This window comes from Lycorma delicatula, chromosome 1 (assembly GCF_047948215.1).
Source record: "Lycorma delicatula isolate Av1 chromosome 1, ASM4794821v1, whole genome shotgun sequence".
Taxonomy (NCBI): Eukaryota; Metazoa; Arthropoda; class Insecta; order Hemiptera; family Fulgoridae; genus Lycorma; species Lycorma delicatula.
Window position 1 is genome coordinate 241079264 of NC_134455.1, and position 1153433 is coordinate 242232696.

At 31.3% G+C, this 1153433-nt stretch overlaps 6 protein-coding genes across 15 annotated transcripts; 3 read left to right on the top strand and 3 right to left on the bottom strand.

Annotated features, from left to right (window-relative positions):
- Window positions 1-42160: 42160 nt before the first annotated feature.
- On the top strand, window positions 42161-210397 carry c12.2 (von Willebrand factor A domain-containing protein c12.2). Its single transcript, XM_075374827.1, has 25 exons — window positions 42161-42356; window positions 45012-45092; window positions 46462-46703; window positions 49340-49507; window positions 51106-51270; window positions 118075-118233; window positions 122463-122690; window positions 124070-124273; window positions 125933-126093; window positions 132048-132211; window positions 137815-137921; window positions 142546-142736; window positions 149549-149759; window positions 159820-159968; window positions 165637-165793; window positions 168935-169115; window positions 174623-174828; window positions 176463-176607; window positions 178113-178312; window positions 182835-182990; window positions 186436-186544; window positions 189622-189742; window positions 198699-198888; window positions 206581-206819; window positions 210074-210397. The coding sequence occupies exons 1-25, from the start codon at window positions 42239-42241 to the stop codon at window positions 210180-210182; spliced, it is 4161 nt and encodes a 1386-aa protein (XP_075230942.1). The 5' UTR covers window positions 42161-42238; the 3' UTR covers window positions 210183-210397.
- LOC142329905 (uncharacterized) lies at window positions 53384-78971 on the top strand. Of its 2 annotated transcripts, none has more exons than XM_075374836.1 (2): window positions 53384-53494; window positions 77548-78971. In XM_075374836.1, the coding sequence occupies exon 2, from the start codon at window positions 77602-77604 to the stop codon at window positions 78454-78456; it is 855 nt and encodes a 284-aa protein (XP_075230951.1). In that variant the 5' UTR covers window positions 53384-53494; window positions 77548-77601; the 3' UTR covers window positions 78457-78971. The 2 variants fall into 2 exon arrangements, with proteins under 2 accessions (XP_075230951.1, XP_075230959.1); XM_075374844.1 differs by lacking the exon at window positions 53384-53494 and adding an exon at window positions 70215-70787.
- A 7937-nt stretch (window positions 210398-218334) lies between the features above and the next one.
- Window positions 218335-534894, bottom strand: LOC142317791 (uncharacterized). Its single transcript, XM_075354339.1, has 17 exons — window positions 534698-534894; window positions 532676-532721; window positions 291293-291394; window positions 278951-279079; window positions 275568-275718; window positions 273854-274029; window positions 265312-265547; window positions 260937-261024; window positions 259677-259767; window positions 253673-253892; window positions 251592-251779; window positions 250072-250198; window positions 244243-245722; window positions 238564-238699; window positions 235967-236057; window positions 220674-220797; window positions 218335-218511 (listed from the first exon to the last, which is right to left on the bottom strand). Exons 1-16 carry the CDS (start codon window positions 534854-534856, stop codon window positions 220711-220713), a joined length of 3507 nt encoding a protein of 1168 aa, XP_075210454.1. The 5' UTR covers window positions 534857-534894; the 3' UTR covers window positions 218335-218511; window positions 220674-220710.
- Window positions 534895-567478: 32584 nt separating this feature from the next.
- Window positions 567479-608732, top strand: LOC142329917 (uncharacterized). Of its 2 annotated transcripts, XM_075374854.1 has the most exons (7): window positions 567479-567627; window positions 568884-569034; window positions 573906-574051; window positions 580996-581091; window positions 585121-585346; window positions 603661-603843; window positions 606179-608732. In XM_075374854.1, exons 1-7 carry the CDS (start codon window positions 567592-567594, stop codon window positions 607159-607161), a joined length of 1821 nt encoding a protein of 606 aa, XP_075230969.1. In that variant the 5' UTR covers window positions 567479-567591; the 3' UTR covers window positions 607162-608732. The 2 variants fall into 2 exon arrangements, with proteins under 2 accessions (XP_075230969.1, XP_075230980.1); XM_075374865.1 differs by lacking the exon at window positions 603661-603843.
- A 65305-nt stretch (window positions 608733-674037) lies between these two features.
- Window positions 674038-687343, bottom strand: LOC142329924 (XK-related protein 7-like). Its single transcript, XM_075374879.1, has 6 exons — window positions 686693-687343; window positions 683408-683509; window positions 683084-683307; window positions 680056-680208; window positions 676486-676762; window positions 674038-675123 (listed from the first exon to the last, which is right to left on the bottom strand). The coding sequence occupies exons 1-6, from the start codon at window positions 686974-686976 to the stop codon at window positions 674925-674927; spliced, it is 1239 nt and encodes a 412-aa protein (XP_075230994.1). The 5' UTR covers window positions 686977-687343; the 3' UTR covers window positions 674038-674924.
- Window positions 687344-806819: 119476 nt separating this feature from the next.
- On the bottom strand, window positions 806820-1074737 carry LOC142329928 (KH domain-containing, RNA-binding, signal transduction-associated protein 3-like). Of its 8 annotated transcripts, none has more exons than XR_012757626.1 (7): window positions 1074463-1074737; window positions 973927-974051; window positions 917285-917401; window positions 881657-882147; window positions 867205-867263; window positions 828027-828475; window positions 806820-807365 (listed from the first exon to the last, which is right to left on the bottom strand). XR_012757626.1 is itself a non-coding variant. In XM_075374943.1 (7 exons), the coding sequence occupies exons 1-6, from the start codon at window positions 1074680-1074682 to the stop codon at window positions 835128-835130; spliced, it is 1026 nt and encodes a 341-aa protein (XP_075231058.1). In that variant the 5' UTR covers window positions 1074683-1074737; the 3' UTR covers window positions 806824-807365; window positions 835082-835127. The 8 variants fall into 8 exon arrangements, 7 of the variants coding, with proteins under 7 accessions (XP_075231058.1, XP_075231033.1, XP_075231025.1 ...); XM_075374943.1 differs by lacking the exon at window positions 828027-828475 and adding an exon at window positions 835082-835141 and having other exon boundaries at window positions 806824-807365; XM_075374934.1 differs by lacking the exon at window positions 806820-807365 and adding an exon at window positions 835082-835141 and having other exon boundaries at window positions 828336-828475.
- Between the last annotated feature and the right edge of the window lie 78696 nt (window positions 1074738-1153433).

Below are 1153433 nucleotides of genomic sequence, written 5' to 3' on the forward strand. Positions count from 1 at the left end.
TTCATAATCTTTCTTCATTTCTAACACTCTTTGTTCAGAAACTTTGAAAATTCAAAGCACCATTTGTGGGCATATGAATTCAAATGGTCAGTTAAATGAGTTTTTAAATTCCTAAATTGTGTACTCTGATTATTCTACGTTATGTGATATTCATTTGGCAGTGTGAATATCCCAAACTTACTGGTTTTTAGGACTGTAACATTTTTGGGGATATGTTTGTAGTTTATTATGTGTGGTGTACATAAAACTTTGTCATCTTCCTCTGTTAAACATGGGGTTAATTGATAGATTTCATTAAGAGATTTACTTACCCTGATGTTTTAATTTAGCTTCAAACTCTTCAGATAATTCTTGTGTTGCTTCCATTGTAGGTTTTGGTTTGAAATTTCCTGCTTAATTACAGGAATTACAGCATCAAACTTTACACTTAGAGTTGTTACAGCTGATATTATGTCAGGAAACTGCCCTTCATAATCGTTCACTTTTTTTAAAAAAAGCCGCATCAGAGGATTTTGAGCAAGAAGGTTTTGGTAGTTCTGTAGGATGGTTGGCTGGTTGGTTATCAACCTTTATTTTTTTCTTTTAGATTGTTCATCATCAGATCCACAAGATTTAACGTCCTCCAATTGTTCAGGACCTGTTGTTGGTATAGGTTCAGGTTCAATACCTCTTGTCACATTTAATGGTTTGAAAAATCCAGAAATGTTTCCTTGGTCATTTGTTGTGGATTTTTCACTGAGATGTTTAGATGAGTCACGACCTGAAAGTTTATCTCTTCCTCACCTTTCACAAGTGATTTGTTTACTTTTGAAAGTTGTGCACTTAAAGAAATAGACTATATTTTATTGTATTACTGTGCAGGTAATTACACTGAATTACAGATAAATACTAATGATAATTGCACACACTGTCAATGAAGTGAAAGTTGAAAATATATAGGTAGGTAGGTAGGTACCTACTTAAACTAAATATTTATAACATAGTATTTTACCACTTAATTTTAAAAAAATACAACTTGGTTATTACTATTTTTATTATGTTCAGAAGTATTACTTAAACTATTACTTAAGTGGTAAATACAAAATTAAATGTTATGTTTAATTAGTTTTAGTTCCAATTACCTACCACAGTCACTACTGAAAATATGAACAATATACTATACAAACTTAAACATCACAGTAATAAACAACTGTGATGGAATAAGGAATAAGTTGCCTAGTCCACTTGCTACTCATAAACTGACGGGTTCAAAGCGAGAGGTATAAGATGACAGCTGACTGTATAACCCCACCCTCAACAATGCAATGAAAATGGAAACAAACAATTGAGTCATCACATCATATGCATTTTACTGATAAAAATTGATTTTGAATTTTGGTAAGTAGCTTAAGTTAAGAAATGAAAAACATTAGTAATGCCTATGTATTAAGTATTTTTGTTTAATATGGTTTAATGTGATTTATTTGTTATTGCTTGAATAATATCATTTGTATGAAGCTAACAAAATTTGCATACTGGTACCATAATAATTATTAATACCTAAAGAAAGTATTAGAACACCAGCTGTTTGTAGCCAGTCAAGAATCACGAAACTGCCTTTCATCAACCAGCACAAAAATATCTTATTGACAGCTCGGCTGTACGATATTTTGTGCGGTGAAGATTAAATAGGTACCCTGCTCAACATGCAGCAAAAAGCAGACAGCACACTTTGTATATGTATATATTATATCGTAAACAAACCGATTAGGCTGACCTTTTTTTCCATTCATTTCTTATCTGTCCGCTCTAGGCTAAACGTCCCTTAATAGGCAAACTTTTCCCCAAATTTTCCTTATAAAAAAAATTGTTCATGGATTTTTTCCAGCCTTAATTTCCCCCAAATCGCATTTGGACATACTCTGCACTCGTTCTCATAAGTGCAATGAAGATGGCCTTTTGTTTAAAGCTTTATCAGATAAAACAATAGCTATGAAAGAAGAAAAATGTAGTAGCAGAAAAGTTTCTAAAGAGAGAAGTTAACAACTTTGTTTTGTGAAAATATGATTGGAGTTTAAAAATCCCTTAATTATAGGAAAAGTATCAAAACTGCGAAGTTCCAAAAATATAAACATTAGCCTATTATACTTAACATGGAGAACTAATATAAAGTTGTGGATAACAAGAAATAATGTCCAAATGGATATAGTTTAAAAGAAAAGTTAAAATAAAACGGGATAATTATTTTAGTTTAGATAATGTTATTGTCAAAATAATGATAAAGTTATCATCAATCAATTCTGCTAGAAAAGATTAAGCTTATTTTTTTATCTCTTAATACAAAATCAGTTTGCCTGCCATTAGATCAAAGGATATTAAAAGATGTTTGAAGTGTATTACTGTCAGTTTGTTGTTAAGACGCCTAACAAAAATGGAAAGTTCTTAATATTTGAAAGAGCTCCATAATAATTCAATTACAATTTTAGATGTATTTTTTATTGTTCCTTGATAAAAAGACACTTTTACCACTCACTGTCTGTAATTGTTTTAAAAAAGCAGCTTTTAAATCAGACAATGCAATTGAGGCAAATTATTATGAAAGAAGAGTTCCAAAACATACTGCAACCCTTTTCTTATACTTAAGATTACTGTTTAATAGAGGAGTGGTTATATGTGTAAGATCCATGTTCATATATATAAATGAACTAGCTGTTGAATTCATGCTAATACATTCACCGATGATGCTTATGCTGTAGATTGTGTTAACAATGATTATAGAATAAGAAGAACCTGACTACTGACAGCAGTTTAAATTAAATTGTAAGCAAAGCTTACATTTTAGATCTTATTGAAATAAATAAAAAATTTTTCATTCGTTTATCAAATGCTGAAGGTTTTAAAATAGTATCTGATCTAGATGTACCATATCAAAATATGGATTTTAATTTAGAGTAATCAAACTAAAATAATAGATTTTTATGTACAAAATTAAAAATAACTGTTTTTTTTTTCAATTAGTTTAAGATATACAGTTTACAGTAAAAAGGTTATTGTCTTTTAGTGTTAAAAATTACACAAGTGATTTAATTTATCAGTAAATCATTTATATAATTTAAACAAAAAATGCAATTAAAGTGCATAGTGCTTATTTGCCGCCAACTTCTGTAATTAATTTATTCTGGGGGCTGTGTATAAAGTGTGTTTTATTTCTATTACCTATTGATATGGTAAATAATTTTTCCTTTTTTTGCACACATAGGGTATTTGTGTTAGTATTTTCATACTGAGAGTAAACTGAAATCTATTTCCCTTACTTCTAAATAATGGAAGATTTATTAATTCTATGAATGTTCATTAATGGGAAGTGTCAATGTACTTCTGATAATATTCTCTTTAATTCCGTTTTGTATCTGTTTGTATTACAAATAATTCCAGAAATACATATATTAAAAAGTTTAAAAAATAAACTTATTTAAAATATAATTTACTTTAAATGTAGTTATATGAAATGTTTATAATTTATGTAAAGAAAAAAATTACAAATAAATTTATACCTTTATTATTATTCTGACAAACTAAACACTGCACCATTACAGTAGTAACATTCGTTTAATTCACAATAAGTTTAAGTTGCCTGTTTTACCAACTCACAATTAAATATAACTGTTTTTAAATTATTTCAGAAGATTTAGCTAATCAAGATGATGTAGCCCATCACTATATTCGTCAGTTTAATTTTGACCCTCGGGAACTGTAAGTTAGAAATCGCAGAATAAAATTTGTCATTTCTGTGTGCTAGTCTCAGCTTGCAGTAATGCCACATAATGTATGAATACTGACCATCTGTAATCTGGCAGATATCTAGCAGACATATAATAAGCTTCTAGACCAATTTTTTAGTTGTAAAAGCAGATGGATCTGGTTTTCTTTATAACTTTGCAAAATTAATATGAAATAATTATTAGGTGACTAGTACAATTAATAAACAAAGAGTCTGTTTAAGCATTTTCTCAGTACCAAGCCTGCTATCATCCATTTTCATCAATAATCATTGGGTTGTCTCTGCAGGATTGACATCATCAACTGCAAGATTGACAGATTGTCTGCATTTGTTGTCTTGTATGCACAATTCCATTTTCTGAAAATTTCTGAATCTCAGCCTGCATCTTGGGTGGAAATAATTCACTTTGAATTTTCCTTTGTAGAACACATTTTGCTCCTTAAGTACAAATAAGAGTAATTCTACAAACAAATCATTACATAATCAGATAGCCACTATGTCAAACCAGTTAAAAAATTAAATCGTTATCATTATCTTATCAAAAAGAAAGGGGTTTTTTGTCAAGTTATATTTTCTAGATTCACTTAAACTTTTTTTAAACAGGGTCACCTCAAGAAAGATATGTATGATATTTTTGTACTGTAGCTACTCAAAGAATGTCAATTTCTTTCAATCTGTTGAGAAGAGAATAGGAAATAGAACTGATATTCAAAAAGATATTTATAATTTTTGTGCTTGGGGGAATATTTTCAGCTAGTTTATAATGATGTCACCACAAATGGTCAGATATTTTTCTGTTATTGTATCTTTCCCAATATAAATATCAGTCATGCACTTCTCCATATTATGAAGACGATACAAAAACTTTTCTGTGGCTTGTTTTTTTGTACAATTTTAGTACATTTTTACTTTTAAAGGGAATAATCACCACATTGACTTCTAAGTGCTTTTCATAGTGTAATTTTTGTAAATTAATTTCTATTGCTTCTATGAGTAGTCTGATTTTAAATAATTTATCATGTTGATAGTCTCTCTTGATAAACTTTTGCTATTATTTACTACGTGAAAATATTTTACTTTCCACAATTATGGAAATTATAAGGTAACAAGAATTAATGTTCCGGAGTATTCTGTATGGTGACATTTTTATGACACCACTTAGAAAATTAATTCCATTAAATATTTCCAGCTAATCTGTAAGTATTGATCGACGCCTCTGTCTGTTGTACAGAATTTAAGTTAATTTGCTCAATTAATTCATTAAAAATTGCATTATCAATAAATCTGAAATACTGTAATGACTGAAATATTTTTTAAATGTGTCTGGAAGTGCTCTTTTCATTTGGAATCAGTTTTTCTCCACATTAGTGTTTACAATCTTTCAGATTTGTTAGTTTCATTTCTAACTGGATATCTAAAAGTAGATAATCATCTATTACACCTGTAAGTTTATTAATTATTTCTCCATCAACTGTCTCAAAATTACTGATTTTCTAAAACTAAACTATCAGTTACCATAATTATCCACCAACTCAGCATTTATTAAGACCTACAGAGTATTACTTTGTGACTAATTACTGTATTGCTCTTTCTGTTATCTTGTCTGAAATTTCTTCAAGTCGGTGCAAGGGATCAAAGCATTTGTCATCAGAACCTTCCATGTCTGATAGCTTTGCATTAAACATATCACCTCCACAAGAATTAATGTCATTAATCTGTCATGTTCTTATTCTGTGAATACATTCTGATACCATAAAAGATTCAAATTACATAAAATATGTTTATTTAAAAAATACATTTATAAATTATTATAAAAAAATAATAAAATATATTCTCAATATAAATTACTTTATTGAAAAGATTTATTGCATAATGTATTTTGTTTAAAAAAAAATATCTGCAATAAAGACCATCCATAGAATAAAGTGATAATACAAATAAGTTAAATTATTTCAATGGAAAAAAGTTTAACTTCTGGCTTTATTTATAAGGATATGTATCAGATAATATTATTGTAAGGTAATATTTTAAACTATGGGTTTCTTACTTACATATTTATGAGGAAATAAAATATATTTTATAAGTAAAAATATTACAAAAAATTCAAAGTTAATTTTCCAAGCTTTTTAGATAATCTCAATAGTCATAAAATAGTGTTTGTGACTTAATCTTCAGTTTTTTATTGGTTTTTCTCTGTGATTCCATGTAGAATTATGCACATTAATTATATCCAAGAAATATCGTTAAAAAATAGAGAATTTATCATAAAAAATTAGTAGAGAAGTAAATAATCTTTTTCATGCTGTATAAAAAATGGAAATTACCTGAAAAATAGATTAAAAGTTTAGAAAAACCATGAACTCTACATGTATTCTTTTTCATGTACTTAAAGTATCTTATAATATGGGATATTTGAATAAATACTGGAAATAATAAACAAAGACTTACCATAACAAATCAACTTTACACTGTATTTTATTAGGGTATTTATGATAAAATACTCCTTGAAATATCAAATGATTCCAGTTGGAATCATTGTGCCGTATAGGGTTAATAGACTTAAAGGTCTTCAGACCACCAGTAGGTGAAGCGCACATTCATTACAAGTAAAATGAATAAATTTTCTAGCTTAATAAAATTATAATTTAATTTAAAATTATTATTATAATTAATGTTATTTCGGTATTGACATAAATTGCTACTCCACTGTAGATGTACACTTAAGTAAAGCTTTTTATTGTGACCAGTTTTATATCTCATAGCAGTAGGTAGAATTCCTTGTTGCTAAAAGAAAGCTCACGCCTTTTCTTCAGTTATCCACAGCAGACTCCAGTTATCCATCTTGTACAACAATGAAAGTTTTTAACAGAATTATACAATCAAAATATACGGTAATGTATTACTTTCAATGAATAACAACCGACTGAACTATGACAAAGCGAAAAAGGTTTATTCATTGCAAACAATAAATACATAATGGCATAGATGGAATGGTTGTTAGCTATAAAATTTTCCATTTTATAGTTATTTTAATTAGTACTGATTAAAATATAATTACTGCCTCTACCATATTGAAATTTTGTAATAACAATTTTTAAAAAATGGGGAAGATCAGGTGGGTCTCCCAATAATGTGTATATACTAAATGTTGTATCCTTTTAGACTTTTTGTCCGTTTTATAGATGATACGTTTGGGAAATATCTTGACCATTATTTCTCTGGAATTAAAAATTGTCCAGTATATTGAAATGTTTGTAAAGGAAAGTTCTAATGAATATATTCAAAATTACTTTCTATTTGTTGATAATACTTTTGCCTGATATAATTAAACAAATGCAATAATTTTTAATTTACCATTACAGACATTATATTCATAACTAAACATGGTAATTATATTTTTGAAGTTATCTTTAGCATTCATTGACCTAACAAGTTACACAAACTATGTAATTGTAAGAAAATATGGGGTCTAAGACAAAGCCTGTTAGAGGTTCCAGCTTCAGTGAATTATTATTACAGCAGCCACACAAATAGAAACATGCATGCAAATATTTATGCTATTCAAAATTAATCCCACAACAACTAAAACTAAGGTAAAGAACAGGTGCATTACATACCTTAAACATATGATTACAAGAACATATGATCCTTAACTTAATAATCCATTGATATAGCTTTAAAAAATCCTGGTAAGTTATTGTACATTCTAGGTGCCAAAAAACCATAAATTTTGTTATAGAACATGTCTGGACTAGGCTCAGGCAACTAATCTGCATTATGAAGCATATTTCTGTACTCAATTCTCTGATTATGTAGATTTCTCTTGCTATTATAGAACAACTTTAGGGCCACCTTATGCACCAAATTTATTTTAATGGAAGGATATTTTGCATAAAAAATAAAAAAAAACAAGGTGATTCTCTATTCCCCATTTCATAATTGGAAAAAAATGGTTGCTTGACAATTGCTGGATCTATGTTTGAATCATAGGTACTTCCCCAGTATACTAATGTACAATCAATGCTATTATGTATCATACAACAGTAATATCTATTATTAAAATATTGCAATCCCATTACACTTATTTTTAAAAACAGTGGATACAATAATATAATATTATTTAATTTTATAATATTAATAATATTGTTTAATTTTAATGATGATTTAGATGTGTGCTTTTTACAATTAACCCTTAGTTCAAAAATACTCTCAAAATATTTTTCCCTCAGCTTGTTCAAACAATGTGTACTCAATGTGGCATTGAGTTAACTATACATTGTCCTTATTTATATTTAATCCTTCTCTCCGAAAAGAGTATTTTTTGAATTTTTTAAGGATTGGTGACGCCACCTGACCTGGAAACGGCTCTACTTCCTACTATACAAGTGATGGCAAACCTTTTTGAGAAGAGGTCAGATTTTTTTCATTATTTTTGTTTTAATAGGTCACTTGAGTCAGTGGTGTCAATTGGAAAGGAGAGGAGGTTGTGGTAAAAAGGATACTAATAATTTGGAAACACCAAAAATTTGTTAACAGAAAAACTTGACAGTTGACTTTAGTTTCTTCATTGATGTAAAATTGTTTGGTAAAGAATCCCATATGTTTAATATAATATTTTCAATTTTTAGTATGGGACATTAATATCTGTACTTCTTTCAGAATTTTATTTTCTATTTCACAAATCAAGTTTTCAAATTTATTTTTCTACATTATGCTGCTTTGAAAGTCAGCTAACTACTCCATTTCTAAATCATGCCTAACCACATAAATTCAGTTAACTCCATTGTTTCAAATTCCATTTTGAATTGATATAAAATAAAGTTAAATGTATTTTAAAACTTTTAAATTGATTAAATCTCTCCTGAAAAACTTGTTTTATTTTGTGTGTAATAATTAAATATTTTTTAATTGCATTTTTTTGATTGTCAAGTGTATTTTCAAAAATTATTGTGTTTTGAAAATGTTTTTGTCATTGAGGAAAATATTTCATGATTTTCATTTCAAAATCTTTAGTGAAGATTTCAAGTTTCGTCATAAATATTTTAATATTTTCAAACATCATAATACAATTTGTCTGTTTCCCTAAAGTTTTTATTCATTTCATTGAAATGCTGAGTGATGTCACAAGAACATTACATCATTTAACCAATCTTTATTTGAAAATTTGTCATAACTATTGTTTTTTCCATTCAAAAAGGGCTTTATTTCTTCTAATAAATTAACAAGCCAATTAAGAACTTGACGCAACTGAACCATCGAACATTGTTTTATGTCACAATCTCAGAATACTGGCATTCAATTTCCTCTAATAATTGTGCAAATTCTCATTTATTAAGACCTCTTGCATTTATAAAGTTGATGACTTTTATTACAACTGGTGTTAAATTGGAAAATGTTTTAATCCTTGCTTCGCACATTGAACTTGCTGGTGTCTTATACAATGAAATTCAATCAGAATGTTCAGTATTTTGCTTAAGCTGCTGAATAAAACCAATGTTTTTTCCACCATATTGGGTGCACTATCTGCTGTTACAGAAGCAATTTTTCTCTAGGTCAGTATCCATTTCTTTTAATGCATTATCAAATTCTTTAAAAAAATCAAAACTGGTACACTTCCCTCTCAATGTTATACACTTCATTTACATTCATACATATCATCCTCATTCTTCCTTTGAAGTAATACCTTTATGATGGTTCTGGAGGCTAAGCAGAAAAAGAAAGAAAGAAGAAATGCTGTAAGTTTCAAGATTACGATATTATGACAGTCTGACAGAGACCGTATTTTGTGCATGATACAGCACTCAGTAGCATAAAGTCAACGAAAAAAAAAAAGAAGAAAGATGCTAAAACTCAATGGTTGTTATTTAGCTAATTCAATAGATCAGTCTCTCTCAGGGACAGATGTGGGAATCCAATCAAATCGCTAGTGTGGTAAAATATTATTTGGCAGATTTTGCTGCAAAATAAACTTATTTTATCTGTTTAAGAATAAAAATTTGGAATACAATAATTATAATAAAATTTTTATATTGAATATTTACACGTGGTACACTGTGCAACAACCACCATCTTACTAAAGTATTTTTTTAATAATTGCACTATTAATACTACTGTTTTATTAAATATTTTTAATAAAAAGAACTTAATTTTTCTTTTTTTCATATATTTATTTTGTATGATGCCCTCTGTGAATTGAGACCTTGCCGATGTGAGGGAGCTTGAGTGCTCAGTGATACAGAGTAGCTGGGACAGAAGGGCAACTATATCGGAGAGGTATTTGTTGAGAACCAGACTTAGGAATCATTCCTGAAAGAGGGCAGCAGCTCTTTCTGTAGTTGTTAAGGACATAAATGGCCATCAACATCACTCAGTCTTCTGAGTTTTGCACAGTTGAAAGCAATGAAAAACTATGGCTGAATTTTTCCCAAGAAAATTTAGCTCTCTGCATTTTCATGTGACAAAGATGGAGGCGCCTTCCTTGGTAAAATATTCTGGAGGTAAACTAGTCTCCTGTTTGGGTCTTCGGGTGGCGACTACAAAGGAATGGGTCACCGGAAAATTAAAAAATAAGATTCTACAAGTTGGAGTGTAGAATGTTCTGAAAGTCTAAAAAGCTTGTAACATAAGCTTATAGTATTTTAAAAAAGATTGGTAGGTTAGAAAATTTAAAGAAGGAAATGGATAGGTTAAATGTAGATGTAGTTGGAATTAGCAAGGTTCGGTGGGAAGAGGAAAATGACTTTTGGTCAGGTTAACTCAGTGTCAAATAAAGGGCAGGCAGGAATAGCTTTCATAATGAACAAGAAAATAGGGAAGAGAGTAGATTATTTCAAAAAGCTTAGCAATAGAATCATTGAAATAAGGATAAAAACAAAACCTAAGCTGACAGTGATTAACATTTATATGCCTACAAGTGCCCATGATGATGTTAAGGTAGAGTGTGTATACAAAGAAATTGACAAAGCAGTTTAACACATAAAAATGGATGAAAATTTAATAATAGTTGGAGATTGGAATGCAAGCACTGGAAAAGGCAAGGAAGGAAATATTTTGGGTGAATATGGGCTGGACAAAAGGAATGAAAGAGGGGACCGCCTTATTGAGTTTTGTACAAAGTATAGTTTAGAATAGTTAGCCTTTTAATTGCGTCTACACATTGTCTCCTATTATTACTGTCTCCTTATCCTGTGTGGAGCTGTCCAATTTCTCTAAGAACTGTCCTATATTTTCTTCAACACATCCCACCTTTGGCGCGTACACCAAAAATAAAAAATAAAATAAAAATAGTGATGGAATCTTAAGATTCCATCATATGTTGGTTCCACCCTTTCTAGACACTCTTTTTACTCCTTACCCATAACAACGCCAACTCCATTTTTTACCTTTTCCCCATCTTTACCTTAATCCAATACCTTTATCTTTACCTTTTCCAATACAGAGCAAATCCTTCTCTAAGATCTTTTCTACATTTTCCCTTCCATTTAGTTTTACTTAAATCCAAAATCCTCATTCTTTTCTTACACGCAATCTACAAAATCCTCGTTGCATTCAGTAAGAGACATAATATTTGTCGCCTTACCCACATATAATTTTTTCCTGTTTTCTTTGTATCCAGTAGCTCACTTTTCACACTGTTAATGGTACATTCAATATGGTGAGCTGCCTGCAGGAACACCCAGCCTTTTCCTACTTACTTTATCAACCATCATTTTAAACTTACTGCAACGTCCTTTTATGCAATGCCGTGATTTAATATCCTTGCCACTGCGCTTGAGGGTGGTGTTGACTTATTTACTGGTGGGCTAAACTCAAAACATCACACTCTTTTCGAATTAGTAGTATTTTTTAGATACACTGCCCTGCCCCTTCACAATACCACCCATCCTAACCCCATAGGGGAAGACACCTACCCACCTTGTGATGATCCCGCCACACCATTCCATCTGTTCTTAGCCCTGATGGGCTTTACTGGAGGTCATCTTGTAGACCCTCTATACCTGATTACATACCTCAGTCATCAGGATGGCACCGATGCAAATGCCTCAAAAAACATTTCCATCACTGTTGAATCCCATAAACTAACAAAAGATATTTTTCAAACTCGCCTTAACTGAATAAAAAAAAACCGATAGACAATAAAAATTTATGAATTGAGCTATAACAAGATATTAATCTCATACCCGCAAAAATTGTTTGCAACATTGCAGTTTTGACTTTCCATACCAAACCATCCATATAATCGCCCAGATTGTGTAGCAACAGGCTTGTTTTCAGCCTCATTTTACCAGTTGTGTTGCTTCTAACAGTCTTGTCTGTTTCCTGAAGAAGGTAGTTCATGATGAGTGGGTTGCTACCACGAACAATAAACTTCATCCAGTAAAGGACAGTGTTTCATCATGGAGCTTCTCATGCAAAAATAACCATCAAGAGGAGGTTATTATATGTTGTTTGCGAATGGGGCACATTAGCCTAATCATGGATATCTTTTTCTTGTAACTAACCTTCTTCAAACGGTTTAAAACTGTTTTGCGGTCAGTGTTTGGTTCATTACTAATATCACGACTTTTAATGTCCCAGTCTTGCTTTGATCTTCGCCGCCACGATTCAATTGACTTTTCAGTCAATGGCCGACCAAAGCAAGATGCATCATCATTAACTTCAAAATTTCCTGACTGGAAACACTTAAACCGGCTTTGTGCCACACGTATCATGTCCAAAAACTTTGTACTTTCTGTAGTAGCCTGAGTCGCATTCAAATCTTTTTTGAAATAAAACTTCATAATGTATAAAATCTTTAGTTTATTTTCACTTTTTTCAAGATGAAATAAAATTTTAAATAAACAAACTAATACAATCGCAATCTTTCTAAAAATATTTAGTGATATGTTGTCATTCAAAAGCACTCAAGTGTAGTTAGATTTGATTGACATAACAGTTATGCGATCGTTAAGTTATTTATCCGTAGAATTCAAAGAAGCATTTTTCCTAACCCCGATATATTATCATTTTATACCTAGTATTTTAAAGGAGGTTAAGATAGAGACTGTCAAAGTATAAGAGAGGGCATTATAGCCATAAATTTGTTAGTTTGTTAAATTTTTTTTATTATATAAATACTAACAATATTCAGTTCAGTACAATTTTTCTACATAATCAGGGAGTTGCTGACTTATGTGGAGCGACATACAGATTATTAGTCGATAAAGTATAAGAACTGTATACTTGTACTTTTAAAGTATACATAAACTATTTCATTACTTTGAAGAAGAAAAATATTTTAAAGTGATGTTTACGTAACGGACAACCGTAATTTTAATAATTAGTGTAATCTTATAAAATGTTACCTAAACTAAAAAAAAAATAAAAAATAAAGTAAAATTAATAAGATATATATAAAATTATTGTTGAAATTAAAATTAAATAAAAATAATAATAATAAATTACTGCTTTTAAACCTGAGAAACTCAAATAATAATTATGCAACTGGGCTAAACAATCCAATAGCAATCTTCAAGGATTGCCCCTTGATGCTACCAAGCACCAAGTACCAAGGCATCATCTGTATCTATTATGATTATTGACAGTTATACACAATAAACAAAAGAATTTAAAAAAAAACATTAATGGTTTTTTTTTTTATTATTATTTTATACAATTATATATACAAAACATGCAACGTAATTTACAGTGTAAAAATAATATTTTTAATATTATTTTTATGGTAATATATACATTATTCCTTAATAAAGTTTGTCATTTGTGTAACTAAAAATAATATTTTAAATATGCACTTTAATATTTCATATATTACTGTTATAACAGCAGTAATATATTCCATAATAAAACATGTAAATATTTTATTATTATTTTTATTTCAAAATTATATTTCACTACCAGAAAACAATGTAGTCTTTTGTTGTTATTTTTTGTTTGTACTGTCCTCAGAAATATCACAATATTTTTATCCAAAAGAATAAAAAAAAAATATTAATTTAAAAATTTGTTCACCGGGATAGTAAAAAAAAATAAATAACAAAAATTTTTAATAAATAACTGTATTTAGGCATTAGTAAATACATTTTTGTATTTACATAACTACATTTAAAATTAATTATATATTTTTATTTAAAAAAAAAAACGTGTGTCAAAATATTATTTTAACTTTTCCATAATACATACAGAGTATTATGTAATTTAATTGTTTATTATGTTAAATAATTATAATATTATAGTAATATTTTACATTCACAAATTATTATTATTATATATCATATTATTATTATATCACAAATTATAATTATTCGATACAAACTTTTTTATTATTTATGTACAAATGGCAATTTTTAATAGCTATATTTTTTTAATTTTCAGATAAATTTTATTAACGTTTTTAACGTATTAAAATGCCATTCAAAAATATAAAATAAACTGACTAAAAACAATCATTTTGTTATATTTTAGTTAAAAATGTACATTTCAATCTCCATGAACCACAAACAGCTTTTGTCATAATGCATTTCATTTCATAACACAATACAGTTATTATTAATACATATAAATTAGTTCTGTTTTATCAATTTACTCAACCATGGTGCCTGCACCAAATCAGTGATCAACTGCCACGATATTAATCTGTAATTAAAATAAACATAACAATTACTTATATATTTTGTACATTACAATAAAAAATTATAAGAAACTTTTATCATATTCGCTGTTATATGTAATTACGGTCTGCTTATTATAATAATTAAAGAAACATTGTTCAATATTATCAAAAGATGTCAAAGTAATTGTAATCAGTAAAAGCAATGTCGATATAAAAACACCATTACATGTATGTATACATACATACATACACATATATATATCCATTTTTATTTGAAATTGAACATTAATAGTTTAAGTCAACAAAAAAAATCTGATGACACCATAATTATTAAAATCATACTAACATACAAAATAATTTAAAAAAATGTTTCAGAATAAATTATGGAGGTATAAACTAATAATTTAATTGCATTTAAAGTTTATGATCATAAAAATTATTTATATAAATAGATTTTTTGTAAGTTGTAGTTATGTGCCAAATAGTATAGTGTATCAATCGGGGTTGATAGGCTTTTTTATGTTTATAAGTTTCATATCAAAATTCTAATGCTAATTTCTAATGCAATTTTGTAGGTCCTGTTATTCAGTGTTTGGCACTAAGTATTTGTCAGGATATACCTAAACTGATCTGAAATATGCTTTCTCTGTAAGTATTTGAAGAGAAAGAAGCAAACTGGTAGAAAATATAATAGTTGTTAAACAGCTATAGAACAGGGAATAGAAACATAGAAGGAAACTGATATACTTGGATAGGTATATGGATTGAATTGCTCTATCCATCTCACAGCAATTATCTAAAAGGTGTACAGCCTTGCAGTATTTGTTGATGAAGATGTTGACAGGTCTTGAAAATCTCAATAATTGGTTTGGAAGGATGAATATTTTTGTATTTTATATAGGTATGTGAGAATTATGTGTAGAATGTCATGTTATTTTGGTATATTTACATTTGGAAGATTTATAGAGAAGACTGTGTTGCATCCAGCTACTTTTAAGATAATGTCTACAATTATAATTAAAAGAAACAAGTAAATAATCACACTTAAATACAATTAGTATTTGAGTATGGCTCAAATAACTGTAATCTTTACCGCTAGTAAAGAATATAATAGGATACTATAGAAAGTAATTTTTATCTTAAATTTCAAATTTATTATACCTTTTTATCGCAAATAATAGAAAATTCACTTTCATTTGTTTTAAATAAATACTGGTAAAGCTACAGTATTTTATAGATTTCTCAAGTTTAAACATTTGTTGATGAGAATAATAATTAACATTCTCTTTTGATTAATGGTAATTCGTGTTTAATAATTTAAATTATTATTTAATCATAATTTTATTTTTGAAAACTTATTGAATTATCTTTCGAACAATATATTTAATGTTCTTAATACAAAATTAAAACAATAATAGATCATTTAAAAGAAAGTAATGAATTATATATCTGGTTGGGCAACATTCTAGTATCTTTCAGTAAAGTATTAATGAGGAAAAAATGAAAGTAAAGTGAAGAGGAGACTTATAGTAGACATTAAAGAAGAAAGAAGTTATAATGAAATAAAGAAAGATGTAAGGATTAAGAAAAATATACAGTAAAAAAAATAATACAAATTTACAGAAACGGAAGAATTGTACTAATTTATGGCACATCATTTTGATGTGTTTAATATTTTATTTTTCTATTGTTTTGTATGTAAAGTCTTAAAATATCCAGCTTATTATAAATCTCAAAATACAATTTACTTAAAAATTACGTATGTTAGGGATACAGCACAATTACAGCACTTACATAGTTCAATTTCGATCTGACAATTCTTGAGAGAGTTCTGTATTCTTTATCCTTATGAAAAAAGTACAAATGGTAACATGCAAGGGGTTCAAATCCATTAAAAATTCTACTTTTAGCTAGCTACTTGAACCTGAGGTAGCAGCATCACAAATCAAATACTATCAGGAATATTATCTACTCACTCAAGTAAAGGATTACCACCACATAACCCTCCATTGGGGGTCTGGCGGAATGGTGTATAATGCAGTCAGATAATTCTACAAGCCATACAATTTTAAGAATGGAATGCTGTTTTGCTTAAGAAAGAAAGGTTAAATCTGTTTTCAGGTATCTGTTTAATATGTAAAGAACAGAGATTGGGGCATACATTTGAGCTGAGGTTGATCATCATTAATTAGCACTTTCCATCCTAGGTACCATAATTGCTCAGAAAATGAAAGTGGAATCTCAGTGTCCACAGGGAAGCTTGAAATACTCCTTCTGATGGGGCTGTTTTTCTTATTACGTGGTCCTCTACTGACAGATGGACTGGATTTTTAATTATTCAGTCTCTTCATTGATCCTGGATCCATTCCTTCCCTGGAGTGTCTAGCGGGTTACATCTAATTGCTAACTGGGTCTGTGCTGTGGATATGGACACTTTAGATAAATTTAATTGGTTTAGTGTCAAAAATACAACCAAGGGATAAATAATGCATTGTGAAATAAGTACTAGGAAAACTGAAACTGTTAATAATGTTGATTTCTTTTAACAGAGTGCTTTATAGTAACACTACTTAAAATAATTTATAAAAGTGGAGATGTTAAGGGAATGAAGAAAATTTATTGCATTCTAGAAGATGAAGGAAAAGTAATAAGAGATTAAGAATACAAAAAAGTCTATAAGAAATACAACAAATGGGGCTTTACAATTACATCTACCAAACATAAATTAAAAGTTAGTGAGAGTATGAAACACATAAATAAAATTACTGTGAATAAGTTTTCACATATAAATAATAAAATATGAGGGAAATTTTTGTAAATAATGGATAATGAAAGATATCGCTTCTATTTTTTGTATTCATCATTTTCCTCACATTTCCCCAACAGTTGAAGTCTGTTACATATCAAAATCCCATTTTGATTTATAACAATATTTTTGACAAAATGAAAAATTGACAATGTTTTGACAATGTTGACTGAAAATTGACAATGTTTTTGACAAACTGGAAAAGCACTTCTCTCCTTTCCTAGTATGCCTGGTGTTGGATGCTCATTCTTGGAGAAATTTGTATATTACTAATTTTCAAGAATAATTTGGGTTTCATGTAAGGTCACTTATAACTGATGAGATTATTTATTCATCTTTAAGCAACAGCAGTTTTATACTCACTTATAGTCACTTAGTGATAACTGAATTTTATAGTGAATAAAAATTCCAAGTCTTACTGGAATTTAAATTTTGTGACAGCCACTCTGGCAAATTAACAGGTATTAAGTTATGGGAGCTAATGGACTTCCTCAGTAAAGAATAATTTATTTAACTACAGATGTATGAGCAGAAATTTAGTGGAGACAAATTCTGTTGATATTTATAAACTGACATTAATAACTCTAAATAATGAATTGTTATAGAGTTTATGAGTTTATTATAGAGTTCTCTATATATTATATATTAGATAATGGATGGTTTTTAAAAATGTGTCAAGTCTAAACATACAGACTGAGGAGGATATGGTTTCTTTAGTAATTATTTAACCGGTTGCAAAAAGTAAAGGTTATTTGGATACTCAAAATTCACAAAAAAAATCTATCAAATAATATTTCTATTCTACTCCACAGTTAAACTAATTTCATACAGCTTGAAACAGTAAAATAATTCTTACATCAACTAAGTAAATACTAGTGAATTAAAAATTAGTTATCGTTATACAGAATGTATACAGTATAATTTATTATTTTATTTCTGGTAAAGAACTTACGATTTTTAGTTGTTTACCACCAACAGGATTAGAAGTTTCATAAGGACCATCATATTCAAATTTTACTATGTAACCATCTAATTCTTGTCACATTGCATTCATTAATGGGATTTTCCTGTTCCACAAAACCCTCTGAAGTCATCCATATCTACAGACCAAACCATGTTACCTCTAAATCCTTCTTCTTTTAACCAAGCCATCTACAAATGAAAAAATTAAATATAATTAGTAATAGTTATTAATACCTTAAAAGGTCTGCATCTTGTAAGAATCTGTATAGTTCTTGTTGCTGTTTACTGCCACAGAAAATAGCTTAATCACTTTACGTATTGACTGCCAACTCTGTAGGATTTATGAAGCCCCCTGTGTGTTCTTAAATTCTGAGACTGTTGTGTATGGAGTCTCACTATTGTTTAAAACTCTCCTCCATTCAATTGTCATTCGATTAGCATGTTTATTTTATTTTAAATACACACAATATAAAATTTACTTCATTACCTAAAGTTGGATTAAGAGATTTTTATTTTTGTAGTATAGTAATTTTTGAGTTTGGATTTTTAAGATAACTCAGCCAATAATTTTTTTTTTTATTTAACTTTTTTTAGTGTAACGTGATCACAATAGGCATAGATTTACAAATTACTTATACAGTCCACTGCCATTGAAAAAAATCATAAAATGTGCTTTATTGATAGGACAAAAGTCAGTTAAATTTATCAAATGAATTTTCTTCAGAGTAAATAATAATAATAAAAATAGAATAAGTAACTCAATGGAATAAATGATAGATTTGCATAAATTCATAATAATTTAATTTAATGGAATTTACAATTACACAAATACAGATGTTTGGCTATCTGTCATAACCATTGAATTACACAGACAGTGATTATTAGTTTGCAGTATCATTACAACAACATTTATATTATACGAGTATATGCAATTTTACCCGATAAAGGTATTTGAGATTCTTTATAGATTGTTGATGTATGTCCTTTTGTCATACCATTATGGATCTTGACGTACAAAACTCTCAGTTTCCATTTCCTGAGCAAACATTCTTTGTTTAACAACAAAATTAATATTTTAACAACAATATTATTCATTAATATTTTATTAAGCAACTCGCAAAAATAAAAATTATACAGTACTTGAATCTTTGAGCATGAGCCTGCAGTCACAAATTAAGTTTTTATGTGGAAAAATTATTAATGAAATATCTTTAATCCACTCCATGTTAATATTATTACTTTTAGTACTTAGAAAACAGTTTACAATTTGGTTAATCTCTAGATTTATGAATGAATCTATCTGCATAGATTCATTAATGTTTTCCTACTTCCATAAATGTAACTTTCTGTACAGGGTTAAAACAAAATGTAACTCATAAATCTATACAAAATTTTTCATATTTAACATTATTGAATTATTTGTCATAAAAAGTACACATTTATGATTTCTGTATATGCCATGAAAACTGCACATAGCAAGGTATAGATACTCTGCTCCACCTATGCTTAGGCTATTCACTATTGATTTTTCATACTTTTAACCATCAATTTAACACGTCTTGCATTTTTTTGATGCGTGTAATTTTTGTTCATTGCAAGTTCCCGTTATCCAGTATTTGCAATTTCACTGGAATGTTACAGGACCCCTGTTTGTGTTGTTTAGATGTTATTAGCTGTACAAATGTCCAACTGTACAGATCCTATATGTCTAGTATTGCACCAAAGTGATGGTAAATTTTACCTTTTTTTACCAGCTATTTATAACCTGTACTGCACAGAAGGGAAATCGAGGGAAGAACAGGATGCTTACAGTACATGCTTGTACAGGACGTAAGTAACAGTCAACTTGTTAACAAATTTCACATCAGATATTTAAAATCAGATAAAATAAGACAAAGAAAGTTAAAAATATCAGCTGGTTCTATATAAGTCATAATACAGAAGTAATGAAGGTTAACTTTTTGCTATTAGGTAGATTTAATAAGAAAGCTATCTATTGTAATGGGTACCATGATTCGACTTCAGGTAAATTTTGACATATCTTTGAGTTTCACATCCCCCAGACCCCAAAACCACCGTCAGTGGTGAATATCATTCACCACCGTAATTTTTTGAGTATTTATTTAATAAATTCAGTAATTATTGCAATTATTTATTATTTAAATAATGAAAACACTCTTGTTAATTAGTCAAGGTTAGCGAGGGTAGGTTAAGTTTGGTTATATATTTATAAAATAAATAAATAATTATAACCATTTATTAAAATTAATAAAGAGACTGCTTTGAATCCATGTTAAACTCTATATCGGCCCATTTTCCACCGAAATCCGATTGACTACTTTGTTTTTAAATAAAGCTGTAGCTGTGGTGACGTTAATACGTAAGTACCCTCATTATTTCAGATGATAACTATACAAAATTAAAAATATTGTGCTATATGCTGTTTATTTTTACAGTTGACAACTTGGAGTACATAAAATAACTGTCATAGTTTTTTGGAAAAATGTATTGTATTTCAATCAAGTAAGACACTGTTGTTGTTGATGCAGGTCTGCTTTCGTTTTAGACGACTTTGGGTTGCTGTCCGTTAATGTTCGGTTCTTTAACTTCTGATCAATTATTATTTCTACCGATGTTGTTAAGACTGGTGCCAGTTCTATTACCACGTCTTTAGGTTTGACGGTGATTGCAAGATCAGGTGCAACCTGTTCATAAGTCGTAGTCTTTGGCGTTCTGCTATGCACGATTTTCCCGGATTCAAAGTAACAACCTTATGAACGGTCTTCACATCCTAATCGTAGTTTCTTACTTATATTGTGCACAATACCTTGATCTTGCGCTATGTTGCTCATTACAGTTTACAAAGAAAGCCTAGTCTCCTCTTACGCACGGTATCAGTGATGGGTTCTAACTCTTTGTACTCAACTTTGTCGGGTACGGTCCACCACGCCGCGTGTTTCTGGCACTTTTTATCGATGCAGGTTCTTTCGATTTTCTGCATTCTGTCTGTCTTGATTGGTTCGTTCAGGTCGTATCAAGTTTTATAACTGTGTTGTAGTGTCTTATTTTTGTGTTTATTGTAAGTGTACCAGGTTAATTTTTGAGCTTTAGCTAGTTTGTTTCTTCTTATTTGGATTGAGTATTTTTCATTTAAGTTGTTTGTTATTATTTCTCCAAGGATATTTAATTGGGGTTATTATTTTGATTTTATTATCATTTATGTTTACATCCTTTAATAGTGTTGGTTTTTGGGGCATAATTTCTGCCTTTTCGAATGATATTTTAAGGCCAGTTTTATTTGCAGCGTTTTGAAGTTCTAATGTCTGGGATTTAGCTACGTCGATGTCATTTGCTAGCGGTGCTGTTGAAACTGATTACCTGGTGCGATTAACGGTGCTGGTGAAACCGGCTTTTACTTCCTTCTATGAAGTAAAGGAAGTATTGTGATGGTGAAAATTTCGGTTTTCAGATTTCAATGGAAATATCCATTTTGATCATCCCTGAATCCATTTTGACTAGTTTCAACATGACGTCTGTATGTACGTATCTCGCATAGTTCAAAAACGACTTGCTGTAGGATGATGAAATTTTGGATTTAGGACTGTTGTAACATGTAGTTGTGCACGTCTACTTTTGATTGCAATCGACTGGATCAAAAGTGTCCAATCCAAAAAAATATGGATTTTGGACTATTTCTTAACCGCAGCAATACATCATAAATGGTCCTTATCTTCATTGGTTCCAGAGTTATAGCCTAATGAAATATTTGGATCTTACAAGGTGAAGGCACATCGGTTCGAATCTGATTTCATCTCCTTTTTTTAACTTTTTTTTTTAATGTAAATATATTGATTTATTAATAATTATTAACCCCTTTATTGTAAATTTAAAAAAAATAATTATTCAATAATAAAAAAAAAAATATGAAAAAAAATCAGAAGTTATTAATGAAATAAAAGTTTATAAACTTTTAAAAATGTGTAAATGTAATTTAATAGGTATTATTACATATGTGTATATGTAATTAATATTAATTGAAAATTATAATTTAGAATCGTAATATTTTTGGACTTTTAGTTTAATTTTATTTAATTATTCTGGAATTTCTGTTTAATTTTTACATTAAAGTTGACTGAAAAATAGACCCTGACAAGAAAAACACATACACTAAGGCATACTGCCTGATTTTTAATAAATTGCAAAAAAATCTTATCTTTTAGTTTATTACTCCTCTGATATTGTCGGTCAATACTCTCCCGAAGTCGGAGTTGATCATCATTTTGTTTATTTGTTTTTTGTTGCCAATCATTTAATCGCTCTTTGGTTTGATATAATTCTTCTGATGTTAATTTGTGTACACGTTCTCTAGTTTTAAACTTTTCTCTGCTATATTCATCATCTCCTAATTTTTTAATTATTTCTTTGGTCTGAAAATGTTCTTACTCTTTATATTTATCATTTTCTCTTAATGTTTTTATTCTTTCTTTGTTTGCAACATTTTCTTCCTGTTTTATTTTTTTGGTTTGTAACATTTCCTTTTTTTTATTCTTTCTTTGGTTTAACATTTTCTTCCTTTATATTTATCATCTTCCCTTAATTTTTTTTCTTCCCTTGATCTTTACATTTTCTTTCTCTTCATATTCATTTTCTTGTCGTTTGTTTGAGATATATTCTTCATGTTATTTTTTTTGTTCCTGTACGATTGTTTCTTTTTCATTTTTGATTATTCACCAAATAATCCAGTAATAAAAACAATAAAGTCGAAATTAACATTTGTGATCAGTATACAGGAGTTCATTGAACGGAATACTTTAATTATTATCAACTTTTATTTATAAAACACACCAGAAATCTGAATCTTTTGTTAATCAGCAACTCACGAAGATGCGAATAATTCTAATCTAGTATTAAGAGTAATAAAGGGACTTTTACTCTATCCTAATATTTCTTGAATTAATAATTGTATAAATATTTGATGTTAATAAAAACTAATATTTCAGCATTTGTGTAACTGTCCACTTTTATTAAGGAACTGGAGGGTCGTATCTCACTTTCAAATGAAATAAGTTTAAATGAAGTGCAGTAAAAATGTGTATATGTAATTTAATAGACGTACAAGGAAGTCATATGGTGTCCACATCAGATTTTTACTATTGGGGGGCATTTTTTGAGCCATTCCCTCATTACCGTTTCTAGAGCGCAGTTGAATAATAGTGATGAGAGCCCATCGCCTTGGTGAAGTCCTGTTTTGATCTCAAATGGTTCCGAGAGCCCAACTCTGAATTTTGCTTTTGACTTAAGTGTTTGTGAGGATCAGTTTTATCATGTTTATTAAACTGGTATATAGTCCGAAAATTAGAATTTTTAGTATGTATTCTCAGCGGATAGTCATAAGCTTTCTTGAAATCTACAAACATTATCACTATGTCTCTGTTTCTTTTCTTGTTGTAATCCATTATTAGCTTGAGACTCATGATCTGGTCTGGACAGTTCCTCCAGGGTCTGAAATCTCCCTGGTATTCTCCTACTTCTTTCTCGTTGTGGACCGACTGTTTCCTGCTGAGAATGATTTCTGAAAGAATTTTGTAAGCTGTTTATAGGAATGAGATAATTGTTGGGGTCTGTTTTGTCCCCTTTTTGTGTAGTGGATGGATGAGGGCTGTTGTCCAGTGTTGTGGAAGTTCTTTGATCTAAATGTTGACAGCTTTTGATGAAGGGCAAATTTTGCTGATCTTGCATGTTTCCAGATCTCTACAAAAGTCTGATCTTCTCCTGCTGCTTTGTAATTCTTCATCTCACCCAGTGCTTGGTAAACTTCTTTTATTGTGTTAGGGTTGATGTTTTCTGTTCACTGTTATTCTTTTCATAGATTACATTTGTATCTATATCTGAAAATAATCATTATAAAGACTTGAAAATTCTACATTAGCGTTATAAATGCTGCTTATAAATAAATGTATTATGAATTGTGTAGAGCAATATTATTTGCAATTATGTGTGCTTCCATTGATATTTACGAGGTCTGTAAATAAAGTAATGAGACTGGTTCGGAAAAACCTTTTATTCACAATCCAATTATCCTTCAAAATAGTTTCCTTGGGAAAACACAACGCTTTGAAACAGTTTTCCCACTCTTCATAGCAGTGTTGGAACTCAGAAACCAGAATATCCTTCAGATGATCAATTACATTTTTTAAAATGTTTTCTAGTGTTCCAAAATGGTGTCGTTTGAGGTATTTTAAAGTCTGGGACAGGAAAAAGTCGCAGGGACTCAAGTCAGGTGAATAAGGTGATTGAGGAACTGCAGGAATGTTTTGCTTTGCCAAAAACTCATTAATTGAGAGTGCAGTGTGACGAGAGGCACTCATGGTCATGGTGCAGCATCCAGTTGTCTTTGATGGCTGGTCTCACACATTAACTCTTTTCCGAAGTCTCAAGAAATTCTAGGTAAACACATCAATTTACGTCTAACTTGTAGGCATCAATCCTTATGGACAATGCCATTTACTATCGAAGAAAAAAATTTGCATGGGTTTTCATTTGCTCATTTTTGATTTTTTGGGACAAGGTGAGTTTGAAGTGCGCCACTCCTTCGTCTGGTATTTTGTTTCTGAATCGTACTCGAATATCAAAGATTCATCAGCAGTAATAATATTTTTTAGAAAATCAGAATCTTCCAATTAGCCTTAGAAATTCCAATTAGGTTTTTGGGACCAATTTTTCACAAACTTTTTTCATATTCGATTCGTTTGTCAAAATTTGATAGACTATGGTAAGGTTCAAATTCAACTGTTCTACAATCATTCTGACAGTTAATCGCCAGTCGTACCGTATCAAGTCTCTGATTCGCTCAACATTGTCGTCACTTTTTAACGTTAACAGTCTTCCGGAGCGTGGATCGACCGCAACTGATTCCCGGCCATCTGAAAATGCTTTAAATCACCTAAAAACTTGTGGTCGTGACAGAGCAACGTCTCCATACGCCCTTTTAAATTTTGAAAAAGTTTCAGTAGCATTCTCACTGAGTTTAACACAAAACTTGATTGCACAACGTTGCTCGTAATTAGTATTTTTGTAATGCACAATGAAAACTCGTTTCATGAAAAGTTTCTTTACGTGTCAAATGGCAACGATAGACTAAAAATACTAATACCTAATATAAATAAGCTGTTCATTTAACCATATGTTTACTAGTAACTTTACAGTGTTGCCACTTTGTCTGCCAAAAAAATTCTCTTATTACTTTAGATCTCGTATATCTATTACATAAAGATGAAGAGGGGTTTTGTTTGTTCAGGACAAACAAAAATCTACTCAATCAAACGCAACCAAATTTTTACCAAATGTTTACTGGCATAACTGAGAAGGTTTTTTGATATATTTCATCTCGAAAAATCAACCGATCGATTGCTTTCAAATTTTCAGGATACTTTTGTATTATACCAGGAAAAGTTTTAAGCCACAGACCGAGGCCCTAGCACCCTTGAAGATTAAAATATAAAAAAATATTCATTATTTCTTCATCTCTAAGGAGCGTGAGGTTGTAAATTAAAGATATTCATCACGGAAAAAAAATTAATCCTTTTACTTCATTATTATGTTTCTGCCATCACGGCAAAGAAATAAGCTATGAATTTTTCGTCGTCAAAGGTGTGTGTACTTTAGTTACCATAGCTACTATTATTCTAACCCAACGGGTCGATCTAGTGGTTAACTCGTCATCGTAAATCGGCTGATTTGGAAGTCGAGAGTTCTAAGATTCAAATTCCAGTAAAGACAGTTACTTTTATGTGGATTTGAATACTAGATCATGGACACCGGTGTTCTTGGGTTTCAATTAACCACAAATCTCAGGAATGGTTGAACTGAGGTAGTACAAGACTACACTTCAAACACATCATCCTCTGAAGTAATAATACCTTACGGAGGTTCCGGAGGCTAAACAGAAAAAGAAAGGCTAAAAGCTACTGTTATTCTGTCTTCTAGTTTCTTTTTCAGGTTTCTATAAAGTCTGAATATTTGTTATTTATCAGTATTATTCTCACAATCATGAGGATAATGAACAGTTCGCAGGTTTTGGGGAGCGTAGCCTTCTAGGTAGACGGGAATGGCGACCGAAGCGAACTCTTTGGATGTCCAAGATGCCGTCACTCTGTAACACAGGAATGGCAAGTGCTGCGGCCTGGGAGACCCTGACTTGGGTCCAAGTTTCACCTTGGCCTTGAGGTCCAGGTTCCGGCTAGTCTTTAATAAATTACTGAATAATTTGAAAGATCTTCACATAAATTTATACGAATAAAATTACAATTTTTTTTCTACAGAAATATTACTGTCGATGTACAATAAAAATCTAATTAAAGTATACATAACCATATACCATATATACATAACCATATTAAAACTAAATATTTTAATCTTAACGAAAAATTACTCTGTAATATTTACAAATAAGGATTTAAAATATTACAGTAAATTTAATTAATAGAAGAAAAAATGAATTGAAAACATAAATTCTCTCGTTTTACTTGAAATACTGATTTTTTATTACCTTTCGTTATAAATTTACTGATAATCTTTAGCTTTCTAATTTTTCACTTAAAAAAGTTCCTAATGCTTTATGCACCTGTTTAAAACGGTTATCAGAAATGAAGTTGTATAAAAGTCCAAACAGATATAAGAGTTGAAAAAAAAAACAAATAAAAATTCAGTTAATTAAGAATTATATATTATTTACAATATTTAATGCGTAAAGCCCTTTTATGTCCCATTGCTCTGGGTTTGTTTTATATAAAAAAGGTGCTTTATTAAAATTTGATGGTGCTTCACCAGACTGATGTTACATAGCCAACATAGGTCTTGTCTTCTTTGTCTTACAACAAACTTACCATGTATGTGTAGATTTAATTAAGAGTATGACGTATGGTGATGTATTGCAGCACATTTTTGATTTCTCATTAATAATAGTCAAAAATACTTCATCTGTATTCTAGAATCGCCTGGAAACCTAAAACCCAATCTCATTCCTTGGTGGTATGATAATTGCTAATGGAGTGGATTGCTACAATAATGTGCTCTACCTTGAAGTTTCTCCAGACTAATCGCCGGAAGGAAGTAGTGATTTGTCATTTACAAACTAGATGTATGAGAATCACTGATGGAATCTAGTGATGCCTCGGCTGATGTAATTGCATACAGTCGGTCACATCATCGTGGGTTGTGTATCTTATTTTATCTTGGAGTGAAAGTTCAGATTACTTCTTTTTGTCTGCAGTATGTTAATGGATGTGTAAAGACATCATTGATTATGTCTTTTTCTTGGTGATGCATTCAAATAATTTAATTTCTTTTACCCACTTAGAATGGAAATTCTAACGAATTTCTAAATTTTTAAATTCTAATTGAATTTAATATTTTAATTTCTTTGCTTTTTTTATTATCGCTAAACTCAAATATTATTTATTTATATTATTTTTTATTTGTGTTGCTTTTGTTTATACGGTTTATGCAAGTGCTATTTCATCACACCTCCACATGCATTGTAGGTGTTTATGCTTTTGTAGTTTCTAACAGAATTAGACCTCTACACCCACAGTGGTCTTTTTAAGATTTTTTATTGAGATGTTTTTGTTGTTACCTTTATTTAGAGTTGGTTAATTGTCATTTCTGTGTTATTTATGCATATCTGTTAGCTTTAAATTTTCTATTTTATACTAGCTGCAGAGGCGTGTCTACGGCATGCCCTTCGCAGCTATGCCCTCTGGGCGGATTGTGTCTGGAATGGGATTATTACTGTCCAAAATTGATTACCTCTTGTGTAAAAATATTTGGTAATTGTGAGTCTGAACGTCCTCATCTTAATTTAAAAAAAAATTGAAGTATCTTGAAAAAAATGTTATATAATTAATAAAAATAAAAGTTTCAAAAGTCGAAGTGAAATTACCTTAGTGTTCTTTCTCAGAATCTGTAATGGGAGTAGTGTTGTTACCAACTGTTTTGGGCAACTCTATCATATAGTCAGGATACAATCAAGCAAGACTAAATCAGAGGCGAGATGTCCATGCAAGTGTTGCTTACAATTTCCATACCGAGGAACGTTTGAACGCACTTCTCGCCATGTGCATTCCATTGTCTACGTATGAGCTGCGTGTCCGGATGTATGAAATTATATTTAACTTAATCTTTTTTTATTTTTAACTTCCGGGACCACCGTTAGGTATTGCTTCTGAGGACGAGATGAACGACAAGTAGCATGTGAAAATACCATCCCTGATCGGGATTCGAAACCGGGATCTCCGATTGAAAGCCCAAGACGCTACCACTCTTGCGACGGAGGCCAGCACATAACCTAACCTATTAGATTAATTGGCTAACGACCTTTGAGCGCTTTGTCAGCTATGATGCCTACACAGATAAAGACTACTTTCCGACAACTACTATGTGTTTTTCTGGTTTGTACAGGGTCATTCACGGGGACCGGATGTTTTTAAAATAATCATAAAAAATTCAATATTTACTTTAAAAAAGTTTTATTGGTACTGAAACACTTGTTAAATCGAAGCATTTGTTACTTACTCATGAACGAAAAATTATGTCCGGCAAGTGATGTCCATTTTGGGCAATACATTGTTGTAGCCTTTCACGGTAACTGGCCTCAATTCTTTGCAGCATGTCTACATCAACTGGGTGACGTGATGACGAATTGCGATCTTTAGGTCCTCCAATGTACGCGGTTTATTGCCGTACACACGCGATTTCAGAAACCCCCACAGAAAAAAATCACAACTACTCAAGTCGGGGGACCGAGGGGGCCAAGAAATGTCGCTGAATCTGGAAACGATCCGTCCCGGAAACAAGTTACGGAGAACAGCCACCGTTGCCCTCGCTGTGTGCGCTGTAGCTCCACCTGCTGGAATAACACATTTTGAAAATCGATTCCCCGGTTTCGTAACTCAGGGATGAAAAACGTATTCAACATCGCAATGTAACGATCAGCTGTTACAGTTGCGGCAGCGTCATTTTCTTCAAAACAAAAATATGGTCCAATAACACCGACCTTTCCTAATGCACACCAGACAGTCACCTTTGGGCTATGAAGTGGTCTCTCGTGAAGCTGATGTGGGTTTCTTTCTGCCCAATACCGGCAATTCTGTTTGTTGACGAAGCCATTCAGATGAAAATGGGCTTCGTCACTCATTAAGAATAACAAATTTTCATTTTCTTCAAAAATGGTAAGCATTTGTGGACAAAATTGTAATCGCTGCGTGAAATCTTGCTCGTTTAACTGCTGAACGACGGCTATCTTGTAAGGATAGAAATGCAGGTTTGTATGCAGAATTCGTCGTACCGTACTTGTTCTCATTTGAAGCGCTGCTGAATGCCTCTGAATAGAGTGGCGTGGGCTTCTGACAATGGCTTCCCTTACTCGTTCGATGTTCTCCGGAGTGCTAGCAGTTCGTCGGGGACCCGGTGGTTTTTTCTTCAATATTGAACCACTTGTTCAAACGTTGTTTACCCATCGCAATATTGTGTTACGAGAAGGGACACTTGCATTACGATGGATATTAAACTGACGGCGGAAATCTCGCTGAACAGCAGTTACGGATTCGTCATTTCGTACAAAACTGTCATACGCGTACAGGCGTTGGTCTAGCGTCCACGGCTCCATCTCAACGACTAAAATGTAAATGCTATGAACAAAGGAAACGTCAGACACCAGCCACGTGCCCCTCCCACCACGAACGCCCGAGTACAACCCACTTCAAAAACATCCGGTTCCTGTGAATGACCCTGTACTAGTTCGATTGTCCATCATATTCCAATATAAGAGATATTTAAGTTGAGGATGTTCAGGCTCACAACTACCAAATATTTTTTTTGAATGATGAAAATTGATATAACGAAAATTAAATTAGAAATTTAACCCTAGAAATTGATACTTACGGATAGGAATTTTCCGCTAGTAATCGGTACATTCCGGTGCTAAGCTAAGTCGGATGGACGGACACACACACACACACACATACACACGTACAAATACCCTTTATTGGGTTAGGATATAAGGCGGTCAGAAGCTAAAATATTAATTCTAATTTACCTAGAACTTAAAAAAAATGAATAAAATGTTTTACCTATAGTTTATTTACTACTTTTATTTACTGTAATTGTTAGTTAACATGTTTAACAGAAATATTTGAAGCTATTTATATTAATTTAAACAAAAGCAATAACATTTTGAAATAAATAAAAATAAAAATGATACTAATTTGTTCAAGTAAATCACTTATCAAATGAGCAATATTATGTGAAAATTCAAAATGATTAAGAAAATATTCTTCCAAATTAGTGTTTATACAATATTAATATTATAAATTAGCATTTAACCATTAAAATACTGTACGACAGTGATTCTCAACCTTTTTAGCTCACGACACCCAAAAAGTAAAAAAAAAAATATAATGAATATTTCACGACCGCCGAACTCAAACTCTATGAAACCTAGTTAAAACTATTTAGCTACGTTGATAGCGACGGATATGAACATACATGTATGAAGTGTACAAACACGAGCAGTTTACACGTTCCAATTGATGTGTACGTGCTCCTTGTAATTGGTCTGCTTGCATAATACTTCCTGTGAAGAGCGTCAAGTTCGATCATGCATATGATTCGTTTGAACACGTCGTCTTCTCGGCAGTATAAAAGAGGCGTAAGGGATTACAGAACATCCATTTAGTTTTGAATGCGATGCGTGTGTCTGGTGCCATTATTTAAGTTTTTAAAGCATTTTTTCATTGAAATTAATAATAATAATTATTGAGATTTCGATTTTTTAGTGAGCGTCAAACGGTGTAACTTTAAGAATCTAAAAAGGCAAAAATTGTATAGTGACAGTTATTTAAATTATTATTTTTACCTCATTGGATGGAAAGCCACAGCGCAATTTTTGCTTTAAGTCCTTACCAATGAAAGTATGAAGCCATCAAAATTAATTCGATTCTTGGAAACTAAACATCCAGATCATAAAAGCAAACCCTAGAAATTTTTTGAAAGAAAATTACATACTTTGAGAAATCAAAAAGCTTCAATTTGTAAATCAAAACTGATAAAAGTATACTTGAAGCATCTTGTAGCATTAAGAGTAACTAAGATGGCCAAACCTCCATTCAATTGCAGAAAACCTCATATTGCCTGCTGCAGTTGAAATGGCCAGTGTGTTTTAATAGGCATGGAAAAACAAAAACTTAGAAAAATTTCCACTTTCTAACGATACAGTATTAAAGCGAATTGATGGCTGCCAATGTTTGCAATCAGATAATTCAGCAAGTGAGTTCAAGTGAATTTTTTTTTTTATTCAATTTGAAGAATCAACAACTGTGAGAAACATTTCTCAGTTCTTATGTTATTTGAGATATGAATGCGATAGGGGCAGATCAATCAAAGAAAATATGTTGCTTTGCATATCAATACTGGTCATGCAACAGGACAATATGTTTTTAATATTTTTATGAAGCTCTTTATTTTACATAATCTTATACCAAGGGCAGAATGGAGGCAATCACTTCCATCACAAACATGCTCTTGCTGCAAAAACTTAAATAAATTCTTTGTAAAGCTGTTAAGTTTATGTTACAGAATAGACTATTTGGTAAACTACGCGACAAAATGGGTGAAAAGAAAAATTCTCTTCTTTTCCGTACAGAAATCAAATGGTTATTGTGGGGAAAAGTGTTAACCCGGTTATTGGAATTGCGAGATGATTTAATAATATTTTTCCAGGATAAACAAACTCCATTTTCAATTTTATAGAACAGTGAGTATATGTTGCTGTTGGTTTACTTAGCTGATGTATTTTCACATTTAAATGCTTGAATGTGAATTTAAAAGGACATGATAAAAACATTTTGTTAATGATAAAGTTCATGCTTTCATTAAGAAGCTTGATATCTGGATTATTCTCCTTCAAAGCAAAAATTTTGATATGTTTCTATTACTTCCGATTATATTGAGACAAATTTGGATGAAGAAGACACTATTACTCATCTCAGTTTGGTTGCATGAAGATCCATTTGTGTGAACTAAAAATTCAGTTGGTGGAGTATTTCCCGGAAAATAAAAATGATTTCTTGAGGAGATAGGGACTGAATCCATTTAGTGAAGACTTTGTTAGCTACTAAGTTGCTAGTTGATATTCACAACAAGCACATGGAAATGTCTGCTGATAAAATGTTTCAACCACAATTCACATCTGAAGATTTAGTATGCCTTGGCTTGCTCGTTGATGTGAATATGGAAATTTAGTACAGAAGCATTGAAAATATTAATCCCTCTCATCATATCTTATCTTTGTGGAAAGGGTTTTTGTCTATGGTATGTTAAAACCTAAATATAGGAGTCATCTTTTACACTTGAAAACAATTTACTTTTGTGTGTTTCTGACATAGATCCATGTATGGAGAAACTTTTAAATGAAAAACAAATGCAACTTTCTAATTATTTTCTTTACATGTGTACTTATAAATGTATAATGTTTATAATAAATGATCTTCTTTTCATAACGATTTCACTATTGTTTACATGCAAAGTTGTAAACTAATTTCGCAAACCCTCTTTGATGCCATTTTGATTCTTGTGGCCATCATGATCCCCATGTTGAGAAACAATGGTTTAAGAGAATGTCTTTTTTCTTTATATAGTAATATCCTTCAGTAAGAAAAATTATTCATTCATAACAAATCTCCATAATCTACAGCATTATCATCAGGATTGAGGTCAAAGATTGTATGGCTTGTAATAAAATTTGTATAATGCCCATGGTGTATGAGTGGTATGTAACAATGACATCATATCTATCTTCTCTGGGATTGAAACTGGCCAAACTTCTGGATACAGTTCATTTTGATCCACTGAAGCAAGTGATACTCATAGTTGTCCTTTAGAAAATTTCATTATATTAACTTTTTTTAAAATGACACACACTTAGAAAAGAATTCCTTAATGTATGTTGTCAGAGTTTCATTTTTTAAATTGTTATCCATCGAATTTTGATCCAGTTTACATTTCTGCCATCAACAACTTTGAGGTTCACAATAATATTTCAAAATTCTGAGTTAAAACAAAATCATGATGTCACATTTCAGTCAGCATGAAACAATTTCTTTTTTCTACTCGTTAATATAATTCATACCAATCCCAAGGAAAAAAATATTTTCCATTTTGCATACCTATTTATTGATTACACTGAAATTAGCATCATTTGGGAGAAAAATATGTCCTGACACAAAGAATCTGAGGTCCAAACATTCTGCTGCAATCTAAGAACTATGCAACACTTTAATAGACTTGAAACAAGCCTAATAATTCTATTTTTTCCAGTGCAAGAATTACAAAAGGCAACAATATGCTTATAATTGCTATCATTTAAAGTTATATGATTTTGTAAGCACGCACAGTTTTTTAAACATATTTTTTTATATGAAATTTGTTTGTAGATATTCCTTGAGACTCACAAAAGCCTTCAGTCTCAGACCACATATACATAAATCACAGTCAATTTTTAAACAATGGTAACCAAGGTTATAAATGTGAAGATTACAATTAAGGATATGGCAGTGTTTTTTGCCAGTCAAATGTAAAAGCATAATAGTTTTCATTACTCCACCTTTCTTTATCAAGTAATGTCTTATTTTTGTCACTTTTGCTAAAAATAAGATATTTTTATAAGATATATTTCTTTTTTTTTTCTCTACTATTTTCTTTTCTTCTTTTTGAGATAACTAACATTCCACAGTAACCACTACAAACCTGGCTTCCCATCGGGGAGTCTTACTCTTTAAGACTTTGGAGGTTGGTATCCCCTCAATCCTAGCCTTGCAGCTTCCTACTACACCTCAAGCTATTGAACTCTTTACGCTATACACATACACTACACCAAGAACACTACAGAAATTACGGCATATAACATATATTCTTACACAATTAAACAACAACATGCTATACTATTTCTTCTTTCATTTACACTTGGTGTAAATGTTCATTTGCGACACCTTACAAAAAGCAACGGTAACCCAAGGTGGAAACTATCATGTTGATGGGTGGATGGCTATATGTAGTGTGTCTTGAAGATGTTCTCTGGGCACCTGGGTGAACCCAGTTGTATTTAGCTCTAGCCTCTGTACGTGTGGGCTCTGCTGAGGTGGTCTTATATTTCCCTGATACTCGTGGGACTAAAATTACGAGTCTTCAGGAAAACTCTGTAGTAGTTGGTGGCCATCTGGAAAACAAAAAACCACCACACAATATCATTTAAAAAAATCACACTCAGCTTTGTCTGTTGAGTATAAAAAACTGTATTGAAGAGAAAAGTTTAAATGATGATGCATTCTCTGAAAAACCTATCCTAATAATTTCACAACTAGCATAAAGGGACTTTCTGTCCACCCCGTATGAGTTACTTCTATTTCTTTTATTTCTTCTAAAAATTAGAAAAAAATAGAAGTTAAAACATTATACAGAAACTAAAATTGATTGTTTGTATATTATAAAAAATTATAAATATCGCAAGAAAAATTATTCTACAAATATCATACAACATAGAAAATATTTTGGTACAAAAATCAATAAAAAGGAAATATTCAAGATGACAGTTACCAACCTAGCAATCTTTAATAAGTTAATATGGAATATTTTAGATTATAGATTATAAATGTATATCATATGAAAATAATTATGTTAATATTATACAGAAGAAAATAAAATTCCTGCTTTTTAATATTGTAATAAAGACGTTCATAAACTTCATTAACTAAAAAAAATTAAATCATTTGCTGTTCGACAGTACTAACAATGGCTGTAATATTTTTATATTTTTTTACGAGAACATATTTTGAAAATTTAGTTTGAAAAGATCACGAATTTTCATAATAAAATAAAAAATCTGCAGAAACATGTAATTCTAGAACTACTAAAAAAAAAAAAAAAAAAAAAAAAAAACAATAATACAGAAAATAAACCAATGAACTTTGCAGTGGATTGTGCATTATATAACATTACACTTTAAATTTGGGTATCCCAATTTTTTTTAACATTTAATACAAAAATAATAATTTGAAAAATATAAATCATAAAAATATTTTAAACAGACTTTAATAGTTTGTTAAAATATATTTTACGTTTTCAAGACATGTATAGCCAAATTAATATTACATTTTAATTTGTGTGTTATGAATTGAAACAAGATAAGTGACATCTTGGTTGTCCAGCACATTCTTTGCAGTTTGTAATGACTTTTTTTCAGCTTTCCTACTTACAAGGCCTGATGAAAGGTTCTGTAAAAACCATCATAATATTTTCTCTTTTTTCTCTTCTTCCTCTGGGCTTTACTAATGTATGGGAGTCTTTTATTGGTTTGGAATAGATCTGGATTATATTATTCTTTTTCATTACTGATTTTACTAATAATTCCTCTGAAATGTTCTGATTTGAAATTTGATGTACACTACCTGTTGGGGAAAATTAACAAAAATAAAATGACACACAGCTCATATTTGCCAAAAGAAATTGGACTTTAATTAGAGAAAAAACAATTTAACCTTATCTTAAATCACAACCTTAAAAAATTAAATGAAATTATGAAATATACATAACTTAATTCTATACAGAATTTATACAAGAAATGTCAGCTGAAATCAACATATCAATTGTAATAATACATGACCAATACATAAATAAACATTTTCAAATAATAATTTTGAGAATCTACAATTAAACAAAGCCTGAAAAACAAAGGAATATAAAACACCTTTTTTACAATTATATACTTAAACAAAATTAAATGAAATTACGAAAAAAAATTAAGTTAAGTCTATACAGAATTTATGCAAATAATATTGGCTGAAACAATATATCAATTCTAATAATAAGTGACAAATACATAAATAAATATACATGTTTCAAATAATCATTTCGAAAATATTGCATTAAAGTACGTGGCTAAAAACAGTTTAAATAACTAAATACATTATTATTCAAACTACAGGATGGAAATGCAAAAACAATATTACTAGAACAAATTACAATATTAATTACAGAGAAGTCCACAATTACGACTTCAAGAGTTATAATTTTTAGATTAATATAAGAAGAGTAATGAGAATTCAGTTCATGAATAGATAAGAATTAATCTCGGCGATTAACAAGTTACATTAGATTAAATGATAGAGTTAATTACAATAAACATTTCAAGTAAAGGTAATTTACTCTCAGTAACTGACGTTTGAACATAAACTTTCGAAGAACAACCAGAATATTAATAATAGTTATCAATAATAATATATGAAATATGTCACACACATGTTTTATAATTCTGAAGTAGTGTTTAAATTACAAGTAGATTTGATAATAACGATAGCTGGCATTTAATAACACATAAAATGTGCTACACATGAAAAATGATAACATAACCATAACTAAGCCACCTGGCGTGACTATACTTGAATGAAGAAATGGTTGTATAAGTCAATCTTGAATTTCAAATACAAAATGTACAATAAATTGAGTATTTCACTGATTTTACTAAAAACATAACTGTTTAATATAAATAATAAGGAATAATTTGAACTTGCCTATATCACACATAAATATTAGCAAAAGATGAACTCGTGAATGAAAGAACACATTACTACATACAGTTAATCCTAGGCGTAGTCTACAATGGCTTATCAAAAATAGAGGTGAAACGTTGTTGAGAAATTGAATACGGAACGTAGCAGATTTGTAGTAATGAGTTTGGAGAGGTTTCTGCATCGATAAACTTGGCTAGATTGTAGCAACTGAACCACTATCCACAGAGACGTAATCTACTGAATTTAAAGATTAACTTAACAAAGAAACGAGGCAAAACAAAACATAGAGATCGGTGAAATCATGAAACACTGACGATTAGAACTAGAGAATATTTCGACAGAGAAATACCACAACGTTTATGAGAGTTTGAAGACGACGAAAGTATTTAAACATTATACGAGAGAGACAATTGCAAGCTGGTCCTCCAAGGCTGGAGGACCAGCCTTCCACACAACGTGAAATTCAGGACTAGAATGCAGCAAGAAAATGGCGTGATGAGCAGAGGGGGAAACAAACCTAGGCAGTGTACAGGAGAGAATGTGTGTAAAAGACAAGAGATGTATGCATGTATTAGTATGGGAACGAAAGAAAATGGGTGTGTGTGAAGGCAGCAATAAATAATACGAGATATGAACACGCGGTCACTATTAAGATGACAGAACCGTCCGTCTGACTGACGCCAGGCCTCGAGAACGGAAACAATAAACCAAACAGATACACATATGACAAGCCCAATACGAAAAGGAGTAATAAATTTATCAAGCCTGTAGCAAAAAACAAGACCCAACCCTAACTTTGAATTGATTGGAAATAACGCAACTTTACGCAATGGCGTAAACACTACCTATACCTTTACAACTTCAGTAACAAGAAGTTATAAACCTTACTTCCTCTACCATTAATATCCCTTCCTTAAAATTGATAAGAGAAATGACATTTTGTTGTAATCAATCCGACAGTGAGTTTTAAAATAGGTTCTTTTTATTGTTACATTTCCCAGAAGGTATTTTATCTATGGGAACTGTCGTTAACATACTACCTGATTCTTATCAGCCCAATTTATGAATATACATTTCCCTTTGGTCCTACAATAGTTTTGAATATACTATTGTGGTTTCTCCATTACATTTATATTTACATTACATTTTTTATTTCACAGTATTTTATTTTGGGGGTCGTAAAGCTTCTCACTAAAAGGAATGCCAAAATAATAATTGTCAGCATATAAAGTTCTGCCTTCATTTTTTTACTGAATCGCCTAATAACTTTAAAACTGCACATTAAAAATTACTGATATTTGTTTGTATTTGTTTGTACATTTAACTTTGTAAACAAATAAACAATTAAATTTGAAATATGGTTCAGAAGTATACAATTTTTGTTTTGTATTTATGTCTCTTGTTACGTAAGTATTAACAAAATATCAGTCTGCTTTTAAAGGCTACCTTATTACACATGCTAACCAACACAAACACATTCTAGAAGCAATTAAAATCAACTACTTCACATTAACCAAATATATTTACAAAACTTGACTTACTGTTTATAACAGAAGGATTATACTAGTGCTAAATGTTTCAATGTATTTTCAATGGATGTAAAAATTGCTGGATTTCTAAATACTAAAATGTTATCTATAAATATTGTCACTTCAAGAATGCGTTTCTGTCAGGAATCATTACCCCCTAAGGTAATAAACAAATAATATTTAAATTTGATTAATATATATCTCTACTCTGTGTTGCCACAATCCTACCTCAAATTTTGGTTCCAGATAATAATAAAAACCTACTTTTCTTTCTGGAAAAAAATTCTTAATATTGTGATCAAACCTATAAGTATTACAGTATCATTTTTGTATAAACCCATCCTCCTTCACATACAGGTGCTGGGAAATTTGCTTGCTGCTCTTAAGGTTAAAGAATGGATTTGTAGGTTATTCAGACAAAAATAAAAAAAAAACATTAGTTAGTAAGCTATAACTTAAAAATTTACAATACTTTTTAGGAGGCCCACTAAGATATTCTAGCGGTTAACTCGTTGTTGCAAATCAGTCGTTTAATAGATGAATCTTGAAGTCGAAGGTTCAAATCCTAGTAAAAGTTAGTTGCTTTTAAACGGATTTGAATACTAGACAGTGGATACTAATGCACTTCGGTCATTTTTTTTTTAACTTCCGGGATACCGTTATGAATTTTGTTTAGAGGATGAGATGAATGACAAAGGTATAGCCTGTGAAAAATGCCTTGCCTGACTGGGATTCGAATCCGGGACCTCTGGATGAAAGGCCGAGACACTACCACTCGTGCCATGGAGGTCGGCACTTTGGTGATTGGTGTTCAATTAACCACACATCTCAGGTTTGGTTGGCCTGAGTCTGAACAAGACTACGTGTCATACACTTCCTTTACATAATCAAGTGTAGTCATGAGACCAAACTTCATTTACATTCACACATATCATCCTCTGAAGTGAAACCATACAGTGGTTGGAGGCTAAACACAAAAAGAAAAGTATTGTTCTTGTCACACTTGGCCTGTGGGAGAAGGGATTACTTACTGTTCATTATACATATATTTCTTTTTTTTTTAAGTTGAACAGACTGCAACGTACACTTAGGAAAAAACGGATTTTACTCGGGCATTAAACAACTTTTTTTCAGGGGCTTGTGTTTGTATGTAAGACATCAATATGTTATGGTTTACCGATTTTATCTATTAGAAAAAATTAAACACAGAAAAAGGTGAAAAGTCATTAAAATGCATAGTTTTTATTTGTTCATTTTTTAATCTTAGTTGTGAAGATTTTTTTTTTAATTGGAAGTAGTGGTGGGATAAACGATTCATTTTCAGGACTCGATTCTTTCGATTCGATTCTCAGAAAGGATTCGTAAAAAAGAATACTAGATTCGTTCGTCCGATTCAATGATTCTTTTCCTTTCCACCACTACCAGAGCTGTAAAGTCTAATGCGCATGCTCTCTTTCTCTTCTTCAGCCAAGTTTAGTAGTTCATCTCTTCATACTGCTGTTCGATTCAACTGATGAATACATACTAAATGTCTTTGATTCTTCTCTTTTCAACTCTTATTCGACTCCTTCAATTGTTCCTTTTCAATTCTTATTCGACTCCTTCGATTCTTCCTTTTCAACTCTTATTCGACTCCTAGTAAACATCTGATTCTTTTTCAGTTCAATACGATGTTTAATAATATATACTTAGTAGCCTATCACTTCTAATACGCATGTTCTATTCCCTTCCATCAACTCAACGATTTTCCTTATTTCATCTCTTATTCGATTCCTTTACGAAAACAAGCTTATATCAACAAAGCTCATCGCTAAACAGAGAAGGGAAAATTTAAACTGTTACGCCCACATTCTATATGACATCATTATTCTTTTTTCTTTTAATTTCATTCGGGCGGGAAGCTATGTTGCACAATATTAATTACTGTCGTTCTTTTGCGCATACTGTCATGCTCAAGATATATTTTACAATTATTCTTAGTAGACGGATAAAAGCCGACAGTCCATTCTGTTTTCATGGTGAATTTTCTTTGCGTGTTCTATTTAGAGTTGTGTTTTTAGTTGGGCCTACTCAATTTCGTAAGATTTTTTTACGTTACATAATCAGAAGACGATTTTTTTCTAAATGTTTATCGGTATTATTTTTTTAAATCATTAGTTTTTATGTAAGTAGATATTTTATAAGCACTTTTAAAAAATAATATTTTGTTTTTAAATTTATAAACATGAGCTGCAGAAAAAGAAGTCACATCTGGACTTGCTTTTCCGAAGCAAGCCCTGGAAAAGCTTTGTGTAATTTTTGCCGTAGTTCAGTATCCTATGCCGGTGGGACGACTAGTAATCTATCTCGTCATATTAAAATTAAACACCCAGGAGTTGATACTTCAAGACAAAAAAATCCTTGTCCTGATTATGTTTCAGAAATGCATTATAACTTAAATCCTACTACGTCTACTGCGACTGAACCAAATGAATTGCAGCAATTAGCCCGTAAATTAACAAACCTTGTTGAATCGCCTAATCCTTCTTCTGTGCTTCCAATAACATCTTTGTCCTAAAAAAAAAACACAACAGTTGTCCCTTATTTCCTTTGTTACAAAATCTGTCCCTCAAAGTAAAAGCCGAGCGTTAGATATTCAATTAATTAGGTTAATAACTAAAGAATATTAACTTATTTCACTCGTTTCTTCTTGAAGAATTCAAAAAGTTTGTTCATATGTTAAACCCTGGGTATTCGCTTGCTTGTCGGAAAACAATTACAACTAGTTTAATTCCACAATTATATGATAGAATTTCTTGTGAGATTCGTAAGTCATTATATAATATAGAAGCATGCGCAATAACCACTGACAGTTGGACATCAGTTTCAAATAATAATTATATGGCCATAACTATCCATTTCATTGACCATGATTACAATTTAAAAACCCAATTACTTACTTGTATGGAAATTTGCAGTCAACATACGCCTGAAAACATTGCCATTGAATTACAAGGTAAATTCAATGAATGGGCCATTACTAACAAAATAGGAGCGGTTGTTAGTGACAATGCTGCAAATTTAAAAGCTGCTATTCGCAATTGTCAGCTACGCCATATTCCTTGCTTAGCGCATACAATTAATTTAATTGTCCAAGCAGCAGTGTCTGAAGTAAAAACAATTGTGGTAAAATCGAACGTAATTGTCAAATTTTTTAAACGAAGTTCTCATGCTGCCTCCAAACTACAAAACATGCAGCGACAAATGAATCGTGGATAGCGGTGATCTTTGGTGGTTGGGTTTCAATTAACCATACATTTCAGAACTAGTCGACCTGAGACTACATGACTAAATTTCATTTAAACTCATACATATCACCCTTATTCACTTTCTGAAGTAATTCCTGACGGTTCTTCCGAAGGTTTACAAGAAAAAAATAAATATAAATACTTTTAATGAGTTGAAAAAAAAAATTTGGCTCTCATTCGCTGTAGTTGATGATAATCAAAAATTGTTTTATGGGGCTTAAGATAAAATTTAATTGTTTAAGATTAACTCAGTTAAAGAAAATATTTTATAATCAGAAGTTATATCAATAAACATTAGTGATGGTGATGTAATAAGTTATGCATCATGTGTGGAAAACATTAAATAAATAAATAAAATAAACGCAGGGTAGAATTTGGTGTGGTAGGAGGATCCCCCATTACAAGCTATGCATAAGAAATATTGCTATGAATCGAATCATAACTGAGAAAGATTTGGTTTCCCGTCGCCTATCCATTTCATTTTTAAGAATCGGTTTCTCCTGCAAACCGATTCTCGATTCTTTCGTTCAGTAAAGAATCCAATCGAAGAAACGACTCGTTCGCGATCTTCCCATTACTAATTGGAAGCACTGGCTCATCTGCTAGTCTCATGTTAACGTCATGTCACGTTTAGATAGTATTAATCGGAAATAGAAATTTAAAAATGTTCTCTAGTCCTGCTCATCGCCGATTAACCGTATTATTTAGGATTTTGTGTAGCACAAACGCAAAGATTTCCATTAAATCTAGAAAAATGCAGTGTAAAAGAACATATTCAGAAGGTTTGTTAAATATTTTGCGTTTTTAGGTTAAGTGTGTAGTTATTTGAAAGTTGGGAATGATTTCTTACTACGAGTTTAATAGTGTATTAGCGTGGATTAATGAATTTTGTAGTTGTACATCGCGTTGTCAGTGATCATGATTTGTTGGTTTTTGAATGGGGCTTAATAGGTTATAATATGTATTCTATGATTTGTAAAAAGACGAAATAGCTTACAACTAAGACTAAATAACTTACTACTGTCGGTTTTTACTTACACACTTATAAATACATATAAGTAAATCCTTGTCTAAGAACTTGCTTGTCTATTTGTCCAGAATGTACAGTTTCAAGTATTAGATAAGGTTGACCTTTTGTACCATGCTGCAGTAGTAACTTTGCGTTGATAACTTTGTAGTTATCATTATATTATATTGGTTGTAATAACAAATTAATTAAATAGATTATCCATATAAACATTAACAAAAATTGTGAAAATATTGATTGTACTTTAAAAAAATTTAGATTTAAAGTAAATAGTAGACCAAAGACTAAAATGAACTATATTACCCATAACATAACTTCATTACAGTTTTGTTAATATATTAAAGGAAAGGTATTTTAATATTAAATAAAGGTAAACTTAAAAATTTTGCTTCATAATTTATCAACACTGTCGAACAAATGACTAACATTAATGTTAAGCTAGAAATTTTGCATGTGCATATTAAAGGACATTAAAAATGATTAATTTTACATTAGAATAACTTATAATATATACTGTAAATTGCCACCCATAAATGCAAAACTAACATTATTGTGACTGATAGTGATTATATGTGACTGAAAATATTTCAGTTTAAATAAAAATCCTTCATTATTTACTTAAAGAAGAAAGTTTACAGATACTTAAATACTTTTTAGTTTTTGTTTTATGTAGGATTTAAGATGTAAGTCAGAGTTGAAAAATTGGACTTGAAAATACATTTTTTCCAAGTTTAGCATTAAATTACTTTTGAGGGATAAATATACAGAACTGATATTCTTTCAGTTTATTTTACTGTATGTGGTAGAACAGATAAATAATAACCCCAGCATTTTTTCTTTCCTTCATATAAATAATAGGCCTAGAGTGGCATTTTGTATGGAAATTCTAAGTTGTTGTGTGGCTTACGTCTAAAAAGGCACTAAACACCTAAATCTGAAGTCCAATGTAATTAGATAAAAATCATTCATAGATAGTCCTTTGAACAATGTTCTATTTTTACAGTGTTTGTATAACAACATAAAGTGAAAAAGGTTTAAACCCTAATATCAGATTTAATTCAAATTTGTAAAATTGAACAATGGAGCAGACCTGTAGATTTAACCACTCTCAAAAATGTCAACATGGCTACCAAACTCATAAAAAGTTTGTGTTCCTTACATGTTTTTCCTCTGGTAACTCTGTAATGACACTGGTCAACAATGGTTTTGTTATGTAGTTTTGCTGAATCATACATTTTTGTGGGAGCTTTTTCCGAATATGAAGTTAGAATTTCTTTATCAGCCTCAGATTTTTTTAATTGCCTTTCCCATTTTCCAGCCAGTACATGTGCATGAACAGTGCAAGTACAATATTATTTATTTAGTTTATTGCAGCAGTTAACTTTTAAATAAACTATAATTTGAGTTGATAAATAGCCATGAAAAATAAGTATTATTTACACAGTAATTAAAATGATTACAAATGTTATACATATCACTCGTGTCATAATTTTTTTAAAATGTACTTATGTCACTCCGTAGTTGCACATTGTGTCGCATGTATGAATTTTTTGGTGACCCAGTGCTGGATGTAATACTGTAAACAGTTTTTTTTCCTATATCAGTTTCTGTCATAAAAATGAGTATATTATACAATAATAATGTTTATTGTATCAATTTTATAATGCTTATAATTTTTTTGAAGTTATTTTGTAACTTTCTGTATTTTTTTCATTTATTTAGTCCAAATGAAATCATCACAAAAATGCAATTTTTAATCTGATGCTTCTGCATAAAGTCCAGATTGGTTGGTTCAATCTAACAAATAACAATAATACTGTAAAGTTTCAGGATCCTAACTTATTTTGTTAACTTTTTATGAATTGTTAAAAATAAAAATGTTAAAAATTTTTTTTTACTTTCATGTCTAAAAGCTATTTTCATTTTCTGTTATGCTAGAATTTGGATTCATTTTAAAACTAATTAATTCCTTTCATATGACATGCAACATGTTATATTTAAAAAAAAAAAAAATATTTTCTGTGAAATTAAATTTTGACTTAAGTTTGAAAATGTGGATCTTTGATTCTCTTACAAAAAGTATTATTTTTATAGTTATAATTTTGTCTATCAAATACCCAAATTTGAAATGGGGATGATTGGGATTGACTGCAATAAAATCTTAATTACCAATTTTATTACAGTATAAAATTTTATCCTAGAAAATCTTATTCCTAAGATTTTTCTAGTGAAAATATGAATTTAGGTAAGGAATAATAATTTGTTTTTATTTGGTATTAGCTGTTTTGGTAGTTAAAATAGGAATTATTAGAAATAAATGTTAAAATTGTAATACAAATTAATATTAAATGTTATGAAAATTTTTTGTTCTTCAAAAAAATTTATGAAATTAATGTAATCCATTTCTCAGGGATGTCTGTTGTTACAATTGGAGATGTAAAGAGAGCTGTAAATGAACCAGGAAGTTATGCATATATTCCAAGAAAATATTGTAAGTATTCAATAGAATTCTAATTTTGAAAATTATATTTATTAATTTTTTTTTTTGTGTACACTGTAAATTGCTATGAACATCGTATTTATTATGTAGTAACATTATATTAATTGTGCATCATAATTATTTTGGGGTGTACCATGTGGCATAGTAAATACCAAGTGGCGTGAAGTTATTGCTAGAAGAGAAACTTATTTTGAAAATAAATAAGACTAAATCAAAGGTTACTTTTATATCTGAGAGTAATTTGATATTTAACCAGATTAGGAATTCTCATGCTTCTCAAAAGCTTGCTCCATAAATATATGGAAGGATTTAAATTCTAAGACTTCATAGTCAAGGATGATGTGTTTTGCAGTCTCTAGAGACTGATAAACTGTACATAGGCTATCACTGCAATTAGACTCATGTCTTCACCTGGTAAAGAAAAACCGACCCCTCAAGCTACCACCCTATTTCTTTAACAAGCGTGTTGGGTAAAATAATGGAGAGAATGGTAAACCGCAGGCTTGCATGGTACTTGGAGAAACATGGCTTTCTTTCTTCGGAAGAGTGTGGTTTCCGACAAGGACGATCTTCCACCAGCACCTCGTTCCTATCTTCTTCGATATAAAAAAGGCGTACGACATGGCCTGGCGACATAGTATTCTTAACACCCTCAAGGGATGGGGAATCAAGGGCAATATGCTTGCTTTTATCCGAGGATTCTTAAATCACCGGACATTTCGTGTTTGTGTGGACAATTCACTCTCAGATAGTGTCATCTTGGAGAATGGAGTACCTCAAGGTGATGTATTGTGCCACCTTATTTTCTGTAGCCATAGTATTACCAATTGTGTACAGGCTCCTGTCTCATGTTCTCTATTTGTTGACGATTTTGGTATTTACATTGCGGGCCGTTCAACACCCACAGCAGAGCGACTACTACAGAACACTATATTTTGCCTTGAGGCTTGGTCCAAGACAACTGGTTTCACATTTTCATCCGACAAAACGAAATGTGTAGCCTTTTCTCGGCTATGAAACCCTTCTATTCCGCAAGTTTTTCTGAACTTGTTTAGATTTAAACAACAGAATATGTTGATGTTGATACACATTCTTAGTATGTCTAATTAAAAAAAACACAACTGTAGTATTAACATCAATTGAGGCAGTATTAAAATAGCATCATCAGTTCTTGAGGATAGTCACAAATCTATTAAAAATGTTTTGAAGTAAGTCCTTAAAAACACTTAGTTGAAGAATTTGGTTTTGTATGTTAGAAAAGTTGAAATTTAAAATTATAATAGATTATAGTATTTATTGAATTTTTATTGTATGAATAGAATTTGATAAGGATAATTTGGTCTACCTTCCTTTGTTTTAGTGAATAATAACTTAGATCAAGAAACATTGCATCATCTGAGATGGATGCTCCAGAAAGATGAATTAGAACAAGACATGTTTTTAATTGGTCGACCTGGCCCCTCCAAGCGGCGGCTTGCAATGCAATATTTAGAGTTAACCAAGAGAGAAGTTGAATTTGTTTCGTTGTCAAGAGATACAACTGAAGCTGATCTGAAACAGCGCCGTGAAATAAAAAATGGTACTGCAAAATATCTTGATCAGGTTAGCAACTCTTTTTTAAACAAAAATTAATTATTTTTTAAATGCTATTCCTATCAAAATACATTCATTAAGTCCTGTTCAACAATAGATATAACTCTTTTTAACGATCTTTTATTAATTCATCTGATTTCTTTAATGTTATTTTTCAAATCACAAGTGGTATAAGACTTATTTACATAGAATTCTGGTACCCCAAAAAGAAGTAGTCTGCAGCAGTTAGATCTTGAGAGCTGAGTGGCCAATCTATGTCTCTGAAATGGGAAATTAGGTGTCCAAGAACCAGGAAACATATCTCACAGACTGTTTATTGTCTCCTGAGCAGTATAAGCTGTTGCACCATCCCTTTGGAACCAAATAACTGTACTAAGTAACAGTTACTATATCTGTATCTTTGAAAAAGTATGAATCATTAATTCCAAACAAAGATACTCCATATCTTACAACTTTGGCATTATGTAGTGGTTCATCGATTTCAGTCTTCCAATTACAAAAATTTTGTTTACTGTTACTACTAAGATAAAGATGTGACTCATTTGGTATCATTAATTTATGTGTGTGAAATTAATATCACAGCATTGAATATGTTGAACACTTCTATCTAATTTGTTTAAAGAAGCTGATTGATACCTATAAGAATAAGCTGGAATTTGAACAATGCTGCTCTTAGTCTCTTGGATAAATATTGCTATGTACTACCAACAAATTATTTACAAACATTATTCTTATTCTACTTTCAACCCACTTCAAGTTGAATTTGTAAAGGAATTCTATGTTTATTCACATAGAATATTTAATTTTTTACACTTTGTTTACTGATTTACATTAATTGTATTCACAGTGAATAACGTTCTTGTATTGACCAAATTGTTCATATACTTCTATTAAAACTGAACACGAAGTGATTAGACAGTTCTGTTGAGTAATGAATTTCCCTACCACTGTTCAGGAGTTAGCTTCTGCTGCTTGTTTAAAAACATTACATTCTATTACAGCACTTGTTATAGTTACAGATTTACTATAAGGGCTTTGCCTTCTGGACTAAAGCACCTTTATTCCTTGCTGTACATGTTGTGTTTTGTGTGTTATAATATTGTCACGTGTTCGTGGCTCGATCAGAATACTGAGAGATTGACAATTTAAAATGTTTATATAATTACAGTTTATTGGTTTATAAACATAATTTCAACAAGACAAATCAATATTAATGACAATGGTGATAATAATAATAAAGGTAATGATAATAATAATGATAATGATGATAGTGATGGTGATGGTTGTAGTAGTCGTAGTCGTAGTAGTAGTAGTTGTCATAGTAGTAGTTGTTGTAGTAGTCATAGTACATATTTGAAAACAGGATAAAAAAACTGCATTAAGTACACCTATTGGTACTCATGAGACAGAAATCATGTTGAGCAGTGTAATTAGAATAATTATGGGATTACAAAAGATTTGTTAGACAATTATGGCAACAGTAAACATTAGTAATATTACATGTTAATAAAACTGCTATCATAAATGTCAATCATAATAATAAACAGAGATTATATACAAAACAATTTAAAATACTCATCAGGATTTACTCTGTTTAGGTAAATAGAAAACTATAATTCAAACTCATTACAAAAGATGTAGCATACCTGCTAGTCTTAACACTTTTTACTACTAGTCTTGTATTAACAAACAATAGTACACTAGATAAGACAAGTATAAAGTTCTTTCACTGGCTTTTCTTTTTTCTTTTCACCTTTGCTGTTCACAATAAAACTACTCCAACAGTTTATGAATGGAATTTAGTACGTCATCCCTTTCACTTATAGTTTTACGGTAACTCACCGATAGTATTTATTGTTTACTGGAATTATTAGTGGCATCACCTTAATTGTATTGAACTTAATTCACACTGGAAATTCGCTCCTTTGCTGTCTTCCCTGCAGAATGCTCTCTCTGACTGACATCTCACACTCTTGTTTTGCAGACTCATACCGCAAACTCTTCTCATTGGACTGACATAATGTCTCACTGGACTGGTTCAGTAATTGATGTTCGGTGATTAAAGAGTAATTAATGGTACTTGAGTATTAAATTAAATGTTTGGTTATAAAAATTGTTCTATGTGGTGTTCATTAATTTTGTATGTGTTGGAAGTTTCAGTTTGTTACGATACCTACGAATTTTTTTTAGCTGTGGTGGTTTTTTCATCTGACATTAGTTCATTTCTTACTATCTTAGAAAAACCCCTTCTAAGTTCTGAACTTAACCAGAATAACTTGGTGCTTCTAGGTTTAATTATCTATGTAGATTTTTATAATAAATTTTAATACTTATTTTTAAATTAAAAAAAAAAAAATAAATAATTTTAAATACTTTCACTTGAGAATGAGAACTGTTATTTTATTTTTCAGACTTTTAGTCTTAAAATATAAATTACTTTTACAGTCATTTATATTTTGTTATTGTTTTTATTTTTTAATAGGTTTAATTTTTTTTTGGTTTTTTTCATAGGTTGTACATTTAAAATTCTTTGAAATCTGAAGTTTTAAATAATTAATAAAATGTTTGCCAAAAATCAATTTCTTTGTTAACTTTTTGTAGGTATGTTTAAATAAAAATTATATTTAATTTTCTTTATTTTTTAGAGTGCAGTTAGAGCAGCTATTGCTGGCCGAGTTTTGATATTAGAAGGAATTGAGAAAGCAGAAAGGAATGTTCTGCCAGTATTAAATAATCTTCTTGAAAACAGAGAAATGCATCTGGAAGATGGTCGATTTCTTATACCAGCTGAACGATATGATAAATTACTTAAGGTATTTTATTATTTTGAAGGATTTGATGATTGTTTTTCTAAATTGTATTTTTGTTTTCTTTACAGATTTTATTTGGTATTATTAAAGAGAATACAGTCAAATCTTAATTTTTATCAGTTTTTGCTCAAACTTTCATGAGTTACCAAAACTCTTAAAGTACTGTTGGGACAAAATCATATTGTTGAATATACAATATGATTTATATTGTTTTTTTCTTTATCTCCTTATACTGTTCAAATTTTCCCAAGTGTAGCTCACATACTTTCTTACACAGATCATTAGGACTTTCTGTAAGAATAATTTTACATTGAGTACTAAAATTGAATAATTTTATATTGAGTACTTTTCTTACTTTTTCCTGTTATCCTTCGGTAACTACCGTTTAGATAATACTTCAGAGGATGAATGAGGATGGTATGAGTGTAAATGAAGTGTAGTCTTGTACATTTTCAGTTCGACCAATCCTGAGATGTGTGCTTAATTGAAACCCAACCACCAAAGAACACCGGTATCTACGATCTAACATTCAAATCCATATATTGAGTACTTTCTTTCTTTTCCTGTTTAACCTCCGGTAACTACCGTTTTAGATAATTCTTCAGAGGATGAATGATGATGATATGTATGAGTGTAAATGAAGTGTAGTCTTGTACATTCTCAGTTTGACCATTCCTGAGATGTGTGGTTAATTGAAACCCAACCACCAAAGAACACTGGTATCCACGATCTAGTATTCAAATCCGTGTAAAAGTAACTAGCTTTACTAGGACTTGAACGCTGTAACTCTCGACTTTCCAAATCAGCTGATTTGGGAAGACGTGTTAACCACTAGACCAACCTGATGGGTTATATATATATATATATTGAGTACTAAAAATCATTAACATCGCTTCTTGGTTACCTAAATGTATACTGTAAGTTATTTTTAAAATAACTCACAGTTGTATCTAAGGTATGTTTTGTATTTCATTGTTAAATCTTTGCAGACTTTTCATTGAAGTATTCTTTATAAAGCTAGAAAAGTTTTTTCATATTTAGATTTGGATTTTCAAAGTACAGCTTTTTACAAAGAATAGTTGCTTTGAGACGATGAATGGATGCCCAATATTCATCAATCATCTTATACACCACGCTTTAATTTTGTTTGGTCTATTGTAAGTTATCCTCTCATTTCACTAATACTAATTTAGTGAAATTTAGTTCTTGTTGAATAATATATACTTGCTTGGTAGAAATTTGTAACAAGCCTTCTATTTGTCCGTAACTGGAAAATATTAAATATTTCATTTTAACTGGAATATTAAAATATTTAATTTTATGAAAATTTGTGGTTCCTTTTTTATTGAACAGAATAATTTATGTATAACAGAAGTTTATAAAAATATTCTGTTTCAAAAGAGTAGTGATTACAGCTGCTGAGAGGAGTACATCTCTCATTTACAGGGTCACCACTTGATGGAGGCTGTGCAGTTTAAGATTAAACAAAAAAAGGTCAGTTCAGTGGACTGGTGTGTAGTTATTAATTAAGAAATTTTTATTTAATTCCGTAATATTATATAAATTTGGCATTTTTGAGATTGTCTTCTACATCTTTTCAGAATCATGGAAAAAATGAATTGGATCGATGGCAACTGGTAAGAGCAAGTGAAGATTTCAGAGTTATTGCCTTGGGTTTACCTGTTCCTGGATACCATGGTAACCCTCTAGATCCACCTTTGAGATCTCGTTTTCAAGCAAGAGATATTACCCCTCCATCGTACAAGGTAAGCTGTTGAATTTCTTTTATTCAGTTGGCTTAATTAGTGATAGTGATAATAATTATTTTTCTTCCCTTTGGATTGTATAATAGTAAATCACAATAGAATAACAACAGAACCTAAAATAAATTCATTTTTATTGTAATCTTGAGATGGTATAACTAATTGGTTTGCTAGTCTTTATATAACTCGTTACTTTACTAGATGGTATAGTGTAGTATAACTTGGAGGGGGGTGGGGTGAGATTATTCTAATGTAAAGCCATTATTGGTAGACAAAAATATGTAATAAGAATGATTTCTCATAAAATTAGATAAAGTGAATCTTTTCCACTTTTAACAAACTTAACTTCCTGCTCTCAAGATATTTGTGTGTTTTTAGAGTCCTAAAAAGTTTATAAAAAGGTGTAATATGTTTACAGCAATGCACACTTATGTCAAGAGTTATTTAATTAGGAATGATAAATTTAGTGTTAATTGATGCTGTGTAGATATTTTTATTGATTTGTGGCTCCAAAGTTATAAAATTTGTTACCTAATGATATAAAAGAATTGATAAACTTTAGAGAATAAATGCTCTGTTATTTGTTTGGTTACTAGAAATTGATGAAATTGAAAAGTTATTATTCTAATTTAATTACTGAAGAAATTGTTAAAAGAAATTACTGTTTTAGGAGTACAATATTTATAAAATTGTTAATACTGTTTTAAGTTACTGGTGGTGTACCTCAGAATTTATGTTTCACTTTATAAAATGTTATTGTGATGTTAACATTCAATCTGGATTTATCTACAGAGAGATACCTAAATTTTCATTCGAGTTAGACATTCTGTGTTATATTGCAGCAATTGTTCTATTGGATTTTCTTTTTATTATTATTAAAAATAAAATATGTAACTATTATTGTTTGTAATTGTGTGTGAAAATAAAATAAAAATTTTTTGAAATAAATACGAAGATAAATAAAGTGGAAAATGAAGGTCTTCTAGGCTTTGACTGATTGATAAAGCAAGCTCGTAGATTTAGATTTGTTTATTGATGTTTAAAAAGTACAAGAATGTGATGATGAACTTCTTATATATTACAAATTGATTTAAAAAAAAAATATAAATAAAAAAATATTTCAAGCATAATAAAATTACAGTTATGAAATTACATTTTCTGAGCTGAGTTGATACGGATCATTCATTGACGTTTCTGTATTCCTTTTCAACAGTTTTTCCTACCAGTTGGTCCTTTATAGCTGTAGCTAGCAAACAGTGTAGCTTGTATGCAGTTCATTGTACTTTTGTATGTTATGTGTTCAGTTACTACATAGATGTTTATTTTATTGTCTAGTAAAACACTGTACAGGGACTTTTGGAACTAGTCTTATGGTAAGCATAAGAATGCAAACCATCTCCAGAAACAACAGCATCAGTTAGTATTGACTTTTTTCTTTGTGTTATGACAACCAAAAATAGTAATTGACTAAATAAAGCATAATTATGGCTCTGAGGGAAAGATTATTTTAGGACTTATATTTATTTGGACTTCATATAAAAATGATGTATAAACAAATATTAATAGGTTAAATATTTTATTGTGCTTCAAAAATTTTACTTAAATTATTATTATTTTTATACATGTTGATGTGATTTTAAAATGCTAAATTGATTTTGTATGAAAGTTTAAATAGTTGTCATAACTGCTCTAGAGTAGTTAAAATTTGATGGTTTAAATTGTAAAAGTCTCTGAAAAAAGTTAATTTAAAGTTTGATTATTATATTAAAACTTCTAATGACTTCTAAACAGCTTTACTGTAGTACTATGACAGTCACAGCTTTTAAATTACAGTTGGAACAACTTTCTGCAGCTAGTGTATAACTAAGTTGCTGGTTTGAAATTCAAAAATCATTTCTTTCCTATTTTATAAATTTAATTTATTAATTTTAAATATTGATTTTCTTCTTTTATATATAAAAATTTACTCTTTTTCTCTTTTGAAAAAAACATTATTATCTATAGTTTTTTGTGTATAAATATGTTCAACAGGAAAAATGTTTACTCAAATAAAAATTTATATTAATTTTATTAACCTTTATAACCTTTTGTGGGCTGATATAAAGTGTTATGATAACCTCTTTGTATTAAACTGAAGTAAATAGTTTCATGCATTTTGTCAAAGTATTTTAAAAATTAGGTCTAGTAAATTTAGCTAATTTAGTCTTTGAAGTTATTATCTTTTCCTGTAAGTACTTTAGAGCGAAAAACAAATGTACTTCAGTGTATTTAAATGTGTATATTTCTATTTTATAATTGTGTGAAAAGAATTTGTACTGTTGGTGACGTTTTATCATGTTATAATTTTTATTATAAATTCAAATGAACAGACTTTCTGCTTCTTATAAGTAATTTGTCATAGATTTGAACTGATGAATATTATCTTTGTTGGTATATATTAATGGAGGAATGGAAAACTACATCAAACAGTCAAATTACTAATTGAAAAAAAAAGTTTTGACGTGAAACACTATTTTCTTTTTATATAAAAATTGTTTAGTAATTTTTGTTTTTATTTGTAATGTCAGATTTTTAAACTCAAAAAATGGTATTTTCTTAAGTAACTATTCCTATAGAAGATTAATGTATCAGAACAGTTTGTATGTTTGTCTTTTTAAGTCACAGACAAACATGACACAGTCACAGACAAACAATGACAGACTGGGTCATTCTAATGACCCAGTCTGTCATTGTAATTATTGTTCTGGACATGTCAAGAGTGACATCCATTTTCATGACCCATACATGAGATTATTAATTTATTTTAAGTGTGCAACACTGCTGTCTGAGCAGAAATTGTGTATTCAATTTTTAGGCTTTATAAAATAACTGTCTACTAGATTTTAAAACAAGTCGGTCCACCGTATATAAAAGTCATTTTTTACTACTTTTCAAAAATAGATTATTGTGGTAAGAATTTTAAGGACATCACTTTCTGAGCTTTCACTTTGATTACTTGCCATTAAAAACCACTTTACAACTGCAATGAAATTTTTTCACAAAGTATACCCAACCATTAACTTTTCTTTCCTTAAATTTTAAATTTATACCTTCAGCTATTAAGAGCTCTTATTCTGCTTGTAAAACTGAGTAACCTGTTTCTGTTTAACATAGAAACACCAGATCAAGATTCTTGGTCTTTGTTGATATTTTAAATTGTTGAATGTGATGTTTTATAAACGTTATTGCTAACCTGAATTATTTTAGAGATTCTTATTTATGTAGAAATATGTTTTTAAATGAATTTATATTCTTGAATCTGAGATCACAAAGCCAAATTTAGATTTTAATAAAACTCTTTACATGATATTGGTATAGCTCCCGTACAGGAGATAGCTTTACTGCTATCAGTTGTCTCAAGTTCTTCGGGAAGGTTGTTAATGTAAAGTAAAAAAAAAATACATCACTACACAAACTTTAGATCTCATAATTAGGCTTTGACTGGTTAGATAACATGTAAAATACACCAGTTTCTTTCCTTTAATTCCTGTGGATTGCATAAAAGTAAATATTATGATGTGGAACTAACTCATGAGCTTTGGCCAGCTCCAGAAATATTACCAAAGACTTAATATTACCCATAAATCCATTATAAATTTGATCAGTCAGTTCAACTAGAGCATCTTCTGTACTTTTTTCAGTTTGGAATCCAAAATTTTTGTTTAATATTCCATGTTAATCTAGTTATAAATCTTGTCTTAACCAACTTTTCCATTATTTTAGAAAGTGAACTAAGTAAACTGATGGTCAATAATGTTGAGGTCAATTTTTATCTCCCTTTTTATAAGAAGAATTATTTTTGAATTCTTAAAAGTGGTTAGGAAAATGCCCCATGATGAAATGGTGATTAAAAAATTTCAGTCATAGGTTTGGTGTACATTGGCTTATAACTTTTAAAATATTGTTGGAAATATCCCATTTGGAGTTTTATTATTAACTAAAAATTTTATTACATTATACACTTCATGTTCATTACTAAGGTCACTAAAATATCCACAAAGTACTAGGTACTCGGGAAACTGGTCAACATCTCTAGTTGTTAATTTTATTTATTCAGTTAATTTTTTACCGAAATTTATAAAATATTTGTGTAGACTATGTGTGTCTATGTTATTATATAGTTTGAGTTCTCACATTCACCATAAATTCACAAATTAGGAACCACATCACTTTAGGTTCCATTTTGTCTATTTTCTGCTTACAATGTGCATCTTTGGTTAGTGTAACCAAACCTTTATATCTGTTTCTATTAAATATAATTTTAATTTACTCTTTAATTTTAAATTAAATAATTGTTTCAAAATTTTTTGTATAGTGTATTTCTGATTGTTATAGGTTTAAGAATTCCGTTAGTAATTCATGTTTTTAATCATTTTTTACAGGATTTAATAATTATAGTACTAGTGGTTTTCATTACACATTATTTGCATAATGAATTTACCTGAAATAATGAATGTATTTTCAGAAGTGTTAATGTTCCAGTCAACAGATACTAAAAGCTAATAAAATTCTTTATTATACTCTTTTCACAGACACTTTCTGGGTAATTAGAACAACCTAATTTAGAGGGAATGGGAAAGATTAATGCATAATGATCAGTAAATGATATTTGTAATACTTTTTACGTTTTCTATCATTATGTTAGACCCAGTCTGTCAGCTATTTATATTGTACAACAGTACAATCTTAGCAGTTTAGAACTAAACCCTTAATAAATTTATTACACCACTCATTCGCAAGAATATCTTTAATCAGGTCTCAGTAAAAATCAATAGTTCAGACTTTGTTTTTATATTATAAGGAGTAATTTAAATGAAATGGTTTTTTAAATGTAAAAAAAGTGCTATTGTGATTTCTATTAAAGAGCTGTACTGCAAGCAGCTTTGATCTGAATTACTTATCCTAACATTTTCTAATTTCTTAAAAAACTGCGGGAAATCATTCATAATAGTAATATCATTAAAAAAAATACTAGACAAATTTATGATATTAAACACTGCATTAAGATTCACTAATATCACCAATTACTCATGAAATTGTCTGAATTTTTCATTTTTATCACTGGTATACCTTCATTCTCTTTCATACACAGTTGCTGATCACAAAATCATATAAATTTATATTGAAAAAATTTGAGTTGAAAAATTGGACTTGAAAATACATTTTTTTCCAAGTTTAGCATTAAATTAATTTTGAGGGATAAATATAGAGAACTGATATTCTTTCAGTTTATTTTACTGTATGTGATAGAACAGATAAATAATAAGCCCAGTATTTTTTCTTTCCTTCATATAAGTAATAGGCCTAGAGAGGCATTTTGTATGGAAATTCTAATTTTTTATGGCTTACATCTAAAAAGGGACTAAACACCAAAATCTGAAGTCCGATGTAATCAGATATAAATTTCCAATCCTTTCTATTAGCTACTTTATAAACTTTCTATGTTCTTGTGTACACCTTGGTGGTGGTATATGATCAATAAGCTTGAACTGTCCTAAAAAATTCTTATTAATTTAAAAAATTTTTTTTAGATTATGAAAGGTTTCCACTTATTTAACATTATCCATTTCACAAATCTAACACAAGAGGCAGGTTTTCACTATTCATTTTGGAAGGTAATCTGGGCTATACTGATTTCTTGAGGTAAAATCTGTTACGTCAAGAGAGTTGGCCGTATCCTTAATAATTCAGTATAGTTTCTGTTAGTAACAGGCACAGTCCTATCAATAGCAAATTTTCTTGCCTTGTGCATACCTCAAAAGCATCATATTTTTCAAACAGTTACATCCTGTTTAAGTGCAAACAGGATCACTTTTTCTAGAAGTTCGTTGGTCTTTTGCAACTTCTCTAGTTCAAGTTTGAAGTCATCTAATCTTGAGGACCTAAATTTGGCAGAATCCTTCAATTTTTTACTTAGTTCTCTTTTTAGATCTTCACCAAATAAATATTCAATTCTTTAGACAATAAATTAATAGATAAAAGTCAAAAATATAATAGAAAACCTAAAAAACTCATAACCTAAAAAAACATTTTTGTAAAGCAAAGGCCGTATGAGAGAAGCTGATGGCAGTATTTTGAAAAAGAAAAATAACCGTTTCATTAATAAACCATTCAAGGAAAACTAGAATATTCAATTAATGAATTGCTAAAAAAAAGGGAAGTAGAATGAAAGATCCATACCAATATCCACTATCTGATGAAAGAATGAGTTCAGCAACATCGTTAATGACTCGTTATGACTTAGTGTAACTTTAGGAATGTTTCGAGATTGCATCATGACCTGATTCAGGGGAGTTTTTTTGTTTGCTTATTCTATAGATGTAAGTGCATGTGATTATTTACCTACGAGCTACCCGAAAAGTAACATTTTCATCAGAAAGCCTGCAACAGGTAAACTGAAACAGAGGATAGGAAATGTGAAGATAAAAGAATAAAATTTCAAGCATGCACTCTCTTTCAATAATACATTTTTACTTGTATTTAATGAACTATTTATTTATGTTTTAATAAAATCATCATGTATTTACAGGACAACCATGATATAATTGCGTTAGCGAAGTCCTAAGTCAGATTTTTTGAATTTTGAAGATTCTTTCTCATGAAAATAAAATATAATTAATGTCCTATATAATAATAGTATAACTTCTGTTGATTTTTATGATCGTAAACAAAATATTTTACAAAAAGAGAGCTTGGTTAACAAAAGGGGAAAATGGTGATACCCTCATATCATATTGCGTTCAGTACCTGTATTGTTACCTTTGACATCTAAATAATAATGAATAAAAATGTCAGAATTGATAAATTAAAGAACCTGATATTGGATTATTTTTTTCTATTGTACAGGAATTCAAGTATTTTAGTTGTAATAATTTTCTCTTGCTATATATTAAGAAAATAATACTTAATCAATAATTGTTCTCTACTTGTACTAGTTGTATCAACAATTTAGTATGTAATGCTTAATTTTAGATAGGATTATGCTTGTTTATTCACTCACAACTCTAGGTTTAAACCCGCTTATAATTACCACATATCTGTTTAATAAGAAATGAATTTTACAGTATACAAAAAATTCAATCCTAACCAGGATTTAACTCAGAACCTTCTGAATGAAAGATAGTGATACTACCGTTTCACATGTGTCAGCATATTTGATCACCGTCATGGTTGATTTCTTCCTGTCTGAATGTGGAAAACTAGCATTTTATACATTCTGTTTAGTCTTGATTCATTTTATTTTAGTTTTCCTTTATTTTGTACAGTAAACATTTAAAATAACCAAACAAACGGTAAGTTCTGATTGGTTGAGGTTTTACAGTGAAGAGAACATGCCACTTTTATGAAAATCATGGATCCATCGCCAAATCATATTTAAGGTTTTGAAATTTGTCCGTCATTAAAAGATAGCCTTTACTCAAAAAAACCAAATTAAATATTAGTCATGTTTTGATATATGAAAATTGTTTCCAATTTTCAGATCTGTTATATTTATTCTCTTTTTAGGTTGTGTTGTAGGTGACAATTTTGCTGAAAGTAGCAATTTCATGTTCATCATTTGGTAGGGTATCATTGTATCATACGATTCCTTTTTATAGGATTATATACTGAGGGTTTTTGTAATTACTTCCTTACAGACAGCATTAACAAAGAAACTATACTGTAATAGCTTTAGAAAAGATTTTCTGGTAACACATTTCCATAAATTTAGTTGTTTTATTTAATTTATCCTTCCAAAGTTTAACTGCATTTTTCACATACATTAAAGATTTTTCTTTATTTTTATGCGACTATATATAATACTTACAGTGAGATATTCCAGTCTTTGGTCTTTCACGTATTTTATGTCTGATTTTAAAAGTATGTAAGATGTAAAAGTATGTTTTCTTTTTTAGGTTTTATGTATACCAAAGTTAGGTACTTGCCTTTCTAAATGGAATGGAGTTTACATTTCTACATTACTTTTTTTGAAAAATAATCAAATATTTCAAAATATTTATCTCTGTAGATCAGCGTTTCTCAACCTTTCAGTATTTACGACCCAATTTTCAGTCATAATTTTCATTGCGCCCCCTCATACAATAACAATGCATACAGTAATAATGTATTTTGAGCTAAAGCTATACTACAATCTTAATTATAAACCGTACAAATAACCAAGAATAAGTAAATTTATTGATATTTGTCAACAACAATCCTCTGCATTGACAAAACCAGAATCGATGCCTCTCTATTGCTCTGTATCTTACACCCACCATATCGGATATTCTCGTGGCTTCGCAAGAAGTTCCGATTTGTCTCGAACATTCTGGAACGTCTGCCCGACTGTCTGCGAAAACGTGTATAAATGCTGCACCTCGTTCAATTCCAGCCAGTCTCAGTCTATTCGATCCTTCTATCGTGAATATGTATGTTGTAATTTGCGTGTCAATTGCAATTCGCGGTATTAAATATTCACGGCAGTAGATTTATGAAGAATCACGGATAAATTTTTAAGTGAGCATAAGCGAGCATTAGACGATAGTGAAGCATCAAGTGCACAGTCGAGCGTGGTTATGAAAATAAAATCAAGAAAACTTAAATTTTGGGTTTGCCAGTACTGAAGTAAATGAAGAAAAAAGGCCTCTATGTGTCATTTGTTCAAAACTTTTGGCAGCAGACAGCATGAAACCTAATAAACTTAAGCAACATTTGGAAACGCTTCATAGTTAGTACATTAATAAATCCCGAGAATTTTTTGAATTAAGATTAAAATCAAATGAAAAGTAAACATCATTTAAAAAAAACTTTGCCTGTGAATGAAAAAGCTTTATTTACCTCTTTCAAAGTTTCATATAAAATAGCCTGGTGTAAAAAGGCCTCACACCATTATTTGGCAGCTGCAATTGAGATTGTAAAAACTATATTTGAAGATAATTTTGCCAAACAATTGCAGAGTCCATACCTCTATCAAAAGATACTGTTGCTTGTCGAATTGGTGATAAAGCTGAAGATGTACAGCATCAGCTTTTCAGGAACTTGCGTGACAAATTGTTTTCAATTCAGCTTGATGAGGCAACAGATAGCAATAAAGTTGCTCATTTCATTGCCTGTGTTCGATTTTGTAATGGTATGTCAGCAGTAGAACTACTTTTCTGCAAACCAACAGCACTCGCATTAGTTGCTATCTTAAATGATTTTATAAACGCGGTAAAAGTAAAGTGGAAAAAATGCGTCGGAATATGCACCGATGGTGCTCATTTAATGTCTGGACGATTCCAAAGTATAAAGCACTTATGAAACAAAAATCTTCACATTTGCATGATCCACAGAAAAGCTCTGGCTTCCAAAGAAATGAGTTCTGGGCTGAATATTGTGCTAACGACGGTTGTAACCGTAGTAAATTATAAAAAAATGAGACCCCTAAAACTAAGAATCTTTTCTGAACTTGTAAAGACATGGGTGCAGTACATCCTGATCCCGTTGGGGAAGACACCCTCTATGTTGTAGTTTCGGTCGCCATTCCACCCCTCTGTACATAGCCCTTAAGGGCTTTACCGGCGGTCATTTTCAGAACCCTGGCAAAAGGCGTCTTTTAGCCTTGTTCTTGCCTCAGTCAGGATGCCCACCGATGCGAATACCACATGTGATATACCCGTCGGTGTGCTACAGGAAATGAACTTGTTAAAACAAAACACGTCTATGTCGAGTCTTTAACAAGACTGAATGACATGAAGGAACTGAAATTAAAAACGCAAGTTGAGTTCAACACGAAACCATAACATAATACAAAACAAAAAATAAAAATGAACTCAAAAATAGAACTAAATAAACAAAACACTACAAAAACATCAAACCTCATAACTTCAACAAAACCAGGACTCAGGAAAGACCAGGCGGAACACCAAATTCCCTCGGCAATCCGTTCTCTTGCCAGGTACCGGATGAAATTTTCAACACTTACCCATTCGGCTCGGTTTTTCCAATTCTCGCGGAGATGTTGATCCGATAATGTTGAGCCGACAAATAGTCTCCGTGAGCAAAAGTTCGTATTTACGCATTCGCAAATTACATGGTATGTGTCACCTAGTTGTCCACAATCTGGACACACACCTGAATCCACCAGGAGTCGCTGGAGTCTGTCTCGAAAGTCGCCAAGACCAGAAAGAAATTACGTCACATTCTTGTTTGGGTAGACCCAACGGGCGCCTCGCAAACCAAAGTCTGGGAAGAGATCATGCGTATAATGCCCACCCGCTGTCTCATCTCATCTGGCCTGCCATAAACCATTATTATACCGTTTTATATCGCGAATTTTTTTGAGGTCAATCACCTGACTTCTTAGCCTGACGCAATTAAATGTATCGATTTCACGCCTTCAACCACCAAGATTGCCTCCCGTAAAATAGTACGGTAATCTCCCGTTACCATTAATAATATAAGGCTCTGAGCTCTGAATAATATATTCCGAATAGCTTTTAAATTGTAGCCTATCCGCCCACACAGGCGTCGCATATAGCATAATTGCCTCGCACACGCCTTTATACTCATAGTCTTAATTAAGACCCAATCAGGATTGACCACTAGTCGGAATACCAAAGAAGGCACGACAGGCCTTCTCCGGGATGTAGTTAAGGTGCTTCTTGAACTGCAATTTCTCTTCAAGAAACGCTCCGAGGTATTTTTGAACTTGAACATATTTAATACGAAGGCCTGACATCGAAACACGAACCTGACGCCTCACTGCCAAACGGCCTTTAAGAAGCATTATCGTGGTCTTCTCCGGGCTGAAAATCATCTTATGTTGATGGTCCCTCAACTTAAGTATCCTTCATGCCTGGGTGGCTCGGAACTCAACCTCCTTCCCCGAGCTTCCTTTGACCAGCAGGAGCCCAACGTCGGCATAAGCTACGATAAGACATCCGCCGGGCAATCTCAGCCGCAGAAGGGAATCAAACGCCACCACCCACAACAATGGACCCAACATGTTGCCCCGAGGACAACCCTTGGACAGCATCTTGCCTACCCTATGCCCGCCCACGCGGGGCAGCATATTCTGATGCCTGAAGTAGCTTTGCATACTCGCAGTTCACTGTCGGTATATTGTCCCTTTTGTAATTGATAAACGGCAGAAGGCCACCACAGATTATTAAATGCACCGGAGATGTCCAGCAAAATTCCCAGGACATATTCCTCCTCACTAGAGCTCTTACTACATCCCAACCCCGTAGGGGAAGACATCCGCCTTGTGACGCTTCCGGTCGCCACACGACCCCGCCCAGTTCCTGATGGACTTTAACGGGAGTCGTCTTTCGCTCTCTGACTTTTTACATCATAATAATAAGCCTGGCCTCGTTGGGATGCCACCGATGTAAATGCCTCGGTAGACATTTACATAGGTGATTTATAATCTCAGCTTTTGCCTTAACTGTAGGCCTCGTCCGGACATCTTGAATGTCCTTTGGAAGAGACCAGCACCTACCTCGAACACACCGTGATACCGTGCGGCATCACGGTTACTAGTCTTGAAGACCAATTTACATTCAGCTTTGAACGCAGCCTCGTCTAAATCAATGTTCTGCTCCCTGAGCAGAGACAGAATCTCTCAGACGCATACTCATCAGGCTGGCTACGGTCGATATCATAAATGATAACGCGGGGCCTACGACCACGCTTGGGATCAACCTTGACCTCAAGCTTCCTAACCAGTCAGACAGTCCTTGATGATTTGGACAGTCTCCTTGTTGTCCGCTACAACCACTAGACCCTTGCTAGTCTCTGATTTCCCTAATGCGAAGGCCCTTTCGGCTTTCACGAAGGGCAGCCTGGAAGTCCTTTTTCAACTCCGCACTTGTTTTAGATGAGCCCTCCGGCTTATTGATGAAAAGAACCTCGGGGTTTTTGGCCTGGCTGGCGTTTCTGCCCAACAACCTCAGCATAGCGCCTGGGCTGTGCTGGGGCTGGAGAAGCAACCACTTTCGAAAGCACCTTGACCTCCTTGGGCTTGGAGGCCAAAGTCTCATACCCATCTGCCACAGCAGAGAAGGCGTCCCTCGATTTTGCCAAGCGAGGAAGAATAGTCTTTCTCGCGCCCGAACTGACACCGTCGGGGAGGAAAAGAAACTCTAAGAGATTGTCCAGATCCTCTTGGACTACTTTGACCAGCGGGGCAGAACTGCCAAGTCTGCCCTTCGCTTTCTTAAAGTTTTCGATTACAGGGATCTGCCTTCCCCAGGTGGGTGACCCTGTCACCATCTCAGAAACTTCATCTTCAGAGTAAGTCGAAGACACAGGCTCCGCCTTCCTCTTCCGCCTGGGCTTCTTAGCTACTTCCTGGAAACCTTCCACGGCCGAAGATTCCCTACGCTGAATGGACCTACAAGAACTCTCGCTGTCCTCCTTCTACGCTTTGGAATGGGCAAGCCCAATGTGACAACTAATACATCTCAACAGCTCTTAAGTAGCAACCGCACTCCTTACCGAGTGCCTCTGACTTTTGCGCAACCTTTTACAGTTCACGCAAGACGGAGTGCCTCTTTCTTTCGCGGACAATCGTCATGCTTGTGGCCCTCCTCACCACAATGCGCGCAGCCCGACGCATACTTGGCCCTATAGCCGAACCTACAACACTTAAAGCAACGCTGCACGCCAAGGTACTCCTTGACGCGACAGGATGCAAAATCTACGATGATTCGTTCCTCCGACAAGAACTTCTAGTGGAGACCAGCAGCTAACTCAAACACGTCGTGATACCGTTGGGCATAACGCTTACCAGTCTTGAAGACCATTCTACTCTGTTCCTTGAATGAGGCCACGTCCAAGTCAGTTTTCTGCTCTCGGGTGAGAGACAGATCCTCATCGTCAGGGAGGCTCCGCTCAGTGTCATAAACTATGACGCGGGACCTACGTAATAGCTTCGGGTCGACCTTCACCTCAAGCTTTTAGATGGCAGGAGATTCCACGGACTATCTCCTTGTTCTCAGCGACCACTACCAGCCCTTTGCTGATCTCCTTGATGTCCCTAATCTTCAGCTGCTTCCGGTTGTCACGAAGGGCAATCTGGAAGTCCCGCTTTAAATCCTTACTCGTGGTCTTCGAGTCCTCCGCCTTGTTTACGAAGATCACCTCCGGCTTCTTAGTCGTCTTGCTGGCCTCCCGCTTGGACTTTAACACATCAGCGTAGCGCCTGGGCTGCGCTGGGAACTGGACCACTTCTGGAAGGCCTTAACCTTCTTGGGCTGGGAGGCCAAGGTCTCGAATCCTTCTGCAATAGCAGAAAACGCTTCTTTGATCTTTGTAAGACGGGGAAGAAGAGTCTTCCTTGTCCCCACGCTGACGCCGGTGGGAAGTGACAAAAACTAAACAAGTAATCCTGGTCCTCCTGTAGTACTTTAGCCAGCGGAGCAGAACTGCCAGGTTTGCCCTTCGCTTTCTTAAACGCCTCGATTACAGGGGTTGGCTTAACCCTTGGGGGGGGGGGGTATCCCTCTTTCCATTGCACTAGATTCGTCGTCTGAGGAGGTCGAAGGCACAGGCTCCGGCTCCTCTTCCGCCTGGGCTTCCTAGCCACTTCTTGGAAACCATCGCCGAAGATTCCCTAAAACTACAAGACTAAACGAGATGCTCGCTGTCTTCCTCCTACTTCTGAATTGGGCAAGTCCACAAACGTGACAACTGCCCGCAGCGAGCACGGGCAGCCGGAGACCTTAAATGTTCTCCTGTCACACTATGCACCCTTCGCCGCTACTGGATCGATTAAATGCAATACGTAAACTACGTACGGCAAGAAACCACGGATTATGGCCCTCGTTCTTAAAAGAACTCGAGTAGGACTAAGCGCGTACCCTTTACTCGTTACGGGGACTTACACCAAGAGTCGTTGCCACCTTATTGCCGCGCTGAGGTGGGTGCCCGAACAAGTGCACCGAACAGTGCACCTTGCACTGCGTGAACAAGTTAGATTGACGGGTCTAAGGTCAAGTGATGCTACCGTTGCCAAAGCACTCGATTCAAATCGCTCGGAACTATAGAAGGTACTCACTCGACTAGGAGGGTCGACTAAGAAGGTACTCAGCTTAAAACACACACACACACAGAGAGAGAAAGAGAGACTCATACACAACGCATCAAAGGGGCCAAAGTTACCTCTTATTACACTTATCACGCGTTAAAAAGCAATTTTACAATTCCCTTCTTCCAACATACCGGGAAGTATCCTCCAAACAGTAATGTATTAAATATGCGTGTGAATGTTTTTACTCTAATCCTAACCGAGCGAATAAGGAGCTCCGCCGTTATTCCATCGAAGTCTGGGGACTTGCCCCTAACTAAACTGCAGATAACTTGACGTACTTAAGCACCGGTAATCTCCATGGATACTGCATCCTCCCGAAACTGAGCAACCTCACGCCACACCCACAGATGGTATGCAGTTTCTCCAGTTTCACTGTCGTCAGGCAGTAAATCGTCAAGTAATTTGCGTTAGATCTCAGACATGTCTGAAATTACGCCAAACCGGGTCTAGTAGGCAGACAAAAAAGAACGTCCTTACGTCGTTTGTGTCTTAATACCTGTAGACGACACCCCAGAGATCCTTGTTCCTCTGCTCGCGTACAAAGGAATGCCAGGAATCCTTCCGCCGTCCGAACTTTATAAAAATATTGAGATCTACAATCTCTGTATTCAGTCACAAAAACTGCTCGCCGTTCCGGATCTCTCTCACGTTGAGAAGCCCTCCGCAAACGACTGACAGCCCGTTTCAAAGTTGATAATTCCCTTCTTCACCACGGAGCAAACCTCTTTCCACCAGTGACTGCGTTCACATTCGCATTAATAAGGATTGGACTAGTACCAGAGAATCGAAGGATATTATCCCAGACTTCAAGATGACGATCAGCAGGATCTCTATGTTGAAAATATGAACCTTCAACATACAGATGCAAGTTCAGAACATCCACACGGACCACAATGTGATGATTATTTAAGAGCTGTAGAATGAAGACGCAATCAACTTCTCTTCTACACAAAACGGGGGACATGCTATCTGAACCAAAATAAAATCTCTTCCAACGAGTAAAACCTGGCAGTTCACTAGATATAATGTATGGATGTAACAAAACAACATCCAACCTTGACGTAGCGCTATCTCACCAAGCTCAAGTTGAACAACGTAGGCACCCTGTGCATTTAACTGACCAGATATAACTATTAAGTATTGAGTTGTAATACATTTCAACAGCTCTCAAATAGTGTCACGGGATAGTGACATGGGAAATCTTTGCAACGTGTTTATGAGTTAAGAGATGAAATCGCCAATTTTGTAGAAGAGGAAACCGACCGGAAGCCGAGAAGTTTCGAGATAGTTTATTTGTGATGGAATTGAGCCACTTGGTCTACATATTCGAGAAATTAAATACATTGAATCTTCAACTCCAAGGAGCAAATACACATATGTTGGATACGAGTGATAAAGTTAATGCTTTTTGTGGATAACTGAAATTGTGGAGCAGAAATTTAAAGCAAAAAATCTGATGTGGACACCTCATGACTTCCTTGTACGCCTATTAAATTACATTACACATTTTTTTTGTAAAATGAGAAGTACATAAAATTTTATTTCATTAATAACTTCTGATATTTTTTCATATTCTTTTTTTTATTGTTATTACTGAGTTATTATTTATTGTAAACATTTTTTTATAATCAGAGGTTAATTATTATTAATAAATCAATATATTTAAACAAAAAAAGTTAAAAAAAAGAAAAAAAGGAGATGGAAGTCGGATTCGAACCGATTTGCCTTCCCCTTGTAAGATCCTAATATTTCATTAATTAAAATTTGATTTGGCTATATTAGTGACTATACCAGTGGAAATAAGTACCACTTATGATATATTGTTCAAAAGCTCTTAATGAGGGGTTATAACTGCGGTTAAGAAAAAGTCCAAAATCCAAATTTTTTGGACTTTTGGTCCAGTCGATTGCAATCAAAAGGGGAGGTGCACAACTTGACGTTATAACGGTCCTGAATACAAATTTTCAACATCCTACGGCTAATCGTTTTTGAGTTATGCGAGATACATACATACGTAGCAGGTACGTGTATACGTCAAGTCGAAACTAATCAAAATGGATTCAGGGATGGTCAAAATGGATATTTCCGTTGAAATCTGAAGACCGAAATTTTTCGCGATCACAATACTTCGTTTACTTTGTAGAAGTAAAAACGTAGAAATGTTTGCAAATGTGAATGAATGTGTTAAAACTTACAAGGTTGAAGAACAACGTGTGAAAGTTGTTTTTGTAACCACTGAAAATCATTTAGCTATGCTGGCAAAGGATTTTAAAAAGTATTTTCTTGTTACACCAAGACAACTTAGTAGCAAGTTATGAGATCCATTTCAAAATACTTCCGAAGGGATCTCACTGCCGAAGAAGAAATCTTCATAGACTTCACGGCAAGTGGCGAAATCAAAAGGCAGTTTAGTAATAAATCACTTTGAATTTTGGGCAGGGGTGGATGGTAAGTTTTCTGCACTGAAAACAAGAGCATTTCGTATACTATTACCATTTTCAACATCCTACCTTTGCGAAATCGGATTTTCTACGGTGGCTGCTTTGAAGACAAAATATAGATCTCCGCTAAATATAGAAAAAGAACTCAGTGTCTATTTCTAATATTAAATTTTCCTTCAAAAAACTTTGCTCTGCAAGACAGGCCCAAGGGAGTCACAAATAATTATTAAACTTGTTTTTACTTTAATATTGATAAGTTAATTATTAATACACGGTGCAGTACTGATACAATCCTATTTATAAGTGTAAGTGTGTATTTTATTATTTATTATGTCAGAATGTATTTTGTTTTGCTTTTCTTTCAGTAAATTATACTTTTTTTTAATATTTTCTTTTCGATATGCTCGTGCCCCCCATTTAGTGTTAATACGCCCCCACAGATTGAGAAACGCTGCTGTAGATGGCTGGAAGGAAAAGTGTGTATTAATATCACTTTTAAACAGCTCGTAGTACAATAATTATAAGCATTATACTTGACTGATAAAAATCCTATGAAATCTAATCCGCATAAATCTAAAGAAATTGTGCGGAAAAAAATTATTACCGTGGCTAACTATCAAACTGAGATTGGCTTATAGGCAATTACGAGATTATTTAATTTGAAAGTATGATAAATTATTAAGTATAACTTTATATTATTATTATTATTAGTATAACTTTGGTTTTGCATTTTTCCAAGTTGTTATTATCGGATGTGATAATAACAACCTTTGATGTTAACCGATGTTATTGACTAATAATTATAATTGGTGTTTGCAGGGATTACAGTAAATGATTTTCTTAGATTCAGACTTGTATATTATAACGAAAGTATCTGCCCCCCCCCCCTTTCAGACCCAGTCTGGTGACAATGTTAAGTTACAAAGCATATGATACATTGCCAATATTGTATTGCGATTATTTCCGCTTAACGATAAAGCCACAGTCTCGGCAAATCTAACGAACATCACTTGTAAGAAAATTGGAAAATACAGATTCATCTTATGCAGACCACCGCAACAACTATTACACATAGTATCGCGGAGCGATGATTTTTTCTGGAAAATCCCCGATTCTGGTAAACTGTCTTGAATTCACCTGTTATTTGGTAGTATATGCGTAGGAGAGAGAGAAGTAGTTGAGTCTTTCTCGTTAATTCTTAGTTTAGTATACCTCATTAGTGCTTTACAGTACAGTACCGTGTAGCAACTATTGCAGTATCGGTAGATTGTTATAAAACCTTCCTTTGAGACCTAACTTGTATACGCGCTGTATAAATTAGATTTACGGTTCATGTAATTCTTACTTTCTTTTTTTTCTGTTCAGCCTCCGGGAATTACCGTTCAGGTATTACTTCAGAGGAAGTTTGAAGATGATATGTATGAGTGTAAATGAAGTGTAGTCTTGTACAGTTTAGTTCGACCATTGCTGAGATGTGTGGTTAATTGAAATCCAATCACCAAAGAACACCGGTATCCACGATCTAGTATTCAAATCCGTGTAAAAATAACTGACTTTACTAGTACTTGATCGCTGGAACTCTCGACTTCCAAATCATGTAATTCTTACTAACATGTGTAATTTGCACTAATAAATTGTCAACTTCGTTTCCCGTTAAATATGTTTAGATTTAATTTTAACTTCTGTTTGCTAATTTTATATTTTAAGCAGCCGAGTGTTTTTGTTCAGAATTACATTTGTATCTTATGTCATATATGAACATTGTGTGTGCGTGCGCGCGCGTCTTACACACACTCACTCACTCACTCTCTCGATTTTTTTATTAACGCAGTGTGGGAAACGCTTTTTTTGTTATGTTCTCGGTTTAATGTAGGAGATTGATAATTTATTTTAAATAAGGCACATTATACGCTGCATTTAATGTTGCGGTGATATGTTCGTTTTTTTATCGGTTGTTTAAAATCTAAATAGCATTAAAATTAGGAACTATAGCTAATATTCTTTCTATTCGTATTAATAACGTCCCTTCGATAATTATTTTTTACATATTTTTGTTTGCTGTGAAATCATATTTTGTTTTAATCTAGAAAGTTATGCTGGGGGTCGACAGGAATTATTTTAAATTATAACCGCCTTCCTTCGATATTTAAAGGTTATTTAGTTTACAACTTACGATTGTGGGTTTGCTTATTGAGTGGTTTTCGTGATAGGTTTACTTCTTTTGCGTCTATACGATTCTTACATCCGTGTGCGTGCGCTTATATTTGTGCATCGGAATCGGCCGGTGTAGGTTGGGTTATAGTGGAAGTTCGGTCGGGGAAAGTGATTCAGTATAAGAAACTAGGGCAGACAGTTTTGGTGGGTGGAGTTTAAGAAACGTCTTTAAGGTGAGGGGCTTTTTAGGGGGAATAGTACTTCGGTTGGAGAGGGGGTATCTGCTTTCGTGTCCCGAAGGAATAAAACTACGGCTTGACATGACTTGTCCTAGGATTTGACTTACAGTAGTAAACCTAGTCGCATCTCAATGCGCGTAGTAGTGAATAATCCGACTAACTTCCCACGTACGCTTCTATTTCTTCTTATTGTAACTTAGTAATTTAAAAATAAAATAAAAAATACAAAGCTCTTACTGTATAGTGGGTTGATATCGAAATTTATTACGGTTCAACGAGTGGATTTCTTCTTTGATTTGGAAATTATTTCACGCCACCAGAATAACAAAAAAAAAGTATTCTTTTGTCACGTGCATTTATTATGCTTTTTTGAACGCGGTGCTCTAGTTTCTTCAAACGTTATTTTAACTGCATTCATTATTGTTTTAGTATTAAAGATTAAATTATTGTTAAACAATATACATTAATTAATTAAAATCATGTCCTTTTATTCAATTTAGTTTTTTTTTATTGCGATTAGTGTTATTGGAAAATGATACTTAATTTTATATTTATTAGAAAATCGGCTTGTGCTAATTGAGTAAATAAATAAGTGTAAGTAATATTATTTGTAGTTTTTAAAAATTTTTCATATTATAAAAGTTTTTTATATTTTGTATTTAAGGAATTTTAATTTATTTTAATTGTATTGTCACATCTAATGGTTTTGATGTTGCGCTGTTTGATCAGCTGATTGCAACAAACGCCAAAAACTTTCTTACTAATTTTTTTTCTTAATTTTTATAAATATTATATTTGTTGACTATGACGAAGGATTAAGAATAATGTATCTCTTAAAAAATAAGTTTTAAAAAGGTGGTAGTTTGTTAAATATTACATTTATTTTCTCTTCTTTTTTATTTTTAATGACTTGCATATTCATTTCATTAATAACGTTGTATTATACGTAACTTATTCAAAAGTAATTAAAAACTTATCGCTAATATGAGACGTTAAAGTTTTCAATTATATTATTTAAATGTTGTTATTAAAGACTTAAAATTCTCTCTAAAGAAAACAATTTACTAATTTTATTTTTTGTTGTACGTGCACTAATCTGATCCATCTAGCCGAATGTTGGTGGTGAACCATTTGTAGTGACGATGAAAGTTTAAATTAGTTTCTCAACACAAGTTGATTGATGTTACGAGTTTTTTAATATCAACAGGTTTATTGTAACAGTATTTTGACTCTTAAATTTTCGTGTTTTTGTCATAATATACAGTTAGTCTAGAAGATATTACTTTACGTTATATAATAAATTAATTTTCAGTCTTTTGTTAACGGGAGTACAATTACATCTATTTAAACATTTTGTAAATAAATTTTTGTTTGCTTTAAATAATAATCATCTTTATTCTACAAAATAATACATTTACTAGCTGTATATTTTAGAAAAGATGAAATAAATGTGTAATGAAGCTCGGTTTGTAAAAAAGGAAAGAAAACTCATAAACCTCTTTTTTTACTTTTTAAGGAATTTCACTACTGTTTAGTATTTTTTTTTAACATATTTTTTTAACAATTAATGTTTTTATGGGAAAACATCTTTCAAAGTTAATCTTGTTACTATTAAAATTACTCTGTGGCTGAGTACAGTATATATTGTTATACGTTCTTTGCTGTTTATGAAAAAAATGTCTGATGTTCTAGAAAGTTTAAATATAGCAGAAACATTGCTTTGATCCGAAAAAGTCTAAAACTGAATAACATTTTAATATTGTTCTATTTGAGCCACCAGTGGGAGCTTCAAGTGGTTTCTAAATTCGTAAATTATCAAGCTTATTTCATGTCGGAAAGCTTACAATTTTCCTTTCTAATAAATTTTTACTTCCCTTAATCAAACGAGGAGCTAAATTAATCTTACTTGTATATATAATTATAAATTACTTGCTTTCGATCCAGACAATTTATAATGCAATGAAATTTACATAGTGGTAGTACCTTTACCGTTTCTTATAGAATCTGTATTTTCTTTAAAACCCACAAAATTCTTATTAATTGTAAAAATGTGTTCGGCCATTACCAGATGCAGAATTGTTTGAACTAAACATTTTGTATTTAGACATGTTTGAGCGTAGTTTTATGAATTGATGAGCTTTTTTACTGATTATATATATATTTTTAAAACGGTTTGTGCTGTCTTGAAGAGAAAAAGTGGTATCATTAAGCGAATGTCATGAGATTATGTATAGATGCAGTGAAAAGGTAAATTATATGCAATTTATTTGTATGTGTAATTACCAGGACAGTGTTTTCCATATTTGTAACAAAAATGATTTTACTTTATCAGAAATTTATTTTATCTTTATCAGAAATACTTATCGTTTTGAGAAATAGTTATATATTTCGGAATAGTAAGATTTATTTCTTATTTTTCCCGTTAATAATACGAAATACAATATTTAAATAGAATCAGTACGATGTAAAACGCATTTTTTAAAGTAAATCTTTTTTATTTATGTATTTATTAAAACATAAAATGTAACATGAAAAGTATAATGTTAGAGAAACTGTCTTGAGTATTTTATCCAGTACCTGTAACAATTATAAAAATGTATTCTGTTCTGTAAATGCATGTAGATTGTCTGCGTTTGTATTCCACTGGAGATTTACACTTTTCACGCACGATATTTTTATTTTATATACATATATATAAATGGACTCTTTTAGAATAATGACTGCTGCATTGATTACTTAAATAAATTATTATTATGATTTTTTAGTTCTCTTTCATATTACGTGAGTGAGTGGTACTTCATTCAACGATAATGAGATTGCTAAAGTAGTACTATAAAAATTTGTATAACATTGTTATAATTTGTATGTATTTTTTGTTGGAAAGATACAATTCGGTATCTCAATAAATATTGTTATGATTACAATTATTATTTGTACATTACTGTTATTTCCAGTTATAAAATTACGATTGTTAACGACAGGAATGATATATACAGTAATTGTAGATATTAAGATATTGATATTTGATTTATTAGTTTTTATTTTTTTATTTCCTAACTTACCTTTTAATAAAATGAGTTAAGTTATTGATCTACCACTGCTCTGACCTCCGTGAAGTGGTAGCGTTTTATACTTTCATCCGTTAGGTCCTATGTTTATACCCAGATCAGCCTTAGCCTTTTTATACGGTAAAACAATTCCGTACCGTACAAGCTGCCAACTTATGCGACCAACAAAAACGATTTGAAGATAATAAATATTTATTTAAATTAATAAATAAAATTAAAGTTGTTGTTGCTTTGGTAGTTCAAAGAATTACTTTTTTGTATTATGCAACACTTTGACAGTTTTTGTTGGTGTCGATTGGTTCCGTAAGATTTTTTTATGTGAATTTTATTTAGTGTCTGTTTTCTCTGTATGAAAATTTAGGTCTTCCCTGTTAAAACTACCTTCATATCTTGAGTTTATTGTACTATAAGATATTTCCTCAACATACGTTGCACTTCTGTGAGGAAGCGACTACTAGTTTCAGATAGCATTCTGTTGATTTCTCTAATGTTTAAAGAAATCAATATAAACGTCAATATTTAAAATTTTACATAGTCGATAACTTTTATTATATTTTAAAAAGCTTTGTGGAACTGCAGATATAGTTAAATATTCCTTGAGTTTTTTATCAGTTTGCTTGCTAAGTGATTTTACATTCTAAACAATCGAATTTCTTATTTAATAATTTTTTTTAGAATAGCGTTATCAGTTTTAATTTTTGGTATCTTATGAAACCGATTGGTCCCTTGGCCTATGTGCTTTTTATTTTGGAAGCAATTATTTTTGGTGAGGTATTAAAATTTCACACTGCACAAGAGATTATAAATGTATACAATGATTCCTGGAACTTACTTTCATTTAGTTTGAAATCTAGATCTCGTCTAATCGCGAATATTAATAAACAGTTAACTTAGAATGTGCATTTCATTATTGACACGATACATTCCACATCTACAGCAGAGATGCCGGGTGGTATAACCCTTAAATTATGTGATGAAATTTTTCTTCTTGCGTCATAACACTTTATTAGTTAAATTTACAACTTCATTTACCGTCATGATAATCAACGTAATTTATACAGAAAATAAGGTAAAGAATGACAATTAAAATTTAGTTTATTATTATCATCATCAATTGATGTAGTAAAAACCAGTTTTCCCTACACTTCTATCAAGATTTCTAAATAAGGATACTTTCTGTTTCTGCATTTCCCCAAAATTATCTTTTGATGTTATGTTCCTGATTTTAGTTGATACCTTGCGATCATAACCTTCGTTTTACATATTTATTTATTTTACTAGCAAATCCTGATAAGTCTCATATCGAGAACATTAGAGAAACCTAAGTTCTGGATGTACCAAATGATTTTTTCCAACTGTCGATTATGAAGTCATTTACGTTATGGAATGTTACGCCAAGCCGGGTTGGTGTTTGTGTATTGAATAATTCAAAAGAGAGCGACTACTTGGAAGATAGTGCTGACCGGAAAAGTTTATTGAGTTTTACATATGTCTCCCTGCATGTTAGCCGGTTGTGTTTTTCAAACATGAAAACTAAGTGCACCTTTCAATTTTATTAAACGATCGTCAACAGTAATAAAGTAAATAGTTATAATAACCGATAAAATACAATAGCAAAACATATAAATTACCACGAAACAGTACAAAAAAAGGTTTATTTGTATTTATAAAATATAAATCGAAAACTTAAAAATATTAAACATAACTTCCATGCAAGCAGTCTCAAGAGTATATGGTCAAGAGTTATAGGTCAAGAGTAATATGACCTATAACACCCTGGTTGGGTCATACAAGACGTGGTGACCAGTCTACGTAGATAATATGGGTAGCGTGTTGCATATAGACTATGACTTTTTAATTTCTTCATTGACTGATAGTAAAAAGGTTTTATTATTTATTTTGAGTTATTGTTTTTTGCTTTTGCTTGATTTCACCACATAAGCATGAATCTCGTGCGTGGGATATGAAAAATGCCGTGCGTGGGTATTTTGTAGCGTCTGAAAAATGCCATGCCTGACTGGGATTCGAACAATGTTTTGTATTTTATGATATAAATATCTATAGTTTTTTTTAATATCGTTTCGTAAGGGTATGTGTGTTTGTTTTTTTGTCTTTCTTTTATATTTAGATTTTTACTGTTTTTTTTATTAAAACTGATAACGATGACTTTTTAACAATCATAAGTGTGAATTTATTCTTTACTTTTAATCTGTGAGAGGTACTGATGAGGGCATTCTTAATTATTTTACTGTGTTAATTGACGGTTTTTAACACTAAGTAACTAATAATTCTGTAATTACGATGGGAATAAGTATGACTATTATGATCTAGTCAAATGATTTTTTTTTAATAAAACAAAATCTATGAAAATTTCATAATTGAAAATCTCTACGTTAGCAATTAACAGTAATAATTTATGTCAAATCCTATCAATTTATCAACATTCATTGCATGGAAGACTCGAATCAGTTTACAGCTATTGTTAATATTTTTATTTGCTTGTAGCTTTCATACATAATGTCTGATGTTGGAATATTAATTTCGTATTTGCTAAATGAAATACGAACTCTATTAATATGTAATTCTTAATTAGTTGTGAATTTCTGTATTAAAATATGTGCTGATGTAATTTTGATCTTCGCCGAATATTAAAAAAAAACTACTCTGGTCGCTACTGATAGATCTTACAATTGCTATTCGGTAGCTCGATCCGGGTTTCCACTTTCATTAATTATTTTTTTGTAAAATTTAAATTAAAAGGTAATAAAGGTATAGACTATCTAGATGTAATGTTTAAATATAAATGTTTTTTTTGAACTGTTAGTATATGTATTTTAAACCAAAATTCTGTTTCTATCCCGTTACACAAATTGAGTGATACAGCATTCTGTGGGTGGAATAATTATCGAGTGATGAACAAAGTTGTTAAATTTTATAAATAATGTAGATATGTCTGAGATGCAACGATTTAAAAGCTTTTTTCCTTTTATGTAATTTAGCGGGTTGTTTAAAATATGTTTACGTTTTAAATATCCTTTGGTATTATTTGTAATTCTGACATGTTAATTTTTTCAGCAAGACGCCTTAAATAGATATTTTAATTTTAATAATTTTCTAGAATATTTTTTTATTTACAAGCTTGTTTAATGACCTTGAAAGTATAAAAAAATATTGAAAGAGAGTGAGCGAACAGAAAAAGAAGAAATACGGGAAGGGTAGAAATTATAGTATCTTTGCGGCAGAAGTTTTGCGAAGTACTGAATAAAATTAATTTAAGAACGTTAGATACCGTGAAATGAATTTCTCGGTACTTTGTCATAGTCTTAAGACACGCTAATCCTAGCCTCCTCCTTCCACGTTTCAATTTCCACTTTTTTTACTATTTTATGCTGATTTAAATAAATAACACTACGGATATGAGTTTGTATGTATATTTTTATTTTAAATAGCAAATATTTCTGTCAGTGTTAGAGTTAATTCCTTTTCTACGTTAGAAAAGCACGCACGCCTTTTTTAAAACTTTGTTTGTCTTTCCTTTAAATGACTGCAAATGAGAATTGTATTTTTTTAACAGCATTCATGATCTAAACTGAATTTATATTAACAAAATCGAGGTTTTCTTGTACATTCGCGTACATCAGTTCTCATTAGTTCTATTAAAATTTTAATAATTTCGTGGATCTAGTATCGATAATGTTATTGAGTATTAAAAATTAAAATTTTCTTTCTAAAATACGTTAACGATGTCCCATTTCTTGGAAAAAATTGAAACGTGTTCGTAGCTTATGTATGATACGAGTTTAGATCCTTGACCGAGATGACCCCTAAGAGTGTTTTACTTAACCTAAAAAGAATTAAAGAAGCGATTAAAAATAGTTTTTATAAAGCAGTTAGTAATAGAATTACGATTGTGGTAATGGGTGAAACTATTCAGCAATTGAAGAACTGTTTTAAGAAATATAAACATTGGAATGATGCCTAATACTGTAATTTGTTAAATAAACTTCTAGAGGTTCCGGTTAAAATTTATATTTTGTTTTTATTTGTTCTGTGTGTCCTGTAGCTTTTTGTTAGGGTGTGCGTCATGATGATTTTCGATTATATTCTTTATTCATGTGACGTTAGTGTTACTGTTTCCTGCGCTAGTTATTACTGTTAGTCTGTAGTATCGCTTAATTCGGAGATTTCATAAATCTCCGGTATGTTTTGTTTGAAGTATTAACATAAAAAGAAAACTGGTATTGTATGGCACTTATAGCTCCATTATTTATTTTAATTGTTGTCAGGGCCCGGAATGATGAGAAGATAAAGAGGATGAGAGTTGATTTTACACAACAGAGATGATTTGGGCTAGAAGAACTCGTCGTCGTAACTTGAACTGGGGTAATTCAGTGGAAATGGATACTACTCCGGTACGGTGGTCTTCCTCAGAAAGACCTTTATCTGTCCGGACTGTATGGGTTGGGAGTGTACGCCACGCTATTTTATCCTTGGATGATCCTTTAGTGCAGTATCAAGGAACGCCGTATATCGCTCGCTCAGGGTCACTTGCGAGTTTAGAATCTGAAACTTCCTCGACTTCCTATTCGATAACAGACTGCGAGTTAGAAGAATGTTTAGTAAAGTTACGCGTCGCTCTGGATTCTGTAGAAAAGGCTAATCTTCCTCCGATTGAAAATTCTTCGACAAATTCTTCCAGACGCGATCCGTCGCCTTGCACTTCACCTTCGCCGTCTGGGTTTCAACAAAACCCGCTATCAGAACGTGTTTTACAGTGGCTCGATCTTGCAAATAAAGGTAATACAAAAGTTGCGTCTTTGTTACCGAAACGGACTAAGAATATATCTACTTCTATTAAAACAACGCACCCTAAAAGAAGAGTTACGCGTAGTGCGGTCGTTGTCGATATTCCTGAAAGGAAACCCTCGTTACTCACTTCTAAACGTTCTTCCAAAGATTCACCACATCTATTTCATCGTTCATCTCCTTCGATCAACGAAGAGAAATCACAACAGAATGGAATTGAAACTCCTATAGTTTTGCCTCAGAGATACGAACCGATCCGACCGCTTACTGCGTGGTCCTCTTCAGGCGCTAAACCTACTCGTCCGCAGCTGCATATCTTTATTCCACCTTTACAACAGACATTTAAGACATTAACTACCTCCGACTGTGGATCGAATGTTATAGAATAGTCAGAAATATATCTGAAGATAAATCGAGGAGACTTGAGCATCTACCTTCATATACTTATGTTATAATAAGTTCGATTAATATTGCTGAAGTTAAGTGTATTATTCATATACAGAAATACAAGCCCTCTATTAAATTACAGATTTAGAAAATCTTTCATTGTCAATAATAAAATCTTTATTTTTGGATTCGGCCTCAAAATGTAATCTTTTTGCTATATTTCAGTATGTATATTGTATGTGTTAGTTTACTATTATATTTTAAATTAAAGTAATCTTGCTTAATATTGATGGACATATTATTTACGTTCAAATGGAATTACATTAATGTGAAACGACTTAAACGATTACGTCGTTCACCTCAAAACTTATGTATCAGTATAATTTTCAATATAGTAAAACATTGCTGTTAAAGTTTAATCAGCTTTTAGAAATTATGTGATTTAATTGTAAGGGTGATTTTATTTAATTTTTTTAATTTGAGTTGTTATTAATGCAGCTATTAAAAGTAATTTTAAGTAACAGAATCTCGTTAGTTTCTTATTAGAGTACCTTTAGATTGTGTGTATTTCCTTTATCCGTGTGCATCCATTACATTTTACAATCCTTACATTTATTTTTGCTAAATTTCAAAAGACCCAGGAAAAAGTCTGCAATTTAGTCTTGAAAGTCTTAAAATAAAAACGGGTTGTTATAAGTCTTAAATTGCGTCAGAAGGTATCGTCTAATTTGATATACTCTACCGAACTTAAGAGAAGGCAGATTATTGTTTCCTGTCTTTTATACGATCCCGTTGAAAATAAATTGATTGAACTTAAAATAAAATGATTTCAAGGAAAAATCTAGGTGAAAGTAAGGTATTCAGAAACCTTTTTCTTGAAAAGTGGCAGAAAATAGTTACTGAGTAAATTTAAACAACAGTTAATATCAGTAAAATGTTAGAGGGACTGCCTTTACAGAAAAATAGAAAGCCAGCTGTTTCAAAAAGCGGATTTATATTAAGAATATGTTTCAAAACTTACATAGAAAGGATTATAAAATTACAAGCGCATTCCTTCACGACAGGAAGGCTGTTTGATATTTCTCATTATCCACCGGTTGTTTAGCCCAGATTTAAGAAAACTTAAAGACATAGTGAAACACGGCCTGTACTTGCAGATAGTCGTAAACATTAAAAAACCTATAATTTTCGGCTTTAACTTCGTACCCACTCTTCTCGAAGTATTATAAAGTGATCGGTATATTTGAACGTGAGTGTTAGTAAACTTCGGGTAATTTGTATACCTATTCTTCAAGTGGCTATTTTTTTGTTTAATAAATTCACGTGTAGGTATACTCCTTTTTAATAAATTCGAGATTATTTTAGAGAACGATTATGTTTATTATTATTATAGTTTACATATTTTCAATGCGATATAAATCAAATAATAAAGTAGTTACACGTACTTATTTATTATAAATACAATTATATCGAGTCATCAACAGCATATTCGATAACATTAGTTAGCGTGCGCTCTTACTGTATTTTTTGGTTTAATATTTATCTGACGATTATTCTTAATCTGTTACTAAAATATAGAAATTTATTAAGTAGAGCGCTGTTTTGTTAGGTAAAAGTATTGTCTGTTTTGGTTAGACACGCACACGCACAACTTCGTTTTATATTTTAATTTTAATATATTTGCTTAACGTTACCTTGTAGTCCTGAAATTCATGGAAAACGGGTAAATGAAAGTAAAACTGAAATAAGAATAGTAATTATTGTAATATACTTTTAATTTCACGTTGAAGTTGGTTTATGCAGATTAAAGAAACCAATAAGAAAAATTCAATTTTACAAAATTAACTTTTGACTGTTCACATTTGATAATAATTGCTGATTTTTTTTTTGCGCTTTCCCGATTCACCAATGTAGATAGATACACACGAGTTAGTGTGTGTATAACATCCGGGAAATTAATTATTTTTCAGAAAAAGTCATTAAACTGAATTTTTGGGAACTGTTATTTCTTGTTTATTGATTTATATGTAGTGTAATAGTAATAATTTAATTATACCGTAACTAAATGTTTCTACAAATACATCATTTGTTGGCTGAATTTTGGAAAAGTTTACATTTTCGTTTAATTTCATTCTCGACTGATATTGAAGCAAAGTAAGTTCAGAAGTCGAAAACATCTTTATTAATATTATAGGAAAGCAAATACGTTATAGATAAAATGTGTTGTTTTTCCGACATGAGAACCCACCTGATTTAGAAGTCGAGAATTCCAGTTTTCCCGATGTGGTGACAAAGGCCTTAGGTCTTTGGACTTTACGTGTTATTTCCTGGAATAGTCTTTGAAAGTTTTTAGGAGTACAAATGTTCAGCTAGAAGGATTTTTCTTCTTCTTTAAGGTAATTTTTCCTTATGCGTTTTTATATAAAAACATGGAAGGAAGAGTTTTTTATTTCTTGGACCTACGTGGGTCTGATATTTATAAACTTAGTAATATATTTATATCCTTAATGATATTAAATTTACAAGTCGCATTAAAAACAAATAGACTATAAGATATTTTCCAATTTTCCAGTGAATAATACGTAAATTCCAGATAGACCTAACCACGGCGTTTGTCACCGTCACCGTATCGGAAAAATCGCGAATAAAATCAATTTTTTTTCAAAATATAGTTTCTGACAGTCCTTTTGGCATGTAACAATTTTTCTTGTGTTGTAAGTTTTTAAATGGTATGTTGCATAATCTTACCAGCGTTATCAAAGATTATGAGTTGTCTTCGATCAAATATACTTAATCAGGTTAATTACCGCGTTCGTGATCTATTCGCTGCTTACTAATTACATTAAACTTTTACCTATGTTACTTTTGAATTATGTATCGTAATGGCGGAGATGGTTAGTGGCTGATTTTCCGTTTGGGAAGTTAACATTTAGTACTGGCTAGACCTATAGTGACATTGATGCTATCGAACCTTGATAGTGCTTTCCTATTTCCAGCAATGCATTTTGACTTTCCAAGATTAAAAATCAAGGTTGTAACATGATTTAAGTTAGAACAAGGAACGTTGATGTCCGAGACTTCGATTAAAAACTGTACTACTTATATGAAGTACTACTTATAAGTATCATACAAAATTTCCTATTAATGAATCAATGTTGGATTGTTGTGCGTGCGCGCGCGTGTGCGTGTATAGAGGGTGATTTACGTAGTGTTACTGGCAATTTCTGAGCTTATTCTACTTGCGGAAATAATGGAAATAGTTCATGTGAACACGGGTCCAGAAACGCTACATTAGCGAGTTACGGTTAGCAAAGGATTTCGCTCTGTCCGTTTCTGGGCAAAGAGCGAAATAAAATCATACGGAAATTCTAGGAACTCAAATTAAGGGGTAAAGTTGTTGATATCTTATGGTTTTTGATCTGAAAAAAGAATAAAATAGGCTCTAGAATTGTATCTCAAGCAGTTTTCATAATATCCGACGTAAAACAGAAAAAATTATTTTCTAAAAACACGTTTTTCATGTTTGCTATAATTCAGAAACTTTGTTAAACGAGTAATAAATGAGTAAAATTTATTAACAAAACTTGCAGGTAATTTAATCTTGAGAAAACCGATGTAAAATAGCCCAGAAAAAAAACAAAACAAGTTCCAAGAAATATGATTTTATTACTAATATTTATCGTATGAAAACAAAGGGATTACGCTTACAAATCACGTTTGCTTTCTTAGGAAGTTCAATGATTTAAAAAATTAATAAAATAAAGAAAAAAACTAAAAAATGTTATTCAGACAATAAAGTTTATGTATCTTTCTTGAATTTACTGTCAAATTGAAAATTTGAGTAATTCTGATTTCGTAAATTGATATTGCAGAAATCAGCTGACCAACATGTATTTTATGTCGTGTCATCAGTGCATTGCATGTTCTGCGTTACTCCTGTTTAATTTTTGCCAGTACAATTTAATTTAAGGGTATGTGTGTGTGTGTGCGTGTGTGTGTTTTGGTTTTAATTGTCATATTGAAGCAAACTTTTGTTATTTACGATTGAGGAATACGCCGACCTTGTATTTATCTTGGGGGGTATGTGTGATGGAAATACATTTGCTGCTGTTGTAAATTATCAGAGACAGATTTCCTAACCGCAGAATTACAAATTTTAAAACAATTAGTGAAATATTCCATACGCTACGAGAAACGGGTACACTTCCCAGCATTAGTACTCACCGCGACCGTTCTGCCCATGATGATGCCGATATTGATGAAACCATTATGGAGGCTACTCTATTCAGTCCGAACATTAGTACGCGTCGCCTTTCCCGGCGGATCGGAGTTTCCCAGTCTGCAGTGTAGAGGACAATTCGTAACAGCAAACTGTATCCGTATTATAGTCAACGAGCACAAAATCTTCAAACAAGAGATCCTCCTCTTCGTTTGGAAATATTGCAATACCGCCGATTGCACAGGTTCATTTTATTGACTGATGAGTCTCTGTTACTCTGGATGGTAGCAATAACCTTCGCAATGAATACATAGGCAGAAATCAATCCACACACGACAGTAGAACGTAATCTCCAACACTAATTTAGGGTTAGTGTGTGGTGTGTTCTAATTTACACGATCAGCTAACTGAACCGTTCATTCTCTCAGAACGTCTAATTTCCGACATTTACTTAGAATTCCTTAAGGATCAATTGCCGCTGCATCAAGTTGCCGTATGTACTTTGAGCACGATGCCTTCCCACTTCTCACGTGCCGTATCGGCATACTTAAATGAGAAATTTCCAAATCGATTGATTGGCGGCTGGGCCACACTCCTGGCCACAAAAATCATTTGATCTAACACCGTTAGATTTTTGCGTATGGGGTTGGATGAAATGTATTATATACAAGAGAAAAGTTCATTCACGTAAAGAGTTGCTTGCTCGTATTAAAGATGCACAAATTAAGGAAAGTCGTGCAGAATTGCGGAGAGCAACGTTATCGATCCGAAAGGGTGCAGCCAAATGTATTGAAATAGAAGGACAAATTTTTGAAAATTTACTGTTAACTTTATTAAATGTATCAATTACATTTGTATTTTTTTAACATTGTATTAACTGTATTTTAACTTCATTTTCTCTAGTTTATAGCATTTAAGAGTTTTCATACGGTAAGTGTTAGTACGAGTAACAAAATCAGATTTTTTGAAAATCTTTTTCATTATTTTTGCTAGTAGAATGAGCTCAGAAACCGCCGGTAACATTGTGTGAATCACTCTGTAATATATATAAATAAAATGAACAAATATATATATATATATATATATATATATATATATATATATATATATATATATATATATATATATATATATATGTTGGGTTTTCCTCTCACGCCTGGGAAGATAGGAGGGTCTAAGTAGTTCCACTTTCCGTGGATATTACCGTTATATCCGTTATCCGTTATTATATCCGTGGATGTTACCATTGTCAATTTTCATTTCTTATTTTTCGTTTCATTATTTTTAAATTTATATTCTGCGTTAATATGCCAGTTTTTTAAATTATATTTTTAATTTTCATTATTTTTACAATGAGAACAATGAAAATATATTAATATTTTCTGTGTTAAAACTAACATAGCATCATACAAAAAAAATATCCAGTATTCTTTTAGTAATTTATTTTTTATACAAATCTACTGTTACAAGTGAAATCTATTTGTCTCAAAGAAAATAGGAACTTCACAGAGGGGTGCAAAAATTAAGCCTGTATTAACATTTTAATTAAAATGTTTTAATTTCGGGTTATGTTAAAATTAAACAGAAATGAGGAAACGGTATTGCGCATCTTTTTTGGTTCATGAAATATAACGTAAATTAACGCGCAAGATGTTTAGTGGACATTTATCAATAATCCGATTCTGTAATGAAGTCGATAATTTTATGTTTTTATCTTTATTACCAGCATTTCAGAAACGTGTGAAATCTTTGTACATCCTTATATTGCAGAAGGATAAAATTTCTCTATATTAAGTATGGATTAAATTAAAAAAAAATAATGAATTTATTTTCTGAAAAAATAGTTCAAATCTGGGGAACTGGACATAAATTATAAGGCTTTGAAAAATTCATGCTAATTGTTGATGTGTACCTACAATTGTTGATTGTAATTCGTACAATTAAATATCGAAACTTCCAGTACAACATTCGGCAGTGTTACAGTCACATCTGTATTTTATGCATGTATATAAGTAGATTAGTTTACATATGTATATATCCGAGTTTTCTACAGCATTATTTTTCAAATGACTTCATTTTACTCTTTGAGTTTAGGGTTATTTCGTTTCTCCTGTACTGTGGAAACAAAGTGTTAATTTTTGCCCTGAAACGTCATAGCGGCCCGGTGAGGAAATAGGATCTTAGCTGTCTGTTGCCCACTTCTTTCTTTTATATCTCGTTTTAAGCTTCTACTGGTATTTTAATATTTTAAAATCGGTTGAAACATTTTTAACAAAACATTATTCATTTATTAGTGATTATTAATAACTTTATTTACACAGAGAATGGCGTCTAGATACATGTTTCTTTACAGACTGGATGAAGATTGTTTATTTGCTGGTGATTATTGGTAATTAACAGAGTTTTATAAATCTGTTGCGTTAAGGGCCTTATTATAAACGAACGTAAACCCATATTTGGGCGTGACGACAAACTACTTTGACGTATTTATTAATTGTTATAATTATATTAATTTTAAATAAATGTAACATTGTACGTTTGTATTGAACATTTTAGATAAATGTATATCGGAATGGAATGGAATGCAAAGTTGGCGGGAGTTTATAGATTCTCCCTACGGATCGCAGAACCTGGACAGTGTCCCTTGCTGCTGGATGATTCTATCGGGCGTGTTTTTAAAGGTTTATTTTAGGTGACGGGTCTAATTTTTCAATTTTTGTCTTATTTAGTATTTTGTGTTTTTAAGGACGGATTTAATTGCATTCCAATCCGTTGTTAAACCAGCGCTATCGAATCCATTTTATGGGCCGACCGCGGAAGGCTAGGCTTATGAAACCTGTCCTCCCGACGTAATTTCCCTTCAGACCGTCCACTGAAGTCCTTTCGGTGCTAACGCTTCATAGGCTAGCAGGAATACGCCACAACGGGGCACTAACTGTATGGAGGGAGCAATTGCGACTCCTCCTTCTCCGGAGGAGTCGCAATTGCTGATTTAAGTTAATTTAAATGTAAGTTTTAAAAGGAGAGGTTGAGTAGAAACTCTTCATCCACTTCTATGATGGCTGCCTTTCGGGACGCATCTCTGCTGGGCTCTTTTCCGGACTCCTGTCCGTGATGTTGGGTCGAGTAGAGGGTCTTCTTCCGATGACCTCTTCATTCTTCTTTGGCCTACACCTTCCGAGAATTGGCAGTAACCGAAGTTACATACCATTAACCTTACTGTTCCCATGGCCCCGAAGGGCTGAACGGGGGAAAGTGCAGGTTTCTTCTTTCTTCCATGCTCTCAGTGGCTGCTGGGCAGGTGACTGCTGAGCTGATGACTGCTGGGCTGATGGCTGCTGGGCTCATTCCCTCATTCTTCTTTCTTGAAAGGAAAGGGAATAGGGAACTTACAAATTTAGTGATACCTATTCGCGATCGCGGTTTTGGGCGGCGATCGCCTTTTCAGAAGAAGTAAATAGAAGTTCTTTACGCTACATAATATTAATCTCCAGACACACGTGTGTCCGGGAAGGGTTTGGGGGGACCGCGTGGCCGCAGTGAAGAAACCATGTTTGTTTGTTGTGGTGGCTGCTGTGAGTATCTGTAACAAAAGAAACAGAACACGAGAAAAAAAAGAAAAAAAAAGGAATTTATATTTTCTTTCTATTTTGGGATGACGGGATTAAAGGAAGGGCGTTTCCCTCTCTATTTCGGCGAGTGCTTAGCCAAAGACCAAGACGGCACGACGAGTCGCTCCAAACCCACGCCTCTCACGTTTCTGAAACAAGAGAAACAAAACACACGCACGAAAAGAAATAAATGGCGTTTTTTCTCTTACCCTCAATATTGTTGTGGCAGAGTTCCACGTCTGCAGAGCGGAAGTTGTGTCTGGAAAAAAACACAACTTACCGCATTTTGATGTCCTGAGACCGTATAACTCGCTGACTTGTACAGTTTACACTTGAAAACCATTCACTCGCGACCCCGGAATCGTTTATGACGCATTTTCCGTTTGTGTCTCATGCGATATGGAGATCCCTAAGTCTGGTTTGTCGATTCTCGGCTCCCACACCGCACCATCACGGTGGTTCGTCCAGTACGGCGTGAGGCCGCTTCCTTACACCTGTCGGGGTTGGGTCCTCTCGGCAGATGTCCCGAAGATGACTGTGTTCGGACACAGTCGCTCTCCCGAACAGTCTGAGCGCCTGCGCCACCCTCACCTCGGACACGGATTGCAATCTCGCATCGGATCGGAGAGTGGCGTTCCTGACGAACCACGGAGCTCCAAATATCGTCCGCAACGCAATGTTTTGGACGGCCTCAATCTTCTTTTGAAGCGAGGAGCTCAACACTGTCCTCCATGCCGGGTAAGCATATGTAAGAATCGGCAGTACGTACAGCCGAAAGATAAGTAACTTAGTTGCCAGTGGGTACGGGCTGGCACTGTTCAGCACTGGGTATAGTGAGGCTCTGGCGGCCTTAGCCCTCCGGGTCACATAATTAACATTCGCCGAAGGTAAGCCGCCTGTCCAAGACCACCCACAGGTACTTAACCGTTTTCTCGAAAGGGATTTTCTCCCCTGAGATTTCCAGCTGCCTGGACGGTTTGCGTGTCTTGTATGTGAACATCACGGCCACCGATTTTTCACCGTTGACCCTGATTCTCCACATATCGAGCCACGGTTCCACTAAATCCAGTTGCCTTTGGAGCCTCCGAACCGCGTAATCCACATTTGCGGATTTGTAGAAATATGCCGTATAAATGTATATCGCTGTTATATTAGTTTTACTTGTTAATATGTGCCAGTGTTTGAGAGCTGAATGTAGCAAACATCAATACATATTGTTTAAAAATTTCATTACGCCAGTGTTTCATCATGGGTTTTTTTTTAATGAATCTATCTTCAGTTTTTTTTTTTTTTGTAGAACTGTTTGTGTATTTAATTACTATAATGTTGTCTTTTCAGTTAAAAAAAAAAATATTAGGTATATTTCATTTATTTAGGGGGGAAATCCTCCTCTTAATTAAATTAGACGGATAATTACTCTACATTCTGTGTGTGGATTATTCCATACTTGAAATTAATTATTCTATATTACGATGATTATGTACGGTGTTAATTTTAAATACCTGTTTAAAAATTGTTTTTACGTTTTAAATGATTGTTGACCGTGCGAAGAGAGATCCTGTTTTAACTCGATTTTTTCGCAGTTAGTCGGTTTGTGACCGATTTTGACCCAACACTTTTTTTAATGTTTATAAAGTTTTGCAATAAAGTTCTTTGCTATTAGGCGGAACGACGTACATATAAAGATTTATGAATTTTGCGTTTCAAAATAAGATGTGCTATCTCTCAGTCATCTTTTGAGTAATATCCGATTTTCCAGGAAACGGTACTTACGGTTTGCGAATACAGTACGATTATTTTTGTTACTGTTAAAACTTCACAAAAAAAAAGGTCTGTTCGTCAATTTCGTTCTATACTTTAATTTTTACTGAATTGTAGAGCTCATCATAGTTGTAGAGCTCAAATTGTTAAATTTGAGCTCTATTAATTATTATTTTGGATTTTTATTAAATGAAAAAAGAAATTACACTAACCTCAAAACTGTGAAATTAGGTTAGGAAGTACACAAAATAGATTAAGGACAAACGTACGTGTGCAGAAACTAGAGTTTCAGGCTTTAGTCGGCTAATAATCATTTACTACCATCACCTGCTAATGGTAAGTATATTCCTACAAAAAACAAGACAGATATAAAATATATCATTTTTTAAATTAACTTTAAATCATTATTGGCAGGAGGGATTATTTGGTCAAAATTAAAAATATTTCCTATGAAAATTGTTTCTCTTTTATTTAGTAATTTTTGTTTTATTTGACTTATTGTTAAATTAATTTTGAATAAGGAAAAAAATTATTTTTCTTAAGCGAACAGAGCTCCGTTTGGATTCTGACAAAACGTTTCTATCACTACTGCTGCAAATTTTATGTGCTTTATTTTTGAAGTTTTGTTTTGTTTAAATATATCTTGAAAATTTTAATTAATTTTGAGGAAAAGATTGTTGGATTGGGTGAATATTCTGTAGATATGTATTTATCATAGCTATAAGAGTAACCGGTTTTATTAAAATCGGTACCGCTGTTGTTAACATTATGAGTAAAACGTAACTAATAGAATTGTTCTCGGTTTAAAATGGAACAGCAGTGGCCTGGTTTGTATAATTTAAAAAAAAATAAATAAAACATTAAAGCAGGAAACGCTATTATTTTAGGAATATATTGTGCGGAAAAGTTAAATTTCATGATGTGCTATTCATGAATGGTTTCATGATAATTCATTCATTTTTACAAATATTACATTAACACATTAATAATTAATGTGTTAAAACTTAAAGCAATTATTGTTGAAAAACCATTTTTTGGATTTACGCCGTATTAAGTACGGAAAATAATGAATGTCGATTTTGATGCACACAATACTGCATGCAGTCTGTCGTCTCAACTTCTAGTTAAATTTCGCAGCTTGCATTCTGGTATGCCAATCGTCTCGCATTCGATTGCTGATGGCTGTCTTTAGCTTGATAGTGAATGTGATTTTTCGGCGTACACTTTAGGTGTTAAATAACCCCACAAGAAGAAGTCGCATCCCAAAGTTCGGGTGAATAGGGTGGCACTCAGGTGATGTCCATATAGGGAAATTAAACGTTCCGAAAAAATCCTCATTAACACTTTCATCGAAATCCTATCCGTTTTGAATGTTGCCTCATTCTATTGAAACTACAGTTCGGCTTGATTTATACTCCTTTGAAGTTCTGCAAGATCGAAGTGTTGCAGAACGATATTTTATTTACCTTTCTGCATTCACCGTACTTGTTTGACCGCCTTCTTAAAAAAGTACGGGCCGATGACCTTGAACTTCGCCAGTCCATACCACTGTGACTTGTATGTGTAGTTATATGGTTGTCTTGGATTTGTATCGGATCGATAATGGATCTACTGTTTACAAGCACGACCAGAACAAGTGGAAATCTGATTCATCTTTTATGAGGATTACTGTGTTTTCTGTAGGGTTGGAAATTCAAGTCAGAATGCAGTATTCTTCTTAGTTCGAGTGAGAATGTTCAAATCGGTGGAATGTCGACGCGCCAAACGCCGAGGGCTAGCACCTTCAGTCGCTCGTCTTACCTGTTCAGTGTTTTCTGGTGCGCATACGGATTTCAGCATTCCGACGATTTTCATCTTAGCCTGTTGAAAAATTTGTTGTAAATGATGTCACGTTTTAGAGCACATATAGATTGCCTAAGAGCACGAATAAGTTGATGCTTATTTTTTTTGGAGTCTTTAGGAGGAGATAAAGCAACTGTATTTTGAAAGGGTTGCGATTTTATTATTATTTTCGTGTAAAACAATTTTTTGTGTGTATCATGTACTTGAACGTACCAGTCTTACAGATTCAAGGTTGGAAGTCAGAAATGACATATTCTTAAAATTGCATTTTGCGAATCTATGTAATTATGGTAAAATGATGTGATTTTTGTTGTTATATAAAACTACAATCTTTTATTGATTTTTCGTGAAAAAAATATTTCGTTATTTTTATTTTACGGATAGCTACTCGGTAGGATCTTTGTTACAATATTTCAACTGTTTTGTTGAAAAAAAAATATATCAGGGCAGAATATAACTTTTTTTTATCGTTTTGGTTTCTTTTGACTGTTTAAAAGAAGAAAGATTACATTCTGTTCTTTAGGCTAATATATTTGAATACAAAACGAATTTTTTTCAAAAGATGAAACATTAGTTGGCTGCGGAATTGTGGTGAATAAACATAGTTTTGTGTTTAGCAACATGTAAACGATAACTTAACAAAACAAAGTTATGATTGGCGTAAAGTAGGAAAAATTATTCAGAAAATAATGTTTCTTGACAGGCTGTAAAAAATTTATTAAAACATAAATTTTAAATATCCTAGTTTAAATATTGTATAGGTTCTTTTTAACGAAAAGTAAGAATTATTTAGATACTTTCCCTCATTTGCATTAAGGTTCCTCTGAGAAAGTAATAGACATTTTTTTTTGTGTTTAAGGGCGAAAAACTCCTGGGCGTTATCATCGCCCGGAATTTTATTAATAAAAGGGTAATATAACTTCAAAATAATAAAACTCATAAGGTATAAAATTAATATTGATCATACAATAAAAATTTATTAAAACAAGAGTCAAGAAGGTAAAATAAAACTCAAAACTAATACCGCAGACGAAGTCTTTATAAAATAAAAGTTAAAATAATCGAATAAAGAAACTATATAAAACTTACCTAATTCCGATGGGTTGTGCAAAAGGCTCCCTTCTCGGATAATAAAATTAAAGACATAGAACCAAAAAAAATCAAAATTGAAAGTAAAGGTTAAAAATTATCAACAACTCTTCTAGTATAAAAATATGTATGATAATATTAAATTTACAGTCACTCTGCAGTGGGCGTTGAACGGCTTGCAATGTAAATAACAAAATCGTCAACGAATAGAGAACATGAGACAGGAGCCTGTACACAATTGGTAATACTGTTTATGGCTACAGAAAATAAGGTGGCACTTAATACACCACCTTGAGGTACTCCATTCTCCAAGATGACACTATATGAGAGTGAATCGTCCACACAAACATGAAACGTTCGGTGATTTAAGAATCCCCGGATAAAAGCAAGCATATTGCCCTTGATTCCCCATCCCATGAGGGTGTTAAGAATACCACATCGCCAGGCCGTGTCGTACGCCTTTTTTATGTCGAAGAAGATAGCAACGAGGTGGCGGCGGTTTAGGAAGGCGTTTTGTGTGGCTGTTTCCATTGACACTAAATGGTCAATGGAAGATCGTCCTTGTCGGAAATCACACTGTTCCGAAGAAAGAAAGCCATGTTTCTCCAAGTACCACGCAAGCCTGCGGTTTCCCATTCTTTCCATTATTTTACACAACACGCTTGTTAAAGAAATAGGGCGGTAGCTTGAGGGATCGGTTTTGTCTTTACCAGGCTTTAGTACTGGTATAATAAATGCTTATGACCAGCCGGGCGGAAAGACTTGTTCGGAGAATAAACCATTGTAAATATTTAAAAGACGTTGTAGTGCTGAGTTAGGAAGGTGTGAAAGCATACAAAGGCGAACGTTGTCTGGTCCTTTCACTATGTTTTCGTTGGGTTTTGAAATGGAAGGCCGGCCGGACCGGGGATCATCGTCGACTGATTTGTGGCCATCTTTGAATTTCTTGAACCTAATTTGTTGTCCTAACGTGGGAAAAATCATTGCCGTTGTTTTCGAATTTTTTTTCTCGAAAAATCGTGAAATTTTTCGAAAAGTTTCAAAACAACTACCACTGTTCCAGATAGAATTTTAAAATGCTTGCTATGATGTTAGGACCTGTTATTGGTGCTCTAAGGCTTGATAAATCAAACCGTGTCGCGGTGGATTCTACGCTTAATCTTTTTATGTGTCTTCTGTCTGAGTTTCTAAAATAATTGTTTTACTTGTCGCACAGCTCCTTTTTAATTAAGATTGTCATATGCTCTATCAGAAATTATTATACTTTTAAATAATCATAAAATGTATTGTAATATTCCTTCAAAATAAACATTAGCCAATACATAAAAAAAAACACTTTTTACTTGTGTGAAGCTCTTGGATTTAGTATCTGCACTTCATCAGTACGTCCGTCCGTTGCTATATGATTGCTCATTTAAAAGGCAAATATGTGTTTCTCTCAATTGTATACCGATTCTAATAAAATCACTATCATTATAACAGTTACCGCACGTTACATGTAATGACAAGGCGCGAAAACAAGAGCCCATGCCCATATGGAACTTATGGCGATGAAAAAGTTTTTATTTTCCTAATTATTCTATTTAAACACAGCAGTGGTTTAAGAACGTAAAATATACATTGGCAAAATTAATATGTTAATGTAACAAAATAATTTTCTAACATTAGTATACGATAGCTTAAAAGTTGGGTATTTTATTAGAACTTTTTTATTAAAATGTGATTTTGTTTCGTGCACGGAAAAAAGTGTTGAAGGGTGTATGACAGGGTACATGTAATTTTCTTGTTGTTATTATTGAAATAATTTGACTGCTGTACAAATGTTTGTAAAAGAAAAGTGTTTTCTCACTGATTTCATGCAATAAATGAGATTACTTGATTACAGTATTTATTTGATGTTATTACGGTAATTTTAAAAGGTGTTGCCAACATCTAACATGGTTTATTCATTTTACTTATCGTAAAATTATTTCATTTTTCAGTACGCTTTCATTTCCACAATTTCAAATAAAAAATTGCCCAGTTATTCTCTCAACGTGTGAGGATCTCGATGAATATTACCTCAAATGAGGAAGTCAAAAATCCTTACGACAAAGTAACTTATGTTACATCTTTTATTGTATTTAATAATGATGTGATACAGACAGTCAAAGACGTCGCGACATGCAAGTCCTCAGATCCTAGATCCTCAAAGCTTTGAATTCTTCCGGAAATTGTTGTACCATTTCAGGACGATAATGGATGATGTCGGTATCTATTTTTATAATTTTTAAGATAAAATTTTTAACATGGCTTCAGAAAGCATTTGCTAATTACTTTCCCCTATTTATGTTTTGTATCAGGAATTTTTGTTTGTGTGATAAACATTTTATCAGTTGCATCAGGAGCTGAACCTAAAATGAAGTAAAAAAAAAACAAAAAAATGTTCAAAAGATGGTGTGATTTAAAATTAAATTTATTTGTTTAACGAAATGTTTGTATTTTTATATAACGTTTTTATTTAATAGATGAAGTTTTTAACAGGAATTCTGTTAACTAATTGTTAGCTAAATTATGGAAAACAGCAAAAAAAAAAATCTGCTTTTAATTATAGATGGTGGAGAATAAAATGGACAGAAAAATAATGAGAACAGTGAACGAGGATAGCAGCTTAATCTAGCTGTAAGAATAGAAAGCTATTAAAATAAATGCTAGAAGTATCGGTAGAAGGTTCAAAATAGAGAATGTTTATCAAGCAAACAAAAATTTCTGATACGAAACATAAATAGGGGAAAGTAATTAGCAAATGCTCCCTGAAGTCATGTTAAAAATTGTATCTTATGATGATGACTAATTGTAATCTCACTAACAAGTTATTGTTAGCTTTAAAGTCGGTTTCATATTTTGTAAACGTTGATTCAAAGCTGAATCATTTTATTTTTACGTAATAACGAAATTATAATTTTTTTTTTGACTCGAGGGATGTCAAAAACATCGATGCCCATACTTCGATGTTTAGTGTCATTCGAATACCTATGAACGTTTGACATATCCAGGACATCGTGATTAAATTTTTCATTTGTATAATTAAAAAAAATTACATCCTATTAACGGAGATTCTAAGGGAGTGATTTTTGGATGTGTGTGATGAAGTCCAATATTCTAAACTTAATTTATTCGGTAATAATGATTTAACATAACGCAAAGTGGATTTCATTTATAACACTTACCACCTATATAACACTTTTTACCACGGATGAATCTTGACTTCTGCCAGAGAAACTTTTTTACGTTGAGCGCACATTTTATGCAAAAACATTCTGATATGAAAGAGTAAAAAAATTGTGTTTTATTTTCAATCGAAAGTCTTCTTGCGCTTCTAATATGCACAGAATAACATGATTTTGAAGGTTCCCTTTGTAGTATTATTACACATTATTTTACCATAATGTTTAGTAGGTTTACGTGGGCTATTGAATGTCTTCAGTTAATTTAATTCGTAGTATATTTATAAAATAGTAATAGTATATTAATTTAGAATAAATTGATGTTTAATTTTTCTGGTTTGGAATTTGGAATCTGTCAATTGTGTAACGGAATTAACTTGTTTGTATGTTTTTCTTTTATTGCTATATTTCTTGGTGTGGCTTCCTGTTTTCTCTTTAATGTTGTTACACGCTATTGTTTCTGTTATTTATTGATTTACTTACATCTGTTTTTCCATGGAGATTGTGCAGGGTTTGCATTTTTCTATCAACACTGCGACCATTAATGTAAATCAGTTAAACTGCGGAAATGTTAGAAGTCACGATTCCAGAATTTACAATTAATTATACCTTGTATACTACGCATAAATTATTGCATTCTTCTGTTGTACGCTCTAGAAAATAAAAAGAAAATTTTCTCTTGTCATTTTCTCCGCTTTTTTTATTTTATTTTTAAAATAATTAAAATTGGAAAAGAATAGTAATCTTTAATCTTTTCCCACTTAGTAAAGTTGAAGGTTAAATAAATTCTTCTTTTGTTTCTCACAAATAAAAAAATAAAATATGTAAATTTGTAATACAATAAATTCTATTCGTTGTGTTGTACTATTCATGAAATACTATGTTTTATCCGTATCGGGTGAGCTATATCCTTGCCGATGATTTTCAAGTTTAGTAACTTGTTTCATAATATTGTCAAAATTCGAGTTTGGATTTATTTTTAACTCCAGTCACTTTTAATAAACTTCTGCAGTTTTCATTTCATTACTGAATTCTTTGGTGAAAATTTTATTAAAAATCTTTAGAAAAAATGATGCTTTGTAAAAAAAAACTTTCTTGAAAATTCTTTAAAGATTCTTTCTTTAGAAAAAAGTTTTTTTTTAAGATTTAAAAAAATAATAAACTCATCATTTTGACAAGCTGAATTAAAAAACGTGGTTACTCGTAATTTTAAAACAACTTTGTAAATTGCAGATTCATTACAAAAATGTTCTTCAGTTAACGAATACCTGTACTATATTATAATTAAAAAACATAGATAATTATGAATTAAATTATGTAAAGTTGGAAAAAATAAGTAAAAGAGTACAATTTATTTCAAATGTATAATTTATTGACTATAGTAAACATTTTATAAAACATACTGCAGTAAATACAAGAATTTATTATTATTACTAAACTAATAAGGATATTCGTAATAAAGTTACTGTTAATATTAACAAAGTTAAACCAACTAATTTACATAACAATCAGAAATTTATCTTTAAGTACGGTGTAATTGATTTCAAGTTGGTGAATAACGTTATTATTATGCAATATTTCTTTCATCAGATAAAACTAGAATACCTGTTCTCATGTGCAATGACGATTACAGTAGAAACAGTGTATGATCTTATATGATGTTATCATTACATCAGATTAAAAAGTCCATGAATAAATAACTGAAAATTGTTAGATTTTGTTATCTTAGCATAGAAAAGTTTTTAATTACAGTAACGATCTAAAAGTAATCACAGTCGTCTTTTATTCATTCATATCTCATCCTCAGAGATTAAAAGGTTTACTATAAATGTCTTCAGCAGGCCCAGTTAAATATTTTTTAAGGTTGTATTGCATTTATTTAATGGATACTGATTAAATCTTTGGTATATTTCTCTTCAGTATATCCACAACAGGTAAGGTACTGGATAAAATAAGATCATATATGTCCTTAGAAAATAGTTATGGAGATGGAAAATATGTATACAAATGGATTTGATTTAATATAATCTTTTTATTAATTGGAAATATTTAATAACATTAAATGATTAAAAAAAAATATATTTTACCTTCATGTTTTCAAATATCTCGCCGAAACGTTATTATAAGTAGTTGAAAAATTAATTAACAGACTGAAAGATCGCTTGAGAAAAATATTTACATTTAATAAAAAAAATATATTGTAATATTTTATACAAAATTTCTTGCTAAAATTATTTTCATTTTGGCAACAATTTGTTTCATCAAAATGATGGTTTGAAGTGGATTCCCCTCTTTTCCCCAATTATGTCAGAAATCGTTTATAAAAATTTGAAAATGATAAAGTCGATGAAGAGAAGATAAAACCTTGCCGAGAAATGTAGTTGAGGTCTTCGTTTTCTAAAAAGATTACATTTAAAAATTTCTTTCAGATTCAAAACGAGCAGCCTTTTGAGTTTAATAAGATAAATAACCGCAACTAGAACCTTAATTTCACATGTGAATTAGAAACCGATTGAAAAATTAACTTTCTGGATGTAAATAGTAAAATCGTGCCATAAAATAGAAACCACGGTGTACAGAAAGACACTAACAAACGATTCTGTTTTTCAAATCATTATCCCATCATAAAAGAGGCGTATTTTACAACTCATAAAAACATAACATTAGCGAAAAAGAATCAGTTGATGAAATAGAACTTGATCATTTGCAACTTACAATAGAATAAAAAAAAACAAAAACAAAAAAAACGTTAAAGTAATTACATTTATATTTATTTGAGTTGTGCTTTTGTGTGTGTGTTTTCACACACACACACACACACACACACACACACACACACACACACACACACACACACACACACACACACACACACACACACACACACACACACACACACACACACACACACACACAAAACACACTCAAAACACAACTCAAATATAAATGTAATTTACTTTATCGTTTATATATATACACAAAAAAGTTAAACGATTCCGGGAAACTGCAGAAACGTTACGCGTTTTATTTTCCGTTAAGTATATTTTGGTATTAATTTTCGCCGGTAATGAATTTTATTCCTGTATAAATATTTAAAATTGGATTTTTTTACCATAATGTAATTGCAAGATTATGTTTATTGTTGTTATTATTTTAATTGTGTAATTTAACCTTTATTAGTGATTACATATATTGGAATTCCTTACCAGCAAAAATTTTGCTTGTGAATCTCAATCGGTTGTTTTATTTCCGTTAGCCTTGTGTTAATTCTAATTTACTAACCGATGAATGCCTCTTTGCTTTGGTTAATGTATAAATTTTTCTGTGTTTAATTGTACTTTCTCTGTTAATTTTTTTACCATGTCTTCCATTCAATAACCTTCTAAGCCAATATCTAATTTAAACATACACTTTTCAAAAAATGAAGAAAGGTAGCCGAGTTGTGAATAATTTTTAACCCTACTCGGCTGTATGTAGATGTGAAATGCGTATAAAATTTCAAAAAAATACGCGTAAAATATTTACTAGTAATAACTAATCTTTTCTCATGGTCTGTGACCGGTACGGGCGTATTTGAAAAAAAAGGTTTTCAGTTATTAGGTATTTTCCGAGAAATATCAATGTTTCGGTTAACATTTATGTTCAAATGTTTTTTTTTTTACCCGAACTTTTACGGATGATACGTACCTAGGCTTACAGGAGGTACTCAATAACGTCACGTTCTTTCTGATACAGGCTAATTCACGAAGAATGTCACAAATTTTCAGGACATGTTCTGTTACTGGTGAAAATAAAGAAGAAGTTCTTATAAACAGGTTCAGAAATGCTTCGTTTGCCAGTTTCGGCTGGCGAAAGATCTCGACCTGATTTCTACGCCTTTGGTAAAATTAAGCCAGACTGTAATTCTTTGGACCCAAATTAAGGGTAAATTTAGTGTTTTTATATGAGATCTGACCTGAAAAATTGAAAAAAAGTAGGTCACAGAACTGTATTTTTAGTTGTTTTAGATATTAGGGGTTAAAAACAAAAATTAGGATCGAAAAACACAATATTTTATGTTTGGCGTAAAATAACTTTGTGGTTAATAAATACATAAAAGTTTTAAACAAAACTTTTAAAAAATTTGATTTTGAGTAAAATGGTATGAAAAAATCCACAAAAAATAATACAAACTTAAAAATTTCGAAGTTTATTAAAAACAAAACATATAAAAATGTTGTAGATCTTAAGTATTACAGAAAAAAATGTTCATTATTACAAAGAAACAGATTTAATATTTTAGAAAAAACAATCAAAATTAAAAAAAAACAAAACATATAAAATAAAACACATCAATAAAACAATTTATTTTTAAAGCTGATTATAATAATTTTGTCTAAATTTGTTTGAACTAATTTATTTCATTAGTTGGCAATACTAACAGCTGATGTCAACCATTTAGTTTTTTGTATAATCAACAGTACCTTATAAATTTTCCAATTAAGAATACGCAGACGTCATTCTGTTTATGGGTTCTGCAATGGAAACGCTCCAGCTGCATGGCGAAAATAAAAATTTCTCATCAAAGATTTCCTAATACGATTCCAGGGTACAGAACATTTACTTCGGTATTTCGGTGCTTACATACCTCTTGATCATTGCCGTCTTCTTCATATACGGCTGAAAGGCGAGAACAAATCTTGTCTGGGAAGAAGAGAACGTAATTCAGCGCATTGAACCTAGGCGGGACAGCAAAAGAATTTCTTACCGCACTGGTTTAACGCGATTAATTCGAAAAGATATATTTCCATACTTTTCGTTTACAAAATTTACTTCCTAGAGATCTTCCTGTAAATTAAAGTTTTGACACTGGATTCTGGACAACGCTTATTACGTATATACAATTTTGCCACAAATGAAACCACATTTACTCGAAGTGGAATTTATAATCCAAAAATTATCACCTATAATTAACCAAAATCCACACTGTACCGTCGAAACAGGATACTCATACAGGTTTAAAGTAAATGTTTGTTGCATATTGCTTACGGTAACAAAATACTGGGACCCTTTATTTTCAATGACAATGTTTTGGGTGCTTCATACTTAAACGTTTTGCAGAATAATTGCCAGATTTATTGGAAGATGTCACTTTGATATCGATAAGGCAGATGATTTTCGTAGTTGACACTACGGCCAACTTCACACTTTTGCCTAGTGATTAGACAAGACATAAATACGTCTTTTAAACGAGTGGATTTGACGTGGTTGACCTATCAACTGGTTCACGGACACCTGACTTAACCACTTCTGGACCACTACATATGGGGCCACCTGAAATCATTAGTATATGAAGAAAAGTGTAATACTAGAGAAGAATTAGTTATTAGAATTCTCAGTGCAGTACAACTAATACAAACAACCCGTTGAAATACGGAAAGCCACCAAAGACTTTGTTCGTTGGGCAATCTGTTTCCGCTGTGGCGGAGGACATTTGCAACAGTTTATTTAATTTTTTAAGTTGGTTTTAATATTTATGTTTGTATTTTGTTATTTTTATAAAATATTTAATTATTTTGCTTTGTAATATTGACATTTATTTTTTTAATAAACTTTCGCAATTATTAGGTTTGCATCTAGTTTTTGTGGATTTTATTCATGTACTTCTTACTCATAATCGAATCCTCTATAAGTTTTGTTTAAATCTTATGTGTTTATTACCCGTTTAACAAAGTTATTTACGCCAAACATAAAAGTTGTTTTACGATTCCGATCTTTGTTTATATGAACTTTCTTATTTATTTTCACCAGTAGAACGTGTCCTGAAAGTTTCATACATTCTTCATAATCACTCTGTATGTTTTATATATGTTGGTGTTGTGTTATGCATCTGTTGGTCTCTATTTGCCTTTGTTGGGGATCGAAGTAACCTACAATCATGACAGTATTTTAGTGGGTAGCGTATGTGTTTGATGAGGGAGAATTGATTTTATTAAATTTTGAAAAATTGGATGAGGAATGGATTATTAATAAAAAAATTGGATTATTAATGAGATTAAGGTGACGCTTGTCTCGAAAGCGATGATTTGACTTTAAGCAAATTTTACTATTGAGATATTTTTAGCGTATAAAAAAGTAATTGTATTTCTGGGAATGTATTTCATATGTCTTTATCAGAAGGCTTAGGAAGTTTTTATTTTTGTCTTCTTTCGTTATAGTTTTGAAAAATTCGTGAGTTTTCATAAAATCACTTTGCCCTAAAAATCGGTGGGGCTTATCAAATTTATTATTTTCTTCTTTAAATTAGATATTATTAAAGTGGCAATATTAGTTTTTGATATTATTAAAAAGTTAAACTAAAAGTATTCGAGTTCTATTGACTTTTTTACTGTTGCCTTATCAAACTTGCTTTTTTTAATTTTTGTAAACCAGATATTGCTGAAGAGGAAGTGTATATTCAACCTCTGCTAAAGACATAAGTAGATAATCTTTTATTATTTTTGAAGATAAACATTTTTTTCGAGTAGCTAAAAAATATTGTCAAATGAGGGTGCGTTTTACGATACAAGAAAACATAATATTTCATTTTTGCTAATTTTTATAACTTTTTATTGGTTTTATTAAACATCTTTGAATTCTTCTCTTATTAATTTTCATTTATTACAAATTAAGTCTAGGGAAATAAGTCAGGTAGTAATAATTTTCGTTTTTCAACTCTCATCACCGGCGGAAGTGTTAAAATTTAAGAGTATTCAAATTCCGGGAAAATTCCATTACATCTTATCACTTTTTCTATTCTATGATTAAACTCCGTATTACGAAACATGGTTTTGATAATTTCTCCATTAAAAGTCGTTATTTATGTAAATTAAATATATTTTTTCTTCTAGTAAATGTTTTGCATATTTTTTTCTAGATAGTTCGTAAATATTTTCTGAGATAGAACTTATTTATTCCCGAGTTTTCTTGATGGCAATATCTTAGTAGCTTATAACTTTTCTTCTAACTTATTTTATTATATTACTTAGACAGTTGATATACTTTGTTTAATTAATTGCTCTGATGTTTCCTTACACGAATAACTTTGAAATTTATTCTAATGTAAGCAGCATCAAAGTGCAGTTTCCTTTTACCTTAGCTTACTAATATTGAAATTGATATTATATTAATTAATTTATGGTAGTTCATAATTTTAAATTGATTACTTTGTGAAGGTTTTATGATGAATTGAACTACGGAAACGTGAATCCATTAAATGAATTGAAATTTTCCTTCTACCAGTTGATAGCTGTTACAATTGATTTGTTCATGAAGATTGGGTTTTAACTTTTCAAAATTATTGAATATTGTAAAATTATTTTTATTTTTTAGAAGTTGTACCTATTTTTATTACTTTTTATTTGGAAAACGTAAACAAATAACAAAGTGAGACTGAACTAATTTTTGGATTTCTTATCATTTGTAGTTGTTTCATTTTTGTATGCTGTTTTCTAGTACTTGAACACTGACCCACCCGCATATAAATATAGTTTAGATTGAACCCAGCGTGCTTTTACAATTTATCTTACTCTCGTATCAAATGGATTTTTTTTTTTTAAGGATTAACGTACGATGCTTTAGTATTTATCGTACATGAAGATTAAAACTTTACGAATGCGTTAAATATATTGAATTAAATGATTTTCCTGTGGTGGTTTATAATCGCTTAAATGTATGTAACTTAACATGTTTGTTGTACATTAAGAATCCATTGTTATAATTTTTCTTCTACCGATTTTATCACAGATAATTCGTTACAGTTCTTCGCAGGTATTTACACAAGAATTATAAGTATTATACTTTATTGCTCATTTACATAGTATTAACAGAATATTTTTAGTGATTAAATGAATCTTATTAGATTTGATATGACGTGATTTTTGTGATTAATTACATTTTTTATTTTATCTCTGTTAGAATAAATCTATATAAAACGTTTACCTCATTTTCATCAGAATAACGTATAATTAAACTACGAATTACTTCTGAAGGTAATAAAAAATATTCAATTTAGAGGAGTATAAAAGCATTTTTTAAATTTGTTCTTTTTTTTGTAAATTCTTTGTCGGGACAAAAATTAGGAATGCAGTTTTTGCAAGAATGTCCTAATACCAAGCGGAAAATGAAAGGCGCCGTGGACCGGATGTTACTGGTGGAGAGGAGGTTATCTGGTGTGGCCTGGACGTCCCTGTTGGAGGCATCTGCAGTGGTGGGGAGGGGAAGCTCCTGCTTCGCCACAGACTGAGGCCGCGACTCAGACCCCCCCGAGGGACCACGACTTGAAAGACGTGTTGTCTCGGTCCTTGTCTGACGCGGAGTTGATTGAGGCGGTGGACAGTACCTGGCCGCAGAGCGTAATGTGTCGGGTGACCCGGGCCCGGGTGGCGGAGGAGTCGCTAGCCGCGATGAATACTTGCCGGTTTGTGGATCTCTCCGCGTTCATGTCTATGAGGTACACGGGATGTGCCCTAGAGCGTTGGTGGGGGACATCAAGGAGGTCTGTTCCCGGTTTCTTGGCCGAGGAGAGGTTACGTCATCTCCGTGGCGTTTCACCGTTTCTGTGATGCTGCAGCTGGGGAGGAACTGACTCTTCTGGCGATCTTGGGTACGTTGAAGAGCATTGAATGTGAATCGGTTGAACCGATCTTCTTTCTTCCGTCTGATCGGCTTGGGAAGTACCTCGAACGAATGGTTTTGTACTTGTTTAGCCGGGAGGAATTTGGCGTGAAGGTGGTGGGGAAGTAAGCTCCTGCTAGAGCGGAGTGTTGTGGTTGACTTCCCTCCGAAAAGGCCGAGAAGGAAAATTGTACGGTTGTTGTTCAACCGTTGACCGTTCGTACGCTGACCTCGTAAAGTAGGTAAAACAGTCGTCCATGGAGAATCAGAAAGTGGGTGATATTTTATCTTTGCGGTGGGGCGGTTGGGGCGAATTGCTCATACGAGTGCGGGGTGCGGGCAGGATCGGCACTAATGACGGCCATTCGTGGTAGTACGGCGGGATTGCGGGTGGCCCAGCAGTCGAAGAAGGGCCGTCTAGCTGAGGTCCATGTTCACGACCTTGAGGACACGGTGGCTGAAGCTGAGGTGGTGGTGGCTGTGAGGCGGGTGGTTGGACGTGACGCCTATTTTCACGTGTGTTCACTCCGTCCGGCGTTTGGTAGCACGCAGAACGCTACGGTCATTACGACGCATGGGGTGGCCAAGCAGTTCATTGCCCAGCGGCTGAAGGTAGGCTGGGTGCATTGTCGGGTCCGCATGCGTGACCCTGAGGACCGATGCTTCAGGTGTTGGGGCATATGTCGTTTGGATGCACGGGTTCTGACCGCACCAAACTGTGCTACAACTGTGGTCAGGAGGGATATCAGTGTTCTACTTCCCGGTGGCGTGGTTCTGTGGTTCGGAGGACCACACGCTGGAGGGTTGTATAGCTCGGTAATGGGTTTTTCCACGTGCTTGCTTGTCGGATCCGTCGTCTGAAGAATAGAGTTAGGGAACTGACGAGGGGATAAGGGACAGCTCTAAGCTGACCTGTCGTTCATTTTTGCTTGCACAGATGGATGGCGGTGATGCACGGGGACTCTCTTGCTCTTTTGTGGGGGGAATGGAAAAGACCGTAGACCCGGCGGGGATGCCCTTTTAGGTATTTCTGTTAGATGCAAGAAGGAATCAAGACCGAGTCCCAGCTCCTGGGTTGGGGAACAGGAACGGTATAGTCGGGCCTGGTAACCTTACCCCTGGGATTAGAGACGGGGGATAACATAAGATCCGACCGGCGAGCCGACCTGTCCTACCGTTTTACTCTAACGGGAGGCTCATTAGAGTAAATGGACACCCTCGGACTGAGTCATGCTTCGTTGTGGAATTCGGTACGGGGGAGGGGTTAAAAGTACACTACGTATACATATCATTCTCATTCATCCTCTGAAGTAATACCTTACGGTGGTTCCTGAGGCTAAATAGAAAATGAAAACAGAAAAAAGAGAGTACACTATGATTTCCGATAAAAATTGTAGTTGTAACCGAACAAATTTTCATTATTGGAGTTTGATCTTCATATTAAACTAAATTTATAAAGTAATATTTCTATTGCTATATATGATTCGGATTTATTATGTGAATAATGATTTTATTATCCTTTCATCCCACAAACTGTTTTAATGAGGAAGTTTGCTGTGAAGCATTGTTATTTAACCAGAATTTATTCTTCTCATGTTTATGATTTTAATTACTATTATTATACTGCCATCTAGATCATTATTTCATTTAAGTTCTTATAGTTGTATAATAATTGATGAGAACATTGGTATTACTTTAACGTACACCGATTCAAAATGTTATTTTGTTTAAGTACTACTGTTCAGTTATAATTTAATTCCGTCGAGGTACCAGGAGGTATCTAGTTTGTCGATAATAAGTTTCAATCTAGAATTTGTTTTATCACGCCATTGAAAACGATTTGGAGTAATTTGTTTGTTAGTAGTGGACGTAATTCAGTGTTTCCATGTCAGGAAAGCATTTACTGAACTTGTAGAGTGGCTCGCGCTTCGAAAACAATTATAGTTGCCTCTTTACACGCCGTCTCTTCAGTAATTGTTTCTATGATTTTTGGTACTGGTGGCGCCAGTTTAGATCAGTTAAATAAAATGTTATAACTTTAATAAACTTATGTTTATTATTGCAGCCTGCATGATGTAATATTTATTACTTTAATTACAAAATAATTTATAACAGTAAAAAAACTAACACACGCGCGCACGCGCAGAGATGGTGTTCCACAAAGTTCTACCGGGACTTTCACAACCCATTCTACTTGTGAAAATAATGGATAAAGTTCATATGAACTGTGTCCTAATATGGTTAGTTCGCGAGTTACGGCTAGTGTAAGATTTCACGCTGATTTCAGCTACCCCGGTGAAAAGAGGTTGTACTGACATTTTTAGAAAGTAAATTAAGGGGCAAAACTAGTGATTTGTTATGGTATTTGACCTGCAGAATTGAATAGAATAGGTCCCAGAACCGTATTTACAGTAGGTTTTGAGAAATCTGGGTTGAAAACCTATAAATTGCGGTAAAAACCCAGTTTTTATATTTGACGTTTAATAACTTTGTTAAGTGGGTAATGAACATACAAAACGTTTAAACAAAACTTATAGAAAATTTAATTCTCCACAAAATGATGTAAGATAAGTTGAATAAAACAAAGAAAAGTTAAAAAAATTCGAATTTTATTTAGAAACAGTACTTTACTACATTTGTCAGAAAATCACTTATTTAATGTAAAGAAAAACCAAATTCTTTTTTGGTGATGTGAAAAATTAAAAAACAAAATGATTGTTAAAAAATTAAAATAAAATTGAAAAACCCAACAATTGTAAAATTAATTCATTTTTTTAGTAATGACAGAAATACAATAAATTATTTAAAGAATAATTATTTCAAAGTTGGCAATAAAATAACAACATCTGATCAACAATGCGCAGTACTATATTAGTGCTTAAATCATTTATTCGTACATAAGTGTATTGGGTATTGTGAACTGTGCTATCATAACGAACGTTTTCTGTGAATTTTAGTTTGAACATGATCGATTTGCCGTTGAAGTAATGCCTTACTTATTTATAACAGAGGAATACGCTGATATTGTATTCATTTTGAGTGTGTAATGGTAATGCTACAGCTGCTGCAGAAGAATATGAAAGATATTTTCCGAATCGCAGAATTCTAGATCCCAAAACAATTGGAGTTGCTTTTCGCAATCTTCGGGAAACAATTCACTACCTAGTATTTGTACCAGCTACAAACGTTCTGTCCAACACGATCCTGTTATTGAAGAAATTATATTATTGATGCAGTTCAGCGCAGTCCAGCTGATAGTACGATCTCATTTCACTAGGGCAGCTGAAATCCGAGCGAAATCTTTCAGTAGCCGTAGCTCGCAAACGAAGCATTTAGGACATATGTTTATATTATCTTTTTCCACTATTTTCACGAGTAGAATAGGTTATGAAAGTTCCGAGTGGACTTCGTGATATACTCTGTAAACATACAAATAATTATTTTTAATAATAATTAATTACGTTGAACCTTCCGCAACAAATTTAAACATAAATATTTCCTAGTAACTATTCCACTATATTTTTACATTAGATTTCATTAGTAATTTTATTAATTAGGTCTATATGGAATCGTAGCCTAATTTGCTGGAATAAATTAATTTATTTTAGTTGTTAATATGCTGAAATAATTTTTTAAATTGTAAAGATTCAATAAATCCTTTTTTAAGATGTATTTCTCCTTTAAAAAATGATAATTCTGAACAATGAACGTTGACAGACCCTCGGTATTTTCTCTATTTTCTTTTTAGTTAAGTACCCGTTCAATGTGCCAGTTGATTCTCTTTTTCTTTCTTTTTTTTCAATAAAATAATTATAAAAATGCTTATTTCAAAATTTCATTTAAAGTTGTATAGCGATTGTCACTCATGCAGTTCATTTATCTAATTTAAAAGTAGAAAAACAAAGTAATAATATGACTATCCATTTAACTAATGAATTAAATAATAAAATTATCATATCAAGTTTTTTTGTGTTTGACTAAGATTTTTTTTAGGTTAACTAAATAGAAAAATAATATTAATTAGATTATGGAAGACATAATAGTATTACAATTAAAATAAAAGAAGTTAACAGAGATAATAGTAAAAAATAAACTACAAATTCTTTGGGGCTCTCAATGGGAGGAAAAATATTGTTACAGTATATATTTCCAAATAAATTACAATGAAATTGTAAACCGTACGGTAAGAGTCTCGCACATATCATTTCTTCCGCTCAAAAACCAAAAAATTTCTGTAATATGATTAAAACTGTTTTTAACAAAACGAAACTGATATCAAAAAAGGTAAGACTACATTTTTATTATCAAAATCTGTTATTTTATAATTTTCTTTAAAAAAATATATGTTAAATATATGTAATAGACAATAGATATATAATAAACAATGTTTAAGCATTCCATATAATAAGCAAAAAAAATAAGAAAATTGTTACAAAACTCCTCTTACCAGCCTGATTTCATTTATTAAACAACGAATAATCATAAGAATTGTATTATTTCTGTAAATGTAATATGTATAACATGTAAATGAAATCGGGCCGGTAAGAGTTTTCCTAACTAATTTGTTACTTACGTATTAACGCCACCGCAGCTACAGCTTTATTTAAAAACAAAGTTAATCGGATTTCGGTGGAAAATGGGCCGATATAGAGTTTAACATAAATAAATAAATATTTATTTTATAAATATAATTTAACCAAACTTAACCTATGCTCGCTTCGCTCGCTAACCTTGACTAATTAACACCGTAATGTTTTGAGTATTTATTTAATAAATTCAGTAAGTATTGCAATTATTTATTATTTAAATAATCAAATTGCAATAATTACTGAATTTATAAAATAAATACTCAAAAAATTACGGTGTTAATTAGTCAAGGTTAGCGAGCGAAGCGAGCATAGGTTATCTTTGGTTAAATTATATTTATAAAATAAATAAATATAAATAACCATTTATATTCTGTTTTGAATCTGTTTCGGCCCATTTTCCACCGAAATTCGATTAACTACTTTGTTTTTAAATAAAGCTGTAGCTGCGGTGGCGTTAATACGTAAGTACCACTAATTTTTTTTTTTGCTTATTATATGGAACTCTTAAACATGGTTTATTATCCATTATTGTATATCTGTTGTCTATTACATGTATTTATTTTATGTAACATGTATTTCTTTTTAAAGAAAATTCTAAATTAATAAAAGATTTTGATAGTAGAAATTTAGTGTCGTATCTTTTTGATATCAGTATCGTTTTGTTAAAAACAGTTATTTATATTTCAGAAATTTTTGATTTTTAAGGGGAAGACATTATATCTGCGAGACTCTTATCGTACGGTTTACAATTTCATTGTAATTTTTTTTTTGTTGATATCACTGCGTTTTGCTAGACTATTCTTTTTTTTTTTATGAATTACTGATTTTTTTCTAATGGATTTATTATTAAAATTTATTGTCTTATAACAAACAAATTGAATTTCACGACCAGTTTTTATTGTTGATAGTCATATCATTAATATCATACCATATTTTCCTTTTTTAATAAAACTAGTACACAAGTTTTTAATAAAACTAGTGTATAATGACCTTTACGAATCGAAAATCCGTGATATAATATTGCACTTATTACATCGAGGGTTACACTTTGAAAGTGTAACCCTCGATTTTTATCGTTAAATTCGATTTTACCAATCAAATTTATTTCTGTTTTATTTATTCCTTTTTTAATAAAATTATATAATCTCTTGTAAACTAATACTTTTATTTTTTTATTAAACAAGTGATGGGAATTAAAACAATGCTTCATCTTCAGTACTTTCAGTTACATAACAGCACTTACTATTAAAACTAGTTGTAGTGTATTTTCTTTTAAATTTTATTATTTCAAGTACATTATTAAGTTTTTGTACCCTACCTAGTACTATCAAGTACTGCTATCTAGTGGCGCGATTCGTAAAGTCACCGTAAAAAATGAATAAAATGACATATTCGAGTCTCTCGGTTCTTCAAGTGGAACAAAAATCTTTGCCTAACAAAATTTGAGGTATTTTTTGAAAGTATTCTTTACCACTAATCTAATTGAACTGAAATATAATGTTTTCACACACATTTTTTCACCCAATTTTCATTTCACTGTTAGGTTGTCATGTTTAGGACTGTAAACGTAGTTCGTTGACTTCGTCGCCTCTTACCGACGATGTTGTAATGAACTCCATGATATATATGCCTTAGTAAGGCAACTAAATTTTATCAGTTACTCTTATATTATATTACCAAGTCTTAACAACAGGCTATTGTGATGTTATGATTTTCTTACTGACTTTAAAACTGAGAGAATTGTAATTATGCCTTTACTTATTAAAAAAAAATATTAAATGGAAAAAATCATGAAGCTTAATTAATTTGTGTGAATAGTCGATTATTTAATATGAAGGTAACTTTTTTGACTTTAGTGAACATTTGTCATCAACAGTGTAGATAAAGCTCACCATATAAAATTTGTTCTATGTATTAAGATGTTTGTTTTGTGTTTTGGGATAATATGAAAAACTCCTGCATCAATTAGATGAAACTTTCACTTTTATAACAGGGCATTTGGGCGTTCAGAAATCTCGTGAGATAGTTGATATTTATACTAGTTAGTGGATTATGAAAAAGCATATTTCACTCCATGTTATTGCTTAATTACGTTTTGACTATCATCAGTTAATAATCTGAATCATCATAAGTCTTTGTAGTGTTCCAGACTTAATTAAGGGTGAGTCAGAAGTTGTAATAAAATCTATTACGTGACGATACAAATAAATGATGCAAAAATTGCAGTTCACATGAAAAAATTCGAGGAATCACAGTAAATAACTAATGTCAGTTTAAATTACATGCCTTAACTTAACGAGTTTAAAATCAAGTAAATTATATAGTAGTATAGTAATTTTACAAAGATAACAAGAACTGCTGTTTAAGTCAAGTGTTGTTATAGTTCATCCAACTTCTTAATTTGTTGACCATTGTTTTCTGCGCATTGGTGTTTCTGCTATCATGTGTGTTTGCTCGCCTGCTTGAGCATCAAGAGTGAAATATAAATAAATAATTTGTTCAAATCAAACCTTTGTTACACATATTATACACATTAGGATTGGCAGCATTGTTCTTTAGCAGATATCAGAAAGGAATTGTTCTAGCATATGATTGAAAGGATCAAGAATAACCGTAAAAAACCTTGACTATCAGAATTATCGTGATTATTTTTATAAAACTGTGATTGTCTCAAAACTGGCTGAATTTCTTTTTTTAAATTTTTAACCAAGTTCGTCTGAATATCATCTAGTGTTTTCTTTGCACAGGATCAAATCCTGTTATCGCACATCGTCAAGTCGGAACTTTGAAGAGGCTAATTAAAAGGTTCACCATGTTCGATCTGCGTTGAAAATTCACTGATCAGCTATTACTTAACAGAAGTTCAGAAGTGCTCTGTAGCCTATTCTGTTGATGTTCTACAATATTAAAAAAACCTAAGTTTCTACTGTTTTGAAACAAGCTTTTTTTTTGTGATAATGTACATTAACAATGAGACGTTTCTCATTGGTAAATCTGTTTGTATCTGCCATTTCACAGAAAGTGAAGAAAAATACAATTAGAACTTAATGTAATCCATATCAAATTCGTAATGACAAATTTACACTTGATTTTGTTTTATGGAAGCAAGATGAAATAATGACAACAATAATGTAAATGCGTAACTGTTTTTGAATAAAAATTATTTTTAACATCAGCATTTGAACATATTTGAAGCATTGTCCTCATATATAAACTATTCTGGCATAAATATGTACCAAATATGACAGCACAGCGTAGTAGGTCTGTAAGCACTTGTTCACTGACCATTTGTAATATTTTCCTTCCCTTTTTTGAGTGATCAATCAGTTGAGTGGTTTGATGTTGTTCTTCATCTTTCTTGTAACATCGGTATATTTACTCCATCCTACTCCTCAATTATCTCTTTTAATATGCCTTCTTTGTTTTCCCCCTCCCCAAAGTTTTTAATGCTACACTTTTCTTTTTTGCCAAAATTAATTAAAGTAGTGCCTGTTGAGACATCCAATTTATCCAATCCTGTTCCTACAAGATTCTGCTACAGATCTTCTCTTCTCCTTTGTGTCTTAAAAAAAAAAAAAAAAAAAAAAAATTTACAACCAGCAGCAAAAAAGCTTTAACATTTTACCTTAAATATTTTCAAGAATTTGTTTCTAATTCTTAGATCTATATATGATTTTAGAATAATCTGTTTTGTACAAAAGTTGTGATTCTTGTGCTAGTCTTTTTTTGATGTCCTCACTTCATGTATCTTTTGTAATTTTACTTCATAAGTAATAAAGTTTACTTACTGATGTAGGTTGGGTTCTCCTATTTTAATATTACGCCCAATTATCTATCAGTAATTTTTCACCTCTGTATAATCCTTCAATGCATTCCTGCTACTAATAAGTAGCAGGAATTAAGATTTAGGACAATATTAAAGAGCTAATAAGTTCTTAATCTTTTTTTGATGAAAGTTTTCCATTCTCACCTTTGGTATTAATTCATTTAGGGTTCATTTTCCCATTTTTTCTGTTTGCCTTTCCTGCCTCCTGCCTCCTGTTTGCCTTTCTATCTCCTTTCCTGCCTTATGCTTTTCCTTTTTTTATTATAATCCATTAATTTTCAACAAAATTTTTATTTTTAGTAACATCAAGACCTACACCTATCTATGATTTGTGATTTTTTCAGATTTTAACTTTGCACGACTCTCGCTTTTAACTTGTCTGTATCTAATCACTTTGTTTTCATATTGTAATAAGACCGGTATAGCGAGGCTGAGTAACAGATTCCTACCAGTTATTATGAAAGTAATATAGAAAATATAATAATGGAAGGAATCCAGAAATGGACATAAAGGAGAACCCTTTTTGTAAAGAATAGGTCCATTTAACAGTCGTCCTTTGTTATACTGCCCGCTGACACACAATAGACACCTGTTTTACAGAAAGAAGAGACCAGGTTTGGAATTCATGGGAAGAGAAGCCTTGGTCGATTGTTCTCACTCTTTGAGTTGGGTTCAGTACGGCAGGTAAAGAGGCTACAGGTATAAATAGCTCTGGAAGACCAGCTAAAAGAGAGTTCTATTAGAATCAGTTTGCGAGACATTACAGCGTCGGTCCTGCAAGGGTAGTTCTGTGAGGAGTTCTGCGAGTCGTGTGGGTTCGGCATACTTCTGTGAACCAGTCCAGCGAGGTGAGTCACAGGTGTGAGTGTACGAGACAAGAGTGTGAGATGTCAGTCCAGCAAGGAGAGTCTTGAATCCAGTTTGATATGAGTAAGGTGATGCCACGAGTAATTCCAGTACACAAGAAATACTTTTGGTGAGTTACAGCAAAAATATAAGTGTATAAGTGAAAGAAATAGTGCAATAAACTTCATTCATAAACTGTTATGGTAGATAGCAAAGGTATTTGCAATTGAACACTATATGATTGTTTGTTTACACAAGACTAGTGGTTAAAAAGGGCTAAGACTAGCAGTTTCTTTTGGTAATTGGTCTGAATTCTAGTTTTCTATTTATCTACCTGGAATAAATTCTGAATGATTATTTATTTTGAACTGTCTTATGTGCAATCTGTATTTATTATTTATTTACTATTGACATTTTTCACTATTTGATGTGTAATATTTTAATTGTGATGTTTGTTGATTATGTTCTCTTTTTATGTCGTGCTTACTGTTTTGATTATGTTACATTTTATTTCATGTACTATATTATGTATTAATTATTTGATTTGTTATTATTGACATGTAATATTATTATTGTTTACTACTATTAACCTGACTATTGTTGTAGTTGTAATTACTATATTAATATTTGTGTTCATTAATTGTAACTTATTATTATTATCATTATTGTTTTTATTATTATTATTATTAATTTATCTGGTTGTAATTGTATTGTATAAAAATAATTATTTTTTGGTTTATTTGATATAATCTGATTACAGATATCACTGGTATTATTTAATTACTCTCTAATCAGGCAAAGTATCATCTACCATGAATGTTTGTATAGTAATACAGCATTCACATTAAAAAATATTTTCTATTTATATAATTTTGAAGGAGGCTTCCTTGTTAATGGTTAATGAAAGCCATTTTTTTTTACTTTGGCAGATAGCCAATTTGTTGGTTGATATCCTTAAAATCTTGTTTATTTAATAATATTATCTTTGTTTTCCTCCCTCTGTGTATCATGAGACCTTGCGGATGGTGAGGGGGCTTGAGTGCTCAGTGATTCAGAGTAGTTGGAATGAAGGTGCAACCATATCGAAGAGGTATCTGTTGAGAGCTAGAATAAGGAATGATTCCTGAAAGAGGGCAGCAGCTCTTTCAGTAGTTGTTAAGGGCGCAGGTCAGGAAGACTTACTAACGACCATCAACATCACTTAATCTTCTGAGTGCTGTGTAGCTGAAAGCAATGGAAAACTACAGCTGTTTTTTTCCAAAAAAAATGTAGCTCTGCATTTTCATGTAACAAGATGGAGGCACATTCCAGAGGTAAACTAGTCCCCTGTTGTGATCTCCAGGTGGGGACTACTAAAGAAATGGTTGCCAGAAAATTAAAAATTTACATTCTATGAGTCAGAAAATGGAATGTTAAAAGTCTAAAAAAGGTTGTTAGGTTAGAAAATTTAAAGAGGGAAATGGGTAGGTTAAATGTAGGGATTTAAATGGGGGGTTAAATGTGTGGTAGGAATTAGCAAGGTTCAGTGGGGGGAGGAAAATGACTTTTGGTCAGGTGATTTTAGAATAACTCAGCATCAAATAAAGGGCAGGCAGTAGTAGGTTTTGTGAAGAACAAGAAGATAGGGAAGATAAATAGAGTATTTCAAAAAGCTTAGCGACACAATCATTGTAATCAGGATAAAATCAAAGCCTAAGCCGACAGTGATTATTAATGTCTGTCTATATGCCTAACCGTGCCCACGATGATGAAGAGTTAGAGTGTATATACGAAGAAGCAATTTGACAAAGCATCACATAAAAGGGAATGAAAATTTAATAATAGTAAAAGACAGGCAAGAAAAGGCAAGGAAGGAAATATGGATGAATACAGACTGAGTAAAAGGAGTGAAAGAGGGAACCAACTTATTGAGTTTTGCACGAAGTGTAATTTAGTAATTGCCGACACCCAGTTTAAAAATCATAATAGAGGAATATGCACGTGGCAAAAGCCAGGCGATACTGCAAGGTATCAGATAGACTATATCATGGTTAAGTAAAGATTTAGAAATCAACTGCAAAGCATATTCAGGAGCAGACATTGATAGCAACCATAATTTATTGATAATGAAAAGTAGACTGGGGTTTAAAAACCTAAAGAAAAGTGTCAGATGAATTGGTGGAATCTAGAGAAGATAGAGGAAGAGGAAGTAAAGAAAATTTTTGAGGAGGACATCACAAAAGGTTTGAGTAAAAAAGATAAGGTTAGAAAATATAGAAGAAGAATGGGAGAATGTTAAAAAGGAAATTCTTAAATCAGCAGAAGTGAACTTAGGCAGAACAAAGAGAACTGGTTAAAAATCTTGGATATCAAAGGTTATATTGCAGATGATGGATGAAGTATAAGAATGATAGAGATGAAGAAGGTAAAAGGAACTATTTACAATTAAGAAATAATTTAAACAGTATGTACTAGCGCAGAGGAAGCATTCAGCAAAATCAGGAGTGCTCTGTAGCAAACTAGATCTGCGACTAAGGGAAAAACTTGCAAAATGTTTTGTGTGTAGTGTGACCCTTTGTGGGGCAGAGATATGGACTATTAGGAAGGGAGAGGAGAGAAGATTGGAGGCCTTTGAAATGTGGGTTTGGAGGAGGATGGAAAAGATCATCTGGATGGAGAGAGTTTGGAATGAGGAGGTGCTTCATAGAGTGGGAGAAGAGAGGGCGATTATTGAAATAATAAAAAGAAGAAAATGTAGTTGGTTGGGACATTGGCTGAGATGTGACTGCCTGTTGGTGACGGCATTGGAAGGATTTGTAACGGGGAGGAAAGCAAGAGGTCGGAGATGAATGAAAATGATAGACAACATAAAAAGGGAAGGAAGTTCCTATAAAATACGGATGGCACAGAATCGAGCAGAATGGAGGGCGGCCATGTGAAAACCAGCCTTTAGGCAGAACACTTATTATTATTATTATTAAACAGAAGGTGCAAATTAGCGAAAGAAGAGTGGATTAAAGAAAAGTGTTCAGAAGTGGAAAAAGAAGTGATCATTGGTAAAATAGACGGAGCATACAGGAAAATTAAGGAGAATTTTGTGGTATGTAAGTTAAAATATAATAATGTGTTAAATAAAGATGGTACACTGATGTATAATATGAAAGAAAAGGTTGATAGTTCTTTACATAGAACTAGCAGTTAATGATAAAAAACAATTTAAATCTGGAATAATAGTGCAAGGTGAAAAGATAAAGATCCTACGATATAGTAATTCTAGCTGAGAGTAAAAGAGACTAGAAACAACGAATGGCATGGAAGAATTCCTTCAACTACCATATGAAAATAAACAAGAAAAAAACAAAAGTAATGAAATGTAGTAGGTAGTATACAAATAGGATGAAAAAAAATTATGGTGGTAGAAGAATTTTGTTATTTGGGAAGTAGAATTACTCAGGATTGACTAAGCAGGAGATATGAAATGGCAAATAGCATATATAAAACGAGCTTTCAGTCAGAAATATAATTTGCTTACATTAAATAATTTGCAACATCAGGAAAACATTTCTAAAGTATATGTTTCGAGTGTAGTTTTATGTGGAAGTGAAAATTGGATGATTGGAGTACCTGAGAAGAAAAAATTAGAAGCTTTTGAAATGTGGTGCTATAGGAGAATGTTAAAAATCAGACAGGTGGATAAAGTGACAAATGAAGAGGCATTGCAGAAAGTTGATGAAGAAAGAAGCATTTGGAAAAATATAGTTAGAAGAAGAGGCATACTTATAGGCCACATCTTAAGGCATCTTGCAATAGTCGCTTTGATATTGGAGGGACAGGTAGACAGGAAAAATTGTGCAGGCATGCAACTTTTGGAATATGTATAACAAATTGTTAGAGATGTAGGATGAAGGGGGTATACTGAAATGAAATGACTGGCACTAGATAGGGATTCGTGGATAGCTGCATCAAACCACTTAAATGACTACAAAAACAAAAAAAAATTCTTTGTATAATAATTTTTGATTAAGCAAATAATTATTTTTTTTTATTATTGCTATCATTAAGCACGAATGCCCTCTTTCAAAATTTTCAGAAATTTTTTCTTTATCTGAGCTCTTTACAGTTCCCACATATTATGCTAGCATCTATGGTATAGCTCTACTTTTAAAAAACATCCAATTTTTTGCATGTGAGTTGTTTCCTTATTGAAAAATAGCTAATTCTTCCCTTTAACATAGGATTCTTACCAGCTTCATGGTGATTTTTTTTTGATGAACTTTCCTTTTATCTTATTAACCATTTTATCCATGCACCTCAGATACTGCTGTCACTGCTTGTCTCAACTACTTATTTGGTTGGTCCTTAATTGCAGCTAACCATCAATGGTCTTTTTTTACCCTCAACCTTGGGATATACTCTGGTGCTTACATTAAGTAATTCATAGTGCAACAAGATATATTATTACAATTACTAGTGATTTATTATTATTTACTAGTGATCTATGTAAAATATGAATTTTATGTATCTATTAAAGCAAATATTAATTTTTAAAGATATGTTTTCTTCATAAATTATAAAACTTTCTCCTATTCGGTTTTATTTTACCTGTTTATTTTGTAGAGATACTTAAAAATAACATTTTGTCAATATGTTCAGCACCAGTAAGTATATTAGTTTTGGTTAAAATTTGCTGGGCTCTGGCCTTCTCTTTTCTTCTGTTCAGCGTCCGGAACCCCCTAAGGTATTACTTCAGAGGATGAATGAGGATGGTATGTATGATTGTAAATGAAGTGTAGTCTTGTACAGTCTTAGGTTGACCACTTCTGAGATGTGTGGTTAATTGAAACCCAACCACCAAAGAACATTGGTATCCACGATCTAGTATTCAAATTCATATAAAAGTAACTGCCTTTACTAGGATTTGAACCTTAGAAATTTCGATTTTGAAATCAGCTGATTTGTGATGACGAGTTCACCAAGAGACCAACTTGGTGGGTTGCTGGGCTCTGGCCTGGATTTATTTTAATGGAAGCAAAATAGTTTGTGTAAACTCACTGCCTACTTGAATGATAACTAAAAATTTGTTTCTCTGATGTCAACATTAAATGAAAATTATTTCATGTTTTAATGGGTGTCAGAGCATTTTATTTATATGAGAATAGATATAGAATTTCCAGATATTCTGTAATAATCACCTCCTCAGAGAATTACACTACAAACGAAGGTTTCACACTCTGAGACATAAGTGAGCTAGCAGGTGTCTGATTCACAATCACAGAATTCAGAAAGGGGAAAGACTGGATCTAAAGTAAAAGGAGTGGAAAGAGAAAACAAACCAGTTTTTGAGATTCCTTATCATAAGATAAACAACCTCACTGATGAGATCATCATTAGGCAGTCGTAGCTTATCTCACCCTAAAGTTTCTTGGGAAATTGAGACTTTTTATTAATGGTGGAACTAGCAGCACATTTTTGTTCGGTGATTTTGTGTTTATCATTTTATTTTATCTGGTAAAATTGCTTTTCCTCTAGAAACTAAAGTCAAATTTTATTAAGGAATATCTTAACGTATCAGAATTATGTGACTTCTAGAAGAAGCATTCAAATGAACTATAGTTTATTTTTTTTTGAGGGGGTCTGACTGGATGATTCAATGAGAAATGTGCATCTTGTCTCCTTGGAACTGGATGACCATTTTTCCAAGGGTACCAAAAGTTAATCGTAAATTTCTATTATTTAATGAAAATAATGACATTTTCTGTTATTGTTGTTACTATTCATGAGTTATTGTATTGCTATGCATTAATTGTCATAGAGAACTTTGCAGTAGATTTCAAATTCTGCACTCAGTTGCTTCAAATGAAAAAAGTAATCTTACTCTTTTTTATGATTGTATATAGTAGTCTTAAGTGATAGTATCATGTTATTATTGATATAAATACAATAATTTATAACTTAGCCTGTTGAAGTTTGATGTTTTTATTTATTAGTATACTTAAAATTGTTTTTTTTTTATTTTAGGAGATTGAAGCTCTTCTTTTATCTACATACAGTGACGTGGATCCTAGTAAATTAACATCACTGCTTAGCTGCTCTTTTACTATGATTTCATCAGAATCAGCTGCATTAGGTCTTCCCGATTTTCCTTTAGATAATGTCTTACCAGCTGCAAAATTGTTTGTAAGTTGTTTTTTCCACCATAGTTTGAAATTTATTTAATGTTCTGCTTAATCAAAACACTGGTTGGTTATAACTGGAGTTATGATTGTTTGAATAATTCATTAATTTGCTATACAAAGAATTTTTGTAAAGTAAGTTAAATTGTAGAAAAATTATGAGTGCTCTTTTTGTATTAGTTAATGTAAAACTAAAAATAAATAAATAAAAAAATTAAAGCAGCTTTATTTAACTTAATTTGAAAAAAAAAAAACAAAAATAATTTATACAGCACACAACCAATCCCTAGTTTGTGTAATGAATGATGCTTTCATAATTCAATTTTTGTGTATTTATATTCAGTAACACTATAGATACAAAACATGTTCATGTAACACTTATCTTATGTAGTGAATTGCTCTGTTTATTAGTTCTTGGCTACTGTATTTATAAAATAAAGGAGATGAATCAGTGGTAATTTGAAATGCTTGAGAATTCACACTTGCTTAAAATCATTTCAAATGTTCAAGATTGTTTGAAATTAGCAGTTTTCATTCGTGTTATGGGCAAGACAAGATAATATGTCAATATGATATAAAGTTGTATGTAATATGCAATTGTTTAAGAAATGTTATTTCAAAATGCATTTAAGTACCTGAATTAGTTTAAAAAACTTGAGATCTAAAAATAAAAAAGTTTATTAAAAACAAATTTGTTTATTAAAACATTTTAACTACTGAAATGTTTTAAAAAAAAACATTTCGGATGTTAATGTAAATACACATTAAATGTGTTAATTTACATTAATGTAAATACAAATACTAAACTCAAAGTTATGAGTTTATTTACATTAATGTTGAAGGAAACTGTTATTTTTACGTTGCAAGTAGTTGGGAAAAACAATGAAGAACAAACATTTCATTACATTGTGAAAGTACTCATATTGTTTCAAAATCTTGAAAGTGGCATAGCTATACTTAAGAACAACAAATATTCAGTGCTATGCATGTGAGGAATGGTCTCCTGTAGTTTATTGAGCTCCAAACACTGCTTCACATCATCATGCGAAGTCTTTAAAAATGCAGGAGGAAATCAGCCTCACAAGTGATTCATTCACTCTGTTCATTGAACAGAGTGAACAGACTGCTTGTCTGCTACATTGTGTTGTAACATTTAGGGACTGCTTGTGTTATAACATTCATTATATATGTTATGGTAGCATTAAGAAAGACTGGAATAGAATAGATTGTAAAGCAACAATCCATTTAGATGTACCCTTACTGTATTTTGAAGCAATACTAAAGCATTACTTTTACAAATACTCTTCACTTCCGGAAAGGTGTTTCACATTCTGATCAGTAAGGAGCAGAATGAAATTGTGTACAGATTTATTGCAAAATGTCTTTGAATTTATTAAAATTGGACATTTTGTTGCTTTCTATAAAAATGACACAAACTGGACCAGAGTGACCGTGTATTGTAACATGGTCCTGAAAATACAGATTCAGTTATTTAAAAATACTATTACCTGCTTGACTTTCTGAAATGTTTTATTTATAGACCGTAATGATTTATTAACATAATTTTAATTAATTTTTATTTTTTATTTTTTTTTATTGCAACTCTTCATGTCAATAAAAGAAATAAATGTTTGCTTTGTTAATTTTACATTTGTGTATTATATATATATATAAAATACTCGTATATATTATTTTACTGAAAATTAATCTTTTTAAGATTCATATTATTTCTCTGAACTGTTAAATTTTATTAAATAAACCACCTAGTATAGAATGTTGAGATAAGACATATCTTACCTTAATTTCTCATGAAAGTACTTTTGTGGCATCCTCATCCTCAGTCTTGATTGAAATAATTTTGTTTGTTGCATTATAAAAATAAAAATACTAAAATAATGATAATTGTATATTAATTTACACAACTGCTGCTATCTATTGCAGTTTTTATAATAATGTCTCCCTCAAACTGTCAGATAGTTTATCAAATTGAGATTTTGTTTGTTGAAATATGAAATATTATACATATTATATATGTATAATATTTATCAAATTGAGATATTGTTTGTATTTATATTTATAATATTTTTCTAAAATATTTAATTTTATGTCATCTTTATTAATTTCCAATATTTATAAATCTGTGTTAATATCAGAAATAGAATGTTTATTGTTTATTAAACGATCTTCATATTATATAAACCTAATTTATTATTTTTTAATTTCTGTATTCGAGAAATCTAATTTTAAATGATGTATTTGTTTTTCCTACCTAAGTAGCATCACAATTACATTTAATTTTATAAATTTCTCACAGATTGTTTATTTTATTGTTATTATTTAAAAAAAAAAAAATTTATTATTTATAAAAAAATATTATGTACTAATATTATGTGTATTATTATGTACATACTATTTTAGGTATTGTTTGTAAAGTAGTTAGGTAGTTATTTTGTTTTGATAATTGTTTTTTTAAAAACAATTTTTTTTTTTGTGGTATAATATATGTATATATATATATATATATATATATTTGTTTATTACATAAAAATAAATTAAAAAGTAACCAAGAAATATTTATGAAAGTTATCATTGTTATAAGAAATATATGTCAGCAAATCTATTCTGAATTTAATAACAGATATCATACACAAAGATATATCTTACCTGGGATTTCTACTATCAAATATTTCAAAAATGTATTTTGAGGATTTTGAGAGTAAATTAGATTGGTATCACTCATAAGTTTTAATAAAGACATTAAGTTTTAATGTGGACATGGTATATTGAAATTCTCATTATATACTTGTACGAACATTTAATAATTTTAAATTCTTATACCGAAAATTTAAAATTCACATTTGAAATATATAATAATAAAATGTTAAATTATTTAATTATCGATATTGAAATAAACAAGGACAACCAAATTCAAACATCAGTGTAATAATGATCTAATTTAATAAACACTAATAATTATCACTAATCTAATAATTAATATAATAATGTAAAAATCTTTAAAAATCAATTCACCCTTGGTCTCATAAAGTTAACACTTGTACAAATATAATGTATAATACAAACATTTATACCAGCAAACAAAATTTCAATTTGTTAAACTATTAGACAGTGTTTGAGGGGACATTCTTATAAAAACTGCAACAGATTGCACTGTAAATTAGTATGCAATTATCATTATTTTAGTATTTTTATTTTTATATTTTTATGATGTAATAACAGAATTATTTCAATCAAGATGCAGGATCCCCTGAAAGTACTTTAATGAAAAATTAAGGTAAGAAGAATTTAAATAAAAAGTACAGAGGAATAATATGAATCTTAAAAAGATTAATTTCAGTAAAGTAATTAAATATATATATAATATGAGGGTTTTATATATATATATATATATATATATATATATATATAAAACCATATATATATATATAAAACCCTCAAATGTATATTGAGGGGTTTTTTGAAATGTATTTTTTCAAATGTATATTGAGGGGTATATTGAAGGTTTTTTATATGGTTATATAAAACCATATATATATATATAAAACCCTCATGATACACATACAAATTGTATGTGGCAGATATTCATTCTTTTTATTTTATTTTTTTGTACCACTGTAATCATAATGTACACAAACATTTAATATTTTAAATCTTATAAATGATAATCACGAAAGGGATCTTCTGTAAAAAAATTATGTACAGATTATTTTTCTGTGGAAGTAACGTTAAAATATTTATTAGTGAGTATTTAATTTATTATATTTAAATCTTTAAAGACAAATAGATCTTTGTAATTCCTTTAAAATGTATTTACATGAGAAAATTGATTAAAAAAAGTTTTATAAAACCTTATGGCACAATTTCTGGCCTTCCCCAGTTTACTAATTGAGAAGATAATAATTGTGAACATACAGGGCAATACATATTACACTGTGCATAATTTTTTAATTTCTGCTGAATGAAAACATTTTTTATTGTTTTCACTAAAATTAAGGTACAGTATTTTATATTTTTAAATAAAACTAATTTTTTTTGTCTCTAATTTTTTAATTTTTACACCAAAGGCTACATATTTTTGTGGGTTACATAATTATTTAAAGTTACCATAATAAATTATAGTAATAATAATAAATTATTATTTTTATGTATCATCAGTCTTATGACCTGTCAAAATTAATCTGATTTTTATAGATTAATATTGTGTTAATGTTTCAGAGTAATTTTCCATGGTTAAATGTTCATTATGTATTTCATCGTTTGTATCCAATGAACAGTTTTTTAACAAAAGAAGGTAGAACATCTGTTGAAGGAATATTGGCATCATTTGTTGAAAGTGAAGAAAATGATGTGCATAAAATTAATGGTCCAGTACTTCGTTTAGATGGCCAATCTAAAGGCTCTGTAAAAATATCCTGTGGATCAGATACTCCTGTGCCTGTTGAGGTATAGAATTATTGATCCTCTTATTATTATTTTTGATAATATTTTGTCTTATAATATTATTTTGGGGATTAAAATATTAGTAATATATCTTTTTAATATTTTTTAATATATTTCTTAATACAGTCTCCTTCAAGAATGAGTTAATTACTTCACTATCGTTTCTAATGAGTGGTTGAAAATTCAGTCAAATCAACAGGTAAAATTGCTTATTTATTTAAGTTAATGATTGCATAATGAAAACTATTTCCTGTTTTCGTCATTATTAAAATCGAGGAAAAAAGTAATGGAAATTTATTCCTTCAGAAGTAAATCCTTCTTATCTTTATGTCTTCCATTATCTAGTTGTCGTTTTGTCGAGGAGTAGATCACAGTCCTCTACTTGAGTCTATCCTTTTATCATTCTCTCAGAGATTAGGTGTATTTTTCAGATCTTTCTTAACACACTTTATCCATGTGAACATCTACTTTCTATTACGTTAAGGTTAAAATCTCCTTAGTACTTTAAAGGTAACACTGTATTTTGTCATCTTGTCTTGCATTCACTCTAAGGGTATTTTTAAATAACTCATGAATATAATTTAGTTACTCTTCAGTAACATAAGAAATTTTCAATACTCTGATATACTCGTAATTCACTTGTTACCTGCTGGACTCTTTTGCTGATTTCCTGAATAATATTTCTCAGTTCAGATATTTTATGTTGCATCAAAATTAATTGAAAAAAAAAAATTCCCAGTACATATTTGAAATTGTGTTTTCTTTGTTTCAGTACTTTATCTATCACTTTACACTCTCTTTAACCAAACAAAATTTTTTTGCTTGGATTGTTCAGTCAAGTAACTCTACTATATATTGCTTTTCTCTCAAAATTGCTTTGTTATTGGAATAATCAACAACAAACAACCTTCTTTTTCCATCAATTTTTTTTGTTTCCTTATGAATTTCCACAGTAAACAAAAAGGGTGAGATATAATTTTTCTGTGATGAGTTTCCACCATAAATCTTCTACTGTGATTCTTGCAGCTGTTCCACAGGTTCTTTTATTATTTTTATAATTTATGTATTTCTTTGGACATTCATTTTCTTGTCAGTGCTAACCATTCTTTCTTTCCAAAGGTTAAAACTATTTTAGGGTTTTATACACAAGGACAAGATAATCTGCCCTTGTTTTTGTAAAATGTTAGTATTGCAAGAAGTTATTCTTTGAAGATATACTAGTTAGTTTTGTAAGATTTAGTCTTATGAAGATTGTTATAAAAAGCCCAAGGTTAACAAAGCTTTAGTTTTATGTAGTTTTATTTGATTATATGAGTATATAGACTTGTAGACTTGTTTTTGTTATCCATTCAGGGAAGTTAATGTTAAATTGTTTTTTACAGGTGTTGTGCGGTGATTCAGAATTTCAAAATACTAATGATTATGTGAAAACAAATTATCAAGATTCTTGTTTAGCAGAACTAATACAGAGTCATTCAGTGTTTGATATCTGTGTTATTGGCCCAAGAGGTTGTGGTAAATCTCTTCTTGTTACTAGACTTGCTCATTCCCTTGGATATCGTGTAGAACCTGTTGTTATGTATCATGTAAGTTTTTTGATTTAAAAGAACTAAAGAATGTATGTTGAAAGTAATATTTGCTTCAGTGATAAAATATAATTTTTGTTCAGTTCTAGCATTTCCCTTGATTAAGCATTTTTTTCCAAGTAGTCTGATTTTATTTGCATTGGTTTTGATTTGTTAAAAATAATACTATCATGAGTATTACATGAGTATCATGAGTATTATACTGTCATGAGTATTTTTTGTGCAAAATAAAATCCATATTAATAATTAATTTTACTAATTTAACTTGTGGTTTTTTCTTTGATCTCATTTATGTTATTTAGTTATTCATTCTATGAAAATTTGTGTATCCATAAAAAAGACTTATTAGATTATGTTTGGGCATGTATGTATTGTTTTAACGATTTGAAAAATCTGCATAACTGTAGTATTGTATTGTAACAATGTTATTACAATGTATGTTACAATGTTGTATTGCATAACTGTATGTAAGTAAGAGAATTTTTGTTGTTATACAGATTTGGCTAAACTAAGCACATTTGTACTGGTAAAAATTATATTTGTGTCAACTTGTACTGCATTTATTGCTCCATTGAGTATTACTTATCATTGTTCTACATGGACAATTAAGAAAAATTAAGTAAAAGAAATTATAGATTTTGTTGCTTTTTTTTATTATACATTGAAATGTTTATATTGAAAAGGTGGCAGAATTTTATATTGGTCATATGACCTAAATTTTGCAATGCAATTTGTGCATATAATGCAGCTAATAAAAAAGACATGTGAGTTTGAATTGTTTTGTTTTACTTTATTATTTAAAGTTTGATAAAAATAAAAATTTTATTTACAAATATTGATGTAATTATTTTTTATATGATATTCATCCATTTCTAATTGTATGCAAATATTATTTTGGTGAGAATATAAATTAAGTATCTACTGTAATTTTAATTTTCATTGCTCCAGTCATGTTAAACATCCCTGAAAAATTGGATTCAAATTTTTATTTTCTTAGGATGTTACTTATTTATCTACTTCCAGTTCTTTTGTAGATTATCTTCTTTACCCTACTCTTCTTCATTTTTTTGTATGGAGTGGAGTTGTAGGGAATTTTATATCATGAAAACAAAGTGGTAAAGATTGTTTTCCTATGGAATATGACCAGTTATGTAAAAACCTGCTTTTTTTCAAATTGCAAATTATTTATCCTGTATGTATTATATATTTCTTATTGTATAATTTTTTATAAACAAGCCCAACAGTTTACATTAAAACCTAAAGTTCATCATTATCGAATATGAATTAGTAACAAGTACTACATTGCTTCAGTTAATCTACATCCAAAATGGTCCTTACAGGAAAAGTCTTAATATTAGGATATTTGAAGGAAAATACATTTAATAAAATACTAAAGGCATTTTAATCAATAAGTGCAGTTATTCTTAAAACTTTTGAACGGTGTTGCCAATGGTCAATTCACTAATTTGTCACTAGAATTATTAATTACTTATAATATATTGAGGTTTCTAGGTCTTTGATTTGAAACAAAAATTCTAAAAACTGAAATATAGCTACGTAAGTATAAAAAATTTTGTCTGTTATTTTGTTAAAATTATCCATTTTTTTATGTAAGATTTATGAAAGTAAATCCTGATTACTTTTTTTATTCATTTTTAGGATATGACATCTAGAGATTTTATCCAGCAGCGCAGCACATTACCAAATGGAGATACTATTTGGCAAAATGCTCCACTTGTGAATGCTGCTCTTGAGGGAAGATTAACAATACTTGATGGAATTCATAGAGTACATCCTAGCACACTATCTATATTACATAGGTAATGATTAGTATATAAATAAAAAATAATAAATGCAAGGATAAATAAAAAATTAATTGCTTTAGATATATAATTTTTTTATATTTTTTATTGAATGTTGATTATTCATGATAATCTTCAGTTATTCCCAGTTATCTATTTAAGTTTTTTTATTTGGAGTTCATAAGTAGCCTTATCCCTTGTTTGTTTAGGAAGTGCATCTATACCATCTTATTTCTTGAATCATCCATCAAGCCAAGATGTTTGTTAATTAAAATTTAACACATCCAGTCAGACCTTGATCTGTCTATCTCCCACATAGGGAAGCAAGCACTCCCTTGCCACTCCATGTCGGTTATACAATTCATTGAACGTTGGTTAGTTATTATTATGTGACAGGAAACTATATGATCAAATGTTTCACAAATTACTTGCTTTCTTCCTACATTTTAATGTTGGATTTAAAAAGGTATGCTATATTTGAAATAAAGATTCCTAATTTTTTGTTTTTCCTTGAACATGATTTTCTGAGTAACCACTATTTATTATGGCTTTTTTTTCTTCCTACCCCCACTAGCCCTGGACCCGCTGCAGAAGCACACTCGAATCTAGGGGTGCCATTGCCTCTAACCTTCCAGGCGACCATGTCAGAGCCGGCTATGCTGTCCCACCCAGTCAGCTGGGACTAGGTCCTCTCAATTGCCTGCCTCAAATCAGGGGTCCCTTAATCGGGTCTTGGTCTTTGCCTCAAATCAGAAGTACCCCAAACAGGGGATTTATTATGGCTTGTAGAGAAAAAAGGTTCACTCTTTATTGATTAGTCCTTATTTTGGGGATTGTTAAAATTTTTAAAATCAAACTGATTAAAAATTCAAATCAGATATCACAGTACAACAACAATAATAGAATAAATAGTGTAGTAGGAGTAGTGATAATAATTATATAAAATTTTAAGTTGTTCATAATGAAAGTAATGTTGTAAACAATAGAGAAGTTTTTACTGACTATTCTGGACTTTATATGAAAAGAAACAATGTTTATAAATGTGCAAAGATCATTGTGTAGAATGAAAATTGTTGGTACAAACTAATTAAGTGGAGTTACTTGCACAAAGTGAAATCAGTAGAAATATTGTTATTTGAAATCCAGTTTTTTAAGAGATGGGCCAACATAGATAAACCAGAAGCAGAGACTACCACTTTTAAGTTTTAATGGTATCTTCAGCCCAGGATTAGGGACTATAGTAGATCAGTAAAACAGTAGTTGAAGGATATGCAACAGATGGTCATTGTAATGAAGAGAAGAGGGGCTGGCAAATTTATGAAGAAATTTTTAAAATGCATTATTTAAAAGAGCCGTAGAAGTAGCTGAGGTAAAAAAAGCCTAAATATTCAAATAAAAAAATTAGACTGATTTTATCCTGGATATAATTGCATGAAAGGTGCATTAAATTAGTTTAATATAAAAAGTAAACATTGGTTAACTTAGGTCCAAAATTGATTTTATTTTATAACATTAAATGAGATAACTTACAAAATTAAGAAGCAGCTGTGTAAATGATGACAAATTGGACTGTGTGAAGAGAAATTAGTTATCTGAAGTGAAAAAAAAAACCAGTTACCTTGAGCTGATGATGGTAATGAAAAAAAGTACATATATATATATATATAAATATATATATATATATATATAGAGCAATAGAAGTTTCAGCTGAGTGTCAAATAAAGTAAATGGAAATATGAAATAACAACTAAAAGCAACTAAATAGCAACTAAAAAGAAGAAGATAATATAGTTTTTATTAATATCAAATATTTATATAATTATTTATTCAACAATCTTACCTGAAATATTAGGTTAGAGTAAAAGTCCCTTTATTACTCTTTAAATTAATGTAACTCTTATATGTATGTAATACTAACTATATTTTAAAATTATTATGGTGTAACCATCAACAAAATGAAAACAAAAACGAAACAGTAGAAGATTACTAAATCTTATAGTGGTATTTATTATCAAGTGCACTGAAACAAATGCATAAATAAAATAATAAGATATTTCATCAAATCTGATGTGGACACCACATGACTTCCTTGTACGTAAGTCTATTAAATTACATATACACATTTTTAAAAGTACATAAAATTTTATTTCACCAATAACTTATGACTTTTTTCATATTTTTTTTTTATTGTTATTATTGAATTATTATTTATTGTAAAACTTTTTCACTATCAGAGGTTAATAATTATTAATAAATCAACATATTTAAATGAAGGCAAATGAAGTTACATTCGAACTGATATGATTTCTCTTGTAAGATCCAAATATTTCATTAATTAAAATTTTATTTGGCTATAACTCTGGAACCAATGAAAATAAGTACCACTTATGATATATTTCTGAAAAGCTCTCCGTGAGGTCTGGTTACTGCAGTTAAGAAAAATTCCAAAATCCAAATTTTTTTGGACACTTGGTCCAGTCGATTCTAATCAACAGAGGAGGTGCACAACTAGATGTTACAATAGTCCTAAATCGAAAATTTCAACATTTTACGGCCAATTATTTTTGAGTTATGTGAGATACATATGTACGTAGGTATTCACAGTGTCACGCCGAAACTAGTGAAAATGGAGGGATGGTCAAAATGGATATTTCTGTTGAAATCTGAAAACCGAAATTTTTTGCGATCACAGTATTTCCTTTTGTTTGTACAAGGAAGTAAAAATAGGAAGTGAAGATAACAAAAATACACAGACTTATGCAAAATGGTCAAGACTGGATTTAACAAAAGAAGAGATACAAAGAATATGAAAGAACCACTCATTCTTGTCACTGTGGACAGAATATAACAATGGATGATCCAAACCAGTAAATAACTAACTTATATAAAAAATAATCAGATTTATTGGTGATTTCTATACACATGAAATTGAATTCAGTTCCAGCCATGTACCTGGTACTGAAGTTCTGAATTTTACTCCGTCTGAAATGTAAAAATTAGTACTCATAATGAGATAAAAGTACTGTGGAAGTAGTTACAGCCTTTCTGTCAGTACAGTGAAGCTGTACAGAAACAAATAAAGGAAAATAATTTTAAAGCCCTTTTATCTTAAGCTTGTGATAATCATACTTCATGTAAAGTAAAATTTGTGAAATTGTTTCACGTAAGTTCATAATAATTTTAAAATAAATAAAATTAAAAGGAAAAAATTAATATGTTTAGATTTCAGTGATTAAAAAAAAAATCTTTGAAAAAAAAAGATAAATTAAAGATGAACTATTATTCTTCATCATTTTAACTCTGTTATTATAGTTATAATAATGCAAGTGATTTACATATATAAAACTTAACTTCCTATAAACTGATATCCATGTTATAGAGTATTGGTATTGGTAAAGAGTTTTTCCTTTTATTTAAAAGTTAAAAGAGGATACTGATTAACACTTCAGTAAATTTACAAAATATTAAGCAAATGAAACTAATTCAATTCACTTTTAAATATTAAAAATAGTTTTATTTCACAAAAGTAAATTAATAATAATTAATAATGTTTTTATTTTCAATATACATTAAGTTAATACAGTTACAATTTTTGAAATTGTATATTTTTTAAAGTATTTGTTATATAAAAAATTATAGGCCAAATCATGTGTTTGCTAGGAGAATCTGTAATTGCTTGTCACTGGTTCTCAACTCTGGAGCCTTTGGAGGCTCAGGAGGAGACTGGTTTCTCTGGTGGATTTAGTGCTCCTATTGATCATCTATCTATGCGGAATGGATTCATTAAGCCAAAAATCAAAACCATTGTAAACATTCTGTTATATATTTATTATATGAGTATTTATGGATCCATTGTGCTTTAGTATACTAGAAATAGATGTATACTTATGTATGTGTTAGTTATGCTAGAAATTAGGATTTGTAAATTATGATTACTATTATTATCATATACTATGATTAAATATTTTTGTAGATGTGTGGATTAATGATCTATATGTGTATAATGTTACTTTTTTCTTATAGAAATAGCTTAAAGCTCTTTTAATCTATAATGAATGATGAAAATATCATAAAATATGCAGTAAAGATATGTGCTATTACAAAGTTTGTTCTGTTTAAAATTAAACTTTTTTCTAAAATATATGTTAATAAATGAAATCTTTTAAAATATATATACCTAACTTCAAAAAATGCTTTTAAAAAATATACAATAATGCTTTTTTCAATATTTTTAAAACATTTTTGAAGTCAAAACCAAATTAAAAATGACTCCCAAAAATTATTAACCCCCTTCAAAAGTCAGAATTTTAATAATTATTGATAAACTATAATTTTATAATTTGTATCATGGTATTTTTAGAAGGTTTTATTAATTTTTGCTAATTTCATTTTATTTTCATTTTTTAGCTGTATGTTTATTTAATATGAATACAGGTCTATGAAAAATACAGCCTATGAGAATACAATTAAAATAAAATCTGATTTTAAAGCCCTTTTATCTTAAGCTTGTGATAATCATACTTAAAAATTGCTTCATGCAAGTACATAATAATTTTAAAAATAAATAAAATTTAAAAATAATTAATACGCTTAGATTTCAGTGATTAAAAAAAAAATCCTGTGAAAAAAGATTAATTAAAGATGAACTATTATTATTCATCATTTTAACTCTGTTGTAGTTATAATAATGCAAGTGGATTACATATACAAAACTTAACCCATATCAGTATTGGTAAAGAGTTTTTCTTTTTATTTACTTATCCCTTGTTGTATGCATGAGTAAATTGATGGGTGTATGTAGCTTAAAAATTAGTTAAAATTTATGTTTCTATTTCAGTAAATTCTTCTGTACTACTTTTTCATTATAATTTAAATATTCTTGAAAGAACCATAGTTCTTATTATAACTCAGTGCTCTTTTTGAAAATTTGATTATTTTTCCTTTAGTAAAGGAATCTGCTTCCAAGCTAGTATGCTAGGTACTTCTTTAGAAATGTGAAATAGTGGAAAATTAATGTATAATTCCTAGACCATATATATATATACATATATATATATATATATATATATATATATATATATATATTTCTTTTTGCGTGCACCTGCACACATCGATATTGACTGGCATTGGTATGTAATCATCCTTTGTAAAAAAAAATTGTGAGTGAGCTGTCTTGTATAAAATTTCCAAGATATAAAAATAATGCTCCTCCATTTGATTCTCTCAGAAAATAATAATTAATTCATTTGGAGAAAATTCTAATTAAGAATGAAAAAGTGTTCGAAAGATTTTTTTTTAAAGCATAAGATGAAATTTAATTCATTATGATACATTAAATGTTAATGTAACTTTTATTAAAAGAATATTCTTTCCATTTTAATGGGATGTAATGGAAATACTCTATTTTTTCATACCTAGGAAAGGCCTCTGATATACTTTACTGGTTATGGTGTGTAATTTTGAACTTTAGTTATTTAGCATGTTTGTACTTCTTATTCTTGTGTAAGTTTTGAATATATTGATCTATGTTTACTACTACACTTTGAAATATATCAATTCTTGGGAAAAGATTCAGTGGATACTTGTTTGAAATTTGTTTAACAAAAGCCTAAAAGAAATATGCCTTAGGTATATAGTTTTCTGCTGCGAACATGGCTGTGTTAAAGATTTGAAAACAATTAAGATTCTAAAAAAGGGGTATTACCCTTTACAGAATCTTTGTTAGAGTTAGGATGCAACTTTATTTTTTGGTTTCATTATCATTTTCTGACTTGGAACTTGTTTTAGTAAATAAATTTTCATAATGGTGTATTAGATAAATGAAAATGATAAGGTCTGTGTTTATTTATAGTTTCAAGCAATTGGTCAAGGTGACAACTTGTATCCTTAATATAATTTGCATAATATTTTAAAAGTGAATGTTATTTTAGGTCTATGTTTTTTTATAAATAACATTGTGAATGTTATTTTAGGTTAGTGCATGATCGTGAGTTACAACTATATGATGGACGACGATTAATTCGATATGATCGTTATGATGAATTAGTTGCTGAATTAGGTGAACAAAAAGTCATTGAATCTGGTCTTTTAAGGATTCATCCAGCATTTAGGATTGTAGCTCTTGCTGAACCTTCAGGTACTATTCTTTTTTCAATAACTAACAAAAATATTGTCTTGTGTTCGTGGCTCGATCAGGATATTGAGAGATTGACAATTGAAAATGTTTATGTAATTACAATTTATTAGTTTAAAAACATAAGTAAAGAAAAAGAAAAATCAGTAATAATAATAATAATAATAATAATAATAATAATAATAATAATAATAATAATAATGACAGTAGTAATAATAATCGACAATAATAAAAATAGTAATCACAACCATTATAATAATAATCAGAATAATAATGAAGACAACAGCAAATAATAACAGTAATAATAATAAACAAATATTAATCATAGTAATCACAACCACAACAATAATAATAAATATCAATAATAATAATATACAGCGATTTATATATTTTGCTGATAATTTTGTTTTGTAAACAGAATCTAAAAAAAAAAAAATTAAACAAAACAGAATTTAAAGTAATCGTCAGGATTTATTTACTCGCAGGTAGATAAATAATGAAAACTAGAATTCAGTCCCATTGACAAAAAATGCTAGGATGACCACTAGTCTTAACACTTTTAATTACCAGTCTTGTATTAACAATAATAGTACAATAGATAAGACAAGTATAAAATTCTTTCGCTGCAAATACTTTTGCTGTTGACAAATAAAACTATCTTAACAGTTTATGAATGAAATTTAGTACATTATCTCTTTCACTTATAGTCTAACTAACTCACTGAACCATTTCTTGTTTTCATGTACTGGAATTACTTGTAACGTCATCGTAATTGTGCCAAACTTAGTTCACTAGAAATTTGCTTCTACACTGACCTCCTTGCAGAATGCTCTCGCTGATTGATGTCCTGCAGAACTGATCTCGCAAACTCACATCTTGCAGACTGATGTCATAACGTCTTGCTTAGACTGATTTCACAGAACTCATTTCAGCTGGTCTTCCCCAGAGTATTTATACTCCTATCTTCATTACCTGCTGGACTGGACCCAACTCAAAGTGTGAGAATGATCGTCCGCCCTCACACGTTCCCTTGAATTTCCTACCCTGGTCCGTAACTCTTATGTTTGCAGCATAACAAACATTTGTCTAGATGTGTCAGTCAGTGGGCAGTATTACAAAAGACAATTATTAAACAGACGTTACCTTTACTAAAAGGCTTCTTTTAGCCCCTTTCCAGATTCCTCCCATTATATCTTCTACTACTTTCTTCTTAATTGGCAGGAATCCATTGCTCATGTCCGCTATACTGTTCTTGTTACAATATATTCACAGTAATTTTTTTTTTCTTTCCTTCTTTCTATCTTTAGCCTGTTTCATTCTTGAGTGTTGTAAAATTTTAACTATATTAGAACTTTTAACTCTACTATGAAAAACAGGATTATTGGAAAATGTTTTCAGCAAAATCTTATTGTGTGGTTGTAAACATTTGAAACGTACTGCATGTTTTTCTTTTAAGTTTATATATTTTTATGTTTATTTATATTAAAAGAAAAAAATGAGGGATAAAAAGTTTTCAAGTTTTTTTTTATATCTCTTTTATATAATCATCTACATCAAATATGCATGAAAATTCAAGGATACTGTGTGCAAATCCAAGTACATCCAACACTTCATAAATTTTAAATTGAACTTGTTTAAAATTATTCTGTTGTTTGTACATACAGAAAAACCTCCTCTATATATACACATATAGGTTTTTAAGGATATTTCTGTCATCTTATAAACAGATCCCTCTCACCAAAATGATGAAAAACTTTTATATAAACGTAGATCTGAAAAATATACTTTTTGAGATTATAGCTAGCAAAAGATTTCTTCTACATTTCTGTTTCAAACATCAAATAATGTTATACTAAATCCCCTCATATTCAAATTATTGAGCAAATTTAATGATTTATAAACTTATATGAGAAACTGAAAAACAATCAGGCATGAAAGATCAATCCAGAAGTGTATCTCCAGTAGCTTCCAAAAAAATTTGGATCAAAAAGCATGGTTTATAAATTTTTGGCGCAGATTTACTTTGTTAAATTGTCGTTTATCAAATAAACATCAATAAAAAATTTATAGAGAGTTAGTTCTAAGAAAATTGATGTGATTGAAGTCAGTGAGAACCAAATAACAAAACATTCTAAAAAACTTACCCAAAAATTGAGTTTAAAGGTAAGCCTACTTCTTTCAAAATAATTTTATAACAAAACCAAATTATTATTTAAAACATTTAATATGTCATTTAATTAAAAGATAATATTGCAGTTGCTCAAAATGTACACTCCGAGAGTACATTTCAGCACAGCTATTTGTGGATGTGACTAACTTCTTGAATATACTTCTTTTTTCTTTTATTTCTTAGAAAATATATTCTGTATATGAAAATTCATTTTCATTGTCAAATCTATGAGCATGTTTTAATGTCTTCATATATCCTTAAATGAGAAATCTGATGGATTCAAATTAGAGGATCTGACTGGTCATGCTCATGATCCTCCTCAACTAATCCACCTAATGGAAATTTTATTGAAAAAAAATTTAGGTAGGTATCCCCTCAAGATTGATTATTAAAGAATGATAGGATCAAGAGCAAGAAATGATCAGATCATTTCTTGTTACACTGTACCAAATACTTATTGAAAAGCATTTATTGTAGTTGATTCATAGGTTGTGAGGACTGCCATCATTTAAAATGTAGTGTTTCTTGTTCTATATTTATAATACTTATACCATTAAATGAAACCTTCAGTTAATCAGTGAAAAGTATTTTGATGACTAATGCGTTATTTTCCTATAACCATTGGTTTTTCACTTAATTCACTGTTCATAAACATTTTGTTTCAGATGTTGTAGACAGCACAACACAAGTGTGTATAGTAAAGATGATGTTGATGAAGACTTTAACATATTATTCTCCAAATGGTAACATGTGGAATTTTCAAATGTGCAGATAATAATTCTGTATTTGTTGAAGATTTTGCTGTAATGTAGGCAGTATTTGTACATGAATATTACCTTTTTGTTCTAAGTTTAATATGAATAGCTCTTCCTCTCAGTTTTTTATGTGTATCTAAATATCTGCCTCTTGGGAATAATTTGGTTAGGAAATTGTTGAATCTTTAAAAGATTCTGTAGCATTATCATTACACTAATTGTAGATAAAATCCACAAAATTAAATAAATTTTTTATTTATGAATTTATTATGCATTTTTCTGTTATTGTTCCAAATCAAAATTTAAGAAAAAAGATACTGAATGAATGATAACTAGTACATTAAAATTACTAACAAAAGTTTTACTCTTCTCAAATTGAACTTTATTTTTTTACATTGAATTTTTGTTCAGAATAACATTATCACAACAAAACTTTTCAAGGAACATATTGTTAACCTATATAACCTAGCAAAAGTTAACCTATGGCAAATTTTAAAATGAAATATGGTCAACTAATATTATGCAAATTATTGCTCTTAGCAGCTTAACAATATACTAAAAGATAAATGAAAAATTATATACAGTTTAACTGAAAAACCTTTTACTCATTTGTAGTGCAAAATTTTAAAGATTTTTTCAATAAAAATGGATTTAAAAAAATTATTTGGTTTTCATCGACTTTAATACATACATTTTTTCAGAACTAAAGTCTTATTTGATTATTGGTAATTTAAAAACTAAATCTATGTCAAAAGCTTGCTTTTTACAATTTTTTAGGTTATTCAGCAATTTTCTTGGAAACTACTGGAGTAACTGTTATGGGACTCATTTTTAAAAATGTTTCATGTAAGATTACACATAAAACCAATAAATTTGTTTTTGTAGAGTTCTAGTTTAATATTTTTTGATCCTTAGAGCAGTGTTGAAGAAATATTTTGCAAGCCAAAATCTGAAAGCAAAACATTTCCATCTACATTTATATGACATTTGTTCTTTATTTTTGTGAGAGGTATACCTCTCACAAAAATTAAGAACAAATGTGCCTATAGTGCCTATAGAGTACACCTGAAAATTTTACCAGTGTGTATGCACATGTGTATATTTGAGGGCTGTTCTAAAAATAACTGAACATTTTTAATTACATGCCAACATAGGAAATATTTAGTGATGTGTGATTGGCAACATTGTGTTCCACATAACCTCCCCTGTAACCACATATTCTTAGATTGTTGATTTCTTGTTTTTGTTTTGTTATTTGAGTGCAACATGTTTAAGTGTTAATAGTGATTTTTATAATGTGTGATTTTCAGGAGCAACAATAGAATGTAAAATATTGCATGAAACGGAAAACTTTCACAGAAATGTTTCAACTTTTGAAACAAGCTTATGGAGATGATGCTCTGGGTTGTATACAATGTTATGAGTGGTTTTCACGAATTAAAAATGGTCATCAGTCAATTGAAGATGATGCTTGACCAGAAAGGTCTTTGACTTCAACTGATGACACCCATGTTCTGAAAATCAACGATCTGGTGCTACTGTCAGAGAACTTGCAGAAGCGAGTAGCACCTGAGTTGGATCATGCCTTGACATTTTGACTGAAAAATTGAATATGCATTGAGTTGCAGCAAAGTTTGTTCCTTGTTTGATGACTGAAGAGCAGAAAGAACATTGATTGGACATTTTTCAGCAACTTCTTGAACAAGGCAATGACAATGAAATGTTCATGTAAAGGATCATAATGGGAGATGAAAGCTGGGTTTACGGCTAAGACATTGAGAAATAAGTTTAATCATCACAATGGATTGGCAAAGGATCTCCACGTCCCAAGAAAGCTCATTAGGCTCGACCTAACGTCAAAGTGATGCTTTCTGTCTTTTTTCGATTTTAATGGAATGTGCTTTTGAGTTCTTCCCTCAAGGTGAAACAGTGAACCGTCTGTACTATCAAGGTGCTTTACAATGGTTATGTGAAAAAGTCCACAAAAAGAGACCAGAGTTGGGATGAAACAACTCATGGTTCCTTCACCATGGCAATGCACTGGCACACTCAGCTTTGTCAATTTGTCAGTTTTGTGCCAAAAATCAGGTGGCTATCTTTTCTCAGCCTTCCTGCTCACCAGACTTGGCTACTTGCGATTTTTCCTTATTTCCGAAATTAAAATCAGTGATGAAAGGATGCTGTTATGAGACTACTGACAACATTAAAGCAAATTCATCTTGGACCTTAAAGGCCATTTCAAATGAAGTTATCCGTGACTTATTCGCAAAGTGGAAGCACCGCTGGGAAAAGTATGTGAATAGGAGAGTGGAGTAGTTTGAAGGGAACAAGGACTAATAGTCTGTAAAATTAATAATAAAGATTAAAAAAATAAAGTTAGGTTATTTTCTGAAATACATAAAGTTAGGTTATTGACCTCGTAAATACATACTAGAGAGGTAAAGAGAAGAGTTTTTTCTTTGATTTGATGAATTGATGAATAAACTTTAGTTTTCTAGCTTTATATTTTTTATTTTGTTACTTTAAAGGTTCAAGTGGTAGTGTTGATGTGGAAACAGAATAATATCTGTAATAATATTCATTAGATAGATATTTGTGGAAGTCACAAAATTGGGTCTCTTTGTTTTAACCTTTTACCTTTGCTCATTGTAATTGTTGGCGTTTCTTTTATTCTTATACAGGTGGAACAGAATCACAGTGGATAAATCCAGAATTGCTGAGCTTGTTCTTTTATCATGAGCTGAGATCACTTACTGCTGAAGAAGAGATATTTATTATAGAAAATCAAGTAATTTTTTTCATTTAAATGTTATAACTTCTGTTATACAAAGTGTATCACAAAATTCTCCCAGTATTGGAGAGAATTTAATAATTTTGTATAAAATTTAATTCTGAACCAAATGATGTAAGATAAATTGAATAAAACAAAGAAGAATTAGAAAACGTTGCATTATATTTAGAAGTAGTACGTTACTATATTTGTCAGAAAAGTACTTCTTTAATGAAAACAAAACCAAATTCTTTTTTGGTGATGTGAAATATTTGTAAAAATAAAATTTACTGTTAAAAATTGCTATAAAAAAAATTGCCCAACAATTGTAAAATAAAAATAAATAAACAAAAAATAGTTATATTCTTTTTATTAATGACAGAATTATAATAAATTATTTTAAAAAAACTATTATTTCAAAGTTGGTAATAGAATAACAACAGCTGATCAACAATGTGCAATACTGGTTACTGGTAATACTGGCAAATACTGGTTATGTGCAGTATTAGTGTCTAAATAATTCTGTAAGGTACATTTAGTATATCATATACTGAGAACTATGCTGTCATTAGGAAAGGTTATCTGTGAATTTTAGTTTGAACATGATCGGTTTGGTATTGAAGTAATGCTTTTGCAACTGTAAATATTGAAGTTGCTTTTGCAACTGTAAATATGTTTTGTTTACTGACAAGGCAAATTTATTTGAGATGTCATCAACAACTTATGAAATGAGCATTCTTGGACAGATATAAATCCTGATGAAATGGTGGAAGATGATTTAGCATCAATGTATGGCCCATACAAACTTATTTACATGCTGGTATGGTATTCATTTCAGAAGTGTATCATGGTAATGCTACAGCTGTTGCAGTAGAATATGAAATATGTTTCCTGAATTGCAGGATTTCAGATCCCAAAATAATTAGCGTGACTTTTCACAATTTTCGGGAAACAGGTTCACTACCTAGCATTTGTACCAACTACAAATGATCTGTCCATCATGATGTTGTTGCTGTTGATGAAATTATTGTCAATGTAGTTTAGGCAGTTTAGTGCAGTCCAGGCTCAGTACATGACATTTTTCTGAGCAGATCGGAGTTTTGCATTTGATGGTTTAGAGGAGACTTAAATGAAACAAGTTTTATCCTTATTATAAACAGCTAATTCAAAATCTACACCCAGGAGATGGCCCACTTCATTTAGAGTTTTGCAACTGGTGCAATACAAATAAACAACTGTAAATATGTTTTGTTTACTGACAAGGCAAATTTATTTGAGATGTCATCAACAACTTATGAAATGAGCATTCTTGGACAGATATAAATCCTGATGAAATGGTGGAAGATGATTTAGCATCAATGTATGGCCCATACAATCAGCTGTTTAGGCTGTTCATATTACCTGTTCTTAAATACCGAGGTCTACTTCCACTTTCTTCAAGAAGAATTGCTGCAGCTGTTTGAAGATGCGTCTCTAGTGCTGAGGTGCAAAGTATACTTCCTGCACGATGGCATGCCTCCCCATTTCTCTTGTGCCATTCCTACTCATTTAAATCATTTCCCTGAGAAATGAATTGGTCATGCAGGTCCACATTCCTGGCTACCAAGATCACCTGATCTAAAATTTTAGAATTTTGTGTCTGGGGATGGATAAAAAACATTATATACAAAACAAAAATACTACATAATTGTAAAATAAATTCCATTAATACATAATTATCTGTATTATGGATGCAGGTGAGCAACTTAAGGGTGGTTTTGAAGAACTAAAAAGAACAAAGAAAGCAGTAGAATTGTTTTGAAAATGGTTGGCTCATTTTTGGACATTAAGCTTGTACATATAGTGCACTTTGGTCTATTGTACTGTTTTTAAATAAAATTCAAATTTTTCTAACTTATCTTTGTTTTATTCATTGTATTTTACACTATTTTATTCATTATTAAATTCCCTACATGTTTTGTTTTAACATTTTATGTGTTTATTACCCATTTAATAAAGTTATTCTGTCAAATATAAAAATAGTTTTTTACCCCAATTTATTGGTTTTCATCCCAGATTTCTCAAAAAACTGTTGCAGATATGGTTCTGGTACCTATTTTATTCAATTTTTCAGGTAAAAAACTATAAGAAATCTCAATTCATCTTTTTAATTAATGTTGTAAAAATTTCAGAACAACCTCATTTCACTCGTGAACGAACCATTTTAAGACATATAATATATGAACCTTTCCCATTAGTTTCACAGTAGAATAGGTTATGAAAGTCCCTGGAAAACTTTATGATACACGGTATATTAAAAAAACAGAGGAAATGAATAAGAACCACATGAACTTAATTGTGCTGTTCATTGTGTAAAAAGTTAGCACTTCTGTCATATATTAAAATTGGTTTAGAAAAATTAAGTTGTAATTCTTGTTAATGATTGATTACTAAATCGTTTCATTAATACAACATACTGATTCTAACGGGTGTTTCAAGAAGTATGCAACCCCTTTGTTTGACAACACAAATTTATTACAAAAATATTATTGTTATTAAAATACTTTTATAACAATATTCAAATTACCTTTAATAACTTTACAGTAGATGTTCAAAATGATTTACTGTGATTTCAATGTAAGTTCATAAGCATTTCATAACATATGCAGCCATGATTTGTAATGTTTGCTCAGTAATGTTTGAAATCTCACTTTCAGTGTTAGCCTTCAATTTGTCAAGTGTGTAAGGATTGTTTTTAATAACTACACTTTTTAAATACCCCCAAAGGAGAAAATCTGCTGGTATAAGATCTGGGGATCATGGAGACCTCTACCCTTTTGATGTCAAATGATGACAAAAAAATTCCTGTAACATATCCAGCATCTCATTGTCAGTATGAGACGTGTAATCGTGTGTAATTCCTGCTGGAACCTACATAACTATGCTGCATTATCCTGCTGGAACCAACACTCATTTGTGTAAACCTAATAAGTATTTAATGTGTGATTAAGTTTCAATAAACCACACCATCTAGAGATTTGTCAAAAAATAAAGGGGCCCTATTACACGAAGCCAGGAGATCGCATACCAAACACCAATTTCATGTGCGTGTAATGGTCGTTTATGAAACGCGTGAGGATTTTCAGTTCTCCATATTTGACAGTTTTGGCTGTTAATGTATCCATCCAAATGAAACCATGACGCATTGCTGAAATAAACATCATCCAAAATTTCAATACCGTTGTCATCAACAAGAAAACGAAACCAACGACAATACTGTAAATGTTTTCTGTGGTCTACTTCTTTCAATTCTTGAATGACACCAATGCGATAAGCATGCAATTATAATTTTTCAGTAGCCCTAAAAGCTGTAGATAGTGAAAGCTCAGCTTGTGAAGATACCTTTCTGAGCGATTTTCTGGATGAGCAAGTCAATGTTCTTTCACATCCACCAGAACTTCTACTGTTAACAGTGATGGTTGACCTGTGCTTTTCCTATCATATACACTTCCAGTCTCAAAAAATTTATTAATCAAATACAATATTGTTGACTTATTAGGAACTGAAGAATTGGGAATTTTATCTGAAACTGTCTTTCACTCGTTTATAAAATTCATATGTACAATAAGTCTAAAAAATAAACACACATTCGTCCTTGGGAAACAATATAGTTAATAGGAACAAATTTATACTGGTCTAGCACTAGTGCATAAGAAGGACATTCAAACTCTTTAAAGCTGCTAACCTTGAGTACAGTGTTACCAACTGACTTTTAGGGAGAAACAAAATTTACTTATACGTGACCTCTACCTTCTTAAGCTTAGGGTTGCGTCCTTTTTGAAACGCCTATTATTTTCTTTAAATTGAATAAAGTAACAACAAAACTAGAACTGCTTTCTGTAGTTTTTTTTTATTATGTATAAAGAGTGATGTGATTCATGTAGTAGTGTTGCCAGCTCATTCTACTAGTGAAAATAAGAAAAATGTTCATATAAACATGGGTTTGCAAATGCTCTGTTACAAAAGATTTTAGGAACCCAAATTAAGGGGTAAAACTGATGATTTTCATATAGTTTTTGTACCTGAAAAATAGAATAAAATAGGTTGCAGGGTTTGCAAACACTCTGTTAGCAAAAGATTTTAGGAACACAAATTAAGGGGTAAATTTGATGATTTCATCTGGTTTTTGAACTTGACAAATGGAATAAAACAGGTTCCAGAACCCTATCTCCAGTTATTTTCATAATATCTAATGTAAAACAGAAAGATTTCATGTTTGAAAACACGTTTTTTTATGTTTGTAATATAAAAACTTTGTTAAATGACCAATAAATGCATAAGATTTATTATTAAAACTTATAGAGAATTTAATTCTGAGAAAATAGATGTTAAATAGCCTATAAAAAACAAGTACAAGTTAAAGAAATTTGATTTTAAATGTTAGAATTTTTTTTTTTGTTTATAAGTGTTATTAATGAAATTCTGATGAAAAATTGAATCATTATTTTGTAAATTATAAGGATATTTCATATTATTGTAGTTGCTGGATATTAGGCATTACAAAATAATGTATTTTGTATTTTATATAATTTATATCATACAATGTTTTTTTCTAATTTTCTCAAATTATTGAAAATTAAGTATTCTCATTGTCTGATTACAGCAAGGAAGACTTAGCACTACTGTCAGGAGTATACTAGGAATTGCTCAACAGCTAAGAACATCGGATGATCCAACTATGCGTGCACTTGCTAGTTCATTATCAACCCGTCAACTTTTAAGAATAGCACGTCGAGACAAGCAGTTCCCTTCAAATGATCCATATAACTTATTGCAACAAGCTGTTTTAGCTAAGTATGTATAAAATTTAGTTGAGTTAACTTGAGACCTCTCAATTATGAAATTGAATCGCTTATCATTTTACTACTGTCACTGCTGTGATGGTAGATGCACAAATTGAACCATTTGAAAATCTTTCTAAGGGGTTCACTCCATAATAGAGCCAAGTTGGAAGCTGCCATTTTGGATTTAAAGTAGGGACCCCCTCCTCATACCCATGTGCAAAAGAGCATCAATAGACTGTTGTAAGCCTCACCCTTGTTAGATCATCTTAATTCTTGATTTTTAATAATCATGGTTATAATTTTTATAATTGTGAATTTACATTAAAAATAGTTTTCATTGTTGTTTTAATTGATGAATTAATTGTAATAATATTTAGTATAACAAATAATTTTTTTTTTCTTCAGTCATTTGACTGGTTTGATGCAGCTATCCCTATCTAGTGCCAGTCGTTTCATTTCGGTATACCCTTTACATCCTACATCCCTAACAATTTGTTTTACATATTCCAAATGTGGTCTGCCTACACAATTTTTTCCTTCTACCTTTCCCTCCAATATTAAAGCGACTATTCCAGGATGCCTTAATATGTGGCCTATAAGTCTGTCTCTTCGTTATATTTTTTAGCTATTTTCTAGCTATATTTTTCCAAATGCTTCTTTCTTCATCTATTTGCCGCAACACCTCTTCATTTGTCACTTTATCTACCCATCTGATTTTTAACATTCTCCTATAGCACCACATTTCAAAAGCTTCTAATCTTTTCTTCTCTGATATCATCCTGATCATCCAGATCGTTCAAGTTTCACTTCCATATAAAGCGACACTCCATACATATACTTTCAAAAATCTTTTCCTAACATTTAAATTAATTTTTAACGTAAACAAATTATATTTCTGACTGAAGGCTCGTTTCGCCTGTGCTATTCGGCATTTTATATCACTCCTGCTTCGTTCATCTGTAGTAATTCTACTTCCCAAATAACAAAATTCTTCTACCTCCATACTCTTTTCTCCTCCTATTTTTACATTCAGTGGTCCATCTTTTGTTATTTCTACTATATTTCATTACTTTCGTTTTGTTCTTGTTTATTTTCATGCAATATTTCTTGCGTAGGACTTCATCCATGCCATTCATTGTTTCTTCTAAATCCTTTTTACTCTCAGCTAGAATTACTATATCATCAGCAAATTGTAGCAACTTTATCTTTTTATCTTGTATTGTTACTCCGAATCAAAATTGATCTTTAACATCATTAACTGCTAGTTCCATGTAAAGATTAAAAAGTAACAGGGACAGGGAACATCCTTGTCGGACTCTCTTTCTTATTATAGCTTCTTTCTTATGTTCTTCAATTAATACTGTTGCTATCTGGTTCCTGTAAATGTTAGCAATTGTTCTTCTATCTCTGTATTTGAACCCTAACTTTTTTAAAATGCTGAACATTTTATTCCAGTCTACATTATTGAATGCCTTTTCTAGGTCTATAAATGCCAAGTATGTTAGTTTGTTTTCCTTTAATCTTCCTTCTATTATTAATCTGAGGCCTAAAATTGCTTCCCTTGTCCCTATACTTTTCCTGAAACCAAATTGGGCTTCTCCTAACACTTCTTCTATTCTCCTCCCAATTCTTCTGTATAGAATTCTAGTTAAGATTTTTGATGCATTACTAGTTAAACTAATTGTTCTGTATTCTTCACATTCATCTGCTCCTTCTTTCTTTGGTATCATGACTATAACACGTTTTTTGAAGTCTGACGGAACTTCCCCTTTTTCATAAAAGTTACATACCAGTTTGTAGAATCTGTAAATCGCTTCCTCACCTGCACTGCACAGTAATTCTACAGGTATTCTGTTTATTCCAGGAGCCTTTCTGCCATATCAAATAACTCAAGATAAAAAAATAAAAAAGCTATTTTTTTTATCCGAATACTCTTTGATTTGTATCTATGAATTTTTTATTTATTCAGAATCTGGGTTGAAAATGTAAAATAAATAGAGCCAGCTCAAGAAGATTTAAAAGGTTTCCATAACATTTTACCTTTTAATATTGTGCCAGCTCAAATAAATTGTCCTGTTCATTAACAGAACTTTTCATTTTTTATGAATTCTATGGTTTTTATTGTTTAATTGGCTGTAATGAACTGATAGAGTTATGAGTGAAGTTATAGTTGTATCTTATTTGTGGTTAGAGCTATTTCAAAAACTGCCATAAAGTATTTTCATAATTTACATAATTTAGTATTTTTGTATATTTTCATAATTTTTTTTTTGTGTATTTTCATAATTTAGTATTATTTTGTTTTTACTAATTTTTTGAGGTACAGTACTCCCCAATGACCTGCGTCTGATCTCTCTGATATACTGTGGGTAAATGATGATTTCTTTTTTTGTCAGTATGAAAAACATCTTATAATCATTACAAAATGAGATAACAGTTTATGATAAATAAAGTCATTCTGTGCCTTGCACAACTATTGTACCTGTAGTGCAGTTCCCACCATGTTCCTTTAAGGCATAATGTAACTGTGAGGACTATATTACATTTGTAAAAACTGTTTGTGTAATAATCATTTCTTGAGTTTATTTAAAAAGTAAGTTATTTATTTAATTTTTTTAGGGTAATTGTTATTGTCCTCGATAATGCATAAAAATGAACTTAAAAATAAATTAATAAATAAAAAATTAAGACCTTACAATGAATAACATTAAGTAAAAAAGCTACAATGGAAACAGAAATATTACAGAAAAGCTCTTTAAACAAAATAACAAATTCAGTGCAGATGTAGAGGTCCACAATTTTTATAAACTATTAAAAAAAACACACAAGAAACAGATTTTATAAAATTAGATAACAGTGCAAGTGCACTGAGTACATTTCCTAACAGACCCCCAATTTTTACTGTAAATTTATTGTAAAGTTTCATTGTTGTGAGCCCGTGAAAAGTTTGATCGCTCAGAAACCCTTTAATAAAGGCCAGCATATTTCTATTTACTCCTACTCCTTAAGGATTTTTAAAATACAGCTTTTCCAAGCAGTATCATACACCATTTTTAAGTTAAAGAAAACAACAATGAGGCTCTGATGTTAAAAAAAGTGTTTTGCACAGCTGATTCAAGGCCAACAAAAGATGGTCAACAAAAGACCAATCTTACCTGATGTTGCTCAGGGCAAATTAGAGAACTCCAGGAACTAAACCAGTCTTGAGTTAACCATTATTTCAATCACCTTGCAAAGAACATTTGTCAGTAGATGGGTAAATAGTTGTCAATAGGTCGGACAAGTTTTGTCTTTACAAGGTTTCAAGATAAGGATGACTAAGGCTTTGATCATAATGCAGAGTAAACCTGGCAAATCATAGTAGATCTAGTACAATTAATACTATGAAGTATCAGAAGAATTTTTTAAAGAAAATATTAGCCAATCAAATTTAAAAGGAATGTTCAATTGAGTGTTTGTTCCATCTAAAAACAGGGTATTTCAATTAGCAGCTTTTGTCTCTTAAAGTTCAGGCAATATGACACATTATGAGAACCTGAGCCAAAACAGTTGACTAATATATTAGCCAATTTGCTAGGATCTGTGATCAGAGTACCATTATGCATTAGCTAGTCCTAGATGTGAGTATAGCAGCTGATAGCCACAAATCGCTCAAAAGTGTTTTCCATAAGTTGTGGTCGGAGTAGTCCAAGTACTAACATATGTAGATAGTACTACACTATCATACACATATGTAGATAGTACTACGCTATCATACACATATGTAGATAGTACTAACATATTGGGTCCATGACTTGTGCTTAGTTAGTGACTAGGAAATCATGATGATAAGTCACTCAAGTTTACAAAACCCCACAGATCAAGGTCCACAAGTCAAGGGTCTCCAATTAAATTTATTGAGTGTTCGATAGTGCTCTTGAAACGCTTGAATGCAATCATTATTCCATTAAAAAATGAGAGACCACTTACATTGACTAGACATGATCACTTCCATAAGGATCTCTCTGAATAGTCCAATTGAGGTGAGAAGTTACAGCATGTGAGCCCAAAAACAAAGGTAAATGTGGGTCGTGTACCAGAAGAGGACATAAAAGTACATAATCCATCATTCAATAAGCAGAGGTCCAAATTTGCTTCACTTTTCCAATCATTTATGCTTGCAGGGAGCAGTCTAATGAACCCCATGACAAGTGATGGGCATTGAAATTGCCAACAATCAAAGAAGGAAGATGCGATGGGTTCCCGAAAAGATCCAGTTCTGAAAAATTAGAACCTGGCCAGAAGATATTAAATTCTAAATGCTAAATTTGGTGGGTATAATGATGTTACATTGATTGTTGGGATATGGGGATCCAAGCTACCATTAAAGTGTCCTATATAGAAATTGCAACACCACCATGTTCTCTACCATTTGTTTGGCTCATCTGTATAGCTACAAAGGGATGTGGTATCCTGTTTACAGAGTCTGTCTTACAAACATAAAATAGATGGTCCATTTACCGGGTGTTAGGATATAAATGAAAGAAGGGTACTCTTCTGTCTGTTCTCTTGACCAGGCAAGGATTGATCTTTGTTAAAACTGAGATCCTACGTACTTTGTTACATCATCTTTTGCCAGATGATGATTTTGCTGTAGAAACTATCATCGTTGTGTTTGAAATGATGTTGCTTCTCATTGTTCACATTGTTCACATTGCTTCAATGTTTTGTCTTCAGAAGTTATTGAGGTGTAGGTGTGAGAAATAATCTGTAGCTTTGGCAGAGGTAAAGCCAATTTTGATGAAATAATGGTGGACCTCTTTATTTGTTAGGTGAACGTTAGTGTGGGAATATTCACTAAAGTATTTAAGAAAATGTTTGCAGGCTATTTTGTTGGAAAAAGGGAATAGTTAAATTGTTGTTTAAGGTTGGTGACAGGAATCCCATTGTTAGTTCCTCATATTGGCCTCTTATGTTATTGCTGGGTATTGGTAAGGTCTTCAAGAAGATACTATATCTGTGTATTAATAAGAGGTTTACATTGTGACGGTTATTGATGGAGGATCAGTATGGTTTTTGTCCTGGTAAGGGGATGGGAAGACGCTATTTTATGAGTTTTTAGCATTGTCAGGAATAGTAGTTCTGGGTATGTCTTTGGGATTTTTCTTGACGTATCTGGAGCATTTAACAGTCTGTGGGGTTCTGCTTTTTTTTTCAATTACAGAGACGTGCGTGTACTAAAAATGAAATGTGGGTAATGTGTAGCTACTTTGGGCATTGAGACATTCTACTTTGTGATGGTGGCCATGAAGTGGAGAAGTTGTCTAAGGGTTGTCCCAAGGCAGTGTGCTGGGCCCCTTATTGTGGGTTGCAGAGTTTGATTATTTGATGCAGCTGAGGTTGCCTGACAGCTATTACGTTGTTGCTTATGACAATGACAGGCTGCTACTGGTCAAAGGATGTTCACAGAATGAGGTTGAACTCTGTGTCTCTTGGACACGCAGGTTAGTTGGGCTGTGGCGTTGTAAACGTAGCATGGCATTCAGCCTAGATAAAACCAAGATGATGCTGTTGAAGGGCTGTTTTGCTGTGATATGGCAGATCCGTGTTTCAATGTCAGATCATTGAATTCGATTTTTGTTTTGTTTTGGGGCTATTGCTTAAAGTGTAAATATTTTTTTCTACTCAGTTCTGTTCAGTTGAGTAGTTTATTTTTAGTTTTGTTTTGATAGTAGTCTTTATTGATAGTACGTTCTTATACCGATGGAAATGTCATTCGTTGCATTTACATAGGTGGCATCCTGATGGAGGCCAAGCTGTTAATTGAGAGATGTTATTCAGTCTGTGAGTGCAGAAGATGACCTCTGGTAAAGCCCAGCAGGGTTAGGTATAGAGGGGGTGGTGTGGCAACCGGAATCGTCACAAGGGGATCTTCCCCTTTGGGGTCAGTATGTTCCCCGACAAAATGTTTGTCATCCTCTACACAGGTATGGAGACCACAAACATTCCACTGTATAGTTAGGATAATTCTTATTAAATTATGTAAAGATATAATTTGTTTATTTAATAGAATAAGTTAAAATAAACCTGTTTTTATATCTACAATGAGATCTTTTCTTTTCGGCACTAAATTCTAGAAGAATTGGTCAAGCCTCAGGTTGACATTGACCTCCACCATGTTCTTGAGTAGATCTGAGACTTGGTTGGAGATTATGTGGAAGATGGAAAGTTAGAGAACTCAGCCCACAATTTTCCTTTCTAGACGCCCCTTTTATTGGAATTTTACACAGCAGCTGAATTAATGGTGTAGCAGCAGCAGACAGCACCTGTTGCGTGCTGAAAATTTCTTTTTCTTACCACACTCTGCAATTGTGGTAGTTTGAGATACGACTTGATCAGATAATACATGAACTAAACTTGTTAAATTCTGTGCAGGATCCACATTCTTGATTTACTTTTTTAATAGATTCTTGATTGGATGTAGATGCCTAAATGAAATGTTTGGTTGGATGAGGTTTTGAGTTTGTGTTTTTATTTATTTCCATGCAGGTAGATATGTTAGTCTTTTGTTCTGTTGAATTTTTAAATATTGGCTTCTCCTTTTTAAAGAAAGGGCAATCTTGCAAATGAGCTGAATGACCTCCATTGGAGTTTTCACACTTTCCCTCTTCTTGGCAGTCATCATGTCTTTGAATGCTGCATTGTGCTCAAAAGTAAATCTCCTTACAAGTGCTCAATTTTTAATACATAAATTTTGAAATTGTATTTTTTTAAGAATATTACTAGTAATGCTTCTATTTGTAAATATTCTTAATAGGTATTTGATTTACTATTTTTTTACAGATTTTTACCTCCTCTTGCACGACAAACACTGGAAACTGTTCTTCAACGTGCTGGGGTCACTTCAAAGACACCACCTTCCTCATATAACAGTTCTACTCCACAAATTACTGTACATGATGATTCAGTACAAATAGGCTCTACAGTAGCTCAGAGATACGTGACTAGTGCTACTAGCAAAGTTCCTGATGTACTATTTTATGATGTTCCTCAGGTCAGATGCTATTTTCTAAATTTATAATTTATTACATCATAGTTTTTACTGATAATCTTTTTGAACATTATACATTTTGGATTCACGATAATTTTAAATATATTCTAAAAATGTTTATTTTTCAAATTTTATCAAATTATTTGTATTATTTACTACCAGAAAAAAAAAACCATGACTGAAGTTGTGTGTAAACTAATTTTAACCTTTTTTTATTGAAATATACTATTTTATGAACTAAAAATTTGTTAACAGTAGTATAAAAAAAACAGATAGATTTTGCTATTTTCAGTATACAAGATCTGTAAATAAAGTAGTGATACTAATTTTTTTGGCAATGAAAGTGGCAACACTGTAAAGTTAATAGTAAACATATGATTATATGAACAGCTGATTTATATTAGGCATTAATATTTTTATTAATTGTTGCCATCTAGACGATCCACGCTCTGGAAGACCAAATCAAAAATCTAAACTATGCTAATTTGTTTCTTCGATAGTAATGGCATTGTGCATAAGGAGTTTTTGCCTACAGGACAGACTGTGAATCAATGCTTACCAAGAAACTCTTGATGCGGAAAAGAGTTGACTACGTGAGACCAGCCATCAGAGACAACTGGATGCTGCATTATGACATTGCACCTTGTCACACTGCACTCTTAATTAATGAGATTTTGGCATAGAAAAACATTCCTGTAGTTCCTCAACCACCTTATTCACTTGACTTGAGTCCCTGTGACTGTTTCCTGTTCCCGACTTTAAAATTCATCTCAAAGGAGACCATTTTGGAACAGTAGAAAACATTAAATAAAATGTAACTGACCATCTGAGGAATTTTCTGGTTTCTGAGTTACAACAGAAACCACTCTATGAAGAGTGGGAAAACTGTTTGAAGCGTTGCATGGCTTCCCAAGTGAACTATTTCAAAGGTGATAGAGTCCATGTATAATTGGATTGTAAATAAAAAGTTTTTCTGAAACAGTCTCATTACTTTATTTACAGTACTTGTAATTTATTTTAAAAAATGTTATAAAGAAAAAAAAATAGTAAATATAATTAAATTTTAAATGTGTACATTAAAAATATTAGTGTATGTACCTGATTAAATTATGAAAGAAATGTACAATGTTTTTATATTTAAGTGAATAAAAAAGAAAAAAAGAAATTGAATGAATAAAAAAATACAAAAGGAAACCTATAAAATATAAAAAATTTAGACTAAAAAAATAACAAAAAGTTAACTTTATTTTATTAATATAAAATTGAAAATAAACATCCTTAAAATATTTAAGAATAAATTAGTCTTAACTGTAAACTAGTAACTATTAGTAATTTACTTAGTCAGTTAGTCTTACAATTAACTGTTGTCCAAATGTAGATTATACAATGTAATAATGTAGATTATTCCACCAGATTTTGTTTACATAGCTTTATTGATATTAGATGAAATTACAAATAAATTATCTTATTTTTCTAAATATTTCCTTCAACAGAAATACATTTTCTCCACCAAGGTAGCTTCCTCATCCCTTTATCAAAAAAAAATTGGTTGTCCTAACAACCAATTGTGTACATAATGCTTGACTGCGGCATTGTCTTTGAATCTTTCCCCTCCTAAAACTTCTTAGCAAACCATATAATAAGTAATTTAATATAAAATATTATTATGTAATATACATTATATAATCAACATATTTATATATATATATATATATATATAAAATTTATAAATGAATTACTAAAATAAAGGAAAATAGAATAAAATGAGAAGTTCCGGGTAATATCTACGGCTGTACGAAACAGTTTTGTAATCATTTACCCAAAGTCAAGCAACCAAGAGAGAGAACTGTCCTATTCTTTATGATTATGCCCTCGTTTATCATCTCTGTTAAAATAGAATGCAGCTATTTTAACTGCATCTAAAATTTAGATGCAGCTGATGAATGAATGTAGAAGATATAAGAATGCTAGTGATGAAGACAATTAAGAAATAATATAAACAGGAACTGCAAATTAGCAAAAGAAGAGTGAATTAAAGAAAAGTGTTCAGAAGTGGAAAGAGAAGTGATCATTGGTAAAATAGACAGAGCATATAGGAAAATTAGGGAGAATTTTGTGGTTAAAATCTAACAGTGTGCTAAATAAAGATGGTACACTGATTTATAATATGAAGGAAAAGGTTGATGGGTGAGTAGAATATATTGAAAGAATTATATGGAGGGAATGAATTAAAACTGGTGTTATAGAGGAAGAAGAGGAAGTCAAAGGATGAAAAGGGAGATAAATGCTGAGTTCGGAATTTAATAGAGCATTAAATTTGAGTGGCAGAAAGGCTTCTGGGATAGATGGGATACCTGCATAATTATTGTGCAGTGCAGGTGAGGTATTTTTATAGATAGTTTATACAAACTAGTATGTAATTACGAAAAAGGGAAAGTTCCATCAGAATTCAAAAAGAGTATTATTGTTATAATACCAATGAAATCAGGAATAGATTAATGTGAAGAATAATGAACAATTAGCTTGATTACTCATGCATCAAAATTCATAACTACAATTCTGTACAGAAGAATTGAGAGGAGAACGGAAGAAGTGTTACGAAAAGACCAATTTGGTTTTAGGAAAAGTATAGGGACAAGGGAAATAATTTTATTGCTCAGACTAATAGTAGAAGGAAAATTAAAGAAAAACAAACTAACATACATGGCATTTATAGACATAGAAAAGGCATTTGATAACGTAGACTGGAATAAAATGTTCAGCATTTTAAAAAAGTTAGGGTTCAAATACAGAGATAGAAGAACAATTGCTAACATTTACAGGAATCAAACTGTAACTATAATAATAATTGAAGAGTGTAAGAAAGAAGCAGTAATAAAAAAGTGAGTCTGACTTGGATGTTCCCTATCCTCGTTACTTTTTAATCTTTACATAGAACTAGCAGTTAATGATGTTTAAAAAAAATTTAGATTCGGAATAACAGGGCAAGGTGAAAAGATAAAGATGCTACGATTTGCTGATGATATAGTAATTCTAGCTGAGAGTAAAAAAATTTAGAAGAAACAGTGAATAGCATGGATGAAGTCCTACTTAAGAACTACCCCATGAAAATAAAGAGCAAAATGAAAGTAATGAAATGTAGTAGAAATAATGTAGATGGACCACTGAGTATAAAACTAGGAAGAGAAAAGACTATGGAGGTAGAAGAAGTTTCATATTTGGGAAGTAGAATTACTAAAGATGAATGATATAAAATGCCAAATAGCACAGGCAAAACAAGCTTTTAGTCAGAAATATAATTTACTTACATCAAAGATTAATTTAAACATCAGGAAAACATTTTTGAAAGTATATGCTTTGAGTGTAGCTTCAGTGAAACTTAGATGATCAGAGTACCCGAGAAAAAAAGATTTGAACCTTTTGAAATGTGGTGCTGCAAGAGAATGTTAAAAATCAGATGGGTGGATAAAGTGACAAATAAAGAGGTGTTGCGGAAAATTGATGAAGAAAGAAGCATTTGGAAAAATATAGTTAAAAGAAAAGGCAGACTTATAAACCACATATTAAGGCATCCTGGAATAGTTGTTGTAATATTGGAGGGTATGTAGATGGAAAAAATTGTCCAGGCAGGCAACATTTGGAATATTCAAACAATATGTAAAACAAATTGTTAGGGATACCGAACAAATGAACAAATGTAGGGGGTATACCGAAATGAAATGACTGGCACTAGATAGGGAATCTTGGAGAGCTGCATCAGACCAGTCAAATGACTGAAGACAAAAAAAGTGGTTCTTTTTTCAGCCATGAAAATACCTGGAAACTGAGTAATGATGGTGTTACATTTTTTATGCAGCCATCTTTTGTTGGCAGCTTCAGATTTCCATTTTGTGATTTTTATCTTTAAAAAAATTTTTTTTTTAAATTTGAGTATCACTTGCTTCTTCATCAGTGATTTCTGACTCACTATTCAATATATTTTTCTCATCAGCATCTTTCTTCTTTGTGATCTCTTTTATCCCATTTGTGGTTAATTTTTAATTCTGTCATTAAGACTGTTTTGATCATTTGAACTTTCATTTATATCTTAATTTTTCTTTTTTTTTATGTTGAGGTTTTCATTGCAGCATGGATTAAATTTGGGAGTATCTTTCAGTTGTTTAAAACCCATTGATTTCAAAACCAATATTTTATTGCCAACATCAAAACATATTTTGTTACTTAATTAATTTTAGATAAAGATTGCCAGAAAAAACTTATAAAATAAAGATTCTGCAAGTTTATAGCAAATTATTTATCAGAAAATAAAAGAAAAACACTAATTAATTGCACAAGAAACTAAAGACTTGATTATTATGCAATAATAACTATACATAGTGCTCTAGCATTAGGCACATGATCTACTTTGTGATAACTAATCTGCTGCTGATTCATTTTTATTTTAGTATGTCATAGAACTCATTAAAGGTGTTAGGAGATACTGGAAGGAAAATCTAGCAATACAATAGTAGCACATTAGTGTTATTAAATAAAATGCTTGGTATCTACTGATGCCATGGGATTAAAGAAGTGCTAATTTTAATTTTTACTTCAAAACTTAAAAAGACTTAGTAGTTTATGTATAACTGAAGTGCAGGGTAACTAGTTTTCGCTAGTTTATAGAAAACATCAAACCAGTCGTATAGCATTTTCCCATGTATAACATTTTCCTTCACTTCTTTATAAATTGTTATAAAAGAGGTACAATTTTTTTCAGAATTGTACTATATTAAGACAATTTTAAGAGGTATGAATTTAAAGTTAAATTACACTAATTTTATATATTTCTAAGAAGGGGTCATTTTATAAAATTTTTTTCTGTGTACATTGTACTAAAGATTGTAAAGATTTTTACATTGTTGTAAAGATTGTTAAAAAATAGGGTTAAATGTTCAAAAGGATTTAAAAAATTTTACATTTACTTCTAAATATTTTACTGTTTGATAGAGATAAGTAATAATGTTTAAAAGGAATATACGTAGACAGTATTGTAAATATACTGAAGCCTTCTATTCGTCCTTTTGATTACATCACAATCTAGGATCAGATAGAGGCTGTGATAAAAAAAGCAAAAGGATGAATATTCTACTTGATGGCATTCATTGTATTGGTGAAGGTGATACAATGTTATAAGGTTCCTTTGAACACAAAAACATTTCTAAAGTTTTCAGACCAGAAAAAAAATGTTTAAGCCAAAATAAGAAATCAAAGCACTAAAACAACAATTTTTTTCTCTTATATTTTAAAGATTTTCAGAGAGAATGTCTGAAAAATTGATAAAGGTACTCAACCAGTATAAAACTGAGCAGACTAACATGCTTCATGAAAATCTGATGGACTGTTTCTGAGATATTTGTTCATAAACTAGAGCAAACATAATATTTGATTGGATAGTAGTATAATAAGAAAAAACTTAGGGTGTTTGCTCGCTGGAAGAGACTAAGAGTGACTACAAGATCATGCAACTACAGCTGACTGATTTATATGACAATGAGAGACCAGGGTATTCTTTTATAGGCTAGTTCCTGGGACTGTCGGTTGGTGTTTGTACAGCTTATACAGTATTTATATTATCAGTGTCTGTAATTTTTTAGATTGTTGTAGCTAATATGCAAGGGTGATTCAAAAATTATCTACACTTTTGCCATAACGCACCTTCAACCTGTCTTATTGCCTTCTGTGCATGTTTGCTTGGAATTTGTATGACTGCAGTCATGTGTGCAAAATCTGATTCTCTGTCGGAGGGTTTGAAAGGAGATAAAATCCATCATAGACTTTTACAATATGGGAACAGTGCTTTATCACACTTGAAAATGTTTTATTTGTGGATCAGGAAGTTTAAAAGTGGCTGGAGGAGTGTGACACAATAAGTGGGAGCAGGACACCCATCAACCTCCAATATGCATGACAAGATTCAGCAAGCTTTGAGAGATGGTTCTGACGAATAGGTGAGTTACCATCGATGAGGTAGTTTCTTCTTTGACATCAGTCATGGTTCTGTTCATCAATTCATCCACATTGAACTTGGATTCTGTAAAGTCCGTACGCAATGCTCATGCTTTACAGAGCTGTGTGTGAGCTCACTCACACACGGCTTGCCCCATCATTCAAATCATCAAAAAGTTGAATTTTGAGGTACTGAAACACCCTCCCTTACAGCCTAGATCTTGTTCCCATTGACTTTTATCTGGTTCCCATCTCCTTGGGCTGCTTAAGGATGCTTTGCAAGGTCATTGATTTTCCACAGACTTAGTTGTGCAGGAATCGATGCAAAAGTGGCTTCACAACCAACTGAAAACCTTCTTCTTGGAAGGAATATGAAAACTTGAAGACTGCTAGACCAAGTGCATTGACAAGGGAGATGACTATTTAGAAAAAATATATACATGTTGAATTCCTACCTTTAAATAAATTGTAGAACAAAAAGTGTAGATAATTTTTTACTTGTCCTTGTAATATTTATAGTGTCAGTGTCTGCAGTTTTTTTTTTAGATTGTTATAGATTTTTTTTACTGTCAAATTTATAAGATTCAGTGAAGTGGATGCTATATATATTTACTTTTTAGCAAGTCCCTACTTGACGAGGCCTCTGAGGCAAAAAGGGACATAATTGTAAAAGGAGGTAAACCCAATCCTAGCTAAAAGGAACTCAACAAGCAAATTCCATCATCTGCATAGTGATTTGAAGAAAGACCCCCAGAAATTTTTTGATTGTTATTGGATGCAGCCAAAGATGTTTCATCACATTTTGAATGCTATAGAGTCATCAATAGCAAAAATTTCTAATTTTGGGGGAACAATAATACTTGGTAAACCCTTATCTGTAACTAACTCTAAGGTAGGTATATCTATTGTTTTTATAAAGATTTATTATTTATAAAAAATATGAAAGTACAAGTTGGAATGTATTAATTACTTAGGACGTCGATGAACAAAAAAAAAAAAAATAAATAAAAAGTAGTTTAATACAGAAGAAAAAACGTTTAATCTAATCAGAAAATAGGTTGAGTGAACTATAATGTACTAGCAACTATGAGTGGCAAATCCCAATCTGAGGGGATCTATCGCTTTTTTCTTGTTGTTGCTAGTTGTCACATGTAGTTGGCCATTCAAGGTTACTTGCAATCGACATGGTTCCATTAGACTCTGCATTAGGATCAATCACTACTAAGAGCGTACTTGTGTAATCTTGCAGTCACTCGTAGTGTCTTCCAGTGCACAAGCAGCCTTAAGATTAAATATTTGGATCAGAATTGTGAGGTGGTGGTGATTATATTAAGAGCATTATTATATAACAATACACATTTGTAATATTATATCATTAACTCATTTTCTTCAATATAATATCATTACAGAGTGTAAGCATTTTACTTACAAAACTTAAAAAAAAATCATGTTCTATAATTTTGATGGTATTTGTGAAGGGAAATGGGAGAATATTAATTTATGAAGATTAAGCTACTCTCTATTCATTCTAAGAAGGAGATATTGCATAAACACACTGCAGATGATAGAGAGCTGTGGAACAGTATGCGTAAAAAATATTACATATTAATTACAATTTTTTGTAATTCCTCACAAAATTTTCTACTCATTTACACTTTATTTATTTAATTATTATTATTATATTTCTAATTACTATTACAATTTATTTAATTATGTTTTTAATTTATATTTACTTTGTACTTAATTTTATACTAAACTTTTTAATTCCTCACAAAATTTTAATATAGTTAAACCTACAAAAACAATAATATCTCAAACAATAACAATCATTTTATTAAAAATAATTTAACATGTAAAATATATAACTTGAATGATACCTTCCCACTTTAAAATGTTAAGAAAGTTGCTTACCTTATTCTCTGTCATTGTCTGACAAACACTGGATTCTCTCCATTATATCCGATTCTCCATCACTCCCAGAAGTTGGTATTGATGACGAATCATCTCTAATACTAATTATTAGTTCATCAACCACACATCGAAAAAACTATTTAAGTCCTACATCTTCTTTTTTCTTCTGTAACATGCTTCACACACTGTTTCCACTTATAAGTTGATATCTCATTCACACCTTTTTCAAGCAGGATTTTAACGTCCTTCTTTTTATATATATTATTATTTCGAGCAACATAGCCTTTTAGTTGGCTCCACACCAACTCAATTGGGTTAAGGTTACAGTGATAAAGTTAGCCTTAACATGGTATGACCTTTTGTTTTAGCCAAATCATCGATTAAAAATTTATTAAATTTGTCGCGATTGTGTTTTACATGTCCAAGGAGTTCTGCATTTAAAATGTTTTCTCCAAAGTGGATATTTTTTTTATTGTAGCCATAAAGCAGTTTCATGGTTCTTCCATGAAGTGTTTGAAATATTTTCCAGTTTTACACTATGATATGGAACATTTTCCATTACAACAAAATTAATTTTCGGTCAATAATGACGACACTTTTTCAAACCACTTCCTAAAAATATCATCGTTCATATCGTTGTGGTAGTCTCCAGATTTTTTGGATTCAAAAACAAGTAATTCCCCCTCTAAAAATCTATTTTTATTGCCAATATGTATCACAATTAATCCTTTCATTTATTTTTAGGAGGTTGCAGGCCCCTGCTTAATTGTAACAGCAGAAGTGCTGTTTTTACCGTTGTAACTGTCTCTTATTACACCCAATTCTTGAATTGGTGTGGCCTTCATTTACCCACGTCTCATCCAAATAAAATATATTTCTACCTGATTTCTATAATTTGCAATTTTTTTTAATTATGCCACCAAATTATGATCCCTTCTTGATCAGTAATTACACTTTTTTTATTTCTTTTAATAAATTTAAAATCCATTGACAACAGTAATTTGTCTAAACTAGTGTGTCCAATCTTTGGTAAACTTTTGTCATAGTTTATCATAGCCAACAATTTTTTAAGGTTGGTATTTCATTTTGAAAAAAAGAAATTATGTACGGTCAATGTTATTACATTTTTGTCTAATTCATCCTACTTTCCTAGCACAGGTTTTCCATGTTTCCTATTTTTAACAGGAGTTTCTACCTTTGCTTTATTACTTATTTCAATTTGTAATGTATTAATACTACTAACCAACACACCAGTTAATTCAGATGTAAGTTTCACTACTCCTTTTTTAACCAATTTTCACCACTTCACAAATGTTTCCTTTTTCTGTGCTTATTAAAAGATGTTCCTGAATTATCAGCCATATCGATAAACTATTCGAATAACACTCATACAGGCTAATCACACTATCAAATCTCCAATAATCAATAATAATTGCACAGTACATAAATCTCACAATAATTACACAATAACTGAATATACACACACAGTCACATGTACCAAAAATGTATTGAAACACAGAACTACAATTAAAAGAAAATTAAAAATATCCAGTATGGAATAAGAAAATTTGTACTGTTATTTTGAAGTCAGTAATAAACAGTGATGTTTTGTTTTTAAACATCTGGTAGTAACAACAGCTCGGCGCGTTCAATAGTATGTTGTATATACACGTACTACCACACTCGCAGTTTGTTTATTTCATATCTCCTTCTAAGAATGAACAGATTATGTGTGTGTGTTAATTAATCAAAAAGTACGAAATTAATTCTATAAAATGTATTACATCATATTGTTTGTAAAAACTTTGTGGACATATTTTATAACTATTTAAAGAATGTCATTAAGAAATTAAACTTTTAATTATGAAGTAATCATAATACTTCTGTTTTTTAAATCTTTAATGTATCAGATGATTCTTTTAGTCTGTGTGTTACATTTTACTGCAAAATATAAAAGGATATGAAATTTTCAGGATACTGACACTAACAGTGGATGAAAATTGAGTTGTCTATTTCACTATACTAACTATCTGCCTTGAAAGTCTTAAAAAAAATGTAATGTTATTAATTTTATCTTAGTAAACAGTAAAATGTTTAATACTGTAATTTGTTATTTTCTTAAAAAGCTCTTTACCATGTGTTCTTTCATACTTTATGAATTTTTTAGCATGTTACATTATTGGAAAGATTACTTCAAGATTTTACATTAGGCGAACATCTGCTGTTAGTAGGTAATCAAGGAGTTGGAAAGAATAAATTAGTTGACAGATTATTGAATTTACTTAATCGCCCTCGTGAATACATCCAGTTACACAGGTTAGTTAAATTTAATTTACACTAACTTAGATTTTATGATTTAAAACTAATTAATTAATAAAACATATTGATTAATGTCAATTGCTAATAATTGTTTCTTAATGTGGCATTTTCCACACCACTCAAATTCACCTTGATTTCAAATTACAGTTATATTACACAATATGTTTAAATTTCCAGGCTGCTGAACCCAATAATACTTAAAAATTGATTTTTTTATTTAAATTAGAAATTACAATTTTTTTAATTTAAATTTAAAATGTTAATTTTTAATTACTTTTCTTTTCTTTATCCTTTGTATGTTTAGATACTGCATTATTAATTTCATTTAGGGAGTGGCATCCTGAAAATTAAAAGGTGTAAGTAAGAACAAAAAGCCAAATTCACTGTAAGTAATCAGTTCCCATAGCTCATAAAAGTTGTATTTTGTTACTTCATTTTGGCATTTGTTATTGGCTAATGGCCATAATGGTTGAACCAGTTAACTCTTAGTTGGTAACATTGTCTCAGAGATGAACATTATTCATACTCTCTGTATGTTGGTGACAACATTTTTGTACAAACCCATATAGTCATGTATGCATCATTTGAGGTGTGACCTTCAGCTTGTTTACACTGCGTTCTTATCTTTTTCTTTGTTTTTGTGTTGCAAGAGTTTTTGTAAAACCTACTTTGTCTGTGAGACTAACATTACTGTAGAGGTAAGTTTTTGTTCTGTCTATCACCCAGACATTACTTTTAATGCCATTGTTTCTTAAACATTTTACAGTTTATATTGTTTGTATTTTTAATATATAATATTTTGTTTTATTTAGTCACTTCGTACTCGCATTTAGCGTTTAAAAAAATTTGAATCCAGGTTATTTGTTTTATAATTGTCTATTTTTTTAATTACAACTGTTTGTTACATTGGTAATAAACAGATTCTCTCATTTTATTTCATTGTGTTTTATATGTATTTTGTTGTTTTTATCTACATCAGATGTTGAATAAAAAAATTCCCAATATTTCTGCCTGGACACAGAAAATATTTAAGGTAGTGCAACATGAATCAGAAGTTAGTGATGATTATATGTCACATGACTCTTATGTCCCTTCTGATAATCTCTTATTGCATTCTGATCATGATAGTGAATCAGAGATTAACACAGATGTTGCTATGGAATTTGAAGAAGAGGTGATCGATTTCCAGCAAGAGGTAAATGATGGCAATGATGATAGTGGTGATAATGCTACTAATGAGAGGCAGTATGCAAGAATTTTTTATAGAAAGAACAGCTGTATGGCTTGGCATTCTGAACCATCAACCATTTATACAAAAACCCTCCAAAGAAATATTATAAAAATTAAGTTATCTTCTTTAGGGGAGGCTAATCAACTGGAGGCTTATACTGAACCCGAAGAAGTTTGGCAATTGTTTTTTTCTGATTTGATGCTGAATGAAATAGTTACAAACACAAACAAAATGCTTGGAATGATTAGGGGCAAGATGAATAATCCAGAATTGGCAAATTATAAAAATACAAATAAAGATGAAATTGAAGTTCTTCTAGGACTGTTAGTTTTATTTTGAATTTTTAAGTCTTGTAGAGAAAATCTGACATCCCTATTTGCAACTGATAGCTCAGGACATTCAATTTTTCATGCTACTATGTCATCCCAACCCCGTAGGGGAAGCACCCGTCTTGTAATGCTTCTGGTCGCCATACCACTGCCCCCATTCCTAGCCCTGATGGGCTTTAACGGGAATCATCTTTTACCCTCTAATTTTTTACATCTCACAGTAATAAGCCAGGCCTTGTTGGGATGCCACTGATGTAAATATCTCGTTAGACATTTGCATTGGTGATTTTTGAACTTTTGTCTTCTTTGTAGGCCTCGTCTGGACATCTTTAATGTCCTACATCGTTTCCCTCTGAACTAGTTAACTAGGTCCGCGGAAGCACGAACCTCGCACCTAGTTCTACTTTTATTAAGCCAATTTCTAGTAAATGTCTCGAATTTGAGGTAATTTTAATATAACATACCACTTAAAAGTGTTGTTCGCAACAACAAAATTTAGTCTTAATTCCCTTAATGAACTCAACTTCAGTTCATACCCCAGACTTAGGTTAATTATGGACTTCGGTCTGGTTTTCCAGGGAAAGGCGGACAGACTTCCTTCTCCCACTCACCTCCATTGCAGAGTCCTGCATGACATTTACTTGCTTTCAACCATCGTCGAGATGACGCTACATTCCACGGCTGCATGGGATCCATGCCCTCAGCAGTGTAGTCGCCGTTCCGCCGACAGCTATATAATTAAATAATCACCACAATTCTAACTAACCATGGCTTGCTGCTAGTGCACCTACCTTCGGCCAATCAACTGCCCAGGCAGTCCCTAGCCACCCAGGGTGCTACTCTACTAAATCCCCTCGGCTGTCCTGCTCAGGACGAAGAAGTGGAGGAAGCCAGCCACAACTGTCCAGTCTCTGCGAGTCTTCCAGTTGACTCACAAGTCAAAGAAGGAATCCACTCTCTCATTCTCTGCTACATTCAGCTTCGTACCGGGGACAAACATACAGGACATGGTCCACAGTATCATTGACCCTACAATCCAGAGTCAACCAAACCAAACCTAGCCAAAGTATTCCTAAAGGCACCATATCCTGAAAGGGATTTAGTTATATACCGATTGGGGTAAACCCAACTAATTGCTCGCAGCTCACTAACATTTGGAAAAATCCCATGCGTGTATTGACCAGTAGAAGAATCATTCCACCTAGCTTGTCAAGAGTCAAAACCTTGGTCTTCAATTTCTTGTATGTGCCCTGAAGTAAGAAGGCATTCCTTCTTGGAAATGTACTGCTTGCTACATTCTGTAGCTATAATGCCAGTGGGTTTCATGCCGGCGATTACTGTGACTACCCCTCTCAAGACAGTTCTGTAGCCACTGACAACAGCTAACAATAGAAGACGCTGGGCTCACAAAAGAATATCCCTATAACATTGGAATTGTAAACGATGAGCCCAGACAGGCGCAGCGTACAACATTATGGCCTCACAGACACCTTTGTAAAGAATTCGCATGGTATGATAATTCAACCCCTAATCGGGATGGATGACTCTAAGGACACCAAACTCTTTGCAACAAACTGGAGGTGCTCTTGAATTGAAGCCTCTCATCAAGGATAACACCCAGATACTTCTGAACGGTAACATACCTAATTGGAAGGCCGTCCATCACAACCTGTGGATGATGAGTTGCAGCTAGATAACCCTTGAGAAACATCATAGTGGTTTTCTCTGCACTGAAAACCATCTTATGATGTATACTCCACAACCTTAACACCTTACATGCCTGTGTCACTGAGCTCTATCCTGGCATGCGAATTGCCCTCAACCAGCAGCAACCCATTGTCGACATAAGCCACTGGGCATCCACCACATTGTCGACATAAGCCACAGTGTGGCAGCCACTGGGCATCCGCAATAGCATGAGAGAGTCAAACTCAATGACCCAATGATCCAGACGAGTGGACAACCTTTACTACTTCCGAGCTGCCGACACGAAGGACGACAGTTCTGTTGCTGAAATAGCTTGAGAGAGTTCTAATCTCATTTAGTGTGCACCCATGCTGCTGAAGTTGAAACATGGCAGAGGGCCACCCCAAGTTATTTAAGGCCTCGGATATGTCCAAAAAGACGCCAAGTACATATTTGTACTTGCTGAAAAAGCCAGATCCATTACCTTAAGAACTGCGTCCTCTGTGCCCTTGCCAGGGCGAAAACCATACTGGTTGTCCATCAGCATATGGTTAGAAGTCAACCTACAATTAATGCAGAGGTAGAAGACCTTTTCAAAAACCTTACCTACTACAGGCAAGAGGGTCAGAGGATGGTAAGATGAACTTACATTGGGAGTGGTGCAATGTCAATAAAGTGATGTAATACTTTGCTTCTTGCACTGCAGTTTGATGATTCAGAAACTTGTGACTAAAGGAAAAAATGATCCAGCTGCAGCCATTTCAAAGATTTTTCAAACTTTAATAAGAAATTATGAAGAATTGTATTCTGTGGCCGTACATGCATGCATTGATGAAAGTTTAATACCATTTAGAGGACATTATCCAATTAAAATACACATATATGGCAAATAAACCAGCTTGGTATGGAATAAAATTTGTATGCTTAACAGATGCTCATTCATCGTACCTTTACAATGCATATATTTATCTGGGTAAAGATAGTGATGGCATGACTTTAACAGCTGAAGAAAAGAAATCATTTCAAAACCCAACTCAGGCAGTTATACGTCTTTAAAAGTGCATACATGGTACCAAGAGAAATATTGCTTATGATAATTGGTTCTCATTCATTGAATTAGCTAGCTAAGAGCTACTAAAGAACAAACCCACGTTTGTAGGAACTATGAAAGCCAATAAGAAGGAAGTTCCAAGGGAGTTCCTGCCAGACAAAAATAAGATAGTAGGATCCAGTGTTTATGGATTCACAAAAAATTTAACTTTATTATCATATGTTCCGAAGAAATTGAAAGCTGTAATTGTTATTTCATCAATGCATAAATTGCAGTACATGAATGAAAAAAATAAGCCAGAGGTAATATTGTTTTATAATGTGACAAAATCCAGTACCTCTTAAATAAGAAATGCAGCAATTACTCAGCAAACCGATGGACTTGCTGATGGCCAGTGGCTGTATTTTATTATCTGTAAGCTGTGCAAATGCATAATACTGTTTCTTCATAAACAATTAAACTGGTTTGACTTCATGAAAAAGTTAGGAACAAATATATTAAAAAAAAAAAGGTGAGAAAACATCTTTTTCTAATGGCTGTTCCTAGTGTACCCTGTGAAATAAGACAGTTGATTTCAAAAACTCTAGAAGACATTCAAGCTGAAGAACCTGTTTGTAATGAACCAAGTGCTTCTAAAATAAGAAGTGATAGATTGGAGAAAAGAAAAAATTGCAGATACTGCCCATGTACGAAAGTACATGGGCATACGATATTTCTATCATACGATATTTTCTATCATACGATATTTCTATCGTATGACGCAGTATAAATCTGTAAAGTGCGAAACTGTTTGGAATGTTAAAAAAAAAATGTAATAAGCATGTAAATAATCTATAGGATTTTATAAACATTTAATTTCATTTTGTACATAATTTTGCTAATTATATTTAAGTCAATTATTTTAAATATACGACTATTTTTTGTTTTTTAAATGCTTCTTATTTTTAAAGCATAATCTATCATGCATATTTTAAATGTGAAGAAATGTTTCTTCTTTGAAAATGTAATAAAATGGTAAAAAATAAAACTGAAACAGATGTATATTTAGAAAACAATAAAATAATGGTAATTTATGGAAAATAAGTGTTTGTTTGTGATACGGATATTATCATTCATGTGCATAAACCTGATGTTACCAACTCAGGTGAGAAAAAAGAATTGGTATTTATTTTAATTCTAAATAGAAACCTGCTGAAGAGTTTTATGCTGGTTCTAAAAAAAATTTATTTATATTGAGAAAATAATACCTGTACTAAATTTCATTACATGATTGGAAATGTTCTTGACAGTGATACATAAAATATCCTATGCATCTGTTTTGATACATTAGTTGTTTGTTTTACATCAGATTTCTTGTACTAATTTTAGGGATACAACTGTTCAAGCTTTGACTCTTCAACCTACTGTTCATGAAGGAGTAGTTGCATATGAAGATTCACCACTTGTTCAGGCTGTTAGATTGGGTCACGTTCTTGTTGTTGATGAAGCAGATAAAGCACCTACACATGTGACATGTATATTAAAGGTATATGTACAAAATTTCAAAATCATTTATGCATTAATTGAAATAATCTTCTGTTGTTATATTTACATTAAATATCAAACAGCCATACTTAATTTTAATTATTAAATTCATTAAAAAAATACACTAATAAAAAATACACTACATTTTTTATGTTTTAACAATTTAGTAACGGGTTATCATGAAAATTTTACAAAAGGAAATAATTTAACCATATGGATGATAATAAAGTAAAAATTAAAGCTGAATGTAAACAATTTATAAACGATATGTACAGTTTGAATGTTTTAAACAGCAGTTCATTCATTTCCTTAGAGTAAGATGTAGTCAATTAATAACTGATGTGTTGTAAATTTACCAAGGCCAGGAAACTTAAGTTATTTTAATGAAGTGGTTATCTCTATAAAATTGTTGTAGGTTAGATTAGTATTTTTTAACTCAAATTACCTTGTAAGTATGAATCTGAGTATCTTGTTAAAATATTAAAGTTTCACATATTAATAAATGTGTGATTTAAAAGCCTCTAGTAGAGGTCTTATGTTTTGGAGTAGTTATTTCCAAAGAAGCAAGATGAGACATTTCTCAGGTATATGATAACATTTTTGAAGATAATTATTCCTTTCCTCATCAGTTTTTCATAATTTTACGTAATGTTAATGTTACTTTTACAAAAGTATGTCACTTTAGTGTCAAATTTATGCTTCAAGTTACGCTGTTAAAGGTGCTTGTTTTTTGACAAGTTGTTTTGATTGAGCAATCACATTGAAAGAAAGAGGGAGTCATTTATATATTTTTTTGAGCGCATTCTTTTCAGTGTTTATTTTTAGAATTTATTTGAAAAACCACTAGGAATCATGAAAGAAAAGGAAATTTACATCTGCTTTTTACCTTCTTTTCAGTGTTCAATTTTTCATAATTTTGTTACAAGGTGGTGTATAAAAGAAGTAGTTTTTAGGTATATTAAAGAAATAGGTTCAGGGTTTTACCTGTTGCTTAGGTATTTGAAAACATTTTCCTGTAGTTAGTTTCAGTATGGTAGCCTAGCCATCTTTTAAAAAATTTCTTTTTGATTTGAGTTAAGGTAGCAGATTTTTTTTTTTCATTAAATATATGTTTTAACATCGTCATTGTGGTTTTTACATATTTTCATTATTTCAATGATAAAAGAGTTATGAAGGAAAACAAATTTTCATTAAAATGTACTGGAATCTTCGTTGTTTATTAGAAAAGAGTACAGTTGCTTCATGCAAGCTTAATGTACATATAGAATGTACACACCTAAATGTAAAAGTGATGCATTTGAAATAGTTATAAAAAGAAAAAATAAATTTTTTCCAGATTTCAGAAAAGCAAAATAACAACAATAATTGTTTGCTGTAATACAACAAGTGGATAGAAGTTTCTGTTGTTATTGATGCTCTCCCTGTATGTATTTTCAGATTCATGTTATATCCATATTCAAGGTTTTTATTTCTGAAAGAATGGCCTTGTTACTTCAGAAAATGGGGACGTTACTAGGGTAAAGGAAAGACAGTGAGGTCATTCTACTTCAACTACTTGTTTCATGTTATTTAAGAAAATTAATAACAAAGATAGAATATTAATGACTATTAAAAAGGGTACATACGAATTGCCATGCATATTGTAAATGACTCCATCTGGTTGTCTCAGGGGACTTGCAATTTCACACTACTAATGATAATAATAGAGTAATCTTTTTTAAAAAATTATATTTAAATATTTGAAATTATATTATATTGCTTTAATGAAATAAAATTATTAGTAATCATATATTAGCAGTTTCATAAAATTTATAAATTATTAATCATTTATAAATTTATTAATCTTACTTTAACTTTGTAGTTAGGGATGAGTAATAATAATAAAATTTATAATTACTATTTTTAAATTGACTGGACAGGATGAGTTTGTTTCCTCAACGTTTAATTGTCTTGTATTCAGCAAAGTCTGTCTTTATCTTTTAAGATAATACATAAAATTACATAGTCTGTTCATAAAAGAAAAGAAAAAATGTTATCTTCAATTATGCATATTAGTTTCTCTTAATTTGATTGGAATTTGTTTTCAAAAATGTTCATTTAGGTAAGCAGATGTCATCTACAAATTAAATTATTCAGTTTGTATGCATGACAATAGGCAATTTTTTTTAACAGCTATAAATGTTATACCTTTGTTTAACTTTTTTTTTTTAAATGACTGAAAACATGTAATTGAACTGAGATGCCTCATTACATTTCCTTTATTCTTTCTATTCATACTTTCTGTTCTTGTTATAATATGTTTGTTCTGCTTATTACTTACTGTTTTATATATATATATATATATATTAGACACTTATACTTAGTATTCTAGACTACTTACACTTCTGCTTATTTTTCTTATTACATCATTTGCCATAGGTTTTTCTTTTCCGTGTTATACGTAACATATTTTCATTTCATACATCCATATTTGCCCAAATTCTTAATTTTCCTGATTTTCTAATAGTTTATTTTTTGCTAGCAAAAATCCTTATAAAGCAAACATAAACCTTTATCATCTTAACCAATATTTTATTGAACAATAAAATCATGCGCCTGTGCGCGCGTGTGTGTGTGTGACATGCACACAACACATTTAAAAATAATAATTTTATTGTAATAATCATTATAGTTTATTAACTGTAAATTAACAGACCTCAAATTCAGATGCATCTTTCAATAATTAAATCATTATTGTTTATTATAGTTTACATATGTTAATATGTTTATTAAAGTTAAAAAAATTATAATTGTGAATATACTAATCAAGATTGAGTCTGAATCCATGATACAGAAGAAATTTGTTATAAATGTTATTAATTTTATTTATTTATCTGCATTATTTTTTTATAAAAATGTTATTACTGTAGTAACATTGTCAATTTTAAGAAATGTAAGGGTTGAAAGGTCTCTCAGTCAGTGAGTTCAGTTAGTATACTTCATTAATCTATTAATATGATATATGTGATTTTTTTCAAACATATTGCTATCCTTTGTTAATTCCAATTATTAATGTTTTTGTTTTATCAGTTGTACACAACATTTACTTTTTCTACTGGTACTAATATTATCTTTATAAAGTAATTATAAATTATTTTTACAGACTTTGGTTGAATCTGGTGAAATGATTCTTTCAGACGGGAGACGTATAATACCTGCTGAAGATCCTAGAGCGATAGCTGGTCTTTCAAATATTATTTCAATTCATCCAGATTTTCGAATGATTGTTCTTGCAAACAGACCAGGATTTCCTTTCCTTGGAAATGATTTTTTTGGTGCTTTAGGTGATTGTAATTTATCATTTCTTCTGCTTTTTACTTCTTTGCAGTTTTTTAGATTACAAGTATGCTCAACTTTTAATAAAAGTATTGAGAACATCTGCAAGTAAATACTTTTTTGTGAATTACTTTAAGAAAATTATCTAATTTACATCATTTCATTTCTGACACTTCAGGGACTTATCGGTATTATTTTAATGATAATGCTGCTGATTTTGCTGGTAAAAAAGTGCAACTTATGACAATAATGTTTTAGGAAATAATCTTGATCCAAAATATTCCAGAAATCCTATAAGTACATACTTTTATCTTAGGGTTAATTAAAATTAAAAATTTGCCACAATTTTTTTTTTTACAAACTTTATTTGGTTAAATAGAAAGAAGTACCAATTACTTTCTAAGTGTGGGAATGTGCTTAATGAAGATTTTTCTTACCTATCATCATTAGTAACAATGTGCAGTACTATCTAATATAAATCAAATATGAACCTTTTTCACAAATATTTTCCCAAAAACACATGGTAACTGTAATGTAGAACTCAGAAAAATGTAGTATTTAATACATGTTAATGGCTACATTGCAGAACTATAAATATGGAATAAATTAAAAAAACATACACAATGACAGAAACTACTTAACTCTAAAATATGTCATTTGAGATTTTACAAGATTTCCAGTATTTTAGAAAAAAATTTACATGTTACTTTCAAAACTAAAGAAATTCTATAATCATATGGCAGATAAAAAAAAAATTAAAAAATCCAGGGATATAATTAAATTCAATTGCTGTACTATATATTTTGGGCAGAAAATAAGCACAAGCATGTATGCATTCAAGACTTATTCATCACTTTCCTCTTCTATGTCCATGATACTTGAGACTGCTAATAGATATATCCCACAAACATTGGAAAACTCTAGACATCCTGTTCCTTGGTGGAATGGTGATTGCCGAAACGTTATTAGCAAACGATGGCAGGTACTGTGTAAATTTTACCACAGACCTTCAGATGAACATCTAAATTTGTACTGTAAGGCTAGAGTGGTATTCATACAAGCTAGGAAGAAGTCATGGAGGAAATATATGGACACCATCTCACGCACCACTTCCACGTCTATTGTATGGAAAAAGATACGTGCAATTTGTGGATTACCAAAACAATCTATTCTCAGGCTTATTCATGAAGGAGAACTTCTTTCATCTTCTGCAGTGTTACTGCATCCGACTTTATTAGCTACCTACAATAAACTCTTCGTACAAAGTGGCAAGATGACTGAAAGGCTACAGTAGATAACAAATTCTGACATATTAAAGGCCCTGTCTTGCCATGGGATCCTCATACAGGAAAATTAATCATGAGGAAGTGGCTCTTGCTTGATTGCAGATAGAACATATGAGAGCTACTCATGGGTACTTGATGTCAGCAGTGAATGCATCAGTATGCATAAGATGTAACTGCTGTTTGACTGTGCACCACATCCTTGTGGTTTGCATGCGTTATGCGGCCTTGCGTCGGAAATTTAAATTGCCCAGGAACATTCGTCAAATCCTGGGCAATGGCAAAGAAGTTTTGGGCCAGGTGTTTTTATTTCTTCAAAGTCTTGGTATTTTAGATTCTTTTTAGTACAGTTGTTTTAATTTTCACTGTTATGGATTTGATTTGAAATTTTTATTTTTTCTGTTATCTGAGAAGAAGCCTTTTACACTCCTCTTGGAGTTTGTTAAATTTATTTTATTTTTATTAGTTTTATATATGTGTATATGTAGTTGTAATCTGTGACATAAAGTTGTTATCTGTGATAGTGGTTATAATTAAATTTTTGTTATGTTAGCTGTGATAGTAGTTGTATGTATTGTGTTAATGTTTTAGTTAAAGTTTTTTATTTTTATTTTATAAGTAAAATTTAATTTAAGTTTTAATTTTGTTTTTAAATTTCTTGTGTATGTTTTTATTTTGTTTTAATTTTTGTTGTTGTTTTATTAGATTCTATGTTTTATGTTTTTGTTTTCTGGGCGATGATAACATAAAAACGTTCCCCCCCCCCCCAAAAAAAAAACAACAAAATACCCACAATTGAATTAGCATTTGTAAGTAATCTAATATAAGTACGTATAAATATATTAACCACAATGTGCAAAATGTTACTATTACTTGTTAAAAACTGTAACTTAATAAATTTGCAATTTGAAATACACAGACACTAAATTTGATTAAAACAACATATTCATAAACAAACACAGTGCAGATAAAATATTCTATTTAACCAATTACACAACAGTTTTCACAACTGCTTAAAGAAATTGCAATTTACAATTGCGCCACTTATAGACTCGCTGATAAAGCAACTGTTCTGAAAAGATCATTTCAATTTATTTATGAAGTTGGTCAGTTATTATTAGTATGCACAACACATTATATAAGTTTCAGTGTTATGGTTGCACATTAATTCTGTTAGGTAAATAGTGTGACCTTAAGTAAAATAGTAAATTTAAGTAAATAGATGGATTAACTTAGAAAGTAGAATGATTTAATCAGGGTAAGAAGCTCTATTATTAAAGAGAAGACAGATACTAGAAAACAAAATATATAAGGTGTTTGTTTAAGTGAAGTTTGTGTTAAGTGAAGAATTTTTGCCAGTTGTGACAACAAAATGAGATTGCCTTGCACTGTGTTTCTATATGTTATAATAAAAGGCTATCATCCATTTAGTCAGCATCAGCTATGTGATTGTTGTGGTGTGTGACTGTGAGCGAAACTACCTTGAGTGCTACAAACTATAATCCTACCAGCTCTGAGGTTTGTATTATGATTTTTGTTAACAAAAGACAGTAATGTTCCTGAAATTCATAACCAACTTTGGTTGTGAAACTCACAACCAACTTATGGCCCATAAACAAAGTTTATGGGCCAAACATTATGAGTGATAATAAAGTTAGGCGATGATGTCATTTGTTTATGGAATGATGATTGAATGCTGAAGTTGTAAAGTGAAGTTTTTTTTTTTTAATAGTTATCCTATTATTAATATCAGATGAGTTATAGGAAGAAGTAAATGCAAAAATTCATGTTAATTCATAAAAACAGAAACATCTGTTTTTAGCTTAAAATCTTATGTAGCATTTTGAAAATAAAGGGGATGGATTATTTGAATTGTCACCAAGAATGAAATCCGGATTTCCTTCATAAATATGAATATAAATTAGTGGCACTCATCATTTCAAAATGCAAAGGAATTTAAGCATGCACCTTCTGCCCCAAAAATTGTGGCCATCGTTTTCTGGGGTAAGAAAGATATCTTGTTGATTGATTTTCTGGAACATGGAGTGACTATTAATCCAATGTTGGAAGTAAGAAGGAAAAGATGAAGAAGAAGGAGATGGAGTAACTAATACTGCTGAAGCATTCTACAGATACCTGCTGAAAGGATGTACCATTTAAATTAGAATATGTGGCTTGTTATCCTGTTGGGTTGTGCGCTTGCAGGATAATGCTTGACTTCTTATGGCAGCTCAGACTTTGCAACTGTTGGAAAAATTTAACTGGAAAATTTTGTCTATCCCTCCTGTAGCCTTGATCTCACACCCAAGTGATTACTACTTATTCATGTATTTAATGAAATTGCTCAGATTGATGAATTTGGAAATGATGGTAAATTGAAGAATGATGTTACCAAGTTTAAGATACAAGCACAATACTTTACAACAGTGATGTAAGAAAGCAATTGAAATAGTATTAAAAGGTCTGGAAGTCAATAATGATTTTATGGAAGGACTAGTCGATTATTTTGATTGTAATTCATTTTTATCTGTCAGTGTGTTTTAGTTTCAAAACTGACCTTATTTTATCTTATTATTAGTAATACTGTTAGATAAACATAGAAACTGTGGAAGTTGATAATGGTAACAAAATGTATTTGGCTTTTAAAAAATGAAAGTAGTGGGCAAAACATATTTTTTTCCTAAATTCACCAGGCCATTATTAATAAGAATGCAATAACCAGTGGAGGCTCAGTAACTGAAATAAAGAATTGATAATACTAATTTTTAACTAATATGATTTGTGTTCTGTGTGTCAAGCTTTTACTTGGAAAATTAATAATTTTCCAATTTTACATTTACATTTTCTATTTTCCACTCCTTTACCAAGTTGACAATAAACTATGTTGTATTGTTTGTGAAATTAAACAGGAGTTGTTGCTTAATTTTCTAAAGTTTTACTTACAGAAAGTTTTATTAAAAACTACAATGACCATATCCTCAATAATAAATTGCCTTGAAACACAAAAAGTTTATAAACATAAGAATGAACAATGACAGCCATGGAGGAGAGAATATTTCTTTTAATAAAGTAAATGGCTTTCATCCTGGTAGTATAAAATTTTCCCTTTTTAGACCTGGTACTGGAGTGAACTCTGTTTGTCATGATTAAGAGGAAAGCAAAGCTTTCATGTAAAATAAAATTATTGATAGAATTTATTAGTATCAAAAGTAAAATTAGAAGTTACAAGAAAATTAGTGCACCTGTCTTCATAAATATCACCCCTGAGATGTGTGGTTAATTGAAATATATTAATATGAATATATTATCATATTATATTATTTAATATTTTAGTGACTGGGTTGCTGTAGTTGTATTTGCCTATATGTATTTTAACGTTAACTTTGAATAATTTCCATGATTCTCTATATTATATTTTTATCCAGTCAACATTTTTTTAATTGATTTGTAAGCAACTGAATTATTAATTTCATAAAAAACATCAGGATATATTTTCTCAAATTTATTTTGCAAAATTGAATATTATTACTATATCTTTATTAATTTTGTAAGATAAATAAATAATAAAAAGCAAATCATTTGAGTTTTACCAAATATTTAATATTTGGTAATATTAAATATATTAAATGACATTAATTGTATGTCTTATTAAATACTTTCTACGGAGAGATTGAGTATAGCTCAAGTATTATTAATTGTATGTCTCATTAAATACTTTCTACGGAGAGATTGAGTATAGCTTTGTGATTATTTAATGGTGGTTATAAGGTCATGTATTGTAAGGTAACCAGAAGACAACTGGACAACTGTTAAAAATGTGCTTTTGCAATAGATATTGAGAATTAGGGGGGGGGGGGGTGATCATTTTTTTTCTAATAAAGAGATTTTAAGATATACTGTAGAAGAAATAAATTTTTATTGTACAAGTGAAAAGTATTAAGATAAGTCTAGTTGTTTTTAAATATAAAATATCAGTATACATTTTGATTTGAGTATTTTTTTTTTTGTATAAAACTAATTTTTTTGAAACTTTGAGTTTTTAACTACTTGCCTTATAAGATTTTTTTTTTAAATTTATCCAAAAAATTTAATTTGTCATTATTCTATGAATTTTTTATTCTCATTTTTTGCAATTGTGAAATTTTTTGAATTGCATAATTGTTTTTATAAAATATCTTTAATTTATATTTGTTAATGATGTTAACAAAAATGTATATTTTTTAATTTTTTAGGAGATTTATTTAGTTGTCATGCTATTGATAACCCAAGTCCAGAGTCAGAAGTGCTGTTGTTGTCAAGGTATGGACCAAATGTACCAAAAGATCTGATTACCAGACTTGTAGCAGCTTTTGGTAAATTACGAGATTTAGCTGATCAAGGTCTTGTGTCATATCCTTATTCAACTAGAGAAGTTGTAAATATTGTAAAACACCTGCAGGCAAGTGTACAATTTTATTTCAATATGTTTAAATACTAAGTAGACTTTATAAACACTGTAAATTAATGTAATCAGTCACATGTCTAGTTCTTGGAAAAAATTATGTTTAACACTTTAAGAGTTGTAATAAATTTCTTATAATTAATGAATAAATTATTTATTTTAATAATTATATATTTTTAAATTACTAACATATTTTATGATAAGACTGTTGGAACTAATACGTCTTTTGGCTAAAATTTTTTTTTTTGTCTTATATGTTCAGATTATGTTATATAATATTATTTGTAATGGGATACGTTTTGGAAAGTCCATAAAAATTAAAAGTACCTATTTGAGTCAACCCAAATGGCTTCCGAAACAATTCTATCAATCTGAATTATGTACATTTATGCAGCAAGTTTTCCAGCTACTGCCAGGTCTGGGTGCTTGTGTATAGGCAAATGCAATTACTGCTACCAGCTTGCCAGGCCTGATGAAACTGCAGATGTAATGCATATAAATGTAAATGTACCAGTAAACATTTGGTCTGGATCAGGTTGACCATTCCTGAGACGTGTGGTTAATTGAAATATATTAATCTCATTATATTATTATATATTTTAGTGACTGGGTTGCTGTAGTTGTATTTGCCTATACTATGTATTTCAATGTTAACTGAATAATTTGCATGATTCTCTATATTATGTTTTTAACCAATCAAAAATTTTTTCATTGATTTTGTAAGCAAGTGAATTATTAATTTCAAGTGAAAAGATCAAAGTTATTATATGTTCTCAAATTTTTTTTGCAAAAGTGAATGTTATTACTATATTTCTATTAATTTTGTATGATAAATAATAAGTGATGAAAAGCAGATCATTTGAGTTTTTACCAAATATTTAATTACAATAAATATTTATAATTTTTTTTTATTATTATTATTAATACAAATTACAGTTATTAATATAGATGATGATTTTTCAGTTTTCTATTTTGTTCATTCTTTAGTCTGTTCAGCTTTCCTATTCTTTCTTAATTAAGTACTTTTAATGGACAGTATTATCATGTTGATAGGGTTGCTTGTAAAAATAGTTTCAACTCGAACAAAAACTCAACAGCTGTAATTCATTGAATAGTTATTAAAAGTGCAGTAAAATATAAAAGGGTGAAGTTTGGTTTTTTTTTGGTTTAATACAGATTGTATTATAAAGACAGACAGATAATTTTACCATGTGAGTTTGCTGTACAGTTGAGTATTTGTCCTAGATTCATGCTGTGTGATGAGCAAAGAGTGAGCTAATATGTAGAAGTGTTAGTATTATGTTCAGTACATAAATGACTGCTTATAGATTGCTTACACAATTATGAAGATAAAAAGGTACGAAAGAATGAAGCTTACTTTCTAATGAGAAGCAGTTTAACTGAAAAAGTAAATTATACCTATTAGAAATTTATTTTATGCAATTTAAAAGAATTAAAAAAAAATTAATTTGTGAATGATATTTGTGTCTACTGCAGTTTTAAAATTAGATTTAAATTTAGAATGTACAATGATTAAACTGATGATTTTTAATAAAATTTTGGTTTTTTAATGTTCTTAGCTATTTTTGAGGAATGGTAAGAAATTTTAAGGAAGTTCAATTTTGTTACAGGCATTTCCTAATGACACAATATCAAATGCTATTGGAAATGTGTTTGATTTTGATAGGTACAGTAAAGATGTTAAAGATACACTTCTTGAAGTATTAAACGAATATAAATTACCAGTTTCATTGACTCCACATTCTAATCCTGAAGGTAAACTTATTCTGTGTAATCACATTAATAAAATCGTACTTAATTGCTTTCCATTTCATTGCCTTAAATTGTTTTAACTAATTATTTTTACAATTTTTGTTTTAAATAAATAATTATAAATTAACATTTTGGATTTTGCTGTCGTAGTTGGTACTGATTGTTTCCCTATTCATTGAGTCTGTTTTTTCTCTGATAAAAATATTTGAAGATTGTTCCCCAGCTTGTCGTAAAATAAACATTTAAAGGATTTTGAAAACTGTTTTTTTTTTTACAATGATAAAAGTAAAAATGGGTTTTAGTAAAGCAGTAAAATTTATCAGGATGAAATACCATAGCTTCATAAATTCTTAGAAATGCAACACCAATTGTAACGTGAGTAAATTTTTGTACCTATATTAAAAAAAAAAAGACATAAATAATGAAAATACAACTTGTCAACAATTATAAATTGTTAAATCTATTCAATTGCCTTCAGACCTTCGTCCATCATCAGGAATATGCACTTGATTGAGTTTAAAAATGTTTCAATGTTTTATATCATAACAATTGATTGTCATTGTATAAAAACTTAAGTACCTAAAGTATAGTAACAGTCAATGTAAAGTAAAAACATGTCATGTCATTAAAAGAATCTCAATTGTTATCAACAATTGAGATTACATTGACTGTTACTATACTTATAGTACTGAAGCTTTTATACAATAACAATCAATTGTTATGATAAAAAAAACATTTTTAATCTTAATCAAGTGCTTTTAAGCACTTTTAATCTTAATCAGGAATTTATTCCTGATAATAGATGAAGGTCCGAAAATGCTTGAATAGATTTAAAATTCTATAATTGTTAGCAAGTTGTATTTTCATTATTTATATTTTATATATAAAATACCAATGGTGCTATGTTTATAAAATTTAACCTAAAAGACATAAAATAAACAAAATGATTTTGGTGGTAGAAAAAAAAGCAAATTCCTATTACCTCTTGATGATGGTTTTGAAATAAACTGAAAAATCTCTAGTCACACTTAATTTGCTGGTAAAGTGGATTTTCATTTTTTAATAATTTATTAATTAAATAATCAGCGGTAACCATGTTTGAGAAATTAAATTGCTTCTTTTGATAAAAAGAAGTAATTTAATTACTTCTAAATTCAATATCTTTGAATCTTAAAATAACTAACAGTATATTTTATTTTTGGTTGATGAAATTAGAAGCTTTGAAAAACTTGTATGTTGAATATGGAAGTATAGAAATGAAATTTTGTAGCGTATGAAAAATTCCACGCATATTATATTAATTTGTAACTTTTGTGCTACTCCCAGACCATTTAGTTTTATTGAATGATATGCATCTCGTTTTTTTAATTTCTGTATCTATATTTCACATTATCATGTTGTTAAAATAATTTCAGCTTTGTTATGTTTATTTTAACACATTTATTTACTTTTATTTGGTCTTAAAAACAGTTTTCTGTATATCCGTCATTTACATTTTGTTTGGCTAGGTAGAAAACATGTTCAACTGACCATAGAAAAAGAGAGTGGTTTGGATGTCTCTTCACCTAAACATGGTAAAGTAGATCCAAAAGGAGATCCTCATGTTGGAGGTAATACTTGGGCTGGCGGTACTGGAGGACGTGATACTGCTGGGTTAGGTGGGAAGGGTGGTCCCTATCGATTGGATGCAGGGCATACTGTGCATCAGGTATTAAGTTATTAACTTTTCAATTAAAAAAACAAAACAGGTTTTTTGTTTAATTATGTTTGTTTTGTTTTTGTCCTTATTTTGCTGATTATTAGATTCAGTTTAAGTTTCTATTTGTATAAAATTCTGCATGTTGTTGTCTCTGTAAACTGATGCAGTTCAACTTCCAACTTCTGGTCTTTCTTTCTTTTTGGAATCTGAAATATCAGATTGGATACTTTTACCATATAAGACTATGATCCAGTTGTCGGATCTTTATTCCCAGTGACAGTATTGTTAACGTATATTTTCACTAAACTGATCAGAAATATTAAAACTTTTTAAATAATGTCACGGCATAATTTTTTATTAGAATTAAGAAAGCTTCTTTTTTGTGTTTGCAGTGTGGTACATTTTGAATATATTGTTCCCTGTCAGCTGTTTCTGCAAAGTAGGCTATGATACCTGAGCCTTTTAGTGTTTTATTTTCTTACAATTTTTACTTTGTTTTAAGATTTGTTTGATTTAAAAATTTAATTTTTAAAAATTTTCAAAAGTTTCATACTTCAAAAAGATTCAAAGTAATAAAAATTTCTCCAAATTAAAATCAATTAAGGTAGATGCCATTAAAATTTGTGGTTTGTTCATTTTATAAAGTTGTTTAATATTTGTCTGTGTTTAAGAGATACTTTTTGAATCATCTATTATTTTTATTACTTATTTATGAATAAGTAATAAATCCAGAATATGTTATGGAGTGTTAAAATCGTTTCACTTCTTGTATACTTTTTCAAAAATTTTTGTTCAACTTTATGTGGCACTTGCAACAAATCATTACTGTATTGGAGAGAAATCGATTTGTTGGAGATATATTCATTGGATAAGTACCTAATTCTGTTTGAGAAGTTCATGTGTGGTGGTAAAATATTATGCTTAACATCACATATGCATCATTACACATGAATGATCTAATAATTAAATTATCTATTATTGATCTCACAATTTATTGGTTTAAGACATAGCCATGTTAACTATTCCAAATTAGAAACGACTTTCTTTGATTCAGTATAAAAAGGTTAGAAAAGGTCAGTATAATTATTAGTGACTAATATTCATAACAAGTTTTGCATATAAAATAATAGAATATCGTGTATGTAAAAAAATTAGCATAATAAATATGTTTTAAGTTAGTTATTTATAAGATCTCAAATTTTTGTTTAATTAATTATTTATTTAACTATCTGTATTCATACTTAAATAAGCCCTTACTGATTTACTTAGAAATGATTTAAGAGGTAAAATAAATAGGGGTTGAAATGGGGCGCTGAGACCAGAAACTTAAAAGCTGGGAGATATTTTGCCTTTGTAAGTGGTAAAATGTTTTAATTTCAATTTTAGCCATCCCTCAAAAGGTTTGTTGAACCATTCCAAAGAGAAACAAATTCTTATTACAAAATTTAGTAATCTTGTTTTCAAAGGACCGTTTAATTGGATATTGAGAGCTTGAAAATATTTTTCAAACGCTCAGTTATTGTTATATTATCCAGATTAAAATAAAGTACAAATTAAATTAATTATTAAAGTAGAGTGAGGTATGCAAGTTAACTTGCAGAAGATAATGATAATTTTAAATTGAATTGTGAAGTAGAAAGTTATAAAGCAGTTAGAGAAAAATTCTATTCATCTGATCTTCAAAAAAAGAAAGTGGCATGATTTAACAGCTGGAAAAAGTAAGTACCACAGTTATGAAAGTTGAACAAAGAGCACATATTGAATCATGATAAAATGGGTAACTTAAAGTTAAATTTGAAGCATACTGAACTCAAGAGTCACTAAAAAAGTTGTGTTTTAGGACATACATTCAGATAAGATGAGGCAGAAGAAGGGGATGGCTAAACAAAACAATAACAAGAAATGTGATATTATTAATTGCATAATCTCTAACAAAGGTAAAAAAGGTACTTTTAAAACATCAAACAAAAAGTAATGATTTGGAACTGATGCTAACTACAAAATTCGAAGCCATTATTAATAACAAAGTTAGATTATAAATAACCATTATTTATAAATAACTAAGTATATTTACTTTGTTATTTATTTTATTTACTTAGTTTTTATATTTAGTTATTTAAGTATATTTACTTAGTTATATTTAACTAGTATATTTACTTTATAACTAAGTATATTTATAAATAAATAAGTCCTTAATTTATAATCTTTTTAGGTTACTTTTTAAAATTTTATTTTATTCTATTTATTTTACTTTTTTATAAACTTTTGTAAATTACACATTATTTATTATTTAAAAATATGAACTTATTGAACATAATTAAAGATATAAAAACTTTATATATGTTTAGAAACACAAATTAACTATTAATGTATCTCATGAGTAGAAGATTTAGAAAATCTTGTTAATAACAAAGTAAAAAAATGATGAAATTTGTCTGGTAAATGAAGTTCCTACTGAAAAAAAATATTAACACTAGAAGATTTGAAAAGATGTTGGAATGATGTAGATAACACTTAAAATCTCTTTTGTGAAAATTATCCAGATCTAGAAAGAAATATTATTCTAAAAAAAAAATAATAATATACAAAATACTCTGTACAAGCAATTATTAAAAAGAGAAAAGGACCGTAAACAATCAAGTTTAGATTCACATTTTCAAAAGGTGTATTGTACAATTGTAATAACTGATCGTTTTGCAACAAAAAATATTTCTTCCTAAACAGCTATGTGATTATTATTTAATTCAGTTGCAAATATTTTTTTTTAATGCATATACAAAAAAAAATTTTGTTATCGATTAAAATAAATATTTTTAATATTGATGTTTTGAACGGATTAAAAATTTGTTTAATAAAAATTAATTTCCTTAAAGATAACATAAATATATATGTATTTTATTTATCAAGGAACTTATTCCTATCCCAACCATATTTTTACCTCTGATTATGAAGTTTCATTTAACATGTAATTTTAATGTATCCTCTTCATTAAACAATGTATGACTGTATATGAAAATTTATTGCAAGATTTTATTTTAAACCTTCTGTAAGAGGATTGAACTGAAAAATAAATAATAGTTTTGTTTTCCTAGTTTTTCTAAAGAGATGGAAATATTAAATAAAAACTAATAGTATTAAATAAAATATTATTTCATGGAAGAGTATATCTTACTCTTGGAATGGTAATTATGTAGAAATAATTTTCTACATAATTTCCACTATTATTTATTACAGCGCCATTCCTTCTTCAAGAAAGGCACTGTAAGTGAAGATAATGACAGTTGTACTGCATTTTTCGCATCGACATCATTATTGTAGTACTTACCAGCAAAGGATTGCTTGAGATGGAGATCAAGTGGTAGTCACTTGCTACCAAGTCAGCTCTATAAGGTAGATGCTTCAATTTCTCCCAGCCAAATTGTTCAATCAGACTTGGTCTAACCACTTGGTTTTGTGAACCTCTGTCAATATTTTTGATCACCGAAAGCAAAATTTGTGATAGCTCCGTTTTGTCTTATGATTTCACGCAGAATTTTTTTTGTGAAAGTTCAGGGAGCTCAATACATATTGAAGAAATTGTAACTCATTGATTTTCTTTAATTTTTTCATTCACGTGCATAGCCAAATCATTGTTCACAATGGAAGTATGCTCACTCCTTTGCTTATTTTGCACATTACTGCATCCCACATTGAACTACTACACCCACTTTTTAACTATTCCGTCAGTCATAACTTTTTCACCATAGACTTCATTTTGCAAATAATTATCAGTTGGTTTGAAATTTCTTGTGTTTAAAAACAAATAACTGTCCTAATTTCACACCCAATGGGATTCTTGATTGACTGAAAATTTCAAATGGTAATTGTAAAGAAACATTGATGTACTTATAATGGCATCATCGAAAGCCAGTGATTGAGAGAATGTGGCACACATGCTCAGAGCTGCGATTGTAGCATTGAAATGGTGATAGAAGAAAACAGTATTTACTTTCTGAATAGGCCTCAGCCTTTTACCTTGTCTACAAGATTTAACAATTGAAAAATATGTTTTAGATGAACTCTATGTGCATTAATTTTTTTTTAACATTTTCTTTTTGATTTTATTTCAGAGAAAAATAATAAAATTAAAATAGCACTTTCTTTTCACTTTAGATGTGCTTTTACTCATATCATAATAAGTGAAAAAACTGTATATCCTTGTTGTAGGAATAAAACTTAATAGCAGCTGACCTAGAAGCTATGTATATAATTATTTTACCTATAACTAAATAAAAACCTAGTGCTAAGTTACCTAGTACTAAATAAAAATGAGAGTAAAGTGATATATGAGGTAGATTTATTTTCTCTTATTTCATTCTGAATCAGTTTTTTGTGTCTTTCTTGCATTTTATGGAGAGAGAACAACCTGTTAATCATAGCCATAAATTTTTATTATTGTTTGGAAAATATAACAATTACATTATTGTTGTTGTTTAATTATCCTGTTACGTACTTTCTTTTGAGTTTTTGTGAATGTTATAATTGCTCTTAGGTTAGTGATGAAGAAAAAGCTGCAGTACCAGAACATGTAAAGCATGCAGCACGTGAGATGGCAAAAAAGGCATTTAAACAAAGATTAGAAGAAATAAAAATGAGTGAATATGATGCTACTGTATATGAATCATTTTCATCTGCTGTTGCAAAACAGGTAAAAGCAAATAATTCTTACTAAGTTGAAATGTATGATGATAATAATATTATAATTAATTTTCACTATGTTTTTGACCATGTCAAAAACTAAAAAAGTTTAAAACTAAATGTTATAAATGATAGACTGAAGATTCTGAGATTCTAAAACTAACTTCATAATATTTTCTGCCACTTTAGTTAAGACAATTTCAGTAAATGAAGACATCTGCAGTAGTGACTGAAAACATTATGAAGTGAGTTTTAGAATCTCTGTATTAATTCACTCTGGTTTGTTACTTAAAATATTTACAATTATAGCTATCCTCCTTAATCAGAAAGTCAGAAAGAAATTTTTGTTGCATATGAAAAATGTCAAGTCTTACTGAGATTGAACTTCATTCACTACCTTCCAATGAAAGGGAGAAACACTGCCAGACTGCCACAGAAGTTAGTGTAGCAAAAACTGTAAATCAATTTGTTATCACTCAGAGTGCACAAAACATACAGTATACAAAAGATGAATTGTTCTATAGCACCAACTTTCGTAAGTTGATGTATATAAAAACTGTGAACATATATTTTAATTTTATATTTTATATTTTTATATTTAACATTTTTTTAAGCAATATGCTATAATTAAGTTCACTTTGTGTAAGATTTATATTTCCCATTTTCCAGCACCCAAAGCTGAAAATATCTTGTACACTTTTTATTCAATTCACAGTTTTGTATTAAAATCAAATACAGTTTAGTAACATAATCAAAATTAACAATACCTTAGAAGAATACAATTTGGCACGTTCTATGAAAAAGTGCAGAGAGTCTAAACAATTGATAGAAAAAATATCTTCCTATAATTCTTATTTAGATTACTTTGCTGTAATAAATCTAATTTACTGCTGGAGTAAAGAATGTATATCAGTAGAATTATGTGTTATCTGAGTTAATCATAATATTTGTATTGACTCCAATTTACTCTCAATGAAATCCCTTGAGTACAATTTGTTTAATAACCCATTGGAGATTGGTGGACTGAAATCAGTTATTGAAATGTAATATATGAGACTTGAATAGAAGAAAATACAATAATAATCCAAACCAAATTATTGAAAAAATGGAGAGCGTACTGCCAACAGTATGAAAATTTCACTGTAAACACCTTCTTTTGGTCCTGTAACACAAATCTATATGCATAATGTAGAAAGTATATGAGCTTAAGTGAAAAATTGCAATAATGGACAAACATCAATAAACATACACCAATTAATGTTATGCAGTAATCTTTTGATAAAAATGAAATGTTGTGAAATTTATGTTTTCCTCATTGAATTTATATTTATCAGATTAAGCAGTATTATAGTTGAAAACCTTTGAAAACAACTTAGATACTTGGTTACCAGTTTACATTATGATGGGTAGTAGGTGATAATGCATTGCTCCAAAGATCAAAAGCAACATCATCACCTATGCTTATTTTAATCAAATTTGAGTCATGTATATTATTTAACCATAGTCACATCTATCATTATGAATATTCATCACAAGCTTATTTAATTACATAAAAGAGATTATTAAATCATATTTAATGTTTTCTTGATTAATAAATTTCAATAATTTATAAGTCATGCTGTATGGTATAAAGTCAATCAATCATGGTCATAGTTAATCTGCCAATTGCTGTAATTTCCTGTATTCTTTTGTGCAAATTATAAAATTTTAAAGTGAATAAGTCAATCAAGAATAAGAATTGTGAAATTCAAGCATAATTAAACTTAAAAATGCAGAGCTAGTGGAAATAGATGGAAACTTGGTTGAATGTAAGAAATGTAAGTATGATGTGAAATTTTTCAGCGTTATAGAGCAAAAGTGCTTGAGAGAAGAACATTTTCCATGAGTCGTTATTATTCAAGAACATAAATTGATTTTTGAAAAAGTTGCAAATATTTTGTTGATACAGTGAATGATGTAGGAGATAATTTGAAAAGGAAATATGATTTATGAAATAAGAATTATAAAATATGAATATGAAATAAGAAATTTATGTTGCATGAAATGAAATATTACCAATATTTAAAGGATGTACTGTTGCTTTATTGTGAATAATCCTATCTTTTCAGATTGCTGCCTGATTATAGATTAAATTAAAGTTTATATAATTTTGGTATTATTAATTATTAATGAGATGAAAAGGATTAGTAGTCATATTATTTAATTATTATCTGGTGGTAATTAAAAAAATAAATTAGTTATTCGTTTGGAAGAGAGTGTCAGAAAGTAATCAACAGTCAGATATTTTATCAATGTCCATTAACTAGCAGAAATGCTTCACCATAGATCAATCCCTTATAGTATTAGCAAAACCAATTGGTAAATTGATAAAGTATTATTCATTTAATGATTTTTTGCCTGTATTTCTTTCTATTAATACAACATCAAGAAAATTTACTATTCACATTTTTATATTAATTAAAGAAACAAAGGAATAAATACTTGGAGAAATTCTTGTTGGTTGATTAATATGTAAGAAATCTTGTTGAAAGTTTTTCCTAGAAATATTAAATTCACTTATTTACAAAAGTAATAACTTCAGCAATTACCCAGCACTTTTACATCACACTCATACAGTGAATGTATTTTTTATGTTTTCACTATGGCAGATTATCTCACTGCTTTCTATAGAGAATGTAGTGTAATCATCATACAATATGTATGTATATTTTATAGCGTACTTCAAGAGAAAAAGAAAATTATGTTGGATGTTTCTAATACCTGCCAAAACAAATATGTATTATTCAGTTGCATGAGTACAACTACAGATTGCAAATTTTTTGGTGAAGATTTGTTACTGATTATCCAGATATTGTTTTTTTTTTTTTGCAACCAAACCCAACAGTGGGGGTACTAAAAAACAAAACAAAATAAACAAACGTCTACCTCTTTCAAAAAATGTTCTTTGTTTTCGATTACAATACTGAAGTTGAAATTTATTTTTGAACAAGCCTTCATTACTTTAAATGTATGAAAACAGCCCTCTGTCATGAAATACTGATGTTACAGTTATATATGTTCATTCATGGTCTTGAACCCAAGCCTGTAATTAAAATTTATTTTGTCATTTCACAAAATTTTATGATTAAAATGAAATTGCTTCTGTTTTAATGTACATTGTTTTCAACCTGTTTTGTATGTAGGTTTGGATATCTGTTAAAAACTTTGTAAAACATATCCCATATATTGGTGTTATTTTCTATTAAAGATCATACCAAAAAATTACCATTCCTTGTATTGAGGCTATTGTCCCAACAAACCACTTTTATATTTATAATCTGAATGGCAGAATTAATAAATGTATTAATTTAAGTTATTGAGTGCAGTTAAGTGAATTAAATTGTAAATAGATGCAGTTGTGGCATGTTTAAGAAAGTTTTTATCTTGCAGTTATATTATGTCCATATTTTTTTAAGGTGCAAGCTTTAAGGGTGATTCTGAGCAGTGTACAAGCTAAATCTAAGGAACGTCAGTGGCTTCGTCATCAAACATCTGGGGAATTAGACGACAGTAAACTCATAGAAGGTGGGTTCTCTCAGTTAATTAAATCAATTCTTTTGGACTTTTCTTATGTCTGTCCTAATATCAGGTTTGCCTCAATCAGTCTTGACTAAACACATTTATTCCTAGCCATTCTTTTCATTTTCTTTAGGAACTTCTCTCTTTACCTCTCCATTTGTCTTGATGCAAAATACTACTAATCTCTGTAGTGGAGTGGTTGTGTACCAGCCTTTCATCTGGAAGGTGCTGATTTGAATACCAATCAGATGTAGAAGTTTTTACGCCCTACTAAATTTTCATACTATATACCCATGAATAAGCATCAAGCTGTGGTGAATTATTTATCTGCAAAATAAACTTTGTCTTCCTATTTATTATTCATATTCATTTTTAGTATGCATGAAAGGCTCTTATGTTTATTCATTCAGTTTACATATTCATATTAACTAGGTTTTTTCTAGTCTTTCTTGTAGCTCTTGCATTTTTATTCCCCTTTTGGTTTCTTCATTGTTCTTTTCTCATACATTTATGTTTTACTCTGATATTTAATTTTAACAATCCTCACTTAGCTGAAGAATTCTGGTTTGAAAGCTGACTTTTGCCGGCACTCAGTGTACTAGAAACCCCTCTGAATGCTAGATGAATTATTTTGTTACTTATGTTTTTTTTTGTTTTTTTTTTTTTAAATAATAGCTTAGAATTTTAATAATTTATAATAATTATAATTATAAATTAAAGTTTATAATAATAACTTATTACGCAGAAAGCATTTAGAATATATTTCTATGTGATTTTTATTATCAGTTTTCAGTGATAATCATCTACAGACATTCGTCCACCTGCTTTTTCAGCTTCTTCCACCAGGATCTTGAAAGTTGCCTATTCTACTTTGATGTGCCATCATTTTACTTATGCCCACATTCAGTTCTATTCTCTTAATCTCTTCTACCCTGGATTCTGTGTATTAAGTAGTTATAGATTCTGTAAAATCTCAAATTCTACTGTCTAATATTTTGTCCAAGCCCTACTTTCATTAATGCTTATACGTCAGGATCACTGATACTTTATTGTTTGTTTCACTTTTCTACTGATAAGTTTTTTTGAAAAACAACATTGAAATAAACATGAATTTTTTAATGGTTTGGATATTAAAACACATCACTAACCTAACTGAATTTTGTACTGGTTATATCTATGGTGCTATGAAAAAGTATCAAAATTGGTGATATAAGAATTGAATGACATGGCTAGGAGGAGATTCAAGTTAGATTAGTTTATTAACTACTGCCCTCATGTGGTGAGTTATATCTGCTGCTCATCTGGTTTGTTTGAAAGACCTTTTTCTTGATTTTATATACCAGTGCTTCAATTTCATCTTGTGTGAAAAATCTGAAAAATGAATTTGCATCACATTTCGTAAAAGAAAATAGGTAAATCATGGTAGAAACACTCAATTAAATTGACTAAGTAAAGTCAGCTGAAAACATAAAAATGTAAGAAATTTTACTTCCACTTAAAACAAACCTGATCAAAGTGTGGCAGAATCTTCTATCTATCAGAATCTATCTATGGTGCTATGAAAAAGTATCAAAATTGGTGATATAAGAATTGAATGACATGGCTAGGAGGAGATTCAAGTTAGATTAGTTTATTAACTACTGCCCTCATGTGGTGAGTTATATCTGCTGCTCATCTGGTTTGTTTGAAAGACCTTTTTCTTGATTTTATATACCAGTGCTTCAATTTCATCTTGTGTGAAAAATCTGAAAAATGAATTTGCATCACATTTCGTAAAAGAAAATAGGTAAATCATGGTAGAAACACTCAATTAAATTGACTAAGTAAAGTCAGCTGAAAACATAAAAATGTAAGAAATTTTACTTCCACTTAAAACAAACCTGATCAAAGTGTGGCAGAAAAATGTTTTAATTTCAGACTAAATCAAAAGCTGTTTTTATTATAAAGAAAGATCTTTGAAACAAAATTTACAAAAAAAAAAAAAAAAAAATGGAAATATAAAAAAATAACAACTACAACATCCGGTTACATAAATAGTTCAAAGCATCCTCCATTACTTGTTTACTTACTTTGTTTCATCTAAAATTTATTTTTGTATTTGTATTCTATCTTGGTTTTCTATAACTTTAGAGAATTAATGCTTCACTTGTATTAACTTTTGGTATGTTATTATTATCTTTTATTACTGCAAAGGATAACTGTCCATTATCCAAGTCTCTTTGATGGGACTATTTGGGCCTTACGGTCTTCCAGTACTTTTTCATATGTTCGATCTTCAGGGCATAATTTCTGTCTTTTCAAATTATACTTTGAGGCCAATTTTATTTGTAAAGTTTTGAAGTTCTAATATCTGTGATTTTGCTTTGTTGATGTTTGCTAGGAGTGCCAAGTTGTTGGCTAAAACAAGATAGATTGTTTTGATTTTTTGGCTTATTTTTACTTTTGGGGGGTGTTTTTTGCATTTGCAGAGTCCTGTTTTGATCTAAAATAGTTCTGAGAGCTCGCTTTGGTTGTTAATTTTACCTTTAACTTAGTGTTTGTGAGGGTCAGTTTTATTATGTTTATTAATTTGTTATGTAGTCCGAGGTGTCATAGAATTTTTGGTAGGTATTCTCTATGGATGCAGTCACAATTTTATTAAAATTACAAATGTTATCACTATTTCTCTGTTTCTTATCCTGATGTACCATTATTAGCTTGAGACTTATGATCTGGTCTGCGACAGCTTCTCCAGGGTCTGAAACCTCCCTGGTATTCTCCTAGTTCTTTCTTGAGTTGTGAACCGATCCTGTTTAGGATAAATCTTGAAAGAATTTTGTATGTTGTGAATATATCTTGCAGTGATTTCTATTACTTCATAAGATATTCTGTACACAAAGAATCTATGAACAATATTTAGAAAAAAAGACTTTTTAACTTATTAAGAATAAAAGAAAGTGAATTTAGTTGTAAAATTTTTGTCTTGGGTATTGCTAGATTTTTTTTTCCAGTCTTTTATATGTTAAGTTCAGTATGGACAAACACTATCATTATTTAAATAGAAAATTACCATTAATGAAATTCTATTTTTTATTTATTTTTAGGATTGACAGGTGAAAAAAATATTTTTAAACGAAGGGCAGAGAAGGAACCTGAACCAGGAACGCCTCAGATGAAGCCAAAAAGATTAAAGTTAGTGGTAGATGTCTCAGGAAGTATGTACAGGTACTGATGCTTAAAATACGGTTAACTTTTTTTTTTAATTATGGATATTCAAACCCTGAAATTAAATTTCTTAATGATATTAATTAAATTTTTTCAATGGAGCTTGTCAACAATGATTTTTTTTCATGATGTTCAATGGTGAAAAGTACAAAATGATTCATTTTTAATGACATATTCATTGAAAATTTCAACTTTGATTTTTTCTTTTAATAAAAATAAATAAATACTATATTAAGATCGTAAAATAGTTATGCACATTTTATAGATCATTCATGAGTGGCTGGCCTCCTTGGCACGAGTGGTAGCATCTCGGCCTTTCATCCGGAGGTCCTGGGTTCAAATCCTGGTCAGGCATGGCATTTTCACACGCTGCAAATCATCCATCTCATCTTCTGAAGCAATATCTAACAATGGTCCCAGAGGTAAAAAAAAGGATCATTCATGAGTGGTAGATTTGTCATTCCATGCATAAAAAAAGGAACTACTCTAGCATTTGCTTGGAAAGGGCAAAAGAAGTATCTGGGACACTTTTTTTTTAGCTAAAACATCACACATTTATAAACTCTAGGAAATATTTTTAATTTAAGAAAAGTCAGTCTACATAATTTAAATTTATCAATACCAAACAAATATCTGTCAATCCCATTTTTATATCCTGAAAACTCATCCTCACCTTTTTAACTTATTCAAGTTATAATATTACATTTAAAAAAAATATATATCTGTCTATAGTAAATACTTAATGATAATTTCTTTAGCTGTTTAAGATACTGCTAAGCAAAAATGGCGTGCTTTAATTTTGTTACAAAGGATATCAGTTTGTCATTGTACAAAAATTTGTTGTAAACATGACACCCTCAAAAGTTCTATACTATAGGTAACAGAAATACTGCTGTTATTATTAATGAAAATACTCCACTTTATTAGGAACGTTACATCTACCTGAGAAACACATTGCTGTGGTTTTATCCACATTTAATAGTTAGTTAATTACAGTGCATTCAGTAAATGAGTTATTGAACTGCTAAGACAGGATTTTTTAATGATGTTTTGTAATCATCTTCTGATATAGAATAGTTATATAATTTTCCAAAAGGGTAAGAGATAAGAATAAATGATATGATATTTTGAGGAAGATCATCTATAAACATTTAGAGATTGAAGACAAGTTTCTTGGAGGATTCCACATTCAACATTTTGAAGTGAAGCATTACATTTTTTTCTAAGTCCTATCAAAAAATAAAATTTAATTGTCTGTTTACAGTCTCAGTAAGGTATCTTACTGAGCAGCTTAGTTGTAAGCTGCTTTTCCAGTTTTATAAATACTATGCATTTTCCATTGGTAATAAATACGAACTGAAATGAAAACTACACTAAGATCAGAAAAATTGAAAATGAATTTTTTAAATAATTTTTTGTTTGTTAATTAAAATATTTTCTAAAAATCTAGAAAAAAATATGTCAGTAGAAAAGTTTTGCCTAAAACCATATTGAAGATTGATCTGATTATTATGTTTTTCAAGAAAATTTGATTGCCTACTGTTCATAACTATTTCATATAATTTATGAAAAAAAAGAATTATGACAGAATTTATCTACAATTTAGAAATCAATTACAGACTACAGACCCTTATTTAAAATGGGATTCAACAATGAAAGTCTTTTAAAAAATGGAAAATTTTTCGTTGATAAAAGATTTATTAATTAAATTTGGAAGAGGATCAACAATAGTCTCTATGACTTCTGTCTTTCAAAGTGGATGACAGAAATTTGTCAATATCAAGTGGATATTTATTTTTAGTTTTTAAAAAAAATTGTAACTTCTTGTGTACAAACTAATATAACAAAACAAAATTACTGAATTAAATCATCAAAGTTATTCAACATAATTATCTAATTTGAAGAGTGTCAATGTTTATTTTGTTGAAAATTCCAGAAAAGAATTTATTAAATTCCTTCTCTATAAGAATAGAAGAGATAATGAAAGTATAATCGTGCAATTTTCATAATTGCACGATTATGTGCAATTTTATATTTTTATATTTTATTTTTATTTTTATTTTTATATTTTTATACTTGCACTGGAAATATTATTTTCACATTGAATTATGTCCCAAATGACCTTATTCTTATTTTTGGAATTTTATATCATTTATCAAATATTTAGTATTATTATTTAATAAAATATTAACATTTAAAAAAATAAATAAACCTATCAATTATTGAAGGACTCATCTTTGAGTGAATTTCATATTTTTTAACACATCCTTGGCCACTAACAAAATATTTATTATTGGTCGTTAACACATTGTTATTATTTATTGATAAAAAAAATAAAAAAAACATATATAAATTATACATTAGAATAGATTTGTTTACTGTCCAATTTTTAAGAAATCAATGTTACGTGTACAATTTAGAATACAGAACTTATGTTATTTGAATAGATAACCGTACATTTACATTGTGAAACTGATCACACAGTATTCAACAAGGTAAGAACCGCTGACGTGGTAAGTTAATCGCAGTTTCTTATTAGTATATTAGTTTAGTTATCATCCCTTCCACTCAATTCAACTACCTATCTCCCAGCCTTCTTTCTGCCACTTCTGTCCTCTCTCTATCATTCTTTCCTTCATTTTCTTTACTTGCCCCTACCGTCTTATCTATGGTCACACTAACCCTTAGAAATTTCATCATGTTCAGAAGAGGGGAATGAAACAGAGGTGTTAGCAGAATAGGAATATTGTTTATTTCAAGTAGTTCCAGCCATTAACTGGATACTGTAGATGATGATGATGACTAATTTAGTAATTAATAAGTAGCTAACATACTGATGACTGAGAATGACTGTGATTAACTTACCATCTCAGCGGTTGAATATTGTGTAACCAGTTTCACAATACAACTGTTCAAATAATATGATAAGTTCTGTATTTCAAGTAGTCTTCTTTTTGATTTTTTTTGTGTTTAAATGCTTTTTTTGTATGATGAATTATTTTATATTATTTTATTTTTTTTGTTTTTTGCTTTTTTAAAATTTATAAACGTTTAATTTATAGTTTTAAATTTAGCTTTAAGTTTTTTAAAATACATGTAAATTTTTGTTAGAGATTTTATTTTTAATGATTATGGATTTACTATTTTCAGGGCTTAGGTTTTTAAAAGTTATTTATTTAATTTATGCTATATTTTTTTTGACTAAAAAATGTTGTGCCAGCATTTTCTATTATGACATTGAATTGCAAGGGTGAGAGCATACTACGTTGTTGCTTGAAATACTTTTTCTGTGTCTGTACTTCCTTCTTTTGCTGCAGCAAATCTTTGATTTTTGTAGTGTCTTTTCTGAGGTTGCCTAGCTGCATATGCAGGCTGTTGAATTTTAATTGACCCCATTGAGGTTTTTCAAATGGAATTAACTTTTTCAATAGCACCATTGGAAATGAAAGCGAAAAATGTCACGTTGACATACTTGAATTTAGTAATGATGTTTTATGATTATGTTATATTTTTTCCAGCTTCTTGAAGTTCATGGTTTAAGAGTTGATCACTTATGATATGCGATTAACACAATTTGCTGATTCAAAACATTACCAGATAGCCATCCTCTTCTTACAACCAGTGACTGTAAATATCTGCGAAAAGAATGCAGCACCTGTATAACACTGTCTCAGGTTAGCCATATGACCTTAAAAAAAGTTTCAAGGTGATATGTGTGGCCAAATATTCCTAGAAGGATGCCAAAATACTCCTTAAATCTACAGTTCAACTACAAATCTACAATTCACCATCTACAACAACTGTTCAGGCATTTTCTAATCTCATTTTTTTTTTTAATTATCCCATATAAAACTTTCATATTTCCCTCATATGTCTTCCAACATTCTAGTCAACCTCATTGTCCAATATCTCCTTATCTCTGCTACTACTTTTTTTGACTTCCTTCTTCTTCGTATGTGCTTCCCTTGTCTCCTCTACACACTGATGTACCAAAGAAAATTTACAGTTATCCCTGTAGGTACCTGAATTCAGTATATTGTATATACTGAAGTTATACTGAAATTCTATTGTATATATTAATATATAATTCAGTATAATGAAATCTTCATGATCAAAAAAGTTGGATCTCATGACTACTTGCATTGCGTGCAGCTTTTGCTTTTTCAAATGTGGTGAAGTTGACATCCATTGAGTTGACTTCCTTGCTGTTTCATCTTAGAGTCATAATGAAAATCCTTGACTAGTCAATGGTTACTACATTATGCAAAAAGTGTGTTCCTCGCTTTTTGTAGTGAGCCAACAGTTCTTTACAGAAAAATGCATAGTATTCCATTTGGTCAGGTGTTAAGAGCTACAGAAATCAATTTGAAATTGAAATGGGAATTAGACAAAACATCTGTATACCTGTATGCATGTAGGACTGCCACTGTGTGCCCCTTTAAATTCCTTGTGAAAATCAGTATCATTACTTTTTGGACTACGCTATTACTACTGTAAATTACATTTAAATCACTTTACTTTGCCATTAAATATAAATGATTTGAAAGTATATGTTTTAGGAATTGTTATTTTTTTATAATTTATGTTAAATGTTAATGTTTATTTATGTTAATGTAAATTTTTGTTGTTGTTAATTTATGTTTTTTAGTTCTGTTTATATAAATTGTTTATTTTTTAAGATCAACCAGTATTCATAAAAATCCTTGTTACTACACAAAACATAAAAATGTGGTTGTATTTTAGTATAGGAATTTACTCAGGTCAAAGTAGAATTTGTTTTCAATGTTGTACTCCAGCTTAAGTTGTTAACAGTGGCTTTTTTTGGAAAAGGACAGACATGGTTACAAATTTGTTTAGATGTATAAAAAAGATAAGACTGGATAGGTGATGTCCTTATAATACACTTTAGTGATATTAAAAAATTAAAATTTAAAGTAATGAAACAAAATCTTATATGTATATATAAAAATGAATGTTTGTTTGTTTGTCCCGTATGCATTCCTATATCATTCATTCGATGCGATGAAACTTTGGTGAGTTTTTGTGCGCATGCTCGTGAAGGTTTCTGAATTAGTTTGGACCCGTTAGTTGATGTTGGGGTCGAGATATTTCGAAAAATTATATTTATGGTGCGATTTGGCTCATATTCAGAATATATATTAGTTACTTGAAAAGAAATATTTTCACAAAAAATGGACCTGCTAGATGGCACTGGGGTAGAGATATTTTGAAAAGTTGTATTTATGGTCTGATTTGGCTAATATTCAGAATACGTGTTACTTACATGGAAAGTATTTATAGAAATAAAAAAGCATTTGATAACGTAGACTAGAATAAAATGTTCAGCATTTTAAAAAATTCAGGGTTCCTGTATAGAGATATAAGAGCAATTGCTAACATTTACAAGAACCAAATTTCAACAGTAATAATTGAAGAACATAAGAAAGAAGCAGTAATAAAAAAGGGAGTCTGACAAGGATGTTCCCTAACCTCTTTACAATCTTTACATAGAATAACAGTTAATGATGTTAAAGAACAATTTAGATCTGGAGTAACAGTGCAAGGTGAAAAGATAAAGATGTTACATTTTGCTGATGATATAAAAATTCTAGCCAAGAGTAAAAAAGATTTAGATGAAACAATGAATTGCATGGATGAAGTCCTGTGCAAGAACTACTGCATGAGAATACACAAAAACCAAATGAGGGTAATGAAATGTAAAAGAAATAATGTAGATGGACCACTGAAAAGAAAATCAATCCCTTTTGGCACGCAGAGATAGATTTCACCGGTGCTAAATAGGGGATAAAAAAGATTTCCACCTTAAAGTTAAGAAAAACTTCAAATTTACTCAATACAACAATGGTTGCACATGTAAAAATTTTCACATCATGATTTTTTTTTTGTCTTCAAAACCCCATTTTTCCCATCCCCTGGGCCAGTGGTTCGTGATATCAAAACACTTTACTTAGATAAGTTTTAGGTCCTTATCCAAAGAATAGTAGGAACTTTAAACAAATTTGATATTTTACTTAATAAGAAAGTTATAGTGATATCTTGTTTTTTCATGTGGGGGTATGTGGGGGTTTTGAAAAAACCCCCACATTTTCAAATGTGGGGGTTTTTTCAAAACCCCCACATTTCCTCCCCCATGGTCCGATTTTGCTCATTAATGAACTCAACCATGATTTTGGGTTGTATTTTATGCATCAATTTGAAAGTGATTGGCGTAAAATTACAGCAGTTATTGTGTCCACAAGAAAGTGAAAAGTATGTATAAACTTTTGGACTGATGGTAGTTTTGGAGTCTGGGGGATATGAAACACGAAGATATGTCAAAATTTTTTAGAAGTTGAATCATGATACCAATTATAATACGTAGGTGTCTTATGAAATCTACCTAATTGGAAGAGAAAAAATTACGGAGGTAGAAGAATTTTGTTATTAGGAAAGTAGAATTATTAAAGATGGATAAAGCAGGAGTGATATAAAATGCCGCATAGGACAGGCAATGCAAGCTTTCACTCAAAAATATAATTTTCTTACATCAAAAATTAATTTAAACGTCAGGAAAACATTTTTGAAAGTATATGTTTGAAGAGCATAGCTTTGTATGAAAGTGAAATTTGGACAATTGGAGTACCTGAGATAAAAAGGTTAGAAGCTTTTAAAATGTGGTGCTATAGGAGAATGTTAAAAATCAGATGGTTGGATAAAGTGACAAATGAAGAGGTGTTGTGGCAAATTGTGGCAAAATATAGTTAAAAGAAGAAATAGACTTATAAGCCACATATTAAGACATCCTGGAATAGTCACTTTGATATTGGAGGGACAGGTAGATGGGAAAAATTATGCAGGCAGGCAATGTTTGGAGTATGTAAAACAAATTGTTAGGGATGTAGGATGTAGGGGGTATACTGAAATGAAACGACCAGCACTAGATAGGGAATCTTGGAGTACTACATCAAACCAGTCAAATAACTGAAGACAAAAAGAAAACATGGAAAGAAATATCTCTGCAAAAAATGGGCCCGCTAGATGGTGCTGGGGTTGAGATAATTGGAAAAATTGCATTTATGGTCTGGGTATTCAGAATATATACCCAGTATTTCTGAAAAGTTCCCGAACTAAATTAAACAAAAATACAGATTTAAAGATAAACAAATTTACTCACATTAGCCCTCAACATAGAACCCTTCTCTAGTTATACACCTGTTGCAGTGCTGGTAGAGTCCATAAAATGCTCTGGAGAAATCACTTTGTGAGATCGCCTTCAATTGCTCAGTGCAAGCCCTTTAGATGGTTGGAATGTTGTTGAAAAATTGGCCTTTTATCATCAACTTGAGTTTTGAGAACAGAAAATAGTCTGCTGGAGCCAAATCAGGTGAAGAGGGTGGGTGGAATAAGATGGAGATTTGATTTGCAGTGTAATAATGTGTTAAAACTGTTGCCATGTGTGCTGGGGCATTGTTGTTCAAGAGAGTCCGGCTTCCCGGATCCTGGTGCTTGGGCCGAATTCGATGAAAGTGACGCATCAGACATTTCATTACTTCCAAATAGAATTTAGATTTCACAGTTTGAACAGTTGGGACAGTTTGACCAGTTGCACGCGCACTTTTGCAATGTTTTCTTCGTGAACAGATGTTGACAGCCTGCCACTTCATTCGTCGTTATCCAACGACTCTCTACCGTCTTTAAACTGTTTCCACCATGTGTATGTTGTAGTATGAGATGTGGTGTCATCACTTAATGCTTGTTATATCATAGAATAAGTTTCAATGAAAATTTTTTAAAATCAAACAAAATTTTATCACGCTTCACAGTTCCATGTCATGAGCTCGCACAAGGTCACATGATACAATGTAAATGGCTGATATAACTTGTGACTGGAGTGAAACGTAATGAAATTTTGTATACACACTCGTCAGACATCGTACTACATAGTTCCTTGGTTTTCTTAAAAATGGTGCTACTTGCATCGACTACAGAAATTTAGTGTGGGAACTTTTCAGACATACTGTGTATTGGTCATGTGAAAAGAAAAATTTTTGCAAAAACTATACCTGCCAGGTGGCACCCATGTTGAGATAATTTACAAAAAACAAACAAATATACAAACGGACTTTCTTCTTCTGTATATATAAAAGGCATTGTTCTTATGTGTGTCCGCTATAGACTAAAAAACTACTGGACTGGTTTACACATGGGTTTTTGCAAAATGGTCCGTGTTGTCCGGAAAATGTTTAAAACAATTGAAATCCTTGATCTGACCAGTAGAAAGAATGTTAGGCGTATTTTGAACTGACTACTGTGTTTAGAGAGTAGTTTGAATTAAATTCGATATGTGTGCTATTTTGGCAAATGGATTTATTTACATTCTGACTTTTATAAAATGAAATGATAAATTTTGTAAAGTTCTCTAATGTTTTGTAAATTTCTTAATGTTCAGTACTAATTGTGATGATTTTGCAGCCATATCTCTTTTCATTAAAAAGTAATTTTCAACTGACTACTATTTAGAAAGTAGTAGTTTGAATTAAATCCGTTAGTTTGTGCTGTTGTTTTGCCAGTTGGATGTATTTGCATTCTGATTTTTATAAAGTGAAAGGTTAAATTTTGTGAAGTTCTGTAATGTTCAGTTTTGTAATGTTTTATCAAACTTTCAATTGTGTTCATTTAATTTATATATATATATATATATATATATATATATATATATATATATATATACTCAAATCTAGTAATAGCAAGACATTGATGGGTCTGCTAGTATGCTACAAAAGTGGTTACTTTTTTAATATATAAAAGTAGTTTTGTGAGGTTTCACAATAAAACTCAAAAAGTACACCAATTTTATTGATCTTCATTAGGAATTTTCAATGGTTCTTATTTCAAATTTTCATTAACTTCTGCCTTTTTATTTATAAATATTATTTTGATAATTTTTATTTACCAGATTTAATGGATATGATGGAAGACTGGACAGGGAACTGGAGGCTGTTGTCCTGTTAATGGAAGCATTTCAGGGTCATGAGTCAAGATTCCAGTATGATATTGTGGGACATTCTGGAGAAGATGTTGCCATCCAGTTTGTACATGAGAAAAATCCACCGACTAATAATAAACAAAGATTGGATATTATTAAGGTATTTCTGTGTTTACAGAAAATTCACAGTTCACTGTATATTTTGATTATTTTTTTTTTTATTTTAAAGTTGGAATAAATATACTGACCACATAGTAAGTTCTTTCCTAGACAAGGTTTTAATAATTTTTTCAATTTCAAAATAGATGCAGGAGTTTGCATTTTTGCTGATGAAAATTTGTTAAAAAAACATAGCTGTGTATTTTGTTAAGTACTTATACATTCATGGGGTGCATCCTTCCAAGTTTTCCCATAGATGTATCCTTAGAAGAAATATTTTTATCTACAGGAGGAACTGTATTGTTTTATCTATAATATTTTTAGAATTCTATAAAACCCATAAAACAAAAAAGAATAAAACTTTTTAGCACTTGTAAGACCCTACATTTTCTCTTTCCATGAATTCTGATTATTGCCAGTACTAAAAATTTCATTCATAAACTAGGGTGAAGATAAAGAAAATCACTGTGAGCTAAGTGTAAAAGAATGGTTATGAAGTCATAGATAAATTAAATTCTATAAAGTTAATTATTGCACAAAAAGTAAGCTATGATGTCACTTAACATGTACCCTAATATACCAATTACAAGACAGTAGAAATAATAAAAAATATATTAAATGAGACCCCAGAATACACCAATGCATTAATTACTTGTGTAAGAAATATTTGTTTTCAAAGTTACTGGAGTATTGAGAATAATTGTTATTTACAAACATAAAGCATACCAATGGGATTACCTGTATCTGCTACTACACCTGAAATATCTATACTAGAATTTGAAAATAATATAGTTCATGGTATATTAAATACATACCAAATATTATTGTGGATAAGATATGTAGATGATATTTTACTCACATATAACCCAACTATAAATAATGAACATTTGATTATTTTAAATAAACTTAATAAATTACAATAAGAATTTAAAATTTAAATATGAGAAAATAACAGAAAATACCGAAATAAACATTAACGGTATAATTGGAGCAATGTCACTTTATAGAAAACCCACAACAAATAATATTACAATACATTTAAGAACATTTAAGTTTGGGTGGTTTTTACCACCCACCCATGATAGCAAAAAATTAATTAAAAACATAATATAATTATAAAAACATAATATTTAGAGCTATACATTATATGAAGTACAATAACAATAAACTCAAAAATAAATATATGAAATAAAACAAATACCAGTAATTAATGATTTTATTATGAAATTATAGAAAAAAATATATAAAAAATAGAATAAAAAATATCAACATAATTTAATAATAGTTTATACCAAAAATACAATTATACAGATAATAGAAAAAATTATTAATGTATATGATAAAAATAAATATAAAAAAAAAAGTGTAAACCATATAATCATATCCTAAAATATTTAAAAAATAAGAGAGAAAAATTAAGAGGAATATACAAAATAAGTGCAACAAATGTAATATTATTTTTACTGATAAAACCAGTAAAACATTTAAATAAAGATTTTCAAAACATTACACAGCAAAAAAAAAAAGAAAAAAAAAAGAGGCGTACCTAATGTAGCTGATCATTTATTACTGATTACAAAAATAATTTAGAAATTTTAGAAGTATACATCTAAAATAATGATAAAAAAATTAATATAGTTGAAAAATATTACATTTAAAAATATAAAATGATGAAGCATTAGATCATGCTTGAAGATTATGATTTAATTAAAAATATAATAAAATTACAATCTAATAGTTAGCAATAATGACAAATAAAACAATGGAAAATATTACGTTCTAAAGATTACTTCATTCCAGTTCTGGACAGCAAAATTTTCATATGCATTCAAAATACTTCAAAATTAAAAAAAGAATAATCTAAAATAAAATTAAAATAATTTTTTTAAGTAGTTATATTTTAATGTGATTTTAAAATTCAATACCAACTGACATAGTATGCCGTGGAAGTTGATTCTTGGAAATTAATGTGATAAGTAATTACTATTACCAAAACAAAGTAATTAGATAAGTAAACTTATCAATGGTGACTTATATTTCTTAAAATAATATATATATATATGTATTTACAAAGTGTATCTGTAAATTTCCCAAACCTTTTAAATAAAAAATGTTGCACTTAATGCAACATGTTAACATGTTAGAAGGTATACAACCATTTCACCTTCAAAGTAGTCATCTTTATTTTGAAAATATTATTACCAGTGTTTCTTCCACCCTTCTAAATATTGCAATATCTTCATTTGAGGCACAGTGCCAGTCAGCTAGTGAATTTTCCTTTTTTGAGTTAATCGACTGAAAATGTCAACCTTTTAACTTTATTTTTAATTTGGACAAAACAAAAGTAAAGTCAACTAATGTTAAATTAGGTGAATAAGTAGGATGTAGAATGATTGTTGTCTCATGTTTCTTCAAAAACTGATTGATTAAATGTGCAGGCACATTGTTAGCATAGTACATTGATTGGTTTGATTTCCAAACTTTAGACTTTTTCTGATAGCTTTATGAAGAATTTTTATTATTAAGGCTTTTTATTATTTCAAGATAATATTCCTTTTTGACTATCGTGTCTTTTGAAAGAATTTCATGGTGAACAATACCATTACAGTCTAAAAATTTTCAGTATGACTTAAAATGTTTGACTGCACTTAACTTGATTTTTTCAGTTGTGGGGACCCTTTTGATCCATTGTAATTGGCTTTTATTTCAACATCGCATCTATAATCCATCTCTAGTACTGGTATTGTGTGAAAAGTTTTCATTTTCATTAGCTGGATTCAGAAGTACTTGACAAATGTCAGCTAAATTCTGTTTCTGTTCTTCAGTCAAAAGGTTAGGTAGAAATTTGGCTACAGTGCAACTCGTGCCTAAATTTTCCATAATTTTATTACACATAGTTTTTGAAAGGTTCTAACAACAGTTAGAACAAGGTAATTCCTCATCTTTTACATAATTTCATCAGTTTTTAATGTTGATGATCACCCTGATCAAGGATCATCATCAATTGAAGTTTAGCCATCTTTGAAACATTTTCACCACTTGCATATTTTAGTTCAAACTGCTGGTTATAACAAGATGGTGCTACATTTTGCACTGTGGATTTGACTGGAGTTGTTACATGAATGTTTTTGATGACTGTTTACCACAGACTTTGGCTTTCACAATCCCCAAACTTCACCAACAAACTTTTATTTATTAGGTCATCTGAAAAATAATGTTTTCAAAAACAACACAATAATTTAAATGAATTGAAAAAAATATCGAAGACAGCATCTCTATGTACCACATAAGTGAAAAAAAAAGTTTTAGATATAGTTCACTTAGTTTCTTGTATCATACAATTAAATAAATTACTCTTAAGAATTAAATAAATATGATTTGTTTTACAAATGGATTATAAGGCTTTGTGAACATTATGTGTTTAATTTATTAAAATATTTTTATATAATATATTTTCTTGTGTATAATTTATTTAATTTTAATGGCAAATAATCTTGTAACAGATAGAAGTGGTAAGTATTTAAAGAAACAGCAGAGATCATATTGCATGCCTTGGTATATATTATCGATAAAGATATTCCTTCAGTTACATGGAATTAGTTGATGAAATATTCTTTTTATAATTATATAAAGAAATTATTTTATCAATATTGTATCCTTATCAAAATTTATGGAATTTTTCTCTTACAGTTAAATTTTACTAGGGTTTCTAGTTTGTATAAAAATTATTATTATACCTCTATAAACATAATATGTATTTTCTACATTTTTTGTGAAAACTACACAAGATATGTTTATTACTGAGTTTATTGTTTTAATTAATTTAATTTTTGGTGCTTGTTTCTCTTACACAGAGAGCTCTACAAGTAGTTAATCTTTGCAAAATTTTAAGTAACCATTCTCAAAATGAATGTATTGGTATTTATTGTTTGGCCTGTTTTATGATCCATTACATCATATTGACTGCAATTTAATTTTTATTTCAAACTCACTGGTTTAAGAGTCTTAATTTTAGATTATATTATGCTTGTTCTGAGTGTTTTTTTATGAATTATTATTTATGTTAATTTGCTTATTTTATCCACTTTTTCATGATTAGGCTCCACTGATGATATGAATTATAATTTGGATGTAAGGTAGGTGACCAGGTCCTGGGCTCATCATATTTGTAAAAATTCATGTGTAATCTGTAACACTATTGACTGGTTGGTTGGATGGATCTAATATCACATGATATTTGCAATTCCATTGGTTTGAAGAGAACTAAAGGAATCTTTTCACGAGATGCTATTTTTGTATAACAAAAATATCAGGGAAAATAGCTAAGACTAGATATACTGATAAACATCTTTATATTCTCTCTGCCATAAGACCAGTGCCTCACAGTGCACAGTGTCCAATTCCAGTGCCATCAAAAACAATTGGAATTAGACCAAGATGAAGCTGTTTTTATGTTGAAGATTGTGCAGATTTATCAGATTATGAAAAAAGGAGATTTCCAGACTTTTCAGAAAATACAATTACTGAACCACTCTGAATCAGCCAGAATTAAATGATCTCGTTTGTGATTTAAATTTATTCAAGAATCAAACAGGAAATTCTCACATCATGACTGAAAGGATGGAATCTTTTATAAACAATATTAAAATTAGTGATTTCCATGACAGGTAGTGTGAATTTAAACATTTCCTTTTAAGATGAGACTTAGTTTACTGTGGAAACTAAGTCTGATGTGGAATTTTTACTAAAAGCTTTGGGGAACATTATTAAGTTTTCCTAAGGTTAGATTTTCTAGATTTAATGACAAATTTTTTTAATGCAATGGATTATGATAGGATGGATTTCACTTAACTAAAAAACAAATTTAATAATATAAGTGATCCTAAGATAAAGGAAGGTGTATTTATTGGGCCACAAATAAGAAAAATTAATGATTGATATTGAATCTGAAGACATTATAAGGTAGATAACTTCAAAGAACTTACAACTGAGCTTCTTAAAAACTATAAAGCTTCTTAAACTATAACTAGATGTAATATGTCACTAAAGATCAACTGGATGCAATATGTCACTAAAGATCTATTTCTTAGATTATCATCTGGATTTTTCCTTACTAATATTGGAACTGTGAGTGACAAACATGGAAGATGCTTTCATCTGAAAATATCACCATGGAAACATGCTGCCTGAGAAAATGGAACCCAAGAATGCAGGTAGACTACTGTTAGAATCTTAAGACCTACAGCAAACTACGCTAGAAAATTCAAAGAACAGATTTTAGGCATGTATAGTATTGTTATACTACCGAAGCAGTGTTTTTTCTTACAACAAAAAAAAAGTTAATTACAGAAAAACCTTGCTTATTAGAAAGAAACCAGTTAGTTACATATTTGAAATCACCGTCAAAAATGCTGCTGCTTGATCTTTCTTTGCCATGGATATTGAGATAATGTACTAGAAAAAAATCTTTTACAAATACAGTATATTACTATTAAATAATTTATACAAAATATTATTTTAATTAACACAAAATTAATATAATAACAATTAAATTATAAATACCAAAATACAGTTATGATTTACTATACAATTTATTATAATAACTAATTGAAATAATATTGAATTAAAAGTAAGATAACAATCGAAACATCTACAATTCATACCTTATGCAAATATTATTCACTTTTACTGTTTATAAAATAACTACCCTACAGTTTATAAATGTAGAATTATGTCACTTCCACTCCTGTTCACAAATAACTCACCGAACAGCTTCTTGTTTTCAACCACTGTCCAAAATAGAATACTCATAATGCATTCTTCATTCGTTTGCTATCAGACACTTACTCTGATTGCTCCTGCGTACCATAATTGCTTTTATTTCAAACTGAACTGAACTTGAACTTGTAACTATCCTCTGCTGGTCCCCTGCAGTATTTATATCTCTGGACTTGGAGTACCAGAATTCTATCCATCCTTTCAATTGTTCAGATATAATAATTTCCATTGACTGCACCTTCTTTGGTTTTCTATAAGTGCTTTTCTAGTAAGAGTCCCTTTGTCTTCTCTTCTAGATTTTTGTTTCTTCATTTTATTTCTTTGTTCTTTCTAGAAGCTTCTCTACCCCATAATACTATAAGATTCAGCCATTAACATTCTTGTAACAAACAAATAGTGAAATTTTGTTATCCAGTTTTATAGAACAGTTTTTATAGAACACCATATTTTTTGAATTTTGTACCATTTTTAAACACAGTATGTGTCATAGTTATCAAAATGTTGGTATTTATAATTTACCTAAATAATTCTGATAAAAAATTCATATACTGAGCTGATCTTTTTATTTTGCCTTGCTTATAATTAAGAAAATATTTACATTTACCATAACATTATTTTATTTAATTTGCTTGATATCCATGAAGGCATTTCTAATTTTTTTTAATGCTCAGCAATTTTTACTTACTTGTACGACATAAAGGAAGTATTGTGATCGCAAAAAAATTTGGTTTTCAGATTTTAACAGAAATAACCATTTTGACCATCCCCGAATCCATTTTGACTAGTTTTGGTGTGAAGTCTGTACATACGTATGTATCTCGCATATCTCAAAAACGATTAGCCGCAGGATGTTGAAATTTAGATTTATGACTGTTGTATCATCTAGTTGTGCAACATCCCTTTTGATTGCAATAAACTGAACCAAAAGTGTCCAAAAAAACCCAAAATGCAAAAAAATCTGGATTTTGGACTTTTTCTAAACTGTGCAATAATAAGCTCTCATTGAGAGCTTTTCAATGATACATCATAAGTGGTACTTACTTTCATTGGTTCCAGAGTTATAACCAAATGAAGGTTTAATTAATGAAATATTTTTATCTTAGAAGGGGAAGGCACATCGGTTTGAATCAGACTTCATGTCCTTCTTTTTTAACTTTTTTTTAAAATTTAAATATATTGATTTATTAATAATTATTAACCTTAGATTGTAAAAAATGTTTTACAATAAATAATAATAAAAAAATGAAAAAGTATCAAATGTTATTAAAAAATCAAATTTTGTTTTTTCATTTAAAAAAAATATTTAATATTTTGGTAACAATTTAATAGGCATACAAGGAAGTCATGTGGTGCCCACATCAGATTGTTCTGTAAATGTTAATAATGCCTGATTATAATATTTTGATACATTTGAATAAAAAATTAAATTATGACTGCTAGGTTTCATTTCTGGTGAATGTATGATTTTCTGTTTGCATCTTTTTTTATTGGATGTGGTTGACCACAGTTTTTTAGTTAATTATAGTTATTGTATATAAGCTCACTGATTATTATGTTTGTAATTTCAGTTTGGCTTGTGTAGGTAAAGGTTCATTTGTAAAAACATGTTTTTAAGTTACAAATTATTATTGGTTACAATTTTTGTTGTTGTTTATTATCATTTTTAAGTGATTTCATATAAAATATATCATTTCAGTAATTTAAGACTGTGAAAGAAAACTAAAAATTATGTAAAATTTTCAAAATTATGTTATTATGTATTTTTTTAAATTAGTGAATTTAAATTTAATAATTTTTATTTACTAGACATGTACAACTTTAAATGAATAACTGATTTTTGAATTGTTTTATTAAGAACAGAAGCTGGTTCTTATTTAAGAGTTTTGAAGTGTTTTGAACTACCTTCTGTTTATAGATGATGCACGCTCATGCTCAGTTCTGCATGTCCGGGGATAACACATTGGAAGCTACTCAGTGTGCTATTGATTCTTTATCTAAAGAGGATTGTGATGAGGCTATTGTTATTATACTCTCAGATGCAAATCTTTCTCGATATGCAATACCACCAAGAGAACTTGCTCAAGCTATAAATTCTCATCCAGATGTTGCTGCATATGTATTATTCATTGGTTCATTGGGTGATCAAGCTAAAAGGTGGGTTTAAAATGTTTATTTTGCTAAGTCTGCATAAATTTTTAATTTAACTAATGTCATACAGCAAATTCATCAAAATCATTTAAAATTCCAATTGGTTGACTAAGTGAGGTATTTATATTTAACTAGAGATAGACAAAAAAGAATATAAAATTATGAGTTGTAATTAGAAGAATATAGTTGCTCACAATTTGCCCCCAATGAAGAATGATCTACTGTGAGCTATCATGATTACTATTCTAGAATGGATTAAGCTGGTTAATGCAGTCAGTGATGGACTGCTTCTATGGGTAAAAATGTCGTTTAATGCTCCTTCTCTTGAGAAGTTTTGGACAAGATGTGCACAACCAATGATTGGGGGCAAGTTGCCTCTTTGTCTCTCCCATGGTTTTTCCTGTGGGTAGACCATCTTTATCACCATTCACACCTTTCACGTTCATTATCTGTAAGCCTGTCTCCCAAGTTTTGTTGTAGGTTTTGACTCGGTTCACATTAAGATTGTAGAGTGTTTTTTGGTAGATTAGACTGCAGCCTGTCTGTGAATTGTCTGGGTGTTTGTTCTGTTATCTGTTTATTAGTTTCACAGTTATATAATGAATGGTGACTTGGCTGATGCCTTTCAAGCAAGGTCAGATTTAATCTCCATCAATTTGTGGGAGTATAACATTTTTCATTATAATTTATGCTCTTCATTATGTTTGAATCAGTAGCTACACAAATTTATGTCATGATATTTCAATTTTAGCTTATATTTAGTAGCTGTACCCCTCTTCTAGGATCTCTTCATAGAGATCCAAGAGATCTGGTCACCAAAATGGAATGTATTGTTTCTTTAATCGTAGCTTGATTAAGTAACGTGTATATTGCACTAATTTATGCTCATAATCTGATGGTAACTTCTGGCAAATGGAGGTTCTGTAACACAATAACAGACATTACTTTTTCATGAATTTCTCTCACCATCTCCTAGCGTTAAATTGAAGACAATTTTTCCTGGCAGTTTTCCTGCCCTTTAACATCAGTCCATCTCTTGTCTCTGGAAGATCATTTGGGCAGAGTTTCTTGAAATAGGCCAAAACAGCAGCATTGATCTCCAGATACATTCTGTGTTTTGGCCCTGAAAAAGATTTCTTTGTTAGTTTACATTCAAATAATTTCTGTTTTATACTGTGCCACTGATGCACATTCACTTCGTTTACCAAGAAATGTTTACTGATTGCATGATTTCTGATCTGTTCACTGCATAAATTAACCTTGCATTTAAAGTCTGTATCATATGTGAAATGCTTTTCCATGATGACGAAATGGTTAGAATAACACAACAAATAGGTAGAACAAAATGGTTATGAAAAAAACAGATTGATTTACAACTACAGTAGTATACCATTTATCTGTACAACATTGAATGGAAATTAGACAGGAAATATGAAAGAACGTATGTCTGTCTTCATGCATAGAGCACATGCACAAATTCTAAAACAATAACTCCTTACTAAATTATGATGTCAACAGCAATAAATCTGTTGAGATGTAAAGCTCTTTGAAATGAGTCATTTTTCTAGAAATTTATGTACATTCTGTACATGATGAAAAATGTTCTTTCACGTTTCCTGTATGTTCTTCATTCGATGTTGAATAGGTGTATAGTTCCAAACACTTCAGCTTTACACCTATTAACTATGCGTTTATGTCAAAAGTCATTAGACCTCCAGTTGAAAAAGCACCTCGAATTTAAGATGCACCTGACATTTTGACTCTTCAATCTGTAAAAAAAGTTGTGTTAAATTTGAAGCAATAAAGTAATTAATTTTTTATTCAGACAAGAACATAATTATATTATATAGCTATGTATATGTTAATTTAGATAAGTATTTTATTTTTATCAGTACATGATAGATGATACCTACATATATACAAACACACATATATACCCCCACACCCACACACACACACATACACACTCATACACACACAATACATATATACAAACATAATATATATATATATATATATATATATATATATGTATCACATATGTAGTTCTGGTCAAGAGCTACATATTTCATGTATTCACAAGTTACTACACAAATGTAATAAAACAAAATTACACCACAACAAAATTATCACATCATCCATTATTGTTATTGTTATATTATATTTTATTTAACAGTTTTGTTGAATATCTTTTATTTACGTTGTTTTACAGACATAATAAAAAAAAGAATTTAATATGTTTAGTGATAATTCATCCGTTACTAATATTGTATTAAGTATTCTGATTATTAATGTTCTATTTTATTAGAGTGAAAATATGAGTTTTAACCAGTGAACATAAATAAATCATAAGTTAAAAATCTTAATTAAAAAATATTTTTTTTGTGTTTACAATTTAGTATTAAATATTTCGTTGATAAACTTCTGCATTTTAATTAAATTTTTTGCATGCTGTTATAAGTTATGTTTTACAACAGAAGCTGTTAAAAATCTTTACAACAAATTTCTATATATCTATAGATTATTTATATCAGTTTGTATTAACATGAATTGTGTGTTTTTCTTTTTAGTTCTAATGTTAGCTTTGAATTAAATTAAGCACACTGAATTATTTATACAGGGAAAATGGTAATAAATAGGTTTACATAAGGTGATTCTAATAAAGTATTGTGACATTCATAAATTAGTGAATGCTGCCAAGTTAATAACGGTGCTTGCAGAAGTAATGATAGGCCAAGTCGCAGGGCCATTTTCATTCTTCATAAACAATATACACTTCCGTCAGTTGCTTCAGCAGTGATAAAGAAAGAACAAGACCCAATCATCATATTAGTTTCTTTATCACTGCTGAAACAATTGATGGAAATTGCGTATCTATAAAGTTATCAGCCTTAATAGTTTTAAAAAATAATCAGTTTTTGTAGTCCATCCTATATTAAAATTTATGATAAAAGCTAAAAGAACTAGGTCCCCGTCACCTCTAGCTTTACCTCAATTTCCATCTCTAGTTGTGGAGATGTTACTGATGTATAGTTTGCTTTAGTGGGTGCTTTAAGCTTTATGCCAGAGGATGTTTCCTAATCAGGAATTGAACAAAGTACAGTGATGTTTGCCAACAAGTTAAAATGACATCACTTAATCTATCTATAATCTAACGTGATGAACTACATACCACAGCATGAATAAACAAGAGTTAACTACAATTAATTATTTAGTGAATTTTTTTGCATCTTTTTTCTGATATTACATTTAATTTTCAGGTTGACAAATGCTTTACCAGCAGGTCGCAGTTTTCTTTGTATGGATGTAAAAGAAATACCTCAGATTTTACAGCAGATTTTCACCGCTTCTGTTCTTAATTCTAGATAATAAGAATGTATATTAGATTATTTTTTATTATAATTTGTAATATTTTAATTTTGTATGCATAAACTATATCTTTTTTTATAGAATGTAGATGTGTAAAGCTTATAGTTTATTGTAAAGGTAAAATATTTATTTTTTTAATAATTTGAAGGTAACGTTAATAAAATAAAGTGTATTTCTGCAAATAAAGTGCATTTCTAGTTTATTTAATTTGTGTAGTTTATGTTTAGAAAATGAATTTTCATTGTTAATGATTTCCATCTTTCACAGTAACTTATAAATGAGAAGTTATTCTAAGTTGTCAATTTAACGTATAGCTTTTTAGGTGTCTACTTTTAACATAAATCTATTATAAATTGATACAGTATTAAAAATCTAAAAAAAATACCACTAGGTTAAAACTCCTCACTGAACTGATTGTTGCAAAAAAATGTTGTTTTCAATACTGTTGTAAAATGTGACTGGAATCTTATACTTACTAATTTATTTAATACTTGTTGCAAGGTAGGTTCAAAAAGAGTTCTGTTTTTTTACATCACCTATTCTTCACATATCTTTACTGTTTCTTTATTTTCAACTGATGAAATTGGAATATAAATCTGTACTATGATAGTGTTAGGTTTGCAATATAATATCTTTGTTATATATAGTTTATAATACACTCCATCATATTTTCTTATTTATAATTGTACCTGCTTCTTCATTTCCATTTTTTGATTTTGTGTCCATTATCCATTATTACATGACTAATTTTGTTCAGCTTTCCACCTCAGATTACTTTTTTTTGTTATATGTAGCTGCAACCTATTCATTTCTAAAATAAAAATATTTTTAAAAATGTTTAAAAATAAGCAAGTCAACTGAAGAAATATTTGTTAGTGACATAACATTAGATAAGTCAAATTTAGTTGCCCTGAAAAGACAACAAACATCCCAGACTAGGCTTATTGAAGGAAGTAAGGCCTTTACCAAGCCCATCAAAATGCAAGAGATATTCATCCAGCTCTTAACAATCTTGCAAATGACTTGCTGTTCCACAAAAAACTTTGCCACTTTTCTATCATAAGATATTTATTTACGGTGTGATCATTTGCAACTGATCATTTACCATAAGATGAAAATTTCATAACAGACCATAAACTTAAATCTTTAAATTTCCTATGAGTGACTATGAGTTTAACCCAACTGGATAAATTTATCCAGCTCTACAGTGTCCTTGACCTCAGAGATAGTCAACTTCATCTTCTATTTATCATTATACTGAATGTCTATTATAGAAGGATGAATTCCCAGACTTTCATGGCATTTCACATTTTTCCCTCGCTTTCTCTGATCATTCTGATGGAGTTCATGGTCCATAATGCAGCACATCCATAATTTTTGTGATGACTTTTATGAACTGATGAAACATGTTAGCCATTACAACTATGTGTGTTGGTTAACTATTAAATAGTAATACTCCTTAAAAAGTAATACAGCCAATGCTGCATATGCCTAGTGTTACAGTTTGGAAAGAAAGATTTTGAGAACTGGATTGTTAGGAAAGGTCCTAAAGATGAGGGTCCTTTGAGATAATAATTTTCTCAGCAGTCTACAAGAAAAAAAGTTCAGTATTACCAGATCTAGAAAAAATAACTTATTCTGCAGTCTACTTGCTTCTCTGACAGCATGACAGACCCCAGTATACTTTAAAGCAAAACTTGAAATTTTTTGATGAAATTTTTTTTTTGTTAATGGATAGGCTGCGTGGCATAACTGATTTGCCTTATAGGATTTGATACCTAGTAGTTTTATTCAGTGGGTATTCTCTTCAGCACTAAAAAATCTAGAGGAACAGGAAAGGTCAATTACAAATATATCTGTTTCATCAATCAAAATATCTGTTTGCTACATTTTCACCCCATCTTGCCATCAGGTGCTGAAACCTAGCAGTGGCTAGGGTGCCCACAGAAAAACTATGGTTACCAGATCATAACGCCACTCTATGTCACAAGCTGCTCCCTTGAGCATTGTACGTAACGCTTTCTAAGCCAGTTTACACTCATACCTGACTCAAGGCAGTCGTGTCCGGATGAACTCTCTCAATTCTTGTTTGGACGAACATTACTTTAAGTTTTATTTAGCTTATGTTTGCTATCTTTAAAGTTAAGTCATAAGTTACAAGTGTTATGTTACAAAACTATTTTAAAATGCCAAGACGGCATACAATTAAATAATTCTTCAGTAATCAACAAGGTTTTGTCTTCATTCATCACTTATGAACACATACAGTCCACCCTCATTCTAAAATCTACAGCAACGCTGTTGATGAACGGCATCCTGTTGACGTCGCAACATGTTTTTTGGTCATCGCAGGCCAGATGGGCCGGATAGTTACACCGCTGGATTCTACACATGGTTTTTGGTCATTCGTCTCCACATTCAAAAATTAGATTGTCAAGTCACCGTACCTACTGGATTGACTACTGCATCTGTTAACCAACATTTCATCGTCAAGTTGCTGCATTAACAGCACGGACTTAGCCGCTCTACAGCATTCATCCATGGGTTTTGATAAGATCAAACCAAGTCAACAGCATGGTATTTATAAAAGGTGTATCAAAAAATTAAGGTGTATGTTGAAAGTGCAATTAAAAAAATTAACATTAGTGAAGCATTCAAATGTTTATGAATATTTCAATAGTTAAATATTTCAATGTTTTATAACACAGTTAAAATTGTATCTTATAGTTAGCCAGGTATAAGGATTCAACCGCAATACCAGTTTGGACATGTTTCCTTTGTCTTGCGCTGTACAAAACATGCATGTGCATATCTTAGGTAATCTTTCTATTGTTTGCTGACCTGCACACAGCAGATTTTAGCAATATCGTATCATATTTACACCCAATCCAGTTCATTCTACTTTATGCATAGGCTATACTTTAACAATATTATTGTGTATGATATTTATTTTTTAACCTTATTTTATAACTTTGTTTCATTCAAATTTAATATTATTTTATGTATGATTCCAATAAAAATGGAATTCAAGGATTTAATTAAAATAGGCATTATGAAGAGTAGCCAAATTAAAAACATTCTTTGAAAACTGTGATCTTAATTCAGGCGATTACGATCTATTTACCATTAAGTTTGATGAACTGTTAGAATACGAAAAACTATTTTTCAATGTTCAATCTGAAATCGAATTGCACCAAGATGCGACTGATAAGGACCTTGAAGTCAGAGACACTTATGATAACCTTTTTGATAAACTTAAGTTAAAACATAAAAAATTACAAAATCATTTCAAAATTTCAGAGGTAACTAATGCAACTAAAGTGAGTAACAAACCTAATCCATTACTTTAAAACATATACAAATTGAGCCCTTTCATGGTGTGAAGGCTTAGCATAAATTCATTGATGTTTTTAATAGTTTAGTTCATAAACAAGAAGAATTTTCTAATGTTGAAAAATTTTATTTTCTTACAAATTTCCTAAGAGGCAATGCTCTGATGTAATAAAAAATTTATCAGTAATGTCTGAAAGTTAAGAAACTGCAATAGAATTACTTAAAGCTCATTATGATAACAAAAGGCTAATAACAACTAAACGTGCTTTAGAAATTATTAATTTAAAACCAAAGGAGAATTCTAAAAATTTATCTAAGTTCATTGACCAAGTTAATTCAAACATTAATGCATTGAAAAATCTAAATATTGGCTATTTAGAATTTATTATAATGGAGTTAATTACACAAAACTTAAATTTAAATACTTTAAGAAATTGGGAACAACCATTAGAAGGTAATGAATTCCCTAAGTTAGAACAATTTGTCTTTTTTAGAATCTTAACGTAAATTACTTGAATCCACAGACATGATTCAAAGTAATCAAAAGGCACAGCCATCTAATGTAGGATTTAGCAGCAACAAATATAACTAAAACCTAGTTCTTCTATAAATGTATTTTATGTAAATAATTCTAATAATTTTATGTGTACATTATGTAAAATTAGTAACCATCCATTGTATCAATTGGTAAGTTTTTAAGTTATAATGTTAATGAAAGAAAAAACTTTGTATTTCAAGAAAAATTATGTCTTAATTGTTTATAAGTAAACAACATATTGTCAAGGATTGCCCAAGTAATCATAAATGTAAAAAATGCTTACAGAAGCATCATATGCTAATTCATTTAGATTAGGCGCTGCAAGACGCAGTAAATAAATCTTCTAAGCTGAATCAAGCTCCTTCAGCTAATAGTTCATATTGTACTTTAAAATCAGAACCTAACAAGTCTGTTTTACTTACAACAGCAACAGTTAACGTTAATAATAAAAAAGGTTATTTCATCCAAGCTAGAGTCTTACTTGATTCTGCTTTGATGATTTCATTTTGTACTGAAAGGTTTCTGCCAAACTTGGGCTTCAAACCAAACCTGTTCTCATGCCGGTCACAATTATTACCAATGTCATTACTAAATCTAAGCTAAGTATTGATTTAAAAAATTAATTCTAGATATGAAAATTTTAATTTGAAATGTCATGTAATGCCATCCATTACAGGTTTGTTATCCATTCATTTTGTAAATGTAACTGACTGGGAAATTCCTTCTCACCTTTTTCTAGCCGATCCTCATTTTAATATTCCTGGGCAAATCGACATTCTCCTAGGAGCTCAATATTATTTTTCTCTACTTAAGCCTGTTCTATTAACTCATAATTCCAATCATACCATACTTCAGGAAACTCATCTTGGTTTTATAGTTTCTGGTCAAATCCCTACTAAACCTAGTAAGCAGAAAAACAATTCAAATTCAATATCACTTCTTGTTAGTAATGAACAACTTTCCTCTGAAGTAGAATCATTTTGGAGATCTGAAGAGATAGAAGATCGTTTACCAACCAAAGAGGAATCTTTCTGTGAAAAACATTTTGTTGAAAATACCTTTCGCGATCAATGAGGCAAATTTGTTGTGTCTCTTCCTCGTAAGTAAAATTGTACTTAGGAGATTCTTATGCAAATGTCAAACATCGTTTCAATTTATTACAGTGTAGATTTAAGAAAAATCCTAAACACAAGGAAGACTACTTCCATTTCATGAAGGAATATCAAGAATTGGATCACATGCAACCTGTAGATTCATTTCAGTCCAAGGTTCCATCTGAAACCTTTTATTTGCCTCATCACGCAGTATTTTGTGAATCTTCCACCACTACCAAAACAAGAGTGGTATTTGATGGTAGTGCGAAAACTTCAAATGGCCATTCACTCAATTCAATTCTTGCTACATGTCCAGTAGTACAATAAGATTTATTTTCAATTATAATTCGTTTTAGAACTCACAGCTATGTGCTATCAGGAGACATTCCTAAAATGTACAGACAAATTCGCATTAATCCTCAAGATTTTTCATTACAAAGAATTCTCTGGTATGATGATACCAACTTCAATCATTCCATATAACTTACAGATAGTTACTTATGGTTCAGCAACTTCAAGTTTTCTAGCAACAAGATGTTTGATTGAAATTTCCGATAAAAATGAAGCCTCTTTTCCTCAAGTTTGCCAAGTAATTAAGCAAGATTTTTATGTCAATGATCTGCTCACTGGTTGTGACAACATCGATCAGTTAAAAAAATTGTACAATGATGTTTTGTTATTGCTTAGCAAATATGGACTTTCATTACATAAATGCCATTACAAAGTTCCAGATATGTTTGACAATTCTGATTCTTTCATAAAATTAGATAAGGATGAAAACCCAATCAATCTGTTATTTCTATGATTCTGTCAGTTTCGCTCAAGGAAGAGAAGTCTAGCAAAACTATTGTGTTTTAGCTGCTCTGCAAGCTACAGAAGCTGTAGAACTTTCAAAACCATTTTCTTCGTCCACACGAACACTAAACATATTTTCATATATCGTCGATTCATCCACAATTTGAAATATAAGAACTATATTGTCAGATCTTTCTCCATGAGAAATCAATTTTGGAAATACTTATCTGTCATGGTGGGCGGCATACGTCTGATCCTGCTCCACTTACTCCTGGTCATTTTCTAACCTTTGCTCCATTAACTTCCTTACCTGACCCTGATTTCTCAGGCATTAACATAAATAAGCACGCTAGGTGGCAGCTTACACAAAAATTATTAAGAGATTTTTGGAAGGTATGATCTAACGACTACTTACATTTTCTACAACAGAGAACTAAGTGCAAGGTTTCAAATACCAACATTTATTTGCATTGGTAATCTAGTTATAATTAAGGAAAATAACCTGTCTCCTCTCTGGTAGAGATTAGGAGTAATAGTTAAAGTTTATCCAGGCAAGAATGGACTCGCTAGACTAGTAGACATAAAAAAAAATAACACCACCATAAAGAGCTGTTAATAAACTGATTATTATTCCAAATTTAGATGATTGGGATGATATGAATCGTTCTAAATCTAATCAATGACTTTTTTCTTTATCATCCTTTCATTATAATTTTTATAAAAATTATAATTATAATTTGGTGGGTGGGTGGTGTTACGTTTTCACCCCCTCTTGATGTTGGGTGCTGAAACCTAGCGGTGGTTGGGGTGCCCACAGCAAACTATGGTCACCAGATCATCATGCCACTCTATGTCACAAGCTGCTTCCTCGAGCACTGTACGTAGCATCTTCTAAACCAGGCTACACTCATACCTGACCCAAGGCGGTTGTGTCCGGATGGACTCTCTCAATTCTTGTTCAGATTAAAACATTACTTTAAGTCATAAGTTACAAGTGTTATGTTACAAAACTATTTTTAACCGCCAAGACAGCATACAATTAAACAATTCTTCAGTAACCAACATGTCAGTTTTGATCATTTTTTTTAGAAAATGGAAGAGGACACTTATTAATAGTTTCATGAAAATACATTGCTTTAGTACTGCTAATAAAGGAACTTTTTTTAATGGAATTTTTATTATTTCCATTTTTCTTCATGGCAAGTGAATTGACTTAAGAGTCATTCTGTATTAATATTATATTAAATTATTTATAAAAATAAATTCTCATTCACATACTGTGTATTATTTTCTTATCAGCACTTTCTCAGATCTCAGTGATCAAACCAGAGATCTCAGTGTAAGCGCTCAAATAAGTGAAAGAAGAAAATAATAACAAGCAATTAGTAACTGACAATTTATTTTTGTAAATAATTAGATTCTACTGCTAGGATGGTGTTTGCTAGACTAAACAAGTCTTTAAACCTTTTTCTTCTATTTTGTTGAAGTTCTTCCACATGAACTCATTTTAGCAGCCAAAGGTTAATGATAGGTGAGCCTCTTTAAAAAAAAAAAGACTGTTGCAACAGTTGAAATATGTGAGAGTTGCAACTCAGTGAGAGTTTTATAATTTCTTGAAATCAGCAGCAAATATACTGTGATCACTTTAATCCTTTTATAGAATGTATAAAAAATGGAAGAGGACACTTAATAGTTTCATGAAAGTACATTTTCCATCAATCTGTATTAATAACATCATATTAAATTATCTGTAAAAATAAATTCTCATTCACATACTGTGTATTATTTTCTTATCAGCACTTTTACAGATCTCAGTTTCAACAGGATACATGAATGTATAATTTTTTAATTAAAAACAGAGTTAAAAAATAAAAATACAGAGAGGTATGTTTATCAAATATTTATTATGTAAATTTTTATTCACTTAATAAAGTATATATTCATAGATGCTGACAAACCAGAGATTTCAATGAAAGTGCTCTACATGGAGTGAAAGAAAATAATAACAAGCAATTAGTAAGTAATTTATTTTTGTAAATAATACTCTGCTGCTAGGATTAAGTTTGCTAGACTAACTTTTTCTTATATTTTTGTTGAAGTTCTTCCATATGAACTCATTTTAGCAGCAAAAGATTAATGACAGATGTGCCTCTTTAAAAAAAATATTATTGTCTTAATTCCGTGAAATCAGCAGTAAATGTACTGAGTTCGTGTTCTAAAAAGAATTCGTCTATTGGAAACATATTCTTAGTAGGTATTTCAAATGACTGATCACTTTCAGTTTTACTAGTGTTTTCAGTATTATAAGAAATAATTAGTCTAGTTTTCTCATTAAAATTGATTTTTTATTTAATAATCATTATTTATTAGAATTTATCCTCATAAATTACAATACTTGTAAATAGATATTCTGTAAATTTATAAAAATGACTTTGTACTACAACAGACAAGTCGTTTTAATAGTTACTTTTTGTTCTGAATATTAAACACTGAGCTTTCTTTATTTTGTTTTATGGTTACTATTAAAATTGTTGTCCTTGGCACTGAGTAGTAGGAAGTTCCAGTTCATCTGAAAAGAAAGACATTATATATGAAACAAAAAGTAAGTTTTACTTTACACTAAAATATTTGTTTAGCACTAAAAATATTTGACAATGTGTTTTCTACAGAAGGAAAGAAAAAAATTATTTTAATACTTTATGATAAAAACATGCAAGGCTTTAACACAGTAATACTAAAAATTTTTTTTCCTTTTTTTGTTGAAACTTTAATCAGAGTAGGTGAAAATAAAAAGATATAACATGATTATCAATAGGAATGTAAAAGGTAAATCTTGAGAAAGATGTAGGATGATGTCCTCTTTTAGTATTACAGTGTACAACAGAAGCATAATCAAAAACAGAGAACATAAGGAAATAACTTTTGATGTCATATTTACAGAATAATTAATAGCGCATTAAAGTATAGTTATTTGATGGTACATAAATTTTTGGTCCTCTGCTGGATATGAACCAGAGATTTTTTTTCCGTTTTACAAACAATTTGTCACTTGAAAACGCCACTTATTTTGCTGTTAGAGATAATGTAGAAGTCCATAGACCACAGTTTCCATGTAGATTGGACAAATTTCTGGAGTAATTGCCAACTACCTAAGTGATTAATTTCAATCCTTTGGTAATCGGGCTCAGGTAAAGACATGAGTGGTCAGCAAACAAGAAAATGTCCAGGCGATAGGGGTTCTGCATCTCTGTGATCCGTGGAAACAGTTAAAATGGAACATGAATTAAGACAGGCTTTAATCTGTGTCAAAACCGTCTACAATTCTTCAAAGTTAAGGATTGTTTGTTCTACTACGGGATGTAAATGATATTTTACGCTTTTGATTGCATCCTCCCATAAGCCACCAAAATCGGGTGAAGAAGGTGGAATAAATGACCATATGTTTTATTTGGATGAAAATACTTGAATGTGATGTTAGGTTTTCTGAATTAAAAAATTTAAATAAGTCATAAGAATGTTCTTGGCAGAATGGAAATTGGAACCGTTACCTAAAAAGATAGTAGGAATACATCTACGTGAAATAAATCTTTTTGAGTGTTGCAATAAATGACTAGTCAAATCCTAAACTATTTCTAAATGAAACGCTTTAGTACTGATGCATATAAAGAGTGCAATATAAGATTTACTTAAGGACTTTGATCTCTGCCCGCCATGACTTATTAAAATTGGACTGCTATAATCTACTGCACAAGCAGAGAATGGTCATGAAGGAGTCACTCCAAAGGATGGTATCTGACCAAGCTTGTTGGACTTGGGTTTGAAAACATGTTATATATTTATGAATGATGGAATAAATAATTTTTTTTTTTCATATATGATCCAGACCTTTGACTTAATGAATGATGGGTTAAGTGACTACCAGATTGTAAAAGTTGTAAATGTTCAGCATTAATGATTAATTTGGTAATATTAGCATGTGGATACATAATAACAGGATGTTTCACAGGGTAATGTAAAAGAGAATGTTGCAGCCTTCCTCCTACACGTAGTAAACCTACATTGTTCAAAAAGGGATCAAGAGACTTAAGTTTACTGTGATTAGAAATAGTTTGATTACTTTTAAGATTATTTATTTCCTTACTAATATGCATAGATTGCAGTTGTGTAGTTCTTGTATAGTTAAAGGACCAGAAATTTGTTCTAATTGATTTGACTTAACGTTATGAATAAATCTGAAACAAAAACTAAATGTACGGATTAGAGTGTGTAGAGATGAGAGAATCGTTTTGTGTAGTCAAATAGAACAGTAGATACATATGATATTGACATAGTTCATGTTTTTTTCAGTTAGCATTCTGGATTCAAATTGCAGTTATTAAAAACAGAATTATGGTTATTTGGCCAACATGATTGTGAAAGCCAAACTGGACCATGCCACCAAAGTGACATAATACTAAGTGAAGATTTGACATAATGGCAAATAGCAATTGCACTATTTTGTTGCATTTCAGAAATTCTATTGTTTATAAATGTCTTTCACGCAGATGGTTGACCGTGGATCCAATAAAGTGAAATTGTAGTCAGTATACAAATATATTTCATCAAGATGTTTGATTTGATGGATCAATTAATTTTAATGACTCAAGTTTATTTTTAATTCACTAATTAATTTAAATGTATAAGTTGAGCCTTTTAGAAAAAATAATGTATTTGTAGTATTTCAATACTTACAGGAATGTTAAAGTAAACAACTAGCTGCCATGAAATGTTAATTCAAAGGAGAACTGCTGCTGTATTCTGGAGATGGAGACTCCGCCTTTTTAGCAGTTGTTGAATTAACTATGTCATTAGGTTTCTGAAAAACATTCAAAAATATATCCAACTTCTACAATCCTTTAATGTTTCAGTAAATTCAAAATGAGTGATATGTAATTTAATTTTTTTGATATTTTCCATTTTTACTGATTTAGAAAAGGAAAATTCTCAAGTCCACCTTATTATGTGTTCAAGCCTTTCTCATAATAAAATTTACATATTTTTATGTTCTTTTTTTATTTTGCAGTGGAAAATCCTATGGTTATGCCTCGTCTACTTTTAGTTGCAATTTTACTGTTATGTAATAAAGTGGTGCCAAAGTCATTCTCATGCTAATGTTCATTCTCACTTAAAATTTGTTGAGACAATTGGTCGAAAAAATTGAGATAAAATATTATTATTTTGTTTTCTGGACAGACTTAGTTCATTGTTGGGGGAGCTATTTTATGTCATTTCTCTATTTTTTCCTTCTTAATTTGATCAAAACACATATTCCTTGTCTTGTACCGATTTTTTTTATACCCCTGGTATTTCTTTGTTGATCAAATGTTATTAAAAAAAAAACCAAAAGACTTTTAAAAAGGTAATAAATTAAACTTCAGAAAAGCACACTAAAAAGTAAAAGATACTGCTAATCAATTCTTCTTTAGATTTTGATTTTTTAATAATCTGACATCCATAGCTCTTTTCCAGGTGATAATTTGTAAAAAAGTAGTAAGTTTTATTAACTACATGACAAGTCACAAATATTGTTTCTTATTAATCTGTCACCAACTTCATTAACTTGGGATTTAAAGAAAAAAAATATATAAATTTTTTTAATATGGAATATTTCATTTTTCAGTTATTTTTAATTTTTGGTTGGTTTTGATTTTTTAAAGGTTTTATTTGGGTAAAGTTTTTATAGGTACAATTGAGCTTTCCTGCAGTTAGAAACTTAATAACAAGACTTAATTTATCAAAATTCCTTGATAGTACAGAAAAATTAATTCATTAATTTTCCTAATTTCATCAATTCTTTAATATAAAAGTGATTTCTCTCATATTTATTTGCTACAACATCAAAAGTCTTTTCTGCAAAAGTTCACGGATGTTCAACCATCCAGACAATTCTTGTTAGTCTGTGTTAAATTTACACCTAAATCTCAAAGAAAGACAATTTCTGAATTAATAAAAACAGCTTATAAATTTTATTTTCATTGTGCACTCAGGGATAGAGATAAAATCTGGGTTCCTCATGTTATTTGCATATTGTGCTCAGTAACTCTAACTGAATGGTTGAAGGGGAAATGATGAGCCACACACCATTTGCTGTATCGTTGGATTGGAGTGAACCTAAGGAACACTTCACTGACTACTACTTTTGCATGAAAAATATAATTGGATTTTCATTCAGTAATAGAAAGTTCATATAATATGCAGATATATCCTCAGCTCTAAAGCCGGCACTACCCGGAGTTACCTGTACCTGTACCACTATCTAATCTGACATTGGTAGAAGAATAATCAGAAAATGAAGCAGATGAAGTAGAGGATATTGAAGAATTTCTTTCTATATCTGATGAGAAATATCCTCATTTAATTCAACAACATGAACTTAATGATTTAGTTTGCAATATAAAGTTATCAAAGTAGCAAGCCAAACTTCTGGAGTCTACACTGCAACAGTAGAATCTTTTAGCAGAGAAAAATAAAAGTTACTATGTTTAGAGCACAAAATAAAACTCTTCAACTTATTTTACTATGAGAAATTCATTGTAGGCTTGTACTGATGTTGATGGTCTGATGAAAGAATTTGGAATTCAGCATATTCCTGAAGAATATCTTTTTATTGACTAAAGATAGCATGAAAGTAATTTTATTGCATGATGGTAACAAACAACCATCCATTCCATTAGCTGATGTAGTCAACATGAAAGAAATGTATGAAACTACGATATCAATATTAGAAATAATAAATTACAAAGAGCATATATTGCAATATTGTAGTGATCTGAAAGTTGTTGCGTTACTTCTTGGTTTACAAGGTGAATTTATAAAATGTTGTTTTCTTTGCTTTTGGGATAATTGTGATACAAAAAGGTATTGCCAAGTAAAGAAATGGATATTGTGGCAGAACTTTGTGGCTGGTTAAAAAATGTAAAAATATTTATCAATAATTGAGAATGGTGAAATCATGCTGCACCACTTCATGTGAAACTCAGATTCATGAAAAATTTTGTATAGGCACTAGACAAAGATAGACCAGAATTTAATTATTTAACAATAAGTTTTTAGGATATATTTATTGGTCTGAAAATCAAGAAATTGCTTAAGGGCTCAACTTTTGACAATAAACTTAGCAAATATGAATTAGCTGTATGGAAGTCCTTCAAAGACGGTGAGGCAACAGAAAAGATGAAAATTATTATTTTTTGGTTAATAAGCTGTTAGAAAACTACAGGCATTTAGAATGTAGGATATCATTAAAAATTATTTCCTACACTCCCAACTAGACTTTTTTCCTGAAAATTTGGGCTCCATCAGTGAAGAGCAAGGAGAGCGATTCTATCAGAATATTCTGACCATGGAGCATTAGTACCAAGGAAGATGGGATCCTGGAATGATGGGTGACTATTGTTTGTTTTTGTTTAGAGAAACTGATTAAACATCATACAAGTGAAAAAGTTTGTCAATGTGTTTTAAAAATTAACGGTAAGACAATTCCAGTAATTTAAGCTTTTAAAAATTGTTATTATAAAGAAATTTGCAATGATTTAGACTTTTTAGAAAATTATATTAATGTATTTCAATTTATTTTTGTTTAAATAAATAAAAATTTAGTTGATTTAAACAAATTTTAAATGGATAAACATAAGTAATAAATTTTTTTAAATATTGATTTCACAGTGATTATGCATTTATTAGTAAATAAATCGTATGTATCTAAAAAATGTGATGTATTAAACAAATTCTAATAAGAGTTTTGAATTCAGCACTCCAAAATTAGTTAAAATCACCATGTACGATTCCAGATACACAAAAAAAACTTTTTGTCGACTAGTGTTTTTATGATTTCTGCCTTTGTTATAAAAAATATCAAATCTAAAAGCAGTTGAGCTATTTAAAAAACAAAAAAAAAAATGTACATTAAATTACAGTAGTTTCTGATGAAATACTGAAGCTTTCAATGAACATAGATTGTGATACATAGTTGCGTATGGGTCTTTCGAAAATTTTTTTGTACTCATATGAATCTTACACATCCATTCCTGAAGTACAGAATTGTAAAATTAAATTAATATTTGAGATTTTTTAATTCAGGTTATATTTCTTATATATAAGTTTTGGTAATAATGTAGGATAACAGAAAATCAACATTTAATATATATATCACTACAGAAATGGGTTAGCAAGTAACTTTTTGGATATCAAAAGTAATAGCCCCAACATTTGCATTATATCCAGAGCTTTAAGCTGTTCGGATTTAGCAGTAGGAGTAATTCAGTGTTATTTCTAAACAATTTTTGTTTCATATCTCTTAAACTTGTTAACCAAAAAAATCTGAAATTTGGCTTGCATATAAAGTGTCCCAAAATTCACGCAAGAAGTAATTTTGATAAAAAACACAGGTTTTTAATTAAAAATTGTATATTTTTATTGATTCATAAAGTTCATTGTTGAGGTTGTTAGTGCGGATCTGAGACATTCAGAAAGTGGCTCTTTATAGTAGGATCTAGGCGCGGGGTCTTCTTTCCGCGGTTAGGTTTCCTAGCTTAGTTCTTGAGGGCGACGTGGTAGCTGCAGGTGTCCGTTGTCTTCATTCTGAAGGCATAAACATGTAAATCTATCTCGGGGTGAATTTTTACCGATGTAGATGTCCCTTGGGGCATCTGCATCGGTGGCATCTCTGCGGGGCCTGAACTGTAAGCTGTGGTGCGCAATCAGTTTGAGGGCGAGAAGATGTCCTCCGTTAAAGCCACTGCTGGCTAGGAACGGAGGGGGTGGTGTAGCGACCGGACAGCTACGAGGTGGGATCTTTTCCCCTCGGGGGGGGAATCGAGATGATTCATAAAGTATACAGTATAGGGTTATGTGTGTAACAGTATATCAGGTAAATGGCCTCCACGGCTTTGCTGGCATATACGCACACTTTTATTGAAATTTTCCGTGGCCGTTTTGCATAAGTGTGGCTGAATTTCGTTGATACAGCGCTCAATTTCTTCCTTCAAGGCGTGGGTTTGTTGACATAAACCTTAGACTTCAAAAAACTCCAAAGAAAAAAGTCAGACGGCGTTAAGTCACATGATCTGGGCGGCCAATTCTGATTACCAAAACGGGAAATTACATGACCAGGAAATGACTCTTGCAGTAATTGAATTGTTTCTTAGGTTGTATGTCATGCGGCACCGTCTTGTTGAAATCACATGTCGTCCACATCCATATTTTGCAATTTAGGCACAAAAACTGGATTATCATGTCGCGATCGTGAGCACCATTAACATTGCCTCATCAGCTGCATTTTCGAAGAATGGTCTGATGATGCCTTTCTTTCTTTTGCTGTTTAACCTTCGTAACTACCGTAAGGTATTATTCAGAGGATGATATGTATGAATGTAAATGAAGTATTGTCTTGTACAGTCTCAGGTAGACCGTTCTTGAGATGTGTGGTTAATTGGAATACAATCACCAAAGAACACCAGTATCTACTATCCAGTATTCAAATCTGCATAAAAGTAACTGCCTTTATGAGGATTTGAACCTTAAAAAGCTCTATTTCTAAATCAGCTGATTTGCGATGATGAGTTAACCCAGTAGATGATGCCTCCGGCCAAAATCCGCACCAAACAGTGACACATTGTGGGTGCATTTGTTCCTCAACAATCACTCGTGGATTTTCTTAATTCCAAATTTCTTAATTAATCTCTTCACAGCTGATGAAGTTAAATCACTATTCCGACCATATTTTGTACAAAAAATGCGACTGTAGCTGCCAAGTCTTTATTATTTTTAAAATATTGCTCAACAATGAAACCGCGTTGTTCTTCCGTGTAACGCTACATTTTTATTAATCCTTAATAGTCAGCTCCCACGCTGTCTTTTTTTTAGTTGGCGCAAAATTTAAATCTTGCGTGAATTTTGGGGCACTCCTTATATCTCAATGATGTTTTTTGATGTTTTTTCAACTCCATTGGAGAAGGAGCATCACAACAACCATACTTTTTTCTAATAAACTATAATTTTATTTAGCTTTGTTATTCTGCAAATTTTATATATATATATATATATTTTTTTTCTTCTTTTTTTGTAATGTTATTTATAATATTGCAACAAATTGGACCAAGTTATTAAACTAAATTAACCTAATGAGTAAACTTTAAAGCCACAGAAATAAGGGGCCTGAATGATATCTTTGCTATTTTACTTAATATAGTAAAAAATAAATATAGTATAAATAATATAGTATATATATTTTAAACTTTAATTTTCGAGATTGAAAATACAACTGTATCTATTTATGTAGATGAAACAGGAATATTTTTCCTGTATGAATCGACTTAACAATCAGAAAACATTTTAAAAATTTTTTATAATTTCTGATACTTTAAAACCTCACAGATTAAAGACGCTAAAGAGGGATGTTTCAGATGTTAAACACAAAAGGAAAACAACTATCATATTTCAGGTAAGTTGAAATTTCATGTAAGTTCTTACATTTTTTCAGTTTACCTAGGTATCACAAAAAAGATGGGTGATAGAGAAAATCTAATCCAACTTTTGGAGTGAAAAGTTCTACTACAATCACATATTTGTTTCTTTGTGCCAAAAAAAGTTTACTTTTGTTCCTCAGAGTAATTGTTATATAAAAATTGAATAACTGTATTATTTCTTATTTTATTAATTTAAAATTTTGTTACCATGTAATGAGACATAATTATTTTAAGTTTGAATTTTATTGTGACTGATTATACACATTTTACATCTTATGGTTCACATAATAAACACTTATTTAAATACTCATTTCCAGATTCATTATTACTTTTTTGGCTACAGTGATATATGCTGCTATAGTAGTAACTGGAAAGTATACAGATTGGTAAAAAAGAAATCTAAAAAATTGGACTTCTTATGCTTTGTGCCTTAAGGAGACTTTTTTTACAAAAAAAAATTATTTATCAAAAAGAAAATTAAAATAAATTTAAATAAAATGTAAATAATCTGTGAAAAAAAATTATTTCAATGCCTCCAAATCCAAAAACATTATTTTTGTATGACAGATGTTTGTGTGGATGTAAGTTGGTACATATGTAAGGTTTACAGAAAAACTAAGATTTGAGATTCGTGAACTGAAAAACTTTCAGTCTTTGAAACAAAGAAAATCAAAACTTATCAAAGAAAATTATTGTTTGTAACAAAATATAGCGGCACTCAACAGAGGTATAGCGAGTTTAAAAATACATCATATTATTACAATTCAACATTACAAAAATTAAAAGGAGATTTTTTTTCTGAGCAGATATGATAAATTGAGAATTTAGAGTCAGTGCCAAGTTCTAACAGAAAAGAAGAGAAAAAAAAAGATACTAATTTAAAATCAATTAATTTTTCCTAGACCTAGAAAAAACTATTATGGATTATGAAAATGGAGTGAAAAATTTTAACGATCAGAACATAAAAATTATCAAAGAGCATAATCTGCTAAGAAATTTAAACAGATGTCTTAAATATAATATACAGTTACTGCAGAAGAAATACAATTTAACTTTAAAGAAAATGGGAATTTTAATTAATTTATTTTTAATAAGTAAGATATTTTAAATTTGTAGTGGTTGTTTGTAATTAACATTTTTTTGAAATTGTAAATTTTTTTTTTTTCATTGACTACTATGAAGTGAGGTACTAAATCCAAAAAATAAATATGCTGCATTCATTTAACAATAAGAAAAGTTTTTATTTAGCATATTTTTTTGATCATTATTTCTTTGCAATATTACGTCATGATATGTATTGAAGTAATAAATAAGTCCCTTGATTGAACAATGATAAATACTTGGATCAGAGCAGCATCCCAAAATACATAATTATAAAATAAAAAAAAAAATAACTGTGGTTGAAGTCCATATTAATAGTGGAAAACATTAACGCATATTTCTGCATATTCTGCAAAACAAAAGAAAATGAAAGAAAAATTGTAGAAAGAAAATCTAGTATTCTTTCTTGAATAGTAATTCTTTGTTGTAGAAAGAATTTTCTTTCTTGTAGAAAGAAAATTTCTACAAAAGTAAATCTTATACTTTCATTTTAAATAAATTTATGTGAGTATTATTAAAGCGATTCAGTAATTAATTAAAAATGGCAACAGATACATAATAAAGTCCTTTTTCATAAGCCAAGGTTTTTTGTTGCCTAACATGAAAACATTTTTTGTCTAATTTGGTAGAGCTAATCCAAATAAATAGTATTCTTTAAAGAATAAGTGACTATTCTTCATACCAAAGATTGTATATTCATAAACATAAATACATGGGTGTCAGCCAAACATGATTAAACATTTTTAATTTACTAATTATCAGTCTATATGATTCATATTTATGGATAAATAAATAAATCTATTATATCTACAATTATATTTATGGATAAATAGATCTTTCAGCCCATTTTTGCATCTTGAAAAATTAATCTTATTTTTTGAGAGAGCCTAAAGATGATATTGTGCTTCAGATGGAAATATACATAAGAATAATATTTAAACATAATATTTAAATAATAGGTATTTAATACTGATGAAAAGCGTAGAGTTTTATTAAGGATTTTATTTAGAATGTGCTTCAAAGCAAAATAGCACAGTTTGGTTTTGTTGCAAATGAAAATTTTATCCTCCCAAGATAATTTGTCATCTAATAGAGTGACCAGAAGTTTTACAATATGATGAACAGAAATACCATCATTGTCATGGTTGGAAATTCTCTGCGATTAGCAGTGTTACATATGAACTACAATGCATATTTAAAATTAAGTGGTTACAATTCATCCAGTAAATAATCTTTTAATCTAGCCCTTTTAGATAATTACCTTTGGATGTAGATACAGTTTTAAAGTGCAAAGAAAGTTACACTGAATGATTCAAGATTTTGATAAAGATCATTAATAAACTATAAGAAGATTGAGGGCACTCCATGTGGCAAATCACATTTACATTTTGAAGTGACAATCTACATTTCATACCTGTATTCTAATCAGAAGGTGAAATTTCAACTGTTGGTATGGTATGACTATTCTAAACAACTCTGATACATAGCTACTAAGTTTGTCCCTAAGTTCCAATATGGAACTAAATTGATTGATTTACTGAGATCTCAAAAAATGTTAAATGAAGTCTTTTTACCTGTACTATTTAAATAGTTTCTAAATACTGGAAAATGGTTTTACTGGTCTAAAACCATACTGAAAGCTTTTCAATGTATTATGTTTTCCAAGAAATGCTTTAAGGCTATTTTTCATCATTTTTCAAATACTTTAGAAAATAACAAAATTGGTCTTTGATTTTATAAATTGATTGGAGAATCTTTGTTAAAGAGAGGAGTAACAATGGAAGGCAACTTGGATATATTCCACTGTTGAATGTGCTGTTACAACACAAGTCAACAAAGTAGTAATACTTCTGCAAAAGATTGAGCGCTTTTTACATGAACAGTCAAAATGAGTCCTATAACAACTGGTGCTAAACAGCACCATCGATTCTTACAAGCTACAATATAATGGTTGCTTGTATCATGACTCAACTTACAGTGGAGGTAGTATACTTAAATTTAACAATTAATGTGTTAATTCATGAAAATACTTATATAATTTCACTCTTTTCATGAGTTGCATTGAGGAAAAGTAAGTGCTTCAGTATTTTTTATGAATCTCAGAAATGCGCATGCACTGTATGCTCTGCAATTCCTGCAAGCGGTGCATCAGAGGATCTAACACTACATTGAATAGTAGGGGGGAAAGAGATCCCCCTGCTTCACACCCCTCACAGGGGAGCTCAAAACCACTACACCCCTTAAATATAATAGAACAGTTGATATATATTGCTTCAATAAGCCTCACCTGTCGACTACGAACTCCCTGAACACATAAAGCTTGCAAGATAGGTCGATGTGAAATGCAGTCAAACGCCTTGGCTATGTCAAGCACAGCAGCACACAGGTGACTTTTCTTTCCTCTATGGATAGCTCTATCCATCAAGTGGACGTTAATATAACAACCGTTGTCTGACATGAACCCACGTTGAGCCAGTGAGAGGGACACAATAGTGCGCAACTTACCCTCTAAAATACCACTGAAGAACCTGGCAAACAAATTACCAATTGTGATTGGACGCCATCTGGATAGTGAGGACAAATCCTTGCCCTCCTTTGGGACAAGGTACATAAAATTCTGTCGCCACAAGGAAGATTTGATTTTGATTTGCATGGCACTTCTCCCGCCACCACCCCATTTGGTCCCCCCTAAAGCAGAAGACCGAATGTCTGTGCCACAAAACGGCTACTGAGCCTCGAATCAGTTTAGCAACCGGTGTCCTAACTAGCTCCTAGAGCTAACCAAATTGTGTGAGCGAACAAAGCATGGTGCCACACACCATTTGCTTCGTGTCCCACCGCTCAGTTGTCATATATTCTAAAATGGGTAGGTGCACCCCATCAACTACAAAAATATATGTAACATTCAATAAACTAAATTTATGTCGTCAAGACAACAATTCACTGCCACGCCTAGGTCGCTGAATACCAGCAAGTACCTGTCCACCAATATTAAAGCACGTGGAGCTTTAATTGGCTGATGGCTAGCCATAACTCTCAGGTAGCTTCCCACAGTAGTGAGGTAGTAGTCTTTCCCTTAAATAAACTACTGATGCTGGTTGAACAAAGCAACGTCATCAAGGAACGGCATCACGGTCCGCAATGCGGCTCACGCCACATTGACTCGCCACTTATGAGTGGCCAATTTTCCCCTTGACCTCTAAGTTTCAGGATGGCCTGAGTTCTTGCTCCTCCCAAGAGCTGGGCAGTCAACATCATATGTTCGTTTGACTGGACCTCCCCGCAGCCGCACACTCGCGCCGCAGCTAGTGCTGATCCAGGCCCCTTAGGTTATAGCGACCCAAATCTGGAGCTCTTAGACCGCCACCATAAGCGACCTCATAGGTTATAAGTCTATGATCGCTCATATAGGCCTCGTGCCATACAGTCCAACTACTTTTACACCTAAGCAGATCGCCCGTCACCAAGGTGACGTCGATGTAACTTTCCTCCAGTTCAGAAGAGAAAGTCGGCGGTTGTTCTGCCTCGTTAAGGAATTAGAGGTACAAACTGTGCGAGACCAGCGCTTCTGGGATCAGTGAGTGGTGAACCCCAGGCGGAAGGCTTGGCGTTAGCGTCCAGAGCAACCAGCACTCTGATGCCCGGTAGACCGTCCAGAATCCGCCCCAACTTTGCCAAGTCATTGATACTCCATCCAAACTGTAAGTATCCCGACACCAGTACAATATCGAGCGTACTCCTCGTGACTCGCACGACGGTCAGTTGTTCATCAGAAAACGAGGCATCCGGAAGACACCCAACGAGACCGTGGTACCCTGGTTCCCTTCAGGAAGTCCTCGGCAGCCCTATCCAATGCTGGATTTTGGCTGTGTATCGCCTTGAGGATTTTGGGCTCCTCTGCCAAAACTGGCAAAACTGGCACTTGGCAAATTGTACACCAATATTTGTGGCCTCCGCTAGGCCAGCAACTGAGCCTTCAGCCCGTTCTTTTTCAGAACTTCGGCCTCCAGCAGCCGCTTCGCTTGCTGCTCGTTTATGACCTCCAGGGCCACTCCATGATCCCTTGTTTTTGTGACTCGGGAGATCTGGAACCTTTCTCTCTGCGGGTCCAGGAGATTTTTCAGGGTCAGCTCCGTCATTGCAGACGAAGCCCCCGGACCAGGCGTTACTGAGACCACCTTAACGGTGGCCCGCTTAATTTTATTAGCCCGCACCTTGGCTGACGGCGGGGGACTAATCCGCTTAGGCCCAAGTGCAGCTGTTACCGCAGCGAAGGAGACAGGTTGTTTTATCGTCTCCTCCACCCGTTTCAAAGAAGTGTAGATCTCACCAAGGACCCTCCTCGTTGCCGGCTTGAAGTCCCTGACACTTTCCACCACCTGGTCCACCTTGCCCGATAGCCGATCAATGACTGAATATAAAGCACAGTTAGCTTCCTGGAGGCTCTCACATTTTAACACCAGCTCAGTAACCGCCGAGCTACATTCAGACAGGTACAAGTCGACAAGCTGTCGAAACTCGACTGTAATACGCGACTCCTTCTTTGAGGAAATTTTGGACCATGCGGCCCGCATCTCCTCAATCCGCCCTAAACTGATGGACCCGGAGTTCACCTTTACAGGCTTCTCACCAGAGACCTCCTGCTCAGGGTAGACCACCACACTGCTGTCATCAGCCACCCTCGACTTAGCAAGAGGACGCCCTTCCAACTTGGCTCGTCCCTCGCAAACGTGCTCTCCTCGTGCAATTCCAGTTAACGCCTTCCCTACACAACTCGAAACAGAGGCTACCACAGGTTTTTCGTGCAATGCCACCTGAACACGAGTAGGTACCGCACTCATGCAGACCATGGGATCCTAAGCCGGAACCCGCAGCCTTGGCGGCCACCTACCGATCGACCTTCACGGTGGAAAGGGGTTAATGGCTATCAAGTTCTTGGCGAAACTCGCCAAGTCGTTCAAATCGCCACGAGGAAGGATAATAATCGCACCATAGATAATGACTTTTCAAGATGGTGTCTATTATCGGGAGACGATCGAAACTCCTGAAGCCTGATCCACTAACCATCGTGGTCCCCTGACCGCCATCACATTGGGTTCCAAGACAAGGATAACAACCACAGTCTCTCTCTGGCCCGTCGCCCAACAGATGTCCATGGCGTCCCTGAACCTGTTAGCATTAAACAGAAGGTATTTCATTTTGTGATTGGACAACTCCTGTTCCAATGGCCCTCCACACCATGCACAGTGGTCTACTTCAGCACACTGCTCTTTCCTGTGTCCAGGCCTTTTTTTTTTTTTTTTTTTTTGTTTTAATGTCCTTTTTTAAACACCCCCAACATCCCTGGCCTCTGCCGTTAGGCTTTGCGCAGGAATGTCAGGGTGTCGTGGCTGTAGACTGCCCCCCTGTCTTGCCAGTTACGGCTACCCATCGGGGTCCTTCCAGCCTCATCAAGACGCAGTTGCCCCCCTCTTCTGGGCGACCGCTACGTCCCTCAGCTGAAAGGCTGCCCTTCCCGTCCCTAAGCTAGGTTGCCGACTATGCGTTGCACAGAGCCGGCAAACCGCCGCGTCCCCCCGTTACTCATACCTTCAGGGTCCCCTGTGTCCAGGCCTACCAGACAAAAAGAACACGTTTGACCTGTCGGGGCCAGTGCAAGTTGAAGTTCGGTGTCCTGCTCCCCTGGAGAGCAACACCTGGAGTCTTGCTCTCTCAGTAGCAACTGACAGGACTGCCATCCTATGCAGATTCTTCCTCCGACCACCAAGTGGTTAGCTGCTCTCCTAGGTAGGGTCGCATTTTGTGACTGTCTGAAGATCGGTCTAAGGGAGTTAACTTTAACCTCTGCTTGTTCTTCTGGTGGGAGGGCCTCCCTGACTGCTCTCACCACTTCATCTTTACTGGTTTTGTAGTCCAAATTTCTTATATGTACTGCAGGGCTGTTTATCTAGCTTACCACTGGGAGTTATTTTTGCACCCTGGAGGGTCTTCTGAATGCAATCTGATAAGGCCTTAGCCTCATATTTTATTCTCAGTTTGAGGCCCACTCTCCTGCCTCACCTGTCATTTCGCTGAGATGATGGCTCCAGACATTGTCTCTCCAGCTCCGGTCTTGACTTCCGTTAAGAGTTGAACATAAGATAATCCTTCTTTGTTTATAATTATCTTTCTTGTAGCCACTTCAGTCTTATTTGGTGTCTGTGTGACCCTCTCCTCTAATTCTATTTAATAGCTGCTTAACCTTGTGCCCTTTTTTTTCTCTTTTTTTTTGTTTAACCTCCAGATCCACAGTTAAGCATTTCTTTTCACAGAGGATGAGATCAATGCTTTGTAGCATGTCTGAAAAATGCCATGCCTGACCGGGATTCAAACCCAGGACCTCTGGGTGAAAGGCCGAGATGCTACCACTCATGCCACAGAGGCATTGTGCCCTGTCCTACCCAATATTATGTCCAGAGGGATTGGGTTTTTGACTCTATCTTCAAAATTTCATGCAGAGTATGATTAGTAATCTGGGATTTCATTTCTTCCATTTCCAGATTTATGATGATCACAAAAGTCTCACCCACATCAGTAACTTCCTTTGCTCCTCCAAGTAGAATATTAATTTTCAAAGCATCTCTCAGAACACTGCTTGAGACCAACTTTCCCTCATTAAGTATATCACCTAAGCGTGGAACACCATCACATACCTCCTGGCAAACAGGCTTTTCTTGTCTTGTTTTTAGTGTAGGACCATTATCGTCTTGTGTCCCGGTCCCAGGTACAGGATACCCATTTTAATATCCATATTGCAGAAAAGATCATTTGCCCACCTTGTGGAGATCAGGCCCATGATTTCTTCATGCATAACATTTTCCTTTAACTTCTTCAGTATCTCTTCTTTCACAACCGCTGTTCTGCTGGGCTTATCCATTTGTGTTCCAACTTCAGCTGTCTACCGAGGGGCAATGGGGGTCCTGGTTAATGGGAATATCTCATGTAATTCTTTAAATTTGCAAGTCAGAAAGGAAAGTTCTTTATCAGTGATTTCTAACTTTGTCTTAGGATTATGACATATTAGTGACTTCAAAGTCCTAAAATCATTAAGTATGTCCTCCACTATAGCCCAAATAGTGTGGGCCTCCTCCTCGTTCTCCTCAGCTGAACATGTCTCCCCATCACTTAACTCCATTCCAGCTGACCCTCCACACACCTGGTCAGGCGCTTCAACCCCTGCAACCTCCGTTGGTGACCTTGAGCCCTCATCAGCCAACCGCATCTTCTTCAAGTCTTCTTTATTAGGAGAAGAGCTCAACTTCTGTTTCCACACTTCTTGCAATTGTCTCTCAGATGTGCAGATATGAAAGTCTTCATGTGACACTCCTGGCAAAGATGCAAATTCCCCATCATAATCATACTCATGTCCGCCAATCTCCAGCGAATCATCAGATCTAGTCTCTGAAATGACCCCCACGTCGAATGCTCTGTAAATTTTCTCTGGTATCCTACCATAAAAAAGAAGGAACATCCATCGATGAATTCGCATCTTTCACCTGACCTGTCCTTTTGCTGCCTTTAGTCGACAGCCTGCAGGGACAACCTCTCCTCTCAGTTTCTCCGTCACTCGCAGAGGCCGGACCATGCCCCTTGCCACACTGAAAATCATCTATTGTAGATATCGTATGGAACATTTTGTCAACAGCAAAACTTCTGTTGGCAACGCAAAAGTTAACTTACACAATAACAAAATTATCAAAATTGAAAATGTAAACAACTCCAAGGAGCTCTGTTACAGACAAAGTATAAAATAAACAGTTTCTCAAGTGAAATGAATATAAAACCACCAAAATTGTGTGAATTCACTCCAAACGCAATATATAAGGGCAGTTAAACCCAAATAACAACAAAATAGTTAAAGTTAACAAGAAAAAATATAAATCTGAACCTTAACCTATGGTTGCTAAGGGTAACTTTCCTTAGCAGTGCAAGAATAAACTACAAGAATAAAATTAAATTAAGATTAGTCCGCTAAATACAACAGAAAATTAAACAGAACTAAACAAAACAAACAAAATAACAGTAACAGAATACAGAACAGTAATTACAAACAGGAAAATGTATAACAGAACACTGGTAACAAGCTGACAGAAACACGCCTGACCTCTACCATGTCTTTATTCTTTCTCTCAAAGAATCTGTGTTATTTGTAAAATAAGACATAGAAACATCTATGTGTCATATAAACGTCAATAACGTCATAGAAACGTTTTGTTATATGCGGCTTTGAATATTAATATTTATCCTCCATATACATTATTTTATTTTCTAAACTATTCCCAGTATTTGTGGAACTAACAGGTTGTCAAGACATGCAGTTTACTAACTTGCCCAGGACCCAAAAAAATTCATGAATGGAAATTTATTATAAACATTTACCTTTGAGTCCATATCTAAAATGCAGCGGTCAACTTTATGATATTCTTTTCCTGATCGTGGTTTTAATGTTATCATAGCACTACGACTTAACCTGGAAAAAAATATTTTGATTAATATTCCATGAAATTTTAATCTTATTAATGATATATTTATATTACCTTATTACTGATATATTAGACGGAGTTGTAACTGGTTAAACAGTCTTAATATAATTTCATGAATTTTAGTCTATATATGCAGTTATATTTTTAATCTTAAATCTGCAAAGGTTGTAGGGCAATTGCAAGTAATACCATGAAGACTAAATTAAATTTGATATTCTTATTTAAAAATATTAAGTATTGCAATACCTAAATTCTAAAGAATTAGCATCCAGTTCAGAGCAGTAGTACATAATAATTAATTCTTAGTTAATGGTACTGAAACAGAGACATTCTTTATGGCAGCAACTGCTTGTTTCACAAAATTACTCCTGATCAAAATTGCATAGCGAAGGGTCTGAATTATAGTAGCTTAATACTTTTTAATCATATTCCTTTTTTATGACTGTGGAATTTCAAATAAATATATGTTACTTTGGAAATATTAAACTGTTGAATTGTTTCAATGATTAGCAAAGTAAATGACGTTAGTAAGCAAATACATAAGCATAGTTTGCTTGATTTAGTTATATTAATTAATTTGCCATAGTAAGTGGTCCATTAAATGATAAAAAATAAATTTGTTTTTTTTTAAATGAAGGTTAAAAATTAATATTAGAAATGTTAATAAAGAATAAAGGCTTTGGTATGAGATAAATAAATGGTAATGCAACATTTCCTAATCTATTGTAATGATTATCAAATCGTTAGAAACAACTAATTTTGTTATTATATAATATTTTTACACTTAAATTAATACAACTCAAAGTTAATAATAATTAATATAACTCATATTAATAATACAATGAATATTTGCTTCATTAATATTATTATATTATTCAGTTAATAGTATCATTAAAAAAATGTTTTGAGAAGTAATGGACATCTAATTTAAATAAATCAAATCTTGTACTCAAATAATCTTTACTTAAAAACTTGTTACTAATTTAAATTTATTTTAATTTTTGAGAAAGCTATACTTAGGATGGGTATGTTAATACCCAACTTTGATCCCAGACCAGTTCAATTTTGTTTTGCATAACTGCTGGTGGAGATGGAGGGAGACAGTTTCAATAAAAAACTTACACAGATGATTAATAATTTAAAGTTTTGGGACTTTTATCAACTCCTGAAGATCAGAACATTTATCTGAAACATATTTCCAGATAAATGTCACATTTGTAAAATAACGTTTCAAGAAATAAAATTAGATAGCAATTCTTTTTTTTACAAAGATTCTGACAAACAATTGGTGAAAAAATATTTTGTTTCATTCCATAATTAAAAGTCATTTTGCACTTAATAGTTTATATATTTTTTTAAAATACAAAATAAACCATTCAAAACAAAAATAATCATTAGTCTATACACAACAGGAACTGAAGAAAAATGTTAATTTTAGAAAATGAAAGTGTTAAAGTGGGATTCAAATTCCATGTAAACTTCTTTACACATAACTACTCCACAATAACTATTATTCATCAGTAAAATCAAAATGTATATATACAGAGTCGATTGTCAAGAGAATGCCATTAAAAGAAAGCAAAAATAAAACATAAAGGAGGAGCCGATATTATACAACAATAAAAAAAATAATTTATTTTAAAAAACATTTTTTTTTATCACAAATGAAAATATAATATAAGAAAACGAATAACATAAAAATGACTAAAAAAGTGAATAAAGGACCAGTGACGTTTATGCCCACAAAACAAGGATTCTTTCATATCCTTTGATAAGAGTGAGGGCAATTAAAAATTTGTTATGTAAAATGTGCACAAACGAATGGCATGAAAAAAATCCGAAAAACTTAACTAAAGAGGAGTTGTGTAAAAAAGATTCCTTTATATCTTATATTACGAGGCAGCATATCGGACATATTTTGAGAATAAATGCTTCGCATCGAAAAAAGGCCGGTAGAGCTAGCATGTCGTATCTCTCTAATTTATTTCATCGATTACCTATTATAGAATCATGCAGTAACAGAACTATTCGTGCACAAACGGATGCCATCGAAAAACATTGAAATTACAAGCCGGTTTGGTTTTGGTAAAAAATTGTTTCGACGATAACTTCTTTCGAAACGAGTACATACGAACAATTTTTATTCATTATCTTTCTTGATGAAGAAAAACTTTCTATTTTTCACCCAATTTTTTTTAAAATACTTTAGATAGGATCTATTCCAAACGAAATTTTGCGTGCACAAATGAATATTATAGAAAATACAAAGATTCTACGGTAAGGGGCTAGCGTGTTAGGATTAGATTGGGATGATGTGCTTCGATTGGAGTTAACGATGTCCAAACGATTGAGTCAGTTTATAGTTTAAACTTCAAAAGTGGTGGGAAGCTTGCGAAGTTCACCTATAAAATCATTGAAGAACATCAACGTAGCTTACAATCTAATTTGAGGTAGTAGAATCTCAATGTAGAAAATACGAAAAAAGTACATTACCTTAAACTTTCAGGAGTGTCAGACGAGCTGTAAGACGAAAGGGAAAGAGTTTCAATATAGTCTGACATATCAGATGTGGCGCTGCTTGTACTTCGCGAATCTTGTGCTAGCACTGTTGTATTTGAACAAATATAACCTAGAAAAAACAAGAAGTAATTAAGTGACAATTTGGCGACTATAATTTGAAGTCAATAAGGACAATATAGCGACTATATTAATTTTAGCATGTTTATTTAATTATTTTATACCTAATTCTATTATATGTTATTATCCCTTATAATGTGGTGGGTAGTGATTAACTCGTCGCAGATCAGTTGTTTAACTGCTGATTTTCGAAATCGAAGCTTCTGCGGTTCAAATCCTAGTAAAAATTAATTGCTTTTATACAGATTTGAATATTAAGTAGTGGATACCGATGCACTTTCACGGTTAGGATTCAATTAACCACGTGTCTTAGGAATGGTCGGCCTGAGACTGTACAAGATTATACACCTCACTGGTATGTCATAAATATAATCTTCAACTCATTGGGTCGTGGGAGGTGAACAATAGTTGAACAGGTTGCGCTGACTTCCGCGGCGCCAGTAGTAGCGTCTCGACCTTTCAGGTCCGAGAAGTTTAGTAGATCCGTTTAGTTCTTTCATCCGTTTTGTTGATCTGCATATTTTGGTCATTATTATTAGTCTAGAGTAAATCCACAGAGGAAAGTTTTAAATTATTAATGAGTTATTGACAGTTCTTTTACTGTCGCACAATACACACTATTTTGACAAATAATTAATAAAGATTTCTTAAACGAACAAGATCATGTAAAATAAATAAAAATACATCTTTTTCAACAGTGTGAATTATGAATTTTTATTGCTTGCTTTACTGTATTGTTTTGGTACTGGAGAATTTGGCAAAAACGTATATATTATAACAAAGAAAATTAGCAAAAAAATGAAAGTTTTTGCTTTTACTCGTATTCCGTAACTGTATTTGTGGATTAAAAATAGCAACTCTTAACGCTGTCATGAACTTCTTTGCTTACTAGTGTTGTTAATAAATATTTTTTAGCATATAATGATGCCTAACACAGTTGACAGTGAATTATCCACAAAAGACTGCATCCAACTAATATAATAATTTTTTATTGAGAAAAGCTATTAATTTTATGATACGAACTTTTTAACATAGGTCAAGCGAAATTATTTAAAATAATTTTTATGCAAATAATCATCTCGGGAATTAAATAAAGAAAATTAAAAAAAAACAAGAAGATAACAATTAAGCCATTGTGAATTTATCAATAAAATAATATATAAAACTGATGCTTAGAATTTTAGCGATTAACATTATTAAATTTAAAAAAGTTCACATTCTCTGCTTTATAATTTGATTATGTTTATTTAAAAAAATTAAATTTATGTAGTAGTAATGAATCACGAACGAGGATACGCCAAATTTAAATTAGTAAATAAATTTTTTATTCTGATCGGTATATAATATTGTCAGTTACGTCAGGAATGAGTAGAAATGCTATTTAAAGGACAAAAAAAAGGAATTGCCCCAGCATTTACATTCATAAATATAAACGCAATGAAGATAATTAGTTTTCTAAATATAGATCTGCGCGATTCATTCTTATGGGCTCCAAACAATGATCTGACAGTACATTTTAGCACCTTGAAAATTTATTCTGCCTTTTTGATGAAACCGCAAGAGATGATAGATTTCAGATGGGAGTACAATACAACATAATAAATTCTTAGTAACGACGACAAGCTTAGTGTTTTATTAAGACGCTTAAAAGCAAAACACGGTTTCGATTTGATTTTCTTGCTAAAGAGACCAATTTGATCATCCCATGAGAATTTATCACCTAACAAAATACAAAAATATTACATTACGGCGAACAGAAATACTACTATCGTTATCATGGGAGGGAAATCTATTCACGCGATTAGTAAAGTTACGTCTACATGAGAATACAAAGATATTTAAAGTTAGATGGCTACAATCAATTCAGTGAATAATTTTTTTTGAATTGTTAATGTAGAATTTTTAAGTCCTTTCAAATAATTGTCTTCGGTTATAAATACAAGTTAGTCATCTGCTAAGAAAAGAAAGAAACAATCAATTGTTCAAGATTTTGAGGCATATCATTAATAAACAATAAGAAAAGCAAGGGACCGGGGACACTTCTTGTGACACTCCGCATTCTGCATCATGAAATACAGAATTCACTTCCTGTACATCAAGGTACATTTCTCATATGTATTCTTATCCAAAAATGAAATTTCCATTGCCAGTTTACGGTTGGTAAGCTAAGAATTTAACAATTGTAAGTTGGTTCCTTTGATACCATAGCTATTAAATTTTTTTGTCGGTATAAAAGTCAAACCATATCGAATGACTTACTGAGTTCGCAAAAAAATTAAGAAAAGAATGTTTTTGTTATTTACGCGATGTTAAAAGTTTATTTTACATAATCTTTTCAAATAGTTTAGGTAATAAGGACAATGACAAAGTTGGCCTATAATTTTGTAAATTAAGTGCAGAAACTTTATTAAGGAGAGAAGTAACAACTGAAAAGGCAGGTAGGAAATTCTTTATTGGTGAAGGATTCATCAATTAAATTTGTAATGGGCATTAGTAGCATCTGCGACTTCTTTAAATATGTTGGCAGAAATTCCATCAATACCCGTTGAGTGTTTATTCTTTATATTTGAAATACAAGTTTTAACTTCCTAAGTATCAACGATAAATAAAAATATTGGATTCATCAACAAAACCATTCAGCAAATGGATTTGTTTGAAGTGGATCAATTTCGTTCCTATTTGAAATACTTTAAAGCAGTGATTCTCAACACTTTTAGCTTCACGACTCACGTAAAGTAAAAAAAAAAAATGTAAAGAATATTTCGCGACCTCCTCAACTCCGATACAATGAAACCTAAGTAAAACTATTTAGCTGCTTTGATACCGACAGGTCTAAACACGCATATGAAGTGTACAAACATGAGAAGTTTATAGGGGCCAATTTGATGTGTACGTAATCCTTGTAATTTGGTCTACTTGTATAATATTCGCTGTGAGAGCGTCATGTTCGAACATGCACGTGATACGTTTGAACACATCGTGCTCTCAGCAGTATAAAAGAGGCCTTTATACGTGCATTCCTTTATTCCTTTAGAAATCCGTGCATCTTTATTTTTATGTTAAATTCTTACATTTTTATTAAAGGGAAGCTAGAAATAAAGCCTTTCAAAACATTAAAAAAATTGTTAAATTTTCCATGAAAATTAATAGTTATTACTATAATGTGTGGTTAACTGCCAAAATATTTTATGTCTTTATTTACATTTTATGAATGCGTATGTAATAAATATTTTTATTGTTGTTTTCAGTTAAACTGATTCTATTATAAACATTCCCATTTAATCTTTAATAATAACAAAAAATATATATAAGAACAAAATGCAGTATTTATAATGTTAGGGGTTAAAAAATATAATTAAAATTGATTTATAATAAAATGCATGTGCACACACACACACACACACACACAGTTTTATATATATATATATAAAATTACTGTTAAAAATGCTACAGACACAGAAGTTGAACTGAGTTACTCCTTTTAATATTTTTTATAGTGTAATTACTTGTGATGACAAAGATTGATAATCTGTAGTGACTTAAGAAATATAAATAAGAATGATGGCCAGTCACTAATATGTCACATAATCGTCAGAGAATTTGACAATATTGGGATGACACTTGTTGTGCTCTTACAAATAAATTGAAATTAAGACCCGCCTCCACCATTTGTTAGATTTGACATAGTATAGGGAAAAATATCTGTTCTGTATTTCAGGTTAAGTAAGACCTTGTGATTGATATGTTAACAAAATTTAAATGGAGTATGAATAGTATTAATAGCAGTATACACATAAAATGGAAAAGTAAGATCTGTAACGCTAAGAAATGAGTTTAGTAAAGACTGTTTTATGATTGAATACCCAAGTTTCTTCTGATTTATTATTTAGTGATTTCATGTTTAGATCATAATGTTTTTATGAAATTTATTATTTTACTTAAAAATTATGACAATAAGAAATATAAATTTGACTCTATTCTGAACTTGTGCCATGTTAGAGTTCTACATATTTAAATAAATAAAAAAAAAGTTATGGAATGCTAATAACTAATTAGCTAATTAGTTTGGTAGAACCAAATCAGAAAGGGTAATTCTATCTTTTCTGATTTGGTTCATTAAACATCTGTTTAATTTTTATCATCATTTCATTTAAATAACATTAAAATTTAATAACAACCAAAATTAATTTTTTTATTCTTTATTGTATCTTTAGCTGTAATAAGTAAAAGTCTATTTTTTCTATATTTATTAATCATGTGTATTATATGGGTTTGTCATAAATGAAATGGTTATAGTGACTTTATAAGAGATGCAGACCATTCCTGATAATGGCATATCTATTCTCAACAGTTACATGAGTAAGTAAATATGACTGATAGTTGGTGATAAAACAATCTTTCAAGGTTATCGGATAAAAGTAGTGATAAGCAATAAGTATTGTCTTTAGATTCCTATTATATTATTCAGGACAAGAAGGTTCAAGGTAGACTATTCATATTTGTTGAATTGTTCACCAAAAGAAGGTAGGTGACTATTACACCTAATTCCATGAGTAAAACAGAAATTTTACCTGAAATAATATTTAACAAAACCAACATTTTATATGGTAATTTAGGGTAGAAATTTCATAGGTAAAGAATATATAGTTAATTATACTTTTAGAGACTGAAAAGAGGCAATGCTTCTACAAGTAGAATAAAGTTTCTTAACCTTTCTTAATTAGATTAACTTACTGGTATAATCAATGCAATTTTTTCCACTGATGTACAGAACCTGACTTGGAGTTTAGTATAGGTACTGTGCAACTCACAAAAATATTATATATTTTTGAACTCTAGGTAGCCAAAAATGGAAGCATAGTAATGTAGCATTAAAATCGATATGTAAACATTATAAAAGGTTAAAAGGTTTACTGTTCTTATTACAGTTGTGAAAAAAAACTTGAAGAATTATTATTACTAAATTTATAAAGAATGCTTCTTCCTTAAACTGGTGTTTTTCTTCCTTTCTGTTGTTTTTCATAAATAAGAATTCCATTATTTATTCAGAACTGTTTTATGTTGTTATTCATATTACCATTTCAATTACCATTTCTCCCCTATCAGCTTTTATTTAATAAAGAATCAAGAAGCATATTTGACAAAGAAATATTTCAGCTGAAAATATGAGAATATATTACAACTTACGGTGCATGAAACACAGAAAAAGAAAACGAGATGAACAACCTACATCCCTAATTATTCTCTTAAAAATGTCTATCTATTGCTGTTAAAGGTGAGACAATAATCAGGAAGTGCCCTTTTTTTTACTTTTTTACTTTCTATGAATGAGTACACACATTCACGAAAGTGTATAAAAAACACTAAATAAGAATATAAGAAACATAAGGTACAATTGTCACATAAGTTATTCTATACATCAGGTTGTTGAAGAGTATAATTTTTATTTTTTTCTTAACAAAACATTTGGTAGTGATAAAATTAGTATAGATATATGAATGATAAAAACACATATTAACAAACTAAAAAAATTACCTTTAAAGGTATCCTTTATATCTCCAGGAGCAGAAATCTCTAAATCTGGATATGGTTTAATTGTTTGAAACTGAAATGAAAGCTCCTGTAGTGGATCAATGTTCTTAGATCTACGAGGCAGTGAGGAATGCAAACAATTGCCTTGATTTGTGATTTGCTGAATATTTATGTCTTTTGTTGGTACTTGTTCTAATTCTCTTTGGAATTTTGGTGATCCTGTAGAAACTCCTGAGTCATTAGAACTAGATGAATCACGATTACCAGATTTGCAAGGAACACTGGAGGATCTCCTTACTTGTACTGGTGATGAGAAACTAAGGCAATCAGTCACATTATCACAAAATTGTATTTTCTTTTCCTTTTTACATTTCTGTTGTTTTTCATCTATTGAAATTCTATTATCTATTTCCTGTTTATTCAAAACTGTTTTTTGTTGTGAAATCATTGATAACAAACTATGTGCACCATTACTCATATTATCATAATTTTTCCCTTGTAAGCTGTTAATTAAAAGTCTAATGTCATCTTTCTCTCTTCGTACATTAAAGTACTGGGATAACTTTTCTTCAGAATACCTACTGCAGTCTATAGAGTTCGACCTTTGTCTAGTTAATGGATGTGATTGAGATTGTTCTTCCTTAAAGTATTTAAAATTTCTTTTTGGATAACAATTTGACATTGATTTAGGTGATTCTTCTACACAGAGAACTGCTTTGCCTGGAACTCTCATAACTGAATTTAATTCTTCAGGCCTACTGTCAAAAAAATATGGAATATTGTTTATACTTTTTGAGTTTGATTCACTTGCTGTTTGTATTTTACTTACAGAGACAGAATTTGCTAAAGGTGACATATGCAAATACTCATTGTGACCATTTGTTTCTTGTTCCATTTGATTCAGAGATTCTCCACTCTTTGACATTCTTCTAGATTTAAATTCATCAGGGCGCATTAAAGTATAATCATCTTGTCTAATATTTTCACTTCCGTTTTTTAGTAATCTTGTATTGTCTTGAGTTTTTTCATTACATTCATGTCCACATTTACTGCAATAAAGGGATTTCATAGTATCTGTAGTATTCTCTTTAATTTTCATTTGTTCATCTAAGTTTGTACTGCTAGCAGAAATATCATTTAGATACTCTTTTTTTACTCCTGTTCTTTTAATCAGATCTCTTGAATTTTCATAAAATTTTAATGAGTCAGCAAATTCCATATTTTCATAATTTAAATGAACTGAACCGCATACGTTTTCAGGTGATTCTGTTTCTTTGATATTCATTGAATCTGCAACTGTATTGTGACTTTTTAGTTTAGTAGATTTCTTTTCTGCTGTATCATGAGTGATTGTTGAGCAGATTCTTGGTGTTATAGACATTTGATGTACTGTTACTCCTTTGCCTGATTTACTTGGTTCTGGCTTCAGTTGAACAGAAGAATGATTTGAATTAATCTTTAATTTTTCATCAGTAAGCTGTACCTGTAAAATAAAATTATTCTCCAATTAGGAGTTCATGTATGCAATTTTAAAACTATACAGTTCACATTTTAAAAATATACTGAAAAAATATTTTTAGTTATTAAATTTAATGCAAGATAAATCAATTAAAAAAATATTTACTAAAATTAAATGAAGTCAGTTTTCCAATTTGAATCATATATGACAGAAAGTGAGTAAGGGGATAAATCTGGAAGCTTAATATAGACATCCATAAGTAAATTATCTAGTTTTCCAAGCAATGTGATTTTAAATCATTTTAATCCTCTTCAACTGTTTACATAACTTAATTTTAAAGAAAAAAATAGTCTCAGTAAAACTGTTTTTTAGATAATGCAAAAAACTGAATTAACCAAACTTAATCTGCAACAAATATTGAAAATAAATAATTTTTTCAGATAGAAATAATCTCTTTATTTTTAGTTCCTCCATGTTTAAAAAAAATTAATTTTTTTAATGAAATAAAGGAATTAATAACATAACTTTTAAATACATAATATTTAAATTTTAAATTGTTGTCAGTAAAAATATTTAAATATAATATTAGTAATAATTTAATACAAACTTAGCAGAGATTTGTGATTAATAAAAATATATTACAATTAAAATTATTATAGGTATGAAATTCTTTAAAACAATTACTTTATAGGGATTTTAAGCAATAGAGATCTTTGTTAAAGTTGACGTATGCAAATGACACTCTTGATTATTTATGATTAACATGTCTATCTCTGATTAAACACAAGGAAAGTAATAAGTTAATTTCTTGTATTTTGGCGTCACATATGTGTGCCATTGCACAAGAGTCTGAAAATCTGCTGGTGGAACATTAGAAGCCGGTTCTTTTCTTCAGTTACCAGTTCTATGATGTTAAATGACCTTCAGTGTTTTACTGGTTTATAATTTCCAATTTTTATAAGGACTTTGTCTCTTCCATTCTATATTCTGCCAATAAAAGATATTTTTAAATGTGTTCTCTTTTCTGTTTTTAGCATAGTATTCAGCTATTGGAAGTTTCTTTTGTCATTCTTTAATTCATACTTCATGATCTATTAAATGAAAAAAATATGCACCATTTGTGGCTTTATCCATTCTCATTTTAAATTTATAATGTCTCATTAATCTTTCTTAAAAATCCACTCACTTGTGACCTTGTTATACCACAGTGTAAAAGAATACAACCTTATGCTATTAACAATGTTTGTACATGAAATTTTTAATTTTACTAATTTATTCAATTTTTTTATGAATTGCTATTTTTTTTTTTTTAATTGTCTGCTAACTAATTAAAGTAGCTGTAAATATATCAGCCTTATTATTTTTCCATATTACCTTGGAAAAAACACGTGCATTAGCAACTTACAGGAAGTCTCTCTCTCTGAAACTTATTTATTTTTCTATAGATTATAGTTGGGTATTCTAATTATTGTTACTGTTCCACCAAAACAAAATTTCTAAATAAAGAACTATTTACCAAGAACAAGTTCTTGCTAAATGAAGAACTGAAGACACAGAAGCATAATGATTGTCATAGTACATTTTAAAGTAATAATTTTTAGGGTGGCACTGTACAAGAAAAAGGACCACATTACATTCACTCTAATTTCAGACACATTTAACTGAAGGTTTTTATTTTTCTGTAAGACAGAAAAATAAGACTTTACAGAATAAGTTTTTATTTTTCTGTCTTATATATTGTTATACATTATCAGTAACATTTGACGAATTGATTACAAAGAGTTAGAGGGTTTATAATATTTAAATTTTCTTCTAAAAATGCATTGACTGAGATTTTATGCCATCATAATTCCTAAATGTTAATATGTTACTCTAAACCTTTATTAAATAACACTTTTTCAATTATATTATTTATATAATTTTTTAAGTAATACATGTTAACATAACCTAAACCTAAGGTACTGTTATGACTAACTGCATGAATTACAACATCTTGCCCAAATTAGTTAAAACAGTTTCAAAATATATTATAACATTAACTGAACAGCAAAGAGTCATCAAACAAGATACACCAGCATGCTTTAAAAAGAAAAACAGTTATTCCAAAATACATTTTTTTATTAAAATGATTGAGAGATAACAGAATTAGTAAGGTTATATAATAATGTGGTGTAACAAATGCAAAATAAAGATATTTAAGGTTAAAATATTAATTTTTATTTATTTGAAATTGACTTTCAATTAATTTGTTTCATACATGATACTGTGAGCAGAGCAGGGTTAATATTGAATAGTTTACAGTAGTTTTTTCTGAAATCTATATGAATTCTATATATTAAAACAGTAAATAAAATAAACAAAGGCTAGTGGATAGTGGTACTCGTGCACTTTGGTGGTTGGGGTTCGATTAACTACATGTCTCAGGAATAGTCGTCCTGAGTCTGTACAAGACTTCATCTTCTTTACATGTCATATATAAAATTCTCATCTCATTGGGCCAAGGAGGGGGTTGCTTCTTATTATTCACTAGTTGAATAGTTTATAACTAACACATTAGGAAAATAATAATAAAAATAACATTAGTCTTATCATAGCTGATATGAAAGAATAGAATCATGGCTTACAATTTCATAAACATCTACCTTTTTTATTTATAATGAAAAGAAATGTATAAAAACCATAGTTACAAGTACAGAGTGTTCAAAAAGTGATGCGGCCTTATGGAAGAATGTTTCCTTCTTTTGTTGCAGGTTTAATTGAGGAAAAATGGGTTACACAATGCAGTAGAGAATATTCATTGTCTCCTAATACATTAGATGAGCCACTTATGCTCAGATCCAGAATGCCTTTATAGAAAATTATGGTGTGGATGCGTCAAACAAGTCCATCAAGTGACAGTAGTGTCCACATGGCATTGTGCAAGTGTTTAAAGATGCATCTATACAGAAATCGTGTTGTTCACAAGTTGCTACCTGCAGCCACTGAAAAACGTGTAGCTTTCTTTCAGTGGTTCATGTCAACTGTAACGCCAGATGGGGAAGAACTTGATGACAGGTTATGGTCTGACGAGGTTTGGTTCCACCTTGATGGATACGTGAATGCACAAATTCATGTATTTGGTGTATGGAAAATCCACATCAGCTGCACGAGTCTCCTCTGCATGGACATAAGTGGGTATTTGGTATGCAATATCATGTAGGCGAATCTTCATGACATTCTTTCATGGCACAGTAAACATTGACCGCTACATACAGATGGTGCAAAAATTAGTAAACATTATATCTGCAAACTGGCTAGAGTATACATGGTTTCAGCAGAACAATGCTACGGCTCATACAGCCAACAACACTATGACTTTCTTGGATCAGTGTTTTCATCGATAAGTGATTTCAAATGAGTTATGATTCTCTCAGTTTCCTGATTTATCCCCTTCTTTCTTGTGGGGATAGCTAAAGGATGCTGTTTAAAAAAAACTCTTCTCTCACCATTTCTGAGTTGCAGAGTGAAATTGAACAATGTGTTGCTGAAATTCCTCAACAAATGTTACAACGTGTGTTTAAGAGCATGCAGTGTCATTTTCAATTATGTGAATCGTATAATGGAGGCCACTTTCAACAACTATTGTAATTTACTAATTTTCCCAAAAGGTTGTGTCAATTTTTGGACATTCTGTATTTATTTTAACAATATGGCATGCTATGTTGGATATAAAGTAAAACATTTACCGTACTAAAATTTTTTATCTAAAAACATGACATACCTTAAATATGAGGGAATATGTGTTTATATTCTTAACTGGTAGCAAATTCAAAACTTGAATGCAATTGTATATTTCAAAAGGCCCAAATTTATGAGTTACTTTTAACTGGCTGGATTTGTTAATATCGGTCTTCTTTTTCAAGTGACTTTTCACTTTTTTATTTTGTTTAAATATTTTTAATTATTTTCATATTTCTCAAAAATATTCTTGTTTTGTATATTTCAGAGTTTGACTTTCATCTTAATGCCATATTTACTTTAATGTATGTCTGAAATTTTAATTCTAAAATCAGATATACATTAAAGTAAGTAAGTTTATTATAAAGACTGATATTAAAAATTTATTCTGTACGTTCACAACATTTTATTGTCCAACATTCCTGGTAACCAACCATATCTTGAACCCGAACAAATCAGTCAGATTAAAGTTTACTGCATTTAAATCCTGGATGAGCTACAATAATATTTTAGATACTTTGATTCTGTAAAAGATCTACTGCTTAAGTGAAATACATTAATAGTTTGTTACTAAGTATTTAAAATATGATAATTCAATAGAATTTAATGTTCAAAAGTATGATAATTATTATATTTTATTTTAAAATAAAATGTACCTTACAAAACTGTGATCCTGTGTGTTCAATTCCATACCCTCGATAGCAATAAGGAAATGGAATCCATCCAAATATTCTCTGGCAAGGACATAGCAGAAGCCTACAGTTTTCATGTTCCATTACTATCCTGAAGTCAGATTATTAAAATGTAATGCATAAATATCATGTATTTTTATTTTTATTTTTTCAGTGATTTTCTTGTAAACTGCCTTGCCAATTGGTGTTGTGATTAGCTTATTTAGTTCTAATGATTTGATTGTGGGATTTATTTCTAGTAGGGCTTTGCATCTTTCTTCCATGTAATCATCATTAAAATAAAGTGGCTATATCATGGCCAAATAAATATTAAAAAAATAATTGAATATCGTATTTTGATAAATCTTTATTTAACATGCAAATGCCTTTATTAGATGGCTGAATGCATTTTCAAATTTAACTGAATAAGCACTTAACATATATTATATTTAAACGCAAAATATTTAAGCACAAAAATGATGTCAGGTATTGCTGAATTAAGTTAACAATGAAGTAGTTATTCGTTACACCATTTTATACAGGTGGTTTTTAGTTGAACTGGTAATTGGTATTACTTATTTAGATAAGTAATATGAACTGGCACTTATTTGTATTATAAGAATGGAAAAAGTGCAAGTTGATACATAGGGGAAGTTAGAAATATATAAATTTAGTTAAAATTTTATTTTTGAGGAAAAAAATCATTTATTTACTTTCTATTAGCAAAAGTTGAAGTATCCATATTTCAATTATTTAAGAAATAAGAAGACTAACCAAGAACAAGAGAATATTATTTATGTTGACTAAATGAATTATTATTCATATATAGAAATGTAATAAAGTGAAAGGCTAGTTAATTAATTATCTTTTAGCTGATATTAAGAGTTTTTTTCAAATATAATTACAACAGTAGATCTGAAACAAGATTTTGAATGAAACATATTCAGTTTTATTTTGCACTTTTTTTCTCCTGTTGAGTGCATTTTACAAATTAGTGAACTTCTCTTCATTTGTTTTTTCAAGACAAGTGTAAACAAACTTAGAATGTTTATATAATATATCTTTGTTGGATAATTTAATACAATACTTATTCGCAGATGAGTGACACATAGTTGACAAATTACAGTGTTCACAACTATTTTATCCAAAATATTTTTTTACCAAATAAAATAATCATTCTAATTTAAATTGATGATTAATTACTATGTCAATGACTGTAAAATTAAGTTTGATTCTTTCAGCTTGTAATAAATCAATCGATAGCTGAAATAATATTTTCTGCAATTTATTACTATTAATTACATTACAGCATTACTAAACATTGCACCTAAACTGTTTCCTTTTTTTCATAAACATTTTTGTTTGTTTTTAGAAATTTTATCAATAAATTTTGAAAACTATAAATGAATTAAAAATGTAAGTTGGTTTCAATATTTAGAAAAATGAATTTTAGTTTAATCTTTTTCTTAGATTTAACTGTTAAATTTCTTTATATTAATACTGACCTTGTACAATGAGTATTGGCTGGAAGTGGTAACTGAATTTGATGAGCTGATGGAGGGGTATCATAATTTGAATATTGATGTTGAAGTGCTGTAACTGATTTTTCTCTGATATTTCGTGGTGTATCATAATTTTCTTCCGCTGAAACTGTAGATATATTCTGACTATGTTTTGAACATTTCTTATAGCCCTAAAAAACAAAATTTTATGAATATTTTATGTTCTTAAAAATATCAGTTAGAAAGTAATTTCTTGGGAAGCAATCAATAAATAAATGAAAGTATTAAAATCCTTTAAAATAAAGAATTAATAATAATCCAGGTTTTCATTCTGTGGCTAAATCCAGTAATTCTGTTCAGTGTGAATCTGAGGCAAATATGTTTGGATGTTTAATAATTAACAGTTGAATTAAAATCAGTTGAATGTTAACAACATCTGTATTTGTGTTTGTTAATTGTAATAACCATAACTTGAAGCAGTTACTCCAGAAGCTGATTTAATCATTTTAAAAAACAAATCCCTTGTTAAGCATACTATGGAAAGGGGAGAGTAAAGTCGTTTTTCTCTTTACATTCAAATCCATTTTCTTTTTTTTTCAGCAAGCCAAGCCCATTTAAATGAAGGTGATATTAAGCTCTACAAGTGACACCTTAACTCTGTTTATCACAAGGATTGACTATAGAACAAATATTGATAATTTCAGAGAAAGCCATCTGACTGATTCCTTTTATACCTTGGGCAATTGCATGGATCATAGTTATGAGAAAGATTGGGTCAGAGAGTATAAATCATCAAGGTAATGTTCTTCTTTTCCTGATTTACAGAGTGTTCAAAAAGTGACCCAACCTTAAGGTAAAATGAGTAAGTAACAATAGTTGTTGAAAGTGGTCTCCATTATGCAATTTACATAATTGAATATGACCTTACATGCTCTTAAACTCTTGTAATGTTTGTTGAGGAATTTCAGCGACACATCGCTTAATTTCTCTCTGAACCATGCCTGACCAGAACCAATCATTGAGTTCTTCCCCATCAGCATTACAGATGACAAGAACCACTGAGAAATCTACACGTTTTTCAGGGTCTGCAGGTAAAAATATGAATTCTGAACAGATGCATCTTTAAACACTTGCTCAGTGCTATGTGGCCACTATTATCACTTGATGGAGGACTTGTTTGGTGCATCCACACCATACTTTTCTGTAAAAGCATTCTGGGTCTGGGCATAACTTGTACATCTAATTATCAGGAGACAATGAATATTATCTGCTGCATTGTGTAATCCATTTTTCCTCAATTAAACCTACGACAAAAAAAGGAAACATTCTTCCATATGGTTGCATCATATTTTGTACACTCTGTAGAAGATTGTATTATATTCACTTTTATAATGTTAGAATATCTTTATTAAACCTTCCCCCACCCCCACACACACACATATACACATGAAAATACATCATGTAATATTCTTATTAGATCAATCAAACCAAATGACTAACCTAACAGGGCCTTTTTTTAGATATGAGGATCACTCAAAAGGGAACTGCATGGTCAACTCAGTGTAATTTTTTAAGGTTGATTGACAGTGAAAAATAATACAGTTCATTAAACATATTTCTATCATTTGTGTTTTGTCCTAGTTTAATTTATTTTATGCTGTAGTATTCTTTTTTTCTGATATATTGTTAAAACTGAAAGGCTTTTAATGACAACTAACCTAAATTTTAATATTATTTTTTTAAGGATATATAAAAATTGCATTGTTTTACAGTAATATTCAGTGACTGTCCCTGAAGATAGCTGTAAAAGTGACTGAAAATATTTTGATGTGAGTTAAAAAAAATTTCATTAAAATAAATCTAATTTATATTAAAATTGTTCAGTTATATATAGTTTATATCCTCAACTGTCATGGACAAAGACATTCCAAATCTCTGAAATATTTCAGTATACTAGGAGAGTGTAAATGTTTCAGTGTAAATAGGTATTAAGGCAGACCACAGTGTGCAAAAGTTAAAAATGATAAGATTTAATTTATTTTCTGAAATGCACGTAAGTAATATTTTTAAGTTAATATACGTACTCTTTTTTCAGTCTGAACAACTGCTTTTGGAGTGTCATAGTTGTTAAATCCACTTGAAGATAATTTAGAGTATGAACATCCAACTGATATTGTTTCTAGCTTCGTTGCATGCATGCTGTTATAACACTTCTTGCTGAAACTTGGCGAGCTAGAACTTGTTTGCTGCAAATGTGGGTTGTGATTATGCAAACTACATTCTGAAATATCTGTTCCTGGTACACTGCAAATTAAAAACCAGTTTGAACATAGATGAGTGGATTTATAGACACAGTTTTTTTTAAAACATGACTATTGTGACTTCACAGGTTTACACTACCTGTAGTGTAGATTTTTCCATCTACTCAAGAAAGTATTTATTAGTTATTAGAACTTATTTCTTACTATATTAGATGTTTGAATTTTGATAACCATAACTTTGCAATTAAAAAAATACTTTTTAAATTCAATACAACAATTTTAATTTAAGGTGAAAGTTAGAAAAAAATTATTCTTATCTGAAGTAGATTACAGTCTTCTTCAGACAATGGGAGCATGGAGAATGCATCTACTTGGATGTCATGCCATTATTTTAACTAGTTTTAAGCTCTTAAGCAACTCTAACTATACTCTTAAGTGTGATTAAGTATTACATTTAACCCTAGGACACTAACTGAATTAATGCATACCTAATTATTAAGTACATGTAAAATTTATATACATGCTAAAGAAGTGGTTTTCTCAGGAGAATAACTTTTTAATGTTACTATAACGTATATTATATTATCTATTAATTAATAATATTATATAATATTTATTCAATAATATAAGATAAGAAAAATATAAAAGTAACAATCAGGTGTCTAAATAAAACCCAGAACCACATTTAACATAACACACTTTTTACACAAAACATTTTACTTCTCATTGTTAAACATTCTTAAACGTCAATTTTATAAAACATAACAATATATTAAATAAATGAGTAAATGCTTGATATTATTTACAGACAGTTTATGCATGACTTCTTTTGGTGCTCCCCACATATAGGTTATTTACATAATACAGTATGTCTGCATCATTCTTCTCTTCTCATAAGAGCAAATTGAGCAGTAGGTTTTTTCTCTTTTTGTTCAACACTCTTCGTCATGAGCTATTGAAAAATATGTCACGTGCTTTACCTCTTTTGCTTTATAAGAAAGCACTGTGTGGTTTTTGTCAAAAAAAAAAAGAAAAGAAACATTGTACTTTTGACCTTTCTGTGACCATATATTGGATTGATAAGTTCATTGGGCAACTCCCTTTTGTTCTTTTTTATGATGCCAATTACTGTGAGTTGATGGTCCTGCAAAGGTTTGTGGCAAGTGGCATGCTTGTGTCAAGAGTTATGTTACGATGACTCCCCTTTACAGATTCTGTCAACTTTTTGACAAAGAAATCTGCCGCTCCTATTCCAGAAGGTATTGTACCTTTGCCAAGATTTAAAAATAAGATTTTACGAATAAGATTGGTGGAATTTAAAATAAGTTAATTTATTATTTTTGTGAATTTAAACTTATACAAGTGTTTAAATTTAGATATAATATTTTTTTTATTAATTTAGGTTAATGGCGACTAATCGCCCATCACCTCCTCATTCTCCATCCCTGGAAATTTCTGGCGGAACCTTGGGAGCCTGGAAAAGTGCCAAGCGCGAGACGTTGGTAACCGCATTGAGTTCTTGGAGCCAATCACACCCGATGGCGGTCCGGAAACAGCAGCCGCCACCATGGAAGTTACAGGGGAAACCCCCTCACAACCATCAGTCGAGAAACGGAAGAAAATCCCGCCAATATGGTTGGACTGACCCACGTTGCCTCATCACAAAGAGCACCGGCTCTCAATAAGGCTAAAGCAGCGAAGGCGATTTCTGGGAAGTGCAGAGCTTTTTGCACTCGAAGGACATCGCTTTCCACACTTAGCAGCTCTCTAAGGAGGGGAGCTTAAAGTCGTGGTCCGGGGTATCCCCTTTGGGGCTACTTGCGAAGAAGTGGATGAGGAGCTCTCCTCACTAGGCTATGACGTGGCGTCAGTGAAAAAGCTGACCACAAGGGATGGTAGGGAAACCGTATGTGCCTTGTAGCACTTAAAAGAATGTCAGCCACCAGGGGCATCTACGACCTGGACAGTATGCTTTACTGTAAAATAATTATGATGACATTCGTGTCACGAGGGGGTTCCTCAATGCCACAGATGCCAAAAGTTCGGCCACTCGTCGAACTATTGCTGCAGGGCACAGCTCTGCGTCAGATGCGAGTATTATTAAATATTGGCACAGGAACCTTCTTTAATGCCAGGGATGGTGCTTCATCCTGCATTGATTTAGCTTTTTCCAGTGCCACCATTGTGCATAAATTAGAATGGAAAGTTATTGAAGATTTACATGGAAGTGATCACTGGACTAGTTTCATTGAGGATATAGATATTCAAAACTTAAATGGAGATATCAACAACGACGATGCTGAACATGTGACAAATGTCATCGCTGCTGCAGCATTAAGGCAGTCCTTCAGACTTCAGGGATGATGCAATGATTGCCTGCTGCTTGAAGGTCAGATAATGTGCGTGAAACTATCAAGAAGAAGAAAAGGGTTTTTAACATTTTAAAGAAACGTCTAACATAAGAAAATTTAACTAAATTTAAAAAATGGAGGGCTAATGCCAAAAGAATAAATTTAACCAAATAAAGAACCACCTGGCAAAAGTGTGTCTCCTCGATAACAGAATAAACTTCTTCTACATAGGTACGGAATAAAGTAAAACTCATATCCAGTGGATCACCCTGGTTATCTGTATTAAGGATGGAGAAAAGCTTTTTGACTCGCCTTTAGACAAAGCTAAGAAGTTTGCAAGTCACTATGGAGTTGTCAGTTAACAAATACTAAAACTATTTGAATTTTAATGAAGATTTTACTGAAGAAGAATTCAATTCTGGTTCTCAACTGAGAAAAGATTTTGTGTGCATTTCAGTAGGAAAAGATCAGTTTACAGAAGCCCATTTTAACACTGGATAACAGTATCATACAAATACAGAGAAGACAATATAAACATTTTGTTTCTTAGGTCTTACTTTGGATGGATACCTTTCAGTGGAGGGCGTACATAACAGAACTAGTAACAGTGTGTCAGAAAGCTCTAAATGGCATTAGTGTTGTCAAACTTGAATTGCGCTTATAATAAAGAAGTATTTTTGAAACTTTAGAAAGCATTAGTCCAATCTAGAATAAATTATGGATCAATAGCATAATGGCTCTACCAAAAACTTAAAGAAACTCAATGTGGCCCATAATACAGGAATCAGGCTTGCAACAGAAGCCTTTCGTGCAAAGTCGATTGACAATATTTTGTCAGAAGTTAGCAGCTATGTTGCTGAATTACAGAAGGGAAATTATATTACTAAGATACGCAGCTCATGTCTTGGCTTTACCAAGACATATAAACTTCACTTACTTTTATAATCATGGTTTAGCTGAACAGTATCTGAAAAGACCTACCTTTTCCAGACATGCTGGGGTAAGAGGATTGGAAATATGTGGGAACTATTGTATTAATTTACCAGAAGTCCTTTCAGTTTCCAAAAGAGAAACCGTGGCTAATGCCAACAGTGGAGGGCCAGATCGACTTAAAGAAAAGATAGAATAGCAAGTATCAGATGTTTATATTCAAAATGCTTTTCGATGATTGATAACCGAAAATGAAAACTACACCCATATATTCACTGATGGGTCAAAGACCGAGATCAGTGTCAGAAGCTCTGTAGTCATATATGACGAATCTCACTTTTGGGAACTATCTATAAGAGCTAGTATGTTTACTGCAGAGTTATACGCTATTCAGCAAACTCTTTGCTTTGTTTTACATTAAATCAAGGAGAGAGTGCTTAGCTGATCTGATTCCTTAAGTGAAATCAGTGCATTAAGGATTAGATTCACACATAATGCACTTGTTCAAGATGTCTTAACAGCAATTATTAAGGAATCTCAAAAACAATAGGAAACAATGCATCTTCATATGAACATCTGGTCATGCTTTTATTCTAGAGAATAAACAGCTGATAGAGCAGCCAAACAAGTGGCAAACAAGAAGGAAGTCTATATTACTTTAGTCGGACTTGATGATTTTAAAAACTGTAGTCTGCAGGTCATAAGAAAGGAATGGATAAGGAAATGGGATACACTTACAATGGAGATTAATTCCATTAAAAGTACCCCATTTTCCATTAAAACAAGAAATGCAATAATGCTTCAGAACAAGTTGCCATTACAAGGCTTTGAGTTGGTCGTACCAGACTCACTTTGTCTTACATGACAGGAAAACAGAAACCAATATATGGAAGCTGTGACTCATACCTCACAGTGAAACATATAATAAAAGTGTGCGCATTATACAGAAACCTCAGAATGAGGCTAAAATTAACCAGAAATTTGGCAATCAATTTATCTTATAATAGTAAAAGAGAGAAGAAAATTATCAAGTTTTTAAGAAAAAGTGGTCTGTTAGAGCAACTACGACTTTAACATGTACTACATTTCATGTTAATATGACGATTTATTGATGTTCTGTTTTATCTGTCTTTTGTGTTTCTTTGAAGCTAATGACAGATTTCTTTAAGGAAATGTGTTCTTAATAATTGCAGGTCCTTTATATCTGTTTTTGATTGTTTTAGTGACATTTCTTTTGGAATGGATTATATGGGGTTTTTTACTTCCTTGTATGAAGTAAAGGAAATATTGTTATCATGAAAAATTTCGTTTTTTAGATTTCAATGGAAATGTCCATTTGACTAAGTTCAGTGTGATGTCTGTATGTATGTATCTCACATAACTCAAAAACGAATAGCTGTAGGATGTTGAAATTTTGGGTTTGGGACTGTTGCAACATCTAGTTGTGCACCTCCCCTTTTGATTGCAATCAACTGAACCAAAAGTGTCTAAAAAAGCCTGAAATCAAAAAAAAAAAATGGATTTTGGACTTTTTCTTAACTGCAGTAATAAGCCCTCATTGAAAGCTTTTCAACGATATATCATAAGTGGTATTTATTTTCATTGATTCCAGAGTTATACCCAAATAGAATTTAATTAATGAAATATTTGGACCTTACAAAGGGAAGGCAAATCAATTTGAATCTGACTTCATCTCATTTTTATTTTAATTTAAATATATTAATTTATTAATAATTATTAACCTCTAGTTGTAAAAAAATTTACGATAAATAATAATTCAATAATAACAATAAGAAAAAGAAAAAGTATCAGAAGTTATTAATGAAAAAAAAATTTATGTACTTTTCATTTTAAAAAAATGTGTATATGTAATTTAATAGGTGTACAAGGAAGTCATGTGATGTCCAAATCAGTTTTTTTTTTTTTAAGTTGCAAGGACTCTATATACAATTGCCATCTTATATTTCTTCTGGGGTTTTATTGTTTAATGACAATTGTTTTCCAGATGATCTACTTGACAAGACACTGGTCTTTCGACTAAGTCGCTTATTTTAATGATAGTGGGAAAGTCTTAATTTGTCTTAATTTCACTACAGTAGTCGATGACCACTATAAAAAAAAAAATAATAATAATGTAGTTATGTAAATATAATAAGTATAAATGAAAACACTACAGAATAAAAGTACAATTTTAAAGATGTTCAATGAAAATACTTAGTATGAGTTATTTGTTTACATTAAATATTTAAAAATCTGATTGGGTGTTTCACCTGCTGAAAAAAATAAACTATTAGTCAAATAGAGATTGAGATTGATGAATATGTTAAAGGATCTTTGTTCAGTTTGTTCTAATTAAATGTTATAGTTATTAGGTTTACAAAGTGCAATTAGTCTTAAAATTTATTTGAATAAATTATATACTGTATAAAATGTAATTTGTTGTAATTATATCATTATGAAAATCTATTTTCCTTCTTTTAAATAGATTTAATTAGTGTGTAAAATTTAGTTCTGGTTTGTTAGTTTAGTCTTATAAGATTACTAACTTCTTCCATTCTAACTGATCTTGCAAGTCCAATTGAATTGGTATTGCTTGAGCCTGATGAGTATTCTTGAAAGTCTGGTTACAGCTTTCACCTGCTAAAGAGAAGTAAATTGTTATACCAAACACATATTAGTTTTTTATCATTAAATATCTAATAATAATTTTCACTTTAATGATTATTATGATCACTTGCACCTACTGTAGGTATGTCAGTCAAATTTATGCAAAAAAACTCACACACAACATAATCTTTATTTGTTCCTTATCACTCATTGCAATAATGCAGACATATAAATTAACAACTAATTATTATATTATAATTAATTCATTATGTGATTTTGAATCACTCATTTGATAATTTGGGAGTGCATCTTTGTTGACTTATTCTATAGATATCCATAGACAACTGCAACCTGCAATGCTGCTTGATATACCAGGTATGTAGATACCAGGCCAGAACATTACTTTAATTAGGACCTAGTAGCTAAGTAGTGATCAGAAAACTTTATCAAAAAGACGTTAGTGCTAAAATATAACTTGTCTATCAAACTCACACATGAGAATTTAAGAAATCAACTAGAATGTAAGCTATTAGGGGATCTGGCAAGTATATTGGAGTTACATGCACTGTTACATGAATTATTTGTAAAATGTGTTTTTAAATAAATTATATTTTTGTATCATTGTAACAATGGCAATATGTGCAGTACTTTGACTTTCTCAGCTAAATTAGATACATATAATTATTACATTACTACACATGTAAAAGAATTAGTTCCTCAATAGTTCAATAATTCCTAAAAAAGTGGTTTAATTTTAATGTAAAATATAAATTTAAGATTATAAGATAATTTTACAAGCTGTACCGCATTTCATATAAATGTTTTTAATTTTTAAAAGTAGTTTAGTAGGTTTTTATTGCACTATATTTTAAGGAGAAGAAAATTTAACTTTTTTTTTAAATTTTATCCCATTCTCAAATTTTTTTCACATATGCATAAATAATGACCTAAAAGCAACTTTATATGTAACAACTAATTACATTAAAACAAAGAAAATGGTTAAAATATAAAAATAATAATAAAAAAAATAAATCCTGCCTATGATATTAGCTTGAGAAAAAAATTTTCCAAGCCAAAACTAAAATCTGGGGTTCTAAAAATCCTTAATTGATAAGAATTTTCTTTGAGTCTACCTCTGTTAATGAATTGTTTATCAATATTTATTTACAGTAATTAATTTTCTTTGTGGAAATACTTACATGTACCAGTTCTATGAGGAGTGTTCCATGAGCTGCAAGATTCTGTCATGCAGTTGGAACAGTAATCCTGATTTCTTTCTTGCCACTCCTGTAAAATTTTATTAATTAAACAGATTTTAAATATGTTACAATTGGTGTAACATTTTAATGCAAGTTTAATATACTTATTCAGACAAAAACTATTTTACAGACTAGTCAAATCATGAAATTTATGAATGCTATTATTCAATAAAAGTGTTTACTTCATAAAAAGAGTGCAATTATTTTTTTAGGATAGTAAATAATATTCTGTTTTAAATTTAAGAGATCTTTTAAGGAGTGGTCACTAATATCTGATATTTTATATTGTAAATAATGAAAGTAATTTTAGAGATTACAGCCTCAGCAAATGATTGATTTGAAATTTATTGCTGTTTTAAATTATACTTCAAATGAATTGGTATGCAGGAAATTACATTTTAGACACCACTCATTGTTCAGTGATACTGCATGACATTTTTTCTACTAATATTTCCTTGCTTGCTACTCATGTTATCAATCCTTTGCTTGATAAACTCACTCATATTATCTCTAAATATTAACCTCTCGCCCCCAGCTGTACAACATAACTTGAACGATACAATCTTTTTAAAGTAAAACCGAGTTAAACTTTTCAGAGTACACAATGTCTTCTTTTTTGAGTTTCTTGACATCTTTTTGATGTATTTTGCAGGTAATTATGGCAAATTTAGAGGTACTTTTTTAGAATGATGTTAAGTGAAAATTAGTAGTAATGTGGATGAAACTTTATTAATTACACTAATTATTAATTTTATGACGTCTCGATTTTTTAATTCAATTTTCATCGGACATCTCAATATTTAGTGAAAATAAATATTAACCATACTACACATAATTAATCAATAAACCCATTACAATAATACAACAATCACAAACTGATAATATCATACTAATAGTCATTTTAATGAAATTTAGAACACATTCCTGCTAATTTTAACTTAATTAAGTTACTTATATTTATGTGTGTGCATTTATTACAAAATAATGCTGCGTCAGGACAACGTCTGTCGGGTCCGCTAGTTTAGATATGTATTTTCAATAAATTGTGATGAAATAGAGTGGTAATAGTTATAATAATAAAAATAACTGTAAAAAGTTTTCACATACATAATTTAAAATATTCTTTTATAGAGTACACTTTTTTTATCACTGACAAATTAATAGTTAGTATTATGTAGGTTATGCACAATATTTAACAATTAACAGTTATTACAATGAACATTGTAATAACTCAAATTTTTGGAATGTTATTATGTAAGGAAATCATTGAAATATATTAATAATAACACCAAACTACAATTTTAAAAGATAAATAAAAAATCCTTGATATAATTTTTTTTTTTTTAATACCAGAATAACTGATAGTTTAAATTGCATAATATCTTACCTTAGTTAAATATTTCTTAATAGAAGAGATGTTTATTTTGAAAATGATCAATCCAGTTAAATTTAATTTAGTTCTAAAATTTGGATAAAATGACATAATATTGAAGGTGGGATTAGTCAAGTAAAATTCAACATAATTTATTCTATTGGTATTAAGTCTATTCTTTATTGCACTGATATTGTACTTACTGTCACTGGTAGTGTGTACCTTATTGCACTGACACTGGACAAGATACTACTTAAAAGGATGTTAAAAGATATTGTTTATTCCTGATTACTTTTGAAATGATCAAATGAAATTGTGATACTGGTGATCACAGAAAACAAGTACAAATAGGTAATCATATGGGTAACACTAACTTAAGTGTTATAAAATATAGTATTACAAGATGTTAGGAGCAATGTTGTTAAACATTTTTATGATTGATTTGTGTAATTTGATTATTAATGGAAAAATGAGATCTTCTGCAGATAAACCTATATTAGTTTTTTAAAATTAAACTTTGCCTCTTGATTTGTGTTTAAAGTTATGAAGAGTGTTGCCTGGTAAGATTTGCAATGGTAATAAAATTAAAGTGACCTGAAGTACAATGTATTTGGGAATATAAATATACTAATGTAAACCTTCAGTGTGAGTGTTGCATTAATTACATTGTGAAGGATACTAAATTGGTAGTATAATATTTGCTAAATTTGATAATTACTACTATAATATTCTGGTATACTAACAGTGTATCAATTCTTTACATTATTTACAAATTTTGCTTTGCCATAGTCAATAATTCACCTATGGTATTGTAGGATGAAGAACTATTTCTTTAGTTTAATATTCTAAGCATTTGGCATCACTGATATTAATACAATTGTATAAATTAAGTTTCCACTTACCAACAATTTAAAAAGTGTAAATCCTATACTTTCAGAGCTGTTACTCCATCTTCAGGGATTTTCTAAAAAATGTTAATTTAAATTCAAATCAATAATCATTTTTAAATTCATAAGACATCAATAAGACAGTAATGTCATGCTTATAAGATAGAAACTTTTTGTAAGACAGTTTAATTTAAAAACGATTATGGATTTGAATTTAAATTAACATCTTTTAGAATATCCCTGAAGATGGACTAACAGCTCTAAAAAACTAGGATTTACACTTTTTAAATTGTTGGTAAGTAGAAACTTAATTTATATAATTATTTTTTTATTCTTAGTACTTTTGATTAAAATACTGAAAAAATCTTGAGGGTAATCTTAAGAAGTCATATTTGCATGTCTCCTTTGCAGCCTCTTTTTTGTAAGTTTAAGTATGGAGAAATTAAAATTGTCCCTACAGTTCTTGTTGTGGGTAAGGAATGTGATGGCAGGGCTTAGAAAAGAAATTAAAAGGAACACAACCGATGCACTTTTGATTATTAAATATGTAATTTTTTAATTACATTGCAACTGGATATTCACAGTTTATTTTATGGAGCTAACTAGGAATTTTTAAATCTAAATTGAATTATTTTGTGTTGAACTGAGATTAGATTCTTTATATTAATTAATTATTCTTGTTAAAATTCTCTGACAACTGATATATTTTGTTCTTCACGTAATATTAATAAAAAATAAACTATAAATAGCTGGGTTTCATGAAAACTAGAGTTTTTAATTAAATTATAAAATCAACTGTTAAATTATTTCTTATTCAAATCTTTTTTCAATGATATAAAAAAAATAAACATATTAATATTTAATAATCCTTCCTAAGCTTTGTGATATTAAAAAAAAAAAATTTAGTTTGATTTTCTAGTATGATATGTTGTATAATTAACTTGTATTTATTGATATCAACATTATTATTTATTATTATATTTATATATATATATGAATAGAAAAAAATTTCTGCATATTCTTTCTTATAATATTTTCATACTAGTTCTTTATTGTATTTAATATATAGGATATATTATTTGAGTATGAGGTATTTTACATAATTTAACTATACAAAATAATTTAATAAAATTCAACTTATATTGTGATCTTGCATAAGTAAATGAACTGAATTACCTAGCAGCCTGTTGATTTTGCAACACTTGAAATCCCTTTTTTAAAAATAAAGATGTAAAATAATGATAATTACATGCCACTAGCAGTCATATACTGATTGCTAGAGACTATAGCAATTAATATTTATAAATATTAAATCAATAAAAAGGAAATAAATAAAATTATTTTTTGAGTAGTGGTATTCAATTGCCTAATAATCCCTAACAAAGCTATTTTCAGTAAATCTCTAAGTTGTAAATTTATGTATAAATGTGTAAAATAGTCTAATTATTTTAAGAATCAGTTAGTTGAAGTAATGTTTTAGAGTTTATTCATGTGTTACTGCTAGCTTTACTTATTTACATAAACTTATAACAGCTGGTAGTACAAAAAGCAAGATTCAAACCCATATTGTGTTGCAAGTTACTCAGTTCTTCTACTGTTAGCCATTTGACTGGCTAAATATAAGTTATGCAAACATAATCCTAATGAAGAACGAAGATAAGGTAATCAATATCTCTCTTTTTATGCTAATTATGTATTAAGATTCTTTTTAATTGTAGTTACGCAGCTAGTAATCTAACTGATAATTTCAAGTTTCTTGGTGATGTTACTGGTAAAGGTATATTTATCTTTTGATAAAATCTATGAAAATTTGTAAAATCACCAATTCAAGGAATTTCAATATCTGATTTTAAAATGTTTATCTCATCTACAAAGATTTTTTTCATTTTTATTACTGTTATCTCCATGGAATATTTTGGTGACAATTACGATTATATAAAAATTATTTATTAATTATTTAGACTAATCAACAAAAGTGATTTTTATATTTTTCTTATTATTGTCAAAATAAAGTGATTAAAAATATGGTTAAAGAGAGAATCTTAATAAAACAAACCTGATAACTGCATTGAGACTGGTCACCAAAAGACATGCTATCACCAAATTCAGAGGATTCAAGGTTTGTCTCAGAAGAGAGCCAAGGGAAATTATCACTTCCATAAAGTATATGATGAGAGCTGTGAAGTCCAGGCTGGGTTGTTAGCTCTGCACAGCTTTGATGAAGATTTGATTCAATCCCTCCTAAATGAGATTCATTTCTCCAATGACTTAATCTTCTTGGACTCTCTGAAACTAATAACAGTAATTATTCTGTGTAATGTGAATGTTTTCCTTATTAAACTTTAATTTTTCTATGGTTATTTGAACATTACACATCAAGTAAACATTAAAAGCCCTCTTCACCTAGTAGATAAATGTATCCTGCTACAAACAAGCAAATTTTATCACCCTTTAGCAATAGATTATTCATTAATAAACAATAGTTTATTTTTATTATAATTGTTGTTGAAATGGGTTACTAAAAGAATACACTAGCATTTAAGCTAAAGTATTAGTCTCCATTTCTACTCATGTACAATGAGTAAACTAGAAATAGCAATATAATAGCTAAAACAAAGCAGGAATTCCATAAGAATAGATTCATCAACTAGTTTTTTCAAATAATCAACTTTCATTACATTTTTTCATATTATCTTGTTTGAAAGTTCAATAATGGTGATATTATTTAATATTTACCAGTGATTTGTTAAGATAAGTTTACATAACTTAATTAAAAATTTTTCTATATCTTTCAGTTTCTTAATCCTCTGTAATCTGATATGCTAATAGGAAGACACCTATTAAAATTAAGAGAAGATTTTGTTTACATCAATATAATTCTATTTAATCTACCAAAAATTAATCTGCCAGAAATTAATCTACCTGTAGCTTCTTCTAAAGTTTATAGTTACTGCACTGACTTATTGCAATGATATAGATTTATGATCTGAAGGCAGCTTCATCCCTAGTTCATGAATTCAATGTACTTACATGGTGACATGCTCAGATGGGTACTCCTGAGGTGTGTAGGTCATGCGTTTCTTATGGGAGTTTAGGATTCGTGTTTATTACATAAACTATTACTATTTATTTATGACATTTATTATATTTATTACTATTTATTATTATTATTGCTAAATTTTTTTCATAGATGTTTTCTAAAATTTATTCAAAACGTCTTTATTTATTACAATTACTATATCATAATTATCTTATTTTTAGTAGTCAGTCAGAATCTCTTATTTTACTAAAGACATATTTAATTTAAATGATTTTAGGAAATTTTAAATACTGTAATAAAATGTATGAACATTTTTGTGTTTGAATCCAGTGTTATAATAATTGAAATAAATAATAATCAATTTGTAATCTTAACAGGTATTTCTTTGTTTCATAATTTGTATATTTCTCATTAATTTAATAATCACCATGAAAATAATTCATTGCTTTACATAATTTGTTGTAAATCTGTTTCACAGTACACTTTGTCAATACAGCCATATATCTGATGTAAAAAATGCTATACTACTTCCTTGTTTAAGTTTTTTCTTTACTAAATTAATGCTAAACATATTACTTGATTAAGACCATTAAGAAGTTTTGCTTCTTGAACCACTCAGTTGAAGTTAAAGGGGCTTCTTCCATCCTACAGATGACATCATTTTTTTTATTGCTTAGCAAATTTGCTTTACTTTCATTTGATGAATGAAATAATTTTTCTATGAAGAATACTTACTGGAATATATACATAGGTTGTTAGATATTCTATTTTAAATATTTTGTAAAGATAGATACGTAGATGTGCATAGCTATGTAACTCTATTTAGATTTTGGTCTGTATATGTTTCTTTATTTACAAGATGGTCTACCTGAGCACTTTTCATTGAACTTTTATTTTTTTAGTTGATAGTGAAGATTTTGTCTTCAGTTTATTCGCAAGTCTTCAGGATTTATAAAATCTTCTAATAAGTATTTTATTTTATCACAATAACACACTTATACAATGTTGAAAAACATTGTTTCTGTTCAAAGCCAATCTCCCTGGTGCAGTTGTAGCTTCTCAGCCTTTTATGCAGAAGTCCCTAGTTTAAATGACAATCAAGCACAGCATTTTTCATACAGTACAATACTCCATTTCTATATTCCTTTTCAAAGCTTCCGTGGTGAATTAACTGATCAAAAGGTTTTGAGTTTGAAAACCTCACTGTCTGCTTGCTATGAAAAAGAAAACATTAAAATAAAATATGTTTTAAATTTTATTTTATGCATTTCGATTTTTGCTGAAGTTCAACCTGTAATATAAATTTAAAAAGTTGCATAAAAATGGAAGCAGACTTAGTTTATTATCATCAGTTCTGTAGTTTACCATTAACAACTAAATACTACAAATCTATTTTTCACTGAAAGGCAGCAGCTTATTAGTAATTATTTAAATGAAGTGAAGCATAATAAACATAACTAAAGTTTCAGTCTTGTAAACTGTAATATCTGGTTAAAATAAATTCATTCTGTGAATTTCTTTAAACCAGTTTTACCCTTCAGTCATAATCTCGTGCAAAAAAAAATCAGATAAAAATTGAGGTAATAAGTTAACATGCTAGCTGGTGCAAATTGAAATTAAAAATGGGCATGAAAAACACTATTAGTGCTTTTTGTTCAGTTTAAATGAAACAAAGGATAATATGAAAATAAATTAAATTTAAGATTTATTTAATGTAAATAAATTATGACAGATGAGAACTGGATCTTTAAAAATTAAAATTAGCAAAAGAAAATTCAAGCTACCTTTTACATCTTTTTTTTTTTTCCCCTACTCCCTCGGGCCAGTTATCCAATTAAGTATACCCAGCCCAAGGAAGTGTCCTTTTACTCAAAGGAGGCCTCCCCACCCACCGACTGTATGTCCGGCACGGTAGGTCAGCCCCCCCGGTCGGATCTTTTCTTTTTGTTTTCTTTACATTGACTGCCTCAAATCCCAGGGCAGGAACCGAGTCCGACTATGCCGTCCCCAGCCCCAGCTCCGGGAACCGGGTCTCGGTCTTTTGGTGTTGCCTGCCTTTAACCCCGTAGAAGGTAGGCCAGGCCCGACTATATCGTTCCCAACTACCAACTACGAAGCCGGGTCTCGGTCTTTACATTCCCAGTCCGATCTCGTAACGCCTACTCGCGGTCGTAAGTTTCATAAAGAGACAATACTCATGAATGTCCTAGTTCTACAATTACTTCAGTCTTTATTAGTACCCCATACGTCTTTCAGTATCATTTTTCTCTTTTAAAACTAAAAAGGAGAATTTTTCAAAATTATTCCAATTTTGTCTAGAACTCAATATGAAACTGATTAGTTCCTCGGGTGTGAGATTCTGTATTCCCGCGCGAAATCTAAGTGTTGTCCATTTATCGCATTCAAATATTGTATGCTCAGCTGTGTCTTCGCGTTCACAGTATCGACAACGTGGAGAACTTCTTTTGCCAAAGCGGAATAAATATTGCTCGAAATTTCCATGTCCAGAGAACATCTGAGAGAGATAGTAGCTGACCTCGCCATGCTTTCGTTTGACCCATTGGCTAATGTCTGAAATCAACCTTTTTGTCCAGATAGCCCCCTCATGTTGACTCCATCTACGCTGCCATGCCTGTATAACCACTTCAGAAGCATCACCCCGTTCCATGCCCTGAAAGCGAAGCCAGCGTTCCAAGACCTGGAGTTCTATGGGTTTTGTGGACGCCAGAACGCACGCCGTCTCATAAGATATTGTGCGGTATCCGAACATCACCCCAACTAGAGCCTGTCTATGTAGACTCCTCAATCGTTTAGCATTCCTTTGCGTGAATATGGCTCTATACCAAACAGGTGCAGCATACAATAAAGCCGAGGTGCATGCGAAGACTAAAAACCTACGTTTAGATGATCTTGGGGCATCTCGGCCAGCTAATATCCTTATGAGGGCTTGTAGTAATCCTTCGACTCTCTCGCATCTATATACTATATGAGCACTAAAGCTCAAGGTTTTATCAATTATCACTCCCAGATATTTAGCCTGATTCACACGTTCAAGCCTTTGTTCCCCTATCTTAAGTTCAAGATCTCGCAGCCGTCTCCTTCCCGCCAACATAATATATTGACTTTTATCTACTGAAAGTGTTAATCCTTTGTCGGTTAGCCAGTTACTTACGATCTCTAGAGTATCATTGCTCCTTTGTTCGAGGACATCTTCTGATCTCGCAGAGGTGAGTATCGCTAAATCATCAGCATAGGCCACTATTTCCGTCTCTTCAGGTAGCTGTGTCGTAATACATCATCAATGACCAGTAACCAAAGTAGTGGTCCCAGTACTGATCCCTGGGGGACACCACCATGAACTTGGTATCGTATGTCACCATCAAGCGTGCTAACCGTAGTCCATCTTTCAGACAGGTATTCGGAGATCTGTCTCCTAATGTAAGGGCTTATTCGCCTTCTGACTAATGCCGCCATGATGGAGTCCCACTGGACGGTCCCAAAAGCATTTCTAATGTCGAGCATAACCAGTAAAGGAATCTTCCTGGTGCGCCATGTTCCAGCCTTGACTGTTATGGCCCAGCTAGTTATCTTTTCAATCGCCTGAAGCGTCGATTTGCCACGCCTGAACCCATACTGGTTGTTATGAATACCCCCGCCTGTCTCTAACTCAAGCAGTAACCTTTCTGCGATCAATCTCTCAGCCACTTTCCCCATATTGTTTATGAGGCTCAACGGGCGGTAACCAACCACTTCTGCATTAGCAGTCTTCTTGGGCAAGAACACAGTGCGCGACTCCCTCCAACAATTAGGGAAGGTCCTGTTCTGCAAGCAATAACTTGCCACATCTGTCATTTCCCAAGGGGCTTTCATCATAGGTCCCTTGAGGATCCCAGCAGGAATACACTCTGGACCCGGACTCTTTTTGTTCCTGAGTCTAGATACCGCCAAGGTGACTTCATGTTGTGTGAATCGACCTGCATCGCATTCAACCAGCTCCGATAGACCCGATTCAGCCACCGGAAAAAGTGTTCTCAATTGTATACCAGCAGACTGTAGGACAGCTGTAAGGACAGGCAAACGTCTACCCTACCTTTTACATCTAATTGCGAGAACCATCCTCCTATCTGTAAATGAATTTATTGGTGATTCTAAATATAACAACACATAACTTACTACAAAAAAGCAACATGCTCTTGATTTAGAACTCATTGTCAAACAATTATCTTGTTTTCTTAATAAACTTAGACCTATGATTTGGAAAAAGGTTTTATTTTAACATTACACTTAAAAAGAGTTTATTTGTTGAAAAATAAATCTTCTAGAAAATAAATATAATTTTATTTTTTGATATGTTGAATTCGTAAAAAACTTACATCTTCACCTTTCAACAGAAATTGTGGAATCTAGGATATCCTGAAAACAGTTTACTCGTTTTTTGATTGATGAAATACAAATAAAATTAACTATATTTTCCAAATTCTATTTCTGGGAACCATATAATTTTCTAGAGAACCTGATTTATTCAACGGCTTAAATATTCCAATGTCAAAATTAAGCTGTGAAATACAACACTCTCTCTGAGTTTAAACCTTACTGCTCATCTAATATAGAATTATTTGTATAAATTCACGCCTACAAAAATTTCACAAGGTTCAGTTCAATTAATGTGTTATGTACAGCGGTACAATGATTAAAGAATCATTCCGACTGGCTAGTTACTGAGTGTTTCGCTAACGAACATTATCAACATAACAAACATGTAGAAATTCAGATTTATGTAGACATAGTATTAAACTGTTTTCTGAACAATTAGTAATTCAACTCCTCTTAATTTAAACGGTAGTCTAAATTAAATATGTCATCGGGTATAATATGTTTCATTGATAACAATATTCAATGTTACATGAGGTATTATGTACATTTGCTGGGCAGAAACATGGAGTTAGCTGCCGCATACCTTTAATTTGAAGTTGAAACGAACCTGTATCCACTATTTTGTATTGCAATAATTACACTAAAAACATTTGTATTAGTTATTATTAATTTATGCGCTATTTTGTTCTTTCGGGTGTTTTTTTTTCGTAGACATTTGGCATAGGCCTCCGCTCATTTCTTCATCCTGCTCAATTAAAGTTGATGAGATTCTCACGTGGTATCCAATTCGAAAGTACATTACGCTCTTTGTGTTTTAAACAAAGAATTGGAAAAAAGTTTGCATACTTTTAGTTTTATTGTTGTAGTTTAAAATTGGATACTGTGTGAACGATTACATTAGATTTAATTGCGGGAGAGAATTCCTAAAGGAAACTTAAAAATACGTAAAAAAATAATAAATGAATCGTTGCTCCCCTTAAATTTATATAGAAAATATACAGTTATTAAGGTATAGCTTTTTTTATTCATTAGAACTCGTTTTCTTTGAGTAAAATTTGATAAATTATTGTAATTTTTTCAAAGTTGGCATTTTTACTGCAATTAATTAGAAGTTTGTGGGTAACTATGAAAGAAGATCCAAGACATTAAATAAATTTAGGTCTATAAAAAACTAATAATTTCCTGTTTGTCAGTTAAATAACGCCGTATTATTTAACCTGTTAATAACTTATATTTTTTAACGTGCCATTAAAAGTAACATTGGATAAAAAGGAAACTAAATCAGTACTTTTTAAATATGCAGATAACTGTGAGATACGGAAGCACTTCCATCACACCAGATGGTCATAAATAGTCGCCATACGTTATTTTAAAAAGAAAAAAAATCTTCTTAAAGAAATGTTGCCGCCAGGGATTATATTTCGAGTGCAGGAAAAAGTTTGGATGACGGAGGACTAATGAAAGTCTGTCTAAACGTAGTGTGGGGAAGAAGTCCCGGAGCGTTATTGAAAAAGAGGTTTACATGCTTTCCATGCGTTCCGCAGTCGTACAACGGAAAAATTAAAAATAGAGTCAAAGACTTAATATCGAACTTATAATTATTGATATCCGATGACGTTTCAGTCGCAAATAATGTAGTCGTATGTGAACCTTTAAAATGCAACAAAAGAAAGGGAATATAATGAGTGGTTAGTAACATAAATCTGAACTGCGACTGATCGATGAGTGACTTCGACCTCAAAACATACGATTAAAAAATCAAAAACCTACAGACCAGAAATTAAATCGCTTATGGCATATTTAAAAAGTATCATTTTCTATTAAGACAGAAGTGAGGATGTCGTTCTTGCAATTTTGAAAATGAGAATTTCAAGAACATACTTCTTAGAATGAACACTTCGGTGAATCACAAACAATATTTTAAAATAAACTTTGACTGCAAATTTTTTTATATATTATTAATTTTTTATTATATATATTTTTTGTGAAATCTTTTGAATTATTGTATTAAGTTGTACACTGGCAATCAGTAAAACGGTATTTATTTTATTTACAGTGCATCTAATAACTGTTACTTAATGAGAATAATTTTTCTTATCAATTAATTTTATATTTAATTATTTCAACATTTTTTTTTTTAGAATGCATTATTTTTTTATGATTTCCATGTTAGGAAATAGAAATTCAGTTTATATTTATAGTAATACAGGAGAATTTTCACTAGCGTACAATTTCATTGTTTAGCATAGTTTAACAATTTTATGAAATTTTGTGTTAGATTCTTTGAAGGGTATACAAATCTAGCAGAGAATGAATTCAATAACAGAAATAGAATTAAAATCTATTTTTACGAAAATTGTGATAAAACACACTAATTAGATATTTAGTGTGTATAAATGTTATTTTGTTCTACTGATTATACTTTTAACTGAACTGTTAATACTTATCCATCATAAAGTTTACATTCATAAAAAAAGGTCATTATGATGTGAATTTTGTGATTATGTTTTCATTCATTAATAAAAAGTTTTCATTCATCAGTAAATCAATTTAAAAAAAAATACTTTAAAATGATTAAATGTTTAATGGATCCCTTCTAAAACTGATTATGTATTTGATTTAATGTATTTTTTTTTTAATATTTAATAATTTTTAAGAGTTACTGAGCTTTGTCATGTTCTTTGATGAATGAATTCCATGTATTCATATGCATTGTTTTACTTTCTCAAATGAAAGATTGACTTTTAAAGGCAATCTGTTTTCACTGATTTTTAGAAATGTAATCTATTTTTTTGAGTGGGCAAACTGTACGCTTCTAAGATTTTAAGGAAAAATTCAGTTTCCTAAGTTTTTTATATAATATTATTCTTTTATCAATGACTGGTACTTAACACATTCAGCGCTAGTGATGTACCTTAGTATCAATCTATACAAGTCCTCAATTCTATACAATTAGGTGAAATTTGTAATCTAGGTATGTTTTTGTAATATATTTTTAGTACTTTTTAATGGAGATTAAGAGTTTCACAGCATGATAAATATGAATTTTTTATTTTATTAAGTTTATGATACTATAATCTAAAGTTGATTACTAAAATAATAAAAAAACAAAATCATTAATACCATAGGAGCCAGTGTTTATATATATGTAAAATAAAAACTACTAATATTTATTTTGTATTACCTGAAACATTTCGGGAGACAGTTCTTTTTTGACAGATGGGTTTGCCTTCAGCAGCAAGCTGTAAAGCTTGTGTTATATCATTACCCTGATTTGTGATAAGAACATATAGTCCTTCACTTTTTCCACACTGAGAACCTCCTTCAAAGCAGAATCTCCCATTTACAACTCCATATTTTCTGAAATTTTAATTATATGTAATGGTTAATTCTTTAATACTAAAATTTACCAATGACAGAATTGCATATAACTCTACTAACTGTGTGAGTTACAAAAGAAAGTGGTCAGAACTCCTGAAAATATTAATTATTAATTTATTTGTAAATAGAAGGATAAATAATGAACTGAGCAGAAAAAATTTAAAATGTTTTATTAAAAGGGGTTGGTAAGTATATTAGGGGCCTATCTGTTGCTGTAAGGTGTGCAATGACAGAGACAAAAATTGTGTTTTTTCACTTTCTGAGATTCAACTAGTATTTAAAAATAACAGTAATTAAAAACCTTTTTAAATACTGTTTAAAAATATATTCATTAAAAGTCTATTTTTACTAGTTTATTGATAAGCTAATTTTTTTTCCAGCAATGTTAAAAAAAACAATGTTGTTCATTTTCACTGAAGAGTTATGAGATTTGGAAAATAATTTGTTTTTTTAGTTCTAATTAATTTTTTTAGTTACTGTTATAATCCTTGTATACTTTTGAAATGCATCCTTTTTACTTTATTACAGCTATTTATTTCCTTTATTCATTAAAAGCAGATAACAAAAACCACTTAAATTAATGATGATATGATATATTGTTTCATAACAGAAAGGAGAGGATGATTTTAATTTACACTGTCTATTCTTAGACTGTGATCTGAACAAAGTACTGAGTGATAAAAGAAAGTGGTCAGAACTCCTGAAAGTATTTATATTCAGTACACAGTGAGTCCCTATAGAGGACAAGGTGCTGATACATAATAGTTTATTTGGCTAACTGAAGAAAGGAATGGTGAAAAACCTCATTTCACAATTTCCCTAATAAACTTTCATGGGATTATTCTTATTTTTTAGTTCAATCATACCGTTTTGTCTTAATGTTTGGCTGCTACAGTTATTTGGTTATCACATATAACCTTGTTGAATTAAACGCCAATTTTATTTTAATCTATTTTGAATAAATAAAAATTTTGTCATGATTTAAACGCTTTAATTATATTTGTATTAATTCAGCAGTTACATAGAGTGTAGTAATTTTATATTCAAAACATTCTGTGTAAATTACAATCATTAAACACATACAGTGACAAATAATCTGTAATAATATGTTGGTAGAGTTGAGGAATAAATTTACTTAAAAAAGGATCATTTTGAGAAAAAAAGAACCAGTGATTAGCCTAACTCTGTACAAATTCATCGCACAATTTTAGTTCATGAAGTGATATGCGCTGTCGCACACACATACACCAAAAACATTTATGACCCATCTATCAATACTGATTCAGAATTTGTAAATTTTTCTACCAGATAATCCTCACATTTTGTTTTATTTTAGTTTTTAAATCAGTATTTTTATAGCCATCATTTTATGTTTCTCGTTTTTAATGCAATACTACATGGTAATCTACTAAAATAAATTATTAATATATAACAAATTTAGTAAATAATAAAAGGGGAAAATTTATACTTCTCTTAGATTTCATTTATGAATTCAATGTGTAAATATGGTAAGTTACCTGAGCTGACTAATTTCCCAAAAGCCCAAAAGTCGAGGAGGCACTCCTGAGGTTAGACAGAATTTATATTCTCTGATGTGAAGATGGGCTGGCCCAGGACTTATTTTGGAACGAGCTGGTGCTGATGCTACTTGAACCAGTACCTGTTGATCTACAATTACACAGAACAAATAGATCATTATGATGGCTGTGAGATCTGTTTACATTTGATTTTCAATAAAAATTGAATAAATATTTCATTTACTAAATTTACTTCAAAAATCAATCAATTTTAAAAAAATTATTTACATAATTCTCTTCATTTATAGAGATGTTGAAACATAACATTACACACATAATACAAGTAAGTTTACTTTTGATATTTAATATTGCTGCTTGTAAGAGACTAAATTTTCAGAATCCATTGCTAATTAATTAATAATCAAATCAGTCATCAAATCCATTCCAAATGGAATGTTTTCAATGCTATATTGTATTTTATGAATAATGTAACTCAAGAAAATAAATAAAGAATTAACATAAAGTAAAGAAAGTTAATGATTTAAGTAATAAAAAAAAGAAGAAAAAACCATTAATACCCTAGGATATAAAATAAAGATCTCTTAATATATGATTTCTATTACCTGAGACATTTTGGTAGGCAGTTCTTTTTTGACAGATGGATACTCTATTAATTTATTTATTTATTAAATTTATTTCACTGTGTACAGTTATTATCTTCATTCAACTAATTTTTTTAGCACCTAGTATTTTAAATGAAAACTTGTAATTTTTCTGACAGCATTAATCTCATTTTATGTTGTATTGAACAATATAAAACTATATTAACAAATTTATTGAGTTATTTATAGTAATTTAAATCATTGTATATTTTTATAGTTTTAATTTTTAATCTAAAACCAGTAATTTTCTCCATCTTCAGGTCAACAGATGGATTGGATTTTTCGGCCATCTGCAGGATACGAACAATTAAACGATTAGGAAGTGGACATATACCATATTTAGAGCTGGCGATGTGGCGGCCAGGGTCAATGTTATTGCAGGTGAAACGGAGACCCTTCCGTTGTCCACATGCCCCCTGCGATGGCCAGCATGTAGCAATGGTGCCCATGTATGTCGGTGCATGGGAGCTCTGAAAGCTTCGGTGAGTATGAGCCTGGAGTCAGTGCAGAGATTGCGCATCCGCTCTCTGCCAGGACATATGCCGGTTCCACCGGAGTACCGGATCGGACCTCCAAGGTTAGTAGCCCTGGAGTGGGAGTGTACCCCGGCGGCTAGCCTTGCTACAGAAGGGATAAATTTTCATGAATATTCTTGAACAATCTAACGTGGCAGAGGGTGCACGTAAACACCCTCGTTTAGAAACCGCTGATTCGCCACAAGCGAAGAGGAATAAAAGCAAGGAGTCGGATAAGATTCGAAAAGATGCTGATAGAATCAGTAAAGATTTAAGAAGAGCTTTGTTTGGAAATAATGTTCCCAAACCAAGATTTTTGATCATAACGAAGGAGAATGGTAACTTCCAAAAGGTTAGCCCATTCTTAATTGCTAGAAAGATTGCAAATTGTGCTGGTGGTCCTGTTAAAGAAATCCCGAAGACTTTTAATCGATTGCATGTCGAAACTATCAACGACATTCAAAGCCAGAAAGTCCAGGCATTGAAGAAGATCGGTGAATTTGCGGTATCTGTCCAACCGCATAGCACCTTTAACATATCCAGAGGAGTTGTTGTTTGCTTCTTCTAAACTGTACAGAAGAGGAAATAGTACAGGAAATGTCTAGTCAGGGAGTGACACATTGTCGCAGACTCACTATGAGAAGAAATAGTGAGATTCTTCCTTCGGCCTCGCATGTATTGACATTCAATAGGCCGAATCTTCCTGAAAAGGTACGAGCTGGCATTCATCGGCTCTATGTACGGGCATTTATTCCGCAGCCGATGAGATGTTTTAAGTGTCAACGTTTCGGACACACTGCAGCTAGATGCGAAGCGCAGGAAATATGCATATGTGGAATGAAAACACATGAGGGTGATTCATGTAAAGACCCTCCAATCTGCATTAATTGTAAAGGGCACCATAATTGTCGATCAAGGAACTGCCCAGTATATAAAACGGAAACGCCATTCAGGAAGTTAAAACGCTTCAAAAAGTCAGTTATCCTGAAGCGAAGAAGATTGTTAGTCAACGAACACCTCGACCATCGACCACTTATGCAGAAGCAGTTGCTGCCCCTTCCACATCTAAAATTAACGTGGAGCAGTTGCTTAATACGATGGCACCAAGTCTTGCGGCAATGATTGAAAGAATCATTGATTGAAAGATTGAGTCGACTCATCGGGCAGAATCAGTTAAACATGAGAAGGCTCAATCTCGGACTGACGTCGTTAATATAAGAGACATGCCAGCGCAGCATAAAAAAATAGCAAAACCTGCGATCATAACACCACCAACTGAAGTAGTAGTTAACAATCTTGATTTATCTGGCAAAGACAAAAAGATCACTCCGTCGACGAGTCGGAAGGCTAAGGAAACTGTGACAAGAGTACAGAAAAAATCTGAGTCAACCAAAATTGAGGTGCAAGTCATTATCGAGAAAGCACCAGACACAGACGATATTAAAACTGTACCTATAGAGCCTCCAAAAGCACAGAGAACAGCTTTGGTGAAAGCGTCTATTTCAGCCTGTCTTAGCACACCTATAGAGATCGAATCCAGTTCGTCAGCCGCCGAAAATGCATCGCTTGCGAGTTTAGATTCAATAGCAACGATGCTAAGTGCACTAATGAAGTTTTCGTCTCCTGATGTCAGCCGGAGAACGTCACTGGCATCGGAAAGAGAGGAAGACGATGCCATGTCTGAGGCCTCAGATACGCTGTCATCAGAGGTTGAGGCCGTTAGAAGAATGGAAAAACAGTGCAAGAAAGGATGGCCAAAAGGAAAGCCTAAGCGCCAGACATAAGGATTCGAAAGTTGTATGAGAATGTGAATTTCTGAACCCTTTTTTATTATTTTTTTTTGAAGTGGGATGGAGATAATGACTAAAGTAATCGATGCCCCTAAAAACCTCAAAAAAAAAAAAAAATAATAATAAAGCGCAAATTTATTATTAAGTTGCAACGATTGGTTCTTAATAACTACATGTGAATTTGTGAACTGAAGCTACTATCTGAAGAATACATTAGAAAAAGTAAGCTTATCTTGTTTGGCATGATCTCCACTGCATTCATAGATAAGAAAAGTTCATCTCTAGAGTGGGATTCCACACTTTCTGGTATTTAAACCTTATCGTGGTTTAATGTTTTAGCAATTAATCGTACAATTTTAATTATTATAATTAATGAAATTTTGTTTCGTAAGAATAAAAGTATAAAAAATACTGACCATCACCTAAGTTGCTGGCAACCTTAACCTGCCATTGAATTAGTAGTTCTCTAGAATCAAAGGCCAAAACTACTGTTATATCTTGACAGATAATTCCCAGAGTGTTGGACTCTTTATCCAGAGTGAAACCTATATACAAAAATGTTATTAAACTAAAAGCTGTGATTGAAATAAAAGTAATATTTTATAAAAGGTTACATAATTATGTTCTATTTTTTCATTAGTTACTTATTTGCTTGCCTGTTTTTATTCTTCTATTCCATTCTACTTTTTTAGGTATTATAATTACATTGTGTACTCAGCTGCTGACTTTCTTAGGTAACTGAAACATCATTAATACCAATTTCTTTTAATTTTCAATATGCTATGTCAGTAACAGTTCTGTATTGAGTATGAAAAAAATAATTCCAGGATATGTTGTAACGGTGAAAATAAGGAAGAACATTCATATAAATGGTCCAAAGATGCTTTGTTTTTGGTTACAGCCAGCGAACAATTCTGCCCTGACTTTTGCTGTACGGTAAAATAAGACTATTCAAATTTTGGAATACAAATTGAGGAGGAAAATTTTAAGTTTTTGACTGAACAAATTGAAAAAAAAATGAATAAAATTGATTTATTTTCAATAGTTACTGAGAAAATCATTTTAAAAATAGAAAATAAGTAAAAAATAAACTTTTTTGGGTTTTGGATAAATGTACATAGTTAAATTGTTAAACTGCTAGTAAAGACAACTGAAAACAAATAAAAGTTTAAGAAAACGTACTTTTTATTCACAGCCAAACAGAACAAAATTTTAAAAGGAAACATAATTTTAAGTCACTGTAAAATTCATTTTGGTATTGCAAAAAAATGTAGAAAAGAATTAATTTCCAAAAAAAATTACATTATCCCCGTTTTTCAGCGGTTGTTAAAGTTAACTGTTATGTAAAATAACATATAACTTTCAGATTAAAAATTATTTTATCTGAAAACGTTTTTTTTGTTGATAAATTGGCAATGGGATGGTTCAACTATTAAGTTTTATGTATTGAATAACTTTTTTTTTTTAAATCAGTTAAATAAAATTTAAGTTATTTAAAATTATTAAGTTATTTAAAATTTTTTAAATCAGTGAATAAATCGTATTTAAGTAATTTTTAAAATAGATTTGTTACTTTGTGTGGGATTATTGTGAGTAATATTTGTGTTTTAATAAGAGGTAACTAGCTATCTGAAAGATATAATTAATTATATTTTAAATATTTTAATTATATTCGGGTTTTGGTCCGAGTAACCTTTAGGATAGGATGGTTTCTGTACCAGCTGATCTGATTAACGATCGGTTCGAAGAGGTTCGATGAGTTACTGTTAGAATATAAGTGAAAGAGATAATGCACTAAATTTCATTCATAAATTGTTAGTAGTTTTATTTGTGAACAGTAAAGGTATTTGCGGTTAAAGAATTTTATACTTGTTTATCTATCGTACTATAGTTGTTAATACAAGATTAGTGGTTAAAAGTGTTAAGATTAGCGGTCATACTAATGTCTTTTGTCAATGGGACTGAATTCTGCTTTCCAATATTTAAGTACCTGTAACTAAATCAAACGTTTCCGGTTACATACGATATTAAAAGTGCTGAGGATGCATGGTCGTTTCTTAGAGTTACACGATTAACACTGTTCAAGGTTACTCGTAAACTGACACGTGGCTTCAACGTCGGTTTGGATGTGGCACTTTAAACGGATTTGTTCCTATTAATTGTGACGAGTGTGTGCGTGCGCGCGCGCGTGTGTGACGTCAAGGTCAAACTAGTCGTGTTTGTATATGGAGGTTTTCCTGTTCAAACATGTTCGAGGTCGACCGGATGCGTAGGCAATGTAGGAGGGGATACGAAGGCCTTGTATCTGTGTTGCGCTTGGTCGGACCACTTTGAATCTCACGTTGCGATTGGTCGGAAGGGTGTCAGTCTGTACACACACATACACAGCTGGTACTGCGTTACTAATTCTACTGGTGGTCGCTAGGAGCGCTAGTGTCGCAGCCGCCAGCTCAACCTTATGGTCATGTTCGTCAGCTGTTCTTCAGTCACGCGTCACACTTCGCTGTCAACAACTCGGTGTTGCTACGTCAACGCACGCACGCGAGCGCACATGCAGCCGCGACCGTCACCTCCTGGTGCACGACCAACGTCCGGGTGCTGGAGTAGCTGGTGACACCTCTTGGTGCAACAGTCACGACGATCAGGATCATCCTCAAGGTACATCTATACTTACTTAATGGTGATGGCAGCAGTAACGGTATACATGATGCGCTTGTGCGGTCGCTTTGAATCCGGCCTGGTATGTATTTATACCTCTAATTATTTTTCCGATCTATAAAATTTAAAGAAATAATTTATTTTGGCTACCATTTATTGCAGATAAATTTGTAAGATAATTCTATTATATATAAATGTGCTTTTCATACAATCATTTAAATAAACTCGAGGTTTTTATTTCTTATTAGATTAAAAAAAAAAAAACAGTATAAACTATAAATTTTTCTTCTGTTACAATGATACGTGTTATATATATATCACGTTTACATTAGATGTGTGGGAGGAGGGGGGGGGGGTGTTAAGAGACAAATCGTTTTTTCCTTTTTGCTTAACAAATAATAATTAGTTATTGCTAACTTGGTGTTCATCATTTATATTTAATTCCTGGGTGTAAATTTACTACTTTATTTTTAATAATACAACGTTAGAATATAGTGTGTGTGTGTGTGTGTGTTGCGTGACGCTACTGTCGATCGTGGGACATATTTAACACACACACACACACACACACACACACACACCTAGATATTTTATATTCAGGTATCATATAAACAATGTCTTAATGCTGAATGAATGTTTACGTGATATATTAGTGAAAGTTTACGTACACACACGCAGAGAGAGAGAGAGAGAGAGAGAGAGAGAGAGAGAGAGAGAGAGAGAGAGAGAGAGAGAGAGAGAGAGAGAGAATTGCATTAGAATAATTTAGCACATTCCTATGTTTGTGATTAGTGTTAAATTTTATGTAAGCACGTGTCTGCAGCGGTGGTGATGGTGGAAGCAGCAGTAACGGTCTACGTGTTGCGCATGCGGAACCGCTTTGAATCCGGCGCTGTGATTGGTCGGAAGGGTATGGCGCTTTCGCGCCGACCACTGTAACGGACGTTCAAAATAAGACGCTCAACCTTAGGCCATGTTCGTCAGCTGTTCATCAGTCGCGCGTCACACTTCGAACTGTCAACAACTCGGTGCCGCTACGTCAACGCATGCATGCAAATACACCCGCAGCCGTCGCCGCCTCCTTGTGAACAAGCCACGTCCGGATGCTGGAGTAGCGGGTGACATAGTAGGTGGTGGGTGGGTGTGGGGGTGTGTAGGTGTGTGTGTGTGTGCAGATTGATGTGACGTTAAAATTCACAGTTTATGTAGAACATTTTTCATTCATTACATCAGGGAGTCACTGCAGCCGATTGGTTTAAGGCGTCAATCAGTCGCGTCGCGGTATGACCCGGATTCGAGTCCTAGCCGACCAGTTTTTTTTTCACTTCAAATATTATTTATTTATTTAATTCAAACCGACCGCTACACAACAGCTGTTCACCAGTGGTACCAACCTTTGAATTAATTGTTATAAATAATATTTAAAGGGAATATATTACTCAAGTTGGTATTCCTGCAGAACTTCAAATATCCCGCTAAGGTAAAAGGGAAATTCCGAAAAGGCTGACGGCGCCATCTTGGAATTTGGCGCCTTATCCCTATTTACTCACTACTCATTTATATACACTTTGGTAAAAAACTATCTTTGGAGGTTGTTGAAGACTATCAGAGACGTGACATTCAAGGATTATATTGGAACTCTTTCTAACTTGAATAGGGACGGGTGCCCATTATGGATGGCCACGAAAAGACTACGACATTCCAAAATGACGCTACCTGCACTACAGGGACGTACTGTATCATGGGTGAGTAAAGGCAAAGGGAAAGCCGATTTGTTTGCTTCATACATAAATATAATATGATAAAAAAATATTATTCTATCATATTTTTTCTGTTTTGTTTTAAATAAAAGCACATTTTTTAAATTAGTACGGTTCCTTGTTAATTAAAGCTGTTGAATTTATAATACAGAGTTCGGCATATAAATCTGACGATTTTGTAGTAATTGTTATGTTGGAACCACTATCAATGAGAAGGCGGGAGTGTTGTACATCTACAGGTCTATTCATGCTATTTCAGTAGCCAGTATGTCGTGGTCGAGTGAACGAGCATTTGTGATTGAAGCCTATTTTAAAAATAATGACTCGGTTATTGCAACATAGCGTTTATTTCGCATACATTTCAATTTAAATCGACACGCGTCTGTTCCTAGTAGGAATACGAAATTGTTGTGGGTGAAGAATTTTAGGAACGCATCGTCTGCTTTAAAAATGAAACCAACAGGACGAAAACGGACTGTGAGAACGCCTGAAAACATTAACGCTGTAAGGTTAGCTGTTACACGGTCTCCACGACGTTCAGCAGCGAGACATGTTGCTGCAGTAGCCATTTCTGATCGAAGTGTACGACGAATTCTTCATGCCGACCTGATCATCATCCGTATAAGATGATGTTAGTGCAGCAACTTAATGCAAATCATTCGGCGTCTCGCAAAGCAGCTTGCGAGGTCATCCTCGAAAATGTCCACCAGGATGCCATTATTCTTTTAAGTGACGAGGCACATTTTCATCTGTCAGGATTTGTGAATAAACAAAATTACCGTTATTGGGCTTCGCATAATCCACGGCAAATTCTTGAAAAACCACTTCACATTCGATATGTTTCAGTGTGGTGTGCGGTTTCAAAGTTCGGCATAATTGGCCCATATTTTTTTGAGAAGTTAAATCGCAGAGTAACAGTAACATCTCATCGATACGTAAACATGTTGAATGAATTTCTGCGACCGAAACTGAATGACTTTCAAGGACATGAAATTTGGTTTCAACAGGATGATGCCACCTCCCATACGGCGAGGATCGCAGTGGATGTTCTGCGAGAAACCTTTCCTGGACGTTTGATTTCCCGATTTGGCGACATTCCTTGGTCAGCGCGTTCACCTGATCTGGCTGTTTGTGATTTTTTTCTGTGGGAGTATCTCAAACATAAAGTCTTCAGTAGTCGACCACAGTCAATTGCAGAACTCAAGGAGGCCATTCAATGAGAAATTGAAGCAGTTCCAGAAGTGATGATTGAGCGAGCAATGTCAAATTTTAGAATGAGGTTAAGTGAGTGTGTAACCTTACACAAAATGAATGAGGTTAAGGGAGTGTGAGTGACTGAGTAATGGAAAACATTTGGACGACATAATATTCAAATTAAAAAAAATCTATGTAAGTAATTCACTATAAATTGCAAAAATTGATCTTTAATTTGACATATTAAATATCTTAATAGTACGAAACAGAGTTTAATTATTACCCCTCAAAAATCATCAGGTTTATATGCCAGACCCTGTATAATAATATTAAAAGAATAAGCAGTAGAGTTGTTTTCATATGCTTGGAAAAATAAATGCAGTATTACCTTTGAAAATCAAAGGAGAGTTGAAAAAAGTCTAATTTGAAGTTTAAAGGTAATGGTAAAAAATTATTTTGTTCAAGGAATGATTTAAAAGTTAATAGTTAATTAAATGCTTGTAATCCCAATTACAAAAGGGTTAACCGATGTAAACAATCTTAGAGAATTTAAAATTAATACTGGAAGTTGAAAATTGCAGACCAGGGATAAAAAAAAATTAAAATATGATATGAATGTTTAAGGACTTTGCATCAATGTTCTGCATGTGAATACTTCATTATGGTTTGGAAGAAATTTTTTATTCAACTGAATCTATTGTATGATGAAAGATTGTTACAGTAATGAAGAGATTAGGTAGAACCACTTATCAGAACTGAGAGAGGCTTCGTTCTAAATTAAAGGTAATGTGGAATGCTCTCAGCGTTGGGAGTCTAAAATAAACAAGGTACACGCTGGAAGTGGGATTTCCTAACTGTTATACTTCCTATTGAAACTGGAAATTATACAATTGTAAAATTAAAGATTCAGATAGTAAACTGAAGGATATTCTAAAGAAGATGAGTTTTGGAATGTGGAGATCTTATTTGGTTTACAGAAACTGTAGAAAAGGTATGACAACACTTCTTGGCTACAGATTTACAAGGATAACAAGCAGATTGTTGCAGATTATTTATATGGATGTAGAACTTGAAATCACAGGCAGATACATTTGTAAAACACAAGAAACCTTTTGAATTTATTGCCACTGACATTGCTACAAGTGTTTGAAAGTGGAAATAGATATCTACTGATTGTAATAAAATAATCTACTGAATGACCAGAGGTTTAAATTAACAAATGCATAGATTAATAAATTCTGTCATTTCAAGGTATCTAAAACTTGTAATAGATAAATTTAAGACTCTTACAATAAATGGTTGACAGGCAGTGACAAGAATCCAAATCGCGTTGTCAGAAGACAGTTCCGAGTAACTAGAAGTCTAAAAAACAAAGACTGTGCTGCTACAGTTGTAATTGCATGGAATCGTGGGACAGTGTTTAAAAATCATGACCAATACCAGAAGCTTCTGTTCTGCTCTTCTGGTGGGGCTTATAAATGTGCAAATTCATGTGATCATTGCTTGACAGCTGTAAAAATGGTCTTCATCCAGATTTATTTGACCTTTTAATTATTATTAAATAATTATTATTTGACCTTATTAATTTGACCTTATTTAACTTTTATTATTAAAGGATTATTTGACCTTTCTAACTTTTGACCTAACATTCTGTTTGCCAACGTACAAGAAACAACATTCATAACAGTATGCCATAGATTTATTGATCTCCTCCATTTGGTTTTCAATTACACTTGTAGCACGTCAAAAGACCTAGGACTGGGATAAAGGCAAAGCTGTTAGCAAGCCTACTGTTTTAACAGAAGTAACTGTAAAATGATCTAATAGAAAAGAGGGATTCTAAAATGTTTGTATTTGAAAAGAATAGAAATGTCTCTACGTCGAGCTTGAAGTTTTGACACACCATTGTTGTGATCAAGCTCAATGTTTGACACCTTATAAAAGGGAACATTTGAGATGGCAGTTTTAGGTATGAGACAAACAATCAAGTTACTGACATAATTTAATTTTAATTGGTAAATTGTCCAAAGCTATAAAATAGAAAAGATTTTCTACTGCCCCTCTAGTTACATGGTTTACATGCCTTGACATGCTTTGTGAATGCTTTAGCTCATTTGGGTGCCAATTTATTGCAGGAGGTGACTAGAATGCAAAGAATGTATTCTGGAATCACACCTTACAACTACACCATTAGCCCTAATGGATTCTATTGAAAGGATGGGATTACATGTTGTATCTGGGCCTCAACCGACTTATTAGCCTTCAGATCCGATGAAGATTTTTGACTTGCTGAATTTTTATGTCAGCATGGGAGTATTGCTTATTTATAATACTGATGTGAAGAACAACTATGAATCCATGTTGGATATAAAAGGCTCTCGGGTTTGACTGCATTACCCACAGTATGATATCTACACTACCATTTAGAGCTGTTTCTTACATAAATATTTAATGCAATCCTTAGGACAACTCACTACCCATCGGAATGGAAAGTGTCACAGATAATGATGGTCTTGACACCTAGTAAAACTTTGCAGGAAGTATCTTTCTATAGGCTTATTATATACTACTGATTTAATCTAAAATGTTTTAGAAACTGTTCCCGTGTAGGTGTGGCCAGTGTTAGAAAGCAAAGGTGTGATACCTGACTATCAATTCGGCTTTAGAGGGTGGTCATTCAACAGTGGTACAAAACCATAGAGTGTCTAATATTGTTGTCAGGTGTTTAGAAGAGAGAAAAACATTCCTTAGAAGGATGTGCTTGTTGCACATCCTTTTTGGATGTGCAACAAGCACTTGACAAAGTTTGGCTGCCTGGTTTTCTTTTCAAATTAAAATTGTGTCTGCCTCAACTTTATTACTTAATCCTACATAGCTACCTGGATGGCTGCTTCTCACGAGTTAACTACAATCAAGAGATATTACACCATCTAACTAAAAGGTTAGCAAAATTTTTATTTGCTAGATATGTACTTCTTTTCATTTAATGAAAACGAAAAACTACTTCAAGTTGACTTTTACTGGACAGGCTCAATATAATTAAAATAAAATCAATGCTATTCTTCTTCACAAGTATAAGATAAAAACCTATTGTGTTATCATTCCTTTTTTTTATCTTACGTAAACTGATCTTTCCATCTTTTTTTCAGCTGTCCCAGTCTTCTTCTACCTTTGGTCTATACTCCTCACTTATATGTGGAATTCTTGTTGGATTCATGCACCTTATTTGATCTAACTACCTCCCTCTTTAGTCCCTAATCATTAAAGAATGTATACCCAACTCCCCACGAACATCCTCATTCCTTTTTCTATCAAGCCTGGTATACCCAGCAACTGACCTTAGAAACCTCATCCCAGAACCTTGCAATTTATGCTCATCGATAACGTCCAAATTTCTCCATCATACAAACTCTAGGCACCAATAACACTCTATAGAACTTCAATAATATCTCACTTTATTCCTTAGAGTATGCTTGATAGTACCATCCAGCCTTTTAAGTCACTAATTTTATTTTATATATCACCTTCCCTGAGGTATGATATTATCCCCCAAAAAATGGTATTATGCACACCCGAAAAACCTAAATCATGAAACCTGTTGTATTATGCTGTCTTTAAGAACTATTTTTGATTTTTAAAGGACATGTTCCACAGAATGTCATTACTTAGATTTTTCAGCTGAAGTCATTAGACTGTATCCCTTAGTCATCCTTTGAAGCTCATGAAAACTCTGCACACTGCAGAGTGTTTTCTTTATCCAACATGATAACATGGTTGTCTGCAAAAAACAAAGTATGGACGGAATTCATGTAACACATCATCTATATACAAACTAAACAACATGGAGACAGGCTACATCCCTGCCTTAATCCTTAATTTACAACTTTCAACTTATTATTCCCTACTGTACATATCTTTGAATCTGTGTACATACATTTAATTGCCCCTATTAAGTGCTTTGGAATTCCTCTTCCCCTTAAAATATCTAACATAATTGTTCTATGCCACCATATCAAATGTCTTAATATAATCTATAAAAAAGCAAATGGATCTCTTTATTAAATTCTCTATTCTTCTCAATAATTTGCTTCAGAGCAAACATGTTATTTGAACAAGATCTCCCATGCTCTAAAGATAGATTACTCCTCCTCATTGTTACAATCCTAGAAAATATCTTATATGCCACATTCACAAGACTTATTCCTCAATAGTTTTCACAATCTGATCTTCTTCCTTTTTTAAAAAATAGGACAAATAACTGCCACTGTTCAGTCTGATGGCATACTCTTATGTATCCAACATGTATTAATGAACCTCAAAAACCTTAACTTAAAAGTTTATGATGCACTTTTAAACATCTCATCCTTTAACGCATCACTTCCACAAGCTTTCCTATTTTGCATACATTTTAGGGCTTCTTCCCATTCTCCATACTGGATGTTGTCAACAGATGAAAGATCACATGAATTATACCTTATTACCTTAAACGCCATTTCCTGATGACCATGCTTATCATTTTCCACATCTGAAATATATTTGTCCCAACTCTCTTGCTGAGCTTTCCTAGTTTTAGTCTGCGCAATATTAAGTAGCGTACGATATTCCTCCCTGCTTCATACTTTATTCGTTTTAGTAGCTGTAAGGCATTTATAAGCAATGTTTTTCTTTTCAAATTCCTCCTTCACCTTATCATTCCACACACAATTATTCCTCCATTTCCTCTTCCTGATCTTCCCCAATGGTTCCAAAGCAGCTCCTTCCAAAATAGATTTCACATTATGACACGCTTCCTCCACTATATCACTCAAACCAAGGAACCCATCATGCACAGCCAAGTCCCTGCTGATATAAACACCTCATAAAGTAATCCTGCAACATGTCAACCTTTCTCCCTGTGCCCTTTTCTCTTTTCCTTTCACACGTCTTTTCAACAATCTCAAGCATCCAAACAACATGAAATTGTCTCTGCCAATATCACCCTCTATACACCCGGTCATTTGTAAACAATTTTATTAAGTATGGCCCATTAGTATTAATATATAAATTATTTATATAATAGTTTCCACTTACCAACAATCTTTAATACTAATGTTCGAGCGCTTTCGAATTATTAATCCATCCTCAGCAATAATGATGTGTTATACATTATAATTTACTTCACATATCATTAATTATACTAAATTGAATTTTATAAAACTATAAATATAACAATTGATTGTCAAAAGGTAAAATAAAATTAATATTATCTGTCACTATTATCTGTCACGTCAGTATGAACGTCTCAATTGTTATGTATAATATAACAATTGACTTATGCATACTAATTGAGACCTTCATACTGATATGATGGATAACGTTAACTTTATTTTACCTTTTGACAATCAATTGTTATATTTATATTTTTATAAAATTACTTTAGTGTATAATTAATTGTACATAAAGTAAATAATTATAATGTATAACACATCATTATTCCTTAGGATGGATTAATAATCTAAAAGTACTCGAGCATTACTATTAAAGATTGTTAGTAAGTGGAAACTATTACATAAATAATTTATTTGTAAACAAGTTAATCAGTTTTGCATTTGCAAGGAAATAGTCAATTGTACTCCTATTTCTTCTGGCAGCCCATATATATTTTGTGGATTTCCGTATGTTTATAAGAAGCTATTTCCTATCCTTAATCCATTAAATGAAGTCACATTTTACAACGCCTTTCTATTTAAATTATATACAATCTCATTTGCTTACCAGCTGTTTCAACATTCGATATACATCCCACTGTAGCATTCAGATCACCACCCACTATAAAATAATGATTCTTATTACAGCTATTCAAAGTATTTTGGTGTGTCCCATAAAAATCCTCTACTTTTGTCCTTCCCCTGCTGCATATACAATGAAAAGAACTATATATCCTCTCTCCACTTTACATTGTACTCATATAATTCTATCTGAAACCCACTTGTAAGAGTGGATTTTATCTTTCCATTTTTTATTCATAATGGCCACTCCTGATGTTGCATGATCTTGTATCTCTAAACCACTATAAAACACTGTTCGCACACCCAAATCATAAGAACCCCTCTGTTTCTTCTTAGTTTTCCTTGTTATTGTCACATCTATGTCAGTGGCTTCCATCATCTTAACAAGCTCCACCTCCTTCCTCATCAATGATCATACATTCCATGTACGCACATTTAATTTTTCCGATAGTCCAAAAGTCCTTTTTTCTTCAAAATGTCCCCCATCAACATTAACCTTAATTCATCCAACCTTTCTTCTTTGGATGGTTAAAAGTATATAAAATTCAAATAAAATAAATATTCAAAACTAGGTTCATGAAATTATCATCTTCTGTAATAGATCATCTATAATTACCATCTTATATGTTCTGTGATTACCATCTTTTGTGTGATTACCATCTTCTGCTGGTGTGTGTGTGCATGTGCATGCGCACACGTATATATTAAACATGTATATTACACATGTATATATTAAATTTGTTCAGTATTTATTTATTTTTATTTTCCAAAATAAGGTCCAGCATGAGAATCAAAAGACTTAGAAAAAATGGAAATAGGAGTAAAAAGTTGAAGAAACTGAGGTAATTTTTCCGTTAGCATCTGTTATAAGCGGCAATAATGTACAATATCTACAAACTTTTCTATACATGCTTGTAGAATATTTGTGTGTGTTGGCTGGGACTTTATGCATATGTTCAAACTGTGTGTACTTACTGGTCCAGTTCATGTGTTAAAAAAGTAACAAAGTTTTAAATAAGTAACAGAAATATGTTGACCATTTTTGCAGTGTTTTACTATGGTGAATTTGGTGTCAATATTTAACAGCAGTAGAATAATGAAGTGAATTTAGAGAGGTCTGTATCTTCTTTATAAATGAACAAGATATTTAATATTAATATTCCAGAAAAATATTTAAAAATATTTCTTACATTACTCTCTTGTATTACTTTCCAATTTATTTTATTTAATTTTAAAATAAATATTTCAGAATTTTTATAAACCTAAATATGACAACATAACTTATTACTGCAATAATTAAAATGGTAATTATAAACACAAAAAAAGCAACAGGTAATTGTATTTTTATCTGGTGAAAGAAATTCTGATTGCTTATTACCTGTTTCCAGAGCGAGAAAATGTTGCAAAGAGAGAGAAGCTTTTGTCTGTCCCTGACGGTAATGGTCTTTACTATCTCGGTACAGCTGTAGGTGAAGGCAATCTGAAAAATAATTCATTTAAATAAAAAACACATTTTAGAGAAGATTTAATGATGCATTATAAATTAAAGCCTACATGCATTTACACAGAAAATGTAGGAACTATTATTTTCTGAATGCAGTATATACAGTGTACATTACAGTATGCTAAAAAAGAAGACTAATTGCTGAAATAAAATCAGATGACATAGGCCAGCATATTTGTTGCAATTTAAATTTGTTTATATCAAGATCTTTTTTTTTTTTTATTAAACTGTGGAACACAATATATAATTATAACGGACTTTATCATCAAAGTCGCTTTTAGATTAACTTGCTTTAGCCGTCCATTTACGTTGCTGTAAACGGAGGAGGTGTGCGTAAGGCAACTTACATACGAACTGATTTTCCTGAAATAAGTATCAAATGATTCGTTAAAATATTGTGAGCGGAAAACAACAAACTAAAATTTTAACGAATCAAAACTACCGAACAGTAGAAACTATTTTTAATCAAATAAAAGGAAGATTATCCATTCTCATGAAATAATTTACCTAATTAATGTTTTTTGAAAGAGAATTTCAAAAGTTTACATGGTATTGGATCGCCCAACAATAAAATGCAGCCAGCCTTCGTGGCGTGAATGGTAGCGTCTCGGTTTTTCATCCGGAGATCCCGGGTTCGAATCTCGGTCAGGCATTGTATTTTCACACACACTAAAAATCATTCATCTCATCCTCTGAAGCAATACCTAACGGTGATCCCGGAAGTTAAACAAAAAAAAAAGAAAAAAGAATATAATGTATATGGATAGTTATAGAACTAAAATATAATTTACTATAAATAATTAAAAAATGTCCCAAAATTACAATAATAATATTTTTTTGTGTGGAAGGGAGGTGGAAATGTATTTACGCACCGATTGCTGGGCTCTCACTGTTGGTTTTATAAACCGCCATCAATTGACTACCGGCTAAAACCACCCCTTCCTTTCTACCAGGACTCAACCCTGAACGGTTTTACCCATTAATTCAGACCAAATCCTCCTATCCTAGCCTGAGAAGACCGCTACCCAGTTTCACCTGGGTCAGGACTACCCAGGTTGCCTTTCTTGGTCTAGAGAATGCCCCTGACGAATCAAGTCACACTCTTCCACCTGTTTTGATCACGGAGCATCATCGCTTGATAATTTTGATTGCCGCATGAAGATGAAGCGTGAAGAAAAAATCCTTCAAGAGTAAATTGTAGCAGATAGCACTCAGCAAAACTGTCCGGTTTTTAAAAAGGAAGCGGCGATCTAACAAACAAAAATGTTGAGAAAGATCAACTATTTCGAAGCTAGGAAGATTGTTTAAGCTCAAACGCCAGGAAAGAAATCCTTTCCACAAGTAGCGAGGAGCAATGCTTCGAACATATCTTCATCCCAACTCATAGATAATTTATCAAAACGGATAACGCTTGGATTGTCTCAGTTCTTGACAAATGTATGTAAACTAGGACAACCAAAACTACACCGAACATTAAAGTGCACAAAATTGTTCAAGAAAAGCCAAGGTACTAGAGACACTGAAAAAAGATACATTGCAGTGCATGATGTATCTAAAAGCAAATCTGTCCCAAATACCATAAAAGTAAAAGGACACAACCAGCTGATAAAAGGAGGTTGATCGGAAGGCTGTGATAGGTCTTCTGGAGCTCTCACTTAGTGCTGGGCCTCATGACCTTCCTCGGCGAGAATGGTCCAGAATGCACCTGGACACCCGTCTAGCCAGGAAATGAATTCCGGGGACTCATCTGGGAATATTTTCATTTTGAACGACGTGAATGAGATCAGTTCGCTTGGATCGCAGGTGGAACCTGTTATAGGCCAGAGATTTCGAAATACGAAGGAATAGTCTGGGGGGAAGCCACGATCCTCAAAATAACTTAGCGTTTGTTTTAACAAATCTATTTTATTTTATGAAGACACCTGAAACGCCATGTAGGTAAGTGATAGAAAGTCTTAATAATTAATTTTGTTTGTGCAGAAATTGTACGGAATGGGCTAATAGCCTCATGTATTTTAGCAACACGGCTAATGACTATAGTAGATAGTGCCCTAATCCCCCCAAAAAATGTAATGAATATACAATGTAAAATGTAATAATCGTACAATTTAAAACGTTCCCCATTAATAATTACTTCTCCATCAAAATATTTACATAGATCATTTAAAATCAGCGAATGTAAGACTGGACTTAATAATCATCCTTGCTTGAGGTCAATCAGGCGTCTAAAATACTCAAAGGCTCTGCAATTCCAAATCGCAGAAAATATTCCTTCAATATCTTTTAATAGCGTTACAAATTTGGATGTCAACAAAGCACAACAACGTTTACAACACAAAGCGTATCTATTTTTCCGGTCAAAAATGACAGTAAGATCTACAAAAAATCGAAGACTTGATATTTTGAGATAAACTCTTGATATTTACTATATTTGTTGCCCTGAAAATATTATAGATCGTCCAAACCCCTTTCTGAAATCTGCTTGCATTATTTTAGCAACCTTTGACTGATTATCAGTATGTGCCTATTCTATAACTTATTTTTAGTAACAGTTAAAAGGTATTTACCCTATTAGTATTTTCCCGATTGTATTGCAGAAAGATATTCCTCTATAGTTTGTTATTTTCTTCAGATTATCTTTGTTAAAAATTGGGAATCTTATTGATCTTTTAAATACTTCAATGATTTACGGCTAGGTAAATTCTGTTTTATATGAATGTACACAAAACAATTTGTCTTAAAAGATCTCCTAAGATATTTTTATAAAATTCACGCTGTACTTTCTTATATAGAGGATCCTTAATATCTTTTACATTTTTTAATTGTATCATTGAACAATTTTATAGTTTCTTTAATCATTAAGGTTTAGCGAAGTACATTCGGTCGTAAATCAGTTCAAGATTAAGAAAATTCTCAACAGGAGAAAACCAGTGTACTGTAGAAATATTATTATTGATTAGAAACATTTCCTTGAACCGTTCTCCAAAAATCACATAAATTTTTCACAGCATCTACGGCCTTGACACATTATGCAATACTTAATTGCATTCAATTATGTATTGCAGAAGTAATGCACTACTTAATTGCATTCACAGGAGAATGCAGTACATAATTGCTTGTATAATAAAAATATCCTTTCTACCAAAAAATAACAGTCTCTGATTAATAGAGCCTTAAAGATTATGATAATAGATGATTATGTCAAGGGTTAAATGAAGCATGTGTTTAATAAAAACCACGTAGCGAATGAAAACAATTAAAATATAAAAGATAATTACTGAAAATTAAATGTGTATGGATAAGTAAAATTTATATATATATATATATATATATATATAAACTAAATCTACGAGTATAAACAATTAGTTGTTAATATACTGTAATATACTGTATATATTGTAACATGTATATTTGTATATATTGTATTGGATTTTGATTCCCGTTGATAGCTCCAAAGAATTTTTATTTTATTTTTGTAATTCTTTTCTTATTTTAATTGTAATATTGTTAAGAATTTCAAAAGAAAATTAATCTTATTTTGCTGTTTACTAATACTAGCACGCAAATAAAACTTTTCGAGGACATCAAAGGATGGCCTGTACAACACCATCATCGTTCTTAATGGATTTTAAAGATCAAAATTGATCGATAATTCTCTTAGTAATCCTATCCTGCGGTAATCTTAACAAGTGTGCACAGAAAGAAATTCGCTTCTTTTTCATAGTATCATTTAAGGATTTCAAGTTTTCGTACAGAAATTTATTAGGCAATAATCTGTACTGATTTTCGTGTTTATATTTTTTGTTTATGCAGGTTCTAAGAATCCTGCGTTCAACTTTAAGCAAAGGTTCAGTCCTATTTTTCTGATTTAATCTAAATAAAGTCTCGCTCGCGTAAGTAATTACTGGTTAACCACAGTTTTGTAATGTCTAATTATAGTGTTAATCGAGAGCGATTTTTTGTTGTAAGTATTTTTGGATACTTGTAGCACTTTAAATAATTTATTAAGTCTTTCAGTCCAATTTTGTTTTTCGTTACAATTACAAGTAATGATCTCTCCAATATATTTAAATATTTCTACAAGTTCTACTTTGTTTCCATTAATATTCGCAGAATTAATAACTAAAGGATCTATAACCATCATTTTAGTCTTTTCGTAAGAAATTTTAAGTCCAATTTTATTCGCAAGTTCTTCTATACTTGTTATTTGTATTCTGGCATAATTTGTATTCTAGCTAATAAAGCTAATAGTATCGCTTCTGCGATACTATTAGCTTTTATTTATAATTTTTTTTTTTTTTTTATTCATAAATCTCGTAATTTCAAATATCATCAGATTATATCGATTTCATATCATGAGCATAGATTTTTTTAAAATTAAAATTTTTACCTGGAATCCCACCATATTTATCAATGTAATTGTGTGTGAAATTTGATAATAATTATATTATTAACAAAAAAAAATTATATTGTTACAAAACGTTTAAATAAATTAATAATAATATATTTAATTCTAATATTTATAACAAATTTACAAGTATATAAATATATTAAACGAAAATCCAGAACATGTTAGGAAAAATTAACACCTATTTTGTAGCCTTAAAACATGTCACTCCTATAAATTAGTAGCAATAAATTAAAATCCCTTTTATTCGAAAAAATACGCATAATAAATTCGGCAATGAAAATGCAAATAATGATTAAATAAATTTTACACATGAGGACTGGATTAGAGAAATAAAATCAGTTTAAAGTATTAAAAATTCATAATATACTTTTTTAAATTAATATAAATGCGGTACGAAAATAATAGTTTCATTATCTACCAGTAAAGTGTAATAACAACAATAAAAATATAGATTTTTTTTTAACTACTGATTTAATAAATCTCTATACCTAAAATTCTAATTTTAATTAATTATAGTAAAATCTGCTCTGAAGAAGCAGAGAGGTTCTTAATGGAGACAGAAAAAAACCAGGAACTGTAAAATCTTTTAAATTAATTAATGTAAAAATTGTTTAGGAGACGGTATATAGGTATTCTTATTTTTATTGCAGATTAAAAGGTTTTTAAATAAAAACCTTAAATACAGATATCATCCCGATAAATTGTATATATTTTAATAATTCAAATACTTTACCTCAAAATATTAAAAAAAAAATGAGATTTTTACAAGTGTTTTTTTTTTAAATTAATGTTTTATAAGTGACAGTTTGAAAAGTAAACTAGGAGAAAATTCCCTCTTATTTCATGTAAGGTTGAAGATCCAATATCCCTTTATACTAAAAAAATTGAAATTTATAAGGAAGTTAAATGCGGTAGCTATAGTATTTTTTATTAATACTTGCAGTACCATGTGGGTAATGCTACGATTATAATCAATTCGTAAAACTTATATAGTCTGAAAGTATTTATATTAATAATAATAATATTTGGAGCAAAGTTATAAAAGTCAAAATTAATGTTATTTTATATAAGAATAATAATGTTGAATAAACCGCAGCTATGTATTAAGTTCTGTTATTTTACGATTGTTTGCCGACTTGCAACTTATAGCAATATACAGGAATTAAATACGTTTAGAGTTTCTAATTTAATCCTGAATACGACATCTAGCGGTATAGCTGGTATGCGCATTTGAAACACAATATCCGGTTTGAGCGCTACCTATTTCCGCCTTTCGTGTTAAAGGAAAATGTCATCCCGGTCAGGTATGGCATTTTCATACGCTACAAAATTGCCATTTTCATCTCATCCTCTGAAGAAATACCTTCCTTTTTTGGCCTCCGGAACTACCGGAGGCCAAAAAAAAAAGAATAAAAGAAGTAACAGCTGTTATTGTTTATTTTTTATTGTCATTCTTGTAACAGCTGTAAACGACCTGACACTTGTCAGGTCGTTTACACTCTCAAAAAATAATAACTATCCTATGTCACATTTATAATGGAAAGTGTGGAGAGTGAAGTGGTTTCCCGTTTTCTTCATTGAACCGAAAATGCTGTTGGACTTATACACCCAAATACAGGTGAAATCAATGTTACAAGCGATACATAAATTTTTTTCGCCAAAGGGGCACACTCTATAGCAAATATTGTAACTTTCAGAGAAATGAATATTTTCTGTTCCCTCTGTACCACAAATACAAACGTCACATCCAAAAGAAAGACCGGTGTAAAATAAGAGGCTTTAGAATGACAGGAATTTCTTTAATTTCCTTTTGATGCTATGCTATATAATTATAATTCTTTTTCAACACTGGGCCAAACCTATTAATATTGCATTACACATTCAGAACGTAGATATTTTTTACTATTCTTTTCAAGTTGAAGCTTTGTTTGAAATGACTTCTGATCTTTTTTTAGTTTTAAATTTCAGTTTGTAAAATAAAATGTTACTTTTTCTTTTTTAATAAAAAGATTTAGTAATTTCCATAAATTTACATCTGAAAATTTCCAAATTTTTTATATCTGAAACGATTTAAGCAGATGTATTTATCAGTTTCAACTATTAAATAAAAATATCTAAAAATAAAAAACTGCTTGATTTTGTTTCCACTAACGCTGTAGTTAAAACTTATTATACCTTTAAGCTGAATTTGAATTTTGAACTTGCAGTTTGATTTGGATTTTCGAGTAGATATTGCAGCTGTTGATCAATGATTACACTGATTTAATTCTAAAAATAACATTTTCACGAAAACATTTTAAAAATTTGTGTATTCCATTAACAAAACAAGCAGTCTGTAGTAAACTATTATTGATATCAAAAGGTTGCTGAAGAAAGTTAGATACTCTTCGTAAAAATATCTCAACTATTGCTGCAAGAAAGTGACCTTGAAATTACTTCCAATGAAACTTTTTGTTGAAGGGTAAACGACATTTTTTGGAATGCTGAAGCGAGAAAATATAGCGGATAGGATAAAAAAAATTGTGTTAATTTTTTATATATTCAGGCTTTGGTGCTGACTTAAAATAAAATAAATTACTTTCATACTAAAAATTTATTTATACTCTTGACCCCCGTAGGGGAAGACGATCCCAGACTTGTGACGAATCCAGTCACCAAACCACCCCTACGTTCCTAGCCTTGATGGGCTATACCGGAGGTCGTCTTTTAGACCCTCTAAACCTGATAACGCAACACAGTTATCAGTTTGGCCTCTATCAGGATGCCACTGAAGCAAATGCCTCGACAGACATTTCCATCATTGTATTTACACATCTTACTATCGCCTTCGTGCGCCTTCTTCTAACCACGACTACTCATCATAACTTAAAATTAACAGTAAACCAACCGAGAACTTTTACGTATAAGATGTTAACTGACTACATGATAGTTCTTACATTTACTTTATCTATTCCTGCTTCCTTTAGTACGGTTAGAAATAAGCAGGCTTTAAAAAAATCTGAGTGTTTCACTAACATCAATAATTCCATATAATAATCTACGTAGCCTATTTATTGAATTCTACTTTCTCTAATAAAGGTAATCCATTTTAGTGGTATATTTTCAATTCCTAGTGTCTTATTTTTGTTTAAATTAAACGCAACTTATGCAGTGGATTTATCAAATGTTATTACCCAGTTTAATCTTTTAAAAGTTTTTTTGTAAAAATATAAAACATATACATTATTATTAAACATAAAGTGTGCAAAATATTCTCAGTTAAGTGCAATTTACAATTGTTAATACACAATCAATAAATCAATGTTATATACACTCTGAGTATGATAAAACTCATAAATTCTAATGAAATTTGTAATTTTTAACGGCTAACTCCAGATCCAGCCAACAAATATTTTTCTTATTTTAACTTTTTTTTTGAGAGGGGAAGCGAGATATTGTGTCTACTTTAGTTATCTTTTGAATTCTAAAAGCGATGTTTATATGTTCATATTCGAAATGAATTATTTCGGGTAATTCTCTTAATATATCTTCGAAACGATACATAATTCTTTTTCAGTCTTGCTATGATGTTTCTGAATTTATTCTCATCTTATACAATCGTATTAACTCTTGTGAGTTTGCAGAAGTTGTTTTCTTGTCTTGTAGTTTTTTTTAAATCGATCATTTTATAGTGACTGACATAAATATATGAGACAAATGGTAATGATATATAGAGTGTGTCATGAAGTTCTCCCGGGATTTTCATAACTTATTGTATTCGTGAAAATAATAGAAAAAGCTTATGTAAACTTATGTCCTAAAATGCTTCGTTTGCGAGTAACGCTAGTAAAAGATTTCGCTTGGATTTCAGCTACACTGATGAAATGAGTCGTACTGAAATTTTTAGGACGTTAATTGAGGAGCAGAATTAGTGATTGTTTAATGATGTTTACCTGAAAAACCAAATAAAATAAGTCCCAGAACCGAATCTGCAGTAGTTTATGAGAAATCTGGAGTGAAAACCAATAAATTAGGGTAAAAACCCCTTTTTTTATGCTAGACGTACAACAATTTTGTTAAATGGGTAATAAACACAAAACACATGTAGAAAATTTAATTCTGAACAAAATGGTGTAAGATAAGTTGAATAAACAAAGAAAAGTTAGAAAAATTATTATATTTAATAATTATTATATTTTGGAGGTTTGAACTTTCATTAACTTAAATTAACACTAATTTAAGTGTTATTGAAATGAAGTCTTCGTGAAGATTTTCTAATGTACTTATGGAGGAAATGTATATTGTAAACACGCGCTCCTTACCCACACGTATTCGAACGTATGAGAGAAACGTATACATAATTACAATTTTTTTTTTATTTAGTCATTAAGTTTATATAGTTAGTCATTAAGAAAAAATTATTAAGCCAATTTTTGATAAAAGGCAATTAATTATTTTCTTTAAACCGTTGATCATATTTTATAGAAAGCAACAAAAAAAGTTCAGTATATTTTATACAAACAAAGCACGTAATAATTCCACAGATGATTGGATAAACGAAATGTTCTGACGAAGTTAAATTAATTGAAAAATTCTATTACGAGACGTCTGCTGATCCAGTCCAAATGGTGGTGTTTAAAATTGTTTTACTACTTTAGATATATAAATATATTTGTGAGCATTAAAATGTAATACATCTGTCGCGATATAAATATGGAGCAATTTCTTCTCCTACTTAGTGCGTGTGCGCGCGCCCGATATATATATATATATATTTATTCCAAATTCCAACTTTTAATTTAATTATCTTTAATGTAAAAAAGGTAAAAGTTCTATAATAATTTAAATAAAGTAGAATCAATCAATCATTCAAAGATGCATTTCACACTTACAGGACAATGTGTGGAGACCGTAGCATATTATAATACTGATCTAATAATTAATATTATAATATATCTAAATATAATATCTTAGTATAATGTTTTCCACACGCACATAGTAATGGAGCACTGCTAACTTGAACTTCGTTATCGTGTTTTCAGAAAAATTCTTGATGTACGAGTATAAACAGTAATCATGAAAAACATAAAAATACACTTTGTTCCGTATTAATAGAATGTATAACAATTACTAACTCATATGAATTTCGCGATACTAGGGAAACTAAATCTACCTAAGAGTTCTAATGAGTTAGTATAAGTGCTCTAGGGGAAGCAAAATCCTTGTCTCATGCAAAGAACTAAATTTCGAGAGCATTCAGATTCGGAAATTTAGGATCAGCTGTGTAACCGGCTGCAGATCCATATCTGGACTGATACAGTTTCTGGTGTCACAACTACTGTTTGCTGTCAATGACGTGAAGACTTCAAAAGAAACGTTCCCTGAAAGGTGAATTATGCACCTCCGTAATAGCAACTGGGTTAAATCGTCAATTAATAGTTATACAATTCTTTTAGTTAAGTATTGTAACTTAAAACATTAAGAGATACGAGGACTGGTTTGTGACCTAAAGCTTAAAATATGAAATTAATATTTATTTATATTAGAAATAAATAAGAAATTAAATCTCGACTGAAGTTTTAAATGGTATTGTAGTAATTTAGTATAATTACAACAGGATTTAAAAACAAATTCCGCGTAAAAAATAATTTTATAATTACAAGTAAAACAATGTTTCTCTGTTGATTTTGTAAATTTTAAGGTCGTTATTTTATTACAATACGCAATAAATAAATTAGGAACTGATTTTCTAAATTTTTTTTTCTCTGTAGGTGATAAAGAACTATACGGTTACATTGTTTTTCGGACTAATTTAAATAACATTAAATTTAATAAGTTCTCCAACCCGTTTGGTAAATTTCATCGGCAAAAGTTAAAAATAATTTAATTAAAAAGAAGCTTTCAACACAGTCGTAGGACTTTCCCGGAATGCGGCTTTAGCCGCGTGAATCCTACAACTATGGGTTGTTTCTGATGCACGTCTTGCACTCGCAACTTAATTTAAAATATTTATCATTTTATTTAAATATAATATTTTTTCGTTTATTCAGTTCAATGTTATAACTAAAGCGCAGGCGCACACCATATTTAATTCGCGCGAGTGTGACGGTACTAACGGCGACGGTCGGCACTAAGTTAGGTAATGTAATTTCATAGCTTAGAACAAATTTCGCTTGTACGGTCGGCACACTGGTGAAGCCGCGAGGTTTCACCAGATACCACCGAGTCAACCGGGCGATCGAGTTCGAGACCAAGCAAGACCGAGCTATTTTTTACTCTTTAAATATTATTCATTTATTTAATTCTAACGCTCACCTGTGATGTCACAACATAGCAGTAGTTTAGAGCATTTTATGTTTAAGAGTGCGATTTTGCAAAAGTCTTCTTGCAAATATTGCCATTTTTTAATTAACAAATGTGCCTAACAAAAATATGTCCTTAATTAGACTAAATTTCGAGATACTGAGGGTGATCTTGCTGTACAGCCTCACCCCCTTTACCTTAAAGTTGAAAATTTAGTGGGATCAGTGCCCCTTATATAGAAGTAATCTGACCAAGTTTGGTCAAAATCGGTCCAATAATTCTGTAGATATAAGGTGATTTAGAGGTACACACGTACATACGAACATTAACATCCGGTAAATTTCCATCCGGTTTTTTGGGTCTCTTATGTGTCAAAATATCAAGATCCAGTGAAAACCGCGTATGCCTAAATTGGGCAGATGACAATACTTTCCCTTCTTGAGTTAAAGCGCTATCTAAACGGAATAGTAAAATTAATCGAGGAATTGTGTTTTAATTAAATCTTTATAATGCGAGTATGTTTCCTGTATGAATTGAAGATTAAAAAAGAAACGTTAACCGAGTATTCTGTTTACTATGAGGACGGTTTCACGAGACGGCATGGATTCCGTCCCAAATCTTCTTCTGAGTGGCAGTGTAAATTAACTTTGTAAATAGTCTATTTTAGCTTCAATACATTTTTAGTGTAAATGCTTAAAAGTTACAAATATAGCATAGCCTATGCAAAGTTAAGAGTATAACTACTAAAAATTAATATTCATTAAATAGAAAAATCAAGAACACTAATTCATATCCCTATAATAGGTTTTTACTACGGAACTAATACACTAAAAATAAAAATTTTATAGATAAGCGATAAAACAAATTTTTTAAACTTTAAAACTTCAATTTTAAAAGTTTTAGCTTAATAATGTAATACTGAATTGAAATGGAAGGGTGAGAAATGGAATGGGAAATTTATGGAAAGTATGAATTAGGTCAAAACTAGAATGTTAGTTCCTTGGAAGTATAAGTAAATTATGAAGGTAAAATAAATTAATTTTCAGGTTATGATACGATAGACTTCTAACTAATATAGTGGGGAGGTTAAGAAAACAAACACAAAAATTCAATTTTTATATTTAAAAAAAACGGGAAATACTATTAAGTGTTGTATAAAAAGTTATAGTCGTATTTTCTCCGTCGCTTTTAAAACTTCCCTTTGATAACGTGCGAATCTTTCCTCTCGGTGTACTGAAAAACTAATTCATCTCACTATAAAGGGGCCCATTCATCAATAAAAGTGCAAAATTCAGTATTTTTAGATAATGTTTATTATTTTTATATTAATTTATTGTTTAAATTAGATATTTTACAATGACTTTATCTGAAAGTTCATATCAATTTTATATTATATTATAGACATAAGTTCATTCTTTTAGATTGGATTATTAACTGACCAGCAATGTGTTCTTGGGAATGAAAATATCTTTGAATAGTAATGTTTACATAAGGTGAAAAAAAAAAAAACAAAAAAAAAACATTGCGTTTAATCATAGATAAAAAATACCAGTACGATACACACAGAACATTTTATGAAACATAACATGACATAGGAACAATAAATGTTACTCTGATTACAATTAAAAATAAAATTATTATTGTTAATAAAATTAACTTCATAATAATGAAAATTAAATTTTTTTTCTTTGTTTTAAGTCGCATCTGTTACAAGGTCATTAGCGACTACAGTGGGGTTGACCCGTCAATATTTCTCAGATCCCAGCCAGAAATCGAGTCTGGAAACATTGTTGTAACAAATAGCACGTACCGCCTGGGCCATCAAAGCAGTCAATCTTAAATTTGTAATATTTTAATTGAATGGTAAAACTAATTTACTAATAACTATATATATATATATATATATATATATATATATATATATATATATATATATATTCAAATTCATCCTTTAGTTATAAAACAACTAATATTTTAATAAATTTGATTATAAATTTATATACCTTAGTACTGGTAATAAAATATTTCTTAACGTTAGAAATTAATTAATTATAAAAACAATTAAGGAAGTAAATACGACCACAGTGCGTTTCAGTTTGGCTCTATTCCAAACGGAACCGTAGCAAACAGAAAAAAAGAAAAAACTAACTTCTACCCTACCTTAAGCCGTTCGCCAATAAATTGTCGTTTGCTTAGAGCGGGGACATTAAAATAATTTAAAATATCTAGTACGTCACGAGAGAGCGTAAAATATACTGCATTACAGTTTATAATGCTATTGGGATGAATTCAACAATAGAACTGAGAAAACATTGGTAATCTTCATTCTTTTTATATGAGTGTACCTTGTGTTAAACAAATTTATTTATTTTTTCGTATTAGCATTCTGCACTGTAGTAAATAAGTTCATTTGTAGTCTCTTCAGACGTAATTATAACTGGTATAATTCTAAGACAATTAACTTTCCGGCTTCGTTGAAATTTTTGGATTATTCTGATTAATTTTTAAAATACCATGAAGTTTTACTTGAGGAAAAAAATTTTTAATTAAAAAATGTTACTTCACCGATTTAATTAATAAAAATATAAATTTGTATTTATACTAAAACTAAAAAGTGACGATAATTTACATTACAGTTATATTTCCATTAAACGAGTCGTATAGAATAGTATAATACATTTCCACTGAATAAGCATGGGTGGGTAAGTAGATTAAAAAATAAAAATTTATTACTTAACAGTTACTTGTTAAATTAATAAAGAAAGTTAGTGCATACTTCCGTTTTATTTCTGCTATACATTCATTTATTTATTAAGATGCTCATCTTTATTCATCTTTAATGAAACTCTAGGTTGATGCAGTACTAACCTTCATTTAAACTTACTTTACGTGCAATTTAAAAAGTATGTCGGCCCACCCTCCAGCATGTTTTATAAATGATTTGAACAGAAATATTTTTATACTTTTTTTATCTTATTCTCACTAGAATATTATTCTTGTTAAAATAATAAGGACTTTCGCAAATCATGATCGAGTTTGGTCAGAAATGTTGTTGAATAAATTTCACATTTTCCTAACTATTTTCATTCAGATTATTGCTAAGGATTCAAACTGGCTAATGTTTTATAGCAGGACCAGCAGTATGTAAATTTTATCTAGAATCTTTTTAACTTGGTTTTAAATTTGTTGTGTACAACACAACTGGGGTGATAATACGCATACGTGGTATGAGAACATGAAGAAACAGATCACCATCGTAGAGGCCACGCTACCGTACCGGTGAAAACAGATTAAGGCTGAAACGCGCATCTACCTTTTGTTATCAAAAACAAGCATTAGTTGAGAAAGCAAGAGTAGTGCTTTCATTTGTCCGATTCAACCTTCAACAGATCCTTTTATTGGGAGAAACCGGTTTTTTTCATTTTTTCGACACTGAACTAATCTGATTTAAAATTTTTATTTGTATCCTTCCATAACTCAACTGACTGAAACGTAAGATTATGATATGCAACCTGTTTTTTGACCTGAGTCCCATATTAATTTTACAGACGTCTCTTCCTTAGCCCAAGTTCGGCTAATAAGGCAAATAAGCGTTATACAATATGCCTTTCTTTTTTAATCTGTTCATGTAATTGGGATTTTTCCTCATTAAGTTGTATTAAACTGTAAATTTCTACTTGTAATATACCTTCCTAAAATCTAAAGAAAATTGAAACTTATTTTTCTTCTTTATTTTTCTAGCCAGTTTACAATACAATTTAATTTTTGTTTATGAGAAATTTGGTGGATTATCTTCTGGATGTTTGAGTTTTGACAACTGTGTGACTACTACCCTATTTTTGGGCGAATTAGGAAATTTTTCTGTCAGTAAACAAGAAAGGAAACTGCTATTCATCTAGAAGCCATATTCATTCAAAGATGACGATTATTTCAAAAGAGAAAGATAGGAATGAAACCGGTATCTTCTCTAGCATGGATTATTCTGTCGCTTTTCGAAATTGGAAACGACACATCTTTTTGTACACAATATTTTTATGCTTTCTGTTGACAGTGTGAACTCAAAACGTAGGTCTCATCAAAAAATACGAATATGAGTCCAGCATGACCTAAATGAAAGAAAGGGCTAAAAAAATATCGATAAGTAAAACTAATTTGTATAATTCTTCTTAAGTACGGTATTTAGCAATTAAAAATAAACAAATTTATATTGAAAGTTATTGAATTTCATTGAGAATTTATCTATTATTTTGAACTCTTTTCCATCTAAATCCAATTCGGGCAGAGTAGCTAAGCTACTTTTGCCGCAAAAAAACTGGTTCAATCGTTTTTTGTATGATAATAATTTTTTACAGAGTATGTAAGCAACCTTTAGACGAATGGAAGTAAATTACTGTGCGGCTAATGGAATTGTTATCAAAAATGTTTAGCACTTTCATTTAAGTGTTTTTTTCCCAGGTAACGCTACCTGTTTCTGACAAGGGCTCTCTTTTAATTTTATCTACATTTAGTTTAGACACCTAGTAGCACCTGTAACGCGGATTTAACTTTTTTGTGATGGATAATAAAAGTACCAGCATAATCAGTCATAATTATTATAGCATCTACATTAACCCCTTTCGTTTGCGATGAATGTATTTACCGCCTAATCAAGACAAATTAAATTATAAAGGAGACATTGAGAAACTAACTAAGAAGATATAAATAAAATAGGCCCACTGTAAAATAAAAACTGGTAAAAACATAAACACAAATTTAATAAATATTCATGGAAGAACCAGTAAACGCAACAAAACCGGTACATAATGAATATTCACACAATTGCCTCGAATGCAGGAGAGTAATAAAACAAATTATGCAAATAATATTGTTTGTGTATGTAAATAAAAAATGAGACAAAATAACAATTTTAAACACTATTTAAGACAGAGAATTATTATTTTTATTATTATTATTATTCTCGTATGAATATCTGGAAGTTTCAAGATATCCATGCAGTTTTCTGAATTCGGAGCCCATAGACCGTCGCGTTTCTTGTTCGTGACGTATGAGTGAGGCTATAGTCTTGTACAGACTCATACCTGAGATGTGTGATAACCACTAGAGAACACCGGTAATCACGATCAAGTATTCAAATCCGAATAAAGGTAACCCGCCTTTATTAGGATTCGAACCTGAGAACTCTCGACTTTGAAATCAGCTGATTTCCGACGATCTAATTTATTTATTTGTGGTTTTGTTAATCCGTCATATATCCATCTAGATTCATTCCCGCAATTCGGATAAGCTCTTATAGACTTCAGGTAAAATCAGATGTCCATTCCATTGTGAGTGACTGTGTAAAATAATCACTACAAACAAATATAAATTGAAGTTTATAAAAACACTCTATTTTTCTTCCCAACCAGAGGAAAAAAACAGTTGCGAATTGGGATGTGCCTGTGAATGGTAACCTAATTTATTTACGACCACTAGACCAACCCAGCGGGTTAGAAAATGAGTAATTTCGATGTTGTATTATCTTACTGATAAAACTAAAGGCAGAACAGCGATGAATCACCTTATTTGTCGATACGTTACAGATTTGTTTCGACTGTGTTATATTGTTGACATAAAGAGTGGAAGTAGAGCGGTATGATTTGTTCGTGTGTAAAGATTCATCAGTTTGAAATTGGATAATAACAGGGGCTCCCCGTCCATAAGAATCAATTTACTCAGATGGATCGTTTAAAAACGCAATTATAATTATTCATGGCATTGATACAACTCAATAAGGTGTTTTCGAAAATATTTTAAGCACAGGGGATCTAAAATCGTGAAAACACAGTGTTTTATAGTAAAATTTTATTTTATACTTTGCACTACTTATATAAAAAAATTAAAGTTAAGGTCAATCTTTATTGGGTCAAAGTTAATTACCGTATCTCGAAAACAGGATACAATCAGCATCCCCAGCGCTATATACTCTTGTCTGGCTGAAAATGATTCATTCTGATTGGTTGTGGGAAATTGGGTAAGGGGGAATGGTGCATTATGGTAGTGATCAGTTCCATAGATTCAGAACTACTTTTAAGTTTTTGGTCTATCAGCTGTGGTATTGTTTGCTGGAGCCAATCATTGCAAGGTATGTAAGTCATTATGAAGGTATGTTTTGTACATACCAAGCTAACATCTTTATTAGCCAGAAAGTTCGAGACTGAGCCGAGTACAAGCGAGTTAAACCATAGTGTTTGGTGTATTAAAAAATCTGACTGACATTGTGTCCATGTTAGCGTTAATAAGCATTGCTGATAATGAGTTTACTGAAAGTAGTGTATAACAACATACGATTAGCCCACAAAGGTTTCGCTCTCCTAATTATTGTTTACTTACAAAAAGAGAGTTTTTCTAAAAGGTTTTTGATCTGAATTTGCTAATAGAAAATGAACAAAAATCAAATAGAAATCGAAAGATCAGTCGAAATTTAATTTTAAAACCTATGGTTAAATAATTTCGATTATTTAACAGTCGAATACGCACTTAGCTTTAGATTTTTATTTGTTTTTAAAGTCGTGTTAAGCTTCTTCTATTTACTAGTTTAGTAATTATTGTCTTTTAAACTTTATGTCCAGTTTTTTAAGTCAAATATTTTTTAAATGTTAAATACCTTACAGTGTCAGGTTCAGAAATTTCTGTGTCATTGAAGTAAATATGAATTATAAATGTAACACGTTTCAGAAGATATTAAAAGGTAAATATGGTGGATAAATGTGTCATCAGCAACTATAACAGTCAATGTTTGAGATAAAATAAGTTTAATTGCTGTGCAGGTGTGTACAAAGGTGACTTATAAAACTGACGTTTACCAACCGCAGTTGTGGTTTTGTTAATCCGTCATATATCCATCTAGATTCATTCCCGCAATTCGGATAAGCTTTCATAGACTTCAGGTAAAATCAGGTGTCCATTCCATTGTGAATGACTGTCTAAAATAATCACTACAAACAAATATAAATTGAAGTTTATAAAAACACTCTATTTTTCTTCCCAACCAAAGGAAAAAACCAGTTGCGAATTGGGATGTGCTTGTGAATAGTAACTGGTGCAGGTTCAAATTAATATCTTTAGCTTTAATGAGATTGTAGAAAGTTTGTTTGTCATCTCAATTATCTGCCAATCATTCAGGCTCTTGTCGCTTTCAAATGAAGTTATGTAAAAACATGATTTTTTTATGAAAATCTTGAATAGTATACTTGATCTAAGTTTAAAATTCAGCTAAATTTTATCAGAAAATTTTGATGATCTTTTCTTTGGGAACGAGTAATTATCTGAAGGGAGCAGGATGTACAGCTAGTTTTTAATAAAAGGATTATAAATGCCAAACTTAAATATAAATCGGGATTAATCTTCCTTAGTAAAATATTCTTCTATTCATACACAAGTTCTGTATTTGATAGTGGAATTTTCCTTCATTAACAGTAACTTCTCGGATATTGTCTTTTAAGTGATGGTGAAAATTATTTTGACAGGTCCAAACTATTATTTTATTTCTTTAGAAAAAAAAAGAAGAATGTCAGTTAAACTAGATTTTCACAAACTTAATAGGGGTCTTATTCAAGTAAACATTAGAATGATTAGTCACATAAAAGAGAGATGATATTTACTGCACGAGATATGATATTTACTGTTCCTATTTTAAAATTCAGGGCTATTTGATTTTCATGTTTTTATAAAATTGCATAAAAATTGATTTTTATTGCTATATGCCCTGTTAAGAATTCGAAAATTCATTACAGCGGTACTTTATTTCTAGTTTTCGTTAGAGAGGATCATTTATCATCTTAAATATTTTATTTTTTAACATTCGTACAATGCCTTTTGCTGAACCCTCTTTTAATGTACAGTCTAAACTCAGAATAAATTTCTGAAAAATATAAATCACTAAGAGAATTCAATAATCGTTTTTTATGAAGCAGTTTGTTTCTGTTTGTAACAAAGGAAACATTTTCTCGTATTATTGGAAATCTCTTTCGGTTGATAATTTATTTTCAGATCTATTTTTTTATAGTATTCTTTTAAATAACGAAAGTCAATTAATTGTGGATTTATAGCGTAATATTAAATCTTTTAAAATAATTTTTTTTTCTGTCATAAGTTCATTTCTAAGTGTAAATCAGAAATTGATTACTTTTTATTCATAAATAAAAAACTTGATTCCAGATGGCTTTACGTATTTGCAAATTACACTAAGAGATACACGATTATCGAATCGATGTATGAAATAATTTTCAAATCAGCGATTTTTTATTCATTGGTGAATGAAATTTTAATTTTTTTAGAGATAGAAAAATTATACCATGTTTCTTGCAGTTAAACACGTTTATTCTTGAACAAAATCAATGTTTACAATATGAAATTACTACTCTTTGAAGATGAATCCATTTAATACTACTTAATTTATTGCACTGACCAGTACAAGAATACTGAAATCTAACAGTTGTAAATCAGCAGCAATTTTCCCAACTTGTGTTGCAAAATGATGCTGCTGGGTGGGGAAAATCATGAGAAAGATAGGTGAGTTCAAACAGAGAATAAAAGTGAGAGAGTGTTAGAGACAGACATAGGTCGAGAGAAAATTAGAGAAATAGAGAATTTCCGGAGAGGGAGAACATGACAAAAGGTACAGATTTATAAGAGTGCTTAGTATTGCCTAACCGTTATCATTCCTCACAGTCTGCTACACAATTAGTATCCTCTTTGGTCTCTTTTTTAATCTTGTTCATTACTGGAAACAACATTGTGGAAAAAATCATATTTTCTTATATGAATCGGATTTCTTAACGTGAGTGAAATAAAAATAACCGAATTCATGAAAAACAACAAATTGTTCTCTCTCTTTCCTTGAAAGCAAAGAAGTAATTTTGAAAGGAAAGAAACCTATTTTAATCCCGAAAAGAACGATTTATTAAAGCTTATAAAATTAGTTAAATAATTTAAAAAATGAAAAACATGTATGTGACTATATGGAGTAGTCTACTTAAATAATATACAACTGTGTAATTGGACAAACTCAGTAGAGAATTTTTTTAAATTGAGGTTTTTTTTAATTAGTAGACAAGAATTAATTTTTATGCATTATCATGTTCGGTATACAATTAATTTAATGTAACTTCAATTTTAATTAGTATAATTTCATTTGAATTTGATTTCAGTTTATTTTAATTTTGTACAGGTTTATCATACGGTTATATACTTGGAAAGTGATGTCGAACATGTTGATCTTGAGAAAAGGAAATCTGAGAAAGAAGAGTAGAGGATTAAGAGAAGCGATTCTGCAAGACAATGATGAAAATCAGGTGTGTGGACAGGGAATGAAGGGAGGAGATTCAAGCCGATGGGAAAGAAAGAAGATTACAGCAAAATCGTTAAAGAAATACAGAGTGATTGAGTTATTAAGGCACTTATACTTAGTTTATTTCGTAGCGGAAAAAAGTGTAGAGGGTAAAATTATTAAATAAAAAATTCACAGAATTCAATGATCATGTTTCTCTTTTTATTAATAAGAGCATCCTTGAAAATCTTTTGTGCTAAATTTTCGCCTCCAAGGGAGATTCTTGTAATACAGTTTGACTGCTAGATATTCTCTCATTAAGATCACATATTAATGAAATAACTGCACTGTCTCCTATTTCCTCTAACATGTTCAGTAAATGGCGTCCCCGCGGCCCTAGCCTCTGCAGCTTTTCTTCCTACTACACATTAAGCTGCTAAACTCTTTACATTGGACACATATACTACACCAGGAACACTACGCAACATAAACATATACCCTTATATTGCAACTCAACAACATCTTACACTGTTTTTTTTCTCTTACACTCTGTCGTGCTGCGATACTTCATGAAACGTAACTGCAACCCAAGGTAGAAACTATTGTGATGATGAATTATGTGCTCGATATGCTAAAGAAAGTCACAATGACACTAACAGCCAAGAGGATGAAAAGTGTGCAAACTGCAGTGGATCACATTCAGTTCGCTCCCAAGATTGCCTAAATTTAAAAAAAAGAGAAGGAAATTCAAAAATTTTGTACTAAGCGTAAGCTATCTTTTCCGGCCGCACGAATAGAGTAAAAAAGTCCCTGAGCTGTCATAAACTGGTTAGATCAAACGTTTTACTTACCGCTGCTACATCAAGACAAGTCCATGCAAATGCGGGTAATCAACAGTGCGGATCCTGCAGCGAGATAAAAGAGTTTGTTCAGATGTTACCTGATCAACTTGCTTCACTATCTTGGAGCTAAGATGAACAAAAAGTCAGTAGTTACAATCAGCGAAACTAACATTAGTGGTCTCCCTCTGAAAGCACCCAAAGTTTTGCCTATTTGGGCAGGAGTAAATACAGCTGGTGGCAAGCCGCCTACTAAGCTCTCTGTTAAGAAAGGCCACACAAACATCCCCTCTGGGTTATTTACGACTTAGCATTTTTTTAAATCTCCCCCACCATCACCTCGTATACTGGAGTAGGTTGAGGAACCACCCGACTCCAGGGCAACGAACCTTATTAAAGTTAAAAATTCCAAAAAGAAAAACTGAATCACCTGTAATTACTTTTATACATATCTGTAATTATTTATCAATATAATATCTATATCTTCATTTATAAGCATTATCCAGTGGAACGTTCGAGGTCTTCGGTCCCGCACTGAAGATGCTAGAGTAATTGTTGAGTAACAAACCAGAGCAGATTTTAAATATTAATATATAGACAACAATGAATGAAAGACAAGCGCGGATTCCTACGCGACTATGTAGTAACATGCTATTTACTTTTTCACTAAAACCAGTTCAGAAATTTGTTAAAGTACGCGTTACAAGCGTTTATGTGGTCTCAAATTACAGGCTTGTAGAACATTCTGCAAACTGGTTTTCACTAATTGATTTTAAAAGGTCCATATCACCTGATTTGCTTTTCAAAATTTCAATAATTTATTATGCCTAACGTAAATGAAACTATATTTTGTCAAGTTTGACAATAAATAAAATAATCTTGAGATTCAGTCAAAAAAATTTTATTAAGCAAATCTAGTAACCTAAATTCTTTCTTAACGAAATCATTTTGATTTCACGAAAATCGGTTATAGAATGATCACGATATGTGGAACCGCGGGAAACATATTTCTTGCTTCTGAACCGTCTTTTGATGCAGAATCGTCTTAAAATGGTCAATTATATGGCTAAAAACGAGTGTATTTTACTTATAATTGGATACCACTTGCAGATAAGAACAGATAATGTAATATGTTCTTACAATTTATTATTAAAAACCATTCAGATGTTCAGTACTCTGATGAAGGTTAAAATATTCTCATATTTTCATGTTTTTATATCTCATTTGTATCAAATGAGATTTTTTTATGTCTCATTTGTATATCTCATTTATATCATTATATAAATGCGCGGATAGGAAAATGTACACATACATCTATTTTAAAATTACTTCAAAATAGAAGGAGTTTCTCAGTTTATATTTTGTTACGTTTATTCTTTTGATTTGGTGCAAAGACTAAACGCACGGATTAATTGGACACATATTCTCGAGAAAGAAGCGAAAGGCCGTTCCGAGTAGTGCAGAGGAATCTGCATTACTCGATCCCGATCGAGATTATCAAGAAGGAAATTGAAGTTAATGGTCAAAAGAAGCATAATTAATGCACGTCAGAAGGTACAAAAGAAGGAGTTGTCGACATTCTATGCAAATTTGGAACCGAGTGAAAATAACAAAGAGGTATTTAACCTAAAATACATTACCAGTTGTGAGGTAAGATTCAAAACACAAGGAAACCTCTCGGTTAGGTCCAGTGCATGAGATACCTGCAGTATGGACAAAAAGATAATTGCATGCGACATCGGTGCGCTAAATGTGCATAGAAATATGAATTAATCTAGACAGGCAGAGAAGCCTCAGCGAAATGTCCTAACTATAAAGGACGGAGGGTAAATTAAGAAATCTTAAAATGTAAGCAGAGGCAACGGGCCTAACATGTTACGAGAACTGCTAATTCACTGCAGAATCGGGAGAAATGAGCCACGTTAGATTTGGACAACGCCAACTTCCCTAAGTTAGGTCAAGAAACTACTAAGAATCCGAACATCTATTCTAACACTCGTCCGAGAACATATGCTGCGGCTGTTGAATTAATATATCTGCGAAGATGCTGAGGACAAACTGGAGAAGCTAATATCTAATATAGCAAATAGGTAACCTGATAAGCCTACTCACTACGGTGACTACCAAAATCCGCTGATGGCTAGATTCCTCAGGATCACTGCCTGGAACATGAGTTATCGACATCGGGAACTAGAAGTACCAAATCATTGGGTGCTATATTAATCTCCGAAACGCACTTCACTAATCGTAATTATTTCCGTCTCCGAGGATAGTCGGTTTACAGGATTAACCACCAAAATTGTTGGGCTCATACTGCAATTCTCGTCAAAAATTTTATAAAGCATCATCTACTACCGGAGTGCAGGACCGACCACATCCAGGCAACCTAACTTAGATCCTTGACTGAATTGGATCTTTAAAACTATCTACAGTCTACTGTCCTTCCCGCCTTGTGATTAGGGATGACTTGTTCTCTGAAATCCTTTCGACCCGCTGGGTACCCGTTCTACAGTAGGAGGTAATTGGAATGCCAAGCATCCTCTGTGGGGCTTCCGGCTCATCACTGCTAGGGGGAGAGCAGAAAGGAATTGTATTACCAACATGCGCCTGATTGTCACCTCTGTGATGCAACCCACGTACTGGCCGACGAAAGTCTAAGACTTATTAGATTTTTTTGTCACCTCAGGTATTTCGCCGATATACGCTAAAGTTAGCTTTGATCATTCAGCTTTACTTCTTACGATTAGCATGGTAGTGGTAAAAAAAGTACAAAATATCTGTCCAGGACCGACTGGGGCTCTTATTAGAGCTTGATTGTGGACAAACTGTGTGTGCCTTTTCGGTTGAAAAGTAGTGCTGATATAGATAATGCAACGCGCATTAGTTGACCGCACTGGTGCAGGAGGCAGCTTGGTGGTGGACATCAGATGATAGACATGGAGGACAGGGAGGTATAACCTACCCGATTGAGGTTATGGATCTTATTTCTACCAAGAGGAGACTTAGAAGGAGATGGCAGTATTACAGAAGGCCTGAGAATAGAACATCTTTGAACAGGGCTAGATTAAAACGAATGTTCAGATCTATTAAAAACGAGACATTTAAGAAACTTCCTTGAGAATCTGTTCCCTTTGTAAAAGAATGATTACTCATTATGAAAGGCCAAGAAGAACTTCAATAAATCACCACCATTGTTTCCGCTTTAAAAACGTTTGATGGATCGTTGGATCTAAGTGACAGTGAGAAAGCTGACGTATTAGCTAGATATTTTGAGAAAGTATTTCAGCCTTTTGATGTACGAGGGGCAGTGAGGATAAAATAGACGAATTCCTCAGCAGCCCAATTTCTATGGGTCTTCCTGTGAAACCTTTTTCGTATGCAGAGGTTCTGTGCGTAATCATGAAAGAAGGAAATTCAAAGTAAGCTCCCGGGTTTGACTTGATAACTAATACAATGCTTTTCACGCTTCCATTCAAGATCATCCAGTATATAACATATCTGTTTAATGGCATTATTTGAATTACAAACTTCCCGATGGAATGGAAGAGGTCGCAGATGGTAACGATCCCGAAATCGGGTAAGCCTACCTTTGATGTAGCTTTATACAGGCCGAAAACCTGTTACCTATTCTATCGAAGATATCTGAAAAACTACTTCTTCTGAGGCTATGGCTAATTTTGGAGGAAGGACGTGTTATTCCTGACCATCAGTTCGGCTTCAGTCGTGGTCACTCAAAAATCGAATAATTACACAGGATCATCAAAGTTTCAGCAAACCTACAATAAAAATGTATTGATCAACTGTTTTTTTGGTTGTCCAGCAGGCCTTTGACTTCCTGGCCTACGCTATAAATTGAAAAGGAGCCTTCCTTAACTGGATAACTTGATCCTACACAGCTACCTGGAAGGATGTTTTTTCCAGATGAAATATAATCAAGACTTATCTCTATTCTTTAATATTGGGTCGGGTGTTCCTCAGAGATAAGTTCGGTAGCTGGTTATACACTCATTCTTCACTGCGGACCTTCCGACTCCAGAGGATATCACAGTTGTATCGTTTGCGGATGACATGGCAATCCTGTCTGTAGATGCTTCTGCTAAACTACAAACTGTATTGAAACTAATTAGTGGCTAGCTAGATAGAAGATGGAACCGGATTATTTAACTATCCGGTTACGTTTTTCCGATAAGGGGGGGGGGGTATAAATATCTAGGTAAAAATTCTCATTCGCAAAGAAATTATTACACTTTATTCTTTGTGTATTCTTTATTCTTTATTCCGGGACACTTTGAATCATAATCTTCGTAAACAAGTGATAGTAAATATTATGAAATATGTTCAAACAAAATGTAAAACGGCATTTTAAAAATATAATACATGCTAAAACGATAGAGATTAGGTTGAAAGAAAAAAGAATAATTAAACTGAATCGATATGCACAGAATTTAATCGTGAGTAAAATAAAACCCCCTTGAACATGTCACAATATTTTTTTATTAATTTAATTTTATGAGCAGAAAATTAAACTTTAATGCTCCTATCGTGTAAATAATCCAAACCAGATGCTGTTTTATGCCGGCCTCCGTGGCGCGAGTGGTAGCATCTCGGCCTTTCATTCGGAGGTCCCGGGTTCGGATCCCGGTCAGGCATGGCATTTTTACACACGCTAAAAATTATTCATATTCATCTAATCCTCTGAAGCAATATCTAACGGTGATTCTGGAGGTAAAAAAAAATTAAAAAAGATGCTGTTTTGTAAATTCAATTATTGTTGTTATAATAGTGAACAACAGAGAAACAAATTTTCATACTATTCATATAACAGGATAAAAGTTGTTACGAAGAACGAGTTGAAATTTACCAAGATAATAAAGTTGGTGGTTTTACGAACAGGGTGCAGTGTTCAGTGTCGATGTAACAACGCCTTCTACTTAATTAAAACTTTTTTAAAATTCTTTTCCTGAAACATATAATGAAAATTATCCTAAATAAACGAACGTATCTTATGAATTTTATTATATAGATTACAGTTTTGTCTCTATGCCGCTGTTACTTCATTTGGTTAATCTGTATAAATACATCCACGTGTATGGAAGTGTAAAAGTAAAGTAATTTTACTGCATCACACGTTTTCTGCTTTTGTATTAAAGTATAAATATCTAGGTAAAAATTCTCATTCGCAAAGAAATTATTACACTTTATTCTTTCTCTCAAAAAACCGCTCTAATTACGTGCAATGCATAAAGTAACTATGCTGAACTCTACGTTGCTGAACGAAAAATAAGTATCAGTATACTCGTATAATGAAAAATTTAAAGAAATGTCGCTTATTCTATCTGTGTTGTGAAATTTACAAGAATTAAACATGAAATTTATAAGGTAATGATGATTTATACGTACCTAGTTTTAATAGATAAATTTTTAAATAATGCAAAATATGATTGTAAATCACACCGAATTGTGTTTAATGCGCTTTATAAATACATTCGTTTCAACACAACAAAGTTACTGAAGGTGAAGCTATAATATTGTACATCACGCTATATAACGTGCAACAATTTTTTTCAACTGATTTCATCTTCTGTTTAAACAAACTCCATAAAATTAAACTAAATCATTGAAAAGAAAATATTAAATGTGATAAAAAAAATTACATTAACGATTTCATTTATTCAATTAAACTGTTCTACATTTTTTATTATTTAAAAAATACTCGCTGAACATTTCTATATACGTTATGAAACTAAATATAAGTTAGCGAAAACAAGCACAGTAAATATGAAATATGCGCAAACAAAATGAAAAACAGATTTTTAAAAAAAATACACAGCTAAAACGATAGATATTAGGTTGAAAAAAAAAAGTTACTTCACTGTGAATTGAAATGCACAGAATTTAAATGTGAAATAAAAAAGACACCCGTAGAAAATGTCACCATATTTTTATTAATATAATGTTATGAATAGAAAATTAGATTTGCATTTACCTATCGTGTACATAATCGAAACCATGTGTTGTTTTATAAATTCAAAAATTATTATTATTATTATAGTAATAAACAAAAGAGAAGCAGATTTAAAAATATAACACCATTTTATCTACGAAAAAATATCAGGACTTTATCATATTGAAAGTGTCGCGTGCTTAACTATCGTAATTAAACATGTCTATGAGAATGATACGTTTGGTGAATGTACGAATTCTATTTTATCCAGAGCTCATATCATAAGATTCAGATTAGGGCCTTTAGTTGAATTCCTGACGACCAAAGCACAGAACGACGAAAAACAGAAGCACCCAAATCCGATTAAAAATAACTATATAATTCTTGTATGTCGGTAAAAGTTATTTCATTGTGTTCTAAGCTTGCTTTTTATCAGAGTAGAACTGCTACAACCAACACATTAATTACCAGTGGATGAATGTTTCTGCAAGAATTTTCTACTTGTAAATCTCAATTACGGGTAATGATTTACGTTTACTTATATCTAAACTTTACTTTTCCTGTAGATTCTATTTCATCTTTTTCAACAAAACACTAAAATCTTGAAGTAAAATTTCTCTTCTGAACACGACGTTTAAATCTTTTTCTCTCATATTTATACTGATCTCCATGATTCAATGTAGGGGATATTTAAATTATCCAAATTTCTATCTATTTCCCAGTTTTATTTGCGGAAACCTATCGTCAGATGCATGTTTACAATCTGTTTGGCGACTTTAGAAGACGATGATTTCTTAAACGTGTTCTAAATAAATATTTAAAATACATAAACAATAATAATATTATTATAAAAAAAAAATTATTATTATTATGATAAAAAGAAATATGAAGTATATGTATAGTTACTACCATAATTATTACCATAAAATAGAGTAAGAATAAAAGTTTGAAGAATCTAAGACCAGAATTTTCACCAAGTTAATAACAGATTTATTCTTACATCAGTATCAGGTAAGCAATACGATTAAAATGATTAGGTTATTATTAATGAACCGCAAAACAGAGAAGTAAATAGTTTTATTGTTTATTATTTTATTTATGATAAGCGATGTTCTCCAAGTTTGAACTACATTTATTTGAAATTTAAACTTAAACATAGTTAATAATGAACTAAAATACTAACTGAAAACGTCAAATGTAAATCGGAAATCGAACTCCTTCCTAAGTTGAAAACCATCTTTTAACTTTATTTTTAATTTTATGTTTTGAAACATTATCCATTTTAAATTTATTAATTCAATGAAATTTAATTACACGTAAAATATTGATGCTTTAACTTTTGTTTTATAAATTAGAAATGAACTTTCTGTTATAATGTTTTACCAGTATACCAAAAATTATACATTGTTCAGGTTAACAAACTTATTATTTATTATTTGATCAACTTATTATTATCAGTCACTGAATGCGTTGGATATCTTCATCAGTTTTGTAATTGCGCTGATGATTTAAGCTCAACGAATTTGATTTGTCCCATATTAAACGTTCAGTTATTTTCTATATGTATTTATTTATCTAACCTTTGTCTCTCCTTTAGAGATATTTTAACAAAATCAATAAAAAAATACATTTTATAGATAACCACAGGAATAGGTAGGTGTCAAATAAATTTAGGAAACTATCTTGAAATATACTTACTCCTTGCATACATAATAGTACTGTTAATGTCTTACTACATCTAGTTTTTGCAATTTTACTTTTTAAACAGCAGAATTTTTCTTGGTACATTTCGTTCTTCTGTTTTAATACTTAACCCGTACTCACTCTCATTTTATTAGATTCCCCTTTTTTCATTCATACTTATCTTCTAATGATTCATTCTCCTAGAAGTGATTTCATAAACATTTATTCTAATTCGTTTTCGTTTCGGCCAAAATAGTCTTTTGTTCGGAAAATCTTAGAAGATTTATTTTCTTCTTGTATTGCGACTCCAGGTACAACTCTACCTTCAATTTCTTTATTTTATTGTTGAAATACAATTAGTATAGATTGTTATTAAAACGTTTCCTTCTAAAAATCTTCTTTTTATAAAAAAAAAAAATAAATGAATTACTTGAAAAAGTAAAATTTTCAGTCAGTGCTTTTAAATTTATCTCTTTAAGTTTACTTTATTTCACGATTTTAGTTTTATTTACTAGTAAATTTATAAAATAACTTTTTATGAAAAATTGAATACTTAAGTTCTGATTGGTTTCTGTGTAAGAAATCTTTCGGGTAGTTCTGGTGATGACTTTTACGCTTTGTAATTTATCTTTTTGTTTTCCCTATTTTTTGCGTTTAAACTATCTCATATTTATAAGTTAAAGTGGATAAACCCTTTTCCTACAGGATAGGTTGAAGTATTTTTTTAATTCTAAAATTATTTTGCATTAACTGATAAAATAATGTTCACAGGAGTGATAATAGATACTGACAGTCAGGTTAAAATGAGTTAAGTTTCATTAGACGAATAAAACGTGATTATTCCACAATTTCATTCCTTTTAAGAATATATAAAAAAGAAAATATTTTTCTTCAATCATGAAATATTCTAAGATATTTTCTTAAAGTTGGAAGAAGTTATTTTAATATATCTACAATTTTTATTTTATTAACTACTGCAAATTTTGCTGATTTGATTGTTCAATTGCGAGCATTACGTTCAGATAATAAAACGTTCTTCACCGCAAGTAGTGCAATGCAGTACAGTACACCTCTGGTGGTACATGACAACGTGACAAGAATTATAAAATTCTGTAATTCTTTACCACTGACAACTTTACTGCTTTTTGATATCTAGAACCAAGTTTAATGCAAAATAAGACGTAAAAAAATAATAAAAATTGTAAAAAAAATTTTTTTAATTACTAAGTATTCAATTTTTTATAAAAAGTTATTTTATAAATTTACTCATAATAAAACTAAAATCGTGAAACTTAAACTTAGTACTTAAAGAGATTAATTTGAAACCACTAACTGAAAATTTTACTTTTTCAAGTAATTCTTCTTTTAATTCAAATTTCTTTTAATTACTCTCAAAATCAAATTAAAGGTAGTGTATTTTTCCCCAAAAAACACTATTTTTTTATCTTTATTGCGTTTTGTGACGATTTATTTCCTATTAATTCTACTGAAATGAACTATTTGATTTTTAACTGTGGCTCTTAAGTTATTATAAATCTGTTTTCATTTTTATAAAGTTTTTTATATAGAGGTTACAGTATTTCTACACTGCGCTACTTATTACGTTAAAATATTCTTTCATCCGTATGCAGATAATAATTAATCAGGCAGGCAGGCGGCACTTAACGGAAATAGATATTGTTTTAAAATGATGGATGCCATACTAAGGATGTATTTTGTTGTGGTTAACAAAAGCCACGTAAAATTCTACACTGTATACTAAAATAATATATTACAATTTTTTGATATTTATAATAATATATTCAAGTTGTTGAGAAAAAAAAGGTTACTGGTAATTTTTTTTAGCAAGTTACTCAATTTTTATAGATTTTTCAATGTTGTGTAAAAATAATTTTTGATCTTTTTGAGTTTTTAATTATTCATGTATTCCAAACCTGTTACGTAAATATACGTGGACTCTACTTCTATTTCAGAATTTAAGGAATAAGATTTTTATTATTTGGAGTGTCTAAATAAGTCGGGGAAAAATTGAAAGTATTTTCCTGCAGAAGTACTAATTCTTCTCTATTAAGCAACCAAAATATAGCACGTACTTTCGAACGCTATGAAATATTCTATTTCATAGAATACCTAGATATACCTAGATATATTCTAGGTTGGATTTTATAAACCTTATTAATTTTCATACATTTCGTAAATAGCTTGAAAATATTAAATAGAAAAATAAACTATTTTACTTCCTAGCGCGTAAGCCTAGGAAGGAAGTAAAATAAAGGAAGGAAGAAAGTAAAATAAAGAAAGCGTAAGCCTAGGGAGTATAATAAATTAAATTATTATATGGTACTTGCATCAGTATTATTAATGAATGACATCCAGTGAACTGGATAATGACATTTCGATAAAATTAAAAAAAAAGAAGAAAAACATTAACTGCTCTTGATCGATTAATTCACTCCACTTACAAAAATTCATGCTAAAAGTATTTTTATTATAACTGATAAATCTAAAAATATCAAACTATCAAAAATTACAAAAAAATTACAAGTAAAAAAAGTAAAAAAATTACAAGTAAAAATTACAGTAAATCAATGAGCATATGAAGAGTTACTCAGTAATATAACTGAATTACTGCTAGATATTTCCCTAGCTAATAACCCGCTTCTTTTCGGTTTTTATAGAGAAAAACAGGAAGCACATATGCATATTTAAGAGTGAAATTTTTAAAATTATTCCTTTTTTCATTTGTTAAAATAATCGTTTCCAGTGAAAAGGCATCTCAGAATTGTTTTGCAGCTTTATTTAAAATGTCGAATTTAAATGTCGATTGTATATATGTCCCGAAAGAACTACAGGTGAATCCATAAAGAAACATTAAGACAGAATACAAATAAACCTACCGGGTTGGTCTAGTAGTGAACTCATCGTCACAAATCAGCTGATTTCGAAGTCGGAAGTTCTAAGGTTCAAATCATAGTAAAAACAGCTACTTCTATACGGATTTGAATACTAGATCGTAGATGCCGGTGTTCTTTGGTGGGTTGGGTTTCAATTAATCACATATGCCAGTCAGGAATGGTCAACTTGAGACTGTACAAGACTGTACATCAATTACATTCATATATATCATCCTCTGAAGTAACACCTTACGGTGCTTCCGAAGGCTGAACAGAAAAAAGAGAGAGCATAGAAATTGGGCTGCTTATGTATCTTTAACTTTACTTTATTCAAAGACCGAATAGTCAAACTTGTGATGTCGGTATATAATACTTTTATATGAACCGATTCCGTACAAATCGATTTGGCACAATCCTCGATTTGTGCCAGTCAACTTGTTGATGACATTCCTACCACCAACGTTGACTACGTCTTCGTTAGGAATACAATAGCGAGCTGGATTCTCTACCTCACTATGTTAAATAATTGATCTTGGATTTAGCACTGAAGTCATCCAAGGGTCCGGCTCCTATGACCGATAATACGTATACTTTTTCCGAAGTTTATTTTCTATTTTCAATCTCCTTTCTCCTTAATTTTATTTCAAGGGAAACTAGTCTATGATCATGTAAGAACATTATTTATTATCAAAAAAACATTTAAATAAAAGAAAATAAAAAGTGGAAGAATAGTCTCGAAAGTACAGAAATTTCTAACCTTTTATTTGAATTATGCAATTTAGTATTCAAATCCAGTAATGCAATTCAAGTTAATCCGGAAAAATGAATATAGAGGTTAGCTGCGTTTCATGCCTTACTATGTGGAAGTAAGCCTTCCACATGCCTTACTACGTGAATTGATTTTATAATGAGCATTATTTCACAGAAAGGAAAATTAGCAAAAATCAAGTGAAATGTTCAAATTCCAACAAGAATTATCTCCGCCAAATCACACCAAAATCCCTAGTTTTCTCATTTTCAAATTACAACAGATGCTTGTTTTTTACTGTGTACAAAAATAGTTTAGTAGATCCGAAAATACAAATAGATAAATTTATGTTTATATGTAATTAATATTTTTCTTGCGAGAACTCTATGATTTTCATATTTAACAAGATTCCAGTTTTCGTACATATCTCAAATTACCTAGCAATGATGAATTAAATAAACAAAACCTATTTAGGATGAATAGAAAATCAATAATCTCGGTAAAATTAATTCCTTATGGTAGTAATAAAGATTCAAAAGATTAAAGGATTACACAACGATATCAGCATAATATTTTTTTTAAGGATAATCTGTCGGGTAGTATTTTACAGGTCCCTTCAAGTAATCGAAATGGTACATGCATTGTAAATTTGGATCTTGTTTACAGACAATTACCTTCGGTATTTACGGTATACGTATCAGCATAAATACTAAATATTACCTTTAATAAAATTCTTTTAAGAATACTGACGAAGTCTACTAACATTCAAACACAAATAATTATTTATGTCATACCTGTTCAACATAAGATACATTAACCGAATACAAAATTAAATAATTAATATATAAGCTACAATAATTGTCTTTTTTATAAAATAATTTGCTGTTCTCCTCTGTAGGAAATTTGTTAATTCTGAACGCACTGTTATCTTAAATTTTTCGAAAAGTGTAAACATTTTAGGGATAAACGGACATATAATTTCAGATAAAATAGAAATGAAACGAACGTTAAAATACTCCTGGGATGAATAAGACATCAGCTGTTTTCTTTCTCAGAATATATTCCTCTTGTATATAAAAGGGTTTGAGTATGAGACCTCTACGTTACAAGACAAAGTTTAGAAACTTTAGAGACAATTTACTTAAGTACTGTTTTTGTATTCTGTAACTCTAACTGTTGAAATACTCATAATTGAAATCGACTAGCTTATGAGAGTTAGATACATTCAATAAGATGATTGAATTTGTTGCAAATAAATTATCAAAATGGATCATAAGAAAAACCGTTAACTATTTACATTATTATAGATAAATTCATTCTAAAGAAAAAGCTTATTGTATTTGTTTTCCAGACTGAATCCATTTATTATTAATCTATTTATACGGGTTTTAATACCATTACAAACGAAATAGATTTTAAAATTATTCCGTTGAACAACTTGGCTAATATTAATAATATTATTACTAATCCAACCACTAATAATACTAATACTAATACCAACCACTAATAATCCAACCGCTTTTTATACAATTTCATTTAGGATTTTCAGAATTAAAGTAAGAGGGGTTTGGCAGAAATATTGTAGCCTGATGTTATTCTCTGTATAAAACTACTCAGCGGATGCCAGTAGCACATGTTGTAAATAAACTGTCTAAATAATCCACATACTGGTACTGCAACCGTTTGGAATGGTATCATCAATTTTGTGTTTCAAATAGAACCAACTCAGTTAATTCGAATTTTATTTAAATTTCTTTCTTTTATAAGTAAACTTACTTTCAGGACTTTTCTTTTGCATAGCCATCAACTGGCAGAGTGAGAATATTATTTGAAATTCATCCTGCGTTTCGTTTCAAGCTCTTCAGATAGACTTAAATGTCCATATTTCGAAAGAAAGAAGTCTTCTTTCTTAATTTAGCGATTTTTTTCTATTCTATCTTTTTAAATTTTTTTAATAGAAATCCAGTATAATGGAAAACTTTATCAATACATTTTTTCCGGGTTTGTTTAAAAAATATACTGTCTTACTATTTGAGTAAAATATTAAAAAATACAAAAAACTCACTTTTGTATATTTTTCTCATGGTAGTTTATGTAAATTTATCAGTTCTTTTTAAAACTTTTAATAAAAATCTTAATGAGGCATATTTTCTGGAAATATATTTATTAAATTTAATTGAAAATACATGAATTAAGGAATTAAAATTATTTTCAGGAGGTTTATTATTTTAAAACGAATTTTCTTTATTGATAAATCTTTGACCAGTAATTTCCCATAAATATAGACATATTGAAAATGTGATAAACAATAGATTCTATAATTTTTAACAACATCTTTAGGGGTAAGATTATGGCTGTTTGTTTATTTATTTTTTTCTTGAATGAATTTTGTAGCGAATTTTGATAGGATTTTAACAAAAACTTAATTTTATTGAGAAGAAAATCTTATCTGATTTAAGGGATAGTCTTCATGTTAATAAAACGTAGTACAGTTTTATAAAGAAGTCAAGAAATTCTCTATAAGGTTCAGAATTTATTGGTGACAAGTTAGAGATCTGTCGTCTGGTCTCACGAGAGTTAAATCGGCAAACCTCAGTTAACAAGATTTGAGCACTTTGTAGAGCACTCAGTTCTGTTTAAAGAGAATTGGAATTACTGCAGTAAGTTTAAGGAATGAAATATTCAAAAACATGTTGCTACGGTTAAATAAATTTTCAAAGTTATATTAAGGTAAATGTTATTTATTTAAATAATTTTCTCTTTCTTCTGTTTAGGTTCTGCAAGAAAAGGATGCATATCATTAAATATGATTCAGAAAAATGCCCATGGCCATAAACAAATTCACAGACACGTTCACAGACAAATAAATATATATATATATATATAGTGTGCTTAGATTACACTATTACACTCATTACTTTAAAATTGCTATTTACATACGAGATAAAAAGAAAAATTGCTGTAAACTGTTATTAAGATAATGCCTAAAGCATTAACCAATAAGTATTAAATAACCTTGACTGAAGCGAAGTTAATTTCTAAATTTGGAAGATGGTTTTTTTCACAGGTCAGTATTACATGGATTATAATATTGTACAGTATTACGTAACATATTAGTCTGTTGTAAATAAGTTACATTAAATTAGAACTATTAATTAAAAATAGTTCAAGCAATAGTAAATATTCAATTTTTGTATTACTGGGATAAAATAAAACGGACGAAATCAATATTCAAAGAGTGGGTAATGCTTTGGAGTTTGGTTAAATCCTTTTTCCTTATTATTTTTTTTTAGATTATGGATATAATCTTTCCAGACTCTCCAGATATACGAGACCTATCGTTAATCGATTTTACATTTTGTTTGTATAACAACATAATTTTTTCCAGAAAATTAATTTTTTTGAAAGTCAATAATTATGTATATGTACGATACATACTTCAAACTGAGTAAAACAAAACTTTTAAAATTTTCTTTTATAGTTATAAATTCGGTATTAATGAACAAACTTCTAATTATGAATGAAAGTGAACATTTCAATACCCACTACGCGGATACTCAAGAAGAGTTATCAAAAGTTACTCCGTTTACAAAAAGTTCGGGATTGGTTATTGATAGTAGCGGCAAGCACAGTTAAATAACGGAACTATAACAATCGCTTGTTTTCATCTAACCGGCTGGATTCTCTATTTCTTCTACATGTGTATAGTTCTTTTATCAGTTATGTTTTGTAATGAGTTCAGTTTTCTGATTTATCTAATCTAATTTTGTTTCTAAAAGAATATTTTTTATTCTTCTTTGTATGCGGGTACCAAATAACTAACTCTGGGTGCCATAACATTTGATCAACCAAAGTTGTTCTTATAGTTGTTCTTCTTTGCAATTAGTCTCTATACCAAAAACCGTGAGGCAGGTACGTGGGGAGTAAATGAAGATTGATTTATGCAACCAAAATTCCATAACATTAAGTCCAGAACCAAGAACCCAGAACCTTAATTTTCCTCGATTTCTATTTGAAGCTTTGCATTCTGATGTATTACTTTCAAAAATTTTTATATAGCCTTTTATATTAAACTATCCTTTTTCATTTATATTAAATATTAAAATTCGCTATACGAAAATATATTAATTTCGCATTTCACTTTATATTAAACTATCCTATCCTTCACATTCTTCGTTTCTAACTTTATATTCAATATAACTACAGACAAATAAAAATAGTTTTTAATTTTTCTTTCTCTCAACTTAAGAAAGTGTATTTTCTTCCAGCTCTCTTTGAGCTCGTTGTCTTTGATTGCCTTCCATCCTAAGTCTTTCCTTTGTACTATTAGTGCCTAGACAGCATACTGTCTCAAGCACTGATTCTTAAGAGATTGTATTTGTCACAGTCTGTATACCTGTTACATTATTTACGTTTTGTTACTTTTTGACATATTTTTATTTGCTTGGAAAAGAGAGAAAGGGAAAAATCGAAAAAGGTAAAAGGGAAGAAGAGGCAAATAGAAAAAAGGAGGAAACGAGGAAACGAGGAAAAGGAAAAACGGTAAAAGGGAATGGAAAGGGGAAACGAAAAAAAAGTTATATAGTTATATATAGGTATGTCGCAAATATATTGATATATATGCAAAATACATATTAATAATATATTTTTACTTCCTTGTACGAAGTAAAGGAAGTATTATGATCTAGAAAAATTTCGGTTTTCAGATTTCAACGGAAATATCCAGTTTGACCATCCTTGAATCTAATTTGACTAGATTCGGCGCGACGTCTATATGTATGTTCGTACGTATCTCGCATAACTCAAAAACGTTTAGCCGTAGATTTTGAAATTTTGGATTTAGGACTGTTGTAACATCTAGTTCTGCACCTTCCCTTTTGATTGCATTCGACTGAACCAAAAGTGACCAAAAAAGCCTAAATTCCAAAAACTAATTTAGATTTTTGACTTTTTCTTAACTGCAGTAATAAGCCCTAATTGAGAGATTTTCAACGATATATCATAAGTGCTACTTGTTTTCATTGGTTCCAGAGTTATAACCAAATCAAATTTTAATTAAGGAAATGTTTAGATCTTACGTGGGCAAGGCACATCGGTTCGAATGAGGCTTCACCTCCTTTTTTAATTAATTTTTTTTTTAACTTTTTTTTATTTAAATATATTGATTTATTAATAATTATTAATACGAGATTGTAAAAAAAATTTATGTACTTTAAAAAAAAAAATAATATATATGTTTATGTAATTAAATAGGCATTATTACTACATATGTGTATACATAATAAATTTGGAGAAACATCTGATTACTAATTGAAAATTACAATTTAGAATTGTATTATTTTTCGATTTTCTAGTTTAATTTCTATTTAATTTTATTTAATTATTCTGGAATTTCTGTTTAATTTAATCTACATTAAAATTAACTACAGAGTGACCGAAAAATAGACCTTCACAAGAACTACATATACACTGAGGCATATACGCTCGATCTTTAATAAATTGCAAAAAATTCTTATCTTTTAGTTCATTACTCTTCTGATATTGTCAGAGAATATTACCCCTAAGTCGGAGTTGATCATCATTTCGTTTATTTGTTTTTTGTTGCCAATCATTTAATCGCTCTTTGGTTTGATATAAGTCTTGTGATCTTAATTTGTGTACACGTTCTTTAGTTTTCGAATTTTCTCTCTCTTTATATTCATCATCCTCTCAATATTTTTATTCTTTCCTTGGTCATAACGTTTTCTTTCTCTTTATATTTATAATTTTCTCTTAATTTTTTTTATTCTTTATTTGTTCAACATATTCATGTTTATTTTATTTTTTTGTTTACAACATTTTCTTCCTTTTTATTCTTTCTTTGATTTTAACATTTTCTTCCTCTTTATATTTACCATCTTCTCTTAATGTTTTTATTCTTCCCTTGTTCTTAACATTTTTTTCCTCTTCATATTCATTTTCTTTTCGTTTCTTTTGAGATGTATTTTTTCATTTTGTCTTTCTTTTTCCTGTATGATTGTTTCTTTTTCATTTTTGATTATTCACCAAGTAATCCGACAATAAAAACTGAATATTTTACACAGCAAGGTCGAAATTAACATTTGTATCCAGTACACAGGAGTTCACTAAACGGAATAGTTTAATTATTATTAACTTTTACTTATACGACACACCAGAAATCTGAAATTTTTGTCAATCAGCAACTCACGAAAATACAAATAATACTGATCTAGTAATACGAGTAATAAAGGAACTTTTACTTTATCCTAATATCTCATGTAAGATTGCTGAATTAATAATTGTATAAATATCTGATGTTAATAAAAACTAATATTTAAGCAATTGTGTAACTGTCCATTTTATTAAAGAATTGGAGGATCTTATTTTACTTTCAAATGAAATATGCTAATTTTTATTTTTTCGTAAATTTTGAGATTTAAAACATTTTATATTCCTTTTTGTGGTCTAATGAAGAAAGATAATTTACTATTTTTTTGCTGTTCATAAATGATAATGCATATTATTATTTGGTTTATTAATGTCGTTTAAAGTGACTTTAATTTGTTTATAATGAAATTTATAAATCAATTACTTTTTATAAACTATTTGTTACTCAACGAAAAATTATTTTTTAGCTTATTAAATTTTCTGAAAATTTTAAATAGTGATGCGTAAATAAAATTAATCAGTATTCTAATATGTAAAGTTTCTTTACATATTTAGAAGTTTTAAATTATGTTATTTACCATTTATATTCATATTATTAATTATTTTTTGTTTATTAATCAGACTGGTAGGTATATTAATTAATTAACATTTTTAACTGAGCTTCGACTTTTTTTGAGTTATTTTTAATATTTTATCTTTATTAAACGAACCAATTATTTCACTAAATCATTTCGGTATATGACAACTTGTGAATTTTTATCATTTGTAATTTTTGTATCTTTATTAGGATTTGTTTATATATTATTTGTTTTTCATCGCGTTTAGCGTTTTTATTTTTTATGTAATTTTCTTAATTTTTATTTTAGTACTTATCTTTTACGATAGTGCTTAAATTTTTATTTTTATCCGCTTCTTAATCTTTATGATTCTTTATCTTAAGCATTATGTCTTCTTCTCGAGTCAATAATGATTTATTGCAGTGTTGAATGAATTTACTCTGTTGACTAACATTTTTATTGATTAACATTTTCATTAAAATATTATTAAAAGAATAATAATAAAGGAGTAAAAGGAGGTTAAATCGAATAATAATGAAAGAATTAATGAGATTAGAGATAATAATGAGATATATGTTTCAATCGTTTAGGTTTTTCTGGAAAGACTAGGCAGGAACACGTTTCTATTATTTTATAACTTAAAATTTTTATATTTTTAAAATATTTAAAACTTCAATGTAAAATCACACTCAATTATTTCTTATTCCTTATTTTTTTATTTTTGATCGTATTTTTTTCATTAGTAGTTCATTAGAATTCATAGGACACGGATATGCTTTAATGGTTCGGTGGGTTTACAATTATCTGTAATCTTTTGAACTTGCTTACGAGTACATGCCCTTTACGACTTATAGTGTGTTCTTATTATGAAACATTTTTATTGTACTTTTGTTGATTAAACATAATTTATGTTCGTAATACCGTCTGAAAACAGTATCACAATTAACTTATAATTATCTTATTTATGTCATGTAATATCTGTGCAAATAGATAGCGATAAAATTAGATATCATTATATATAATACCACCTGCATAAATCTATTTTAAAACAACTGGATAGGAAAATTTACTTGTCTGATTAATGTAGCAAAGCAGTATGTAATCTGAAAACCTTGTCTCCGGGCTCGACTCCAGTTAAATCTATGTGGTTATTATTATTATATGTTACAACGTACAACGTTATTAAATGATATAAAGATGGAAATAGCTGATGAAAAGAGAATTGAGAAAGAATTTATCTTTCATTGACACTTCGTAAAATATCGGGTGCCATCTCGAATCTTTTGACCGAAGATCTTGAATTTTTATTAAACAGGGAAGAACAAAAGACATTTTGTTCTTCACTGTTTTTTAATGATAAAGATTTTTTAACGATAAAGGGAAACGCTATTCCGAAATATCCGTTAGCTGTTACTGATTTAAAATGGACGATGAACAGCAACATATTAAACAAAATATTCTTGAGATTTCTGAATACCTGATTAGGAAGAGATGGCTGTTACTGGAAGTAAGCGTTTACATTAAAAGTAAACGTGGACGCCATTGGTGTTGATGATTGTCATTATTTAAAACAAAATACTCACCGTACCGTCTGTCTGTACCGTATGTTTAACAGAAGCATCAACATTAATACCCATAACATTCGAGTCTAAGTAGCGAATAATTCTCAACTTGTCGCATGATCTAGGTGAGAGTATTCCTATTTAATGTTATTCGATCCCTAACAACAATGAGAAAAGTGAAAATTTTGCGAAACATTAACGACAAATGCAGAAGAAGAAAGGACTGGAATTTCTGTGGATGAATAGAGCCGGTCACATCAAGGTTAATAAAGAAGAAAGGCAGTGGACGGATACATTTGGTCTGAGGATGTCCTGGGAAAGATGTCGGGTAAAGAATAAATTTAAATAAGTGATGGCAATTTTAATAAGAAGATTTAATGTGCTTTAACTAAAAGCTTGTTGTATATGTATGGATATGTAGAGGTGAATGTTGATATGTTAAGACTATGGTGTATGTCTATATTGTAAATGTAAATTTAGCGTATTTAATGTACTTAACAAAAAAATGTATTACTGAATATATTTCTTTTAAACTATTTTAAAGTACAAATAGTCAAAAAACTATCCCGTTATTTTGCGTATTGCTGTATGATTTAGCTTGATTTTCTTTGTAACTTTATTTACTTATTATTTTTTTTACTACTCTGATTTTATTTGATTAATTAACTTTGATTTGTTTATTTAATTTTGTTTCTTTATAATAAAATTAATTTTTAAATTCCATAAATGTACGAAATTTGGAATAGGATTAAGATTCAATTGTTTTCTTCTTAGTCTGGTTTTGTTTTTTCAGTCAAGGGAAGCAAATGAGTAATGGGATTAGTGTATGCTAGCAATATACGTATAAGAGTGATATTATGTATGAAAATACTGGTAATGGTATGATATTGTAAACATAATCAAACTTATTTATTTTGTATGATACAACCATTCCGGGCTTGTAGCTCATGCAATTGTTTTATTTATTGCGTATTGATTACATCCATTATGCACTGGAATTTTATAAAGTAATCTTATCTCTTTATACTCTCTTTGTTTTTTTTCCAGTTTAGCTTTCGGGAATTAGCGTTCAGGTATTACTTCAGAGGATCAACGAGGATATGTGTGAGTGCAAATGAAGTGTAGTCTTCTACAGTCTCAGTTCGACCATTCCTGAGTGGTTAATTGAAACCCAACCACCAAAGAACACCGGTATCCACAATCTAGTATTCAAATCCGAATAAAGGTAACTGCCTTTATTAAGACATGGAACGTTGGAACTCTCGACTTCCAAATCAGCTGATTTGAGAAGACACGTTCACCACTAGACCAACCCGGTGGGTTTATTTCTTTATGCTAGTAGAAAAAAAAAATGGCTTCTACTACTTCTACTTAGTTAGTTACTTATAGTAAATAAATAATAAAATTAATTTTTCATCTAAAATGACATACTGTTTTGTGTACTTTGAAGTAATTTTTTCTTCTGCATTATTATAGCGGCTTGATAATTATCTAGAGTTATAAATTTAAGTTTTTACGTTATTATAAGCTAATATGTCTATATGCTAATATGTCTTTTTAATGTTGCAGACGAATTTTTCTTTTTGCCAAGAAATGTCTGTATCTGTAAGCTTTTATAGCTGTACGGTACCGGTATGTGTAATAGAAAAGTTGTTTTATTCATCTTATTACTTAATATAAATGATTGATTTTTCTGTAATAAAATTTATTAATTCCTTTTTTTATAAACATTTTTTTATTACATTTCATCTACATGTTTAACATACTCATGCACACTTGGGTGAAAGTACCAATTAATTTTAACAAATACTACGAGAATATATACTGTACAATACTTTTTTTTTATAAAGTTGTCAAAACATGTATACATAAATATGTATCTTACATTACAATTGTAATATTTGAAATAACGTATAAATAATAAGTAATTTATAACAAAATAATAATTACCAATAAAAAGATAACAAAAATTAATTATTATTACTGCAGTATACAGATAATTATATATTTCACGAGGAATAGTGGGAATAATGTTTGAAATTATTTTCACTAAAGTTGTATTATTATAAATAAGAGATAACATTTTTCAGATGACATAATTACACATTTTTAAAACCAAAGATAATATATTTATAAACACATGTGAACATGTATTTATTGGTAGAACTACCCACATATTTTATGGAACTCAAACCAGTGGATCAGTATTAAATATATATTTTTCTATCGGTTTACACTCATTCTTGTTATATATATATATATATATATATATATATATATATATATATATATATATATATATATATTAAAAATATAAATTATATAATAAATATAATTTAATATATATATTAAAAAGTAGTGTAAAATACCAGAAACATTTTGACAGTTAAAAACAATATTTTTCTAGAATATGTAGTATACCAAGTTAGTATCCTAAGTTTTTTATTTTTGACCAGAAACAATCTAATGAAGGCTACTTTGGAGTCTATACTTCACTATACATAATATTAAAGTAAAATAAACGTTAAAAGAGAAATTACCAATAAAAGAATTAAACGGAAAAGTATAGTGCTTGGCCATTTTAACAGGAATTGCCAGAGTTGCGTAGCTACTTGTCCTATTTTATTCTGCATTTTTGACTGGTTTTTAAATCCCTTAAAAATTGTCCATTATGTTTCATTCAGTTGGATATTTAATAGTAAAAACTGTTAAGAAATCTTCATTAAAATCCTTCATTTAAATTTAAAATAGTTTTAAACCAAATTAACCGTTCAAGAGTTAAACTGAGAAAAAAAATTGTCCTGAGATAGGATTATAGATTTGATTTTGAGGTGTCATCTGTTAATATGATGTACTTCCGAACTCGCTTAAAAATTTATTCTGAAAGGAGTTGAAAGCAACCTGAAATACAGTTCTGAATTGTACTTGCCTATTTGAGGTTTCAACGTTAAGATGCAACACTAACACTTCCTTTCAGACAACTGACGTAACAAACCTTGAACGTACTTACTATTATACGGTTACTTTAAATGTAACTCAGAAGGTTGTAATGTAGCTAGAAGATTGATATTTTTTCCCTATATTTGTCTGTAACTCTAGCTGTTCAGATTCGGCTAGTTACGATTTGCGAAATGTTGAATTTTAACAAGTTTTTATGTCATTAAATGTATCTTGGTATACACTTTTAAGTAGCTAACTGGAATTCTAACTGGAATAAAATATTCAATTTTTATCTTAGAACTTTCAAGACATTAGATCGACAAGAGTTAATAGAATCGGTCATCTGCGCATTTGGTATCATTTGTTATTACACGGTAGAAATCCAGAATTTTCCCAAAATTATTAGCCTTCTTTCATTTTTGAATACATTAACTTTTGAATAAAATCCTAACAAACGTGTTTTGCTTAAAATCTGAATTTATATTTACGAAAGACTCAAATACCTTTCCATGATTAAAATAAGAAATGTTTATTTAATTTTGATTATAAATATTATCTGTCTTTCATCCGGTAGCTTTTGTTATCGAAAAGCAAGATTTTAGCGTTAACTGAAGTAGATCTGTTAATGTCCGAGAGTAAATGAATAGAATATTCATTTATATTCTATAACTAATAGAACAAATTTAAATTAGATACACGCCTTCATAGTAACATCTCACAAAATGTGTATTATTTAATGACAAAAAGGGAACCACCATCGAATAGATTTTATAATATTGTTATGACAGAAAAATTGATGGCTATCCTGTACTTTATTCGTATCATTTTAATTAAATTTGGGTTATTAATTTGAAAAGTTTTAATTGCTACTTAAAGATACTGCATAAATATTACAGCGTACAACAAAATCCGCTTGTAGCCTTCTCTGATGACGCAACAGTTTCTAAACTTTCACAACTGTATTATCAGGAGTTAATATATTTAAAGTTATTACAGCTTCATCATATTGGCAGCAATGAATCCTTCTCAGAATTTTTAATTACGTAAGTGTGTTACTGTATTTCAGAATATTAACGCAGTCTATTAAATTTTGTAATAGGCTATAGGCGAACTCGTTCTTTTCTGTAGTTCCTATAAATAGTGTATTTATTTTCTAAGTGGGCTGTTAGGCCGAGTAGGGTGTTGTAAGGCTTATTAACTTTCTATGAAATTCATCTGTAGTAAATCGATTGTTAAAATAATTTATAGTTTACGGCCGTAACTTTTCAATTAAGTAACGATATATTATGAAGAAAAATGCTTATTTTACTTTGCGGATAGAAAATTTTATTTTTAGATAAAGCTCTTTGATCAAATTAATGCACATATTAATAACTGATAGGAAATTATAAATGTTTTATTTTAGTTTGAAGATTGATAAATAAATAATGGACCTATTTAAAGATATACAGAAAAATAATCTAACTTCCGACTCAAAAGTCATTCACGTAATACTTCTATTTCGTACTGAATTCAGTAGTTTTTAACATATAAAAACATTTATTAAAGAATACCATATTTTCTAAATCGTGATAATGACTGCACAAAAACTTAAACTACTTCTACATTATTTTTCCATTTCATTTTGTGATTATTAAACTACAATTATATTTTTTCTAACGGTGAAACAAAATCCTTTCTCATTCAGAGATGCTTTTACAGTGAAAATGATGCGACTAATAGATGAAAGAGACAATTTCATATCGCTGTTTTGTATTTAAGGCAATAAATATCGATGCTGTAATAAAGTACAATTTTTAGGTTTGTCGATTTTATTCTTCTGTTTTAGTTCGACATGTTTTTATCTTTGGATAAAAGGTTTCAAAGATCTTTCTTAACGGTATTTATTCGAAACCGATTTTACGATATTTTTGCTTATTTTTATAAATGTATTTTTTATTTTCCTGTGGTTGGGTGTTAAGTCTGAAGTAAATCTTGAGGAATTGTAATAAATAATTTCTTATAGCTCATCCTTCTTCAAAAGTCTGTATTTAAATTTTGTAATTCTAGGTAAATTGTTATGATTTCAACCATCTCTATAGCGTGCCAATTCTGTAGTTCTGAGCTTCCAGTAATTTATTTGGATTTGAAGTAAATTATTTTGTTTTTTTATAATAATTCAAATCGCAAGATATTTTTAGTAGTTAATAAAATAACTAATGCAGGTATGAAAGTAAATAATTACTCGCGATTCATATTTACATTGCTATCTGATTAAACGTGTACGTAAAAAGTAGTTGTTAACATTACGATAACTTGTTAACGTATAATTTCTTAGATCAATTTCAAAAAGGGAGATAAAATATTCCTTATTGTAATAATTTTGAATAAATTACCTAACTTTGATAACGTAAGTTAGTAACAATGAAAAAGTCAAAACGTCATTGAAAATTTTACTTCGTGAAAAAAATATAAAGAAATAAATAGTTGCATGCTAAAAATATTATGAAAGGTGTTGTTGCGTGTCCTTGTTTTCAATAAATTTCAGGTAATGGTGTTAACAGATTAAAACCGAATTTAGCAACTCTACTTTCTACTGTAGGTCTGTTAGTTGCTTCCATTGCCGACTACTTCAACTTGTTAATTGTCAACGTTTTACAATTTACATGTCATGCAGATGCTCTCGGATGAAACCATCGGGCAATTAAACCCAACTTCATCCTTCAATTATATTTCAAATTGGTTTTGAAATCAATTTATAAGAAAAACTGTATCTATTTTTTTTTTTTTTTTTTTTTAAGAAAAGGAAAGAATTCAAACAGTAATAACATATTTGAAAAAAAATATAAGCATAATCTGCGCAAATTTAAATACAGTTTGTTAAATTTGAAATCTGTGGATGAAAATATTTTTATTGGAGATTAAATGAAAGAAGATTAATACATGTATCCATATGAATAAAAACTACACATACCACACACACCACACACTCACGTGCGCGCGCTTTCTCATACATTCGAAATAATACATACGCACACACAAGAAATTCATATTTGCCTAAAATATTCTGAAAAAAATACTGTCCTACAGTCAGCTGGCAAGAAAAGATATTACTACATGTCATGAATATAATATTTTATTTTTGAGGGAAACATTCGTATTTTATCTTGATCAATTCTCTCAACTTATCTTGTCAGTATTCATGATATCACAGGGGTTGTTATAAAAACAAAAACTACTCTCCTTGAGAACCCATTTTCCCATCTCTGAATTGATATAAAAAATCTAACTTTAACATTGACTTAATTGTTATCGACCTTTAAGTCGAATGTCAAAGCCAATACCTTTGCATAAAAGCTTTATTAGTGCACAAGGCATAAGCGCTTTTTTAGTGTTGTGAAAATTTTCAGTTTCAAGATTAAATCTCTTAAAAAAAATTTCAATGATTTTGTTAAAAGCTTTAATAGATTTAAGGGTGTACTACATATGTTATTGTATTATGAACATCTTTAAGCAATTTCTACAAAATTAATGTAATATCAATGCGTACACATGTTAACACGCAATCACCAGAAAAGATCTCCAAAGAGCACGTTAGCCTGCCTTAAAAGATTAACTGCGGGCGGACATTATTTATGGTGTACCCCATATGCTTTTTTACATAAAAAGTTACCTTTGTTCGAAACCTTTCTTTCTCTTATCCTACCCGGCTACTCGATAAATGATCGCGGTAAGAATCTTAAATGATCGAGGAAGAATTAATTTAAATAGACGGATGAATAATTCATTTATACAGATTTGGCCGGTTTATTTGTTTTACTTGAAATTTTAAAGTACTTCCAGACTTGTTATTAATGGCTACTTTTCCTTTTTTTCTTTTTGTTTACTTTGGATGGTTACTTTTATCAAGTTTAATAAAGCTTAAATCATCAAGTTTAATAGAACGACTTATACATCCTCTACTACGCTAAAATAAATTATCTTTCAAAATTATAAAATAATATTTCATAAAGATCTTATTGATATGACATTTCAAAAAAAAAACATTGTTCCTAGCAAAGATACAATTTTACCTAATAGAAATATTAGAAATTTACAAACGAACTTCTTAAAAATTAACGAACCGAATGTTCTGACACAAAAATCAATTCAAGTTTACGTCACAGGTAAAAATATATCAAAACAATAATTTATGAATCCGGATATATTTAAAAAGAAAAAATACTTTTTTAAACAGACGTAAAATCATAATTAACGTTACATTAATTATTCAGAAATGCTAATCACACACACACACACACACTCTCACTCTCTCACTCTTTCTCTCTCTCTCGCACGCACGCAGGCGAGTATATGCACAGACATTTAAAAAATTTTTTAAATTCTGTTAGTTTTTATTTTATCAGTCCGAAATTAACTGCTTTCTCGTAAGAATTTTGGATCTATCACAGAGTTGTTAATTATATTGAATCACATAATTTAAAATACGTTTGACTACTAACAATCGATCAGAAAACGTGGAAAATTAGCGCCTGGCAAAGTAAGATAAAAGATAAGTAATCGTATACAAGGGTGCAGATATTTTATTACCACTCTTCCTATTAATACGATTTAACAGAATAATAGCCAAGCATAGGATATCTTATAAAGCTGAAATCCTCAAAGAAAAATATTCTTTTATTAAATTTAATTTAATAGTATAATAATTTAATAGATTGAACTGTAACAGCAATGAGCATAAGCAAAGTGCTCTTTCAACGATGTCAATCAATACATCCATTCAAAATAACTAAAAATCGAAAGCGAATTATTTATTCAGTTAACTCAACCAAAGGTAATACAATTCAGTCTATGACATTCCTTTTCATTGTAGTACCACCATTTAACAAAAGATACTACTAGCTCTGTTATATTTTAAAATATTTATTGATATTCGATTTGCAAGAAAACTAAGTTAAAAATGAAAGTAAAATCGAAATCGTCAAAGAAAAATACATAATTTAAAAATTAATTCGTTCGAAAATTAATTGGAACAGCTTTTTTGTGTCATAGTCATTTGATACACTCTTTTATTCCATCTATTCTGTTTAAATGTTATTCCAGCATACGTCATAAATTTAAATTCTCAATTATGTGTTCCATACATTAATTTTTGTTTTCGTTTACTGTTAATACTCTGTACACTTCTTTATAGGACGTACTCTGGTTTTGACATCATCTTTCTTCTTTTATTCTATTTTAATTTAATAACCTAAATACATTTTTGCAACTGTTTTTATACTTAGCCTCCGGAACCACCGTAAGGCATTACTTCAGAGGAAAAATGAGGATATGTATGAATGTAAACTGTAGTCTTGTACAATCTAAGATCGACCGTTCCTGAGATGTGTGGTTAATTGAAACCCAACCACCAAAGAACACCGCTATCCACGATCTAGTATTCAAATCCCAATAAAAATAACTGCCTTTACTAGGATTTGAACCTTAGAACTCTCTTTCGGCTTCGAAATCAGCTGATGTGCAATGACGAGTTCACCACTAGACTAGATGGATTAACATTTTTATATTGCCTATTCCTTAACATCTCTTTATTTCTCTGTATACAAATTTCTTTAAAGCCTAAGAAAGCTGGTGAAAGAAACAGAAAAGCCCGTGTTTTCTTTCATAAACGTTATTGCTTCCACAAAAAGTATCCTCCTACATTATAATATCTAAAAATTAATTTTATATTCATAGTTTTAACATTCCATTAAATATTTTTAAGGACAGATAGTAGGGCCGATCTCCGTGGCGATGTGGTAGCATCTCGGTCTTTCATCCGGGGTTCCCGGGTTCGATCTCGGTCGGACATGGCATTTTCATACGCTACAAAGTGCATTTCCATATTCAAAGCTTCAAAGCTTTTATGATTATAAAAGCTTTTTAAGATTTTTGAAGCTCTTAAGTTTAGTTTATCTTGTAAAGTTTAATACGGTGATTTATTTTAATTACGGCATTAAAATGAGTACAAAAGAACAGCGTCTACGATCTTTTACAGTAAATGAAAAACTGCGCATTATAGAAGAGGCTGATAAAATTGGAAATCAGGCGGCAGGATGAAAATTTGACGTAGATGAAAGCTGCATTCGAGACTGGCGTAAGAAGAAACAACTTCTGATGAAAGGCACTGGTAATAAAAGGGCTTTTCGTGGCTTAAAACCAAAATACACAGACATAGAAAAAAAATTGTATGACTTTGTTATGGAAAAAAGGAAATGCGGTTATGCTGTCACGACAGAAATGTGTCGATCATATGCTCGTGAAATCCCTAAATCATTGAATAAAGTTGATTTTAAAGCAAGCCGTGGATGGATAACACGATTTTTTGCACGAAATGATTTGTCAGTAAGACGAATGACGACCATTTCTCAACGACTTCCAGACGATTATGAACGAAAAATATTACATTTTCACAAATACATAATAAATCTTAGAAAAGATAAAGGCTATTTGCCTTCTCAAATAGGAAACGCTGATCAAACCCCCGTATATTTTGAAATGCCATTTGACAAAACCGTAAACAAAAAAGGTGAAAAAAGTGTTACGATTCGCACTGGTGGTAATGAAAAACAAAGGTGTAGTGTTATGCTTTGCATACTTCTGATAGATCAAAATTACCTCCGTACATTGTTTTTAATAGAAAAATTCTTCCTACTATACAGGTTAATGGAGTTATTATCAGAGCACAGGAATCAGGTTGGATAGACGAAACCTTAATTTTAAACTGGATCAGGTGTGTGTGGCAAAAGCGATCAGGAGATTTACTTAACAATATGTACCGGTATGATAGTAATGGATAGTTATCGGGGTCATACGACTGATAAAGTGAAAGACATTTTAAAAAAAGATTATGGCAAACCAAGTAATAATTCCAGGCGGATTGACATCTCTATTGCAACCACTAGACGTCTGCATTAATAAACCGTTCAAATCTGCATTAAAACAAGTGTACAATAAATGGATGGCTTATGAAAAGTTCTTTCTCACGCCTACAGGAAGAATCAAACACCTAGATTTTAACCAGATTTGTGTGTGGATAAAAGATACTTGGGAAGGTATTTCCGCGGAATTAGTAAGGAAAAGTTTAAAAAAATGCGGAATATTAAATGAACTTGAACTTGATAAGCTTTGGCAAAGCGATGTGGAGACTACCGGTAACTCTGCTACTCACATTGACAGTGACAGTGATTAATTACAAATAAAATCCCATATTAAAAAGTGTATTGAATGATCGCTTTCAACATGATACTTTCTTTTCGTTTTACTGGCCTACTGATTCTGAAATAAACTATTACTTACGGTAATTAATTATTAATGTAATATTATTATTGTAATTTAAATGAACGAATTAAATGCTTTACTTTCTGAATATCTTCGTACTTACGTATTTTTTTATCATATCTATTGTACTTTAAAATACCGGTAGATACTCGATTTTTTTTTTAGATTTTCGGTCCGGAAAATCGAGGTGCGGGGCTTATTCGGGGGCGAGGGGTACTCGAATAAATACGGTAAGTGTTTCGATTAGGTAAATACTAATGACGCAATTATGAAGAAACAAAATAATATTCATAGTTATATAATTAAGTTTAAATTAAATAATAATTTTGGATTCAGCAGTTTTTCAATAACCGTATTATACTTATACAAAAACCGTATTATACTTTTAATACAAAATGCCAACAGTTCAAAGTTTTATGAACTCGTGGGGATGAGTTTTTAATCTCATCTCCACGAGAACTTATGATCTAATAAAATACTCAGAAATGTTGCTCTATGAGCTACAGAAATACTTTCGTTATCGTTAATGAGAATTATAACCATACGATCAGGAAATTTATGTTTTTTCTAAGAAACACAGTACAAACGGTTTTATCCATAATTAAATTTAAGTGGATGCAATCCATCCAATGAATAGTTTTTTAAATGTTGTAATACGAGGAGAGTTTTCAAATACTTTTGAATAATTATCTTTAGGTATGATATTCAAGTAGTAATAAACAGTAAGAAAAATAAGGGAACTAGAACACTTTTCTGAGGATTTCAGCACTCTACATCTTGAAGTGAGGACCTAAATGTGTATTCTTATCAAAATATGAAATTTTAACTACTTTTTTACAGTTGGCAAGGTATGACTTTTAACCTTTTAAGCAGTTCCTCTGAACAAACTTAACTACTAAGTTTTTTCATCAGTAAAAAATGTGGAACTAAACCAAATGCTTAACTGAGATTGCAAAAAAAAAGAAAATGGAATCTTTTGTATCTACGCAATTTAAAATATTCTCTAAAATCTGAGAAATGGCTGTATTAGTAGATATTTTTTTCCTAAAACCATGCTTAAGTTTTCTAATAGGTTTCATTTCTTTTCAAGAAATATTAAAAAGTCGATTTTTTCCAAAAGTTAAAAAAAGGGGTAATAACTCGAAATTGTCTATAACTTTTTAAATTAAGTACCGAACTTCCTTAAGGAGACGAATAATAACGAAAGTCTTATGGCGGCTGGGAAGTATTCCGTTGTTGAAAAATTCATTAATTGCATTTGTAAGAAGGATAATTATACCATGTACCACTTCTTTTAAATTATTATCAGGAATTTCATCATTACCTAATGAAGATTTAGAATTAAAATTTTATATTCTTGGGTATTAACAAAAAATAAAACTACGATTCATCAACTAAACCATTCAAGCTTAATGACTTGGTTTGATATAGTTCAGTATTATTGTTACGTGAAACACTAGAAAATAAATTATTAAATTTCAGTATAAACAGCATGATCTATTCAAAGAAACAGTCATATGATATCAAATGGAACCTGCTTCGTAAATAATAAAATATTATATTTGTAAATAAAGGTATTTTTTATACTTTACATAAAAATTTTAATGCTTTACAAAATAATAACTCTATTTATATGGCATAAAATTAGTTTGCGCTTTTAAAATTACTTTTTTATGTTTAATTTATTTGTGATGAAAGAGATATTCAGAGCTTAGAATGACTAAAAGGTAATTAAAATGGAAATGATAATTTTTATAAAAATAAATTAAATTAAAGGACTGGTTATTGCTGTCGTTTCGACAGACATTGTAATGGTTGTTGCCTTGTTTTGATTTACGAGGGTATGATCCGGATGCAGATAGCATGAAGGGATGAATGACGTCAATGGTCATTCACTTCGCGTGAGGTACATTATTGTGACAAGTAAACTGAACAAATGATAATGAATAGCCACATGTCTGTGAAACAAAGATTCAATGGCACTAAATTATGAAAACTGAAAACAAAAATAAAGAGTATTTTTTCCATTATTAAACATTATAATTTTAATTAATTGCAGTAAAAATATATTCCTTTCATATGGTAAAAATGCTACTACGAGTTACTATCAATTGACTCAGCTTTGTTCAAATTCTTTAAAGAGGGAAGCTCTTCTCAATTTTTCCTCATTGAACTGTTCCGAAGTTATATGAATGACTATAATAACCTGTTTCAACATTTTTGTATAATTATAAATACGTGCAATGAGGAACAGAAAGACACTGGTATGTCATTAAACAGATTGACCATCAATAGTCATCCTTACATTTAGACATGCGTTAGGGCCGCATAAATAGCTTTCGACTTAATCGTTCCAATTAACAAAATAATCACAATAAAAAAGTGGTTAATATAAATAATTAAAATAAATACGAAAGAATTATTATTAAGAAGAAATTATAGAAAATTAATTTAAATTTAATCAACACAAAATTAAAAAAAAAATTATTTCGAAATTGCTCCTGAAAAAAAGTCATAAATAGAATAAACGAAACATATAACTTTCTATTTAAACAAGAATTACAAAATTAATAAAAAAAACTTTATCATTATAAATCATTATAAAATTCTCTTTTCACTTCTGTAAGTGACACTGGTACATCAGGATTCGAAGAAAACTTCAAAAACGTTCAAAATGTTATTTACTTTTATTAATATTTTTGCTGCGTTCATTACAGCTGTAATTTCATAATCTGCAATTTTTTTTTTTTTACTTCTTTCTTCTTAACAATAAGTATTTTATATTTTATTTACTTTTTCTTTGGTTGTACTGATATAATTATGTTGTTAGCAAGTACTCTAGATGAAGGCTACTCGTTCATAAGCAGAATATCAGTAACTGAAACCGGAAAAAATGCCATATTTTTCGAAAAGCATTATAGAAAAAATTTATGAAGATTAAATTACGTTCATATTAAATTTTGCCCACCGGGCTAGTCTAGTGGTTTTCTCGTAGTCGCAAATCAATTGCTTAGCAGTTGATTTTCGAAGTCGAAGGTTCTAAGTTTCAAATCCTAGTAAAAATTATTGCTTTTATACGGATTTTGATGTTAGACAATGGATACCGGTGTACGCTGATAGTTGGGTTCAATTAATCAGACATCTCAGGAATGGTCGGGCTGAGTCTGTACAAGACTTGACCTCATTTATATGACAAACATATCCTCATCTCTTTGGGCCGTGGGTCGGGTTGCTTAATGTTTACTAGTTGAACAGATTACATGATACGCATTAGGAAAATAATTATTAAATTTTATCTTATCAGCTGACAATTGCTAATTTTCCTCTAGGAGGACAATTTTTTAGACTCCAACAGGAGACTGAAAGAATTTACGAGCTCGTTTTGTTAGAAGAATGAAAAAAAAGTTTTTTAGAGAAAGACCAAGAATGGGAGATTATAAATGCCGGTTTAAGTAGGGACCGAAATATGAATATCTAAAAAAATCACAACACCCGAAAGATCAAAATGTCTTGTGATAAGGTGAATTTCAAAACAGAAAGGATTCTGATTATTGACGTTGTAAATTGTTTTACAGTAAAGTATTTGACTTACTTTGCTCCTGTTTTATCTTTACGAAAGATGTAGTAAGTTGGGAATGTAATATCTTCTTACAGGTTTTGTCTGAAGTTAATGAAGTTTCTTCTTAGATTGAGATCTCCTTTTGAAGCGTTACTGAACGACGAAGAAGACATAATCAGACAAAACGCATGCATTAAAGTAGTGTATGAAAATAAGAAAAATTTACTAAATATAAAAATTAAGTAAAACGTATCTTTGATTGTAAATAATTTTATTTATATCTTTAGTTTAGAAAAGGGTGTTATTAATTAAGTGTTATTAAGTGTTAAATAAGGTGTTATTAACCCGTGGTAAATTACAAATAAAGAAATTTCGTGTGTTTAAAAATTATTTTCTTACTTATTACATACGAAAACTAACTTCTTATGTGACTTTTTTTACATTCAGAAGGCAATGATAATAATTTCAATTTAAACATAATTTATTTTTTTTACTCTGGCTTTTAGAATTGATGGCTCAAAGAGTCACTTTTTCACAGAATATTGTTTCATTTTGAATATGTTCAGTGAGTTGATTGAGAGACAAGTGAGAAAGTGATATGAAGATAACTTGAACACGTTCATTGTCAAATAATGAGTTCCTCTCTCTCTCTCTCTCTGCCGTGTAGCTGGTGACCTCACGTTGCGTGGTCAATGCAAAATATTTCTCGACTTTTAAGTGACATATGGATAGCAGAGTAATAGACAGACTGCAATCTATATACGCGGCAACTGACGCTGTGTACGTCAGCTTACTGCAGACATTCTCTATCTTTATATCTTTATTTCAGACATTATCTATTATTGTTCTCTATCAGTCAGCACGAATCAGGTGGCACTGGGCACGATGAGCCATTCTTTATCGTTCGTCTGCCGAAAACATTGGCAGACGAATATTTTTATGATAAATCTAATATTGCAGACACTTCAATGTTATTGTTACGTGGTGTAGTGGCTAAGTCAAAAACATCAATTGACTTGTGGCTTAGTCAATGACGGATTAATGGCTTATAATTCATTAATTAGATGATGATAATTAATTAGATAATTATAATTTTGAATGAAAATTTTACGCTTAAAACTAATTTGAAGATGATTTCCACTAGGGTGCAAAATTCATTTAGAAAGGTAGTAAGAGTATTGAGCAGGGAATACGGATTGAATTCTTTACCCTATGGGGACTTTAACGTGACTTTTGTAAACAAGTAATATTACATAGTATCCATTTGAGCTAAATTTCACCATTTAAAGTAGAATTTTCCTTCGTGAAAAGGTTAACGATAATTTTATTTTATAGTTCCAGTCGTACAGTACCCGCTATGCGTCAGTTGATATGAATGTACTTTCTCTTAAGCTATTTATAATGAAAGACGAGGTAGGCATAATGTAGCGTAGATATTAGATCAGGAAGTGCAGACAGAATTTCAGGAAAGGTGGAACAATATCCTTGTAGGTTGGTTTACACATCGCTTCATTTCATTCACTTTTCGTACATTAAAGGAGGTTGGTCATGGATCCTTTTTACGCAAAAGGTGTTGAGTAGCCATTGGAAATTCAATCGATATTTTAGAAAGATGAAAACTACGGATATTATTTCACAACATGTCATTTGGTTTCTCCTTAGACGGAGAAAATTAAGTTTACAAGGGAACGCCTACAAGGGGGATGCCTACAAGGGAACGCATGTTACAATGTTTAATTGTAAAGAAAAATTAAAATTTTGTATGATTTCATAGTTTAAGTCTTGAAGGAGTGGAGATTATCTGCAGGCTTATAGTTGACTGGCGTTTGTTTCAAAATTCTCCAAAAAGTTTAAGTGTACTCTAAACTTTTAAAAATTTGGAAACAGCTTCAAGCCAACATTTATATAAAACATATACCACAACAACACCATATACGGAATAGCATTTATTTTTACCATAATATTCCACAATATTTATATGAATAATAATGTGAATAATGTTTTATTTTATTTTCCATTTATTCTAGTTTACCCATCAATTCGTTTGACCTTGAAAAGTTTTCAGAAGATTATAATGGTTCTTCAGGCTGGGGACGTGAAATTAAATCTAAAGATTATACAAAATTTTCTGTCATATTATGGAAGTAGTCTGTAATAGAATGTAAAAGAGATTTAAGTTATTTAATAATAATAATATTAAAAAAAACACAACAACTAATGTTTTTAAATAAATACGGGTGTATTTTTAAATGTGAAATATTCTTATGATTATACATTCTTCGTGACTGTAATCAACTGAGTATAGAAAAAGGAAACCATTGCGTTTTATTTATTTTTGCATTATGTATGACCAGTGACATAATGAAAACACAAATTTTATAAATACATTTTAATTTGCATAAATCAAAATTCAACGCTTAATTTGATTAGAAAAATTACGAAATGATGTTGCTAAATTCCTGTTCTGCTAATGAAATACAAAATTATCAGCTTCCTTTCAATAAATAGGCTAATTGCTGCAAATATATGAGACGTAATTCGCTCTTACGAGAAATTATATGACAGATATTAAAAAAAGTAGACATTTAAGATGTACGATTCCTTTACTTATTTGTTTAATTAAAATCTTTATTTTTAAATCAAAGTTTTCATTATATTTGAGAAATGACTTAATGATAATTTGCATTGATTTTTCGTTCAATTGTCTTTTTATCTAGCAGATGATTGGTAATAAGAATGTTAAATTCTGAAAATATTTTACAATATTTTTATAGCTTCATATAAAATAAATGAAGAAGATTTTATAAAATCTGTATAAGAATTTCTATAGAAAGCAATTTATCAATTCAACTTGATGTAACATAGGTTGGCTTGTGGGAGCAACAATGGAATGATTTCTGGTGTTGTAGACGGAAACTTTTGTGTTTATGGTCATTACTCATTTTCTCCAAGCTCCAAACCATCTTTTGACTTTTCTGACCGGGAACAATAAGCACCTACAATGAAAGTACAATGTTTTCACTCTATGGAAAAATTAAAAATACAAAATTATTCTTTATAATGGTAAAAAAATGAAATAATAGAAATCAAGAATGTAAACAACATTTTATTAATTAATAATTACGGCTGCTGAATAAAATGAGTGTTTTTAACAAAATTGTATTGTGTATATTCAATCTCAGTTAGTGATTAAAAATAACATCAAGAAATTAAATATTTAATAAAGAAGTTTCCTGTAAAATCTTATCAGTCCAAATTGCAAATATTATAACAGAACTAATGCAAAAAGTTTTAAATTTAACGTAATATATCTACGTTTTTTTTATTGGAAATATTGCTTATCGGACAAAAACTATATAAAAAAATAAAATTAACGAGCATAGTAGTAGTTGAATTAAATTAATTTACCATATTAGTTTTGCTAGCTTTTTTTTGAACTAACCATGTACTGGGGTTTGTCCGGTGTACGTCCTGTAAAGTAGTAACAATTAAGAATTTTTACACAAATTGTAACAGATCTTTGTAATAATGCAGTGTAATATTAAAGTCATACAAAGTTAGTAATTGATGATTAGTCACTGATGAGTTATTAGTAGGCTTGTTCGGAAAATTAAAAAATAATTTTTATTCAACAGAAGCAAAAATCTTTTACTTTTATAAAAATAAACAAGTTAAACAACATACATATTTTCTAAATCTATGTTCTCACATTAATTTTAGTATTAGTTTTACTGAACATAAACGAAATTATAAAAAAAAAAAAAAATAAATAAAATAAGTGTAGAATTCTACTGGTACCCCAAAAATATAATAATATTATGGGTATTATCTGTAAATTAATTTCACTTAAATTATATTACATTTTATCAAATTAATGTAGAAGAGAATTTTAATTCTTAAGTAAGAAAGTGTACATTTTCCCTGTGTATATTTTGTCCGTCAATTACTTTCAGGTCTGCTTATTAATTTATTTAATGATTGAGTCCTTGAATATATACTAACGTAATTTGAGGATATTTAATAAAATCAAAACTAAATTGAAATTTACGCTTGCAATAAATTTAATAGAAACAGATATGTACATTAAAATTATAATATAGTTAATATTAAAGTTAATTGTATTTTAAAAATTATATTAAATAAAATAGGTTCGTTACACTAGCAATAATTTATTACTTTTAAATTTATTAGCACTGAAACTCAGTAAAATAACCGTTACAAATAACATGGAATGTTATTAGATTCTCGGTAGTGTTAGCCATGCAATTCTTATTTTGCAAAGCTATACCATGGGAGTAATAATTTTAGAGGAAAAAAAAAAAATTTTACTTTTTACTTGTGACAACCTATATCCTAATAAGAATATGTTTAGCTTCGTTTCTTTGCTATAATAACAACAGTTTATCTCAAAATGGAAGATGCAATAAATTTTACAAGTAATATATTTTACTTGTTACAATCTATTACAAGTATTATTTCTAATAAATAACCCTAAAATAGGGTGAATTTTGCGTAAAAATAGAAAGGACTTTAAGAGGCTATAAAATTTAACGTTAACTGTTATCATTTGTAATTATAATAAAGATCTTTTGTAAAGAAATAATCCACGTATTACGTTCTTATTTGTAAAGCTTAAAATTATCATATCAACTTTCAGAAAACAAGTACACATTGATTTTTAATTGCAAGTTAAGAGAAAGTAACTCTGAATTGTTTGTTAAAGGTACTTTTTACTTTATATTAAAGATTATAAAGATGTTAAAGATAGGGACATTAAAGCAGTTAAAACCCACTATGATTATGGGATCGATCAAAATGTTTGTATTGCGTATATAATTTACGAATAATTTTTAATTAGGTCTGTGATTATGTGTAATAAATATCTGAAATTTTGCTACTAATGGGATATTTCAATCGCGTACGAACAGCTATCATATATTTGGTTTCATACAGCATTTTACTTTTAATCTTTTTTTAGCAGAAGAGTGAGTAAAATGTAGATCAGCAAATACTATCTTACAAAATCTTCAGCAGTTTTCCTATGCAAGTTCTAATTTCGTAATTTCATTAAAAAATATTTACAATAATTTCTGAAGAAATTAAGCAATTTCATTATTCATTCTAAATAAAATAAAAAATACTAACGAATGCTTGAAAATAGAATAGAGATTTTTAATGTTTAATTTCAATGTTGTATGAAGATGAAGAATGTCTTTGATAATGAGCAAAGCAATGTTATTCCTTTAAACTTATCGAATGAAAAATAGATTTATCTTCACAATTATCTTAAACTTACAAGATGTTGTAATCCATTCTATCTTTTCCCATTTTCGATATAACTTCTCGTTCTGTTAGAAAAGAAACTAAAAGACGTATTAATATTTAAAAAAATATATTTTATGTGGTTTTGATGAAAATTTTAGATTCATAGAAAGGAGTAAAAAATAATTTTTCATACATATGTTTCAAGAAAAGTTTATTTGAATAATAATCGCAAATGAAATAGTAGTTAAATTATGTTTTAGATATTATGAAGAATTCTTTAATAAAGTCTTTACTAAAACATTTATGTCACCAAAATAGAAATATCAAGAATGAATGAAGAGGTAAACGACTATGAATTTGAACTATTAAAAGTCGTTGGACCAAATCAGTAGGCGGTTACAACACAATTTACTACTGATTGATCTACTACTGTTTTCTTATCTAAACTGATATGATGTTTGATAATAAAAGTAGTATGAAAATTCATAATATTGAATTTATTATATGTTCCATATGGCCAACATAGAATTTTATAAGATAAAATTTTGAGAATAATTAATCAATTAATTAAATTTAATAAGTTAATTAATCATTTTATTTTGCTTACAATAAGTTTTGAAGGAATAAGTAAAATTGAAATCATTTACTTAACACGAAGACGATGAGATGAATTTATTCCGATCGATAGCCACAGAAAATTGTTTTGCTTTTAGCCTATTACCTATCTCTGAATTGTTTTTCATAAATTATTTGCTTCATAATTTTGAAAAAGTAAAAAGGAACCTTTCTACAATACAAATAATAAATATTATAGAAATTTTCGAAATAAGAGCATATTTAGGAAAAGCACTGATTAAAAAAAAGTTAGGGATTCTGTTAACAATGCTACATTGCTGTTGAGTTTTAACTCTCTATTCTTGATTTCTAGTCAGGTGTTCTGCAATTGAATATTCTCTCTGAGTACTGTATGTATACATACACACACACACACACCGGCCATAAAACATGGCTTTATGGGATGTATAGTTTATGCGTAGTTTTCTTTGCCTGTTCTTTAAAATAAAATATTAGTGTTCAGCTAGAATTTAAATCTTCTGCACGAGCATATATGTACGTTATATAAGCTACACGTGCGCACAAATACGCAATTTTAGAATATGTATATATATATATATATATATATATATATATATTATGTTATGTAAGCCATAGTGAAAACACACAAACAAACAAACACACACACACACACACACACACACACACACACACACACACACACACACACACACACACACACATAAAATTATGGTAAAACTATAATCTTTAAAACTGTAACAAAAATCGCATCCATATGTACGTATATCGAAGGCACATAATTTTGATGATATGCATATAATTTTGACGGCATCCATCCGTATGCTTTCAAAATTTTATTTTTATTGACTTTCAAAGTACAGCAGAAAAAATATTTTGCATACTACTTATAGCTACTTGGAGCAAGCGAAGAAATTTATACGAAAAATCAATAAAAATAAAAAAAATTTCTATGTTTCATAAAATGTTTTCATGTTTGATTGCACATTGGTCCACATTATATGACGGTGCAGAGTATTTGTATTTTAAATAAATTTCAAGAAATAAAATATATTCTTTTCTGAAAAAAATAAATATACAAAATTTACGAATTTTAGGGAAAATTTACGAATTTATCCACAATTTTAGGGAAAATTTATCCCAGTATTTTTCGTCAAGTGTTAATTTGACATTATTTTTTTAGTAATATATCAAAATATTCTTTACAAGTGTATTTTTAAAAATAATATGAACAGGATTGTTCACTGTCTGATAAATATAACAGAGTTATTTATCCTATAATTGCAGACTATTTTTAGTAATAGGTTTTTTTTCATTAGGATGTGGAGAAAATATATATAAATGATAACAGTTATAGAAAATAGTTACAAAAATTTAATTTATTATGTGATGACATATTATTAAAAATAATTTCTTTGGTGAAATATCACAAATAAACTAATTATTCCAAAAAACGTTTCCTACCTGCAACAGGCGATAATTTCCTCATGACGCACCATCGAGGTTTCCACTGAAACAATACATAGCCGACTTACTTTCAGCTCATCAAACTCAGCTGAAAGTGCATAAGCTGAAAGTGCATACAACTCATGCGTGATAGTTACCTAAAGTTGTTAACTTTTAAAATAACTGCTGTCGTGAGAAAAATTGTAATACATAATTGATCAAATTTTGAGGAAATATATATAATTTTTGATTAAGTAATATTTACAAAAATTAACATTTTTGTTTATTAAATCGTACGATATTTGTATTGATAATTAAAAAGTTTTTTTCTTTTCAGTTCGTAACTAAATTAAACGTAAAGATTTACCTTTTTACTAATTTATTTTGTAAATAAAAATAGAATTACAAACGGTTGTTTTTAAAAATTCACCAACTTGGTGTTTATATTCTTTAGAACTATTTCTATGTTATTTTGACTCGACTTATAATTCTCATTTTTAGAATTCGCTAGGTATCTATCAGAAAATATCGTTCTTGACTTTTTTCACACAAAAAAATATCCAAGTAATGAAATCCATGTGCAATGTGTGACACTCAATAAAAGGTATTTGTCCTTTTAAAATACTTAGGTAAAAGTTTTTCGTAATACAAAAGAACATAAAATAATATTATAAACAAATAAAATAGATTAGTTACTATAAATACAATTGGGTTTTGTGCACTTAAATAATTGCCAGCATTTATTCTATTTGTAATTTAGAATATTTAATTTAATTTTTTTTTTAAATTTAACAAGGAGTTTTGTTTTCTTATATTTAAAAAATTATGCTAATTAACACTAATCAAATATTTATAAAGTCTAATTTGTTTCTATCGTATGTTTTTGATTTAGTATGTAAACGATTTATATATATATTTATATATATGATTTAATTTAGTATCACTCGCCCAATCCCCCATCGATTCTTTTGAAATTTTACAAACCTTTTAACGAAATTTCTAAAAATGTTCTGTGAAAATTTCTACCTTCTAGGATTTATAGAAACAAACGGCGGCTTTCAAATAAAAAACATCAATTTCAGATAAACCATATTTTTATTCGTTACAAAATAGATGGTAAAAATGATTAAAAACAGATGAATTAAAAAACAAAAACAATTAAAATTATGAGAAATTTTGTATGAATTAATAAAAGAAATACTTTACTCAAACTGAAATTCATCAGCAACAATACATTGGTAACCTCGTTTAATAAATCCTGCATATGCATTCGTAAAGAAATGTCTTGAAATTTTCGTATAATTTCTTCTTCAATGACTCTCTTCAACTCTTCATTACTGTTAAGGTTATGGAGGTACACACGGTCCTTTAAATAATCCCAGAAGAAAGCTTCACAGACAGAGGTCTGGCGACCTCGGTGGCTAAACCAAAAATTCACTTCCACAACCAATCCAACAACCCTAAATATTTAGTAGCAGTTTAACTAAGTTTGCAAAATGAGGTGTAGCTCCATCTTGCTAAAAAATAGCATATCTCATTTCTGGAACAGTAAAATGAGGCATTGTGTATTGATTTAACACTTCTAGATATCTTTCTGCAGTCATTGTGTTGTTTGATATGCAGACTATCTTCTTACCGAAACTTATTTTTAAAAAATATGACATACTCTTATGTTGAGGCTAAATAAGCCGTAACTTATGTCACCGTCTAAAATCATTTTATTTGCAGTACCAGATCGCAATACTTTTTACACTAAGAATAGAAAGATATGTAATCTTATTTTGTTATTGTTAGTTTTTAAATAACTTAGTTTATACATAAAAAAACAATTTTTTAGCCTAACTGCTAAATCTATAGTATTTGCGATGGTAAATATCCACTTAGAAAATGCAAATATTTATGTAACTTTCTCATTTAAGTTTTCCTAAAATAATTATCCGATAAGACTTCTACTATTTTAAAATATTTTGGTTTTCTTTAAACCTATATTAAAACGTGAAAGGAGTTTATCTTTTAATTAATTTTAATATCTAGTCGATTACGGTTAAGTGGAGTGTTACCTCTCTACCTTTCATACTTAAGGTTTACGGTTCTAATTCCGGTCAGATTACTTATCTTTCATAAATATTGGTAATTGTAATCGGGTGATTAGTAGATGTTTAAATAAATAAATAGACAACTTTCACTCAGTAAAAAGACGTTACATTGGAACTATATTGCCACCATTTTTCTGGTGAATAACGTAAATTTTTCAGGAGAGCGATACTTAGAATATAATTTTAAGTAAAATATTTTCTCACAATCATTTTGGAATAATCGTTTGTTTAAAAATTACATTAAAAATTCAAAGTAGATTTTTTCTGGTAATATCTGATTTTTTTCAGAAGAGATTTATTTTACTAATATGTCTTCATGAAATATGGATTTTTGTATTATTTTATCTATACTGGTTAAAATCTCTCGTTAATCTAAGGATTGTCAGTTATATTCTCTTAATTAAATATCTGGTAAGTCTTTGTTTTCTGTTGCGTTGCTAGTTAGCAACTCTGTAGGCTCACCAACTTAATCTCTTCTTGTTCTCGGGTGTTGCGGTGAATGAGATCTACATTTGTATACAAGACACTTAACTTTAAATCCGCTCATACCCTATAGCCTTTACAGTAACAGAAGTGTTACTAATTTTAACAAAAACAGTATTAAAAAAATTCTGGATTCAAAATAAATTGTAGGAGATCTAAGCATCAAAATTAATTAAACGAGAAACTCTTTTCACGTTTAAGATAGAAGAAAATAAAAATGTTTCCTCATAGAAATCTTATTCAATAATCCTATTTTTGAAAAATTTTAAACGAGAAGTTAAATTACTTGAATAATTGCATTGTTTAATATTTAGTTGTTTTTTTTATTTACTATCGCAAATATCATAATTTTAACAATTGCGTTAAAAAATTGTTTCGTATAAAAATTGTCGTTCCTGTATTTTAGACTATGCATATTCGTATATAAATAGTATTTAGAATTACACGAATACGAACTGGAAAAAACTCAAGAATTCTGGGTATATCACTTGGTTGTTCTATCTATCCTAAAATAAGGAGAGGTATGTGCAATTTATACTGATATCATTAGTATCAATACTCTGTACTCTAATTATATACGAATATTTACTACAAATATATCTTGATATTTTCTGTTAAGATCATCTTGATGTTCATTCCTATAATTAAATAAGCGTAAATATATCTAATACTTAAGATAAAATAGCTAGTTAAAGACTTATTGCGCGAATTACTTCGTTTTCCAACATTACATACAGACCAGAATTTTAGTATTTCAATAAAGTTACTGCTTTTGGAAACCAGATATTTATTTTTGACAGTTATCTAAGTCAGTGATAGAGAGAAGTTTGTTAGTGTATTTTAAGTTATTTCAGCACTTCTAGGAAACTTCGAAAAACAAAAAAATAGTACAGACATAAATTTTACACTTATTTTTCTATTTTAAACAGTTTTATTTTAAACAAAAAGTTAAATGTGTCGGACCGCATTGAAATTCGTCAATGGTTATCAAACATTAATTAATATTAAATGTAAAAGATGATTTATAACAGGAGGTAAAGCAAAAAGATTCTTACTTTTTATTTTTTTTTGTTCATAATAATAGATTAAGCAGCTTTAGAGAAACTGTGTAGAAAAATCGATGTGAAAAAACTTAAATCTACGAATTTCATATTAAACTAAAACTTTATGTCACATATTAACCATTTATATTCTTCATTTTATTACACGATTATATTCTTATTACAAAGAAGGACAAAGCTCGGAATTGTGCATCAAAGAAAATTTTACATAAACAAGTCCTAAGAAAAGGCTTAATACATTTTACATAATTCAAATTTTATTCAGGAGAGTATTGTTTGTATAGAAAAAAATTATCAGTCAATCGAAAAATATTACGTTTCCCGTTTTCAAATTCTTGTTCACTTAACGCTGTGTACTGTATTCAATCAGAAAAAAGCGTACAAAACATTAAGAATATTTAATAAATCTTTCTGAAGTGTGAATTAAATTACTGTTAGTTCTACTTCTAGTATAAAGTAGACATTTTTTTGATTTACAAATAGCGAAAACATAATGTTAAACTTATATTTCAGATGCAGTAATATTGATATGACTCAATATAAAAATCACTCATAATCTACATTTATTATTCGGTTTTGGTGGCTAACACTAGTATTTCAAGTTATAAGTTACAATAACCGTGTTAAACCATGTTTTTATAAAGGACGGAATTAAAGATGATCCGTTAAAAATGGCTATAATGCTAATCGTATATCCTATACCGTTATGTATAACTGTAACTATACATTTTTAGCGGTTAAAATATGATAGAATGAAATTTTCATGATTTAAATATTATAAACTTCTGGTATAAATGTTTTTTTATTTATTTATTTTTTTATTATAAAAACTCAGATTTATTTATCTCTAAACAGCAGCTACAATCGTAATTTATGGTAGTTTTTACAAGTTATAATTAACGTTACTTAAATTTATTTCGTAATAGTACTCTATGAATTAACTATTTTGAGCAGTGATATGAGTGAAAATATTTTCATACATTAGCTGTACAGGCATTTGTAACTGCGGTTTGACCTATATAAAAAATCATAAATGTAGAAGAAGAATCAAAGATTAAAAAAGGATAAAGATGAGTAAAAAGACGCGATGTGATGTATACCATTGCGTTATATTTTTGTACATGAGTAAAACTTTATAACTTGTTTAAATAAAAAAAAAATCCAATTTAATCTCATTTTATTCCCTCATTCGTTTTTAACTTGCAGTTATATTTCAAAATTTTCTTTAAAACATTCAAGAAGAACTAAAGAAACGTAATCTTTATTTGCCTAATTTTTAATATAAGTTAAGTTTACGCTTGACTGAAAACCCACAAAAAGAATTCTAAAAAAAATTAGAAGTATTCAAAATAAAAACCTAGGGGAAAAGAAAAAGACACATGTTATAAATAAGTATTTATAAACATAGATGCAATATTAAATTTTTAGAATACTATTCATTTATATTATTGTACAACTAAAAGCCATATCAAAAAAACAAAGTAAAATCTGCATAAACAAAAATAATTTTAATACGTATTTTAATAATTTAATATAATTAAATAATAATGTTAAATATAATTTAAGGATAAGATGAAAACCTTTTTTTAAGGATAGTTTAAGAATTAAGATGAAGACAGATTTTAAATAAATTTTTATTTAATCTTACTAAAAAAATATTAAAATAAGTTCAAAACTGATACCAAAGCTAAAGAATGTAACCCATATGCTAAAAATAAAAAAAAAAAACTTTTGTAAATAAATATGATTTGAGATACTTGATTAAAAAACTATATTTCACTGTTTACAAAGAGGCGGTCCCAAGGATTTATTTAGCTGATCACTTAAGATAAGCATTATTTTGATGGAAAAATGATATTTTTATACTTTAATAAATTTTTAATAAAAACAAAGTTAAAATTCGCCTAGTTATTTTTATTTAAAGTTTTCTATCGTATCAAGACAAAAACGAGTGAAATTTAAACTTTGTTTCTGATTTTAAAATTATGAATAATTTTTATATGCTATTAAAAAAAGGACGTACATGAACATAAAATATTTTGTAGCTAAACAATGGTAGCTAATTTAATACCTTGGGGTTTGTTTGGTATGAAAGAGGGTGTAAAATGAAAAGTAAGCTACACACGTCTTAAATTTGTCAAGAGGCAAGCTAGATTCTGCTGAATAAGAAAAGTCAAGTACACCTTGAGCGTTCACCTGACAACCTTTCCTTATACGATATCTTTCTTTTATCTTTTTAATGTTTTCAAAACAATCAGCTCTATGAATCAAACTATTATGTAGAAAGTGACAAAACCTTTTCTCATTGAAACATAAGTCACATTAAAAATAATCGTAATCTTGAAATCAAATCAGATATTATACAACAAGAAGCAAAATATAATCTTTAAATTTAATATAATGTTTTTATTTTAGTTTTTTTATTTTTCTTCGCGGTAGATCATAATACAGCTTACTAACGCTTTTTTTTCTAAGAGTTCTTTCCTGGTGTTTCGGACTTTCATTTTTTATATTAACTGGAGTACCATTGCGAGGGAAATTATTATTGCACCAGATCCAACCCTATATTCGTATACATATCTGGTGCGTGTCGATTTATGAATCAGATGCAATCCTTTACCACAGTAAACCAGTTTTGCTTGTGAATGAAATGTAATATTTTTATCCACTAAAACAGAAAATCATATCTAAGAGGACTGGACATTAGCCAACAATTGCAAACGGTATAACAGCGAACTTGAGTTTTTTGTATTTATAATATCAAAATATTAATAAATATATACTCGTATATCTAGATGCCTATAATAATATTTGGAATTTGTAGATTATTAATAGACTAATAAAAAAGAATAAGAGTAGGAAATTGCGAGGATACTACAGGCGATAATCAGTAGTTATTCCTTTCTTAAATTTTAAGGAAATGGAAATTCTTAATGTTCTGAAGAATTTGAACAAGGATATTTACTTAAATTAATGAAATTTGAATAAGATAATACTTTAATTAATAAATAAGTTAATTTAAAAAAAGTCTCGTCCGCAAGTTTTATTTTTTACTGCATATGGTTCTCAATTGAGAGTAAGCCACAACAAATAATACCGTATTATTTACCTACTATGACTATGCTGTCGATAAATGTTAAATAATTTATCTAATTGGGTGTATACATGGATATGGTACTGCTAATCTACTGTTAATATAAGTACGATCATGTTTAACCGATTAGTAGTAAATTGTTCTACTTCTTATATAAAAAGAAGTGAGAAATGATCTTTCGGTATCAATGAAGGAATTGAATTTATGAACTAATTTGTAATTATTTCATAAATCACTGATTAGTTTAATCAATTTAACTGATTTTTGAACTGAATTATAAATTTAGAAAACTTGATAACTGAATTATAATTTATGAAAATAACTGATTTATAAATATTTGTAGTAGTGCGTATGTTTGGGCAAAATTCAAATATTTTCTAGCGAATAGATTTTGACAGTAAACGAAAACAAATTTTTTTTGTTTAAATATTTTTACGTTAAATAGTTTTTACAAAGGTGTGATTAATAAAATATGTATTTTCAAGCTACCAACTAATGTTAATTAATTATCTATTTAAGAGTTAAATTTGAATTATTGGCAAAATGCATGTTACTGGAATATATATCAATTAAATAAAAATTTCTGCATATGAATTTATCATTGTAAATTATTGTATGTGAAGGTAAAAAAATTAATTAAAAAATACTTCTATATATATAAAACCACTTGTAGTAAGTGATTCATAATCAACGCCAAGCAAAAAATACTGAAGATAAATTGATGAAAATTTGTATACGTGTTCTTCTTACGGTGTAAAAAATAAATTTTTCAAATTCCGAGTTTAAAAGGTTAAAATGTAATAACAATGAAATTTACTACTTTTTTTAATTTTTCGGTCACAAATGAAAATATCAACTTGGTTTGCCGTGTGTGTAATTTTCATGTGAATATCTACAAATTCTAATTTCTACATTATTCGAAATTCGACCTTGAAAGACGTGAAGAAAGGTAAAAAAGATTTAAATAACGATTGCAAATTTTTTCCATTTCCAACGATACTAAACGAAGTATTCACTAGATTTGGACTTGCAAATACTCTTCAGATAAATATCTAAAAACCATTTTAGGATTTTTTGAATTTCGATTTTTTAAGAAGTGCGATAGTGCATGATGCAGCGGCACAACCAACACATCCATAGCAACTATTATTATATGTGCGACACAACTGTTTCTACTTACCACCGGTTACTTGACTAAAAAACAATGTTAAAAAAATAAAAAAAATAATGATAAACGAAGTACAGTCACCTCCTAGTGGTGTTTGTGGTATCGCTAAGCACCGGGTAAAATATATATTTATCCGTACGAAGGAAGGGTAACCAGTTAAAACTAATATTTTTAAAATGGAGGCCGACTATTTTTAAACCCGTATTCTTCATATAACTCAAAGTTTCGGGTCTTTTATAGACCAAACTGTTGCTCTGAAGAAATTACAATACACTGATATTTTTTACATAATAAACAAGCTATAATTCTTATTTAACGTTATTATTCTCACAAGCATGAATGCAGGGAATCCAGATGACTAGTCAGGAAGGGCGAACGACGTAAGCCCTAACCTGCTAAATATCTCTTCACCGCGACGGGAAACGCAATAATCATATAGCACGGGCGAAGCCGCGACGGGTATGTTAGTATGTACATATATATATGTATGCTTGTATATTTTTTTAAATCACACATACTTGCAGTTTTTATTCTGTTAGCCTATTTTCAAATTCCGAACTCAGTAAAAAAGTGAATTTGAAATTTTACTTAATTTTATTTCATGTTCATGCAAATATTAATTATAATTTATTTCTTTGTTCAATACAAATATCGTATTCCCACTTATACCATTCTACCATTATAACTAATTTTTTGAATATTCATCAACGGTATATTAATGAAACTGTATGAGAAGAAGTCTATAAAAGATAAACAATATTTTTCGATGTAAAGGCAGGATAGATAATGTTTATAGGTGTGAAAATTAAAATAGTTGTTTACTTTTAATGTAATAAAAATTGAGTCTAAATTTACTCTTCGTTAAAGTATTATCTAAATTGAAAACTAATAGAAATAGATTTATTTTTATTTTTCTTAATCATAATTTAATTTATAACTCTTGACTTTATATATACACAATTTTATTTCGTTGATTCTTATGAAATCGCTTCAAATGCATTTTAATACATATTTATTTAACTATGATTTATAAAAAAAAAGAAAAAGTAACATTATAGACTTTATACCTTGTACACTCATATGTTCATTATTATTATTAATAGTAAAAAATAAACTAATAAAAGTACTCATGATTATAAATTATATTACTAAAAGTGAAATATATATATATATTTCACTTTCATTTGTTTATTAAAGTTCCACAAATCTATATTTAAAATGCATACCTTCCTTCCGTCTCGAAATTTGACATTTCCTTCAATTATTGTATTCTTGTAAGCCATACTCATAACAGGCGCATCAGAGGCAACATGCAATACACTCTTTGACATGCGGCACGATACTGGCACTGAGCGGTGGCTTGACGCAATACAACAGAGCTTACTGAATTCTAGCGAATTTTCTCCGAACTACAATAGCAAAATTACCGCCTTTTATAATTCGTAATTTTTAGTTATTAAAATCTGAATTAGTTAAATTATTCTAAAATAAAAAATCACCCTAATCACCCTAATATTTAAAAAGAATGTACAACAGTCTTTTGAAGTTGTTTATTATTTGTAAGAAAAAAGGGTGTGTGGGTGTGCGTACACACACACACACACACACGTATATATATATATATATATATCGAGCCGGGTTAGTAAACCGAAATTCTTAATATTCAATAGTCACATTTGATTTATATCTCAGCGATAAATTTATATTTTAAATTTGGTAAATAAGTTAGCCAGAATTAAGATATATAAAAAACAATAATGTAATACGGATTGCAAATAAGTACCTTTATTAAGTGCTGAGAGTATTCATAATTTTTTCTTTCTTATAAATACATAATGAAAAGACATTTAAATCCAAATTAAAAAATAAACGTTTAACGTTTATTTCTTTACTAGATATAATCTAATTATAAATAAATAATTTGTTTGAAAAGTGTTTCTGATTAATTATAAATTCAAGATACGACTCGAAGCCTATCCTTAAAAATGTACACAGGTTTTGCTTTAGTCTGAGATTAGAGACTTCCCTTTTCGATTAGGCTTATTATCAGCTATTTTACTAGATATTTTGAAATTTTTTTCATTAGAGTCAATGGATTTTATGTCCACTAGGGTTTCAAGATGTTGTTTAAAACCCATACACCTTTTTTATGGATTTCAGCAAATAATATTTTTAGTTTATAAAAGTACATTATTCAATGTGTAACAGCTGGGATGAAAATAATTATATTATTAGACTAATTCTTTTAACTCTACCTATATGTTTATTATTAAAGCTAACTTTTCCTTTATTTTTATTTTATCTTACATTTTTTATAGACATGAATGAAAGTGATGATACTAAACAACAGTCCATCTGCTAACTGTTCATTGATGATAAGATGCTATGAAAATTGTTACCTACAATTTCAAAAATATTTAATAGTGTAGTTATTTTCAACGGCATTTTGGTAACAATGTTACCAAATGTTAGTTTGATAAACAAATTAAGAAAAAAATTGTTACCAACTGTTACATTGATCAGGTTTGTTAAATTTTATTTTGGGGTTCAGTTAACGGTCAACTCATCAGTGATCCAGCTTGAGTCTCGAAAGTAGAAAATTTTAAATTTCAATTGATCTTACAAGCAGTTAAGGGACAGAATGGATGCTCTTGTCTTTTTGATCTACAGTACGGCAACTAGCTGTACAAGGCTCCATCAATCTGCTTTACTGCCATCCGCTTAATTCTGGTTGAATCACAGCAAACACTGCCTAGCTTTGAATCCAATCAATCTTTTGTAGTAGTATTTCTAACGAATCGGCAACCCTTTAGCACGTTTTAGGTTATCTTACTGCTTTACACACGTCACTGTGAGCCACGAAAGTAGATTTAGTGCTGTTTATCCATCAGTATCACTAGCTTTGATCTATTTTCTATTTCAGTTTAGTTCTATAATTTTGTTTTAATTTACTTAAATTAACAAAGGTATTACCTACGTACTTAAACATTGCTTGTAATGATGGTTTGAACAGACTTCAAGAGGCAGAAAGTTTCTTATATAAATTTATATCTATTTCTTTTAAGAAAAAAAAAAATTCTGCGCATTTAAGCATGAAACATTTAAAAGTGATAGGAATTATGAGAGATGATAATGGGAATAGGTACTTTGTTGAGTTTTTTCTTTCTACTTAAGTGTAAACTGTTTGTTTGATTCTTTTCGTGAAGGAGTTAATAAATAAACATTTTATTCAGATCGTTGTATAGCTATTTATTTCATAGATTATGTATTGTTACAAGTATAAAGGTAATATACATTTTTTTTGTTGGAATTTACACAACACAAATTAGAATATAATGTAAAATACAACTTAATTGCAGTTACATCTGGAACGTAAAATTCCAAAAAATACAACAATTATTTTCAAATCTATTAACTTTATGTTAAATAATGTTTTTTAACCTACTGCCATTAAAAATAACTGTAAGTTAAGTTAAAGATGTCTTACAATATCGATATTATATTTGAAGTTGAATTTAAGACAAATAAATCCTCTATAGGACTTATCTGTAATAGGTTAGTTAAATTAATTTGATTTATTAAGTTGTTGCGTAATTATTAATAAATATGTTTAAAACTTAAAATAGTTCACATTGTCCGTTATGTTATTATAAGGAACAGTTAATCGTAAACTGCAGCTACGTACAATTACGCAAAAATAATGTCTGTTTTACATAACAATATTTTATGTAGATGAATTTACAATTCATCTTATTGTATTTGGTTATACTATACTCTTCGTATTCATAATAGTACATTATACAACAAGCCTGTAATGATGACCATTAATGAACGAGTGCGAAGTAAGTTGTAACACGAGCCTTCGCGAACGTTGTAAACTTCGCAAGAGGGCATTAATGGCTATTATAGAGTAGCATACCGTATTTTTTCTACGGCTGAAAAACTGTTGGGATTATTGATTTAAATCAACGATAGAATACATTGTTTACGGAATATTTTTTTAACATTTTTCAAAAAATACATTAAACAATACATTTCTGTGGAAATAGGTTATTATCATACGTTGTGCTTTTTCTGTATCGATCGGTAGATATCTCTTCCTCAGAATCCGGCGTAATTAACAAAAGGATAAAGTGTAATATAGAATTTTTTTTTAGCCTCCGAGACCACCATTAGGTACGGGTATGGTGTTGCTTCAGAGGATGAGATGAAATGACGATTTTTTAGCGTGTGAAAATGCTATGCTCGACCGGGATTCGAACCCAGGACCTCCGGATGAAAGGCCGAGACGCATTCACTCCCGCCACGAAGGCCGGCTATTTCCTAACTACTAAATCGAAAAAGGTAGGCTTTAGGATCGGTTGAACACCTGTATCATAATGAAAATCTGTTTCATAACGTCCCTTATTATGATACAGGTTCCAGCCGCGTAATTCAAACGTTGTAATATAGCTGTAGAAAACGTTATATTCATAACTAAAATATAAATATAGTTATATTTAAACATTTTACACTATGAATTTTTATTAGTAAAAGTAAGACTATACAAAGTAAATCATGAAGTTTCAAACAATAATAATACAAAAATGATGAAGTAGTCTAAATAGAATATAAATGAGCAGCTGAAAGCAATATATAGAAAGTTAAATGGCGTAATTTCGAAGTTGCTAAAAATCCAATTATCAAAGAGCATGCCATTCCGAGAATAACTGCTAGGCATAAAGTAATAGACCTCTACTGCCAGTCAATTAAAGAACAACTTATAAAATATTTAGTTACTACGAGTACTTAAATTCCTAAAACGAAAGAAATGTTTCAAGTTTAAAAAATCTTTGCTGTTTACACAAACTTAAGTCTTTAATAAAACGGTTTTTTAAAATTATAATTAATAGCTTTGTCTCAGACTTAAAATGAAATAAAGTAATTAACAAATGGAATTAATTACAAGTAAATTGCAATTTTATTGAGATTACACTGCATTTAATTGTTAAATAAGTTAATTATTAATAGCACTGATTAAATGAATAAAATTGTTAATTACGAACCCGTGCCGAACTCCGTAAGGGATTGGTAGCTTCTCTGCCTTTCATCCGGAAGATTCTAGATTTGAATTACGATGAGATTTAAAATTATTTTTATCATACACAAAAATCCAAGGTAACTGCAATCGGCCAATAGATTATTGTTACAGCAGTTAGTGAATGCAATAATATAACTAAATTTTCAACAGGTGTAACAAAGTCAATTAATGGTATACGAGTAATTTTAGTAATACTGATTGCCATTGAATTATTGCCTAATCGATATTTCAAAAAATTATTTAAGGATAAATTGATGTAACTTAAATCATTACTAAAGCGATAAAAACCAATAGGTTATACCAAAAGTTTAATTATCATTAATAAGCAAAGAAAAAAACATCTTCCCCTCGATGTACATTAAATACACACATTAAAACACAAAAAGAAATTGTTGATAAATATGGCGACATCTAATTCAAGTAGTTCAGTGACTTAGTGGGAAGAGTATCAGACTCAATTAATTATGTTTGCTACAATAGTTGATTTAATTTAAGTTATTTAATTTATTTATTGATCGGAAAGATACTCGTATTTTTCAATTAATTACTTAAGAAAAAAACTTCTAGAGGAAATGGCAACTAAATGATAATACTTAACAAAATAAAAAGCCAGACTACGTTCGATAAAAACCGTTAGAATTTACGTTCTGTTGGTTGATTTTCTTACAATAACACGAAAAACTTTAAGTCAAATTGTTAAAGTTTGCGTAAGAATATTGTCATCCAGGTCTACAAGAAAAAATGTTTCTTACTCATTCTTTGGTAGTTCGTTCAGAAATATCACAGAATGATATGAGCCACAGTTTTATTTAAGCAGCTTAAATTTTTTGCTAACTTCTTAGTGCCGTTAGCCTGATGAAAAAATATAAAATTTTTCGAAGGTAAAAACTTTCATTAAAAACTCTTGAACATTGTTAACTACAAAGATTAGTTCAGTACTCTGAAAAATTGAACTTATCAACTCCAATTTGGAAATTTGTATCTAAGAGATAAAACTTGTCTGTTTCTCTCAGAAAGAAAGGTAAATACTGTAATCATTAATTGTATTTATTAGTTATCAGGTCGAAGGCTGAATGGACCGATACTACTACCAGCTGTAACGTAATTCACTGGCAAGGTTAAACAATGACTACAGGACAATCAAATTGTCGTAAATACCTGTTTTTTTTTTTTTGCCAAAATTAACTTCCGTTAGATAAGACATGCAAAAGATAGGAAATATTCCGTAGCATTGAATAAACTACTTTTCCACCCTCTCATTTTTTCGCATCATTTTCAAAATAACGTCCAAAGTTGGCGAAAAATAGTTTTTTTCGTTTTAAAGAAAAACTAGATATTTTACAAAAAAAGATTTTAAATAAAAGTTGTAGAACTTTTTGAAAGAAAAATTTTAAGCCCTGCGTGATGTCAATTAATGAATAAATAAAATAGTTATTGCAAAACAATCACTAAAAATAACCTTTTTTTTCAATTATTAATATCTTTAAAATGAAAAAAAGATTTTTTGACGAAACTTCCAGAATATGTAGTCCTTGGTGAGTTTAACCTTTTTTGACTTTAGCAAAATATTTAATAATTTTTGCAAAAATCGAGTTTTTTGAAAAAAAGAGTTTTTCTTAAAATTCGAATAACTGATACTGTAATGCATCTATTAGCGGACCCGGAGCTTAAACATTTATTTAAGAGTTGTACTAACCTTTTTTTCAAAAATTTCTGCGACCTCATTTGTCAATATTAAGGTCCGAAATTTGCACCTTTGTACTCGAGTACTTATACTTTAATACAAAAATTATTCCTCAACGATCGATTTCGTTTTCTACACTGTTAGCTAAATTATGCTGGACCACGTAAAATACTTATTCTAATCGGCACGTTGATGCGCATGGTAGGCGGAGAGAGACTTCAACTTGTCGGTGGACAGACTAGCTGAGAACGCCAAGTCGAAGTCTACTGCTCCCACCACGCGCATCAACGTGCCGAATGGAATAAGTATTTTACGAGGTCCAATATAATTTAGCTAACAGTGAAGAGAACGAAATCGATCGCTTTTTATTTATTTATTGTTAACTTAGTTCTTTTTTTAACAGCTGTTGTTGATAGTAACTATCTTTATTTGTACGTAGCTTGCTATTGGTCAACGTCATCAGTATATGTGCTTGTGACTGGCCAATTGTTTTTATGTGCTTATGTTTATAGTTTGTAAACAAAAATTATTTTTTGTTTATTTTGTGTTTAGTGTTAATTTATTACCACTGTTTACGATACTGTTTTTGTTGTGTTTATGATTTCAGGACTGTCTGAAACTGAAGGAAAAAAGGGTAAGTCTAAGCGGGCTAAACCTTGCGAGGAGATTACGGAGACGATTGATCACTCGATGATTGCTCTAGTGATCAACGATTGATTGTCTATGAAATTGCTGGTGGCTTGATTGAGTGCTACCGATGTAACGTTCCGGTTCAGCAGGGTCGTTTCCTGTACAGGAGTGCGGACGGGAAGAAATTTGTTGATTTACTTTCGACCAGGCTCCGAGTTTTAGATCGGAGTCTGGATGTCTTGGATTTGGAAGATCTGACAGTTGGTTTGTCGGCGGATTTTCTTGATGCCGTTGAGTGTTCAATTCCCCGAAGTTCCGGTCAAGAGAGGATTGCATCATGGTGGAATAGGGAGTTGTCCGGCATGAAGAAGGTTCTTTGTCATTTGCGGATAGCTTTTCAACGTGAGGGTGAACGACGGGCAGTCCTTGTTACTGAATACAGAAATCTGAGATCTCATTACTTTCATAAAGTCCGGACTGCGAAAAGGGACTCCTTGCGTTCATTTGTTCATGAGCAGGAGAAGAGGGATTCCTGGGCCGTAGTATATAGAGTATTGAGACAAAACCGAACACCATCTACGGGTGAGGTGAGAGGTCATTCAGTTCCGCGGGGACTGTAGTTTAGGTAGAAGTAAGCCCCAGGCTTTGATGTAATAATGGCGGAGCTTCTCGGTTGGGATGAGTGTGAGAGTAATCACACGTGTATTTAATAAATTTTTATATGGAGCATACTTTCCTGTGTGTTGGAAGATGGAGATTTCAAATTGTTGTTTAAAGGCGGCAAAAAGAATCCTGCTGTTAGTTTGTCGTGTAGGCCTCTAACGTTACTTCCGGTTATTGGCAAGGTCTTTGAAACGGTTTTGTATCTTTGTATAAATGAGAGGTTAACCTTGCAAAGATTGTTGATGGAGAATCAGTACGGGTTTCGTCCAGAAAAGGGTACCGAGGGCGCCATACTTCGTGTGATGAGCGTGGTAACGACCAGTGAGGCGGAATATGCTCTGGGAAATTTCCTAGAGATCTCCGGTGCATTTAATAATCTATGGTGGCCTTCTGCTATTTACCAACTCCAAAAAAGAGAATGTCCCCAGGGCAGCGTGCTGGGTCCTTTATTGTGGGTGGTGGAGTTTTATTCTCTCCTGCGGCTAAGGTAGCTCAGGGGGTGTTCCGTCATGGCTTATGCTGACGATGGCTCTTGCTGGTCGAAGGAAGCTTCCGGAGGGAAGTTGAACTCCGACCCACTTGGACTTACAGGGTGCTTCAGCTGTGTAGTCATCAACACAAAATGACGTTCAGCCCGGAAAAGACCACGATGATGCTACTCAAAGGCCGTTTGGCCGTCGGTGAGTCCGTGATTCGATGGCAGGCCAGCGTATAAAGTATGTTCAGGTTCAAAAGTACCTCGGGGTGTTTTTCTTGATGAGAAACTGCAATTTAAGAAGCACCTTCATTACCTCGCGGAGAGGGCTTGCAATGATGGCTTCTTCGGTGTTCAACGTGTGGTCAGTTCTGATTGGGTTCTTAAATTTAAGACCATGAGCATTCTGTATAAAGGCGTGTGCGAGACTATAATGCTATACGCGGCACCTGTTTGGGCGAATAGGCTAAAATATAAAATTTATCGGAACTTGCTATTAAGGGCTCAACGCCTAATATTGTTAACGGTAATAGGTGGTTACCGTACTATTTCACGGGAGTCAGTCTTGGTGATTGTAGGCGTGAAACCGATAGACTTTATTGCGTCTGAAAAGCAGCAGCGATATGTTGCTAAGAAGTCTGGAGAGTTGACTTCGGGTAATGTTCGAGAAATTCAATAATATGGCAATGCATTGTGGCAGGCCAGTTAGGATGAGACAAAGGAGGGACGTTATACGCATGGTCTCTTTCTTAATGTTGTTGGCTTGCGGGACGTCTCTTGGGTGCACCCTAATAAATATGTGACGCAATTTCTTTCCGGTTATGGTGCTTTTAGGGACAGACTGCAGAAATTCGGCCTGGTAGATTCTGGGATGTGTCCTCAGTGCGGATAATTGGACGACACCTGCATGCGGACAATTGGACGACACCTCCATGTTCTTTATGAGTACTCGAAGTACGAGTTAATGCACAAGGAAACCATCTGTCGGCTTGATTTTATCAGGTCACCGTTGCATCTCCGTGTAAACTGGAGAAGCCAGGCGAATAAGCAATAGTGGACAGTTTTATAGTGTACTTACCAAAGGAATGCATTGGTGATCTAGAGCTCTGCTTGAATTTCTTTTGTATTCTGTTTTTGTTTTATTAATTATGTTTTTGTTGTTGTTTTTGTCCATTTTTTTCGTCACATCTTTATTAACCTCCCCCCCCCTCCCCGGAGCCGGACACGCAGTCATACATAATTTCAGCTCCGAGGAGTGCCATCGTCTCAAACTACCTCGGCAGGAACAAAGCTCTACCCAGGCAGCTGGGACTCGGTCGTTTATTGTCACGCCATGCCTCTAACGAGGGGTCCTCCCACCGAGAATCCGGTTTTTATGCCTCGCTTCTAATGAGGAACCCTCAAATTGATCCCCACCGGGACTACCGTCTTACCTTCCCCTCCAAAGGTGTTGCAAGGGAGTCCCCGCCCAATCATTGATGATGCGACGCCGGAGTCTCCTACCCCTTCCGGACTAGGCTGTCCCCCGCAAACACCACGCCAGGAGAGGCACCGCCGACTCATGACACGGATGAAGCCTTACAACCTCGACCTCAGTGTGCATGTCCATGCAACTTGCAAGAGGGACAGCAAACTTCTCGCTTACAGTCCTTCCGCAAGTGGCCGGTCTCTCCACAGTTAAAGCAGTGGTCACTCCAGTCTAGGCCGCAACAAGATTGAGCCTATGGCCTGGACTCCAGCACCGGAAACATAGGTCATTGTAGGTGCGCCGCGTGACTCTACAGGCCACCACCCAATACGGATACGCCCATCTGACAAAAAGTTTTCCGCAAGGATGTTTTTGTCCATTGTTTACTTTTAATGGTTTATTACCCAACTTGTTACTTACAATGGTTTACTTTCAGTGTTGTTATTGTTCTGTTAATATTTTTATGTTTCGTATTGTGTGCTAAACTCACTTTTACCTTCTACGGGTAATAGTTCAGTTCCTTTGTTTAGTTTAAGTCCTTTCAGTCTTACTTAAGACTCGGTAAGATGTGTTTTGTTTTGAGTTCATTAAATAGTAGTACACCGATGCGAATACCACGAGTCACATTCCCATCGGTGGCATCTATACCGAGGCGGACTGGAATATGACAAAAGCCGAGGTTTCGAAGATGACCTCCAGTAAAGCCCATAAAAGCTAGGAACGTAGCGTGCGGCGGAGGGTGTCTTCCTCTAGGGGGGGGGGGGTGAAGATGATTTAATGCTTTGAGATTTCTATTTATCTGAGTTTATTATTTGTTATCCGTTATCTTTATTTTTGTTAACTGCTTCATTTTTGTCGCGAGATGTGACGCATCTCATTCAATTGGACTATCTTTGAATGGTCTCGTTACACTTTACTCTTTACCAAAAATTTTATTTATGGTCGCAATCCTTTGGCGACCGATTGTAAAAATAAATTGTTTAAAAAAAATAATCAGTTGTAATCCTGTTGAGTTATTTGTCGGGAAACTTTTACGTTATCAGAATAAACGCTTTTTAAATAAAAATACAATATCTGTTAATCTTAACAAATATTAATTTTTCTATTAAATTAATTCTTAAATTTTATTTTCCTGTTCTTCATGTAGGTAGGGTTTTAGTACACACGACTTTCTATAATAACGCATACACAAGTAATTAGAATATTGCTTCATACGAATTTGTCTCAACAAGTTGTTTTTGTTTACAAAAAAATACTAAATCAGAAGAAACTTCAATAAAAAAAAAGTTAAAATTAATTTTATTATTGCTTTGTGGGTAATAAAGTGAAATATAAATCATCCGTACAAGAACCTTTTTTAATTTTACCAATTTTTGTTTTTTTCCAATTTTTGTTATTTCTTCACATAAAAAATTTACCAATATTTAGTTTTTGCAATTTGTGATTTACAAGAAACCGTTAACGTATATACTCGTATGTTCCTCATTTTTTTAGCCTTAAATTTCTACAATTATTACTAAAATAAAAAGTAACATTAAGTCAATTATTTCTTATTAAAAGAAAGACTGTAAACTTTTCCTTCTTTCAACAAGACTATTACTTCTTACTTCTTCTCTGCTGAATCGATTTCTCGACAAGTTTCAATTGAACGTCTTCATTTACCTTTGTTCTGGGCCACTTCATTATATCTTCTTTCCATTCTAATATTTATACCGCCTCTACTCTTTTTTCTTTCTCTTCTCCTTCTAGTAGCAGATAGAAAATATTTTCGATATTTTCGACTTGTTTAATTTTTGCAATATTAGAGTCGTTAAAAATAGTCGGTTCTGAAAGGCATATATATTCTTTCTCTTTGACTATAAGAAAAATATAAACGATCTTTTGTAGTAAAAACAGTTTAATTACTTGGTGAACTTAGTTCGTTAAATTATCATATTTGTTTGTGTTTGCTATTAAAATCTTTCATTAATATTTTATTTCATTTTTATTTTGTGGTATACAGCGAAACACAAAATCTGAGAGACTACAGCTTTTCAGAGTATCCTGTTTAATTTCACATAAAAAATTATTGATACAGTTTCATTAATTAGATTTCAACTATTATATAACACCTGTAACGCTCTTACGGTAAGTAATGTTATCTACAATGCTCTTACGTTATCCTTTATCTGGTTATTTGGAAACCCTAATTACTGTATCGATCCAGTCACCCTTTAATTCAAGTCATAAAATAAAGTCAAGTTTTCTTTCAGTAACTTGATATGATCAAGAGTCAAGTCGTGTTTATAGAGTCAAGTCGAGTGATCTGAGTCGAGTTTATATTTATTATGATCATATCGGTTTTATTTTTTGTTTTCATGTAAATCGCTTTGAGCTTCCAGAAATCTCATTGTATAAATGTATCACGCTTCACAAAGAGAGAGAAAATTTTAATTTCTAACAACCGTCTCTCGATCTGAGAAGGTTTGATAAGGCTGAAATAGAAATTTAAAAATAATAAGTCATGACTGATTGTCTGGATGAAGCATGTTCACTATATAGTCTAAGTGAGATAGTCTATATAATATTATAGTCTCATTTTCTTAGTTAAGCTTCTAAAAAAAGACCGTCTTCTTACAGAAAATCACACATTAATGGCGTCGATTAGCTCATAACTTACTGCGTTCATAATTCATACTTCAGAGATTATTTAACTTTATAGACCGATGCTACAAAGATGAAAAACAAGAAGTAACAAGCTAGAGTTGTTGACATGCTGTACTTATTGAGAATTAGTGTAAACCCATAAAATTCCGTAAGACTTAAGAAACCAAACGGAGTATTTTTGAATCGATAACGGTGATGTGAAAGTATCAGAAGAAAAACTTTCTTTCTGTTAAATGTTGAGCATGTAAGACTGCAGCTATCTGATGAGACATTAGTGACTAACGAAAAAGGAATATCCATTCTAAAGAATAGCATTCATTCTGCGCCAGAGTTACTAAGGAAAGTAAGGAATAAACTGATTTCCTGTGGCCTTTTTAACTCGCTCAAGATACTGACACATTGTGGGTATGTTAATATATCATAATACAAGTTCAGTCCAAAGTATTCAATCCAACAAATAACTCCTTTCTGACAACTGCAAAAGGTGACTGTATTGAACAACATAATTTAAATAATTTGCGACATTGACGTCGCTACAAGAATGTAGCTCTCTCAATAATATAAAAAGAAAACGTGGCTTAATCCTTTCGGTTGTTAAACGGTGCATAACATAAAATATCTTCACTCAGCAAGAGAATGAAATATCTTGATAAAATAAAGCTAGCCGTAGTCTTACTATCACTTATTACTAATTTATCACGTATTACTACCACATAGAACTTATCAGTGAATCAAGTTGTTTGGCTGCCAAACAATTAAAAGAACTAAAATAAAGAGAAATGCCTAGAACGCTTCTGTGATTATTTCACAATTTCGCTTCTTTTTGTAAACACTAGTTATCTTTTACTGATGTATGGCATAAATAAATGAATTTACAAGAAAAATACTTTAATTTACAAAATTAAGTATTTATGTGTATAAAGCCCATCACAGAATCTGTCGTTAAACAATAAGTATTCTTCTTCAGTGAGTTTTTTGTACGACTTTTGGTTTAAATTTTGTAATATTAATAATTTTGGAGAAGTTCTGTCTACAAAAATCGATATTTTTATATTATGAATGAAAAAAGAAATAATTTTATTTTCACAAAATTAAATTATTACCAGCTGATTTTGAATAACTGTCAAGAAGAACTGATTATCGAACCAAAAAGACAAGCGACAAATGACTTAATTAAATTTTTGATTGTCTTATTCGGCAGTCAAGAATATTTTTACGATGAAATTCTAGGTCTTAGTTTTCATAATGTTTCGTTAATCTTGCTTTTTGAAGTTTTAAAATATCTATTCCAAGCAAAATAATAATAATAAAAGTCTAAATAAGAAAAATCTTAAGATTAATAATATAAGTAACCGAGTCCTCAAATTTGAAATGTATATCTTTGTCAGTAAAATATGATATTTAGCAGAATACTTATAAAGTATGTTTAAAACTAGTGTTTGAACAAGTAAATCGCAAATTGACGATTCGTTTTATTTATAATGCAGAGGAGATTGATAACTAACATCTGACAACTTTAAAAAAGTTTAAAAAGTTTATTGATAATCGGTTAATGATTGTGAATAATGATTTTTAAAAGATAAAAATTACATAAATTAACTTGATCAAAAATTATTATTTAAGTTGCTTCGAATAATATATATAAATCATGGAACGAATAATAACTAAAAACATGAAGTTACCTCGGGATCTTGTATTTCTTGTGAACCCATTTAGAAATAAATCAAAACGAAATGTTCAGAAAACAAAATATAGGTAAGTTTTTTATTATCGAATTTTTTTCTTAAAATTGAATTTGCTGAAATTCAAGAAAGTAGAGTAAATAGAGAAAGTAGTAAATATTTTTATTTATACTTCAACAAGGAGATAAAAAGAACCGGTTTTAAAACCGTTAAATATAAAACTAGTTTTATACTTAATTTGAATTATTTGGGTTACCTTAACTTTGGAGTAACTTAAAATATTTAAGTAAACTGACATCAGCTATCCCTTGCCTTATTTTTTCTTTTACATGTGCCTATGTGAATGAATTTATTTTAATTTCACAAGCAATGATAACTCTGGATACTGAAAAGAATAAAATCAAGATGTGTGTGTGTGTGTGTGTGTGTGTGTGTGTGTGTGTGTGTGTGTGTGTGTGTGTGTGTGTGTGTGTGTGTGTGTGTGTGTGTGTGTGTGTGTGTACATGCAGTGTTAAAAAAATACACACTTTAAAATTACATATAAATTTTATTTTACTACTTCTATTAAATCTAGAAATAATATGTCATTCCCTCAGTTATTTGTTGTATCTGTGATGATTGTGCCTCAGAATTGCCAAGATAAAAAAAAAACAAAAAAATAATGCAATTGAACAAGTATACATAAATTTAACAGGTAGTATTTTTAGCGTAATAAACAATGAAAAAAATACCAGGACATTAACAAATGTTTGTTGTTAACAAATAATGTTAACAACAAAAGATCAAGTTCTAGTTTGTTTTACTTGTATTTAAGACAAGTCTATCATGCTAAATCATACACATTTATTTAAAAAGTCATACCATATTAGTTCAAATAACCTATTTTCGATGGAGGATCCATTGGCTATCTACCATTAGCAACCTACCATCCCCTCTGTCATCATAAGGAATCACTCTTCTGACACCATAGTACCCAAATATCTATAATTTTTCAATGTACCGCTTTTCCAAACCACTAAATTCTTTGTTGTTTACTTCCTAATTGAAGTTAACAACTTTATCCTTTATTTATTTTCATTAAAAATTCTATCATTCCTTCCTCCAGAGCTGTAACAATCTTTGAGGCGCTAATGTGCCATTATCTAAAATTAACTTATCAGCAAACTTATGCAAACTTATTATGAAAAATCTTATTTTTCATCCTCCTATACTTATTACTTCTTCCCTTTCTTCTATTATATTTCGCATCATATTTCTTATAGTCATTCTTCTTATTTTAATTACTGTTGTCTGTTTCATATACAGGGTTGTTGTCTGATACAGGGTTGTTTTTATCATAAAAGAATGGTGGGGTTTTGAACATGGTATAAATTAAAACAGAATTACTTACAGTTTGTTTTTTATTTTTCAAATTTGCCGTCTCAAACATTTTTTTATATAATTAATAAATTTCAATATGTGCGCCCTTAGTCGCTCGACAAATGTCCAAACGATACTCCACTTCTCTCCAAACATTAGTTAACATTTCTTCGTTAATGGTTGTCATTGCTTCATTAATCCTGCTTTTTAAGTGGTTTAGTCGCGAATTTTTTGTGTATAAACAACGCTTTTGATGTACCCCACAAGAAAAAATCACAAGGTGTCAGGTCTGGACTCCTTGGAGGCCAAAGTATGGGTCTTTGCCGGCCTATCCATCGATCTCCAAATTTTTCGTCCAAAGCGTCCGTGACCGATGCATTGAAGTGCGGGGGAACACCATCTTGTTGGAAATGAAGTTGATGAATGTTTTCGAGCTCATCCGGCTGAGGAAAGCAATAATTGGTTAACATGTCAAGATACACAACTCCATTAATTGTTTTTTCAGCAAAGAAGAAAGGCCCTATTACACGATTTTTCATCACACCACACCAAACATTAACTTTAGGCGAATCGCGTTGTTTTTTTAACAATCCATTCACGTGGAATGTAGCTTGGTCTGTAAAAATTATATCATCTAAAAATGATTCGTTTTCACATATTCTGTCCAACATTTCAACAGCGAAGTTGTAACGTTTTACTCCATCGGGTTTCAATTCCTGCAGTATCTGGATTTTATAAGCGTGCAATTTCAGTTTTTTTATGTAAAACTTTGTGAACTGTTGATTTTGGAATACCTAACTCGACGCTTCGACGGGGGATGGACTTCCCGGGACTTCTAATTGCCGATTGTCTAATTACTTCAACCGTTTAGTCTGGTACACTTGGTCTGCCGGTTGATTTCTGTTTCTTAACTGATCCAGTTTCTTCGAATTGTTTGAACCAACGTGTTATGTTATTTTTGTGTGGTGGATCTCTTCCGAATTCACGTCGAAACGCACGTTGAACTAAAATTACGTGTTTTAATTCAGCCATCAATAAAACACACTTTGCTTTGTCTTTATCCGAGAACATAGTAACTCACTAAACTCACAGCAACAATACAAGAACTGACGTTGTTGCAACTGCTGATAAACTTTTGGGTTGGAGGCTTTCAAGGATACCAATATAACATCTAGAAATTTCCCTACAATCTTCCTATGAATTACTGAAACCGCACCATTCTTTTATGATAACTCTGTATAATGAAACCTTTTTCTCCTTAAGAATGTCCATCTTTTTCTACAATTTGACTCCATCAAATACCTTCTCACTAAATATCTCTTTCCAGCCATCCTTAATATTTCAATGACATCTCTGGTTCTTTTCCCTTTCCTGAATTCAAACTGTTTCTCCCCTGCATTTCTCCCATTATTCTAACCAATCTCTGGTTTAGGATTTTTAACAATAATTTAGCAATGTGAGCTATTAAATTTATTGTTTATATTCAGTACATTTTCTGGTACCAACTGTCTTTAAAGCTATTTTCATTTCTACCATAAGTGGCATATGATTCCTATTACTACCTGATCTGGTAATCCATTGGGTTTCTTAAAAGTATTCCTACATCTTTCATCTACTAAGTTATGGTTTATTTGACAGCATGATTTTTATCCAGATGACATCTACATACATCTCCTTTTATAGTTTTTGAACAAAGTGTTTGTTATAAATAATTTTTTCTCTTGGCCAAATTCTACTAATCTTTTCTATTCCATTCCTGACCCTTAATCCAATCACAGCATTCCAGTCTCTCATCTTACAGTAAACCTTTCTGATTTTATTACATATTTAATAGGATTAGCATTACCATTAAAATCTCATTCACAAATAATGCAGTTTTACTGCATTATTATGAAGCTAATGAAGAGAAGTGGAAAGTGTATATAATAAGTATAATAAACCTAATGTATATAATAAACCTAAATACAGATTGTCAGCTTTCCTCCACTCAAATTTTATTACATGTACATGAATTCATATGTACACAAATATTAATATATTTCACAATTATATCATTGGGTCTATTATTATGTTACATGAAGACTGAATCTGATGATAACCAGCAAGAAACTTTGCAACTTCCTTACTATCCTGAATTCAAGCTACAGATAAAAATATAAAATTAGATTAAAATCTCATACCTGAAATAATTTGCTAATAAATCAAAATTGTTATATTTATCTCTAATATTTTCTAATAAATAAATAATAACATTCAGAATATTATTTCAAATACAAAACTCACCGAATATAACAGTATCAATAATTATACAGGTTTTTTTGAGTCATCTCATTGATAAAACAAAAAAATCTAATTAAAGACAGGTAGAAAGAAACAGAGAAAAATCAACACAAAAAGAATTCATAAAAACACTCCTTTAAGTTTTTAAGTTAAGAGGTAAACTGTTTAATTAACAACAAAAAAGATAGATATTTTATGTTATTCTCAATTATAAATAAAAAATATAGTAAAAAGTAATGTATTAGTGTAATAAAGTAATTTTATTCAATCAATTTTAGTTTGCCTATTAAATGAAGGTGTCAACTTTCAGATATTCAACTTTCTTGAAAGTAATTTTTTTTCAACTCTCCCTTGTTAGCCTGCTATGGGTTGCTAGTTATATTTGAAAATGGTCATGACATTTGTAATAATGATTGTTATTTAATTTCCAGTCCACCAGTCATTATATTTTGGCATGTGTATGGCTAAATCTGTAAAACTAAGTAGGTAATGTAAGTAACTAGTGTACATGTAATTAGTAGCAATAAATGAAAAGTTTCAGTAGATGTATATGTATTTGTTCATTCTGTAGGTCCCTACAGATATTTTGTTATTTGTAAAAGCATTTTAACTTGTATAAGAAAAAACAAATAAAAAACAAATAATTCAAAATAATAATGTGTTACATGTAGGTGTTAATTAGGCTTATTAATAAACAATTAAAACCCAATAAATATAGCAAAAGTAGGATTACCAGATTAATACATTACATCATTAAATGAAGTAAATAAAATATATACAAGTGGAGTAATAATGATGATAAAATAATACCCTAGAAGTGAATATAATCATTTGGGGTGTGGCCCATATTATCATCACAATTAAATTAAATTATCAATCAGGTTCTGAGCAAGTTTTCTGTTCTAGATATCAGTACCAGTCTGTTTTGAAATTTTCGAGGCTAGTATTACAACACTGAAGCAGCATTTAGAGATTACCATTCACTGAAGCAGCATTCAGGCTCTATTAGCAGCTCATCTATAGTATTAAGTGCTAGTTTCAGATTACTCCTAGTAAAGCTTTCTGTTTTTCAAAAAACGCAAGTTCATTTTTATTGTTGAATGGAATATAGTATCTTGTAGAAATGATATATAATTAAATTCCTTATAATATGAAACTTTTGTTATAAACTGATAAGTGAAAATTATTATTTCCATACTCCAATCATACTTATTAAATGCCACTATTAAAAATACCCAATGAATATTTTATTACACTTACTTATTCTTTTCTTTAGTTTTATCAGAGTTTTTTTCAATAAAGGTAGCTTCTGACAAAATGTAAACTTTGATTACTGCTTTCTATATCCTTTATGTATTGACGCTTTTAAAAATATTAGAATATTAAAAAAAATGATTTTTAAGTGAATTATATAAAACCATTATTCAGATTCATACATAGATTTACATGTAGAGTGTCTCAGGAAGTTAAGGAATAGAATTTAAGGACAGGTTCTGCAATTGAAAATAAAGAAAATAGTTCATATAAACATGATTATAATTTTAAGTTGCAGTATGAGACAAATTTTGGGTTGATTTATATTACAAGGGTAAATGAAATTCTTAGAAGAAGTAAATTTGGTGGATTTATTTGTTTTTGACTGAAAAATTGAATAAAGCAGGTCCCAAAACTGTAATTTTTAAATTTTTTTTAGAAAATTATTTTAAACACAAAGTGGTGTCACAAAACAGTGTTTTAGGTTTGGCATATAAAGTTAAATTACCAATATAACATTACATCAATCATATAAAATAATTATAAAATGTAAAGATTTTTATTGAACCTTTATATTACTGCCAAAAAAATTAATGAAATCCTGTAAGGAACTACACTCTATTCACCCTATGTGCACAGTAATTTTTCATAGGCATAAGGGGAATGAAAAATGGGAGAAATTTCTTGGCTTAGGAAGGATAGATGATAGCTTTCTCATTTAAATTCGTCTGCTCCATTCGAAATCAAAAGTATGACATAATAATAGTTTATTAAAACATAAGCTATTTTGCAATTATATCATTCTCTGAAGGCATTTAAAGTTATTATGGTAGGAAGAAAGCTTTTAGAGTAATAGCTTAAATTAAATTCAACATAATAACTGTGAAGCAAATTTTTGCAGGTTATTGTAAAATATTCTGAAGTAAACCAGTGGTGTAGAACCTTTAATGCTGAATGCTGCATAAAATTTTATTTTGTATTTTTGTATAAAAAATATGTATTTTGTGATTGTTTTTTTATTGTATTTTGTGATTGTAGAAAGAAAAGAGAACCAAAGCGTGCAGTTACTAAACCTACAGCATTTATTAGAGATCTTCTGCTTGGACGAGCAAGTATGGATATGAATCGGTTTCCTGAAGAAATATCTTGCAGAACACAGCCGCCACCGAATCTTCCATCAGGCCCTTACAATAAAATTAGTAATAACTACTACTTTCAACATGATGTGATACGGGAAGTCAAACCTCCAGAAATTATTAAAACTATTAAAAACTCTAAAGGATTGCCGTGTACACCTTAAAACGCAAGCTTGATTTTGTTATAATTATTAAATTGACAAATCCATATAATGTAAGTGAGAGAAATAGCTTTTTAATCATATTCAGCAAACGACTCTATTAAAATAAATATGATTACAACCTTGCACTGGATTATTCAATGTTGCAAATTATAATCACTTAATCAGCTATCATTAATAAATTTTCAAAATAGTCTTTAATGAAATAATTAATAATATTAAAAAAATATTATTTTTGTAACTTAATTTTCATAAATTATAATAAAAAGATCAATCTTATACTATTCATTTAATTAAATGTAAAGTTTTTGTATTAGTATTATATAAGCATTTATACCATCTTTGTAATAAAGTGAAAACAGAATAAAAATAAAAAAGTGTAATTATTTTCCATGAGTTTCATTAGAATTAAATAATCTTTCAAAAAGTATACTCAGGGATAAATCCTTAAAAAATAAACTCTGGATGATTTATTATTACTATGCTCTAGTTCAGGTATATTTAGAGAATGTCTTTAAAACAATAAAATAATCAAAAAGGCCAGCAGATAAATTTCTGCATAAGACAAGTTCTGTATAGTATGTTTCTATTAAAATTATTTTTCAAATTAAAATTTTTATAGCTAATAAAAGAAAAACAAAGAAGTTAAACTGGATGAATTGGTGGGTGAATTAACATTCAATTTGAATCAAATGAAGAATAAAAAATGTCAAATTTTTGTGAATCAATACTTTTTTCTGTATAACAGTTCATTAAACAGAAGCTTGACTATTTTCTCAATTACAGACGTTATATTTTAAGTAAACACTTATGTATTATTTTTATTTAATAAATAAAAATCAAATCTCATTACAAATCAACAAATATGACAATCATATTTTAGTTTCATCTGCCCCAAACTAAAAGTTGATCACTCTGAGTAAAAATGTCTATTTTTATTTTTAGCAGTCTAATTTTTTAGAAATATTTACTTTTTTTAATCAGGAAATTTATTGAGTATTTATTTGTTAGAGAGCTAGCTCTTCCAAATTTTGGTTGGTTGTTTGCTTTCTACTTACCGTAAACAAAAAGGAAAGATCAATATCATTTTATTTGTTTAGCATTTTGTGATTCTCCAACTAGCTCTATGTATTTTAATTTTTTACTAATCACATTTTCCTTGATTGTAAACATTATTCTATTTTGAAGTTAAAGCGTGTGCTTTTAGTTATTGAATTATCATCAAAGGCAAATAACACTGACGAAATTACTATTCCACAAAGAGACTTGGATGACCAACAATGTTTTTAACTTTTTATCTTTTTGTTGTTTAACCTCTGGGACCACTGTTAGGAATTGCTTCAGAGGATGAGATGAGTGATTTGTAGCGTGTGTGAAAATGCCATGCCTGATCAGAATTTGAAACTGGGACCTCCAGATTGAAGGCTGAGATGCTACAACTTGGGCCATGGAGGCTGGCTAACAGTGTTTTAAGTGCAACAACTCAGCAACTGATAAGTATCTTCCTGAAAAAATGTAATAATTGGAGAATCTGCTGCTAACAATGTAAAATTGTATTTTTCTGTAATAAGTGTAAAGTTGGATTTCACCCAAAATATTTTATTAATTACATAAAAAATAAACTTTAAATGTTCATTACATACTGAAATTCCTATATTCTGTTCTGATTAGTTTTTATTTAGATTCATAAAAATATTTAAAAAATATTAAGCTAAATCAGTTTGTGTTAATACCCTTTCCTGTTGAAGTTATGTTTTCACATTTAAAAAATTATAGACATACTTGAAAATCAAAAATCATATATATGATTCAGAAGCATTTATAAACCTAAGAAATCATTTTACAACCATTTCATTAGAGCGTGGAAAAATATAGGTTAATGAGTCTTGGTCTAAGAGAGTTATGCACTATTAACATAATTTTTATAAACAGAATATGTGTCCAATATATACTTACATTGGCAAATTCAAAAAGTCAAAACTAACTTCTAGTCAAAACTACATTTAAAACAATGCATATTTTAAAAGATTTAATTAGTGATATCTAACTATTCTCCAACAAATTTATTAAATATTCTTGCATAAAATTATTTCAAGTTTTATAGTCACATTTTTTGGAATATTATAGTATATATTATAGTCACATGCTTTGGAATATTAACATCAGATATTTTTACAATTATTAATTCAACAATATTACATAAAAAATTAGGATAGAGTAAAAGTTCCTTTATTACTCTTATTAGATCAGTATTATTCGTATCTTCCTGAGTTGCTCATTATTGAAACAAAGGTTTCAGATTTCAGGTGTGTCATATAAATAAAAGTTAATAATAATTAAACTATTCTGCTTAATGAACTCCTGTATACTGGTTACAAATGTTAATTTCGATCTTACGGTGTAAAATATTCAGTTTTTATCATTGGATTATTTGGTAAATAATCAAAAATGAAAAAGATACAATCATACAGGAAAAAGAAAGATAACACGAAGAAATATATATCAAAAAATGACAAGAAGGTGTATATGAAGAGAAAGAAAACGTTAAGAACAAGGGAAAAATAAAAAAAAATTAAGAAATGATAAATATAAAGAAGAAGAAAACATTAAGACCAAGGAAAGATTAAAAATATTAAGAAAGAATGATGAATATAAATAGAAAGAAAATTTGAAAATTAAAGAATGTGTACAAAAATTAAGATCACAAGAATTATATCAAACCAAAGAGCGATTAAATGATTGGCAACAAAAATCAAATGATGATCAACTCCAACTTAGGGATAATATTCTCTGACAATATCAGAAGAGTAATGAATTAAAAGACAAGAATTTTTTGCAATTTATTAAAGATTGGGCATATATGCCTCAGTATATGTTGTTCCTGTGAGGATCTATTTTTCAGTCACTCTGTAGTTTACTTTAATGTAGATAAAATTAAACAGAAAATCCAGATTAATTAAATAAGATTAAACTAGAAAATCAAAAAATAATACGATTCTAAATTATAATTTTTAAAAAATATTAAATAATATGATGTTTCACCAAATTAATAAATTTGGTGAAACATATACACATATGTAATAATGCTTATTAAATTATATATACACATTTTAAAACTTGATAAAATTTTATTTCCCTAATAACGTCTGATTTATAAATATATGTATTTTTTTTATTGTTATTATTAAACTATTATTTTCTGTAAAAATCTTTTTACAATCACTGGTTAATAATTATTAATAAATCAATATATTTAAATTAAAAAAATAGTTAAAAAAAAAGAGATGAAGTCTCATTTGAACCGGTGTGCCTTCCCCGACTAAGATCCAAACATTTCATTAATTAAAATTTTATTTGGCTATAACTCTAGAACCAATGAAAATACCACTTATGATATATAAAGTTGAAAAGGTCTCAACGAGGGTTTATTACTGCAGTTAAGAAAAAGTAAAAATCCAAGTATTTTGTGATTTTGGGCTTTTTTGGACACTTTTGGTTCAGTCAATTGCAGTCAAAAGGAAAAGTGCACAACTAGATGTTACAACAGTCGTAAATCCAAAATTTCAACATCCTGCGGCTAATCGTTTTCAGTTATGGGTGGTAATATGTCGCACCGAAATTAGTCAATATGGATATTTACGTTGAAATCTGAAAACCAAAATTTTTCACGATCACAATACTTTCTTTACTTCGTACAAGGAAGTAAAAATGGCTAACTGGTCATTGTAAATATGGTAAATAGGATTTTTATGACATAACGAACATTTCAAAGGACCTGCATTAATTGTAAAGTAGGCCTATGAAACTGAAAATGATTAGCCACAGGATGCTGAAATTTTGGATTTAGGACTGTTGTAACATCTAGTTGTGCACCTTCCCTTTTGATTGCAATCGACTGAACCAAAAGTGTCTAAAAAAGCCCAAAATCCAAAATAAATTTGGATTCTGGACTTTTTCTTAACTGCAGTATTATATTGAGAGGTTTTCAATGTTATATGATAAGTGGTACTTATTTTTATTGGTTCCAGAGTTAAAGTCATAAAATTTTAATTAATGAAATATTTGGATCTTACAAAGGGCAGGCACAATGGTTCGAATCTAACTTCATATACATATATTTTTATTTAAATTCTTTTTTTTAAATTAAATATATTGATTTATTAATAATTAAAACCCGTGATTGAATAAATATTTTCAAAATAAATAATTAAAAAATAACAATAAAAAAAAAAAAAAATTGATATGGATACCACATGACTTTCTTGTACGCCTATTAAATTACATATACACATTTTTTCTACTCTTTATTTAAACTTATTTCATTTGAAAGTGAGATAAGTTTAAATGAAGTACAGCAAAAAATGTGTAAATGTAATAAGCATACAAGGAAGTCATGTGATGACCACATCAGATTTTTTGCTTAGAGCTGTATTCTAGAAATGTTAGTTGTTACATTCTAAGGCTTTTAAAAGTTGGCTTAATTATTCATTTTAAAATTTTAGTATATTGCTTTTTGCCAAAATTTAATTTACAAGAAATTAAATTTCTTGAAAATTATCAGTAAATTATAAGAAATTTTATAACAAAATTTCTTATAAATTTTGGTACAAAGGGTATAAGCCCTTAAGGTATGTAAGTGCATTAGCACTTAGGAAATTTAAGGGTAAATTACAGATTGTTGAAGGTGTTGTTAGAGCATTAAATTTTTCTTTATTTTGTAAGAAAGAAACCACTGGTGTTTTTCATACAACCGGTTGTGTGGTGTTAGGTACACTGTCCATAATAATAGAATATATACAAAGGTGGTTCTTCATGAATAAGAATTCTTTTTAAAACTTGATGTCAATTTATTTATATATTACCCTTTAACAATGATTTTTCTTGTCGGTTTAATAATATAACTATTTTAACAATCGAAGAACCTTTCTTTCAATTCTTTACCTAAAGGAAGGAGAAATCATTTCCATAGATATGAGTTACCCAAACTTTTAGTTTTTTCCTAAAAGTTATATGTGATGAAACATACTGAAATAAATAAATTTTACTACTATTTAGAATATCGTATGAACTATCAATTTCATAAATTTCTGTACCAATATACTGATATGATTTTAGAATTTCATGAACCCTTTAATAATTTTTGTACCAAAAAACATATTATGAATTTTCAAAATTTATCTTCATAGATATTTGTAAGCTCATTACTTTTGAAACAAACTGCTAGAGAATATGAAGCAATCAACACTTTTAAACTTAATAACAAAAAAATCTTTACTAATGAGTTGATTTTTATTTTTCATGAGAAAGAGATAAATAAGGCATTGAAACCAGTGTAACTGAATTATGAAGCCATTGTTATATTTTTTTGCACTTCAGCAAACGACTTTGATTGTTAAGATTTTACAGATTTTCTTCTCTTTCTATATCACTATTTGTAGTGATATACTGATTATATCTTATCTAAAGCTAATACATGAATACCACATATAATATAAACACATGTTGTTACCACATATATGCCAAACTTAACATCGGCGGACGATATATATGCCACGCTGTAGTGAGAACCCAACTGCTGCTAAGGAAGCCTGGTCTTATTTCAATGGACGAGCTGCAACTCCCCGATTAATCCAAGTGAACTTTGCCGGAGACCAGCTTCCGGACCCAACAACTCTACTCAGAGCTAACTCAAAAAACGGCTCTTTTCGGGGCTACCACAAGGTTATAAATTATAATGGACCGTTGAACCCAATCGACGACAATAATAGTCCTTTTCAGGACTACTACAAGGTTATACAGTGCCACGTGCCGTCGAAGTCATTCAGTGACAATGTATATTGATAGATTTAGTAATACAACCGGTAATTGCTTATACCTGTATAGGCTAATTAGAAAAAAAACCTATATAAGGAATGTTACTTTACAGATGAGATTTAAATAAATAATAATATCTAGTGCTAGGTAAATTTTATAAAATCTCAAAGGGATTGAATGGAAGTCTGAAATATTGTCTCTGGGTGCAATAAATTCCCTTACAACAGACATAAAATTCTGACATCTTTGAAAAAAAGAAACAGCTAAAAATGGAGAGATAAAAATGTCTTTCTTCTGGCCTCAAGATTAAAGCAATCAAAAGCTTTCCATTTTGGTAGGAACAAAATAAAATTACAAAGTATATTTATTGCACAAAATGCTGCAGGAAATAAATCACAGGTCAAGGATCCATATGTCGTCCGATACTGTCTCTATGCAGCAAGACATTTTCAATCTTGATAAATATTACTTGAGATGACACCATAAACTTGTCTATAGATATAATACTCTTCAACACAACATAAATTTTATATTGTTATTACATTTCATCCAGAGCATGTATTTAGAAATTAGTTACTGTCGTAAAAATAGTTTCGCTCAATAAGACTTTTTGATTTCAGGGATATAAGAATAATAAAAATAATTAAAAAATCAAGGTTAATTCAAATATTTAAATGAAAAATACTTATTACTAATTCCCATCATCATTCATGAATTAAAAACACATACATCTGCAGTTTCACAGCTTTCTGCTGACAGTGGTCAGCAGCTTCACACAGCTTCAGTGGTAATTACAGTTAAAAAAAATCATCAATTTTTAGAAAATCATGTTTTCATAAAATTCAAATTAATTTTCAAAAAGTTAGAGTTAAGTTAAACTTTTCTTGAACAGAGACTTTATTATTGTAAGATTAAAATGAACAATGTTTGTTAAAATTCTAATGAAAAAGTGATTTTTGCCCCTTTCTTCTGTGAAAGAGTAATTTCTTTATGGTATTCACTACACAAAGTTAAAATCAATCTGCAAAAAATCACCTCTTAGAAACTGATTAAACAAATAAATCAAGGTTAGTTTTACTTTTGTTATTTTATGTTTGCCCTTTTCGCTATTTTACTAGACAACCAATTAGAAAAAAACTGTTAGTTCCATTTCATTGGTGGTCAAAAAAAATGTTTACCTTGCTTAGCTGTATGTTTACCTTGTCTTATTATAAATTCACAATGGATTCCAAACATCGTGTACAAATACTTTACAAAGATCGTTGTTGGAATGCTCTAAATAAATTTTCATTAAAATAATTCAACCAGTATTCAAAATTATAAATAAAATATAAAAGTGCTTAAAATGAATTAATCATTTTAAGTACTTTTCTCTGTTATTAGAAAAGAGATTTAGATATTTTGACAATAGCCTACAAAATACAATAACCTACATCATATGTAAATAAATGGTGTAGTTGTTCTGTAATTACAGGGACACAAAACACCAAATCACTTTCTTTCTCTAATTATACTAGTATACCCACCAGGTGGGTGTAGTTGTGAACTTGTCATCGCAAATCAGCTATTTCAAAGTCAAGAGATCTAAGGTTCAAATACTAGTAAAGGCAGTTAATTTTATACAGATTTGAAAACTAGGTCGTGGATACCAATGCTCTTTGAAGGTTGGGTTTCAATTAACCACACGTCTCAGGAATGGTGAAACTGAGACTGTAAAAGACTACACTTAATTTACAATCATACATATCATCCTCATTCATTCTGCGAGGTAATATCTTACGGTGGTTCTGGAGGTTAAAAAAGAAAGAATTATATTAGTATAATAGATTGGAGAACAGTAATTAGGTTATGTAGTTGGTTACTAAGCCCCTGATTCATGTTTCTTTGAAATTTTCAGCAATTGCTTGGAGTGATGTAAGGACATTTGCTGGATTAGGCCAAAAGCTTTTTTTTTAACTTTTTGACTGACAACATTAACACAAGTACTTTTTCAGTATTTCTATGAATTTTATTTTCTTATAAAATTCACTTATCCATAAACCTTGATCTTGAAACGATTCACGCTAGATCTTCAAAGATTTTTTCAGAAAAAATTGAACAAAATTTTTTTTTTAAATCAACTTTTATAAACCTTTCTATTTTCTAAGACGTGTCATTTTTTGTTCCTGTATTTTAACATTATCAATATTTTTTTCAATATTTCTTGGGTAAGCTTCTTACTTAAGCCTTTCACCGTGAGAAATGATTAAATTTCTGTCAAAAATTCAATGCTGCTGTAATAATTATAAACATATGAAATAAAAAGATTGAAATATTAAATCTTATGTATTAAAGCATACAGGATAAGTGATTTTGGTTGTAGAAGGAAGTGAAGAGGGAAAAATAGTGAACTAAGATAAACATTATAACATACGAAATTAAGGTAGTATTCGGTTACCAAGCCGAAATTAATATCGTTGGAGAAGGTATGTGAGGGTAAGCGATTGATGTAGAACAGAAAGGAACGAAGAAGTGCATTATACTACTTAAACAAATTATTACCCCCCCCCCAAAAAAAAAAAAAAAGGGAATGAGTTTACAGTTCGATATTCACGTTTATGATTTTATATAAAACATTGCTAAAAGGTAATACATTTTATAGTTTTATAGTACATATATTGTATTCATCAAGCATTTAAAAACGAAATGGTAATGTACGTCATTTTCCTATGTTGAATAATTGTTAACAGCCGGTTTTGAGTTTCTTCGTTTTTTTAATTTTAAATCTCGTTCTCTTAAAAAAAAACAAAAATGATTACCAAATGAATTTTAATTCCGTAGATATATATTCCAATTTTTGCAAAACAAATTCAAAATTAATGTCAGTTTCACATAAAAATTTGAAATAATTTATAAAATTTGTACTTTTTCGAAATATAAATTAGTACGTAATATTAAACAACTTTATAAATTTACTATCAAGGTAATAAAAATGTCACGTGAGTGCATCAGCTGATTATTTTTAATGAAAAAAGTAATTTATAATTTTTACAATTCACTAAGAAAACATTATACAATGCAGTATTTTTAGAGTATTAATGTCTCTATTTTTATTTTATTCCTCCATGTTTTTTCGTGGTGTAAATTATACAGGAATATCTATGAATAATAAAACAGTTAATTAACAAGCTATTTTAAAGTAATTGTATAATAAAGAGAATTGGAATTCTGATATTCTTGCCTAGTAAGTGTGGATTATTTTCCAGGAAATAATTTTTGAAGAAGCTTTAAATTATAAATATGAATATTAAATACTTATATTACTTTCACATCTAATGTACCTTGCTAAAAATTGGAAATTTACTGAAATAATATTTACAATAAACTAAAAATAAAATATTTGAAGAAGTATCGTTAATAACAATGTTGGGAAATAAATTCAAACTCCCGAGACTTAAGTCTAAACAACATAATTCTTTAACGATAGGTAAAACACTGGGAAATATCATAAAATCTAAATACAGGTATGTGTTTAAAATAATTTTTTAATTATATTTTAGCATTTTAATATACGTTACGTACTACATTTGATGTTAAAAATGATGAAAAAACTAAGGTGCAGAAATTTCTATAAGAAGAAAGAAATACGGCTTGGTCGTTCACATGCACAGAAAAATATTAAAGTTTGTGACAAACTTACACATTTTTCTATAGACTAGAATTTTTGTTATTTGAAACAGCAATCGTAGTAATTCAAGCATAAACAACGGTTTTAGTTAATAATTTATTTTAGAGTAAACATTTCAAACTATATCGGTTATCTGCCCGCTACGTATTTTTCCGTTCCAACGGGTTCAAACTATTTTGAAATAAGAAAATAAAATTATAAATATAATCTTAATTTTTTTTTCATGTTTAGCCTCCGGTAATTCCCTTACAGATAATACTTCAGAGGATGATGTGTATGAGTGTAAAATGTAGTCTTGTACAGTCTCAGGTCGACCATTCCTGAGATGTGTGGTTAATTGAAACCCAACCACCAAAGAACACCGGTATCCACGATCTAGTTTTCAAATCCGTGTAAAAATAACTAACTTTACTAGGATTTGAATACTGAAACTCTCGAAGACGCGTTCACGACTAGATCAAGCCGGTGGGTTATAAATATAATCTTTTTTCTTTTTCCTGTTTAGCCTCCGGTAACTACCGTTTAGATAATTCTTCAGAGGATGAATGAGGATGATGTGTATGAGTGTAAATGAAGTGTAGTCTTGTACATTCTCAGTTCGACCATACCTGAGATGTGTGGTTAATTGAAACCCAACCACCAAAGAACACCGGTATCCACGATCTAGTATGCAAGTCCGTGTAAAAATAGCTGGCTTTACTAGGACTTGAACGCTGGAACTCTCGATTTCCAAATCAGCTGATTTGGGAAGACGCGTTCACCACTAGACCAACCCGGTGGGTTTATAAATATAATCTAACCAAACTTAACTTAACGCTCGCTTCGCTTGCTAACCTTGACTAGCGAGCGAAGTGAGCGTAAGTTAAGTTTGGTTTGATAGCACTAGAGTGGCGCCATCTAAGAACTAACTTTAACGTCTAAACTTAACTTCAGCGTTGTGAGCATATAACTGATTTTGACTAGAAAGCTATACATCATGCAATTCTTGCGATGTACCAAGGTGTACAGACTTTTTTAAAAATCACATTGTGAAAGTGAAATAGAATAGTACTGAAGTTCATTGAAGTAGACTCCTTTCATCATCAAATGGCTATAAGTGCATACTTAAAATGTAATGTCTATAAAATAGGAAAATATAAAATCAAATTCCTAAATTATGCTAATTTAGATAATTCCTAAATTATTGGTTATTTCTCTTTAAAGGTAATTAATTCTGCTTTCACAGCAATTCTACTAAAACAGACACATTATCAGTATATGAATTTTCTGTTAATAAACAAATTTATTATTTAAATCTAAGGCTCCAACTCAACCAAGCAGTACCACTTACTACTGTTAGTCTAATCTCAACAAAATTTACAATAATTTCTGTAATTTAAGTGTTATTGTAATTAACGAACATAATGCAAGTTTCAAACATGTCATTGAAGAAAACAAAAACACTTTCAGTACAAGACCCCTACCTGTTCTAAAGCCTTGCTGCTGTATCAGCATTATTGCTGTAACCAATGACCTATAATTTTGATATAGATAATATGCTCATTTGACATAATATGCTCATTCAAGTGGAGTAGTTTTGACTCTTGTTTAAGTAGTGACTTCACAGTAGCAAATTTGTAATTTCCAGTTCTTGTAAAAGCATAAATAAATTACTATTTTTAAGGGCTCGATATAATATCGTTAATTACTGCTGCCTTCCAACAAACTAGTGGTTTTCGAAGCTGTCTATCTTCATTATTGAAGTCCAATAATAACATGAAAAGGTAGTTATGAAATTAGTATGAAATTGAATTCGAAAATAAAATATGTTACAGGTTGAATTACATAACTTTTAATTAAATTATTGTTAATGCTTTCAATAGAATTTAAAAAAATAATTTTTATTAAGTTTCTTTTCTAAATCTAGGCCCAAGTAACAACATTACACATAACAGCCTACTAAAATATGGTATGAGGGGTATTCCATTTTAATTCAACAAATGATCAGTTCATTACTATTTTTGATTTTGATAATATTTTGTGTATCATAAATTTTTGGGTATCATTGTGTAGTGGCCAAAAAATATTTTTTTATATTTTTGAAAAATTTTTTCTAGAGTAATAAGACTATTTTCTAACTCGCCAACAGGTACAAACAGCCATTTTCGTTACTTTTTCAATGAGCTGTAGCATTCTTATTTTACGTCGTACAGAGAATCAAAAGGGCTTTTTGGAAAGAGTAAAGATGGACTTCACCTTAGTATACTCAAAATTCATTTTGTACAATACCAAATTTTGTAATGTTTACTGAAATTAAGTTTACAAATTGTTTTAAATTTTGGGCTCAAAATAAATAATAAGAGCTTAGGGTAATAGGCTTGTTTTTTACCTTTTAACTCTTGGGCACTAGTAGTACTTACATTAGAAAAAAATGGTCGCCAAATCGTAAGATTTTGAAAATGTCTCATTTTTTGTACCAAAAGCACCAAAATGTCTCATTTTGGTACTTTAAAGCAATATAAAATTTATTTTGTTACTTAAAGGGGTGGGGGGGGGGGTTAATGAAGCCAACAAAATTGCTAAAAGCATTGTTCCTTCTAACTGTTAAAATTACAATTAAAATCAGCATGAATAAATTGATATTAAAAAATAATTACAAAACGATACACAATTCACTGCTAATAAAATTGCTTTAGAAAAAAGTGTAAATTACCTAACCACAGCATTAACACTTGCAGCAATACAACATATCACGTTGAAATCAAAACAGTAACCAAGCCTTTTACAATGTTTACATTCAGGATTATGCAAAACATTTCATGTTTAAATATGAGTTTGTGTGTATGTGTTTGTCATATTGCTCATTATAGAAATATCAAAATATTTTATATAGTAGGCCTACATTATTATCTGAAAAAATATAGGCTGTGAATTTGTTGGATACATTGTTCACAATTAGAACAAAAAAGCGGTTTTGATGGCTTCATTACTCATAACTCAGTAACAAAATAAATTTTATGTAGTTTTAAAGTACCAAAATGAGACATTTTTAAAATCTTACGATTTGGCGACCAATTTTTTTTTAATGAAGGGGCACTCTGTGACAATTTTTTTTATGACTACTAAAATAAATCAAATTATTTCATATCTGTGATTAAGATTCCTCTCTACAGGAACATTCCGCTCTACTTTTTAACATTTTGGCTAATTTTTATCTATGTGAATATGATTTTAATGAGGCTGATCTATGTCTTCGTTAAAATGTTTAATGAAGCAGAGATCTCCGTAAAATAAAATAGTATACCATTCATTCAGAGTGTTTTGTAGAGAAAGTATTAATTAATAAAGCTGGGCAGATCAGTAAATTAAATATAAGAAAAAACTGATTTATGAAAATAAAAAGTACAAAAATTAATAACTGTTAAAAATTAAAATAAATAGAAAAAATACAGATAGAGAAAAATCTGAAAAAAATAAACAAAGCCACACTAAAAAAAAGTCAATACAGATGACATTATTGATTGTAGATTTTCATCAACAAAACAACGGTCAGACTAACCAAAAAAGTAGAACAAAGAAACAATTAGGTAAGGTAAAACAGAAAAACTGAAATAAAATTTAACAATGATATAAGTAAAAGATTAGTAAGGATTAAATTGAACTAACAAAGCAAAAAGGCTGTACAGTGAACCAGAAGGTAAAGAAAAGATGAAAGAAATATAAAAAGTAATAAATTAACCCCCACTATGGATTGGAATCCTAACTGCAGCAGACAGGGCATATCCCAAAGTGGATACTGGAAACCTCATTTTCTGTATAATTTTCCCATAAATATGGGAAAACCCATTTGTAAGATTGTTAGCTATGAGTAATGAGTACAATTAAACAGCCATTTACAGATATGCAATTTACAGGTATGGAGTACTGTTTAAGTGATTGGGACAGTACTCAAAAAATGCCACAAAGTTAATGAGAAACAGCATCCTCAGGTGAGATATATAATAAGCTGATATATCTTGTGTGCTTTTGTGAAGCAGATGACTATGCAATTATTATTTCAGTAACAGGTAGGTACATGTAGAGAAACCAGACAAAAATAATTCCTGAAATAGGGACGCAGCCCTTCCAATAATTGTGGAGGGCACCAATTAGTCTGTTGATATTTCTTAAAACAGTAAATTTAGCTTGCTTATTTTATGCTTTGAGTACTGCACAGCTGAAAATAATGGAAAACAATAACTGTATTGTTTGAGGAAAATTTTTTTTCTTTTTTGAATCAGTATGATGGTGATAAACTAATCTGCCAGTTGGATCTCTGGATAGGGGTACTCAAGAGGGAGGTTTTCAGAAAATATAACAATCATGATATATTTTAGTCAGAGCATGGAATGTTAGAAGTTTTATAAATATGGCAGGCTAGATAATTTAAAAATTAAACAGGTTAAAGCTACAGTAAGAATTAACATGGTGAAATGGAAAGATGGAAAAGAATCTTTGGTTAGATAATGACGGAAAAATAAATATATAAGAAATCAAAGTTCATGAATAGACATTCATTTTACCGCATGACAGCAATCAAAATTTGGAATTTCTTAAAACATTTAAACATTAACATTATCAAACATTAACAGTAATTCAGTTCGATTTATTTCTTTCCTAGATATATTTTATGTGTGCAAAGTCTGTTTTACAATCTATCACGAAAAAATGATCAATATTCTACATAAATACTTCACTTTTTCTCTAGAATGATTTAAATTAACCCTTTATAATGTTTTACTATTTGTATTTTATAGTGGTAAACTGAATTAAGAACATAATTGAATTAGGAAGATATTATTACAAAATTAGCAATATTAGGAATATTACAAAAATGTTTTATGAACGGCTTCATAAATGTTTTTCAAGTAATCTTAGAAACAATTTCCTTTAAATTTAGGAAAAACGATTTTTTTTTTGTTTTTTTATGTTCATAGGATAAGAGACGAACCAAAGCGAAATGTTACGAAAGTTGTAGCCTTAATTCGTAATCTTTTATGCGGAAGAGAATTAAAAGAATTGAACAGGTATGCCTCAGAAATATCTTTCAGAACTCAACCGCAACCTAATCTTCCTGGAGGAATCAATGATAAAATTGCAAATAACTATTATTTTTCACACGATCCAAGATGTGTACTAGGAGATCCAGCTATTATAAGCATTAAGAGAATTTCTTCAAGACTTGCTCGTACTCCATTAAATGAAGTACGTAACTATCCTCATTCCTGCAAGTACAAGTACATTCCACACTACAAAAGAGTAAAACAATGTTAGCAGAATGCGAATACCGATTTTCAAAGCGATTTAACGATTGATGAATGACCAAAAAAAATTTAGATGTTAAAATTTGTAATGTTTGATGAATTGTTCATTAGTTGTTAATTGATTGGGTCATATATTCTTTTGTAAACTTGAAGGAAATATTAAAAGCTGAACGGGAGTTATTATATGTATTTTTATTTAGTATATAAGTATTTTTTATTTTTTATTTTGACTGCGTTTTCAATCGCATAATTTTTGAAACGATTCGAAGTCTGGGGTTCGCGATTATTTTTTTTTACAATTTTTTAAAGTAAAATGGAAATAGTTGCTGCTTGAATATATCTGTTCTGGGTAATTTTTCAGTTTATTTTTCGGTAATCAGAGGGTAAGTTTTTGTGGTAGATTGCCTGTTGAAATCTGCCTCGCTTCTTTTTGTCACATAAAAATTTTTAAGACTTTGTAAGAAGATATTGTAATTTTATTCGGTCTATATATGTATGTATAGATTTTCTTTATTATAAGGCAATCAACCACAAAAGTTATCTGAATAACAAACAATAAACTGAAAAATGACCCAGAAGAGATAGAATGGAGTGGTTTAACAATTTGAAAGAAAATCTACAAAAAGATTTTACTTTCTGTTATCTATAAATCATCCTATATCTGATTTTTTCGAGATAAGAAGTTAATGTAGTTTTTAAAAATCTTCCTTCAACACTGAAACAACAATTTCATGTATTTAAGTTTACCTACTACGTTTTACATTTTAATGGGTTGACTTCCATTTCCTGAAAAAAAACTTTGGAATTTCTTTCTTCCTTACATTTTGGTTTTGGCGATTTCATTTATTTTCCATTATTTAATTTTGTCCACACAATCATGATACTGTTGAAAACGAACGGAGTTTAAAAAAAATTGACAATATGGTTATTTTAATTCTCATATAACATATATTCTTTGTTAAGAATAATTTGAGTAATTGTAATCTCATTTCCTTCCATTAACTTGTTACCGACATGATACACCAGAGAATGAAATTCTAAACTGCTGCTCATTAGAAAAAAATAAAAAATAACCTATATATTTTTAAATAAATTATCGCATGAGGTATCTCGAACTGTAATACTTTATAAAATCGGGGAAAAATTCAGATATTCCCTATTTTATACTCAATCTTAAAATCATTTAGGATATATGATTATTTAAATAGTAAAAATGGATAAGTTACAGATGTGGAAAAAGTAAGTTTAAAATGTGTTCTGAAAACATAAAACTGGATGAATTTTCAAATTTGAGAAAATCTACAGGCACAATTGTACCCATCAAACCGCATTAAAACCAAGGACGCAGCGTTTAATAGATCTCGCATCCTCATTTTGGATTGAATGGGAACTAGAAAAAATACATAAACTGTGAATGAAAAGAGAAAAGATGGATGGCGATAAATAGATGCTCTACTCTACAAAGCTATACTTCAAGCTTCCAGGTAGATGATACAGATCGGCATTCACGCTCTCTGAAATCGTGAGTCTCTCTCCAGGGTGGGAGCAGCGCATTACTGATAAATGATTTTGTTAGACTGGCTGAAATATATATGTTGCATTAAATTGCTTTTCCCGCAGATTAGCGAGCTTTTATAGAACTTTAATCTTCTACAATCATTTATTTTATTTTTCTACATATTTTTTCTGTTCCTAGACCCAGTTTATAATTAATAATGTGCAAGATAGAAATAAAAAGGAATAAAAAGTAATCTAGTTTTCAGTTTTAATTCCGGCTAGGGAGATGAAATTAATTTTTTTAAATGTCGAAAATTTTATGCCAGAAAACGTATTGTTTTTCAACTATTCTCTTAGAATAATATAATCATATTAGTTCAATATGGCAAACTGGTGGAAAGATATAACGCCTTTCTAATTCTGAAATTGTCAATAACTTACGTAATAATAGTCTACTATTACGTGTAATACTATAAATTTTTTTACTCATTTGATATAATTGGCTAACGCTTTAGTTCATAATTTTTATAAACAATTTTGATGAAAGTCTACAGGCCAGTAAGAAAATAAATTTTTTTAAATTTAGGCTGAAATCATAAAATTTCATTATCTTAAATAGTTGTAAGAATTAAAACAAGATTTAAAATAACACTATCTACGTCGTAATGATTGCACATAATTACAATAAAAACTCTGCTTATATTCCAATACGAAGAATAACTGCACTATTAAATTCACATTAGTAGCGTAGCGAAGGTGTTTGAATTTTATTGACTAAGGTTTCAACTTTTCAATAGAAATGAACAGTACAAAGGATTTTTTTTATCGAATTTATATACTCATTACAGAAAAGTTTTTTGATGAGAAGGATGAAGATAATTGAAAAAAGACTCTTCCCTACAGTTAAATAGTGGTTAAATGTGCGGAACATAAAAATGCGACATTACAACTACTACTTGTTATTAAATGAATAAACTCACCAAAAATTTTAATTGTAATATAACTTTAAAGATGACTTTACTGTCTTTTATATTACTTGCTGAGCGAATCATTCTGAAGGCATCATTACATTGGGTTGATCATCCTGGGTTGACATCCTTTAATGGGTTATTAATCAGTTCCTAGAAAGGAAAATATGCATCATCCTGGAATATGAGACTTAGAGAGTATGACATTTTCACATGCATGAACTTTTGAAAAAGGTTCATTTATTTACTGTTGACAATCCTGACTTTGTCACGATTTTTTTGTATCACTAGATAAGCACATAGACTAGAAAAGATGGACATTTTTAAGAACTTCTGAATTTTTGTAAAAGTTTGTACAAAAGGAATATTAAGGAATGATATTTACGAATCTATTTACGAATGAATTGCTTCGGGAGCCTCTCCCAGTTCCCCCGCAGTACATAATATATATTTCACTTTGAAATTTGTGGTTAAATAGGCGAATGAAAAGTTAAAACCATTAATCTGTTGGTGTAACCATTGTTTTGTTGATTTTTGGATTTCAAGTACCGTACTTCAAGCTGTTAATGATAAAAAGAACATTTCTAAAGTATTATTTTAGGATTCAAGTTAACATAATCTAGTATACTAGGATGACTTTTGTAAATTACGTCTTTCCAAAGAAAGATTGAAAAATACAGTCATATTTCTGTGAAAATAGACACGTGAACAACTTATTTTTGTAAAATGTTAAAAACAGGTAACTTAGTTCCTCGAACTAAACAACCCTTGCGTAGAATCTATTGACTTTTGTACACAGGTTTGTTTTTTATTTTTTACTTAATGAAAATATTCCTTAAAACGAGTACAGCACTTACAGCATCTTAATTTTTATTTTCCTTTAATGGATATTTCTGTAAGTTGTGCACAGTAAATTTTTACAGGTAATCCGTAATTTGCCACAGAGTAATTACGAAATCGCTAGTACAGCACAGCGAATACAGACGATATATTTTTAGTGGCAGGTAAAAAAAATTGGAGACCAATATACTTTTATTCGATTAAGGACGTTGGGATTTACATGACATGTTACTTCTAGTTCTCAACCACAGCATAACACCTAAAAGTTCTCAAACATTTATATACTCTCTTAAGAACACGTAAAATTCCCTTTCTTCACGGAATCACGGATATAAAATTACTCAAAAACTGAGTAGTAATAAAGTGTGAAACATGGTATTAAAATCGAAATTATCAGATTTACAGAAATTTTAAGTATTTAATATCTTTACAATTTTATGTTATTAGTAGCGAGATAAAATATTGAAACTTATCGGAAAATCTGTTCAACAGATTGTCGAACCTGTAGTTTTGGAATTAACTGAATTCATTTTTTTATACAGGGGTGGGGTTAAGACTTTTGTGATTTTTAAATTCCGGTAATCCTGTATTAATGAAATTTAGAAATAGCATTAAATACTTATAGCACTAATCTACTTATAAAATGTCCTTTTCAAGTATATTAAGACTAGCGTTCTCCCATCGCAGCTTTGCCCGCGATATCGATGTGGCTTCACCAGCAATATCTTTTTAATATCTAGAATATTGCTTTTAGATCTTATTAAACCCTAATAAAACGGTAAATAATGTTTTTACTTTGGTCCACCAAAGTTGAACCTTTGGACATTTAAACGAAATATTCATCACAGCTCGAATAGTTGTGACCCCATTTATTTTCCGTCATAGATGAGAATTTCAACCAATTCTCTATCACATGTGAAGTTATTTTCTGCACTTCGGTCGCCAATAGCTGTGTAAAGTACGTGAGATGAGAAAGAAATCGAAAAGGACACGCACAATCTCTTCAATTGTATGAGGTAAGAATTTTCCATTAACATTTAAATATTCTGTCCGAAATTTTATGCATTAATTAACTTTGATGTATTTCTAGCATCCCCGTCGCCGCTTTGCCCACGCTAACTACGATTACTTGCGTTTCGCATCTTGGACCCCGCTGTGTTCATTAATCAGGCTTGTGAGAATAATAATTATAAATAAAAAACTGTTCAATTTACAGAAATATCAACGTATTGTAATTTCTTCAAAGCAACTGTTTGATAGTTACATAACTTTAATAGTTACGTAGTTGGACAGATTATTCTAATTTCAGGCATTCATGTTCAGTGATCTGAATGAATAATAGTCTCAAAGTAATAATTTGGGTTTTAAAATCAAGTTAAAGATACATTGTATTTTTATTAACTTGAACGTAGATTCTGCGGCTTCCTAGTTAACAACTTATATTTTATTTTGTAAACGATTCTGTATAATTTACTTAATAGAAAAAAGCAAGAATTTGACAATAATGTTCAGTAAAGAATACATTTGGAGGTAGTATTCGAATAACTAATTTGTATTGACAAGCTTGAAGAATTTTAAATTCATTTGCTTGCAATTTTTTTTAGGGTTAATTTTATTACTGGATGAAATAAAACTATGAAAAAAGAATGTTATATTTAAAATAAAAATCTACATAATTTATTAGAAACTTGAAAAGGAAACAGACAAGATAACATATACTATAGCAAATTGTATTTTGTACGGAGTAAATTGTTTGTATTAACTAAAGCTGGTTTATTTGAAGGGATTTAATCAGTACGTCTCCTATTAAGTAGCCCTTTCTTAACACATCGCAATGTTTCCATGCAGATTCGTGTTCTCAAACCAAATGCAAAATTAATTTATCTATAAAGATTTCATCATATGGGTTTGTTTGTGAGCTTAATATATATACATTTTCTATTGTCTACATTGATTAATACTCAATACAAATTACACGTTTATAAGACACATTAATTTGCTAAAGTGATTAGGTAATCACATTTTTAATCACAGTTATCTCTATATATGTACGTAACAAACAAGAATCGTGTAATTCATATAAAATTAGAATCGTTTCAGAAGCTATAACCTCTTTATTATGCTGTTAAAAGTGAGAAAGTGAATGTCGGTTTACCAAAATAATTTTCATACAGGAATTTTGTTAAGGCACGATACCTTATGAGTAACAAAATGAAATGTCAAAATTTAAGTAGTCTCCATGGCAAAGAAGGTAAATCCCCAATAGTAAACATTACTTTTCCCAGCAACCATATTCCCAGAGTAAACTAAACAATATCAAATATAATTATAGAAGATATACAATGAAAAAAACAGGATATATTATTATATTCTGTTACGATTACTTTTAGAAAAAAATTGATAAGGCCCGAAAATAACCTTTAAATTAATGGCTTATTAGAAATAATAAACAACCTTTATTGGCATCAAATTTTTATTTAAAACTTTTAATTTTATAATTAATATTATTATTATTAATCCACCTGATTCCTTTCACAGTTAGGATATTCTATCTATTATTAAAATATATTTAAAAAATTAATTCATCCAGGGTAAGATTTAGGTTTCTGTGTACCAAGTATTAGAGTTCAGTGAAACTTAAATTTGAAGATAGTTTACTTAATTTAACTTGCGAGTAAAAACATATACTCGTATTGTTTACTCACATATATATTTTGTATATATACAATAAATATATTGTATATTAACAATAATCAAATTAAGTCAACTGAAATAAATCTCTTTTTAGAAAATTAGTTCTCTTTTAAAGTTTATTTCTGTTATGGTCCTAATTTTCCTAATATTTTATTTCTACTGGGTATTCAATTAAGTGTGACAAACTTTTGTTTTATGCAATTTATTATATATAACAAAGTTATATATAATAAAAGGTATAAAATTATTTGCAATGTTAATTTTGTTTTAGGTAGATTTCATAAGAAAGCTACCTATTGTAATGGGTACACCATGATTCGACTTCTGGAAAATTTCGACATAATCTTAGCTTTTCACATCCTCCAGACCCCAAAACCACCGTCAGTTCAAAAGTTTATATATTCATATATATAACTAGTACTAATACTAATATATAACGAATGGCATGTGAAACATTTTTCATACGCAAACTTTGTCGTATTGAGTAAATTTGAAGTTTTTCTTAACTTTACATTGGAAATCTTTTTTATCCCCTACTTAGCACCGGTGAAATGTACCTCCGCCTTCCGGCATGTCGAAAGGGATTTTTTTATAGTTGTGTTACTTGTTGTACCTTGACCTCTTGCTCTTCGTAAGTGGTTAAAGCAAATTTTTTTCTTTTTCTTATTATTTTTGTATTTATTGTGTTGAATTAAAACCAATATAGCGTATTTCTTATACTTAATAGTAAACCAAAAAAGTAAATTACTTCGTAATAAAAGACAATTGAATGTAATATAATTGATTTTTTAAATATAATTGCAATTTTTCTGTTTCTTTAATTTATTTTATTTATAGAGAATGTGGTAAACCAATTGTAGGAACTAATTGGAAGAGACGAGAGAAATTGAAGCGTAGTCAATGATCGTCTCCTCGAAACAAGCCGTTTAATACCACTTGATAAAGCCTCATCCGACAATGAATGACGTTCCAAACCTCCAAAACGCTTAAACACGTACGCTTCCCTAACATGTGTACGTGTTCTTAATAGCCGTATCGACTAACGTATACAGCCAGTTTAGGAAATGTATTTTAAATAATTATTACAAAAATTTATTATTGTAATTAACGATAGAATTTTACACAGCAATAAATTACATGTGTTTTTATCTTCTGCTATAAAATAAAAATTTAATCAACAGTTATTAATTAAAATCAAGAAAATATTTTAAAGAAACAACACGCATAAATAAATAATTTAGTAAAATCAGAAGGTATTTATTGAAATAACACTAATGAGCAACATTTAAAAAAAATATCTTTCTGAAACATGCAATGTATTTGCAAATAAATGCTTTTATTGTTGGTTTCTTTTGTACCTTGATCTCTTGCTCTTCATTTAATAACAAGTTTTATTCTACTCTGTTACTGAATTATCTGTTACTTTCAGCATCTTGACTGCGTAATAAGATTACATCAGGTAAATATACGAGGGATGTTAGGATACTGCACAATAATATGGAGTACTGACAGATCCGTCACGAGCTAGTTGGTGCACTCTAATTATTTTTTTAACTTTTCTCTCTGTACTGACGATGATATTCCATACCAAAGGCTCAAACCAGCATTTGGAAATGTCAAAAGATAATATTTATGTCTTTTTCTTGCTGTCTTAGGCGAGATATGATATATGAAATAGACATTTTCGACATAAATGTACTTGCAAACAAAAAAGAATTAAATTATTTCAAAAAATAAACCACAATGAATAAATTAAAGACAGGATTAGATTTAAATGTAGTGTACACAATTAATTTAATATCTTCTTAATTTAATTCTGATAAAATTCTTCGGCTAATGAAATTATTTAAAAAATTCCTTTCCTAAAACTAGTAATTAGCAAATACAAAAATCTGTGCGAATACTATGTATGACTTTAGTTCATGTTATACCACTAACATAACAAACGAACAAAAAAAAATTGTTTCACAGCTAATCGTAAATTTCTTCAGCGTTTTAGTCGATCCTAATGTGTCAAGGTCTAAACCTTATCCATTCTATTTATTACAGTACTTTCAAAGAAATATGATAATCTTGTGTACAAAAACAAACAATGATCTTGAATTTGTAATGACTATATGGCTTCTGTTACACAGTATCTGTTTGCGAGCTATCGCGAGCAGATACTATGTTATTTGTTACAAGCCTACAGCTGTTCAAGTAATCTTTTGAGTGGTGGTAGGAATAAGATGGAATTTAAAAATAACTTTAATGGAGTATCCAACGATTGCGAAATATCACACTCATCACACTAAGTATAAGTCATACTTCTTTTTCGGAATCTATCAGCCAGGTTTTTTCACTTTTGCTTCCAAATCAGTGGGTATTTAGAGGTATTTGTAGAGCAATTACGAGTATAAATACAACCTAACCAAACTTAACCTATTTTTTTATTTCTGCTCGTTGATTTTATTCAGACATGGGTCTTCCAAATGTACCCGAGAGAAGACTTAATATACGGCCGTTTCGCTCGCTAACATTAACAAGCGAGCTTAGGTTAAGTTTGATTAGATTATATTATAATAATTATATTATATATAATTTGAAGAAAAAAATGGCTACCGGATTTCGAAAAAGAACCCCTAAGTTATAAGTAAATATAAATAAATAAGTATAAGTTTAAACATTTCGTTTCGGACGCTTCGCTGACTCTTATGAATAGTTGAGCTCGCGATTCCGACGAGTTAAGACGTGTTTTGAATGCTTTGGTAGATGAGTTTTTCATTGTATTATTTTGTGTTATTTGTTCTTTTATGCTTTGTATTTCTTAAGGGTTTTGTTTTTAACGTTCTGTGTTAGTTTTAGTTTATTTTTAGGTATTTTGTTTTTTGTTTATACGGATTTGATTGTCTGGATATATCAGTTTATCTGAGTTTGTTGAATAGCTGGTTGACTGTTAGGTTACTGTGTGTTAGTGTTTAACAACTTGGTTTAGGATTTCAATTTAATGTTTTTTGGTATTTATTACTTCCATATACAAAGTAATGGAAGTATTGTGATCACGGAAAAAATGATTTTCAGATCATTTTGACCGTCTCTGAATCCATTTTGAGTAGTTTCGAGGTGGCGTCTGTACGTACGTGTGTATCTCGCATAACTCAAAAAATGAATAGCCGTAGAATGTTGAAATTTTGGATTTAGGACTGTTGTAACATCTAGTTGTGCACCTTCCCTTTTGATTGCAATCGACAAGATCAAAAGTGTCTAATAAAGCCCAAAATCAAAACAAATCAAATCAAAACATTGAAACTGCAGTAATAAGCCGTCACTGATATATTTTCAACGATATATGATAAGCGGTACTTATTTTCATTGGTCCAGAGTTATAGCCAAATAAAATTTTAATTAATGAAATATTTGAGTCTTACAAAGGGAAGGCATATCGGTTCGAATCCGACATCATATACATATGTTATTTTTTACTTTTTCTTTTAAATATATTGATTTATATTAATAATTATTAACCTCTGATTATAAAAAATATATACAATTAATAAAATTCAATAATAAAAAACAAACATATGAAAAAATCATTAGTTATTAGTGAAATAAAATTTTATGTACTTTTGATTTTAATTCGAAAATTTTTACAGAGGTTAATAATTATTTATAAATAAATATATTTAAAATAAAAAAGAATATTTAAAAAAAATATATGTATATGAAGTCGGATTCGAACCGAAGTGTTCATGGTTACGTATCCGACACATTCTCACTTACACCACATAACTACTTCATCGACGTGAAACAAAATTAATATTGTCGTGTGTTCCGCGGATATTGAGAGGTTGTTGACAGTTTATAATGTTTATATAATTATTATAGTTTATTGGTTAATGTTCAAATTACGAGTCAAATTAATAGTAATAACAATGGTGACAAATACAATAATAATAATAATAGTTAATGAACACAAATATTAATACAGTAATAACCACAATAATAGTCTAGATAATACTAGTAAACGATAATTACATGGCATAAAAAATACCATAATCAAAACTGTAAGCATTACAAAAAAACAGAGGAAAGTACATAACGTAATCACCAGTCAAAATATTACACATCAATTAGTGATAAAAATGTCAGTAGAAATTAATAATACAGATTACATATAAGACAGAGTTCAAAATAAATAATCGTTCTGAATTTATTCCAGGTATATAAAAATAAAACTATTATTCAGAACCATTAACAATAGTAAAAGTTAGTTTTAACCCTGTTTAACCACTAACTTATTTTAACAAACAATCTTATGAAGTCTATTGCATTATTTCTTTTATTTATACACTTATAGTTTTACTGTGTCACCGATAGTATTTCTTGGTTATTGGAATTACTCGAATCGAACTGGATTTATGCCTCTCCTCGCTGGATTTCTATCCCTTCTTGGATTCTTCCAATTATTACATTTTCTATTACTTTCATAATAATTGGTAGGAATCCGTTACTTAGGTCCGCTATACCGGTCTTGTTACAATATGTAAACTAATATGAAATGTTAATACGACACTACAAAAAAAAGTGTGATGCAATATGGTGTCCACCACAATGAAATTGTGTAACTGTCAATTTTATTAAAGAATTGGAGAATCGTATCCCTTTTTCAAATGAAATAAGTTTAAATGAAGTACAGAAAAAGTGTATATACGTAATTTAATAGGCATACAAAGAAGTCATGTGGTGTCCACACAGATTTTCTCCGCTAGTTGTTTGGCTTTTCGGACTGTTATTTACCTTAGCAACGGCAGCCATATTGGTCTTCTGTGATTGGCTGCTGGTTGTTGTTTACATTTGTAGCTCATTTACGTTGGTTCTTATGTTTTGTTTATATGATTGATAGTATATTTTCTTTGTCGATTTTTTTTTTTTATTTTATGTCATTCCTTCTTGAGTTGTATTATTTTCATTTTATGTGTTCCTTATTAGTGCGTTAGCATGAATGATTCGGATGAAGAGATAAAAAAGTATCCTAGAATTAGAAAAATCCTTGCAGTAAAGGTGGCGTTTGAGCAACGGCCCATGAATGGAGGGTACATCCGCGAGGATGCTGCGGCAAATAGGGAAGCAAGACGGCTTGAGAGGGAGTGTAAATGCAAGGAGAGGGAGGCTAGGGAGAAAAGGGCCTAGGAGGTCAAGGTGAAGAAGGCAGCTCGAGTTGCTCATAAGAAGGCGTCAAAAGAGGCTCAGGAGGCTCGCTTTCGACGGGCTGTGGAGGCGGTTGCCGCGGATGGTAGTAGGATGAAGTATCAGATGAGGGTGTTAGTGGTTCGTCTAGGGAAAAGAAAGTTCCTTTGGTAGGGAGCTGCGAAGTCGGTAACTAAGATGACTGTCGAGAAAGGAAATAATTCTGACTCAGATTGGTTGAGGAAATATTTGGTCCTTCAATGGGCCATGAGAGACAGGTCTTGCCGTTCCTGTAGCCAAAAAAGGTGAGGCTGCCGTCCTAAAAGATTTGGAAAAGTGTTTGGTAACAACGGACATAGTATCTAATGAGGTTGTTAATGATTTAATTAGTATGTTTGGTAACACATGTGTAGAGGTAGAGGAATTTGTAAGCAATACGCGGAATGTCAGTGAGAAGAGTTGTGATGATATACAGTCTCGATTGCGCAAGCTGCGACTCTTGCACCTTCTGACGGTTAAAAGGAACGATTGGCTGCAGGGGTATATCGAAGGTTGAAGGGCAGCTTCAGAGCACTTAAGCGGGAATGAGCGAGCGGGGGAAAGTGTCTACTGGTTCTCCGTCGACGCCGCTAATAATTGAGAAGAAATTGACTTTAGAAGTGGTTCGGACTCCCCCAGTATTGTCGCCAAAGGTGTTACTGATTAATAAGCAAACTGGTGTTACCCCTGAAGCATTTAAAGGAGAGATTATTAAAAAGTTACAGGCTAAGAAGCAGATGCTACGAATCGTTAGTGTAAAAGAAAACTCCAGGGCTATAAGAATCGTAGCTAATGACAGTGAAACCGGGAATAAGATTAGACGAAATGAAATGGTGAATCAATACAACATTAAATCAATCGTTGCCAAGCCTCTGCGGCCTCGTATCATTGTATAAGATGTGACGCGAGAGCTTGGCAAAGAAGGCTTCTTGGATGCCATTCGTGTCCAAAACATGAAATATACGTCTGCTGAATTTAGTAATCTTTGTTAAGGTTGTATTTCGTACTGGTAGAAGGGAAACTGGTGAAGTCCATTATATTGTAGAGTGCGATAAAGAATTACGTAGGATTTTCCTAGAGAAAGGTCGAGTGTTTGCGGATTTCACATCTTGTAGGGTTAAGGATTACGTAAAGGTGAGTCGTTGCTATCGTTGTTTTGGGCTGTGGTACGTGGAGAAAACTTGTAAAGAAAAAGAACTATGTTAGTTTTGCGGAAAGGATGGCCATCATGCGAAAGACTGCTTGAATAAGAGGGAAGGAGGGTCGCCCGTTTGTCCAAATTGTTCTCGTGTTGGGAAACCGGCCGGCACGACTGTCGATCAGATGAATGCCCTGTGTACAAGCGTGCGCGGGACATTCTATGTCGCCGGATATGATAGTTATTGCTTTTATTTATGTTTTTGTGTTTAAGCCGGGTTTGTGTTTATTGTTTTGTTTTCTAACACGTCTTTTGTTTTTTATTACGTTTCTATTTTGCCAGTCTTAGTATTATGTGTTTTTTTGGGGTAATTTAATATTCTTGTGGTTATATCTGGCTTATGTTTTTGTTTTTGGATTATTTTAGTGTTCATTTTATTTATGTTGTTTTGTCGTTTATTTTTCATATTATTAACGTTTTTATTTGGGTCTATAATGTGTTTCAATCTTAATTTAGTTCTTCTTTTCTGCTTACGTCTAGGTTATGAATACATAATAAATGTTTATTTTTTTGTTTGTTTTGGCAGTAGTTTAAAGGAATTGTATAAAAGTTAAGTACTTATTTATGATTTATAAGGTTTTGCTTGTTTTCGATATTATTTTATATTTCGGGTTATTTTAGGTTTATTTATAGTTTGTGATTTTGATTAATTTCTTATTTTAACATTTCAGTTTAGATTATTTACATGTTTTCAGTTGTGTTTGTTTACAGTTGTGTTTGTTTACAGTTTGTTTTGTTTGGATTCATTTAGTGTTATTTCTAGTGTTTGCCTTGTTTATAATTTATCTTCGTGTTTTTTGTCTGGTATTGCGTATCTAGCTCACCTTTTATCGTTTTCGGAAGGGTTAAGGTGAAGCAGCTTAATCGGTATGGTATTGTTTGAGACCTTTGTAAGTACGTTCATGTAGGTTGGTGTTAGTACACCGATGGCAATGTTATTCGTGGCATTCGCATCGATAGCATCCTGACTGAGGCAATCGAGACTGGGAGATGTTGCTGAGTACTGAAGATGAGCACCGGCAAAGCCCCGAAGGGGCTTTGCCGGTGCTAATGGAGGGAGTGGGGTATGGCGACCTAACTGCCATGGAGTTTATCTTCCCTTCGGGGTCAGGATGACTTTTATGAATAACTTATTAGATGAGAATGATTGCGAAATAGTTACGAAAGTAATTAAACACGTCCATCGATTAAATGTTAACTTTTTATTAGCATTTATATAGCAATATGTATGATTAAATTATATCAAAAAATTTCCTTGCCCTATTTATTATCTCTACTAAGACATATTATTATTACTGAAAATCAGTGAAATATATCATGTTGACTCTGCACTTAAGTTAAACATATATAAAATAGTGTAAGCAATGAAAGTTATACTTTAATACCACACTATGTACAGTTTGTCGTAAAATAATATATTATTTTAAATATATGTAAGTCAATTTTTGCGAGCATTTATGAATGTACGAAAATTTTTCTGTAACTGTTTTACTTCACGCTCAAGCAAAATATCTATATCCATTATTTTAACAATGTTGTGGCAGTTACGAGATTGGGAAATTGCGGCAGCATTCATAAATTGATAATAAATTCAAGAAATACTTGTTTATTAAAATTACTCAGAGGAGAATTTATGCGCATATTTTAAGAAAGGGTGGATAGAGAGTGAGTAAAACTGCTTTAACATAATAATAATATTATTATTATATTATATAAATAATAATTATTATTATATTATTATTATTATACAGAGGGTGCACATAAACGCCCTCGTTTAGAAAGCGCCTATTTGCCACAAGCGAAGAGGAAAAAAGTAAGGAGAGTGATAAGATAAGAAAAGATGCTGATAAAATCAGTAAAGATTTAAGAAGAGCTTTGTTTGGAAACAATGTTCCCAAACCAAGATTTTTGGTCATTACGAAAGAGAATGGTAACTTCCAAAAGGTAAGTCCATTCTTAATTGCTAGAGAGATTACTAATTGTGCTGGTGGTCCTGTCAAGGAAATCCGTAAGACGTTAAAGCCAGAAAGTCCAGGCGTTGAAGAATATCGGTGAATTTGCGGTTACTGTCCAACCGCATAGTACACTTAATACATCTAGAGGAGTTGTTGTTTGCCGTGATCTTCTTAACTGTACTGAAGAAGAAATAGTGCAGTAAATGTCTAGTCAGGGAGTGACACATTTTCGCAGACTTACTATCAGACGAAATGGTGAGATTCTTCCTTCGGCCTCGCATGTTTTGACATTCAATAGGCCAAATCTTCCTGAAAAGGTGCGAGTTGGCATCCATCGGCTTGATGTACGGGCATTTATTCCGCAGCCGATGAGATGTTTTAAGTGTCAACGTTTCGGACACACTGCAGCTAGATGTGAAGCGCAGAAAATTTGCATATGCGGAATGAAGATACATGAGGGTGATCCATGTAAAGACCCTCCAGTCTGCATTAATTGTAAAGGGCACCACAACTGTCGATCTAGAAACTGCCCAGTATACAAATTAGAAACAGCCATTCAGGAAGTTAAAACGCTTCAAAAAGTTAACTATCCTGAAGCGAAGAAGATTGTCAATCTACGTACACCTAGACCATCGACTACATACACAGAAGCACCTGCTGCTCCCCCCACATCTAAAATCAACGTGGAGCAGTTGCTTAATACGATGGTACCAAGTCTCGCGACAATGATAGAAAGAATCATTGATTCCAAGATCGAGTCGACTCATCAGACACAACTAAGTAAACATGAGAAGGCTCATTCCCGGACTGACGTCGTTGACATAAGACCCGTACCAGCGCAGTTTAAAAAACCAGCAAAACCTTCTATTATAACGCCATCAATAGACGTAATGAAGAAAAGTCTTGATTTATCTGACAAATACCAAAAGATCACTCCGACGACGAGTCATAAAGTTAAAGATACTGAGATAAGAGTACAGGAAAAATCTGAGTCAACCAAAATGGAACTGCAAGTAATTATCGAAAAAGCACCAGACACAGACGAAAAGACTGTACGTACAGAGGCTCCAAAAGCTCAGAGAACAACTGTGGCGAGAGCATCTATCTGTATCAGCCGGCCGAAGCACAGCCTTAGACATGAATCAAGTTCATCAGCCGCCGAAAGTGCATCGCTTGCGAGTTTAGATTCAATTGTAGATGCAACGATGCTCACAGCACCATTGAAGCTTTCATCACCTGATGTAAGCCGGCGAACGTCATTGGCATCAGAAAGAGAAGACGATGCCATGTCCGAAGCCTCAGACACACTGTCATCGGAAGTTGAGGCCGTTTCGCAGAATGGAAAAACGCAAGAAAGGATGGCCGAAAGGAAAGCCTAGGTGGTAATTTGTTGGATTTGAAATTAGAAGAATGTGAAATTTTGAACATTTTTTTCATGAAAATATGAATTAACGAACCTTTTTATAATTTTTTTTTTTGAAGTGGGATGGGGCTAATGACCAAAGTAGTTGATGCCCCTAAAAACCTAAAAAAAAAAAAATAATAATAATGCCCAAGATAAATCCAACCCCACGTCTGTGTAACATCTACACACACGTCCAGAGCGGGCAACGACATGGTACTTCGTCGGTACCTTCACTTATGTCGGCACTTATGGCCTTGTTGAGGAGCTCCCTATAGAGTACGAGATTGGCGGTCCCGAGCTGTCCGAGCTGGTTGTGGTTGTGCTTCTCGGTTTCTCTGTCTGCAGCTGGGGTGGAAGGCATAAGTGTGATCTGTTTGCCGACGTTGGCGGAGTGCGGAGGAGTGCCCATCCCTCTACTCGGTTGTGGAACCGGGTTGAGGGTGGGCTGCTGTGAGCTGTTATGCCGAAGTCTTGCCCCGTCCAGTGTGTCACTGGACCCCGTCACTTCGGCCCTTGGCAGGGATTGTCCCATGGGTAAGGGTATCGGAATCCTTAATGCTACGTGCGAGCCCTGGGATGTCAGTATCGTGGGTCAAGCAGTACCTGACTCCCCGGCCCGGGTTAAATTTGTGGGAGGCGGCTAACTGGGGGAATCCAGGCAAGATCAATGATCCGCGGCAGGCTCAAGCTTCTCTCTTCCCGCACCTTGTATCATATTGACTGGCGAAGCATTGGATCATGGAAACAACAACTTCTGTGGCAGAGGTCCACGTAAAAACCCTCGTTCTAGAGAACCCGTTTCTTTGGAAGCGAAGACGAGAAAGATTTTTTCGAGTTTAGTGGCAAGGAAGTGTTTATAGTTCTAGAAAAGAAGGGTCGAACCAAGCTTCAACCTAAGAGTGGAGGACCTGTTCCTGAGTATTTAATAATAAAGATAAAGGATGTTGAATTTTCTAAGATCAGACCCTTCGTGAGAGCTTGTGGCATCACCGAAGCAGCTGGAAGATCGGTTCAAAACACAAGGAAGATTGCGACGGGATTATTTGTTGAGACCGTGAACGAGATACAGTCGTCTCTATTATTAAAAGCAAAAAAGATTGGACTTATCGACGTTGAGATTGTACCAAACGATACTCTAAATACCTCTAAAGGAGTATTTGTGTGCAGAGATTTGCTTAACAGCACCGAAGATGAAATTGCTGGTGAACTTTATGGAGAGGGAGTCATTGTATGTCGACGGCTAAACATGTAGACGACGAAACGGAGAAGTCTTACCCTCCGCTTCACGCATGTTAGCATTTAACAGACAAATGTCCGGAAAAAGTAAAGGCAGGATTTCATAGGCTTGATGTACGTCCGTTCATCCTAACACAATTGCGATGTTTCGGATGTCAAAAATTCGGACACACGACAGTGAGATGCACGAGGAAACAGATTTGCATATTTGGCAACCCGTTGCACCGGGATGATTAATGGAGGGACCCGCCGATATGCGTTAACTGTAACAGACAACACAGCGCAAGATCAAGGAATTGTCCAAAATATAAGGAAGAAATTGCGATACAAGAAGTAAAGACCGTTCAGAAGGTCAGTTATTTTGAAGCTAGGAAAATCGTGCATAGCACAACGTCAAAGGCTACGTCTTATGCACAGGTTGCTGCTACTGCTGCAGCCACCATCAAACCAAAGGATGTGGTAACAGAACTGGGCCAGCCTTAGCAATATTAGTAGAAAGAATAATTGATCAGAAATTAAAGAACCGAACATTTAGGGGCAGCAGCCCAAGGTCGTCTAAAACAAAAGCAGACCTGCCAAAACAAAAGTGTCTTACTTCACCGAAGAATGATGCTTCGACTAACTCAAAGGCAACGAAAATTCAAACAAAAATACTGAAGGAACCTGTAACTAAAGTTCAGATTGAACAAATCCCAACTCTGGGACCCGCGAAACCGGAAATACTGATCTTAGAAAAGGAAGATTTAGGAAAAAATACAATAGAACCTCAGAAGCCTTACAATGGAGGCCTTTGGCTGAGAGGGCGAGACACTCAGTCGCCCCAGACGTTCTTGCGGTGATTACATCTACTCTAGACTGCGATTTACTTCTAACTACACCACCGGAGCCGGCGTCATCCGATACCGGCAGCAGGAGATCCTTCGAGACTTAGGGTGGAGGAACTGCCGAAGATGGATATCGACGTCAGAACTTTAGGAAGATGGTAAAAAGAAGAAAAAAAGGATGGCCAAAAGGGAAACCGAGGCGACAGAATTTTAGAAGAGATTGATTTTATGTTTTTTGAAGAATTTATTTAACATGAAAATTTTACGATATGTTTTTTGATTTCTTTGAACATCTTCTATTACAAGTGATGTGTGATGTTAAGTGGTGAGGGCCCTTTACAAACTTGTTATTACGTGTTTAATATTATTTTGTTTTATATTAGTGTTTTTTTAATATTTTGTATGGTGAAGTGGACAGTGTTTACTTGATGTAAATTTGATTGTTTGAGAAAGTTTTGTAAAAAATGGTTTTTGTTTTTAAGTGGCAAGGACTATTTACACCCTTGACATTTTGTGTTTCTTTTAGGGTTTTAATCCCGTGACAAATCTGTTCTTTAGATGATCTCTACTAGTTTACTGATTATTTCGCTCGTTTTTTCACCACGAGGGAAAAGTATGCTTTTTTCTTTTTGATGTGGTCGATCGAAGTTTTAGGAGCATTGACCATAGCAGTCGATGCCCCTAAACTTATGTCCTATATAATGACATAAAAATTGTGTTTAACTAAAAAAGTCTGATTTTTGTCGTTTTTAAAAGGTATTTCTATTTTACACTTTTTATTTTTATCTAAAAGTCTAATTTCTCTATAAAAGATAAAACTAAAAACCAACTGAAAAAAAATGTAATCTCGAAAAACATTCTTCTTTATAAAGATAAGAAAACAAAATGCAGAGAAACAACTCCCTGATGAGTCTACTATCGAGACCGAACCAAAACTGTCTGGAATGCGGAAACATGAGTATGTTCTTCTTCTTAATATATTTTGATTAAAATGTCAAAAATAATGCAGTGAAAGGAGGTAATTAGACTGCTGCGATCGCAAGGCAAGTATTTCTAAATTGTAAAAAACGTATTTTTTTTACCAAAGTTTTCCAAATAAATTCTCTTGATTTTCTTTGTGAAAATACTTTAGGTAGTATATCATAAGACTGTACATTATTATGCAATAATAATTAAATCTTAAACAATGCTGTTAACAAAATTGGAAAAAAAAAATTGTACACAATGTAGTGTTTTTGTTAAAAAATTGGCCACTTCAGCTATGTGGAAATATCTTTTGCTGAGATCGAGAAAAAGCTTTTACAGAGAAATATAAAAAACTGTGTTTTTTAAATTTCATGTGTAAAACCTACTCACAGAGATTTAATTACATATATTAAACAATTTTTAACATTTTTTTTTAATTTTTTTATTTTTATTTATTAAACTTCGTTTATTAATTTCCCGTCCCAGAACTATTATTTTTAATTAATATATGAATTTTCTTAATCTCTTCTTGAAAACAAACATGCTGTTATTTACAATTTCTTTTTATATTTTAATACATAATCAATCTGACGGAAATACTTAATATTTGAAAAATTAACGTTAATAGGAAATGATTTAATAAATTTAAGTTAATGGTAACTGGGGAAAGTTATTTTATTTTATAAGAAAAACAATGGTGATTAAAAGCTGGAAAGAACTTGTTAAAATAAGTAAATCCATACATTTTTAATAGATTTGAAGCAATTTTTAGCCTTAAATTTGTTGGCAATGTTGTAATGTAATGGGTAAAAAAATTATGTATGGATTAAGGTTGTTAACAGTACAAGGTTTCTTATTTTTAATTTATTAAATTAATCATTTCATAAGCGAAAAACTGCTTTTGATAATAGTTTTAAGGAAAAATATTAAAGTTCTTCCTGCAGGAAAATGAATTTTAGTTCATCGTTAAAAATAAAAATTATTACATGGATTATTTGAAAGAAATATTTTAGACTTGATTTCATCCGACAAAAATAATTAAGAAAATTAATTAATTATAACATATGAAAAAAAAAAATACTATGGTCGTTTGGGTTTACAATCCTTTTGTTTATTAAAAGAATGATAAAGGTGAAATCGAAAAGAGCGTTTGCGTTTTATATTTTTATTGTACACAAATTTTTAAAAATTTGTAAAATATTTAAAAAAGGGAAGATTCTGACTGAAGTGCCATTTTAAACATGATATATAGTTTATGGCTTGGATTGATGGTTTCTGTACTTTCACTGCAGTATTGGTAAATAATCCCTCATAGTGACTTTATTCTGATTTCAGAAAAGATCGTTTTGGCGGGTTTCAAAGTGAAGAACCCATCGTCAGCAAGGGTTAATATACGGTGACGTTACAGTTGTAATCAGAGCCGGTTGCTGTTTATACACCAAGTAGTTCGTACTATGTTTACTCTTCGATGTTATTTAGTGCGTAATTTTCATAATTCAATTCAGAATAGTGCATTTATAACAATAATAACATCATAAGAGGTTCATCTTGAATAATCTTTTAATCATTTGTTCAAAAATAGATCAAAATGGAGAGTAACTAATTCGGTATTAATGTGTAGTAAAAATTCTTCCGTTTGCAATTATAATTTCACTTTATAGAAAACAAGTCAATTTATTTTATTTTTTCTGGGAGGGTGCATTAACTTACCACAGTTTTTTATCTCCCAACAAATTATCATCCCGAAAATTTCTTCTGTAATCGCTACCTGTCGGATGAGTTTTATCACTACTGTTACGTCATCACGGCATTCAGAATATCCGTAACAAAAAACCCCGATTGAATACCTCTGTACTTTTCACTATTTTTAATATATTGTCCTTTATGGTGTGATGTTAGAATGACGTGAGAGTCGAATTGTAATATGGAAGACCAACCGGACCGGAATGAGTGGCCGACGACCTTAAATAGCTGCTCTTCGTTAACCCCTAATAACAGTCACTGTAGACTAGTTCAACATTAATAATCTGTTGAAATACAGGAACTTTTCATTACTTAAGTACAAACAACAAAATTGGACATTTACTCGTATTCAAAGACGGTCGAAGGAGTTACGATAGAAGTATTTATCATTTGCATTTATAACTCAGAGAAAATAAATTTTCAATTTTACAAAATAATTAACTTGTAAAAAATTGATGAAATGTAATGAAAATGAGTAAATAGTCTGATTTTGTAATTAGTACTTTAGTTTACATTACTATTTTGTAACTGAATTTCAATAAAGAAAATTTATTTTTATTTATGATTTTATTAATTATTATTTTGTTAAAGTTAGGGAAAACCATAGCAAATTTTTTAAAAGAAGTGAAAATGAACCAGTAATCTAAAAAAAACGAAAAGGGATTTACAATTATTTTGAAAGGAAAACTTAAATCAAGAATTAAATATTTCATTACTTAAAACGCATTTAAAAATATTTTTGAAGTTGTAAAATTTAAGCAACAAAAATTTATTTAATTATATTAAATATTACATTTAATATTATATTTATTTATATTTAGAATTTATTTAATTTTAATAGCTTCTGGTTGGTTATTAATACATTCGTCAGCAGAATTGTTCTTATTACTACAATAACTCAATTTCTACCAAGACCGTGGCGCAAGCGGTAGGGTCTCGGCCTTTCATCCGGAGGTCCCGGATTTTAATCTCGGTCAGGCATGGCATTTTCACAAAAATTGTCATTCGTATTCATCCTCTGAAGCAATAAATTATAAAAAATTTAGATTTTATGGATTTCCTTATTTTCTCTTATGTTATTCTTCACCAACTGACTTCTTTTCTCTTTACCAAAAAATTCTTTAATTTTACCAAAAAATAACGATATTAAATTAAAGAAATAAATAACCCAGAAAAACGTAAATAAATAAATAACAATAAACAATAAATTAATAACACTTGAATAATTATTACTCATCAATAGTTTAATTTAGTAATCTGTTGAAAACGATATTACCAAGCAGCTTTCAATAAATACCGACCTAAATCCAGTGAGATACCATCCAAGTAACGTAACAATTCATCAATTTCCATTTCCTTTTACTTCACTCTAAATACTTCATTCTAAATACTTCAAAAATACTTCAAAAATACTTCTCTCAAAATTCCGCCTATACTGAACATCTAGCAATGAAATTCATTACATCTTTTAATTCTTCCATATTACGCAATAAGCTAATTTTATTTATCGCATTAAGAGAGAACATATTATTAAGATTAATCAGTTAAAATCTTATACACCCATACGATTACGATTAACTGAATATTATGGTCATAATATATACAGTCATTTAAATTTACCATATGGTTCAACACGCTTGTATTACTACTGACCGTCTGCAATAATGATCCGATTAATTTTTTCCCAGTTATGAAATTTGCAACTAATTCATGCTGATAAAAGTTAGTCATGTTTCGAACATAACTCCTGTGAGTCTAAAAACCAAAATTTTCGTCTTATTTCAATTATAAAGAATCACGGATTCCCTCCGACTCTAAACAGAAACATCTTTTTATAAATTTCAAATGTAGCTTAATTGTAAACAAAAAAAAAAATGGATAGAATTATATTCAGGAGCATTACTTGGCAAATTGAACAATTTTTTTATGAAGAACCTTTGCATACATTCCTTTTTACGGAGTTGAATGCTTGCAATTTTGCTGAAAACAGAATACTGGCATTAAACTCATTAACAAGAATTAAATTTAGCTGCACTATTTTTTGATGCTCTTCAAAAGACAAGCAGGAGGTATTCGCTACACTTAGATATTTAAACACGTTAATTACTTTAATAGGTATATTTTCTGAGCACCACTTTTCTTATCTTGCTGGCTTTTCTCCGTTCCTAAATACTACAATTTCATCTTTGATGAATTATTCCATGTTGGATAATACTCCACAAAATCATAAATCATTTTTTGTGATGTTAATTCATCAGAGGCCAGCGATACGATATCCTGACCTATGTCAATGACTTAATAAGGTTTTCGGTAATTACTACTTCATTCACATAATTACCAACGTCATTATTGATTAACGCAGATAAGGTAGAACTCAATTTCGATCCTTTTTACTTCTTAGCGCGTTTCAAAAATCGAGAAAGACTTTCCAAATTCCAAACAGAAACACTGAATCCAAATTCAAAACTAGTAACATTTTTGTAAAAATTCTTATCTCACAGATTTTACAGAAAAGAACCTATTCACTCGATCAAAATCCAGAGCTAAATTTATAGAAAAGATGTATATATTTTGAGGTTTTATATTTAATTTTATATAAATTATACTCAATAAATTTATTATATTGTCTAATGTGTATTTAATGTGTTTAAATCCGCTTGAAATTCATGAAATATTTTTTTTTTTAATAATCCAAGACTCCAGACGATCACACAAGATTGCTGCAAATACCTTTGCGGTAGTGTTACTGAAGCTAATTCCCCTATGATTTTTAGCATAATTTAAATAGGCTTTTTTGTAAATAGGGAAATTGATCGATCTCTTAAGACTACTTCCAACTTCATAAATTTTTCGAAAATATTCAATAATTTGTTGACCTTTGAATATTCTGTCTAATTTTTAATAAAATATTATTTTTTATAGCTTATTCAAGAAAAATATTTTTATCATGATTAATTTCCCTGGCTGCCAGATTTAAAATCGATGATTATAATTTCTTATGCCTTTATAAAGGAGAATATTTTACGGAAACAGGGTATATAATTTTACAGACCTAATCTATTTACAAGTTTTTCTTAGAATTTCTAAGGCAGACTTCCGATTGAGAACGATTCTCCAAATTGAAAGATGGGTTTGCACTTATATGTTGATAATCTTATTAGATTATTAAAAATATGATAGTAATAATTTTAAATAATAATAGTCATATTTTTAAAATTACATAAAATTTGAATATTCACACCAACTTTTTATTTAGTATTAGGCACATGCATAATTTAAGAATCACAAAAATCTGATATTTTTTATATCTACTAATATGAAAAATAAATAAAACATTTAAAATAATTAATTAGATCAATATTACTTTTTTTTTTTCTAGATCAGTTAATTAACTTATTAATAAATAATGATAATCATAATTAATAAATAAAATTTAATTAAAAAATAACTTATATTGCTAATTAGCATTCAGGATTATTTAATCGTTGGGGCAAATAAATTATACTATGATTGTTAATATCTAGTAAATAATAATAATATCCATAAATTATATATCCTTATAAATTATTTATTATATCCTCTGGGGTTATCTTACGGCTACGGTGTACAGTGACCAACCCTGGAACATTAATGAACTCTAGGCCTCTGCACAGAAAGAGATTATAGCCATATTAAATAAAGTTAAACGTAGCAGTACGGAATAATTAGTAGATAAATTTTGTTTTAGAACTAGGCATAATGCTCATGTTCAGAGAAAGAGAGAGGTAGTGAGAGAGAGATTTCAGATGGTGCAATTCCCTGAGTAATTTTTCGAGTTGTTTTTACGGTTTTGCTGTTTTGATATAAAGATTCTCTTTCTGTTTTATCCATTGTACCTTCTTATTTTTTCCAATGGGAATAACTCTAAAAAATGTTCAGATACGAATATAGTGTATTTTGTATCATTCTTCATTTCTGCGCGTAAAGTTTTACTTTAGAATTTTGGAATAAGTTATTTTGAAGCTTTTGGTCAAATATTTGAATTTCTTTTATATCTACATTTTTTTTTTTTTGAGAAAATTGTTAGACTTTTTTTAAATTGTCAATTAATTTTGTATAGAGTTAATGCTCGTATTTGGTTATAATTACTTATGTTATACTTACACGGTTTAACGTAGATCAGCACATAAAGTACTCTTGATAATACACTTTCTAAAATTCAATAATTGTTTAATCAGATTTCCCGTCTTAGCTTACCGGGCGGGTCTAGTGGTTAAGTAATCGTGGCAGCCGATTCGAAATCAGCTGATTTCGAAGTCGAGAGTTCTAAGATACAAATTCTAGTAAAGGCAGTTAATTTTATACGGATTTGAATACTAAATCGTGGATACTGGTGTTCTTTGATGGTTGGGATTCAATTAACCACACGTCTCAGGAATGATCGACCTGAGACTGTACAAAACTAAATTTTTTTTTTCATTCATACATATCATTCTCATTCATCATCTAAAGTAATACATTACGGTGGTTCCGGAGGCTAAACAGAAAAAAGAAAAACAAAAATTGAAATTATCATAGTTATTCACGATTTCTTTGATATTTTATTACTCTGTTTTATATTATTTTCAATGACTGATTTTCACGAAGAAAGAACTGTTGACTTGATAAATTCCATACAGCTTGACTGATTGATGTTCAATAATAGAATAGAATTATTATTAATATTCATTCGAGTTTCTATAATATATTGATCTGATTACCACCTCTCATGTCCTAAATTTAAATAATTATTTGTACGATCAATAACCCTCTTCTTAGAATTTTTGTTTCTGACATGACTTTGAAACAAAGTCTCATTGATGAAAATTGCGTAAAACTTAATATACTGATTAAGTTTATAAGGACTTAATTATGGGAAAAAAATAAATAGAAAAAAAAATTAAAAATAAAAATTCAGAAGCTAAAAAAATCTGATGTGGACACCACATGACTACCTTGTTCGCCTATTAAATTACATATACACAGATTTTAAAATGAAAAGTACGTAAAATTTTATTTAATTAATAACTTCTGATATTTTGTCATACTTTTTTTTATTGTTATTATTGAATTATTATTTATTTTAAAGATCTTTTTACAAGCAAAGGTTAAATAAGTATTAATAAATCAATATATTTAAATTAAAAAGAAAGGAGATGAAGTCTGTCTGATTCGAACCGATGTGCCTTCGCCTTCTCAGATCCATATATTTCATTAATTAAAATTTCATTTGTCTATAACTCTGGAACCAATGAAAACAAGTATCACTTATGATACTTGATAATTGAAAAGCTGTCAATGACAGCTTTTCAATGACAGAAAAAATCCAAAGTCCAAATTATTTTGGCTTTTGGGCTTTTTTGGACGCTTTTGGTTCAGTCGATTGCAATCAAAAGGGAAGGTGCACAACTAGATGTTACAACAGTTCTAAAACCAAAATTTCAACATCCTAGGGGCTAATCGTTTTTGAGTTATACGAGATACATACGCTGTACGTATGTATTAATTATATTAGTTTTAATTAAACTAATATTAATATATTAGTTTCGGCATGACGACAGACGTCATGCCGAACAATCAAAATGGATTCAGGGATGGTTGAAACCTGAAAACCGAAATTTTCCACAACTACAATACTTCCTTTACCTTCTTACACGGAAGGAAACATAAAATATGCAATAAAATGTTTTATTGTAAAAAAAAATTCTAAACTCAAAAAGGTATACCTTTTCATCTTAAGTAAATTAATTTAAAACTTTTAAATTTTTATTACAATATATAGAAAAAGTTTATTATTTTTAAAACTCTCAAAATTAGTAATATTAGTTTTTACATATACATTTTACTAGTGTATAATATAACTTAAACGTAATGATAGAACACTGACATGAGCTTAGTAATTAATATTATGTTGATGTTTTTTGGAAAGGTATGAGAAACAGAAAATTTTTTTAAAGCAAATAAGTTGTTAAGTAAGTTTTCTTTGTTTGTTTTCTGACAGTAGCTGTAATAAATAGTTCAGTAAAGGAAGTCATAAGGCTTGCGACTTCCTATACATATTGTTAACTGTAAGTACTAAATACTAGGCCTGTTTATGATTCAAACCTCTCCAGTCTTCCTCATGAAAACTCTTTCTCGTTTATCTTCTCTCTAGGTTTGTGACGACAATCTATAGTGGTATTTGAAGGATATTATCGCATAAGTTACCATAGAATCGTCAAAGTGAAATAGCTGTTGTTCACACCAGGTTAACGACCGTCATCCTTCAGACAGGAAATCTATGATGTATGAGAATCCATGTCCAGAGGACACGGGTAGATTGACTGCATAGATTGAAATAATACTTTATCTCTTTATCTCAGTTTCTTGAATTTTACCAAACCGATTTTAATAATAAAAAATTAATAAATTTAACTTCGGTTAATGGAGCTAATTTCTCACACATAAAAATAATATTTCGTTTGTTTTATAATCTTTTTTCGAATCAATCACACTTCACCGCTTTGTTTTTATACACTTTAACCATAAGATTTTTAAAATTATCAAAAAAAAATAATGTAGTTAAAAAATGTATAACGTCACAGACTTGCAATGAATTTATCGTTAGTCCCAAAACTGTGATCATCCCTGATTTTGTAAACTATTTAACCGATTTTGTAAAAAATATCGGAACCAATTTATGCTATAATAACATGTTTATCTTCAAAGTTCACATTACCCAGATAAATCTGACGGTTAGTGTAAAACAATAAACATTGTATTATTTCTGAAGAAAAAACTCATTATATAAAATGTCTCTACTTATTAGAGGCTCACAACTATAATTTCCACACATCAAATGAGAACACAATTTTTTAATCTGTGATTATATGACAGGATAACATTTTTAGTTTTACGTTATTTATGCTATGATAAACATCAACTAAAATCCTTAATGTAAATATTATTTCCTTAAATATATTGATTATTTTAGTAAGTACGTAGACTATTCCTGAAAAATAAAACATCTTTATTTTTCATCCAGTCAAGTAAAAAGAGATGATTTGTACTTTTGAATAACTATTTTACCCTTTGACTTTGATCTTAGCTTCATTAAATCTGCCTAACAACGCGTACAGAAATCTGAAGTAATAAGATTATGCGCTAAACTCCGACATTTTGGGTACAAGTTACTTCAATACTTTGTGCTTTTGACATCGTAAAAGAATTTCTCATAACGAAATAATAATTTTATTGCCTGAGATACGAAAGAAGTTCTTTTGTTGAGAAAATAATTTTTTCTTAAATTCTAGAAGCCTGCACAATGAGATTATGTTATATACAAAACTAGTTTCTTCATAACAATTTTACTTGAACTTTCTACATTCTGTTATAAAATATCGATCACGTTTTTATACGTAACTGCATGACTGATAATGTGCTTAATTTAAATACTACTCTTAATGTTGTAATATTTCTCGTAGTAATTAATTTCTGCTTAACCATGGTGAACTTTAAAACTAATCTACATATTTCAAGGTAATACTTTTATTTTGTTACGAATAAGGTTTCTTAATCGTGTTTTTGAAAGTTAAAAATAAATAAGAAATATTGGTTCAAATACGTAATCGCCATAAGTAAAAATGAGAATGATTTTAATTATTATTATTATTATTAACTAAGTGTATTATTATTTGGTGTTGCTCGAACTAATTAATTTTCCTTCTGACCTAAGACAATATACGAGGAGTATAATGCAATATTTCACGACAGAAAGCGGTACTCTATTTTTTTTTTTTTTTTTTGTTTAACCTCCGGGTCCACAGTTAAGTATTGCTTCAGACGATGAGATGAATCATATGTAGCGTGTGTGAAAATGCCCTGACCGGCATTCGAACCCGGGACCTTCGAGTGAACGGCCGAGACGCTACCACTCGCGACATGGTGGCCGACGGTACTCTAATTTGTTACTTTACAATAGCAGTAATTTTTCAGGCTGTAATCCATGTACAGCTTCTGGTAAAATAACCACCAGTCAGAATTACTTTCTATAATAGTAATGTTGTTCCTTGTACTGGCAACTCCAGTAATATAAAGAACTGTCCCTCGTAGGGCTGACTATCAATCACCCTTGAGATTTTCATGTTGATATTCAACGATGAAATAAGCTAAGTAGGGAAGGCAACGAGAAATGACTACATTCCTTACTTTCTCTTGGAAGCTTGGTACGATACCGTAAGCTTGTTATTCTTGAAAAGGAGCGGTTTGTATATGCGGCTGTTAGGAGTATGTCACGTAACAAAAAACCATTCAATCCATTCATATTATCAAAATATGTTTAATATATTACTGGGTGGCATTTCAAGCTCACATTGATTTTTATTTAATTTGAACACTTTTTATAATTACTAATGATCTTTCGTGAAACAAAATCATTGAAAGAACTGAGTAGTACTTAAAACCGTAAGTACTGAAAACTATAAGAATAACATTTTAACTTCGATTATCCATGTAAACAACTCGGCCGAAAAAGTACAAATAGATATTTAACTGATTTACCAGCACGGGAAACATTCAGAAAAGTTTTATGAGGAATTTTATTTTTATATTAATGGTTTTTAATTTCTGCTCTTATTGTTTCACTAAAATCCATTCTGTACGAATAAATTACAAAATGTTTTGTCAAGAAGGGATACTGGCGCATCCAACATTGAACAAAAGCTTTTCTTTATTTGTGTCAGCCGGTTTATGAACCACAAATTTTTCAATAAAACTTTTTTTTTTATTGGGTTATGCAAACCCAATTTATTTATTTTTAAGTTACAATACAGCTTATAAATCAAAATAATTTAAAAGAATTATTCCTGGTTCGCAGTTTAGATTTTAAGAGAAATAAACATTTTATACAAATATAAAAATAAATAAATAAATATCTGGATACCGATCCTATTTTGGTTCAAATGATCAATCACAAACAGACCCATTAATAATAATTTAATTTGTAAGGATTAGTATTCCAGTAAATTTTGTTTTTAAAATCTTGTTGATTTCGTAAAAACTTTTTTCTCTACCAAGTAAGAAAAACTTACACTGTTGTATTTTTACAACTATGATTTTGGATCTAAAACCAAAACTCTCAGGTTTGGTATTTTTCACATAAAAAATGCATTTCTCATTATTTACTGACTTATATCAGTTTATAAGTTAAAGTACTCTAGAAATGTTCAAAAATAGATTGTATGAAATACATAATATAAAAAAAGAATAATAAATCATAATAACAAAATGTTATAAATATTGTTTTTCATTGTATTTAGTATAATCTTTTTCATTCTCATTTACCAGAATAGAGAAAGTATAAAACTGAAACTGTGCTGTTCGACTGAAAAGAGTCCTCCCGCTGTTGTTAGAGGTTGTGCAATTGGACCAGCAAATCAAATGAACATTTATTCCCAACGGACCTACCGTTCTGTCCTTGCTGTCCTGACAGTGCTTGTCCCTAATCAGGATTCTCTCTTCTCACTCGATTTAATCAGTCTAGTCGATAAAAAACTGTACAACCAAGTAACCTTTATTTCTCTGCCGCATAATTACTTTTTAAAATTTGTCAAAATTCTACTAAAAATATTTATTTATAACAACAATTTTTCTTTCTTACTCAAACCGAGTAGCAAGGAATACTACAGATTAGGATTTGTGTAGAGTTAGTATTTGTATACTCCAAAAAAAGGTTGAAGGTTATATTTTTATTTTTTATATATGAATACGAGTAATTTTAACAAAACAACCAAAATATACGTTCCATTTATTAAAGTCCTGCCGGATCATTTACTGTATTATTGTTTGATATGTTTTTATTATCTAAATCATAACTGTTAATTTTTTTAATTAAATTTTTGATTTCGAGTTTTCAACTAGTTGACTTTTTTAAATTTCAATGCCGTCCCTTCACTACCTTTATAAGACATTGTTTCTATTTGCGTACATATGAACCATCATTTGAGCAATTTTTGGGTTAGTAATTGCATCTATTTTATAATGGTAGGACGCTATCGCAATGATACTGTTTCGTAGAAATATATCTCCAAATATTTGACATGCCGTAGTGTGCTGCAGTCGTATTTACATCGACCTGAGGAGAAAAATGAAATTAAAATAACCGTTGGTTTACAAGTTTAAAGTACAAATCAAATCAGCCGTTTTTCTAGAGTTTAAAGAAGTTCCGTTTTGAAAATTTGTTTTTTACTTTTCGAATATTTAAATTGAAGTACATTTGCTAAGCTTTTACCGTAAACGTTTTAAATCTATTAAGAAATTCATTTTCAATAACTTAATTATTTTTTTAAAATACACAAATTCTTTCGCAATCGAAGGTTTTAGTTGTATTAAATTTCAGTTTATTAAGAATGTTGAATAAAACCACGCGTTCATAAAAATTTTTCGCCAACAAACAACAAAATCCCGTAAAAGAATCTCTACAACATGGTGTTTGTAATCTGGATTTGAAACCTAGTTGTAGAAAACAAAGAATTTGGTAGGTCTCTTAGTTAAAAAATTTGATTACTTTTCAAAAGCGCATTTTCAGTTCAAATTAATGTTCAATTAAAAAGTATAAATTTGACAATAATTTTCATCACTTATAGGATTACGTTAACTGAGGCTTAATAGAAAAATTATTCCCGGTTCTCAAGGATTTAATGAAACGAAAATTATTGATCTGAGAAAGTTATTACAGTTGCTTTCCCGCAAGAATTTCTGTAAGTTATTTGGATCCAAGATACTGAAGCACAAGTTCCTAAACTGTTAAAACGTGTTAGCAGGTTTCTCATTTCAAGCCCCTCATGTGGTTTTTGAGAATCTTCAAAATAGTTTAAATGTGATATATATGAAATTTCACACTCTTTACCACGTCTTTGCAAATTCTTTATGAACAGACATGAATTATTTAGTTCTAAGTCTGGCTTAATACTTTTTTTTTTTTTAATAACAAAAAAATGTTAATATATATTTATAAAATTCTACAGATTGTTTTTATGTTCAGCTGTATACATATACAAGCTAATATTTTTTTTTTTGTTTTCGTTATATTTTTTCGAAATCTTATGAATGTGTTTTTACACATTCGTTAGTTAGTACTAACGATATCGTTAGTTTTCACTAAAGAGAGGTAAAAATTGGGAATATACTTAATTAATCTTAAACTAATATGAGTTTTGCATTTAATTCAGTTCATTGCTAGATCATTTTAAAACTACGAATTTTTAATGTTATAATTATAACCTTTTTTTGTACAAATGTTTTTGAACGTATCCTTTTATCTGTTTTAAGTTTATTATTAGTGGTGTTTAAGCTTCAATTAGTAGTCTTGCACTAATTAGCTCAAATTACTGAGCTTTTTTTTTTGACACATGTTTACGAAAAAAATATTCTCTGGATATAGAAATGTAATCATTTTAATTATACCAACAGCAACGGGTTTGAATATCAGTCAGATAAGGGTATTTCTTTCTGTGTTATTTTATACGCTAGTTATTTGTTTGTAGAGAAATTTTTTCTTAACAATTTAAAAAGTAGAACACCCGTTCCTAAAATATTAAAAAATTAAAACAAATCATAGTACAAATCTTTTAAAATTGAGAAATAAATCCTACAGCTAAGAATATTACAATATTATTATTAATACTGTAAGATAATAATAATAAAAATAATAACTATTATTATTTAGAAGCGGTCTCAATAATAATTCAAAATAAAGAAAAATAAAGAAAAAAACTAAGATATAATAGCAAATAGTGATCTGACAGTCCATATTTTCTTGAAAAATCCTTCTGAGAAAAATTAATTTTTGAGAGAGCTCTAAGAAAAGATATTTTACTTTAGACGGGAATATACATCAAACGGATTTATAATTTATATACATTACGGATACAAAATATCAACATGTGATAAAAATATTATGTTTATATATTAGAATAAATAAAAATGTTTTTTTCAGTTCATTTACTAATGATTCATTCCATTAGAACTTAAATTTGCCGACAATAGACAAGGCGACAAATAGAACTTAAAGAAGGCGATAATTGTAAAAGCTCACTTCTTTATTATTTTAATAATACGCTCTAATCGTTTTGGTGAATGGAAAACCGATACCTCAAATGTTACAGACTTATTGATTTAAAAGATGTGAGTGTCTAAAGCGCAGAAATAATCTTATTTTTACTTCTTTTTCGGACGGATAAAAAAGTTTGCAAAAGATGAATCAGCATGGTAAGCGTATATACAAATACTCTGCTTTGAAATGACTTAGGTTCCATTAATTAATTTTAACCAGTTACGAATTTTTATTTAACGAAGCTACTTGAAACATTCTCCGAACGTGAAGCAGATGTTTTATTCTATCAATGTACTTAAAAAAAAATGTTTTCTCTTTGACTTTATATAATTAGTTAGTTACCAGCAAAAAAAGTAAAAAGAGTTGTAATAAATTCTTTAGTTACTTCATTTCTTTCATGTAGTCAAGACTAAAAATTAGCGGCGTCAATAAATAAAAAAATCATTATAAAAACTTAAATATACATATTTACGAAAACCAAACTGCAGATAAAATTGCAAAGATAAGTATTATGAAAAAATCTTTTTTATATAAAAGTTAGGGGATGGAATATAATATCATAGTGAATCTCAGTACAGAGAATTGTATTTTTATAGAAAAAATAAGAAGAATTCTGAGGGTAAAATATATATTTATAACAAAATTTAACGTCAGGAATAAAGATTTGTAACAATTGCATGGTTAGTATTAGTATAAGTGAAAATAATTTTTAATAAAGATTAAAAGTTTTTTTTTTGCTTTTGGTCGAGAAATGATTTTCTTGTTGAAAGTTTTAAAATTATTATATTTTTCCATTTATTTCATATTTATTAAAAGAATAGCATATTTTAAAAAATTGTGATTTAATTAAGAATGAATTAAAGAACAACATTAAGTTAAGAATAAAGACTATTATTTGTTTCTTCAACAATTTTCATAAACGTATATAGAATAAAAGGGAAAGAAAAAATAGGATAGTAAAAGTAAACGTTTTAAAATTTAAGAAGACCTAATTAGTATTCATAACAAAATGTAGTAGCCTCCTCAAGAAATAAATAGCGAATTATCTCATTAGCTCTGCTTTTGTGTTTTAATTGCCAAATGCTTTTCTCTTCTTAGGAAGTCTTCTGCAGGTTCTTCTATTATAAAATTTATCTCTTGAAACTCTTTGTTTCCTCCATTAAGCTGCTTTAAATGCAAAATCTTGAGATACAGCCAATTTACGTAGCATTTTATTATATACACTTGCATGCGTAAATACAAACCAAAGTATTTGTGATCATCTGCCATCGCTCTACTACCATACATACGTACTCATATGATTTTTTTGTTCCAACAAAAAAGTTTAATAAATTCTTTTAACATTCAGTTCGTGAGCGCTATCAACAAAGCATTTACAGTCGTTTAAATTATTGACTGCTGAATTTATTAATATTTACTAGTTGGATGGATTTGTTTAAATATACCAAATACTGATAAAACATACCTAATTTAATTTTGAGATTTCTGGTTTAGTAATGTAATCTTTGTGATCAAATAACTTTTAATAATAATAATAATAATGCCCTGAGGTAGTTAATCCCCACGTCCGGAACACAACATCTACGTTCCACGTCCAGGGCGGTAACAGCTGTACTTATGTACAATAGATATAGCTGGCTAACGGCGCTCCGAGTAAATTCCTCGGGTACGCTTTTCTTTTGACCTGTTTCCACCTTCAGGTCCACACATGGTTTGGATTTTTCGGCTACCTGCAGGATATGGAATAATAAACGATTTTGGAAATGGACTAATACCACTTTTAGAGCTGGCGATGTGGCGGCCAGGGTCAATGTTATTGCAGGTGTAACGGAGACCCTTCCGTTGTCCACATGCCCCCTGCGATGGCAAGCATGTAGCAATGGTGCGTGCCCATGTATGTCGGTGTATGGGAGCCCTGAAAGCTTCGGTGAGTAGGAGCCTGGAGTCAGTGCAGAGATTGCGCATCCGCTCTCTGCCAGGATATATGCCGGTTCCACCGGAGTACCGGATCGGATCTCCAAGTTTAGTAGCCCTGGAGTGGGAGTGTACCCCGGCGGCTAGCCTTGCTACAGAAGGGGTAAACGTTCATGAATATTGAACAAACAAACGTGGCAGAGGGTGCACGTAAACACTCACGTTTAGAAACCTCCGATTCGCCACAAGCGAAGAGGGAAAAAAAGCAAGGAATCTGATAACATAAAGAAAGATGCTGATAGAATCAGTAATGACTTAAAGAAAAGTTTATTTGGCTATAGCGTACCTAAGCCAAGATTTTTAATTATTACAAAGGAGAATGGAAACTTCCAAAAAGTTAGTCCATTCTTGATCGCAAGAGAGATAACTAATTGTGCTGGTGGTCCTGTTAAAGTAATTCCTAAAACCTTTAACGGATTACACGTTGAAACTATTAACGACAGTCAAAGTCAAAAAGTCCAGGCATTGAAGAAGATCGGTGAATTTGCGGTATCAGTGCAACCGCACAGCACCCTTAATACATCCAGAGGAGTTGTTGTTTGCCGTGATCTTCTAAACTGTACAGAAGAGGAAATAGTACAGGAAATGTCGAGTCAAGGAGTGATTCAGTGTCGCAGACTAACAATGAGACGAAATGGCGAAGTTCTTCCTTCGGCCTCTCATGTATTGACATTTAACAGGCCTACCCTTCCTGAAAAGGTGCGTGCTGGTATACATCGGCTTGATGTACGTGCGTTTATTCCGCAGCCTATGCGATGTTTCAAGTGTCAACGTTTCGGGCACACTTCAGCTAAATGTGAAGCGCAGGAAATCTGCGTATGTGGAATGAAGATACATGAGGGTGAAACATGTAAAGACCCTCCAATCTGTATTAATTGTAAAGGGCATCATAACTGCCGATCCAGGAGTTGCCCAGTTTATAAATCTGAAACGGCCATTCAGGGAGTTAAAACGCTTCAGAAAGTTAGATATCCTGAAGCGAAGAAAATTGTTAGTCAACGAACACCTCGACAATCGACCACTTATGCTGAAGCAGCTGCTCCCCCTTCAACCAAAATAAACGTGGAGCAGTTGCTTAATACAATGGCACCAAGCCTTGCAACAACGATAGAAAAAATCATTGATGCTAAGATAGAGTCGACTCATCGCACAGAACCATCTAAACATGAGAAGGCTCATTCCCGCATTGACATCATTGATAAAAGAAACGTACCAGCGCAGCATAAAAAACTAGCTAAACCTGCGATCATAACACCATCACCTGAAGTAGTAAATAAAAATCTTGATTTGTCTAGAAAAGAGGAAAAGATCACTCCGACGTGTAGTTACAAAATTAAGGAAATAGTCACTAGAAAATCCGTGTCTACCGAAATGGAGGTGCAAGTCGTTATTGAGAAAGCACCAGAGGTAGACGATATACAAACTGTAACAATGGGGCCTCCAAAAGCTCAAAGAACAGCTTCAGCGAGACCATCTATTTCAGCTGGACCCAGCGCTGCTGTAGAGATAGAATCCAGCTCATCAGCCGCGGAAAGTGCATCGCTTGCTAGTATAGATTCAATAGCAACGATGTTAACAGCACCAATGAAGCTTTCATCACCTGATGTAAGCCGGCGAACGTCATTGGCATCAGAAAGAGAAGACGATGTCATGTCCGAGGCCTCAGACACACTGTCATCGGAAGTTGAGGCCGTTTCGCAGAATGGAAAAACGGTGCAAGAAAGGATGGGCGAAAGGAAAGCCTAGGAAGTAATTTGTTGGATCAGAAGTTATAGGAAAATGTAAAATTTTGATCATTTTTGACACATGAAAATGTGAAATATTGAACCCTTTTTTTCTTTTGAAGTGGGATGGGGCTAATGACCAAAGTAGTCGATGCCCCTAAAAACCTCAAAAAAAAAATAATATAAATAATAATAATGGTAATTATTTTAATTATTATTATAAATTCATTTTTCCACTTTCTTTTACTTCCAGTTTTAATACTTTCTTGACTTGGACATTTTTCGAAATAGTGATCAGCATATATAACGTTAACGAATTATTTTTATACTTAATATTTTAAGTAAATTGTTGTAAAACTACAATTATTTTTTTTTTAAATTACAATTGTTTCTTATAGGTTTACGAATTCTTTAAAATGTTTGTGAATATCTTTATATTTTTAATGCAGTTTTTTGTATTTTTTACATTGAATCTTTACTGTAATATGTATTTAGCTGTTGTTTTATTAGGTGTTTTGTATTTTGCAATTGATGATTATTATAGCTACGTTAAGTAGCTGCTTGTATAGCAATAAAAATAATATTTCAAGAGAAGAATGCAACAAATAATATTAAATAAAATATATTAATATTAAAATATAAATTTTCGTGTTGATCCATTTGATTTTAATAATAATTTAGTAACAGTAACGCGAGTATAAACTGTTTGATTACATAATCAGAACTACCTTTTATTAATTTAATTTCTTTACAAGGTATTTGAGATCTTTTAAACGCAATCGTCTCATTGATTCGTTTATTATAAATATAATATAGAGTTTCATGATAATATCCTTGGTCTTGGAATCGCTCTACGATTCTGTTACAAGAATTAACCTAAAGTATAATTATTTGGATGTTCAGTTTTATTAATTTGTAAAATATGTAGCTCGTACAAGAATACCACCGATACAATTCACTCGATATAAGCTGCGTTAGGTGTCTACCATATACTCTTTTACCTGATTTCATTTATCTAGATAAGAAGACGAAGGGGTATAAGGGATTCTGAGCTATTTAAATTAATGTTGTTTTAACATCACTGCACAATCTTAAAGAAGTTAAGATAAACTGTAAAATTTTAAGCGCTTGGCTCACTGAGTATGAGAACAACTTATTCTTTCTAATTTCCCATATTGAGAAGCAGGCCGAAGTCAAATATGTACGCTTACAAAATATTATTATTGAATTCATGAAAAGGAACCGATTAAATACAAGGTTACAACAAACGAAGTATTGTTCCTGTAGAATGGTTCTATACACTCTTTTCCGAGAAGTAAATATGAAAAATTATTTTTCTTAATTCAGAATACTAAGATCTGTTTCCTAAAACTTGAAAAATACTAAAGAGAATTGTCGTTTTTATGTACTACCACTCTAAATTCGACTATAAGCACGCTTAAAAGGGTAAAAAATTTTAAAAAGATTTTCTACTAAAATTGATCCATAACCAAACTTTTTGTATTGTACTCGCCTATTTTGACCTTTTGGGAAATTATTTTTCTAGTTAACGGAAATTTTTCAAGTAGATTGTTTTAGTCAAGAATTATTTTATAAAATAAAATATCTGGTACGTACGTTCTGATAAACTAAATAAAAAAATCTCTTTCGGCATGCCGGAAAGCGAAGGTAGATTTCACCAGTGATAAGTAGTGAATAAAAAAGATTTCCACTATAAAGTTAAGAAAAACTTAAAATGTACTCAATACGACAATGGTTGCATGTGAAAAAGAGATGTTTAGCATACAAGTCCCATCTTACAATTCCAGCAACATTTTTGTCATCCCTTGCCGTAAATATTGGTCATATCAAAAGTTGTTGCAGACAAAATGTTGGGTAAAGTTAACTAAAAACACAGCTCGTATTTGCCAAAAGAAATTGGACTTTAATGAGAAAGAACAAATGAACTTATGTTAAAAATCATAACCTTAAAACTAAAAAGAAAATTATGAAAATAACATAATTTGATGATACATAAGAATATCAAATGTAATCAGCATAGCAATAATATTAAATGAAAAAATACATGAATATACACTTTTAAAAACACATTTTTACAATATACATTTTTAACAAAGCCTGCAAAAGAGAACATGAAACACCTTAATTTTAATTATAAATTTAGAAAAATATAACATCAATAAACATAGTATGTCTGAAAAACTATTGCATTACTGATAAATGCAGTAATATTGAAAATTAGGAACGAACAAATGTCATTAACTTAGAAAAATAAATTACAGAAAATCTTAATTGGCACTGGCCTTTCCTGATTTATGATCAACAATCTTAGCATTAAATAATTAATACATGTAAGTCTAGTTTAGTGTAGAAAAAAGGCCACAATGATATTCTAGTACAAACGAGTTAATAACAATAATCAAATTGTGATAAGTAGACAAAAATAAACAGTTAATTACAATATAATCGCATAGAAATTAATTGAGCATGTGAAATAGGTTTCAGCTGAACAATGACAACCTTATGTAAGTAACCTGTCGTGACTGTACTTAAGAGAGCAAATGGTTTTGTGAACGACACTTGAAAGTGAAAATGCATAAGGTACGATGAACTGAATGTTCCACAAATTTTTACTGATAAAATAACTGTTTAAACGTAATAAATAATGAAAATTAAACTTGCCTGTAGCATACAAATATTAGTAAACGACGAACTCGTGAATGAAGGTAAATGAATACATGCAGTAATTCCTGGGCGTAGTCCGCAGTGGTGTATCAGGAACGCAGGGGTGAGACGTGGTGTAGAGTTAGACTAATACGTAGTAGATATGTAGCAACGAGGTTGGAGATTCTGGATCGAGGAAAATGTAATCTGCGATTCGAGAAGATTCGACGGCGATAGAAATGGCAGTTTGTAGTAATTGAAGCACTTTCAGGAAAAAACGTAATATAGTGAATTTGAAGAATAACTTAACCAAGAAACGAGGCTGGACGAACATAGAAAAACTGTGAAATCACGAAAAACTGACGAGTAGAACTAGAAAATATTTTTTACACAGGAATACCGCATCGTGCATGCGAGTATGGAGGTGATGATGAGATTAGCACAAATCTTGAGAGCGAAACGTAAAGACGTGTTTACCAATGTAAACATTCACAATTGAATGTCTGTTCAACTCTGCCGAAAAGATGGCGTGAGTGAAAGGACGGGGAAGCCACAGCTAGGCAGTGCACTGGAGAGAGTGTGTGTTGGCAACAAGAGTAGTGTCTTAGTATTGGTATAAGAATGATTAGAGAGAACGTGTTGGAATTCGAGACCGAAGACATAACAAAAATAATTCTGAATACGCAAGTTGAAGAAATGACATCAGAGCCGACAAAGAGAAATAGACTTCTAGGAACTATGACAGTATTGAAATTGGTTGAGAATAAAAAAACACTAAGCCTAATATATACATTAAGATTAAGCAGCAATGAAATAATGCGTGATAGAAATGAGCTAACACCATAACCTTGAATTCATTGGAATAAAACGACTTTACGCTAAACGGCGTAAACACAAAAGTTGTAATATTTAGAGGACTAACAACCACTTTAAACCGATTTGATACTGTGCCTATTAAGGGCGGTATGATTTTTTTTATCTTCGAAACCTCATTTTTTCTACCCTTTGGACCAAAGGTTGGTATTATCAAACAACTTTACTTAAATAAGTCTTAGGTCCTTATTCAAAGAGTAGTAGGAACTTTAAACGAATTCGATATTTTGCTTAATAAGAAGGTTATAGCGATATTTTGTTTTTATTCGAAAAAGCCCCTCCCTCCCTTATTACCACCTCCATGATTGGATTTTGCCCATTAACCCTATATCTTGATATAGGGTTGTTTTATATCACGTTATCAATTTGAAAGTTATTAGCCCAAAATTACGGCAGTTATCGTGTCTACAAGAAAGTTAAATATATATATATACACACACACACATATATATATATATACATATATATATATATATATATATATATATATATATATATATATGTAAATCACTAGATACACTTTTGAGCTGAGGTTAGTTTTGGGGTCTGGGGGGGGGGGGTGAAACGAGTAGATATGTCGAAATTTTCCGGAAGTCGAATCATGCAACTACATGTACCCACTACAACAGGTTCTTATGAAATCTACCTAAAATCTGATGTAGACATCGCATTACTTCCTTGTACGCCTATTAAATTACATATACACATTTTTTGCTGCACTTCATTTAAACTTTTTTTATTTGAAAGTGAGATACGATCCTCCAATTCTTTAATAAAGTGGACAGCCACACAATTGTTAAAATATTAGTTTTTATTAACACAAATATTTAAACAATTATTAATTCAACAATCTTATCTGCAACAATAGGATAGATTAAAAGTCCCTTTATTACTCTTTAAATAAATCTAAGTCTTATATCTATCTAATACTATGTTTTTTTAAAAATTATTATGATGTAATCGTCAACAAAATGAAAATAAAAACGAACAGGAAAAGGTTACTAAATTTTATAGCGATGTTTATTATCAAGTAGACTGAAACAAATACAAAAAAAAGTTATGTATTTATACAGGAGAAATGGAGAACCAAGTAAGTGCTACCTATTCATGCATATCATATTTCATCATAATTATATAAGTATATACATATTTATTTTTCATTAAATTCAATGAAAAAAAAAAAACAAAACTGGAAAAGGTTACTAGATTTTTAACTTACATTTTTAACATATTTTACTGGGTTTACTGGGGTTTTGTGTTCGTATATTTATTCTGAATTTTTAACACTTGTTATAAAATAACAAGTATGGGTACAGTTTGTGAATTTCCAAAAATAATACGATTTTCAATTAATATTAAATAATCAGATATAATATAAATGGTAATTACCAACATAACATTCAATTATTCTAAATGACGATTGCAATCAAAAAGGAAGGTACACAACTAGAAGTTATAACAGTCCTAAATACAAAATTTTAATATTCTACGTCTAATCGTTTTTGAGAAAGTGTAAAAAGTAAAACAAGATAGGCTTTGGAAATAAAATTATTCTAATATACTAAGATCATACTTAATGTTTAAAAAAAAATTGTTTTCGTAAGCAAATTATTTCTAATTCTGAAAGAAAATAACTATAGTGGCCTTTTTCTATAAAAAGTTAAGTCAGTTTAAGGCGGCACCTAAGATCCATATTACTGTAGCTAGGGGAAGGCATGGTCTTCGGGAAACCGATTTGAACTATATTGAGTGTGTGAATAGTACACTGTTTACCTGTTTTCATCACAAAATACTAATACGCAATATTCAATTATACTCAAGAAAAATGGCCCAAAAAATCTCCATAGCATTTTATATTAGTTTATTTATTAATTTTGTTTCACGTCGCTGAAGTAGTTATCTGGTATATGAGAACGTGTCGAATCCGTAACCATTCAAATTTCGGTTCGAATCCGACTTTTATTTTTGTACATATATTTAAAAAAAAAATTTAATTTAGTATATTGATTTATTAACAATTATTAACCACTGATTGTAAAAAAAAAATTGAATTAAAATGAAAAGTACATAAGAATCACTAATAACGTCTGATTTTTTTTCATATTTTTTTTTTGTATTATTTATGGTAAAAATTTTTTTACCATCAGATATTAATAATTATTAATAAATCAATATATTTAAATTAAAAAAAAAAGTTAAAAAAGAATATATGTATATGAGGTCGGATTCGAACCGATGTGCCTTCCCCTTGTAAGATCCAAATATTTCATTAATTAAAATTTTATTTGGTTACAATTCTGGAACCAATGAAAATAAGTACCACTTATGATATAGCCTTGAAAAGCTATCACGGGGGATTATTACTGCAGTCAAGAAAAAGTCCAAAATTCAAATGTTTAACAGTCGAACCCCGTTTTATTTAGAAGTCTGAGTGTATACACATTTTTGGCCCAGTCAGTTGCAATCAAAAGGAGAGGTACACAACTAAATGTTACAACAGTCCTAAATAGAAAATTTCAACATTTTATGGCTAATCGTTTTTGAGTTATACGAGATACATACGTACGTACCTACAGAAACTAATGAAAGTGGATTCAGGGATGGTAAAAATGGATATTTCCGTTGAAATCTGAAAACCGAATTTTTTCGCGATTACAATACTTCTTTTACTTCTTACAAGGTCGTAAAAAATGAGTATTAAAGTATTATGACTAAAATTAGTTATTGTTATGACAAGGGAAGTGGTGGTATTTGATATAAGAAAACAGAACCGTTTAAATCTACTGGTACATAAATAATTGTGCGGAGTAAACTACGACAATCATCATTTAATATCATGTACTACAAAGTTGCTGTAGTATATTGCTGCTAGAAAGACAAAGCTTTGGCCAAAGATGCTGTATTCATAAAGATGATGTATATGTACAGAATCTGGATGTAATTTTGTACGACGTGAATACAAGAATAATTTCACTTAAAAATATTGCATTATATTATTTTATTGTTTAATTACATTTATATTATCAAATATTTCGTAAAAACCACCTACACTCGCCTCATTCACTACATTAAAATATAGTTAATGTTAATAAAATAGCAGATTAAACTAATGAAACAATTCTATTGCGATTACATTATGTAATGAAGACAAATTTTTAAAAAAGAGGTGAGTGTGTTTAGTTATCCAAGTTTTATATTATTTTGTTTTATTTGAAAAAAACAGCATGAAACACTATTTGATGAATGGTATTAACATATTATATGATGAAAAATTTCTAAAGTTAAGGCAATCAAACTTTATTGTGAGAGCCAAATCGTGTTCATATATCGTGATTGACGTCAAACAGCTGTGAAAAGAACCCATCAACTGGAAGAGTTATGAGAGCGAAGTCAACAATTGCCGTAACAAATGAGTTTATATACAACACATCAATATTGATAAAACCTCAAATGTACAACCGTCAACTCCATATACCATTTCTTTGCCATGTAATAAAATCATGTTAATTAAAAATGCTCGTATTAAACTTTTTTAGCTATGTTAAAAGTTAAAAATGTACATGATGGTTCAGATTACCGGAAGATATAAGCCAAATTAATATTTTTGTATAAAAGAGCAATACGTCATACAAAATCAGACAGTTCCAGTAAGTAACAGACTGGAAAACAATTTATAAAAAATAATTAGTAAGCTATATTTTGAGGCCGATTAATTTTTTTACCTTTAACTATAAAATTTATTACTGAATTTCTGATAGCTGTGTTTTGAAAAATCATGTGGAAGAAAACATTTTTTCTGTAATTCAAAAGTCACATTTTTTAGAAGAGAAATAATGCAATGTATTTGCAAAGGCATCCTAGTGGATTTCAACCTAACGACAGTTCAGTGTAACACCAACCAGCCGCCTTACCTGCCAGCGAAGCCATATAACAGAACTTACTATTTAACGATCCATACTGACCTGTAAGTATCATACGGGTACGCTTACGTGTATGCACTCACCAAACCATTGATTGTAATTACCTCCTCTCCACAATGAAATAGCCGATGTATACAGTGTCAGCTGTCTCTTTGGTAAGCCAAGGTCCTGTGTTCCGTAATTCGTCTTGAGAACAAAATAAAGGATTGTTCACTCACTTGCATCCCAGCAGCGAATCAAAACTCAGAATCCTTGTTTAGGAGAACTTGATTCAGGGATCACTGTCGATTTTAGGCGACCAATTTTGTCAAGCTACATTATCAAGCGCCTCAGTGTTACGTGAAATTTGTAGGAGAGGCTGCCTCCCCACAAATGAGCCTGATTAAAAGTGTCTAATTTTGTCTTAACATTTCAGCCATGAACGTAAACGACGATACGTTACAATTTTTTCTCTCCTTCAGCAGAAAAAGGATTTTTAAGGGGTAAAAATAAATCCTTAAGTATTTCTACGTATATTTTGTTTTGAGGTCTTGTTCTTGCTTGTTCAAAAATGCTCGGAATTTTTGCGTACGTGAGTGATTGTTACCCGAATATGTAACAGTTCCCTTTGATTTCTCTTAATGGAATATTAAAGACGATATAGTAAGATATAGTGTTTTAGTTATATTATCCTGTTTTAGATAGTAGACTCCCTATTTAATTTTGAATCTTTTAAACCTTCTTGCATTTATAGAACAAACACGTTTTTGTCTTTTCATCACTGAAAGTTCTGCTTATTTATAACTTGGGCTCTTTCTATTAAATTTTCAAAAGATTTGGCATTCTGTTGGCATCCTGTAACGTAAAAAAATCGTTTTATTCCATACCCTTTTAAGTTCAAAATACACGAAATAAACAAAATAAAAATAAATGAACGAAATATGCAAAATAAACTCAAAAACAGGCATGAGCTAACTTCCCTAGGTAGGGGTGGAATCCGATTTTGTGACGGTCCGGTAAATTATGGGGTAAGTAGAACGAAAAGGTCCGTTACGAAAAGCTAGGATGCCTTCTTTCGCATGTCAAAATAAGTCTTCAAGGCTTTGCATGTAGAGAGATCTTACTACGAGTTCCATTTAAAAATCCGGGATATTTGATCAACCCCGATATTTGTTTGCAGTAACATCGATTTATTTTGTTAACGTAGAAAAAACAAATATAAAACTTAGAAAACAAATAATATAACTTAGCTACAGTTATACAGTACAATGTTTTCATTTGAATGTTCTTAAAATGTGCAAAATCGATGCCAGCATCATAGCCGGCAGGTACGCAGACGTTCAGCCCTAAAATATTTATGTTTAAGAAACGAATTAACAGATAAAATGCTACACCCGATCAAGGCCGCTGTTAACTAAAACCTAATTAACGTAAATTATTGGATTTTGTTATAGCATAGTTCTTGAAAATTGTTCCAATCATTGATAAAGATTTTGGGGTGCAGAAATGACGGGGTTGTCTTATACCAAGACGGACCAATGAAAGTAGTAAAACTCTGAGAACAAACATTTCAGGCCAGTACCGTTCCTTACTAACCTGTTTTTAGAAATTTTTCGGAAGTTAAAGGCTGCAAAATTTTAAACAAAACAACCCATTTAGCAAAAGGAAATGATTCCACTTTTTTATCCTGAAGTATTTTTAAGTAAATTATAAATTTATTTAAAACTTTCATGCGGTCAAAAGTGTAGAATCTAACGTAATATGAATCAGCTTGTTTCCACATCTTTATACTCCCTAGTTCTTAATGCTGATAGTCAAAACAGTATCGTATTAACTCACTTCATGTTATCTAAGCCGACGTTTGCTGTTGCATTACCTCCCACCGTCTGCATTCTGCCATCAATCATCATCCATGGAAAAAGACTTCAGGTCCTTAGAAAACCTTTTTGAAAGGTGTTGACATAATTTCAAAGTTACATTTCTTACCTTTTAATTAGATGTAATTAAATACTTTTAAAAAGATACGAAAAATAAGTAGCCTCTAAAGATCGGAAGACCGGAGGTTCTTTGAAAGACTTGTAGTGGGAATACTTTTTAAAATAATATTATAATAATTTTACTCTTAATAGAAAGGAAAAAATACTACAATATCTTTATGATTAGATACAAGGTTAAATACTAATTTCAAATTATCAAGTAAAATTGTCATCTCAAATCTGCTACTTAACAGCCAATTTTCGAAGTCGAAGACCTGAGATTGAAATTCTAGTAAAGGTAAGTTACTTTTATACGAATTTGAATACTAAAGGAAACCAGTGTATTCTGGTGGTTGGGGTTCAATAAACCACACACCTCAGGAATAATCGGCCTGAGTCTGTACAAGACTATACCTCATTTACATGTCATACATATCATCCTTATCTCACTGCGCCAACAGGTTGCTTATTGTTTACAAGTTGAATAGATTATAACGTACACATTAGGCATAAAAGATTAAAAAAATTAGGTGATCTTTGTCTCTAAGTTGATGATGCATCTTTATAAGTTGTAATATATTTTTCAAAGTCAAAGTGATCCACGTCTGTCAAACTATGGGGATTACGTTATAGATTTGTAGTGTTTTACCTATCAATTATTTTTTGACTGGTCATTTGACTCTAGTTAAGTTAATTCGAACCACCATTTGACGCTAGACTATTTTGTTCTTAATTATTCAAGAACAGCCAAAAATTCAATTTCCATCCCACCAGAGACTGATCTTAATCGAGCTGTGTGGTACGAGATCACTCTAGCATGGAACTGCAAGAACATTGTGAAAACTGATTAAAGGAAAAACTCGGTGCTTAAGCCGCATTTCAAAGCTGTGTGGAAATTCGACAATGAGATTGCATTATTCAGCTGTCATTACTATTTGCTTTAGAGAAATACCGGTCTTTTCAAAAAAAAATAATTGAAACTCCAATTTAAAGCAGTTGCGATTATAAATGAAATTAATGGTGAACAAATAGTAATTGGCATGTCGTCCTAGTTGGAGTCTGTAAGTCGCTAAACATGAATATATGATAACATGAAGTGAGTTGATACGATACTGTTTTGACTATCAGCATTAAGAACTAGGGAGTATAAAGATGTGGAAACAAGCTGATTCATATTACGTTAGATTCTACACTTTTGACCGCATGAAAGTTTTAAATAAATTTATAATTTACATAAAAATACTTCAGGATAAAAAAGTGGAATCATTTCCTTTTGCTAAATGGGTTGTTTTGTTTAAAATTTTGCAGCCTTTAACTTCCGAAAACTTACAAAGCTGTCTGAGAAAATATTCATATATGCATTACTGTAATATTGCTATATTTATTCAATCTTTTACCAGTAATAAGCAGGCCAATTCTAATTTAATTCATAGAGAGAATTCGTGAAGCTTTTGTCCATGTACTTTTGCCTAAGGTAAATCGGCCAACAGCATGTTTTAATGTATATCATTTTTTTATTTAATTTTTATCATGTAACAACAATCGCATAATAATTAAAATTAATAGAGAGTAAACAAGAGAGTGGAAAAAGAAATCACAATTAGAAAAGCGTTCTATGGAACAGGCTTCAAGTCCATATCGTCCAGTCGACCTGAAGTAATGTCACTTGACGATGTAAACCCGAAACAGATTCTGTGGATATATTAGACTATAATATACTACAATAGATTCCTTGGATAGCTACTTTATTTGTCTTTTGTTGGAAGAATTGACAATAAACCGGTTATCTAATTACTTAAGTTAAAAATTCTGGACCGTAGCAATTTTTTTAATAATATTTTCAATTAAATAATTTATTTTAATAAAAGAATCCAGTCAGGTAGCAATTTAAGATTTTCTTGTTAAGCGATTTCTATTCATAAATACTACGGGATATAATTCTTAAAATTGGAGTAGTACTTAAATGTTAGGATAGAGTACACGTTATTCATAACTTTAGTTACATAGTTAACAGCTTCTACATAAGTTACAATGTAATAATAACGAAATCCTTGTTTCCCTTATGCTATTCCCTAAGTTGCACATTTATGATGATTAGAATTTCAGTAACTCTGTGGCTTAAGATTTATTTACAAATGTGGCAACTGTGTAGCTTAGTAACTTATATGTTTAACCAGTAAAAAATTTTACTTTGCAGATTTCATAATCTGCTAAAGTCATCAATTCTAACAATAAAAAAAGTAATAAAATGTTTGACAAGATATTCGCATGTTTCAAAGGGATAATTTCTATCAAACCTAATTTATGAATTACGTATTAATTAATATTAATACTTCGATGATAGATTTTTACTAAATATTGAAAATAAAATAACCGACTCGAAAAAAGATGGAAATCTACATTGATGAAATAACTGACTTAAATAATGCACTCCACCTTGTTTAAATACTTATAAAAACTTTAAGCTTAAAAATTGTATAATTTAGAACTGAATTTCGTTTTCATACATAATGACATAATATAATTTAATGAACTAAATTTGATAAAGCTGACTAAAGTTTTACAGATTCACTATAAAAGAATTTAATTGTTAGATAGAGATTATATGATGTAAATTCACAGCTTAAAATGAGATCAACAGTAAACATGCAAAGGGAGAAAACTGCAACATTAAGGTAGAGTTACCATGTTGCATGAACCGATGTGTAGAACCGTATTATATAATTGAGCCTTTGGTGATACTTTTATTGATGTGTTCGCCCTTAAAGTGGTCTTCTAAAGTTTATTTGTGTACTTGGCTGGGTTGCAGGAAGATATTACACAGTGAGGCAACTCACCGGAAATTACTGCCTTACCTCCATGTCTGACATAGGAATCAGTTCCTTTTTGTTTAACTGCTCTATTTACATTTAATTAACGCCTTTTTACACAAAAATAGATTACTAGGCGTAAATAAATATTTATCAGGCGGATTTTCTTACAACAAATTATTAGAACAGGAGTGAGCGGATTAATGAATGCGGAAAGTGGACTATATTCGTTATTAATAATGACGTTAAAATCTTAAAATGGTTAAGTTAGATTTAATATTGCAAATTATCAATTTTAGATTAGATTATATAAAATTCGAAGCATATATTAGAGCACTTATAAAGCTTATATAGCATTTACAAAGTTAAAACACGTATTATTGTGACATGACTAAGAAAACATTGTTAAAATAGTAAGTGTTTGAAAATATTAAATGGAATGTTTTTTCAACGGAGTTTTGTCGAGGAGAAATTAAAAAAAATTCATTTCTTCTATGAGAATGAAGATACATGAACGGTACATCTACAAAATCTAATAAAAAAACGTGTTCAGGAAAAGAGTAAAAAGCAAGTTACAGGTTATAGATATTATTTAGACTTAAAGAGTAAATATTTAAATATTATTTTATATTGCTCTACACAACACTTTTATTTTATTTCAGTAACTTTTCTCTTTTCTTTTTTCTTGATGATCTCGCCACATAAGCTTGAATTTTGTGCTTGGGAGATGAAAATGCAATGCTTTAGCGTTTCAAAAATACCTTGCCTGACGGGATTCGAACCCGGGACCTCCGGGTGAAAGGCCGAGACGTTACCACTCCGCCACGGAGATCGGCTTTTTTCAGAAAAAGGAAGGTAAGTAGACTTATTATAATGACTTTCTTTACTGCTATTTAGGATCATAATTATTGATGTTGAGAAAATATCCATTGTTGGAAATTTGATTTATAATGAAAGTCTGTTTTCATTACCACGGATCTTACTTTTCCATAATTCTCTAATTGGTTAAATTTATTCTACCACTTACTTTGGATCCTAGCATCCAGTACCAGTATTGAACAATAGGATCAGGTATTACTAATAGTTTCTTTTTAATGAAAAGAAAGACTAATTTTTATTTTTTTCCTAGCACTTATTTTCTCCTACTCGTTTAAAAGGAGAGATTTACAGAAAAACAAACATTTGTAATATTAATATTCAGAAACATTACTGTACTTGTAGAAGGTATCATATTTAGGTCTTTTCCTATACTTTAAAAGTAGGGACTATACTTACAGCACAATAATCAGCTATCTGTTGAAAACATTTATTAATCGTTCATTACAGATTTGCTTCTTTGGATTTTCATTTTTTTTTTAACTTTTAGTGTTATGAAATGTTGACTTAATTCACAACTTTTCGTTCGCTTGTCACCACATGTGGTAATTTTTGTTATCATATAAATTTTCAAACTCAAAACAAATGGAATGCATTTAAATTCTACATTCTTAACGAAAATTTTTAAATTTCAATTAAATTATCAAAGAGTACTTTTGTGTTAAGATTGTAAACAAAAATAAATTTTGAGTTTTTGATCTGATTATCTTGTTGCCATCAGTTTTCCTAATCCAACTGCAAGGTGGAGTGACCCTTTTTACTTACTTGTACGAAGTAAAAGAAGTATTGTGATCGCGAAAAATATCGGTTTTCAGATTTCAACGGAAATATCCATTTTGACCACCCCTAAATCTATTTTGACAAGTTACTGCGTGACATCTGTACGTACGTATGTATCCCGTATAACCCAAAAACGATTAGCCGTAGGATGTTGAAATTTTGGATTTAGGGCTGAACCAAAAGTGTCCATAAACCACAAAACCTAAAAAAAAAATTGGATTTTGACTTTTTCTTAACTGCAGCAATAAGTTCTCATTGAGAGCTTTTCAGCTATATATCATAAGTGGTACTTATTTTCATTGCTTCCAGAGTTATAGCCAAATTAAATTTTAATTAATGAAATATCTGGATCTTATAATGGGAAGGCACATCGGTTGGAATCAAACTTCATCTTTTTTTTTAACTTATTTTTTCTACTTCTTTTTTTTAATTTAAATATATTGATAATATTAATAATATATTTAAATATATTAAAAATTATTAATCAGTGATTGTAAAAAAAAACTTTTACAATAAATAATTCAATAACAACAATAAAAAAAAGTATGAAATAAAATCCGAAGTTATTAGTGAAATAATTTTTTATATACTTTTAAAAATGTGTATATGTAATTTAATAGGCATTATTACATACTTGTATATGTAATAAATTTGGTGAGACATCTGATTATTTAATATTAATTGAAAATTAATATTTAGAATAGTATTATTTTTGAATTTTCTAGTGTAATTTCTAATGTAGATAACTAAAAAATAGAACCTCGCAAGAAAAAATATACTCTAAGGCATGCATGCCCGATCTTTAATAAGTTGCATATAATTCGTATCTAGTTCATTACTCCTCTGACGTTATCCGAAATATTCTCCCTAATAGATCATCATTTCGTTTTTTTTTATTGCCAATCATTTAATCGCTCTTTGGTTGATATAATTCTTCTGATCTTAATTTGTGTACACCTTCTCTAGTTTTAAAATTTTCTCTCTCGTTATATTCATCATGCTCTCTTAATGTTTTTATTCTTTCCTTGGTCTTAACGTTTTCTTCCTCTTTATATTTATCATCTTCTAATCTTTTTATTCTTTCTTTGCTTTTAACATTTTCTTCCTCTTCATATTCATGTTCTTGTGTCTTTTTAAAAAATATATTTTTTCAAGTTATCTTTCTTTTTCCTGTTTGATTGTTTTTTTTTCATTTTTGATTATTCACCAAATAATAAAAAAAAAATTAATATTTTACGCCGCAAGGTCGAAATTAACATTTGTAATCACTACACAGGAGTTCACTAAACGGAATAGATTAATTATTATTAATTTTTATTCATACGAAACACCAGAAATCTGAAAATTTTGTTAATCAGCAACTCACGAAGATAGAAATAATTCTGATCTAGTAATACGAGTAATAAAGGCACTCTATCCTAATATTTCATGTAAGATTGTTGAATTAATAACTGTAAAAACATTTGACGTTAATAAAAAGTAATATTTCAGCAATCATGTGTTATTAAAGAATTGAAGGAACGTATCTCACTTTCAAATGAAATAAGTTTAAATGAAGTGCAGCAAAACATGTGTATACGTAATTTAATAGGCGTAGAAGGATGTCATGTGGTGTTGACATCAGATTTTTTACTATTATTTTTTAAACCTATTAAGTAAAAAATATACTTATTAAACATTAAATAAACCTGTTAAGTAAAATTGTATCTAAACTTAACGTTTTAAAATTAAAATAAATATAAATTAAATACTCGTTATTTAACAGCCGCAAGGATGCGTTTGCTTTTCCTGCTCCTTCATTTGTAATCCATAGATATGATACTTTGTGCTAGCTTTTAAGTAGACTGTCTGAGAAATATTTTTTTAAATATTTAAATTCATTTTTCATGAAGGAAATACATTTTTCAAAGTTTTTACAATACTTCATTAATCAGTGAATAGATATGATTATTTAAGGTAGATTTCATAAGAAAGCTTCCTATTGTAATGGGTACCATAATTCGACTTCCGAAAAATTTCATCCCCCAGACTCCAAAACCACCATCAGTTCAAACGTTATCTGTACATTTATATATATATATATATATATTTCACTTTCTTGTGGACACGATAACTGCCGTAATCTTGCGCCAATCGCTTTCAAATTGTTACATAAAATATAACGACCCAAAATCAACGTCGAGTTCGTTGATGGGAAAAATCGGACAATGGGGGTGAAAATAGGGGTCTTTTTCGAAAAAAAATATCACTATATCTTTCTTATTAAGTAAAATATCGAATTCGTTTAAAGTTCCTACTATTCTTTGGATAAGGGCTAAAACTTATTTAAGTAAAGTTTTTTGATATCACTAACCATTAGCTCAAAGGGTGGAAAAATATTTCGAAGACAAAAAAAATCATACCTAATAAGCGCAGTATCTAATCGTTTTAAAGTGTTTGTTAGTCCTCTAAACATTACTTAGAACTTTTGTCTGAAACAACGTTTGATAAGACCAACACTTACAAGGCAAGGGATGACAAAAATGTTGCTGGAAATTTTAGAAAATGGGGCTTGTCGTATGCTAAACATGAAACTTTTTTCACATCCAACCATTGCCGTATTGAGTAAATTTGAAGTTTTTCTTAACTTTAAGGTGGATATCTTTTTTACGCTACTTATCACCGGTGAAATCTTCCTCCGCCTTCCGGTGTGCCAAAAGGGACGTTTTACTTAGATGAAAATTGGTTCGTATGTAATGCTTGTTGCGAGTTTACATTTACTTATCGGAACGCAGATGTATCTTATTATTATTGATCACTGTTAAGAAAACGAAAATTCTAGCACTTTTTTTTGAAGTGATACTATTCAAGTGTCAGTATATAACATATTTTTAAGCGTAAAAATAGATAAAAACTCCATATTATAAAGTTTTTATATAGTTTTGAAGAAAAAATTTCACAAAACGTTGTAGAAAAGGAAAAATCACCATATTAACCGAAATTTGCAAAGGAAATATGGACGACATTTGTGAATCGTGCGTGAGGAGTTTAAGAAAAACTATTTTTTTGTCAAAGCGTGATTCACTTAACTTCCAAGACCACTTGTTCATACAGTAGAAATAGAAAAAAAATGTTTAAAAATAAATTTTAGCTGGATTATAAAATTAATCCTTCATATTGCAAAACTTTAAGAAATTCACCTGAATATGGTTAATGTGGTTGACGCAAGTGAACTTTTCTTTACAAGAAAATATGAATTCAATTCCTGATCTTTTAATTTGTTTACGATATTATTGTTTTATAAGATAGAATTTGTACCCCGTATTCACATACATAAAGGTAATTATTTGCCTGCGTATCAAAATACATCAATTACCAAAGAGAATGGAAATGAGAAACAAGAAAAAATTATTGCATCAACTGTTGTCACTCCAACTTTAATATGTCAATCTTAATCAAAAAATTCTGTTTGAAGTGCTTAACTTTGTTAAAGATTTAACAAATAAATAATTACCCAAAATATAATTATATTGTTTATCAAAATATAATTACTCATTTTACATTAAGCGTCACAAACGCTAAATGTGATATTATAAGAAAAACAAAAACTATGTCAACACTTGGCTAGTGAGACGAAAAAACTGTGGAAATCTTGCATCAGTGCCAAATCAAAAAGTGAAAAACTAATTGGCAAAAATGGTAAGTGATCAAAGATCATATTGATACATAAATATAAAAACTGTAATATAACAATAGTAATGCAACTATGTGAAGATAATAAATAAAATCAATCACAGAAAATAATAATTATTTTGAAGAAATTATGTGAATAATATTTAAATACTCGTTAAACTAGTATGAAAAAAATCAGATTTAGCCGATAGTATTGTTTAAACACGTTTCAAGATAGTAGTATTAATTGTTTTAGAAAGTGAAAATTTTGGATTTATTTTTATAAAATTATTAGAAAATCAGTAACAGAGTAAGAAAATTTATTTAAAATAAAAACATGATTGCATTCTTGTAGAGCGATGTATTATACCGTGCAATTCGAAAATAGTCCTATTCTGTTTTTTAAGCAAATTATATTATTATTGCCTTAGGACAAATCGTTAAACCTTTTTAGCATCTGATGTTTGACTGCTCTGCTATGAGGGGGGGGGGTCAAAGACCGGGACATCCTAGAACTTACAGGTCAAGGGGAAAATTGAACACTCACAAGCGGTGAGTCAATGTGGCGAGAGCCGCGTAGTCGGACCGTGTGGGAGTTCCTAGATGCGGTTGCTTTGTTCAACCGGCATCCGTAGTTTGCTTGAGGAAAAGACTCTTAACCCGTTGCCATGGGAAGCTAATCCTGAGTATGGCTGACCACCAGCCAATTACTATGGCTTCAAGCGCTATAAAATGGTGGACAGGTACTTGCTGGTATTCAGTGACCTAGGCGTGGCAACGAATTGCTGCCTAGACGAAATAAATTTTATTATCGATGTCATATATATTTTTAGAACTTGACGGGGTGCGTCTACCCATTTTAGCAAATATATGTCAAGTGAGCGGTTCGGACACGTAAGCCGATCGTTCATGGCACCACGCTTAGTCCGCTCACGCTGTTAGGTAAACTCAGGTAAACTAAATTATGTTAGGATACTGGTCGCTAAACTGTTCGAGGCTCAGTTGCCGTTTGTGGCACAGATATTCGGTCTTATGCTTTAGGGCGATCGAATGGGGTGATGGCGGGAGAAATGCCAAGCAAACCAAAACCTTTTTAGCGAAGGTAGCAAATTCAAAAATATAAGCCATTTATATAATTATATTTACGGACGGTAAAAGTAGAACTAACTGTTCATTTCTTTCTTTATATTAACTTTTTGAAGTAGCCCCAAATTGGAATACAGTATTATATTTTTGACTGGAATACTCGCGTATGTAAGAATTAAAAATGATGGAACTATAGAAGTTGGTTAAGACACTTCAATCACTTTCAATCTTACTGCAAATGAAATTAATATGATCATTCCATAAATATTTACTATATTCAAATTGTTTTAGCTAAAAATACGGAAATACTTTACAATATGGGCAAGGAGATACTATTACTATTATCATTGACGGGAATACTATCCAGGCTATTAGAAATGGTATATCTACCTAAGAAGCAGGTGGAAAGATTTTACTGTTCTTTAAACTCCACGCAATGAATGATTCTTTGAACTCATAAAAGAAAATGTTCTTTATCAGTAAAAAAAACTACAGTGTAAATAGATTTCACAATAATTCGTAAAATTTAATTTTAAACGTTGATAAATTAGATTCTATTTTCTATTTCTGCTCCAACTTTATAAATATAACAAAATATGTTTAATCTAAAACATAACCGATATACTGTAATTTAAATTAATATTTTGTTACTTGTTTTGTGGGTTGATACATCCTATAATTCAATTTTACTTTTACCTTTAGATTATTGTATATTAAGGCTGTCAAGGGAGCCGTATTATGTATTCAGTGATAATAGTGAACGGTACTCACTGCATTGCACTCCAATAGAACACTAACATTACCTCAGAGGCAGTTTATCAGTCATTCACTGCAGGCATACTTCCTCTTTACGTAGATTAACTTATTCTGCTTCATTAAATAACAGGACTACATTATGAACCAGTGAAATAATGAAAAATTATATAACATGATTTATAAAATAGATAAGACAGATAAATCAACGTAGATAGTTAATAGATCCATGAGATTTAAAATAGTATATTTATAGTATAATGATTTAGTACATATCCATCATTCTTATTGTTCTTCAACACAATAACTAACTTATGTTTATAAAATTTAAGGAAAATAAAAAACTATTCCTTCGCATTTTCATTAATCAAAATAAAAATTTTGATTTTAATCGTATTAAGAGATTAAGATAGAATATTTCTAGTTCAATCTTAGTCCATTCATTATTCTATAAGGATTTACGAATAAAATAGAACTTATGCACTGATATCTCTAATGAATTCTAAAACGTTGCGAATAATTTTTTTTTACATTTTTGAAAATGAAATATCTTCAGAAAGGAAATCAATAAAATACAAACTTAAAATAAATAAAAAGATACAATTAACTATGAAATAAAAGGATAGACTTTATTATCAGAACCGGCAAGAGTGTTACTCTAATAAATAAATAATTAGACCGTTAACCTAATTAATTCAGTACTGCTAGAGACCAGACGAGAGTTAACGCTACATAAAATAAGGTAGCAAGAGTTGTAGAAGAAGATAACAAAAAACCAACATTATAAAAATCTCCAATAGCGCGTTTAACACAGGTACTGCTTAAATTCTGCTCATAAATTCTACTTTTATAGTAATAAATATCTTATAAGAATATTATAAATCAGACATCAAGAGGAAGGCGTATTTTGAAAGATCTATAAAAAAATGTTAGTTTATCAATATCAAAAACAAAAGAAAAATATTTAAAGAAAATATGTTACGACTTTTTGACATCTTCAGCAGAAAAAGGTTTGTAATTAAAGAAAGTAGGTTTCGATACTAACCCCATTATCAGTTAAACTATTTGGAAAAAATTACACCAAATTAAAATACCGAATCTGTTGATTATTAAGTCTATTAATAAAGTAATTAGAGATTATTTAACTTATCGGTTTAATAGTAAATTCGTGTCAAGCTTGTTATTGTGTGTAATTATTAAACAAAAAAACTATAATTAAGGTTTAAAAACTGAAATTTTAATGGAAATATTAAAATACAGATATAAAGGAAAATATATAAATAACTGGAATAAAGTATTTTGCATTAAAATATCTAATTCATACAAATTAACAAAATAATTAACTTTTCATTGATGTATTATTTAACTAACATAAATGATAAAACAATCCATTCATTATATTATAAAATAAACAAAATAATCTATTATAATTTTATTAAATGGAAAGGAAAATGTCATTAAAAATTTTATTTTCAAAAATGTAAAAAAAAGTTTTATTAAATAATAGGTAAACGTGGATGGTATTAGAATTAAAATTTATTACTTTTCAATCTTCTTTTTACATTTTTTTTCTGTAAAAGATATCATAAAAAATAAAAGGTTTTTATTGAATTCCATCGCAGTAACAGATTCTTATAATAATCTTTATAATAACTAATTTAAGTATCTTTTAATTACACCATATTTATGTAATTTATTTTATTTTAATGTTTTTTAATGTAATGTTAGATTTTTAATTACTATAATAAAATTTTTGTCACGTATTTATGATATTTATACATTACGAATTTGTTGTTTAAAATTATCTAAAATACGGTCTGAATCTTAGAATAGCCTTTGTTATACCGTATTTCTGATCTACGTGGCTAATGTTTCCCTGTCTGATTTTTCGTCAATCCAACTTCTAAGGATATTACTAATATTCGTATCGTACCGTATTTGGAAATGAAAATTATCCATTCTTATCACTGGTATTACGTAGTTCTACAATAAAAAATTTAAAAATTGTAAAAACTTAATAACAGAACAGTATTCTGTATTTTCTAATTTCAATAATACCTTTTTTCTTTTTTTCTTTATCTGTTAGCATTTAAAATCGGTTGCTCATAGGGAACCATAAGTAAATTTGTGTTTCGATAATCACGTGAAGAGAGGTCACCGACGAAACCACTCATTAAAGCATACAGTGGTTCAACACCTCATATATAAGAAAAGCACCTGCTGGTGGTCCAAATAAAGTTTTATACTTAATATAGCACTAGTAATAAATCACAAGAAGAAAAAATAATAAAGATAAAAACAATGTTAGCAAGCCAATATATGAAAATAGTACTGCAGATAAAACAAATATCGTCGGTAAATAGAAATACGAGTAGCTATAATTCCTGACTACCAATGTGACCTTCACTACACAGTGATAGAGTCATCCTGTGTTTACAATTCTAGATTCCTTCTCGAGGTCACTCCTCTGGTTATATTTCCCAGGTCCAGCACATGGAAACTTCTCATCTCTGTTGTTCAATAGATTTACTTGCACAGAATTTACATGTCCGTCTAACCTCTATTTGTACCGCGACCCAATTGTTTTGGATCTCTTCATAAACAGAAGATAATTCTAGATAGTCATGAATTTCTCTACCGCTCCCTCTGCTATGGTTCTCCCAATTTTATTTTGGAATCTTTGAATTATCTCAATATTGCTGTTACTCGTCGAACCCATAGCTGGATCGGAGATGTCCAGATAGGTTCAAGGATAACTCTGTATATCAACAGTTTATTAGATAATGATAACTGTGAGTTTCTACTCAGCAACCAGTTTAGTTCCCTGTACTTGATGTTAAGCTGTTTCCTCTTTTCTATCACGTGGTCCTTCCTCGTCAGACGACGATCCAACGTGCCAAAACATGGCACGTTACCTAAATTTATGAGGGATGCAAACGAATTCAGATGGAGCGGTGAAGAATCACCCCTTCTCATCTTAAATGTTACATAGCTCCATTTTGCTGATTCACCGTCATTCTCCATTTCTTCAGCCACGCGCCGATCTTGTTTAACTCTGATTGTAGTTAAGCAGAGGCTGAATTCGGATCTTTATCATCAGCTAGGATTGTCGTGTCATCCGAAAACGATGCGACAGTGACGTAATTCGGAGCAGGAAGGTCTGATATAAGAATCGAATATAGAACAGGCCCCAGAACAGAGCTCTGAGAAACTATCAACTTCGTAAAAAAGTAACCAGTTGGTTCCAGATTGAACTTAACCTGGGAAAAGTACCCATCCAAGTAACTCGGCAGAACTAAGTAGAATAGCTGAAGGCGACTCTGTTTTAGTTTTTGCAACAGGCTAGATAGTCAGACCTTATCAAAGGCCTGCCGAACATCAAAAAACACTGCTGAGCAATACTTCTTCTCCTCCAAGCACCTGGTTATGATGGTAACAGCTCTATGGGTCTGTTCAATGGTAGAGCGTCCAATCCTAAAGCTAAATCAGTGATCTGGTATAACCTCCTCTCGCTCCAAGATAGGCCAGTCTCTGGAGAAACAGTTTGTCTGTTATGTAGTTGATGGTCTTGTACAGAAGCATTATTGACATCTTATGAGTGATTAAATTAAACCCTAGAGTCTTTTTTAATGTCTTCCCTTCCTTGATTACTCGTAGCAACTCCGATTTTGACAAAGGCTTAACTGGTAAACGTAGAGGAATCGGACTGCCTAGCAATTCATGAATCCCATTTTCATTAGGATCCTGTACGTCCAGCAGTGAGGAAGACTTTCGTCAGATGAAAAGAAAATAGGTAGGTCTTTTCGGAGTCGCCTCTAGCCCATGTCCCATACAATGTTTTCAAAGGAGGTGATGTAGGTGGAGCCCGCCGGATATTCTTTACCGCTTTCCATTAAGAATACCTGCCAGATTCAGGGGAAAACATCCTCAAGGTACTCCTTGAATGTTTCATTTCTAACTGACTTCAGTAGACCTTTTAATCTGCATGAACTTCTATTGAAAGAAGTTCTACTTTCAGGCCTACTGTATTGCCGCCTTCTTCTAAGACGTCTCTGTAATAATGAGGTCCTTCACCTCCCTTGGATAATCCGTACCTTCTCTTTCATCATACCTCTTTTGGTGTGGAGTTTTAGGCCCTTTCTTACATTATTGAGGTTAAATACTATGTTACATATTCAATATCTCTTGAACACTTTATCAGCGCAGGTACAACTAACCTCTCCTCGACCCAGTTACAGTAGGAGCTCCAATCGGTTCTGTTATTGTGAAGGATCGAAGAGATTTTTCTTCTTTGTCACCATCGCTCTGACGGTAATTACGACAAGTGAGTAGTCCGATGTTGAGTCAAAGTTGTCTCTAACGGAAGTGTAGAATGATGACATAAATATCAAGTATGTCCGGCACTTTTCTTGGGTCTGATGGCCAATTCGTGGGTTGCAACCCAAAAGATTATATTGAAATATAGTTTGACAACGCAGCTCTTTAATGTTCTCCCACGAGTAGTTGTAAGTCTCGAACCACAATGAACATGCTTCAGGTTACAGTTGCTCCCCGCTATGAAACGGGAGCCTAGCGTCTCAAAGAACTCTAAATAATTTGTTCATGATAGTTTGATGTGGAAGTCACATGACTTCCTTGTACACCTGTTAAATTACATATACGTATTTCTTTAAAATGAAAAGTACATAAAATTCTATCTCATTAATAACTTCTGATATTTTTTCATATATTTTTTATTATTATTCTTGAATTATTATTTATCGTATATTTTTTTCGTAGTAAAAGGAACTATCGGCAATTAAGAAATGCTATAAATAGGAAATGCAAACTGGCGAAAGAAGAGTGGATTAAAGAAAAGTGTTCAGAAGTGGAAAGAGAAATGAACATTGGTAAAATTGACGGAGCATACAGGAAAGTTAAGGAAAATTTTGGGGTACATAAATTAAAATCTAATAATGTGTTAAACAAAGATGGTACACCAATATATAATACGAAAGGTAAAGTCGATAGATGGGTGGAATATATTGAAGAGTTATACGGAGGAAATGAATTAGAAAATGGTGTTATAGAGGAAGAAGAGGAAGTTGAGGAGGATGAAATGGGAGAAACAATACTGAGATCTGAATTTAAGAGAGCATTAAAAGATTTAAATGGCAGAAAGGCTCCTGGAATAGACGGAATACCTGTAGAATTACTGCGCAGTGCAGGTGAGGAAGCGATTGATAGATTATACAAACTGGTGTGTAATATTTATGAAAAAGGGGAATTTCCGTCAGACTTCAAAAAAAGTGTTATAGTTATGATACCAAAGAAAGCAGGGGCAGATAAATGTGAAGAATACAGAACAATTAGTTTAACTAGTCATGCATCAAAAATCTTAACTAGAATTTTATACAGAAGAATTGAGAGGAGAGTGGAAGAAGTGTTAGGAGAAGACCAATTTGGTTTCAGGAAAAGTATAGGGACAAGGGAAGCAATTTTAGGCCTCAGATTAATAGTAGAAGGAAGATTAAAGAAAAACAAACCAACATACTTGGCGTTTATAGACCTAGAAAAGGCTTTCGATAACGTAGATTGGAATAAAATGTTCAGCATTTTAAAAAAATTAGGGTTCAAATACAGAGATAGAAGAACAATTGCTAACATGTACAGGAACCAAACAGCAACAATAACAATTGAAGAACATAAGAAAGAAGCCCTAATAAGAAAGGGAGTCCGACAAGGATGTTCCCTATCTCCGTTACTTTTTAATCTTTACATGGAACTAGCAGTTTAATGATATTAAAGAACAATTTAGATTCGGAGTAACAGTACAAGGTGAAAAGATAAAGATGCTACGATTTGCTGATGATATAGTAATTCTAGCCGAGAGTAAAAAGGATTTAGAAGAAACAATGAATGGCATAGATGAAGTCCTACGCAAGAACTATCGCATGAAAATAAACAAGAACAAAACAAAAGTAATGAAATGTAGTAGAAATAACAAAGATGGACCCCTGAATGTGAAAATAGGAGGAGAAAAGATTATGGAGGTAGAAGAATTTTGTTATTTGGGAAGTAAAATTACTAAAGATGGACGAAGCAGGAGCGATATAAAATGCCGAATAGCACAAGCTAAACGAGCCTTCAGTAAGAAATATAATTTGTTTACATCAAAAATGAATTTAAATGTCAGGAAAAGATTTTTGAAAGTGTATGTTTGGAGTGTCGCTTTATATGGAAGTGAAACTTGGACAATCGGAGTATCTGAGAAGAAAAGATTAGAAGCTTTTGAAATGTGGTGCTATAGGAGAATGTTAAAAATCAGATGGGTGGATAAAGTGACAAATGAAGAGGTATTGCGGCAAATAGATGAAGAAAGAAGCATTTGGAAGAATATAGTTAAAAGAAGAGACAGACTTATAGGCCACATACTAAGGCATCCTGGAATAGTCGCTTTAATATTGGAAGGACAGGTAGAAGGGAAAAATTGTGTAGGCAGGCCACGTTTGGAGTATGTAAAACAAATTGTTGGGGATGTAGGATGTAGAGGGTATACTGAAATGAAACGACTAGCACTAGATAGGGAACCTTGGAGAGCTGCATCAAACCAGTCAAATGACTGAAGACAAAAAAAAAAAAAAAAATTTTTTTCGTATATTTTTAAAGCTAAAAACAAAAGGACATGAAGTCTGATTCGAACCGATGTGTCTTCCTCTTGTAAGATCTTATTATTTCATTAATTAAACTTTTATTTGGCTATAACTCTGAAACCAATGAAAATAAGTACCATTTATAATATTGTTGAAAATCTTTCAATGAGGGCTTATTACTGCAATTAAGAAAAATTCCAACATCCAATTTTTTGGGGATTTTGGGCTTTTTTGCACACTTTTAGTTCATTCGATCGCAATCAAAAGGGAAGTTGCACAACTAGGTGTTACAAGAGTCCTAAATCCAAAATGTCAACATCCTACGGTTAGTCGTTTTTGAGTTATGCAAGATACATACATACGTCACTCTGAAACTAGTCAAAATGGATTCAGGGATGGTCAAAATGGATATTTCCGTTGAAATCTGAAAACCGAAATTTTTCGCGATCACATTACTTCCTTTACTTCGTAGAAGTAATTAAAAAAAGGTAAAAAACTTTTGCATTATATTATGAATGCATCTTTTACATACAATGATTAGATTAGTTTAAGATTAATCAAATAGTAAAACAGAATTCCATTTTTAATTAAAACTAAAACATAGGGGCGAAAACTGAACAGATTTTATAATTATTACTTCCTTGTACGAAGTAAAGGAAGTATATTGATCGTGAAAAATTTCGGTTTTCAGATTTCAACGGAAATACCCATTTTAACAATCCCTTAATCCATTTTGACTCGTTTCGGCGTCCCCCCGCGACAAAGAAAAAAATCCCTTATCGAAGAAAAAAAGAAACAGCTTTAAAATTTTGAATTCCTTTTTATCGTATAAAATTAATTTTTCCCACTTAATGTTTTTGATTTTTCTATGTTAAGTAATTACGCAGAGAATTCTACTTTATTAGAATTTTTATCAAGATTTAAACATTAAAATTGTAAAGAAGTATGTTTACCATCTCAATCACCTATATAAAAAACATGATACCTATACGTACAACTCTCAATCAGTCTCCATTGAGATATCACTGTTCCTAACATTATTAAATTAAAATTATATATATATATATATTTATATGTGTGTGTGTGTGTGTGTGTGTGTGTGTGTGTGTGTGTGTGTGTGTGTGTGTGTGTGTGTGTGTGTGTGTGTTTGAAAAATTATTTAAAAAATCACTATAAAAAAAATGTTCTACATTACATAACTTGTTAATACTATCATTTTTTTTACTTTTCAACTGTTAATATTTCTTATTCGCATTTAAATTATTGTTAGCTATGAGCAAAAATAAAAGAAAATTTCACGAAATGATGCTCCTTCTGATTTTCCAGTATATGTTCTTCTCCCAAAAGTGTAAAACCAATAAAAAAAATGCAAAAGACAAAATTAATCTAATACTCCCTATATTAATAAATATTTATCGGTTGTCCGATAAATTAATAAATATTTATCTCCCTATATAAATAAATATCAAAGCCGACAGTTGATTCCAGTTATTTTCTGTTTTATAATGAAGTCCCTATAAATCTCTTTTTTCATAAACCATCAACAAACTTAAATATTCTAATCCGGTTTAGTAATCTTTAATCCGTAACAACGAAGAACAATCCAAAATTCTGTACGATTTCGTAAAATTCAAAACCACATTTGTTCGTGTACTATAATTTTTATAGAATATAATTTTGAGACAGTATATTTCAACTCTGTTCTTTTTATGATCACTATTACTTTTTTCAAGCCTATTGTTGTATTGGTGTTACTAATAATAAACGATGAAGTAATCACGTTCTTCTATTTTAACCGGAGAGTTAATTCTGGTTATTTTAACCAGACTACTAATTACTAACTTAACTATTTTAGTTCAAAATCATTAATTTATAATATTACCGATGAAAATTTTGAACGAAAAGACAATATCTTCAAACAATATTCAACGGTAAGTCTACTAGTCTGTTTAGTATGATTGAAATTAAAATAAATCCATTATTTTATTTTTAAAACTCTAAAAAATTACATGGCAGTTCATATACATTCTAAAAGTTTGCTTTCTTACACGTTATTGAATGAGCTATTAACAATTACTTAGCAGGAAAAATAAAACGCTTAAATATTTTATCGATTTAAATTAGTCGCAGCTACTTTTATGAAGTTAATTTATTAACTTTTATTAAGTAATTGAAATTAATTGAAAATATAAAATTAAATATAAATTATCTAATAAATATCCATTTTTAAAATTAAACATTGAGATAAATAATAATAAGGTTTAGTAATCAATATTAAAGAAAAACCCTTTTTTGTTTTATTCACGTTATTATTTTTTTCACTTTTATCTCTCTTTTTTCACGCTTTTATTCACAAGTAAATAAAAGAAAAAGTGTTGTGCATTTAGTAAAATATAACTAACAAGAAAATAATAATCAATGATAAGATGAAATTCTTTCCTCTCAAACTTCAATGCGTCATTCATAATGTTACAGCCGAACTGATTGATATTCACCGATCGTTTTGAGGTCTAAGTTATTTTAATTAAAATTGTATTCTACTTTAATAAATTATAAAATTTTAAAAACTTATTTTTCTTTCCGCTCCTTCCGGACAAATCTTAACGATAAAATCAGGTAATTTTTGTTAGCGTTTTGTTTGAACACCGTTCAAAACATAACAAGTGTTAACCTTTCAAAAAAATAGCCAAGCTAACTTGACAAGAATTAATGACATATACAAAAGCCTAAATATAAATCAGCAGACTGTGTTTATAAATTGTTTCGGTTATTGGATAACAGGGCTATATATTAATGTTTAGTTCTGTGTGAACATCTTGTATTTCTTATAATTAATTATTTTTTGCTCTGAATTTTTAAATATAATTTTTTTCTGTTCAGCCTCCTGAACCACTGTAAGGTACTTCTTCAGACGATGAATGAGGATGATACGTATGAATGTAATGAAGTGTAGTTTTGTACAGTCTCAGGTCGACCATTCCTAGGATGTGTTATATATCATTAAATATCGTTATTGGAGATCATTTATTTGTTTTGCATACTTTTCTTGGAAAAAATCATTAGGAATCCTTTTTATTTTACAGGAGTTTGTTGTAACTCTACTATAACGAATTAGCTAGGTCATACAAACTAATTTCTTCAGAATTATTTTAATTCTCCTGTAAAGAGAAATTCGTGGAAATTATATCCCGATAAAACTTGAGTCAAACATAGATCGTACAACATGCCAAACGCAAGGATGTTAGATTTATGTGACCGACTTAAGTAAAAAAGATTTAAAACTGTATTATCAAACAATTAAGTTACTTGGCATATAGCGTTGTATATAGCTTTTAAATTTGTCCAGGCAAATGAGACCAATACCAACCCACTATTAATCAAACCAAATACTATCATATCACTTTTATTTTATATTCACTTTCTAATTTTTTTTTGCACTTCCCATTTTTGTTCTTAAAGCATAAAATTCTATTTAAGAAAACGAAGTGCAGTTTTATTTCTTAAAAAGAAATGATAACTTCTTTTCTCAAAATTCTTTCTTATTTTGTTAATGTAAAATCATTAGACAAAACGTTTCTTACAAGTGGTTCAAATCTAAACTCTTTGGTTTAAACCTAAATACTGGAGTTTTTATAAAAATGACAAAAATCATTTCAGAATTAAAATTCATACTATGTATCAAATTCTAAAGTAGTTTGTATAAAATACGATTTGATAAATAAGCTTAGTTTTTATACAAATAATTATACTTTCAAAACGGGCATAGATAAACTTCAGTTTGAATAAAAATCGTGTAATCTACATTGTGTAAAGATGTACACTTAAATCTAGAATACCTGGTATATAGTTTGTTCTACTAAAACTTCACACTTATTCTACCTGTATATATGTTTACATCCTGCCATTAAAAAAGAATCCACATATATTTTCAATTATGCTACTTATTGTTTAAATATATTTTCACCCAAGATATATTTTTTGAATTGCGATAACGTAATTTTTGTCAATTAAACTTTTGTCAATTACAAGTGACATAACTTTTTCACTGTTTCTATTGTTTTTTTTTTTGCACGAATGAACAAAAAATTGTATCTTTTAAAGTATTTTACAAAGAGGAAAACATCACTTTTGCGGAAAGTGGGTTTTGAAATACATTAGAGTACAATATTACCACAAAATACTACAAATCAGTATAGCATAATGTGCTCCTTTTTTGTGTGTAATACAGAGTAAAATATAATATTTTTGTAATAGTCAAACTTTTAACCGTAATAATCTACTAGGGATAAAAACAGGAAGAAGGATAATAAAGGCAAAGAAAAAGGGAAGTAACACAATCTGTTTTTATGGTCCTTGAAAACAAAGTTTTCGTCGATAGTACAACAAAGTTTCTGAAGATAAAATAAACATTCGCATATATTCATATTTTCTAAAACTAGAAGAAAAAGGTTTATAATAAAATGAGAATTTTATAAAAAAAAACCAAACTAATAATAAAATTACTAAAATACGCACTTTACAAAAATTTAACTATCTTTAACTGATAATTTAGAATTGGTGTATTTGTACATCCATTATCATCAGTGTTCCTTTTTAATTAAAGTTAAGGAGAATTTATAGTACGAGTATCTTTATGATATAAAATTCTTTTTAAAAAGTATTTTATATAATGCAGTTTGAAATACAAACATTCCACAACAAAAATAATTTATTTTTATATAACAAACATAATATTAGAAAGAATGTTCGATGAAAGATTATTTCTTGGATGAATTATTATATCTTAACTAAAATAAAACCAAAGAAACTGAATAGTTTTTATATCTTGAAATAAGTGATGAAAAGTAAAAAAACTACATTGTACCTCTTACCTTATGATATTAATTTCAACATTAAATTAATTATTACTGAAATTCCGTAAAATGCAGAAAATTCTACAAATAAAAAAATCTGTAACCTAAAAAATATTTTACCCGCTTATCGTTAAATCCCTTCTACAAAGGGAGTTTTCAACATTTTTTCAGCTAAAACTTGTGTAAAATAAAAAGGTTCTAGAAGGTATTGAAATGTAACAGTATAAATGTACAAATTTTTGGATGTATTTTAGATGAAAAAACGTTTTTTGTAACCTTGTTTGCAAATCAAAAAATTTACGAAAGGACTTAATGTAACTCAGTATCCAACATTTTTATTATTTGAAAAACATTTTAAAGGTTAATGGATACCTTCTAAGGATTATGAGTCAGTGCAATATGACATCAACTATTTCCAACTTTGGAATATATATCCTTAATCAGCTGTTTTTGAACTCATTCACCATGTTTTTCTTCTCTCTGTTCCCTAATAATAATTACTATTTTACTATATTATGAAATAAAATGCGTGCACAAGATCTTATGCTCAATAATACCGAATTATTTAAGTGCTAGTGAATAAGGTTATTTCCTTCTAAAGTAAGTAGTAGCTATTTAAATGTTCCAGACACGTAGTCAGCCAGTAGTTTTGGTTTCCTTTCGAGCCAAATTCCTGTCGTCTCTCGGAAAAATACCGGAAAGTCGGCATCATAACTAGTACCTTTAACGAACCCAACCGAACCATCAGGTAAACCAGCACGGGGAGTGGGCCTACTGGTAGACTGCCGAGGTTGATAGGCTAAGATGAACCTACATGAATGTCAGGCAGAAATTGCAGAGGGTCAAAAGGAGAACCATTATGAAACTTCATACATACTGGCAGAACGAGTTCAGAAGGACAAGGCTGGATCTGAAATATGAAAACTCGAGATCCAAACGACAGAAGTGGAAGCAACTCTGCGATACCTTCGACGAGGATATTTGGCAATATGATAATTGGGGAGATAGCAATAAGGTTTTAAACAAAAATTTGGTAGCTGTCTTCCTATCCTTCACAGGGCAACTCTTACTAGATGTGCAGAGTCCTCTTTATACAGTGAAGCGTCAAGAACCACGAAGATATGTCTGCCGTTGTTATCCCACTCACCACCACAAAAGAACTCGAAATAACTAGCACTAACATCAACCGCGATAAGATCTGGAGTGGATGGGGTACCGTGGAGACAGTTGAGATTGTTGTAAAACACGCTCCGTGATGTGCGGTTGGTGCTTTCAACTACATCATCTTCTAGGAATGGATTTCATAGTCTTGGAAGACCGCCCGGCTTATGCTTCTCAAGAAAGAGGGGTGTCAAGGTAGCAACCCAGCATTCTTTTGGCTGATCTGCTCGCTCAATTATTTGATAACCTTCTCCATAAACTGCTGGTTTACAGGCTGGTCGAAAAACTGGTGTCAACAGGTGGCCTAAATGACTTCCTGTTCAGCTTCTGTAAGAGAAAGTCAACTATGGAGGTCATTTCCAGAAAGATGACCACTGTCCGGGAGACCAGATCAGGCTCAAGGCATACACTTTGATTCTGGCTATTCGAGGCCAACAATGTCTTCAATAGTGTACCTTGAAGTAATATCTCCGGGACATTGTAAAGACGTGGCGTCAGTCCATATCTAAGGAGGCATATCCAACGTTATCTCTCCGAAAGGTTGGTGACGGGTAGTTCCGCCGAGGGAGAGGTAAAAATTAGAATGTGTTGTGGTGTTCGACAGGGATCAGTATTAGGTTTAACATTGTGGTACAACGGTTATGATGAATGACCTGTGTTTCGTGCATTTCAAGGAGGCAACTCCGGCTGGGTTTGCCGACGACTTAATCCTGGTCTCGACGGCCAAGTCAGAATGAGTGGTGATGGGTACTGGGAACGAAGCGTTAAATATCTCTCGCTTGCGAATGTTGGACTGCAGCTTTTGCCAGAGAAGACCCAACTGATTGTGATCTCGGGTAGGCGGATTTTTTTTAGAGTCGGAAGCACGGACGTCTACCCTTTTCCTGCGATGAAATACCTTAGGGTATGGGTAAATAAAAACGCCACTTTCCTGACATACGTGACCCTGGTGCCTCAGAAAACAGTAAAAATTGCAGCCACCATCGTCAGGATAATAACCAGCCTGAGAATTTTGTCGAAGTGGTGCTCTCGAAAGTGTTGTACGGAGCACCAGCCTGATCTGGATCGTGTAGGAAAAGGAAAGAACCCGAACAATTTTTAACCGGTTGCGTAGGGATCTTGGGTATTCTGCGGTTACAGAACCATCTCGGGCGATGTCAATGGTATAGTGGCCTCACTTGTACTCTGGACCTCCTTGTTCGGAAGAAGGAGACGATGTACGAGGGGATGAGTACGGCGGAAACGAAGATTGCTTGTTTCCATGTTTGTAAGTGGGAGGAGAGATTGACGCAACTCTAATCATTTCTCCTCCCACTGAATTTCTAGACTGAACGCGGTCCTTTAGCGAAGGCTAGACTGCAACAAAAGGGAAACTTGAGTACTAATTGACTCAGTAGATTCCTGTAAGCGGTTACTACAAAGCATACCTGTGAGCAAGGGGATTGAAGTCCTCCGCTGAGTATGAATATTGTTGAAGGAGGACATTGCAAAACACACCGTGTCCAAAAATTGTCCATTTCTTCTAGTACGGGGAAATATGCCTGAGAAAATTTTGAATACTTTCCATACCTATAACATTACGGGGACTATCTGCAGAACGAACGGGCGTGACACCCGGTGCCGAAGATGTTGGTGACAATTAACCGTACAAAAATGGCAAGAGTACAGAAATGAATTTCCCCTGATTTTCCTTTGGAGCTGTGTTCTTAATCAAAGCAGGTCCGGCCCCAAGGAAAGTAACAGACAACAAAAGAAGAAAGATTTTCCACACTGGTAACAAACCGTCGGTTCACACATTTTTGTTTATTTAAGCATACAATATTTTGTTAAAAAATAAAAACAGTAACTTATAACTCTTACTTACAAAATTTCTGTTACCATGGCCTTTGATTTAAATAAATTTTTTTCTACATTATAATCACTGTATAAGTGATTGTATATATCATGAATGATAGTATATATTTGTAACTGTCGATACTTTCACAGTCCAAGATTGACCCTTGATATTAAGGACCAACAGTTTTAGCCGGCTTCTCCCTGAATCGGCATGCGGTGCAGTCCGCCATATCAGAGTGTAACTACCACTGCATATGTTAATTTTTTCTGATATAAATTTAACCCGGAAAATGTTTTAAACTCTTTAGTATATTTTAAATATAGACATTTTATTCCCATCTGCTTTATTTCTTTGCATGCCGATTATTAATTTCAACTGGTTGATTACAGCTGTCTCTGAATTTATAAGTTACACAAAATAGTAAATTGGAGAGCTCGCCTATTTTTAAAGGTATTAGAAATATTATTGTGTCAAAACCGAAATCAATTTCAATTTTTCAATATGGAAAATAACTTTGATGTTCTTTTTTTTCCCCCTCTACTCCTCTGGGCCGGACCGACTTGATGGTATTACGCCACCCACGGGAGTGTCCGTTACTCTAATTAGCCCTCCCCACCTACCGGCAATATACCGGCATGGCAGGTCGGGCTAACCGGTGGCTCTTTTGAGGTTTCTTTCATTTTTGTTCTTTATGGCACCACACCATACCTCAATGCCGTGGTGTGGCCCATGGATCTTTTGATATTTTTTTATTCCTACCAAACACACCCTAGGAGTCCTCAGCAGATCATTGAAACCAGCACACCTCAGCATGCTGGCTCTCACTGTTAAGGCTGTCCACCCCACCTAACAAACTAGTATCCCATATTTATTTCATCTATGATCTTTTGCTTTAAAACTGTTCTTATGTAATCAGCAACCGTTTTCCATTTTACCTCACTATGCTCTTTTATAAATAGTAATCTGTACGTTTTTGGTAGATCGTGACAAAAAACCATAATAAGAAATTTCTATTTCAGTTACGTCTTCCTGCATCTCTATTTAGAAAATATAGCCGAACAAAATCTTTGTTTAAAGTAGGCCATACATAAAAATAAGTAAACAAAATCGCATTTCTTATTATAAGTATGCCAATCCCTTGCATTACATTATTTTACATCTACCATCTGCTGCTTATCGCCATGTTTCTGGGATTGATCAATTAAAAAGTATATCTCACTACTTCTGTCAATCGAAATTTTCCATTTCTTTTAATAAGTATTTACTTTTTAAAGCTGAATGTTTTTTTACAGAGCTACCAGCAAACGTTTTGTAAGCTTCTAACATTTGCTTTCAAAGATCTGCATATTTAGCTGTTAACATTTTCTTTTTATGAAATCTGAGAAGTATATATTTACGTCTATCAAATATCAATATAAAATATCAGTCAGTTCTGTTCTTATGCTATTAAATACCAATTTTAATTATTTTTCCTCTGCCATTTTCATAAAAAGTAAATAACAAACTAATTTTGTTTTTGTTCTTCACTTCTTTTGAGCTTAAAATTTATTTTAAATTGTTTCAATTACGTAATTTATTAAAACCGACTTGAAGTTATTACTAAACACAATGGAATTCCATTACTCCAATATCCAATGTGTAGTTAGATTAAAAATATATATAATAAACGTTTTTTAAATCAAACATAAGCCTACGTTGAAAGCCTTTCATATAGACCAATTTAAAGTTACTAGAACTGAATTTAAATTACTTTGTAAATTATCAAAATAAAATTTTCTTAAAGTAGATGTGCATGGGGTACAAATTTTTTTATTCATATCGTGTATGCTATAATTTCCTACTCATATTTTTGCTAATGTATATATGTTCGTACAATACTCATTGCAAAAGTAGGTATACTATACTATTTAGTATATACTTTATTATATATTTAGTTTATTTTTGTGGATTATACATACGAAGAAATTTTAGCAATCATAGCAAAAAAAAAAAATTAAGCCTTTAAGAAAATTAATTTTTGGTGTTCATTCACTTAAAATTAAAATTATAATGGGCTTTACGATTTTAGTTGTTAGCTTTCTTCTCCTAGTAAATTATTACGTCATTAAAGTACCATGGCTTTAATGTTGCTCCTTGCTTCGGTAAACATACTCAGCCCAAAATTAAAAAGAATTAATAGTATTTATTATTTTAGTTTAAATTAAAAAAATATTTTGTGTATCGATGCTTTTCATACACTACATTATCATACTTTGAAGAGATAAACTTGAATGGAGAGATAAACAGGAATGATGAGATTCATTCCTGTGTTTTTAACATTTGGAGTGTCAGAACTTCTTTCATAATAAAAAACTCAAGTTAGAGGAAGTACCTAAAACAAAATTGATGACATGGATGTATTGATATTTTATTGTAGGAAATCCAATATGAACATTGAATTGAGGGTGATACAAAAGGGTTCTGGAGTACGGGGACCAGGCAAATAGAACGTGGTACAGTAGGGTGGTAAGTCTCAAGTGGTTCTGATCATACAGAAGTGTTAGGGAAGGTTGTATAGTTGAAGGAGGTTTGCTCAAGTTGCGCGGGGCCAGAAGCATAACGTTTGCCATACAACACGATAAAACCTCATGTGAATACAAATCCAGTATGTTTATCATTAAACATTGAAGTATAAAACCAGTATTTCAACGCTTTCTGTTTCCGAACCGGATGTAGATTTATCGTACAGCAAATACTGTTTAACATTATCATAAAATATTTTTGCGTCTCTGTTCTGATTCCATGACTCACGTACTAAGATGACTAGTTTTCAAATCTAACAACTTTCATTTAATTTCTGTAGCCTAACATAAATTTTTTTTAAATAAGATGCATTAAGCTATAAAATGATTTCTTAATCTAAAATTTTTTTACGAAAAATGTATCATCAAAATACATACATCTTATAAAAATTCTTGATCGTTTTAAAATACTAAATGCAAAACCTTTTAAAGCATCTAATTTATTTATTAAAAATTTAAATTAAATATCTTTTCAACTTAACACGTCTGCGAGGTTCAAACCTGAAGAAAGAATATTGAACTCATTCAATAAGTCATATTATTCAATATTCGAGTCGTTCCACGATTTCTACATTTTTAAACGAACTGGTACAAATGACCAGAACTGGGCTAATAGATGGTTTTGGAAAGAGTGCGTTTCCGTTAGTTGTGTCGGTTACCAAAACAAATGAGGAATACAAATTCAAACTATTTTTTCGGTTGACATCTTTGATAGTTAAAATAAACCGAAGGATAAATTCATGATTACAGACGTGAGCTCATCAATTTCGTCAGTATTTAACCCAAATAACATTTTAAACATAGGATTGAACTAAAATTTGCTTAAATGTCCCAGTAAACGTCGAAATGGACTATTTAAAGCATTTTAAATAGCTTAGCTGAAAGGTCTATCATTACAGAATGATGACAGTATTAGAATAAACTAATTTGGTTAACAGAATTAAAATGATCCCAGGATAAACGCGACTATACCGATTGAAATGAATTTTAAATATGTTTGATATTTATGCGATTCTACAATGTGTCCACGAGTAAGAGCCACGTACTATATATTACCGATTTCCTTTTAATATATTAATGATTGTTTCAAATGAAATATTGTAATTCAACATTAACTAACTCTTATTGGTTCAGAATATATAATTTATGTAACATTCAATACATTTTGTGAACCTAATTACAATTATCGTACTAAATTAACAGTTAAATTAAATTACTGTTAAATTTTGTTATTTAAAGTGAAAATCATAAATTCTGTTTTTTCGGACCATAATAGCTCATTCCCTCGCTATCGTTTTTCTCTTTCTATAAACGTTCAAGCGTGCACGCTTAAATAATTACGTTCATACTGTTACATATATACACAATACTGATTTAAAACGAACCTATGCGAAATACGCATACTAATGCTTTACATGTTTAAAAAGAACATTATTTTTAAACGTTATTTGAATAAAGTTCTTTGTTGAAATTTAAAAAGAGGTCTTTTTTGAGTAAACTTTTAGTAAAACTAAGAGTATCTATGATGTTTAAATTTAATGCATTTTTGTTTTCATGGTGTTTAATTAATTTTAATGTTACATAAACACTTTAATTAATGTGTATTCCATTAAAACAATTTTTATGTTGTCTTTTTGTTTTTTACTTACACCTAACTTAATATTTCACATAGAAGAACGAATTGATAAAATAAATGAATGAATGAATCTGTTGATTTAAAAGCTTTTATTTAACTCGCTTTAGGAATAATCAAATCTTGCAACTGCTGTATCTTTTGATCTATCGCATGAAAATCAATGAAATTTGGTACACGTATGTATCTTCGATGACAATACAACACTACGGTGTCGGAATTTGATATGACCCACCCGCACGCCACCACGCGTTCCCCCTACGCTAAATTCATGCATTTAGTTGAAAATGTTCATTTCTGATGAACTATCGTATGAAAATGATTGAAATTTGGTATACGTATGTAACTTCGATGTGTAAAAATAAATATTTTTTTCTTTTTAAAAGCTTTTATTTAACTAATATTAATAAAAAAAGGAAACAAATTAGAAAGACCCTCAAAATGTAAAAAATAAGAATTAAATAAAATTGAGAATTTTAAATAAAAAAATATAATATATTGAGAAATATAAAAATGCACTGAAAAGTAAAAAATAAATTATATAAATATCTAATAAATAACCAATAAATAAATAAACGTAAACTTATTAAATTTTTAAATTAAAAGTAATGAAAATATTTAGTTAAATAAAAGCGTGGCGCAGTTTTTATAACAATGTTTTCGAATAAGCATTTATAAATATTTGCTGTATTTTAAAATATATTTTTTGGTTTAATGAGGTTGTTTAGTATATGTATATACTTTATTTATCTATAATATAATAACTCAAGATTTAATTCTTTGATGGTTCAAATTTGCACCGAGATGATCTTTAAGGGTTAATAAGATTAAAAATAAAAATTAAATTTAGAAATCTTGCACAAAGTTATTACATTTTGACGGTAATCTGAAAAATTATTAATTATTATCATTATTATAATTGTAAACGTAATTATGAATTCATTAAATAAAAATTCATAATTAAATAAAATGAAACTTTTAGCGGAAAGAGTGCGTTCAATTTGGGTTAGATTACAAGCAGAATTCGAAGATGAACTTCAACTATGTGAGAACACGTACAAAGAAAGCGATAGGGTGCATTTTCCCAGATTGATACTTGTAGCTAGTCAGTCTCAACTGGAGAGGTTCCAGCAGACCTATCCGCCTACTCAAACGTTATTGAAAATGAAAATGAAGATTAATTGTTGTAAAAATAAATGCTGTGTTTTAAATAAATTATAAAAACTGAGTTACGCTTTTATTTAACTAAATATTTTCATTACTTTTAATTTTAAAATTGAAAAATTATTACATTTATTTATTTTTTATTTATTGGTTATTTATTAGACATTTATATAATTTATCTTTTACTTTTCAGTGCATTTTTATATTTGTTAATATACTATATTTTTTTTTTAAATTCTCAATTTGATTTAATTCTTATTTTTTACATTTTAGAGGGGTTTTCTAATTTGTTTCCTTTTTTATTAATGTTGATACTAATACTAGTTAAATAGAAGCTTTTTTAAAAAATAATTTTTTATATGTAATCAAATGTATTTTTGTAATTTTTTTATTTAAATAGGGTTTTGTATTTAATTTATGGAATTATTATTTGTTTTAAACAATTGTCAACAACATTAATCGTAATATTTGTACGCACAAATTAAGGATATTTGAACTTTTTTACAGCGATAAGGTAAATCGCAATACATTTGTAGATAGCTGAAATTTTTCTAACAAGTACGTAAAATTTAATTATAATAATATTTAATTACGTAATAGACAATAACTTTATGAGAACTAAGACAAAATTTTTTAAGATTTTTTTCCGGTAACTATCAGGCCTACATCTAATTGCACCGATCCAACTTCTATTTTTGTGATGAAAAATAAGTTTTGTTTAGAGGACCTTCAAATATTATTATATAGAGGTTCGCCATTAAATTATTTGGACCCCCAAATAATTTATATCTAATGAAAAAGATCGCTACTATTCTAATCTTACGTACATTGCAGTAACTTACATCAATGTAATATAATTCACGTGCAAGCAACCTTGACTTGCTTGAAGTACTTATACTGAAATTCCATTATTAGTTATCAGTTCTGTTAATCGGTAGACATAAATTTGTTAGACTACCAGCTCTTTCTACCATGGATCCTACGGAAAGAGTTTGGGATCGAGCGCTAGCTTTGAGATCTCCGACTAGCTTATTATATTACAGATATTTTACATACCTATTCTAACTTATCTCTCATATATAGTTTAGGTGTAAGTGCTCGTTTGATTTCACTGACACGCATTTTTTCATGTGTTAATTTCGTTTCTTGCTTATTGTGCAACTTTAACTTTTATTTATTAACGCATTAGATCTTATGATATCTTTTCCCCAATTTAAAAAAAAAAAGATTTGTTATTTATTTCTTACAAACATTTCAATAACTACAGTCAATAATTTCTGAACTTATAATTATAGGCATTTTGTAATGTATCTTTAATGCATTTTTGTTATAACTTTATAAACATGTGGTCACTTAATTATTATTTCATAATATGCGTTTATGTCATGTTAATTATTTGACTGTACACTTTAATTTTTTTTTCAAATCTTTATCACAAATCTAAACGAATATTACTTACTCGTTTTCTAGTCGAATATATTTAAATATTCTCGTACGAGTGGTACATTTACCATGTTTATAATTAAAACAAAAACTCATTAGAAACACGCATACAAATACTTGTTTTAATAGAAAAATATTTTTCAACGTTATACGAGTAAAGTTCTTTGTTGAAATAAAATTATTTTTATGGGTAAAATTTGAATTCTAAAACAGAAAAAATAAGAATTTGAAACGTTCTAAAGAATTCCACCTGTCTATAAAACCCTATAATTGTTGAAAACTCGAAATACAACTGTAATATCTCACCAACAATTATTTGAAAAATAGCATTGTAAGCTGTGTTAAAAGCAAAATTCTATTTTAAATAACTAGTTTATTTTAAAAAAGATAAATAGCTCTTTTTGAAGCCGATTTAACGCAGTTTAATCGAACTATTCAGATTTAGAAAATTTCCTTTCCGTAATAATCTACCGTTCTTTGTTCCCTGGATGATCCTCATAATAATATTTATCCACCATCGGATAAAATACGATATAACACCTGTTATAAAAAAAAATTTAATTTCTCAGTACTGAATCTTCTTTTATAAACGATTATAATTCATCAGTATTTTTGAAAAAATATGAAAACGATGCGCTAATAAAACGTTACTTTTATAGTTTTTGTATCCTGATTAAAATAGTAAACATTTTGCAAAGAAAACTGTAAAAAATACAATTTATATTCTGATTATAAGTGCAAATTATGCATAAGCTTAATTGCAAGGGAGGTATGATATGCATCAGAATACACCTAATCAAAATAATTTTTACACATTACGCTGTTTTTGACTGAAAAATTGTAAACCTTTACAGAAATTTTAAATATTTCTTTGATTGGTAGATTGTTTTATAAAATCTTTTTCCTCAAATATATATCCAAAAATCTTTGATAAGATATTTTTGAAATTGTTGACAAACTCCTGGAGCGTTGTGAATTAACCTTTTATCCTTATAAAGTACTTAAATTTGAAATTTGTGTACTTTGGAAAGTATACGCTAAAAGAATATTTAAAATTTGTTTCGAATTCCCTTAAATATAATTAATACCATTTCATTTGACAAAACGGCTAAATAACAAAAATGCATAAAACAGAAATAAAATCCATCCGTACAAAAAAGTTGTGAATTCAAACGCATATTCAAATAAGGAATACATATTATTATTATTCAGTTCTTTCTCACCTCAATTACTTCACCATCACTGATGATAATTTCAGGAAGAAAATCAAGCAGCACTCTCCCTTTCTTCTTCAACAAATTTTGGCTATCTCCAACAATGAAAAATAATGCTGACTCCCCATTAAGATTTTTAAATATATTATCTTATTGTTGAATCTCATAAATCATCCATTTAAATTAATTACAACGAAAAACAAATTTAAAGAAATCTAAAACCAAATTGTATATCTGCTCAGAAGAAAATATCCCATCACTCTTTCTATTCACTCACTGCCTAGAAAATTTACACTTTTTTTAGACCATATCTTTAATACTATTTAAACATTTTTAATAATTTTTCTTCTCTGTAATGGCGATCTTCACGTTTCTGTCTCAGAGTTATCACTTTCTTCTATCTGAATGATATTTTCCATTAATTAAAGAATAATAACAATCAAGACGTTACCGACTTAAATAATAATTTGTCATCAGTATAAACATACTTTCGATATTTAATATCCACCTCATTTACTTTGGGTGTTTTTTTATGAAAAATATCTTATGAAAGGCTGAACTGAAAGGTTAGATATAGACATGTCCCGATAAATAAATATTTATATTCATCGGTGATAGTAAAAGGTTTTATGAGATTGTGTTCTTTGTTTAAAAAAAATTTACTATTTCTTAACATTTATCACTTCGGATGAAATGAATTACAATAAAAATTGACTATTATGTAAAACGTAGTTTCAGTTTTTTTTTTGGTTTTTACCAAAAAATAAAATATAAAAATAAAATACTACGAACCCATTTTAAAAATCATTGGTTTATGTTACTGCAAAAAACCTTGGTATTTGTAAAAGTTAGAAACAAATAAATGTTAAATGATATTTACTTCGTAAAGCTCATTACGTTCGTTATAATGAATATATTCTGACTTTTTACCGGCAAATAATATTTTTATATTTTTGTTAAGTTACCTTAATTAAGTCTCAATTAATTTAGCAGCCCAACTGTAGTTGTTTTATACGACCGCGACTAACATAAATTTAGTTCACACTAAAATTTGTTTTACTTGTTGTTGTAGAATACTTTTTATACTTGCTCGTTATTCTTTTAGTGCCTGTGTTTCCTAGTTTACTAGAGAGGAAAAATAGGCTTAAGAGCGTTTATGCGTTAAGTACACAAGGTAGTTAAACACTGAAGATAATCTGGTAAAGTATAACATTTTATGGCTGAAAATGAACCTCTAGCGAGAGTAAAACTTTAGCGATGTGGTAAAAAGTTTAAAGGAAGGTAGAAAAATAAACTTTTAATGAGCTGTTTCTTTATAACGTTTAAACCAAAGATAATAGTTTTATAGTGACCTTTTTAATCAACTTTTCAACTTTTATGAAAATTCAAGGTACTTAAAACTGTTTTTGTGTGGTGACAACTTTGCACTTCTTAATTTGAAAATTATTTATAAAAAATTAATTTTAATTTTCAGGTGCTTACGAAGAACGGGGAAAGCTTTTTTAAAGTTCAGCGTTTTAATTTTAGATGATAAGCGATTCATGTTTTACTCTAATATTGTAATTACTGCACTAGAGTTAATTAATTAGGTAATATATTTTAATAATAATATTTTTATTGTAACAAATAATTAACAATATTTCTGTAAAAATATTAAGAATATACATAATTATATAAATCATACTAGACAGCTACTCGATGTAATAAAATTTACTGCAATGGAACTAGGATTATTTCACCGTAAGAAATTTCTTCATCTGTTTTATTCCGTGATTTTATCTTAAAACTACTAGTTTAGATCTTCATCAGGCATAAAACAATCTGTATGTGTAACCTAAAACAATACACCACTGCTGTTTTAAAGAAACGGTCGTCTTTTACCCTATATTTAAAAACTAATTTCCACGAGGCACTTTGGAAAAATGTCAAATAACAGAATATATTCGCAGAATTTTTCTTTGTTTTTTTATTAGTTGGAAAAATAAGTTAAATAATTAATTACACATATAAATCTTAATGGTAATTTTTAATTGCAGTCAAATAAGTTTTTTTCAAGAAATATTATTTTTATCTGAAATAAAAGTAAAATTAGAATAATTCGTTAGACGGTAGTATATGATTGTATACCTATTCTAGACCTACTTTACAAAGAATAAAATGTAGGATTTTCAGCGTTCTAAATGAGATAATTTTGTATGACATTTGAGTAGAAATACAAGTTCGAATGAATATCCAAGTTACTTAAAATGTGGTTTAATATTATAGGTTTCGATTAATCTGCCCGTGTTTTAATTTCATGTTTAGAATCCCTAAAAGTTTTTTAACGACTGTAATAATAGTCAATAAAATCTTAATTCTGATTTTCTTAATGCATAGAGTATTAATTCGTTCAAAATACATGATATGTAGAAAAAAAATCGATGACAAATAAATTTGCATCTCGTACCTCTAAATAAATTGAATCTTCACTCTTGTTTTAAGATTTTTTCTTAGGAAATAAATGTTTCTTCAATAAAATTCAGAGGATTTTATTTTAAACTATTAGAGTTTTGGGTGTACGATACTTATTTTATATCATTAGTAACATAAAAAGAACTATCTAGAAAAATCAGCGAGTTAAAAATTCATTGAACAGTCATTATTCGCCCCATGTACAGTTAAGAAACCAAACCTTTATTCATTTATCTTCTACTTGTGAGCTTAGTTTACCGATAATTGCGCCTATACATACCCATATATGTTGTTTGATTTATTCCTTTTCACTTCATTTAATTTATATTTAAAGAGGAAATAATTTACTACTTTTTCATCTTTCATTATTTTATACTCTGAGCTTTAGAACGTGAACTTGGATCTGAGAAAACTAGAAACATGTTAGAAAATAATTTCTAACATAAAGAAATATGTTTTGTTGTTTCTTGATTAATATCAAAAAATACCACTTAATGTCTACGATGAAATTGAAAAATAAGTGTAAGAACAGTTGTGTTGCATGGTCACTTCTATTGCTGCTGAAATATATTAAAAATAATTAAAGCTTGAAATAATTTAATAAATTTTAAGGCAGAAATGAAAACCAATTATTGTAACCACCTCTTTTACAAAAGGTGTACTTCAACGTCTTACTCTTTAAAAATATGGAGGTTGGAGTCCCCACGGTCCTAGCCTATGCAGTTTTTCTTCATACTATCACAAAGCTAATCACTTTACAAGCTATTTAATAAAGATAATTTCTTTACACCGTACACATACACGACGCCAATAAATTCTTTGAACTCTCACTATTTGGTTAGATGTACAGTTAAGAGACCAAACCTTTATTAATTTTTAATTTTTCTTCTGTTTTTGAGCTTATTTTACTGATAATTGGGCTTATAGTTACCCAAAAATGAAGTAAAAAGGGATAAATCAATCCCTTTTCACTTCATTTAATTTATATTTAAAGATGAAATAATTTACGTTTTTGTATTTACCTAGAATACTATGCAAATTAAAATTTGCCCTTAAACAGACATATAACAACGTCTCACACTGTTCCTTCAAACAATTACACTCGGTACTGTTGCGGAACCTTACGATCCAAGTTGGAGACTTCGGTGCCGATAGGTAGACGGCTCTACGTAGTGAATTTCAAATGATTTCTTCTGGGCACCAGAATGAACCCAATCATATACAGAACTAGCTCCAGTACGCGAGCGCTCTGCTGGAATAAGCCCATTGAATCGCCTGATTTCATGGAAACAGAATTTCGGATCCAATCAGAAATATTTTAGTGGTTGTTGATCCACTTGAAAAACCAATAAACCCGGGAGTTTGAAAATACTTCGACAGAACTTGTCAGCCAAAGATGTGTCGAGCAATAAAGAAACAAGAAATGTAACAGAAAATAATTTATTATTTAGTGTACGGTTTATTGCGGTTAAATATGACGAGCAAAGTAAATCCTTTGCTAATATTTCTCCCTTTCTAATAAATATCTGCGTCGTAGCAGTTTGTGGCTCTCCGAAATTTATTAAATAGCTTAGGTGTCAACCTACTGATTAAGGCGAGTAGTGCTGAAAAGAGTCAGAAGCTCCTCCCTCTCAGGTACGTAGGGAAGGACGAAGTGATGGAGGAGCCCATACACTGAATTTCAGCATCTTTTCCGTTTATTGGCTGGGATTGGACCATAACAGGAACTATGAACGCAGTCATTCATTTCTGAATAAAGTATAATAAGAAAGGAGAATGGTATTGATGTGCCAACACCCTCACTTATTCTAATTTTTTCTACCCTGACTCTTCGTGAGTGAATAAGAATTGGCCACCTCAATTTCAGTGTGCGACCATGTATACAAAATCCAAGGCAATGCTAATTGTAAAATAGGTTTTAGGGTTGTAGTTTGACTAACGACTGATGTGAATAACACATTAAAAGGAGCTGAAGATAAAGTGTCTAAAACTGCTAGACATGCTGAGAGTTTTATTTAATACTCGTTGGGGAGCTGATCGAGTATGGATGTTGGGCTTCTACGGAGCTCTGGTTCGTTCCCGCTTGGAGTACGGCAACGTGGCTTATTCGTCCGCTAGGACCACCGCCGGTGGAATGCTTGGTAGTCAATCATTCATTTATCTATTCTTGGTACAGGTCCATTTCATTAAAGCCCCGTCTAAGTTTACTAGTGGACAGTATTGATCCATTTCTTTGGTATAGAAGAAACAAATTGATGTGCTCCTATCTGGCTCGCATTAAAGCATAACCAGAACAACCGATCTTTGTTGGTGTTTCCACCGTGTAATTTGGTGTTCTCCAACCCGCATCTTAATCGACATCAAGGAAAGCCGAGATCTACTGCTCCGTTAGTATCAGAGCTACAAAGACTAAAGCAATAATTAACGAGAGAATGCCACCAAGGGTAGTAATGACAATAAGAACTGGAGGTAATTGTTTATTTAGAGCTAAAAAGCCGCTGAGTTTTGATGCCTAGAGAAGCAGTAAAAACAGTCCATGGTCATTCAACACGTCCCCTCAACCGGTAAAAGCAAGTGTACTTCGTTTTTTCCGGGGAAACGGTGAATCCGGTCTTGGATTCAGCTTTTCTGCGTTCAGAAAAGAATCTAAGATAAAAAATAAAACATGTCTAAGGTAGCAGTAAAAAAAGGTTGAGGATCAACACGTTTGCAAGTACTGTACTAACAAGGTACCACACTAGACGATGGGTTAGTTCCATCACCTTGCATAGGGTACTGATCAAGAAGACAGAACTTGACTGATCAAGGATAGAACTTGAAGGGCACAATTTACCTTTATAAGGTTTCAGTATCAATGCTTCTTTCCAAGAAACTGAAAAAACCTGATAAGAGAATATTTTATTATAGATAGGCAAAAAATGTTGTAATACACTATCCGAGAGGTGAGATAACATACTGAGCTTGATATTATCATTTCCGGGGAAAGTTTCACGAGAATTGTTCAAGGTATATCTTAGTTCATCATAAGAAAAAGGAATGTTAATTCATTTTTCGAGTTTCCAATAACAAATGGAATAACTTCTACTTGCAACTTATGCCTCATAAAGTCAGGATAATACGACGATGTAAGGGAAACTGACATAAATATAATACCAAACGTTTTCGCCACATCAAATGACGTGGTGACGAGGATACCGTTGTTGGACTAGGACAGTGGAGACTGTCCTAGTCATTACATAGTCAAAAAACACACGACACATGCAGCTCTCTCATCCCGGAAGGCGCAGATCAATTCTGTCGTAGACGCCTTCGATTGAAATTACCTAAAATCCTGCAACGATCCCTTAATACACTTCTGCAGTCTTCATCCCACCGAGGAAAAGCAGGCCGCCTTGGTTTTTCAGATGTAAGAGGGATAAATAATTCACTTGCACTATCGAGTATCAGGTGTACAAACTTGGCAGGTTGGTGAATCTCGCTACTACTCTTGTCGTATTGGCGAAAAGAGTTTTTGTGTGCGATCCAATCCGATTTCCCAAACTACTTATCTGCGTGGCTGACTGAGGCATTTTACTATTACCGAATAAGCTAATAATTGATCTGTGATCACTTCCAAAGAAGTTTTTGGAAACACGCCAGGTAAGACGTGAAAGTAGGGTTGCTGAACAAAAGGATAGATCGATACACGAAAATGTACCTGATGAAGACAACATAAATGTGAACGACCCATCGTTCAACAAGCAGAGATCCAAGTTCTGCCTCAGTCGATCAACTGTAGTGCCTTGGGATGTACATGATGATGAGCCTCACGAAAAATGATCGGTCTTGAAATTGTCAATTATTAGGTAAAGCAAAGGAAACTTTGATTTCATTTTAGGGCAAAAGATTAGATAGAACTTCCTTACTGATATCGTAATTTGGAGGAAGATACAAGTTGCACATATTCATTTTAAATAGGGCCAATATATTCACTAAGATTGCAGAAATTTTCGTATATCCAGCGGAATCCGCGTGGCTAATATGATGTCCTTCGGGAAAACAGCCATAACTTCACGTCCTCTACCCTCAGTTTGATGATCACATCTTTAGCAAACGTGCGAAAAGACATTTCATGTTGGGGATGGAAATGATTTTCCTGCAGACACAGTATTAAAGGACTTTCTCCCATTAGTAGGATTTCGATATCCTCATGGCAAAAACGGAGACCGAAAACATTCCAATGAATAATATTTGTGCCCATAAACAATAATTTTTTCTGTTATATATAAAACTCTGTGTGCATATATTTTATCAAGTACTATCCGGTTTTTCTTTTGATACTTTTAACCGTTAGGAGGTGCTTTGCTTCTTCGGGCAGTTGGTTTCGGAAATACATAACCAGACGACGATTTTTCAATAGAACCCTTTATGCGGATCTTGGTAGTTTTGCGTAGTTGGTGTAGCGGGAATTTTATTTGTTGGTGTATTGACTGAAGTGATTTTCGGTAAACCACTGTCGGGGTCTTTTCACCAAAAATATCCTTCTTTTTTCCCGTACTCAGTGCTTCAATAGATGTGAGGTATTTTAGCCGGTCCAACAAAGCCTGGACCAATTTTGTCACTTCTTTTCACGATGCGCAGTCGTTCGTTCTGTTTCTGCACATTGTTAGAAAGAGCCTGGACAAAACTAACACCGGGCTGTACAGGATTCCTCATGTTGAAGGAATTTCTGTCTTCCCGACGAGCCACAGGAAAGGATACAATCTGCCCAGTACATATCTTCAGTATCTTTTCTTCCTTATGAAGGGGGCAGTATCGAAACCTTGCCAAATGCGAAACGTTCAAATTAGTACACGTTTCAGCTTCCGTGCATGCGCTATCATAATGTCTCGTAGAGCTGCAACGTCCACAAACTTGTTCTCTAGTGAAACCAATTTTTGTTGCGACCAAAAGCCTGACACTGAAAGCAGCATCATGGGTTTGGTCATAATATATGGTCATAATTCATCTCATCCAAGAGGACGCCACTCTTGTTTTTTAATCGACTTCGGAGATCCACAAGCTGTTACAACGCATTTATATGTTAAGGAGATAAAGAACTTTAGAAAATGATTTACCTTCTTCCTTATACTTCGCTACAAAAAACCGTACACAGGTTTTAGTTTCATTATCTTTCGTTTCATTATCTCCTCATACATCTTCGGCTGACAAAGTAGGTCAAAATCTTTTGAAACCTTCGTTTTTGTTTGTTTTTTCAAGTGGACCAACAACACCGAAGAATTATTGATTGGAACTGACATACAGTTCCCACGAGTACCGGCGATATAACAGACTATTTCAGCAGAGTGCGCGTACTAGAGCTAGGGTTGATACAACTGGGTTCACCATGGTGCCCAGAGAGTATCGTTTGAGACTCACTGCGTAGAACCATCCACCCACCGGTACGACAGTTTTCATCTTGGATAACGGTTGCGTTTCTTAAGATGTCGCAACACCACCTTGAGTAAGTGTAAGAAGAACTAGTGTAAAATGTTTTTGTTGCAGTTTAAATTTATATGTTGTATGTTTCGTACTGTTTTTGGTGTGATTTATGTATATGGTGTAAAAGGTTCAGAAGTTCAGTGTGTAGTAGGAAGAGGAGCTCCACAGGCTAGGGCCTTGGGGACGCCAACCCCTAAAGTCTTAAAGAGTAAGACTCCCTTCGGAGATAGTTTATACAGACGGCTCTAAATATGATAATTCTGTTAGTTGTGCTTTTGTGGTAACAAATAGAACGTTCATGTTTGGCCTTCCCAGCATCAGTGTTTTCGTCACGGAGCTGCATGCTATTAATAAGGCCTTAAACTAGTATTACGGAACAATATTATTCTATATTTACTAGATGCGAAAATGATGACAGCATTAGTTTAAGTATTAAACTGGAAAGTTCTTTGTTATATTATCTACAACTGTAAAAATAAATAATAAATACGATTAGTAATATAAATTAGCCTATTCATGGAACATCTACATGAATCACATGAAATGGATTGACTCGGAAACTAAATGCTACATCGAAATATTTATGCATTAGATGATAAATAAATGAGATCGTTTGTGATATAACTAAATAAGAAATATTTTAGTTTAGTCATGTTTAATAGCTTGTCTTATTTAATTTTTTATAGGGTTTGTTTTAAGTAATTAAATTAATTTTCAGTAAGCATGTACCACATATTTAAATTTATTTCAAATAACACGTTACTGCGGTTGCTTATTTTATTATGTATTGTATACCGTAAATCTCTGTCCAGCATTAGAGTGTTGAGAGAATGATGAAGCCATTTAAACAGAAAATATAAAAATAAAAACATTCCGTGCAAATTTCGATTAATGACATTTATCAAAAAAGAATCGAAATAGGTAATAGAAAATTGAACACTTTAAGAGTCAATTATTGGTGAATGTGTTTTATATATTGCGTACGTGCAAACAGGAGAGAGAATGTATACGCGTATTTCTATTTTCATTCATAAGTGTGCAGAAACACATAGTACAGGTGAAAGGGTGCAGGCCTATTGATAAATAAAAGAAGGATTTACTCTTAAGTACATAAAAGCGAATCGATAATGGCTGTTCTTGTGGTGGAACAGTTTGAGAGGGTAATTTGAGTTGAAATTAATGGGAAGGGGCGTCCACTCAGATTTATAGCAGTAGCGGTCTGCGTGACCAAAGGGGTAAAGGGAGAAGCTGAGATTCAGTACTCAAAATGCTCAGTGTTCGACCTCCAGGTAACCTGTGGTTTAAAGGAGAAACTTGAAAACGTACGACAGAGTCAAATAAACAGTAGAGTACTATTACAGACACATACGTTCTTTGTAGATCGTTTTGTTAGTCTCCTAAATTCGATTTGGCATTTTAAAGAGAAAAATAATTCATTTAATCTTTTGTGTAAATATTTGTATTTAAGAATAAACGTATACAATATTTAAGTAAAGTGGAATAAAGGATTTTCAGTAGCAATAGTTATACTTATTAAATTATTACAATAGCTATTAAAATTATTATTTTATTAAAAAAAGAAGTTACACTTGAAGTAAAAGAATGAAAACTTTATTTTGTTTTCAATCTCAATCCAAAATGAAATCCATTTTTTTAGCATAATCTCCAGTCTGATTTAAACTCTTGTCTTATAGTGGCCTTACATCAAGATAAAAAAAAAGTAATTACAAAGAACACGCAAAATCATTTGGAGTTAGCTTCGAGCTACTTATTGCATCAATGGAAACCTATGTGTTATTTAAGACAATCCAGTTCAAAAATGTTTGTAACTGCTCTGGAGTTCTTCCTAAAAAAAAAAAAAAAAATTTTCATTACCAACTCTAACTCCCTTTTAGTAACAGAACAGGTAAAAAAGAGAAGGCACTGTTGTATGTTAGTAACTGATTTCTGATTTACATAAACTAAGACTTCATATGACTAACACTTCATATGTAAAATTAATTTTTTTCTTCAATTATCAGTCTGTAAAAAAAGAGAAAAACTAGGATTAATTAGTATTCTGATAATATAATGATATTTTTTTGCAATTTGTAAAGAGAAGAAATATACTTTTTTTTAAATAAAAAATAAAAATTTTCAAAATTAAAAAAAAAAATAATATTTTTAAATATCTTATGCGTGTTTCTGATTTTAACATATATTCCACGTTACCTTCTCATCTGACCTCAATCTACGTGCAGCTAATAAACATTCTGAAGTACAGGTAATGCAACCATGAATATTAAAAAAAAAAGAATTCAATTTAAATTATTTCATCTCACTTACTCAATTGTAATTTAACTTTAGATAAACTATTTCAGAAGCATAGATTAGTGCTTGCAATCTCAGGCGGCAAACAGAAAAGTTCGGGCCTACGGTTTAACCAGTTATGTTTTAACAAGAAAGGGTTTCGATAATACCTCCAGTCACCATTCTGTTGCGTTCTAATTAACAATTTATAACTGTTCTGGCTATCCAGAAGTTGTAACAAGCTCTAGTTATACGAACAAGGGATGCAGCTGCCTACTGGTTCTGAACCAAAAAAATTACGCTAAGTGTCTAAAATTTCCTGAATATGTATCAATCAATCAAAAACTTAAGTAAAGAGAAATATTAAAAAATAGTTGTAAAATACCGTCAAAATTGTTCAAATCTACAAATAATTATTGTTTAATTGTTTATATTAACTAATATATTGTAACTTACAAAAACTGATGTTTTACAATTCAACGTAAAAAAGCACATTTTTCTCCGCGAAGATGGAAATATAGAAATAAAGTAAATAAATAAATATATACATATACAGTATATATATATATATATATACATACATATTTACTGTTTTTCATCCCCACTTGTTCGAATTATTAATATTCTTTGCGTAATATAGTTGCAATTTTGGTTGGAAATGTACCTTTAAAATATAACTTAATCGATGTGTCTAATTAAAGATGTAAACATATAGGTATACGCGTATGTATTCTTTGACTCTTGTGTAATTTGCCTTTACTACTTGTAAATTGGTTATGAGAATGGAGCGTATGAAAATTGTCTTATACCTTGTCTACCTTAACTTTCACATTAACAATAAAAGTAGAAAGAGTTACACTTGTACCAAAGAAGGCTCTATTTTTCACAAGTGAAGATATCTGTTGCATGATACTCCATTTATTTGAAATTCAAATGTTTCATGTTTATTTCTTAAAGAGTAGTTCTGGAGGTAGTTTTACGCAAAGCTTACGTGAACTATCTGCTGTATTTCTTAAATTACAATCCAAAATTATTACCTGTTAGAAAACTTTAAATTTTAAATAAGTTCAAGTAAACAAATAAATTTTTCGCTATTTTTTTCACAACTTTCACGTAATTTAAAAATAATTCGTAAATAAATAATGCGTAAACATTCCCTTAAAGTTTAAGTTAATCTCTTAACTTAAACGTCAACTGAAAAATTATATTCTATATATCTATATTTTTCACCTGAAAAAAATCTAATTGAACATTTTAATTTCATCATAATATGCAAAGAATGATTTTAATAAATAGCAACACTAAGCTAGAGCATTAATGGTTTGAAGTTAAATCTCGATTTCCTATCTAAGTAATCCGAGTTCAGACGCAAAGTAAGATTAAACAGGAGGAAAAAATATACTAAGTTATCAAAATAATGATAACGACAACGTGTTACACAAATCATGTTTAGTGATGACTTTTAAAGCATTATAGAAGAAGATTACGCACTTTTATACTTCCCCCTTCATTTACAACAGCAGGATGTGACAATTTAATGTCGTACAAGGGAGTGAGGAGCATTGATTATGCAATAAATAATGCGCTTACCGACACACCTTCCATTTCTACCCTCTGCCATTTTCAACCCTACAGTTATTTGCATTCTCTTCACAACTTAAACTTTGCCCGATGTGGACACTGCAGAGGGTAAACAGTCAGTTACCGGAAATGAAGCTCTGCCAAATGTGAGGGGTCTTAGTACAAACCATTTAAAGCGTAGAATAGAGTGGTACCTGACTATATTTATATGTGAGCTTAAAAATTGGATACGGCAGCTCATTATGTTGTAAGTTTTAAGAGTTCTTAAGCAAACTGTTTTTCTTAAATAATGACAACTTAGTAGAATTTATTTGACTGTACTTAATAATAGTAAGCGTTTATGATTAACGTAAAAGTAAAAAACGGTTTTTATTTTTTTCAGTTGCATCAACAATTACAGCCATTAGCGACTAAAGTAACACTATCATGTAGTGTTACATAAAACAACAGAAATAAACAATAAAGAATAAAAATAGACAACAACAAATACATACTAAAATACATAAATTAGACAAAAATCACTAAATCGTATTCTTCATTCCACAACAGGAGAGGAACCGCAACAGACGTTTTATACCTTCTTTCTGGTTTAATAGAAATTTTATATCTGAACCCTAGTCTAAATTTTGTCGGATGGTTTCAAAGATTGGGAAATGAAAGAGCAGATGGTGCACGGACCATTTGACCTTGCAAGCCTCACAGATCTTCTGAGGAGAGCCAAATAGAAGAGTGTGGGTAAGCCTGGTGTATCCAATCCTTAGGCGAGTTAAGATGACTTGGTCTCTTTTGCTGCTTGGGGGAAGAGGTTTTTCGAGCACATAATCCCGTATGTTATGTAATACCGTGGGAGGACTCAGCAGCCAGAACCTTTTCCTCTGATCCCGCAATATTACACGGACTGATCTCATGAAGTCTCTCTCATATGTCGGTTATACTTGGATGCCATTTATTGCAGCTCTCTTGGCAGCCTCATCGGCCCGTTCGTTCCCGAGGATGCCACAACAGTCAGGAACTCATACCAGTACCACAATCTTATTTATCCATGGAAGGATATCATGAATAATGTGGAAGATGTATTCAGAACGTCTGCAGCTCAAGCTCTCAAGTACACTCCTAGAGTCGGTAATTACTAGGAAGTTGTCATCGCTACGGGTTTTGATAAGTTTCAGGGCGGAGTAAATTGCACAGGCTTCGCAAAAGAACACAGAAGAACAGGTATTAAGTTTATATAATATCTCGGTGTCAGGGAGTAAAATAGAACAGCCACAGCCGTCGGCAGAGACAGAGCCATCTGTGTAGATGAGAGTGTACCCATTGTACTTCTTAGCCATGTTGTTAAATTGGTCTCTAGCAGACTGGAAACCTGGTTCCCGTTTATGACTTCCAGGTTGTAAGTATACTATTTCTGGAGATGCGCGTAACCAAGGGGCACCGCATCCTATTCCCTTTTCAATGATCTTCGGGGCAGGCAGATCTAGTTCTTGGAGATAGCGAAGCAGCCTGAGGCTGAAAGACTGCGGTAAGGACGTCCTTCCTTCAGGTAGCAAAGTGCGAGCGTGTTTGGTCACTTCCCGAGAACAGTTGATCGCGTGTTTGATAGTCTTCTATTTCCTCCTGTAACGCAATGGAGTTCATCGGATTCCACAAGTAAGCTTGGTATAGGGGAAGTGGCGAATGCCCCTATTGACATTCGAATGCAGGTGTTGTGCAAGGGGTGAAGTATGTCCTTAATTATCTCTTTCACAGAGTCATATAGTACAGATCCGTATTCTAACTTCAAAAGAACAATGCTTCTGTACGTGTTCATGATGATGGATTTGTCCGCACCCCAATTACAAGATGAAATGAGTTTAAGGACATTTATTCTCCTTAGACATTCAGCCTTGGTGAACTTAATGTGGCTCAAAAAGATCAGTTTCTCATCTCATCAAAAGTTACACCAAGAAGTCTAATCTCGATTGTTTCCTTTATCTAATCTTCTCCTAAGTATAGTTTCAGCAAGTCTTTGCATCCGATTGGTTGCCTAGAGAAAACAATAAATTAAGCCTTGGTTACCGACAATTTGAAACCACTACACTGTGCCCATCTGTGCACCGAGTTCAACGAATTCTGCATTATTTTCCTAGTAATTCCAATTTCCTTACCTTTGCAGGTGATGATAATATCAGCGAAGATACATTTCTTAACTGGCAGACTGATAACATCAGCCACCCTATTGATAGCAACCAAGAAGAGCAGTACACTTAGGACAGGTCCCTGTGGGACTCTGTTTTCAATTTTGAATATCTTTGAAAGGACTCCATTAGCTCTAACACGGATTGTCCGGTTACTGTCAGAAAATTAGCTATAAAGTGCAACATATTCCCGTTAACATCGTTCTGTAACAAGGTAGCAATTACCATCTCTCTCCAAACCATTTCATAAGCATTTTCAATGCCTAAAGTCACAGTAAGAAGATATTCTACGGAGGCGAATGCCTTACACACGTCTGTCTGTGTAAATATTAGATGGTGCATGGTAGATCTCTATTCTCTGAATTCGTATTGGTATTGAAAGAAAAATTTGATTCTCTCCAGATGCCATTTCAGTCTGTTATTTATCATCTTCTCCACCACTTTGCAAAGGGTGCACGTTAGAGCAATCGGACGGTAGTTCTCTGCTGAATTGATGTCACGATTGAGCTTAGCCACAGGGATGAACACAGCCTCCTTCCTGACGCCCGGAAACACTCCTTCCTCCAAGATAATCTTGAACAAAGGTTGACTCATTCCGACGCCGTTTGTATCTGTTAAAATCATTCTTTAACGCCTGCATCGCCAATTTGCATTCATTCTTACAGCAGGGAATAGCGTGCTGCAGTAGCCACCTACGGTTCACTATTATTGGAATACCGATTACAGTGCGGTGTTTGATTGTTTTTCAATGGGGAAGTTGTCACTGCCTTATAGTTTCTGTAGGACTCTCCATTCGTAGAGGTGGGCTGAGCAGGCATCACAAATTGTTAGATCAATGGCACTAAAAGTCCCATATGAGCTGTTGAGATGTGTACATGAGCCCAGGTTAAGAAAAACAAAATCCGGCCTCTCAAGGAATCTTTCCATTGACTTGCCCCTAGCGTCCAACTTATTGCAGCTCCAAGCGATGCTGTGAGCATTAAAATTACCCATCAGTAGAAATGGTTTGGGCAGTTACCTAACTACGGCTGTCAGTTACTCTACAGTAAACTCCCGACTGCTGGAGAGATAGATATTAAATACTGTAAACGTTCCAGGAACAAGGGTTAAAATCGTAGCTACAGCTTCAAGGCTAGTATGCAGATGAATTTCTCTATAGGCTAGTTGATCACTAATGAAGATGGCTACACCACCTCTGGCGATGGAGACATTCAACCTGTTTTTGAGAACGACATTGTAACCTTTCAGAACTATGTAGTGTTTATCCTTAAAATTAGTCTCTTGCAGGCGTATAAGAGAAGGACTGAGTCGATTGATTAGAAACTGTAAATTTTCTGTCTAGGGGTGGAGTCCATTGATATTCCATTGTAGGATTGGATCACGGAGATGGTGAATTTTGTCTGTATATAAGAAATTTTCCGCAAGGGCAACTAAACACTAATATCAGCGAGAGGGCTACCGTCGACAGGTAACTCGGCGGTGCTGTCATTATAATCCTCATCAGACATGGTCGTAGCATCAGCAGCTTCAATTGACTCAGTAGTCGAGGCATGACACGCCAATTTATTTCTTACACGCGTGAACCTATTTTTAATACTACTTTCTGGTACTTTTAGATATGTTTCCCGAAGCTTACGTATCAGTTCTATCGTATTAGGTGTGTAATCTCGTGATAACTCTAGTACTGCTGAGTTACCCTTGCAGCGTTCCAGGAAGCCTTTGAGGCCTACATAATTCAATACATAAGGGTTATCCTTGGCTTGCAGAATCTCTACTAGGGATTCTATCCACGCGTCAAGCCTGTCATCATCCTTTTTTGGCTTCTTGGATCTTATTTTGTTGGTCTCTGCCTAGAAATAACGTTCGGCGCCCCTACTGCGTTCCAAATGTTTCCCTGATGATCGTCTGTGCTAGAATTGGTAAACAGTGCTCTCTTCTGCGCCTTACTCGGAGCATCTGGAGGTAGGCTAGAAAAACCGGTCTCTAAATCTGATGGTCTGTATTCTCTTGAGATGCTCCTAGGCTCCACGGGTTTCCCTCTTGCAGGTTGCAATTTTTCGTTACTGGCCCTGGTTGTTTAAAGAGGAAGCTGGATACAGCATCGGCCGAGAGATATATCCAGTACTGTGAATCATCGTAGGTTAGGTCCATGGTGATTAGTAACTTTATAAGATCTTCAGGTGTACATATACCTGGCGACGAAAACACAGGACATGTTCGTAGCCCGGTTCTGGAACAACAACACGCAGGGAGGTAATAGCCGACCCAAGGCGCATGCCAGAACGATTAAGTTCTTACTCCAATCCCTCAATCGGGATAACTGGGCATACATTAGAGAGGACTACTCTTTTGAATTTAGTCAACAAAGGGAGAATCTTCAGGAGGTGGTTCCCAACATTAACTTTATTGTGCTTATCGGTAATTGATTTAACAAGATCCCATTCGTCAGGTAGATATACACCCGGTTCATAGAGATCTTAGATGCATATAAGATATTCATTGGAGTAACCAATGGCCACTATATATGCAATAATCTGAATATCTCCTATGGCAGCCAATACAATGGCTTGAGTTTTGTTAGGGTAAGTCAGTTTCTGCTTTGGACGTGGTATCGGAAGTTGTTGGTATGGCAAGGAGAATCATTGGAGGAAGGAAGATCCGCGTCCTCGTGGCGCTTTACGTTCGAAACGCATTTAACTGTGTGACGGATGACGCCATTAGGACTGCGCTGGAGAGTATGAGAGTACCCCCATATCTGATAAGGATAATTTTCTCCTACCTCAATGAGTGCAAATTGATTACGAAGTGAAGGACGGAGCAGTCGAACTGTGCATTGAGAAGTTCCACAAGGGTTGATACTTGGGCCGGCCCTTTGGAATGTGTATGATGGCATATTTCGCATTTCTCTACCGCCGGGCGATACTCTCGTAGGTTACGCAGACGACTTGACCCTCGTGGTGAAGTCGAGTGCTCGGAGAGAGTCCATAGCTCAGATACAAGGCTCATATACAACAATCAAAACCTGGATGGCTGGGGTCGGGTTAACTATGGCTCCAGATAAGACGGAGATTGTTGTGATTACAACAACCAAGCGAAGACCAACATTGAAGATTGTGCTTGAGAGCCAAAGTACATTTTCAAGGACTGCGATAAAATATCTTGGAAATGAGTGGACGCCAGGATGCGTTTCGGCACCCACGTCTTGGAGGCCGGCTCGAAGGCTGAAAAGGTCATGTGTCTGGTTGCCAGATTACTGCCGAATTGTTGGGGACCGAAGCAGCAGAGGAGGAGGCTGCTGTCTGGAGTGATATACTCCACGTTACTTTACGGTGCCGAGTTATGGGGAAGGGTAATTAGATTCGGCATATACAGGGGTACTCTCGAATCAATACACAGAAGGAGCGGCCTCCGTATTACAACTACATATTGTATTGTTTCTCGAGAGGCAGTCGAAGTGTTGGTGAGAATATTACCTGACAATCTAGAGATCACCCCCCAGAAAGAAGATTAAGGAGCAACGGGAGTCAACACCGGCGGAAAAAGGAGCGTGGCTAGCTCCATCATGGAAGAAATGAGGAGAGTATAGTAGATGCGGTGGGACACTAGTGACAGAAGCCGATGGACACACCGCATAATTAGGGACCTGAAAAGTTGTTGCGAGAGGGCCCATGGCTCGCTGGATTACTGTCTCACACAGTTTCTAGCGGGCCATGGGGGGTTCAGAGAATACCTTTTTAGGTTCAAGCTAAATCACCCCGCTAGTTGTCCAGTGTGTGTAGACGAAGAAGAGACAGCATAGAACGTCTTCTTTCTCTGCCCCCGATTTGAGGATGCAGGAGGAAATATTGGACACCATAGAAAAAAAGGGAAATGTTCCTCCCATAGGAACTGCCCCCTTCCAGAAATAATGCACACCAGCTGTACCAGGAAGGGTGGCTAGCCAGGGGTGGAGGTTTAGTCGGTAGTGCTCAGGAACATATACGCATTTAATAGCATCTTGCGGAACCTGTTAGCGAGCCCGACACTGCTCAGGCTCCCGTAAATGGAGTTTCTCCACCTTTAAAAAAAAAAAAAAAAAAAGTAAAAAGGATACATCAGTTTCTGGGTCACGGTGGCGTAACATCCTGTAGGATTATCTGGCTGCGTTACCCCAATTATAGAATATCAATGCCCCAGCGGACTATTCTAAATATTGTCTAGTACTTACCAGCCCCAAGACCAATTTAAACACAAATAAAATCTCTTTAGTCACAAATAAAATAAAAATATATAGAAAATGTATTTTTATTATAAGGTCACTGAAATAGTATAACTAACATGTCACATAGACAGCTGTTCTATTTTTTTCAAACAAAATAAGTTTTAATTTCATAATAATAGCCACGAGAAGAGTCAGATAATTTTATCCGAAGAGCAAATTACTATTATTTTTTATTTTTGTCAGTTAACATGTTTAAAAAATCCACACTATTACAATTTTAATAATCCACTAGAAACCACTCTTATCTATTCTGATGTCAACCATACCTTCTCTGATTTATTTATTTTATCTTTTTATGGATGCTATGTAAGTCATTTAGAAAATTACTTTTATAGCGTAAAAGTTTATTTACTTATATTTTTACAGAAAAATTTCGCATTTTTTTGTAAAAATCATTCTTTTTAAAAGTGTGAACAAATTTCCTACAATAAAAAATTTCCTTTCTGAATGGTATTTGAAACGTGGATTTGAAAATAATTTCGATTTACAGGCGCTTCAGTAACGTGCGTAATGACGTTTGAAATATAACAGTGATATTTCATTACTTGCTTAGAAAGCACTGAATACCTCTGTTAATTTAATCTATTACTTTATATTCACATAAAAACAAGTATTTTTTTCTGTAAAGACCTAGAGTTATCTGTTCTTAACGATTAGAATAACAGGCAACCAGAACGAACAGGAAGAAAGGAATTAAAATTTAAAACCTGAAAATACAATAAAAAATATTCAATGGAAAGAAGTGCTATAGATAAAACTTCATTCAATAATTTCAATAAACTTCAATTCATAATAATAATTAGTTTGATAAATGACCGGACTGGGTGTTGGGTGTTGCCGTAATAGGCATTTCCTGTTGCTCAAATTTTAAAAAACCATTCCATTGCTAAGAGAAGCATGTACGATTACTTTGATTAACAGTGTTAGAAATGTAATGAGTAATAAATTTTGGTTTTAAACAAATTAAACATTTTAAGAACATCCTTCTTTAAATTTTTTAATAAAAATATTAATTTTCATACAAGATTTTTCGTTATTTTATTTCTAATTTTATTATCTAAAATTTCATTGTTTTTAGATTAATTATGAATTAACTAATTTTGTAAGTTTTCAGTACAATATAAATGATAATTCTTTTAGTTTTTGTTTTCCAATTCATTCAACAAAGACAATCTATGTATATTTTTTGTAGAATATTGAATTATACTGTGAAGGTAGTGAAATCATAAAAACTGTACCATAGATTCCACTTGACAGTAGAAATAAATAGTGTTTACTTACGTAAAATTTAATTTAATTCTTTCAGTCAGTATGTTTTCATAACTACCTGCTTCACTATAAATTCACTGACAAAATAAAATATGAGGAAACCAGTTGTAGGAAGATTCGCTGTTTTTCTGTATCGAATATGTATTTAATTTTAACTTCATCTTCGCCAAATATATTTTTTAAATCAATAGTTAAAACCATTATCTATTATTTATAACACATTTGATCAGTTGTATTCACTTAAATATCAAATCACTTATTGCCATTACTAACAAAATTAATCTGAAACCAATAATATAAACTAATAATAATTTACTTTCATTTGCAGGTATCAGGTTCGAATCCCGTTCAGGCTTGGTATTTTCACACGCTACAAAAATTGTCATTTATCTCATTCTCTGAAGTAGTACCTAACGGTGGTCTTACTAAACTAATTATAAACTAAGTGTATAAACTTATTAGTTTTTATTAACTAATACTATAATTTATTATTATTTTTATAATAAAATCATTATTTAATTTTTGTGTGAATTAAACCATCACCTTAAAAACGTATTGCTAAACATTTATACCGATATCTGATATTTCATCATAGTAACATTTTACTATAATCTGAAAAAATTTCCAGAAATAAATAAATTAATCACAGAGGTAATATGAAGATTAACAGTTAAATAGAAATTGTGTTTATTTATTCTTTATAAATAAAACTGATATCAAAAGAAAATACAAAAATAGTTACAATTAATATTAAAGGATTTGGAAATTTACATTAATGTTCCTTATAAACATGGAACTTAATATCCTGTTGCAGGCGGTTTTGAAATGGGAAGGGATTAGGTTTATGTCTAGAGATAATTGAATAACATGCTGCGAGGGAACATCCGCGTCGTGAGGTCGAGGAAGCTATCACGTTTTTAAGCTTCAGTTGGCTTGGAAAAAATGTCGAACTAATAGGAAATGGCTTAGTCTGAAATTGAATTTTCAGAAATCAAAAAAAAAAAATGCAACTACTTTCAATGAAATAGTACAAATTGTTGAAGAGCAAGGTAATAGGTTATTCTTTAAAAAATTTGTTTCATTTATTTTAATTTAATCTCTCTTTTAAATACAGGACACAAAAGTTTTTTGTTTTTGTTTTTTTTTTTTTTTTTATTTTGTAACTAATATATTGTTACTAAACTGAATACGTCAAACTTAAATTTAGCATGTATATATTTAATTCACCCATCATATTAAATTAATTCTTTCAAGTATGCTCACGGTACGTTTATCTCACTTTTACTGTTCAAGGTACCTAGCATACAATTACGTCCTTTTTTATTCTATTAGTTACATAAACTGATTAATCTATCAGTTACACATTATTGTACGTATTAAAAAATTGAAGTATGAACCAATGAATGACTAATATCCGTTTAACTAAGTTATTTTCTTTTAAATCTCTACCTTAAGTACGCTCAAAAACTGTTACCTATCTAAAAATAAAACTGAACTTCATAACTGCAATTGTTAGATGTTACGCAAAACCTTGTAACGCTATGAAAATGCACTAGACCAAATAATTTCCAAAATTAAATCCCGATCAAAAACAATTTTTATAATGATAGTAATCAGCACATTAGCAATTTTGTACATTTTCTCTTTATCAACTGCACTCTATCTCGACTTAATCTATATTAATCAATTTCAGGGTCTATTAATTACGTTATTAATTAAAAACCAATTATCCATCTTAAATAAATGCATTATAATCTAAAGGAATGACAAATTTAGGCTGTAAAAATAATGTAGTTTTAGGCAATAACCCTGTTTGTCAAAGAAAAGAAAAACGGTCTCCTACAATCATTATTTAAACGAATAAATATTTATAGTATAAATATTAAACATTCTATCGTATTCTGATTCTGTAAAAAGTTTGATAGGAACAAATATAAAGCTCATTTGTTTTTATAGCCATCAATTTATTTGTGTAATATAGTTATTGAAACTTATAACGGACCCTTTATCCCTCTCTTGATTACTTGTTACACTGTATTGTATATAATAGGAATAAAAACTAAAGCCCTAGCCTCTTTCAATAATTAAGATTTTTTTTACAAAAAAAAATGTTGTTGCTAATTTTGTGTTAAGTTATACATTCAACGAAAACAATTTTATGTGTATAACACAGTCGTAACTGCTAATACAAAAACACAGTTGAAATATTTAAATATTCTAACAATTGGATTTTATTAAAATTACCTTATTTACAAAACAAAATTTTCTCATGGTGTGTTGTTTATAAAACAAATTTCAATTAGTTTAGAACTGACTTACAATGGAAACGTGATGTTACTCTACAGTTAAGTGGGACGTACATTATGCATACTTAATATATATTATTTTTTTATCATCTGTGCTGGAAATCTATTTATTTATAGCAAAAATTAACATTTTGATCTTTTTGCGATTGTAGGGAATGTCTTTCTATTGTAATCTCATTTCCTACTACTTCGAGGTTCATGTCGTCAATAACCTACGGTAACACATTCCGTTTTTTTAGATTGCAGACTGACCTACTAGCATAATTAAACAGATTACTCTTTGAAATAAGATAAAAGCATACACATTCGCCAATAATGCTAATTTCATTATAATATACATAACAGATTTTCAAACGGCTGCCTGATTCAATGAAAAGTATTCTAAATATCTTCAAAACCGAACCTTCAGAGTTCATATTTTTGTCAGGGTTCGACTTTTTCTTACAAACAAAACACTTAGTTTGTTAATTGATACATAATAACAAATGAACAGTGATATTGTAGGTGATCAAACATAATTAAAGAATTAAAATTTTTTTTTTTTTTAATTTTATTTCAGTTAATTACAGCAGAAAATTATCATCTGCCTAATATTATTCATTATCTTAGATAATTTTTTTAAGCAAGTATATTCGTTTTGAAATACTTTCCTTTAATTCATACCAAATATCATACCTTATTATGACTTTGTACGAATAAGAAATGTATTCGCTAGTAAGTTACAACACAATAAGGTTAACGTGTCATTACTTTTAATGAAATATTTTCTTATGACAAATTGAATTAGATGAATGAATTACTAAAACCGAGTAAAGAACATTCTGTTGTGGTTTGAAACACTTTGAACTCGGTTCAAAATCAATTGTTCAGAAATGTTGTTACTGTAGTTAATTTACAGAATAGCAGACTGAAAGTTTAAAATCGACAACAAAACTTTGCTGAATTCGTCGAGGGATCGTATATAGAAACTGATGAGAAAGTTTTCTATGTAGGCAGCATCCCGATTTTGGTCTGTTGAGTGATGAAAATTTTCCTCCCCGAGAGAATGCCTGACATGTTCTTCACAAAGAAGAAGGAAGGTAGATTCAATCTATCCACTGTTTCTATGGAACGACAGCTCCTGCCCCCCGGCAGCAACGTTCAGAGCACCCCACCTGTTCAGACATCGCGAATAAATGTTTCCTTAGGAGGAAATATGCGATTAGCTCTTCCGAGAGGAAAGGGAACAGACAATGGACTTAATTTTGCTAAAACCAGCCTCCAGGACATCTCTATTTACGACATTTCCTCCTGCTGCCTCTTTGTTTCCACCGCTAATCTATTTCCACCCCTTTAAGCGGCGCATAATAGAAGTTTTTATTTTATAAAAACTCGACTTTAATACTTTGTTGTTATTTACATACTGTAGATCTCCAACGTCTTTTTAGTAGTAATCTAGATCAAATAATTATTCTGTTTAGAAAAATAAAATGAAATTTCCAGAATAATAAATTTTGTTAACAAACTTCAGGTAAAATATTTTTGTACTTATTTTTCAGACATTAATCTCTTACAAGTAGTATTATTTCATTCGATTTTATACTAATTTTAACAATATGTAAAATCCTTTTATAAAAAAAAATTAAGTCTTATTTATAAAAGTAACAACTATTGCAGTTATTTTAGAAGAAATCAATCCCTCAAAAATTATAACATTCACCTACCCTGAAAAGACATTAACTATAAGTACTGGATAGGTGGAGAAAAATCAGAATAGTGGAATGAAGTAGTAATAATACTGCGTATGACAACTTTAGTATATTGACGTATGTTCGCGGTTCTACCAGGATATTGAGAAACTAACAAACTAAAGATTTCATACAAATACAATTTATCATCCTTAATACATATAAACAAAATAAATATTAAAAATAGTAATAACAATAATAATAATATTATTAATACGTACATATAAACATACAGAATAATAAAATAAAAAGAACAAGATTTGTTTAATGACAGTTAAATTATAAAAACCAGAATGCAGTCAAATTTACTGAACACATTTATAAAGACCGCTAATATTAATACCTACAGTAATATTGCCTTAACAAGATAATACTAGAAAAGTCTAAAGTTCAAACAACCAATTTCTGAAAATATTACTTTTACTATTTACAATAGAACAATTACTATTATATTACGTTCGTAGTACTATTATACTACGTACAATTTATGAATGAATATAATACTGTAACTTTCACTACTATCTACCAATAACTCATCGAACAACTTCCTGCATTCATCCACTGCCCCTAATGGAATGCTCGTGACGTACTCTTCACTCGTTGTTCCACACGCTTACTGATATTGCCGTCAACACAACCAAGTCGAACTCGGGCTTGCGAAACTACTCGTTATCGCTTGTTATCATGACTACGCCGAACACGACTTCGCAAAACTGCTGACTCTGTTCGCTGGTCCCTGGCAGTATTTACATCCTCTGGCCTGCAGAAGCAGTACCCGATTCGTCCCTTCAGTTGTGGAAGCATAATAATTTTCATTGTCCAAGCCCTTAAGTTTTTCTATAAATTCTTTTCCCGGTTCGGTAACCCTTCTTGTCGAACATAAGCTTTTGGAGATGCCATTGTCTGTATTAAAAAAACAAATTGTCAAACGGACCTTTTGGTCTGAGAAAAGGATCCCTTTTAGTTCCTTATATGTAACATTTATAATAAGGTTATTACTTTTAGTAATAACTTTAATGAACTTATTACCGTTAATAATAACTTTAGTAATGAAGCGTTACTTTCAGTACGTATTTTAAATACGTTTAGAATCGTATTCTGGCAAAGTCAGTAGTAGCAAGATTTTACGATTCTGTTAAAAAAAAAATTTGACTTATAATGGTAAGTGAAAGCAAAGTGAGCTGCTTTATGTATGATTATTATAATGTTTATTATATTATTATAATAAACGCAAGATAGTTATTTATCTTTCTCTTAGTGTAACAATTTACTATTTTAGCGCCAAACATACTAATAAAAATCGATAAATATTACAGCATACAAAATAAGTAAACTTGTACATTTTTTACATAGTACGTCACTAGTAGTTGAAAAAAATTATCTGTGTCATGGATGACAGTTATTATTTATTTATTATTATTTTTTTTTTAGTAGATAATGCGGTATGAAATACACGCCGCAGCAGGGGTATAAAGATAAAATTTACCTCTTATTTATATGAGTCATAATACAAGAAGAGAAGAAAATGATATCCAGTGTGTGAATAATTTAATTGCATTAGACAGGGTGAACCAATGAGGGTTGAATCCAGCCCATGATATACAAACGCTGTTTGACGAAAAGCAGTACCGTTATGAAGCCTGCTGGTTGGATTATGTTAACAATATTACCATGTTATAACAGCGTTATAAATATAGTGCCGGCGTATCCTGTAACATCCTTTCATTTTATACTGTAAATTAAACGTAACACTATAACTACGTTAAATAATATTAAATTCCTAATTTTCAGTTTATAATTACAGATATTTTACTTAACCTAAAAACGATATCGTTATTCAGCGCAAAAATATCCACAAAGATTTATGTGTGTGTGTGTGTGTGTGTGTGTGTGTGTGTGTGTGTGTGTGTGTGTGTGTGTGTGTGTGTGTGTGTATGTGTTTGTGTGTGTGTGTGTGTGTGTGTATATCTGATACGTGGGTCCGATTAACTTGCAGTTACAGTAGTTACAGTAACCATTTGGTAAATTACAGCAATGTGTTAGATTATTTCACCGTTATTCCGAAGAGCCCAGGTTCGAATCCCGATCAGGTCTGATTTTTTACATGCTAAAAATGCTTAAATTGCATTCTAACTTGTTAGGCATTTGAAAAGGCTTCTGGTTGAAAAATTTCACCTATTCTCTGAACTCCAGTAAATGGTGAAAAAAGTAGGCGATGAAAGAAATAAATAAAAATAAATACTTTTATAATACTATAATTTTTTTTTTTAAATACATGAACATTGATCTCTAAAGTTCGTTAGCCCTTGACATACTTTTAAAAGTAAAGAAAAATACCAACAGTATCTTCAGATGTAAGGGTGTATAAGGTCTTGATATTTAAATACAATACAGTATTAAACTTAACATTAAAACATTTAAATAAGGCATATATATATATATATGTATATAAATTATTAGACAATGCCAAAATAAAATAAACCTCCGATGTAAAGGGGCTTTACATAGGGAATCGGCAGTCAACCATAACGAAAATCCTTATTTCACTGAAGACTTACTATAAAAAAATTAATAATCCTCTGCCTTAAGGTAAATAGCTACTGTATCGTCCTTACCGTGTTCCATATCAGCAGCAATATCATTTCTAAATCCATAACTCTTTCTGAGATTTTCATACTTCAAATAGATGGTTAGCAGTCAGCGGATTGTCATAAACAATAAATGTTTTTTTCGCTGGAAAGCATAAATGAATTTGTTATTCGTGTGTGATCGATTCTCAGTCTTGTCAACGTTCCCAGCAAGCCAGTTTCTCATCGCTATTCTATTTATATGAAGTAATTTTGATCGGATTTAATTTGGTGTTTAAATCTTTTCCATTCTTTTCTCCAAGTGTTTTTAATAATATTGTTTAGATGATTTTTGACGTCTGCCACTCGAATAGGGCTTATGTCCATATTCCAACAATTTGTGCGCTTTCATTTCTTCAGATACTAGCATGCTCTAAGCTAATGTGATATAAATATACATCGCTGTCTCATTCGGTATAATACACGTAGAACAGACAGGATGTTTGCTGCAAGAGCATCCTCAATGTTTTTATTCCGAGTAGCAGTTAACGCGCTTAATGAATCGGAACATTTAAGCACTCTTTCATTGTATATAATAATTTTAAAGGAAACTTATTCGTTTCCTTTAACATTATTTTTGTTTAATCCAGTGAATTTAGATATATTCCGGTGAGGTATTTATAATATTTTTTTTTTGTCTTCAGTCATTTGACTGGTTTGATGCAGCTCTCCAAGATTCCCTATCTAGTGCTAGTCGTTTTATTTCAGTATACCCTCTACATCCTACATCCCTAGCAATTTGTTTTACATATTCCAAACGTGGCCTGCCTACACAATTTTTCCCTTCTACCTGTCCTTCCAATATTAAAGCGACTATTCCAGGATGCCTTAGTATGTGGCCTATAAGTCTGTCTCTTCTTTTAACTATATTTTTCCAAATGCTTCTTTCTTCATCTATTTGCCGCAATACCTCTTCATTTGTCACTTTATCCACCCATCTGATTTTTAACATTCTCCTATAGCACCGCATTTCAAAAGCTTCTAATATTTTCTTCTCTGATACTCCGATCGTCCAAGTTTCACTTCCATATAAAGTGACACTCCAAACATACACTTTCAAAAATCTTTTCCTGACATTTAAATTAATTTTTGATGTAAACAAATTATATTACTTACTGAAGGCTCGTTTAGCTTGTGCTATTCGGCATTTTATATCGCTCCTGCTTCGTCCATCTTTAGTAATTCTACCTCCCAAATAACAAAATTCTTCTACCCCCATATTCTTTTCTCCTCCTATTTTCACATTCAGTGGGCCATCTTTGTTATTTCTACTACATTTCATTACTTTTGTTTTGTTCTTATTTATTTTCATGTGATAGTTCTTGCGTATGACTTCATCTATGACGTTCATTGTTTCTTCTAAATCCTTTTTACTCTCGGCTACAATTACATCAGCAAATCGTAGCATCTTTATCTTTTCATCTTGTACTGTTACTCCGAATCTAAATTGTTCTTTAACATCATTAACTGCTAGTTCCATGTAAAGATTAAAAAGTAACGGAGATAGGGAACATCCTTGTCGGACTCCCTTTCTTATTACGGCTTCTTTCTTATGTTCTTCAATTGTTACTGTTGCTGTTTGGTTCCTGTAAATGTTAGCAATTGTTCTTCTTTCTCTGTATTTGAACCCTAATTTTTTTAAAATGCTGAACATTTTATTCCAGTCTACGTTATCGAATGCCTTTTCTAGGTCTATAAACGCCAAGTATGTTGGCTTGTTTTTCTTTAATCGTCCTTCTACTATTAATCTGAGGCCTAAAATTGCTTCCCTTGTCCCTATACTTTTCCTGAAACCAAATTGGTCTTCTCCTAACACTTCCTCCACTCTCCTCTCAATTCTTCTGTATAGAATTCTAGTTAAGATTTTTGATGCATGACTAGTTAAACTAATTGTTCTCTATTCTTCACATTTATCTGCCCCTGCTTTCTTTGGTATCATGACTATAACACTTTTTTTTAAGTCTGACGGAAATTCCCCTTTTTCATAAATATTACACATCATTTTGTATAATATATCAATCGCTTCCTCACATGCACTGCGCAGTAATTCTACAGGTATTCCGCCTATTCCAGGAGCCTTTCTGCCATTTAAATCTTTTAATGCTCTCTTAAATTCAGATCTCAGTATTGTTTCTCCCATTTCATCCTCCTCAACTTCCTCTTCTTCCTCTATAACACCATTTTCTAATTCATTTCCTCCGTATAACTCTTCAATATATTCCACCCATCTATCGACTTTACCTTTCGTATTATATATTGGTGTACCATCTTTGTTTAACACATTATTAGATTTTAATTTATGTACCCCAAAATTTTCCTTAACTTTCTTGTATGCTCCGTCTATTTTACCAATGTTCATTTCTCTTTCCACTTTTGAACACTTTTCTTTAATCCACTCTTCTTTCGCCAGTTTGCACTTCCTGTTTATAGCATTTCTTAATTGCCGATAGTTCCTTTTACTTTCTTCATCACTAGCATTCCTATATTTTCTACGTTCATCCATCAGCTGCAATATATCGTCTGAAACCCAAGGTTTTCTACCAGTTCTTTTTATTCCGCCTAAGTTTGCTTCTGCTGATTTAAGAATTTCCTTTTTAACATTCTCCCATTCTGCTTCTACATTTTCTACCTTATCTTTTTTACTCAGAACTCTTGCGATGTCCTCCTCAAAAATCTTCTTTACTTCCTCTTCCTCAAGCTTCTCTAAATTCCACCGATTCATCTGACACCTTTTCTTCAGGTTTTTAAACCCCAATCTACATTTCATTATCACCAAATTATGGTCGCTATCAATGTCTGCTCCAGGGTAAGTTTTGCAGTCAACGAGTTGATTTCTAAATCTTTGCTTAACCGTGATATAATCTATCTGATACCTTGCAGTATCGCCTGGCTTTTTCCAAGTGTATATTCTTCTATTATGATTTTTAAATTGGGTGTTGGCAATTACTAAATTATACTTCGTGCAAAACTTTACAAGTCGGTCCCCTCTTTCATTCCTTTCGCCCAGCCCGTATTCACCCACTATATTTCCTTCCTTGCCTTTTCTAATGCTTGCATTCCAATCTCCAACTATTATTAAATTTTCATCTCCTTTTACGTGTTTAATTGCTTCATCAATCTCTTCGCGTATCCACACTCTACCTCATCATCATCATGGGCGCTTGTAGGCATATAGACGTTAATAATCGTTGTCGGTTTAGGTTTTGATTTTAACCTTATTACAATGATTCTATCGCTATGCGTCTTGAAATACTCCACTTTCCTCCCTATCTTCTTGTTCATCACGAAACCTACTCCTGCCTGCCCATTATTTGACGCTGAGTTAATTACTGTAAAATTACCTGACCAAAAGTCGCCTTCCTCTTCCCACCGAACCTCACTAATTCCTACTATATCCACCTTCATCCTACCCATTTCCCTTTTTAAATTTTCTAGCCTACCAACCTTTTTCAAGCTTCTAACATTCCACGCTCCGACTCGTAGAGTCGGAGCAAATTATTATTTATTATATCAATGAAACTTCACTTATCCACTTATTCTTTATAAACCGACTAGTTCAGATCATATTAGATCAGAGAAGATTATGACCTTTAATTTCAAAGTATTTAAGGAATTATGTTGTCATTGTGATACTGTATCAACAATATTATACAAAATGTGAATTTGTATCAATAACCTGATTGTAAGAATTAAGGTTCTGTGGAAGGACAAAATATTGATTTGCGTAATTCATATTTAATGTCGTTTAGTACTCTTCCGACCAAAAATAACTGTTACGAAACGTGGATAATAGAAAAACCGTACAGAAATATAACAATCTTTTTAAATGGGTTGCTTTAATAGCATCCTGAAAGTTTGGCGGTTTGATATCGTTTGAATCAAGAGATTGTAAAACAAATCGGAGAAAAAAGAAGCGATGGAAAAAATTATACCAGAACAATTAGACTGTTAGGTCATAAATTAAGCTACCCAAGGTTAATCTGTTTAGTACTTAAGGAAGTGTATTGGGCAAAATTTTATAGACAAACAAAAGCTACAATTCTTTTACCTCCTGAAAATTTCACCTCTCTTCATAAATTTTTAAATAATGTCATGTTATAAAATTAGTTAAAATAATGAGCAAAATTTTGCTCTAATAATAAAGTCAACTGTAATAACAAAGTCATAACTTATGAAAATCGCTCATTTTGATAATATTGAAAATGGAAGGATGTTTGTGTGCCGGTTATAATACAGTAAAGGTTAAATCTCACGTTTTCTGGCCCTGTACGTGCGTGCATCTAGAACTACTTTAATATCGTTTTAAAGCCACGTCACACTTTGTTAAACAAAGTTTCAAAATTGATAGCATCGCAGTTCAACCATTTGCCGTTCACCAACACCGAGAACTTACGAGATATATGAAATCTTCTTTTATAGAAACAATTTACGAATTAAAAATTGTTTTCTCACAAGAAAATAATACTTTTATCCCACTAGAAGAGTAAACTGAGATAAATTTCTTTTTTTAAATTGTAGACTAATTCAGAAAGATGGTTTAATTTCTTTCTGCGATTAATAAGCTTTAAAACGATCGATGTAATTACAGTAATAATGCTAAACAAGAAAAAAAAGAATGTCGAGTTCTCGTTTTAAATTCATGAAGGAGTTGATTCAAAGTTAATAAATTAATAACATAATTACAGATAGAAAAACTACAACGGATTGTGAACAAATGAAATAAGTTCATATCTGTAGTCACAAATATATAACTATAAATACGATTACAGATAGCATTTAGTTTACGTATTGTTTAAATACAAATGAGTGCAATGTAGTTAGCAGTTGTGTTCTACATGGTTATTATATTATTTTCAAATATATTACATTCTATTTATTACAAAATAACATTTTTATGGTAGTGGAAAGCCGAAACCAGACCTGTAAACCTAAAGAGTGAGCCCGTGGATTTTTTTTTGTAAAGGAAAACACCTACTCAGCACTTCATCTCTTTTGAAGACTACTAGATAATTAAAAAATAATGCTACAAAAATGAAGGAATAACGCTTATACAATTCTTTGTATGGCTTTTAAAGGATCCGACTTTTTAAAAGGGGAAGCCATTGTTATCACCAGGACGTTTAGCATAAGCAGCTTTCCGTAATTTCTATTTATATATTTCTTCTTTCCGTTTTCATTTTAAAGATTTTATAAACCTGCATGTATTTTTAGTATTCTTTTCACAGGAAATTCACTCTGACTTTCAAAGTAGGTAATGATAGAAAATAATATTTTTTAAACAATTTTTCTCAGCAAATTTTTGTCTTCATTTAGCAGATCTTAACATCTATAGAAGAGAATTAGTGACTGTTACTGAATTCTTTGCTTTATTTTTCATGATTTATACGAAAAACATGGTCTATATTTGGCATTTTAGTACGAGTATGTTCCTTCTGTAGTTTATATGTTGTACCTATATAAATTTAGAATACAGATAAAATTTTATTATAATGACTTTCGCTACCGACTAAACATTTTTGTTTTTCATATTATTTGCTACTAATCTATTGCTGAAAGTTTTTTCGAATGTATCATTATTTTTTTCCTATTTACGCTAATCTTTCCACACTTTTCTAAATTTACGAAAGAGAGCTTTAATATTTTCTTATTCCCGAATGCTCAAAACCTAAAACATGTTGCCATCGAAAGTGTAAATGAACCGTTTCCTAATCGTTTACTTTCGTGTATGGCGAACTTAAATTGGTTTTAATAATACAGTTTCACAACATCATAATTTAGAATAGAAAATTACAAATGGATTAAAAATTAGTTTTTTGTTATAGTTTAAGAATAATAACTATTGAACTAATATTGTATAACTACAATATGTGTGTGTGTGTGTTGTGTAGGTGTTAAAGTAAAATTCACTTCCATTTAGATTTCTCGAAAAACACGCTTTTATCAATATAAAAATTGCATTTCAATTCAGTAACATGTTCAGTAACATGTTTTCAGTAACATGTTCAGGAACAGAAATAACTTCATTTTATCTATAAATTTCAATTTCTAGCAACTTTTAAATATTTTTTACTCTATCCCATACACTTTGCATCGCAGTTTCTTATGATAAACAGTATTAGATTTCCTTTATTCAATTTTTTCAATATATGCCAGAACTGGAGACTAGAAAATTATTTGCGCCACTCTAAAAATATTTTTTAAAGTTTCAAGAACATAAAATTATGTTAGGAAATCTTTTTCCTTCTTCAACATTGGGTTTACCCTCTGAATCATACGATTTGCAAATTATCCTTCTGTTTGTCATCTACCATCCGTTTAGCGTTATTATATTTTAACATCTTTATTTGCTAGTAAAAAATTAAAAGAAAATTATGCGTTATGCTTTCCCCATTACCCTTTATTATAAAAATCTAATGGTACTTATTATCAGCATAAAACTAATATTTGAAAAAAATAAATAACTTTTGAAATTCATATATAATTTATCTGATTGCGTATATATTCCCATTAATTTTAGTATATTTATTAATAATATCTGTAGTTTCCCATTAGTTCACGTATAAAAAAATACAATTTTTAAAGCGCAGGATTTTAGCCGAAATGATCTATATTGAACATCATTTGAATGTTACTTGTAGAATTGTTATGTATCGCTTGGTTACATTAAGCGTATAATATTGCCGAGTTTTAACAAAAATTATATACAAACTATTTAGGCAGTTAATTCAATATTTTAGAGTAAGATTTCTTCATGAATTATTCAGGCATCAAAAGACAAAACCAAAACATAACAAAAAAGGTAATAATAAACGTTATGGAATAAGAAGTGTTTTATTACAGCAGAATAAGATGGATGTGTACATTGCATAACTTGGAATACAGTGGCGGATACGACACAGGAACTATCTTTTTTAACAATAATTGAGAGATTATGTATAAATTAAAAATAAATTATTTTACTCCTCTAATATCTATCATCAGGTTTTCCTTTCTTGAGGTAAATCAACATTTTTTAACCGGCGTAAACCGCGTTAAACATTCATTAATACGTTATCATTTCTCATTCTCCAGAACTCATATGATAAAAATGTATTCTAATTACTTGCATCTTGATTTCGATATATTATCATATAGTAATTATCAAAAAGTTATGGTTTTATAGAGATTCTGACCCCTTGTCTCCCAAAGACGTCAGTCTATATATATATATATATATATATATATATATATGTCAGTCTAAATATATTCGAACTGTTGTATTTCAAAATGGTCTTAAACATTAAAAGAAAATACAAAAATTCAAAGAACCAAGCCTTCTTGTTTCCATTAGTCTTCAACCCCGACAATTAGCAAAACCTGAATTATTGCGGTCGCTCAACCTTTGTTTTCAAAACATGTTTTACCATGTGAAAAATATTAAGATACATAAAGGTATATAACAAGTTCTCGCTTGCTCCTTTCCACGGCCGCTACCATCCAGCTCTCCATCCAGATGAAGTGTTGGCGCATTCCAACTTTTTTCATTTTGCAAAATGAGTACCTTCTATAAATATGAAAAATCGCTGCTAAAAAGGTCTATTTCTTCTTTTACTGAAGCGAGTAAAGGACTAAGTTATTTTAGCCCTTGTTTTTTCATAAACAAGAATTAATTTTATTAATTTTGTGACATTCAATTTTTATTCTCAGCCATTATCAATTTTCAAAGACACAAAAATCCAGTTTTATTTCACCAATTTCTTGCCAACGAAATCATTAATTTTCAATTAATTAGAATTAATTACTTCTGTCTTCAAATTATGAGAATCGAAACACTTTGATATTCCACACATTCCTTTTCAATTTTTTATACGGAGTTAAAAAGGCGCTCGTTTTGAACATATCTTGTCCTTCTTTCCCCCCATTACCCTTCATCATAAAACTCTGACGGCCTTCACATTCAGTATAAAATTAACGTTTGAAAAAATAAATAATTTTTGAAACTCATTATGTATAATTAAACCGCTGAGTATATATTCCCATTAATTTTAGTATATTTCTTAATATGTGATTTCCCTTTAAGTTCGCGTTAAAAAAATACTTTTTTTTAATTGCATTTTAATAGAATGCAAAAAGTATCCTATTTTCTATTATTTCTATTGGTTAACGTGTTTCATCACATACTAACAGAACCGATTTGAAAAAACTAATTGCACTGGAAGTTAACCGTAAATTATGAATGAAGTGTCTTTCATTTTGAAATATTTATATGAGGCCATTATCTCATCTGACAACTTTCAAACGATTGCTGCTGCACATAACTGAAGTTATAAAAGTTGTATTTTCTTCTTCTTAGATCCATTTCTTCTTAGACTTTTTCTGGGATCAATATCTAGCATTATGATAGTAATGATAATAAGACCACCACAAAAGTGAAATTGGCTACCCCTGCTAGTAACTTATTAAAATATTACACACTCGCAAACATGATTGTATGTTAAAAGAGATTGTAAATCCTGGATTCTAAAAGGAATTTGTTTATATATATTCTTCAAAGGAAGAAAATTGTAACAAAGGGGATGAATGAGAGTAAAAAAGATTTATGAAACGTTAAAATTTAAAAAAATCATAGACACAGGCTAGAAGTTCTTAATAGAAGATTTTGTGGAAATAGAAAAATTAAAAAACGAAATAATTAGAGCAGAACAGAAGATGCTATGTAGAACGTAATAACAGCTAGAAAACCGCACACATTAAGAAATGTACTAAAACTAATGGGTGAATGAAGAAATTATAAAAACGCAAAAGATATGAAAGCAAAATATTGTATCAACAAGAAATGAAGTTAATAGGAAAGGTAAATTAAAAAAAAACCAAGGAAGACTACTTGAAATAGCGCTATGAGGTATAGAAAACAATGAATACTGAAACGTCGTATGAAGCTTACAGAAAATTTCAGAAAAATGAAGTCGAAATATATTAATACCAAAATTTCGATTGGACAACCTTCTTTTCTGAGTAAAGAAAGGTAGAATAGGAGGAAGGGACACACAGGATTAATTAATACAGAAAAAATTTATCGAATAAAATTCTAGAGAAGGAGAGAAATTAATGATTTCAAAAGAGACGCTGTACACTACGATATAGATGATGGGAGAGCTTAGAAAAATGTAAAAAAGAGTATTGTAGTGGAATAGTGATATACCACACAAATTGCAATCCTATCTGAGAGAAATACCAGTAGACAAGCTTTACGCATAAATATGCATAAATTTACGAGATAAGAGAAATATCTACAGATTTTAAATAGCTTCTAATTGTTATCACATATCAAAGAAAACAGAAGCAGATGAATGTGTAAACTATTACACCAACAGTTTAGTGTTCATACTAAAAAATGCTTACGAATATATTTTATAGGTGAATAGAAAATGTGGTAAAAGGTGAATTAGAAGACCATTTCCATTTCAAAAATATTATGGGTGCGATGAGGCCGTTTTTATACTGAAACTGATTTTAGAAGGTAGATTTAAAAAGAATAAAGCCACCTACATATCATTTGTAGATTTTGAGAAAACAATTGATGTGGAGGGATCAATTTTTTTTAGATATAGGGAAAGAAATTATTCAAAAATTTGGAAAAGAATTAGCAATGTAAGCATAGTAGATGAGAAATCGCCAGCTGAAATTGAGATAACCTATCAAAACAAATTATAAAAAAACACTCTTTTTTATTGAAATAGAAAAAAATAGTGTACGAATTGAAAGAAAAATGTAATAGTGGAACAACTATCCATAGAGATAATTATTTCCTAATGATAATATTAACATTTGTTGATGACATTTTTCTTTTGGTAAAAACCAGCAGAGTTAGTAGAAATTAAATATCAATGGCGCGGATTACCATTACATTTTTTTAACGTACCATTGTAATAATGCAAGTAAGAATGTGAGTGCACGCGCGCAGGTGCGTGCCATATAGAAGTGAATATGTGTGCTGTGGGTGACAGCAGATGCAGTGAATGTTAATTGTGACGTACTATTTAATTAACAATTTTTTCGTTACATCTTTTAAGAATAAATGTGTTATTCCCACAAAAAAAAATATTTTAACGATTCAGCAGATACTATTACTAATGTAGTAAATGAACTCAGACTGTATCTTAATAGCGTTGATTATAATTTTACTCAAATTAGTTCTTCCAAACTGATTTTATCTCAACAGATACTTGTACAGTTTTTTACGCTTAAATATGATCTATACCAGCTTGATAAGGAATTTGCTTTAAGCAGAATATTTAATTATTCTCAGGCCTTAAAAAGTACTTTTTAATATTTTAAATCAATATTCTACTAAAAAAAAAAATAAAAGTAGGTCATATTTCTAATAGAATTCATTAAATAATTACCCTATCATTTTCCATTTTGAATTCCTTTTTTAAAAATTAATTAAATAATAGTAATATTGACAATAATATTATTAATGTGATTATAATTTCAATATAATTTTGAGACAAAATTTTATTTTTCTAGTTATAAAGTACACATTGTAAAAATCACTATTCTTTTTTATTTTTTCAGAAAATTATACGTTGTTTTTCAAAATGAAAAACAATACATACACAACATTTCCGAATAAAATTTATTGCCTACCCAAGAATTTTTCCGTACTCATTTGAAGTGAATCTTTCTTAGTACGCATGAATATGATTAAAAAGTAAAGTCTAAGAAGAAGTACTTCATATATTTTTACTTATTTATTTTATGTAACTATTGAAGCATTTAAGTGAACAGAATAAATAATATTTAGAAAGTTTGTTGTAAAATGGTTTGTTTATTCTTAGTTCTTTATTTTTTAATTTGCCTTTATTATTGAAAGAAAAAAATATTTATGATGCACTGAGCTGTAAGGAATGACGTGAGAAGTTATAATCAAGCAAAAAAAAACGAAATTTGATCTTAGTTAGCCGTCCATTTCTTTGGAACGCATGATGGATGACTTAGTACTAGTATGCTGCCCCAAGTATCGAACAGATATCGTCTAAGTTAAACCATCTCGTCAACCGTATTCTCTGTTCTTCATTTAATTATTTTTTTATTTAAATATTCAATTTTACAATTTCAGTTTTACTCATCATTAAACATTATTAATAATTGATTAACCTGAAATTCCAGACGTTCAAACTAATTTTTACTATTACTTATCAACTTATTGGTTTTGAATTAAGTTTCATTTAAAGGTGTCATTTTAAAACAGTTTTGTTCTGTGATTTTCAGTAATTAGTTTATTAACCTTTGAATTAAGCAAAACATTTTTCAATAAAAAAATTATTCATCAATGTTATTAGGGGTTTTCTTCCTCAAGTATTATCATAACTTAACAGTATTTCAACGGCGGATAATTTTATTATAATTAATGATAAATAGCAAAAATAATTAAATTAGTAAAAGATAAATGGTAAAATAAAATTTCTAGGATTATTTTACAATCATTTTATGAAGACCTTTGGAAAACAAACAAACCAGAGGCTACGAAGGTTAGATCGCCATTTTACATTATAAGGCGATCTATCCCATTTCAAACCATTGTTTAGAAATTACTGTTAGTTTCACCTTCCTTTTCTATGCTAAAAATTTTGAATATATACAAAAATCCCTTAAAAACTAAAGTTATCTCTGCCACTACATTTATCTAATTAAACCCTAATGATAGTTAATGCCTTTATATATCTAGTGATAGCCTAATGTTTATAAAAGAGTTTATTTTTCTAACTAATAAATTAAAACAGTTTCATTAAAGTGGTTAAATGTTAGTGTGAGTGTTCACACGATAACGCATTTAATTTCAAACCTGCAAGAACACAATCAAATCATCATTAAGTTTTCGTAATATTTTTCACCATTAAAGATAATAATCTAAATTTCTGAATTCAGATATTTATAGACCGGTGGTTTATTTAAATTCAGACACATCTATAACTAAAAGACTACACATTTTAGAAAAAAAATGTTTCCTATTAAGTTTTTCTATTTCAAGAGGGAAATACGTTCACAACCTATGTTGTCCTAGATAAGGTCAAATAAAGGTCACTTCAAGGTCAATTTGATTTTTTTAAATAGGAACCTATATTTTTTATTGCAGAATCGAATTCTTTGCAAAAGATAAATAAAAATTTCATTCCGACCTTTTTTTCTAAAATTGATAGTTTTTTAGTAATTCATCTTCAAAAATGCCTACAGCATTTTTGAAGATTTTGCTTTTAATTTCATTAGGTCTGGTCCAGCTATCGAGTTACATCCAACTGATGTTAAATTTTAAATTAAAGAAAATAAAAAACAATCAATAAAAGGATTAACCTAAAAAAAATCCATTTACATTTTAATGCATTTTAAGTAGATTTCATTAGAAAGCGATCTATTGTAATGGGTATCATGATTCGACTTCCGAAAAATTTCGACATATTTTCGCGTTTCATATCCCTCAGACCCCAAAACCACCATCAGTTCAAAGGTTTATATGTAGACATATATATATATATATATATATATAATATTTCACTTTTTTCACAATTGACAGTTTGACGGTTCCTATTTTAAACTGTTTTACAATTCTGTACACAGAAGAACGACTTGGAGTATTTCTACCGGGGAATCGTAGAACATACAAAGCTAGTGTCTGATCAACATTTCGGAGGCATTCTCAGTAAAACAAAATTACCTCAGTTTTTTCTATAATTATAAATCGTTCCATAATTTCCAATAAATAAAAACTAAATAATTTAATATTTATTAATAGTTGGCGAATCACAAAATAATAAAAAAATTAATTGAAGACACTGATAATACTTAAATGAAAATGGCACTTAGGCAAATGTAATTTGCAACTTGAACTTGAAGCAGATCGTTTGCAATTGTTTTATAACTAAACATTTTATCACATTTAGTAAGAGGGTAGTCAAAAATTTTAGATAGTTTATAACATTACCTAATATGCAGCAGAAAATAATCCTGTATGTTAAAAGTATAACTTTAAAATTTATCAAAATACTTATAATTTATAAATGTTGCAAACACATTTATAAGTTAAAATTTACAAACTTAGTTACGGTTATTATCCTGTAGTTTCAAAGTTTAGGTTCTGTTTTACATAACTTCATTCCCTGTAAGATTTTCCTTTATTTTGTCGTGAATAGACGAAAAACATTTTAACCTTTAAGAGCAGAGAACATTATAAATTATAGGTCCGTATATCACTAGTTCCCCTTCAGTGCTGAATATGGTTGACCTTCTTTTTAAATATGGTCGACCTATATAGTAAAAGATTGCTTTCAGTAGAATAAACAGCGTGATTAAAAAAAAAAATCACTAAATTAACTAATTATTTCATAAAATCATATCAAATAAGATGCAATAAAATATTAAGTTTTTCTATAATTTTCATATTTTAATTATATCAAGGGAAAAAGTAAAAATTATTTATCACTTTATTTTCATTCGGAACTGATACTAACTGGATTTCTGTTTTATTAAATCAAAAAATTAGATATATGAATTCAGAATTCAGTCGATTATTATGTTTTAATAATTTTCTAATATCTTTAAAATAAAATTTCTTCTACTAAAAATAGGGTTAAATCCAGTGATGTTTTAAAGGAAACGGAATTTTTTATGTTTATGTTATTATTCTTAATTAAGTCTGATTGTGAAACTTAAAAAATAAACTTTGAAGTAAAACAAAACCTTCTTTTGTTTTATTCGATGATTGTACTGAAAAATCTCCTTTTCTAAAATTGATAGAAAACCTTTGAGTAGAAAAATCACTGATACACTTTAATAAAATAATTTTAACTTATTTTTCCTCCGATAAGCTGAACAATTATTGTTATTTTGAGGAGCAATTTACAAGCAAAACTTAATTAAAATACTTCAACTGAAATCCTTTTTATATGACTTTAGGTCAACTCGTATCTTAATTTTTAACTATGTTAATAGAAGAAATATTTTTTCATTGATCCATAAAAATATTTAAGAAACCTTTCAAAATACAGAAAAATACAAAATAAGGAGGGTTTAGAAGTTGATTAATTTAGAAAAATCCCAACTACAAGAATCGTAATCCAATCTATTCTATATTAGATTAACGAAAAACAACTTCAGAATTAGGACATTATCATTTCTCAGAAATAGTGCGGTAATAAACAATCTTAAGAATTTATTAATTTTTTTTTTGTTTTCAGTCATTTGACTGGTTTGATGCAGCTCTCCAAGATTCCCTATCTAGTGCTAGTCGTTTCATTTCAGTATACCCTCTACATCCTACATCCCTAACAATTTGTTTTATATATTCCAAACGTGGCCTGCCTACACAATTTTTTTCTTCTACCTGTCCTTCCAATATTAAAGCGACTATTCCAGGATGCCTTAGTATGTGGCCTATAATAAGTCTGTCTCTTCTTTTAACTATATTTTTCCAAATGCTTCTTTCTTCATCTATTTACCGCAATACCGCTTCGTTTGTCACTTTATCCACCCATCTGATTTTTAACATTCTCCTATAGCACCACATTTCAAAAGCTTCTAATCTTTTCTTCTCAGATACTGCGATTGTCCAAGTTTCACTACCATATAAAGCGACACTCCAAACATACACTTTCAAAAATCTTTTCCTGACATTTAAATTAATTTTTGATGTAAACAAATTATATTTCTTACAGAAGGCTCGTTTAGCTTGTGCTATTCGGCATTTTATATCGCTCCTGCTTCGACCATCTTTAGTAATTCTACTTCCCAAATAACAAAATTCTTCTACCTCCATAATCTTTTCTCCTCCTATTTTCACATTCAGTGGTCCATCTTTGTTATTTCTACTACATTTCATTACTTTTGTTTTGTTCTTGTTTATTTTCATGCGATAGTTCTTGCGTAGGACTTCATCTATGCCGTTCATTGTTTCTTCCAAATCCTTTTTACTCTCGGCTAGAATTACTATATCATCAGCAAATCGTAGCATCTTTATCTTTTCATCTTTTACTGTTACTCCGAATCTAAATTGTTCTTTAACATCATTAACTGTTAGTTCCATGTAAAGATTAAAAAGTAACGGAGATAGGGAACATCCTTGTCGGACTCTCTTTCTTATGTTCTTCAATTGTTACTGTTGCTGTTTGGTTCCTGTACATGTTAGCAATTGTTCTTCTATCTCTGTATTTGAACCCTAATTTTTTTAAAATGCTGAGCATTTTATTCCAGTCTACGTTATCGAATGCCTTTTCTAGGTCTATAAACGCCAAGTATGTTGGTTTGTTTTCCTTTAATCGTCCTTGTACTATTAATCTGAGACCTAAAATTGCTTCCCTTGTCCCTATACTTTTCCTGAAACCAAATTGGTCTTCTCCTAACACTTCTTCCACTCTCCTCTCAATTCTTCTGTATAGAATTCTAGTTAAGATTTTTGATGCATGACTAGTTAAACTAATTGTTCTCTATTCTTCACATTTATCTGCCCCTGCTTTCTTTGGTATCATGACTATAACACTTTTTTTGAAGTCTGACGGAAATTCCCCTTTTTCATAAATATTACCCACCAGTTTGTATAATCTATCAATCGCTTCCTCACCTGCACTGCGCAGTAATTCTACAGGTATTCCGTCTATTCCAGGAGCCTTTCTGCCATTTAAATCTTTTAATGCTCTCTTAAATTCAGATCTCAGTATTGTTTCTCCCATTTCATCCTCCACAACTTCCTCTTCTTCCTCTATAACACCATTTTCTAATTCATTTCCTCCGTATAACTCTTCAATATATTCCACCCATCTATCGACTTTACCTTTCGTATTATATATTGGTGTACCATCTTTGTTTAACACATTATTAGATTTTAATTTATGTACCCCAAAATTTTCCTTAACTTTCCTGTATCCTCCGTCTATTTTACCAATGTTCATTTCTCTTTCCACTTCTGAACACTTTTCTTTAATCCATTCTTCTTTCGCCAGTTTGCACTTCCTGTTTATAGCATTTCTTAATTGCCGATAGTTCCTTTTACTTTCTTCATCACTAGCATTCTTATGTTTTCTACGTTCATCCATCAGCTGCAATATATCGTCTGAAACCCAAGGTTTTCTACCAGTTCTTTTTTATTCCGCCTAAGTTTGCTTCTGCTGATTTAAGAATTTCCTTTTTAACATTCTCCCATTCGTCTTCTACATTTTCTACCTTATCTTTTTTACTCAGACCTCTTGCAATGTCTTCCTCAAAAATCTTCTTTACCTCCTCTTCCTCAAGCTTCTCTAAATTCCACCGATTCATCTGACACCTTTTCTTCAGATTTTTAAACCCCAATCTACATTTCATTATCACCAAATTATGGTCGCTATCAATGTCTGCTCCAGGGTAAGTTTTGCAGTCAACGTGTTGATTTCTAAATCTTTGCTTAACCATGATATAATCTATCTGATACCTTGCAGTATCGCCTGGCTTTTTCCAAGTGTATATTCTTCTATTATGATTTTTAAATTGGGTGTTGGCAATTACTAAATTATACTTCGTGCAAAACTCTATAAGTCGGTCCGCTCTTTCATTCCTTTTGCCCAGCCCGTATTCACCCACTATATTTCCTTCCTTGCCTTTTCCAATGCTTGCATTCCAATCTCCAAATATTATTAAATTTTCATCTCCTTTTACGTGTTTAATTTCTTCATCAATCTCTTCGTATACACACTCTACCTCATCATCATCATCATGGGCGCTTGTAGGCATATAGACGTTAACAATCGTTGTCGGTTTAGGTTTTGATTTTAACCTTATTACAATGATTCTATCGCTATGCGTCTTGAAATACTCCACTTTCCTTCCTATCTTCTTGTTCATCACGAAACCTACTCCTGCTTGCCCATTATTTGACGCTGAGTTAATTACTGTAAAATTACCTGACCAAAAGTCGCCTTCCTCTTCCCACCGAACCTCACTAATTCCTACTATATCCACATTTACCCTATCCATTTCCCTTTTTAAATTTTCTAGCCTACCAACCTTTTTTAAGCTTCTAACATTCCACGCTCCGACTCGTAGAATGTTATTTTTTAGTTTTCTGGTGACCCCTTCCTTAGTAGTCCCCACCCGGAGATCCGAACGGGGGACTAGTTTACCTCCGGAATATTTTACCAAGGAAGGCGCCTCCATCATTGCTATATGAAAATGCAGAGAGCCACATTTTCTTGGAAAAAAAGCAGCTGTACTTTTCCATTGCTTTCAGCTGCGCAGTACTCAGAGGACTGAGTGATGTTGATATGGCCGTTTAAGTCATTGTGACTCACGCCCCTAACAACTACTGAAAGAGCTGCTGCCCTCTTTCAGGAGGAGGGATCCTCTTTCAGGAGGAATTTATTAATATGTATGACAAAATAATGTTCAATAACTGGATATGAATTGAAAATATCATCACTAACAAGCCAACAGGAAAAAAAGTGTTTTATGCTGACTCTAAATTTAAATATCAACATGTATATAGTGAAGGTATATTTTTTTTGTTTTCAATTATTTCACTAGTTTTTTGTAATTTTACAGTTTTTTGAGCTTACCTAGTAATATTTTAGTTCGTCATATTTGTAGTATTAGACACCATGAACTATCTGCAGCATTTATTGTAACCTTTGTCTCCTGCTCAATTTAAATTATATATTTTCTGTTGTTATTAAATTAATAGAATTCGGTGTCAATAGTATTTAACACAAGAAATCCTTAAACAGAGATCCTTGCACAAGGGCTGCCATAAATGTCAACTATACTGTAACAAGACCGGTATAACGGATCTGATTAACAGATTTCTGGCAATTAAAAACAAAGTAGTAGAAAATATAATAATGGGAGAAATCCAGAAAGGCGCTAAAAGGAACATCATTAGTAAAAGTCTTTTGTAATACTGGCCACTGACACACATAAACAAATGTTCCGTGAGTAGAGTTACTGGACCAGGGTAGGAATTTCATGGGAATATGTGAGGGTGGACGATCATTCTCACGCTTCGAGTTGGGTCCGGTACGGTAGGTCAAGAAGACAGGAGTATAAATACTCGGAGGAAGACCAGTTGAAATCAGTTCTGCGAAATGTCAGTCTACGAGGAGTCTGCGAAATTAGTCTGTAAAATGAAGTCTGCGAGAGAGTGCTACCATAGAATTCTAAGCGAGGAGTTATTATTCGAGTTTGAAGCGAGAGTAATGTCCGAGGAGGTCAGTGAAAGAACGAATTTCTAGTGAAGATTCGGCGCAATTAAGGTGACGTCACGAATAATTCCAGAACACGAAAACAAGAAATGGTTCGGTGAGTTACTGTTAGACTACAAGTAAAAGAGATAATGTACTAAATTTTATTCATAAATTTTTAGAGTAGTTTCATATGTGAACAGCAAAGGTATTTGCAGTGAAAAAACTTTATCCTTGTATTAACTGTTGTAAAATTGTTGTTATTAAAAGACTAGTTGTTAAAAATGTTAAGATTAGCGGTCATGCTAATGTCTTTTGTCAGTGGGACTGAATTCTGGTTTGTATGTAATCACTGTCTGTTATTATTTTTATTATTGTTATGGTTGTTATTACTATAATTATTCTTAGTTTATTATTGACATTTATTATTATTATTATTGTTTGCTATTGTCGTTTATTATTATTATTGTTGTCATTATAGTTATTATTTGTTTCAATTGTCAATCTCACAATATCCTGATGAACCGCGAACAGGTGACAATATTCAACAAAGATTGTCTGTCTATAGAAATATTAGATTTCTCATAAAACATAATTGCGTTCGACTTATTATTGTTTGAAAGATTATATAAATGACATACAAAGATAAAATATGTAGAAATGTTAGATAATTAACAAACCACGTTTCTTTTCATAGTAAGATGTATAAATTCATCTTACTATGCAATACTGTTCGTTTTAAGATAAATGTTTATAAAATATCGGTGATATAATAGCTTCTAGTTGAAAAATAACATTATACAATTTTCATAAATTTAATATTTACTTCTAATAATCGTGTTAAACTATAATATTATAATATTACGTATATAAATTATTTAAATATAATAGTAAAATACTTAATATAATCAATAATAATAGTTTATTACTTTAAAAAATTACTAAAAAAAATTATATTTTAGATATTAATTCACAAACTGACATCTGTTCATAGACGCATAGAAGTAGTTGATATAAATGGGGTAAAACTGAATTAATGCGAGTAATATAAAAGCCGGCAATGTTTGTAAGTTAAATCCATTAATTTGTTAATCACTGGCATAAAATTATTATGTAAATCTGCATTAATAGTGCAAACCCTTTTCACGGTTTGCACAACAATATGCTTATTCAGTTATAGGAACTTCTGGCGATCACTTTCAGTGATCGGATCAATATTACAGATAGTGTTAAATCAGTTCCCTTAGAATTATGCATTCAAACAAGTTTTTCCGTAAAAAAAAAAAAAAACATAAGCTCAAGGCATAGCTTCATTGTAATCAATTAAACAGACGTTTTCGAAGGAATTTAAAATGTTTTAATTATGTTTGAGATTTAGCGGAAAACACTAGGTTACTTAGGACTCCCCAGTATTTAATAATTATTACATTAAATAATTACATATTAAATTTTTAAATTGTATGCAGAATTTTGAATTATAAATATCAAAGTTAGCTGGAAAGATTATATAAATTAGATACAAAAATAAAATATGTAGAAATGTTAGATAATTAACAAGCCACGTTTTCTTCTCAAACCAAATAAAACTGCATAATGAATTACGTTAAAAAAAAAATAGTTTAAATTACTTAATTCTTATTAAAAATTTTCAAGCGTAATTAATCCTCTACGGTAAAACGACCTTTAATATATATATATATATATATATATTAATTTTTTTATTGCAAATTTCCTAAGAATTTTTTAGGATTTTAAGCTGGATGAAAGAAATAAAGGGAACTTACTAATGGGAGATATTTATTAACAAGAACAAACCTAAACATCAGCTCAAATGCACAGAATATACTGTATATGCATGTGTGTTTATGTAAACATTCAAAACATCCACACACTTCACAAATAGTATGTTATACACATGGTTACACGCATCTGATAAACACTAAAACTAAGCTTTGGTGAGTCGCTTTATAAAGGAAATGTTAGAATTGAATACGAGTACTGTGAACAATGTTCTCAACAACCTCCAAAGTATACAAAATATTTTCAATTTTATTCCTGAACAGATTCTTTACCCCTTAGCAGGAGAAGTAATGTAACAGAAGTAACTATTGAATAACGTTGCGGTTGTATAGCGTTTACATTTTCTGTGTGTTTCAGAAAAAACTCTTATAAAGTTATTCTTTTAAAAATATCTTATTTTCACCACTTTCATTTCGAATAGAAAATAAGTAATTTATTTAATGCAAATACTATTTTTAATTAGAACAAAAAATTATTTTTAATTAAAAATGTATGTGTAATATATTTTGTGTAATTAAACAGTATAAGTACCACTAATGTATAAATGTTTGGTTCTAATTAATAAAAATAAACACTCTATTAAAAGTAGGACTGTTTATGTGATCACATAAATCGTTCTTATTAACTTATTCATTAGTAACTTAATGCTATTACACTATAATCACAATAAACTAGCTTTAAATATCTTTCTCCATAACTATCATGCTTAGTAACTCACTAACTACACAGGGTGTCTAAAATAGAAATCCGGAATTTCAAAAAAGAACATAGTTTTTATTTGTAACACTCACTACTTTATGATTAATCTTGAAGCGACAACAATTAAGTTTTAGTTTGCGCATTCAGACAGCAACTGCTGAAGTCTGTTGCAGAGCCCAAGCTGTTTTGAGCCCGCCCGCTTCAGTACCGTGGCGTTGCTGCAAAAGAACGCACAGTACTTGTACTGGTTCGCAGAAAAAAAAAATAGTGACTACCGTACAAAGAAATTATACGCTCGTCTATCGTAAAAATTCTCCGAGTGACAGAAGCACGCGTAAATGGTGTGAACAGTTTTTTGAAACCGGAAGCGTTTTGAAACGACACTCACCAGGTAGGACTAAAGCAAATGACGAAAACCTCGAAAGAATTCGACTTCTTTCCAACGAAATCCAAAATGTTTAGTTCGTAGTGATAGTCGTCAACTAAACTTTTCTAAAATCACTGTACATGATGTCGTTTGCAAGCTAATGAAACTTCAGATTATAAGCTACAGCTACTCCATGAAATAAAACCTAGCGATAGGCCAAAAAGCGTTCAATTTGTAACAGTCATGTTTCATGTAACAGTTTATTTCTGTTGATGAAAACTACCTGCAGTAAATTTTTCTAATAAAGCAACTTTCATGTTCATAGAGTCATAAATCGCAATACCTTTAGAGTACGGGCTCAGAAAATTCATATAAGTTGGTGAAATTAGTACACAACTGTCCGAAAGTGAATGTCTAGTGTGTGGTATCATGCATAATCGAATTTTTGCGATACCTTTTTCCATGTGCATACTGTTTGCGGACAATAGTGTACTTGGACGTGTTAAAGAATTTTTTGTTTCTGCGGTTTTAAAATATAGACTAATTTTCATTTTTAATATACAGACTAATTTTCCATCAAAATGGAGAAAATTCTGCACCTCTCCACATTAAAAAAAGGCAGTGAGGATTGCGCTCAACGATAGATTCCCAGAAGGCTGCGTAGGCAGAGAAGCTCCTTCCAACGTTTGGCCACCCGAAGTCCGGATTTGACGCCGACGGATTTCTTCTTTTGAGGCTACGTAAGTAAAAGGATCGTATGCAAATAAAAAATCCAGTTACTTAACCACCGACAAAGGATAACAACAGCTGAAGAAGTGATTCCTGCAAACAAGCTCGTCAGACTGTGTAATGAGGTGAATTATCGGTTTTACGTCTGCAGGGTTGTACGGTACTCATATTGAGTAGATTAAAAAGTAAAAAATTTAGACTTTTTTTTTTCATGTAATAAAACACATAAATTTTTAAATCTAAATTTAATAAAGTAAATTTAATTTAAAGCCGTAGAGTTCTTTATTGGATACCCGGTAAAATAACGATCAGAAAATAGAGAATAGTCTTTTTTATTCCTTTATCTCTCTTCAAACCTGTGCAATTTCACTTTAATCGAAATTTGCTTACAAAGGTATTAAATAAAGTAACATCTCTTAACTACTTTTAAACTTAAATTGTTTTTTTTTTTTTTACTCAAGAGACGTAGAAATTATGTAAATGTGTTAAATGTGTAAATTATGTTAACTGTATTATTTGGGAATAATTAGATTTTTCAATTATCACCTTTTGGAGCAATAGAATACCTGTGGAATTAAATTGATTTCATCAAATGTTTACGATTTATGAATATGAATGTAATTTATTTATTTAAAAAAAAAAAATTACCCCTTTTTCTGTTATTTACGAAAACATTAAAACATGTTTGCAAGTTTAATTTTAAAATTATTTTGTTGCTTTTCTATGTTTGTTCATATCTTGCTCCCATCTTCGTTAACTTTCTCAACTGTTAGTGGATGGGGTCTCTTTAAAACCCAAATTTGCTGTTTATTGAATAGAGAAAAAAAATATTGATAAATTATTTTTGTATTTCTCATCATTTTCTGTCTCGGCCTTTCTAAAACGTTTTGTAAGTATTTTCCTTTAGTTCATTTTTAATATTTTGTTGCTCATTCTTATCAAGCGATGATAAAGTTTCAGATCGTTCGCTCAAAAATTTTAAAAAATAGTAGTTGATAACCGAATGCGGGGAAAAGTGTAACACTGGAGGTAAAAATGGAGATAAATCTCTAAAAATTCCCTGTCACTAAAAGTGGCTGGATCCAGCTGGTGATTAAGTAGTTAGTTTTGGTTGGTTCTGAAGCGGCCTCTGCATTTTTTCTTTTATTACTCGGCTAGCCTGTTGGTTGGCATTAATAATATATGATGGCGAAAGCTCAATTATGTATAATGACAGTATTAAAAATAAAAAATTATGGAAACGAAAGGCTAGAATTTTTTTCTTATTATTTAACTCTCACTTGAAACAGATTTTAATACAGTTACATTTGAATGGTTCGCTTTTTCGAAAACAGGCCGACATTTTCTTACACACAGGGATTAATAGTACCATAACCAATAAAGTAAACCAGTAATAAAATAATTTACTTAAAGCAACACGTTTAATTGGAATTTAAAAGTAATGTTAAAATCTTTATTTAGTACATTTTGAAGTTAGCTAATAAAATAAAAGAAAAAGAAGATCCACTAAAATAAATATCTTTTTGATTTGGTCTTACGTTCAAACACAAATGTCGAGATTTTATGAACCAGTATAACTCTTATACATTTTTTTAGGTAAATTCATTTTAGTTGAAACCCAACTAAACAAATGCCAGAATTTATATTAAAGTAAATTAACACTAATGAAGAATTTTCACAGAATTTGCTTTAATTAAGAAAATACTTAAACAAAACACCATATCTTCTAAATCTACCTTGTTGGGGAAGAAACCAGTAAGAAAATAATTTGACTAGCATTTAAACTTTCAAGCTTTTACAACTTTGTTGGCTGGAAAAGGTACAAGTTGTGTTTATTTCTCCCTCACGTGATTGCAAGACGCGTTGTGTCGCAGTGCAGGGTCCCAAGACGTGAGTGGAACTTTATCCTACGAATTACGTGTTTAAAATTCCAACTTTCATTATAACCACAGACGAAACTTTTTCACCTAGCTTCTTCACTGTGTTCATTTGATTAGACATCTCCAACCGCGTTTAAATCTTTTTCAAATGCATCTTTCTAACTGCTTGTCTGTAACATTGAAAACCCCTATGATAAAACGAGGTAAGATGGTAAAACTAACAAAAAACAAAATTTACTTCAATGTAGTAGATTTGCATTGAATTACGTCAACGTGTCAGTTAAAAGAATGATTGAAATTCTTAATGAAGAGGATAATGTTTGTTTTCTGATAGCGGAGTCCTCCACAATCGGTGTGAGCTCCTACAGGTGCTTCAATGTTACTAAATAGTATAGTTTGAGATCAAAATTTATCTTAAATAAGTTTAGACTTAGTGTCAATAGAAGAAGAATGAGATAAATTATTCATTAAAGTTCAAATATAATTAAATTTCTTCAAATCAATATTCTATTACACAATTTTTTTCTTTGTTTCCATTTATAATTTAAAATTACATTTTTATTGATTTCCACTAGCAATTTAAATTTATTTTAGATTAGATTTTCATTTCTACAAAGAAATAAAATTACTTTTGTATTGTAATGAAATTACCTACTAATAGATACTTTTTTAGAACTGTTGCGTTACTCCATGTTATTTACTAATTCACTACGTAAACGCATATTGTTATTATGGCTACAGTTATTCTTGAAACTTTATTTTAAGCTGAGATCAAAAAGACGGATGAGTTCTCAACTTGATCCGCAAGTACTATTAATTTACGTATATTCTAGTCTTATTAACAAAACAAATTGATTTCGATGATTTTTCTTTCTTTTTATAAAAGTGATGAAATTTTCTCTGTTGCAATCTTATTAAGTTTCTTCCTGATAGCACCAATGAAAAATAATTTAAACAAAACAAAATGGCCAAATTTATGATTTGACATTTTTCCTCTATAAGCATTACTTATGACTGGACTATTATAATTTAATATATAGCTCAGTGGTTTCAAAATTCTGTGTCTCGGCGCTGGGGAAGCCCGACTACTTCATAGGGTCGTAGCCAAATATTTCACAATTTTCATTTACAGTTTCAATTCAATATCATAGGATGCGACATCTAACGGAGCTGATGAAAACTACTTAATTACTGTTTGATCAACTCTCTGTAAGTGGTTAGTAGATAACGTGACACTATTCTCGCGATGCTCAATCAGTTTCTCGAATTTTCTGGTATTTTGTGTTCATTTATAAATAAAGGTCAGTTTCGCACGGTTTTAGTTTTTAATTAGAATTCGGAGATTGTATCAATCGAATATTATTTTGTGATCAAGTCAATTGAATTTTTTGAAGTATTTTTTTGGTACCCATTATTACGAATGGGCTGGTTTTTACTAAACAGCAACAAATATAGTAAGAGTAAATTTTAAGAAGGCACATCGTCAACCAGTGGCAAGAGTGTGAAGTGTAAAAATAAAAAATATAACAGCTTATATATTTGGACATTAGTTTTATATCTATATCCTGACCCCAAAGGGGAAGACACCCTTCATGTGACGGTTTCAGTCGCCACGCCACTCCCTCCGTACCTAACCCTGATGGGGTTTACCGGAGGTCATCTTCAAAACCTCGACAAAAGGCATCTGTCAGCCTTGTTCTTGCCTCAGTCAAGATGCCACCGATGCGAATGCCACATGTGACATTCCCATCAGTGTACTACTACCTACTAGATAACTCTTTAAAGACAAAACACAAGTCCAAGTCTTTAACAAGACTGAATAGACAACTTGAAGGAACTGAAATCACAACTACCTACCCGAAATAGGAAAAAGTTGAGTTCAACACGCGACGTTAGTACAAAACATAACAAGAAATAATAACAAAACATTAAACCAAAAACATAACCAAAAGACAAGACAAAAAAACAAAAAAAAACGTAGGATAAGGCAAATCCAAGAGGAATCCTAAACTCCCCGGCATTCGTTTTCCTTGCCAAGTAAATTATTAAATTCTCAACGATCATCCATTTGGCACGGTTTCTCTAATTTACACGGAGATCTAACACCCACCCGATAATATCGAACCGGCAAATAGTATCCGTGCGCATTAGCTCGTACTTAGGACATGCTTAAAGAACATGATAGGTGTCGTCCAACTGTCCACATTGTGGTCACATACCGGAGTCTACCAGAACAAGACGCTGCAAACTGTCTCTGAAAGCGTCATGTCCAGAATTAAATTGCGTCACGTACTTGTTAAAGTGTACCCAAGAAGCGCCTTGCAAACCAACATCTGGAAAGTGATCATGCGTATAACGCCCACTCACTATTTCATACCATCTGGTCTGCCACAAAGCATTGCCATGTTGTTCAATTTCCTGCACTTTCTCTGAAGTCAACTCACCGGACTTCTCTGACGCAATAAAATCTATCGGTTTCACGCTTGCAATCACCAAGATTGCCTCCCTTCAAATCGTACGGTAACCACCTGTTACCGTTAACAATATAAGGCATTGAGCCCTCAATAATGTATCCTAATAGCTTTTGAATTTTAGCATATCCGCCCATACAGTCGCCGCATATAGCACAATAGCCTGGACCACGCCCTTGTAAAGGATACTCATGGTCTTGAAGATAAGACCCCAATCAGGATTGACCACACGTCGTATTCGACGTGTGGTCAATCAGGAGAAGGCACTACAGGCCTTCTCCTCGATATATTGAAGATGCTTCTTAAAATGCAGTTTCAAATTAAGAAACACCCTGAGATGTTTCTTGATGAAATACCTTTTGAACCTGAACATACTTGATACCCTGGCCTGACATTGAAATACGTAATTGCCGACTCACTGCCAAACGGCCTTTGAGTATCATCATCGTAATCTTCTCCAAGTTAACGTCATCTTATGTTAATGACCCACAATTTCATTTTGGAATAGGCTTTTCTCAGGATTGATATTTGTTAGCCGTTTCTCTCTCTGTATTCCTTCTCTTACATTTATCAATGATGTTTTTTTGTAAAACAACATTACATGCAGAGGCTGTTCTTTTTTGTAAGCCAACCAATATTCAAATAAAAACTTAACACAAAATAAATTAAAAACAATAATATAAATGACTTGGAAAAAAATCAACGTAGCAAATGTATAATAAAAATAGGAGACTTTATTTTTTTATTAACTACTGGAAGAATGATTTTATTGTTTTTATTTTAACGGTTCATCACTTTAAGAAGAAATAAGTTTTAAAATACGTTCTGAGTCCAATTTTGGTGATGAATTTCGTGACTTCAAAAACGAGCTTACACCAACTATATGTATTGTGACCGGTCCGCTACATGGCTTACATGGTGAATACAGCTAAAATTGAAAAATTCGTTCATATAGTTATCATTTACTAGATGTTACCGAAGCAGAAATAAACAACTCTACCTTGAACGAACCTTCTATTATGAAATATAAGTGAAATAACTTTTACTTTGATTGTACATCATTCAGAGAACTAAGCGTCAATGCGCATTAGATTCTAATTAAAATATTTTACATAAAATGTTTGGGGAATTGATTTTTACCAAGTAACGCAAGTGGGTTTGGCTTACCTAATGAGATTTAAGAAATTACCTATGAAAATATGTAATCACCGCTTAGATGTTTTTTATTTTAATTTTATTTATCTATTTGCCATACTCGTTTAGTTCAATCGAAAATGGAGAAAATTTTCAATCATTGTCCAAATTTTTTTTACCTTTCTTCACAGTTTTCGAAAGTGGAATTTCGAAAAATCTGAAAAATTAGCTTTTAGAAATTCAAATGAAGATTACACAAATCAAAATCAAGTTGGCATCTTCATTTGTTACCGATAAATTAAGAAAATAGCCAGGTTTCAAAAAAAAAATCAAAAATCCATTTTGACCCGTTAAACTAAGAATTTCAAAAATCTATAAATTTGTTTTTAGATATTCCCTTGAAGATTACATACACCAAAAATGAAGTTGATATCTTTATTGACTTACTGAGAAAAATTTTTTTAAATAATAAATTTCATTGTAACTGCATTTTAACTCTAAAACTCGAAATTTAAAAAAAAAAATCTTTCTTAGAGTGCTCTTTTACCGCAAGAAAAACTTGTATACATTTATATAAATAAATGTGAATGTTCGTTTGTTCAAAATCTTAAATGTTCGAAAGTTCTTCACCGAATTCTTTGAAATTTTGACACAACGTTGCATTCGAATCGCGTGTTTTATATACCTACTATTTATATACCTAATATACCTTACTTACCTGTGACAAGTAAAAATATGCTTTTTTTTAAAAACAGCAGACGTAAAAGCAACACTTGTTATACTAAATATTTTACGATTCCATTTCAGTGTTTCCGATATGTGTGTCCGCTATAGACTAAAAAACTACTGGCCCGATTTACGCGTGGGGAAAAAGGGAGAAAGGGAAAAATCGGAAAAGGAAAAAGGGAAGAAGGGGAAAATAGAAAAAAGAAAAGGGGGAAAGGGAAAAAGGGAAAGGTTAAATTTTGTGAAGTTTCGTAATGTTCATTTTATTAATGTTTATCAAACTTACAATTGTGTTCATTTAATCTATATATATACTGAAATTAGCAATATCGAAGCATTGTCGGGTCTGCTAGTAAATATATATATAATATGTATAAAACAATATGAAGTGAATGATTCATTATCTACACCCAGCAAAAAATATCAAAGATAAATTAATGAAAATTTCTATACACGTTCTTTTTACGGTGAAATGCACGCTACAAAGGATTTTTTGAAATTTGGGGTTTAAAGAGTTAAAATGCAGTGACAATGAAATTTATTATTTTTGAATCTGTCGGTAGAATATCAACTTGATGATTTTTGGAGTGTATAGTCTTCATGTGAATATCTAAAAACTAATTTCTAAATTTTTTGAAATTCATCCTTAAAAGGGTAAAGAAAGGTAAAAAAATTGAATAGTTTTATGTATGTATGCGCGCACGTGTGTGTGTTGTGTGTACATATAAATTTCAGAATGTTTTAATAATCTCATTTAAAATATAGAAACTGATAATTACACAAGAAAAAAACACTTAATCATACCACATAGATACACGCCTCTATCATTGGAATATAAATTTTTTACGAGACCAGAAAAATAATGGACACAAAAGAAGATTGCAAGATTGCACAAGGGCTCGACATGAGCTTGTAAGCCTTGCTATGCCACCACGATTTACGACTTAGGGCGTCCACCACCATACGATATAAAGTAAGCTGTGTAAAGCTGAGCTAACTAGCAGCAGGCCCTAAGCACTGTACCATTCAGACCGACTCATAGAAAACAACAAAACATCTAGCTAATCACAATAAAATAACTACGTGTAAAAGCTATGGTAACCTATCCGCTGATTGTAATGAAAATAAATTAAAAGTAAGATAACAAAAATAATGAAATGCAATAAAAACCTACTTATATTGCTTATATATAGCAGTTGATAAATAAAATAGCCGCATAAACAATAAAATTATTAAAATTAGCACTATTATTTACCGTATTTATCAAAGTAGATTATCATTTCTTTTTATTATTTGTTTATTTTATGATTAATGGAAAGATTTTTCATGCAAAATCAATTTTATATGTAATTTATACTATTACCTAAATTAAAAATATAATAAAGATTGGATTGATTAGTCAAATAAAACTCATTCAATTTGTATACATGGAGTTAAAAATAAAATTACAAATGAAGAATGTAAGAGATCAGCTCAACTGGGGCTCATTCAGGAACTACTTCGGACCAAACTGAATAATCATGAAAATCGTTTGTTTTAATGCTTTATTATGAAAATAAATATTATAAAATAATAATTTTTATAATTAAAACATTTTTTTTCAGAAAAAAATAATCAAAATAAATGTGATGAAGTATTAACCCTGATAAAAATAGTAGCTTTTATAGATAATAACACTATCATATTTAGAAAATGATCTTCAACAATTATTTCATTAAATACGTTACCAACATAATGAACTAGAGCTTGGAAAGCTATTTCGTACACAAATATAAACAAAAATGTACATTAATGAACCGCGAGGTAAATTTCAAGCAAGAAGATGTGTTGATTACATCATAAGATAATTATCAAGTCTAAAAAGTCCCAAATTTAATTTTCTTCTGCTAATGAATAAAATTTGTCACTAAAGTCAACTCTAATTAACATTTTACGTATATATATATATATGTGTGTGTGTGTGTGTGTGTGTGTGCGTGTGAAGTATAGGTATTAGAAAGATATGTAGTGATTTGTGAATGTTATTATTTAATCTTATTTTATCTTTTTGTATTTTTCATCAGGTAATTAATAATTAAATGTGTAGTGAATATAACCTTGACGTTAATATTCACCTCACAACATTAATTAGCTTGATAAATAAGACTAAATTTTCTGTTAAAAAAATTTATTGCGTAAAGGAACGGGAGTGAGTATTGTTTTACATTAATTAATTGTATTTTTCTGTGTTTTATTTTTTTTATAATGAGATACACGGAATATACGTACTTATGGCTAATGTAAGGCAATAAAACTGCACTTATACGGGCATATTAATTCGTCAATTTTCATTAATAATTGTGAAAACATTTTTTTTTTTTTTGTAATAATTTCAAGTATAATATATATATATATGTATATATATATATTTATTTATTTTAGTAATTACAAATATATTTCTATTAATAATAAATTTATAAATGATATTAAACTAATGAAAGTAAAACGGCAAGTTGAATTCCTCAAGAATATTTCAAATCTAACGTTAATTATAAAATAATAAGTTCTTTTGTTCCTGGTTAAGCAGCTTATATTTGTGACAGAGAACTTATAATAAAAATCATACGTGTAAATTAAGTTGGCATTAATGATATTAAGTGGAATAATTGTAATTAAGGATGAAATATGACCTAGTTGGCGTGCTTTTAGTAAGCAGAGTTGTTGTGACATGCATGTACGAACAGGTAATAAATCAAATTACCTTCTGCATAAATTCTGTATGCAGTTACTGAAGCATAAGAGCAAAATTTCCTATCAAAACTAAACTGATATTTTCACACTGTAACCTGTAATAATTTAACCAATAAATTAATTTACATAATATACATTTCCTTATTTTACAAGCCTAAATATCATAAATTTGTCATTATGCAAGGCTGTTTAATGATTACAAGACCAGATATTAATGTTCAATACGTTATTACGTATCAAATTACGATCATTTTAAAAACATTGGTAACAGTATATTAGTTTGTTTTTTACACTTTTTATTTTAATAATACTCTTACTTTAAGTTTATTTTTTGTTGTTACTTGTCTATATTTATTCTTTATTGTTCCTGTTTTTTATTGTTTATTTTTGTTGTTTATGATCTTTGTTATTTTACGTAACACTACATGATAGTGGTACTTTAGTCGCTGAATGCATTAAAAAAAAAAAAAAAAATTTTTTAAATTATTTTATATTTATAAATAAATTTTATCAATATACATCTGATAAGTTACGTTAACTATTTATCCGAAATAATACAAGGTAATTAAATCAGAAATTGAAACAGTGAAAACTAATAAAAAAGTTCATATTTTCATAAAGTAAACGATCAGAAGACATTTCTACATTCGGCCGTAAAAAGTATGAAAAGATAATTAAGGTTAATTTTTTAACTTTACTCAAATTGAATTTTCTAGTCATAATCAAACAATATAATCTTTAAAAAATAAAATAATTTTGAAGGTAAATTTTCTTTACCCTCTTTTTAATGTTGATTACAAAAATCATATATTTTTGTTTTATATTTACGTATATAGATTTAATAATAAAAGTAATGGTTAAAGAATGAAAACTAAGACTGGAATCCTTAATATAATATAGTACATACCATTCTGCTTACTTACGTAGCTACTATCTCAGATATTGCTTCGTTACTGCAAGTTCGTTAGTGAAAAAATAAAAAATAAATAGTGATTTTAAATGTATACCGATTTACCAGATTTATTTATAAAAAGACTATATTAAAATTTGTTTAGTAAGCAAGTTGAGATTGAATTTATACAATAAGTATCATGTTCCAATAATTTTAGCTTAACAAATTATTCTATTAAAAATGAATTAATTAAATTAATTATTACTAGGTTTAAAGTAATTCGTAGTCCATACGAGAAATATATGCTATAAATATTTCGAAATGGTAATTTATAGAGTAAGTTCCTTTTCTTTGCAAGTTTATATTATTTATCCTTAACAAATAATGCAGAGAAAAAAAAAATAGTTTTTCATTCAGATAATTTTCTATGAAGAATATTGAATCAATTTTCTTTTTTTATTAATTCATCATACAATTTTACTAAAAACTAAGCTAGTCAACACCCATGAAGACTTAATTCTGTTTCGTTGAAAATTAAATAATGCTTGCGTTAAAATTTAATAATGCTACGTCTTTTTTATATTATATAAAAGAAAGAAATAGAAAATAAAATATAAGATTACCTGCTGCAGGTGAAAGTTTGGTAACAACACCCCATCTTTGTTTCCACTGAAACAGATATTTATGACTAGTTATAGAAACACATTTTTTTCATTTTTTCGGCTAAGATATACCAGTAATAATGACTAGAAATAGAATGGAAGGGATTTTTCAATTTACCGTATTATGTAAGATATTTTTTATTAGAATATTATTTTATTACCAACATATATATAAATATATACGTATTTTAATTTACCAGTTATTTTTTAAGCGTTTTAAGTAAAATCTCACTACTTTACAAAGTTGATTTACTTAAAAATGCGTTTCGACGTCAAGATGAAAGAATAAGATTTCATTTTCAGATTAAAGATTAAGAGTTCAAAATATTTTTATGAGAAAAAAAGAAAAACTGAAAAATTCTTGTAATATTGAAGATTTAAATCAACTTTTTATTATGCAGTTCAATTTTCTTAGATACAGATAAGTAAATATCATTTTTTGCTAGCTTGATATGGATCTTATACTTCGTTTCCGATTCAGTGTTTATTTTACCCGCCACTTTTCAGCGGGTTAACATTGATTAAATATCATACAACATTCACAGATAAATCAAACTATTTTACAGTCCGACTATTTGTCCTTTTGTTGCACCAAACAATATCTAAAACTAAATATTGGGATAAAAAATATTTTGTGAAAACTAATCTCATTTGCTTTAAGATGTCGCTGTACATGTCTTAAATTAAAAATTAACCCTGAATAACGTTACCAAAGTTGCAAAATTAAAAATCATCTTTCTCAGTCCAAAACAATAAAAGATTAGTAAAATACAACAGTAAACCTACTTAAATTTTATAAGCAAAAAATGAATGATTAAACAAAAGAACAAAATAAATATGGTAAGAAGAAACAAAATAACCTTTTAAAACAGTTCATTTTTATCTATAAAACAACATTACAACTCAATAAAATAGCATAAGCAGGTGAATAGATTATTTTAAACAAAAGTAGGAGCAAAAAAAAATCAACTCTACTCTTTTAAGGCACTGTAAATTTAATTATTATTTCTTCGATTACATTAAATCATAGAACTATTGAAAGAATTTTTTGAGTTAAAATAAAGTCTCCTTTAAAGTAATATACATGACTGTATATATATTATGGTATAGTACTTTTTTTATATTTGGGAAATATAAAAATCTTATTTTTGTATGAAGAAAAAAATCTAGTGTTAGTTGAAGTGTATATATTTTGAGAAGAGTATTTGAATATTTGCAGTACTATAATATTTGTGTAGCACTCGAGTTCTATAGCTGGAGAGTATTACTACATTACAATTTTCACAATAGTATTATCACACTATGATGTGATAATAATTCTGTAAGTTTGAAGTATTCGTATTGTTACAATATAACAAAAATTAAGGATATCTAAAATCTAAAGTTTCACAGACAAAAACCACTATAGGTAATCAATTTATCCCACAAATAATGATAAAAAAATGGTAGTCTGTATCAAACGTTGCTGATAAAAAGATGCGAATGTCAGGTGCGACAAAATGCACTGCATAATTGATGCTGAATAAAAAGGAAGCCGACCTAAAAGTACATTCGATTTTAATACCTTTAATATAGATTATTTTGTAAGTATTAATCTGTTATCTTTTTTTTTATTTTTAGTCTTTTAAATTATTTTTATGCAGTTATGAGGATATAGTATGTGAAGAATATAAATATCATCATCGATTTTAGTGAATAATTGGCAACTCTGCCGACTTTTGAGCAAGTCGGAGCTTTAAAACTGATTAAATTTAGGCCTAGATTACATTTCCAGAACAGTCAAAATTTTCAGAATTTCTGTTTTCTTAATTTGTTAAAATATTAAAAGGCAGCAAATTTTTTTTAAGGGATTTTATAGTTTTTTTAATTATAAGAAACGATTTATTTGATCATTTTTCTATAACGACATTTGTAATAAATAATCAAATGGTGAAAAGTTTAACTATAACCTAACTAAAAAATAATCTTATAGCAAAGACTTACCCTTTTACTGTCTCGAAATTTAAGCCATCCTTCGATGAGAATTAGATCGGTTCTGGGAATTGTTTCCACTTTGAGGATTTCATCTTGCTCCTGCTCTGATACGCAAGTAGAAGATTCTCCATCTACACTTTTCGTTGGAGATTTTTCTACGCTCTCCATCAACTACGATTCAAATCGGATTACGATTATAGTTTTTATCACAAAACTATAATTATGTCGGTTCGGTAAATGAACGCCTTATATTGAAAATCAAAATAAGAATTAATTTTGGTAATAAGAAATTTATCTTATAATTTTCTTCTTAAATATAAATACATTTCTTGTGGTCGTAAAGAAATAATCCTAGAATTTTTAATGGAGTATTATATTTTTAAAAAAGAAAACATCTATTTCAGTGAAACTGATACAGCAACTCTCACGCACTGAAAAAATTATGTTATCTGAAGATTTCAGTAATCAATAATGACTAACACGCACACACACTCAGCGTCAGAATTTGATAACTAAACCTGCGACATCAGAGGCAACAACGAATTAAATAATTTGTAAGTTACCCATGTTATTTCTCTCCCTCCCTTTATCAATTTTTCTCTCACATTCTCCCTTATTAAAAACATGCGCGAGCATTCAAACACACAAAAACAACTGTACTTATTACCCAATTCATAATATAGGTAAATAAAGAGAAAGTCGTTTAGGAAATTTTAACGTAGAAAAATATTTACGAATTTATAAATTTTTTTTTTTTTTGCTTTTTTTTAACTCGCAGTCTATATGTTATTTTGATGGAAATACATGTTTACGTTCAAAAATTGAAAAAAGTAATTTTTTTATAACTAATTTTTAGTGTTCTTTATTAAAAAAATTAAATATATTATGTAAATTTGGTTAAAATTATTTAATACTGGCATAAAATGTTATGCAAATTAATATAGTAAGTAAGCATCATTTTTTAAGGAAATAAGATTATATTAAAAATAGATAAAATGTAGAATGTTAAAAAGAAAAGCATAACAAAAATTTAATTCTTAAAAATTACGCTTTCATCAATACATATGGTAAACATATTGAAAATAATTTAAGTAGAATTCTACCGGTATTATTCCGTTAGAAAGCACTAATAATCGATTTAAAATAATATTGAAAATCTCTTCATAACTTGTCTGACGTTTACGAATAACACGAAAAAGAGAATACTACCTTAAACTCCTTACCGAGCACCACGTGTAGTGAGCGGCGCGGGTTTACAACCCGCTAAACTGTCAGCCCCTCCACTATACCAACAGATATGCGCACGCAAGTTCACTACTAAGCGCATGTAGTTAACATATTGCAGAAAATCTATTTGATAAATCTGCAACCAGATCTGACATTAAGAAACAGAAAATATATTTTACAACTCGTTACTCGTCATTTTATTTCAAAACACATTACCGAAATATGAAATAACTATTGAGTGCGTACATGAATAGTAAACATACGGAATTTTTATTTAAGACTTAAATAATGATTATATGAACTGATGCATAAACCTTGTGTACACTACAAACAATGAACTAATGAGCTTAAAGCATTACGATGTACATAAATTTTACCCATTTTATATTGTATGTTTAAAACTTTTATTTGTTTTATATTTTATAACAATGTTAATAATTTTGGATAACTTTTCATATTTCGTAATCACTTAGAGCAACAGGTAATCATATTTTTAACCTTTACCTTCTGAAATAAAAATGTTAAATTAAATAATATGATATTAAATAAATAAGTAGATAATAAATAATAATTTAATAGATAATAATTTTATAATAATGCACTCATACACCCACTACACAAAAAAGGAGACAAAACCAACCCCGAAAATTACAGAGGAATTTCATTATTAGATTGCACATATAAAGTACTCGCAAAAATAATTCTGAATAAAATTAAAGATCGACTCGAAAATTAACTGGGAGTATATCAGAGGGGATTTAGACCGTGGAGAAGCTGTCCTGAGCAAATAATCACTCTCAAATTAATAATGAATGTACACAAAATGATATATATACTAGTAATATCATTCATAGATTTCAAAAAAGCCTACGACAGTATTCATAGACCATCAATGCTAAAAATACTAAGAAACCTAGGATTATACCCGAAACTAGTAAAAATGATAGAACTAACGTTATCCCCACTGCTCTTCAACTGCGCCCTAGAATATGTAATGAGAGAATAGTACAAAAAGACCCGTCGCACGTAGCAATTGAAGCAAGGAAACATGTAAACCGTTTCAAAGTAAACTGTGTAGGATTTGCAGATGACCTAGCGTTTCTAGCCAATAACATCGCAGAAGCTAGAATCCAAGTAATTTCAATGGAAGAACTAGCAAGAAAAATAGGCCTACGAATATCATATGAAAAGACTAGAATAATGGCCATAAATCCCCTGGTATTGGACCACGTAATCATAAACGGACATAAAGTTGAGCTAGTTGAACGGTTTAAATATTTAGGAGAAAATATCACACACGACCTCAAAGAAAAACTAACTGGAAAAAAAGAACACAAAAGCTCGGTTATGCACAAAATACCACCAAAACAACATATAACAAAAGATGTATCTCAATAGAAAGAAGAATTCTAAGAACATGCATAAACAAAAGACAACTTACTGATGGGGGAGAATGGAGACTCATACCAAACCAAGAGGTACATAAAGACGTAGAGCCAGCTCTAGACTACTTTAGAAAAAACAGAATCTCCTTATTTGGACACATAATAAGAACAGAACCGAACAGGCTCGTCAGGAAACTCGTAGAGAAATACTGGAAAATGTCCAAAACATCGACCTGGATAATCGAAATTAAACAAGATATGTAAGAACTAGAAATCACAATAGAAGATTTACGAAACAAAACTGACAACATAAAAATACTAAAAGAAGCAAACTTCAGATTTAAAATTAAAGAAAAGAAAACTACAATAAGGGCTTGTTCTGAAGAAATCAGAAAAGCAAGATCTGACAGAAGAAGTACTGGGAAGCAATCAAGAAAAAAAGAAAAAGAAAAGACGAACCACAGTTTGACAAAAGTGGTCCACTGTGACCTCAAAATCCTAAAAAAAATATATATATAATAATAGATAATAAATAAATAAGTAAAAGTCATATTATCGGTAGAAATTTGGTTTTAATTCTCAACCATCATTAATGAATGTTTTGGATAGCTGGTTAGTAAGTTATTATTTGCTAACACAGTACGTTTCCACAATACCTGACCTATTAATACACAGATCTACCATCACACATCTACACAGATGTGCCAGTACACAGATCTACAAGTTTCGATGTACAAAAACCTCATTCGGTAAACGGCAAAACTAAATGATGAAACCTTTTACTTGACTCTAGACAGCAATAACATTTTTAAAATGCAACTGTTAAAATAACTAAGGGATAAATCCATCATTTAGAGTAATAATTAGTTGTTGTGTGTGTGTACGCGCGCGCGCAAGTGTGTAAGGCTGTATATGAATTTAGGGTTGCACCAATGTATATTCATATATAAAATCGAGGGATGATTTATTTACTCATTATTCATATGAACCTAATAACACTTTTAAATTATTGTACCTTGTAATTATTTAATACGAAATCGAACTAAAAACGTATCAATTTTTACTTCCTTTAACGAAGTAAAGGAAGTATTGTGATCGCGAAAATTTCCAGTTTTCAAATTTCAACGGAAATATCCAATTTGACCATCTCTGAATCAATTTTGACTAGTTTCGGCGTGAAGTATTTGTATTTATTTATATACGTGCGTATCTCGCATAACTCAAAAACAATTAGCTGTAGAATATTGAAATTTTTTATTTAGGACTGTTGCAACATCTAGTTGTGCATCTCTCCTTTTGATTGCAATCGACTCAACCAAAAGTGTCCAAAAAGCCCAAAATCCAAAAAATTGGATTTTGGACTTTTTCTTAAATGCGATTTATCAAGTGGTACTTATTTTCACTGATTTCAGAGTCACAGTCGAATGAAGGTTTAATTAATGAAATATTTGGATTTATAAGGGGAAGGCACATCGGTTCGAATCAGACTTCATCTCCTTTTTTATTTTTTTAACTTTTTAAAATTTTTTTAATTTTTTATTTATTTAGATCAGCAGTTGTTTGGATATGTCTATACGTCGTTCATGTTTAGAGAAAATTATTTTAATTTTTTTTTTCTGTTGTGTGTTTGAGTTTACTTTGTTCTGTTAATTGTGTTAAGTGTTCGTTTTATTCAGGTTTGTATTTTTCTTTATTTACAAGTCCTTTTTATATTTATTTTTAGTTATAGGCTTAGGCTAGGCTATGTAACCCAGCGGTTGCAGCGTTGCTATGGACCAGTTTCCAGCTGTTTCGCATAGCAACCACTCAGCGAATGGCGGCTTTTTTTTGTTTAACCTCCGGGTCCACCGTTAGACATGCTTCAGAGGATGAGATGAATGATTTGTATCGTGTGGGAAAATGCCATGCCTGACCGGGATTTGAACCCGGGACCTCGAAACCCGGTCAGACATGGCATTTTCACACACGCTACAAATCATTCACCTCAACCTCTGAAGCATGCCTAACGGTGGACCCGGAGGTTAAACAAAAAGCGAATGGCAGCTTCGAGGCGGTGAACAACAAGCTGGTGAATATAAAACGTGGCCCATTCAATTACTCCAGCCGGGATCCACGGAAATCGTTTCGGAAAATATTAATACGGGATGAGATCGTTAAAAATATGGGTGGTTCTTCGGGTAAAAGCAGTGACTCTGATATTACGGATTCGATTCCGGTCGCTCCATCGTGGCAAACGGTGCCTGTTTTACGCACGTTGCCGGTAATTGACACGACTCCTGGGATTGACACCTCTCTCGAATAGACTTGATGGTCTGCCGATGGAGGAGGCTGACCGTGCTGTTCTACAAAAGGAAGAGGTTAAGCCGCCTCCAATAGTATTGTATTTCGGATATCACAAAACTGTATGAATTGTTGGAATCTGTGGTGAGCAAGGCGGAATACTCGTACACCGTGAGAATAGTAAATAGTAAACAACTACGACTGCTGTCGAAGAATATTGAGTGCTACAAAAAAATAATTCGTGTTGTTCCCGAAAATAATCTGATAGGGCGTTTCGGATTTGCTCAAGAATCTTCACTATTCGATCCTAGTTGCAGTTATACAGCAGAAGATTGTGAGTCAGAGTACAAGTTTCGGAGCATCGTAAACGCATGCCACCGAGTAACGAAGGAGCCGTTGGCGACTCTTTTCGTAAATCTGGAACCTAAGGATAATAAGGATAATAATAATAAACTGTTGCGTTAGGTTTGAAACACCAAAGAGAACTCCAGGGTTGGTGCAGTGTATGAGGTGTCAACACTGTGGTCATACAAAAAGTAATTGCATGAGGCCGTATCGCTGAGTGAAGTATGCAGTGGGACACAGGACAGCCGATTGCCAAACGGTAGATCGCCGGCACGCCGGCGATTTGGGCTTTATTCCATGAGAATCATCCTACAAATTTTAAAGGTTGCAGGGTTTATAAGAAGATCCTTGAAAGGAAATAGAAAAAGAGGATGATTTTTGCTCCGAGAATCTGAGAGGAAAATTTTACGACCTAGGCCATGATTTCCCGTCTTTAGGTCAGCGGGCCAGTAGTAATGTAAATAATAGTAACTGTAACATGGTAATATTCATTGGACTCCGCATTCCAGGTCCTTCGCTGAGGCAGTGTCGGGAATCGATAATAAGACTTTGGTTACATTGGATAGATTTGAGAAGCTAGCGAGTAACGATGAGTTCTTAGTTCAAACGTTTGAACTACGAAATTTCTCTTTTATTGTATCGATCAAGTTTTCCTCTGACTGTAAAAAGTTTTACGATAAATAATAATAACAATAAAAAAATTTGTAAAAATGAAAAAATTTCAGACGTTATGAAATAAAATGTTATGTACTTTTAATTTAAAAAAAAAATGTGTATATGTAATATAATATGCGTACAAGGAAGTCATGTTGTGCCCACACCAGATTTTTTTTTATAAGTAAAAACGTAGAAATGTATATGGGTAATAACATAAGAATATTTATATCCAATTTTTACAGATTTTAAGGGTCCTTCGCTTTGATCAGGAGAACACTACTTGCTCCAGGTTATTTGTGGCCTACCTTCCCTTTTATTTCTTTTTGTTACTGTTCTTTTTCAGCTATCCTACTGTTAATCACAGCTAACCTAAAATCATTATCTCAAGTTCCATTGTATAGTTATTTGTGTAGTAAATGACGCCGGGCTATAGGGTATTACAGTTTAATGTAATCAGCTGGGTTTTTATTCGACATACTGTACACGGACCCAAATTTGATGAAAGCAACTGTTGCCATTCGTAACAGTTTGATGGTAGAATGCCAGTTTCCCCACTGATGTTGCAGCTATCAACAGGGATTATATTTTGGTAAATGTAAGCCGGTATTACTGGGCTACATCACGCTATTTAGATTATGTAAGAAGGGAACCGGACTTTGTTGGCCACACATTCACTGGAGGTGGCCCGTGGCCCGAACGTTTGATGGAACCAACTTTACACTATGACTTTTATCTCTGCCAGTTGTTCTTTTTTAGTTATTTTAACTTAATACGTCTAAAAAAAATTGGTTAGATTTCGTTAAGTTTTGTTTCTACAAGGATTTTTTTTCTTTCAATTAGAGAACAGTACGAAAGATTGTTGCATGATAAAAGCCAAAAACCAGAAAGGTTGTAAGAATAAAACCAAGCAGTTTTTAACTACAGTAAAATATCCTTAATTAGCATATGCTAAATAAATAAGTGAATGTAAAGTGGTCCGTCTAAAATATCGTACAAATGATCTGGCAAGTGACACGGTTTTTCTATCCGAATTATACCCTTCTTGTTAAGTTTCTGAAGTGGTTGATTTAAAAGAAAAATGATGCTAGATCTCCACAAAGTATATCACACCTTCACCTTATTTTAATCTTCTGAGGGAAGAAGAAGGGATCAGTATCCACTTTCATTTCGCAGATCATTCACTGCCGCGTATTTTTATGCAAAATAAATATTATTAAACGACATTTAGCGTTTAATAATTTCCATTATTAATTTATTTTGTAAAGCATATATTGGTTTTTTGAAGTGTAAGTCTGTTATATGTGCGTCTCTTACAAATGCTGCCTAGGAAAATACACCTGCAATGAGCTCCGTTCTCCAAGCATATTCTTCGAACCCTCATAAATTAAGAGCCCCTGGAAAGTTTCACTTCAGTAAAAAATAAAAGTGGGTAACAATAAAAATCTAATTTTGAGATTTTTACACCAGCAAATATTTTAGTAGAAAATCATTTTTAGTGGATAAGTTTACTTTTTAATTAATTTAGTTTATTTTTGCTACGTCAAATTAATAGGTCAAATCTCACTGCAATTATTTGATAAGCTCTAATCTATGTTTCATTAAACGAAGATCATTTTCCCTGTAAAGCAGTGTCTTTCAGTATTTATGATAATAGCCAGTTGGAATATTTAAAAATATATCTTTTAAAATTTATAATACTGCATACAAATGATGCAGTATGTGAGGTTTATAGTAGCAGTTACTGAAAAGCTGTAAAGCTAGTAAATGTGCTTGCAAGTTAAGAAAGAAGCCAACGTTAAGAAACTTATCAAAAGGCTAAAGGCCAGAAATGGAGAATAAGATAGGTCTCTGATGAAACATTCACATGTTAACATTGATCGAGGGGATGGCTGTTTGGTCTACCCTCGCCAATCCCCCGATGATCTACTGAGAATTTCTACATCTGGAACAAACAAAGCAATGAATTATTTATTTTCATTGCAGCTGCTGATCCGCTAACTTTTATAGCACTATGCAAGTAATTTGTATGGAAATTTAGTAAACGTAAACAAGAAATAAACAAAGGGTATACAGCAGTATTATACATAATCGGCTACTGATAATTGTGCATTTCAATACTCCGAATAGAGTAGGCATTCTTTTTCTCTTATGTGAAGCAAATAACATAAATGTGCACCGATGAACTAATCGCATTTACTTCTGTACTGTTAATACTCGTATAAATTTACATAAGATCTTTAATTGTTCTTATATAATCCCAAATATGTATTCACAATACAAACTCGTAGAATAGTTACCTTTAATTGACTCGTAGCGAATTAATTTTGGTCAGTAAATTGAATTAAATGAACAATTTTACCATCATAAAAAGATTAATGATCCTACAACAACAAAACGATGATTGATGAAATTTGTTGCAGAAAGTAAAAATAACCGCAAACAAAAAAGTACTGTTTCACTTGGAACAATGTTAATAACCTTTAAAAGATCACTTTTGAAATAAACATTGTTCTCGTTTAATAACTTTAAATGTCATGTTTTCATTAGTTTTCAAATAGACAGGCTAGTTTTTTTTTTAATTTATAACCTATTACTTTTTTGTCTTTATTTCATAATTTTTCCTTTTACTTTTGCTAAAGAGAAGAAAGTAGACGTACTTTAATTACGTTTTTCGATTTTGACCTTTTTGTAATTCATAGGTTTTAGAACCGCAGGACATTAAATTTCAGTTTTCAATGACTCTGCATGTGCGCACCTTTAAGTTGGTGCGCAAGTTCTTTAGTGTTAAACTGTTATGTAGAAAGCAAAACGATTAACTAGCCATTAAATTCAACTGAATAAAAGTGCATTAATATCGGAAGTGAAGGTTTTTTCGCTTCGAATCTCATGGACAAACTTCTTCAGGATTAAATTAAAAATCAATTTGAATAAATTGAATAAATGAAACCAGTTCGATCAACTTCTCACAAATCTGTGGCCATAAAAATTTCCTTCCAAAAACACAAACTCGGTGATAGTAAAAATTGGTCTAAAAAAGTAGAATCTTAGTAGTTTGCAAATCCTGATTCCCAACCTTTTAAATTGTGCCGGTGCTCATTTATAATAAGTTTATTTAGTGTTGATTAAAATAGCATGCTGATATTTGAATCGTATGTAAAATATAGTTTCAGTATTTTTTTTACCTCTGTATAGTTATCTACATCTAAAAAACTCTTCATATTTAACATGTAAGATAATTTCTGTTCTCCTTTACATCATGAATATATACATTTGATTAAAGTTATTGGTAATATTCTTTACCATAAAAAAAAAATTAAACGCATATGAACCTAGTAGAGTTGCATCAATATTTATCACCTTGCTTTAAGCAAGGTCAGATCATTTCTTCAATATGCATTAATAAATTGAATATATCATTACGTATAAATCAACAACGGCAGTCTGACTTCAAAATTTTTATCATTTCTATCCAAATGATGTCAAAGTAACAAAAAGCATTAAGAATTGTACTAGCAATTTCTGCTCATGAAACTTTGTGATCATACCGATATTCTACCTTTGATTCCATATTATTTACTCTGGCCTCAGTTAAGAACAAATCTCACACCATGTGAAACAGTGTGATTTGTAAGCATTTACAGATTTTTAGATATACCATTAACGCAATCGTTGTTACCTTCTTCCCTGTTTCTCAATTAAATACTCAAAAATTATTGAAACTTACACGCGAATAGTTTCCCAAATTAGGACGTAAATGAATTTAGTAATTTTTAATTTGTGCAAAAAAGTAAACTTTTTACTTGTAATTAATAAATTGTGGTAAGTTAATCATTATGAACCAAAATCATATGTTGTGGAAGAAGATTAAATCATGTTTTATGATAATTTTTTTTTGTAGAATACCCGCTTTTAAAAAATACCTGCTGATATCTGCTTAACTTATTGTATTACTCTGTTTTTACTAATGTTTTTTCCTCAATTTTTTGTCCAAGAATACTTATGAAAATAATCAGTATCTTTTATTATTTTAACAGACTTTGTTAATCTTTTCTTCTTTTACCTTTCCCTTGAGTATAGTAATTATATTTTTAAATCAATCAGTATGTAAATATTCCCATCTGACGTAACTGTACAACTTCCCGACCGGTGCGTAATGCGCTATGCGCTACTGGATTGATGAGTGGAACCAAAACTGTTGATAAAATGTTCGAATTTTTTTTTCGTTCCGTTCATTGAAAAATAAATTATGTCTTCAAAATAATGCGGGGGAAACATCCTCTATCTCCACGAGTTTTAGATTACTTCTCCGCATGTACCGATATGCTTAAATCTAAGCTTAAAGAAATCTTCGAGAGAGCGACTTTTTCAGTGTGCAAAATAATACAATGATAAGTTTGTAGCAAAAGAATTCCTCCCTTTAACAATCAGTGTTTCTAATCATCACGTACATTATTTAAATATTATATCCATAATCAACATATACCATCATCAACAATTTATACACATCATTATTCATCATCTTATTCTATAAATATTCTGAAATCTATTGATTCCGATAGTTAAAGAGTTGTAATCTCAAATGATTTCCAAAGCGTTCTCTTTTATAATGATTTTTTAAAATTACATAATTACAATCACGTTCCTTCTTATATCAATTGGCAGAAAATATGAATCTTTAATTGCATCTCAACGAATGAATTCATATTCATCCTACAGATGCTCGAACTAGATGGTTTTTTTTTTTTTGTTAAACTTCGGGACCACCGTTAGGAATTACTTCAGAGGATGAAATGAATGATTTGTTGAATGTGTGAAAAAACCATGCCTGACCGGGGATTGGAACCCGGGACCCGGGATGGTATTATCAAGCGCTTATGTAAAGAACTATCTAACATAAAGATAATAAAAATAAATTAATAATTTGACTTAAATTATGATATTTATCAGAACGTTAATAAATCTTCGCTTAAGAAATAATTTCAATATTTAAGGAGTTAAGCCTTTTTATTTTAGTAGTTTTAAGCCCATTACGTTTGAAATCACAGGTACTCACTCCAAATAATTTTCTAAAAGAAGTTTATCAACTACTGTTGCCTGTATATTATTATGCTTGTTTTCAGCTTCCAGTAATCATGTATTTTATAAGAGGTAGTTTAGTTAACGCGATTCAGTATGCTGTCAAGTTTGGTTTTCTCTTATTTTATGCAAAAAAAATTTACTTTCCATTCTGGTCATTAACAGTAACCATCCACCTCTACTAATACTCTTTAAAATATTATTTCAGTTGTGTTACTCTTTCATCCACAATTAAATACGATTAATATTCCCCACTTTTCGTCAATAGTAATTTGCACTTTAGTCCATTCGCTTTTTAGTTACGCTATCACTTTTGAGTAAGCAGGTGATATTCAAACAAAACACTTTTGTAGTCAAATAGTTCATACCGAGCCAAGAGGAGTCTCTTTATCATATATAAATCGGTAGATAGGCTTTATTAATGATTACTTACTTCTTATTAACGTTAAACATACTTACGCTTTACTGTCCTTCATAATTTAAGGTGCCAAATGATTCTCTATCCCGTCATTGCTACATGCTTACTGCTTTTGCAATTCAGAGGAGTTCGTAGCCCTTTTTTTGGGCTTTCCGAAAAAATTCTACTGTCAATCTACTTAATAATCTGCTACAGTCGAGGTAGCCGCCACCAGTATTCTGTATTTTATTATTTATGAAATTTTTCGCAGTTCAGTTTCTTTTAAAAACTACCTGATAAAAAGTTATAAAGCTCACAAAATCTGTTAAAAAAAAAACAAACCTTAAAATTACTGAATAGTTTCAAGAAACAAGTGAAAGTACGTTTCGAAGTAAAACGTCATATTTTTATTCATCTCGTGCAGTACAAAATTTATTTCCTTTACTTTTCGTTATCATTGAAAAAAAATCATCCAGTTTTCTGCCAATTAAGTACTCAAGATAATCTAGTTCAGTGGTTCCCAAAGTTACTTTGCCTATGGACCCCTTTTTATTGCAAAAAAAAACCATGAACTCCCAAGTGAAATAACTCTACATAACTACATAATAGAAAAATTACAAATTTAACTTGATGTCTTGAATCAAATATGATGACGTAAAAATAAAATATTGTTGTATTTAAAGTAGTATTTATTCAAAGTATAACTATTGTTTTAAAATACAAAATCACATTTTTTTTCAATGAGATTGATGAACATGATGGGATGACATTTTAAAATCACGGGTTAGTAATTATTAATAAATCAATATATTTAAATTGAAAAAAAAAGGTCTGATTTGAACTGATATGCCTTCTTTTGTAATATCCAAATATTTCATTAATTAAAATTTTATTTGGCTATAACTCTGGAGCCAACAAAAGTAAGTACCATTTATGATATATCATTAAAAAATTCTCAATGCGGTCTTATTACTGCAGTTAAGAAAAAGTCAAAAATGCAAATTTTTTTAATTTTGGACGTTTTAATCCAGTCAATTACAATCAAAAGAGGAGTTGCCCAACTAGGTGTTACAACAGTTCTAAATCTAAAATATCAACATCAATTATTTTTGAATTATGCGAATTACATATGTACAGACGTCATGCCGACACTGCTCAAAATGTACTCAGGAATGGTCAAAATGGATATTTCCTTTGAAATCTGAAAACCAAATTTTTTCACGATCACAATACTTCCTTTACTTCATACAAGGAAGTAAAAAGGCACTACAAAAAAGAAATATATTAAATCATGGAACAGTGGTTATTAAGGCTTAAGAAGGAACTACAATGTTGTTATGGAAACACTCACATTAGAAAAACCTGTAGAAAATTAGTTGTAAATAGCTATTATATTTTCAAATAATTAAATCATCACATGCTATTAACTTTGTTATATTTAATTTTTCTTAGTAAGATGCATAACTAAAAGTTTAATATTTGAGAGGCTATAGGTCTAAAGGTGCTATCATTCTCTTCCAACCCATTCCGTTATACAAATCATTATAGCTTTTGGCAGTTTGTCAGTTATTTTTAAAGTAATATTATGGATGGCATAAATTTTACAATAAAAAAATAATAAACTCTAATACTCTGGGCTGGGTTAACAAACCAAAAACACAATATAGATGACATAAGTAACTTCAATAATGAGAAATATTAAAGAGTAACTGAATTTAAACATATAACCAATTGAACAAGTAATGACAGAAGTGCTCAAAAGGTGGAACGTGTGTACATCTCCCTTTAGTCGTAACTTGTACATGACTACATAAAAAAATTGTATTAAAAAAATATTTAGCAAATTATATTTCTGAAGGAAAACAATCATAAGCTAATTCGTATCAACAAGTACTATTGAAAAAACTTTAACAAATTTAAGAAATTGAAATAAGTAAATAAAATTTAAATATTTAATAAAGTTTAATATAAATACAATTGAACAACTTAATCAGTAAATTTCTAATCAGAATTCTAAACAACTGTTGAATTAAATTAATCATGGCATGAAATTTAGTTATATTTTCAGCTAAATCCAAATTCTTAATGCTTTCTTAATTTATAATTTCCTTATTTTTTATAACAAAAGGTGGTTTCTCCAGCTGGTATCCATGTAGATGGTTACATCTATTATCAAATGAATGAACATAATATGGTAAAGAGAGGGTTTCATAAGAGATAAACTTAGGTGAAACATTCAATGTTGGTCTTAAACTGTAACTAGCATTTATGTTGGGAAAAAAGAAAATATCACAAATTTTATTTTTTGATTGTAAAGAATAAGTAATGTACTTCAATTTGGTATGATAAAGATATCAAACTTATCTTCTAATACTGCTATGAAAGTTTCAACTATTTAGTTTTAACTTCTATGTTTCTATGATTTTATTAAGATTTCCTTTTTTTAAGATTTATGCACTTATTTAAAAATATTATTATTCTTCAGATTTTTATGCAAGATGGGCATAACACCAGTTACTCTCTACTTCAATTGTCAACATAGATAGTATAACTTGAAACAAACAGAACTAATCTGTGTAAAAAAACTACCATGATCTACCACTTTTCTAACAGTTACAAAATTACTTGAAATGTAGTTAAATATTTATATTTATATGTGTGAATGCAAAGCGTATAAATAATATTTGTCCTGAATTTCTTCCAATAGTAGGAATATTGTAAAAAAAGATATTCTGATTTACAAGATGAAATAACAGAATAATGTAACAATGATATTTTGTAGTGGTCTGTTTGTGGTCAACAGGAATGTAATAGCAAAAAATAAAAATCATTAAAGAATGAACTAATAAATGAAACATGATTATGACATAATAGTGTAGTCATCAAAATAATAAGATAAAGAAAGATAGACACCATTTTTAAAATGATGAGATTTGAAGTATTGTGTGGAATTGAAATTGACAGCATTATGCTCAGTTATCTAGAATTATTCCAGTAATACAGTACAAATAAAAACTATTACCATTTTTTTTTTTTTTTTTGGCGTGATGATATCACCACATAAGTTTGAAGCTTGTACATGGCATATGGAAATAACATTTTGCAGCATATGAAAAATGCCATGTCTGACTGTGATTCGAACCCGGGACCTCAGATGAAAGGCCGAGATGCTACCACTCTGCCATGGAGATCACCAAATAAATACTATAAATATCGGCAAATGTAGGTACTATAAATGACTAAATACTAAATTCAATATTTTGTATTTTTATTAAAAGATATTTTAGGGTTTAAAAAGTTAATCTTGGTATATTATGTGGTTAACTCTTTTAAGTTTTATTTTCCATTTTCTTCTTAAGGCATTTAAATAATGGTTCATATTTTTCGTCAAATTAATTCATTAAAATTATTGTATACGTAGTTCTCTAGAGTCTTTTTTCCAAGAATTTAATTAATGTTTTAATCAACATTAAAAATTGAAAACTATGGTTGTTTTATATAAATTTTAATGTAAAATTATGCATTGAATTAATTTTCTGTCTGTAGCTGTACTAGGAATGCATAAGTATTCAGCTTTATTAGGATTCAAGTTTGCTAGAGATAGAATTTGGTCTGACATTGTGCATACTAAATACAATTATTTCTGCTCGGGAAGCACCATGAGAGCCCCTTGCAGTTTAGACAAGATGTTCATTTCTCTAACAGGCAAGGTATAAATTAAATTTTTTTATAATCAAACCAGATAAAACAAGATTTATCATCAATTTAATTGAATTTAAGAAAACAAGTTTGCAATGTTTAGATTCTTTCACTTTCATCCATCCATAAACTAGAAATCAATAATAGTTTACTTCATTTTAATGTTTTGTGTTCAAATAAAACTGTGTTACATGGATAGCATACCAAACAACCCTTTTTAGGTATAGAATTACACAGCTGGCAAACTTTTTTTAATTGCTTATCTGGAGATCTGTTATTAAGTTGTGATGATTTAAAGTTATACTTGTAAGTGTGGAAGATCAATTCAAAATTCCTTAAATTCCTCTGAAAATCATTCATTATGGCATTATCAGACAAAAAGATATCATATTTATCAGAAATTATTAGTCAACCAACTGGGATAGATTTTAAATTAATTGAATGACAGAAACATGTTAATTATTTTTAAGTTTTCTTTATTTATTTAATCATAAAATATTTTAAGCAATTCCTTCAATTTTTTTTCTAAGAAGTAGGAGTTATGATATTACATATTGTATTTTAGAAAGACTACAACATCCCCACCAAAAGGAACCTCAAGGTAAAGTATGTAAATTTGATTTAATTTACCTGAATAAATACATAGATTAATTACTTCAATTAAAAAGTGTATATTGTACCTGTAATAACTTATTTAGTTAGAAAAAGTGCAAATAAGTATATCTGTACATTTTTACTGATAAATTTCTTAAAAGATTCCCTTTTAACTAAATAAATTGCTGATCTTCCTTTTGAGGATGAATGGCTACAAAACCAGTGTTTTAAGAACCACAATTTTCTCACATTTGGCTATTTATAATTCTAAAGGATGAATTAATTTAATCAAACAGTTTATTATCTTTTGCTGTTATGTTTTAACTTGACCCAAAAAATGAGGAATTAGTGTTAACATAAAAATAGTTTACTTCATTTTAAAACTGTCATAATTAACTGTTCTTTTGGGCCCAGAATTAAATTTTCTAATAATTTCCTTTAAGCAGACCTAAATTGTCAGGTTGATTACGAAGAAACTTATTTCAATTAAAAAGTGTACGTTATAAGAATATAAAATAATTAAAAGGATTTCATATTTATTCTCTGAAATTAATTGAGTTCTCCTACAATTGCTTTTAATTTTTATAGTTTAGGTTTACAAAAACAGGTAGTATTTTTAAAACAGATTAACTGAAATTAGAATAATCTATTATAATCATATTACGAGTACACTGATGTTGGGCATTGAATTGATGGGTTCATTGATCTTCCACACTTACAAGTAAAACTTTCTGTTAAGAATTTAAATCATCACAACTTAATAACAGATCTCCAGATCAGCAATTAAAAAAAATTTGCCAGCTGTTTAATTCTATAACTAAAAAGGGTTATTTGGTATGCTATCCATGTAACACATAAATTTATTTGAACACAAAACTTTAAAAATACTGAATTTTAACTTTACTATTGATTTCTAGTTTATGGATGGATGAAAGTGAAAGAATCTAAACATTGCAAACTTGTTTTCTTAAATTCAATTAAATTGATGATAAATCTTGTTTTATCTGGTTTGATTATAAAAAAATTTAATTTATACCTTGCCTGTTAGAGAAATGAACATCTTGTCTAAACTGCAAGGGGCTCTCATGGTGCTTCCCGAGCTGAAATAATTGTATTTAGTATGCACAATTTCAGACCAAATTCTATCTCTAGCAAACGTGAATCCTAATAAAGCTGAATACTTATGCATTCCTAGTACAGCTACAGACAAAAAATTAATTCAATGCATAATTTTACATTAAAATTTATATAAAACAACCATAGTTTTCAATTTTTAATGTTGATTAAAACATTAATTAAATTCTTGGAAAAAAGACTCTAGAGAACTACGTATACAATAATTTTAATGAATTAATTTGACGAAAAATATGAACCATTATTTAAATGCCTTAAGAAGAAAATGGAAAATAAAACTTAAAAGAGTTAACCACATAATATACCAAGATTAACTTTTTAAACCCCAAAATATCTTTTAATAAAAATACAAAATATTGAATTTAGTATTTAGTCATTTATAGTATCTACATTTGCCGATATTTATAGTATTTATTTGGTGATCTCCATGGCAGAGTGGTAGCATCTCGGCCTTTCATCCGAGGTCCGAATCACAGTCAGGCATGGCATTTTTAAAATGTGTATATGTAATTTAATAGGGATTATTACAAATGTGTGTATGTAATAAATGTGGTGAAGCATCTGATTATTTAATATTAATTGATAATTATAATTTAGAATTGTATTATTTCTGGATTTTCTAGTTTAATTTTATTTAATTACTCTGGAATTTCAGTTTAATTTTATCTACATTAAATTTAACTTCAGAGTGACTGAAAAATGATTCTCACAAGAAGAACATATACACTGAAGCATACATTCCCAATATTTAATAAATTGCATAAAATTCTTACCTTTTAGTTCATTGCACCTCTGATATTATCGAAGAATATTATCCCTAAGTTGGAGTTGATCATCATTTTGTTTATTTGTTTTTTGTGGTCAATATTTAATCACTCTTTGGTTTGATATAATTCTTGTGATCTTAATTTATATACATGTTCTCTAGTTTTCACATTCTCTCTTACTTTATATTTATCATCTCTTAATCTTTTTATTCTTTCTTTGTTTGAAACATTTTCTTACTGTTTATTTTTTTTGTTTGTAACATTTTCTTCCTTTTTTCATATTTTCCTTTTTTTAAATTTTTAATATATTGATTTATTAATAATTATTAACCTCTGATTGTAAAAAAAATTTAAAATAAATAATAATTCAATAATAACAATAAAAAAATATGAAAAAAATCAGAAGTTATTAGTAAAATAACATTTTTGTACTTTCAATAATGTTTACATGTAATTTAATAGTTGTACAAGGAAGTCATGTGATGTCCACATCATATTTTTTTTAACTGTTCATAAAATACAATATCTAAAATGACAAAACCCCACACACAACCAACACATATATTTCATTTTAAGATGATAACCAATTGAGGAGGTTAAACAAGACTGCAGCTGAAAACTTTTCATCGAACATCTTATTTTCTTTTCTGTAGTTTTATTTATAACCTACTAAAACTTTATTGTGATATCTTTAGAACTAATTAAGTTATAGAGTTTGTCCAATAGTTTCCATGTTGATCAAACTGATAAAGTTTATTCTCATTACAGAAAATGTGATAGAAACTTTGAAATTTATATTAATGTACTTAAATATTAAGAACCCCTATGTAATCAAATTATACCATCTCAAAATTTTTACATATGTTATTCATGGTTATGGTCCTATGAAATATAGAAGCACTTTACAGTTGTTCTTTCAGAAGAGCCTAACATATAGACTTGTTTAATGTAAACAGTCTACAATGCGCTGTGTAAGTAAAAACACTGGTGGCAATATAATACACTGGAGTATACATCTGATTTTATTGTTCAAACAAAAGTAAGATGTTAATTATACTGCTTCATTTTCAAATGATCTTACAGACTATATAATTATAGTAATTCCTCAGTTTTGAATATTGTAGTGGAGAAAGCAGTCTGTAAATTTGAATGGTCCGTAGAACGGGGAAAAGAATTTTATATTTTTTATCTTATTCAACAAACAATTTAAATAGAAAGGCTATTAAATAATTTACCTTAATTATGCTTTACATTAACTTCATATTAAATTAGTTTAGACAAATTTTGAGGAAGATACAACAATATAATATGTTAAAAAATTACTTACTTAAAGAAAAATGATAAGTTGTTAAATAAGATGTTGTTTAATAAGATAAGAGAAGATCAAAGAATAATATTATTAAATAATTAAAAGAATGATATATTAATGCATAAATTGTTAACATTTTTATAATAAATGTTTATTTTTTAACGTAGTTTTTTTTATTATATCCAATCATAATCATTATTACCTAGCAAGAGGTTGTAAAAATCTGGATTATTGTTTGCAAATTGAGATATTCCATCTCTTGTCTAAAAGAACTGTTCCATTCTCATTTGAGAAAATTTGCAGGGTTTGTATAAGAATGATAACTTCCTTCAGACTTTTGGAATGGTAATGAAGTTCTTTATCTACAGTCCAATAAATAGAAGTCATTGCCATATCTAAAGTTTCTCATTCAAGAGGAAACTTTTATTTTCATAATTAATTTTCTCATCCTAGTCCTCAGAGTTGCTAATTTCAATGAAAACCTACCTGACTATTTCTTCTTGTATGTGATTCCTGTACTCAGGATCTTCATCATTTGCTTCTAATCAATTCACAATGTCATCTTCTGTTACATTGGTTTCACCACCCTAACCAGCAGTTTTTATATTTACAAGAACTAATTTAAATTCAAAAACTACAAGATTTTGAAGGAGCTGGATACTGTATATTTTTCAGCGTTTAGCTCCTACAAATTACTTAATTTCTACTTCATCATTTTGATCAGTGTTTTTTATATACATTGCCTAAGTTTGATATTTTAACATTACAGTAAAATGCGTATTGTCAAATTAACAATTTTAGATTCATAAAATTAAAATTATTCAGTGTTTTCTCAAAATCAAATTCTGAAACTGAGATGTTGTTTGCTAAAACCCCTAATTGAAAAATGATGGTATACAATATTTACAAATTAGTGCTGGATTAGCATTACACATAGAGAAATATTTATTTTCAAATAACCAAAAATATTTTGTCATTTTACAATATCACCTTTCTTTTTCCTGTTTAGCCTCCGGTAACTACCGTTTAGATAATTCTTCAGAGGATGAATGAGGATGATATGTATGAGTGTAAATGAAGTGTAGTCTTGTACATTCTCAGTTCGACCATTCCTGAGATGTGTGGTTAATTGAAACCCAACCACCAAAGAATACCGGTATCCACGATCTAGTATTCAAATCCGTGTAAAAATAACTGGCTTTACGAACGCTGTAACTCTCGACTTTCCAAATCAGCTGATTTGGGAAGACGCGTTAACCACTAGACCAACCCGGTGGGTCTTACCATATCACCTAAGTATAGCAAAAATAACTTACAAGAAGATTCAGGACTGTTGAAGTAGATTAAAGACTGCAGATTAAACCAATCAGGATAACGGTTTTATTCTACATCAACTGCTATTGCTTCTTGACGTAAATTGAATAGAAAAGGTATTATTATGCATTTATTTTTGTTATTACCATGCTATGAATTAAGACTAAAACAACTGTACTATTAGTAGGGCAGTATTGAATAATCATTCATTCTACACAAGTCTCTCTCTAGAGTTTCATTGTAATGCAAATTTTAATATTATTCTATGTTCTATAAGCAATTTAATAAAAACATATTTCTTTAATGAAAATATTACATTAAATAAAAATATTGTAACAAGACCAACATAGCGGAACTGAGTAACAGTTTCCTGCCAATTAAGAAGAAAATAGTAGAAAATATAATTACAGGAGGAATCCAGAAAGGGGCTAAAAAAAACCTTTTAGTAAAAGTAACAGGTCCATTTAACAATAATCTTTTGTAATAATGTCCACTGACCCACAATAAACCAATGTTTGTTCCGTGAGAAGAGTTACCGGATCAAGCTAAGGAATGTATGGGAATGAAAGGGCTCGGTCGATCGTTCTCACACTTTGAGCTGGGTCTGGTCCAGCAGTTATAGAAGATAGAAGTATAAATACTCCTGGGAAGACAGTTAAAAATCAGTTCTGCAAACCAGTCTAGTGAGACGTTACGATGTCAGTTTGTGAGGAGAATCTGCAATATCCGTCAGCGAGAGCATTCTGTGAGCAGGACAGTAAAGTAGCGAATTTCCAGTGTGAATTAAGTTTGATATAATTGAGGTAACACCTTGAGTAATCCCAGATACATGAAAACAAGAATGGTTAAGTGAGTTACAGTAAGACTATAAGTGAGAGATAATTTACTAAATTTCATTCATGAATTGTTGGGTAGTTTTATTTTTGAACAGCAAAGGTATTTGCAGTGAAAGAAATTTATACCTTTATTATTTATTGTACTGTTGTTATTAATACAAGGCTAGTGTTTAAAGTGCTAAGCTAAGACTAGCGATCATGCTTTATCTTTTGCATTGGGACTGAATTCTGGTTTTCATTATTTATCTACCTGCAAATAAATCCTGACGATTACTTTAAATTCTGTTTTGTATGTACCCTCTGTTTACTGTTATTATTAACATTTATGATTATTTGTGTTATTGACAATTAATATTATTATTGTTTACTGTTGCCATAATTGTCATTATTCTAATAATTATTGTCTGTTATTATTACTACTCTGATTATTATTGTAGTTGTGATTACAGTACTATTTTTTATTATTTGTTTTATGATTGTCATACTATTATTATTACTATTGATTTGTCTGGTTTTACTTATGTTTTTAAACCAATAAATTGTAATTATATAAACATTATCAATTTTCAGTCTCTCAGTATCTTGACTGAGCCACAAACTTGTGAGAATATCTTTCTTCTTGTCTATACTAACAGAAATGGAAATGACAATATAAGTGATTAACAGAGCCATTGTTTAAATTTTGATATGTTTTTGTTCATTAGGAATAAACATTAGTTATAACTATACTTCTGAAGAAGTAAAAATCTTCAGCAGTCTTGCAATTATCTTCAATAATCTCATTTTTAAGAAAATTATTAAAAATGTCATGCTCATTAATGTTTTTAACGACACTTCATCTACAATCATTTATCTGACAAAAAGATTAGAAGATCTACAATCTTCCCATGAGTACACTGTATGGACTTTAAAAGGGTGTTAACCAAATATGGAGCTTTGTTGCTATTCATTTTGAATGACATAGCAAAGAATGACCTGTTTCAAGTTTGTTCAGCTTCTAATATGTAAATTGATTTAGCGATGAAGAATTAAGACATACAAAATTGTTATCAATTAAACTGGCTTATTTTGAATTGAAAGATTATGGAAAGATGCATAATATTCAGTTGAAACTGTAATTATTTTTAAATTGGTAAGAAATTATAAAAAAAAAAAAAAAAACAATAATAATAAATAAAAATCAATGTAGAGTGCTTTATAGTAGGCCTCCTGGGGAGATATTTCACTCGTTAACAAAAAATAAACTCAATGTGCTATGTTACATACTTCATGGGTGGTGTGAAAAATGTAACAGATTTTTATATGATATAATAATCAATATTTTCAGGACTGCCTGCAACACTATAACACATACAACACACATTCATACAAACATAAAACAAAAACACTTTAAATCCCCATGCAGTAATGTATGACTAGTTTAATTTTTTTACAATTTTAGTTATTCTTATTGCTGGATGGTTTCAAAGGTGTATTGTAATCTGACAAGGGACACATCTGTTGATAAATTAAATTATGAATGGTGAGGAAAGTGTATACACATATACACATGCATATATTAAACAAATAATTTATACATGTTATTTATCATAACACTCATACTCTCATAGTAACATGTACACACACACACACACACACACACACACACACACACACACACACACACACACACACACACACACACACACACACAAGTATCTTTCAAATTTGATATTTATCTGATTGCGATTTTGTAAAAAGTAAAACATCTTTTACAGATTTCTATTCTGCTATGATGTTTTGTCAACTCAGGAAGGATCAATTTTTTGAAATCGAAGATGAAGCAAAAATGTTAAGACTCAGGTTCAATTGCCCCTTTTTTTATTAAAAGGAGGAACTTTAAATTTAATTTAAAGAACTTTTAAATTTTTTAAATAAAATTTTTCACTTTTTTCTTACTCTTTATAAATTCTCACTTTTTATTGCTCTTATTAATTGAACTGGTCTAATTCTCAATTTTTTAGTTGAGTCTCTGAAGGACGGAACAAGACCAACTAGTGTTTGTTTGCGAATGTATAATTAATTAATATAATAATGTTATATATATATATATATATATATATATAACATTACATTACAAACAGTGTAAGGACTTTCATTTATTTGAATGAACCAGCGAACAATAAATATTTTTTTTTTTTTTTTTATCTTCTACATCCCTGGGTCGGACACCCAATTAAGTATACTCGGCCCAGAGACGTGTCTTTTGACTCTAAGGTGGTCTCTTCCCGCCCACCGGTTTTACACCCGGCACGGCAGGTCAACTGCCCTGGTACTAGATCTTTTCTTGCCTGCCTCTAATTCCCGCGGACGAGGGCAAAGCCCGGCTATGCCGTTCCCCACCCCCGCCGACAGAAACCGGGTCTCGGTCTTTATGCCATTTGCCTCAAACCGGCGCGACCAGCACAAGGAGCGCGCGCACCCCCAAAACCAGCCACGCCGGCCGGGTCTAGGTCTTTTAATTTTATCCCCGTTAAATCTCCCCGGAGTCCCCGTTCCCTCACCAAAACCTGCAGGCCAGGGCATACAGGCTCTCAGAGACGGGGCTGTCCACCTATCCCTATTAACGATTGAACCTAACGATTCCTTCGTCGCGCCTCCTCTTCCTTAGTGCGAAGAACCGTACCGGCGAAATTGTTAAAAACGTTCCAGTTCTGCTCCCTCCTTAGTGACCACTCTACTATGTTATTCGCGTTCAGGTTATTGACTGCTATGAATTGTCTGTATTGTGCCCATCTTCGGCATTCGAACATCGTATGCTCTGCACCTCCTGGCAGTAGTCGCAGTTGGGTGTGTCTCTCTTGCCGAATCTTTTTAAATAGTAACCAAAACATTCATGACCCGACATCATCTGTGTTATGTAAAAGTTCACCTCGCCATGTTGGCGATCCAGCCATGCATCCAAATCACTTATTAACCTTCTGGTCCAGGCCGCAGCGTTAGTCTCTGCCCATACTTCCTTCCACCACTGTCGGGTCGCCTCGGTCTCAGCTCTACTACACCCATCCGCTCTCGCTTTCCTGCTCTTGATCTGAAGTTCTATCGGCGGGACCGACGCAAGCACACATATAGCTTCATATGACAGAGTACGATACCCTGCCACCACTCCCAACAATGCCGTTCTGTGCATTCTTCGCAGTTTATCCTTGTTTCTTTGTATCCTGATTGCATCAGCCCAAACCGGCGCCGGGTATAACGCCGCAGACACCGCCGCCGACGCAATCAGTTTCCGTTTGGAGGCCCTCGGTACTGTGTGTTCCACGAATAATCTCCTGATGGCTTTTATGGTGAGCCCTACTTTTTTACACACATTTTCTATATGTCCACCAAACTTGAGACTTTTATCTATTGTCACCCCTAGGTATTTTGTATCCTTGACCTCAGTTATAACCTCTCCACGGATCACGACCCGAACGCCGCGCAGTCTTCTCCTACCCGTGAAGAGGATACACTTGCTTTTTGCCGGGGACACCTCCATGTTGTTGTTTGAACAACATGGAGTTGTTTGAACAATAAATATTTAGAATAAATAAACCTAACCGAGATATTGAACCAAGGCGGCATGTTATTGGACAGGTGGTCGCCGTCGATTAACAAACAAGAGATCAAAGTGAACTTGTTTTTATTTTCAACATATCTTGATCGGAACGATATTGCCGTTTTCGTCTACCGAGTTCACAGAATCGCCCGTTTAAAAGGATAATTACCGTTGTTCTTAACGTTGATGACGGCATGTTTGCCTGGGACGGAATTGGGAAGGAAAATGTTACATGATCTTGTAACAAGTTGATAACGAGGCGTACTAAAACGTGGTCGATGCTTAAAAGCGACCATCTCCTCTGCTTGCCGTCGAAGTCGGCTTCTTCCAGAAGTAGTGATTCCAATGCGTCTTCTTTCGTACGTCTAATAGCATTTACGTTTATGATTTCAAAGTTTCTGGATTTAAAACATCTATCCTTGAACTGACCCCCCATAAGTTTTTTATACTAAAATTCTATTAAGATATTATATTTTATCGTTTCTTAATGTTCTGTCGAATCGGGCAGCATCGATCCGATTTCTCCTTCATCGACTCTAGAAGCGGCCAGATGTCTTTGCACACTTCGTTATTATTTTTCACTCAAAAAAGATGACTGATCCTCTTTAGCCTCTCAGAAGCTAGAATAATGTCAAGGATGGAGCATTCATAATCAGGTCTTCTAAAGGTTCCAATGTTTCCTTCACCCTGACATTCATATTTATTATAGCTGCAATTTCCATGGTATATTTACTTCTGGAGTTTGTCGTAGACATTCCCCACTCGATTGCCCTGGCATTGAAATCGCCGGCAGCTACTACTGGGCCTTCAACAACTCTAATCGTGTCCTTTAGTTTCGTCCGCAAGTCGTACATTGTCTCACGAGACGTGCATTGTTCCCTTGCTCCTCACCAGACGAATCGTTTTTCAGTCCCGTGTTTTTCAACTGGAATATTTTTGTTTTGTGTGATCCAGATAGCCCGTGTCCCTACTTTATTCGTTACTGTTCGTTTATAATTAGCAGGTCGATTCCATTTTCTGATATGAATTGATTCAACAGTCTGCTGTTCTGTTTCTGTTAAGATTCCCTTGTAAGATTTTCACGTTTTATTTTTGGTCTTTTGTTTGGCTATCTAGCGCTTACTTGAACCCTTGGCAAGCACCTGTCCTTGGTATCTGCTTGGTTAATTCCTGTTCGAATTACCATTCAGTACAGAGGTAACATATGGGAACGCAAGGAATAGCAAGTCACAACAGGAAGGAATGCATGCATTCCTTCCAGGTGTGACCTCGCTATTTACATTTCATGCAGAGTATCACGTCTTCTATTTTAACCTTTGCATTCAGATTAATGGTGCCATAGCCAAAGTATCGCTCTACCGTAATTTTCCGGCGCACTCTACAGGTGACACTACCAATTTTTGTATAGGGAGATTCCAGCAGTTCGTCGGCGGATTTCTACCAATTCTAGATTACAGCAATTATCTGTTTCCTCACATTGGCTTTTTTAATGTTAGCCTGATCTCTCCAAGGGATATTATCCTCTTTCGAATTTCCCCCTGCACTTCCTCAAATGTGGTGAGGTTGTCCAGATTCCTGATTTCCAGAGATTAAATAATTAATCATTTAATTAATTTCCATCAAATTAATTAAATGTAAATAATAATGCCCTTCTTTTTTCTTTTTTCCTGTTTAGCCTCCGGTAACTACCGTTTAGATAATACTTCAGAGGATGAATGAGGATGATATATATGAGTGTAAATGAAGTGTATTCTTGTACATTCTCAGTTCAACCAATCCTGAGATGTGTGGTTAATTGAAACCCAACCACCAAAGAACACCGGTATCCACGATCTAGCATTCAAATCCATATAAAAATAACTGGCTTTACTAGGACTTGAACGCTGGAACTCTCGACCTCCAAATCAGCTGATTTGGGAAGACGCGTTCACCACTAGACCAACCCGGTGGGTTAAATAATTATGCTGAGATAGATAATCTCCACGTCCGGAACAGACCACTTACGTTCCATGTCCAGGGCGCTGGATGTGTCCTGTATGTATGTACAGCAACAGCTGTACAATACATATTGGCTAACGGGGCTGCGAGTATTTTCTTCGGAAATGTGATCATTTTTGATCTGTCTTCCAGCAAATCTTTATTTTGGGTTGGATTTTTCGGACACCTGCAGATCATGTATTTTGAAAGTGATTTGGAGATGAACTTATTCGACATTTAAAGCTGGCGATGTGGCGGCCAGAGTCGATGTTATTGCACATGTAACGGAGACCCTTCCATCGTCCACCTGCCCCCCACGACGGTAAGCATGTAGCTAAGACTTCCAAGTATGTGCGTGGCATTCGCATCGTTGGCATCTTGACTGAGGCAAGATGGAATATGTCTCGAGGCCTTTGAAAATGACCTCCGGTTAACGTAGACTGAGGTCTTCAGTCTGTGCTAACTGTTCTCGAGTTGGTGCGAGGTCGGCGTCACACGATTGCAGATCGGATGAATGTCCCGCGTACGTGCGTGCGCGGGATATGTTGCGTAGTAAAATCGTTTGTAAGATTTTCACAGATACGTGGGTGACGTGTTGAGGCTTCTGGAGTTTCTTGTTTGAGTATATTACTTGTTTTATTTATGATTTACGTTTCGACTAGAAGTTTCAATTGGTCTTCGTTTTGTTTTTCGTAGTGGATTTTGTATTTTTAATGTTGTATTTTTGTTGTCATTGTGTTTTTTCTGTTATTTTATTTTGATATAGGGTATTATTATTAGTTGTTTTGACTATTGTTGTTTAGCCTTGATTGAATTGTTTTAATTTTTGTTATTCTTTGGGGTTTTGGGGTGTTAGTGTTTTATTTTCTTAGTTTATAGTGTTTGCATTAATATTATTATTGTTGCTATCTGGTTTTGCTGGTTTTGATAATTAATGAGTGGGTAGTTTTGTAGTTTTTGTGGTTTTGAGTTTTTAGTCTCAGCATTTTTGGTATTCTGCCTTAATTCATATTTTTGTTAATGTGTATTTTGTTTTGCAGTTTTTGTTATTTTTAGGTTTTTGTCTTTTTGGTGTTAGTGTTTTGTTAGTTGTTTAATTGCTTGTTTGTCTAGGTTTATATTTTTGTAAATGTGTGAAGTTTTGTAGCTTTTGTTATCTTTAGATTTTGGTTTTATTGGTGTTAGTGTTTGTTTAACAAACACTAGAAAGTCACACAAGAAAGGAAAGTCCCTCAGGGCTAAGTACGGAGGAACTGGTGTAGCGTTTAGTTCTGTCACAAAGCGGGTGTATTCCCTTCGGAGTCAGGATGTCCATGTACGTCAGCCTTGAAAGTTTCTGTGAGTAGGGGTCTGGAATCAGTGCAGAGATTGCGTATACGCTCTCTGCCAAGACATATACCGTTTCCACAGGAGTACCGGGTCGGATCTCCAAGGTAGTAGCTCTGTAGTGGGAGTGTACCACAGCTGCTAATCTTGCTATTCAGAAGGGATCAAGTATCATGCAGAATTATGAACAACTCAACGTGCCAGAGAGTGCACGCAAACACCCTCGTTTAGAAACAGCCAATTCTCCAGAAGCGAAGAGGAAACTTAGTAAAGATACTGATAGAACTGGAAAAAATTTGAAGAGTCGATTGTTTTTTTAGTAACAATGTGCCCAGACCAAGACATCTAGCGATTACAAGAGAGAATGAAAACTTCCAGAAAGTCAGCCCATTGTTAATTGCTCAGGAGCGCAATAATAACAAATTTTACTAGTGATCCTGTCAAGAAAATTCACAAGAGTTTAATGGTTTATACATCGGAACCATAAATGACAATCAAAGTCAAAAATGTCAAGCTTTAAAGAAGATCGGTGAGTTCCCTATGTCTGTTCGACTAGATAAGATAGTACTACTCTTAACTCATCGAAAGGAGCTGTTTGCCGTGTTCTTCTTAATTGTACCGAGAAAGATGTAGTGGAGCAAATGCCAAGTCAAGGAGTGATTCAATGCAGCAGGTTAATCATGAGGAGAAATGGTGAAGTTCTCCCTTCTGCGTTGCATGTGTTAACGTTCAGTAGACCTAAACTGCCTGAAAAACTATGTGCTGGTATACATCGTCTAAATGTACACACACTCATTCTGCAACCTATGCGATATTTTAAGTGCCAACGTTTCAGACACACTGGGGTTAGATGTGAAAGGCAAGAAATCTGTTTGTGTGAAATGGAAACTATGAAGGCGATCCTTGTAAAGATCCTCCAGTTTGCATTAACTGCCATTCAAGAAACTGTCTGGTATACAAACTGGCTACGGGATTCAAGAAGTCAAAACGCTGCAAAAAAATTATCCTAAAGCGAGGAAAATTGATAGCAGTCAAACATCACGACCGACAACGACTTATGCTGAAACAGCTGCTGCTCCTTCTTCTTTCAAATTTAACATAGAGCAGTTAGTTACTTTCTGCTCTCATTATTAAGAAAATCAATGACACAAGATTCCAATCTACTTAATGCAAAGAACCAGTAATACCCATGAAGATGCAGCCATCTATGGATGTTGTGCGTAAGGATAAGGAGATATCTGAAAAAGCCAAAACATCACTTTTTTGACCAGTCATAAGGCAAAATAAGGTGTGGCAAGGGTGCAGAAAACGTCCGAGATTATTGCACTGCTGGTGCATGTAACAATAGGGAAAGAAACGTTTACAGACACAGTACAACATGCAGTAATGGAACTTTCTAAAGCCCAGAGAACACCTAAAGAGAAGGAAAGTTCTTCAGCTGCCCCATATATACCACTGGAGAGTGTATCAAGTTTGGACTCATTAACAACCATGCTAACCACTTAAATGATTTAACCACTTTAGATTTAAGTTGACTTCACCTGATGCCTACCGCAGAACATCACTGGTATCTGAAAAGGAAGAAGATACCGTGTCCAAGGCCTCAATCTTGTCTTCAGAGAGAGAGGCTGTAAGGAGGATCGAAAAAAGATGTAAGAAAGGATGTCTGAAAGGAAAGCCAGGCGGTAAACAAATGTGATATGTTCAGGAATCAAGATTTTCAGAGTTTCTAAATTTTGTTATTTTTAGAGGTTGTAATCAAGAATTATTTAAAAGTCTTCAGTTTAATGTCAATGTGACATTACATGACTGATGGCCCGTGTAGGGATCCATCGATCTAGGTCAATTGTCATGGACACCATTCAGAGAGATCAAGGAATTGCCCAGTGTATAATCAAGAAATAGCTGTTCAAGTGGTCAAGACAGTACAAAAAGTCAGCTACTGTGAAGCTAGAAAATTGTATTTCACAGAACACCAAGAACTGCATCCTATGGACATGTTGCTGCAGTTCCTGCAGCTCCCTTTAAACCAGAAAATGAAGTCATGCAACTAGCATCAGCCCTGGCTAGTATGGTCTTTCAAAAAGTTTCATTAAATAATATATTTCTGTAGCAATAGTCATAAGTTCTGCCTCTTCTTTAATATTGATCGGATATTTCTTCCTCAGAATCCTATATAATTAACCAAAGGATAAACAGTGTAATAAACAAACTTTGTTACCTATTAATGTACTTTCAAATTAACCTCTGCTTGCCAAACTACTAATTCCAATTAAAATCAATACCCACTTCTGAATGGTTGAAAAGAGGATTTGAATACTAGATCATGGATAGCGGTGTTATTTGGTGGTTAGGATTCAATTGACCACATGTCTCAGGAATGGATGACCTCAGAGTATATAAGACTACATCTCAAGTGTAAGAGTAGGAATAAAACCACGTTTTAAACCGATGCAGTAGAAGAGATCTGATTGTGTATTTTGAACACTTGATCTCTATATAAGTATATATCTGATCCATATATAAGTTTTCTTCAACTGTCTTCTGCTTGTGTTGCGAAAATGACTGTTCTTTTGGTTATCTGACTTTCCTGTTTAGCCTCTGGTAACTACCATTTTAGATAATACTTCAGAGGATGAATGAGGATGATATGTATGAGTGTGAATGAAGTGTAGTCTTGTACATTCTCAGTTCGACCATACCTGAGATGTGTGGTTAATTGAAACCCAACCACCAAAGAACACCGGTATCCACGATCTAGTATTCAAGTCCGTGTAAAAATAGCTGGCTTTACTAGGACTTGAACGCTGGAACTCTCGACTTCCAAATCAGCTGATTTGGTAAGACGCGTTCACCACTAGACCAACCCGGTGGGTTGGTTATCTGACTTGAGTAAAATAAACATCCCTACCATAATGATTATAGTTGCACAAGTGTACAATGGTTTTATTTAGTTCCCAGTTGCTTATTATGCAGCACTGAAGAATGCTTCAATTTTTTTTTTGTTCTCTATGAGTCAGAGTAATATGTAACCCCCATGAATGGGGGAGTGTCAGACTTACACAGGTTCAGCTATATGTAATTAAGTATCAATGTGTACCCACACCCTACGAACTAAAACTCTTATCTTACCATTCCTTTCCTGCCAGGCTGGCCCAGCAATTAAATATTCTGCTACCCGGAGGGTGTCTCTGGCTCAAGGGATCAGAAGTCCCTGTGTCTCATCACCGACATCCATCCGCTCAATTGCGGACAAACAGAAGCTCAGCAGGGAACTATCGGTCACCCCTTCGCCCATAAGCTCTTTCGTCATGACTTGTCTTCAGGATCACATTAATCTGCTCCCCATTCTCTGTTGTCTATCTCTTTAGTCATCAGAATTTCTTCAACGTACTTTGATACTTCATCCCAAGTTCTTCTGTTAGTCACCATATAATTCACAGCAGTCTCAGGTGTTAGTCTATTTACCCCATCTCTCAGTTTCACCTGATCCCATCTAATGCACTCAAAGTGGGCAGAGGTATCTTCATCACAATAGAGGCATCTTGGAGAGACCCTTCTTCTAAATCCATGAAGGTATGCACAGAAGTTTCCGTGCTCAGAAGGAGCTGGGTGAGATGAAAACCCACCTCACCATACCCTCGCCTGAGCCAGGGTTCGATTCGAGAGATCAGTAGTTTGGTCCATCTCTCTCCATGATCAAGGTTTCATAAAGCTTCCCAATAGTATTTAGCAGGCAAATCGGTCTGAATGCCTCAGTGTCCTTATTAGGAATTAGAACTAAACGTACCATCTTCCACGGTTTCCGGGAAGCACGGGAACCGGCACGCAGTAGAGCACTATTTAAGGTTTCTAGAATCTTTCCGGGGAATCTCGCAATAGCACTTTCAGGAAGGACCGCAGCACGCCGTCGGGGCCCAAACTTTTATAGGCATTGATCCTGGCCACCTCCAGTCTAAGTTCTTCAGTCGTGAATCGTTCTTCGTGTATGCTGTCGAATTGCGGAATCCCTTCTTCAGTTAAGATGAAAAAGTTCCGGACGGCGCCGAATACACGCGATAGAGATAATGGCGAAAGCCGGCAACCAAACGTTTTCATTACAAGTCTGAAACAAGCTCCCATGCGTCACTATCCATTCACTAGAATGGCCATTCACTAGATTATTCCAGGCTTGTATTTTAGCCCTTTTAATGGGATAGCTCAAAAAGACTGTGTAAAAATAAACCGTATGATTTAACCACTTTAGATTTAAGTTGACTTCACCTGATGCCTACCATTCATTTATGGCCTCGATAGTGACGCTCCCATGCGTCACTATCGAGACCATTCACTAGATTATTCCAGGCTTGTATTTTAGCCCTTTTAATGGGATAGCTCAGGTTATTCCTTGCAGTCTTATACTTTCTTCATCACAATAGATGAAGAACTGTTCTTCTGCTTGGGGTATACAGATTTCTGACTAGTGTTGCTAACCAACTGGAGTAAAAATTCCTTTTTTAAAAATTAATTTTATTTAAAATATTTATTTATTTTTGACTAAACGTACGTTTAATACTAAACGTACGTTTTTTATTAGGCTCATTCAATTTAATACTACACGCTGTTTACTTAAGAATTTGAATATGTTTCCGTGTAATTTAAAAAAAAAAATTACTGTTCAACTTATACAAGTACTGAGCATTTAATTCTTTATACTAAGCAATAACGTATTGAAATACTGAATATTTAAATTCTATCCTTTTTAATATCATTTTATTCATATTACATTACACGATATTTCAGTACAATGAAATTACATGTACCTGGTCATTAAGAATTGAAAAGAGCTTAAGTAGGAATTTTCTTGTCTCGGTTCACTTCACTGTGTTTGTAGGTAGCGTAGTTTTCAGATTCAAAGGCAGTTTAGCGCCACATATCTTAACCTCATTTTCAGTTGTGTTTTTTTTTTATTCTTAGATTGTTTATGTTTCTAACTTTGCTAACTTTGCAATTCTTTTTCTGTTATGTTTGAGTGCGATCCGGATTTTGATATAGATGAGGTAATATTGTTGTTAAATTATATTTCTATTTTTACGTATATTACTGTGGTATTGTATTGAACAGTTAAGTACTAAAAAATGTTTGTTGCTAAGAAATATTGAAGTGTTCAGAGGTGACAGATTGTTAATTCGTCTGAAATTTCTAGTTATTTCTGTTATATTTTATATTTAAAATGATGAGAATAAAATTTTTACTATTATACAAATTTTATTACCTTATATTTCTGTAAAATCTTAGTAGCAGCTTCTAGTCTTTTAAGCATTCTCATCTAAGTTAATTTAAGAGTAAATATTACAAAAACCAGATTAATTCCGGAGAGGCACATCCAAATATCTCCCATCCTTTGCATAATCCAAGACTCATTGTTCCGAAAGGCTGCTACATTTAGTCCAGTTGGTTATTTTTCATCTTCTTTTCTTTTTCCTCTTGAATAGTCACCCCTTAAATCAAATATTCTTTCATATGTCCCAGCCAATATATCTTTTGCCTTTTTATAAACTGTATGATGTTTTCACCAGTAATTAGACTATTTATTCATAATCCTTTACCTTTCATATGCTGCTGCCGTGCTCTGGTCCATAGTTTCATCATCCTTTTCTTATTTTACCCTCTTTTATTATTTTACATAATTTGTTAACTTTCTGGCTACTGTGAAGTAATAGTGATTGTTTTTGTCATAAATTGAACTCACTATTAGATTACCATTTATTCTGAAGTTTCCAAAAGCGTTGAAATAAATGAAATAGTTAAATGGTAAAACTTTCATTAGTGATGATGACCTGAAATTGCACTTGGTTCAGTTTTTTGCGAAGTTTTATGAGCGTGGAATCATAAAGTTGCCAGAAAGATGGTGAAAGGTGATCTGACAAAATTGAAAATATGCAACTGATTGATGTTCATTATTTATAATAAAAAAATTGAGTTTTTATTTCACAATACAAAACTGAAATTACTTTCTTACCGACCCAATAGTATTTGCGTAGTCTATAGTGGTAAGAGTAGTAGTATGTGGTAATTTGGAGTACTTTGAAAAGAATTAAAATCTTGTAAGAGCTGCTTAATCTTTACCATTTTTCTGAAATAATATTTTTACTGACAGTCTACAGGCACAAAGGTTATAAACCTCATTGTTATCATGTAAACACAACAAGAAGTTAATTTCTAAAAGCAGTTTAAATAGTTCTGTTTATTTAAAATAGTGTATAATTATATATATATATACATATTTTTTTTTTACTTGTGTTTTTCTGTTAAGGAGTCTTTAGAGGTAATTGAGAACAGAGAATTATCAAAATCTAATACACCTGCAATAGTGGAATATGTAACACCTGCAAGAGCAGATATTAATCAGAAACATGATTCTAGACCTACACTACCAAATTTAAACCCAAATCAAGGCGTGCAAGGTAATAACATAATATTTTACTAGACTAGAGTTTAAGTAATAATAATAACAAAGATTTTTTTATTTATGTTGTTGGAATAGATAAGACTAGTATTTCCTGTTACTGATGTTGAATTGCCTTCTTCAATTACTCTTTATCCAGTACCACATGTATATAGTGCATTATAGATTTTTTCATCCTCCTCCATAACCCTTTCTACCTCTTCACTCGTGCTTATAATGAATGTCCTTAATTTTTACCTACTCACCCTTTTTTTTTATCTTCTCATTTACTTCCCCCCCACCATATATGGTTCAATATTTTCAATTTTATTCTATTTTTCATTCTCTTTAAGGTCTGCAAATCTTGAGAGATATTATGAAGGGTACATAATTGCCACATTAAGTTGTACACAATTAGAAATTGTACACAAATAGTTGTCAGAAATAGAAATTAGTAAAATTAGTGTAACCTGTTAAATAATATACTATTTTCAGATTGTTATATTGTAATAATTAATATCCTGTTGTCAAGAGATGAATTTTTTTTTTGTTTTTGAAATTCCTTTATAAAGATTGGATTATAACATCCATTATAATCATGAATTATTTCTCTGGGAAAATGTATTTTTTTCTTTTCCCTTGTCTATTCATGGCTGATCACAAATTTTATCAATTTAATAAAAAATGCTTATAGCCCAAACTTTTCTTGAAACACGCATAAGTTTCACTTGGTAACATTTTCATTTTTTTATTGAATTAATGATTAGTGGTTTACAATCTACCACTCATTTGCCATTGCATGAAACAATGTTAAATTCTAATTCATCTACTTTTTAAATAGTCTAGTGAATTCATTTCTAAATCAAGTGGCAGCTTTGTTTAATTATGTATTACTTTTAATTATTTCTTTATATGCATTTAAAGAATTATGAATTTTATTTTGTGTGACATCAACTACTATTCTCATTAGTCAGTAATAAATTTCAACAACTTTCAGTGAAACTACTCCCAGCATTGTTGTTAAACTTGGGTGACTTAAAGCTGTAGCTCAATAGAATTGAGGCCTGGTTGGTAAAAGATAAGTGAAAAATCATGTGTTTGTGTGATTTCATTAATTTATTGAGCATGAAATTTTATTTGTATCTTTATGAAATTATGACTGATTGATACAGATGTTACCCTTATGGATATACTTCTGACTTACACTACTGAAATGCTGAATTTATTTTACCAATAGGCATTTGATCATCTTTTCTTTTCTAGAAATTAATTTAAGTTTCACATTATTGTGATATGATGGCTATCCACAGCTACAATGGTATTACATGATAAATTTGATATTTGAGTTTTGGTTCAATTGATGAAATTTCTGGAATTCATTTGTTCGTAAATAATCATATGTTACCTCACCTTCTGATTGAATTAGGAATGAAACCCTTTATATTTGCAGCACGAATAATAGGTCTCTTGCCTTTTGTAACCTCTTTCTGAAGCCGTATTGTGTATTGATAAAAATGAACAGTTGGTCTAAAACTGCAGCCACTTTTTTGCTATATTATTAAGTTTACTACATCAGGTAATGCAGTTGTTTAGTTTTTATATGATTTGTTTCTATGAACAATTTTTATCATTTCCACTCTATTTCACAAGGTTGATTATGCAATTTTTTCCTTCAGTTAATTTAGAGTGGAATTTTGATGAACTCTTTCACTACAGACTACACAGAAAATTAAAACATTAATAAACAGGTTAATCAGTATTAATAAGAAATGAAACTATTCATACTTCATAAAATATAAATGAAACTGTTAGTAGTTTATGTGATTACTATTTATTGTTTTAACTTTAACTTATATAGCTCAAAAATTACTTTATTAAAAGTAAACTGAACCAGGCATTACTAATGAGCTCTAAATATTTCATAGCCTATGATATTTATAAAATAGTAATGCATTTTAAATTGATGGCAAACAATAAATTTTTTAAATTCGTTTATCAACAAAGAGTATAAAAAATAATATTTGTAGCTTATTTATAATGTTACTACAAATAATTACTGATATTCTACAGAGCAGTCAGTTATAATTTGTAAGTCATGGCTTGTAACTAAAATGCATAATTATTCTAATGAACGATAGTGCTGATTATTTTTTTTTTTATAATAAACTTCTCTCTTCCTGCTCCTTTCCTTAACTTTCTCATCAGCTTGTTCTGCATAGCTAAATTAATTCATATATACTCTGCTTAATTGTTTAGGTTGTATATTAGAATACGCTTAGTAAATAAATAATTTCTTTATTCAACAAGTACTGCTCCAGGATTTGTTCAGATGTATCAAAGAAACAGAACAGCATTGCAAAATACCCAATTAATTGTGAATAAAAAATAAAATGGTTAATGTGGATATTAATAATTTAAAACAAAAATACATGCAATAATAGGAAAAGGTTGAGAATGGTAAGAAAGAGAGAGATTATTATAAAAAATCATAGCATTATGGCTCATTAGAATAGTTATACATTTTGTTTATGAGCCATGACATCTTACAAATAATAATTGATTGCCCTGTAAACACCAGTAATTATTTACAATTTAAATAAATAATTGCAAAATAAACAGTTCAGAATATGGTAATTAAAATTATTGAACGCATATTACTGTTTATGTTAATCAAAAATTCAGAAAATTTAGGGTTTTCTTATTGTGTGTGTATTTTGTAGTTTAGTTATTCTATGCCCAAAAAATTCCAACACAATCCCCTTGAAATAATAATTAATAATAATAATCACAATGTAATGACAGCTCCAACTTTTATACAGCGTGAAGCAGAAACAATTAGATGTTATAAAACTTGAAAATGGACACTTTAATTGCAAATGAAATACTAACTAGGTACACCATTGTAAAGAACAAGGACAAGCATTTAGTTTTCAACTCACGTTTTGAGATAACATTATGTAAGTGACCACCATTAGCAATAAGACACATCTCTGCCAGTCATCCAAGACTTTCTGTAGTTGTTCCACTGGAATCGCATGAATTTTTTAATTCTTGTATAGTGTGAGTTTGGTTGGTGAAAACCTTTTTCAAATGGCCTCATAGGGAAAAAAATCACATGCTGATGAATCAAGTGAGTGGGGAGGCCATGCAACATTTCTGAAATGAGAGATGACATGCTGTTGATACATTTCTTGGATGACTCCCATAGAATTTCATGCTGCATGCTGGTAGTCCCATACTGTTGGAACCATGCCAGGCATGTGTTGACACGATGCCGATGAAGTTCGTTATGGGGAAACATTTGTAACAGCACCACATATTGATCTGATGGGACTAACAGATTGACTATTAGCATTCTCAAAAAAATATGACCCAATCACTTCAAATGCACTAACATCACATCCTGATGTAATGTTTTCACTGTGCATTGGCCCAATATCTGAAATTCTACTTGTTATCGTATCTGTTTAGATGAAAATGTGCTTCATCTGACATTAGCAGCTGATCCAGCAATTGCAACATTTCTTCGAAGTAGTTGCAGCAATTGTCTGCAAAAGTCACTCTGATGATTCAAATCATGCATATAAAGTTGTTGCACTGTATAAGGATGGAACATTAAATCTTCATGTAAGATGTGTCCAATTTACAGGTTAAGTGTAAAGTAGTTGAGTAGTGATATGGAATGCTCAGGACTTTGCTAAAACCACTCTATACATTTTCCATAGTTCACACCATTTGAAGGCAACCAGGTGGCTTCTTGTTGACAATGGATGCATTAGATCTGAATTGTCTGACCCAGTTTAATATTGTTTGGTGTATGGGAACCTTTCCATTTCTTCCAGTGCCAAAATATCTTGAAAAACTTATTGTATTAAGAGTAGCAGAACTGTTATTTTTGTGGAATGCTTCCACTGCAAAAGTGCAATGCTCTTCCAACCAACTTCTGTATCATGACTGAAAGCTTTAAACTGCTTTACTCAGCGATATGTGATTCCCTCCACCACTTACACAGATGTCAGCATGGTATGACTTTTACATCATCTAATTGTTTCTGTTCCGCCCAATATTACACAAAGGTCTCTGATATGAATGTACTTGAAAACTAATTGCAATTCAAACCATACATCCTCCATGGTGGAATCACTAAGTTGAGAAACCTCTTCTACCTCCTATCACATTTAACTTACTTTCTCTACCTATGCGATTCTCTCTCATTGCAGTCTTTATTTTAACGTAACTAAAATAATGGATTATTGAAATTTCCTTGTAATTAGAGCAAAATGATTTTTATCAAGAAAACCTACTGTTATTGTAGGTTTTCATTTTAAAGTTTTAGTTTCTCAGTTTATTTTTAAAGATATTTTAACCCTTATTGAGTTGCATAAGTGTGCAACCTAATTTTGGAAAGATACAAAAGTTACAATTACTTACAGTAGCAAGGTAAAGGTGGATAAGGTTGGTTATGTACTTGTCATTATATGGGTTGTTCCCAAAATTTATGTAATAATATTTTCTTATTCATTTATGATTTTGAGATGTATGGCTGTTGCATTTGGAATTTAAAAAAAAACAGTCTTGTAGAATTTGACACCATTTATTAACTAATATTTCAGATTGTAGTTTGCTTAGCTTTGGTTGTAAAGAAAATAACTAAGTTGTCATTTGCTTGCTGTCATTTTATATTGTGATTGTTTAAACCCCATTTAAACTTATACAATAATATTATTTAGGAAGCTTCTCCATTAAAATAATCAGAGTATATCAAAAACATGGCTGTAAAAGTATTGATTACTGACTTTAATGTCTGTAGCTGTTTGTTAATGAATAAATTATTTCTTAATATCTAATTTTTTTGTAATTGTGTGTAGCCAAACTTTTAATTTTTTTCAGCAAACCATAAAACAGGAACTACTCAGGTCTTCTGTAAACATGTTCAAAAAGGAAACAGCACATCAGTTGAAAAAAAGATTCCTGCATTTGCCAATAGACCTGTTCAAAGAAAATTCCCTGGACCTGCTGGGTTGCTTCCTGACCGGGTAAGTTATATCTGTGATTGAGTTTTTTTATGTTTGCGATGCAGTTTAAGTTTTATTGGTTGTGTAATCAACTGTATATTTTGAAAATACAATCTTGAAATCTGAGAGAGTGGGTGTCTCTTATTTTTATTTTGGTGTAAGTAATATGGAATGACTTAATAGATAGTTTTAGAATGCACTGAAGTAAAACACTGATTTCACATGTACAAGTATAAGAATAAATAGAAATATTTAATCCTTTTATAAACTGAAAACACATATATCTGCAAAGGTACTCAAACCTAGTTAATTTAAGTTTAAACTTATAATAAAATAAAAAGGATCATTTAAATCAACTGAGTAAAATTTGCTAACAACAGAGAATAAATATAATCAATCAATATTTATTGAGTACCTTTGCAGATATATGTGGTTTATAAAAGGAATAAATATTTCTATTTATTCTTATACTTGTACATGTGAAATCAGTGTTTTACTTCAGCGCATTCTAAAACTATCTATTGAGTCATTCCATATTACTTACACAAAAATAAAAATAAGAGACACCCACTTTCTCAGATTTCAATGAGGTATATAATTTATCTTTATACAGATATGCAACAGCACTAATATTTATATTCTAACCTGTCCAATTATTGTATTATAGCTATTTATGATCTAGATAAATACATTCTTTTTCAGCCCTCAGATGCAGGTTGTACCTTCTTTAAAAAAAATGTATATTTCTCAAATTAACTTATTAATATTAACAAAAATTTCCAGTATTAATGATTAATTTGTATACATGGTAAACATATTACATTTTGAAATTTAAAAGTTATTTTTTCAGAGTTATTTTGTGGACCCAATTTATATTATAGTTTATTAAAAATGTAGAATGTATAAGTTAGGATAAATGCCACATTTTATGCCTTATTTTGATTTATTACCCCAAGTTTTATTCTTTTCATAGAAAATTATTTTACATGGAAATTTAGGTAAATGTTTAATTAGAGGTTGAGGAGGTGGAGAGGAGAGAGATAGAGAGTTTTGTGTGTGTGTGTGTGTGTGTGTGTGTGAAAATTAGTAAATATGTAGATGTGCAGAATCCATCATTACTGTTCATGCACCAAAAATTGAAGAAAATTACAAGCATCTTACAGATTTTGCCGATGTGTAAAATAAAACAGAGTGAGTGCTCAGCCACTGCACAAAGTGTCACCAAAAATAAAAACTATGTTTTGTTACAGTTAAATACACATGATAAGATATTTATCTATTTTTGATGATAACCCAAGATGAAATAGCCTCTTTCTACATACCTATATACCAATATTCGTTTATTGTTCAAAAAACAATTTATGAACCAATGTTACATTAGTTTCAATAGACTTTGATAAAAATTATTCCTTACCAACAGCGGTTCTCAAACTGTTGTATGCATGCTACTGGTGGTATGTAGAGCTTCTCAAGGTGGTACTCAGACAACAATACAAAAAAAACTGTTATATTACAAAAAAATATAATAATTTTATATTGTAAGTATTAGAATACAAAATTATTAGTTTAACAATTATTTATTATTAATATTAATTTATTACTATTATTAGTTGGTGTTCTCAGAATTTTTTGATATATTATAATTCAAAAGTATTTTATCATGCATTTCCTTTTATCTTCATTTCCAGTTATTCTGCTAGCAAGGACAAACATGCAATGTTGATGAGTTCTTACATGCTAAAGTGCATGTATAATGACTCGTCTGACCCATGCATGACCATGTTGCACTTGTACAAACAAGATTCTTAATAGCCACTACAAAAGAATTACCATACTTTCCTTCAGCAGTTAAGCGAGTTGGTCATGATTATCTTACAGACAGGTGGATACAATTGCTTCTGGTTTTTTGTATACTGTGAGATAATCTGATTTGAAAATATTGTTTCTTATTTTTTTAGTTGATAAAATTGAAGTACTATTGTTGGTATACGTATCGAAAGAAACCTTTTTTTCTAAAAATACATACTTATTTACATATTTGGCTTGAATTAATTTATTTTAGTTGACAGAATATGGATAACATGGATTAGTGGTTTAGTAGAGTAATAACAGACAAAACATCATCAGTAAAAATCCCTGTACTATCAAGCTTTACTTTAGAATCAGAATTTTCGATGAGTCAAGATCTTTTTCCTACTAAGATATCAAAAGTTAGAAAGTACGGTTTTGAGTACATTGATATTAGAAGTACTGTCTTGGATGTAAACAATAAGCTAATGACCTCAATCTGTAATCTGCTTTGAAATTCTTTCAAAACAGAGTATTAAACCCTAATTATAGAAATGGCATCTTAATACTTCAATGTTAGAAAATAAACCTAAGGATTATTTTGTTTGAAAATTATCGGAGATAAAAAACACGAAGAAAATTGTGTTGTCTTTAACAGGCAGTAAGCAAAAAAGCAGTTGAGGCATCTTTCTTAGTAAGGCTAAGAATAACAAAGTATAGAAAAGCTTATACAATTGGTGAAGAGCTGTAGCTACCTGCTGTGAAAGAATGGTGACATGTATGTTGAATGACTCTTCAGTTAAACATCTAGATAATACAATACCGCTTTTAAATAATACCGTTCACCACAGAATTGAAATGATGGCATTAAACGTTAAAGAGAACTTAAATTCTCAAAATATTGATTTTTTTTCACCATACAATTAATTTGATGACACCACAGATTTAAGAAACTACTCAATTTATGGTTTATGTGCAACATGTTTTTCAAAGTACAGTGAAAGAGGATTATTTATTTTGTGATGAGCTATCAACACAAACTACTGCAATGGAATATTCAAAAAGCTGGATGAATTCTTAGCAGAAAATAAACTGGACTGGAAACAGTGTGTTGGCTTCCGTTCTGATGGTGCTCAAGCTATGAGAGGAAAAGTGGATTTTACCAAAATAAAATCATTACAGAAAAATTTACCCTCGCTCATTGCATCGTCCACAGAGAAGGTTTGGCAGTAAAATGGAAGCCTAAATAATAAACATGTTCTCCAGGAGGCCATCACAGTGGTCAGGTTTATTAAATCTCAGACCTTAAGTGCTCGTTTATTTTAAAGCTGTGTTTTAAAATGGAGAGCTACTATATTCATTACTACTTCACACAGAGGTAAAATTCCTTTGTAAAGGAAAAATGTTAAGCAGGTTATTTGAGCTACATTCAGATGTAAAAGGTGTTCCTACTGGATACCAATTTTAAACTGCTTGATTGATTGATGAGCTGTGGGTTACAGCACGCCTACTTATATATTTTCAATCGCCTCACCGACATAAATTTAAGTTTGAAAGGTAAAACAGCAAATCAATTTTCAGCAGACAAAATAAAGGCATTTAACCAAATATCTCAAATGATGAATAATTTTTTTAAATGAAAACTGCGGTCTTTTCCAAATTTGGAAAATTTTATGATGGTACACTAAACTGAAATGAAAGATAATCTCATCAATAACATGAAATGCCTTTGCTTAAATGCTTACTGAAACGTTTGAAGAATATTTTAAAGAAGACTATTCTGAATTCCTATGGATATGTATTTCTTTCATATTGGATATAATTCCTGGAATCCTAACTAACAACAAAACAGAAGACTAAGTTAGTTATGTAAATTAAAGCTTATAGTTACATGGATAAAGATTGAAAATTAATATCCATCGCTGCCCAGAGAAGAATTGTTATTTTTAAATCCATTTTCTAACTTATCTATGAAAGTGGATTTCTGCTAGGGTGACAGTAAAAAGTAGATTTTGTAATAAACTGAACTTGACCCAAATTGTACTTAAAATTAAGTTCAATTGAACTAGATATCTCTTCACTTGTTTCAAGCATGCAGCACTATCCTTCTCACTGAATTTTTATATTTTAAGAATATTGTAGTTAGTAATGTAAGTAAATGTATAATGTAATGTTTCTTTGTAATGTCAATAAATGTTTTTTTAAAACATTATGAGAGAATCTGTCATAAATAAAAAATTATAATACATGATTTTTTTATAAAACAGATACTTTCAAAAATGATTTTGTAATTTTTTATTGATTTACCATTCTTAGATGAATTAGAATATTAGAACATTAGAATTCTGTTACTATTCTAATGATATATTATTTAATGATTCTGTGGTAAGCTACTGATCTGTAAGTTACATGAGTGGTATGTAATAAAAAGTTTGAGGTGCACCACTTTACTAAGATTAGATGTAAGGCTACCGTTTGACTTAAGATTCAGTCTCCTTTTAGTAATATGTAGAAGTGTTGACTGAGGAAAATATGTTCACATTCTGTCTGATGATGCATGGTTATGGTCTGTGAAAACTCAGAACATTGTCACTGGATTCATAAAAAAAAATTTATCAAGAAAATTTAATACTTTACTGATGGCTGCAGTGCACAGTACAAGAACAGTTATAATACTTTGTGCTCTATTAATCTATAAAAGAATGGCTTCACTATAAGAACTTAACTTGTATGCAGAATAGGAAATTTGTACATTAAAAAAAATAATTAATTTTTAATGAATATTTTTTTATTTAATTCCATATAGACTATTCTGATCTTAACAGAGTATTAAATATGGAAGAAAAAAAAGGCATAAATGAAAAATTAATTTGATAAATAATTTTAAGTTGACAAAACTAGTTTGTGAAATTATTTATATCTGTAACATTTTCTTTACTTTTTATGCTTTTACTAGATTTACATTCTTAATCCAAAGTCCTGTTTTATAAAAACTGACATAAAATTCACAAAACTGGTTTGTTTTCACTGGAGTATTCTTATTTTAAATATAAAGAAACATGTTTGTCTTCTGATAACAATTTTGTTGGGGCAGAATGGTACCGTGATTTTAAATCATAATTTTTTTTATTATAGTATACAAAAAATAAAATCCTATAACTCAACCTTGTACCTCTACCCATAATCTGTATTTATAGAACAAGAACAAATACATCTTTCTGGAAGAAATTCAGTTTTTATAGTTGTAAAAATAAGGTCAATATTTTTCTAGTAGAAAAAATATCATTATCATTTCCAAGAATAATGATAAGTTATTCCAATAAGAAAACATTTACTTGATTACCTTTTCCTTTTATTGATAATTCATTTGGTACAAAACAATATAAAAACTGCAAAATTAAACAAAGATTTTTTTGTGGACGTGATAAAATTTATGTGTTGCAGATATAATTTGTTATACTGAAAATTTTTGTTAATTGATAGATATATATATATTGAACATTTTTTTAAGAAGATTCAAATTGTATTTGATGTCTCAGAAAAATGTTTTACCTTAATTTCAAATAGCTATGATACCATATCAGAGTCAAAACAGCAAATCAACATTGACTTAATACCAGCCTTGATTTCTTTATATGTGGTGATGTTGAGTTTGTCTACAGCAATAACTACTGCTTCATTTTAGGACATTGCCACAAACCCATGATTCATCATTAATAATGATGCTGGAAATGAATTGGGGTTAGTTTCAGAAAGTTCTTTCAGCTTAATACAGATTTGAGTATTGTGATCTTTTTTATTTAGTGCTGAGTAGCCTGGAATCAATTTTGCTGTATATTGACCTCCCAAGACAGACTTCACCAACACACCATAAAATTGGCTTGCAATATCACAAATATCATAAGTTATTCTTTGGTTATAATAGCTGGCTTCTTGCACTTTTGATACATTTTGATGCTTGCCTAAGCATTTGGTAAGTTTCTGCAGTTGTCTTGTGATTTTGAAGCAGAATTTGATTTAAATTTATTGCTTTTTAATTTTAATATTTCTCATTTTCACTTCACCATAGAATCACAAAATGACAAACACACATTACAGTCTCAAAAACAAAAGCTTAGATCAAGCATGATGTCATTCAGCCAGTTGTGTAACTAGAAATGCAGTTTGTACTGTATAACACTACACAGCAGTAGTACAAATGATTAGCATCTAACATTGTATGAAAGGATAAAATATATAAAGTGTAACAAATATATGATGGAATGTGATGATACAATGATATGATGGAAAAACAACAATGATTTTGTGTTATCATAGTTCTGATCATTGGGCTGTAACATTTTCTGTGTTTAGATATATATAAAAGAAAGCTGATGATTTTTTTCATAATTTAGTTTCCTTATTTTGTTTATCTTGCAATATCATTAATAATAACTTTGATTAAAATTATTAAATGAAATAAAGTAGTATATTTCCATTAAATATCATTACAAAAACAGTTTAATAAAAAGTAAAATTTAAAAAATGAATATTATAAATAGGAATTAGGAAATTACACATTTTATAAATCTTTTTTTTTAAAGACCTCTGGTATTGTTATAATATTTTTCAGTTTTCAGTTAATCATTTCTTTTTAATGGATGAAGAATAATTTTGTTTCATCTAAATGTGGTGCATCTCTATCCTCTAAATGTGATCTTAAGTGCAATTTTTTGTACCAGTGTCATTCAGAATGTTTTTTGCCTGACCCAGAGATGGTGCAAGTATAACCAAATGACTATGATATTTGTCCTAATATAAAGCATAAGACTATTGGAGATTTCCTGTTACAGGTTTAGTTAGTCTTCTTGATCTTCAAAAGAAGCAACCCCTCAAGTCTTTTAATGCTTTCTGCTAGCTTTCTAAATTTTCCTTTAGATGCTATACTAAAAAGTTTTTATTTGTAAAATGTCAGAGAAATCGGCCATAGCCTTACGACTGAAAATTGATCACAAAATCAGTTTTAATAGAAGAAAAGTTTTAAAAATGAATATTGTAAACAGGAATTAGGAAATTACACATTTTATATATATATATATATATTTTTTTAAAAACTCGAGGTATTGTTATAATATTTTTCAGTTTTCAATGAACCATTACAATCTAGGATTACTTTACTGTGTTGTTATTCATTTCAGATAGATGCTATCTCAAATGCAGATCTATGTGATAGTCCTAAAATCACTTCTCTACACAATAACAGCATATCATATAAAGAAGTGTGCAATTTTCAGGTAAAATAGATTTTCCTCTCATTTTTACTGCTTAATTCATAGTTTCATATAATCAATACAACAAAGATGTGCCAAATTTACATACAGAAAATTTGAATAATAGACATTCATAACTAATACAACTTGTTTGATTATTAACAAACTAAATTCCATGAAATTTTTTGTTAAATGAAAAACTAAGAGAATTGTTACTTAGATTGTATAAAGTTGTGTGATATTAGGTGCTTTTCTTGGAATTATGTAGGATTGTTTTATGAGTAAGTAACCTAGTTGAAGTTGGTTATCCGATACTTAAGGAAAAAATATAAAGTATAGATTCCACTTTCAGATTGCTCTTAATAGAAAAGTGTATGAAATGTTTTAATTATAAAATGAGTAACAAAATTGTTCATTAAAATTATTTTATCAAAGTTGTTTCATTATTTTATATTAACATAGTTCTGATCGTTGATCTGTAACATTTCCTGTTTATATTATATAAAAGAAAAGTGATGATTTTATTTCATAATTTACTTTCCTTTCTTCTGTTTATCTTGCACCACTATTAATTAAAACTTTATTTCTAGTCTGTTTGTTATATTAAAATTATTAAGTGAGAGAAAACAACAACATTCATAGTGTATCTGCTGTTCTGTGATGCTATTGAACCCTGTTTTAAATTCTATAGAAATATAATTATAGTATACTGAATTTAATGTTCTTTACCAGTACTTTGTTAGTGTTAATTGCATTGATATTACTCTTAAGGAATGATTGATCTAAAACCAAATAAGAATAAATGCTAGACTGTAATTTAGACTTCCAGTTTGTATAAAATAGACTAAACTCAAACATAAAAATCAGTAATTTCAATTTCTTTACCAGTACACTTTTTTTTTACTCATTATGAAGCTGTACAGTTGCACGGATTCAGTAGCATAATAATGCACATTACTGAACCTAAACTCTAACTTTAATTCTAATTAAAGATGTGAAACTCATCTCATTTGTGCCTGAAAAATAATTATTGCTTTTTTAATATTTACTTTTGATAGTAGTATGAATTGGTTATTTAAAAAAAAAGTGATACATCTTTATCCTCTTAAATGTGGCCTTAAGTGCAATTTTTAGTACCATAATCGTTTAGAAGGTTCTTGGCCTGACACAGAGATGGTACAAGTATGACCAAATGACTACAATAATTGTCCAAGTATAATTCTTTAGATGCTATGCTGCAAAGTTTCAGACACCTGTGTTTAGTTTGTGGCAATCAAGTAAAGTAAAGAAGTTTTGAGATTTTCTGAAAGATAGATAAAATTGAAGTTGACCTGTTCTAAAGTGCTTTATTTTAAAAGGTTTAAGCCTGGCAGACTTACAAAAAGAATTAGATTCTAATTTAAAGGATTCTTCTCATTTGCATTCGACAATAAAAATAAGTTAGATTCCACTTTAAAGGAAAACATCTTGATAGACCATGTTCACTACATTTTATACTGCATTTTAGATATGAAAATGCTTTTACCCAGTGGGGGCTGCGTTTTGTAACAGTCAACCCAAAATGCATTTGATTGAACACTTTTCAGGGCATTTAGACTTCTAACATGATTCCGCTGAGTTTCTTTAACATTTTATAACATACATGAATTATGAATTCACCATTACATGTCAGAGACCACACAATGGGTGGGAATTGGTAGAAGTGTGTCAAAGAAAGCTAAAATAGTTTCATTTGCCAGGAAAATTCATGGCTATGTCTGGGATTCTGACGGTGTATGGATGTTCATGACAACTTGCAAAAGTCAGGACCATCAATCAATATCTTGGGTTGTTGCTGTAAAACTACATGATCTACTCCTCAGAGTGCTTCTACATTTGCCATATTCACTGGATTTGGCTCTCAACAATTAGTTACTCTTTCCAAAATTGAAAAAAAGGCTTGCTGGACAAATACAAGTATTCATGTCAAATGATGAGGTCAAAACTGAGGCAATCACTTGCTTTCCAGAGTTGGATAAATCATGTGTTTTTCTTTACCAGTCCAAGAACTTCCAAATGACATTTGTACTTCTAGCCAATCTAATGCTTTCATCAATGCAAATAGATGGATACTGTTAATAACTATAATTTGGAATATGATGCATTCTATTATTAATGCTCTAAAATTTGAATGTTTTTTTCATTTCATGCTTGTTTTATATCCTAAAGTGTATATAGTTTATAAAAAAAAAATGAGTTTCATATTTTGTTCGATCATTTGGATAATATATATTGATAAAGTAATAAAATGAATAGTAGTCTGAAAAATATGAAAAAATAATGCATTCTGAATATTTTCCTGTCTTTATGAAGAGTACTTCATTTTGAAAATGTAGTAGTGTTTCTTTAAAGAGTTGAGTTTTTCAACTAAAAAAATTTTTTTTCAGATTTTATAGTTGAAAATATTTCAGGATTGTAACTTAAATAATCTGGGATTTCTTCAGTTTTGTTCAGATTGTAACTGTGTTTTAACAACACAAAAGTTCATTTTTCATCTGAAAAGTTGGTATATTAGGTTAGCATTCAATATTCCAATTAGAGTTGGGACACAAACAAGCACTGAAGAAGATTTTTTAAGTTTCTGTTTACTTTTGCACCATCTATCATCACTACTTTAATTGGTGATACCAAAATACATTAACAGTTTTTCTACATTAGAGGTAGGTGTCTTTGAATGAGTATTCAGATTATTTAATAATTCTACTTACTTGTGTCTATTAACCTCATCAGTTAGGACCGATTTTACCAGAGAGAATTCTTGAGTTTTCCTCATCTGTATATAAATGTATAATATATTCTTAAGTGTTTTTTTATAAATCTTTTAGCCATTCAGCTCTTTTATTTCTAGATCTGGGAATATTCTCTTTGTATTAGCAAGTTTCAGTCACTTTTACTAAACACTCTGACACTTGTATTAGTATTTTTCTTTTTTACCAAGAATTTAGCAATAAACTTAGATGGTATTTTATATTTTTCTTTCATAATTTTAATTTACGCTTTTCTTCTTTAGCAAAATGCCCATAATGGAGATTTCCTGTTGCAGGTTTAGTTAGTCTTCTTGATCTTCAAAAGAAGCAACACCTCAAATCTTTTAATGCTTTCTGCTAGCTTTCTAAATTTTCCTGCTTCACTTTTTTCAAAATTAAATAAATCCCTTTGATTTCAGAGAGTGGAATGGGCTGGGAAACAAATTGAGACCAGATGATGTATGAACCAGCATTAATGCGATAACTAATGCATTCTGTATCAAAACTTAACAAATTTTATCTGATGTAAAATTATGAATCTCAATATAATTCATGTAATTAGGGTGAAATTTATAATTTTATAATATAATTTATGTTTCTGATAATAAAAAAAAGTTATCTGGCTTGAACAAACTATTAAGTACTTTCTAGAATACAATTTTTCTCTTTTGAAAAAGATTTGTTATAGCTAAATTTTCAATCAAATCTTCTTTCATTAAAAAAGATTTCATAAAAATTCAAGAAAACCATTTTATTTCCTATAAAACATAGTGTTTTGAAAGCATTACATTTTTTTTTAAATGTAGAGGTTTTTTTATGTTAATAAAATCATGTTCTTCAGTATACAAAGATTCTAGTCTGCTGAATAGCCTGGCCATTTTCCTTCTCTTCATTCAAATTCCAGTGAAATTGATGGAATTCTGATTTTAACCTTTTGGGGTTTAAGTATTCAGGTAATCAGTTACTAAACATGAATATCAGTTTTACAAAAATACAGTTTCATGCTCAGTAATACCATCTGTCTGTAGTGTATGATCTCTCTACCTAGTCACTTATTGAACATATGAATAAAACCTTCAAAATAAACATATAGGTAGTTAATATCTACATTGTATATTTTATGATGAATATATGAAAAACACCAAATTCAGTGAATTACAAGGTATGATTCAAAAGATAACCAGTTGGTATTGAAATCATTAAATTATGTTGTGGTGTAGAAATCAAATTCTGCTTTACATATAATGATTCCTTTTTATCATTTTAGAATTGGCAATCATTACTAGAAAGTGCATCATGGAAGAAATTGCTTGTAGATTTGAAATCTGTTTCTCGTGATATTGATATTCTGGAATGTATAAATATTAAAAATATTAAACAGAAAGCATCAGCAAAGCTCCTACTTGGTTGTAAAGTACCTTTTTTAATTGCTGTTTTGTGTGACATCAACTCATCTTCTCCTGATCCATATATTACACTTTGCGATCAAACAGGTATGTAAAATATCTTTTACAGAATTTCCCTATTTATTTTAATACCATTATTAATTATATATCCAATCGTAATTTTTATTTTTCATAGTTATACTGCTTGTTTTAATTAAAATTAATTTTTTTTAATGAAATTTCTTTTATACAATAGTATATTTTATATTGTGATGGTTTTTATCAGTGCACTAAAAAAAAAAACTTGATTAGAATTAGGAAAATGACTAATTCCAGAGTATTTACTTTTAAATGGAATTAAATTTTTCATTTTTTACTCTAGAATGTTTTCCTTTTAAGTTTATTTTTAAATTAAAGCTATGAAGAAATTTTCAAATAGAAGATTTGTAAATATTTCTTAAAATAAAAAAAGAATTTAAATGCTGCTATAATTTTAAAAACAACAAATGGAAAGACATAACATCTCTATCCTAGGATTGAATGAAATACGGTGGAAAAAGGAAGGTAAATTTAAAACAGAATATAAGATGATTTATAAGGGAGGACAGCACAAAGAAAAATTTGTGGGTGTAATATATAAATAAACACTAGATAAAATATCAAAATCATACCTGTCAGTGATAGAGTGGTACCAATCAAGTTTCCATGTGATTCAGTAGACACTTTGGTCATCCAGATATACATGCCAACATCAAACACAGAAGAGGAAGAAGTAGGTAAGATAAATGAACGGATGCCGATAGATATACGAAGAAAATGGAAAGGAACAAGGTAGAACAATAATGATGGGTGAATGGAATAGTGTGGTTGGAAATGGGAAGTGGAAAAATGTGGAAGGTGATTTTAAACTAGGAAGAATAAAATGAAAGAGCAGACAAGCTGATTAATTTTTGTGAGGCTCCTGAACTCTGGGTTGCCAATATCTGGTACAAGAACCAATAATGTTGATTGAATACATGGAAAAGCCCTGATGATTAGGCAAGATACCAAATTGATTTTATTTTAATCAACTAAAAATTTAAAAAAAATAGTGTCAAGATTGCAAAAACATATCCAGGGGCAGATGCAGATACAGATCACAACCTATTGGTCATGAATGGTAGAACAAGACTGAAGCACGTTAAAAGAAAGCAAGTTTAGAATAAGTAGGATGAAGGAAGTTGAAGAACAATACCAAAGAAGACTGTGTACATGGAATTGAGAAGAAATTAGAAGATATGATACCGAGCAAAGTTGTATTAGAAGAGTGGCGTAATATTAGTATTAAGAATGCAATAATTGACACCATGGAAGAAAGGAGTAGGTATTGTAAAGAAAATAAGAAACAAGAAAGAATGGATCCCTGAAGTTATGTTAGAAATGATGGAGGAAAGAAGAAAATTTAAATGTGATGTTTCAGAGGAAAAGAAAAAAAATAATATAAAAAACAAAATAACAAACTGAGAAACTTGACAGATAAGATAAAGGAAAAATGGATGGAAAAGGAGTGTGAAGAGGTAGAAGATCTGGAAAGGAAAGATAAAATGAAAGAGATGTATAGAACAATAAAGAACTTAACATGCAGAGATCTGAGGAAAATAAGTAGGCAAGGACTGATAAGCAAAACCTGTAAAATTCTGTTTACGGTAAATTCTTTTGTTCTAATGTAGAAGAAAATAAATAAATATAGGTAGAATATGTGCATGAATTGTATGATGCTCAGGATAATAAGTGAATATTGAGTATAGAGGAGAAAGGTCAAATTGGGTAATAAAGAAAATGTGAGAGCCTGGAAATTTTGAGTTGGGAAGAGGAAAAGGCAGTACAAGATTTAGAAGAAAAGAAAGCCGCAGGATGTGCCAAAATACAATCTGAAGCTCTAAAAGTTTTCGGAAATAAAATGATCTCAAGGGTAACAAATCTAGTTAATAGAATTTATGAAACAGGCACATAGCGTGAAGAATTTGTTAAAACAATTCTATTCCCAATACCAAAATACAGCAATACTTAAAATATGTTCAGAGTATAGAACAGTCAGTTTTAAATGTCAAGTAACAAAGGCTATAACAAAAGTTCTATTAGGCAAAATAAAATTAAAAAATAGAGGAAAATGTGGGAGATGACCAATTTGGGTTTAGGAATGGAAGAGGAACACAAGATGCTGTTGGATGTCTGAGACGAGACTGCTGGCTGAAAGAATGATGAATTTGAATAAGGAAATAAATGTATGTCTGCTTTGTAGACTGGGAGAAAGTGTTTGACAGAGTGGACTGGAAAAAGTTTTTGGAAATTTTAAGGGTATTGGTGTCGATTGGAAAGATAGAAGGTTGATAAATGATCTGTATGTAAGGCAGAAAGTAGTTGTCAGGGTGGAAAAGAAAGCAACAGAACAACTAAGTATTGGCAGAGGTTTAAGGCAAAGGTGCTGTATGTCCACCACCACTTTTTAATGTATGCAGAGAAGTTGGTAGAAGAGGCATTGGAAAAGTCAAGAGGTGTAGGAGGAAAAATAATGAAATCAGTCAAGTATGCTGATGATCAGGCTGGATTAGCTGAGTCAGGGGAAGAGCTACAAGTAATGTTGGAAAGAATTGCAAGCACTGGTGAAGAATTTGGAATGAAAATTAATGTAAATTAAGTTTAAGTTTTGAGAATTGGCAAAGTAGAAGGTCAAGTTAAATTAGTACTGAATGGAGAAGTCATAGAACAGGTGAAGTCTTTTAGGTACCTAAGCAATTTTGTAAAAGAGATGGAAGCTGTACAGAAGAAATAAGAGGCAAAATTGTAATGGGGAAAAGGAGCATTTTTTTGAAAGGATTATTAACTGCAAAGAAAATATCAATAGCATTGAGAAAGAGATTTGCCAAATGCTTTGTGTGGAGCCATGGTGTTGTATGGATGTGAAACATCGGCAATAAAAAAGAAAGAAGAAAAATATTTGGAAAATTTTGAGATGTGGCAATGGAGGAGTGTATACAGCTTAGGATACTTGAAGGAGAAGGGTAACAAGGAAAGGGTAGAAGAAAGATAGGGATGACAATGGACATAAGAAAGTAAAGAAATCACTGGCAAATGAAAAGAAAGATATGAAAGCTTAAAGAAAAAAAGGTTCCAAACAAATTAATTAGTATCAAAAAACATTTTCATTTGTAACATTGACTCCATATTTCATAACAATATATCACTTTTCACAACTTGTTTTCGGACTGAGATTCATACTACTGAAAAAAAGTAAATAAAAATGGATTCAGTTGAGTAACAAAGAAGTCTGTATTGTATTAGGTTGAAAATTTAGATTAATTATAGTAGAACAATTTGATAAACGTAATAAGGAAACTTTGCAAGTTCTTAGGTGTGAATATTTGAAAACAAAAATGAAAATAAATAGAATGGATATAATTCCATTAAGTTAAGTCAGACTAGAAGGAAAGGATAAGATTTTAGCAATAAGATGACAATTTGCTATTCAGAAAATGAAAAAGAATCCTCAATGTTTCACATTTCATAAGAGGAAGGTAAAGAAGAAATTTAAAAAAAGGAAGAAATTAGGTTAGGTATGATTTTAAGCATAGTGTGAATAGAGGACGATTTTTACTGGTGGTAGAATATTTAATGTCAGAGTAGAAATGAATCCATAGGAGTTGCTTGTAATACAAGGTCATCTTCTGAATGTGAAGATTCTGTCACATCCATGTTCTGCTGTGTGGGTAGATGTGATTGAACAAATAGAAAAGGTTATGGCAGAGCAAAGTAAAGATTGTTATAAGGTAATAATAGGCTACTGGAATTCTGTGGTAGGGAAAAGAAAGATTATTAAGTTCCAGAAAACATAACAAACTAGGGTACATAGAATGAAAGGCTAAAAATAAATAAATCATTACTTTGATCAGTTTAAACTAATACATTACACATTGTGTCAAAAATGGATAGGTATGCTATTTCATATATAAGTAAAGGATTGGCCCAGAATTTTCTTGGATGAGTCAAAACCTAAAAAATTTGTTAATTAGATTTATAATTTAATAATAGCATATATAACTTACTTCAAAATATTGGCAAATTTCATCAGTACCCTATTACTGATACCCTGGTAAATGTTATAAATAATGCATAATATTTATATTTAAAATGTAAGTTTTAACTTGTTGAATATCAGCCAGAAATAAAAATACTGATTCAACAAACAAAGCAGTTAGAGCAAGTTCGTTTGAAATGGATCGGTACTGTTATTATTTGAATACCAGAAAAAGTGTATTAAATTCTTTTGTTAAAAGAATAGGGATGAGAAGTTGAGTCCTTTAGTATTTTTGGTAAGTTATCTCTTTTACTTCCAAATTCACCTTCCCTTTAGAGAATTATGTTGCATAATTTTAGATTTATTTTGGATTAAATATTAAATTATTGTGAAATAAACTTCTACATAAATTTGTTTTTAGCAAGAGTTCTTAGCTAGAGTTAGATTTTACAATTTCTGTGGTAATCCATGGATTTTTTTTATGTTTAAACTTTTTTTTCCTGAATGACAATTTAAGAAAGCCTTCTGAAAAACATTAAGAAAATTGTAAAATTTTTTCATCAAAGCTTTTTTTTGTTGTTTTTCCAATTTGCTTCTGACAATAAGATTTTCACATTTTTAATTGAATATTTATTGATGATAATCCATTTAAAAGTAATCATCCCATCACATATTTTCATTAATAAATGAAGCCACTGCCATTTGGCAGAAGTGATCTGTAAGAACATGCTGATCTACACAAATGGATAAAAAATTACATTTAGGTAAATTCGTAAAAAAAATTTTGCCAGTTTAAATGAAAGAGGTACTTGTAATATCTCTTTCATATAACTGACTTGAGGTATTGCAAGATAGAGGTAATACTCTCTCTTGGAGATAGAAATATTTAGATTGTAAGACAAGTAAGTAAGTTAGTTAGTTTATGGAACCTAAGCTATACAGTTTGTTTCATGAAGCAGTCTTAAAATAACTCTTATGCCATGAAAAGAAGGTATTTATTTGTTAGAAAGAATATTTGCAATTGATGAACCAGTAAGTATTTTTGAACAATTTATAAGTTACTAAACTTCTGTTGCAATAAACTTGTCCAATTCATTAAATTTTTAATTAGGAATTTGTATTACCATTATAATTGTTTTTTCTTTGAGATTATGGGTATCGACTGCTGTGGTTATTAGTCCTTCTCTCTTTGTTCTTGATCATTAGTGCTTGATCTGTTATAAGAAAAAAGAAAAAGCTTTTTCCATCCTAATAAAAAACTAGTGATGTAGTTAAATTTCTGGATGATCTGTCTTATCAGACAGATCATCCAGAAATAGGTGTCATAGGACATTAAAACCCCCAAAAACCTGAGATGACTGTGATTGTGTAAGACCTTGCCTCTTAAAAACATATATCCATTTCTAAAGAAATATTGTTATATCTTATCAAAACAGGTTCAATGATCTCACAATTCTTAAAAACTCATTCTTAATGAAAATTCATCAAAAAGCTTATAAAACTAACCACATCCTTATTATTTATCAACTAGATTTTCCCTTACACCATCCCTTTTTAATTTGTCTGAGGCCTTAGAGATGGAATCTTTATTCACCTCTAATATCAGGAAGGTAAGCATTTTGCGGTCAGCATCAGATGATACAGATCCAGATGGATTGGTGAGCATTGCATCAGAGTCTAGACTTATGCACTACCTGCTAAAATGTTTGGGGCGACTAAAGTGCTCACCCTGTGTTTTAGAGGCCTCTGTGCTTTCAGGTTCCGGTGCTCCAGTGTTGCTTGTCCAACACTTTTAACATTATTATCTCTTCTTATTGATTCCCTGAATGAGGATTTTTTCAATCTGTACTTTGACGTGTGCATTTGATTCCAGCTTCCTGTTTACTTTGTCATCACTTTCCTTCATCTTAGAACTAGGTGAAGGCTCATTCCTCAGTGAAAAAAAAATCTTTTGGTTGATCATATCTGCTCTCTTCTTTTCCACTTTTGGACTGTCTTTCGTGATTGGTTGTTTATTAAATCTCTCATTAATGATACACCCAACCGTACTGGCTGAAGGTGATGCTATTCTTGAATTTCAACTTTCGATTTGAAAGAAATTGTAGCAACCTGTGCATAGGTATAGCAGTCTACTTTGAGCAGTTTTCCTCTGGAAGTAGCTGACCTTTTGAATTGTCTTAACCTGTTGAATTGTTACTTCTTTCTTGTACATTGGACAGTTCCACGAACTTACTAGATGATTGCCATGACAATTTGCACAAACAGGTGGATCCCTGCATGGATCTAGATGCAGTGGGTCACTGCAAGCACAGATGTGTTTCCTTGTATAATGTGCTGCTGTATCTCCAAATCTAACATCCAAAGCACCGCAGTGGAGTCAGGATAAATGGACAGACGTCTAATCTGGGGAACCCAGTTTTTATTTTTTCTGGATGCTGTTTGAACTTGGTTTGTTGAACATCAAAAAATGTGACACAGTGGGTATAACTTCTCCATTACGTAGTATGTTCAATCACACACTACTGAATGAACTCCATGTTCATTCAGTTTCTCGACAATTCCCTCCTCCATGCAGTTCAACATATTCCTGCATGCAACTACCCCCTTTGAGATATTTTAAGTGCTGTGTAGTGTAACCTCAATATCAAAATTCCTCTTTTCTTCAACTTAAATAACCATGAGTGTTGTAAATTGTTGACATTATCAACGAACAATCCTACAGCAATCCTTTTCACCTCCTTTACTGGTATTCGTGCATTTTGGGATGCCATGAGCTTTCACAAAAGGACTAATCTTGCCAAAATCTCCCTTCTTTTCTTTTAATCACCAAATATTTTCAGTTAGTCATGGGTTTTTATTTGGACTCTGCCTCAGAAATTGTGGAATAGATATTTCCATAAAAGAAAGTGACACCAGACAATATATCACAAAGTGCAGGAGGAGAGGTGGTTGGTCATGCTGAGATTACTGATTTTGTCTGGGTTCCTCCAGTCAGCTACCTTCCACAGATTTAACATCCAGGCCAGGGAATCGGTTAACTACTCAACTCACTATACCAACATCTCAGGGCTTGTACATAGTATTAAGGACTCCTATACCCTTACCCATGGGGTAATCCTTGCCAAGAGCTGAAGTGACTGACACATTGAGCGGCACAAGACTTCGACAGAGCAAGCATTCATCAGCTCATTCCCAGCCCAGGTTACCCTACTGGGATGAGGATGAGTAATCCCCATCTGCACTCCAGCCAACCTCGGCAAAAAAAACCACTGTCATGTCTCTGGCTCCTTGCTGCAAGCAGTGAAAGCAAGAAGCACAATACAACCAGCTCAGACAGCTTGGGACTGCCATTCCTATATTCTACCAGCGAGCTGATGAGCAAAAATATGATTATTATTATGACTACATATGATTACTATTTGGTATTATAATTATTAATGTTAATTAGAATAATTATCTATAAAAAACTGTTTAGCTAGTTGTGTTAAAAAAGATATTCTATGGTTTTAAAAGAAGGATGCTTTTTATTTATTTATTTTTTTTTTTTTAAATTACAGAATATATATGTAAATATGTATGTGTGGTTGTATATAAGTACAAGTATATATTTGTATATGTATGTATTGCAAAACTAACATTATTTTCATTTCTGTTAAAGTATAAAAGAGATTATGTTAAGTTTATCTGAAGTAAATTTATGTAGGCTTAATTAATAAAAAGCTTGTTCCATTGTGCAATCATTTTTGGTGTGACCAAAACCCTGACCCTGAAAGCAGCATCTTGTGTTTGGTATATATGATGGCATACAGACAGAAAGATAGCCAATTCTTATCAAGTCAGGAATCACTGGAGCAGAAAAGGTTTGAATGAGATAGGTGAGGATGTTGGGCATCAAAACCTTTCTCCTTCCTTATTATCCTCTGGACAGAAGTGACTGCCGACAGTGATAGCTCTGCTGATTTCCGCTAATTCAATACTGTTTGTATAAAATAATATTTTCACTTACCAACAATTTCTAATGTAAGTATCCAAGCGCTATTGGAATCATTTCTCCATCAGGGATTATTTGAAATTATTAATTTAATATTCATGTATGCTAATTTTTTATGTATAATTAAATAGAAGTTAAAATTGTTACACGTTCATAATAGTTGATTGTACAACTTATTTTATTAATTGATAATAGACTATCAGAATGTAACAATTTTTACTTCAGTTTAATTATATATAAAAAATTATATACATGAATATTAAATTAATAATTTCAAATAATCCCTGATGATGTAGAAGTGACTGCAAAAGTGCTTGGCGGATACTTACATTAAAAGTTGTTGGTAAGTGGAAATATTATTTTATACAAATTATATTAATACCAATGGTACCAAATGCTTAGAAAATTAGATTCAATACTGGATAAATCATAGCAAAAGATCACTCTCTTGCTGAAATTTAGAGTATTATTGGGCTAGGAGTTTTTGACATTGATCTTCACTACATACTTCAATCAGCAGCTTGTGTTTTTTGCACAACTCCTAAGCTTCTTAATGGATTTCAGAGACCCCCAGGTTGTTATCATGCTCTTATTTATTAGAAAGGGAGAAATCTTTTCGAAGGATTTACCTTTCTTATTATATTTAACTATAATAAACCGTACACTTATAAATTTACCACTTTCTGGTACACCTCTTGTTTCTATTTCATTAGACACATCTTCAACTTACAAAGTTGGTCGAATTCTCTTAAGACTCCCTGGTTTGTTGGTTTTTTTCAAGTGGATCAACAGCCACTGAAAGATTTTTAATTTGGACTGCCATATGTTTCCCACAAGTACCAGCAGTTTAACGGACCACTCTAGCAGAACCCATCCATGCTGAAGCTAGAGCTACATACAACTGGGTTCACCCTAGTACCCAGAGGACATTGTTTGAGACTCACTACGTAGAACCATCCACCCATTGACAATAGTTTCAACCTTGGGTTATGGTTGCATTTCATAAGGTGTTGCTGCAATATCACCAAGTTTAATTGTAAGAAGAAACAGTGTAAGATGTTGTGTTGCTGTGTAAAGATATATGTTATAATATGTGTATTGTTTGTGGTGTATGTGTATTGTGTAAAACATTCAGCAGATCAGTGAGTAGTAGGAAGTAAAGGTGTATAAGCTAGGGCTGTGGGGACTCCAACCCCCAAAATCTTAAAGAGTAAGGACTTCCTGTTGAGGACATAAGTTGTAGATGAATAACAGAAAATCTAAGTTGTAAAAAGCATTTCTATTATTGATAAATAAGTGAAGTACTAAATTAATATTATAAAACAGCATATAAATAATTAAAGTTCATGTAATTTATTAATACAGTACAAAAAATAAGTAATGATTTTTGCAAGACATGCAATAATTTCATTCGAGGAGGTAAACTGAGAGTACTTGAAATCTCAAGAATTGCAGAAAATAATACAAAATCATAAAAATTCAAGTAAGTCTAGGTAACATTTAAATATATTTTGTTTCAAGTAAAAGTAAATAAGATAGTTTTAGATGTAAACTATATTTTAGAATGGGGAAGTGAAAAAAATTTTACTTGAAAGAAAGAATTATTCAGAAAATAAAAAATATTTCTTAGATTAAAATTATAGCATAGATTAAAAAAATAGAATTATTAAAAAATGCTTATCTTGATAAAAAATTGATGTCTTGAAAGATAGATTAGAAAAAAATTAACACAATTATGTAAGTTTCCTCTCTTGTGCTAAGCTAACTTAGAAATGTTATTTACTTGATCTGCACTCTTAAAATTATATTGGGGAACATACAAACACAACAATATGTGAGTCTGAAGGTTAGATCGGAATATGTATTCTCCTATTCAGTAAGATTACCACCAGCAGTGAATATGTTTAACTGCAACGCTGTGCTTGATGTGACTGTAATGTATTTTTTATTGGCCCAAATATTGTAGAGGTTGATTTTAATAAATATAGCTATTCTATTAGTTAAATAATAATAATATATACTATTGTTAAATTATATTTTGCAATTGAATTTGTAGATGTATATGCATCTACAAATATGCTAATGATTAAGTAGAGTTCTGTCAGATACAGTAGGAGAAAATATTGTACAATGTAATTTAATTTACATTGTAAATTACTACTATTTGTTTAAAAAATTAAACAAATAGTAGTATAAAATTTTATTACAGCTTAAAACCTATTTTTACAGTAGTTCAGAACAATTTTTTTTTTATTTGCAGAACAAATTTATTCCAAATGTAAAGAAATATGCTGTATTACACAAAAAAAAATTTAATTAATTTTAAGGTTTTTTTTTTTAAATAAAAAAATTGTATTTTTTATTTATAAATACATAATTTATGTTTATTATTTTAAATTTTGATTTTGCTTTGTATTTAAAAAATAATTTTTTTAATTAATTTTTTTTTTTTGTCTTCAGTCATTTGACTGGTTTGATGCAGCTCTCCAAGATTCCCTATCTAGTGCTAGTCGTTTCATTTCTGTATACCCTCTACATCCTACATCCCCAACAATTTGTTTTACATACTCCAAACGTGGCCTGCCTACACAATTTTTCCCTTCTACCTGTCCTTCCAATATTAAAGCGACTATTCCAGGATGCCTTAGTATGTGGCCTATAAGTCTGTCTCTTCTTTTAACTATATTTTTCCTAATGCTTCTTTCTTCATCTATTTGCCGCAATACCTCTTCATTTGTCACTTTATCCACCCATCTGATTTTTAACATTCTCCTATAGCACCACATTTCAAAAGCTTCTAATCTTTTCTTCTCAGATACTCCGATTGTCCAAGTTTCACTTCCATATAAAGCGACACTCCAAACATACACTTTCAAAAATCTTTTCCTGACATTTAAATTAATTTTTGATGTAAACAAATTATATTTCTTACTGAAGGCTCGTTTAGCTTGTGCTATTCGGCATTTTATATCGCTCCTGCTTCGTCCATCTTTAGTAATTTTACTTCCCAAATAACAAAATTCTTCTACCTCCATAATCTTTTCTCCTCCTATTTTCACATTCAGTGGTCCATCTTTGTTATTTCTACTACATTTCATTACTTTTGTTTTGTTCTTGTTTATTTTCATGCGATTGTTCTTGCGTAGGACTTCATCTATGCCGTTCATTGTTTCTTCTAAATCCTTTTTACTCTCGGCTAGAATTACTATATCATCAGCAAATCGTAGCATCTTTATCTTTTCACCTTGTACTGTTACTCCGAATCTAAATTGTTCTTTAACATCATTAACTGCTAGTTCCATGTAAAGATTAAAAAGTAACGGAGATAGGGAACATCCTTGTCGGACTCCCTTTCTTATTAGGGCTTCTTTCTTATGTTCTTCAATTGTTATTGTTGCTGTTTGGTTCCTGTACATGTTAGCAATTGTTCTTCTATCTCTGTATTTGAACCCTAATTTTTTTAAAATGCTGAACTTTTTATTCCAGTCTACGTTATCGAAAGCCTTTTCTAGGTCTATAAACGCCAAGTATGTTGGTTTGTTTTTCTTTAATCTTCCTTCTACTATTAATCTGAGGCCTAAAATTGCTTCCCTTGTCCCTATACTTTTCCTGAAACCAAATTGGTCTTCTCCTAACACTTCTTCCACTCTCCTCTCAATTCTTCTGTATAGAATTCTAGTCAAGATTTTTGATGCATAACTAGTTAAACTAATTGTTCTGTATTCTTCACATTTATCTGCCCCTGCTTTCTTTGGTATCTTTACTATAACACTTTTTTTGAAGTCTGACGGAAATTCCCCTTTTTCATAAATATTACACACCAGTTTGTATAATCTATCAATCGCTTCCTCACCTGCACTGCGCAGTAATTCTACAGGTATTCCGTCTATTCCAGGAGCCTTTCTGCCATTTAAATCTTTTAATGCTCTCTTAAATTCAGATCTCAGTATTGTTTCTCCCACTTCATCCTCCTCAACTTCCTCTTCTTCCTCTATAACACCATTTTCTAATTCATTTCCTCCGTATAACTCTTCAATATATTCCACCCATCTATCGACTTTACCTTTCGTATTATATATTGGTGTACCATCTTTGTTTAACACATTATTAGATTTTAATTTATGTACCCCAAAATTTTCCTTAACTTTCCTGTATGCTCCGTCTATTTTACCAATGTTCATTTCTCTTTCCACTTCTGAACACTTTTCTTTAATCCACTCTTCTTTCGCCAGTTTGCACTTCCTGTTTATAGCATTTCTTAATTGCCGATAGTTCCTTTTACTTTCTTCATCACTAGCATTCTTATATTTTCTACGTTCATCCATCAGCTGCAATATATCGTCTGAAACCCAAGGTTTTCTACCAGTTCTTTTTTATTCCGCCTAAGTTTGCTTCTGCTGATTTAAGAATTTCCTTTTTAACATTCTCCCATTCGTCTTCTACATTTTCTACCTTATCTTTTTTTACTCAGACCTCTTACGATGTCTTCCTCAAAAATCTTCTTTACCTCCACTTCCTCAAGCTTCTCTAAATTCCACCGATTCATCTAACACCTTTACTTCAGGTTTTTAAACCCCAATCTACATTTCATTATCACCAAATTATGGTCGCTATCAATGTCTGCTCCAGGGTAAGTTTTGCAGTCAACGAGTTGATTTCTAAATCTTTGCTTAACCATGATATAATCTATCTGATACCTTGCAGTATCGCCTGGCTTTTTCCAAGTGTATATTCTTCTATTATGATTTTTAAATTGGGTGTTGGCAATTACTAAATTATACTTCGTGCAAAACTCTATAAGTCGGTCCCCTCTTTCATTCCTTTTGCCCAGCCCGTATTCACCCACTATATTTCCTTCCTTGCCTTTTCCAATGCTTGCATTCCAATCTCCAACTATTATTAAATTTTCATCTCCTTTTACGTGTTTAATTGCTTCATCACCATTTAATTGCTTCATGCTTCATTTTAATTAATAAAATTTTGAATTTTATTTTAGTTTAGTGTGCCCCAATTATATTTGTAAATTCCATTATAATTTTTTTTTATTGAATAACAATTATTCTATTTACAAATCAGAGACAATTTTATTTACATAATTTTTTTATTAAAATTAAATTTGGATTCCATAGCTATATTTGAATTGTAGTTTTTAATCATTCATAACCTTTTAACAAGAGCGTAGGAATAAAAAAAGATAGAAAACAAAAGTTAGAATTCCTGATTAAACCAAAATAAGTTACAGTAAAATCAAGCTAATCCAGATCGATCTGACCTTTACCAGTTGTAAAGAAGTTTCTGAAAACACACATTTGAAGGAAAAAAAGAGTAGACTTTTTAAGGCCCAATAAGACTAATAATTACTTTTGTTTACGATTAGGCCTACATGACATTACTGAAGTACATTATGGTACTCTATATTGACAGATGTGAGGCATTATTCAAAATAAACATTTCACATTATATTTACTCGTGCACTGGTTTTCAATAATTTTAGATCTCAGTCGAATTTGATTGTTTGTAGTCATAGTTCCATTATATATACATTATAGTACATACAGTACAGTTAAATTGGTATCGTATTTTTGTTTGTGCATTTGTATCAGTATTCTTGCATGTGTGTTCTGTATTTCTGAAATGAAAAATGGTGTCAAAAGGAAAAAGTGTAACAGTTTCTATGCAAGAAAAAATGCATGTACTTAACTGTGTTGACAAAGGGTAAAGTTTAAAAAACATACCCCTTGAATTAGAAGTTGTGAAGTAGTTTCCAATTGAAAAAAAAAATAGAGAGGCCATTGAAAACTTTTGTGTGAAAATGGTTGTTAAAGACACTTTGGGAAATAGAGCTACAATAAAAAAATCTAAACACATGCATATGGATGAAGTATATGTGATTTTGTCAGGAACATGAACATGGGGTTCCAGTCTCAGGGCCATTCCTGCAATCAAAAGCTTTAATTCTAAGTAAAAAATTAGGAGGTCAACCATCATCTTCCACTAGTGATGGTTGGTTAGAAAGGTGGAAAAATCAACGTGGTATACACCTATTAAAAATCTGTGATGAAAGTCTAACTAGTAGTAGTGTAGCTAGTGAGAAGTCTTAAAAAAAATGTTAAGTTATTTGCTGATCAAATATTTAACACAGATGAGACTGGTATATTTTTTAGAATGTTACCGAAAAAAAAACAATGGTTTCTAAAATTGAATCTTCAGCACAAGGCCATAAATCTAGCAAAGAAAGACTGACACTTTTACTATACAATAACACATCAGGAGGGCTAAAATTGCCATTGGTATTTATAGAGAAATCTGCTAGACCGCATGCACTAAAAAATATTAACATGAATGCTTTTCCAGCTAAGTACACATCCCAAAAATCACCTTGGATGTGTTCAGATTTTTTAAAAATTAGTTTCACTTGGTCATCAAATATTAAGAGAAAAAGTATTAGAAGAAAGGTTTTATTCATTGACAATGCTGCATGTCATCTAAGAGAAGAACAGTGGGAATCTGGTAGTGTGTACAACCAAATGTAAGTGCTCTCATATAACCCCTGACCAAGAAGTTATAGAAGCTTTGAAGAGGTGATGTAGAAAGACATTGATAACTTCAGTGTTTGAACAACAAGAAGCTGCTAAAGAACAGAAAAGTCTTACATAATATCTTAAGACAATCAATATAAAAACAGCAATTCATTTTTGCAGCTTGGAATGAAATTACCAAACCGACTCTAATCTAAAGCTGGAAAAATATTTGACCAGATGTCCCAATGGAAGAACCACTCATTGTGTCTAATTTAACTGATAAGACAGCAACACTGATGAAATTATTGTTCAGTTATTTCAGAAATTGGAAGGTGTTCAACAGTAAATGATGAAGAAATCGCTCTGTGGTAACATGCAATAAAATCTTGGGAATGAGATCTTGAACAAAGATGAGATTGTGAAGGCTTGTTTGGCATCATCCTCGCAAGTTAACCAAAATGACAGTTCAGACAATGAAATTGCAGAATACGTAACGTAAGTTGCCCAAATCATTATGAATCTGTGAAAATATTGGAGCGATTAATTACCTATTTTGAGAGACAAGAAGACAAAAAGTACGTGTAACGTACTTTTACCATTAAAGTGTTTACAAGATCGTGCAACCCAAAAGTTTTTTCTAATTTTAAACAGAAAAATATATATGATTTTTTTCAATTTGATATTTTATTGTAATACATACTGTATACAGGATACACTGTTTGAAATATTAACAAAGTTTTTGTTAAATGTTCTTTGTGATTTGTGTTATACAATTGAAGATCCATAAGCCTCAACTTTATATATATACTAATTACATAAGTAAAAATTTTTAACTAACTACAGTAGTAACTTAAGTAGCTACATTCACTGTTTCCATACTATTTATTGTTATGTATACTAAAGTGAGAAGGATTGATCAATTATTTGAATATTGCAATCCCATCAATGTGTCTAACATCCCTGGGTAATCCGAACTTTCACTAAACCAGACAAGGTATGTTACCATCAAGTCCAGATTAGCACGATTTTACTGTACGTATTGCAACTCATTCTCTGATTTCTACTGAATAATAGGCGATCATCAAGGAATAAATAGCCTGAGCACTATTTTCTATGGCCAATTCAAAATCTTATGAACTTGATATAACTACACATTCAAATTGGATCTACTAAAGATATGAAACCCAGTCAGCCATGGCATGTTTCATTTGCTATGAAATTCCCACTATATATTCTCATCCAAAAGCTTCCCAAGCATTTGCAGTGAATTATTATCAACCAAGAAAAAAATAAAATAAATATAAAAATTTTATTTAATTTTTAACATTATCTATTTAATTTTATTGTTAAGTAAAATGTTTTAGACTAAATAACAATTTATAAAATGGATTATGGTACATTATTTAACAGAAATCCAAACATGTTTTATACCCTATCTATTGGAATTCTGGGTGCCTTTTTGTTCCAAGAATGAATGGATTATTATGAACATAATTTTTAGCACTTCACCAACTTACAAACCAGAAGGTTTCCAGGAGATGCTTGCAAATTGCTTGGCAGTAAACTGTAATTTTGTTTGTAAAACAAAATTTGTAAAGTTGTACAAAATTATTATCTATATAAATAAAAATGTAAATGTTCATTTGTTCAAAATCTTAAATCTCCGAAAGTTCTTCACTGATTACTTTGAAATTTTGAAAACGTTACATTCAAATATGCACGTGTTTTTATATAGCTGATGTCACATCTGTGACAAGTAAAAACATGCATTTTTTAAAAACAGTGCTATCTGTTGGATTTAAAAGCAACACATGCTATACTAAATATTTTACGATTTCATTTCAGTATTTCCTATATGTGTGTCCACTATAGGCTAAAAAACTATTAGACCGATTTACATGTGTGGAAAAAGGAGAAAGGGAAAAATCAGAAAATGAGAAAGAGAAGAAAGGGAATAGAGCAAAAGAAAAAAGGGGAAAACAGGAAAAAGGAAATAGAAAGGGGAAAGTGTAATAAGGGATAGGTAGATGAGGGAAGAAAGGGAAAGGAAAAAATGGGTAAAGAAAATGGGAAATTTGTGGAAAGGGAATATGGGAAAAAGGAAAAGAGAGAAGGAAAAAGGGAAAGGTTAAATTTTGTGAAGTTCTGTATGTTCATTTAGTTAATGTTTTATCAAACTTTCAATTGTGTTCATTTAATATATCTATATATATATATATATATATATATATATGTATACTTATATGTATACTTAAATCTAGCAATAGCGAAGCATTGCTGGGTCTGCTAGTTTCTTATAAAAATTTTAATTCATCGTGTGTTCACTGCAACTGTTTTAATTTGATTTTACAAGATTGAACTGAGTTTCTAAACTTTTTTTAAAATAAGGATATATAAATTCATATTCATAATTACTGTGATAAATTATATGTTACAAAGAATTAGTTGAGGATTTGAATTTTATATATATTTTCTGCATTGTGAAAGAACTATTAAAATGTTCAGCATCAGTTTATATATAGATGAAGTGATTCATTGTAATAAGTTTTAATGGAATTATTTATTAATCATTAATTGCCTTTGAGAACACCTTGATTAATGGTTTGTATATTTTTCTTTATTCTTGAAAGTGTGAAAAATATTTCAGTTTTTACTCTTCTAAAGCAGATTCTCCTTTAACATTTAATTAAATCATAAAAAAATTTTGCAATATTTCATTTTCACTAGGATTATCATAATCGATTTGACTGTTGTTTTCTGCCCTTCCTAGCATTGTCATTCTAACATTTGTAGTTGACACATTTCAGAGTACCTCCATTCTCAAAACAACTTTTAGCACTGTCTTCCTGAGTTGGGATTGCCGATTCATGACACTCCCAACTCAGCATTGGGATCGTAAATAGTGTTGTTTAGCTCCTCCCATTCCTATCCCTATTGTCATGGCCTCTTCTGCTTTGTCCCATCCACTCTAATGGTTATACAATTTTTAAAACTAATTCTTCAGATTCTTTATTTTAACAATTTTAAATATTGAACATTATATCGAATTGATTGTTTATTTGTTCATTATGTCTTGTTCTTTTAATTTTAGTTTAAATAATTCCATGTTTTCTAGAATATATTCTAGAACAAATAAACACTCAATCTGATGTAATTAAAAAAAAATTTAAGTTGTTAAAATAAAGAATCAGAAAAATTAGTTTCAAAAAGATGTATAAGCATTAGAGTGGGAAGGACAAAGTAAGAGAGATCATGACAGTATAGATGGGGGGTAGGAGGAGCTAAACATCAAAATTTATTCAATGATCCAAACTTTGGAAGACTCAGTGCCAAAAGTTGTTTTTAAAATGGAGGTACTACTTTGTTTATAGAATGGAGTTTTTACAATAGTAGGAAGGACAGAAAATAATACACAGATCAATTAAATCATAGTGATTGTTCAAATGAATTAAACTGTGTAACAAATTAATAAAAAATCTGGCTAAGAAAAATTTGGCTAAGTTGATTAATGGGTTTTCGTGGTAACTTCTGGAATTGCTGGTCTTGTTCAGTCCCTGACAACAAGGGTCTGGCATTTTTTTCAACTATCATGTCACTCATCTAATTTTTATGAGTAAAAATTGTGATAAAATATGTATTAGATCATCATGCTGAAATAAGAATATTAAATAACTTGAAAATTTATATATTTTTTTTTATATTACTCCATTTTCTATGTGTGAATAGTCAAATTTGTTGTTCTTGTGTTAAAAAATTAAGTTTATATAATTTTTTTTGGCTGTTAGTCTATGAAGAGTGTTTTTCCTTAATTTTTAAATTATTTATTATGATAAATCTGAATTGTTTATATTTTAAGATGAAATAAATGGAACTTTACATAAAGATGTATGGAAACAGCTGGGTGATAAACTTGTTTCTGGATGTGTTCTGTTGTTGAGAAATGTAGCTGTATTAAGCCTTGGAATTAATCCCCGTAAGAATCAGCATTATCTCAATATTACTCCACACAATTTAGCTTCTTTGTACTACAGTGAGGAAGGTAATTTATTTCAGTATTTAAGTATGATTTATCTGCAGATAAAAAACAATTATTTTCTGTTATTTATAGTTAACTGTTCACGTAATTTAGAAGTTTCTGTAATAAAAGTTTCTACAGTTTGTAAAAGTTGCAAAACTTTTACCATTGGCTGAAATGTAATCCTTGGGCTTGAAAATTAGATTAATTGCCAGAAACAAAATACATTATATGTATTAAGGATAAGGATAAGGATATTTTATGTATTTTAGTTTTAAACTGATGTGAGAATACCAGTATTTAATTACACAGACAGAGGAATAAAAGTGGACAACCTTATTCTCCAAAGTGATAAGAAAAATTAAAATCTGTACTTGTGAAGCTGAAAAAAAAAATGGTAAAATAACTCATGCTGACATTATTATTCCCTCTTCTACAAATTTCTTAGTTTATGTCTATAGGAATTTTATAGGGATGTTTTTATAACACTGATTTATTTAGGTCGAATAGAACCAAATTAAAACTTACTTAATGTACTGTATTTTACTTATCCGAAAACTTATGTAAATTTAAAAAATCCTACTGAAAATGTTTTCTTACAAGATATCTCATAAAATTTCTAACTAAAAAATCAGGAAATTGTAGTTTTTTGGTAAACCAAATTGAACCACTCCATTGTTAGGTTTTACAAGAGTATCCCATTCAAACTCTATTGAAGAAGTGACTCCGAGGTTAATGGAGATGCAGTGGCCTAATTTGATCTACACAAAAATTAAATTTGTCGTCTCATTTTGTGAAGGAACATTGCAAGGTATTCATTACATCAAATTGGCTTTAATGAAATTTCTTTTTGTTGTAAATTAAAAGCATATTATGTAACCAAGTACCTAAAAACAAGATTAGATAGAAAATTGATCTTTATTATCGCTATCACAATAATTCTCCTGCAAAAAGGCACGTTCTTCTGATGCCAGTTTTTCATACTACCTTAGTTCTGCTAGCTTCTTCATTTCCATGGCTTATTCTGTTTCACCTTGACATTGACATCATCCTCAACCTCTCTTTTCTTCTACCGCACTTTCTATATCATTCTTTAAGCTGAAATTCTCATCAATATTTGCCCTAACCAATTTTTATTTCTAGTTTTATGAACCAGAGATATTTTTTTCATTTACATAATCCTCAGTAATTACTCATTCATTATTTTTTTAACAAACTTAGAAAAAGAGATTCCTAATTTAACTTTCAAAACTGGCCAATGGGGATTATTCTTTTTATTTTGTAGATGAAGTATCTCTAATGGTCCTGTTGTAAAACTTTCCAGGTAACTTAAGAGCAGAAGTAACAAGTTACAGATTACTGAATTTAGGTAACATTAAGCTCTATTTCAACATCAAAAAAAAAGCCGAGGAATTTTTTTGATTACGTTATATTTAGATACAATCCAAGCATAATGTTTCTATTTTTTTCATGATCAAATTCTTTGTCATATTTAAATAAGATTGCATGTAATTTCCTATGGTATGGTCAAGGATATGTATTTAACTCTGATGTTAAATAAAATTCTTATTATTAATTTAGTAAAATTTTATGAAAAGGAACTCTAAAAAAGAATTGAAAAAGTGTTGCAATATTTGTCTTCCATTCTTCATGAAACACATTTTAAAAACTTCCAGAGCCAACGTTAAAATGAGCCATGCTTGATTTATTTAAGCTTAGTGCATTTTGCACCTAAGCTTTGCTACAGTGGTGTTTCAATCTTGAAACACCATTTATGGTCATAATATGATTAGTTTTTTCTATGTTATTTATGGAGAATATTTTATGATTTATAAAATGTAAGTTGTACAACTTTGAGGTTATAAGCCGTGTTCCCAAATACATTTCAATCTTATTTTGTGCTGAATGATTCTGTTAATTTTAACTTGTATTTATTTATGGAAAATATTAAATGTGATTAAGTAGTTGTATATAGTAGTAGTAGTAATAGCAGTAGCAAGAGCAGGAGCAGTAGCAGTAGTAGTAGTAGTAGTAGTAATAGTAGTAATAGTAATGTTTCCCTAAAAAAACCACTAAAATTCACACACCAGTTTAAATTTAAATAAAATACATTGTTTATTTATTTCTTATTAATGGCTTATAATAAGGCTATATATGTCATTTCATGCACTTTATAATCTTTATTTTTATATGGATAATTTGTATTGGATTTTGAATTCTACCTATACAAATTATTCAAAATTTTTAATTACAAATGAATATTGAATATTAATGAATAAATATTTAATGATAAATGAATATTTATCATTTAATATTTAGCAATAAGGTAACTAATAATTTTATTTAAAATTAATTGCAGGTGAGATTAAAGTAACAAATATTAAGCCTACTACGCATGATGATATTGTGAAATTTATTAAGGATTGGCATTTAATTACTGCCCCAACAACAATTACACAACAGTTTGAGGAGAAAGAAAGGCAGCTTTTCTCATCTCTTTTGTCAACACCTTTAGACATAAGTAGTGACAACTCATTTATGACACCAGAGGGTTCTGTACCACTTGTTACTGACAATTCTTGTAATTCTCAGAGATCTACTCCATTATCATCAAAGAATAATGTTGGAAAAGAAAATTGTTGCAATTTTCTACAACCTTCTCAAAATATTTCTCATTTGGAGAGACCAATTTTCTATCCTAAATCAAGAATGGAAAGTTCTTGTAAAATTGTTAGAAGTAAAACTTGCGGAAGTAGTTCACCTAGTATGAAAGATTCATCTGCTGTATTAAATTTGCTGCCTTGTGATAATCATAGTCCCATTCTGAAAGCATCTCAACCTGAAAAAGAAATTAATATTAAAGACTTTTGCAGAAATACCAACACTTATGATTTTAATAGTAATAGTATTAATTGCATGTTTACCTCAAAAAAACATGAAAACACATGCACTGATGTAAATTTTAATAAAAGATATTTTTCTGAAAAAAATAATCCTTGTAAAAATATCAGTCGGTTTGTGCCCAAAAGTCCTAGATTTAGTAAGATTCTAAATCAAAATATTGTGTCCTTAAATTCAGTTACAAATGAAAATATATCTGAAAATGAGAAACAATCTACTCATACTGAAAATAGATTATTTTGTTCTAGTTTTAATGTAAAGAAACCTCGTTTAGAGCCACATGAATCTATTCAAGTGAAGCAGAATACTAATGCTTGTAATGTACTAAAGGACAGTATGGTTATATCAAATAAGACTGTTAGTAATGATATAAAAAATGAGATGGAAGAATGGAGCATAAATAGTGTTTTAGAAAGTTCATTTTTTGAGGAAGATTTTTGAGATTTTTTTTATTTGAACTTGCAAGACTTCAAAATTGATACACTGTTTTTGCTGATGATAAAAGTTTTTTTTGTTCTTTTGGCAGAATTTTGTGACGATTTAAAGATGTAAGTTGTGCAGCTTAGTTCATTTAAGCAATTTCCATGCATTTCAATCTTATCTTATTTTATGCTGAATGTTTGTATCTATTTTTTACTGCAAGATTTTATAGAAAAGTAATGTTGTACAGCATTGTTATTAAATGTGATTAAGTACTTGTGTTAAGTACTAATGTAATTTTTGTTTAACCTATTTGCATTTAAATTTATCCAATGTTCCATTTAATTGATCTCAAAGTCTATTCATTTATGTTTTATGGCCATGTTTTTTGTTAATTTATGATCCTTGCATTTTTAAGATCAGGATTAAAAGTTTTTTTTGTGATGAATATAAAATTTTGTATTAAAGAGGAATGTGGTACTGCATTTTAATTTAATCAGAAAAGTCAAAATTCTGGTTTAAAGTATTTTTTTGTGGAGTTAAAGCAGTGTTTTATTAACATTAGAAAACAAATAATTATTTAAAATCTGGATTGATTGAATTATAGTGTCACTCTGTATAAAGAAATAGGAACCAAAAAGCCCTTTATTCTATTACTGCCATTAATGCTAAAATCATTATTTATTAATTTTTTCTCATGAAAATTATTGTAACACTAATTAAAAGGACTTAGAAATCATTATAGTACCAATATTTAAGACAAACCATTAAGCTCTAAAATGCTACCTCTGTTAGAAAGTTATACATTAGTAATTGATGTAATTATTTGTAACTTTCAAAACTTAAAAAAATTTATATTTATTCATTTTGGATACTTGTACCTATTAAATAATGAATTACCAGCTTTCTTCTAAATTTAAGCAGTCTAGTTAGATTTGAAACCACTTGATTTGAAACCAGCAATTCATTTTTCTATCACCATTAAACATAAAATTATGAAAAAAATCCATTTTTAAATATGATTCAAGAAATTTAATTCAAAGATCTTTTTTATTTGTCATTAATATATGGCCAACAATTAACAATTCCTTATAAATTTTGTAGCTTATACCAAATTGAAGAAGTATGTTTATAACAAAATAAGGTTTTGATGGATGTTAGTATTTAGACAGTCAGTTGTTATGAATGAATCATAATTTCTAAGATCTTGGATATGATTTCTTTGTAGTTATTACATCTTGTGTAAAGTTTTTCTCATGCAGTATATATATATCTTACGTTTGATAGAAGGATTTATGTCTACATAAGTTCAAAACTTTGAACTCATTTATAAAAAGTCAGTAGATTTAGTATGTTCTCATGTAAATTCACATATAGCAATTGTTGCAAATATAGCACAGTACAAAATAAAAGTAAACATGCAGTAGCAAAAGTAAACATGCAGTAGCAAAAGTAAATCCTCATTGTATCAAAAAAGTTTTAGTTTTTACACAATTTGTTCATCAGCAATCTAGAAAAGAATTCAGATGTATGTGTTGACATTAATATTAATAAGGCATTAATTGTTCATTTAAGTAATAAAACATTTGAAAAACTGAGAAACATCTTTTATTCCTTAGATCCAATTCAGTCTTGATTCCCAATTACAATCTATAAAATAAAAGTATTACTTCACTAGTACTATCCATGTTAAATTAGAAAGGGAAAAATAACATTTGATCATTTATTAAGAGTTGATACTTATATGAATTTCAAACAAGTATAGCCATCTTAAATTTGTTAATGATCACATTCATGAACTTTATGGTTCATTTTATGTTTAAATAAGAATTTTTGAACATAATTTTTTTCTAAATATTATTTTTGATGATCCCATATTTTATTTTCTATAGGTGATCTAATTTTATTTTATAACTTTGGATTTACGTCTTTTTTTAACAAATTTGTTTACAAATTATGATTAGGAGGAATTGAAGATAATATTAGAGTTGGTAAGTAATATTTTACTTACAACTAATAATATTTTACTGGTTACACCTAGTTCAATAGCCTAAATATTGCTTATAAATAGTAAAAAATTTTAGTTTAATTGCTAATTAGATATCATTTATATTAATTGTCCTCATATTAATTGGTCTGTTTGTGGCAACATACATGGCAACCACCATAAACCAGTTTTTGCTTTTTGGTGCCAACCACGTGGTGAACAAAAGATCACAGAGATGGATTTTTGAAAGAGCAAATTGTAATAGTTACCATAAAATCTTCCAATCACAATATGATGATAGTGCTGTCACCATACATCAACTTTCCTCTTTTACTAGGGGGAAAGGTAGAGGGGAATTTCATTGCATATTCATAGAAGCTAAGAGAAAGTCATGTAAAAATTATATAGACACCATCATCATGTACCATCTCATCCCATCCCATCCTATGTCTGCAAGTGTAGAAAACTCTGCAATTTTGCGTCTGTGGATTCCATATCCATGGCCTAATTCATGAAGAACTTCTTATGTCGTCCTGTGCAGTTGCAACTAACATAGCTGATTGTTTCCCTAACTTTGTACTAATGAATTTCAGAGATAAGATACAAATGGAAAAAATTCATTCCATAAGATAACTCCATAAAAATTGATTTGATCATCTAATTAAATACTCCCTTTTTCATTTAACAAGTTGTATCATTACTCTTCAGCATGTCTGAATGCTGGATGTTGGACACCACTCTTTCTTCATCTTGCCACTGGTGTATTTAGATGAAGCCCTGTTGTAAGCATACTTTTTGATTGCTCATCTTAAAGGATAACCAAATCACCCGGTTCTTAAACCAGTCCTTGCAAGCCTTCATTCCCAATGGTATGAAAACCATTCATGTAATAACAGCACCAATGGGTCTCTATACCTGACAATGCCTCTATTTCCACAACCTATCCCTGTACATATCCTCCATGGAGACTCAATCCCATTAATTTCCTCTTCAATAAACATTTCACAATGATGGGTCAAAACAGATGATACTGGAAGCACATTTGTTGTAAATGACATCTTATGTGTTTCCTGGTATTACAAGTGACTACAAAACTGAACCGTATGCCATCAAAATGGTCATGGATCATTATCATATCCTTACCCTTAACTAGAGGATTTGTATTACAGACATTCTGTTGTCACTGAAATATATAATTCGGTTATGGAATCAAATTGTCAACACCCAGGTAAATTTCTACTGGATCCCTAGCCATGTGGGAATCCTGGGTAACAAAATTGTGAATTCTGCTGCTATAAGATACACAACCATCTTCTCTCAACACATACAGAAGGTGGCAGGATGGCTGGACTGCTACAGCAAACTTTAACACGTAGACATGATGGAAAATTCACGGAGAGGAAGTGGTGGAAAATTCACTGTCAATTGCAATTAGGACATAGAGCTACTCATGTACACCTGATGTCAGCTGAGAGCACACCACTGTGTGTCCAATACAACTGCTGCTTGTGTGCCACATCCTTGTAGACTGCATATGCTGTGCAACTTTACATTGAAAACTTAATTGTTGAGGGACATTTGGCACATCCTAGGAAATTACAAGAATGTACTAGATCAAGAATTGTTACTCCTAAAAAGAATTAATTATTATCTTAGTTCTCAGTTTTACTAATATTTTATTATTCAAGTAGCCTTTTATTTTGACCCGGGCGATTAATGTTTTTCACCAAAAAAAATATGCAATGATCATTTACAATTTAAATTTCAGAATTGTTTTTATAATCTAAAAGGTATTCAGTTAAACTGTAAATTTATAATGATGTTCTACATCATTATAAAAAGCGGTTGTTAATTATTGACAGCTGATGTTATTTTATTTATATTTTTCCTAAAACAGGATTTCTCAGACATCTTTCGTTAAATAAAAACAGGGTGTATGTTGAAAATGGTGCATCCTTTGTCATTTTTAACACGATTTTTAGGCGTGCTTTGCGATCACCCAGAATGATAGACTGGTTACATGTAGGTTCTGTCATTTGTAGCAAAAGAGTATCCAACAGTATAATTTTTGTTTTGACCTGTCTGAGTTTGTCTTGAATACAAATTGGTAAAGGGATTTGCTGAAAGCCGATGAGTTTTTGATTTTTTTACTGTATATAGTGGGGTCGTAATTACTTTATCAGGTCAAGTCTCCACGGAAGATATAAACTCAGATAGGTTGGAAAAATAGGAGTGTTGAAATTGAAAAGGTACAATATAAATGCCAGGCATGAAGATCCAGGACCTGCATAACATCAATGATTTTCATATAAATGAAAATTTGGGAAGACCGCTTTAAAAACCAGGTGATATGGTTGTCTTAAGACAGGCAGAGTAAGAAGCTAGAACAGCTGGTCCTGTCTATCCCGTGATGGCAGTCAACAAGGATGCTTGTGATAGTGCTTGATTTAAAGACACTTTGCCTGTAGAAAGACAAAGAAAAGTGTGATGTACAGCATCCAGCATCTTAAAGCACAGTATGACTCTGAAGAGTAGGCGATGTTACTTCCATAATCCAAACAGAACCAAGCTAAATAATAAAAATCCAATAAACATGATTGCCCGTCTCCCCACTTGGTGTTGCTAAGGTCTCTTAGCACATCTAGAAATTTTAAACATGTTTTATATGTTTGAACCACATAAGATGACTATCAAAAAACAAACCTAAAAATTTAATGTCAGTTGGCTCTCCATTGAGAAGGGGTTGTAGAATAAATGGGTCTTGCAGGCAAGAAAAGATGTAGTTCTTTCTATACAGACTCAGCAAAATCAACAGAGAACATGAAACAGGTGTAATTTTTTTGTAATCTTTATTACAAAAAAATATATAACAAAAATTATTAAATTGTCAAATACATATGCACAGCCTTAAGATACAGGATTTTTGATGTCATCCTGTTATTGCCAAGGTCACATCAATTCTCCAAGGTGATTTAAGAAACTCCTAATAAAGTTAGTGTAAAGAATACCATGTCGTACCCCCTAATGATGTCAAATAGTGACGAGTTGCTGGCAGAACAGTAAAGCATTTTGGATAGCTGTGTCCAGTGAGTGATACCAGATGGTCAATGGAAGATCGTCCTTGATGGAAACCATATTGTTCTGAATATACCCTCAGGACATGTTTCTCTAAATATTAAGCCTGCATTTTACCATTCTCACCATCACTTTGTACAAAATGCTTGTCAAGGAGGGCAGTAGTTTAAAGAGTATGCTTTGTCTCTACCAGGTTTAAGTACTGGTATGACCGTGGCTTCCAATCAGATGGGTGGGAAGACTTATGAAAAACAACACATAAATATGCAATAGCTGATGTAATTCCGAATTGGGAAGGTCCAGATGAGATGTCACGAGTTTTAATTCATGCGACAACTTGTCGATTGTAAATGGAGCATTTAATTCACAGAGTGAATCACTGACTTTTAAAGGTACCATTTCCATTTATATTTCTAAAATTCTTAGTACATGATGAACGTTAGGAATACCGAACAAAAGCAGTCTGCCAGGTTAGCTGAGACTGCAGAAAATGACATAAGTTCTCATTCATGAATAACTTTGAGGATAGATGTTTCTCAGGTGCACAAAGCTTCTTTCCACACAGACCTGGGAATAGTGCATGTAATTCCATGCATCTATGAATACGTGATAACTGCTTTCGCCTTACGATACAAATTCAGGAATTCATTTTTAGGTCTACAGTTGAATTTATGCAATGCCTGCCATAGTTTCCTAATCCCCTGTTTTGGCAGTCATTTCACGAGGAAATGTAGGGGTATCTTGGATTCTTGATGTTTGTGGAATGTAACTTGCATTCTCAAGTATGTTTATGGTCACTACTGTAAAAGTCATCAGAAACAGACTGTTTTAAGACGTGGTAGTAAAAATGCTGGTACCAGTCGATGGCTAAATTCAGCGAGCAGAGGTCAAGTTTTATCTCACTATGATATTTCCTAGAGGAGAACAGACTGTTGAGCCCTATGAAATAGAAGGTAAAATTACAGGTATGTATAAAATTAATAATAATAGGTGGTTTGGTTTTTCTTTTCAGAATTTTTAATTTTAGGGAGATTTTGAAAAATGGGAAGTCAGACTAAACCCAGGGGGGTGTTTGTATAGACTTATTAGACAGCTTACCACCAGCTGTATTTACTTCTGCTCATAAAGGCAAAACTTTGGGAATTGAAGCTTTCAATGGGATCTTACTGACATTGGTTTCACTAGCTGCAACTAAAGAAATGGCTGTGAGTGAGGCGGCATTATCACATAACACCAGAACAAGCTGTTTTAATTCACTGCAGAATCCACACTGATGATTACCTGCATTTGAAGGAATATTGATTTGGCTTGATGTAAAAGAGACATCGTTTTTACCAGGTTCTGACAGTTCAGCGCCTCTTTATACTCTCTTCATGTGGCCTAAAAAGATTGTTTTCTTTAAAAGTTAGGAAATGTCATGAGTGAGCTGAATGTAATCCCCCAAAGTTAACACATTTTTCTTTCTCCTGGCAATTGAGTCGTGACCTTTTGCGCATCGTGCACATATTGCGATATTCGGGCAAGTAGTATATGTGGTCATACTTTTGACATCAGAAACAACTCTTATTTTCTCCGGTGGTACATGAAGGTTTGACGTTAATAGAGAGAGTAGGTTCCTCATTCCGATCTGACATTGATAATTTCACCTCTACAACACCTTGGGGATGAAGTTCATCAGTAGTGTCACTAACTTCGATCTCCAGAAGGACATGGCAAAACTTTAGTCCTCGGCTGGTGAAACGAAAGAATGATCGGCTCTGATCGTCATTAAACGTCTCGACCAGTATTGGAACGTCTCTTAAATTTATAAAGGGAAAAAATGTTTTCTGTGTCCACGCTCCAACGACAACAAACACACTACAATACGCAGCAAATGTTACAAAATGTGTGCAAGAAGCACTCAAAAAATTATCGATATTGTCAGAATTGTTGCGACGATTAGTATAAGTGATAAAAAATAATTTTAATTTTTTATTTTATATTTGTTATTTTTCATAAACTTTACGTGATTTGTCTTTTTAATCACTCTTACACCCAGGCTAATAAAATTTACATCTTTCAAATTAAAAATATACACGATTTTTGTTTTAAAGAACGCAAAGAAAAGTAATGAGGTCACAGATTGACCCTACTATAACACATTGTAAAATACACTGCTTAGTAAACAACAATTGAGCCTTATGTTTATGCAACTAAGGGATGACCCTATCATGGTGCGTCAACTTTAGAGAAATAGTATAGCAGTGACGTGCGGGTTGATAATGCAAGTTCGCCGTTACATGGAGATTCCCTATCTAGTGCCAGTCGTTTCATTTCCGTATATCCCTTACATCCAACATCCCTTATGGTGCCAGTCGAAACCCCCACATTAAATATAAAGGCTGTGTAATCAGCCTAGTAAGGATTCATAAGTACCTAGGTGTTTTGTTTGATAAGTTGCTTTTTAGCAACCACATTAAGCAAGTTGCGGTGGACGCTGTCTCTGTGATGCACAAACTTAGAAGGATTGCTCGGAAAGACTACGGGCTGTCGGGTCACCAAATGTATTTGGTGTACCGAGGGGTCTTCGAGAGTATGATCGCATACGCGGCGCCAGTCTGGGCGCATAGGTTGGATAGAAATAGAGCACTGCTTCAAAATTTAAGGAGTGCCCAGCGCAGAGCCTTAATAGTATGCACTGGTGTTTTTAAAACAACCTCCTACGAGGCTACCACCGTATTGGGAAAGGCTCTCCCAATCGATTTAGTGGTGAAAGTTCGAGCAGCCATGTGGAAGTTGCGAAGAAGTCGGGAAACCGAGGTATTGGGATGGGGTTTCGAGCTGGGCTAGAACGGGAGCGGAACGACTATCACAATGCACTGGGTCCAAATTTCGTTCAGTTGCCCATTTCCCGCCTGCGGAAGAGGCTATGGAGCCTCGCGATGGATACATGGTAGCATGAATGGCACACCACGAATAAGGTAAGATCCCTGAATAGATTTATACAGGATCTGGGGGGATGGTATGCCTCGAATTCATTTTTAAGGGCAGCGGGTGCGCAAGTGCTCCCCAACCATGTGAATGTGATGCAATATCTGTTCAGGTTTCGCCTAGCAGCTGATGAGTTTGTCTGTGGGGAGGTCTAGTCGAACGAACATCTTAAGTTCGACTGCCCTGCTCTTGGGGGGGGTGGTGGCAGAGACCGGGCCACCCTGGAACTAATGGTCAGGGGGAAACTGGCCGCTCAAACGGCGAGTCAATGTGGCGAGAGCCGCATTGACCGTGTGGGAGTTCTTCAATGAGGTTGCGATGTTCAACCGTCATAGTTAGATTTTTATTTAAATTGGATGTTACTGATTAAGTGGAAAGTCTTCTGAAATAATGGCTGGCCACCAGCCAGTAAAAGCTCCAAGCGCTTTAAATGGTGGACAAGCACTAGCTGGCTGACAGCGACCGAGGCGTGGCGGTTTAAATTGCCGTCTTAAATAACTTGATAGTTTTAATTTGTAACAAGGGGTGCGCCTCCCCGATTTAGTTTTAATGTGGACAAGTGAGCGGTAGGGACACATAAGCGGGTGCTGTACGGCACCCTGCGTAATCCGCTCACGCAAGTTAGGAGCTCATTAGGAACATGTAGCTACGAGGTCGCAAATCTGCTTCAGAGGCACAGTAGCAGTTTTTTTGGCACGGACATTTGGTTTATGCTCTAGGGCGACCGAATGGGATGGTGGCGGGAGAGATGCCAGCTAACCAACAATCCCTTATGGTGGATCGCTTCTCGGCCTCTGGCCCCGTGCTGAAAAACTTGGTGTTTTTTGCTACCGGAGCTTAAATCTGATTCTGCGAGTTCAACGTTCTCGTCGTCGGGGTTGACAACGATCAGCAGCGGTTAGTCAACCTGCGTTGCTGTGGGGTGTTAGCGAAGCGGCGACGTAGTGTGTTGCAGTAGTGCTGCTGTTGGCTAAATAACGACGTTTCCTTTGAAATATCGTTCCCGTACGTAGTTGGTGAGGCCTAAAAACTTTTAGATTCTCTGGTAGGTTCGAGAAGCGATTTTCGCTCGGACCTAGCCGGTGGAAGGAGCTTTTAGCTTTTTGACTCCTCGAGTGGGCTGCTGAACAGACGGTCCGGTCGAGGTGCGAGAGATAGACGCTCACCTAGTCTAGCCTGGCAACACAGCTGATGTATTGTTATTTTGTCCAGCGATGGAGCAACCCGGGGAGGTTGTTTGGAGGACTTGGTCGGTTTGGCCAAGGACCTGGTTACCGGTGACCCCTTCTTGCCGAGGAGGTCAATCGGTAGGTCGCCGCCACGGCCCCGGTCTTCCGATAAGGAAGTCGCGAAAGCCCCTCGGGTAGAGAAGCGCCCGAGTGATGCGGCTTGCACTAAAATCCTGCGGGAGACCTCTGTCTCGAGCGGTGCGGAGAAAGCGAAAGCTGGATCCGTGCAGTGAGGATACGGCATAGGAGGGGGCGCCAAGTCTGAAGGACGCCTCGCTACGAAGTCTGGGAAGGCTGAGAATGCTGAGAACAGCAGAGCCGATTCTGTTTCTGGGGGGAAGCCTGTGTTAAAGCAGGTGACCTCCGGGGCGGATGGCTTAGGGCGAATCGAGGAAATTAGGGCCGAATGGGCCAAAATTTCCTCAAAAAGGAAGGAGTCGAGAGTTGCTCTGGAGCTGAGGCAGCTCGTGGACTCGTATTTAAGAGTGTGGATTATTGGTTTCGAACCTGGCAATTAAATGTGAGGGCCTCCAGGGAGCTAACCTTGCTTTAGACACGGTTGTTACTCGACTATCTGGCAAGGTGGATCAGGTTATGGAGGGAGTCCGAAGCTTTAAACCGGTAAACGGTCAGGCTTTGGGTGAAGTCTAAACAGGGTGCAGGAGAAGGTTAAGAAGCCTATCTAACAGCCGCGCCGCCGCCAGACCAGGCGCCGGCAAACAAAATTAAGCGGGCCACTGTTAAGGTGGTCCCAATAAAGCCTGATCAGGGGGCTTCATCAGCAATGACCGAGCTAAACTTCAAAAAAATCCTGGACCCGAGGAAAGAAAAGTTCCAGATTTCCCGGGTCACCAAAACAAGGGATCACGGAGTGGTCCTGGAGGTGATAAATGAGCAGCAGGCTAAACAACTGCTGGAGGCCGCAGTTCTTACCAAGAACGGGCTGAAGGCTCAGGTGCTCAGAGTGAGATTCACGAGGATAAGGTACCAGGCGCTACCCCCTAACGGGGACCATCGTCAACCACGTGCGCGCTGAGCGTCTTCGGATCTACCGGCGTGCCCGTAACGAATTTGTTCACGCCATCAAAGAAGCCAAACTCAAGTTTTGGAAAGACTCCATGCGCGATCCTTGGCATCTCGCAAAGACTTGTTACAGGCCGAAGTCATTGCACGTGTTGTCCAGTGTTCGGTGCGGGTTAGGTGGTCTTGACCACACGGTAACATCTGTGGGGACTTACCGGGCATTTCTGGATACTCTGTTTCCAGATGCTCCGGAGGGTGAAGCGGAAATCGGCGTTAGGACGGGTGAAACACCATTCCCTGGCGTTCGGACCTTGGAACCCGAAGATATAGAGCAAGTGGTTTCTCTAATGGCATTGAAGAAGGCACTGGGGATTGACCAACTTGACCCGGATATTTTTCACCATCTACTGCCTGTCATAAGAGCCGCTTAGCAGACTGTTCACGGGATGCCTAAGCTGGGGCTGCTTTCCGGCTTGCTGGAAGGTGGCTTTGGTGAGGGTATTCCTGAAACCCGGAAAGGATCCTGGTGAGGTAGGCAGTTATCGACCCATCAGACTCTTGCCGGTTCTCGGTAAGCATCGATATGATCTGTTTTCTAAATCGAGGCCAATATGGCTTCATGAAAGGGGTTGGCACCGAGGATTGCATCTTAAATGCTCTTACCGAGGTGGAAAGCGCCGACTGCAAATATGTTTTGGCTATTTTTATTGATATAGAGGCAGCATTTCCTTCCTTGTGTTGGAGTTCTGTCCTCTATGCTTTGTAACGCCGCAATGTTCCCGAAGCCCTGCAGGCCGTGGTAAGAGACTACTTGTCTAACCGTACGGCTCTGTTTAAGGATGCGCACCTAGTTGTGGGGAAGTCCGTCACCAGGGGAAGTCCGTCACCAGGGGAAGTCCGTCACCAGGGGAAGTCCGTCACCAGGGGAAGTCCGTCACCAGGGGAAGTCCGTCACCAGGGGAAGTCCGTCACCAGGGGAAGTCCGTCACCAGGGGAAGTCCGTCACCAGGGGAAGTCCGTCACCAGGGGAAGTCCGTCACCAGGGGAAGTCCGTCACCAGGGGAAGTCCGTCACCAGGGGAAGTCCGTCACCAGGGGAAGTCCGTCACCAGGGGAAGTCCGTCACCAGGGGAAGTCCGTCACCAGGGGAAGTCCGTCACCAGGGGAAGTCCGTCACCAGGGGAAGTCCGTCACCAGGGGAAGTCCGTCACCAGGGGAAGTCCGTCACCAGGGGAAGTCCGTCACCAGGGGAAGTCCGTCACCAGGGGAAGTCCGTCACCAGGGGAAGTCCGTCACCAGGGGAAGTCCGTCACCAGGGGAAGTCCGTCACCAGGGGAAGTCCGTCACCAGGGGAAGTCCGTCACCAGGGGAAGTCCGTCACCAGGGGAAGTCCGTCACCAGGGGAAGTCCGTCACCAGGGGAAGTCCGTCACCAGGGGAAGTCCGTCACCAGGGGAAGTCCGTCACCAGGGGAAGTCCGTCACCAGGGGAAGTCCGTCACCAGGGGAAGTCCGTCACCAGGGGAAGTCCGTCACCAGGGGAAGTCAGTCACCAGGGGAAGTCAGTCACCAGGGGAAGTCAGTCACCAGGGGAAGTCAGTCACCAGGGGAAGTCAGTCACCAGGGGAAGTCAGTCACCAGGGGAAGTCCGTCACCAGGGGAAGTCCGTCACCAGGGGAAGTCCGTCACCAGGGGAAGTCCGTCACCAGGGGAAGCCCGCACAGGGTTCTGTTCTTGGTCCCCTGCTGTGGAACCTTGTGTTCCACAGCAGGGGACAGATTTCTGGGGTTGACATTCCCAGAAGGAGTCACGGCCCAGGCTTTCGCCGATGACTGTCTCCTTTTAGTGCGTGGCAATTCACGACCGCAGCTAGACCGCAGGCGGCTTTGTCAACCGCCGAGAGCTGGATGAACATGAATAATTTAAAGATTTCTGTTCCCAAGACGAAGTTCATGCTTCTGAAGGGTGCAGACAAATTATCAAGCAGTCGAAACCCCCATATTAAATATAAAGGCTGTGTAATCAGCCGAGTAAGGGTTCATAAGTACCTAGGTGATTTTGTTAGATGACGGTGAAGTTGCTTAAGCAAGTTGCGGCGGACGCAGTCTCTGTAATGCACAACTTAGAAGGATTGCTCGGAAGGATTACGGGCTGTCAGGCCGTCAAATGTACTTGCTGTACCGAGGTGTCTTCGAGAGCATGATTGCATACGCGGCGCCAATCTGGGCGCATAGGTTGGATAGAAATAAAGCACTGCTTCAAAATTTATGGAGTACCCAGCGCAGAGCCTTGATAGTGTGCACTGGTGTTTACAACCAAAGTCCTACGAGGCTACCACCATATTGGGAAAGGCTCTCCCAATCGATAGTGGTGAAAATTCGGGCAGCCATGTGGAAGTTGCGAAGAGGTCGGGAAGCTGAGGCATTTGGGATGCGGTTTCGAGCTGAGCTTAAACCGGAGCGGAACGGCTATCACAATGCACCGGATCTAAATTTCGTTCAGTTGCCAATTTCCCACCTGCAGAAGAGGCTATGGAGCTTGAATGGCACACCACGACTAAGGGAAGATCCTTGTATAGGTCTATACAGGATCTGGGGGGGGATGGTATGCCTCGAATTCATTTTTAAGGGCAGCGGGTGCGCAAGTGCTCACCAACCATGTGGATTTGAAGCATTATCGGTTTCGGATTCGCCTAGCGGCTGATGAGTTGTGTCTGCGGGGAGGTCCAGTCGAATGAGCATATGATGTTAAGACTGCCCTGCTCTTGGGGGGGCCAGAGACCGTGGAACTTTAGAGGTCAGGGGGAAAACTGGCCGCTCATAAACGGAGAGTTAGTGTGGCGAGAGCCACATTGTCGGACCGTGTTGGAGTTCCTCGATCAGGTTGCGATGTTCAACAGTCATCGTTAGAGTTTAACTTTTATATTTGTTATATTGATTCCTATGCCACCGCTGTGGGAAGTCTTTCCTGAGATAATGGCTGGCCACCAGCCAGATATAAGCTCCCTGAGATAATGGCTGGCCACCAGCCAGATATAAGCTCCAAGCGCTTTTAATGGTGGATAGGTACTAGCTGGCATTCAGCGACAGAGGCGTGACAGCTAAAATTGCTGTCTTATTTCATAACTGTTTTTGTTTTATTACTAACAAGGGGTGCGCCTCCCCAATTTAGTTTTAGTATTGACAGTGAGCGGCTGGGACACGTAAGCGGGTGGTGTGAAGCACCCTGCTTAATCCACTCACGCTGATAGGTAGCTTACTAGGGGCTTTTAGGAATTAGGTCGCTAAACTGTTTTTAGAGGCATAGTAGCAGTTTTTGGCACTGACATTTGGTCTTTGCTCTAGGGCTACCAAATGGGTGGTGGCGGGATAAATGCCAGTTAACCAACAATTTATGACAAGTGACCAGTGGGACACGCAAGCGAATGGTGTAGGGCACCATGCTTATTCTGCTCACGCTGTTAGGTAAGCAGCTAATTAGGATATTGATTGCTAAACAATATTGAGGCGCAGTAACCATTTGTGTCATGCATGGACTTTCCATCTTATACTTTAAGGTGATTGAATGGGGTGGTGGGAGAAATTCCAGACTAAAAAAAATTCCTAACAATTTGTTTTACATATTCCAAACGTTGCCTACCTGCACAATTTTTCTCTACATGTCCCTCCAGTATTAAAGCAACTATTCCAGGATGCCTTATATGTGGCTAATATTTTTCCAAATGTTTCTCTCCAATTTGCTGCAACACCTCTGCACTTTAAAGGATCCATCCATCTGCTTTTTAACACTCCTATAGCACCACTTTTCAAAAGCTTCTAATCTTTTCTTTTCAGGTACTCAGTCAGTTTCACTGACTTACAAAAATGTTTTCCTGATGTTTAAATTAATTTTTGATGACAAAGTTTGTTTCACCTATGCTGTTCGGCATTTTATATCATTCCTTCATCTTTAGTAATTCTACTTCCCACATAATAAAATTCTACCTCTAATCTTTTCCTCTTCCTATTTTTATACTCGCTAGTCCATCTAAATTATTTCGACTTTATTACTTTCGTTTTGTTCATGTTTATTTTCATGCGGTAGTTCTTGCATAGGACTTCATCCATGCCATTCACAGTTTCTTCTAAATTTTTCATCAGCAAATCATAACACCTTTATCTCTTCACCTTGCACTGTTACTCTGGATCTATATTGTTCTTTAACATCATTAACTGCTAGTTCTATGTAAAGATTAAAAAGTAACTGGGATAGGGAACATTCTTGTCCTGACTTTTTTATTACTGCTTCTTTCTTATGTTCTTAAATTATTACTGTTGCAGTTTGGTTCCTGTAAATATTAGCAATTGTTCTATTTCTACTATACTTTAACTTTGTTGGGTTTTTTCTTTTCTTATTAAGAGTGCTAAAATTGTTTTCCTTGTTTCTAGTTTTCCTGAAGTCAATTTCCTGTTTTTCATAAATATTACACTCCAGTTTATCACTTCCTCACCTGCACTGCGCAGTAACTCTGCAGGTATCCCATCTATCCAAGGAGTCTTTCTTCCACTCAAATCGTAAATACATTCTATTCAAAAGTAAATACATAATTTACTTTTTTTTCAGTTACGTGAATAAAAGAATATGGATTTGCTTCTTTCTTTAAATTCTTTCAGTCATACTGAATATATTTTGAACAACCAGTTGAAATGGATAACTATTTTCAGAAAACAATACCTAAAAACTAAAAATGATTATCTCTAATCATACTAGCTTACAAAAGGTAAATAAAAATGATATATCATTCACATGATTGTATTGCTTATTTAAAAATCTGATTTTTTTGCTATCACCAACCACTGGCCACTGGCCCAGGGGGTGGTATCTGAGAAATCCTTACGGCAAGGGATGACCAAAATGTTGCTGGAATTTTAAGAAGATGGGGCTTGTCATATGCTAAACATGTGAAACTTTTTTCACAAGCAACCATTGTTCTATTGAGTAAATTTGAAGTCTTTCTTAAATTTAAGGTGGGCATTTTTTATCCCCTACTGAACACCAGTGAAATTTACCTCCACCTCCGCCTTCCGGTTTGTCAAAAGAATTTTTTCATGAGCTCATTTCTTTTCTTAATATACTACCATATGATTTGTATAAATTATCTGGCCACCGTCATACACTCTCCTGAATCCAATCTGGTATTCTTTTTAGTAATCATGACAGAATCTTATATACAGTGGTTAGTAATGTTAAAACTGTTGTAAAATTAAAAATGTGATTTATAAATCATTTATATAAATAATGAAACTTTTATTATAAAATTTATTACAAAAGCTCCTCCAACATTAGCAACTAACATAACTAATAATAATAATTAGAGCTATTATAAAATTTATTAACATTAGGAACTAACATAACTTAAATCATTTACAATATTCCCCAATAGTTGTAACACACCAACTTCACCTTTCTGTCAACAGACCAACCATTCTTTTGGTAAACATTCATTTTTCCATATGCTGACCATAAGTTTGTGGAATCTTTGGTTTACAGTTTTTCCTCCATGTTTCAGTGGTTACCAGTCGCTTAAATCTTTCAAGATAATTATATTAAACCTTCCATTTCTTAATTGCCCACCCTCCATTTTATGGGCGCTTAAATCTTTCAAGATAAATAACCTTCCATTTTTTAATTTAGTGCAATAATTTCTTCAACTTACAAGCAGTTATGTTAAAAGATATTTTACGAGTATGTGCAGGATTTCTATAACACTGCCACATCCTCCTAAGATGTCTTTTAGCAATTATTAGATCTATTAGCTTCCTTCAGTTAGTCTTCCCATACCTTGTATTTTTCCTCTGGTATTGAATGTCATGCTTCCTGCGAGACAGTGGGTTGGTTGCATTATCAGGGTAATTAAGGAGGGCAGCAAATTGTGGGTGGTCAACAGAGCAGCTTGGGTGTGATCTGTGCTGTATGGTGGTATCTGATGTTTTACTGTACTTCTGACAAGAACCACACACAGTCCACCTTTTTTTTAACCATCTGGATGATTTGCTGGTGTACACAGAATAATCACTAGACAAACAATTGCGGTCTGGAAAGAGAAATTATATTTTACAATTTTCACAGATTTACAAGACAATTGATGCTTCAAGTTGCAACTTGTGATTTTGTCATTGAGAGCTTTGTAATCATTTCAAGAATCTCTTTGTAGAGTCTACATCCTTTGTACAAGTTGCTAGTGTTCTATGCTCATGGTTAGAATATGTGCCTTGTTGCACTTCCCAATTTGAAGCAATTGCCGCTGGTTCAATATTTTTCAATAAATACCTTGCTACTGTGACTAATATTTTTATTTCGTATAATTTATAATACATTTTATATGTTACTAATACTATAATATCCTAACTTTCTCAAACTGTTTAGTTTAACTATTATTACATATATAATTAACATAATGAACTAGTGTATAAAATGTAACTTAGAACTGTGAATCTAAATATAACAGAATTGAGATCACTTAAAATAATCTTTTTAAGAACAGATTTGTTTTATATCTTTTAAGTTACTTTACATCTTTAAACAATTTAATAATACTTAGTAAGAAAAAATAATAGCTGTTGAACTCAACATATTTGTACAGCTTTTGTAAGCAAGAAGAAAGTTGCATACATAGTTACATAGAAGCCAAGAGACTGAATATAACTGCCCATCAAAAATCCTGAGCATTTTTCCTTTGTAGTATTAAGTGAAATATTATCTTTATATATAAATCTTAGTTTAATAATTATAAATATGTATTATACAAAGTAAAATAAATTTAAGACATTGTGTAATAACATGATAAAGGTTACAACTAATAACATGAAATAATGATTTAAATATAAATTACACAATATGATTGTGTCGTGTTAGCAAAATTCATAGAAATTAAATCAGCAAAAAAATTACTACAATTAAATGATTGAATTAATAATAGTTTCAAAATTAATAATAATAGAGCTCTACTTAGCAATATTTTTCTTTGCAACAAGTGCGTAAATTTTAATTATTGCCCTAGTAAATTGGGTAACAATCTATACCTATACCTGTTAATGTACACCAGGATAGTGTTGCATCTATACCTGCTAAATGTACACCGGGTATGCCTGCTTAATGTACACCGTATAATGTGGTATGTACATGTATGTTTGTATGTTGTATGTATGTAAAGAAGTAAAGAGCAATATGAACATAATAGTAAATATTGATATGTATCTAGATTGTAACAAATTAAATTGTAACAAATAACAGATTAAATCATAACATCTATTAGCTATTATCTATTATCTATTTACATAAAATTTATGTTAATCAAAGTTGGTAAAAAAACAATTTACATATAGGTCTCTTTAGTGACCCATTAAAGTTGTCAGAACCCAGATAAACCTGATTTATAACTCCATGCTTCCAATGCATGGGTGAAAGTATTTTTATTGGTAATCCGAACTACATCTCCAACCAAAAGGTTACAGATGGGAAAATGGATTTTTTTTTAAATCATTTTTTTTAAATCAGTTTAAATTTAAACTGCACCCAAATAGATTTTTGGTGCAGTTGCCAACGACCTTAATTTCAACACTAATTACTGGGTTCAGGTAATGTAAGAGGTCATTGAATAAGAAAATGTCCTGGTGAAAGTGGTACTGGAGTCTATGGTACTTGTGAGTCTTTAGCTTGCACTTTCCACTAAACCACTAATGAGGAGGGAGATAGAGGAATAAATGACTAATTCCTTGTGATGTAGAAAAGGTTTGAATATTTTTTTTTAATACAAGTTGTACAAAATATTTCTAGCAGAATGAAAGTTAGCACTTTTCTGTCATAAAATATTTTAGGGTATACCTGTATGTGAAATAAATCTTTTGAAGGCGGAAATAAATGATTGTGAAGTCAAATCAGAAAATAATTCTAAATTTATAGCTTTAGTGGCGAAGCATAAAAGCACTATGTAAACCTTATTCAATGTTTTAGATCCTGCTTGCCATGGTGAATTATAATTGGGCTGCTAAAATCTACTGCGCAAGAAGAAATCAACTACCAGGCAGTAATTGATCAAGCTGTTTTACAACACTTATGAATGACTGATGAAATGATTCTTTTTTCATTTGTTATCCAATATCTGTCACAATTAATGATATGGTAATTGTATACCACAGTAAGATTAAAGTGTTCAGAATTAACTTCATAATGTTCACACTGATGTAAAAGGATAGGATGTTTAACACGATATTGTAGGAAGCAGACTTCCAACATAGAATAAATCTAGTGAACTAAGTTTACTTTGTTTATCAACGACAACTACATTGACTGTGATTTGACAAAAAAGTAAAAGTATGATCTAATTCCTTAGCAATACTAAAATTACATTCAGACAGTTTTGATTTAATATTATGAATGAATCAATATTATGAAGATATTTAATGTTCATAATAAAGCATATAAAGATGAAAACCTTGGGTGTGTGTGTAATCTCACATACAACATTAGCTAAACATGAAGTTAAAGTTTTAAACCTTTCAAATAAGCATTCAGGATTACCATTGAACGTAATATTACAATCCATTGGCTACTGGGAGGAAGATTGTAATAGCAAAGGAGGACCATGCCACCATGGCAACCTCTAGATAAAATAATGTCAATTTGTGTTTTGTTGAATTCAGAGTCTGTGTCTCGTCAAAGAGTATATTTCATGCTGTAGATACTTTCACGAATAAATGTGAAAGTAGTAACAATCACAGTTCAAGTCTGATTAACGTAATTTGTTTTAAGGGAGCTAATTTTGATTAATAACATAATAAATTAGATGTAATTACATGGTTAGAGTATAAAGTGCGTATGTAAAGACAACCGTAGCCCTTAATAGAGGCATCAGAAAATCCATATAATTGAATTACTATTTTTAAACTTAATGGATCATCTATTTATCTTAAATAGACTCAAATGTGATTGTACATTGAAAGCCGTTGTATTATTAACAGTGAGTAATATTTTCTCCTGGTCCATTATTTGTTCCATTTTTTGTTTATCTCTTGTTTTTGAAGAATTATGCCAGAGAATATATTGTAAATTAGAATTCAGTACCTGTTGATACAGCTTTTTTATGTTTAAGGTAATGACAATTATGAATTCAGAATCTTAATATAGAAATAAATCTTGTTGAGTATCGTTAACTATTAGGGTATCATTAAGTTAGTGGTTTTAGATGAAGACCACATGAAGTTTAGTTATTAGGCTAGTAGATTAAAATACCAGATGACATGACCACAGTCATATTCTTGCATAAAAGTGGAATAGTCATGTTAAGATAATTGTTTAGCCCTCTTTCAATGACAAAAATAGTTTCTTTGCATTTACAAAAGAATTATCTAGGCTTATATTGTTGGGTTTACGTGGTAATGCCACTACAAATTACCTCAATTGTTTAGAGTACAATTGAATTGAAAATTTTCACAAATAGAACTTTAAATGGAATATTAATTTATAAGAAAAAGTATTAAATGAAAAAAGGAAGAGGTATATTGCTCTTAGTTAATAGGAAAAACATCCACTAAGAATATAACCCCCCCCCCAAATTGGTTTCTTGGAGAATAGGTTAAGTTTTGAATAAATTTTGTAGGTTAAAATTTAATACAATCATAAAATTTTCTCAAATTTAAAGAGATTATGGGGAAAATTATAATGCAGAATATCAAAAGTGTAGGCTATCAAATGTTGGTAGGCTATCTTGTTATTTTTGTTAAAATAGCACATTGCAATTGGAATGAAGAATTCATATATAAAGAATGTAGTGTCAATTCAATACTATAATCAGAATGAGAAGGTGTTTACTCCTAAGACAGGAAGATCATTTTTCATAAATTCTCATCTTCATGCAAATTCATAAGTACAAAAATTCACTTGACTGCCAGAGTCAAGTAAATTTGACATGTTGTGAGTACATTTTACCATGTATATCACTGGTATAATGCATAATGCAGTAGATTCTTTTTATTAAACTGCAATTTAAATGACATGATTATTTTCAGACATTGTCTTAAGAATTAATATTTATATGAATAAGAGTGCTACGTGTTTAATCTCATGTTTAGAATAACATTCACAAACTGACTGAATGACTAACTAAATTCTGTTCAACAGAAATACAGTATAAATAATGATTAGAATTACAAAAAACTAAAATTATGTGCCTTATATTGCTTATTATAAAATATTAAAATGTTTAGTATAGAATTTAGTTACATTATTGTATCATTGTCCCTTGGAAATGTCTTGCAGTTTGACTTATTTGCATTAATATTTTTAAGCATTAATATTTCTAAATTTAAGGAATTTAGATTACAAAATTTAGTGGGAAATCTTCAATTGAAAGTTTCTCCTTCCACAATCTGGAAGTAATGTAATCTACTTTGATGTTAACAACTGAACAATAATTGATATGTATTAACATATACAATTTTAGTGCTTAGATTAATTGTAGAAGTAAGATTAAAGAAAAACAAGCCAACATACTTGGCATTTATAGACCTAGAAAAGGCATTTGATAACATAAGACTGGAATAAAATGTTCAGCATTTAAAAAAAAATTAGGGTTGAAATACAGAGATTTACAGGAATTTACATTTACAGGAACCAAACAGCAACAGTTATTGAACATAAGAAAGAAGCCATAATAAGAAAGGAGTGTGATAAGGATGTTCCCTATTCCAGTTACTTTTTAATCTTTACATAGAACTAGCAGTTAATGATGTTAAAGAACAATTTAGATCTGGAGTAAGAGCACAAGGTGAAAAGATAAAAGATGCTAAGATTTGCTGATAAAGTAATTCTAGCTGAGAGTAAAAAGGATTTGGAAGGAACGATGAACTGCATGGATGAAGTCCTACACAAGAACTACCACATGAAAATAAACAATAACAAAATGAAAGTAATGAAATGTAGTAGAAATAACGAAGATGCACCACCGAATGTAAAAATAGGAAGAAAAAAGAATACAGAGGTAGAAGAATTTTGTTATTTTGTTATGGACGAAGCAGGAACGATATAAAATGCTGAATAGCACAGGTGAAACGAGTTTTCAGTCAGAAATATACTTTGTTTACATCAAAAATTAATTTAAACGTCAGGAAAACATTTTTGAAAGTATATGATTGGAGCATAGCTTTATATGGAAGTGAAAGTTGGACGATTGTAGTACCTGAAAAGAAAAGATTGGTGTAGTGCTATAGGAGAATGTTAAAAATCAGATGGGTGGATAAAGTGACGAAGAGGTGCTACGGCAAATAAATGAAGAAAGAAGCATTTGGAAAAATATAGTTAAAAGAAGAGACAGACAGGCCACATATTAAGGCATCCTGGAATAGTCGCTTTAATATTGCAGACAACGTTTGGAATATGTAAAACAAATTGTTAGGGATGTAGGATGTAGGGGGTAGACGAAAATGAAACTACTAGCACTAGATAGGGAATCTTAGAGCTGCATCAGACCAGTCAAATGACTTAAGACAAAAATTGACATATGAAGCCACACTTCAATTATAAATTTGGATAAGTTATCCAAAGATAATGTTGCCAGTTAGGAACATTACCTGAGAAATTGTAATTGCGTTTGCTTAGTTTCTGTAACTACATTAATTTCTTGATCCAATAGTCTGATTGTTTAACATTAAACATGGCACAGTTTTTATATAATTTTTATATATAAATTAAATACAACCTTACCAACAATTCGTTTGCAATTTCTTTTCTAGTACTTTCGGTCATTTGACCATCCTCATCCTCAGGAAAAGTTATTCTTCAATTTATATTAATCTATTAAAACTTTGTAATTTACATTCAAAACTGCATCTATCATTTTCAACTCTACACGATCTGCACAAATATCCTTACCTTCAATTTCAAGTTGTGTTTGAATGACATATTTGCCTTGCAACTCTTGGAAGATTTCTCAATTTAATTCGTAAAAGATAAAAGTACAGATTGTTATAGAGGATTTAACTGATCCTCTGTTAATTGTTCTCTGCTCATTATGAATTAAGTCTTAATTTAACAATGATAAATATAAATAAATGAAAAGTAAATAAAATTACTCATATTGAAGAAATAAGTTGTTGCATATTATCCAACCGTAAAAAAACTTCTTTATTAGGCCATAAATTGATATGTTGAAAGATTTGGTCTTTAACTGAAAAATGCCACAATAATTAAGTCTTCACATATCTGGCCGGAGGCAAAAAAAAAATTTGCATATGTGCCTTATGCACTTTCCAGAATTCGAAGCATTTTCCGCCGGTTCAATAATATTTTTAATAAATACCTTGTTACTGTGATTAATTATATTTTTATTATGTATAATTTATAATAGATTTAGATACATTTTATCTGTTAAGATATTTATAATATTAGTAACTTTTTCATATTGTTTAGGTTAATTATTATGTACATAGTGTTATATTTATATTCACACTTTTAATTTCCATTTTATAACAGAATTGAAATCACTTCAAATATATTTACTTAAAAAAGATCTTTTAAGAACTGATTTACTTTACATCTTTAAACACATGTAATACTTAACAATGGTAATTATAAAGAAAAAATATGTATTATAACAGCTGTTAAATTCAACTTAGATCAATATATTTGTATGGCTTACATAAGTAAGAAGAAAGAGTTACATAATTTGTTTTTCATAAATAAGGAGGGCATGAGAATGTACACATATTGCTGACAACGCATGCGCTGTAAAATTACAGATTATTTCCTCAAAAGTAACACCATAAAAACCTAAGTATTTTAGATTGAATATTTCCTTGGAGCTCTAAATTAATAAAAAATATTGTTACCCTATGGCGTGCAATAACAATACTAGGGATTTTATGGCCATGGCTCTCAATTTCATTCTTAGTTATTTCAACAGGAATTGAATAATGTACAACTTACAGTACCGCGCGAAAAACTCTCATTTTTGCAAGTAAAAGTAAGGCCTTCTTAGGTTACGTTCCCGTATTTTAGCAATAATTCTTTATATCTACGTCTTTCGAATTCATTTTTAATTTGTTGTTAACAATGCATATGCTATATAATGTAAAAATACTATAAAGTATTTTACCATATAGTAAAAGTGAATATTTACTTTTGGCGACTACAATTTTAATTAGTTAATATATTTAGTACAGAATAATATAAGTTTCTTTAAAATACTTTGATCGATAATTCTTTGCATTGGAAGGTATTTAATCGATTTTCTAGCGGTAAATTATCATTAACAGTAATGCGTTACTTTTGGTTTACGTAAAACGGGCACAGATTGCCACGCCAGAGCGACTTTGCAAGAATCTGCGTTATCATTTTTTTCACTGCCAGAAATATCATTTAAACTATCGAAAATAACATCAGTGGTTAATGAACAGTGCAACATATTTTTTGGAACCCTTGTTCTCGCTTTCTGCTGCTTTTAAAATTGTTACTAACGCACGTCAATGCGTTGTCGATATCTAGATCAGCTGATCAAGTGGCCCATAATTACGCCACTACGCAACAAGTTATTGATTATTTTTGAGAAATAAAATTGAATAATAAATTATCCTAATAAATAAATAATATTAAGAATATTACCATGAATCTGGTAGTTTCACACAAAGTGGTGGTATCAACGCACGTTGTTTAATATAAACCAACGATATTAAGAGCAGCAATTAAACAATTCTGGTCGCCGAAAACTTCAGCTGACTAATATTTAATTTTACTTGACTTTTATTGTACTACTGTACTACATTTATTGTTGGGTAAAGTTAACTAAAAAACACAGCTCGTATTTGCCAAAAGAAATTGAGAACATAAAAACACCTTATTTTCAAATTAGATACTTAAAACATAACATCAATAGAAAGTGGAACTGGAAAACAGTAGTACTACTAACATATACTGTAATATGAAAATTAGCAATAAACAGATGTGATTAACTTAGAAAAAATAAATTACAATAAATCTTAATTAGCACTGGCCTTTTCTGAATTAAGAACATCAACAAACTTAACGTTAAATAATAATACATGTAATTCTAGTTTAGTGTAGAAAAAGGCCACAATGATATTCTAGTACAAAAAGAGTTAATAACAATAATCAAATTGTGATAAGTAAACATAAAAATATAGAGTTAATTACAATATAATCGCATTGAAATTAATTGAGCACGTAAAATAGGTTGCAGCTGAATAATGACAACCTTATGTAAGTAACCTGTCGTGACGGTTCTTAAGTGAAATTGAAACTTGAAAGGTATAGGTGTGATGAACTGAATGTTCCACAAACTTTACTGATAGCATAACGGTTTAACGTAATAAGTAACGAAAAACTGAACTTTCATGTAGCACACAAATATATTAGTAAGAGACGAACTCTTGAATGAAGGTAAAACGAATACATATAGTAAATTCCTGGGCGTAGTGCGCCGTGGTGTATCAGGAATACAGTGGTGAGAATGTGACTTCGAGGTTGAGCAAGACTGGGCGTCTGAAATGTGTAGCAACGAGTTTGAAGAAATTCTGCTTCGCTGAAATTGTAAAGAAGCTGGAGAAAATTCGGCGTCGACAGAATTGACACCTTGTAGTAATTGAAGCACTTTCAGGAAAAACGAAATATAGTGAATTTGAAAAATAACTGGTCTATTCTGGACTGCGTTGTACGAAGTAAAGAAGTGAAGTGAGTCCGTAGGTCAACACACCAAGAAAGTCTGGTCTGGACAGCACTGTACGAAGATAGAGAGAAGACCGAGTCCTGGGTCAGCACACTACGAAAGTCTAATCTGGACAGCGTTGTACGAGAGGGAAAGAGAACGATCCACAAATGGTGGGAGTCAAATTTGAAATGCAACTGTAAGAGATAGAGAAAAGACCGAGTCCTGGGTTCGCACACTACAAAAGTCTGGTCTGGACTGAAGAAAATGATGGCGTGAAGAGTAGAGGGGGAAACAAAGAAGGCAATAAATCGACGAGAGTGTGTGTGTTGACAAGAGCTAGTGTGCTGGTATTGGTAAGACAAAGAAAATTAGCATAGACGGGAAGTTTGGGTAAGAAACAACATATCGAAAAATTAATATTATAAGTAAACAGACCATTAAAAGAGTTATGTAAAACTGATAAAAATACTGAAATACGAACAAGTACAGGAAATGATAGCAGACAAAGAAATGTATATTTCTAGGAACTTGACAATATTAAAATGAGCTAACAAAAAACAGTTAAAAATTAACGTGTTTAAATAGAAATTGCTTTTATGAAACATTGCGACCACAGCAGATAAGATAAAGACAAAAAACATTATTGAAAATAAAAACAACTTTACGCCAAACGGCGTAAACATTTATTAAATTATGAAGTTTATAGAAATAATGAAATAAGTATCTTTTATTTAAGTAATGTAACGTAAGATCATGAAATTAATTTCCAAAATCAATGTATTCTCGTAATTTTAATCTATTCAATCAATCAATCCCCTGGCTAGTTTGCTTGTTTGGGGCCCGCCCTCCTGATACTTTTACGCCCCTCTTGGTGATTTTATGTCATTTCTGACGTTAAGCCCATCGCCAGTATATAGTTATGGATGGTTCGCGTCCAGGTAGTCGGTGGGCGCCTATTGCTAAAACCTGCCGGGTCACATTATGATCTTCACTTCTACGCATTACGTGTCCAAACCAGCGTAAACTGTTTTCTCGCATTTGTTGCTGTATTTCAGCTACTTGGAAGGTCCCTCGGATATACTTGTTTTGATTTTGTCAGGTCTCGTAACAACCTGCCCATCGCAGCATTTTCATCTCCGTGACATGCATATTTTGCTCTTCGCATTTCCTTATCCCCAGTACTCGGATTCATATAGCATTACCGGTCAAACGGCTCGCTTAGACATCGTGTCTTTAGTTTTAGTAGATACTTTTGCATCACAGAGGACCCCAGAGAGCGACCTGCACTTGAACCAGCCTGCCTTGTTTTATTCTCTAAATCTCTTTCCGTGTTTGCCCTGACATTGACTATCGATCCAAGGTACTTCAATTCCTCTATTTTATTTAAGAGCGTTACTTCGATAGCAGGTACTGCCTGAGTGTTGCTGCTGTCACCAGAGAAACTGCAATGCATATATTCAGTCTTTTTGCGACTAACTTGTAGACCACTTACTGCTTTCAAAGCTTTGCACAGATTTCCGGCAACGATTCCTCTATTAAAACCACACCGTCTGCATATAAAAATGTCCGTGGAGCCGGATTTTGGAGATCTTTTGTGATGTAATCATGCCAATATTGCAAAGCAACGGGCCCAGAGCGGATTTGGAGGACCCCCACCTTGACCTCAAAACTATCGCTTGTACCCGCTGGTGACACCACTCGTGTTGTTACGTTATTGTACATGGCTTGTATGATACTGATGTGTTGCTCTGGTATCAGCTGGGTTCTTAGTGCTTGCCATATGAGCTTGCGTGGTATTCGATCGAAAGCCTTTTCCAAGTCAACGAGAAAATTTTAATTTAAAATTACAAAGGTTTGTGCCTTTAGATACGCCGAGTTCTTCCTTGGCAATGCTGGTAATTCGGGTGTGGAGCTCGTTTCATGTGGAGATCTTTTTTCAGGACTTTATATTTGTCCATCAGTATCCTTACTCAGTGTATGGCATCCGTGGTGCCCACTCCGGTACTAAAACCGCACTGGTTTGTGGTTATGGTGGAGAGTTTATTTAGCCTACCGGTAATAACCCTTTCCCATACCTTCAGGGTATGTGACGTTAATGTATGGCTCTATATTTCTCACATTCAGCAATATTCTCCAATTTCTTATAAAATGGTATCATGTTACTGAGTCTCCACAGGGCTGGCATCTTCCCAGACATAAGGATGAGATTAAAAAGGTTTATCAGTCATTTAACTCCAGCTGTGACCGTTTTCTTCCAGAGTTCTACTGGGATTTCATCCGGACCAGTGACTTTGCCATTTTTCATACCAGAAGTAACCATTCTCACTTCAGATGTTACGATAACCTTAATAGGGCCAAGTACGGTATGCCAAGTGTACGGAACACTCTTCTGGGAACTCCTCATTCAGAAAATGTTGGAAATACTATTGTTAATTTGTTAATATGTTAATATTGTTGTTAATTTCATCGTCCGATGTTAGTAAGTTTCCTGAAACATCAATAATATACTTATTTTGTTTGAAATCCTGCGTTTGTTTGTAACGTTGTTTGGCTATTTTGAATATTTCCTTATCTGTTTCTGCATTTTCTACTCGGGTGATCAGAGTCTTGTTGGCCGAGTCTTTAGCGATGGCAATGGCTTGTCTAGCCGCTTTTTTTTGCAATGTTGTAAGCGTCTTTATCCGTATCTGCTTTTTTCCTGCCATAATTTAAAGCTATTTTTCTATTTTCTGAGTTAATGTTTGACATCATCGGACCACCAGCTGGCATCTTTTACGGTATTCAGTTTTCCTTTAGGCACGCCGAGCTCTTCCTTGGCAATGCTGGTAATTTGGGTGTGGAGCTCGTTCCATTTTGTGTCACCATCTTGGGTCATCACGAAGTCAGTGAAATAATTTTCGACTCTTTTTACGGTCTGATCACCCTCCGATGTTTTCAAGTTGTACCATTTAGCTTTAGCTTTACATTTTGTGTTCCAAATGGGCATTCGGAGACCGGCTGCGAGGATTCGATGTTGGCTGGTCACAGGCTCTCCCAGGATGTCTTTACAGTCCTTAAACAATGTGCGCATCGAAGTCACACAGGAAAACTCTTTCTGAGACTGAGCTTTTCCACTCCAATTAGTGATTAGGTGTTCGCTCTTTTTCTGAAAAAAAAAGTTAACTATCGGCATTCGTGATTAACAGCGAGTTCTAAAATATCCTTCCCCTGATCGTTTGGAATGCCAAATCCAAAGTTCCCATGGATATGTGTGTCCTTGGGGGACGTTTGATTAACGTGCCCGTTTGGCTCTCCAATTACTTTTCTTTTTGTGTTACGTATGCCCAAAAGCATATCACGTAAGCCCTCCCAAAAAGACTCCTTCTAGCAATCGCAACCTCTCTGGGGCGTATATACAGATATAATGTTAATGGGAGGTTATCTGCTGCTAGTTTTAGGTACTTTATTCTGTCATTTATTCTATTTACTTTAATAACTCGCTATTTGAGGTGTTTGTCAAGAATTATACTCACCTCATTTCTTGATGTTGATGAACCATTGTGCAGAGTTGGTAGTCATAACCGATATCCCTGGATTTAGCGCACCTTTTCATTTAATTTCTTGGATGCAGCATATGTTTATATTGACCCTAAATACGATCTCAGCCAATTCTTCATTTCATCCGGTCAGTGAACCAATGTTCCATGTCACTACATGCAGATTAATAGCGTTTCGTCTGGATACGTCGCATAGGGGGGACGCCCTAGTATACATCACATGCTTCGTTCGGGAACTCTGACCGGAACCCGAAGACGCGGTTTGATACGGAGTGTCCTTCTTCGCCCTGTGTGGTCCGCGGAGGTATTTTATTTTCCAGCCCTCCGGTTACCTCTTACATGATGACTGTTATGACTGTTGAGCATCCCTCATCCGCCACGTGAGGATGCGTTCTCTAGGGATACAGGCTCCCCGAGAAGGTAGTTTTAATCTATTGTGAAGTAAAAATTTGTGTGTGTGTATATATATATATATATAGTGCAGTTCTAGAAGGGAAAGTATTTTAATCGGTCCAATTGGAGCATATGCGGTTTTCACCGGATATTGATGTTTTGACACCTAAGAAACCCAAAAAATCAGATGGAAATTTTCCGGATGTCCAAATGATTTGTATATACGTATGTGTGTTCGGTATCAACCTCTAAATTACTTTCTATCTCCAGAACTAATGGACCGACTTTGACCAAACTTCCAGTCTCCGACTAGTCTACTACAATCTTTAAGAATTATTTCAATCATTAATACGATAAATAATCATTACATTTATGATATGATAATTTATATAAAGATTCACGTGTATATGAATAATATTTACAATTCACAAAAAAAAATAATTATAATCGCAACTACATAACATCTAATTTATTAAATGAATCAGCACCAATTTTCTACATACACATTTTATTAGTCCTCCGACTGCAGATATACATCATAATCAACATTTTCAAGAATTCTACACTTTTAATCTACCAGAACTGCGGATATATTTACAATTTGAAAAAAACATCGTTCAAGAATCTTCATATTCATCAATCTACTGCTTTAACTGGACTCAGAGCATCTAAATCTACAACAACATTTACGTAACGCCTTTCTTAATTTACTTTAATTTAATTTACATTATTATCATTATGTATAACGAACAATTAAACAAAGACGTTTAGTAAAGACCTTAATAACTAGGATTGGAACGTTTACTCACAATTATGATTCTATACAAGGTGATATTGCTACCTTACGAATTAAGTTAAAGAATATTCTTAATTGCAAGACAAATATAAGAGCATTCAATCAGAACTTGAATTGGAATACGATGATAAGGTTTTAGAATCAGATCTTATACAAGTCGAAGAAGAGTTGTGTACTATAGAATCCAAGTTACAAAATTTTATAGATAATACCCAAAAAAAAACCTAATCAATAATTTAACTAAATTGCACCAATTAAACAAATACAATTACAAACTATAAATATATCCATATTTAAAGGTATGTGTTAAGAGTGGCAGCACTATTTTAATACATTTATTAATTTAGTTCATAAAAGAGATGACTTGACTAATATTCAAAAATTACATTATCTACAATCTTCTTTAAAGAATGAAGCTCTAGCTATTATTAAAGATCTCCCAATAACAAATGAAAATTATCTTGTCGCTCTAGAATTATTAAAGATACAGTTTGATAATAAATATATAATTGCTTTTCACAATGATGAACGCATTTTAAGATCGATTCTACAAAAAGAGAATCTGTAGATACTTTGTCCAAATTTATTAATGAAATTTCCTCAAATGTGAACTCGCTTAAAGCGATGCAACTTCCTGTTAATATAGGAATTTATTATATTAGTCCAATTTCTAATATCTAAATTGGATTAACCACATCAAACATGCAAGTGAATAGAGATAACGAAACCAAGGAACAACGTCATAGTGTCTTCTTATCTCCTGATCTGGAGAATCACGCCAAAGTATACGTTGTAAATTGAAATCGCTAGATTTATCTAATATCTGACGATACATTTTAGCTAGTCAAAAGTAACGACGTAATTATGGATTCTGAATCTATGCAATATGGAAATAAGATCTTGTTGAACTACAGGTCCAACTAAAATAATATCGTTGAGGAATGTGGTTTTCGCTGAACCGTCAAAGACAAATCAAATTTTAGTAGCTAAACTTGATGATTTAAATACTGGATGGTGAGGTAAATAACACACATTCGATTTGTTAATTAACAAGTCATCCGAGTTGAGTAGTGACATATGACCTAAATCTAAATATTCTTGTAGGAATAGTCTTTTTTAAGGTTGGAATTGTTGCTTTCCAAAGATAAAAATTTATTTTTAGCGTTGACGAAGGAGTCACCTAGTTGAATGTTATTGCCTTGCGATAACAGATAAGTTCCCCTCTTCTGAAGCGAAGCTTAGACTGTGACGTCCTGGTAAGTTCTGTGTAAATACGTGGTAAGTACCTGAGAGTGTGCATGATGTTGGTTTTGTGTATGTGTGTGTATGTCTGTGTGTGCACATGTGTGTACCTTAATTTGTTGACTGTTGTGTGCGTTTAGTGTTTGCCTGTGAGAGCCGACCGTGTGTGTGGGCGTAATTGTGCTTTGCTGTCTTAGTGTTGCTTGCGTTTTGTATCTTTATGTTGAATGTGTAATTGTATTGTTGTTCCTTGATTGCTGTGTCCGATTGTGTGAGCGGGCGTTTCCCCCTTCCTGAGGTAATGCTGCATAAGCGGTTTTCAGGAGGGGTGGATAGCCAGGGATGGAGATTTGGTCGGTAGTGCGCGGGAACACATACGCACCTAATAATATTTTGTGGAACCACTTAGCAAGGCCGACACTGTCTAGGCGCCCATAAATGGGGCTTCTCCAACTCTAAAAAAGAAAGGATGACCGTCGTTGGGTGCCTCCGTGGAACGCTGGAAGCTCTCACGGAATGGGGACAAGGGAAGTACCCGTTAGCACGCGTAGTGACGATGATATACGTTGGGTGGTTTCGTCTTACACTCATGCAAATCATCCTCTAAAGTAATACCTGACGGTGATTCCAGGAGACTAAATAGGAAAAAAAAGAAAAGAAAAAGGGTTCGGTCACCACGTCGTGGATGAGGGAGAATTTTTAGTGAGTCCCTGCTTCGGCAGGAAACCCCACACACCCAGTAGTACGGGCTACTGGGCGTCTGGTTGCAGATTTTCCCTCCTCCAACGCAAAACAACAAAAATTAGAATAAAAACGTATTTTACCTTGAAAAATACGTTTTTATAACGTGAGTGCAATAAACACTGTATTTAGATTGAACTAATGAAATATTTATGCCTGAAATGGGTAGATTATTTTTATTACGTTTAAAACCCAATTTGCGGGCAAACTAAATGTACAAAAATTTGCTTGTGAATCAGAATTTAATAGTAATCTACATGAATACGTATTACCATGTATATCAGTAGTATTCCATACAGCTGTTGACAGAATTATATTTTCATTTGACTGTTTTTTAAACGAACATTACCGTCATACTTTCAGGCTTATTGTCATCAACCTTAGAATAATTAATTTTGTCCATATCAATGAGTGTATTGTGTCTCGAATTATAAATAATACTGTTATTGGAAAACCGTTTATTAAGTGGAAAACTATATTGTTGTAATAACTTAGAAATAAATTTTTTACTGAATAACTTCATCAAATTTGTCTGAACTCGTTATGAGATCATAAACGTCATTTCGAATGGACTTACATGCAAATGGAGATTCATTTTCATTTGCAATTTGAATTAAACACAGTGTGGCCAAATATAATGCACAAGCGGTCCCATACGTTGCCGTACGTAAAGGGTAGTGTTTACTCCTGATCTGGAGAATCACGCCAAAGTATAAGTTGTAATTTGGAATCACTAGATTTAATTAATACTTGACGATACATTTTAGCTATGTTTTTGATTTAAAGGAATGGAACGATCTATTTTAATGGATTCAATCAAATGCAACTGGTTGTATAAATTGAGTCATTCTGTTAGTAACGTATTGGGTAATGTTTTGTCACAATTAATTTGAAGTTGCCGCAATGATTGCATAAAATGTTTATGTTAGAAAACAATAGGACGAATGAGTCATAAAGGATCAAACAGATGCTAAAAATCACTTGAAAATGTGCTTAATGAAATATAAGCTGAAACTAACTTTCACTGTATTTTTTTAACCTCGTAATTTTTAAACATTAATCTTAAAATTAATTTTTATTTGTATTATTGTAATTATTTAAGAGCCAATAAACTTTAGAGTTTGTTCATTTACTACTTAATGCATTCTGACGACATTTAGCGTAAAAATTTATTTACGGTTTTCCTAGCTATAACCTAGTTCATGTACAATAATTGTTTTACACGGTATATTAGCCGATTAGTTTGAAGCTTATTCACTACTTCATCACAAGAATAATAATAATCTGAGGAGAGTCGAATTTATTATGTTCTCAGATCATTTTTCTATTAATCAAAACAATATTATTTTGCTACAGAAACCTTTCTTCAAAAAACTAAAAAAAAATTTTTGTAAACTAGAAAAATTCTTCTGTACATACTCCAAATTAAATGTGTAATAAATAATTTTGTTTATACTTTAACTCAAGTGAATCAAAACCAACAGTTTTTTTTTAGTTATTGGTCACTTTCCAAGTAATTGACTTTCAGTCCTTTCATTTTGTAAAGCCAGAAAGGAAATGATGAATACTATTAATATTAAAAGATCTTGAGAAGACATATTTTGATTCGAAAAGGAGTAATTTACTTTATTTTATCTCAAGGAATAATAGTATATGTGAAACTATAAAAATTTTTTTCAAATTTAAAGAAAGAGTTCAGGTAACTACACTGGGAACTCCAAGAATGACAACCTCTAATAAAAAAAAAGGAGAAGATAGTCTATTTCCACTGATTTTTAATGGTAGTTGCCAAACTGAACAAATATATACATATCATTCACTGAACTGCATATGCATACGGCTATATACATCAAGTCGCAGCAAAATTAAGGTACTTGAGAGATTCCACTCAATACTTCAAATCACAAGGAACAGCGTTGTGCAAGAGTATAAAAACCTGCAGGACTCACAAATCTAGTTGTGAAAATGAATTCTGTTATAGCAACTGAGTCCCACTTAACACAATTTCAGTAGTTGCATTATGGCAACAAAAATAACAGATTACTATTCAAGGTAGAAACTGGGAACTCAGAATCTAAATCGCTAGAAATAATGAGGCAAGGTTCTGGAAAGCCCCAACCACCATGCAAAAAGAAAGACATCACAGCTTTATAGAATCCCTAATATCACAAACTAAAAACCTAATAAAGAACAAACATAGCAATGTTAAACATAGACTTGCAGAAAATCTGCTAACTCAAGCACCACATTAAACTCTCAGAATTTGTTTTACAGGCTACTTGGTATTTAGGTGAAATGACTGATTTGGAAAATTTTAGAATGTACAATGAAAAACCAGGAATATGGATCAAAAGAAATTTGCCACATCTGGGCACAGCTTTTCCAATAAACCAAAACATAAATTCAGTGATAAACTTTAGATCAATGTGAGAGTGCCGCTCCTAAAACTTAAATGTGCAAAAATATATATACTCTAATAAATGGAAATACCCCAATAAATACAGATAATAAAAGGAAACCCCAAAACATAGAAGAATTCTGGGATCTTCTTGAAACTGAAATGGACTAAGTCACATATATTATGTGTTATATAATATATACATACCATAAGATTAAATACGATATATAAATCATGCAATAACTTTCAGAACATGTGTACAACAAGTTCACTTACTTAAAATCACTTAACAGGATCATTTCCTAAAATATTAATTACAATAGCTTCTCATCAATTTCAATACACAATATTTAATTTTCAATTGAGAATCTTTAAAAATAAAAATTAAATTTTACTTTTAATAACAATGATAAAGAATTTTCTGAATCGAAAAACTGGGTTTTCACCCAACTGCTTTCACCGCAAGTGTGATCACTCAGAATTACCATTTAGAGTGTAACAGAAAGCCTAATATTTCTACTAATATGAACGGGTAAGAAGAGGTAACAACACTTACGGTAGTTAAAAATTAAGAAAAGATAATGAGATAGAATACAATCATGCAATGTTTTGTATACCAGAATCTAAATTTTTACTAGTCCTCAGATGGTAACATTGTCTTATCCACTTCAATTTCAATGAATACTTGATTCTATTTCAAACACTTATTCAGAGAATTTATTTGGTTTTATATATGTTTCAGGAGTAAATCTTTGTTACAAAGGAAGCACAAGGTACAATGTTTTAAATGTAATTTAATAATATTAAATATTCTATCAGCGTAAGGTAATTCTGTCAAGGTTCTATGTTCTTAATACTGTTTAATTAATCTTTTTTAGATATATCAGCTGTTTACACGAAAAAATTTATAACTGTATGAATTTAAAATTACATACTTTTTTATATATTGTTATCACATATATGCCTAATTTAATATCGGCGGACGAACACGGTAATAACTCAGATGTGTGTGCGAACAGTATACGTACGATGATACAAGCATCACTACCGCCGCACAGTTCTCCCACCATAGCGGCACTGCGGTCCCACCACTCTCAGACACCAATAAAAGAGCGTGCACAAGAGTGAAGTTTCAATTCAACGTCTTCGATTCTTTTCTTTTCAACTCTTTCGATTCTTCTCTTTTCAACTCCTTAAGTAAACATCTGATTCTTTTTCAGTTCAATATAATGTCTAATAAACTTAGAAACATAACATTTCTAATGCGCATGCTCTCTTTCTCTTCTTCACCCATATTTAGCGGTTCATCTCTCTTCATACTCCTGTTCGACTCAATTGATGTATACCTACTAAATGTCTTCGATTCTTCTCTTTTCAACTTTATTAGACTCTTAAGTAAACATCTGATTCTTTTTCAGTTGAATACGATTTTTAGTAACCTATCACTTCTAATACGCATGATCTATTCCCTTCATCTACCCAATGATTCTCTTTATTTCATCTTTTACTAGATTCCTTTACGAAAAGAAGCTTCTATCATCAAACGTCATCGCTAAACAGAGGAGGCAAAATTTAAACTGTTACGCACACATTCTATATGACATCATTATTTTTTTTTCATTTAATTTCATTCGGGCGGGAAGCTATGTTGCACAATATTAATTACTGTCGTTCTTTTGCGCATACTGTCATGTTCAAGATACATTTTACAATTATTCTTAGTAGACCTTCTGATTATGTTTCAGAAATGCATTATAATTTAAATCCTATTACGTCTATTGCAACTGAACCAAATGATTCGCAGCAATTAGCCCTTAAATTAACAAACCTTGTTGAATCGCCTAATCCTTCTTCTGTGCATCCAATAACATCTTTGTCCTCAAAAAAAAAAAACACAACAGTTGTCCCTTACTTCCTTTGTTACAAAACCTGTCCCTCAAAGTAAAAGCCAAGCGTTAGATATTCAATTAATTAGGTTAATAACTAAAGAATATCAACCTATTTCACTCGTTGAGGTGAAGAATTCAAGAAGTTTGTTCACATGATAAACCCTGGGTATGCTTCCTTGTCGGAAAACAATTACAACTAGTTTAATTCTACAATTATATGATAGAATTTCTTGTGAGATTCGTAAGTCATATAAATAGAAGCATGCGCAATAACCACTGACAGTTGGATATCAGTTTAAAATAATAATTATATGGCCATAACTATCCATTTCATTGACCATGAATGTAATTTAAAAACCCAATTACTTTTCTTGTATGGAAATCTGCAGTCAACATACTGCTGAAAACATTGCCATTGAATTACAAGGTAAATTCAATGAATGGGCTATTATTGTCAAAATAGGAGCAGTTGTTAGTGACAATGCAGCAAATTTAAAAGCTGCTATTTGCAATTGACAGCTACGCCATATTCCTTGCTTAGCGCGTACAATTAATTTAATTGTCCAAGCAGCAGTGTCTGAAGTAAAACAATTGTGGTAAAATCGAAGGCAATTGTCAAACTTTTTAAATGAAGTTCCATGCTTCCTCCAAACTGCAGAACATGCAGTGACAAATGAATTAAAAAAAATTTAAATTAAAACCGGAAGTGCCTACCTGATGGAACTCACTCCTGCACATGTTTAATAGATTATTAGAAACAAAAGAACCATTTTGATTATCGCTTTGGTGAATCCTATTCTTAATAATATTACATTTATGAGTGGACAGTTATAGCTGAAATGTGCAAGTTATTGTAAATGTTTGAAGAGATAACTATTGAAATAAGATCTCAAAAAATGGTCACTATTTCAAAAATCTGTTTATTGGCGCGAGCGATGACAAGATATGTACTTAAGATTAAATCTTTTACTCAAAATTCTGAAATCGTTAAAGTAAGTATAGAACAAGATGTTAGACCAACTGCAAAATAGATATAAGGATGTATAAATAATAATATTTTGCTTGAAAGCATGCTATTAGATACTCGCTTTAAAGAACAAGGCTTTAAAGATGAGGCATCTTAACAAAATACTTACACAAAACTTTCACAGAAAGTTCGAAGTAGCCAGATCGAACAAGGCGATAGGTTTGAAACCGAACAAGAAATTATTGAACCCTCCATTTCAACTGCATGAAAAGATTTTGATAAAAAAGTAAGCCAATTTTGACTAATTTAAACCCAACAGTAGCAGGAATTTCAGAGCTACATAAATATATAAATGAACTGCTCAACTCAAGAACACAAAATCCTCTCTCTTGGTGAAAAGAAAGGCGGTTAATTTATCCAAGATTATTCAAAATAATGCAAACTAGACTTTGCATTCCTGCAACCTCTGATCCCTGCGAACGAATTTTTTCAAAAGCGGGACAGTTAATAACAGAAAGACGAAATAGACTTTCAGCAAAGAATTTCAAAAAAAATATATTTCTACATGTAAATATGCAAAATACTATAAAGTTTATTTGAAAGGTATTAACTAATTATTTATTTTGATTAATTTTTATTATTATTTTTTTTGTGATAAAAAAAAACAAAGACGGAATCAATGGCTCGCTCAAAAATAAGGTACGGTACAAGCTATATTATTTTAAATTATCCATTTTGTCATTTATAGCTTTAGAGAAGTTAGTTATTTTCAAATTATAAATACTTTTACCCACCGGTTTGGTCTAGTGGTGAACGCGTTTACGCAAATCAGCTGATTTCGAAGTCGAGAGTTCTAAGGTTCAAGTCCTAGATACTTTTATAGGATTTGAACACTAGATCGTGGATACCAGTGATCTTTGGTGGTTGGGTTTCAATTAACCACACATTTCAGAACTGGTTGACCTGAGACTGGTCATGTACAGTCTACACTTCACTTACACTCATACATATCACCCTTATTCACCACCTGAAGTAATTCCTGACGGTGCTTCCGAAGGTTAACAAAAAAAAAGTATATAATACTTTTAATGAATTGAAAAAAAAAAATTATCTCTCATTTCGCTGTAGTTGATGATAAACAAAAAATGTTTTATGGGGCTTACAGATAAAATTTAATTGTTTAAGATTAACTCAGTTAAATAGCACAGTTAATGAAAATATTTTATAATCAGAAGTAATAAATTTGCCGAATGTTCAATAAATACTAGTAATGGTGATGTAATAAGTTATGCGTCACGTGTGGATATAAGAAAACAAACGCAAGCTAGGAGGATCCCCCACTACAAGCTATGCCCAAGAAATATTACTATGAATCGAATCGAATCGTAATTGAGAAAGATTTGGTTTCCTATCGCCTATCCAATTCATTGTTAAGATTCGTAAAAAGAATCGGTTTCTCCTGCAAACCGATTCTCGATTCTTTCGTTCAGTACAAAGAATCGAATCAAAGGAACGACTCGTTCACGATTCTTCCCATTACTAATGCCAACATCCCCGCCGGAGCAGCAGGCCTGGCCGGCCTGTCGAGGGAGCCGCTGGATGTGGACGCTACCTTCCCGCTCCAGCTCGCCGGGCTTCAATCGCCCTGGCCGGCGGACTCAGCAGCAGTAGCCGGCCCAGGGTGGGATCACTCGGGGAGAACGGCCTCGACCGCGCCGGAGAAGGACGACCGACGCCAACCCAATACTGCGAGGCTCTGGGGGCCACCACTGCCACGCTGTAGTGGGGACCCAACTGCCGCTGAAGGAAAACCAAATCTGACTTCAATGGACGAGCTGCAACGCCCCGACTTCGCCGGTGATCGATCAGCTTCCGGATCCAACAGCTCTTCTCAGAGCTAACGCAAAAAACGGCCCTTTTCAGGGCCACCACAAGGTTATGAATTATGACCCGTCGAATCCATTCGGTGACAATATACAGAATGATTAAGGATTAAACTTTAAATAACTGGAACTTTTCCACTATAGGACTGTACGGCTTAACCCGTTTTTATAGAAGTTCAGGTTTAAGATAACTTAGATTATAAGGAGTAATTAACGAATTTACTATTTAAATTATCAGAATATTACTGTTAATTAGTTGCTGTTGACGAGCGAAGCGAGGGATGGTTATGTCTGGTTAACATAACCTAGCCAAATGTAACCTACGCTCGCTTCGTTAACCTCGTCTTTTCTTTTTCCTGTTTAACCTCCGGGAATTACAGTTCAGGTATTACTTCAGAGGATGATATGTGTGGCGTGTAAATGAAGTTTAGTCTTGTACAGTCTCAGTTCGACCATTCCTGAGATGTGTGGTTAATTGAAACCCAACCACCAAAGAACATCGGTATCCACGATCTAGTATCCAAATCCGTATAAAAGCAACTGCCTTTACTAGGACTTAACGCTGAAACTCTTGACTTCCAAACCAACTGATTTGGGAAGACGCGTTCACCACTAGACCAACCCGGTGGGTTTCGTTAATCTCGTCTAATTAAACTTAAATATACCAATTAAATACTACTTATTAAAAACAAAAGTAATATTTAAATTAAATACCATAATTCGTTTATTTCATTAATGGGAAAAGTTTAAGCCATGCAGTCCTCTAGCGGAAAAGGTCCTGGAACTGATTCTAAAACTTAAATAAGAAAAAAATTAATAACCGTATATCCGAAAACGCTTTGTTATCGAGTTTCGGTTAGCGAAAAATTTCGTCCGGATATCACTTCTCCCAGTGAATGAGATCATACTGAAATTATTTAAATTTATATAAGAGGTAAACTTGATGGTTTTTTATTTTTTTTATTTGGAAAGTCGAATAAAACAGTTCCCAGAAACTATATGGCCCGTAGTTTTCATCATATTCTACGTAAAGCAGAAAAATTCGTTGTGACAAAAAACAGTTTTTCTAAGTTTGAATTTAAATAATTTTGTTAAATGACTTACAATTGCGTAAATGATATTAAAACTTGTAAGGAATTTAATTCTGAAAAAAATTGATGTAATAAAGTCTATGAAAAACAAAAAAATAAATAACGTTTATATTTAAAACAGAACTTAATAGAAAAATGTTATGATTTTGTAAAAAATAAAAACACCTTTTTTTTGGTATGACCTCACAACTTGGGGAACTGAAATCCAGGCGAAATTTTTCGCTAACCGAAACTCGATTACAAAGTGTTTTCGGACATACATTGTAAGACTTGATTTCCTTACTTAAAGTTCTAGAATAAGATCCCAAACTATTTCCCTTTCCTCCTGAATCATCTGTATACGCGCACGCGCGCCCACACACAAACACACAAGTATATTTAAATAGAAAACGGATTCATTAGTTTGATAATTACTGAACAGAATTCATTAGCAGTAAGAAACTTTTTAAAATAAGTGAGAAGTTACTTTAAAAATTTGTTAAATATTCTAACTTATATTTTAACTAAATCTGTTAAATATTTTAACTTTTCTAAATAATTATTATGATTTAATTTATTGCAGTACTACAATATTTTTAACTAATTTTTAATGTAACTTCACAATTACATTAAATTGTCTCTTGCCGACAATGAACTCTGTTCAATAACTAGCAAACAAATGAATCCAACAATCTAATTACCATTAAACAACCAAAAAAATAAATAAAATTATCATTAAACAGCCTAATTATCATTTAAGAAGCATAAGTATCATGTTAATTACTTCATCTCGGTACTAAAAGGTACAACTTCAATGGACTGTAATAGTTTATGAAATACTGAAAATAAGTGGCAATGAAATTAAAAACTTTTTAGAAAAACACTTTATTCAGATATCATAAATATACATTAAACAGAAGCATATAGTGCTATTTTACAGAATTACAATAAAATAATAAAATTGTAAGTTACGGGATTTATTCATAAAGAACAAAATTAACAAATATGGTTAATAATAATGTGAATAATTATAGTCTAATACATAAAATAATAATTATGGTAATTGGGGGTGAGATGACATGTTGGACAGGATGCCATGTCACATGGTTCTCCCATACCCCAGCGTGGTGGGGGAGCGTCGTTCAGTAGTGAGGAAAACATTTTAACAGTCAACTCAATGTGTCTAATTTTCTTTGTTTTAAAATAACTATGTGAGGTTTTTTTGAGTTTATGCTGATAAAACCACTCTGGTAACTACTCAAAGTTTTATTCAATACTTTTTAAAGTTTGTGTACAAGCCAACTGATTATCATTAGATAAATAATTACATAGTTATGGAAACTAAGCGACTGGCTTCTAGGTTTAGCATGTAACGGCCGAGAGTTACCGCTGGCTCATATGACTAGGCGCGGCGTCTTTTTTAAGGTTTTCGGATGAGATGATGAATATGGTTTACGGGTAAGATGCCGCTACATAAAACATAGGGTAAGATGTCTGAATGTCTTCATTGTTGAATTGAAGATTTCAGGGCATTAATTAGTTTTTTTTTTTGTACAGAAATGCCAAGATTATATACAAGAAAAAGCAATTGTGGGTTGTGGACTGAAATTGAACTTGCAATTGCATTTAACGCTGTTAAAGAGGATAGAATGAGCATATATAAAGCAAGTAACACCTTCAACATTCCTGAAAAAACTTTAAGGACAAGGATTTTAAACAGTAATGATCAAAAGAAGGGCTTGGCTCAAAAGGTGTGCTGGGGACTAAAACAGAAAAGAAAAACTTGTTATCCACATTAAAAACCTTCAGGCTGCTGTATTTTGCCCTACTGTAACTGAAATAAGTATCCTTGCTTACAAATTAGCTGAACGGTACAAATTAAAGAATAAAACACTGAAAAAAATGACTGGTCCTGCAAATTTTTAGAAGGAAATTGAGATATTTCTATAAGAAAATCTGAGGGGCTTTCTCTATCATGAGCCCAGGGACTTATGAGAGAGGATGAAGATGCCTGCTTCAGCTCTACTCTATACTCAGCTTCTACTCTATACTCGAGAAAAATGACTTGATGGAAAAGCCGCCAAATATTTACAATATAGACGAAACATACCTACAACTCAATAACAAACCTGGCTTTGTTCTTGCTGAGAAAGGAGGTAAGGAAGTACATATGCTTACAACTGGAGAGAAAGGGAAAATATATCAACTATTGTTTGCTGCAATGCTGAAGGAAATTTCCTTCCACCTGAATCTTTAAAGGAGTAAACAAAAGAGTTGAGTGGGAAGATAAAATGCCACCTGGATCCTATATTGTCATTTCGAAGAAGTCGTCGTATGTAACCACAGATATTTTTCTGATTGGATTGAAAATCATTTTATTCCTCACAAAGCAAAAGGACATACAAGTGCTGATAAGCTCTTTGAATTAGCATCCAACAATGACATAATTTTGTTGTCTACCAATTCATTCAACACATTTTCTTCAACCGTTGTTTTTTCAAGTCTTAAGCATTTTCAGTAACAGCATGTCAACAATGGATGGTCAATCATTCCTTTCCTAAGAATTTCAGAAAACTAGGACGAGCTCAGGTTGGGGAACTACTTAATTCAGCATGGAAAGACTGCTACTTCACACAATGGGATAGTTTCCTTTGAAGCTATGGGTATATTCCCATTGAACCTGAAGGCCATTCCAAGTCGAGCTTTTGTTGGGTCAAATGAACAACATGAGTCCCAGCCTCAGTTTTTCAAACAGCATTCATCTTTAAAACAACTCAATTCAAAACCATCTATCACCCAACAGCCGAGTTCATCACATCAATCACAGAGCCCATTAGCATCACTAAGAAACACTGTGGTTAAAAATAACAACAGGCAGACAGCAGCTACTGAAACAAATTTCCAGCCCACTCCAACCAAAATTCTCCAACAATAAGCCCAGTGCCAACTTATGAGAAATGAAAACCTAACAAAAGAAGGCGTTAGTGCTTACATCACCAGAGGTGACTGCCGATAAAAAGATGAGACGAGAGAAAAAAGAAGTAAGTCTGGGGACAAAAGTAAAAATGGAAATTATGATGCCAAAAAACAAGAGAGCAAAGGAAAAAATAAATGTACTATGTCTGTGAAAAAAAAATAAAAACATAGCTCCAAAAAAAAGCACTGTTTAATAAGAAGACAACACTGAGAAAAGAACCATCTTCCTCGGATGATGAACTTGAAGATACTGAAATCCCATACCAAGAATCAGACGACTATGATATTTTGGAAATGATGAAGAACAAGGGCCAGTGTTCTGAATGCTTAGAAGAATATAGCATGACATCGCAAAGTTGTAACTGGATTAAATGTATTACTTGTAACAACTGATAACACAATATTTGTTCTAAGTTCCCAAAACAAGTGTGCAATTTGTGGAAGGGCTGACACAAAGAATACATGAAAACTACAGAAAACAAAACCTAACCCTCAAATATTGTACTTGTTTACTAAGGGCAATCTATTTTTAAAGTTGACAAAATATTTAGTTTTCTCGTAAGTTCTCGCACAACAATATGTTATAGTCTTTTTGTACTTAAATATGTCCTTTTTAACAGTAAAACACGTAGTTTATGAATAAATAATTTGTTTCTGTAAAAATGCTTGTTTTGCACGCAATACCCCATAAAACATCTTACCTCAAAGTGATCAGCCATCTTACCCGAAGATTGGGGTAAGATGCCGAAAAATAAACCTTTTTTCAAAGATTATTCAACAGTTTATTATAACATTTAAAAATTAAAACTCATATGAAAAATTTTTTTATATTTGATCAGTCTCCCTCTATGAATCATGAGACCTTGCCGTTGGTGAGGGAGCTTGAGTGCTCAGTTATACAGAGTAGCTGGACCAAAGGTGCAACCATATCGGAGAGGTATCTGTTGAGAGCCAGACTAAGGAATGATTCCTGAAAGAGGGCAACAGGTCTTTCAGTAGTTGTTAAGGATGTAGGTCAGGACGACTTAAACGGCCATATCAACATTACTCAGTCCTCTGAGTACTGTGCAGCTGAAAGCAATGGAAAACTACAGTTGCTTTTTTCCAAGAAAATGTAGCTCTCTGCATTTTCATATAGCAATGATGGAGGCGCCTTCCTTGGTAAAATATTCTGGAGGTAAACTAGTCCCCCATTCGGATCTCTGAGTGGGGACTACCTAAGGGGTCACCAGAAAATTAAAAAATAACATTTTACGAGTCGGGACATGGAATATTAGAAGTCTAAAAAAGGTTGGTAGGTTAGAAAATTTAAAGAGGGAAATGAATAGGATAAATGTAGGTGTAGTAGGAATTAGCGAGGTTCGGTGGGAAGAGGAAAACAACTTTTGGTCAGGTGATTTTAGAATAATTAACTCAGCTTAAAATAATGGGCAGGCAGGAGTAGGTTTCGTAATGAAAAAGAAGATAGGGAAGAGAGTAGAATATTTCAAAATGCATAGCCATAGAATCATTGTAATAAGGATAAAATCGAAACCTAAACTGACAACAATTGTTAACGTCTATATGTCTACAAGCGCCCATGATGACGATAAGGTAGAGTGGGTATACGAAGAAATTGAACACATAAAAGGAGATGAATTTAATAATAGTTGGAGATTGGAATGCAAGCATTGGAAAAGGCAAAGAAGGAAATATAGTGGGTGAATACGGGCTGGGCAAAAGGAATGAAAGAGGGGACCGACTTATAGTGTTTTGCACGAAGTACAATGTAGTAATTGCCAACACCCACTTTAAGAATCATAATAGAAGAATATACACATGGAAAAATCCAGGCGATACTGCAAGGTATCAGATAGATTATATTATGGTTAAGCAAAGATTTAGAAATCAACACTTCGACTGCAAAATTTACCCTGGAGCAGTAATTGATAGCGTCCATAATTTAGTGATAATGAAATGAAGATTGGGGTTTAAACCCCAATCTTCATTTCATTACTTAGGCGGAACAAAGAGAACTGGTAGAAAACCTTGGATTTCAGACGATATATTGCAGATGATAGATGAATGTAGAAAATATAAGAATGCTAGTGATGAAGAAAGTAAATGGAACTATAGCCAATTAAGAAATACTATAAACAGGAAGTGCAAACTAGCAAAAGAAGAGTGGTTTAAAGAAAAGTGTTCAGAAGTGGAAAGAAAAATGAACATTGGTAAAATAGACCGGAGCAAACAGGAAATTTAAGGAAAATTTTGGGGTACATAAATTAAAACCCAATAATGTGTTAAACAAAGATGGTACACCGATTTATAATATGAAAGGCAAAGTCAATAGGTGGGTGGAATATATTGAAGAGTTATACGGCGAAAATGAATTAGAAAATGATGTTATATAGGAAGAGGAAGTCGAAGAGGATGAAAGGGGTGAAACAATACTAAGATGTGAATTTAAGAGCACGTTAAAAGATTTGAATGGCAGGAAGGCTCCTGGAATAGACAGAATACCTGTAGAATTATTGCACAGTGCAGGTGAGGAAGCGATTGATAGATTATACAAACTGGTGTGTAATATTTATGAAAAAGGGGAAGTTCTGTCAGACTTCAGAAAAAGTGTTATAGTCATGAAACAAAAGAAAGCAGGAGCAGATAAATGTGAAGCATACAGAACAATTAGTTTAACTACTAATGCATCAAAAACCTTAACTAGATTTCTATACAGAAGAATTGGGAGGAGAGTAGAAGTGTTAGGAGAAGACCAATTTGGTTTCAGGAAAAGTATAGGAACAAGGGAAGCAATTTTAGGCTTCAGATTAATATTAGAAGGAAAATTAAAGAAAAACAAACCGACATACTTTGTATTAATCGGCCTAGAAATGGCATTCAATAACATAAGACTGGAATAAAATGTTCAGCATTTTAAAAAAAATGAGGGTTCAAATAGAGAGATAAATGAACAATTTGCTAACATTTACAGGAACCAAACCGCAACAGTAATAATTGACGAACATAAGAAAGAAGCCATAATAAGAAAGGGAGTCCGATAAGGATGTTCCCTATTCCCGTAACTTTTTAATCTTTACATAGAAGTAGCAGTTAATAATGTTAAAGAACTATTTACATCCAGAGTAACAGTAAAAGGGAAAAAGATAAAGATGCTACAATTTGCTGATGATATAGTAATTCTAGCTGAGAGTAAAAAGTATTTAGAAGAAAGAACGGCATGGATGAAGTCCTATGCAAGCAATACCGCATGAAAATAAACAAGAACAAAACGAAAGTAATGAAATGTAGTAGAAATAATGAAGATGGACCACTGAATGTGAAAATAGGAAGAGAAAAGATTATGGAGGTAGAAGAATTTTGTTATTTGGGAAGTAGTATTACTAAAGATGGATGAAGCAGGAGTGACAAAATGCCGAATAGCACAGGCGAAATGAACTTTCAGTCAGAAATATAATTTGTTTACATCAAAAAATAATTTAAACGTCAGGAAAAGATTTTTGAAAGTATATGTTTGGAGTGTCGCTTTATATGGAAGTGAAAGTTTGACAATCGGAGTGCCTGAGGAGAAAAGATTAGAAACTTTTGAAATATGGTTCTATAGGAGAATGTTAAAAATCAGATGGGTGAATAAAGTGACAAATGAAGAAGTTTTAAGGCAAATTGATGAAGAAAGCATTTGGAAAAATATAGTTAAAAGAAGACACAGACTTATAGGCCACATATTAAGGCATCCTGGAACAGTCGCTTTTATATTAGAGGGTCAGGTAGAAGGAAAAGGCAGGCAACATTTGGAATATGTAAAACAAATTGTTAGGGATGTGGGATTTAGGGGGTATACCAAAATGAAACAACTAGCACTAGATAGGGAATCTTGGTGAGCTGCATCAAACTAGTCAAATGACTGAAGACAAAAAAAATTTGATCAGTGACTTTTAAAATAAAATAAAATTTTTAAAGCCTTATTTTAAAAAAATATTTGGGAACTATTTAAGCAAACAAATTTGTGTAATAAATGAATACGCAAAATCTTATTTAAAAGCTCATTAACAGAATACAATTTTTTTGATAAAAAATAAAATCATTTAATCTTAAATAAATCATCATTCAGTAAATTTTTTGGTTCACAAAATAATTTTTGGGTATTTTTTTTGATGCTTTAAACCATGATGCTTTAAAAACTTGGGTCATCTCCATTCGCCCTTTTCAATTTTCTAAAAAAGGTTTCAGTAGCATTCTCACAGAGTTTAACACAAAACTTGATTGCACAATGATGCTCATAATTATAATCGCTCATTTTTGTAACGTACAACAAAAACTCGTTTCACAAAAAGTTTGTTTACGTCTCACGTGGCAACAATAGACAAAAAAAAAAAAATATTAATACCTAATTTAAATCTGCTGTTCATATAACCATACATTTACTAGTAACTTTACAGTGTTGCCACTTTGGCTGCCAAAAAAAAAAACTAGTCTCATTCATTATTTACAGAGCTCGTATTTCTGTTGTCCAGTTTAACTGAATATTGTTATTTTTTACGAATAAATGACTATTTTTTTTAAACAAACCACAAATAATGGTGCCTGAAATTATAATGGTATTCATACTAGAATTTTTTTTTTCTCAACTGTTAAAGAGTTTTTTCTAATTCTGTTAAATATGTAATTATTTAGATACAGATACGTTGGTATCTGGTATCATCTTTAGTGAGGATAACATTGAATTGTCTAACATTTGCAGTTAATCATTAATAAACAATCAAAAGTAGGGACTGACAACATTTCCCTGGAACATTATAATTTCAAATCTTTTAGTGAAAAACTAGAATTTTTTTAAATTGTCTTATTGAAAGATGGAATTTCAACCATATGTTTAGGATCAATAAGGTATCATTTATTTACTATAAGGGATCATTTATTTTCATTTTTGTTTTTTTTTTTAGATCATTGAAATTCCAGGATATATATATATATATTTATGTGTGTGTACAGTTCCGTTATGATCATGTGGTTATGGCAGCAAAAACATTAATACTAGTGAAATTTAAACATTAATGAATAAAATCTAGATTTCAAGAAGGCATGTATGACAACAAAAATATTACGCAATTCTAAATAAGTAATTCTAATTTCCGACTGGCAATAAAATAATGAAAATGAGTGTCTGAATTCAAGTCTCTTTAAATAAAATATTTCATAAATTTTGCAAATTGCATAAATAATAGAAAATATTAAATCAAAATAAAAAATCTTCTGAATTGAAAAATAAGACATTTAAAAACAAAACTATCTGACAATAATGAAATAAATCTTCTTGGCCTAATTGAAATCCAAATTCTATTTAACCAGCAATAATTTTGATGAACACATTTCTAATTACATAATTAAAATAACCAACTCAAAATAAAGATTTTTCATTATTATAACTTACAGTAAACTGTTTACAGATGGCTGCAGTAAAATTTTAAAGAATAAAAAAATCTTTAAATAAACAATATCAAATTTTTCTATTATGCATATAACCTTCAGTTTCTCCTTTAGAATATATTTTTAGGCAGATTGCTGCATTTATTTCTAAAAATTTGGCAGTTAAAAATGTTAATACATTTCATAATAATTTTTGTGAAAAGTTTTGGAATTGTTAGTTCTAAATTTGAAAACGTTTTAACCACATTCTGTCATTCTGATCAATGAATAAATAAATCTCAGCGCTTCATGACAAAAATTCTACAATCACCTTAATTGCAAAAATTAATAACTAATGCATAGAACAAAAGTAATAAAACTATCCTTACAATTAATGAACTTTCAATTTTGGAAACAATAAATAAAATGATTAACAATATAAAGAGATATTTTTATGATATGACAATAGGCCCATTTTCAACACAAAAAATCACTCTTTCACCATTAGTTTGTAAAGGAATAGCATTATTAGAAAAAATAATTTGTTGGGGTAACTCAAACACTATTGTTCATAAAACAGATAAACTGTGCAAATTGGTGGCAATAATTATTTACAAACCAATCCTAGTGTAACTTAAAACTAAATTTGATTAAATGGACTAGAAAACGTTTCACAAATATCACAATTTTTTTAACGAACTTATCCCTGAAAAACGGACAATTTATTCAGAAAATTATCACAGAATGTATCACAGTGCAACTAGTGCAAAATATGCAATAACTTAATTTACATGTTAACCAACTACATATTGCAAATTCAAATGACATTAACAATTAATGCTCATAGGATATAAGAAATACTACATAATAAAAAATATTTATTTATATAAAACACTTATAGAATTTATTTATAAGTGTTATGTATTGTCAGTTGTGATGCAACTTCAATTTATTCTACAAAATATAATAAACAATCTTGTATAATCTACATTTCTAATTCATAACCCTAGTCAATAAACATGCATTCATTCATAAACCACTTTTTTTTTCTTATTATTAGAAATGAAGCATGAACTGATTAATGTATAATTTTGTTAATTAATTATAATCACAGAAACATAATTTTAACAATGCAAGCAATGAATGAAAGCATAATTTAAACTTTTGTAAAACATGTTAACTTTTGCGTGCTCCGTATATTCGTTACTGTTCTGTAGTTTTTACTTCATAATTTCGTTGTTTTTGTTCTTTTTGTAGTTATTTGTTTGTTTCGTGTTGTTTTGTTCGGTTGAATTACGTTTTTGATGTTTTGTTTTCGTTGAACAATGTTTTGTGTGTTTTTCGTTAAGTGTTTGTGATTTGTTACATAATTTTTATATTACTTGACGTTATTTGTTGTTAATTACTGTTTACTGTGCTTTTTTTTGTAATTAAAGCGTTAAAACTTTATTTTATTACGACTAACCTACGGTAATCAAGGAAGCTGATTCATTAATTTATTAGTTTGCTTACTTCGACATACGGAGATTGTACAAGTTGATATTTTTGTTTATGTTGAATTTCTAGTTTTTATAATTTTTTAAATCAGCTGTTACTCACGTGAACTTCTAAATTAAATTATTATTGGTGTTTAATTAATTAATTTTCTTAATTAATTATTTATTAGAGCGCTTAATTTTGTTATTGGGCTATGGCGGACACCAAGTGGTCCAAAGGTGTGTCCTCAACTGATGAAGGGGTCTTTTTTCTTGCTGTGGGATGGTGATCCGGCAGGAGCGGGACCTCTCAGGTTCACGTGTGGGAGATCTCTCAAAGCAGAGGGAGTGACGGCATCGAGGAAATGATAATAGAAGAATTTCGGCGGGCGGACCAAGTACTCAGTAGTCGCAGAGGAAAGAGGGAAGAGGTGTCGGTTTGGCGACAACGGAGAGTTGTTGATCTGCTGGTTCCGGCTGCTGTGGATGCTATCGATCAGGAGAGTAAGTCTGTTCGGCTGAGAATGGAGGAGGAGGTAACTCAGATTTACTTTATCGTTTCAGATCTGAAGACTCCAGATGGGGGTCTTCAGTGGGCGGTAACATTCTCAGGCGATGACCTCCGGTGGGCAGTGGATGATGGCCTGACCTCATCAGACCTTGTGGTTAGACATCCTGGTTAAGAATGTGGATGTGTTGGCAACAAAAGAAGACTTCATTGAGGAATTTCGCAAGTTGATGGGGGAGTCGGTGACGGTAGGCATCTTGTCCTTGCGGCCGGCCTATGGAGCGACACAGGTAATCATGGCAGGGGTGCCACCCATCATTACGAAAAAATTGTTGTCAGATGGACGGATCCGTATTGGGTGGGTGGCCTGTATGGTCATGAGGTGCACGTTTGATGACCAAGCTTCTGGTGCTGGAGTCCGGGCCATATGGCTCATGGACTGTAAGCGGGAAGCTCGGTGTCCTTGTTGCAAGCAGCAAGGACATGCTCTGGAGATAGAGGTTGTAAGGCTTCACCCATGACATGAGTTGGCGGTGCCTGTCCTGGCATGGTGTTTGCAAGGGACAGCCTTGTCTGGGAAGGATATCCCACCAGCAATGATCGAGCGGGGACTCTCTTGCAGCACCTTTGGGCAAAATGTAAGACTGAAGTCCCAGTGGGGGATCCCTTTGGCAGTTCCTCATTTGAGGCAAGGCGTCAAGACTGTAGTCCCAGTAGGGGATCCCTTCAGGCGTTTCTCATTAGAGGCGAGGTGTAACGACTGGAGTCCTGGTGGGGGGAGCTCGCTGAGGTCCCCTCATTAGTGGCATGGCATGACAATAAATGACCAAGTTCCAGCTGCCTGGGTAGGGGTTTGTTCCCGCCGAGGTAGTCTGAGGTGATGGCACCCCTCAGAGCTGAGTTTATGTTTAATTGCAGGTCCATCTTCGAAGGGAGGAGGAGGAAAATAAAGATGATACAAAAAAAAACTATAAATGACAAAAAGAGGATGTCAGGTAATGATCATAAGAAGTAAAGAAATTTCATAAGACTGCAACATACAAATAACCCATCTTTAGGGTAAGTACTAAATATTACAGTTAATCAGCTCCTCTGTGATGCTGCAACACCAGTTATACTTTATAAGGTAAAAGATTGAATTTAGCATCATAGGTTATGCTGTCTACTATGCACTAGATCATAGGAGTTCAGTAAAAGGCATATTTATGGAACTGTGATCCTGGAACTAGATAGTCAACTGCCTAACTATTGCAATAAAAAGTAATTTTTAAACAGCACTTTCCTCCCTCGCTGTTGTTAATATTTTCAATTGCAGAAAAATGTCTGGTCTTATAGTTCACCAGTGAAGTATAAACATGAAACTCATACTAATAAAGAATAGTCTTGTATAAATAATTTATGATAAACATACCCTAAAAAAGTAGATAGTAAAACAGGTGATAAATTATGAAATTAAGAGACGAATACCAAATAATGGAGTGTCAGATAATTAGAAATACACATTACAATAAAAAAAAAGAATATAATGAAATACTACTAAAAAAAGGTTTAGAAACCGCAATCTATTCATGAACACAACTCTTTTACAAATCCTTATTTTATAGTAAAAATGTACAAAAAAATGAAGTAGTGCATTAATTATTAGTGTTTTTGTATGTTTACACTATCAGTCACACATTGATACAGTAAAAACAAATAATAAAAAGGTTATGAAACCTTACAGCAAAATGTATGCAATACCAATTTTAATATTACAATTAGTTTTCAATAAAAAAAAAGTTTTACTGATTAGCTTAAATGTAATTATAAGAAAGAATACAGTAAAATCTTGGATTTTGAGTAACTCAGTTTGCAAGTGTTCTGAAAGATGAGCAAAAAATGTTTAATAAAGTTCGACTCTATAAACAAGTGATGATGACTTGTAATACAATTAGTACACAATACTGGCAAACATCATGTGATTAAAATTTAATGCAGTGGAATTAATGATTAATTATCTCAATGCTTGATCTCAGTCAGTGTGCCTCATGTAAGTAAACAACCACGTGAGGGTATGTTATTTACTATTGCATTGCGTTATGCGTATTTACTCTTGTGACATGTGTAAGTGCATAAATATGTGTCGAAGTATAGCAACTGTTCTTTAGTAACAGTAGTACAACAATAATCCCCATGAAGATAAAATTAGGGAAGGTGGTAAGGAGGAAAAAGTTAAGAAAGAAATCTTCAAGAAGCATGAACAAGTTATGCAGGTTGTAAGATATTATAATAAACCAGCATTTTATGATTTGCATTGTATTAAAAAAATATAAAAAATAAAGGGGGTAGATGGAGTAAAGGAAGTCACAAGAATGTCAAAATAATGACCATGTGTTCTGGAAGATGGAAAAAGTTGCTTCTTGTGTGGATAAATAAAATAGAAATAAAGTAGTAGATAAAGAAAAACTGGAAAAGGTATTGTGATTGTGGTTTTCTATGAGAAGCAGAAGACCTTGTATGCCAACCTTGTAAGTAAATTGACAAGTAATCCTCAGAAAATGAAAAAGGTTTCATGATGAACAGGGTATGGCTTGATAACTTTAAGAGAAGTGATGGGAGGCACAACGGAGAGGCTGAGAGTTTGGACGCTAACGTAGTTATGGCGTTTGCCAAGTTCCAAAACATCATGGTTTCCAAGTGTTACCAGCAAGGTTTTAACTGCAGTTTTGAAGTCCCCAAAAAAGAAAAAGTTTCCAATGGTCCAATAGATATCACTATAAATTTGATTACGTTCAATTTAAATAATAACATTATAAAAAGATACATACTTAGTATTAATCATTTTTATATGAATATTTCTGGGTTGTGGAACAAATCATCTGAGTCCACTAATTCTTATGAGGAAACTCGCTTTGGATTATGAGCAAGTTTCCAGAACGAATAATGTTCACAATCCAAGTTTTACGATACAGTAGTAATCAAGTAAAGTATGACATTAAATAATTAGCAATTGTTTCATTATATAATCAAAATTAATCTTTAATTACAATGCATACTAATAATTGTACAATATTACGTATATATATATATATATATATATATATATATATATATATATATGTATATATACACATACACACACACATTAATCAATTTCTGTAACATGTACTATGTAAGATAATCTAAACTATCTCTTAAGTTTTTAAATTTTTCTCAACAGTGTTATAATGTTAACAGCCCACTTCACTATCAATACATCAATATAATAAGAGGTTTCATACACATCAATGGCAATGATAGCTTTTGATAGTGGTATTAAGGAAGAAAAACTTTACAGTAAGGTAAGATAATCTTACTAAATATTTGTGTATGGTAAAAATTTATTCAAACATATTAGATAACATTAATCAAAGATTTCATGACAATATTTATCAATTTATTTATTTTCATGAACACATGAAAATATTATTATAAACATTATATAATAAAATTATTAAATTTTAATTTGATATTTAATTACAATAAAAAAGTTTGATAAATATGTTCTACTATAAATACCCACAAACATTCAGTTTTAAAGTTATAACAATTCAATTTTAAAGTACCATATACAAATAAATAAAATAAAAATTTTCTTCTGACACAAGATGTTTAAGTTTTAATTACACCTAAGATTATTTTATTTTAAGTTAATTATGTTTGAAGTAAGCATCAGTTATTTTCAAACCTTACCAAAAGAATAACATTGTGTTTTTAAAACAAAATAGACAGTTAAATTTTTAAATGAATATTTTAAATTGAATTCTAGTTTGCAGTTTTTATTAACCTTGACAAGTTAAATTAATGAAAACTCAATTACTTAATTGATATGTATACCTTAAATTAAAAACAATCAAAACACTGTCAATTTATTTTTAACATACATACAACAGTAATGCTGTGTAACAAATCATTGAGCAGCAGAAAAAACCTGCTGAGTCTGCATTTTATTGATATTAACAAAAAAACTACTAAAAATCCATAAAATATTATTAGATTATAAGGAAATGATTACTAGTAAGATAAGATACTAACAAAAAAATCAAACCAAATTGTACCTAGCTAATACCTGAGAGAAAATTTACAATACTTCTAATAACATTTCTTATCAATGTGACTATGTTTGAGAAGAAAGAATAATTGTGTTGATAATAAATTATTCTGTATTTTATTTATTTTTAACATGGAATTAACATTAATTAGCCAGATAAAAATCTTATGAGGTCAAACAAAAAATTTAATATTCATGAAATATCAGACATCTCAACAACAAGCTTACACCACAATTACAGAAAAGTTAATACTAAAACAATGAATGTAATGCAATGTGTAATGTTAATAGTGTTTCTTTTACACTTTTTCTAGTAAAAATGTTTTAAAAGAGTAAACTTCTCTGAAATGTCATTTACAGATAAGAAGTTAGTACAGAAGTTGAAAATGTGGAATAAAAAATAAGTTTCATACTATTATAAATATTTTAGAAGATAGAAGTCAACAATGTAGCTTGGAACGCAAAAAAAGGTGAAGAATTACACAGGATCAACATGACTTTAGATCAGAAATAGCCATAAAACATATGAAAAAAAGGACTTCAATAAACAGCTAAAAAAAATACTGGATCAGAAAAGTGAAAGTACAGTAAAAAAAAAGGAACCTCTTTTTTTCTATTTAGCCTCCCGAACCATCGTAAGGTATTACTTCAGAGGATGAATGAGCATGATATAAATGAATGTAAATGAAGTGTGGTCTTTTACAGTCTCAGGTTGACCATACCTGAAGTTTGTGGTTAATTGAAACCCAACCACCAAAGAACACTGGTATCCATGATCTATTATTCAAATCTGTATAAAATTAACTGCCTTTATTAGGATTTGAACCTTAGAACTCTCAGTTTCTAAATCCGTTGATTTGCGATGATGAGTTATCCATTGCATCAGCCTGGTGGGATAAAGAAAAGGAACGTAGAAAACTCAAATCGGTCTTTAAATATAAATTGCAAGTAGGAAATACAAAACTGAAATACAGAACCTTAGGACAATATAACACAAGCAAATTTTCAAACTCTTATGGAAGTGTACTAACTGGGGTATGTTACTGGCTAAGTAGATGCAACCAGAGCCAGATTTAGGGTTTGTCAGCCGTAGGCTAAGATTGATTTTTCAATCTGATTGTAAATTTACATTGGTTTAATACAGTTTATTTACAACATAAGAACTTCAACTGCTATTTAAGTTCCTAATCCTATTAAGTTATATTGTTACTCAAATCTTTTTTACCTTTTATTAAAAATAGATTCATTGATGGTACAGTTTTCAATTCCTTGTATTGATATTATTCTAGTATAAAGAATTTAGGCTTAATGCTTAGAGTATTATTATACTTTTGCAATTTATAGATACTTGTTAACAATAATATTTTGTATATGTAATTTACTTTGTACTGGTTATTAAAATAAGACAACATATAGTTCAAATTGATTTATATTGGTCTATTGTAGGTATCAGTAGTAAAAAGGAAAAGATAACTAACTGAGTATATTTTCTTATTTATAAAATGTTCAATTAATACAATGTACAGTAGACTTAAACCAAAACTAGAATAAAATTAAAGTTTAAACTTCTACTCAATTCAAATAACTTTCTTAGGAAATATTTTGGAGCAAGCTCATTTATATCTTAATTTGAAGTTCTTGTGTTGTATTTGATTCAATACATAGTATAACAAGTTCAACTTTTTTTCAGAATCTTGGATACTTTTTAACTCTACTGAGGCAGGGAAAGCTGTGTTCTCTGGCACAATTCATAGCAAGTGTGCACAGACTTATCCTTAATGCAATTTTCAAATCTAGGTGAACTCTTTCTAAAGAATTAAATCTTAAAAAATGTTGAGATTCCTTGCTACGATTTCTCTGATATGAATTTTCTACTGTTATTACGAAATGCTTTTGAAAATGGATATAAATATATATATACTCTTCAATGAAATTAGAATACTGATTATTTGTATAGATTTTTGTGAAGATTAACAGCTGCCTTCTTGCTTATGCTCTCCTCCATGTTTGTCTTGTTTTCAAATAACTGAATTAAGAAATAGAGCTGTCTTGAAGTTTGTTACAGGGAATTTATCTTTTCTTGAATTTACCAACGAGTGTCAATGATGAATAAAAAATTGTTTATTCTAAGGTCATCTCTTCTGGTAACTTTCTCCATTTACATCTTCATCAGGCCAAACATCCCTTTTTAATTGCCTGCTGCTGTCCTTTTTATTTGGTAATTTTGTTAAATTCAATGCCAGCGTTTCAATTATTGAAAGTTGTTTCTCTGTTCAGTGAAATATTCTTCAAGAGAACCATAAAAATCTCTCTCTCAACACATCTACAGATTCACTTTAAACAGCTGTATTTGCTTTGTTAACGTGTATATGCCTACAAGCACTCATGAAGATGATGAGGTAGAGTGTGTATACGAAGAAATTGATGAAGCAATTAAAACACATAAAAGGAGATGAAAATTTAATAATAATTGGAAATTGGAATGCAAGCATTGGACAAGGCAAGGAAGGAAATATAGTGGGTGAATACGGGCTGGGCAAAAGGAATGAAAGAGGGGACCGACTTATAGTGTTTTCAATCTAGTAATCTTAAGTACAATCTAGTAACTGCCAACACCACTTTAAGAATCATAATAGAAGAATATACACATGGAAAAATCCAGGCGACACTGCCAAGGTATCAGGTAGATTATATCATGGTTAAGCAAAGATTTAGAAATCAACTCGTCGACTGCAAAACTTACCCTGTAGCAGATATTCCTAGCGACCATAATTTAGTGATAATGAAATGGAGATTGGGGTTCAAAAACCTGAAGAGAAGGTGTCAGATAAATCGGTGGAATTTAGAGAAGCTTGGTGAATTGAGAGGAAGTAAAGAAGATTTTTGAGGAGGACATAGCAAGAGGTCTGATTAAAAAATAAAAAGTAGAAAATGTAGAAGAAGAATGGGAGAATATTAAAAAGGAAATTCTTAAATCAGCAGAAGCAAACTTAGGCGGAACAAAGAGAACTGGTAGAAAAACCTCGGATTTCAGACGATATATTGCAGGCGATAGATGAACATAGAAAATATAAGAATGCTAGTGATGAAGAAAGTAAATGGAACTATAGGCAATTAAGAAATACTATAAACAGGAAGTGCAAACTAGCAAAAGAAGAGTGGTTTAAAGAAAAGTGTTCAGAAGTGGAAAGAGAAATGAACATTGATAAAATAGACGGAGCATACAGGAAAGTTAAGGAAAATTTTGGGGTACATACATTAAAACCCAATAATGTGTTAAACAAAGATGGTACACCGATTTATAATACGAAAGGCAAAGTCAATAGGTTAGTGGAATATATTGAAGAGTTATACGGCGAAAATGAATTAGAAAATGATGTTATATAGGAAGAGGAAGTCGAAGAGGATGAAAGGGGTGAAACAATACTAAGATGTGAATTTAAGAGCACGTTAAAAGATTTGAATGGCAGGAAGGCTCCTGGAATAGACAGAATACCTGTAGAATTATTGTGCAGTGCAGGTGAGGAAGCGATTGATAATTATACAAACTGGTGTGTAATATTTATGAAAAAGGGGAAGTTCCGTCAGACTTCAAACAAAGTGCTACAGTCATGATACCAAAGAAAGCAGGAGCAGATAAATGTGAAGAATACAGAACAACTAGTTTAACTACTAATGCATCAAAAATCTTAACTAGATTTCTATACAGAAGAATTGGGAGGAGAGTAGAAGTGTTAGGAGAAGACCAATTTGGTTTCAGGAAAAGTATAGGGACAAGGGAAGCAATTTTAGGCTTCAGATTAATATTAGAAGGAAAATTAAAGAAAAACAAACCAACATACTTTGTATTTATCGGCCTAGAATAGGCATTCAATAACGTAGACTGGAATAAAATGTTCAGCATTTTAAAAAAATTAAGGTTCAAATACAGAGATAGAAGAACAATTGCTAACATTTACAGGAACCAAACAGCAACAGTAATAATTGATGAACATAAGAAAGAAGCGGTAGAAAGAAATGAGTCTGACAAGGATGTTCCCTATCACCATTACTTTTTAATCTTTACATAGAACTAGCAGTTAATGATGTTAAAGAACAATTTAGATTCGGAGTAACAGTAAAAGGTGAAAAGAGAAAGATGCTATGATTTGCTGATGATATAGTAATTCTAGCTGAGAGCAAAAGGGATTTAGAAGAAACAATGAATGACATGGATGAAGTCCTACACAAAAACTACTGCATGAAAATAAACAAGAACAAAACGAAAGTAATGAAATGTAGTAGAAATAACAAAGATGGACCACTAAATGTGAAAATAGGAGGAGAAAAGATTATGGAGGTAGAGGAATTTTGTTATTTGGGAAGTAGAATTACTAAAGATGGACGAAGCAGGACCGATATAAAATGCCGAATAGCACAGGCGAAATGAGCCTTTAGTCAGAAATATAATTTGTTTACATCAAAAATTAACTTAAATGTCAGGAAAAGATTGTTGAAATTATATGTTTGGGGCGTTGCTTTATATGGAAGTGAAACTTGGACGATTGCAGTACCTGAGAAGAAAAGATTAGAAGCTTGGAAATGTGGTGCTATAAGAGAATGTTAAAAATATGGTGGATGGATAAAGTGACAAATGAAGAGGTGTTGCGGCAAATCGATGAAGAAAGAATTTGGAAAAATATAGCTAAAAGAAGGGACAGACTTATAAGCCACATATTAAGGCATCCTGGAATAGTCGCTTTAATATTGGAGGGACAGGTAGAAGAAAAAAATTGTGTAGGTAGGCAATGTTTGGAATATGTAAAACAAATTGTTAGGGATGTAGGTTGTAGGGGGTAAACCGAAATGAAACGACTAGCACTAGATAGGGAATCTTGGAGAGCTGCATTAAACCAGTCACATGACTGAAGCCAAAAAAAAATTTGCTTTGTGAATCCTGTGAAGTACAGTGCTCCAAAAATATACCTTATATGCTGTTTCAAATCATTCTAATTGTTGAAGAATTCCTTGGCTTCATATTTAGTTGTTGCTTTTTCTGTCAAGTCATTTTGTATACATCCCAAAGTATTTTGATTTATTTTGATACATTTCTTTCATAATACTTATCAAGCACTCCCACCTTGGCAGAGTTCATAAAAAACATATACCTCTTGTAGCAGCACAAAAAATGTGCACGATTCTGCAGTAGAAGTCAAAAAAAGGATTAAGGAATGTGCCACACAAGGTATGAGTAAGCTAAGGCCCTATTTCCACTATTTTTGCCAGCAGACCATTGTATACCTCGACCATATTTGAGACGTTGTCATATGATTGTCCTCTGCAATCACTTATTTTTATTTTTAGATCTTCCAGCTAATGTGTAACACTTTTAAACATTTGCTCTGCTTTATGACCAGCTGATTGATGCAATAAAAGTAAGGAAACGTTCGCATGGCATACAGTCACCTAGAACATATCTCACATATGTCTATTTAAAACATATCTTGGTTGAGGCTAAGATGAAAGAAAAATAATTAAATTACTTCAATTTTTCACAAATTATGTTTCCCATTTTTTTTTAAGCAATTAAATCTCATAAACTAAACAAATCTTCTAATAACCTAATCGCATGTCTTGGACAAGAGATAATTTGTACTTCCACTACACCATATTTACGTATGAGTTTGCCAAAGAACTCAGCTACCAGTTCTAACCATCATAAAATTTCCATTCTTATTTGAACCACAAATATTTTGTTATTACCTCTCAGTGAGATCTATTGATGTGAAGGCTTTAATAGCCAGTAAGACCAGTTAAATCATTTCTCCAGAAGTTTGCTAACTGTAGTGTAAATATTTTATCAGATGGTTGACAGCAATTCCTCTTGTTTTTAAAGTACCTATTGAAGATTTATAGATGGGCAAATTTTTGTGATGACATGTACGTTTTTTTCTATTAATTTAGCTGATTAGTTGGAGTGTGAGGGTAACTTTATCTTATTTACTTAGGGAGGAATTTTCTTTATTTAATGATTAGGTTGTAATTGTTGACTGATCGTAAAACAAAGGTCTTTTTCATTTTTCCAGTCATTGAAAAACCAACTGTCTAATTGTGATCTTTGATTTTTGGTGTTAAATGCCAAACAGGATCCAAAAAAACTGATCCCGACTTTCAGAGAAAGTTATTCATTTCCTTTCATGAACTTCTCCATAACTTAATTTTCATTCAAAGAGTTGGTTTGATTGGTGTATGATCTTGTAATTTTAGTGAAATCTAATGGTATATTTTGGTCAAAGCCACATTTTGCTACTAAATCTCTAGTAGCACCATCTATAACCCACAAAACTGAGTTCTTATTTAAAAATTTACAGGTACATTTAAAAATTTTCTTATTTAAGAATTTAGTTCTGGAATTAAATTCTTCTAAACTTGGAATATTATTATAGACTTAATAGTTGTGCTCACATCGGTTAGGTTTACTTCTACATCACTGTCAGTAGGTTCAGATAAAAAGGTAGCTGTTTTAGAACTACACCTAGCAACAGCAACGTCAGTAACTGAATCATAAACATCAGGATTTACATTCTCCAGTTCCTCATCTTTCTCTTTGACTGCAAAATATCACTTCTAAAGAAAGAATCTAGTTCTGATGTTTGTTTAAGGGCAGGTTCTTGTTCTTGTATTTTCAATCTGCATTGTTTTTTTATTCAACACCACTAAGTCTTTTCCCAAAAAATATATTATTCTAAACAGACTTTAAATATATACTTATCAAATATTATATACTTATTAACAAATATTTACGTATCATGCAAAACAATACTTAAGTAATGTTGTGACACAACACAAACAACTTTAATACTGGTCACCATTCACAGATGCCACTATTTACAGAATCATAAAGAACAAAGAAGGTTAGACTAGGCAACGGACAATCTGCACATGCGTGTAGCTGCACTGCTACAGTGTTACCACCTTGAACTAGATGAAAAGTCTAACTGGCCATTCTGTTCTTTTTATAAAAAAAGACCATGTTTATTGTCTATTTCGTTATGCACTGCAATTAGGACTTACAACATATTCATACATATGACCAGTGATATGAGATCAAATCAAACATATTATCAAGCAACGTGGTTTTCACATATGTAACACAATTACACTATTTAAAATTCATAGTTTTTCTTTCATTTAATCCTATTTAGAGGCAGTTGGAAGGGCATACGCTACATGAACGTAAGGTATAAATTTGAATATTTTCCTTTCTTAAGTGCCAAAATCACACACAACAGGTCTATTTTTTTTTTAATTTTCCACTTTTTGAAAAGTTATAAAATTACTGCCTTTCAAAATTTGCCAATCTAGACTACAGCCTAATCAGAAATCTGGCCCTGGATATAACCTGGGTATATTTTCCTCCAAAACAGAAAAAAACCAATTATTGTGTAATTTTATCACAGAGTAGATCTTTTGTGCCAATATTGCTCAATATTGGAACCGCAGTTCATTTTTAAAAACATTTTAATAATTTAATTATTTTTTTAATGATATTTTCTGTTTGCTTCAAAAAAAAAATCTTTCAAACTGAAGCAATATGTAGGAATTATTTTTAAATAAAAAATAAAGAAATCATTTTTTTAATATAATGGTCTACCATTAGGCAGTGAGGACTGTAGCAAAAATAAAATTTTATCTCAGCTTTATTTTACTTGCATTCATTGTAAAATTCGCATTTGAACTGTTAATTAAATTTTTTTTTTCTGTATTTTAGGATAATCAATTTAAACCATAATTTTCAATCATTTAATGACTTTTTAAGACTACATTTTTATGTAAATAAAAAATACATGTTTTAACCTTACTGACCTTTGCTGAATAAACTCTTAATGGGATTTTAGGTCCCAAATCTGTACTAATAAACAACAATAAAAAAAACTAAATAACTTTTAATAATTTGGCAAAGTATTACTTATACTTAAATTTAATTTAAACAGTCTTACTTCATGATAAAATACCTAGGAACAGAAAGGGCTAATTAACAAAATATGAAATACTTCAATATCTTTTATTTTTTCAAAATACATTCTATCTTCTGAAAATTGTAAATTTTTAATTTTCATACTTTCTTGCCCTCTAAAATAGGTTATACCTCATAGCTCACTCAATTAATAAAAATTACAACATTGTAATATAAGGTATGTTCTTTGATAAAATAAAGATTTATTTTTATTTACAGTGAAGCATAACTTCACTATCAATAAGACTTGAGTCAATAACTTCAGCTGGTGTACAATGAAACAATAATAATTATAGACCTTAACACTTGCAGTAAGCTATTTGTGCATAGCTGGAAAAAGTTTCATGTAAACAAAATATTTGTTATTTTTTAAATTTGGTTTGTTCAACTTAAAAAAAATATTTTAACAAAACATAAATTTCATTACAAAGGATTACAAGGAAATAAAATCTCTGAAACCATAACATTTTAAACAATTTTTATTGGCAAAGACTGCATATTAAGCTACCACTTAGATAGAGACTGTATTATAAGCCTGTCTAAGATTGTAATAAAACAAATAACAATTAATGTTTTAAAAAACTAGTTCCAGTCAAAAAAAAAATGAAGAAAAAACTCAGAAAAAATTCAGAAGACTAATCAACTCTTCTGAATTCTTTTAATTTTCTGAATTTTTTTTAAAAGAAATGTTTTATTTATACTAAATTTAGTTTGTTTACAAGTAAATGTTCAATCAAGATCACATGCCATGATTACAGAATTTTAAAATTTTGAATAAATTTTCCTTATCACTTAAGTGTACTAACTCATTTTGAAACATCAGTCATGTCACCCCAAACCAAAACATGAGTGTTCACCTACACCCAAATTACAACTGCCTACGTGAATTCTGTCTTAACCAAATTAAATTTATTCATTCAATATTGTTTTGTAATCTGACTGATTTATCTGAGTGCATAACATGAATTATGTTCAGATGAACCTTTTATGAGCATTAAATTACCTTCTGTGACAATCTTAAGTCATAATTTTAATTCTTCATCTGATGGTGTATGCATCACTACATACATGATGAATTTCAATTCCTTCAACTCTTTCAAACATTTTAACTATCAAGAATATATATTATATGATATGGGGAGAAGTATTTGACAATTTCAGCATGTGCATCAATTGAGTTTCTGTATGTATTCTTGTCAATTAACATGTAAACTGATCTTTAATAGTTTGATTTGTGTTGTTATCTGCCGGAGTAACGTGGAAGTTTTTTTATATTTAAACATCACAACAGCTTTCACTGCCCTTCTCTTATATATGTGAAACAATGCACATACTATTGTTGTTATCATGAGTTTTAAGTTTGATGTCATTGGTGAATACTAAGTTATAGAGTACTGTATAATGTTGTGCAGTTGGTCTTGTAAAACTTGTTTAAATTGTGTTCGTTTTAAATATTTTACAAATGTAGACAGTGAAAAAAAATCAGTGAAAGTGAAATAGAAGAACCAATCAATTAAAAAAGATTACAGATTATGATAGTCATTGATTTTATTGAAAATCTGGATCTTGAAAACAAAAATCTGGTAATTGGAACAAAACATAGAATCAAATGGCAATGAAAATGAAAATTTTCTAATTCAACAAGGTGTACAACAAAATGATGAACAGGATGCAAGTAATGTCTATGATTGACTTTTTTCAAATAACTGTACCTCTCCTCTGAATTCAATGATAATTCATCTGAGCATTGTTCAGATATTTATGTGACTGGTAAATCAAATAAACTGAACTTTTAAATAATTATATTTGCAAACATTTAGTTGTCATATTGCAGGGGAGACCGATAAATTTTAACAATATTACATGTCACTGACACTTCTGAAACCAAACTCTAAAGCTCAGAAGTGGAGTCATAAATATACAAAATTTTGGCAATTAATTTGTTGTTGATGCCTCATGTTAAAATAAAATTATTATTGGAGCACTAATCAAAACAAAAGAAAGATATTAGTGTTTCTTTCATTGAAACATCAATATTCAAAAAAAGTTATTTCCCGAGATAGATATATTTTGTTACTGAGATTCTTACATTCTGCAAATAATTTAGTTCAACCTGCTGGTAATAACTCATACATGTTATTATATTATAATAACCTTACAACAAAAATTTCTCATTAGTTTATACCATATGAAAATTTTTGTTCAGACAAGAGTTTGATGTTATGGAAAGGGTGACAACAGTTTATACCAAGCAAGTGTCAATGCTCTGAAGTAAAATTATTTATTTTGTATGACTGCCTGATAGGATTTATATTGGACTTTACACTAATAAACAAACTATGATTGAGATTGTGAATGATTAAGGTTTTTCTGGCTTTATTATAACATTATTACTACCTCATTTAGACAAATTATTTTTGGCCTTTTTATTGATAACTGGTATTCTAGCCCATTATTTTTTTCAATTATTTATAACATTATTTCAATTCTTGCATAACAATAAAGCACGGTGCTTGCTGCACAGTAAGGGTCTTAAAAAAAGATTACTGTCACTACCTACAAAAATGCAACAGTATAGTATGATTATTATTCACAAAATACCTGAACTAGTATGTGAAAATGGTATGATTATAAACTTATGATGTTATTAAAAATACATAAAAACAAGTTAAAAGACTGGAAAAGTAAGTAGAATCACAAAATTAATATAAAAACTATATTCAATGACAGATAATAAAAATATGGGGCTCACAGATTTGCCTGACATGCAGTCATCACTTATTGATAATGCTAGAAAGTCAAACAAATGGTATAAGAACCTATTCTATCATCTGATACAAATTTGTGTTCTAATTCATAAATTATATTCAAATTAAAAAAAAAAGAAAAAATACAGTTATAAAATTCAGACTGAATCTTATCGAACAAATACTTGAAAAATATTCAGAACCAAAACCCACATAAAGAGGAAAATGACTAAAAGATACAAGCACATTTCTGGGGTTAGTAGAAACATCATTTTACAAAACCCATACCTGGTTCATCAAAACAACTATGGATCAACAAGGATGCCTTGTTTGTAAATGGACTACAAGACGACCTAAAAGAGAATATGTGCATGGAATACAACATTCTATTTTTGTCTGCATTTTTGCTTTGAAAATTACCATACACAAATATTTTTATGACTATTTAAGTATAATTTCATAATAAGCATTACTTTTTCTCTATATGGTAGACATCAACTTCAAAGCTGTATAAACTTTATAATCACCATACCGCAATTTTTCTATTATCTTCAAAGGTATTTCTATTGCATGCTCAAGAAAAGTTATTTTGTTATCATGCCATGATGTTTATGGAATCTTTTTCCATTATAGAATTTCTTTACTTTTCTTAATATTGTTCACAATACATTCTCCCTATAAACCAAATATCTGCATCAATACATAACTAGTTTTTTCAATGCCTTCTTTACATTTCTTTTGACAATGAAAACATTTATATTCATTTTGCAGACTATCACTGTCCCTTCACTTTCTTTTTAACAGAGTGAAGTGTGTCTTGTTGTACCATTGTCAGTCATCAAGGCTACATTGTTTTCTTTCCCAATGGTCTTATCAAAAATTTTAATTACATAGTTCACTAACTGAAATATTTGTTACTTTTCATAAATTTTTTCCAACAATCATTAATTAAAATCAATCTGTCGTCATAATAATTCAACGATTCATTCTTTTTGCTGACCAACAGTAACTGACACAATATAAGCATCACCACATCATAATATAAGAAATAATCACATTTACCCATTCTTGAAATTATAACATCTGATTTTTTTTAATGATTTACAGGGAAATACATTTTACTTTCTTCAATGAATATAGTATGTGGTTTCCATTATTATGGAATTTTGAAACTGTCTATCAGAGAGATAGCTCCAAAATCACATCAAGATTTTCTCTGTTCTGTGCAAATATTTTTTATTATGCCTTGTCGTGGATTTTTGTATTCAAGAAATATAGCAACATCATGTCCTTTAAACCAAAATTCTTTTTTACTATTACTTTCTGTGTTATAAATATCCAGTATTCAAATTTCAATGTTACTTGATAATAGAAATGTTTGCTTTCTCAAAGACATATTTGTTGTCTTATAATAAAAATTATAATCTATTTTAATACAAAAATTGATTCTCTAAGAAAAAGCAGCATTTTCATATGCTGTTTTTTTTTTAGATCCATTACTAATAGAAGTTGAATACAGTAATCTACAAAAACTTCAGTTACATCGCATCTTCTGTTAATACTTTTACATCATATAATGTGCACACTTTTTAACATATATATAAAAAAAACTGGATTTTACTTGCAGATGACCTATATCAATTTTTTTTTCAAAATTACTATTTTTTAACACAATAGTTTAAGAAAAACTCATTTTTCAATTTTTTTAAATTCTAAAAAAAATCATTGGAGTTCGTTTACTGAGAACTAACTCGCTGATTAAACAATTAAAATGATCATAAATAATTAATGAAAATTACATTAACTTAAAGGATTTTGTATGAGAGGATAGACAAAGCTGTATGGTTCTGATGAAAAGTTCAGTAATGGAGAAATTAAAAAACAAACCTAAAAATTCTCATGAAACAAAAAAAACCTAAGAGGTATTACTTCAGAGGATGATTGAGGATAATATTTATGAATGTAAATGAAGTGTAATCTTGTAGTCTCAGTTCAACCATCCCTGAGGTAAGTGATTAATTGAAACCCAACCACCAAAGAACACCAGCATCCATAATCTAGTATTCAAATCCATATGAAAGTAACTGTCTTTACTAGGACTTGAATGCTGGAACTCTCAACTTCCAAATCAGCTGATTTGGGAAGACGCATTCACCACTAGACCAACCTGGTGGGTTAGTTACATATTTTTAATTTTTTCTTTCAAAACAATCCAACAACCTTTTAAATATTGTAATACTATAATGGATAATTGTAAACAAGGTAATATAAGTAATGATTTAGTTTACATCCAACTTATCTGCAGAGATTACTATAAATGTTTGAAACAAAGTTTCAGTATGAAAAAGTACTAGCCGGTGTCCTCATAGTTTCATTATAAAGGAATTTCATTACATAATGTAAAGTTAACCATACATTATCAGACAAAGCAGGAAGATTTTTAGTGGAAAGGTTCATAGTTAAATGGATATCATAATACTGAACACTAACTTATCTGTCATGTTCATTAAAAACAAACTTCTTGTTTCAATTAGTGCATTTTTAGCTTAGAACTAATTATACATTTTTTTTATTTATTATAATATTCTTATCTTAAATGCTTCTTGAAGACGGATCAATCAATAAAAACACTATACGAGTGATTGGGGAAAAATGTAAAATAGGTAGACAATTTTAAAATAAAAAAAGGATAGACGCAAAATAAATTAATAAGAAATTAATCACCCATATTATCTACCCATTTTCCTCGTGGTTTTTGTACGTAATAAAAATGCCTTTGACTCACTCCAGCAGCTGGATGAAACCAACGATAATAAAGTAACATAAGAATAATTCCTAGAATGAATACACAAACCTGACCAGCAACTACACCATAGTATAACATTGGATCTTGAAGTGAATTAACACCAACACACCTGAACAAAAAAAAAATTAAAATTGATTATTTATTTGATTATGGCAAAAGATTTTTTATGGAAAAGGCATAAAAAACAAAATCTACCAGTATTAGCAATTCATTATTTGTTTAATTATTTTATTATAAATGTTTTACTATCAATACAATAAAGAGAAAATTCGCAAACCACAACCATCAGCAGTTTCCAAAAAATGGTTGCTCAAGAGGTTATAGTTTGAAATTTGAATTCTAAAAATAAAAAAAAAAAAAACATTCTCTTAACATTAAAATAAGTTAGTTACTTTTTATAAGTTTATTAGTGGTTGAATTGGATTGTGAGATGCTTACTTTTAGGGATACAAAAATGTATTTATATAGTAACTTCCACTATTTCTTGAACGTTTAGTAGTACAAAGTGGTCATTTCAAGGATGGTTGGTTAGAAAAGTTTTACTGTATTGCTATTGAAGTTGCACTTGAGGTCACCTTTATACAAGACAAAAATGAATAACTATTTTGTACCTTCAATATATTCAATGAAAATGTAAAAAGAAATGGAGCAGAAAACTTACTGTAGATATTCATCTGTTACTCATGGGTATTGCAAACAGAAAAAAAACAGCAAAACAACCTTATTTTGCAATAATAGATGAGAAGAATAAGATAAAGCATGGATAAAAATCTCTCTGCATAGTAGCATGGTAATGTTATAAAAAAAATCACAATTTACTGTCACCTTAGCAACATCTAGGTAGTTAGTTGGCCTATGCCCTCAGAAATATTAAAGATAAAATTACATTATTGAAAAGGCAGAATTCTATAGAACTTATTTGTAAGGATAATTATTATAATTTGAGATAATATAGATAGGGAATAGGAGATGCATAGATATGGGATACTATATAAAAAACTGAGACCAGAATAAGAGATTAAAGGAGCAGTTGGTTCATTAAAATTGTAGAAGAAATTGAGAAATATTACCTGGAAACTGGTCACAAAAACTGTTTTTTAGAAATCAACAATTAAACAAGTTCATACATAATAAAATGGAAAGTCACTTGAGAAAGCGTACAAACACAAATAAATAATGACGGAAAAAATTTGTAGCTGAATGAGAACAGGGGGCTAATATAAAAAAAAATAATAAACCTATTTAAAATTTCTAAAATCTATTTTGTGAAGATTTTTCTATGATCATAATAGTTGTTAACTAAATTTGTTTTAAGTTAAGAAACATTTCTATGATTGGATGAACGTTCATTTGCACATTTTCTTGAATTTTTTCAGTTAACTGTAGTATTGGTATTATTATTATTTCTATTTTATATGTGGATTTTTTTAAGAAAATGTGCAATAAACAAAGAAAAATGATAAGTACTTACCATACAACTAAGGCACCAGTGTTTTCCATGAAACAAACCAAATAATACGCTAAATAAGTATATCTTGTTGGACCATCACGAGGAGATATATATGTTAAAACATAAGCAAATCCAAGCATTGCACTAAGAGCAAGTTCTTCACACCAACTACCACAAATTGTCTGTGTATTAGACAATGCAAGCCAAACAGACATAACAATCCAGTGAACAAAACACACAGATATCATCCATACTGGATATAAAGATGCTAAGAGACTTAATGCCACAACTCTTGAAACTGTAAATAACAAAAAATACAGTGAAAATTGCTAATAAGATCATAAATAAAAAAAGTCAAATAGCCTGTTGATATGTAAACCCCTACATGGGAAGGTGTAGGTAACTTCAAGTTAACTTTACCCTCATTAGTTATTTACAAACCGTAGGATATCTGAGCAGCATCCAAAACAAAAAGAAACCAATTATTTAATTATTATAAAATGTGTGGTTTGTTGGGCTGAAAGTGCCACTGTAAAGAGTGATAGCTCTTTCTTTAGGGACTAAGGTAAACAGATTGTAAACAGATTGCCAATTCTGTTTACCTAAATGAATATTTAGGCAAAAATGTTTACAGTTGCACTGTAAATAGAATGCCACAACAAATAGTGGCATTTGGTTTATCTAAGTTCCTAAAGAAAGAGCCATCACTCTTTACAGTGGTACTTTCACATAAGGAACAGTCCACATTTACATCTCTCACCCACAACTTACAATTAAGATAGATTAGCCCAAAACTTGCTTTCATAATCCATTTAACTGATGAAAATTTATTTACCTGTGTAAGATAACTATTTCCACCTCTGGATTCAAATTCAGCAATTTATAATGAGTATGGTACAAGAAGACCCTGTTTTTAAAATCAGATTTCCTCTGTACTTACCTCTCATTCTTTCCAACAATCTCTCCTTCTCACCTCTCCAATTTGGTGTTATCTAATGCTAAATTACATGAACATCAAACTTTGAAGCCAACACGGATCATTCTTTGAACCAGAAGCTATTGCTATTATTTCTAATCAATAAATTTTGGTAACCTATTCTCACTCATTTTCAGCACTATAAGTACAAAATCAAAATGAAGTTTCAACATGCAAAAGACTTGTGCAAAAAAAACTCTCCAGTTTCTAAAAGGGGCATATAATTAGGGGTATTACTACAAAGTCCACGCTCTTTATAAAAAAAGTGCTGTAATTTCTCTAGATTATCGTATTATTTAAAACCCCAGACATGTACAGCAAAACAGATAAAAACCCTATAGCAAGCCTTAAATATCACTTTTTAGCCGCCAAATTTATATTTTTATTTTGTAATGCAATATACCAGCCTATAATTAGTCCTAAATTAGCATTTTACAGTTTTTATCTTAAATGTAGCTAGCTCTACATTCATTGTGGGTGACAAATTACACCTAAATATTTATATTTATTCATGTATTTTATTTCTCTACCCTTGAAAACCCACCTTTCATCTTTTTCATTTTCCTCCTTTTCTGAAAACCATTATTTTTTTACTTTTCTAGGTTGGTTCTTAAATTCCATTGTTCATAATAAGTTGTCAAGTTATTATTAATGTATTACAGGGGTATCTGTTAATAGAACTATGTCATCAACATATAATAATACCCTCATCCTTTTTCTCCCTCCAGTAAATATCTTTCCAATACTTCAGGTATATCATTTAGAAAAGGAGTAACTAACAGTTTTAAGAATGCTCAAAAAGGTGCTTACTCAATTTAAGCACCTTCAGCCAATCTATGTAACGCAAGGAAACTGAGAAAACCAGCCACTGTTGACTATTGACCATTCAACACGGACTTCCAATTAACTCGGAGGTCCAGCAAAGAGTTCACTCTCTCAAGTTCTCTAACTACTCTAATATGTTCAGCCTCATACTGGGGACAAGTCCACCATGTCATCAATCCCGCAACCCGAGCATAAACCTGAATCTACTAAATGAAACCTAGTCAATCTTTCCTGAAAAGCACCACGCCCAGAAAGGAATTGTGTAATATACAGATTGGGGGAAATCTTCCAAACCACGTGCAAATCAGACACAATTGGAAATATGCCATGTGTGTAGCAACCAATAGTGGTGTCATCCCACCTGGCCTGCCAAGATTTAAAACCGTGGTCTTCAATTTCCCGCATATGTTCCGAAGTAAAAAGACCATCCTGTTGGAAATATAACGTTTACGTTCTACGGCAAGAATATCTATGGGCTTAATGCCAGCAATAAAACAGACTGCCTCCCGCGACCTGTAACTGCTGATAACAGCCAACAGAAGGAGATGCTAGGCTCTCAAAAAAATGTCCCTGTAACACCTAAAGATCATGCGATGAGCTCAGACAGGCGCAACGTACAACATAATAGCCTCACTTACACCCTTGTAGAGCATATGCATGGTACGAATGTTCCTCACTGGGATCCCTGCAACAACAGCACATGTTTCTAGCTATGTTAACTTTTGCACTCTGCAGCCTATCTTTAACACTACCTAATTCAAACGCATGTTTTTCCCAAGCCAACATTAATGCTTTTTGTGATGGGTGACACTGTAACTACACATGTCAGTCATTTTAGCACAATTATAATAGTACCATAATTGTAATGCGGCAATTTTCACAAATTTTTTTCATTGATTTTCATTGTCAGTTTATCAATCACAAGACTAGGCCAACCACTGTGGTCCTTATCATGAACATTGATGTGGCCATTTTTAAACTGAATGCACCACTTCCTTACTCCAACTTCACTCATTATTCCATCTCTGTATATCTCACAAAGTTGCTAATGAATTTCAACTGGTTTGAGGTTCTTTGTCAGTGAAAACCTAATCACTGAATGCACCTCACAACTTGTGGGATTTTCTATTTAAACGCATATTTTAATAATTCAGAACGAACAAAGTAGAAAAATCACAGCCCACATGCTACGACAGCTTGATGCATACTGAGTGTAGAAACGCTTTGAGATGGTTGCCTCAAAATGCTAGGCACAAATGTAAGTTACTTTTTGGACCGCCCTTGTACATAAAAATAAATGAAGCAGATCATTTAAAATATAAAAATTAAAATCATTAATTTTTTTTTAATATAGCCAGTGAAAATCCTTTCTTTTACTTAAAAATCAAACACTGACAAAAGGGGAAAAAATTAAAACAGCAGCTGTGCTAGACTGCAGTACTCTCCCGGCATGTGGTGTACTAAAAAAAAAAAAAAACTAAAGGAACAACATAATTATAATAAGAAATTTTATCAATTTACCTTTTTATTACAGTTGCTTCAATACCTGATTTTACAGTTCTTTACTGACAAAGTTACTTCAAGGAAATTTAAATTAATTAGTTGGATCTATTTTTTTATATTATAAATAATATATATATATTTTTAAAGAAAAATAACCATAGAGAGTGTGTAATAAATCTTATAAATACTTTTTTAAAGAAAGAAAGGAACGAATGGATATGGATCCAAGAGGAATCATTTGATAGTAAAGCTAAGAACTGGTCTGAAAATTCTAGTGTAACACTGACCTGCAGAACAAAGATGCCATAAAAATAGGAGTGTAGTTCCAAACCAAGTTAAGTTTTCTTTGTCATCACGAGCACATCGAACAGAGCGATTGTATGATGCAATAGACCAAGCAATCGATATAAGTGAACATCCCACTGCCAGCAGTTGAAAATCTAAAATATGAAATAATTTAGGTTGATTTACATTACAATATCTACTAATATAGTACAAAAAATTTGAAATGACTGTAAACATTTAAAGCATGTTTTACAGTTTTAAGTAAAAGATTATTCAGTGACTTCTCTTATCCAGTGACTTTTTCCTTTTTAGTTCATAGAAAGATACCACCTTCATTATCAATTTTTCATATTCACAAAATCATTAGCTGAAAATAAATTTTTATTTTCAAAATCAGAAAAAACTGAAAGAACAAAGTATCTCATGGAATACACTTTAAAAAAAAGATTTTGAAAAGAATCTGATATAAAACATCTGTAAAAATTTCTGTTATGTATAATTTTTACAATAAAACATAATTATTATGGTCATATTTATTACATTATCCATATGCTAAATTAAGCATATGATAATGCTTATACATTTGATAGATATTAACATATCTATCAAATGTTAATACAAAAATAAAACAAAATCTTAAAAAAAAAAATCTAATCCTTTTTAATGTAAAACATTAAAACAGTAACTCAACAGTTAAGTAATCAGACAAGAGACACTATTTGATCAGCTATCAAACTGATTCAAGAGATTATTTCAGCAATCATAACTCTGAACCATGTAAGAAGCTTTTTGACAAAAAACAATGTTCTGGAAGTTAGTTTTTTTATTTCTTTTTCTATTTGAATATGTACTACAAAATTGACTCCTTCATTTAAATTTTTCTCCAACAGACATCTACATACCTCAATGCAAGTTGATTTTCCTCAGACTGGAAAATCTGAAATAAGAAACTGAAAGAATAGTTCGTATTCAAAGAAACTGGCACTGTCAAAGACAGTGGGGGTTTGTGAAGGGCTAAATTTTTACAAAAGCAAATCAAGAACTAAAAGATAAAGCATATTGATGGTGAAAAAAATGATGATGGAGGTAGTGAAGTGCATAGCAGATAAAGAAAATAAAAAGCAATACAAAACAAATTATAAAGAGACATCAAAGAATGATGAGAGAGAAGAAGAACAAGAGCTGAATGGGTTTTATAAAGGAACTGGAGGAGTATGAAAGAAAAGAAAACTGAATGGTCTAGTATGAAATAAATGAAAAATACAGTTAAATGTGGATGAATCTGATTGTTAGTGAGTAGGAAGAGAATGGAAATTATGCTTATAGGGTTGCTGAATGCAAAATGGAGGAGTGCAAATGAGTACTGAAAAAAGAAAATAATAGAGAGGCTTGGCAAATGGACATTAACATAATAAAATAGAGGCTCTCTTTCAATAAAGAGAGCCTCACTCTTTATAGAACAGAGTGAGGCTGGTACACCATCCGAAGATTAAAACTAAATTGGAAATAAATTGTGGGTAAATTTGGATATAGATTTTATGTAGACAATTTTGCAGAAAACAAATTTAAAACATAATAATATGAGCAGAAAATGGTGTGTATTTTCACTTTTCACAAGACATGGTTGAATCAGTGAAGAATATGGGTAGTTACTGAATACTTCTTTCTACAAATGTTTTTTGCGAAAATAAAACAAGCAGAGCTTTCTGTGATAAAAAAAAAGTGTTGATGTATACTGGTTAAAGATTTGATAAAAATATTTTAATTTAAAAATAAAAAAAAGATTTATAACCTAGCAAAAAATTCACATAGATCTTTCTGTAAAGGCTGTATCTTTATAAGAAGCTATCTGTCAACTTTTTACAAAGATGACAATGACAGGTGTCTGAAGAAGCTCAACATCCTGACAGAATTTATTACAATGACAATACATCATTAATATTGATCAAATTGCAAATGAGCATAAGTTAGTGAGTATTGCTCATGTCTTGTGATCAGTGTACCAACCAAATACAGACAGGCAATAAATTTGAAGCCTGATACCTGACAACTATAAAAGCATCAATAGATCAAAATATAAAGAAATATGAGATCAAATTTTTTGACCTTAACATAATTCCCAAAATAAACCTGAATTTCATCTCCGGTAATTTAATACAACATTTCGGCCTATCCAATAGTGTATTTAACAATGGTACAATCCAACTGTCTGATGTTGGCAACTGTGTTTCATGTATACCAATCAGTTTTATCCACATCACATAATAGTGCAAAAATTATAACTGATTTTTCCTACTGTGTAAAATTAACTTGAAAATAATAAAAATTTCACTGAGAACTAGTTCAATTTTTAAGCCAAGTCTTAATTCAAAACTATTTCACATTATGCATAAGGTTTTACAGATCTTACATATAAATATTACATGCATGTACAAAAAATTGAAAATTTGACAAGCTTTAAAAGATTTAAAGTTTTTGAACCCACCTTCTAAGAAAAAGTGACCAAAATATGTCTGATCAAAATAGAAGAATAATCTCTAACCAAGTTTTAAAAATATTTTTTAAAAAATTAATTGAAATACTAAATGTCACTTTTTCATAATAAAAGTTTTTATAAAATGTACCTCTACAAAAGAAAATCACATGTCATCAAAAGATGGGAACATCCTACTCAGAATTTTTTTTAAATTTTTGTAGATAAGCTGTATGCACTTCAATTTTTTTTATAGAATTGACCATATGCAAAATACATTTTTTATGAAGAGCAAAATAAAATATTAAATACCAAAATTAAAACATAAATCCATTTATTTGTTTTCATGAAATGAAATAACACAGAATCAAAAGTCAGAAAGTACTTTAATTGTAATTACTATTCACAATAAACAAAGAGTTTAAAAATAATCTATATACATATTGCAGAGACATAAGTACTTAAAATGCTAACAGAAAATAATCCAATTTTAGATATCCTGTGGAAAATGAGAAAACCTAATTAATTAGCTCATGCGAATATACCATCTGTTATACCTTGAAGCGAAGAATGAGGTATTTTTTGAGTAACCGCTGTAATTAGAGCAGTCAACTGAATTACTGCCTGAGGTGCTGCAAACAGGAAACAATGAAACAGCCTGAGAGAAGCAGCATCTGAATCTTCATCTAACATTCTACGATAATAGCCATCAACATGAAGAATGTCATCAGCACAACGAGCCTTCTTGCTTCGAATACCATATACCAAAGCATCACAATATCTAAATATCAAAAAATGAAATATTAGAAGAATTTTAATTGTAAAATGTTACTTTGAAAAATAAATAAGTCAGAATATAATGAAATACAAAACCTTAGTACCTTAGTACTGGAGCAATTTGTAAAAGTAAAATAATGACTCTAAGAATCCACTTCCATATTGGTGGTCTAGCAATAGTCGGTTCATCTACATCAATAATGTACCTGGAAAGAAGAAAATGAATAATACAGGAAAACAATAATACTTAAAAAAAAATATAAATGCTAATAATATACCCGACACTTTACATGAAGAAACAATTTCCTTTGAGTGGTTACAACAAAATAAACTTATATTTTCAAAATTATTTAAAAAAAAAAAAATGTAATTAAGGTAAATGCAAATTGATGGGAAATCTATAGAACACATCATAACTTATTAAGGGATAAAGTTCTGAACCTATGTTGTACTGATTAATAGTACAGGAAAACATTTGTACAGCTTAATCATCAAAATACTTTCAGTAACGTAAAATAAAGTAATATAAATTGTAAAGTACTCGTACATGAAAGATTGGCAGTATTGTAAACCATCACATTTTTAATGTTTAAGGAGATAAAATTCCCTAAACAAAAATTTACATGAGTCATATATTATAGTATATCTTAGCCTTTATTAATATACTAAATTAAAAAAATTATTTCGGCACGCTGGAAGACAGAGGTAGATTTCACTGGTGCTAAGTAGGGGATAAAAAAATGTCGATTTTAAAGTTAAGAAAAATTTCAAAATTAACTCAATATGACAATGGTTGCATGTGAAAAGAAGGTACAAATGTTTAGCATACAACAAGCCCCATCTTATAATTCCAGCAACATCTCGGTCATCCCTTGCCGTAAGGGTTGGTCACATCAAAAATTGTTTCAGAAAAAGTTTTTGGTAATATTTAGAGGGCTAACGACCAGTTTCAACTGATTCAATACTGCGCCTATTAAGGGAGGTACGATTGTTTTTGTCTTTGAAATCCCATTTTTTCCACCCCTTGGGCCAATGGTTGACAATATCAAAAAACTTTACTTATATAAGTTTTAGGCCCTTATCCAAAGAATAGTAGGAACTTTAAACAAATTTGATATTTTACTAAATAAAAATGTTATAGCAATATTTGGTTTTTCGAAAAAGACACTCATTTCCACCCTCATGGTCCGCTTTTGGCCGTTATCAAAATTGACCAAGATTTTGGGTTGAGTTATTTTTAGGAAACAATTTGAAAGTGATTGGCGCAAAATTATGGCAGTCATCGTGTTCACAAGAAAGTGAAATATATGGATATATATATATATAAGCTTTTGAGCTGACGGTGGTTTTGGGGTCTGGAAGATGTGAAACTTGATATATCAAAATTTTCTGAAAGTAGAATCCTAATACCCATTACAATAGGTAGCTTTCTAATGAAATCTACGTAAAAAATAGTGTCTATGGCAGATTAAATTAAAGTTTAACTTAACTATACAAAATAAGTTTCCATTTTAACCTCTTTTGGCATTTCACATGTTTGTAAAGCAGAAATTCTCAAACATGTTTTCCAATTTTAATGAGATTTAAAAAAAAACTACACCTGGTCATCAAAATATTTATCACTATAAGTACCTAAGAATAACTTTTTTCAAAAAAATGAGCTATAAATATTTTCTAATGCTACCTTTCACCAGGAAGTAAGTTGTCAAAATCAAGTAACTTGACCACTAGTTAATTTGAATGATGCATCTAAATATAAAATATGAACCAATTTTTAATAAGAAAATAGTAATATATCTTGCAGGCAAATGTTTAGTTAACAAAATGAACTTTTCAGTTTTTATACTTTAATTGTAAATAATTTTGGCAGCTTGTTACATACAATATTAAAGAGAAACATGTTCACACAAATAATTCATGACTTGGATAGGATCCATATGATTTCCAGCATGTCAACATCCCATCATGCCTACCTGCCCTTCGCCTAACCAATGTTCTTTTTCAATAAAGAAGCAAATGATGAGAAGAAATATTATTTAACAGATTACAAATTGATTCCAGTTTCACACTGATGTATCATAAAAACATTAATCAGCATGTCTACAGAGATTTCACAGGCCAAATCTGTGACTTCCTGACAGTTGTCATGATAATGATGTGAATAATAAAGAATACATCCCAGGCCTTTAGATAAATGGAAACATGACAAATTATATGGTATTACTACAAAATTACTTTAGTCATTGGATTTCTGCACTGGATGCAAGATTAGAGTAGTGGACAATTTTTTATTGCTATCTTTTGAATCAAACATCATTAAAATGATTGTGTATAACTAATTTGTTAAAAGTAGACCAACAATGAATTATTGCAAAATAACAATATTTACAAGAAGGCCAAGATTTCAAAATTAAAATTCACTTTGGTTTTCATTAAACACTTAATATATTATTTTTAAGAAATGTCAGGTTATAAAAGTATAGCCAAAAGTGCATTGTCAAATCTCTGCCTTTGCATCAGATCCAACATTTTGTAATTCATTGACTTTTATCATCATTTAGTTTTTTTTTCAACAATTTTTAACTAATATTTTACACAAGTTTTGATATCGGGAAAACGTCTGAAATCATTTAGCAACCATTACTCATTGAAATTCTGCAGAATGAGAAATTGTTCAGATTTTAAACATATGTTAAAATATAAACAGTAATGTTTAGCGCACTAATTTCAATCACGTACAGCTTCAGTTATAAACTATCATTTCTGTATTAACAGAAATGATACTGTTAATACTGAAGCTTTTATAAAAAATTTGTGTCTGTTAATACTTTTTTTTTTCCTGTTTAGCCTCCAGTAACTACCGTTTAGATAATTCTTCAGAGGATGAATGAGGATGATGTGTATGAGTGTAAATGAAGTGTAGTCTTGTACATTCTCAGTTCGACTGTTCCTGAGATGTGTGGTTAATTGAAACCCAACCACCAAAGAACACCGGTATCCACGATCTAGTATTCAAATCCGTGTAAAAATATCTGGCTTTACTAGGACTTGAACGCTGTAACTTTCGACTTCCAAATCAGCTGATTTGGGAAGACGCGTTAACCACTAGACCAACCCGGTGGGTCGTGTCTGTTAATACTGTATCATGCAATATTAACAGACACAATATATATATTATATGGACATATATCTGGTGTAATCGAAGAAAATAAAGGAAGATCCAGAAAAAAATTAATGCCTGAAGATAAGTAAACAAAGAATAGACAAGTAAAGTGTTTTAATATGAAAGTTTGGTACACAGGAGCTGCTAATTTAGTTTTATGCAAACAAAAAAAATTACTTCACAATAAAAAAAAAAGTGATGATGTTATTAAAATACATGTACTTACCATCGCAAACTGAAGGCAGTAGTTACCAATGCTGGCAGTATAATAAATACCACAGTTAATACAAAATTTGTAAGTTGAGCATATAAGTGATACAAATAGACAAGCCAGCAATGAACGACTACATCTATCATATACGTGATTACGGAGCATACAAGGCATAAAATGTAACATATGTTAAAATCAGGTGATCCATTCTCCTCAGTTTCATCAGTTCTGTGCTGAACACCTTCTATTCTAGATTGCATTTCTTCTGCCGAGAATTTTACTACAGCAAACTCTCCCATTATTTCTTGGTAAGGTATACGCTTTAATATTCATTTTAGCACAAAACGCTGTAATAAGAACAAATCAATTATGTTTGTATAATACATACAATACCACAAGAAATTCAACTTAAACAAATGGAAAATCATGTTGCGCCTCATAACTAACTTTATTGGATTCTCAGAAATACATTTCACTGCATGCTTAAAAATAATTTGATCAGAATAATAATGAAAATTATATCAACTTAAGTAAAAACATAACCTAACAACCATGGTCGACAACTGGTGATCAGCACATAACCTCAATTAAATTTTCATAGTTACAATATTGGAACAAAAATGTACACAACAGTAGAGTCAACTATCACAACTTAACATTTTTCCATTAATTTTTATTGTCTATATTTATAAATAAATATGTACTTCACTTTAAGGCAAAAGTATTTTTAAAAATAAAGAAAGAAAACGCCAATACAATTTTTTTTTTTTTTTTACTTTTATTTGACTTTATTCACTGCTGTAAAAATAGCATGCTAGTAAATTAGATAATTGTATAAACAAAAACAACTAAATAATGGTATTTAAGGAACCCACAACCCAGTGGTCTCAAAAGATGTTTGAACCGTTCTCAGGTAGTGGTTAAACAATAATTGATAACCAAAACAAGCAAAAAAAGTACTTCAGTGAAGCGGGAAAATTTAAAAATCCTGTATGAAATAACTTTTTATTCTATCATAAACATTTCTACAGTTTTCTGTTATTTAAGACATGTATTCTATTTTTAACAAATAACACTTGACAGGTGGGCACCATTACAATCCACACACACACTCCTCACACTCTTGTAGTCTTAATCAAAAATTTTCCATTACTCATTGTACAGTGTAATGCGTATAACTTCTTGAATTTTTAACTTTACTTCCCCTAATGTTTGTGAGTGCTTGACAACACCTTGTTCTTGATCAAACCCTCAAAGAAAAAAATTTGCAAGTGTGCATATCAGGAGATCTAGCCAGTCAAACAATATCTCCATTTTTTTATATAATATGGTTCGAAAAGATTTTTCGTAAAGCAGTAATAGACAAACAAATAGAGTGACTTGAAACGATGTTTCTTATAACTTATTAAATTCTCCTGGGTTGGACATTTCGTGAATAAATTGAAGGCCTTTTTTGACTCGTTAATCGCTATAAGAATCTCGACGCTCCACCACGGTACTGTGGGTTTCGTCGAATTTGCGACGGAATGTTTTTGGAATTGTTTTTCTTCTCTGAAATTAGAATCGCTCGTGTTACTACCTGTATGTCGTCATCGATATGTCCAGTATGACTGGGGAAACGACGTCGATCGTGTAGCCAGTACAGTCGCCTCATTTAAGATATCGTCGCCGAATAAATGTTGGCGCTTTTTGGCGTACGTTTGTTGTAATTATGATTGGAAAGTGATCGCTTCCATGAAGATGTCTATCAGCGTTCCAATCCAAGGACAGTAACAATACCGAACTGCAGAACGACAAATCAATCACCGAAGTTTCACCGTTGTATATATTGAAAAAGGTTCCTGTATCCATGCTTAACAGGATTAGCTCAGTGCTGATATAAACTCATCGCGCCATCTGTTCTCTAATCGTTGCGAACTCCAAAGTGGGTTATACGCGTTGAAATCCCCTACTAAAATTATTGATCAAGGGAGTTGGTTATAAACAGAGTTAGTTTTTATTGGTTGGGAGTTGTTTATAAACATGGCACGTTGGTGGATCGCACTACCACTCTTGTCGTATTTACCAAAGGAATCTTTGTATTCGATACATCCGCTTTCCAACCATCCATCTGCGTGGCCGATTGTGAGACAAATGTCTCGGCGATCTGTGATCGGTTCTAGCAAGTTTTTGGACACGCGCTAGGTAAGACGTGGAAGTAGGGATACTGAACACAAGGTCTGATCGATGCACGAAAATGTACCTGATGAAGAAGTCATAAATCTCTACGACCCATCGTTCAATTTGCAGAGATCCAAGTTCTACCACAGTCGATAACATGACGATGAGCCCCAATAGTGATGATCGTTGAAATCGTCAATGATTATGAAGAGCAAAGGGATCTGTGAAAACAGATTGGACAGATCATTCTTACACATATCGGAATTTGGCGGAAGGTATAAGTTGCAGATAATCATTTTAAATGGTGCTATTATATTCAATGAGATTGCAGGGATGTTTGTAGCCAGTGGAATTCTCGTAGCTTATACGACTTTCTTCAGGAAAACACCCACACCTTTACGTCCTCTACCCTTTGTTTGATAGTCGCATCTGTCGTAAACATAACCGCGAAAATAAACTTCATTCTGAGGAAGTAGGTGAGTTTGCTGTAGGCACAGTAGCAAAGGATTTTCTTCCTTTAGTAGGATTTTAATATCCTCACGGCGATTCGCCTTACGGAGGCCATCTCAGAGCTCCAGACTCGGGTCCTACAACCTAAGGAATCTGGATCAGGGAAGGCTGCGGCGCGAGTGCGCAGCTGCATTACAGGAGTTGGAGTGGCGGATCGAGCGCAGTGAGCAGGTGGAATTAATAGCTGAGCAGTTTGGCCGGGCCATCAAGACTGGCTGTGACAGAGTCCTACGGCGGCCTAGACCAATAGACGGAAGTCTTGTGCAGTGGTCAGTCCGCTGATCAAGGAATGCCTGGAGCTGTCATGACCCCCGCATCTGAGGGACCATCTGTTAACCCCAGGTGAAAACTCGGGAAAAGGTGGTGATCCGCTGACCTTAGCGTGCTGCGCGTAAGAGTTAGATCTGCTAGAAAACGGTACCAGCGTTACGATAGCATCGGTGATGCACACGCGGAATATCTCCAGATCTACTGGCGCATTCGTGGAAAATATGTACATGCCATCAAGGAAGCCAAGCTCAAACGCTGGCAGGACTCCATGCGTGAGATGCAGGGAAACCCCTGGCAGCTCGCAAAATCATGTTACCGGCCAAAGCTTTTGGCGTTCCTTGATACTCTGTTTCCCGATGCTCTGGAATCTGCGTGCTCACCATGCACGCAGATTAGATTTTTAGGATATGGGTTTGACCCCTGACTGACATGCGTAACACATTTAAAGGAGCTGAAAAAGGTAAAATGTTTAAAAATACTAGACGTACTAAGAGTTCTATCTAATATACGGTGGGGAACTGATCGAGTTTACCTGTTGCGCTTCTATCGAGCTCCCTTCCCGTTTAGATTACGGCTGCATGCCCATTCTTCCGCTCAAGCCACCGCTCTTACAAACTATCTGAAATAGGTACGTTTCGTTCAAGCTCCCTGGTGGAAAAGGATAAGTCGGCGTTCGAGCGGGGGTAATGTCCTTCCCTGGATCGCCGGCTGTGAATCCCGTAGATATAGTCCGGGTGGTTTCTCAAATGGCACTGAAAAAGGCACCGGGAATTCACGACCTTGACCCGGATATTTTTCATTATTTTCTGCCTGTCATAAGAGAGCCATTTGGTAGATGTTCTCGGGGTGTCTTAGCTGGGGTTACTTTCCGACTTTTTGCAAACCTGGATCTTTCCTCTCTTAACATCTGGATCATCTCTACTTCCACGTCTTACCTCGCGCATGTCCAAAGACATATTGGAACCGATCACAGAAAGCTGAGACAGTTGCCTCACAACTAGTCACGCAGATGGGTGGTTGGAAAGCGAATTGGATCGAATATAAAGCTTCCTTTGGCCAATACAATAGGACTGGTAGCGCGATCCACCAACTTGCTATGTTTATAAGCCTGATACTCAATATTGCAAGTAAATTTATCCCTCTAACATCTGGAAACCCGAGGCGCCTTGCTATTTCTTGATAGGACGAATTCTAAAGAAGAGTGCATTAAGGGAACATCGCAGGGCTTTACCTTATTTCAATCAAAAGCCTACGACAGAATTGCTCTGCGCCTTCCGAAATGCGAGAGCTATATGCCGTCAAGTGTTACGGTGTGTTAAACGCAAATCATGGCTAAGTTATGTCGATACCGTTTCTCAGCCAACTCCATCGTCTGTTGTGTGGAGAAATTTTGGGTCATGTGTGGATTAGAACAATCTCCGCTGCCGGTCGGACTAGAAAGCAACGCCATCCTTGTCACCTTTCCAATTGATGTGTCCAACTCGTTTGGAAATAAGTTATGCCAGTTTTTCTTACATCGTCATATTGTTCTGAGTTTATAAATATATATGTTGCAGGTAAAACGTATCCTATTTGTTACTGGAGACTCGCAAAATGAATTAAATTTTCCCTTTTCCTTTTCCTTTGATGACCTAAGTTATATCTTGAATAATTCCCGTGACACTTCTCTTGGAAATGGTAATATCAGGCTTAGTACGATAACTTACCTCGCGGATACTGCATTACATGTTTTGTCCATTTACAATAAAATATTTTCTGATCAGGTTTTTCCGGTCCCTTGGTCAGAAGCATTGGTAATTCCCATAATGAAACCTGGTAAGGATAAATTCTCCCCTTCAAGTTGTCCTACTCCTTGACCAATACTCTGTGCAAGTTGATGCAACGAATGGTAAACCGTTGTTCAGCGTGGTACGTTGGAGAAACGCCCTAATTACACCCGAACAATGCGGTTTCCGCCAAGGTAGATCGTCCGTCTCTCATGTAGTTGCGCTGGTATCGGTTGTTCGCCTGGTAAACGCATTCCTGCTTCGCCGTCTCGTTGCTGTATTTTTCGATATGCGAAAGGCGTACGACACGACTTGAAGAAGAATAATACTAAATACATTGCGTTAATGGGGTATAAAAGGGAATTTCCTTGCTTTTATCAGGGGTTTCTTTAGTAGTCGATCTTTCCAAGTTCGAGTTGAAACGACGGTATCCAAAACCTTTATACTAGAAAACGGAATTTACCGCAGGTAAGTTTTCTAAGTGTTACCTGTTTGCCGTAGCGATAAACAGTATAAAAACTGCTTGCGGAAACCAGTTATATGTAGATGATTTTTCAATTTATTTTGCTTGTAGAACTTTACCTACTGCCGAGGGGCTGCTCCAAGACACAAAAACCCGTTTAGAATTGTGATATAAAACTACTGGATTCACCTTTTCCGCGGAAAAAAACAAAATTTTCTTTTCCCGGCTGAGGGAACATGTTGACCCTGAACTGTTTATATGATGAACCAGTTAAACCATGCACGCAGATTAGATTTTTAGGATTTGGGTTTGACCCCTGACTGACATGCGTAACACATTTAAAGGAGCTGAAAAAGGTAAAATGTTTAAAAATACTAGACGTACTAAGAGTTCTATCTAATACTCGGTGGGGAACAGATCGAGTTTGCCTGTTGCGCTTCTATCGAGCTCCCTTCCCGTTTAGATTACGGCTGCATGCCCATTCTTCCACTCAAGCCACCGCTCTTACAATCCGTCTAAAAAATAGGTACGTTTCGTTCAAGCTCCCTGGTGGAAAATGTTGAGCCATCTCTTTGGTATAGACGAAACCAATTGTTCTTCTTCTATGTAGCTCGCACTAAAGCGCAACTTAATCATTCGATCTGTGATGAAGTGTTCTCCAACTCGTATTTTAATTGATATCAGGAGCACCAGAAATTTACTGCTCCGCTAGATATTAGAGCTCATCACATTTTCTTATCTCTAAATGTACAATTACCTCCAGTTCTTACTGTTACTCAATATTATTACCCCCCTTGGCGGCCTTCTCTTATAAATTATTGCTTTAGTCTTATCGACATCAAGAAATTACACATATCCGGTTATCTTAAAAGAAACATTTTATAATATTGTAAATAGTGTGAATGTTGATGCTACACGGCTCTAAAAGTGATAATTCTACTGGTTGTGCTTTTGCGGTTGGCAATAGAACATACATCTTTGGCCTTCCCAGCGTCGTCAGTTTTCCTCGCAGAGCTGTATGCATTAAAAAGGCCTTAAATAAAATTAGCTAATATTCCGACACGTTCTTGTCTTTTCTGATTCCATGAGTGCCTTGCAGGCGATTACCGACATATAATTGAAACACCCTGTTGTCTGTGAAATACAGTCTACTATTTCTGAAATGACTCAGTGTAACACAACTGTGAGCTTCTGCTTTCAGGCAATGAGCGCGCTGATCTTGCAGCAAAAGAGGTTTTTTTTGCAGCCTCTTTTCACTAATCACGTTGTTTCGGACGATCTCTTCTGTTTTCTGAAGAAAGTGGTTCGTGATGACTGGCAAAGTGAATGGAATGCAACCATCAACAATAATCTTCGCTCAGTTAAGAAAGCTATATCACTGTGGAGCTCTTCATGCAGGAATAACCATCGAGAGGAAGTTATTATTTGCGTTTGGGAATAGGACTCGCTAAACTTACTCAAGGAAACCAGAATCAGAGTAATGCACCGTTTGTTTGCTGCGACTGTGAACTAACGGTACCTCATTCTTGTGGGCTCTGTCTGTTGTGCGACATTGCGTTGGAAATTTAAATTAGGAGCTAACATCCGAAATATTTTAGGAAACAATGTGATGATGTTATCGAATGACACATTTCTTACGGCGTGCGACTGTATTCGAATATTTAATCATTATTGTAAATTTTTTTTAAATTTTTTATAATGCGTTTTAGAATTTTATTATTTCGCCCGTGATACACCTTTACATTGTTAATTTTATGTGTCTCGTCTATTTATGCCATAATAAGTTTGTTGTTTTAATTTAGATTTTTGCTATTATTATTTCAGTGAGATTTTATTTCGTCTTTAGCATATGGCATAGGCACTCTAAGCTGTTGTGCGAGAATATTTTTCATTGTGATATTGCGCGTTTTTATTGTTTGTGTGTTTACTGTTATTTAATTTTTAGGTTTGCTATTGTTCATTTAAATTGTTTATCATAGTAATATTATGTCCGGGCGCTTCGGTGTGCGTCCAAGGAAAAATTAAATTATCTGTCGTCTCACGTTTCGGTACAGCATTACTGTGTTATTTTCGGTAGGATGACTGGTAGCTCATGCCACGTCGTTAACAACGGTCTTGTTATTAAACCTGAAATACATTTTAAGTAGTTACGATGAAGATGATAAATCAAATCACAATAAAAAAGTTGTTGATCTGCTGCACTACTGAACAATCGGAGATTATTTTAGCAATTTATCAAAAAATATCTAAACGATTTCTTCTGCGTTCTTTTAAAAATCTAGAATCAAAATCAAAATGTCAGCCAAAAAATAATTAATTAGTATGACTCAAGTACTTTGATTTAAAATTAGATTCTTTAAATCTTAGTGGAATTTGTAATTTTTAAGACAAAAATATCACCCAGGTTTTGCGTTTTGTTAAACAAATTCTAGATTACATTCGGATTTTAAAACATTAAAAAATTAGAAATTCTGTTTTTTTTTTAAATTAAATTTATCATATGAAAAAAATTATACAGTTTTGTGTACGGCGACAGATTTACGTAAAGAACTTCAAACGTGGCTGAATATATAAAAAAAAAACAAGGTAACAAAACACTCGTATTTAGAAATATATAATTTAGGAAATAGAGGCTTCAGTATGTTTTTAAACATCGATGTAGTGTATGAACAAATGTAATACAAGCGCTCATTTAGTTATTAGAATTCTCAGTGCAGTACAAGTCAAGACAACTCGAAATACGGTGAACCAAAAACATTGTTCATCGAGCACAGTGCTGCATCCACTACGGCAAAGCAGTTTATTTAATTGTGTGTGTGTGTGTGTGCGCGCGCGCGCGTGTGTAAAGAACATTAATTTGGGTCCCAAGAATTACAATCTGGCTTAATTTTACCTAAGGCACAGAAATCAGGGCGAAATTTTTCGCTAGCTGACTTTCTTACGAAGCGTTTTCAAACCTATGTTTATATGAACTTTCAATTCAATTTTCCGCAGTAGAATATGTTCTGAAAGTTTGTTACATTCTTTATGAATCACCAGTACATCGATGTTTTTAAACTGCTTTATTTCTATTATTTCTAACATTATTTATTATTATTAATTATTATTTATTATTATTATTTCTGACATTATTTCTAACTGCTCAGTGATAATATAAATAGTTTACATTCGAAACCGTCTTAGAAAATTAATCACAACAGAAAATTAGTACTAATGCATATATTTATTTTTAATTTACCCGTAGTTCATTTTACACTAGCCTCTTATTTAATACTGAGGTCTACTTATAACAAGTCCTGTTACAAGAACGGAAATTTATATTTTAGTTTTTTTTTTAATTGAAATTTTTCAATTAATTCGGAAGTTCTTAAGCAAAACGTAAAGAAATAAGGGATTATGTAATAGTAGATTATAAATGATCTTGTGTCGTACATAAATTGCTAGTTTGCATAGACTGTTGTAAGAGTATATTTCTGCAATTATACGAGAAGTATAAATATTTTTTGCTCGATATCCGATCAGAGTATATATGGACACCTTGATTCGAAGGTTACCTTGGACAGATTTAATTTCAAGTCAGATACGTAAGGTATTCATAATTAGCATGGCATTTTGCCTAGGCAAAATAACAATATGATGGAGGAATTTTTTTATTCCTATTCGACATATTTTTTTGGACAAAATAATGACAAATATACGAAAGGTTGTAAAGATTCTCACATGACCAATATTAAATCGATAACTGTACATTCAACAGAAAATAAAATCGAAACTGTAACAGTATAAGTGTACGATTATAGTAAAGTAATAATAGCGATTGATCATGTATCATCGCCAAGGCTTCATCGGGTTCTTCTCAAACTTTTTTATTCTGAATGTTTTTACTGATCGCTTGGTTTCAGAGTCTGTTTTTTTATTAAAAAATACAGGTCCAGTTTTAACTGAAAACAATTACATTATATAATAGAATAACTAATTTATAATGAGGAAAAAAATAAACTATAGCACAAAAATAGATTAAAATCGTTAATCCTTTATATAAAAATTTGATGTTGACACCATATGACTTCCTTGTATGCCTATTAAATTTCATGTACACATTTTTTTTTAAAATGAAAAGTACTTAAAATTTCATTTCATTTTACTTCTGATATTTTTTCATATATATTTTTTATTGTTATTATTGAATTATTATTTATCGTAATTTTTTTTTTACAGAGGTTAATAATTATTAATAATCAATACATTTAAATTAAAAAAAAAGGAGATAAAGTCTGATTCGAACCGATGTGCCATGTAACATCCAAATATTTCATTAATTAAAATTTTATTTGGCTATAAATCTGGAACCAATGAAAATAAGTACCACTTACGAAATATATCGTTGAAAAGCTCTCAACGAGGACTTATTTCTACAGTTAAGAAAAAGTTCAAAATCGAGATTTTTTGGACACTTTCGGTTCAGTCGATTGCAATCAAAAAGGGAGGTGGAGAACTAGATACTACAGCAGTCCTAAATCCAAAATTTCAACATCCTACGGCTTAATTGTTTCAGAGTTATGCGAGATAAATTCGTACGTACAGACGTCACGCCGAAACTAGTCAAAATGGATTCAGAGATTTTCAAAATGAATATTTCCGTTGAAATCTTAAAACCAAAATTTTTCGAGATCACTATACTTCTTTTACTTCGTACAAGAAAGTAAAAATTAATGGAAACCATTCATACATTCACGATTCAAATCATAAATGTATAATTTCAAATGTACATTCAAAAATAAATACAAATTTTTTTTTTGAACAAAATAAATTTTGTTAAAAAATTTTCTAAATATATTCTTTCCACTTACAAATTCTGCCTGATAAGCATCCCTACTCTTCTCACTTTTGGTTGCAGTACGAGATACAAAAGTGGTTGTTCATTTTAAGAATGAGTTCAACTCCAAAAAATCTCATGAGTTTGATAACATTTCTGTGCTTATGAACAAGGGATGAATGAACTCATGCTCCTGTTATATGTCAATCTGACAAAATTTTTTTCAGATATTTTCATGTATTTCTGGATGACGAAAGCTTTTAAACCTACCCCTAATAAGGCTGATAATGAAATATCATATAATAGGCCCACCTACAGTTTAAGCATTATACTGAGACCAATAAGGTGACTATATAAAGTTATGCTAAAAGTCAAATATGACCACAGTTTTATGCTGACATTGAGACTGGCAGTTATTAGTTACTTTAAATTTCTTTATTTGACTGGTCCAAAGGTGTAAAGAAGGAGTGACATAAATGTTATGTATTCAGATGTTAAAAACCTTTGATAAGGTGTCTCATGATGTCTTCATTGTATGAATTGATTAGGTTGTGAAAATTATTTCATTTATTTGATCTTTTGAAAAAACTGTTTATGTTATGTCAGTACTTTCATTACATAATTTTCTAAATTATTATTGTTATGTTTGGTCAACAGTAATTATTAACTTCATTAAATTTGTCGGACTAATTATTAATTATCAGAATTAAGTACCTTAAAAGAAATACAATAAATTTATGGTCTTTTTTATATTATGTTATTTTTTTACGCAATATCCATAGTTGATTTATTTTCAATCATATAAAATCAGAAATAAAAATCATTTCATAGCAACAAAAAAATATAGCTAATAATAAAGAAAATGACAAAAGTTTTATTAAAGTAAATGTAGAATATATATTATTATTATTTTTTAGAATCAACTAAAAATATTTAGGGTTCAACTGTAAATAGCTTATATGCTTGGATGTAGTATGATAATTACTTATATTTTCCTTTGTATAGGATCAGTAACTCAGTGATAATCAGAAAATAAGATTAGTATTACTCTTATTATTTTTAGATGTGAAATTAACATAAGCACACCTACCAAAAATGCCAATCATATGGAAGTGCGTTAGTCGACGGTAAGAAGAACTAACAGTAGGATCTTTGTCACCACCTTTGAAACACCAAGTTTCCAACACGCTGGAAAGTGGCTGGCAAAGAGTAACCTATTATATATTCTAGTTATAGCACCAAGGACTACTGGAAGCGCTCGAACGAGGAGCTCCACTGTAATAGAATCATTCCAGAGGGTCTTGTGCTGTGCCAGTCTACAGATCATCTGGCGCACCTCTGCCTAAGTGATTTCAGAAGATTGTAAGTCGGTTACAAAAATTGTGACTTCCTGACTCGCTGGTGGTATGAAATCTCACCCACCATTGTGTTGTCCGGGAGCAAAATTCGTTCAGCAAAATATTAAGGACATGGTCTTTATCAATTACCACACCCTCGCAGGTTGATAAGGCTGACAAGAGGTCATCTTTCCTGCGCTTATGTCCAAGGGCTCTATACACAATGCCCCAAGAGACTCTATTCTCTTGCTCCTGAACAAAGGAGCGCCAGGAATTAGGCTTGGAGGACCTAATGCCCTCCTACTGGGCAGCACGCCGATCAGGATCACCCTCTAGTTGCGCAGCCCTTCTGAGTCGATTCACAGACTGCTTCATTGCTGTCAGATTCTGAGACCACCAACCAGATATACATTCCCAGCCAGTACCCCTAGGAATGGGACATCTAATGGCAGGCCGTCAAGGTCTCGAGAAAAAAATCTCCAGTCTGGACTCCAACAAAGAAGAGAATTTCGGCCAGTCTGCCTTTCTATGCAGGAAGTGCCCCCGGTAAACAGAAAATGTCCCTCATAGCCATCGTACAGCTCATCTGCTATTTCAAAAAGTATCAACCGATGATTGCTAGAGCAGTCGTCGACCACAGATCAGTGAAGGATCCTACCAGGGATTTCTCTACCAGAGGTGATGTCAATATTTGTACCTGAAAAAGCCCTTCGTTCGTTAACCGTATCGACGTAAGAGGCCAACTGGTCTGCAAGATTAAATACCTCAAAATTTTGCTGCGTGATGAAACTGTCAATTAACCCACTGCCACGATCAGTGATCCCACTATGCCAGAAAATCGACTTCACATTAACATCGGCACCAGAAAGGATTGGACCATTACCCACAAAACGAAGGATCCTATCCCATCTCGCTAGGCGTTTCTCAAAGGGATCCCTGTATTGGAAATATGAACTAACAACTGAAAGGTTCTATCTGCAAATGGCAAGTCTAACCACAACATGATGCGCGTCAGAAACCTGCTGTATAAACAAACACACTACCAAGCGACTTCCTGCACAGAATAGCAAATATACAGGTATGCGCCCTACACAAAACTTTTTCCAGCTGTGAAAGCCTGGAAGATCACCCCTAAATACATGTAGATGCTGCAGAAGAACAACATCGAGGCTCCATCTCTCTACAACCTCACCTAACTCAACCTGGACTACATAACCCTGGGCATTTAGATGACCGAACCTAACCATCTAAGGAATTAAAGTACAGTGCAACTGCCCTTATGTTACAGCCACAATTCTTGCTAACAGCTGGTGCTCATGATTCTTGTGCATCCTCAGTTAGCACAGACCGGAGCCTCGGACCTATGCAAACAATCATCACGCTTGTGGCCCTCCTCACCACAATGGGTACACACAAAGGCAAACTTACAAATCCACTCCCGTGTGATCACCCCTATATCTACTTCTGAACCATCATTGTCGAAACCTGTGTTTGAAAAGATCAAAGGAAAAAGCTCCGGCCCTCTCCTCCAGCTAGGCTTCTTGCATATCTCTCTAAAGTCAGTCATGGTCAGAGATTCCCTGACCTAACAGTATATGAACAAAGTGCTCACTGTATTCCTTCTGTTCAGATATTAGACACAAGCCCACAAGCGTGACGACTACCCGCAGTGAGCCACAGGCAGATGGAGACCTTCTGTATTATTCTGTCACTCTTGCACCTTTTTGCCGCTACTGGTTCAAATGTGTGAAGTCAAAGATCAACTCACAGTTACAGATTACGGCCCCGCTCTAAAAGAGCACGAGCAGGACTAAGGGTAAAGGCCCCTTTGCTCGTAGCAGGGACCAGAAGTCGTTGCCATTCTTTTCATCACGATGAGGTAGGTGCTTCAACCAATCGTGCACCAAAACACTCTGAATCCCCGTGAAATGGAGATGAATCATCTGTATAATGAGGGCGCAAAACCGTTGTAACAGTTCTCAAAGAGCAAGATTGTGAAACTGGGGAAGGTACACACTCGACCACCAGCTCAAAAATAGCAGTGAAAAAGACTTTATACAACCCAAACCAACCCAAGCCAGCCACAAAATACCTCAGTATGATGAATGATCGTAAACTCAGTTTTGCTTAGCAGCTTTGGTGAGCCGCTGACAAAGCTGCGAGAGCCATAATCGTACTCCACCGGCTCATGGCGAATGTCATCAGACCGAAGGCCAGTAGATGGCAACTGCTGATGTCCACCGTGCATTCTGTTCTATTATACAGGGCAGAAGTGTTGTCCCAGACTTTAAGATTCAAGTAAAATCAGAAGCAGTTTGCGCAGGTGCAATGCACCACGACCTTGCGAATATCTCCCACATATTGGATGGTTTTTAAGTCTGCCATACTGTTGGTTGCTGGAGTTATACCCATTGCAATTTTTGCAAGGAGCGCTGGGAGACCATCGCCGAGGAGGAACGGAGTTGACGTTTTTCGTATGGCAAGAAACCTGGGATCACGAGACCAGAGGACAAAATTAGTTGTTACTAAATTATAAAATGACATATTATTAAATTACTTACACTTTTTACAAACAGAACAAAATAAAAGGTACCTCCTTTTCCGACTATTGTATGCAATATTCGACTATTCTACTATTTTATGCAATATTCATACAATGTGGATGTAGTGGAAATAGAGATGAAAAAAATTATAATAATTTCAGAAACATTAGTTAAAAGTTGAATTCCATTATTAAACTTTTCCTATAGGCTAATTCCCCGTTCAAATATTTCACTAAAGTTCTCCAGTCACTTCCATTTAATAGCCCAACTACACGTTCTTCTGTTAGAGGCTACCTTTCCCTAGTCATAATTTTCTAATCTTTGATAAAATCAGACACTGCCTACAAAAAACATCTAGTGTTTCTGGCATTAATATAATTATGCATTCCCAAATCATGATCTAACTGGGGGAATAGAGTGAAATGTCGCCTTATGCACTTGCACCACACTGGCCTGATTAGTCTCTACGCATGATTGAGGATATCTGTAAAACACATATAGCCCAACTCTCTTTCCATCCACATTGAACTCCACTTCTAATCTAGATTTCTCTAGTAGGCTAAGCTACGATTTAAACCCCCTTAATTTTTTCTATCATTAACTTAGTCAATTTACCGGGAATACTGAATTCTGGCATGTTTAACACTTTCATTAAATAGTTGAAATAGATTTCTAAAGCCTGCACTGACATTAAACCTGCGTCTGCTTCCAAGTACAAATCATAGTTTGGCATGTTTGTAGGAAGTCCAAATATTATTTTTAAATGAAATATTAAATTCTCTGTATCTCCAGACCTGAGCACCATACATCACAACTGTCTTACACGCAGCTTCAAAAACACTGTACTTCGCTGATAATGTAATATTATCTTTAATAAAAATACTTTTCCAGAAATTGTTCATTGAAGAGTTCCCCACGCGGTTTTATCTTACAAATGCAGGTTCATTGACAGCAGAGAAGTAAATATCACCCCGGATCACACGATGAAGTTCTGCGACAGGAGTAGCTGTGAGATATCCAGATTTCAATCGTGAACCGATAAAAAGAGCTACTTATGACACAGTATTTGTACTGCCATACAAGTAGTATTAACAATAGTTTTTTTGCTATTAGTTTGACACCATTCACTCTTCATTTATTTTTTATTTTTACTTATTAGTAAATTTAAAATTATACAGGTTGATAATTTTACTAATTTTGAAATTCTTTTCATATTATTTGGTGAATTACTGGTTAATCTTTTATATTGCATCATCATTTAGTTGATGCAATATAAAAATATAACTGAATGATTTCTTTAATGTGTTCTTTAACTACTTAAGAGAATATTATGAAATAACCATCAGTTTGATTTTTTAAATAGTAGTTGCAATCATTATTTAACAAGAAGAAAATTGTTAAAAGCCATAAAATAAGACACACACTAAACCTTTGGGTTGGTCTAGTGGTAAAAATAAATATTGTAATTCAGCTGATGTCGAAGTCAAGAGTTCTTAAGTTCAGATCCTAGTAAAAGTAGTTGTTTTTATTAGGGTTTGAATACTATATCGTGGATACCGGTGTTCTTTGGTGGTTGGGATTCAATTAACCATACATCACAGGAATGGTCAACCTGGGTCTATTCTATAGCACATGTTTACCGTACACTTACAGTTACATTCCAGCCGCTATTGACTTAATTGTTGATGCAACTATAAATAAAAAGATATTAAAAAAAGAGGCATGATAAACTTGACATTTTTAATTCTGTAGTCTCTTCCAAATAAGCCTTCACTTTCTAAATCAAAGACCAAGATAATGTATTATCAGAAATTAAACAGAAGTAACATTTTAAAAAGTTAATAAATAATTTTTGTTAATAAAAAGGATATTTCTGTATACATGTGTAATGAAAAAATTTAGTCTAATAACTTCATTACATGCACATTAACTTCAATACTTAATACACTGTGTATTGAAAAAATTAACTTCATTATTTATATGTTTTAGTTGACGTGTTATTGCAGTTGAATGTTATAGTTTAATAAATTATACTTTGTTCTCATCTTATCATTAGACCTCTGACATTAAATGTCTCTTAATTTATCTGTGGTCTTTGGAAAAAAACCAACCTGTACATTAAGTTCCGTCTGATTGTATTTATTTGCTTTCATGTAGTGAATAATTAGAAAAGGAAAGATAAAATCCCCTTAAAAGATTTAAAAAATTGTATAGAAAAGTAGTTAGTAAAGTTTTAGTTAAGTTCATAAAATATATTTGTGAAAAGACTGATTTTTTTCGGAGGTTGTGAATTTATTACAAATGAAAAGGAATTAGGATCAATAATTTTTTACAGTTCAAGATATATTATTATTCTTCAATCTTACACATTAATAAATAATTAATTGATGTTAATTTCCTGTTAGAAAATATTATGGTATTTTTAAATCTAATTAGTTGACTTGTTTTCTCAGAATGGTGTTGGAGATATTAAAATGCACAGATGGTTTAAGTCAGTTGATTGGCAAGATGTGTTCTTTAAAAAACAATAAGTAAGTAGTAATTTTAGTTAGTAAAATATACTCGTAATTAAATTCATAGTTCTAGAGCTATGCTGCAAGAAGCATTTTATTGGTAAAAGTCTGGGGCAATATCTACAGAGAAGTACATAGCTCCTTGGGTCAATTTTCTAAAAATTTTTCCGTAATAACCCCGCATTATATTAAGTTCAATACATAGTTATCTTACAATTTTTTATAAAAAAATGGCCTCCTAATTTTCCCTATTCCCAAACTTAAAAAAAGCTGTATTTATTTATTTAATATTACCATTTTTTGTGTTCCTAAGCATAACAGTAGTGAAAGTGTCAAAAAATATAAATATATTTTTATACTCTCCTGCTGGTCGATGGAGGCTCATGGAACAAGGTTGAATTTCATGCCACTCTAAAAAATTGTATGTGACCACTATGCAAATTATACTGTACATTATATATAAATGAGCTCCGAAGTCTTGATTGTAGCATAATATTAAAAAGTAGAGTACTTAAATTATGAAACATGCACCTCAAACACAAATAACCATGTTTTTGCAATCTGAAGCAATAATCAATTATAATATTAATTAACTACATTGATATTTTGCAACAAAACCTATTGTTTAATAAATAATAAAAATAAACCCCCAAAAAATAGAGCAATACCGAGAAAACTGTAAATTACCGTTATGGAATTAATACTGAACATAATGTCACACCAACGAACAGGATTTCGAAATTGTATGAGATTAAAATTCAGCAACATGTTTATACATCACGCATGCACCTGAAAAAAAAAAAAAAACTTTATTCGTCTCAAAAATTGTCATGATGATATTAACGAAACAATAGTTCTATTATCTAACAGTAATAATAATAAAAGAAGTATTACCTTTTAGGAAATATGGTGATAGTGAATACTCATCACAACCATTTTCTTGAATATTAGTGTAAGTATCAGAAACAGGCTGTATTTTTGAAGAGCTGATCGTATATATTTATCTAGGGCACATGTTTCTTTAAAAATGTTGCCTTTTCTAGGCATGTAAACTATACAAACACAGAACATGTACAAAATATACGTAAAAACCAAACAGCTCCACATGTAACTCTACGAGAAGCTAACTGAAAAACAAATCCAAGGCAATGCAGTAAGTATATAATCATTTCTTAATAAAGTGAGTTCTACGAACAGTTCAAAATAGCAAACATGAAATTAAAAAAAATTCCCATAAAAAATTATCTAATGTTGAGAAAAACTTTGTATGATAAGGATTTGGATTCATTAAAAAAACATGCATGATAAAGTTGTGTTTTCACACTACTTTTCAAGATATCATCAGGGTTTACATGCCTTTTATAAAGGTATTTCTACGATACTATAATCCAAAAAAAAAACAAAAATTCAGTTTTCTTACAATTATACCAAAGTAAATATTGTGTGGGATGCGAATGCCAATTCAAACAAAAAATTAACAAAGTGAATTACATGTATACAAAAGGTAAAAACACATAAAAAAACACAACCTACACACATACTTACTACACCGAACACAATATTTTTCTTAAAATAACACGCATATATTTATCTGAATATTCACATATTAAAAAAACAAATATTTTTAAAAATTTCTTCAACTTAATTTAACTATATGGCTATTATACAATAAAATTTACTAATCATATAAATACAAACTGTTAGAAAAATCGACAATGCTGTAAAAACTGTACGTTACGACTATGTAATTAATAATGCCCATGATACATTACCGATAGTCCAGAAGTTTTGAAAGTGAGATAATTTTACAAAAGTAGACAGTATATATGAAAACTTGTACATCTGAAAAAAAAAATAAATTTCTTAAATGTCTTAAATAAAAATGAATAAATTATTTAAATACACTATATGGCTATTATCCAAAAAAATCTAATAAACAAATAACACGGATAATGTGTTAGAATATCTGCTTGATTACCACAAAATGTGTGAATTGATAGTGCCACATTTGTTGACACATTTTAACGTTTTGCAATAGCTCTTGTTTCTTTTCTTCAACATTAATCCAAGACTCTTCCTATGGTTATAAAAGAAATCAGCACAGAGTATGCCGCAGGGTGCTTTTTTACACTATTGCAATTGAGAAACACAAAAATGGAGACACAAAAATACGGAAAGTTATACAATTTCAAACCATCCCCACATGTTTGAAAATATTATCCTCACAGACATTTAAGATGCTGAGGGAGTTGATTCTAGTTAATTTATGCCCTGAGTAAACAGACAATGCAAAATCTTACTGAGAGGATTAAAAGTAAATTTCATATATCCATTAAAATTGAAAATCTCAGAATATTAATCGAGGAGGTCATGTTGCTTCACAACAATGCAGTTTTTAATTCAACTCATATGACAAAGAAATTACTACAAAAATTCAACTTGGAAGTGTGTCACATCCACTTTACAGCACCAATTTTGGTCTTCGACCACCTACTATTTTGCCCTCTCAGGCTAGACCAGGAGGGTATGTTTCGCTTATGATGATGAATGAAGTAAACGTCCTTAAATGGTTGAAGAAATTTTGACAAAATTCTGATGAGATTTAAATTGAAAAACTCGCCACAATATTTGAAAAAAGGTGAGAAAATATTGGCGATTTTATCAAAATTATATAAAAATATGTAGAATTATGATCAACAAAAAAAATTGTCTTATGAATATATATTAGTTTAATGGAACAGGTTTAACTTACTTTCTGAACGTCCCTCTTATTTTCTTCACTGTTAAGAAGTCTTGAAAGCATTCATTTTTAAAATAAGCCAAGAGTTTGAATGATAACACTTACATCTGAAACAAAAAAAAAAAAAAAAATAGTTGTAAAATACTTTAATATTATTAAACAAAAATTTAAGATTTTAATAATTAGCATATGGGCCTATTATCCAATAAAATCTAATAATTAAAAACAGTAAAAACTTCAAAAAAAAATATGAAGAGGCTAAATAATTGTAGGTTACCACTATGTAAATTATACTGTACATTATATATTATCGAGCTCCAAAGTCTTGATTGTAGCATAATATTAAAAATTAGAGTACTTAAATTATGAAACATGCACCTCAAACACAAATAACCATGTTTTTGCAATCTGCAGCAATAATAAATTATAATATTAATTAACTACATTGATATTTTGCAACAAAACCTATTGTTTATTAAATAATAAAAATAAACCAACAAAAAATAGAGCAATACCGAGAAAACTGTAAATTACCGTTATCGAATTAATACTGTACATAATGTCACACCAACAAAGAGGATTTCGAAACTGTATGAGATTAAAATTCAGCAAGATGTTTATACATCATGCATGCACCTGAAAACAAAAAAAACTTTATTCGTCTCAAAAATTGTCATGATGATATTAACGAAACAATAGTTCTATTATCTAACAGTAATAATAATAAAAGAAGTATTACCTTTTAGGAAATATGGTGATAGTGAATACTCATCACAACCATTTTCTTGAATATTAGTGTAAGTATCAGAAACAGGCTGTATTTTTGAAGAGCTGATCGTATATATTTATCTAGGGCACATGTTTCTTTAAAAATGTTGCCTTTTCTAGGCATGTAAACTATACAAACACAGAACATGTACAAAATATACGTAAAAACCAAACAGCTCCACATGCAACTCTACGAGAAGCTAACTGAAAAACAAATCCAAGGCAATGCAGTAAGTATATAATCATTTCTTAATAAAGTGATTTCTACGAACAGTTCAAAATAGCAAACATGAAATTAAAAAAAAATTCCCATAAAAAATTATCTAATGTTGAGAAAAACTTTGTATGATAAGGATTTGGATTCATTAAAAAAACATGCATGATAAAGTTGTGTTTTCACACTACTTTTCAAGATATCATCAGCGTTTACATGCCTTTTACAAAGGTATTTCTACAATACTATAAACCATAAAAAAAACAAAAATTCAGTTTTCTTACAATTATACCAAAGTAAATATTGTGTGGGATGCAAGTGCCAATTCATACAAAAAATTAACAAAGTGAATTACATGCATACAAAAGGTAAAAACACATAAAAAAACACAACCTACACACATACTTACTACACCAAACACAATATTTTTCTTAAAATAACACGCATATATTTATCTGAATATTCACATATTAAAAAAACAAATATTTTTAAAAATTTCTTCAACTTAATTTAACTATATGGCTATTATACAATAAAATTTACTAATCATATAAATACAAACTGTTAGAAAAAACGACAATGCTGTAAAAACTGTACGTTACGACTATGTAATTAATAATGCCCATGATACATTACCGATAGTCCAGAAGTTTTGAGAGTGAGATAATTTTACAAAAGTAGACAGTACATATGAAACCTGTACATCTGAAAAAAAATAATAAATGTGTTAAATGTCTTAAATAAAAATGAATAAATTATTTAAATACACTATATGGCTATTATCCAAAAAAATCTAATAAACAAATAACACGGATAATGTGTTAGAATATCTGCTTGATTACCACAAAATGTGTGAATTGATAGTGCCACATTTGTTGACACATTTTAACGTTTTGCAATAGCTCTTTTTTTCTTTTCTTCAACATTAATCCAAGACTCTTCGTATGGTTATGAAAGAAATCAGCACAGAGTATGCCGCAGGGTGCTTTTTTACACTATTGCAATTGAGAAACACAAAAATGGAGACACAAAAATACGGAAAGTTATACAATTTCAAACCATCCCCACATGTTTGAAAATATTATCCTCACAGACATTTAAGATGCTGAGGGAGTTGATTCTAGTTAATTTATGCCCTGAGTAAACAGACAATGCAAAATCTTACTGAGAGGATTAAAAGTAAATTTCATATATCCATTAAAATTGAAAATCTCAGAATATTAATCGAGGAGGTCATGTTGCTTCACAACAATGCAGTTTTTAATTCAACTCATATGACAGAGAAATTACTACAAAAATTCAACTTGGAAGTGTGTCACATCCACTTTACAGCACCAATTTTGGTCTTCGACCACCTACTATTTTGCCCCCTCAGGCTAGACCAGGAGGGCATGTTTCGCTTATGATGATGAATGAAGTAAATGTCCTTAAAAGGTTGAAGAAATTTTGACAAAATTCTGATGAGATTTAAATTGAAAAACTCGCCACAATATTTGAAAAAAGGTGAGAAAATATTGGCGATTTTATCAAAATTATATAAAAATATGTAGAATTATGATCAACAAAAAAAATTGTCTTATGAATATATATTAGTTTAATGGAACAGGTTTAACTTACTTTCTGAACGTCCCTCTTATTTTCTTCACTGTTAAGAAGTTTTGAAAGCATTCATTTTTAAAATAAGCCAAGAGTTTGAATGATAACACTTACATCTGAAACAAAAAAAAAAAAAAAAATAGTTGTAAAATACTTTAATATTATTAAACAAAAATTTAAGATTTATTAATTAGCATATGGGCCTATTATCCAATAATATCTAATAATTAAAAACAGTAAAAACTTCAAAAAAAAATATGAAGATGCTAAATAATTGTAGGTTACCACTATGTAAATTATACTGTACATTATATATTATCGAGCTCCAAAGTCTTGATTGTAGCATAATATTAAAAATTAGAGTACTTAAATTATGAAACATGCACCTCAAACACAAATAACCATGTTTTTGCAATCTGCAGCAATAATAAATTATAATATTAATTAACTACATTGATATTTTGCAACAAAACCTATTGCTTATTAAATAATAAAAATAAACCACCAAAAAATAGAGCAATACCGAGAAAACTGTAAATTACCGTTATCGAATTAATACTGTACATAATGTCACACCAACAAAGAGGATTTCGAAACTGTATGAGATTAAAATTCAGCAAGATGTTTATACATCACGCATGCACCTGAAAACAAAAAAAACTTTATTCGTCTCAAAAATTGTCATGATGATATTAACGAAACAATAGTTCTATTATCTAACAGTAATAATAATAAAAGAAGTATTACCTTTTAGGAAATATGGTGTTAGTGAATACTCATCACAACCATTTTCTTGAATATTAGTGTAAGTATCAGAAACAGGCTGTATTTTTGAAGAGCTGATCGTATATATTTATCTAGGGCACATGTTTCTTTAAAAATGTTGCCTTTTCTAGGCATGTAAACTATACAAACACAGAACATGTACAAAATATACGTAAAAACCAAACAGCTCCACATGTAACTCTACGAGAAGCTAACTGAAAAACAAATCCAAGGCAATGCAGTAAGTATATAATCATTTCTTAATAAAGTGATTTCTACGAACAGTTCAAAATAGCAAACATGAAATTAAAAAAAAATTCCCATAAAAAATTATCTAATGTTGAGAAAAACTTTGTATGATAAGGATTTGGATTCATTAAAAAAACATGCATGATAAAGTTGTGTTTTCACACTACTTTTCAAGATATCATCAGGGTGTACATGCCTTTTATAAAGGTATTTCTACAATACTATAATCCAAAAAAAAAACAAAAATTCAGTTTTCTTACAATTATACCAAAGGAAATATTGTGTGGGATGCGAATGCCAATTCAAACAAAAAATTAACAAAGTGAATTACATGCATACAAAAGGTAAAAACACATTAAAAAACACAACCTACACACATACTTACTACACCAAACACAATATTTTTCTTAAAATAACACGCATATATTTATCTGAATATTCACATATTAAAAAAACAAATATTTTTAAAAATTTCTTCAACTTAATTTAACTATATGGCTATTATACAATAAAATTTACAAATCATATAAATACAAACTGTTAGAAAAATCGACAATGCTGTAAAAACTGTACGTTACGACTATGTAATTAATAATGCCCATGATACATTACCGATAGTCCAGAAGTTTTGAAAGTGAGATAATTTTACAAAAGTAGACAGTATATATGAAAACTTGTACATCTGAAAAAAAATAATAAATGTGTTAAATGTCTTAAATAAAAATGAATAAATTATTTAAATACACTATATGGCTATTATCCAAAAAAAATCTAATAAACAAATAACACGGATAATGTGTTAGAATATCTGCTTGATTACCACAAAATGTGTGAATTGATGGTGCCACATTTGTTGACACACTTTCACGTTTTGCAATAGCTCTTGTTTCTTTTCTTCAACATTAATCCATGACTGTTCAAAAGGTTATGAAAGAAATCAGCATAGGAGTATGCCGCAGGGTGCTTTTTTACACTATTGCAATTGAGAAACACAAAAATGGAGACGCAAAAATACGGAAAGTTATACAATTTCAAACCATCCCCACATGTTTGAAAATATTATCCTCACAGACATTTAAGATGCTGAGGGAGTTGATTCTAGTTAATTTATGCCCTGAGTAAACAGACAATGCAAAATCTTACTGAGAGGATTAAAAGTAAATTTCATATATCCATTAAAATTGAAAATCTCAGAATATTAATCGAGGAGGTCATGTTGCTTCACAACAATGCAGTTTTTAATTCAACTCATATGACAAAGAAATTACTACAAAAATTCAACTTGGAAGTGTGTCACATCCACTTTACAGCACCAATTTTGGTCTTTGACCACCTACTATTTTGCCCGCTCAGGCTAGACCAGAGGGCACGATTCGCTTATGATGATGAATGAAGTAAATGATCCTTAAATGGTTGAAGAAATTTTGACAAAATTCTGATGAGATTTAAATTGAAAAACTCGCCACAATATTTGAAAAAAGGTGAGAAAATATTGGCGATTTTGTCAAAATTATATAAAAATCTGTAGAATTATGATCAAAAAAAAAATTGTCTTTTGAATATATATTAGTTTAATGGAACAAGTTTAACTTACTTTCTGAACGTCCCTCTTATTTTCTTCACTGTTAAGAAGTCTTAAAAGCATTCATTTTTAAAATAAGCCAAGAGTTTGAATGATAACACTTACATCTGAAACAAAAAAAAAAAAAAAAATAGTTGTAAAATACTTTAATATTCTTAAACAAAAATTTAAGAATTTAATAATTAGCATATGGGCCTATTATCCAATAAAATCTAATAATTAAAAACAGTAAAAACTGACAAAAAAAAAATATGAAGATGCTAAATAATTGTAGGTTACCTCTATGTAAATTATACTGTACATTATATATTATCGAGCTCCAAAGTCTTGATTGTAGCATAATATTAAAAAGTAGAGTACTTAAATTATGAAACATGCACCTCAAACACAAATAACCATGTTTTTGCAATCTGCAGCAATAATAAATTATAATATTAATTAACTACATTGATATTTTGCAACAAAACCTATTGTTTATTAAATAATAAAAATAAACCACCAAAAAATAGAGCAATACCGAGAAAACTGTAAATTACCGTTATCGAATTAATACTGTACATAATGTCACACCAACGAACAGGATTTCGAAATTGCATGAGATTAAAATTCAGCAAGATGTTTATACATCACGCATGCACCTGAAAACAAAAAAAAACTTTATTCGTCTCAAAAATTGTCATGGTGATATTAACGAAACAATAGTTCTATTATCTAACAGTAATAATAATAAAGAAGTATTACCTTTTAGGAAATATGGTGATAGTGAATACTCATCACAACTATTTTCTTGAATATTAGTGAAAGTATCAGAAACAGGCTGTATTTTTTAGAGCTGATCTTATATAAACTTTAGGCATGTAAACTATACAAACACAGAACATGTACAAAATATATGTAAAAACCAAACAGCTCCACATGTAACTCTACGTGAAGCTAACTGAAAAACAAATCCAAGGCAATGCAGTAAGTATATAATCATTTCTTAATAAAGTGATTTCTACGAACAGTTCAAAATAGCAAACATGAAATTAAAAAAAATTCCCATAAAAAATTATCTAATGTTGAGAAAAACTTTGTATGATAAGGATTTGGATTCATTAAAAAAACATGCATGATAAAGTTGTGTTTTCACACTACTTTTCAAGATATCATCAGGGTTTACATGCCTTTTATAAAGGTATTTCCACAATACTATAATCCATAAAAAAAACAAAAATTCAGTTTTGTTACAATTACACCAAAGTAAATATTGTGTGGGATGCGAGTGCCAATTCATACAAAAAATTAAAAAAGTGAATTACATGCATACAAAAAGTAAAAACACATAAAAAAAAACAACCTACACACATACTTACTACACCAAACACAATATTTTTCTTAAAATAACACGCATATATTTATCTGAATATTCACATATTAAAAAAACAAATATTTTTAAAAATTTCTTCTACTTAATTTAACTATATGGCTATTATACAATAAAATTTACTAATCATATAAATACAAACTGTTTGAAAAAACGACGATGCTGTAAAAACTGTACGTTACGACTATGTAATTAATAATGCCCATGATACATTACCGATAGTCCAGAAGTTTTGAAAGTGAGATAATTTTACAAAAGTAGACAGTATATATGAAAACTTGTACATCTGAAAAAAAATAATAAATGTGTTAAATGTCTTAAATAAAAATGAATAAATTATTTAAATACACTATATGGCTATTATCCAAAAAAAATCTAATAAACAAATAACACGGATAATGTGTTAGAATATCTGCTTGATTACCACAAAATGTGTGAATTGATGGTGCCACATTTGTTGACACACTTTAACGTTTTGCAATAGCTCTTGTTTCTTTTCTTCAACATTAATCCATGACTGTTCAAAAGGTTATGAAAGAAATCAGCATAGGAGTATGCCGCAGGGTGCTTTTTTACACTATTGCAATTGAGAAACACAAAAATGGAGACGCAAAAATACGGAAAGTTATACAATTTCAAACCATCCCCACATGTTTGAAAATATTATCCTCACAGACATTTAAGATGCTGAGGGAGTTGATTCTAGTTAATTTATGCCCTGAGTAAACAGACAATGCAAAATCTTACTGAGAGGATTAAAAGTAAATTTCATATATCCATTAAAATTGAAAATCTCAGAATATTAATCGAGGAGGTCATGTTGCTTCACAACATTGCAGTTTTTAATCCAACTCATATGACAAAGAAATTACTACAAAAATTCAACTTGGAAGTGTGTCACATCCACTTTACAGCACCAATTTTGGTCTTTGACCACCTACTATTTTGCCCGCTCAGGCTAGACCAGAGGGCACGTTTCGCTTATGATGATGAATGAAGTAAATGATCCTTAAATGGTTGAAGAAATTTTGACAAAATTCTGATGAGATTTAAATTGAAAAACTCGCCACAATATTTGAAAAAAAATGAGAAAATATTGGCGATTCTGTCAAAATTATATAAAAATCTGTAGAATTATGATCAACAAAAAAAATTGTCTTTTGAATATATATTAGTTTAATGGAACAAGTTTAACTTACTTTCTGAACGTCCCTCTTATTTTCTTCACTGTTAAGAAGTCTTAAAAGCATTCATTTTTAAAATAAGCCAAGAGTTTGAATGATAACACTTACATCTGAAACAAAAAAAAAAAAAAAGTAGTTGTAAAATACTTTAATATTCTTAAACAAAAATTTAAGAATTTAATAATTAGCATATGGGCCTATTATCCAATAAAATCTAATAATTAAAAACAGTAAAAACTGACAAAAAAAATATGAAGATGCTAAATAATTGTAGGTTACCTCTATGTAAATTATACTGTACATTATATATTATCAAGCTCCAAAGTCTTGATTGTAGCATAATATTAAAAAGTAGAGTACTTAAATTATGAAACATGCACCTCAAACACAAATAACCATGTTTTTGCAATCTGCAGCAATAATAAATTATAATATTAATTAACTACATTGATATTTTGCAACAAAACCTATTGTTTATTAAATAATAAAAATAAACCACCAAAAAATAGAGCAATACCGAGAAAACTGTAAATTACCGTTATCGAATTAATACTGTACATAATGTCACACCAACGAACAGGATTTCGAAATTGCATGAGATTAAAATTCAGCAAGATGTTTATACATCACGCATGCACCTGAAAACAAAAAAAAACTTTATTAGTCTCAAAAATTGTCATGATGATATTAACGAAACAATAGTTCTATTATCTAACAGTAATAATAATAAAAGAAGTATTACCTTTTAGGAAATGGTGATAGTGAATACTCATCACAACCATTTTCTTGAATATTAGTGTAAGTATCAAATAAAGGCTGTATTTTTGAAGAGCTGATCGTATATATTTATCTAGGGCACATGTTTCTTTAAAAATGTTGCCATTTCTAGGCATGTAAACTATACAAACACAGAACATGTACAAAATATACGTAAAAACCAAACAGCTCCACATGTAACTCTAAGAGAAGCTAACTGAAAAACAAATCCAAGGCAATGCAGTAAGTATATAATCATTTCTTAATAAAGCGAGTTGTACGAACAGTTCAAAATAGCAAACATGAAATTAAAAAAAATTCCCAGAAAAAATTATCTAATGTTGAGAAAAACTTTGTATGATAAGGATTTGGATTCATTAAAAAAACATGCATGATAAAGTTGTGTTTTCACACTACTTTTCAAGATATCATCAGCGTTTACATGCCTTTTATAAAGGTATTTCTACAATACTATAATCCACAAAAAAAAACAAAAATTCAGTTTTCTTACAATTATACCAAAGTAAATATTGTGTGGGATGCGAATGCCAATTCAAACAAAAAATTAACAAAGTGAATTACATGCATAGAAAAGGTAAAAACGCATAAAAAAACACAATCTACACACATACTTACTACACCGAACACAATATTTTTCTTAAAATAACACGCATATATTTATCTGAATATTCACATATTAAAAAAACAAATATTTTTAAAAATTTCTTCTACTTAATTTAACTATATGGCTATTATACAATAAAATTTACTAATCATATAAATACAAACTGTTAGAAAACCGACGATGCTGTAAAAACTGTACGTTACGACTATGTAATTAATAATGCCCATGATACATTACCGATAGTCCAGAAGTTTTGAAAGTGAGATAATTTTACAAAAGTAGACAGTATATATGAAAACTTGTACATCTGAAAAAAAATAATAAATGTGTTAAATGTCTTAAATAAAAAGGAATAAATTATTTAAATACACTATATGGCTATTATCCAAAAAAAATCTAATAAACAAATAACACGGATAATGTGTTAGAATATCTGCTTGATTACCACAAAATGTGTGAATTGATGGTGCCACACTTGTTGACACACTTTAACGTTTTGCAATACCTCTTGTTTTTTTTCTTCAACATTAATCCATGACTCTTCCTAAGGTTATGAAAGAAATCAGCATGGGAGTATGCCGCAGGGTGCATTTTTACACTATTGCAATTGAGGAACACAAAAATGGAGACACAAAAATACGGAAAGTTATACAATTTCAAACCATCCCCACATGTTTGAAAATATTATCCTCACAGACATTTAAGATGCTGAGGGAGTTGATTCTAGTTAATTTATGCTCTGAGTAAACAGACAATGCAAAATCTTACTGAGTGGATTAAAAGTAAATTTCATATATCCATTAAAATTGAAAACCTCAGAATATTAATCGAGGACGTCATGTTGCTTCACAACAATGCAGTTTTTAATTCAACTCATATGACAGAGAAATTACTACAAAAATTCAACTTGGAAGTGTGTCACATCCACTTTACAGCACCAATTTTGGCCTTCGACCACCTACTATTTTGCCCTCTCAGGCTAGACCAGGAGGGCACGTTTCGCTTATGATGATGAATGAAGTAAATGATCCTTAAATGATTGAAGAAATTTTGACAAAATTCTGATGGGATTTAAATTGAAAAACTCGCCACAATATTTGAAAAAAGGTGAGAAAATATTGGCGATTTTGCCAAAATTATATAAAAATATGTAGAATTATGATCAACAAAAAAAATTGTCTTATGAATATATATTAGTTTATTGGAACAGGTTTAACTTACTTTCTGAACGTCCCTCTTATTTTCTTCACTGTTAAGAAGTCTTGAAAGCATTCATTTTTAAAATAAGCCAAGAGTTTGAATGATAACACTTACATCCGAAACAAAAAAAAAAAACAAAATAGTTGTAAAAGTACTTTAATATTCATAAAAACAAAAATTTAAGATTTTAATAATTAGCATATGGGCCTATTATCCAATAAAATCTAATAATTAAAAACAGTAAAAACTGTAAAAAATATATGATGCTAAATAATTGTAGGTTACCACTATGTAAATTATACTGTACATTATATATTATCGAGCTCCGAAGTCTTGATTGTAGCATAATATTAAAAAGTAGAGTACTTAAATTATGAAACATGCACCTCAAAAACAAATAACCATGTTTTTGCAATCTGCAGCAATAATAAATTATAATATTAATTAACTACATTGATATTTTGCAACAAAACCTATTGTTTATTAAATAATAAAAATAAACCACCAAAAAATAGAGCAATACCGAGAAAACTGTAAATTACCGTTATCGAATTAATACTGTACATAATGTCACACCAACAAAGAGGATTTCGAAACTGTATGAGATTAAAATTCAGCAAGATGTTTATACATCACGCATGCACCTGAAAACAAAAAAAAACTTTATTCGTCTCAAAAATTGTCATGGTGATATTAACGAAACAATAGTTCTATTATCTAACAGTAATAATAATAAAAGAAGTATTACCTTTAGGAAATATGGTGATAGTGAATAATCATCATAACCATTTTCTTGAATATTAGTGTAAGTATCAGAAACTGGCTGTATTTTTGATGAGCTGATCGTATATATTTATCTAGGGCACATGTTTCTTTAAAAATGTTGCCTTTTCTAGGCATGTAAACTATACAAACACAGAACATGTACAAAATATACGTAAAAACCAAACAGCTCCACATGTAACTCTAAGAGAAGCTAACTGAAAAACAAATCCAAGGCAATGCAGTAAGAATATTAATCATTTCTTAAAAAAGTGAGTTCTACGAACAGTTCAAAATAGCAAACATGAAATTAAAAATAATTCCCATAAAACATTATCTAATGTTGAGAAAAACTTTGTATGATAAGGATTTGGATTCATTAAAAAAACATGCATGATAAAGTTGTGTTTTCACACTACTTTTCAAGATATCATCAGGGTTTACATGCCTTTTATAAAGGTATTTCTACAATACTATAATCCATAAAAAAAACAAAAATTAAGTTTTCTTACAATTATACCAAAGTAAATATTGTGTGGGATGCGAATGCCAATTCAAACAAAAAATTAACAAAGTGAATTACATGCATACAAAAGGTAAAAACACATAAAAAAACACAACCTACACACATACTTACTACACCGAACACAATATTTTTCTTAAAATAACACGCATATATTTATCTGAATATTCATATATTAAAAAAACAAATATTTTTGAATATTTCTTCAACTTAATTTAACTATATTGGCTATTATACAAGAAAATTTACTAATCATATAAATACAAACTGTTAGAAAAAACAACGATGCTGTAAAAACTGTACGTTAAGACTATGTAATTAATAATGTCCATGATACATTACCGATAGTCCAGAAGTTTTAAAAGTGAGATAATTTTACAAAAGTAGACAGTATATATGAAAACTCGTACATCTGAAAAAAACAAAAAAATATGTTAAATGTCTTAAATAAAAATGAATAAATTATTTAAATACACTATATGGCTATTATCCAAAAAAATCTAATAAACAAATAACACGGATAACGTGTTGAAATATCTGATGATGCTGAAAAAACTGTACTTTACCACATTGTAATCACTACTGTACATGAATGCCACCATAAAATACGTAACACTTTTGCCATGTTTTTGAATTGAAAAGAATACGCATTATCGTCTTCAACACAGGGTGTACTCCAGAAGTTTAGTTGAAAATAGAAGTGCGTTCGGTAGTCTGATTTTTGTAAGGAAATTATTCAAGATGTTGTATAATTACATTGCAAATTCTTCAGACATACGATGCGAAAGCAACATCACATTTAATGATCACAAAAACGTTCAAAATTTTGGAAAAACGAGAGGACAAATGTCAGTGACCAGCTGCATGATCGGCTTATAATACTTGTTTTTTTTTTCAATTATGGACTCCTTACAACCCTCATGGCCATTTCCAACCTTCATGAATATTTTTAGTACCCACAGAGGCAAGCAATTCTTGTTGTTTATCATAACTCTATCACCTTGAAATGCCGTTAGAGAAGTCTTTGCCCTACATATCTTTCTCTTCTACCAGGAGCTCATCCGTCGGAATTCCTTTCGCTGCATTGAAATACGGTGACCTCTTTTCCTTGATTGCCGGCGCCTTTACTGGTGAACTGTTATCCTTCTGGTGCAGCCTATCTGTTCCAGAATCGATTACCACATGTCATTCCCTTTCCCTCCACAGATTTATAACACCTCGAGGGTCACTTGTGCTACAATTCGTAAAACCCTGAATCCCCACTTTTGCGTGTTGGAGGCCAGAACAAAATAGCCAAAGGGTGTACGTCTCAAAGGACGTATAGTACAATAAATAATAATTCAATAATAGCAAAAAAAAGTAATATGTAAAAATATGAGACGTTATTAATGAAATAAAATTTTATGTTCTTTTCATTTAAAAAAAATTTGTACATGTAATTTAATAGGCGTCCAAGGAAGTCACGCAGTGTTCATATCAGATTGTTTATTTGAATATCAAGACTGATAATATACGCAAAACAAATCGATTTATAAATCGATCTGTAAAGTTTATCGTTACATAATATAACATTTAATTGATACAAACCACCTCGATAAAGTTGTCAAGTCGTTCGGAAAATGACTCCGGCGAGAGCATGTCTACACTGAAAGAGTTATTTACTCTGACCATTTCGCAAATTGACATTTAAAAATTTTCTATATTGTTTAAAATAGAAGAAAATAAATAATTTTGATGAAATAAAGTTACATATAAACACAGAAGTAGATTAATTAACATATATTATGAATATGAGTCAAATTTGACCATAAATACAATTTTTTGAAATATCCCGATCCCAGCGCCACTTACCGGGTCCTTTTTTTATAAAAATATTTCGTTTAACTTAACTAATATATATTCTGTATATGAGCCAAATCGGACCGTAAATACGATTTTGCGAAATATCAGGACCCCCAACGCCACCAAATAGTTTCAATGGTAGAACAAAAATTTTACAATTTTATTTCTCCCTTTTATAATAACATTAGTATATCTTGAAAACTAATAATTTTATTTATTTTTTAATGAAGTGATGGGACTTAAAAAATTGTTTCATCTTCAGTACTTTCATTTACGTAAGAGAATTTACTATTAAAACAAGCTGTAATATATTTTCTTTTAAATTTTATAATTTCAAGTATACATTATCAAGTTCTTATACGCTACCTAGTACTATCAAAGTTAAAGTTATTAAAGAAAGAGATGAAGTTGTCAAAGAATGAAAGAATAATGGCTGAAAATAAAAAAAATTCTGAGTAATTTTTTTTTTAATGCGATCCATAGATGGTCCAAACGAAAAACAAACAAGGGAGTGCTTACTGAAATTTTAACTTTTTACCATGAATTTTATATTACATTTTTTATTAAATAGGTATATTAAAAAAAGGTCTATCAAACTAATTAAAATTATTTATTTTCCAGTATAATTTCAAATTGTTAATAAAATATAGTAAAAGAAAATCAGACAAAGATAAAAGTCAGGCAATATATTTTTGTAATTGATTTAACAAAATTTTTAAGAATGACAGGAATAATAAGTCTGATAAATAAGAAAATAAAGCTATTAAAAATGGAAAAAATCATGAGGTTAGTTAATGAGAGTTTATATAATGTGACAAATATGCAATCGGGATCTGTTTCCACTTTTCTAGAAATATAGAGATGAAAGAAACTAAACATAAATATAAATTATATTTCATTAAAATTAAAAGGTACTTACGTATTAACGCCACCGCAGCTACAGCGTTAGGTTATGTTAACTTCGTGTACTGACAAGTCGTACGTATATCAAAATAACCTAACTAAATATAACCTACGCTCGCTTCGCTCGCTAAGCTCTTATAATTAACATTAAATATGCATAATATATACAACATTATGGTTATTAATAATATAACTTTAATGTTATAGCACCGAAATCCGATTGACTACTTTGTTTTTAAATAAAGCTGTAGCTGTGGTGGCGTTAATACGCAAGTTCCGAGGTTAGCGAGCGAAGCGAGCGTAGGTTATATTTAGTTAGGTTATTTTGATATACGTACGATTTGTCAGTACACTTAGTACACGATATAAATGAAAAGTATAATAGCTCAAATAATGTAATGCGGTGTAACTAATTTATGTTTCTATCTCTTAAATGATTTAAATCTTTTGTTACGAATTATGTTATATTTAAGTACATAATTTCTATAAGCTTTCGAAAAAGTACAAATAGATTAATGAACAATTTGCTATTATTTGCAGTGAAGAAACAGTTACATATTTTGATTTTTATCTTTGTCTAAAATTACATCCTCTGTTTAATACAGAATTTTATAAAATGTTAGGACATTGTATTTGACAAAATCTTCTATAAATTATGATCTATTCTGAAATTTACATTGTATTCAGGTTTCCATTAATAAAAATTATAGAAATTTTGAAAAAATTAGATAAACTATAGAAAATTGTAAATAACATTATTATTGTGTTTATAAAGGCGTTTTTTTTTTTAAATTATTAAAAAAGTACTCATGAAATAAAATTAATAAATACTCATATTAAACAGAAAACAATGGTTTATGATATGCCCAAATAAAAAGTAGTGAAATAATAAATAATTTTCATTTATTTTGTTTATTTAAGAATGACAAGTGATCATGTAATCCCAAATAAAGACATTCAAATTACTGCTTTAAATCAGCAAAAATTCTTCCAGTCTTTCTCAATAATTGGTAAAATAAGTCTCTGATATAAATAAGTTGTAATTTCATACTGCTATTAACTAGTTTAACAATTCTACTGTAAATATAAGAATATAAAACATTCAGTTTCATATAAAATAAGATTGTAAGGAAAATTTCAACAGCCTACAATGAATAATCTTACATTATGTAAGGTAGCAGCTATTTAATTGCATCATCTTTTTTAAAATTCAATCAAAATATAGAAAAAAATAATTAAAGAATTAAATAGTACAAATATAGCGAAAAAATTGAAAATGTTGATACATAAAAATGTTTAATTACATTTCTATAATAGAAAAAAATAAAGAATATGTCACCATGAAAGCATGGAACATTCTAGAAAAAACTATTTTTTATCTAACATACCATATTAATTTAAAATATAATAAAAAATATATCATCATATAACTCTATCGATGCACATTTATATTAAAAATAAATAAAATATTAAATGAATTATACATCATTGCATTTTATAATTTTGAACAAAGGCATGTCCACATTGTCTACTAAAACGCAATAACCGTTTACGTTAAAGTTTAGTTAAATAATTCAATTTAAAATACTTAAAACTATAAAATAACATTATTCCTCGTATAAATATGCTGTATTCAATAAGCTTATCCTAATTTTACCTTGAAATCCTGGTCAGTTTTACATTTCATTTTAAAGTAACAAGAATTTGAAGTTAACTGTTCCGTAACTGCGACGCCGAAGAGATACGTTAACCGACTAACGTCGAAAACAAGATCGTCGTATCACCTTTGATTTACTCTTTTTCTTACTTGGATTTATAACCTTTAATTTTAATCAGTGAATAATTTTTATTTTTTTATTTATTTATAAATATAAGTTAATATCTATTACAAATTAAAAAATAATGTAATCTCTATTTTTATAAAAATAGTCATCGATAAAAAAAATTGTGATCGATGCAGCGATATATATGTAGCAGATTTTATTTGATCATATGTTTGGGCAAAGATAGGTTAGGTGAAATTAAAATCAGTCGTAGTGAGTAAAAAAAATTGAGAGAACGTTTAAAAAGAAAATGATTGTAGCAATATTTTAAGAAAATCTTTGTTAATGTTTTTTTTGTTAGCAATAATTAAATATGTCTAATTATAATTTAACCAAATTATTATTAAATTTTAAGATTGAAAGGTTAGCGTAGAAAGGTTCACGTACGTTTTTAACAGTTTTATTTTCAGTTTTTACTGTGTTGTTTTAATAGAAAGATAACATAAAAACAGTAATGAAATGTAAGTAATAGGTTGTACTAAATGTTAACAAAAAATATATATTAGAATTTCTACCCGGCTTCGCACGGGCTCTGTTCATTAACTTTGTTATCTTTCTTTTACAGGAACAATATCTTTCTGTTGATGAATTTTTAGTAGTACTAATCAAAAATATGAGTTTTCTGCATCCCGTTCAACGTGAACAAACAATTTCCACTATGTTTTTTTGTTTTATATACAATTTCTTTTTATATTTGTTACTTATACTGACGTGATGTATTATATTGTATTATTGTTTTATAATGTATTATATTTCGATAAAAATAAAAGATTTATTTTTTGTTTACTATAAAAGTCTTTACGTATTGATAAATTTTACTAAATATTCATAAAAAAGAATTTCTGAAATGAAGCTTATGTCAAGTTTAAATAAAAAAAAATAACCCTGGTTGGTAGGTTATGTAGTTGTGATCTTGAATTTTAGTTAACTTTGTTGCAAAAAAAGTGTTTCAGATGAAAATTGCGATGAAAACCATAATAATAACGGAAAAGTATTACTATCGTTCTAGAAATGACCCATTTAGACACTATTTTTCTAATTCGACAGACTGTAGATTCCGGGAAAATCGCTTACGTAAGTGTGTATGTTGGAATTTATTACGTTTAATGGGTAAAGTGAAAAAAAATATGTATATTTACTTATTCTCGTCCGTTTTTTAGTAAAAAAATTCCTTCGTGTGAAAAAACTTTGGAGTTTACAACGTTCGGAGTATTTATTGTCCTGAAGAGTATTTTCTGTAAAATATACATAAATATTTTTTAGTATCTGTAAATACTTAAATGAAGTGAATAAAAGCTTCTTTTTGCTTCTAATAATTACTACAGAAATTTTAACGCTACCTCAGATCAATCTGAAAAGTAGAAACATGTGCTGCGCGTAGTAAAATGGCCGAGTTAATGAATGTGCGTAATCACAAAAATTATATAGAGCGTAGGTCTGTCTATCCGAGTTAATGAATGTGCGTAATCACAAAAATTATATAGAGCGTAGGTCTGTCTATCAGCGATACGTATAAAAACTATTTTGCTTTAAAAACAAATCAGTAGAATATTTATGTAATCGGTTTTCTGCCTGAGGTAAATAAAAGAAAGTGAAGGATTATATTCTTACAGAAAATAAAAATATTTCTTTGACCCGGGGTTTCAAAGCGGCATCAGCGAAGATTATAGCAATAGTATAATATGTCCAAAAACGTCATCAATTCGACCTTATTATCAGAAAGATAGAAAATTCAAGGGAGACCACCCCTCCACAATTACTTCCTGTTTTTAGTTAAATTTTCACGCTGAAAGAGTGCATTCACTGCAAAATACATAACCGTTTACGTAAACTAAAATTACTATCATCATCCGTATCAATTTTATTTGTACCCTTAACCCATCCGGCTAATTCAGACAATGAAATTAAAGAATTTGTCATTGAAATCGCGTTTTTCATAATAGAGGTCATACCTATATCTCCCGTTCTGGCCACCTCTTTCCCGTTTATTGTATATTGTATCTCGTCAAATAGAAAGGCGCCCGCAAAATTAACTAATTCTGATGTTGATTTTGACAGTATATATATTTACATATAAAAAATAATATGCGACTTATGTAAGATGATTTGCAATTAATATGTCATGAAGCTGCTGTAGCCGAGTGGATTAGAGTGTCATTAGAGTGTGTAGTAATGTTTTTAAATCGATGTGTTTGCAGTTAAATTTCACGATGAAAGAGTGGATTCAACGAGAATATAATAGTCAAACACTACTGATTTTTTTGAAGGAGTCATTATTTAATGTATCGAAAAAACCCGTGAAAAAAACGTCCACATACGGCTTCACTTTGATCTTTGACCCCTTGACAAAATTTATTGGTACTTTGTTGTAATTTTTGGGATCATCTCAAACCCGTTTTATTATATATTTATTTTACGTATTTATTATGTATTTTGCAGTGAATGCACTCTTTCAGCGTGAAAATTTAACTAAAAACAGAATGTAATTATGGAGGGATGGTGTCCCTTGAATTTTCCAGCTTTCTGATGATGGGGTCAAAGGTCGAATTGATGCCGTATGTGGACATACGGCATATAGAGTCAGGATGTAAAAAGGTTGTGGGTATTCGTCTTGATAAAAAAAAATGTAAGGTTAAATTTAAAGCAATATTTGCGAAAACAGTTTGTTTTCATGAAATTATCCAATCTTTTAAATACACAACTTTTAATCTGAGTTGCTTTTCACTAATTGTATTGTAATTTAACGCTTAATTTTCGTGTAAAATATGATTTTATGAATGTTAAAGTCCTAATTCCATGAATATTTCAAAAGTGGAGAGGGTAACAAATTTCATTATTTCTCCTACTTTGAACTTCATTATCATAAAAAAAAATTAAGAGTAAATAAAATGTCGATTTTAATAAATTTATTATTTAAAATATTTTTTGAACGGGTTGGAAAGATTCTCTGGCATGGAAAGATTCTCATTGGCAACTTTTTGCCGTTTTTATTTTTCATATAACTAAATTATAAATTGTTAAATAATGTTTAACTATTTCTCTAATGCAGTTATTACGTTTAATTTATAATTTTTTATTAATTATACTTTTGTTTTTTTTTTGTCTATTTTTTTCAGTTGGGAGGGATTTAAATTTGTGAGTATTGGTTTCTGTAATTTGGATGTTTATTTTTACTTTCCCGTCTAGATAGCGTTATAGTAGAGCTGTAGATTTAGAAGGAAAAGTATTGTAATCGGTCCAATTGAGCATCTTAAGTTTTTACCGGATCTTGATGTTTTGACACCTAAGAAAAGCAAAAAAACCAACAAAAAACGGGATGGAAATTTTCCGGATTTCTTATGTACTGTGTTCGGTGTTGGCCTTTAACCTTATATCTCCAGAAATACCGGACCGATTTTGATGAGACTTAGTCAGATTACTTCTATACTCGTATATGGGGCATTGATGCCATTACATTTTCAACTTAAACGGTTAAGGGGGGGCTATCATCCTCAGTATCTCGAGATTTCGCCTAATTAAGGTCATATTTTTCTTAGGCACATCTGTTAACAATTAAAACATAACGTTATTTGCAAAAATTAATTTTTGAAAAATCGCACTCCCTCCCAAAAAAATGTTGTTGTACTCGTCTGCTATGTTGTGACGCCACAGGTGAGCGGCAGAATTAAATAAATGAATAATATTTAAAGTGTAAAAAAGTAACTCGGTCTGGATGGGTCTCGAACCCAGGGTCTCGATGCGTTAACCCTCGCGGCTACACCAGTTAAAGCGAAATCTGTTCTTTGTAAGTTGTGAAATTACATTAATTTAGTTAGTGCCGACCATCGCCACTAATACCACCACACCCGCGCGAATTAAATACGCTGTGCGCGCACGTTTTAGTAAGACTCATGGAATTAAATAAACGAAAAAATATTTTATTTAAATAAAGTGATAAATATTTTAAATTAAGTTGCGTGTGTAAGGCGTGTATCAGAAACAACCCACAGTTGTAAAGTCCTAAGACTGTGTTGTCAGCTTTTTTCTTTCCTGGTATCATAGCTCTATAGCTCTAGAACTCTGCTGCAAGAAGGAAAGTAATAGTAATTAGCCAAAAAGTTGGCTATGGAATTTTTTTTATTTTTTTGATGTTCTATGATCCAGGGACCCAAAAAAAACAAAACAGAAAAAAATGGGGATAATATTTGTACATACGTACATATGTGTATACGTGTGTTGGCATATTTGAAGCTTAATAACTGGATAAACCGATTTTGATGAAATTTTGTACAGAGACTTGTGTATATGAAGCAGTGTGTATAAAATTTTGGGGTCAGTATATCTAGAGGTTGGGGTATATAGTTTTTTTTGGAGCCAATTTTCTCAAAATTTTGCAAATATATCCCCACTTTGTATCAAGCTCAAAACATGCGTACATTCTTATCTTGCCATTTTTTTTTCAAAAACTTCCTCAAAATTCCCCCTTCGCCAAAAATCTAAAAAATGAATCTTTTTCTTTATTTAATATTTTTTAACTGAATCATTTTTAATGTCTTCCTAGCCATAATAATAGTGTAAGCGACCCCAAAAAAATACTTTGGGGGCAATATTCTGGGTAGGGAACCGATAGAAATTTAAAAATAGCATTTTTTAAAATTTTTAAACTTTTGGTTTATTTCAATTTTATAAATAATAAACTTTTAGTAATAATATTAAAATAAAATGTCGTCATAATTCACCCCCTACCTCCAAAAAAGAAATCTTGTACTTCTCTTTTTTTTTTAATATAACTTCTCTTTTACTTAAAATAAAGGGTAATTTTTTTCACGTTCGATAATTATTTTTCCATTAAATTACAATAAATAACCAATTTCAGGAAAGTATTACAACTTTATTGTCAGAGTTTTTTGTAATGCGATTGGAGTAATTTTGGGAGTCTTTTATAGAGGATCCCTGTATTTTTAAAATTCTACTATCACATTTATAAGCACATAAACAACTTAAGTTATCTTACAGACAGTGTAATAGGAAACTAAAAAATAAATACTTTATATCGCATAAAGAACATTCAAAATACTTTTAAAAAATCTCCTTTAATCGAAGAAAAACGTAATAAACTATCGAGGTTCTTTTTTTTCTTTTTTTAACCGCCGGGATGAGATGCATGATTTGTAACGTGTGTAAAAATGCCATACCTGACCGACCGGGATTCGAGCCCGGGACCTCCGGATGAAAGGCCGAACCGCTACCACTCGGGCCGTGGAGACCGGTAACTATCGAGGTTGATACAAAAATTACTAACTTTCCATTTTTTTTTTTCAAATAAATCGTTAACCTTGGTTACGATGCCTCTACATTAATCTATTAAAGATACGAATCTACTGTTAACGCAGAAATAAAATATATAGCATACATATAACTATATATTATAAAGTTTTAAAGCAGTTTAAGTTATATAAGTTTTAAAGCATTATAAAGTTTGAAGCTTTATAAAATAAAAACTACCAGTCTAATTTAAAAAACAAATCACACCATCATTTATATAATTTTATTCTGAATTTAATGATTTTAAATTGTAATTTTTTATTACATTTTTAAACTATGTTATTGTGGTAAGAACGAAAGACAACATTTTCCGCACCCTCTGTCACATATTTTGACTTTGTCGTTTGCCATTAAAAACTACTTCTACACAGATCTCAATGAATTTTTTACAAAAGATAGCCTACTTTATTAATTTATCACCCCTTTGATTAAAGATTTATATCTTAATCATTTAAGATGCGCTATTCAGAAAGTAAAATAATTTTATCTTCAATTCTATTCGACCTAGAACACTATAAAGGTTCTTTATTTTCGTTATTTTAAATTAATAAATGCATATATCTATAAAAGTTTTTTCTAACCTAAATTAGTTTAGAGATTTTTACGTACGGAAAAATACGTAAATAAAATAAAAGGGTGAAATAAAACGCTGAAAAGGTTTTTTCCTCGGCTCGCTATCTATGCAAGAAGATAAAATTTATATCTTTTATATATTGAGGAACAGCTCTAAACGGTTTAAGTTATAGGGCTATATCTTTAATGTTTTACAACATATTCTTTTTAAAGTGGATATGACCCTTTATAAAGTGTATTTTGCGGCAACAATTTTTTGATTGCAGTGATTCTCTACAAAGCTGGTAAAGTATTACATGACTTCTCCGGCTACGCCGGTCAACTAAAGATAGGAATCTACTATCGACGCAAAAATAACATATATTCAAGTTTGAAGCTTTATAAAATAAAAACTACCGTCTGCTTTAAAAAAAACACCTTCATATACGTCATACGCACTTTTCACTTGCACTTTTCACTGCAAAATTTACAAAAAGTTACAGTTAAGGTTCTGACTTTTATTTAAAAAAGGATTGTTTAAAAATATTGAAAAAAGTATAACTTTTATGGAAGTAATGAAAAAAATTGTTACTTGTTTTGGATCTGGAATATAATATGGGTCCAAAAGCTGATTTAAATATTAATTTAAGTGACAAAAATTGGAAAAAAAAATGGTTAATAAAAGTTAAGAGCTAGAGCAAAAAAAATAATATATATTTAGCCTTTCAAAATCGCGTTAAAAGCCTAGGATGCACCGTTTTCGAGATTGGCCCTTTTTGTATTTAATGAAAAATATGTCTGAGAAATCCCGTTTTTCTTATGTAAAATATAAATAAAATAACATCAGCTGTCAATAATTAGCTATCACAACTAAAAAAAATTAAAGATCCACATCAACCGCTTTCGTTGAAAGTAATGATGACTGATTGATGTAGAACATCGTTATAATTTTACAGCGTTAACTGAGTAGCTGTTAGATTATAAAAACCAACATTAATTTTGAAGTTTGAATCGTAAATAATGATCATTGCATATATTAAATAATTATTAATGATATACACAAATATCGCTGAAAGTAATGATGACTTAAATCGTCATCATAAATTTAAAATTAATCGTGCCGTTTGCAGTTAATATGCAATATGTTTTACTATGAATTTTTCAGTAAATCAACTGTTTCAACATGTGAACACACATTCATTATTGAAAGTAGCCGTTCTTTAATGTATTCGAATAAACCCGTGAAAAGAGACGTGGAGGTTCAATAGCCAATTTCATTGTTGGTTCTTTGTTGTAATTTTGGGGGCATCTCAGACCCGTGTTTTACTACGAATTTTGCAGTAAATCCAATTTTTCAGCGTGAAAATTTAATTAAAAACAGGGGATAATCGTGGAAAACACACGTTCAAATTGGTTCTAGGGGTCAAAGATTAAAGTGGCTATTAAATGTAAACATTATATGCTACTTGTAATATATATTAATTCGAAACGATTGCGATCCCATACAAGTTATCACTTCGGCCGTGCGGTCTTAACCACACATAATTTTTTTATATAAAAGTAGTAGGTCCCTAAAACGTAAAAAATGTTAAAAAAACCCGATACCCCATTTTTAACATGATCGCCGTACTTTCCCCTTTAATATAACTAATGTAGCTATATTCACCGGGAAAGTAAAAAGTACTTAGACATTGTTTTATTCAATCCAGGACCTGTTTTACTTCAATTCTTCAGATCAAAACCATTTAAAATTATCAAATTTAAGTTCCAAGAATTTCAGTATGAATTTATTTTACCCTTGTAACAAAAATTAAGGAAAATTTTTTGCAAGCTGTGACTCGAAAAAGAGCGATTCGGAATCAGTGTTTATATACAATGATTTTTTTTTCTCTTGTAGAATGTGTATTGAAATATTTTCAGTTTCTTCGTAAAATAGTTTGTACTTACTTTTTTACTGTTGAACTAGTATTTTTTTCCTTTGTTACCCGTTAACAAATGTTTTGAAGTAGAATATTGAGAACACAAAACTTTTCACTACAATATAGAACAGACTACTTAAAATAATTTAAATTCACTAAAACATTCAGTAACAATCATTCACTGTGTGTGTAAATACACACACAGATACTCTTATTACTTTCATTTTAATTGAATAACGTTATTTAAAACATAAATTTAGTTAATCTACGGAAATTACGTTTGCTTTCATTAACAAATAACACAAAAAAACAAACAAAAAACACCACTATGAGTTATGCTGTTACTTTAATGAAGCCTTGTAATAAACTAATACAGTTGTAATTTATCTCACTAGATAGCAGTAGTACATGTAAAAAAAAAAAAACTATGCATGACAATGACCGTTTTTTGCTAATGTGCACTTCTCCTTCCCTCCAAACACATACGAATATCAGTAATAGACTTACACTGGGGTTGCTAAATGTTTATTTTAATCTTTATAATTTGTCCTTGAAAACTAAAGAAAAAAAATTATAAACATTCCTTCTCTTGCTTTGAATTGTTACCATACCATTTTTTCTACAAACACTGGTAAGGACTAAAAAAAAGTCTGTCGGTATATTGTCACATTACTGCACTAACCCAATCGCACACGCTACAATAAAATCTCATTACTACAAACAGCTACACGTAGTATAGCTCTTACATTGAATATGTTACACATATCTTCTTTTTTTTTTCATTTTTGACCGATAAAAATTCTAGCTTTCATAAATAACCGCTTCTCTCTTTTTTTATGACTTTTTATATTTTATTTTCTTGTGGACACGATAACTGCAGTAATTTTGTACAAATCTCTTTCAAATTTTCCCTAAAAAAACTCGACCCAAAATTTCGGTCGAGTTCGTTAACGGCCAAAATCGGACCATGGAAATGGAAATGGAGTGGCTTTTTCGAAAAAAACAAAATATCCCTATAACTTTTTTATTAAGTAAATATCGAATTCGTTTAAAGTTCCTACGATTCTTTAGATAAGAGCCTAAAACCTACGTAGTAAAATTTTTTTATATCACCAACCATTGGCGCAGAGGGTGGAAAAATGGAGTTTTGAAGACAAAAATAATCATATCTCCATTAATAAACACAGTATCGCATCAGTTTAAAGTGGTCGTTAGTCCTCTAAACATTACCTAAGCCTTTTGTTTGAAGCAACTTTTTATATGACCAATCCTTACGGCAAGGGATAACCAAAACCAAAAAATAAAGAAAAGAAAACCAGTAAAAACAAAATATCGCTTTAACTTTCATATTAAGTAAATTATCGAATTCGTTTAAAGTTATCTAAGTAAAGTTTTTTGATATCACCCATTCACCCAGGGGGTGGAAAAAATGGGGTTTTGAAAACAAAAAATTTTACCTCCCTTAATAGGCACAGCATCGAATCGGTTTAAAGTGGTTGTTAGTTCTCTAAACATTACTTAAAACTTTTGTCAAACAATTTTTGGTATAACCAACTCTTTTGGCAAGGGCTGACGAAAATGTTGCTGGAATTGTAAGATGGGGCTTGTCGTATGCTAAACATCTGAAACCTTTTTTTATATGCAAGCATTGTCGCATGGAGTAAATTTGAAGTTTTTCTTAACTTTAAGGTGGACATTTTTTTATCCCCTCTAAAACCCAAATGTTTTGGATTTTGGGCTTTTTTGGACACTTTTGGTCAAGTCGATTGCATTCAAAAGGGGATGTGCACACTTAGACGTTACAGCAGTCCTAAATTCAAAATTTCTACATTCTACGCCAAATCTTTTTGAGTTATGCGAGATACATACGAACGTACAGAGGTCACGCCGAAAATAGTCAAAATGGATTCAAGAATGGTCAAATGGAAATTTCCGTTGAAATCTGAAAACCGAAATTTTTCGCGTTCATAATTCTTCCTCTACTTCGTACAAGGATACAAAACTCGAGATTTATAAATAACAGTTAATTATTTTAATTGGTTCCAAATTATTTTTATTGGTAATTGGTCCCTTGCTATTGGATTCACTGCTGTAAGAATTCGATTTCGCAGATCTTGAAGAGTAGCAGGCTTAATCGGAACCCCCCCCCCCCGGGTTGGTTTAGTGGTTAACTCGTCATTGCAAATCAGCTGATTTCGAAGTCGAGAGTTCTAGGATTCAAATCCTAGCAAAGGCAAGAATAACCTTTCTTACGGATTTGAATACTATATAGTGGATACCAGTGTTCTTTGGTGGCTGGGATTCAATTAACCACATATCTCAGGAATGGTCGACCTGAGACTGTACAAAACTACACTTCATTTACCTGAATTACTTATTACTTCATACATACTCTGAAGTAATACCTTACGCTAGTTCCAAAGGCTTAACAGAAAAAAAATTATTAACCCTGAAGTAAAAGGTTACACACACCCATATATATATGTATATATATTTATTGTTGCTTATATTTTAATGTCGACATATTACAAAATAGAATTATAAACGAGTGTTCCGGTCTAAAGAAATAAAAAATATTATTACATTTGCTATTTAAAAATTAAAAAGATAAAATATTTAATTTAATAGAACGTAATAACATTAAAAATTCCTATCTTATAAAAACAAAATTTATAATAAAATACAAATAATAAAAGTGTAACGACACGACACGCTTATAATAAATTATGAAAAACAAGTTTAAATTTAAATTATGTTATAATACAATACGAATAGGACAGGGCAGCTTACACTTTAGTATCAACTCATCACTTTACATTTAAATGACTTGAAAATAATGACTTGATATTTAATAATTAAAGGTCCGATGTTTACTCTAATATAAACCGGATCATGGTTTTAAATGGACTTCTATTCAAAATCAGTAAAAGATCTTTAATAATTAAAAATAAATTATTGTTTTTATTTTTATGTAAAATATCTATTTTTCAAACGAATATTATATTTTTGGACAATCAAATGTTTTAGGTACATTTCATAAGAAATCTACCTATTGTAATGGGTACCATGATTCGACTTCCGGAAAATTTTGACATATCTTCGCGTTTCATATCCCCCAGACCCCAAAACCACCGTTAGCTCAAAAGTTTTATACACACATATATATATTTCACTTTCTTGTGGACACGATAATTGCCGTAATTTTGCGCCAATCACTTTCAAATAGTTCCCTAAAAAAACTCGACCCAAAATCTCAGTCGAGTTCATAACGGCCAAAATCGGACCATGGAAATGGAAATGAGAGGGGGGCTCTTTTTCGAAAAAACAAATTATCGCTTTAACTTTCTCATTAAGTAAAATATCGAATTCCTTTAAATTATGTACTCTTCGTTGGTTAAAGACCTAATATAAGTAAAGTTTTTGATATCACCAACGACTGGCCCAGCGGGTGGAAAAAATGGGATTTTGAAGACAAAAAAACATCATACCTCCCTTAATAAGCACAGCATCGAATCGGTTTAAAGTGGTCGTTTGTCCTCTAAACATTACGTAAAACGTTTGAAACAAGTTTTGATATAACCAACTCTTACGGCAAGGAATTACCAAAATATTGCTGGAATTGTAAGAAGATGGGCTCTTGTCGTATGCCAAACACGCAACCATTGTCGTATTGAGTAAATTTGAAATTTTTTTAACGTTGAGGTGGAAATCTTTTTTATCCCCTATTTCAGCACTGGTGAAATCTACCTCCGCCTTCCGGCGTGCCGAAATGGATTTTTTTCTTTTATATTTGCTCTAACTATTTTTCCAAAAAAAAAGATTCTCAGTTCGACTTATCTTTGTTGATATCAAAGTATTTTTTTGCGCGAAAATTAAAAAAAAATTGTTTTAAAATAGAAATAAATATTTCCATATTTTTTGTCAGCCTTAGTTAATATTTGCTCGAAGTTAATACATTTGGCTATATTCTTGTTACTTTAATCAAAACGCTTGGACCTCATGTAAATTTCTTGAGAACGGACTATATGGATATAATTAATTTAAAGCACTACCAAAATTACAAATAAAAATATAATGAAGTTTTAAAAAAGTGATGATTACTTCGAAAAAACTATTAAAAAATAATAGCATTCTTTTCTTTAAATTTTGCTTTATTCCTGCTTTAAGTATACAGTTTGCAAAACTTCTAAATTAGCCGGACGTCATAAAGTCGATTTTGCAAGAATTGAGAAGTATTTTTTTTTATGTGGGTTTAAAGAAAGCCACAATAAAAGTTTTATAAAAACAAAAGAAATATCCCCGAAAGAAAAAATGGATGAATATGGCATTATTATTTTTTGTAGACTTGTTTAATATTAATGACATTGTTCGTAATATATAATTTTGTATTTCTTCCTTCTTACATGATTGCCCAAAAAGGAATGTAATAAATTTAGGGTGTATATATGTATGTTCCACCAAACCAGCTCAAAGGCTAGGCCGATTTAGATTTATGACCCCGCGTTGGAACCCTTACGTTACCTGGAGTGTGATAGGCTCTATATATATATATATGTTTAAATAAAGTTAAAAATTGGAGAACAAAATTATACCATATACAAAATTGTCACCCGCACGCTCTTTAATTATCCTACATTAAAGTGCTTTTTTTTGGCATTCGGTTTTTTTTAATTTGTAATATTTATCTATTGACTATTATCAGTTAACTGAATGGAATGATGTTACTCTCCATCTTTTTTAACCTAGACTAGGATTTAGTAAATAAATACGTCCTACGATTTCTTTTTTACCTTCTATATATTCCTGTATTCCTAAGCCAGCTAAACCAAATGTTCATATGCCCACGAACCGAGACCTTTACAAGATTCTGCCACAAATCCCTTTTCTCCCTCCGTTTGTTTTGGGTCTCTTTGTTATATATTTTATCGACCTATCGAATTTTCAAACTATTTTCATAAATAAATGATAAATCTACTCTGATGTTATCTAGTATATACACTCAGAATTGATAAACACAATAGAATATAAAATCTAGCAGCTTGTGCAATAGACATATTAATATTTAATAAAATATTGCAAATATTAGTAGTATTTTGTTGCTAATATTTAAAACTCCTTCAAAATAACGACAAAAACTATCCAGTAGATTTTAAATAATTTCAAAATCACTATTTTTAATTAACAGTTTATATAATTTAATTTTTTTTTCTTCTCTTTTCGACCACTACTATAGATCATGTTTGCAGAGTTTTGACTTCTTTATCTTTTCCCAAAAGATTTTCGTTCTTTTGCTAGATACTAAGACGTACCACACACATTTATACATTCATACAATCAAGCCAACACAAGACAAGCACACAACAATCATGAAGACATGACCACAAGACATAACTTATCCACCAAAGCACACGCAACAGTTAATTAAATTTCCACAGTCTCACCCAGAGTACACTAACACACACACAACTCAACTACTTACCAACTTATTACTTATCCACACGACCATCAGTCATAATCACTAAAAACATGAGCAACGCCGTCAGGCACCGTAAGTGGAGTGTCCACAACCTCACCGCACCAAAGCGACATTCGGTAAGACATTGAACTGTATTTCTTACAACCTGATGGTTCCGAAACACTTGGAATCTCTGGAAGTAAATTGTAGGGGGTTGTGAAGTGGAATAAAATACCATTCCCCAAAGCTAGATTTAATAAACTGGTTGGCATAGACCACTACAGCTAATCAATGTTGGATACAATTTCATTGCAGACAAATAATAGCAAAGAAATCATCATACTACATTGCTATTTGTATTTACTGGCCAATGTCATTTATTTGAAAAAAAACTACTTTTTTGCTATTACAGCCATGAATGGCGACAGCATACAATGAAATCCACCATTGTTTAAATTCAGTAATCTACAGGAACCAGCTAGTTAAATCTGGTTTTTATCATTATCCTTACTTCACATTGGTACAGCTCCATCAAGATGTTAAATGATGATTAATAATTTTATTAATCAATGTTTAACTAGTCAGTTTGAAAATTAGTAATTTTTTACATAGTGTGATAAAATTGCAGAATATGTCTGTGTAAATATTTGCAAAATGTATGGGTAATATTAACAACTATTTTAAAAACAATTTAAACATTTATTCTAATTCTAGTTTTCATATTCAGATTTTTATATTTCTTAATATCAAAGGAAATATCACCCATGTCCATGCAGAAAAAATTCAGTATTAATTTGGTAACATATACTTTCATTTGAAAATATGTTAACACTTCTATTCTTTACAGTTTATCCTATAGAACTTCTTTGTGCAATAAACAATATAAATTTTTCTCCATTGAGAATGAAGTTTCAATTAGGGTTTAATTTAAATTACTGATTTAAATACAGTAGTTATAATTAAACAGTATTTAGTTATAATTCTGTTTTATCTCAGGGAATATTCAAAATTCTGAACTTTTTTATAAGAATTATTACATGTATAAAAAAAAAGGGGGAAGCATGTACTAGATATAAACTTTACACCTACTACATATTAACCAGTAAATCATCTAACTGAGATAACAAAGATAATTTTTAATGGCTATGTTAGGCAGATACTGCCTTTAAGTCAGTGAAATATGTGCTGTTTAAAAAAAAAGGAAACTAAAAGGGATTTTAAATTAAAAATGTTGAAAATTAAATGAAAGCAAGTTGTTTCCTTACTCTTTAAGAGAGGTCTTAAAAGGTTTCCCATCTTTTAAGCAAACTTTAGGTCTTGAATGGTCAACATGGTTTAAAACAGTCCACTGACCTACAGGTTCTATTAATTGTCTTTAAATGGGAAATAATAGAACTAAGGTTCCATTAAAGGTTGTCATTTGCAACAGTACAAATGGATACTTCATTAAGGAAGAAGTCAATAATCGGGAAGAAGCTACTAACCAGCTCTGAAAGGTCTTAGAAGAATAGTTAATAGTTTTAAGTGTTATTACTTTTCATCATACTGTTCTATGACTTTAATCTATCAATACATAGTGCCAGTTTCTTTCTGTTAGATCTTGTTGTTTGCTCACTGATACAGTCATTAAGTTCCTTTTAATTCCTATTGTCTTTTTTTACCACACCACCTCGGTACCTGTAATGTTTTGCCTCTCTAAAAGTTATGTATTCAATTCTTTACTAGTGTAATTCTGATTACTTTTTCTTTATGCTGATTTTAATTTAAGAGTATGTAAGATCACTGAATTGTTTTTTGACTGATTTACAAGACGGAGTTTGTATGATGAATTGAAATTTTTAAAAATTAAGTCATTGAATTCTTTAAAGTATCTGGATCTTATTTAGTATGAACCTGAAGTATCTATATTTTTTTTGTTTAGTGGTGTTGAACATATACAATGTAGTAAACAAGCCAGTCTTATACTAATGAATTGTGCTGTAACTAAAAATGGTGTTCAAAAAACAAAACCAACTCCTTAGGGTCTCAACTTACCACATTGAAAGATCATATAGTTGTTCTCCAAGCCATCCATTTTAACTTAACATTTCTTAATAGAAATTTTAATCCAGTCACAAAGTCTCAATATAAATTTGTTTACAAAATTTTTATACTTAATAATTTATAATCGTTTAAGATGAAGTAAACAAATTGTTATATGAATGTAAAGTCTATATATACTAAAGAAAAGTTATACTAAAAGAAAAGTTTCAAAAATAATAATGACAATGAATATATATTTAAAATTAAGATTTTAAAGACTTGATCCAGTGAAAAAAATTAATGTATACATTTAACAATTTTTTTGTTAATGTATAAAATTATTATGATTATAATTAAAGTAACTTCAGTATCTATCTACTGATCTAATTATTTGATTAGTTAAGTTCTAAAGCACTATATAAGTAAAAGATTTATTTTCTTATCTTTGATTCTAGTTTAAGTTTTCCTGTTGTATATCTTAAATTTTCATTAACAATAAATATTCCTTTTTCTTTATCTTTAGTCCCAGTAGCGATTTTAATTTTCAAATCTTCTTTATCTGGCTCTGCATTAAACCAACTGCATTTTGTAGGTGGAGGTGCAGGTATAGACATGTGTATTCTTTCCATAAATTCACGTGGTGTAAGTTCTTCATAAGATTTTCCAGTTTTTGCTTTTAACAACAAATATTGATATCTTACAACTTTTGGTGCTAATAAAGAAATATCACCATTATCAAACCCTTCGTATTCTATATTGAACAGTTCTTTAATACAATGAGAAATTCTCTGAAATAATTGAAAATAGTTAAACTTAAGTTATTTTTTTTTTATGAATTGTCTTATAATCTAAATAAGTGAATTAAAAGAAAATTATTGTAAATATTCATTTTGATATTGTTTTTGTAATATAGTATTGCAACAGAATAATTATAAATTGCAATACTTGTATGATAAATTTGTGCCCAAGTAATACCTGCTCTTACTCAATATAAAATTCAATGTGATGCATATTTTTCATTAATAGTTTTTCAATAACATTAAACATGTTTCCTTGAAAACTGTTTATAGTTTTCCATGATGAAATTAATTTTCAATGGTTAATTTTATGATTTCCAAATTTAGATCTAATTATATTCTTAAGTAATTGGTTTTGCTTTGAATTAAATTTTATAATTAATTTTTGCATTTGAAAATATGAAAACTTAAAAAAAATGTTAAAGCAAATTTTTTAAAATGTATTAATGCACAATAATAAGATGATCAGTTGACATAAATTGATTCATTAGAACTAGTTCTTATGTTAAGGGGTTTAAATAATAAATTATTTTATTTTCAAATATAACTATTTTTTCTTAAAACTAAAATTATATCATTTGAAATTGTTTTATTTGTTTTTTTATACAGTTTACTTTATTAAAACTGAAATTATTTAACATGAAAACACATAACTTTGAGGTAAAATGCCTACAAATGTTACAGCAGAGTACAGTCTAAGCACAGGAATCATAGCTTTGGTTTGATTCCTGCATAACTGCACACAGCATGATATATATATATATATATATATATATATATATATATATGTAACATCTTCAGTTAACATAATGAACAGGCCACTTGTGTACACAGAATAATAAAATATGTTTTAAATTTAGAAGTAGGGAGTGAAAATAAAACACGTGATTATAAAAAGTTTAGCTTGCCATTATTAATAACAGTTGATCATTCATTAACTATACTTAGCAAAGTGACATTTTACTGATATTTTGCAAACAGCAAAACAGAATTATACTGTGCAATTAAATTTAAGTGTTAACTTATTTTGGAAATCTCACAAAATTCTACATGAAGTAGTTAGTTTAAAATAAAATAACCATAATTTCAATATTGTATAAAGGAACCATAACAAGTTTCTTAAAATACATTTTTTTTTTTTAATTTACAAACAAATTGATTCTATGAAAATAAATATTTTTCATTATAAATAAAATTTTACACACTTTTGTAAATAGAAGGAATTATATATGACAAATTTAAACTATTATTTTTTGTTACTTAAAATTTTGTGTTCTTTCTTTGGTAAGAGAAGCAAGATATTTTATAAAATAATAAATTCAAGAGTTGGTCAAACGAGTAAATTTAGTACAACAAAAGAGAACTGAGGTGGAAAAATTTAAGTGCAGTTCTTAATCTTTTTATAGATATAGGAAGAAGAGGGTAAAACTTAAAGATGACTAGAAAGAGAATGAATGAATGATTTATTTATTTACAAGGTGATGTGAGCAAGATAAACTGAAATTGACGAAATACACAAAGAATGAGCTGTGCTGAATGGTTATTGAAATAAAGTAGCAAAATAAGGAGAAAACAATCAATTATTAAAATTTATTGGGGTAAATCACAGCTACTCCTAGAATGTTGACCTCTTGTCTGAAATGATACTGACAAAACTAAACCTGTTGAGCAGGCATCTGTAAACTATTTTGTAAAGACAACTAACTTTTTTAGTGACTTAAAATATATTGGGTAAATTAAAATAAAAGCACAAATTTAGCCTGGCAAACCTATAATAAAGAATGCCTTTTAATATACTCCAAAATTCACCACTATAAAACAGTTGTTCTCCCAGAGCAGGGATCAGCAAACCATGGCTCGCAAGCCACATGTGGCTCTGACTACATTTTTGTGGCTCTTTCACAAAATTTTTGGAGCAGACTAGAAAAATAAAGAATAGTTTAGAAACCTATCCTAAAAGTGAAATGTAAACCGTTTGAAAAGTAAGTTTTGAAAAGACGCTTGATTAAAAAATAAATATTAACACGGTTAGTCATTCTTGATGGTATGTTCATTGTATCTTTCAATTTACTGCATACTGAATTGTATTTTAACTATTTGTTTCAATTTTTTGCTGGGACCAATCCCTCGACAATTAAAAGGTAGCATTTGTACAATTTTTTCTAGAGACATTGTTGTTTTATTTTTATTCGATTTAAGAAGACAGTGCTTGTACTTCCTGTGTGAGTTGTGCAAACGAGCTAAATCGACGTTCTAGGAATGTGCAGTCTCACATTCCTGTGAGACTGCATTAACTTATAATGCGGGAAATCTTTCGAGTGAAGTAAAAAATATTATATTTTCGATTCACAAAATTATATTTATAGTTTACTTATGCTATGTATATATTTAATACAGTTAACATTGTCATCTTTATATTGTATGGGGTTTTAATGATTTTTTCTAGTTTTGATGTAATTTTGTGTTATCGTTTATTTTTACTTAAAATGCAAATTTTCTAGACCCCATAATAAGTACTAAGAAAAAGCAAGGAAAAACTGAAGATAAAAACCGTGGACTCAAAGAGGAGTGGAGACTGAAAACTTTGCGTATGTCCAAAACTAAAATGGTCTTCCTACATGTCTTATTTGTCAAGAAAATCTGAAACATAACAAAAGGTCGAATTTAGAAAGACTTTACAACTAAGCATGAAATATTTAGCATTAAATAGCCGGTTGGTGATGAAAGGAAGAAGGCGGTTGAGGAGCTCCAAAGGGGACATGAAAGATCATCTTTTATTTTTAATAATGGGTTCAATCTTCTAACAATGTCAATCTGGCAAGTTTTGTAATTGGTCGGGAGATAGCTCAGAGGGGAAATCCATACATGGATGGCGAATATATCAAGAGTTATTTTTTAAGTGCCTCTGAGGAGTTATTTAGAGATTTTAAGAATAAGGAGGACATAATGAAAAAAATTCGAGGGATACCTTTGTCCGCTAAAACAGTGAAGGACAGAACAGTAAAAATGTCTGCGACCATTACAAGCCAACAAATTGAAGATCTCAAAACAGTCACAAGCTTATCAATAGCAGTTGACGAATCTTGTGATCTCCACTTCGAGCCCCAAAGAGGAACTTTTGGGATTATTGCCACTTAAAGGGCGAACGAGAGGACTTGATATAGCAAATGTTGTGATTAAATGCTTTGAAAAGCATCAAATACAATTTGAAAAAATTGTCAATTTCAACGGATGGAGCGAAAAGTATGACGGGATCAATAAAAGGCTTTTTAACTGTTATGAAGGAAAAAATTAATCACAAGGTACTTTCCTACTGTTGTATCATTCATCAGGAAGCACTATGTTCACAGACATTTCCTGAAGATCTTTGCAAGGTGATGGAATTGTTATTAATATTATCAACTCTATCGTAGCTGAAGCTCTTCACCATTGCCAATTTAAAAAATTTTTAATTGAGAGAGAGTGAATATGCGGATCTTCTGCTACACAAAAAGGTCCGGTTTTAAAACCGGAAATGTTTGAAACGTTTTGCTTCTCTATTTACTGAAGGCGTTTCTCTTCGAGAAGCATGGTGGATGTTACTGCTCATCTTAATCAGCTTAATCATAAATTACAAGGAAAAGGAAAAAAGGAAACACGATCTTTTCGATGTTAGAAGAAGTAATTTTATTCAAAAATAAATTATCGCAGAAGATTTTGAAAGAGAAACCTTATATCAATTTCCATACCTATCAGGTTATTGTCAAGAAAAGAAGGTTAATATTGACACCTGTTATTTTAAAACTATATTGCTAAATATGAAAGAAGCCTTTCTCAATAGGTTCAAGGAGTTCAGATATTGATATTGGACGGTTTGAGATGCAGTTACTGGATCTTAAAAATAAAGAAACATGGAGCTCTAAATTCCAACGGCTGTGTGCAAACCTAGAGCTATTGGAGAAAAATAAATGTGAACTAAGTTTACAGCACAAGCTTTCTTCCTTAAAAGATCTGGAGAGAGAAGATATGTTGATTTTTAACACCTGGAAAAGCATTCCCGACTCATATGATCAATTGAAGAAACTGGCGTTTGGCGTTCTTTCCTTGTTTGGATCTATATATTTATGCGAACAATCGTTTTCAAGCATGAACTTTATCAAAAGTAAATTAAGAAATAGACTTATCGATGAGAACTTAGAATTGTGTTTAAACTTAAAACATCATACAAACCCGACTTACCCCTACTTTCAAAGGGAATGCAAGGACATCACTTTATGTCCCTCTAATTTATGTCACTCTAATGTTCACATTAGAGGAGAATTCTAATTTTATAAAGAGCGACTTTCAGAATTTTTAAATAAATATTATCTTTATATAATATCTATATGGTATCAGTTTTATTTAACACATTAACGCCGGAATGTACCACCGGTGGTATGCAGTTTTGATAAAAAATAAAGAACTATTTTTTGACCCCAGGTAAAAATAGTGTAAAATAAATTTTTACTATAATGCCGATTAATATTACAATATTTTTAATAAGCTTTATTATAGAATTATGAGCCATGTTACTTATTTTTATGAGTACATATTGAGTAAAAGCGATTTTATAGGATACTTTTCTAGTTTATATCCCCGATTTTCAGTTAATTTCCTAATTACAATTTATTTAAAAATCCCGCCCTATATAAATCTTACAAACCGCTCCGGCATCAATATGTTAATGTACCGTTGGGAAAATATAAACTTTTTATCAAAAAAGCTAGAGAATGTACGTATTACCCATATTATTTCCATAAAAATGTCTTTACAGAAGCAAAGTTTACATTTTAGAAAAATGGCCCTTTGAATTAATTTCAATTTTGTATTTATTATATTTGGCTCTTTGGCTGAAAAGTTTGCCAACCCCTCTCCCAGAGGCACTGTATGCCTATGAAACTATTTTTCAAATTAAAAATGAAGCTAAAATTGACCAACTAAGTAAAACAGAATATAGGATCATCAGAACCTGTTTAAACAAAAATTACCAGAAGAATGGGGTCTGGTGAATTTCCACTAACAAAACCATATACAAAGAAACTGACGTGATTATCAATATGATGAAGAAGAGAAGGATGTCTCATTTTTTCCACATCTTAAGAATGCCTGAGGGCCAAATTTTGAAACAACTGTTCTCAGGAATTTTGAAAAGAAAACTAGTGGAAAATATACAGAAATTAAGAAGGATCCCAAAGAAATTGGACTGACAATCAAGGACGCTTTTGACAATAAAAAAATAAACTCTCAAAGCACATAAATTCTCTTCAGAAAAGACCCAAAGACACACAGTGAGGGTTAGGGATGAAACGGGATTCAGATATTTGAGAAATTTACATTATTATTAATAATGGTAGAGGAAATGGATTGTTGAGTAATTTTACGAGACTAATATCTAATAGCAAGAATTCACTATTTTTTAATTTTTACAAACACTTTCATCTTTTTAACATTAAACATTTTCTTGCACAATTTTTTAAAATTATGACAGTTTAAAGTTATGTTGATTTTTTTGTTAATAAATTTATGTTTTATCCTACTTCATAAAAGGGAAGTCAAACATAATTATATAAAAGAGATATTGTTCTTTTATATAATTATTCCTAAAAATTGATTGTATTTCCTTCCATCAAGACAGACATTAAAAATAGTTTTATGCAATTTGCATATAATACTTTGGTCTATGAGGAAATTTTTCACTGTATTTTTATTGCCATACACATTAAATTAAAATTACTAATCCATTTAAAATACCTCCCCACAAATTTATTTAAAATAAATGATATTTTCTTTTATAAAATCAATACTATTCTACTGATGTGTTTTAAAATATACTATTTAAATAAAAAACTTGCATTTTCATTTAACATGTATATGAGTAAGTAATATGATGTTAATTTCCACTAAAATCTTGTAAATAGTTTTCTTTTTTGTACTGATTTTGTAACCTCAGCCATAGCGCTCTCTGCCTCTCAGCTGTGGAATATGCAACTAGTGTGCAGAAATTTATCCCACACCAAACAAGTGAATGTGTGAGATTAATGAGATGACTTCATTTCTGAATGCCTTAGACCTAGGTTGAAGAAAGAGAAGGTAAGTGACTATCTCTTGTGGTCGAGAGAAATGAAAACACTTTGTTGTAGAGTTGAGGCTAGCGAAAAATTTCACCCTGATTTCAGTTCCCTGATGAAATGAGATCATACTGAAATTTTTGAAAATCAAATAAAATAGGTCCTAGAACTACTGTTATCACTAATTTTTACGATATCCAACGTAAAACACAAAAATTCAGTGACGAAAAATACTTTTTTTGTCGTTTAATAATAACTTTGTTAAAACGACTAATAAATGCGTAAATTTTATTATCAAAACTTGCAAAGAATTTAATTCTGAGAAAATTGATTAAATAAAGTTTATGAAAAAAAAAACAATTAACGTTTATTATTAAAATCAAAACAAAAAATTAATAAATTTGTAAGAATTAAAAACAGCTGTTTTTGGTACAATAAAGCAGGACCTTTGAAAAATTAAAATACTTTTAATTTATTAATACTTATTGAGGTTTATATTGAATTAATTTACAATAAATATTTGAAAGTTTCATCACTGACATCGATGCACACTTAACTCGTTTCCTTACATTTTCTGTCCCAACCTTTCTTTTTCTGTTTGGCCTGTGGAACCACCGTAAGGTATTACTTCAGAGGATGATATGAGAATGACATGTATGAATGGTAAATGAAGTGTAATCTTGTGTAGTCTCAGGTCGACCATTCCTGAGATGTGCGGTTAATTGAAACCCAACTACCAAAGAAGACCGGTACCCACTATCTAGTATTCAGACCCATAAAAAGTAACAACTGCCTTTACTCGGATTTGAACGTTACAACTCTCGACCTCGAAAACAGCCGATTTGCGATGACGAGTTCACCACTAGGTTCTGTCGCCAACCTTATGATATCTTCGCTTTCCTTAATGAGGCAGCAGCATTGAGAATGCGAAAGAACAGTTAATCACGTGTGTCTACTTTTTGCTTGTAAACCTCGGATTTCATAAATCTCCATAAGCAGTAATATATATTTATATATATGCAATTACTGTAAAAAAATATGTATACAGTAATTGATTGACTGACTTTATTTTGTTAGTCAAATGATTAATCCTTATCTAAAAAAAAGATATCCATTTTCAATTGTTCCAATATAATTACGTATCAGTTAAACTTTAAGCCTGTAAGTTTAATATTACAATTTTGATTGTCTAACCTAATAAACAAAATAAGATTTGGATGAGAAAATTGAAAATGCTAAGTAATTGTAGATGAATAAGTTTTTCCTAATGGTACGTTGCAATCTGTTCAACTAGTGAACAAAAACACACCTACGGCCCATGAGATGAGAATGATATATGTGAAATGTAAATGAGATGTAGTCTTGTACAGATTCAGACCGATCACTCAGACGTTCTGAGACATGTGTTTAATTGAACTTCAACTCCCAAAGTGCATCGGTATCCACTCATTCAAATCCGTGTAAAAGCAACTAACGTTTACTAGGATTTGAACCCAGTACCTTCGACTTTGAAAATCAGCTGTTAAACAACAGATTATTTTGTTGTAATTTTAAAAAGATGGTACCTAGAATATAAATATAACTTATTCATATGTCATCTAAATTTTTTAGTACATTTATATGAACGTTAATTAAACTTTTAATACCTTAATATGATCAAAATCATGAATGTTCATTAATGGTAAATGGCGAGGTTGAATGTAAATAAGTTTTCTTCCATTTACATAATTTAACTTAAAAGCTTCCTGGAAAAAAAATTAATGGTATATAATTAATAACGTAAAATAATTGTTAAATCATGTTAACTGCTTACATTCCTAATATTGAAAAAAAATGTTTATTAAAAATATAAATTAGAATTGTACTAATTTTTCAATTCTGTGTAACAAAAAACAGTCTAAAAAACATCGATAAGCATACTTCTGAAACAAATCCTGGTTTGGTAGTTTTCTAACGGTTTTAGAATTGATACATTCAATATTGAAAAAAAAAATCATAAAAATAATAAAGTATATTACATCGAATTAGAGTTGATCAACAGTCCAAAACCAGAACAAAAAAATTATCTTACTGTACTAATGTTACAAATGAAAAATCTTTCACGTAAAACGGGACCAATATTTATTTTATTTGTCAGTATAGAAAAATATAATACATTTTAAATAAACTAATTTTTTGACGAACAGTTAGAGGATTTATAATAATTTAAACAAAAACTCACAAAGTTCAATAACAATGGGTAATAAATTGGAAAGAACAGTCGCTAAATTTTTAAATTAATGATAATAGTAAAATAACAATTTTTAAACGTATTGGTGTTAAGAGAAATGTTAATTACAATAAAAGGCTTTAAAGGGAGTATAAACTATGAATTTATAAAATAGGAATGGATGTAAACAGTAATTATCCAGAAAAATAAATTATTTAAAGTCATGATGAAATAAATATAAAAATATTTAAAATAACTAAGCGATAATTTATATACATGAATCGACTAACTACTGTGGTAATCAAAAGACCTTTGTCCTCTAAAATAACAAACAACACAAAACATTAAAATTCAAATAAAGATCTGGGCTTGAAGGATTTGAAAAAGTTGTTCTTTTCAACCACGTAATTTCAAATGACACATATTTTATACCGATCTGAATCTCCAACACTATGAGGTGAAGTGCACACAATCAACGATAATTTCAGATACCATTAAATAGAAGTCTTTATCCTAGGGATATGGTGGAACATCACCAGATGATGACGTTATGAATACACTCGTTAACTACACAGCCCAAATCCGAATGACAGGATTTTCTCACGGTAACCGTCTAATCAAAATGAACATGATCCACTAAGTTGGTCGGATCAAGCTTCCAGATTTTATTTTTTTTTGAAGGCGAGTTTAATAGTTTTTATCAAAATATCTTTTCTAACAATAAATACGGTATACATTACGTTGATAACGAGCTACGTGGAATTTTTATCTAAACGAAAATTTACTTTCCTGCTTATCCATCTTTCTAGACTTAGACGAGACGCCGATGATTAAATATCGTTTCTGATGTTAAACTATTGATTAGCACTGCATAGGTTAACAACCTTTCTTTCCTTTTTCTGTTTCTGTTTAGCCTCTGGAACTACCGTAAGATATTACTTCAGAGAATGAAAGAGGGTGATACGTATGAATGTAAATGAAGTGTAGTCTTGTATAGTCTCAGGTCGACCGTTCCTGAGATGTGTGATTAATTAAACGGTATTCATGATCTATTGTTCAAATCCGAATAAAAGTAACTTCCTTTTCTAGTGTTTGAACCTTCGAACTCTCGACTTTGAAATCAGTTGATTTGCGATGACGAGTTCACCACTAGACCAAGGCGGTGAGTTATAGGTTAGCAACCTATAGTTTACCAAGAGCACGTGTTATAAATGAATGGTCATCCACCATCAATTATTAGGATCGTTATTATTAATTGCATAAACCTGTATTGATCGATTCAGATTACACGTTAGTACTCTGGATAATCTCCCAAATCTGTAGATTTGGGAGATTAATGTAAGCAAAACTTTCATTTAAATATGTCTGGAAATGCTTTGTTTTCGAGTTACAATTATCTAAATATTTCACCCTGATTTTTACTCCAGGAATAAAATGAAGCGATATTGAAATTCTTTGACCAGAATTAGTCGAACATGTTTTATTTTACGCGTTTATTTATCTGAAAAACAATTTTATCTAAAAGTGGTTGAGATAAAGTTCTGGAATCAGTATTATTCAATTTTCAGGGTGAAAAACACTTAAAAGCATTAAATATGTCCCTTAATTTGGGTCCAAAGATATCAGTATGCCTTCATTTTACACTTTTAACAGAAATCAGGTCGAAATATTTCGCTAGCATAAGTAGAAAACAAAACCCTTTCTGGATGTATTTTTATAAGAACGTTTTCCTCATGTAATATTTTATATATGTATATGTTATGATACATGATAATATATATTTTACATATTGTAACAAGAAATATAATGAAAGAAACCAGAAAGGGATAACGAAAGAAACCTTTTTTCGAAGGTACAGGTTCGTTCAACAATAGTCTTTTGTTACACTGTCCGCTGACACACAATGAACAAATATTTCTACCTTGAGAAAAGCTACCAGATCTGGTTATGGAATTCATGGAAACGAAAGCATCGTTCTCACGCTTCGACTTGGGTCCGGTCCGGCAGGTAAAGAGGCTAGACGTATAAATATTCCTGGGAAGATCAACTACAAGTGAGACGGGCGAATTAGCCTAGCGAGATGTTATGACGCCAGTCCAGCAAGGGCAGTTCTGCGAGACCAGAGTGCGAGAGAGCATTCTACGGGGAGGACAGATGAAGGAGCGAATTTCCAGTGTGAATTAAATTCGATACGACTAAGGTGTCGCCACGGGGAATTTCAGTAAAGAGATATGCTATCGGTGAGTTACAGTAAAACTGTATGAAAGAAATAATGTACTAAATTTTGTTAATACAAGACTAGTGGTTAAAAGTGTTAAGACTAGCAGTTTCTTTCGTCAGTGGGTCTGAATTCTAGTACTCTATCTACCTCTAATAAATTCCGAACGATTATTTATTTTGAACTCTGGCTTGTGTGTAATTTCTATTTATCATTTACTATTCGCATTTACGACTATTTGATGTGAATTATTATGATTGTTATTCTTTGTTGATTTACGCTGTACGTACACAATGCTCTGTTTTTATGTCAAGTTTACTTTTTACTATCTGTCATGTATTAATTGTTTGATTTGTTTGTTTTTGACATGTTTATTATTATCGTTTACTACTGTTTATTGTTACTATTATCCTGATTATTATTGCGGTTATAATTACTTTATATTTATTATTATTATTATTATTATCATAATTATCATTATTATAATTTTTTTTTTTTTTATTTATTATTATTATAGATTTGTCTATTTGTAATTATAAACATTTTAAACCAATAAACTGAAATTATATAAGCATTCTCAATATCCTGATTGAGCCGCGAATATATATATATCCTGAAGTTTTGAATCTTTGCATGTAAAATAGAATCATAGTAGAACAGAATACATTATTGAATAGTGAGGCAGTTTAACTATATTCCTAAGCCATTTAAGAGTGTCTTTGACTTTCCAGTTTAAACAGGCGGGAATGGAAAAATCGTAATATGGAATAATGCCATCAACTACTTTGGATTTACTTTTTTTTTTTCACGAATGCTGTAACAGCAAATCAAATCAAAGTAATTAAAACTAAATGGACTTGTGTATTATACTAAAACCTCTTTTTTTCTGTGTAAGACATCTGAACCACTGTAAGATATTACTTTAAAGGATGAATAAATATGATATGTATGAATGTAAATGATGTGTAGTCTTTTACAGTCTCATGTCAACCATTCTTAAGATATGTGGTTAATTGAAACCCAATCACTAAGAACACCGGTATACACGATGTAGTATGCAAATCCGTATAAAAATAACTGCCTTTACTAGGATTTGAACCGTAGAACTCTCGACTTCGAAATCAGCTGATTTGCGAAGGTGGATTATAGGTGAGCAATCTGTAGTTTATCAACAACACGTATTATAAATGAATGGTCATCCATCCACCAATTATTAGGACCGTTATTATTAATTGCATAAACCTGTATTGATCGATTCAGATTACACGTTAGTACTCTTGATAATCTCCGAAATCAGTAGATTTGGGAGATTAATGTAAGCAAAATTTTCATTTAAATATGTCTGGAAATGTTTTGTTTTCGGGTTACAATTAACGAAATATTTCACCCTGATTTTTACTCCAGAAATAAAATGAAGCCATATTGAAATTATTCGACCCAAATAAGGAATAAACTTGATATTTTATGCGTTTATTTACCTGAAAAACAATTTTATGTAAAAGTCCTTGAGAAAGTTCTGGAATCAGTATTATTCAATTTTCAGCGTGGAAAAACACAAAATCATTAAATATGTCCCTTAATTCGGGCCCTCAGAATATCAGTGTGCCTTCATTTTATACCTGAAGAAGAAATCAGGGTGAAATATTTCGCTAGCAGAACTAGAAAACAAAACCCTATCTGGATATTTTATTTTTACAAGAACTTTTTGCTTACATAATATCATATAATGTATGTGTATATATATATATCCTGCAGTTTTGAATTTTTGCATGTAAAATAAAATCATAGTAGAACAGAATACTATACCGAATATTGGGGTAGTTTGACGACATCCTTAAGCCACTCAAGTGTATCTTCAATTTTCCAGTTTAAACAATCAGGTATCGAAAAATCGTAATATGGAGTAATGTCATCAACTTTTACAGCTTCCTTTTTTTCTATTTCAACAATGCTGTAACAGTACATCAAATCAAAGTGATTAAAACATATAGACTTGTGTATTATACTAAAATCTCTCTTTCTGTTTAGCCTCCGGAACCACCGTAAGGTATTACTTTAAAGGATGATATGTATGAATGTAAATGAAGTGTAATCTTGTACAGTCTCAGTTCGACCATTCCTGAGATGTGTGGTTAATTGAAACCCAACCACCAAAGAACACCGGTATCCAGGATCTAGTATTCCGTATAAAAGTGCCTTTACTATTACACCAACCCGGTGGGTATTACATCAAAACCTAAATAAAAAGTTATGACAAGAGGCATGTTGTGAGGTAACCTTAATCAGAAGTCGTTTCAGAATAACAGCCTGTTTTAGAAGACTTAAATCTAATTTGTAGGATAAATTAATCTTTTTTTAGGACTTAATTATCAAAAGTTCAGCTTTGTTTAAACAATTTATATCTTAAATGTAGTAGCAGTCTAAGAAATTATAACATATTGGAAAAAATAATTTCGTCAAATAAAAATGATGGATGTGATCTATGTGCAATACTCGAATATTTAATAAAATTGTCATTTACAATTTACTTGAAAAAATCGGCGCCACAGGATTGTTGTTTGTAAAATCATTCGGAGTTCTTTTGATTGCCTTTAAATAAGAAGTTGATAAAATAATCTAAAAACTCAGTATTTTCTTTGGAATAATATTTCGTAAAATTTAATTTTTAAGAAATTATTCCAATTTGATGTGTTCAAACAGTTCAACATCATAATTTGCAATCGAATATCTTCTCAACATCAGGAAAGTTCCCAAACATGTACGAAAGTAGTTTTAAATGTTTTGATCTCGTCGCCGTTAGGTTACCTAGAACACTCAACACTATGTTATCTGATAAAACAGGAATTTTTATGTTTTTTCTCAATAGAAATGTATTCACAAAATGTTATATTTAGAGAAGACGACAGGGGCGTATCCAGTTCAAAACCGAAGGGGGCAAGCTTTCTGAATTTATCTTTTTTAATGGGGAAAGGGTAGTTCATGAGGGGGTATACTATGTAACAACACACAATAACAAAAGGAAGAATAAAATACTTATTTTAAAAAAAACTAATTTTGTCACAGTAGTTTGCGAGGATTAGATGGATATTGTTTAACTACAGCTTCAACGAATTGCTCCTTATTAGCGAAAACCCATCGTCTGTGCTTAATGTAGCTAACTCATTTAACCTGTTTTCACAAACGGTGCTTCTTAGCCATGTTTTAATTCGACAAAGGGAGCTAAATAAACGCTTGGTAGAACTTGTGCAGGGCTGTGAAAGCGATATCAGCAAAGCCTTTCTAACAGTCGGAAAAAACGATTCGTTCTTTTTAAAACTACGTTTGGCGCATTCTATACCTCACTCCACATTTTGAACCACAATTCCCGTTCTCCTTCAATGCCTTCTAAATTATAAAAAATTCCAAAAGATGAAGTGCTTTCACTCCATTCCTCCAGTGAAACGTCTCCATCTTACTCGGATGGAAATTCATCGATGAAAATGCAGGCGATTTCTATGCAGAAAATCTGACTTTCAGAAAATCTGAAAAGATGATGTGATGGAATCAAAGTAAGGAATTATTAAAGACCTTCTCCAAAATTCGGATGGATTTTTGGCTAGATGATTGTTCTATCGGCCAGCAATGGAAGTGGCAGTTATATCAACATTCAAATGTACTACAATTTCGCCTGCTTCTTTTAAAACGGCGTTAGTGACGTTACCTGTATCTTCCCGATGAACTCGTAGCATGTCAAGAATAGTTTGAATGTGCTGGTTGGCTTTGACTATGTCAAGTGTTTTCAACTGAAGTGCATTTTTTAGAGGTTCCAGTATAGCGTAATATTTAGCATTTAATACTACTGGCATAATAAATGAAAATCTGCACGTCTCTGTATGCATTTAATAAGCATATTTTCTTATTGCTGCATTTTCCTCTAACTTTTTCTTCTGATACGTTAACAATATCAACGAAGTGATCCTTAAAAACACGCATTGTATTTCTCTGACCACCTAGTTTAGCAATATTAGCTATAAGCTTGGGTAGTAAAACGGACTAGCGAAAAAATAAAAAAAACTTGGGAAAAGAGCAATGGAAACAGAAGGCGTTTTTGCACTTTTGTCTCAAGATCGCGTACACGTTTCCCAGACATAGTGAACATCTGTTGAAGCCTAACCGTACACACTTATCAGGGTCTAGGTTTAAGTTTGTCACAAAATCTTCAATGCCTCTGGCAATGCTCACGTAATCCAATTGAGGGCAATAGGTTTTTGTTTTTTCTATTAACTTTTGTGAAGAATTCTGATGAAGTTGGATGTCTACTGCAACGCCCTCCTTGAACGATTTTGCAAATTCCATTGCAGTCTGATGTCCCTGGAACTGTACACGCGTTTTACAATAATCGTGCACGCTTTGTACTTAGCGAAAGGTCTGATGGTAAAATAACCCAAACCACCTCCCACCGTTCTGGCTGACAGCGGAAACACGATATTTACTAAAATCACATTTGAGTCGCCTTGAGTAAGCTAGCCATGGTGAATATGCGTCCACCCACTGGTGATTGAATTTCCTATTGAGTTCTTAAATCGTTCTTTAAGTTCGTTATTAATCTTAAATCGTTCGTTATTGAGTTCTTAAATCCTAAATCGTAGTTCTTCGAAGGTACCCAGTGACTTTCCAAGAGACGTTTTTCTTATCAACCGGCAAAGTGCTCGCCAGGCCAACGAAATTTTCAATATCTTCATGACAACCGTCGATCTTCAATTTCACTTTCTCTGAGTTGCACATTGGTTTGAACCGTAGAAGAAGGTCCCGCAGACGCAGTGTTTAAACCAGAGGGTGGTTGTACTTCCTTGTTCTCATCCTCATTAATGTAGCTGATACTTTTTTCGTTTTAAATTCAGTGAAAAAAAAAAATTAACTTGACCAAACGTTGATGTGAACACGGACGTAGCATCTCGCTGCATTGGTTTGATAAGGAAGGTTCTAACTGATATTTTTGTCAAACTTGAATTTTAAACGATACATGACTATACTAGTTGAGCTTAATTCAGAAATATGGTTCTTATAATTAAAACATTAAAAACTTATGGATGATTCATCAATAGAAAGTTTATCAGGTATACAGATTTTTTAAAATCACTTTTTTGGATTCAAAGATCCCAGAACGGATATTTTCATATATCCATATCATAATCATAAATTTGTCACAAGGCAGTTAAATGTCTTCCTTTCTTTACTGACGAATTCAAGATAACTAGAAACGAGCCGATTTTACTGGTATAAAAACCGAGCAATTGCCAAAAGCAATATCGGTAATTAGGCCATCCTTCGTTGTTCATAAAAATTACTGATTATTTATAAGAACATAAAAAAATTACCAACTTAAATACGAAATTTTATTTTATGTTGAAAGATCCAACAGAATCCCTAGTGACAAACGCTTGCAAGAATAGAAAGATAACCAAAAAATGAGAAGAAATTATAATACAAATCTTGAGTTGCATACTTTTCAAGCCGGCCTCCATGGTGTGAGTGGTAGCGTCTCGGCCTTTCATCTGGAGGCCCTGGGTTCGAATCCCGGTCAGCCATGGCATTTTTCATTCGCTACAAAAATTCCATTTCCATATACCCCACGCACAAACGCACAAGCTTCAAGCTTGTGGCGATATCATCAGACAAAAAAATACAAGAGCCTTGTTTATGTATATTTTCAGTACATACATTGAAAGTTAAATTAGAACATGTAATATACGTCAGAGTAGGCTATTTACCAAAAAAAAATTTTCTAATATCCATTTATTATAATAAAGTGGATGGCAGGTGGCCGACACGAAAAAACAAACTTTACAGTCATAAAAAAATTGCATTCACTACTTGCACAATTGTGTGAAGGTAACAACTGCACTGACTCAAACCAAAAATTCGTATGCTGTTGTATAATTGATAAATAGCTTATGGAATAATCCCGTGGTGTCATGAAATGAGATGAAATTATGCTAAAAAATTGCGTGTAACAGTAGTTCTTAAATCTTACAGATGGTGCGAGGGTCTATTTTGTAACTACTTTCTTTCAAAATGTTTAATTTAAAATTTTTCAAAAATGTATTATAATAATATTGTTATTATAGTAAAATACAAAAAATAGAAGTAACAAAGCAATATAATATAATTCAATACAAATTCAGGCTCGAACTTTTATAATAATATTGTTATAGTAAAATACAAAATAAAACATTTTTTTACTGTTCGATTGAAGAAAAATTATTAATAATATTATATAGAGACTGGAGAATTATTTTGTGCTTATTTTATAGTTTCATACAAAGAAGAAACATCTGGTGAAATATGACCAGTTGCTAAGTTGGGCGAATATGGTGGTTGGGACAAGAAGGTCATCCCGTTTCTTGTCAAAAACTACTGTATAGTGAGCACGGTATGGGCGGGGATGTTGTCGTAATGAAATACCAGTCACCTGTTTGCCACAATTTGATGTTTTGGATCTAAAGAAATACTCTCCTTTTAACTCAATATAAGAGGGGGATACAGTTTTGTTTATTCCTTTATTATTAAAAATTCCTACGATTTTTGTATTTTGATGAAACCTTTGAAAAATAAACATATTTCTTCACTTAGGTTTTTCAAACTCTTGAAAATAGTAATTTAGTGTCTTACAAATAACTAAAAAATTGGGCAGCTATTCTTATATTTCTGTTAAGTGTATGCTACACTTCATCGTAAAAATATTTTAATGAAAAAACAAAACTAACAGAACACAATTGCTAAACAAACACAATGCCCCTGGAATATTCAAAATAAACTGTTGCACAATGTTTTAATGTTGATCAAACAGTTTTAAACATTTAACAACAAGAGATAAGACAGTATTTGCTGATCACTTCATAGGAACAAATCCACCCACATTAAAAACATTGGTATTAAAAAGACACAAAAAGGGCCATACTGCTACACATATATCATGCATGAACATACAACAAATGACATACTAATTAATAATTCAATTCAAATAACAAAATTCTTAATAGCATGTGCCTATTAAAAAAAAAATTTCACACTAACTAACACTTTTGGGAAACAGCAACTCTAATCACTGAAGATCATCAAAAAGATGACTGAAAATGTTTTGCAGTATAAAATACTTTATATTACACAATTTTGTTTAGTGTGTCAGTTTAAATTTAAAAAAATACTTATTGTCAATCTTATTTGTTATGCAAACTCTAAAATAATCTGATGTGGACACCACATGACTTCCTTGTACATGTATTAAATTACATATACACAATTTTTTTAAAATGAAAAGGACAACATTTTATTTGATTAATAACTTCAGATTTTTTTTTATTGTTTTTACTGAATTATTAATTATTGTAATTTTTTTGCAGTCAGAGGTTAATAATTATTAATAAATATATTTAAATTAAAAAAAAAAAGTTAAAAAACAAGAAATGAAGTCGGATTTGAACTGATGTGCCTTCCCCTTGTAAGATCCAAATATTTCATTAACTAAAATTTTATTTTCTATAACTCTCGAACCAATGAAAATAAGTATCAGTTATGATATATCATTGAAAAGCTCTCAATGAGGGTTCATTACTGCAGTTAAAAGTTCGAAATCCAAATTTTTTTGGATTTTGGTCGATTGCAATGAAAAGTGGAGGTGCAAAACTAAATGTTTCAACAGTTCTGAATCCAAAATTTCAACAATCTACAGCTAATCATTTTTGAGTTATGCGAGATACACATGCATGTACAGACATCACGCAATAACTAATCAAAATGAATTCAGGGATGATCAAAATGGATATTGCTGTTGAAATCTGAAATTTTTCATGATCACAGTACTTTCTTTACTTCGTAAAAGGAAATAAAGTTACAATAGAATAATATGATTTTTGAAAAAAAAAATTATTTTATTGAACTTTTGCACTTCATGAACACTAGCATTTCTTGTTCCATATACAAAGCAAGAAATTTTTAGAAATAAGTTATGAAAAACTGAGATTTTTTTTTAAGAAAGTCCATGAAAATGTCGATATACTTAAGTCGTTTACATGTAGTCAAGAATTAATCATAAAGATATGAGAAAATGTTTAGATAGCAATTTTAATGGCATTTCATCTCTAAATTTTCTTGTTATAAAAAATAAGTCTTATCTTAAAAAAAAAATAATTTTTGATTTTCTACAAAGAGATTCATTTTATTTAGAAGTCTGTACAATAAAATGTTAAGATAAACTAATAGAAGGTTAGCGTGACTAGTAGAGAATGCTCATATTTTCAAATAGTTTTATTATGCAATTTAAACAGCAATTCATATTTTCACACTAAAGTAAATTCATTTTAAGTACTAAAATCATGTGTTCATTTTATTTTTCTCTTAAAAAAATATTATAATTTTCAACTGGAAGGAGGAATAGACTAAGCAACTGTCATTGTTACACTATTGCAATCTAAGGATTATGGGATCAAACACAATTGAGAATATTCTGCAGAATGAACTTACGCTCCAGCTATTTTATTCTCAGTTGCAAAAATTGATGGAAGTTCCTTTAATAAAAATTCATACTCACTTTTTTTATAACACTCGTGAGACATAATTTACTTTCATTAGACAAAACACAAAACTATAATAATTTTTTTTTTTTTATATATAGAGGATTTCTATGACAACACCTCACAATATAATGCAACAATTAAAAATATGTATATAATTTGATTAAATGGATGCATTGTTCTAGTCTATTGTAAGGAAGTAAAAACTTATTTAGACATTGGCTGCATTAGAATGGTTAAATATCATTAAGATGTTTTTCTCATATATTTTTAATGCTTTATTAGCTAATATTGTTTTCAAGTAAATTTAAGACTGATGTCATTTTCTTCTTCAAACTTTTTTTTTCTAGTATGGATACCTTTAAAAGTAGTTGTAATTTTAATTTTTCACACCACAGAAGAGCATTAATTAATTTTTTTATATATTTTCAGAATTAGACTGTGCCCAGTTGGTAAAGACTTATTTTGATATAACCAAACAAAATGTTTTTCTCAAAATTATTTTTTCTTTGTCTTGCTAGCTTATAAAACATGATGCTCCGAGTCATAATTCCTTCACAGTCCCATTGATTTTTTTAAAAAAAGTTGTCACTAAATTTCCAAAACAAAGCAAAAGCTGTTTGCATTCCTTCTTGTTGAATTTAACCTCTTAAATCTTGCTGTTTATTACCCTACAATTGTATGGTTTTTGAATGAAAGTGTTAGTTAGAAGAAAGAACATCATGTATTAAAATCTTTCAAACAATATATAGTACAATGTTATAGAAACACTTCTGAAATTCTACAAATTTCCAAAATGTAATAGCGTTTGAAAATATTCCCAAATTTTAACCTTTTATGTTTTAAGGCTCTCACCTCCAAACAGCAGTTATGATAGGAATGCCTAACATCCACAGTATTTTTGCTCAGCTAATAAGTATAATTGTCCCAATTTTGGTTGAAATCGATCTTGTTTGATACAAAAAAATTTGTATTTTCGTTTTGGAAATTGTGAAATAAATTTTAGCCTTATAAAGAAAATAAAATAAGTAACTAAATAAATAAATAGTCAGTCACTCTCGCTCATATATTTCTAAGAAGAAAAAATCTTTTCTGAGTAACAAACAAATCTTGATGAGAAAGACCAATCTTTCATTTTAAATTTAACTGTCCTACAAATTTGGAAATATGTACAGTCATTTCTGAAATAATTTCAAAACACACTGACTTGTATTTAGAGTGAATCTGTTGCGTTACTAATATCAGTTATACATTGTCTTATAATGTTATTTTGATGCAGTTTTTTAACTGAAAAAGTTAACTTAGATATTTTATTATTTACAATATATAAGAATTTAAGTTATTGAAAAAAAAAATCAATAACAATTTAAGGTTGTTGTAAATTTAAGGCACTTGTAAATTTTAAACAAAACAAATTTAAAATGTTAGAAAATAAGTTACTAAAAAATCTGCTGCAGTAGTCAGGCTGGAAAACATTACTACTGAATAGGTATGGTCCAGCAGCAATTTGTTGATATATATTGTCCACCAGTAAGGTGTAACCCAAAACAACCATCTAGCTGTCTTTGATACTTGTAATGATGTAACTTTTGAAAAAGTGCAAAACATTATATTGAATTTCTACTGATTTTATGTAAACTTTTACTAAATAAAACAGAAAGGTTTTTCCTGTAATTTTAGAAATTTAGCAGCGTACAATAAAGTAAAAGTAAAGTTTTAATGAATTCACCTTATGCAAGTAAAAAAATGACAAATCCATATGACTACAATCTTTGTACTATGAAAAAAAAATATTTTTCATTTCAGGTAAAGAAACTCATTTTTTAAATCAATGACTGAATAAATTCAGGTCTACTGTACAAATTTAGTGAATTTGTACAGTATTTCATCACAGCGTACAGATTGCACACGCGCGGAGCGATCAACCTCAATTCAGTAAATATTTTTCCGATCACCATTTCAAATTTAACAATATTTTGCACAAAAATAACACGTCCTTGTAATCGTTCAATATTCGTTTAATTTTTCTATTTTTTTCTTCAAAAATATACAAATACCGCACTCACAACAATCCAACTGATTATTCCCGATAACTCGTCTCGATATCTTATATGTTTGTCTGATGCAGTATATCCAACAGTAGTGTATTGGGTAAAATGCCAGTTTATCGATTATTGAAAGTCGGAAACACTATGGTTAGAATATTCTTCAGGTGACGAAGCGTGTGATTGTTACAGTCGATCCACTATCTATGCGGACACCTCTACCGCTTCACCTCGAATGATGGTCTACTATCTTATCATCTTTATTATCCCTTACTCCCACCAGTATAATAATACAACGCTACTTTTCAAACACCGCTTGTGCGATAGACTTTCCTTACCTTAGCTGATGATTATAAGGCTGTTTGAATTCAATGCCTTCTGCTACTTGAAAATGATTTACAAGTCGTAGGCATCTGCGTTTAGTTCGCTGTATTGAATAGATCAGCACATGCACACTGAACCTCCTCTTAATCGAAATTATTATTACGTAGAATACTCACAACGAATAATAAGCATATACTCGACTGCAGCCATAAACACTTGGACGTCATGTGATGCTCCCTCCATGACTAAAGGGTAACTAATCTACTTTAAAAGTGTCCCGCACCACCATTAAAACTAATAAAACGTCTACACAAACTATTTACGATATCGATTTTTAAATTATCTAATTATTCTTGCAATCGACTGTGAATTTCACTGTAGGTGGCATCATAATTGAAAATTATTCTAACCGTATTAAAACAATCAACATCCACATTTACACTTATAGCGTATGGAAATACTGCGGTCACAACTTTCATCATATGTTGCAGTGTCCTTACACGATGACAGACAAAAATCTAACCAATCACACCGATACGGCTACATCTATCTTCAAGCTGTGACTACAATTAAACATCAGGTCCTTTTTAAATCTGATCGGTTATGTTTTCACATCACCTAGGAGGTAGCAACCATGACGCATTTTCTTTAAACGAATGAAATCTCTTCCAAGGAGGCATAATATAAAATGCTCAAATTATTTTTTTATTTTTTCACTTTTAATTTTTCTATTTTTTTTTTTGTGCTTTACTTTTCCGACTAGCGCTATAGCAGTAGAAGGGTTCAAATTGTAAACGGTCCAAATTGGGCATATGTGATTTTCACAGGATCGTGACGTTTTGACACCTAAGGAACCCCAAAAAACCGGATGTTTGCGCGCGCGCGCGTTCAGTCTTTCATTCCTTATATCTTCAGAACTACTGGATCGATTTTGACCAAACGTTTTCAGATTACTTCTATGTATGGGGCATTGATGCCATTCAATTTTCAATCTTAAAGGTCACGAGGGTGAGACTGTACAGAAAGGTAACCCTCAGTATATACAGATTTCGCTTAATTAAGGTCTTATTTTTCTTAAACTCATTTGTTAACGAATAAAAAATAATATTTTCAAAAAACATTTTTGCAAAATCATGGCCTACTCCAAAAAATGATTTAAGTTTTAGCTAAGTGGGTGTTATGCCTCAACAGTACCCCCTCTTACCACAAGGGGCGCTACTGTAGCGCTGACGTACAGCGTTGTAGTCGTCTGTGTGTTGTGACGTCACAGGTGAGCCGTAAAATTAAATAAATGAATATTTAAAATGTAGAAAGTATTTAAAGCGGCCGCTAGTTCCGTCACACCCGCGCGTATGAAATACAGTAAGTGCGCGCTTCAGTTAGAAGAATTGAATTAAATAAACAAAAAAAATATTATATGTAAATAAAATTATAAATATTTTAAATTAAGTTGTGTGTATACGTGTGTAAGCCGTGCATCATAAAAAAAGCCGCGCGACAGGAAAGTCCTGCAACTGTGTTGTCAGCTTTTTTTTTACTTTTTTAATTAAAAATGATGTTTTAGGTTATTTTAATTTTTTCTTTAAAATATTTTTCGAGGAACATTACACTCAAATGAAAGATAACATTTGATGACGATTTTCTTTTCTTCTCTGGTCACAGTACCAGAGAAGAAAAGATTAGAAGCTTTTGAAATGCGGTGCTATAGCAGAATGTTATAAATCAGATGGGTGGATAAACTGACAAATGAAGCGTTTGGAAAAATATACATAAAAGAAGAGACAGACCTGGAATAGTCGCTTTAATATTGGAGGGACAGGTAGAAGGATTAAATTGTGCAGGCAGGCAACATTTGGAATATGTAAAACGAATTGTTAGGGATGTAGGATATAGGAGGTATACTGAAATGAAATGACTAGCACTAAAAGGAAATCTTGGTGAGCTGCATCAAATCAGTCACGTAACTAAAGAAAAAACAAACTTTTTAAAGTATTATTACTTTACAAAATTTCTATTCAATATTCTCATGAATAAATCTTTAGGTCCATGTAGTATATTAAGTTAGAAAAACATAATTACTTTACCTGCCAACTGTAGAATCCAGTAGCTCCATCAGAGATAAAATTTTTCCTTTCACACAGCGAACAAAAATTTTTGTTTGGTAATAAAAAATGTCTATAATACAATAAAACATTTTCATCCGATTTTTTAAGCGGGTCAACATAAAAACTATATATATTTTCAGATACTTCTAGTCCAATTTTCTCAAGCTGTAAACAAAACACAATATTAATTTCATAAATGAATAATGAACTTAACAGAAGTAAAATTTATAATTAGAGTGAAACTTGGTTTATGAAGTTAATTCATTCTGTAAAACTGTTCATAAACTGAAACAACTATTCCGTAAGAATCAGTGAAAAATGGATTAACCATTCAAAACCCCAACAAAGCATTTTATTTACTTTATCTTTAATTTCATGCTTTAAACCCCTTTACAGAATAATGAAAATTCATATTTTTAATTAAAAATTAATTGGAAATAATAAAACAAAAAGAATAAACATAAATAAACTTTATTTATGTTTGTAACTGCAGCACCCCCTATTTTCACTTTATTTTATTGATAAAATGTAATATAATGAATCCTTTTTCTTTAATTCTTTCTTTATACTTGCACAATATATAATCCTTAAGCGTTTAATGTTAGTATCCACCCCCCAGTTTATGAAAAAGATACAAAAATCTTTGTATGGGACTGTGTGCTTCACAATTTCATCAATGTGGTGTTTAGCTGTTGTGCACATGCACACTTCAGAAGCTGAACATGAGGCTGTGAGGGAGAGAGCACTGTTGCTCCCGCCGTGCCAACCCTGGTGTGCTGCTGGAAGGTAGTTTTCGTTTTTACTCCACGCGCGCGCGTGTATGTGTGTGTAAGGTTCCTTATTTCAGAGGATTCCTTATCTTAATTACTTATACTTCTTTCCTTTACTGTGCAAAGTTACTGGTTTTCGGCTCATATTGTCCGGCCCAAAATGGTTTTTTACACTCTTAAACTCTACCTCTTCTCAACCGACTGAATTCTGGGTGTAAGTTTACATCTAACCACTGGTTATTAAACAGTCTTTTTAGAAGCTATTTAAAATTGTTATAAGCAATTGGTTACCTAAAATACAAAAAAAAAAATTCACGGTGGTTTGAGAGAAATTCCAAGAAAACAGTTAACAACTTTTTGCTCAAATTTCACCAGTGAAAAATTTTACTTCCAAATGAAATATTCCGCCTTTAATATAGAAGAATTGAGAGGAGAGTGGAAGAAGTGTTAGGAGAAGACCAATTTGATTTCAGGAAAAGTATAGGGACAAGGGAAGCAATTTTAGCGCTCTGATTAATAGTTTAAGAAAGATTAAAGAAAAACAAACCAACATACAAATTCTTGGCATTTGTAGACCTAGAAAAGGTATTCGATAACGTAGACTACTGGAATAAAATGTTCAGCATTTAAAAAAAATTAGGGTTCAAGTACAGAGATAGAACAATTGCTAACATTTACAGGAACTGTAATAATCGTAAAACATAAGAATCAAGCCGTAATAAAAAAGGGAGTCCGACAAGGAAGTTCCCTATCTCCGTTACTTTTTAATCTTTACATAGAACTAGCAGTTAATGATGTTAAAGAACAATTTAGAATTGGAGTAACAATACAAGGTGAAAAGATAAAGATGCTACGATTCGCTGATGATATAGTAATTCTAGCCGAGAGTAAAAAAGATTTAGAAGAAACAATGAACGACATGGATGAAGTCCTACGCAAGAACTACCTCTTGAAAATAAACAAGGCGAAACAAGTCTTCAGTCATAAATATAACTTGTTTACATCAAAAATTTATTTAAACGTCAGGAAAAGATTTTTGAAAGTGTATGTTTGGGGTGTAGCTTTATATGGAAGTGAAACTCGGACGATCGGAGTACCTGACAACAAAAGATTAGAAGCTTTTCTGCAGTTAAGAAAAGTCCAAAATTGAGATTTTTTGGATTTTGGGTTTTTTGACACTTTTGGTTTAGTCGATTGCAATCAAAAGGGTAGGTGCAGAACTAGTTGTTACAGCAGTCCTAAATCCAAAATTTCAACATCCTACGGCTAATCGTTTCTGAGTTATGCGAGATAAATATGTACGTACAGACGTCACGCCGAAACTAGTCAAAATGTTTTTCAGAGATTTTCAAAATGGATATTTCCGTTGAAATCTGAAAACCGAAAAATTTCGCGATCACTATACTTTTTTTATTTTGTACAAGAAAGTAAAAATTAATGGAAACCAATCATACATTCATGTTTTTGAGAAAAAAATTTTGGTCAAAAATTTGCTAAATATATTCTTTCCACTTATAAATTCTGGCTGATAAGCATCCCTACTCTTCTCACTTTAACTTACTGTTGGTTGCAGTAAGGGATACAAAAGTGGTTGTTCATTTTAAAGAGTTCAACTCCAAAAAATCTCATGAGTTTGATAACATTTCTGCTTTTATGAACCAGGGCTGATTAAACTCAAGCTCCTATATAATATGTCAATCTGACATAATTTTTTTCAGATATTCTTATGTATTTCTGGAAGATGGAAGCTTTTAAACCTATCCCTAATATGGCTGATAATGAAATATCATATATATAATAAGCCCACATTCAGTTTAAACATTATACTGAGACCAATAAGGTGACTGTATATAAAGTTATGCTAAAAGTCAAATATGACCACAGTTTTATGCTGACGTTGAGATTGGCAGTTATTAGTTTGTTTGAATTTCTTTATTTGACTGGTCCAAAGGTGTAATTAAGGAGTCATGTGGATATTATGTATTTAGACGTTAAAAACCTATGATAAGGTGTCTCATGATGTCTTCATTGTATGAATTGATTAGGTTGTGAAAAAGATTTCATTTATTTGATCTTTTGAATAAACTATTTATGTTATGTCAGTATATTCATTAAATAATTTTCTAAAAAATTGTTTTCAATTTTAAAGATTTTTTAAATCCAGAGAAATATAATAGTTTCATATTATTTTTAATTTGTCAATAAAATACAAAATTGTTTTTCGTATAGATAAGATTGCATCTGCGCTTGTCGCCGCATTTAGGTGAAACAACATATACCCCTAACTTGTACATATGTATATATATATATATATATGTATATATTTGTATATGGTGCTTGAGATTCTTGGTTTTTAGGTAGGGTTAACTTATTTTTATATTAAAATACTGTTCATCTAGTGTGTTATGAAATCTATTTATATCTAAGTTCGATGAGTGACTTTAGAACATTTCTCCTATTGCAATAAAATTTAATAGCTTCTCATTATTTTCAAATTTTCAGTGCAAAATTTAGTGCAATGAAATTTAATATTAGTCGATATGAATTATTTGGTAGTTATTGCAAACTAAAATTTAATAAATCATACCGTAAAAATGCATACCCTCTCATCAATTAAAGGAGTAGTTTTATATTTAACTTATTATATCAGAGATTTATTATTTACTAACCCTTTCAAGAAATTATATACTATATTAGAAATTATATAAATACAGATTTTCATATTAAGTATTTTTCTTCAATTTGCTAAGTCTTATTACACTTTACAAAAACTGCCATTAATTATGGAATAATAATGTGTTAATATTGAAAGAAGAATTTTGAGAGCATAATGAGTGATTTTAAAAATCCTTCTCAGAGTGGCGGCTTGCATATAGACATTGTGTAACTGCAGCACTCCCTATTTCCACTTGATATTATCAATAACATTTAATATAATGAGTCCTTTTTTCCTTAATTCTTTCTTTATACTTGTACAGTATATAATCCGTAAGCTTAATGTCAGTAGCCATCCCTCAGTTTATGAAAAAGATACAAAAATCTTTGATGGAACTGTGCGCTTCACAGTTCCAGCAACATGGTGTTTGGCCATTGTATGCATGTGCACATAGGAAGCTGCATGGGAAATTACAAGGGAGAGAGAGCACTGTCGCTCCTGCAGTGCTGACCCTGGCGTGCTGGTGGAAGATATTTTTTTTTTACTCTGCGTGTATATGGAACATTCCTTGTTCGTTCCCTTTTCTAGTTTAATCATTGGAAGGAATATGAAAGTTGTTTAGTTTAGTTGTTCTTTCAGTAGTGATCAGACGATGGCAGAAAGCAAGGGCTCTTTGATTGCTAAATCTGTCTAAAAACACACTGGGAAGGGCAAAAGAGAAGGTAATTAGTAAAAACTAATTATGTATTTGTTTCTCTGTACATAGAAATTTAAATTAAGCACCACTGGACTAGCAGCACCTCTGGACTGGTTTTTAAGCAGACATTTTATTAAGTTATTATCTAATAATATTAAAAAAATATCTGTATTGAGATTTCATTATTTTTTCTGTTAAACTGAATATGGTTTTCAAGTACAATGTGCTTAAAAGCCATGTTCCATATTCTTGAATGTGATAAAGTGTGGAAATATATTATTATCCTGCTTCCAGCTATTCTATTTGATTCATTTTTTTCAGTTCTTTTATTTTACAGAAAACTTTAACCATGGTCTTGAAAAGGCTCAGAAAAAAATTTTCTGGAGCAGCACTCCCACTAATTTTAGCTATGAGCTGCCATTGTTTCTCAGTACAGTCCAACACAACAGATATAAGCATAAACTAATATAACTATTAGTAGATTGTAAAGAAGAATTAATTAATGTACTCATCACCAATTTAAAATTTAAATGCTTTCAAATTTTATTTAAATAATACGAAATTTTTCAGGATGTTAATGCGGGTTTCCCCTATAAATAACAAAAATGGCAATAACATTGTAATGATATTATGAACTACAATAACAATATTACAGAATATTATAACAATATTCTTTACTAAGTGCAAATATGAATTTGTTTTGCATGTATGGTCAGGTTAGTTTTTTTTACTATTAATTATTTGAATCAGTAATCAGTGGAACTGAAGGAGATGCATGCTGGTATATCTGTTAGTTACAGTGATATAAAAACATGTGTATGTAATAGAAGGTGACGTAATCAAAAAAATTAAATCCCACAGACAATATATATTTCAAACTTTACAGTTATTTTTATATTAAAACATGCATAATCAAGAGAGAATATTAATAAGGAAGGTCTAGGAGAATGATAATAGAGGGTTTAGAAAGCAAGTGTTTTTAAGAAGAAGGGGGTTGGTGAAAGAGCCTTTTGAGTTAAGATGAAAGCTCTCTGCATCTGCTCTTGCTGCTTCATTAGGCTTGCCTCATCTTTTACGTAAAGTGATGATGTACTAACAACTTTCATTCTGTACACTCCTTTTCTCAAATATTTTACTATAAGCAGTAGCTAAAAATAGTTTTGTTACGGTATTTCTGTTTTATTACCATTCCTATTATTTATTTATCAGTGAAACATGATCTGAAGTAACAGTTATATTAACCACTACTTGAGAAAAGGATGATGTAATGAAGTTAGGTTTTCCTAACTCTGGTTAGTTAGGTCAGATCATTTTGGCCAGCATCTCACATTTAAGAAAAAATATCACTGTTATATTTCAAGAAACATATAAATTCACTATGATTATTAATACATAATAATTGGCCTAAACATTAATGAAAATTTTGATGTATCCTACATCTTTTATAGAGTAATGTCCTTTAAAATATTTTGAAAAAGTTCTTTTTAGATGAAAAATGTAAAAAGTTATGATTGTGACCTGTCTTATCTAATCAAAATCATACTTATAGTGCACAGTTATATAAATGGAAAAATGAAATGAAGTTAAAAATAAATTTATTATAATACATAAAATTATTTATACATTATCTGAAACAAATAAATGAGTTGTTCAGACAACTTAGTTCAGACAAATGAGTTGTTCTGAGTTGGGTCAGACAAATGAAGTGAAGTGATGAAATTCACTTCTGCTTGACAAAAAAATTTTAGCCACTAAGTGAAGGTGTTTAACAACTAACCTCCAAAGAAAATGTGATCATATCAGAAGTTTTTATACTTAACAAAATGCAAACCCTCCACTCTTTTTTGACTGAATGCCACAACTTTTGTAGTTGCCTAATTTTCTTCAAAAGAAGAAAATAAGGGTTTGTAGTTATTCTTTCAATCCCCAATCATGCACCACATCCTGTTCACATTGTCCAGTGCAACCTATAAGACTTTCGTCTTCATTCACTGCATGCCAGTTGTATCAATATTACATACAATGTTCAAATACAAGGGGGAAAAGGAGGGATCTTTTAAATTGTTTTGTTTGTAAAAAGATATGAAATATAAGTATTTTATAATAAGTAATAATGAGTAATTTTGTAATTCAGTAATAACTAATTTCATTCCCAACCAGGCAGACAACCTTATTATGGTCATATCCATGTGTAGAAGAAAGTAATTTTCAGTTTGTTTGCTATTACATTATCAAGTATATACATACATAATGTTGTGTTTTTTCAAATTGAATGTATTTTTTAGTAAGAAATAAACACACTATTTTTTTTAAGGTATACAGGCATTGACTTTACAGTTATTAGCTCTAGTCACATTCTTTAAAATAGGGTTTAATCACCACCTGGTTTGTCATATGTAACAATGTAAAGGGCCCTTATATTTTATTTAAAAACATCATAATAACAACACAGAACATTTAAACACTTATATGTACTATTACACTGAGAACACTTACAGTGTGTAACGAGCCCTGATATTAAAATGAAACAGTAAGTAAATAAAGCATAAAAACGAATGTCTTTACAATACCAACATCATTGAAAAATATCCATATTCATAGAATAAAACTACTTCATTTAGAGATTCCTTAACACAACTTGAATATACTTATAGACTTGTTAATAGTCCACTGGCATGTAGATAAGCAACTATTTTTTCTTCTTTTCCTTTTTCCAAATCAGTAGCAATATTATTTGTTAGACCGAACCGCATTCTAAGGTCCTCATATATGGTACACTCTTCCATTACAACGCATTTGACTTTATTACAAACACCGCACATTGGTCTTTCTTCGCCAGTTAACAGATATGAATTTGATATTCGTGTGCGACTGAATCTGATCTACAAAATGGACAGAATGTTTGCAATAAGGATTTCCTTAATGTTGTTGTTCTGAATTGCAGTAAGTGCACTTAACAAGAAATGTTCCAAGGTAGGGAAGAGCTTGCTGTAAGACAATAAGTTCTGCGGTATAATCACTTGCCAAATCTGGCAGTTTCCACAAATGGGCTTCTCCATTTACATAACATGGAGCATCCAACACCGTGTTCGGTTTTAGAACCGTCAGTATAAATTTTTATGTGTTTTTCATAACTACTGACGGCTGATAAAAATTCCTGTTAGATAATTACTGCTGGCTTCTCTTTTATTTTTCCATGGGGGAGATCCAATTTTGTGTTTACCGCTGGTAAGAGCCATGGTGGTATTTGCAGAAATTGCTAAAGTCTCTGTTAAAGTAATTTCATATTTTCTTGTTAATTCGTGATACCATATTCTAGCTGGTTTGGAGTAGTAGCACAACGTTAATGTGTAATGCATTACACAACACAACGCTGTGTAATGCAGCCAAAAGATGATTGTTAAATGTTTTATTATTTATAAGTAGGAAAGGCTCATTTATTTTCTGCGTATCTAAAAAATAGGATCTCTCTTCTGCAATGTAGTGGCATTATTCTGGCTTCTGACATTAGGCTAGTCACCGGATTTGTACGGAAAGCGCCTGTAAGTATTAAGTATTAAGTCTAACCTTTGTAAATGCAACTTTCTAGTGGATGAATACCCAATACATCCATAGTCGAGCTTTGATTGAACCAATGCATTATACAGCCTCAGTAGCATTTCTTTATATGAGCGTCAATTGATATTAGATAAACATTTATAATGTTTAGAGCTTTCTTGCATCTAAAATTCAGGTCCTGTATATGTAATCCCCATGTAAGGGACTTATCTAATAATAGACCTAAAAACCGTACATTGTCCGTGATTGCTGATCTGTCAGTTCTAAAAACAATTAATCATGTTGTCACCCTTCTTCCAATCAAAATTTGGCAAGTACATGCTGCAAAAATGTATTGTATCTTCTTAGTTGGAAATTTTCATTTTGGCAGAAATGAGTTTCTTGCAAACATATAAAAATTGAGTCTACATCATGTACCAAACATGCAGCTCAAGGATGTTTGACAAACATCCATTGAAGAATCTACTCGCTAATTTTTAAATTAGTTAATCTCTAGGTTTACCTTTTGGCTACACTTGTTTCCTTCTCCATTTTTCAAACAGTATCATGCTCGATAAGTATGTCATGGCCCGTGTAGCTCTCGGCCTTCGAATTGGAGACCATCAAAGCCACAGATGACGACCGGCATGGTCGACGCTTGGTTTAGGCGCTGATTGAGAGGCGGGAACCTGGGACACCCCAGCATTAGGAATCGCATCAGTCCCACCTCAGGCAGGTGGAAACAAGCCCCCCTGTGTGGTTTTTTGTGGCCTCTGCAGTTTGGAGACCACCTCAGTTGTAGGAGTCTTGGGAGCCTCCATAGAAGACTTCAAAGCAATCTGTTTCCTCCCACTGTCATCTGACAGGTTGTGCAGATACACTTGAACCTCTGGTTTAGCAGCTCTCTTCTTCTGGTCAGGTGTGCTTTTGCTCATGGCTGACTTATTATCTGGAGGCTGTATCTTTAAAAACGGTTTTTAAATTCCTTATGAGGGAGAGACTTTATTCTATTGTCTATTATTGTCTCAATCATGGTAGCTAATGTGGGCACAAGTTTGCCAAGAAGCTGGTCTGCATCAATAGCAGTTGGAGGAGGAACAGCAGCCATAGCCTGAGCATAAATTGCTGTTGCTCTAGGCTTGCGGGCGCTTACAATCTTTTTTGCCTAAACTCTTTTTTTTTAAACAGCTACCTCGTCTTTGTAAACAGGACACAGTTTCTAGATGGATATACATGAATGCTGTCCTTTACAGTTTGTACAGAAAGGATGATCCTTGCATGGTTCACCTTCATGGATTTCTTCATCACTCATGCATATTTGTGGCCTTTCGTATTGAGCAGCGGTGTGGCCAAAACGTTGACACCTGAAACACTCACTGGTTGCGGCAGAAAAGCCCGCACATCCAATCAGTGTATCCTGCACGAACCTTCTCCGGTAGTGTTAGTTTGTTGAACGTAAGGACATGAGATTCAGACGGAAGAACATTGCCGTTCCTCCTCATGTTCAGCCTTCAACATTCAATCACTCCTTGAGGTTCAACTCTTCTACAATTTCTTTCTCTGTACAATTGAGTTGATCTCAGGGTTGTCCTTGTCAATGGTAACATTGATGTTACGCTCTTCGACCGCGCCGGCAAAAGTAGCCAATTCGCCGGCAACATCAAAGATACCCCGCGCATGGGTTTTTGTGACAAAATCAGTGCGCGATGAAATCTTCGATCAATTCGCCGCCATCATCCTTTATCCCACTGTGCCAAAGAGGTGGTTTGGCATTCGCATCAGCCCCTAACAGAATTAGGCTGGTAGCTGGTGACTACCAGCCTAACAATTCTATCCCATCTCTACAAATACTGTTCAGTGGGATCCCTGTACTGAAAGTAAGAACTAACAACGACTAGGTCCAAACCATCCACAGCAAGCTTGACAACGAAATGATGCACGTCAGAGGCCTGCCGTATGAATACACTATCTACAGATGTTCTGCACAAAACGGCGACATACTATCACCATCGAAAAAATTCTTCCATTCCGGTAAACCTGGTGGAAAACCACGTACGGGTGTTGTAGAAGAACTACATTGAGACTTCGTTTTTCGACAACCTCACTTTACACAACTTGGTCTACATAGGCATCCTGGGCATTTAGTTGACCGAACCTAACCATCGAGAGAGTTGAAGTGTATCTCAACCACTCTCATGTAGCATCCACACTCCTTGCTGTTAACGGAGAGCCTACGACTCTAGCGCAACCTTTTACAGTTGACGCAAGTCGGAGCCTCTTTCTTTTGCAGACAATCGTCATGCTTGTGGCCCTTCTCCATCACAAACGCATACTTACAGAATTTGGCCGTGTGGCCGAAGCGACAACACTTGAAGCATCACTGCACGTCAAGGTATTCTTTGACGCGGCAGGATACTAAGTCCAAAAATATCCTTTCCGCAGACAGAAACTTCTGGAAGAGACCAGCAACTAATTCAAACACACCGAGATACCGTGAGGCATCACGCTTCCCTTCTTGAAGACTAGCCTGCATTCCTTACTGAAAGCAACTTTATCCAAATCGGTGTTCTGCTCTCGGATGAGAGTCAAAACCTCCTCATCGGACGGACTACGGTCAATGTCATAGACAATGATACGGGGTCTAAGTGTTTTGAGTCCACTCTCACGTCAAGTTACTTGACGGCTGGAAAGTCCGAGATGACTCGAGTTATCTCTTTATTCTCCATAATGACTACCAACCCTTCGCTGGTCTCCTTAATGTCTCCAATTTTCAAGCCCTTTTGGCTGTCACGAAGGGGAGCCAGAAAGTCCTGTTTAAGTTCCTTCGACGACTTCGTGGAACCCTCCGCCTTATTCACCAATAAGACTTCGGGTGTTTTCCCTGCCTAACTGGCTTCACTTTTACCTCTGACTACCTCAGCATGGTGCTTGGGCTGTGCTGGGGCAGGAACCGCTTTCTGAAGCATCTTGACCTCCTTGGGCTTGGAGGCCAAGGTCTCTTACTGTTCTGTCATAGCAGAAAGGACCTCTCTCACTTCTGCCAATCGATGAAGAATAGTCTTCCTCCCACCAGAACTGACACTGCGGGGAAGCTCAAGAAAATTTAGTAAATAGCCAAGATCGTCCTGGACCACTTTGACCAGCGGGAAAGAACTACCAGGTCTGCTCTTCGCTTTCTTGACAGCCTCAACTGTACAGTTGGGTTTTACCCGGATGGATTGCCCAACCCTCGTCTTCTGAGGTTGAAGTAAAGGCTCATGCCTTCTCTTTCGTGTGGACTTCGCTACCTTCTGAAATTCTTCAGCCATGGACGGAGATTTCCTTATCTACTTGAATGGACAACTAACGCTCACTGTCTTCTTTTTACAATTCTGTTGGGCAAGCTCACAAATGCGACCGACGACTACCCGCAGCGAGCTACGGGCAACTGGGGACCTTTTATATTCCCCTGTCGCTCTTCGTACCTCTTAGCCGCTTCTGGATCGGTTAATTTAATAGCACAACCATGGATTACGGTCCTCGTTCTGAAAATAATGCAAGTAGGATTAATAGGAAGTTTCCCTTACTTGCTACGGGGACTTACGACCAGAAATCGTTGCCACCCCTTCACCGCGGTGAGACGGGTACACGGCGTACAAATCCGCGCCTATAACCTCCGTGTCCCAGGAGCAAATTGAGTCTCTATACGATGTTACATTGTAGCTGCAGCCAGCCTATTATCAATAAACACCCAAATTAGCGGAAGATACACACACAACCGACTAGCTGAAATTCACCAAAAACAAGCTCAATAAAGCTACAGAACCTCCGGACGCATTAGAGATTTATCTCTAGCCCTCACCCCAACATCGTAGGGGTAACCTTGTGACGTTACCGGTCGCCACACCACCCCCTGAGGGGCTTTACCGAGCCCTGAGGGGCTTTACCGAAGGTCGTCTTTAGACCCTCTAACTGATTACATCTTAGTCATCAGCCAGGCCTCAGTCGGAATGCCACCTATGTAAATGCCTCGGCAGACATTTACTTCAGTAAAATACATATCAAATTTCGCCTTCAAGTAAGCCTCAAACGGACATCTTTACATCCAAATTAACATGATTCATTCAAACTAACTAACCGAAACCGCGGAAGCGCGAACCCCGTACCTTGTCCAGATTTGACAGCACCGTTCGTGACTGTAAATGCCTCAGAAAACGAACGAATTTAAAGTTAGATCAGTGCTACACTCATACCAATCAAAATTATATCTTACGCAACATAGAAATTCAGACCTACAACCAAATAAGTTGACCAATTTATGTCACCTAACAAGGGGAACGCAACCTCATTTCGGCTCGCGCAGGAGCCGGGGACAAACCCTGCTCTCCACCCGGTCCCATCATGGTGTCTCGCGTGGCATTATCAAGTCACGATCAGGACCGCCACCGGCGGAGGGAAGCCACGCTCCCGGTCACACGGGTTACCATACACTGGCAGCGCGGCCACCCCCACCAGCGGGAGCCCAAATCTAATCACAAGGCAATACCAATATAACCGTGGTACGATGCCAACGCGTCTACCTCCAACCAATTCAATGCCTAAGCCGGAACCCTAGCCACCGGGATCCTACCACGATCGAGTCCCTCGATTAAACTCTTTTTGCAGAACTACACATCGCAAGGGCGCGAAGAAAACCAGCCATACAATGTGGATGTAGTGGAAATAGAGACGAAAAAAAAATTTTACAAACATTAGTTAAAAGTTGAATTCCATTATTAAACGTTTCCTATAGGGTAATTCCGCGTTCAAATATTTCACTAAAGTTCTCCAGTCACTTCCATTTAATAGCCCAACTACTCCTTCTTCTGTTAGAGGCCACCTTTCCCTAGTCATAATTTTCTAATCTCCGATAAAATCGGACACTGCCTACAAATGAACAACGTCTTCCTCCTCACCGGTAATACGTAATGAGTATATCCTGTCAATCAATTGCATACTGGAATTATATTTGAGAGGTAGCATGCCATTTCTTGCTTTAAAAAGAATACTCATAAAATCCCTAGTGTTCCTGTCGTTATTATAATTATGCATTTCCAAATCATGATCTATCTGAGGGAATAGAATGAAATGTCGCCCTATGCACTCGCACCAACGAAGGCCTGCTTAGTCTCCGCACGCATGCTCGAGTATATCCGTGAAACACATATAGCCCACCTCTCTTTTTCATCCACATTGAACTCCACTTATAATATAGATTTCTCTAGTAGGCTAAGCTACGATTTAAACCACCTTAATTTTTTCTCTATCATTAGCTAGCCAATTTATTGGGAATTCTGGCATGTTTAACACTTTCATTACATATTTGAAATGCATTTCTCAAGCCTGCATTGACATTAATTCTGCGTCTGCTACCAAGTACAAATCATAGTTTGGCGTGTTCATAGGAAGTCCAAATATTATTTTTAAATGAAACCTATTAAAATTCTCGAGTTCCTGACCTGCTCTGTACCTCCAGACCTGCCCACCATACATCACAACTGTCTTACAGGCAGTTTCAAAAACCCTGTACTTCGCTGATAATGGTATATTATCTTTAATAAAAACATTTGCCAGAAATTGTTCATCGCAGACTTCGCCACGCGGTTTTTTCTTTGAAATGATGGTTTATTGACAGCTCAGAAGTAAATATCACCCCGGAGCATGCGATAATGCTCCGTGACCTGAGTAGCTGGGAGAGTAAGGCCCAGTTTGTCAGGAGCATTCTCAGGACGACGAAGGGTGACCTGGACAGTCATAAGCAAGTTAAATAGCAGTCTTCTCAGGCTAGGGTAGGAGGACTCGGTATGAAGTAATGAGTTAAACGGTTCCGGGTCGAGTTTTGGTAGAAAGGGGGGTGATTTTAGTCGGTAGTCTGCTCAAGGCCATCTGTTGATGGCACAGAGTGTCAGGCTCCCACTGGGGGAGTCCCCCAGTGGGAGCCCGACATATGTGCTGCATTTCCATCTACCTCCCACAAAAAAGAAAAAAAATTACTATTATATAAATATTTTAGCATTATGAATAAATTTGTTTATAATTTTCAAATAATTTCGGAAATCAAGAAATTATATTTGGACATTTCATGCAAATTCCTGATATATATATATGTGTGTGTGTGTGTGTGTGTGTGTGTGTGTGTGTGTGTGTGTGTGTGTGTGTGTGTGTGTGTGTGTGTGTGTGTGTGTGTGTGTGTGTGTGTGTGTGTGTGTGTGTGTGTGTGTGTGTGTGTGTGTGTGTGTGTCAAGAGAACATTGTACAAACTTAAATTTGGGACTGTATAAGTTTATTTTTCTTACTACTATTTTTTTAAATATCTTAATTTTAAATAGATTATTTTCATTTTTTATGTAATCATCTATGTTGCTACATTCTGGAAATGACTTTGCAACACTCTGTACTGACTTCATAAACTAACAACTCATTAACTTTTGTTACGAAGTACAGGATTTTTGAAGTCAGTACAATTGGTTTTTTGGTCTTCTATTGGAGATGTAGTCAGAATCTAAAAGCTTACTTAAAGACGTATATCATCTGCATTACATGTACAGTATATAAATTTTTTGCACTGAAATTTCTTCCAAGTTTAAAAAATTCAATGTATAATTGTTACACCCTACTCATTTTTCACTCGGTATCAGAACAGGATTGCTGTTAATAAGTAATATTTCAATGTACATTCAGTCAGAAGATGAAGTTCAAAATTAAATATTTATAATAAAAACACAATTTACCGTTTTTTTATCCGTAATTTTACCGTGAAATTATTTTTTTGCAATAATTAATTTTTCACAAAATATTTTATGTTAATAACGTATATTAACTGCTAACTGAATGTAAGTTAATAATTTATTTTTCGAATTCATCTTACAAATTTCCAACTACTTTCGAAAAGTTCATAATTGAAAAATAAACAAAAATTCTTTCGAAATTTTGCGCAAGAAGACAGACTTTGCATTATTTTATTTTGTGTAATATTTTCTGTATAACTTTTTGCTCAAGAAATACATAAAACATAATTTTTTCCCCTAATGAGTACGTTACAAACTGTTTAACCTACAATAAGCAGTAGGTTCCCCTCCCCCGTGTAGAACAATAAGATGAGATGTATGAGATGTAAATGCGGTGTACTCTTGAACAGACTCAGACTGACAATTCCTGAAACGAATGGTTAATTGAACTCCAACCACCAAAGTACACCGGTATCCATTCTCTGGTATTCAAATTCAAATAAAATCAACTAACTTCTACTAGGATATAAACCTCAGAACCTTCGACCTTCGACTTTGAAAATCAGCTGTTAAACAACTGATTTTCGACGACGAGTTAACCACTAAGGCCGGTAGGCTAAAATATAAATTAAATGAGAAAACTAAAGCTATAATTTTTTTTAATATTAAAATATATTTTCTGTTTATAACAAAATTAAATTGTTACAATCGTAATTTGATGAAATAATTCAAAATAACGAGTAGACTCTACACTCAAGCATCAAGTTTAAACTCATTCACCACTGTGATAACTGTGACGCATAAGCGCTTATGAAAAATACACCTAATACAAATTATCTCAATTAGCTCAAATTACAATTACCTCAAATTAAGGTTTTGTTTAAATTGAGCATAATTGAAATCATCATCAAATTTTCACTTGCACAGCTTCAGATATGCTATTATAGCTATCTAAATTTCCATGAAATTAATCCAGTAGTTTTGAGCTTTTCGAGCCAAAATAACATTTTATACACAGGCCTATATATATATATATATTGTCGCGTGTTCGCGGCTCGATCATGACATTGAGAGATTGACAATTGAAAATGTTTATATAATTACAATTTATTGGTTTACAAACATAAGTAAGATAAATCAATAATAATATTAATAATGACAACATCAATAATAATAGTAAACGACAATAATAAAAATAGTAATCACAACCACAATAATAATAATAATAAATTTCAATAGTAATAATAGTAACAATGATTACAAGCAAAACAGAATTTAAAGTAATCGTCAGAATTTATTCACAGGTAGATAAATAATGAAAAACAGAATTCAGTCCAATTGACAAAAGTCTTTAGCATGACCGCTAGTCTTGTATTAACAACAATAGTAAAAAAGATAAAACAAGTATAAAGTTCTTTCACAACAAATACCTTTGCTGCTCACAAATAAAACTACCCTAACTATTTATGAATGAAATTTAGTACATTACCTTTTTTACTTATAGTCTTACAGTAACTCACCGAACCGTTTCTTGTTTGTGTACTGCAATTACTTGTGACGTCACCTCGAACTCCTTTATCGTAGCACTCTCTTACATTATATACATACAAAGAAATGAATGTTAAGTGAATGGTATTTCCGTACTCTTCATAGCTCAAAACGTAGAGAAAATTCAATTACACCCCTCCCCGCCAACCCTCCATTTCCACCGTCCGATCGAAGTAATACCGTACTTTACTTCGAAAAGTTAGTAAAAAAAATTGGTATATCCATGAGTGTTTGTTATATTTATTCTTAACAAAATAGTTAAAATTTTATCCATTTGAAAAAGGTATCTCCTGTACCAATATATGCCCGCACTAGAACTACGTAAAATTTTCAATAAATTTGATAAATCGAATTTGATAAAATCGTTAAAGAGTACGAGAGTCCGTAGAGAACAGTTAACGGTGAGTCGGAACATGGTAACGAATACGGGAATAACAGAGTACAATAAATCAGTGAGACGTTACATAATGGGACGGACAAACGGAGTGAGATGGAAGGCGGGTTGACTGAGATGTGGTAATGCGGACTCCATAACAAAACTTAAAGACATAGATTTAAATCTCTGGCTGAATCAACAGGTTTATGACTAGAACTTGCCTAAGCCGCATCATGTTTCAGTAGTGTATCCATTATGAATAGGTGAATTTATTCTCACTCCGGCTTGATTAAACTACGGCTGTGATTCCTGGATGTTTAGCTTAAAACCACTTCGATTGTAAATGTAAAACCCAGGAAAATTTCACCGATAAATAAACCAATTAATAAGATTATTTAATAAAAAAATTTAATGAGAATGAATTAGTAGACTCACAATAATTAATTATTATTATTAAATAATTAATAATAATAATAATTTCATTAGATACGATACGATCGGGCGATATCCATCACAGAATTTATACCAAATACGATAGATATGGTGGCTACAGACACGGCTACGGTGATACTCGTATCATTGATTCCTCAAATGCATACAGTAAAACTATGAACTGATAACATGTTAACATTAGTGTATAAGGTGGTAAGCATGCAAAGTCCGTGTTTGATTTTTTTATGTGATAGCGCTATGATTCTTTTAACACGCCTGGACATTTCTCTTTACTATCCAGCTCGCCTACCTCAGATTCCCAATGCCAGATTTGGTTTTCTCTTAACAAATGTGTAAGTAAATCCACATCCTTTCAACAACAAGATTTTTTCAGTGTAGCATCTGGTTAAGTAAGAGAAAAATGATGATTTAACATAGAAGCCGATCGCTTTTATTGAAGCTGGATGGACTCTTTCTTAAGAGAAGGAACCGAACGAGTGATGTACGTAATAACACACTTTTCAACTTGAAATGCAAAATTCTGAATGCTGGTTTTTACAAAATAAATATGAACTCGCACAATATATTGTGTTGAAACAAACGTGTAGTATAAGGGTGTTGGTGCTCTGGCATCAGTATTTGATGGCAGGTAAGGAGAAGCATACTTCATTATTCAAAGTGACTGTATTCAGTCTACCTGCACAGATGTTTAAATATTTTATGATTTTATAACATAGTTTGTATTAAGCTATTATTCTTCAGTATTGTTTCCTCTAAAACAACTAATTTAAGTAATACTAACCACTACATAAAGTAGTACTTATCACCCTTGAGTTGATGACTTATTCATTTTTTTACACGTATTTACAAATGTGCTATCTTTGCTTAAAAAAATAGCTTTACTTATTCTTAAAAACAACAATATCCACATCTACCAAAACAAAAAATAAAACTATTTTCGTGTAGTTCAACACAATACTTCGACTGACGAGAGGGTTTGTCTTATTATGCTTTCGTTACAATTTCAATAAATTTTAAAATATTTTCCCATTAATTTATTTAAAATAAAATTTAAAAAAGATATTTTACAGAAACAATATTATTCTGTCGATAAGTTCTAAATTGCAATAATTAAAAAAAAGAATTTAAATCTAAATATTTTGCATATCCGTTTAATGGATAGGTAAAAGTGCGTTCAAATTAACGTCTTCTGAATTGTAATTTAATTCATAGTTATTTTATATATTCAGTGTCTTCTTGAGTTTATTGTAATATAATTTTACGTATTTATATATTAAATTATTAATATAGACTTTAATCACATCAATTTTTTCTTTTATACAGTAATTAGTTGTCTGATCTGCTACGATGAAAGTTTTACTACGGTTTACAACCAGACAAATTCTGGAGTAATTCCTTGTTTCATCAGTGGAGTAACATACCTAATGTTCGTAATGATCTACATAATACATTAATATATACTGATTGGAATAAAAAAAAATTATATTTTTTAGACGTCCTATACTTTGAAACGATATTCAAGTTTTGCCTTTAAAAAATGATTATAAAATTTTCAGAATCAACTCGGTCAAACAACAGAACCAAAGAGTTATTAGCAATCCTCGGGATACGTTGCTAGATTTACATAGCTGTGTATGTTAGTTTTTGCACGTCTAGGTATGGTATGAGATTGCTAGCTCTCGTGTTATGGAAATCTATAAAAATTCCATATTACATGGTTTTGATATTAAAATTTGCAAAGTTTTTACTAAAATATGTATAAATAATGTAACGCATTAGTTTGATAGTGATTTTATAAAAGAACATAACTATAAAAATTCTCAGTGTCATAATATTCCAACCCTCTGGAAGGTTATTGAATTATTCAATAAAAGAGAATTTTAATTTCGTTTTATTATTAAAAATTATGATTTATTAATCTGTTAACAGATTAGGTCAGATATTTTTGTAATTTTATATTTTAAAAAGCGTTTGGATTATAATTGAAAACAAAATGTTTTATACATAAAATATTAAAACACAATATAACTTACATTTATATGTTATAAATAATATTTAATATTATGATATTTAACTTATTGAATCATTATAATTTATTGTTCAAATTAAACATCAGATGCTTAAATAACGCTATACTACAATACAATAGTTACAATATGTTGGCCAAACTGAATCATTACAATTTTAGGCGAGTGTTTAAACTGTTGTAAATTAAATAATTTCTCTAACTCTTTTTTATTTAATTTGAAATTTTTCAATTAAATTTATAATAAAAAATAACTTTTCATATAAATTGTACAAGAAACAGCCATAATTATGAGCAGTTAGTAAAATAAACAAGTTTATTCAGACAATTTAGATTTTCGTTACGATTATTTGGGAAAATCAATTTTTTATAATTTTCTTTGCACAATAATCTTTGTACGTACGCAAGAAATCAAATTTGCATGCAGAAAAAAAATTATGTAATATTTTACTCTGCTAATTGTGATGAAATGGAAACAATGGCAGTTTCTCTGAAAGATAAATATGTCTAATGCAAAAGATACGAAATGCTTATAAAATTTATAAGAGGTAGTGCTTTTATGCCTTATAAAGACCCGTGATAAAATATTTTAAATTCTGTTGACCAGACCCAAGCGGCTGTTCCCTGTATTCACGCCGCGCCATAAAAAGAGGACGTAAAAATCACTTTTAATGGGTGGAAAAATTATTTTAGTGAACTGGAATGCGTGTTCACGAAAATTAAAAATAATAAAGCTCCTGGGATAGATCGAATTCTACACATATTCTATAGTTAATTTTAAGATGTTATAACATTTTCATAACAGTAGGTTAGAGTACAGGGAAAAATATTCTCAAAATTAATTTTATAAATTTGTCTCAACATTTAAAATTTTCATAGATTTCTTTCACATTCATTTCTGGATTTATAAGTTCCATTTTTTCCATTAACTGTAAAGTATGTTTCTCCTGGATATAATAAAATACAATATTTTAAAGATAAAAAAACAGTTTTTTTACAAATAAATCTAAACAAAGTACACCAGGAAGTAATAATGGTACACATAATGCCATTGACACGTACATATAAAATTACTAATACAATAAATTTTTTAGAATATAGATCATGAAAACCAGGTGATAAGAAAAAACATTATGAAATCTTAATTATAAACAGCCTGTAATTATAAACATTATAAACAGACTGTAGAGAAATGGGAGAGAAAAAATGTCATAATGATACTCTAAAACATAGAAGTTTCTATGTTAGCTTTTGTGTTTGCTCTTTATTAATTGCATTTAAACTAGTTCACTTACATTTAAGTTTTATTTTATTAATTTTCAATCTTTTAATTATGAAGGGAATAATTACAGACATGACTAAGCATTCTTAAATTACTAAGTATGCCTACTCATTTTCTTATTTACCCAAGATTTTGTTTGATATAGAAACTGAGTTTCTGCATCAGGTATGATAATAAAGTAACCCTTTTATGAGGACTAATCTGTGTTTTATACTCCTGCAAATATTTTGTTAAGACTAGATAAAATGGCATTAAATACTACTATTAGTTTAATATTAAACATAATAAACTGAAAGACATTTATACATACTAGCTTAGACATACTAGCTGTTGAGATGTAGATTAAACAAGTATTCTACATTGTTTGTAGAAAACAATTTTTTGCTGAATGATATGTCAAAATTATTTTTTGAATTTTAATAGCTGTATTATTTTCTATCAAACCTCTTTTTAATGTTTATATCTAAATTAAATAAGTCTTTTAAAAAAGTAAATGAGTACATTTCAACAAATAAATTACATAATTGTGTATTCTCAATTCATCTCCTTCATTTATTAAACAATTAGTATTTATTTGTTTGGAAATTTATAAGACTTAAATGTACACTCAATTTTTTTTTTTTTTTTTTTTTTTTTATTAAAAAGTTTCATTTTAAAGAGTTTTGCTACTCTATCAAATACTGTGGTGGTTTAAAAAATATTATATGGACTGTGCTGTATGTGAGGTGTGTGGAAATCGGTTTATACTGACATAATGACAAGCATCTAACTTAGATAATCCTAACAACATCTACCTGAAACCTATGAGCAAGAGTTCCATGCATTCAACTGACAAACATTTATAATTTGAAAGAAATTTGTAAAATACTAAGTAAATTACTTCTTCATCACCCTGATTTTATTACATTATTTGTGTGACCACTCTGTGTTTAGTGACTTATCTTCAGTGCACAACATATAAAATTGATTTGACATTAAGTTGACCATATGTCACTTTGTTTAAATACTTTGTTTTTATTCAGACGATTAAGCTTAGTTAACCTGTACAATGGAAATATTTCAGTACAATTAATTTCAAAACAAACTTTCCATTTTCTAAACCATTTCTAAAACAATTATCCAAATTTTAAAATATGTTAGTAGAATTAGAATTAATTATTATTAGATTATATTCTATTTCAGTTTACAATTCCATATTTAGAATTTATTGAACTGGAAGTAAAATTCAAAATTCTAGAAGTAGATTTAGCTACTTTGAAAATGAAAAAAATTATCATGAAAAATCATTACAACATTATTTAGGTTTAAATAAACTTAAAAATTGAGGCAAATTTTTTTTAGCAGAATATTTAAAAACAAAAAGTGACACATAGCCCAATTTAATTAAAAAAAAAAATCTAATTTAGATAGTATGCTAAACTCTCAATTTTAGGAAAAAATTGTCAGAAACGATCCCTATTGATAACCTAGCATCACAGTAATGTCAACAAAAGTGCTGTTGACCATTAATACTATTATGTCGATCATTTAATCTCAGCGACTTCACCATAATTAGCAAAAAGCAAGGGGGATGAATAGCTCAAGACAAGGGATGACATCAGCAAAATCTCTTCATTACTTGTGTGAGAGAGTGCTATTAGATCAACATTCTCACTTCCTCACCCCCTCCTTCTCACTCATTCCTAGATTCCCTTTCCCATCCATGGAACATCACAGACCCTGCTGTATACAAACCAACGACCTAACACAACCAGAAAAGGATGACAGCACAACTTCGCTGCGACAGCTGACACAGTGTCATTCATCACATTCTGCTTACTTGTCGCATTTATACATGACATCAATTAATGAATAATAAATCCAGTGATATATGATACAGTGTATACACACACACACACACACACACAACCCAGATATTTTTTTTATATATTTCCTCTAAGTGTCTATAAGTAGTACCAAATCTGATGGCCAATGAAGATGGGGCTTAATTTCAACTCACCTGGTTGAGAGCACCAAACAGCATCGTTCGACATTGTGAGATTCTTTAAAATTACGAAACAATTAGTAACTGCTTCGTCAATCTTATTTACATTTCTTTAAGCACTACAAATAATTTATGATTTATTAATTCATCAGTAATTAACTTCATATCGATTTTGTTGTAATAATTATTCAGGATGATTTGGTATTCAGAATGAAAATATTAAGGAATACTGAAAAGATGATGTAACCTTCCTGTTTACTAAGGACTTGCATTATTTCTGGACTGGGATTTGAATTCATTCTCTTTGTAATAGCTGGTAGCAATGACAGCAGAAAGTGCCAATTGTCATTATCTGCAACTTATATTATTATTTTTTTTTCAATTATATATAATGAACAATTTTACCTTCTAAGAATGTAGTAATTTTTTTTATCAATTGCTGAATAGGCAGCGTTGAATCAGTGGATGAGAAAAGCCCAACATCAATCAATTCAATTTATAGTTGTGGTGAATTGGTTGTTTAGTTTGGTTTCACTGTACTTCTTAGAAATTGGAACTTGCATATACATAAAAGATGTATTTTTGAAAGCTCCAACCCAGACCTACCTTTTCTAAGTGGCATATCCCTTAAAAATTTATCTCTTATATTTTTCCACATTTATTGCAGTAAATAAAAAAATAATATTATTAAAAACAATTAATTTTTAACAAAATCTACAGTATAGTTAAAAAACAGGAACATAGACGCTTGTAAAAATATACGAGTCTTCATTCTTTTTTGTGACAAAAAGGAATGGTTTGCAGTTTGTAATACGTACTGTATTTATTTAAGGTAAAAATTCTTTTAATCCCGTATTCTTTTTCATTCCGTCCTTTATTTTAGGAAGAAATCCTCCTTCATTTCCTTTTTACCACACGAGTGGTGGAATTTGTTTCACATTCATCTGGTGGTTCAAATTTACATATGTGCCGTAAAATTTATATTAAATGTCTTGTAACTCCATAAATTGGTAAGTTTTTCTGGTTGGTGAGTGAGTGTGGTGTGTGTGTGTGTGCGCGCGCCCGCGTAATTTGTAATTATCAATTTCGTTTTCCATACTTGTCAGTTATCTTGAAAACTTTGTTTCGGAAAGATTAATGTAAATTAAAAATATAAATCAATGCCTCATATTTATCGTTCTTATAATATACATACTAGCATCCCTGATGCGGCTTTACACGCCCTATATGATTTCTTGCGTTTCCGTCGCGGTCAATTTTTTTTAATTTTATGTATTTTAGTTAACTAACCGGAAGCAGGTATAGCCAGTTGCGTCGCACATACAGTAACAGTGTCAGTAGCTGTGTTGATTGAGCTGTCGCGCCGTATAACGTCGCACCCCTTAAAAATTCGAAATTCAAAAAACCGAAAATGGTTTTTAGATATTTACCAGATCAAATCGAGTGAATATCTCGTTCAGTATAGTCGGAAATACGGAAAATTTGCTATCATTGTTCCAAATATTTTTACGTTTCTTCGCCCCTTTTAAGGTCGAATTTCGAAAAATCGAGGAATTAGTTTTAGATATTTACGTGAAGATTAGTCGTACCAAAAATCAAGTTGATATCTGCATCTTTTAACGAGAAATTTTAAAATAGTAAATTCATTGTTACTCCATTTTAACTCTTTAAACTCAGAGTTACATAAAATTCTTTCTTAGTGTCCACTTACATCGTAAGAAAAACGCGTATACAAATTTTCATCAATTTATCTTTAGTAGTTTTTGCCGGGTGATGATTATGAATCACTCACGTCATGTTATTTTATGCATATATTAGCATCTCCGTCGCGGCTTCGCTCGCACTATATCCTATATATAAAGCATATAGCCCACGCTATATAGTTACTTGCATTTCCCATCGGGGTCAGGGGATACTTAGCCGGTTATGGCTCGCTTCGCTCGCCCTCCCCGTCTAGTCAGTGAGCTCTGCCCTTGGATCCTGCTGTGTTCATTAAATTCATGCTTGTGAGAATAATAATGATAAATAAAAATCGAAGCCTTTTCAGTTTATAAAAAATACCAATGTATTGTAATTTCTTCAGAGCAACAATGCGGTCAATACAGAAACCCGCTTGGTACGGGTAAAAATGTACTTTGCCCGGTTCTTAGAGTTATCCGAAAAACACCAATAGCAGGTGATCAACCTAGTCTTTCATTTTGGATTATTTTTATTTTATGGTTTTTAGTCAAATAACCGGAGTCAAGTGCAGCCAGTCGCTTCACACGTACAGTAACAGTGGCTGTATTGGTTGAGCCGCCGCGCTGTATACCGTCGCAACCTCTAAAACATCGAAATTAAAAAAAAACCGAAGATGATTTTTAGATATTTATCTGAAGATAATTTGCCAGCCCAAATCGAGTGAATATCTCGTTTAGTATAGTCGGAAATAGAGAAAATTTGCAATAACTTTTCCAATTCTTTTACTTTTCTTCACCCCTTTCAAGGTTGAATTTTTAAAAATTTAGAGATTGATTTTCTGATATTTACATGAAAATTACACACACAAAAATCAAGTTGATATCTTCATTTGTTATCGAGAAATTAAAAAAAAAGTAGCTGGTTTTCAAAAAAAAATTCAAAATTTATTTTAACTCTTTAAACTCGGAATTTCAAAATATCTGTAAAATAATTTTTAGATATTTACATGAAGATTACAGACACCAAAAATCAAGTTGATATCTTCATTTGTTATCGAAATATAAAAAAAAGTAAATTAATTTTTACTCCATTTTAACCCTTTAAATTCGGAATTCCAAAAAGGACTTTCTTACTGTGCATTTAGACCGTAAGAAGAACATGCATACAAATTTTCATCGATTCAACTTCACTAGTTTTGCTCTGCGTCAATGAATCAGTCATTCGATCAGGACAAGTTGCTTTATAAGTACAGATATAATTTAGTTATATAAAATAAAAATATTTTATTTGATATAACTAAATTGTATATGTCTTAAAAATATAAAATCTATTTGAAGAACATTACATGCTTAAGTTTAAAATAATTTTAAATAGCGATATGAAATTTTAATATATTTTATTTATTATTTATTATTGTACAAAATATAAGAAAATGGAATACAAGCATACGCCGTTATTATCATATGACATTTAATTTGTAATCTATTTTTACTTATTAAGTTTTAAATAAAAGCTAATTCCTATCACTGAAGAGTAAAGCGGGTCAAGTCTTAGTTGAAGCAAACGAATGAATTTCATGAGGTTATTTCACTTCGTTAAGTATTTTTTTAAGTTTTGTAACTAAAATTTATTTTGTTACTGCTCCAATTTCTCTTATTATTATGAAATACAAAAAAAATAATTTTATTTATTTATATTCATTTCTACTTTTTAGTTAAAATTTTATATACGTATATGTATATATTTTCTTCTATTATATTATAAAAGCTTTTATTATATTTAAAGGCATTAATTTTTTATTAATATTTGTGAATAGGCCAATAATGAGGCTAAATTTAATTAAAAAAATTTTGATAATAAAAATAACAATAATAATAATAATGAAAACTACTCACTGGCGTAGCGCCTAGAGTTGTTATTTCAAACTTTCAAATAACCATAATCCAAGAAAATTAACTTTCTCCCTTTTTTGTTTATTCAGTTCACAACTAAAAACACACAAATTCAGTATGCAGTAAATTCTTATTCCAAATAAGATTTTTATCTTTATAACCGATTCTTTCTCAACAAACTTCTTAAATCCACGGGTAAAATGGTAATTAACAGTTATAAATTTGAGATTTACACCTTTATAATAAAAAAATATTCTCAAAATTATTTCATCTAAGCGTAGTTCGTTTTAATAAATTTATGATAATTATTAAAAGACTAAAATATCCTTAACTACTGTTAGGGATTTGAATAATTCATAAATAATTTAAAGTTTCATCTGCAATTAACTGCGAAGTTAATAGTAACGAAATTAATTTATATATCGACTGGACGGATCCATCGGGTTGTTCTAGTGATGAACGCGTCTTCGAAAATCAGCTGATTTCGAAGTTGAGAATCCCAACGTTCAAATCCTAGGAAAGGCAGTTACTTTTATACGGATTTGAATTCGAGATCGTGGATACCAGTGTTCTTTGGTGGTCGGGTTTCAATTAACTACACATCTCAGAAACGGTCGACCTGAGACTGTACAAGACTACACTCATACATATCATTCTCATTCATCCTCTGAAGTAATACCTGACGGTGATTCCCGGAGGCTAAACAGGAAAAAAAAGATCGACTGGACGGCAAAGGACTGTCTGATGTGTGTGCGCGGTATAGATATAATGTTTGGCAATTTCACACTCGCTCGGAATCGGCCGATGTCTACAAGTCTTTTGAATGTCTAACCGGTCAAGAATCGATGTATAAGTATTTCAGATCTTTGGACTTACATATTTTGTACAACAACCTTGAAAATAAATTTACACATTTATTTATCAAGGAAATGAAGTAAGTTAAAAACAGAAAAAAGTAATGATATTCATTTAGAATGAAGATTACCATCTCATTTTGTCATTTGACGCATTCGATCATTAGAAAAAGGTGAAAACGACGTCGCTGAAATTACTTATCATTTGAATAGCGCGTAAAACTAACCATTTCTCGGTCATAAATCTTAAAACCATTGTCACCCACACGACTTTATTTATTTTCTGATTTATTGACGCACTTATTTTCATAATTAAAAGAAAACCTTACAAGAAAGTAGATTTATAAAATGATTTTTTGAATCGGTAAAACGTTATTAGAACTGGCACAAATTCAATCATTCATTCCATTTTTTTAATTTAAATAATCATAAAACTTAAGATTAAGTTTTAAATATTTTGGAATATTTTTGTCGTTTCTACAGAATAGTTCATATTTTCCACCTGTTATAAAGATTGAAAACGATTTCAGGCTAGGTCATGCCTCATTTAGAAAAAAAGATGATAAAATAAGTTTATAAGCTAAAACAGTAAAACCTCTCGATAAGATAAAAAAAAATGTTCCGTTCTGATAACGGCTTTTCTAAAGAAGAATAATAATTTAAATTAAATAATTTGAAAATGTAAAAGTTAAGGGAACTCCGGCTTTTAAGGATAGGATGGATTATCCCTAACTCTCTTTTAAGGACAGGAAACTGTTCCCGTCGTGATAATTCCCCGATTAGATAAAAATAATTTTAACAAATTCAACCCGGTAAATTGAAACGGAAAAAATTTATAAAGATTCATATAAATCTAATTTTAAGAATTTTAGAATTATTAAAGGTTTTTTACAAATTTTTCTAATGCTATTTTTCAATTCTATTTCCAGTAGTAGTGTTCTGATTATACTACGTTTTTAATAAGATCGAAATTACGTACAAGAACTTATATTTATCATTAAGTTCTACCTCCTCTGAAATATAACAGCCCCTACATTACCCTCCAACCATTATCGGATTAAAAAAAATTAATAGCATAGAAAAATGGTTAATCTGTTGAGAATAAGTAATAAAAACGAGCGAGAATTCACATACTCTTGTAAGCAGTTTTTTTTGCAAATTTTGTACTTTCTTATCCCATAATTAAACCAACAATTTTCTCGTGAAATGCAATTTCCATTACATTATTATATAACAATAGCTGGAAAAGTAAAAGATTGTTAGTGTTCCCCTAACCTTCTTTTTAATTAATTAGACTAAATCGTTTATTACAAAACCTACAAAGAGTTTAACCATGCATTTTGCGGTTGCTGTTGTTATAAAAAAGTTAGAGAAAGAGACATTGTGTGTTTTTTAACAAGTCTATCATCTCCTCTTTTGCATATTTGGATTTTAAGGAGAGAATAACCAAGAGCAATTGAAAAAAATACAAACTTTTGGTTTTTCTATTTAATAGTGTTCTTTAATCCTTTGGCTACTCAGGACAAGCTTATCAGATTTACATTTAAAAATGGCTAAGCTACCACCACTGCAAGTCATTTATTTTCCATGAGATCACAACTGTTTTTGAACCAAATGAAAGCTCGGAAAATTTAGTATCGTGTAAAATAAAAGTAGAAATGTTGATTGCATATTCTTGATGAAGAAGAGAATTAATTCTTTTTATTTGCTGCCCACAGCTGGACTCTCTCTTATTAACGCTTAATAGAGTCTCTTATTAGTCGACAGTTTACGTCTGGTTACCTTACCGGGTTGGTGAACTCAAAATCGCAAATTAGCTGATTTCGACATTGAGATTTCTAAGGTTCAAATCCTAGTAAAGTCAGTTAATTTTATATAGATTTGAATACTGGGTCGTGGATACCGGAGATTTGGTTTCAATTAACCACACATCTCACGAATGGTCAACCTGAGACTACATTTCATTTACATTTATCTATATCACTGTCAATTCATCCTCTGAAGTAATATCTTACGGTGGCCCGAAGACTAAACAGAAAAAATATTACGCCTGGTTGCTTGAAGAAGACATTTGTTTTCTTTAAAATTGAAAGGTTTTCTACCACATTTTGATCTGTTTTATTTTGAATTTAAGTCAATTTTTGATATGTTTATTCGTTTTCTATTGACACTTATTTAATTAATTTTCTCAGAATTAAATTACCTGCAAATTTTATTAGAAATTCTTATTTGTTAATCGGTAATTTAACAAAAATTAATTCAAACTAAGGGAGCATTTTTGATTTCAATCTTTTGGGCTTTGGAACAAGCATCTCGGAAACTATTAGAGATACAGTAATGGGGCTTATTTCATTAAATTTTTTAGATCAAGAAGCATATAAAACCATCAAATTTTCTCTTTATCTGAGTCCCAAGAATGTTATATACTATAAGGTTTTATTTTACCCTCGGGATAGAAGTCAGGCGAAAATATTTCGCTAGCCGTTACACGGAAAAAAGTGTTTTCGGACATGCGAGGTCTGTAAATAAAGTAATGAGACTGGTTCAGAAAAATATTTTATTTACAATCCAATTATACACGGACTCACCTTCGAAATAGTTCCCTTGGGATGCCACGCAACTTCAAACAGTTTTCCCACACTTCACAGCAGTGTTGGAACTCAGAAACCGGAATATCATTCAGAAGGTCGATTAAATTTTTTTTAATGTTTTCTCTTGTTCCAAAATTGTGTCCTTTGAGGTGGTTTTTAAAGTCGGGAACAACAAAAAGTCGCTGGCACTCAAGTCAGGTGAATAAGTTGGTTGCCAAAAACTCATTAATTGAGAGTGCAGTGTGACAAGGCGCAATGTCATGATGCAGCATCCAGTTGTCTTTGATGGCTGGTCTCACGCGGGCAACATCTTTCCGCAGTCTTTCAAGAATTTCTCGGTAAACATATTGATTTGCAGTTTGTCCTACAGTCAAAAACTCCTTATGGACAATGCCATTACTATTGAAGAAACAAATTAGCACGGTTTTGAATTTTACTTTGCTCATTTCTGCTTTTTTGGGGATGTGGTGCGTCTGAAGTGTGCCACTCCTTGGTCTGACGTTTTGTTTCTGGGTCGTATTCAGAATATCAAATATCCAAGATTCATCACCAGCAGTAACATCTTTTTAGAAAATCAGGATCATATCCATATAAAGCCTTTGATTCGCTCAACATTGTCATCACTTTTTAACGTTAACGGTTTTCCAGAGTGTGGTTCGTCCTCAATTAATTCACGGCCATCTGAAAATGCTTTTAACCACTTAAAAACTTGAGCTCGTGACAGAATGTCATCTCCATACGCCCTTTTCAATTTTGAAAAAGTTTCAGTAGCATTTCCACAGAGTTTAACACAAAACTGGATTGTACAACGTTGCTCGTAATTACTATCAATCATTTTTTGTAACGCATAACAAAAACTCGTTTCACGAAAAGTTTGTTTACATTTCACGCGGCAACAACAGACTAAAAATATTAATATCTAACATATGTTTACTAGTAACTTCACAGTGTTGCCAAAAAAACTAGTCTCATTACTTTATTTACAGACCTCGTATATTTGTAAGAACTCTTTTGCTTTTACCGATGTCTAAAAACATCTTCTGAAGTATTGCAGTGCAACTTTGAATCGCTCTTTATAACGTGTTTATCCTAACATGACGTAATGTATAAAAAATTTATTTTTCATACATATCGCACGGCATTTTTATTTGGTTTCTGCAAATCTTTTTGTGATTAATCACATTTGATATTTATTTTTTGTATTTTTTTCTTACCTGAATAGTATATAAACCTCTATAAAATTAAAATAACAAAAAAGGGAATACAAATTTGGAACAAAAATCCTTAAACTAATGTTAAATAAAACGATAAGATCATCATTTTTGAATTCGGAAATTGTGAGATTACATTATATAAACTTATGAAATTGTATTAACACCGTACTGTTCAAGTATTGTATGATATAATGATGAAGGAATCTGTGTAATACCGTGATGTGCAAGATGAAATGGACAGGCGGAACTTCACGGTACGCGCATCTTCAATAGTCGCATCATATATTATTCTAAATGAAATACATATAACTGATTTTCGTTCATAGAGAAACTGTAAGGTTTTAAGAACCTTGTAAGACAACATGTATCGTGTTGTTTTCTAGAAAAATTTATTTTTTTCAGAATGAAAAAAGTAGTTAATAACACGGTTAATAAAGATTATTAACCCACCGAGTTGGTCTAGCGGTGAACGCGTTCTCCCAAATCAGCTGATTTGGAAGACGAGAGTCCCAACGTTTATTAGTAAAGGCAGTTACTTTTTTACGGATTTGAATACTAGGTCGTGGATACCGGTGTTCTTTGGTGGTTCGATTTCAATTAACCACACATTTAAGGAATTGTCGACTGAGACTGTACAAGACTGCGCTTCATTTACACTCACACATATCGTCATCATTCATGCTCTGAAATACTACCTGAACGGTAATTCCTGGAGTCTAAACAGGAAAAAATAAAGAATATTAGATTATTTAAGTTCTCTTAAATTTAGCTAGCTTATGCAGAAAGAAAAATCGTCCATCTCTCTGTAAATTATTGAAGAAACTTTGCAGTTAAAAGCAAGATGCAAATTACTAAATTGTAAAGTATTGATTTTGCCGACAGTGACAAATATTAAATAAAAATACCGGTTATGTTGGTAGAACCTATACCGGAATATAACTTTTGAATTTCCAGGAAATAACAGTAAATAAAACAAATATTACAGAAAGAATGTTTAATGATGTCGAAAGAAACTTTTAAGTTTTACTCAAATCGTTTCCGAAATTATTACTCGCTACAATATACGATTACCCCGAATGAAGTAGTCAATTTCTTAAATAATTATGACAACTTTTGGATATTAATTAGATGATAATCGTGCCCTATTAGTTACGCTTCTCTACAAAATACAGATATTTTTTTATAAATAGCTTTTTCTTTAATGCATATTTTTATGCAACAGAAGAATATTTGACTGAATGAGTACGATAACAGGAAAAAATGCTCCCACCTTATACAGAATGCATCAAAGAAACGGGAAATTTTGAAAGTTGTGTTGGTAGCCGTCGGCGATTGGTACCACTTGATAAGTGGCGCCAGCCTCTCTAACCTAACCTGCCATTTAGTTGTCATGGATCCTTGGAGTGGTGCGCAACGTGCATTTGCTATCAAAGCGTTTTACAAAAACAATGACAGTGTGGAGGGAGCGCGTAGAGAATTTCGCCGTCATTTTAATCTGGGACGGCACGACCGTGTTCCATCAGCACATGCAATTAAAACATGGATATCTAATTTTGAGAAAACTGGTTCGGCAATGAAAAAGAAACCTCCAGGCCGTGAGCGAACCGTCCGTACACCACAGAATGTTCAAGCTTTACAAGATGCTGTCACACAAGTCCACATCGGTCAATCCGTCATCTCTCAGCATCTTTACAATTGCATAGTTCAAGTGTTCGAAGAATGTTAGTGAAGGACTTGCAATACCATCCATACAAGTTGCAGATCGTCCACGAACTGAAACCGAACGATGCAGTTGTGCGAGCACAATTCTGTAATGTAATGCTTCAGAAAATAAATGATAACGAAGAGTTTGTTCGCGAACTGTGGATGTCAGACGAAGCGCATTTCCACCTCAGTGGATTTGTTAACAAGCAAAATTTCAGATACTGGGCACAAGAAAATCCTACGCGGCTACACCAGCGTCCGTTGCACAGCCAGAAAGTGACCGTGTGGTGTGCTACGTCATCTTACGGTGTTATAGGCCCTTATTTTTTTGAGGATGACAACTGTCTTCCGATTATAGTGATGTCGGCTCGTTACGTAGCCATGCTTGAAACCTTTGTCGTGGAACAACAAAAGAGATTTCCACCGATTCTTAACACAGCCTGGTTTCAACAAGACGGAGCAACGTCACATACTGCACGAATATCGATGGTAGCTGTACGCCGATTGTTTGGACAACGTGTCATTTCACGAAATGGTGACATTAGATGGCCACCCAGATCGCCTGATCTCTCAGCTTGCGATTACTTTTTGTGGGGTCACCTTAAAAGCAAAGTGTTCCACAGTAGACCTGCAACAACGGAAGAACTGAAGGCAAAGATCCGAGAAGCAATTGCGGAAATTCCAGTTGACATGTTACGTCAAACCCTGAACAATTTAACGAAGAGACTTCGTGAGTGTTTACGTAGAAGAAGAGGTTCACCTGCAAGATGTCATCTTTAAAAAATAAACTAAAATGTATGTATCCTAAAATGGCAACATTTGTACAATTACATGAAATAAAATTCATTATTTAAAAAAAAATTTCATTAACGTTATTTAATTTTAAAAATTTCCCGTTTCTTTGAATCACCTATATATCTGACGCGACTACTCCATACTACTTAGCACCTGTACTTTTTGTAAATGGGTTGTAAACTTTATCGGCCTAACTCGATACAGTTACTATTCTTGTTTTGAATGATGTATACTATTTGCCTATTTTATTAATTTCATTAGAATCTCAGTAGTAAATAATACGTAGTCGGGAGAGATCATTATCGAAAGTCATTTTTATAAAAATAAGAATAAACTTCTCGTTGAGATTTTCTAATAGTCACGTACATGATCGCTACGACTCTGAATTTACCGTAGTTGTAAACGGCTAATTAGGTTTAAAGGCTAAAAAGGAGATAGAAAAACATTCGATGAGAAAAAAAAATGACTAAAATTCTAGCCTAACTAAATGAAAGAGGTACTTAGATGCTCTTAAATATCTTGATAGCGATATAAGGAAACATTAAACGTAGAAAAAGTATCGATATCATAACAAATTTTGATTATGCGGCCTTTATTTTACAATATACTTCTATTTTAATTTAAGGGAATAACTAAATAAACATAGATTACGTGTTTATTTAATCATTTATGTTAAAGGAACTAATATGATTTTTAATAAAATTATATGACTAATGTCATTATTAAAGGGATTGTACGATTAAAATGGAAAGCTATTCTTGTACCGCAAAGTAGGTAATTGGCGTTCGGTAACATTTTCGTTTCAGTATCTCGAACTAAATAGGGTTAGAAATTTCTTTAATACTTGTTTTGGCATAATCGAATGTAATGGTTTTTAATTTAATAAAATTTTACTTTCTTTTATCCAGAAGTTAAAAACTTTTTTCATAAAAATTTGTAATCTATTATTTGATCGTTTTGCACCGGCATGATTGAAATGAGATATTCTATAGTGGTAATAAGTAATTACAGAGAACGTTTTATTCTATGTAAATAAAATCCGTTAAAATGGGGTCATACCCCCTACTGCTAGCTATGGTTTTTACCAAAGATCCGGTAAAGTATAATTGAGTTTTCTACAGCTTAATTTAAAAATAAGTTCTTATTAAGAATCGGAACGTACTTTCTTCTTTTAAAAGGAGGACAAAGATAAGCATTTACCCGGAAAATATGTATACAGAATGATTCTCCTTAATTCGTTAAAACGTAAGTTAATTTGCATTAAAACAGCAATGTTTTAATTAACATTATCGATTAAAAATAATTTATTTCAACACTAATGTATGGAAGGCGAGTTATAAGGAGTCGGTATACTAGATTGATTTATTGTAAACAGATGCCTGTTACGCTCTTTCTCTGTGTTTTACGAGTTAACATGGAGCTACTTTCGCATTCTTATCGCATCGTAATTCGGGTACAGAGATATAAAGTGATTTCCGTAGAAGAAACATGGACGTCGTTTTTCCGTGCAAAATCGATACTCGCAATCGAATATTCAGAGCGTAGGTAGCATTCGAGACACGATCGGAATTGAAATGAGATAGAGTAGGATAACATTTTGTTTAACACTAAATACTATACACGCTAATTGTTTAAGAGAATACGTTAAATAAATTGAAAATGTTTATAAAAATTAACAAATAATACTAAAACGGCAGATGACAAAACCACGACTAAAGCTAAACAAATCATGATTTTCATTGCAATAAATGATATAATCATAATATACACATTAGTTTGAGTGTTAAAAATCACTATTTCCGTAACGTGAAATAATACCAATATTTTGATTGCGAGTATCGCATACCTCGTTCATGAAAATTTCCTATCACATAACAGTAAGTTTTAAGAGAGTGCTTTGAATTCCTGTATAATAATGATTTATACTAATTTCCACCGGTTTTAAGGTTTAGCTTACAGAAAAAATACACGAAAAGAAATTAAATTGTAGTTTTATTTAAATTTTTTTTCTTAAAATTATTGTCAACGTCCAACTTCCAGTACAATGTTGTATAAAAAAACTGTATTTCAAGGCAACTTAGAATAGTGAAGTGAATTTAATTTTAATTAATTTTTTTTAATACGGGAACTAAAAAAATCTATGTTTTTTATTATTAGTGTATTTCATATGTTACAGTTTATACTATATATGACATCACAATACATTAGATTATTGATTTTATAGCTTATATAATACATGTAATGTATTATTCATGTAGCGAGCGTAGTAAGACTAAGATAATTAAGGACTAATACTCAACGGAATACCGATTTCACACGAAAAATACATAAATTTTTAACTTTTACTTTGAAACAGAACCGCAAAAAATAATTAAAAGTTGAATCACTTGACAGGATAGTTCTAAATGACTCGTTTTTTATCTTGGAATAAATAGTTTCAATTCTAATTTCATTATTTATTGTTTTACATTTTTATTTTTTTATGAATAATTAACATGATATTACTAATATATACAATTTTTTTCTGTTTTTAAATCTTTTACACTCGTGATTTCAAAAGGATTACATTTGAACAGATTATTTGATACAAACTGAACTACACAGAGTTCCTCCTAGGAAGCATTTGATGGCCATCTATATATATCTAGCCGCCGCCGAGATAGCTTCACTTTTACGTTTTTCGATTTCAAAATAATCCTGAGTAGTATGAAAACCTCGGGTTCTGTGTCAAAATAATCATCCTTACTTCCAAAGAAAATCTTTTTTTTTACCACTTTCACCGTGTATTTTTGCAGTAAATTCACTCTTTACTACGTAAATTTGACCATAAATGCAAATTCATCGTGGAAAAATAACCTCGTGTTCTGCGTCAAAACATTCTTTAATGTATTTTTTCGCATATTATACAGCTTGTTGATGACGTCAATCAATCTAATAGTACTCGTTATCCTAAGTGAGGTAGCCGAAATCCCGACTACCTAAATATTTAGTTAAAGTCGATTTAAAGGGAACAATTAAATCGGAAACAACAACCTTGTACAAAAAATAAATAATAAGCAATACTTTCAGTGTTAATCACTCATTATAATGTAAAAAGATTAAATTTATTAATTTATATAAAAATTAGTGAACAAAATCATTTTATAGTAATAAAAAAGTGACGTCAATCATTAGTTGGGAATTCCCCGCATTAGCGGGGAGCTATTAGCTGGGTTTCCCCCAATCGGCATATTACTCAATTTCTTTCGGGACATGGTGCTTTTAGGGATAGTTTGACTAGGTTTAGGTTGGTTGACTCCGGCTTGTAGGGTCGATGACACGGTTGACCATGACCTGTATGTCTGTCCACGGTACGAAGCTGAGCGTACCAGAATTAGGGAACTTGAGAGAGTAAACTCCTTCTTTGATCTGCGGGTCAACTGGAGGACCGTAGAGACTAGACAACTGTGGCTGGCTTCCTTCGATTCCTCGCCAAACGTAGAGCGGCCGAAGGAATTTAGTAGAGTAGGAACCGGGCGGCTAGGGTCCGCCTGGACAGTCTGATTGACCGACGGTAGGCGCTTTGGCAGCGAGTCACGGTTAGTCAGAAAGAGGTGACTTTGAGTGTTGAAGCTGTCGGGTGTGGTGGCGTCTGACGAGGGCAGATTTTGAAGAGCAGACACTGTCGGCGGGATGGCGACTGCACTGCCGAGGGCATGGGACACCATGCAGCTGTGAGGTGTAGCGGCATCTCGACGATGTTTACGGATTGAATATCACGCGGGACTCTGTGATGGAGCTGAGTGGGAGTTGGCTATCAATCCGACTCTCCCTGGTAGACCACCGGAGTCCAAACTAAATAACCTAAGTCTGGGATTTGAACTAATAGTTTAGTTCATTAAGGGAACTAAGTCTAAATTTCGTTGTTGTGAACATTTTGGTGGTGTGTTGTAGTTAATTTGCCTCGATTCTAGACATTCACAGAAATTCGCTCAATAAATGTAGAACTAAGCGCGGGGTTCGTGCTTCCGCGAACTCGGTTAGCTACTATAGGGGGCAACGATGTAGGACATGCAAGATATCCGGATGAAGCAAAAACAGTAGCTAATACTAAAACCATAGTTTGTAAATTTGAAAAGCCTAAATAAAGGTTACTTGCACTGGTAAACGAAATTTAATTTGCAATCTTAATACTTACTATCTTCAAAATTTAAAAAAGTGGTCTACCTCATTTTCATTTACATTGGTTATTGAGGATCATTTTTAAAGCCTAAAGTTCAATTGATAAAGCCATTTGCACCAAAATTCCAGATTCTAATATCATAAATAATGCAATTTTATGGAAACCCATAATGCAGAGATCAAATCCAAAAATATGTTAGCATGTTTGATATTGCTTGTAAAATAAAGTTCTGAATAATTTGCTAAAGAAAAAAAAGTAATAATGTTACCTGTCATACAAACAAGGAGCTAATGACCAAGTGTTTGAAAGATTTGTAAATTGTTATTAAAGTTTTTATTTATATATATTCCAATATTTTAGTGAAATTAATCTTTTTCAAATGTATATTATTCCGCATACTATTAAATTATATTAAAATAAAAACCTTCTAGTACAAAATAATTAGATAAGCCATATCTTACCTTAATTTTACCACGAAAGTTCTTCACGGTCCTGCATCCTCAGTCATGGTTGAAATAATTTAGTTACTGCATAATAAAAATTGCCCAAAACTGATTACTTCTTGTGTACAAATATATTTTTTTTGAATGATGAAAACTGATATAACTAAAGTTAAATTAGAAATTTAACTCTAGAAATTGATACTAACAAATCGGGATTTTTTGGTAGTGATCAGTAGATTCTGATGCCTACTTTCTGGTTATAGTTCACTACTTTATGAATAAAATCAATCACATAAATAAATAAAAAATATGAGGTGTGTTCAAAAAGTAATGAGAATTTTTGTTCTTTGGAAAGAATTTTATTTATTCGTCTACATTAATGTTATTCCCTTCAAAATAGTCACCATTAGATATTATACACTTATGCCAGTGCTTTTTCCAATCCCTGAAACACTTCTGGAACTAGATCTTTGCAATAGTGTTTAGCTCTTTCATCAGTGATTCGCTTATAATCTCATCTATGCTTGTAAAATGATGGCTCTTTATTTTTAGGAATAGAAAAAAGTCACATAGGACCAAGTGTGGTGAATATGGCTGGAATTTCATTACAGGGTTTTTTTTGGCTAAAAATTGACGAACAAGCAATGAAGTGAGCAGGTGCATTACCGTGGTGCAAAAGCCATGAATTGTTTTACCACAAATCCGGGCTTTTTTTTCAGATTGCTTCATGTAAACAGCATTGAACTTGTAGGTAATACTCCTTATTGACAGTTTGACCTTGTGGCAAGAACTCATAATGCAATATACCGATAAAATCGAATCGTTGTTGACTTCATTTAGCGACTCCTGAGCAACTTCCATTTGCCACTGTTTTTGTTTGAAATTCAACAATTTTGGAACAAATTTTGCTGTCACACCTTTGATATCCAAAACCGAAAAAATTTCATGACATGGGCCAATTGATATCCCAGCATCATTACCAACTTCTATTACTGTGATCGGTGATCATTCATAATCATTTCTTTCACGATTTCATCAGTTGTTGATGTGCTGGGGCATCTGGGGCGCTCATCATCTTCAACATCTTCATGGAAACACTTATACTACTCGTAAACCCTTACTTTACTCCTAGCAGACTCACCAAAAGCAATATTTAAAATTTTTAAAACATTGCTACACTTTATTCTCCATTCTTATAGCAAAATTTAATACAAATTCTCTAACGCATTATTTAAATAAATAAAAAATCACTAATTGTACCAAAACATGTGTTATCCTTTTGACACCTAATAACACACTAAACATCCAATATTGCTAAAAATGTACAAATACTTTTCAGACATGTTTACCAATACAACAAAAAAATCCTGAGAATCAGACTAATACAACCTGCGAAATTTTAAAATTCTTGTTACTTTTTGAACACACCTCGTATGTAAAAAATTGTTTAAAACACCACACTTAAATTAAATGCACTAAAAGGTAAAAAAATAATTTTAGGACGGCTCTCAGAATGGATTTGGCAACAAGCTTTGATGGTGATATGTACGATTATGTGGAAGTCAGCTTCAAATTAAAAATTTGATGTTTTTGCCAATCTTTTTTTCTTTTGCATGTTTGCACATTTCTTTAGGTCATTCATAACATATAAGAAAAAACTGGCAAAAGCATCAAATATTTAAGGTATGACTTTTACATAATCTTATAATATCTCCTAGCTTGTTGTCAAATCAATCCTGAGATACCGTCCTAAAATTATTTTTTACATTTTAGTGCGTTTAATTTATGAGTAGTTTTAAATTTTTTTACATATTTTGATTTTCTGCTCTTTAGTGCATTTAATACAAGAGTGGATTTTAAAGTCCTTTTTATATATTTTTTATTTTCTACTTTCTAGTCTTCATAAGTTTATACTTTACAGCAGCATAAGCACACAGATTTGAGCATATTTAACGAAAAATCGGATTGGTAGCTTTTACGGCGAGTGCAATCAAAACATTGGGCTAAATTATTTAATTTTTGGGTAACCAAGATCCGGTTGATCAAGAGCGTACCCGGTACGTTAACACTTGACCTGCTGATACATAGCAATTGCGAAGATATTACAGTGGCCCACTCTCCAATTTCCAAATGGCGCCCCAGGGGCACTTGAACATATCATTCGATGCGTACCACTGGGAGTGGATGGGTATTGCTGGGGGTATAAAAAACATTTTCAGTGTCAGGATCGACCATTTGAGATATTTTCAATTTAATCCTAAAATTCAGATCTGGTTAAAAAGTACTAAATTTTCTCAAAATTTTGATATATAATAATATGACAAGTACACACCTAACCACCATGAGACATATACTAACGAATCAGTACATTCCGATGCTAAGCTATGGGGGATGCACACATAGACAAATGCCATCTAGTAGGATAGGATAGATGTGTATATATATATATATATATATATATATATATATATATATACGATTATCCATATAATTGTTCATCATGATTAAGTTATCACATATTTTAAGATTAGGTATATGGGATCCACTGAAGGAAGAGCTTTTTAACTTTTTTCATATTCTATACATGAATAGTCTCTTGTTTTCTGCTGGATTCCAGTGCATTTATCTCAGCCTATCTTTTTCTTGGAGGATTGAAACTCTAAAAATGGTTAAAATGAAATACACTGAGTTAATGGTTTAGTTTGAGCTCATTAAAACACCAAATTCGATAAAATACCTTTATGCAGGTGTACTTCAACATTACATATGGTAAAATGAGAAGTGGTAAGAATGAAAAGAAAATTATCATTTTGTTACTTATACAGCTTATGTACGAAGTTGTTTTATTTATCTAAGTTAAGTGCAGATAATTCAGTGAAAAGATTTTGATAATTGTGCATAATAGAAGACAAAGTGGCAAGAACTCAATCTCATATATATACTTAACTGCACCATCTGAAAAGAGATCCACTTCAAAGGATTAATTAACATGAAAACCAATTAACTGATCACAAAAAAACTTCTAGTTTACCATAAATAATGATCCACCATATACAATCAATTAATATTATACTCATTTCATTTTCTTTTATTCCTTCTTGTATTTTTAAGCTGCCAGAATAACAAAATCACAAAATTTTCAATCAATTTAGTAATAGTTATGTGACATCACATTCCACAGCTAACTTTTAGAAAGTGTTTACATGTACTAAAAAATTACCAAATTTAACATACCATAAATTTGTGTTCACAAATTAGGTAAAATTTCATAGTTTAGTAGGCATCTTAAGAAAATTATCATGCTAGATGATACTATACTTTTATTAAATTGTTATTAGTCTTGAAATATCTTCCTCAGAAGTAAATTTCATTACAACTAAATAAAGTCATTATAATTTGAGAGGTTTCTCCCATTTACTTTTATATAACAGAAAAAAAGAACATATTCCTAAATTTAATCCATTCATATCTTTTTAATTAAATTAACCTATGTTAATTATCTTTTTTAAATCAATTCATCAGATCTTTTAAATAAATAAAAAATTGCTTAGATAGAACTGTTATTCAAGGAACTAAAAATGTTAAAGATTACATTCTGAGCAAGAACATAGTGATATTTATAATCTTTATCAGAAATGGCTATACATATTATACTACAGATTCTTGTCATCTAAATTCAAAGGGTATTTATTACCTCACTCTGATTTAGTTATTTGAGATAAGAACTTGGCCACTTCACACACCAATATGTGTACATTTCATCAAGCTGATAACTAGTTAGAAGCTCATAATTTTGTTTACATATATTCCTGAACAACTCTTTGTCTAAAGTATAATATATCTCAAGGGACTTCCTCAAAAAGTCATAATGGTTTTACAAATTGGCTATCAAGATTATTCTTTGGCATACCATGTATATGAATCAAATTACACAGTAATATTTGTAAATTAAAAACATTAACTTAATATCTTAATAACACAAAAAAACAGTGCTGCTGTTTTGTTAACAGTTCATACAAATAAGCAAATGCAAATCTGTACAGTATGTTCTATTAGACTGCTCTCTGCTCTTCACAAATGCTGCCATTTTATCATTTCCTGTAACATAAAATAAATATTAAATATAAAGCAGTTTGCTGAAAAATCAGCTTCTGCTCCAATACAATATCCTTTGATTCAAATTTTAACACATCACTATTACCTTAATCTTATGTTCATAATGAAATCTTTATCACCTAAATTTCTATCCTGCAAATCTTCATTCCATTTTATTTTCACCAGTGGCTTTAATGCAATATAGTTGAGACCAGAGAGCAGTGAAATGTGTCAATGAAGTTTCTTGTATGAGGCAGCATAGTCACTGTTCCAACTAACATTACTCCACCAAATGAGCTGCTGGACACATGGTCAATATTTTGTACTTAAATGCACAAACAACCTTTGCTGAATCAATGACCACTTAATAAATGCCATCTGTCAAATCACACAATATGGCTGTTTTCATGAAACTCAACAAGCTTATGAGAAAGAGCCTTATTATAATTCCAGTAAATTATTTTAAATAATTACTGAACCATTTAGAACATCTTTCTACCAATTTAAAATAAAATTAAGAGGTTTTTTTTACAAAGCTTTTAAATAATGTTACTAAAAAACACTACATTTTATGCAACTATGTACAAAGCTGTGATATATATTAATTACTAAAAATGAGACTGCCAATATTTACTTATTACTGTTATGATTTTACAGTACTGCTTTCTTACAACTAGCAGTAGCTGCTTTTTACTTTATATACATAATTGTATAAGTGTGATTTATGTATGTACAAACAACATTTTTTTCCTGAAAGCTGTCAAGAGAAAAATCTAAATTTAGGTTTTCTGACACTATTTTTTCTTTCTTCAGATGAGAACCTCATTTCAATTCTAGTCATCACATTTATCCTGAATACAAATATACATATGTATCCACAAACACACACAGATTGCTTACTTACACAATTTATTCAGATACTATTATTAAGAACAGTTATCCAGTGTCTACACAACAGTACTGAAATTATTATTATTTCACACTACTTACTCCACAAACCGCCAGAATCATTACAAGAAAAATTAATGATTTATCTCATGTTACACTTTTAACTGTTTAAGTCCATCAGGGAGCCCACCAGCAGTGAAATCAGTCTTAAAAATACAAGTATGAAAACAAATAATTTCATCTTCATAAGTGATGCCAGAATTCTATAATGATGAAGTGTAAACAGATCAGTTAGTTACAATGATGAAATGAGAATGTGTGTAAGGACATTCTTTCAGTCTCACATCTTCATTAAAATTTTTCAATTAAATTTCCCAACAGGTTTTAATTTTTCATATACATCTGAATATTTTATTCATTCAATGGTCAGTTCATAATAAAATTTAAGCTTTATTCTCATAATTCTGAAATACCATCTTTGTAAATGCCAATAGAGTTGTAACTGGACATTAACAACTCATTTCTTTGTAAGTACACAAACAAATGCTTGCTAGCATTTCACAATCTGGTCATAATGAAAAAAAAGTTCATAATAGTTTTTAATGCTCCAAAAAAAAAAAAAGAATGAAAAAGTTATCTGTACTGTTATGCTTTTAGATGCATAATTATAATGTAGCTGTAATGCATTTTTTCCTTAAAAATGAATTTCCTTGAATTGTAATACTGTTGTAATTTTGGAATTTACAGAAATTAATTTAATATGTCTAAACTATACATAATTATTATTGTAATTATATTTTATACAAAAAAAAAAACAAAAGGAAAACTTAAAATAATCACAAAAAATAAGGAAATCTTGAGAACAAAGTGAGCACTGAAAAAAGAATAAGATAAAAATTGCCAGGGTAAGATATTTACAGACTACTTTAACAATATTATTGAAAAACTTTTTCTGAGTGACAGCACAACATAAACTATGTGAAGCCAGCTGCCTGAGCTCGAACCACAGCAATACATAAAATAATTTAAAAAATAAAAAGACTTCAAAAATGAATAGTACTAAAAAGTTATTAATTATATTTTTATTTATTAACAACAAATAAATTTGAAGTCAGTGCAAGCTAACATAAGTTTAAACTTAAACATAGTTACAAAAAGTTAGTATCTCAACTATACACTAGGCAGCCAAACGGGATTCCCACATGTAAAATGGGATCTCAAGAACAGATAAGAGAGTCTCACGATCATACCTCATCTTGAATTTGTCAAGGTAATGCACTTTGTTATAATATATTTACCTAAGCATCTATAAAGTATTCTTATACCATATTTTTGCATGTTGCATTTTACTGCTGTACTATATTTTAGTAGATTTCATTTTATTGTAGTAAAACTTCTATCAATTTTGCATTGTTTGAAGTACGATTTTGTATTATAGGTTTTTTTTTGTTTAACTTGTATTGGCTGGCACCAAATTCAAAAACAGTTACTTGTACATACTGTATTTAAATAAATAAAATATTATTATTTTAACTTTTTAGTACTATTATCTTTTGAAGTCAGTTTTTATTTTTTAAATCATTTCATTTTAGTGGTATCTAGTACTACTTATATCTAGCGTCATGATCATCGTGTCAGTTTAATACACCTTGTTTATCAAATGAAACATAAGAGCAATCTTCTCATTGCCTTGCCTTGATATATAAGAGGAAGGAGAGTTACTTAAAGCTGTACTCATAAAATTTGATGATGAGACTATTGGCATTAGAATGAAATATATGTTGATGGTTGTGTAACATTTTACCAGCTTGTTCATTCCAAGCAACAAAGAGATACTCTTGACAGGGCAGTGATAGACCTTGGCAAGTAAAGAGAAATTTTGCCAAGGACCAGATCTATGTTCCTCTTAATCATGTTAAAACTTCAGAGGGCATCACCTAGTCTGATTTGGACCCAAATGAGTCATTAAATGGACCACATGATGAGAAAGCTCTGGTAGAAATGATTAGGTTGCATAATCTATTCAATTTATAGATTTTATTATTGCGAGAAGACATTTGGATAAAGTTTGCAAGCATGGTTAAAAACTGTGTTTATATAGATTATTTATTGCAAAATTATAATATTAAACTTGCTTCATTCAGAGTGATGTCGGTTGGGAGCTACTTATTTAATACTGCAAAATTAGAATTTATTACTGCATAATATAAATATTTATAATATAATTTTGCAGTCAGGGATAATATACTTTTTTAATAATTTTATATAAATAATATATCTAGGTTTAATATTTATACAGAGTTTACAGGAAAGTAGCAAAGAAAAAAAAGGAATTATTGTTTAAGGAGGAAAAATAGAGAAAGAAATGCAGAATATTTCCTCAGAGAGAAAACAACGATAATATAGACCGTTATTAATACCTAGTCATTCAGTGAACAGAAAGCAACACTATACTGGTGTGAGCGGTCAGCAGCTAAGGGTGTCAACTTGTTAGTTCTCTTTCGTATTTTTCCTAAAATTCATTGAATCTGGTTAAAATTTATATGGGACTGATTAAAAAAAAAAATGATCAAAATCAGTTTACTAATGTTGTAGATATTGTGTAACATACATTACAAAAAAAAAAGAAGAAATATGGTCGAATTGATAACCTCCTCCTTTTTTGAAGTCTGTTAAAAATATTGACATTTCAATCAGTCAGTCCCCTTGGCAATGTTCTGTGTGTTAACGAGTCATTAGTGCTAAAACTTTATAACAATCAGAATAAATACATATTTCTATAATATTCAAGAGGTTCCTATAAAAAAAACAAAACTTTTATAAAAAAATAATATATTTCTTTCACAATAACAACAATGTTATGCAATAACATTACACTCTACTGTAATAACAATACACAATAATCCAACAAAGAATAACATAATATTGTCAATTTTTCTTCCAAGCCAGAAATGCAAACATTTATTATGTAATATACAATAAAATCAATATAATAAAATATCATATTTATGCTCATGGTTTGTGTTATTTCAATTAACACAGTATTTATTTAGTAAGGTAATTTTCTTCAGAGATCATTACTTAACAGAGGCATAAAAAGTTAAATTTTTAATACCATGTTACAAATAATGTGAAAAAAACTGATTTCTAAATTAACAACCCTTCTCTCTTCAATAAGTACACTTAAGCTACTGATCAACTAGTAACACTATTATCCCCATATAGAATAAAAAGGCCAGACTGACTGATGATAACACATTTATTCCTCTGCAACAGGGTTGAAATTACCGAAGTCTAGATACTTTCTCTGAAACAACTTATCCACTGGTCCTCTTGCTTATTTCACCATTGAACTGTTACTGCTGCATACATAAATTTTAATACGTACATCAAACTTGAAATTGATAACACTCCTCAAAATGCAGCAAGACCTGTTCAGGGCAGTTATAAAAAGAAATTATTATGATGAATAACATAAATATCACATCTACAGCGCTACATTTTAAATATAAGCTGCTAAATAACACTTATTTTTTTTTTAATATGGTAAAAAAAATATAACTATCAGCAACCTTAAATATCAATGAAAAACTCCGGATGCTGATTAAATATACCGTACCATATTTTATCAATATGACCCATTTAAATGGAACAGAGAAACATGAAGCCAATTGTAGATACAAAAAGAGCTATGCCATTACTGAAATGAAAATAGCAGAACAAATTATAAAACGTGCATTTTTTTGATTAGATGCAAATTTTAATTGTTAAAATAATAATCATTTGTAGATATAAAGGACTAATAAAAAATGTGTAAATACAACAAATTGAACATAAATACAAAGAAATAAAATAAAAACAAATTAACAAAAAATAAAAAACTTAGTTGTAGGACAATCCTTCTAAGACAATCCAGTTTTCTACTTAAAAAGCGCTGTACCCAAAATGACCCACAACCTGTTCCACTACCCTTATATAACAGAAAAGGTTTATATCAAGTAAGGCCAACAGTAAGGTAAAAATTATGTTCTTATGATAAAACCCACCAAAGAAATTTTAAAAAAATTAAGCAGAAAAAGGCTATATAACTTTCCTACCGTTAATTACCAATACATTTTCCACATTACTAATGAAGTGTTTTTTCCCAACTATTAAACTTGTTTATTATAAAAATGTTTCAAAAATTTTAATTTCTAATTAGTTTTATGATTTAATAGTTTTCATTTCTAATAATTTTATGATCAGCTTCCATAACATGTTTGATTACAACAGATGGGTAGAAGATGTTTGAATAAAAACTGCACAATGCTTGCCACATAGCAAGTTTACTACATGCAATGCACAATTTTTTTTCTTAAAAGCAACATGAAATTTATGGATGTACATGATGATTTCCAAATGGGGGTCCAGTATCTATATTTACCACTGTACTATAAATATTGTGGTATAATATAATATGGTATAACAAATTCTAGCATGTTTCTAATTACTTTAGATTTTACATCAGTAACTTAAATGTTGATTCGCATCCATTAAGTAGGCTACATTGTAATTGGCTGGCTGTTAATAATTAACTTCTGTCACAAGAATTTTTGTTTATCTCTGTATTTCTGGTTATTATAACATTTATTATTCAGTTTATATTTATACCAAGTATTTTCAGTAAGTGGTTTGGGCAAACTAGTAAAAATGATATCTGTAAAATATTTTTTTTCCATTTATGGTCAGTGAAAATTTATAAGTTATTCGTTAAGCTCAGGAAATCTATAATCGTGCAGCAGGCCATAAATATTTTCTCTGTATAAAGGATTAGAGAAAAAAAAAGAGAAAACTTAAGAAGTAGAAGATCATTTCATGGTGGAATTCAGAAGTTTCCTCAAGCAGAAGGGCAGTTATTTTCTTACATTCAAAACATACATGACCAAGGATTTGCTGTTGCAACAGAGAGAGAGATGTTACAGTTAAAAATCACACACATCTTGTTTTAAAATTTGGTATCTGAAGTTCTCTCAAATTGAGGATGGTTAGATTGTTTTATCAATAAGAAAAGGCATATCTATTTGTCAACGCCAATCAAATACCTGTTTACTTCAACATGCCAATACATTCAACAGTTAATTCTTTCAAAATTAAAACTGTTCGTGTGAGTACTTGTGGTTATGAAAAACAGCAGTTATGTTGACAGAAAAGTAAATTAGTTCCAGTCGGTCTCTGTGACATGAATGATAGAATCTTGGCCTTTCATCTGGAGGTCCCAGGTTTGAATCCTGGTTAGGCTGGCATTTTCACAAACTACAAATACTGTCATTCATCTCATCCTCTGAAATAATACCCAAGAGGTGGTCCCGGAGGTAAAAAAACCCAGTGCCAGTTTGTATTCCTACTGGAATGATGTCATTACTCCAGCCACTCTGTTTGTATAATTAGCCTTTGAAGCCCCATTTGAAACATTTTTATTCAGAGCAGATAGCAACTTCAGTTCATGAAACGACTCCTACAGCAAGACTGACATTAGTAGCGAGTGATCTTGGCTGCACGTAATCTTACTTCAAATTATTTGACTGTGAAGAGCTTCAAGAATTACATTTCTAATAGCCTAAATGGAAGTCAAGACCCTGTGTCATATGGGAGATGAAAGCAATTATTATCATGTCCCTTCTTCAGATTTACCATATTTATGTTTTAACCTGCTTGTCTTTTAAAATGATCGTACAATGTTGCTACAATAGGCTCTTTATTTTTTTGGTTTCAGATGTGCCTGCTAGCTAATCTACATGTATTTCCATATTTTTTAACAGTATTTTTTTATACATAATGTAGTATTTTATAACAATTTAATTTTCAAGTCCATATTTTAGTATTTAATTTTTGTTGTAAAAAAATAAATAAAAATGAATTGAAAATTTTTTCATGTTTTTCTCACAAACTACATCATTATTTTTCAGGTGCACATCTTACAGAAATAAATACGGCATTATTTTATGAACATAGCTTTGATATTACATCTTGAAAATTGGAGTATGCTCTTATAAACAAAGAAGGTAAAAAACACTAAAGCCTTTAAGGAGAACATATATGTAACTAATATTTATAAATAATATTACTTGAGATAATTTGCACTACAACCATTAAGTAGAGGAGGCCAGGGAAATTAACTTTGCACACTATTGATATAAACTTAATTAATAAAAAGAATTATAAAGAGAAACACATATATTTTATTCACGTCCATCAACAAACCTACAAACTGATAAATAATAATGTATACTCGTAACTATGAAGACTACCAGAGCCAGATATAATACACTAAACCAGGACTTCTTAAACTTTTTTATTAAGCGACCCCTTCAAGCTTAGGAAATTTTAAACGACCCCCTCCTCCATATAATGAAATATATATTAACCGTAGATGTAGATGTAATATCGCACTATTTTACAATGTAAATAAAATAAGGATTAAAGAATACGTACCCATTCATTTCACATATATATAATTGGAAACGTTGACGGGATATCGGTCGTAATAAAACACAATAAATAGAATGACATAAAACTATATATATATTTTTTCAATAGAAAAAATAAACTTTTGTAACAATTTTTTTAATAAAAACATATTATTAACATCAAACAATATTAATGTGACGGATGTGATTGTTTATTTTTACACAAATAATTAAATCTAGGCTCAATTTGAGTTAGTGCAGATCGTAATAAATTTTCAACGTTTATTAAAGTTGAACGGTATTTTGATTTTATGTAAGTTAATGTGGAAAAGGCTGATTCACATAAATATGTTGTACAAAATGGCAGTAATTTGTTCATTGCCATTTCCGATAGTAGGGGATATTCTGATTTGATTTCTATCCAAAATTCATGCACAGGCACTTGAGAAAATCTAAGTCGCAAGGTAGTATCACTTGTTAATTCGGCAAATTCTTCTTGTGCTTTTAAGTTTAAAAAATTAATTTCTTCCATTTCAATTGAAAATGGATTGCAAATCCATTGTTGTGTATCGATATCATTGGAAAAATACCTATGCATGTAAACTTCCATATCCTTCAAATGATTAACTATAATTTTTGTTATAGGAGTATCTTTTTTTGAAATATTGTTACTAATTATATACTCGTCAGTAAATGGAAACATTTCGAGCGATCCACTTTCCACTCTGTTCTTCCATATAAGAATTTTTTTAACAAAGGCCTCAAGTTTATTTTTTAACATAAACATATTAACGCAGACTCCCTGCATTGATAAATTCATATCATTGATTTTATCAAAAATATCTGCCAAATAGCATAGCTTGAGAAGCCATAAATTATCTTGAAAATAATCGGCCAAATTAGAATTTTGCTCTGTTAGAAATATAAGAACTTCATCTTTTAAAGTTAATAATCGTTTCAAACTTCGACCTTTTGATAGCCACCTAACTTCAGCATGTAACAATAAACTTGTATAATCCGAATCCATATCAATGCACAAATTTTTAAACAATCGACTATTAAGTGCTCGACTTTTAATAAAGTTAATGATTTTGACTGCATCAAAAAATACAGTGTTTAATTCTGGTGCAATTTTTTTAACAACAAGTGCCTCTCGGTGAATCATACAATGTGTAAATGTAATATGATCATTTCCAGCTTTAACAAATGCTGTAAAACCAAGATCTTGTCCGGTCATTGCTGCAGCACCGTCCGTGCACACACCAACACAATTTTTCCAATTTAATCCTTCTTTTTCAAAAAACTCATTTACTTTTTTATATATATCTTTTCCACGAGTATGACCTTCCAGAGGACGACAAAACAGTATATCTTCATGAATGCTTCCCTCATAAATATATCTTACAAAAAGTAACAACTGTGCCATTTTTGAAATGTCTGTCGACTCGTCCAGTTGTATTGCAAACTTTGAGCTGTCTTTAAGCCTCATAAGAAGCTGTTGAAATTGATCATTGCTAATGTCTGAAATTCTTTTGGACACAGTGTCATTTGATAATGGAATTTTACTAATTTCAGCAGCATACTGTTTTCCATGAACAATTTCAGACATTCTTATAGCTGCAGGTAGTAAAAGTTGCTCTCCAATAGTAAAAGGCTTTTTCGTTTTTGCTATCAAATACGAAACTTCATACGATGCCAATAGATATTTATCATTCAAAGTAACATACTTCTCCAAAGTGTTCTTTTCTTTATTTGATGTTTGCAAAAGACGCTCAAAATATTCTATTGGCTTTTTTGATAACGTTGCATGTTTAGTATTCAAATGTCGTTGCAGTTTTGACGGTTTCATGCTTTCTGCAGCCAAAACTTCTTTGCAAATTAAGCACACTGGTTGTTCTTCATTGTTGTGAGAAGAGCATGTGAAGCCATACTGCAAATATGATTCGTCATATTTTCTTTTTTTTGTTTTGCTAGAAGTCGGATTTGAAGCACTGCAACTTGGTTGTGACGGCGTGGCAGACTTATTAGTTGGAATTTTAATTAGCCATTTATCCATGATGGTTAAATAATAATAAATAATTAAACAAAATGTAGTTGAACTTTAACGTAATAATTAAAAACACCAACTGAAAATTACACAGTAAATACACACATGTCACTACGAAGACAAAGCTGAGTCCAAACTGAAGTACAAACAGAAAAATAACTACACTCGAATCTTTACCAGTGCAATGACAACAAATTACGATCAGATCAACCCCGACGCATGGCGTGTTCAAAGTGTGCAGCGCACAAAGGCACCGTATCACAAAGACGCCGAAAAAGAAGCTTTCATTTAATTTTTTTTATTATTCTTTTATAAAAATAATATGCCGATTCGCCTAGCCTAGCTTGATTATGCTTCCGTATTGTATGTGTAAGCTGTAAGGCGACGCGGCGTCTGAGTACTTATAATCACTAAGTTATCTTGCAAACACTGACGCCGGCGGCCAGATATCAATGTCGAACGTTCAGTTGAAAATCGAGGAGCGCGTTGTATTTATTATTTTAAATGCTACTTCCATATTTTCATTTATAGGCCCTACATAACAGTTTTGCATTGCCACTTTTTTCAAAAAATTGTTATAATAAAACTACAATAGTATTTTGTATGATTTTTATTTGTATTTATATTTGTACGTAGTGTGTATACTAATTTTAAAATTTTATTTATAATGATTGAAAAGTATCAGATCTTTGCGACCCCCGTTCAGTAGTCTCGCGACCCCCCTGGGGGTCGCGACCCACAGTTTAAGAAGCCCTGCACTAAACAACTGTCTTATTTTCTTTTAGCTGAAATGTTCATAGCTAAGTTTAATTACTTTTTGTTGTTTTTTTTTTTTGTACAGGTAATTTTGTTTTAGTTTTTATAAATGTTGATTTCTTTTATATTGACTTTTTTATGCATACCTTTTGCCTTTATATATTTTAACCAATTCCTTTACATCTATAGATTGTTATTTAAGTAGAAACATCCATCTAGTTAAGAGATCTTTATCATTTGTTAGCAGTTTTTGAATTATCTTTGATTTTTTTTTAAATTATAAGAAGCGCCTTAAGACTTTAGGTATACAAAGAAAAAATAAAAATAATTAATTTTTTTAAATAAACATTTCGTCCAATTACATGTACTGAATTATACGTAACAAATAAAATATAACACAAGGATGCCATATGCTTAAAATAATTAAGAAATTAAAATTATCTTTTATGAGAATGTTATCCCTATAAGAACTAAAGTAAAACACAATTTAAATGCTACTGAAAAGATTCTCTTTTCTACTCTGAACAATATCATGGATTCTTTTGATAATAGATACCTTAACAGTCGGTTGAGTGGGGACAGCAAGTGGTGTGGTCACAGTTTAGTACATATCAGTTTTGGTATCTATCTCGTATTAGAAGTGTTGAATGATTAACAATTTATAAGTTTAATAAACACTTACCTCATGTTTTCAACTTTGATTTCAGGTCCCAAGGGAATCATCAAATATGACTATCTAAACTAATTTCATCATTTACATTTAAAACTGCATTTGACTGGTTATAATGCAAAATAATTTTTATTGAAAGGAAATAAGACATTTATCGCATAAACAACTTCAAAACATACTTTGAGAAAAAGAAGTAAGTACACATGTGTTACACAGTTATCACAAGATCCAATTCATGTACTATTTTTGAAAATATAAAATAAAAACAACTCAGAATATATTGGCACAACCTAATGTTCGCAATTATGAGTTCATGGACAATAATGTATAAATACATTATTAAAAGAATAAGGAATATTAACATAGTTGGTTTTTTTTAAAAAAAGAATTTGGTTCAATAGAATCACTAATAATAAATTAATATGATTGCAAATATTAAATCCAGCTGACTGAAGTTTCCATTTGAAATCTGAGATTAAAATCTAGTCAGCAATAGCTAATAGTAGTGACAGTATAAAAAACAATAAATAATTAGCAAAATGTATGCGTTAAACCTTTTTACTCTTTGTACACATGCCATCAATATATGAATCATTTTTAGACATTCTTTTGGTGGGTATTGATTGTTGGTATCCCGTTATGTAACAATTACTGGTCTAACTTGACAACAAACCAAACTATAACAGATTTAATTAGATGCATCAACTACAAGAGATCAATATTTTTTCACTTATTAGTCTGAACAAATATTTTTAACTATGCATAAATTAATCTGCAGTGTACCTATTAGAAATACAACACACTGGCAAAAAGTATAAAAAAATAATAATGCATTTCAAACTATTTTCATTAATTAGACCAGATTGAACTCATAATACTGGAACATCATTTCATACATTGAAGATTATGGAATAAACAAATCTTCCACATAATAAAATTAAAGGAATTTCATTTATTTTCAATACTTACCCTGAAAAACCTTTGCCTTACAGAATTAAGTTGTTATAAAAGTATTTTTTGCCAAAATCAGAGCTGGTCCCCTCCAGAATGAAATGAAATGTGTAATAATAAGAAAAGATTAGATGGAAAAAAGCAATGATTAAAAACAGAATGGAAATTGCAAATTATAAGCCACTGCATAAAACCAAACAAAACAAACATGCCAACATAAAAATGCAAACAAGTCAATGAATGATATAAATATGGTATTACTTCAATCAACGATGAGAAAAATTAACTCGCATTAATTGGCGTGTTAAATGCTAACTATAAATTCATTGTATTAATTTTTATTTAAACCATTAAAATATATTATTATTATAAATTAGTATTAATGTTTTAATGCTCTGGGTCACTTTAAATAAAAGGACTAACCTTGTCCATTTATACTACCATGGAAGGAAAATTTGATTTCAAGTCAAACTATGCTTTAAATAAAATTAATAAGAAAATTACACAATAAAATCATGGAGTAATTTTAATAATAAAAGACAAAAAAAAGAAACTATGGTCACAAGTGCATAAAATAAATTTTTTTCTTCTGCAATTCAATTTTTATGTTCTAACATGTTAAATTAATTTTATATTAGAACATAACAAAAAATTCACGATTAATATAGTGATAACACCATTAAGCAAATGTTTTTTTTAATGTGAAAGTTGCTGATAAAAAGGTAAAGAGAATTAAAATTCACTACATACCTCAAAATTAAAAAAGGGTACAGCAACAGTCTGAGTAGTTCCATCGTGTAATTTTCTGGACTAAGGTTAAGGATTTCCTACTGATCTTCAACGTTAGTAATTTAAAAATGTAAATTTTTTTAAAAATCTTCTTATGAAGAAATACGAGTGTAATAATGATTCTTGATACAGTAATGGTAATGTTTATTCTTAATTAATGACACTGAAATAATGTACGGCACCACCAGTTAACAATTAATTTTAACTTAACCTGAAAATTGATAACACAAAACAAATATTAATATTAATGGTTTTAAATAACCCAGGGCTGTTCTGTGAACAGGGATTTCATCAATTACTCATTTAATGCCAAATTTCTAATGAATATTTCAACTAAAGCCTAAGTACATACTTATACAGTATGTATAATAGGTATAGTTTGTATGGCATGTATTAAGTATACACACAAGGAAACATCACACAATTTTCACAGAAATGACCAAGATTTTAATTTATCTACCACATCACCCAGGCGATTTAATCATTATTCTGAAAAGTCACTTCAATTGAAAATTAATGATAGTTAACATCTGAGTACAAGTAAGATGTCATTTGCAAAGAAAAATAAGGCTATACACTTTTATGTTTTGCCAGTTAATTATCAAAGTTATTTCCTACTAGTTTTTTCTTCTATTTTAAAGATTGCAATTTCAAAAAATAAATAAATAAGAACAAATTCTAATAATTTAACGCATGATTCATTTTAATTAAGTGAACATGTCACACACACCAGGTTTCAATCTGTTACGTATGAACATGCAAATATTTCAGGAAAAGTACTTTTTAAAAGCCAAACATTTGCTACTCTTTAAGTGTCATATCAATCAATTACAAAAATATAAGTTCAATAATAAAATTCAAATAGAAAATTAAATCTGAAGGCTATTCTTGTGAATAAAAAATATGATCAGAGGATTAATACAGCTATCCTTTTATAACAATGTAAGTAAAAAAATCAATGTACATTTAGAAACATATTAAAAAGTCAACATGAATCAGAAATTAATTTTTAACAGACAAAAATATGTTTTTTAATGCAAATTAAACATATCAAAGAATCTGAATAATAAAATTAGTAATCTTGAGCTTTCTAGACACCTGGAATAAGTTTACAAATTCTTCTTGACTTAAAAGCAAATTTTGATTATGATGAAATAGTTACAGTCAGTGCCTTATACGTAAGGTTCCTAAAAAATTTTATCAAATATAAAGCCAACTAAGATTAATATACACCTTCTAATCAAAAGGTCATGCAATTATATATTTTTAAATGTAAATAGTTTTTGCAGATAAGACTGGAAATAAATTCATTTATTTATGCACCTACTCTTTCTACTGGGCTTTCAATGTCAACATTTTTATAATTCAGCCATTGCAAAAAAAAAAAATAAATAAATAAATATGCAAGAAACTTTTCCAACATTAACCACTTACCACCAGCCTTTGATGGAATATTTCTATGTCAATTTTTTATTTGGTTTTAATTCGTTCTGTCATAATATTCCATTGTTTTACATAATTTTTTTTAGTAGTATTCTGCAATTATAGATAATGCTAGCTGTTAGTTTTAATACAGTGTAAAGTGAGGGATTTTCATGTGTATTTGATCATAATCAGCTGATCTGGCTGTAATGGTGAGTTGTTCTGTTAGTCAGACTGTGAGCATTATATTTCTTATTAAATCGCAAAATTCCATAAAAATATATAAGTATACAAGTGCATAAAATTAATTATATAAATATTTTGTTTGTAGGCAAAATTATAAAACTAATTGCATGAATATTTTTTGTTCATATGTGTGATTGAAATTCTGTGAATATTGCATGTTTGATATGTGTATGTAATAAAATATGTGTATTTTGCGTGAAAAAAATTCTTTTTAAATTACATATTAGGTCATTATTAGATTACATACATTAAACAGAAAAAAAAAATAGAAAAAGGTAACAGTCATTTCTGAACAAAAGAAACTGGTTAAGGGGTTACACATAAAAATATGTTTGTGTCTTACTCTTAAAAAAGAGTTATTACTCGTAAAAAAATTTGGATAAATGCACATTTAATGAATGGGTTTTTAAAAAAAATGTATCTTAATGGTATTACAACATTAATGATAATAAGAAACTACATTTTCACTTTTCATACTTTACTTTTAATAAACTGATTTGCACAACCCTGTAATTCATGTACTACAGAATAAAAATTTAATATCCTTAAAGAAAAACTATCAATATTAATAAAAAATAAACATTATTTAATAAATGAAAATAATTTCATTCCATGGTAGTAAAATGAACTGTTTTAGGCAAAATATTAAGGATGGGGAACTTATAATTAGCATTTTTAAGAAATATGGTTTTAAAATGATTGAAATCAAATTATTTAATTAGGAGGGAAATTAGTTCAAACTCCATCACCACTAAAAAAAAAAAAATGAAAAAAATGAGTAAACATTTAATATTAGAACTTTTATTATTATTTTATATTTTATATAATATTTTGAATCAAAAAAGAAAAAAAGAAAATGTTTGTAATTTACCTTAGGTTTTGTTTCAATTTGCTCCTTATATCTTCATTATTTGTTGTGTCCAGTCCTTGATTCATGGATTAAATGTTTGTTGTTTACATACTGGTTTAACTTCTTCAGATTAGTCATGTTGTATTATTTTTTTTATTTTGTTTTTTAAATTAGGCAATCAATTTTTTTTGCCAAAAAGTTTTTTTTTTAATATAAATTTATTTATTATCAATGGATTATAATAGTTTTATGTTTATTACCTGAAAGAAACTTGAAGTACATTTGTTTAAGACAAAATCAGGTTCTTTTACATGAGGACTATTTACATCATTATGGGATAGTTGATTTTAATTGTATTTTATACAAAAAAAAAAGTTACATAATACCCGATTTCCATGGGAATATTATTTTGATGGGTAATATTTTTAAATCATACATTAATTTAAAACATATTGCATAACACTGGTGATGGATGACTATTATAAATTAAAAGATGCTAACATAAACTTGGATTAACTTTTCTGTACAAACCAACTGGTTACACAATTGGCTGGCACAATTTAATTAAAATTTATATTATGATACTATATGCTGTAAACAGCAATTGTTATATTAAGTATTTTTCCCTATTTCAAATCAAAAAATTTAGCCAAGCCAAACGTCCATTTGCAGATTATTTTATTAGGGCAATAAGAACATATTTTATTAAAAAAAATTCTATAATATCACAATCACCTGTGAATTCTTAATAAGGCACCTGTTTTTTTTCTTAATTATGGAACAGCAAAATAAAAACTACATATTAAACTTGGATTGAATTTCTAAAAACCAACATAAAAAATCAGCCTTAAAAACAGGAAAGTAGATCGTAAAATTTATTGTATTAAAAAAAAATATGTTTTGTTACAATTTTTAACATTAGATATCAAAGACCCTCACTCCCTTAATAAATAATAAGGATTCTTCATCTTTAAAAACAAAAAAAAAAGTTGCTGTAGAGCAAATTGAAAGTTTACAAATACGTACAGAAATTCTGCATTTATACACTTTTCTGAAATTTTTAAAATTCTAGATAAGTAGAACTTATTAAACTTTTTAGTTTTGTTTCATACACATTTACATTCATCTGAATGTTACAGAAGCTCAAAGAAATATTTGCAAAAAATAATACAGTGCCTGAAACTAATGGAATTCAATACCAATTAAAAGATTAATAAAATTCACATAAAAAAAAATTAAGACGTCAATAAAATCATTAGTAGTTTTAAACTGTTGTTACTTAGAGAAATAAAACTAGCATCAAATTATCAAGGAAGATATTACGTATTTTCCGATGAACTGTTGGGTCAGTGAATGAATAGCACATGCAAATTAAATCAATGCCAATCCTAACAGGCAAGTTGTAAGCAAATACAGTAGCATCCCCTCCATATCTGACCAACACAGTACAATACTGTATGTAGCTCAATATGTATGTGCATGTTTCTTGCCTATGTTACAAACTCTGTCATCACAACCAATTATATTATATTGTCACGTTGCATCAGGGGAAGATTTGTTTTAATTTAACCAGTGCAGTACAGTAAAGAAGTGCATGTTTATACATTACTGCATAAGCATATAGATAGTGTCACTTTTAAACCGTGAATTTTGTGAGCAGGCTATTGATTCTTTGTTAATTTTAATTATGTGTGATCATTAGTACCTACTCAAAAAAAAAAAAAAATGCGTAGTATATTTATTGCAAAAAATCTTCAAGTGCTTGAATGTCTTGATAAGGGTGAGGTCTGTGCAAAAAAACTTTATTTAGAATCAGGAGTCAGCATTACCACAATTAAAGATTGGTGGAAAAACAGAAAGGCTCTCAAAGTTCAAACACTGACTGTTGAAGGAGCCATGTTAAAAAATCAAAAGAATGCTGAGAAAGACTAAATTGGAACTCTTAAGAGTGCACTATAGCTTTGGTTATGCCACGAACATCAGAAAGTAACTCATTTATCTGGAGCCATTATTAAAGAAAAAGGTACAAGAAACTGAAGAAGCAAGATTAAAAATTCACAGCAGGAAGAAGTGCAATGGTATTTGACTAGTTGCCATTGGTGGGGAAAAATTGTCATCCAATGATGCCACTGCAAACAACTTGTAGTAAAATTTAAAAAAGCTATATGAAGATGGCAATCTGAAACCTGACCAACTGTACAATATTAATGAGACAGGGTTAAATTACAAAATGCTCCTGAAAAGAACTCTTGTCAAAATTTGAAAATGTTGCTGATATCAAGATGGAGAAAGAATAAAACTGCTTTATGCAGCAATGTCAGTGGAAGTCATAAACTGCTGTTATTAGTTATTGGGAAGTATTGGGAATGTTTAAGACCTAAACTTATCTTCACTGCCTGTTTCTTAAGATAACCGGGATTCTGCCTGGCTGTATCACAATCTTTTTATGAACTGGCTTTAAGATGAATTTGAAATCAAAAAATCTTTCACTAAAAGTCACTCAAGTGAAAATTAATTACAAAGTGACAAATTAAAGCAATATTTCTACCAGCTCATGTCACACCTTTCAGCTACCTGTTGATCAGGGCATGATCAAATGACTGAAAATAGATAGTTGAAAATATATTGTGTATGTATGTATGTATGTATGTATGTATATATATATATAAATAGAGCTGGGATACAACCTTTATCAAGCAATGAAAAACAAAAGATGCAATTTACATTGGCTGCAGAAGCCTGGGAGGAAGTGACCAACACATCAAAAAAATCATGGGGGTAAATTGTGGCGAAGTATGGAGCCAGAAAAGAATATTCCCACAGGAAATGAAGCTGGTTATGACATACAGGCAGGGGTTCAAGAACTACATGCAATACAGCCTCCTGCTAAGCACGATGAGATAATAGAACACGGCTTGCTGAATGTAATGATAAGGCTAACACTAATGAAGAATTGAATAATCTGATAATTGCTACAGTTGTGCAACAGGATCTGAATGATGATAACAAACAAAGACCCCGGGATTACCAACATTTCTCATTTCTCAAACAGTTGCCAAGCATGTGTTTGATATTGCTCCACGGTATTTAGAACAGAACCGAATTCAACACCTATGAATATTTTATGGGCAAAGAAGTGGAGACACAGCAGCTAAGTCCAGGATGTTGACTTTAAAACAAATAAAAAAATTTATAACTTTTTCAGTTTACAATAAATCTATTTTGATATAGTTACAGTTTTATTATGTTAACTGGCCATAACTGATGAAGAGTTTTAACATGATTGTTTTAAAAAACCATTTACAGTAATACAGTACTGTATTTCGCTTTTATTTAAAAACTACAATGTTTTAGTTTGTTGCATCAATATAGTATTGCAAGTATGTTGTTTATCTCTTCAATAATAATCAAATATTTCCCTCAATAACATTACTTAAAGTAAAATTAAATATTTCTTCCCTTATTTACAGTTCAATTCAAACTGTTTTCTTTTCTTTGCATTTTAATTTCTCACTCCTTTCAATATCTGATCTTTTTCATTCTGAACATCATTTGGTCCTGCAGACGGATAAACAGGGTTCTACTGTATTCATTGAACTGTATTTGTTCTTCAGTATTCATTTAAGATTTATTCAGGATTCTTGGAATCATAAATAAATTTCATTAGAAAATTTAATTATAATTATAATATAATAAATATATTTTCTCTAATTATTTACTGCAATAGTCAAAAACTGTATTTTCTTTAATCAATTGAAATTAGACGAATGTAAATATGATATGTTGTGTTTTTTCATAATTCTGTTTCTTCACTGTTCTGTTTTGTCAAGTTTTGTTCTGTCCAGTCAGTAACATTGAGAAACATACTTAACAAGAGAATACTATAATTTATTATTTTTTCTTTCAAATATCATTGATCATTGAACTACACTTTCTTTTCTTATCTCATGTATTGTCAACTGTCATCAGCCCTACTACAGCCATTCTCTCTATGTGACCTTCTGTAATATCTTTTTAACAAACTTTTGCAAAAATAAACAATAATTAATACTGATCCCAAACATCAACGTGAACAGATAATGAATAAAGCTTAAAGAATAATAGAAAGTTAATGACACAACAGATAACTGGGAAATAAATAGATGTATAGCATTAATAATGTAAAATGAATAAGTAAGCAGACAAAAATTAGGGGAAACTGCAACAAACCAAATTTAGTCACAATATAATCAAAATTAATCTTTTTCTGGAGGAATAAATATATAAATACGTTAAAAAAAACTTGCAAATACTTTGAGTCATCTAAGTATGCTTATCTTAATAAAGCTAAAAAAAAGTATGGAGTGCTCATCATCATAAATTGTGTAAAGGGGTTTTGGATTTGTTGAACCATAAATGGCATTAGAATGAGCGTCTGATTTATGTTAGCAACATAAATTTTGATGATTTTTAAAAATTGTCTATTCTTAGTAAATTGCATTTTAAAAAAACATTCTCAATTTTTTTTTTAAAATACGCATTTATTGTATAAATACTCATTTAGTTTTTAAAAATGATTATTATATTTGATTCACCTATCAGTACATATACGTAAGTTATGTTTATTAAATAAATTGATGTGGCAATTGGTTCTCATGTTTTTTTTTTTTCATTTTAATTGTGTATTACATATTATACATATATCATAATTTTGCTAATAATCAACTAAATGTTGGTATTTATTGGATTATATCACTGGGAATGAATCGATATACTAAATTTCAAGTCAACTGTAAGCGGATAAAAGACTGATTGATTGCAAGGTTGGTTCAGGTGTAAGCTAAACAAAAGCATTAAAAGATTAAATTACAGGCAGCTTTTCAAAACTTTCTTCTACTAAAAACTATGGCTGCTCTAAATTCATTCTTTTCTACCCATTAAATAACTAATGTGACTAAAGTTCTGATTTTGTATGTTATTAGACATGGTATAATCAACAAAAAATAATGGCTATTTTACAAAATGGAATTATGTAATGAGAAATATAGAAATTATAAGCAGAAATTGTAATAAAATTTAACAGATTAAATGTTTGGGTAAATTATTCGATTACGAGTTTTAACGGGTAAACAAAAATGTATACTTTAAAAATTTATAAAAAAAATTATAAATCGGAAAAAAGGACGTTTGGAATTTTTAAAAATAATTATAAAGAAAAAGGTTAACACCAAAATAAAAAATAAAAATTTAATTTAATCCATTTAAAGATTTTTTTATTTCCCTTACGATTAAAATAAATGTTTACACAACCTATATATATATATATATTTATATATATATATAAATATATATATATATAAAGTTAACACATTTATTAACTGTTTAAAAAATAATAACTTTTTTAAATATTACCATTAATATTTATTTATTAATTAGTTAATTTAAATTAAAGAAAATATTTAAAAATTAGTACATAAATTATACTTTTATTAAAAAGCAACTAAAAACTACAACAAAAAAGTCTTATTTTAATGTTTCAAAATTAAATATGTTACCCAGAATATTAATTGTGACAAAAGTAACAATCACAAAATAACAAGTGTTTTTAAGTTTTTTGTTTTTTTTTGTTTTTTTAATTTTTATTACTCCCCCATCACTGAAATTTAATTTTCTACAATTATTATATATTTATCTACACTTTAAGACATATTAATATTGATTAATTAATTTAAATCTATACCTAATTTCACCAATAAAATTTATTTAAATTACGACATGTTCCCATATTTTTCAGGTTTAAAACATCAAATAACTTTTTTTAACACATTAAGATAATTTTAAAATTTACTTTTTTACAACTAATATATGTATATATACTTTTTTCAGTTCGTTTATTATTTCTTTTTTTTTTTTAATTAAACTAATTTTTACCTATTAAATTAAAATTATTAATGGATTTAATTAATACCTTTATTAACATTAATTTTTTTTAATGTAACACAGTAAAGAATTATTAAACATCAAATTAACTATTTTTTTTTTCAGGATATTTGTATCAATAAAATATCTCTATACATGAAACCAGGGGGAAAAAGAGAAATATGTATAAAAGGTAAACACAGAGAGGCAATTATAATAAAAGACAACGATTTTATTATTTTTTTTTTTTTTTAGGCCGAATAGATAAGTTCTACATTACATTACAAAGTGAAAAAATGCAACATTTATCAGTTTTGTAATAAGAACAATGCTTATTTAGAGAAAACATACAATATTAATTACAAAAACTAGTTTTTTAAAAATATTTTATAAAAATGATAAAAATAATTTTTTTATTTCATATTTGTAACCAGAATTTGATTCAATTTTTCTTAAGTGTTTAAGAATTTATTTTTGATTTTATAGTGAAAAAGGGAAAAATAATCAAACATGCTCATGCTCATAAATTACATTTAACATTTTTATCTATAAAAAAAAATATATATATATATTTAAAACATGTGGTTCATTAAATGAGAATTAAAACAGATCTAATGATTCATATCAAAGTTCATTCTTAATATTTAATATATAGAGAATGCAACCACCATGTTGCTGACAGCACACATGTACTAAAAGAATATTCGTCTTGAAGCACCATTCTTGCATAAATTCTTATCTAATAGAGAGCTGCAAACTTAACACCTAGAAATAAACAGCCAAAACAGAGAGAACAATTTGCTAAATAAATAATCTTTTATATGTATATATAAAAAACTGTATTGGCACTTTATCATTAACTAAATGTAAATTGAAAATAAAACTGAATCAAATTCTCATTACAAGATTTTATCTGTTAACATTAACCCTACATGATAAAATAAATCTTCTGTTAAGAATTTATTTATAAAAAAAGAAAGAAAATTTATACACATAAAATGCGATGCATGACACCAGAGCAAGATGAATATTATTACATAATTTATATATTTTTATATATATATATAAAAAGTAGCACATTCTTTTCATGAAAAAAATTCAAGGTATACCTTCATGTTTTCAATTATTTAAAAAAAAAGAGGAACAAAATTTATTCGGTTTGTTATAATGTTTACAATTAACAAAATTATGTGTCAAGTGTTTAAGGTTTATTTATTTATTTATCTTTTTATTCTTTTGTATTTTGTTTTACAATTTTTTCTATGATTTTTTCAACACATTTGGTGAAGTTTAACATTTTGATGCAATTTTTGTTTGTTTTAATTAATGTGTAGTAATTATTTATTCAAAGGACACATGATTATTAAAAAAATATGTACACATGAATTAAAAAAAATTCAATTTATAAAGCAGAATGACAGCAAACTAAAAGGAAGATCACGTTTGTGTGAAGTATAGAATGACATGAACACAGTACTTTTCAAAAGGCATCACTCAGTTACTACTAATGAAATATATATATATTTTTACGTATAAAACACTTATAAAAATACAACTTGTACATTTGTTCTAAATTAAAAGAAAAATTTCCTCAATGACCTTTTCCTTGATATAATCTTTCAATACAAATGATCTTTTACGCTGTACAAATGTGAACAACAAATATTGTGCATGTCAGTCTACACTTACAACTCAAGCATACAAACATACATGTAGATGAATATATGGATGGAGTGAGGAATGTACAGATTTATTGAAATAAATTTATTTAATTTTATGATAATGAAAATAATATGATACATTAAAAAGGACGGATATCTGCACTTCTGTAGTCACTTTGATTAATCATTCTATTAATGGTTACACTTAAGTTTTAACTGCTAAAATAAATTGACTGCCAAAGTTAAATCCAGAATAAAATATGAGTGAAAAATCAAGTTATAGAAAAAATCATGTAATAAAACACTGCTTCTGAAATCTCCTAGATAAAAAAATAATATTCCAAAACAACTAATAATGTTTTGAAGATCGATCTGTATAATAAAAATTCATTTTACAATGAAGCACTCACTTTAAACCTACGAAGAGAAGAAGATCTAAAGCATTTATTACAATGAAATGTAACATTAAAGATGGAAGTAATCCATTAAATCATAATTAGATGAAATAATAAACATATAATTATAAACAGAGTAAAACAAACATTGAGAAATTAATAGAATGTTAAAACAAATTAAAGAACTTTTTCAGCAACATGAAAGTTATGATTATGATATTGAAGATGATGATGATTATAAATAATATCCACCAAAGTGTGAAAAAACCCGAGGCTTAATTAACAGTAAAAAATCAATGCATCATAATTTCACTCCATTATACCACCAAGCACACAAAATAATTATATACAAAAAAAAAAAAAAACAAAACCAAACAAACAAAATACAAATAGCATTATTCCCATCTATGCTGTGTAATCAATGAAATTAAATAAATAAATCCATTCCCTTTTATATCACATCTTGATCACTGAATGGAGAATATTATAGAGGAGAAATATATATATATATATATGTATATATAAAGGCAGTGTCATGACCAATTTCAGGAATGGAAGTTTAGGTACTAAAAAATAATTATGAAGTGATAAACAAGTGATATTATTTATTCACATTCAGTCAATCACAGCAGACTTTGTTATACATTGGAAACAATTAAAAAAAATTAGTTAAAACAATTAAAAAAATATTCTCTCTCTCCCTCTCTCAACATAATTATAAAATTGAAATAAATAACCACATCTACAGTGAATTTACATTCTAAATAAATAAGTGCAAGAAAACGAAGTAAATATTTTATCTAAGCACTGTCTTATCATATTGAAGCACTACAAAAAATTGGGCCAAAATCATAATTAAAATTTACAGTGATTAAATGAATCACCAGCTGTTTGTCCCAGTAAAATTAAATCAGAGTAATAATGGAAGCTCTTACAGACTGAAAATTATTAAAGTTCCTGTATGAAACATGCTAATCAATCTGTCATCTAAATACATGATCAAATTACAACATTCCTTACAGTTCTGGTCAAAGATTTTACTCGCTTAAATTACTGAAAAACAAATCACATGATTACAGTTAAATAGTATTTACTGAGTCAATTAACTCAAAAGGGCATGAACTAAAAAAAATTCAGACGATTGTCAAATATCAATAAAACAAGTCAAATTAATTCCCCACAAGACCAGGGTTATCATTATGAAAACAAAAATCTTGAGTTATTGTACAGGATTCTGCAACATGAGATTACAATTTTGTCAAAGGAAACAAGTAAAAAAAAAAAAACCATCAGTTCTCAAAAAACAGAAAGGACCTAATAAATTTTCAATTAAGTTATTCACATAATGAATGTGTTATCAGTAAAAATGTTTCACAAAACTCACAAAAAAGCAATGTTTTTAATCATAGACAAAAAATTTTATCAAAATATGGCTGTCGCAAATATATCTAATCACGGTCCGGAAAAATCTACTCATAATTTTTTAATTTTGAATAACCTATTTTTTAAGACTAAATAAAACAAATACAGTTTCATATGTAAATAAAAAGAATAATAACTGGTAATATATATATTTTTGTAGTCATCATTATAACATTACTGGTACTTTTTGCAAATTTAAAGTAAATGATAAGTTACCAACTTGAAATCAAATAAAACCTGTTATTGTCTGCTGTGACTGTCTGTTCAAGTTTAATAGAGCGGAAAAATGTGCATATGACAAAGAATAATAATAAGCAATCAGGCAACTTAATTTTGATTCCTACAGATTACTCGTAGATAATGTTAAAATAAATAAAATAAAAATAAAACTAACTGTGTAACAGGTGAGGGGGGAGTTATTTTAAATATATTAATGGGGTAAAAAGGAAGGGGCGGTTTTTAAAGGGGAAGGGGTAAAGGTATGAAAATTCAGGGGAGGGAAAAATCTGTTTTTGTTTGTTTAAATACAGTCCACTCACAAGCAGAAGTTCTGTTTAGAAGCAGCAACAGCAGTAGCTCCATCCATAACACACTCGCTCAGTCACTGTCAGCCGATATTTCAAAATATCAGGATGGTATTTCATCAGCCGATTGATGGTGGTCCGTGAATACTGCATGTATGAATAACGTGGTCAGCGTTGATGACAATGAAGATGATGATGGTGGTGATGTGACTACGATGATGCTGAACTTGCTGAAGTGAGGGGGCAGTTATTGTTCTTGAAGGTGTCATTGCTGTTTGAAAGTAGAAGGGGGAATTACCCTCCTGCTTTACTGACACCATCGTCTTCTTACTTGGGGGGCCTGGCATACGGGGAGGCCCTTGGTCCCCCGAAACGTGATGTGCCACCTCCACCACCTGCAGTTGCCCCCACCCCGCTACCTAAACCCGCCGCCTTGTAGCCCTTCCAGCGGCCTGACGCACTGTCTGCGGGAAAAGACATATCGGAAAGGAGAGAACAGGCCATCATAAATATACATACAATACAATAAATTACCTAATTATTTATTACCTAATTACTACATCTCCCAGCAATTATTAATCTTACAAAGCACAAAAATTTCCTTTAATAAGCATGGCAAGACTAAATTCAAGATGTTATCTATCATATAACACAAGACACAAACACACAAGACAGATGAAATTATAAAGATAAACAATATTAAAAATTATCACTCCAATAGTTAGTGCTTTCAATTGTTACAATAAATAAAACAATTAAGTATTGCAAAATGCTTGAAGTAAATAAGTTTTTCTTAATTATTTCATAAAGAAATTAAAGTTTATGATCAAATAATGACCAACTGTTTAATTATAGTACATAGTATGTAGTGGAATTAACATACTTATACTGACAAAAAACATCTTTTTGGTCCTAAGAAAACGTTTTTCAGAAATAAATGATTATTTGTCAATAGACATAAAACCACAAGTATCAGAGCTAAAGTGACGAGCTGTATTTATTCCTCTAATTAGAACTGGATGAGAATAAGAAAAAATATCTGCAAAACATAGCAACTATTACTGAATTTTTAACATTCATGAACTAAGATCTAATGCCTCATTTTAGTCAATAACTTGACTAAAAGTCAAAGCTATTGTTTCACATTTAAAAGGTGAAATAACATATCTGTAATACTCATTTTCTAGCACTAGCCTCTTATAAATTTACAACTAAAATCAAATTACCATAATTAAAAAAAAACTTCCCTTGGCCAGCAGCAAAATGCATAGTATACATCATGCAAGCACACACATCAAAATTCTCAACAATAAATTTTTCATGTATTCAACTTTTAAACAGAGGTATTATACAAATACCACAAAATTAAATTTTTATTAAAATGTTATACTAAAAAGAAAAAACTAACATTTTTTCATGCTACTACTAAAAGTTTAAATTGCTTTTTTATTTGAGACCAGTACACGATTTGATTTCTTACGAAACCTACAATTATTATAATATACAAATTTTAAGGGTTAATAATATAGGTTGACAATAAAAAAATAATTTAACTCTTAGTTCCTGAGATTGCATTAACGATTTCAATACACATTTTACAGCTGTCAAATAAAACCTACTCTTGGTCTCTCAGAATTGTCCTTTCTTTACCATACCATCTGTTTCTCACTGCCAAGCCAAACTAATGACTTACTAAATCTAGCATACACAATCATATCCTAAAAGGTTTTACTACTACTGGGGAGATTAATGCTATCACTTACATCAAGTGATTGATTATAGGAAAGTGATCGTATCACTACATTTCAGCCATTTGTTTTACCCCTTGATACAATGAATGAGAAATATTTTAAACATTAGGTAAATAAAGTAATGAACCTGTACAGTGACCTACATAAAACCACTTTAAAACAGAAATATGCACGTGAAAAAATGAAAGGGTAATACTATCTTGAGTTTGTTTCACATTTCATCAATCATTAAAGATTACAATTCCATGTTACCAGGTAGTCTGTAGTAAGATACTAATAAAGAAAAATATGTTATTGTATACTATGGCAAAATTAGAACATTGGATTTTATTGAGATCTTTACACTACATAATTGTCTTCCAAGTAGTGGGATAAAATAAAGAACCGCGCTTACTTAAAACTCAAAGAATTTTTCCATTTCATTTTAATAGTACAAATTACACAAAAAATTACTTTAGTAGGTAAACAGCTTCAGTGCTAATTATGTTGATATTGGAAGTATGCTTTTGATATGGTTATGGTCTTACAAACTAACACTTGAAAAACCAGTTAGTAAATAATAATGAGATGGAAATGGAATTAAAATGATATCAGCTTACTAAACATTTAAAATCTCCAAACTCTCTTCATAAAGAGAAGTAGTTAAAAGATTTTTTCTATTTTGCGAGACACCTAGAACATTCACAAATTGTGCAGGTTCTAATCCCAAAAATTTGATCACTATTGATATGATCTAAAGTAAAAAGTGGGAATTTTATAACTTTAATAGATTTACTAATTATTGTACTGATTGTAAAACTAATATAATTTTTTTTTAACTAAAGAAAAGGTATGTCATGGAAACTTGCACTGCAGTACTGTAACACAATAAAAGACAGGTAAAACTAATCTTGTTGGTGGTTAGCCTCTAATTATAACCGCTATCAATTTATTAATACTTCATCCACCACAACTTATGCACTGAGGGGGGGGGGGAGACGAAGCATTTTAATTAGTTATCAATCTATTATCAAAACAATATATCTACTAGCATTCTAAAAAGTAGTAACTATTCATCATTTACCAGAACTTTTCAATTGTTTGTAGATTAGGAGCCGAGTTTTCTTTCATAATTTATAACATAAACAACACCCATAAGCAAGCAGTTTGAAGTAATTTTTATTTTTAAAAACTAGCAATCTATATGTCTGCAGCAGTATCTGTCATGTCTGTAAGGATAGGAGTGATATTTCATAGAGAAGTGGTCTATAATGCTTTTTCTTCTCATGTTAAGATTAGAAATGTTTTTTCTGTAATAATAAGTACTGATAAATAGGTAATTAAAACATACAATCTTAATGTTTTATACTGCTTTTAGAATTAAATTATAGCCTCAATTTATAAACACATAATAATAATATCAAATATATTATCTACCCTTAAAAAAATGTAAGTTGACATACAAGAAAAGAAATCTGCTTGTAAATGAAATAAAAAAAATAATAATTTTTTTTTTGTGAAACAGTAGGGAAAACAATAAAAAAAAGAAGAAACCAGTCACAAGCAAAACGAACTACTTTTAATAAATAATTATGGCAGTCAGTAAGGATAGATTAAATCTTTAAAGAAAAATACATACTGAAACATATGATTACTAGTTTTCCTAAATATCTACTACTTTCTTTTATTTAAGAGCTATCAATTAAATTTCTTATAAATAGTAGCAGTACATGACCAGTCATTCAGAATTTTGCACTGATAAGGTGTAGTAATGTTTACTTCATCTTTTCTTATACAAAATCAGGAAAGTATGAGTAATGAATTAAGTGAACATTGCATCAGAATTTTGATATATTCTATATTTTTTGTGACATGACTGTAGAAAAAATTCTACACTCACTGTCTTCGAACATATGCTGTATATGGCATTTTTTCTCCTTTTAATGTTTAATTCAGATATTTTAAAATGTAAAAGTTTTATTTACTTTTCAAAATAAAATAAAAATACTAAAAAAAAAAGGCAGATGAAAAGCAAACAATAATGATTGTATATCTACTGAGCCTGGCAAACATTGATTACACTTAAGTAATAATCACACGGACACATAAATATTTGAATGTTTAACAGAGTGAAAAAAAATCTATTTTTACTCCAAAGGTGATTAAATTTTTGGTAAAAAAAGGAAATTAATAAAAAAATAAGTTAAATGCTACTAGTAAATCAAAGCGTCCAATAAATAAAAACGCGTTCATAAATATATCAACTTCAATCTTACTTTTAATTTATGAATGGTGAAGAGAAAAAAGTGAAGATATATAAACTAAACCAGAATGATTAAAAACTGATGAACTTAACTGTAAATTCAATAAAAAGCAAGTCACTTGGAGGATTTGTAACAAATAAAGTTTTATTCAATAAAAAAATCCTTGCTATGAGTGCAACTATCAAAACAAAGTAATGTACAAGAATTACAGTATGCACAATGAAAGAAGAGTTTTATAACATCATTTGAAAAAAAAATTCTACCAAATTAAATACTGTCCTTTCCTAGTTTATTATTGTGAGTTGATTAATTTTAAAAAAGCTTGTACGAATTGCTCAAATTACATTGTAAAAATGATCTTTTCTTTGTAATACAAACAGATTTGGTTTGCAAAGTGAAATAATCAGATGCTTTGTTTTAATGTAGTAGAGATATAAACAAGATTTTTAATAGTAAGATGATCCTTTTTTTCACAGAATTGTGTTTTAACGAAATTATTACATTACAGATGTGGTTTAATAAATTTCGATTAAGAGCAAGGTGGTAAAAGAGTGTGTCAGGAAGAATTTCTGTTAAAAAGTAATCTTCACAATTAATCATGAAATGCTAATCAATTCATGACAAAATAGCTGTAAATATAATGCCTTATATAATATTTTACACATACATGTAACACCTTTATTCTGGCAGATGGCTGAAATTGCCAAATTATTACTGGAAATTATTCTCTCCTTCCAGAGAAAAAAAAGGAGCACTTTTTTTATTTTATATATATATATATATATATATATATATGTTAACAAATGTATTGTTAATACGTATTAACAGATAACTGAGTTCTTAAGCATAGTTACATAAAAAAATAACAAAAAATTGTTTATGTTACTTCTTAATGAATTTTTTGGGCAAGTCAAGACAAAAAATTGGATACTTTATGCATTACTTTTGTTATTAACATAGGTTTTCTTCAAATAAATTATAATTCAAGAAAGGAATACAAAGAAAAAAAATTATTAAAAAAACAAGTTTTTTCAATAAGCAGATCATAAAATGTCTTCAATGAAAGCGTTCTCTTTTATGATGCATACAATAAGTAAGAATTTTAATATAACAGGAATAGTAGGAAGCGATAAGCTAGTGTTAATTCAAAGAAGACTGGAAGTTTTGTTTATTGTATTTTGTTTTTTGACAGAAAACTGCAAATGTGTTATATTTAAGACAATAAATATCATACACAACCATGTTAATGATGAAAAAAATTTAAATTTTAGCATCAAGTATTATTCTCAGTAAAAAAAAGCAGTAAATAAAATAACAAGCAAATTACCAAATTATCGGAAATAAATTAACAGAGAGATCCACAAGCACATTCATAGTGTGAATATTAAAATTTACAGGTTTGATTTTTAAGTTCTCTTGTGAAAAAGAAAGAAAACAACAACCAAGTAATTAAACATATACACTCACTCCAAAGCTCTTTAAAGTAATAAAAACACTTTTGACAAAGAAAAAATAACTGCTAATTCAACACACTATTCATTAACTTTAAGCAATTAACAACTATAAGATAGCAAATATTACTTAATTAACATGCTCAATGATTTTGAAAAAAAAGAAGAGTAAACAAAATCCATTATTTACTTCTACCTTGAAACATTTTATATACAATATAATCTTGGTAGTAAAGATATATTTTTAAATCTGCATAAGTGTTTTAACAGAGTAATCTTTTTTTCCATCAATATAGCAGCATGTTTTGTCTTTGCAATTATCTATGTATCACAAATTTCCATTAGTATTTGGGATAGCCTAAAAAGATCAAATCTGGCTTTTAGGATTTCCTATCTGCACTCACTTCCAATCATGAATGGTCATTCACATATTTTCTCCTACGCAGCACGATGCTTAATTAGTAAGATCTGAATTAGTTTCTGTATTAAAATATCATTCTCTGAAAATTCACTAAGGCCAGTATATACAGAGTAGTAGCACTTATGAATTTCGTTGGACAAGAAGCAATACAGAAAAAAGGAGCATTCAAACCACGGAAAAATTATTTAAATCTAAATACATTTTATTTTATCTTTAAAATAACACAATGTCTTCAATAATAGAGTGAGATTTTGAAATATTTCAAAACAAAAAACAAATTTACATGTTTTAAAGTCCACTCGCCTAATAAAAAAAGTACATAAGAATATCTAATAAAAATTACAATTTTAGTTGAAATAGCTAGAAATTCAACTGTAATCCTTTACAGTTATAAGCATTTAAAATAAATTCCTTAATGTTTTACCTCTAAATATAATAAGGATTTCTGATATACTTGTACAATTTAGTAAAAAAATATTTCCTTATTTTAATATAAACTCAGGTATTCTGTATAAATTTTATGACAGTACCAATCCCAGAATATGTTCACCAGAATAAAATTTAAACATGGTTGGCTGTACATTAAATAACCCACACAAAAAAACCATCATACAAAATTAAGACTAAAAGTAGAAAAAGAAATGAATAAAGTATAACATCTTAGAATCAAAATTCATGTCTATTAGAAAATTATACAAAACTTTCAAGATACATAAAAATATAACTGTTCAGCTAATAAAAACAGCAGTAACACCATGACTCATTTCTGTCTACAATCTTTAATACAATAAATATGATCATGGCTAACATACTTTATTTTACCAACACAATTATTTCACAAACTATTAGAATAATACAAATGGCAAATAAAAAATTATCTTTCTATAAAATACTGCCTTGAATCTTTCATTGACACTGTAATGAAAAAGAGTAATGCTGGATAAATAGAATGTCCACATAGTTAACTGATAAATTGATATTTCAGCAATTTCTTTAGTATAAAAAAAAACAGACTTTAATAACTAATTGTATCTTTATTATTTCTTCTTATAAAAGGCATCAATATTTCACTAAATCTAATTTTTTTTTGCTGCAATCAACTGAATAAGCTGAATAACTAAGCAGCGGCAGAGGTTTACTTGTATAAATGTTATGGTGTGAGTGTGTTCTGTATGTGTCTGTGTATGGTGTCTGACTGACTCACCAATAATGGGGCCGCCGGACTGGTTATCCTGCAATAATGTCAATCGTCACCACCGGCGCCCTGAAATTTGAAATTAACTAACGATAGCCATCCAACCAACCAAAATTTTTTCTTTTTTTTTAAATAAAAAAAAAATTAATAATAAATAAATAAAACAAGAATAATTTATAAAAAAAAACTTTTACATTTTCTCAAACGTTCTGTGCTGGGGTGCTGGGTACTTAAACCACTAACTGTAAACTATTGAAAATGATTTAAAAAAAAAATGGGCAAAAGCAAGCTCAGTTTTTGAGCATCACCCTAGCACAGGTACTAATAAAAATATGTGCACTCAAATATGTACAAAAAAAAGAAAGAAAAAAATTAATGAAAAGTCAAGGTGTGATTTGACGAAATGTTTTCACTTATATGTAACAATAAATGCAATTCAATAAAATTAAGTAATAAAATACACACTCACACACATAAAAATTAAAAAGCTGTGATTCAAAAGGAAATAAGCCCATTTGAAAATTTGTCATGTAAATTTAAATCAATGCATTTTGCAACAAAAAACTTTTTGTTAAAAAATCTGCTTTGTAAAAAGAAAAGAAAACCAGTGATTTTTATGAATCAATTTATATACAAATTAAAAACAAGCAAATGAAAATTAAAAATATTAACATTATTTAAAAAAAAGTTTAATAAATCAGACACTATTAAAATCCACTTGATATGACATAACCAGTGCAGAAAATCTTTTGTGGCAGTTATGTATAACAAATAAGTGCACAAATAGCTAAATGAAGTCGTATATAACGGATGGCTGATATATAATACACCAATAACTTGTTTTTATAATTGAGATAACTGGATATGGTTTGCAGCATTCTTCCTTGTACTGTGGAGTTAATTCAGTGAATATATACTTCACTTCACACTTTTTGATATTTTTTTTTGGGGGAAGAACTTACAAATTTCAAATGGGATCAATGACCATTAAGTTGATATATCATTTTAAAAAGCTCAATAAGATAAGACAAATGATACAATTAAGACTAAATTCTGATTAGTTTTAGAGGCCAGCAATGATTTTGTTTCAGATAGTTTGAACTACAGTTGTATGCTCCAGTTTAATTTTTTTCTTTAAGGTATACTGATCCTCTCTTTGGAAATGTTCTACAATAAGAGAGGTTGACTCAGTAAACCCCAATTAAGAGTATTCAGCCTTCAGGAGAGAGAGAGAGAGAGAGTGCGGGGGGCAGGGGTGACTCAAGATCACCCAGTCCCATGACTCATGGGACATATTGTCATGTGATATCTTATTTTCGATGTCTTGTGAGACATGCAAAACTGTATCAAAAAAATAAATTTCTGACTTTTAAACCAAAATCACAACCACACGCGTCATTAACGTTAATAAAAAATTATTTAAAATTTTTCAAATACTTCATTTAATCAGACTTACGGCCTTGAATTTAAAAATAATTAAATAATTATTTACTTTATAAGTTAGAAATGTTGCTGATCAACAATTAAACAAAGCTAAGTTACATCTTTCAAAATTTATATTCATTGTTAATTTTAAGTAGCTAACAGATGTGTAACTGACTGCATTAGTAAGCTTAAAATGTCTAAATTAGCAAAATCAAAAAATTTAATTTAGATTAAAATGGTTTAACCTGACTTAGAAAAACAGTTTTTTTTATTAAAAAAACTGTTTTAACTAAGTTTTTTAAAAAAATAAAAAAATTTAGTTAAAATAAACATAATCTATGCAAAAACTCTTGAGTAAAAAACAGTGGTTTTTGCAATTAAAAAAAAGTAAAAATAGTATTTTTATTTGGAGAAATAATCATACAAGGAACAGCTAATGAATGCATTTAATACACAGCATCCTTATCATACTATTTCCAGTATTGAAGCCACAAATGTAATAGAAAAAATTTAATGCTCTGGTAACATTTTAGATGACAAAAAGTCTGGCTGACAGTACAGATGAAGTTATTGAAGGAATATTAGCAAAAATTTCTGTTAATAATGAACTGTCCAGAGCGATTGCGTGAAATAATTTATCTAGGTAAATCAGTGTAGTATAAAAAAACCATAAATACCAAACATATAAAATTCAATAAGTTCTTGGAACTAATTGAAGATGATTTTGATAGCAGGGTTGAATTCAGTGAAATTTTGAAACATGAGATTAACAGCAAGAATTAACTAATTTTTTAATGATGAAGCCTCATTTACTTTATACAGGGCTGTTGACAGACATAGTAGTAGATAATGGTCCCAAGAAAATCCTAACTGGTATTGTGAAAGTCATACCTATATAATAGCTGGAATAATAGGCGACACACTTCTTGGTCACTTTTGTCAATAATGGTAACTTAAAGATGTTTAGATGGAATAACTGTTTTGTTGAATGAGAAGATAATTATAGCTCTCAACAATCTGATTGAGATAGCTTGTAAACCAAACAGACAACCTTTATCCATGAGAGAATGTTTTTCCTTTTATATGGTGCTCCTCTGTACTAAGGCTGCAATGTGAAAAATGTGTTGGAGCAGCAGTTTCCAAATTTTTGTTTTGAAAAGGTCGATGTGGTAGTATTGAATGGTCAGTCAGGTCACCTGATCTTAATCCCCTTGATTTCTTCCTGTGGGGGCATTTAAAATCAACCATTAATAGTTCACAGCCATCTTCTCTTCAAGAATTTAGGGAACATATTGAGAAAGAATAGGAAAGATTTCACCAGAAGCTTCACAGTGAGAGAAGCTATTACTGCATAGAGGTTCAGGGAAGACAGTTTGAACATTTAATAGTGAGGTGAGAAGCAATAATATGTTTTAACTGAAATAATCTTATTAGGTGTATTTTTAATTCACGAGATTAGGACTTTTATTAAATAAAATGTGAATTATAATTAACACATGAAATAGTAATTAAACTGCAAATTGTTATTAACTTAAAATTAAATAAAATTTTTAAAAACTTAAGTTTAATTGAAAGACGTATTTGAAAAATCTTAATAAATAATTTCTTCATGGTTTATTCTGACTATTTAAACCAAAATCACAACCACAAATGTCATTATGTTAATTGAAAATTGAAGAAATTATTTATTAAGATTTTTCAAATACTTCTTTCAATTAAAATTAAAGTTTTTTTAGTCAGAATTTAATTTTTTTGATAGTTTTGCTTGTTTCGCAAAGACCCTGAAACAAAGTATCACACAGCCATGTGTTCCATTTAAAATTTTTGAGTCTCCCTGAAGGGCGAACTCTAAATTGGGGCAAAGTTCAGCCTCTCTTATAAAAGAAGATTTTCAGAGATATCCAGGATATGTCATATAATGGAATATATTAAAAGTGGAGCATACAACCATGCAGTTCTGCTATCTGAAGCAAACATTTTTTGTTGGCAGCCATTTTTGATTGGAAGATCAGAATTTATAAACTGTATTTTTTTTGTCGTCTCCACAAGCTCTTTAAAATGATATATATCAAATAAAAAACCATTGGTCTCACTTGAAATTCTTGAGTTGTCCCCCCCAAAAAATCAAGCAAAATATACGTTCATTGAAGTAGCACCTTGGTTCAAGGAAGAATGCCACAAACCGCAACCAGTTACCTCAATTTTTTAAAAAAACATTTAGAGGTGGGTGCAGTTACTTTTTATCCATTCTATATAACTTTCACACCTTGCAACATGAAAAATTAAATTTACATGCTGATAACTAGGTGTGTCCTGTAATATACTTAATACAAAAACACAATAGAGATTTACTTTAGAGATGGACTTTATCTAACAAGTACTGATACAGAGAGGCTAAGGTCAGGAGATATCACTTATCACGTCTGATACGAAAGCACAACAGAAAAAAATTTAATTTGTTTACATAGCTTAACAATGTGTGACATAGATGGATACTGTATTGAACTAGGCTATGGAACAAATGACATCAGAAGATATTGTTTATTTTTACATTATGAGAAAAATACTTTATTTGAGACGGAATTTATATTTATTATCCACAATTTAATTATTAACTATGCACAATGCAAAAAAAGTTGTTTTTCTTTTGGGGGGGGTGGGGAGCTAACTTATTGAAATCTACAAAGTGAAAAAGGGGGAGGTAAGTTTTCAAATTTTATAGGTTCATCAACCTAAATACATTTTTTGTGCAGTTTAATGTTTTTCTCATATTATTAATTTAAATAACATAACTTTTTACAGAAAGTCAAATTTTCACTAACAATCGTGTATACAAATTTGTTTTACAATAAATCATCCTTAACAGTTCCAAAATTTAAATCTACATTAAAAATTGTTAAAGGAAGTCTTATATACCTTTTGCATACAGTTTTTTAAACTACTGTGAAAACTGAGACATGAAAACTCAGGCATTTGTTATTTGAGAGAGAACTCCCAAATTATTACAGTCCCAAAATTGGAATGAATAACACATTATAAATTATACTTACTTCATGCAAATTAAATTTTTCATAAATGTCTCTTTATTAATTATTATTTCAAATCAGCTTTAAACAGTTTTGAAATAAACTATATTAATAAGCAATTCTAAATAAACTTAAATTATAATTAATATATTAGAAATATATTTCATAAAAAATAGTAAAATGCAATCTGATTTACATTTTTGATTTTGCCAGATTTCATTAAATAAAGCTTCATTGTTGAAGCAGGTGATGAAGTTAACCTGATTCAGTAGTTAAAAACAAACTGTATTGGATAGATTAAAAAAAGTTGTGAACATATGTCTACTGAATTATTATTAAGAAAAATTTACAGATAAATAACAGTTTCTAAGTACATCACTTCATAATTTCTGCAACAAAATAGAAGTGAAAGTTTTTATTATAAATTTCCTTAAAAAGAAAAAAGTTCAACATACTCAAACAAAAAAAATCTGTCAACATACTCTTTACTACACAATACATTTTGAGTAGGGTCATGGGCTAACCTGCATTAATCAAACCTTTTTTCTTTTCTTTTTCCTGTTTAGCCTCCGGTAACTACCGTTTAGATAATTCTTCAGAGGATGAATGAGGATGATATGTATGAGTATAAATGAAGTGTAGTCTTGTACATTCTCAGTTCAACCATTCCTGAGATGTGTGGTTAATTGAAACCCAACCACCAAAGAACACCGGTACTCACAATCTAGTATTCAAATCCATGTAAAAATAACTGGCTTTACTAGGACTTGAATGCTGTAACTCTCGACTTCCAAATCAGCTGATTTGGGAAGACATGTTAACCACTGGACCAACCCGGTAGGTTGCATTAATCAAACCTGGACGTTTTAGAACTAGCTTATCTATTTATCTAAGAAATGACAGAACTTAATGGAGAGGAGAAAATCAAGCCTTTATTTTCATTTCCACAAACATTTATTATTTTTTTTAATACTTCAAAATTGCCATAAAATTCACTAGTCTACAGAAGAGTACTGTGGGTATTTTGTTTACAAGTAAATTTTCCTTCAGTAAAATGGAGTTACTGTCAAGTATATAAACTGTTAAAAAGTTGACTGGAAGTTTATTAGAAATGATTCATATGGAGACACCGTAAGAAAATTAAATTAATTTTTTCAAAAGAATATAATTAAATCTGCAACCATCTACATCTAGAGATGGCGAGGTTGCAAATTGCAACATTAGAAATTTTTACTACTTGATCTGGCAATACTGGGCAGTCCATGAATTAATTCTGAAGTTTTTTACTATTTCATTTTTCAGGTGGTATATAATCATCAAAGTGTTTATGGTCACCACAATACAAGTACTGCTGGCAATGAAGCAAGACAATTTTTATCTCTCCATTCTCAACTACTGTTACTTGATTTTATAATTTGTTGCTCATATTATACTTTATGCCCACCAAGCTGGTCTAGTGGCAAACTTGACGCAAATATCCTGTTTAACAACTGATGTTCAAAGTTGAAGGTTCTGGGTTCAAATAGTAGACAGTGGATACCAGTATACTTTGGTGGTTGAGGTTAAATTAATCACAGACACATATCAGGAATGGTTGGTCTTAAGTCTGTACAAGACTACACCTCATTTACATGTTGTATATATCATTCTCATCTCATTGGACCATGGGAGTGGAAGGTTGCTTATTATTTCCTAGTTGAAAAGATTGTAAAGATTGATAGGAATATTAAAAAAAATTCTTATTGTGATACATAAATGCTAGTGAGCTGGGACCAGGTGAATCCTGAATTTGCAGTGGATATAAATACTTGACAATAGTTGGTGCATGCACAATCATTTTGAAAACCAACAGAACTCAAAATGCCAGGGAAATCTAGAAAAACTGTGCAAGTTATCATACAATAGATTGTTGCTGTCTGTTATAAAATTTTTGAGGTACAACTTTGCACTTCAATTTCAACATGAACAATTAAAGCAAATGAGTGTCAGATAAGTACATAACTGCTGTGACTGCCATCAGAGGTAGATATGAGGTGGGTTTCTTGAAGGACAAAACATATTGAAAAAATTTGTACAAACAAATTTCTAAAGCTTATATCATGCAAAAACTTATTTTGAGAAATGTTATGAACAATAGATGTTTGAAGTGTTAGAATCTATCTATATTCTTTGTTTTTGAGATTTTGAATTTAGGAAATTTTATTAAAAAAAATAAAAATTTTATTCATCAATAATTAACAATTTTTTGGTGTGAAAATTAACAGAACTGAGGTTAAAGTATTAAACTTCAAGATTTAATACTTTAACAAGCACAAATTTTAGTGCAGTAATTTTTTTTTTAACAGTTTATAACACGTAATTATAGTTAAGCCTACTGCCTTTGGTTTCCCTAATCCGTAAACTTTGCAACTCCATTGCATTTACCTCAGAACATTATTTAAAAGATAGAATGATGCTACATAAATGGCAGTGTAATGGTACACAAAGAATTAAATGAATTTAAAAAATTTTTAAGTGATCAGATCTCCTCAATTGTAGATTCAAAATCACAGATACAAAACGATACACCTATGTGTATTTAACGATACACAAGTATAGTTTACTTGAATTTGTTATATCGAACTACTATGTTCAGTAGCTCTATCTGATTTTTGCTGAACCTCTTTTTTTGTATCAAAGTTCAAAAATGACAACCCACCCGCACATTATTACATCAATTCATTCACTATTTACAGGTTTAAGTTCACAGACTATCACTAACAGATAACTTAATATCAGGTAGTTTCAATTCAGCGCAACAGTGAAAAGAGCAAAGAATGCTAACACCAAACCAGGAATGTGTAATATCTTTATTGGAGTTTAATTAGTCAACAGTCTGTATTGCTCTGCAAAATCTGGTCAGACTTAGATTGCAGCAGATGCAGAGACCTGATATTTAAACAAAATACATCTATATCAAATGATTATTACTTAAGATTCTACACAAGAAATTGTAATGAGTTTCACTTACAATGATGCAAAAGAATGGGATTAACAATCTTAATGATATTCACTGAAGTATTTTTATATGTGTTATTTAAATATTCTGCTTTTTTTAATTTTAACAATTCAATATAAATTTCTTGAAATTTTTCAAAAGAATAGTAAATGATTAACTAAATAAAATATCTTCTACAATAACTGAAAATAATCTAGATTTTTAAAAAGTAAAAATTTTTCACTTTCTGCAAGACAGTAAATTGGTTAATTTTTTACAAGTACAATTTATTCATTTTGTGACAACCGTTTATAAATTGCACTCTGTGAATAAGTTACAGAAGTTACAAGTAAATAGATTTGTTATACTATTCCGTACTTTTTTATATTCTGATCAATTCAACTGCTTAATAATAAAATGGATTGAATAAATAGATAAAAAACAGAATTAACGTTATAAATTTTTGATATCATACACAGTTATCTGTAAAGCTTACAGCATTCTTCTCACTGGATGTCCAGGCCAAGAGCTTTTAGTTTCATCTTCAGAACAGTTACAGAGGCAAAATAGAAATTCAAGTCTTTACATAAATCTATATTGATTTTGAGTAGCTGATCAGAGGAAATATTAACAGTTTGGTAAAAAGGAATTTGTGGATTAAATGTCCCATTATCTGGGCAATAAATAATGGTATATTATGAAAAAAACTTTCAAAAAATATTAATAAGTTTTTAAATTCTATAATTACTAAGTGTAATCATTCTGTCAATTTTCTGGTTGAATTGTACTACATGAACAATTCTGCATAAAAAAATTGTATTCCTGGAAAAAACAAGATCTTAACATATAAGATAAAGTTTTGTCATTTGCAAACCACAACACAAAGAATATAAAAAGCGATCTTTTAGGTCAGGCTGAAAGGAAAAAGATTGTATTAATTAAAGGTATATTGAAGGAGAATAGGAAATTTGAAGACTTTTTCTCAACATAAGAGTGAAATTACTGATCCATATTCTTGATCCGTCAATGTTAAAAGTAGAAAGACAAAAGGTATAATAAACATTTGGAACACAATCTACTTTTGACTGCTGTTCCAAAAAAAACAAACCGAGGACAGCAAAACTATGAATAACCAATGGTGAAGTGTTCACAGTATAACACAATTCAAATAATACTAAAGGTGCTTGTATTTGCAACTGTTGCTATTTGAATTACCTGGATTCATATTAATAAACGTTTTTTTAAACTAAAAAGTAAGACTAACATCCTAACAGGACATTTAGTTGTTACACAATACAATACGTGAAGGGCACTGTAATTAAATGCATTATGAACATATAGGTAGATTCATTTGCAATTTAACTCCTGCTAACAGACTAGACATGTACTAGTACATTTTCCCACTTTCTCTTTATTAAATATTAACACGCACACTTGCTTTTTTTAAACAAGATTACAGTTTTATCTGTTATTGAATCAATTATTTTTGTTATTATTACTAACACTTTTTATTATATTTTGCTCTTTTTTTTTATAACCTCAAAATTGTAATTAATTTTCTTAGTATATATGCATGTGTTTGTCCAGAGCAATTCAAAACTAGTTACTTTTTTTGTTATTTCTGTTTTTTGTTATTGAAAATGGTAAATTTTACAGTTTCATGAAAATTCAAATTTAGACACCGAAAACAAAAATGAATTAAAATTTTTGATGTGAATTAGTCAATGTTCAGAAACAAAAGGAATATACCTTTTGCTATAACCAAATGTTAAGAAATATCATATATAATAGTCTATAAAACAAAAAAAAGGTTAGTAAATTTTTGAATAAAATTTGCAAAATTATAAGAAAAAATCCAACCATCATTTTAAAATATAATCACCTGAAGTAGGCTTTTTTTAAATTACAAAAAATAATTAAAATATAAAACCCATTTGTTGGTAAGTGGGTTTTATATTTTAACTATTTATTATATGATCATACCAATGGGCCATGTTTGATAAAATTATTTTTTAAATTAATTTTTACTGCATAATTTATTTAGATTATCACAGATCAAATAAATATTTATATTAACTATCACTCATTCATCAATAGTCTTATTTCTTCTCAAAATAAAATAAAAAAATTGAGACCCTACTAGGCCAAAATTCAATAGTTTCACCTCTTAACCACCATATTAGTGCTTTTTTTTCATTTTTCAGGTGTTAATTATTTGAAGATGTACAACCTTACTTGAATAAGGTTGTACAGGCAAGTAAAAAAAGGTGTAATATACAATATTTAGCAATTAAAACAAATTAATAAAATTAGAAAATTTTTGATTCATTTTTAGATTGCTATACATAATTCCACTCTGTTCTGGCTCAGTATTATTTTACAAACCATTTCTGGTAGAGTCAAATATATTCTTTTGTAAGATGTTTTGTTTTGATGAAAACATAATCTTCAGTAACACAAGCTTATTTTCATAACTCTTTTATTTTTTACAACTGATTACTTGAGGAAGAGAATAATTTCTGTGCAAGAAAGATCAATTAATACCTCCTATGTAAATGAAACAACAGGACTATTTATAAGCTTAACGCAGCTTCAAAATAATGAAACCCGCATTGCTTCAAGTGATGTTTATGCCTTTCTTAAATTAAATATATTACTTACTATTTCAAATAAAATTTGTTAACTGCTAAATTTCTCTTTATAAAAAAAAAATTCCGCACTACTGTAAAGCTGTGTGATGTTAAGCATTAATTCACAATACTTGTGCGAGTGATATAAAACAACTAGTGAATTATTTATAAACAATACTTCCACACAATTACAATAAGTGCTTATTAAAAATAAAAAACCAATTAATGGTTAAAAAAAAAAAAAATGGTTCCAATTACAAAATTAGTACAAAGACCAAGCTAACAGAATTTTGTTTAATGCATATCATCAGTAAATTATGAGGAAAAACAAACTGCTAACAATTAAAATTTCAGAACTGATTTGATAAGACTAACCCCATTAATTAAATCTGATTAAAGCAATGAATAAACTATTTTCTGAATGACATTTACTTACAGATTTATGAAGAAATGAAACAAAATGAAAAATATATAATTAAGAGTTCTGCACATAAAATTGGAGAATTAGATTGAATAAATCTTCTTGTTGTCTCTTGCTGAATACAGTGATTGATCATTTCAAACCTTTATCACCAGATTTCTTAAGTGAATCATTACTGACATTAGGAAACACATATATACTGTTGTAACTATAAACAAGTTTAACAGTAGATAAATCAATTTTAACAGCATTTTGATAATTTCTTCATCAAGAAGATTTATATAATCTTTTCTTCAAAAAGAATGTCCTTAGAAGATTCACAGTTTCAGAGGAAATCTTATATAACTATTACATGTAGAAAACTTTTCTCAATCACAATAATTCTATGAAATAAAAACTTACAGGAATTGCAAATCCTATTTTGCAATTTTACTTACAACTAAATTCTGACCAGATTGAAGTTTTTAACAATAAATGTCTCATTATGAACTTCACCCAGGAAGGATACATATTCATTTAAAACCTACGGGTGAAAAATGTATTGATGCAATACATAAAGAAATGTTACATACTAGGAGATGATTAAGAGTATTATTACTGGCTAGGTTTACGTAATATGTAGCAAATTCCACAATTAATTCCTCTGACCATACAGTAAAAAGATTTTGCCACTAACTGATTCAATGACTGAATACATGCAGTAATGATAAATAATTAGCAAACAAGCAGATTGCCAGTGATGCTATTCATCTATGTAATTACAGACAAATTAGATCTGTGATATGGCTCCTTGACTATTAACGAACAATAAAATGTACATTTAATACTATCAACACTATGTATACCACATCCACCACTGAAAATAAATTTCATTACTTCAGGGATTATTATAACAGAAAAGTAATAACTTTGGGGCTGGCCTTTGTGGCACAAGTAGTAGCATCTCTGCCTTTCACCCAGAGGTCAGAGTTCGAATCCCGGCCAGGCATGTCATTTTTCATACAATAAATACTTCCATTTAGGCTAAATGATCATAGCAGTCGATAATCATAGAAGAACTATGGGCAAAACAATCCTGGAAAATAATTAAAATATCCACCCATCATAAAGAAAGAAAAAATTATATTTTTTCTTCAAGTGTTTTTAAGAGCAATTTTCATTGAAACTGTCAACTAGATAAAAAAAAAAACCTGCTTATCCTATATGTGTTCACATATCTGTTAGTCGATCTCTGCCTTTCATCCAGAGGTCCTGATTCAAATCTTTTCATATGCTTCAAAATTTCCATTTTTAAAATCTTACATATAAGGTTCTGTGGTAAATTAATTAATCAAAAATATGTCAGATATTTTTAATGTAAGCACTAATTCCATTGGTCTATTAACATAAAAAAAGATTTTAGTCTTATGGAATATCTTTAAAGGAAATTTGTTGAACTGATGTTTCATGAAATCAATTTAAATAATTTTGATTACTAAACTAGTCATCGTACAATCAGTTATTTCACCCAATGTTAGTCTTTCCCAAAATAGAAATTGTTTCTTTGAGATTATGCAGATGACGCTCTACTGACAGAGTTAAATTTAAAACTTAATTACAGATACCATTGTGAAAAGATAGTGATCTATATAAGGTATTAGAATGTAAGATACATAACTGCATCTAATCACTCTTTATTTACTTAGGATAAATAATTTTATTTTTTATTTATTCAGGGATATATACCAAATTAAAATACATATAAAAAAATTAGCGTTTTGTTATTATACATAAATTAAATTATATTTACTTTAAGTGTTGTAGTAATCATTAGAATAACTTTGAAAGCTAAATGATAGTCAGGATCACCAATTAAAGCTTGACACGTACAGGTGGGTTTAATAACATTAAACTGGAAAAATAATTAATTTAAAACTAATTTTTAATATTAAATAATAAAATTTTACTATAAAGATAGACTCCAAGCATTACCTAAAAATAAAACTATAACTCCTGAACATTTATAATTGAGTCATATTTGAGGAGATGAGCAAGGTTTTTTTTTTCAGGAACCTGATACCTTTCTTACAGCACTGTTAAGTTTCAAGAAAAGAGCAGCTTTTGTTGCAGCATGTGTCGGTCAATGCATAATAATATTAAACATAAATAATTTAAAATATTTTAATAAAATAGCTTATTCTCCAAAAATATAACAAAAATCATAAAAATTAAAAAAAAACATACATTAATGTAATCAATTAATTTGAAAGATGGAAAAAACAGACTGCTGATACAATTCTCTTAATCAACTTACCATCAAAGGAATTATTATTGTTTATTCTTTTAAACAAACAATATTTCAATAATAAAGTTTTTTTATAATAATGAACATGTTTTATAAAATAGAACAAGTTTTTTTTATGATAAACAATTGAATTTTTTCACATGATTCAGTGGATTAATAATGATCATTCAAAAATTAAATTCCTTTCCAAATTAAACTTTACATCTCTATGCATATTTACCACAGGGACTTGTCCAATTCTTATCATCAGGACAACTAATTGATTTGCCTCTACTTAACTGTGTGAAATATAACTAGAATTTACCATATTTAGTAACTCGCCTGATTCAGTTTTTCTCAATTGTTTTTATTTAAATATATGTACACGAACTGTAGCTTTGAATATCTACTTAATGAACCCAAAGTATGTTGCTATCACAATTACGGTCCTTGTACAATAACTACAGTAACTATGTATACCTTACCACTTACTTATAATTCAATTACATTAGTCAATTTTTATCTTCATGCCCTTCTAACATTTGTACCAAATTTAAAATTATCAAAAGCAAAATAAACCCATGTTAATAACTTTCTATTCTTCAACTAATATACACCTCTTTTCCAGCTCAGACATTATGGATTGATAGACCAAAACCTAATTTAACTTCCTTATATAAGCTATAATCTGGAATATTCTGCATTTTCTTAATAAATAAAGTAGTTTCTCAACTTTATCAAACTGTTGTGGCCCCACAAAAGAATATTATCTGAATACTACATCAAATAGTTGTAATTTTAATTAAAGGACATCAGACCAAAATATTATTAAAACAATTTATGGCTGCCTTATGTTTAGTTATTTCTTTCTAATAATCATTTAAAGACAATGTGGGATCCTCATACCCATATGGAGGTAATTTATATTTATTCACAACTTCAATCTTATTTGCAGTAAACCAATATTTTTGCATTTAGCTGGCTCGTCCTTATTTCTATATAACTTTAGGTTAGCTGAGATTAATTTTTAAGATCCACGTGTTACAGTAATCATAAAAATTAACTTTTTATCGATAACCTGTCTTTATCCACATAAGCTAACAATTTAACAATCAGATGAAAACATGATCAACCTCCTTCCAAATAATTCTCTACAGCATTAATAAATGAAAATAAAATTGGGTTCAACAGGTACCCTCCCTACATAACTCCTATCAGAGTTTTGAAATCAATCTGAATAAACCATTATCCATTAGGATAACTCTGTTAATTCCAAACAGATACATATGTGCTGCTTTATAAAGATTTTAATATCTGAACAATTTTGATTCACAGAGGCCCAATTTGCAAAACTTAAAAAGCAATCATAATCATGGCCAAATTCTGCCAATAAGACCCAAAAAGAAAGTGATCACTTTCTGTCATTTGGGTTTAATATCTTTATATCATGTGAAATGTCACCCAAACAACCCAACCATTGAGCATGTCTTCCAAAAGCCTGCTAGAAATTCTTTAATATCTTTTTTTATCCAAGTTACAAATCTGTTCAAAGGTACACAAGTAATATTCATGAATAATTCACTGCACTATTTGGGTAGATTAATAGGTTTGCCTTGATCTCTCACAAGATTGAAGGCAAAATGGAAACTTGCTGTTTAGTGGGCCTAAAACTTTTTTTCTGGGTTAGGTCTTGTACTGATTTCTTCTTTCTGCAAATTGTCTTTTTCTCTCACCACAGACTTCTTTTCCTTGCCCTTGATCTTTCTTCCCAAATTCTGTTTTACAGATACATGGCTGGCATTAGTATGCTAAGATACTATGGGTAGTAGTAGAAGTAAATTCATTATCAATGTGATTCCTGTCCAACTGCTGCACAATAATCTTAAGAGTGAATTTACACACAAAGCTAGCTTCCTAACCAGCACTAGCAGTTTATTATAAGGTTTCACAAAGAAAACTGGATATAAGTGATAGTTTTTATCTCAAAGAGAGTAATTAACATTCAGCAAAGTAGTCAACTATTACAAATGGCTGAAGAATGTTTATTTAAATAAATAAATACAATACTATTGAACTGCTGTAATCAGAAAATTGATGCAAGCGTTTGCATGGCTGAACCAGTACAGTGATCAAGTGACATTTCAAGCTTATCAAATGTTAATCAAAATAAACATCACAACCAATAATTGACTGTCTTTTTTAAATTTTATTTATTATATAGAAAGATAAAAAAAAAATTGGATAAACTATAGTCTTGTCTTAATATTTTTCAACTAGTATAAACAAAACGTCCTTTTACATAAAAATAAAATACTTGAAAAGTTGAAAAGAAATGGTATTTATTTAAATGTTAATAATAAACAAAGGGTACAGCCTCACTAGCAAAAGTATGATAAGCAGAACTTTCAAATTATTCCATAATTGATTCTAATGTTTTTGTGTTTTTAAGTGTAATTATACTGAAAAAAAAAATTCATACCTTAGCTTAAAAGTAATTACTTAAAGGAGATTGAGTGAATTGTCATTAGCAAAAAAACATTTATCATGTGAAAAAAGGAGTGGTATAAGTGATGTAATATTATCTCAGACACGTTATATCAACTACACTACTGGCATTCATAATCCTGTTTAATAATAACAGAAACAGATATTTTGCTGGGTCACAATTAAAATAAAACTAATGTTAACATAGATAACAAATTGACTCCATATTAATAATTCATGAGGTAATAAATGATATTATGGACAGAACTCTTTTTCGTTTTCTTTGATATTGCTCATTGATGCCTTTCTTTTACACTATTACATAATCTCAACAAGGATAAGGAAGAAGTATAGATTGAAAACATATGAAATAGCAATTGTGGTCATTAGTTGATAACTTGTTCAAAATGAACGATATTTCAGAACTAAATAGTGAGATCAGTGTGGATAAACTAGGGCACACCATTAAGTAAAGCAGGAAAAAAGGACAGTCTGCTATTACACAGATTGTAGATACCATACTGTTCTACAATTGTGTTTAAAAGTATATCAAATCAAATGTAAGATTTGTTTGGATACTTATTAAGAAGACTGGTGCAATATCACTTTGTTTTATTATTGACTACCTTACTGTAATTGAAACTGCTGGATGATGAATATAAAAGAATATTTTGAATACCTATGTTATAGTAAGATATTTTTTATTATTACTTCATTATATTTTCTTTTTAACTTTGTTCAAAATTACAGATAAAACTAAATTCATAAAAATCTGTAGCGATAAAGGAACCTACATTTTTCTGGGTGTAATCACTTGTAACTAAACTGTGCCGTAGTGTATGCAGATATCTTCATTGTTATGAATATTTTCGATCTTCCAGCAAATGAAAGCAGTTTGACTAGTTTCCTACAGATTGTGAAATCTTGTTAAGGTGTTTTAAACATGCACAACATAGTACTATATCAAACAGATGATGTCATGTGGTGGTACAGTAGAACATGTTTGAAAGTCAATTATATACAGTGATACATGCATATTTCCAAACAATTTTGACAAGAAATTCCAAATTCTCATTTGTTACAAAGTGCAGTTTCTGTACTCTTGGGCTACTGAATTGGCTTCAACAAAGTAGTATGAACAACACAGTTCCATATGTTGCTTACAGTAACAACCACAGATTTATGAGAGAAGTGTGCACTAGTTAGTGTAAGACCAGGCAAAAGCAAAACCGGAGGCTAAGGGAAAATTGTTAAAATAGAGTACTAAGTTTTCAAGGCACAAAAACCATGAGCACACATTTACTAGAGTAATGGGTGTTTGAAGGAGCAAGTAGGGAAGTGAATGGGGGTGTTTTAAAATACCAATCCCAAATAGATAATCAGAACATTTTTCCAGGTTATTTAAGACTATATGAAGGTAGTACTAGTATTCTGATTCATAACATGTGTAATTAACAACAGATCTTGAACATGAAGGTTTTTGTTATTTCAAAGTAAGCCACTGCTATAACTTCATCAACCCAGAAACGGAGGTAAACACTAAACGACTGAGTTATTTTGGGAATCTCTTATATGGTTAAATAAAATCCATCATTAGTTAGCTACATCTGGAATCCTAAATCTCCAAACATGTGATGTTTACATCAAGAACCTATTTCAAGAGATTTAATTTGTGATAAGGAATACTGGCTGCTGAAAATAGAAATGTGAATAGATAAACCTAACAATGTAAAAGTAACCTCATCAATAATACACTTACAAAGAAAATAATGTTTCAATTTGTTATTAAATTTTGTATTGTTAACAGTAAAAAAAAAAAAATATATAAATATATTATATATATATATCTATTGATGTACGCTGATCTTTTTATAAGCACCAAAATTTATTTTGTTATAAATAAATGCTTTTCACATTAAAAAAAATTTTTTTTATGGATTCTGAAGTCATGTAACTTAATAGATTCAATACAGATTTCATAAGTACCAAAAAACATTTTGAAATTATGACAGTTTTTTATGAAAATAATTAGTTATAAATATTTAGATTGTTACAAAGAAATCAGCATTTTATATTGCATCTTAGGCAAATTTTCATGAAAATAAACATTTTTCTGTTGTGTTCTTAACTTGAGAATATAGTACCCTGTTTTAAGCTTTCCGATACAAAGTTAGCTAACCTATTTTGCTCAAATATCATTCAAAATTAAACTATGATTTATTTTTTTTTTTAAAAGAGAAAGTTCGGTTAACAGATTCTGGTTTCAAAGTATTGGACAAGGAAATTAATCTGTCATCTTAATTATAACATAGTTAAAACCTTATAGTCAGGTTCACGACATCAGATAATGCCTATAACCTTGGAATGCCTATAACAATTCTACTGATTAAGATAATAAAGTAGAATAAAAAATATTAGCTCTAAAACAGTACACATGCGATCGAGATATAAAGTTACATTATAAAGATTTCAATATTATTATAGTAGTCCCACAAAATATGAATTGCTATGCAGTATTCTATATAAAGCACAATAAAAATCACACAATACAAAATTGAAAAATACATTTTTTTTTCTTTCAGTTTCCACAATATTTCACTCTAGTACAACAAATGAACAAAATCTGATTCCAACATGTCAAACTCATTTAATTACCAATGACCTTAAAATGCTCAAGCAAGTCTTATTATTAAAAAAAATAAAAAAAGAAGAGCATTCTTTGATATTAATGCATTCATAAGCCATTAAACAATAATGAACAAAACTTGAATATAAAAAAAAATTTGGTTGGTTGAATCAGCAGATTTAATTAGGAAAAGGAAACCCAGTTTGTCACATTTCTTCAAAAAAATAAATAAATAAAAAATGCAACAACTTCATAAAACATGTATTAATATGATAAATATTGACTGCAATTTTAGGTATACATTGTAAGGGTTAATAAAATTCCCATTTCAAACCGCTTATGGATATATATATTGTTGTGTGAATTTGATCATTCTACTATAATTAAAATTATTATCAATAATAACAATTTTAACACTTACTGCCTTTTTTTTTTTTATATGAATGCTTTTGAAATGGATCACTACTTCGTCAGATATTAAATTTTATATAGGCCATTTTTACAAGGACATGACCAGAAGTTTTGAAAAAAGATTCAAAGAACATTTTTATAGGTGTTTTAAGTATGGTAAACAAAAATCTAATTATGCAGAACACATACGAAATAAGCATAAATTCATTAATTCACAAGATGGAAATATTACAAAGAAACAGTAATAATCTTAAAATGCAATCGCTTGAAAAAATCCAAGTCATGAAAAATAATATTATTATTATAAATAAATAATTAAACTTTGAAGATAATGAATGGTTTAAACAAATCTTTAAAATTTATTTAATAATAATAGTATAAAATTATCAATTTTTCATTTTTCAACATTTACAATTTATTTATTGACCTAGAATATTATACATACTTCTTTTCTATTTTAATTTTTAATATAAAATTTTTTTTAATTTGAAATATCTGATGAAGCAGTGCAGTGATCACTACAAAAGCCCTCATGTAATATATAAAACATATTAAAAGCAGTTGTATTACAATTTTTATTATTGGATGATTTGTTACTGCTTAATTGCAAAAATTCATTAACTAATTCACTATTATTCATGTATTAAAATTCCTGAAATATTAAAAAAACTTTTACTCTAAATAAATTTGAAATTTAATGCTATTTGCTGTTTTTGACAACAAATACACTGTCAAAGGCATTTTCAATACTATTTTTTTTTATTAAAAAATATTACTAATTAAAAAGAAAATTAAGTACTTGATTTAATTAAATTTACATGCAAATACACGAGACAGAATGAAGTTATAAAACAGACCAAACATTAAAAAAAAAATTACATGAATTCTATAGATAGTACCACAAGTATAACAACGGGTAAAAGTATAACGATACAATATATGCTTGTGTAATACGCTTAAAATAAGAGTATTCATTATTAGACACTGCCATTTAAATTGAAAATAACTGAACTAAATCAAGAAAATTCAGTTACCTGTCACTTTAGTTACTGTCAATCTTTACAATTGCAGTAATCTTTCAATTTCATTTTTACTCGAAATTAGGCATAAATAGTAGTCATGGGAGATGCTAATGTTAAAAAATGAACACAGAATCTGTGGGAATTTAAAAAGGACACTGATGGAGAAAAATAAATGTTCACATTTCTATCTAGGTATGTTTATGCAATGACAGATCAAGGTATAAATTACAGTAAAAACCAATAATATACAAAATATTTATGCAAGAATTATGTAATTGCAATCATATAACTTCCTAAAGCACCACATCACCTTAACACCACACTTCTTAAAATTATTATTTGAGGTGGTTTTAAAATTTGCAAAACACACCAGTTTTGAAATCAAATAAAATAAAGAGATGTTGAGAAAATAATATTACTGGATTGAATATTGAGAAGAGCCAACTTAAGGAGTATTTAACCCCTTTAAGGCTGGTTTAATCAGGCTTGAAATACTGAAAAATACCATACTACGGTTATTGTTCAATAAATAGTGTACACATTACTAAATTTTTCAATGTTTTAAACATTTTAAATTCTGAATAATTTTTTTAACATAGATGGAATTAATGAGAACATTTTAAAATTAAAATGTTGGATGAGCTTATTTCTTCTTTTTTTAATTTTTTAGTTACTTGGAAATATGTTTTCCTTTTTTTACATTGTCATCTAGAGTAGATTTTTGGAAAAACACTTGCAAGTTATTTTTCTCCAAAATTATAATATTCAAATAAATATAAACAACATTTTTTCCACAATATTTTATATTTCTGCTAGGCTTACCAGAATTGATTTGAGTGTTATTTTCTGACCTTCCTAGCACTGTAACTTTGACATTCACATTTTATTTGTTTCAGAGTGCCTCCATTCTCCAAACTTCTATTAGCACTTAGTGCTAAAAGTAGTTTCGAGAATGGAGGTACTCTGAAATGTGTCTACTATGAATGCCAAAATAATGCTAGGAACGGCAGAAAGTAACACTCAAATCAAATATAAACAAATGTTGTGAAGATATTTTTGAATTTTTACTTCAAAATGTTTACTTGTATTCACATATTCTAACAGTTATTAAAAATAATATTCTTGCTGATATTACTTTCTTAACTGTTATTTAATGGATGAAAGTCTCGTGAGATCAATGACAGTATTAGTAAAAAGAGATCACCAACTGAAGAAGTGAAGGGTTTCAATTATATAGGATGTTAAGTGAGCTTTTGACACAAAAAAAAAAATTTGGTAATTTTCAAAATACATGCAGAACATTATGCCACTTTATAAGAACTTAATAACAGCAAAAGATAACAAATTTAGAAATCAGGGGGAAATCAGCTAAATGTTGTTGGTATAAACCAAGTAATATATTGCGTTAAGTAGAACGATCATCTCCTAAGAGTAGATGTACTCCTAAAATTACACTGCCCAACAATTAAAATGTTTTGAGCTCAAAAATAGCCTATTCTTATCTATTTCCATATCCTGAATTCAAAATTCACCATAAAAATGACTAATTAGATCTTGCTTTGGAGATACGACATGTCATTTTTTACTCTATCTACATTTTTAGTTTGGGGGTAATTTTGTTTATGGAGTTGTCATACCTATTACATTTAATATTTAACGTTGTGCTTTATAATGACAAAACACAACATTTTCCAGCTGTTTGTAGGTTATAAACATTATTACAGTTGCTGTGACTGTGAGTTTCATATTGTTTGTGTTGTAATTGCAGAATTTCTCTTTTCAAGTGAAGTTACATTTTTATCACAGAAAATGCAATCTGATGCCTCTTGTGAAGACTGCCTACAAGCATTATTTGGTGTGAAGGTAGGGTACTAGGATAAGTCATGGGCTCCACATACATGTTGCAACTCTTGTTCAGTTATACTACGAGAATGGCTGAAAAATAAAAACAATCTATGGCTTTTGCTGTGCCTATGGTTTGGTAGGAGCCTATAAACCATACAGATAACAGTGCTATTTCTGCTCGACTCAACCTATAAAGGCAGGATTGTCAATGCAGAAAGATTAACAGTTTAATACCCTAATCTTCCATCTGCTATTCGACCTGTTCCATATTCAGATAGTTTACCCGTTCCTACTCCACCCCAAAATTATATTAAGCTTGAAGTAGAAAATGAAGACAGTGTGGTGGAAGAAGAAGATGGCCCAAAAAGCTAACAAGTTTTTCATATCCCATGATAGATTTTGACAAAAAAGATGAACTGCATAGACTGAGTAAAGCGAATTGAGTGATCTCATTCGAGACCTTGTTTTGTTGAAGAAGGCAGAGCAACTTCTAGGTTCATGACTACAGCAATGGAATCTTCTCAAAAACGATATCAGGGTTTCACAGTACAGACATTGTTATAGGGATCTGCTTTCTTTTTTTAGAGAAGAAAAACAATCTTGTTGTTTGTTGTGATGTTAATGGCTTGATGAAATGTTTGAATTTGAATCACGATCCGACTGATTAGATGTTATTCACAGACTCCTCCAAGGTTAGTTTGAAAGCTGTATTACTTCACAATGGCAAATATCTTCCTTTTATTCCTATTGGTCATGCTGTTCACATGAAGGATCTACTGGTGCAGCTGAATGGATTAAGGTGACAAACAGCCTCATCCCATAGTTCACATGAAGAAGACTTATGGAAACATGGCAATCCTTCTAGACTCAATCAAATATGCTAAACACAAGTGGAAAATGTGTAGCAATCTAAATTACTGTATTCTTAGGAATACAACTGGGGTACACTAAATACTACTCCTTTTTATGTATATGAGACAATAGGGATAGGAAATCGCATTACATTCAAGCAGACTGGCCTGCAATAAATTTTAATTCTAGCGAGAGAAATGTCGTTGCAGAGCCTTTCGATGTTGTTTGTATATGTAATTAAAATGTATAGTTTTCTCTTAGTTCATTAAAATAAAATACTTTCACCTATTGTATATATAACAGAAACTAGAGCTAATGAAATTTTTTCTTTGTCATATTTGTTTTTCTCAACCTGAAATTAGTAAGATTTGACTCGTGAAGTAAAGGAAACATTAAAAAAAAAATTTGTTGGGCAATGTTATTATAGATTAAGAGTTAAAATGGAATGGGTTGGATAATTTTCTCAGTTTTTGCTTTTTATACAGATCTTTATTTCAAATGCATCTTGGGTTTTTAAATATTAATAAACTATTATTTTTACTTAAAACTGATAGAATAAATGAAACTTACAATGAAATAGTACTACATGATTTTCAAAACAAATTTAGTACACAACTTTAGAAATCAAGTCTCCTGAACAGTGTTCCTGAAGGTTCTAGCAATATTTCACAAATGGCATTGAATGTAACAATTTTAGGGAAAATGAAGCATGAAATGGTATTTGTCTAAATGAACTTAATTAACCCCAAGTTTGGCCAGTATCTCTTAGGACATCATATCAAGAGGGGGGGAAATTTAATGCTACCAATGGCCCAAAAACAAATATAAATAAATCTTTTCACCTATTTTTGAAGAATTTGTCTTAAGTTATTAATTTAATTATAGCTCAAACATGTGTGTAAACATTTATTTGACATTTCATTGTTTTTTTATTGTTTTTATTCCAAGAGATTGTGTGAAACCTGACACTGGTAAAAAAAAAAAAAATGAAATCAAAATTTTGACTTGCATACACACTTTCTCTTTCTCAGGAAAGAAAAAATATTTTCTGTAAACATACTTCTAGGACATACTATTTCTATTTTTCTTTCTTGTTTTTATTACTTTAATAAATTACTGTACTCCTTCAATAACTAAATGTTCTAAAAGAAAGCAGGAAATTTGGAGTATAAATTAAGATTTTTTTTTAATATACACATTAAGCAATAATAACCAAATAGATCATCAAATGCCAGGGCACGTTTATTCCGTTATGTATGTACTCAAATACCTGAGGCTTTTTTAAAGCAATGTCAATTTTAATATAAAAACTAGACTGAAAAACATTTTTTCATGTTTCTATATAGAAGTCTTCAAAACAAACACATTTAACACAGCGTTTCACAATTTCTTTATTCATTCTTCAAGAAATTGCCACTATATAAGGCAAAGAAAAAGAAAATAATCACTGGGAACTAAGTCAGTACTACAGGGTGCAAATTGAAGATTTTCCACCAACAAAAGATTTCCAATCACCTCACTGTATGATTTGCCATGTGCGGCTAGGCATTGTCATGCAAAAAAAAATATCCTCTTGGATAGCATTCTACATCATTGATATTTTTATAACTCTTCTAAGATTTTTTTAACATTTCTTAACATGTACTGGCATTCACACTAGTTCAACAATCACTAAATTCGACAAGAAAGACACATTTCTGTCCCAAGAAATAGCAGCCATAAGCTTCTTTACCACACATTCTAAACGTTCTTGTTTGAATTCATCAATCTAGGGAATGCTGAATACCACCACTGCATCGACTGCTTCTTTGTCTTTACGTTTAAATAAGAAATCCAGGTTTCATCTTCAGTAATAATGTGATTGAATAATTTATCACCTTCATTTTCTTAACACTTCAATAATTCATGCATGCAACAAGAGGTTTTTCCTTGTGTGTGTGTCAACATCCATTCAACACACAATTTTTCATCGACTAATTTTTCAGTCAAAACTTCGTAAGTCAAAGATTATAAAACATTAAAAACAACTGTGACAAGGTAAAATACTGATTTTTCTCTAATTTTCCAACCTTTTCAATCAAATCATCTGTTATCATAGACAGCAGGCTCCTATGTTCTTTATCATGAACGTACGTTCACTCTTCTCAAAATAAATGGCACCACTGTCTTACTGTAGTCACTCATAATATTTGGTCCACAACATTACATCATATCTGCAAGTGAATTTCAGCTGACTACTGATTGAAATAACTGTGCTACTCAATGCCATCTCTTTTTACTGTGTAGAGGTAAAAATTCAAAACTGATTTTTTAAAAACAGGCCTAATATATAATATTTATCTTAGCACTGATAAAAACCATATAATATTCAATATGAATTTAATAAGTTTAAATAAAAAGATTTCATCAAGGAGGTTGAAGTGAATTTACAATGAAAATCAGTTCAGAAGTAACTAAATATTAAACAAAAACTGCCAACTTCACTAACACAAAACAAATGTAAAACATTAATTAAAAAGTATAATTAAGTGTACTTTTTTTACAAATTGATGTATTTGTTTTTGTTCCGTTACTGTAATGCAGTTTTTTGATGACATTTTGACATTAGAAGGAATGGGTCAGACAATTCAGGCTAATGCAACCTTTGTCAATAGGAAGCCGCCTCCTGCCTGGTCGTCCTCAAAACTGTGTGAACCCTGGAAAATGTGCAAAATGACAGAAGTGTTTTGGCATAGTCCTCTGTATTCCACTTGTCGCCATCAACTACCTTACACGTAACCCCAGGACTGTTGGATACATCATACATGAGGATTTAATGTTCCATTCCTTATAAAATGCTAGTGGTACAACAACCCCATCTGCATGATTTCTATCAGGTGAACCAGAGTTAAGGTGGATCACCTACTAATATTTGATGAAGCACATTTTCATCTAAACAGATAGGTTAAAAAGCAGAACTTTGGATACTGAACCACAGAGAACCCATGCACAAGTTGTATGAATTGCCACTGCACAGAAAAAAGTTACAGTGTGGCGTAGTGTTAGTGCATTTAGAGTGACTGGGATGTACCTTTTTGAAAATGCTAATCTTCAGTCTGTTACTCACATAAGATGGATATATGGTGCTGTTGTAAAATATTTCTCGTTGGCATAGTTCAACACATACCTGATGTGGTTCCAACAGGATGGCGCTACCACCCACACAGCACAAAATTCAATGGCAATCATCTGAGAAACGTTTCTCCAACATGTCCTCTTATTTCAGAGATGTTGCATGGACTAATTTTCCTAAGGAGCCATTTGTAAGAGAAGGATTACGTCAACTGACCTTACACTAACATAGGAACTGAAATTTTTCATCCAAGGAGAAATCCAAGTGTAATGGACAGCATGCAAAAATGTAACAACTGCTAATGGTGGTCACTTGCATGATGATATCTTCAAACGTTAGCTGAAAACTAAATGCTTGTCCTTGTTTTTTACAATAATATACCTAGTTAGTATTTCATTTGAAATTAAAGTGTTAATTTCTAAGTTTTAAGTCATGAATTGTTTCTGCTCCTCCCTGTACATATATTTGCGCTGGTTCTTGAAGTCCTTAGATTTATCTCTCTACTTGCAATTAATTGACAAATCCAAACCCCATATATATATATATATATATATATATATATTATGTGTGTGTGTGTATGTATGTACACACACAAAAAGTTTGTCCCAAAAGTAAGTGTACTGATTTTCCTACAGACAAACAGGTAATGTAAAATGTCCTTGATGTATAAGAGTGTTTAAGTATTGAGTGACTGGACCAGTTGAGTAAGTTGCGTGCTACTGCTGTTTATGGTCATTTTTAACCATGTTACATTTGTGATGATGGAAAATATTCAACAACGTTATGCTATCAAATTTTGTGTGAAACTCTTGTCTGCCACAGAAACATTTGATTCTTTAACCAGCGCTTATGGAAATGCCACTATATCGATAACTATGGTTTTTAAGTAGCACAAAGCTTTCAAAGAGAGCAGAGAAAATGTGGAAATGGTGTGAGCTGTATATTGTGCACAAAGAATTTGTACCTCCAGGACAGAAAGTTAATAGTGCCTTTTACAAAGATGTCTTGGAAAGACTTCAAAAATAGGTCCAGCGAGTCCAAATGGACATTGCACATGATTGAGTGCTACACTGCGATCAACGCACCAGCTCACACTTCACTTTCAATTTGAGAATTTCTGGCGAAGCAAAACATTCCCCTACTTCCACAGCCTCCCTACAGCCCACATCTAGATCCATGTGATTTCTACTTCTTCCCTAATTTGAATTTACATTGAAAGGTCATTTCAGGACGGTGAAAAACATACAGAAAAACTATAACCAATGAGTTACACAAATTTAAGGAAAATGACTTTCGGTACTGCTATGAACAGCGGAAGAAATGTTGGAACAGCTCTGTAACTTCCCAAAGGTCGTACTTCAAAGGAGATCAGTACACTTACTTCCGGACAAACCTCGTGAGTCTATGTGTGTGTGTATATTTTCTGTAATAAAATCAAAACTTTTTGTCACCTAATTAAAACTTGTAAAGATATAGTTATTTCTGTAAAATACAAATAGAGAGACATTTTTTTCAAAGAAACCAATGTTGCAAAATATCAGATTGTAGTCTTAAAAAGGTTAAATTTATTTTGAATTATCACAACCTACTTTATAAAATTTGAATGCCATCTGTGCCAGCTAATGACTTTATATCACTAAAAAGAACTGCAGCTAAATTCTTGACATATCTGACAGATATTAACTACATCAGTACGTAAATAACTGCCGTATGTTAACATTTATGGTAAAAATTAAAACTAAAGAAAATTATTGTAAAAAATCATTCTGAATACCTGTAAATTAAGAAAGTAAAATATATCTAATATAAATAATTCCCAAATAGAACTGGTAACTAAAGGCACTCTCTTTGATTTCATAATTTTTTTTTAATACTTCACAAAAATGCAGGAAATTAAGAATAAACATAAATTAAATGCAAGTAGAGAGGTAAATCTGAGCACTTCATCAACCATTGCACTACTGTTCTGCCCAATACTTGTCAGAACTTGAAAATTCATTTACTATAAATTCTAAATAAAGCATGCAAAATTATTTTAATAACATGAAGGTAGGCAGTGTCTAGAAAAATATGAAAACTCATATTTTAAGAAATATTAAGATCTAACAGCAATATAATGAAGTAATGAAAACATCATGATCCTACTGATTAAAAAAAAAAATATATATATATATCTATAAATAAAAACAATTTTACAAACATTATTACAATAACACAAATGATTATTCATTATACCATACAACGCATCTACAAACATGGTTTGAATACTCCCTACCCAACTTGCTTTTGCCCAACAGAAAATTTTCCAATTAATATATGCAGTAATCAGCCAATATATGAAGTTTCTAATGACATCCTCAAATTTACCATTTACAATGCCAAAAATTCTTGAGATGAGTATTTTTTACAGCAAACATACAATAACATACTGTTAAAACACTAATTATAACAGAACGTTTGAGAAATAAATACCAATTCACCAATATATGGCCACCTTCTTTATAAATTAAAAAAATAAAAATAAAATAAAATAATTGCATACAAAATTTTAATTTCTTAAAAAAATAATTTAAATTTATCAGAATAAATAAGCAGGATTTTGGGTGTTCGAATGATTTTAATTAATACTATCTACATAAAATTTTGAATAGCAATAGCAACAATACATTTTTTTGTGAATTTGCTTTTACAGATAATAAAAAGGCAACAGTATGAATGTTTAAAACATGATATCAAATTGTATTCTATCCCCCTAATTGGGAAAGTTCTGACAAACAAATTTACTCTTTTTTTCTCTATAAAATGCAAGGTTAAATCATAAAAGCAGCTGTATAATGCAATACGGAATTAGATTCATGAAAAACACCATATTAATTACTCATTAACTTTATCATTTGCAATGTTAAAAAAGACTAAGTACAAGCACTAACACTAGTTAATATAAACATGTTTAAAAGATTTAAAAACATTGCAGTAAATTTAATAAATGTGGACACCGGTAGTACAAACCAAAATAAACTGTGTAATGACATCTGTGCACACATTTATGCTTTTTCTTCAAATAAATTTTTACAAATAATAAAATTGAACATAATATTTAACAAATACGAAAAAAGATTATGAACATGTACTTAAGTGTTCAAAACTAATTCTATTTTTCAGCATGAAGTGGTGATTCCTCATATAAGGAATCAAAAGTAAATTTTTGCTTAAACATGAGAACTTGGCCATTCTGCTATAATTTGGCAAAAAAAAAAAAAAAAAAAAAAAAAAAAAATGCTTTATAATTTTTTAATTATAATAATGTTATAAATTAGGAACTTAAAAACATGTTATTCAAATTTTTATAAAGAAAGAATAAATAAAGATAATATACGGCTCTTTTTAATTCCATCAAATTTTAAATCATATTACTCAATTTCCAATTCTTAAAATCAAGCATAATGATAAAAATGATAAATCTGCTAAGGATTTTATAACAATTTTCATGTAGTTAAAGTTTGCGATTTTTTATGTGAGTGAATTGTGAATATTAATTCCATAACAACAATATAAAAAAGTAGAATAACAGAAACGTCCATTACAAAAATAATACAGTAAAATTGCCAACTGCAGAGCGATTTTTTACTGGGACAATATAAAATACTAAACATGAAATAAGAAAACAAACCCACTTACAAAATAATTAAGATTTTCTTAGCTAATTTGGGAAGGATTACACGAGATAATTGGCCAGCTACATAACATTGATTTTACTATCTCTGATTTTTTTCCTCTTATGTGAACTAATTATCATTTGTTTGAAACTTTCTATTACTAATCCATCGTAATGTAAACCGCAGTCATGTTTAATTTTCTAACCAAGGACAAATATTTCTTATTTATATTCAATACAAATTGGTTATTTCATTATGAAGATACAAAACACTTTTACAAAGTTTCACAATTCGTGCACAGACTTCATTATTTCATGTAGCTAGGTGCACCAGCTAAATGACATACTATATATGAAATATTACATGATAAAATTAAGTTTCCATACTCTATCAAGTAAATTAATTATGAACAGAAATTTGTGAAACGAAGTGAAAAATCAAAAGAAGCTCTAAATTTAACTTTGAAGAAGCTATAATAAGTCATCAGTGGTATTTATTTGCCAATAGGTACATTTTACAAGGAAAATATCATGTTACAAAACTGGACTTTGTGTCAAAAGAATTGCACAACAGTAGAAAGAATGAATCTAATCAGTTAGCTCCAAAATACTTTTCATCCAATGTCAATTAAATCAGAAAATGATACAGGCTTATTCTATCATGCAATAATAAGTAACAGTCCAGTGTGATATAAAAACAATACTTAAATGGATTTAATGAAAGCGATCCACAATCTAACATTATGTTCTTTAAATATATCCTAAAATGATGACTTTACTATTAGAAAAAGAATTAATCCTTGCTGTTTCAAAGCATTATGAATAGGCAGTTTGCCCATTTTATATCATATAAATAAGATTAATGGTATCTTTGATAATTAGCAGGATACTGAACTATTGCAACAAAGATAGAACAATTTTGCTGATTCAGAATACCTGTGCACCTCTGTACATAATAATGTGGCTCAAGTAATATTCAAATGGAATTTCTGCCATACAAGAAAAATTTGAGGCAGCTATCAAAAATTGGTATAATTTATTGGAATGTTAGCACATTCCAATCATACAAAATATTTCACAGATCAGCTGCATACATGTTCAATAAACACAGTCATTATTATATTAATTTTTTGCTTCTTACAGATTGCTACAGTAGTCTTAAACAAGTGATTCTGACAACCGAGTTATGGGTATAAGGTGAATAAGACAGGCTTGTTGAGATTAATCTCCCTTATAACACGCTCTTACCTGCAATAAACTATTATTCTCAAGATCTATTTGAAGTTAGTTGATCCACTAGTAAATTTCAGGATTGATACCTTTGATCGTGATCAAATTTTATAATTAAAAAAAAACTGCTTGGTATTTCTTTCAGAGATTTTAACTTTGACTGAATAAGTTACAACCAAAGATTAAAAGGAAAAGAAAATTTAAATGATATGGAAGAAACAAAATTTTTGTTAAACCCACTTTGCTCAAATAAGCTAGGTTAACGGCCAGAAATAAAGTTGTGTACTGTCATAGTAACGGAGAGATGAAATTAATTTCTTTTAGCTTATTCAATTTCTCACATATAAATTTAGCAGAAATACTTTTAAATTGCTTTTGAAAGAATCAACAAATATTACAAACAATATATACTGTAAATTTACTTAGAGGCAACAATCATTATCACACTATAAAAATTCAATTCTGTCAATAGGTTTCAAGAGAGAAGTGATAAAATTAAAATATAATAGAAAATAGAACATGTACACAAATTTCACTGAAACAAATGTTTATCTGAAAATACATGGCTTTCATTATTTGCCCAATGAATACTTCTAAGTGTGAGATTTTTTTAATTTCTGACATCAATATCATAATAGCATATTTCACCTGAAATACACTATTTTACAATAACTGTATATTTTTCAGATGCACATTATTAGTTTTAGAATAATTTTTTTCAGCAGTTTAACACTTAATGAGCAGAAATATTTTGATAACATTCCTGGAATCCATTTTTATAAACTTCCTTTAACTGCTTCATTACATAGGTGATGTCACCAGTATCTTATAACTTTCTTCTCACGCAACTTTAAGGACAGGGGAACATGCAAAAATCAGCTGGAGCCATATTGGGAGAGAATAATATCTACTCTAGCAATGTACAAAGTACTGAAATAATTTTGTAATAACATGTTGAAAAACAAGGCATACATCTTATTATTATAGAGAACACCATGGTAACTTCTCACTGACATTTTAAATCTTGGCTCTATTTTTAGACAGATTTCTTGCGATCATTTCAAACATTACCATATTCGAAATTACCATGTTTGTCATGTTATGAAAGCCCATCTAACACTAAGATGATTTTAATTAACATAACCCTCACAGAAATACTTAAATGCTTATACCAGTCAAAAAGTTACTTATTTTCACTGAAGCTTCATCATATGTTTTTTCAAGGAGGGTTAGTGATTTGGAGCCGATTTTTTAAAGAAAAAGCAAAATTTGGTGGTAATGCATTGTTTAATGACAAAAAATTTGAACTGTGATTCAAATGCACTTAATAATAAAACACGGCTGTTTTATCGACTCCAGCCATGTTGTGACAACATACACTTGCCACTTACACAGCAATAACTTCCTTGTCATTATTAAATTTTTATGAACTAAAAAATGAAATAAAATTTAATCACTTCAGTGTCAAAAAATGAATCTAATCACGTAAAACAGAACCTTATCTACCTAGTGATAATAAAAAGCTTTTATTTGTTACAATTACTTCCAAGATAAAATGTATTTGACAGATTAAATCAATATGTATAATTATTATTTTAACAATCCATTTAATATTTAATTAACATATAAGAAATGCTACAAGAGGTAAGAGAAGTGGTTTGTTTAAAAAAAATAAATAAAATACTTTAGTAGCAATATGAAGCTTACACCCAATTTAATAGTTTATTATATTTATATAATTGGATTTTATCTTTTAAACCTGTAAGAATTTACATTTTGTATGCAATAATAAATAAATTAAAAGATTAAATTCAGTAATATGTACTTTCAGAAAATGAATTAGCTCGAGTAAAACCTACTGAGAGAAATAAAATAACTAACACTCAATATACTAAAGAAGTGGCCATATATAAAACTAATTAAATTTTAAACATATGCATTTGTGAATGTGCTTTTACATACTGCATAATAAAATTTAATTAATATAGATGTAGACCCTTACACTCAATATTTACAAACACAAACAAAATTCTATAGTATTTTACAGTTTAATAATATGAAATACAGTGCAACAAGATTAACACATATCTATCAGAAATAACAATCTGAGACTTAAAACAAATAAATAAACCTGTAGTATACAAATATCTTACCTGTGTAGTTGGACGTATTGTAATAGTCACCAGCACCACCATTATAATCGCCTCCATATCTGTAAAAAAAAATTGTATATAAATAAAATGCAATCTTAAAATATTAACTTACAACCAAAGTTATGATTACTATAAATAATTATAATTACCATTTCAACATTTATACCATTCATTTTTTTTTGCAGCAAATTCAATAATAATAAAAAAGGATTATTAAATGATGTAATTAAAAGATTTATTTTTAATAATGGGAGTTATTTCATAAATTCATTACTTACTCTATAATGGTATAATTTTTTTATATTCAAACATTTTTTCCCGTTCACAATCATTTTTTTGACAACAGTTGTCAAAACACCTACAGAATTCAATTCGATAAAGGAAAGTTCTACAAAAAGCACAATAATAAACAAACACTAGAAAACAAAACAATAAAAATTTTGAAGAACTCAGTACCACCAACAAATGGCTCCACCAAATACTCTTAATATTGAAACAAATTTAAATCCACAAAATTAAAATTTTATGCTCAATTCACACAACTACTGGACTGGTTTTGAGATTTATTAATTATTATTCTATCATAAAGTAAGCAATAATTTAGTAAAATTGTAATGTGTTATATTATAATGCAAAAGTTACAATCAAAGACGGTTTGAAAAATTAGCACAATTTTAACGAAATCAATCCTAGTCATTTATTTGTTAAAAATTATGTTTGAAGGCAACATTTCCCGAAGTAAGTTGTCAGTTTAATTCAGGTATGGAGATGTTTAAACAGAAATTACTCTTCATAAAAATAAATACCAACGAATTATACGAAAAAACTGTACGAGTATCAGCATATAAAATAGGAAGGCATTCTACACATAAAACATGAAAGACTAAGGTAAACAGATGCTGCATAAAAAACATAAACAAGTGTAAGCATAAACAAGAAAGACAGAATTTACTCGTTGCAAGTTTAAAATGGCTGAAAATAATGAATAACTGCACCATAATTCTATCCACAGTCATCTGACTTACACACAAAATGATGAAGATACTGCAATGTTTTCTTTTAAAGACACAAACATAATTATATTTAATATCTTTTAATTTATATTAAAAAAAAGGATTGAAAAATACTGGGCTTCAAAAGTCTTTGGACAGTTAACAAAATTTACTACAAATTTAAATGAGGAGGTAACAAAATAATCTATTTTTCCATATTTATATTTTGTCTACTTTATGTTCAGGGCTGTACAAGTGGTGCGTGTGAAAAAAAATTCACAACATACATATGACAAACTTCAACCAGTTGATGCAACCAATCAGGTGCACAAAAATGACCATAATTTTTAAAAATAGCTACCACATGATAAGGATGATAATCATTACTTACACCTTTTATTAACTCTCTAAGCGGTAAGTGTCGATTAAATCAACAGGTATATGGCCCATAAAATGTAGTTGTAAATTTTGCAGACAAATGATGCTGCACGTATTTAACAGATTAGTCAATCTTATACGATCATTTTAAACATAAAATTCCCTTCTTTCTCATAGTATACTTTATTTCTGCTGGGAGTGCTTTACCTATTTTCTACAGCAATGAGAATTGAGGTAGCATTTATGTGTTAGCTATCATTGTTTTACATTACCGTGTTGTGTTTGCAGTTCGTTCTTATTTGTTTAAAATATCTTGTTTACTGCTAGTTATAGGTAAGAATTTCTGATAAAAAAAAAGTCTAAAATAAAATAAAAGTATATGTGATCAAAGTATTATAAGCAAAATCTATGTTTTGAACAAAACATAATGTAAACTCTGCAGCAGTCATTCATAACCTGTAATATTGGGTTGTCTGATTATCTATTTTAATTGTGCTTTACTAATTTTAGAGTTAATATAAACACTTACTACTTTAGAGTAATATAAACACTTTTTATATTACAAAAACATGGCGGGTAAAGGGTTACGTGAAAACAAATCTGACATTAATACTGAAGACCCTGTGATTATGTATCAGAGTCTATCAGTAATTCTTCTGATTCAGATCCAGAAGATACTGCTTCCCTGTCTGGGCCTTCAAATAACTCTCGGCCAGGGCCTTAAGCAATTAGTATTGACACGCAGACTGAGATATGAGGGTAAAACAAATATAAATGGGATTTTATTTCTGAAAAAATTTATTTATTGAAAAATAAAAGACAAATATAATTTTTTTCTACACAGTTTCCTGATTTAGAAGTACATTTTTCCCAGCATGAGGGAAGGTTTTTATTGCAGCTTTATAGAATGAAGCTGGTTGCGTCAGGAGCCAATTGCGCACGAATCCCTCCACGCCCTCATCTTCAAATTGTTGTCCTCCTAGAGGTTTCTTTAAGCGGCCCACCAAATGAAGAATGCAAGGCAATAGGTCCAAGCTGTAGGGAGGATTATCAAGTTGAGTCCAGTGCATTTCTTCTAGTTTTGAGGCCATTAGAGCTGCAGTATGGAGGCCTGGTATTGTCATGGAGAAGGATGGCCTCTCGAATTGGTTGGTCTTCTCCTTTGCAGTGATATGCAGCCCTCGTCTTGTTCAACAGCTCGCAGTAGTAAGCAGCATTAATTGTGCGTCACTGATGTAAAAATTTAATGCGCAAAATGACTCGCCGGTCAAAAAAAACTGTTGAAAGAATCTTGCTACCTAACAGTCAAGTCTTGGCTTTCATTGGGGTTGCCTCCCCTTTCCTCTGCCACTCCATACTGGCTTGTTTTGACTTGGGAGTGCAATGGTTGACTCACATTTCATCGCAGGTGACGATCCGACTCAAAAATGCATAACCTTCTTTCGCAGACCTTGCTGTAAGCCTGCAGACCTCAAAATGTCTGAACTTCTGATCTGTGGTCAAAAGGCAAGGGAACTATCTGTCACACACTTTACAGAATTGCAAGTAGTTTGGGATGATCGCTTGACAGCTACCATAACTTATTCAGACCTGTTCTACAATTTCAGATATTCTCTCCAGTTGACTGTCTTCAAGAATGTCTCTAACAGTGTGAATGTTTTTGTCTGTAATGCTGGTCTGAGGATGAAAATCGTGTTCCTGATTTTCCACTCGTTCTCGTCCTTCCTTGAACTCATTATGCCAGGCAAACACACGGACAATAATTGGTCCCTGAACTGTGCAGTCAATCTCCGGAAAATTTCTATCACTTGAACTCCACTAACAAAAAATTTTATAATTATGTGTTGCGCAGTGGAGGCGTGCTCCTCTTGTTCAGATATCATGAGCGTTAGTTACAAATTAGTTGGGAGTGTGGAATGGCTGACTCTCACCATTCCTAATGACCCCACCCAAGCATACTAGAAGCGCAGGCCCGGTCCTACTAACCGTGGACGCTCAGAAACGAAACTCCCATTTATATTTGATTTACCTCGTAGATTCAGGTGAAGTGACTTTGGATCCTAGAAATGTTTTTTCTGTTAGAAATGTAGGCCCTACCAATCCTCCTGCTAGGAATTCTCAGAAAATAGAATATTTCTTTGTTTTTTCCTGAAAACCTTTGGCTGCGATTAGTTCATGAAATTAATTTAATAAGTATACCAGGAATGTAGGTACTAAAAAACAAGAGTAGCTTCAAAGACACAAATTAAGCAGACAACACAAGTGTGAGTTGATGTAAAGAAAGCAACAATGAAAGCTTTTACTGTATGTGTATAAACATGGGACCGACTGTGAGGAAAAACCACAAATCCTACTCGGATATTGGGCCATCTCAACACATACCCTCCTTCTTTAAAAACAATGTCCTGATTAAATGGGAATTGATTAGTCATTTCATGCATATTGATTCTTTGATTAAGAATACACCAAGAACCGATACAACTTATGATACTTTTTAGATCTATTGAACTCCAAATTTTAATAAAATTAAGTATAAACACAGCCAAAACATATGTATTGGCAAGTCGCTGATTGCGATGAACAATATGTTGGTCTGTACTTGATCAATAAACGTCATGCATGATTTGGGATTAAAAATTTTTAGTTGTGATAGTAGTGCTGACTATAACCACCACCACTTTGAACTATCCAGGTAAAAAGTTCTATGTACCTGGATATGAGTCTCTTCCATTTACTCAAGCTGTAGTAAAAAAAAAAAAAACTATTATCCTGTAAATTTGTACACAGATAATTTCTATATTAAGATTGCTATAGCAAAGGGTCTTATTGAAAATGACACTTTTGTAACTGGTACAATCGATAAAATTTCAAAATACCTACCCCAGGAATTGACGACATGAAATTCAAGGGAAAAAAATTTCAGAAAAGGCAAAATACTGCTTGCTGGCTTCAAAGAGAAACATACACGGAAGCCAGTTTATGGCTTATAATCGCTTTCAATGCTGCATGTAGATAAGGTATCAAAAGGTGGAAACCCTAAACATATACCGTACCTGATTCACTGGTACAATCAAATCAATATACTCAGAAATATAAAAGAAATCTGTTCACAATTTGCCTTGCAACCGAACCACTCATAGGTTTTGGAAGATGTCATTATGAATTCAAATATCATACATAAAGAAAATTTTGACCAAATCTTGTAATGAGAAAAATTCATAGTTTCAGTAGTTGAATTACTTTGCATAAAACCTAATGGACCTTCCACTTCCAGTATTGTGTCACCTGAACATGTTCCAACTGAGCAACCTAGAAGACAGAAAAGTATGTTTGGAGTTTTGTTGCCACACAAAAAAGCAGGGAAGATCATCTTACTAATCTCCAGGATGTAATGTGGGGATCCACATAAATTGCTGATCATAACCTGACCACTATTATAGGCCAGATTATATTACGAACTGGGGTTTATGGTATAAATAGTGTTGTAATGATTATTTAGAGTTAAAGATTACAAGGTACAATGTACATGAGAACTATGTTAAAATAAATTTTCTCAGTGAGAAGGAACAAGCCATTTTCGGTGAGTGTACTTACATTATACTTTTTTTTTATATTTTCATTTCTACTGCATGTAAAATAATGAAACAAAAACAGCTTTTCTTAGAATAAAATGTTCTATTTATATGTCTACCTCAGAATAAGTCTTAATTACTCACTTGTTTGAGAAATGTGCACAGCAAATAAACAGATTTTCCTCTTTGAGAATAATTCCTGATTTTTTATTTTACTAAATTATTACTTTACATTAATGATCAAAAATATTGATTTACCAATATTCTTTGAGATTTCCTGTTTAATTTGGTATACAATAGGCCTGATAAGGGTAAATATCATTAAAATGCCATAAGTTTAGGAAAAAGCTATATATTGTACAAAATTACTTGGCATTTTAGAAGTGATGTATTCACTGCTTCAAAGGTTAATCTCAGATTACCATAACACTTATTATTATGCAATTATAAATACATTAGGACTACAGCAATGTAAACAATGCACTACTATTGAAAAATGTATACTAATTTCAGTTTCTTATTTTATAATATTCATATTATTTACTACTTGAGGCCTAGAGTAAACAAATGTTCTGTTTGTTAGTTAATATATATAGTTAAGTATTTGAACTACAAATCAGTACATATCATGTATGATGTTAAACAATAGCAAAATACTTCATAGCTATTTATAGTTTAATGACAGTTAAATTATATTTCTGACACTATTTTAAAAATGCTTACTTGGTCTTGTGAAACTTCATTGTTATTTTAACTGTGGTGGTGTTAATGGCTCATGACAAAATTAAAACAAAAAACTTTTATTTCTTTTTTCTTTACTTTGAGTGAGGTTGTGTTTGTCATTGATTTGGTTTAATAATCATAGTGACATTTAGGACTTATTTGCTTTATTACAATGCTATAAATTAAGTTTTTGTTTATAAGTCTTGTGAAATTTAATAACTACAGCCGAGAGTCCTTCTTGCTGTATAGATAAACACAGAAACTGTAAAATATTAGGAAGTGGGAAAAGGACAACAGTTCTTAACGTTATCAATAAATCTCAGGAAAAATACTTTACTTTAGAAATTAAACTAGTAGAAGTGCTTATATCTGATTTCAAGAGTGTATCCATTTCAAGTACTGAGAGATCGTCAGCTGAAAAGAAAAAAATATGGCTAATACATACACAAAAAAAAATCTTTCAAAGCCTACTTTAGGCCAAGTTTACGATTTCAATAAAAATGCTGTCAAATCCAAAGTCCACGGTTTCTTTTTAAAAAATGAATTGTCCACTCACTAAAATAATCAGCTATCAAAAGCGATCCAGATTTACCAAAAATTATATAAACATCTTTCACTGAAAGGTTTGCAGGATAAAGTAGAAATAGTTTTACCATTGATAGAGATGACAAACATTTGGCGAATATTTGAAACAGATTAGAGTCTAGAAAAGTGGGAAAAAAGATTTTTATCTGGATGAAACTTGGGTGAACGATGGTCATTCAGTTAATAAAGTTTGGCGTGACACTTTTAAAAGACATCTAAACAGGCTTTCTGTCTGATTTAAGTACTGGTATAAAACTGATTGAAGGACATGTAGGAAATGAAGATTGATTTTTTAATAGTGTTAAACATGTGCTGCAAGAAGAAAATATGTGGAAGATGGGTTATTTTGTTAATATTGTGGTAGATAAACTCAATATTAATCTTGAAAATAACTACTCAGAATCAAATACATTAGTGAAGATTGAAGATAAAAAAAAAAAAAATAGTAATAAATCATAAAATATGTTTTAATTTATTTTATGCATGTAAAATAATAATAAATATATTTTATTTAAAGCATTTAAAAAATTATTTACAAACCTCTATGTTTAACTGTGTACAATAATTAATGCTGTAAGTTATAATAAAATTACCATCAAAGATAACTTTAGTATATTTAAAAATTTATTACCTTCTATAACATTAAATGTTATAGAACATATTGAGTAACAGGCAACTATTTCTGTATTATTATTTTGATAGAAACTATATGAGGTGTGCAGTAGCAGTCGCACAATTTTGTGTACACCCCAGTTCAAACTGCTTTGCTTAGAATGTTTTGTTTACTTCAGGCCTTTAATTTTTATTCATGTTATTATGCTTTTTTGTTGTAGAGCAATTAAAAAAAAAAACGAAATTGTTAATTTAAAATTTTTATTGTTAAAAATAACTAAAATTGTTAATAAATGATTGCACCATAAGAAAGAAAACATTATATAACAAAACAAAACAAAATTAGATACTCCAATACAAATAATTACAGAATTAATGTGGAAAAAATCCTCTGGAATGTCAATCAGGTAACAACTACCATAAGCAATTTACAGAAACTGAAACAGGTGTAGTGAAATTGAAAGTTAAAGAATATGTAATGAAGACACTGAGTATGTCAATAAATCTTTGCTCAAAGCCCAACTAAGTACACCTGTATTACATCCATTAAACTACAACTATTGAAATCAATGCTCCACAAAGTTTTTAGAAGATTCTGAGGTTTTATACATATCATCAATTCTTTAAGTTCAATTACTGCAAGGAATTCAGTCAGGAAGACTAAAATAGATTTTTTGAAGATGACATTAACTTAATCTATAATTTACAGATGAAAATGATCACTTCCTAATCATATTTGCTTTACCTATGAGGTATGTATGTCTAGAAAGGTTAAAAAGACAATGTCAGAATTTTAGATCAAAGAAACCCCCACATGACTAGCAAAATCAAACATGATTTTGGGTTAATATTCACAAACTTTTAAATGGAAAATTTCTAAATTGTTGGATAGTAGAGAGGATTAAATTTCTTGCTCTCATTTGCCAAAAATTTAACTTCCACAGAATTTTACTTGACTATACAAAATAAAATATTGTGTATCGCCTTAAAGAGTAAGGAACATAAATGACTAAGTAAAGAATAAATACTCCATAAAGAGTATTGAACATGTTAAGAAAGAAATAAACAGAAATTAAAGTTAATTAGGTATCCTTTGTGGAATGAATGGGGATTTTAGTTTCAAAACTTTAAAAAAATGTGAAAACTCTTAGTACAAACAATTCAAAAATATCTAACTTCAGTTATAATTTTGAAGACATTTTAACAGTATGTTGAACAATGCACTTCTTGTCTTAGATCATGTTTTACTTTACAACCATTAGATCAAAATCAAGTGGTGTTCACTGTAAAATCAAGTTAAAATTAAATTGTCAGACAAGTTGAAAACAGCAGCAACATTATATGTTAGTAATAAGATGGTAACACATTTTTTATTAACTACACAAAAACAACTAACATATGAAAATCTGTATTCAGCTTTAAAAACACTTCCACTAAAAAAAAAGTGGAACAGAACCAAGCAAGGAAAACAGGGTGAGCTGGTTTTTGCAAATATCAACAGAAATATTATTTGAAGAAAATTTTACTTCATTACACTCCTTTGAATCTTACAAAAGCTTAATTTACACAATAACAAGGCAACAAATAAAAATATAACTGCAAAATAACAGGTACCTAATACAATTCTTCTTTCGTTACCAAAGACAGGAATTTTTTACACCTTTTAAGTTAAATGGCAGCATGGTTACTAAACAAAAATGCAATAATTCACAAGGTAAATGTTTCTTCTCTTAATTCTTTTGTGCAAGTATTATGAAATTAAAGTTTTTTATATTGATTAATGTAAAAAGCAGTTATAATTATTTCAGCCTTCCCTAACTAAATATAAATATTACTACTTTTGTATGGTTTTGTAATGTTCATGGTTTTTTTAAATAATTTTTCAATCATGTGGTGTTAAGAGGACTTACTTTAGTTAACTTAAATAATTAACTTGAAAGTAAGTGTATGTAATAAAAAAAAAATTATGTGAAAAACAGAGGAGTGTATGACAGACTTACTATGTTCAACATTGCTGCTACTATTAATGTTAAGAATAATTCTTCACACTGGAAGATCTGCTTGGATTTTTACTAGTATTATTTTTGAAAAACTGGTTTAAGAAATTATTGTAGGTGAAAAAATTTACAATTTTTATTTGCAACAATTTAAAATAATATTTAAACAATTTTTGACTTCATTAACGTCTCACTTCAACAAAAACAAAGCCATTTAAATTTATAAAAGTAACTTTGATCTTAAGACCATATAAAAATTATCTAAACCACCAGTATTGCTAAAAAGTTTAAAACAGGCTCACATTTAATTGAATCCACTTTTGTCCCTAAACTAACTGATTTCATTCAATGATTTTACTGACGTTATTAGGCATCAAATTATAGGTTTTCAGTAAAATTTCACTGCTCTAGTTCTAATACTTTTGGATAGAATGTTTTTTCGTTTTTAAAACAGGTTTTGCTTAAATAATCTATTTTTCCGACTAAGATTTACCCCTTCAAAAACAGCAGTCCTACAGCTATGAAATTTTGGTAATTATTTAGTTGAGGTGCCTCACCCCAAAATCACAAAAACATATTAAATTCATTCAAAATTAATATTTATTCATTTAATGAAGTATTTTGAGTGTCAATAAAAACTAGTAAAAATTTACATAGTGATACAAATAACACACGTGTAAAATTTTGTGTCTCGCTTATAATTCACCATAAATTGTGAAATCGTGTTTTTATAATCACAATACTTCCTTGTAAATAAAAATTTGGCCATTCGTCCGTGGAAATGGTGTTTGGAATTTGCATAATGTGGCACATTGCTTTTTACTTCCCTCCATTGACGTCTGATTGTCTGTGGGGTGCCTCACCCTGAAATCACAAAAAAAACATCTCAAATCGTAAAATCTTTTGAAATATATTTTATGATTGAAATGAAGTGTCAGAAAAGTAGATATTTGAATATTGATACACTCGACAATGCAGATTCACATGCATATGGTGTGTAAAAACCTTGCTAGTCAAAGTTAGCGAGCAAAGCAAGCGTAGGTTAAGTTTGGTTAAATTTTCTGGAAAGTAAACAATATAAGTTAACCAAACTTTACATACGCTTGCTAACCTTGACTAGCAAGGTTTTTACACATCATACGTGTGTGAATCTGCGTTATTGAGTGTATCAATAATATTCAAATATCTACTTTTCCGACACTTCATTTCAATCATAAAATACATTCAAAAGATTTTACAATGAACTGAGATGTTTTTTTGTGATTTCGGGGTGAGGCACCTCAACTAAATAATTACTGAAATTTTTAACTGGAGCTTTATTATGGCATAATGATCATATAATAATAATAATAATAATACAACCTGAGGACAAAAAATTCCTACTTATTTGGTCACCTCTCAAACAAATGAAAAAAAAAAACACTTTTCAAGAAATTCCGTGGCGCAAAACTGAGCATTTTCATTCAGTGATAACTCTCGACTGGCAACACGTAGACCTGCTCTGACTGCATAGCTGTCTTCTCCATGTTTTGTTTGTGAAGAATGGGCTGTATGCACATTCTCTCATGACCTTGTGTGTCAGAATGTTGTTTATAACATAGCTACACTTTTTACTGTTTTGTGAAAGTAAACTCAGTCTGAAAATACAAAGTGACAAATTATCACAAGTTATGCACAAGTGCAGTAACTCATACCGATCAACAGCATCTAAACTTAGCTAAAATGCGTGTTGAGAACACAGCGAGACATTTTTAGAAAATCATTGAAGCTCTGTGAAGTGGCAGACTGCTCAAAACCTCACCTCATCACGATCGAAAGCTTTTAATTTAGAGTTGTAAAAACTGAAAAGCCAAGTTGCAAAGATTTATTATCTTTTATGAAGAAAAATGACAAAGACCTCAATATCTGTGTACCTACTGCGTTTTCAAGGCTTTGAGAAGTAAGCATGAACTCTTTCTATGCACTCACAAACCCTTGCTAAATAATCTGACTAGAAAGTGATGTAAAATTTGTGGTCCAAGGCTCGACTTGGCTGGTTAAAGGAGGCTTGAAGAGTTGTCTTCTCAGATAAAGACTGATTTGAAATATTTCCTAGACGCAAAATCAGGGTGTGATGTACAAAGACTGAAAAATCTTTGCTTACGTGTGCTGCTCCAATAGTTCAGGTGAGGGTGTGATGTTCCATCACATCTGAAGGTCTAGGGGAGCTTTTCTTTGTTGAAGAGGCCATGAATAGTGTAAATACTGTTAAAACAATAGAGGAAGTAACACTACCGTTGATTAAAAATTGCTTGGTGAAAATTTTACCTATCTGCAAGATAATACCCCTTGATAGGCAGCACGGGGCCCTGATCTAAATCCCATCAAAAATATATGGAACATGATGATGGCTCAATGTCTAGCCAAACAAAAGCCTAAGAATAAAACCAGGCTGAAGTTTATGTTGGTGCAGATTTGGCAGAACATTACAAAGGACGACTGCCTAAAGTTTATTGACTGCACGCCGAAAAGGATGAAGGAGTGATATAGGCTAAGGGAGGCCCCATTAACTACTACCGAACCATATACTGTATGTAGGTTACATAATTTTCTTAATCATTAAAACTACTTTCTTTCAAAGTACACAGTTTTTAGGCCTGTCCCTAAACTTTCTGGCAACACTGATACATGATACTAATAATATTAAGATGATATTCTTAAATATTTTTTTCTATAAAAAGGATAGCATTTTTTTAAATGATCTAATTCTCATTTGTATTGCAATTACAGCAGTTTTAAAGGTTGTAGCCATGATAGTCAAATTTAAAACATTTAGTAGTGTAATATTAATTTCTCAGTACAACATAAATTTAACACTTTTTACTGTAGGGTGTTATTCCTTAGAACATAAGGAGTTATTAATATATATAATTAACAAAAAATAAATATAATAATAAAAAATAATCTCTTGCAATCATTTAAAAAAAGAATTTTTTTTTTGGTGAATTTGGTATACAATAATACGTTAACTGATGAAATTCCTTATTTGAACTTCTTCATACAGTGATGAATGAATACATCCTTGATTAAAAAAAAAGAAATTAAAAAATAAAACTTGCCAATTTTTTTTTTCACAACTGAAAGATTTCAAAGATAAACCAATGAGTAGCTCTCTGTAAGTATCAGTGAGAATTTGCTAAGTATATAAAAAAAAATTAATATGAAACTGGGTTTAGAAACTTTTTATATCACTTCTTTCACTTATTATTTTTCCTTATATCTATTTCCTGTACTGTAAAGAATTATAAAACATAATTCAATTATTTTTTTTTAGCCAGTCACTGACTGACCCGTTGTCATCTGACGGGTGATCAGGCTTACTCACTTTCAGAGTGTTATTTCTACAAATGTTTAAGGATTAATTTTGTTGGACTTGTTTTAATATTTGTTATACTTTACTTTTTCATTACTATCTTAATTACTTCAGTTAGGAACATTTATAATAATATAATTATATACTTACTTGTTATATGTAAGTAAATTGTAAAAAGTTAAGTTTATTTTAAGCAATCATTTTCAGGATCACATTGGTTACATTTTTTTAAAATTGTCACGTATGTACACTCACTGAAGATTGGTATTATACATGATGTACAACTAACTGCTGTTTTACAATTTTTATTCCTAGAACATGTGCACAAATTCTTTCTTTCTTGGTAGCAGTTTCTACTGTATTTCCTGAATTCCTAAATGTTGTCATATCTTTATCCATAAATCATTTTGCAGAACATTGGTGATTTCTGCAAAGCTCAAAAGCTAGATTTTCAAGTACTTTCTTTGAACAATCTTTTCTAACATGTTGCTAAATAGGATTTGGGCACAAATTGCTCCAATATCAAGAATAGTGGGAAAAAAGTCGCAGAGACCATCTGTACGAAATCCTAGCCGCAGGGAATATTCAGTTTAAATGACAGCACGATTAATGACAATTTTAAATAAAAAAAAATTTTCAAAATTCAGAATACCGATTCATAATTCAATGGGAGTAATAGAACATGAGACTATTTGGTTCACAAGTGGAAAAAAAAAAAAACTATCTAAGTAAAAAAAAAACTGATGTTTCAGTTGCAATTATCACACTTATTTATAGCATTTCTGAATAATAAAATTTGTTTGAATATCCGATGTATTTGATTTTAACATTTTTTTTTTACTGAGAATTAATCATTTCTAGGCTAGCTCTTACAATTATTATTATTAAATATCAATGATATTGAATTTTTGGCAATTTTTATCAGAAAATTTGAACTAGTTATGGAGTCATGAAAGTGAAAAAAAATAATAAGATGGCCTCCATATCGGTTGAGACCTACTTTTTGTACTAACACCGGTGTTTGCCATCAGAATTTTAGACTAAGGTATCGTTTTGTCCACAAAAAAATGCTTCATAATTTTTATAATAGATCACAATTTAATAATTTAATCTAATAATTCCAAAGATATTTAAAATTGAAACGACCACCATTTTGAAATTTATCAACGAAGAGTATAGTTATTTTTTCCTATTAACAAATTTCTAGTCTAATATAGTACAAAATTATATTGTTTTATCTCAAACCGTTTTTTGAAAAATATTTTTTTCTTAAAATACAGAAAATGGCGAGCAGACAGAAAAATATGCATTTACAAACCTATGTTCACTGGATTTTTCCTTCAGTCTGTTAAGTAGAATCACTTCCTAAAGTTTGACCTTACCTTTTGAGGGTACCTGTATAAATTAATGAAGAAAAAAATTCACTTATCATTATAATAATGTAGAGGATCTTTAATTTGTTATCTTAGCCTACGACATCTACATTAAACCCATGTCTTGTGCGTGCTTTCTAGATGCAAGCTATTAAAATAGGAATATTTTACAAAACAACTCCATTCACTAACACCATCAAACCAACATTCCAATCTCAGGATAAACATATAACTGAATTAGGAAGTGAGAAGTACCTTAAATACAAAACCACTAACAGCTTCATTAAACAATACTAACAAAAAATCCAATGAAGAGGGATAAAACTGAGCAGATATCATTTTAACAAAGCTACATTTCTTATTTTCATGGAATAAATTTAACAGATTTGCTACTATACTTGTGATTTGCTACACTTGTTAATACAGAGTACAAAGATGGAGCAGTTAATTACTAACAGAAAAGTAGAAATAAGACGATGATGTGAAACAATATAATGACATTTCTTCACTATTGTTTTTATTCTTTTAACATAAATGTATGGTTTGTTTTAAGGTGTTATTCTACATGCCTTATATTATTTTAGTGTTAATGAATAATATGGCAAATAGATAAAAGTTCCATTATAAAAAGATACTTGTCGCTCATTAAATAATAATAAGCAACCGTTAACAAGACCTCCCTTTTTTTACATTCAGTTATTAAATATCAGTAAACATTTTTTTTTATTACATCTAATATAAAAATAACACCGATAAAATAAATTTCATTTCTCGACGTAATAAATAACAAAATATTGTGATAAAACAGCATTCAAACCGACATCAGAAAAAAACAAATTATTCAGAGTATTAAGAATGAATGACTAACCCAGGTCCCGAATTAAATCCAGCATTAGGTGAATCGTAGAAGCCCTGTCCCATATCTTGTTCTTCATAACCAGCACCATATGATTCTTCCATCGCTACTCTGGCTCGGTCCAGAATGGAAAGCACTTTGGTTTTACCAGGTTGTGGGCGAGGAAGAAGAGGGGGTAACGGTGGAGCAGGTCTGGGGGCACTCAACAGAGATCTGCTTGGTGGCATGCCGATTGGTGGACCACGAGGTGGAGCCCTACCACGGCCAACTCCTCTGAGCAATGGTGCGCCTCCTCTAGGTGGTGCTTCAGCTTGTATTTCTCGCATTTGTTCCTGCCTGATTTCATCGTTATTATCGGGCACCAAGTATTTTCTAATTTCAGCTAAAGCATATGCTATACGAGCATGAGCTTCTGCTGGTGGAGCTAGAGCAGCGATTTCAACGTGAAGCTCATCTGAGAGATGGGCATATTTAGGGTCTAGGGCTTGTCTCATTTCTTCTTCCTGAAACACACAAACAAAAACTTGATTAAGATTTTATTGCATTAATATATAATCTATTATTGATAAAAGTGCTGATCACAACGTTAAACAAAAGTATAACAAGTAGCTGTACATGAATTTAGGTCATGATTAGCTCTATTTCCATATTTTATAAAATATGACAATTTACTCATATATAAAATGTTTACTTATAGTATTTGAAAATATCTTTAAGCGATTTAATTGAACTAGTGGAATTCAGTTAATAGTGGGATTGTATCCAGAACTGCTGACCACAGAGTGAAAAACAGGTTTATTATTATTGATTATTAAATACTAGTGTTGTATTTTAATTAGCAACCTGTTGCAAAAAGGTTTATTTTTTAATTTCACCAAAAACAAATTAATTTAAAAAAAACTTTTTTTTATTTACTTTTACATCAAAAAGTAAATTTATATTACTAAATCAATTAAAATTTAAGCACAAGAGAAACTTCCATCTCTTATATGACTCCAAAAAAGAATTAAATATTAAAAAAATAAAATTATTGAATTCAAAATTAACATTCTATTTTGGTTTGTTGGAGAAGCTGGAGTTTTAGTTAGAAGTACCGTGATCTATCTTCATTGCTTCTTATGTGTATAAATGTATTGTGTAAAAGTTTTACAATAAATCTTTGTATTAATTTTATTGTAATCTGCTAAATATTTTATCAGCTGTGCCTTCTTAAAAATACTCATTTTGTTCAACTTTTCATTTTAAGTTTTTATGAGGAAACTACGAAGAAAGTTGATCCAAGAAATTCTTTAATAATTCCATCTACAACACAATTTTATTAATGGCTCTGTTGTACAGACAGTTCAATGGACTGATAAGAATCACCAATGTCCACTGAATAGACTGGCAATAAAGTGAATTGAAGTCTTTTAATGTGTCACACTCTTATAACCAAAAATTAGCTAAAGCAATCCATTATGGAACATTTAAGACTCAAAGGAAAATTGTTCCTGAACTGCTAACTGTTTTTATGTAGTACCTAGATTCTAGAGGTGGATAGTTCAGTTCCTACACTCCTAAATATTGGTATGGTCAACACAATTACAGTTACTAAAAACTTTTGGTAGACTCCAGTTCTGTCAGAACATTCCACGATTACAATATAAACCTCACATACCATTACTTCTGTTTTGTAAATATTATATTTGACAATAAATAACAGGGCATTCACCAGATTATTACCATCAGATAATATGCAAATGATAATAGGATATCTCTTCTGTTCACAATTAAAATTTTTTTCAGCTACGCAAGGTTCTTAAACCAACTTTTGAAAGAACTGATGAAAAGATTAGGGTCGTAAACACCAATTAACATTGTAATAAGGATACAAAATAAAATTAATGTGCAATACAGCATCAATAAATTAATAAAAATTAAAATAATTGTAAAAAATTAATAATTTAATTGTTAATAAAATAATATAACTACAATGAAAAAAGTTTTTTTAAACACCTGAAACAAGTTCACAGAGTTTATATTTTGATTGGAAGATATGTTAGTTTTCTGAAATGAGAAAATGACTGAATTTCCTAATTTAATCTCCAATGATTTAAATAGACTATTTAAGAGTTCAATAGACGCTTCTGGGTTTGAGTTAATAGAGATTTATTTTTTAACAATTATTTAGGGATTATAATATAGAATGACTAAATGTCAAATTAGCTAATTCTAGCTTCAGATTGCACAAATTCAATTATTAGGGAGAAGACAGACAGAGCTTTGTCATAACCTCAATTAAAAAAGAGATGATCATACAATACAGTTTTTATCTATCTATCTTGCATTCAATTTTTGTATTTTAATTATTAAATCCAATCATGTAGTTTTCTACACAGAAAGTAAAAAGTAATGAGAAGCTTTTAATATAGTGCATGTAAATAATTAATATGTACTATCAATTATAATTATTAAATGTAATAATACAGATAATATCCATTTGAACCACATGTCCATGTGTTACAAGCATTAAACTATTTCTAAATAATTCAATATAGTAATAAACTTAACAGTAACTTATAATTTAATTGCTTTCCTGCCTAGATACAACCTCCTTGTTCGGTAAACTTAATAATTCTATTTTAGTTGACAATTCATAATTCTATTATTTGTAACACTACTGCTAATATATTTTGATATTCTGGATTACTTGTTTTGTAAAAAAAATGAATTTTTCACTTAAATCATTAAACACACCAGCAGAATGACTACAGCAATTTATTATTGGTGAGATTTACCAATCAATTATATGATTCGAACACTCCATACATTTCACCTTGTTTACAATTAAATATTATAATAGAAAAGCTATTATTAATAGATACATAATTATAAAATTATATATTATTATTAATAGAAAGGCTATAAATATCTGGGCTTCATGGCTTCATTGTCATACATTTTTTGTTTACAAACAAATAATTCTGAATTATATTAGGTAACATCTAGAGGGTGGTAAAATTAATTAAGTTGCATACAATTTACTTGCCAAGTGATCAGTTTAATAAAAGTAATTTAGATCATACTAAATTCCAATTTAAGATTGCAAACTGGACTGCAATTGCAAGTAAGTCAAACAAGATTCAATGATGGACTAGATTGAATTACATATACTGTGAGCTAACAGAAAATCTTTTTTTATGTAACTTATTTTGTACATCTGCAAAGTAAAATTCTGCTGGGGTTTAATAAACCTATGATCTGTATTGAATCTGAGAGAATAATGAAAAGGAAAAATATATTAAAAGACCATCGGTAAAAAAATTTAACATCTATAAATTTCCCCATTAATCTTTGAGTGTTCATTTTAATTATGAACACTACAAATTGTCATTTAGAAAACAATTTTTTTTTTGAAAATACTATTAAGACAAATGTAATGGAATCTTCTCAGGAAAAAAAAAATCAGGTTATTTTCATATTATAATTATATTTTAGCAAATAAAGCTAAATTTTATTCATTTATATTTATTATTATATTTTAATTAGGGTACCTTAATACTGGCATCAATGCAAATGCATTTATTTACTTGTCATAAAGATTCTTAATTCTCTTATATCTTTAAAATATTAATAACAATCAATTGAACGTAAAGACATTTTTTTTTTACTTTAAGTAGTTACACTGAAGGGAGGAGGAAAAGCAAGCACAGTAAGTATTTTTTTCTTCTTTTTTTGGCAACATCATTTTTATGGATATGTCTATGACAATTCCTTTCTCGTTCATATTTATTTTAACAAGTGTTATTTGCAGTAATTAGCATACAATTTAGTGTGTGCTTAATTAAATAATCAGTGCTAGTAATGAATAAAATTAATTTCTACATCTTGATATAAAATCATTCATATTAAAAAAGTTAACATTTATTGGTTTGTTTTTAAATCAGCACTAAAATATTATCTACCTTAAAAAAATATTTATAACAATTTAAAACTAAAGCGTTTATTTCATTACATGGTGAAATTATTCTAAGTTTCCAACAGCATTTTCTTATAAACACACGTATGAAAGTGTTAAAAGAAATAACTAAGCAGGATTCACAGTACAATCTGCAACATTCATAACTGAATTTTTACCTAACCTTTCTCAATCCGAACTTTCTGTAACTAACTCTTATAGCGATCTTGCTCCATCCCACAACCAACATTGTGACCAACTCCACCCACACCAAACTTCTAAAGCACAACCCAATATAACAGAAAATCTCACATGAAAATTCAACAAACCACAGCACTTACCATTCATTATATTTCTTAAAATTATTATTATAAAAAAAAAGCTATATAATATATTTGGTATACTGTTAATTTTATAAAAACATTTTATAAAGAAAGCTGAGATCACTGACAATCAATTGACAAGCTGAACTTTTTACATCTGAATTAATTGCAAAATTTAGTTAGGATTGATAGCCTAAATATTCCTAGTTTGTATTAACAGTTTTTTTTTTTATAAACCGGCTAATTTCCAAACATGTGTAACATGTTTACATAATAAATGATAACATCTGTTTAAATAGCAACATAATAAACACAGGATTTTAATAAATTCCATTAAAAAAGAATTCCATGTGTCAACACCAGTCAAGATCTAGTTCAACAATCAATAACCTCCTTTACAATGACAAAATTTTGACACAAAAATATAAAAGGAAATAATAAATGATATTGTTAGAACCGAAGAGGGTGCACGTAACAGATTTCCAATTCTGGTAATTCTGTGAAAATTTTATTACTGTATTTACTTCCAGTTCAATAACTTAAAAATATACTGTTTTTATATTTAATATATTATATTAGTCTATTATAATGTAAAATAAAATGTAAAACAAAAATTCTGTAAAAGAAAATAAAGTTAAGTCTCTTGTACTCCTCTGGCCTCCAATTTTGTTCGTTTTATTCCTCTAGTTTAAATTAATTTTAGTCCATTGTTATGCGTTAGTATGATAATAAGAAAACTACAGAATATTTTGATTTACTAATTTTTAATGCTGGCAAAAATAGATGATTAAATAATAAGAAATATTAAACTAAATTATGATAAAATTTAATCAGATTCAAAAAAATAAAGGCTTATTCAGCATTTCATCTTGACATTCTTTCATACTGTGTTCAGCATAAGAGCTATCCTAGTTAGTTTGTAGTAGGTGAAAATTTACTGCAGTGTATGCGACTGTGTTTGTGCAGTAATGTACCTGTGACTAAATTTGTTAGTCAGTATTTTTAATAGTTTATTGTCTATTGTCAACAGTGATTGACATAACTTTAAATATAACTACTACGTAATTAATTCATAACACCATTAAGTCGGCCTAAAATGACATCAAATAATAAATTAATATATTGTCTACTGTTATTTATTTTTATTAGGTTATTAGCACAAAATATAATAAAGTGTAATTATTCTACTTTAGTTTCTGTTCATTCGTGGTGTGCACTGTACTGAAGTTTTAATACACAGGTTTAATTTAAATTTGTCACTAATGAAAAAAAAGAATGATAAACTGAAACTGATGGAATAAAAATAATAATGGGGAAAAAAGTAAAGAATAAATATGCAAATAAAATATGCGTGTTATCCAGTTTTCTGAATCATTTTCCCTATTAGTTACTATGTACAAGTCAGTCGCATATAAGGATAGTTATATTTGTAAGCAAACGTTTTGAGACAGTTTATAATAACACATGCGGTTTGTTTATAACAGGATAACTCTCAAAGTGAATAAAGTATTTTTTTTTATTTTGTTGTCTGGGTTTTCCTGTTGTACCTTTACCATTCAATTTATGTTTTTGTATAAAGTTTGGTTGACTGAAGGAATGTATTTCAAAAGATAAATCAAATTTTTGTACTTCTTGTACTTGATTCCGGTAGTTGTTTGTATAGTAAGGGAAGCTGCACTTCATTTTAATTTTAATTGGAGTAAGACATTTTAATTTCTATTTATTTAAATGGGCAGAACGTAAAAAATTTATTTAAAAAAAAAAAAAAAAAATAGAATTGTTTTACCCATTCAAAATGTAACCATCACATCTTACTTATATTCTGTTCTTAGTCCTGCATGAAATTTGTATGGAAATTACATAATTAAAATCATTTTCCGCCATACAAAAAATATTTTACTTATTTTTCACACAACTTTGAACCAGTCTTGCACCAGCAGATGCATTACTTTCTTCCTGACTTTCTCATTGAAAATTGAGTATCAATTTTCAGAAAATGACTGACCCAAGACAAAGAATTTGTGGTCGACTGACCAAAATTAAACCAAAATTTAACATCACTAAATGAATGAGATGTGAAAATATTGTATAAATTTTATTTAACAAGACATTACTTCCTCCTGAAGATTCATAATTGAACCACATAAACATTGTAGCCTCTTTTGAACTAAATTATGTACACAAAAATTGTATGTCCTTAACATTTTTGAAGAGTAGATTTGGCTACAACTTAAAACAGCTATATGAGAGAATCTTTTGAAAATAAAAAACAACCAGAACTTGTTAAAAGAATATTTAGAAAATTTTATAACTATATTCTCATTTTTTCTGATAATCTCAGCTTTTGTTAAATGATTATCCTTCATTAAAATAAGCTGTGTTTTTGTCATCTAAAATACCAGTGCTTTATTATGTCTTCAGATTTCATCACCATCATTACATATATCAAAATGTAGCATGTGAAAGTTCAGATTAAATCTGGTACTATCACGTTCTGGCTGTTTTAATGAATATCTGATAAGACTGTAACAAATAACAGTTTTTAATTTTTAAGGCATATTTTTATATGTTTATATAGTTAAAAATTTAATATTAACCTCAAATATTTAAAATAAAAGCAAGTGCACAGTGCTACTCACAGCCTCATAATGATGCACATATCATTCATGTTCTGTGAGTATCACCAGCATTACTCTTCCAATTTTCTTCTAATAAAATTTATTTTTTAGTAACGATAGGCTTTAAAATTATCCTGTACATGTAAATTTTACACATAACCAAAAATAATAAAAACCTAACACAAAATAAGTACTAGTCCTTTAATTTCAATATCTGATTTTACTGTGTTAATGATGTTTGGTAAAGAATGGTAAGTGCAAACGTTTTACATTCACTACATTTTGTAGGTCTATATTTAAAATTTTTTGTTACAGCTCATCCCTCAACTTTTGCAGTAATGGACAGATCGCCATCAAATTCTCAGATTTCGTTGATTTCTTTCTGAAGTCACTTGTAACACGCGTTTCTTGACTTACCGTTCATTTGGAATATTTTCCTCATCAATAGGCTTTCCATATTTAATTCAAATGCAACCTTATAGTACCATCTAATAGTTCGTCGCAAAGGTGTAAAGTAAGTAGCCATCTGATCAGAAAGATATATCGCTTGCTTACTCTTATTATAATCAATTATTGCCGCTGGTTTACTTACTAGTTTTCCCAACCAATTTTTTCCCCTGTGATAATCTTTCTTAATGTGTGTTTTGTAGTTAAAAGGAAACTTCTAGCTTGACCCTCCATTTTTCAATGACAATGCCTTCTTTATTCTGCATTCCAGCGCCTATTTTGATATTTTACTGTATCACATCAGATGGCAGAAGTTTTCTTCTTTGCCTGAGTGTATCCAGTAAATGGGTATTTTTATCTAATAATGAAATTGCTAATGGAACTAACAGACAGAAGTTAACTGTAATAATTACTCTTCCAGAAGAAAAATATTTATTGGCAAGTTGAGCACAACTCTTTCAGACAATCCAGCTGAATTTAAGTCAGATTTTCCAGAGACATTTTGGAGGGTGTAAGCAACAGGATTACAGAGTTTTAATCATCTTGAGTCCATACTTATTGCTTTTGTTTGGAACATATTACCTAAAGAATCATCTCCCTCTAACTGGAATCACAGATTCATCAACAGTAATACACCCACCAGGTATATATTCTTTGTGAAATCTTTTCTGAATTTTTTTGATCAGATTTCTAATTTTTCAGGGTCTATCAAAAATATTCAGAAGTATCTGAAACAGATTCCTGTTCATAATTTTAGGCACTAAACAAGTTCAATAACGAACTGAGTAGTATAAAGTATCCCAGAATTCAGAAATTTTGGGATATTTTGCTATCTCCATGTATATTATTATTATGTAAAAAAATTTCCACATTTTAATAAAATTTGTATCAAACCACTGACTGCAGTGATAAGAACATTTTCTTTATTTTCCATCATGAAATTTGTAGAATTTCTACTTGTTTCCACTACAATAAGGTTTAAAATTTCATCATCAAAATATATTTCATAAATTTCAATGGTTGTTAAAGATTTTTTATCCTGAGGGTATGTATTACGATAATTATACTTTTCTTTACCTGTAAACTGGATATCAAGAGGCAATTTGGCATCACCAACTTCACGCCACTCCCCTTCTCATTGCTCAATCTTTTCTATAGTTTCCTTTCCAATTTCTAAGTACTATTCTGGAACCCTGTTTTCATTAATAGATGAAGTGTCTGAAATGCTGTGAGGCTCTTACTCAGATTCAGAAGAAGAAAATATACTTTCTTCATCGTCGCTTAAAGAGTGCAGTATGCAGTTCATCACTCAAGTTTCTTTTGTGTTGGTCTCGATGAGTTGAAGCTGCTACAACCAGGCTGATTAAGCATAATGAAGATACAAGTATTTTAAATTGTAAATGCTGTTTAAAAATGAAAAACTTTGTAAAATGCTGTTGTTTTAAAAAAAAATTCAATAACCAATAACTAATTCGTAACTAAAAGATATAGGATTAGATATCAATAAAAATATATCTAACATGTAATACAAATTCAGCATTCATATAACTGTAAATTGATTAATTAAAAACATAACAAAATACTTTAAAAAAATAACCTCCTGGTATATAAAATACAATAAGTTTAAAAAAACAGGAAATATAAGCGTGATAAGGTGGATGTCTTGGTGCAATCACATTGTCTGACATTCCTTATAAGCCATACACAAACAAAGCATTCAAAACAGGCCAAGATGTATAACAATGTATAATGTAAAAAAGTGTTTGAAAAGCCAGCATGGTTACTCACAACCTGGTTGTTATGGAATCTTATTGCCAGCGCATCTCATGGCCTACGTATTAAAAACCATTCTATAACTTCCTTCTATCAAGGTAATTTTTGTTGGGATTTTGAATTCTGGAATAAAGGTGGCTGCACTCTGGGAATGATCTGATATACTGTTCAATAAATTTTACATGCGATTGTTGCATTTCATTAGCAAGGGAATGATACCCTTGTGTATCAGTTTTTGCAATGTTTGTTACACCTTTATTCATTATAACATTACTATAACAGCTAACTACTTTAGTAAAAGTAATAATTTATTACATAATAAATAAACAAACAAAAAGAATAATTCTCTCTCTCTCTGTATGTGTGTGTGTGTGTGTGTTCCCTAGAGGTCTAATTGAAAAAAAAAAAAACAGTATGCTGCAAATTACAGAAACTTTATGTGGCACCAACAATAATATGATGTAAATTACACTTTAAATTTCACTCAACTCATAATTATAACAACAATTCAGTTAGCATAACAACATTTATTCTGTTAAGATCATGTTTTAGTCATACACAGCAATCACATAATCATTATTTTGCAATAATGTTAATAATTTCAACAACACCTTTTTTATATATTATTTTATTAGGTGTTTATTATTATTAATTCAATTACCATTGTAAATTTTTTTTTTATTATTCATAATTTTTGTTACAGTTAGCGGAGGAAATAAAAACAGGCAAAAATTACCAGCTTGCTTTACAGTGTGCACGCATACTGCCAGATTAATAGTCTGCAGTAACTCAAATTGTTTATCAAAAGATTTTTACAAATGAAATGTAATTTTGTTCAAAATAAAATGCTAATAAATTTTGTCATAAGTAAAAGTTTAATCAAACAAATAATTACAAAGATATTTAAGATTAAAAAATTAAGATAGCCGCCAATTTGAAGGTGATGTTTTCAGGTGATATTTTGTAGAATAAAACACTTAATTTGCCAAATTTAATTAAAGTAGGTTTAACTGTTCCTGAAAAATATCTTTTTTGTTGAAAATCACAAAATGGTGGCTAGAAGGATAAACAAAGTAAAATAGGACTTATGTTGCCATGAACTGTTTGCTCATTTTGGTGTCCTGATTCACTATCTGTAGTTCGGGGAATACATCTTGAAACACCTAGTGTATATGTCACAATTCTGTCATATTATTACAATTGGGTACTTACAACTGAACTACTTAATTTTTGGCAGGTTTTATAAACAATACCTAAAATAACAATAAATAAAACATTAAATAAAATATTTAATTAGAAATTAAATTACTGGTCAACTCTGCAAAAACCTTATGTTAACAGAAACATTCCTTCAGACAAATTTCTGGGAGCTGGCTTTTCATTTCCTTTATTAAGCAATAGCATATAAAAATAGGGATTAAAAATCACAACTCTCTTCAGAATTTTTTTTTAATTTGATTATTTTGATGTTTTTTTTTACTCTAGTTTTCAATAGCTACATGACTAAGCTACAATGCATACCATTCCCTAAGATAGTTTGCGTTCCATAAAAGTTACGGAATACAAACCCTTACTCTTTTTATTCTGTTGAAGTCTTTGCACACATCACGTTGCCAATGGTGTAATACAGTATTAGAGGTATGGGTATTGTATTTGTCCTGGTCAATAGCAATGTAGCATGATGATGATGATAGATATTTTAAAAATTTTCTATGATTATCATCCATTCCTAAATGAAAAATGTTATTACAAGAAAATTGCATTTACTTTTAATAAAAATAAAAAATCCCAAAGAATTAGAATTTGCTTACGGAGTATGGTAGTAGGGCATATTTTAAGAATCTTTAGTGCATCTTGCAAGGACACAAAGCAGAGTTAAGTAAAGAAACCCACCGGGTTGATCTAGTGATTAATGCGTCTTCCCAAATCAGCTGATCTGGAAGTCGAGAGTTACAGCGTTCAAGTCCTAGTAAAGCCAGATAATTTTACATGGATTTGAATACTAGATTTGTGGATACCGGTGTTCTTTGGTGGTTGGGTTTCAATAAACCACACATCTCAGGAATGGTCAAACTGAGAATGTACAAGACTACACTTAATTTACACTCATACATATCATCCTCTGAAGAATTATCTAAACGGTAGTTACCGGAGGCTAACAGGAAAAAGTAACTAAGAGTTATGTAAAGAAAAAACATGATTTAATCTTTATAATTGATAATTTAAGTTCTTTAAAAAGAACTTTGATTTGTTCTTTAATATTGCAATAAAGATAATATGCAAACAAAATATAACAAGTTATTACACCACCATCTACATTGTTCAACAATTACCTACCTAATAAATATATCTTACATGAAATATTATAACATAACAATAAAGGTAAATTTAAAAGTAACTTTTTTAAACTGGTCAATAACGAGAATTGTTTTAAGCAACAAAAATCTAATTACAAATAGTAATTAAAATGCATTTCCATTAACTTCAACCATACATTAAAGAAATCAAACAAAGCAATCTATCTCAACAGTCAAAACATTCATCAACTTCACAAGCCATCTGCCGTTTTCTTCATCAGTTTAGGCTAATTGATGGAATAAAAAATGTCAACTGCGGTTTTTATTCAGACAAATTAGAACATTCATTACAGAGAGAATAATGAATAAAGACAACACTCTTCAACAATCTTGTAGCTGATGAAATGAAGATTTTCCTTTATTATTCTCAGAATGTTTTTAGAACTACATGTAGTTGTAGTAAAATGGTTCAAATATATCCTAAAAAGAAACTCTAAATAAACAAATTTAGTATTTAACCATTTTATTTGTTCACTATTTACATTTAGTAAATGTACATGTAATTAATTTAAGACTATCTAAAAGAAAAAGAAAATTTAAATTAAACACAAAAATGAAAAAAAGATAACAATACAATTTTAATAAACAATACAAAAGATTCACAGTATGGAAATTAATGGTTTTAATATTTTATTTCTATTATAATAAACATACCCAACTTCTATAATAAATCCATGGCATACTTGTAATAACGGTTTTTCCTATAAATTCGCATCAATTCCTTAATGGCAATTTGGCTTGTACACTACCAATAAGAAATTAAAATTAAAATATATTAACTTCTCTTCGATTATATTACTAAAATTCTAATACTTCCATTTCTCACTAGAGTCGTAATAAAATTTATAAATTTTTAAGAATTTGGTACAGACCACAGTTTAAGTAGGCAGTACTTCTTTTACAAATATAGCATGCTTATGACTTTCACCGGGTATCAAATTGAAAAAAAAAATCATATAGTTTTCTGTACTAGGTGACAATGAAGAAAATAGAAAATTGAACATCAGCAGACTAGAAAGATTCATTCATTTCAACGAAATGAAAGGTAATGCAATTGCAATTATAAAGGTAAAACAACTATTTCCAAAATAAAGTATACATTACATAAAATACAATTATCTTTATTTTTATTATTTTTTTGAAACTGAGAACAATTCACACTTGCAAATTATAACAAAACCAACAAACTGAATAATTTAATTTCTGTGGATGGCAAGGATAATTTGCATAAACAACGATAAGCATTCCCAACATTAAGCCCAATATCCAGAAATCCATTAGGCCACTATGAGAAAATAGTTAGTAAATCTTTATAAAAACTATTTTATAAGTTTTAGGAGGTTAATGAGGGTACAATTCAAGATTTATCAAAAATTCTAAACATACTTTCTTCAGTACTTCTTTCATAATCTGGTGACAAATTTTAATTTAACATCAATCTCATCTTCTATGATGAAGTGAGCATCACTATAAATGTTGCTTCATCCCACCAGTTTTCCTTTAAAACATCATACACATGCAGGTATATTAATAAAAATTTACTATGAACAAAAATGACCCACACAAAATTCAAAATCACTAAAATTCATACATTAATATTCATATATTTCATACATTAATATAAATGAATAACAAAACTTTAAACAGTATAATTTATTTCTTCTCTAAGGCAGGTTAAATATGTTTTATCACTTTCACCAAAATACCTAGGTATGACACTTAAAAAAACACTTTCATTTAAGGGCCACCTAATGAAAACTGCAGAGAAATTGAAAGCGGGAAACAACATTAAACAAAAGTTCAGTGAAACAATGTGGGGAGCATCAGCTTCAACTTTGCACACATTGGCTCTGAATCTCGTCTTCTCGGCTGCAAAATATTGTGGCTTAACAGCCCTTATGTTCATAGAATTGGTGCTAAGCTTAATAACACTATAAGAATCATTACCGGGGTTATCAGGTCTACTCCTGTGGAATGGCTCCCAGTTTTGAGCCACATACCACCCCCAAATCTGTGTCGTATGAACGCTCTTATAAGAGAGTACAAGTAGATTATGGACAATCGAAACCTACCAACAACATGAGGACATTGAGGATGCTAATCATGGTTGCCTTCAATCTAGAAAGCAATCTATCACATCAACAACTGCTGCCACAGAGGAAGGATTCAACCTAACTGATGCCTGGGGTCAAGAATGGACCACAAAGCAGAATAACCAAATTCCATGTATTGCTCAAAAGTCGCAGAGTTTTGACTTGCCACGTAAGACATGGTGAAAGTTAAACAGAATATGAACTCAGCATGGTAGGGGTGCGCCTATTTCCTGTATAAATTGGGTAAAACACTGATGCCCCTTTACGAGTGTGGTGAAAAACACATCACAGAAATTTGCCCTAGGACATCTTATGAAGGGACTTCGGAAGATTTCCTGAAAGCGAATCCAGAATCAATAGCTTTATAATGATTTGTTTGTAATTTTTGACTGTAATTGGTGTTGTGTCTTGGTGCCATATGCTAAATAAATAAATTAACTGTGTAATGTCAACCGAGCTACATAGAGAGATAGGTGGAAGCTTGCTTGGCAGCTTTATTTGCTACCTGATACAATGAAAGAAATATGAAGCTCAGCAGCAAATGTGGCATTAAGAGTAAGGACCAGCTGTCATAAATTCAAGTCCAACAAGATTTGTTTAGATCTACCACTTAATTAAGAGACAGACATAATTACTATGTAAAAATGTCTGAAATTTTAACTCAATGTGATAAGCATTATTTTTAATGATTTAAGTTGACCTAAGTGGATGTTGCAACAAATGAAAACATACCTACTATCATTATCAACTAATTCAATTTTGAACGTACAATTTGAGTTGAGTTTAACTTACATAAAAAGTATATAGCAAGAACCTATTAAAAAAAGGATGGTGGAAACAATCTAACAGGAAAAAATTGCACTGAAAATGCAGAAGCAGAACTAGCAGTCTTTCTGGTAGCGCCATGGGGGCTAGCAGAAAACCGACAGACGTGGGGGGCATTCTCAAAGCATGTATAACCACTCCTATTAGTTCACTAATAGTTTTGTTAACTAAAAATTGAAAACTGTAGTTTTTGCTACACCTTTTAGCCATAACTATTTAATTAATATTAAATATTAATGAAGTTATTTATTTTAATTTCTATTATTTAATTTCATAAAGAATAGAAACTCAACCAAATAAAATTTATTATCGGTTGAAGTTTCAACAGACTTTTATCAAAATAAATGTCATGAAAGTTACCGTAGGCATGTCATTACCTCACAAGTAGCAATAGGTAAATACGACAGAAGTAACTGGTATGTAATGTGATACATTATACAATATATGAGCCTAAATTATTTGCAGTCTACGGTAGTAAAGTCATTCTAATTTTATTTTGATATTAATTTTTTTCCCAAAGTAAAAATCATTTAGAAAAAATATTTGACACTGCATCCCTTCTTATTATTGTAACAAATCTACAATCCGAATCAATCTGTTCCTAATAAACAAGGTCCAAAGCAGTAATTATCTCTATGGCTAATTTACAAAAGTTTGTCAGGGTCTTTTGCTTTTGTTAATTCAGTTTTGTTTTTTTTTTGATCTCGCTTTGTTTCAAGAATCCATTTCAATAGGCACCGTTAAACCAGGATGCACTTCACTTCAAACTTTCTTAATAATATAAGCGGCGGGCGGCTCGATTTCGACCGGCTCTAAAAAAACATTCAGACTAAACAAAACTCAATATTATATTCCCTACTTTTAGTATATATACATGCCGGCTCGTAAAAATTCATTCAAGAAAGTAACCGAATTTTCAACGCAAAAAGAGATTTTTTCCATAATTTTTAAGTCCTTACTATTATTACTTATTAATTAAAATCGAACAACTAGACCCTCTTGTGAAACATCAATTTTTTCATCAAATTAGCACAGGTAAGTAGTTCTGCGATTATGTGTATTACTTTAATAATCATATAACAGTGATAAACTCCAATCCAGCTATTTAAAAACAATTTATATTTTATTCCTTTTAATAGCATGGTGAAGAGAAAAAAAAGTTGTAAAACAGATAAGAATTTCTTTTGAAATACTTGTAATCGATAATAGTTACATAATCTATAATATATTACTACGTTGATGTAACAATTCAAGGTGGGCTAGATGTTATTATGATAGCAAGTATTCGTATGTCCAGTTATTGCAACATAAAAGAAATAATCTCAAAATGAAAAGATTAAATTTGGATTGTAAATTAAATAAAACGTTGGTCTTATAAACAATATGTATTGAAACCATGCACTAAAGGCACTTGGGAAAACAGAGTGAATAGATGACAGTGGGCACATCAAAAATAACATTCATGTTTAAAGATTAACACTATTAAATCTTAATACACGGAAAAGTTAGATTTTGTTATTCTATTATTATTTATGCGTTCAACAACACATACTTTACTTACACATCACCTTAAGTTTAATTACTACTGAAATAAAAATAATTCAAATTTTAACACAACTAAAATGAGAAGTTTTCTTTATAAGTTTAAAACATTTAGCGATTAAGTTTTAAATTGCCCACTCAATTTTATTAAACATATTGGCTGTTCAATGCTTGAGGAATAAGGCGTTCCGGTCTGTTATATAGACCGGGATCTCACATGCTAACAGGTGTATAGTTTTGAGTACAGTAAATTATTGCATGATCATTTACAAAATATTACCTACTCTTAAAAGGCACTACCCTAGATTTCACAAATATCTGACAAGTCGTTAGACATTTTGTATAATTATTTTTTTCGTTTTCCTGACTACATACCAACATAAAAAGAGAACAGACAATATGTTTTATCGTAATAGAATTTGATATCATTCAGCAATTGCAGCAATTATAATACCGATGCAAGGAAACGTTATCCCCATTATTCTATGTGTTCGCAATTGCATCGACGTGTAATAAATATTAAGCATTAATATAGAGCAGTGATTCCGAAATTTTGCGCCGCGGCGCCCCAGAGACTCTTTTACAGGGGCGCGGCACAAATATTATAAAAGCTTCATAATTAATAGAACCAAGACTTTTATAATTATTAATTTAATGTTAATAAAGTAAAAAAATAATAATGAAGATACAAGAGTTTTATTTATTTTTATCTCTTACTTTCAAGAGTAGTCATACTTTTACTTAGGTGCCATGGAAATATTTTAATTGAAAAATGGCAGCGCGACTCAGCAAAGTTTGGTAACCATTTATACTGAGTATCCCGCTACTATCTAGAATAGTTGCGGGATGAAATTATACGAAGGATAAAATACATCGGTTACAAATGGTCAAATTACCTCATTCAAATGAGGTTTTTTATTATTGTCACAGGTTCGTGGCAATTCACGACCAAAGCTAGAAAGTAGAGCGCAGGCGGCTTTGTCAACCGCCGAGGGCTGGATGGACATTCAAAATTTAAAGATTTCTGTGCCCAAGACGAAGTTTATGATTCTGAAGGGTGCAGACAAATTATCATGCAGTCAAAACCCCCATATTAAATATAAAGGCTGTGGAATCAGCCGAGTGAGGGTTCATAAGTACCTAGGTGTTTTGTTTGATGATAAGTTGCTTTTTAGTAACCATATTAAGCAAGTTGCGGCAGACGCTGTCTCTGTGATGCACAAGCTTAGGAGGATTGCTCGGAAGGATTACGGGCTGTCGGGCCGCCAAATGTACTTTGTGTACAGAGGCGTTTTCGAAAGTATGATCGCATACGCGGCGCCAGTTTGGGCGCATAGGTTGGAAAGAAATAGAGCACTGCTTCAAAATTTAAGGAGTGCCCAGCGCGGAGCCATGATAGTATGGCACTGGTGTATTTAAAACAACCTCCTACGAGGCTACTACTGTATTGGGAAAGGCTCTCCCAATCGATTTAGTGGTGAAAGTTCGAGCAGTCATGTGGAAATTGCGAAGAGGTCGGGAGGCCGAGGCATTTGGGATGCGGTTTCGAGCCGGGCAAGAACCGGAGCGGAACGGTGATCTGACAATGCACCGGAACAAAATTTCGTACAGTTGCCCATCTCCCGCCTGCGGAAGAGGCTATGGAGCCTCGCGATGGAGACATGGCAGCTGGAATGGCACACCACGACTAAGGGAAGATCCTTGTATAGTTTTATACAGGATCTGGGGGGATGGTATGCCTCGAGTTCGTTTTTAAGGGCGTCTGGTGCCCGGGTGCTCACCAACCATGTAAACCTGAACCAATATCTGTTTCGGTTTCGCCTGGTGGCTGATGAGTTGTGTGTCTGCGGGGAGGTCCAGTCGAACGTGCATATGATGTTCGACTGCCCTGCTCTTGGGGGGGGCCAGAGATCGAGCCACCCTGGAACTTAGAGGTCGGGGGGAAACTTGGCCGCTCACAAACGGCGAGTCAATGTGGCGAGAGCCGCATTGTAGGACCATGTGGGAGTTCCTCGATGAGGTTGCTATGTTCAACAGTCATCGTTAATTTTAAGGGTTGTGTAATGTAATAATGACTCCTAAGCTCTGTTGTAGGAATCCTTCCTTGAGGTAATGGCTGGCCACCAGCCAAACTAGCTCTAAGCGCTGTTAAATGGAGGACAGGTACTAGCTGGCATACAGCGACCGAGGCACGGCAGCCTAAATTGCTGCCTTTTAGATATAAGAACTTCAATAGTTTTAATTGTAACAAGGGGTGCGCCTCCCCGATTTAGTTTTATTGTTGACAAGTGAGCGACTGGGACACTTAAGCGGGTGCTGTACGGCACCCTGCTTAATTCGCTCACGCAAGTTAGGTAGCTCATTAGGAGCAGATAGGATCGAGGTCGCTATACCGTATTTTAGAGGCACGGAACATTCGGTCTACGCTCTAGGGCGACCGAATGGGGTGGTGGTGGGAGAAATGCCAGCTAACCAATTGTCGCAGGTTAAACATCGGTAAAAGGATTACGATCCATATCCCAAAAAACATCGACCGGCTAACGACTAGCTGTAAGGCGATTTAGAGAAAAAAAGATAACAGCAAAAACTGAAGAGATTGGATTAATTGGCAAAAAAAAAAAAAATGGATAATGTTGTAAAATGTAATTTTGGACATAAAATAGAACAGCAGGAACATTAGTCTAGCCAGTCGTAGAGGTGTAACGGTAAAAGAGTATGAAAATAGCAGATATAAAAATAAAAAACTGACAACACAGTTGTAGGACTTTCCCGTCAGTAGGCTTTCTTCTGACGCACGGCTTATACACACAACACACACACAAAACCTTAATTTGAAATATAATTTTATTTAAATAAAATTTTTTTTGTTTAATTCAATAATTCTAAGGTGCGCGCGCATGCCGTACCCACTGTAGTGCCTTCTACGACGTTTCAAAATTATTACTTTTTTTGAGAGTGGGGGTGCAATTTAGCAAAAGGTTTTAGACAAAAGATGGTTATTTTTTTTTATAATTGTTCACAAAAATATTTTTAAAAAAGTAACGAAAATCACCCCTTGTACTGCCTTCTGCAACTCTTCAAAAACAAAAAATGAAAACCATTTTTAAGATATAACCTTAATTATGCAAAATCCGGAGACGATTTCGTTTTCCCCTTGTTTCCCCCAATCCCTGATCTTTTGAATTGACAATTAATTAGCATCAATGCCTTATATGTAGAATAAATCTGACTAAGTCTGGTCAAAATCGGTCGAGTAGTTCCGGAGATATAAGGTGATTTATAGGCTACTAACACCGAAAACCACATTTTTAGGGGTGTGAGTGAAATTTAGAAACTTTTTTTTTACAAAAGCAGTTTATCAATATCACAAAATTATTTAAAAAAATATATAACCTTAATTATGCAAAATCTGTAAACTTGGTTTTCCCCCGGAATCCCCCACCGCCTGATCTTTTAAATTTAATAGTATCAATGCCGCTAATATAGAAGAAATATTATGGCCAACTTTGGTGAAAATCAATCATGTAGTTCAGGTGATAAAGGCGATTTACACGCCAACATACATAGTACATACATACGTATACACATTTTATCGTGGAAATTTCGATCCTCTTTTTCGGTTTTCTGGGGTCCTTAGTGTTCAATTCGTCAAGATTTGGTGAAAAAAGGATAAGGCCAACGACCAATCGCCACACTTTCTCTTCTATATAGCTATTAGCTGCTATACAGACGGGAAAGTAAAAAGCTCCAACCTGCAATGCTTCAAAACACTGAAAGGCAGAAAAATCGGCTAAATATTTTACAATAAAATACCGATTAGCACAGCAGCGTTCAAAAGGAAGCATTAAAAAAAAGAAGAAAACGTAACAGTTTTTATATATTGCACGGAACACATAATGGTTAGAAAACGCTAAACTGAAGTCACCGCAGTTATTCTATACTTTTCTGTACTAATCTTTGTACGAATATAATTAAGGCAGATTATGTGCTATTAGCATACTTTATAAGTTTACTCATCGTTAACTTCTGCTCTCGTAAATTCCTATTTAAACATTATTTTATCAAATTAAATATTAATAATAAAAGTTGATTTATTGTTATTCAACAACCATATCTCTCAATTTTTTTTTAATTACAAAATCGATGTTATATTTTACCTAATTGTTAGAAACCGATTTTTATCAAACAAGATAGATTATATCAATAAAATGAACAAACGTACTACAAATCAAGTACTTTTGAAAGACAAAAGTTGACATTGGCTAGGCCAAGTATACGTATACTGCACAGCGAAAGCAAGACACTGATTTTGCGGTAACATAGTTACCGCACGCATAGTTACACACGGCCATGCATAGTAGGAGGGTTGGGTCATAGTGGAGATGACAAGGCAAGTAGATGCTACCGACAGGCGGTGGGGGAAAACCACCAATATAAATGGGGATGAATATAGTAATCATTTTCTATCTTGCACTGCCTTAATGGTTACTCCGTCCTGAGTATCACACGAAATAGAGAAACAATTATGTAATCCAACTTCACATGTTTGGCAAACTTCAGGGTAATACGATCAATATGTAAATAAAAAGACTATTTTACTGTGAAAAAACAGTTCTCACACATCCACTTTGGTATTTGACATAAAGGTCAGGACATTTAAAAAAATTAGGGTTGTAAAGGTTCCTAACTCCCTTTACCCGAAACTTCCGACCGAAGTTACTCCAGAAAAAAATTTTAAAATTCTGATATTCAGTTTTTTATTTTCCAAAATCTTTTACAAAAATTAAGAAAGCCTTGAAAAACCTTCTGCCAACAACTCGCTAAATTAACGAAAATCGAAATATTTTAATATCATCTTTATTTTTAAAATATTTCCTACCTTCAAAAAAATATTAAAAATTTTATGGGAGAATGAGATGTTCCGGCCTTCTAGCACAATGAGGTCTCAAGCTCTCTATCTCTCCTTCAATTGAAATAAAATTATGTAAAACTATATTTTAATCGCAGATAATTTATTTTTAATCGCAAATATTTTTAGTATAAGAGCATAACTAAAATATGTAGTAGTTTAAAAAGTTTCAGATTTCCTTATATCGACGGATCTAACTCCCAACGCCCCAAAATTAAAAAAAAAGGTATTGCGAAATTTTTGAAATTTTCTATCTTCAGAAAAGATAAAACAAAATCAAACAGATTTTTGTTGAGATCTTCTCTGAAGATCATCCTAGGCTCCTCAATTAAACTATTGAGACTTGAGATATACAAATTTTATTATTTTTTTAAATTCTTCAAAAATGGAGAACCGGTATCCCAGGAATTTTGACGCCTTCAGGTATTAAAAAAAAATTGTTCTAACCTGTTTTTACGCGTTAACTACTATGAACGGACGACTACCATCGTGGAAATAATTTATTAACTGGAGTTCTTAAGAATGGTACGATAGAATTATAGTCTTTGAGATGAATTGCATTACAATGAACGAAAATTGAAATAATGGGTCGTAAATGCTTCAGTTTTTTAGATTTAAAAATAGAACACATTCTTTCCTACTTACAGAGATAAAAGTATCTGTAAACGATTTAAAATATTAAATACAGTGTTGTTACTCCATGAAAAATGAAGCTGTAAAATACAGCAACTTACAGCAATTACACAGATATACTATTTTTTTTTAAACATTAACAATTCTTCTCTCACATCGTTTAAACTAGGCCTCGACTAAGTGTTTCGTGTAAGCTTATGTACTACTACTGGTGAAAGTATATCGCCTTATACTTTTTGGCGCTATATAATATTACTTTGCTTAAAAACTTATGTTTCAAATACGAAACTAAAATAATAGCTGCTCCAGCCAAGTCAAGTGTAGTAACCTCACATAATTCCATCGTGAAAAGTTTCTTGACAGACAAGCAGTCAGATTGCCGAGCTGTTTTCAATTAATAAGTCTTCAGATTTTCTTTAAAACCTTATAACAACGAACTTAGTTATTTCAGTTTTAAAAAACGACCATTTCTGGGCAGAGTTATGTTTTTGGAAACACGTCCGACAAATGAAAATTATCGATGTAAAATGTCAAAATCGAATGTTTTTTGCGTTTTACATTTAAAGTACAATTACGTTAAAAAAGTAATCGGTAGTTACATTTTTAAATCCAGTTTTAATACAGAAATTACTTTTTTAAGCTCACGGTTTACCGAGACAATCTGACCATCACCGCTGCCGCCACAACCACTCCTGATTGCTAAGCCTCAAAATTCACAGAGTACTCCTACGCCGTAAAAAATGTGTTGCGCCAAGTGACGCGTTACGCTGGGTCTTCGCAGTAGTGAATTTGCAACACTGTTCCGTTCAATGAAATACTGTTTTCAAGTGGCTCTGAACTGTCTTATTGCATTTCAATACCCGGCTTTAGCTTAATTTTAATGACAATCGTCTTATAATATACAACGATGTACAACTAGTATGTAAAGGGAACTAATACATGTAAGCATTACGCAAAATTCCTTACTAACTCATTACAACTAGTGCTAGTACATGATAAAAGAGACGAGTGGCCAATTCAATGTACAACGCAAATCACAGTTTACAACAGGTAGGAGTCGTTTTTAGATGAAAACTAAATTATTAAGTCTCCATATTTTTAACTGGATCAAGTGAAGAGATGCGATAACACAAAACAAGTAGGCGATCCTTCTGCGATCAGGTAACTTTTCTTAATAATATTTTTAAGTATAGGATGAGTCAAAAACTACATACTGCGGGGCTTCCAGTAAGAAGTACTGTCACGTGAGTCGACATGCTTCATTTTGATCTTCGATAAATCAAAGCGTGACCTATTCGATGAAGGCTAACCTCAATTTATCTACTCGCAATGTAAGTTCTAATTATGTTTAATACGCACTAAAACTAGATAATAAGACGAGTAAACTTAATGGCAATCAAAACTGTGCCGATTTAGTTTCTTGACAAGAGAATACTAACACCAAAGGCAGTATACGAAATTTACATTTTAAATGTATACTTTTTATATTTTGTGAATGATTAATTTCGTTCTAAAAGATTAAAATCGTAACTCTTTTTCCAAACAAACAATAATTTAACAGAAAATACAATAACGAATGTGTAAATATTAATAACTTCATTACACGCAGATAGTAGTCGCATATACAAAGTTTTACGATTTTATATATAATTTTTTTCGGAATTAAAACAAGCGTCTTATTTTACAGCGAACATTTTCAAGCAATCTAATCAGTACTTCCTGAAATATTGGTTTGTCTGGCATTTCTCCCACCACCACCCCATTCGCTCGCCCTAAAGCATAAAACCTAATGTCCGTTCCAGAAACGGCTACCGTGCCTCAAAACGGTTCATCGAACAATATCCTAATTAGCTCCTAGAGCTTACCTAACTGCGTGAGTGGAATAAGCGTGGTGTCCTACACCACTCGATTGCGTGTCCCACCGCTCACTTGTCACATATTACTAAAATGGGTAGGCGCACGCACCCCGTCTACATACTAAAATATATGACTTGTTAATAAATTAAAATTTATTCCGTCAAGGAAAGCAACTTGCTGCCACACCTAGATCGCTGAATGTCAGCAAGTCCTTCCTTGTAATAGCAACCTGTCCACCATATCATAGCGCTTGGAGCTATATTTGACCGATGGCCAGCCATTTCTCGAGGGTAGCTTCCTACAGCAAGCGATTGGAGTCGTATATCCCTTAAACTACTGATGACTGCAGAATAAAGCAACAGCATCAAGGTACTCCCACACGGGCCGACAATGCGACTCACGCCACACTGACTCGCCGCTTATGAGCGGCCAATTTTCCCCTTTACCTCTAAGTTCCAGGGTGGCCTGAGTTCTGGCCCAGAACTCTTGGAGGGGCCCTTCAAGAGCTGGGCAGTCGAACATCATGTGCTCCATCGACTGGAACTCCTCGCACACGCACAGCTGCCAGGCGGAACCGAAACAGATATTGGTTCAAATTCGCGTGGATGGAGAGCACTTGGGATCCCGTTGCCCTTAAAAATGAACTAGAAGCGTACCATCCCCAAGTCCTGTATAAATCTACACAAGGGCCTATCCTTAGTCGTGGCGTGTAATTCTTGCTGCCATGCTTCCATTGCGAGGCTGTAAAGCCTCCTCCGCAGGCGGGAAATGGGCAACTGTTCGAAATTTAGTACCGGTGCATTGCAATCACCGTCCTAAGTATGACTGCCTATTTATACATTAGAACCATCAATTCATTATTGTTGCAATAACCATTACCTCAACCATTTACACTGTAAGCTCTTCGTATGAAGACAGAAAACAAATTACAAATAAAAAGATAATATTACGCCAGGAAATAAACAACGATGTTTCTGAAATACAAAAATTCTCAAATATTTACATCAATATTGTTTAGAAGTGGTATACTACTAAGATAACACTAGCGCTTTACATAAAACCGTACTTTTTCCTCTTATGAAGCATACTTTTCAGGTACACAAATTTCTAAGTATGACTGCCTGTTAATACATTAGAATCATAAATTCATTGTCGTTGCAGTAACCAATATTCAACCATTTACACTGTAAGCACTTCTAAAAAAAAAACCCAAAAGAAAAAATTACATATAAAAAATTAATATTACGCCAGGAAATAAATAACGATGTTCCAAGTCAACTCTTTTTCGCAGAATCGAAGTGGGAATAGAGGGAAAATAAATTCAGTTATTAGATACAGAGCAGCAGCTGCAACATGTTATGATATCATTAATGGCATCTTATCTTCTACATATTCAAGTGACGAATCTTTTTCGCTTTGCGGCAGAATTCAGTTTGAAAGCAACGTATCAATAAATGTAATTTTATTAAAGAGTAAAAACAAAAAATATATATTTACAACAAGCACTTCCTACCGTTCTAGTTACACATACATGAAGAATAACTCAATCGGAAATTTTTGAGTGAAGATATTATTTTTAACATTCGTTATGTTTAAAACCTTATATAAACGATGGAAACACACGTTTTAATGCATTGGAAAAAAAACGAATCAGTTTATTTAGATTTCTAATTGCGGATATTCATTTATATAAATTTTTCAGGATGGTCCGTCTCCCCAATGCATTAGGATTTTCAGCTCAGCTCATTTGCGACTGCAAAAACATAAGAACTCAATGTTTTTAAACGACATAAACAGCACTTGTTTACGAATTTTGTGTTAGGCAAAATCATAAACATGCCCAGACATAAACAAGCACAGATGTAGTGCGGTTAAGTGAAAGTTGCGTTGTTTTGAAAATAAAACCCTATTCCTAGGAACCAGAGTACACTTAAGATGAGTAAAAACTGCTTTGTCGCTCAGCTGCGGCGAATCACGGATTAAATAAATCAGACTCTGCCTCTTATTTTGTCCGTGTAGCAAAGCTATTAAAATATGCTATATTCTCTTTTGCTGAAAGTATATGATAGTGTTGTACTTATTATACACAGTTCGTCTGACGAAATTTAACAAGTTATATTATCTACTTTTTGGTAAATGCGTATTGTATAAACGGGGAGAGGTTGTTTTGATTTAAGGTGCATCAGTACCAAACCGATGGTACACACACAAACTATGATGGTACACACTTAATAAACTGCATTCTGATGAAAGCCATGTTTAGAAGAAATTTTTTTTAAAAGGCAGTTTCGTTTTACGAGTGGAAGGGAAAAATTTCCCTTCTTAAAGTATTATAAACACTAGTAAAGCCGATTTTAAACTTCAGATAAGGTTTCGTCCCTTTTATTGTAAAAAGTCTCGCTTCCCAATGCAAATGCACATACATTCACATGAACAGCTACCAAGATCAGATGTACTTACACTCCATAAATCCCTATTTAAAAGCTTACCAAGGTATCATCGCTGAAGCAAACGAACCATCGTTAACTTTCTTACCGCAATACCGAATATATCGCGAAACATAAACCACAAAGGTGGCGATGAAGTCTTTAAATTTTTCTAAAAATGAATAAAACTGTCGAACTTTTTAAAATACGTCCCCGTATACTGCGGTTGTTCGGTCAGAATTAATCTGTGATTGTAATAAAGATGTGCAGACAACTCTTAAAAAACACACAATTTTCCCGACAGAATAAGATCGATTCAACAAAACCTGAATTCGGGGCCTTTTACGTAAATTATTTCATATGAAAGATACAAGATTCTCTTTCGTAGATTAATATAGAAAATCTCTCGACGGTAATTAAAAATGAAGAAAACATTAAAATTTCAATGTTATAATTAAAATAGAATTTGAAACCATTCTTAGCCCAAAAAAAAATTAAGAAAGATTACACAAATCAAACGTTACTTTATCTACTGTTAATTCTTAAAGAAACACGTAAACGTTCTTAACTGACCAAGAAAAAAATTAATTCGATAAATAATACACTACAGGATAAATACAAGAATAAGCACATTACTTTAAACAGATGGAATTATTTTTGTTACTATAATACAGGTACTGATCAAATCAAGTTGGCCACCACCGGGATCTGAGAAACTATAAGTCTTATGGGAAATTTTAATAGGCAACCTTCTATTTTTTTTCCTTGCATAAAAAATACAGTTACCATCTTTTAAATCTGCGCCCTTTTTTTCCAATATTACGGCCAACTTCATTATTTCAAATGGGAACCCCGTGTTTTTTAATTGCATTTTTAGACAGAAAATATTATTTAAAACATTTTTATTCTTAGGTATGTTTCTGTAAAGGCAGCCGTCACGGTGTTACCAGCACACTTTAAACTTGCAAAAAATAAATACAATTTTAATGTTAAATAGTTATTAGCCGTCACCCTTATTCATTAACAATTTGAAATGTTGTCAAGAAGTTAACAAATAACTTAGTTTTAATACTCTTTGTGTTAGTTTCTTTTCTGAAGTGTTTAAATCAGATGGTAATAATAATTTTTATTTTAATAATGCAGTTTGATAATAACGAAGAGGTGGTTATTTTAGAAATTTATTTTTAAGTAACATGAATTTTTAAGTAACATTGAGATACATATGTACAGCGATACCTCTCCAAAACGTAAACAGACATTCACCAAAACCTAAACTATTAGTAAGATTAGTTGGAACTCTACAAAGTACTGGGTCATTTCAGAAAAACCGATACTGCCAATACAGAGTTGTTATTGAAAATACCAATAAAAAGAAAATACCGAAAATACGATTGAAAAAGGAATCTTACAGTTTGTGTGAAAATATTTTTGAATATACTGTTATAAATTTGGGAAATTGCAATAGTTCAATAGACAGCAGCTTGTCGGGTATTTAAAAAATGCATTCGGGAATAAATTTTTTTTCAGTTTAAGTTGAGGAAATTTTAATATGGCAGTAATTTTTGTTAAAATGTTTATTTATATAAACCATTTCCACAATTTTTATATTTTTATTTAACATTTTATTAAAAGTTATTTGTACTTCATTTTTGTGCTACAACTAAAGAGTAGTGTTTTTCGGACAGACTACGCTAAATTAGATTAAAACCATCAGTGTTACGTTTCCGCGAGACAAGGTTTATTACACTAATTTATGTAACTGTGTTAACAGTCTACTAGAATATTTTGAAATTATATCGGTATGGTATTTACTCAAGTTATTTCCACTATTATATCAGAAAATAGGACAAAAATTAAGCATTTGGAAAAATGGTAATAAAGTTTAGCATAACTAAGCGTCCGAAGCTATGTATAATCTTCATAGATTTATCCAAAAAGAAGCGACCGAAGTCTCTTAATTTTAATGAAAATAATAATAATACGGAAAGAGTTGCTGAGCATCATACCCGATTTTCACACAACTTTTCCAAGCAATACTAAGGAATCGGGAATAAAGAATATGGTAGTAGATTTCTTACAACGAGCAGAAAAAGATCGCAATTTTTAAGGACAGAGAGATTCTTCACACAGCTGGTTAACAGTACATTATTGACTTATAAATCCGAATAAAAATTTACCCGTTAACACCATTCCGTGAACTTTACCGGACTACTGAACAGTTTACGGTAAAATTTTGTTTAGTTACCGACAGTGCATTGTATCCTAATATTCAGTTGGACGCTGCAACAAAAAAGTCAAATGATTAAACCGCTTGCTGAAAATAATATATAGTGTAATGAGAATACATTATAACCAGAGTTTTAAAAACTAATTTACCTCAATAAATTTTGAATTATAATGTATACTCTTTTAACTTTCTGAACATGACCGAATTGGATTACACTTCCACCTTCACCTTATGACGCCGTACTCTAGATGATAGGGCAGAAAAAAAACAACTCGCAAACAAAAAGTATATATAATTAACGGAAGCGGCACTAGACCTGCTGCTTCCGATAATTATATCTAATAATAGATATGATAACGATTCTAATAACTTTACAAATGGTAAATTAAGCGGTATTGCAGATTTCTCATAAGCGAGAATTTTTCCAGCAAACCTTTGTTAAGCTCAGTTTGAACTTGAAAAATGAAGTTTGTGCTAATAATAAAAAGAAATTTCATCTTAAATTATTTCAAGTTACAATGAACGTAGCATACAAGGATAAAATAATAATAGTTAAGTTTTACATTAAATAAAAATGAGACCGGCAAGAACGGGACAACATCCAGCAAGATCCCTGTATCATTTCGGTTCCGTTCGCAACGAACAGATTTTTGCACCTAACGCCCTTAATTATTTCGTTATAACAAGCATAGATTTTAAAGGAAGTAAAAATTATGTATTCTATTACTAGAGTAGACAAACTAGTCTAATAAACAAAAACTTTCTCAACCACTGACAGTGTTTATAGCATCTAGACTGTTTTTATTAGATAAAAGACTTTGAAAATCAACCAGTAGATCAATCAATGTAGTAAAGAAGAGTACAAATGTAGAAAAAAAGAGCCAGGAGATTCAAAAGTAGTTAAGAAATACGGTAGGGGACGACGGTAGCGGTGAACGGAACCGGGATGATGAAGAGGAATCCTGTTCAATCAATTCAATCCCTTTCCACGACCTTTCGATTTAAAATATTTAAGCAGTAAAGGCAACATCATCGCATAATAACTACAACAACCCGACCATAAATTGATTTCTATAAAAAAATCATCACACATTTGGCATAACTTATGAGTTTAGTATAGCAGTCGTATTTTTACTTAAGAAAAAACCCGCTTATAAATCACACTATACTACACTACACTATATTTAAAATTGTTAAAACGCTTTTAGCAAATTTTTTTTAATATTATAGTAAAATTGGATGTTGTATGTATATTACTCAGATACTCCTTTAATTTATTTTTCATTAATGTCAAAGATTTAGTGTTTTCAGAGATTTTACTCTTCAATATAATTAAATTTCTTTTGTTTTTCACATTAAAAAAAAATTAAGAATATAAATTATCCAATAATATAAATAAAATAAAATTTAACGTAATTAAAATATCTGATGTGGACACTAATGGCTTCCTTGTACGCCTATTAAATTTCATACACACAATTTTATCAAATGAAAAGTAAATACAATTTTATTTCATTAATAATTCTGATATTTTTCTTCTTTTTTTATTATTATAGAATTATTTATCGTAAAAATTTGTTACAGTTATAGTCTGAACCGATGCACCTTCCCCTTGTAAGATCAAAATAGTTCATTAATTAAAATTTTATTTGCCTATAACTCTGGAAACAATGAAAATAAGTACCACTTACGATACGTCGTTGAAAAGCTCTTAATGAGGGCTTATTTACTGCAGTTAAGAAAAAGACCAAAATCCAATTTATTTTGGATTTTGGGATTTTTTGGACACTTTTGGTTCATTCGATTGCAATCAAAAGGAGAGGCGCACAACTAGATGTTACAACGGTCCTAAATCCAACGGCTAATGGATTTTGAGTTATGCGACATACTCGTACGTACGTACGCACAGACGTCACAATTGGTCAAAATGGATACAGGTATGGTCAAAATGTGAATTTCTGTTGAAATCTGAAAACCAAGATTTTTGGCGATCACAATACTTCATTAACTTCGTACAAAGAGGTAAAAATGAAATATTATATATATATTTTACTGTAATGTAAATATACCCGGTGGTCTATTTAAATTAAGACACATCAATATGTCAAAAACTACACATTTTAGGAAAAAATGTTTCCTCTTAAAGTTTTTCCATTTTAAGGGGGAAATACGTTTACAACCTATGTTGTCCTTGATAATTTTCTTAAATGGAATCTATACTTTGCAGAATCGAATTCTTTGGGAAAAAAATTAAATTGATAGTTTTTATTTTCTAAAATTGGTATTTTTTAGTTATTCATCTTCAAAAATGCTGCAGGCGTATAAAAATATGCGTTTTTAGTTTCATTAGGTCCGGCCCGTCTACAATAAATAGTTGCTGTGACGTGTATCCTCCTCCCCTTCTTTCATGATAATTTGAAGGTCTTTTTTGAATTTTTCGGCTTCATTTGCGCCGGCTGTTTCACCTTGAATCAAAATGTTATATAAGTTTGAACGTTTTTTAACATTTTCAAACGGTCCTTTGTTTGCATTAAACGGGTTGATATAATCAGCACGGTATTTAGGTCTTAATAGTTCATGCAAACTAAATGCTCTTTCACGAATAACAGTTGTCACGGAAATACGACGTTGAGTACAATCTTCTATGAAAATGTTCGAAAGTTTTTCAAGTTCAACCGTTACGGAGGTCGAATATAAGACATTCGTGAAGCTTGAAGAAGAACAGAATTTTTTCCAGGGATCATAATTGTATTCTTATTTTTAATTATTGAATAAACTGTTGATTCGACAAGGCCAAGGTGATTTGTGATATCAATGTTACGTAAACCATCATCGTGTTTTTTTTCACTTCCAACTTTGTCTCATGATTGATAGTTTTCCTTTTCTTTCTCGTACATTTAAGGTAAGACATACCAAAAACGAAAAATAAGTAATACGAAAATAATTCCCAATAAAATCCTAAAATATGTCGCACAATAAATTACAAATATTGTACGCGTACTACCTTTTTAATATAATATGTTGTCGCGTGTTCACGGTTCGACAATGATATTGAAACGTAACAAACGTAAAAATTTCATATAAATGCAATTACTATTCGAACAACATAAAGAAATAATAATAACAATGATAATTCGTATATATAAAATAGTAATTCAAATAAAAAGAAAGATTTATTTAATGACAGATACATTAATAAATACCAAAATACAGTCCAATTTACTAAAAACGTTATATGACCGCTAGAGACGAATATTGCATTCACAACAAAATAAAACTAGAAAAGTCTAAAGTTCATACAATCCAATTTCAACAAAGTATTACTCCTTTTGCTGTTTATAAAAGATCAACCCAACCATCTATCAATGTTTGGAATACAGTCACCTTCAATATTGCTCATGAACACGGAACAACTTTTTACATTCAACCACTATTCACAAAGGAATGCTCGCGATGTACTCTTCACTCATTACCAAACGCTAACTGTGATCGCTGTCACCGCCACCGCGTCGAGTTCGGGCTTGTGAGACTACGCACTGTTATCGCAACTGCGCCGAAATAATCCGCAGTCCGCTGGTCCCCGGCAATGTTTGAACTTCCTGGCCTGCAAATCCAGTACCCGCCTCATTAATTTCGCTGTTGAAGCGTAATTATTTTCACTGTCCGCACCCTTACGTTTTTCCTGTAAGTTCTTATTCAAGTCCGGTAATCCTTCTGGTCGAACAAGAACTTTCAGAGATGCTGTTATCTGTATTACAAAGAACAAATTGTGAAGCAGACCTGTTATTCTAGGAAATGAATCCCTTTTTGTTCCTTCTAGATTCTTCTTTATTTTCTCTTTCTTTCTTCTTAACTGGAAGAAATCCGTTATTCTGGTCCGTTATACAGGCCCTACTACAAAAATATATATATATATATGTTTCCCTAGTTTAAGGTTTCCTAAACAATCAAATAAATCTTAATCAATAAAAATTGTAATCGTCCAATTAAAAAAATAAGTAAACAAAAATGAGAGATTCAAACAAAATGTGCGGGTTTTAAGTAACGCCAGGTCCCGTAGTTCTGACTATTAACAACCCACCAAGGTGAAACCACGTTTAAACTATAAAAACTCCAAAATGCCGATGTTGCCTCTTATGAATTTCTTTGACCATTGACAGTACTGAATCCTTTTAGCATTATCAGCATTACTCAACTAATGGAGAAAACCAGCATTCAATACGGATAACATTTCAGCATTCTCCTCACCGCAGTGAGGACTGAACCAAGCGAAATGTTCTTTCTCGGATTACTCTACGCAAAGATTTATGAAATCTTGTAACTGCCGCTTTAATGTCTTGTATGACCTACACCAGGCACGTTACTGGGTTTAACACTGAACCTGATTCACGAGATAAATTAACTGACAAACGAGATAATTGAACTTAACTAACTTCTAACTGAACTTTCGCCAAAAGATTTCGTTTCTAAATGAGTTCCCATCACAAATAAAGTCCTTCAACAATTAACCGCATTTTATCAAACGACACCGCAACCTTGTTTAAAAGCCAGTGCTTGCAAACAGACTGGCAATTCTCAAATGTGTAGGCAATAAGCAATCCTCACCAGTCCAGTTCCAGTCGTATCGACTTCCACATTACTTCACCCATCTCGTACCAATATATGGATTTAGTATAAACTATCGAGTGATGGCATCTCTTTTAAGTAAACACCCGTGTAATGAAAAACGCATAACTTGATTTTCTAAAAAAATATTATAAATTCTATATATTAATATACAGCAAAATTTACAAGCAAATTTTTATTGCTCAATAATATTTACTGGATGAAGTGACTTTTATGCTAAATGGCCACGTGAATAAGCAAAACTGTTGATATTGGAGCGATAATAATCTCAGATGGATGTTGGAACTTCATCACAGCACCCTCAGAAAGTGAACGTTTGGGCAGGAATCGTTGGTCATTGTGTTGTAGGGCATTTTATTTTACACGGCAGTGTTACAGGAGATGCTTTACAGCAGCATTTTAGCAGGTAGGATTTTACCAAATATTCGGAAAAATGTTGGACAAGAATTAAATAATAACGTATGGTTTCAACAAGAAGGGACACCACCTCATTATTATATAAGGGCCCGGCAAATTTTTAATTCATTTCCAAATCGCTGAATAAATCGTAGAGGAGCCATAGAGTGGCCTGCGTGCCTGCCAGGTCCCCAGACCTGATTCCTCTGGATTACTTTATTGGAGGGGGGTATCTGAAACATAATGTTTACAAAATAAAACCTTCAGACATTGACGAATCAGCTCGTATACACCAAACGCGATACAAGGTATAAACGGATATTACTTGAGGGGTTAGACACTGCCAAGCGGTAGAGGGGAAGTATTTGAACATTTATTGTAGTATGGTATGCTTTCAAAATTTATTTCATAAATAATTTACGATCGAAAACATTTATTTAAAATTTTAAATAAATATTGTAATATATGAAATTAAAAATCACTTGATATAGCCGTTTAATTATTTGTTGTGTAGTAAATTACTAGTTATTGTTTATTATTACCAATATTATAGCACTATTTAAACTTCGTTATTGTATGCTTTATGAATGTAAAATGCATGTTAATGCGCAGCGCCTTTTACCTCGTTTTAAAGTAAACACGATTTTTCCGTTATTGCAACTTTGAATTCTTTTCTCGAAATGAAGTCATTAACAGAAAAACGGGTTCTTACCATTGTTTTTCATGTAAAAATTTTTAATCGAAATCCTGTGTCATATGTTCACCTACCTATTTAAAAAATTAAATTTGATTTAATAAAGCGGATAAAAATTAAAAACCCACCCCATAATGCACATTTATCTTAACTACGTAGAACCCCATTTCTTTCTGCCTCCAAATACCTCTCATATAAGCAGTATAAAGCTGTTTCCACACTTAAACAACATAATATGAAATATATATATATATATATATTTCGGGTGTTATTATACGCGCGCGCTAATATCGTGTAAACTATTCTTTCGTTTTACATTCAGAATAAGCCAAACTATTCGATTTATAATAAATAAAACAATACACTTAAGATTTAAGAATTTCACAAATTTATCGTTCAAATTTAAATGTTAACTTTAAAATCTTTTGAGGGGGTTAGTTTTAGAATGGGGTGAGTAGAATATCCATCCACTACCATAACCTATGACGGAATCTTGTATTTAGCAGTTACTCAGCCGATGAAATTACCCTTCTTTATAGTTTATTTCAGGATAATTATACTCTAGAACTCGACACAAAAAAAACGGGTTTTCTGAGTAAACCTAATTGGAAATAAGTTAAATAAATTTTGTTGTAAAAAATTAAAACTTTTTATTTCAACAACTTAACAACGAAACAAGAAAACATGCAAATTTAATTCGAAATATACTCTTATTTTTAATTTTAAAATATATCTACATCAAGAAAAACTGTTTTGCTTTTTTTTACCTTTAACAGTAGTAACTTAATAAATTAGTAATTTTTCATAATTACAAATTACAATCGATTTTAATCTCTATCTTCCAAAATTGAGGGCGAACTCGGTTAGTGTTTCGGGGTTTCCCCTCATAGATTCGTAATCAAATTTCTCGTCGGTAAAGACAATATCAATATATTCATGTAACTTTTAATCGGATACCAAAGAACTAAAAATAATCGCATTGATTTTTATGACTGGTGTGCACAGACAATTGCAATTAAGACTTTTGTATAATATATTTTTTAATAAATTATTTAAATTTTCCCAAATAACGTCAATAAAATAAGCACACTGTTACATAATATGACCAAACGTCGAATACGTAACGAAAAAATCGTGTGACTTCATTTCTAACCACGATCATTAAATCCATCATTCTGTTTCGTAAGAATGATTATAATACTCTACAAACCAGTTTACAATCCAAAGTATTATAATATAATATAAATATTTCCAAATATAAATTTGGAAATATTTTCAATTTTTCCAGACTGAAGACAAAAAAGTACCTAGAAAAAAATGAAACTTTTAAACACTTTACAGCGTAATTAAACAGAAAAAACCATGGGACGCAATGATTTTACTAATGTCGATCGAATATTGGCGTAATAGATTACGGCAGCATCGATCGTCATTATTTTAGTTATGACGAATGACAAAATACAGACTCATCATTCCATGACACGAATACAAGGAAGATGATATTATTATCTACATCTTAGCGTTTACAGTACAACCTAAACAAACAAAACCGCCAGGCATATTTAAAACAACAAACAAAAAATTATATTTAAAAACAACAAACAATAAATAAACCGATTACTGGTTCTTAAAAGCCTAGTTATTACGATTAGCTATTAGAAGAATAGTAAATTAAGACATTATCAAGATCTCTGGCCGCATGCATTATATACCAAAAAAGAAACCAATATTACTGTAACTAATATTGGACAACTATATTACAAAGAGACGGTTAAAGAACAGCAAAAACCATAAATGGGGGAAAAATCACTAATTGGCGGAGTAATTTTGAAGTGAAGTACAAGAAAATAATGGGAAATTTCTGCATATTTTTAATACAGAAATTACATTGAAATCGCAGAACTAACGGTAACAAAATAATAAAAATTTAAGTTTGTTATTTATTTTAATGTATTACCTTTGCTTTATCTCGCATTGATCCGCGTCCGAGAATGGCCATTTTTGTCATAGTATCTTCTTGAAGCCTCTTTAATGAGTTGCCTTTTGGACCCAGCAGCTTTCCCACAAAATTAAACTGTAAAAAAAATATATATACATTAAGATTTGCATTAAATTAAACTACTTTACAGAAAGCTAAATTAGAAATAATAAATGTACGTAAATTATTACACAGATAACTCCAAACAAATTGAAAGTCTTCAGCCGACTGACGCTCATTAGTTATACGCCAAAGGTAATTTTTTGTGTCTGGTTGATATGGGGATCGGGCAGAACAGTCAGTTGCGATAAAAAATATTGTAGGCACCAAAAGAGAACAAAAAAAAGATACGCCATGATAGAGACATGTACTAAGAAGATAGTCATGCACACGCACCAAGTTAGTTTTTGATAATTTTAAATTAAAGGAGAGGAGAATTTAAGTAAATTAGCGATCGATTCAAACAATAAAATCTCTCCCGAGGTTATTGAAAAAAGAGATATGGCGACAGCTGAAAAGTATTGTTATCTCCTTAAAAGTAAGGAAAGATGGAAGCCAAAGAACGTCGACGGACTGACACTAACAGGATGATAATGAATAGGAGTTGAGAGCAGGGAAAAGTAAACGGAAAATTTAGGGAGAATGAAAATGAAAATCTGTAAAAGTGAACCAAGTAAATGCATACAATCATAAAAGTACTTTTCCTCTCGATTCCCTTGTGAGAAATAATTTTATTCATTTAATAGTTCTAGAATCGGGACAATTTTAACAACTGTGATAAGTAACTGGCGAAGTTGGAACACACAAAAAAAAAACATTTACACCGTGAGAAACCGGCGAGAGATTTACTGCGTAAAAGCGCACAGAAACAAGAAAACCTTAGGTTAAATAAGGCAAGACAATTTAGTGAACTCTATTCGTTAACAAACTCGAAGAGCAGTTGGGGTACGGAAAGCAGAATCGTCTACATCTAATAAACCGGGTATATAAAAAAAGAAAATCGCCGCCATACGCGCCAATACCAAACCAGCTTTCCCATTTTCCCTTTCCAGTCTCCGAATATTAAACTCGTTATTACAACCAAAAGCAACCTTCAATAGATAAAAATAATATTATTTCAGTAGGTAATTTAAACATTATTAAAGGCATAAAACAGAAGAAAAAATTAACACAGAGTAGAGTAAAAACTACATCGCAATATCAACATGAACCTCTCTATGAAGGCACTTGTACTTAATTTTGAGAAAATGATTCCCGTTTTGCTCATTATTATAGTTACTTTACAACTTCCGATAATTTTCACTTATGTTACATAAAAAATAATGCATCAACAAGCCGAACTACAAAAAAATAATTGTACTCATACAATAGTAAATTGTATATTATACTCTAAATTGTACTAATAAAATATGCCTCAATAAGAATCTTTCGGTTCGTCGTCTCACTCTCACTGACTCAATTCTCCCTCTCTCTCTCTCTCTCTGACTTAACACGTTTTACTGCAGTTTTTGGACTTACAATTCTGTATCGCAACCTTAAATCTTAAATGATCAACTTTTGAGCACTATCATGCAAAATGATGTGTTTGTATCCCGCAACTCTAGAAGAAAAGTTATTATTTAGACCATAATGAAGAGTAAAGAAAAATATCTCGTTATCGGGACAAAATATTTTTTTGACAGAAGTTTAACAGAAACTGGTCTACTTAAAAACTTTATAAATCCCCGGTGATCGAAAGGAGAAATTAACGAAACTAGATATGCATGAAAAACGTTCTGTGCAAGTCCTGCCGGGAAAATTACCCGGGAACCTTTTTCTTGAAACAAAAAATGAAAATATATTTAATTTATTTTTATAAAAACATTTATCCATATACGTATGTATATACACTGTAAATCACTAGCGTTATATTAAGAGTACTACGTATACCTTCTTAATGTAGCCGAACATAGAATAATGGTCCAATAACTACTAACTATTAACTTTAAAATCCCATCATACAAACTCGTCTCTTCCACGCCAATCGCCTAACCTTTTCACTTACTCGGCAACTTCCCATCGCTTTTTCTGTTCGGTTTAGCCCAAGCGATAGGAACCAAACTATCATCACTATGTTCACATACTAGCAGAAGATTGAAATTGCACAGAAATAAACGCAGTTCTTATTTTTCTAATGAGTCTACGTCCAACATCGGTGCGCTTTGATTTCCGTACCGGGTGAAGCGGAGAATGATGTACACATTACTTAAAATTTATTCTTCATTACTAACATTTACTTTTATTGGGAAAAAAAATTAATTCTAACACTATTGAAATAACATTATCGGAGCGCTCTTAATTACGAAGTACAAATGTACTTTGGATTCGAATTAGGCAAACCTTTTTTTTTTTAATTTTAATCTAAACCTGACTTCGTACACAATAGCGGTTTAATTATCTTCAGTGTATTTTTTTTTTTAATCTCGTGTTTTCGTGCTACGTAAGGTTTATAAAATCGTTACACATCAATTTCTATAAAAACCATTTATTCGCTACGTAAAAATAAATTAGTTCGCATATATATAAATATAATTAACACGTATATGCCTGATTTAATATCGGCGGACAAACACGAATGCAACTCAGATGTAAGCTGGCGCACAGTATATGGACGCGCTGATACAGCAACACTACCGCCGCGCAGTTCTCCCACCATAGCGGCGCTGCGGCTCCAATAAAAGAGCGTACACGAGGATGAATTTTCAATTCATCGTCGACCACCACCTGGAGAAGACCAAGAAGAAGAAGAAGAAGAAGAAGACGGGAACACCAGGTGGATGCCAACATCCCCGCCGGAGCAGCAGGCCTGGCCGGCCTGCCGAGGGAGCCGCTGGACGCGGACGCTACCTTCCCGCTCCAGCTCCACCTCGCCGGGCTTCAATCGCCCTGGCCGGCGGACTCAGCAGCAGGAGCTCGGGGAGAACCGCCTCGGCCGAACCGGCGAAGGATGACCGATGGCGACCCGACCACACTGCGGGGCTCTGGGGGTCTCCACTGCCACGCTGTAGTGGTGACCCAAATGCCGCTGAGGGAAAGCTCAGTCTGACTTTAATGGACGAGCCGCAACTTCCCGATTTCGCCGGAGACCAGCTTCTGGACTCAACAGCTCTTCTCAGAGTTAACGCAAAAATACGGCCCTTTTCAGGACCACCACAAGGTTATGAATTACGAGCCGTCAAAACCATCAACAGCCCTTCTCAGGGCTACCATAAGGTTAGCAACTACAACGTTCCGTCGAATCCATTCGGCGACAATATATATATATATATATATATAAAATCAAGTATGATGTAAAAGAAATATTTAAAAAAATAAATAATTGAAAATAATCATATCGGCTAATAAACAATGAAGTTTTTCGTTGTAATCTAAACCCGGGAAATTGAACATGTTAATAGTATTATTTTTTTTTTCGGTTCTGATACAAATGACAGTACATCTCTTTGGCTATAACCGGGTCAAATTTTCTCGTACAATTATAGGACGGAAACAAAAGTAAAACTTTTACAATTATCTTATTGTATGTAATTTTTAGACTCGCTAATCTTTACCTGTCCACTACGTTGTTCTTTTTTTTAAATTGAAGCTCTTTTATTGCATTATATGTGCAACATCGATTTTTAATAACCCAAAGAAACACGCACAAAAAAAATCCACAATTCGTTCAAACAATTACTATAAAATAAAAATGAGTAAAAACTGTCCAGATGTCAATCTTTACACCATAAACTTATAAAAATATATAACATCAAGATGCTAAAAAAAATTATTTACGCATATGCAGGATTCTTTAAATTCAATGAATACTCATCATCACCTAACGGAAAGTAATGTACAAATTTTGTAAAAAAGTTATAATTAACAATTTGTGTAATATTTTAAGTTTAAAAAATGTTGAGTAATTTGAAAAAACTATTTGAGTTGATACTACTTATTACGCTATTAATTATGGAAAGCGCTAAAATGTCGAATTAACCTTTTATGTTTGTTGTAATTATGCAGAAATAATGTTACCAAAAATGTTAAATTCATACAATCCAATTCATTTTGTTTTCACAAGTTTCAAACTGCAGTTATAACTTAATTAAATAAAATGGACTTAACTACTTATGAAAAATAGGGACAAAATTAGCAACAATTGTAAGATTGGCTTCAAACCTTTCACAAGAAAACACATTAAATGCAACGCTAAACATTAAATGCGGCAAAGAAAACATTAATAAATCGCAAAGAAATGACCGTGTTTCAATAATATGATTAGGTTAAATAATTTTAATTAAAAAAAATTACATTAAGCATTTAATTAGACAATTTTATTTACGATACCCCCAAAAAAGTTTAAGAAATAAAATATGAATTGAACGATTAAATTTAAACAAAAACATAAACATACACCTCCTTCTTCACGGCAAGATATGATAAAATTAAAAATAACAAAATTTCTTCAGAAAAACTCGGCCATTTGAATATGCTTTGGTAAAAATGGTGGGCGTTTACTAGGATATCTTTACCATTCGTTAAAATACCACGAATAGGAAGAGGTGATTTGAACTTCCATGTCAAGATCCATTATTTTTTATCAAAATAACAGCTTCCCGAATTTTTGAAGATCTAGTTCGAAAGTGTGCAAAGCCCGCAGCAATTTCTTTATTTAAGGTGAAAGGTATTAATCGACGGATTAACTAATAGTTATAATGTTACTCTTAATATCTTGAAAATAATAGTATTCAATACTGTTTTTGACACCTGCATACTTGCACACAGTAATAAGAGTGCATTTAGACGAAAATCATTTAATCAATGCGATGTAACATCCTATAATTTTGCAGGATAATTCCATCAAATAGTCAGAAAAAAACATGCTAGTTTCTTCGAATGCAATAGAAACTAGGAATTAAGTTTGCTATTGAAAGAAATAAGTTTTAAATCGGAAAAAGCAACGATGGAAAGCAGTGCACGGCCGATGAAAATCCTGGACAGAAAAGATGGAAACGACTTCTATGAGGAGAGTACAGATTGAAGATTCCAAAGAAGTAGCGCCTCAGGGGCAACGAAACTGTTGAATACCTAAGATTTTTTATTGGCCCGTATCTGAATACTGTACATAGACTTGGAATTAGTGCAAAAATAATTTGCAATTAATGAACGATAAATGAAAGCTAATTTTAAAAAAACTATTGTTTTGTCTACTGCAGTTGCAAAAGCACGTTTTATTTTAGAAAATTAATAGTTATGTTAACACTTTTTTAAAAATAGTGAACGCAAACTCGCAAACGTTTCACTAGCATAGATGTTTTGGCGGTGTTAAAACATACGTTTTTCAACGTGGGCGGTAACGCCCTTGTAAGCGTTGGAGGCCTTCAGGGGGGAGATGGTAGAAGGCCCACAGAAAATTGCGCGTTCAGGCAGTCTAGGAACGCGATAGCCAATTAAAAAAATACAAAAATTTTGTTTTTCTTATATTTTAAACTAAAATTAAATACCTATACACTAGTAAGAAAAATTAAAGGAACACCAATATTTTACGATAAAAAATGATTGTATTCAAAATACACTTAGAGAGACGCGTAAAAACAAATTAATCCTCGAATACTCTACTTTTTGACAGTATACTACAAATTTAAAAATTCATCTTATTAAAAAAAATAAATCAGCGAAAAGAAATTTTTTTTAAATTTGAAATATGCGTTTTAATTGCTCTTATTTAAAATGTTACAACTGAGAAATAGGATATGACACGTTTGAAAACAATAATTTCAATTTCTGGTTTTTAAGAGCGAATCTTAAAAAAAGCAATTGCAATTATTTTTAACAGATGGTAAGTTTAAAAATGTTGGTAGCGCTAGAAAACTTTTGATTCTGAATGTGGGCGGTAAGCGAAAAAGTTTGAGTCAGTGTGTTAAGTGATTAGGTGATACACAATGTTTAAACGATTGCCACTGCGCAGACCAAAATATGCTAATATCTATCTGTTCAGTGCGGTAACTGTGATTGTGACGTTTACAAACATAGAAACTTAAAAAAACACTCAATTTTACGATTTTTAATATTGAACTTAATGAAGTTCAATATGAGAAGTGGCACTTTATGAAAGTTCAATATAATGAACTTTACCAATCGCTTATAAGTTTAAAATTATAGATCAAAGTTTGTTTAAAAAAAAAAAAATTATATATCTTTTGCACAAAACTGCACTACTTTACCATATAGTCTGTTACTTCATACAGACAATAAAAAATTTATTTCAGTAAAACAATTAAACATTAATAACACTATTTTCAATTATCCATAAAGATTAAAACGCACATACGCCTACATTCAGTTATTGATTAACACTATTTTGCGAGCAAAATAATAGAAGAAATTATTTTTAATATCAAAACTACAGCATCATCAGTACCACCGTAGGAGAAGACACCCTCCGCCAACCCCCTCTGTTCATAGCCCTTATGGGGCGTTATCGGAGGTGATTTTCGAAACCTCGGCTTTTTGGCATATTCCAGTCCACTTCGGCCAGGATGCCACTGATGCGAATGCCACGAGTAACATTCCCATCGGTATACCTACTATTTAATGAACTCAAAACAAAATACATCTTACAGAGTCTTAAGTAAGACTGAAAGGACCTAACTAAACAAAGCAACTTAACTACCTACCCGCAGAAGGTAAAAGTGAGTTCAACACAACATGAAAAATAAAAATACTACTATACAGAACAATAACAACACAGTAACAGTGAAACAAAACAAAGGACAAAAACATAATAAAACAAAACAACAAAAACAGAATAAGGGAAATCCAAGCAAGAGTCTAAATCCTCAGCAATCCTTTCCTTTGCTAAGTACACTACAAAACTCTACTACCGCCCATTCGGCCTGACTCCTCCAGTTTACACGGAGATCACACGCCGAACCGATAAGATAAAGCCGACAGATGGTCTCCGTACGCATTAACTCGTTCTTCGAGCACTCAAACAACATGGTAGGTGTCATCCAAAAGTCCACACACTGAGGACACGTCCCAGAATCTACCATGCCGAATTTCTGCTATCTCTCCCTAAAAGCACCATGGCCGGAAAGAAATTGCGTCACATTTTTATTAGGGTGCATCAAAGAGGAGTTCCGCAAACCAACATTTGGAAAGAGATCATGCGTATAACATACACTCTATCTCATCCCATCTGGCTTGCCACAAAGTATTGCCATGCCATGTTGTTCAATTAGCAACAACATACCGCTGCTGCTTCTCAGACGCAATCAAGTCTATAGGTTTCACGCCTGCAATCACCAGGACTGCCTCCGCTGAAATAGTACGGTAACCACCCGTTACCGTTAACAATACTAGGCGTTGAGCCCTTTATCCTAATGAATTTTACTCTATCCGCCCAAACAGGCGCAGGGTATAGCATAACAGCCTCGCACATGCATTTATACAGGTGCTCATGGTCTTAAAATTAAGACCGCAATCAGGATTCACCACACGTCGAGTTCCGAAGAAGGCATTGCAAGCCCTCTTCGCGAGGATGCTTCTTAAATTGCAGTTTCTCCTCAAGAAACTGCCCCGAGGTACTTTTGAACCTGAACACGTACTTTAAATGCCGGCCTGCCATCGAAACACGGACTCGCCGACTCACGCCAAACATACTTTTCAGGAGCATAATCCTAGTCTTTTCCGGGCTAAACGTCAACGTGTTGATGATCCCACAGTTCAAGCATCCTGCAAGCCCGAGTGGCTCGGAGTTCAAGCTCCCTCTGCGAGCTTCCTTCGTCCACCAAGAGCCCATCGTCAGCACAGGCCATGACGCAACACCCGCTGGGCAACCGCAGCCGAGAAACAACACCATCCAAAATAAAGGACCCAACACGCTGCCCAGGAAGCATCCCTTAGACAGCGTCTTGCCAACCTCATGGCTGCCCTCGCCGAGCAGCATAGATTATTAAATGCTCCGGAAATGTCCAGGAAAATCACCAGGTCATATTCCGTCTCACTGGTCGTTAGCACACTCATCACACGTAGAATGGCATTCTTAGTACCCTCTCCGGGACGAAACCCCTACTGATTCTCCATCAACAATCTTTGCGAGATTACCCTCTCATATATACGCAGATACAAAACCTTTTTTTCAAACCTTGCCAATAGCCGGAAGAAGTAACGTTTGAGGCCTACACGACGAATTAGCAGCAGGATCCTTGTTGCCACCTTTGAACAATTTCCCCTTCTTCCAACACACAGGGAAGTATCCTCCAAACAACAATTTATTAAATACACGTATAAAAACTCTCCAACAACTACAGTACCAGTTAACAAACATGAAGCTTACTTACTCCATGTTTGTTATCGATCAATTTAACATATAAACATCTCAAACTCAGTCAGATCCATGATTCCATCGCAACGCTTTCTTTTAATGAACCAAAAATATGAAAATTGCTTGGAACCAGGTTCTGACTGTATGAAGGGTGGTCCAGCAGCTCAAAATCAAGATCTTGAATGCAAAGGACTGTTTTTTTGGACGTATGAGATCGAGAATTATCCTGAAGCAAAATCACGCCTTTATTAAGTTTACCACGTCTTTTGGATTTGATTTTGTTCTTCAGTAAACTCAGTAGCTCACAGTAGTTGCCACTGTTTACTGATTGACCTTTAGGTGTGATGTAAACAAACAAAAAATCTTCCACATCCCAGAATATCGTCACCATCACCTTTACTGAACTTTCTGTGAGAGATGAAGAATGTTTCCTTACTAAACTTTGTCGCTTACTCTCGGATTCAACGTGATGGACCCGTCTCATCAACGGTTATTATTCTCTTAAAAAATGAGCCTCCATCTTCGTAACGTTTAAAAAGTCTCTGAAAAATTTTCAAACGATTCTCTTTGTAGATGCTGGTCAATTGACGTGGAACCCAGCGGTAACAGACTTAAAAGTTCAAAGAATCACGGATGATTGAAAATTCTGAGTCGCAGCTTATATTCAACTCGCTTGCAATGTCATCAACTGTAATTCGTCGATTACCGAGAATCGTCTGTTCAACCGCTTCAATACTGTCATTAGTCTTTGAAGTGGAAGGCATACCTTGCCGCTCATCCCTTTCGTAAATCATGCTTTCACTCAAACCCTCTCTACATTGCTGCTGCATTCGACGAATAATCTCTGCTGGTTTCACCCCTTCTGAACAGAGGAAACGTAATGCTGCTCGTTTTCTTCCTCAAAGGATCACTTATTTAAACAGACTTTTAAACATAATCACAAACAACCAACAATGAAACAATACTTTCAATGAACAACGATAGAGGTTATGAGTTGTAGCAAAACAATCATTGCTGGCATACATGTGACTGGTGGGGGGGGGGGGGATCAAGATCTCCCTTTACTTTATGATTTACCCTCGTATATATGGCGTAACCAATCAGATGAAGTTTTTAATATCCCACTCCAGAATATAACTAAAACTTTCTAATCATCTTTTTAAGAAAATCAATTTTTAAGAGTATAAACTTTCATTTCATTACTAACCTTCATAAAATAAACCTGAAAAGACTTTAAATATTAACCCTTAACCATTTTAATCCTATGTGAACTTTTTTATCTACTTTTTTCCTGTTTAACCTCCGGGAATCACAGTTAGGTATTACTTTAGAGGATGACTGAGGATGATATATAAAAGTGTAAGTGAAGTGTTGTCTTGTACAGTCTCATGTCGACCATTTCTGAGGTGTGTGGTTAATTGAAACCCAAGTACCAAAGAACACAGTTATCCACGATCTAGTATTCAAATCCGCATCCGCCTTTACTAGTTCACACCTATGTGAACAAGCCAACAATTTTAAAAACGCACTCAGTTTGGATGTTTTTCGATTACTTTGAGCTAACAGTCTTTTTCCAAGAAACATTTCAAAAGGAATAATTTTAAAAAGTTAAAAATATGTTATATTCTTTTTGAAAACCTGAATAAGACAATGGACCTAAAGAGAGATTTAGAAAATGTATATTATAAAACCACATTAACTGCTATAGATAGAAAAAGCTGCAATTACGATTGCGTAATAGAATATACCGTTACGGCTGGTACGACACACTGCTGTACATAAGTAATGTAGAAACAACATCTTTTCAGTAGGTAATTCTTTAATTTTCTTTCGAAGTAATGAAAGCGTAGGCAATATTTAACGATAATCATTCCCGACTGAAACAGTAAATGTGATGATCAAAAATGGACTTAACTGAATACTGCTGATCTAAAGAAGCCGAATCTAAGTGAAGGCAATTAGAAAAGAATATTGATACGAGTGTGGTTTTATAAGTATCACTTTTTGTACGGACATAAGTTCAGTTATCCTATAGATTTGTCGGAAACTACTTTTCAACTATTCTTCATTTTTCTACGCGTAAAATTTGGTAATAATTAAATTATCTTAACAGAATAAAGGTGGTAATAATAGACATCCTTCGATATATTACTGTAATTCTGAGAAGGTTCAAACTCATTGACAAAGAAATAAGAGAACTACTCCGTAACAATATATTCAACGTTTTAGTTGTATAACACAACCTTCTTAATTTTTCCCCGTAATTGTCATTTATTAACTAACACGGGTAATAATACAAATGTAATTTATTACACTACAAACAAGACTATAATGTTTGAACATTATTAAACGCTTAATAATATATAAGGATGATAAAACATTTTTAAATCTGATTACCGATTCGACAATTGGAATATTGAAGAAGCAAGTATTATCTGCAGCAAACAAATAAAACTAATCCCGTCATAAAACAAACTTACCCCTATCCTTAACGAAATCAGATCTTCTATAAATTTATTTTAATTTTTTCATAACTTTTTTTAATCTATTTATCATAAAGCAACAAAAAATCAAACGAATGTAAAATTCTGATACACAAGAGCAGAATAACATTAATACTGATTACTTTTCCTACTGAAACCGTAATCGCCTTTATTAAAAATATGATCGGTATATGAATAATTTCACTGTACGCTTGTAAAATATGTAATATTTTTCTTCTATACTCCGTACAATGTACAAAGTGATAACCACTGCTTTCATACATTAAACGCGGAGAGTAAATTGGTACTTTAACCTACATCCCGCATTAGAAAAAGGTAATGATCACGTCAGCAAATTACTACTCTATCCGTAATAAGACTTAAACTGTAGCATTATTTCCTTTTTTATTGTGAAATTTAATTATAAGAATATAATGTATACGATATGACACCGTCGTAATTTTACGTTAAAGGTTAAGACACAATTTTAATTACGATTTTTTTGTTACGTGTCGGCAATACTGTAAATTGTAGTTTTACTTACGCAAAATAATGTTTTAACAGGCTACTGGCTTTTATACATTTTTTTTATGATGTCCACTACTGCGTACTTTCTCACTTTTTAGAAAGATGGGTGCGCTAAAAAGTAGGCTGACGCCTTTATGAAAGTTATTTACACCGGAATGCAAATGGGCTTGACACATTTTAAGTGAACTTGGATACTCTACTCAAGAGTGGCCCGGTAAAACGACGCTTCTCAGCCATCGAAAAATGTCACACCTCACCGCCGCACCAACCCACTCGTAAGGAAATGAGAGAGCTATTAACACAAGTACTAGTTTCTTAATAAATTAAATTGCCTACAACATGTGTTAAAAGAATTCGGACTGTTTTTTTTTGTAAGTTAGAAGTTTAATATCACGTCCCGCCAAAACAATACAGTTTTGTTCTACCCTAATTAAATTTTAATAACTTTTTATACGTTTTTACATTAATCTGACTGGATATGTTTCTTGTTATTTTACTTTCGTTACTTTATCGCGTAAAGAAATTCAGTTTAAATTAAAAAAAAATTATGAAATAGCTAAGCAAGGTAGTAATGAACCTCATTTTTTCCCCTTAAAATATTTAATATCACAGAAAGGATTTACTCTGGATTTCACCTACAGCCGTAAGCGTGACTCTAGACTAAGAATATAACTGCTGTTAAAGAGTTCTCTTGGTCTTCTGTATGTCCACACACTAGTCATTTATTTACAAACCTATGATGATATTAAGGGAATAAGGACAAAATAAAAATCGTTTAGTCACAAGGTCACGTTCCTACGTGCGCAGAATATCAGTTTTGAACCAACTAAATACTAAAAATTTAATGACCTCATAAACACCTAGGGCCTTGTGTTTGATTTAAACACGGCAAGCATCTTATAACGATCTGCTGTTTCGAATTAATAGACTACACAGATGTATCCAATACTCTTAAAAATCGTTTACAATATTTTTTTTAGAATTTATTCAATTATAAGCACTTCGGTGCTAATTACACAAATAACATGATAGATGTAATGAAATATGAATAAGGCCTAAGGACAAAAATACTTTCGATTCAAAAGCTAGAAAATACAAGCATGTTTAAATTTTTTCAGACACCGAAATATTTAATTGAAAAGATTTCTATCAGCGTGTCACGTTCACAATGTAACTATAGTTCAATAACACTCACTGTGGACGTTTGTGCTGTTTTAGATACATCTAAAGTTTTAACCGAACAAATAAATTTTACAAACAGCATTACAATTTTGAAAATATTTACAATACGTAAATATGGTAAGTGTAAACACTATTACTTCTTACGGCTATTAATAACCGAATTTACACTGCAATTTTTCTCTATACTGGAGAATCAAATATCTTTTGACCCTATTTTAACAGTACCTTACCTCTTCAGAGTATGTAGTACGATCAGTATTATTTCTAAGAACGTTCAGTTTACATCTCATTAATTTACACAGATTCTAATTCGCTAACCAGCTCGTGGTGTACCCAAGAGCACTATTAAATTATCTGTATTCCATATAACAAAGCCCATGAATAAATTTTTCTCTGGCTAATGTGAAATAGCAATCTACAGACAACAACCTTGTTACGAATTTAAATGTAATGATAGATTTATAAGTATCGCAAAATTCAAATATAATGTTCAATCCTTAACAATTTGCAACAACATCATGCAAAATATGGTAACTCGCAAATAACATGGTTCAGGTATTGAGGTTGTTCAGGTATTCTCGCTGTTCTGATATCACACATCTTTTCATTTCACCTCAAGTAATTCAATCTTCTATTTTCTATTATCTTTTTTTAACAGACAAGCAACATTAACAACTTTTACATATTAAATATTAAAAGGATTCTATAATATTCATAATCAGATATACGATTAGAACCCTTAAAAATTGAACTATTGCACACCTATTTTATTAATTCGTCTCGCTTAGCAAAATTCTGTTTGGCCACACCTTTTTCAATTCCCTTTGTAAAGCACCATTTTTCGTCAGTCATCTAATGTAATTCTATTAACTTTCCAATGTGTTTTTACATTCTTTAAAAACTCGCCGCTCATTTACGTTTCAACATCTTTTTACGAGCTGTAGATATGTTCGCTATTATGATCTCACTAATATTAACTTTATTCGTTTCCAAACTGTTGGTAAAAATTGATTTTGCAATTAGGCCGCGACTTAACATCTGTAGTACTATTTGTTAAATCAAGTGTTATGCAACGCCGCAGTTCAGACTTCCGAGCATTCGCCTCAGGACTGCGTCTTCAGGGCTGAACGTTCTTAGCCCTATTTGATTCTCAGACGTAGTCTATCATTTTCTATGATACCACAAACAACACATTTCCAGAACAAGAAAAGTTGATATCAATAGAGTATCACATATTAATAAATTGTTTTTATAAATCCAGTATTTTTATTTTTCATAAATATAAATAATGGTTATAAATGAAATAAAATAAACGATCTTACGAAAACTCATTCATTTCTGTTACAGATAGAAATAACATTCCACCGCCACATGTGTAATGCGGTAAACAAACTGCAGCTTTACGCTTAAACATAGTGGATTCCGCTAAATTACTTTATAGCCAATATTTTCGACTCAATATTAAACATTAAACAAAGCGGAAATTTCCCACAGAAAAGAAGAAAGATAATACCAGTAGTTTTTCAACAGTACTTTAAATCACTGTCAACAAGCAAATTTAGAAAATCCTTGCTTACACCCAAAAACAGGAAAATGCTTATGCCTAACTACTCTTACAAGACGATTCTTAGTTTAGACACTGTACGGAGCATTTCTCGTATGTAAATTCCACCGCCGATTAAATCGTGGTCACGCATATTTACGATGCAATACATTAATAAATATAATTATACATATAACAGTAATATATAATAAACCATGTAATTTACTTATTTTTCAGGGACAGCAGTTTACACGATCAAATCTAAACAGACTATAATACAGTTTTGGTACGAATTAAATTTCGTATATGATTTATGATTTCAGGAATCAGTCATCGATGAAAAGCTAATACCCCACTGGGGACTGATCATCTAAAAAATTGTAGAAAAAAGTTAAATAAATCTGCTACATGTTAATGTCAACCTTTTGTTCAGCCGCTGCATGTATTTCAACCATTCATACTTCTACTTGTAACGTTTAAACATCAATGGAAGGTCTAACAACAAGATTCCCTTTCCGTAAGGAAAATTCTATTACTTATTTTGAAAATATTCAATTATAATTTTAACATAATTAGCTGCTGGAGATGTAATTTCTCCGTTGAATTGTTCTGGTAGAAATGTACTTTTGTTTTTATCACTCGAGCAGTTTACACAAGAAATATTTTCAGTAACTAACAAATATTCTTGCTTCATCAAATATCGATCATAATAAATGTTTAATTTTATGCATTATAGAGAACAGGTTGTCTGCTATGTTAGATTGTTTCCGATCACTTACTCATACCTGCTGGATGGTATAGTGATCGGGAACAATCTAATATAGCAGAAATTTTAAAACAGCAGAGGAAATGGTAATTGTAGTTGGGTGGTTTTAGGAAGGTGTAAGTAATTAATGACACTGTGGGAAGAGAGGTATAACCCACTTAACCACCCGATCAATACCAATGTTTTGATTTCTGTATTAGATAATGTTGAAAGTTTTCAGATCGTTATGAAGTCTACTATTTTCCTCAATTCTGTAACGGATTTTTTCTATCAGCCGGACCATGACAAGACCTACACCAAGTTTCTGTTCGTTAACCAATAGGTGAAGAATATAATACTACATTTTGAGTAATCAAGATTGTAATAAGAAAAAATTGTTTGTAAACTTATTAAAAGTATAAGATACTGAGATACGAAATTACCATAAGAGCATTACGACAACTGCGATTAGCCTTGTGGTGGAGTGATGAGAGGTTCGTTCTATTCTGTATTTATACCGATCTTCCTTTGTTATTAAGATTCCTAAACCGTGAATAAAAATATTAATAATAAATGTTAAGCGACATTTTTCAAATTAAACACATTAAAAACGTGCGTGAATGTCCGGTGACGACAAAAGGATTAAAGTTTATAATGTCGATGACTGAATATATCTAGATGATGATAATTTCCATTACGTCAACCTACTATCTTATTAAGTTGGCTAAAAGAGTTTAAATTGACAGACTGCGCGAATGAGAACTCTGGCGGCCGATTCACAACCATCTTCTGTAAATCCTGATGCATATAAAAGAAACAACGCGACGTTAATATTCACTAACCACGCGCTATTATCTTTTACAAATACACACACACACATCTTTTAAATTTAATTAAATTAAAACATTTTAATGTAGTATTTTCAGAGGTGTAAAATTGGACCAATCCGTTTGAAACGTACAAATAAACAAACATAAGCTGGTTGTTTGACCAATTAAAAAAAAAATTGAAACTTACCCCACTTGTTTCAGGCCTTAAAACTATTTATTTATTTTTTTAAGCAGTTACTTGTGGCGGCCATTTTTGTTACGGCATGCACACCTATTTTTTTGCTTGTAAGAGTACGGAAAAAATCATAACTAAAAACTATTGGTCTTGGAAGGATGAAACAAAAAGCAACTTATTCATATTTTCTCAGGGTAAAAGTTTTGTCTAGCGGCTTCTTTACCTATCTCTCTTCTTTTCTATGAAAAAATTACCAATAAGGTTGAACATGAAAAACTGTGAAATTTTACTCTGGTAATTTTTTTCAAGGGCAGAGATGGCATGCACAGTTTGAATTATTTTTTTAGATGAAGGTATGTTAGTATAGTTTTACCATAAATAATAATAATGATTATTACTTACCCCTTAACTTCTATGAATTTCTGAACAGATTTAAAAAAAAATTCAAATTTAGGCTTCAAATAACTCTGGGCTCGTGATAAAAATCTCAACTTGCACAACTTGCAGTGTTTTTGTTGATGTTTATGGTAAGTAAATAAATTCTTGTGTATTGTTCTAATAAAAAAAATGATAACCTCTCAAAATCATGAAAAACATTTAAAACCTATACCATTTTGACTCACAAAATAAGTGCTCCAAGGGGATTTTTCGTCTTCTTTGAACTTTACTCATTTTTTATATTTAGCCGCTATGTTGTTGAAGTTTACGTTTGATTCAAAAATGCATGTAAAACTTGCCGAAACTGAGATTAGAATGAGTTTCCTACAATCTTTTTTCATGAATTCATTTTTTATTGGTTTATTTTTGTAAACACTATCGAAGAAAAAATAAATTGTAGCAAAATTTTAATTATTCTTCAATGAAATAGCCTGTTTTTGTAGCAATGATAGTTTATTATTTTTCAGATACTTTATTTATTTTAGATTTTAATGCTGATGGCTGAATACGTGCTTAATTTTTTTTAATTTTCATGGAGGTGATAAACCCAAAATACTACTAGCAGCATCCAGTTATTCAATATTGTTATGTGGAGCGATGTATTGCTATTAGTCTTCGCATTCATATAGTTGTTTGTTCTGCTGAGGAAAATACTTTTGAAACGGTTAACACAAGGGATTTTGCAGGAACTAAATTTAAATTTGGAAAATCTGTTTCGTTACTGTTTTTACTGAAAACAGTTAAGTTTTCTTAACTGTTTTTTTATGAGTTTTCAAAGGGTCGCAACAACATAACTGACCATACAGGTGACTGAATTTTAACAAAAACGTTTTTCAGAATATTTACAAATACTAGTGACATCTAAATTAACACGTAAAAAAAATAATAAGTTGTTTGTTTTCATCACTAAATTTACAAATTTTAATAAGTTCTTTCGGCACTGTACCATACACTGTTTTACGACACTCTTCATTCACATGAATTCCTATGGAACATTGTTTCTTCCAATGTTTTATGTGAAATAACTTGGAAATAATGTAAAAATTTAACCGATTTTAAAATCTGCAAATATATTATTATTTAGTAAAATATATTTATTTAATAAACAGGATGAAATATGAAACACTGTAAAAATGGGAACAGGTCGCTGAGTAATGTCAGACTGACCAGTCTGACTGCAAAGCTAAATGACGCAACAAGCATAAATGAGCATATCTTGCACGACATGAAGTTTTTTGACGTGTGGAAATAACTTCAAGCGTCTATTATAACATGAAAACTGCAGATGAATGTTTTTTTTTTGTTTAACCTCCAGGTCCGCAGTTAAGGATTTCTTTCCGCAGAGGATGAGATGAATGTTTTTAGCGTGTGTGAAAAATGTCATTCCGACCGGGATTCGAACTCAGGACCTCCAGGTGAAAGGCCGAGACGCAACCACTTGCGCCACGGAAGTAATGGTTGATGAAACAACTTTATAGTATTTATAGTAATAAGTATAAAAATATTGAAGTGCCAAGAAGACAAGAAACCCCCTTGCAGAACTTATTTAGCGAGTCAAAATGGTGTCGCTTTTAACAGGTTAATCATCATTTTTGAGAGGTTATCACTTTTTAATTAGTATAATAGACAAGAAACTTTTTTATTTGCTATAAACATCAACAAAAACACTACAAGTTGTGCAAATTTGAGATTTTGAATTATTTGAAGCATACATTTTTTTTTTTTGTTTTCAAAAATTCATAAAAGTTTACGGGTAAGGTAATATAATCACCATTATTATTTATGGTAAAACTACTAACATATACCTACATATAAAAAATATCAAACTGTGCATGCCGTCCCTGCCTTTTGAAAAAAATTACCAAAGTGAAATTTCACAGTTTTTCACGTTTAACTTTATTGGTAATTTTCTCATAGAAAAAAAGGGAAATAGGTAAATAAACCACTGGACCAATCTTTTACCTTAAGAAAATATAAATAAATCCCTTTTTTCATCCTTCCAGGACCAATAGTTTTTAGTCATGATTTTTTTCCGTATACTCCTAAAATCAGAAAAATAGGTGTGAACATCGAAACAAAAACGGCCACCACAGGTAAACTGCTAAAATAAAAATAAGAAGGAAAATAATTTTAAGGACCTGACACATGTGGGAAGCAAGTGGGTAAGTTACAATTTTTTTTTTTTGAATTGTTGAAGAAACCACCCTTGGGTCACTTGAAATGGACTGACCCAATTGTTAATTGTACACAAACAGTAAAAGTACGCTAATATTTTAGATTAAATTTGTATAATAATGAACAAATAACCAACTCAATCCAGGTTTCGTCACTTGATTGCTTGAAATCCGTAGCGAGATCAGTATTGAAAAGATACAACGGCAGGCTCAATTTTATTTCTTATTATATTATCAAGTTCCCAATAATTTGGTTCAGTAGTAGTATCAGTTACATAATTATACAGTTTTCCCTTCTTGCTGGCCTGTTTTATCGTTGGCTGTTAAGCATACTATAACTTTATTTGTACCCAAATTACCTCAATTGGATTTAAAAATACATTAAAATACTTTTAATATGTGAATCCCTTGAAAATAATTGGAAGTTCCTCCTCTTCAAAAATCACTTCTTTTGAACTAAACCCCCACACATTTTGATATCGTACTTTTTTGTAACAAGGCTGGAATCTTTCCTTTTTTCAAAGATTATAAAGAGCGTTGTCTAAAACAATAACCGAATTATTTTCCAAAGAGGAGGAAAACACGTTGCTGAACAATTTATCAATAAATAAAATTCGTATAGTTTTTTACGAACCGCAATTTGATACAAATCCTGAACTTCGTCTTCAATTGATCTGCGGGGTTTTGTTTTTCAGAAAACCGTCATTCATTAACAGATTAATACTCGCGAATAACATAGTTAACCAAACCAGCACAACTACTAGTTACGTTAACAACAGTTTATTAACGACATCCGAAATCGAAGTTGTTGGCTTACTATACAATTCATTTTTGTAAACATGTAAAATGATGTGTTAATCCGCAAGACCTAAGGGTTGTTTTCGCGGCCTTATTTCGTAGGGGATATCAATAATCGTTTAATATATTCAACTGAATCGGTATTTTTTTTCAGGACGAAAACATTTTTGCCATCATCGCCCGGACACGATGTATTTGTGTCCGGGCAAAAAAAAAATATTAGATATCCCCTAGAATAGTTCACATGTTAGCCCCTGTTTAAATTTTGTAACATAAAGATACAATCCACAAGGATGTGGTGCACTGTTAGTTGGCAGTCACAGCGACCACAAAGGAGCACATCTGTTTGCGTCTTTAGATATTCATGAATGAGCCTAGAGTGTGCTCTACTTCCAAAGGGCAGACTGCTGAAAGCGGGTATCTGGTCTGCTGTTTAAGGGAGGGAAGGTTTTTAGTCGGTCAAAGCCCACACTACCGTCTTGCGCGGACAGGCGGCGGCTGGCAGAGCTTTTTCTTCTTTATACTGAAAAACATGGCAAATAATAGCCTACTCAAGACGGTTACTTCTGCAAGAAGAGCTCCACAGAGAGACAGTGTTCTTAATTAGGCGAAGTTTATTGTTCACGGTGGCATCCCAATCAGTTTGTCATATATGAACTTCTCTCCTCAGGAAACAGACAAGATCGTTAGAAGCAACGCAACTAATAAAAGGAGGCTGAAAACAAGCCTGTTTTGCCGCAGTGTCTGTGTCGCTCATCGACTGAAATTTCTATATGGCTGGGGATCCAGCAGAAGTTCACTGTTGTATTCCGTCTAGTCATTTGCGTAATAATACACTAAATCTCACAAACTGGGTGTTTTGGAGTAAACAAGGTCTTTGTAAAATTCAAAAAGATTTAATAAATGAACGTAAACTAAAATATTAAAGTAATACTTAGTTAATTATAAAAATAAGTTTTAATTTATAAATGGTTAATTACTTAAAATTATTCATAAAATCGTTTCCCCATGGAGTGCAATAAAACACAGGGCGATACACACAACCAACTTAACAAATCTTTATGTTCAATAATATCACACCAAAGGTTAGGCATAAAAATCCCGAAATTTACGGCATCATTATGAAATAATCTTTATATGTGTATAAACCACTATCACAACTAAGAACACAGCAAGTCTCATACCAAGAGCTGAACTCATACTGAAGAAAATTCCATCACGTGTAATTCCGCACTTGACTCAACATGATTATACATGTCTGGCTTTACATGAAATGACATCATTCAACTGTTATGTATCAAATACAAGTCTACAACACGCATCACAATACAATTAAGATGTGAATAAACAAACATACAGACGTACTAATTTATTTTTATTGTTTCTTCCACGACTAACGGAACAAATAAATTGAAGGGGTTGCAACTTAAGTATACAAGATCTCTTACAAGTAATGAAATTAATTTTTTTTGGCAGCCAAAGTAGCAACAGTGTAAAGTTACTAATAAACATACGTTAAGTATTAATATTTTTAGTCTATTGTTCCACGTGAGACGTAAACAAACTTTTAGTGAAACGAGTTTTTGTTATACGTTACAAAAACGAGTGATACTAATTATGAGCACGTTGTGCAATCAAGTTTTTTTTGTTAAACTCTGTGAGAATGCTATTGAAACATTTTCAGAATTGAAAAGGGCGTATGGAGACGACACTTTGTCACGAGCCCAAGTTTTTAGGTAGTTTAAAGCATTTTCAGATGGCCGGGAATCGGTTGCGGATGATCCACGCACTGGAAGACCGTTAACGTCAAAAAGTGACAATGTTGAACGAATCAAAGACTTGATAAGGTACGACCGGGGATTAACTGTCAGAATGATTGCAGAACAATTGAATTTGAACCGTACCACAGTCATCAAATTTTGAAAAACGAATTGGACATGAAATAAATTTGTACAAAATTGGTCCAAAAAAAAAACCTCAATATTGAACAGAAAAACAGGGTGGAAGTGTGCCGCGATCTTCTAGGGGGAATTGAAACCGATCCTGATTTTTAAAAAAAATGTTATTACTGGTGATGAATCTTGGATATTTGAGTACGACACAGATACAAAACGCCAGAGCAAGGAGTGGCACACTTCGAACTCACCACGTTCCAAAAACGCAAAAATGAGAAAATCAATACCATGCTAATTCGTTTTTCTGATAGTAATGGCCTACAGGACAGACTGTAAATCAATGTGTTTACCTAAAAATTCTTAAAAGACTGCGGAAAAGAGTTACCCGCGTGAGACCAGCCATCAGACAACTAGATGCTGCATCATAACAATGCAACTTGTCACACTGCACTCTCAATTAATGGGTTTTTGCTAAAGAAAAACATTCCGTAGTTACTCAACCACCTTATTCACCTGGCGAGACCCAGGTGAATAAGGTGTTTTAAAAATACACTTAAAGGACACCATTTTGGAACAGTAGAAAACATTTTAAAAAAAATGTAACCGACTCTGAAGGATATTGCGGTTTCTGAGTTCCAACACTGCTATGAAGAGTGGGAAAACTGTTTGAAGCGTTGCGTGGCTTCCAAAGGGAATTATTTAGAAGGTGATAGAGTCCATATACAGTTGAATTGTAAATAAAATTTTTTCTGAACTAGTCTCATTACTTTATTTACAGATCTCGTCACTAATTGCCTGTAAGGCAATCATAGAATCTGAGTAAACAAGAACATGTCGAAATTTAGAGTTAATCATATGCAAGGTCTTATTAATGGTATACAGTTCTGCAACCAAAATACTGGTGATGCTGGGAAGGCCAAACATCTATGTTCTTTGCCAACCACAACGAACAGAGTTAACGTTCCTGGAGCCGTCCATATAAATGTAATATCGGGAATCATGCTATTTATTATACTACAAAATTCTTTTAACAAGATAACCGAATTTTTGTTCTTTGTTATTATACTGACAAGATCAAAGCAACAATTAACGAGAGAAGGAAGTAAATAACATGGAGTATCAGTAAGGACTGAAGGTAAATATAGTTTACAGCTGAGACAAAGCGTTAAGCTGTGATGCCAAGCGGAGCACTAGACCTTCGCTGTTCCAGGTATCGATTAACTTGCTGGTTCGCGAATATTACATCAAAGGTTGGACGAGTTGGTTGCACCTTAATGCGAGCCACACAGCACCATATCATTTGCTTTCCTCGTTACAAAGAGATGGTTAACCACTGTTCACCAGTAGGCTTTACTACGACGGGGACTTGGGCAAAGAGCACCCATGGGGCAAAACAGATGAATGAATGATGGACTGCGTCAAACATCATTGGTGCGTTGGCTCGCGCCGACGAATAAGTTACGCAACCGTAGACTTAGCGGGAACGAACTTGAGCTCGGTAAAAGCGCAACATGCATACCCAATCGATACATGCATTCCCTAACTGATATCAAAACAGAACTCTCAGAATGTCTAACATTTTTAGGCATTTTGCCTTCAGATCCTTCAAATCTATTACCAATGTTAGTCGATGGTCAAACGATATACCTAGAAATTTAACCCGCGGGGATTCTTCCACTGGTTCACCATGTAAATGCAGTTGAGGGTCAACATGCTCCCTAAACCCGGAAAAGGAAATGCACTTTGTTTTTCTGGGGAAAACGTGAATACAATAGGTTTATATCTAAGCGGGTATGTTTTGAAGCAGCCTCTTACCTGTAGCTGCTAACGTTCTGTTTGCTAAATAAATTGAAAAATCATCTACAAAGAACAGATAACGGGATTTTGCACTCAGTTTGTTATATTATTTACGGTTACTGCAAATAATGTTACACTGACACTTCCCTGGGGTACTACGTTTTCCAGCGTGAAACTTTCAGATACCGGCGTTCCAACTCAAACAAGGAAGGACAGACTACTGAGGAAACTCCTGACAAATGCGAGGAGATTATCTTGTACAACTCATTCACAAAGTATATTTAGGATTCCCTCTTCTCCATGTATTGTCGTGCGCCTTTTGCAAATAAAAAAAAAAAAACCAGGCGTTGGCGAAGTAAAAGTGTTTTGAGTAGCAAATTCCAGGGTAACTACTTGATTAATAGACAATCTGCCCTGGCAGAAACCGCATTGTTTTTGAGCAATCAGGGAGTTTCTCTAAAGGTACCACGGTAGCAAACAGTTCACCACAATTCGTTTCATCACCTTGCACAGGGTACTGGTAAAGGAGATATGACGATAACTTGTCGGCTGTGATTTATCCTTACCAGGTTTCAGTACGGCGATTACTTGTGTCTCTGGCCAAGAATCTGGAAACACCTGATCAGAGAAAATTTTATTATATACACAAAAAAGATGGCGAATCGAACTATCTGGAATATGTGACAACATACTGAGCCTGATATTATCATCACTTCTTCTGGAAAGAAGAAGTGTCTCTAAAATTATTCAGGGCATACTTTATTTCATTATAAGAAAAGGGCTTTTAATTCATTTTGTGAATCTCCAATCACCAACGGGATATTTTCTACCTGCAACTTAATCTCACAAATTCAAGGCAGTACAATGATGTAAGTGAAACTACCCTAAACGATCTTCCAAATGCGGTCGCTATATGAACGGACGCGATAGTATGTAATCAAAAAAGTAGTAAACCACGGTATCAAGTCGTACAGACACAAATCTACGAATACACTACTTACGTTCCAGTAAACTCATAAAAAACATTGCATTAAAATAAATTTAATTAACAATAGAATAAATAAATAACAGAAACTTAAAAATTGAACACGAGAACAAAAGAGTGACCATATGAAAAGATGAAGGATTTTAATAAAACTGAAGACACTCATTAAATAAACGTTTGATTATATTGACTAATTTTAAACGGAGATTAATATATGAGTAATGATTATAGTGTTGTATATAGATATGGCCGAGTTTTGAATAGCACTGTACAAGGTTCAGTAGAATGATGACTCAGTAGAATACAGAGGAACTCGCAACACAAACCCAACGTTTGATTATTCTTCACTCTAAATACTGGGTAATACAGTACGAAGTTAACGAAAACAACAGAATTCTGTGAATCGACTAAAAAGACAGGGTCAATAATTAATTTAGCCCATAAAAGTCACGATAGCAGATTGTGGACCTTGTAAATCGGAAGCAATAGAGAATAGAAGCAATGGAGATAGTTTCAATAACAGTTTCTGAGAGAGGTCGATAGGTTTCAGAAAGATGTCTTCAGAAAATTTCAAGAGTCGCTAAGACTTTCTTGACAACGACGAAAAATCTTAATAGAAATTTGAACTAAAATTTATCATTTCCATAATGAAACTTTTTTTTCCTGGAGGACAATCCTTTTTTTTGTCTTATTTATTTATGTTACTGTTGAAAAGTAGTCGAATATGCTGACCGACGTTGTTAACGAATCTTTGGGTATGGTTCCACTGCAAGCGAACAGACCTATACACCACACCAGCAAGCGCTACAAAAAGAAAATGCGTGCTGTACTAAGTGATAAAATAAAGAACACTGTTATAATATTATATCTGTTTATTTAATAAAAAAAAATGATAGCAAATTCAGAAACAAAAAAAGAATACATAATTACACTCTGTATTTTATGTCAAAATGGTTATCCATCTGGTTTTAAATATTTTTTCTGTCAAAATATACGACAAAAGTAGAGTAAGGTACAAGAATTTTAATTATAGATTTAATATAAATTTTTAAAAAGTTGTCAGAAGTATAGACAATAACAATGATACACTTTAGTGACAAAAATACTCGTACATTAAAAAGATAGTTTTATTTTGGACAAATGAAGAAAGCACATATATGTAGAGTTCTGAAAGACCATACGTTCGAACGTTATTCTATCTATGAATCACGGAAATTGCTAACGAATTTGCCAAATTCCATTAAAAATTGTAAGCTAAGAAAATTTTAATTATCTATTTATGTATAGCTGGTATCAGCTGAAATAATTAATTTGAAAAGCCATTGAAATTAATCAAATAACATTTAAAAAGAATCCCTGATTTTTATTGTTGTAACTGGACTTGTATTGGATCGTATATTCCTACGTGGACATTGACTCTTGTCGTTCAGATCATCGTGTTTATCATTTGAACTTCTAAGTCGATAACTATTTTGTGGAGTAAAATTATGAATTTAACAAATATTTCACCTTTCTTCAGTCCCGTTTCAATATTTTTTCTTTAATAGATCTATAAGAATAGAAGTTGTACAGTATGGACAAGAAAAAACTTCAACAGGAAAATTTAATTATTTAATCTTGTTAACAATACTTCCTCCGCAAAATACAGAATCGCCCAAGATAAACCGAACCGGACACGGGGGGGAGAAACCGAAAAAGTGTTAGTGTATTCGACGTAACAACAAGCATCAAAATTACGAATGCCACGCAGACAGCTGTGACGCACATTGACTTATAATGGCACGAGGGGAAGGAGGAACACGACCTGTAGCTGTGAAGGAAACCCAGTCGAGATAAAGCCAACTGTCAATGCACCCACACGAATATACCGCTGACGAAGGATGTCAGAATATTCATCGTCAAGGAATATTACGCATAGGGCAGATCGATCAAAGGAGTTCGATAGTAATCCACCCGCCAAGTCATCCATATACGAGCTCATAAAGAAGCTCAGCGAACTGGATCTGTGCTTGATAAGAAGCATCAATAACCACACGTGAAATACACATTGGGCCCAGGCGCAAAAGGAAAATATTCGCCACCGCATCCTGAAAGACGTGAAACTGAAGCCATACAAGATCATGGCTTTACAAGAGTTAAAGCCTACAGACTAAGATAAACGTGTAGGGAGGTACTGCACATAGCTACTACAGGAAATCGAATGTGGTTTACTCCATCCAAACATCTAATTCATGACTGACAAGGCACAGTTCCACCAGAGCGACTACATTAATTCGCAATATGTGGTCTTATCGAAAACTCACAACAAATATTTGAGCTACCGCTGCATTATGTAAAGATTAGTGTGGTACGCTGTGTGGGGGATGAGTATCACTGGACATTTTTTGAAGACACGGTGAATGCGTTACACTGTCGATATCTTCCAGTCCTTTGTAAAGAAACTGACGCCAGACAAACGTTTCGCGTAATACCACCAGGACAGTGTGACAGCACACGCTTCCTTGGAAGCGATACACTCAGTTCTCACGGCTGACAGGACCTACGGTCTCCTCGGTCGCCTGATCTATCTAACTGATTTTTATTTTTGGGGCAACCTGAAGGACAAGGTTTACCAGAACAATCCACGAACTCTTTGACGCACTGCAACAGAATATACGGTATCACCAACATCCAACGGAACGAGTTACTAGTCGCACTTAACGTGATTCATCGGGCCAAACTGTGCCTGGACCTTGGCGATCAATATTTCCAGCAATACCTGTAGAACCCACCGGGTTGGTCTAGTGGTTAACGCGTCTTCCTAAATCAGCTGATTTGGAAGTCGAGAGTTACAGCGTTCAAGTCCTAGTAAAGCCAGTTATTTTTACACGGATTTGAATACTAGATCGTGGATACCGGTGTTCTTTGGTGGTTGGGTTTCAATTAACCACACATCTCAGGAACGGTCGAACTGAGAATGTACAAGACTACACTTCATTTACACTCATACATATCATCCTCATTCATCCTCTGAAGTATTATCTAAACGGTAGTTACCGGAGGCTAAACAGGAAAAAGAAAGCAATACCTGTAGAGACGGAGGAACCCACGTCAAGTAGGTTTTGTATAATATCGTCTTACAGTTCATGTGTTCTACGCTTGCTTTGGATTCGGTTTATCTTGGGCCAGTACGTATAAGAATCTTACCGTAAACCGTGAAACCTCATTAACTAACTCGCAAACTGAACTCCTTCACTTCCGCTGCATATTCCCATTGACTGCGAGGTCGTTGAAAAATGATGTTTGTACGCTCAACAGAAGATAACTATTTTTTAATTAATATTGATTTAGTATGCTGCAAAAAATAGAGTTGTGCATGTCGCAGCTCAAGCAAGAATGTTCGGTGCAAAAGTTTCTGAATCCGAAGTAAATTTATTTTTAAATATTCCTTCGAGATTGGCTTATTTTAATACGCAGAAAAACAAATACATTAATACGCAATTTTTTTTTTTTTTCAAACAGCGGCCTTTAAAAACGTAAAAGCAATATTATTAGAAAACAACCGTTAAGGGGGATGCAAAATGAAAGGAAAGAAAAAGTGTATCACAAAGAATTCAAATTATGAAAGAAAAAAAATTAAAACAGGACAGATTTAAAATCAGTAATACATTTATTTTAATTATGTTTGTTTATAAAATAAAGAAATCCGAACGCAATTGTATAGGTCCCAGTCTGAAATGCGTAAAACTGAAAAATTACGTGTGAAAGTAATTTTAAATACCTCCGATTGTAAATTCCGGCGATCTGCGTTAAACAATCATGTATGCATACATTATTTTGTACTTTATTCTATTATGTTTAAGGACCACAAGTTTTCATAATGATTCTTTGTATCGATGGAATTTTAATATATGTATTCAAGTTCCTACTATTTCTTTAATTTAACGCACTACCTAAAAACCATTTTACTTACTGAAATGGAAGGATAAAAACGGATGTAATAATCAAGATTACGTAAAGATGAATATATTTTGATGACGATCGTGTAAAAATAATAATTTAGACGATCTTTATTCGCGAATAAAACACACACTATTAAGAATTTTAAACGGCTTTGCACGTTTGGAAGACCATTAGAAATGAAAATGTAAAAAATAACGAATATTATAATACATACAACATCCAAAAAATAAATCGACCGAATTTCAGGCAAGAGTTCACACTTCAGTAACTACAATATAAACATCAGCGTTTTATTTTATATGTATAACGAAGAGGTTACCACTTTTGTTTACTATCTCTCACACCGAGAATGCTATTCACAAGAGGGTTGTGTACACGTGTACTTAAAAGGAAAGAGGCCTCCCTAACTAAACAGACGCCCTCTTTACGAACGGTATTCCCGGCACTGTCTCTTCCGTTCTGTTTGTGCACGTCACAGGTTCGAAGATAGCGATGACGATGATCGAGAAGTCTCTGTTTTCTTTCCATCGTTCGTTCGCACTCCCCCTTTCCCTTTCTTTGTACGCTGTGACTGCGCGTACATACGCTTTGAAAGAGAACAGAACCTCTTATGCAAGTATTCATCCACGTATCGGAACACAAGGGTGGTGAGATTCCCACACAGGCAATTAGGACAATACAATTTACCTGAGCTGTTTAGCTGGAGTAAAAGAGAACACGATAACACTTTACCGTCGCCCGTTCCTGCAACACTATACAGCAGTTCTGAAGAGACGAGAGAGAACAGTTTCTCAACGATGAGGGAACGAACGATTCAAACACAGCAACTTTACCCCATCCACCCAACGTTTATAAGAGCATCAACCGAGAAACCGTAAATAATTCTCAAACACCGTAATTTATCATGCGTATAGTGTTAACATAGCTGCTCCCTAACAGCGAGCTACTTCAATGCCTATCGATAAAACGGGAAATATAAAATATCGCAATTTGTTCATTCATCTTGAGAATATGGATAAGTATAAGATTTTCACATAAAATGATAAATATTTAATCGAAGAACTGAAAGTTTGCAACTGCCTCAAGGATTATATGATATAAGATTTTACTATAAAATAACCTATCTACCACAATTTTTCATCTAATATCTAAAACTAAATATTCTGGTAGGTGACCGATCTTTTGATGCCGATTTATAAGTACAACTGCCTTCCAAGGGAAAAATATTATCAGTCATCGCGTAAAATCACTAAAGGGTAAAGATTGTTAATCACTATTAAATAATGCATTATAGGTTGCAAACGTAAATAATAGAACAGAAACTAATATGAGTGCGGACCAGGTTAACAATGAAGTTATCTACAACCCATTCTAAAACTCATATTCTAAAAAAATACAGAAGTAACTACTTGTAATACAGAGAAGAAAATAATCATTAAGAATTTCTTCTAGAATATAAATATTTTACAGGAAGGTAATTTTGAAGAATGTTATTTTCAAATAAAAAATAATTTATAAAAGAAAATAAATTTCTTCTAATTTATTGTGGCTTAATTCGCTTCGTACAATAAATTTCTCTGAATACAGAACACTTATCACTAATCTCCTGCATATATATATATATATATATATATATATATATATATATATAGAGAGAGAGAGAGAGTGTGTGTGTGTGTGTGTGTGTACGTGCGCGCGCGTTTATTATCAACAAATGATAGCGGTCTGTTCTTATTTATTATTCTCCACGGTTATCTTAACACCACCGACGCTGTAAAAGCCGGACGTAAAACGATAAAACAGTTATAAGTTAAGAGGTGAAATATAGGGTAGCAGATACCGAGAGATAACGTTAACTTTTCTCTAGGGAGGTATCATTTGACAGGAGTACGAACGCCCCTGTCATACTGTCACTATACGTTACGGAATATAAAGAATGAGAAAAACTGATTTTAACTTTAAAATGATAGAAGAAACGTGAAGGTTGGAGCACGAAAATCGGCGTGTTCTGATCGATGAAATGGAAGCAGCACATACGCAGTTGAAATGGTTATCAAATAAGATTAGACGAAATTAGATTTAACCTTAATAAAACGCCTACAAAATAAGAATAGTTATGAAAATGTTAAACCTTAGTTATTAGGGGGCAAAAGAGATGTGAAAGAGCAGATTGTTAATACTCGTAGGAAATTATGTACCTTGCGTCAGTTTGCGATATCCTCAACAATTGTTAGCGAGCGAGCGAACACTTGAAGATTACAGATTTTTGAGAGCAGAGCCGACAAGGCAAGGTTTCTTTCATTTTTTTTTTCGCAGTTTTTATCTAATTCCGGTAGCGTAGCTGTCCACAGACCATCTACTCTCGGTTTTTATTTACAGTTTCAAATTGCCTTTGCACTAAGAGAAAAATACGACGTCGCAAAAAAAAAAATTACTATACGAAGCAACAAAAAAACCATTACGTTAAATCTTGATACGGTTAAAAAAATTGTTATTCGTTCGAATTCCATTACCCGGGACAGTAATAATCGATTAAAAAAAACCAGGCACACGTTTACAAAATTTCTATCACTAACGTTAAATTGTGCAAATTTAGTGTCTGTTCGTCTTTAAGGTACGTTCTAAACACAACGGATCCAAATTAGACTGAATTTAAAAAATGTTCACAACACCTCTTCATATCAAATCACATCACTTTAAATAAACGATCAGAAATACATTCCGTTAACTTCCACTTGAAATTTTAATGAGGAAATACAGGTGTCCCATATAAAACGCAACCCATCAATCACTCACCCATGAAATTTTAAAGGTCATGCTTACTCCCCTACTCGTTACTGAAATGGATTCGTCCAACATCTGAAAATCGCGGCGACGCAGTAGAACACTACCGATAGTAACAACAATGCAATCATAACGTTCAGTGTATTGCTAGAGACAACATGATTGTGTTTTCGCTAGATGAACGTGTTTTCATTGTCGAGTCGTACTTCAGTACGAAATCAGTGGTCGCAGTGCAAAATTTGTTTCGCCATAAGTACCCAGGATAAACCAGCTCCTAACAAAACATCAGTATTAAGGTTAGTTACAAAATTTAGAGACCTGTTCTGTTAATAACAAGTAACACAAAAGATCTGCGTCAGTGTTGAATACAGATACTGTCACTGAAATCAAAGACCGATTACTCGCCTCGCCAAATAAATCGATCAGACGTTTGTCTGCTGAAATTAATTTGTCTAAATCAACTGTTCATCGGGCAACCAAACCATTACAATTACGACCTTATCGCATTCAAACGGTTCATCGACTTCTTGAGCCCGACAAAGAAAAACCGCTACATTATTGTCAACGGTTCCGTCGATTTCTGCGTGAGGGAATTAATGTTATGGATTCGTTATTTTTCACAGATGAAGCCGGTTACATTTGGATGGCTACCTAAACAGCCAAAACAGTAGAATTTGCTGAAAATCCCCATGTTTATCACGAAAAACAATTACACCCGCAGAAGTTGAGCGTGTGGTGCGCGATATCGCGGAAAAAAATAATCGGTCCTATTTTTTTCGAGTACACCATTAATGCAGAACGATATCAAGATATTTTATTTCAGTTCATTGCACTCTTGGAAGAGGAAGACAGACACTGCTGGCTAAAACATGACGGTGCGACATCGCACTATGCAGGTTTAACTTCTGATTTCGTTGAGGAATCCTTTGGTAATCGTGTTATCGGTCGAGGCTTGTGGCCACGAAGATCTCCAGATTTGACTAAGGGGGATTTTTTTTTGTCCCAAAAATATGGGACATCCTGTATTTTATACAGTTACTAATATATACGAAAATTTTTGTGTAAAGCCCTTCCATACAAAGCGTTCTGGACTAGTTCGATTATAAATATTTGATTGAGATTTGTTCTGTACTCTGAGGGAGAAAAACTTTAAATAAAAACTTTGTTTTTGTAAAATCCAAAAGAAAATTTCACAACAGTTTATAGCAAGCGATCAGAAAAAAATACAATCAGTTACATAAATACTGTTCTGCTTAACAAGACATTCGTGTAAATTTGATTTGTTTAGAGTAATGGTTATATAGAGGTAAATAATTTATCGCTTTATTTTACCCATCAAGGCGTCGGTTGATACAAAATCAACCGTTGCCTTGGTAGATTATTCATAAATCTACGATAACTGTAATAAAAATTACGTTTATATTAATGTTTCCATCACATTCATTATATTAAATATTTTATTTTTAATTAAAAAAGATAACTCTTATACGGTTAAAATGCGACCACCACTTGAGTAACATACTGAGGCTCGAAAAACTGCTAATGCTTACACCAGAGTTGAAAAGATTAGTTTTAACATGTTTTATCTCGTGATACGGGCTATGTCAGTAAGAACATTCTCCTAAGTTTCATTTTTAGTCTCAGTATCAACCCTTAACATGTTTGATCATAAATAATTATATATTCAGACATGAGCGTACCGTCTAAAATAAGGCTTTTCCGCTACAATCGCTTCCAATTTTTAATGGGATATGAAGAGACAAGATTCGGTCACATGACAAAAATAAAGACCGCGAACATTTAATTATTCAGAGCTACAAACGCAGGAAAAGATACAAACACGATGATACCTTGTCAACACATAAGCGGTTAAGTAACAGTTCTCTAAATGAAGATGATTAAACTATGTGCTTTTAATATTGCCAGTTTTAGTATTTATTTTTATGTACAAACGGAGGAACAATTACTATTCTATGTAAACGCAGCAGCCCTTCAGACCTCTCAACAAAATCCTCATCGGATAACAGTATCGCTTTAATAAAACGGGCAACACTATTAAACTTTAATTGATAAACGAAAACAGTTAACACCTTTTAGTTGTGGCCAATAATAAAATTATGCACGGTGATGAATGCGATCTAACTCAGATTTCTACCGGTACCTGTGAATATACCGATAACAGAAGTAACTTCACGATTCATGCACGGATTGCAGTCAAGCGGTTATGACGTTCCCGTCTCAATCATTAAATTCCCATGAAATACGTTGAACGTTAGAAAATTAAACTGAAATACACTCAAGAAAATCGATCGCTATAAAAAAATCACTATATCTCTAAAAAAAAAAAAATGACAAGGGAAAATTATTAATCAATTTGTGAGAACGGTTTAGTTTTTAACTTTAAAACAAGAACATGCTTTTTAATTTTTCAAAGCATTACTGCATTTCAAAAAAAGTAGTTTTATTGGTTTTGAGCATACATATTTGTGATTTTATAAATTAACATGAATACGATGAAAGTTTGCCGGCAATGCAGCATTCATAACATGCGCACACGGTACACGATTGACCGATTACAAAATTTGACATCGAATTTTTTAAAATCTTTAAAATAAGCTTAATAATACACTGAATCGCTTCACATACGAGTGAAAATTAATCTGAATAATAAGAGTAGATTAATTAAACTAGTTTAATCAAAGTCAATCACAAAGTATCAATCACAAAGGATCTGCAACATGCTCTATGCTCATAACGAATGTTTTCATTATTGGTGGTAAAACACCATTAAAAAATAGTATTATGATATTCGGCTCACTGTTAAAAGTCGAAGAAGAATTAACAGATTTTATCTACTTCTACATAGTTGTAGAAAAGGACTATAAAAAAATTGAGCGTGTTAAAAAATTAAGTACTCCACGACAGGAAGGACTACATTTAACTGTTCTACTATAAGCATCGATATATGCACCGATATGCTTTTACATATTATAAGCATTAATAAAGCAATGAAGTACAGGAAAACTGGTAGCTTTCTCTGAACGGAAATATTTACACAGTTAAACTTGTCGTAGTATTTAAAACACAGTGAAGGTGACACCACCTGTGCAGGCAAATATTACCTTTATTTTGTGGACTTGGTATGCTGATATAGTTGAGTATTTAGTTCGACGAAGAAAAAAATGGGAAACTACGACTACTCACTTTCAGCAGGAAGTTGAATATGAAAAGATTCTGCTTTTTCTTAAAAATGACTACGCTAATTTCAGGAATATCAAATATCTACGACCGATTTAGTACGGCGACCAAAATATCTTTCCGAATGAGACAAATTGTACGACACAAAAATCTTTAACCATTTTCGCGCTCGCGAACTGTGTCACCTACCCAATGAGTCGACCGAGGGATATAGAATTACAAAAATTTTAACATGACAATTTTAACTAAACATTTGAACAAGCGTAGTGTCCGCGAAATTCATTCGTAAATATTCTCGATCGCGAAATTTTTGGCCATATTCCAAATTGCTGTTATTCCGAAACCTCCCTACCACATGATTTAGCCCCTGATGACTACTTACCAGTCAACTAAATCGAAATTTTCGCCGATCGGGAACAAATTTGACTCAATTGAAGACATCCAAGCAAATGCGGAAGTAGCCTTTATACCCTCAACAAAGAAAATTTCCATGAATGGTTCCAAAATTGAAAACACCGTTGGAGTTGATATGTTCAGTCAGAAGGAGCCTACTTTGAAGGAGATCAATCATAATAGCCTGAAAGTACTGCCATTTTGAAATTACAAGTTCTCTTAAAGCTTTCCTACCGCGTAAAACCCGTTCTTTTTAAACAATTTCAATTCGTAACAATACGTATTCGAGAGATAACTTCCAATAACTAAATTAATTAAAATATATATATTCTACTCGACTCTTATACAAAAAGGAACGATTTGAATGCACTTCTACAGCATGGGTTCATGCTCAGGTCGTAAATTAAAAATTCATTTTACCCATAATGCAGAGAGGGAATTCGTAATGACATTGCTCTAGGGTATTATAAGACTTGTTTGCGCTTAAAATGAAAAACATTATATTTTTTTACTAGGGCGATTTATGTGGCCATCTAGTTTTAACACATAAAACGAAAAAAACATATGAAACAAAAGTTTATCGATAATGAATAGAAGAACACAGTAGTTAAAATAAAAATGGTGAAGGGTAGCAAAATCATACTTTTATATTAATGAGCGCAAAATTCCTTAGGCCTACTACCACAGTGTCTAACTGTAGTTGATACAATTCATTTATTGCTTTCAGAGCAAATAGATTTCTTAACGTACATATAATTTCATTTTCTGCAATGGATTAAGTAAATGTTTCCTGATATTGAAATAATTAAAATGGCTGATATATAAAGATTTTCTCGATCCATTAAACAGGTTTGGCCTATTATGATTCATTCCCTAATTGAATCTGTCATTTGGAAAAGGCCATATCTCCCACTTTCTACATTTTTGTTTTATAATCTAAATAATGGTGTTAGTAATGTGTGTGAAAACACAATTCTAACTGTACAGATTAACTAAACCCGACAACCAATCATGCTATTTTTAGCTTTGCATTCGAGAAAGCCATATTTCCAAGAAATAGCAGTTTCAAACGAATTAAACTATAGTTCCTGAAACTACCGCTAGCAGCGTTATAATTGCTATAGATAACTGTTGTGAAACTATTACAATATAAACGTTGTCACTTTAACATAACAATTTTATCTTTTGACGGACTTTAATAAAATGACGATCAATTGTTATCCTAGCAAATAAAATTTAATTACGTAAGTTTTATAATTTTATATATTTCAATCATAATTATATTCCTCCTAGAACAGCTGAAAGCGCTCGCGCAAGTAAAATTGGAATTTTGGTAAGCTATTATACATAATAATAAAACTATTTTATAGAACTAAGTAGAACGAAAGGAAATATAGCTGGAATATCTAAAATTATATGCAAAATGTACATTTGCCTGATAATATTAATAATATTGCATCGGTAGATGCAACAAGAACTTTATTTACACACATTTTGGTTTTTTCATTCAGTATTTATGATTTAAAAACAGGAGATGTTACTTTGTTGTTATCATGAAGGAGAAGCATTAAAGGGGCCCAACGAAGTTTGTTCATTTTTAAAAAAAATATTTTGAAGAAAACCCACATGAAAGTGTAAACCATGGAAATGTAACTTCCCCTTTTAATAAGCGGCTCGGACGCCATTGCAAAACTATAGGTTTTTTTCAGGCATACGTTCACACACACACAACGCGCGCGCGCGCGCGTGTGTGTGTGTGGAGAGAGAGGGGGGAAGGGGCAGCTCTAATGTCCGTTAAGGCAAGAACGAAATTGATTGGAGAATAAAAAATAAAATTTACTAAAGGATGCTTTACACCAATCTACGATGCGTGACAACAAAAGTGCCTGCTTGATGTTGTTGAATAAAGTGAATCCAAGTGTACAAGTACGGAAGATTATCCAAAAGTAAACGTTTCCGTATTCCTTTTCTCTTAAATTAATCTCGTTTTTAACTACACATAAAAATACCCGGACAAAGAAAAAAATCAATAATTAACCTCTTTGTAAGGATATTTTTCCGTCAGCACAATTAGGCGATGTTAATCAATGTACATGTTAACTTTTCCGAATATAACATATTAAAAATATATAAATCGTCTACAGATATTTTTGAGTAACTACATTAAAGTTTTAGTTAGACATAAAAATACACCGAAAATTATATAAATTCTTTATAACAATGATGTGCATTAATTTTCATATTCTGTAACAAATTTGTCAGACATAATAACAAATGAAATGTTACTAACATTGCTCCCCCCCCCCCCCCGAATATCCGCTCGCAATCTAAATAACTATTTGTACAGATTCGATTTGTACACAAAGTCGATAGAAAATGAATTACATTTTTACTGAAATAAATACATCGTATTTAAAAAATATTCAGTTTAATAAAATAACATATAATATAATATAAAAGTTTATAAAATAACAGTTCTTAACCGTTCCCATCGAGAATAACAAAAATCTAAATTAACTAAAGAAAATGGAACATAAAAGATAAGTACAACTGCAACATCTGTAAAATGTAGTAAACAGTAAAAAGGTTATGTTAAACGTTAAGCGCGGTCACAAAACTCAGTGGTGTAAGTTGTAGCACGGTGGTAATCTAAAATCAGAAATAACAAGGAGAGCGCTGGGAACGGAGCGACAACTAGACACAACAAAGATCTAAAAGCAGCAACAGGTGTCATCCAGACAACCCAACCAAACCCTCTAACACATGCCGTCACACAAGTCAACCCTTCCCTTCGGGCAACATCGTCACCTGAGGACGTAATAAACGTTCTTTTATCTCAAACTAGTTCTTTAGAAAAACGGGAAAATTTATTAATCGCAAAACAAACTCACAATAAAGATTTTATTAGAAATAAGATCCTACGCCACAACGTTTGTTCGTTAAAACGTTCTGCTAAGGATATCGTGCACTACATTGTTCAGCGGTGCATAAATATAAAAATATACCAACTGGTAAAACGGATGCAATTTTTAAAAAACCCTAATCTTTCATTGAAAAGGAATTGCATATTTTGCATTCTTAAAAGCGCCAAAACAGCAAAACGTTTTACAAAAGTAAATCTTCTTACATTCCAAATGGAAATAGTCATATTAAAAATGGGATCCCAACAGTATTATTATCGCTCTAGGTTTTCACATTCTTCACAGAACGCCTCACGTCAAACTCCAAGGTAAATAAGTAAAATCAAACTGTAATTAGACAATATTTTACTTTATTGTACAGCTTTTTTTTTATGTATATTCTATATTCAACAAAACTATACAATATTTCTGTTTAATAAATAATGAAATTGACAAATTATATCTTCAATTTATCTGTCGCTTTCCAGGAGAAAAATATTTGTTGAAATGGAATTAATCCCCAATTTTTATAACAAGACAACATGCGTTAAAAAAAAAATGTATTATCGAAATCGGGCAGTTCGCAACGACAAGAAACTTTAAAATGAATATTTTGATTTTCAGTAAGTTAGTATCCAACCTTTTTAAAATTAGAAAAATGTTTTAAAGATTACCTTTGAAAAATAAAATTTATCAACCGTAAATAAATAGAGCTGTGCTGCAACACCTAAGTACGAAACTCCGATCACCGAATCAAACTGGTATCGGTCATTACTCTAAGCCGTCATCTTTCATCACCGAAATCAAGCCGGATTATATTAACTCCTTTAGAATTTGGCAAGAACTCCACAGAAGGATTTAAATGATGCAGACGCCAATAAATAGCACAAAGTAGTAGTAGTAGTAGTAACGAAACAAATCGTACACACTGTGTCTACAGATTCATTTTAAACAAAAAAAAGTATCCATACTTGTAGCAGGATCACATAACCCATGAATCGCGGATGTTTAGGTTGGTTAATAATGAACTCTTTTCCATCAGTCTACCAAACAAATACCCCATAAAACACCAAATTGGCGATATAACTTAATTTAACTCGATCAAGAAAAGACTTGTTTTAGATCCCACCGAAAATTAATTATGTTACGACGAAATGTGACCGTCTGTTACACTATATAAATTCAAGAAAATAAACGGTTGAGATATTCGAGCCTACCCTCAGTACTTAATACGAATGGGGGTTGACTAGAAGACGACCAATCAAGCTTTAAATAAGCCAATATCGCTCTTTAACTACAAAAAAAAGTACCCGGACCAAAAAAAAAATCGATTAACCTCTTAGTACTTCGATATTATCCGTCATCACAATTAAGCGATGTTAATCGAAGTACATGTTAACTTTTTCGAATATAACATACGTTAAATGTATAAATCGACTACATATATTATTTTTGGGTAACTTCATTAAATAACTTTTTGTTATCAGACATAAAACTACATCTAAAATTACGCAGAATGTATTAATAAAAATACTGTGCATTAATTTTCATATTCTGTAACAATAGTTCAGACATAATAACAAATGAAATGATACTAAGATGCCTCCCCCCCCCACAACAAAAGATATATCCGCTCACAACCTAAATAATAATTTGTAATTATATTATCGTTAGGTGGGCAACATACATATTAATTTTAAATATTTTTGTGTAAATGCATTTTTTTTTTTAATTATGTTGACAATTGCTTTCGTAAACGATCTTGTTTTATTTAACCTGAATTGAAAACGCGTTATGCTTAAAGAAGAAATTTGTTACCTTAAGTCGCAGCAAAAAATTGTAGGAAAATATAAAAATAACACAAATATAAAAATGAAAGTCCTTACGAAATACTAACTTTTGTTTGACATACACTCCAGAATAATTCCATACCGACGAAACTGCAATATTCTTTACCACATGTTTCGCACAGCATAAGAAAAAAAAACCATCTCTTACGTTGTTCTTATAGGTTACACGAATAATAACTCTAAATATTACATGCGATATGAGAATAAATGTCTGTAAAATGGCAACATATTTTTTATTCCAGTACTGTAACATACATAGAAATGAAGTGTCCAATTCTTATAATACCACTCTCCTAATGTATTACATATTTCTGTATGTAAGCGTTTCTGTTGACAGCACTAAAGTTTTCTCACTCGAGTAGTATGTACGAGTATTGTTTCCAAATTAACAACTACGCTACATTTGAACAGATTAGCGAGTTCTGTTATTGCAACCGTAAAGTTAGCTTTCTCTTAGCAACCCACCGAGTTGATCTGATGGTGAACGCGTCTTCCCAAATTAGCCGATTTGGAAGTCGAAAGTTCCAGCGTCCTAGTAAAGGCAGTTAGTTACTTTTATACGGATTTGAGTACTAGATCGTGGATACCGGTGTTCTTTGGTAGTTGGGTTTCAATTAACCACACATCTCAGAAATGGTGGAACTGAGACTGTACAAGACTAAACTCATACAATATCATTCTCTTAAGTAATACCTGAACGGTAATTCCCGGAGGCTAAACAGGAAAAAGAAGAAAGAAGCTTTCTCTTAGCACCAAAGTTAGGTAGCGTAAAGTAAGCCGTTTTTACGAATATCAATGTGATCAGGGGCCAAAATTTATTTAAAACTTTCAGCACAACACGAGAACAGTGTTCTGCCACAAGGAGGTTTCTATGAATGAATTCCTCCAATATTAAAAAACGGTTACACAAGTATTACGTAAAAAATACTTAATTCATCAAAATATTTAAACAAGTACGACGGTTTTTGTCCTAACAGTAGATGTTGACTAGCAAAACTATTCAAACGGAAATTATATTTATGAGTAATATATTTTCTACTACGCTAATCACAACACTAGGCCACAAAAACAAGTCAGAAGTTTACACAATCTAGAAAATGATCCTACGTTTAACAAAGCAACGAACCATCAAATAGCTGGGCATTCACCAGCTAACACCCAGATTAAGTTTTAATGTTACTGGTAATTTTTTTTAACCCTACTGAATTTGTACGATAATTTCCCGTCGTTATATACATTTGGGCTATGTACGACAATTAAGAACAAATACTGAATATAAATAATCTAGTCCCCCAACCGGTTAAAAAAGAAATGACCGAGATCCAGTAACAACTAAACGCTAATCGAACACGCTGCTTTTCTACCGCAATAAAGATCGTGGGCAAATTTTAGTAAATCAACATCCAAAACTGGTTCACAATTCGGGCACCCTGTCAAAAATGTTTACTATTCTAAATTCGCAGTTCAGTCGTTGTCAAAATGGATTTTTATAAGTTGTTTCAAAAAATATTTTTCAATAAATACCTGCCACAACAGTAGAACAGCAACTTACGTGCGCAAACACCTTGAAAACTAAGCATTTATCAAAATACATTTTTTACAGATACAGACGCTTTACGTTAGCTGTAGAAAAATAGAGAAAGCCAGATAGGTGAAAACAAACATCACTTTAATAAGATCAATATTAAAAACGGTTTAACTCCACAACCGAAATCATCTTGTGACTCCTTGAAATCAGGTTATTAGATTAATGTTCATTTTCCGACACTTTATAATGAATTTACATTAAAACTAACATAAATTGTTGAAAAGATTATTTTCAACGTTAAAATAATCGGAAATACTTCATCCACTTCTGAACTCTACCCTCGTACTAATGAACTACTATACTAATAAATATATTTATATATTTTTAAATTTAAGAGAGACAAATGGATAAATTCATAAAGATAAAGCTAAACTCTCTACACAAATTCAGCTAGTACAAAAATTACAGAAATTATTTTCGAGAAACATTTTAACCCATTCTAACAATACGTTTTCGTACAAATTAAGCATCAACGGTAACTGAAGTTATATTTCCGAAACTCATCCAGTCAACTGCAAGGTACCGAAACATACGCCCAACATCAACATGTAAGTAGTTCGTAGAATAAGAAACGTAAACGTTTATTTTTGCTAAGCTACGATTTTTTAATTCTAACGTTCCAAAAGCTAAACCGACAACTAATTTAAAAAATTTGTTAAGCTAAAAAACACTAATTTTTAGTTCAAAATAATGAACGGAATAGGTAATGCTTAAAAACAGTTCTAAAACTGTCGATATGTTTTCGAGATGAGTTAAATACAAGATAAACAATAACTAGTAAAATTCCGACTGTTACTGAAACAAAGCACGCACACGTTAATACAAAAGGATTATATCTATCACTTAAACGAAAAGCTACAGAGAATGTGCGTCATTAGCACATTCATAACACAAACCACAAGGAATTAACATAGTTTAATCAATATTCATAAGTCTCTCATTCATTCATACGAGATGAGCTGCCATTGCACAATATACCTTCTCATTACATTAAGTGTAAATAAGATCAAGTATTATATTAGTAATCGAATAAAATAATGATAATCCCATCACGACGTGCAAAACAAAATTAAGTCGAAGGAATAATTTACATTATACTTGACAACATACCTGTAAAACGAAAAACACAGTTTTCGATAAAATATACTAAATCACCGACTAACAACGTCGATTCCCGAATAACGTTGTAACTTAGAGAAACTGAAAAAACCTCTAAATACCTAGCATTAATCGATATCCACAGAGAAGGTACGTTAAAATCATCGCACAGAATTCTTCAGTCAAGTCTTTTTTATTTTTAAATATAATCAATAGATCTACATGAGCATTAGTAATTTATAAAAATATAAATTTAAGTTGAAACCGGTGTTGATTGTACTATATGCTTTGGTTGCAATATCGATCAACAGTTAACAAGATAATATCATATATTTTATTAACAAATAGTATCGATTCACGTTCTTTAGTAAAAACAAACAATACGTCTGGTACACAATACACGTGAAAGTAGTTAATTTATTATACCCTTAATGAATATTTTACTGCTAATATATATTATTGGCGCAAAAGTGTTTTAAGGAAAAAAGTCTTATTTTTTGTCATTTTATAAAAAATTCTATAAACTGTTTAATGCATTTTGTTCAATAAGTTACACAAGTAAAACGAAATAATTACGTAAAAATCTAAATTGAAGTCACTTGAGAAATATTTTTTTTTTAAATGTTACTGGATAAAATGGCAATACTACAGTTGGTCAACTATGAAAATTGTGTACTTAGTTTGATGATATGTTGTCATAAATTACCATACATATACAGGAAGTGTATGTTTAATCATACAGTATTAAAAAAAAAAAAAAAAAAATGCAGTTTCAATTTTATAACAAGGAATGGTGTCGATATACAAGGGCTTTCCAGTAAACAACTTACGGGTTGAAATAAAAAACCAAACCAAACAAAAATAAAAGAAATTTTATTATATGCATTTGAAAGGAACAATCAAACTATTTTTCCACATCGTCGCCATTTACATTTAAATACTTATAACGATGGGCAAGCTTTTCAATTTCTTCTCTGTAGAAATCTGCCGCCTTAGATTTTTTGCATCCATCTTGCACAAAACTTGTGATAAAGAAAGCTTCCCCGATACAATTTCATGCAGTAGACTTCGTGAAATTTGGGGGGAAATGAAGCGAGAGTTCCGTAATCGTAATGCAGCAATTTTATCGTTGACTTTCATCGTCAGTTCATCAGTCACAAGGATATGCCGACCCACTGCGGTCCTCATCGTAAATACTGGTGAGCCATTTTTCAACTGAATGCACCACTGCCTCACTCCACCTTCACTCATTATTTCATCTCCGTACACCTCACAATGCTGCCGGTGAATTTCACCTGGTTTGAGGTTTTTGCCAGTAAAACCCTAATCGCTGAACGCACCTCACAACTCGCGGGAGTTTCTATTGAATAATTCACAACGAACAAAGTAGAAAAAACACAGTCCACACGCTACGACTGCTTGATGCGTACTGAGTGTAGAAACGTTTTGACGCCAAGATGGCGGCTCTATCCCCACCCATCTACACGCTAGGCACAAACGTAAGTTACTTTCTGGACCGCCCTCGTAATTTTTGTTTACGGAAATTCTGAAGCTGCTGAACGTGAATATCAGGAGAAATATCCTGGAAGACGGATTCCAAATACGAGAACATTTTCTCCGGTGTATTCGCATTTACGAAGGAAAGGGCAATTTTCTACGTGTTCGTTCTCTGTTGAACGCCAGGTAAATCATCGTGTAAATGTTGAATATAATGTAACTCACCATATTCACCTTAGTCTTAGGCACTAGTACATGACGAATTTCGTGTCGCACTGCTATGTCAAAAAACAGTGTGGCGCATCCTACGAAAATAAAATGTTTATACGTTCGGCCAGTAGAAAGGTCAAATTTTGAGACCAACAGATTACGCCCAGCAGTTAAACTTCTGTCATTGGCTTCTCGACAACGCTAATAAGGTAAATTCAATTTTATTTACTGATGAAGCCCACTCATAAGAGAAACGGAATCTTCTACTTTAAAAATAGTCATTTATGGAGCGAAAACAAACCACATGGTACTGTGGATACTACTTTCCAACAAAGATCTCACATTAATGTTTTGGTGTGGCATTATTTATTATAAAATTCTGGGATCGTTTATTGTTAATAGAAGCCTTACGGGAGATTCATACGTTCATTTCCTGAAAAATAATTTGCCGGCTCTTCTGGAGAATAATTAACAAAAAAATTGTGGCGAATAGAATTCTCATAAAGCACGTAAACCTTCGGCACAAATCGTATCTTAAGCGTACCAGAAAACATTAACATCTATCTGCATCTGGAATCTAGTTAGGCAGATAAGCACTAATCACAAAACGATTTTTTTCATAATCTTTCTCTATTAAAAAAACAATGCACGCACATGCACAGTAAATCAGTCTACTAAGAAAGTAGAAACAGGTCAAAGTCTTTCCCAAAGACTACAGTAAACAATAAATAAATAAAAAACCAAACAACAACTTATTACAAAAAGGTATCGTAAGCCCGTTTTTAGAGATAAACTAGTAGATCTAAATCTTCATTCCTACAATTCTTGTAAACAGCAAAAAACTTACTTAATTCGCAATACTTACTCACTTAAGATGTCATAAACATATACAAAACGTACACACCGAAGCGTGTTAGAAGTTCGATTACATTTACTGGACACACAGTACATTTTTCAACGATGACGTATAGCGCAGTTCAAAGAGCGGTACTAAAAGGTTACTTACCAGGTAAAAAAATTCGAAGAGGAACAAAAAGAGCAGTTCGAGAAGATGCTTAAAGAAGCCTGAAGCTATAAATTATCATAAAATTTGTTACATAAAACGAGAAGTTAATAACCGCTAACTACCTAATTTTATCAAACTGTTCTACCTCAGTAATAAAACATGTTCCAACATTCAGACAACAGAACCTAAACAAAAAAAAAACCGTTTCTATGTTTAATTTCAAACATTGAAAAATACAAAACAGTTATATTAATTTTTTCATAATTCGAAAGTAGATAAATATAAACGGTTGTAATAACAGCGAAGTTACAAAGTGTGATTATTCACAGTTATAATATACACAGATACTAATAGTTGACTCGTTATAAAGTCCACAATTTAAAAATAAAAGGTTCAATATGTCAGAATGATACAATATACAGTAATAACAAAGAAGCTCACCGAAAAGTATGCGAGGAATGTAAATAACAGTAAAACAAACAATACACGCACATTTATAGAATAAATATCGTAACAAATTCTCACAACTATTTTTAAGAATTCCGACAATTAACTTCGTTATTTAAAATTCCGCACTATAATACAGAGTGCATCATACATAAGGGCAATATTAGTTAAGAGGAATGTACATCTATGTGAATTACACACATTCAATTACACTAGTCGACATAAAATTTGGAACTGAACAGGAGGGTGTACTATGTAGTTTATATGCTGAATCTGAACATGTATTTCGAAACAACCCATCGCGTAACGTTCTTAAGTTAAAACCCCTTAAATCTACTTGTTCCATTATTCGTGGAAAAAACAACACAAATAAGTTAGTACGTCTGTATGTTTGCTTATTCAAATCTTAATTATATTGTGATAAATGTCGATTTGTAATTGATACATGACAACTGAATGATGTCATTTCATGTCAAGCCAGACAAATATAATCATGTCGGTGAGTCAAGTAATGTGGAATTAAACGTGATGGAATTTTCTTCAGTACGAGTTCAGCTCTTGGTATGAAACTTGCTGTGTTCTTTAATTGTGATACTGGTTTATACACATATAAAGATTATTTCATAATGATGCCATAAATTTCGTGAAAGATGTTTATGACAATCTTTGGTATAATATTACTGAACATAAATATTTTTAAGTTGGGTGTGTGTGTCGCCTTGTGTTTTATTGCACTACATGGTGAAACCATTTTATGACTAATTTTAAGTAATTAACTATTCATAAATTAAAACTTATTTTTATAATTAACTAAGCATTTCTTTAATATTTCACTTTACTTTCATTCATTAAAACTTTTTGAATTTTACAATGAATAAAAATCGGACTTGTAAAATTTCTTCAAATATTTTTTCTTACGTTTGCGGAGAATTCACCACGAAAAGCTAACGAAAACCAGTATCGAATCTGCTGAAACATTATTGACTGTCCATTGGGAAACGAAGATAACTCCTGGGCTCCCCATGTAGCATGCATCAAGTGCTACGTTAAACTAATCAAGTTGTTAAAAGGGAAAAAAAGAGCAATTGCCTTTTGGCATACCTATGATTTGGCGAGAGCTACTAATCATTATGATGATGCTATTTTTACTTAACAAATGTTACTGGTTTCAATTCAAACAATAAAATCAGTATTGAACACCCAAATGTTCCCTTCAGCTATGATACCAGTACTTCATAGTGTTGATTTGCCGATTCCAACTCGATTCGGACTGTTGATTTCTTTAAAACTTCTTGGAAAGAAAGTTTTATTTTCAGAAGGCTCAACCGATGCATCCTCAACTTCAACAGTTATTAACTACATTCATGTAGTATGTAATGTAACTACATTCCAAGTAGTAACTATATTCCTCACTTCATCATACAAGCAGAACTGAGTGATGTAATTCGTGACTTGTATTTTCGAAACAACTAGCAGAACTCCTACGTTCACGTTTTAAAGAATAGAGATTATTAAACAAGGATACTAAAATTTCAGTATATAGAAATCTAAACAAAAATTTACTGAAGAGATTCAGAAGAGATGGTTTAATTTGTCCTGCATTATGTTAGGGGGCTAATGTCTCAACTGGACATTGAATATGTTATTCACGATTCAAAATGAATCTTAAAGGCAGTGTTGTTGCGTAAATCTTAATAAGTTTTTTCTAAACCGGTAGCACACGCTGTAGGAATGAAATAAACATATTAAAGTACGTCAAAAAAATTTAATTTATTAAGTATGATGAACACTCATGGCGAATCATTGCTGACCTGAAAGTGTTATAATAGGGTTCCTTCTCGGCCTCCAGTGGCTTCAGAAAATACATGCGTTTCTTGTGTTTGTGGGATAGTCAGGCTACCGATACACAGTACGCAGTTAAAGACTGGCCAAAAAATAAATCTGTTTACCCCCACGAAAGGAAAAGGCTGTCAACAATCCCTTTGTCGAAGCAGATCATATTATACATTACCTAGTCTACACACATCAGACTAGGCCTAATGAAGAATTTTGTAAAAGCATTAGATAAAAATGGAGATGGCTTTAAATATTTAGCTGATGTTTTTCTACAATTAAGGAAGCTAAATAAAAAAGGGAATATTCATTGGACCACAAATAAAAAAATTAATTCGTGAAAATATATTTGCCAGCAAACTGAATCCTAAAGAACCAGCAGTATGGAAGTCATTCAAAGATGTCATTTTTTTTCTTGGAAATGAAATAGCAAGAAACAATTATCGGCTGCAGAATTTAATTGAAAATTCATTTTTTACTTTCATTTGGACTTTTTCCCTTTAAACTTGGGCGACATCAGCGACGAAGGAGAAAGGTTTCAGGTTCCACCAAGATACACTGCAAATGGAACAATGTTATCAAAGCAGATGGGATGAATGTATGATGAGTGACTACTGCTGGACGATAAAAAGGGAAGACTACACTGAACACAAAAGCAAAATAAGAAAGTAAATGTTTGCGAAATAAAAGGTAGGAATTTTAATTGTAATTATTATTTTTGCGTTCTATTATTTAATAAGTTTCTCAATATTTTAAAGGGTCTTAACTACAACTTTGTGTGATGAAAAACTGATTTCATCTTAAGATTCAGCGTAAACAATATTCTAATTCACCTACTTTAATCTCGGTTCCAATTTTTTTTTTTTTTTTTGTTAACTGGTGTTATTAATGTTAGGATGTATTTAGTACTCTTGACCGCTTCAGATAAATTTTATACGCTACTTTTACGTTTCATTGTGGGGAACCATTAAAAATCAAGAGCAGTTAACGAAACTTAAAATAAAAATTACTTATTGCAGCAAAAACAAACACACGAGGTAATTGTTGCAAAACAGTCCAAAACCATGACATCGTAATTCATTGAAATGACGAAACAACTGTTTGACAGAAAGTTTGTAATTTCCGCAAAGCCGATCTTTTAAACCATTAACTTCACATAAGTTTTGAAGAACCAGAATCAATGCGGAAATATCTTGCGGCCTGAATATTTAAGTACACATTGGTTTCGCAAATAGAACATTCAGTATGCGAAACCAAAACTTGATTTCTCAAAGTGGAAACACTAAGCCGGTAGTAATAAAGCGTGGAGGGTTTGGTCGTTAAACGGGGGATGATATTGTATCAATACTTTGCACAATAATACTCTGCCAAAAATTATATATTTCATTAATCCAATGGTTTCCAAACTTTCCCGAATCGCGGCGCCCTTTATTCAATTAAAATTTGTCCATGGCGCCTTACCCTACGTAAAAGTATGACTACTCGTAAGAGATAAAAATAAATAAATTTCGTGTACTTCTGTATTTTTTTTTTAAATTTATTAATATTAAATTTATAATTATAAATGACTTGGTTCAATTAATAATGAAGCTTTTACAATATTTCGTGGAACCCATGTGAAGAGGCCGCGGCGCACAGTTTGGGAATCACTGCATGAATCTCTAAGGGTCGGCTTAAGTAAACCGGAAACAATCAAATCGTTGAAAATTTAACCTCTTTAACGCATCAAACATCGGTTAACTTCTTTCAATATTATTGTAGCCTTTTGGTGTAACTCTTAGTTTAAAAACACATCTCCTCCTTTCCGACGTACTTTTTGTTCTCATAAGAATCATTCAATTCAAATTTCCTTGCAAGAAATCCACTGTTACTTACACTAATCCAACCCCTATCTTAAGCAACAATAAATTTTTCTTACAACAATTTCAGTTTCATAAGTGTTCAAAATTAAAGTTCAGAAGAACTAAGCGAATTTTCAGTGGACTTAGTCCCTAACCGGATTAGTGTGAATAACCGGCTAGAAAGTTACTTCGCTTCAAAGTACCGCATCAAAACAATGAAATCTTGTTTTAATTCATAAATCAAACGTTTTAAAATAAGTCATTAGACACGGGGAATCGATGGAAGAAAGATAAAAAAAGAGGCACAACCAAGTTTTTGTTTTATCTCCAGCTCGTGAATAGTTAACTAAAACCTATCATACGACCAGACATACTCTCTTGGTATACGAGTATATTCGCTCTCATACAGTATTCAAACAAAGTGATTCAACCCTTTTCTCTTATTCACAATGACGTAAATATGGCATCATTGTGTCAAGGCGACTGTAAAACGGGTTCTGTTATACTGCATAATAGAAGATCAAACAAGACCCTTTCCGACACCACACGATAAATCCCTCTCACTTTTACTCTTCCAACCCCCCCCCCACCCTTTACCCTTGTTTTTACTACCAAGACTACTTCCCTACGTTTCTCTACTATGATGCACAGAGAAAACACTCGTAAACGGGCTGAAAATTACCGCTCCTCAACGACATATATCTGTTCTTCTTATATCTCTAAAGAATTTTTACTGCTTTTTCCGATTATTTTCTTTTTATTGTAAACTTGTTATAATTTTCAAAGTAATAGAAATAATTTGAACGGAAGAATTCGAAAAAGCTCACGGATAGACTAATGAACGAGGTTTTCTTTCCAAGAACTGATGATCACTTTAGAACTAAGTCCCAAAAATCTGATGCCGTGGCATGACGCTAGTAACAAAAGCGTATTATTAGTGAACTTAAATGCGAAAGTGTTCGAAAACCTCTGTACAGAAGTACTAAAAATATAGTAGATCAGAATATAAGCAATGCAACACGTTTTACTGAAAAACATACCAAAGGTGCGTAAGATGAAATACAACACAGAGTTACAATAAATTCTACTAATACACAATGAAAAGAACGCCCTTCAAAATCGTTCACCGAAAAGTTTAATTATCAAACCATAAACACTTTAAAAACCAAACGTTTATATTAAATTTTAGGTTACACACACCAATGAATTATTTGAATTTCAAATAATTCACCAAAATATTGACTATTGTGCCAAATAAAATTAAAAAGAAAAAACTATAACTGGCCGATTTTCGCGGGAGTTATACAATATTGTATATAGAAACATCAGTTTTTAGAAAATCCACAACGAATAGTAATACTATACATGGAAATTCTAATCACCCTTGGTCACAAAAAATTAATACATACAAAAACCTGTTTTATACAAACACCAATGAAAACACACTCAATAAAAAAATAGATTAAGTAAAACAACAGCAATATTTTTATAATGGTTTTTATAAAATTATATGACAAGTATATAGAAACAGAATAAAGTGCCACGATTGTTTAAAAAATTACAACAAGAAAACACAGATTAGTAATAGTTTTTTCTTAAGAATAAAATTTTCACAATATAATAGAAAAAATTACTGATATATATGATAAAAATAAACATATAAACCAAACCAAATACCCATATTACAAAAAAAATATTTAAGGAATAACAGTAATAAGAATGATGGAGAGAACTTAAAGAGAATATATAAAATTAAATGTAATGAATGTAACAAAAACCTATATCGGTAAAAATAACAACCTTTTAAAAAACGTTTATAAAACACTACAATGGTTAGAAAGGCAGAAAGAGACAGGAGACACATGTCCTGTCTCTTTAATAAGAGACAGGAGACATTTGTTCCAATGTACGCATATATTATTCCTTAAACGGATTTGAACACTAGATCAAGTGATTATCGGTGTTCTTTGGTGGTTGGGTTTCAATTAACCACACATCTCAGGAATGGTCGAACTGAGACTGTACAGGACTACACTTCATTTACATTCATACATTTCATCCTCTGAAGTATTATCTGGAAAGTAATTACAGGAGGCTAAACAGGAAAAAGAAAAAAGAAAGGCACATTATTCCGATTGTAAAAATTATTTATAAATTTATAATAAAAAATTAACATACTTGAAAAATATTGTTTATAAATTTAAACAAAAGTATGAAAATGATGAACCAACAGAATATATTTGAAAATTATTTTTAAAATGTTTAATTAGTACTTATTATATGAACTCAAAGCGCTCAACAAAGCTTCTTTTGCTAGTTGCATCAAATGCGTTCAATAAAATTGTACATGTAATGTTCAAGTGACAATAAAATAAAAGTTTTAATTTAAAATTATAGACAGTTATGATTGTTATAGCAGTAAGTTATAACATAAAGTTATAGCAGTTATATAGTAAACAATGTTTACGAACGTAGGTGGCGTTTGGTTTTAAATTACATCATTCCAGTAATGGCAGTGGAAATAGGCAGCGTGAATTACAAATTTTGTAGTTGTTAAGTGTTAATGTTTTCTAAATTTTTAAGTTTTTATTGTTATTTTTAATCTAATTATAGAATTGTGTACCGACTGATGATGCGGAATCCAGCGAAAGTCGACTATTATCAGTTTTTTTTAGAGTTTCTATTACTGCGTTTTGTTTATTTATATATATATGTAGATGTATCACGAATCTGCCGGGGAATTTCATAACCTACTTGTCAAAATAATGGAAAAAGTTCACGAAAAGGTGTAAGTTTGTAGTCAGTCCCCCCCCCCCCACCGACCATTATTTCTCAAAAAGTACTGCAGATCAGTCTCTGGGACCACTTTTACTTAACTATTCAGATAAAAACTACAAGAGATCACTAATACTGCACCTTAATTAATGTCCTAAAAATATCAGTACGCTCTCATTTCACTGGGATAACTGAAATCCGAGCGAAATCTTTAACTCGAAAACGAAGCACTATAGAATACATGTTTATATGAACTTTTTCCATTATTTTCCCAAGTAGAATAGGTTATGAAATTCCCGGAAGAATTTCGTGACACTTGCGCGCGCGCTTGTGTATGTATGTATGAATGTGTGTGTGTATGAATGTGTGTATATATATATATATATATATATATATATTATATACGCACACACACACACATATTTATATATACAGAATGTTACATCTGTGTTGAAACGCTTCAACGATTACTATTAAACCCAATATCACAGACCAAATGCTGTCTTTTATACATGTATTTGGTTAACTGGCATTTCTCCCACCACCACCGCATTCGGTCGCCCTAGAGCATAGACCAAATGTTCCGTGCCAAAAACGGCTACTGAGCCTCAGAACGGTTTAGCGACCCAAATCCTAAAAGCTCCTAGTGAGCTACCTAACGTGCGTGAGCGAATCAAGCTGGGCGCCATACAGCACCCGCTGAAGTGTCCCAATCGCTCACTTGTCAAACATAAAACTAGATCGGGGAGGCGCACCCCTTGTAACAACTTAATACTATACGTCTGTAAAATAAAAAGACAGCAATTTTGGCTGCCACGCCTCCGTCGCTGTATGCCAGCTAGTACCTGTCCACCATTTAACAGCGCTTGGACCTGATTTGGCTGATGGCCAGCCCTATTACCAAGGTTGGTTTCCAGCAGCAGAGCTGTAGGAGTCCAATTGCATTTACATTTAATCCCTTACATTTACCGATGACGGTTGAACATAGCAACCTCATCGAGGAACTCCCACACGGTCTGACAGTGCGGCTCTCGCCACACTGCCTCGCCGCTTGTGAGCGGCCAGGTTTCCCCCTGACCTCTAAGTTCCAGGGTGGCTCGGTCTCTGGCCCCCCCAAGGGCCGGGCAGTGGTACATCATATGTACATTAGACTGGACCTCCCCGCAGACACACAACTCATCAGCCACCAGGCGAAACCGAAACAGATATTGGTTTAGATTCACATAGTTGGTGAGCACCTGGGCACCTGGGCACCTGACGCCTTTAAAAAGGAACTCGAGGCATACCATCCCCCCAAATCCTGTATAAAATTATACAAGGATCTACCCTTAGTCGTGGTGTGCCATTCCAGCTGCCATGCCTCCATCGCGAGGCTTTGTAGCCTTTTCTGCAGACGGGAGATGGGCAACTGAACGAAATTTTGCTCCGGTGCATTGTGATCACCGTTCCTCTCCGGTTCTGGCCCGGCTCGAAACCGCATCCCAAATGCCTCGGCCTCCCGACCTCTTTGCAACTTCCACATGACTGCCCGAATTTTCACCACTAAATCGATTGGGAGAGCCTTTCCAAATACAGTAGTAGCGTCGTAGGAGGTTGTTTTAAATACACCAGTGCATACTATCATGGCTCTGCGCTGGGCACACCTTAAATTTTGAAGTAGTGCTCTATTCCTGTCCAACCTATGCGCCCAAACCGGGGCCGCGTATGCGATCATACTTTCGAAGACGCCTCGGTACACCAAGTACATTTGGCGGCCCGACAGCCCGTAGTCTTTCCGAGCAATCCTAAAACACCTAGGTACTTATGAACCCTTACTCGGCTGATTACACAGCCTTTATATTTAATGTGGGGGTTTCGACTGCATGATAATTTGTCTGCGCCCTTTAGAAGCATAAACTTCGTTTTGGGCACAGAAATTTTTAAATTTTGCATGTCCATCCAGCCTTCGGCGGTTGACAAGGCCGCCTGCGCTCTGCTTTCTAGCTGTGGTCGTGAATCTCCACGAACTAAAAGGAGACAGTCATCGGCGAAAGCCTGGGCCGTGACTCCTTCTGGGAAAGTCAAACCCAGAAATCCGTCAAACACCAGGTTCCACGTCAGGGGGCCGAGAACGGAACCCTGCGGGCTTCCCCTGGTGACGGACTTTTCCACAACTAGGTGCGCATCTTTAAACAGAGCCGTTCGGTTAGACAAATAGTCTCTTACCACGGCCTGTGTGGCTTCGGGAACATTGGGGGGCGTTCCAAAGCATAGAGGACAGAACTCCAACACAAGGAAGGAAATGCTGCCTCTATATCAATAAAAATAGCCAAAACATATTTGCAGTCGGCGCTTTCCACCTCGGTAAGAGCATTTAAGATGCAATCCTCAGTGCCAACCCCTTTCATGAAGCCATACTGGCCTCGATTTAGAATACGGCTCATATCGATGCTTTCTTCGAGCCGTTCCACAACCAGCCTTTCAAGCAACTTGCCGAAGACCGGCAAGAGGCTGATGGGTCGATAACTGCCGACCTCACCAGGATCCTTTCCAGGTTTCAGGAGTACCCTTACCAAAGCCACCTTCCAGCAACCCGGAAAGCAGCCCCAGCTTAGGCATCCCGTGAACAGCCTGCCGAGAGGCTCCCTTATGACAGGCAGTAAATGATGGAAAATATCCGGGTCAAGTTGGTCAATCCCCGGTGCCTTCTTTAATGCCATTCGAGAAACCACTCGGTCTATATCTTCGGGTTCCACGGTCCGAACGCCAGGGAATGGTGTTTCACCCGCCCTAACGCCGATTTCCGCTTCACCCTCCGGAGCATTTGGAAACAGAGTATCCAGGAACGCCCGGTAGGTCGCTACAGATGTTAACGTGTGGTCACGACCACCTAACCCGCATCGAACACTGGACAACACGTGCAATGGCTTTGGCTTGTAACAAGTCTTTGCGAGCTGCCAGGGATCGCGTTGCAATTCGCGCATGGAGTCTTTCCAAAACTTGAGTTTGGCTTCCTTGATGGCGTGAACATATGTGTTACGGGCACGCCGGTAGATCCGAAGACGCTCAGCGCGCACGTGGTTAACGATAATCCCCGTTAGGGGGCAGCGCTGGTACCTTATCCGCGCGGACCTCACTCTTGCGCGCAGCACGCTCAGGTCAGAGGACCACCATTTCTTGCCGGGCCTCCGTCTGCCTTCCACAGACGACCCCCCGGAAAATGAGGTCATGACGGCTCCAGGAACGCTCAGATCAGCGGACTGGCTGCTTGTGACGGGTCCGTCCATTGGCCTAGGCCGCCGTAGGACCTCGTCGTGATGGCCCGGCCGATTAGCTCCGCCATCAATTCCACCTCCTCCCTGGACTCCATGCTCCACTGCAATCCCTGCAATGCAGCATCGCATACCCGCCTCAGCCTGCGCTGATCCAGGCCCCTTAGGTTGTAGCGACCTGGATTTGGTGCCCTTAGACCGCCTCCGTAAGCAATATCATAGGTTATAAACCTATGATCGCTCACACTAGCCTCGGGCCAGACAGTCCAACTACCTATCCTCCGAAGCAAGTCACCCGTCACCAAAGTGACGTCGATGTAAATTTCTCCCAGTTCGCTGGAGAAAGTTGGTGGCTGCTCCGCATCGTTAATGAGGTAGAGGTTCCTGGCTTCTGCGAACTGTTCGAGACCAGCGCCTCTGGGGTCTGTGAGTGGAGAACCCCAGGCGGTAGACTTGGCGTTAGCATCCAGGGCAACCAACACTCTGGTGCCCGGGAGACTGTCCAGAATCCCGCCCAACTTCGCCAGCAAGTCATCGATACTCCATCCAAGCTGGAAGTATCCCGACACGAGTACGACATCGAGCGTACCCCTCGTGATTCGCACCACGGTGAATCGCTCATCAGACCACTGGGGCATCCAGAACACACCCAGAGCGTCTGAGCCCACCACGATCGCAGAGAGCGGCCGTCCCCCACGAGAATGAATAACTTTCACCCCGCGGAAGCCGACCACCCTATCCGCGACCGCGTATGGCTCCTGGACCAAAAGGACCTCGAGGTCGTACTCCTAAGGAGCCTCATGGCCTCGCTCGTGGCCGCCCGGGAATGGTGCAGATTAATCTGCCCATTCCTCCAAAATGTAGCTAGTATGTATAACTTTAGAAATTTACGAAGTTCTGATGTCCAATACCTACAAACAGATCACAGACATAATGTCGAATACAGATATTGTTCTGCAGACGAGTAAATGAATTAAACTGTTGAATCATAAAAATTAATATCGTAAAATTCTTGATACTTTAAGAATTTTACAGCCCTACTTAAAGATACCATTTTACCAACATAAATATATTTTTTTAACAGTTAGGACAATGTTGTAATGCATTTTAATTTTATTAAGAGCGCATACAAAAAAGTAAAAACAACATGTTAAGAATCTGTTTAATCAATTAAAATAATCGAACAAAAACGTTAACAAGAAGGCTGAATTAACTAGTACCTACGTACCTACTATAAAATATTTCCCTGAGGAAACAACGAGCTTATTATATATTTATCTTGACAAAGAAATTATTATTCTTCACAAAAATTTAAAATAACCAAATTTCTTAAAACCTTTGTATGGAATAAGATATACGAGAGAAAATATAATCCCTCAATTGATCCTATATGTCACTGCTTAATTCTTGTAACTGTAGCCGGATATTTTTTTCTGATTTACTAAGAAAATAATAAAAAGTAAAAAAAAATGAAACAAAAAAGTAGTCCACAATCTTTGTTTGCGGTTAAACTAATAATAACTACTTAACAATGAACCACGGAGGTGAGAAAATGAAAGTTAAGATGTAATAAAATAATTATCCGATAAGTAGAGGCAAAGTAATTATGTTTTCTTCAAATAAATGAACGGCTAATAAAAGCGAAATTTCCAAAATAGTTGACTTTTCGATAATACATGAATGTGTAGGAATTGGCTATCATTGCTAGAGTGAAAGCGAGTCACGAGAAAAAGTTCCTTTACTCGAAGTACACGAAAGCGTCTCTGCTGTATACGTTCTCCACATACTTATTACCGATGAACTCCATGACTTATATTCATATCCTCAACTATGTACAGTTAATTAATAAATAAGGATCATCGGTAAAATTATAATAATTAGTTAAAAGCTGCAGAAATATTTTACGAAGGGTTGTGTCAGCTAACTGCTAGTAAAATATCGACAAGATATAGTGTGAACTACAGTTCACAAAAACGAAAAGTAGTCCGATGACTTACGAGCAAAATAACGGTTTGAATTCTTCGACCTTCATTTATTATTAAATTATAAAATTCAAAAGGAAACAGTTAGAAAAAACTTCTCACTTACTTTTGGATGTTCCTTAACCGGAACGAGGACTTTCACTGCTACTCTTATCGGTTTCTCCCTGTATATATCTACATAACGATTTTCACGCAATAACTTGCCCCCTTGAGATTGAGCTTGTTTAACCTCTGTAACAAACAAAAAAACCATTAACACCAAAATCATTAAGTCAATTTTCTAAATAATGTTTCGAAAAAATAATAAAATTATTTTAACAATTCAAAAATTCACACTTAAAAACATTAAAAATACTACAAGTGGCAAACTTCATGGAAACGTACTTTTACAAGGATTATCTCTGTCATCGTAGACGTTATAATTCAACCCGTCTTATCTCTTGTATCGTTGACTATTTAGTCAAACATTTCAATCGAGTACTGATGTCATATCATTATTCGTTATTTTTATTCGACATGAGCGCATTCGATTTGAACCTTTATGAAGCAAGTTACAGCGTTTTAAACGCATCTGAAAAATCATATCAAAACAAATACAATAAAAAACATCTATTTCATACCGGTAATTCTAACGTTGATGATGTAATTTGATTAAGTCAATTTCATTGTCTTAATTTTATTCTGCATTAAACACACAAATCAAACCGATTTGTTTTTATTGTTTTAAACCTATATTACGACCAAAACATATTTGTTCACGTAGGCATATTTACATCGCCAGGTTAATCGGTTAAAACAAATAATAATAACGATGGCGAAATAAAAATTACGTTATATAAAATAACCTAGCCGGTAATGCTGATCAAGTAATAATGAAGTTGCAAAGAGAAAAACCAGCGTCATACTAAGCGTATGATACAAAAACTAAATAAATAAATGTAGATAAACAGCGATTTACCTAGTTGACAATAAAAACAAGAAAGTCTGTAAACAAATTAACTAACCAACAATAATAATACAAATGAAAAATATTTAAATCTTAAATTTCAATAAACTTTTTTTCAAACATTTGAAATGACAAAAATTTTGAATTTTTTCGAATTTTCCTCATTTGCGATTCATTATTAAAATTAACTTTAATTTTAAAGTAACAATTTACAAAACGGGATGTCTTTTTAGCTGCCAAACATCAAGATACGACTTCGTAGCAGCAACTGTATTATCTTTCCCACCCTGGAACGAATAATACCGTTTTAATTTCAGTTTACTGAACTAACTATTTTAAATAATTTCCATCATAATAAGCTGAGAAGAGTAGTCCCATACTATTCAACGAGTTAGTTTTTTCAATAACACGACAAAACATTAAGAGTTTCGATTAAACACTATGCATATCCGTACGAATCGTGTTAATGCCGAGCTTAATTTTCTATTCACAACGTAAAAATAGAAAATATTTTTAAAAAAATTTCGTCTACGAATTAGAAAAACTCTCGAAGTAAAACTTCTACATTCTACAGGAAAGTACTGCGGAATAAGCAATAACACCTTCGAATTCGATATTATTATAAAACGAGTTACACACTCGTTTCAACCCACCGACGTAGATGCAGCGCGCCAATAACTTTTTTTGTTTCATCTACTCATCAATGATTTGTAAACCGCTCATCAATGTAAAAAAATTATCAGAGATTTGACGACGGAAATCTGCTATTCTCCGTTGTTTTATCGTTTTCACAAACAATAAAACAATCGTTTGTGATGTTCCTATCAACAGATTCCGCATCCACATCACTTGCAAGGAAAAAAGGGTGAGGGAGATCGTTAACGTCTCCAATGGCGACAGAAATATAATTAAGTTTTAATATATATATTTTTTTTTAACGAATAACTGAAAAATACTTAATATTCTCACAAACATGAGGATATCAACGTGTCGTGTCCAGATGACGGTCATCTGGACTTAACGACGAGCGAAGCGAGCCTTGAACGTCTGTGTATGATTAAAGGATAAGCGTATAATGCTAATATTTGCATAAGCACAATTTGAAAATAAAGTAATTTATCTCGATTAGATTACTGTAACTATCAATTTGGACAAGGATTTTACTTGCCCTTAGAACCACGAATTGTAATATGCAAAAATCAACTGAGACTTTTAAAATAACGGCTGAGAACATTTTCCTCCAAATCCAAAATATAATTTAATCGCTCCTACACCCAGAATTTTATTATTATTTCATTACGTTTTTCAAAATTAATAAAACCATCTCATTAAAAGAAAAACAAAACGTAGCCTGCATCACTAAAAAACACTTGTTTATTCAAGAGACCACAATCAGAAAACACGACAAATAGCTTAGTTCGTATTTTTTGTTGGGCACCGAATTTCTACTGACGTCTATTTACCATTAAATAACTGAATAAGTTAAAGTTCTATATTTTGAATGAGCGAACGAATAAGTTCATTAATAAAGCGTTCATACACAAATATCTTACATAAAAGTACAGAACCGATCCGCCAACAAAACAAAAAATCAATAATAATCATATCACAATAATGCTAGAACAACAAACTAGTTTGAATTCGCAAGCAATAAATAACCTCTTCTTTTCTCCAGAGCAATAGGAAGAAAATAACTCTTTTTAAAGTAAAACGACTGATTCACGCTTCCACTTCCCTCTAGAGAGCGTACGTACTCTCACCGGTGGTCCCGTAAATTATTCAGCGATCGGTACAGGTGGAAACTTTACCGTACCCTAGCCACAGACCAACGCAGACATTTACGTGACATCATCTAATTTATAAATTTTAGCTTAAATACATTTCCTATTCGACAAAAAACTAAGAAGTTAGAAGACAATAAAATAATACGTTCAACAAAAATGATGATATTTACTATTCAACTCCCAAAAAATTATGAACATTAGATACACGAAAAGAAAAATCATCTCATCAGGAAAATAATTTTGTAGGAAAAACTAAACATGTAAGATCTTTTCACCTTCTGATACATTTAAAAATTCTAAATTCTACACACAGCAGTTTCATAAGCCTAATCTTAATTAATAAAACTAGAACAAAATCGTTCACAAACAAATTATGCTCACACACTATCAAAGAATTATTTCCTTTCAACTTCATAAACGAAAATGCGACATTACGACATTCAAACGTTAAAACAAGTAACAAAAAAATTACGTCGCTCTTTGTTTTCCTCAAATCAAAAAAAACTAAAATTATAAAAAAAAATATTTTAAAAAACAATATATATTTGTGCAAAAAACCTCCAGTGATAACTGAAGATTAGTTTGATTAAAATTCATTTAAAGAATACGTTCCATACTTTAAACCTTACGATAAGATAATGCACACCATTTTAGTAATATTACGTGAAATTTTAAAGAAAACTTTTCATAACAATTACTCCTACAATAAAAACAAAAGTTAAGAAATAAAACAAACAGACAGTCTTCACGCCTTCTTACAAAAAAATTAATTTCGATGGAATAACTAACGAATGGGGATTTTTTTATCAGTTTTCCTGATTACAGCAGCAGAGAAAATAAAACTACAAACACAAACACAATCAAAATCAATCGAGCGAACCAATCTACACATTAGAAATTTCGCAATTATTTTATTTTCAGTAATAGGGCTACTATCCACTATCCGTGAAATACCAGATGATAAAAACTTCCAAAGCGAATACAAGAAACTTTAGCAAAACAACTGCAAGAAACAAAATTAATTCAATCTTTAAGCGTCGGCACATTCTTTTCAGTTGTCCTTTCCATCGGTATTGTAACTGTCCAACTCTTTAAAAGATAAAAATGGCTTTCAAATGGATAAAAATGAAACCCGTGTCACATCATTCATACATATATTATTATTTTCAACGAACGGTTTTGTTTTTTACTTTGTAGGCTCTCCAACGTAAAGTGAAAAATTCCGGATACAGTAACTTTCGCTGCGGTATATATATAGGAACAGGTTGGATAATAAACAACAAGAAAAAAAACAAAATCTGTGAGTAGTTTTTGTTTCATCGATACATGCGGCGATTCAAGAAATCAAGTCGCCATTAACACAACAATGTTATGATGAACAATTTCAAAACAACAACGGTTACAAATTAACGATCCTGTAGTAGCTGTCAATAAATTAAAAAAAATTCGTTCGACTGAAAATGCCCGTTAAATTTTTCTATACTCTACAGAAATATATAATGTAAATTTTGGTCGTAAACAAAATGTCTGTTATTACAGAGAAAAATTCTGTTTTACAGCGTTATGCACTGCTCTTCATCGGGACTCCTATGACCCGACCGAGTTATATCAACCGGGTAAAAATAAACCACAGCGCAGACGAGAGGGCAATATGCGAGCAGATTAGAAACGCTCCAGCACCCTTTGCCCTATTAACTCTGCCGTTTGTAACAAAGGCACAGACTACAGTGCAGCTGCTAATAATAGCCTAACTTAAACGTTTGCCATTAGTTAATTATTTTACGGCTGAGAAGCAATACCTGCTGTTTTATTCAATTATTAAATAAAATAACTGCGCTAGCTGAGGCTAACCTACTACTACTATAAAATGACTTTTAATTGGTCATATGTTAAAATGTACATCCATAAGAAGATTACGGTAATTATGAAAAGTTATACAATATTCTGTGTAATATACAAAGACGGGTAACGTTCAAGCGCGAAAGTATAAAATTCGGATTGCACGGATAAACAGTCCTGTTTCTTATTATCAATGAATTAAAGATAAATTGTTATTAAACAGCAATTAACTGCCAACTATCTCTCAGATTCATGCTCACTCTTTCTCTTTCTCTCTCTTTTCACACTCTCTCTAAAAAGTACGTTTCATTTATAGCAAACAATGTAGGGAAATAATGTACTTTATACGGAAATGAAAGTTAGCCATCACTCGACATTTATCCGTGATTTACAGATTGTATAAGTAAACCAAACGCATAGCAGGATAGTAGTGAGGCCAAGAGTTAACAAGAAAAATTAAGAAAAAAATAACCTCTTAAAATTATGCAATTAGAAGGCAAAGATTAATACTAAAACATCTCCTAAAGCAAGATTTTTATACTTGGATAAGACCTGACCTCTTACCTAGTTAGTTAAGCTTCGTTTTAAGTTCTTTTTTTAACTTTTTTTAAGAACGTCTAAAACACTAAGACGTAACGATGGAATTTATACAAACAACAATTTTGTTTTGGATATAAAATTAAAAAGGATATAAATTAATGAAAAGAACAGCTTACCGTTTAAAGCAACAGTTTAAATAAATGAATTATTATGTAACATTAATTCAGTTTACTTTAAATGCGTACTAAGTCAATACCTTGATATAATTATATTTCGTAACTCATTATTAAGAAGAAAAAATTCAAAGGTAACTGTTGTTAAACAAGTACAAATCAGGTGTTAAAACATTACAGTTACGCTGTTCAATCTTTTACAATTTTATTTGATTAATAAATATGAAAATAAAAATTCGAAGACAATAAGTCGAGTTCTCATTTATTCTCTAATTTACTTAACGATTGTAGCATTTCTATATCGCATACTACTTACCCTCTTTTCATTTGATTACTTCTCCGTGGCATAATTTGTTACATGTAGATAAAATTAATGTTTACAAGAAATTTGGAGCAGAAGTTTTAAAATAATTTACCGACGGTCGGATTCGATGACTATTTTAGAATAGACAAGACCTATTTTGAACCAAAACAAACACGCTTAAATACTACTAGTACTAGACGTAAATAATTTCTGTTAACAAAGGTGTGGAAACCCCATTTTAAGGGAACATAATTCCATTATTACTGGAATTTCAACCATGCGTAAAAAATAGTATAATGTCTTTAAGGCGTTACATAGCAAAACTGTGTACAGTTCAGAGTACGTACCGTGTACTACAATTTCGTAAAGCAACTCACTCTTTTTTTTAACATCGTCAGCCGTTTTAATGTGAATTCTTTTCTCAATAACTCTTTCCCCACCCTATCTTTTAAATTTTACTTAAATTATTAAACTTATGTACCGTAAAAGCATTTGTAAAAATTATGTTTCAATCCAAAAAAATTCCCTGATTTCACAGAGCCGGAATAGCTTTTTAAAAAAAAACCCCGCAATATTGGAACTAATTATATTAAAATACATAATTTTTTTTTTTAATTAACCCAAGCATGCATGAACGTTTCATGTAATCTCCCTTTCATATAAACATCATTTATAAGTAATCAGTGGTGTTATTAAGACCAATTTATCATATATTTTTCTTAACATGCAAAAAATTTGAAATATAATTTATCGTTCGAATACAAACAACCAAACCTGCATTAGACTTACCCTTCAGTTTTATACCGGAGCAATTATTTCTATTTTATTTTCGCAACATTCCTTACTGTCGTGTAATAATTAAATTGTTTTGAAGCCTTGTTTATCTTAAGGCAACAAATTTGTGGAAGTAGGATACTAATCTGAACCTGTTTTTAAATGTATTGATTTACGGCCGTGTCTGCCTACTTACATACGCAGACAACACTGTCGTTCAAAGCTAACCGTTTATAGTAGTTACAGTTTAGTTGAATCCAAAGGAAATACGGTTATCTCTAAAAGGCTAATTTTATGGTCTTTTGTTTAACGTATTTTCAGTAAATACTTGAGATAAATATTTCCTTTTATTAAAACAAACATTTTATTTAATGACATGCAAACTTTCATTAAACATAATGCGACAGAAAAAAAACAATACGAGTTTTACAGCGCGGCAAAGAAAATGTAATTACAAATAAGAAATGAAAAAAAACATTTGTGTACATAAAAATGAGCGGGGTAGAGCATAAAGGTTTCTATCCAAAAAAAAAACAGAATCGTAAAATATAATTAAGGACTCCAATGTTAGTCTAACTTTTAAAACGTAAACGTTTTATCAATTCGATCGCATGACTCAATTCGAATTATAAGACAAATAGAAAAAATTACTTATTCTTAGACAAGGAGAAAACTACTGTACAACGGAAACTATTAACCTACAGGAATGTTATACAAAAATAGCTGGATAAGGTGTTCTAACTGCAATAAAATATAATAATATTTATGTTTTAAAATTTTGTATAAAGTAAATATACTTTATATTGGTTACTAGATAAAAGCGGGCCTACGACCCGCCCCAAAAATGTTACATGGTTTATATATTTCATTGCACATGAATCTATTAATAACAGATTCATATGCATGTTAGTTTATTTCATGTGCGTGTTTAGTGCATTTCATGTTAGTAACGTGAAAATGTTACTGCCAACTGCAACTAAATAACGTTGTTCATGAATTTAGCGTACTAACAACAAAAACTTTTACTACGAAAAGCTCCAAAAATCAAACATTTTTAACAGATTCAGAGTTGTTTTTTTTTTAACATACCTCTAATCCCAACGTTTTCCTTTTTATCCCCAAAACACAGATACAATTAAAATAAATCGTTCGAATAAAGAAGTATGAACCGTTCGTGCGCTGCGCGCAGCTGCCCGACGCACACGTGGTCCCACTGCGCCAATAACACCTAAAATAAAAATGTGAGTATACACATCAAACAAACAAACCCACGCATCCCATCCTTTTTTATGGGAAAGATATACATACTTTTTACACATATCAATTTTACAGATTTAGCTGGCTCACAACCGATTGCATTATACACAACATATTCAAAGTAGAAAGAAAAAATAAGATTTATAAAAAAAATATCGCTATTTTATATAGAAATAGAAATAATTTCAAAGTTAATAAGTACGTAGTATTTTAATGTAAACGTAATTTTAACCATCTTTACAACCATACTAATAATATAGTTCCGCAGAACAATAATAATCCAAAAATAACGTAACAGACTGTAAAAACAAGGTTTGCTATATACGTGGTTGCATCAAAAACGTCATACAACAAACTATGCTGAGAATATTCTAAAACTCAAAACTGGTTTTTACATTTCTTTACTTACGGATAATTTTTCCCCCTACAGAAAGTTTTGTCTTGTAACATAACAAGGTACGAAAATTGTGCATACGAAAAACGGGAGGGAAAAGCAACGAAAATGTTCCCAAAAATATTGAGCGCTGTGCGAGATAGAACTCATAACCGGAACCATGTTTTTGCCTTTACTTAATAACGTTAAGCCGGTGAACTATTTAGGATTACGGCAGTTCTGTAGAGTCGATTGCACTAACTCGTAAATAACCCAGACATCATAAGACAATTAATTAAACGAACAACCAAATAAACAAACAATATAAATTAACAGAACTGCAATCGTGGTTGTAACAGACAGGCAAAAAAGATCCAGTAGATTGAATCAACTTAAGATTTATAATAATCAGATGATAAAATGTTAATACAAAATATAACATACTGATTCACTTATCTCTTTTTTACCTTTTTGGTAGATTTCACTTCGCCCAAAACGTCGATAATATACTGTTGTTGGTTGGTAAGGGCATAAGAGCAGTAAAGTAGAACCTAATGCTAGTCAAACATAGACTTACTTCTACTATCTGCTATGTAATAGTAACGTTCATTTCCGACTCGCTCTTCTACCCGGTTAAAAAAATAATTTCAGAAAATAAAAAATTTAATACAACGCAATAATTGTCCTTAACGATCATTTAACTGGAAAACATACTAATCGTTTGTTTTTTCCCCAAAATTGGACTCTATACATACTAAAGAACAAGCAGAATTCCGAAGAAACACAATGTAATAATTATATTAAATTACGAGTTTTCAAAACCTAAAAAGAATGAAAACAAAATAGAAAAAAGACCGGTGCCAAAGATGCGAAACTTTCCCTGACGTATTTAACTAACCCCGACATTAAGGGAATTGGCCGATCTAACCAAATTATCATAAAAATTTAATTGGAGTTAACGTTATGTTAACTTTACGACTGGAAGTTCATTTTTATATTAGTTTATCTGGTAATAAAAATTGCTGATTTTTTAAACATTTAATTGATATTTTGAATTTTATAATTTTTAGTATTCACGTGGAAATAAGTCGTGTAAAAAAATAAACTGGACGTTTGGTAAACGAAACATTTATAGGTTTGTTTGCTGTATATTTCTTTCTAGTATGTAGATAAAATAATTTCCGAATTCCGCATGAACTTCGTAAAAGAATTTTGGGCAAACACCCTAGTTTTTAAAATTCCTTTTACTAACAGAACGTCAAATATTCAGAAAAAAAAACCGGTTCCCAAAATGTTCACTTGTAAATTCCTTATTTATAAAAAACAATTAAAATTTTATCACTGAGACGCACCATTAGTAGAAATTTGCTGTACAAAAAACCTGAATTAAACCTCCAGTACTTTTTTTATGAAATTAATTGTATTATGTATAAAAACAACAACATTCTGATAAATTATTTATTATTATCACATAAAGACCACATCTTTACACCATACTTAGGTTTTCGGGAAATATATTGTTTGAAAGAGCAACGGCCAAGAAAATAATCGTTACATTTTCATCAGAATAATAATATAATTTTGGTAGAACTGCTACCCACTTTTCCCAAACTTTACGCAAAAGAGCTATTTAGTACGCTTTCGTTCTTCACGTGTCCATATATTATCAAAAAGTATAACTCGAGATATCGAACAATACAATTCAAGGCAAACATTTCATAGTTGCACGGAATATGAAACGACCAGTATCTGGATCTCATAAGCTGTTTGTTGATTCCCCGTGAGATTTATAAACCCCCGCCAATAAAAATAATCCACAGTATTCTTACGCCTGAAATGAGATCGTCTAAATTCTTCCGCTTTTCTCCATCAATTCGAGACCCCTCAATGTTAGTCATTTTTATAACTTCATTTTCGATACACTTGAAAATAAGGCGAAACGAACTCGTAAAGTATTTTATCCAGGAAGATGCATATCCATGAAACCGGGTGCATTATTGATATTTTGGGCAGCTTGTGGTCCTTGTTGTCATCTTTCCCTGAATCCACCTTCCACTGAATCTCTCCATCCTTCTGAAGTATGCTTGTAAATGCTGCATAATTTCTTTGTCTGCTCCACTATCGCCATCAGTCATCACAATCATCACTCTCGGCACTTGTATCATTCTCATAATTCTCAATTTGCCATACTCAAATTGCACTATATAAAACAATGAAATAAGACTAAATAGATCGAAATGCTTGCAGCTATATTTTATAGTACCATGCCTGTTGTGTGGAACTGACACATCCAGACGTGACAAAAATTCATGTTGAGAATTGCGTAATTGCAAGTCATGTAAAATTTGTGGAAACGTTCAGTTATATAATGTTCGTTTGCTTCATTATGAATTATTTATTTCATTTGAATAGCGTTTAATAATAACATTATGATGATGATATAATACATGCAAGTTCAGAAATGTCAAACTTCCATCCAAGCAAACCGGGACATACTATACACACACATCCTCAACCCAGCTCAATCAGAGCATATAAAAACTACCTGAAATACTGTAATACGCATCGGTCATACCGACCCAAACAGTACATTAGTGCAAACTACAAAATAGGAAAATAATAAAAAATAATATTAAGGATAATCATACGGCAAAATCCTTCAAAATAAAAGTAAAAAGTTTAAAAACTAAGTAGAATCTTCAGAGGAAAAGAAATGACGAATAAAAGCTCCTTCGGGTCATACTGACCCGAACAGAACAGCCGAGTTAATAATAGTGAAATAGGAAAATCCAATTTTCAACACGCAACTCGCTCGACAAAAACCTTCACTACCCATTTTTAATTAAACTGTTCAGTCGCGAGAGATCATAACTACGTATTCACGCAATATAGAAGTATAACTAGCTATATACAAATTATGACACGCATGTATCACACGTATCATAAATCGTATCGTATGTTTCTGATTCGAGAAGAACCCCCATTTAATTAAGAGTAAGAACAATATTGCCGCAATAAATGAATGTCAACTTAGTTAGAGAAGAGTGGGCGCTATCTGTCTTAAAACGAACGCAATTAGTAGAGTCATTCATTACCCGAGTGAATGGATAGAGGTTGCGGGGATAAACTCCTAACTTCTATTTGTCGCGCGACTAACAAGTAGCAACGATATAGAATTTATAATTAAAAAAACTTTAATGAAGAGACAATCAGCAGGAAAAACTGACAAGTAAAAAGGTACGAGAATTATTAACACCAGAATAATTCAAGCAAATATTTCAATCGAGAAACAATTTTGAAATAAAAATAATCCCGGCAATACCAAATACAACAAATACTTTTCCTACCTCATATATTATATGAAGAAATGTTTTCCCCGGTTTATAAACTTTAGCGACAAAAGTTTCATTTGATAATGTGCGCACAATAAAACCCCTACATTAAATGTACGATAATAATTAAATAGAATCGACAATGCGCAACTAACATTTTAAAATTATTAACAAAAAACCTGTTCAGTCCACAAGATCCAAAATACCGATATCTATTTTTGCTGATTGTAACGAAATACGTTTTTTTTTACATTTGTAAAATTTTTACCGAAACGAAAAAAAATATGGTCGGTTATAAAATTGTAATCGTACTTCACAAGTACGAAAATATACTTTACAGAAGAAGACTTGAAAGTCTATTTTTTTAAATCTACTTTAGATTACAATTGTTAACTTGAAGGAACGAATAAATTGCTCTCCGCAAATGCGTAAACAGATCTACAGAAACATAGTTTCCTATTCAAATTATAAACAATTTGCCCAAAGAAATGACCAACTAAATATTTCATTGCAACCTTAAGACCGAATTAAAATATATTCTTTCAACTATTCAGAACTTGAAGCAAGAACTTAGAATGTTATTTTACACGTGTTATGGCACATTTTTAGTATTAACAAGAAACATTTACTATAGTGGCACTTCCGTTCATTATATGGAGAGCGGTTGATGCTAAGTACTATTAAGTATTAGGACAATAATTTTTTTTTTTTTTAACAATTGAACATTTTGACAACATTATACGTTTTTATTATACTACTTGTTAATTGCTGTGTAGAATTAAGTTCTTAAAATTCTTTTACGTTCCGATGAATCATAAAATACCAAAATATGTTTATACGTTGAATTTCTTAATATGATAAGATACCAATTATATTTCATATACAGGTTCATTCACGGGAACCGGATGTTTTTAAAATAATCATAAAAAAATTGAATATTTACTTTAAAAAAGTTTTATTGGTACTGAAACACTTGTTAAATCAAAGCATTTGTTACTTACTCATGAACGAAAAATTTCCGGCCAGTGATGTCCATTTTGGGCAATACATTGTTATAGCGCCCAGGGATGTAGGAGAAAAAAAAATACATTGTTGTAGCCTTTCACTGTAACTGGCCTCAATTCTTTGCAGCGTGTCTACATCAATCTGGGTGACGTAATGACGAATTGCGATCTTTAGGTCCTCCAATGTACGCGGTTTATTGCCGTACACACGCGATTTCAGAAACCCCCACGGAAATATATCACAACTACTCAAGTCGGGGGACCGAGGGGGCCAAGGAATGTCGCCGAATCTGGAAACGATCCGTCCCGGAAACAAGTTACGGAGAACAGCCATCGTTGCCCTCGCTGTGTGCGCTGTAGCTCCATCTTGCTGGAATAACACATTTTGAAAATCGATTCCTCGGTTTCGTAACTCAGGGATGAAAAACATATTCAACATCGCAATGTAACGATCAGCTGTTACAGTTACGGCAGCGTCATTTTCTTCAAAAAAATATGGTCCAACACCGACCTTTCTTATTGCACACCAGACAGTCACCTTTGGGCTATGAAGTGGTCTCTCGTGAAGCTGATGTGGGTTTCTTTCTGCCCGATACCGGCAATTCTGTTTGTTGACGAAGCCATTCGGATGGAAATGGGCTTCGTCACTCATTAACAATAACAAATTATCATTTTCTTCAAAAATGGTAAGCATTTGTTGACAAAATTGTAATCACTGCGTGAAATCTTGTTCGTTTAACTGCTGCACAACGGCTATCTTGTAAGAATGGAAATGCAGGTCTGTATGCAGAATTCATCTTACCGTACTTCTGCTCATTTGAAGCGCTGCTGAAAGCCTCTGAATAGTGCGGCGTGGGCTTCTGACAATGGCTTCCCTTACTCGTTCGATATTCTCCGGAGTGCTAGCGGTTCGTCGAGGACCCGGTGGTTTTTTCTTCAATATTGAACCGCTTGTTGGAAGGTTGTTTACCCATCGCAATATTGTGTTACGAGAAGGGACACTTGCATTACGATGGATATTAAACTGACGGCGGAAATCTCGTTGACCAGCAGTTACGGATTCGTCATTTCGCACAAAACTGTCATACGCGTAAAGGCGTTGGTCTTAGCATCCACGGCTCCATCTCAACGACTAAAATGTAAATGCTATGAACAAAGGAAACGTCAGACACCAGCCACGTGCCCCTCCCACCACGAACGCCCGAGTACAACCCACTTCAAAAACATCCGGTTACCTTGAATGACCCTGTACAATAAACATTTGTATACAACCTCCAACCGAATAATAATCTTCCATAAAGAAAAGAAATTTTATTTATAAGTACATACAAACATACATATGTGTAAAACAAATTTAATGAACGAAACGCTAGGGTACCGGGAGATTTATAAATCTCCCAACTCATCGCAAAGCCTGGACAAAAGTCTTACTGATTTGTCTTTCCTTTAACGGGCGGGTATTGATTTATTTGGCGGTTATAATTTTGTTTTATTTATGGACAGAATTTTGTATAGCGTTCCGATCCTTTACACTAGATTGGAATATTTACCGTGGCTGACCTTGGGAAACTAGCCGCGCATGTGATCCGTTCACCCGGCGTGATTCCCCTTTCAGTCCGTCCCCTGAAGTCCTTTCGGTGCTAAAGCCCTCCGGCCTAGCAGGAACGCGCCTCTTAGGGGCCTTAGTTGTTGGGAGGATGCAAAGCACTTCCCTCGCCGGAGTGAGTCGCACGTGCTGGCAGAGTCAGGAATGGAGGATGGTTGATTGGTAAAACAAAACCAAGTAGGGAAGTCTTCACTCGGGTTATAACCCCATGTCGGCCAGATTCAATCCGTACTACCTGTTCAATCTTCGTTCTACTTTAGCCTGCCATTCCATGAAACCGGCTGTAAATAATTTACAAACCGTAAACCGCGGTCATGAAAAGGGCGATACTGTGGAAAGTGTTGGCCTATACTCTCTTCCGTCAGACGACTGCTGGGCTTTTCTTTCGCATTCGTCGCTGTGCGTCGGCGGTCATCTACATCTTGGGTTGGAAAAGAGGATGTTCGTTTCTTAAAATTGATATAGCAAAATTCGAGTTCACGAGGACCTTATCAAATTAGAAGTGTTCAAAACAATTTCAAGAACAAAAGTTATTTCTTCTAGACGCACGTGTATCTAATAAAGGGAAGCCAAAAAAAAGGGCCCTAGGGTGTATCACTGTAACCAGTCTGCACCTGCAACAGACCTGGAAAAAACCATTTCATAATACTAGAGAGGAGATATAAATATCATCCCATAAAATCGCAGCGCAATAAAAACATATTGATTTACAATCTTGTCCTGTAGCAAAAACTCCTTATGAACAATGCCATTACTATCGTAGAAACAAATTAGCATGGTTTTAATTTTCTCATTTTTGCTTTTTTGGTACGTGGTGAGCTTGAAGTGTGCCACTCCTTGCTCTGGGATTTTGTTTCTGGGTCGTACTCAAATATCTAAGATTCATCACCAGTAATAACTTTTTTTTATTTTTTAGAAAATTAAGATCAGTTTCAATTCGCTCTAGAAGATTGCGGCACACTTTTACCACATGGTTTTTCTGTTCATCGTTGAAGTTTTTTGGGACCAATTTTACACAAATTTTTCCATATCCAATTCGTTTGTCAAAATTGGATGGACTGTGGTAAGGTTCAAAATCAATTATTCTGACAGTTAATCGCCGGTCGTACCGTATCAGTTCTCAGATTCGCTCAACATTGTCACTTTTTGACGTTAACGGTCTTCCAGAGCCTGGATCGCCAGCAACTGATTCCCGGCAATCTGAAAATGCTTTAAAACACCTAAAAACTTGGGCTCGTGAGAGAGCGTCATCTCCATACGCCCTTTTTAATTTTGAAAAGATTACGGTAGCATTCCCACAGAGTTTTAACACAAAACTTGATTGTACAACGTTGCTAATAATTAGTATCACTCATTTTTGTAACGCAAAATAAAAACTCGTCTCCCGTGGCAACAATAGACCAAAAACATTAATTCCTACTATAAATCAGCTGTTCATATAACCAATGTTTGCTACTAACTTCACAGTGTTTCAAATTTCGCTGCCGAAAAAACTAGTCTCATTACTTTATTTACAAACCTCGTATATGTTTGTAAATTTTTCAGGACTAATTCATCCGAGGTTCACAAAAAAAGGTCCTCGGAAGTTATATCTTCAATTTGTCGGCGCCCTATTTACAACGAAATTTTCACGGTCAAACCTATGAAGGATAACTATTTAAAATGCGCCTCAATGCAAAACGTCGTAACCATCACCGGTTACCAGTGGTAATGGACTCGCCTGCATCAGATTCAAAAGGCCAAAGTAGAAAAAGGATTTTAAAAATTCACAAACGTTATTCGTAAAACTTTTCAAGGCCAAAGCGCATGTTGAAATTAACAGTCATATAAACGTAATTCAAGGGAAATTCTAATACAAACGTCAAATCACACCTTAGTAATTTCATTCCGGGGGGTTTTCTCGTATTTACGCAGTTCGTTGATTTTTTTAAGGCCACGAATAAGTTCAAGGTTAAAAAAACTTTAACCATCACAAGAGCACTTTCAACGCGAACCATTGCTGTTTTCCGTCATTATATGTATGTTCTTACCTATATAAAGGGCAGAAAAAATTTAATAAAATAAAACATAATAAAATAAAACTGGATAGTGAAAACACAAAATCAATTAATACAGATGTTTTATCTTCAATAAGAAAATTTTCTTTCTTTGAAAGTACAGTTTAGTACAGTTTTGTAAGGACTGTCTCGGTACAGTTCTTTCTTGGAAAGCTAGCTCACATGCACAACCTAAATTTTTTTCAAATGAATTTGTTTTCATTTAATTAATTTCACTCATTTTTAAAATATGCGAATTAATAGATAACGCCATATTCGCACTGTTCTCATACAACAAATCTTTGTTAGAATCAAAATTGAGATTGAGGTATAATATTGAGACGACCTGAAATCGCAAGTGTTGTTCATGTATAAGCGAAAATTTATACTATTATAGGAAGCCAATTTCATACTTACAAACCGATTCGTTGTAAATTCCGTAACATACAAACGTGTATTCCTCAAAAATTCCATCCGAGCTCCGGTAAGCTCAAAAAACAAATCGTAATATCTGAAGAAGCCCTACAATGAATATGGATTTCTCACTGAAAGAAAATCGGCAGCATCGGGCATGATTAATTATACGTTTTTATTCACGAAACAGCAATATCTCGAATGTCTTTCGCTTTTCTAGCCGTTACTACAAACAGGGTGTAATAGCCGTCTTAAGTAAATAGTAATAAATATTCATTAATTCAACAGGTTATTTTAAGACTGGAAGAATTTAAATAAGAATTTATATTAATCTTAAAAAATCCAAAATCATCTCTTTCTAATCATTATAAATATTTTAAGACGTTTATTTAACCGTAAATCGCCGGAAAGAAACTTTTACTTCATATATCAGTAAACACCACACATCCGTGAGTAAAACATAAACGTAGCTCGGGGAGTAAGGCTAAAATATTCATAACCTAAGTCTTTTGTGTGTAACGAGTAAATATCATTCATTACTAACGCTTTTTTGGAACAAAAAAGCGTTCTTCTTCAGTTGAAGAAATAAAGTTTATTGTTCGCTTAACAGTAAATACAGTATTCAAGAATTACTTAAATAAAAAAAGAGGTTTAACACATTAGTGATCAATTCTCCCGTACAAATTTCATCAATATCAGGAAACTCTTTGAATAAATACTTGTACAGTTTTAACCGAGCAAGTAGAATAATACTCAATGAAAATAAATTGACAGGCGGTAAAGATACGAGCTGCCCTATTTAAAGCCAGCTTTTGAGGCAACATTAAATTCATTAACAGAAGGCGATTTGTTATGCCGGGTAATGAATATCATACCTTGGACCAAAGAATTACTTCAAACGGTATAGGGTTTATTTTGATAAGATACCAGTTTCTGGATAGACCAAAATTGCACGAGAACGAAATTAAACGATAAGATGTTCAAGGATGCCAAAAAAATACCTAAATAAAATAGTATTCCCAAGTCACAGTAAATTTTTAATAAATTATATCAACATATCTCTTAAAATAGTAAATAAATAATCTCCATAATTAAAGAAAAAGAAGAAAACTACGTGATTTTTATGGAAGTATTTCTGGCGGCCCAGAAATTAGTGACGGAAAAAAAAGAATAACGTAATTTTGGCAATGTTTTAAATAAAAGGAAAGATATAAGTGCGAATCGGTAGAGTAAGTCGTACTATACATACATTCGGAATTAGAGCCTCCCAGGTGTACAGGTATTGTCACAGGTAGACTCAACGGAATACATGTATCAGTGTGTCATGTGGGAAGAGGACCGCTTCAACATTGGCCTAAATTGGCTAACGCCGGAAGTAACAGTTGAGTATATGCTGAAAGGCAGGAAGGAGTAGGAGCATATAGCCAAACTCCCTGATAACATACTGAGAAAGAAGGGACAGCAAGAAGCCAGAGAATGGTCAGGAGAATAAGGATCATCACTACGAGAGGATACATTGAGAAGTCAGAAAGCCTAGAAAAAAGCCCTGCGATGTAGATGACCGGAGAGGGAGAAAAGAAGGACCTGTTGCGAATCCGACACTGCTCCCCTCGGGGGTATACGTAAATGGAAATACCCAACCTCATCAATACAGAAAATAGTACTATACCTTGCTCGGTACGAAACCTATCGTTAACCAGTTAAACAAGAACTGAAGAAAATATTTATGAAATTGAAATGCATATCTCAATTAAGAATAAACTAGTTACCGAATTAATTTTAATAACGTTGTAACTTTAAACTCGAGTTAACGAGTTTCCTTTATTTGAATGATAATATAAATGAATAATACATACTAAGTAAGAGGCGTTGAAAACAAAGGTTAACTAAAGCGAAAGAACGTATCCGTTTAAGGAACGTGTTAACTGATATTCCAACAATTCATCCCGCAAGCAAGAATTTCACACAGCAATTTAAGGTGGGAATTCCATGGTGATAAAGGCATTCCCTCTGCTCGGTCATGAGATTCCTGGTAACACTACTTCTAGCTTACCTTACCGCAAACAAAAAGTTACTTTAACATAAAAAGCGTATTATGCAAGACCGAGTACAATCTTACATTTCATAAAGAAAATTTACTCTACTTGAAACGTACTTTTCTCTTACCTGCAAAATCAATAAAGTAATATTATAATTAATAAAAAAATTAGTTACTTATACAAAAATATATTTTATATAAATGCTACAAGAATGTTAGAAGCATGTTCGTAACTTTTTTTTTATGTATCTTCGCCACTTTGTCGTTTTTCTGAACAGAAATTTTTTCCCTCTATAACGGACCAAGCTGTATTATTTAAATCTGGCATTGTCTTTTTGAACCGATATATTTTGCGAAATAAGATGTAAAAATTTATGTTCGCAAAACTAAATGGCCATCTTATTTTTTCACTCCACGTTAGCTCGTAAAATTACTGGTGCTAAAAAGTAACACTGTTTAATAGCTAAAATTTTACACTGAAATTTGAACTCTTTTTTTAATTTGAAATCAGACAGGTTTTAAAAGAAAATGCATCGTCAGTCAATAAGTAATTACAAAATACATTCCCACAAAAAAAACTGAACTAGTCATTGATAAGGTTTTTGTACGGAGAAAGCATTACCCACCTCTATTCGAGCACTCCCCTTACAGTGATGTAAAAGAAATAATCAATACAGTTACGAAAAAAAAAGATTTCCGAGTAACATTGCAAGTTTCGTTTTATTGACAACTGTTAATTAAAAATAACTCGTGAATACAATAAAATCATATTAGAAACAATACCTACATTGAAATCATTTTTTAAATGCGATCCGTTACAAGACATATTTGCGTATGCTCCAACAATTTATACGAAATCACGCATTATTTATTTCAATAAAATGTAAAATTCTACCGATATTAGACAAAGACCGTACTTTTTGCATAGGTCTAATAATTTCGAATCCCGTAATGCGGTGATATTTATGCCCTACAAAATTTTCCTAACACATTCTCCATGCAGGTTTCGAATTTACGTGCCGAATTAATTATATTAAAAAAAGGTATGTAAAACAAATATCTAAACCATTTTTTTTTTCAGAAATTTAATTGCAAAACGTTTGTAATAAAAATAACTTTTATTAATAGAATCGTTACTTTCCCAAAAAGTACCTATTCATGAATTTACAAAACTTAACGTAAATATTTCTCAATTTATTTTCAAATTTAGTTTGCTATTTGCTTTCTAAAATTGTTTACAAGAATTCAACCGCAGCGCATAAATCACAACATACTGTCCTGGCGAAATTTCAAATGCAGTTAGAAATTTCAGCAACGGTTCTGTAAACGTTGTACACAATTCTTTTAGCATAATTCTCATGGTTTGAAATTTCTGTCTGATATCCACCCAAAACGAAAGAAAGAATAAAGTTTCACTTAAGATACAGGCGATTCCAGATTGCACGGAAATCTCTCGGGAAATGATTCTATAGCAGAAAATAAGAAACAAAATTCATATAACGCAAAATTCATATAGCGAGTTTCGCCTCGCGAAATATTTAGCCCTGCTTTCTGCTCCCTCTATGAAATTAAATCATACTAAAATTCTTGGGGTACAAATCAAGGGGTAAATTTGGTGCTTTCTTATGGTACTTTTTATACAAGAAATTGAATAAAAATAGTCCCAACACCTCTATCTCACTTAGGTTTTTGGAATAATTGGGTAAAACACGAAAATACTTTGTTGGAAAATACACTTTTTTTAAATTTGGAATAAAATAACTTTGTTAATTTACAAATAAACAAATGAAAATTTCTAGTTACTTTGTAGACAGAATTTAATTTTGAGAAAATTTATGTAAATAATGTCAATTGAAATTTAACACAAATTTGAGAAGTTCAACCTTAATTAGAACAAAACACACAAATTGGATCAGAAAAGTGATACGATTTTAAATTCAACAATTTATATAAAATTCTAAAAATAAATTTAAAAAAATACTTTAAAAACAATTTTTTTTTTACTGGTTGGCATTAATTAATATAGCCGATCAATAATTAAGTTTACTGTCTAGCATTTTAATATTCATTTGAGCGGTGTACATGTGCTGCAATTGTTCGATCAGTCATTCACAATACATATCACAAATTTGTTTTCATTTAGAGAGATGACGGACATGTTGTTAATTTATGGAAAAGTGAATAAAAATTAATCGATTACTGTGCGTGAATACCGGGGAAATTATCCAGATCGAAGTGTTTCTTCGTAAACCGATCGTAAAACATTTGAGGCCTTGGGAGAGGCGAGTTCGACGATGGAATGCAAATTATCGAACACTCGCACTAGCCAGAAGAAAAACCCCATGAGACTGCAAGTCATTTCCAACGCACTTTTACTTTTAGTGTGTGGAGTGGTCTCCTCTAGGTGATAGTCATAGCCGCTTTTTTCTTACTAGCAAGGCTCAATGGACGGCGAAATTTGATGAATTCTTGGAAGATTCCCCACTTGCAGGTAAAATGCAAATGTAGTCTTTCAATGTTAGCGTACCTGCTCACTACTGCTGTGATGTGATGAATTATTTAATACGGAAGAACATGTAAGAAACGGATCAGTAAGATGGCCACCTCGATCTCACCCCAGCGGAGTTTTTCCTTTGAGGTTAGATGAAGACATTAGCTTATTCCGCCCTTCTAAAGCTGGTGCTACTATTGGAATAATATGATGCTATTATTATAACTGACGTGCCATGGCTAGCATGTATTCGCCGGGCTGAACTCTGCATTGAAGTGAATGGCAGCCACATTGAACAACTCCTTTGAAGAAATGTTTTCAGCGTTTCAGGTAACAATTTTAAGAAAAAACGAAAAATTGTGTTTTTTTTAACCTATTTTTTATATATTATTTCGGTTACTGATAAGTTATCCATTTGTTTTCATTAACTTTTTTTTTTCTAAAAAAAAGTAAAGTCGTATCGCTTTTCTGATCCAGTTTGTGCGTTTTGTTTCTAATTAATACTGAACTCAATTTTTGTTTAATTTTAATTGAGTTATTTGCATCAATTTTCCCACAATTAAATTCTCTACAAAGTAGACATTTATATTTGCTTTTAGGTAAAATAGTGAAGATAATGGGTTTGGGACCAACTTTCATTCGATTTCTTACATCAAAAACCATAACAAATCACCTAAAGTTACTCCTGGATTTGAAACCCAGCAATTTTAGTACGGTTTAAATTTACAGAGGGGATAGCAGAAAGCAGGGCCAAATGTTTCGCGAGCCGAAACTCCCTACCATACAGTTCTCTGATCTATGTTTATATGAACCTTTTTCTTATTTTTGGCTACAGAATTATTTCCCGAGAGACTGAAGTGCAATTTGGAGTCAACCCTGTACACATAATATATTTATGAATTATTTTTATTATTTTTTTTGTAACAGAAACCAGAAACTGGTAAATTTTTCAATGAAGAATAGATAAGAATTGTAAATATTCCTAATCAATTTCAACTAACGAAAGTTTAGCCTGAAGTTTTGTTTAAAAGATGACATTCACGTGTAATCTCGTAAAAACAGCCAAGACGACATAAATCGAGATATGGACAAAATACTGGGGAAAAAATCGATTAAACGAAATTTCTTATGTTAAATCATTTAAATGCTTTTGATGAATCGCCTGAGATACATAAATATGAAATACAGATGAACCCGCCAATAACGAACTCGCTTGTAACGAGTTAAATTCTGGAATTTGTTTGGTTTTCTATCTGATTATATAATAACTAATAAATTAACTTTGTTTTAGAGGTGCCAACGAATCAAAAAAACTTTGTATTACGAGCATTTTCATTTTTTTTTTTTTTTAATAATGTAATTCACCTAATAATCTCCTAATTATTAACCTAATAATCTCAACGCAATGGAAATTCCATTTCTTCATTTACGAAATATATATTTACGATTTATACGTAAAGACATTTTATCTTAGGCTTGTTCAGGTCAGGTCTGAAGGGTGAACAAAAGATTTGTAACAGGACGTTGTACATTACGTACAACACAAGTTCCATTGCGGTATTACTATAGCAATTAGTAGGTTATTTTACCTACTCGGGTTTTTCTGTTTGAAAAATTCCAGGAAAGATTGGAGCCAAACAATGATCTGTCAAAACCGCCCAAATAGGTTCATCGAACTATATAGCACATTTTAAACGATTTAAGTGAAAGTCTGAAGAGAAGCGTGGTTAAAGATAAATTTTACTTGTCCTACCACCACTTGTAAATTCAGTAATCATAATTTTCAGTTTAAAAATACAAAACTATACCACAGAATCAATTAAACAAAGAGTATTGGTTAAAGTGATCGATCGGATACCCAGCAGCCAAATACTGAAGTAGCATTGAATGCGTTTTCATTTTAGTTATTTTTAGCAAGGAACACTGCTAAAAAAACTGTACATATACTTTTACAAGTGTACTCAATTAACTCCGGTTCATTTGTAATGAACGATGTCGGGCGTCAAAAGGAAACAACTGTCCGTGAGTGATAAAATCCAAATTATCCAAGAACTGGAAGGAGGGCGTATTAGCTCTAAAAGCTGTATTAAATCTAAATTTTATTTGTTAATGTACAATACAAAACACAGTTATTTTATTTTAAAATAGCTTCTTCTTAGGTATACAGTTTATCTTTTTGTATTACAATAGATAATGATAATGACTGCGCAAAAATTTACTGTTACGAGATGGCAACTCGGAAGTACCGAACAGATTTGATCAGCCCATTGAATCTCGTTATAACAAGTTTTACTATACTTGAAAAATAACTTTGAGCAAAAGTGGAAGTACAGGAGTACTATCGACGCACAGGAAGCGTTAATTCATTAATTTAATTATGATTACATAAATAGGGTATATAGGAGAGAAAATTAAGGTGGTAATGTGAAACAGAGTCTGTCGGTTTAAAGATTATATAAGGTCTAGGATTAAATCATTTTCTTTGAATTTATTTAGGAAAAAAATTTAGTATTAAATAATATTATAATAATAATAATAATAATAATAATACTAATAAAAGACTTAATATACTAATAAGACTAATATACTAATAAAAGTTATGGATGGAAGAAATGTGGTACTACGAAAGAAAATTTTAATTTGCCAAAATATGACACGTGCCACAAATAACCGAAAAAATTAATTAATTATAACTTAAGAGCAGCAACATTCGATTCTGCAATCAGTCGAACAACAACACTGCTGATTATAAAGACTGGAGCGAGTCAAATATTTCTATACACACATTTTAGATAAATGGAGAAAATCTGAAGATTACAAAAGATAATCGGTCGGCAGAATTGTTGGCGAAGGAAGTTATTTAAAAGCTTTTACAAACATTGGTATTTTAAAATTTTACATAAAACCCATTATTACTGATAGAACATTATCCTTCATATATTTTCACAATTACTAAGAAAGATAATGGGTGTGCATCGGGAATCATAGATCGGGAATCTTTGGGAGCTGCATCAAACCAGTCTCAAATGACTGAAGACAAAAAAAAGTGATATATCAGAGAGGAAGACACTCCTTAACACTACATAGCAGTTTTCAGGGTGTTTTAGGAGAGCCTATTTTACGTGGTTTGTAAATACAAATGAATAAAGAGAAAATTAAAAACTAAATGACAACAAAATCGGTCGATATTTTTTTACTACTTGTATGTAATTACACACCATTATTAGCAGAAATATTTACTGGAAAGTGAGATAGCATCATTACGTAATCTATTTTTAATTAAATAGTATATTTGAAAAATCGGTTCTGTGGTAATTTTGTTTAAATATTTATTGATAGACGACTCTATAGATTGACATCACCCATGTATTTGAATGTTTCTTAGGCAAGATTATTTGTAATTCTTTAATAGTAAAATTTTTGTTAACTCAATATTACTGTTAATTTTGCAAATTAAAAAATAATAACCAATCGTACACTAATAAACCATTTGCCGGGATCATGCAGACTATACCACAATAAAAATATCTTGAGTACTACGATGTTATTTCACATGCACGTGAGCAAGCGACACGCACGCACAAATTAATAATAAAGGTAACCTTTTTGAAAGTATAGGTAATATGAACAGAAAAATTTATCAAACGAATTTCGTTCGTCTAAGTTTTAGAAAAAATTACTTTACTATTAAAAAGCTGTTTACAAAATCATTAGCGAGAAAGAGAATTGTACTGCAGATTAAACGTTAAGACTGTTAAGTACTACCTTATATTTATTTCATTCGCCCTTCAAAGCGACGGTGAAGCGAAATGAATTCATTCAATGCTCGGTTACTAAGATTTTAGACTACATTTCAACTCGTCACACTACACTTTCCCCTCGGTACACCCTCACTCGATTCCTTCATCTCCCTTCAAGACGTTCATTTATTGCCGCTTCTGGTGCGCTTTGTTCAAAATTACCAAGAAAATCTTTCATTTTCCCCACAGGCTTTTAAAACATAACGTTCCCCATTAAAACAATGAATATCTGCTTAAATGTTTTACTACGTTAAGGAGATTACCTCTTTTAAAGAGAACTTAAATTATTCTGTGCAATCCAATCTCTCACTAATGGATTAAGTTATTTATAATGAATGTCCGCTCAAAAGAAAATAAAGAACCACAGATTCACGCGTAATAGCTGTTATTGTAATGCAAGATGCAGAAAGCGTTGTTTTTTAACTGTATATACAAGGTAAAACATCAGCGAGATGAATATTAAATATTTTATACTAATGTGATGAACAAAATTTAAATGAAAATTAAAGAGCAAAACAATTTTATATAGCAGAAAATATGTTAATCAAAACAGGACACCGATCCGAGCATATTTTTAAACTGCATTAAGCTCCCCTCCCACCGCCGATTGTACTAAATGCGCAAATTGGATGTTATTGTACAACTACAACCGATATAACTCCAGCATTCGTTCACAAAGAAAAAAAAAATATTCTGAACGTCTTAGGACTGTTGCCAAGGTGGCCTAAGTACACAATTTCAACATTACTTTGTATTTGAAAGATGTAATTTCTTACATTCCGATTTCACCAGAAAGTACATTGCTATCAAAGAAATACTCGCTGGGTGATTGAATCGTTTTTAAGATTTAAATGATTTAATCCTTCATCCAGCACCGATCTGCCTGCTTTGGCCTAGACTTTCTGCTCACGAATGAAAATGCCTGACCCTCGCACTACCCCGATACACAATAAAATGCATAGATGAAATCTCATGAGAAAAAACCATTTGTAAAAACATAAGAAAACATTCTAATTATATGATTCATCGGAAGACTTAACCAAAAAAATAAATTAAACTTTGATCGAGTGATCGAGATTATTTTTTGTTTTCAAATATTCTACGGTAACGGTTTATTTTAATTATTAATGTTAAAATCAATAGCAAACAGTAGAATCAGTGTTTTGTAATAAATTATCTTACGACACCATTTGGTTCAGTGTACTATGATAATCCATTACTTTGAACTTGTGCCAGTAAACGCCTGTCATCGAATTCTTGATATTTGTGAAGAAAAAAGAAGTTGTTTCCAGGATTGTGCTACAATTTACGTCACATTAACGGATAATTCATCTCGTAATTATATTCAGAAATTATAATTATATTCATAATTATCATAACAGAAATTGGGGTGTCTCTGTTAATCGATTTACTGTTAATTTTTCAAAAAGTATTGGCTACAAGCGTAAATAACTTTCTTTTTTTTTCAGAAAAATCTTCAAAAGCAATTTAATTAAAACTAAACCACTATTTGGTTACCAACACGATAAAAATTAACTAAGCAAATCCATCGAAAATCTACGTTTATTATTACACGGCATCGTCACAATACTGAAAAAAAACTGGATATACCAACTCCCGCGTAATAACATACCTTATTTTTCGAAAACTAATAATCTGCTTTATTAAAAAATTATGTATTTCCTGGTAAACTACGATAGATAAAATTAAATATTTTCTAGCAATTAATTAATCAGTAATGAATGCCCTTCGAAATCTACAATCCCTTACGCCTGTATTATTTCACAAATTTTATAACAATCAGTTTTAGGATTTTTTTTAAATTTTGAGCAATCATAACCACATATCACGATATAAGAAACCCAAAAACTCAAACCGTTATACAAGAATAAAAGAATAAATTTTTTATATCTTCTTACAGTTACTTAACTGCTGGGAAAGAAATCCAGTTACTAGAAATGAAAAAATGAAAGATCGTTAAGTTATAGGAATTAAATATACTGGCCTTATTCAACCTCATCTGAGCCAGGTAACAATTACACGTACAATGTCATATTACAGTGTGTACCTGTAAAAGAGAAAAAGTGTTAAATTTAATTTCATGGAGTTTTATTAACGAGACGAAAAGTAGTATGTATTTTTTAAATTAACCTTTTAATTTAACTTTTGTAATGAACAAGTTCCAAACACAACAAATGTAACACCCTCAGGGAGGATTTTTCAAAATGTTTTTTCTTTCTTTACACAATTATAAACGACATAATATTAATAACAAACAATGATTTTTTTTTTTTTTTGATAACTACGTATCAGCTTTAGCAATTAAGCACAGCATACTTTTACTATTTCAGAGGATGAATAGCGAGTGCAACAGGTTGGTTAAAAACATATGCGCTTTTCGTTGACAATACTGGCAGAAAATTGACCATTTTTCACTTTTTACTGTAATTATTAAATAAACCAATAGGTAAATTTACGTGTAATTAATATTAAAACAATATCACGCGCGAAAATGTTATTGCAGTTCGAAACGGAATCCGTTTATTTCCCTTTTTACTTAGGATTAAAGAAAATATTAAAACTATAATCGAGGACACGCACGCACACACACACACACACACACACACACACACACACACACACACACACACACACACACACACACACACACACACACAAACAAAGTTAACCTAAGTGATTAAAAACGTTTTTCATTAAATACAAACATTTTGCACAATCAACAACGATGAATTAAAGGTCGCAATTAGAAAGTGAATAAACCATGTAATTTAAGTTAATATTAAAAAAGTACAAAAGCATGTTTTTTTGCAATATTTCATCCGAAAAATTCAGGGTTCAAATACCGATCAACCACTGCAATACTCGATACTCGAGTACAATCTCGGTCGTCGTAATTATATCGCTCAGAAAGGAGGTCACTCAGAAATGTCAACAGAGAACAGACTGAGTTTCCAAAATTTCAAGTGTTACTTGTTTCTGTAAAAATCATTGATAAATCATACCGAAGCTTTACCCGGAAGAAACAGCTTACGCTCTGATATACTCGACTTGAGTAATCTCTTTATTTTCTTTCCGTTCATATCCTTTCAACCGACTTTGTACAAGATTAAAATTTGAATTGCAAAAATAAATCAGATCGGCGAAGAATAATAATAATACCGAACTTCATTTCAATTAAGTTAATTAAGGGTAACAATTTTACACGTATGCACACGCGCACGGAATGTAACATCACATATTTCAATCGTCAGAAATACCTTGTACACCGTTAACATATTTCACATCACGGTGTAACATCAGAAGTAAATTTTACCGTTTAAAACGCAATGTTATAATTTTATTCTCATTTATTCCCTTTTCCACCCCCAGCATCCCGTCAATAGAAAGTACTGTTCCGCCTGCTATGCACGCGATACAAAGAGGAAAAGTACACGAGTTGTAGAGGATGTAAGGGGGTGGAAAACGGCAGACATTAACTGGACGCGACACCATTGACTTCCATTTCCAGCGAGAGAATATCGATCGCGCCAACAGACGGACAGACGGCTGCGAGGATGGCTGGCGCCGGTCTGCTGCTTACTGCCTCATACTGAAAGCTGATGGCCGATGGAGCAACAAAACATCTGCCAGATACGACAAACAAAAGCCGCGCAAAACGGCTTGACCACCCCCGACAATTACAAAAATTCTCAAACAATAAAGATCACTCCAAATTAAGACTACTATAGGATTAAAAAGAAGTTATCTTCACAACTTATAAAAATTAAGAATGCTTAACTCCCAATTAGTAATTAATTTTAGTAAACCGTAATTAATTTTTTTTTCACATAGATCTCATTTAATGCTGCATACGAGTACACAATGCAATTAAACTTGAGTTTTCATTAACTATGCGCTATTTAATAGCTCTCTTTTTTTCCGTTTAGCCTCCGGAACCACCGTAAAGTAGTAGTTCAGAGTATGAATGGAAGATGATATGTATGAATGTAAATGAAGTGTAGTCTTGTACAGTCACAAACTTATTTTTATCACATGTCCGTAAAGTTTCAGTAATATCTATCATTGATCTTATAACGGCGGGAGAAAACTGATACTCAATCGTCTTTTCGTGAAACATTTCGGACCAGGCCAATCTTATTTCCGCACCATATCGTGCACGCTACACGAAAGTGAAACAATACAAAACTTGGGTACACTTAACATACTTAAAACGGTGATCCAGTTAGAAAATTTAATTACATTAATCTGTTTTTGTAACAATAACGGCCTTTTCTAACAGTTAGTCTAAGGAGAATCTACTCACCCATTTTTCTCTCCCAAAATCACTTCCTATGAAACTTTTAATTAAGTTGTACGTTGTTAGTACTTTAGGTACTAACGTACAAGTACAAAAACAATACAAGTACTTTAGGTAATACTAAATCGATAATTAAGTATTACCGATCAAATTATTTGAAATACGCTCACCAACATCAACCGGGATCTCGGTTAATGTGGAACGCAGCGCAGCTTTAATGCTAGTAGAAAAAACAAAGTACACGACTTCATTAAAGTTCTTTGGCAAATACTTCAAATTATTTTCTGAAGAATATGAAATCTACGTCTTCAGTCTCGTGAAAAAAAAAATTAACGACACAAATAACGATATAACTTCCGGTGATAAATCAAACGTTTTCTACCATGTAATAGATAACGCTAATGTTGAGTTTCATTACACGCTGCCCACGTTACAGCGATCGTACACGTTCACAAACTGTGAATGGAAAATTGTAAAAGTAATGCTTTCGTCTTCATCCCCAACCGGAATAAAACAATAAAACGAATTGACTGTATCTTAGTTTCAGTAAAAAAATTACTGAGACCGAAAATTTAATCAAAAAAGCTTTCTTTAAAACCCGACTAGTAAAACCGAAAAAATATGGGAAATTACGTATTCTGCAGTAGTGAAATAAAAAAATGAAGCAGGAACAATTAATGAACGGAATAGTTACCTTAAAAAACATAAAAATATAAAACACACAAAAGATGAAAGGGACTCTTTAATTTTTTAACTTTAAAATAATAAAGACTAAAAAAGGGTTTATAACAGTTAGTACTAAAATTTGTTTCACGGCATACTATTGTATGCATATAATGATATTTTTAACGTCAACTACAAATTATTTGAGCGACTGTTTTGTAGAGTACGTTAACATAAAAGTATGTCATGAAGTTATATCGTAGAGTACATGAAAGCAATTGAATCTTGTCAGATCTTAATACAATCACTGTTTATTATACTCAAAATAAGTTAGGCCCACAAAAAAAAACTTTGTTAATACGAAAAATTTAAGTTCTCAAGAAACGCAAAGACGAGAACCATCCATGAGCAAGCACAAAGGCTCTCTGTAATTATGAGAACAGGTTTAACGTTTTTTATTCAGTCTTGATAAAAGGAATGGAAAAAACTGATGAATTGAAGCGGCTGCTGAGGCCAAGCTAAAGATCTCTGGAATGTAGAATATGTAATATTCTTTTACAATTTTAAACAATCTATCCCGAATTTTCGTGATAAAATAAGAGAATGAAATCACGTTATTTGTCATTATGCTATATAAAAACCTAAAATCGTCGAATCGTCTACCTAGACGATACAATGTTTCTTAATTGGGAAAAACTATTGAAGGGAATCACCACAAAAAAACTAAAGAAAACACTTGTGCGTTTGGTAGAGTACAAGTTACACACCACATCGTTAAGTGCCTTATTCAGGATATTCTGTAATCCGTGTCGCACAACCAGTACACAAAAAAAATAAATTAACGTTTCAGCTCCTCAAAATTTCAAGATATTTTAGTATAAATAACTTAGAACAAAACTTGTAATTGGAAATATCAATTTATTCAGCAACTATAACTAACGAATCGACCGCGGAAAAGAATACGAAGTATTTCTAAAATTTAAATATCCCAATTTCAAACAAAAAATAAACGAATAAACCTATGCATAGTATTAATACTCAATACTAAAAAATTAAATATTAAGGCCGAAAAATACGGCTGATTGTAGAAGTATGAAATAATAAAAACTCTTAACCACATGTCATTCAGATTATTACCTAAAAGAATTACTTAAAAAATAATTTAAACCAGATACTTCATCAAAAAACTATACATGTTTATCAACCAGCGTTCCAACATTTACATAAAACTCGAAAGATTCAACCTTAGGAATAAACTAAACAAAAAAAAAAAGAAAATAATAAAAGGTGTTACGAAGACAACAAAAAATTATCCATCTACACAAAAAGGAAGAAATGTAAATAAATTTCATACGCACAGATATGGTAGCAACTGTACATTTGTAAGTAAATAAAGAGTTTACATTTTTGATATAAAAGAACAAATGCTATCTTTACAATGAAAAAACAATACACGTTAATAAGAACACATTTTTATTGTAATGTCATACACAAGTAAACAGAAAATTCTGTTGTTTCAAAGATCGTTGTCTCAAATTGCCTACAAAAAAAAAAATAGCTTATGAGAAGAAAACTCTTTATTATAAAAAAAAAGATGAAAAAATTTAATCAAGCACTAAATAATAGTATAAAAGGATTCGAAATAGCGTGCTAAGAACATTAGCAATATTAACTTCTCGCCGACCATATAGTAAAGCAGAAACCTTCAACATGCTAAACAAACACGTCTTGGTAAGTAAAAAATCATCTAATTTAATTATTTAATAGGCTTTTCTTAAAAATTACTCTCATAAACGAGCAACTGTACATAAAAAACTGGTTGTGCGCAGTTAAATGTTCCTGCTGTACCTTTTTCTATCTAATACATATAAAAGGGGAGGAAGTAAATAAGTCTGTTGGTAAAATTTATTTAGATTTTTAGATGATTGAAAACTGCAGCATCCCCTTAACCTATCTAGGCGCTAAATAGCTTTACTAAACAGATCTAGACAAAAAGTGCAAAAAAAGGCGAGATTATAATATAAATTGCTTAAGATAAAGCAAAAATTGTTTTAAATGGAGAAAAAAATTTATGTACAACTGTCCGCATAAAGTGTTTTGCAGTAGCAGCGTAAGCGAACCTGTCTGTTTGTTTTTTATAACTACCACTTGTGTCGGTAAGCTTTAATCCTGCTATTATTAACAACGCAACAAGTATGTCCATTAGTAACAAATGAAAAAAAAACCGAACCTACTACCAAATAGTAAACAAATCCTAAAAAGGGAATAAATAGAATAGAAAATAAACAAGAAAAATCCCGGAAAAGAAATGCTACTGTCGACATTTCAATCTACATACAAAAAATTAACTAAGGGGCAACCAAATTAATTTTCTACTTATTACCCGACGAAATGTGAAAGAAACTTTAAAAAAAAATTCTTGAATTCTTACGGTAGTGGTAGGATTTACTTTACATGTAAAATGAAAAACACTTTCAATCTACATGCACAGAAAAACATTGAAATCGTAGAAAGCAACAGACTGTATATAGTCTTTCAACGCCTGATGAACGCAATGAAATCCGCAGCGCGAGTTCGAATTGTCTTTGAGGGGTTTTAACGTGTTCTCTTTATACAAATATAAAGAAGTACAAAAATAAAACATTATTTGTATTTCGTTACTTTATTTTTCTTTTATTTTGATATGAATTGAAAAAATCGTTGCAACAAGCACGTTACAAATCTGGACCGAGTTCAACACAAACAGTAAAATTAACTGAAACAGGATAGTTTCAGTTAATTTAGTTTCGGCTAATACTTGAAAGCCATAACAACCTGCATTTATTATTGTAATTAACCAGCCGATATTATTATTCTTTTATTTTCATGAACTGTTAAGTCGTGCTGCTTCACGCTACCATTTGGTTTTCAAACTTAAAATGTATTGTATTTTCCATGAGTTTCGTCAACCTTAATTTGTTTTTCCATAATTGGGACATGTCGACTGATTTCTATCCATTCCGATTAAATGCATGTTGGATAAAACGACGTAACGGTTTGTATTTAATAAATTAATATCAAATTGCTTTGCGCCAACTAATTAGGTACTAATTAATTACCTATTTGTATATGCTCTACTTCCGACATAATGACACTGCACACTGCCTACAACAAATAGTGTGATACTGCCTACAACTACTTAGTGTGAAACAACTCGTATCAAAAGCTTAGTGTGATACGATAAGTCACACATTAAGTTTTGCGAAGCGACTAAAGTCACTAATTATCACACTAGGAAATTATGAATTGTTGATTTTGAAGTTTCTTAAAATGTATATTTCTAAAATTAGGGAAATATGGATCGTCAATTGCTACCTACGCTAGCACTTTATTCACTTTATTCAGATTTCGATTTCTTTCCCTTTGGGAGCCTCCCAAAATGAATAAAAATAATATTTTCGCTGTTTTTAATTTTTGATGCTCAAAAGGTATTTTTAGTTAAACAATAATCACTAAAATAACTTTATTCCTCTCCCCTGAAGGAGAAGCTTCAAATAGTAAATTTAATTCATTGAAAACGAAATTTTACTGGATATTTTAATCATTAAAAAAGCCCCCTGATGGACAAGCCCCTAAATCTTCAAAAAATTTGAAAACATACTTTTCGGAATTGTGATCCTAGTATACATATACTAATATTAAACATTTTGGTTATTGCTTTATTTGGTTGAGCATCTTTGCTTCAAAAATTAGATAACATTGAATTAAAACCTGGATTTTATAACTTGACTTGTGCCCCGATATAGCAAAGATAGTTATAAAAATTTATTGCCAGCTTTTTCATTCAAGGAATTACTTTTTACATTTGACTGAAACAGAAAACGAAAATGTTCAGTAACAATAATGGATAAGAGGCACACTAATAACTTGTATTTAACTGTGCACATGCATGTTCTGCATCCGCACGTACTGCGCATCCTCTTAAATCATTTGCTGTAGTCCGACGGTCTATCAAAAGACGTTTCATGACTTCCACTGATAAATCAGGATTGAACTACGACTAAATGTAGGATACTCGTTAAAAGGATGAAAGGCCCAAACACACAAGTAAGGGTATCTGAAGAACTGTTGAAATTTCTAATAGAACAGCAAACACGATAAGTATACCGCAACAGGTCATCGTACATACAAAGAAGCCAGACGCTTAGATGCAGTCGTGTTACTAATGTTACGTTCTCAAATATTATTGGGTATTATTTATATCGGCTATATCTGAGAATGAGACTAGAAAAAAATAAATTTTAAAGTGCTCCAACAAATTTAATTAAACCGTTATAACAATTTTACTATTGAAATAAAAATAATTATATTTTTACAAAAAAATAATATTTTTATAATTGAAATAACTGAATTATAATAAATTCTAAATGCAAAAGATTCTTTTACAAAGAAAAAACTCAACAGAATTCAGTTGATCAATGAATAACCTATTTTTACACAATCAATTAAAATCTATCTTACAATTAAAATTCGACACAAGCGTGTGATACCAGGAAATTACGGGTATACATTGAAATCATAACGAAATTAAATCAATGTTGATTTTATCGAAGTACGCTACGTACCTTCAAAAAATGCGCGCACTCGCAATACACAACCGAAAAACTGTAATTTCAAATTAAATTATACAATTCCGGACGATGTTATGAACTTCGAAAATATTATTTCAATTGTTCATTTTTTAACAGCACTTGCTTATTTACGGAATGATAAAAGATCATCTATCTAAAAACACCTGAATCTACAAAAGAAAAAGTCGTGCAGTAATAAACCAGTACGGTTTCTTTCATATTTTGTATTTCCTCTGAATTTTTAATTCTAGCATGTAGAAACGATATCTTCATAGCAAATAATGTTACTTTAATTTTTGTTTCAGATATTGCTCATTGTTGTAGTATCTGTGATCGTAACCAGTGAAGCAAGTACTATAAGAAGTAATTTAAGGTCGTTAAGAACTAATCTACAAATCGGTAAACAAAAGGCACTGAACACTAGATTTACTATTCCAAGTGTAAATGAAGTATACAACGGCATCCTCGATACGAACATCGGCTTGGGATCTAAAAAACGAGTGGTGTTATACTAACAAATTCCAAAGAATAAACTATTATTCACTAATTTGTATATTCTTAACGGTATAATGTAATAAAACATTTTTCCTTCACAAAAGCATAAACGCATTATTGTTTTAATAAACAAACCTAACTCGTAAAAATTTATCACGAAACTAATAATCAAACGAAAATGTTGCTATCTCAAAAGTACATTGACTTATGTTCGTGTAAGTGATTAAAAATGAATCGCATTCTACGATAAGACCTTTCAGCAGCGTCACATAGCAATATTGCGCAGCAATTATAAAAGTTAGATGGATCGTAACAGGTCCAATTTTGTATTTTAGTTATAAAAAGGCAAAATAAGCATCAAATTTCGTCGAATTCAGCAACAAATTAATTGCTCGTTAAAACAGCAAGTGTTACCGAGTGCAAAAGCTTTGCAAAGGCTTGAGAACAGGTTTTCTTAGCCTTCGTTTGATGCATATAATTTTCGAACTGTATATTTTAAACCAACACTATATAACATACGTAGAGTTAAGCAAAATACGGCACAAAAAAAAAATAACTTGTACTAAATGTTATAACCATTTAGCATCCAGTAATAATAGTAACATTTAATAAAATTACACTGCCAATTATAATACAAATAATTAAAATAAATTTGATAATAATACAAACACATCAATAATTAATCAATAGTCTTTGACTAACAACAAGAATAAAACAAGCATCAATAAATAAAAAAATCATGGCACACTGTTTATTTCAATTATTCCTAATTATTGCATCATTATCAATACAATTTCTTGATTCTTATATTCCAAAAATAAAGAAGAAATAGAATTAGTAACATAAATTTGAATAAATTATTAAATACTCGATAAACGTCAGAATAATATCGTCAATCATAATAATCTCGATCTTACCAAACACTCATTTACTCAAAAACAATCCTGCCATCAATAACAACTTTCTCTGTTCATTACAGATTACGGCGCACAACGCTAAATAGCATAGGCGGGCGTATAGCTCCCAATTTTATCTCTGAACCAATTGGCTCCATATAAAATGGAAAATTAATAATTAATTGAGGGGGATAAAATTATGGGTACCCTGATACATCCTTGTCCGATCGGGGTTAAACATCACGGCAAAGCTGGGTAGGATACACATAGTCAAATATTTGTGCTAAATTTCAACTTTTTTCGTAAACAGGTTTTCGAGATGAAAGGAAAAACATCAGGAATAATATCTAATATATGTAAATCCGATTTACTTGCATCTATCTGGAACTTTAAACAAATTAACATTATCATCGTACTATAAGTTCAATCGAATATTATATATACGTTAAAAATTCAGAATGGCAAAAACTAACCCTCCGCCTTTTTAATTATACACAAAATTTAATTCTATCAATTTCCCGGACATAAAAACAGTTTTCATTTTCGAAGAATTTATATTATGCAAATACGAAGATGATAATATTAAATCAAAATACACAACACACGTACGTACGTAATCTTCCGGAAATTTCTATGGTTTTATGCATTTTTGGGGCTCAACGGGGTCGTGAAACGTCGACATCAATAAAATAGCCCGACATCGAAATTTTTGGCAGACCTGTATTTTCCTTTTATAACTATAGTTACTACATACCATACAGCCGGTAAAGTAAAAACTTTGGGGGGGGGGGGGTTCTAATAATAGAGAACTGTTAATGTTAGCGCTTCAGAATTATTGGAAACCGAATTAACATATAACGTAAAATTAAGCAATAGTAGATAAGATTTTAGTTACTGGAGTTCAACTCGCTTCCGGACTATTCATAAAATTAAATTAAATTAATTTCAATTATCTACGTCGGCTACACGCAGCACTCCAAGTTGTAAATGAATTGGAAAAAAATTAAAGCCCGCAACCCAGACAAGAAGCCATGGAAGTAAGTCTTGAAACAACTGCGTCTAGATTTCCTAGATGATACGGAGAAAAGTAGGCTAAAAATATCTTATTGGCATATTACATCACAAAATCAATACTGACAAACACTGTATCCCACGTACTACCTACAAATTTTTTTATGCGATGTTGCAGAAAAGATCTCTTATAAAAATAAACAAAAAAAATTTACTTTGTAAACGAGAATATTTTAAACGAACGCCATAAATTACGGCGCTACCGTAATACCAACTACTGACGTAAACTGCATAAATGCTCAGAAACAATTCTGAACGCAATTCCCAGTTTTCTTCAATCTTGCCACCCTATTGAATGATACTTATCTCTGAAAACTTGTAAAAATTATAAATAAAAGTTGAATTGCACTTGCCCAACAAGCGAGCGCATTCCAACAGATTCAGATTTTTCATTTCATTAATCATTAAGTAAATCTCTAAACTACATTCGTTCCACAAGTAACGACAAAAAGAAAGTTGCTAACGTCGAATTTCTCAAACTAACGCTCCGTAACAAACTCAGTCAGACAAGGAGATATATACCATAATTAATTTACACGCTCGCAAAAAGTCTCGTTGCATTTTGTTTTTATAAAAAAAAAAAATATATAAAAAAAACGGTTTTAATCTCCTCGTAACTTTAAATGATAAAAAAATATTAATCCAACAAAAAATAAGTAAATTACATAAAAAAAGAGCTTATCCACCTTAATTACATGCTAAGGTTCTTAATAAAAGAACCCATAGGGTAAGAGAATGAGCATTTATTAAGATATGTGTAGTTGCCAGGAGATTTTTACGCTATCTGTCTGGTAGGTGACTCACTTTATATCATTTGTTTTTTTGTTTTTTTTTTAAGTGAATTTGCAAGTACTATCTGAAACACTATGCAAGGGCCGTGTTTGACAGTTAACAAAAGCTGAATAGCCGTCTCTGAGTAGAATGCACTTGTTAAGTACGTTAAATGTTTTCGGTTAGGCATGTGTTGATGGCTTTAAAGATATTTCCCCAAAACTTCATTTTACAAGCACTTATAGGTGAAACATAATTTTTTTACAGGTTTTTATACACCTGCGGCTAAAAATCACAAAATCCATACCAGGATCGTTTCACATTATGAAGCATGTCATAATTTCTTTAAGAATACTGTCAAATCTCAAATCAATCAATTTTAACGTTAACTAGATTTTTTTTTTTTACTTTTTTCAGTGCATTAAAAACATAGTTCCAATAGGCGGGGACGTGTTATTCAACAATTAATCCAACATTCAGAATTAAAGAGAACACAATCGCATGTGCGGTGCAAGTAATTATTTACTTTTATAAAAATAAACACAAAAAGAACACAAAGATACAAAAGGTACACGCGCACCGAATTAAAGAACCCACAGGGTAAAAAAAAACTTATTAAGATCTGTGTAGTTGTCGCCACGATTTTTACGCTATCTATACGGTAGGCGATTCGCTGTATATCAACAGTTCTAAAAACATTTCCTCCACCCAAGATCTGCAAGCTCGGGACATAAAACTTGTGTACGATTTTATGAAAAAAGAAGCGATACATTTGGAAAATCAAGAAAGGCCGATAAGCATATATTGTTTAGATTCAAAACTGTGAAGAAATAACACAGATGAATGTAGAGGGTAGAGTATCCCGATCACGAGTGCAGCTTGTAAGGAAATTCAGTAAAAGATTTATTAAAGAGATTACATCACAAACTGCGAGGAGGCTTTCTTTATTTTTAGGGTATTTTAAAACCCTATCACAGTACCAGATTATTTCGATATGGGCGTATGAGAAAGATCGTAATTTGAATTCATATCGTATGTTGGATATTTAGCAATATGTAGAAAAAGCCCAGAAGTTGGACCAAATGGGGAATCGTTTCATGACTGATGAAAATTTGCTTCATGCATTTCAGCAGGGTAGAGATAAAATTTAAAACATTACACAAAAATCAAGTAAGTATATGGGGCAATTTAACAGTCGACACCAGATACAAGTTGGAAGCTTTTGACTCTACATAATAGGGAGCGAATTTTAAAAAAGTCTCTACAGAAGTTTAAAGAAACTTTTTACTTTGTTTTGATTTTGATTGTCTGAAGCCAGTTTCTTTTTCTTCCTTTTTAAATTAGGAATCCTCAACAATGTACCGTCAAACGGAGTGAATTTGGACAGCAGGGGGAGAACTGGAACAGCTGGAGTGAATCCGAACAAGCTGTGCAAAATATTCAAGGTTACATTTGCATGTCTAGCTACAACCATATTCACTCCGTAGATATCTTAATTTACCCCAATTAACGGGTCATCGGAGCAAGTTTTCTTTTTCTTCTTTTAAGTTGAAGGGTTTGATTCAGTAAATGGATGTGCTTTTCGAAACAAACCTGTTGTTACAAAGAGATTGTGAATTCAAAGTTGCACGTTTTTATTTTCGAATTGCATAATTTCCAGGAATCCTTTGAGAAATTGACTTGCGAAAAGTTGAGCGATGCGATTTGAATTTGGTTCCACTTAAACCAGACTACATTTTAAGTTTATTTATCAATTTTAAAAATTCAAGATTTTTATGAAATTCATGGAAATTATAAAGTATGTAAATAAAATAATGCCTTTTTTAAACCATAACCATTTATGGTATAAAACATTGATCATGTCCACGCAGCGAAGACCCATTGATTTTGAATTTTGAAAGACAATCGATTTTGAATTTTTATTAAGGAAAGAGATGCGTTAAATTCAGGCTATGGGCCAAAACTCGGACCAAAGGTTTCAGGACTAGAGTCCAGTAGGACTGGACCACAAAAAACCTGACCCGAGGCTATCTGTAAACGTACCCAAAAAACTACTAGGTAGTGAGGAAGAGAACCATTAAAATTAACCAGATGTAGAATTCATGTGATCAACTAGCTATTTAAAATGATTGCCGAACAGCAATTTCAACTTTTATAAAAGAGTATTTTTATAATTTCACACAAACACACTTGTTATGTTTTCAGTCAGTTTGTTGATTTAAAGCAGTTTCATCTTTTCGAATATAAACCATTGATTTTAAGCTTGTTTTTATAGGATTTTTTTTATGAGCAATAAACCAAAATTTATCACCTGAAAACCAACACACACCTTACTAAAAATCGATTAATTTTATTCGATTTAATCCATTTATTTTTATTTGTATTAGTCTAATTATATAAATTATTATCAACACGGGAAAGGCAAAAGTAGTTTTTTAGGCATTTTAGTATTTTTACTCTTGTACTCGGGCGACTACGATTAGGAGTTAGGACAATTTAAAGAAAATCTCAAATTAACTTTTATGTTAAAAAAAATAAATGGAATATTAACAAGTTTCAATAATATATGAAGCAATTTCGTCAATAAACCGCTATTCCTTAGTATTGAACATCTACGTATTGAAATATAAAATTAATGCATTTTTTCAGTATAATTATTTAAGGGTACCCGATTATTTTCTATGAAACCAAAACAGAAACTTCTACCTACGGGTTACTACGAACAAGCGAGCGATAGCCAAGGCATTCCAAGGGTCAAACAGGTAAAAAAAAAACGGATGTTTAAATAATAGTCCTTTTAGCATCGTCCAAAGCAAACTTTTTATTTACACACAAATAAAGAAGTGTGCTGAACTCAAAAACAGTTTAAAATATATTTTTTTAATTAACTTTTTACAAACTTATTTTTTTTTAACCAAGATCAGTAAACGGAGAGATTTTTGAACAGGCTAAACATGTAAAAACTAACAACCTGTTTTTATTAATTGCTCAAAAACAAAAATTGTTTTAAGCTGAAAATAATCGTGATATAAATTCACCGCCACTCACTACAACAATGTATACGTTATTGCTTCTACTAAAAATCTGAAATGGTCGGTTAACAACTTCTGCTTCTTCTAGAACCCGTACAAGAATTTACGGAATGAATAACATCATCAGACAGAATTATCTAATAATTTGAATTGGCCAATTTTAGAAATATTGATAAAAACAAAGCAAACAAAAAACTTATATATTATATATTACATATATTTAGGTGTGTTCTTAAACACTGTTAAATTTTTAAAAACCTGGTTTTAATTCGAGATCGTAAAAACCCGCCACCAACTTGATTACTCCTTTCTTCCGTAGTAATTTTCACCAGTATTTAACTGTACTTAATCGTTCACTTAATATAATCATACATTATATAATAACATTATAATGTTACTTTATTTTGAAATGACATTTATCATAACATGAAATAAGATTTTGTGACAAATATTAAAATAATATAACAGAACTTCAAACAACAAGAAATTCTGGATATCATGACATACAATGATGATATACGGTGAAATCAATAAATCAAACATCATCTTTACACCGTGACTCAGTCTATTTCACAAATTTAATAATTTCCACTAGAAAACTCTTCTCAAAGTATATTTTAAAAATATTCTTTAATCACTGAAATAAGATTTTAATCTCAATACGCGAATGAAAAATTCATTCACTTTTGAGATGGTGAATTATTATTATTAAAAGTGAATACTCCCGAAAATAATAAAATTACCAACTTTAAAGCGAGCATTACCGAAATTAAGTCCACACCCAATGAATTCATGTTTTAGATTTCAGGGAAATAAGACTTTTTCTTTGTTTCTATGTGCAAACTATATTCTGTTTACAAACCATAATAAAAAATTTAATAAGAAGTAGATTGAAACCGGTATCGATAATAAAAGAACAAAACAAAGAAAGAAAGATTATAAAAGATAAATCGAATAGAAAAAGAGGTGGCAGTAAAAGTAACATCACATCAGAGTAAATAGCTGCTATACTGTAATAATATTGCCAAAAAAGAACACACTGAATTTTTTATTTATATTTAACTCGAGAAGAAAAAATAGTAAGATATTTAGGGGAAAACAAAGAAGCGTAGAAACAAAGGGAGGAAGGGAAATTGATCAGAAAAGAAAGTACAGCAAAAAGGAAAGGGGATGGGTAAGATGATGATGGAGAAGAGAAGAATGAACTTTTTCTTTGATCACACCAAACGACTCCGGGCCATCTGGGCTATACAGAACGAAGCCCTTTCCCCTTAACGCCATCTCCGATGAAGAAAAATTACAAGAAAAGAAACAAAAGGACGAAACCGATCACTCCATTACATATATTGAGAATAAAAGGATAGTAGTACGTTCAGACTACACGCTGATACTGTAAAACAGACAGACGAATATCTACGCACGACACTATCCCATTCTACGTAAAACAACGCCGATAAAAATATTTTTCCCGAGGGAACCTTAGGCGCGACGACGAACAAATTTCTAAATCTAATTAATATCGACTTAAAAATTGATTTTATTGAAAGCAAACAGCAAATAAAACATTGAAACACTACAACTATACGACATATTATGCTGTTAAAATATGAATTGGGGGTTATATAAACAATTTGCTAACATTTTGCCAAGTAAAAGAAATCCAAACGATCTTATCTTTATAATCATACACGAAATAACTTCGATACATATCGCATTGTACTATTCGTACATATTTGTCGCTACTATTTAATAAAAGATTAACAATCATAAATCGCAAACACTGGAAAAATTGTCTGTGTTAGGTGCCATAGACAAAAATACTTTTAAGGGATATGCCAAACGCACGAGTCTGTTAAAAAAACTACCTTTTCTATTTTCAAATAAAACAAGATGTCACGCCAAGTCTCAAAATAAAGAGATTTGTAAGGTGATTTTAGTTAACACAAACAAAATTAGCAGCATAGTGTTTATTTCAAAAAATAAGGATCCGATTATTCGTCGCCTTGAAACCGTACACCATACGCCTACCTTTTTTTGGTGTAGGGGAGATTCAAAGAAAATGTGTAGGATTTCAGTACCCCCCGATCCGGTAGTTTTGACTATTAACATACCCACCAAAGCGAAACAATGCTTCACCGGTGAAAAAACACAATGCCAATGCTGTCTCTAATTATGTTCTCGAATCATTGACAATAAGCAACTCTTTTAACGTAAGCAGCATTTGGTTAGCTAAAAAAAATCCAGTAGCATTTCCATAGTAGAGTGAGCTGTATGACAAGTGTCCTGTTGCAATCATCAACCGTGTTCATTCTCTTGCAGTAAGGCTATAAACATTTGAATTTCTTGGTAAAAGATAGTATAAATAGTTTTTGAAAAATCACATTATTCGTCGTCTTGAAATGTACAACACATACGCCTACTTCTGTGGCCGTAGGAGAAGATTCAAAGAAAGTGTGAGGGTTTTCACTAACCTCTACTGAGTTATTGAAAACCCTGGTAGTTACCCACAAACCCTTTTAACATAATCAGCATTAGGTTGGCTCATAGAAAACCTGCACCCGATACGTATAACATTTCATCAGCATTCTTCTTACTGGTCTGGCCTGAACCTAGTGAAATATCCTTTTCCGGCTCTCCGCAAGGATTTATGAGATGTTTAAATTGCAGCTTTGATTTCACGTACGACCTGGATCTTTAAAACTGACCTGTATCGCGCACGTTTCTGGTCCACCCTGAACCTGTTTCACGAAATTTTTTAATTAACTCCCTGAACTGTGAGCCGACACACAAGATGAGATTTCGTCTAAATGAGTTTCCATCAAGAGTACACATTATTCAACATTAACTGCAATTTAATAAACAACACATTACGCAATCTCGTTCAAAAACTCTACAAGACTGGTAATACTCAAATAAACAGTCTCCCCACTTCATTTTCAGCCGTACAAACATCATCCACATTAGTTTATCCATCTCACATCAATACATGCATTTACACAAACTACTGGATGAAGGAGCCTCGTTTAAGGTGACCATCGGTTACTAATAATTGATAAAATCGATTTGATTAAATTGGTAGCTCATTATCTTTAATAAATAATCTACGTATTATCAAATCCAGATCTGATTACAGTACCACTCGTGTGTTTCAAAATATTTTATACATGATCCTGGATCAGAAATAACCGCATAACTGTTTTTCAACCTATTCTTAGATCCGGTCGAGGGTAGGAAGGTATGTATGTATGTCCTGGTATTGGAAAAAATATTTCAGTGTTTGTTGATGATTGGGAATGTATGTTTAACAGGAATATGAACACATTGTTGTAGCACTCTTCCTTTTTTGCCCACCGTACTAGTAAACACATAACGGATAACAAGCAAGAAAAATAGGTTTGAATCAAACTATGAAAAACGGCGGAGGACATTTGGTTTGACCTTTGGAGTATTCTCTAACCAAATGTAAATAAAAAAAACATTACTTTTGGTTAAAGGAAATTTAGGTGAGTCTTCAAAAGACTTGAAATTAAATCTATACTACTACCTACATTATGCCGCAAGATAGGTTTTATCTTTGGATCAACATAATTTTTTTTTTTTTGTAATTAAAGGACATCATCTTCAATCCTTCTTTCTCTTCCTTTTACTTACATAAAATCCTTTCCATTTAAATTATGAACTATTTTCTCAATAATTAGTTGAAATCGTTTATCACAGCCTCGACTTAAAATTTTTGCTAGCTCAATAAATCTCGAGCACACATCAGTTACAGCAGAACCGAACTCTTTGTACAATGTTTCTGGAAAGTTTTTATTTTTTTTAATCTTTTACCATATGGTTCACTATTGCACCTTTTTCAGAATTCTAAAATATTTAAATTTCTACTACACGTGCTACAAGCAGATTTAACACGGGGTTAGTCAACATTTGTTCTATTTTTACTTTTACCACACAACCAGCATAAACAGTTGATATTCTGTCATTATGAGCGACACAAAATTTTCCCTTTGTTTTTTACCAGGTAGCTCGCCGTCTGTATCGCAATTTCTAGCAATTCGCCGAACCCTAGCTTTAGTGATGTTTAACACATTTAAAAAAGCTGTACGGAAAACTTTAGCTTTTAAACAGTCATGTCCCTTCATTTTTACGAAATATTTTCTACGCACATCAATACTGTTTCGTTTCTTACCCCCAGAAGTTTGCAAGTTTTTCAGCTGGAAATAATTCAAAATAAGAGGAAATATTGATATTAACCAGGTTGAAGAAATAACCCAAATAACCATTTATAATACCATTTTTAAAACCATTTATATTTATTTTATAAATATAATCTTTGTTTTTTTTCTGTTTAGCCTCCGGGAATTACCGTTCAGATATTACTTCAGAGGATGATATGTATGAATGTAATGAAGTGTAGTCGTGTAGTCTCAGTTTGAACATTCCTGAGATGTGTGGTTAATTGAAACCCAACCACCAAAGAACACCGGTATCCACGATGTAGTATTCAAATCCGTGTAAAAGTAACTGCCTTTACTAGGACTTGAACTATAAATATAATCTAACCAAACTTACCTACACTCGCTAAACGTGACAATTAACAGTAATGTTTTGAGTATTTAAATAATAAATCCAGAATTGCAATTATTTATTATTTAAATAATCCAAACACTGCTGTTAATTAGTCCATTATATATTATACTATTGATATTAGCTCGGCTATTTATACTAACCTCGACTATATTATATTGTATATATTACATATACTAATATAAATTAATAGACTAATAAACTATATATATTAACATTAATTAGTTTATATTTATAACTTATATCTAATGTTTATATTTTTAATATATAAATATGGAGAATGTTGAAAATAATAGGTATAAAACAGGACGTTAGTGTTATCGGGTTATTTCTCAAACCTGGTTATTGTTAATTCAATATTTATTGCTATTCGGAGTTTGGTAATATAAATGGTTACATCGGGTTATTTGGTTTTTCTCCAACCTGGATTATTGTTAATATCAATAGTTCCTGCTATTCTGACTTATTTCCAGGTGAAAAACTTACACACTCTTCATGAGAGACGAAAAAGTACCCGCATATCTTTCCCAGTAGAATTTTCAAATTTTGATATGGTGGCTTAGTCTACACGTGCTTCAAAGTGCATTGGATCAATTTTACTTTTTGTTGTACATTAGTTTTTATGGAAAGCCAGAATCTTGCATGCTCACACATTACATCTAAACTTTACCCCATTGTGGCAATTCGGTTGCACCGGTGCTTACAGACTAGAATGTATGAAAATAAATAAAGTTGTTACACCGAATCATGATCTAGGTAAAATTGTCTTCACTTTGTGCCATCGGCGAACTTTAAAAAACGATTTCAAGATTGTAATCCAAAAGGAAGAGAACTGTATCGCAATCGTTATGTATTTAAATGACAATGTACTGAATCTGTGTCACTAACAATATACTAAAATCAAATATTTCATACACAACTAAATTTAACACAAAGTTACTGGATAAATAAACAATTCATTTGAAAAGAGGAAAATTACACATCCAATAAAACTTTCTTTTACACAACTTATTACAGTAACAACAGCTCTGGAAAGACAATAGTATATCAACGACCGTCAAAAACTAAAACCACATTTTTAAATATTTTTACAAAATTCATAACGGAAATTCTATCAAAACGGTTAATCCATTAATAATAACGAAGAATATAAAAACACCAAAAACTAAAACCGCATTAATTTATCTTAGGATTTTTCCAAATTAATAAATCGATCGATTGATTGTACAACGGCATGCATTGATTTAATTACATACTAAAAATACAATGAACACCAAAGCACGATTCACTAACAAAAGGATCAAATCTTAGGAACTAAAAAAATACGAACTGTTTGTACACCAAAAGAGTAGACAGGAAACCAATTTCTGGCTTATATTTGTTTCACCGCTAATTTGAGCTCATAGCCAACAGATCGAAACAATATTAACAAATATATAATGAACGGTCAAGTACCGAATAGAATTTTCCACACACGCCTTTAAATTGAGGTACTCTCCATCACACGAGGAATTTAATTCCAACACAAATCTAGTAAGAATTTTTGAAAAACACATTACTACAACAATAAAAAATACCTGTCCTTTTATCAATCAAACTAAAAAAAAGAAAAATCCAATTTCCAACAAGAAATGGGAAGCGAGAAGCAAGAGAAACCTGCCCGACACCAAAAAGCTCACTTTTAATTCGAATTCACTGACCGAGTGCGAGACAACATAACACGGACGCTAATAAAAAAAAAAGATCCCGAAGGGGGAGGAAGTTAGTAACAAAATTGGATTTCAGTATTAGTTTATTCCAGGCGGTGTGTCCAATTAAATATAAACTCGGTTATGTGTGGTAAGGGCGGTAGAGGATTCAGCTGTAACAACACTACTCCCCGGGAAAAAGCCCCTGCGCATCTCCCGATTTAGCGGCCTAGGGGTGCTGCACCGCACACGCTATAAAATCACGATTACAGGGGGCACACCCTTCCATCCATCGAAAGCGCGCAAAACCGACGAGTATTCAAAGTCAAGAAAATTCACGTCGAGAGAAATATTATTTGACGTTATTTGAATTTATTCAGGATTTCTTTTCTACAGAGATAATTAAACAAAAAACTATCGACAATGGTAGATTACCCGATTAAATTAAACCATCGTAAAGGATAAATTTACAAACATTTTAGGGAGGGATGTAGCTATGAATAATAAAACCATAATAGAAATACTAATAATCTGATTATGACTTACTTCATCAACAGCGGCAATTTTTCGTGTAACCAATTCACAAATCACAAATGAAATACACGTATAATTAACTCCAACAAGAAACACTAATTACCTGCGAACAAAAAAAAAAAAAGAATAAACAGAATTACTTTAAAAAGTCAGTCTGCTAGCGATTGTTTGTAATTAAAATTCATTAAAAAAATATCAACTAAACACAATATAATATAAAATGGAATAGCAAATTTCACTCACTAATGTACGTTATATTTACATTAAAAACTAAAATTCTCTTGGGATAATGAAGTAGTCTGTACTGCTAACTAGGATATATTCGACAGAATACTTACGAGTAAAATAATCGTGGTTAAAATTGTGTTTGTAAGTTCCTACTTGATGGAAATACAACTCAGGTGACATGCAAAAAAAAATTATCAAATTATGGGGTAGAAGGTGCGTGTAAGAAGCGTACAGGTGGCAAGAGAAATGAACACAACCAATAACATAATTAATTACACTCGTAAATTGTAGCACAGAAAGTACCTTTTATCGGGGTAAGAAACCACAAAATCATTTAGGTAGACACTAGAAATCTCGGTAATGTGATTACGGACTGTCGATTAAAAACACAAAAAAAAACATTATAGTACTGTCTTATTTCGTATGTAAAGTACTTAAACGTTCCATTTAACGAAATTAGATTTAAAAATTAAACTATGAACCTTTTAAAAGAACAAACGAAACCGAGTTTACTACGAAGTTCTTAAAAAATAAACAATGCCATAACACGCTTTCGGTCACTGTGTGTATTTAAAAAACCGAAAAAAGTAAACAAGTTAACACTAACAAAGAGAAATTTCCAAATACCGAAGAAAAAAGTTTACACGATTGTTTTTCACTATTTTAAGATATTAAATTCTGTTAGCCGCTTCCAACTTCTTCGGGAAAGGCTCATAGCTTAAGTTCAAGGTTTAGAATCGTGATCAAGATCAAATCGATCAGTAGTTGTCATCGATGAATGGATTATGTGTTTGGCGGTATCTGTACGGAAAGAATTAGGTATATCACTAGTTGATCTATTTGAAACAAAGCAATCGCCTTATTCTTTAAATAAACCCGGATTTTACAACATCGTATTTAATTAATTTAAATCTAACAGATATCCGACAAAGGATTTTTAATTTCATGAACTGTGTTCACTCCACAGACTTCGCTTTTACTAACTGAAATCATTTAGGTTTTTCATTATGTACATCTTAATATCTAACAAAAATACTGAATTTTACAGAACCGTTATCGCCACTGATAAAAAAAGATACATGTAAACAAACACTGCTTAAATGCATTCGTTTCACTTCTAGCAGTAATATTCGCAAGCCAAAATCTACCTCCGCCTTATCTTGCATAATAAAAAAATTAACGTGTTAAATCTGACTAATATTCGCGAAAGATATCTTTCATTTCTCAACAGTAAACCGAAAAAAATCAGGTCAACATTAAATCATAATGTTGACCTAACGGCTTTAAGTCTTAACGAAAAAGACGTGCCTTTAAATCTATAATCAAGCGACAGATTTTTCAGTATTTATGGGAACATTTCTTTTCACATCCGATTATAGCCTAATATGGAAACCACAAAAATAATATGAACGAATAAATCATTTGATAAACTTACAAGCAAGAATATTAACGAGAGCTGAGGAGATATAAAAGCCTATAAGTCATCTGGCCCAAACATTCGATTAATAATGAATACGTTTAATGTATTCGAACTTCGTAAACAGGAGAGTTCCACACAAAACGTTAAAAAGACTAGAAACTATTAGAACGCGGTTTTGCCAACAAACAATAATAAAACTGTAACGCATTAGTTTTCATTTTAAGCTAACTATAATCTAGTAAAAAATCTCATGTGGACACCATATGACTTCCTTGTACGCCTATTAAATTACCTACACACATTTTTTAGAGTACATAAAATTTTATTTTACTGACTTTTTTTTTTTTTTGCTATTATTGAATGAATTATTATTTATTATAAAAAATGTCTTACAATCAGAGGTTAATAATTATTAATAAATCAACATATTTAAATTTTAAAAAAAGTTAAAAAAAGGAGATGAAATCTGATCGAACCGTAAGATCCAAATATTCCATTAATTAAAATTTTATTTCGCTATAACTCTGAAACCAATGAAAATAAATACCACTTATGACATATCGTTGAAATGCTCTCAATGATGGGCTATTACTGCAATTAAGAAAAAGTCCAAAATCAAAATATTTTGGTATGAAAGTATATACATACGTTCATACAGACGTCACGCCAAAACTAGTCAAAATACATTTAATAATGCACGGTTTACTAATTAAATACTTTTAATATCTAAACAATATTATTTTATTTTTTCACTAAAACAGTTAAGGGATTTGATCAAATCTTTCTTTACGGAAATAACCCCACAGAGCTGGAATTTTTTTAACGTCTTCCGTGAATTGATCATCTACCTTAGAAATTTGAAAAGATCTCCTCCGTTTTCATCATTTCCCCGCTATATATACATCTATACTGACCTTTGCAATAGATAGATTTCGTCCTTCGCTTCAACAGGAAGTGTTATGTACATAGACAACTTCCACGGATTTAATTATTAAAAAATTTAATAGAACCCCAGAAATTATAAAAATAATAGAAATTTATACTAGAACCTCAGATAAAAATATTACACATGATTACGTCACAATCACAACCAAATTGTTTTCAGTAACAGAAAATCAATGACCCCTCTCCCGTTAATGATTAGCTACAAAGAAAAGCGTAAAATAACGACTTATCCTTAATACTAGCATTATCATTTTTCAACTTCACAAATCTTAAATTAGCTTACAAAATCAATAACTTATGAGGCTAAAACTTTTAATATCAATCGAACTTGAAACATGACTATCCAGAAGTACAGATCGAACAAAAAATACACACAAAAATCTTGAAACTAATTATTTCAGACAGTGACATCACGTTAACAGTGATCTCGCTAGAGAAGTTGTTCATATATAACTGTGAAGATTTCCGTTCCAATAAATATTCATAGGCAAAAAAAGAAATCATGGACAGTTTTCTTTAAACAGCTAAGTTGTTAACATATTCCTTCATCTTCGCAGTTCTAAATTATGCGTTTTGCTGTAGGTGGTTCTGCCAGCTCACAGACCCTATGTAATGATGTAAACCCCTTCTCCAAAGTACAATCGCTGAACGCGTTATAATGAAAATCATGAATGCAAGAAATTTTAATAAAACAAAATGCAAAATTATTTCAATTTTAATAGTTTCTTGTCGTAAATAATCTTACAAAATCTATCCATACTGTAGAATCTGTAGATACACTACCTTACAAAAGGTTATCTGTTCAAAAACTAGATTCTCATCAAGATTTTCTTCTGTAAATCTACGAGGCTGGGGGATTATTTACGAAACGCCATACAATAAGATTTAACGAGTCGTAAATAATTTCACAACTAGGTCCATAATATTTTTACCTATAGAAAACTAGGGTTGATTAAATAAACACCGCAATTAACTGGCGATATAAATCATTTCAATATAATATTAAAGAATCGTGCAGAGGGCAGAATACAATTTTCGAAATCGCCGAAAATCGGCGATGAGATATTTAAATTAAAAAAAAAAAAAAAACTTCTCAACTTAAGTTTGACAGCGCTCTGTATAAGTTAATTCACGCGTTAGCCACGTTGCAACACTGATGTTTAAGGCATTTTTATTTATTTTATTTTAATTTTACTCGAATACAAAAACAAGAGCTTAAACATAACTTTTTACATACAAACTACAAAGTAAATATAATATTCGACTACAGAACCAATAAATAACAAACCGATCGTAAGCTACGTTATAGAAATTAAGGGTGCATCCGACATCCAGTCAATTTCCTTCACATCCTTTAATACTATGAATTTCCTCCCGGTATAATTTCCACCATAATTCACATTAATGTTTCCTACTTCTACGTTAGTACCGATTTTAATGCGCTATTAAAAAATCAACTGGAAAAGGAAATTTAAAATTATAATTCAAAAAGTTTTATTAAATTTCAAAAATTTCATGGATCATTTCATCTAAAATCATTACACAAACGACTTATGTATTTTACAAAACGCTCACTTTTCATTTACACCCTACCGTGACACATTCAAAACTTCAATTTTTACAATTTGTTAATGTAGAATACAACATACCTAGCAACTTTCAACATAAACTCTCTTCAACTGGAAGGCTTAAACACCTCACAGATACCTTCAAAAGCTACAAAATCCTCGTTAACGGTCTTCCAGGAAACCAGATTCATGGATGAAAATAACTTTAGATTCTGAAAAATTCAAAATATACAAACGAAAATAAGACAAAACAATGATACAGAACACAACACACCTTGGAACAGGCTTAATAATAGAAAAGAAAATCTTAAATTCCATTATCAATTTTGAATTCCTATCCGAAACTCTCAACTCGCTTTCAAACCCGCAAAAAGAATATACACGATCGTAAACGCAAACGCCCCAATAAACGAAAACAATAAAAAGAACATAAATAAAGTAGAACTCTTCTAAACTAACTAGATGATAACATCCAGAGAATTCCGGAAAAACACATGTTGGCGATTTCATTATCCAAATAGGAAAAAAAATATCAAAACATTGTAGGAAATTTCCCACCACACAACAAAACTAAACAGAACGGCATCAGACTGATAGAACTATGCCTAGCACACAACATCCTAAAATACAGCCTTTAAAAAAGTGCCACGAAAACAGAAAACGTGGATATCACCAAACCCAAACCAAGGCGAACTTCAACATTACCTATGTGGCTATCAAACGAAAGAACCATACGGAAATTCAAAATGTCGAAGTCCTCAGAGGACTCGAAAAACTAGCTCCCTAATCGAAGATAAAAGAACACGCTTGGTGAACTGAAGAATGCGACCAACTCTTACAGAAAACGAAAAAAGGGTGGGAACGATAACAATTTAAAAAAAAAAACAGTGCAAAATAGAATGAACTTTTTAAGCATCAGAAAATTAATTACCAAAAATCTCAATAGTAAAAAACCCCCTAAGAACACAAACTTTTCCCCAGATCAACGAAAACTTAACCAAAAAGAACAGCATGAGGAGCTTTTACAAGACCTTCAAACGAAACCTAACCAAATACAACCCTCCAACTCTCGAAGATAAAACGGAAACATTGCCCAGAAAAACAATTAAAAAATTCTAGCGGAGTATTTCGAAAACTTCCTCAGTGGTGAAACTGCTCAGGAAAAATTAACTTCAACGTCCCGAAAACATCAAACCCCGAATCACACTCTCTCCCCCAACATTGAGGAACTCTACAATCATATCAGACCTAAAAAACTACTATCAAGCCTCGCCAGAAACCCAAATAGCCGAATTCTGTAAACAAAAATGCCGAAGAATCTCTCCACAAATCCCAGAAATTTAGATAACAGAGAGCCTAAAAAATGAAATGCAAGACAGCCCTCATTTCACCACTCCACAAGCAAGGGTTTAAAAGCATACCGTAACAACTGCAGAGGGATCTCACTCTTAGATGTAACTTACAAGATACTCTGCGAAGCTTTAATAAACAGAACAGAACCCCAACTGAACCCTCAACTTGAAGAGTGCCAAGCAGGCATTAGGAAAGGAATGCAGCAGCCCAGAACAGATCCTAAACCTCAAAAACACCATTAACTACTAAAAATCTAGAGCAAAGCCAAATATCTTCACTTTCATCGACTTTCACAGAGCGCACGAGTCGATAGACCGAGATTACCACTTCTCCATAGAAAAAGTACTACACCTAGACAACACACAACCTAGTTAAAAAATCCCTCACCAGTACAGACTTCAAACTTGTAAACAATCCGATACTTTTGAGATTAAAACTGACGTACGACAACGAGATGTACCTCTCTCCATTACTATTTAACTGCGCCCTAGAAAAAGTAACTAAGAGAAAGGAACCAAATGAGCCATAGTGGAATCTGACTTAACAAAAAAAAAAATTTGTATCAAAGTCAATTAGCCTTCGCAGACGACATGGCCCTACTATATGACAACATCAAAAACTCACAAAGGCATCTTAAATTAGAGAACAAAAATAGAAATAGTAAACCAATTTAAAAAAATCTCTGGAGTATGGATCAGCAAAAATGCTCTCTAGAAAAAGGCAATGGAAACTAAAAAAAAAACTCTAACCATCCTTTCAATTCGCCAGAAACACCTAAACAATATCTATCCTGGAATGTAAAGATACATCATTATTGCAAAACGGTAACCAAACCGGAAACCCTGTATGCAGCCGCAACATTATAAATCACAAACTACAGCCCAATCGAAAAACTGAAGATTAATGGAAGAAATATCTTTAAAAAATTCCTAGACCTCCCCAAATTTCAAAACAACAAACTAATCCACACAAAATACGAAATCCTACACAAAAAACAGAAACATCGTCGACAAAAAGGATAATCAACTTCTACGGTCACATTCTCAGAATGAGCGCTAACAGACTAACCAAACAAATCTTTATTTCCACAACAAAAAACCAAACAAGGGTGATTCAACTAAACAGAAAAAGATCTAATGGCACTCCAAATCACAGAAAGCATGCTCCTGGACAAAACGAAAACCGAACTCTGAAGAAAGGAAAAGATCGGAAAGAAAACAAACAATATTGGGCTAAAAGAAAGGCACAGAACACAAATAACTGATTGATCCTACGTAGACACCACCCCCTCCCCCCCAAAGTCGGGTTAAAGGAAAAAAAGAAGGAATATATATTATTAAAATTTAATTAAATCGTTTTAATTAATCATATCATCAATTCTGTAAAAGAATAAAATTCTTTTTACTATGAAAGAAGAAAAAAGTGTATAATTTTTGATGGCGAAATTCTCAGAAAATGGAATTTTTCATAGCACCTCCTACTTCACAAATACAGAAGATTTTTTTTCTTTTCAGTAACAATTTTCATTTAGTTCTTGAAAGACTTTTTAAACTGAATCCCTGGAAATTATTTAATGCAAATTTTAATAATTTAAATTTAATTATAAGCACAAAGTCTTTCACGCATACATATATATATAAAACTACTTCACGCATAGTATTCTCTAGGAAACCTTCTTTAGTAGTATTCTTTAGCAATGCAATATACTAAATGTTTTGTAGTGCTGTTAATATGATATAATTCGTAATTAACAAAAGAAACCCAGTGTGAAAATCATACAAAAAGTCACCTACAACACATTTTAACTTGATTTTTGAAACTTCAGATTTTCTATCAGTAACTTATCCTCGGCAACCCAAACACTAAATGGTTTTCAACATAACTTACTGCAAATATTACGAGCTTTAAGGCCACCGTTGAAATAAATTCACTGTTATTGTTAAAAACCGATTCGGCTGTTTCTGCATAAAACGCCCAAAAAATGTAATACGAAAAAACACTTTCGGTTTTGCACTTTCCTTCTACCCATTCAATTTTCCATAAAAAATTGTTTTAATAGTTTTTTTCAGATAATTACTTATGGATTTATTAAATTTCAGTAAACCGATAAAATGTAGTACCTCTATCACTAACATTTAGACAACAATTTTAAAAATTCAATATTACGTAAAAACGTCATCAAATTTTTCCTTGTATTTTTTAATAGAGGTTAACAGTACAGTACCTATCACAACTTTTCTGACTACAACAAAGCCTACTATATTAAAAAAAAATAAATAAGGAGCTGAATTTTAAAATGTTTGCACAAAATATTAATTTCTTAAACTCCTTGATTGTAATTAGACAATCTAATTTACAATCAAGGAGTTTGTCAGACTTTTCCAGCAGTTCAAAAACCCTGTCTAAACCGGGGCAGGAACATAATAAAGGAAAAATAAGAAATAGACCCAACAAGACCACGTCGATGTGATTAGTAAACCGGTTAAAGAAAAAAATTAAAGGAAATTTTTCTATCAACAATAAACTATAGGACAATGACTTCAACGAGGATGGAGCTGGAAGAATTTCTTTCATGCCATCATTTTTGTTTAGAAATGAGTTTTTCATTTCTTTATTTTCATCTTCTTTGAAACAATAATATATTTTGTGATTATTGTAACTCATCTGCCCTATCAGAAAAGCCGATGTCATTGCAACTATAATTTTGAAAATATACAATGTTAAAAAATAGGTTAATTTACAGAATGGTTAACATTTAAATGTGGCAGTTATTAAAAATCGATATAGCAATGTAAAAAGAGGAAAATAATTGGTAGAAATATTACGAATTGGTATACAAGTTTTTATTTTTATCCATGTAAATAATGAACACAAAGGTTTATTTCATTTACATAATTTAAATAATTAATAAGTCATGGAAACTGTCAGGCCCATCAGTCTGCATTAATATTGAGGGGTATTCCATTTTAATTCAACAAATTTTCAAGACTTTTTTGTATCACTATTTTCTATTTTGACGATATTTTGGTATATAACTACTAATACCTCCCATTTTAGTAGCAAAAAAAATATTTTTTTTATAATTCTAAAAAATGTTTTTCTTGTGTAATGAACTACTTTCTAACTTGCCAACAGGTAAAAACAGCTATTTTCGTCACTTTTTTCATAAGCCGTAGCATTCTTGTTTTACATAACACAGAGATCAAAAAGGGCTTTTTGGAAAGAATAAAGATAGAACTTCATCATAAGTATACTCAAAATTCATTTTGTTACATAACCAAATCTTGTAATCTTTACTAAAGTTACGTTTACAAATTGTATTTTTTTTTCCAAATTTTGGGCCCAAAATAAATAAAGAAGGGCTTAGGGTAACAGGCCTGTTTTTTACCTTTGAACTCTTAGGTAATAGTAGTACTTATAAAAAAAAAATTGGACTGTTACAGAGTGTCCTTCATAAATAAAAAAAATGGCCGCCAAATCTTATGTTTTTGAAAATGTCTCCTTTTTGCAACACAAAAACAACATGTGGGACAGGTGGCAAATCTGACATTTTTACAGCAGTAAATACTTTTTATGTATTTTAAAACCATATAAAATTTATTTTATTACTCCAAGGGGTTGACGAATAATGAAGCCACAAAACCGCTAAAAAAAACACCGTTCTTTCTAACCGTGAACAGTGGATCCAAAAAATTCACAGCACGTATTTTATCATATAATATAGGCCTACTACACAAAATATTTTGATGTCTATAATGAGGTAGCTTATATTCTAGATGGTTTGTTACTTAAAGCATGACTCATCCACACAAACTGATGTTTAAATACGAAAGTGAATAGACATGCTTTCGCTACAAATGTTTGCGTAATCTTGAATGTAAACATTATAGAAGGCTCAGTGACTGCTTTGATTTCAATGTAATGTTGCACTGTTGCTAGTGTTAATACTGTGATTAGGTAATGTACACTTGTTTATAAAACTTTTATTAGCAGTCAACTTCTCTTTTATGCGATATCTTTTACTTTTAATCTTATTAATAAGAGAAATTTTTACTTTAGCTGTAGAGAAACTGGAATAAGACAAAGCGAGGTGCAATCGGTAGTTTTATAATTTATACTAACTGTATTATAACAATTGTATTATTGTATTATTATTATAACAATTGTATTATTGTATTATTATTATAACAATTGTATTATAACAATTTATACTAACTGTATTGTTATTGTAAGAACCCTTGCATTTTATAAAAACTAATTACGGAGTGTTCAATTGGCATCAACACTGAAACAGTATGTCACAAATTGACTTACAATAGATTTTCAGTATTGCACGATATTTTAGAGTTTACTGAACAGCATCTTTAAGAAGTGGATGTACTGAAACAAAGAAATATCTGTACTTTTAATAAAACCGAATATTTAGATAAATATTTTCATATTAATGGGAAAAGTTGCTCTGACCCATTTAGATGTCACAGTAAACCGGTTAAAAAAGATCTACTAAAAATATCTTTATCACTTTCAACAAGCATTCCAAATTTAAAATTAATTCCAGGCAGAGCACTGTGTACAAAATGCTTAAACAAAATACAAAAACTTTAAGATGATACAGAAAGGGAACCGGAATGTCGTTAAGATATATTTGAGTCTCAATGTGTTATAGTCGAGTCTGTAAATAAAGCTTGTTCAGCACTTGTTATTTCCCCCGTTAAGGTTAAAAAATTATCGAGCAACGCAAAAGACCAATTTAAAAAAATAAAATACGAGTAAATTAAACGATTCCTTTGATTTAAATATTTCTACAGAAGAAACCAGTATAGTACCACAAAATTATGCTGATTGAGAATATGAAGAATTAATCATTAAAAAATAAATAAAATGAAAACTGTTACATTAACCCGGGAAAAGGTTATTTTAAGTTGTTACCACGCAGCTGGAGCATTCAAAAATTGAAAATGCGTTGAATGTTAGCATTTAGCCCAGTATTTTCCACTTGTTTTAACTAATTGTTAAAACAAGTGGAAATTTGCCACAAATCGGCAAAAAGAAACCCAGTCACGTAATTGATGAAAATGTTATTTAAATGGGTCGAGATTTTTACCAGAATGATGGGCACAGCCGAATGATGCCAGGCAAGGATTGTGGGCCTGTAAGACAAGCTGAAGGAAAAAAAATTAATATTCAAAAGAGGCTTATCTTATGTAACTTAAAAGAATTATACACAGCCTTCAAAGAAAAACAATTTAAAAATTAGTTTTTCAAAATTTGCTGATTATAAGACCTAAATTTTGTGTTCCAGCTGGAGGCCAGGTACTCTCTCGTCTCTCTCTCTCTCTCTATGTGTGTGTGTGCGCGCGCGCCGCCCACCAAAATGTAAAACTCATGTTATCTGCTATAAAAATGAAATCTGATTATAAAATTCTCCTTTGAGCCACTGTGTGCGATATAAAAAATGAAACATAGATGCTGTCACAGTGTGAAAAATGTCCAGGTACTAATGAAGAGAGCTGGAATGATCTTGATTTTGAAATTATTTTCAAACAATGGGTTTTTGTTGACTGTTGTGAACTAACTACTCAAATTCTTCCATTTCAAGAGTACTTCGATAAACTTACTGAAAATTTAAATAATCTAAAAGCGCATGATTTTGCTGCAAAGAAACGAGCTAATTCCTCTACATTATAAAGGAAAACTTGTTGTATGGTGAATGTATTGTAATGGGAACTTCTCTCAAAATGTTCGTGATGCAGGATGAAGTCGTCATATCACTGGTCAAAAACTTATGCCACAGTATATCCATTTCTCATATATTTTAAAAAAGAAGGAACTTACCAAGCCAAAGCTACTGTGTGATTGGCGAGTACTTAAAGCACATACTGCATCGTTCATCTGCTTTCAAAAGCAAGTTGTAAATCAAAAACAAAAACACAATTACCACAAATTTAACATTTTTTATTTTTATGATACCTCTTCAGCCCTGTATAAAAACAAAAACGTTTTGTGCTACCATCGAAAGTGAAATGAACAACTTGCTAATGTATTTGAATTATCATTTTCTAATTATTATTTACCATTCTGCAATTGACTATTTATTAATAATCAATTTATTCATTGTAATGAGTTTAGTTGTAATTTTAATAATTTAAAAAAAATATATAACATCAGTATTTTTGGATACGTTGTTTAAGGTTAGAAGGAACGGTGTTCTTTGCGGTTTTGTTGGCTTCATTACTCGTCAACGCCTTGGAGTAACAATAAATTTTATGCGGTTTTAGTAAATAAAAAGTACTTACTGCTGTACAACTTTCAGATTTTTGCCACCTGCCCACATGTGGTTTTTGGACCACAAAAATGAGACATTTTCAAAATCTTACGATTTGGCGGCCGTTTTTTTAATGAAGGACACTCGGTAACAGTCCATTATTTTTTTTATAAAGCACAACTAATACCTAAGAGTTCTTCATTATTTATTTTGGGCCCAAAATTTGAAAAAAATAAAACAATTTGTAAACTAACATCAGTAAACATTACAAGATTTGGTTTTGTAATAAAACGAATTTTGAGGACACTAAGATGAAGTTACATCTTTGTTATTTCCAAAAAGCCCTTTTTGACCTCTGTATGATGTAAAATAAGAATTCTACAGCTCATGGAAAAAGTGACGAAAATCACCTGTTGACGAGTTAGAAAACAGCCTATTACCCAATAAAATACCAAGGTGGGTAAGTTATATACCAAATATCATCAAAATCAAAAATAGTGATGCACTGATCATTTGTTGAATTAAAATGGAATACCGCTTGATAAAAACCTGGGAGACCACGAAGCTCCGAGCTCTCAGCATTTTTTTTACAGTTCGTGTACAACATACTACCATCTTTTTTTTGCCAAACAGCTTGGAACTGGGTAGTTAAACTTCTCGATACTAAAAAGTTTTTTCTGGTTTCAAGGGACACGATATCGAAGGAAGGTTTCAATAAACCATCGTTCCAATACTTTTAATTAAAAGTATAGTAAATATCCTAACATTGTTTTTATTTGTTTTAAGTAAAATGTTTGAAATATTATATTTCAATGTGTTTATTTTGTTTCAAGTTAGTTGAAAGGGCTAAGGGACCGCAGTGCTGAGAAGTCCAAAGCTACCCTTAACGTGATTTTGTCTCATATGTGCTTTGAAACAATACTTAATTTGATTCTTGAATACGGCAATACTTCATTTTTTATTTTAAGGGAACTAGGGGGTTAAGGTACCGGGCTGGTCTAGTGGTTAACTCGTCATCGCAAATCAGCTGATATCGAAGTACAGAGTTCCAAAGTTCTAATCCTAGTAAAAACAGTTACGTTTATACGGATTTGAATACTACATCATGAATAACAGTTTTCTTTGGTGGTTGGTGTTCAATTTACCACACATGTCAGGAACAGTTAATCTGCGAATGTACAAATCTACATTCATACACATCATCCTCATTCATTCTGTTTAGTATATTGCCTTACGGTGGTTCTGGAGGTGGTTAACATGCCTACAGGGCAAGAAAATATAAAACGGTTTTTCAGAGTAATGAGGGTTTTACCCAAACCCTGAAATTCTTAATCACAATCCAGTAATTTACTTCCGTAAAAAGTAAAACAAAATTTAAAAGAAAGATTGAATACCCAACACAATTTTATGGTAACTGAAAGCGGTTAAAAAATCTGGGCGTTAGACATGGAAGTCAAGCCTTAAAAACCATTCAACTTTTTACTTGACCATCCGCCAGAGTCCAGTTTGAAAGAAGTTCGATTACATCAGAATTATTCCCATTAAGGGAAAGGGGGTAGGGTATGAGTGTAGAAGCTCTGCGCGTCTGGAACCCAGGAGAACCAAAATCTTATACGAATAACAAACCACATGTCACCGTTCAGAGAGACGAACCATCTAGCCACCATACGGTCACTTTTTACCACTTCCGACTATTTCATTACAATGTTCAAAGATACATCTGAAAATCTTGACAGACTAGGATTTCTAATTCAAATGCATGGAGTAATACTCTCAATAGTTTATGAAATTATAAAATGTTAAATTGTATAAAGCCGCGTGCGCGTACATATGCACACACACTTTCTGTTTGAAATAGCTGCTGCTCTCGATTCACCGCCGTTAACTATCAACGAAGAATTGATATTCCAATGAGAAAACGCGGAACACGGCTTAATATGACACAGTTTTCATACTTTTATGTAAGTAAAATATTTGGTACGATTTAATTTTAAACTGAATATATTGAAAAATATTCGAATGTCATGCGAGGTTCAAAATTAAGAAAATAAATTAAGCGACGGGTAGATGTTAACGGTTACAGTGCTACCCCGCCGTTTACAGGTGCTCCATCGATTGCAAAAAGTCCCGGAGCAAAACAAATCCCCTCCTCCTACGGAATACAACAGATAACTCTCGTAGCCGCAGTTACAAGAGAAAAATTATAGAATTTTAAAATCATTCTTTCAATATACTTTTAACAATAACAATACGTACAAGTAAAAAGTTATAATTTTCGGCCGCTTTCCTTTGTCATTACCATAGGTGTTGCAATTAACTAATTAATTAATTTTTCAAACTATGGCGCTAAAAACGAACGAACACTGAATACAGATCCCTAATAGATTTATTTTTAATTTATCCCTGCAGAAAAAACCCGTTACACAACATTCCCACTTTTACAGTTAATTTTTAACAGGCGGGAAACAAATAAAAAAAATAAATTCCCATTAACTTTGAAAGTTCAACCCTTGGAAAGACTTCAGAAGTCAGCATCGCGCTGACCGCTACGTCGGCTTTTTGTAATCGTGAAAAAAAAATCATAAGAATAATATTTAATTCTTAATAAACAATAAATTACGTCAGTAAGTAACTTACAGCGGAATCACAATATTCATCACGAATGCGGTTTTATCATTCAAACAGATTATACAACAAGCTCAACAAATTCAGAACTTTCTCTCACTCAGTCTACCGAAAATGTCCACTCTTTTTTAATTTTCTATTCTCAATACGAAAAACTCTACTAATGTTCTACGGCCATATTAATAACCTCGAATGATTTTCTAAACTTAGGGAATATATATTCACTAATCTAACAAGAAAGAATAAAGAGCTTCTTTACAGGTTAATTTATTTATACAGAATTCTAATTCTTGTTTATCTACTGGTATCAATAACAAAGTACCTTAATACACATTTTAAACTACAAAAAATAAAATTTCTAGTTTAATAACTCGATTTTACGGCGAAATTAATTTCAGAATATTGGAAATTGTCAAATACTTATGAGCAAAGAGTAAACGTAATTTAGAGAATACAGAATGCCAAAATAATTAAATCAATAATCGCCTACCCCTTAGAACGTTTTAGTCGAAATAAATAGCGGTAAGTTACTAAAAGATCTGTTAACGAAAAAAATTACCATTCCTTCCGGGTTTTACCCGGATTTAGACGATGGAAAATTTTCTACCTTTACAGCATTTTACAAACCCACCGGTAAAAATTATTTCTTAATATATTAAAACCACGTAAGAAAGAATCTTAAAAAAACAACTTATTCGAGCTGCTAAATTAAAAAAAAAACAACTTATAATAACAAAGAAAACTCGCGAAACTATACAAAACGTGTCTTGATCGACCACAAGAAAAGGGGAATACAGTACGGGTACGCTTAGTTAGGTTTAGCGAGAAACACCAGTCGATACACCTGCAAAAACCATCCGTCACATGACCCTACACAGATTACTGGTCCACCACCTCCACCGAACTAACTGCTTTGCTCTGCCTGGGTATTACATCACAGAGAACTTCTGTTCTAAAGTACTAATCCAAATTTCGTACTATCCGACCTTACATAAAGTGTAGTATATTTGAATACACGCGTAAAAATTTCAATAAAAATTTTATTTCGATGTAGAACGTAAAACGAAACCGGAATAAGGCTTTTAACTACTCTGAGTTTTCCTATTAGTTAAGAATTTATTAAAATGACAAAAGAAAATTGATAAGCAACTAAGCAAAAAACAATTGTGTAGAAAACCAATTCAAACTTAATTTTGTAAATTTAACCTTCTTGGCTATTTAATTTAATTATTTTTTCACATTTTTCTAATTTTTTTTCTATATTTTTTCTAAATTTTCTAAATTATGTATCATAATATGTACTTCAACTGTAATTACGTCGTGGCGTCTTCAACACAATCTAAACGCGCGCACAGTTGGAGAAAAATATATAATATTTGAATTAACTTTTCTTTTTTTAAGGCTAAATATGTTCTAACACTGAACCTTGTAAAGAGTTATAGATTACTAAAAGTAATAATTTACAAACACGAAAACTTATTCGTAATTTGCAAAATTTATGAGCTATGATTGCCACCCCCAGCGACCGAGATGTACAGAGGTATATTCAATGCTTGTTTTAGCTACAAAAATTCTTGATCCATGACCGAGGGAAGACTATATTACAAACTGGTGGAGTTATTGTTCGTTCTGTTTTCATTAATAAATCTATAAACAGAAACAAACAGCTGTCGGATAAGCAATGTTTAGATAGGCACTTTGCAATAAACGAATTGAAAAAATTTTAACTTTAAACGTCGTCTTCGCAGTTCTGGAAAATCTAAGGCTAATTGTGTACGTGAATAGCAATCTACAAAACATCCTTTCGTAAAGTGAAAAGAGTGCTAAGTTTCACTAGGTATAAACTCATTATTGCATAAAAAAACATTTAGGCGATAACCTAGACAGTAACCTAAGGATTACGAATTTACGACGAATCCAAATAAATGATATTGGGTAAAAAATATTTTAGTTTTCAGGAGTAATTTCTTATATATTTTATATGCGAGGACGTTGGCCACCAACTCACTGGAACCTAGCCGTCAAACTCAGAAATTAAAACATCGTAGCCGTCAAACTCAGAAATTAAATCATCGTAGCCGTCAAACTCAGAAATTAAAACATCGGTAAACCTATCATTAACATCTACAGAGATAATTGGAAATCTCACTCCTGATGTTTTCGCAAAAAAAATGTAAAATACGATGGATTTGATTAGTTCAGGGCATTCACGGAGCTACATTGGTCTTCAGATTTAAATAAAATGTTTAAATATTCTTAAATTTTGCGCTTGTTTCATTTCTTAAAGAATATTTACCGTATACCTTTACTCACACACAGATGACAAACGCCGACCACAACATATGACAATTTACAAAATACCAAAAACACTGGGCAGTTCATAATTCAAAATGTAAGTAACAATAAATGAGCCGATATAGAAATTTAAAATAGAATAGCTTTCATGCGAATTATTATCGTAATTTAAAAACTTAACCATTTATTATAAACTTTACTTCAAACGAAAACAATCGAAGAAAAATGGAAAATGATTTTAAAAAATGAGTAAAATGACTAAAAGAGTTCCATTTCTATTAAATTTAAAATTTATATAAGTACCCAAATTGTGACACCCGCTGATCTGATAGCAACGCACAATTCTTATTTTCAGCTCCCTCTTCTAAAAAAAAAAAAAACACGGTGTTTCATTGCATTTGTTAAGAGCGGAGCTATCTGAATACGGTTGTCGTTGATCAAATATAAAAGGCACGGCGTCAGTTAGCAATACAATATTTCCCACATCAGTTTCCTATCACTAGAGTAAAGCAACCATGCTATTTCACAGTTAACGAATATTAAACAATAACTATACAACTTCCACTTATCAATGCAGCGAGATCTCCGCCTAAAGCAAAATAGAATGTAAAACTGTTAACACGTGCTCGCATAAAACAAATAGACAATCATTACCACATCAGAACTTTCATTAAAAAAAAAAGACTGAGGTGACTGAAGGCAACACAATATAACTGTATTAGATTTTGTAAAATTTCACACAGCAAAAGCGCGTTTCAAAAGCTGTTTGGAAAATTTAAAGATATAACAAGAGCGTTCTAATAAAATACTGCTTTTAAATAGAAATATCCAGTTTAACTAAAATCTAATTGTTAGTACAGCTTTAAAAACTGTTTTCTTCAAACGGCATTAAGAGATACAACATTTACGCTTAATTAAAAAGCCTAAAAAAGTTGCTGCTCTTAAGAACGTTTAAGTTTTTCTTTTCTTTAACATGGTACTAAAACGGGTCTTTGTAACATGTATACGACGAAAAATACGCTAAAAAAAATACGTTATAATTATTTCAAAATGTCAGGGATCGCAATAAAAAAAGTAGATTACTTTGAAAATGAAGAAACACGGAAATAAATAAAATAGCATTATTAATAACACAAAGAAAAGAATAATAATAATAATAATAATATGACAATCATTTTGTTAAAAAAATAAAATATACGATTAAAAAAATCTACTCTTGTCATTTTACATGTATAAAAATATGTACAATACTTAAAAAAATGTTTTAACAAAAGCAAGCTGAAGTGTTGTAGATGTTACATATCGTGAACATATATATATATATATATATATATATATATATATATATAAACATGTCTTTCTTTGCGAGTTGCAGCCAGTAAAAGTTTCGCTTGGAGTTCAACCAATCCGGTGAAATGAGGTCGTACTGAAATTTTTAGGACGTTAACGGGCAGAATTAGCGATTTCTATTGGTTTTTGACCTGTATCTGAACCGTACTTACGAGGGTTATTTTTTTCAAGATCCGATCGGTCGCAAAATAAAAACCCGCACAAAAATCGGATAAACCTTTGCGCATATGTGTTGCGCAACGTCATTAGTTTGGTCTTCAATCCGCCGCGTCACTTCGGTTAGTTCTGAACACGCAGCTAGCACGTAAACATGACTACAACAACAGCATCTCCCGCCAAGTGTTAAGTGCGTGCGGTAATTCGATTTCTTCAGGCTGAGAGGTGTAATGCAGCTGAACTTCATCGACGAATAAGTAATGTGTACGGTGAAACTTCAACGAGTGACAGCAAAGTGCGACAATGGTGCAGGAACTTTAAAGCAGGACGTGCAGATGTTCATAATGCAGGCGGTCAGGGAAGGAAGCGAATGTCAACCGATGATCTCGATGAGCGAGTGAAAGAGGCAAATCGAGAAAATCGTCGGGTCACAAATTCTGTATTGAGTGATTCGTTTCCTAAAATTTCAAGGTCAGCTCTTTACACCATTGTGAGTGAGAAACTTCAGTACCGCAAACTGTGTGCGAGATGGGTTCCCAAGATGCTGTCCGACCATCACAAAACAATGAGAATGGACGCCTCCCTAACGTTTCTCCAGCGCAACCACAATGAAGGAGAAGATTTGTTGAATAAAAATGTCACATGGGACGAGACATGGGTCCACTTCGAAACTGAAGAAACAAAAGAACAATCCAAATGATGCATTCTCACTCTCCCAGTAAACGAAAGAAGTTCAAGCGAACCTTCTCCAACAGAAAGTGTATGGCTACTGTGTTCTGGGACCGGAATGGAGTTCTCTTGGTGGAATTCATGGAACGTGGCACGACCATCACTACAGCCTCATACTGCGCGACTCTTCAACGCCTACGAAGGGCAATTCAGAATAAGCGGAGAGGAATGTTGTCATCAGGCATTGTCTTTCTCAATGACAATACTCGGCCGCACTCTGCAGCTGTAACAAAGAAGCTCCTGTAGCGTTTTCGTTGGGAAGTGTTTAATCACCCACCATACAGCCCGAACTTGGCTCCATCCGATATTCACCTCTTTGCTCACATGAAACGCTGGCAGGAGGTCAACATTTTGGCACAGACATCGAGCTGCAGACCAGCGTAGAAACACGGCTGAAAACACAGGCTGTTCCGTTCTATGACGAGCGTATTGAAAAGTTACGACAAATGTCTAAATCGGAGTGGCGAATATGTAGAGAAATAGCGTAACTATGTAAATACTTGTTACAAATAATTTTTTATTTATTTTCAATGTGGTTTTAATTTCGTGACCGATCGGACCTTGAAAAAAAATAACCCTCGTATATCTGTATCCCAGAACCGTATCTGCAGTAGTCTTTGAGAAATCTAGGGTTAAAAAAAATTGCGGTAAAAACCCTGTTTTTTTGTTTGATATACCTGACACTCATAGGGGAAGATACCCACCATGTGACGGTTTTGGTCGCCTAAACCAGCCCTTACGTACCTAGCCTTATGGGCTTTACCGGAGGTCATCTTCAGTACCTAGGCAATGACAGCTTTCTGTCAACCTTCAGCCAGGATGCCAACCGATTCCCAACGGTGTACTACTAACTCCAAACAAAACACATCTAACCAAGTCTCAAACAAGACTGTACGACTTTCTACGAACGAAGGAACTGAACTCTACCTACCGAAAAGGTAAAAAAAAATGACTTCGAACTCATTAAAAAACGAACCATTAAACATAAAAAAACCCTAAAACATAACAATAAATAAACATAACCAACGAAACACAAACATAACCAACGAAAAACAAAATCTATAACCAAAAGAAAACAGGAACGAAAACGGCAACAAAATAACAATAAAACCAAACATAAACACAAAGAAAGAATGTGCAAGGGAACATCACACCGCTTCAGCGATCCTTTCTTTCGCCAAATACGCAATAAAACTTTCTACGATTTCACATTCGGTTCGACTTATCCAATTAACACGGAGATCAAGTGTGGACCCGATAATATCAAGACAACAAATGGTCTGCGTGCGCATGAAATCATACCTAGTACATTCATACATCATATGATAAAAATCGTCCAACACACACCAGAATCCGCGAGTCCATTTTCTGTGGTCTGTCCGAAAAGCCCCATGCCCTGAAAGAAATTGCCTCGCATATTTGTTCAGGAGTACCCCAAAAGACGTCCTCCAAATCAACAACCTTAGAGAAAAATCATTCGTATAACGCCTACACTCACTCTCATCCCATCTGGCCTGTTACAGGGCGACACCGTGCTGTTCAATCTCCTTTATTTTCTTCGAAATCAATTCGTCTGACTTCTTAGCAACATAACGCTGTTACCTCTCTGACGCAATCAAGTCTATCGGTTTCACGCCTGCACTCACCAAGATCGCCTTCCGTGAAATTGTATGGTAACCACCCGTTACAGTTAGCAATGTAAGGCGTTGAGCTCGTAACAAAATATCCCGATAGTTTTTAAATTTTAACCTATCCGCCCAAACAGGCGCCGCATATAACGCAATTGGCCTGCACACGCTCTTATACAAGGTACTCGTAGTTTTAAAATTAAGATCCCAATCAGGACTGACCACACGTCGAATTCCGAAGAACATTACAGGCGTTCCCCGCGACGTATTGAAGGTGCTTCTTAAACTGCGATTACTCATCAAGAAACAACCCGAAGTACTTTTGAACCTGTACATACAAGATGTTGACCTGACATCGATACGCGGACTCGTCGCCTCAGCCAATCGACTTTTGAGAAGCATCAGCGTGGTCTCCGGGCTAAAGTCATATTATATTGATGACCCCGTAGCTCGAGTATCCTGCATGCTTCAGTGGCTCGGAATTGGCGTGGAACGCCCCTCCCCAAACCTCCTTCAACCAACAGAAGCCCCATATAGTCAGTATAAAACACGATGCGACACCCGCTGGGCAACCTCAGCCACAGAAGTTAATCAAATTCCACCACCCACAATTATAAACAACACACTACCTTGCGGAAAACCCTTGGACAGTGTCTTCCCCACTTCACGGCTGCCCTCGCAGAGCACCACAATCCGATGACTGAAGTACCTTTGCATAACCTGCAACTCACTCAGTACAATCTCTCTTCTGTAATTGAAGGCCACTATAGAAGGTTACAGTAAGTTATGTCCCAGAAATATTCCTCCCGACTGGAGGTTACCACACGAAGTATCCTCAGTACCCTTTCCAGGACGAACCCCGCACTGATTATCCGTTATTAAACCTCGCGAGGTCAAATTAGTTTATACGAAGGTAAACAACCTTTTCAAAGACATTACCAATAACCGGCAGTAACGTCAAGGGCCTATACAACGAACTAAGAGAGGGATCCTTGTCGCCACCTTTAAACAAACAGGGAAGTATCCTCCAAACAAGAATTTATTAAAAGCCCGTGTGATAATTCTCATACTAACCCCCCTGCCGAGCGAACAAGGAGCTCCGTCGGTATTCTATCAAAGCAAGCAGCCTTACCTCTACCTACACTACACATAGCTTTGACGCACCTCGACTCAGTACTCTCCAAGCAGACTGCACCCGATAAACTAAGCAACCTCACGCCTCACCCACTAATAGGATGCGGTCTCATCTACTTCAGTATCATCAAGCAGTAAGTCGTTAAGTAGTCTGTGCAAAATTTCATACATATCTGAAATTACACCGAGCCGGGTCAAAAGAGTGAATAGAAGAACATACTTTCGTCGTTTGTGTCCCAATACCCTATACACAACCCCCTCCCAGAGATCCTTGTTAACCTGTTCATACACAAAGAAACTCCAGGAATCCCTCTTCGCTGTCCAAACTTTGTGGAAAATATCGAGATCTAAAATCTCTATATTCGCCAACAAGGACCGCCTGCCGGTCTGGATCGCTCTAACGCTGAGATGCTCTTCACGAACAACACACAGCCTGTTTCATAACAGTCAATTCCTGCTCTACCATGAAGCGGAACTATAAGGAACTGAGGCGTCAATGAAAGCCTCCAACAAACCTGCTGCCAGGTCTTCAAAGTCCAGAACGCCCAGACTCCGATTCAAAACATGAAGTCTGACAACAAGACAGTCAAGTTCCCTTCTGCAAAGTACAGTAGACTATCAGAACCAAAATAAAATCTTTTCAAACGAGAAAAACCTGGAAGTTCAGCGAACACAACAAACGGATTCTGTAACAAGACAACATCCAACCTCCTACGTATGGCGATTTCGACAAGTTCAATCTCTACAATGTAAGCACCCGGTGCATTTAATCACCCAATTTTAACCATCTAACGATATTGAATTGTAATAAATTATGACAGCCCTCCCATAAGCACAATCCTTGCTATTCACAGTGTGCTTATGGTCCTTCAGAAGACGTCTGCAGTTTACACAATTAGTCGACACTCCGACTTCTTAGGACACTCCTCCTCTCGTTTGTGTCCCTCAACCCGACAGTGGGAGTACAATACCACCAGATGTTTGCACAGTTTAGCTGTGTGTCCAAACTGACAGCATTTGAAACAACGTTGAACATCTACATATTCTTGACGAAGAGAATAAACAACCTGCCCTCATATACGTTATATAATTCAGGATTCACCTCGAAAACACCGTGGTAACGCTCTGCTTCGCGCCTACCTGCTTTGAATAACAGCCAACAATCAGCCTTGAAGGCCACCTCAGCCATTTGAGTATTCTGCTCCTGCATTAGAGTCATTAACACTCCTCAGATAGACGTCGATCAATATCATACACGATGACCTTAAGACGCCTCTTCCTTTTAGGGGCGACTTTCATGTCTGTTTTACCGACCTTGAGGGAATCAGAAGTAACTTTAATTGTACATTAGTCGTCGGCAACGACAACTAACCCCTTTTTCATCTCACATATATTTCGAATTCTTAGCCTCTGCCACTTCTATCAAAGGATACTGAAATTCGTCCATTTCCTTGCTAGATTTCGCAGATACCCCCTTCCTTTAAATTAACAAAAACAACCTCAGGATGCTTTTGAGACAGACTGGCCTTCCGTTTCTCCTTCAACACCAGAGAATAAGGCTTACACTATGGCGCAACAACTGGAACAGAAACCTTTTCCTTTACAATCACCTCAAATCACGGTCCTAACTGCCGATTTTGAAAAAAATTAGCACCAAAAATTGACGCTAAATCGGCGTCAAAAACTGTCTTCCGCCGTTTCATGAGGATTTACTTTTGCCCATGTATGCTCAATGGTTAAGTTGTTATCTCGAGTGAAATTTGCCTCGTCTGTAAATAAAACTAGTTCGTGTCGATTTGTATTCAACCAGTTGCAAACTCCAAACTAAGCGGACCGTCTCCTGGATGTGTAGATGTTGATCTGGCTGTTTATGAAAAAGGATAAACCTTAAGTGTTTTAAGTGTAATCTAAACTATGGAATGCGATACTCCGATCCGCTAAGAAAGACGTCTTGTACTGACGCCTGGACTGCATCGATAATAATTTCATTAATAACAGCTCTCGTTTGACAGTTCATTCGTAGCTGATAAAGTGCTAGGTAACTAAGTTTTCATTAATAACAGCTCTCGTTTGACAGTTCATTCGTAGCTGATAAAGTGCTAGGTAACTAAGTACTAAGTTAGTACCTGGATAGTGAACCTGTTTCCCGAAGATTGCGAAGTCACGCTAATTGTTTCGAATCCTGCGATTCGGAAAACGTATGTCATATTCTACTGCAGAAGCTATAGCATTATCACACACCCAAAATGAATACCACATCAGCGTATTCATCTGTTATAGCCTGAACAGGGGAATAGAATAAAAATTAAAAGGGGCATTCAAAAAGTCATCTACCTATCTTAGAAAGAATGATGGTGGAGAGGTAGTGTGTACTTTTTATTTTTCAATATAGGTCCCTTGCACTTCCACACTTGCTCCATTCAGCCTTCACAGAGCTTATGCCAAAGTAAAAAGTTTATCTTCCTCCTGAAAATACCATGAAACAGCGGCTTTCAGTTCACCATCGTCGTGAAAACGTCTACCACCGTCTACCACCTTCGGTGGTAGACGGTTTCTGAACAGGAAATAATCACTGGTGGCCAGGTCTGGACTATAGGGAGGATGAAGATATTCTCGAAATCCACACTTCCTCAAAGTTTACTTTGCAACGTGTGATGAGTGGACTGGAGCATTGTCATACAAAAGCAAGACAGCTTTGGTTAGCTTCCCTCGCCGTTTTTCCTTTATTGCTGCCCGTAGTTTCTGAAGATACTCAATGTAGACATTACCAATAATAGTCTGCTTGTGTTCCAAGTATTTAATCAACAAAATTCCCTCACTATCCAAAAAAAAAAATCGTGGCCATGATCTTCCCAGCCAATGGTTTGGGTCTTGAAATTTTTGGTTGTTGGGGATCCTTTGTTTCCACTGTATGGACTCTTGTTTGTTTCTTGCTGAAATACGGCATACTTCAATGATAAACCGCACGTTCAAACTAAAATTCACAGAAAAAATATACATAATATTCCTTACAGAATGATTACAACACTAACACAGTATTGCGCATTACTGATCAGCTGTTATTTTATTGCCAACTTTGAAATAATTAATTAATACAATAAATTAATTCCTTCAAATTAATATATTGTATTAATTTTAGGAATTTAATTAATTAATTTTAGGAATTCCTTCAAATTAATTTATTGTATTTTTGTCATTGTGGATACAACTACAAAAAATTATATCAAAGTCATTTTTATTTTACTATTTTCTGTAACTTCTACTCTTATTTTAACAGCAATTTTTAACGGTTAATTTTGTTTTTTTTTTTTTTTTTAATTTTCAGATAACCAAAAAAGAATTTGTTTTACTTTTCTACTGTAATGTACTGTTTCTAAATAAAATTCGAATTTTTTTTAACTTTTTGATAAGAAATTATTGTTCAAAATTAAAGAATTTAATTTTGAACGTTAGTTATTGAACGGCAAACATAAAAAACTGGGCTTTTTACCCCAATCTATGGATTTCACTCCAGCTTTCTCAAAAACTATTATAGGTTCTGGGACTTATTTTATTAATTTTTTTCAGATAAAAAACCGTAAGAAATCACTATTTAACGACTTAGTTAAACTAAATCCCTTAATTAACGTGCTAAAAATTTAACTATGACCTATTACACCGAGGTAGCTGAAATCCGAGCGATATCTTCCACTAGCCCCAACTCGCAAACGAAGCATTTTAGGTTATATGTTTATGGAACTTTTTCAATTATTTTACCACCTAGAATAGATGAAACTCCCGGAGAACTTCGTGAAATACCTCTTTTGTGTGTGTGTGTGTGTGTGTGTGTGTGTGTGTGCGGGGGGCGCAACAACTATTTCTTTCTAAACCAGCAAATATGATTTTCCATAGATGAACGTAGATGCCCGGCAAATAGAGTTATTGCCACGTAAATGCAAAAGTTCTTGCATTTTCAATCAACATATATTTCAGAAAATTTGACGATTTTTTTATTACATGATTTGTGTTACTATACACAAGATTACATGATTTGTATATACACAAGTATATAAAAAAATTGTTTATCTCCAATTATTTCTCGACGATTTCGTATTTGTTTTATATTAAAAAAAGTTCTAATTTAGTTATTATGTTAGTAGAGCAGGAAGAAAACATTTAATATAGTATTTGTATGTTTGAGGAAATGAATTAGCAAAAATATAACAATTATTATCTTTTTGAAAACTATGTCTTTTTGAAGAACTATAAATAAATAAATTTTTATTTATATATTATTTAGTTTCGCCGAAACAATTTTACTGTTTTGGGAGTATTGATTAACATTTACTTGAAAAATATTTTGTCATTATTATTCTAACATATATCAAAAATTAAAAAAAAATCTCATTACATACGTATTATGTACGTATAATAAGTTTGTAATGGTTTCCACTTATCTAAAAATACAATTTTGGAGGCTACCTACTATCTCAACTTTTTCCATTCTTCCTCAGTTTTTTCATTTCTGCTAGCATTTTCCTTTCACGGCTCTAGTCTTTTCTTTTTGAAAAAAGTTTTTTATTTTTTCTACAAGACATTCTTCATATCATCTTCTACAGCGTCTCGCTGCAGTGAGGTTTTTTTGTTAATGAAAACATTACCCTAGCCCCCAGTATCTAACTGAAAAATTATTGTTTCATCATGCAAATTCTCCACAAAAAGACATCAGTTAATGGAAAAGCCACCTCTGAAAATGCAATTCTCTGAACTTTTTTGCAAATTTTCCTGGCTTTTCTAAAAATTCATGAAATATAAGTTTATTTTCCTGCCTGTCGGAATCATGTTAGTATTACATTAATGTTTCCGGCATTATCGAAAACAAAAAGTAACAATTTTTCAAATCAATCCTCCTGTTAAGAATGATTTAAAATGAAATACTGAAATTTCAGTATTTTCATAAATAGTCTTAAGCGAATTTTTGTTTTCACTTCAACCTATTTTTAATATATCTACGGAAAATAGGCGATAGGCATGGATCGCCGTTTTCCTTTACATTGTTGTTTGATGCGCGCCAAATAATAGTGCACAGCCGCTGACTTCTGCTTCGGTTGTTTACTCCATCCTTTCATACTTGGGGCTTCTTTAACCACGCGACTGTTGTCAATGGCTATTGAGAACCGGACGCTTCGAAGTCGAACTTTGCCTCATGGGCGTTAGCTGTTGCCACTACTATTACCACTATTATTTACACAGCCATGCTCGACAGTGTGGTAGATTCGGCATAACATTATCCAATTTTACCTCATGTTTAATTTAATCGTACACGTTTTGCAGTTTTCTTAATAAGAAAACAATCTTAGAATTCATCGGCAATATTTTTTGATTTCATTTATTTCACAATATTATTTCAAGATTTCAGAAAGATTAGACAATCTTCTACGTGCCAAATAAAATGAGGCCTAACCCTTAACTAGCTACAGATCTGTAAGCGAACTTATAAATTTTCTACGCCATACCTCGACCTGAAATACGTAAAACTGATTTCCCTAAGTTTCAGTGCCTGAAAACCTAATGATTTGAATAACCTTAATGAAACATAATTAATGAACTTATTGATTAATAACTATTTGATCTTCAACATGGATCAACAAACAATTCCGCCCAGCTACACAAAGATAAAATTTCTTTACACTTAATACAGGAGTTACTAACATGTTAGAATTGCTTCTTTTATCACAATTGAATTGCAACATAAACGGGAACTACGAATCCCCCTTTAATGTATATTCTGATTATTTAAATTATTATACAAAAAAAAAACCAACATACCTATACCAATGAACTACTCGGTTTTTATTTTTCTATTTTTCCCACTGATCGTTTGCATTGCTTTTCAACGCCTACTTAATTTAATTCCTTGGAGGCTGGTCATTAAAATAACACGGCCTTATTTTTCAAAAACTCGTGGAAATAACTATACAAATTAGTTATGAAGTTCGGAGTACCAGCAGTTTGAGAACTGCAGGTCTAAATTAAAACTACACGGTAATCACAATTTCAAGCAATCGCCATTTAACCAAACAATTTGGAATTAACAAATAAAATAACATTAAACAAATAAAATCAGGTATTAAACCAAAAAAAAAAAATCATTTTAATTCTACATAAATGTTTGATGAACTAAAGCACAACAGTAGTTTTATATAACATAACTGTATTTGCCGTAATCACCAACATTAATTTTGCATACTTTTCTTCCCGGTGATTTATTATTAATACCAACGGGACTATCATATATGCATCTAAACTAACTCCAAAGCAGTATTTTATTAATATAAACACAATCACACAATCAATTACCATCTTTAACAGTACCGTGACTAAATCCTGAGGTTAATCTAAACTGAGAACAAATCTGATTGTAATTATAAGGTCTGGTCTGATCATTATACCAGAAAAAGTGAAACAATTTTCTTTGTTTGGGCGCGCGCACACGCAAAAATAAATGAGGAGGTAAAAGGTTCTTACAGAAAGAAACTGGAAGACTCAAAAGAATTAGGGCAAACGCTTTATAAACTGAATCATCGACCCAGTACAGCATAACGAATTATAGTTCAGGAGAAAGTGAAGATCGGTTACGCGAAAAGTACAGATGATGTCGCTTGGTCCAACCTAATTAATTTAGACTAATTAGCTAGTTTACGCAATTTTAAACGAAATGAAATTTCACAAAATGGATTTTGATACAATGGATTTTGATACAAAGAATTTTTGAGTGCTACATTATAACCAAGTAATTCAAAAAGGGCTTCACAAATTTAAAAGCATATAAAAATTTATTGAAACAACCTTTAAATTCGGTTCAGGTCTCACTTCATAGAAAAACACAAAGTTTGTCACCAACATTCACTTTGATTCGATATAGTTTCCATTCGTAATGAGAAATGCATCCCAACGGAAGTCGATTTCATTCTAGATTGTAGCCAGTAAGTCGGGCGTTTACTCTGCAGCTGCGGTGCTAACTCGAGGTCTTAGCTCAACAAGCAATGATGGTACATAAGCCCGATCTTTAATAATACCTCACGAGAAGTAATCTAGCGGAGTCAAATAAATCTGGAGAGCTATGCGGCAATGCAATTGGACCTTAATGACCAATCCACCGACCTGGGAATCGACTATAAAAAAGAATTCTGACTTTTAGATGGAAGCGAGGTAATGATCCGTCTTGCTGATAGTAATGGCATCCATCTCGGTCATCATCGTCTAATTTAGGAATTGGAAGATTTTGAAGCATGTTCAGATAAACGATACCATTTACAATTGCCTCTTGGAAGAACAGATCGTACAGTCGATATCCCATATTCTGCAGTTAACCTTGCCACTGATGTGAAATGTTGATCACTAGCTTATTACATTGTCTAAAATCGTATGTTTATCGGCAATTTTAACCATCATTTCCACACAAAACTGTAGCCGAGCAACTTTGTCTTTATTTGTAATGCGTTGAACCATGATTAGTTTGTACGGCTTCAAGTGCAATCGTTTACGCGTTAATCGTTAATACGCGCCAAACAGTCGTTTGTGGAATGCCAGTCTCACGTTCAGCACATCGAATTTATTTCTTTGGACTGCGTGCAATGCCTTTTCAGAGTTGTATAGCAGCTTCAGGGATGCATGGGCGTCCTGGTGGATTTTGTACGTTCAACAGAACAACCTGTCCTCACAAATGTTTGGTGAAAAGAGAAACTAGTATGCCTACTAAGAAGCTTCTACCGTACCCTACGAAAATTATCTTGACATGCAGTTGTTGACTGCAAATCGTGAAACCAAAACACAGAACAAGCACGTTCCGCACCAGTAAATTTATCAATTTTTAACAACACTGGTGACAGCGCTGGTGGCCAAATTCGGTACTAATGATCTACAAGAATCAAAATTTGAAATGTTTTGCTATGAAATGAGACCTCAATCGAATCTTTTATCTAAATAAATTTGTATATGGTTTTAATTCGTCCTTTTTGAATCACCCGAGATAGCATCCGAACACGAATCTGAATTTTCCAGTAACTAATTCTGTGGAAAAAATTTGCTGAAACTGATAAATCATTTCTACGGCAACAAACTATCAGAGATCAATTTAAGACAAATTTCGAGTACATACATACTTAACGAAAGAAAAACCAGTTTATTTCCCAGATTCTCAATTTATAGAAAAGTATCAGAACCCACTTTTTCAAAAACTATCTGAAAAAGCACTACTTAACAGCTATGTATAAATAAATTTAAAAAAAAAGAAAGAAAAATCATGCTTAACTGCAGAAGATAAACCACTGAAAATATTTTCAGTCACACGATTAACCAACCAAACTAACTAATAAGCCTAAACTTTTTTAAAAAAATAAAGAATTATCTACATTTACAAATCATTAATAACCCTTATCATTACTACTACTACTACTACTACTACTCAAAAATCCAACTTATATATTAACTTTGGCTGCTGACAGTAATACACATGCACAATTACTGCATTCATTATTACTTTCATAATCAGAATTATATGCATTACTGCATATTCTCTAACCGAAAACCTTCAACTTTCCTAAAATAAAAAATCCTTATCTGCGAACTGATTATTACATCATTAAAACACGGACGAATAAAATAGTCACGTTTTTCTGTGGGATGAAACAACTGATAATAACTTCGAATACGAAATGAACAAAACTGAGGTTCTGAAAAATAAAATTAACCACTGGAACAAACGCCTTAATTCAACAAAATAATCTGTTCAGATAAAATTTGCGAACGATTCTAATCCTGGCCGAGAAGAGGACTAAATTCGGAGAGCAACGGTTCAGCTGTACGACCAACTGTTCTGTTTTTGACCAGAGGCAATGTTATCTCACAGCCGCAGGGCGATAACGTCTAATCCGACTGAATGAGTTTAGAATCGCGAGGATATATTACATACCGCTTAGTGTAACCAAAAATGTTGTGCTTTCATCAAACCCAGGGCGAGCTTTGCTAAACTTACATTCAAACAAAAGTTTACTCCCGAAAAATCCATTGTTCTAGAAGCACCGCTGGATGCGAGTAGGGTTGACTCACGAATCCCTTCGAGCGGTTACATCGTGTGCGTGTTGGGCTGCTGTCGGGAATCTCGGTGGATGAACAGCTTTTTTATTGTATTTCGGGGATCATGACAACATTCAAAATTAGAGTGAAAAGAAAAACCTGAAGTTAGCACCTAGAGCTGATACAACATTAACTACTAGAAAAAACTCATAGGTAGACGATTGCAGTATTCTAATGAGTCACTAAAAAAAAAAAAACCAAAGGAATCCCGTATTGTCATTCCTCTCGGGAGCCCGTAAAAGTGCGCATAAACTGGCCTGACACATTTTAGGCTAATACTATCATTAAGTATCTAATACCACTAGTAGTGGCTCGAACCCAGTGTTGTTTATATTAAACTTCAAATCTTTTAAAATTGGGAGGGGAAATATGAACATAAAGTAAATAATCAAAGGATAAGTTTTAATTTTATCCTTTATTGAATAAAATGGTAAGAAGGCAAAGATTCCAAACTAAAGGTAAATGATCATGGGACGGATGATGTAACTCTGCGCCCGATTGCCTTCCCACGGGCAGGTACCTGCAATAATCAACAACTGTGTTGATAGCTGGACACAGTTCTAAATGTAGTTCAACTGGTTCTAAAATTTAGTTCAAATGATTACAAAGTTCAATCTGAATTTTTTTTTTTTAATCTCGCATACTAGGTTGCAGTAGTTCGCTATGCAAGCACATCTTACGATTTAAATGTAGTGTGGCAATAAAAAATATTTAAATGTAGTGTGGCAATAAAAAATACAGATAAAGTTTTTTTTAATTTGGACCAAATTTAAACTTCTCAATGGGCGCACGTAAAATCTGAAAAATTAATGAAATTTGTATAAAACGTGCAACAAATTCAGTGTTAATAACACTTAGATTTCTTAAACTAAAATGATCACATACAAACAGGTGGTTTTACAGTACATAAATTACACATCAATGTAAGTTTGTAGCAGTCATGATACAAAAGGATATTATTCATTTCGGGGTTAAGATATTGCAACCCGACTACGAAGCTTCACAGTAGACAATCAATAAAACACGTGCGTGCAGACCCCATGTAGCGTCGTGCATGCGTGTGAGTTATCCACACCGACTGACAGGACAACATTCTCACTCGACCTCGCTAACTAAGCGGAAAATATTTCTACCTCATTTCCTTCGGCTTCCTTCGCTTTTAATATTTCACTCGCTGCATAATCTCACTTCACAGAAACTAACGTACAATACAAATAAAGAAGAAAGCACATCTTATTTTTTTTAGTGTTAGGCTGGTTGTTAAGGTAAAATAATGTACGATCTTAACTTCACCACGCATTGACTGAACTTGTTGAGCTGGTAGTGCGTGTAAATTTATACAAAAAGAAATTGTTCATAAAAATTCCAAATACGATAAGGAAAAAATAAAGGCTTATTTTCGAAAGAAAGCTGGAAACGAAATTATCATGAAAGAAAGGTCCATCTACTTTAAATTCAGTTTGCAATAGCTAAACAATAGAACGTCGCATCATTAATCACAAGGAAGAGTTTCTATCTTTCACCTCACTATCTGACAATACAGACTTTATAAACCTTGGAGAATTAAACTTTCTACTTACAAAAGCCTCAAAATATTTCAACCGGTTTTCCTAACTGATAATGAAGAGGATTCCTTCTTCGGATCGGTCATTACAAACCAAGCAAGCATTTTTGTGTTTTTAAACGTCTTTGTTAGGATTTTGAAGCCTCATCGGCTGACTTATTCGATTTAAACAAGACGCAGCATTAGAGTTAACGTTTTTTAAACGTTGACGAGTTAGCGTACAGGGAGTTTTGCAGTTTCAGAAATCACATCTAAAATCTACTGGCAAAGCAGTTCTACAACGTTAACCAACTGGTATGTTTTGAAAGATTCACCGACAAAAGCTCTTTCCATTTCAGAAAAACCGGGTCACGTAGCGAACAAATATAAGATGATATATGCGTTACGAATTCAACTGGTGACCATAAATTAAAACTGATCGTTAACTGGAAAAGCGAAAAGCGAGGATTACAGTAATAAACAGAATTTTTGATACATGAAAGCTTTATTGTGTTCCTAAAGCGGTTAGGTTTCTGAATTTAAAAATACAATCTGAATTGATTCTTCATCCACAGTTTCAGTAATGACATTTTTTAAGTATTGCTTTTGCGAAATACTACATTTTTATAGGAATAACTTATGCACATAAAAGAAAATTTAAATAATTTCTAACAGAGGGTGACAGACAGACATAACATTACAAAGGAAGTAACTGTATATGTATGATTATTCATCTACTGAAGGTTGACATGACAGCACAGAGCAGTTTCTGAGTCATGCAATTAACACAATATTGTTTAAATTTTCGCTGTATACGCACGTATTGTGGTTTCATTCTGTTTTGTGAATTTACAGTTACTGCGTCAAATGTGTTTTTGTTAGGTAAATAAATTTGTCAATGAAGTGCATAAATAATGCGGATAACTTCAGTTACGTGTGTTGATTTGAAGTTTATAAAACAAAGAGGTTTGACTGCACTAGTTAAAAAATGTTATGAACTAAGTATTATATTGTGGCCGTAAAGTTGGGGATCAAGATAAGAACTGCTAGACTTGTGTGAAATGTCTAACACAGACTAGGTTAGGGGTAAACGCCAAAGAGTTTTGCCATAATGATGGTGTACAGCTCAACCACAAGATGTCGAACTGTCATTTCTGCATTACAAACATAAAAGAAATGAGTAATAAATCCAAACACATAGAACAACATCCGAATTTAAAATCTAGTATGAGCCCAGTGGTTCATGGTGAGGATTTACCTGCCTACCGCATCTTCTAGCACATTTAAGTTTAGAAGATAAATCTGAATATGAGGTGATCAATGAAATTCACCATGAGAAAACAAAAGATCCTAATTTTGAAGCAGTATCCTCTTCCTTTCCGAAAACTCAAGGTGAATTACCTTGTCTTTTGCGCAATTCCAACACATTTCCTTCAGTGTCGTTAGCTTAATGCAACTAAAAATAGGATGAAAATCCCGCTGAAAAAAAAATTCAATTTAACAGGTTACAGTGGACTATATGCTGCGATTTAAAATTGTTATTAATGGGTTTGCAGCTCGGCTACACTTAATTTTGTGCGTAAGCAGCAGAGATAAATCACAATATCAGAAAGGAATAGCTAAAAAGCGAAGCACTTTCATTTGGACAGAAAATTATACATCCCCATTAGCTAACTCGGACATGATCTTCAACCTCCGCCCACCATAAAATTAGGGGCTTTTAAGGTAATGAAGGTAGTGTTGAATTTTACTATTTGAAAACAAAGTTTCCCCGTGTCAGTAACACTAAACTTAAGGAGGCAATTTTTTTGAGTTCCCAAATAAAAATTCTCTGATTAGAGAATTAACAATTCGAAGAACTTTTAAGCCAAGTCAAAAAGCCAGCGAGGTCATTTAAAAGTTTTGTACAAAGCCTTTTAGAAAATCATACGTTCCCAAACTAACGTAACACAACAGGTGAATTATTAGTCACACAAACGTATAGAAGTGTAATGTTCCTAAAAATAAATTTCTTGGATTCAGACCTGGAGACAGTCAGTAACAAACCTGAGAACGAGAAACGCTTCCACTAGCAAATTTCATCATGGAAAACAGCCACAAACGACAACGGAGTGCTAGAATGCTCCCAGATTATTGAACGCTAGAGAGGGATGCCAAATACGAAATGGAAAAATTACCTGATTTCATATAATAATGTCCTGCATGTATATAAATTTTAATACTTCTTTAAATTTACCTACATATCACAAGAAAACTGAGGGTGACAGAAAATTTATTTATATATTTGAATTCAGCGTGAAAAGTTCTAATATCATCCCGTATCTTTTTCCTCGTGCCAAAGATGTTTAATTTTGCAATGATTCCAGGAGGATTAATCTCCAGTAGGTACTATGCACAAAAAGGCGGCTTGGATTGACTTCATAAAGAAAACAGATTTGAGATGCATTTTCCACAAATCAAGAGATTATCCATATTTTTACTTAACTCGCCGTTCTGTGGTTGGATAAGGAATCGTCAAACAAGCATTCCGGCAAGCTCCTAATAGAATCCTATAAGGGACAAATTAAGTAAAATATTTATTACTTAACGTAACAGTTCTCATAGCTTCTGGAAGCTTACTGTCACATAGCCATTTGCCTGCAACCAAATCACAGGATCTAACCCCTATCGAAAAGATATGGGGGCAAATGCAAAATGGTATGTGGTCCAAAGAAACATTACGTACAAGTTAAATGATGCGATTACGCTATGTGAATAAAGAGTTTCTATTATAACAGAGAAAGACTAGAGACTGATATGAGAGAATTAAAAAACTAAAGATGAATATTTGGAGAAAGATCATATAGTTGGTGTTAAAGAAGAATCTATTATCAATTTACGAGAAAGTAGTGATGAAGATAAATGATTACTCATCAACAAAGAAGAAGATATCGAATTTTATTAATTTATTTGTAGTCAAAGTAAAATACGTTAAATAAAAACAAGGAAAAAATAAAATACAAAATATGAATTAATAGGTGGAATTAATATAAATCTATATTGTGTGTAAAAACATAAAATACTGTTAATAAAAAGAAATGAATATGAGCAAGACTCATATTTTTTACATGACTAGTACAATAGATACAGCAGTTTGCGAGAAGCAAACTTTCAGCTCACGTACTGTGCTTTGTAGGCCAGTGATTCCCAAACTGTGCGCTGCAGCCTCTTCACAGGGGCGCCGCGAAATATTGTAAGCTTCATGATTAATTGAAACAAGACTTTTATAATTATTAATTTAATGTTAATAAAGTAAAAAATTAACGAAGATACACGAGTTTTATTTATTTTTATCTCTTACGAGTAGTCATGCTTTTACTTAAGGTATGGCGACATGGAAAAATTTTTAATGAAAAGGGGGGCCGCGACTCGGAAAAGTTTAGGAATCACTGTTTGTTGCATGGGGAGAGCTTCGGGTCTTTTCCTACAACATTATGCGCGGTAGTAAGTCCAATATTTTGATGCTCTGCTAATTTACGCATCGACTGACAAGACTTTCAGTCACAGCATCCGAAATATCAAGCAGCTCCTGTTCGTTTAGTTCAGGTGATCTTCCACTTCCATCAGCGTCGACAGAGCCGCCTGTTGCCCGAAGTTTTTCGAAAGAGTTCGAACTGCATTGCAGTAAGAACCAGGAGTATTTGGAAACTATTCAGAAAACCTGTGCTTCACTAAATTAGTATAGTTGTCACCTTCACGAAAGACGTGTTTAACGAGAAAAATGTGGTCTACCGAAAGAACCGTTACGTTTCTCACAACTATTGAGTCCGATAAACGAAACGAAGCACGTTCAATCACAACTCAACAACTAACGTCTTGGTTTATTACTAAGCAACGCCCAACGTACCCATAAAACCAACCCAACGCCTAAAGAACTGAATGCACCACTAATTCTAAAGTTTACTGCACAGCGACTTTCCGAACGTGCTGTACAACAGTTACTTTTCAAATTGATCATAAATTATATATTGCAAGAAATAAAGAAACGCAGAAACTTTTAACAACTACAAAAACTTTTAGTTGTATTTACTGTTATTTTTTATACGTACAATAATTAAAATGCGCATAAACTTTTAGATTTAAACGAAGAAAAAAATAACCAATTTTTTCTGTGTATTACTAAAAAAAAAATAATTCCATGTCTGTTCAGATAAATGTTCGCCAGGGTCCTAACTTTTTAATTCATATTTTCATAACAAATCATGTCCATCACACGATTCAGTAATTTCATTTTAGACCTATCTCACTGAAACTAATTTTAAAAACTAAATCGTTTATTTGGACTCAAAATACCTTGACTAGTAGTCCTAGTAAGAGCACGATTAAGTATTTTAGGAATGTTTCTTTGATAACTTTTGAACAGCTCAACCCATTTTCATTAAATAGAGTTAAATGATTTGTCTCAATTTCACAGCGATATAGACTAAATAATTTAAGGAAAATAAACTGAAACACAATAAATATTATTTTCTGAAAGTCAAAAATTAAAATTTTGAAATTTTTAATTGGAATATTGGATATAAACTGAAAATGCTTGCAATGTAAGGGTTTCATAATAAATATACATTACAAATAATTTATTATTAACATTTACGATGAAAATTTATTAAAAATATTTAAACACATTTGAAAAACTACTTGCTGAATCGGTAATATATAAATTAATATGAGCATATAGTTTAAAATTAATCAATAAAAATTCTTCTAATCCCTTAAAATTGTGTTAAAGTGTTAAAAAAAAACATAAAAATTTCATCTACGATTTCTGGACTAATACCCATCTGACCGTGCTGTTCTTAAGTATCGTGCTCTTAATAGGACTACTAGTGTTGATAAAAGCTTAATTTCTGTAATTCAATTGCTAGTTCAAATAATGTTTACTTTTCATTAATCTGGGTTAAGAGGTCACTATGGATCTTCAAAGAAGTTTCTTGTAAGCCAGCTGACCGATACAAATAGTAAATACTATATAAACCAATTTTGTGATTCATTGCATATCAAATATACATTTTTTTTAAAAATGCAGTTACATATTAGTTTTATGCATCACATAATTTTAAGTTTTTAGATAGTTTTGATTCCACAAAAGAAAAAGGTAATTGTTTGTTATAGAAAACCAGCCAATTATTTTGATAAAATTAAAAATATGAATTACTTTAGGTAAAACATAATAAACAAAAGTGAGATTCAACATCACAAAAACACAACATCAACGGTAACCTTCCAGAGTTGTGGTGATGCAATAAAATTGAGTCATACAAGCTATCACAATTTTCTTTTAACTTAAATGTATATTATTTAAAAATAAAAATGGAATAATGGAAGTAGAAAATCTCATAAAATCTGGTAAGATATTCTCTTCCAAAGTTAAATTTAAAAGATTAATAAAAATAATAATGAACATTAGATGGTGATTGCAAAAGTGGAGGCAGTGTCACGATGATGATAATCATGCTTTATAGTAAACATAATAAATATTATTAATAGCCTTATTTTGAAATAACTAACTTATGTCAAAAACTGCTTGTTAAGAAGTAGAAGTTAATAAATCACTATGTCCTGTTCTCAACAACCACCTGGTTATCTTTTACCAGTTTTTATTTTAACATAGTTAAATAAGGACGATCCAAATGCAGGTGATTCTAGTACATTTGTTTCTTATCATGTAAACTACAGTGTTTATGAAACAGGCAACTCATTTCGTTGATCTAATATAAATATGCAAAAATACACTCAAATCTTTTATACAATAAACATTTCTTGACTATAAACAATAAAATGTACACTTTAAATGATTAAATAATACAATCATAACTCCTTTGCTGTTATTGTACAAATCAAGGCATATCTTGAATGTGAATCTTTTACACATCATCTAGTTATAAGTTTATTATTCTAATTTGACTTTAAAAAGGTAAATACAGGGGAAAAAACAAAATCAGAGTTAAGATTGTAATACCCTATACAGTTTATTGCACAACTTGCAAAATGGCACATCTTGGACATAATGTTTTCCACAACTTACAGTGTTCACCTTTGGAGGAATTTTTTTCAGACTAATTTGAAATTCACTATTCTGACTAAAACCAACGTATATTTAGTTACATAAAAATCAGAAGTGAGAACTCTACAACCCACATTTTCCGAACACATTAACCTCGACATTGCAATTACATGAGAACTACGTTCAAGTCTTTACATATCGTAGAAAAAGAAAAAGAAGCAGCCAAATGTCGAGAAGAATAAACATTACTAAGACGGCGTCAGCTTGCAAACAAGATGTTTGAAGTTGCCAATACCACTCGCTTAGATCAGTCTTTGTATTAAGTGTCTGAAGTATATAAATTACATTGAGAAATTATTTTAATTACAACGTGTTTGTTTATCGACTATGATGGATATCATAAGATGGTAATTTTAAGTCACAAGCATAGCGTGCAAGCCAGCTAGAACCCAAATTCAGGTTACATCGCACGCAGTAGTCACGAGTTAATTCATTAAATATTGCCATAAATTTACAATTATTATAACAAATTAAGAGATCTTCAAATAAGGAAATCCTGTTAAGCAGGTGCCTACAACATTCGAAAACTAACTTACAATTTAAATGAATGCAATTTACTCACAGTAAAACCGACAAAAACCTACTTCTGACTTCACAACCGTTATTTTTGTAGAACCTCACCTAGAAAAATGAAACAACCACAAATGAGAAAAGTGTAAAATGTACAATTAAGCATACATATTTGTGTGCACGTACACAAAATATTCATAAATTCATAGCCATTTCACCTCAAAAATACACCACGCTTAGAAACACGTACGCATAAATACTTTATCAATGAACTGTGTCAAATAATGAAACACAAAAGACGCATTGTAAGTTATTAAGAGCTACTTCTATTAAAACAGTTACATCGTTAAAAAAATTTGTAAACATTAGGTAATGATTTGTTAAATAATGAAAGGATGATATTTTTTTTAAATTACTATAATTAGATTTGAGCCAATCTAAATGTTTGAGAAGGAAAGAAAAATTTCCATTAAAACAGGAAGGAATTTATACATACAATTGTATAGTCACTTTGTGGTAAGCAAAGTATTGTATCCACAACTGTTTTACTGAAAAGCTTTTGCAAGACATATTCTAACTATAACTATAAGCAGAAGATTGCTAACAGTTACAATAGAGACTCTTCTTCCTTCACAAACTTTTCTATTCTATTATTAATTAACTATATATTGTTTATGTATATACCATAATGATATTGTTAAAGCATAGTTCATGGGAAAAAAATATTCCTTTTATAAGTAAAAGTCTGAAGCATAGCAGTTTTTATACAATGGCCACATTTAAAACACCTCAGAAAATTTTTAAAAATATAAGATAAAAACTTAGAAATTTTTTATGCAATTATTAACAACAACATTATGGGAAATTCAAACTGCATTACATCAAAACAAAAAGCTTAAAACACAAGCACCTATTTCACAGTTAATTTAACATAATTCCTATAAGGGTATTTACAGATAAATTAAAATGCTAGGCAAAGAACACTTTAATACGGTATCTTGATTTTTTTTCAATCGATTTATTTGTAAGATAACTCCTCAAGGTCATCCTTTTTTCATGAAACGTACCATAGCTATACAGCATGCATTTATTTTTTTTAAAATTTGTGGGTAAAGTCACACACTAACTGGTACTCCTTTCATACTGACATTCCTCTCACCCACTTGTATCAAAACTCATTACAATCATGATTGTTTTTATGTGATGTTATAACATATATAATTCATAAAAGAAATCTACCATGCTTAAAATATATTTATTTTTTATTAATCAAACATAAACTTTACATTATTTCAAAATTTTTAATATCTTGATTTTGATACAGAGAATATATTAACACCAATAAGTAAAATATTTTTAGAATGAATTTACAAAAAATAAATATTATTCTCTAAGACATATTAAAAAGAAAATGTGCAACCCTTAATTCAGTGATGCTGTGACAAATGGCATTTTTTTTATTACAAAACAGCATTTTGATTACTTAAGCATTTCAATATGCGATAAAATCACTACTCCTGAGACTTAAAATATTAGGAAAATAAAATTATTTAAACTTGTAATAAAGAATTTTGTCTACTCTTTATACATACGGTACACTATCTCATTATTATCAAAAACAAATTCCCATAACCTGACAAGTAATAGAAAAGACTCTTCTGTCTGCTTGGAGAAACCAGCCATATAGAGAACCAAAAAGAAAGTATAAAACAATAATGAGTTATTAATAATCAACAGTAAGCAGTGTGGCATGCTGAAAAGGGATGTGACTTGAATGGTCATTGTTTTCCAAAGTATTACAACAGAGTATAGCACTAATCACAGCTATGCTTTATTAACAGAAGTCTTGGTATTTTACCTTTCTGGTAGCGTTTTAATCTAGAATATACTGCAGTTTCTTCCAACTCGCTACCAAATTGGAATGGGAAGAAACTGACCATACAGCTCTCCCCCTTTGGTTAAGTGATTTTCCTCATTAAAATTATTTTTGTTATCCTTTTGACTTTATTCACCCTTCTATTTATCATCCTGATTTTTAATACATTTATATATAATAATTTTATGGTTGATATGATAAAAGGTTTTCTTTAACAATCCCTAAGGAGCATGTTTTATTAAAAAAAGACTAGATCGTGTTTAGTGAAAAAGGTCTAAGCACTCAGTATGGTACCATTATAAAAACAAAAATTTGTATCACAAGTAAAAGAATTCAGGCTTAAGACTCAGAATCAAGTAAGCCAACAGATAAACACAATACAGAACAAAATATACAGTTTATAGGCTATGACTAAATGGTACAGAATTACGCTTGTAACACTGGTCAACACGATTATTATCTCAAAGAGTACAAATAGGTGTACTTTTAATGCAGTTTTTACCCTGTTTTCAAATATTTATTAAGAATTTCTCAATCACCCACAAGTCTTTCATATTTTTTTTTATAAATATTTTTAAATGTTTTTTCGTTCACTTGTCCATTGTCAGGTAAAAGCTCCTAAAGCATTGTAAATATGATGGAGCCAAATGAGCTAACTCAAAGGATAATGTTACTACTGTTGTGCAGGTTCAGATGTGTATAGACGTGTACAAATGTGATCTAGTGAAGCACAGATTCTTCAGAGTAATGCTAGTTGTGAGACAGTAATGAACCGGTATGCACATCATTGCGAGTGCTCTGTGTGTCTTAATTATTGAGAATTACATATTTACCATTATTTCTTTTAATTAGTCATTAGTTACAAAATGCATAAGTTTGTTTAAACCATCCTAACAATTTTTGTTACATATCTGGTGATGTGGCACTCAAGTCCAAAAGGCAAAACCTTACTCCATTAGTAAAAAAGTATTATGAACATTATTCTGGGTATAAAGTCAGGGACCAAACAAACGCCTGGGCCCCACATATCTGTTGTTTATCATGTTCTAGGCTTCTCACTGCAGGAAAAATGGCACACCACATGCAACTTGCAATCCCTATGATTTGAAGGGAACCCAAAGATCACTCTTCTGACTATTATTTCTGCTTAACAAACATTAAAGGGATTAGATGAAGAAAGCTCACAGTCTGATGGAAGTAAGGAAGAAAAAGAAACTGGAAAAAAACAGTCTGAAATGCTTGCTTCTGAACCAAAAGAATGGAATCTTCTTCAAAAGAATACAAAGATATGTACTTATAATTTTCATTCTGAATTTAAAGACTATTTTTCTGAAGAAAATGGCTTAGTGTTTTGTAATGACATTTCTTCTCTGATGAAGACACTTTGTAATGAACATAACCCAACAGAATGGCACTTGTTCACAGATTCCTTCAAAGTTAAGTGTAAAAAAGCTGTGCTTCTGCATAATTGGAATAAATTCCCATCAGTACCTGTGGCTCATTCTGCTAGTATGAAAGAAACATATGAGAACTTTAAATTTATAATGGAAAAGCTTCAATATGCAGTTGTATGAATGGAATACTTGTGATTTGAAGATAATTGCACTTATTCTTGGTCTGAAGCTTAGTTACACGAAGTACTGTTGTTTTTTGTGCGAATGGGATAGAGTAGGGACAGAAAAAACCATTTCCCTAGAAAAGAATGGCCTTAACGCAAATCACTCATTCCTGAACAGAAAAATGTGAGACATGACTCATCGTGTAATCCTAAAAATGTGTATCTATTTCCATTATATATTAAACTTGGATTAATAAAGAATTTTGTCAACAACAGAAGTTTCCTAAAATTAGTGATGCAAAAATTAAAGAAATTTTTAAATAAAAGAAACTTTTCGAAAAGTTTGAGAAACTATTGAAACTACTGGACAAAGCAGCTTGGCAAGTATTCTAAAATTATACTAAAGAATTTTTTGGGAAATTATTAGGCGGAAAATTACCATGACGTCAACAACCTTTTAACATCTTATAAAAATTTGGATTGTTGTTCTTAAAAGCACACTAGTTGAAAGTAGATTTCTTCCTGGAAAATCATGGTGCAGTGAGCGATGAGCACGGGGAACACTTTCATAAAGAGATTTCAGCTATGGAAAAGAGTTATCAAGGCAAATGGAATTCTAATATGCTGGCCAATTAATGTTGAACCAACAAGAGGGCTGCTCCACAAGCAAAATATAGCAGAGAACCATAATTTCTTACTTTCTAGGAGAGTCAAATGTTTGAATGTTGTGTACTTAAGAATGCAGAAAGTATTAAAATGTTTGAAAATATAAATGCCTGCCTCTCGGAAACCTTGTGATGGGGAAAAACAGATATTTGAATTTAAGAGAAAAAATACTATCAGAATCACATATTTTGCTTCCTGACACAAAAAAATTTCTTTATTGTTCCCAGTGTAATAAAAAAAAATGCAATGTTTCAACAGTGTTAAACTAAGCGGGCAGCAGTAAAGAAAAGCTTCATTGAAAAGTAAGATTTTTGATGGTAATATTAAGTTTTACAGTTTTTTAACAATTGTATCAAACCCAAAAAAAAAAGACAACCACCAGACAATGCTATCTGACCAAAGATAGGTTCCCTCGGTATCCGAGACAGGTTTTTTCAAAACATTATTTTTGAAAGAACAATGACTTGTGATAAGACCTAGATCCAGATCATTATAACCCACAGTCCAATAACCAAGAACTGAGAGGAAGCACAAAAAAATCTGATAGCACAAATCTGGTCAGAAAATCAAAATGGCAGTTTACAGAAAAAGAATGCTTGTTCTTCAGTTTAATAATTGTCCTACAACTTTAAACTTTCCAAGTTAGGCTGAGTGATTCCGCTACAAACACCTTACAATTTACACTTCACATCAAATATTTCATTGTTAACATCCTCTCAAAGAGGATCATAATCCTCTTCAAGAGGAAAAACAATCAGGGTACAAAATTTTAACAATTTTTTTCTAACCAAGGCTAGATTAAAATCTATGGCAATTTTTTTATCACACACACACACACATCATGTATTTCATTAGAAAGTTAAATTAAATTATGAAACAAAGTCCTTGGAAACATATTTTAATTTTCAATAGTTCCCCTCAACTACTGAAAAAAATTGTTAAAAAATTTTGAAGAATATAGATACAGAACATTTTTTTCTGAAAATAAAAATTGTGCTAGATGGCCATTCATAGAAATAGTTTTTTTGCAGTTTACTCACTAGTAAACTGATACTGGGAAAACACTTTAGAAAAATCATATTAAAAAAAATGCAATTTAAATACATTTATACTAACTACTAAATCTGATCTTATCTGAAGAAAAAAAAGAATGACAATTTGATTAACAATTACAGCAGAAGATTTCAAATATATGTTATTAAACTAATGTACAAAAGAAAAAGAACTAGAATCTTAGTTGCCAGTTCTATTACAAAGAAATCCTTTTATTCTGTCTTTAAACTAATGAACCAGTACATCAGGCTACATTAACCCTTTCATAGAACAAGGGAAAAACAGAAAGACCAGGTACAAGCATCACAAAAAAGCAAAAACAGATAAAAGGGAAGAAGCATTACATTACAAGAAAGGAAGATTTTTTCATCATGAAAGAGTGAAGTAAGACTTACTGTAAAACATAAAAAAAGAGACTTATCATAATTACCCATCAAAACCTGCTCCTCCTTTGGTTAAAAAAAAATCCTACCAGTTTTGCATACACCAAAAAACAATTCTACCTTAGCTACTGTAAAAAAGATGTGGGTAGTAAATCAATTTCAGACATAAAAAATTAATTTTTAATAGGTCAATAATTAAGGTAATTTTGAGAAAAAAAGAAAAATTACCTTATTATCAGTAGTATCAATGCGTTAATGCATTCTTAAGTGGTGAAATTTAATGCACATACTAAGCAGAAAAAATATAGATAGGATTTCCTAACATAATGATAGTATAGTTCAAGAATCTATGATTTCAAATCCCACATCATTTTAACAAAAAAAAATATCAGCTAAAATGTACATCAGGATTTCCAACCTAAATGGATGAAAATATTTAAGTGTTCATAAATATACCTACAAGCCTTCAGTAAAACATTCAGAACAGATATACAGATAAAAAATTAAAATCAAAAAATCATAATTGTCTTACAACCCCAAAATTTCTCTGAAACTCTGTAATTCCCATTTTATTGAATTAACAACGCAGTACATCTTCACTTAATGAATTAAATTAATTACACAATTACCACAAGCAAGATCTTATGCTAATAATACTTCAAGGAAACTAACCCATGGAAACTAAATTTGCAGATAGGTTCTAAAATGTGCAGTGTAATTACATTACAATGATGGATAGAGAAAATAGTACTCCAAAAAGTAAAAAATAACTTCACAAAATAGTTCATTAAATATTATATTAAACTAATGAGAAGTGAAAATATGAAAGTTTAAGAAGTAATTTCACTTTTACCAAAAGTAAAGTGAAACTTTTACTTTTGGCTTTCAAGCGAAGCTAATTTCAAAAGCCAATATCCCAAGAAAAGTCACTATTTTTATTATTAAATTAAAATGTAATTTTAGTTCTGCGATGCATCAGCTTGACTTATCTTTAGGGGCTACATATTAAGATAGCTGATTTAAAGAATATGAACTGACTACTATAAACATTTACCAACCAAGGTTAGCAAGCAAAGGTTAAGTTTGGTTAGATTGTATTTATAATAAGCATAATTCTTAAATTGGCCATCTCTCAAGGACATTAGGAAGCCCTATGTTTGAATAAAATCAACTAAGCATTAATTCTTATATTGCACATCTCTCAGGGACATTTGGAAGACCCATGCTTGCAGAAAATCAACAAGCAGAAATAAAAAAATTGGTTAGCGAGTTTAGGTTAAGTTTGGTTTGATTATAATTTCTCTGCAAATTACCTCCAATTACCCACCAATTTGAAAGAAAAAATTGAAAAAAGTGGCTGCTGTAATCCAAAAAAACCAAATACAGAAACTGTAACATAATATATCCTGATTCTTGATAAAGCATGAAAATGCTGAAATGAAATCTGATATGGATGTTCAGAATTCTTAAATACAGACATTCATGATCATTTTATCATCATTATTCACCATCCAAAATCAGTTTTAACAAAGGATTTATGTGCAAAGATTAAATTACATAATGAATAAGATTAAATCAAAAATAATTTGAGAATAAAAGTTTAACAAGACATTTTCTTCAGTAGTTTTCAAAGCATGGCATTTTCATAGAGGAAAATGCAAATCCTTATTTCCTATACATTAATTTTTGTTCTAGTTTCTTCTACACATTTAAAAATATATATAAAAAAATCTCACCCTAATAATTTCAACTCTAGTCTGTATTAATAAAACTTGCGCGATTAATCGTGCTTCACTGTCAAGACAGCATGAAGAATCTTTTCTACTCCAGTGCTGGAGTTACTAAACTTGAAAGTGTTACACACTTTCTCAACTTTTCCTCAATTTATAATTTTAAACAGGCACTAAATTTATAACTAGAGAAATTTTTTTAAAATCCCAAGACAAATTTCTTACAAAAACAGATAACAAAACAAGATCCTTTTTCAAAATGAAGAACTTGCTCGTTATAATGAATGCTTCATGAAACATTTAAAAGTACAAATAATACAGATTTACAGTGTTTCTGTGAAAAGTATATACCTGTAATGCAATTTAATTTTGTATTTATTTTTTTTTTTAGTAAAGATATATTGGTTAAAAATATTATTTTGCAGAACAATTAAAAGAGTTGGAAGAAAATGTAATACATGTTACAAGAAAAAATCAATGTACTAACAATATGGAGCAATTCCAAGACACAAACAAGCAATTTATGTGACTAAAGTAATTTAACAGACAAATGACTTCACAGAAAGAAAAAAGTTATCAGAACAGAAAAAACAACAAATTTTATTACAAAGAATATTATAGAAATTATAGTACATTAATTTTTATTGTTACTTATATTAACTAACAAACTAATTTACAATGTACGTGTTAAAACTATGAGATGTCCTGCAGTAAATAGTATATATAAAAATTCACATAAACTAGAAAAAAATGAATTTCATATTAAGTTGAGTTAATTTTAATGCTAAAAAACATTTTTAGTAACAGAATTTATTATAAATAAATAAGAATTTATTTTTATAAATAAGCACTGAATAACACTTCAAAATTATAATAATCGTACAAAAATGTTGTAACAACTTTTTTTTTATCTGCACATAAATTCATACCTTTTTAATTACATCTTATTTGTAACAATGGAATGATAAAATTTTTCTGTAAATATATTTTTGGCAAGATTGAACTTACTAAAGTTAACTGCCTCTTTTCAAAATAATGACATTTTATTACAACCAACAAGAAACGACAAACTCACTTATAACTTGATCATAATTTCAATTCTTATACAGATGAAGTACTTACATTCAATGATTTGCAGACAAAATACCACAATATTTAATTTAAATTTTAATCAGCACTAATCTCAAAGTAAATGCATGTAGCGTGTGTGAAAATGCCATGTCTGACAAGGTTTCAAATCCAGGACCTCCGGATGAAAGGTCGAGACACTACAACTTGTGCCACGGAGGCCAGCAGAACAGAATAAACTAATTATCAATAATTTTTTTACCATTTCTGAAAAAATAATATAAAAAGTACTCTCTCACTATTAGCTGTTGCCAACATCAATCTTATCTCACTTTATTTTCGAATTTGTACACATTTTTTACAGTAAGCATGTATAACAGATAAGAATGAAATGATTTTATTAAACAAATAATTTAATAAAAAAGATTTGTTCCGTCTTGTTAATAACATATCACTAAGTTAAGCACATTTCTATTATTTCTCGGAAAAATGAAATTGATACAACAGCAAAATTCAAATCTATATATAAAGCTGGACTTTTGCCTAATGTCTTTTCTAACATTTAAATCTCAGCATGAAATCAAAAAAATGCTACTAGCTGAACCAAGTTATCGAACTAACCCGCTATTATTTTCCACACTCCTTATACTCTCTATACATAACCCATATTGTTCAACTGATTTTAGTTTCAATTTAAGCAACTCTTAATGGAACTGACACATGGTAAAAGAACCTTTTTTCAAATCAACAAAACATAATACACAATTCACTGAATAACAGCTGGTATGATGAATGAGATAAAACAACCATATAAAAAGTTACCTTTAAAACGAGTAAAAAAAGTGATCAAATTAACTATGTTTTAAGTAAATTATGTGTTTTAAGTAAGTATGGTGGTATATTTAAAAAACTAGATTATATCTAAGATTTCAGAGTTGTAAACATCAAAAAATAACTTGCAACAATTAGGTCACTTGACTAATCTCAATCCCTAGAGAATACACAAAATTCTATGGATAAATAATATGTAGCTTCAAACTATGAACACATAAAACCAAAACATACCGTAAGTCAACAATTGCAAACAACCACATATAACAGCAAATGATCCAACCCTACTAACATATATACCAACCTTGATATTTTAACCCATACAATAATAAAAAGAGCACTTTAAACGTAATGGGAAAAACGATCAATGATTTCATCAGCTAATTCAACAGAAGAAAAAGTACCATCAGTCACTAAACATTATTATCCCGTAAATGACAGAGAGTGCAAGTTTTAAATGCATAGTATTCAATTAGAATTGTTTTTTTCACTAAAAATTAGCACTTTCCTACAAATTAATTATAGCTTAGTTTTTATAATCTCTGGGACCACCGTTAGATATTACTTCAGAGGATTAGATGAATGACAATCTTTGTAGCGTGTGAAAATGCCATGCCTGACCAGGATTCAAACCTGGGAACTCCAGATAAAAGCTTAGTTCTCAAGTTATTTCAAGTGAACTTGTATGGTAATCCAAGTTCACTTGAATAGTATTAACATAACCTATAAATTCTTAAGTGAATAGCTACCAATACAACAACATATTGTGTAAATCTAAAAATAAATTCTAATTTGGACAAAAGAAAAGGATCAACTATACATTAATTTTTTAAATAATAATGAAAATCAGGCAGCTTTCCCCAATTAGACAATACCAAAACCAAAAATTAAACAGTTTGTTATCAAAAAATTATTGTAATTTTTTTAAGTATCCTCTATACAACTAAGTCTAATTTTACTATTAAAAAACTTACATCAAAAACACTGACTTTTATAGCAAAGGTTCGGCAGCTTTTAAATCTTAGAATTTATAATTATAAATTCAGTTCAATGAATACTTAAAATAAATCCAAGTATGTTACTTTGAAAAGGTTCTTCCAAAATCTGGTTGTCTGAAATTTTATCTTCGTGAAGGAAAATTACTTGGTATTTAATAAAAAGTACCTGAAGATTCAGTGGATTTCCCAATCAATTACTTTTTCTGCAATTGTACCTCTACACTGACATTACAACTTCATTAATCTAAAAAATTTTACGACTACAAAAGTACTTATCAGTATTCTCATAAAAGCAAAAGTATTCTCATAAAAAGAACTTGTTAAATATCGCATGGCCTCTCACAATTCTGTGAATTAGCATAAAATCATACATGTAATTAAATTAACTGCCTGCAGATTCAAAATTTTACTGTAAACAATATACAAAAATAAAATCTACAGTAAGCATTGATGGTGTGAATCAAAATATTATGAGAAAAACTACAATAATTACATTTTTTAAAGGATTTACAATGAAAGCAATTATGATTATGCTTTTCTAATCACAATAAATCAAATAAAAATGGGATTCTAAGGAAACTTACAAAAACATTTTGCCTCTTCGACAGCTTAAGCAAAAGTACAAAGCCAAGCATAGTATCTACCAAATTGGTAATAATCATTATTTTCATTCTCTCACTTCCTTTGCTTTCTGGTAGAATGAGGAAGCCAGACTTTTAAGCTAGGCTTTTTTACTGCATCAGATATAACTCAAAACTCCTCCTACGGTCAAAACACAAAACTGCTCATCCACCAAACCACACAAAATACAAAGGACATAGTAACTACAAGTCCCCACATGTCCTTAACATGGATCAGTGGGTATTTATCCAAAATCCAAAGAACAATGGGTTCTGTGAGAAAGATTTCTCATAAATCAATCTCTCACTATATTTGTTTGATCTCTGGTACTAATAGCATCAAAAGAAAGGGTCTTTTCCTTATACAAACTGCACAATAATAAGAATCCACACAAGGAGCATAGCTTTATAAGTCATCAAGGTAATGGATGCTCACTCATCTCACCCATCAACTCTTTACTCTCAAATTGTGAAATCAAGAAGTGTCATTGGGTCTCTAATTTTTTGATAACTAAAATCAAAAAATAGGACTTAATATCAATTAAAATAATTTTTTTTCAATGTGATATTTCATGAAACTATTTTCTGGGTGTAAACCCGGGTTTTTGGGCTGATAATTATAATGTGATATTTAGAGTAGACCTACTTTGAAGTTCATCTATTTCATTATCACTACCTTCTTTTTCACTATAATTGTCCAAGATAGCATTTTCTTGACCACTTTCTTCAAAATTATCAGGATCTTCATCAATATTATCAATTAAGTCATTTTCAATACCAAAATCAGTTAAAAAACTTCTAGAATGACTGATAGATGTATGCCGATCACAGAATACATAACCTCACATAGAGCCCAAAATTGAGTGTAAAAGGATCATTTTCAATCAATACTGAATATCGATATTAGATGGTTTTTACTATCTTACAATGTCAGTTTGTTTTTGAATCTCTGTGAATAGGCGCAGTTAGTTTAAAAATTATGATGTCTAACTGTATTTGATAAAGAGAGATAAGGGTTACGGAGTCTAGGATAATCTTTACTGAAAAAAAAACACATCATTGATGACCATTTGCAACAGTTCATATACATCTTGCAACAATTTGCTTTTCTTCCTAATAGTGCCTGAGCTCAGCCTACACTAAGAACGCTTATCCATCAACAAAATTAAGTAGCATTAAAGATACATAATGAAACCAAATTGTTCACACCCAGATCCCCACAGAATAGCTGCAATAATACCTATTACATACAATCAAATTATGTTTTTTAGAAACTAATAGAAAATAAAAGAAAAAAAGCATATAGCAAGCGTAAAAAAATTACATCTTATTCAACTAAACTCAACAGTTATCCAAATCAAAATCTTAACTAGTATTATAAAAAAAAGGCCTCCCTCCAAATAATTTCAGTAAAAATATTCACTTAAAATGCCTCTTTAGATAAAGGAAGATTTTATTTTTATTAATGATTCTTATACAGCTAGCTAATATCAAGGTTTTAATAGTTCATAATGGATGAAATACATAATGAAATAATTCTGAAATGTATTCTTTTGTTTATAATATACAACAGAAGAGATATGATTGAATATCTGTAATAAAATAATTATGTAACTTGAGATACCAACTAGACTTGAATCGACATTTATATTATCAAATGCTATTAATATTTGACTGCACATTAATAATAATAAAATATTCCATAATAAAATCAACTGAAATATTGGTAGAAAACTTAATACATTTGTACTTGTATTTTATAAAATGATGCAACTTCCTGAAAATATGTTATTCACTAAATAATCATTTATTGAAAACCTATTTATCATATTATCAATGAAGTTACTTTAAAATGAAAAAGTTATAGAATTTTATGTCTTAGTTATTCTATATTTACTACAGTTTCAAGTAAATGAATGTTAAACTGCACATTTGTTGTAATAAAATACAATCACTAAATCTCAATTCAAAATGTACAATACAAACAAAGGCTGAATGCAGTTCTTTATCATAACATATATAAAAAAATACATTTTTGAAGAGCATAGAGGAAAGAAAGATATAAATTACATTTTCCAGAGCAAGCAACAGTTTATAAAAAAAATGAATTAAAATGTACAATAAACTTCACTCGCCAATAAACTTTTAATACTATTTAAATCAATCCTTTAGGAAGTTATTAGAATTTTATGGGATCAAATAATTTTTGGCTTTTCTATAAATCATCTAACACATTTTAACAGGCAAGTACAAAGAATCCTTAAGTGTTCAAACTATAATCAAGTTTATAATCCATTTCTTATTCCAGCAAATTAACCATAAGAAAATCATATAACAAGATCACAGTAAAAATAACAGCAATCAACACATTACCCAAACTCATAAATGAGACATCTGAGAATCTTTTACATTTTAATAGTGTGAAGCACTATTACATAGTGGGCAGTCTAATATTAAATTACATAATAGATCATACTATATAACTTTTTCTTGATAATTTATACTCTTACTCCTTTAAAACTTATTCACATGTAGTTTATTTACTAGAAAAAACTATTAAAAATTATGTTTCATTCGAAAAGAAATCGGAAAGTAACCAATAAACAGTACTAAAACAGTAGCTCAATGAATACATTGAACTAAAAAATAAACAGATTTTCAAAACAAAACGGTCAGGAGAATATTTTTAATAACATTTCTTCTCGCGTATAAAAATATAGTTTTAAAAGTAAACGTTAATTGAATTTGTTAAGTAATTTTCACTCACTACTTCATAAAGCCTAAATAACTCACAAATTGAAACAATCTCAAAGTGTCAATTGCACAGAAATACAGACTATTAATATAAATATTCAAATTGCAAAAAAAATTTGATTTTTTTTTAATTATACGAACACACCATGCTGACCCTTTCAATAATTAAGATCCGTTAAACACATATATCGCCTAAAACTATTAAATTTCAATAGTCACGCGTTATGATTGAACACACTGCTCTACCAATACAAATTGTCTAAACATGCACTATAAAAAAATGTATATGGTTTTATACATGTCAACTTTATGTACATATACGAAAGTACTTTATATTTATAGGTGTCCAATAAAAATTGTTTAAAAAAATATATATATACAAATAATGAATGGACAGAATGGCGTGAACAGAAATAAATTTAAAAACGCATTAGATTTAATAACCTACAAATGATTAAACGGTCAAAAGCTGCAGAGACCGTCGGACAAAATAAAACGGTTATGTAAAACTTCCACTAAAACATGTGTTTAGAGCAGACAGAATGCGTCTTTTAAACAAAGGGAAGCCGGTTAGGGCAGGCGCTGTACATAGCGCCATTTTCCAAGCCTACACCAAACCACGTTTTCCACACGCAAATAACTGTCACCTAGCAATATTACCAGACACATTAACCCCGTTAAATACATTCACAGTAACATAAAAACGGGCGTCTACTCACTAAACAAGAAGACTAAAACAGAAATAAAACTGTCAGTTTACCTTGGTCAATAAGTCGCATAGCATTCGGCCATTGTGCCGGATCCAACGACATCTTCTCCTTCAGCAATTCTCGTACATATTCACCGACCTTGCCGTCAGTCTGGCTTCCTTCCGCATTTTCGGATTCGTTCTTCATTTGAATATCTTCTTGCGATTCCGCACTATTTAAACTTTGTTGGACAGCTTGGCTGCCGTTAGACGAAGCCAGTCTTTGCGCCATTTGCAGCAACGAACGTACAAGAAATGAGATAGTCCTATGCTCACCTGGAAGCTGCTTCAGTTGCAATGCATGACGGGATGAATTTCTGCGAGTTGATTGTAGGACTACTCGCTAGATAGCACACATGTAATTGCGCATGTCAGTTTACTGCAAAAGTCAATAAAAACTTTTCAAATGCCAATTAAGAATAAATCTACAGAATAATTATTGAAACCCATTCCTTTCTGAAATTAATCAGGGTTTATTAAGCAGCTTTAAGAACATATAATTCCAAACGAAATAAAAGCACACTATTTTCAACTTAATTTGTATTTAAACCTCTACATATTAATTTCAATAGGAATTACAAAAAATGGCTCAAAGAATGTGCAATAATTAAAAAATAAAACATTAATTTTTTTTGATGGACTGAAATAAATAAATTAAAAAAGAAATAAATTGGTTGTAATATATTAATCATCGAGAATTTATAACCACACCTTAACAGAAATAATAACAGTATTTAAAAGCACAGTTGCTGTAATTAACTAATAAAAACAGTTACCATTGTTTTAAAAATACATGATGAAACAAGAAAAACAAAAATGATCTCTAAACAGTGATCAATGATTTAAAAAATTATTAAACAATGTTACTGAAAAATATAGTAATAATAACTTGGTTATGTTTTTAATTTTTGTTATTAATTATGTTGCATTCATTGTTTAAATAACGTAAGTGTCAACAAACATTTGAATGTTTGATTTCAAAATTTACAAGAGGATTGCACATACTACATGCTCATAAGACTTAGGCTGGTAATCAAAGAACCAGTTTTACTATAACATAATATGTTCATATGCACTGACATTTAATTTACTAAGCCATGGTAGTATTTCTTCAGGTTTGAAATATATTGTAAATGAAACAGAAGAAAGTAATACAATTAATGAAGTGAATGTATAGTATAGTCTTAGGGTCATGTGTACTCATTATAAATCATGACAGGGGTGTATCCAGCTCAAAATAGAAGGGGGACAGCTTTCTGAATTTAACTTCTTTCATAGGAATAGGTAGTCCATAAGTGGCAGGAACTGTGTTATAATACACAATAACAAAAGGAAGAATAAAATATTAATCAAAAAAAAAACTAATTTTACAACAATAGTTTTCAAAGATTAGGTGCAAATTGTCTATCTAAAGCTTCAATTAATATCTCCTTGTTAGCAAAAACCCATTGACAGTGAATGCTTAACATAGCTAACTCATTTAACTTGTTTTCACCAATGGTGCTTCTTAGCCATGTTTTAATTCAACAAAGGGAGCTTAAATGAATGCTTGATAGTACTTTTACAGGATTGTGAAACCAATATCAGCAGAACTTTTCTAATAGTCAGGAAATATGATTTGCTCTTTTTTAAAACCTCAATTATGTTTGGCACTTCTTGTACCTCATTCCACATTTTGAACCATAATTCCCTTTTTCCTTCAATGCCTTCTAAATAGCAAAAAGTTGGACAGTTGTACAAGATGAAGTACTTTAACTACATTTCTCCAATGAAACACCCTTTCATGTTACTCGGATGGAAATCTATCAATAAAAATGCAGGCAATTTATCGGCAGAAAATCTGACTTCTAAAGATGATATGATGCGCACATGCACATCAGCAAGTAAGGAATTATTCAAGACCTTCACCAAAATTCAGATGGAATTTTGGCTGTATGATTGCTTCTATTCTTCTGTCAGCTACCAATGCAAGGGACAGTTATATCAACATTCAAACACATTAAAATATCACCTGCTTCTTTTAAAACGGCAGTTGTAACGAACTTCCTGCTGAACTCGTAGCATGTCAATGAATGTACTGGTGGCTTTGACCGTGTTAAGTATCTTTAATTAAAGAGCATTTTCGACAGGTTCCTGTATTGCAGAATACTTAACAGTTAATACTGCTAACAATAAATGAAGATCTGCACGCCATTGCATGCATTTGATAAGCATTTTTTTCTTGTTGCTACATTTCCCTCTTCGGCTAAGATCTCTAATGCATTAACAATATCAATGAAGTGATCTTGTATTTCTCTGAACATCTATCTAGTCTCACAAAATTTAAGAATGATAGAAATAATCTTGCGTTGTAAAACAGACTTGTGAAAAAGCCGATTATCTCCTTGAGTTCCAACACAGTTTCGAATTTCTGGGATAACATAAAGTCATTCACAACAAGGTATGAGAAGTGCAATCGAAGTAGAAGATTTTTTAAACTTTTGTGTTAAGACTGCCTGCACATCTCCTTCTTCCCAGACATAGTGCAACATCTGTTGAAGCCTAACCCAAAACACTTATCAGGGATAGGTTTAAGTTTGTCACAAAATCTTTAATGGCTTTGACAATACTCACATCATTAAGTACTTCAAGCTCTGCAATACCTAAAGATTCTTCTTTGATTTCGTTAGCCTTTTCATTGAAGAAACATAATCCAATTGACAGCTGTTCTTTGCCTAAAATATTTGTTTCAGACAAATTTGTCAGCCAAGATACTGTAATGCGATTTCATCATCATAAGTTTTTTAACCCTTGTGATGATGTGTTCCTTAATTGTAGTGCCCATAGATCAATTATTAAATTTTGAATAATAGATGATCAGTATGACTTGTTTTTCAGTTCGTTCTTACAACGGTCTTTTAGTTGTGAACCACCTGCATAAACTGCATAAGTCGATAAATACACCTTCATCCAAATGTTTGCCTCAGAGGTAAATCATGTGTGCTAGAAAAAATTACACAGGAAACAACTGAGGGCGGTACTTTTTTGTTTTTCATACAATAGCCGCCACGTAACAACAAGCTTAGATGATCAGTCCACACATCACTGCTATACTATTGCTCTCTGAAACTTTGGTATACCAAAGTTAGTCATCTCTTGGTAGCATAAACATGATGCATGATACATTGTGTAGCAATCGTTGCCGCTCCAAGCTCACCATTACTTAGTGGGGATTGTACATTGCAAGATAAATAAAAGAATATAAACGTCAAAGAAGACTACTTACAAAAAAATTTCTAATATCCATTCCTTATAATAAAGTAGATGGCAGGGGGCCGGCACTAAAAAGCAAACTTTACAGTTGAAAAAAATTAATACGCTACTTACATTTTTGTTTAAAAGTAACAACTACATTGGCTCTAACCAAAAATGAGTGCGTTCTCATGTATTATTGGTAAATAGCTTCTGGAATACTGCTCTGGTTTCGTGAAATAATCGAGAGTGACAAGACTATTCTAGAAAACTCTTCTTGCTGCAAGAAAGATGGTGACGGCATGCAACAACAGTTCTTAAATCTTCTCACAGATGATGTGAGTGACTATTTTCTGACTAGTTTCTTTCAAAATGATTCATTTAAAATTTTTCAAAAATTTTTTTATTTTTTTTTTGTTTTATTATTTTTTTTAAATTTCTTCCACCTTAGAAGGAGGGCAGCTATCCCCCCTTGCACCGGATACATTAATACGATAATATTAAATATGTTTATTTTTATTTATTAGTGTTTAAGTTTATTTAAACGAAAAAAAAATCTGATCTTTTATAACTGTGGGTGATAAACATCAGTATAGTACCTACCAGAGATACATCAGTATAATTTAGCTACTGATCATAAAAGACTGATAAAAACTTCAGTCACATTATTCATCAGTATAAAAATGTAAAAAAATTCTGTTGCAGTAAATGCATCAGAAGGCCAAATATCCGGTTTTAGTTAATAAAGAAAGTACAATGCACTGCTGTAATGATTTTTAGAATAATATTGCTTTCAATGTTTTTTTTATATTTCATGTTATGTTAGTATCATGTGTTCTTTTATAATACTGTGTATTGTTCCAACAAAAACATACTTGTATATTTGTGCTTTTTCTTCCACCTTTACACATAGTTGTTAAGTTACACTTACACAAGTTAATACACAACGTTTCACTTAGAATTCGCTAAGCTTCCTCAGGTGACAATACACATTCATACACACGACATACAAAAATCTCTTGCATACTAAGAATTTAACTAGTCTACCCATTCTAGATAACAGTATTTTATCTCCAACCTTGTAATAAATTTCCCTACTCATAACTGACTCATCTTATCTTTAGATAATTATCTCTTTATATAACCTGATTGCTATTCCTGTGTATTAAAATCATTACAATGTACATATTTTTTTCAAAATTTACAAACATTGAAAATTATTTTCCTTAAAACTAAAATCTGGGCTGATGCTTCTAGTATGCTTGAGTGGGATCATTAGGGCTGGAGAGAGTGGGCTATTCCACACTCCCAACCAATTCGTCAGTAACACTCACAATGTCGGAGCAACAGCTTTTGTAGTAATTTTTTACTGTTTAAAACTCAATTTCTCAAATATGGTTACCACTGATGTATTAATAAATTATTAAATATTATCAAAAAGTACAGATCCAGCTTACCAGCAATTAATTTTGAACTTCTCAAGATCTTTCAGTCCTTAGACCATCATCAGGAAATTAAAATATTATTATAAAATAAAGTTAAAAAATTAAAATATTAAGCAGTCATGTCTGACTGCTAGTTATCAGTATACTGATTGAAATTTACAGTGTAATCTGGTGGAATAAAATAAAATCAACGGGAAAAATGTTGCATGAATGATATTTTATTTGAATTATTATCTCTTTCTTTATATCTATATTTAGGGCGTGTTTAAATAATTTAGCATCTAAAAAATTTTTGCTCATTAATTAGATATTTTTGTTTATGTAAATGTGATATTTTTCTAAATTAGATGTATTATAATTATAAGAAATGTCTAAAATTTTCATAAAAGTAGTTGGGTTTTATATATATACATACCCAAATACTGTATGTGTATGTGTGTGTATACACACACACACATACATATAATATACGAGGTCTCATCAGAAAATAACCAAACTTTATTTTTTTAATCTTTATTATTATGGATTATTGCCTTGACTGAAATGCCAAGAAACCTGAATTTTAAAAGATTAGAAAATAAACACAGAGAAAGATTGTTTTTCATGTTTGCAACCACTGAGAATATCTAAGGCTGTCTGGAAGCATAAATGCATATTACATATTAGCTCAAACTTTCCAATTAATTTTCTTGGAGTTTCATATAGAAATCCTTTGAATATCCGAATGACATCAAGCTTCATGTTATTATCCTATAACAATTAAATACTAACTAATGATTTTGGCAAAAAAAAATCATCAAATTGTCTGAGTAAATATGTAATATTCTCTTTAAAAATTCCTCCACTGATGTTATTTCAATGAAACTTACTATCGGACTACCCCAGAGATAATCTCTAGATAATAAAAAAAATAATTTTCAGGATTGATGCATTTTCTAATAAGGCTTGAACATCAAAAACATATATTTTGAAGTGAAAATGCCTTCTTTTCTTGAATTCAGTTAAAATAATATAGTTAAAACAACTACTCTACTACTCATATACATACTTTAAAAAAATTATACAATAAAACTCACAGTCATATAACAATTAATATTAAATAAAAGCAGTCATAATTAGAGGCCAGATTATATACAACATAAAAAGCTTAAATATGCATGAAGTGTCAAAATATGCAACTTTAAATAATAAAAAAATAATAATTTTTACTTGTTTTATTTCAAAGTTAGCATACATTTAGTAAGTAGTTGAATATCATATCGATAAATTCGATAATTAACAATTATTTAACATTTTGTTACTTTTGTAAACATAAACAATCAGAGGTACCATTCCATGACTGCTAAGTGTGGTCTAAGAGCCGGGCAGCTAATAGGTTTGGCCGGCTACAACATAAGATTTCATTTATTATCAAGGTACCTTACTGAAAAATATTGTAAATATAGCAAAAATATGCATCTTTAAGGAAAATATGCAATAATCGGTGAGAATGGGCTTATTGTGCAGATGCATATAATCCAGTCTCTAGTCATAATCAAGACTGTATAATGTACAGATATTAAAATAGATGTTTTAAAATTTACTTAAAGTACAGTAGTACCTTAGTATACATGGTTTTGACAGTTGCATTCTTAATTTTATATGGATGCACCTGCTCACAGATTTTTTACTGGTAAAGTTGACTTTTATTTAATTTTTCTTTAACAGAACATGATTAATGTCTGCAACAATTTAGAAAGGGTAAAACACTCTTGCAAAATAGAGAGAAAGCTGTTTATATCATCCTGTACAGTTTAAATTTGCATCATATAACAATAAAAATAGTATGATAATGTTGAATGTAGCTCAGACTAGAAACAGGGTTAATGAAATTAAATAAAAACGTTTTTCCTTGTTTCTTTAAATTGCGTTTTATTAAATAACATTAATCATACTTTTACTAACAGGATTTTTTTTTGTCTTTTAATTTAACTTAAATTTCTTCATTTGTTTATTTATTGTTTTTTATTTTATAAATGATTATGTTTAGTAATCATGCTATAAATTAGCATGAAGATTTTTATCTTGAAATGTGTTAAATATGTGCTTTGTAAAGATATTGAGAAAGTATTCACCACTGAGGTATAAAGTAACTGAATGTTAAATGCACTGAGACAGTTTTATAGTTACAATTATGATAAGGTTTATTTAAAAAAAAAAATGCTTGAAACCAAAGATTCACTTATTTAAATTCTTTAACCAAAAATCAGGTATATTTGTACAAAGATGACAAAAACTGAAAACAGAATCATTCAAATATTCGAAAATAGTCAGGTTCTATCAAATAATATCATAAATAATTTCTCACAATTTAATTAACATTAAATTCATTTTTAACTTGATAATAAGATCATTTTTTAAAACATTTTCTCCGGCTACCAAATTAAAAATATTCACTTCTTTTGCACTCTCTTTTTCTAATTAGCTTCCAGAACTAACATAAGGTATTACTTCAGATGATGATTGAAGATGATATGTATGAATGTAAATGAAGTGTAGCCTTGTACAATCTCAGGTTGACCATTCCTGAGATGTGTGTGGTTAACTGAAAACCCAACCAACAACACATTGGTACCAACCAGGTTGGTATAGTGGTGAACTCGTCATCACAGATTAGCTGATTTCAAAGTCAAGTGTTATAAGATTCAAATCCTAGTAAAGGCTACCATAATACCAACTTTTATACACATTTTAATATTAGGTCGTGGATACCGGTGTTCTTTGGTGTTTTTTCTCCTCTCCTTTCCAGGGGCTGTATCTGCAGTCAACTGGTTTGCTTGGCATTACTTCTGGCACCACCCTATTCAGTCACCCTAAAGCATAATACCAAGTGTCTGTGCCACAAATGACAACTGAGCCTTGAGCAGTTTCGTAACCAGTATCCTGAATAACTCCTAGAGCTTCCCTAACAACATGAGCTGACTAAGCGTGGTGCCATACACCACCAGCTTATGTGTCCCAACCACTCACTTTTCATATATTTGCTAAAATGGGTAGGGGCACCCCGTCAACAACTAAAAATATATATGCATCTGTAAATTAAAATTTATTTCGTCTAGACAGCAATTCATTGCCACACCTAGGTTGCTGAATGCCAGCAAGTACCTGTCCACCATATTAAAGCGCTTGCAGCCGTAATTGGCTGGTGGTCAACCATATATAACTCTAGGTTAGCTTCCCACAGAAGTGCGGTAGGAGTCTTCCCTTAGGTAAACTACTGATGTCAGTTGAACAAAGCTATCACATCAAGGAACTCCCATAGGGTCCGACAATGCGGCTCTCACCACATTGACTCACCGCTTGTGAGTGGCCAATTTTCCCCATGACCTCTAAGTTCCAGGGTGGCCCAGTCTCTGGCCCTCCCCAAGAGCAGGGCAGTCAAACATCAGGTGTTCATTTGACTGGACCTCCCTGCAGATGCAGAGCTCATCAGCTGCCAGGTGGAACCAAAACAGATATTGGTTTAAATTAACATAATTGGTGAGCACCTGGGCACCTGTTGCCCTTAAAAACTAGCTTGAGGCATACCAACTCTCCAGATCCTGTATAAATTTATCAAGGATCTTTCCTTAGTTGAGGTGTGGCATTCCAGCTGCCGTGCAACCATCGCGAAGCTCTGCAGCCTTTTCTGCAGGCAGTAGATGGTCAACTACAAAATTTAGATCCGGTGCATTGTGATCACCGTTTCACTACGGTACTGGCCCGGCTTGAAACCGCATCCTAAATACCTCGGCTTCCAACATCTTTGTAATCTCCATATGGCTGCTCGAACTTTCACTACTAAATCGATTGGGAGAGCCTTTCCCAATATGGTAGTAACCTCTTAGGAGGTAGTTTTAAAAACACCAGTGCATACAATTAAGGCTCTGCACTGGGAACTCCTTAAATTTTGAAAAAGTGCTCTATTCATATCCAACCTGTGCGCCCAAACGGGTGCCGCGTAAGAGGTCATGCTTTCAAAGACACCTTGGTACAACATGTACATTTGACGGCCCGACAACCATAGTCTTTCCGAGCAGTCTTTCCTAAGTTTGTGCATCACTGAGACGGCGACTGCCCCAAATTGCTTAATGTGGTTGCTAAACAGCAACTTCTCATCAAACAAAACACCTAGTTACTTATGAACTCGAATTCGGCTGATTACACAGCCTTTATACTTAATGTGGGAGTTCCGACTGTACGATAATTTGTCTGCACCCTTGAGAAACATGTAGTTCGTCTTGGGCACAGAAATCCTTAAATTCTGCATGTCCATCCAGCCCTCTGCGGTTGACAAAGACGCCCGCGCTCGATCTTCTAGCTGCGGTCGTGAGTTACTACGAACTAACAGGAGACAGTCATCGGCAAAAGCCTGGTCCATGCCTCTTCTGGGAATGTCAATCCCAAAAATCCATCAAGACCAGGTTCCGCAGCAAGGGACCGAAAACGGAACCCTGCGAGCTTCCCCTGGTCATGGATTTTTCCACAACTCGCATTTTTAAACAGAGCCATGCGAGTCACGTATTACGGTCTGTTGGGCTAAAGGAACATTGTGACGTTCCAACTCATAGATGTCAGAACTCCAACACAAGGAAGGAAATGCTGCCTCTATGTCACTAACGATTTCCAAAAAATATTTACACTCGGCGCTTTCCGCCTCGCCAAGATTTAAGATGCAATCCTCAGTGCTAACTCCTTTCATGAAGCCATACTGACCTCGATTTAGAAAGCAGTTCATATCGATGTTTTCCCAGAGCCGTTCCACACCTATCCTTTCCAGCAGCTTACCGATAACTGGCAAGAGCTGATGGATCGATAACCACCGACCTAAGTAGGATTCTTTCCTGATTTTAAGAGCACCCTCACCAAAGCCACCTTCCAGCAAGCCGGAAATCAGCCCCAGTTAAGGCACCCCGAGAACACCCTGCCAAGCGGCTCTCTTATTACAGGCAGCAGATGATAGAAAATATCCGGGTCGAAGTTGGTCAATCTCCGGTGCCTTTCTCAGTGCCATTGAGAAACTACTCGGTCTATATCTACGGGATCTACGATCCCGTGACCTAATAGATATAGATTTTATACACGCCAGGAAATGGTGTTTCACTCGCCCTCACGCCGATTCTGCTTCGCCTTCCAAAGCATCTGCAAACAGAGTATTCAGGAACGCCTGGTCAGATCTGCAGTCAAGTTTAGCTCAACCCAGACGAGTGTCCTTTAACTCAAACGACCCTTCCCGCTCACCGGCAGTATGTCCAGCACGGCAGGTCGGCTGGCCGGTTTGGATCTTTTTATTCTTCGTTTCGTCTGCCTCAAACCACCGGAGAGGGGTGAATCGGGCCCGACTATGTCGTTCCCGGGCCCCACCCAGCGGCCAAGTCTCGGTCTTTTTATCTCCTTTTTTTTATTCTATCTCGACATTGAAGTCTCTGATCCATTTCCTACAATCTATATCTTTTGTTTTAGGATCTCGGTGATCTCTACTATACTCCATTCTTTTTGACCTTTAAGCATAAATGCTACTATTTTATTTGGAGTGATATCAAAGACTCCCTCTGTGTGTGTGTTCTTCCCATTTGACACATCCAAATATTGTATGTTGTGAGTAGTCTTCACTTTCGCAATAGATATAGTTAGCAAATCTCTCTTTCTAAACTTATTCACGTAGTCAGCGAATTCCCCATGGCCGGAGTGGAACTGAGTGATCTAGTATCCTACTTCCCTATTTCTCCTCTCCAGCCATGTTCGCAATTAATCTTCGCGTCCAGGAACTTGTAAGGGTCGAGTTTCACTCTTCCTGCCAATCTTGATATAACAATCTGACAGCGTCTTCCTTGCTCATGCCTTCGTAGACTCGCTTTCTTCTCCGAGCCTGGAGGTGAGTGGGCGGTACACCACCAGTACCCCTGCAGTAGCTGTAGAAACAGTTCTGTAAGATGATGAAATTTTCAAATTCATTTTTCGTTGTAAGGAATTTAGTCTAATTTTGTTCCTCTTAATGTTAAAATTGGAAAACCAAGCCGGAGTGGCATACAATATGACTGACGTCACTGCTGTGAGGATCAGCAGTGAGGTGAGCTTTTTAAATACGTCTCTCAGACATCGGATGCCCATAATATCCTCTAAGTTATCAATGTCGCCGGAATCAAATACAACCATTTCATGGATCATGGTCCTAGCTTGTCGTCCTTTATCCTCTGTTTCTTGTCTAACCTCCATTTGGATGTCTTTACAGTGAGTGAACTTCAGTTGGAATAATTCATATAACATTCCCATTGTGACTTCTACATCTCTAGCTTTGTCTAAAGTATGATAAGCACATTCTTTTTACTCGTGTTTTATATTGGCATTCTGTTGAATAATCAGGATCATCTTGAGGATCTCTTCCAATAAGTGATCCATGTCAGTTCCTTTGGTTAGATCACCATCGCTGCTGTCTTCTATCACTTCAACTTTTTTCTTCAGAACTTGCAGAGAAACAAAAGGGTCTCTAACCCTGTACGAAGGAAATCTACAAACAACCTGCCTTGTTTCACAAAGATATCAAGAATCTCAGGAGTAACCTTGAATATGCCATGATAAACCTCTGCCTCACACCTACCTGATTTGATAGCAACTGACATCCAACCTTGAAAGTGACCTCATCCATCTGAGTATTCTGCTGCCTCAAAAGAGTCAACAGCTCATTTTCAAATAGTCGTCAATCAATATTGTATATGGTAACTCTTGAGTGCCTCATTCGTTTTGAATGAGGCAATTCGTTTTGAGGGGCAACTCTCATGTCGAATGTACCAACCTCTAGAGAGTCTGAAATAACCTTCACAGTCTCCTTGTTGTCTGCAAGAATGACCAACCCTTCTTCAGTTTCTCTTATATTCTGAATCCTCAGGTTCAGCCTCTTACAACCTATAATACCACCATCTATCAACCTTTGAACAATAACTGTTACGATTACAGAAAATTCTAAACCATGATAAACCAGTAGCACAAAAAATTTACACAATATCTGCAAAGAAATCTACTATTATTAATAATAACAAATTTAATTAATACATATTAACTAATAGAGAGCAGAACAACACAGATGACAAATTCTGTTTAAAAATTTAAATACAGTTAATTCATGTAACAGGCTGCATTTACCGTGTGATATAAAAAGTTTTTGATAAACTGCCATTTGTTTAAATAGTCATTTCATCTAACAACATTTTTGTTCTATAAACATTATTTATTATACAAGTTTTTTGAACTGAAATACTGTATCATATTTTTAACAAATTTTTTTGGCTATGCTTGTTTAAAATAAATATCACAGTGCTTTTATGTTCGTTTTCTGTTAGATTCTCAAAAATACATTAAATTATACTTATGATAAATTCATTATCACGTTGATAGTTCATAATCCATTATCACATTATATAACTCTTAATGATTAACTGCCTATTAAAAATGTCATCAGGCATAATTTTAAAAACATACATTTTCAACATGGAAGTGAATCTTCTCGTTTTGACAAGTAGTGTGAAAATTGTTGAATCAGGAATTTCTCATAAGAAGATTGAAAGGTAGATATAATAGAATAGGAGGCTAGATCTCCAGATGTGATATCACTTTATTATTTCTTCAGAGGTTAGATAAAAACCATTATTTATACAAAAATGGCCTGGATGAATGTGGAGTAGAATCATAGAAAATTCAATAGTTACAGACATAGATATAAATATTTATAAATAGATTTTACCGTTAATTTTACTCCAACTGAGAGGGAAAATATTTTGTCCGCTTGTTTCAAGTATTGTAGTTTCAATTCTAAGATTCTGCTGGTAAGAGTTTTGAATCCCTGGGTTTGAATCCTGGCCAGGCACGGCATTTTTCATATGCTACATTTCCATATCCCATGTACAAGCTTAAAAAAAAACTAGTATAACAGACATAAGAATAGAGGGGATTAGTATAAGAGTAGGGAGGAACTAGTATAAGAGTAGAGGGGATTATTATGTTAATAATCTAGTGTATAAAATTCACAAAAATACTTATCTAGTCATTATACATTTTTTTGACCATTACTTGGGTTCACTAGATAACAGTGATTCAGTAGATGTAGATGATCAGTTTAATAAGGAACATGTTACTGCTTATGAATCAGCAATTACCAATGATCGTATATTCATGTAGTAGGTAGATAGACACTACTTAAAGTTGATGCTGTTTCTTAATAAGAGGGAGAGGCTGGATCCTTTTTACTTCCTTGTATGAAGTGTTGTGATCACGAAAAATTTTGGTTTTCAGATTTCAACAGAAATATCCATTTTGACTAGTTTCAGCATGACCGCTGTATGCATGTATGTGTACTTATGTATCTTGCATAACTCAAAAATGATTAGCAGTAGGATGTTAAAGTTTTGTAACATCTACTAGTGTTACAAGTGTTGTAATATCCACTTGTGCACCTCCCCTTTTGATTGCAATTGACTGAATCAGATGTGTCCAAAAAAGCCCAAAATCCAGAAAAATGTAGATTTTGGCCTTTTTGTTAACTGCAGTAATAAGCCTTAATTATGAGATTTTCAGCTATATCATAAGTGGTACTTATTTTCATTGGTTCTAGAGTTATAGCCAAATAAAATTTTTATTAATGAAATATTTGGATCTTACAAGAGGAAGGCACATTAGTGCGAATCAGACTTCATCTCTATGTAATTTAATAGGCGTACAAGGAAGCCATGTGGTGTCCACATCAGATTTTTTCAAAAAACTTTGTGAGTAAAAAAATTTCAGTTAACTTTTTCAAAAATTTTATTCAACAAAAAACCTACAGAGCACACAAAAATTCATTCAACACGAAATTACAAACCATAATTATTTATTTGTTTATTTTCATAACAATAATAGGCTTATGCTGTCTTACAATTATTTTTTCCTTTTTTTTCTGTTTAGGCTCCAGAACCACCGTAAGGTATTTCAGAGAATGAATAAGGATGATATGTATGAATGTAAATGAAGTGTAGTCTTGTACAGCTTCAGGACTATTCCTGAAATGTGCAGTTAATTGAAACCCAACCACCAAAGAACACTGGTACCCATGATCTAGTATTCAAATCTGTATAAAAGTAACTGTCTTTACTACGATTTGAACCTTATTACTCTCGACTTCACAATCAGCTGATTTGCGATGACAAGTTCACCACTAGACCAATTGAGTGGGTTATCTTACAGTTACCAGATGAATGATAAATAAATTTTGTAGTGCGTTTATCTCGAGAACGATGAACTTTTAGAAAAAATCTTATTTGGCAAAAGGTGTTTCTTTTTTATCGTTTGTTGGAAAACCATCATTAAAATATATTAATCTGATATGCAATTCTACAGATTTTGAGTAATTATTTCTGTATATTTTATTGTATACCAACTCTCCTAACTCTAACCTAAAGCTTGTCTGTTGGAAATTGTGTTAACGTATGAAAAATGCTATGACTAACCAACATTTGAACCTAAGGCATTTTTGAAAAAAGGTTGAGGCACTATCATTTCACCAGGGAGGTTGGTATTAGCATAACTGATCATTTGTTTTGGTGTGCTGCTGCAGAATGTTAATTTTAAGTAAAAATTTGTTTACTTGCAACTGAATTTGAGTGCCCATTTTACCCATTTACCTATTTCCCATTTTTTGGGCAATGGAGTTTAATTAATAGATGTTTCTTGAAAGTGCTGAGCCTGAGGTAGGACAAAATTAACTGTTGAACTGAAACTAGAATTCTTTTATAATTTATAATAAAATAAAAAAATTATTTTTAATGAAAACAAAATTGCCTAACTATAACTATATAACTAGAGCTGTAACTTTGAGATTAATGTTCTCCAAAAATGTCCAAAAAATTTCTTACTAATGTACTTTTATTCTGTAAATATGCCAACTAGTAATGCTTATTTATTATATATTTTTTTTTGTCATAGACCTGTCATTTACCAAAAATTGAATCCAAATGAAAAGGTTTTGGTGATAAAGCTGATTTCAAAATACTACCTTTGGTCTAGTGTGATAAATCCCAAATATCAATTAGTCAATATTCATTTTATAAGCCATGTACTTCTTTATCACACAGTTTTATTATTACTTACAGATTATATTTCCAAGTTCTTTTTTTTGTGTTATAATAACATGTTAAAAAACTACTAAGAGGAAATATATATGAGTATTCTTAAAATACTATCCAGTAAATAATATTATTTTATAAAAATAAGTGATTGGAATGATTTTCATAATTTAAATAAATAAATTCATGGATAGGTTTGATTGCACTGGTTCAACTAGTCTATGAAAATTTTAGTTTCATTTTTCAATAACTTCAGATTGTTAATTGACCTATTATATACATAGTTTTACTTGCCTGGCATCATAACTCTAGAGCTCTGCTGTAAGATGGAAGTACTGTATGGTAAACAGTCAAAAGTGGAGTATAGGTTTTTTGCATTTCTTAACTTTCATGACCTAGGAACCCCCAAAAAACAAAACAAGTGGGGCTAATGTTCATATGTACGTGTGTTGGTGTGTTTGAAGCTTAATAAATTTTGACTGGATTAACTGATTTTGATAATATTTTGTACAGAAACTCATGTATTTAGAGGAATAATATGTAAATGTTTATCTTACTAGTTAAAAAAAAAATTCCCAAAATTCCCTCTTCCCCAAAATAAAAAATGATATCTTTTTAATTATTGTATATTTTTTAACCAAATTGTTTTTAATGTCTTCCTAGGCATACTAGTAGTAAAAATCACTCAAAAAAAAATAAAAAAAAAAAAATACTTTGGAGGCAATATTGTGGCTGGGAGAGCTATTAAAGTTTGAAAATATTGAGTATTTGAATCTTTCAAACATTTTTTTAGATTATTTAAATTTTAATATTATTAAAAGCTATTTTGGAGGTGTGAGCAGAGAGAACAAAAAAATATAGATTTTTTGAATTTTTGAAACGTTGTTTGGTTTATTTAAACATATAATTATAATTTTGCAATAAAACTTCATTATAAATTACCTCCACCTGAAAAAAAAAAAAATTATGTAACCTTTCTCATGTATTTTTTCCACTGTATAAGAATAAATAACCAATTCCAGGAAACTATTACAACTTTGTTGTTACCTTTTTTTATTTTTGAAATAGATAATTTTAAAAATATTATCTTAATTTAATATAATTACATTATTAGCGCTATTTATTGATCTTTTTATTTTATCTAAATGTTTTCAGAAGGTGTAACATCTTGCATGTAAATTTTTGTGTCTTGCCAAGAGTTGTAATTTTCAAGTGTTATATTGAAAAGAGTTGTAGTGGTTGCAAGAGTAGATAGTTGTTGCAAACATAAATAAAAATAAAAATATTGGAGTTATCTCTTGTTATTTTTGTTTAATGAAGGATTTATTCAACTTATTTTATAATATTTATGAATGGCAGCAACAATTCTTAATAATTAATTGTTATCCAATCATATTTTGAAGCAGACAATGAATACTTTTTCATAGAATTCTTGTTTAAATAATATTAGTTTAATACACACTCTGACTTTTCAGTTTGTATCTTCCCTTATTTGCTTTCATAGCTGATCCATGGTTGTTGATATTTAGATGTTTAGTCAGAAAGTAAAATGTTTCATCAAGCAGATAAACTAGAAAAAAATTTGAAAATAAAATCTTGCAGGTTGTAAAGAAAAGAAAATAACAAATGTTTTTAAAATAAATGTGCTGTAAGACCAGCAGCATAAATAAATTATTCATTTGTGAATATAGTAAACATGTTATAAGGTGCACTTAAAACATCACGGGATATTATTATAGTTAAAAACTGCTTCAGATTTCATTTTGGTGGTTACTTTCTTGAATTATGGTGTGATCGATGAATACTTTTATCAAATCTAATTAAAAGTTTATTCAGTAATTCAAAAAACTATTCAGAGAACTACTAATAAAATTAAAACAAACTTTTAATTAATCACAAAGACTAACTGATAATGGTGAGGTGTGGGAAAATTATTACGAAAAAAATTTTTTACATGGTCTGACAATATCATTAATAATCTCAAAAATACATTTGTATTACACTGTGAACATCACCCTGTCTAATTTTTAACTTTTAACTGAAGTTAAAACTAACAATAATTACAAATTTACAACTAATATGTGCTTGGGTATATTTATGAGTTTTTAATATTTTGTTTAATAAAGAAAGTTACACAAAATAATAATTTTTAATGTGCTATAGTTTTAAAATATAAGCTTTATTAAGAATATAAATAAACAAAAACCTAGTATCTCAGAATATGTTTTTAATTAACCTTAAAAACAGGTACAAAAAATAAAATTCTTTTCTAAATTTTCTCTGAAATTATTATTGGCTTATCAAACATGATGAAGTCATAGTGAATATGTTTATCATCTGAGCTTTTTGAGTCGGCTCATACAAAATCTTCATAGTTGTATTGATACGTTCTAGTAGATTGTATTTTGGTGGTGAGCTAACAATTTTGTCTTACAATTTGTGATTTTGCGATTTTTGCATCCAATTTTTGTTTCCATTCCTACTTTATTTCAAGCCCTTCCAGCATTTAACATTGTTATAAAAAAAATATATGTAATGTAATCCTAATTTTTTTTAACGAAATAAAAGTTGCCTTCTTTCTTGTGAAATATTTATTATAAGATAAAAATCCATATATTTTTTTAATAAAATCTCTGGATGATTTATAAATGATTCAACTTATTTGAAACTATATCAGGTTATAAAGAATGCTTTGTTTAATAGATGCATAATATTACCTTTATCTTTCCTTGTTTTCAGTTGTTTAAATCTCATGTTTCCAAAAAACTATGCTTTTTCCCTTATAACACCAGTGATAATTAAATCCATAATGATAAATATAAGTTATATCATCTATTTTCAAATGTTTTTTTCTGTGATTTATACATTCTGAGAAAGACCACACACTATAGGAGAAGAGGAAGGACTATTAAAATCACATTTTTCAGGAGTTTAAAAATAATTGCAAAAAAACATAGACAATAGAAAAGCCAGAAAAAATTATTTAAAATATGATTTTATGAAAGTGTTGAAAATTAGGGGGGTGGTAATAGAAATGAAGAGGTATTAATCCTTAAATTGATAATGAATCATATTGGATGCAATCTGATATCATTTTTTAAATTTCTGTTCACATAAAACCTCCTTTGTTCACTGTTACTATGTACACTTTTCTAGAAACTTTTGCAATCTGGTGGAGCATGGTACATCATGTTTAATTTTTATTAAGAGGCTGCAAAGAAGAATGTCCATACACCAAATTTGTGAGTAATGATTAAATTTTTACTTTTACATAACAAAAATAAAATTTGCCATTTGCACTTTTAACAGAAACTTTTAATCTTTGAAGTAGAATTGCAAACATGTATGAATTTATGAGAAGTGTTGTGAAATTTGTAAAAAATTAAAAAAAAACTATTTAACCAAAAAAAATTCTCTTTTCCCACCACTATTTTGTAGTTAAAAATGTTTTAATTTTTTTTGTTTAGAATATGATTTAACTTTTTTCGGTTCTTATTAACTTTACACAATTAATTCTTTATTATTAGCTTTACACAAATCTTATTTTTTTCTAGAAAAAACATTTTTACTTAGAAAGTGTACAAAGATGATAATGTCTGTTACAGGATCAAAGATGACTTGCATCTTTGATCCTATAACTTCAAATTATTTATTACATTTAGGTCCTGGAACTTGTTAATATGTATGTAGATTTACCCTTATTCAGAGGGTAATACCCACCCACCCTACAATTTGAACATAGATACAAATCATGGACAAAAATTGAAATGAGAGATTTTGTAACAAGAATCCTTCTAATATCCATTTCTAATGACCATTTCTACTGACCATTTCTAATATCATAAACATGATGAGTTGTTGTTTGTCACTTTCAGCAGAGCTATAGTTTTATTACTTAAGTGAAATACTTCCACGTACTGCATGCAAGTTTTATAACAGTTCACTATCAAATCAAGTAAAAATAGATAGCAGAAACATTAAATAGTTTTCAAAGTAATTCATTTGTAAAACATAAAAAAATGTCTATAAGATATTTGAAAAGATGTCTAAAAAAATATCTGAAGGAAAACTATCTTCTTTCAAAGTATGTGTGAAACAAAAATATTTTAAAATTATGATGTACTCGAAAATGTTATTGTTGACATGCTATAAATTAAGTTGTATACAGATATGATTAAAATACTTAATTATTAATAGTCTGGGTTAATTTTGATAATTACTTTTAACAAGAGCATTGTGGGAAGCTGAGAAAAGTACAACGAAGCCATTTGAGCAGATAGTATTGCAATCAAAACTATTAACTGATTGCCAGCTCATCTATTAGCCATGCTACATCCATGATAAGAACACTTATTGAAATACACACGTATTGGAACACTTATTTAAATCCCAGAGGTGCAAGACATGTTTCTTTATGAGAGGAGAACAGTTAGAGAATAATTTGTACAACATTAAAAACAGTATTGCAAACAGTTTTTTGAATTAACATTATTATTATTTTATTTATTTTTTTATTATTATTTTATTATTGTTATTTCAGTAATTGTAAATTACAATAACAATAAAAAATTTGACTAAGGTTTTACTAAGTGCTACTGGAGAATTAACATTTTATTTAACGAAAATTCTGCTGAAAAACTCTTCAGTGATACCAGCTGTTGGTGAATCTATCTATAATTTTCTATGCGACCTGGTACAGCAAGTAAAGACAGAACAGATATCTGAGGATACATTAATTAATTGTTATGAAATAAATTTTTCTGTGTGGTGACAGTCATTTTTCAGAGGCAAGACATATTCTATATCAATTAATTGTACTTGTAATTTATATTGGCTGGAATAAACAAAGCAAGAACAAAAGTAAAGAAATGAAAATCTTCAGAATTCAAAATCTACGTATAGTTGTTATCAAAGTGGTGGCTTACCATGCATGATAAGGTATCTAGTGGAGCCTTTCATATAAAGCTGATTAATAATTTTTTGTAGTAAATTGGACTTCATTTAAACTTTAGACGTAATTTTCTGCTACTAGATATGAGATCATTGTTAATATGTTATCATTGTAATCATATGTTATCATTCATGCTATCACTGTAATTATCATTGTTAATATGTAATCATTGTTGATATATTATATTAGTACCACATCATGTTCATTGTGTTGAATTTGCTGAAGAATCCTCTCCCAAATTTTGGGGGAGAGAGCTGGGTTTGAGAGCTGATAAAAAGTTATGAGTTGTTGCTTCCTATATTTTACTTCCATCAATAGTGTGTGAGTACTACTGTAGTTGCTTCTGGCTTCAGTTATGTTACATATTTTTAGCTCTTTCCTTTACTATATTTTTTGACAGGAAGGGATTCTCTGGAGATTCTCAGTTGGTATAGATAAATAATATGTTAGTAACCATGGACATATACTTTACACAATGGATTCAAAGTGGCACATGGTCTTTGGAAATTTTTTCCATAATTATTTATCACTGTCCATAGTCCTATGAGCACCAATTTTGCAGCGGCTTTCATCACTAAAGTGTACGTTATTCAGAAGCCTGTTTGGTATTATGGAGTGATATAACTCCATATTATATACTCTGTGACATAACATTATTTCTTTCTGATCTACAATGAATTGATGAGTGGACTGCAAACAGTGCAGGATACATACTCAGAAACCTCTTTGATGAAAGCAAGTCTTATAACAGTAAGCAAGTCTTTTGGTAGTATTAAGGCAGCTGATGCCGAAGTTTGTTTCATTTTTGAAAGTTGCTGTTGGGCTATTTTTGTTTGGTTAGTGTAATCAGAATAATTTTTGCAACATCATATGTTTTGATTATCATTTCTAAAATTAACCATTATATTGAAATTTAACCATTTTATTGATAAAGACATAATATTAATATCAATAAATGTGGGTAAGAAAATTATATCACCAGCAATTATACCTAACATCAAATAATGTGTGTAAATAACATGGTAGGAATATAATATTTGAATTCAATTTTCTTTTAGATCAGAGAGTTGAAAATAACACTTTACTACATGCTGAATTGGCTGATGGTTGGGCATCATCAGATATTTCTCTTTTGGTTTTCTTTCTTTTCTTCCTCCTCCCTTAAACTTAGTAATAATTTAAGACTTCAAAGACTTCAAAGACTTTTCATCATTTATTAACAATAAATAGCTTTCTTCACCCAACCTCATCTGTACTGGTTTCTGTATCAGATTATTCATGATTTTACTTAGTACTTTTATAGTATTTTTTGAAATTATATTGAATTTCCTTCTGGAAGTCTATTTGTTAATAAAGTGTAGTAAGGTAGCAATGATATTCCTCATGATGGAACAGTTTCAGATATATTCTGAAACTGTCCATTTCTGCTAATAAGTTTTTTAATTTGATGATTCTAATTTTTGTCTAAAGAAAAAAGGCAATAGCTTAATAATCGTTCATCTAACACTGAATTCGAAAAGTCAAAATTTAAAAAAGAGATGAATAGTTAGTTTTTAACCTTTAATTTTTTTTGTTTATAATTAATCTTTACAGAAAGTTAACATATCTTCCTATGGATGAGGTAAGGAAGTGAGATAAAGTAAATTTTTTAAAAGATCTCAATTTATGTAAACAATTGAAACGTTATAGAGAAAGAAGTTTCAGATGATCCGATTTAGAAGTAGCTATAGCCCACTCTTCTGTGTGTTTGGATGTAATGTGAGAAATGTGAGAATTCAGTATTTGTCAGAATCCACCTCTTCATCTATCCATATTTTTAAGAGCCAAGGGGTTTGTATGCCCTGACCCCCATGGCTCTTATTTGTTATTTATTTATTTATTCTAAATTATTATAATGAAATAGGTGCAAAAGGAGCTAAAATTTAGAATTATTTAGTTGAATTCAGATTTTGATGAAATATTTTGCATATTTTTTAATCATAATTAAGAAAAAATTTTACTAAAAAAGTATGCAAAGCCAATGCCCTTTTTGAGAAAATTAATAAAAAACAATATAAAATACTAATTTTTTAAAATATTAGATATTAGATTTTATATAAGATAATGATATTTATCTTAATTTATAAGATAAGATATCTGAAGAATTCGCAAATCAAAAGTTCTGAAAAAATTCACATGGGTTTTTGATGTTGCTGAATTCAGATATTAAAAAGTCATAATGCCAAATTCAATATCTTTGACAAAAAAAATTTCAATTAGAAAGCACTCTAAATTAATTATACTAGAGTTTTTGCGGCAGCTCAATCAGAATCTGAGACTGAGATTTTAAATTCAAAATGGTTTATTCAAAACATGAAAATTATTCTAATTTATAAAATAATACTTATAAAAAGCAAACAAAAATATTGGATTAGTAAATACTTTTATTATTTAATTTCTTGCAATTTGATCATTAGAAAATGATAAGGGTTATGTACCTAATTTATAAGTAAAATTTTCTTGAAATTCTTATATTTTGAAAATAGTAAAACTGAAGTTACAGTTTTGAAATTTTTCAATTTCTAATTACTTACAAGGAAAGAAAGTTCAAGGTACTTGACAATGTCTGTAAACTTATATGAAAGAAATGAGCTTTTTCTTAAAGAAAGCCAGGTTCAATGGTTTTATTAAAAAAACTTTTGATAGCAGGCAGAAGGAATCAACAAAACTGTAGTAGAGGTTGAAACAAATTCAATGGTTTTATTAGAAAAACTATTGATAGCAAGCAGAAGGAACCAACAAAATTGTAGTAGAGGTTGAAACAAACTTATTTCAGAATTATATAGAAGGATCAAGCTAAGTATGGGCAAAATTTACATACCACTCACTGTGTAGCAGCAAGAATATTAAAAAAAAAAAAAACTATAACTTTATCGTTACCATGGATACATCTATGAAACTGGCTACTGCGCTAGAAAATGCTAAACCCATCTGAAGAGCAGGCATTTGCACTCGTAAATTAATTTGTACAGATGTTAGGATATGTAGGGCAAACTGAAAGAAAGATTGAAACTAGGATAAAGGAGGGTATGGTTTAAGATCAGATAAATGTTTAAGATCAGAGAATCAGTTGTAATCCAAATTTGTCTGAAAATTGGTCACAAATGTAATGCTTATCAGAAAAAAATTTTGAGAAATGTCCAGAATGAACAGTAATTAAATAGCTAAAAAGTAGTAGAATTATTAATAGGTAAATTATTAATAGTAAAAATAGTAATATTATTTAACTAAAAATGTGTGCAGAGACTTCATTATTCAATAATAAAAGGGGACCAATATCTAATTACATTTTGAAGATTTAAATTAATTAAAAATCTTTTCTTTTTCCTCACCTAAATTATTAAAAATCTTCTCCCTTAAATTTGATTTAAGGGTGGGGTATTTCTGTAATTGGCTTAAGGTTTATCTTATCCATTGCAATATAAGGATCACTTACAAAATATGTGTGATGAAAAATTCCCAATTTTTATTTCAAATTAAAATGTCAGTTCATGCATATAAATTAATATTTATAGTCGATAAAGAAACCATGCTTTTAGGAACTTTATTTTACAACATAAATATTACTACAATGAAATTTTCTTAATTGAATTAAAACTATTTCATTGTACCAATATTTTCATAGGTAAAAACTGAGAGAAATTTTGAAGTACTCTTAATAACTCTCTCTCTCTCTCTACATATGTAATACAGTTATGTATATATGTATATAGGTATGGTCTCTACTCCCATTGCATTTATTATCCTCAGGGTTGAGAGAATAATACCAATAAATTACAACAATTAAAGTATTCTGACTTTATAATTACATGAAAGATAAACTAAATTATAATAGACAGAATAGTAGTAATTGTGGTAACTAAAGTATACAGAGCTTTGACAAGGAAAACTTCACTGCTTCAGGGGGGCTAGAGCCTCGATCTGTGGTTTAAAATATTCCCTGGTTTAACATGAATGTATCCTGAAAATTTGAAGTAATCAGTGGTTTGGTTTTCGACCAACTGCCTGATTGATTCTTGCGTGGTAGAACTGATTGGTTTTTGCGTGATTTTAACCACCTGGTTTCAGAACCAGACAAAATCCGCCACAAACTTTTGCTTGTATGTATTAGATATGTATAATACAAAGCGTAATATTATACTTACATATATATTTAAAAAATACATACATATTAAATACAATCTTTACTTCCGTAAATATTTGCAAATACTACTTTTATTTGCGTACCATTTATTTCCGTACAAAATAAATAAAAAGGTTTTTTGGTTCAATGGTTTTGATTATTTATTAAGAGTTTTGATTGCTGAATTAAGAGTATATATTAACAAATTCGTGATCTATAACTCTAAAATGTAGTGTGTTATGTTAGTATGTTAGTGTGTAATGAAATTAATTACATTTTAAAGCTCACAAGAAAAGTTGAAATGCTTTTCCTGTTGTGAAGTGACAGATCTTGTGTAGATTATTTTTTTGTGGACAAAATAACAATTTAGAAAATTTTTCAGATCCATTTGACAAAAATTGTTTACATCTATAGAACTTGTGAGTCTATCATACTTCAGTTGTGTGTGTGTTTCTTTAACATTGAATTAAAGAATAATTTGACCTGTCTAACGGTTCTTCTGTTTAAAACAACATCTTTCTGCAAATTATTATTTAACATTACAACAGAAAATTGAAATTTGTAATTATATAACAGATGAACACTCAAATTATTGCTGATTATTTTGCATATGTGGACAACTTTGAAATAATATGCAAAATTTCTATTTAGAAAAATAATTAACTCTGGTAATGTTTTATATTTATAAAAAAAAAACAGACACAACCAAATTAGTTGACTTATTCTGATGGTCTGATGTGTGTGTGAGTATAAAAAGATCTGTTGACATCAGTTTTTTTGTTATTAATGTAGTTGCATTTTAAACATTTCATCGTAATAATTAGAATTTAGGACCAATTTATTAGCGAATGAATTTACACTAGTTTACTAGTAATTTTATACAAATTAAAGTTAGACTTTATTAGATAATTATGATGAAGGTAATTACTTTATAATTAAAGATAATTACTTTTAGTATAATTTTTTTCTCTACTTGTTAATAAAGCTAATTTTCTTTCTTATCTTAACATAGCCAAGCAATTCTTTTGATTTATTCCTCGGCAAATACGTACAGCTTTTATTTATGAAACTAATTGAAATAAAACGTTTTGCCACCGAGCCTCTTATAACTTCAAATCAACTGAAAAAACTTTTAAAATCAACCTTAGCATCTAAATCAGATTTGTAACATTTTCAAGTGATTGTTTTTTGTTTTAAATTTTCATTTTTAGTTACAAAATTTTCACTTTTTATTTATATCCAAAGTAAGAAGCCAAGAACAAAATTATTTACTTGAAATGAAGTTTAGGACCCCCACTTATCCTACTAATTAGCTATTTTATTTTAATTTCATAAAATTGGGTTATGTTCTTTTTTCTATTTCAAATAATGAATATGCATAATTTAATATTGATGCCACTAACACTTTACTGTCTACTGTAATGTCAAACAATATTTTCTTTCTAATCTTGTTTTTGTAACTTGTAGACACAGATATGGCAATGAAATATCACAGTAATAAATCTTTTGTCACACATGTAAATTGTATTCATCAACAAAATATATCTTACACTTGGATAATTCTTATACTCCCAATAACTGGAAAGTAAATGTTTTATTTGTTTTTATTATGCACTACACTAGTCATTTTAGATCCTTCCCTATGAGTTTGAATCTTAGTAATTCTCTTCAACTTTTTGAGCTATATTTTCAAGATTAGAAATTTGTGAGCGACTTTGTTCATGTTCAAAGCCAGGAGGGCCAAGTCTTTGGCAAATCCTAAGCAGTTTATTTAAATAATTTTCCTTCCTCTTCCACTTTTGGTTTTCGGAGGATTCTTATCCTGGTGTATTTTCATTAAGTAGTCTAGAGTAATGTTAAAATGTAGAGGGGAGAGTTCATATCCCTGTACAATCTTTTACTATTAAACAGGAATATTTATTATGAGAGATATCGGTTAAAATATTTTCAGTGGTTAATGTGTTTTTTCTGGAATTGCTTAAAACATTTTTTTAAAAATTTGATAAATATGTATGGAGAGAAATAACACTTTAACATTTTGTAGTCTGGCTAATGAATGAAGCCATACAGAAGCTTACTGAAGCCAGACAGTTAAAGTTGTTTTGTAACCGAGATTTAGATAAAAAAAATTTAATATACATTAATTTAAACACTGTTTAATGATATCTAATTAAGAATTTGCTTATATTTAAAGAAAAATGTGGATCAGAATGGTTTTTACACTCTTTTTTGGGAGTACACAATTTTAGAACTTATAACTTCAATATGTCTAATAAATTTAATCAACATCTATTACAATGGTAATCTTTACCCTGATCAAATATCATGTTTTTTCAATAATTATCTATGAGAAAGTAAGTCTTAAAAGACCAGTTCCTCTGTGTCTAGTCAGTATTGAAATGATTTTATTAATATTAGATTTTATTAACAGTTTTTTGAATAAAAATTGGTTGTCAATGAAATTTCATTTTAAAGAAAATTGAAGAAAATCTGAAAGTATTTTACAAAATTCATATTTTTTTCAAAGACTTTGTGAGAGAAGCGTCGAATACTTATTCAAAGCCACTTAAATTGGAAGCCATGATTAAAATATCAGCTGTCTTATAACAGTAATCCAGCTATCCAGTAGAAGCAATAAATATTTTTAAAGAAGTTTTAATTTTTTAAGGTACTTTTTAAGAGATATCTATTAAAATGTTTTGTTGTTGTAAGGGATGACAAAGAGAGTATCTGAGAAATTTCTGGCTCCAGCTTTCAAGAAAATGTTAGTAAAAGTGGATCCAAGGAGAAAAAGGAAACCCTGAAGAAGATCACAAGCATGAGGAATGTCCAAAGAAGTTGTAGTATTTATTTTTTTAAATTTATATATCCATAGAAATAATTAACACACATCATGGCTTGATTATTTTGTATAATCACAGTGACTTAATATATAAAAAATAAATAAATAATGAGAAAAACATTCTTAATTATGTCTAAATCTCTAGTTTTAACTCTAAAAATTTAATGAAGATTTCTGATAATCTGTTAAAAAGTTAATTTAACTAAAAATTAGTTAAAATTCTTTTTATATAAATAAAAGTTTAATCAAATTACTTTAGGATTTATGAAGCTGCTAATTACTTTTTGTTGAATGATTTTTTGCAGAATGATGTTGTGACTAATGAAACCTCATATCACCTACTAGCCTGAGAGGAAGTTGCTGCTTATCGCTCTGATGTTTTATCTGTGGAAATTATAGTGGCAGAAGTATGTCAGATAATTTACAGTTCTGGTAGGAATAAAGTCCCCAGTTTCGATGGAATCAGAGATGGAGCTCCTTGTCTGTTCTGTTGCAATTTGTGTTGGTACTTAAATTTTTTTTTTGACAAGAATATTTAATTGCTGGCTATTTCCCTTTTGTTGGAAAAAAAGGTGTTCTTAAATTGTTGTTTAAAGGTGGTGATAAGGATTGCACTTATATCCTTTGTTAAAGGCCTTTAACATTCCTGCCAATTAATGGAAAGATTTTTGAGAAGGTTTTGTATCTTTGTATTAATGATATGTTGAATTCTAGAAATTTGTTAATGGATGATCAGTATAGTTTCCATCCAGGCAGTGCACTGAAGATGCTACTATTAAGGATATGAAGATTGTTTCTTCTGGTAAGTTGTAGTATGTCTTAGGATCTTTTTGGATAAATCAGGAGATATTTATAATTTGTAGTGGCCTTCTTCTCTGTTTCAGCTGTAGAAGCGTGATTGTACGCAGAATGAGCTGAATGTGTTATATAGTTATTTCAGCAATCCAGACGCCATTCTTCTGAGATGGTGTCTCAAAGGCTGGAAAGACTACTCTATCTAAAGGTTGTCCTCAGGGGTTTTCTTAGGACACCTGCTCTGGGATGTTGAATTCGATTCTATAATGCGGTTGAGGTTGACCATCTCAACCCCATAGGGGAAGACACTCGCCTTGTGACGCTTCTGGTCACCACACCTCCCCACGTTCCTAGCCGTGATGGGCTTTAACGGGAGGTTGAGATTGACCAGTGGATGTCGCGTCGTCGCTTATACAAGCCCAACTCTTGCATGATACTTCAGTTGTAGAATTTACAACATAAGATGATGTTTAGCCAAGAGAGAAAATGATAATATTGTTGAAGGGCAGTCTGGCTGTAACACGGCCTCCTCGTTTATCAATGGCAGGACATCCAGTTAGGTATGTTCCACTGCAAACGTATCTAGGTGTTATCCTTGAAGAGTATCTTTGATTTACTTTCAATGTGTTGTCAAAAAGGCTTGTGGCGCTTTCTTGGTACTCTGAGAATAATTCATCCCGACTGGGGACTTAATTTCAGAGTTATGAATGTTCTAAATAAGGGTTTTGCGAAGTCATAATGTATTCTGCACCTGACTGGGTTCATTGAGTGAGATACAAATGTTATAGAAATATTTTTTTGAGAGCCCAGCATTTCCTATTGCTATCTGAGATTAGTACCTATAAGACTGTCTCTTGAGAGGCAATCCTTAATATTTCTGGTGTTAAGCCCATTGATATAATTCCGTCAATTACTTTACGATGCCAAGAAGGTAGGCCAGCTTACTTCTGGGCGCATAAAGGAATAGACGTCCAAGGTTTCCACTTAAGGCAAGGGGTGGACTAAATCATCCGATGGCCGTTACATGCATGATACTTCTACTGATGTGAGAAGTGTATAGGTAGTTAGGTGGATTTCTCCCAATCGGCATATTACACAGTTTCTTTCTGGACATGGTGCCTTTAGAGTTAGGTTGGCCAGATTCGACTTGAATAATTCGCCTTGCACTCCATGCAAGTCGAAGTGTGCAAGCATTACGCGGAGTGTAGGGCCATTGGTGATGTGCATCATGATATGCGTCTTATATGTCTGCCTTATATCTCTTAATTGAATCTCTTTTATGTGTCTTAACTGCTGAATGTACCAATGTAGCTAGAGAGATTGTGAGGGTCAATTCTGGTTTTGATCTGCAGGTTAATTGATAAACCGAAAGGGAATGGAAAATAATTGCTGGCTTCCTTAGATTCTTAAACCTGGGAAGTATGGCTGAGTGGGTATAGAAGTGTTGTAGATGTATAGTTAGAATAGTAACTCGAGTGGCTAGAAGCCCGCCTCGTACTTACTTCGCTAAACAGGGGTTTTGGCATCGAGTCCCGTTTAGCTGAGAAGATCACTGTGAAGATAAGATGGATGTTTAGAGAACGTTTTGATGGAGCTGCGGTGTGGGAGGGTGTAGGCATTGACCTCGCTCCCGAAATCGGACCAAAGTAGAGTGTGGTATAGTATGTTTTTATTAGAGGCTCATTAAATTTGTGAATTTGTTTCTTAATTTTTAAATAAATCAAGAGGACTTTGAGTAAATTGAGTTGACAATTTGGACAAAATTGTCGTTGTTGCGATCAACACTTGTTTTGTTGGTATGAGGGTAGTACTTTTAGTTTTAAAGACTCAATCAAGTAATGATCTGAGTGCATAGTCTAGTTAAAGTTTGATATAGGAAGATTTTTTGTGTGAAATTTTCGGTGTTAGAGGAAGGCGCGGGGATCGCGCTTCCGCGAATTGGTTAATTTGATAGTTAGGGGTTGTAACTTACGTTAGACGGTCGTGATTGGAAGAGACCATACGAAGGCGGTATAAATACACTGATGGAAATGTCTACCGAGGCATTTGCATCCTTGGCATCCTGATAGAGGCGAAACTGAGGATTGTGTTGTGTTATCAAGTTTAGAGGGTTTAAAAGACGACTTCCGGCAAAGCCCATAAGGGCCAGGAATGTAGGGTGATCTGGCGAACGAGATCATCACAAGGCGGGTGTCAGGATTCACTTTAAGTAAGCGGCTTTAAGTAAGTAAGCGGTTACTGGTAGGGTGAATGTTCCTGCTGTGCTTAAGTTCATTGTTTATTGTTTTATACAGTACTAGTACATTTTTAGAAACGAAGAAAAAATCCCATCATTTATTTTATAAAGCGAATCATTTCCTTATCGTTATTTCTATAACCGAATGTTTATAACACTATATGGCGTTAGTTTGGGACTCTTTCAACTTATTCCTTTACTCGAAATAGTACAAAAATCAATATTTCTTTAAATCAACTTTACTCAAACAAGTTTTTTTAATTCTGTATTGTTATTACTTTTTAAATGTAATTTAATTTATATTGGCAAAAACAGGCTGAACAGTTATTGTCAGTCTACTATTTTATGACAAAAGATAAATTTTCATATAAAAAATGCTAAAAATATGAAAATGCCTGACCAGGATTCGAACCCAGAACCTTACGGATGCACCGTTTCTCTACAGAAGTCCATTCACATAAATCTTTATTATTTTCCCTATTTTTTAATTGTTAAGTTAAAAAAATTCAGCATAGGTAGAGGAGTTTTATTTTTGATGCAGTTAGATAAATTGTAATAAATCATACTGTTTACATGTACGCAGTTTGTTAGTAGGATATTAAAAAACACATTATAAAATTTCTTAATCTACAACCTCAAACAATTTTATTTACTTTTTTAATTTTAATTATTTTTTACCGTGAAATAGTTTAGTGGCTTGTTGCATTGCTATTCGAGCCACAGTGCTGAGATATAAAAGAATTCGATTATCAAAAGATAAAATTTGGCTATACCGGTGGCCTGCGGTTAGCATTATGTACATTCCAACCGGCCTACAATTTGGAACTCTTAGTCAGGGACAAAACGTCTATTCTCTTTTATGTTAATTTAATTTCTAATTTATGCTAGCAGACATACAAAAGCCGTCTTTAATGCTTTCATCACTGGAAAGTTCCTCCAAACGTGAAAACCTGTTGATACAATGAGAGATCGGGTGAATAAGAGATTTTTAGTATATTTCTGTTTTAATTATTCTAATGTGTTTTCCAACAACTTGTCAAAATTTATGAATGACAACTAGTTGAATTTTTATTTTAAAACTGTTTACTACTATTAAAAAGTGATCTTGATACGATAGCTGGAAAAAGATGTACTTACAGGTAAATTACCGCAGAAAATATCACGAAACTTGATATCACAGAAATGATGATATCTGCATAAATGTAAAAACTCATATTCTGATGTAGGTTTTGATAATAGTAGACCTAATATGCCGGTTGTAGAACAACCTTGACCTTGACGTTAACTGAACTCCGATCTTGTTTGACACTTGCTAAATGCGATCTTTTACTTAGTATTTTACAATAAAAGGATATTGGGGGCATGCCAAACAAATCTTCTATTATAAAAAATATGTATAATTAGTATTGGCAGCAGTAGTGGGTTGTAAAAAAAATGATGAAGCAATCAAAATAATCATCCCAGTTGAATTTTATAATAGATTTTAAAATCCGTATATTTTTGTTTTATATTAATTTATAATCATCAATATTTAATATTTAAAAAAATATAATTTTGATTAACATCTTTCATCCTTCTTCAAAATAAATATTTAAATAAATATCAGTACGAGTTTATTTCCAGCAAGAAAGACCGCAGTACCTGATTTGGTCTTGCTCTGTTCTGAAGTGTCCTTCGGTCGACAGATGGTAAACGGTTGTGTTTTGGAAGAATTTTCGACTTCTCAGAGGTAACAATAGTGTAAGTCATAAAATTATTTTGGAATAAACTTATCCGAGTCTGAAAAAATAATAATGGAATGAATTCAAAAAGAAACTAAAAGGGATGCTTTTCTAATGCAAACAAGTTTGTTTAAAAATCTGTTCTTTGTAATACAGACAATGGTACCTCCAACAGCTGTTGGTCGATGAGAAGGGCTACCGGACCAGAATAAGAATTTATGAAAACATGTAAGGACGATGAGAGTTCTTTCGCGTCAACTGTTACGGAATGGGGCCGGTACTGATTCTGCAGGCCAGAGGATATAAATACTGCCACGACCAGCGGGAACAGTGAGTCATTAAGCGAGGCTGTGTTCGGCGTAGTAGCAATAGCTGTGAGTAGTTCAACTAGGCCGTGTACGAACACGTGACAATATGAACTGTTAACATCGCTTGCAATCAACGATGTTTATAACCAACTAAGCAACTAACTTAATTCAAAATAAATAAAACAGAACGAAATACGTGAAATTTAATGAAAAGAAATTAATAAGTGAAGTTGCTATTCTACTTTGCTAGAGTTGCTAGAAAAATCACTTTTTGCAAATACCGAAGATGCATATTTGACAATCATTAGGGTAGATATAAATTTCTTTTTGTGAGAATCACCTGCATTTTTATGAAATATTTATAGGAGTAAGCCATAAAAAATGTGGACATTTATGAACATTCTCTTAGGCATACTATGAATTTATTTTTCCTAATATCGAATGCCATATTTATTAGGGGAGCTGCTGGAATAATATATCCTCAACGAATTCTTGTACTGAAAAGAAAAAACTGTAAGATGTAATTTAAATTTAATGATGTACGATTTGTGCAGAAAGATTTTCAAATATCTGAAAATACTTGTTTAATATGGCTTGTATATTTATGAACTGATTCTTCATATCAAAGAAACGTTGTTCGAATACAGTGGCTAAGAACCACACTTACAGAACACGGTGGAGGGGTGATCTGTATGTATGACAGTTTATAGCGTGTGTTTTTAAGTGCTCACCATAAATTTCTGTTAAATATATTAAAATCGATTACTCAGTAAATTGAAAGAGAACGAAATTCTAATGTAAATTAAAATAATTTAGCAAAATTGTGTATGTACAACTAAAGTATTTTTCAATGAAAATTTTGTGATGTTATTTTTTAGAGTTTACATTTGTCCTAATTAAATTTATATAATTTGTTCACATGAGGAACCTGTATGTAATGACTGAGTATTTATTTATATTTTTACCACTCTTATATTAATTCGCTTTTGGACTATGAATGTGAGATTCATTACCACTCTTACATTAACTCGCTTGGACTATGTATGAGATTCATGGTACGGAACTTTCCACTCGAATTTTGAAGCACTTCCGCTTATCCATTCGCTCTGAAATTTTGCATACAGGTTTGCTCCTGATGACAACACATTTTAGCAAAATTTTCAAGTCGCTGCGCTAATTAATGAAAAAAACTGCCCTTTGCTCTTATGCAACATCGTTTACATGCATATTTTCTTAGTGAAAGAGTTATCCTTATTTGTGATATTGTTGTTTCAACTGATTAAATGAACGAAAGTATCTTTTCTATGGCTGAGGCAAAAATTCAAATTTCATATAACCGTTACATTCAATATTTGTCTGATGATTCATGATACTGATGAGTTAGTAAATAAAAGTAATTATTCCTCTTTGATCATGAGTGAGAAGTGCGCATTTTCCCTGCGTAGATTACGAAATAAGATGAAGATCAATATCACCTTAAAATTGCAAAAAAAAAAATATCAAAAAGGTTCAAAAAAGTACAAAAAGAAAAATTAAAAAAGTAATTTTGCTGCCGAGAGAACTTGATCATGCGATCACACACACTGTGAAAAAGTAAGTTGCTCGCAACCTTTATTAAATTATGGCTGGAGTTTGGAAATCCGGAATTTCCTTTGATGTATTGAGTGATATTACTGACTGGTTCAGTGTATGTGCATGAATCCATGAGAGATTTTAATATGTGAGACTAGGGACCTAAGATTTGTGCTGTTTGGGATGATTGAAGTGCATGTGAGTATATACAGTAATATTTTAAGATATATGAACTTTTAAAGCTGCCTATACTCTTGTCTGCGGTATTGGAAATTGAAGGCATGAAAACTTCGAAAGATCGCTCAAACCTGCGAGTTCGCGCAGCTGTAAAGTGTGTAAAGTGTGTTTCACGTAATCTTACATATCACCATCAAAGCCTGTTATCAAATCCATTCTGAGATACCGTCCTAAAATTATTTTTTACTTTTTAGTGCATTTAATTTAAAAGTGGTGTTTTAAAAATTTTTTTACACATCTTTTTTTTGATCGAAGTAGATAATGCATTGTTACTTTATTGTAATATACAATATTGTGTGTGATTTATGTTTGAATTTAGATTTTTTTTTAATTTTAGTGCACAATTCCACAAAATTTTATTGAATTTGTTGTTACACCTGTCGTTTGTCATTTTGTATTTTCATGTAGAATTAATGTCATCACTTTAAAATTTTTATGTATGTGTTCACGAACGCAGGATGTGTGCGATAACTGAAATCTTTACTAATTTTGTTCTCAGTAACTTTTAAATCATATTTTTAAATGTTTCACATTTTGATAAACGTTTAAGTTGTTGCTAGTATTGAAAACATTTAGTCTACTACTCTTTAGCAACTCTATAAACTACTAAATCCTAACTTATCAACTTAATTATCTCGCAACATAGACGTGGATTATTTATATTTAAAAAAAAAAAACATTCTTTTAGTTAAAAGTTACTTTTTTTAGTCTATATCTTAAGAAAGTTTGAAGTTAAATAAATAAATGTGAATATTGCAAGAAATTAATTACCTGTGGGTGAAAATAAGTTTGTCAGAGAAAATGGTGCCGAGACTATTCCCGAAGGAAAGGGATGAAATAAATTTCTAGGTGACCGAAAGACAATCAGTTACACTGTCTGGAAGATAAATCTTTCACTCACAGGAGGGAAAACTGTTGCTTTTTCTTATTCATTTTCTACTGTCTCCACGGAATTTAAAGGCTACATAAAATTCTTTCTCTTGTCTGCCATTCTTTTTCTTCGAGGAAAATTTGCAAGAACGAAGGTGTTTTTAATAATCGAAAGGTAACTGGATTGCAATTTTCATAAATAATAATATTTAAAAAAAAATGTTTTATGTATTTTTAACGTGGGAAATAAAAAATCAAAATCAAAATTTATTTTGAAATCTAATAAAATCTAAATCTCTGATCTCAATAAATTATTATTTCTTGATAAAAACAATTACTGTTTAAAATTTCATGTTGTAAACGTAAATTATGTCCTTATGTTAAGTGATTTTACAATTTTATGAATAAATAATATTATCAAGAAATTTATCCTTTTTAAAATTTTCAACGGCTGCGATCTTTGATTGCTAAGAACTTTTTTTTATTTATATGATATAAATTAATTTTACAGTTTTATTTTATATATCGAAAAAAGTTAGCAGGCTAAACATTCTCCACATTAGTAATAATGTGTTACGTCATATAATAATGACAGAGGTTTTTATAATAATGACATATTATTAATATGTCAGCTAGGATCTTATTAAAAAATAAAATAGATCTTTGACGGAGAGTGAATACAACAATCTGGTTTAGAAAACAGTGATTAGATTTTAAACATTACTTTTATTAGTAATTTTTGATGATTTTTCTGAACATGAACCATTGGACTGATTTCATGCTACTTTCCATTTCTTTCTGTCCTCTGCTATTTTACAATTCTACCATACAGATCTCAGTCAATTTTTTATATCTTCTAATTTTTACCTATCTACCCAATTAACTAAACTTGGGTGTATTAATTTACATGTCCACCAATCCAGTTTGTTTATATCATTCTAATTAGGAGTACAATTTATTGATTTCCTATTCGTCTTAAGATCTCCTTGTTTTACACTTCATCAATCAATTTAGTTCTCTACAATTTTCTTATATTTCAAAATCCAGTACTCTTTCATTTATGATTTCCTTGTAGGTACGTCTCGGCACTGTACATTGTAAATGTCCCGGGTGAGAACATTTCCACCGTCTCTCATACAGGCGCTTGTACTCTTTCAGAAAAAAATTATAAATCCAAACGGGTACAAAATACAATTTTTATATATTTTATTATGTGCATTTGGAATCGTTTGAACATCTTTAAAAGGAAGAATCTTTACTTTCTCTCTTTGAGTTGTTATCCCTCTATCAAAGAAACTTTAAAGTGATAGTCCAGTAGTTCTCGCATGCAATTGCTCCTGCTTTTTTCTCTATGGTAGTAGTTGCAATTGAAATCTTGAGAACGTCTCATCAATTTTACACACTAACTTTAAAAGCATGTTCAACCGGGATTCTCCAAAATGACAGTAATTCTGGTGATATGTCATTAATTCCCACTTCATTATTTTTGTTTAAATCTTCTAGAGGTCTATAAAATTCTTATTTCATGATATAATTTTTTATCATGATAAGACAAATTAATCAATGATTAAGAAAAATTAATGATAATTTATTTCTCTCTTCTCTGCCAAAATTTTATTCGATGATGTCTCTATAAAGCCCATTTCTCTTTACAGTATAATTTGCAATAGTACATTATAAAGCCGATATGACTTTTAGTTTGCGTCACTGAAGAGCGGGTTGGTGGGGAGGAGGCACAGCGGAGATCGGCCAAAACTGGCGCTCTCGCTCATTTCCATTCAGTGTAGCTCACCACTTAGACGTTATAGCGCGTTATTTCGTGTGTTTGTTTTTAGAGTTTATCGAGATAGATCGATTTAAGTAATAATAAGTGTATTTTGGGCAATATTTACGTATAAAAAATTAAAGTAAAGATGTAAAAAAGGAAAAAAATCAATTTGTCAGTCTCAGTCCTCGCAAAAGCCAGCCGGAAATATAAATTACTCATATCGTTGGAAAGGGGAGGTTATTGGCCAACGGTCCCCCAGTGAGCCGGGGTACCAAGCGCGCTGGAGCGAGCCGATGCCGAGCGAGCGAGACTGTTTCGGGAGCGTCGCAAAGCCGGCAGCGGGCTCAGTGAACGACGCCGACGGCGCGAGCATCTCTACTGCTGCTTATTTTGCCTTATGTCTCTTAATTCTCATATCACAGACCAGTATTGAACAAAATTGTCATCAAATATTAGTCGAAATAAATATCATGTACCATTTAGTATCTACTTTATGTTAAAATAAAGTCTCGCAGTCAATGTCTAGTTTTTATTTCAATCCAAAACATTACAAGTGACTGGCTGTCATACAGACCGACTAATTTATTTGTAGAGTTTGCCAAACGAAGGAACTAAAATTTTCTATTGGAGACCCAGTTTTGTTAAAAAAAAATACGATGGTGGTTCTCCCATTTAATTCTAGAGATAAGTTGATCGGTCTGTAGTTCGTAGGAAATTCATCCAAGTTCTTCAACTGTAACGTTTCACGTTAAACCAACGGCCGTGAGCCACGACACAGTCCCACCCGATTTTTTGTTTATACATTTTAAGGATTATGTTGGACGAGAAGTGTAAGTTACATACTTATAATTCAATATTTAGAGCAAGAATGACATAAAAGAGGCGTAAAAACTTTCTTATAATGTTTTGGTATTTTCGTATTCCACTGAAAAGCTTTATTTAAGATCGTTTTAATAAACAGATTAATTCTTACGGTTTTAATATTAAAAATTACATTTATAAAAGAATAGTAAACAGCTTCATCGCTGTAGTTTTAATCGATTATCTAATTTTTTTAAAAATTTGACCTCTTACCTCAGATTGTTTTATTGTTGTATTTTATTAAAAAAGTTGTTTTATTGAAGAAAGATGTCTCTCAGTCTTAAAAAAAGAATTCTTGTGGAACTTCTAGGCACCCTAGTAACCTCAATCTCGATACTATGGAAGTTCATAGACTTAAAAATTCTAGAAAACAAAGATTTCCAAAATTCTCCCGGCGTAAAAACGGCTTAGAAGCAAATCCAAGAACAACCTCCGGATAGTTCAAATCATACAGCCTGCTGATTGAATTGTCCAATCGTAATGGAACAAAATCCAAAATAAAATTTGGACTTTGCTACCGCTCTTTTGCTTATATCTATCTATCTACATATACATATGCTTATGTAACGGAACACAATTTGGTTTGATGCGGTAAATTTAATCCCAAAAATGCTGAATTATTTTCTTTGTTTAAAATTTAATGGAGATAATTTTTTGAAAATTTTTACTCATAAATGTATTGAATATGGAAAACTTTTAAGATCAGTAGTCTATCTCTGACTTCCTCTTCGTAAATTATTATCACCTGACGTTTTACTTTTCAGTCAGATTTCTCATGTACGAATAATAATAAAGTACATTTGATAGATTTCCAAATTTAAATCACTCGTTTATTCTTTGTGAATATAAATTATTAGTTAATAATATTCTTAGTTATTAGGTAAAATAAAGAAATTTTCAACAATTATTGGATATTTTTCTTAACCTCTGAGGCAGTGTGAAGTTCTAGTCGAATCAGAAAATTACAAATAATTCTAAACTGGTTTTAATTAATTACCTAGGAGCTATTATAGATTTACATTTCAAAAGATTTTAATCTAAACATTATCACTAAATTTATTTTCAAATATGAACTTAAGATATTAGAATATATGTTCTAATTAATAGATAATAACATTTTATTGACTGATGATGCGATGGTAAGGGATTTTTATAAATTTTTTGTTTGTTATAATTTATTTTTTATAATTATCAAAGTAACGGGAATTGTACGAGGTGATTTTCATAAAGAGTACTAAAAACCATTACCCTTTCCTCCGATCAGCGGTAGGAAATTATGAACGCAGAAGTTGCATGTTGTATTGTGCGGCTAGCCCTTCAATTAACAATTCTAACCGAAACTCGGGCAGCAGATGGGGCAGGATCATTCACCCGATCTTCTTCTACCTCCAAGTTCTCCTTCCTTAACTGTTTGAAGGAAGACAATAGAAAACAATATGCTACCCGACCGAACAAGTTGTCGCTACTTACAACTTTTTGGTGGAGAAGGATAAATTTTCGTTACCTCTATAATGTTAGCAGTATAAGCTCATTTGGAATGGAAAAATTACGTGTTAAAATTTGTTGCATAGAAATAGAAAACATGAAATGAAAATTATGCATTAGGTAATTATTTAAGTCGGTTTAATTTTATATTAAAATTTATTTAAAAATTAAGAATTTGTTTAATTAAACTTAAATTAGGGATTAATCCTTTTCAAATACATGTATTTGAAAAGGTTTTGATTTCTTAATGACTTGGAATAGTATTTAAGAACTATTTTTCAAACCATATAACTTCATCATAAAAATAATAATAGATGATTAAATTTAAAAGTGGAATCAAAGCAACAGTTACGCGATTTCAAATTTATTAGAAGTGATTGGCAATTAAAATTAAATAAGTAGAACTTTAGCTTTATAATTATTCTTCTAGTCATCAATCTCTAGGTCCGTTGACTTCTGGTTCCTCAGTCTTTCATTTTACAAACCCGTAAGATGTAACTCCTACATCGTTATTTCCCCTAATAAATTAATCCGGATTTCCTTATCGCAACAGATGACCTTGTAACTCTTCTTTTAAAATCTCGCAATGAATCTTTTTAAGTTTACGTGGAGTTAAAGGCTGCTTCGGTATGGAATATTTTTCTTTGAAGTTACTGTACAAGATGATGTCATTCGGTGACCGCTTGTTCAGCTTGATAGTCAGTTAGTGATTACTGACAAATTCTATAAAATCAATGATGAACCTTATTTTGAGTAAAAGTGAGTAAAAATAAAATTTTTTGATTTGTTAATGAAAAATTGTTTTATTTTTATTTGGATAACTTTACGGTATCCATTATCTTCTGATATCACATCACGATGGAAGAGAGAAAAGACGTGAGCATGATAAAGTTTATAATAAAAGCGAAGTCGCTTAATAAGGGAATAAAGGGAAGCGTAGAAGTAGACAACTGGATGAGGCTTTAAGGGATCTTAGAGAGATGGGTGTGAGAAGATAGAGGGTAGAGAGCTCATTCAAGAAGCCAAGGCCCACCAAGGGTTGTAGTATAAAAAAAATTTGATATAGCAGCATTAAAATAGATCATACGAAGCTCTAGCATAGACGGTTAAGTCTGTAACGATTAGGTTTCAGACGGAAAACTTTACCCTAAGAAAGTTTTGAAATTCGATTTAAAATTAAAAAAAAATTACTTATTCTTTAGGAACGTCTTAATTTACAATAATCAGTTCTTTAAAAGGTCTTAACCAATAATGTGGTACAAAGATTTGAGACGATAAACAGTTGTTAAAATAAAATTTAAAAGATAAAAATGCTCAATTGCCGTTTAAAAAAATCTAAAACAGGTTACCGATTTAGATGATTAAACTACAATCATCAGTAGATATTTAGGGAATTAGCAAAAAATAATAATATACACAAATGAAACTTCAAAACGATTTAAATATTAACAAAAAATAAAATCAAAAAGAAGTAAATAAGAAAAAGCTGACATTACCTGTGGTAAAGTCAAGATAAATTTCTATACCGGTGGTTATAAATAACGAAAACCAAATATTATTAAAAATAAACAAAATATTGTTTTTGAAAAATTAACATTAAGTTTAAATTCAAGTAGTCTAAACTACTTAACCTCTGATGGCGAGGTCAGACAGGAGTTTTAGTCGGAAGCGGGAAGCGCTTTTCTCTTACCATTTTAAACAATTTGATGCTTCGGTCACATAAGAGTTTTGTTAATTTCGTTACTTCAACTCCAATATCAGATTTTTGCCTATTGAGTAAGGTAATAATGAACACTGAAGTCTGAAACGCAACCTATCACAGTATTTAAAATCATTTGATCATTTTTTTGGTAACATTCGTTAGTCATTTTGAACCTCATTCCATATTTTTCACATTTTTTAAAGACTGGTGATCTTTGTTCATTAAACCGTAAATATATATATATATATATATATATATATATATCTTTTTAATATTGTAGTGAGCATCATCTTCTGCAATTTTGATAAACTGGGTCTGTGATGTTCATGATTATAAAATAAACATACTTATATTAATCAAGTACCTAAATAATAGTTCTTCGTTTCTCCAGCTCATTTTTTTCAAAATAAGGTGAGATTTAACCAACGGGGAAAAAATTTTAGATTTTTCTTTTTACATTTTAAAGCTTAAAAGTACATGAAGCATATATATTTTATATAATAGGAACAAAAACACCACTTTACAAACTGTCATCAGCCTGGATCCAGGGCTTGACTGGATCAGACTTATTTCTGTTCCAGACAAAAACAAGCACGTAACATTTCCATAATAATAAGCTTTAATAATAAAACAAACACAAATATATGTTCAAATATTTGTTTACCCCATCAGATATTTTTTTAAATTAATTAAATTTGGTAATGAAAAAATGGCTAAAGTATTACAAAATTAAACTTTACAAGTTGTTGCCAATCAGAGCGTTAGTACATTATAAATTCTATTGACAGGTAACAGTTTTGTTGCTCTTAATGAAGTATATTAGTTTAACGGTAACTTAATACAATCAAGATTCTATTTTTAAATCATCAAATATTTTTTATTTTTCATGTCAGAACTTTTATTGTCGTTATAAAATATAAATTGCCGTTTATTATCGACTTTAAATCCAAATACGTATGTAAGATCTACAAAACACAAGATTTATGCTAAGAGCTAGACGAGAGTAAAATAAATGTAACAAAGTTAGTATTTCATCTTTCAAAAATGTTTTTATTTAGTACTATTGAATAACAGAAAGCCAAAACTCTTACAGATACAACTCTGATTGGATGAGAAGAAAGCAAGATTTTAGAGTTACATTTTTACTGATCCTTAATAGAATAAGAAAAACAGTAAATGTCTGAATATATTTCAAATGGTAGTACTAAGTCGATCGTATGCGTTAGTAAATTAGTTTTTCTTTAAGTATATTGGCTTTGTTATTTCGATTCATACTTTATTTATAATTCCCTTATGTAAATATTGTTTCACAAAAAAATAAAATATTTATCCAGAGAAATTCGTTTTCAAATTCTTTGTTCATACCCACATCATTCCTTCTCTTCTAAAAATCCGTTTTTTTTTTACTTGAGAAAGAATTTTTCTTCATAAGAATGTTGAGTTTCAGCTCTATTTTATTCTTTATTTCATTTCTTTTACTGTACTGTATAAATCTCCTTTTTAAAATTCTTTAGTAAAATAACAATTTTCGTAGAGTCCTATGTCCTTTCATTCTTTGCATGCTCGTTTAAGAAAAATATTATAAATTGATAAATAATTACATTATTTGTTAAAACTAAAAGTTGCTAAACTTTCTTCAAACTAAACTTTTCATCCCCCCTCATATACTATCCAAAATTAATCAGAATAGGTTAATAATAAACTTTTAAATACATCGTAAACGTAAAAAACATTTTAAATACATTATTTACATCGATCGAATAATAAAGGTATAACATTTAAGGTAATAAACATTTACTTACGTACAGATTTATTTTGCTTTGCGATGAAAAACAACATATGACTACAAATACACAATCTAGTTAATGGGGTTATAGGGAAGCTAAGAAAAAATTATTACTTTCACTTTAATTAGTAGTGTATTCTGTAAATCTTTGTCACAGTCTATTCGTAAGCGAGCTAGAATTTAGTTGAATGATATTGCGTCTTATTTAAGGATAGGCGTGATTGAAGATTTTAAACTCTTGTATTTCAATATTAGTTTCTTTCGGTTTCATATTAAAATTTATTTAACTGCACAATTTTGTGTGTAGTCGAGTTACCGATGAGTTTAAGTCTTAACAGATCGGTACATAGTGATAATAAAAAAATGAAAAGTTGTCTTTTTTATTTCCAATCACTTTATTGTTACTAATGCAACTTCTACTTTTTAATGAAACTCGAATTTACATCCGAGTGAAATGCACAAAGTAAACTCTAGAATTATGACATATTAACTTCTTGATAAGATTAACTAAAAGATGGCTTGAGATATCAAGGATATCAGAGGATATTTATCCCCCCATTCATTGTAAAGCCTGGACATCAGTTCAGGCTTTGGGGTAAGTTTTGGAGATTCTTCTTCTAATACCGGCAGTCTGGGCTGAGTTGAGTTCGTTGTCGTGAAACGGCCTTCTTGCTTCTCTCGTATCTTCTTTTTTATTTTTGACTGATTATCCATGTTTGTTGATTGTAAATATTTACAGCCATAATTTTTGAATACTTACAAGCCCTGAGAAGAGCATCGCAATGGGAGAGTGAAGGATTTTTCGTTCTCTCACGGCTGCTAGATTTCTTCTTCTTCTGCCTTCTGGCGGTCTTCTTTCCATCTCTTTTTTTGTTAAGACATAGGGGTGCGGAAAGGATTTGAAATTAATACTGTATTATTTTTTTCGGGTACGCGAGAGTTAACGATAGCTTGTTTTTGAAGTCCAACAAAGAGAAAAAATATCATCAGTTTTCTTCTAGATACATGTATATCAGAGGAAGACACATGTGATAAAGGTATCCTTGTCCGTGAAGTCTCTGCTGTCGTGTCTGCTGTACCTATATCAGACCTGAAAACAAATAAAGGGAGAGGAAAGGTACCCTAGCTGAGGTCGATATCCCTAATCATTTAAATCTCTCTACCATCTCAATATTCAGCATTATCACGCCTTAACTATTCCCGAAAGATAGGAAATTCTCGGAAAATCCTTAATTGAGCTCGAGTAATGAAACTATTTTTTAAATTTATCTTTTTGTTTCACTGTGTTCTAGCTTAATTGAAATTAGTATTCTGATGAATAGTAGCGCCAGGAAAAGTTTTCACACTTACTCCTAACCGGCACTGAAGGGAGGTAAGTTGTTTTCCTTCATTAGCGCCACCATGCCTGGTTGAAGAATGAGCTGTTGTGTCCTTTATTTCTTCCCCTGTTGAATGCTATTAAAATAATCGGCAGACCACCTTGACCACTGTTTATTTGTTGTAAGTGTTGTTTTCTGGTAAGCTGGCTGATGGGCAGATCTATCAGACTGGGATCAGGGAAACTTACTACAGGACTACAGGAAATTGCTTGGAGTTAAATATAAAGGATCGTTTGGATATTAAAACAAAATTCAAATAGGTCTAGAAGTTAGAATTACTTCCATTTGAGTCAGAAATGTGTTAAACTACCAAAATATTAAGCTTGCATTACCTACAATTGTCTTTAATTGGTGTTTCATAGATTAGACATTCGTTTCCCGCAATGATGATTTCGTTTTCCTAGATGATGTGAATGTGGAGGGATGAAATGCCATTCAAAACTGAACATAGCTGCAACATTTTGCATTCCTGTACTACAATTTTGTGACTCAAATAACTTTCCAACGCTTGAAGTTTCCTTTGTGCTTCTACAAAATTAATGCCGTTGTTGCTATAAAAATTTGACACGCTGTAAATCTGTAAATATTCGAAGTGCAGCAACAAACGCTTGCGAAATTGGTTGCTGACTACTTCTAAATGTGTAGTAGGTGTTGAAAGACAGAGAAATAAGGCTAAATAACAATTTATGGTTGATATATTTCTAACGAAACACTTATGATATTAAATGCCCAGCATAAGGCATCCGAAAGCGATGCGTAGGAAGTTGTCCAAAACTTTAAGTTAAGTCGACAAAACTTTGAATCAAAACAAAGGGTCCATGAATCAGATACTTTATTAACTGCTTGCCTTCGAAATCCACAACCTTTGTCTAAGAGAAGCTAAACCTACTTTTGATTCACCACGCAATCATCTTAAATGTTATCTCATCATTGTGAAGATGAAAAATCCTCTTGACATTACCAGTCGCTACACCACCACTACCATCGTTCCTAGCTCTGATGGGCTTTACTGAAGGTCGTCTTTTAGACCCTCTAAACTTGATAACAAAACACAGTCATCAGTTTGGCCTCTGTCAGGATGCCAAAGATGCAAATGCTTGGAAATGGCAGACATTTCCATCAGTGTATTTATACAACCTACAATCAACTTCATTCGTAGCCTCTTCCAGCCACGACAACCTAACATAACTTACATCTAACTATCAAATTAACCGATTTGCGGAAGCGCGATCCCCATTCCTTCCTCTAACACCGAAGGTTTCACACAAAAAATCTTCCTACATCAAAGTTTAATTAGACTATGCGCTTAGATATGTTGATCGCAACAACGAAACTTTTGTCCAAATTGTTAATTCAATTTACTCAAAGTCCTTTTGATTTAATTAAAAATTAAGAATCAAGTTCACAGATTTACGCTTGCACGCAAAACGTGCCACACCCAATATAAATTATCTGCATTTGGTTACTTCTCAACATTGAAAAGAAACTTATTTTTCTTATTCGATTTAGAGAGTTGACGCTATATAATCAGCTAACAACCGTACAGAAACTCTCAAGCTTTAGACAATATAACTAAAAGGAAAGAATGTAATATTGATTTTAATATTAATGTTGTGATTCAGTGAAGAGTGTATGTGTTGTAGTTCATAGATGCTGCTCTAACCTGTGGAATAGTATAGTTCCATCTTTAAAAAAAGTATCATCCCAAGAGTTGTCCGTGCCATTAACAATAACATGGTTCTCCTTCAATGGGATTTGGAGAAATTCAATGTGTTGATCTTCTAGCAGTCCTCCATCAACACAAAACATCCATGCAAGATCACCTGAAGATGGAATCTATGACCTTTGACGGTAACGTTAAATGGTGGGTACATAAAAATTTTTTTGTATGTACTTTATTTCTTTCAGCTATTGTAAAATATATTCAGGTTTACTAATAAAGACTTGTTTTCACCAGTTCGAAGTAGTCAACGTAGAGATATGAACGACAGTTAGGATGGAAGAGACGTCGGAGGTTGTTCTATACAACCTTCTACATAGGAAAACCAAAACTGTTATTAATGTAGATATAAATAATGAATAATAATAATAATGGATACCTAATTGATGATCATCAATGATGGGATTCTGTTGAAAAAAATCAATCAGACCCTCACACACTTTACTCAGAAATGTAGTGGGAGGGTACTGAGCAAGGTTAATCATGTAGACTTGAACATTGTTCGGTGCCGTCCGCTATACAGGTGAGAGAGTTCTTACATCGAACTCCTACCTCGAAGTCAAAAGAAAAAATACATTCATCAATACTAAAAATACTCGTGATCAAAAAAGCTTGCTTTGGTCAGTTTTGGTTCATCTGTTCAATCGATCTTGCCGTAACTATCGTCAGTCTGGTTATATTGAATATGAGGGGAAATTAGAGATGACCAGTATCGCGTACCCTGTAAAGGTGAAAGATATTGATCGGTTCGAGCGGCAGAACCAAGAAATTAGAAATAACTTGTGTGAATACGAACTAGTAAAGGACAATGTTCGTTTACATCCAGTTCGTGTAACCGAGCATCGGAATCGCACGTACATGATTCATCTTACTAGTGGTAGCCGACAACCGAAACAAGTTTCATTATTGTATCATTAACACCTAACGTGTGTACAATGTACAACGGACTATCACGACGACTACTAGTGGACTAACAATACTTCACATTTCCTGGCACTACTGCCCTTACAGTTTATATTAATCTAGAGTTCATCCGATGCTCTTGTTGCAAAACAAAACATGGAGAAACATGTGATCGAATGTAAGCGAAAAGGGCTACAACGGGTGAATATTCTCGATCCTAACAAGGAGAGGGAATGTGTAATGTGATTTCGGGATTAATCATCCACGCTACGTGCACCGTATTCCATTTATGCTGATTACCAATCATTTATAGTACTGACTGACACCACTACCCCTCAACCGAAAAGCAGTTTCACGAATAAAGTGGACCTCCACCTACCTTCGCGTTACTGTTATGTATTCGTTGAAGAAAATGGGGAGATTTGTGTCGGTTCTGTATTGTACCGAGCTACGAGTGTTGTAAAAGAGGTGTTTGAAAAATACTAGATGAGCTTCTGAAACATGGTAGACGGTTATATAAAATTATGACCACAGAACGACCGTTGAATATGACGCGAGGAGAAACACTAGCCTTTAATCAGGCTATGTAGTGTTTCATGTGTCATCGTCAGCAGTTTGACGACTGCGTACGTTACCATTCACATACGTCAGATCAATATCCCCGTACTTGCCATAATGAATGTAACTTGAACTGCAAACGCACAGAGTACATACCGATATTTTTCCACAACCTTCGTGGATACGACGCTCACCATATCGTACTGACTCTTGGGAAATATAGGGACGACAAAAATCTTAAAATAGGCTGTATCGGGAATACATCTGAGCGACTTCAGTCGTTGACAATCGGTTCTTTACGGTTCTTGGACTCTTTCCAATTTTTAACATCATTCTTGCAAAAACATTTTGTTGTTGACATTCTTGCAAACGATTTTACCGAAAAGATTAAAAGATTATACTTTACCTTGTAAAGATTATACCGCATTCAAACGTATGACAACAGTTTACAACGACTGAAACCTTATAATACAAAAAGGGATTTACCCGTACGAGTACGTTTCGGACGAACATAAATTTGTCGAAAACGCCCTACACTCGATAAACGCATTATTTAGCAAATTCTAATATCTTGTTGAGAGATAGTATCTAGAGATACTATCTCTCAACAAGATTACTGACAGGTCCATAATCTTGGTCCGTAATTCCAGTCTGGAATACCTTCAACTGTCGTAATGTTACGTAATGTTACTTGGATTATCTATTATTTTAGTCATTTTCCTTTATTTTATGACGAGACCTATTTATACGCTACAAAGAGCTGCCAAAGGTCCTTAACCACAAATTAATTACGTGACATGTTGTGTCTTTGCAGAAATAAAGATTTCTGCTTTTTATGCGATGATACGTAATGAGATTATTTTATCCCTTTTCATACGGCAAAATGCAACGTTACAACTCACTACTATTTAAGTACTGACAAAATTTTACAAGATTAATTTTATAACGAAACATTATTAATGATATTTAGAATGTCTCTTTCGTAAACGAGAGATGCTGTAACTATAGTAGAAATCACCCCCACTTCTTCAAAACTCTAAATAAAATCCTAAAATTATATTGTCATCTCGTCCTCAGATATAATTATGATGACATAAAATTAATCGGTGTGATATAGACAATCCATTTCCCTAATAATTTTTTAAAATGACAGGCACGCATAAATAAGAACAAAATTAACGCTCGGTGCTTGCTTTATCTCAGATGTAAAAGCATACCAGTAAATTTCAGCCGGCTCGTTCTAATCATCTCATTTAATACATATATATATATTTACCTAACTTGTGTATATAAACATATATACGCGCGCGTGCGTGCGCGCGCACACACACACACACACACACACACTTACACGATATATATATATATATATATATATATTACAATTAACGAGGTCAGTAAAAATAATATTCAAATTTAAGATTTCCTTGAAGAAAAAATAAAATTACCAATTATATTTACTAATAAAAAGCGTTGGGTAATAAACCTGTAGCGAGAACCCAATAGCAAGTGGGTTGTAACTTTGTAAGATAGAAAGACTTCATGAAACATTTATGAAAGACAATTATACTTAATCTTTAATTATATCATATTACTTGTCTTCCTAAATCTTTTTTCGTTCCTAAAAAATTATTTAATTAATCCTTGAGATTTTTATTATAATTTTACTCCATACTTCTTATCGGTAATCAAATTATTTTACAAAGCCTGTAAAAGCCGAAGCCTTTATATTTGATTATTCGGTGAAACAAGACTTGTATTTTTACTATAATGCAGTAGCAGATTCGTATATTTAATGTATCAGCCAACATTTAAATTAAAATATATAATTAATTCGTAAACACAAACAAATTTAGCTCATTAGCTAAAGTTGTTTTTTTTTTAAGGTGAAAGTGAAATTGAATGATTTAAATAAATTTGAAGAGAAAAATTAAGATCTACTTAAAAATTTAATAGGTATTAAGGTTAAATTTTGTGTTAAACATAAACAACATCCTTGGATGTTTATATTTTATTTTATTTTATCTGATTAGTTAAGTTATTACGTTTCTGATAAATTCTGTACATAATTTAGCAGAATTTTTTTCTTTGCCGTAAAGAAACGGTAACTTAATTTGAATATTTACCTCGGTATTCCTAAGGATATGGAAATAACTTCAATCACATAAAGTTATTTTCATATAAATATTTTTAAGTAAAAATATTAAAAGTATAACAGAGCTAAATTTTAATTTTTCTATTCTTACAACTTAAAAAAATGTTTTTGCCCTTCGTAACAACCCTTGTAACGACGCATAATAAAAACGTTCAGTAATTTCGATCAAAACCACTATGCCGTTACAGTTTACAACACATTGACTAAATTGACTTATTTATAGAAGTCATTTTTATCTCGTGAAACTCATTTCAATAGTAATTCTTATTATTAAAAATAATTTATTTTTAGATGTTTAAATTCACTTTCAACTAAAAATATGCATTTGATACTTTATCGATTTGAATCGATCAGACTGTATAAGTAATAAATATACTCGACGGATTAACAACAATTATTAGGAGAACAAACCCCATCTTTAATCGTTACTACTAAAAAATTAAATTTTACCTCAAATTACACGTTTGAATCTCATTATCTATAAAAAAGTTGACTGGTCTAAATGACAAATTTAGACCAGCTTTAAAGTGCTTTACTGTAAGTGCATTAAACTACAAACATTTTTTTGATTTACAAAGTGACCGAAAAACATACATATTAAACACTTACTACCTATCTCTTTCAAAATTATCAGTTCACAAAATTGCTCTGCGTATCACAGCGGCAAAGCGGTCTCATCTGGCCTAGACACGGTATAAAGCCAACCGTCGAAATCTGAGTGTATTAATAGATGAGGTTTTCATTCGGACTGTTCATACACACTATGTGGTTAGCGTGTATATCATTCGGTTACGAAGTAAATTGTAACACTTTGTGAATCTCTTAATACCTTCTGAACTTGTAAAACATGAGACCATATGTAAACTTAAACGACAAGTAAAATTGTTCCGCCCAGTCTATTTGAACGTATCAATTTTTATATTTCGTTCTATTATTTATTTTTATCTACGATATTTATAATTAATATAAAGGAATTACTACATATACGATCAGAAGTAACTTTCAAGATCAATCTTAACTTTTTAAATAATAGATCATTTAAGTAACATTTGTGTTATTTTTAATGTTATAATCATTTTATGATCTTTAATTAACATTTATAATATTAATTTATCAGATATATTCATTAATTGTACGAGATCTGACGTGAGCAACAAGTTACATCCGAAAACATCATAGTCATTCTGGATAATAAACATCTCTTATCGAGCTTACTTAGGAAAACGAGATGTTAAATGGTTTCCCATTGATTTTCATACGATAGATCAAAAGATATAGCAGTTGCAAGATTTTATTATAACTAAAGCAAGTTAAATAAAAGCTTATAACAATGTTACATTGTAATAGCTAAGTTAGACTAATATCGTGTAAAATATGAATTAGTAAGCGCTAGGTAATTTGGAAATATATAATACGTAAGATACGGACTTAGTTTTTACTGATGAAAAAATTATGTTAAATAGAAAGTCCGTTTGTTTTTTGTCTGTAACGATTTCTCTTTACATCTCAGAGACATTAAATGTTCTTTTACGCTGTTATTGAAATTTGAGAAAGATTAATTTGTCTAGACTTAAACTAAGAACGTACCGATTTTCAGCATGCTTATTAATGTATCTGTGTTGATTCTCCGGTCAATTATATATAACAGTCAGTTACAGTTATATGTAAGAGTACAAACTTCTATAGATGTATAGAATGTTCAATAATATTTTGTTGTACAAAAAATTATCCAAATTGCATTAAATATTATAATACGAATCGTTAAAAAAATTATTTCCATCACAATTTGAACCTTTAAACCGAAAAATCTAGAACGTTTTATTAAAAACGAATATTTACACAAGATTTAATAACATAAACCACTGCAGCAACATTTTTTCAGCGAATATAGCTATTATTAAATATTTAAAAAAACTGGGGTATAAAATTTACCAATTTGTTTTCAAAGCCATTCTCCATTCAAAAATAATTAATTTATAGAGGAGTAATACAGATGATATTTAATTAAGTTTGATTAAAAATAAACAGTGCAGCACAATATATATACGAATATTACGCGTACGTTATTTTGAAAGAGCGTTTTCCTATTATATTACATTGGTTGATATTTATTTTTTCAAAATAGAACTTAAAAAATTTCCATTAGTGAATTACGAGTCAATAACTTTATTTTTATTCTAACAAAAAGTGAATTTATGCAGATAAAACGCGAGCGCGCGAGCGCGCACACACACACATCATGGAATGTAGTTGAGAAATTATATTTCATTTCTATAATAGTTTATTATAATAAAGAAGAGAATGGTACTGATGCAGCTAGTGGTAGTTAACAATGTTGTAGGTATTAACAGGGTTCTAAAGAGGTAAGTTGTTCTGTTCAAACAATATGGTTTCAAAGTTCGGTGCATATTGGATGTAGAGCAGTTTCATCTCTCTATTAAGGTGAATATTACCATGTACGATAGTTCTGTGTACATTGTACACTGCCTTTTGTGTTCTGTTTAAGAGATCTGTTCCATAGCTGACTTCGGTAATGTGTTACGCGCGGCTCACTTTATGCGTATAATATTGTTCACACGCAAAGGATTTTAAATGTAAAATGAATTCAGTGGGTTACAGATGATAGCTAGGGAACTTCTGCTATTATAAAAATACGAACGAGAGTTTAGGAATCATTCAGACTAAGGTTAAGTCACTATTAGATATACAAACTAATAAAAAAATATTTAGTTCATATCCTGATACTAAATAGCGTTAGGTTCTTAATAACACGTGGAAAAAAGTTCGGTTGTTCTATACTCTATATCAGAGTTCCGAATACGACTAAGATGATTATATCTGCTTTTCCTAATATAAACGCTTTCCTAACTGTAAAATTAGAATTTTTCAATTAAAAAGGATATGATACAAATATTTTCACTTCTTATTTTCTCTATGAATCTTTCCAAAGTTATTTAATCTGTATTTTATTATGTATAAAAATTGAAATCTGTCTTATTTTAAATATATATTCATATAAATATATAATATATACGATACTCGTGTATATATGCATTTTTGTTTTGGACGGATTTACACATTATGTAAAGGTAAGGTGGTGCTTCTTGTACAAATAATAATGTAGGTGGCTTATAAGTAGCCATTCCACTCAATTTTAGACGTTAAGGCTTTTCACCTTGTACGTGTTGATTATCATTAATTTATTGAAGTTCTTCAAATAATCTATCGCAACATTTTGCTGTTGACCACCGCCGTGCACCATGGAGCTCAACCGTCGTGGTATCGTACACAACGGGAAATCCATTACCATCGCAAATGCACCTTCCGATTGGGACAGTGTGTAAAATATTCCCATACCGTGTTTTCACACAAAAAAATGTCGGGCTTACGTAGTGAATTAATAAAGAAATACATTAAAAAAATTAATAAAATAAAAAGTAATTTTTTCATGATTTTGGAATGGATGGCTGACCTTTGACTTGGTCTTGACGGCCGTCTGAAATCGGTCTCAGATAAATCGTTTTGTAGATGAAATTGTGCCATTCTGTAAGTTTTTGCAATTCCTACAAACACTGTTCTGATAATATGTGCAAAATGAAAGCGTTGTTTTCAGCACTAACCCGATAATTAAAGTAAAATTATATTCGAAATCAACTGCGTTCAAGTTGCTTTTTAATAAAAAAGTCAACCAAATATTTTACTTACTTTTAAGGATGAAATTTTTAAACATATTCATTTTTGAAACGCCCAAAAGCTGATGTGAAGTAAAAGTATTTTGTTTTAGTTTGTTTTTGTTATATACAAATTTAAAACAGCGTAATAAGAACTCAATAAGTATTATTTTGCGTATACAAACTAACTTAACATGATAATGGTAGTTAATTGAACCCTAAAACCTAAAGTAAATTAATATCATTCCGATGATAATTGTAATGGTAGATAATAAAACAGTTGCATTTAAATTTATGGTTTACTATTGCTGATTTAAACAGTGAAAATTTAATTCGCTTACCAATTAAATTTGTTTATCACAATACTTGGAATTCTCTCGGAAATTTCTTTATTAATCTACGTCACATTAAGGATGTCATTTTTAATTTGACTGTATTTTTTCTCTCAAGAATAAAAACTATTTCCACAAGCATATAAAAAATTGAAAAAAAGGTGAATTAATGGTTGCATTAAACTTACTGTTGAATTAAAAATGCACTTTTTTATGAATAAAGACAAAATTTATAATTTATTATTTTTTCTAACTAGCTTCTAAGAATTATATCAGATTTTGATACGGTTTATTTCATCTTACAGTTATCGACTTTCCTTTTGGAAACCGTTTTATTATTGTGCTTTTAAGTGGTTGGAAACACGTGTAATTTATTTGTAAGCTAAGGGAATCGGAGTACGGGTAAAAGGTTACTTTGTATGTAAGAATCGAATCCAGGACTCGGTTGTTCGTCTCTATGAAGTATTCGTCACGCATTTACAAGGAAATTCATTTCATTTGAAATGCTATAAATGGATTTATCACACGCGGCGGGAATAACGAATCGCTTCGTCTCTGTACTTTAACGTACTTTACGTATTTTATTTTTACTTATTTATGTGAGATTGTGTATACGAAGTTATTTGCTTGCTAGTGGCACTATATTTGTTACGTATAATAATATGTGTTAAGTTTTTAGTATGTATTTCCAATCTGATACAGTTACAACTACGATATAGGTTAACTTTCTAGACTAAAGACAACTATGTGGAAAAATCTCCTGATGTTAATGGTTTAATACGTGTAAACAGTAAACAGAGCTTCCGGTGCGTATTATCTCTTCGGTAGAGTCTCTTTCGTCTTCTCTTTGTGCTCTACATACACTTTTGTGTTCTTTGTTATTATAAGCAATTCAGTCTTAGTAACAAGTTTTGTTGTACATTTAATGTTACAAAGCCTAGAGTGATTATTTCATTTTATTTTCAAAAATACCTGTACCTTGTTACGGTTTTATTGTACATTTTTTACAACAGATAATAATTTTCAATATTTTCCTTCTAAAAATAATTTTAATTCAAATAAGAACCTTTGTCACATCAAATAAAACGTTTGTTTTCGTCTATGAAAAAAATGTTGAATATTTAGAGAAGAAACATTTATCGTGAGTATTACGAATTTGGGCGATGAAACTACATTAAACAACTTTTAGCTTTTTTCGTAATAATGAATTTCATAGAATAACTTACAGATGGATCTTCCTTCAGGAATATCTTTTCTAAATATTATCCTTCCTAATGTCATCTTTAATAGATTTCACTTTGTTTTAAAATTTCTTAAAATGTTACATAATTTTCTTAAGAAAATATTATATCATTTTCTTAAAATGATATAATTCTAGGACCAGATCCTTATTTTGGTAATCTAATTGAGGTTATCTGCCTAATTTAAACGACATATTTACTGTTGGCTAGAGATCTGTCACAAATGTAGTCTTTCTTATAACTAAATTACAAGCATTGAGACAGTGGCGTTAATAAAACCTCAGAAGAACGCATAAAAAAACAAAATAATTTGTACAAAAAACTATCGTTATTTTCAATTTAGTCTAACAATAGGGTCAAAATATTTAAGTTCAGATTAATAAATTTTGTTCTGGTAATTATAATAGTATCAAAACAAGTTTAATTATAAAATGAAATTTTTAAATATTCTTTTCCCCCCGCCAGGCAGGTCTAGTGGTCAACTCGTAGTGCAAATCAGTTGTTTAACAGTCGATTTTCGAAGTCGAAGGTTCTGAGGTTCAAACCTTTTACACGGATTTGAATACTAGACAGTGGATACATGTGGTTGTTGGGCTTCAATTTACCACATGTCTCAGGAATCCATTGTGATGTTGCGGGGAGGAGGTTATTTAGTTGACTAGTTGAACAAATTGCAACGTACACTTAGGAAAAGAATCCTTTTCCATTAATTACATCTGTAGTGGTTTGATTTATTTGAACACATGTTTACTTTTATTTCAAAAGCACTAAAACTTTATTTAGTTTTATTATTACCCTGATAGAATTGATGAATTCTGTTTAAATTTTTACTCAGTAATTTAGTTTAATTAAAATGAAAAGTACAACAAATTTTATCTCATTAATAATTTCTGATATTTTTTAATATTTTTTTGTTTTATTGTTACCATTGAATTATTATTTGTCGTAATTTTTTTACAGTCAGAGGCTAATAAATTATTAATAAATCAATATATTTAAATTAAAAAAAAGGAGATGAGGTCTGATTCGAACCAATGTGCCTTCCCAAATATCCAAATATTTCATTAATTAAAATTTTATTTGGCTATAACTCTTGAACCGATGAAAATAATTACCACTTATGATATATTGTACAAAAACTCTCAATGAGAGCTTATTATTACAGTTAAAAAAAGTCCAAAATTGAAGTGTTTTGGGATTTTTAGCTTTTTTGTACACTTTTGGTTCAGCCGATTGCAATCAAAAGGAAAGGGGCCCAACAAGATATTACAACAATTCTAAATCCAAAATTTCAACATCCTACGGCTATCATTTTTGAATTATGCGAAATACATACTTACACGTACGTACGTACATAAAAGAGAGATAATTATGAAAAAAAAATACAAATTCAGCTATCGTTAAAATTAGTTAAAAAAACAGTTTATATATAGTAACAGGATTATTTATTCCTTCAATATATATATATTAATTATTTAATATGGCGCTGCCATATAATGATAAAAAAAATTATAATGAAATTAAATTTAAAATACTGTGGAGGATTTACTCCTTAAAAATTAATTACATTACTTGATATTTATAATATTATTAGAAAACGAATTAAGTAAAAAAGGTTTACAAGCAGTCGTCCCTTTTTTATAATTACATTCGTTTATAATTATTAAGCTGGTGCTTAGTAAGAAGAACAAAAACCACTTTCATTACCAAATGACTGGAACTTAAACCACCCCACCATTTAGGTCGATAACTCAACAAAGATGCTTGCACTGTGACTTTAATTTAAAAAGTTATGAGAGTTAAATTTAAAAAACAATACTCAGCATTTTGAGTAATGTTTTCTCAAAATTAAAAATTGCATGTATAAAAAAATACGGATTCATAGATTATGGCTGTCATAATGATTTTTCTATGGTGGTTATGACGAGAAAAAGATAAAAACAGGAAAAGAAATTACGAAAAAAGAATGACATTACTTGTTATCGAAATGAAGTAATTTCTACTGATTAAAAAAGAAAAGAAAGTAATTGAAATTAAACAGTTCATTAAATAAATGTATCAAATTAATTGTTACGGTAGATATAGACAAATTTCTATTTATGAATGTTGATTCTTCGAATGCTTTTCTAGACAGAATAACGTTAAGTCCATCAAAGACTATCAAACTTACCTCGAATACCTTATAAATTTTTATAAAGCCTCACTGTCTTATTTTTCGATTTCCTTCAAATTTTTTTCAAACTGGAGAATGTGTATAAGAAAACAAGAAAATGCTCATACCATTTGACTAAACGCCCAGTTTAATTATCAATACCGTAACGTAGTTATTAAATATATCAATCAACCTTTTTTCCACCATCAGAACTCTTGCAGGAGACCTTTTTTTTTTGTAGCGGTGGGGAATCCATTTTACAGACGCCGAAGTAGTGTTGGAGTCTCTAACAGTTCCCAGTAGGTTTTAAGAAGAGCATATGTATACCTGCGCACTACCGACTAAACCTTCACCCCTGACTATCCACCAATAATTATGGCAATATTACCCCTATCCCTTGGCAATATATACATAATTATACAATCACCCCTGTACAATATACAATATCATAATGCGATTATGTAATACAATCACCCACTTAGCACACCAATCTTATAGATTGGTGTGCTATTTAAATCTCTTACTATATACAAAATACATATTGGTACAGTAAAAATAATACAATGTAATAAAATAATAATACATCGTAATACAATTAAACAACGGTTGATGTTACCTTAAACGGGAGACTGCAATGAATAAATATTATATTTACAATTTACAGTATTATAATGCAAGGTTTTTTTTAAAATAATATAATAATAGTGATAATTATTTTTATTACTCCCAAGATAAGGGGACTACAATATATATAATTATACAATACAATCACCCTTATAATATACACCAATCCTACACTATATTCATACATAATATGTAGCTTGTAGAAAACCTTAATATATCCGCAAACAATATACATTATACAAGTTTGGTACAGGAAAATAATAAATAGTGCAAAAATAAATAGTACCAGAAATAAATAACACAAAAATACAATAAATAAAATGATGCAACATAATAATATAACATAATACAAAATAATCATCGACTGATATTACTCCAGGAGGGAGACTACAATGGTTAATTGTTCAGTCACCCCAGTACAATATTCAAGAACATAATGCAATAAACATGCTACTATTAATATTGTAAAATAAACAGCAGAGAAATTTATTCATTAGTAGTCAATTTAACAATACTGTGTATTTAAAATTAGTAATACAATCATAATACATATTGGTAATAACAAAAGTAAATGCTCCCCCTAATAAGTAAACTTTAATGTAAGCATTTATACAATACAATCACCTCGGTACGTTATTACATAAATATGATAAGAGAACCTCAGTACGTAATGATTAATTTACTTGCAGGAGACCTTACCGCGACCTATAATCCGAGCGTATTATAGGCTGTGATCAAGTTTTTTGGCCTTGGCTACCTATCTACCTGGCTAGTTTGAATATGAAGGAATCGGAAGATTAAGACCTGAATGTAGAACCAAGTATCTCATTAATATGAAGTCAAAAAAAAAAAGCATAGCTGGTTTTATATATTGTTTAATTTTGAATTTTCCCAAGTACAATAGGCTTTACAGAAGTTACTTGGAAACTTATTAGTTAAAAGAGTACCTTATTTTTAATCAGTTTTTCACTAGGTTTCTTTAAGATACGTAGTGAAACTATAGAAATAAAAAATTGCCTTTGGTGAAAAATATTGTTTGAATAATGCTAGCGACTACTCAGCCTTAAATTTCTAAGGGCTTAGTAACGAGATAGGTAGTTATTTTCGTTCCCTGGACAAGAAATGTCATAGATCAAATATCTTTCTTTTACAATATTAATTATGCGAAAAAATCTTAAGAATTTTTGCTGTAGGAGAAAGATTGTCGTAATTAGATGAATGAAACGGAAACTAAAAAAAATCTTTGCAACTAATCGAATAATATTATCACACAAAACAGTTACTTTAGAATTCTTGGCGTGGGGCTTACGTATTACGTTATTAGATTTAATTAAAAGCTAATAGTGTTTATTTCTTCTTCGTATTCATATTTGTAAAACGATTGCGTTGACTGAGTTCCTGTGAAATTTTGAACGTGTTTTTATAGATAATGATTTATCTACGAGGAGTTCGCTACGTCCTAACAGATAAAGCAATATTAATGTAAAATTATACTGATAATGTTAATTTAAGCTTAGAAAACTTCTCTTCTAAACCCTTAGAAACTGTTAATCGGAATATTTTTAATTTGCTTTTTCTTAACCCCTTTAAAAATAATTATTTTGACACAGAAGAATTAACGATGAGTTAATCGGTGAAAATTTGCCGTTTACATTAATTAAATGTAAATTAGAATCTCATCAGTACGTTACTGGCCGTTTGGATATTTATAGCGCTTTCTGAATAAACTGGAAACATGAAGTCCTTTTATTCAGTTTAATACTCTAAAGGATAGTTTTAAGGGTATTTCCGAAACAATTTTTAACAGAATCTATGTTTGTATTTTTGCTGCATTTTTAGTTTCCATTAAACGTAATAAAAACATCCGAGGGAGTTATAGAATCGGTGTTTATCCAATCTCGATCTTTTTGGAGCAAATTGAAAAGGAGCCCCCACTTTTTGACATAGTGTTGAAGTTGTTTTTAGAAATGAATTTTAGTTTTTTGTCATAATTGGATCGCGATACACACGAACATTTTGAAATCAACTGACTACACTCCTTGTGGGAGTAGTTTAAAGGGAAAATCCGAGATAAGTTTTACAACGTGTTAAAATTACCATCTATATTTGAATTTGAAGCTCTTGTTACAACAGCTTCGGAATACACGAATATGAAGGTGTCAGTGAATAGACTAATAACCGCGATTATTTCTCATGACGGGAGGTTTTAAGGGAAATTCCTAAAGTTGAAGAAAATATTATTTAGAGAAGTAAGTATTCCTGATAAATTTCACTGTTGTATCTCGACTGAAATAAGATGTGTTACTTTAAAAACTATTTCGCTTCTCTTTCCACTGCTTTTGATATGTGGGTTTAAGAAGAAATAGCAGTAGATTACTAAGAAAATTATCTCTACAGGTTTCATATTTCCAGTTCTTCCTGCTCATACCCACCGGGTTGGTCTAGTGGTTAACGCGTCTTCCCAAATCAGCTGATTTGGAAGCCGAGAGTTACAGCGTTCAAGTCCTAGTAAAGCCAGTTATTTTTACACGGATTTGAATACTAGATCGTGGATACCGGTGTTCTTTGGTGGTTGGGTTTCAATTAACCACACATCTCAGGAATGGTCGAACTGAGAATGTACAAGACTACACTTCATTTACACTCATACATATCATCCTCATTCATCCTCTGAAGAATTATCTAAAAAACGGTAGTTACCGGAGGCTAAACAGGAAAAAGTTCTTCCTGCTCAACCCCTACTTAATTTAACCTGCGAGGGCTTGCTAATCAAATAGTAATTATTTTTATGAAGCTACTTTGGAATGATTAGCCAAATTTCTACTTCTAGTTACGCAGAAAATATAGGAATTAGTGATATTCGAGTATGTGAGTGAATGATAGCTTTCTATTTTTCGATCTTGGAACAAAGTACTGCATATGTGTTAAAGTAGTATATTAATATAATAGGGCTGGTACGTATTAACCGATTTGTAAAATGTTTTGCGTCATCCATTGTACCAGATGCAAACTACAATATTTCATTTTACGATCTGTAAGATTTTATAATTTTGTTTCTTAGGTAATGTGGAATCAAAAAAACTGTCAGAAAATAATGGGATCATGAGATGGAATTTCTCGTATTCTGGAAAGAAAAACGAATTATGAATACTGTTACTGTCTAACGAAAGTTCAGTTTTTCTTTTTCTGAAGGAAAGTTATATAAATGTTATTATCAGTTATTAAAAAGTTTTTTCTTTTCAAGTACTACTCCGCCCGTAGCCCAAGTTTACTTTTAACTTCCATACGTTCATAAAAAATTATTAAAATGAGTTTATCAGCCTTATGATCTTAAAAAATTACATTTCCAGAGTAAAACAGCTATTTCGATAAAAATGGCATGTAGTAGGAAAACTAGCCAAAGTTTTGTTGGATCAAAACCGTCCAGGTTGTACTGAGGCACGAGACGATTAAAAAAATAGATTTTTAGATTTTTATTCCTTTTATACGGTGGTAAATCGATTTTTAAGAAAAACAATAATACAAATACGAGAGGAGGGAGTTTGTTTAATTTACCTTTTACTTTTGAAAAACATTTCAGCAGTGATATAAAAATTACAGTTATTGAAAATTGATTTCAAAATACTATCCGCAATATATTACCTCTGTTTTTTAGGATCCCACAAATTTGGTTTATTAAATAAACAATTTTTATTTAAATATCTGCTTACTGCAGTAATATATATTAATACGATATATATTTTATTGTATTGTTGAACAAACAAAGTGATTTATTTTTTTCTGCTGCCTACTTCCTAAGTATAAATAGTACACTGTTTGGTATTTCGCTTTGTGTTTATTTACACGGATTTTTTCCGGCGGGTGAATGTATTACTGGTATAGGAATTTACAAGTATTACTAGTAAAGTGCTCTGTACGCGTATAATTAAGTAAGCTTTAGTTATTTAAAGCAACGCCAATGTTTATCTAACAACATCCCTTCCTACATTTGTGAAAATTGTATTCCACCTATGATAGTAATATTGTAGCTTTTTGTATTCCCTGCGTTTTAAATTTCTATTTTTTTTCTGAGAAAACCTTTATGACCCTGAATTTACTCACCAGAATAGCTGAAATTAATCACGTGCAGCTCATTAGATGTAGCGATTATATTAGTATTTTTGAAATGAAATTAAAATGATGGATTGTAGGAAGTATTTTATAATTAAATTGATTTAGCGCCCGATGAATGAATGGATGAAATGAAAGTAGATGAAAGTTATGTCGTACTTGTTTATCAGTGAAGTAGTAGTAAACCGAAATAGTGTTGTGTGTCATCGACTATTCATCGCTTAGTGTGATAACGTATTAGGTTGTCATGCGACCTTTGAACCGAAGAGTGATGGAACACCTGCGTCAAATGACGAATAACTCTTCGGTTACAACAACTGAAACAGTAATTTTACACGGATATTTTTACAGTTAAAAAATGTCATTCGGATAAAACACGGTTAAAGATTTTATATGTGTGAACCTGAAAGATAAAAGTGAAATGTGCTTTAAACCACCGGTCGTATGAAATAGTCTATAAAAAACATTAATCTTCTGTACGTTTGGTTAATCCAAATATCCGTGATAAATACGTTTAAATAAAATGTAACTGCGAAATTTACTCACATGTTACTATTATTATTAAATTCATTGTAACTATCCATTTAATTTTTTTGTTTTACTGATATTTAATCTGTAGTTTTTCTTAGGAGAAACAGTTTTTCTTCCTAAAACTAAACAAATTCATTAAAATGTCTGCTAAGAATTAAAAATGACAGAATTTTTCCAAAACTGAAGGTAGTGTGCATTCTTCGGAGTGAAAGACTACCTGAAGAACATCAATTTAATGAAAATTAAGTGTCTGTTTTGGGTATTTTAATGAAAATTATCGAGTAATCAGTTTGTAAATTTTTCAGATTCTTGTGTTTATTTCTGTCGATTTGGAATTACAAAGTCTGGAACTATTAAGTACACACTTAAAGATGTAAAACTCTTCTTCTGTTGAACTTCGGCTTGTATGTTATTTTGATTTTGTATTTAGACTTGCCGATCGCAAAATAAATTATAATTATTTTTGTAAATTTTTTACAGAATTGTACCTCTTTTCTAAGAATGCACTAGAGAACTGTAATTAAATATAATATATAAAACATTTTGGTTTAATGACATAATTTAGGCAGCTAAAAAAAAGATAAAAATAATTTTGAGCCTCTAAAGAAATAGAATAGTGCATAATTAAATTTACAATATAAATAAATATTAGTCTTTTTGTTTTCTATATTAATTTTTATTTTTATTTTTTTTCTGAATATTTTTAATTTGTTTTTATTTTTTATATTAGTCTTTTTTTTTCAAACAAAATTCAATCACTTTTAAAGAAGTTTTTTAATCTGGTGGATTAAACGTAAAAGATAAATGAGGTCGGAATATCTAACAGTCTGATAATAAAACATCAGATTTTATGAAATTAAATGAAATGTAAGATCACAGCCTAATCGCAAATACTTGCTTCATTTTCCATCTCAGATGAAAGATTAAAAACCAATAAGATTCATAATTTTTTTTATTAAGAATAATTTTTAAAAGTTTGATTGGCGCTACGTTTTTCTTTTGTAGAGAGACGTAGTTTAAAGATATTTTTTCATTGTCTTAAGTATTGAATATATGTAATATCAATATATACTATTATTAAATATACAAACTTAATGAATAAAAAATTTAATATAAATTAATAAATTGTTATTTATGCTCTTTTGTTTATCTTGTGTTATATTTTACTTTTAGAAATTAGCATTAAAAAGAAGTTGTCAAAACTACTGAAGGCAACTACGTAACTGAAGAGAAGGTCAGAAAGGGCGTCTGTCTGCTGTTGGTGTCAATCATTATTAGTTACGCCCCAGTCAATCATTATTAGTTATGCTTCATCGCTTGTTCTAATTAAATATGAAAACTTAATGATTTTGCATGTTTATAAAATAACGCGTACATCCTACACTAGTAAATTAGAAAAACAAAATGTACTTGTCTCATGCAAAGAAGTCACTTGATTTTTAACAGTCTAGTTAATTTTATGAAAAGTTTTTGTCATAAAATACAACTTAACTGTTAACAAATCAGTTGATCACACGTTGGGGCTTGTAACTTTGGTGGTCTCATACCGCGAAAAACAGATAGTTTTAAGGTAGGAGTATTTTCTAAATTTAATTTTTCTATGTTTAACTTTTGACAAGTTATCGTATTTATTCGAGTACCCCTCGCACTTTTTTTCTTGGAATTGGAGAGAAAAAATAAGGGTGCGAGGCTTACTTGAAACATAGCCTTTAGCCAGGATAATTTATGTAAAGTAAACGGTTTCTTAGAAGTACTTAAATTCAATCACATAAATATAGTTACATTAGGCTGTTGTTTATCAATACCGGATGCCGCTTATACATAATACATCCTTAATTATTAACATCCTGTTCATATTATCTATAGGAACAAAGTTACAGTATTTTTATAAAACTAATCCATTCTGTATAGGTGCATCCGGTTCTAATGACACTTTTACAATTACAGTATCAGTTACCCATCGTTGTCTTGGCTATTCGCCATAGTCATTGTACTGTTTGTATATGTGGACGGTTATGTGCATTTCATCTGTTTAGTTTATCTTGTAAAGTTTAATATTTTGATTTATTTTAATTACGGCATTAAAATGAGTACAAAAGGACAGCGTCTACGATCTTTTACAGTAAATGAAAAACTGCGCGTTATAGAAGAGGCTGAAAAAATTGGAAATCGGGCGGCAGGAAGAAAATTTGACGTAGATGAAAGCTGCATTTGGGACTGGCGTAAAAAGATACAACTTCTAGTGAAAGGCACTGGTCATAAAAGGACTTTTCGTGGCTTAAAACTAAAATATACAGACATATAAAAAAAATTGTATGACTTTTTTATGGAAAAAAGGAAATGCGGTTATGCTGTCACGACAGAAATGTGTCAATCATATGCTCTTGAAATCGCTAAATCATTGAGTAAAGTTGATTTTAAAGCAAGACGTGGATGGATAACACGATTTTTTGCACGAAATGATTTGTCAATAAGATGAAAGAAGACAATTTCTCAACGACTTCCAGACGCTTATGAACAAAAAATATTACATTTTCACAAATACATAATAAATCTTAGAAAAGATAAAGGCTATTTGCCTTCTCAAATAGGAAACGCTGATCAAACCCCCGTATATTTTGAAATGCCATTTGACAAAACCGAAAACAAAAACGGTGAATAAAGTGTTACGATTCCCACTGGTGGTAATGAAAAACAAAGGTGTAGTGTTATGCTTTGCGTTACTTCTGATGGATCAAAATTACTTCCGTACATTGTTTTTAAAAGAAAAACTCTTCCTACCGTACAGGCAAATGGAGTTATTATCAGAGCACAGGAATCAGGTTGGATGGACGAAACCTTAATTTTAGATTGGATCAGGTGTGTATGGCAAAAACGATCAGGAGATTTACTTAATAAAAAAAAATACCGGTATGCTAGTAATGGATAGTTATCGGGGGCATACGACTGATAAAGTGAAAGACATTTTAAAAAAGGGTATGACAGACAAGTAATAATTCCAGGCGGATTGACATCTCTATTGCAACCACTAGATGTCTGCATTAATAAACCGTTCAAATCTGCATTAAAACAACTGTGCAGCAAATGGATGGCTAATGAAAATTTCTTTCTCACGCCTACAGGAAGAATCAAGCGCCCAGATTTTAACCAGATTTGTGTTTGGATAAAAGATGCTTGGGAAGGTATTTCCACGGAATTGGTGAGGAAAAGTTTAAAAAAAATGCGGAATATCTAATGAACTTGATGGTAGTGAAGACGATCACCTTTGGCAGAGCGACGTGCAGACTACCGGTAACTCTTCCATGGACATTGACAATGACAGTGATTAATTAAAAATAAAATACCATCTTAAAAAGTGTATTGAAATGATCCTTTCAACATGATACTTTCTTTTCGTTTTACTGGCCTACTGATTCTGAACTAAACTAGTACTTACAGTATTTAATTATTAATGTAATATTAGTATTGTAATTTAAATGAACGAATTAAACGCTTTAATTTCTGAATATTTTCGTATTCACGTATTGTTTTTTATCATATCTGTTGTACTTTAAAATACCGGTATATACTCGATTTTTTTTAGATTTTCGGTCCGGAAAATCGTGGTACGGGGCTTATTCCCGGGCGGGGGATACTCGAATAAATACGGTATTTAAGAATGGTCACATTTTGTAAACATTGTACATGAACACACACACACATTTATATATAAAATATAACAAAATTTACACCCCTCTCTCTCTCCTCCACTTCACTGGTTTGCAACAATCGTCAAAAACAGGAGCTCATCATTTTTTTTTACGTCTTGTATGTAATAAGCATGAATCGTAAACTGACAACACAGTAGCACTTGTTTATCTTACAGTGTTACAGAAAATTAAGTAAAAGTGTAAAGTGATTCGTTTATTTAGAGAAGAATTTCCAAATACTGCAGCTGCAACAAGACCAGCTTTCTACAATTTAAAGAAAAGATTTGAGATCATTGGAAGTGTTCATGTTATGCCGAGTCGTGGGAGACCAAAACAGCTGGATCGGGACGAAAAAGCCTGTTCACTCACTTATTCAAACTCCTAGGAAATCTGTACGAAAAAGATCTTTTTAGACTGACATTTCACAAAGCAGTCTACACTGTATTCTAAAATCACTAAATATGAAATCTATCGACCACTACTGTCACAAAGTTTAATAGAAGATGACTTCAGCAAATGTGTGGAATTTTTAGAACGGTTTCTAATCGGTTATAAGTCTGACCCAGATTTTCAAAAGCGTGTTTTTTTTGGACTGAAAGCTTTTTTTAAATCGAATGGTTGTGCTAATCAGTTTCTACTGAAGTGAAAAATCCTTATGATAAAACGCAGTACTAGTTAAATTATCCTGATGTAAATGTGCGGTTAGGTAATTGGTTGGTGGCATCGTGGGCCCACATATTTTTATATTTTGAAATATTTCAAAATATAGTTTACATGAGTAACAAAATAGCGTATTGTTTAGGAACATAAATTTAATTTGACAGGTAGATGGAACATCTCCACACATTACTTTATGGGAATTTCTCATCAAAAGCTTTGCTGAATGGGTCGGACTACAGATTATTTGTTCATATCCCACGCGGTTTTTCATTAAAATTGTTTTTTCATAAATGCCTAAAAATATTGAAGATTTTAGGAGAAGCATTGAAGTACATCGTGACCATTATTAGTGAAAAACAACAAACGTCAGCGCCCTGCAATTGTGAATGGTGTAAATTAATGTTGTGAGTAGCATTGACGTGAATGGCAGACATTTTGAGCAGGTTCTACAGATTTTAAATATTAGTAAATGCATTAAAAGGCATATATATATATATATATATATATATATATATATATATATATATTCTGATATTTATCCATGTTGATGATAAATAATTGTACTAGGTAAATCCATACATATATAACTGGAAAAGAATTTGCCATCTGTCTGTAATAACATTTAAATTAAAAAAATAATCATCAAGTGCACAAAAAACACACTACATGATTCATTTCAAATTCAACATTTTATATCTTTCCAATATTGAAATGTAATCAATAAAATCTACCTCTATAGTACTTCTTATTCCAAACGTTGAACGGTTTAGTTAGAGTATTTCTATTTTGTTATATGCGCTACGTCTCTATAATATTCAATTTATTTGTCTATTAGTAGGGAAAACTTTGGTAAAAAATATCTATATTTCTAGCCATTAAAATATAGTGTATTTTATTATTAAAAATCACACACCAGACCAATTGTTTCGGTTACAACTTTACTATGTTATACAAGCTGACTACGGTTTCCTCTACGATTAAACTTTAATTAGCTTATGTGCCCTTCTGCACGACAGCATACAAATCGATTCCGGTTTTGTTTAAGTACTAGTATCTAAGTTCTACTTATAATAAAGCATTAATACGTATTTCTCTATTACCCGAATTTACATTCTTTATCATTCTAAAAATTTATTCTATTTTAAACAAATTTAACATTTATTAACAAGGTTCTACTATTTTTTTCTATGAGCAACGGCTGGCAGTTTCTCTTTGATCAGATGCGATCAAAAGTATTTTTTTGCTGATTCAGCGTCTAAAATGACAACCAACGTTTTACTAGGAAAAAAAATTGTTTTTTTATTTTTGAGGTGAAAGAATAAATTGTTTTCCTTGAGCATTTATATTTTCTTATTTCATGATATGGTGACTATGATTACCACTAAATAATAAAAAGGAGCCAAATTAGTTTTATTTGTCTTACTTTAATTATTCAGCCATTTTTTTTATCACTAGATAAATTCATAAATGAATTTATGAATTTATCTAGTGATAGATTATTGGTTATATTTAGTGGTTTATGTCAGATGTATAATACAAACGCGTAAAATAATTTTAGCTTATAAAATAACACCAGTAATATTGATAATAGACATAACTTTATTTATTTATATTTTTTCGATCCTTTAATATTACTCATAAAATTAAGTAGGAAAATTATTTTTCATTGTATTACTATCTTTAGACTACTTTAAGCTTATTAGGGATATAATAAGTTATTAGGGATTAAATAAAATTAATGTACTTTTAAAAAAAAATCTTGGTATTCTTTTCAACTATCGCAGGCTGAAACACATTACATAACTATTGACACGTTATTTATATAATGTGGCATGGAATACTCCGGTATATATTTATTTATTTTCACTTACTCATTCGTAACAGACCAAAGTTAGGTCCGATTACTGCAAATGGAAATAAAAATTACAATGTTCAAATTACAATTAGATTTCTCCGTCCTCAGACTCACAAAATAAAAATAACATCTTATTGCACGACAAACTGACTTCATATATTTATTAACAGTACAAAAATAGAAATATAATAACTACTTTAATAAAATTATAAAATAATGCTTTCGTTATAAAATTACTTTCGATAATTCCATTATAGAATTATGAAGTAGTCATAAACTAACTACGAATGAAGTTTTATAATTTTCTAGACTTCGAAACTTTACACCTAAAAATATTTCAGACTACTCATTGGGATTTACGTTTATTATCAAATCATTTAGGGAACGATCCTGGCCCATCCAAAACTGTATATTTAATCCTATCGACTCTAACTACTGATCTGTTATTGAACTCTTCTTAAAACACATCCTGGCCTGACAATTCGAGGATGTAACAAGCTACAGGTACACTTATTAGAGAACAATTCCACCTCTTACAAGCCTCGAAACAAGAACACAACATTAAGTACGTGGTAACTTCCGGCAGTTATCAGTCGGTTTAAGAAATGAAATCTGAAAAAAAAACTGATAACTTGGAAGGTACAGATTTAAAAAAAATAGGAAATCTATCTTTAAAACTTATTGGAATCAAGAAAAAATATTAATTTTTAAGTATTTTTTTAATTTTTTTGAAGTTTCATTATAACACTTCAGAGAACTATCTACTATTTTTTTTTAAATTAAATTTTTCGCAGAATAATAACTGCAATGAATGTAATAAAGTAACATTACTTATTTGCTTCTTTGGATTTGATTAATTGGAGATTGACTAATAATTAGTTAGCCTGCAATTATTGCAGGCTAGTAAAAATTACGGTAGTATCTGATTAAATCAAGCTAGTGGCTGAATTTATAAATCATGTTAGTCAGGATTTAATGCTGTATACAAATTGTGTATTAAAAGATCATATCTTACTTTTAATTTCTGCGAGTTTATCACCCAAAACACTTTTTCAATATAATGTATTTATATGTATGTTATTGAAATACAGAGTTATGTAGAATCATAAATGACTACAACTGAATTTAGTCTGACCGTTCACAATATGTGTATAAGTTGTGAAAAATTACCGAGTTTCATTAACAGACAGTCAGAAGATTGCGTTAACGCGTTTCTGTTTGTTTTTCATTTAACATAACTCGATCAAATTTACGAACGTTTGTAATCTAATGCCTATATTATGATCGAATTTTCAGACGGAAGGTAAATTTAATTTGAATAAATCGGTATATAAATTAGAATGTAAATATATATTGGCCTGTTTTTTATATATGTATTACATAAATTTTTGAATCTTTATCAAGTAAGAATTTTCATTTAAGTTTCTTTTAAGACTATTCATCGGGGAAAAGAAAGTTGTTCTAAATTATAAAAGAGAAAAATGTTTACAGTTCGTATTCTGTTTATTTTTGGTTTCACTCATCAGAGGCTTTATTTGCATAAGCATTTCATTTTATATAGTGATACACTCGCTAAAAAGCGAGTCGTTTTACTTTGAAGTTAAAAGTAAAATATTCCAGGATTATTGCCCATCGTACTTCCAAGCAAAGATTCTTTGCTATTTTTGCGTTTGCGTCAACCGGTCACTATAAATACAGCCAATCTCAACTGATCGTGTAAGCAAGCCATCACCACTGAGACAATTTGTGAAACGGAGTTATTCAAGATAAATAGTTAATAGCATATTTAATAGCACGGTTAATAATCCTCAGTAATTTTGAAATTTAATTTATAAACGTATATAATTATTTAAACTGCAGTTTAAAAAGTTTCAGTCACTTTTTTGTTATAGAAGCTGGTTCAGACTAATTCAATTAGTGTTGTTTAAGATCCGTTACATCGTTTTCCGGGCTTTCTGCAATATTTTTCAACTCTTTGAATCTCCTTATACAAATACCAAGTCACTTCAGTTCAGCAATTTCCACAAAAAAATGTATTATATGCGAAATTGAATATCTTTCCTCATAATTTTTCCTACATTTTCTTGAACTGGCCACTGCTATTATTCAGTATAAGTAGGTGTTATAGAAGTTAACCAGAAATTTAAACTCGATTAACAGCTTATAAACGGTTGGAATATAATAAAATAGTAAAATTAATGCTTCTCTGAGGCTTACATTAATGTAAAAGAAATAAAAATTAGACGTAAAAATGCGCAAGCGTTAACGACTACATTTCTAAAAATCTCTAATTAAATCACAGCATTTATCTGGCACGGAACTAATAAAAATAATGATCCTTTAAATTAAGCTATAAACATTATATATATATTATATGTGTGTTTATTATTTATTAGATTATATTGTCTTTTCTTACGAGAAAAGATTTAAGATTAAAGATTTAAAGATTAATCATATCTCATACTACACCATCGAGATGTTTTATTTAAGAAGAGAAGCAATTCAAGGGTGGTGCCAAAAAGGCCATCCTTTTTTCATATGTATGTTGAAGATTCGATAAAGAATGATGGAGGGATCAGCGTTTCAGGAAGGATCATAGATTGAATAAAATTCGCAGATGATATGGTGTTTTTTTAGAGATAAAAGCAGAATATTTAACTGATTGTTGGAGAATTAAGAAATACTGAAACAGAACGCTGAATGAAAATTAACGTTAAGAGAAAAAAATAGTGAGAACTAAAGAAGCAGATGGATATTAACGTAAGTGAAGGAAGAAATGAACAATTAAAACAGTATCTAGTATCTGCAAGTAAAATATAACAAAAAAGTAACGATTAAAACAATAACTGAAGTAGCCTCAGTAAAGTTATTTCACATAAATAAATGTGAAACCACTTTTCCTGAAAATCATTGAATTAAAGAATACGTCCTTCCACTAGCTTTAGATCTAAGTTTCGCGTATTATGTACCAACAATAAATAAATTATTTAGCATTTTTTGTATCGTTTACGTTCGATATTAATGTTTCTTCATGCGTGTCAATTGTGAATAAGATTTCAGTGATGTAAACGTAGGATTACTTTTAGAACGAGGAAGCATAAACAGCAGTCAATTTACGTGAGGCGTCAGTAAGTATGAATATGTTAAAGTATACGAGAATTGTAAAATAGTGTATTAAAACAGTTTGTAAAAATAGATAAACGTTATTCCAAGTACATATAATTCCTACTACAGACAATTCACAGGCTTTTATTAACGATAAGAAAGACTTTACAAATCTCAATGAAGTTTGCTGTCAAAATACAAGAAACATAAATAACAATAACGGTGAAATTACTTTTTTTTAATAACAGATTTCAATGATGGTTTTACAGTGCAGCTGTGTTAAGAGATGCAATCCAGAGTTCAAATACTTTATAAGACAGTATGCACTTCTTTCTGACGGATATTAAAAGTTTTATCACGCCTTTAGTACCTTCCACGGCTGAATTAACACAAGTATCATTTAACCATCATCTAACGATACCTAGTCGCTGTTCATTCTCTTGTGGAATACCAATGTTTTAATACTACACAGAAATAAACTTGAACATACACTTAGCTTATCAATTGTTGGTATAGCACTACTTATTAAAACCAATTAAAGATGAGATAAAGTTTTATATTTCTAACTTTGCAGTTTATCTCTCTGATTATCCGGATGGTACCACTTATGGTAGGTCAGCAGTTTTCAAAACGTAATAATTTTTCTTATTCCTTGCTACGCGCTGATTTGCCTGACGACTTAAAAGCATCCATTTCCAATTCCTTGTCTTGCGCTGATTTGCCTTTAATACTTGCAGCAGTTTACAGCCCATGAAAGTATTGAATTTCAGATCACATAGTTTTCTTCGTTCATCCAATCTTTTGTTCAGTGGTTCATAGCCGGGGGTTAATTTAATCCTAGTGTGAACGATGAGGTTCCAGTCTGACACTCTAAAAATTGAGTTTTAATCTGATCGTAACGGTTTGCATTTTAACAATGTCTACCTATTCTCTAAATCGTTTTACCAGCCGAAATATAAATTTTTGCAATAAGCGTTATCCGATATTGAACGTATAAATTATTACCCTAGATAACAATCAAGAGTTCCGAAGAAACGGAACTGTTTTAGAAATGATCTTCGATGATGTTTGTGAAAAACAAACCAATATTACGTATCGAATGTTTAAACAAATTACCCGACTTTGGTTTATATAATACATCTTATAATACGCTTTATATCATAGCGATATCAATTTTGTTTACGTCGGCGGAAGTTGTGCAACATCCGTCTCGCGGCCTTATTCGTCTGCCAGCATTCGAAGGCAGTACATGTTGCGCGTGTTCGTGAACTTCCGTTGCGTAGGCTGCGACTATCACTTCGTTCGCTGATCGCTGCCTCCCGGAACATATGCCACAACGATCAGAATCATCGCCAAAAAAGAGCACCTTATTCATGCAATAACTTATTTAATGTGTTATTTATCCCAATTTTGTTTATATATTTTAAATTTAATTCCCTTATTATCTTTTAATTATATATTTAATTTTATCACCAATATTATTTTATTTATTTATGTATTTTATATTTAATTATGTTATTTTATTTTTTAATTGCATATCTAATTAAATTTTATTTATCGATGTTTTAAACGACTTATGTGCAACAAAATTTACGTAGGCAGCCCGAGAGACGGTGTGGTCGTACGGTCTAACGCACCACTGTTCTGCCTTACCGGGCGACCGAGTTGGAGGCCTAGCCGGACCGATTTCTTTTTTAAATTTTAAATATAATCTATTTAATTCTACCGCAAACCTGTGATGTCATAACAGTCGACGATAAAGTACTATCGAGCATTGAAATATTCGAATAATTAATATTTAATGTGTAAAAAATTAACAGGTTGCAACCCTAAGAGGGAAAAGGAAATTTCCTATTGGAAGAAAAGGAAAATTTCAAGATGGCGAGGGGTGGGCTAACTTAGATTAACCTGCTGGTATGTGGACAAGGCGTCTCATCAGCAGGTTGACCCCGTGGACCGGGAGGGGCCATGGGGGACAAATTATAACCTTACACAGGTGCTCTCCGGTCATGAGGAGTTTGAAGAGTACTTGTTTCGATTTGGAAGGCGGGAGTTCCCTAGGTCTAGATACTGCCCCAATATCGAAACGACAGGAATATACGGTTTATCACTGCTGGAGGTGGGATCGAGTGCGTAGACAATTTGGGTTACATGAACTGACACCGGAATCCAGTATAGACTTTATGCTGCAAGTTGAGGGAGAGTAGAACCTGGTTTCCAAACTAGCGGCTGTCATTCTACAAACCAAAGAGGTAGAGAACAGGCAATGTTAGTTAATCCACCGGATTAACCTACCCGGGGTTATTAGTATCCAGAATCCAGATTAAAGTTATCCGGAGTAACCACGGACTTTTTCTTGCAAATTGGGGGAAAGTTACATCGACGTCACCTTGGTGACGGGCGATCTGCTTAGGAGTACAAGTAGTTGGATAGTCTTGACCGAGGCCAGTGGGGAGTGATCATAAGCTCATAACCTATGAGATCGCTTAAGGAGGCGATCTAAGAGCTCCAGGTTCGAGTCGCTATAACCTAAGGGGCTTGGATAGGGCAGGCTGCGGCGCGAGTGTGCGTCTGCCTTACAGAGGTTGGAATGGCGCATGGAGAATAGGGAGGAGGTGGAATTGATGATCAATTCGGCCGAGCCATGAAGACTGTCTGTGATAGTGGTCCCCGGTATGGTGGCGGACCGCTGCTTTAGATGTTTGGCAGTGAAACACAGGGCTGCTAATTGTGGTGGCCCTGACGGCAGTAAATACTGCTTTAACTGCGGTAAGGAGAGTCATTTAAAAAATGACTGTAAAGTCAACTGTTGTAGATGTAGTAAGGAGGACCACAATTAGAACCTCAGTTGTGCGAATTTGAAAATGAGGCTACTCCAATTAGATGTTTATAGCAGTGAACCCTCCCATGACCTTTTTTGGACTATGGCGTGGGACACCGGTTGCGACTTCGTTATAAAGGAACAATCCAGAAAACGGTGAGGGTGGAGATAGGTGGTTGATATGAATACGAATTGTGTCATTTGGAGTGCATCCTTTAGCTTCCATATGATAAACGTGCTGCACGGATGGTGAAGTCTGGGCTGAGGCGGGGGATGTTCTGGTATACAGTTGTTACATCTCTTCAAACACGTCCACGGAAGAGTTTACTCGCTACGTGGAAGGTCTGGCGGGAGCCCTGAGAAACAAAATATAAAGGGTTATCGTGGCCGGTGACTTAAACATCAACACCGTTGAATGGGAGGGGGATCCGGTGACGGATGAGAGGGAGACAATGTTAGCGGAGGTGTTCTTATCTTTGTGTCTGGTTTATCTGAACCGAGGGGAGAGACCTTCCCCTCGAGAGAAGGGTCCAGTCCTCTTTCCTAGACCTTCCATTCGCGACAGAGGACGACACGGGGAGAGTGGGAGATTGGCGGATCCTTGACGGGGACATGTTGTGTGACCATAGGTGTTTTGAGTTGGTTATCAACGAAGAAATAATAAGACCTCTGAATACTCAGAATTTGAGAAGAGGTGGAGCACGCGACCTAGTGAAGCTCAAGAAGGCTTTAAGTAGCAGAGCGCTATCACTGCAAGAACTCAAGGCAGACGAGTTTGCAGTTATCATATAGGATATTCGGGAGAAGTACTGGTAATCGTCGTGGAGCGCCGAGAAACCGACATATAGGTGGACGGCCGAAATTAATAAAATCAGTCATGTTTGTAGGACCGCCAAGACGAAAGGTCAAGACGAAAGGGATGGATAGATCCGGCAGAAATTGTTTTGGAGGCGCTCAGATTGCTTCGTGGAAGGAGTTATGTGAAGAACTAAATGAATATCCTAGGGGAAATGGGTACAAGGTAAGGCCAAAAGCCCCGGCCCAGATGAAATACTTGCCAAGATATTAAAGATAGTGGTGGAAATTATACCATTAACGGTACTGAGTCTTTTCAACGAGATCCTAATCAATTCAAAAATTCATGGGGACTGGAAAAAGGCCAGACTAATCTTACTTAGAAAAGAGGGATGAAATATCGAAGATTCAACAGGATATAGGCTTACTTGCCTTTCGAACTCGATAAGTAAATTGTTTGAGATTATGCTGGCGAACAGAGATTAAAGGGCGAACTGGAGCAAAAAGGGATTCTCTATGAATAAATTTAGTTTCAGAGACAACTAATGACCTCAGTGGTCGCCTCAATCATTTTATACGCAACCCCGGTTTGGTACAGGGCGTTGGGTCTGCGAAGATTTAGGGATAAGTTCGATGCTCTACAAAGAGGGATATTAGTTAGGGTGGCGGCGGCTTACCGCAAACCATGAAAACCATGTTGGTGGTCGCCGGTCTCCCAGCGTTGACCCTGTTTATAGAGGAGAGTAGGGATATAGCAAAAGGTCTTTCTAAGGAGGAAACTAGAGATGGTGTATTTAACCATTGGCAAGAGAGGTGGAACCAGTTGCGTACGGGCAAATGGACCCGCAGGCTTATACCTGATGTCCGGGCATGGGTGATGAGAGGGCATGGTGAAATCGATCACTGGTCGATGGTGGCTTACAGGCCACAGGTCGTTTGCTTACAGGTCGTTCAGTGATTACCTGTATGCCATACCGAAGAGACCCTCGCCGGAATGCATTTATTGCGGCTGGGTGGATAGAGCGGATCACACCTTCCTGGAATGTCCAAGGTGCATATAAACCAGTAGGCGTGAGCCTTAACTACCCTGCGGAGATCATGATCGACACTTACAGTGTAAGTGCATTAACTGGTTCAAGACAGTTCTGGAGCTGAAGATTTCAGAAGAGTGAATTCGGGTCAGCATCGACGGAACACATTTGAAGACGGAAGAGTGACAGCCGCACATGGAGGTAGTTGGAAGCTTTTGGATCGCTGCTATTGATGATGTATGTGGGACATGGATCTGTCCTCGGAAACCCGTGGAGAAAACAGCGTGCCCTGAGAGTTCTGCCATCACGGCGGGTATCGGGGCATGTTGTCATAAGGAGGAGATTGTGAATACGCCCACACATCTAGCAATGCGAGCTTCTGGGCGTCTAGTTTGCAGACTTTTACTCCTCCTAAGTAAAAGAAAAAGAAATAAGAAAAAGAAAAGTGGGTGCTAAAATGGAAGAGTGCAAGGAAAGAAAGAGATGAAGACAGCTTAGTTACAAGGCCAAAAACCTACCAGGGTTTGAGTGGCCACATGAGTAACTAATCTTTTGTAAAAGTTTTCAATAATAAGAACATTTAACTATTATCCGTTAAATTTTGTTCTAGGAGAGGACATTTCTTTCATTGGTTTATTTTTCACGCAATTTTTGTCTTTCTTGAGGTAAGTTGTACCTTCTCGACCCTTATAAAAGAGGTATTTTAAAAAATACAAACTTTTAAAAACTTATACATTGTCATTTTTATTTGTAAAAAATAAGATTAAAAAATAATTTATATTTTTATACTTGTTGTTAAATCCCAACTCAAAATACTTGTTTTATTGTGTTTTATAATTACTATTGAGTTGTGAATAAATATTATTTACCATTATTTATTGCTGTACTTCGATATGAAATTTAGCTCAACCAAAACAGAGATAACTGCTTTCATTTAAGCAAAAGACAAGCCAGAAAGTCGCTAAAGGTCTCATATGTGAGGAAAGAAGTGCGACATAATCCAAGCTTGACATATTTCGGGCTGACTTTTGACTGAATTCTGACTTATAAACAATATATTATGTATACGGCCGCACAAAATTGAAAACTCGGGTAACATAATTTATAAGCTGGCTGGAAACATTTGGTGAACGGACGTAAGCATTCTTCGAACATCAGGATTATCCTTGGCTGAGTACTGTGTACCTGTTTGGTTGAAGGTTGCTATGCTGGTAAGCTGGTTGTTGAATTAATAAAACCATGCAAACAATTATTAGTACAGTCACCTCCACCGTTCTTAGACGGCTCTAACAATCGAAATGGTCATTTATAATTTTTAGTCGAATCGGTCTTTATTTTTAGTTATATTTGCTGTAAAAGTGTTTGAAGCATAATCGTGTTCAATTTAATTATATGTTTCAATTTTAATAAATTTTATTTATAGATAAGGCTCTGTACATAAAATTTATTAAAGTTGACTAAAGAACCATATTAATTATCTTTATTTAATAATTTCGACGTAGTGTAACAATATTAATTTTGATTTTTTCTTCAGTTCCTGTTATCTGTGCTTACCTCGTAGGACTTTGTGTATATTATGTTTGTCTCAAGTGCGAATGTATGTGTATGTATGAATGTTATGTTCATGTGTTAATTACAGAAGTTATCTATTAGTTTCCAAAATTGTAGGGTGAATAAATATGTCTGTTCGCATAATCTTTGAATTTATGCCTGCAGAATTTTATGTTTAATTTTTAATAAAAAAATAAATGAATAAATAACTTTTTGAAAATAAATAAATCTTTTTAAAGGAATAACAATCTTTAAATTTAAATCGTCGGACTCTATACTCTGTAATACAAAATTTATTCATGCTTTACGCAAGGGGATAAACACAACTACAGCGAACGGTGTGGCCATCCTAAGCCGCAAGATATTTTCTTGTGATAGCTTTTTTCTTCAGTAGTCATTTTTTCAAAGCCTCTTCATATATCTATGTTTCAGCTTTCTTAAGTTTTTCTCTTCATTTTATCTTGGTTCTATTTTCAAAAGTTTTCGTATTGTTGAAATCTTCCAATAAAATTGCCACAAAATCATCGACTCTAAAAAATTATTTATTTGCTAATCAATACTTAAAATTCATAAACTCTTCAAAAATAAACTAATAACGACTTAAAACATATGTAATGCTAATATAAAAGTGCTTATGACGTATATTAGACGTTGGATGAATAAAACAAAACTAAAAACCATTTGATATGAAAACCGTTTTAAACGGGTGATGATTCACTTGCACAGAATTATCTTCGAGTGAGAAAAATATTATGGACACTGTAGATTGATTAATTTGCATTTTAATTATTTGCAACTCAACACCTATAAACCATACACAAATATCTATTTATTTCAAGTATGGAAGAGTAGTAAAAAACAATTCATAATAATACGAGAAAGTAAAAACGTTTGTTGTGTAAAGAAGTTTTTTCTTTGCGTACAGAAGTACTTTTATTCGAAGTAATTTTTTGTTACCAAATCTGGTGTTCTTGCTTTGTATTATGCTATTTTTGTTCGCACTTAGTATATTTTTTTTATTATTTTTCACGTTGAAATTATATTTTAATTTTATTTTACAAATTTTTATTTCAGATAATGAGATCTTAATGGCTGAATTCAGCATGTCTATCTTACCAGAAATTTGTCGTATTAATCACCCTTCCTTACTATTCCTTGATATCCCAGCAAATATCCCTGATATTCATTCAGAAAATATACGACTTTATAACTAGCATAATGATTGAATTTCTACAGCTAAAATAATAAATACACGGATGGAATTGCAGGTGATTTAAATCATGAATTTTAAACACCGCGACCGGGTGGTATTCTGAGATTTCGCCACAGGAACATCAAATAGATTTATAACGATGTGTATAATCTAATGAACACAAAATGCACTGCAACCGCAATTTCTTTAGTAGCTGAAGTTAAATTTTTAAAAAAATAAATAAAATCACAAATATTCCCAAATTTATCTGAAATGTATGCTAATAAATTAAATTTAGTTCACTCATTAAAATTATGTGTTTCTGATGTTGAAAAATACAAATTAAAGAAATTACTTTTGAAAAACATAATTACTCACTCGCACATTTATAAAAAACATGAGTGAGCGTCTGTTACATTTTGTATCTTTCGTATGACTGTGGGAGGCGTGAATTATTTGAAAATTTAGCTAGAGAACTATAAATTTGCTCATGATATAACCTGATAGAAATAAAAAAAAAAATAGTAATATTCTTCATAGAAAGTACATAAACGATCAGAATACATAAAAGAAATCTTATAATTAATTATTCTGCGTTAATTTAGAACATAAAATCGACAATAAGGAAACATTTTCTTTAAAAATTTAAATTATACTTTCACTTCAGTTGAAGCGCTATGGGATTTTATAATTTAATTTTTATTGTCAGAAGAAACGAGAAGTTTTGCGATATAAGTTTTGCTAAAGAATTAGCTAAACTAGAAATCAGTATAATAGACCAATTATTGCATTAAAAATAGTAATGCCTGCTATAAAAATCTGTTTCA

Coding starts and splice junctions, on each gene's coding strand:
- c12.2 (XM_075374827.1), top strand. CDS start 42,239: ATGTTCTCTAGTCCTGCTCATCGCCGATTAACCGTATTATTTAGGATT. Junction 51,271..118,074: donor TTACCCCTCCATCGTACAAG/GTAAGCTGTTGA, acceptor TTTTTATTTTAG/GAGATTGAAGCTCTTCTTTT. Junction 182,991..186,435: donor CATCTGCTGTTGCAAAACAG/GTAAAAGCAAAT, acceptor TATTTTTTTAAG/GTGCAAGCTTTAAGGGTGAT.
- LOC142329905 (XM_075374836.1), top strand. CDS start 77,602: ATGATTTGGGCTAGAAGAACTCGTCGTCGTAACTTGAACTGGGGTAAT.
- LOC142317791 (XM_075354339.1), bottom strand. CDS start 534,856: ATGGAGAGCGTAGAAAAATCTCCAACGAAAAGTGTAGATGGAGAATCT. Junction 274,030..275,567: donor TGGGAAATTAGTCAGCTCAG/GTAACTTACCAT, acceptor TTAAAATTTCAG/AAAATATGGAGTTGTAAATG. Junction 265,548..273,853: donor TGTCTCCCGAAATGTTTCAG/GTAATACAAAAT, acceptor TACTGTTATTAG/TTTCAGAGAGTCCAAGAAGA.
- LOC142329917 (XM_075374854.1), top strand. CDS start 567,592: ATGTTTGAGTGCGATCCGGATTTTGATATAGATGAG. Junction 585,347..603,660: donor TACACTTTGCGATCAAACAG/GTATGTAAAATA, acceptor TTATATTTTAAG/ATGAAATAAATGGAACTTTA. Junction 603,844..606,178: donor TTTGTACTACAGTGAGGAAG/GTAATTTATTTC, acceptor AATTAATTGCAG/GTGAGATTAAAGTAACAAAT.
- LOC142329924 (XM_075374879.1), bottom strand. CDS start 686,976: ATGGGAGAGTTTGCTGTAGTAAAATTCTCGGCAGAAGAAATGCAATCT. Junction 683,510..686,692: donor ACTGCCTTCAGTTTGCGATG/GTAAGTACATGT, acceptor TCTTCTTTCCAG/GTACATTATTGATGTAGATG. Junction 675,124..676,485: donor ACTGGTGCCTTAGTTGTATG/GTAAGTACTTAT, acceptor TTTTTTGTTCAG/GTGTGTTGGTGTTAATTCAC.
- LOC142329928 (XM_075374892.1), bottom strand. CDS start 1,074,682: ATGGCGCAAAGACTGGCTTCGTCTAACGGCAGCCAAGCTGTCCAACAA. Junction 867,264..881,656: donor GGATTTAATTCGGGACCTGG/GTTAGTCATTCA, acceptor TTTTTTTTACAG/ATATGGAGGCGATTATAATG. Junction 828,476..867,204: donor CAATACGTCCAACTACACAG/GTAAGATATTTG, acceptor CTTTTCCCGCAG/ACAGTGCGTCAGGCCGCTGG.